At 52.7% G+C, this 1,153,433-nt stretch overlaps 2 protein-coding genes and 1 long non-coding RNA gene across 3 annotated transcripts; 2 read left to right on the forward strand and 1 right to left on the reverse strand.

The window, feature by feature from the left end:
• Window positions 1-87,899: 87,899 nt before the first annotated feature.
• pou6f1 (POU class 6 homeobox 1) lies at window positions 87,900-972,686 on the reverse strand. The gene is made up of 11 exons (XM_072493696.1): window positions 972,393-972,686; window positions 939,845-939,907; window positions 820,463-820,670; window positions 767,694-767,809; window positions 667,353-667,572; window positions 617,509-617,681; window positions 573,639-573,752; window positions 551,132-551,350; window positions 153,713-153,842; window positions 138,292-138,460; window positions 87,900-88,305 (listed from the first exon to the last, which is right to left on the reverse strand). Exons 2-11 carry the CDS (start codon window positions 939,896-939,898, stop codon window positions 87,900-87,902), a joined length of 1,809 nt encoding a protein of 602 aa, XP_072349797.1. The 5' UTR covers window positions 939,899-939,907; window positions 972,393-972,686.
• A 48,471-nt stretch (window positions 972,687-1,021,157) lies between these two features.
• dazap2 (DAZ associated protein 2) lies at window positions 1,021,158-1,125,009 on the forward strand. Its single transcript, XM_072493983.1, has 4 exons — window positions 1,021,158-1,021,298; window positions 1,069,251-1,069,375; window positions 1,113,129-1,113,368; window positions 1,122,827-1,125,009. The coding sequence occupies exons 1-4, from the start codon at window positions 1,021,286-1,021,288 to the stop codon at window positions 1,122,953-1,122,955; spliced, it is 507 nt and encodes a 168-aa protein (XP_072350084.1). The 5' UTR covers window positions 1,021,158-1,021,285; the 3' UTR covers window positions 1,122,956-1,125,009.
• On the forward strand, window positions 1,070,457-1,101,516 carry LOC140405530 (uncharacterized). The gene is made up of 3 exons (XR_011938630.1): window positions 1,070,457-1,070,610; window positions 1,070,690-1,070,817; window positions 1,099,968-1,101,516. It is a non-coding gene; the product is annotated as an uncharacterized lncRNA (long non-coding RNA).
• Window positions 1,125,010-1,153,433: the final 28,424 nt, after the last annotated feature.

Raw genomic sequence — 1,153,433 nt, forward strand, 5'->3', positions numbered from 1 at the left:
TTGAAAGGGCGAGAGAGGAGACGGGGGTTTGAAACGGCGAGAGGAGACGGGGGTTTGAAGGAGCGAAGGAGACGGGGGTTTGAAAGAGCGAGAGAGGAGACGGGAGTTTGAAAGAGCGAGAGAGGAGACGGGAGTTTGAAAGAGCGAGAGAGGAGACGGGAGTTTGAAAGAGCGAGAGAGGAGACGGGGGTTTGGAAGGGCGAGAGAGGAGACGGCAGTTTGAAAGGGCGATAGAGGAGACGGGAGATATAAAGAGCGAGAGAGGAGATGGGAGTTTGGAAGGGCGAGAGAGGAGACAGGAGTTTGAAAGAGCGAGAGAGGAGACGGGAGTTTGAAAGGGCGAGAGAGGAGACGGGGGTTTGAAAGGGCGAGAGAGGAGACGGTGGTTTGAAACGGCGAGAGGAGACGGGGGTTTGAAGGAGCGAGAGAGGAGACGGGAGTTTGAAAGAGCGAGAGAGGAGACGGGGGTTTGGAAGGGCGAGAGAGGAGACGGGAGTTTGAAAGGGCGAGAGAGGAGACGGGCGTTTGAAAGGGCGAGAGAGGAGACGGGGGTTTGAGAGAGGGAGAGAGGAGACGGGAGTTTGAAAGGGCGAGAGAGGAGACGGGAGTTTGAAAGGGCGAGAGTGGTGACGGGAGTTTGAAAGGGCGAGAGAGGAAACGGGGTTTGAAAGAGCGAGAGAGGAGACGGGAGTTTGAAAGAGCGAGAGAGGAGACAGGAGTTTGAAAGGGCGAGAGAGGAGACGGGAGTTTGAAAGAGCGAGAGAGGAGACGGGGGTTTGAAAGAGCGAGAGAGGAGACGGGAGTTTGAAAGAGCGAGAGAGGAGACGGGGGTTTGGAAGGGCGAGAAAGGAGACGGGAGTTTGAAAGTGCGAGAGAGGAGACGGGAGTTTGGAAGGGCGAGAGAAGAGACAGGAGTTAAAAAGAGCGAGAGAGGAGACGGGAGTTTGAAAGGGCGAGAGAGGAGACGGGGGTTTGAAACGGCGAGAGGAGACGGGGGTTTGAAGGAGCGAAGGAGACGGGGGTTTGAAAGGGCGAGAGAGGAGACGGGAGTTTGAAAGAGCGAGAGAGGAGACGGGGGTTTGAAAGAGCGAGAGAGGAGACGGGAGTTTGAAAGAGCGAGAGAGGAGACGGGAGTTTGAAAGAGCGAGAGAGGAGACGGGAGTTTGAAAGAGCGAGAGAGGAGACGGGGGTTTGGAAGGGCGAGAGAGGAGACGGGAGTTTGAAAGAGCGATAGAGGAGACGGGAGTTATAAAGAGCGAGAGAGGAGATGGGAGTTTGGAAGGGCGAGAGAGGAGACAGGAGTTTGAAAGAGCGAGAGAGGAGACGGGAGTTTGAAAGGGCGAGAGAGGAGACGGGGGTTTGAAAGGGCGAGAGAGGAGACGGGAGTTTGAAACGGCGAGAGGAGACGGGGGTTTGAAGGAGCGAGAGAGGAGACGGGAGTTTGAAAGAGCGAGAGAGGAGACGGGGGTTTGGAAGGGCGAGAGAGGAGACGGGAGTTTGAAAGGGCGAGAGAGGAGACGGGCGTTTGAAAGGGCGAGAGAGGAGACGGGGGTTTGAGAGAGGGAGAGAGGAGACGGGAGTTTGAAAGAGCGAGAGAGGAGATGGCAGTTTGAAAGAGCGAGAGAGGAGCCGGGAGTTTGAAAGGGCGAGAGAGGAGACGGGAGTTTGAAAGAGCGAGAGAGGAGCCGGGAGTTTGAAAGGGCGAGAGAGGAGACGGGAGTTTGAAAGAGCGAGAGAGGAGATGGGAGTTTGAAAGAGCGAGAGTGGAGACGGGAGTTTGAAAGGGCGAGAGAGGTGACGGGAGTTTGAAAGAGCGAGAGGGGAGACGGGAGTTTGAAAGAGCGAGAGTGGAGACGGGAGTTTGAAAGAGCGAGAGTGGAGACGGGAGTTTGAAAGAGCGAGAGAGGAGACGGGAGTTTGAAAGGGCGAGAGTGGAGACGGGAGTTTGAAAGAGCGAGAGTGGAGACGGGAGTTTGAAAGGGCGAGAGTGGAGACGGGAGTTTGAAAGGGCGAGAGTGGAGACGGGAGTTTGAAAGAGCGAGAGTGGAGACGGGAGTTTGAAAGAGCGAGAGAGGAGACGGGAGTTTGAAAGGGCGAGAGTGGAGACGGGAGTTTGAAAGAGCGAGAGAGGAGACGGGAGTTTGAAAGGGCGAGAGTGGAGACGGGAGTTTGAAAGGGCGAGAGAGGAGACGGGAGTTAGAAAAAGCGAGAGAGGAGCCGGGAGTTTGAAAGGACGAGAGAGCAGACGGGAGTTTGAAACAGCGAGAGAGGAGACGGGAGTTTGAAAGGGCGAGAGAGGAGACGGGAGTTTGAAAGGGCGAGAGAGGAGACGGGGGTTTGAAAGGGCGAGAGAGGAGACGGGAGTTTGAAACGGCGAGAGGAGACGGGGGTTTGAAGGAGCGAGAGAGGAGACGGGAGTTTGAAAGAGCGAGAGAGGAGACGGGGGTTTGGAAGGGCGAGAGAGGAGACGGGAGTTTGAAAGGGCGAGAGAGGAGACGGGCGTTTGAAAGGGCGAGAGAGGAGACGGGGGTTTGAGAGAGGGAGAGAGGAGACGGGAGTTTGAAAGAGCGAGAGAGGAGATGGCAGTTTGAAAGAGCGAGAGAGGAGCCGGGAGTTTGAAAGGGCGAGAGAGGAGACGGGAGTTTGAAAGAGCGAGAGAGGAGCCGGGAGTTTGAAAGGGCGAGAGAGGAGACGGGAGTTTGAAAGAGCGAGAGAGGAGATGGGAGTTTGAAAGAGCGAGAGTGGAGACGGGAGTTTGAAAGGGCGAGAGAGGTGACGGGAGTTTGAAAGAGCGAGAGGGGAGACGGGAGTTTGAAAGAGCGAGAGTGGAGACGGGAGTTTGAAAGAGCGAGAGTGGAGACGGGAGTTTGAAAGAGCGAGAGAGGAGACGGGAGTTTGAAAGGGCGAGAGTGGAGACGGGAGTTTGAAAGAGCGAGAGTGGAGACGGGAGTTTGAAAGGGCGAGAGTGGAGACGGGAGTTTGAAAGGGCGAGAGTGGAGACGGGAGTTTGAAAGAGCGAGAGTGGAGACGGGAGTTTGAAAGAGCGAGAGAGGAGACGGGAGTTTGAAAGGGCGAGAGTGGAGACGGGAGTTTGAAAGAGCGAGAGAGGAGACGGGAGTTTGAAAGGGCGAGAGTGGAGACGGGAGTTTGAAAGGGCGAGAGAGGAGACGGGAGTTAGAAAAAGCGAGAGAGGAGCCGGGAGTTTGAAAGGACGAGAGAGCAGACGGGAGTTTGAAACAGCGAGAGAGGAGACGGGAGTTTGAAAGGGCGAGAGAGGAGACGGGAGTTTGAAAGGGCGAGAGAGGAGACGGGGGATTGAAAGAGCGAGAGTGGAGATTGAGTTTGAAAGGGCGAGAGAGGAGACGGGGGATTGAAAGAGCGAGAGTGGAGATTGAGTTTGAAAGGGCGAGAGAGGAGACGGGAGTTAGAAAGGGCGAGAGAGGAGACGGGAGTTTGAAACAGCGAGAGAGGAGACGGGAGTTTGAAAGGGCGAGAGAGGAGACGGGGGTTTGAAAGGGCGAGAGAGGAGACGGGAGTTTGAAACGGCGAGAGGAGACGGGGGTTTGAAGGAGCGAGAGAGGAGACGGGAGTTTGAAAGAGCGAGAGAGGAGACGGGGGTTTGGAAGGGCGAGAGAGGAGACGGGAGTTTGAAAGGGCGAGAGAGGAGACGGGCGTTTGAAAGGGCGAGAGAGGAGACGGGGGTTTGAGAGAGGGAGAGAGGAGACGGGAGTTTGAAAGAGCGAGAGAGGAGATGGCAGTTTGAAAGAGCGAGAGAGGAGCCGGGAGTTTGGAAGGGCGAGAGAGGAGACGGGAGTTTGAAAGGGCGAGAGAGGAGACGGGCGTTTGAAAGGGCGAGAGAGGAGACGGGGGTTTGAGAGAGGGAGAGAGGAGACGGGAGTTTGAAAGGGCGAGAGAGGAGACGGGAGTTTGAAAGGGCGAGAGTGGTGACGGGAGTTTGAAAGGGCGAGAGAGGAAACGGGGTTTGAAAGAGCGAGAGAGGAGACGGGAGTTTGAAAGAGCGAGAGAGGAGACAGGAGTTTGAAAGGGCGAGAGAGGAGACGGGAGTTTGAAAGAGCGAGAGAGGAGACGGGGGTTTGAAAGAGCGAGAGAGGAGACGGGAGTTTGAAAGAGCGAGAGAGGAGACGGGGGTTTGGAAGGGCGAGAAAGGAGACGGGAGTTTGAAAGTGCGAGAGAGGAGACGGGAGTTTGGAAGGGCGAGAGAAGAGACAGGAGTTAAAAAGAGCGAGAGAGGAGACGGGAGTTTGAAAGGGCGAGAGAGGAGACGGGGGTTTGAAACGGCGAGAGGAGACGGGGGTTTGAAGGAGCGAAGGAGACGGGGGTTTGAAAGGGCGAGAGAGGAGACGGGAGTTTGAAAGAGCGAGAGAGGAGACGGGGGTTTGAAAGAGCGAGAGAGGAGACGGGAGTTTGAAAGAGCGAGAGAGGAGACGGGAGTTTGAAAGAGCGAGAGAGGAGACGGGAGTTTGAAAGAGCGAGAGAGGAGACGGGGGTTTGGAAGGGCGAGAGAGGAGACGGGAGTTTGAAAGAGCGATAGAGGAGACGGGAGTTATAAAGAGCGAGAGAGGAGATGGGAGTTTGGAAGGGCGAGAGAGGAGACAGGAGTTTGAAAGAGCGAGAGAGGAGACGGGAGTTTGAAAGGGCGAGAGAGGAGACGGGGGTTTGAAAGGGCGAGAGAGGAGACGGGAGTTTGAAACGGCGAGAGGAGACGGGGGTTTGAAGGAGCGAGAGAGGAGACGGGAGTTTGAAAGAGCGAGAGAGGAGACGGGGGTTTGGAAGGGCGAGAGAGGAGACGGGAGTTTGAAAGGGCGAGAGAGGAGACGGGCGTTTGAAAGGGCGAGAGAGGAGACGGGGGTTTGAGAGAGGGAGAGAGGAGACGGGAGTTTGAAAGAGCGAGAGAGGAGATGGCAGTTTGAAAGAGCGAGAGAGGAGCCGGGAGTTTGTAAGGGCGAGAGAGGAGACGGGAGTTTGAAAGAGCGAGAGAGGAGACGGGAGTTTGAAAGGGCGAGAGTGGAGACGGGAGTTTGAAAGAGCGAGAGAGGAGGCGGGAGTTTAAAAGGGCGAGAGAGGAGACGGGAGTTTGAAAGGGCGAGAGTGGAGACGGGAGTTTGAAAGGGCGAGAGAGGAGACGGGAGTTAGAAACAGCGAGAGAGGAGACGGGAGTTTGAAAGGGCGAGAGAGGAGACGGGAGTTTGAAAGGGCGAGAGAGGAGACGGGGGATTGAAAGAGCGAGAGTGGAGATTGAGTTTGAAAGGGCGAGAGAGGAGACGGGGGATTGAAAGAGCGAGAGTGGAGATTGAGTTTGAAAGGGCGAGAGAGGAGACGGGAGTTTGAAACAGCGAGAGAGGAGACGGGAGTTTGAAAGGGCGAGAGAGGAGACGGGAGTTTGAAAGGGCGAGAGAGGAGACGGGGGATTGAAAGAGCGAGAGTGGAGATTGAGTTTGAAAGGGCGAGAGAGGAGACGGGGGTTTGAAAGGGCGAGAGAGGAGACGGGAGTTTGAAACAGCGAGAGAGGAGACGGGAGTTTGAAAGGACGAGAGAGCAGACGGGTGTTTGAAAGGGCGAGAAAGGAGACGGGGGTTTGAAAGAGCGAGAGAGGAGACGGGAGTTTGAAAGGGCGAGAGAGGAGACGGGAGTTTGAAACAGCGAGAGAGGAGACGGGAGTTTGAAAGGACGAGAGAGCAGACGGGAGTTTGAAAGGGCGAGAAAGGAGACGGGAGTTTGAAAGGGCGAGAGAGGAGACGGGGGTTTGAAAGAGCGAGAGAGGAGACGGGAGTTTGAAAGAGCGAGAGAGGAGACGGGGGTTTAAAAGAGCGAGAGAGGAGACGGGAGTTTGAAAGAGCGAGAGAGGAGACGGGAGTTTGAAAGAGCGAGAGAGGAGACGGGGGTTTGGAAGGGCGAGAGAGGAGACGGGAGATTGAAAGAGCGAGAGAGGAGACGGGAGTTTGAAAGGGCGAGAGAGGAGACGGGAGTTAGAAAAAGCGAGAGAGGAGACGGGAGTTTGAAAGAGCGAGAGAGGAGACGGGAGTTTGAAAGGGCGAGAGAGGAGACGGGAGTTTCAAAGGGCGAGAGTGGTGACGGGAGTTTGAAAGGGCGAGAGAGGAGACGGGAATTTGAAAGGGCGAGAGAGGAGACGGGGGTTTGAAAGAGCGAGAGAGGAGACGGGAGTTTGAACGAGCGAGAGAGGAGACGGGGGTTTAAGTGAGCGAGAGAGGAGACGGGAGTTTGAAAGAGCGAGAGAGGAGACGGGAGTTTGAAAGAGCGAGAGAGGAGACGGGGGTTTGGAAGGGCGAGAGAGGAGACGGGAGATTGAAAGAGCGAGAGAGGAGACGGGAGTTTGAAAGGGCGAGAGAGGAGACGGGAGTTTGAAAAACCGAGAGAGGAGACGGGAGTTTGAAAGAGCGAGAGAGGAGACGGGAGTTTGAAAGGGCGAGAGAGGAGACGGGAGTTTGAAAGGGCGAGAGTGGTGACGGGGGATTGAAAGAGCGAGAGTGGAGATTGAGTTTGAAAGGGCGAGAGAGGAGACGGGGGATTGAAAGAGCGAGAGTGGAGATTGAGTTTGAAAGGGCGAGAGAGGAGACGGGAGTTAGAAAGGGCGAGAGAGGAGACGGGAGTTTGAAACAGCGAGAGAGGAGACGGGAGTTTGAAAGGGCGAGAGAGGAGACGGGGGTTTGAAAGGGCGAGAGAGGAGACGGGAGTTTGAAACGGCGAGAGGAGACGGGGGTTTGAAGGAGCGAGAGAGGAGACGGGAGTTTGAAAGAGCGAGAGAGGAGACGGGGGTTTGGAAGGGCGAGAGAGGAGACGGGAGTTTGAAAGGGCGAGAGAGGAGACGGGAGTTTGAAAGGGCGAGAGAGGAGACGGGCGTTTGAAAGGGCGAGAGAGGAGACGGGGGTTTGAGAGAGGGAGAGAGGAGACGGGAGTTTGAAAGAGCGAGAGAGGAGATGGCAGTTTGAAAGAGCGAGAGAGGAGCCGGGAGTTTGGAAGGGCGAGAGAGGAGACGGGAGTTTGAAAGGGCGAGAGAGGAGACGGGCGTTTGAAAGGGCGAGAGAGGAGACGGGGGTTTGAGAGAGGGAGAGAGGAGACGGGAGTTTGAAAGGGCGAGAGAGGAGACGGGAGTTTGAAAGGGCGAGAGTGGTGACGGGAGTTTGAAAGGGCGAGAGAGGAAACGGGGTTTGAAAGAGCGAGAGAGGAGACGGGAGTTTGAAAGAGCGAGAGAGGAGACAGGAGTTTGAAAGGGCGAGAGAGGAGACGGGAGTTTGAAAGAGCGAGAGAGGAGACGGGGGTTTGAAAGAGCGAGAGAGGAGACGGGAGTTTGAAAGAGCGAGAGAGGAGACGGGGGTTTGGAAGGGCGAGAAAGGAGACGGGAGTTTGAAAGTGCGAGAGAGGAGACGGGAGTTTGGAAGGGCGAGAGAAGAGACAGGAGTTAAAAAGAGCGAGAGAGGAGACGGGAGTTTGAAAGGGCGAGAGAGGAGACGGGGGTTTGAAACGGCGAGAGGAGACGGGGGTTTGAAGGAGCGAAGGAGACGGGGGTTTGAAAGGGCGAGAGAGGAGACGGGAGTTTGAAAGAGCGAGAGAGGAGACGGGGGTTTGAAAGAGCGAGAGAGGAGACGGGAGTTTGAAAGAGCGAGAGAGGAGACGGGAGTTTGAAAGAGCGAGAGAGGAGACGGGAGTTTGAAAGAGCGAGAGAGGAGACGGGGGTTTGGAAGGGCGAGAGAGGAGACGGGAGTTTGAAAGAGCGATAGAGGAGACGGGAGTTATAAAGAGCGAGAGAGGAGATGGGAGTTTGGAAGGGCGAGAGAGGAGACAGGAGTTTGAAAGAGCGAGAGAGGAGACGGGAGTTTGAAAGGGCGAGAGAGGAGACGGGGGTTTGAAAGGGCGAGAGAGGAGACGGGAGTTTGAAACGGCGAGAGGAGACGGGGGTTTGAAGGAGCGAGAGAGGAGACGGGAGTTTGAAAGAGCGAGAGAGGAGACGGGGGTTTGAAGGAGCGAGAGAGGAGACGGGAGTTTGAAAGAGCGAGAGAGGAGACGGGAGTTTGAAAGGGCGAGAGTGGAGACGGGAGTTTGAAAGGGCGAGAGTGGAGACGGGAGTTTGAAAGAGCGAGAGTGGAGACGGGAGTTTGAAAGAGCGAGAGAGGAGACGGGAGTTTGAAAGGGCGAGAGTGGAGACGGGAGTTTGAAAGAGCGAGAGTGGAGACGGGAGTTTGAAAGGGCGAGAGTGGAGACGGGAGTTTGAAAGGGCGAGAGTGGAGACGGGAGTTTGAAAGAGCGAGAGAGGAGACGGGAGTTTGAAAGGGCGAGAGTGGAGACGGGAGTTTGAAAGAGCGAGAGAGGAGACGGGAGTTTGAAAGGGCGAGAGTGGAGACGGGAGTTTGAAAGGGCGAGAGAGGAGACGGGAGTTAGAAAAAGCGAGAGAGGAGCCGGGAGTTTGAAAGGACGAGAGAGCAGACGGGAGTTTGAAACAGCGAGAGAGGAGACGGGAGTTTGAAAGGGCGAGAGAGGAGACGGGAGTTTGAAAGGGCGAGAGAGGAGACGGGGGATTGAAAGAGCGAGAGTGGAGATTGAGTTTGAAAGGGCGAGAGAGGAGACGGGGGATTGAAAGAGCGAGAGTGGAGATTGAGTTTGAAAGGGCGAGAGAGGAGACGGGAGTTAGAAAGGGCGAGAGAGGAGACGGGAGTTTGAAACAGCGAGAGAGGAGACGGGAGTTTGAAAGGGCGAGAGAGGAGACGGGGGTTTGAAAGGGCGAGAGAGGAGACGGGAGTTTGAAACGGCGAGAGGAGACGGGGGTTTGAAGGAGCGAGAGAGGAGACGGGAGTTTGAAAGAGCGAGAGAGGAGACGGGGGTTTGGAAGGGCGAGAGAGGAGACGGGAGTTTGAAAGGGCGAGAGAGGAGACGGGCGTTTGAAAGGGCGAGAGAGGAGACGGGGGTTTGAGAGAGGGAGAGAGGAGACGGGAGTTTGAAAGAGCGAGAGAGGAGATGGCAGTTTGAAAGAGCGAGAGAGGAGCCGGGAGTTTGAAAGGGCGAGAGAGGAGATGGGAGTTTGAAAGGGCGAGAGAGGAGACGGGAGTTTGAAAGGGCGAGAGTGGAGACGGGAGTTTGAAAGGGCGAGAGTGGAGACGGGAGTTTGAAAGGGCGAGAGAGGAGACGGGCGTTTGAAAGGGCGAGAGAGGAGACGGGGGTTTGAGAGAGGGAGAGAGGAGACGGGAGTTTGAAAGAGCGAGAGAGGAGATGGCAGTTTGAAAGAGCGAGAGAGGAGCCGGGAGTTTGAAAGGGCGAGAGAGGAGATGGGAGTTTGAAAGGGCGAGAGAGGAGACGGGAGTTTGAAAGGGCGAGAGGGGAGACGGGAGTTTGAAAGGGCGAGAGTGGAGACGGGAGTTTGAAAGAGCGAGAGAGGAGACGGGAGTTATAAAGAGCGAGAGAGGAGACGGGAGTTTGAAAGGGCGAGAGTGGAGACGGGAGTTTGAAAGAGCGAGAGTGGAGACGGGAGTTTGAAAGGGCGAGAGAGGAGACGGGAGTTTGAAAGGGCGAGAGTGGAGACGGGAGTTTGAAAGAGCGAGAGTGGAGACGGGAGTTTGAAAGGGCGAGAGAGGAGACGGGCGTTTGAAAGGGCGAGAGAGGAGACGGGGGTTTGAGAGAGGGAGAGAGGAGACGGGAGTTTGAAAGAGCGAGAGAGGAGATGGCAGTTTGAAAGAGCGAGAGAGGAGCCGGGAGTTTGAAAGGGCGAGAGAGGAGATGGGAGTTTGAAAGGGCGAGAGAGGAGACGGGAGTTTGAAAGGGCGAGAGTGGAGACGGGAGTTTGAAAGGGCGAGAGTGGAGACGGGAGTTTGAAAGGGCGAGAGAGGAGACGGGCGTTTGAAAGGGCGAGAGAGGAGACGGGGGTTTGAGAGAGGGAGAGAGGAGACGGGAGTTTGAAAGAGCGAGAGAGGAGATGGCAGTTTGAAAGAGCGAGAGAGGAGCCGGGAGTTTGAAAGGGCGAGAGAGGAGATGGGAGTTTGAAAGGGCGAGAGAGGAGACGGGAGTTTGAAAGGGCGAGAGGGGAGACGGGAGTTTGAAAGGGCGAGAGTGGAGACGGGAGTTTGAAAGAGCGAGAGAGGAGACGGGAGTTATAAAGAGCGAGAGAGGAGACGGGAGTTTGAAAGGGCGAGAGTGGAGACGGGAGTTTGAAAGAGCGAGAGTGGAGACGGGAGTTTGAAAGGGCGAGAGAGGAGACGGGAGTTTGAAAGGGCGAGAGTGGAGACGGGAGTTTGAAAGAGCGAGAGTGGAGACGGGAGTTTGAAAGGGCGAGAGAGGAGACGGGAGTTTGAAAGGGCGAGAGTGGAGACGGGAGTTTGAAAGGGCGAGAGAGGAGACGGGAGTTAGAAACAGCGAGAGAGGAGACGGGAGTTTGAAAGGGCGAGAGAGGAGACGGGAGTTTGAAAGGGCGAGAGAGGAGACGGGGGATTGAAAGAGCGAGAGTGGAGATTGAGTTTGAAAGGGCGAGAGAGGAGACGGGGGATTGAAAGAGCGAGAGTGGAGATTGAGTTTGAAAGGGCGAGAGAGGAGACGGGAGTTAGAAAGGGCGAGAGAGGAGACGGGAGTTTGAAACAGCGAGAGAGGAGACGGGAGTTTGAAAGGGCGAGAGAGGAGACGGGAGTTTGAAAGGGCGAGAGAGGAGACGGGGGATTGAAAGAGCGAGAGTGGAGATTGAGTTTGAAAGGGCGAGAGAGGAGACGGGGGTTTGAAAGGGCGAGAGAGGAGACGGGAGTTTGAAACAGCGAGAGAGGAGACGGGAGTTTGAAAGGACGAGAGAGCAGACGGGTGTTTGAAAGGGCGAGAAAGGAGACGGGGGTTTGAAAGAGCGAGAGAGGAGACGGGAGTTTGAAAGGGCGAGAGAGGAGACGGGAGTTTGAAACAGCGAGAGAGGAGACGGGAGTTTGAAAGGACGAGAGAGCAGACGGGAGTTTGAAAGGGCGAGAAAGGAGACGGGAGTTTGAAAGGGCGAGAGAGGAGACGGGGGTTTGAAAGAGCGAGAGAGGAGACGGGAGTTTGAAAGAGCGAGAGAGGAGACGGGGGTTTAAAAGAGCGAGAGAGGAGACGGGAGTTTGAAAGAGCGAGAGAGGAGACGGGAGTTTGAAAGAGCGAGAGAGGAGACGGGGGTTTGGAAGGGCGAGAGAGGAGACGGGAGATTGAAAGAGCGAGAGAGGAGACGGGAGTTTGAAAGGGCGAGAGAGGAGACGGGAGTTAGAAAAAGCGAGAGAGGAGACGGGAGTTTGAAAGAGCGAGAGAGGAGACGGGAGTTTGAAAGGGCGAGAGAGGAGACGGGAGTTTGAAAGGGCGAGAGTGGTGACGGGAGTTTGAAAGGGCGAGAGAGGAGACGGGAATTTGAAAGGGCGAGAGAGGAGACGGGGGTTTGAAAGAGCGAGAGAGGAGACGGGAGTTTGAAAGAGCGAGAGAGGAGACGGGGGTTTAAGTGAGCGAGAGAGGAGACGGGAGTTTGAAAGAGCGAGAGAGGAGACGGGAGTTTGAAAGAGCGAGAGAGGAGACGGGGGTTTGGAAGGGCGAGAGAGGAGACGGGAGATTGAAAGAGCGAGAGAGGAGACGGGAGTTTGAAAGGGCGAGAGAGGAGACGGGAGTTTGAAAAAGCGAGAGAGGAGACGGGAGTTTGAAAGAGCGAGAGAGGAGACGGGAGTTTGAATGGGCGAGAGAGGAGACGGGAGTTTGAAAGGGCGAGAGTGGTGACGGGAGTTTGAAAGGGCGAGAGAGGAGACGGGCGTTTGAAAGGGCGAGAGAGGAAACGGGGTTTGAAAGAGCGAGAGAGGAGACGGGAGTTTGAAAGATCAAGAGAGGAGACAGGAGTTTGAAAGGGCGAGAGAGGAGACGGGAGTTTGAAAGAGCGAGAGAGGAGACGGGGGTTTGAAAGAGCGAGAGAGGAGACGGGAGTTTGAAAGAGCGAGAGAGGAGACGGGGGTTTGGAAGGGCGAGAAAGGAGACGGGAGTTTGAAAGTGCGAGAGAGGAGACGGGAGTTTGGAAGGGCGAGAGAAGAGACAGGAGTTAAAAAGAGCGAGAGAGGAGACGGGAGTTTGAAAGGGCGAGAGAGGAGACGGGGGTTTGAAACGGCGAGAGGAGACGGGGGTTTGAAGGAGCGAAGGAGACGGGGGTTTGAAAGGGCGAGAGAGGAGACGGGAGTTTGAAAGAGCGAGAGAGGAGACGGGGGTTTGAAAGAGCGAGAGAGGAGACGGGAGTTTGAAAGAGCGAGAGAGGAGACGGGAGTTTGAAAGAGCGAGAGAGGAGACGGGAGTTTGAAAGAGCGAGAGAGGAGACGGGGGTTTGGAAGGGCGAGAGAGGAGACGGGAGTTTGAAAGAGCGATAGAGGAGACGGGAGTTATAAAGAGCGAGAGAGGGGATGGGAGTTTGGAAGGGCGAGAGAGGAGACAGGAGTTTGAAAGAGCGAGAGAGGAGACGGGAGTTTGAAAGGGCGAGAGAGGTGACGGGGGTTTGAAAGGGCGAGAGAGGAGACGGGAGTTTGAAACGGCGAGAGGAGACGGGGGTTTGAAGGAGCGAGAGAGGATACGGGAGTTTGAAAGAGCGAGAGAGGAGACGGGGGTTTGGAAGGGCGAGAGAGGAGACGGGAGTTTGAAAGGGCGAGAGAGGAGACGGGCGTTTGAAAGGGCGAGAGAGGAGACGGGGGTTTGAGAGAGGGAGAGAGGAGACGGGAGTTTGAAAGAGCGAGAGAGGAGATGGCAGTTTGAAAGGGCGAGAGTGGAGCGGGAGTTTGAAAGGGCGAGAGTGGAGACGGGAGTTTGAAAGAGCGAGAGTGGAGACGGGAGTTTGAAAGGGCGAGAGAGGAGACGGGGGATTGAAAGAGCGAGAGTGGAGATTGAGTTTGAAAGGGCGAGAGAGGAGACGGGAGTGTGAAAGGGCGAGAGAGGAGACGGGAGTTTGAAACAGCGAGAGAGGAGACGGGAGTTTGAAAGGACGAGAGAGCAGACGGGTGTTTGAAAGGGCGAGAAAGGAGACGGGAGTTTGAAAGAGCGAGAGAGGAGACGGGAGTTTGAAAGGGCGAGAGAGGAGACGGGAGTTTGAAACAGCGAGAGAGGAGACGGGAGTTTGAAAGGACGAGAGAGCAGACGGGAGTTTGAAAGAGCGAGAAAGGAGACGGGAGTTTGAAAGGGCGAGAGAGGAGCCGGGAGTTTGAACGGGCGAGAGAGGAGACGGGAGTTTGAAAGGGCGAGAGAGGAGACGGGAGTTTGAATATCACTCATGTCTTCTACTGTGAAGACTGACGCAATCACTAGATTACCAGCGTCATTTTGGAGCGGCCCAATGTCTACTTTTGCCTCCCATTTGTTTTTAATGTATTTAAAGAAACTTTTACTATCATTCCTAATGTTACTGGCTAGCCTACCTTCATATTTGATCCTCTCTTTCCTTATTTCTCTCTTTGTTATCCTCTGTTTGTTTTTGTAGCCGTCCCAATCTTCTGACTTCCCACTACTCTTTGCCACATTATAGGCTTTCTCTTTTGCTTTGATGCATTCCCTAACTTCCTTTGTCAGCCATGGCTGCCTAATCCCCCCTCTGATAACCTTTCTTTTCTTTGGGATGAACCTCTGTACTGTGTCCTCAATTACTCCCAGAAACTCCTGCCATTGCTGTTCTACTGTCTTGGCCATAATCTGCAACAGTCCTGAGGTGTCAATTCTAACCTGTACCCCATGACTGGTCAGCCTATCAGCATCCAGTGCCCCAAGAGACCTTGCTCTGATTGGCCTATTATTTCAGTGATTATTTTTGAAATTGGTCACTTTGTCCTTTCAAACCAGCGTTTGCCGGTCACATGGCGGCCGCCGGCTGTGTGTACCCCCTGGAGAACCTCCATGGGCCCCTGGGGGTCTGCAGACCCCAGTTTGGGAACCGCTGAATTAGACAATCATCCCAGGTTGCTCTTGTGGACTTCTTTTTTATCAAACATTTTATTGAGGTATTTGTGATTTTATAACAATAACAGAAGAAACAGTGGACATACAGATATAAACATAGCGTAAAGGCGTCTTCCTCCCTCACAGGTCCCACCTTTCTTACACACTAGTCTAAGCTAAACCCCGCCCCCCGCCACACTCTGCTGACGGTTAATTTTCCCCAAAGAAGTCGGCGAACGGTTGCCACCTCCGGGTGAACCCTAACATTGACCCTCAAGGAGAACTTGATTTTCTCCAAACAGAGAAAGCTTCCCATGTCCGATAGCCAGGTCTCCGACTTCGGGGGCTTTGAGTCCCTCCAAGCTAATAGTATCCATCTCCGGGCTACCAGGGAAGCCAAGGCCAGAACGTCTGCCTCTTTCTCCTCCTGGATTCCCGGATCTTCTGACACCCCGAAAATCACCACCTCTGGACTCAGCGCCAACCTTGTATTTAACACCATGGACATGACATCAGCAAACCCCTGCCAAAATCCCCTAAGCTTCGGGCATGTCCAGAACATGTGGCCATGGTTCGCTGACCCTCCCGCACACCTTGCGCACGTTTCTTCGACCCCAAATAACCTGCTGATCCGGGCCACTGTCATGAGAGCCCGGTGAACGACCTTAAACTGTATCAGGCTGAGCCTGGCACATGTTGCGGACGCGTTGACTCTACTCAACGCATCCGCCCAGAGATCATCTTTTATGTCTGCACCTAACTCCTCTTCCCATTTGTGTTTCAGCTCCTCGGTCGGCGTTTCCTCTGACCCCATGAGTTCTTTATGAATGTCCGATACCCTCCCCTCTCCCACCCTCACTCTGGAAACTACCCTGTCCTGTATCCCCCTTGGCGGTAAGAGCGGGAAGGTTGAGACCTGCCTGCGTAGGAAATCTCGCGCCTGCAGGTACCTAAACTCAATTCCTCTCGTCAATCCAAACTTCTCCTGCAGTTCCCTCAGGCTGGAAAAGCTCCCCTCTATAAACATATCTCCCATCCTCTCGATCCGTACTCTTTGCCATCTCCGGAACCCTCCATCCCCGGGGCAAACCGGTGATTATCACAGATAGGGGCCCAGATGCTCCCTCTGCTCCCACATGTCTCCTCCATTGCCCCCAGACTCTAAGGGCCGCCACCACCACGGGGCTGGTGGAGTACCGTGCCAGCGGGAACGGCAGAGGCGCAGTTATCAACACATTTAAACTAGTGTGGCAGGGGGGTGGGCACGGGAGCAATAGGTCAGAAGGTGAGAGCATTGAGGGAGAACTAGGGAATAGGGACAGTGGGGCTCTGAGGCAGAGCAGACGGGGAGAAGTTGCTGAACACAGCGGGTCTGGTGGCCTGAAGTGCATATGTTTTAATGCAAGAAGTATTACGGGTAAGGCAGATGAACTTAGAGCTTGGATTAGTACTTGGAACTATGATGTTGTTGACATTACAGAGACCTGGTTGAGGGAAGGGCAGGATTGGCAGCTAAACGCTCCAGGATTTAGATGTTTCAGGCGGGATAGAGGGGGATGTAAAAGGGGTGGCGGAGTTGCACTACTGGTTAGGGAGAATATCACAGCTGTACTGCGGGAGGACACCTCAGAGGGCAGTGAGGCTATATGGGTAGAGATCAGGAATAAGAAGGGTGCAGTCACAATGTTGGGGGTTTACTACAGGCCTCCCAACAGCCAGCGGGAGATAGAGGAGCCGATAGGTAGACAGATTTTGGAAAAGAGTAAAAACAACAGGGTTGTGGTGATGGGAGACTTCAACTTCCCCAATATTGACTGGGACTCACTGAGTGCCAGGGGCTTAGACGGGGCGGAGTTTGTAAGGAGCATCCAGGAGGGCTTCTTAAAACAATATGTAGACAGTCCAACTAGGGAAGGGGCGGTACTGGACCTGGTATTGGGGAATGAGCCCAGCCAGGTGGTAGATGTTTCAGTAGGGGAGCATTTCGGTAACAGTGACCACAATTCAGTAAGTTTTAAAGTGCTGGTGGACAAGGATAAAAGTGGTCCTAGGATGAATGTGCTAAATTGGGGGAAGGCTAATTATAACAATATTAGGCGGGAACTGAAGAACATAGATTGGGGGCGGATGTTTGAGGGCAAATCAACATCTGACATGTGGGAGGCTTTCAAGTGGCAGTTGAAAGGAATTCAGGACGGGCATGTTCCTGTGAGGAAGAAGGATAAATACGGCAATTTTCGGGAACCTTGGATGATGAGAGATATTGTAGGCCTCGTCAAAAAGAAAAAGGAGGCATTTGTCAGGGCTAAAAGGCTGGGAACAGACGAAGCCTGCGTGGAATATAAGGAAAGTAGGAAGGAACTTAAGCAAGGAGTCAGGAGGGCTAGAAGGGGTCACGAAAAGTCATTGGCAAATAGGGATAAGGAAAATCCCAAGGCTTTTTACACGTACATAAAAAGCAAGAGGGTAGCCAGGGAAAGGGTTGGCCCACTGAAGGATAGGCAAGGGAATCTATGTGTGGAGCCAGAGGAAATGGCCGAGGTACTAAATGAATACTTTGCATCAGTATTCACCAAAGAGAAGGAATTGGTAGATGTTGAGTCTGGAGAAGGGGGTGTAGATAGCCTGGGTCACATTGTGATCCAAAAAGACGAGGTGTTGGGTGTCTTAAAAAATATTAAGGTAGATAAGTCCCCAGGGCCTGATGGGATCTACCCCAGAATACTGAAGGAGGCTGGAGAGGAAATTGCTGAGGCCTTGACAGAAATCTTTGGATCCTCGCTGTCTTCAGGGGATGTCCCGGAGGACTGGAGAATAGCCAATGTTGTTCCTCTGTTTAAGAAGGGTAGCAAGGATAATCCCGGGAACAACAGGCCGGTGAGCCTTACTTCAGTGGTAGGGAAATTACTGGAGAGAATTCTTCGAGACAGGATCTACTCCCATTTGGAAGCAAATGGACGTATTAGTGAGAGGCAGCACGGTTTTGTGAAGGGGAGGTCGTGTCTCACTAACTTGATAGAGTTTTTCGAGGAGGTCACTAAGATGATTGATGCAGGTAGGGCAGTGGATGTTGTCTATATGGACTTCAGTAAGGCCTTTGACAAGGTCCCTCATGGTAGACTCAAGGTGAAGTCACACGGGATCAGGGGTGAGCTGGCAAGGTGGATACAGAACTGGCTAGGCCATAGAAGGCAGAGAGTAGCAATGGAAGGATGCTTTTCTCATTGGAGGGCTGTGACCAGTGGTGTTCCACAGGGATCAGTGCTGGGACCTTTGCTCTTTGTAGTATATATAAATGATTTGGAGGAAAATGTAACTGGTCTGATTAGTATGTTTGCAGACGACACAAAGGTTGGTGGAATTGCGGATAGCGATGAGGACTGTCGGAGGATACAGCAGGATTTAGATTGTTTGGAGACTTGGGCGGAGAGATGGCAGATGGAGTTTAATCCGGACAAATATGAGGTAATGCATTTTGGAAGGTCTAATGCAGGTAGGGAATATACAGTGAATGGTAGAACCCACAAGAGTATTGAAAGTCAAAGAGATCTAGGAGTACAGGTCCACAGGTCATTGAAAGGGGCAACACAGGTGGAGAAGGTAGTCAAGAAGGCATACGGCATGCTTGCCTTCATTGGCCGGGGCATTGAGTATAAGAATTGGCAAGTCATGTTGCAGCTGTATAGAACCTTAGTTAGGCCACACTTGGAGTATAGTGTTCAATTCTGGTCGCCACACTACCAGAAGGATGTGGAGGCTTTAGAGAGGGTGCAGAAGAGATTTACCAGAATGTTGCCTGGTATGGAGGGCATTAGCTATGAGGAGCGGTTGAATAAACTCGGTTTGTTCTCACTGGAACGAAGGAGGTTGAGGGGAGACCTGATAGAGGTATACAAAATTATGAGGGGCATAGACAGAGTGGATAGTCAGAGGCTTTTCCCCAGGGTAGAGGGGTCAATTACTAGGGGGCATAGGTTTAAGGTGAGAGGGGAAAGGTTTAGAGTAGATGTACGAGGCAAGTTTTTTACGCAGAGGGTAGTGGGTGCCTGGAACTCACTACCGGAGGAGGTGGTGGAAGCAGGGACGATAGTGACATTTAAGGGGCATCTTGACAAATACATGAATAGGATGGGAATAGAGGGATACGGACCCAGGAAGTGTAGAAGATTGTAGTTTAGTCGAGCAGCATGGTCGGCACGGGCTTGGAGGGCCGAAGGGCCTGTTCCTGTGCTGTACATTTCTTTGTTCTTTGTTCTTTGTACCCCAAAACGCATGCCCTTACATGATGCCACCTCTACTCGCTCCCATACTGACCCCTCCGCCACCACCCACTTCCTAATCATGGCTATATTTGCTGCCCTATAGTAATTGCTGAAGTTCGGCAGCGCCAACCCGCCCTCCCCCCCCTGGCTACGCGCCAGCAACACCTTTCTTACTTGCCGGCCCATACAAAGTGTAGCGCACAAAGACTCCATGAGACTAAAAGAGTGAAGTCGATGAGGCTTTATTAAGCGTGTCTGTTCCCCAGCAGCCCGATAGTAAACTGGCCTGTGGGGGAAGGCACCGGCTTCTTATACTTCGCCTTCAGGGTGGAGTATGAGGTCAACGGCCAACCAGGACCCGGGATCTGTCAGCCAATGACATTAGGGCTTCCAGTCCCACATGACCCCCAATACATACTACCACATTCACCCCTTGTCAAAAATGAACCCGGCGGGGTGATGCTTCGTATGGTGGTAAGGGTTTACAGGGCTGGTCCTGGGAGGATAGAACAGTTACATGATAGTACAGTATTGGACAGTATCGTCCTGTTACAACTATTTACAGAGGGTATAGGAAAAACAAAATGTTCATTGAACAGTCCATCTTTGTTTTACATCGACGCCACGAGTCGGTCGGGCGGTCTGGTCGTCCGTGTCGATCGCCTCGGCCCCGGCGGTGGTGGTGGTGCTTGTACCAGCGTTGTCGCCTCCGGGAGCCGCACGGTTTCAGCTGTCGGTGCAAAGGGGAGGGGGACTGATCCTCCTGGGAAGGGGGCGGTCGCGGGGTGCGGCGGCGGCAGGAAGGGGGGCGGTTGGGTTGATGGTGTCGGGGGGGTGTGCGTGGTGCCGGCGGGCGCCAGATCCCGCAGGGAGACCGTGTCCTGTCGGCCGTCGGGGTACTCCACGTAGGCGTACTGGGGGTTTGCGTGGAGGAGGTGAACCCTTTCGACCAACGGGTCCGCCTTATGTGCCCGCACATGCTTTCGGAGCAGGATGGGTCCTGGGGCCGCCAGCCAGGTTGGCAGCGACGTTCCAGAGGAGGACTTCCTAGGGAAGACAAGGAGACGCTCGTGCGGCGTTTAATTAGTGCTTGTACATAATAACGACCGGGTGGAATGGAGAGCGTCCGGGAGGACCTCCTGCCACCGTGAAACTGGGAGATCCCTGGACCGTAGGGCCAGTAGGACGGCCTTCCAGACCGTGCCGTTCTCCCTTTCTACTTGCCCGTTCCCCCGGGGGTTGTAGCTGGTCGTCCTGCTTGAGGCTATGCCCTTGCTGAGCAGGAACTGGCGCAGCTCGTCACTCATGAAAGAGGACCCCCTGTCGCTGTGGACGTATGCGGGGTAACCGAACAGTGTGAAGATGCTGTTCAGGGCTTTAATGACTGTGGCCGCGGTCATGTCGGAGCAGGGAATGGCAAAAGGGAAGCGGGAGTATTCGTCCACTACATTAAGGAAATATGCGTTGCGGTCGGTGGAGGGGAGGGGCCCTTTGAAATCCAGACTGAGGCATTCAAAGGGGCGGGAAGCCTTAATCAGGTGCGCTCCATCTGGCCTGAAAAAATGCGACTTGCATTCCGCGCAGATGTGGCAGTCCCTTGTGACTGTACGGACCTCTTCTAAAGAGTATGGGAGATTGCGGGACTTGATGAAGTGGTAAAACCGAGTGACCCCCGGGTGGCAGAGGTCCTCGTGGAGGGTTTGGAGGCGGTTAATTTGTGCGTTGGCACATGTGCCGCGGGATAGGGCATCGGACGGCTCGTTCAGCTTTCCGGGCCGGTTCAAGATCTCATAGTTAAAGGTGGAGAGCTCGATCCTCCACCTTAAGATCTTGTCATTTTTAATCTTGCCCCGTTGTGCATTATCGAACATGAAGGCTACCGACCGTTGGTCAGTGAGGAGAGTGAATCTCCTGCCGGCCAGGTAATGCCTCCAATGTCGCACAGCTTCCACTATGGCTTGGGCTTCCTTTTCCACTGAGGAGTGGCGGATTTCTGAGGCGTGGAGGGTTCGGGAGAAAAAGGCCACGGGTCTGCCCGCTTGGTTAAGGGTGGCCGCTAGAGCTACGTCGGAGGCGTCGCTCTCGACCTGGAAGGGGAGGGACTCGTCGATGGCGCGCATCGTGGCCTTTGCGATGTCCGCTTTGATGCGGCTGAAGGCCTGGCAAGCCTCTGTCGACAGAGGGAAGGTCGTGGTCTGTATTAGGGGGCGGGCCTTGTCTGCGTACTGGGGGACCCACTGGGCGTAGTACGAAAAGAACCCCAGGCAGCGTTTCAGGGCTTTTGGGCAGTGCGGGAGGGGAAATTCCATGAGTGCGCGCATACGTTCGGGGTCGGGGCCTATTATCCCATTGCGCACTATGTAGCCCAGAATGGCTAGCCGATCGGTGCTAAAAACGCACTTGTCCTCGTTGTACGTGAGGTTCAAGGCTTTGGCGGTCTGGAGGAATTTTTGGAGGTTGGCGTCATGGTCCTGCTGATCGTGGCCGCAGATGGTTACATTGTCGAGGTAAGGGAACGTGGCCCGTAACCCATGTTGATCAACCATTCGGTCCATCTCCCGTTGGAAGACCGAGACCCCGTTTGTGACGCCAAAAGGGACCCGTAGGAAATGGTATAATCGCCCGTCTGCCTCGAAGGCTGTGTACTTGCGGTCACTTGGGCGGATGGGGAGCTGATGGTAGGCGGACTTGAGGTCCACGGTGGAGAAGACTTTATACTGGGCAATCCGATTGACCATGTCGGATATGCGGGGGAGAGGGTACGCGTCTAGTTGTGTGTACCTGTTGATGGTCTGGCTATAGTCAATGACCATCCTTTGTTTCTCCCCTGTCTTCACTACTACCACCTGCGCTCTCCAGGGACTATTGCTGGCCTGGATTATGCCCTCCTTTAGTAGCCGCTGGACTTCGGACCGAATGAAGGTCCGGTCCTGGGCGCTGTACCGTCTGCTCCTAGTGGCGACGGGTTTGCAATCCGGGGTGAGGTTCGCAAACAAGGATGGGGGTTGCACCTTGAGGGTGGCGAGGCCGCAGATAGTGAGTGGGGGTATGGGGCCGCCGAATTTAAACGTAAGGCTCTGTAGGTTACTTTGGAAGTCTAAGCCCAGCAAGGTGGGGGCACAGAGTTGGGGAAGGACGTTAAGTTTGTAGTTTTTGAACTCCCTCCCCTGTACCGTTAGGGTGACTATGCAGAATCCCTGGATCTGTACGGAGTGGGATCCTGCAGCTAGGCAAATCTTTTGTGCGCTGGGGTAGGTAGTTAAGGAACAGCGTCTTACCGTGTCGGGGTGTATAAAACTTTCCGTGCTCCCGGAGTCGACTAGGCATGGCGTCTCGTGGCCGTTAATTAGGACCGTTGTCGTCGTCGTCTGGAGAGTCCGGGGCCGAGCCTGATCGAGCGTAACCGAAGCGAGCCGTGGTTGTAGTAGTGGGGTGTGGTCCGTTGTTGCCGTCCAAGATGGCGTCGGGGATGGACAAAATGGCTGCCCCCATACATCGTACGTGGCTGAGGGGTCACAAGATGGCGTCGGGGGTGGACAAAATGGCCGCCCCCATGCGTCGTACAGGTCGGGGGCGGTCCAAGATGGCGGCGCCCCTCCTCCCCTCGTGGTGGTCGGGACCCAAAATGGCGGCGTCTGCGGGTCGCACATGGTGTGCTGGGGGGTCTGGGGAGCGCTAGGACCGCGCGGAGTTCCTGCATTGCGAGCGCCCGGGCCGCGGGCGCTAGGACCGCGCGGAGTTCCTTCACTGCGAGCGCCAGGGCCGCGGGCGCTAGGACCGCGCGGAGCTCCCTCTCTGCGAGCGCCAGGGCCGCGGGCGCTAGGACCGCGTGGAGCTCCCTCTCAGCGAGCGCTGGGACCGCGCGGAGCTCCCTTGCCGGGGACAGCGGTGGTCGGGGCCCAGGTAGGTTGCGCCGGCGGGTCAGGCGTGGGGCGCGGGACGGGGGTGAGGGCCCAGGTCGGCGGCGCCGGCGGGTCAGTCATGGGGCCGCGAGCGCAAGGAGCACGAGGAGCTCCCTCACCGGGGACAGCGGTGGTCGGGGCCCAGGCCGGCGGGTCAGGTGTGGGGCGCGGGACGGGGGTGAGGGCCCAGGTCGGCGGCGCCGGCGGGACAGGCGTGGGGCGCGGGACGGGGGTGAGGGCCCAGGTCGGCGGCGCCGGCGGGACAGGCGTGGGGCGCGGGACGGGGGTGAGGGCCCAGGTCGGCGGCGCCGGCGGGACAGGCGTGGGGCGCGGGACGGGGGTGAGGGCCCAGGTCGGCGGCGCCGGCGGGACAGGCGTGGGGCGCGGGGTGAGGGTCCAGGTCGGCGGCGCCGGCGGGTCAGGCGTGGGGCGCGGGACGGGGGTGAGGGTGGCGTTCGGGACGCGAAAAACCCCCTCCTCTCCGTGGAGAGTGTTGGCCGGCACCCAAATCGGGAGCGCCGGCGGCGGGTCGTACATGGGCTGCGGGGAGGGGGGTTGGGGAGCGTAGGCGGCGTGCAGGGCTCCCAGTTCTCCCGGGACCGCGGTGGTCGGGACCCGGAGCGGCTGCGCCTGCGGGTCGCACATGGCGTGCTGTGGGGGTTGGGAGGCATAGACTGCCTGTAGGGCTCCCTGTTCTCCCGGGACGGCGGCGACCTCGCGGGACCGGCACACCACCGCATAGTGGCCCCTTTTCCCGCAGCTTTTGCAGATGGCTGCGCGGGCCGGACAGCGTTGTCGGGGGTGCTTCGCCTGGCCGCAGAAATAACAGCGGGCGCCCCCGGTGCGACTCGGCGTTTGGGCCGCGCAAGCCTGTGGGGTGTCCGGGGGGGGGGGTTTTGCCGCGACGGGTACGTACGGGGCCCAATGGCCTGCCGCGCGGTCGGGGCCGTAGGCGCGGGTAGCGCGGCGTAGAACTCGTCCATCGATTCTTCGGGAGCTTGCCGTCTCGTCGCGAGCTGGTAGCGAGCGTAGATTTGGTTAACTGGGCGGACATAGAGACTTTTCAGTGCTGCGAACGCCGTCTGGAAATCGTCGGTGTTTTCAATGAGGGTGAAAATCTCTGTGCTCACCCTCGAGTGCAGGACCTGCAGTTTTTGTTCGTCTGAGACCCGGCCGGTGGTCGGTCTGAGGTAGGCCTCGAAGCAAGTCTGCCAGTGCTTGAAGGCTGCTGCCGCGTTCACTGCGTGGGGGCTAATCCTCAGGCATTCTGGAATGATCCTGAGCTCCATAGTCCTTTTTAGGCCCGCTTAATAAATTGTAGCGCACAAAGACTCCATGAGACGAATAGAGTGAAGTCGATGAGGCTTTATTAAGCGTGTCTGTTCCCCAGCAGCCCGATAGTAAACTGGCCTGTGGGGGAAGACACCGGCTTCTTATACTTCGCCTTCAGGGCGGAGTATGAGGTCAACGGCCAACCAGGACCCGGGATCTGTCAGCCAATGACATTAGGGCTTCCAGTCCCACATGACCCCCAATACATACTACCACACAAAGCCAGTCACCTTGTTAACCCATTTAAACAAAGCCCGCGGAATAAAGATGAGGAGACACTGAAACACAAACAGGAATCTCGGGAGGACCGTCATTTTCACTGTCTGCACCCTCCCAGCCGGTCGCAACGGGAGCGCGTCCCACCTTCGGAAATCATCCTTCATTTGGTCCACCAGTCGGGTCAAATTTAGCTTATGAGGCCGTTCCCATTCCCGTGCCACCTGGATGCCTAAATACCGAAAGCTTCCCCCTACTACTCTAAACGGCAACTCCCCCAGTCGCTTCTCCTGCCCCCTTGCCTGGATCGCGAACATCTCACTTTCCCCCCTGTTCAATTCATACCCCGAAAACCGGCCAAATTCCCCCAGAAACCTCAACATTTCCTCCATCCCTTCTAGTGGGTCAGAAACATATAGGAGCAGGTCATCTGCGTATAGGGAGGCTGTGTACCACCCCCCCCCCCCCTCCCCCCCCACCCCACCCCACCACCAAACCAGCCCCTTCCGGCTCTGTGTCTCCTGTCGATCTGAAGTATTTCCCCTATTAGTCGATCCGTCTCTGCCCTGTCCACCTTCTCCCTATGGGCCCGAATCAAAATCAGCTCCCCCCCCTGAACACCGCCTTCAGTGCCTCGCAGATCATTGCTGCCGAGACTTCCCCCGGGTCATTGACTTCCAGATAGTTCTGGATGCATTTCCTCATCTGCCCGCACACCTCCTCATCCGCTAACAGTTCCAACATCCATATCTCCAATGCGGGCGCTGGCCACACTCCTTGCTCACCTGCAGGTCCACCCAGTGCGGGGCATGATCCGAGACCGTTATCGCTGAGTACTCAGTGTCCACTACTCCCGTCAGTGAAGCCCTGTTCAAGATGAAAAACTCAATCCGGGAGTACTCTTTATGTTTGCACTGAGTGCTGAATTTGGTGCTTTTTGAGTGCGATAGTGAGAGTTTGGTGACCGAGGGAGTGCTGAATTTGGTGCTTTTTGAGTGCGATAGTAAGAGTTTGGTGACCGAGGGAGTATAAGGCTTCATTTTTATCTAAAGTTTAGTCTTTCTTTTATTTAATTAATTAACTTAAAAGTTGCTATTTGGTTTAGAAGGTGAATTTTCAATCAGCTTTAAACAAGCTTCTACTTGTAGGCACTTGCAGCTGGAGCTTGTTAACTAGTTAATTGGATTAGGCCAGTTTTCAGAGGCTAGATTCACAGTATAAAAGTGGTCCCCTACAGTGCAGACTTTGTTTGCACTGAGTGCTGAATTTAGTGCATTTGAGTGCTATAGTAAGAGTTTGGTGACCGAGGGAGTGCTGAATTTGGTACATTTTGAGTGCTATAGTAAGAGTTTGGTGACCGAGGGAGTTAGGTGAGGAGGGAGTAAGGTGCTCCTTTCATTTTGTTTCCGACATTTCCGCAAAGAGTGAGAAGAGAGCCAGGAGTTTACAGAAAGTGTAGCTGACTGGGAGCAGAGTCAGAGGGCGGAGATCTAGTTAGTCCACAGGGCAGCTATATTCTGTCAGGTAAGAGGGGATGGAGGCTAGGCCAGTTGCATGCTCCTCCTGTAGGATGTGGGTGGTGAGGGATACCACCGGTGTCCCCGCTGACTATACCTGTGGGAAGTGCACCCAACTTCAGCTCCTCAAAGACCGTGTTAGGGAAGTGGAGCTGAAGCTGAATGAACTTCGGATCATCCGGGAGGCAGAGGGGGTGATTGAGAAGTGTTACAGGGAGGTAACCACACCCAAGGTACAGGACAAGAATAGCTGGGTTACAGTCAGGGGGGGAAAAAACAAACAGGCAGACAGTGCAGGGATCCCTCGTGGCCGTTCCTCTTCAAAACAAGGATACCGTTTTGGATGCTGTTGGGGGGGATGACCTACCAGGGGAAGGCCCTAGCGGCCAGGTCTCTGGCACTGAGTCTGGCTCTGGGGCTCAGAAGGGAAGGGGGGAGAATAGAAAAGCAATAGTTGTAGGATATTCAATGGTTAGGGGAATAGATAGGAGATTCTGTGGTCGCGAGCGAGACTCCCGGAAGGTATGTTGCCTCCCGAGTGCCAGGGTCAGGGATGTCTCGGATCGTGTCTTTAGGATCCTTAAGGGGGAGGGGGAGCAGCCAGAAGTCGTGGTGCACATAGGTACCAACGACATAGGTAGGAAAAGGGGTGTGGAGGTAATAAACGAGTTTAGGGAGTTAGGCTGGAAGTTAAAAGCCAGGACAGACAGAGTTGTCATCTCAGGTTTGTTGCCGGTGCCACGTGATAGTGAGGCTAGGAATAGGGAGAGAGTGCAGCTGAACACGTGGCTGCAGGAATGGTGTAGGAGGGAGGGCTTCAGGTATTTGGATAATTGGAGCGCATTCTGGGGAAGGTGGGACCTGTACAAGCAGGACGGGTTGCATCTGAACTAGAGGGGCACCAATATCCTGGGAGGGAGGTTTTCTAGTACTCTTCGGGAGGGTTTAAACTAATTTGGCAGGGGAATGGGAACCGGATTTGTAGTCCAGCAACTAAGGTAGCCGATATTCAGGACGCCAAAGCGTGTAGTGAGGCAGTGGGGAAGGGAACACTGACAAAGGAGAGTACTTGCAGGCACGGAGATGGGTTGAAGTGTGTATACTTCAACGCAAGAAGCATCAGGAATAAGGTGGGTGAACTTAAGGCATGGATCGGCACTTGGGACTACGATGTGGTGGCCATCACGGAAACTTGGATAGAAGAGGGGCAGAAATGGTTGTTGGAGGTCCCTGGTTATAGATGTTTCAATAAGATTAGGGAGGGTGGTAAAAGAGGTAATTAGAGATAGTATAACAGCTGCAGAAAGGCAGTTTGAGAAGTATCACCCTACTGAGGGAGTATGGGTTGAAGTCAGAAATAGAAAAGGAGCAGTCACCTTGTTAGGAGTTTTCTATAGGCCCCCCAATAGTAGCAGAGATGTGGAGGAACAGATTGGGGAACAGATTTTGGAAAGGTGCAGAAGTCACAGGGTAGTAGTCATGGGTGACTTTAACTTCCCAAATATTGAGTGGAAACTCTTTAGATCAAATAGCTTGGATGGGGTGGTGTTTGTGCAGTGTGTCCAGGATGCTTTTCTAACACAGTACGTAGATTGTCCGACCAGAGGAGGGGCAATACTGGATTTAGTACTTGGTAATGAACCAGGGCAAGTGATAGATTTGTTAGTGGGGGAGCATTTTGGAGATAGTGACCACAATTCTGTGACTTATACTTTAGTAATGGAGAGGGATAGGTGCGTGCAACAGGGCAAGGTTAACAATTGGGGGAAGGGTAAATACAATGCTGTCAGACAAGAATTGAAGTGCATAAGTTGGGAACATAGGCTGTCAGGGAAGGACACAAGTGAAATGTGGAACTTGTTCAAGGAACAGGTACTACGTGTCCTTGATATGTATGTCCCTGTCAGGCAGGGAAGAGATGGTCGAGTGAGGGAACCATGGTTGACAAGAGAGGTTGAATGTCTTGTTAAGAGGAAAAAGGAGACTTATGTAAGGCTGAGGAAACAAGGTTCAGACAGGGCATTGGAGGGATACAAGATAGCCAGGAGGGAACTGAAGTAAGGGATTAGGAGAGCTAAGAGAGGGCATGAACAATCTTTGGTGGGTAGGATCAAGGAAAACCCCAAGGCCTTTTACACATATGTGAGAAATATGAGAATGACTAGAGCGAGGGTAGGTCCGATCAAGGACAGTAGCGGGAGATTGTGCATTGATTCTGAAGAGATAGGAGAGGTCTTGAACGAGTACTTTTCTTCTGTATTTACAAATGAGAGGGGCCATTTTGTTGGAGAGGACAGTGTGAAACAGATTGGTAAGCTCGAGGAAATACTTGTTAGGAAGGAAGATGTGTTGGGCATTTTGAAAAACTTGAGGATAGACAAGTCCCCCGGGCCTGACGGGATATATCCAAGGATTCTATGGGAAGCAAGAGATGAAATTGCAGAGCCGTTGGCAATGATCTTTTCGTCCTCACTGTCGCCAGGGGTGGTACCAGGGGATTGGAGAGTGGCGAATGTCGTGCCCCTGTTCAGGAAAGGGACTAGGGATAACCCTGGGAATTACAGGCCAGTTAGTCTTACTTCGGTGGTAGGCAAAGTAATGGAAAGGGTACTGAAGGATAGGATTTCTGAGCATCTGGAAAGACACTGCTTGATTAGGGATAGTCAGCACGGATTTGTGAGGGGTAGGTCTTGCCTTACAAGTCTTATTGAATTCTTTGAGGAGGTGACCAAGCATGTGGCTGAAGGTAAAGCAGTGGATGTAGTGTACATGGATTTTAGTAAGGCATTTGATAAGGTTCCCCATGGTAGGCTTCTGCAGAAAGTAAGGAGGCATGGGATAGTGGGAAATTTGGCCAGTTGGATAACGAACTGGCTAACTGATAGAAGTCAGAGAGTGGTGGTGGATGGGAAATATTCAGTCTGGATCCCAGTTACCAGTGGCGCACCGCAGGGATCAGTTCTGGGTCCTCTGCTGTTTGTGATTTTCATTAATGACTTGGATGAGGGAGTTGAAGGGTGGGTCAGTAAATTTGCAGACGATATGAAGATTGGTGGAGTTGTGGATAGTAAGGAGGGCTGTTGTCGGCTGCAAAGAGACATAGATAGGATGCAGAGCTGGGCTGAGAAGTTGCAGATGGAGTTTAACCCTGAAAAGTGTGAGGTTGTCCATTTTGGAAGGACAAATATGAATGCGGAATATAGGGTTAACGGTAGAGTTCTTGGCAATGTGGAGGAGCAGAGAGATCTTGGGGGTCTATGTTCATACATCTTTGAAAGTTGCCACTCAAGTGGATAGAGCTGTGAAGAAGGCCTATGGTGTGCTCGCGTTCATTAACAGAGAGATTGAATTTAAGAGCCGTGAGGTGATGATGCAGCTGTACAAAACTTTGGTAAGGCCACATTTGGAGTACTGTGTACAGTTCTGGTCTCCTCATTTTAGGAAGGATGTGGAAGCTTTGGAAAAGGTGCAAAGGAGATGTACCAGGATGTTGCCTGGAATGGAGAGTAGGTCTTACGAGGAAAGGTTGAGGGTGCTAGGCCTTTTCTCATTAGAACGGAGAAGGATGAAGGGCGACTTGATAGAGGTTTATAAGATGATCAGGGGAATAGATAGAGTAGACAGTCAGAGACTTTTTCCCTGGGTGGAACAAACCATTACAAGGGGACATAAATTTAAGGTGAATGGTGGAAGATATAGGGGGGATGTCAGAGGTTGGTTCTTTACCCAGAGAGTAGTGGGGGCATGGAATGCACTGCCTGTGGAAGTAGTTGAGTCGGAAACATTAGGGACCTTCAAGCAGTTATTGGATAGGTACATGGATTACGGTAAAATGATATAGTGTAGATTTATTTGTTCTTAAGGGCAGCACGGTAGCATTGTGGATAGCACAATTGCTTCACAGCTCCAGGGTCCCAGGTGCAATTCCGGCTTGGATCACGGTCTGTGCAGAGTCTGCACATCCTCCCCGTATCTGCGTGGGTTTCCTCCGGGTGCTCCGGTTTCCTCCCACAGTCCAAAGATGTGCAGGTTAGGTGGATTGGCCATGATAAATTGCCCTTAGTGTCCAAAATTGCCCTTGGTGTTGGGTGGAGGTGTTGAGTTTGGGTAGGGTGCTCTTTCCAAGAGCCGGTGCAGACTCAAAGGGCCGAATGGCCTCCTTCTGCACTGTAAATTCAATGATAATCTATGATTAATCTAGGACAAAGGTTCGGCACAACATCGTGGGCCGAAGGGCCTGTTCTGTGCTGTATTTTCTATGTTCTACGTACGTGTGAGTAGAATGAGAACTCCTTCATTCTCGGCTGCCCAAACCTCCATGGGTCCACCCCCCCCCCCATCTGCTCCATAAACCCCTTTAGCTCCTTTGCCATTGCTGGCACCCTGCCTGGCCTTGAGCTCGACCGGTCTAGCCTTGGGTCAATGACTGTGTTGAAGTCCCCCCCCATTACCAGCTGATGCGAATCCAGGTTCGGGATCTTCCCCAACATCCTTCTTATAAACTCCACATCATCCCAGTTTGGCGCGTAGACATTCACGAGTACCACCGGCAGCCCTTCCAGCTTCCCGCTAACCATGATGTAACGGTCTTCCACATCCGCAAGTATTCTGACCGCCTCGAATGACACTCGCTTATTAATCAGGATCGCGACCCCTCTAGTCTTAGAGTCCAGCCCCGAATGGAAGTCCTGCCCGACCCATCCCTTCCTTAGTCTAGTCTCATCGATTACCCTAAGATGCGTCTCCTGTAACATTGCCACGTCCGCCTTCAATGCCCTCAAGTGCGCGAACATGCGTGGCTCTTAACCGGCCCATTTAGGCCTCTAACATTCCACGTGATCAGCCTGGTGGGGGAGCTTCTCGCCCCCCTCCCCCCCCCCCCATCCGCCAATCAGCCATCAGGCAGCCTCAGTCCCCGACCTCCCTTTTGTCCTCCAGCAACAACCCCCCCCCCTCCCCCCCACCCCATCGTAATAGCACAGTAAAAACAGCCCCCTTCAACAAGCATAACATCTGCTCACCCCCCACTGCTCTTCTGTGAGCCAGCCCGTCCAGCTAGCTTGGTAGCCCCCGCCCATGGCGCCAGACATTTTCCTGCCTATTGTTTCCCCCCTCCCCTGCTCGGACACACATATGCAAGAGAAAACATTCCCAGCCCAGTTAACAAGGAAACAAAAAGAGAAAAAAAACCTCATCGAAAGTTCACACCTCCGTCCCCAACTTTAACTTAGAGAAATACGCGGCAGCTCCAGGATCCATACAGAAGGCATTCCAAATATAGTGCAACAAACAAAAGTATTTTTAACGTGAACACTGCAGCAAAGTTCAACTTCACCTTTTTGTACCAGTCTGCTATGTCTCACTAACTTGATAGAGTTTTTCAAGGAGGTCACAAAGATGATTGATGCAGGTAGGGCAGTGGATGTTGTCTATATGGACTTCAGTAAGGCCTTTGACAAGGTCCCTCATGGTAGACTAGTACAAAAGGTGAAGTCACACGGGATCAGGGGTGAGCTGGCAAGATGCATACAGAACTGGCTAGGTCATAGAAGGCAGAGAGTAGCAATGGAAGGGTGCTTTTCTGATTGGAGGGCTGTGACTAGTGGTGTTCCGCAGGGATCAGTGCTGGGACCTTTGCTGTTTGTAGTGTATATATAAATGATTTGGAGGAAAATGTAACTGATCTGATTAGTAAGTTTGCAGACGACACAAAGATTGGTGGAATTGCGGATAGCGATGAGGACTGTCAGAGGATACAGCAGAATTTAGATTGTTTGGAGACTTGGGCGGAGAGATGGCAGATGGAGTTTAATCCGGACAAATGTGAGGTAATGCATTTTGGAAGGTCTAATGCAGGTAGGGAATATACAGTGAATGGTAGAACCCTCAAGAGTATTGACAGTCAGAGAGATCTAGGTGTACAGGTCCACAGGTCACTGAAAGGGGCAACACAGGTGGAGAAGGTAGTCAAGAAGGCATACGGCATGCTTGCCTTCATTGGCCGGGGCATTGAGTATAAGAATTGGCAAGTGCAGCTGTATAGAACCTTAGTAAGGCCACACTTGGAGTATAGTGTTCAATTCTGGTCGCCACACTACCAGAAGGATGTGGAGGCTTTAGAGAGGGTGCAGAAGAGATTTACCAGACTGTTGCCTGGTATGGAGGGCATTAGCTATGAGGAGAGGCTGAATAAACTCAGTTTGCTCTCACTGGAATGAAGGAGGTTGAGGGGCGACCTGATAGAGGTCTACAAAATTATGAGGAGCACAGACAGAGTGGATAGTCAGAGGCTTTTCCCCAGGGTAGAGGGGTCAATTACTAGGGGGCATAGGTTTAAGGTGAGAGGGGCAAGGTTTAGAGGAGATTTACAAGGCATGTTATTTACACAGAGGGTAGTGGGTGCCTGGAACTCGCTACCAGAGGAGGTGGTGGAAGCAGGGACGATAGTGACGTTTAAGAGGCATCTGTTTTAAAAATATATATATTTTATTCAAATTTTTCGGCCAAACAAAACAATACAAAGGTTTTCCTTTTTACAACAATAAAACAATATAAATAACAGTGGTCGTTTTAACAAATAAATAAATAATATATAAACTAAATGGCAATTGCCATAACAAAAATAATAACTCTCCAAAAATAAAATCAAACAATCCAATATACATAACCTAGTACAAATATCTATACAAAAACCCCCCTGAGGACCCGCCCGAGCCCTCCCCTCTCCCCCCCCTGGGTTGCTGCCATTTCCTTTATCGTTCTGTGAGGTAGTCAATGAACGGTTGCCACCGCCTGGTGAACCCTTGAGCCTAACCCCTTAGTGCGAACTTTATCCGTTCTAGTTTTATAAACCCTGCCATGCCATTTATCCAGGTCTCCACCCCCGGGGGCTTGGCTTCCTTCCACATCAACAGTATCCTGCGCCGGGCTACTCGGGACGCAAAGGCCAAGACATCGGCCTCTTTCGCCTCCTGCACTCCCGGCTCTTCTGCAACCCCGAATATAGCCAACCCCCAGCCTGGCTCGACCCGGACCCCCACCACCTTCGAAAGCACCTTTGCCACCCCCACCCAGAACCCCTGCAGTGCCGGGCATGACCAAAACATGTGGGTGTGGTTTGCTGGGCTTCTCGAGCATCTCCCACACCTATCCTCTACCCCGAAAAATTTACTGAGCCTTGCTCCGGTCATATGCGCCCTGTGCAAAACCTTGAATTGTATCAGGCTTAGCCTGGCGCACGAGGACGACGAGTTTACCCTACGTAGGGCATCAGCCCACAGCCCCTCCTGAATCTCTTCCCCCAGCTCTTCTTCCCATTTCCCCTTCAGCTCATCCACCATGATCTCCCCCTCGTCCCTCATTTCCCTGTATATATCCGACACCCTACCATCCCCCACCCACGTCCCTGAGATCACTCTATCTTGAATCTCCTGCGTCGGGAGCTGCGGAAATTCCCTCACCTGTTGCCTCGCAAAAGCCCTCAGTTGCATATACCTGAATGCATTCCCTTGGGGCAACCCATATTTTTCCGTCAGCGCTCCCAGACTCGCAAACGTCCCGTCTACGAACAGATCCCTCAGTTGCACAACCCCAGCTCTCTGCCATGCTCCAAATCCCCCATCTATTCTCCCCGGGACAAACCTATGATTATTCCTTATCGGGGACCGCACCGAGGCTCCCGTCCTTCCCCTATGTCGTCTCCACTGCCCCCAAATTTTTAGCGTTGCCACCACCACTGGACTTGTGGTGTATTTCTTCGGGGAGAACGGCAACGGCGCCGTCACCAGTGCTTGTAGGCTGGTTCCTTTGCAGGACGCCATCTCCAATCTCTTCCACGCCGCTCCCTCCCCTTCTCCCATCCACTTACACACCATTGAGATATTGGCGGCCCAGTAGTATTCACTTAGGCTCCGTAGTGCCAGCACCCCCCTATCCCTGCTACGCTGCAAGAACCCCCTCCTCACTCTCGGGGTCTTCCCGGCCCACACAAAACTCATGACACTTTTCTCAATTCTCTTGAAAAAAGCCTTTGTGACCATCACCGGTGTAAGGTTTCGGGCAATTCGGCCCTTTTGGAAAAACTCAGAGACTGTAAACTGACTTTTCAGCCAAGATAACAGAACCAGTTTTCCCAGCAGGCTTGGCCCGCTGAGCTGAGTAGGGACATAAGTACATAAATATTTACAAACACCCCCCCTAGGAGCTACAAGGAAGAAGGAGCCAGACAACAAGATAACATCAAGACACAGACAAAGGGGCACGGGAATACACAGGGGGCCTGCCTGCAAGCAGGACAATGGGATGGTCATAGCCCCATGCAAATGTAAATGACCTGGCCTCCACCAGAGCAGAATCCAATTAACACCCCATCAACATAGCGAGGTGAGAATAGCAGCCATCTCCGGAGCAGCTGGAAGACACTGAAATTCTCCACAGAAGAGCCTAAAAACATACAGCTCTGACCGGCTCAAAGGGGGCGGGACCAGCGGGAACTTTAAAACTTACCTTTTTCAATACAAAAGGGGCTGGCCGATCACAGAACAAAGCCAGGTAAAGCAATATAAAAGGGGCTGTGTTTTCAATTGGGGTCTCTTCGGTTCTTGGCTCGACCTCTGCACCCCTGACTTGACCTCTGCAGCCTGTGACCGTAAGTACTCTGCAGCAGCTTGCGAAACTCCCTTGACTTTAATAGTGGTTGAGGCTTTGGGGAAAGGAACTTGTTTTGTGCCTTGTGATATTGCTAAAAACTGTGTAATCATAAGAATTTTCGTTGTGTCCGCTATATTACTTTTGAATAGCCTTAGTTTGTATTAGAGCATAAGATTTTATTGTGTTTCTTCTGTTGATGATTTTTACCTGGGTTTTGCAATAAACCTTGATTTGATGATAATTGGAGTCGTTTAAATTCTTCAATCCTTCACCAGCGATCTCTGACCAAGTCATTGTTAAAATACTCCTCACCTTAATTCCGGGTTCAAGAATCGAGGGTCATCTTGAGCGATTCACTCAGGACAGACTGCTGGTTAGGAAATAAACAGCAGTGTCCTATTCTCTCTCTTGGGAAAGCTGCTCTAGTGGAGTAGGAACCGGGTGGCTGTTGCACCACCGGCAAGAGAGAGAATCACCTGGGTATTGGTAGGGGTCTGGAGATCTGTGTGATATAAGTCTCAGGCTGTCGGTTAGGAATAAACGGCAGGCTTGAATCAGTGCTCTCTTCAGTGGAAGTGTCCCAGTGCGACATCCCCTGGCCTCTGAAGTTTCAGTGCCAGCTGGAGAGAGACACACACAGATATTCAAACCCCAGATATCGGCCCAGTAGTGGAGTAGCGGAGATGGCACCCTCTACAATGGCGACCGCGGCAGGACCCCGGTGGTTTGGAGTATGTGACTTGGCAGAGGGGGTGAGGGAACGAAGCAAAATGGAGGAGAGAATATCCTCATATTTGTGGCAAAAGGTCAACCTCACCAAATCTTGGGTCTCAGAATTGATCAATGCGGAGCAACCGGTAATGGCAGCGGCTGCATGGACAGAAAGCAAGGCGCACAAAAGGCACTTGGAGAAGGCAGTTTGGCTGGTTTGCCTGTCCGAGCAGGTAGTCAAGACAGAGGATAGGGTCGAAGAGTTAGAGCAGGAGTTGAGAGAAGTGAGGGCCAGCGCAGGGGACAGCGCTAGCGCAGCGGAACGACTGCGGGAAGAAATGGCAGAAATTAAACAGGACAGCGAGTCTAACCGGTGTGAGAAGGACTATCTCCACTGCCAGATAGTGGAGGGTAAAGAAAAGGAACGGAGGCTCCAGGAACTCTATGCTCGGAGTACAGAGCAGTGTAGGAAGCTGGAGGGGAAGTTCCGGGACATCCAGGCAGCGTACCGAGTGGCTCGCGAGGAAGTAGGGGACTGTGCCCATGGGCCGTGCCAGGCACGAATAACGGAGTTGGAGGAGACCTTGTCCAAGTTCAGGGGACAGATACACCTGGTAGGTCCAGGGGGGTTCCCTAGGGGCAAGGTGCTCCTCGCAGCGGATGATTCCCCAAAGGCCAAGGGGAATAGACCGCCTCCTGAGGCACCGGGATTGTGTCCGGGTCGGCAGGGGGGGATCGGACTGCATGTTCAGGAGCAAGTCCAAGGGGGGTCGGCAGGGTACCCCCAGCTGGCGGCGTGTCCGCCTGGTTTCGTATGTGGGTCCCCATGGGATGGGGACAGACCGCTGCCTGGGATGCCGGTGATGGGGCCGGGTCAGCAGGTAGGGTTTGGACCGCCCGGTCAGGGGCAGGTCCAAGGGGGGTCAGTGGTGTATCCCCAGATAGCGGCGTCTCCTATATGGGTAGTTAGCCCGGGGACAGGGGGGCTACCCAACGAGGCAGGAGAGCTGGACAGTGGGGAGGAGGAGCAGGAACCCCAGGTAGGGCAGATGTGCCCTGTCAGGCAAAGAAGGTATGGTCCCCCGGCGGGGATGGCAAACAGGGGACCGGTTGAGGGCGACATTATCGTTCCTCATGGGGCATCCGCGCTCAGGGGGATGGTGGCCCACGTTCCCAGACTAACTCCAAAGGGGGATCCGTCGCTGCATTTTATGGAGGTGGAACAGGCTGCCAACATCAATGACTGCGACGAAGGGGAGCAAATAAAGATGCTCCTGATAACCCTAGATGCCCAGCTATGCAGGACAGTGACCTCTGGGAATGGGGGAAGACCTGACACCTGGGCGGCAGCACAGACTGCTGTTCTGGAGGCAATGGGCTTGAATCTGGGGAGCCCTTTCATGAGGGTGGGGGAAACCAAGCAGCAACCAGGGGAATCTCCCACTATGTTCGCAGACAGGCTGTGGACTGTCTATGTGGAGGCGTGTGGGGCTCCCGCGGATAGGCAGAATTTAGATGAGAGAACAGCCCACTGGCTGAAGACCCTCGTAGCTAACTGTCTCCCTCACGTTAGGGCAAAGGCCGAACACTGGTTCGACCCGCAGAGTCCGGACCTTAATGAGGCAGAGGTCCTTAGGAAACTCACCCTTGCATATCGTAATGGGGAGAGGGGTGAGGACAAGCCCCTTAAGGGTAGGGTGCATGAAATCGCGCCAGCAGCCCCTAAGAGAGAGTGGAAGCATGAGGGCACCCGGACCTCCGACGAGAAACCGGTATGCTACGGGTGTGGGAAGGCCGGGCATTTCAAGAGGGAATGTAAAAACCCTAGCAAGCAGGAGAGGGCTCCCGCAGTAGAGAGTCAGACCCCGGCGGTAGGAGCAGCTGCCCCGGGAACCATCGAGATAAGTAAAATTTTAGCCCTTTTGCAAGGCTCAGGACAGGTGGCAATGGCAACGGGCCAGGGCCTGCCCGCACCCACACCACAAGAACCCGTATGACTACCCAGGGAGCAGCCTCAGGAAAAAGGGAGCGCAGGGGTAGTTCTAGCCCCAGACCCTGGTCCGGTCCAGGTGCAGGGTCCCATTCTGGAGGCTGCCTCAGGGGCTATTTGCAGTTTAAATCCCTTAAGGTGGGACCCATGCGAACGCCACATCAGTCAATTTAAATTGTTCCACCCCATAAGGACAAAAAAGAGCAAGGTGGGGGAGGTCCCTGACTCCACGGTCACACAACCGGTGACAAGGTGCTGTCCCGAAGGGGCAGTCCCAAAGAAACCGACAGTGCTGCAAACACCCAGCCCAGGGACAGTGATGATTCCCAAGCCCTTACCTGTGGGTCAGGTAGCCTGCCTTAGTATAGAGGCTAAGGAGGCGGAGGAAGTGGAGGTATCACCTTGGGCTTGGGAACCAGTCGGGGGACGAGGGAGCAATCGGGTCTCCAAGCCCCCGGTAAGATGGTCCCCATCACACCTCCCTGTCACCCGGTCCCGCAGTAAGGGGGCCCGAGTAGAAGGGAGCGATGAGGGATCACCGAACCCTGTTGGGAAAGGAGAGGCAAGGGGCAGCCCGAACCCCCGGGAGGGGACGGTCTGGCCCGAGCCGTTGGACCAAACAGGTGGACTGCCCCAGTGTAACGGGGCACAGTTTTAATTTGGCCACCCGGAGACGGGTGGCATTGTATATATCATATTCCTTTTTCTTTCCCCCTGCTAGTTCTAATTAGTATGTAGTTGTGTGTGAAGTATTTAGGATCGTGGGATCACAGAAGCGCCTGGTGCAAGGGTAAAATGATGAAGCACCAGGCACTAGGACCCTGGGGAGCCGGGCTGTAAACACAGAATCACAGACAGGCTGCGGCAACTTCAAAGCAGGAGCTGCTGCTGCCACCGGATAGCGGCAGGCACTAGGACCCTGGGGAGCCGGGCTGTAAACACAGAATCACAGACAGGCTGCGGCAACTTCAAAGCAGGAGCTGCTGCCGCCACCGGATAGCACCCATGCACTTTAAGGTAGGTAGGGCTGTGGAGGCAAGGATGTGTTTTGTTTGTCTTACAGATGGGGCACCCGACGATGTGGAGTTTGCTGATCCTGGCGATGGTGGGACCGGGAGAACTCCGCAGAGGCGAGACAGAAGAGTCCTTCGACTGACCGGGTTAGGGTGACTGAGGGCAGGCGGGTATGTTCAACCTGTGAGGGGGACCTTCCTTTGGGGAGACGGTGGTGGCCCAGGAAGCTGAGGCTGGACATGAGGGATCGGTCCTCGGACTGGGAACGGACTGGACAACACCTACCGGACCATCACGGGGTCACCGGGTAGGATCACCGTTTGCGGGGATAAGGGGTGGGCTTCTGACCAGGGCATTTATTTGTGTTCATGGGGATCTACCAAGGCATGTCCACAAGGGGCATTAATCACTTTTGTAAGGTGGTGGCAGAACCCAGGGAACGGGATAAATTGACCGCAGTGGGGAGGGATGTGTAACGCCCAGGGAAGGGATGACTGTAGAAGCTACCGAACTGCTGGTTCAGGTAAAGCGACCCCTGCCCACAGCCCAACCGATCGACCCTCACAACTGTCCGATCACCACCAGGGGGGGGCCTGAGAATGGTTTAGTGTTTGCCCCACAAAGGAAATGTTGTACAGGGGGTACATTGTGCTGTCGCCTCAGTTGGACTAAACCTCTCAGCTGCAGGTATCGACGATGGAGAGTAAATGAAGAGCCCTCAACGGGAAGAAGCGAAGTGCAGCCAAGAAAGGAGGATCCTTGGTGAAATAAAACAGATGCAATTGTAAATAGTTGTATGGATTCGCAGGTCCCAGTTACTTGACTGTGATATATGTACAGGGACCCTTACGTTTGGGGTTCCGGTGAAATGTGTACTTGAGTGTGATATATGTACAGGGACCCTTACGTTTGGGGTTCCGGTGAAATGTGTATATGTTACTGTCTGCTTGAATTAAGTATGGTCTTGTCTTTCCCTTTTATTGAAATCAGGGGTAGCCTAGATTAAGGGAACTGTCTTGGGACTTGTAGTTTCGCATGTTGTTGAGGGGGGGGGCCTACGGTCCACACAAAAGGAAATAATTGCCCTTCACCTGTGTCGATACGGTCCAAGCATGTAGGGACGTATCGAAGGGGCATCTGTAAGGTTTCGGGCAATTCGGCCCTTTTGGAAAAACTCAGAGACTGTAAACTGACTTTTCAGCCAAGATAACAGAACCAGTTTTCCCAGCAGGCTTGGCCCGCTGAGCTGAGTAGGGACATAAGTACATAAATATTTACAAACACCCCCCCTAGGAGCTACAAGGAAGAAGGAGCCAGACAACAAGATAACATCAAGACACAGACAAAGGGGCACGGGAATACACAGGAGGCTTGCATGCAAGCAGGACAATGGGATGGTCATAGCCCCATGCAAATGTAAATGACCTGGCCTCCACCAGAGCAGAATCCAATTAACACCCCATCAACATAGCGAGGTGAGAATAGCAGCCATCTCCGGAGCAGCTGGAAGACACTGAAATTCTCCACAGAAGAGCCTAAAAACATACAGCTCTGACCGGCTCAAAGGGGGCGGGACCAGCGGGAACTTTAAAACTTACCTTTTTCAATGCAAAAGGGGCTGGCCGATCACAGAACAAAGCCAGGTAAAGCAATATAAAAGGGGCTGTGTTTTCAATTGGGGTCTCTTCGGTTCTTGGCTCGACCTCTGCACCCCTGACTTGACCTCTGCAGCCTGTGACCGTAAGTACTCTGCAGCAGCTTGCGAAACTCCCTTGACTTTAATAGTGGTTGAGGCTTTGGGGAAGGGAACTTGTTTTGTGCCTTGTGATATTGCTAAAAACTGTGTAATCATAAGAATTTTCGTTGTGTCCGCTATATTACTTTTGAATAGCCTTAGTTTGTATTAGAGCATAAGATTTTATTGTGTTTCTTCTGTTGATGATTTTGACCTGGGTTTTGCAATAAACCTTGATTTGATGATAATTGGAGTCGTTTAAATTCTTCAATCTTTCACCAGCGATCTCTGACCAAGTCATTGTTAAAATACTCCTCACCTTAATTCCGGGTTCAAGAATCGAGGGTCATCTTGAGCGATTCACTCAGGACAGACTGCTGGTTAGGGAATAAACAGCAGTGTCCTATTCTCTCTCTTGGGAAAGCTGCTCTAGTGGAGTAGGAACCGGGTGGCTGTTGCACCACCGGCAAGAGAGAGAATCACCTGGGTATTGGTAGGGGTCTGGAGATCTGTGTGATATAAGTCTCAGGCTGTCGGTTAGGAATAAACGGCAGGCTTGAATCAGTGCTCTCTTCAGTGGAAGTGTCCCAGTGCGACATCCCCTGGCCTCTGAAGTTTCAGTGCCAGCTGGAGAGAGACACACACAGATATTCAAACCCCAGATATCGGCCCAGTAGTGGAGTAGCGGAGATGGCACCCTCTACACCGGGAGGCACTGAAACACAAAGAGGAATCTCGGGAGGACTACCATTTTGACCGCCTGCACCCTACCCACCAGTGACAGGGGCACCATGTCCCATCTCTTAAAATCCTCCTCCATCTGTTCCACCAGTCTTGTTAAATTAAGCCTATGTAAGGTTCCCCAACTCCTGGCTATCTGAATCCCTAAGTACCGGAAATCTCTTGTTACCTTCCTCAGCGGTAAATCATCTATTCCCCTGCTCTGCTCCCCCGGATGCACCACAAACAACTCACTCTTCCCCATATTCAATTTGTACCCCGAAAATTCCCCAAACTCCCCGAGTGTCTGCATTATCTCAGGCATCCCCTCCACTGGGTCCGCAACATACAGCAATAAATCATCTGCGTACAAAGATATCCGGTGTTCTTCTCCTCCCCTGAGTACTCCCCTCCACTTCCTGGAGCCCCTCAGTGCTATGGCCAGGGGCTCAATCACCAGTGCAAACAGTAACGGAGACAGGGGACACCCCTGCCTCGTCCCTCTATGAAGACGGAAGTAGTCAGACTTCTGCCTGTTCGTGACCACACTCACCACTGGGGCCCTGTACAGCAGCTGTACCCATCCAATAAACCCTTCTCCAAAACCAAATCTCCTCAGCACCTCCCACAGATAATCCCACTCCACTCTGTCGAATGCCTTCTCGGCGTCCATCGCCACCACTATCTCTGCTTCCCCCTCTGGCGGGGGCATCATCATTACCCCTAGCAACCTCCGTATGTTCGTGTTCAGCTGTCTCCCCTTAACGAACCTAGTTTGATCCTCGTGGACCACCCCCGGGACACAGTCCTCTATCCTCGTCGCCATCACCTTGGCCAGGAGCTTAGCATCTACATTTAAAAGGGAAATGGGCCTGTAGGACCCACACTGCAGCGGGTCTTTTTCCTTCTTCAAAAGGAGCGATATTGTCGCCTCCGACATAGTCGGGGGCAACTGCCCCCTTTCCCTGGCCTCATTAAAGGGTCTCGTCAAAAGCGGGGCCAGTCGGTCCATATATTTCCTATAAAATTCCACCGGGAATCCATCCGGTCCCGGGGCCTTCCCCGCCCGCATACTCCCAATCCCTTTTACCACCTCCTCCATCTCAATCCGTGCTCCCAGTCCCGCCCTCTTCTGCTCCTCCACCTTCGGGAATTCCAGCTGATCCAGGAAACACATCATTCCCTCCTTCCCTTCCGGGGGCTGAGCCTTATATAACCTCTCATAGAATGCCTTGAACACCCCGTTCACTCTCTCCGCTCCCCGTTCCATCTCTCCCTCCTCATCTCTCACCCCACCTATCTCCCTCGCTGCTCCCCTCTTCCTCAATTGGTGGGCCAGTAGCCGACTCGCCTTCTCTCCATACTCATACTGTACACCCTGTGCCCTCCTCCACTGTGCTTCTGCCTTACCCATGGTCAGCAGGTCAAATTCCACATGTAACCTTTGTCTTTCCCTGTACAGTCCCTCCTCCGGTGCCTCCGCATATTGCCTGTCCACCCTCAAAAGTTCTTTCAACAATCGCTCCCTTTCTTTACTCTCTTGCTTCCCTTTATGTGCCCTTATGGATATCAGTTCCCCTCTGACCACCGCCTTCAGCGCCTCCCAGACCACTCCCACCTGAACCTCTCCATTGTCATTAAGCTCCAAGTACCTTTCGATACACCCCCTCACCCTTAAACATACCCCCTCATCCGCCAATAAACCCATATCCATTCTCCAGAGTGGGTGCTGTTCTTTTTCCTCTCCTACCTCCAGGTATACCCAATGTGGAGCGTGGTCCGAAACGACTATGGCCGTATACTCCGTCCCTGTCACCTTCGGAATCAGTGCCCTTCCCAAGACAAAAAAGTCTATCCGTGAGTATACTTTGTGAACATGGGAGAAAAATGAGAACTCCTTACTCCTAGGCCTATTAAATCTCCAGGGGTCTACCCCTCCCATCTGCTCCATGAAGTCCTTGAGCACCCTAGCCGCTGCCGGCCTCCTCCCGGTCCTGGACCTCGACCGGTCCAGCCCTGGATCAAGCACCGTATTGAAGTCTCCCCCCATTACCAACTTTCCCGCCTCCAGGTCCGGGATACGTCACAACATACGCCTCATAAAATTTGCATCATCCCAGTTCGGGGCGTATACGTTCACCAGAACCACCGCCTCCCCTTGCAATCTGCCACTCACCATCACATATCTACCCCCACTATCCACCACTATGGTCTTTGCCTCAAACATTACCCGTTTCCCCACTAAGATAGCCACCCCCCTATTCTTCGCATCTAAACCCGAATGAAAGACCTGCCCCACCCATCCTTTACGTAGTCTGACCTGATCTGCCAGTTTCAGGTGCGTCTCCTGCAACATAACCACATCTGCCTTTAATTTCTTTAGGTGTGCGAGTACCCGTGCCCTTTTAATCGGCCCGTTCAGCCCTCTCACGTTCCACGTGATCAGCCGGGTTGGGGGGCTCTTTACCCCCCCCCCCCCCCTTGTCGACTAGCCATCCCCTTTTTTAACCCAGCTCCTCACCCGGTTTCCACGTACCCGTATATCCCCCCGACGGTGCCCTCCCGCCTCGACCACCCCATCCCATAACAGCTCCCCCTTCTCCTTAGCAGCAGCAACCCAGTTAACCCCCCCCCACTCCGCTAGATCCCCCTCTAGCGTAGTTGCACCCCCCATGTTGCTCCCAGAAGTCAGCGAACTCTGGCTGACCTCGGCTTCCCCCCGTGACCTCGGCTCGCACTGTGCGAGGCCCCTCTCCTTCCTGCGTCCCTGTTCCCGCCATAATTACCATAGCGCGGGAGCAAAGCCCGCGTTTCCCACTCGGCCCCGCCCCTAATGGCCGGCGCCCACAGTTCGTCATACTCCACCCACCCCCCCCCCCCCCCCCCCAACATGGGGGAGAGAGAAAAGTTGCAGGATCGCAAAACTAACAAATTGAAAAATCATCCCCCCCCCCGCTTCCCCTTCCCCTTCCTCGCCCCACATAATCACCCCACCACTTTGTCCCAAAAGCTCTTTCTCTCGCCAGACTATTCCAGCTTCTCGTCCACAATGAATGTCCACGCCTCTTCTGCCGTCTCAAAGTAGTGGTGCTTCCCTTGGTGTGTGACCCACAATCTCGCCGGTTGCAACATTCCAAACTGAACCTTCTTTTTGTGAAGCACCGCCTTAGCCTGATTAAAACTTGCCCTCCTTCTCGCCACCTCCGCACTCCAATCCTGGTATACGCGGATCACCGCGTTCTCCCACCTACAGCTCCGAGTTTTCTTCGCCCATCTGAGGACTGTCTCTCTGTCATTGTAGCGGTGAAACCTCACCACTATGGCTCGAGGTATTTCTCCAGCCTTTGGTCTTCGCGCCAGAACTCGATAAGCTCCCTCCACCTCCAAAGGGCCGTCCGGGCCTCCGATCCATTAGCGAGTGAAGCATCGTGCTCACATATGTCCCGACGTCCGCCCCTTCTGCGCCTTCGGGAAGACCCAGGATTCTTAAATTCTTCCTCCTCGAATTATTCTCCAGTACTTCCAACCTCTCCACACACCTTTTATGCTGTGCCTCGTACGTCTCTGTCTTCACCACCAGGCCCTGTATTTCATCTTCGTTTTCAGCAGTCTTTGCCTTCACGACCCAAAGCTCCAGCTCTTGGGTCCTCTGGTCCTCCTTTAGCCCTTCAATCGCCTGCAATATCGGGGCCAACAGCTCCTTCTTCAACTCCTTCTTCAGCTCTTCCACACAGCGCCGCAGGAACTCTTGTTGCTCCGGGCCCCATAACAAACGGCCACCTTCCGACGCCATCTTGCTTTGAGCTTCCCTTCCTTGCCGCTGTTCCAGAGGATCCTCCGCAATCCGGCCGCTATCCTCTCCCTTTTCCATGCGTGTCCAGGGGGGATTCCCTTCTGGTTTACCGCACAGTGTTTTTGGCCGTTTAAATTGCCGTTGGGGCTCCTATTAAGAGCCCAAAAGTCCGTTCCAACCGGAGCTGCCGAAACGTGCGACTTAGCTGGTCATCGCCGCACCCGGAAGTCGTTTAAGGGGCATCTTGACAAATACATGAATAGGATGGGAATAGAGGGATACGGACCCAGGAAGTGTAGAAGATTTTAGTTTAGTCGGGCAGCATGGTCGGCACAGGCTGGGAGGGCCGAAGGGCCTGTTCCTGTGCTGTACTTTTCTTTCTTTCTCTCCTGGCCATGTCTGCGCTCAGGTCTTGGTAAATGCGCCGGCTGCTGTTCTCCCATTCACAGCTCCGTGTCTGCCTGGCCCACCTTAGAATACGCTCCTTGTCCAGGAACCTGTGTAATCTCATCACCATCGCCTTCGGGGAGTCGTCTACACGCGGCTTCTTCGCTAGTGCTCTGTGCGCCCTGTCCACCTCCAAGGGTCGGGTGAACGTCCCATCCCCAATTAGCTTCTCGAGCAGACCCGCTACATATGCCCCTGCAACAGCTCCTTCGGACCCCTCCGGGAGACCAACGATCCTCAAGTTCTGCCGGCGGGATCTATTCTCTAGATCCTCCACCTAGAGCCTTTTCTGCTGGTCTCTCAGCCTCCCCATCTCCACCTCCATTGCTGTTTGGTGTTCCTCATACTCGGTCAGTGTCTTCTCTACTTTCTGGATCGCGCGATCTTGAGCTTCCAATCTCTGTTCCAGCCGAGCCATCGATTCCCTAATTGGGTCCAAGCATTCCTGTTTCTGCTTGGCGAAGCCCTCTTGGATAAACATCATCAACTGCTCCGTCGACCGCTGGGTCGTCGAGCCAGGACCCCGGTCCTCCGCCATGCATTTTCCCGCTGCAGCTTCAACCCAGGCCTTCTTTGTTCACCTATTTCTTCCTTTGTGAGCACTCCTGGTCCGTCTATCCATGCACTGGTGTGGGACTCCTCCTCACAGTCGCGACCACTATTTTTTTCAAGTCAAATCCGAGAAAAAAATCGGGGAAAAGGTCCAAAGGTCCATCCCGAGCGGGAGCCACCAAATGTGCGACTTTACTCCTTCATGGCCGCCACCGGAAATCTCCCCTTGTGGACTTCTGAGCAGTTGATTTCATCCTCTTAGATGCACATGGTGCAGAGACCAGTGAAATAGAAGAATATAATTAAAATCTGAGAAATCCTGCCCTCAAAAAGAAACATAGATTACATAGAACATACAGTGCAGAAGGAGGCCATTCGGCCCATCGAGTCTGCACCGACCCACATTAATCCCTCACTTCCACCTTATCCCTGCAACCCAATAACCCCTCCCAACCCTTATGGACACTACGGGTAATTTAGCATGGCCAATCCACCTAACCTGCACGTCTTTGGACTGTGGGAGGAAACCGGAGCACCCGGAGGAAACCCACGCGGAGAACGTGCAAACTCCGCACAGACAGTGACCCAGCGGGGAATCGAACCTGGGACCCTGGCGCTGTGAAGCCACAGTGCTAATCACTTGTGCTACCGTGCTGCCCTAACACGATACAATAGATCAATACTTGTAGTCATCAACCTCAAATCTCAAAGCGGACTAGTTCCACGCAACTATTGAGAGGGCTATAGCAAGCACAGGTGCTCTAACAATTGGATTTAGCATCTTCCCCAGGTATTTGCCCAGAAATGCTGCATTACATGAGGTTATATGTACTCCGGCTTTGAAAGAAATTGAAGTTAGGTGGCTCAGAGAGTTGAAAATGGATTGCTGGCCACTGACAAAAGCTCTCCAATGGGAGAGATACCCATCACAGTCGAGACGGGAAAGATAAAAAATATATATAGATTCATCAACTGGACTAGGGCAGCACGGTAGCACAGTGGTTAGCACTGTTGCTTCACAGCGCCAGGTTCGATTCCCGGCTTGGGTCACTGTCTGTGCGGAGCCTGCAAGTTCTCCCCCGTGTCTGTGTGGGTTTCCTCCGGGTGCTCCGGTTTCCTCCCACAAGTCCCGAAAGACGTGCTGTTAGGGGAATTGGACATTCTGAATTCTTCCTCTGTGACCCGAACAGGCGCCGGAATGTGGCGACTAGGGGCTTTTCACAGTAACTTCATTACAGTGTTAATGTGGAGCCTACTTGTGACAATAAAGATTATTATTAGTATTATTTTGTGATTGCACTAGAGAGGGTGCAGAGGAGATTTCCCAGGATGTTGCCCAGGATGGAGCAGTTTAACTATGAGGAGAGGCTGGATAAGTTTGGGTTGTTTTCAGTTGAGCAGAGAAGGCTGGGAGAGGAGCAGATTGAGGTGTATAAGCTGATGAGGGGCATGGACATGGATAGGGAGCGGCTGTTCCCCTTAGTTGCAGGATCGATAACGAGGGAGCATAAATTAAGGCGAAAGACAGGTTAGGGAGGATTTGGGAAATTTTCTTTTCACCCAGATGGGAGCCTGGGATGCACGGCCTGGGAGGGGAGCTGAGGCAGAAAACCTCACGATCTTTAAAAAGTACTTGGATGAAAACTTGAAATGTCCGAACATTCAGGGCCATGGGCCAAGTACTGGGAAGTGGGATGAGTGGAGATTGAGAGTGGTTTTTTGTCAGTGCAGGCTTGGTGGGCCAAGGGGCTGTTGTTCCCCTGTTTAAGAAGGGTAGCAAGGACAATCCAGGCAACGACAGGCCGGTGAGCCTTACGTCAGTGGTAGGGAAATTACTGGAGAGAATTCTTCGAGACAGGATCTACTCCCATTTGGAAGCAAATGGACGTATTAGTGAGAGGCAGCACGGTTTTGTGAAGGGGAGGTCGTGTCTCACTAACTTGATAGAGTTTTTTGAGGAGGTCACAAAGATGATTGATGCAGGTAGGGCAGTGGATGTTATCTATATGGTCTTCAGTAAGGCCTTTGACAAGGTCCCTCATGGTAGACTAGTACAAAAGGTGAAGTCACACGGGATCAGGGGTGAGCTGGCAAGGTGGATACAGAACTGGCTAGGTCATAGAAGGCAGAGAGTAGCAATGGAAGGATGCTTTTCTGATTGGAGGGCTGTGACCAGTGGTGTTCCGCAGGGATCAGTGCTGGGACCTTTGCTGTTTGTAGTATATATAAATGATTTGGAGGAAAATGTAACTGGTCTGATTAGTGAGTTTGCAGACGACACAAAGGTTGGTGGAATTGCGGATAGCAATGAGGACTGTCAGAGGATACAGCAGGATTTAGATTGTTTGGAGACTTGGGCGGAGAGATGGCAGATGGAGTTTAATCCGGACAAATGTGAGGTAATGGATCGTGACGTTTAAGGGACATCTTGACAAATACATGAATAGGATGGGAATAGAGGGATACGGATCCCGGAAGTGTAGAAGATTGTAGTTTAGAGGGGCAGCATGGTCGGCACGGGCTTGGAGGGCCGAAGGGCCTGTTCCTGTGCTGTACGTTTCTTTGTTCTTTGTTCTTTGTACTAAGGGCTCTTCGGTACTGGAGGATTCTATAAAGTCAACTTTGTTTTCTGTGCTGTTAAGCATGGAAACTTGCTGAGCTAATAACATGTCTTCGGCTGGTCACGGTTTCAAAGTAATAAAAGCCACGAGGATGGGGAATCTGGCCTAGCTAACTCCGAACAAAGGAAATTCTTTGCAGGTCTTAAGCCAATGGCTGAAGCATTAGCCATCCCAACACAAAGGTTCCGACAAAGAAAGCGTAGGTTAGTTATCCTGGCACCAGTGTCTCCAAACACAAAAGGAATTCTGACTTCAATGAAATCTCAAGGTTCCAGCCATCCTGTGTCCAACATGGAGGAGGTAGGTCACGTGACCTATCCCAAGCTGCACTGTGATATTGTCCGGTGGAGTGAATGCCAGCAGTTACTGTCTGATCTCTCAACATGAACAGAACTCCAGGCAACAGCCTGTGCTGTCGACCAGCAGACGACAGCAGACAAACTCTGACCCTCATCGACCTGCCAACTGCTGCGACCTCGGAACCCGTGCCTCCAGACTAACTCACTCTATCTGCCTTCTCCTCACGTGCAAGCCTTGCTTTGGAACGACAAAGCATTCTACAACCAGTTAACCTCTCCTCGGAAGGAACATTTCAGTTGGTTTCCGATTCTGGGCTCTGGACACATGTAAAACCCAAATACTTTTATTGCCGTCGTGCCCAAAATCCTCCTTCTTTTTTCCTAGCCCCAATTTAATTGTCAAAAGGAGTGGGTGTTGCGAAACCTCTGTCGCGAGCACGTGTGTCTGTGTGTGTAAAAATAAACCAACCTTTTTATTTTCATCTTACCTTGAATTTGCTGTGCAAGTTATTCAGAGTGGATTGGGACATTTCCAAATGTTAGGGTTGGGGAATATATGCTACCATTTATAAAGGGGAAAATCAGAATGAAAAAGCACCTTTCTGTTTCCAGATAGATAGGGAATGGGGAAATCAGGACAGTTTAAATTGACCCCCCTCCTGGCGTGACATCCTCATTGTCAGAAGGGCGACAATAGCAAAGTTATTACAAATGAAAAGCAATCAAGTTCGACGCAATAAGTTAATACAACACAAATGTTTTATTCTGTAATATTAAAATAATGCTTTATTATTTTTCTTATCAACTTCTATCCACAAATAATTAATAACAGACTATTATTCACAATTATATATTGTTTGTTTGCAGAACCAGTGGGGTTCTCTGTTACTGATTTCTTTGACCATTAATTACAATCTTTAGAATTCAAACTTTGCAACAAAATCACTACGATTAGTAATAAATAACTCATCAACTTATTTTTCCCTTTTTATGTCAGGGAATCATTGTTAAAAATTAATCATCCATATTCCAGCTTATTTCCAATATATTTTAGACTACATACAATTTTCAGTTTAAAAAAATGAGGTGGGGGTGGGGGGTGGAGGTGGGAAACATCAATTGGAGACCGCAGTTTTCAATACATTGCAAACTGAAGCGGGGTGACTGCGTTGCTTTATTGAAAAACCTTCAGAATACTGAGCAGCTGTGTTTAAAATTTCCATACTCTGTCTAGAAGTTCAATTCAATAGCAATTGCATTCATTCAGGGCAGGGTGACCATGGTGAAATGTGACCAACTGAAGTTTGTACTGAAATCAGAAGGAGGCCATGCCAGCCAGATGTGCATTTGGGAGTCTGTACTGAAATCAGAAGGAGGCCATGCCAGCCAGATGTGCATTTGGGAGTCTGTACTGAAATCAGGAGGCCATGCCAGCCAGATGTGCATTTGGGAGTCTGTACTGAAATCAGGAGGCCATGCCAGCCAGATGTGCATTTGGGAGTCTGTACTGAAATCAGAAGGAGGCCATGCCAGCCAGATGTGCATTTGGATTCAGGCAGTTTCTCAGCAGTTTACAGGCTGGGGTTTGCTGCAAGGTGGAGTTTTCTTATTTCTGTCTGGAGGGTCTGTGCCGGTGAAATCGGATTCATAGTGGCTGCCAGCTTGCCTTCTTGTGCGAAAAAGTCTGCCTTGGTACAATCAGCACTTTGTCAAGATTCTGTTCTAGATTAATCTCTCACAACTGATTAAATGAAATCAGAAACTGAGATTCAACAATGAAGACAAAAAGAACTTTAAGATCCTGAAGTCTTCAATCTCTGGAGAAACTGCTCAGTGTATGCCAGATGGTGCACATCCCCACACAGACACAGAGACAGCCATGGTGTAGCAGAAAACTACAGCAGATAGGGCCTACCAAGTGTAACTATTTGTAATGAATACAATAATATGTTCCCCTACAGCTTTACTACTGATCGCTGAAATCACTTCTATGTGTGGATTGTCCTGTAATGAAGCCACACTCTACCTCCAGCATAAAAAAATACTGATCTGACATTGAGCAGCGAATGTTGAAATCATACAGATATTTTCCTTTAAATTCTGCTGATTTGAAACCAGTAACAAGAGAATTTTACTTATTACTTATGAATTATGGCCGGAATTCTCAGGACTTTGGAATTTATTTTTCCCGCTGGCAGTGCACCCCCGGGTTTCCCGACGGTGTGGGGGGGGGGGGGGGGGGTGGCTTCAATGGGAAATTCCTTTGACAAGTGGCGGACAGAGAGAATTCCACCGCCAGTGAACGGCACGCAGCCGAGAACGACGTGGCTGGGGGACGGGAGAATCCCGCCCACTGTATTTATAACCTCCATATGGCAGCTCACACTTCATGGACGAAATTCTCCGTAATCGGCGCGCTGTCCGCCGACCGGCGCCAAAAACGGGGCAAATCAGTCCGGCATCGCGCCGCCCCAAAGGTGCGGAATCCTCCGCATCTTGAGCGGCCGAGCCCTCACCTTGAGGGGCTAGGCCCGAGCCGGACTGATTTCCGCCCCGCCAGCTGGCGCGGAAATGACATTGCCAGGCGGCGCATGCGCGGGAGCGTTAGCGGGTGGAGACCGTGGCGAAGGCAGAAGGGAAAGAGTGCCCCCACGGCACAGGCCCGCCCGCGGATCGGTGGCCTCCGATCGCAGGCCAGGCCACCGTGGGGGCACCCCCCGGGGCCAGATCACCCCGCGCCTCCCCCCCCAGGACCCCGGAGCCCGCCCGCGCCGCCTTGTCCCGCCGGTAAGAGAGGGGGTTTAATCCACGCCGGCGGGACAGGCATTCCAGCAGCGGGACTTCGGCCAATCGCCGGGGGGGGGGGGGGGGCGCCAACCGGCGCAGCGCGATTCCCGCCCCCGCCGAATCTCCGGTGCCGGAGAATTCGGCAACCGACGGGGGCGGGATTCACGCCAGACCATGGCGATTCTCCGACCCGGCGGGGGGTCGGAGAATCCCACCCCATGTTCCACTTCTCAATTTTCTCCTCTTGTATGCAGCTCCGAAGAACATTGTACCCTTGGGTCTTTCTTTGCATTTTCCCACATACATATGTACCGTATGCATTCATACTGGGCGGCATGGACAAGTTGGGCCGAAAGGCCTGTTTCCATGCTGTAAACTTTTATGACTCTATGACTGACCTAAATGGCCATTCTCATTGTGTGGGTCGGGACGGTGAGCTGGAAGGCATCAATGAGCTCATAGGTAGATCTAGACTTTGTGCATCGTGTAAAATGGGTGATTGCAAGTCAGCAGCTGGTTCTATGTCCCAGCCCATTAACTTCAAAAGGAAAAAAAGTGGGGAGAGATCGACCGGGAGAGTTGCTGATTCACCTTCACAATTAGGGGGTGGAACAGTGGTTAGCACCACTGCCTCACAGCACTGGGGACCCGGGTTCAATACCGGCCTTGGGTGGAGTTTGCACTTTCTCCCCGTGTCTGCGTGGGTTTCCTCCGGGTGCTCCGGTTTCCTCCCACAGTCCAAAGATGTGCAGGTTAGGTGGATTGGCCGTGTTAAATTGTCCCATAGTGTCCAAAGATGTACAGGTTAGGTGGATTGGCCGTGTTAAATTGTCCCTTAGTGTCCAGGGATGTACAGGTTAGGTGGATTGGCCGTGATAAATTGTCCCTTAGTGTCCAAAGATGTGCAGGTTAGGTGGATTGGCCATGATAAATTGTCCCTTAGTGTCCAAAGATGTGCAGGTTAGGTGGATTGGCCATGATAAATTGCCCCTTAGTGTCCAGGGATGTGCAGGTTAGGTGGATTGGCCATGATAAATTGTCCCTTAGTGTCCAAAGATGCACAGGTTAGGTGGATAGGCTGTGATAAATTGTCCCTTAGTGTCCAGGGATGTGCAGGTTAGGTGGATTGGCCATGATAAATTGTCCCTTAGTGTCCAAAGATGCACAGGTTAGGTGGATTGGCCATGATAAATTGTCCCTTAGTGTCCAAAGATGTGCAGGTTAGGTGGATTGGCCATGTTAAATTGCCCCTTAGTGTCCAAAAATGTGCAGGTTAGGTGGATTGGCCATGATAAATTGTCCCTTAGTGTCCAAAGATGTGCAGGTTAGGTGGATTGGCCATGATAAATTGCCCCTTAGTGTCCAGGGATGTGCAGGTTAGGTGGATTGGCCATGATAAATTGTCCCTTAGTGTCCAAAGATGTGCAGGTTAGGTGGATTGGCCATGTTAAATTGCCCCTTAGTGTCCAAAGATGTGCAGGTTAGGTGGATTGGCCATGATAAATTGTCCCTTAGTGTCCAAAGATGTGCAGGTTAGGTGGATTGGCCGTGTTAAATTGTCCCTTAGTGTCCAGGGATGTGCAGGTGAGGTGGATTGGCCATGATAAATTGTCCTTTAGTGTCCAAAGATGTGCAGGTTAGGTGGATTGGCCATGATAAATTGTCCCTTAGTGTCCAAAGATGTACAGGTTAGGTGGATTGGCCGTGATAAATTGTCCCTTAGTGTCCAGGGATGTGCAGGTGAGGTGGATTGGCCATGATAAATTGTCCTTTAGTGTCCAAAGATGTGCAGGTTACATGAGGCTCTGGAGTTACATGGATGGATTGGGCCTGGGTAGGGTGCTCTTTCAGAGGGTCAGTACAGACCCGATGGGCCGAGTGTCCTCCCTCTGTACTGTAGGAATCCTATTGTTCTGTACTAAGATCTGCCTCACAGAATCTCCAACTGTGAAAGAGGCCATTCACCCCCCCCCCCCCTGTCTTGCCTGTACTTGCTTTCTGAGAGATAGTGATGCCGATGACCATTCACATCCTCCCCCTTGTAATTCATGAGGAATTAACTGATCATTGCATCTCACCCCATTGAAGCTGATGTCAACCTTGTCAACTGTCACCAAGATGACAACTGACCACATTCTGCAACATTTTCATTACAGGCTGTGGCCCTCCACAACAGCCTTTCTAACCCTCGGTATTCACACTGATGACATGCTAACATTCCCTTTGTAACAAGCAGATACCTAGGATCCATGATGGGCTGATTACCATCTGTATGCTGCACCCCCCACTCCCTCCCACCTGTCAACAGACTGCATCCTCCTCAATGACAGAATAATTTGAAGCTGACCAGCGTTTAAAACTTCCCGTACATCATAGCTGTGATGCACGTTGGCATGTCTAATGCTGTGAGAAGGGCAAGATAAATGCAAATCTTTTTATTTTTTCAAATCTAGTTTAAATTCCATTTCCTTTGGAACTATTTTTATGACTAAAGCCTGAAAAAAGTATCTGATGACTTATAACCCATCAAATATATTTTTAAATATATTTGAAAACTATACAGAAAAATATTTTTCAGACAAATTAATTTGCCTTCAAGTAAAGATTATGTGATTGAGTACTTCAGTGATTTTTAGTTTCAAAATATCCTGCCTGCTTCCTGTCACATCGTAACAGAGGCTTGGTGTAACTTCAACTTGCTTTTAACTACTGCATTTATTAAGATATTTTAATACACTAAAATAAGCAGAATAGAATCACCATAAATTTCACAGTATAGGTTAGAAAAATGGAGAGGAAAAAGCCATTTCAAAGCCAGTTTCAGCTTCAACGTCAGATGTTGAACTTCAAGATGTGACGTTGAGATCACTCCTGGGTAATCATCTTCCCCATGAAGATTTTTTTTGCCTCACTTTGGTTGATCATAATATCTTATTCGAATGAAAGCTAAGAGCAGGATTCCAAATGGTTGAGTGGGAAGGTGCTGTGGAATTATACTGAGCAATTCAGAGCAGATAGCCCTCGGTTTGATGCCTGACCTGTGGCAACCTTATTATTAGTCAGAATATCTATGCTAGGGAAAATAATAAAATTGTTGTTCTTGACTGCATTCAATGATAGAATATGCAAAACAGCCACTTTGTTTTAAAGACCACTTTTGCTTGTTTCACCAGAATTACACATACTTCTGACTGGTATTGGCAATAGTAAGTTCAGGTAGAGGGAATAGGTGTGGGGAGAATGAAAGGAGAATAGGGTTGGTTTGCAGACTGATTTCCAACCTTCCACAAAAGAATAGATGAAATCACAGAATGCGACTGGCATTTTGAATTTTGCGCGAGGACCATTAACGACACTGAGAGCTGCAGACATCTTTATTAACAGAGAAATATGGACCTGGCTCTGTGCAACACAAAGCCACAGTTGCTGGACTCTCTCTTCAGAATGCTACTGCCTCTGTGCACATGCTCTTTGCTAATGCTCGCTCATTACAATTACCACATAGGGTAAAATTCTCTGCTAATGCACACATTTAACACTTTAAGACCATAAGGCATAGGAGCAGAATTAGGCCATTCGGCCCATCGAGTCTGCTCCGCCATTCAATCATGGCTGATATTTTTCTTATGCCCATTCTCCTGCCTTCTCCCCATAACCCCTGATCTCCTTATTAATCAATTCTGCTCCAGTAATCGATGTCAATCAGCTCAGCAGTGCATTTATAGTAAGCAAGCATTATGGGAGCAAAGCAAAGAGGCAACGATAGAACAGGATTGGGTGCTGGCATACGGTTGGCGCTTTATTTTAAATTTCCAAATTAATTCAGAAGTTTCGTGCTCCTGCTGCTGTCCCTACTGGACTTTTGCTTCTCACATCAAATTCTCAGTCCCCAGCTCTGTTGTTATAGCTGGATACTGCCGCTGCTTGCTTTTGCAGCTTAGTTAGCATGTTTGCTTTGCGGTTTGCTTGCTGCTTACTCTGCTTGCTGTTTGCTTGTCTTGCTCTTTGCTTGCTGTTTGCTTGTCTTGCTCTTTGCTTGTCTTGCTGTTTGCTTGCTCTTTGCTTGCTGCTTACTCTACTTGCTCTTTGCTTGCTGTTTGCTTGTCTTGCTGTTTGCTTGCTGTTTGCTTGCTGCTTACTCTGCTTGCTCTTTGCTTGCTGTTTGCTTGTCTTGCTGTTTGCTTGTCTTGCTGTTTGCTTGCTGCTTACTCTGCTTGCTCTTTGCTTGCTGTTTGCTTTTCTTGCAGTTTGCTTGTCTTGCTGTTTGCTTGTCTTGCTGTTTGTTTGCTGCTTACTCTGCTTGCTGTTTGCTTGCTGTTTGCTTGTCTTGCTGTTTGCTTGTCTTGCTGTTTGTTTGCTGCTTACTCTGCTTGCTGTTTGTCTTGCTGTTTGCTTGTCTTGCTGTTTGCTTGTCTTGCTGTTTGCTTGTCTTGCTGTTTGCTTGTCTTGCTGTTTGCTTGCTGCTTACTCTGCTTGCTCTTTGCTTGCTGTTTGCTTGTCTTGCTGTTTGCTTGTCTTGCTGTTTGCTTGTCTTGCTGTTTGCTTGTCTTGCTGTTTGCTTGTCTTGCTGTTTGCTTGCTGCTTACTCTGCTTGCTCTTTGCTTGCTGTTTGCTTGTCTTGCTGTTTGCTTGTCTTGCTGTTTGCTTGCTGCTTACTCTGCTTGCTCTTTGCTTGCTGTTTGCTTGTCTTGCTGTTTGCTTGTCTTGCTGTTTGCTTGTCTTGCTGTTTGCTTGTCTTGCTGTTTGCTTGTCTTGCTGCTTACTCTGCTTGCTGTTTGCTTGTCTTGCTGTTTGCTTGTCTTGCTGTTTGCTTGTCTTGCTGTTTGCTTGTCTTGCTGCTTACTCTGCCTGCTGTTTGCTTGTCTTGCTGTTTGCTTGCTGCTTACTCTGCTTGCTGTTTGCTTGTCTTGCTGTTTGCTTGTCTTGCTGTTTGCTTGTCTTGCTGTTTGTTTGCTGCTTACTCTGCCTGCTGTTTGCTTGTCTTGCTGTTTGCTTGTCTTGCTGTTTGCTTGTCTTGCTGTTTGCTTGTCTTGCTGTTTGCTTGCTGCTTACCCTGCATGCTGTTTGCTTGTCTTGCTGTTTGCTTGTCTTGCTGTTTGCTTGTCTTGCTGCTTACTCTGCTTGCTGTTTGCTTGTCTTGCTGTTTGCTTGTCTTGCTGTTTGCTTGTCTTGCTGTTTGCTTGTCTTGCTGTTTGCTTGTCTTGCTGTTTGCTTGTATTGCTGTTTGCTTGTCTTGCTGTTTGCTTGTCTTGCTGTTTGCTTGTCTTGCTGTTTGCTTGCTGCTTACTCTGCTTGCTGTTTGCTTGTCTTGCTGTTTGCTTGTCTTGCTGTTTGCTTGTCTTGCTGTTTGCTTGTCTTGCTGTTTGCTTGTCTTGCTGTTTGCTTGTCTTGCTGTTTGCTTGCTGCTTACCCTGCATGCTGTTTGCTTGTCTTGCTGTTTGCTTGTCTTGCTGTTTGCTTGTCTTGCTGTTTGCTTGCTGCTTGCTTGTCTTGCTGTTTGCTTGTCTTGCTGTTTGCTTGTCTTGCTGTTTGCTTGTCTTGCTGTTTGCTTGTCTTGCTCTTTGCTTGCTGCTTACTCTGCTTGCTGTTTGCTTGTCTTGCTGTTTGCTTGTCTTGCTCTTTGCTTGCTGCTTACTCTGCTTGCTGTTTGCTTGTCTTGCTGTTTGCTTGTCTTGCTGTTTGCTTGTCTTGCTGTTTGCTTATCTTGCTGTTTGCTTGCTGCTTACTTTGCTTGCTGTTTGCTTGTCTTGCTGTTTGCTTGCTGCTTACTCTGCTTGCTGTTTGCTTGTCTTGCTGTTTGCTTGTCTTGCTGTTTGCTTGTCTTTCTGTTTGCTTGTCTTGCTGCTTACTCTGCTTGCTGTTTGCTTGTCTTGCTGTTTGCTTGTCTTGTTGTTTGCTTGTCTTGCTGTTTGCTTGTCTTGCTGTTTGCTTGTCTTGCTGTTTGCTTGTCTTTCTGTTTGCTTGTCTTGCTGTTTGCTTGCTGCTTACTCTGCTTGCTGTTTGCTTGTCTTGCTGTTTGCTTGTCTTGCTGTTTGCTTGTCTTTCTGTTTGCTTGTCTTGCTGCTTACTCTGCTTGCTGTTTGCTTGTCTTGCTGTTTGCTTGTCTTGCTGTTTGCTTGCTGCTTACTCTGCTTGCTGTTTGCTTGTCTTGCTGTTTGCTTGTCTTGCTGTTTGCTTGTCTTGCTGTTTGCTTGTCTTGCTGTTTGCTTGTCTTGCTGTTTGCTTGTCTTTCTGTTTGCTTGTCTTGCTGTTTGCTTGCTGCTTACTCTGCTTGCTGTTTGCTTGTCTTGCTGTTTGCTTGTCTTGCTGTTTGCTTGTCTTTCTGTTTGCTTGTCTTGCTGCTTACTCTGCTTGCTGTTTGCTTGTCTTGCTGTTTGCTTGTCTTGCTGTTTGCTTGTCTTGCTGTTTGCTTGTCTTGCTGTTTGCTTGTCTTGCTGCTTACTCTGCTTGCTGTTTGCTTGTCTTGCTGTTTGCTTGTCTTGCTCTTTGCTTGTCTTGCTCTTTGCTTGCTGCTTACTCTACTTGCTCTTTGCTTGCTGTTTGTTTGTCTTGCTGTTTGCTTGCTGCTTACTCTGCTTGCTCTTTGCTTGTCTTGCTCTTTGCTTGCTGCTGTGACGGGCAGCACGGTAGCATTGTGGATAGCTCATTTGCTTCACAGCTCCACGGTCCCAGGTTCGATTCCGGCTTGGGTCACTGTCTGTGTGGGTTTCCTCCGGGTGCTCCGGTTTCCTCCCACAGCCCAAAGATGTGCAGGTTGGGTGGATTGGCCATGATAAATTGTCCTTAGTGTCCAAAATTGCCCTTAATGTTGGTGGGCGGGGTTACTGGGTGTTGGGTGGTGTTACTGGGTCATGGGGATAGGGTGGAGGTGTTGACCTTGGGTAGGGTGCTCTTTCCAAGAGCCGGTGCAGACTCGATGGGCCGAATGGCCTCCTTCTGCACTGTAAATTCTATGATGATGATAATCTGTGCTTAATCTGCTTGCTGTTTGTGAGGCTTGCTGTTGGTATGCTGCTTACTCTGCTTGCTGTTTGCTTGCTACTTACTCTGCTTGCTGTTTGCTTGCTGCTTACTCTGCTTGCTCTTTGCTTGCTGTTTGCTTGCTGCTTACTCTGCTTGCTGTTTGCTTGCTGTTTGCTAGTCTTGCTCTTTGCTTGCTGCTTACTCTGCTTGCTCTTTGCTTGCTGCTTACTCTGCTTGCTGTTTGCTTGCTGTTTGCTAGTCTTGCTCTTTGCTTGCTGCCTACTCTGCTTGCTGTTTGCTTGCTGCTTACTCTGCTTGTTGTTTGCTAGTCTTGCTCTTTGCTTGCTGCTTACTCTGCTTGCTGTTTGCTAGTCTTGCTCTTTGCTTGCTGCTTACTCTGCTTGCTGTTTGCTTGTTTACAGCCTGTTGCTCTGCGGCAACTAGCTCCTGATGGATAATCAGTTTCTCCCATAGATTTCTATTTCCTGTTCTGTTGCTATTAATGTTTCGCCAAAAATGAATGCTTTTAAAATGTAACTTTTGCAACAGGTTCTAGTAAGCCTGGTTCTTTTGGTACTTGCCAGCACTTTATGGGCATCACAGCCAAATAAACCTTACAGGAGCTGGGATGATTAGAGCCAAGTTAACAAAAATTAAACACTGGGGATTCCCGGCCCCATGGCCACTGTGGTATCCAATGAGCTATGTATATTCTGTCACCGATTTCTAGTCACCATGGCACATGTGGTTCCTAGGCAGTAGATATGGGACATTATGAAGCCAAACAAATCCCAACGACACGTGGTGATTGGGAACAACTAAACATTTGTGCAACATTATGGGTGGGAATATGGGGCGAAATTCCCCTATCCGCCCCGCCACATTTCTGCCCCGACCGGCCGGCGGGAGTCTCCGTCACACCGGCTGGTCAATGGGGTTTCCCATTGTGGGGCAGCCCCACGCCGTCGGGAAACCCCCGGGCGCCGGCAAAACGGAGACTCCCGCCGGCGGAGAATGACGCCCATTATCTCCAAATGTCAACAGAAACCTTATGTAATAAAAACCAAATTTGATTTATTCAATCAATCAAATCTCTGTGAACGTGCTGGCGATTGAGAAACATAGAATTGTGGAATCCTACAGTGCATTCAGCCCATCGCGTCGGCACCGACCCCCACTTAGGCCCATTCCCCCATCCTGTCCCCATAACCCCACCTCATCCCTGGACACTCAGGGGAAATTTATCACGGCCAATCCACCTAACCTGTACATCTTTGGACACTAAGGGACAATTTAACATGGCCAATCCACCTAACCTGCACATCTTTGGACACTAAGGGACAATTTAACACGGCCAATCCACCTAACCAGCACATCTTTGGACACTAAGGGACAATTTAACATGGCCAATCCACCTAACCTGCACATCTTTGGACACTAAGGGACAATTTAACACGGCCAATCCACCTAACCAGCACATCTTTGGACACTAAGGGACAATTTAACATGGCCAATCCACCTAACCTGCACATCTTTGGACACTAAGGGACAATTTATCATGCCCAATCCACCTAACCTGCACATCTTTGGACACTAAGGGACAATTTAACATGGCCAATCCACCTAACCTGCACATCTTTGGACACTAAGGGACAATTTAACATGGCCAATCCACCTAACCTGTACATCTTTGGACACTGAGGGACAATTTAACATGGCCAATCCACCTAACCTGCACATCTTTGGACACTAAGGAACAATTTATCATGCCCAATCCACCTAACCTGCACATCTTTGGACACTAAGGGACAATTTAACATGGCCAATCCACCTAACCTGCACATCTTTGGACACTAAGGAACAGTTTATCATGCCCAATCCACCTAACCTGCACATCTTTGGACACTAAGGAACAATTTATCATGCCCAATCCACCTAACCTGCACATCTTTGGACACTAAGGGACAATTTAACATGGCCAATCCACCTAACCTGCACATCTTTGGACACTAAGGAACAGTTTATCATGCCCAATCCACCTAACCTGCACATCTTTGGACACTAAGGGACAATTTATCATGGCCAATCCACCTAACCTGTACACCTTTGGACACTAAGGGACAATTTAACATGGCCAATCCACCTAACCTGTACACCTTTGGACACTAAGGGACAATTTAACATGGCCAATCCACCTAACCGGCACATCTTTGGACACTAAGGGGAAATTTATCACGGCCAATCCACCTAACCTGCACATCTTTGGACACTAAGGGGAAATTTATCACGGCCAATCCACCTAACCTGCACATCTTTGGACACTGAGGGACAATTTAACATGGCCAATCCACCTAACCTGCACATCTTTGGACACCAAGGGGAAATTTATCATGGCCAATCCACCCAGCCTGCACATCTTTGGACACTAAGGGACAATTTATAATGGCCAATCCACCTAACCAGCACATCTTTGGACACTAAGGGACAATTTAACATGGCCAATCCACCTAACCTGCACATCTTTGGACACTAAAGGACAATTTAACACAGTCAATCCACCTAACCTGTACATCTTTGGACACTAAGGGACAATTTAACATGGCCAATCCACCTAACCTGCACATCTTTGGGCACTGAGGGACAATTGAATCCCGTAATCTGGCACGTCATAATTTATTCACGTTCTTTTATTTTTCTGCCTCTGTAAATAGTTCAGGCAGTGTCCTATTGGCCCACCCCTCCCCTCCACCAACACCCCGGCTCCCCATCACCCTCCTTTCCCCTCTCTCCCTACCACCCCCTTCCTTTCCCTTCTGTTGGTACAGAGGCGAGGGCATCTGGCATCTCCAGCGCAAAGTTTAGTGCTTGTCCCGGTTTATTTTGTGAACTGTTTTAATCATCCGAGTCTCTCCCCCCACCCCCCACCCCTCCCCCCTCCCCCCTCCCCGTACATTGGTACTGAGGGGAGGGTGCCCTGTTTCTCCAACACAAAATTAGTGTTTGTACCGTTTGGCCTTGTATATATTTTTTGCTGTTTGAATAAAAAGATACGGCCAATCCACCTCCCTTGCACATCTTTGGACTGTGGGAGGAAGCCGGAGCACCCGGAGGAAACCCACGCAGACACGGGGAGGATGTGCAGACTCCGCACAGACCCAAGTCGGGAATCAAATTCGAGTCCCTGGCACTGTGAGGCAGCAGTGCTAACCACTGTGTCACCGTGTAATACAAAAGTTTGCATAATGATTGCTCTAAATGTACGGCTGTTGTGATGAGTCGGTACTTGTGCTCTGCTCCCAGACAGACCAGAAGGACTTTTCTTTGTCAGGACTTCCCTTAATTTAAATAAGTAGCAATCACATTTTCCCAAATCTCCCATCTGACTATCTCCTTAATTGGAAGGATGACAGCAGCTGTTGGATGACAAACTAATTTCAAATTGGAGTATTTAGCAAAAAGATATTGTCCTGTTCGTGTCAACGCTGGGCTGAACTTGACTGAGGTTTGCAGACCTCTCCCAGTGTGAATATTACACTGCCACCTGTTTCAATTGCATTCCAGTCTCCATTTCAGGCACCTCACTGCTATTCTGCAAACAATATTGCCAAGTTGTCTCTGAAGTTGTAAATGGAAACTTCTCTCTGTCATGGGGCGGGATTCTCCGACCCGAATAGCCGGGGGGCGGCGTGAATCCCGGCCCCGCCAGCCGCCGAATTCACCGGCACCAGATATTCGTCGGGGCGGGAATCGCACCGGTCGGCCCCCCCCCCCCCCCCGCCGGTTGCCGAAGTCTCCGCTACCGGAGATTGGGCGGGGGCGGGAATCGGGCCGCGCCGGTTGGCGGGACCCCCCGCTCAATTCTCCGGCCCGGATGGGCAGAAGTCCCGCCGAGAAATTGCCTGTCCCACCGGCGTAAATTAAAGTAGGTATTTACCGGCGGGACAAGGCGGCGCGGGCAGGCTCCGGGGTCCTGGGGGGGGCACGGGGCGATCTGACCCCGGGGGAGTGCCCCCACGGTGGCCTGGCCCGCGATCGGGGCCCACCGATCCATGGGCGGGCCTGTGCCGTGGGGGCACTCTTTCCCTTCTCCCTCCGCAACGGCCTCCACCATGGCGGAGGCGGAAGAGACTCTCCCCACTGCGCATGCGCGGGAAACTGTCAGCGGCCGCTGACGCTCCCGCGCATGCGCCGCCCGGGGATGTCATTTCCGCGCCAGCTGGCGGGGCAACAAAGGCCGTTTCCGCCAGCTGGCGGGGCGGAAATCCCTCCGGCATCGGCCTAGCCCCTCAATGTCGGGGCTCGGCCCCCAAAGATGCGGAGCATTCCGCACCTTTGGGGCGGCGCGATGCCCATCTGATTGGCGCCGTTTTGGGCGCCAGTCGGCGGACATCGCGCCGTTGGGGGAGAATTTCGCCCAAGCAATGAAAGACACCCAGTTCAGCCAATCAACACACAGGACAGAACACAACCAATCACCAGGCAGAACACTAGAAGGTGGTCTCCCACTATAAAACACACGAGGCATCAGCACTCCATCGCTTTCCACTGGTGACAACTGTAGTGACAGTGAGGGTGTATCTATCAGTTAGCACCTTATACACGTGGATCAGAGCTAGTCTAGTCTAGTTAGTTATAGTTAGTACACTTAGAGTAGTAGAGTGTCAACCTACTGCCAGCTATGTGCACTGTTACAGAAGTTCAATAAAACGTATTGAACCAACGTCTAAGTTTGGTGTCTGCTTTCCAGTACAACTGCATCCAGTTGCAGCCCGTGTTACCCCAGGGGGAATAACACCACACTCTCCATCCACAACGGAGAAATCATTTGTCAAGACATGATGAAATTTCAAACAGCCCAAAATACAACCCTCATTTGTATATTCTCCCCAAAATGTTGCTCACTCAGAAAGAGCAATATTCTTATGCATCTGATCACCTCCCCACAAGAGGCATTTAATGGAGGAGCTGCTGGGATGCACGTTGCTGTTTAAGTACTGAACAGCCTTAACACTGACCAGATGCTTTACCATAGAGCATGGGAGGGGGGATTTAAAGTCAGATTTATGCATATTCAGGGTTGAGGTGATTCTCTGGCAGCACTGGCAGACGGCTGGAAGCAGATTGCATTGCTAATATGTTGCTAGAATTGAAAGCAAAGCTTTTTCTCTCACCAGCCATTGATTTTTCTGGGCATTCTTGTGCTCGTGAACACAGAGGTGGAATGTCCCGGCCAGTATGTCGTTCAGACCAAATTGCAACAAGCCAAAAGACTACAAGGCTAGAGGCACATAGCAAGAAGCTTGATTGAAACATAATGCCTCTTTTCTCATAATGATTTTAAATATGAAGCTTTCTTTTGATAAGATTCAGGTTATATCCCGCACGGGACTTACAGGGTGGGAATGATTATCTTCCCAGTGGCTCCCGTGAAGTACAAACTCTCCCACTGAGGGGCTGGGGAGCTCCATTTAGCATCATATAATAGATCGGCCAGTAGAGAGACCCAGTGGGGATTTATTGGGAGTTGTATAGACTGTAATTGTAAATAAATCAAAGTTCTATATTCTTCCTCCGTGTCCTTATTAAATTAGATGCTCATTTATTCAACCACTTATCATCAAATCATAGAATCCCCACAGTGTAGAAGGAGGCCATTCAGCCCATCGAGTCTGCACCAACCCTTCGAAAGAGCACCCTACGGAGGCCCAAACCCCCACCCTATTCCTGTAACTCCATTCTAAGGGGCAATTGATCATGGCCTCCATCCCGATCTATATCCCCAAGGCCTTTTTCAACGCACTGGACAAATTAATCAAGGTGTTTGTATGGGGGTGGGGGGGTGGGGGGGGGGGGGGCGGGGGGGGGAGGAATGCTGGGATCACAAAGAAGATCCTACAGAAAACAAAATCCAGTGGGGGGCGAGCCCTCCCAAGCCTACAATTCTACCCCTGGGCAGCGACGGCGGAATGAGTGATGGGATGGATAAAGGAGCCAGAGGCCGAGTGGGTGCGTGCGGAGGAGGCCTCCTGCAAGGGGACCTCTCTCCGGACCCTCGCCACGGCGGCATTCCCATCCCTGCCCAAGAAACAGCCCAGTGGTGATAGCCACCCTCCAGACGTGGAGCCAACTACGGCAGCAATTCGGACTGACCGAAGTGTCCGACCAAGCCCCCATCTGCAATAACCACAGGTTCACACCAGCACTCACCGATGCCACCTTCAAAAGGTGGAGACAGGACGGGGTAGTTCATAAGATATCGGAGCAGAATTAGGCCATTCAGCCCATCGAGTCTGCTCCGTCATTCTATCACAGCTGATATGTTCCTCAGCTGCTCCCTACAATGTTACAGACCAAGAGCTGGATTGCGAAATCAGCCAGAGCATCTCCTCCCTGGAACACACGACCTAGGAACGGGAGTCGGCAATTCAGCCTCCCGAGCCGAACACCCTCAATGTGATCCTGGCTGATCCCATCCTGGCCTCAACTCCACCATCCTGCCCGTTCTCCATAACCCTTCAACCCATTCCCAATTAAAAATCTGTCTAACTCCTCCTTAAATTAACCTGAGGAAGGAGCAGTGCTCCGAAAGCTAGTGATTTGAAACAAGCCTGTTGGACTTCAACCTGGTGTTGTAAGACTTCTTACTGCCCTTAAATGAATGCAGAGAAAAAGCACCTCAATATGTTTCTTTGCTGTGCAGGCTGCTGCTACGGTTAAAGGCAGCATTACTACCATCTGGAATATAAAAATGACACAGGGGTAGGAATTTTCATCACACCTTGCTCAAAACCCCATGACTAACACCAGAATAGAAGGTTGAATGCTAAATATACACACTCTACAAGGAAATGAAATGGAAACAGAGGGGTTATAGTGCATACTCTCTGAAGGTTCAAGACTAACACCACAACGCTAACAGGGTTCTTGGTTGTATAGACAGAAACATTCATAGCAAAACACAGCATACCATTTTGTCCCTGTACAAAACCAAGTCAGGCTTCAGTTAGAATACTGTGCCCAGTTTTAGTTTCCTAACATAGGAGGTGCTAAATGAGGCTTTAAAAGACTGAAGTGGGACTTCCAGTGACGCAATGTCGGGAGAGGACTCGCGCGAGGTGGATCCCGCCAGAAAACTGGCTCCACAAACCGTTTACCTTTTCAAAACACAATAATTTAGTAGAATAGAGCTTCTAGCTTACGGAGATGCGCAGGAGAGACAAAAATGAGAAGGATTCGGGCCAAAATCTGTCAACGGATTCTGAAACCGCCCAGGATTCTTCTGGAAGACGTTGGGGGTGGGTGCTCCGTTTCTTATTCTGACCACTCCACTAACAGCAGAGGATCTTGGTCACATTTTGGCGACTTTACTCGAAAAACACCGGCAAAGTTTGGCGGTAGATCTCAAAAGATCAACTGAGGAAGCCTTGGCCCCTATTTGTTTGGCCTCAGAAAGTACGAATAAGACTGTTAAATCTCATGGAGCCACAAATAAAAGCATTGAGGCGGTATTAACAGACCACAGTGATCATGAAGCCAATCTTACCTCAGTGGTCGAATGCAGCAAATCATTGAAGTTCAAACTGAGTGACCTGTGGACAATTGCATTGTGGGGGTTGCCAGAGGAGACGGAGGGCCGCACCCTGACTGAATATTTTTCGGGCATGTTTTACAAGATGGTGGTGAAGGTGTGTTTGCACCCTCCCCCCCAGAGTCAGATTGGGCCCATCGCTCTCTGCGACCGAAGCCTTCACCTGGAGATCTGCCGCTTGCGGCCATCATACGATTTCATAGCTTCCAGGAAAAAGAACAGGTCCTTCGCTGGAGGGCCGCTCCATCAGCCTATCTGAGTGCGGACCTGGCAAAACAAAGAGCTGCCTTCAACGGAGTGAAAACCATCTTGTATAGAAATGGAGTCAGATTCAGAATGGTTTACCAGGCTCGCGTTTGGGTGACAGTTGGGGAGAAGGGCCTGTTTTTTGATTTGCCGGAGGAGGCAGACTCCTTTCTTCGATATCTCAAATTGGGCCACTGTTTAATACATGTTTATTCTATATTATGATCCTGAGAACGGGCTCTTCATAGTTCATGTTTTTTGATGTTCGGGGTTTGTTTGTTTCCAGTTTTCTCTTTTCATCGTTGTTGGGTTTAATAATTGAACACTAATGTGGCATTGTGAACGTCATCAGGTTTTACTTTCTAGTTGGGAGTCTCCCTGCTAGTGGAAGTGGGGATAGAGGGTTATCTGTAACTCCCCACAATTATTCTGTGAGAATGAGCTCCTAGCGTCCAGTTAGTTGTGTTTTGGTAACTTGGTTTTGGGATGGGGTAGTGTATTTTACTGTTTCAATATGGCATTGTAGAGGTGGGGGGAGGGAGGGGTTTTAGTGTTAATTTGCTGACACTTTGTCGCGTCATCTCACCGAACCAGTGGCCATCTTGCATGGATTTCTCCACTTCACCTGTTCAGTGACCCTTGTTTGGGATTTCTCTTTGCGAATGACTGACTCTGGATTAAGGAGTGGTGGGAGACCTCCAATTTGTTTCGTTATTTGGAATGTTTGGGGTTGGAATTGCCCAGTAAACGGTCGCGGGCCATTCACCCATCTTAACAACCTAAACCCCATGTTCTCTTCGTGCTGAAACCCACTTGTGTGTCAAGGAGCAGATCAGCTTACGGAAGAGTTGGGTTGGGCAGCTTTTTTCCTCCAGTTTTAATGGCAGGACCAGGGGCATGGAAATTTTAATTCATAAAAGAATTTAATTCTCCTCCTCTCGGATTACAGCTGACCCTAATGGTCATTATGTTATTGTTTGTAACTTTCTGGTGAACACTCCGATAGTCATGGTTGACATTTATGCCCCCAACTGTGATGACACAAACTTTATCAATTCTCTTTTAAACTCTCTCCCCAACCTTGACTCACACCAAATGATTCCAGGAGGCTACCTGATCTGTATTTTGGATCCGAAATTGGATCGTTCCAAACCTAAACCTCTTGTCCCATCCAGGATGGCCAGGGCTTTGTCCTTCTTTACGGTACAGGTAGGGGGTGGGGTGGATCCCTGCTGCTTTCTGCATTTTGTTGATCTACTGTTAGAGTAAGGCCCTGCCAACACCCACCCCGGAGACCAGACACCGCTGTTGTCAGACAATAACTTCTGTGAGCGGTTGCCTACCTACATAGAGGGTTTTATTAAAATAAACAAGTCAGACTCAATCTCTCCCTCCGCGCTATGGGAGGCTCTCTTATTTCTTACAGAGTGTATATGCAGAAGACGGTCATGTCGGAGCAGCCGAGGCCGGTGGATTCCATCCTCGAGGTTAATCACCAATACTCGCTCGATCCTACTCCAGAGCTACTGATAAACGGGAATGAATTACAAACCCAGAGCTGGTGTCCACTGATATGGCTGTACATCAGTTACAACGCTCCAGGGGTTAGTATTATGAGCCTGGGGAGGTCAGTCATCTTCTGGCTGATCAACTCAAATGGAAGCAGACTCACATCAGATCCCTAGTTCACCCAATAAGGGCAGCAATCTTGTTTCTGTCCCTCTCCAGGTCAACGCAGCTTTTAGATCTCATTATCATAGAATTTACAGTGCAGAAGGAAGCCATTCGGCCCATCGAGTCTGCACCTGCCCTTGGAAAGAGCACCCCACCCAAGTCCACACCTCCACCCTATCCCTGTAACCCAATAACCCCTCCGAACCTATTTGGACACTAAGGGCAATTTAGCACGGCCAATCCACCTAACCTGCACATCTTAGGACTGTGGGAGGAAACCGGAGCACCCGGAGGAAACCCACGCACACACGGGGAGAACGTGCAGACTCCGCACAGACAGTGACCCAGCGGGGAATCGAACCTGGGACCCTGGAGCTGTGAAGTAACAGTGCTAACCACTCTGCTACCGTGCTGCCCCGATTACTGCAACGTCTAAACTACTCAAGCCTCATCAATAATGTCAGGGTAGATCACCAGAGGCGGAACAACCTCTGGCGGGTAGAATCTAAACGAGTAAAATGAATATACTTCCCAGGCTTTTCATTTTCTTTCAATGTTTAACCTTTTCTTGCCAAAATTCTTTTTTATTGAGGTTAGCAATTTGATTTCTACTTTCATTTGGGTGGGTAAGTGTCCCACAATCCTCAGTGTTCTGCTCCAGGGAGATAGGCGGGCGGGAAGCTTGGCTCTCCCAAAGTTTGTTTTAGAATTATGTCCACATGTTTTCGGCTTGTCCGAAGCTGGAGGGATGGGCGGGATTCTCCCCTACCCGGCGGGGCTAGGCCCGCGCCGGAGTGGTTGCCGTCCCGCCGGCTGGCGTGGAAGGCCTTTGGCACCACACCAGCCAGCGGCTGCTGACGTCATCCCCGCGCATGCGCAGGGCGGGGGTTCACCTCCGCGTCGGCCATTGCGGAGGCTATGGCCGACGCAGAGGGGAAAGAGTGCCCCCACGGCACAGGCCCACCCGCGGATCAGTGGGCCCCGATCGCGGGCCAGGCCACCGTGGGGGCACCCCCCCGAGGCCAGATCGCTGCGCCCCCCCCCAGAGCCCGCTTGCGCCGCCTGGTCCCGCCGGTAAGAGAGGTGGTTTAATTCACGCCGGCGGGACCGGCATTACAGCAGCGGGACTTCGGCTCATCGCGGGCCGGAGAATCGCCGGGGGGGGGGGGGGGCCCGCCGACTGGCGCGATTCCCGCCCCCCCCCCCCCCCCCCCCAAAACGGCGATTCTCGAATTCGGCGGCTGGCGGGGGCGGGATTCACACTGCCCCCCGGCGAGGGGTCGGAGAATCCCGCCCAATGTCTGAGGTGTTGAGGGTGAAGGTGGTCCTGAGTCCGGAGGTGGCGATCTTTGGAGTGTCGGAAGACCCGGGAGTCCAGGGGGAGAGAGAGGCTGATATCTTGGCCTTTGCCTCCCTGGTAGCCCAGAGACAGATCTTGCTGGAATTGGAGGAACTCGGGCCATGGAAACCTGGGGTGTGGGTGAGCGACCAGGCAGAATTTCTCAGGATGGAGTGTTCGATATTTCTACGCTATTTCAATTTCTGTTTGCTCACTTTTTAGTTGTCGCTGTGTTTGGTGTTGTTATGGGAGCGGCGTTTTCAGAACCCCAAAATGTATCATGGAGTTCAACCAACCTTCCCCTTTAATGTATATGTTGCTTTTCCTAGCACACGGCTTGTTCCCCAGGTGTGGGATTACAATTACGGACACGTGGGTTTTTGAACACAAAACAATGTTTATTCCATGAACTCAACTTAACATCTTAAATACACATTGGGTCTCTTAACACCCCTTACTTCAAAGATAACGCCGAAAATGTTGCAACAGTAACTAATTCCTCAGAATGTTCCTTCAAACTTCCAAGAGACTTAACACCTTTAAACAGAATCACATCAGGTTAAAGGCTTTACTATTATGAGTTTAAATCACCCAAATGATCCAGATAGTCTTTTGTGGCAGAGGTCACAGCAAATCCAGCTCACTGCAAAATACGGACACTCCCCAAGCTCTTTTCCTCCAAACTGCAGCTCTCTGGAAACACGCAGACACACACAAGCTGCTTTTTCAAACTCAAACTTCAAAATGGCTGACCGTGGGCAGCACGGTAGCATTGTGGATAGCGCAATTGCTTCACAGCTCCAGGGTCCCAGGTTCGATTCCAGCTTGGGTCACTGTCTGTGCGGAGTCTGCACATCCTCCCCGTGTGTGCGTGGGTTTCCTCCGGGTGCTCGGGTTTCCTCCCACAGTCCAAAGATGTGCAGGTTAGGTGGATTGGCCATGCTAAATTGCCCTTAGTGTCCAAAATTGCCCTTAGTGTTGAGTGGGGTTACTGGGTTACGGGGATAGGGTGGAGGTGTTGACCTTGGGTGGGGTGCTCTTTCCAAGAGCCGGTGCAGACTCGATGGGCCAAATGGCCTCCTTGTGCACTGTAAATTCTATGAAATAAAACCCAGCTACACCCGCACACTGACATCACAGCATTTTCTTAAAGGTACATTGCATAAACATCCATTTCTTAAAGGCACTCTCACATGTCACCTCCTCCCAAGAAAGAAAACCCATCAACTTCAAGATGGTTTCATTTTTCACTTTTGCACCATCCACTAAGAAATGTACACAGTAAATATACCTTTCCGTTTTTAAAAAAAAACAACACACACAAACAGGTATAATAATATACTCCATTTTTCTTCGTTCTTCTTCCTCCAACCAAAATCCTTCCCGATTGATCACATTCGTGACAAAGCATCGGCTATCACATTTTCCCGTCCTGCCACATGTACTATTTTTAAATGAAATGGCTGTAACAACAAACTCCAGCGAAACAGCCTTGCATTGTCGTTCTGGAATCGCTCCAAAAACATCAAAGGATTATGATCAGTATGTATAACGGTGTCAGATGGATTGCTGGTCACATAAATGTGAAAATGTTGCAAAGCCAGCACCAAACTCAAAGTCTCCTTCTCAATCGTCGAATACTTTTTCTGGTGAGAATTCAATTTCTTTGAAAAATAACCAACAGGCCGCTCTAGTCCTTCGTCGCCGTCTTGTAGAAGCACCGCACCTACGCCCACATCACTCGCATCAACAGCCACTTTGAATGGTTTGGTATAATTGGGGATGAGTAACACAGGAGCAGTGGTTAACACAGCCTTCAGGCCGTCAAATGCCCGTTGACACTCCGCTGTCCACTGGAATTTGTTACGCTTCTTGAGCAAATCCGTCAGTGGAGCGACCACACTGCTAAAATTTGGTACAAATTTCCGGTAAAATCCACTCATACCAAGAAATCGCATTATTTCTCGTCGTGTCGAGGGTATCGGAAACTCCCCAATAACTTTTGTTTTCACATCCCGTGGGACCAGCCGACCCTGTCCGATTGTATGTCCAAGGAAAGTGACTTGGGCTTTTCCAAATTCACTTTTGGCTAGATTTATCACCAAACCCGCCTCCTGAAGTCGATCGAATAACTCCCTCAGATGTTTCAAATGTTCTTTCCATGTCTGGCTGAAAATTACCAGATCGTCGATGTATACCGCACAATTGGGTAATCCTGAAACAACTTTATTAGTTAACCGTTGAAATGTTGCTGGGGCGTTTTTCATGCCAAATGGAATAACTTTGAACTGGTATATACCATCTGGAGTCACAAAAGCTGAAATCTCCTTCGCCCTTTCAGATAAAGCTACTTGCCAGTAACCTTTCAGTATATCCAATTTGAAAATAAAAGCGGATTGTCCCACTTTCTCAATGCAATCCTCCAAACGTGGGATAGGATATGAGTCCGTTCTTGTAACTGCAGTCACCTTTCGATAGTCCACACACAACCGTTGGGTACCGTCTGGTTTAGGTACCATCACTATGGGTGAGCTCCATTGGCTGCAACCCACTTCAGTTATGCCATTCTCCAGCATACTCTCAATCTCTCTGTCTATATGGATGTTGTTTGATAGGAACAGCATTTCCCACATCTACATCATGTATAGCCATTTTAGTACTTCCCAATTTATCTCTACAAACTTGCCCATGTGATATCAATAACTCTTTCAGGTCAGTTCGTTTTTCCTCTGGAAGGCAACTTAACAATTCATCCCAATTTTTAAGAACATCCTCATTTTCCAATTTAATTTGAGGTATGTCAAATTCACAGTCATCTGGATTTGGTTCGTCACTTTGAGTTAGAATCATTAAAACCTCCTTTTTCTCTCCTTCCCTTTCAAAGTACCTTTTAAGCATATTCACATGACACACTCAGTGAGTCTTCCGTCTATCTGGTGTTTTCACCACATAATTCACCTCATTTAATTTCTTTTCAATCTGATACGGTCCACAAAACCTAGCTTTTAAAGGCTCACCTACCACTGGTAACAATACTAAAACTTTATCCCCACTGGCAAAACTACAAACTTTGGATTTCTTGTCCGCTACCCATTTCATCACATTTTGTGCAACTTTCAAGTGTTGTCTAGCCAATTCACCTGCTCTATTTAATCGTTCCCTAAAATTTGACACGTAATCCAATAGTGCAATTTCCGATTTCTCACCCACCAATTTTTCCTGAATCAATTTAAGTGGTCCTCTTACCTCATGACCAAAAATTAGTTCAAAAGGACTAAATTTGGTAGACTCATTAGGTGCATCCCTAATTGCAAACAATACAAATGGGATTCCTTTATCCCAATCCTCTGGATAATCTTGACAATACGCCCTCAACATTGTCTTTAATGTCTGATGCCACCTTTCTAACGCTCCCTGCGATTCTGGATGGTACGCTGTTGATTTGAATTGTTTTATTCCTAAACTATCCATAACTTCTTTGAATAACTTTGAAGTAAAATTTGATCCTTGATCCGATTGAATTTCTGTGGGTAGTCCATATCTAGTAAAGAATTTAAGTAACTCCTCCACAATCCTTTTAGCTGTAATATTACGTACTGGAATGGCCTCTGGAAACCTAGTAATCCATTATAGTCAAAAGATATTGACTCCCACTTTTTGTTTTAGGAAGCGGTCCTACACAATCAATTAGGACCCTTGTAAAAGGTTCCTGAAATGCTGGAATGGGTATTAAGGGCGCTGGTTTTATCACTGCTTGAGGTTTCCATATCACTTGACATGTGTGACATGATTGACAAAATTTAACTACATCTTTATGTAGTCCAGGCCAATAAAAATGTTTCTGGATTTAATCTTGAGTTTTCCTTATTCCCAAATGACCTCCCACTGGTACCTCATGTGCAACTCGCAACACCTCCTTTCTATACCCTACCGGCAATACTACTTGATGAACTTCTGCCCACTTTTCATCCGCCTGCATATGTACAGGTCTCCATTTTCTCATCAAGACATCACTTTTATGGTAATAACACACTGGTATACTCTCAGATCCTCCACCTGTTCTTGTTCTTTTTCAACCATCTGATCAAAATTTGTTTCTGATAATTGCACTTCAACTTCATCTTCACTCTTTGATTTCTCCTCGTCTTAACCTGTGACTTTGCGACCTTGTTACTACACAATCTGGAAAAATCCCAGGATATTCGTTCTTCAACGCTTCAGTTGTCTGATTTTCCACTGGCTTATCAACCGCAGTAGGCATCACTCCCACCTGCGATCCAGCTATATCATTACCCAAGATAAACTGTATTCCTGGGCAGGATAGTTTATCTATTACTCCTACTCCCACTTCACCACTCTTCACTTGACTTTCCAACCTTACCTTATATAATGGAACGCTACTCCTCTCACCCTGAATTCCACATATCACCACCTTTTCTGGCAACATTCTTTCCAAACTACATAATTCCTCATCTCTTCCCATTAAAGATTGATTAGCCCCTGTGTCTCTGAAAATTGTGACTTCTTTACCTGCTCCTCCTGATACACATGAGTAAACTTTACCCACACAAGTAAATTCTTTAAAGACATCTGGCACCTTCTTAACAATTACTTCTTGAACAGGCTGTACAATCGTTTGCACCTCCTTCACTTCCCTTGGGCTTTCCTTTACCCTCTAACAAATCCCACTGTCTTATCCTGTTTTACCACATCGGCCTTCCCAGAGCTTTTCTTCAACCACCAACACTGTGACTTTACATGGCCGAGTTTATTACAGTGAAAACATTTGAAACTTTTCATCTCTTTTTCACCCTCCTGGATTTCTTTTTTAATCTGAGGTACACTCTCCTTATTGTCTCCCATCAGATCACCTTTACCTTTACCACTTGAGTATTTCTCATGTCCCCAGTTTCTATCCCTCACCGGCTGAAACTGACGTCAGAAACCAATCTTTGATTCATGAACTAATTCATAATCATCTGCCATTTCTGCTGCTAATCTCGCAGTTTTAACCCTCTGTTCTTCCACATGAGTTCTCACAACATCAGGAATTGAATTTTTAAACTCCTCCAAAAATATAATTTCTCTGAAAGCTTCATACGTTTGGTCTATTTTCAAAGCCCTTATCCACCTATCAAAATTACTCTGAGCCTTTCAAACTCCATGTATGTTTGACCAAATTCTTTCCTTAAATTTCTAAACCTTTGTCTGTCAGCTTCAGGCACTTTTACCGCCTTATACGTTCCAGATACCTCCTCCGGTAGTGATGCAAACACTTCACTAGCCCTACCTACCAGCTTTGTTTGAATCAGTAATACCCACATGTCCTGTGGTCATTGCATTTGTTTAGCTACCTTCTCAAATGAAATGAAAAAGGCTTCTACCTCCTTCTCGTCAAACCTTGGCAATGCTTGGACATATTTAAATAGATTTCCACCACGTCTTCGACTATGACGCTCTGTCTCATTATCCTCATCCATCTGCTCCAACTGTATTGAATTGGCGTCTGCCAATTTTAACTGATTTTCATGTTTCAGAGCCATTTTCCGAAGTTCAAACTCTCTCTCTTTTTCCCTTTCCTCTCTATCTCTGTCTTTATTTCTTTCTTCTCTCTCCTTTTCTTTTTCCTCTCTATCTTTATCTCTTTCTTTTTCTACCATTGCCATATTCAAGCCGCTTTAATTCTTTTTCATGTTCAAGTTGCTTTAATTCTTTTTCATGTTCAAATTGCTTAATCTGCAACTGGAGCTTTGCCATTTCTAATGAGTCAGAATGCATCACAGGCAAACGCGCAGATACCGCGTTAAGTACCTCATCTTTTTGTATTTTGCTAGGCAGTGTTAACTGCAATGCTTTCGCCAAACCTAACAGTCTGTTTTTACTCTGTCCGTAAGGTATCACGTGTTACCGCGTCCAACCCCAAAAACTTCTGAGCCTCCGAAAGAGCCATTGTTCACAACACTCTCCCCACTTAAACTAAAATACTTCACCAGAAAAGCAACAATCCTTCACTGTCTTTAAGTTCACAAAAGCCAATCCAATAGATATTCACCTTTATCCCCCTCGAGCCCCCAATTGTTATGGGCGAGATGTTTTCAGAACCCCAAAATGTATCATGGAGTTCAACCAACCTCCCCCTTTAATGGATTGTTGCTTTTGAAGCACACGGCTTGTTCCCCAGGTGTGATATTACAATTATGGACACGCGGTTTTTAACACAAAACAATGTTTATTCCATGAACTCAACTTAACCTTTTAAATAAACATTGGATCACTTAACACCCCTTACTTCAAAGACAACCCCGAAAATAATACAACACTAAATAATCCATCAAAATGTTCCTTCAAACATCCAAAAGGCTTCAAACCTTCAAAATAGTAACACACCAGGTCACAGAGTATATATATTTTCTGTTGGATGGCAGAGATATATCAGCTTGGTTGACTTCAGCTCCAGCACCTTGCTTTTCTTCCTGCAGCTCTCTGGAAACACACAGACACACCCAAGCTGCTTTCTCAAACTGAAACCAAAAGCAGAAGTGAGCTCAACAACACCCCGCCCCCCCGTGACATCACTTCAGTAGTACGATCAGCTTCATCTGTTAAAGGTACTTTGCTTAAACATCCATTTCTTAAAGGTACTCTCACATGACAATATACAAATGCCTTAATAAAAACATTTTTGTGTTACTATTGGGCTGCTAATATCTAAAACGTTTTGCTGTGGATGCGTGACCCCGACTCGATTTGGGGCAGAATAGAGGCGCGCTCGTGAACACTCCCTCTACTCTTCAAAACATAATTACTGCACTGCTTCCCTTCTCTCCTGCTCGATATTCCTCAAATCCAGAGGTGGTCTCCTCCCTCGGGGTTTGGAAACAGTTTCAGCTGCACCTCAAGCTTTCTCCCTGCCTGTCATAGAATTTACAGTGCAGACGGAGGCCATTCGGCCCATCGAGTCTGCACCGGCTCTTGGAAAGAGCACCCTACCCAAGCTCACACCTCCACCCTATCCCCATAACCCAGTAACCCCACCCAACACTAAGGGCAATTTTGGACACTAAGGGCAATTTATCACGGTCAATCCACCGAACCTTCTTTAGCCCCGATTTGTAACAAGCAGCTCTTTTTACCTTCTGCTTTGACCCTTCATTTAAATTTTGAAGGCACTCGAGTACTTTGGGGATCTATTTATAGAGGGAAGATGTTCCAATTTTAGGGAGCTGGCTGACACGTTTCAGTTGCCTAATTCCAGTCCCTTTCATTATTTTCAGATTTGTGACTTTTCCCGTAAGGTTTTTCCTTCCTTTCCTTTGGCACCCCCCTCCCCGTTGCTGAAGAAGATTTTATCCTTGGCTCAACCCAGCAAGCGGTCTATTTCAATCTGGTTGGCTATCTGTATGGCTGCACGGTAGCACAGTGGTTAGCACTGCTGCCTCACAGCTCCAGGATCCTGGGTTTGATTCCGACCTCGGGTGACTGGCTGTGTGGAGTTTGCACTTACTCCCCGTGTCTGCGTGGGTTTCCTCCAGGTGCTCCAGGTTTTGATCTGCACGTTAGGTGGATTGGTCATGGTAAATATTTCCTCAGGGTGGAGTTTCGAGAATAGGGTAGGGGTTTGGGTGGTCTTTCGAAGAGTCGGTGCAGACTCAATGGGCCGAATGGCCTCCTTGTGTACTGTTGGGATTCTATGAAATCAGAATGTGTATTTGAATGGGAATCTGAATCTATCTATCTGAATATTCTCTCGTCAGATCCCGCCTCCTTGGATGGGGAGAGGGTGAGATGGGAGAGTGAGCTGGGTCCTGTGCTTACTGATGAGGCTTGGGGGGAGGCCCTCTACAGGGTCAACATCCTCTTGTGCCCAGCTGGGTTTAATCCAGTTGAAAGTTTAACACAGGAAGCACTTGACCAGGGCAATGGTGAGTGGGTTTTTCCCCAAACGTGGAGGACAAGTGTGATTGTTGTTGAGTTGCCCCAGCTAACACATGTTTTGGTCCTGCCCCAAACTTGCCAGCCTCTGGGTTGCCTTTTTTAACAATACATCAGAGATTTTCCAGGTAGTTCTGGAACCATGTCCATTGGCAGCCAGGTTTGGGGTCTCCGACTCACCAACGTTTCACTCTGGGAAAGGGGCGGATGTTGTCGCCTTTGCCTCACTGCTAACCTGGAGGTGATTATTCTTTAGCTGGAGGTCCCCCAGAACTTCTGCCTGGCTGCATGCCTGCACTAAGACAAATTAAATATACCATCAGGGGGTCAGTGGGCAAGTTCTACCTGAAATGGAAACCATTTATTTCCTTTTGTAAGGATCAAGATACCGTCAGTTGTTAAGAGATTGTGTTTTTGATTGGGGATTTGTCTGTAACTCTTTGACATTGTACCTTGACATATTTAGAACATAGAACATGGAAAAATACAGCACAGAACAGGCCCTTCGGCCCACAATGTTGTGCCGAACCTTTGTCCTAGATTAATCATAGATTATCATTGAATTTACAGTGCAGAAGGAGGCCATTCGGCCCTTTGAGTCTGCACCGGCTCTTGGAAAGAGCACCCTACCCAAGCTCAACACCTCCACTCACCACTAAGGGCAATTTTAGACACAAAGGGCAATTTATCACGGCCAATCCACCTAACCTGCACATCTTTGGACTGTGGGAGGAAACCTGAGCACCCGGAGGAAACCCACGCAGACACGGGGAGGATGTGCAGACTCCGCACAGACAGTGACCCAAGCTGGAATCGAACCTGGGACCCTGGAGCTGTGAAGCAATTGTGCTAACCACAATGCTACCGTGCTGTCCTTAAGAACAAATAAATCTACACTATATCATTTTACCATAATCCATGTACCTATCCAATAGCTGCTTGAAGGTCCCTAATGTTTCCGACTCAACTACTTCCACAGGCAGTGCATTCCATGCCCCCACTACTCTCTGGGTAAAGAACCTACCTCTGACATCCCCCCTATAACTTCCACCATTCACCTTAAATTTATGTCCCCTTGTAATGGTTTGTTCCACCCGGGGAAAAAGTCTCTGACCGTCTACTCTGTCTATTCCCCAGATCATCTTATAAACCTCTATCAAGTCGCCCCTCATCCTTCTCCGTTCTAATGAGAAAAGGCCTAGCACCCTCAACCTTTCCTCGTAAGACCTACTCTCCATTCCAGGCAACATCCTGGTAAATCTCCTTTGCACCTTTTCCAAAGCTTCCACATCCTTCCTAAAATGAGGCGACCAGAACTGTACACAGTACTCCAAATGTGGCCTTACCAAAGGTTTGTACAGCTGCATCATCACCTCACGGCTCTTAAATTCAATCCCTCTGTTAATGAACGCTAGCACACCATAGGCCTTCTTCACAGCTCTATCCACTTGAGTGGCAACATTCAAAGATGTATGAACATAGAACGATACAGCGCAGTACAGGCCCTTCGGCCCACGATGTTGCACCAAAACTAAAAGCCATCTAACCTACACTATGCCATTATCATCCATATGCTTATCCAATAAACTTTTAAATGCCCTCAATGTTGGCGAGTTCACTACTGTTGCAGATAGGGCATTCCACTGCCTCACCACTCTTTGCGTAAAGAACCTACCTCTGGCCTCTGTCCTATATCTATTACCCCTCAGTTTAAAGCTATGTCCCCTCGTGCTAGCCATTTCCATCCGCGGGAGATGACTCTCACTGTCCAGCCTATCTAACCCCCTGATCATTTTGTATGCCTCTATTAAGTCTCCTCAAGATCCCAAGATCTCTCTGCTCCTCCACATTGCCAAGAACTCTACCGTTAACCCTGTATTCCGCATTCATATTTGTCCTTCCAAATTGGACAACCTCACACTTTTCAGGGTTAAACTCCATCTGCCACTTCTCAGCTCAGCTCTGCATCCTATCCATGTCTCTTTGCAGCCGACAACAGCCCTCCTCACTATCCACAACTCCACCAATGTTCGTATCGTCTGCAAATTTACTGACCCACCCTTCAACTCCCTCATCCAAGTCATTAATGAAAATCACAAACAGCAGAGGACCCAGAACTGATCCCTGTGGTACGCCACTGGTAACTGGGATCCAGGCTGAATATTTGCCATCCACCACCACTCTCTGACTTCTATCGGTTAGCCAGTTTGTTATCCAACTGGCCAAATTTCCCACTATCCCATGCCTCCTTACTTTCTGCAGAAGCCTACCATGGGGAATCTTATTAAATGCCTTACTAACATCCATGTACACGACATCCACTGCTTTACCTTCATCCACATGCTTGGTCACCTCCTCAAAGAATTCAATAAGACTTGTAAGGCAAGACCTACCCCTCACAAATCCGTGCTGACTATCCCTAATCAAGCAGTGTCTTTCCAGATGCTCAGAAATCCTATCCTTCAGTACCCTTTCCATTACTTTGCCTACCACTGCCCAAAATGCCCAACACATCTTCCTTCCTAACAAGTATTTCCTCGAGCTTACCAGTCTGTTTCACACTGTCCTCTCCAACAATATGGCCCCTCTTATTTGTAAATACAGAAGAAAAGTACTCGTTCAAGACCTCTCCTATCTCTTCAGACTCAATAGACAATCTCCCGCTACTGTTCTTGATCAGACCTACCCTCGCTCTAGTCATTCTCATATTTCTCACATGTGTAAAAGGCCTTGGGGTTTTCCTTGATCCTACCCGCCAAAGATTTTTCATGCCCTCTCTTAGCTCTCCTAATCCCTTTCTTCAGTTCCCTCCTGGTTATCTTGTATCCCTCCAACGCCCTGTCTGAACCTTGTTTCCTCAGTCTTACATAAGTCTCCCTTTTCCTCTTAACAAGACATCCAATCTCTCTTGTCAACCATGGTTCCCTCACTCAACCATCTCTTCCTTGCCTGACAGGGACATACATATCAAGGACACGTAGTACCTGTTCCTTGAACAAGTTCCACATTTCACTTGTGTCCTTACCTGACAGCCTATGTTCCCAACTTATGCACTTCAATTCTTGTCTGACAACATCGTATTTACCCTTCCCCCAATTGTAAACCTTGCCCTGTTGCACGCACCTATCCCTCTCCATTACTAAAGTGAAAGTCACAGAATTGTGGTCACTATCTCCAAAATGCTCCCCCACTAACAAATCTATCACTTGCCCTGGTTCATTACCAAGTACCAAATCCAATATTGCCCCTCCTCTGGTCGGACAATCTACATACTGTGTTAGAAAAGCTTCCTGGACACACTGCACAAACACCACCCCATCCAAACTATTTGATCGAAGGTAGATTGTAGGTTGATTGTTTGTAATATTGTTAGTGTTATTATATAAAACTTTCTATATTTTAGAAGGGCAGCAGAGGAAGACTATTTGATTCATTCCCAGTATCAAACCCTCTTGTTACACAGAGAGACTCAGTAGAACTTTAGAAAAGTGGAGACTCAGACAAGTTAATGGGGGTGTAGAGAACAGTGAAGGGACCGAATTGTGTCTACGTGGGTCAATTATTTTGACTGTAGGTTAGGGATGTCCAGGGAGTATGTTTCCAAACTCTGTCAGGTTGAATGAGGTGGTTCCTCTTCATCCCAGACAACAATGAAACTGTGGAAGAGTTGCCAGCTTGTGCAGTGAACAAGATTCACCGAAATCCTGGCTTCTGGCTGCAATGGAGATCACTTTGTGCAAGAGTAGGCACTCGGTAATATAAATCGGCATCACCTGGACTATGTTCGATTGCTTTCCGGGGTCAAACACAAACTTTTCCAGACTTTCTTCCCCGAGTTGGCTCAGAACTTTACCTGGTTTTGCATTTCTCCCAGGAAATGACATTCATGTGAGTATAGAGTGACTGCCCAGTGATGCACAAGATATCACAACTATATGGGACACGCTCGGCGGACCAGTGGATCGTTTGTGTCTTTGTGTATCAGAAATAAACTCCCATTCCAAGCCAGAACAACAAATCGAGAAGTGCAGTCTCAGACTGTAGGACTGATTCTAAGGCCTTCAGGGCAATCAGGAATGAACAATTGATGCGATCTTACTGACATCACCCCAACCCCAAGAAAACATTTTTAAAAGCCAGATATGTTTGGATAGGAGGGAATAGTTGTTCCAGAATTCAGAAACAGATTGAACCAATGATGCTGTTCAAATACACAGAAACATGAGCCATACTGCCTCCCAATCTATGTGCCCAGAGTGGATTGGATTGGACATGTTTATTGTCACGTGTACCCAGGTACAGTGAAAAGTATTTTTCTGCGAGCAGCTCAACAGATCATTAAATACATGAGAAGAAAAGGGAATAAAAGAAAATACATAATAGGGCAACACAACATATCACAGAAGTAATCTGCAACCGATTTCTCTGAATGTAAGAAGGGTCATGGGTACAGACTATTGGAATTGGGGCCAGATATCCCAATTATATGATGTTGCACACTTTATATAAAGGTAAATGGTAACTTGTATCACATCTTTACATAAACAAGAAGCTAAATATAAAAAGCAGTTTTCTACAGGAATAGATATTGGAATGCTATCACAGGCTTTCCAACTTGTTCCCCAAATACAATCACTTCACAGCTCTGTCACCTGTTGAAGGTTGTGTTTATCCTGTAAACAACACTCCTGCAATCAATGTTTCGGCTGCGGCATTGTCCTGTTCATATTATGCCACAGGAAGTGGACATGGTGAATGTTTCCACAAGTTCCCAATTTGTGAATTTCTGAAAATGGTGTGGAAAGGACAGAAGGGAATTGTGATTCTGCGTCCGGCCAGCCACGTTTTCCAGCGAGCCCCCCGCCAGCAGCGGGATTCTCCGTCTCGCCAGCCCCGTTTTCCAGCGCTGTGAGCCCCCGCCAGCAACGGGATTCTCCGTCTCGCCAGCCCCGTTTTCCAGCGAGCCCCCGCCAGCAGCGGGATTCTCCGTCTCGCCAGCCCCGTTTTCCAGCGAGCCCCCCGCCAGCAACGGGATTCTGCGTCCCGCCAGCCCCGTTTTCCAGCGCTGTGAGCCCCCGCCAGCAGCGGGATTCTCCGTCCCGCCAGCCCCGTTTTCCAGCACTGCGAGCCCCCGCCAGCAACGGGATTCTCCGTCCCGCCAGCCCCGTTTTCCAGCGAGCCCCCACCAGCGGGATTCTCTCTCCCGCCAGCCCCGTTTTCCAGCGAGCGCCCGCCAGCGGGATTCTCTCTCCCCCCAGCCCCGTTTTCCAGCGAGCGCCCGCCAGCGGGATTCTCTCTCCCGCCAGCCCCGTTTTCCAGCGAGCGCCCGCCAGCGGGATTCTCTCTCCCGCCAGCCCCGTTTTCCAGCGAGCCCCCGCCAGCAGCGGGATTCTCTCTCCCGCCAGCCCCGTTTTCCAGCGAGCGCCCGCCAGCGGGATTCTCTCTCCCGCCAGCCCCGTTTTCCAGCGAGCCCCCGCCGGCAGCGGGATTCTCCGTCCCGCCAGCCCCGTTTTCCAGCGAGCGCCCGCCAGCGGGATTCTCTCTCCCGCCAGCCCCGTTTTCCAGCGAGCCCCCGCCAGCGGGATTCTCCGTCCCGCCAGCCCCGTTTTCCAGCGAGCCCCCGCCGGCAGCGGGATTCTCCGTCCCGCCAGCCCCGTTTTCCAGCGAGCCCCCGCCAGCAGCGGGATTCTCCGTCCCGCCAGCCCCGTATTCCAGCGAGCCCCCGCCGGCAGCGGGATTCTCCGTCCCGCCAGCCCCGTTTTCCAGCGAGCCCCCGCCAGCAGCGGGATTCTCTCTCCCGCCAGCCCCGTTTTCCAGCGAGCCCCCGCCAGCAGCGGGATTCTCCGTCCCGCCAGCCCCGTATTCCAGCGAGCCCCCGCCGGCAGCGGGATTCTCCGTCCCGCCAGCCCCGTTTTCCAGCGAGCCCCCGCCAGCAGCGGGATTCTCTCTCCCGCCAGCCCCGTTTTCCAGCGAGCCCCCGCCAGCAGCGGGATTCTCCGTCCCGCCAGCCCCGTTTTCCAGCGAGCCCCCGCCAGCAGCGGGATTCTCCGTCCCGCCAGCCCCGTTTTCCAGCGAGCCCCCGCCAGCAGCGGGATTCTCCGTCCCGCCAGCCCCGTTTTCCTGCGAGCCCCCGCCGGCAGCGGGATTCTCCGTCCCGCCAGCCCCGTTTTCCAGCGAGCGCCCGCCAGCGGGATTCTCCGTCCCGCCAGCCCCGTTTTCCAGCGAGCCCCCGCCGGCAGCGGGATTCTCCGTCCCGCCAGCCCCGTTTTCCAGCGAGCCCCCGCCAGCAGCGGGATTCTCCGTCCCGCCAGCCCCGTATTCCAGCGAGCCCCCGCCGGCAGCGGGATTCTCCGTCCCGCCAGCCCCGTTTTCCAGCGAGCCCCCGCCAGCAGCGGGATTCTCTCTCCCGCCAGCCCCGTTTTCCAGCGAGCCCCCGCCAGCAGCGGGATTCTCCGTCCCGCCAGCCCCGTATTCCAGCGAGCCCCCGCCGGCAGCGGGATTCTCCGTCCCGCCAGCCCCGTTTTCCAGCGAGCCCCCGCCAGCAGCGGGATTCTCTCTCCCGCCAGCCCCGTTTTCCAGCGAGCCCCCGCCAGCAGCGGGATTCTCCGTCCCGCCAGCCCCGTTTTCCAGCGAGCCCCCGCCAGCAGCGGGATTCTCCGTCCCGCCAGCCCCGTTTTCCAGCGAGCCCCCGCCAGCAGCGGGATTCTCCGTCCCGCCAGCCCCGTTTTCCTGCGAGCCCCCGCCGGCAGCGGGATTCTCCGTCCCGCCAGCCCCGTTTTCCAGCGAGCGCCCGCCAGCAGCGGGATTCTCCGTCCCGCCAGCCCCATTTTCCAGCGAGCCCCCGCCGGCAGCGGGATTCTCCGTCCCGTCAGCCCCGTTTTCCAGCGAGCCCCCGCCAGCAGGATTCTCCGTCCCGCCAGCCCCGTTTTCCTGCGAGCCCCCGCCAGCGGGATTCTCCGTCCCGCCAGCCCCGTTTTCCAGCGAGCCCCCGCCAGCAGCGGGATTCTCTCTCCCGCCAGCCCCGTTTTCCAGCGAGCCCCCGCCAGCAGCGGGATTCTCCGTCCCGCCAGCCCCGTTTTCCAGCGAGCCCCCGCCAGCAGCGGGATTCTCCGTCCCGCCAGCCCCGTTTTCCAGCGAGCCCCCGCCAGCAGCGGGATTCTCCGTCCCGCCAGCCCCGTTTTCCTGCGAGCCCCCGCCGGCAGCGGGATTCTCCGTCCCGCCAGCCCCGTTTTCCAGCGAGCGCCCGCCAGCGGGATTCTCCGTCCCGCCAGCCCCGTTTTCCAGCGAGCCCCCGCCGGCAGCGGGATTCTCCGTCCCGCCAGCCCCGTTTTCCAGCGAGCCCCCGCCAGCAGCGGGATTCTCCGTCCCGCCAGCCCCGTATTCCAGCGAGCCCCCGCCGGCAGCGGGATTCTCCGTCCCGCCAGCCCCGTTTTCCAGCGAGCCCCCGCCAGCAGCGGGATTCTCTCTCCCGCCAGCCCCGTTTTCCAGCGAGCCCCCGCCAGCAGCGGGATTCTCCGTCCCGCCAGCCCCGTATTCCAGCGAGCCCCCGCCGGCAGCGGGATTCTCCGTCCCGCCAGCCCCGTTTTCCAGCGAGCCCCCGCCAGCAGCGGGATTCTCTCTCCCGCCAGCCCCGTTTTCCAGCGAGCCCCCGCCAGCAGCGGGATTCTCCGTCCCGCCAGCCCCGTTTTCCAGCGAGCCCCCGCCAGCAGCGGGATTCTCCGTCCCGCCAGCCCCGTTTTCCAGCGAGCCCCCGCCAGCAGCGGGATTCTCCGTCCCGCCAGCCCCGTTTTCCTGCGAGCCCCCGCCGGCAGCGGGATTCTCCGTCCCGCCAGCCCCGTTTTCCAGCGAGCGCCCGCCAGCAGCGGGATTCTCCGTCCCGCCAGCCCCATTTTCCAGCGAGCCCCCGCCGGCAGCGGGATTCTCCGTCCCGTCAGCCCCGTTTTCCAGCGAGCCCCCGCCAGCAGGATTCTCCGTCCCGCCAGCCCCGTTTTCCTGCGAGCCCCCGCCAGCGGGATTCTCCGTCCCGCCAGCCCCGTTTTCCAGCGAGCCCCCGCCAGCAGTGGGATTCTCCGTCCCGCCAGCCCCGTTTTCCAGCGAGCCCCCGCCAGCAGCGGGATTCTCCGTCTCGCTTGCCCCGTTTTCCAGCGAGCCCCCACCAGCAGCGGGATTCTCCGTCCCGCCAGCCCCGTTTTCCAGCGAGCCCCCACCAGCAGCGGGATTCTCTCTCCCGCCAGCCCCGTTTTCCAGCGAGCCCCCACCAGCAGCGGGATTCTCTCTCCCGCCAGCCCCGTTTTCCAGCGAGCCCCCGCCGGCAGCGGGATTCTCCGTCCCGCCAGCCCCGTTTTCCAGCACTGTGAGCCCCCGCCAGCAGCGGGATTCTCCGTCCCGCCAGCCCCGTTTTCCAGCGAGCCCCCACCAGTAGCGGGATTCTCCGTCCCGCCAGCCCCGTTTTCCAGCGAGCCCCCACCAGCGGGATTCTCCGTCCCGCCAGCCCCGTTTTCCAGCGAGCCCCCGCCAGCAGCGGGATTCTCCGTCCCGCCAGCCCCGTTTTCCAGCGAGCCCCCGCCGGCAGCGGGATTCTCCGTCCCGCCAGCCCCATTTTCCAGTGAGCCCCCACCAGCAGCGGGATTCTCCGTCCTGCCAGCCCCGTTTTCCAGCGAGCCCCCGCCGGCAGCGGGATTCTCTCTCCCGCCAGCCCCGTTTTCCAGCGAGCCCCCGCCGGCAGCGGGATTCTCCGTCTCGCCAGCCCCGTTTTCCAGCGAGCCCCCACCAGCGGGATTCTCTCTCCCGCCAGCCCCGTTTTCCAGCGAGCCCCCGCCAGCAGCGGGATTCTCTCTCCCGCCAGCCCCGTTTTCCAGTGAGCCCCCGCCAGCAGCGGGATTCTCCGTCCCGCCAGCCCCGTTTTCCAGCGAGCCCCCGCCGGCAGCGGGATTCTCTCTCCCGCCAGCCGGCCAATGGGGTTTCCCATTGTGGACACCCCCACGCCATCGCGTGTGGGCCAGTGTACGCTGCCGCCGAAGTGGAGGATCCCGTGGGCGGACTATTGTAAAATGGAGAACACCAGTCAGCAGCCCAAATGGAAAATAAACCAGTCAGTGGAAATAAGAAAAGTGGGAGAACTGCCAACTGGCCATCACAAAAAGCCAAATCTACCCCAATGAGTGCAAAACATTCACTTGTACAGGTGAGTGGACCAGATAACCATTGTCTACGGCATCAAAGCTTCCTGCAGATAGGCCCACAGAAGGCTGTTTCAGAGATGTTAGAAGCAGCAAGGCTGTCTTTGTATCTTCAACACCATTAGCCCTAGTGCTGTCCACCAGCTTGTAATAAAAACGTTTCTATTTTGGGTCAGGTCAAAGTGATTTTTCATCTGTAAGTGGAGCATCTTACAACACGGGAGGGAATAAACAGATTCATGACCACTGAGTCACTTTTCAGCAATCCTGTTGATTTGGAGATGTGCCTCACCTACGCTCCAAGTTCAGCAAGGTTTGTTGGGAGTACACACTTGCACACAAAATGAAATTTGGAAAGTTGAACATTCCATGTTGATATCTAAAACAAAGTTTCAGATCTATTTGAAACAGATGATTTGATTTTAGCCAGGACTGAGAGACTGATCTTATCAGTGTCATGATTATGAACAATATTTCAAACTTTTTGACGAGCTAATCTTAAATTCTCGTCGGCAATATTTTTCAACAATTAATCTATCACATCAATGAAAATGTTACTAAAATTCAATCTTCTGCAAGTTTTAATCCTCCTCACTCGTGCTAGCTGAAGGATGCTGCACAGTTGCAGCAAGAGATGGTTCATGTGGGAGAGTTACAAAGTGAAATCTAACCGAGGAATAAAAGTGGTTGAGCAATTTTCTCCCATCCTCTCCTGAAAATGTAACTCTTTGTTGAGGTGTAGTTTCACGTGACCGTTCCATACCTATTTTACATGCTTAATCCACCTCAATGCTCTTCGGCAAATCTCAAAAAACTTGACAGCTTTTGGAGTGTGCAGTCACTGTGGTAATGCAGGACATTAGGCAGCTAATTTACATACAGTGGCCACTATCCACAATTGCTTGACAACCCCATTCCGATGGCATCTTTTGATTCTCTCTTTCACTTTATGTGCTATATTCAGAGGAAGCAAACAATTCTCAGTAGCCATTAATATCCCAATAATTTGCAACAGAATACAGTGAAGAATTCAGGGGCAAGGCCAGTGTGCAGACCCCAGATTTCATTGAAGTGAGTCTGACGGACGAGTAGGACCTTGACAATAATAATAATAATAATCGCTTATTGTCACAAGTAGGCTTCAATGAAGTTCCTGTGAAAAGCCCCTAGTCGCCACATTCCGGCGCCTGTTGGGCAGGCCGGTACGGGAATTGAACCCGCGCTGCTGCCTTGTTCTGCAATACAAGGCAGCTGTTTAGCGCACTGTGCTAAACCAGCCCCTGGTTCCAAGCGGAGCCAGCAACATCCTCAGCATTGATGATCGCAAGGTTGGCAGACCTACAGGACAGGGTGGCTGATTTCAGCCGACGCAACCAACTGGACATTCAGCCATTTAAGTATTTCAACCAGGAAGGTGCTTCACATGGACATTTCCACTTGCTTACTCGGTAAATATTTACCCTTTCGTCCTACTCTCGGGACCTCACAACAGCATCATGACCCCAGCTTCAGAAAATGAAGACCGCTTGGAGGGAATGGTCCATCCTGAAGATGCACCATCAGATGATATAACAGGTACCAGCACAGAGACAGGCACATCACGTTGGCATCTTGGCAGGATAGATTGGTCTGAATCAGGGTCACTCTAGCAATCTTGTCAATCTGTGTGCATGGTGCACCAGTTGAAATCACAGCAGGACCCCAATTTACAGATATACATGTGCCTCCTGTCTCTCCAGAGCTGCATATTCGCAGCCATTAATATTGTACTAGCTGAGGACAGGATTAGCGTTTCTGGGATTTTGTCCTCTCCCCTGACAATAACCTGCCCATCCAATTAGGGAGGGGGTTAAAATAGAGGCCTGATTCTCAATAGGCTACACAATCATAGCTGAGCCTAGTTTCTCACCAGATTCTACATCTGCACACTTCTGGCATGGACCATTGTACAGTGATGAGGAACGGACACACTGACCATGGTTAGTATCTCTCCTTGCTCAACCCCAGGATTGGCAGACACATTGCTGTGCGCCCTACACCTGTCCTGCTAGAGGTCAGCTAACCTGGCACAGATTAAAGATCAGAACTGGTCTCTACGAATTGACTACTCCAGGGATAACATTGCTGAGCCCTTGGGAAAGTTGGATGACATTTTAACATCCGCCAATGTATTATTTCGTAGGATAAGATCCGAACAGTTGCATTTTCTTGCTGATAGGCATCAGAGATGCTCAGTTGGTCACAAAGTCAAAGTAACATGACACAAGAAGAAGGGCTTATAACTGATTGTGACATTTGACTCAAAAGTCTGTGGGTGCTATAATTATGCAGCAGTTTATGTACTATAGTAAGTAAGCAACTATAATGACTCCATTCAAGTGGCTACATACCACAATGTGCCCCAGTAGGCAGTATGGATGCAGTGAGTCTCTGCTTGGTCCTTACCCTCTCAATGATTCTCTATAAATAGTGCTATTTATAGAAACATAGGAACGTTTCACTGAAAGAATCTTTTGCAGGTCAGCCAGTTGCAGCAGTGTTTACCGTGGAGTCCGATATTCGTTCGGCTGAAGCTGTTCCTGTCGAGTCATTCTGTTGCAGTCTCTTGATGGTGTTTTTCAAAGTCTGCCTCTTGTTGCAGAACCACACTCTAACCACCTCTCGGTCGTAGTTCAGCTGCTCGGCTATCTCTGTCATTTCCTGACCTGTGGGATGTGTGTTTTTCTCAAAGTGAGCGTTAAGCATTTCCAGGGCCTGTGGTGTGAAAGATGTGCGCCGTTTCCGTTTCTTTGACGGTTCGCTCCCGACGAACTCAGTCAGGTTCTGGATGCCTGCACGGTGTCGGATTTCTGCTTCCGTCAGCCATCTTTCCAGAACTGGTTTGATCTTCTGAGCACTTTTAGGAGTGATGTCCAATTTCTCAAACCTAACAGGACACAAAACTGTACTATAATTGTCGGCCTGTAGACAACTAAAGAAATGTCAACACTTAATGGTCTTTTTCTGTTTTGATGGCCTGGAGCTCAGGAGGCTGAATTCCCCCCCAGGTTGGATAATGAAGTGGTGGCCTTTAGATATCTTACCACTTTCGCATGGCAAAAGACATGTGTGAATGATTCACAAATATTACCTCTGTACGCCAGACAATCTAGCAAAACTGGTACTTTTCCAAATCACCGCTCCTCCAAACCAGTTTGCCAACTTGCCAACAGAATTTGTATTTGTCTTCCGGTCTGGGGTTCAGTGTATTATTGGAGCTGCACTACCGAGATCGATTTTTTTTTTGAAGCATGGGATATAAGCAAATAAAAGTTGAATTAAGCAATTTTGGACTAGGGTTTGTAATTTGAGATTTGCCTGTTTTTCCTTGTCAAGTGTACCGTCATTTCTCCCTTTCCAATTGTGCTTCAGGTGGCAACACACTCACCTCTAAGTGAGAAAGCTCCACTCCACAGACTTGGAAGCAATTGGGATGAAACTCCAGCGGAGTGGTGAGCTTGGAGAAACCCTTTGAGAATGATGGCACAGTGATTATGTTATTCAACTTCGAATCCAGGGGCCTAAAATGAGTCATCTGTTCAATCCCCTATGGGGGCTGAGAAATTTGAATTCAGTTAATTGAATAAAAAAACTAGTGTGAAGCTATAGGATTGTTGCAACAAAATAAACATTCACTAATGCCTTCCAACAAAGGAAATTTGCGGCGTATTTGTGACTCTTGCCCACACCAATGTAACTGTGAACTGCCCTCTGAAATGGTCCAGCAAACCACTCACTTGGATTCACAAAGGTGGGTAAATACCGCCTTCTCAAGGGCAATTATGCTGGCCTAACCAGTTCATTTGTAGGGAATGGTAAAACTAAATAAACAATTTAGGGCATTTTTTGCGCATACTTTCTTTTTTTGTGAATGAAGTTTTCACAGACCTTTTGTTGTAATAGCTTTTTATTTCTTGTTCAATTAGTTCCAATGGAAGTGTTAGCATAGGTAAGCTTTGTGGATGAGGAAGAGCTAGCAGATGAGCCAGGTTGCACAAAGGTATTTAGTATCTAGCTGCAGGCTCTCTCACACCCACATCGACAGTCATGGGTGTCCGTACCTCATTGGAATAAGAGGCTCCAACACTCGAGGTCAGCTTTAACAGACGTGGTATCAGTGAAGCTTTGACAAACCCTTAGTTCTTCAGAAGCACTCCAGTCCCAGTCTGCCATGCCTTCAGTGAAACTGCATCAAATGGTGATTGTAATGACCTCCAATTGGCATTATTGGTTGGCCAATTGGAGTATGAGCTCCCTCAATGATAGCTCATTGAGGGGGCCCATATAAGCACCTGTGTAGGCTTTGTGAGGCAGTCTTAAGTTGACCGGAATGCGAGCAGCACTGTTTGGAGTTGGTCTTGTATATAGTTATTGCAAATAAATACTGAAGTGGTGACGGAACTCCTGTGGATTATTACAGTGGCGACGAGGTAAACAAAGAACCTTGCGGAGACCAGCTGCCGTACTCGGAGGGTAAGCCTTGCTATTTCAAAAATGCAATTTTTGGGGAGGTTTGATGCATTCGACCCAACTATTGAGGACTGGTCCCAGTATGTGGAGAGAATGTGTTACTTCTTCCAGGCCAATGAGATAATGATGGACGAAAGGAAATGGGTTATCCTGCTGTCGGCGTGCGGACCCTTAGCCTTCGCCATTATATGTAGTCTAACTTATCCCAATATGCCGGACACGATACCTTTCCAAGAATTAACAAAATTGGTGGAAGAACATTATGACCCAAAAGCACCCCTCATTTTGCGTAGGTACAGATTCTACACAACAAAGCAGGAAGACAGAGTCAGTCACGAATTTCTTGACCCGCCTGAGAAGGCTGGCGGAAAAATGTGAGTTCGGCCCGATGCTAAATGAAATGCTTCGGGACCGGTTAGTGTGTGGCATAAACTACCTCACAATACAGAAGCGCCTGTTGGTGGAAACGCAGCTAGACTGCAGGCGGGCGTCACAGCTCACACTGTCCCTAGAAAAGGCAGCAAGTGGGGCGCAGGAACTACAGGACACGCCAATGGAGGTAGATACCTGGGAGAGGGACTACCACAATGGGTCCAGCTACCAGATAGCCGCCCTCAGGAAAAGCCTGAGGAATAGAGGGCCAAAGGAAAACCTGAGAACTGCCCCCAAGTCTGCTAGGACTAACTGGAGACAGAGGGAACTATCGGCTGAGGCTCCCCCAACAGAGAAGGACCGTTTCTGGCACCAGACAGAGTGGGGTAACAGTGACAGAAACCCTAGAAGGAGGTGGCAAAAGAGCACTAGCAGGTGGGGACACCGGGAAGTACACAACCTAGATGCCCCATCCTCCTCTGAAGGATAACAGTTATATAATATTGTGACGAAGAAAGCAGAACCTATTAAGATTACCCCATGGGTGAACGGTCGGCCGACAATAATGGAAATAGACACGGGTGCGGCCGTATCAGTAATGGGAGTGGCAGCATTTAAAAAAATAAATAAATAAATAAATAAATCAAAGATGGACTCCAGCCACTAACCCGAACACAAACATCGACGAAACTTAAAACCTACACGGGGGAACCCCTGGAAGTTCTAGGCACGACTCTGGTACCCGTGGAATACAAACAATTGCTCAGATTACCGTTGACGATAGAAGAGGGCTCCGGACCGAACTTAATAGGATGGAACTGGCTGAAAGACCGAGGGCAAAATTCTCCCCCAACGGCACGATGTCCGCTGACTGGCGCCAAAGATGGCGCCAATCAGACGGGCATCGCGCCGGCCCAAAGGTGCGGAATGCTCCGCATCTTTGGCGGCCTAGCCCCAACATTGAGGGGCTAGGCCGACGCCGGAGGGATTTCCGCCCCGCCAGCTGGCGTAAATGGCGTTTGTTGCCCCGCCAGCTGGAGCGGAAATGCGGCGCATGCGCGGGAGCGTCAGCGGCCGCTGTCAGTTTCCCGGCGCATGCGTGGGAGCGTCAGCGGCCGCTGTCAGTTTCCCACGCATGCGCAGTTGGGAGAGTCTCTTCCGCCTCCGCCATGGTGGAGGCCGTAGCGGAGGCGGAAGGGAAAGAGTGCCCCCACGGCACAGGCCCGCCCGCGGATAGGTGGGCCCCGATCGCGGGCCAGGCCACCGTGGGGGCACCCCCCGGGGTCAGATCGCCCCGTGCCCCCCCCCCCCCCAGGACCCCGGAGCCCGCCCGCGCCGCCTGGTCCCGCCAGTAAATACCAGGTTTGATTTACGCCGGCGGGACAGGCAATTTCTGGGTGGGACTTCGGCCCATCCGGGCCGGAGAATCCAGCGGGGGGTCCCGCCAACCGGCGCGGCCCGATCCCCGCCCAATCTCCGGTACCGGAGACTTCGGCGGGGGCAGGATTCACGGCGGCCAACGGCCATTCTCCGACCCGGCGGGGGGGTCGGTGAATGACACCCCTAAAGTTAGATTGGATGAAAATTTTCCAGAGTGGTAGCAGGCAGTTGAGTGGAGTACTCCAAAAATACCCGGAGGTCTTCCAAGAAGGTTTGGGGAAAATTATAGGCGTCAAAGCAACTTTGCACGTGGACCCAGAAGCCCTTCTGAAATTGTGTAAGGCCAGGCCGGTACCTTTTGCATTTAAGGAAGAAAGTAGATGTCGAAATAGAAAGGTTACGGCGCGACCAGTACAGTTCTCGGAATGGGCAGCGCCAGTGGTACCAATTTTGAAGCCAGGCGGCTCGATACGTCTCTGTGGAGCTTTCAAACAGACGGTAAACAAATACGCACTGCTGGACAAATACCCGATCCCCAAAATAGACGACCAAGATGCCAAATTGGCAGGTGGGCTTTTGTTCACGAAACTGGACATGAGCCACGCCTACCTGCAGTTAAAACTGGACAAGGACTCCCAGAAGTTCGCTGCAATCAACACCCTGAAGGGACTTTTTCGTTATACTAGGCTACCCTTCGGAGTGTCATCAGCCTGTGCTACATTCCAGCGTACGATGGAAAATATTCTGCAGGGACTACCGCAGGTGCTGATTTATTTGGACGATGTCTTAATCACGGGTAGGACAAACAGGGAACATTTAAAGAACCTGGAGGAAGTGCTCAGGCGTTGCGCAAAGGCAGGCGTACGGCTGAAAAGAGAAAGATGTGTTTTTCTGGCCCACAAGTGACGTACCTGGGATATAAAGTAGACGAGTCGGGCTTACACCCATTGGAAGACCGAGTAAGGGCAATAAAAGAAACCCCAGCTCCCACCACGGTCCAGGAGCTACGATCATTTCTAGGGTTGGTAACCTATTATGGCAAATTTATTGACAATAGGGCGTCCATCCTAGAACCCCTCCACCAGCTACTAAAAAAGGGACAAGAATGGAAATGGTCCGCCCGCCAAAACCGAGCATTTAGGGACATTAAGGAACAGCTGTCATCCGAAAAATGTCCTCGAGCATTATGACCCAAGGAAGGAGTTGGTGGTCACGTGTGACGCATCACCTTATGGGGTAGGAGCCGTCTTAGCTCATAGAAGAAGGAATGGGGAAGAACGGCCAATAGCCTATGCTTCGAGGACCTTGGCGATGGCTGAGAGAAAGTACGCCCAAATCGAGAAGGAAGGACTGGCGGTGATATTTGCAGTAAAAAAAAATGTCACCAGTATCCGTATGGGTGGTAATTCACCATAGTCACGGACCATAAGCCGTTATTAGGGTTATTAAAAGAAGACCAGCAAAACCCCCGATTGCATCAGCTAGAATCCAACGCTGGGCATTGCTACTGGCGGCGTATAGATACGTTCTGGAGCACAGACCGGGAACGCGAGTAGCAAATGCAGATGCTTTGAGCAGACTTCCCCTCCCAGACACCCCGCCGCTAAGACCGAAAGTAGAGGAGACAGTAATGACTCTAAATTGTTTGGACACCCTACCAGTGGATGCACAACATATTCGGTTGTGGACACAAAGACCCAGTAAATAGTCCCAGCTCAGGGCCGTCGGGCAATCTTAACGGAGTTACATCACGGACACCCAGGGGTGTCTAAAATGAAGATGCTCGCTCGAAGCTACGTTTGGTGGCCAGGATTGGACACAGACATAGCAGCCTTGGTACGTCGGTGCCAGGAGTGCCAACAGGGGCAAAGAGTGCCACCAGCTGCGCCATTGCACCCGTGGGAATGGCCAGGCAGACCGTGGACCCGCCTGCATATTGACCACGCCGGCCCTTCCATGGGCTCAATGTTTTTGGTGATAGTGGACGCCCACTCAATGGTTGGACGTCCACCGGGTAAACGCGGCAAGCACAGCATCGACAATTGAAAAGCTCAGGGCCTCGTTTGCAACACATGGACTTCCGGAGGTATTGGTGTCTGACAACGGAACGGCATTCACAAGTGGGGAATTTGGAAAATTCCTAAAGGGAAACTGAGTCCGCCACAACAGATTTTGGAAAGGTGCAGAAGTCACAGGGTAGTAGTCATGGGTGACTTTAACTTCCCAAACATTGAGTGGAAACTCTTTAGATCAAATAGTTTGGATGGGGTGGTGTTTGTGCAGTGTGTCCAGGAAGCTTTTCCAACACAGTATGTAGATTGTCCGACCAGAGGAGGGGCAATATTGGATTTAGTACTTGGTAATGAACCAGGGCAAGTGATAGATTTGTTAGTGGGGGAGCATTTTGGAGATAGTGACCACAATTCTGTGACTTTCACTTTAGTAATGGAGAGGGATAGGTGCGTGCAACAGGGCAAGGTTTACAATTGGGGGAAGGGTAAATACGATGTTGTCAGACAAGAATTGAAGTGCATAAGTTGGGAACATAGGCTGTCAGGGAAGGACACAAGTGAAATGTGGAACTTGTTCAAGGAACAGGTACTACGTGTCCTTGATATGTCTGTCCCTGTCAGGCAGGGAAGAGATGGTCGAGTGAGGGAACCATGGTTGACAAGAGGTTGAATGTCTTGTTAAGAGGAAAAAGGAGACTTATGTAAGGCTGAGGAAACAAGGTTCCGACAGGGCATTGGAGGGATACAAGATAGCCAGGAGGGAACTGAAGAAAGGGATTAGATGAGCTAAGAGGGCATGACAGGCATGAACAATCTTTGGCAGGTAGGATCAAGGAAAACCCCAAGGCCTTTTACACATGTGAGAAATATGAGTGACTAGAGCGAGGGTAGGTCCGATCAAGGACAGTAGTGGGAGATTGTGTATTGAGTCTGAAGAGATAGGAGAGGTCTTAAACGAGTACTTCTGTATTTACAAATGAGAGGGGCCATTTTGTTGGAGGGGACAGTGTGAAACAGACTGGTAAGCTCGAGGAAATACTTGTTAGGAAGGAAGATGTGCTGGGCATTTTGAAAAACTTGAGGATAGACAAGTCCCCCGGGCCTGACTGGATATATCCAAGGATTCTATGGGAAGCAAGAGATGAAATTGCAGAGCCGTTGGCAATGATCTTTTCGTCCTCACTGTCAGCAGGGGTAGGACCAGGGGATTGGAGAGTGGCGAATGTCGTGCCCCTGTTCAAAAAAGGGACTAGGGATAACCCTGGGAATTACAGGCCAGTTAGTCTTCCTTCGGTGGTAGGCAAAGTAATGGAAAGGGAACTGAAGGATAGGATTTCTGAGCATCTGGAAAGAAACTGCTTGGTTAGGGATAGTCAGCACGGATTTGTGAGGGGTAGGTCTTGCCTTACAAGTCTTATTGAATTCTTTGAGGAGGTGACCAAGCATGTGGCTGAAGGTAAAGCAGTGGATGTAGTGTACATGGATTTTAGTAAGGCATTTAATAAGATTCCCCATGGTCGGCTTATGCAGAAAGTAAGGAGGCATGGGATAGTGGGAAATTTGGCCAGTTGGATAACAAACTGGCTAACCGATAGAAGTCAGAGAGAGGTGGTGGATGGCAAATATTCAGCCTGGATCCCAGTTACCAGTGGCCTACCGCAGGAATCCGTTCTGCTGTTTGAGATTTTCATTAATAACTTGGATGAGGGAGTTGAAGGGTGGGTCAGTAAATTTGCAGACGATATGAAGATTGGTGGAGTTGTGGATAGTGAGGAGGGCTGTTGTCGGCTGCAAAGAGACATAGATAGGATGCAGAGCTGGGCTGAAGTGGCAGGTGGAGTTTAACCCTGAAAAGTCTGAGGTTGTCCATTTTGGAAGGACAAATATGAATGCAGAATACAGGGTTAATGGTAGGGTTCTTGGCAATGTGGAGGAGCAGAGAGATCTTTGGGTCTATGTTCATACATCTTTGAAAGTTGCCACTCAAGTGGATAGAGCTGTGAAGAAGGCCTATGGTGTGCTAGCGTTCATTAACAGAGGGATTGAATTTAAGAGCCGTGAGGTGATGATGCAGCTGTACAAAACTTTGGTAAGGCCACATTTGGAGTACTGTGTACAGTTCTGGTCGCCTCATTTTAGGAAGGATGTGGAAGCTTTGGAAAAGGTGCAAAGGAGATTTACCAGGATGTTGCCTGGAATGGAGAGTAGGTCTTACGAGGAAAGGTTGAGGGTGCTAGGCCTTTTCTCATTAGAACGGAGAAGGATGAGGGGCGACTTGATAGAGGTTTATAAGATGATCAGGGGACTAGATAGAGTAGACAGTCAGAGACTTTTTCCCCGGGTGGAACACACCATTACAAGGGGACATAAATTTAAGGTGAATGGTGGAAGATATAGGGGGGATGTCAGAGGTAGGTTCTTTACCCAGAGAGTAGTGGGGGCATGGAATGCACTGCCCATGGAAGTAGTTGAGTCGGAAACATTAGGGACCTTCAAGCAGCTATTGGATAGGTACATGGATTATGGTAGAATGATATAGTGTCGATTAATTTGTTCTTAAGGGCAGCACGGTAGCATTGTGGATAGCACAATTGCTTCACAGCTCCAGGGTCCCAGGTTCGATTCCGGCTTGGGTCACTGTCTGTGTGGAGTCTGCACATCCTCCCCGTGTGTGCGTGGGTTTCCTCCGGGTGCTCCGGTTTCCTCCCACAGTCCAAAGGTGTGCAGGTTAGGTGGATTGGCCATGATAAATTGCCCTTAGTGTCCAAAATTGCCCTTGGTGTTGGGTGGAGGTGTTGACCTTGGGTAGGGTGCTCTTTCCAAGAGCTGGTGCAGACTTAATGGGCCGAATGGCCTCCTTGTGCACTGTAAATTCTATGATTAATCTAGCACAAGGGTTCAGCACAACATCGTGGGCCGAAGGGCCTGTTCTGTGCTGTATTTTCCATGTTCTACATCAAAATGGCCCCTTACCATCCAACGGCCTGGCAGAGAGAGCGGTCCAGACACTAAAAGCGGGACTCAAGAAGCGGCCGGCAGCCTCAATGGACACACAGCTCTCCTGCTGGCTGTTTGATTACAGGACCACACCGCATTCCACAACGGGCATACCGCCAGCTGAACTCTTAATGGGAAGGCGGCTGCGAACGAGGCTGAGGCTCCTTTTCCCAAATTCAACGGGGAAAGTGGAGAAACAACAGGAGGTCCAACGCAGGGGGCATGATAATAGTCGGCAGCAGAGACATTTCCAGGTGGGGGCACCGGTTTGGGTCAAGAATTATGGGAATGGACCAACGTGGGTCAAAGGTACGGTAGAGTCTCAAACGGGGCCCATATCATATGAAGTTTCAATAGGAGGTAAGGTGCTAAAGAAACACCTAGACCAAATAAGGGCAGCGGAATCACACCTGGAGGCAGTCGAAGCAGGACCGCCTCAAGCAGGGATAGCTCAGACGGGAAAGATGCCTCGAGCAATTTCTCCAGACCCCGTCATCCAGTCATCAGAGTTGGAGATTGACACGTTCGTCGAGGCCGCCGCGACACCTCTCCCCAAGGAGGAGGAAGAACTTTCAAGGAAAAGACAGGCACCCGAGCCTTCTCCCGCGGATGGAAATGGCTGGCACGAGGGGACATAACTTTAAACTGAGGGGTAATAGATATAGGACAGAGGTCAGAGGTAGGTTCTTTACGCAAAGAGTAGTGAGGCCGTGGAATGTCCTACCTGCTACAGTAGTGAACTCTCCAACATTGAGGGCATTTAAAAGTTTATTGGATAAACATATGGATGATAATGGTATAGTGTAGGTTAGATGGCTTTTGTTTCGGTGCAACATCGTGGGCCGAAGGGCCTGTACTGCGCTGTAGCGTTCTCTGTTCCGTTCTATACGGTACACCCCACCCACGTCGGAGAACGACCCAGCGGACGACACCGAGGTGACAGACCCGGACAGGGGAGCAGGAAGATGCTCCGAGGAATGCCAGCTGGCAGGAATTCCTCGGACCTTGGGGGGGGGGGGGGGTGTAATGACCTCCAATTGGTATTATTGGTTGGCCAATTGGAGTATGAGCTCCCTCAATGATAGCTCATTGAGGGGGCCCATATAAGCACCTGCGTAGGCTTTGTGAGGCAGTCTTAAGTTGACCGGAATGCGAGCAGCATTGTTTGTATATAGTTATTACAAATAAATACTGGAGTAGTGACGGTACCCCTGCCTCCTGTGGATTATTGCAGTGATCAAGACCTGATTGGCCATAGTTGTATCTTCAGGTAAAGTGACACCTACATGTGGGGAACCGCCTTCACAATGTTTCAGTAACAAGCCAGCCCCAGAGATGCAGCAAGGACATCAACTGTTTAAGTGCACTCTCTGGGCAGGCACATCCAGTGACAGTACCACACATCAAACCTACTTCAACTCTGTTCAGGCATGCAGCAAGAAGGGCCCACAGAGATGGTGCCTTGGGGTCGCCACACTCCTTGTGCTTCGGCAGAAAATGAGTAACGTGAGGTCCAGCTTGAAGGAGTAGTGTTGCGACAAAGTACTTGCTTACCTCAGGCAATTTGGAGAGTGGTAGAACTCCGTGTGGTAAGGGAAGAATTCTTTTCATTATTTGTGGGATGTGGGCGTCGCTGGCTAGGCCAGCATTTATTGCCCAGCCCTAAACGCCCCTTGGGAAGGTGGTGGTGAGCTGCTGCCTTGAACCGTTGCAGTCCATATGATGTAGGTACACCCACTGTGCTGTTAGGGAGGGAGTTCCAGGATTTTGATGTAGCGACAGTGAAGGAACGGCCGATATATTTCCCAGTCGGGATGGTGAGTGACTCAGAGGGGAACCTCCAGGTGGTGGGGTTCCCAGGTATCTGCTGCCCTTGTCCTTCTAGATGGTAGTGGGTGTGGATTTGGAAGGTGCTGTCATCTGCAGGAGCTGCCAGAAAACCCAGGGACCCCCGTTTAACTCCGAAGACATTGCTCCTGTACCAGCACCTCCTCTCACTCCTCTCACTCACTCTCACTCTCACTCACTCTCACTCTCACTCTCACTCTCACTCTCACTCTCACTCTCACTCTCACACACTCACTCACACTCACTCACACTCAGTACCAGCATCTCACACACACACACTCTCAGTACCAGCATCTCTCACACACACACACTCTCAGTACCAGCATCTCACAGACACACACACAGACACACACACACACACACACTCACTCTCTCAGTACCAGCATCACACACACACACACACACTCACTCTCTCAGTACCAGCATCACACACTCACTCTCTCAGTACCAGCATCTCACACACACACTCAGTACCAGCATCTCACACACACACACACTCTCTCTCTCAGTACCAGCATCACACACACACTCACACTCACACTCACACTCACTCTCTCAGTACCAGCATCACACACACACACACACACTCACTCTCTCTCAGTACCAGCATCTCACACACACACACACACACACTCTCTCAGTACCAGCATCTCACACACACACACACACACACTCTCTCAGTACCAGCATCTCACACACACACTCTCTCAGTACCAGCATCTCACACACACTCTCAGTACCAGCATCTCACACACTGTCATGTGAGAGTACCTTTAAGACATGGATGTTTAAGCAATGTACCTTTAAGAAAACAGTGATGTCAGAGTGGGTGGAGCTGGGCTCAGGTCAGCCATTTTGAAGTTTCAGTTTGGCGAAAAAGAGCTTGGGGAGTGTCTGTGTTTTGCAGTGAGCTGGATTTGCTGTGATGTCTGCCATGAAAGACTATCTCTGGATCATTTGGGTGATTTAAACTCATAATAGTAAAGCCTTTAACCTGATGTGATTCTGTTTAAAGGTGTTAAGTCTCTTGGAAGTTTGAAGGAACATTTTGAGGAATTATTTACTGTTGTAATATTTTCTGAGTTATCTTTGAAGTAAGGGGTGTTAATAGATCCAATGTTTATTTAAGATGTTGAGTTCATGGACTAAACATTGTTTTGTGTTTAAAAACCCACGTGTCCATAATTGTAATCCCACCCCGAGGGAACAAGCCGTGTGCTCGGAAAAGCAACAAATACATTCAAGGGGGAGGTTGGTTGAACTCCATGATACATTTTGGGGTTCTGAATTCGCCTCGCCCATAACAATTGGGGGCTCGAGGGGGATAAAAGTCTATCTATTGGATTGGCTTTTGTGAACTTAAAGACAGTGAAGGATTGTTGCTTTTCCGGTGTGGTATTTTAGTTTAAGTGGGGAGTGTGTTGTGGAAAATGGCTCTTTCAGAGGCTCAGAAGTTTTTGGGGGTGGAGACTGTCACACGCAGTACTTTACGGACCGAGACGAAACGCAGACTGTTAGATTTGGCAAAAACATTGCAGTTAACATTACCTGACAAAATGCGAAAAGATTAGGTCATTTTGGCGTTGGCAAAGCATTTAAAATTGCCTGAGACCGAGTTTGGCTCATGGAAAATGGCAAAAATTCAGTTACAAATGGAACATGAGAAAGAATTAATGTGGCTTGAATGCGAGAGCGGAAAGAGATAGGGAGGAAAGGGAAAAAGAGTTTGAACTACAGAAAATGGCCATGAAACATTAAAATTGGCAGACGTAAAGGGAAACGTACAGTTGGATGATGGTGATGAGGATAGTGAGAAAGAGCGTCATAGTCGATGGCTTGGTGGGAATCTATTTAAATATGTCCAAGCATTGCCAAGGTTTGACGAGAAGGAAGTGGAAGCCTTTTTCATTTCATTTGAGAAGGTAGCTAAACAAATGAAATGGCCACAGGACATGTGGGTGTTGCTGATTCAAACAAAGCTGGTAGGTAGATCTAGTGAAGTGTTTGCATCACCACCGGAGGAGGTATCTGGAACGTATGAGGAGGTGAAGAAATCCACCTGAAGTGCATATGAGCTAGTGCCTGAAGCTTACAGACAAAGGTTTAGAAATTTAAGGAAATAATTTGGTCAAACATACATGGAGTTTGAAAGGCTCAGAGTAATTTTGAGAGGTGGATAAGGGATTTGAAAATAGACCAAACGTATGAAGCTCTCAGAGAAATGATACTTTTTGAGGAGTTTAAAAATTCAATTCCTGATGTAGTGAGAACTCATGTGGAAGAACAGAGGGTTAAAACTGCGAGATTAGCAGCAGAAATGGCCGATGATTATGAATTAGTTCATAAATCCAAGATTGGTTTCTGACATCAATTTCAGCCAGTGAGGCATAGAAACTGGGGACATGAGAAATACTCAAGAGGTAACGGTAAAGGTGATCTGATGGGAGACGATAAAGAGTGTACCTCAGATTAAAAAAGAAATCCAGGAGGGTGGAAAAGAAATGTAAAGTTTCAAATGTTTTCACTGTAATAAACTAGGCCATGTAAAGTCAGTGTTGCTGGTTGAAGAAAAGCACTGGGAAGGCTGGTGTGGTAAAACAGGATAAGACAGTGGGATTTGTTAGAGTGGTAAAGGGAAGCGAAGGAGGTGCAAACGATTGTACAGACTGTTCAAGAAGTAATTGTTAAGAAGGTGCCAGATGTATTTAAAGAATTTACACATGAGTAAACTTTACCCACATAAGTATCAGGAGGCGCAGGTAAAGAAGTCACAATTTTAAGAGATACAGGGGCTAGTCAATCTTTAATGGCAAAAGATGAGGAATTCTGTAGTTTGGGAAGAATGTTGCCAAAAAAGGTGGTGATATGTGGAATTCCGGGTGCGAGGAGTAGTGTTCCATTATATAAGATCAGGTTGGAAAGTCCAGTGAAGAGTGGTGAAGTGGTAGTAGGAGTAATAGAGAAACTATCTTGTCCAGGAATACAGTTTATCTTGGGTAATGATATAGCTGGATCGCAGGTGGGAGTGATGCCTACTGTGGTTGATAAGCCAGTGGAAAAACAGACAACTGAAGGGTTGAAGGACCAATATCCTGGGATTTTTCCGGATTGTGTAGTAACAAGGTCGCAAAGTCACAGGTTAAGACAAGGAGAAATCAAAGAGTGAAGATGAAGTTGAAGTGCAATTATCAGAAACGATTTTTGATCAGATGGTTGAAAAAGAACAAGAACAGGTGGAGGATGAGGCGGATATTTTTAGTTCAGGAAAATTGGCGGAGTTACAACAGAAAGATGTAGAAATAAAACTGATATATCAGAAAGCATATACGGAGGAGGAACCTGAGAGTATACCAGAGTGTTATTACCGTAACAATGATGTCTTGATGAGAAAATGGTGACCTGTACATATGCAGGCGGATGAAAAGTGGGCAGAAGTTCATCAAGTAGTATTGCCGGTAGGGTATAGAAAGGAGGTGTTGCGAGTTGCACATGAGGTACCAGTGGGAGGTCATTTGGGAATAAGGAAAACTCAAGCTAAAATCCAGAAACACATTTATTGGCCTGGACTACATAAAGATGTAGTAAAATGTTGTCACTCATGTCACACATGTCCAGTGATAGGGAAACCTCAAGCAGTGATAAAACCAGTGCCCTTAATACCCATTCCAGGATTTGAGGAACCTTTTACGAGGGTCCTAATTGATTGTGTAGGACCGCTTCCTAAAACAAAAACTGGGAATCAATATCTTTCGACTATAATGGATGTGTCTACTAGGTTTCCAGAGGCCATTCTATGATAATTCCATACGTAATATTACAGCTAAAAGGATTGTGGAGGAGTTACTTAAATTCTTTACTAGATATGGACTACCCACAGAAATTCAATCAGATCAAGGATTAAATTTTACTTCAAAGTTATTCAAAGGTTATGGATAGCTTCGGAATAAAACAATTTAAATCAACTGCGTACCATCCAGAATCGCAGGGAGTGTTAGAAAGGTGGCATCAGACATTAAAGACCATGTTGAGGGCGTATTGTCAAGATTATCCAGAGGATTGGGATAAGGAAATAGCATTCGTATTGTTTGCAATTAGGGATGCACCTAATGAGTCAACCAAATTTAGTCCTTTTGAACTAATTTTTGGTCATGAGGTAAGAGGACCACTTAAATTGATTAAGGAAAAATTGGTGGGTGAGAAATCGGAAATTACGTGTCAAATTTTAGGGAACGATTAAATAGAGCAGGTGAATTGGCTAGACAACATTTAAAAGTTGCACAAAATATGGTGAAATGGGTAGCGGACAAGAAATCCAAAGTTCGTCGTTTTGCCAGTGGGGATAAAGTTTTAGTATTGTTACCAGTGGTAGGTGAACCTTTAAAAGTAAGGTTTTGTGGACCATATCAGATTGAAAGGAAATTAAGTGAGGTGAATTATGTAGTAAGAACGCCGGAGAGAACGAACACTCTGGATAATTGGGGCTCATTTTGGGGTCGGTGGGACCTCTACAAACGGGATGGTCTACACCTGGACCAGAGGGGTACCAATATCCTGGGGGGGGAAATTTGCTAATGCTCTTCGGGAGGTTTTAAACCAGTTCAGCAGGGGCTTGGGAACCTGAATTGTAGCTCCAGTATACAGGAGGTTGAGAGTGATGAGGTCATGAGTAAGGTTTCAAAGTTGCAGGAGTGTACTGGCAGGCAGGAAGGTGGTTTAAAGTGTGTCTACTTCAATGCCAGGAGCATCCGGAATAAGGTGGGTGAACTTGTGGCATGGGTTGGTACCTGGGACTTCGATGTTGTGACCATTTCAGAGACCTGGATAGAGCAGGGACAGGAATGGTTGTTGCAGGTGCCGGGGTTTAGATATTTAAGTAAGCTCAGGAAGATGGTAAAAGAGGGGGAGGGGTGGCATTGTTAGTCAAGGACAGTATTACGATTGCAGAAAGGATGTTTGATGAGGACTCATCTACTGAGGTAGTATGGGCTGAGGTTAGAAACAGGAAAGGAGAGGTCACCCTGTTAGGGGTTTTCTATAGGCCTCCAAAAAATTCCAGAGATGTAGAGGAAAGGATTGGAAAGATGATTCTGGATAGGAGTGAAAGCAACAGGATAGTTGTTATGGGGGACTTCAACTTTCCAAATATTGACTGGAAACGCTATAGTTCGAGTACTTTAGATGGGTCTGTTTTTGTCCAATGTGTGCAGGAGGGTTTCCTGACACAGTATGTAGATAGGCCAACGAGAGGTGAGGCCATATTGGATTTGGTACTGGGTAATGAACCAGGACACGTGTTAGATTTGGAGGTAGGTGAGCACTTTGGTGATCGTGACCACAATTCGATTACGTTTACTTTAGTGATGGAAAGGGATAGGTATATACCGCAGGGCAAGAGTTATATCTGGGGGAAAAGCAATTATGATGCGATGAGGCAAGACTTCGGATGCATCGGATGGAGAGGAAAACTGCAGGGGATGGGCACAATGGAAATGTGGAGCTTGTTCAAGGAACAGCTACTGTGTGTCCTTGATAAGTATGTACCTGTCAGGCAGGGAGGAAGTGGTCGAGCAAGGGAACCGTGGTTTACTAAAGCAGTCGAAACACTTGTCAAGAGGAAGAATGAGACTTATGTAAAGATGAGACATGAAGGTTCAGTTAGGGTGCTCGAGAGTTACAAGTTAGCTAGGAAGGACCTAAAGAGAGAGCTAAGAAGAGCCAGGAGGGGACATGAGAAGTCTTTGGCAGGTAGGATCAAGGACAACCCTAAAGCTTTCTATAGATATGTCAGGAATAAACAAATGACTCGGGCAAGAGTAGGGCCAGTCAAGGACAGCAGTGGGAAGTTGTGCTTGGAGCCTGAGGAGATAGGAGAGGTGCTAAATGAATATTTTTCATCCGTATTCACACAGGAAAAAGACAATGTTGTCGAGGAGAATACTGAGATTCAGGCTACTAGACTAGAAGGTGCTTTTTCCCTACTGTTTTGTTCTCTCTCTTTCTTCGGGTCTAATTTCGGGAGCCGTTCGGAGGAGGAGGAGCAGTCTCTGTGAGTATAAAAACCTAACGGTAACTTCCTGTTTTCCAGTTTTTTTTTCCAAAAGTGATGTCAGAGGGAAGCTGTGATCTGATTGGTTGATAGCAAATCTGCCCCAAATTTAAAAAACACAGCTAAACTCATAAACTTAAATTAAACTAATTAATTAATTAGTGATGGCTGGTCAGGTGATGTGCTTGAGCTGCTTGATGTGGGAGCTGGCAGATCCCATTGCGAGCTGCAGCGACCACATCTGCAGTAAGTGTTGGCTGCTCGAAGAGCTCCGGCTCAGAGTTGATGAGCTGGAGTCTGAGCTTCAAACACTGAGGCACATCCGGGAGGGGGAGACTTACCTGGACACTGTTTCAGGAGGCAGTCACACCTGTCAGAGTAAGTAGTTTAAATCCTGCCAGTGGCCAGGGATAGCAGGGTGTGACTGCAAGTCAGGCAGGCAAAGGGAACCAGCAGTCAGGAACTCAGAAGCCTCAGCCCTTGACTCTGTCCAACAGGTATGAGGCACTTGCTCCCTGTGTGGATGGCGAACAGGGCTGCAGGAAGGATGAGTCAGCTGATCAAGGCACCATGGTTCAGCAGGCCATTCAAGGGGAGGGAGTAAATAGGCAAGTTGTAGTTGTAGGGGATTCTATTATCGGGGGGATACATAGTATCCTTTGTGAGCAGGATAAAGAGTCCCGCATGGTGTGTTGCCTGCCCGGTGCTAGGGTGCGGGATATCTCTGACCGGCTTGAAAGGATACTGGAGAGGGAGGGGGAGGATCCAGTTGTTGTGGTCCATGTTGGTACCAACAACATAGGCAAGTCTAGGAAAGAGGACCTGTTTAGAGAGTATAAGGAGCTAGGATTCAAATTATAAAAAAAAAAAAAAAAAAACAGGTCCTCAAAGAACAAAGAACAAAGAACAAAGAAATGTACAGCACAGGAACAGGCCCTTCGGCCCTCCAAGCCCGCGCCGACCATACTGCCCGACTAAACTATCTTCTACACTTCCTGGGTCCGTATCCTTCTATTCCCATCCTATTCATATATTTGTCAAGATGCCCCTTAAATGTCCCTATCGTCCCTGCTTCCACTACCTCCTCCGGTAGCGAGTTCCAGGCACCCACTACCCTCTGCGTAAAAAAACTTGCCTCGTACATCTACTCTAAACCTTGCCCCTCTCACCTTAAACCTATGCCCCCTAGTAATTGACCCCTCTACCCTGGGGAAAAGCCTCTGACTATCCACTCTGTCTATGCCCCTCATAATTTTGTAGACCTCTATCAGGTCGCCCCTCAACCTCCTTCGTTCCAGAGAGAACAAACCGAGTTTATTCAATCGCTCCTCATAGCTTATGCCCTCCATACCAGGCAACATTCTGGTAAATCTCTTCTGCACCCTCTCTAAAGCCTCCACATCCTTCTGGTAGTGTGGCGACCAGAATTGAACACTATACTCCAAGTGTGGCCTAACTAAGGTTCTATACAGCTGCAACATGACTTGCCAATTCTTATACTCAATGCCCCGTCCAATGAAGGCAAGCATGCCGTATGCCTTCTTGACTACCTTCTCCACCTGTGTTGCCCCTTTCAATGACCTGTGGACCTGTACTCCTAGATCTCTTTGACTTTCAATACTCTTGAGGGTTCTACCATTTACTGTATATTCCCTACCTGCATTAGCCCTTCCAAAATGCATTACCTCACATTTGTCCGGATTAAACTCCATCTGCCATCTCTCCGCCCAAGTCTCCAGACAATCTAAATCCTGCTGTATCCTCAGACAGTCCTCATCGCTATCCGCAATTCCACCAACCTTTGTGTCGTCTGCAAACTTACTAATCAGACCAGTTACATTTTCCTCCAAATCATTTATATATACTACAAACAGCAAAGGTCCCAGCACTGATCCCTGTGGAACACCACTGGTCACAGCCCTCCAATTAGAAAAGCATCCCTCCATTGCTACCCTCTGCCTTCTATGGCCTAGCCAGTTCTGAATCCACCTTGCCAGCTCACCCCTGATCCCGTGTGACTTCACCTTTTGTACTAGTCTACCATGAGGGACCTTGTCAAAGGCCTTACTGAAGTCCATGTAGACAACATCCACTGCCCTACCTGCATCAATCATCTTAGTGACCTCCTCGAAAAACTCTATCAAGTTAGTGAGACACGACCTCCCCTTCACAAAACCGTGCTGCCTCTCACTAATACGTCCATTTGCTTCCAAATGGGAGTAGATCCTGTCTCGAAGAATTCTCTCCAGTAATTTCCCTACCACTGAAGTAAGGCTCACCGGCCTGTAGTTCCCGGGATTATCCTTGCTACCCTTCTTAAACAGAGGAACAACATTGGCTATTCTCCAGTCATAATCTCCGGATTACTGCCTGAGCCACGTGCAAATTGGCATAGGGAGGCAAGAATAAGGGAAGTTAACACGTGGCTGAAAGAGTGGCGTGGGAAAGAGGGGTTCCTTTTCATGGGACACTGGCATCAGTTTTGGGACAGTGGGGACCTATACCGTTGGGATGGTCTCCACCTGAACCGAGCTGGGACCAGTGTTCTGGCGAAAAGAATAAATAGGGTGGTCAATAGGACTTTAAACTAAAGATTGGGGGGGGAAGGGAAAGTCAGGGAACCAAGAGGTGAAGTAATCAGTGGGAAGTGTAGCTGCTTAGGAATACAAAAAAGCACGAAAAGACAAAACTCAGGAGAGGTTACGATAGTCCCCATCCCACAAAATATGACAGTGTATGGAAAGGCTCAGTAAACCAAGGTCCACCACACTAAGAAAACAAAAAGGGACGGTCAATAGAGAATTAAAGGTGCTATATTTAAATGCGTGCAGTGTATGGAACAAGGTAGATGAGCTTGTGGCCCAGATTGTGACTGGCAGGTATGATGTGGTAGGCATCACAGAGACATGGTTGCAGGGGGTTCAGGACTGGCATTTAAACATCCAGGGATTCACAACTTATCGAAAAGACAGGGAGGTGGGCAGAGGGGGCGGGGTTGCCTTGTTAATTAGGAATGAAATTAAATCAATAGCACTAAATGACATAGGGTCAGATGATGTGGAGTCTGTGGGTAGAGTTGAGGAACCACAAAGGCAAAAAAACCATAATGGGAGTTATGTACAGGCCTCCTAACAGTGGTCAAGTCCGGGGGCACACAATGCACCACAAAATAGAAAGTGCATGTCAGAAAGGCAAGGTCACAGTGATCATGGGGGACTTCAATATGCAGGTGGACTGGGTAAATAATGCTGCCAGTGGACCCAAGGAAAGAGAATTCATTGAATGTTTACAGGAGGGCTTTTTGGAACAGCTTGTGATGGAGCCCACGAGGGAACAGGCCATTCTGGACTTGGTGTTATGTAATGAGCCAGACTTGATTAAAGATCTTAAAGTAAGGGAGCACTTGGGAGGCAGTGATCATAATATGGTAGAATTCAATCTCCAATTTGGAAGAAAGAAAGTAGAATCAGATGTAAAGATGTTACAGTTAAATAAAGGTAACTACAGGGGCATGAGGGTGGAACTGACAAAAATCAACTGGGAGCAGAGCCTAGTGGGAAAGACAGTAGAACAGCAATGGCAGGAGTTTCTGGGAGTAATTGAGGACACAGTACAGAGGTTCATCCCAAAGAAAAGAAAGGTTATCAGAGGGGGGATTAGGCAGCCATGGCTGACAAAGGAAGTTAGGGAATGCATCAAAGCAAAAGAGAAAGCCTATAATGTGGCAAAGAGTAGTGGGAAGTCAGAAGATTGGGAAGGCTACAAAAACAAACAGAGGATAACAAAGAGAGAAATAAGGAAAGAGAGGATCAAATATGAAGGTAGGCTAGCCAGTAACATTAGGAATGATAGTAAAAGTTTCTTTAAATACTTTAAAAACAAACAGGAGGCAAAAGTTGACATTGGGCCACTCCAAAATGACGCTGATAATTTTGTGATGGGAGACAAGGAAATAGCTGAGGAACTAAATAAGTACTTTGCGTCAGTCTTCACAGTAGAAGACATGAGTAATATCCCAACAATTCCGGAGAGTCAGGGGGCAGAGTTGAATATGGTAGCCATCACAAAGGAGAAAGTGCTAGAGAAACTAAGAGGTCTAAAAATTGAGAAATCTCCGGGCCCAGATGGACTACATCCTAGAGTTCTAAAGTGCAAAGGGACTTGGGAGTCCTAGTCCAGGATTCTCTAAAGGTAAACTTGCAGGTTGAGTCCGTAATTAAGAAAGCAAATGCAATGTTGTCATTCATCTCAAGAGGCTTGGAATATAAAAGCAGGGATGTACTTCTGAAGCTTTATAAAGCATTAGTTAGGCCCCATTTAGAATACTGTGAGCAATTTTGGGCCCCACACCTCGGGAAGGACATACTGGCACTGGAGCGGGTCCAGCGGAGATTCTCACGGATGATCCCAGGAATGGTAGGCCTAACATACGATGAACGTCTGAGGATCCTGGGATTATATTCATTGGAGTTGAGGGGAGATCTAATAGAAACTTACAAGATAATGAATGGCTTAGATAGGGTGGATGTAGGGAAGTTGTTTCCATTAGCAGGGGAGACTAGGACCCGGGGAAACAGCCTTAGAATAAAAGGGAGTCACTTTAGAACAGAGATGAGGAGAAATTTCTTCAGCCACAGAGTGGTGGGTCTGTGGAATTCATTGCCTCAGAGGGCGGTGGAGGCCGGGACGTTGAGTGTCTTTAAGACAGAAGTTGATAAATTCTTGATTTCTCGAGGAAATAAGGGCTATGGAGAGAGAGCGGGTAAATGGAGTTGAAATCAGCCATGATTGAATGGTGGAGTGGACTCTGGGCCGTATGGTCTTATGGTCTTATGGTCTTATGGTTCATAAGGAGGAGGTGTTAGCAATTCTGGAAAGTGTGAAAATAGATAAGTCCCCTGGGCCGGATGGGATTTATCCTAGGATTCTCTGGGAAGCTAGGGAGGAGATTGCTGAGCCTTTGGCTTTGATCTTTAAGTCATCTTTGTCTACAGGAATAGTGCCAGAAGACTGGAGGACAGCAAATGCTGTCCCCTTGTTCAAGAAGGGGAGTAGAGACAACCCAGGTAACTATAGACCAGTGAGCCTTACTTCTGTTGTGGGCAAAATCTTGGAAAGGTTTATAAGAGATAGGATGTATAATCATCTGGAAAGGAATAATTTGATTAGAAATAGTCAACACGGTTTTGTGAAGGGTAGGACGTGCCTCACAAACCTTATTAAGTTCTTTGAGAAGGTGACCAAACAGATGGATGAGGGTAAAGCAGTTGATGTGGTGTATATGGATTTCAGTTAAGCGTTTGATAAGATTCCCCACGGTAGGGTACTACAGAAAATACGGAGGCATGGGATTCAGGGTGATTTAGCAGTTTGGATCAGAAATTGGCTAGCTGGAAGAAGACTAAGGGTGGTGGTTGATGGGAAATGTTCAGAATGGAGTCCAGTTACTAGTGGTGAACCACAAGGATCTGTTTTGGGGCCACTGCTGTTGGTCATTTTTATAAATGACCTGGAGGAGGGCGTAGAAGGATGGGTGAGTAAATTTGCAGATGACACTAAAGTCGGTGGAGTTGTGGACAGTGTGGAAGGATGTTACAAGTTACAGAGGGAAATAGATAAGTTGCAGCGCTGGGCTGAGGTGGCAAATGGAGCTTAATACAGAAAAGTGTGAGGTGATTCATTTTGGAAGGAATAACAGGAAGACACAGTACTGGGCTAATGGTAAGATTCTTGGCAGTGTGGATGAGCAGAGAGATCTCGGTGTCCATGTACATAGATCCCTGAAAGTTGCCACTAAGGTTGAGAGGGTTGTTAAGAAGGCATACGGTGTGTTAGCTTTTATTGGTAGAGGGATTGAGTTTCGGAGCCATGAGGTCATGTTGCAGCTATACAACATTCTGGTGCGGCCGCATTTGGAGTATTGCGTGCAATTCTAGTCGCCGCATTATAGGAAGGATGTGGAAGCATTGGAAAGGGTGCAGAGGAGATTTACCAGAATGTTGCCTGGTATGGAGGGAAGATCTTATGAGGAAAGGCTGAGGGACTTGAGGCTGTTTTCATTAGAGAGAAGAAGGTTAGGAGGTGACTTCATTGAGGCATACAAGATGATCAGAGGATTGGATAGGGCGGACAGTGAGAGCCTTTTTCCTCGGATGGTGATGTCTAGCACGAGGGGACATAGCTTTAAATTGAGGGGAGATAGATATAGGACAGATGTCAGAGGTAGGTTCTTTACTCAGAGTAGTAAGGGCGTGGAATGCCCTGCCTGCAACAGTAGTGGACTCACCAACACTAAGGGCATTCAAATGGTCATTGGATAGACATATGGACGATAAGGGAATAGTGTAAATGGGCTTTAGAGTGGTTTCACAGGTCGGCGCAACATCGAGGGCCGAAGGGCCTGTACTGCACTAATGTTCTATGTTCTAACTCACTGAGTGTGTCATGTGAATATGCTTAAAAGGTTCTTTGAAAGGGAAGGAGAGCAAACGAAGGAGGTTTTAATGATTCTAGCTCAAAGTAAAGAACCAAATCCAGATGACTGTGAATTTGGCATCCCTCAAATTAAATTGGAAAATAAAGATGTTCTTAAAAATTGGGATAAACTGTTGAGTTACCTTCCAGAGGAAAAACGAACTGACCTGAAAGAGATATTGATATAACATGGGCAAGTTTGTGGAGATAAATTGGGAAGTACTAAAATGGCTATACATGATGTAGATGTGGGAAATGCTGTTCCAATTAAACAACATCTATATAGTCTTAACCCTTTAAAATTGGCACAGGAAAACAAAGAAATTGAAAGTATGCTTAAAAATGGCATAATTGAAGTGGGTTGCAGCCAATGGAGCTCACCCATAGTGATGGTACCTAAACCAGACGGTACCGAACGGTTGTGTGTGGACTATCGAAAGGTGAATGCAGTTACAAGAATGGACTCTTATCCTATCCCACGCTTGGAGGATTGCATTGAGAAAGTGGGACAATCGGCTTTTATTTCCAAACTGGATTTACTTAAAGGTTACTGGCAGGTACCTTTATCTGAAAGGGCGAAGGAGATTTCGGCTTTTGTGACTCCAGATGGTATATACCAGTTCAAAGTTATGCCATTTGGCATGAAAAACGCCCCAGCCACATTTCAATGGTTAACTAACAAAGTTGTTTCAGGATTACCCAATTGTGCGGTATACATCGACGATCTGGTAATTTTTAGTCAGACATGGAAAGAACATTTAAAACATCGTATGGAGTTATTCGATCGACCTCAGGAGGCGGGTTTGGTGATAAACCTAGCCAAAAGTGAATTTGGAAAAGCCCAAGTCACTTTCCTTGGCCATACAATCGGACAGGGTCGAATGCTCACACGGGATGTGAAAACAAAAGTTATTGGGGAGTTTCCGATACCCTCGACACGATGGGAAATAATGCGATTACTTGGCATTAGTGGATTTTACCAGAAATTTGTGGCAAAATTTAGCTGTGTGGTCGCTCCACTGACGGACTTGCTGAAGAAACGTTTCAAATTTCAGTGGACAGCGGAGTGTCAACAGGCATTTGACTGCCTGAAGGCTGTGTTAACTGTCATAAGCAGCACTGTGGGCAGCACGGTAGCATTGTGGATAGCACAATTGCTTCACAGCTCCAGGATCCCAGGTTCGATTCCCGGCTTGGGTCACTGTCTGTGTGGAGTCTGCACATCCTCCCCGTGTGTGCGTGGGTTTCCTCCGGGTGGTCCGGTTTCCTCCCACAGTCCAAAGATGTGCAGGATTGGCCATGCTAAATTGCCCTTAGTGTCCTAAATTACCCTTCGTGTTGGGTGGGGTTACTGGGTTATGGGGATAGGGTGGAGGTGTGGGCTTGGGTAGGGTGCTCTTTCCAAGAGCCGGTGCAGACTCGATGGGCTGAATGGCCTCCTTCTGCATTGTTAATTCTATGATAATATACACCAGTATATCATGGTGCAGACACACACACTGATAGACACACAGCAAGACCAATCAACACACACACCGCAGCCAATCACCAGTTAGAGCACACGCACTATAAAGACAGGGGGAATCAGAGTTCCCGCTCATTCGAGCTGCAGCCTCCTAGTAGGACACAGTTCACAGCCTGCAGCACAGATCTTCACCATGTGCTGAGTGCATAGACTGGTTCGGACAGGCATAGGTCTTTAGTTTAATCTAACATGTTCAACAGTTTCTGACTTAATAAAATAGTGTTGCACTATTTTAAGTGTTGCTGGCCTGTATGTGTTCCACGGATCCAGAGCACCCAACACAACATGGTACCAGGAGTTGAGGGATATTAGAACTTCTTAGGCCTACCTGCAAGTGATCTGCCTTCCACCAGCATACAGTAATCCTTCAAAATGGACAGCGTCCGCCCGCCGCCGCCGCTCCGCATCACCGGTAACCTAGGGGCCAACTGGAAGATATTCAAACAACGCTTCCAGCTCTACCTTGAGGCCACAGACCGGGAGGATGCCTCAGACACCAGGAAGATCGCTCTCTTCCTCTCCACGGCCGGGGACCATGCCATCCACATTTTCAATTCTCTCAACTTTGCGGATAATGAAGATAAAACAAAGTTCAAGACGGTCCTCAAGTTTGACAGTCACTGCACATAGACATGAATGAAAGTTTTGAGCACTGTGTATTCCAACAGCGTTTGCAGGGTAAGGATGAACCTTTCCAGTCCTTTCTCACCCACCTCCGCATCCTTGCGCAGTCCTGTAATTACGGGTCCACCTCCGACTCTATGATACGCGACCAGATCGTTTTCGATGTTCAGTCGGACCCCCTACGCCAGCAGCTCCTCAAGGTAAAGCAGCTCACCCTAGCGACCGCCATCGAGACCTGCGTGCTACACGAACACGCCACTAGTCGGTATTCCCACATCCAAGCAGCTGAAACGCCGCGGCAAGGTCCCCACGAAGCGGAACGGGTCCAAGCAATTGAGAACTCCAGGGCCTCAGCCTGGACGAGGGCGGCCATTTTGCGAGCTTTTTGCGGACTCCCGCGCTTGTGCGCACCGAACGAGGGGACGGCGACGTCGACGAACGTAATGCGCAGGCGTGCACCACGTATGACTGCACCACGCATGCGCGGTAGCGCAACGAACGTACTGACGCTACGACGTGTGGCAACTGTGGCTCCGCCCATTTAAAGTGGCAATGCCCTGCCAAATCCCGACAATGCCTGAGATGTGGCAAACTTGGCCACTATGCTGCTTTATGCAGAGCAGCTCCGCCTGCCAACTCTCGTCGCTCCAGCCAGCCTCGCAGGAATGTCCGGGCCATTCAAACCACGGTCACCGAGTCCGATGCGGACCTACCACCCAACATTGACACCGAGGACCCAAAGGCGCCTTTTTGAGTCGGCATCGTGATTAAAAAACGGTGTCCCGGACTTCCGGGTGCGGCGATGACCAGCTAAGTCGCACATTTCGGCAGCTCCCGGTGGAACGGACTTTTGGGCTCTTAAAATTGCCGTTGGGGCTCCTATTAACGGCTAAAAGTACTGTGCGGTAAACCAGAAGGGAATCCCCCCTGGATACGGATGGGAAAAAGGAGAGGAAAGTGGCCAGATTGCGGTGGATCCTTTAGAGCAGCGGCAAGGAAGGCAAGCAAAAACCAAGATGGCGTCGGAAGGTGGCAGTTTAATATGGGGCCCTGAACAACACGAGTTTTTGAAATGCTGCGTGGAAGAGCTTAAAAAGGAGATGAAGAAGGAGCTGTTGGCCCCGATATTACAGGCCAAAAGATGAGCAAAAGACCCAGGAGCAGGAGCTTCGGGTCGTGAAGGCAAAGGCTGCCGAGAACGAGGACGATATACAGGGCCTGGTGGTGAAGAGGGAGATGCACGAGGCACACCATAAACGATGTGTGGAAAGGCTGGAGGTGCTGGAGAATAATGCGAGGAGGAAGAATTTAAGGATTCTTGGTCGTCCCGAAGGTGCAGAAGGGGCGGACGTCAGGGCATATGTGAGCACGATGCTGCACTCGTTAATGGGATCGGAGGCCCCGACGGGTCCGCTGGAGGTGGAGGGAGCATACCGAGTGATGGCGCGAGGACCGAGAGCAGGAGAAATTCCCAGAGCCATAGTGGTGAGATTCCTCCGTTTTAAGGACAGAGATGGTCCTCAGATGGGCAAAGAAAACTCGGAGCAGTAGGTGGGAGAACGCGGTGATCCGCGTATATCAAGATTGGAGTGCGGAGGTGGCGAGAAGGAGGACGAGCTTTAATCGGGCCAAGGCGGTGCTTCATAAAAAGAAGATTAAATTTGGAATACTGCAGCCGGCAAGACACTGGGTCACACATCAAGGGAAGCACCACTACTTTGAAACGGCGGATGAGGCGTGGACATTTATTGTTGAAGAGAAATTGGAATAAGCGGGTTATTAAAAAAGAACGTTTGAGACAAAGTGGTGGGGCGAATATGGGGGGCCAAGAGGGGGGGAAAAAGGGGGGAGAGATGATTTTTATGTTGTTAATCCTGCGACCCGGTAACTTTTCTCTCCCACAGGTTGTGGGGGAGGGAGGTGGAGGAGCTGGGGGCGGGGCCAAAAGGGAAGCACGGGCTTTGTTCCCGCGCTATGATAATTATGGCGGGAATAGGGAAGCAGGAAGGAGGGGGTGTCGCATGGTACGAGCCGAGGTCACTGGGGAAGCAGAGGTCGGCCAGAGTTTGCTGACCTCGGAGCAACATGGGGGGTGTAACTGCGCTAGTGGGGGATCTAGCGGGGGGGGGATTTACTGGGTTGTTGCTGCTGGGGAGAAGGGGGAGCTGGTATGGGGGGGGGATTTACTGGGTTGCTGCTGCTGGGGAGAAGGGGGAGCTGGTATGGGGTGGGGTGGGCGGGGCGGGAGGGCACCGCCTGGGGGGGACACAGCTGCGTGGGAACCGGGTGAGGAGGATAAAAGGGGATGGTTAATCGACAGCCCCCCCCAAGAGCCCCCCAACCCGGCTGATCACGTGGAATGTGAGAGGGCTGAACGGGCCGATTAAGAGGGCACGGGTACTCGCACACCTTAAGAAACTTAAGGCAGATGTGGTTATGTTACAGGAGACGCATTTGAAACTGATAGACCAGGTTAGACTACGCAAAGGATGGGTGGGGCAGGTGTTTCATTCGGGGCTAGATGCGAAAAACGGGGGTGGCTATACTAGTGGGGAAGCGGGTAATGTTTGAGGCAAAGACCATAGTGGCGGATAGTGGGGGCAGATACGTGATGGTGAGTGGCAAATTACAGGGGGGGGCGGTGGTCTTAGTGAACGTATATGCCCCGAACTGGGATGATGCCAACTTTATGAGGCGCATGTTAGGACGTATCCCGGACCTAGAGGTGGGGAAGCTGGTAATGGGTGGAGATTTTAACACGGTGCTGGAACCAGGGCTGGACAGATCGAGGTCCAGGACTGGAAGGAGGCCGGCAGCAGCCAAGGTGCTTAAAGACTTTATGGAGCAGATGGGAGGAGTAGACCCATGGAGATTTAGCAGACCTAGGAGTAAGGAGTTTTCGTTTTTCTCCTATGTCCACAAAGTTTATTCAGATAGACTTTTTTGTTTTGGGAAGGGCGTTGATCCCGAAGGTGAGGGGGACGGAGTATACGGCTATAGCTATTTCGGATCACGCTCCACACTGGGTGGACTTGGAGATAGGGGAGGAAACAGAAGGGCGTCCACCCTGGAGAATGGACATGGGACTAATGTCGGATGAGGGGGTGTGTCTAAGGGTGAGGGGGTGTATTGAAAAGTACTTGGAACTCAATGATAATGGGGAGGTCCAGGTGGGAGTGGTCTGGGAGGCGCTGAAGGCAGTGGTTAGAGGGGAGCTGATATCAATCAGGGCACATAAAGGAAAGCAGGAGAGTAGGGAACTGGAGCGGTTGCTGCAAGAACTTCTGAGGGTGGACAGGCAATATGCGGAGGCACCGGAGGAGGGACTGTACAGGGAAAGGCAAAGACTACACGTAGAATTTGATTTGCTGACAACGGGTACTGCAGAGGCACAGTGGAGGAAGGCACAGGCTGTACAGTACGAATATGGGGAGAAGGCGAGCAGGTTGCTGGCCCACCAATTGAGGAAAAGGGGAGCAGCGAGGGAAATAGGGGGAGTGAGGGATGAGGAGGGAGAGATGGAGCGGGGAGCGGAGAGAGTGAATAGAGTGTTCAAGGCATTCTATGAAAGATTATATGAAGCTCAGCCCCCGGATGGGAAGGAGAGAATGATGGGTTTTCTGGACCAGCTGGAATTTCCTAAGGTAGAGGAGCAGGAGAGGGTGGGACTGGGAGCACAGATCGAAATGGAGGAAGTAGTGAAAGGAATTAGGAGCATGCAGGCGGGGAAGGCCCCGGGACCGGATGGATTCCCAGTTGAATTTTACAGGAAATATGTGGACTTGCTCGCCCCGCTACTGATGAGAACCTTTAATGAGGCGAGGGAAAGCGGACAGCTGCCCCCGACTATGTCAGAGGCAACGATATCGCTTTTCCTAAAGAAGGAAAAAGACCCGCTGCAATGCGGGTCCTATAGGCCTATTTCCCTCCTGAACGTAGACGCTAAGATTCTGGCCAAGGTAATGGCAATGAGGATAGAGGATTGTGTCCCGGGGGTGGTCCATGAGGACCAAACTGGGTTTGAGAAGGGGAGACAGCTGAATACGAATATACGGAGGCTGCTAGGGGTAATGATGATGCCCCCACCAGAGGGGGAAGCGGAGATAGTGGTGGCGATGGATGCCGAGAAAGCATTTGATAGAGTGGAGTGGGATTATTTGTGGGAGGTGTTGAGGAGATTTGGCTTTGGAGATGAGTATATTAGATGGGTACAGCTGCTGTATAGGGCCCCGATGGCGAGCGTGGTCATGAATGGACGGGGGTCTGCGTATTTTCGGCTCCATAGAGGGTCGAGGCAGGGATGTCCTCTGTCCCCATTATTGTTTGCACTGGCGATTGAGCCCCTGGCAATAGCATTGAGGGGTTCCAGGAAGTGGAGGGGAGTACTCAGGGGAGGAGAAGAACACCGGGTATCTCTGTATGCGGACAATTTGTTGTTGTATGTGGCGGACCCGGCGGAGGCGATGCCAGAGATAATGCGGATACTTGGGGAGTTTGGAGAATTTTCAGGATATAAACTGAACATGGGGAAAAGTGAGTTGTTTGTGGTGCATCCAGGGGAGCAGAGCAGAGAAATAGAGGACTTACCGCTGAGGAAGGTAACCAGGGACTTTCGCTACTTGGGGATCCAGATAGCCAAGAATTGGGGTACATTGCATAGGTTAAATTTAACGCGGCTGGTGGAACCGATGGAGGAGGACTTCAAGAGATGGGACATGGTGTCCCTGTCACTGGCAGGGAGGGTGCAGGCGGTTAAAATGGTGGTCCTCCCGAGATTCCTCTTTGTGTTTCAGTGCCTCCCGGTGGTGATCACGAAGGCTTTTTTCAAAAGGATTGAGAAGAGTATCATGAGTTTTGTGTGGGCCGGGAAGACCCCGAGAGTGAGGAAGGGATTTTTGCAGCGTAGTAGGGATAGGGGGGGCTGGCACTCCCGAGCCTAAGTGAGTACTACTGGGCCGCTAATATCTTAATGGTATGTAAGTGGATGGGAGAAGAGGAGGGAGCGGCGTGGAAGAGATTGGAGAGGGCGTCCTGCAGGGGGACTAGCCTACAAGCTATGGTGACGTTGCCGTTCTCACCGAAGAAATACACCACAAGCCCGGTGGTGGTGGCTACTCTGAAAATTTGGGGACAGTGGAGACGGCATAGGGGAAAGACTGGAGCCTCGGTGTGGTCCCCGATAAGAAATAACCATAGGTTTGCTCCGGGGAGAATGGATGGGGGATTTGGAACATGGCAAAGAGCAGGAGTAACACAATTGAGAGATCTGTTTGTAGATGGGACGTTTGCAAGTCTGGGAGCGCTGACCGAAAAATATGGGTTGCCCCAAGGGAATGCATTCCGGTATATGCAACTGAGGGCTTTTGTGAGGCAACAGGTGAGGGAATTCCCGCAGCTCCCGACGCAGGAGGTGCAGGACAGAGTGATCTCAAAGACATGGGTGGGGGACGGTCAGGTATCAGACATATATAGGGAAATGAGGGATGAGGGGGAGATTATGGTAGATGAGCTGAAAGGGAAATGGGAAGAAGAGCTGGGGGAGGAGATTGAGGAGGGTCTGTGGGCTGATGCCCTAAGTAGGGTAAACTCACCGTCCTCGTGTGCCAGGCTAAGCCTGATACAATTTAAGGTGTTACACAGGGCTCATATGACTGGATCACGGCTCAGTAAATTTTTTGGAGTAGAGGATAGGTGTGCGAGATGCTCGAGAAGCCCAGCGAATCACACCCACATGTTCTGGTCATGTCCGGCACTACAGGGGTTTTGGGTGGGGGTGACAAAGGTGCTTTTGAAGGTGGTGGGGGTCCAGGTCGAACCAAGCTGGGGGTTGGCTATATTCGGGGTTGCAGAAGAGCCGGGAGTGCAGGAGGCGAAAGAGGCTGATGTTTTGGCCTTTGCGTCCCTAGTAGCCCGGCGCAGGATACTGTTGATGTGGAAGGAAGCCAAGCCCCCGGGGGTGGAGACCTGGATAAATGACATGGCAGGGTTTATAAAGCTAGAGCGGATTAAGTTCGTCCTAAGGGGATCGGCTCAAGGGTTCACCAGGCGGTGGCAACCGTTCGTCGAATACCTTGCAGAAAGATAGACGAAATGGGAAAAAGAAGACAGCAGCAGCAGCAACCCGGGGGGTGGGGAGGGAGGAACCAGAAGGACTCTCAGGGATGTTAGTGTATAAGTATAATATGTATAGGTTGTTGTTATAGGCAATTGTATATTGGACTGCTGAATTGTATTTTTGGAGAGTATTTATTTGGGACAAAGCAGTTGCCATTTAGTTTTGTTTCTTAATTTTGATGTTGTTTATATATTATTTATTTCTTGTTTAAAAAAACTGGCCATTGTTATTTATATTGTTATATTACTGTGTAAAAGATACACAATGTACTGTTCTGGTTGGTCAAAAATTTTGAATAAAATATATTTTTTTAAAAAAACAGGGTGTCCCCGAAGCAAAGACTCCAGCCTCTGTCGGTTTACAGCATCGATCCAGACGATGAGTGGTGTGCCACCCTGACAGTCAACCGGTCCCAAATACGATTCCGCCTGGACACTGGTGCCTCCGTCTGACCTCAAGCCTTTGTGTAAAACCAGCCATCCTTCCATCAGCCTGCCAGCGATTAGATTATAATGGCAATGCCATTGATGCCAGCGGCTTGTGCCAATTTGAACTGAAGCACAGGTCACGCAAAGCCACCCTTCCTTTTGAAATTGTGGGCTCCTCTAAAGCCTCCCTGCTTGGCGCGCAGGCATGCAAGCTGTTGAACCTAGTTCAGAGAGTACACCCTCTCTCTCTCCTGATGACACGTCTGCCTTTCAGGACGCCGACTTCAGGGCGCAACTCAACGCCATCATCAACTAGCACCACGACGTCTTCGAGGGCATGGGCACTCTCCCATACACCTACAAGATCTTATTAAAACCGAATGCCACGCCTGTGGTGCACGCACCTCGCAGGGTCCCAGGACCGCCTCAAGCAGCAGCTGCAGGACCTCCAGAACCAAGGAGTGATTTCCAAAGTCACGGAATCGACCGACTGGGTCAGTTCCATGGTATGTGTAAAAAACGCCTTCTGGCGAATTGAGAATTTGCATTGATCCCAAGGATCTAAATCGCAATATCATGAGGGAGCACTATCCAATTCCCAAGCGCGAAGAGCTCACATGTGAGATGGCTCGCGCCAAGCTCTTCACCAAACTCGACGTCTCAAAAGGATTCTGGCAAATCCAGCTCGATAAATTCAGCAGGAAACCTTGCACATCTAATACCCCCTTTGGCAGCTATTGTTACAACAGGATGCTGTTTGGGATCATATCTGCTTCAGAATTGTTCCATAGGATCATGGAACAAATGATGGAACATAAGAACTAGGAGCAGGAGTAAGCCATCTGGCCCCTCGAGCCTGCTCCACCATTCAATGAGATCATGGCTGATCTTTTGTGGACTCCGCTCCACTTTCCGGCCCGAACACCATAACCCTTAATCCCTTTATTCTTCAAAAAACTATCTATCTTTATCTTAAAAACATTTAATGAAGGAGCCTCTACTGCTTCACTGGGCAAGGAATTCCATAGATTCACAACCCTTTGGGTGAAGAAGTTCCTCCTAAACTCAGTCCTAAATCTACTTCCCCTTATTTTGAGGCTATGCCCCCTAGTTCTGCTTTCACCCGCCAGTGGAAACAACCTGCCCGCATCTATCCTATCTATTCCCTTCATAATCTTGTATGTTTCTATAAGATCCCCCCCCCCCCCTCATCCTTCTAAATTCCAACGAGTACAGTCCCAGTCTACTCAACCTCTCCTCGTAATCCAACCCCTTCAGCTCTGGGATTAACCTAGTGAATCTCCTCTGCACACCCTCCAGTGCCAGTACGTCCTTTCTCAAGTAAGGAGACCAAAACTGAACACAATACTCCAGGTGTGGCCTCACTAACACCTTATACAATTGCAGCATAACCTCCCTAGTCTTAAACTCCATCCCTCTAGCAATGAAGGACAACATTCCATTTGCCTTCTTAATCACCTGTAAACCAACTTTTTGCGACTCATGCACTAGCACACCCAGGTCTCTCTGCACAGCAGCATGTTTTAATATTTTATCATTTAAATAATAATCCCTTGTGAGGTTATCCATTTTGGTAGGAATAACAGCAAATTTGTCAACATTGTATTCCATCTGCCAGACCCTAGCCCATTCACTTAGCCTATCCAAATACCTCTGCAGACTTCCAGTATCCTCTGCACTTTTTGCTTTACCACTTATCTTGGTGTCGTCTGCAAACCTGGATACATTGCCCTTGGTCCCCCAACTCCAAATCATCTATGTAAATTGTGAACAGTTGTGGGCCCAACACTGATCCCTGAGGGACACCACTAGCTACTGATTGCCAACCAGAGAAACACCCATTAATCCTCACTCTTTGCTTTCTATTAATTAACCAATCCTCTATCCATGCTACTACTTTCCCCTTAATGCCATGCATCTTTATCTGATGCAGCAACCTTTTGTGTGGCACCTTGTCAAAGGCTTTCTGGAAATCCAGAAAAACCACATCCATTGGCTCCCCGTTATCTACCGCACTGTTAATGTCCTCAAAAAATTCCACTAAATTAGTTAGGCACGACCTGCCCTTTGTGAACCCATGCTGCGTCTGCCCAATGGGACAATTTCCATCCAGATGCCTCGCTATTTCTTCCTTGATGATAGATTCCAGCATCTTCCCTACTACCGAAGTTAAGCTCACTGGCCTATAATTACCCGCTTTCTGCCTACCTCCTTTTTTAAACAGTGGTGTCACATTTGCTAATTTCCAATCCGCCGGGACCACCCCAGAGTCTAGTGAATTTTGGTAAATTATCACTAGTGCATTTGCAATTTCCCTAGCCATCTCTTTTAGCACTCTGGGATGCATTCCATCAGGTCCAGGAGACTTGTCTACCTTTAGCACCATTAGCTTGCCCATCACTACCTCCTTGGTGATAACAATCCTCTCAAGGTCCTCACCTGTCATAGCCTCATTTCCATCAGTCACTGGCATTTTATTTGTGTCTTCCACTGTGAAGACCGACCCAAAAACCTGTTCAGTTCCTCAGCCATTTCCTCATCTCCCATTATTAAATCTCCATTGAAGGTGTTCGCGTCTATGTTGACGACATAATCATTTGGTCCACCACCCCGCAGGAGCATGTTAGTTGCCTCCAGTGCGTATTCAGACATATACATGAGCATGGCCTCCGCCTCAACAGGGCCAAATGCTCCTTTGGTCAGATGGAACTCAGTTCCTCTGGGACCACATCTCCCAGTTGGGTGTGCAGCCAGATGCGGACAAGGTAGCTGCTATCACACCAGGTAGCTGCTATGAAAACACCAGAGGACAAGAAGGAGGTCCTCCGATTTCTTGGCATGGTAAATTTTTTAGGGAAGTTCATCCCTCACCTCGCCTCTCAATCCACGGCTCTCAGGAACCTGGTCAGGAAGACGACAGGCTTCCAATGGCTCCCTGCCCATGAGCGCGAATGGAAAGAACTCAAAACAAAACTCACCACGGCCCCGGTCTTAGCTTTCTTTGATCCAGCAAAGGAGACCAAAATTTCAACCGATGCCAGTCTGGCATTGGGGCAGTGCTCCTGCAACGTGATGAGGCCTCATCATGGGTCCCCGTTGCATATGCGTCATGCGCCATGACCCCCACGGAGCAGCGCTACGCGCAGATAGAAGAGGAGTGCCTGGGCCTTCTGACCGGTGCGGTTAACTTTCACGATTATGTCTACGGACTTCCTCAATTCACCGTCGAGACCGACCATCGCCCGCTGGTCAATATAATACAGAAAGACTTGAACGACATGACGCCTCGCCTCCAGCGTATTCTTAAGCTCCGGCGATACAACTTCCAGCTGGTATACACCCCAGGAAAAGACCTCATCATTGCTGACGCTCTCTCCAGGGCAGTCAACACTCCATGTGACCCAACGGGATTTGTCTGCCAGGTTGACGCCCATGTGGCATTCGCGGCCTCCAATCCACCTGCCACGGATGAACGCCTCTCCAAATTCGCCACGAGACGGCGGCTGACCCCTTGCTCCAGCGTGTCATGCGCCACCTAACGGACGGGTGGCTCAAGGGCCAATGCCCTCAATTCTATAATGTCAGAGATGATCTGGCGGTAGTAGATGGGGTTCTTCTAAAACTGGACCGCATTGTCATCCCGCATAGCATGCGCCAGCTTGTCCTGGAACAACTACACAAAGGCCACCTTGGCGTGGCAAAGTGCCGCCGACGGGCCCGAGAGGCAGTGTACTGGCCCGGCATTCATGAGGACATAGCCAACACAGTGCTCAACTGCCCCACTTGTCAGCGCTTCCAGCCGGCCCAACCATGTGAGACCCTGCAGCCCCATGAGTTGGTCACGTCACCTTGGACCGAGGTGGGCATCGACCTGTTCCACGTGCTGGGTAGAGACTATGTCCTGATCGTGGACTACTTTTCGAATTACCCGGAGGTGATACGGTTGCACGATATCACCTCGTCTGCAGTCATTCGTGCGTGTAAGGAAACCTTTGCTCGACACTGCATCCCACTCACGGTTGTGTCGGACAACGGCCCCTGCTTCGCCAGCCAGGAATGGTCCAACTTTGCCAGGCGGTACAATTTTGCCCCTGTGACATCCAGTCCCCTGTACCCCCAATCCAACAGCAAAGCGGAGAAGGGAGTCCATATAGTCAAATGGCTCCTCTGCAAGGCTGCCGATGCTGGGTCCGATTTCTACCTCGCCCTGCTGGCCTATCGCTCCGCCCCACTGTCCACTGGCCTGTCGCCAGCCCAGCTGCTCATGGGTCGCACCCTGAGGACGACGGTGCCGTCCATTCATGTCCCAGACCTCGACCACGTTCCGGTCCTTCGCCGGATGCAGCTGTCTCGTGCACAGCACAAGGCGGCTCATGACTCCCGTACAGCTGATCTCCCTGCTCTGGCTCCAGATGACAACGTCCGCATCCATCTTCCGGATGGTGGCTGGTCTGCAACCGCTGTTGTCCTTCGGCAGGTGGCTCCCCGCTCGTTCCTGGAGGCTTTGGAGAGGGTGCAGAAGAGATTTACCAGAATGTTGCCTGGTATGGAGGGCATTAGCTATGAGGAGCGGTTGAATAAACTGTTTGTTCTCACTGGAACGAAGGAGGTTGAGGGGCGACCTGATAGAGGTCTACAAAATTATGAGGGGCATAGACAGAGTGGATAGTCAGAGGCTTTTCCCCAGGGTAGAGGGGTCAATTACTAGGGGGCATAGGTTTAAGGTGAGAGGGGCAAGGTTTAGAGTAGATGTACGAGGCAAGTTTTTTACGCAGAGGGTAGTGGGTGCCTGGAACTCGCTACCGGAGGAGGTGGTGGAAGCAGGGACGATGGTGACATTTAAGGGTATCTTGACAAATACATGAATAGGATGGGAATAGAGGGATACGGACCCAGGAAGTGTAGAAGATTGTAGTTTAGTCGGGCAGCATGGTCGGCACAGGCTTGGAGGGCCGAAGGGCCTGTTCCTGTGCTGGACATTTCTTTGTTCTTGTTCTTTGTTTCGTTCATCTACCGGATGGCTCCATTCTGCGCTGCAATCGACGGGCCCTTTGTCTCGTTCCACGCTTGCTGCGTGATCCTCCACTGTCGCCTCGCCCTCCTGCTGACCCTGCCATGGACTATGCAGAAATCCCTGTCATTCTGCATCCCCCTGACTTTGACGCAGTCCAGTCCGCTCCTGAACCGGCGGCTCTCGACCCACCCTTTGAGGTGGTCAACCAGAATTCGTCGCCCACCTCAGAGACTTAATTTATGAACTTTGCGGACTTGTAGACTTTCTGAATTGTTTTGTTGCTTTGTTTGATCGTTTCCCTGGTTTGTATCTAGTGTTCATCTCGTTATTCTTGTTGCGTACTGCTTCTCTGCACCAGGCACCTTCCCATGTAAATAGCTTAGTTCCCATGTACATAGTCCTGTAAATATGTCTTCGCACTCCAAGTAGTTAGGAACATTCTCACCATACACTATTTATTGCCACACATACATTCTTTTATAAAAGGGGGGGATGTCATAATATACACCAGTATATCATGGTGCAGACACACACACACTGAACGCACAGCGGGACCAATCAACACACACAACACCGCAGCCAATCACCAGTTAGAGCACACGCACCATAAAGACAGGGGGCATCAGAGTTCCCGCTCATTCGAGCTGCAGCCTCCTAGTAGGACAGAGCTCACCGCCTGCAGCACAGATCTTCACCATGTGCTGAGTGCATAGACTGGTTAGGACAAGGCATAGGTCTTTAGTTCAATCTAATATTGTATTAACCCACAGTGAAAGTATGTTCAACAGTTTCTGACTTAATAAAATAGTGTTGCACTATTTTAAGTGTTGGTGACCTGTATGTGTTCCACGGATCCAGAGCACCCAGCACATCATTAACCAATGCTCCTATGTTGGAGAATTACAAGGGACTCTGTGATCGGATTGAACTAAAGTATCTGACTTTAAAGAGAAATACTGAGGCAAAGAACAAAGAAAAGCACAGGAACAGGCCCTTCGGCCCTCCAAGCCTGTGCCGACCATGTTGCCCGTCTAAACTAAAATCTTCTGCACTTCCAGGGTCCGTATCCCTCTATTCCCATCCTGTTCATGTATTTGTCAAGATGCCCCTTAAACGTCACAAAACGGCATAGAGAAATGGATGGATCGTGCAGAGACCTTCTTGTCCAAAGAGATTGTCAATCAAGAGGGATTCCAGGTGGAGGAAGAAGAACTAAAATAGATTATGTTACTATAAATGTTTGCTTGTTTTGTTTTGTTAAACAAAAAAGTATATTTACTGTCAATATTTCTTCAAGGAAAGTGAAAAGGTGAAAAATGAAACCATCTTGAAGTTGAAGTTTATTTTTTTTTCTTGGGAGGCGGTGTCATGTGAAAGTCCCTTTAAGAAAAGTGTGTTTTATTAAATGGCTGCAGTGATGTCATTCATTGTGTGGGTGGAGCTGGAACGTAATTCTGTCTTTTACTTTCGTTTTGAGCTGGGAGCTGTTTTTGGCTCTGTGTTTTACTTTCGGTTTAGACCTTTGGAAGCTGGATAAAGACCGAGACGTCTTGTGTGTGTGTGTCTATCACTCTGCAGGTTAAAAAGGTGTCTCCAGATCATTTGATAACTTCAAAGTGATACCCGCTTTCTGCAGAGATTTCAAACCTGCTGTCTTTGTTAAAAAGGGTCTTTTGACGTACGGATGTTGTTGGGGAAGTTATTAAGGGTTACCTATAGAGTATTGTATCTATGGGGATTGTCAGTGTTGGTAGTTGATAAACCTTTACTGTGTGTTTTTAAAGTGTTGACTGAATTCATAGAATAAACATTTTGTTTTGTTTTAAAAATACTTTAGATCTCTGTTGCATCACACCTGTAAAGTGGATCCTTGTGCTGATTGAATTCTTTGAGGAGGTGACCAAGCATGTGGATGAAGGTAAAGCAGTGGATGTAGTGTATATGGATTTTAGTAAGGCATTTGATAAGGTTCCCCATGGTAGGCTTCTGCAGAAAGTAAGGAGGCATGGGATAGTGGGAAATTTGGCCAGTTGGATAACAAACTGGCGAACCGATAGAAGTCAGAGAGTGGTGGTGGATGGCAAATATTCAGCCTGGATCCCAGTTACCAGTGGCGTACCGCAGGGATCAGTTCTGGGTCCTCTGCTGTTTGTGATTTTCATTAATGACTTGGATGAGGGAGTTGAAGGATGGGTCAGTAAATTTGAAAAATGAAATGAAATGAAAAAATGAAATGAAAATCGCTTATTGTCACGAGTAGGCTTCAATGAAGTTACTGTGAAAAGCCCCTAGTCGCCACATTCCAGCGCCTGTTCGGGGAGGCTGGTACGGGAATTGAACCGTGCTGCTGGCCTGCCTTGGTCTGCTTTAAAAGCCAGCGATTTTGCACATGATACGAAGATTGGTGGAGTTGTGGATAGTGAGGAGGGATGTTGTCGGCTGCAAAGAGACATAGTTAGGATGCAGAGCTGGGCTGAGAAGTGGCAGATGGAGTTTAACCCTGAAAAGTGAGGTTGTCCATTTTGGAAGGACAAATATGAATGCGGAATACAGGGTTAACGGTTGAGTTCTTGGCAATGTGGAGGAGCAGAGAGATCTTGGGGTCTATGTTCATACATCTTTGAAAGTTGCCACTCAAGTTGATAGAGCTGTGAAGAAGGCCTATGGTGTGCTAGCGTTCATTAACAGAGGGATTGAATTTAAGAGCCATGAGGTGATGATGCAGCTGTACAAAACTTTGGTAAGGCCACATTTGGAGTACTGTGTACAGTTCTGGTCGCCTCATTTTAGGAAGGATGTGGAAGCTTTGGAAAAGGTGCAAAGGAGATTTACCAGGATGTTGCCTGGAATGGAGAGTAGGTCTTACGAGGAAAGGTTGAGGGTGCTCGGCCTTTTCTCATTAGAACGGAGAACGATGAGGGGCGACTTGATAAAGGTTTAGAAGATGATCAGGGGAATAGATAGACAGTCAGAGACATTTTCCCTGGGTGGAACAAACCATTACAAGGGGACATAAATTTAAGGTGAATGGTGGAAGATATAGGGGGGATGTCAGAGGTAGGTTCTTTACCCAGAGAATAGTGGGGGCATGGAATGCACTGCCTGTGGAAGTAATTGAGTCGGAAACATTAGGGACCTTCAAGCAGCTATTGGATAGGTACATGGATTACGGTAGAATGATACAGTGTAGATTAATTTGTTCTTCAGGGCAGCACAGTAGCATTGTGGATAGCACAATTGCTTCACAGCTCCAGGGTCCCAGGTTCGATTCCGGCTTGGGTCACTGCCTGTGCGGAGTCTGCACATCCTCCCCGTGTGTGCGTGGGTTTCCTCCGGGTGCTCCGGTTTCCTCCCACAGTCCAAAGATGTGCGGGTTAGGTGGATTGGCCATGCTAAATTGCCCTTAGTTTCCAAAATTGCCCTTAGTGTTGGGTGGAGGTGTTGACCTTGGGTAGGGTGCTCTTTCCAAGAGCCGCTGCAGACTCAATGGGCCGAATGGCCTCCTTCTGCACTGTAAATTCAATGATAATCTATGATTAATCTAGGACAAAGGTTTGGCACAACATAGTGGGCCGAAGGGCCTGTTCTGTGCTGTATTTTCTATGTTCTATGAAGTGGGAGGAGGAGCTGGGGGGTGGGCTGGAGGCTGGGTTTTGGGAGGAAGCTTTGAGAAGGGTGAATGGGTCCTCCTCGTGCGCCAGGCTGAGTCTCATTCCATTTAAGGTAGTCCACAGGGCACATATGACAGTGACCAGAATGAGTAGGTTCTTTGAGGGGGCGGAGGATAGGTGTGGGTGCTGTGCGGGGGGGTCCCACGAGCCATGTCCAAAGCTGGAAGAGTTTTGGCGGGGTTCGCTGGCGTGATGTCGGGTACTGAGGCTGAAGGTGGTTCCGAGCCCAGAATTGGCAGTGTTTGGAGTGTCGGAAGACCCGGGAGTCCAGGGGGTGAGAGAGGCCGACGTTCTGGCCTTTGCCTCACTGGTAGCCCGGTGACGGATCCTGTTGGGGTGGAGGGACTCTGAGCCCCCGAAGCCGGGGGTGTGGATGAGCGACCTCGTGGATTTCCGTCAGCTGGAGAAAATTAAATTTGCCTTAAGGGGGTCGATGGAAGAGTTTGCCCAGAGATGGAAACCGTTTATTGACTTCTTCCAGGACAGCTGAGTCCGCAGGGAGTGAGGGGGTTTCTGGGGTTAACAGGAAAAGGTGAAAGCGGAGAGGGTGGGGGTTCGGGGGGACATGTCAGGGAGGGTGGGTTTTGGTTGTTGGTTACTTATTTAGTTATGATGCGATCTCCTGTTTGTTCCTTTTTTTGATCTTGGTTGTGTTTGATGTTTTTTTACAAATGCCTCAATAAAAATATTTATTTAAAAAAGAGAAGTGGAAAAACAATAGGATAACAATAAGAGGGGATTCCAATTTCCCCAATATTAAATGGAATGGGCAAAGTGTGAAAGGCTTCGGGGGGCAGAATTCTCAGTGCATCCAGGAGAGTTTCCTGAAGCAGCATGTAAAAAGTGCTACAAGAGAGGAACTGGGCCTAATTTTAGGGAATGAAGCCAGGCCGGTAGTAGAAGTGTCAATGGGGAGCATTTTGGTAATAGTGACCATAACTCATGGAGATTTAAGGTAGTTGTGGAAAAGGACAGATAGACCGGAAACACACGTTCTGAATTGGGGGAAGGCCGATTTTAATAGGACAAGAGCTGGCCAAAGTGGACTGGGAGCAGATAATTGAAGGAAAATCTCCATCAGAACAGGGGGAGTCATTCAAAAAGGATAGAGTGAATACAGGGTCAACATGTTTTTTTTTCTTTATTCTTTCATGCGTCACAGGCAAGGCCAGCATTTGTTACACATCCCTAATTGCCCTCGAACTGAGTGGCATTTCACATTGCTGTGGGTCTGGAGTCACGTGTCGGCCAGACCAGGTAAGGATGGCAGATTTCCTTCCCTGAAGGACATTAGTGAACCAGATGGGTTTTTATGAGAATCGACAATGATTTCATGGTCTTCACTAGACAATTAAATCCGGATTTTTATTGAATTCAAATTCCACCATCTGCTATGGTGGGATATGAATCTAGGTCTTCAGACCTTGCTCTGGGTCTCTGGATTATTAGTCCAGTGACAATATCGCTGTGCCACTGTCTCCTCTGCGACTGTAGATGAACAGCAACGTGACTGACTCTTAACTGTCCTGTGAAATAGCGGAGCAAGCCACTCCGTTACATTCATTCATTGCACTTGTTGTGGTCCAGGTAATTCCCTGCTTCCTTTCTGAGAGCAATTCACGATGCTCCATGTTGCTCACATCTTGAGAATTGATTTTTAAAAGTTTCCCACTATTTCATTTTAGAGCAAACTAAAGGAGAAGCAAAATATGAGGGAAGTACTCTCGATGTGAGGGGTAAACAAAACAAACTTTTCCCACCCCTCCCTTCCCGCGTTCTCAGATTGCCGTTACCTCTCTACCTCACTCAGGTGGTCATTGTTTTACCTGGTCCCAGTGGAGTCTCAGCAAGTATTAGACCAGGTGGTCTGTCAGTGCCGAGACCAATCCTGTGGAAGCAGGAAGGTGGACTGGAATCAAGCAGGAATCCAGAACAATTCTTCTCTCTCAAATCTGGGCCATTGAGACCAACAGCAACAATAAAGATTGGGAAACTCCGCACAGACCAGGGGCTACATGTTTCTGTCCCCCTGGGGCCGGAGGTGCCTTGGCTCCATCCCATCCCAGGTCATTTTCCCAGAGGCAGGATGGGTGGGTGGGGGACCAATGGTGCTCGGGTAGCCAATTCACCTTGTTAATTGCGACTTAAGGTTGAATGAGATTTCCCAGTTAGTCTCCCGATCCCTGGAGATGTCAGCGAACAGTTTAGTTGTCTCCTGGCAGCAAACACCATCACTCCAAGTCGGCTCCGAGGCCATCCATGCCCGTCTGGGTTCGGCTGCAGACCGCCCTGTGGGTGGCTGTCCCCACCACAATGGTGGCTTGGCTGCTTGAACTGCTTTTTATTTTAAAGGTCAAATTTGGGATGCCGTCTCTCTCATTTGGCAGGAAAGCCTCCTATTGGCCCCCAAGAACATAATTGGACAATAAAAAGCCAGAGTATGGGAAATCACAGCTGGGTTCCCCACACAGCATGGGATTCTGACCCCTATTTGAACCTGGTGACAGAGTTTAGGAAGCCACAGGAAAATCCTGTCCCAGGAATCAAATAGGAGATATTTCTTGCCGATATGTCCCAGTTACTTACTGGCGTAAATGAGTGAAATGAGTCAAACGTCTGTGAGCAGAAAGCAAGTACTGTAAATCAAACATAATTTCTCCTGTATTGTGGAGAACATGAAGCTTAACATTAGCTACTCTGCATTGCTTGGATAGGACCTCAGATCAGCTTGGACAGGACCTCAGATCAGCTTGGATAGGACCTCAGATCAGCTTGGACGGGACCTCAGATCAGCTTGGACGGGACCTCAGATCAGCTTGGATAGGACCTCAGATCAGCTTGGACGGGACCTCAGATCAGCTTGGATAGGACCTCAGATCAGCTTGGACGGGACCTCAGATCAGCTTGGACGGGACCTCAGATCAGCTTGGACGGGACCTCAGATCAGCTTGGACGGGACCTCAGATCAGCTTGGACGGGACCTCAGATCAGCTTGGACGGGACCTCAGATCAGCTTGGACGGGACCTCAGATCAGCTTGGACGGGACCTCAGATCAGCTTGGACGGGACCTCAGATCAGCTTGGACGGGACCTCCGATCAGCTTGGATAGGACCTCAGATCAGCTTGGACGGGACCTCAGATCAGCTTGGACGGGACCTCAGATCAGCTTGGACGGGACCTCAGATCAGCTTGGACGGGACCTCAGATCAGCTTGGACGGGACCTCAGATCAGCTTGGACGGGACCTCAGATCAGCTTGGACGGGACCTCAGATCAGCTTGGACAGGACCTCAGATCAGCTTGGACGGGACCTCAGATCAGCTTGGACGGGACCTCAGATCAGCTTGGACGGGACCTCAGATCAGCTTGGACAGGACCTCAGATCAGCTTGGACAGGACCTCAGATCAGCTTGGACGGGACCTCAGATCAGCTTGGACGGGACCTCAGATCAGCTTGGACGGGACCTCAGATCAGCTTGGACGGGACCTCAGATCAGCTTGGACGGGACCTCAGATCAGCTTGGACGGGACCTCAGATCAGCTTGGACGGGACCTCAGATCAGCTTGGACGGGACCTCAGATCAGCTTGGACGGGACCTCCGATCAGCTTGGACAGGACCTTGCATCATATTGATGGTACTACAATTGAATAAGCAGAATTTAAATTGAAGAAAACGACGTGGGAACATGGAGCTCCGAATCACCCCGGAGTGCCTGCGCATCGCACCCCAAGCAGCTAACTCGGCCTCTATCTTCAAGCACTGGCTGGCATGCTTTGAGGGCTACCTCCGAACGGCCCCCGGCACACCGACTGACGAACAAAAGATGCAGGTCCTCTATTCCAGGGCGAGTCCTGACGTCTACTCCCTTATCGAGGACGAGGACGGTTTCACCGGTGCCATCGCCGCGCTGAAGGATATCTACATCCGGCCCGTTAACCAGGTTTTTGCTCGCTACCAGCTCGCTACACGACGGCAATTTCCTGGGGAATCGCTGGACGAGTTTTATAACGCCCTGCAGATCCTGGGTCGAAACTGCAACTGCCCGGCGGTAACAGCGAGTGAACACACAGAGCTCCTGGTCCGCGATGCGTATGTGGCAGGTTTGGCCTCTTCCCAGATCCGCCAGAGGCTTTTGGAGAAAGAATCTCTGGGACTTACAGAAGCTCGGGCCCTGGCGGCATCCCTCGATGTGGCCTCGCGTAACGCCCGCGCCTACGCCCCCGACCGCACTACAGCCCCTTGGGCTCCGTGGACCCCCACTGCGGTCGACTCTCCGACACCCCCCCCCCCCCCCACCCCAGTGCGGCCAAAACACCAGACCAACCGGGGGGGCCCCGCTGCTATTTTTGCGGCCAGCCGAAACACCCTCGGCAGCGCTGCCCGGCCCGCGCGGCTACCTGCAAAAGCTGCGGGTAGAAGGGCCACTACGCGACGGTGTGCAAGTCCCGCGGGGTCGCCGCTATCTCCGGGGAAGAAACGGGACCACAGACCCAGCCCCCTCCAACGATCCACGTGCGACCAACGGACGCCGCCATTTTGGACCCCGGACGCCACGAGCGAGAGATGGGCGCCGCCATTTTGTCCACCCCCGACCCCGCTCGATCTGTGGATGCCGCCATCTTGGCTGAAGGACCCCGACACAGACGGCCAAATACTGCCTGATTACGATGCTCAACTTCAACAACCACGTCTGGCTTCGACGACCCTCAACCAGTCGCGACCCCGGACGCTCCAGACTGCAACCACTACAGTCCTAGTGAATGGCTACGAGACGCCGTGTCTTATCGACTCTGGGAGCACGGAGAGCTTCATTCATCCGGACACGGTAAGGCGCTGTTCCCTCGTAAGCACCCAGAAAATGTTCCTGGCGGCGGGATCCCACTCCGTTCAGATCACGGGGTTCTACATCGCTAACCTAACGGTGCAGGGGAGGGAGTTCCGAAATTACCGGCTGTATGTCCTCCCCCATCTCTGTGCGCCCACACTCCTAGGGTTGGACTTCCAATGCAACCTCCAGAGTTTAACATTTAAATTTGGCGGCCCTATACCCCCACTGACTGTCTGCGGACTCGCGACCCTCAAGGTTGAACCGCCTTCCTTGTTTGCGAACCTCACCCCGGATTGCAAACCCGTCGCCACAAGGAGCAGACGGTACAGCGCCCAGGACCGAGCATTTATCCGGTCCGAAGTCCAGAGGCTGCTGAAGGAAGGCATCATCCAGGCTCTCAACAGTCCCTGGAGAGCCCAGGTGGTAGTCGTTAAGACCGGGGAGAAACAGAGGATGGTCATCGACTATAGTCAGACCATCAACAGGTACACTCAGCTAGATGCGTACCCTCTCCCCCGCATATCCGACATGGTCAATCGGATTGCACAATACAAGGTCTTTTCCACCGTGGACCTCCAGTCCGCCTACCACCAGGTCCCCATCCGTCCCGGTGACCGTAACTATACTGCCTTCGAAGCAGATGGGCGGTTATACCACTTTTTAAGGGTTCCATTCGGCGTCACGAACGGAGTCTCGGTCTTCCAACGAGAGATGGACCGAATGGTTGACCAGCACGGTTTACGGGCCACGTTCCCGTATCTCGACAACGTCACCATCTGCGGCCACGACCAGCAGGACCACGACGCCAACCTCCCAAAATTCCTCCAGACCGCTAACGCCCTCAACCTCACCTACAACGAGGAAAAATGCGTGTTTAGCACCGACCGTCTAGCCATCCTGGGCTATGTAGTGCGTAATGGAGTGATAGGCTCCGACCCCGAACGCATGCGCCCCCTGATGGAGTTCCCTCTCCCCCACTGTGCCAAAGCCCTGAAACGTTGCCTGGGCTTCTTTTCTTATTACGCCCAGTGGGTTCCACAATACGCCAACAAGGCCCGTGCGCTAATCCAGTCCACTACTTTTCCCCTGTCGACAGAGCATCAAAGTGGATATTGCAAAGGCCATCGAGTCCCGCCCCTTCCAGGTCGAGAGCGACACATCGGATGTAGCTCTGGCGGCCACCCTCAACCAGGCAGGCAGACCCGTGGCCTTCTTCTCCCGAACCCTTCACTCTATCCGGTCCCTGCTGTGCACCACCACGAATCAAACGCCTCACGAGCGCCTCCTTCTCTTTTCTAGGAAGTCCTCCTCTGGAACGCCACTTCCCACCTGGCTAGCAGCTCTGGAACCCATTCTGCTCCGGAAACATGTGCGGGTGCACAAGTCAGATCCGTTGGTGGAATGGGTGCATCTCCTTCACGCCAACCCGCAATACGCCTATGTGGAGTACCCCGATGGCCGACAGGACACGGTCTCCCTGCGAGACCTGGCGCCCGCCGGAGCTACCCACACCCCCAACGCTAATCACCACCTCCTCACTCCCGCCGGCTCATCCCGCAGCCACCCCCTTCCCGGGAGGTTCGGTTCTCCTCCCAGACCCGCCCAGGAGTAAAGTCACAGGGGACAGCGCTACGCTCCCAGAGTCGACGGGACCCGAGCCAGCGCCATCACCACCACGCCCTAGACGATCGGAAAGGACGACCAGGGCACCCATCCGGCACATCGAATCAGTTTAATTCTCAACGTTTTCAGTTATTGTGTCTTGTTATAGTTATGGCATCATGCCGACCCTGTTTGGCCCGTTGGCCCGGTTGAAGCGATAATTTTGTGTTTTGTTCAAAGTTACGGCACAGTACCGTCTCTGTAAACCCCTACCACCATGCGAACCACCATCCCGCCGGGTTCTTTTTCAACAAGGGGTGAATGTGGTGGTATGTATTAGGGGTAATACGGTACACCACGTGCCGACAGGTTATTGGTGGAGGGATGCCAGGCCCTGATAGGATCTGCCACCTACTGGACCCCACCCAGAAATGCCGGTATAAGCACCCAGAAATGCCGGTATAAGAACCCAGCTTTTCCCTCCATGTCCCTCAGTAGCTGCATTCTGTAACCACGCTCCTGGGCATAAAGTTCTGCTTAATAAAGCCTTCAATTCACATTACCTCACCCTGCCTTGTGTCATATTGACGGTACTACAGATAGGACCTCAGATCAGCTTGGACGGGACCTCAGATCAGCTTGGCTGGGACCTCAGATCAGCTTGGCTGGGTCCTCCGATCAGCTTGGACGGGACCTCAGATCAGCTTGGACGGGACCTCAGATCAGCTTGGACGGGACCTCAGATCAGCTTGGACGGGACCTCAGATCAGCTTGGACGGGACCTCAGATCAGCTTGGACGGGACCTCAGATCAGCTTGGACGGGACCTCAGATCAGCTTGGACGGGACCTCAGATCAGCTTGGACGGGACCTCAGATCAGCTTGGACGGGACCTCAGATCAGCTTGGACGGGACCTCAGATCAGCTTGGACGGGACCTCAGATCAGCTTGGACGGGACCTCAGATCAGCTTGGACGGGACCTCAGATCAGCTTGGACGGGACCTCAGATCAGCTTGGACGGGACCTCAGATCAGCTTGGACGGGACCTCAGATCAGCTTGGACGGGACCTCAGATCAGCTTGGACGGGACCTCAGATCAGCTTGGACGGGACCTCAGATCAGCTTGGACGGGACCTCAGATCAGCTTGGACGGGACCTGAGATCAGCTTGGACGGGACCTGAGATCAGCTTGGACGGGACCTCAGATCAGCTTGGACGGGACCTGAGATCAGCTTGGACGGGACCTGAGATCAGCTTGGACGGGACCTGAGATCAGCTTGGACGGGACCTGAGATCAGCTTGGACGGGACCTCCGATCAGCTTGGACGGGACCTCCGATCAGCTTGGACGGGACCTCCGATCAGCTTGGACGGGACCTCCGATCAGCTTGGACGGGACCTCCGATCAGCTTGGACGGGACCTCCGATCAGCTTGGACGGGACCTCAGATCAGCTTGGACGGGACCTCCGATCAGCTTGGACGGGACCTCCGATCAGCTTGGACGGGACCTCCGATCAGCTTGGACGGGACCTCAGATCAGCTTGGACGGGACCTCAGATCAGCTTGGACGGGACCTCAGATCAGCTTGGACAGGACCTCCGATCAGCTTGGACGGGACCTCCGATCAGCTTGGACGGGACCTCAGATCAGCTTGGACGGGACCTCAGATCAGCTTGGACGGGACCTCAGATCAGCTTGGACGGGACCTCAGATCAGCTTGGACGGGACCTCAGATCAGCTTGGACGGGACCTCAGATCAGCTTGGACGGGACCTCAGATCAGCTTGGACGGGACCTCAGATCAGCTTGGACGGGACCTCAGATCAGCTTGGACGGGACCTGAGATCAGCTTGGACAGGACCTCAGATCAGCTTGGACGGGACCTCAGATCAGCTTGGACGGGACCTGAGATCAGCTTGGACGGGACCTGAGATCAGCTTGGACGGGACCTCAGATCAGCTTGGACGGGACCTGAGATCAGCTTGGACGGGACCTGAGATCAGCTTGGACAGGACCTGAGATCAGCTTGGACGGGACCTGAGATCAGCTTGGACGGGACCTCCGATCAGCTTGGACGGGACCTCCGATCAGCTTGGACGGGACCTCCGATCAGCTTGGACGGGACCTCCGATCAGCTTGGACGGGACCTCCGATCAGCTTGGACGGGACCTCCGATCAGCTTGGACGGGACCTCCGATCAGCTTGGACGGGACCTCCGATCAGCTTGGACGGGACCTCCGATCAGCTTGGACGGGACCTCAGATCAGCTTGGACGGGACCTCAGATCAGCTTGGACGGGACCTCCGATCAGCTTGGACAGGACCTCAGATCAGCTGCTTTCAGTGGCTGATGGGAAGTTAATTAATTTTAAAATATATCCGTTCTGATGAAGGAACGAAAATGAAAAGTTAAACATTTGCTTGGCCACGCTGCGCCAGAAAAGTAGCTTGTCGCGTTCAGCGTAGCCGATGGAAGCCGGGAGATCCGCTCCCAGGATCTACCCAGCTTGCCGCGCCTCGCGAGATCCAACATGGTCCCGGGAGACGTTGCGATGTAATTCCTGCACGTTGTGGGTGGGATCACTTTTTGGCAAATCTACACAATAGAACGAGGCAGTAAGCCTCACTCTAATGTGCAGATTCCCGAGGTACCTGAGGTTTTGGGATTCACCCTCCTTTACCTCAGAGACCTCGGGTGAGCGCAGTTCATCACAGGTCCACACAAACAGGGAGCAGGCGGAACAGCACTATTGGGGGTCTCCAAGGGGATTGGAGGCCCCCAGCTGCATGTCCTTTGGGTAAGGTGGTACCCTGGCAGGGCCAGCCTGGTACATTGCCACCTGAGTGACACTGCCAAGCTGGCATTTTATGTGTGCGTGATTGGGCTGGGGTGCCTGCTGTGAGTGATAGGAGGGGCTGAGGACCCCCTCCTAGTGCGTTCGGGCTGGGGGGGGGGGGGGGGGGGGGGGGGGGGGGGGGGGGGCGGGGGGCTCGGAAAATGGCACTCCGATCTCTTGCCACACTGGGAAGTTCTGGTGAGTGGAGTTCACTGTACAAATCAGGGCTCTGTGTGGCCTCAGCCGTGTGTTCCCCGCTCCGGGCCCTTACACAACACAAGTCGTGTTGAATAGCCATGCGTTAGTCAGCACTGCGTGTGCCGGGAAACACGTGGCTCGCTCGCCGACTTTGTTCTCTTTTGGGAGAAAAGCGTCCCTTGTTTTCAGGTGATGACTGAGCTGCTGTTCATTTTCTGGTTCTACTCCAAATTTCCGACTTGTGTAATTTTCTTCTAATCCTTGCATGGAAATGATTTCTCCTGCTACTGACACTGTTATTCCAGGGATCATTCTTGACATAGAGTCATAGATATTTACAGCAGGCACTCTTATGCATTACTTATCCTGCCACCTGCTTAGTTTGAAAGACCATCTTGGTGGTTGCGTTACCTGCAGATGGCTGACTGGCTATATGCTGGTCCCTCTGCGGCACTCAATGCTTGTCCAACCTGGGTCTGCGTCAATCCAAGAGACAGTCGACGGATCTTAAAATTCTTTGCAAATTCACGAATCTCTTCCAGGTTTATTCCGTCCACCTCAGTGGGTGCATTTTGAGGCTCTAAGAAAATAGCAAGAGATAATATTCCAGATCAGATTCTTTTGATAGATAGCAATCCAATTTGTTGCAAATCGAGGTTACTTCAACCACAACTTTGAGATTGTTAGGCGGCAGCTTTAATCCTGTCCAACCCGTAGAAAGTTCAAATCAGCCAGGTACTCACCCACTGATCCCACAGGCGAAGGTTCGAAGGGGTATTTGCCAGAGGGAGATGCTGTGACCAGGGCAGTTTTGTCACCTGCCACAGCAAGTTTAAAAACCAAGGTTTTACAGCCCAAAACTATAAACACTCGTCAGTATACTACTGCCAGACATGGAAATTTCCTCACAATCTCTGCCAAGCACCAGCAAGGCAGTGCTGGCCGAGTGGTATCAGAACATACAACAGGCAATGCAGAAGGAGGCCATTCGGTCCATTGAGTCTGCACCGACCCACTAAAGCCCTCACTTCCACCCTATCCCTGTAACTCAAAAACCCCTCCTAACCTTTTTGGTCACTAAGGGCAATTTATCATGGCCAATCCACCTAACCTGCACGTATTTGGACTGTGGGAGGAAACCGGAGCACCCGGAGGAAACCCACGCACACACGGGGAGAACGTGCAGACTCCACACAGACAGTGATCCAGCGGGGAATCGAACCTGGGACCCAGGCATTGTAAAGCCACAGTGCTAACCACTGTGCTACCGTGCTGCCCTGTGTGTATTCTTGCTGCACTCATCATCCAGAGACCCAGGGTAATTCTGTGGGTGACCACAACAGATGGTGGAAGTTGAACGTTGATTGATGACCATAAAGCTTGTTTTAAAAACCCTTCAATTCACGAATGGGGAAATCTGCTGTGCTTACCTGGTCTGGCTTACATGTGACTCCAGACCCACAGCAACGCGGTGAACTCTGAAATGCCACTCAGTTCAAGGGCAATTCGGGATGGGCAATAAATGCCTCGCCAGCGACGCCCACATTTCATGATTGAATTTGAAAAATGACACCATGATGAATTTCAGCATAAAGGTGAAGAACATTGAGGCAGAAGCGACCTTACAAACCACGGGTACTCATTGACACAGTTTTAGCCCAAATTTCCTGGGATTTACACTTTTCTGGACTATGATATAAATTATAGATGGCCCTGTAACTACATTTGTGCTCCTATATTACTTTTGAATAGTTCTGATCAGACAAAAGGTACTCATTGGCTTAGATGCCTGTTTAGAAGGGGCAATTTGTAGAAATAGATAGTTTATACACAATGCTGTTAATATCAGAAAAGACACAAAATGGCTGTTAGCTGTTTTGTGATATTAAAGACACAAAATGGCTGAACAAGCCACATTCCCTGTAAACTGTCTCATGAGAACCAACCGTGGGTATGTATAGGGAGTATCCCAACAGCCGTTGATAACAGCTTCACAGAACAAGACATGCAATGTATCCTTGATAAAGCTCAAGGACCCCAGTTGCAGACAGGACATCATTATGTTAGTTTTGAATGACTTCTGTATGAAGTTAGGGGCGGGTAAGACAACACCCACTTTAACAATATATGTGATAACGGAACAAAAATGTACAGCACAGGAACAGGCCCTTCGGCCCTCCAAGCCCGTGCCGACCATGCTGCCCGACTAAACTACAATCTTCTACACTTCCTGGGTCCATATCCCTCTATTCCCATCCTATTCATGTATTTGTCAAGATGCCCCTTAAATGTCACTATCGTCCCTGCTTCCACCACCTCCACCGGCAGCGAGTTCCAGGCACCCACTACCCTCTGTGTAAAAAAACTTGCCTCGTACATCTCCTCTAAACCTTGCCCCTTGCACCTTAAACCTATGCCCCATAGTAATTGACCCCTCTACCCTGGGGAAAAGCCTCTGACTATCCACTCTGTCTATGCCCCTCATAATTTTATAGACCTCTATCAGGTCGCCCCTCAACCTCCGTCGTTCCAGTGAGAACAAACCGAGTTTATTCAACCGCTCCTCATAGCTAATGCCCTCCATACCAGGCATCATCCTGGTAAATCTCTTCTGCACCCTCTCGAAAGCCTCCACATCCTTCTGGTAGTGTGGCGACCAGAATTGAACACTATACTCCAAGTGTGGCCTACCTAAGGTTCTCTTCAGCTGCAACATGACTTGCCAATTCTGATACTCAATGCCCCGGCCAATGAAGGCAAACATGCCGTATGGCTTCTTGGCTACCTTCTCCACCTGTGTTGCCCCTTTCAGTGACCTGTGGACCTGTACACCTAGATCTCTCTGACTTTCAATACTCTTGAGGGTTCTACCATTCATTGCATATTCCCTACCTGCATTACGTTATGGGAGAGGTGTTTTCTGAACCCCAAAATGTATCATGGAGTCCAACCAACCTCCCCCTTTTATGTATTTGTTGCTTTTCCGAGCACACGGCTTGTTCTCCAGGTGTGATATTACAATTATGGACACGTGGTTTTTAACACAAAACAATGTTTATTCCATGAACTCAACTTCACCTTTTTAAATAAACATTGGATCGCTTAACACCCCCTTACTTCAACGATAACCCCGAAAATATTACAACACTAAATAATCCTTCAGTTATTCCTTTCAACATCCAAGAGACTTAACACCTTTAAACAGAAACGCATCAGGTTAAAGGCTTTACTATTATGAGTTTAAATCATCCAAATGATACAAAGATAGTCTTTCATGGCAGAGATCACAGCAGATCCAGCTCACTGCAAACACAGACACTCTCAAGCTCTTTTCCTCAACACTCCAACTAAAAATTGCAAAATGGCTGATCTAAGCCCAGCTCCACCCACACTCTGATATCACTGCATTTCTTAAAGGTACATTGCTTAAACATCCATTTCTTAAAGGCACTCACACATGACACCTCCCCCCAAGAAAAAAAAACCCCATCAACTTCAAGATGGTTTCATTTTTCACTTTTGCACCATCCAGTAAGAAATGCAGACAGTAAAAATACTTTTTCGTTTCACAAAAAAACCACACGCAAACAGGCATAATAATATAGTCCATTTTTCCCATTCTTCCTCCAACCGAAATCTTTCCATTCATCACATTCGTGACAAAGCATCGGCTATCACATTTTCCCGTCCTGCCACATGTACTATTTTTAAATGAAATGGCTGTAACAATAAACTCCAGCGAAACAGCCTCGCATTGTTATTCCGGAATCGCTCCATAAACGTCAAAGGATTATGATCAGTATGTATAACGGTGTCAGATGGATTGCTGGTCACATAAATGTGAAAATGTTGCAAAGCCAGCAACAAACTCAAAGTCTCCTTCTCAATCGTCGAATACTTTTTCTGGTGAGAATTCAATTTCTTTGAAAAATAACCAACAGGCCGCTCTAGTCCTTCGCCGTCGTCTTGTAGAAGCACCGCACCTACGCGCACATCGCTCGCATCAACAGCCACTTTGAATGGTTTGGTATAATTGGGGATGAGTAACACAGGAGCAGTGGTTAACACAGCCTTCAGGCCGTCAAATGCCTGTTGACACTCCGCTGTCCACTGGAATTTGTTACGCTTCTTGAGCAAGTCTGTCAGTGGAGCGACCACACTGCTAAAATGTGGTACAGATTTCCGGTAAAATCCACTCATACCAAGAAATCGCATTATTTCCCGTTGGGTCGAGGGTATCGGAAACTCCCCAGTAACTTTCGTTTTCACATCCCGTGGGACCAGTCGACCCTGTCTGATTGTATGGCCAAGGAAAGTGACTTGGGCTTTTCCAAATTCGCTTTTGGCTAGGTTTATCAGCAAACCCGCCTCCTGAAGTCAATCGAATAACTACATCAGATGTTTTAAATGTTCTTTCCATGTCTGGCTGAAAATTACCAGATCGTCGATGTATACCGCACAATTGGGTAATCCTGAAACGACTGTATGAGTTAACCGTTGAAATGTGGCTGGGGCGTTTTTCATGCCAAATGGCATAACTTTGAACTGGTATATACCATCTGGAGTCACAAAAGCTGAAATCTCCTTCGCCCTTTCAGATAAAGATACCTGCCAGTAACCTTTCAGTAAATCCAATTTGGAAATATAGCGGATTGTCCCACTTTCTCAATGCAATCCTCCAAACGTGGGATTGGATAAGAGTCCGTTCTTGTAACTGCATTCGCCTTTCGAAAGTCCACACACAACCGTTAGGTACCGTCTGGTTTAGGTACCATCATAGATTTCATAGAATTTACAGTGCAGAAGGAGGCCATTCGGCCCATCGAGTCTGCACCGGCTCTTGGAAAGAGCACCCTATCCGAGGTCCACACCTCTACCCTATCCCCATAACCCAGTAACCCCACCCAACACTACTGGCAATTTTGGACACGAAGGGCAATTTATCACGGCCAATCCACCTAACCTGCACATCTTTGGACTGTGGGAGGAAACCGGAGCACCCGGAGGAAACCCACGCACACACGGGGAGGATGTGCAGACTCCGCACAGACAGTGACCCAAGCCGGAATCGAACCTGGGACCCTGGAGCTGTGAAGCAATTGTGCTATCCACAAGGCTACCGTGCTGCCCCATCACTATGGGTGAACTCCATTGGCTGCACCCCACTTCAGTTATGCCATTCTTCAGCATACTCTCAATCTCTCTGTTAACCTGTGCTAATTTTAAAGGGCTAAGTCTATATGGATGTTGTTTGATAGGAACAGCATTTCCCACATCTACATCATGTATAGCCATTTTAGTACTTCTCAATTTATCTCTACAAACTTGCCCATGTGATATCAATAACTTTCAGGTCAGTTCGTTTTTTCTCTGGAAGGTACCTTAACAATTCATTCCAATTTTTAAGAACATCCTCATTTTCCAATTTAATTTGAGGTGTGTCAAATTCACAGTCATCTGGATTTGGTTCGTCACTTTGAGTTGGAATCATTAAAACCTCCTTTTTCTCTCCTTCCCTTTCAAAGTACCTTTTAAGCATATTCACATGGCACACTTGGTGAGTCTTCCTTCTATCTGGTGTTTTTACCACATAATTCACCTCACTTCATTTCCTTTCAATCTGATATGGTCCACAAAACCTAGCTTTTAAAGGCTCACCTACCACTGGTAACAACACTAAAACTTTATCCCCACTGGCAAAACTACGAACTTTGGATTTCTCGTCCGCTACCCGTTTCATCACATTTTGTGCAACTTTCAAATGTTGTCTAGCCAATTCACCTGCTCTATTTCAAAGCGTGTAATGAGGCAGTGGGGAAGGGAACACTGACAAAGGAGAGTACTTGCAGGCACGGAGATGGGTTGAAGTGTGTATACTTCAACGCAAGAAGCATCAGGAATAAGGTGGGTGAACTTAAGGCATGGATCGGCACTTGGGACTACGATGTGGTGACCATCACGGAAACTTGGATAGAAGAGGGGCAGAAATGGTTGTTGGCGGTCCCTGGTTATAGATGTTTCAATAAGATTAGGGAGGGTGGTAAAAGAGGTGGGGGGGTGGGGGGGGGGGTGGCTTTGTTAATTAGAGACAGTATAACAGCTGCAGAAAGGCAGTTTGAGGAGTATCAGCCTACTGAGGTAGTATGGGTTGAAGTCAGAAATAGGAAAGGAGCAGTCACCTTGTTAGGAGTTTTCTATAGGCCCCCCAATAGTAGCAGAGATGTGGAGGAACAGATTGGGAAACAGATTTTGGAAAGGTGCAGAAGTCACCGGGTAGTAGTCATGGGTGACTTTAACTTCCCAAATATTGAGTGGAAACTCTTTAGATCAAATAGTTTGGATGGGGTGGTGTTTGTGCAGTGTGTCCAGGAAGCTTTTCTAACACAGTATGTAGATTGTCCAACCAGAGGAGGGGCAATATTGGATTTAGTACTTGGTCATGAACCAGGGCAAGTGATAGATTTGTTAGTGGGGGAGCATTTTGGAGATAGTGACCACAATTCTGTGACTTTCTCTTTAGTAATGGAGGGGGATAGGTGCGTGCAACAGGGCAAGGTTTACAATTGGGGGAAGGGTAAATACGATGTTGTCAGACAAGAATTGAAGTGCATAAGTTGGGAACATAGGCTGTCAGGGAAGGACACAAGTGAAATGTGGAACTTGTTCAAGGAACGGGTACTACATGTCCTTGATATGTATGTCCCTGTCAGGCAGGGAAGAGATGGTCGAGTGAAGGAACCATGGTTGACAAGAGAGGTTGAATGTCTTGTTAAGAGGAAAAAGGAGACTTATGTAAGGCTGAGGAAACAAGGTTCAGGGCGTTGGAGGGATACAAGATAGCCAGAAGGGAACTGAAGAAAGGGATTAGGAGAGCTAAGAGAGGGCATGAACAATCTTTGGCGGGTAGGATCAAGGAAAACCCCAAGGCCTTTTACACATATGTGAGAAATATGAGAATGACTAGAGCGAGGGTAGGTCCGATCAAGGACAGTAGCGGGAGATTGTGTATTGAGTCTGAAGAGATAGGAGAGGTCTTGAACGAGTACTTTTCTTCTGTATTTACAGATGAGAGGGGCCATATTGTTGGAGAGGACAGTGTGAAACAGACTGGTAAGCTCGAGGAAATACTTGTTAGGAAGGAAGATGTGTTGGGCATTTTGAAAAGCTTGAGGATAGACAAGTCCCCCGGGCCTGACGGGATATATCCAAGGATTCTATGGGAAGCAAGAGATGAAATTGCAGAGCCGTTGGCAATGATCTTTTCGTCCTCACTGTCAACAGGGGTGGTACCAGGGGATTGGAGAGTGGCGAATGTCGTGCCCCTGTTCAGAAAAGGGACCAGGGATAACCCTGGGAATTACAGGCCAGTTAGTCTTACTTCGGTGGTACGCAAAGTAATGGAAAGGGTACTGAAGGATAGGATTTCTGAGCATCTGGAAAGACACTGCTTGATTAGGGATAGTCAGCACGGATTTGTGAGGGGTAGGTCTTGCCTTACAAGTCTTATTGAATTCTTTCAGGAGGTGACCAAGCATGTGAATGAAGGTAAATCAGTGGATGTAGTGTATATGGATTTTAGTAAGGCATTTGATAAGGTTCCCCATGGTAGGCTTCTGCAGAAAGTAAGGAGGCATGGGATAGTGGGAAATTTGGCCAGTTGGATAACAAACTGGATAACCAATAGAAGTCAGAGAGTGGTGGTGGATGGCAAATATTCAGCCTGGACCCCAGTTACCAGTGGTGTACCGCAGGGATCAGTTCAGGGTCCTCTGCTGTTTGTGATTTTCATTAATGACTTGGATGAGGGAGTTGAAGGGTGGGTCAGTAAATTTGCAGACGGTACGGAGATTGGTGAAGTTGTGGATAGTGAGGAGGGCTGTTGTCAGCTGCAAAGGGACATAGATAGGATGCAGAGCTGGGCTGAGAAGTGGCAGATGGAGTTTAACCCTGAAAAGTGTGAGGTTGTCCATTTTGGAAGGACAAATATGAATGCGGAATACAGGGTTAACGGTAGAGTTCTTGGCAATGTGGAGGAGCAGAGAGATCTTGGGGTCTATGTTCATACATCTTTAAAAGTTGCCACTCAAGTTGGTAGAGCTGTGAAGAAGGCCTATGGTGTGCTAGCGTTCATTAACAGAGGGATTGAATTTAAGAGCCATGAGGTGATGATGCAGCTGTACAAAACTTTGGTCAGGCCACATTTGGAGTACTGTGTACAGTTCTGGTCGCCTCATTTTAGGAAGGATGTGGAAGCTTTGGAAAAGGTGCAAAGGAGATTTACCAGGATGTTCCACCCGGGGAAGGCATACGGCATGCTTGCCTTCATTGGCCGGGGCATTGAGTATAAGAATTGGAAAGTCATGTTGCAGCTGTATAGAACCTTAGTTCGGCCACACTTGGAGTATAGTGTTCAATTCTGGTCGCCACACTACCAGAAGGATGTGGAGGCTTTAGAGAGGGTGCAGAAGAGATTTACCAGAATGTTGCCTGGTATGGAGGGCATTAGCTATGAGGAGCGGTTGAATAAACTCGGTTTGTTCTCACTGGAACGAAGAGGTTGAGGGGCGACCTGATAGAGGTCTACAAAATTATGAGGGGCATAGACAGAGTGGACCGTCAGAGGCTTTTCCCCGGGGTAGAGGGGTCAATTACGAGGGGGCATAGGTTTAAGGTGAGAGGGGCAAGGTTTAGAGTAGATGTGCGAGGCAAGTTTTTTACGCAGAGGGTAGTGGGTGCCTGGAACCCACCACCGGAGGAGGTGGTGGAAGCAGGGACGATAGTGACATTTAAGGGGCATCTTGACAAATACATGAATAGGATGGGAATAGAGGGATACAGACCCAGGAAGTGTAGAAGATTGTAGTTTAGTCGGGCAGCATGGTCGGCACGGACTTGGAGGGCCGAAGGGCCTGTTCCTGTGCTGTACATTTCTTTGTTCTTTGTTCTTTAGATGATTATTACATAGATGATTTGGAGGTGGGGACCAAGGGCAATGTGTCCAAGTTTGCAGACGACACTAAGATAAGTGGTAAAGCAAAAAGTGCAGAGGATACTGGAAGACTGCAGAGGGATTTGGATAGGCTAAGTGAATGGGCTCGGGTCTGGCAGATGAAATACAATGTTGACAAATGTGAGGTTATCCATTTTGGTAAGAATAACAGCAAAAGGGATTATTATTTAAATGATAAAATATTAAAACATGCTGCTGTGCAGAGAGACCTGGGTATGCTAGTGCATGAGTCGCACAAAGTTGGTTTTCAGGTGCAACAGGTGATTAAGAAGGCAAATGGAATTTTGTCCTTCATTGCTAGAGGGATGGAGTTTAAGACTAGGGAGGTTCTGCTGCAATTGTATCAGGTGTTAGTGAGGCCACACCTGGAGTATTGTGTTCAGTTTTGGTCTCCTTACTTGAGAAAGGACGTACTGGCACTGGAGGGTGTGCAGAGGAGATTCACTAGGTTAATCCCAGAGCTGAAGGGGTTGGATTATGAGGAGAGGTTGAGTAGACTGGGACTGTACTCGTTGGAATTTAGAAGGATGAGGGGGGGGATCTTATAGAAACATAAGATTATGAAGGGAATAGATAGGATAGATGCGGGCAGGTTGTTTCCACTGGCGGGTGAAAGCAGAACTAGGGGGCATAGCCTCAAAATAAGGGGAAGTAGATTTAGGACTGAGTTTAGGAGGAACTTCTTCACCCAAAGGGTTGTGAATCTATGGAATTCCTTAGCCCAGTGAAGCAGTAGAGGCTCCTTCATTAAATGTTTTTAAGATAAAGATAGATAGTTTTTTGAAGAATAAAGGGATTAAGGGTTATGGTGTTCGGGCCGGAAAGTGGAGCTGAGTCCACAAAAGATCAGCCATGATCTCATTGAATGGTGGAGCAGGCTCGAGGGGCCAGATGGCCTACTCCTGCTCCTAGTTCTTATGTTCTTTCGGGAGCCATTCGGAGGAGGAGGAGCAGTCTCTGTCAGGGAGAGATCCTGAGAACATCTAAGACACTCAGAGGGTAAGAAGGTAAGTAAGTGATTTTTACTCATTTTTACTTTTATACCTTTTTCAAATTGTGTGTGTCGGGGGGGAAACTGAAGTGACATCACAGAAAAGCTGTGGCCTGAGTGGCTGGTTGGGAATCCACACTAAATTAAAAAAATTAAGCATTGGTAACTAATTAATCATAATTACTTAATTATAATTCAGAGGGATATCTAAGCCAGAGATCGGAGAGTACTATATTTAGCTTTCGCATTTCTATTAGAAATCTAGTGCTAGGAAACAGATAGTTAACATTAACTTTGAAATTTAAAAAAATATATATTAAATTTTAATTTTAATGAATTGACACAATGTCAGTTAGAGGGGTGCAGTGCTCTGACTGTGAGATGTAGCAGGTCCGGGAGGCTTCCAGCGTCCCGGATGGCTTCAACTGCAGAAAGTGCACCCAAATGGAGCTCCTCACAGACCGCATGGTTCGGTTGGAGCAGCAATTGGATGCACTGAGGAGCATGCAGGTGGCGGAAAGCGTCATAGATCGCAGTTATGTAAATGTGGTCACACCCAAGGTGCAGGCAGAGAAATGGGTGACCACCAGAAAGGGCAGGCAGTCAGTGCAGGAATCCCCTGTGGTTGTCCCCCTCTCGAACAGGTATACCCCTTTGGATACTGTCGGGGGGGATAGCCTATCAGGGGAAAACAGCAGCAGCCAGAGCAGTGGCACCACGGCTGGCTCTGATGTTCAGAAGGGAGGGTCAAAGCGCAGAAGAGTAATAATATTAGGGGACTCTATAGTCAGGGGCACAGATAGGTGCTTCTGTGGACGTGAAAGAGACTCCAGGATGGTATGTTGCCTCCCTGGTGGCAGGGTCCAGGATGTCTCCGAACGGGTAGAGGGCATCCTGAAGGGGGAGGGCAAACAGGCAGAGGTCGTTGTACATATTGGTACTAACGACATAGGCAGGGAGGGGCATGAGGTCCTGCAGCAGGAGTTCAGGGAGCTAGGCAGAAAGTTAAAAGACAGGACCTCGAGGGTTGTAATCTCGGGATTACTCCCTGTGCCACGTGCCAGTGAGGCTAGAAATAGGAAGATAGAGCAGCTAAACACGTGGCTAAACAGCTGGTGTAGGAGGGAGGATTTCCGTTATCTGGACCACTGGGAGCTCTTCTGGGGCAGATGTGACCTATATAAGAAGGACGGGTTGCATCTAAACCGGAGAGGCATAAATATCCTGGCCGCGAGGTTTGCTAGTGTCACACGGGAGGGTTTAAACTAGTATGGCAGGGGGGTGGGCACGGGAGCAATAGGTCAGAAGGTGAGAGCATTGAGGGAGAACTAGGGAATAGGGACAGTGGGGCTCTGAGGCAGAGCAGACAGGGAGAAGTTGCTGAACACAGCGGGTCTGGTGGCCTGAAGTGCATATGTTTTAATGCAAGAAGTATTACGGGTAAGGCAGATGAACTTAGAGCTTGGATTAGTACTTGGAACTATGATGTTGTTGCCATTACAGAGACCTGGTTGAGGGAAGGGCAGGATTGGCAGCTAAACGTTCCAGGATTTAGATGTTTCAGGCGGGATAGAGGGGGATGTAAAAGGGGAGGCGGAGTTGCGCTACTGGTTCGGGAGAATATCACAGCTGTACTGCGGGAGGACACCTCAGAGGGCAGTGAGGCTACATGGGTAGAGATCAGGAATAAGAAGGGTGCAGTATTGGGGAATGAGCCCGGCCAGGTGGTACATGTTTCAGTAGGGGAGCATTTCGGTAACAGTGACCACAATTCAGTAAGTTTTAAAGTAGTGGTGGACAAGGATAAGAGTGGTCCTAGGATGAATGTGCTAAATTGGGGGAAGGCTAATTATAACAATATTAGGCGGGAACTGAAGAACATAGATTGGGGGCGGATGTTTGAGGGCAAATCAACATCTGACATGTGGGAGGCTTTCAAGTGGCAGTTGAAAGGAATTCAGGACCGGCATGTTCCTGTGAGGAAGAAGGATAAATACAGCAATTTTCGGGAACCTTGGATAACGAGAGATATTGTAGGCCTCGTCAAAAAGAAAAAGGAGGCATTTGTCAGGGCTAAAAGGCTGGGAACAGACGAAGCCTGCGTGGAATATAAGGAAAGTAGGAAGGAACTTAAGCAAGGAGTCAGGAGGGCTAGAAGGGGTCACGAAAAGTCATTGGCAAATAGGGTTAAGGAAAATCCCAAGGCTTTTTACACGTACATAAAAAGCAAGAGGGTAGCCAGGGAAAGGGTTGGCCCACTGAAGGATAGGCAAGGGAATCTATGTGTGGAGCCAGAGGAAATGGGCGAGGTACTAAATGAATACTTTGCATCAGTATTCACCAAAGAGAAGAAATTGGTAGATGTTGAGTCTGGAGAAGGGTGTGTAGGTAGCCTGGGTCACATTGAGATCCAAAAAGACGAGGTGTTGGGTGTCTTAAAAAATATTAAGGTAGATAAGTCTCCAGGGCCTGATGGGATCTACCCCAGAATACTGAAGGAGGCTGGAGAGGAAATTGCTGAGGCCTTGACAGAAATCTTTGGATCCTCACTGTCTTCAGGGGATGTCCCGGAGGACTGGAGAATAGCCAATGTTGTTCCTCTGTTTAAGAAGGGTAGCATGGATAATCCCGGGAACTACAAGCCGGTGAGCCTTACTTCAGTGGTAGGGAAATTACTGGAGAGAATTCTTTGAGACAGGATCTACTCCCATTTGGAAGCAAATGGACGTATTAGTGAGAGGCAGCGCGGTTTTGTGAAGGGAAGGTCGTGTCTCACTAACTTGATAGAGTTTTTCGAGGAGGTCACTAAGATGATTGATGCAGGTCGGGCAGTGGATGGTGTCTATATGGACTTCAGTAAGGCCTTTGACAAGGTCCCTCATGGTAGACTAGTACAAAAGGTGAAGTCACACGGGATCAGGGGTGAGCTGGCAAGGTGGATACAGAACTGGCTAGGTCATAGAAGGCAGAGAGTAGCAATGGAAGGATGCTTTTCTAATTGGAGGGCTGTGACCAGTGGTGTTCCACAGGGATCAGTGCTGGGACCTTTGCTCTTTGTAGTATATATAAATGATTTGGAGGAAAATGTAACTGGTCTGATTAGTAAGTTTGCAGACGACACAAAGGTTGGTGGAATTGCGGATAGCGATGAGGACTGTCGGAGGATACAGCAGGATTTAGATTGTCTGGAGACTTGGGCGGAGAGATGGCAGATGGAGTTTAATCCGGACAAATGTGAGGTAATGCATTTTGGAAGGTCTAATGCAGGTAGGGAATATACAGTGAATGGTAGAACCCTCAAGAGTATTGAAAGTCAAAGAGATCTAGGAGTACAGGTCCACAGGTCATTGAAAGGGGCAACACAGGTGGAGAAGGTAGTCAAGAAGGCATACGGCATGCTTGCCTTCATTGGCCGGGGCATTGAGTATAAGAATTGGCAAGTCATGTTGCAGCTGTATAGAATCTTAGTTAGGCCACACTTGGAGTATAGTGTTCAATTCTGGTCGCCACACTACCAGAAGGATGTGGAGGCTTTAGAGAGGGTGCAGAAGAGATTTACCAGAATGTTGCCTGGTATGGAGGGCATTAGCTATGAGGAGCGGTTGAATAAACTCGGTTTGTTCTCACTGGAACGAAGGAGGTTGAGGGGCGACCTGATAGAGGTCTACAAAATTATGAGGGGCATAGACAGAGTGGATAGTCAGAGGCTTTTCCCCAGGGTAGAGGGGTCAATTACTAGGGGGCATAGGTTTAAGGTGAGAGGGGCAAGGTTTAGAGTAGATGTACGAGGCGAGTTTTTTACGCAGAGGGCAGTGTGTGCCTGGAACTCGCTACCGGAGGAGGTGGTGGAAGCAGGGACGATAGTGACGTTTAAGGGGCATCTTGACAAATACATGAATAGGATGGGAATAGAGGGACACGGACCCAGGAAGTGTAAAAGATTGTAGTTTAGTTGGGCAGCATGGTCGGCACGGGCTTGGAGGGCCGAAGGGCCTGTTCCTGTGCTGTACATTTCTTTGTTCTTTGTTGTTCTTTGAGTGGATTTGATCGAACATTTGTGCAAAGGTTTTGTGGCGTGATTACTCCACTGTTGGACTTGCTAAAGAAATGTCAAAACTTTCAAGGGACAGCGGACTTTCAACAGGCATTTGACTGCCCGAAAGCTGTGATCACCAATGTTCCTGTATTGGAGAATTGCAAGGGACTCTGTGGTCAGATTAAACTCGAGTATCTGATTCTAAAGAGAATTGCCGAGGAGTAGAGGAATGGATGGATCGTGCAGAGGCTTTGTTCAAAGAGACTGTCAATCGAGAAGGATTTCGGTTGGAGAAAGAAGAACAAAGAAAAATGGACTATATTATTATACCTGTTTGCGTGTCTTGTTTTAAAAAAAAAAAAAACGAAAAGGTATATTTACTGTGTACATTTCTTAGTGGATGGTGCAAAAGTGAAAAATGAAACCATCTTGAAGTTGCTGGTTTTTTTTTTTCTTGGGAGGAGGTGTCATGTGAGAGTACCTTTAAGACATGGATGTTTAAGCAATGTACCTTTCAGAAAACAGTGATGTCAGAGGGTGGGTGGAGCTGGGCTTTAGATCAGCCATTTTGCAGTTTAGTTTTACAGTTTGAAAAAGAGCTTGTGTGTGTCTGGGTGTTTCCAGAGAGCTGCTGTTTTAAAAAACAGCTTGGGGAGTGTCTGTTTTTGCAGTGAGCAGGATCTCTGCCATGAAAGACTATCTCTGGATCATTTGGGTGATTTAAACTCATAATTGTAAAGCCTTTAACCTGATGTGATTCTGTTTAAAGGTGTTAAGTCTCTTGGAAGTTTGAAGGAACATTTTAAGGAATTATTTGCTGTTGCAATATTTTCTGAGTTATCTTTGAAGTAAGGGGTGTTCAGAGAGCCAATGTTTATTTAAGATGTTAAGTTGAGTTCATGGAATAAACATTGTTTTGTGTTTAAAAACCCACGTGTCCATAATTGTAATTCCACACCTAGGGAACAAGCCGTGTGCTAGGAAAAGCAACAATAGCATTGAAGTTGGTTGAACTCCATGATACATTTTGGGGTTCTGAAAACGCCTCGCCCATAACAGCTTCCTGGGTCAGCGGGCGGGCCATTGATTGGAGAGGCTGGGACCGTCCTCCTTGGAGAGTAGAGGGCTAAGAGGAGATTTGATAGAAATGTTCAACATCATGAGGGGCTGGACAGAGTAGATAGGGAGAAACTTCCTGCTCCTAAAAGGATCAAGAACAAGAGGGCACAGATTTGGAATGTGCTGCCTGGAAGTGTGGTGGAGGCAGGTTCAATTGAGGCATCTGAGACGGCATTCGATGATTGTCTGAATAGAAACAATGTGCAGGGGTTACAGGGAGAAGGCAGGGAAAAGGCACAGCATCATGTTAGTTTGGAGAGTGCTGACACGATGGGCTGAATGGCCTCCTACTGCACCGTAACAGTTCTGTGATCTCCATCCCGCATCCACTCTCCACCCTGGAATGAATAATTGCACAGTGCAGGGCACTTTTTAAATCGAGGGGAGTTTGGCAAGTTGGGAAATTTCTCGATTCGAGCTACCTCCTGAGGTCTCCAAAATCTGCCATTAAAGTGTCTGAAATGGGGCAGAGGACCAAAGGGATCTGGAGATTCAGATACAGAGATCCTGAAAAAGTAACACATGCACGCGTTTGCCAGACTTGTCAATTGTAAGTCGCTACATTAATGGGTGGTTTGAGATTCAGTCGGAACTCGGGAAACTTGGTAACTCATCAATCAAGTGACTGCATATTCGTACCAGATAATACTTTTGACAGTTTTTGTCCAATACTTACTGCTGACTAGCTGTCCCACACTCGCAGTGGAGGGAGTGTTGCATGGTGTAACGGGTTCAGTTGGTGCAGTAGGTGTAGTTGATGTCACACTGGGTTGAGTTACAGCGGCCATTGTCTGGAACGTTTGTACCTGAGGGAAAAGGAGAAGAAATACTGTTGAGCAATGTTCATGGGATTTCCATTGAACACCAGACACTTGGCTGAAACACCCATGGACCATCGTGAAGAAAGTGCTGCATTAGATTTCGAAGTATGGTCGGGAGCGAGAATTGCCGCGAGCTTCCCGCCGCTCGGCCCAGCGAGCCGGCAACTCTATTCAACGTTTATTGGTCCACTTAACAAGGCCTCACAGGCTTCTCGCTGCAAATGAAAGCTCGGCAGCTGATTCGCCGGAACTGCGCTCGCCGGCCCCCGCTAACAAGGTTGAGCAGCACTGAAACAGCCCTTTAACAGCCAGCCCCACTCAGCTCACAGCCATGGTGCTGAGACGACCGACCCCACGAGTCGGGGATGTTGACCTGGGGAGGCTCCTCAATGCGGTGGAGGCCACAGGAAAGTCGGTGCTGCCTGAGACGAGGTGGAGGCAGCCAGCAGCTTGGGCAGTGTGACCAGGAGGACTGGCCTCCTGTGTCGTGAGAAAGTATCATCATATCATAGAATTTACAGTGCAGGAGGAGGCCAATCAGCCCATCGAGTCTGCACCGGCTCTTGGAAAGAGCACCCTACCCAAGGTCAACACCTCCACCCTATCCCCATAACCCAGTAACCCCACCCAACACTAAGGGCAATTTTGGACACTAAGGGCAATTTATCACGGCCAATCCACCTAACCTGCTCATCTTTGGACTGTGGGAGGAAACCGGAGCACCCGGAGGAAACCCACGCACACACGGGGAGGACGTGCAGACTCCGCACAGACAGTGACCCAAGCCGGGAATCGAACCTGGGACCCTGGAGCTGTGAGGCAGCAGTGCTAGCCACCGTGCCACCGTGCTGCCCTGTCAACGACCTCCACCAGGCAGCACGGGTGAGTTGACAACAATGCACCCCCCCCCCCCACCTGAGACTTTCCGCTCCCACGTGAGCATCCACCCCCAACCCTCCCTACAACCCCCTCAACCCTTCCTTCAACCCCCCCCACCCTGTGCACCACGCTAATGATGCCCTCTCCGTGTATCCTCAGGAGAAGCTCTCCCACAATTGCCGGGAGAGTGCCCAGACAGGCAGACGGACATACAAATCCTCACCACCTTCGAGGAGTGTGCCCTGAAGGTGACCGGGGTGGCCTGGTACAGAGCGGTCACTAACGCGGAGGCTGGCGGACGCCGCAGAGGTGAGGATTGACCAGGCCCCACCTGTCACTGAGTTGTTATTGCCTGACTGGCTGACCCATCCCTCCCCACTGACCACATGTCCATTCTCCTGCAGGTACTCCAGCCAGCCGTGCCAGTCCACCACAGGCAGCTCCCTCTCCAGTCTCCCACGGAGCTCCGAGGATGGCATGATTGACGCATCAGAGCTGTTATCCCCACCCTTCACCAGCACAGCTACACACACCTCGGTGGGAAATCTTAGTGGTCAGGCTTCTGGGGCACATTCTGGTGAGCTGGTGTTGCTGACAGGTGGAGGCAGGAACCCCCAGGCGAGGCAGCAGTCAGAGGTCTGCTGGATCCCAGCACCCTGCTGGGTCTCAGTCTGATGCTGAGCCTGTGGAAGAGGTTTACCCAGAGCTTATGAAGACGTTTGGGAGCGGTCGGAACATTCATAGGGAGATGTCAGCGTCATTCCAGCAGATCCATAGCCAATTGGAGGAGTCCCAGAGGCAACGGGCACAGGCGATGGCACCGGCAATGAGTGGCATCGAAGCCAACGGTGGTGACCGCAGTGAAGAGTCTGGTGCACGACGTTGGCACCATGCGTGAAGGTGTCCAAGGCATTGCCCAGTCGGTGACGGCCACGGCTGAGGGTCTCGGCAGAATGTCCGACTCGCTGGGGGATGTCACCCAGTACCAGGCTGACCTCGATGAGGTTCTGCGGGACATGTCCCGGTCTCCGATGGGAATGGCCGAGGCGGTGTGGAGCTTTCCCCAATCTCAGGTGGGTATTGCTGAGGTGCTGCAGTGCATGGCCCGATCACTGAGGAGCATCGCCGAGGGCGTCAACACCATGATGCAGACATCGGGGAGCCGCCAGGGCTGGCAGCGCCAGATGATGCAGGGGCATCAAACCAGCTGCCCCTCTGTCCCAAGGTGAGCCTCGGGGCCCTATGGGCAGCAGGAGGAGGGGGTGCTGGGTGCCAACCCGGATCCATCCCATGGACTGGAGATAGTGGCCACCAGCTCCCCCGAGGTCCACCCCTCTGATGAGGGAGCGTCTCGCAACCAGCACACGGCACAGTGCTGCACGGCTGCGCACGCGCCGTCGACAAGTGAGCCGGGGCCCTCCGGCCCCAGAGGATGCCCGCCAGGGACATCGAAGGCCACAGGACGAGGTAAGTAGCTGGCTGCCTCCACCTCAGATGTGCATCCTGGGGACACACCTAGACATAGCGGTAGTTAGGAAGGTCGAACATGTTGAGGATCACGGAGGGCATCGGGGGTGGGGGGGAGAGTGGGCAGCACCATCGGGAGAGTGGGACCCGTGACGCATTAAAAACCTTTTGACCGGGTCCTCAGGGTGCGGGACGGGGTCCAGCACATGGTCCACCGCCTCCAGAACATAGAACATAGAACAGTACAGCACAGTACAGGCCCTTCGGCCCATGATGTTGTGCCGACCATTTATCCTAATCTAAGATCAACCTAACCTCCACCCCTTCAATTTACTGCTGTCCATGTGCCTGTCGAAGAGTCGCTTAAATGACCCGAATGACTCCGACTCCATCACCTCTGCTGGCAGTGCATTCCACACACCCACCCCTCTCTGTGTAAAGAACCGACCTTGTTAGACGTTTTAGTTGCTGTGAAATGAAGAGTCTAAAGTTCTTGTTCCTTTTCACCAAACACCATTTATTTCACTTCCACAGCCTCTGCACAAAACTCTTAACAACACACCACCTGACAGAGGCGACCTGAAGCCCCTTTACATATCAGTGTCAATTAATGGATACTTAACATAAATGAGACAACTAATTGCAATGTCTCTTAACCCATTACTTAACAGTCTCCCCTTCCTTGGAGAAAAAAAAACATTAGGTGAAAACAAAATTTCAAGAAACTCAAAACACACACATGATGTCCCCCCCCTTTTTTTTTTGTTTGGACGAGAAAGAAAAAAAAAAGTCACAGAAACTGCCCTTCATTAACAATATCCAAAAGTTTCTGTGAACTTGCCCCTCTTTTCGTAAAACAGTCTGACAGTTGCTAGCTCCTGTCGACCTATTTAATTTTTGTTATTTCCCCTCTGTCCAACATCTGCTTCAAACTTGCGATGTCTATCCGTAACCTCTTTTCATTGACACTTTTTGTGGAGTGCACATTTTCCCACAGGGATTTATTGTCAATGTGACAGTCAATAGGTATATTACCCAAATCCCCTAATCCCAAAATTTCTGTCAATATCATACTTATATAAAAGGCCATATCCACCGCCTCTACAAGGCTTAACGTCTCAGCAGCCAAAGTGCTTTTTACCACTCTCCTTATTTTCTTTGTTTCCCACACAAGTGGGCAACATTTACCATTGTTCCCCAAAAGGAAAATTATAAAACTTCCTGCGCTTGAAACCCCATCACATAAATTTGCGTAGGACGCATCACTATAAACTATGAGTTTCAAGTGCCTAAGGTCACCTAAAACCGGGAACTTCAAAACACACTCCTGCATTTTTAGTTTGGCCAACGCTTTATTTGCTCTTATTATGTCTTCCACTTTGGGATCATTCATTTTTGTACTCAACTCTAAGACATCAAAACTCACGACCGGTCGAGTCTGTCTACCTAACCAATCCAGTTGCCCAATTAAACTTCGCAGTTGCTCTTTTTCTATCTTTGAAACCATTGCGTCTTTTTGTGAAACTCGGCCACGACTAATTGCTATTGGGGTGATGCTTTCCAAATAAGATTGCTGACGTAAAGTTGCCCCTAACTTAGTCTGTCCAATTTCCCAGTCCAATATATTTAAATGCACCGGAAGCCTGACTTCCAACCCTGAATTCTTTCCTCAAACCAGAGATTACAATAGCTTCAAAATCACTAGTCCCACCCCACAAAAAATCATCGACATGCATCATAAGAATGCCAGAAAGATTTCCTTTATAGTGCCAGTAAAACATTGCAGAATCTGCTTTCAACTGGCAACAGCCTAACTGTAACAAAACTGACCTTACAGAAAAATACCGGACTCTAGATGCATCATTTAATCCATATACACATTTGTTCAACTTCCAGAGTACCCCTTCTGTGTTAGCTGCTTCTTTAGGAGGACGGAGAAAAATGTCTCTCTGGAGTTGATGCCCCTGCAAAAAGGCAGCTTTTATATTGATAGATTTGCATTCCCATGCCTTTGTGGCTAATAGAGCCAAGAAGATCTTTAAAATAACCTTTCCTGCTGTAGGTGAATCTACCCTTAAATCCTGATCTTCTAAGTTTTCTTCAAATCCCCTTGCCATGAGCCTGGCCTTTGCCTTATAAGTTCCATCCGGAAGAACCTTTTCCGTGCAAATCCATCTGTGGGACAGAGCTCTTTGTCCCCTATCCGGTACTTCCGTGTATACCCCAAATTCACTCCAACTATGCAATTTTTGCTGTTTTGCTTATTTAATAACTTTTTCATCTAATTTATTTGAAGCCACCAAAATCTCACGTGCATGTGGGCTTCTACTCCTATTAGTATTCGTAGTCTTACTCATGTTCCGAGATCTTGATAAACTACATCCCCTTTCCCGCCTGGTACCTCGTTCTGTACTGCTACTGCTTGATCTTTCCCTTCTGCTGTGGGATGTCCTTTCAATAGTTCTTGACCTTTTCCTGCGGACCTGTTCACTATCCGATGTACTATCTGAACTGGCACTGCGTTTCTGTGCCCTCCATTTTTGAACTTCATTTTCCCAATCCATTGTCTTGACTCCTTCCCCTGAATGCTGTACATTCAACCAATGTTTATACTTTCCAGTGGCCTTCCCTGCTCTACTAATAACAGTTGCATCCTTCCATTGACTAGACCCTTCAGGCAAGTATGTCACTTTTGTACCAAAGGGCAGTTGCCCTTTCAGAAAAATCATTCGAAGTGTTGTGTTCCTCCACAGAAACCCTGTCTATATCAGTTAATTTGTCCTCATAGTTCTGTAACACGTGCGTACCAGATGACTCTGGTTCCTCGTCATGTCTGTCTGCTCTGTCTAAATTTGAAAATTTGTAATCTGTACCCATTATCCTTGATGAATGGACCCTAACAGTTTGATTACCATGTTGCAAAATAATTGTTTTGCCATCTATGCCTATGATCTTCCCTGGGCCTTTCCATTCATTAGAATTGTCTCTCTTATAGTATACCATACCTCCTTGCTGAAAAACGGCATCTGATGGCCGTACGTTATGTCTTAAAGCTCTGCGAATTCTTTCAGAGACTTCTGCTTCCAAAAAAGCTTTCCTACTGCGATGTAATGCATTTAAATGTTCAGCAAAACCAGAGCCAATTGTAGTCCCCTCCCAAGCTGGAGGCTGGTCATCCAAAATGGACGGAATTTTAGGATTTCTACCAAACACTAATTGATAAGGACTATAGCCCCCAACCATCTGCAATGAATTCTTTGCATGTACTGCCCATGCTAAAGCTGAATTTAGCCTGCAATTTGGTCGATCTGCCAAAATTTTCCGAAGCATGTCATCGATGACAGCATGATTTATTTCAGACACCATTACTAAATGGACTTTCTGCAGCCGTATTCATAACTCTGATATTCATGTTTTCACACATATCCCTAAACTCATCATTAGCAAATTCTCCCCCATTGTCCGTAAGGAATTTTGCCGGTGGACCCATTCCTGTCCCTATCCATTTTTCCACGATTTGATCCAGAATTACTCTCTTTTCTTTAAGTTCAAATCGCTCTCTTCACTCTTCAGCAGCTCCTCTTCAGTCTCTTCTTCCTGCCCGGGTCACCCAGCAACACAAACCACCATTGACCGTGACCGGTGCAGTGAAGATCGACAATCGTAAGTCTTAATTCAACGCTCGCTACGAGATAGGCGCTCCTAGCTACCAATCCGTACCAACTTCGAATCCCGCAGACTCAGAACCCGAACGAAAGGCCATTTGTTCCCCTGACCTGGTGGGCAAGTCCGAAGTTAAGTATCGGCCTGTTAGTTGTAGAAGTAGCTTCGATGTAGAATTTGTGCATGAGTAGCGATTACTGTGTATAATAAATGTGCTTTGATTTAAATCTTACTAATCGGTGTATTGGGTTATTGATTATTACTCGGACTTGAACCTCGTGGCGGTATCATAAAGATACCTGGCGACTCGAGAGCAAAGGTAACAAAACAGAGCAATTGAACCAAGGAGAAAATCAGCAACATTATTTGGCGACTCCGCCGGGACCCGATCTAGAAGTGGAAAACCCACTCCGGGAGAACCCAGAATTTGAATTAGAGATCCAATTGGAAACAGAAAACCACAAGTGTTCAAGCAGTTCTGATCAATACTCATAAATTCGGAAATGTGTGTATGCATGCGTAACTAACAGGGCGATAAGGTAAAACTGAGAGATTTTTTGTTGCGACAAAACTGTCGGAAGTTTGTATTTCGGAAAGTAGCGATAGCCATACCCATATTTACAGCACCGCTTAATACCCCTGTCCCAAATTTGAAGAGCAGCATTCGGATAGGAAAGATGGCAATGCAGGCAATGCGGCGCCTAATGAACCCAGAGGAATTTGCGGTCGCAGCGACCAGCAGCAGTAGAGTGGGACAATGTCCCAGTTGGGAGGAAGAGATCAGGAAATATCTCAAAGATCGTCTACACTTCCTGGGTCCGTGTCCATCTATTCCCATCCTATTCATGTATTTGTCAAGATGCCCCTTAAATGTCACTATCGTCCCTGCTTCCACCACCTCCTCCGGTAGCGTGTTCCTGGCACCCACTACCCTCTGTGTAAAAAAAACTTGCCTCGTACATCTACTCTAAACCTTGCCCCTCGCACCTTAAACCTATGCCTCCTAGTAATTGACCCCTCTACCCTGGGGAAAAGCCTCTGACTATCCACTCTGTCTATGCCCCTTATAATTTTGTAGACCTCTTCAGGTCGCCCCTCAACCTCCGTCGTTCCAGTGAGAACAAACCGAGTTTATTCAACCGCTCCTCATAGCTAATGCCCTCCATACCAGGCAACATTCTGGAAAATCTCTTCTGCACCCTCTCGAAAGCCTCCACATCCTTCTGGTAGTGTGGCGACCAGAATTGAACACTATACTCCAAGTGTGGCCTAACTAAGGTTCTATACAGCTGCAACATGACTTGCCAATTCTTATACTCAATGCCCCGGCCAATGAAGGCAAGCATGCCGTATGCCTTCTTGACTACCTTCTCCACCTGTGTTGTCCCTTTCAGTGACCTGTGGACCTGTACTCCTAGATCTCTTTGACTTTCTATACTCTTGAGGGTTCTACCATTCACTGTATATTCCCTACCTGCATTAGACCTTCCAAAATGCATTACCTCACATTTGTCCAGATGAAACTCCATCTGCCATCTCTCCGCCCAAGTCTCCAAACAATCTAAATCCTGCTGTATCCTCTGACAGTCCTCATCGCAATCCGCAATTCCACTAACCTTTGTGTCGTCTGCAAACTTACTAATCAGACCAGTTACATTTTCCTCCAAATCATTTATATATACTACAAACAGCAAAGGTCCCAGCTCTGATCCCTGCGGAACACCACTGGTCACAGCCCTCCAATTAGAAAAGCATCCCTCCATTGCTACTCTCTGCCTTCTATGACCTAGCCAGTTCTGTATCCACCTTGCCAGCTCACCTCTGATCCCGTGTGACTTCACCTTTTGTACCAGTCGACCATGAGGGACCTTGTCAAAGGCCTTACTGAAGTCCATATAGACAATATCCACTGCCCTACCTGCATCAATCATCTTTGTGACCTCCTCGAAAAGCTCTATCAAGTTAGTGAGACACGACCTCCCCTTCACAAAACCATGCTGCCTCTCACTAATACGTCCATTTGCTTCCAAATGGGAGTAGACCCTGTCTCGAAGAATTCTCTCCAGTAATTTCCCTACCACTGAAGTAAGGCTCACCGGCCTGTAGTTCCCTGGATTATCTTTGCTACCCTTCTTAAACAGAGGAACAACATTGGCTATTCTCCAGTCCTCCGGGACATCACCTGAAGACAGTGAGGATCCAAAGATTTCTGTCAAGGCCTCAGCAATTTCCTCTCCAGCCTCCTTCAGTATTCTGGAGTAGATCCCATCGGGCCCTGGGGACTTAACTACCTTAATATTTTTTAAGACGCCCAACACCTCGTCTTTTTGGATCTCAATGTGACCCAGGCTATCTACACACCCTTCTCCAGACTCAACATCTACCAATTCCTTCTCTTTGGTGAATACTGATGGAAAGTATTCATTTAGTACCTCGCCCATTTCCTCTGGCTCCACACATAGATTCCCTTGCCTATCCTTCAGTGGGCCAACCCTTTCCCTGGCTACCCTCTTGCTACCCCACATTACTGTTGTGCATTTCCCCAAGAACAATTGTTCCCACTTGATGCTCCTCAGCTCCTGTCTAATAGCAGTATAATTTCCCCTCCCCCAATTAAATACCTTCCCATACTGCCTGTTCCTATCCCTCTCCATGACTATGGTAAAGGTCAAGGAGTTGTGGTCACTGTCACCGAAATGCTCTCCCACCGAGACATCTGACACCTGGCCTGGTTCGTTGCCGAGCACCAAGTCCAATATGGCCCCCCCCCCCCCCCTAGTCGGCCTATCTACATATTGAGTCAGGAATCCTTCCTGGACACACCTGACAAAATCTGCTCCATCCAAACCATTTGCACTAAGGAGTTTCCAGTCAATAGTCGGGAAGTTGAAGGCACCCATGACAACAACTCTGTTACTGCTGCACTTTTCCAAGATCTGCTGCCCAATCTGTTCCTCCTGCAGCTGACTGGGAGCAGAGTCGGAGGGCGGAGTTCCAGTTGGTTGCAGCTGACTGGGAGCAGAGTCGGAGGGCGGAGTTCCAGTTGGTTACAGCTGACTGGGAGCAGAGTCAGAGGGCGGAGTTCCAGTTGGTTACAGCTGACTGGGAGCAGAGTCAGAGGGCGGAGTTCCAGTTGGTTGCAGCTGACTGGGAGCAGAGTCAGAGGGCGGAGTTCCAGTTGGTTGCAGCTGACTGAGAGCAGAGTCGGAGGGCAGAGTTCCAGTTGGTTGCAGCTGACTGGGAGCAGAGTCAGAGGGCGGAGTTCCAGTTGGTTACAGCTGACTGAGAGCAGAGTCGGAGGGCACAGTTCCAGTTGGTTTCAGTGACTGGGAGCAGAGTCGGAGGGCACAGTTCCAGTTGGTTGCAGCTGATTGGGAGCAGAGTCGGAGGGCGGAGTTCCAGTTGGTTACAGCTGACTGGGAGCAGTGTCGGAGGGCACAGTTCCAGTTGGTTGCAGCTGACTGGGAGCAGAGTCGGAGGGCACAGTTCCAGTTGGTTGCAGCTGATTGGGAGCAGAGTCGGAGGGCACAGTTCCAGTTGGTTACAGCTGACTGGGAGCAGTGTCGGAGGGCACAGTTCCAGTTGGTTGCAGCTGACTGGGAGCAGAGTCGGAGGGCACAGTTCCAGTTGGTTGCAGCTGACTGGGAGCAGAGTCGGAGGGCGGAGTTCCAGTTGGTTGCAGCTGACTGGGAGCAGTGTCGGAGGGCGCAGTTCCAGTTGGTTGCAGCTGACTGGGAGCAGAGTCGGAGGGCACAGTTCCAGTTGGTTGCAGCTGACTGGGAGCAGAGTCGGAGGGCACAGTTCCAGTTGGTTGCAGCTGACTGGGAGCAGAGTCGGAGGGCGGAGTTCCAGTTGGTTGCAGCTGACTGGGAGCAGTGTCGGAGGGCGCAGTTCCAGTTGGTTGCAGCTGACTGGGAGCAGTGTCGGAGGGCACAGTTCCAGTTGGTTGCAGCTGACTGGGAGCAGAGTCGGAGGGCGCAGTTCCAGTTGGTTGCAGCTGACTGGGAGCAGAGTCGGAGGGCGCAGTTCCAGTTGGTTGCAGCTGACTGGGAGCAGAGTCGGAGGGCACAGTTCCAGTTGGTTGCAGCTGACTGGGAGCAGAGTCGGAGGGCGCAGTTCCAGTTGGTTGCAGCTGACTGGGAGCAGAGTCGGAGGGCGCAGTTCCAGTTGGTTGTAGCTGACTGGGAGCAGGGTCGGAGGGCGGAGTTCCAGTTGGTCCACAGGGCAGCTATATTCTGTCAGGTAAGAGGGGATGGAGGCTAGGCCAGTTAGATGCTCCTCCTGTAGGATGTGGGTGGTGAGGGATACCACCGGTGTCCCCACTGACTATACCTGTGGGAAGTGCACCCAACTTCAGCTCCTCAAAAACCGTGTTAGGGAACTGGAGCTGGATGAACTTTGGATCATCCGGGAGGCAGAGGGGGTGATAGAGAAGAGTTACAGGGAGGTAGCCACACCCAAGGTACAGGACAACAATAGCTGGGTTACAGTCAGGGGGGAAAAAACAAACAGGCAGACAGTGCAGGGATCCCTCGCAGTCGTTCCTCTTCAAAACAAGTATACCGTTTTGGATGCTGTTGGGGGGGATGACCTACCGGGGGAAGGCCCTAGCGGCCAGGTCTCTGCCACTGAGTCTGGCTCTGGGGCTCAGAAGGGAAGGGGGGAGAATAGAAAAGCAATAGTTGTAGGAGATTCAATGGTTAGCGGAATAGATAGGAGATTCTGTGGTCGCGTGCGAGACTCCCGGAAGGTATGTTGCCTCCCGGGTGCCAGGGCCAGGGATGTCTCGGATCGTGTCTTCAGGATCCTTAAGGGGGAGGGGGAGCAGCCAGAAGTCGTGGTGCACATAGGTACCAACGATGTAGGTAGGAAAAGGGGTGTGGAGGTAATAAATGAGTTCAGGGAGTTAGGCTGGAAGTTAAAAGCCAGGACAGACAGAGTTGTCATCTCTGGTTTGTTGCCGGTGCCACGTGATAGCGAGGCTAGGAATAGGGAGAGAGAGCAGTTGAACACGTGGCTGCAGGAATGGTGTAGGAGGGAGGGCTTCAGGTATTTGGATAATTGGAGCACATTCTGGGGAAGGTGGGACCTGTACAAGCAGGACGGGTTGCATCTGAGCCAGAGGGGCACCAATATCCTGGGAGGGAGGTTTTCTAATACTCTTCGGGTGGGTTTAAACTAATTTGGCAGGGGAATGGGAACCGGATTTGTAGTCCAGCAACTAAGGTAGCCGATGTTCAGGACGTCAAAGCGTGTAATGAGGCAGTGGGGAAGGGAACACTGACAAAGGAGAGTACTTGCAGGCACGGAGATAGGTTGAAGTGTGTATACATCAACGCAAGGAGCATCAGGAATAATCATAGATTATCATAGAATTTACAGTGCAGAAGGAGGCCATTCGGCCCATCGAGTCTGCACCGGCTCTTGGAAAGAGCACCCTACCCAAGGTCAACACCTCCACTCTATCCCCAGAACCCAGTAACCCCACCCAACACTAAGGGCAATTTATCATGGCCAATCCACCTAACCTGCACATCTTTGGACTGTGGGAGGAAACCGGAGCACCCGCAGGAAACCCACGCACACACGGGGAGGACGTGCAGACTCCGCACAGACAGTGACCCAAGCTGGAATCGAACCTGGGACCCTGGAGCTGTGAAGAAATTGTGCTAACCACTATGCTACCGTGTGCCCTAAGGTGGGTGAACTTAAGGCATGGATCGGTACGTGGGACTACGATGTGGTGGCCATCACGGAAACTTGGATAGAAGAGGGGCAGAAATGGTTGTTGGAGGTTCCTGGTTATAGATGTTTCAATAAGATTAGGCAGGGTGGTAAAAGAGGTGGGGAGGGGGGGTTGCATTGTTAATTACAGATATTATAACAGCTGCAGAAAGGAAGTTCGAGGAGGATCTGCCGACTGAGGTAGTATGGGTTGAAGTCAGAAATAGGAAAGGAGCAGTCACCTTGTTGGGAGTTTTCTATAGGCCCCCCAATAGCAGCAGAGATGTGGAGGGACAGATTGGGAAACAGATTTTGGAAAGGTGCAGAAGTCACAGGGTAGTAGTCATGGGTGACTTCAACTTCACAAATATTGAGTGGAAACTCTTTAGATCAAATTGTTTGGATGGGGAGGTGTTTGTGCAGTGTGTCCAGGAAGCTTTTCTAACACAGTATGTAGATTGTCCGACCAGGGGGGAGGCCATATTGGATTTGGTACTTGGTCATGAACCAGGGCAAGTGATAGATTTGTTAGTGGGGGAGCATTTTGGAGATAGTGACCACAATTCTGTGACTTTCACTTTAGTAATGGAGAGGGATAGGTGCGTGCAACAGGGCAAGGTTTATAATTGGGGGAAAGGGTAAATACAATGCTGTCAGACAAGAGCTGAAGTGCATAAGTTGGGAACATAGGCTGTCAGGGAAGGACACAATTGAAATGTTGAACTTGTTCAAGGAACAGGTACTACGTGTCCTTGATATGTATGTCCCTGTCAGGCAGGGAAGAGATGGTCGAGTGAGGGGACCATGGTTGACAAGAGAGGTTGAATGTCTTGTTAAGAGGAAAAAGGAGACTTATGTAAGGCTGAGGAAACAAGGTTCAGACAGGGCGTCGGTGGTAGGCAAAGTAATGGAAAGGGTACTGAGGGATCGGATTTCTGAGCATCTGGAAAGACACTGCTTGATTAGGGATAGTCAGCACGGATTTGTGAGGGGTAGGTCTTGCCTCACAAGTCTTAGTGAATTCTTTGAGGAGGTGACCAAGCACGTGGATGAAGATAAAGCAGTGGATGTAGTGTACATGGATTTTAGGAAGGCATTTGATAAGGTTCCCCATGGTAAGCTGATTCAGAACGTAAGGAGATAGTGAGAAATTTGGCCAGTTGGATAACAAACTGGCTAATCGATAGAAGTCAGAGAGTGGTGGTGGATGGCAAATATTCAGCCTGGGCCCAGTTACCAGTGACGTGCCGCAGGGATTCGTTCTGGGTCCTCTGCTGTTTGTGATTTTCATTAATGACTTGGATGAGGGAGTTGAAGGGTGTGTCAGTAAATTTGCAGATGATACGAAGATTGGTGGAGTTATGGATAGTAAGGAGGGCTGTTCTCGGCTGCAAAGAGACATAGATAGGATGCAGAGCTGGGCTGAGAAGTGGCAGATGGAGTTTAACCCTGAAAAGTGTGAGGTTGTCCATTTTGGAAGGACAAATATGAATGCGGAATACAGGGTTAACGGTAGGGTTCTGGGCAATGTGGAGGAGCAGAGAGATCTTGGGGTCTACGTTCATACATCTTTGAAAGCTGCCACTCAAGTGGATAGAGCTGTAAAGAAGGCCTATGGTGTGCTAGCGTTCATTGACAGAGGGATTGAATTTAAGAGCTGTGAGGTGATGATGCAGCTGTACAAAACTTTGGTAAGGCCACATTTGGAGTACTGTGTAAGGTTCAAAGGAGATTTACCAGGATGTTGCCTGGAATGGAGAGTAGGTTATACGAGGAAAGGTTGAGGGTGGTAGGCCTTTTCTCATTAGAACAGAGAAGGATGAGGGGCGACTTGATAGACGTTTCTTAGATGATCAGGGGAATAGATAGAGAAGACTGTCAAACAAAGAACAAAGAAAATTCCAGCACAGGAACAGGCCCTTCGGCCCTCCCAGCCTGCGCCGATCCAGATCCTTTATCTAAACCTGTCACCTATTTTCCAAGGATCTACTTCCCTCTGTTCCCCGCCCATTCATATATCTGTCTAGATGCATCTTGAATGATGCTATTGTGCCCGCCTCTACCACCTCCGCTGGCAAAGCGTTCCAGGCACCCACCACCCTCGGCGTAAAAAACTTTCCACGCACATCTCCCTTAAACTTTCCCCCTCTCACCTTGAAATCGTGACCCCTTGTAATTGACTTGGAACTCTTGGAAAAAGCTTGTTGCTATCCACCCTGTCCATACCGCTCATAATTTTGTAGACCTCAATCAGGTCCCCCCTCAACCTCCGTCTTTCCAACGAAAACAATCCTAATCTACTCAACCTTTCTTCATAGCTCGCACCCTCCATACCAGGCAACATCCTGGTGAACCTCCTCTGCACCATCTCCAGAGCATCCACATCCTTTTGGTAATGTGGCAACCAGAACTGCACGCAGTATTCCAAATGTGGCCTAACCAAAGTCCTATACAAGTGTAACATGACCCGCCAACTCTTGTACTCAATACCCCGTCCGATGAAGGCAAGCATGCTGTATGCCTTCTTGACCACTCTATCGACCTGCGCTGCCACCTTCAGGGTACAATGGACCTGGGGCGTCATTCTCCGACCCCCCTCCGGGTCGGGGAATGGCCGTTGGCCGTCGTGAATCCCGCCCCCGCCGAAGTCTCCGCTCCCGGAGATTGGGGGCGGGGGCGGGAATCCGGCCGCGCCGGTTGGCGGGACCCCCCGCTGGATTCTCCGGCCCGGATGGGCCGAAGTCCCGCCCAGGAATTGCCTGTCCCGCCGACGTAAATCAAACCTGGTATTTACCTGCGGGACCAGGCGGCGTGGGCGGGCTCCGGGGTCCTGGGGGGTCCTGGCGGGGCGATCTGACCCCGGGGGGTGCCCCCACGGTGGCCTGGCCCGCGATCGGGGCCCACCGATCTGCGGGCGGGCCTGTGCCGTGGGGGCACTCTTTCCCTTCCGCCTCCGCTACGGCCTCCACCATGGCGGAGGCGGAAGAGACTCTCCCCACTGCGCATGCGCGGGAAACTGACAGCGGCCGCTGACGCTCCCGCGCATGCGCTGGGAAACTGACAGTGGCCGCTGATGCTCCCGCGCATGCGCCGCATTTCTGCGCCAGCTGGCGGGGCAACACACGCCATTTCCGCCAGCTGGCGGGGCGGAAATCCCTCCGGCGTCGGCCTAGCCCCTCAATGTTGGGGCTAGGCCGCCAAAGATGCGGAGACTTCCGCACCTTTGGGCCGGCGCGATGCCCGTCTGATTGGCGCCGGCTTTGGCGCCAGTCGGCGGGCATCCCGCCGTTGGGGGAGAATTTCGCCCCTGAACTCCCAGATCTCTCTGTACATCAATTTTCCCCAGGATTCTTCCATTGACCGGATAGTCTGTTCTTGAAATAGACCTTCCGAAATGCATCACCTCGCATTTGCCTGGATTGAACTCCATCTGCCATTTCTCTGCCCAATTCTCCAATCTATCTATATTTTGCTGTATTCTCTGACAGTCCTCCTCGCTATCTGCAACTCCACCAATCTTAGTATCATCTGCAAACTTGCTAATCAGACCACCTATACCTTCGTCCAGATCATTTATGTATATCACAAACAACAGTGGTCCGAGCACGGATCCCTATGGAACACCACTAGTCACCTTTCTCCATTTTGAGACACTCTCTTCCACCACTACTCTCTGTCTCCTGTTGCCCAGCCAGTTCTTTATCCATCTAGCTCGTACACCCTGAACCCCATACGACTTCACTTTTCCCATCAACCTGCCATGGGAAACTTTATCAAACGCTTTACTGAAGTCCATGTATATGACATCTACAGCCCTTCCCTCATCAATTAACTTTGTCACTTCCTCAAAGAATTCTATTAGGTTTGCAAGACATGACCTTCCCTGCACAAAACCATGCAGCCTATCACTGATAAATCCAGTTTCTTCCAAATGTGAATAGATCCTGTCCCTCAGTATCTTCTCCAGCAGTTTGCCTACCACTGACGTCAAGCTCACAGGTTTATAATTCCCTGGATTATCCCTGCTACCCTTCTTAAACAAAGGGACAACATTAGCAATTCTCCAGTCCTCCGGGACCTCACCCGTGCTCAAGGATGCTGCAAAGATATCTGTTAAGGCCCCAGCAATTTTGTCCCTCGCTTCCCTCAGTAACCTGGGATAGATCCCATCCGGACCGAGGGACTTGTCCACCTTAATGCCTTTTAGAATACCCAAAACTTCCCCCTTCCTTATGCCGACTTGACCTAGAGTATTTAAACATCCATCCCTCGCCTCAACATCCGTCATGTCCCTCTCCTTGGTGAATACCGATGCAAAGTACTCATTAAGAATCTCACCCATTTCCTCTGACTCCACGCATAAATTCCCTCTTTTGTCTTTGAGTGGGCCAATCCTTTCTCCAGTTACCCTCTTGTTCCTTAAATACGAATAAAAGGCTTTGGGATTTTCCATAACCCTGTTAGCCAAAGATATTTCATGACCCCTTTTAGCCCTCTTTATTGCGCGTTTGAGATTTGTCCTACTTTCCCGATATTCCTCCAAAGCTTCATCAGTTTTAAGTCGCCTAGATCTTATGTATGCTTCCTTTTTCATCTTAGCTAGTCACACAATTCCACCCGTCATCCATGGTTCCCTAATCTTGCCATTTCTATCCCTCATTTTCACAGGGACATGTCTGTCCTGCACTCCAATCAACCTTTCCTTAAAAGACTCCCACATTTCAAATGTGGATTTAACCGTAAAGAGCTGCTCCCAATCCACATTCCCTAGCCCCTGCCGAATTTTGTTAAACTTGGCCTTGCCCCAATTTAGCACTCTTCCTTTAGGACCACTCTCGTCTTTGTCCATGAGTATTCTAAAACTTACGGAATTGTGATCGCTATTCCCAAAGTAATCACCGACTGAAACTTTAACCACCTGGCCAGGATCATTCCCCAATACCAGGTTATATTTTGGTCCCTTCTCGAGTTGGACTATTTACATACTGCTGGATGCTCCTTACAAATTCTGCTCCATCTACGCCTCCAACACTACATGAGTCCCATTCAATGTTGGGGAAGTTAAAATCCCCCATCACGACCACCCTATTGCTCCTACATTTTTCCATAATCTGTCTACATATTTGTACCTCTACTTCACGCTCGCTTTTGGGAGGCCTGTAGTAAAGTCCCAACAATGTTACTACACCCTTCCTATTTCTTAGCTCTACCCATATTGCCTCAGTGCTCGAATCATCCATCGTGCCCTCCTTAATCATAGCTGTGATATCATCTCTGACCAGTAATGCAACTCCTCCACCCCTTTTACCTCTCTCTCTATCTCTCCTGAAGCATCTATATCCTGGGATATGTAGTTGCCAGTCTTGTCCTTCCCTCAACCAAGTCTGCGTAATACCAATAACACCATATTCCCAGGTAACAATCCAAGCCCTAAGTTCATCTGCCTTACCTGCTACACTTCTCGCATTGAAACAAATGCACCTCAGACCACCTGTCCCTTTGCGTTCATCATCTCTTCCCTGTCTACTATTCCCCTTAGTCACATTGAGTTTATTATCTGGTATCTTCCTGGCTTTAGTTGCTGCCTCTTTACTGACCTCTAACTTCATAATCTGGTTCCCATCCCCCTGCCACATTAGTTTAAAACCTCCCCAACAGTGTTCGCAAAAGCACCCCCTCGGACATTGGTTCCAGTCCTGCCCAGGTGTAGATCATCCGATTTGTAATGGTCCCACCGCCCCCAGAACCGGTTCCAATGTCCCAAAAATCTGAACCCCCTCCCTCCTGCACCATCTCTCAAGCCATGTCTTCATTCTGACTATTCTTGAATTTCTACTCTGACTGTCTCGTGGCACTGGTAGCAATCCTGAGATTACTACCTTTGAGGTCCTACCTTTTAACTTATCTCCTAACTCCCTAAATTCTGATTGTAGGACCTCATCCTGTTTTGTACCTATATCGTTGGTGCCTATATGCACCACGACAACTGGCTGTTCACCCTCCCCCTTCAGTATGTCCTGCAGCCGATCTGAGAGATCCCTGACCCGTGGACCCGGGAGGCAACATACCATTGAGCAGTCTCGTTTTCGACCACAGAAACGCCTGTCTACTCCCCTTACGATTGAATCCCCTATGACTATAGCCCTGCCAGTCTTTTTCCCGCCCTGCTGTGCAGCAGAGCCAGTCACGGTGCCATGAGACTGGCTACTACTGCCTTCCCCTGGTGAGTCATCTCCCCCAACAGTATCCAAAACGGTATATCTGTTTTGGAGGGAGATGACCGCAGGGGACACCTGCACTGCCTTCATGCTCTTTCTCTGCCTTTTGGTCACCCATTCCCTGTCTCCCTCACCAATCCTAATCTGTAATGTGACCAACTCACTGAACGTGCTATCCACGACCTCCTCAGCATCACGGATGCTCCAAACTGACTCCATCCGCAGCTCCAGAGCCGTCATGCGGTCTAACAGGAGCTGCAGCTGGACACACTTCCCGCACATGAAGGAGTCAGGGGCGTCGGCCGCGTCCCTGAACTCCCACATTGAGCACGAGGAGCATAACACGGGTCTGGGATCTGCTGCCATTTTTACACTTTACCTTAACTGATTACAAATATAATATCAAATAATGAATAAGTGAAAGGAATAAGGATTTTACTTACCAATCACAATACTTACCAACACACAAAGAGTTAAATTTCTCTCAGCTACTTACCTTCCCGACAGACCCCTGGCCACTGCTCCCGCCGAAAATCAGAAGCTATAACTGATTCCCAAGCTGCACTCCGGCTCCCTCTCTCTCTCCCGCTCCCGGAAATGAAGGCCGCTGGAACCTGGGGGCAAGTTTAAACACCTACCTGAATCCCAAGCTGCACTCGCTGCAATCCGGCACCCTCTCTCTCTCACGCTCCCGGAAATGAAGGCCGCTGGAACCTGGGGGCAAGTTTAAACACCGACCTCAATACCAAGCTGCACTCCGGCTCCCTCTCTCTCTCCCGCTCCTGGAAATGAAGGCCGCTGGAACCCGGGGGCAAGTTTAAACACCGACCTGAATCCCAAGCTGCACTCGCTGTGCGAGCTCCCTCTCTCTCTCCCGCTCCCGGAAATGAAGGCCGCTGGAACCTGGGGGCAAGTTTAAACACCTACCTGAATCCCAAGCTGCAATCGCTGCACTCCGGCTCCCTCTCTCTCACCCGCTCCCGTAAATGAAGGCCGCTAGAACCTGGGGGCAAGTTTAAACACCGACCTGAATCCCAAGCTGCACTCGCTGTGCGAGCTCCCTCTCTCTCTCCCGCTCCTGGAAATGAAGGCCGCTAGAACCTGGGGGCAAGTTTAAACACCGACCTGAATCCCAAGCTGCACTCCGGCTCCCTCTCTCTCTCCCGCTCCTGGAAATGAAGGCCGCTGGAACCTGGGGGCAAGTTTAAAGACCTACCTGAATGCCAAGCTGCACTCGCTGCACTCCGGCCCCCTCTCTCTCTCCCGCTCCCGGAAATGAAGGCCGCTGGAACCTGGGGGCAAGTTTAAACACCTACCTGAATCCCAAGCTGCACTCCGGCTCCCTCTCTCTCTCCCGCTCCTGGAAATGAAGGCCGCTAGAACCTGGGGGCAAGTTTAAACACCTACCTGAATCCCAAGCTGCACTCCAGCTCCCTCTCTATCTCTCGCACCCGGAAATGAAGGCCGCTGGAACCTGGGGACAAGTTTAAACACCTCCCTAAATCCCAAGCTGCACTCGCTGCAGTCCGGCTCCCTCTCTCTCTCCCGCTCCCGAAAATGAAGACCGCTGGAACCTGGGGGCATGACTGAGCGATGACTTGTGGTCCGTGGCGATGGTGGAACATCGACTGTACACATATTGCTGGAATTTCTTTACGGTGAAGACAACTGCCAGACCTTCTTTCTCGAGGCGAGTATAATTGTCCTCAGCTACAGCCAGTGAAAGTGATTGGGCCTCTCGCTGCCATCTTTCATCCGGTGTGATAAAACTATGCCAATGCAGTATGGTGATGCGTCACATGTGACAATTAGTGGTTTGGTGGAATCATAATGTGTTAGCAGCCCGCACAAAGTCAGCTGCTTCTTTACCTGCAGAAAGCTTCTTCCTGCTTCCAACCCACTCCTGGTTGTGTTTGAAAAGCAGATGCAGGGGGGGCCAACATAGTGGCAAGGCTGGGGATGAACTTGCCATAATAGTTCACCAAACCCAGAATAGACCGAAGTTGCGTGGCATTTCTGGGGTAGGAGCGTGCTGCATGGTGCGTACCTTCTCTGTGACCGTCGCTCTCCACAGGTGAACACCCGTCTCTGAGAACTGACAGAGAACTTTGTCCAAATTGTCCAGATGCTCCTGTTCGGTCGCACCCATGACCAACACCTTATCCAGATATACAGCTACTCACGGCAACAGCCGCAGGATGCTTTCCATCACCCTCTGGAATATGACTCGGGCTGACGACATTCCAAAGGGTAGCCTGGTGTACTCACACAGGCCTCTATGTGTGTTTAAAGTGATATACTTGTGGGAGGCAGGATCCAATTCCAAATACGCTGGGCACATGTTGAGCTTGGTAAACGAGCATCCACCAGCCAATTTAGTGCATAGTCTCTGTCATAACCTGGGTTTAAGCAGGTCATTGGACACTTATCAGAAGAAGGGACTGGTATTCCCAAAGGACTATGGGGAATGTGCACTCCCCACAGAGGGGGGGATAAAACCGGAGGGCTATGAACTGAGATTCCAGTAGGAGAGTAACTTGCTGCAGTTGTACAGAACCTTGGTAAGGCCGCACTTAGAATATTGCGCACAATCCTGGTCGCCACACTACCAGAAGGATGTGGAGGCTTTGTAGAGGTGCAGAGGAGGTTTACCAGGATGTTGCCTGGTCTGGAGGGTGTAAGCTATGTGGAGAGGCTGAATAGACTCGGACTGTTTTCATTAGAACGACGGAGGTTGAGGGGTGACCTGATAGAGGTCTCCAAGATTATGAGGGGCATGGATAGAGTGTATGGACAGGCACTCTTTCCCAAGGTGGAGGGGTCAGTCACCAGGGGGCATAGGTTTAAGGTCCGTGGGGCAAAGTTTAGAGGAGATGTGCGAGGCAGGTTTTTTTACACAGAGGGTGATGAGTGCCTGGAATGCGTTGCCAGGGGAGGTTGTGGAAGTAGATACATTAACGGCGTTCAAAAGGCATCTCTACAAACACATGGATAGGATGGGTATGATAGCATGGTAGGGGCTGGTTTAGTACACTGGGCTAAATCGCTGGCTTTTAAAGCAGACCAAGGCAGGCCAGCAGCACGGTTCAATTCACAGTAACTTCATTGAAGCCTACTTGTGGCAATAAGCGATTTTCATTTTCATTCATATAGAGGGATACGGCACAAGGAAGTGCTGAGGGTTTTGTCAAAAGTTGGTATCATGACCGGTACAGACGTGGAGGGTCGAAGGGTCTGTTCCTGCGCTGTATTGTTCTTTATTTTTTGTTGCATTAAACCTTTGTCCTTTTGCTTCAACCTGCCCGGCTCAGAGTGGACTCCTTTTTGGACCTTATAATAGGTCCCCTATGCGGGGCATTGGGTAATGATCCAACTGGGAAGCCCTGTTAACCGTTAACTTATAGTCCCCACACAATCAGACCATCTTATCAGGTTTGAGCACTGGGACTACTAGTGCCGCCCAATTGTCAAAACGTACGGGCTTGATGATCCCAAGCCCTTGGAGTCTGCTAAGTTCAGTCTCAACTTTCACCAACAAAGCGTAAGGAACCAGGCGAGCTCTGAAATACCTCGGCTCTGCTCCCAAGCCGACCTGAATCCATGCCATGGCCCCTTTTATTTTCCCCAGTCCAGACTGAAAAACCTCAGGGTACTTTCCCAGGACTTCATACAGGCCACTGGATCCCATCTGGAAAATTTACTGCCAGCGGCTCAACCAATCATGGCCTAACAAGCTGGGGCATGTCCTCCGACAATAATGAGGGGGAGATGCACCGACTGCTGCTCATAAATCACTGGGGCCATGGTGGCTCCCACTATTGGCCAACAGATCGCCGCAATTAGTCGCTAACTTAGTATCAGTGTCCCTCAGATCCAACTGCTGCACCCCCGGATTTATCTGATTGCAGGTCTGCTTTCGTACCAGGGAAACTGCAGCTCCCGTGTCCAGCTCCATATCTAACAGATGTCCATTAACCTGCACGGTTATCTTAATGGGGCCACTCAGGGTGCTGCCACACAATTCAGTTGCATGCACTCCTCCTCCTCTGTTTCGTCCAGACTGAAAGTGCGAGGCCGGGATTGGCACGTGCCATGACCGGGGCACCGGGATCTCTGGCTGACCTGTGGTTTGGTTTAACTCTGTGCCCTACGACCACGTGTCCCACAATGTCCTGGCTCTCCCTCTATGGAGTCTGGGGACGACTCAATTTTTGACCAACGGGCTGGACCTATACGCCGTTCGGTCCAGGGTGGGGTAGCGGTCTGGGGAGGGTGGGTGGTTGTTCACCGGAAGGGGTTGCGTCCCAGTGCGTCCGCATTTTATAAATGGGGAAATGTTCAGGAAATCAGAAGCACAAAGGGGCTTGGGAGTCCTTGTTCACGATTCTCTTAAGGTTAACGTGCAGGTTCAGTTGGCAGTTAGGGAGGCAAATGCAATGTTAGTATTCACGTCGAGAGGGCTAGAATACAAGGCCAGGGATGTACTTCTGAGGCTGGAAAAGGCTCTAGTCGGACCCCATTTGGAGTATTGTGAGCAGTTTTGGGCCCCGTATCTAAGGAAGGATGTGCTGGCCTTGGAAAGGGTCCAGAGGAGGTTCACAAGAATGATCCCTGGAATGAAGAACTTGCCGTATGAGGAACGGTTGAGGACTCTGGGTCTGTACTCGTTGGAGTTTAGAAGGATGAGGGGAGATCTTATTGAAACTTACAGGATACTGTGAGGCCTGGATAGAGTGGACGTGGAGAGGATGTTTCCACTTGTGGGAAAAATTATAAGCAGAGGACACAATCTCAGACTGAAGGGACGATCCTTTAAAACAGAGATGAGGAGGAATTTCTTCAGCCAGAGGGTGGTGAATCTGTGGAACTCTTTGCCGCAGAAGGCTGTGGAGGCCAAATCACTGAGTGTCTTTAACAGAGATAGATAGGTTCTTGATTACTAAGGGGATCAGGGGTTATGGGGAGAAGGCAGGAGAATGGGGATGAGAAAATATCAGCCATGATTGAATGGCGGAGCAGACTCGATGGGCCGAGTGGCCTAATTCTGCTCCTATGTCTTATGGTCTAAGAAGAAAAAAAATAAAAATTTTGCATCAACCAAGGAGTGAGTGAGAAGGAAAGAAAAAAATATATATATGGCTGAACCTAGAATAAAGGTGTCCGGATATGACTATCCGCCATTATTTTCTGAAAGGGGATCGTACGACCAATGGAGAAGTGAAGTTGTTAGATACATAGAACAGACAATGCAGAAAGAAGCCATTCGGCCCATCGAGTCTGCACCGACTCACTTAAGCCCTCACTTCCATCCTATCCCCGGAATCTAATAACCCCTCTTAACCTTTTTGGTCCCTAAGGGCAATTTATCATGGCCAATCCACCTAACCTGCACGTCTTTGGTGTCATGAGAATGTCGCTTTAAGAAATGTTTGGCTGCTCATGTCACTGCAGTGATGTCAGAGTGTGGGTGGAGCTGAGCTCTGGTTCTGCTTTTTAGTTTCACTTTGGGAAAAGCTTGGGTGTGCCTGTCTTTTTGGTTTCGTTTTTCAGGGTGTTGCAGCTGAAGTCAGAAAAAGCAGCTGTATTGTTGACCTCTCTCTGCCATGAAGGACTATCTCTTAATCATTTCGTGAATTCAGAATTATAAATGTTTTCAGTATTGAATGTAAATTCTGATGTGCTTCTGTTTAAAGGTTTGTTAAGTCTTTTGGGTTTAAAAGGACAGCTTACTTAGTGTTGTATTTTTTTGGGGTTATCTTTGAATTAATGGTTGCTAAGATATTCACTGTTTGTTTTAAAAAAGTTAACTTGAGTTCATAGAATAAACATTGTTTTGCTTTAAAAAATACTTTTCATTTCTGCTGTCCCACTCCTGTAGAGTGGGCCATGTGCTCCCCATACCACAATCTAGTAAAGGTTGTGGGTTGGGTGAACTCCATGATACACTTTGGGGTTCTCTAAACCCTGGCCCATAACAGACTATGGGAGGAAACCGGAGCACCCGGAAGAAATCCACGCAGACACAGGGGGAACGTGCAGACTCCGCACAGACAGGGAATTGAACCTGGGACCCTGGCGCTGTGAAGCCACAGTGCTATCCACTTGTACTACCGTGCTGCCCCCCCCCCCCCCCCGCCCCCCGTGCTGTTATGTGGACTAAGGGAAAGAGGAAACAAGGTATGGAATTGGCTTTTTCACGACCTTATGAGAGGCTCATATGACACAAATGGGTCAGTCAGCAATAAAGCAGACTATGGAAGATACACTACTGACAGGATGGCGAGATCGTACGGCTACGAACAAGTTACGAGAGTATGGAAGCAGATCGGGACCTGGAAACTATGAGGACAGGAACCTATTTAAAACCTACAATAGGAGGAGGGACATGGAGAATAGAAATAGGAAAATGAACCCCAGAAATGCACGGGGCATGATAAATCGATGTTTCCCGTGTGACTCTCAATACCATTATGCTTTCAATTGTCCAAAACGTTATGATAGAGTGTCCGAAGCGACACATGGCACGGAAGAGTCGGAAGAGGAAAAAGATAGTGTCCAGACAGAAGGCATTGTCCTACTGACAAGCAGTTTTACACCGGTAAAGAGGGTGTTGGTTGCAGAATCCATCAATTGTGCTGTATTGGACAGTGGCTGCACATCTACTGTGTGTGGAATTGACTGGTTGAAATGGTACCTGGACTCTTTGAATGCTGAAAATCGTAACAAGGTTCAGGAATTTGAAAGTTCCACAAGTTTCAGGTTTGGGGATGATAATACTCTGAAGTCGCTGAAAAGAGTGGTGATCCCTTGCAATATTGCTGGAGGGAATCATTTCATTAGCACGGATGTTGTATCAAGTGAGATACCTTTGCTTCTGAGCAGACCATCGATGAAGAAAGCACACATGAAACTGGATATGGAACAGCAGAGGGCAGCAGTTTATACACTATTGTATTCCATTACTGACAAATAATATTTCGGGTGCAGTTGTTAAGAATGTGTTAGTGGCAGCTGGAACTGGGACTTTAGAACAAAGACAAAGAAAAGTACAGCACAGAAACAGGCCCTTCGGCCCTCCAAGCCCGTGCCGACCATGCTGCCCGTCTAAACTAAAATCTTCTACACTTCCTGGGTCCGTATCCCTCTATTCCCATCCTATTCATGTATTTGTCAAGATGCCCCTTAAATGTCACTATCGTCCCTGCTTCCACCACCTCCTCCGGCAGCGAGTTCCAGGCACCCACTACCCTCTGTGTAAAAAAACTTGCCTCATACATCTACTCTAAACCTTGCCCCTCTCACCTTAAACCTATGCCCCCTAGTAATTGACCCCTCTACCCTGGGAAAAAGCCTCTGACTATCCACTATGTCTATTTCCCTCATAATTTTGTAGACCTCTATCGGGTCGCCCCTCAACCTCCTTCGTTCCAGTAAGAACAAACCGAGTTTATTCAACCGCTCCTCATAGCTAATGCCCCCCATGCCAGGCAACATCCTGGTCAATCTCTTCTGCACCCTCTCTAAAGCCTCCACATCCTTCTGGTAGTGTGGCGACCAGAATTGAACACTATACTCCAAGTGTGGCCTAACTAAGGTTCTATACAGCTGCAACATGACTTGCCAATTCTTATACTCAATGCCCCGGCCAATGAAGGCAAGCATGCCATATGCCTTCTTGACTACCTTCTCCACCTGTGTTGCCCCTTTCAGTGACCTGTGGACCTGTACACCTATATCTCTCTGACCTGTTAGACGTTTTAGTTGCTGTGATATGAAGAGTCTAAAGTTCTGTTCCTTTTTCACAAACACACATTTATTTCATTCCAACAGCCTTTGCACAAAACTCTAACTACACATCACCTGACAGAGGCCACCTGAAGCTCCTTTATATATATCAGTGTCAATTAATGGATACTTCACAGAAATGAGACAACTAATTGCAATGTCTCTTAACCCATTACTTAACAGTCTCCCCTTCCTTGGAGAAAAAAAATAATTAGGTGAAAACAAAATTTCAAGAAACTTAAAAACACACACATGATTCCCCCCCCCCCTTTTTTTTGTTTGGACGAAAAAAAAAAAAAAACAGTCATAGAAACACAATCTTCATTAACAATGTCCAAAAAGTTTCTGTGAACTCGCCCCTCTTTTCGTAAAATTGTCTGACAGGCTAGCTTCTGTCGACCCATTTAATTTTTGTTATTTCCCCTCTGTCCAACATCTGCTTCAAACTTGCGTTGTCTATCCGTAACCTCTTTTCATTGACACTTTTTGTGGAGTGCACATTTTCCCACAGGGATTTATTGTCAATGTGACAGTCAATAGGTATATTACCCAAATCCCCTAATCCCAAAATTTCTGTCAATATCATACTTATATAAAAGGCCATATCCACCGCCTCTACAAGGCTTAATGTCTCAGCAGCCAAAGTGGTTTTTACCACTCTCCTTATTTTCTTTGTTTCCCACACAAGCTGGCAACATTTACCATTGTTCCCCAAAAGGAAAATTATAAAACGTCCTGCACTTGAAACCCCATCACATAAATTTGCGTAGGACGCATCACTATAAACTATGAGTTTCAAGTGCCTAAGGTCACCTAAAACCGGGAACTTCAAAACACACTCCTGCATTTTTAGTTTTGGCCAACGCTTTATTTGCTCTTATTATGTCTTCCACTTTGGGATCATTCATTTTTGTACTCAACTCTAAGACAACAAAACTCACGTCTGGTCCAGTCCGTCTACCTAACCAGTTCAGTTGCCCAGTTAAACTTCGCAGTTGCTCTTTTTCTATCTTTGAAACCATTGCGTCTTTTTGTGAAACTCGGCCACGACTAATTGCTATTGGGTTGATGCTTTCCAAAGAAGATTGCTGACGTAAAGATGCCCCTAACTTAGTCTGTCCAATTTCCAGTCCAATATATTTAAATGCGCCGGAAACCTGACTTCCAACCGTGAATTCTTTCCTCAAACCAGAGATTACAATAGCTTCAAAATCACTAGTCCCACCCCACAAAAAATCATCGACATGCATCATAAAAATGCCAGAAAGATTTCCTTTATAGTGCCAGTAAAACATTGCAGGATCTGCTTTCAACTGGCAACAGCCTAACTTTAACAAAACTGACCTTACCGAAAAATACCAGACTCTAGATGCATCAATTAATCCACATACACATTTGTTCAACTTCCAGAGTACTCCTTCTGTGTTAGCTGCTTCTTTAGGAGGACGGAGAAAAATGTCTCTCTGGAGCTGATGCCCCTGCAAAAAGGCAGCTTTTATATCTATAGATTTGCATTCCCATGCCTTTGTGGCTAATAGAGCCAAGAAGATCTTTAAAATAACCTTTCCTGCTGTAGGTGAATCTACCCTTAAATCCTGATCTTCTAAGTTTTCTTCAAATCACCTTGCCACAAGCCTGGTCATCAGAGCCATCGGAATCGACCTGATGACCATCCGTTCGAATAAGGTATCCTTATCAGTAAACTGAACTCCTGTCAAAACCAGGAGCCTATCCATGTTGCTCACTCTAGCACAGTCAAGTAATTTAATGGCCAACACAGACTGTGGAAATTCCAGGTTGTGTTTCTGCAGCCTTTTATATAGTCTGCCAAATTCCATTACATAGTCTTCCATGGAGATATCCTCCATTTTCCGGAACTTATCAAAATCCGACCATGCTTCATACGCACTTAACAAGTCATATTTCTTGTAAATCATATCCATATAATGTAATAAAGTCTCCAGACCTTCTTCTGAGTCTAACTCTTCCAATTCCAGCTCAGAAAGCACTTTGTTTCGGATTTTACTGCCATATGGTAGAGAAAGAGCCAATGTCATGCCTTGTTTTCTCTTTCCCAAAGCAGTTACCTTAGTCCACATAACTACTGCACTTCTCCATTGGTCGTACGATTCCCTTTCAGAAAATAAGGGAGGATAGTCATATCCAGCCAGCTGTATCCTGGGTTCAGCCATATATCCCTTTTTTTTTTTCTCACTCACTCCTTGGTTTGATCTGGAAAAGTTGTATCTTTCAACCTTCACATTTACACAGCAACCATCCTCTGGTACCAATTGTTAGACATTTTAGTTGCTGTGATATGAAGAGTCTAAAGTTCTGTTCCTTTTTCACAAACACACATTTATTTCATTCCAACAGCCTTTGCACAAAACTCTAACTATACAGAGGCCACCTGAAGCCTCTTTACATAATCAGTGTCAATTACTGGATACTTAACATAAATGAGACAACTAATTGCAATATCTCTTAACCCATTACTTAACATGACTGTCAATACTCTTGAGGGTTCTACCATTCACTGTATATTCCCTACCTGCATTAGACCTTCCGAAATGCATTACCTCACATTTGTCCGGATTAAACGCCATCTGCCATCTCTCCGCCCAAGTCTCCAAATGATCTAAATCCCGCTGTATCCTCTGACAGTCCTCATCGCTATCCGCAATTCCACCAACCTTTGTGTCGTCTGCAAACTTACTGATAAAAAGCTTGGTGTATTAAAACTGCATTGGCAATTTGCACATCCGTCTCCTCGGAGGCTGAAAAATGTATTAAAGGATGCAGAGGTAAGGGATGAAGACTATACTAAGCTGATAGAACAGGTTAGTGACCGCTGTGAGGTTTGTAGGAAGTACAGAAGGACACCATCACGATCGATAGTAACCCTACCTTACACCAGGACTTAATGACATTGTGGCCATGGACCTTACGATGTGGGATAAAGCTAACAATATATTTATTTTGCATTTTGTAGATTTAGAAACCAGATTTAGTCAATCACCCATTGTACGAAGTAAAGAAAAGAGAGTAATCCTGGATCAGATCGTGGAAAAATGGATACGGACAGGAATAAGCCCACCGGCAAAATTCCTTACGGACAATGGGGGAGAATTTGCGAATGATGAGTTTAGGGATATGTGTGTACATAAGAACATAAGAATAGGAACAGGAGTCGGCCATCTGGCCCCTCGAGCCTGCTCCGCCATTCAATGAGATCAGGGCTGATCTTTGTGGACTCAACTCCACTCTCCGGCCCGTACACCATATCCCCGAATCCCTTTATTCTTTAGAAAGGTATCTATCTTTTTCTTTAAAATGTTTAAAGAAGGAGCCTCAACTGCTTCACTGGGCAAGGAATCCGGGTGAAGAAGTTCCTCCTACACTCCGTCCTAAATCTACTTCCCCTTATTTTGAGGCTATGCCCCCTAATTCTGCTTTCCCCGACCAGTGGAAACAACCTGCCCGCATCTATCCTATCTATTCCCTTCATAATTTTATATGTTTCAATAAGATCCCCCCGCATCCTTCTAAACTCCAATGAGTACAGTCCCAGTCTACTCAACCTCTCGTCGTAATCTAATCCCCTCAACTCTGGGATCAACCTAGTGAATCTCCTCTGCACTCCCTCCAGTGCCAATATGTCCTTTCTCAGGTAAGGAGGCCAAAACTGAACACAATACTCCAGATGTGGCCTCACCAACACCTTATACAATTGCAGCATAACCTCCCTAGACTTGAACTCCATCCCTCTAGTAATGAAAGACAAAACTCGATTAGCCTTCTTAATCACCTGTTGCACCTGCACACCAACTTTTTGTGACTCGTGCACCAGCACACCCAGGTCCCTCTGCACAGCAGCATGTTTTAACATCTTACCGTTTAAATAATAATCCATTCTGCTGTTATTCCTCCCAAAATGGATAGCCTCACACTTGGCAACATTGAATTCCATCTGCCAGACCCTAGCCCATTCACCTAACCTATCCAAACCCTTCTGCAGACTTCCGGTATCCTCTGCACTTTTTGCTTTACCACTCATCTTAGTGTCGTCTGCAAACATTGCCACATTGCACTTGGTCCCCAACTCCAAATCATCTATGTAAATTGTGAACAACTGCAGGCCCAACACTGATCCTTGAGGGACCCCACTAGTTACAGGTTGCCAACCAGAGAAAATAGAACATAGAACGATAGAACGATACAGCGCAGTACAGGCCCTTCGGCCCACGATGTTGCACCGAAACAAAAGCCATCTAACCTACACTATGCCATTATCATCCATATGTTTATCCAATAAACTTTTAAATGCCCTCAATGTTGGCGAGTTCACTACTGTTGCAGGTAGGGCATTCCACGGCCTCACTACTCTTTGCGTAAAGAACCTACCTCTGACCTCTGTCCTATATCTATTACCCCTCAGTTTAAAGCTATGTCCCCTCGTGCCAGCCATTTCCATCCGCGGGAGAAGGCTCTCACTGTCCACCCTATCCAACCCCCTGATCATTTTGTATGCCTCTATTAAGTCTCCTCTTAACCTTCTTCTCTCCAACGAAAACAACCTCAAGTCCATCAGCCTTTCCTCATAAGATTTTCCCTCCATACCAGGCAACATCCTGGTAAATCTCCTCTGCACCCGCTCCAAAGCCTCCACGTCCTTCCTATAATGCGGTGACCAGAACTGTATGCAATACTCCAAATGCGGCCGTACCAGAGTTTTGCACAGCTGCAACATGACCTCCTGACTCCGGAACTCAATCCCTCTACCAATAAAGGCCAACACTCCATAGGCCTTCCTCACAACCCTATCAACCTGGGTGGCAACTTTCAGGGATCTATGTACATGGACACCTAGATCCCTCTGCTCATCCACACTTCCAAGAACTTTACCATTAGCCAAATATGCCGCATTCCTGTTATTCCTTCCAAAGTGAATCACCTCACACTTCTCTACATTAAACTCCATTTGCCACCTCTCAGCCCAGCTCTGCAGCTTATCTATATCCCTCTGTAACCTGCTACATCCTTCCACACTGTCGACAACACCACCGACTTTAGTATCGTCTGCAAATTTACTCACCCACCCTTCTGCGCCTTCCTCTAGGTCATTGATAAAAATGACAAACAGCAACGGCCCCAGAACAGATCCTTGTGGTACTCCACTTGTAACTGAACTCCATTCTGAACATTTCCCATCAACCACCACCCTCTGTCTTCTTTCAGCTAGCCAATTTCTGATCCACATCTCTAAATCACCCTCAATCCCCAGCCTCCGTATTTTCTGCAATAGCCTACCGTGGGGAACCTTATCAAACGCTTTGCTCAAATCCATATACACCACATCAACTGCTCTACCCTCGTCTACCTGTTCAGTCACCTTCTCAAAGAACTCGATAAGGTTTGTGAGGCATGACCTACCCTTCACAAAGCCATGCTGACTATCCCTGATCATATTATTCCTATCTAGATGATTATAAATCTTGTCTCTTATAATCCCCTCCAAGACTTTACCCACTACAGACGTGAGGCTCACCAGTCTATAGTTGCCGGGGTTGTCTCTGCTCCCCTTTTTGAACAAAGGGACCACATTTGCTATCCTCCAGTCCTCCGGCACTATTCCTGTAGCCAATGATGACATAAAAATCAAAGCCAAAGGTCCAGCAATCTCTTCCCTGGCCTCCCAGAGAATCCTTGGATAAATCCCATCAGGCCCCGGGGACTTATCTATTTTCAGCCTGTCCAGAATTGCCAACACCTCTTCCCTACGTACCTCAATGCCATCTATTCTAATAGCATGGGTCTCCGCATTCTCCTCCACAACATTATCTTTTTCCTGAGTGAATACTGACGAAAAATATTCATTTAGTATCTCGCCTATCTCTTCAGACTCCACACACAACTTCCCATCCCTGTCCTTGACTGGTCCTACTCTTTCCCTAGTCATTCGCTTATTCCTGACATACCTCTAGAAAGCTTCTGGGTTTTCCTTGATCCGACCTGCCAAATACTTCTCATGTCCCCTCCTTGCTCGTCTTAGCTCTCTCTTTAGATCCTTCCTCGCTACCTTGTAACCATCCATCGCCCCAACTGAACCTTCACACCTCATCTTCACATAGGCCTCCTTCTTCCTCTTAACAAGAGATTCCACTTCTTTGGTAAACCACGGTTCCCTCGCTCTACGCCTTCCTCCCTGCCTGAACGGTACATACTTATCAAGAACACGCAGTAGCTGATCCTTGAACAAGCTCCACTTATCCAGTGTGCCCAACACTTGCAGCCTACTTCTCCACCTTATCCCCCCCAAGCCACGTCTAATGGCATCATAATTGCCCTTCCCCCAGCTATAACTCTTGCCCTGCGGTGTATACCTATCCCTTTCCATCATTAACGTAAACGTCACCGAATTGTGGTCACTGTCCCCAAAGTGCTCTCCTACCTCCAAATCCAACACCTGGCCTGGTTCATTACCCAAAACCAAATCCAACGTGGCCTGTCAACATATTGTGTCAGGAAACCCTCCTGCACACACTGTACAAAAAACGACCCATCTAATGTACTCGAACTATATCTTTTCCAGTCAATATTTGGAAAGTTAAAGTCTCCCATAATAACTACCCTGTTACTTTCGCTCTTATCCAGGATCATCCTCGCCATCCTTTCCTCTACATCCCTAGAACTATTTGGAGGCCTATAGAAAACTCCCAACGGGGTGACCGCTCCTTTCCTGTTTCTAACCTCAGCCCATACTACCTCGGAAGATGAGTCCCCATCTAGTATCCTCTCCGCCACCGTAATACTGCTCTTGACTAGCAGCGCCACACCTCCCCCTCTTTTGCCTCCTTCTCTGAGCTTACTAAAACACCTAAACCCCGGAACCTGCAACATCCATTCCTGTCCCTGCTCTATCCATGTCTCCGAAATGGCCACAACATCGAAGTCCCAGGTACCAACCCATGCTGCCAGTTCCCCTACCTTATTTTGTATACTCCTGGCATTGAAGTAGACACACTTCAAACCACCTACCTGAACACTGGCCCCCTCCTGCGACGTCAAATCTGTGCTCCTGACCTCTATACTCTCATTCTCCCTTACCCTAAAACTACAATCCAGGTTCCCATGCCCCTGCTGCATTAGATTAAACACCCCCCAAAGAGCACTAACAAATCTCCCCCCCAGGATATTTGTGCCCCTCAGGTTCAGAAGTAGACCATCCTGTCTGTAGAGGTCCCACCTTCCCCAGAAAGAGCCCCAGTTATCCAGAAATCTGAATCCCTCCCGCCTGCACCATCCCTGTAGCCACGTGTTTAATTGCTCTCTCTCCCTATTCCTCATCTCACTATCACGTGGCACGGGCAACAACCCAGAGATAACAACTCTGTTTGTTCTCGTTCTGAGCTTCCATCCGAGCTCCCTGAAAGCCTGCCTGACATCCTTGTCCCCTTTCCTACCTATGTCGTTAGTGCCAATGTGGACCACGACTTGGGGCTGCTCCCCCTCCCCCTTAAGGACCCGGAAAACACGATCCGAGACATCACGTACCCTTGCACCTTGGAGGCAACATACCAAACGTGAATCTCTCACGCTCCCACAAAATCTCCTATCTGTGCCCCTGACTATCGAGTCCCCAATTACTAATGCTCTGCTCCTCTCCCCCCTTCCCTTCTGAGCAACAGGGACAGACTCCGTGCCAGAGGCCCGTACCCCATGGCTTACCCCTGGTAAGTCCCCCCCCCCCCCCCCCACAAGTATCCAAAGCGGTATACTTGTTTCTCAGGGGAACGACCGCAGGGGATCCCTGCACTGACTGCTTCTTCCCAGTCCCTCTTACAGTTACCCATCTATCTCCAATCTTTGGTGTAACTAATTCCCTAAAGCTGCTATCTATGACCCCCTCTTGGAGGAGCTGGAGATGGCAGCACTTCCTGCAGGTAAAATCAGCAGGGACACTAACGGCATCCCTCACCTCAAACATCCTGCAGGAGGAACATTGCACTCCCTTCCCTGCCATCCCTCTAACTTTCAACCAAGATCTGGCTAACAACTAAATTAAATTTTTAAAAAAATAATAATAATAATAAAATATGGTACTAACCTGAGGAGGAGGGCGGGTGGGAGACACTACACGTGTAGTGTCTCGCGTTTCCTCTCCACTAGAATTTATTGGTGAGGGACTTCCCAGAAGTCCGCAGGTCGAACTTCCTGTTCCCGCCTTAAACATTAAAATTTTTTTTAAAATAGCAAAGAGGGACCGAAAACGGGACCAGGTAAGTGTTTACTTAAATACTCACCCACCAGCTGCCTCTGCGTTCCACTCCCGCTGAAACTCCAAGATCTGGTCCTCCCAGAAATCACTTGCGCACTGCTCCCGCTGAAATTGACTAGCCTGCTCCTGTGAAGGTCTCCCAGAAATCACTAACGCACCGCTCCCGCTGAAATCGACTGGCCTGCTCCTGCAAAGGTAAGTGTTTTTAAAGGAGAAACTTACCTCCCAGGAATCACTTGCGCACTGCTCCCGCTGAAATTGACTAGCCTGCTCCTGTGAAGGTCTCCCAGAAATCACTAATGCACCGCTCCCGCTGAAATCGACTCTAAACACCCATTTATCCCCACTCTCTGCTTTCTGTTCGTTCATCAATCCTCTACCCATGCTACCACTTTACCCTCAATGCCATGCATCTTTAGTTTATGCGTGTAAACGTGAATATCACAGTTATGAATACGGATGCAGAAAACCCATTCAGTGATGGTGTGTGTGAAAGAAACCATGCTGTAATAGATGACATGCTCTGGAGAATTTTGGCAGATAGACCAAACTGCAAGTTAAATTTAGCCTTAGCATGGGCGGTACATGCAAAGAATTTGTTGCTGATGGTTGGGGGCTATAGTCTCTATCAATTAGTGTTTGGTAGAAATCCTAAAATTCCATCCATTTTGAATGATCAGCATCCAGCTTGGGAGGGGTCTACAATTATCTCTGCCTTTGCTGAGCATTTAAATGCGTTACATAGCAGTGGAAAAGCTTTTTTGGAAGCAGACGTCTCTGAAAAAATTCGCAGAGTTTAAGGCATAATGTACGGCCATCAAATACCGTTTTTCAGCAAGGAGACATAGAACATAGAACTTTTCTCCCCGTGTCTGCATGGGTTTCCTCCGGGCGCTCCGGTTTCCTCCCTGTAGCGCACAAAGACTCACGAGAGACGAATAGAGATGAAGTCGATGAGGCTTTATTAAGCGTGACTTGTTCCCCGCAGTTCAGTAACAGACTGGCCTGCGGGGGAGAACTCCTGGTTCTTATACTCCGCCTTCAGGGCGGAGCTAGAGGTCAACAGCCAACCAGGACCTGGGATCTGTCAGCCAATGACATCACGGCTTCACAGTCCCACATGACCCCTAATGCATACTACCACACTCCCACAGTCCAAAGATGTGCAGGTTAGGTGGATTGGCCATGATAAATTGCCCTTAGTGTCCAAAATTGCCCTTAGTGTTGGGTGGAGTTACTGGGTTATGGGGATAGGGTGGAGGTGTTTCCCTTGGGTAGGGTGCTCTTTCCAAGAGCCGGTGCAGACACGATGGGCCGAATGGCCTCCTTCTGCACTCTAAATTCTATGAACAGAACAGCACAGGACTGGCCTTTCGGCCCACGATGTTGAACCGACCATTTATCCTAATCTAAGATAAACCTCACCCGAACCCCTTCAACTTACTACTGTCCATGTGCCTGTCTAAGAGTCGCTTAAATGTCCCGAATGACTCTGACTCCACCACCTCTGCTGGCAGTGCATTCCACGCACCCACCACTCTCTGTGTAAAGAACCTCTGACATCTCCCCTATACCTTCCTCCAATCACCTTAAAATTATGTCCCCTCGTGACAGCCATTTCCACCGTGGGGAAAAGTCTCTCGCTATCCACTCTATCCATTCCTCTCATCACCTTGTGTACCTCTATCAAGTCACCTCTCTCCCTTTAAGGAGCAGCTTGACAAATACATGAATAGGATGGGAATAGAGGGGTACAGACCCCAGAAGCGTATAAGATTTTAGGTTCGACGGGCAGCATGGTCGGCACGGGCTTGGAGGGCCGAAGGGCCTGTTCCTGTTCTGTACTTTTATTTGTTCTTTGTTCTTCGCTCCAGTGAGAAAAGCCCTAGCTCCCTCAACCTTTCTTCATAAGACATGCCCTCCAGTCCAGGCAGCATCCTGGTAAATCTCCTCTGTACCCTCTCTAAAGCATCCACATCCTTCCTATAATGAGGCGACCAGAACTGGACACAATATTCCAAGTGTGGTCTAACTAGAGTTTTATAAAGCTGCAGCAAAACCTCGCGGCTCTTAAACTCAATCCCCCTGTTAATGAAAGCCATACACCTTCTTGACAACATTATCAACCTGGGTGGCAACTTTGAGGGATCTATGTACGTGGACCCCAAGATCCCTCTGTTCCTCTACACTTCCAAGAATCCTGCCTTTAACCCTGTATTCAGCATTCAAATTCGATCTTCCAAAATGAATCACTTCACATTTATCTAGGTTGAACTCCATCTGCCACTTCTCAGCCCAGCTCTGCATCCTGTCATTGTCCTGTTGTAACCTGCAGCAACCCTCAACACTATCTACAACTCCCCCAACCTTTGTGTCATCGGCAAACTTACTAACCCACTTTTGTGAGGGCTACAGAGAATCCAGCACGAGTTTGTAGAATCGAAAGAAATAACTTTATTTACAATGACTTATATACAACAGCAGCAGTACTCCACCACTGCTCTCTCCTCTCTAGCTGTTTCCACACTGGCCAGCCCTATTTATGCCGGTGACTGCTAATAATTTCTCCCCCCCCCACCCCCCCTCATTGGGGAAGCTCATACTCACTAAGGATTGTGGGATTGCCATTGGTCCCCAGCCAGTAGTAATCAGGCAGGTTATAACACCCACCTTCCACTAGCTCATCCAAGTCATTTATAAAAAAAACCCTGGCCTGGGCTTGCGAAATCCTACCAACTGTCCTGGCTTGAGACAATTCACACCTCTTTAACCTGGGGTTACCCCTATCTCTGGATATGTAAACACTTAATTAACTGCAAATGCTTGCTATGGTAGTAGAGGTATTACAGTAGCTGGTAATGCTGGAACACCATTGGTAGAAATTGTATGCTTCCTATTGGTCAAGCTGTATGGTAGCCCCGCCCTGCTAGCCGGGGTATAAGAGCCCGTGCCGTCCCAGCAGCCTTCATTCTGTACCTGAGCTGCTAGGGGGAACATCTAGCTTAGAAAAGCCTTCAGTTGGACTACAACCTCGCTTTAGTGATCATTGATCGTGCATCACTCGCATTCTAAGCATTGTCTTGTATCTTTGAATCTGTCTATATGTATGTTTCTGGAACATACCTCTTCATTCACCTGAGGAAGGAGCAGTGCTCCAAAAGCTAGTGTTTGAAACAAACCTGTTGGACTTTAACCTGGTGTTGTAAGACTTCTTACTGTGCTCACCCCAGTCCAACGCCGGCATCTCCACATCATTTATAAAAACCACATAGATCAGAGGTCCCAGAACAGATCCCTGCGGGACACCTCCAAGCGGAATACTTTCCATCCACTACCACTCGCTGTCTTCTTTCGGGCCAGCCAATTCTGTATCCAGACAGCCAAATTTCCCTGTATCCCATGCCCCCTAACTTTCTGAATGAGCCTACCATGGGGAGCCTTATCAAATGCCTTACTGAAATCCATATACACCACATCCACTGCCCGACCTTCATCAATGTGTCTCGTCACATCCTCAAAGAATTCAATGAGGCTTGTGAGGCATGACCTGCCCCTCACAAAGCCATGCTGACTATCTTTAATCATGATGTGGAGGTGTCGGCGTTGGACTGGGGTGAGCATAGTATGAAATCTTACAACACCAGGTTAAAGTCCAACAGGTTTATTTCAAATCACTAGCTTACGGAGCACTGCTCCTTCCGCAGGTGAATGTGAGGAAGGAGCAGTGCTCCGAAAGCTAGTGATTTGAAACAAACCTGTTGGACTTTAACCTGGTGTTGTAAGACATCCTCAATCAAACTATGTTTTTCCAAATAATCATAAATCCTATCTCTCAGAATACTTTCCAATATTTTGCTCACCACAGACGTAAGACTGATGGGTCTGTAATTCCCAGGGATTTCCCTATTCCCTTCCTTGAACAGGGGAGCAACATTTGCTTCCCTCCAATCATCCGGTACTACTCCAGTGGAGAGTGAGGATGCAAACATCATCGCCAACGGCGCAGCAATCTCCTCCCTCGCTTCCCTTGGGTATATCCCGTCAGGCCCAGGGGACTTACCTATCCTGATGCTTTTCAAAATTTCCAGCACATCCTCCTTCTTAATATCAACCTGTTCGAGTCTATTAACCTGGTTCACACTGTCCTCATGGGCAACAATGTCCCTCTCTCTAGTGAATACTGAAGCATAATATTCATTTAGGGCTTCCCCCATCTCCTCAGACTCTAGGCACAAGTTCCATCCATGATCCCTGATCGGCCCTACTCTCACTCTGATCATCCTCTTATTTCTCACATAAGTGTAGAACGCCTTGGGGTTTTCCCTAATCCTTCCCGCCAGGGTTTTTTCATGCCCCCTTCTAGCTCTCCTCAGTCCATTTTTGAGTTCCTTCCTGGCTACTGTTGCTGGTTTCTTTAACTATTTGGTTTTCTGTGGTTCTGTTCCAATTAGGGCAATCAGTGAATTTGCTTTTCTTTCTATGCTATCTCTGTCCGAATGCTTAGATTCGGCAGGTATCGAATGATACCACCACAAGTTTCAACCGGCTATCGATCAAAGGGCCAAACACCAGTTAGTTCGTCCAAGGTCAAGGGTACTTTATTTACAGACAATCAATCATGCAACATAAACACTACTAGTTAACTACACCTATCAGCTAAGACAACCTGTACTTAACTTCGGGCACCCGGCTTAGGTCAGGAAACAGTGGCCGCTGTTCGATTCTGGATCTCTCGGGTTCGAAGGAGTAACTGCTGCTCAGCTGGGCTCATCCGTCTGGTAGCGGGCGTTGAACTTGGACTCGCTTCTGGTGTTGCTGCGATTGGCGATGGCCGTGACCGGGGTACCAGGACCAAGAGAGAGCGAACATATGGCGAACACTTCTTATACTCGGGGGGTTTTCACGCTTTTTTTGGCGGTCCTTCGATTTGGGCCTTACTAATTGGGTGATCCCTGATCACTCTGTTCGATTCCTTAGCCAATAAGTGGGCAGGGATCTGGATGGCTGGGCGTGTCCCAAGCGGTCATTGACCCCGTTGTTTGCGTTTCCCTTGAACAGGGAGTGGCGCCGAAATGTCTGGGACTGTCCCGGTTGCTTTCGTACCAGTCCTTTGTTTTGGGGAAGATGGGCCATCAAATGCTAATCGGCCTGATTAACATGCTAATGGGACGGAGTTTCGATACCGTCTGGACTTTTGCTGACAAAGATGCATTTCAGGTTCTGAGCCTGCCTGATTCCTGGCTTGTCCATTTAACCCGGCAGGCTTTGCGAGTTTCTCTGTACCGAGTTGGAAGTGGCCATCCCAGATGGCTCCACTCCATCCTCTTGATCCTCAACGCAAAGTGTGAAGGATCACAATACTGGGTCCTCTTTGTTCTCTTGGGATGCCGGGTACCCTTAACCAAGGACAGGTTCTACTCTACTCTGTCCTATGGGTCAAAAATACTTACCTAATTTCCCTAAACAACACACGTCTAAAAATTTCTAGGGGGCCATTTAACATTCCACAAAAGGGAAACCTCTAACTGTCTCTAAATAGACTACACTCATGCTGCTATTTAACAATCAAAGAACTTATCTTACAATACCAAAAATATCCGATAGCAGCATCACATTTCTTCCTGTCACTGACATTCATGCACAGAAAATAAACTTTATTCACAAAACAACAACCGCGGAATTTATTAAAGAGGAAGGTTCAGAAAGAGTGTGGGGTTTGCTGGAGTCCGAGGAAGGGGCTCTAAATGTGTATACTGGAGGGCGGGAGGCTCTCCTTCTCCATTTCTGCAATCTAATTGCCTGAATGACACTGTACAATATGCCTATCACTAGTAAGACTTCCACTGTGTAGGACAGTGAATACCACTTGACGAGGTTCTCACACTATGTGGGGGTATCGGTGGCTGGGTGTAGTGTCCGGGCTGGGGGTGTTGTGTTGGGTGGTCGTGTTCGGGGCCTGTGTGGTGAGGGGGTAGAGGTAGGTAACGTGCGCAGCTGGGCTGTTCCAGCGATGATCATGATGCCGATCATCAGGGTCGTCTTCATCTTATTCGGCTTTCCTTCGCCATCGAGTATCTTCGAACCTTCCTAGGGGAACAAGCATAGTATCTGTTATAATCGTGTTGTTTAACATCTCGTATGTCTGTCTGTGTCTCCATAACGGCAATTTTCCCATTCTAATCGTCACCATATGTGACTCCCTCATTTTCTTTTTTTAAACAACCATTTGCGGAGACAAGACATGTAAAGACAAGACAAGACTGCGAGCACTCTCGCAGCCTGTGGTCGATGAGCTGAGTGGGCGGACAATTTCTCCGCCCTCTGCAAACTTGTTTTTCCAGCGAAGTGTTTTTTACATGTAAATAGTATTTGGGGGAATAGCAACCAAAGGGTTGCCGGGAAGGGCAAAAGTTGTGGCAAAGAGCATTCTTTAAACCAGAGGACTGGAAAAGAACAGAAAAAGAGTTTCGAAAACAAGCATCCGAATGGGGTGGTGCGTATGATCGGCGGCAGGTCAAGAATGGGTGAGATCCCCGGGTAGGGCGGTGATCAGTGCCGTTACACCACTACCCAAGCTTGGCTGACCAAATGTATAGAGGGTCCTCAGGCAGGGTGGGGATAAGTGCCGTTACTCCATTGCCTGAGTGACCTTCCAAGAGCGGTAAGAATTTGTAAGCGGTAAGAAACTATATGGGCTCCAGACAAACCTGTTTCACTAACTGCCATGTGGCATCAGAAGAGTAATTATGGCTGCATCAAGAATTTGGTGCGAGGCCGAAAGAATAAACTGTATCGAGAAATTCAGTGAGATCGACACAAATAGTCGCACAAAGAACAAACATTCAACATTCAAAAATAACAAATTAAAGAAAGAAAAAGCAGGCAGACTCCATCAGGACACCGTTAATCTCCATCGGTTCCTGACTCTCATCATCTGGACACCTCAAGATTCCATTTCAAAAAGATTTGCGAAGGGGTTACTATGGTGGGAGTCAGACTCAGAGTTGTCACCATCTCCCGGGTGCCAAACTCTTTCCTGGAGTTTGCAGGCTAACGCGGCGTGTGCCGATGTGGGGTCCATTTCGTCATTTCTCGTCGAGCGACAGGAATTGTCACGGTGCCAGTGCTTCATGTTCCATCGGGAGGTGTCGCTACCGTCGGGTGGCGGGTCAGGTTCCGGTGTGGGCAAATAAATCGTTTCAAAGAGGCTGAGCGTATCATGGTCGGGGTCTCTGGGCCTGAAGTGACTGGGGCCTGTTTCGTGGGATCTCTGTTCGGGTCTCTCAGGGGCTTCCGTCGTGCTGTCGCTGTCGCTAGCAGCCGAATCAAGCGTCAGGGTGAAATTCGATTCTGGGGGCGTGGTCAAGGTTGTGTCAGTGGACGTGCTGCTGTTGCTGGGGGAGGGGGAATGTGGGTTGTCTGCCATCGCCAACGAGAGGTGGTGCGAGTGGCTGCACTGCATTCCACAAACTTAATCTGATTTACATGGAACCATCCTGATTTTCCGTTTGGAAAAGTGATTTTATAAACCGAGGGGCTTACTTTGTCTGAAATTGAATAGGGTCCTGCAAATTTAGGGAAGAGGAATGAGCTGGGGTTGTATAAGGTGATCATTATAAGGCAATGTTCCTCCTGCATTCTGCAGGTTTGAGGTGAGGGGCGCCGTCAGTGTCCCTGCTGATTTCATCTGTGGGAAGTGCACCCATCTCCAGCTCCTCCGAAACCGCGTCAGGGAACTGGAGCTGGAGCTGGATGAACTTTGGATCATTCGGGAGGCAGAGGTGGTCACAGACAGAAGCTTCAGGGATGTAGTTACTCCGAAGAATAAAGATAGATGGGTGACGGTGAGAGGGGCTGGGAGGAAGCAGTCAGTACAGGGATCCCCTGTGGTTGTTCCCCTAGGTAACAAGTATACTGTTTTGGATACTGTTGGGGGGGGGACTTACCAGGGGTAAGCCATGGGGTACAGGTCTCTGGCACAGAGTGTGTCCCTGTTGCTCAGAAGGGGAGGGGGGAGAGGAGTAGAGCATTAGTCATTGGAGACTCCATAGTTAGGGGGATAGATAGGAGATTCTGTGGGAACGAGAGAGGTGCCAGTGTCCGTGATGTCTCGGATTGTGTTTTCGGGATCCTTAAGGGGGAGGGGGAGCAGCCCCAAGTCGTGGTCCACATAGGTATCAACGACATAGGTAGCAAAAGGGATAGGGATGTTAGGCAGGAATTCAGGGAGCTAGGGTGGAAACTTAGATCTAGGACAAACAGAGTTATTATCTCTGGGTTGTTTACCCATGACACGGGCTAGCGAGACGAGGAACAGGGAGAGAGAGGAGTTGAACACGTGGCTACAGGGATGGTGCAGGAGGGAGGGTTTCAGATTTCTGGATAATTGGGGCTCATTCTGGGGTCGGTGGGACCTCTACAAACAGGATGGTCTACACCTGGACCAGAGAGGGAAATTTGCTAATGCTCTTCGGGAGGGTTTAAACTAGTTCAGCTGGGGATTGGGAACCTGAATTGTAGCTCCAGTATACAGTTGAGAGTAGTGAGGTCATGAGTAAGGTTTCAAAGTTACAGGAGTGTACCGGCAGGCAAGAAGGTGGTTTAAAGTGTGTCTTCTTCAATGCCAGGAGCATCCGGAATAAGGTGGGTGAACTTGCAGCATGGGTTGGTACCTGGGACTTCGATGTTGTGGCCATTTCGGAGACATGGATAGAGCAGGGACAGGAATGGTTGTTGCAGGTGCCGGGGTTTAGATATTTCAGTAAGCTCAGGGAAGGTGGTAAAAGAGGGGGAGGGGTGGCATTGTTAGTCAAGGACAGTATTCCGTGGCAGAAAGGACATTTGATGAGGACTCGTCTACTGAGGTAGTATGGGCTGAGGTTAGAAACAGGAAAGGAGAGGTCACCCTGTTAGTGGTTTTCTATAGGCCTCCGAAAAGTTCCAGAGATGTAGAGGAAAGGATTGCAAAGATGATTCTGGAGAGGAGCGAAAGCAACAGGGTAGTTGTTATGGGGGACTTTAACTTTCCAAATATTGACTGGAAACGCTATAGTTCCAATACTTTAGATGGGTCCGTTTTTGTCCAATGTGTGCAGGAGGGTTTCCTGACACAGTATGTAGATAGGCCAACGAGAGGCGAGGCCATATTGGATTTGGTACTGGGTAATGAACCAGGACAGGTGTTAGATTTGGAGGTAGGTGAGCACTTTGGTGATAGTGACCACAATTCCATTGCGTTTACTTTAGTGATGGAAAGGGATAGGTATATACCACAGGGCAAGAGTTATATCTGGGGGAAAGGCAATTATGATGCGATGAGGCAAGACTTAGGATGCATCGGATGGAGAGGAAAACTGCAGGGTATGGGCACAATGGAAATGTGGAGCTTGTTCAAGGAACAGCTACTGCGTGTCCTTGATAAGTATGTACCTGTCAGGCAGGGAGGAAGTGGTTGAGTGAGGGAACCGTGGTTTACTAAAGCAGCCGAAACACTTGTCAAGAGGAAGAAGGAGCCTTATGTAAAGATGAGACATGAAGGTTCAGTTAGGGCGCTCGAGAGTTACAAGTTAGCTCGGAAGGACCTAAAGAGAGAGCGAAGAAGAGCCAGGAGGGGACATGAGAAGTCTTTGGCAGGTAGGATCAAGGATAACCCTAAAGCTTTCTATAGATATGTCAGGAATAAACAAATGACTAGGGTAAGAGTAGGGCCAGTCAAGGACAGTAGTGGGAAGTTGTGCTTGGAGTCTGAGGAGATAGGAGAGGTGCTAAATGAGTATTCTTCGTCAGTATTCACACAGGAAAAAGACAATGTTGTCGAGGAGAATACTGAGATTCAGGCTGCTAGACTAGAAAGGCTTGAGATTCATAAGGAGGAGGTGTTAGCAATTCTGGAAAGTGTGAAAATAGATAAGTCCCCTGGACCGGATGGGATTTATCCTAGGATTCTCTGGGAAGCTAGGGAGGAGATTGCTGAGCCTTTGGCTTTGATCTTTAAGTCATCTTTGTCTACAGGAATAGTGCCAGAAGACTGGAGGATAGCAAATGTTGTCCCCTTGTTCAAGAAGGGGAGTCGAGACAACCCCGATAACTATAGACCAGTGAGCCTTACTTCTGTTGTGGGCAAAGTCTTGGAAAGGTTTATAAGAGATAGGATGTATAATCATCTGGAAAGGAATAATTTGATTAGAGACAGTCAACACGGTTTTGTGAAGGGTAGGTCGTGCCTCACAAACCTTATTGAGTTCTTTGAGAAGGTGACCAAACAGGTGGATGAGGGTAAAGCAGTTGATGTGGTGTATATAGATTTCAGCAAAGCGTTTGATAAGGTTCCCCATGGTAGGCTACTGCAGAAAATATGGAAGCATGGGATTCAGGGTGATTTAGCAGTTTGGATCAGAAGTTGGCTAGCTGGAAGAAGACAAAGGGTGGTGGTTGATGGGAAATGTTCAGACTGGAGTCCAGTTACTAGTGGTGTACCACAAGGATCTGTTTTGGAGCCACTGCTGTTTGTCATTTTAGAAGGATTTGCAGATGACACTAAAGTCGGTGGAGTTGTGGACAGTGCGGACGGATTTTACAAGTTACAGAGGGACATAGATAAGCTGCAGCGCTGGGCTGAGAGGTGGCAAATGGAGCTTAATGCAGAAAAGCGTGAGGTGATTCATTTTGGAAGGAATAACAGGAAGACAGAGTACCGGGCAAATGGTAAGATTCTTGGTAGTGTGGATGAGCAGAGAGATCTCGGTGTCCATGTACATAGATCTCTGAAAGTTGCCACCCAGGTTGGGAGGGTTGTTAAGAAGGCATACTGTGTGTTAGCTTTTATTGTAAGAAGTCTTACAACACCAGGTTAAAGTCCAACAGGTTTGTTTCGATGTCACTAGCTTTCGGAGCGCTGCTCCTTCCTCAGGTGAATGAAGAGGTATGTTCCAGAAACATATATATAGACAGATTCAAAGATGCCAGACAATGCTTGGAATGCGAGCATTAGCAGGTGATTAAATCTTTACAGATCCAGAGATGGGGTAACCCCAGGTTAAAGAGGTGTGAATTGTGTCAAGCCAGGACAGTTGGTAGGATTTCGCAGGCCAGATGGTGGGGGATGAATGTAATGCAACATAAATCCCAGGTCCCGGTTGAGGCCGCACTCATGTGTGCGGAACTTGGCTATAAGTTTCTGCTCGGCGATTCTGCGTTGTCGCGCGTCCTGAAGGCCACCTTGGAGAACGCTTACCCGGAGATCAGAGGCTGAATGCCCTTGACTGCTGAAGTGTTCCCCGACTGGAAGGGAACATTCCTGCCTGGTGATTGTCGCGCGATGTCCGTTCATTCATTGTCGCAGCGTCTGCATGGTCTCGCCAATGTACCACGCTTCGGGACATCCTTTCCTGCAGCGTATGAGGTAGACAACGTTGGCCGAGTCGCACGAGTATGTACCGCGTACCTGGTGGGTGGTGTTCTCACGTGTAATGCTGGTCCCCATGTCGATGATCTGATATGTTTTGCAGAGATTGCCATGGCAGGGTTGTGTGGTGTCGTGGTCACTGTTCTGAAGGCTGGGTAGTTTGCTGCAAACAATGGTTTGTTTGAGGTTGCGCGGTTGTTTGAAGGCTAGTGGGGGTGTGGGGATGACCTTGGCAAGATGTTCATCGTCATCAATGACGTGTTGAAGGCTGTGAAGAAGATGTCGTAGTTTCTCCGCTCCGGGAAAGTACTGGACGACGAAGGGTACTCTGTCAGTTGTGTCCCATGTTTGTCTTCTGAGGAGGTCGGTGCGGTTTTTTGCTGTGGCGCGTTGGAACCGTCGATCGATGATTCGGGCGCCATATCCCATTCGTACGAGGGCATCTTTCAACGTCTGTAGATGTCTGTTACGCTCCTCCTCGTCTGAGCAGATCCTGTGTATACGGAGAGCTTGTACATAGGGGATGGCTTCTTTCATGTGTTTAGGGTGGAAGCTGGAGAAGTGGAGCATCGTGAGGTTATCCGTGGGTTTGCGATAAAGCAAAGTGCTGAGGTGACCGTCCTTGATGGAGACGAGTGTGTCCAAGAATGCAACCGATTTTGGAGAGTAGTCCATGGTGAGTCTGATGGTTGGATGGAACTGATTGATGTCATCGTGTAGTCATTTCAGTTATTCTTCGCCGTGGGTCCAAAGGAAAAAAATGTCATTGATGTATCTGGTGTATAACATCGGTTGAAGCTCCTGTGCGGTGAGTAGGTCTTGTTCAAACTTGTGCATGAAGATGTTGGCGTATTGGGGTGCGAATTTGGTGCCCATGGCTGTTCCGTGCGTCTGGATGAAGAACTTGTTGTCGAAGGTGAAGACATTGTGATCCAGAATGAAGCGGATGAGTTGCGTCTGGAGATTGGCAGTTGTCGGTGTTGAGTACTGATTCTGCAACTCATCCGCTTCATTCTGGATCACAGCGTCTTCATTGAAAACAGCGCGAGAGGAGAGAGAGCCGGGAGATTTAAAAAGCGCGAGAGATTTAAAAAGCGCAGGAGCTGCGAGTCAGAACGGAGATTTTAAAAGATCGCGGCCTAGTTTCGGGAGCTGTTCGGAGGAGGAGGAGCAGTGTCTGTCAGGGAGAGAACCTGAGAACATCTAAGACACTCAGAAGGTAAGTAAGTGATTTTTACTTTTATACCTTTTTCAAATTGTGTGTGTCGGGGGGAAACTGAAATGACATCACAGAAAAGCTGTGACCTGAGTGGCTGGTTGGGAATCTACACTAAATTTAAAAAATTAAGCATTGGTAACTAATTAAACATAATTACTTAATTATAATTTAGAGGGGTATCTAAGCCAGAGATCGGAGAGTACTATATTTAGTTTTCGCATTTATATTAGAAATCTAGTGCTAGGAAACAGATAGTTAACAGTAACTTTAAAAACATTAAAAAAAATATATAATTTTTTAAAAAAAACTTTTAATTTTAATTAATTGACGCAATGTCAGTTAGAGGGGTGCAGTGCTCTGACTGTGAGATGTGGCAGGTCCGGGAGGCTTCCAGCATCCCGGATGGCTTCATCTGCAGAAAGTGCACCCAACTGGAGCTCCTCACAGACCGCATGGTTCAGTTGGAGCAGCAATTGGATGCACTTAGGAGCATGCAGGTGGCGGAAAGCGTCATAGATCGCAGTTATATAAATGTGGTCACACCCAAGGTGCAGGCAGAGGAATGGGTGACCACCAGAAAGGGCAGGCAGTCAGTGCAGGGATCCACGGTGGTTGTCTCCCTCTCGAACAGGTATACCCCTTTGGATACTGTCGGGGGGGATAGCCTATCAGGGGAAAACAGCAGCAGCCAGAGCAGTGGCACCACGGCTGGCTCTGACGTTCAGAAGGGAGGGTCAAAGCGCAGAAGAGCAATAGTAATAGGGGACTCTATAGTCAGGGGCACAGATAGGCGCTTCTGTGGACGTGAAAGAGACTCCAGGATGGTACGTTGCCTCCCTGGTGCCAGGGTTCAAGATGTCTCCGAACGGGTAGAGGGCATCCTGAAGGGGGAGGGCAAACAGGCAGAGGTCGTTGTACATATTGGTACTAACGACATAGGCAGGAAGGGGCATGAGGTCCTGCAGCAGGAGTTCAGGGAGCTAGGCAGAAAGTTAAAAGACAGGACCTCTAGGGTTGTAATCTCGGGATTACTCCCTGTGCCACGTGCCAGTGAGGCTAGAAATAGGAAGATAGAGCAGCTAAACACGTGGCTAAACAGCTGGTGTAGGAGGGAGGGTTTCCGTTATCTGGACCACTGGGAGCTCTTCCGGGGCAGGTGTGACCTTTCTAAGCAGGGCGGGTTGCATCTAAACTGGAGAGGCATAAATATCCTGGCCGCGATGTTTGCTAGTGTCACACGGGAGGGTTCAAACTAGTATGGCAGGGGGGTGGGCACGGGAGCAATAGGTCAGAAGGTGAGAGCATTGAGGGAGAACTAGGGAATAGGGACAGTGGGGCTCTGAGGCAGAGCAGACAGGGAGAAGTTGCTGAACACAGCGGGTCTGGTGGCCTGAAGTGTATATGTTTTAATGCAAGAAGTATTACGGGTAAGGCAGATGAACTTAGAGCTTGGATTAGTACTTGGAACTATGATGTTGTTGCCATTACAGAGACCTGGTTGAGGGAAGGGCAGGATTGGCAGCTAAACGTTCCAGGATTTAGATGTTTCAGGCGGGATAGAGGGGGATGTAAAAGGGGTGGCGGAGTTGCTCTACTGGTCAGGGAGAATATCACAGCTGTACTGCGGGAGGACACCTCAGAGGGCAGTGAGGCTATATGGGTAGAGATCAGGAATAAGAAGGGTGCAGTCACAATGTTGGGGGTTTACTACAGGCCTCCCAACAGCCAGCGGGAGATAGAGGAGCAGATAGGTAGACAGATTTTGGAAAAGGGTAAAAACAACAGGGTTGTGGTGATGGGAGACTTCAACTTCCCCAATATTGACTGGGACTCACTTAGTGCCAGGGGCTTAGACGGGGCGGAGTTTGTAAGGAGCATCCAGGAGGGCTCCTTAAAACAATATGTTGACAGTCCAACTAGGGAAGGGACGGTCCTGGACCTGGTATTGGGGAATGAGCCCGGCCAGGTGGTAGATGTTTCAGTCGGGGAGCATTTCGGGAACAGTGACCACAATTCAGTAAGTTTTAAAGTGCTGATGGACAAGGATAAGAGTGGTCCTAGGATGAATGTGCTAAATTGGGGGAAGGCTAATTATAACAATATTAGGCGGGAACTGAAGAACATAGATTGGGGGCGGATGTTTGAGGGCAAATCAACATCTGACATGTGGGAGGCTTTCAAGTGTCAGTTGAAAGGAATTCAGGACCGGCATGTTCCTGTGAGGAAGAAGGATAAATACGGCAATTTTCGGGAACCTTGGATAACGAGAGACATTGTCGGCCTCGTCAAAAAGAAAAACGAGGCATTTGTCAGGGCTAAAAGGCTGGGAACAGACGAAGCCTGTGTGGAATATAAGGAAAGTCGGAAGGAACTTAAGCAAGGAGTCAGGAGGGCCAGAAGGGGTCACGAAAAGTCATTGGCAAATAGGGTTAAGGAAAATCCCAAGGCTTTTTACACGTACATAAAAAGCAAGAGGGTAGCCAGGGAAAGGGTTGGCTTACTGAAGGATAGGCAAGGGAATCTATGTGTGGAGCCAGAGGAAATGGGCGAGGTACTAAATGAATACTTTGCATCAGTATTCACCAAAGAGAAGAAATTGGTAGATGTTGAGTCTGGAGAAGGGTGTGTAGGTAGCCTGGGTCACATTGAGATCCAAAAAGACGAGGTGTTGGGTGTCTTAAAAAATATGAAGGTAGATAAGTCCCCAGGGCCTGATGGGATCTACCCCAGAATACTGAAGAAGGCTGGAGAGGAAATTGCTGAGGCCTTGACAGAAATCTTTGGATCCTCACTGTCTTCAGGTGATGTCCCGGAGGATTGGAGAATAGCCAAAGTTGTTCCTCTGTTTAAGAAGGGTAGCAAGGATAATCCAGGGAATGACAGGCCGGTGAGCCTTACTTCAGCAGCAGGGAAATTACTGGAGAGAATTCTTCGAGACAGGATCTACTCCCATTTGGAAGGAAATGGACGTATTAGTGAGAGGCAGCATGGTTTTGTGAAGGGGAGGTCGTGTCTCACTAACTTGATAGAGTTTTTCGAGGAGGGCACTAAGATGATTGATGCAGGTAGGGCAGTGGATGTTGTCTATATGGACTTTAGTAAGGCCTTTGACAAGGTCCCTCATGGTAGACTAGTACAAAAGGTGAAGTCACACGGGATCAGGGGTGAGCTGGCAAGGTGGATACAGAACTGGCTAGGTCATAGAAGGCAGAGAGTAGCAATGGAAGGATGCTTTTCTAATTGGAGGGCTGTGACCAGTGGTGTTCCACAGGGATCAGTGCTGGGACCTTTGCTGTTTGTAGTATATATAAATGATTTGGAGGAAAATGTAACTGGTCTGATTAGTAAGTTTGCAGACGACACAAAGGTTGGTGGAATTGCGGATAGCGATGAGGACTGTCAGAGGATACAGCAGGATTTAGATTGTTTGGAGACTTGGGTGGAGAGATGGCAGATGGAGTTTAATCCGGACAAATGTGAGGTAATGCATTTTTGAAGGTCTAATGCAGGTAGGGAATATACAGTGAATGGTAGAACCCTTAAGAGTATTGAAAGTCAAAGAGATCTAGGAGTACAGGTCCACAGGTCACTGAAAGGGGCAACACAGGTGGAGAAGGTAGTCAAGAAGGCATACGGCATGCTTGTCTTCATTGGCCGGGGCATTGAGTATAAGAATTGGCAAGTCATGTTGCAGCTGTATAGAACCTTAGTTAGGCCACACTTGGAGTATAGTGTTCAATTCTGGTCGCCACACTACCAGAAGGATGTGGAGGCTTTAGAGAGGGTGCAGAAGAGATTTACCAGAATGTTGCCTGGTATGGAGGGCATTAGCTATGAGGAGCGGTTGAATAAACTTGGTTTGTTCTCACTGGAATGAAGGAGGTTGAGGGGCGACCTGATAGAGGTCTACAAAATTATGAGGGGCATAGACAGAGTGGATAGTCAGAGGCTTTACCCCGGGGCAGAGGGGTCAATTACGAGGGGGCATAGGTTTAAGGTGAGAGGGGCAAGGTTTAGAGTAGATGTACGAGGCAAGTTTTTTACGCAGAGGGTAGAGGGTGCCTGGAACCCTCGCTACCGGAGGAGGTGGTGGAAGCAGGGACGATAGTGACATTTAAGGGGCATCTTGAGAAATACATGAATAGGATGGTAATAGAGGGATACGGACCCAGGAAGTGTAGAAGATTGTAGTTTAGTCGGGCAGCATGGTCGGCACGGGCTTGGAGGGCCGAAGGGCCTGTTCCTCTGCTGTACATTTCTTTGTTCTTTGTTCACCTTCGACAACAAGTTCTTCATCCAGACGCACGGAACAGCCATGGGGACCATGATGTCTACCTCAGCGTGGTACATTGGCGAGACCATGCAGACGCTGCGACAACGAATGAACGGACATCGCGCGACAATCACCAGGCAGGAGTGTTCCCTTCCAGTCGGGGAACACTTCAGCAGTCAAGGGCATTCAGCCTCTGATCTCCGGGTAAGCGTTCTCCAAGGCGGCCTTCAGGACCCGCGACAACGCAGAATCGCCGAGCAGAAACTTATAGCCAAGTTCCGCACACATGAGTGTGGCCTCAACCGGGACCTGGGATTCATGTTGCATTACATTCATCCCCCACCATCTGGCCTGCGAAATCCTACCAACTGTCCTGGCTTGACACAATTCACACCTCTTTAACCTGGGGTTACCCCATCTCTGGATCTGTAAAGATTTAATCACCCGCTAATGCTCGCATTCCAAGCATTGTTTGGCATCTTTGAATTTGTCTATATATATGTTTCTGGAACATACCTCTTCATTCACCTGAGGAAGGAGCAGCGATCAGAAAGCTAGTGATATCGAAACAAACCTGTTGGACTTTAACCTGGTGTTGTAAAACTTCTAACTGTGCTCACCCCAGTCCAACGCCGGCATCTCCACATCTTAGCTTTTATTGGTAGAGGGATTGAGTTTCGGAGCCATGAGGTCATGTTGCAGCTGTACAAAACTCTGGTGCGGCCGCATTTAGCTGTTTAGCACAGGCTGTTTAGCACAGGGCTAAATCGCTGGCTTTGGAAGCAGACCAAGGCAGGCCAGCAGCACGGTTCAATTCCCGTAACAGCCTCCCCGAACAGGCGCCGGAATGTGGCGACTAGGGGCTTTTCACAGTAACTTCATTGAAGCCTACTTGTGACAATAAGCGATTTTCATTTCATTTGGAGTACTGCGTGCAATTCTGGTCGCCGCATTGTAGGAAGGATGTGGAAGCATTGGAAAGGGTGCAGAGGAGATTTACCAGAATGTTGCCTGGTATGGAGGGAAGATCTTATGAGGGAAGGCTGAGGGACTTGAGGCTGTTTTCGTTAGAGAGAAGAAGGTTAAGAGGTGACTTAATTGAGGCATACAAGATGATCAGAGGATTGGATAGGGTGGACAGTGAGAGCCTTTTTCCTCGGATGGTGATGTCTAGCACGAGGGGACATAGCTTTAAATTGAGGGGCGATAGATATAGGACAGATGTCAGAGGTAGGTTCTTTACTCAGAGAGTAGTAAGGGCGTGGAATGCCCTGCCTGCAACAGTAGTGGACTCGCCAACACTAAGGGTATTCGAATGGTCATTGGATAGACATATGGACGATAAAGGAATAGTGTAGATGGGCTTTAGAGTGGTTTCACAGGTCGGCGCAACATCGAGAGCCGAAGGGTTTGTACTGCGCTGTTATGTTCTATGTTCTATTACTTGCTGTCCGACTGTCTACTCTGTCGGGTGTACTGTGTTATCAAAGCAGGCCTTACTCTGCTTTCGTTTAGTGCCTAGTCAAACATCTGCAGCGAGCTGTGCTGCTTTAATATTCTCCACCATGTGCTGGACTGCTTTCTCATGGGTCAGGGCGGTGACTGCGGGGCCTGGCCAAATCAAGTCCGAATCAGTATTCGGTACCCTTCATGGGTCGTCCGGTTAAGAAGGTATGGGGGATATATCCTGTTGAGCTCGACACTGTGTTCCTAATAAACATCAGTGTGAATGGGAGCACTGTGTCCCATGTTGTATTGTGCTGCTGCACCATTTTCCTAAGGGTGGCCTTTAGCGTCCGATTCATGCGCTCCACAATGCCGCTGGACTGCGGGTGATAGGCAATGTGGAACTTTTGTTTAATTCCAAATATCGCCATTACATTTTTCATGACCCTGCCCGTAAAGTGGGAACCTTGGTCTGACTCAATACTACGGGGGAGTCCCCATCTCGTAAAAATTTGCTCTGTTAAGATCTTTGCGGTGGACTTGGCTGTGTTTGTTCTTGAGGGGAACGCTTCGACCCATTTCGTAAATGTGTCTATCACCACTAACACATACTTGTATCCATTTCTGCAGGGGGGGAGGGGACCATTATAATCCAATTGGAGGTTTGTCCACGGGCCATTGACAGGGCGGGTGTGTCGTAGCTGGGCTTTTCTTGCATACCTATCGGGGTTGTTTTGAGCGCAAATTGAACAATTTTTGACGTAATGGGTGATGCGCTAAGCGTCAAGAACCACAAAGACATGTGAGACTTTAACTCAGGCTTTAATATACTACATGGGAGGCTTACCCGACACAGACGACCCCAGACAGAATGGGGCCGGTCCCAGAAGAGGTTCTTATACTGACTCCCGGGGGAGTGGCTAAGGCGGAGCTCTCCGTGGCCAGGTCGGGTTACCTACCAGTGACCGAACCTCTGCAGAGTTACAGTACAATACACAGTATTACAGGGCCACGTTACGCACAACTATTATATACTATGTACAATGGTAGGGAGGTACAGTGGTGTATCACCACATTCACCCCTTGTTTAGAAGGAAGTCCGGGGTGAAAATTTGGAGCAGTGAACAGAGTCCATCAGGAGGTTCCGTGTCGTCAAAGGTCGAGACGAACGATGGGTTTGGTCGATCTCTTTGAACGTCGGAGCTGCGGCGCTGAGGTAGTGTCCGGCGGTATCCGTGCGGTCGGTGGTGCTGGTTCGCGAGGCGGCATGACTTCCCCCACCGCTTCGGCTGGCTCGAGGCGAAACTGCGGGATGACAGCGGCTGGCACGGAGTAGTAACAGGCCGAGGGATCGACGGGAGCAGAGAGGGAGTGGGGTGGAGGTTGCGGGGCGAGGGCGGCAGGGGCCCCAGAGGGGGCCAGGTCCTTGATGGAGACGGTCTCCTCACGCCCGTCGGGGTACGCTATGTACGCGTACTGTGGGTTGGCGTGGAGGAGATGGACTCTCTCCACCAGGGGCTCCGCCTTAGAGGTCCGCACGTGCTTGCGGAGCAGGACGTCTCCCGGGGACAGGAGCCAGGATGGAAGCGATGTCACGGATGCCGATCTCCTGGAGAAGAGAAACATCCGTTCATGAGGGGTAGCATTCGTTGCAGTACACAAAAGAGACCGGATGGAGTGGAGTGCGGACGGGAGGGCCTCCTGCCAACGGGAGACTGGTAGGCCTTTGGACTTGAGGGCTAGCAGCACGGCCTTCCAAACAGTCGCGTTCTCCCTCTCCACCTGTCCGTTCCCCCGGGGGTTGTAGCTGGTCGTCCTGCTCTAGGCAACGCCCCTGGCGAGCAGGTACTGACGCAGCTCCTCGCTCATGAAGGAGGAGCCCCGGTCACTGTGAACGTAATTGGGATAACCGAACAGCATGAAGAGGTCGTGCAACGCTTTGATGACGGTGGCGGAGGTCGTGTCGGGGCAGGGAATGGCGAAGGGGAACCGCGAGTACTCGTCGATGACGTTGAGGAAGTACGTGTTGCGGTTGTGGGTGGGGAGGGGCCCTTTGAAGTCAATGCTGAGACGTTCAAAGGGGCGGGTGGCCTTGATTAGGTGCGCCTTGTCTGGCTTGTAGAATTGCGGCTTGCACTCCGCACAGACTTGGCAGTCCCTAGTCATGGCCTTGACCTCCTCGACTGAGAAGGGTAGGTTGTGGCCCTTGATGTAGTGGTAGAGCCGCCTGACGCCCGGGTGACAGAGGTCATTATGTAGTGCCCGCAGCCGGTCATCCTGTGCGTTGGCACAAGTACTACGGGACAGGGCATCAGGAGGATCATTGAGCTTACCTGGCCGGTATAAGATAGTATAATTGTAGGTGGAGAGTTCGATCCTCCACCGTAATATCTTATCATTTTTGATTTTACCTCGTTGTTTGTTGTCGAACATGAACGCAACTGATCGTTGGTCAGTAACGAGGGTAAATGGTTTTCCGGCCAGGTAGTGCCTCCAGTGCCGGACGGCTTCCACTATGGCTTGTGCCTCCTTCTCAACAGAGGAGTGGCTGATCTCGGGGCCTTGGAGTGTGCGGGAAAAGAAGGCGATGGGCCTGCCCGCCTGGTTGAGGGTGGCACCCAGGGCAAAGTCGGAGGCATCGCTCTCGACTTGGAATGGTGCAGACTCGTCTACCGCATGCATGGCGGCTCTGGCGATAGTAGTTTTTAGGAGGTGGAAGGCCTGGCAGGCCTCGGGCGGGAGGGGGAATGAGGGGGAACGGAGGAGGGGTCGGGCCTTGTCAGCGTACCCGGGCACCCACTGGGCATAGTAGGCAAAGAGTCCGAGGCATCGCCTCAGTTCTTTGGGGCAGGTGGGAATAGGGAGTTCGAGAAGGGGGCGCAGACGGTCGGGATCGGGGCCGAGGACACCGTTCTCCACCACGTAGCCGAGTATGGCGAGGCGGGTGGTGCCGAAAACACATTTTGCCTCGTTGTACGTGAGGTTGAGGCGTTTGGCAGTTTGGAGGAATTTCGTGAGGTTGACGTCATGGTCCTGCTGGTTGTGGCCGCAGATGGTGACGTTGTCCAGATACGGGAAGGTAGCCCGCAGTCTGTTCTGGTCCACCATTCGGTCCATCTGCCCTTGGAAGACCGAGACTCCATTGGTGACGCCAAAGGGTACCCTAAGGAAGTGGTAGAGGCGGCCGTCCGCCTCGAAGGCCGTGAAGTTACGGTCCTCCGGGCGGATAGGGAGCTGGTGGTAGGCGGATTTCAAGTCTATGGTGGAGAACACCCGGTACTGTGCAATCTGGTTGACCATGTCAGATATGCGGGGCAGGGGATACGCATCAAGCAGCGTGTACCGGTTGATGGTCTGACTGTAGTCAATGACCATGCGGTGTTTCTCACCAGACTTGACTACCACCACTTGGGCTCGCCAGGGGCTGGTGCTGGGAGCAATGATATTTTCCGAGAGAAGGCGCTTAATCTCCGCTCGAATGAATTGGCGGTCCCCGAAACTGTAACGCCGACTTTTAGTAGCCACGGGCTTGCAGTCGGGGGTGAGATTAGCAAACAGTGAAGGGGGGGGGATCCTGAGCGTGGAGAGACTACAGGTGGGATCCGGGGGGGAATCAGGGAAGAACTGGGGGTTGGAGACTGAGAGGGAGGGGAGGGGGCCGTTAAAATGCAAGGTGAGGCTGCGCAGGTGGCATTGGAAGTCCAGGCCGAGGAGCGCGGGGGCGCAGAGGTGAGGGAGGACCATGAATTTGAAATCCTGGAACACCGCGCCGTTCACTGAGAGGGTGACGACGCAGTAGCCCGAAACCTCGGCCGACTGGGAGTTGGAGGCCATGAAAATATGCCTGCGCGTGGGTAGTACCTTGAGGGAGCAGTGGCGCACGGTGTCCGGGTGGAGGAAGCTCTCCGTGCTGCCGCTGTCGAAGAGGCAGGTGACAGTGAAACAGTTTACCTGAACCTCCATGGTGGATCTGGCGAGCTGATGCGGTCGGTCCTGGTCGAGGACGATGTATGCGATGGTGGAGCTGTTGGAGCAGGGTGCCGGATCTGAAGAACGGCCTGCGGAAGAAGGTGGCGGCGCCCAGACGTCGTAGGCTGCTGCTGGAGGCCAGGTTGCTGTTGCTGGCTGCATCTCCTTTGTTTGCAGCATTTCAGTCCAGTGCGCAGGACCGGAAGTGACGATTGGCGACGGACCGGAAGCGACGATCGGCAACGGACCGGAAGCGAAGATCGGCGAACCGGAAGTGACGATCGGCGGACCGGAAGTGACGATCGGTGAACCGGAAGTGACGATCGGCGAACCGGGAGTGAAGTGAGCCAGGCCGGGGATGATCAAAGATGGCGGCGCCCATGCGTCGCACGTGTCGAATAGCGAGCCGGGAACGGAGGACGGCGGCACCCCGGAGTAGCAGGCCGCGGTGTTGGACCCCGAGGCAGCAGTGGAGCGGCAGACGTTTGCAAAGTGGCTTTTCTTGCCACAGGCTGAACAGGTAGCATCTCTAGCAGGGCAGCGTTTCCTGGGGTGTTTTGCCTGGCCACAAAAGTAACACTGGGGCCCAGGCATTTTTACTGCTGGAGTGGCTGGGTGGGCCCTGACTTGCAGGGGTTGTTGCTGGGAGGTAGCGGCCACGTAGGGAGCGTGGACAGGAGCATAGGAAGTTCGTGCAGGCGTGTAGGACGCATTATTGTCATAGGCTGCCTGTTGGGCCTCTGCCATAGTGACTGCCGTGTCCAGAGTCAGGGTAGTTTGTGCCAGTAGGAGTTGGCGAATCGGGACGGAAGCGATGCCAGCTACAAAGGCATCGAGCGCCAGGGCCTCAGTGTTCTGCTCAGCGGAGACTGCTGGCGCGTTGCAGGTGAGCGCGAGGGCACGGAGGTCCCGAACAAACACGGATAGGGGTTCACCCGGCTGCTGGTGCCGGGAGGCGAGGCGGTGGCGGGTGTAAATAGAATTAACAGTTCGTGCATACCGGCTTTTGAGCTTCACGATGGCATCGGCGTAGGTCGTTGTTCCCGTGATGAGGTCGAAAAGCCCGTAGTCGAGCCGTGAGCACAGGAGGTTGAGTCGGTCGGCGTCCGTTTTGGCGAAGGCGGAGGATGCTTCCAGGTAGGCCTCGAAACACCGGAGCCAGCAGTTGAAAAGGTGATCCGCGCGTGGAGCGTGGGGGTCGAGCGAGAGCTTGTCGGGTTTCAGAGCAGCCTCCATTATAACTGTAGTATATTAAATTGATGCGCTAAGCGTCAAGAACCACAAAGACATGTGAGACTTTAACTCAGGCTTTAATATACTACATGGGAGGCTTACCCGACACAGACGACCCCAGACAGAATGGGGCCGGTCCCAGAAGAGGTTCTTATACTGACTCCCGGGGGAGTGGCTAAGGCGGAGCTCTCCGTGGCCAGGTCGGGTTACCTACCAGTGACCGAACCTCTGCAGAGCTACAGTACAATACACAGTATTACAGGGCCACGTTACGCACAACTATTATATAATATGTACAATGGTAGGGAGGTACAGTGGTGTATCACCACAATGGGATACGTCGGTTTTCAAATCGGGCCACCAGCAGAGGGGTCTGAGGTGGGCAAGGGTTCAATTCAATCCCTTGGTGTCCATGTCCGTCATGGAACTTACAAATTATCTCATTCCTGTCCTGGGTGGGGACTACATAAATCCCATCTTTTAAAACGATTCCCTCATGGACCGTCAAAGAATTCCTAAACTTTTCATAGGGAGCTGGGAAGTTCCCTTTTAAAATGTCTTTTAACGCTTCATCTTCTTTCTGAGCCTGGGTTAGGTCTTGGATGTTGGTCTGTGAGACCTGAACTGCGTGTACTGGGGCACTCTCGGGGGGGGTGCCAAAAGTGGCTATGTCGTGAGCCCGCCTTCGCTAGGGCATCAGCTTTCACGTTACCGGGTGGGGAGGAACGATGGTGACTTCTTGCTTTGACAGTGCCATATTTTCTGCCTTTAGCTGTCTGAAGGATATGTTTGAGCAGTGGGGCTGAGGGTAGAGGTTTTCTGTCCGCGGAAATAAATCCTCTCGATTCCCACAGGGGTAGGAATTCCGTTAGGCTGTTGCAGACATACAAACTGTCCGAATATATGTCTGCAGGGGTCGGGAATGAATCGGGGTGCTGGACAATGTAAGTAATGGCCGCTAACTTGGCTGCCTGCGAACCTAAGTGTCCAGGCAACTTTAAAGCTATCTCTTCTGAAGCGCGTCCCTGCGCGTCCGCTACGTAAATGTCACAGCCTATTATCCTTTTTCCCTCAAGGACTGTGGAGGAACCATCTACATAAATTCTCAGTGCTTTGTCTGTGGGCTGGGGTCTGATACCTCTCTTTCTTGGTACCGACTTGGGAACAAAGGGTCCTGTGCTGTGCTTGGGGGCTATGCTCTCGCACTCATGTGGGGTCCCTGAATAATGCAAATTATTGGCCAGAAACATGTGCGTTTTTGTCCGTTTTACAGTGCTGTCGTTCCTCCCTGTAGGAGTAGGGTCCATCGCGCTGCTCGAATTTGGCTTATTGTGCCGTCTTTTAGTCTGCCGTCCAATAAAAGCTGTGTCGGGGTGTGCTCGGTCAAAATGGTTACTGGGTTGAGTCCGGTTATGTACGAGAAGTACTGTACCGCCCAGAAAACTGCAAATAGGTGCCTCTCGAGGGTGAAAATCCTTGTTCCACTGGATCTAAGACTCATGAGGCATAGGCTACGGGGCCCAGACGATCGTGCCATTCCTGCAGAAGTATGGCCGAAAGGGTGCGATCTGTGGTCGCCACCTCTATCGCGTACGGGGAGTGGGAATCTGGAGTTTGCAAAGCGGGGCCTGTGCTCATTCAATGAATCCACGGCATCCGTGTGCTGTGGAAGCCATTTCCATGAGGCCTGTTTCTTTAGTAGCTCGGAAAGTGGGGCTGCTTTTGTGGCGAATCCAGCTATATGGTTCGGACAGTATCCAACCAGTCCTAAAAATGACCGGAGTGCTGTAACGTTTTGGGGCAAGAGCAAATTTACAATGGAATCAATGCGTTTGAGTTCTATTTCACACTTCCCATGCGTGATGACTGTACCTAAATATGTGACCTTTTCCTGAAGGATTTGGGCTTTCTTGGGGTTAATTTTGCATCCAATCGTTGTAAGGAGTTCTAATAATTCAGAAAGAAGCGAGATGTGCTCTTCCTTGGTGTCAGTCTGTAGGAGCAAGTCGTCCACATACTGAACAAGGCATTCAGGGTGGGAAAATTTAGATAATCTGTTTGCCAATTGTCTGTGAGAAATGGAGGGGGTGTTGTGGAAGCCTTGTGGAAGGCACATCCATGTGTACTGCTGTCCCTGGAAGGTAAACGCAAATTTATACTGGCATGCTTTGTCCAGTGGTATGGACCAAAAGCCATTACTGATGTCTAATACCGAAAAATTTTTCGACTGGAGTCCCTGTCTCAACATGGTCTCAGGACTTGTGGCAATGGTGGGGGCTGCTAGGGGAGTCACTTTGTTCAATTCTCTGTAGGCGATGGTCAGTCACCATGATCCATTGGGTTTTCTTACTGGCCAAATCGGGGCATTATTTGTCGATGCAACGGGTCGAATCACGCCTTGATTCAACAAACTTTGAATTACCTTGGCTATCTCTCCCTCGGCTTGCTGGGGGAAGCCGTACTGTTTCTGGGGCTTGGGATCGGGACCTGTAATGTTTACTACACCTGGGATTTTGCCGCAGTCGTGCTTGTGCTGGACAAATGCTGCCTTATGTCTTTTCAAGACCTCCCTAACTGCTTTGTCTGTGGTAATGGTTTGTGGATCAAACCAGTACTATCCTACTGGGCTGATTCTATGGGCATAATCTCCTACTGTGAGCGTGGCGGGGGCTCGTGCTGCTCTAGTCATTTTCCAAATGCATCGGTTGACTGGGTCGAATGAAAGGTTGTGTGCGCTCATGAAATCGATGCCTAGGATGTGTTCTGCTGCCTGGGGCAAGTCTACTAAAACAACCAAATGTTTTGTTTTGATATTACCGAGCTGTACGTCCACAGGGGCTGTGATGTGTCCCTGCTGGAGGTGACCTGTAAAGTCACTAAGGGTAATGGTATCCGTAGTGGGCCATACCTCTTTCTGGTACATGATGGAGGAGTTTAACGTGGTTCGGGACCCTGCTGTGTCCCAAAGGAACTCTACGGGGTGTCCACGGACTGTGCCTGCAACTACCGGTCTTCCGGACATATCCCAAAGGGTATCGCAGACCCAAGTTGGGGAGCCCGAACACCGTCAACCAGTGCAATTCATGGCCGAATTATCTGGTTGGGCGCTAACGCTGTGAATGGGTCGGGTATTGTTTCTGGGGGGGGCGTTTGGGTGCTGATTCCTTTGCTGCTTCGGGGGGGGCTTGACATTCTCAGGCGTAATGTCCTTTCTGTCCACAGTAATAACATTCTTGTGTCTTGGGGTGCTGTGCTGTACCTTTGCATTCATTTACCCATGCGGGGTCTTGGTGTGCCCTTACTGGATTCATTGTGACGTCTACTCTCTCATGCTCTGTCTTTTTCTGTACAGACTGTTCCCAAGCTCTGGACAATCGTTTCAGAACCCACACTTCATTGTGTGCTGGGTCTGAGGGGTCATAACTGGTGCATGCCTTCTGACCTGCCTCTGTGGCATGGGACAACAGCGCACGGGTCCATTTGGCCGTACGCTGATAAATGGGCGCGGGCTAACTCACCAAATACCGCAGTGAAATGGATCCAAAGGCGTCCAGCAAACACTGTTGGATGCTCCCCCATTTTCTGCCTGCACCGGTTGAGTCCGTCTGCCGGGTCTCCTCTGTTGTATCCTATTGCGTCTAAAATGGCCGTTTTCATTGGGTATCTCCTAATCTCTTCTTCCCATACGGGACACTGTTCTGGCCTATTGGTCGCTGTGACCTCGGGCTCTTGTGGATGCGTAAGGCGTTCCATTGCCTTCATGGCCATCCCTAATTACGTCTTTCTACCGGGAATTTGGAACAAGGGGGAATAAAGCAGTGGTACAAACACGGGTACGGCTCAAGCTATTTTCTGGTTTACGCAACTCCCAAAAGTTTCACGCAACAAAATCTATCGAGTTTACCTTATTCCCTTTGATAGTACGCATGCAAATTGCACACTTTATAATTTTGGAGGTTTTATCGATACTGGTTTCGCTTGTGGTTTCTTTTACTTTGCCAATTTGGATTCTAATTCAAACGCTTTAGTGGGTTCTCTCGGAGTGACACAGTCACTTCTGGGTCGAGTCTCGTCAGATGTCGCCAATAATTGTTGTTGGTTTCTTCAACGACCTGGTTTTCTGTGGTTCTGTTCCAATTAGGGCAATCAGTGGATTTCCCTTTCTTTCTATGCTATCTCTGTCCAAATGCTTAGAGTCGCCAGGTATCGAATGATACCACCACAAGTTTCAACCGGATAGCGATCAAAGGGCTAAACACCAGTTAGTTAGTTCAAGGTCAAGAGTACTTTATTGACACACAATTAGTCATGCAACATAAACACTACTAGTTAACTACATCTATTACTAAGACAACCTGTACTTAACTTCGGGCACCCGGCTTAGGTCAGGAAACAGTGGCCGCTGTTCGATTCTGGATCTCTCGGGTTCGAAGGAGTAACTGCTGCTCAGCTGGGCTCATCCGTCTGGTAGCGGGCGTTGAACTTGTACGTGCTTCTGGTGTTGCTATGATTGGCGATGACCGTGACCGGGGTACCAGGACCAAGAGAGAGCGAACATATGGCGAACACTTCTTCTTATACTCGGGGATTTTTCGCGCTCTTTTGGGCGGTCCTTCGATTTGGGCCTTACTAATTGGGTGATCCCTGATCACTCTGTTCGATTCCTTAGCCAATAAGTGGGCGGGGATCTGGATGGCTGGGCGTGTCCCAAGCGGTCATTGACCCCGTTGTTTGCGTTTCTCTTGAACAGAAAGTGGCGCCAAAATGTCTGGGACTGTCCCGGTTGCTTTCGTACCAGTCCTTTGTTTTGGGGAAGATGGGCCATCAAATGCTAATCGGCCTGATTAACATGCTAATGGGACGGAGTTTCGATACAGTCTGGACTTTTGCTGACAAAGATGCATTTCAGGTTCTGAGCCTGCCTGATTCTTGGCTTGTCCATTTTACCCGCCAGTCTTTGCGGGTTCCTCTGCACCTAGTTGGAAGTGGCCATCCCAGATGGCTACACTACCTTGTAACCCTCTAGAGTCGTGCCAGATCCTTGCTTCCTCTACCTTACGTAAGCTTCCTTCTTCCTCTTGACTAGAAGCTCCACTTCTCTTGTCATCCTTCACCTCACCATTCCTTCATCATCTCAGTGGGACAAAACTATTCAGCACTCGCAGCAAGCACTCCTTAAACAATCCCCACATTACTATAAGACCATAAGACATAGGAGCGGAAGTAAGGCCATTCGGCCCATCGAGTCCACTCCACCATTCAATCATGGCTGATTTCAACTCCATTTACCCGCTCTCTCTCCATAGCCCTTAATTCCTCGAGAAATCAAGAATTTATCAACTTCTGTCTTAAAGACACTCAACGTCCCGGCCTCCACCGCCCTCTGTGGCAATGAATTCCACAGACCCACCACTCTCTGGCTGAAGAAATTTCTCCTCATCTCTGTTCTAAAGTGACTCCCTTTTATTCTAAGGCTGTGCCCCCGGGTCCTAGTCTCTCCTGCTAATGGAAACAACTTCCCTACATCCACCCTATCTAAGCTATTCATTATCTTGTAAGTTTCTATTAGATCTCCCCTCAACCTCCTAAACTCCAATGAATATAATCCCAGGATCCTCAGACGTTCATCGTATGTCAGGCCTACCATTCCTGGGATCATCCGTGTGAATCTCCGCTGGACCCGCTCCAGTGCCAGTATGTCCTTCCTGAGGTGTGGGGCCCAAAATTGCTCACAGTATTCTAAATGGGGCCTAACTAATGCTTTACAAAGCTTCAGATCCCTGCTTTTATATTCCAAGCCTCTTGAGATGAATGACAACATTGCATTTGCTTTCTTAATTACGGACTCAACCTGCAAGTTTACCTTTAGAGAATCCTGGACGAGGACTCCCAAGGCCCTTTGCACTTCAGCATTATGAATTTTGTCACCGTTTAGAAAATAGTCCACGCCTCTATTCTTTTTTCCAAAGTGCAAGACCTCGCACTTGCCCACGTTGAATTTCATCAGCCATTTCTTGGACCACTCTCCTAAACTGTCTAAATTTGTCTGCAGCCTCCCCACCTCCTCCATACTACCTGCCCCTCCACCTATCTTTGTATCATCGGCAAACTTAGCCAGAATGCCCTCAGTCCCGTCATCTAGATCGTTAATATATAAAGAGAACAGATTACTGTTGTGCATTTCCCCAAGAACAATTGTTCCCACTTTATGCTCCTAAGCTCCTGTCGAATAGCAGTATAATTTCCCCTCCCCCAATTAAATACCTTCCCATACTGCCTGTTCCTATCCCTCTCCATGACTATGGTAAAGGTCAAGGAGTTGTGGTCACTGTCACCGAAATGATCTCCCACCGAGACATCTGACACCTGGCCTGGTTTGTTGCCGAGCACCAAGTCCAATATGGCCTCCCCCCTAGTCGGCCTATCTACATATTGAGTCACGAATCCTTCCTGGACAGACCTGACAACATATGAACATAAGAACTGGGAGCAGGAGCAGGCCATCTGGCCCCTCGAGCCTGCTCCACCATTCAATGAGATCATGGCTGATCTTTTGTGGACTCAGCTCCACTTTCCGGCCCGAACACCATAACCCTTAATCCCTTCATTCTTCAAAAAACTATCGATCTTTATCTTAAAAACATTTAATGAAGGAGCCTCTACTGCTTCACTGGGCAAGGAATTCCATAGATTCACAACCCTTTGGGTGAAGAATTTCCTCCTAAGCTCAGTAATAAATCTATTTCTCCTTATTTTGAGGCTATGCCCCCTAGTTCTGCTTTCACCCACCAGTGGAAACAACCTGCCCGCATCTATCCTATCTATTCCCTTCATAATTTTATATGTTTCCATAAGGTCCCCCCGCATCCTTCTAAATTCCAACGAGTACAGTCCCAGTCGACTCAACCTCTCCTCGTAATCCAACCCCTTCAGCTCTGGGATTAACCTCGTGAATCTCCTCTGCACACCCTCCAGTGCCAGTACGTCCTTTCTCAAGTAAGGAGACCAAAACTGAACACAATACTCCAAGTGTGGCCTCACTAACACCTTATACAATTGCAGCAGAACCTCCCTAGTCTTAAACTCCATCCCTCTAGCAATGAAGGACAAAATTCCATTTGCCTTCTTAATCACCTGTTGCACCTGAAAACCAACTTTTTGCGACTCATGCACTAGCACATCCAGGTCTCTCTGCACAGCAGAATTTTTAAATATTTTATCATTTAAATAATAATCCCTTTTGCTGTTATTCCTACCAAAATGGATAACCTCACATTTGTCAACATTGTATTCCATCTGCCAGACCCTAGCCCATTCACTTAACCTATCCAAATCCCTCTGCAGACTTCCAGTATCCTCTGCACTTTTTGCTTTACCACTCATCTTTGTGTTGTCTGCAAACTTGGACACATTGCCCTTGGTCCCCAACTCCAAATCATCTATGTAAATTGTGAACAATTGTGGGCCCAACACTGATCCCTGAGGGACACCAGTAGCTACTGATTGCCAACCAGAGAAACACCCATTAATCCCCACTCTTTGCTTTCTATTAATTAACCAATCCTCTATCCATGCTACTACTTTCCCCTTAATGCCATGCATCTTTATCTTATGCAGCAACCTTTTGTGTGGCACCTGGTCAAAGGCTTTCTGGAAATCCAGATATACCACATCCATTGGCTCCCCATTATCTACCGCACTAGTAATGTCCTCAAAAAATTCCACAAAGTTAGTTAGGCACGACCTGCCCTTTATGAACCCATGGTGCGTCTGTCCAATGGGACAATTTCCATCCAGATGCCTCGCTATTTCTTCCTCGATGATAGATTCCAGCATCTTCCCGACTACCGAAGTTAAGCTAACTGACCTATAATTACCCGCTTTCTGCCTACCTCCTTTTTTTAAACAGGGGGATCACGTTTGCTAATTTCCAATCCGCCGGGACCACCCCAGAGTCTAGTGAATTTTGGTAAATTATCACTAGTGCATTTGCAATTTCCCTAGCCATCTCTTTTAGTACTCTGGGATGCATTACATCAGGGCCAGGAGACTTGTCTACCTTTAGCCCCATTAGCTTGCCCATCACTACCTCCTTGGTGATAACAATCATCTCAAGGTCCTCACCTGTCATAGCCTCATTTCCATCAGTCGTCTGCTCCATCCAAACCATTTGCACTATGGAGGTTCCAGTCAATATTAGGGAAGTTGAAGTCACCCATGACAACAACTCTGTTACTTCTGTACGTTTCCAAGATCTGCCACCCAATCTGTTCCTCTATCTCTCTGCTGCTATTGGGGGGGTCTATAGAAAACACCCAATAAAGTGACTGCTCCTTTCTTGTTTCTGACTTCCACCCATACTGACTCAGTAGACAAACCCTCCTCGACTACCTCCTTTTCTGCAGTTGTGATGCACTCTCTAATTAACAGTGCCACTCCCCCTCCTCTTTTACCTCCCTCCCTATTCTTCTGAAAACATCTAAACCCCGGAACATCTAACAACCATTCCTGCCCCTGTGAAATCCATGTCTCTGTAATGGCCACAACATCGTAGTTCCAAGTACTGATCCATGCTCTAAGTTCATCTCCCTTATTCCTGACACTCCTTGCATTGAAACAGACACACTTTAACCCATTCCACTGAGTGCAAGTTTGCCCTATCAACTGTCTATCCTTCCTCACAGACTTGCTGCATACTATTTCTGCCTGTTCAACAGCTACCCTATCCTCTGAGCCGTAATCTGGTTCCCGTCCCCCTGCCAAACTAGTTTAAACCTTCCCGAAGTGTTCTCACAAACCTCCCACCCAGGATATTGGTGCCCCTCCAGTTTAGGTGCAATCCGTCCTTCATGTACAGGCCCCACCTTCCCCAGAAGATATCCCAATGATCCACGTATCTGAAGCCTTCCCTCCTGCACCAGCCCTGTAGCCACGTGTTCAGCTGCACTCGCTCTCTGTTCCTTGCCTCACTTGCGCTTGGCACTGGTAGCAATCCTGAGATCACTACTCTGCTTGTCCTCTTTAGCTTCCAACCTAACTCCCTAAAATCACTTTTTAGATCCTCACCCCTTTTCTTAGCTATGTCGTTGGTGCCGATGTGCACCACGACTTCTGGTTGCTCCCCCTCCCCCTTAAAAATCCTGTAGACTTGATCCAAGACATCCCTGGCCCTGGCACCCAGGAGGCAACATACCTTCCGGGAGTCTCGCTCTCAACCACAGAATCTCCTATCTATTCCCCTAACCATTGAGTCTCCCATCACTATTGATTTTCTATTCTCCCCTCTTCCCTTCTGAGCCCCAGAGCCAGACTCAGTGCCAGAGACCTGGCCGCTAGGGCCTTCCTCTGGTAGGTCATCCCCCCCAACAGCATCCAAAACGGTATACTTGTTTAGAAGGGGAACGGCCACGAGGGATCCCTGCACTGTCTGCCTGTTTGTTTTTTTCCCCCCTGACTGTAACCCAGCTACTCTTGTCCTGTACCTTGGGTGTGGTTACCTCCCTGTAACTCTTCTCTATCACCCCCTCTGCCTCCCGGATGATCCAAAGTTCATCCAGCTTCAGCTCCAGTTCCCTAACACGGTCTCTGAGGAGCTGAAGTTGGGTGCACTTCCCGCAGGTATAGTCAGCGGGGACACCGGTGGTATCCCTGACCACCCACATCCTACAGGAGGAGCATGCAACTGGCCTAGCCTCCATCTCCTCTGATCTGAATTCACAAAGAGATTTAAAAGAAAAAAAATTAAAGATTGAACACCTGTTAAGCCCTTAAAACAAAATACTGCTGCTACTCTCTCAAGTGAACCCTATAAAATTGGTGATCCTGCTGAATGATAGATGGTTGCCCCCCCCCCCCGCAAAAAAAAATTTAAAACAAAGAGCTCTTGCCTTACAGAATATAGCTGCCCCGTGAACCAACTGGAACTGGGCCCGCCGACTCTGCTCCCAGTCAGCTGCAACCAACTGGAACTGCGCCCTCCGACTCTGCTCCCAGTCAGCTGCAACCAACTGGAACAGTGCCCTCCGACTCTGCTCCCAGTCAGCTGCAACCAACTGGAACTCCGCCCTCCGACTCTGCTCCCAGTCAGCTGCAACCAACTGGAACTCCGCCCGCCGACTCTGCTCCCAGTCAGCTGCAACCAACTGGAACTGTGCCCTCCGACTCTGCTCCCAGTCAGCTGTAACCAACTGGAACTGTGCCCTCCGACTCTGCTCCCAGTCAGCTGTAACCAACTGGAACTGCGCCCTCCGGCTCTGCTCCCAGTCAGCTGTAACCAACTGGAACTGCGCCCTCCGGCTCTGCTCCCAGTCAGCTGCAACCAACTGGAACTGCGCCCTCCGACTCTGCTCCCAGTCAGCGGCAACCAACTGGAACTGCGCCCTCCGACTCTGCTCCCAGTCAGCTGCAACCAACTGGAACTGTGCCCTCCGACTCTGCTCCCAGTCAGCTGCAACCAACTGGAACTGTGCCCTCCGACTCTGCTCCCAGTCAGCTGCAACCAACTGGAACTGCGCCCTCCGACTCTGCTCCCAGTCAGCTGCAACCAACTGGAACTGCGCCATCCGACTCTGCTCCCAGTCAGCTGCAACCAACTGGAACTGTGCCCTCCAACTCTGCTCCCAATCAGCTGCAACCAACTGGAACTGTGCCCTCCGACTCTGCTCCCAGTCAGCTGCAACCAACTGGAACTCCGCCCTCCGACTCTGCTCCCAGTCAGCTGCAACCAACTGGAACTGCGCCCTCCGCCTCTGCTCCCAGTCAGCTGCAACCAACTGGAACTGCGCCCGCCGACTCTGCTCCCAGTCAGCTGCAACCAACTGGAACTCCGCCCTCCGACTCTGCTCCCAGTCAGCTGGAACCAACTGGAACTCCGCCCTCCGCCTCTGCTCCCAGTCAGCTGCAACCAACTGGAACTGCGCCCTCCGACTCTGCTCCCAGTCAGCTGCAACCAACTGGAACTGCGCCCTCCGACCCTGCTCCCAGTCAGCTGCAACCAACTGGAACTCCGCCGTCCTACTCTGCTCCCAGTCAGCTGCAACCAACTGGAACTCCGCCCTCCGACTCTGCTCCCAGTCAGCTGCAACCAACTGGAACTGCGCACTCCGACTCTGCTCCCAGTCAGCTGCAACCAACTGGAACTGCGCCCTCCGACTCTGCTCCCAGTCAGCTGCAACCAACTGGAACTCCGCCCTCCGCCTCTGCTCCCAGTCAGCTGCAACCAACTGGAACTGCGCCCTCCGACTCTGCTCCCAGTCAGCTGCAACCAACTGGAACTGTGCCCTCCGACTCTGCTCCCAGTCAGCTGGACCAACTGGAACTCCGCCCTCCGACTCTGCTCCCAGTCAGCTGCAACTAACTGGAACTGTGCCCTCCGACTCTGCTCCCAGTCAGCTGCAACCTACTGGTCCTCCGCCCTCCGCCTCTGCTCCCAGTCAGCTGCAACCAACTGGAACTCCGCCCTCCGACTCTGCTCCCAGTCAGCTGCAACCAACTGGAACTCCGCCCTCCGACTCTGCTCCCAGTCAGCTGCAACCAACTGGAACTGCGCCCTCCGACTCTGCTCCCAGTCACCTGCAACCAACTGGAACTGCGCCCTCCGACTCTGCTCCCAGTCATCTGCAACCAACTGGAACTGTGCCCTCCGACTCTGCTCCCAGTCAGCTGCAACCAACTGGAACAGTGCCCTCCGACTCTGCTCCCAGTCAGCTGCAACCAACTGGAACTGCGCCCTCCGACTCTGCTCCCAGTCAGCTGCAACCAACTGGAACAGTGCCCTCCGACTCTGCTCCCAGTCAGCTGCAACCAACTGGAACTCCGCCCTCCGACTCTGCTCCCAGTCAGCTGCAACCAACTGGAACTGCGCCCTCCGACTCTGCTCCCAATCAGCTGCAACCAACTGGAACTCCGCCCTCCGACTCTGCTCCCAGTCAGCTGCAACCAACTGGAACTGTGCCCTCCGGCTCTGCTCCCAGTCAGCTGCAACCAACTGGAACTGCGCCCTCCGACTCTGCTCCCAGTCAGCTGCAACCAACTGGAACTGCGCCCTCCGACTCTGCTCCCAGTCAGCTGCAACCAACTGGAACTCCGCCCTCCGACTCTGCTCCCAATCAGCTGCAACCAACTGGAACTCCGCCCTCCGGCTCTGCTCCCAGTCAGCTGCAACCAACTGGAACTGCGCCCTCCGACTCTGCTCCCAGTCAGCTGCAACCAACTGGAACTGAGCCCTCCGACTCTGCTCCCAGTCAGCTGCAACCAACTGGAACTGCGCCCTCCGACTCTGCTCCCAATCAGCTGCAACCAACTGGAACTCCGCCCTCCGACTCTGCTCCCAGTCAGCTGCAACCAACTGGAACTGAGCCCTCCGACTCTGCTCCCAGTCAGCTGCAACCAACTGGAACTCCGCCCTCCGACTCTGCTCCCAGTCAGCTGCAACCAACTGGAACTGCGCCCTCCGACTCTGCTCCCAGTCAGCTGCAACCAACTGGAACTGAGCCCTCCGACTCTGCTCCCAGTCAGCTGCAACCAACTGGAACTCCGCCCTCCGACTCAGCTCCCAGTCAGCTGCAACCAACTGGAACTCCGCCCTCCGACTCTGCTCCCAGTCAGCTGCAACCAACTGGAACTGCGCCCTCCGACTCTGCTCCCAGTCAGCTGCAACCAACTGGAACTGTGCCCTCCGACTCTGCTCCCAGTCAGCTGCAACCAACTGGAACTCCGCCCTCCGACTCTGCTCCCAGTCAGCTGCAACCAACTGGAACTGCGCCCTCCGACTCTGCTCCCAGTCAGCTGCAACCAACTGGAACTGCGCCCTCCGACTCTGCTCCCAGTCAGCTGCAACCAACTGGAACTGTGCCCTCCGACTCTGCTCCCAGTCAGCTGCAACCAACTGGAACTGCGCCCTCCGGCTCTGCTCCCAGTCAGCTACAACCAACTGGAACTGCGCCCTCCGACTCTGCTCCCAGTCACCTGCAACCAACTGGAACTGCGCCCTCCGACTCTGCTCCCTGTCAGCTGCAACCAAGTGGAACTGCGCCCTCCGACTCTGCTCCCAGTCAGCTGCAACCAACTGGAACTGCGCCCTCCGACTCTGCTCCCAGTCAGCTGCAACCAACTGGAACTGAGCCCTCCGACTCTGCTCCCAGTCAGCTGCAACCAACTGGAACTCCGCCCTCCGACTCTGCTCCCAGTCAGCTGCAACCAACTGGAACTCCGCCCTCCGACTCTGCTCCCAGTCAGCTGCAACCAACTGGAACTCCGCCCTGCGACTCTGCTCCCAGTCAGCTGCAACCAACTGGAACTGTGCCCTCCGACTCTGCTCCCAGTCAGCTGCAACCAACTGGAACTCCGCCCTCCGACTCTGCTCCCAGTCAGCTGCAACCAACTGGAACTGCGCCCTCCGACTCTGCTCCCAGTCAGCTGCAACCACCTGGAACTGTGCCCTCCGACTCAGCTCCCAGTCAGCTGCAACCAACTGGAACTGAGCCCTCCGACTCTGCTCCCAGTCAGCTGCAACCAACTGGAACTGCGCCCTCCGACTCTGCTCCCAGTCAGCTGCAACCAACTGGAACTGAGCCCTCCGACTCTGTTCCCAGTCAGCTGCAACCAACTGGAACTGCGCCCTCCGACTCTGCTCCCAGTCAGCTGCAACCAACTGGAACTCCGCCCTCCGACTCTGCTCCCAGTCAGCTGCAACCAACAGGAACTCCGCCCTCCGACTCTGCTCCCAGTCAGCTGCAACCAACTGGAACTGCGCCCTCCGACTCTGCTCCCAGTCAGCTGCAACCAACTGGAACTCCGCCCTCCGACTCTGCTACCAGTCAGCTGCAACCAACTGGAACTCCGCCCTCCGACTCTGCTCCCAGTCAGCTGCAACCAACTGGAACTGCGCCCTCCGACTCTGATCCCAGTCAGCTGCAACCAACTGGAACTGCGCCCTCCGACTCTGCTCCCAATCAGCTGCAACCAACTGGAACTGTGCACTCCGACTCTGCTCCCAGTCAGCTGCAACCAACTGGAACTCCGCCCTCCGACTCTGCTCCCAGTCAGCTGCAACCAACTGGAACACCGCCCTCCGACTCTGCTCCCAGTCAGCTGCAACTAACTGGAACTGTGCCCTCCGACTCTGCTCCCAGTCAGCTGCAACCAACTGGAACTGCGCCCTCCGACTCTGCTCCCAGTCAGCTGCAACCAACTGGAACTGTGCCTTCCGACTCTGCTCCCAGTCAGCTGCAACCAACTGGAACTGCGTCCTCCGACTATGCCCCCAGTCAGCTGCAACCAACTGGAACTGCGCCCTCCAACTCTGCTCCCAGTCAGCTGCAACCAACTGGAACTGCGCCCTCCGACTCTGCTCCCAGTCGGCTGCAACTAACTGGAACTGTGCCCTCCGACTCTGCTCCCAGTCAGCTGCAACCAACTGGAACTGTGCCCTCCGACTCTGCTCCCAGTCAGCTGCAACCAACTGGAACTGCGCCCTCCGACTCTGCTCCCAGTCAGCTGCAACCAACTGGAACTGGGCCCTCCGACTCTGCTCCCAGTCAGCTGCAACCAACTGGAACTCCGCCCTCCGACTCTGCTCCCAGTCAGCTGCAACCAACTGGAACTGCGCCCTCCGACTCTGCTCCCAGTCAGCTGCAACCAACTGGAACTGCGTCCTCCGACTATGCTCCCAGTCAGCTGCAACCAACTGGAACTCCGCCCTCCGACTCTGCTCCCAGTCAGCTGCAACCAACTGGAACTGCACCCTCCGACTCTACTCCCCGTCAGCTGCAACCAACTGGAACTCCGCCCTCCGACTCTGCTCCCAGTCAGCTGCAACCAACTGGAACTCCGCCCTCCGACTCTGCTCCCAGTCAGCTGCAACCAACTGGAACTACGCCCTCCGACTCTACTCCCCGTCAGCTGCAACCAACTGGAACTCCGCCCTCCGACTCTGCTCCCAGTCAGCTGCAACCAACTGGAACTGCGTCCTCCGACTCTGCTCCCAGTCAGCTGCAACCAACTGGAACTCCGCCCTCCGACTCTGCTCCCAGTCAGCTGCAACCAACTGGAACTCAGCCCTCCGGCTCTGCTCCCAGTCAGCTGCAACCAACTGGAACTGGGCCCTCCGACTCTGCTCCCAGTCAGCTGCAACCAACTGGAACTGCGCCCTCCGACTCTGCTCCCAGTCAGCTGCAACCAACTGGAACTGCGTCCTCCGACTATGCCCCCAGTCAGCTGCAACCAACTGGAACTGCACCCTCCGACTCTGCTCCCAGTCAGCTGCAACTAACTGGAACTGTGCCCTCCGACTCTGCTCCCAGTCGGCTGCAACCAACTGGAACTGCGCCCTCCGACTCTGCTCCCACTCAGCTGCAACCAACTGGAACTCCACCCTCCGACTCTGCTCCCAGTCAGCTGGAACCAACTGGAACTCCGCCCTCCGACTCTGCTCCCAGTCAGCTGCAACCAACTGGAACTGCGCCCTCCGACTCTGCTCCCAGTCAGCTGCAACCAACTGGAACTGCGCCCTCCGACTCTGTTCCCAGTCAGCTGCAACCAACTGGAACTGTGCCCTCCGACTCTGCTCCCAGTCAGCTGCAACCAACTGGAACTGCGACCTCCGACTCTGCTCCCAATCAGCTGCAACCAACTGAAACTGCGCCCTCCGACTCTGCTCCCAGTCAGCTGCAACCAACTGGAACTGTGCCCTCCGACTCTGCTCCCAGTCAGCTGCAACCAATTGGAACTCCACCCTCCGACTCTGCTCCTAGTCAGCTGCAACCAATTGGAACTCCACCCTCCGACTCTGCTCCCAGTCAGCTGCAACCAACTGGAACTGCGCCCTCCGACTCTGCTCCCAGTCAGCAGCAACCAACTGGAACTCCGCCCTCCGACTCTGCTCCCAGTCAGCTGCAACCAACTGGAACTGCGCCCTCCGACTCTGCTCCCAGTCAGCTGCAACCAACTGGAACTGCGCCCTCCGACTCTGCTCCCAGTCAGCTGCAACCAACTGGAACTCCGCCCTCCGACTCTGCTCCCAGTCAGCTGCAACCAATTGGAACTCCGCCCTCCGACTCTGCTCCCAGTCAGCTGCAACCAACTGGAACTGTGCCCTCCGACTCTGCTCCCAGTCAGCTGCAACCAACTGGAACTGCGCCATCCGACTCTGCTCCCAGTCAGCTGCAACCAACTGGAACTGCGCCCTCCGACTCTGCACCCAGTCAGCTGCAACCAACTGGAACGCCGCCCTCCGACTCTGCTCCGAGTCAGCTGCAACCAACTGGAACTGCGCCATCCGACTCTGCTCCCAGTCAGCTGCAACCAACTGGAACTGCGCCCTCCGACTCTGCTCCCAGTCAGCTGCAACCAACTGGAACTCCGCCCTCCGACTCTGCTCCCAGTCAGCTGCAACCAACTGGAACTGCGCCCTCCGACTCTGCTCCCAGTCAGCTGCAACCAACTGGAACTGTGCCCTCCGACTCTGCTCCCAGTCAGCTGCAACCAACTGGAACTGCGCCCTCCGACTATGCCCCCAGTCAGCTGCAACCAACTGGAACTCCGCCCTCCGACTCTGCTCCCAGTCAGCTCCAACGAACTGGAACTGCGCCCTCCGACTCTGCTAAGTCAGCTGCAACCAACTGGAACTGCGCCCTCCGGCTCTGCTCCCAGTCAGCTGCAACCAACTGGAACTGCGCCCTCCGACTCTGCTCCCAGTCAGCTGCAACCAACTGCAACTCCGCCCTCCGACTCTGCTCCCAGTCAGCTGCAACCAACTGGAACTGCGCCCTCCGACTCTGCTCCCAGTCAGCTGCAACCAACTGGAACTGTGCCCTCCGACTCTGCTCCCAGTCAGCTGCAACCAACTGGAACTGCGCCCTCCGACTATGCCCCCAGTCAGCTGCAACCAACTGGAACTCCGCCCTCCGACTCTGCTCCCAGTCAGCTCCAACGAACTGGAACTGCGCCCTCCGACTCTGCTAAGTCAGCTGCAACCAACTGGAACTGCGCCCTCCGGCTCTGCTCCCAGTCAGCTGCAACCAACTGGAACTGTGCCCTCCGACTCTGCTCCCAGTCAGCTGCAACCAACTGGAACTGCGCTTTCCGACTCTGCTCCCAGTCAGCTGCAACCAACTGGAACTGAGCCCTCCGACTCTGCTCCCAGTCAGCTGCAACCAACTGGAACTGCGCTTTCCGACTCTGCTCCCAGTCAGCTGCAACCAACTGGAACTGCGCCCTCCGGCTCTGCTCCCAGTCAGCTGCAACCAACTGGAACTGTGCCCTCCGACTCTGCTCCCAGTCAGCTGCAACCAACTGGAACTGTGCCCTCCGACTCTGCTCCCAGTCAGCTGCAACCAACTGGAACTGCGCTTTCCGACTCTGCTCCCAGTCAGCTGCAACCAACTGGAACTGCGACCTCCGACTCTGCTCCCAGTCAGCTGCAACCAACTGGAACTGCACTTTCCGACTCTGCTCCCAGTCAGCTGCAACCAACTGGAACTGTGCCCTCCGACTCTGCTCCCAATCAGCTGCAACCAACTGGAACTGCACTTTCCGACTCTGCTCCCAGTCAGCTGCAACCAACTGGAACTGTGCCCTCCGAGTCTACTCCCAGTCAGCTGCAACCAACTGGAACTCCGCCCTCCGACTCTGCTCCCAATCAGCTGCAACCAACTGGAACTGCACTTTCCGACTCTGCTCCCAGTCAGCTGCAACCAACTGGAACTCCGCCCTCCGACTCTGCTCCCAATCAGCTGCAACCAACTGGAACTGCACTTTCCGACTCTGCTCCCAGTCAGCTGCAACCAACTGGAACTCCGCCCTCCGACTCTGCTCCCAGTCAGCTGCAACCAACTGGAACTGTGCCCTCCGACTCTGCTCCCAGTCAGCTGCAACCAACTGGAACTGCGCCCTCCGACTCTGCTCCCAGTCAGCTGCAACCAACTGGAACTGCGCCCTCCGACTCTGCTCCCAGTCAGCTGCAACCAACTGGAACTCCGCCCTCCGACTCTGCTCCCAGTCAGCTGCAACCAACTGGAACTGCGCCCTCCGACTCTGCTCCCAGTCAGCTGCAACCAACTGGAACCATGCCCTCCTACTCTGCTCCCAGTCAGCTGCAACCAACTGGAACTGTGCCCTCCGACTCTGCTCCCAGTCAGCTGCAACCAACTGGAACTGCGCCCTCCGACTCTGCTCCCAGTCAGCTGCAACCAACTGGAACTGCGCCCTCCTACTTGCTCCCAGTCAGCTGCAACCAACTGGAACTCCGCCCTCCGACTCTGCCCCCAGTCAGCTCCAACGAACTGGAACTGCGCCCTCCGACTCTGCTAAGTCAGCTGCAACCAACTGGAACTGCGCCCTCCGGCTCTGCTCCCAGTGAGCTGCAACCAACTGGAACTGCGCACTCCGACTCTGCTCCCAGTCAGCTGCAACCAACTGGAACTGCGCACTCCGACTCTGTTCCCAGTCAGCTGCAACCAACTGGAACTCCGCCCTCCGGCTCTGCTCCCAGTCAGCTGCAACCAACTGGAATGCGCCCTCCGACTCTGCTCCCAGTCAGCTGCAACCAACTGGAACTCCGCCCTCCGACTCTGCTCCCAGTCAGCAGCAGCCAACAGGAACTCCGCCCTCCGACGCTGCTCCCAGTCAGCTGCAACCAACTGGAACTGCGCCCTCCGACTCTGCTCCCAATCAGCTGCAACCAACTGGAACTGCGCCCTCCGACTCTGCTCCCAGTCAGCTGTAACCAACTGGAACTCCGCCCTACGACTCTGCTCCCAGTCAGCTGCAACCAACTGGAACTGCGCCCTCCGACTCTGCTCCCAGTCAGCTGCAACCAACTGGAACCGTGCCCTCCGACTCTGCTCCCAGTCAGCTGCAACGAACTGGATCTGCGCCCTCCGACTCTGCTCCCAGTCAGCTGCAACCAACTGGAACTCCGCCCTCCGACTCTGCTCCCAGTCAGCTGCAACCAACTGGAACTGCGCCCTCCGATCTCTGCTCCCAGTCAGCTGCAACCAACTGAAACTGGGCCCTCCGACTCTGCTCCCAGTCAGCGGCAACCAACTGGAACTCCGTCCTCCGACTCTGCTCCCAGTCAGCTGCAACCAACTGGAACTCCGCCCTCCGACTCTGCTCCCAGTCAGCTGCAACCAACTGGACCTCCGCCCTCCGACTCTGCTCCCAGTCAGCTGCAACCAACTGGAACTCCGCCCTCCGACTCTGCTCCCAGTCAGCTGCAACCAACTGGAACTGTGCCCTCCGACTCTGCTCCCAATCAGCTGCAACCAACTGGAACTGCGCCCTCCGACTCTGCTCCCAGTCAGCTGTAACCAACTGGAACTGTGCCCTCCGACTTTGCTCCCAATCAGCTGCAACCAACTGGAACTGCGCCCTCCGACTCTGCTCGCAGTCAGCTGTAACCAACTGGAACTGTGCCCTCCGACTCTGCTCCCAGTCAGCTGCAACCAACTGGTACTGCGCCCTCCGACTCTGCTCCCAGTCAGCTGCTACCAACTGGAACTCCGCCCTCCGACTCTGCTCCCAGTCAGGTGCAACCAACTGGAACTCCGCCCTCCGACTCTGCTCCCAGTCAGCTGCAACCAACTGGAACTGTGCACTCCGACTCTGCTCCCAGTCAGCTGCAACCAACAGGAACTGCGCCCTCCGACTCTGCTCCCAGTCAGCTGCAACCAACTGGAACTCCGCCCTCCGACTCTGCTCCCAGTCAGCTGCAACCAACTGGAACTGGGCCCTCCGACTCTGCTCCCAATCAGCTGCAACCAACTGGAACTGCGCCCTCCGACTCTGCTCCCAGTCAGCTGCAACCAACAGGAACTGTGCCCTCCGACTCTGCTCCCAGTCAGCTGCAACCAACTGGAACTCCGCCCTCCGACTCTGCTCCCAGTCAGCTGCAACCAACTGGAACTGCGCCCTCCGACTCTGCTCCCAGTCAGCTGCAACTAACTGGAACTGTGCACTCCGACTCTGCTCCCAGTCAGCTGCAACTAACTGGAACTGTGCACTCCGACTCTGCTCCCAGTCAGCTGCAACTAACTGGAACTGTGCACTCCGACTCTGCTCCCAGTCAGCTGCAACCAACTGGAACTCCGCCCTCCTACTCTGCTCCCAGTCAGCTGCAACCAACTGGAACTCCGCCCTCCGACTCTTCTCCCAGTCAGCTGCAACCAAATGGAACTGCGCCCTACGATCTCTGCTCCCAGTCAGCTGCAACGAACTGGAACTCCGCCCTCCGACTCTGCACCCAGTCAGCTGCAACCAACTGGAACTGGGCCCTCCGACTCTGCTCCCAGTCAGCGGCAACCAACTGGAACTCCGCCCTCCGACTCTGCTCCCAGTCAGCTGCAACCAACTGGACCTCCGCCCTCCGACTCTGCTCCCAGTCAGCTGCAACCAACTGGAACTGCGCCCTCCGACTCTGCTCCCAGTCAGCTGCAACCAACTGGAACTGCGCCCTCCGACTCTGCTCCCAATCAGCTGCAACCAACTGGAACTGTGCCCTCCGACTCTGCTCCCAGTCAGCTGTAACCAACTGGAACTGTGCCCTCCGACTCTGCTCCCAGTCAGCTGCAACCAACTGGTACTGCGCCCTCGGACTCTGCTCCCAGTCAGCTGCTACCAACTGGAACTCCGCCCTCCGACTCTGCTCCCAGTCAGCTGCAACCAACTGGAACTCCGCCCTCCGACTCTGCTCCCAGTCAGCTGCAACCAACTGGAACTGTGCCCTCCGACTCTGCACCCAGTCAGCTGCAACCAACTGGAACTCCGCCCTCCGACTCTGCTCCGAGTAAGCTGCAACCAACTGGAACTCCGCCCTCCGACTCTGCTCCCAGTCAGCTGCAACCAACTGGAACTCTGCCCGCCGACTCTGCTCCCAGTCAGCTGCAACCAATTGGAACTCCACCCTCCGAGTGTGCTCCCAGTCAGCTGCAACCAACAGGAACTCCGCCCTCCGACTCTGCTCCCAGTCAGCTGCAACCAACTGGAACTCCGCCCTCCGACTCTGCTCCCAGTCAGCTGCAACCAACTGGAACTGCGCCCTCCGACTCTGCTCCCAGTCAGCTGCAACCAACTGGAACTGTGCCCTCCGACTCTGCTCCCAGTCAGCTGCAAACAACTGGAACTCCGCCCTCCGACTCTGCTCCCAGTCAGCTGCAACCAACTGGAACTCCGCCCTCCGACTCTGCTCCCAGTCAGCTGCAACCAACTGGAACTGCGCCCTCCGACTCTGCTCCCAGTCAGCTGCAACCTACTGGTCCTCCGCCCTCCGACTCTGCTCCCAGTCAGCTGCAACTAACTGGAACTGTGCACTCCGACTCTGCTCCCAGTCAGCTGCAACTAACTGGAACTGTGCACTCCAACTCTGCTCCCAGTCAGCTGCAACCAACTGGAACTGCGCCATCCGACTCTGCTCCCAGTCCACTGCAACCAACTGGAACTGAGCCCTCCGACTCTGCTCCGTCAGCTGCAACCAACTGGAACTCCGCCCTCCGACTCTGCTCCCAGTCAGCTGCAACCAACTGGAACTGTGCCCTCCGACTCTGCTCCCAGTCAGCTGCAACCAACTGGAACTCCGCCCTCCGACTCCGCTCCCAGTCAGCTCCAACGAACTGGAACTCCGCCCTCCGACTCTGCTCCCAGTCAGCTGCAACCAACTGGAACTCCGCCCTCCGACTCTGCTCCCAGTCAGCTGCAACCAACTGGAACTCCGCCCTCCGACTCTGCTCCCAGTCAGCTGCAACCAACAGGCACTCCGCCCTCCGACTCTGCTCCCAGTCAGCTGCAACCAACTGGAACTGCGCCCGCCGACTCTGCTCCCAGTCAGCTGTAACCAACTGGAACTGCGCCATCCGGCTCTGCTCCCAGTGAGCTGCAAGCAACTGGAACTGCGCACTCCGACTCTGCTCCCAGTCAGCTGCAACCAACAAGAACTGCGCCCTCCGACTCTGCTCCCAGTCAGCTGCAACCAACTGGAATGCGCCCTCCGACTCTGCTCCCAGTCAGCTGCAACCAACTGGAACTCCGCCCACCGACTCTGCTCCCAGTCAGCTGCAACCAACTGGAATGCGCCCTCCGACTCTGCTCCCAGTCAGCTGCAACCAACTGGAACTCCGCCCTCCGACTCTGCTCCCAGTCAGCTGCAATCAACTGGAACTGCGCCCTCCGACTCTGCTCCCAGTCAGCTGCAACCAACTGGAACTGTGCCCTCCGACTCTGCTCCCAGTCAGCTGCAACCAACTGGAACTGCGCCCTCCGACTCTGCTCCCAGTCAGCTGCAACCAACTGGAACTCCGCCCTCCGACTCTGCTCCCAGTCAGCTGCAACCAACTGGAACTCCGCCCTCCGACTCTGCTCCCAGTCAGCTGCAACCAACTGGAACTGCGCCCTCCGACTCTGCTCCCAGTCAGCTGCAACCAGCAGGAACTCCGCCCACCGACTCTGCTCCCAGTCAGCTGCAACCAACTGAAACTGCGCCCTCCTACTCTGCTCCCAGTCAGCTGCAACCAACTGGAACTGCGCCCTCCGACTCTGGCCCAGTCAGCTGCAACCAACTGGAACTGCACCCTCCGACTCTGCTCCCAGTCAGCTCCAACGAACTGAAACTGCGCCCTCCGACTCTGCTCCGAGTCAGCTGCAACCAACTGGAACTGCGCCCGCCGACTCTGCTCCCAATCAGCTGCAACCAACTGGAACTCCGCCCTCCAACTCTGCACCCAGTCAGCTGCAACCAACTGGAACTGCACCCTCCGACTCTGCTCCCAGTCAGCTCCAACGAACTGGAACTGTGCCCTCCGACTCTGCTCCGAGTCAGCTGCAACCAACTGGAACTGCGCCCGCCGACTCTGCTCCCAATCAGCTGCAACCAACTGGAACTCCGCCCTCCAACTCTGCACCCAGTCAGCTGCAACCAACTGGAACTCCGCCCGCCGACTCTGCTCCCAATCAGCTGCAACCAACTGGAACTCCGCCCTCCGACTCTGCTCCCAGTCAGCTGCAACCAACTGGAACTCCGCCCTCCGACTCTGCTCCCAGTCAGCTGCAACCATCTGGAACTGCGCCCTCCGGCTCTGCTCCCAGTCAGCTGCGACCAACTGAAACTGCGCCCTCCCACTCTGCTCCCCGTCAGCTGCAACGAACTGGAACTGCGCCCTCCGACTCTGTTCCCAGTCAGATGCAACCAACTGGAACTCCGCCCTTCGACTCTGCTCCCAGTCAGCTGCAACCAACTGGAACTGCGCCCTCCGGCTCTGCTCCCAGTCAGCTGCAACCAACTGGAACTCCGCCCTCCAACTCTGCTCCCAGTCAGCTGCAACCAACTGGAACTGCGCCCTCCGACTCTGCTCCCAGTCAGCTGCAACCAACTGGTCCGCCGCCCTCCGACTCTGCTCCCAGTCAGCTGCAACCAACTGGTCCGCCCTCCAACTCTGCTCCCAGTCAGCTGCAACCAACTGGAACTTCGCCCTCCGACTCTGCTCCCAGTCAGCTGCAACTAACTGGAACTCCGCCCTCCGACTCCGTTCCCAGTCAGCTGCAACCAACTGGAACTGAGCCCTCCGACTCTGCTCCCAGTCAGCTGCAACCAACTGGAACTGAGCCCTCCGACTTTGCTCCCAGTCAGCTGCAACCAACTGGAACTGTGCACTCCGACTCTGCTCCCAGTCAGCTGCAAACAACTGGAACTCCGCCCTCCGACTCTGCTCCCAGTCAGCTGCAACTAACTGGAACTGTGCACTCCGACTCTGCTCCCAGTCAGCTGCAACCAACTGGAACTGCGCCCTCCGACTCAGCTCCCAGTCAGCTGCAACTAACTGGACCTGTGCACTCCGACTCTGCTCCCAGTCAGCTGCAACCAACTGGAACTCCGCCCTCCGACTCTGCTCCCAGTCAGCTGCAACCAACTGGAACTGCGCCCTCCGACTCTGCTCCCAGTCAGCTGCAACCAACTGGAACTGCGCCCTCCGACTCTGCTCCCAGTCAGCTGCAACCAACTGGAACTCCGCCCTCCGACTCTGCTCCCAGTCAGCTGCAACCAACTGGACCTCCGCCCTCCGACTCTGCTCCCAGTCAGCTGCAACCAACTGGAACTGCGCCCTCCGACTCTGCTCCGAGTCAGCTGCAACCAACTGGAACTGTGCCCTCCGACTCTGCTCCCAGTCAGCTGCAACCAACTGGAACTGCGACCTCCGACTCTGCTCCCAGTCAGCTGCAACCAACAGGAACTGCGCCCTCCGACTCTGCTGCGTGTCAGCTGCAACCAACTGGAACTGCGCCCTCCGACTCTGCTCCCAGTCAGCTGCAGCCAACTGGAACTCCGCCCTCCGACTCTGCTCCCAGTCAGCTGCAACCAACTGGAAATGTGCCCTCCGACTCTGCTCCCAGTCAGCTGCAACCAACTGGAACTGTGCCCTCCGACTCTGCTCCCAGTCAGCTGCAACCAACTGGAACTGCGACCTCCGACTCTGCTCCCAGTCAGCTGCAACCAACAGGAACTGCGCCCTCCGACTCTGCTGCGTGTCAGCTGCAACCAACTGGAACTGCGCCCTCCGACTCTGCTCCCAGTCAGCTGCAGCCAACTGGAACTCCGCCCTCCGACTCTGCTCCCAGTCAGCTGCAACCAACTGGAACTCCGCCCTCCGACTCTGCTCCCAGTCAGCTGCAACCAACTGGAACTGCGCCCTCCGACTCTGCTCCCAGTCAGCTGCAACCAACTGGAACTCCGCCCTCCGACTCTGCTCCCAGTCAGCTGCAACCAACTGGAACTGTGCCCTCCGACTCTGCTCCCAGTCAGCTGCAACCAACTGGAACTCCGCCCTCCGACTCTGCTCCCAGTCAGCTGCAACCAACTGGAACTGTGCCCTCCGACTCTGCTCCCAGTCAGCTGCAACCAACTGGAACTGTGACCTCCGACTCTGCTCCCAGTCAGCTGCAACCAACTGGAACTGCGCCCTCCGGCTCTGCTCCCAGTCAGCTGCAACCAACTGGAGCTGCGCCCTCCGGCTCTGCTCCCAGTCAGCTGCAACCAACTGGAACTGCGCCCTCCGGCTCTGCTCCCAGTGAGCTGCAACCAACTGGAACTGCGCCCTCCGACTCTGCTCCCAGTCAGCTGCAACCAACTGGAACTGCGCCCTCCGGCTCTGCTCCCAGTCAGCTGCAACCAACTGGAACTGTGCCCTCCGTCTCTGCTCCCAGTGAGCTGCAACCAACTGGAACTGCGCCCTCCGACTCTGCTCCCAGAAAGCTGCAACCAACTGGAATGCGCCCTCCGATTCTGCTCCCAGTCAGCAGCAGCCAACAGGAACTCCGCCCTCCGACGCTGCTCCCAGTCAGCTGCAACGAACTGGAACTGCGCCCTCCGGCTCTGCTCCCAGTCAGCTGCAACCAACAGGAACTCCGCCCTCCGACTCTGCTCGCAGTCAGCTGTAACCAACTGGAACTCCGCCCTCCGACTCTGCTCCCAGTCAGCTGCAACCAACTGAAACTGTGCACTCCGACTCTGCTCCCAGTCAGCTGCAACCAACTGGAACTGTGCCCTCCGACTCTGCTCCCAGTCAGCTGCAACCAACTGGAACTGCGCCCTCCGACTCTGCTCCCAGTCAGCTGCAACCAACTGGAACTGCGCCCTCCGACTCTGCTCCCAGTCAGCTGCAACCAACTGGAACTCCGCCCTCCTACTCTGCTCCCAGTCAGCTGCAACCAACTGGAACTGTGCCCTCCGACTCTGCTCCCTGTCAGCTGCAACCAACTGGAACTGCGCCCTCCGACTCTGCTCCCAGTCAGCTGCAACCAACTGGAACTCCGCCCTCCTACTCTGTTCCCAGTCAGCTGCAACCAACTGGAACTCCGCCCTCCGACTCTGCTCCCAGTCAGCTGCAACCAACTGGAACTGCGCCCGCCGACTCTGCTCCGAGTCAGCTGCAACCAACTGGAACTGGGCACTCCGACTCTGCTCCCAGTCAGCTGCAACCAACTGGAACTCCGCCCTCCGACTCTGCTCCCAGTCAGCTGCAACCAACTGGAACTGCGCCCGCCGACTCTGCTCCGAGTCAGCTGCAACCAACTGGAACTGGGCACTCCGACTCTGCTCCCAGTCAGCTGCAACCAACTGGAACTGCGCCCTCCGACTCTGCTCCCAGTCAGCTGCAACCAACTGGAACTCCGCCCTCCGACTCTGCTCCGAGTCAGCTGCAACCAACTGGAACTCCGCCCTCCGACTCTGCTCCCAGTCAGCTGCAACCAACTGGAACTCCGCCCTCCGACTCTGCCCCCAGTCAGCTCCAACCAACTGGAACTGTGCCCTCCGGCTCTGCTCCCAGTGAGCAGCAGCCAACAGGAACTCCACCCTCCGACGCTGCTCCCAGTCAGCTGCAACCAACTGGAACTGCGCCCTCCGACTCTGCTCCCAGTCAGCTGCAACCAACTGGAACTGCGCCCTCCGACTCAGCTCCCAGTCAGCTGCAACCAACTGGAACTGGGCCCTCCGACCCTGCTCCCAGTCAGCTGCAACCAACTGGAACTGCGCCCTCCGACTCAGCTCCCAGTCAGCTGCAACCAACTGGTACTGGGCCCTCCGACTCAGCTCCCAGTCAGCTGCAACCAACTGGTACTGGGCCCTCCGACTCTACTCCCAGTCAGCTGCAACCAACTGGAACTGAGCCCTCCGACTCTGGCCCAGTCAGCTGCAACCAACTGGAACTGAGCCCTCCGACTCTGCTCCCAGTCAGCTGCAACCAACTGGAACTGAGCCCTCCGACTCTGCTCCCAGTCAGCTGTAACCAACTGGAACTCCGCCCTCCGACCCTGCTCCCAGTCAGCTGTAACCAACTGGAACTGTGCCCTCCGACTCTGCTCCCAGTCAGCTGCAACCAACTGAAACTGAGCCCTCCGACTCTGCTCCCAGTCAGCTGCAACCAACTGGTCCGCCGCCCTCCGACTCTGCTCCCAGTCAGCTGCAACCAACTGGAACTGTGCCCTCCGACTCTGCTCCCAGTCAGCTGCAACCAACTGGTCCGCCGCCCTCCGACTCTGCTCCCAGTCAGCTGTAACCAACTGGAACTGAGCCCTCCGACTCTGCTCCCAGTCAGCTGCACCCAACTGGAACTCCGCCCTCCGACTCTGCTCCCAGTCAGCTGCAACCAACTGGAACTCCGCCCTCCGACTCTGCTCCCAGTCAGCTGCAACCAACTGGAACTGCGGCCTCCGACTCTGCTCCCAGTCAGCTGCAACCAACTGGAACTGAGCCCTCCGACTCTACTCCCAGTCAGCTGCAACCAACTGGAACTGAGCCCTCCGACTCTGCTCCCAGTCAGCTGTAACCAACTGGAACTGAGCCCTCCGACTCTGCTCCCAGTCAGCTGCAACCAACTGGAACTGCGCCCTCCGACTCTGCTCCCAATCAGCTGCAACCAACTGGAACTGAGCCCTCCGACTCTGCTCCCAGTCAGCTGCAACCAACTGGAACTGATCCCTCCGACTCTGCTCCCAGTCAGCTGTAACCAACTGGAACTCCGCCCTCCGACTCTGCTCCCAATCAGCTGCAACCAACAGGAACTCCGCCCTCCGACTCTGCTCCCAGTCAGCTGCAACCAACTGGAACTGTGCCCTCCGACTCTGCTCCCAATCAGCTGCAACCAACTGGACCTCCGCCCTCCGACTCTGCTCCCAGTCAGCTGCAACCAACTGGAACTGCGCCCTCCGACTCTGCTCCCAGTCAGCTGCAACCAACTGGAACTGAGCCCTCCGACTCTGCTCCCAGTCAGCTGCAACCAACTGGAACTCCGCCCTCCGACTCTGCTCCGAGTCAGCTGCAACCAACTGGAACTGTGCCCTCCGACTCTGCTCCCAGTCAGCTGCAACCAACTGAAACTGAGCCCTCCGACTCTGCTCCCAGTCAGCTGCAACCAACTGGTCCGCCGCCCTCCGACTCTGCTCCCAGTCAGCTGCAACCAACTGGAACTGTGCCCTCCGACTCTGCTCCCAGTCAGCTGCAACCAACTGGTCCGCCGCCCTCCGACTCTGCTCCCAGTCAGCTGTAACCAACTGGAACTGTGCCCTCCGACTCTGCTCCCAGTCAGCTGTAACCAACTGGAACTGAGCCCTCCGACTCTGCTCCCAGTCAGCTGCACCCAACTGGAACTCCGCCCTCCGACTCTGCTCCCAGTCAGCTGCAACCAACTGGAACTCCGCCCTCCGACTCTGCTCCCAGTCAGCTGCAACCAACTGGAACTGCGGCCTCCGACTCTGCTCCCAGTCAGCTGCAACCAACTGGAACTGAGCCCTCCGACTCTACTCCCAGTCAGCTGCAACCAACTGGAACTGAGCCCTCCGACTCTGCTCCCAGTCAGCTGTAACCAACTGGAACTGAGCCCTCCGACTCTGCTCCCAGTCAGCTGCAACCAACTGGAACTGCGCCCTCCGACTCTGCTCCCAATCAGCTGCAACCAACTGGAACTGAGCCCTCCGACTCTGCTCCCAGTCAGCTGCAACCAACTGGAACTGATCCCTCCGACTCTGCTCCCAGTCAGCTGTAACCAACTGGAACTCCGCCCTCCGACTCTGCTCCCAATCAGCTGCAACCAACAGGAACTCCGCCCTCCGACTCTGCTCCCAGTCAGCTGCAACCAACTGGAACTGTGCCCTCCGACTCTGCTCCCAATCAGCTGCAACCAACTGGACCTCCGCCCTCCGACTCTGCTCCCAGTCAGCTGCAACCAACTGGAACTGCGCCCTCCGACTCTGCTCCCAGTCAGCTGCAACCAACTGGCACTGCGCCCTCCGAATCTGCTCGCAGTCAGCTGTAACCAACTGGAACTGTGCCCTCCGACTCTGCTCCCAATCAGCTGCAACCAACTGGAACTGCGCCCTCCGACTCTGCTCGCAGTCAGCTGTAACCAACTGGAACTGCGCCCTCCGACTCTGCTCCCAATCAGCTGCAACCAACTGGAACTGTGCACTCCGACTCTGCTCCCAGTCAGCTGCAACCAACTGGAACTCCGCCCTCCGACTCTGCTCCCAGTCAGCTCCAACGAACTGGAACTGCGACCTCCGACTCTGCTCCCAGTCAGCTGCAACCAACTGGAACTCCGCCCTCCGACTCTGCTCCCAGTCAGCTGCAACCAACTGCAACTGCGCCCTCCGGCTCTGCTCCCAGTGAGCTGCAAGCAACTGGAACTGCGCACTCCGACTCTGCTCCCAGTCAGCTGCAACCAACTGGAACTGCGCCCTCCAACTCTGCTCCCAGTCAGCTGCAACCAACTGGAACTGCGCCCTCCGGCTCTGCTCCCAGTGAGCTGCAACCAACTGGAACTGTGCCCTCCAACTCTGCTCCCAGTCAGCTGCAACCAACTGGAACTGCGCCCTCCGACTCTGCTCCCAGTCAGCTGCAACCAACTGGAACTGCGCCCTCCGACTCTGCTCCCAGTCAGCTGCAACCAACTGGAACTCCGCCCTCCGACTCTGCTCCCAGTCAGCTGCAACCAACTGGAACTCCGCCCTCCTACTCTGCTGCCAGCCAGCTGCAACCAACTGGAACTGTGCCCTCCGACTCTGCTCCCAGTCAGCTGCAACCAACTGGAACTGCGCCCTCCGACTCTGCTCCCAGTCAGCTGCAACCAACTGGAACTCCACCCTTCGACTCTGCTCCCAGTCAGCTGCAACCAACTGGTCCTCCGCCCTCCGACTCTGCTCCCAGTCAGCTGCAACCAACTGGAACTCCGCCCTCCGACTCTGCTCCCAGTCAGCTGCAACCAACTGGAACTGTGCCCTCCGACTCTGCTCCCAGTCAGCTGCAACCAACTGGAACTGCGCCCTCCGACTCTGCTCCCAGTCAGCTGCAACCAACTGGAACTGCGCCCTCCGACTCTGCTCCCAGTCAGCTGCAACCAACTGGAACTCCGCCCTCCTACTCTGCTCCCAGTCAGCTGCAACCAACTGGAACTGTGCCCTCCGACTCTGCTCCCTGTCAGCTGCAACCAACTGGAACTGCGCCCTCCGACTCTGCTCCCAGTCAGCTGCAACCAACTGGAACTCCGCCCTCCTACTCTGTTCCCAGTCAGCTGCAACCAACTGGAACTCCGCCCTCCGACTCTGCTCCCAGTCAGCTGCAACCAACTGGAACTGCGCCCGCCGACTCTGCTCCGAGTCAGCTGCAACCAACTGGAACTGGGCACTCCGACTCTGCTCCCAGTCAGCTGCAACCAACTGGAACTCCGCCCTCCGACTCTGCTCCCAGTCAGCTGCAACCAACTGGAACTGCGCCCGCCGACTCTGCTCCGAGTCAGCTGCAACCAACTGGAACTGGGCACTCCGACTCTGCTCCCAGTCAGCTGCAACCAACTGGAACTGCGCCCTCCGACTCTGCTCCCAGTCAGCTGCAACCAACTGGAACTCCGCCCTCCGACTCTGCTCCGAGTCAGCTGCAACCAACTGGAACTCCGCCCTCCGACTCTGCTCCCAGTCAGCTGCAACCAACTGGAACTCCGCCCTCCGACTCTGCCCCCAGTCAGCTCCAACCAACTGGAACTGTGCCCTCCGGCTCTGCTCCCAGTGAGCAGCAGCCAACAGGAACTCCGCCCTCCGACGCTGCTCCCAGTCAGCTGCAACCAACTGGAACTGCGCCCTCCGACTCTGCTCCCAGTCAGCTGCAACCAACTGGAACTGCGCCCTCCGACTCAGCTCCCAGTCAGCTGCAACCAACTGGAACTGGGCCCTCCGACCCTGCACCCAGTCAGCTGCAACCAACTGGAACTGCGCCCTCCGACTCAGCTCCCAGTCAGCTGCAACCAACTGGAACTGGGCCCTCCGACTCTGCTCCCAGTCAGCAGCAGCCAACTGGAACTGCGCCCTCCGACCCTGCTCCCAGTCAGCTGTAACCAACTGAAACTGAGCCCTCCGACTCTGCTCCCAGTCAGCTGTAACCAACTGGAACTCCGCCCTCCGACTCTGCTCCCAGTCAGCTGTAACCAACTGGAACTCCGCCCTCCGACTCTGCTCCCAGTCAGCTGCAACCAACTGGAACTGAGCCCTCCGACTCTGGCCCAGTCAGCTGCAACCAACTGGAACTGAGCCCTCCGACTCTGCTCCCAGTCAGCTGCAACCAACTGGAACTGAGCCCTCCGACTCTGCTCCCAGTCAGCTGTAACCAACTGGAACTGCGCCCTCCGACTCTGCTCCCAGTCAGCTGTAACCAACTGGAACTGTGCCCTCCGACTCTGCTCCCAGTCAGCTGCAACCAACTGAAACTGAGCCCTCCGACTCTGCTCCCAGTCAGCTGCAACCAACTGGTCCGCCGCCCTCCGACTCTGCTCCCAGTCAGCTGCAACCAACTGGAACTGTGCCCTCCGACTCTGCTCCCAGTCAGCTGCAACCAACTGGTCCGCCGCCCTCCGACTCTGCTCCCAGTCAGCTGTAACCAACTGGAACTGAGCCCTCCGACTCTGCTCCCAGTCAGCTGCACCCAACTGGAACTCCGCCCTCCGACTCTGCTCCCAGTCAGCTGCAACCAACTGGAACTCCGCCCTCCGACTCTGCTCCCAGTCAGCTGCAACCAACTGGAACTGCGGCCTCCGACTCTGCTCCCAGTCAGCTGCAACCAACTGGAACTGAGCCCTCCGACTCTACTCCCAGTCAGCTGCAACCAACTGGAACTGAGCCCTCCGACTCTGCTCCCAGTCAGCTGTAACCAACTGGAACTGAGCCCTCCGACTCTGCTCCCAGTCAGCTGCAACCAACTGGAACTGCGCCCTCCGACTCTGCTCCCAATCAGCTGCAACCAACTGGAACTGAGCCCTCCGACTCTGCTCCCAGTCAGCTGCAACCAACTGGAACTGATCCCTCCGACTCTGCTCCCAGTCAGCTGTAACCAACTGGAACTCCGCCCTCCGACTCTGCTCCCAATCAGCTGCAACCAACAGGAACTCCGCCCTCCGACTCTGCTCCCAGTCAGCTGCAACCAACTGGAACTGTGCCCTCCGACTCTGCTCCCAATCAGCTGCAACCAACTGGACCTCCGCCCTCCGACTCTGCTCCCAGTCAGCTGCAACCAACTGGAACTGCGCCCTCCGACTCTGCTCCCAGTCAGCTGCAACCAACTGGCACTGCGCCCTCCGAATCTGCTCGCAGTCAGCTGTAACCAACTGGAACTGTGCCCTCCGACTCTGCTCCCAATCAGCTGCAACCAACTGGAACTGCGCCCTCCGACTCTGCTCGCAGTCAGCTGTAACCAACTGGAACTGCGCCCTCCGACTCTGCTCCCAATCAGCTGCAACCAACTGGAACTGGGCACTCCGACTCTGCTCCCAGTCAGCTGCAACCAACTGGAACTCCGCCCTCCGACTCTGCTCCCAGTCAGCTCCAACGAACTGGAACTGCGACCTCCGACTCTGCTCCCAGTCAGCTGCAACCAACTGGAACTCCGCCCTCCGACTCTGCTCCCAGTCAGCTGCAACCAACTGGAACTGCGCCCTCCGGCTCTGCTCCCAGTGAGCTGCAAGCAACTGGAACTGCGCACTCCGACTCTGCTCCCAGTCAGCTGCAACCAACTGGAACTGCGCCCTCCAACTCTGCTCCCAGTCAGCTGCAACCAACTGGAACTGCGCCCTCCGGCTCTGCTCCCAGTGAGCTGCAACCAACTGGAACTGTGCCCTCCAACTCTGCTCCCAGTCAGCTGCAACCAACTGGAACTGCGCCCTCCGACTCTGCTCCCAGTCAGCTGCAACCAACTGGAACTGCGCCCTCCGACTCTGCTCCCAGTCAGCTGCAACCAACTGGAACTCCGCCCTCCGACTCTGCTCCCAGTCAGCTGCAACCAACTGGAACTCCGCCCTCCTACTCTGCTCCCAGCCAGCTGCAACCAACTGGAACTGTGCCCTCCGACTCTGCTCCCAGTCAGCTGCAACCAACTGGAACTGCGCCCTCCGACTCTGCTCCCAGTCAGCTGCAACCAACTGGAACTCCACCCTTCGACTCTGCTCCCAGTCAGCTGCAACCAACTGGTCCTCCGCCCTCCGACTCTGCTCCCAGTCAGCTGCAACCAACTGGAACTCCGCCCTCCGACTCTGCTCCCAGTCAGCTGCAACCAACTGGAACTGAGCCCTCCGACTCTGCTCCCAGTCAGCTGCAACCAACTGGAACTGTGCCCTCCGACTCTGCTCCCAGTCAGCTGCAACCAACTGGAACTCCGCCCTCCGACTCTGCTCCCAGTCAGCTGCAACCAACTGGAACTCCGCCCTCCGACTCTGCTCCCAGTCAGCTCCAACGAACTGGAACTGTGCCCTCCGACTCTGCTAAGTCAGCTGCAACCAACTGGAACTCCGCCCTCCGACTCTGCTCCCAATCAGTTGCAACCAACTGGAACTGCGCCCTCCGACTCTGCTCCCAGTCAGCTGTAACCAACTGGAACTCCGCCCTACGACTCTGCTCCCAGTCAGCTGCAACCAACTGGAACTCCGCCCTCCAACTCTGCTCCCAGTCAGCTGCAACCAACTGGAACTCCGCCCTCCAACTCTGCTCCCAGTCAGCTGCAACCAACTGGAACTGTGCCCTCCGACTCTGCTCCCAGTCAGCTGCAACCAACTGGTCCGCCGCCCTCCGACTCTGCTCCCAGTCAGCTGCAACCAACTGGAACTCCGCCCTCCAACTCTGCTCCCAGTCAGCTGCAACCAACTGGAACTGAGCCCTCCGACTCAGCTCCCAGTCAGCTGCAACTAACTGGACCTGTGCACTCCGACTCTGCTCCCAGTCAGCTGCAACCAACTGGAACTCCGCCCTCCGACTCTGCTCCCAGTCAGCTGCAACTAACTGGAACTGTGCACTCCGACTCTGCTCCCAGTCAGCTGCAACTAACTGGAATTGTGCCCTCCGACTCTGCTCCCAGTCAGCTGCAACTAACTGGAACTGTGCACTCCGACTCTGCTCCCAGTCAGCTGCAACCAACTGGAACTGCGCCCTCCGACTCAGCTCCCAGTCAGCTGCAACTAACTGGACCTGTGCACTCCGACTCTGCTCCCAGTCAGCTGCAACCAACTGGAACTCCGCCCTCCGACTCTGCTCCCAGTCAGCTGCAACCAACTGGAACTCCGCCCTCCGACTCTGCTCCCAGTCAGCTGCAACCAACTGGAACTGCGCCATCCGACTCTGCTCCCAGTCAGCTGCAACCAATTGGAACTCCGCCCTCCGACTCTGCTCCCAGTCAGCTGCAACCAACTGGAACTGTGCCCTCCGACTCTGCTCCCAGTCAGCTGCAACTAACTGGAACTCCGCCCTCCGACTCTGCTCCCAGTCAGCTGCAACCAACTGGAACTGCGCCATCCGACTCTGCTCCCAGTCAGCTGCAACTAACTGGAACTGTGCCCTCCGACTCTGCTCCCAGTCAGCTGCAACTAACTGGAACTGTGCACTCCGACTCTGCTCCCAGTCAGCTGCAACCAACTGGAACTGCGCCCTCCGACTCAGCTCCCAGTCAGCTGCAACTAACTGGACCTGTGCACTCCGACTCTGCTCCCAGTCAGCTGCAACCAACTGGAACTCCGCCCTCCGACTCTGCTCCCAGTCAGCTGCAACCAACTGGAACTCCGCCCTCCGACTCTGCTCCCAGTCAGCTGCAACCAACTGGAACTGCGCCATCCGACTCTGCTCCCAGTCAGCTGCAACCAATTGGAACTCCGCCCTCCGACTCTGCTCCCAGTCAGCTGCAACCAACTGGAACTGTGCCCTCCGACTCTGCTCCCAGTCAGCTGTAACCAACTGGAACTCCGCCCTCCGACTCTGCTCCCAGTCAGCTGCAACCAACTGGAACTGAGCCCTCCGACTCTACTCCCAGTCAGCTGCAACCAACTGGAACTGAGCCCTCCGACTCTGGCCCAGTCAGCTGCAACCAACTGGAACTGAGCCCTCCGACTCTGCTCCCAGTCAGCTGCAACCAACTGGAACTGAGCCCTCCGACTCTGCTCCCAGTCAGCTGTAACCAACTGGAACTCCGCCCTCCGACCCTGCTCCCAGTCAGCTGTAACCAACTGGAACTGTGCCCTCCGACTCTGCTCCCAGTCAGCTGCAACCAACTGAAACTGAGCCCTCCGACTCTGCTCCCAGTCAGCTGCAACCAACTGGTCCGCCGCCCTCCGACTCTGCTCCCAGTCAGCTGCAACCAACTGGAACTGTGCCCTCCGACTCTGCTCCCAGTCAGCTGCAACCAACTGGTCCGCCGCCCTCCGACTCTGCTCCCAGTCAGCTGTAACCAACTGGAACTGAGCCCTCCGACTCTGCTCCCAGTCAGCTGCACCCAACTGGAACTCCGCCCTCCGACTCTGCTCCCAGTCAGCTGCAACCAACTGGAACTCCGCCCTCCGACTCTGCTCCCAGTCAGCTGCAACCAACTGGAACTGCGGCCTCCGACTCTGCTCCCAGTCCGCTGCAACCAACTGGAACTGAGCCCTCCGACTCTACTCCCAGTCAGCTGCAACCAACTGGAACTGAGCCCTCCGACTCTGCTCCCAGTCAGCTGTAACCAACTGGAACTGAGCCCTCCGACTCTGCTCCCAGTCAGCTGCAACCAACTGGAACTGCGCCCTCCGACTCTGCTCCCAATCAGCTGCAACCAACTGGAACTGAGCCCTCCGACTCTGCTCCCAGTCAGCTGCAACCAACTGGAACTGATCCCTCCGACTCTGCTCCCAGTCAGCTGTAACCAACTGGAACTCCGCCCTCCGACTCTGCTCCCAATCAGCTGCAACCAACAGGAACTCCGCCCTCCGACTCTGCTCCCAGTCAGCTGCAACCAACTGGAACTGTGCCCTCCGACTCTGCTCCCAATCAGCTGCAACCAACTGGACCTCCGCCCTCCGACTCTGCTCCCAGTCAGCTGCAACCAACTGGAACTGCGCCCTCCGACTCTGCTCCCAGTCAGCTGCAACCAACTGGCACTGCGCCCTCCGACTCTGCTCGCAGTCAGCTGTAACCAACTGGAACTGTGCCCTCCGACTCTGCTCCCAATCAGCTGCAACCAACTGGAACAGCGCCCTCCGACTCTGCTCGCAGTCAGCTGTAACCAACTGGAACTGCGCCCTCCGACTCTGCTCCCAATCAGCTGCAACCAACTGGAACTGTGCACTCCGACTCTGCTCCCAGTCAGCTGCAACCAACTGGAACTCCGCCCTCCGACTCTGCTCCCAGTCAGCTCCAACGAACTGGAACTGCGACCTCCGACTCTGCTCCCAGTCAGCTGCAACCAACTGGAACTCCGCCCTCCGACTCTGCTCCCAGTCAGCTGCAACCAACTGGAACTGCGCCCTCCGGCTCTGCTCCCAGTGAGCTGCAAGCAACTGGAACTGCGCACTCCGACTCTGCTCCCAGTCAGCTGCAACCAACTGGAACTGCGCCCTCCAACTCTGCTCCCAGTCAGCTGCAACCAACTGGAACTGCGCCCTCCGGCTCTGCTCCCAGTGAGCTGCAACCAACTGGAACTGTGCCCTCCAACTCTGCTCCCAGTCAGCTGCAACCAACTGGAACTGCGCCCTCCGACTCTGCTCCCAGTCAGCTGCAACCAACTGGAACTGCGCCCTCCGACTCTGCTCCCAGTCAGCTGCAACCAACTGGAACTCCGCCCTCCGACTCTGCTCCCAGTCAGCTGCAACCAACTGGAACTCCGCCCTCCTACTCTGCTCCCAGCCAGCTGCAACCAACTGGAACTGTGCCCTCCGACTCTGCTCCCAGTCAGCTGCAACCAACTGGAACTGCGCCCTCCGACTCTGCTCCCAGTCAGCTGCAACCAACTGGAACTCCACCCTTCGACTCTGCTCCCAGTCAGCTGCAACCAACTGGTCCTCCGCCCTCCGACTCTGCTCCCAGTCAGCTGCAACCAACTGGAACTCCGCCCTCCAACTCTGCTCCCAGTCAGCTGCAACCAACTGGAACTGAGCCCTCCGACTCTGCTCCCAGTCAGCTGCAACCAACTGGAACTGTGCCCTCCGACTCTGCTCCCAGTCAGCTGCAACCAACTGGAACTCCGCCCTCCGACTCTGCTCCCAGTCAGCTGCAACCAACTGGAACTCCGCCCTCCGACTCTGCTCCCAGTCAGCTCCAACGAACTGGAACTGTGCCCTCCGACTCTGCTAAGTCAGCTGCAACCAACTGGAACTCCGCCCTCCGACTCTGCTCCCAATCAGTTGCAACCAACTGGAACTGCGCCCTCCGACTCTGCTCCCAGTCAGCTGTAACCAACTGGAACTCCGCCCTACGACTCTGCTCCCAGTCAGCTGCAACCAACTGGAACTCCGCCCTCCGACTCTGCTCCCAGTCAGCTGCAACCAACTGGAACTCCGCCCTCCAACTGTGCTCCCAGTCAGCTGCAACCAACTGGAACTGTGCCCTCCGACTCTGCTCCCAGTCAGCTGCAACCAACTGGTCCGCCGCCCTCCGACTCTGCTCCCAGTCAGCTGCAACCAACTGGAACTCCGCCCTCCAACTCTGCTCCCAGTCAGCTGCAACCAACTGGAAGTGAGCCCTCCGACTCAGCTCCCAGTCAGCTGCAACTAACTGGACCTGTGCACTCCGACTCTGCTCCCAGTCAGCTGCAACCAACTGGAACTCCGCCCTCCGACTCTGCTCCCAGTCAGCTGCAACTAACTGGAACTGTGCACTCCGACTCTGCTCCCAGTCAGCTGCAACTAACTGGAATTGTGCCCTCCGACTCTGCTCCCAGTCAGCTGCAACTAACTGGAACTGTGCACTCCGACTCTGCTCCCAGTCAGCTGCAACCAACTGGAACTGCGCCCTCCGACTCAGCTCCCAGTCAGCTGCAACTAACTGGACCTGTGCACTCCGACTCTGCTCCCAGTCAGCTGCAACCAACTGGAACTCCGCCCTCCGACTCTGCTCCCAGTCAGCTGCAACCAACTGGAACTCCGCCCTCCGACTCTGCTCCCAGTCAGCTGCAACCAACTGGAACTGCGCCATCCGACTCTGCTCCCAGTCAGCTGCAACCAATTGGAACTCCGCCCTCCGACTCTGCTCCCAGTCAGCTGCAACCAACTGGAACTGTGCCCTCCGACTCTGCTCCCAGTCAGCTGCAACTAACTGGAACTCCGCCCTCCGACTCTGCTCCCAGTCAGCTGCAACCAACTGGAACTGCGCCATCCGACTCTGCTCCCAGTCAGCTGCAACTAACTGGAACTGTGCCCTCCGACTCTGCTCCCAGTCAGCTGCAACTAACTGGAACTGTGCACTCCGACTCTGCTCCCAGCCAGCTGCAACCAACTGGAACTGCGCCCTCCGACTCAGCTCCCAGTCAGCTGCAACTAACTGGACCTGTGCACTCCGACTCTGCTCCCAGTCAGCTGCAACCAACTGGAACTCCGCCCTCCGACTCTGCTCCCAGTCAGCTGCAACCAACTGGAACTGCGCCATCCGACTCTGCTCCCAGTCAGCTGCAACCAATTGGAACTCCGCCCTCCGACTCTGCTCCCAGTCAGCTGCAACCAACTGGAACTGTGCCCTCCGACTCTGCTCCCAGTCAGCTGCAACTAACTGGAACTCCGCCCTCCGACTCTGCTCCCAGTCAGCTGCAACCAACTGGAACTGCGCCATCCGACTCTGCTCCCAGTCAGCTGCAACCAATTGGAACTCCGCCCTCCGACTCTGCTCCCAGTCAGCTGCAACCAACTGGAACTCCGCCCTCCGACTCTGCTCCCAGTCAGCTGCAACCAACTGGAACTGTGCACTCCGACTCTGCTCCCAGTCAGCTGCAACCAACTGGAACTCCGCCCTCCGACTCTGCTCCCAGTCAGCTGCAACCAACTGGAACTGCGCCCTCCGACTCTGCTCCCAGTCAGCTGCAACCAACTGGAACTCCGCCCTCCGACTCTGCTCCCAGTCAGCTGCAATCAACTGGAACTGCGCCTTCCGACTCTGCTCCCAGTCAGCTGCAACCAACTGGAACTGCGCCTTCCGACTCTGCTCCCAGTCAGCTGCAACCAACTGGAACTGCGTCCTCCGACTCTGCACTCAGTCAGATGCAACCAACTGGAACTCCGCCCTCCGACTCTGCTCGCAGTCAGCTGCAACCAACTGGACCTCCGCCCTCCGACTCTGCTCCCAGTCAGCTGCAACCAACTGGAACTGCGCGCTCCGACTCTGCTCCGAGTCAGCTGCAACCAACTGGAACTGTGCCCTCCGACTCTGCTCCCAGTCAGCTGCAACCAACTGGATCTGCGACCTCCGACTCTGCTCCCAGTCAGCTGCAACCAACAGGAACTGCGCCCTCCGACTCTGCTCCGTGTCATCTGCAACCAACTGGAACTGCGCCCTCCGACTCTACTCCCAGTCAGCTTCAACCAACTGGACCTCCGCCCTCCGACTCTGCTCCCAGTCAGCTGCAACCAACTGGAACTCCGCCCTCCGACTCTGCTCGCAGTCAGCTGCAACCAACAGGAACTGGGCCCTCCGACTCTGCTCCCAGTCAGCTGCAACCAACTGGAACTGCGCCCTCCGGCTCTGCTCCCAGTCAGCTGCAACCAACTGGTCCTCCGCCCTCCGACTCTGCTCCCAGTCAGCTGCAACCAACTGGAGCTGCGCCCTCCGGCTCTGCTCCCAGTCAGCTGCAACCAACTGGAACTGCGCCCTCCGGCTCTGCTCCCAGTGAGCTGCAACCAACTGGAACTGCGCCCTCCGACTCTGCTCCCAGTCAGCTGCAACCAACTGGAACTGCGCCCTCCGGCTCTGCTCCCAGTCAGCTGCAACCAACTGGAACTGCGCCCTCCGGCTCTGCTCCCAGTGAGCTGCAACCAACTGGAACTGCGCCCTCCGACTCTGCTCCCAGTCAGCTGCAACCAACTGGAACTGCGCCCTCCGACTCTGCTCCCAGTCAGCTGCAACCAACTGGAACTGTGCCCTCCGACTCTGCTCCCAGAAAGCTGCAACCAACTGGAATGCGCCCTCCGATTCTGCTCCCAGTCAGCAGCAGCCAACAGGAACTCCGCCCTCCGACGCTGCTCCCAGTCAGCTGCAACCAACTGGAACTGCGCCCTCCGACTCTGCTCCCAATCAGCTGCAACCAACTGGAACTGCGCCCTCCGACTCTGCTCCCAGTCAGCTGCAACCAACAGGAACTCCGCCCTCCGACTCCGCTCGCAGTCAGCTGCAACCAACTGGACCTCCGCCTTCCGACTCTGCTCCCAGTCAGCTGCAACCAACTGGAACTGCGCCCTCCGACTCTGCTCCCAGTCAGCTGCAACCAACAGGAACTGCGCCCTCCGACTCTGCTCCCAGTCAGCTGCAACCAACTGGAACTCCGCCCTCCGACTCTGCTCCCAGTCAGCTGCAACCAACAGGAACTGCGCCCTCCGACTCTGCTCCCAGTCAGCTGCAACCAACTGGAACTGTGCCCTCCGACTCTGCTCCCAGTCAGCTGCAACCAACTGGAACTCCGCCCTCGGACTCTGCTCCCAGTCAGCAGTAACCAACTGGAACTGCGCCCTCCGACTCTGCTCCCAGTCAGCTGCAACCAACTGGAGCTGCGCCCTCCGACTCTGCTCCCAGTCAGCTGTAACCAACTGGAACTCCGCCCTCCGACTCTGCTCCCAGTCAGCTGCAACCAACAGGAACTCCGCCCTCCGACGCTGCTCCCAGTCAGCTGCAACCAACTGGAACTCCGCCCTCCGACTCTGCTCCCAGTCAGCTGCAACCAACAGGAACTCCGCCCTCCGACGCTGCTCCCAGTCAGCTGCAACCAACTGGAACTCCGCCCTCCGACTCTGCTCCCAGTCAGCTGCAACCAACAGGAACTCCGCCCTCCGACTCTACTCCCAGTCAGCTGCAACCAACTGGAACTCCGCCCTCCGACTCTGCTCACAGTCAGCTGCAACCAACTGGAACTCCGCCCTCCGACTCTGCTCCCAGTCAGCTGCAACCAACTGGAACTGTGCCCTCCGACTCTGCTCCCAGTCAGCTGCAACCAACTGGAACTCCGCCCTCCGACTCTGCTCACAGTCAGCTGCAACCAACTGGAACTCCGCCCTCCGACTCTGCTCCCAGTCAGCTGCAACCAACTGGAACTGTGCCCTCCGACGCTGCTCCCAGTCAGCTGCAACTAACTGGAACTGCGCCCTCCGACTCTGCTCCCAGTCAGCTGCAACCAACTGGACCTCCGCATTCCGACTCTGCTCCCAGTCAGCTGCAACCAACTGGAACTCCGCCCTCCGACTCTGCTCCCAGTCAGCTGCAACCAACTGGAACTGTGCCCTCCGACTCTGCTCCCAGTCAGCTGCAACCAACTGGACCTCCGCCTTCCGACTCTGCTCCCAGTCAGCTGCAACCAACTGGAACTGCGCCCTCCGACTCTGCTCCCAGTCAGCTGCAACCAACTGGAACTACGCCCTCCGACTCTGCTCCCAGTCAGCTGCAACCAACTGGAACTGCGCCCTCCGACTCTGCTCCCAGTCAGCTGCAACCAACTGGAACAGTGCCCTCCGACTCTGCTCCCAGTCAGCTGCAACCAACTGGAACTCCGCCCTCCGACTCTGCTCCCAGTCAGCTGCAACCAACTGGAACTGCGCCCTCCGACTCTGCTCCCAGTCTGCTGCAACCAACTGGAACTGCGCCCTCCGACTCTGCTCCCAGACAGCTGCAACCACCTGGAACTGTGCCCTCCGACTCTGCTCCCCGTCAGCTGCAACCAACTGGAACTGCGCCCGCCGACTCTGCTCCCAGTCAGCTGCAACCAACTGGTACTGCGCCCTCCGACTCTGCTCCCAGTCAGCTGCAACCAACTGGAACTACGCCCTCCGACTCTGCTCCCAGTCAGCTGCAACCAACTGGAACTGCGCCCTCCGACTCTGCTCCCAGTCAGCTGCAACCAACTTGAACACGGCCCTCCGACTCTGCTCCCAGTCAGCTGCAACCAACTGGAACTCCGCCCTCCGACTCTGCTCCCAGTCAGCTGCAACCAACTGGAACTGCGCCCTCCGACTCTGCTCCCAGTCAGCTGCAACCAACTGGAACTGTGCCCTCCGACTCTGCTCCCAGTCAGCTGCAACCAACTGGAACTCCGCCCTCCGCCTCTGCTCCCAGTCAGCTGCAACCAACTGGAACTGCGCCCTCCGACTCTGCTCCCAGTCAGCTGCAACCAACTGGAACTACGCCCTCCGACTCTGCTCCCAGTCAGCTGCAACCAACTGGAACTACGCCCTCCGACTCTGCTCCCAGTCAGCTGCAACCAACTGGAACTCCGCCCTCCGACTCTGCTCCGAGTCAGCTGCAACCAACTGGAACTGCGCCATCCGACTCTGCTCCCAGTCAGCTGCAACCAACTGGAACTCCGCCCTCCGACTCTGCTCCCAGTCAGCTGCAACCAACTGGAACTGCGCCCTCCGACTCTGCTCCCAGTCAGCTGCAACCAACTGGAACTCCGCCCTCCGACTCTGCTCCCAGTCAGCTCCAACGAACTGGAACTGCGCCCTCCGACTCTGCTAAGTCAGCTGCAACCAACTGGAACTGCGCCCTCCGGCTCTGCTCCCAGTGAGCTGCAACCAACTGGAGCTGCGCCCTCCAACTCTGCTCCCAGTCAGCTGCAACCAACTGGAACTGCGCCCTCCGACTCTGCTCCCAGTCAGCTGGAACCAACTGGAACTCCGCCCTCCGACTCTGCTCCCAGTCATCTGCAACCAACTGGAACTGCGCCCTCCAACTCTGCTCCCAGTCAGCTGCAACCAACTGGAACTGCGCCCTCCGACTCTGCTCCCAGTCAGCTGCAACCAACTGGAACTGCGCCCTCCGACTCTGCCCCCAGTCAGCTGCAACCAACTGGAACTGCACCCTCCTACTCTGCTCCCAGTCAGCTGCAACCAACTGGAACTGCGCCCTCCGGCTCTGCTCCCAGTGAGCTGCAACCAACTGGAACTGCGCCCTCCGACTCTGCCCCCAGTCAGCTGAAACCGACTGGAACTGTGCCCTCCGACTCTGCTCCCAGTCAGCTCCAACCAACTTGAACACCGCCCTCCGACTCTGCTCCCAGTCAGCTGCAACCAACTGGACCTCCGCCCTCCGACTCTGCTCCCAGTCAGCTCCAACCAACTGGAACTCCGCCCTCCGACTCTGCTCCCAGTCAGCTGCAACCAACTGGAACTGCGCCCTCCGACTCTGCTCCCAGTCAGCTGCAACCAACTGGAACTGCGCCCTCCGACTCTGCTCCCAGTCAGCTGCAACCAACTGGAACTCCGCCGTCCGACTCTGCTCCCAGTCAGCTGCAACCAACTGGAACTCCGCCCTCCGACTCTGCTCCCAGTCAGCTGCAACCAACTGGAACTGCGCCCTCCGACTCTGCTCCCAGTCAGCTGCAACCAACTGGAACTCCGCCCTCCGACTCTGCTCCGAGTCAGCTGCAACCAACTGGAACTCCGCCCTCCGACTCTGCTCCCAGTCAGCTGCAACCAACTGGAACTCCGCCCTCCGACTCTGCTCCCAGTCAGCTGCAACCAACTGGAACTCCGCCCTCCGACTCTGCTCCCAGTCAGCTGCAACCAACTGGAACTCCGCCCTCCGACTCTGCTCCCAGTCAGCTGCAACCAACTGGAACTCCGCCCTCCGACTCTGCTCCCAGTCAGCTGCAACCAACTGGAACTCCGCCCTCCGACTCTGCTCCCAGTCAGCTGCAACCAACTGGAACTCCGCCCTCCGACTCTGCTCCCAGTCAGCTGCAACCAACTGGAACTCCGCCCTCCGACTCTGCTCCCAGTCAGCTGCAACCAACTGGAACTCCGCCCTCCGACTCTGCTCCCAGTCAGCTGGAACCAACTGGAACTCCGCCCTCCGACTCTGCTCCCAGTCAGCTGCAACCAACTGGAACTGCGCCCTCCGAATCTGCTCCCAGTCAGCAGCAACCAACTGGAACTGCGCCCTCCGACTCTGCTCCCAGTCAGCTGTAACCAACTGGAACTGCGCCCTCCGACTCTGCTCCCAGTCAGCTGTAACCATCTGGAACTCCGCCCTCCGACTCTGCTCCCAGTCAGCTCCAACGAACTGGAACTGCGCCCTCCGACTCTGCTAAGTCAGCTGCAACCAACTGGAACTCCGCCCTCCGACTCTGCTCCCAGTCAGCTGCAACCAACTGGAACTGCGCCCTCCGAATCTGCTCCCAGTCAGCAGCAACCAACTGGAACTGCGCCCTCCGACTCTGCTCCCAGTCAGCTGTAACCAACTGGAACTCCGCCCTCCGACTCTGCTCCCAGTCAGTAGCAGCCAACTGGAAATGCGCCCTCCGACTCTGCTCCCAGTCAGCTGTAACCAACTGGAACTCCGCCCTCCGACTCTGCTCCCAGTCAGTAGCAGCCAACTGGAACTGTGCCCTCCGACTCTGCTCCCAGTCAGCTGCAACCAACTGGAACTGTGCCCTCCGACTCTGCTCCCAGTCAGCTGCAACCAACTGGAACTGCGCCCTCCGTCTCTGCTCCCAGTCAGCTGCAACCAACTGGAACTGTGCCCTCCGACTCTGCTCCCAGTCAGCTGCAACCAACTGGAACTCCGCCCTCCGACTCTGCTCGCAGTCAGCTGCAACCAACTGGAACTGGGCCCTCCGACTCTGCTCCCAGTCAGCTGCAACCAACTGGAACTCCGCCCTCCGACTCTGCTCCCAGTCAGCTGCAACCAACTGGAACTCCGCCCTCCGACTCTGCTCCCAGTCAGCTGCAACCAACTGGAACTGGGCCCTCCGACTCTGCTCCCAATCAGCTGCAACCAACTGGAACTCCGCCCTCCGACTCTGCTCCCAGTCAGCTGCAACCAACTGGAACAGCGCCCTCCGACTCTGCTCCCAGTCAGCTGCAACCAACTGGAACTCCGCCCTCCGACTCTGCTCCCAGTCAGCTCCAACGAACTGGAACTCCGCCCTCCGACTCTGCTCCCAGTCAGCTGCAACCAACTGGAACTCCGTCCTCCGACTCTGCTCCCAGTCAGCTGCAACCAACTGGAACTCCGCCCTCCGACTCTGCTCCCAGTCAGCTGCAACCAACTGGAACTGGGCCCTCCGACTCTGCTCCCAATCAGCTGCAACCAACTGGAACTGCGCCCTCCGACTCTGCTCCCAGTTAGCTGCAACCAACTGGAACTCCGCCCTCCGACTCTGCTCCCAGTCAGCTGCAACCAACTGGAACTCCGCCCTCCGACTCTGCTCCCAGTCAGCTGTAACCAACTGGAACTGAGCCCTCCGACTCTGCTCCCAGTCAGCTGCAACCAACTGGAACTGCGCCCTCCGACTCTGCTCCCAGTCAGCTGCAACCAACTGGAACTACGCCCTCCGACTCTGCTGCTAGTCAGCTGCAACCAACTGGAACTCCGCGCTCCGACTCTGCTCCCAGTCAGCTGCAACCAATTGGAACTCCACCCTCCGACTCTGCTCCCAGTCAGCTGCAACCAACAGGAACTCCGCCCTTCGACTCTGCTCCCAGTCAGCTGCAACCAACTGGTCCTCCGCCCTCCGACTTTGCTCCCAGTCAGCTGCAACTAACTGGAACTGTGCCCTCCGACTCTGCTCCCAGTCAGCTGCAACCAACTGGAACTCCGCCCTCCGACTCTGCTCCCAGTCAGCTGCAACCAACTGGAACTCCGCCCTCCGACTCTGCTCCCAGTCAGCTGCAACCAACTGGAACTGCGCCCTCCGACTCTGCTCCCAGTCAGCTGCAACCAATTGGAACTTCACCCTCCGACTCTGCTCCCAGTCAGCTGCAACCAACTGGAACTGCGCCTTCCGACTCTGCTCCCAGTCAGCTGCAACCAACTGGACCTCCGCCTTCCGACTCTGCTCCCAGTCAGCTGCAACCAACTGGAACTGCGCCCTCCGACTCTGCTCCCAGTCAGCTGCAACCAACTGGAACTACGCCCTCCGACTCTGCTCCCAGTCAGCTGCAACCAACTGGAACTGCGCCCTCCGACTCTGCTCCCAGTCAGCTGCAACCAACTGGAACAGTGCCCTCCGACTCTGCTCCCAGTCAGCTGCAACCAACTGGAACTCCGCCCTCCGACTCTGCTCCCAGTCAGCTGCAACCAACTGGAACTGCGCCCTCCGACTCTGCTCCCAGTCTGCTGCAACCAACTGGAACTGCGCCCTCCGACTCTGCTCCCAGACAGCTGCAACCACCTGGAACTGTGCCCTCCGACTCTGCTCCCCGTCAGCTGCAACCAACTGGAACTGCGCCCGCCGACTCTGCTCCCAGTCAGCTGCAACCAACTGGTACTGCGCCCTCCGACTCTGCTCCCAGTCAGCTGCAACCAACTGGAACTACGCCCTCCGACTCTGCTCCCAGTCAGCTGCAACCAACTGGAACTGCGCCCTCCGACTCTGCTCCCAGTCAGCTGCAACCAACTTGAACACGGCCCTCCGACTCTGCTCCCAGTCAGCTGCAACCAACTGGAACTCCGCCCTCCGACTCTGCTCCCAGTCAGCTGCAACCAACTGGAACTGCGCCCTCCGACTCTGCTCCCAGTCAGCTGCAACCAACTGGAACTGTGCCCTCCGACTCTGCTCCCAGTCAGCTGCAACCAACTGGAACTCCGCCCTCCGCCTCTGCTCCCAGTCAGCTGCAACCAACTGGAACTGCGCCCTCCGACTCTGCTCCCAGTCAGCTGCAGCCAACTGGAACTACGCCCTCCGACTCTGCTCCCAGTCAGCTGCAACCAACTGGAACTACGCCCTCCGACTCTGCTCCCAGTCAGCTGCAACCAACTGGAACTCCGCCCTCCGACTCTGCTCCGAATCAGCTGCAACCAACTGGAACTGCGCCATCCGACTCTGCTCCCAGTCAGCTGCAACCAACTGGAACTCCGCCCTCCGACTCTGCTCCCAGTCAGCTGCAACCAACTGGAACTGCGCCCTCCGACTCTGCTCCCAGTCAGCTGCAACCAACTGGAACTCCGCCCTCCGACTCTGCTCCCAGTCAGCTCCAACGAACTGGAACTGCGCCCTCCGACTCTGCTAAGTCAGCTGCAACCAACTGGAACTGCGCCCTCCGGCTCTGCTCCCAGTGAGCTGCAACCAACTGGAACTGCGCCCTCCAACTCTGCTCCCAGTCAGCTGCAACCAACTGGAACTGCGCCCTCCGACTCTGCTCCCAGTCAGCTGGAACCAACTGGAACTCCGCCCTCCGACTCTGCTCCCAGTCATCTGCAACCAACTGGAACTGCGCCCTCCAACTCTGCTCCCAGTCAGCTGCAACCAACTGGAACTGCGCCCTCCGACTCTGCTCCCAGTCAGCTGCAACCAACTGGAACTGCGCCCTCCGACTCTGCCCCCAGTCAGCTGCAACCAACTGGAACTGCACCCTCCTACTCTGCTCCCAGTCAGCTGCAACCAACTGGAACTGCGCCCTCCGGCTCTGCTCCCAGTGAGCTGCAACCAACTGGAACTGCGCCCTCCGACTCTGCCCCCAGTCAGCTGAAACCGACTGGAACTGTGCCCTCCGACTCTGCTCCCAGTCAGCTCCAACCAACTGGACCTCCGCCCTCCGACTCTGCTCCCAGTCAGCTCCAACCAACTGGAACTCCGCCCTCCGACTCTGCTCCCAGTCAGCTGCAACCAACTGGAACTGCGCCCTCCGACTCTGCTCCCAGTCAGCTGCAACCAACTGGAACTGCGCCCTCCGACTCTGCTCCCAGTCAGCTGCAACCAACTGGAACTGCGCCCTCCGACTCTGCTCCCAGTCAGCTGCAACCAACTGGAACTCCGCCCTCCGACTCTGCTCCCAGTCAGCTGCAACCAACTGGAACTGCGCCCTCCGACTCTGCTCCCAGTCAGCTGCAACCAACTGGAACTCCGCCCTCCGACTCTGCTCCGAGTCAGCTGCAACCAACTGGAACTGCGCCCTCCGGCTCTGCTCCCAGTCAGCTGCAACCAACTGGAACTGCGCCCTCCGACTCTGCTCCCAGTCAGCTGCAACCAACTGGAACTGCGCCCTCCGACTCTGCTCCCAGTCAGCTGCAACCAACTGGAACTCCGCCCTCCGACTCTGCTCCCAGTCAGCTGCAACCAACTGGAACTCCGCCCTCCGACTCTGCTCCCAGTCAGCTGCAACCAACTGGAACTGCGCCCTCCGACTCTGCTCCCAGTCAGCTGCAACCAACTGGAACTCCGCCCTCCGACTCTGCTCCCAGTCAGCTGGAACCAACTGGAACTCCGCCCTCCGACTCTGCTCCCAGTCAGCTGCAACCAACTGGAACTGCGCCCTCCAACTCTGCTCCCAGTCAGCTGCAACCAACTGGAACTGCGCCCTCCGAATCTGCTCCCAGTCAGCAGCAACCAACTGGAACTGCGCCCTCCGACTCTGCTCCGAGTCAGCTGTAACCATCTGGAACTCCGCCCTCCGACTCTGCTCCCAGTCAGCTGCAACCAACTGGAACTGCGCCGTCCGACTCTGCTCCCAGTCAGTAGCAGCCAACAGGAACTCCGCCCTCCGACGCTGCTCCCAGTCAGCTGCAACCAACTGGAACTGCGCCCTCCGACTCTGCTCCCAGTCAGCTGCAACCAACTGGAACTGTGCCCTCCGACTCTGCTCCCAGTCAGCTGCAACCAACTGGAACTGCGCCCTCCGACTCTGCTCGCAGTCAGCTGCAACCAACTGGAACTCCGCCCTCCGACTCTGCTCCCAGTCAGCTGCAACCAACTGGAACTCCGCCCTCCGACTCTGCTCCCAATCAGCTGCAACCAACTGGAACTGTGCCCTCCGACTCTGCTCCCAGTCAGCTGCAACCAACTGGAACTGCGCCTTCCGACTCTGCTCCCAGTCAGCTGCAACCAACTGGAACTGCGCCCTCCGACTCTGCTCCCAGTTAGCTGCAACCAACTGGAACTCCGCCCTCCGACTCTGCTCCCAGTCAGCTGCAACCAACTGGAACTCCGCCCTCCGACTCTGCTCCGAGTCAGCTGCAACCAACTGGAACTGTGCCCTCCAACTCTGCTCCCAGTCAGCTGCAACCAACTGGAACTCCGCCCTCCGACTCTGCTCCCAGTCAGCTGTAACCAACTGGAACTGAGCCCTCCGACTCTGCTCCCAGTCAGCTGCAACCAACTGGAACTGCGCCCTCCGACTCTGCTCCCAGTCAGCTGCAACCAACTGGAACTACGCCCTCCGACTCTGCTGCTAGTCAGCTGCAACCAACTGGAACTCCGCCCTCCGACTCTGCTCCCAGTCAGCTGCAACCAATTGGAACTCCACCCTCCGACTCTGCTCCCAGTCAGCTGCAACCAACAGGAACTCCGCCCTTCGACTCTGCTCCCAGTCAGCTGCAACCAACTGGTCCTCCGCCCTCCGACTCTGCTCCCAGTCAGCTGCAACTAACTGGAACTGTGCCCTCCGACTCTGCTCCCAGTCAGCTGCAACCAACTGGAACTCCGCCCTCCGACTCTGCTCCCAGTCAGCTGCAACCAACTGGAACTCCGCCCTCCGACTCTGCTCCCAGTCAGCTGCAACCAACTGGAACTGCGCCCTCCGACTCTGCTCCCAGTCAGCTGCAACCAATTGGAACTCCACCCTCCGACTCTGCTCCCAGTCAGCTGCAACCAACTGGAACTGCGCCTTCCGACTCTGCTCCCAGTCAGCTGCAACCAACTGGAACTGCGCCCTCCGACTCTGCTCCCAGTCAGCTGCAACCAACAGGAACTCCGCCCTCCGACTCTGCTCCCAGTCAGCTGCAACCAACAGGAACTCCGCCCTCCGACTCTGCTCCCAGTCAGCTGCAACCAACAGGAACTCCGCCCTTCGACTCTGCTCCCAGTCAGCTGCAACCAACTGGTCCTCCGCCCTCCGACTCTGCTCCCAGTCAGCTGCAACCAACTGGAACTGTGCCCTCCGACTCTGCTCCCAGTCAGCTGCAACCAACTGGAACTCCGCCCTCCGACTCTGCTCCCAGTCAGCTGCAACCAACTGGAACTCCGCCCTACGACTCTGCTCCCAGTCACCTGCAACCAACTGGAACTCCGCCCTCCGACTCTGCTCCCAGTCAGCTGCAACCAACTAGAACTGTGCCCTCCGGCTCTGCTCCCAGTCAGCTGCAACCAACTGGAACTGTGCCCTCCGACTCTGCTCCTAGTCAGCTGCAACCAACTGGAACTCCGCCCTCCGACTCTGCTCCCAGTCAGCTGCAACCAACTGGAACTCCGCCCTCCGACTCTGCTCCCAGTCAGCTGCAACCAACTGGAACTGTGCCCTCCGACTCTGCTCCTAGTCAGCTGCAACCAACTGGAACTCCGCCCTCCGACTCTGCTCCCAGTCAGCTGCAACCAACTGGAACTGCGCCCTCCGACTCTACTCCCAGTCAGCTGCAACCAACTGGAACTCCGCCCTCCGACTCTGCTCCCAGTCAGCTGCAACTAACTGGAACTGTGCCCTCCGACTCTGCTCCCAGTCAGCTGCAACCAACTGGAACTGTGCCCTCCGACTCTGCTCCCAGTCAGCTGCAACCAACTGGAACTGCGCCCTCCGACTCTGCTCCCAGTCAGCTGCAACCAACTGGAACTGTGCCCTCCGACTCTGCTCCCAGTCAGCTGCAACCAACTGGAACTGCGCCTTCCGACTCTGCTCCCAGTCAGCTGCAACCAACTGGAACTGTGCCCTCCGACTCTGCTCCCAGTCAGCTGCAACCAACTGGACCTCCGCATTCCGACTCTGCTCCCAGTCAGCTGCAACCAACTGGAACTCCGCCCTCCGACTCTGCTCCCAGTCAGCTGCAACCAACTGGAACTGTGCCCTCCGACTCTGCTCCCCGTCAGCTGCAACCAACTGGAACTCCGCCCTCCGACTCTGCTCCCAGTCAGCTGCAACCAACTGGAACTGCGCCCTCCGACTCTGCTCCCAGTCAGCTGCAACCAACTGGACCTCCGCCCTCCGACTCTGCTCCCAGTCAGCTGCAACCAACTGGAACTGCGCCCTCCGAGTCTGCTCCCAGTCATCTGCAACCAACTGGAACTCCGGCCTCCGACTCTGCTCCCAGTCAGCTGCAACCAACTGGAACTGCGCCCTCCGACTCTGCTCCCAGTCAGCTGCAACCAACTGGAACTGCGCCCTCCGACTCTGCTCCCAGTCAGCTGCAACCAACTGGAACAGTGCCCTCCGACTCTGCTCCCAGTCAGCTGCAACCAACTGGAACTCCGCCCTCCGACTCTGCTCCCAGTCAGCTGCAACCAACTGGAACTGTGCCCTCCGACTCTGCTCCCAGTCAGCTGCAACCAACTGGAACAGTGCCCTCCGACTCTGCTCCCAGTCAGCTGCAACCAACTGGAACTACGCCCTCCGACTCTGCTCCCAGTCAGCTGCAACCAACTGGAACTGCGCCCTCCGACTCTGCTCCCAGTCAGCTGCAACCAACTGGAACAGTGCCCTCCGACTCTGCTCCCAGTCAGCTGCAACCAACTGGAACTCCGCCCTCCGACTCAGCTCCCAGTCAGCTGCAACCAACTGGAACTGCGCCCTCCGACTCTGCTCCCAGTCAGCTGCAACCAACTGGAACTGCGCCCTCCGACTCTGCTCCCAGTCAGCTGCAACCAACTGGAACTGTGCCCACCGACTCTGCTCCCAGTCAGCTGCAACCAACTGGAACAGCGCCCTCCGACTCTGCTCCCAGTCAGCTGCAACCAACTGGAACTGCGCCCTCCGACTCTGCTCCCCGTCAGCTGCAACCAACTGGAACTGCGCCCGCCGACTATGCTCCCAGTCAGCTGCAACCAACTGGTACTGCGCCCTCCGACTCTGCTCCCAGTCAGCTGCAACCAACTGGAACTACGCCCTCCGACTCTGCTCCCAGTCAGCTGCAACCAACTGGAACTCCGCCCTCCGACTCTGCTCCCAGTCAGCTGCAACCAACTGGAACTGTGCCCTCCGACTCTGCTCCCAGTCAGCTGCAACCAACTGGAACTGTGCCCTCCGACTCTGCTCCCAGTCAGCTGCAACCAACTGGAACTGCGCCCTCCGACTCTGCTCCCCGTCAGCTGCAACCAACTGGAACTGCGCCCGCCGACTCTGCTCCCAGTCAGCTGCAACCAACTGGTACTGCGCCCTCCGACTCTGCTCCCAGTCAGCTGCAACCAACTGGAACTACGCCCTCCGACTCTGCTCCCAGTCAGCTGCAACCAACTGGAACTGCGCCCTCCGACTCTGCTCCCAGTCAGCTGCAACCAATTTGAACACGGCCCTCCGACTCTGCTCCCAGTCAGCTGCAACCAACTGGAACTGCGCCCTCCGACTCTGCTCCCAGTCAGCTGCAACCAACTGGAACTCCGCCCTCCGACTCTGCTCCGAGTCAGCTGCAACCAACTGGAACTGCGCCATCCGACTCTGCTCCCAGTCAGCTGCAACCAACTGGAACTGCGCCCTCCGACTCTGCTCCCAGTCAGCTGCAACCAACTGGAACTGCGCCCTCCGACTCTGCTCCCAGTCAGCTGCAACCAACTGGAACTCCGCCCTCCGACTCTGCTCCCAGTCAGCTCCAACGAACTGGAACTGCGCCCTCCGACTCTGCTAAGTCAGCTGCAACCAACTGGAACTGCGCCCTCCGGCTCTGCTCCCAGTGAGCTGCAACCAACTGGAACTGCGCCCTCCGGCTCTGCTCCCAGTGAGCTGCAACCAACTGGAACTGCGCCCTCCGATTCTGCTCCCAGTCAGTTGCAACCAACTGGAATTCGCCCTCCGACTCTGCTCCCAGTCAGTAGCAGCCAACTGGAACTGTGCCCTCCGACGCTGCTCCCAGTCAGCTGCAACCAACTGGAACTGCGCCCTCCGGCTCTGCTCCCAGTCAGCTGCAACCAACTGGAACTGCGCCCTCCGGCTCTGCTCCCAGTCAGCTGCAACCAACTGGAACTGCGCCCTCCGACTCTGCTCCGAGTCATCTGCAACCAACTGGAACTCCGCCCTCCGACTCTGCTCCCAGTCAGCTGCAACCAACTGGAACTGCGACCTCCGACTCTGCTCCCAGTCAGCTGCAACCAACTGGAACTCCACCCTCCAACTCTGCTCCCAGTCAGCTGCAACCAACTGGAACTGCGCGCTCCAACTCTGCACCCAGTCAGCTGTAACCAACTGGAACTGTGCCCTCCGACTCTCCTCCCAGTCAGCTGCAACCAACTGGAACTGCGACCTCCGACTCTGCTCCCAGTCAGCTGCAACCAACTGGAACTCCACCCTCCAACTCTGCACCCAGTCAGCTGTAACCAACTGGAACTCCGCCCTCCGACTCTGCTCCCAGTCAGCTGCAACTAACTGGAACTGTGCCCTCCGACTCTGCTCCCAGTCAGCTGCAACCAACTGGAACAGCGCCCTCCGACTCTGCTCCCAGTCAGCTGCAACCAACTGGAACTGCGCCCTCCGACTCTGCTCCCAGTCAGCTGCAACCAACTGGAACTGTGCCCTCCGACTCTGCTCCCAGTCAGCTGCAACCAACTGGAACTGCGCCCTCCGACTCTGCTCCCAGTCAGCTGCAACCAACTGGAACTGTGCCCTCCGACTCTGCTCCCAGTCAGCTGCAACCAACTGGAACTGCGCCCTCCGACTCTGCTCCCAGTCAGCTGCAACCAATTTGAACACGGCCCTCCGACTCTGCTCCCAGTCAGCTGCAACCAACTGGAACTGCGCCCTCCGACTCTGCTCCCAGTCAGCTGCAACCAACTGGAACTCCGCCCTCCGACTCTGCTCCGAGTCAGCTGCAACCAACTGGAACTGCGCCATCCGACTCTGCTCCCAGTCAGCTGCAACCAACTGGAACTGCGCCCTCCGACTCTGCTCCCAGTCAGCTGCAACCAACTGGAACTGCGCCCTCCGACTCTGCTCCCAGTCAGCTGCAACCAACTGGAACTGCGCCCTCCGACTCTGCTCGCAGTCAGCTGCAACCAACTGGAACTCCGCCCTCCGACTCTGCTCCCAGTCAGCTGCAACCAACTGGAACTGGGCCCTCCGACTCTGCTCCCAATCAGCTGCAACCAACTGGAACTGCGCCCTCCGACTCTGCTCCCAGTTAGCTGCAACCAACTGGAACTCCGCCCTCCGACTCTGCTCCCAGTCAGCTGCAACCAACTGGAACTCCGCCCTCCGACTCTGCTCCCAGTCAGCTGTAACCAACTGGAACTGAGCCCTCCGACTCTGCTCCCAGTCAGCTGCAACCAACTGGAACTGCGCCCTCCGACTCTGCTCCCAGTCAGCTGCAACCAACTGGAACTACGCCCTCCGACTCTGCTGCTAGTCAGCTGCAACCAACTGGAACTCCGCCCTCCGACTCTGCTCCCAGTCAGCTGCAACCAATTGGAACTCCACCCTCCGACTCTGCTCCCAGTCAGCTGCAACCAACAGGAACTCCGCCCTTCGACTCTGCTCCCAGTCAGCTGCAACCAACTGGTCCTCCGCCCTCCGACTCTGCTCCCAGTCAGCTGCAACTAACTGGAACTGTGCCCTCCGACTCTGCTCCCAGTCAGCTGCAACCAACTGGAACTCCGCCCTCCGACTCTGCTCCCAGTCAGCTGCAACCAACTGGAACTCCGCCCTCCGACTCTGCTCCCAGTCAGCTGCAACCAACTGGAACTGCGCCCTCCGACTCTGCTCCCAGTCAGCTGCAACCAATTGGAACTCCACCCTCCGACTCTGCTCCCAGTCAGCTGCAACCAACTGGAACTGCGCCTTCCGACTCTGCTCCCAGTCAGCTGCAACCAACTGGAACTGCGCCCTCCGACTCTGCTCCCAGTCAGCTGCAACCAACAGGAACTCCGCCCTCCGACTCTGCTCCCAGTCAGCTGCAACCAACAGGAACTCCGCCCTTCGACTCTGCTCCCAGTCAGCTGCAACCAACTGGTCCTCCGCCCTCCGACTCTGCTCCCAGTCAGCTGCAACCAACTGGAACTGTGCCCTCCGACTCTGCTCCCAGTCAGCTGCAACCAACTGGAACTCCGCCCTCCGACTCTGCTCCCAGTCAGCTCCAACGAACTGGAACTGCGCCCTCCGACTCTGCTCCCAGTCAGCTGCAACCAACTGGAACTCCGCCCTCCGACTCTGCTCCCAGTCAGCTGCAACCAACTGGAACTGCGCCCTCCGACTCTGCTCCCAGTCAGCTGCAACCAACTGGAACTGCACCCTCCGACTCTGCTCCCAGTCAGCTGCAACCAACTGGAACTGTGCCCTCCGACTCTGCTCCCAGTCAGCTGCAACCAACTGGTCCTCCGCCCTCCGACTCTGCTCCCAGTCAGCTGCAACCAACTAGAACTGCGCCCTCCGACTCTGCTCCCAGTCAGCTGCAACCAACTGGAACTGTGCCCTCCGACTCTGCTCCTAGTCAGCTGCAACCAACTGGAACTCCGCCCTCCGACTCTGCTCCCAGTCAGCTGCAACCAACTGGAACTGCGCCCTCCGACTCTACTCCCAGTCAGCTGCAACCAACTGGAACTCCGCCCTCCGACTCTGCTCCCAGTCAGCTGCAACTAACTGGAACTGTGCCCTCCGACTCTGCTCCCAGTCAGCTGCAACCAACTGGAACTGTGCCCTCCGACTCTGCTCCCAGTCAGCTGCAACCAACTGGAACTGCGCCCTCCGACTCTGCTCCCAGTCAGCTGCAACCAACTGGAACTGTGCCCTCCGACTCTGCTCCCAGTCAGCTGCAACCAACTGGAACTGCGCCCTCCGACTCTGCTCCCAGTCAGCTGCAACCAACTGGAACTGTGCCCTCCGACTCTGCTCCCAGTCAGCTGCAACCAACTGGACCTCCGCATTCCGACTCTGCTCCCAGTCAGCTGCAACCAACTGGAACTCCGCCCTCCGACTCTGCTCCCAGTCAGCTGCAACCAACTGGAACTGTGCCCTCCGACTCTGCTCCCCGTCAGCTGCAACCAACTGGAACTCCGCCCTCCGACTCTGCTCCCAGTCAGCTGCAACCAACTGGAACTGCGCCCTCCGACTCTGCTCCCAGTCAGCTGCAACCAACTGGACCTCCGCCCTCCGACTCTGCTCCCAGTCAGCTGCAACCAACTGGAACTGCGCCCTCCGAGTCTGCTCCCAGTCATCTGCAACCAACTGGAACTCCGGCCTCCGACTCTGCTCCCAGTCAGCTGCAACCAACTGGAACTGCGCCCTCCGACTCTGCTCCCAGTCAGCTGCAACCAACTGGAACTGCGCCCTCCGACTCTGCTCCCAGTCAGCTGCAACCAACTGGAACAGTGCCCTCCGACTCTGCTCCCAGTCAGCTGCAACCAACTGGAACTCCGCCCTCCGACTCTGCTCCCAGTCAGCTGCAACCAACTGGAACTGTGCCCTCCGACTCTGCTCCCAGTCAGCTGCAACCAACTGGAACAGTGCCCTCCGACTCTGCTCCCAGTCAGCTGCAACCAACTGGAACTACGCCCTCCGACTCTGCTCCCAGTCAGCTGCAACCAACTGGAACTGCGCCCTCCGACTCTGCTCCCAGTCAGCTGCAACCAACTGGAACAGTGCCCTCCGACTCTGCTCCCAGTCAGCTGCAACCAACTGGAACTCCGCCCTCCGACTCAGCTCCCAGTCAGCTGCAACCAACTGGAACTGCGCCCTCCGACTCTGCTCCCAGTCAGCTGCAACCAACTGGAACTGCGCCCTCCGACTCTGCTCCCAGTCAGCTGCAACCAACTGGAACTGTGCCCACCGACTCTGCTCCCAGTCAGCTGCAACCAACTGGAACAGCGCCCTCCGACTCTGCTCCCAGTCAGCTGCAACCAACTGGAACTGCGCCCTCCGACTCTGCTCCCCGTCAGCTGCAACCAACTGGAACTGCGCCCGCCGACTATGCTCCCAGTCAGCTGCAACCAACTGGTACTGCGCCCTCCGACTCTGCTCCCAGTCAGCTGCAACCAACTGGAACTACGCCCTCCGACTCTGCTCCCAGTCAGCTGCAACCAACTGGAACTCCGCCCTCCGACTCTGCTCCCAGTCAGCTGCAACCAACTGGAACTGTGCCCTCCGACTCTGCTCCCAGTCAGCTGCAACCAACTGGAACTGTGCCCTCCGACTCTGCTCCCAGTCAGCTGCAACCAACTGGAACTGCGCCCTCCGACTCTGCTCCCCGTCAGCTGCAACCAACTGGAACTGCGCCCGCCGACTCTGCTCCCAGTCAGCTGCAACCAACTGGTACTGCGCCCTCCGACTCTGCTCCCAGTCAGCTGCAACCAACTGGAACTACGCCCTCCGACTCTGCTCCCAGTCAGCTGCAACCAACTGGAACTGCGCCCTCCGACTCTGCTCCCAGTCAGCTGCAACCAATTTGAACACGGCCCTCCGACTCTGCTCCCAGTCAGCTGCAACCAACTGGAACTGCGCCCTCCGACTCTGCTCCCAGTCAGCTGCAACCAACTGGAACTCCGCCCTCCGACTCTGCTCCGAGTCAGCTGCAACCAACTGGAACTGCGCCATCCGACTCTGCTCCCAGTCAGCTGCAACCAACTGGAACTGCGCCCTCCGACTCTGCTCCCAGTCAGCTGCAACCAACTGGAACTGCGCCCTCCGACTCTGCTCCCAGTCAGCTGCAACCAACTGGAACTCCGCCCTCCGACTCTGCTCCCAGTCAGCTCCAACGAACTGGAACTGCGCCCTCCGACTCTGCTAAGTCAGCTGCAACCAACTGGAACTGCGCCCTCCGGCTCTGCTCCCAGTGAGCTGCAACCAACTGGAACTGCGCCCTCCGGCTCTGCTCCCAGTGAGCTGCAACCAACTGGAACTGCGCCCTCCGATTCTGCTCCCAGTCATTTGCAACCAACTGGAATTCGCCCTCCGACTCTGCTCCCAGTCAGTAGCAGCCAACTGGAACTGTGCCCTCCGACGCTGCTCCCAGTCAGCTGCAACCAACTGGAACTGCGCCCTCCGGCTCTGCTCCCAGTCAGCTGCAACCAACTGGAACTGCGCCCTCCGGCTCTGCTCCCAGTCAGCTGCAACCAACTGGAACTGCGCCCTCCGACTCTGCTCCGAGTCATCTGCAACCAACTGGAACTCCGCCCTCCGACTCTGCTCCCAGTCAGCTGCAACCAACTGGAACTGCGACCTCCGACTCTGCTCCCAGTCAGCTGCAACCAACTGGAACTCCACCCTCCAACTCTGCTCCCAGTCAGCTGCAACCAACTGGAACTGCGCGCTCCAACTCTGCACCCAGTCAGCTGTAACCAACTGGAACTGTGCCCTCCGACTCTCCTCCCAGTCAGCTGCAACCAACTGGAACTGCGACCTCCGACTCTGCTCCCAGTCAGCTGCAACCAACTGGAACTCCACCCTCCAACTCTGCACCCAGTCAGCTGTAACCAACTGGAACTCCGCCCTCCGACTCTGCTCCCAGTCAGCTGCAACTAACTGGAACTGTGCCCTCCGACTCTGCTCCCAGTCAGCTGCAACCAACTGGAACAGCGCCCTCCGACTCTGCTCCCAGTCAGCTGCAACCAACTGGAACTGCGCCCTCCGACTCTGCTCCCAGTCAGCTGCAACCAACTGGAACTGTGCCCTCCGACTCTGCTCCCAGTCAGCTGCAACCAACTGGAACTGCGCCCTCCGACTCTGCTCCCAGTCAGCTGCAACCAACTGGAACTGTGCCCTCCGACTCTGCTCCCAGTCAGCTGCAACCAACTGGAACTGCGCCCTCCGACTCTGCTCCCAGTCAGCTGCAACCAATTTGAACACGGCCCTCCGACTCTGCTCCCAGTCAGCTGCAACCAACTGGAACTGCGCCCTCCGACTCTGCTCCCAGTCAGCTGCAACCAACTGGAACTCCGCCCTCCGACTCTGCTCCGAGTCAGCTGCAACCAACTGGAACTGCGCCATCCGACTCTGCTCCCAGTCAGCTGCAACCAACTGGAACTGCGCCCTCCGACTCTGCTCCCAGTCAGCTGCAACCAACTGGAACTGCGCCCTCCGACTCTGCTCCCAGTCAGCTGCAACCAACTGGAACTGCGCCCTCCGACTCTGCTCGCAGTCAGCTGCAACCAACTGGAACTCCGCCCTCCGACTCTGCTCCCAGTCAGCTGCAACCAACTGGAACTGGGCCCTCCGACTCTGCTCCCAATCAGCTGCAACCAACTGGAACTGCGCCCTCCGACTCTGCTCCCAGTTAGCTGCAACCAACTGGAACTCCGCCCTCCGACTCTGCTCCCAGTCAGCTGCAACCAACTGGAACTCCGCCCTCCGACTCTGCTCCCAGTCAGCTGTAACCAACTGGAACTGAGCCCTCCGACTCTGCTCCCAGTCAGCTGCAACCAACTGGAACTGCGCCCTCCGACTCTGCTCCCAGTCAGCTGCAACCAACTGGAACTACGCCCTCCGACTCTGCTGCTAGTCAGCTGCAACCAACTGGAACTCCGCCCTCCGACTCTGCTCCCAGTCAGCTGCAACCAATTGGAACTCCACCCTCCGACTCTGCTCCCAGTCAGCTGCAACCAACAGGAACTCCGCCCTTCGACTCTGCTCCCAGTCAGCTGCAACCAACTGGTCCTCCGCCCTCCGACTCTGCTCCCAGTCAGCTGCAACTAACTGGAACTGTGCCCTCCGACTCTGCTCCCAGTCAGCTGCAACCAACTGGAACTCCGCCCTCCGACTCTGCTCCCAGTCAGCTGCAACCAACTGGAACTCCGCCCTCCGACTCTGCTCCCAGTCAGCTGCAACCAACTGGAACTGCGCCCTCCGACTCTGCTCCCAGTCAGCTGCAACCAATTGGAACTCCACCCTCCGACTCTGCTCCCAGTCAGCTGCAACCAACTGGAACTGCGCCTTCCGACTCTGCTCCCAGTCAGCTGCAACCAACTGGAACTGCGCCCTCCGACTCTGCTCCCAGTCAGCTGCAACCAACAGGAACTCCGCCCTCCGACTCTGCTCCCAGTCAGCTGCAACCAACAGGAACTCCGCCCTTCGACTCTGCTCCCAGTCAGCTGCAACCAACTGGTCCTCCGCCCTCCGACTCTGCTCCCAGTCAGCTGCAACCAACTGGAACTGTGCCCTCCGACTCTGCTCCCAGTCAGCTGCAACCAACTGGAACTCCGCCCTCCGACTCTGCTCCCAGTCAGCTCCAACGAACTGGAACTGCGCCCTCCGACTCTGCTCCCAGTCAGCTGCAACCAACTGGAACTCCGCCCTCCGACTCTGCTCCCAGTCAGCTGCAACCAACTGGAACTGCGCCCTCCGACTCTGCTCCCAGTCAGCTGCAACCAACTGGAACTGCACCCTCCGACTCTGCTCCCAGTCAGCTGCAACCAACTGGAACTGTGCCCTCCGACTCTGCTCCCAGTCAGCTGCAACCAACTGGTCCTCCGCCCTCCGACTCTGCTCCCAGTCAGCTGCAACCAACTAGAACTGCGCCCTCCGACTCTGCTCCCAGTCAGCTGCAACCAACTGGAACTGTGCCCTCCGACTCTGCTCCTAGTCAGCTGCAACCAACTGGAACTCCGCCCTCCGACTCTGCTCCCAGTCAGCTGCAACCAACTGGAACTCCGCCCTCCGACTCTGCTCCCAGTCAGCTGCAACCAACTGGAACTGCGCCCTCCGACTCTGCTACGTCAGCTGCAACCAACTGGAACTGTGCCCTCCGACTCTGCTCCTAGTCAGCTGCAACCAACTGGAACTCCGCCCTCCGACTCTGCTCCCAGTCAGCTGCAACCAACCGGAACTCCGCCCTCCGACTCTGCTCCCAGTCACCTGCAACCAACTGGAACTCCGCCCTCCGACTCTGCTCCCAGTCAGCTGCAACCAACTAGAACTGTGCCCTCCGGCTCTGCTCCCAGTCAGCTGCAACCAACTGGAACTGTGCCCTCCGACTCTGCTCCTAGTCAGCTGCAACCAACTGGAACTCCGCCCTCCGACTCTGCTCCCAGTCAGCTGCAACCAACTGGAACTCCGCCCTCCGACTCTGCTCCCAGTCAGCTGCAACCAACTGGAACTGTGCCCTCCGACTCTGCTCCTAGTCAGCTGCAACCAACTGGAACTCCGCCCTCCGACTCTGCTCCCAGTCAGCTGCAACCAACTGGAACTGCGCCCTCCGACTCTACTCCCAGTCAGCTGCAACCAACTGGAACTCCGCCCTCCGACTCTGCTCCCAGTCAGCTGCAACTAACTGGAACTGTGCCCTCCGACTCTGCTCCCAGTCAGCTGCAACCAACTGGAACTGTGCCCTCCGACTCTGCTCCCAGTCAGCTGCAACCAACTGGAACTGCGCCCTCCGACTCTGCTCCCAGTCAGCTGCAACCAACTGGAACTGTGCCCTCCGACTCTGCTCCCAGTCAGCTGCAACCAACTGGAACTGCGCCCTCCGACTCTGCTCCCAGTCAGCTGCAACCAACTGGAACTGTGCCCTCCGACTCTGCTCCCAGTCAGCTGCAACCAACTGGACCTCCGCATTCCGACTCTGCTCCCAGTCAGCTGCAACCAACTGGAACTCCGCCCTCCGACTCTGCTCCCAGTCAGCTGCAACCAACTGGAACTGTGCCCTCCGACTCTGCTCCCCGTCAGCTGCAACCAACTGGAACTCCGCCCTCCGACTCTGCTCCCAGTCAGCTGCAACCAACTGGAACTGCGCCCTCCGACTCTGCTCCCAGTCAGCTGCAACCAACTGGACCTCCGCCCTCCGACTCTGCTCCCAGTCAGCTGCAACCAACTGGAACTGCGCCCTCCGAGTCTGCTCCCAGTCATCTGCAACCAACTGGAACTCCGGCCTCCGACTCTGCTCCCAGTCAGCTGCAACCAACTGGAACTGCGCCCTCCGACTCTGCTCCCAGTCAGCTGCAACCAACTGGAACTGCGCCCTCCGACTCTGCTCCCAGTCAGCTGCAACCAACTGGAACAGTGCCCTCCGACTCTGCTCCCAGTCAGCTGCAACCAACTGGAACTCCGCCCTCTGACTCTGCTCCCAGTCAGCTGCAACCAACTGGAACTGCGCCCTCCGACTCTGCTCCCAGTCAGCTGCAACCAACTGGAACAGTGCCCTCCGACTCTGCTCCCAGTCAGCTGCAACCAACTGGAACTACGCCCTCCGACTCTGCTCCCAGTCAGCTGCAACCAACTGGAACTCCGCCCTCCGACTCTGCTCCGAGTCATCTGCAACCAACTGGAACTCCGCCCTCCGACTCTGCTCCCAGTCAGCTGCAACCAACTGGAACTGCGACCTCCGACTCTGCTCCCAGTCAGCTGCAACCAACTGGAACTCCACCCTCCAACTCTGCTCCCAGTCAGCTGCAACCAACTGGAACTGCGCGCTCCAACTCTGCACCCAGTCAGCTGTAACCAACTGGAACTGTGCCCTCCGACTCTCCTCCCAGTCAGCTGCAACCAACTGGAACTGCGACCTCCGACTCTGCTCCCAGTCAGCTGCAACCAACTGGAACTCCACCCTCCAACTCTGCACCCAGTCAGCTGTAACCAACTGGAACTCCGCCCTCCGACTCTGCTCCCAGTCAGCTGCAACTAACTGGAACTGTGCCCTCCGACTCTGCTCCCAGTCAGCTGCAACCAACTGGAACAGCGCCCTCCGACTCTGCTCCCAGTCAGCTGCAACCAACTGGAACTGCGCCCTCCGACTCTGCTCCCAGTCAGCTGCAACCAACTGGAACTGTGCCCTCCGACTCTGCTCCCAGTCAGCTGCAACCAACTGGAACTGCGCCCTCCGACTCTGCTCCCAGTCAGCTGCAACCAACTGGAACTGTGCCCTCCGACTCTGCTCCCAGTCAGCTGCAACCAACTGGAACTGCGCCCTCCGACTCTGCTCCCAGTCAGCTGCAACCAATTTGAACACGGCCCTCCGACTCTGCTCCCAGTCAGCTGCAACCAACTGGAACTGCGCCCTCCGACTCTGCTCCCAGTCAGCTGCAACCAACTGGAACTCCGCCCTCCGACTCTGCTCCGAGTCAGCTGCAACCAACTGGAACTGCGCCATCCGACTCTGCTCCCAGTCAGCTGCAACCAACTGGAACTGCGCCCTCCGACTCTGCTCCCAGTCAGCTGCAACCAACTGGAACTGCGCCCTCCGACTCTGCTCCCAGTCAGCTGCAACCAACTGGAACTGCGCCCTCCGACTCTGCTCGCAGTCAGCTGCAACCAACTGGAACTCCGCCCTCCGACTCTGCTCCCAGTCAGCTGCAACCAACTGGAACTGGGCCCTCCGACTCTGCTCCCAATCAGCTGCAACCAACTGGAACTGCGCCCTCCGACTCTGCTCCCAGTTAGCTGCAACCAACTGGAACTCCGCCCTCCGACTCTGCTCCCAGTCAGCTGCAACCAACTGGAACTCCGCCCTCCGACTCTGCTCCCAGTCAGCTGTAACCAACTGGAACTGAGCCCTCCGACTCTGCTCCCAGTCAGCTGCAACCAACTGGAACTGCGCCCTCCGACTCTGCTCCCAGTCAGCTGCAACCAACTGGAACTACGCCCTCCGACTCTGCTGCTAGTCAGCTGCAACCAACTGGAACTCCGCCCTCCGACTCTGCTCCCAGTCAGCTGCAACCAATTGGAACTCCACCCTCCGACTCTGCTCCCAGTCAGCTGCAACCAACAGGAACTCCGCCCTTCGACTCTGCTCCCAGTCAGCTGCAACCAACTGGTCCTCCGCCCTCCGACTCTGCTCCCAGTCAGCTGCAACTAACTGGAACTGTGCCCTCCGACTCTGCTCCCAGTCAGCTGCAACCAACTGGAACTCCGCCCTCCGACTCTGCTCCCAGTCAGCTGCAACCAACTGGAACTCCGCCCTCCGACTCTGCTCCCAGTCAGCTGCAACCAACTGGAACTGCGCCCTCCGACTCTGCTCCCAGTCAGCTGCAACCAATTGGAACTCCACCCTCCGACTCTGCTCCCAGTCAGCTGCAACCAACTGGAACTGCGCCTTCCGACTCTGCTCCCAGTCAGCTGCAACCAACTGGAACTGCGCCCTCCGACTCTGCTCCCAGTCAGCTGCAACCAACAGGAACTCCGCCCTCCGACTCTGCTCCCAGTCAGCTGCAACCAACAGGAACTCCGCCCTTCGACTCTGCTCCCAGTCAGCTGCAACCAACTGGTCCTCCGCCCTCCGACTCTGCTCCCAGTCAGCTGCAACCAACTGGAACTGTGCCCTCCGACTCTGCTCCCAGTCAGCTGCAACCAACTGGAACTCCGCCCTCCGACTCTGCTCCCAGTCAGCTCCAACGAACTGGAACTGCGCCCTCCGACTCTGCTCCCAGTCAGCTGCAACCAACTGGAACTCCGCCCTCCGACTCTGCTCCCAGTCAGCTGCAACCAACTGGAACTGCGCCCTCCGACTCTGCTCCCAGTCAGCTGCAACCAACTGGAACTGCACCCTCCGACTCTGCTCCCAGTCAGCTGCAACCAACTGGAACTGTGCCCTCCGACTCTGCTCCCAGTCAGCTGCAACCAACTGGTCCTCCGCCCTCCGACTCTGCTCCCAGTCAGCTGCAACCAACTAGAACTGCGCCCTCCGACTCTGCTCCCAGTCAGCTGCAACCAACTGGAACTGTGCCCTCCGACTCTGCTCCTAGTCAGCTGCAACCAACTGGAACTCCGCCCTCCGACTCTGCTCCCAGTCAGCTGCAACCAACTGGAACTCCGCCCTCCGACTCTGCTCCCAGTCAGCTGCAACCAACTGGAACTGCGCCCTCCGACTCTGCTACGTCAGCTGCAACCAACTGGAACTGTGCCCTCCGACTCTGCTCCTAGTCAGCTGCAACCAACTGGAACTCCGCCCTCCGACTCTGCTCCCAGTCAGCTGCAACCAACCGGAACTCCGCCCTCCGACTCTGCTCCCAGTCACCTGCAACCAACTGGAACTCCGCCCTCCGACTCTGCTCCCAGTCAGCTGCAACCAACTAGAACTGTGCCCTCCGGCTCTGCTCCCAGTCAGCTGCAACCAACTGGAACTGTGCCCTCCGACTCTGCTCCTAGTCAGCTGCAACCAACTGGAACTCCGCCCTCCGACTCTGCTCCCAGTCAGCTGCAACCAACTGGAACTCCGCCCTCCGACTCTGCTCCCAGTCAGCTGCAACCAACTGGAACTGTGCCCTCCGACTCTGCTCCTAGTCAGCTGCAACCAACTGGAACTCCGCCCTCCGACTCTGCTCCCAGTCAGCTGCAACCAACTGGAACTGCGCCCTCCGACTCTACTCCCAGTCAGCTGCAACCAACTGGAACTCCGCCCTCCGACTCTGCTCCCAGTCAGCTGCAACTAACTGGAACTGTGCCCTCCGACTCTGCTCCCAGTCAGCTGCAACCAACTGGAACTGTGCCCTCCGACTCTGCTCCCAGTCAGCTGCAACCAACTGGAACTGCGCCCTCCGACTCTGCTCCCAGTCAGCTGCAACCAACTGGAACTGTGCCCTCCGACTCTGCTCCCAGTCAGCTGCAACCAACTGGAACTGCGCCCTCCGACTCTGCTCCCAGTCAGCTGCAACCAACTGGAACTGTGCCCTCCGACTCTGCTCCCAGTCAGCTGCAACCAACTGGACCTCCGCATTCCGACTCTGCTCCCAGTCAGCTGCAACCAACTGGAACTCCGCCCTCCGACTCTGCTCCCAGTCAGCTGCAACCAACTGGAACTGTGCCCTCCGACTCTGCTCCCCGTCAGCTGCAACCAACTGGAACTCCGCCCTCCGACTCTGCTCCCAGTCAGCTGCAACCAACTGGAACTGCGCCCTCCGACTCTGCTCCCAGTCAGCTGCAACCAACTGGACCTCCGCCCTCCGACTCTGCTCCCAGTCAGCTGCAACCAACTGGAACTGCGCCCTCCGAGTCTGCTCCCAGTCATCTGCAACCAACTGGAACTCCGGCCTCCGACTCTGCTCCCAGTCAGCTGCAACCAACTGGAACTGCGCCCTCCGACTCTGCTCCCAGTCAGCTGCAACCAACTGGAACTGCGCCCTCCGACTCTGCTCCCAGTCAGCTGCAACCAACTGGACCAGTGCCCTCCGACTCTGCTCCCAGTCAGCTGCAACCAACTGGAACTCCGCCCTCTGACTCTGCTCCCAGTCAGCTGCAACCAACTGGAACTGCGCCCTCCGACTCTGCTCCCAGTCAGCTGCAACCAACTGGAACAGTGCCCTCCGACTCTGCTCCCAGTCAGCTGCAACCAACTGGAACTACGCCCTCCGACTCTGCTCCCAGTCAGCTGCAACCAACTGGAACTGCGCCCTCCGACTCTGCTCCCCGTCAGCTGCAACCAACTGGAACTGCGCCCGCCGACTATGCTCCCAGTCAGCTGCAACCAACTGGTACTGCGCCCTCCGACTCTGCTCCCAGTCAGCTGCAACCAACTGGAACTACGCCCTCCGACTCTGCTCCCAGTCAGCTGCAACCAACTGGAACTCCGCCCTCCGACTCTGCTCCCAGTCAGCTGCAACCAACTGGAACTGTGCCCTCCGACTCTGCTCCCAGTCAGCTGCAACCAACTGGAACTGTGCCCTCCGACTCTGCTCCCAGTCAGCTGCAACCAACTGGAACTGCGCCCTCCGACTCTGCTCCCCGTCAGCTGCAACCAACTGGAACTGCGCCCGCCGACTCTGCTCCCAGTCAGCTGCAACCAACTGGTACTGCGCCCTCCGACTCTGCTCCCAGTCAGCTGCAACCAACTGGAACTACGCCCTCCGACTCTGCTCCCAGTCAGCTGCAACCAACTGGAACCGCGCCCTCCGACTCTGCTCCCAGTCAGCTGCAACCAATTTGAACACGGCCTTCCGACTCTGCTCCCAGTCAGCTGCAACCAACTGGAACTGCGCCCTCCGACTCTGCTCCCAGTCAGCTGCAACCAACTGGAACTCCGCCCTCCGACTCTGCTCCGAGTCAGCTGCAACCAACTGGAACTGCGCCATCCGACTCTGCTCCCAGTCAGCTGCAACCAACTGGAACTGCGCCCTCCGACTCTGCTCCGAGTCATCTGCAACCAACTGGAACTCCGCCCTCCGACTCTGCTCCCAGTCAGCTGCAACCAACTGGAACTGCGACCTCCGACTCTGCTCCCAGTCAGCTGCAACCAACTGGAACTCCACCCTCCAACTCTGCTCCCAGTCAGCTGCAACCAACTGGAACTGCGCGCTCCAACTCTGCACCCAGTCAGCTGTAACCAACTGGAACTGTGCCCTCCGACTCTCCTCCCAGTCAGCTGCAACCAACTGGAACTGCGACCTCCGACTCTGCTCCCAGTCAGCTGCAACCAACTGGAACTCCACCCTCCAACTCTGCACCCAGTCAGCTGTAACCAACTGGAACTCCGCCCTCCGACTCTGCTCCCAGTCAGCTGCAACTAACTGGAACTGTGCCCTCCGACTCTGCTCCCAGTCAGCTGCAACCAACTGGAACAGCGACCTCCGACTCTGCTCCCAGTCAGCTGCAACCAACTGGAACTGCGCCCTCCGACTCTGCTCCCAGTCAGCTGCAACCAACTGGAACTGCGCCCTCCGACTCTGCTCCCAGTCAGCTGCAACCAACTGGAACTGTGCCCTCCGACTCTGCTCCCAGTCAGCTGCAACCAACTGGAACTGCGCCCTCCGACTCTGCTCCCAGTCAGCTGCAACCAACTGGAACTCCGCCCTACGACTCTGCTCCCAGTCAGCTGCAACCAACTGGAACTCCGCCCTCCGACTCTGCTCCCAGTCAGCTGCAAACAACTGGAACTGCGCCCTCCGACTCTGCTCCCAGTCAGCTGCAACCAACTGGAACTGTGCCCTCCGACTCTGCTCCCAGTCAGCTGCAACCAACTGGAACTGCGCCCTCCGACTCTGCTCCCAGTCAGCTGCAACCAACTGGAACTGTGCCCTCCGACTCTGCTCCCAGTCAGCTGCAACCAACTGGAACTGCGCCCTCCGACTCTGCTCCCAGTCAGCTGCAACCAATTTGAACACGGCCCTCCGACTCTGCTCCCAGTCAGCTGCAACCAACTGGAACTGCGCCCTCCGACTCTGCTCCCAGTCAGCTGCAACCAACTGGAACTCCGCCCTCCGACTCTGCTCCGAGTCAGCTGCAACCAACTGGAACTGCGCCATCCGACTCTGCTCCCAGCCAGCTGCAACCAACTGGAACTGCGCCCTCCGACTCTGCTCCCAGTCAGCTGCAACCAACTGGAACTGCGCCCTCCGACTCTGCTCCCAGTCAGCTGCAACCAACTGGAACTCCGCCCTCCGACTCTGCTCCCAGTCAGCTCCAACGAACTGGAACTGCGCCCTCCGACTCTGCTCCCAGTGAGCTGCAACCAACTGGAACTGCGCCCTCCGGCTCTGCTCCCAGTGAGCTGCAACCAACTGGAACTGCGCCCTCCGACTCTGCTCCCAGTCAGCTGCAACCAACTGGAACTGCGCCCTCCGGCTCTGCTCCCAGTGAGCTGCAACCAACTGGAACTGCGCCCTCCGGCTCTGCTCCCAGTGAGCTGCAACCAACTGGAATTCGCCCTCCGACTCTGCTCCCAGTCAGTAGCAGCCAACAGGAACTCCGCCCTCCGACGCTGCTCCCAGTCAGCTGCAACCAACTGGAACTGCGCCCTCCGGCTCTGCTCCCAGTGAGCTGCAACCAACTGGAACTGCGCCCTCCGGCTCTGCTCCCAGTGAGCTGCAACCAACTGGAATTCGCCCTCCGACTCTGCTCCCAGTCAGTAGCAGCCAACAGGAACTCCGCCCTCCGACTCTGCTCACAGTCAGCTGCAACCAATTTGAACACGGCCCTCCGACTCTGCTCCCAGTCAGCTGCAACCAACTGGAACTGCGCCCTCCGACTCTGCTCCCAGTCAGCTGCAACCAACTGGAACTCCGCCCTCCGACTCTGCTCCGAGTCAGCTGCAATCAACTGGAACTGCGCCCTCCGACTCTGCTCCCAGTCAGCTGCAACCAACTGGAACTGCGCCCTCCGACTCTGCTCCCAGTCAGCTGCAACCAACTGGAACTCCGCCCTCCGACTCTGCTCCCAGTCAGCTCCAACGAACTGGAACTGCGCCCTCCGACTCTGCTCCCAGTGAGCTGCAACCAACTGGAACTGCGCCCTCCGACTCTGCTCCCAGTCAGCTGCAACCAACTGGAACTGCGCCCTCCGACTCTGCTCCCAGTCAGCTGCAACCAACTGGAACTGTGCCCTCCGACTCTGCTCCCAGTCAGCTGCAACCAACTGGACCTCCGCCCTCCGGCTCTGCTCCCAGTCAGCTGCAACCAACTGGAACTCCGCCCTCCGACTCTGCTCCCAGTCAGCTGGAACCAACTGGAACTGTGCCCTCCGACTCTGCTCCCAGTCAGCTGCAACCAACTGGAACTGCGCCCTCCGACTCTGCTCCCAGTCAGCTGCAACCAACTGGAACTCCGCCCTCCGACTCTGCTCCCAGTCAGCTGGAACCAACTGGAACTGTGCCCTCCGACTCTGCTCCCAGTCAGCTGCAACCAACTGGAACTGCGCGCTCCAACTCTGCACCCAGTCAGCTGTAACCAACTGGAACTGTGCCCTCCGACTCTCCTCCCAGTCAGCTGCAACCAACTGGAACTGCGACCTCCGACTCTGCTCCCAGTCAGCTGCAACCAACTGGAACTCCACCCTCCAACTCTGCACCCAGTCAGCTGTAACCAACTGGAACTCCGCCCTCCGACTCTGCTCCCAGTCAGCTGCAACTAACTGGAACTGTGCCCTCCGACTCTGCTCCCAGTCAGCTTTAACCAACTGGAACAGCGCCCTCCGACTCTGCTCCCAGTCAGCTGCAACCAACTGGAACTGCGCCCTCCGACTCTGCTCCCAGTCAGCTGCAACCAACTGGAACTGTGCCCTCCGACTCTGCTCCCAGTCAGCTGCAACCAACTGGAACTGCGCCCTCCGACTCTGCTCCCAGTCAGCTGCAACCAACTGGAACTGTGCCCTCCGACTCTGCTCCCAGTCAGCTGTAACCAACTGGAACTCCGCCCTCCGACTCTGCTCCCAGTCAGCTGCAACCAACTGGAACAGCGCCCTCCGACTCTACTCCCAGTCAGCTCCAACGAACTGGAACTGCGCCCTCCGACTCTGCTAAGTCAGCTGCAACCAACTGGAACTGCGCCCTCCGGCTCTGCTCCCAGTGAGCTGCAACCAACTGGAACTGCGCCCTCCTACTCTGCTCCCAGTCAGCTGCAACCAACTGGAATGCGCCCTCCGACTCTGCTCCCAGTCAGCTGCAACCAACTGGAACTGTGCCCTCCGACTCTGCTCCCAGTCAGCTACAACCAACTGGAATGCGCCCTCCGACTCTGCTCCCAGTCAGCTGCAACCAACTGGAACTCCGCCCTCCGACTCTACTCCTAGTCAGCTGCAACCAACTGGAACTGTGCCCTCCGACTCTGCTCCCAGTCAGCTGCAACCAACTGGAACTCCGCCCTCCGACTCTGCTCCCAGTCAGCTGCAACCAACTGGAACTGTGCCCTCCGACTCTGCTCCCAGTCAGCTGCAACCAACTGGAACTCCGCCCTCCGACTCTGGTCCCTGTCAGCTGCAGCCAACTGGAACTCCGCCCTCCGACTCTACTCCTAGTCAGCTGCAACCAACTGGAACTGAGCCCTCCGACTCTGCTCCCAGTCAGCTGCAACCAACTGGAACTGCGCCCTCCGACTCTGCTCCTAGTCAGCTGCAACCAACTGGAACTGCGCCCTCCGACTCTGCTCCCAGTCAGCTGCAACCAACTGGAACTGCGCCCTCCGACTCTGCTCCCAGTCAGCTGCAACCAACTGGAACTGCGCCCTCCGACTCTGCTCCCAGTCAGCTGCAACCAACTGGAAATGCGCCCTCCGACTCTGCTCCCAGTCAGCTGCAACCAACTGGAACTCCGCCCTCCGACTCTGCTCCCAATCAGCTGTAACCAACTGGAACTCCGTCCTCCGACTCTGCTCCCAATCAGCTGTAACCAACTGGAACTCCGTCCTCCGACTCTGCTCCCAGTCATCTGCAACCAACTGGAACTCCGTCCTCCAACTCTGCTCCCAGTCAGCTGCAACCAACTGGTACTGCGCCCTCCGACTCTGCTCCCAGTCAGCTGCAACCAACTGGAACTGCGCCCTCCGACTCTGCTCCCAGTCAGCTGCAACCAACTGGAACTGCGCCCTCCGACTCTGCTCCCAGTCAGCTGCAACCAACTGGAACTGTGACCTCCGACTCTGCTCCCAGTCAGCTGCAACCAACTGGAACTCCGTCCTCCAACTCTGCTCCCAGTCAGCTGCAACCAACTGGAACTGTGCCCTCCGACTCTGCTCCCAGTCAGCTGCAACCAACTGGAACTGTGCCCTCCGACTCTGCTCCCAGTCAGCTGCAACCAACTGGAACTGCGCCCTCTGACTCTGCTCCCAGTCAGCTGCAACCAACTGGAACTCCGCCCTCCGACTCTGCTCTCAGTCAGCTGCAACCAACTGGAACTGTGCCCTCCGACTCTGCTCCCAGTCAGCTGCAACCAACTGGAACTGTGCCCTCCGACTCTGCTCCCAGTCAGCTGCAACCAACTGGAACTCCGTCCTCCAACTCTGCTCCCAGTCAGCTGCAACCAACTGGAACTGTGCCCTCCGACTCTGCTCCCAGTCAGCTGCAACCAACTGGAACTGTGCCCTCCGACTCTGCTCCCAGTCAGGTGCAACCAACTGGAACTCCGCCCTGCGACTCTGCTCCCAGTCAGCTGCAACCAACTGGAACTGTGCCCTCCGACTCTGCTCCCAGTCAGCTGCAACCAACTGGAACTCCGCCCTCCGACTCTGCTCCCAGTCAGCTGCAACCAACTGGAACTACGCCCTCCGACTCTGCTCCCAGTCAGCTGCAACCAACTGGAACTGCGCCCTCCGACTCTGCTCCTAGTCAGCTGCAACCAACTGGAACTCCGCCCTCCGACTCTGCTCCCAGTCAGCTGCAACCAACTGGAACTGCGCCCTCCGACTCTGCTCCCAGTCAGCTGCAACCAACTGGAACTGTGCCCTCCGACTCTGCTCCCAGTCATCTGCAACCAACTGGAACTCCGTCCTTACACTCTGCTCCCAGTCAGCTGCAACCAACTGGAACGGCGCCCGCCGACTCTGCTCCCAGTAGGCTGCAACCAACTGGAACTGCGCCCGCCGACTCTGCTTCCAGTCAGCTGCAACCAACTGGAACTGCGCCCTCCGACTCTGCTTCCAGTCAGCTGCAACCAACAGGAACTGCGCCCTCCGACTCTGCTCCAAGTCAGCTGCAACCATCTGGAACTGTGCCCTCCGACTCTGCTCCCAGTCAGCTGCAACCAACTGGAACTCCGCCCTCCGACTCTGCTCCCAGTCAGCTGCAACCAACTGGACCTCCGCCCTCCGACTCTGCTCCCAGTCAGCTGCAACCAACTGGAACTGCGCCCTCCGACTCTGCTCCCAGTCAGCTGCAACCAACTGGAACTGTGCCCTCCGACTCTGCTCCCAGTCATCTGCAACCAACTGGAACTCCGTCCTCCAACTCTGCTCCCAGTCAGCTGCAACCAACTGGAACTGTGCCCTCCGACTCTGCTCCCAGTCAGCTGCAACGAACTGGAACTGTGCCCTCCGACTCTGCTCCCAGTCAGCTGCAACTAACTGGAACTCCGCCCTCCGACTCTGCTCGCAGTCAGCTGCAACCAACTGGAACTCCGCCCTCCGACTCTGCTCCCAGTCAGCTGCAACCAACTGGAACTGTGCCCTCCGACTCTGCTCCCAGTCAGCTGCAACCAACTGGAACTGTGCCCTCCGACTCTCCTCCCAGTCAGCTGCAACCAACTGGACCTCCGCCCTCCGACTCTGCTCCCAGTCAGCTGCCACCAACTGGAACTGTGCCCTCCGACTCTGCTCCCAGTCAGCTGCAACCAACTGGAACTGAGCCCTCCGACTCTGCTCCCAGTCAGCTGCAACCAACTGGAACTGTGCCCTCCGACTCTGCTCCCAGTCAGCTGCAACCAACTGGAACTGCGCCCTCCGACTCTGCTCCCAGTCAGCTGCAACCAACTAGAACTGTGCCCTCCGACTCTGCTCCCCGTCAGCTGCAACCAACTGGAACTGTGCCCTCCGACTCTGCTCCCAGTCAGCTGCAACCAACTGGAACTGCGCCCTCCGACTCTGCTCCCAGTCAGCTGCAACCAACTGGAACTCCGCCCTCCGACTCTGCTCCCAGTCAGCTGCAACCAACTGGAACTCCGCCCTCCGACTCTGCTCCCAGTCAGCTGCAACCAACTGGAACTGTGCCCTCCGACTCTGCTCCCAGTCAGCTGCAACCAACTGGAACTGTGCCCTCCGACTCTGCTCCCAGTCAGCTGCAACCAACTGGACCTCCGCCCTCCGACTATGCTCCCAGTCAGCTGCAACCAACTGGAACTGCGACCTCCGACTCTGCTCCCAGTCAGCTGCAACCAACTGGAACTGTGCCCTCCGACTCTGCTCCCAGTCAGCTGCAACCAACTGGAACTGTGCCCTCCGACTCTGCTCCCAGTCAGCTGCAACCAACTGGAACTGCGACCTCCGACTCTGCTCCCAGTCAGCTGCAACCAACTGGAACTGAGCCCTCCGACTCAGCTCCCAGTCAGCTGCAACCAACTGGAACTCCGCCCTCCGACTCTGCTCCCAGTCAGCTGCAACCAACTGGAACTGTGCCCTCCGACTCTGCTCCCAGTCAGCTGCAACCAACTGGAACTGCGCCCTCCGACTCTGCTCCCAGTCAGCTGCAACCAACTGGAACTCCGCCCTCCGACTCTGCTCCCAGTCAGCTGCCACCAACTGGAACTGCGCCCTCCGACTCTGCTCCCAGTCAGCTGCCACCAACTGGAACTGTGCCCTCCGACTCTGCTCCCAATCAGCTGCAACCAACTGGAACTGTGCCCTCCGACTCAGCTCCCAGTCAGCTGCAACCAACTGGAACTCCGCCCTCCGACTCTGCTCCCAGTCAGCTGCAACCAACTGGAACTCCGCCCTCCGACTCTGCTCCCAGTCAGCTGCAACCAACTGGAACTGCGCCCTCCGACTCTGCTCCCAATCAGCTGCAACCAACTGGAACTGTGCCCTCCGACTCAGCTCCCAGTCAGCTGCAACCAACTGGAACTCCGCCCTCCGACTCTGCTCCCAGTCAGCTGCAACCAACTGGAACTGCGCCCTCCGACTCTGCTCCCAGTCAGCTGCAACCAACTGGAACTGCGCCCTCCGACTCTGCTCCCAGTCAGCTGCAACCAACTGGAACTCCGCCCGCCGACTCTGCTCCCAGTCAGCTGCCACCGACTGGAACTGTGCCCTCCGACTCTGCTCCCAGTCAGCTGCAACCAACTGGAACTCCGCCCTCCGACTCTGCTCCCAGTCAGCTGCCACCGACTGGAACTGTGCCCTCCGACTCTGCTCCCAGTCAGCTGCCACCAACTGGAACTGTGCCCTCCGACTCTGCTCCCAGTCAGCTGCCACCGACTGGAACTGTGCCCTCCGACTCTGCTCCCAGTCAGCTGCAACCAACTGGAACTCCGCCCTCCGACTCTGCTCCCAGTCAGCTGCCACCGACTGGAACTGTGCCCTCCGACTCTGCTCCCAGTCAGCTGCAACCAACTGGAACTGTGCACTCCGACTCTGCTCCCAGTCAGCTGCCACCAACTGGAACTGTGCCCTCCGACTCTGCTCCCAGTCAGCTGCAACCAACTGGAACTGAGCCCTCCGACTCAGCTCCCAGTCAGCTGCCACCAACTGGAACTCCGCCCACCGACTCTGCTCCCAGTCAGCTGCAACCAACTGGAACTGCGCCCTCCGACTCTGCTCCCAGTCAGCTGCAACCAACTGGAACTGTGCCCTCCGACTCTGCTGCCAGTCAGCTGCAACCAACTGGAACTGTGCCCTCCGACTCTGCTCCCAGTCAGCTGCAACCAACTGGAACTCCGCCCTCCGACTCTGCTGCCAGTCAGCTGCAACCAACTGGAACTGTGCCCTCCGACTCTGCTGCCAGTCAGCTGCAACCAACTGGAACTCTGTCTTCCGGCTCTGCTCCCAGTCAGCTGCAACCAACTGGAACTCCGCCCTCCGACTCTGCTCCCAGTCAGCTGCAACCAACTGGAACTCCGCCCTCCGACTCTGCTCCCAGTCAGCTGCAACCAACTGGACCTCCGCCCTTCGACTCTGCTCCCAGTCAGCTGCAACCAACTGGAACTCCGCCCTCCGACTCTGCTCCCAGTCAGCTGCAACCAACTGGAACTCCGCCCTCCGACTCTGCTCCCAGTCAGCTGCCACCGACTGGAACTGTGCCCTCCGACTCTGCTCCCAATCAGCTGCAACCGACTGGAACTGTGCCCTCCGACTCTGCTCCCAGTCAGCTGCAACCAACTGGAACTCCGCCCTCCGACTCTGCTCCCAGTCAGCTGCCACCGACTGGAACTGTGCCCTCCGACTCTGCTCCAAGTCAGCTGCAACCAACTGGAACTGTGCCCTCCGACTCTGCTCCCAGTCAGCTGCAACCAACTGGAAATGTGCCCTCCGACTCTGCTCCCAGTCAGCTGCCACCGACTGGAACTGTGCCCTCCGACTCTGCTCCCAGTCAGCTGCAACCAACTGGAACTGTGCCCTCCGACTCTGCTCCCAGTCAGCTGCAACCAACTGGAACTGTGCCCTCCGACTCTGCTCCCAGTCAGCTGCCACCAACTGGAACTGTGCCCTCCGACTCTGCTCCCAATCAGCTGCAACCGACTGGAACTGTGCCCTCCGACTCTGCTCCCAGTCAGCTGCAACCAACTGGAACTGTGCCCTCCGACTCTGCTCCCAGTCAGCTGCAACCAACTGGAACTGTGCCCTCCGACTCTGCTCCCAGTCAGCTGCAACCAACTGGAACTGTGCCCTCCGACTCTGCTCCCAGTCAGCTGCAACCAACTGGAACTGCGCCCTCCGACTCAGCTCCCAGTCAGCTGCAACTAACTGGACCTGTGCCCTCCGACTCTGCTCCCAGTCAGCTGCAACCAACTGGAACTGTGCCCTCCGGCTCTGCTCCCAGTCAGCTGCAACCAACTGGAACTGTGCCCTCCGACTCTGCTCCCAGTCAGCTGCAACCAACAGGAACTGCGCCCTCCGACTCTGCTCCCAGTCAGCTGCAACCAACTGGAACTGCGCCCTCCGACTCTGCTCCCAGTCAGCTGCAACCAACTGGAACTGTGCCCTCCGACTCTGCTCCCAATCAGCTGCAACCACCTGGAACTGCGCCCTCCGACTCTGCTCCCAGTCAGCTGCAGCCAACTGGAACTGCGCCCTCCGACTCTGCTCCCAGTCAGCTGCAACCAACTGGAACTGAGCCCTCCGACTATGCTCCCAGTCAGCTGCAACTAACTGGACCTGTGCACTCCGACTCTGCTCCCAGTCAGCTGCAACCAACTGGAACTGTGCCCTCCGACTCTGCTCCCAGTCAGCTGCAACCAACTGGAACTGCGCCCTCCGACTCAGCTCCCAGTCAGCTGCAACTAACTGGACCTGTGCACTCCGACTCTGCTCCCAGTCAGCTGCAACCAACTGGAACTCCGCCCTCCGACTCTGCTCCCAGTCAGCTGCAACCAACTGGAACTGAGCCCTCCGACTATGCTCCCAGTCAGCTGCAACTAACTGGACCTGTGCCCTCCGACTCTGCTCCCAGTCAGCTGCAACTAACTGGAACTGCGCCCTCCGACTCTGCTCCCAGTCAGCTGCAACCAACTGGAACTGTGCCCTCCGACTCTGCTCCCAGTCAGCTGCAACCAACTGGAACTGTGCCCTCCGACTCTGCTCCCAGTCAGCTGCAACCAACTGGAACTCCGCCCTCCGACTCTGCTCCCAGTCAGCTGCAACCAACTGGAACTGCGCCCTCCGACTCTGCTCCCAGTCAGCAGCAGCCAACAGGAACCCCGCCCTCCGACGCTGCTCCCAGTCAGCTGCAACCAACTGGAACTGCGCACTCCGACTCTGCTCCCAGTCAGCTGCAACCAACTGGAACTGCGCCCTCCGACTCTGCTCCCAGTCAGCTGCAACCAACTGGAACTGCGCCCTCCGACTCTGCTGCTAGTCAGCTGCAACCAACTGGAACTCCGCCCTCCGACTCTGCTCCCAGTCAGCTGCAACCAACTGGAACTGTGCCCTCCGACTCTGCTCCCAGTCAGCTGCAACCAACTGGAACTACGCCCTCCGACTCTGCTGCTAGTCAGCTGCAACCAACTGGAACTCCGCCGTCCTACTCTGCTCCCAGTCAGCTGCAACCAACTGGAACTGCGCCCTCCGACTCTGCTCCCAGTCAGCTGCAACCAACTGGAACTGCGCCCTCCAACTCTGCTCCCAGTCAGCTGCAACCAACTGGAACTACGCCCTCTGACTCTGCTCCCAGTCAGCTGCAACCAACTGGTCCTCCGCCCTCCGACTCTGCTCCCAGTCAGCTGCAACCAACTGGAACTGTGCCCTCCGACTCTGCTGCCAGTCAGCTGCAACCAACTGGAACTCTGTCTTCCGGCTCTGCTCCCAGTCAGCTGCAACCAACTGGAACTCCGCCCTCCGACTCTGCTCCCAGTCAGCTGCAACCAACTGGAACTCCGCCCTCCGACTCTGCTCCCAGTCAGCTGCAACCAACTGGACCTCCGCCCTTCGACTCTGCTCCCAGTCAGCTGCAACCAACTGGAACTCCGCCCTCCGACTCTGCTCCCAGTCAGCTGCAACCAACTGGAACTCCGCCCTCCGACTCTGCTCCCAGTCAGCTGCCACCGACTGGAACTGTGCCCTCCGACTCTGCTCCCAATCAGCTGCAACCGACTGGAACTGTGCCCTCCGACTCTGCTCCCAGTCAGCTGCAACCAACTGGAACTCCGCCCTCCGACTCTGCTCCCAGTCAGCTGCCACCGACTGGAACTGTGCCCTCCGACTCTGCTCCAAGTCAGCTGCAACCAACTGGAACTGTGCCCTCCGACTCTGCTCCCAGTCAGCTGCAACCAACTGGAAATGTGCCCTCCGACTCTGCTCCCAGTCAGCTGCCACCGACTGGAACTGTGCCCTCCGACTCTGCTCCCAGTCAGCTGCAACCAACTGGAACTGTGCCCTCCGACTCTGCTCCCAGTCAGCTGCAACCAACTGGAACTGTGCCCTCCGACTCTGCTCCCAGTCAGCTGCCACCAACTGGAACTGTGCCCTCCGACTCTGCTCCCAATCAGCTGCAACCGACTGGAACTGTGCCCTCCGACTCTGCTCCCAGTCAGCTGCAACCAACTGGAACTGTGCCCTCCGACTCTGCTCCCAGTCAGCTGCAACCAACTGGAACTGTGCCCTCCGACTCTGCTCCCAGTCAGCTGCAACCAACTGGAACTGTGCCCTCCGACTCTGCTCCCAGTCAGCTGCAACCAACTGGAACTGCGCCCTCCGACTCAGCTCCCAGTCAGCTGCAACTAACTGGACCTGTGCCCTCCGACTCTGCTCCCAGTCAGCTGCAACCAACTGGAACTGTGCCCTCCGGCTCTGCTCCCAGTCAGCTGCAACCAACTGGAACTGTGCCCTCCGACTCTGCTCCCAGTCAGCTGCAACCAACAGGAACTGCGCCCTCCGACTCTGCTCCCAGTCAGCTGCAACCAACTGGAACTGCGCCCTCCGACTCTGCTCCCAGTCAGCTGCAACCAACTGGAACTGTGCCCTCCGACTCTGCTCCCAATCAGCTGCAACCACCTGGAACTGCGCCCTCCGACTCTGCTCCCAGTCAGCTGCAGCCAACTGGAACTGCGCCCTCCGACTCTGCTCCCAGTCAGCTGCAACCAACTGGAACTGAGCCCTCCGACTATGCTCCCAGTCAGCTGCAACTAACTGGACCTGTGCACTCCGACTCTGCTCCCAGTCAGCTGCAACCAACTGGAACTGTGCCCTCCGACTCTGCTCCCAGTCAGCTGCAACCAACTGGAACTGCGCCCTCCGACTCAGCTCCCAGTCAGCTGCAACTAACTGGACCTGTGCACTCCGACTCTGCTCCCAGTCAGCTGCAACCAACTGGAACTCCGCCCTCCGACTCTGCTCCCAGTCAGCTGCAACCAACTGGAACTGAGCCCTCCGACTATGCTCCCAGTCAGCTGCAACTAACTGGACCTGTGCCCTCCGACTCTGCTCCCAGTCAGCTGCAACTAACTGGAACTGCGCCCTCCGACTCTGCTCCCAGTCAGCTGCAACCAACTGGAACTGTGCCCTCCGACTCTGCTCCCAGTCAGCTGCAACCAACTGGAACTGTGCCCTCCGACTCTGCTCCCAGTCAGCTGCAACCAACTGGAACTCCGCCCTCCGACTCTGCTCCCAGTCAGCTGCAACCAACTGGAACTGCGCCCTCCGACTCTGCTCCCAGTCAGCAGCAGCCAACAGGAACCCCGCCCTCCGACGCTGCTCCCAGTCAGCTGCAACCAACTGGAACTGCGCACTCCGACTCTGCTCCCAGTCAGCTGCAACCAACTGGAACTGCGCCCTCCGACTCTGCTCCCAGTCAGCTGCAACCAACTGGAACTGCGCCCTCCGACTCTGCTGCTAGTCAGCTGCAACCAACTGGAACTCCGCCCTCCGACTCTGCTCCCAGTCAGCTGCAACCAACTGGAACTGTGCCCTCCGACTCTGCTCCCAGTCAGCTGCAACCAACTGGAACTACGCCCTCCGACTCTGCTGCTAGTCAGCTGCAACCAACTGGAACTCCGCCGTCCTACTCTGCTCCCAGTCAGCTGCAACCAACTGGAACTGCGCCCTCCGACTCTGCTCCCAGTCAGCTGCAACCAACTGGAACTGCGCCCTCCAACTCTGCTCCCAGTCAGCTGCAACCAACTGGAACTACGCCCTCTGACTCTGCTCCCAGTCAGCTGCAACCAACTGGTCCTCCGCCCTCCGACTCTGCTCCCAGTCAGCTGCAACTAACTGGAACTGTGCACTCCGACTCTGCTCCCAGTCAGCTGCAACCAACTGGAACTGCGCCCTCCGACTCAGCTCCCAGTCAGCTGCAACTAACTAGACCTGTGCACTCCGACTCTGCTCCCAGTCAGCTGCAACCAACTGGAACTCCGCCCTCCGACTCTGCTCCCAGTCAGCTGCAACCAACTGGAACTGAGCCCTCCGACGCTGCTCCCAGTCAGCTGCAACCAACTGGAACTGCGCCCTCCGACTCTGCTCCCAGTCAGCTGTAACTAACTGGAACTCCGCCCTACGACTCTGCTCCCAGTCAGCTGCAACCAACTGGTCCGCAGCCCTCCGACTCTGCTCCCAGTCAGCTGCAACCAACTGGTCCGCCGCCCTCCGACTCTGCTCCCAGTCAGCTGCAACCAACTGGACCTCCGCCCTCCGACTCTGCTCCCAGTCAGCTGCAACCAACTGGAACTACGCCCTCCGACTCTGCTCCCAGTCAGCTGCAACCAACTGGAACTCCGCCCTCCGACTCTGCTCCCAGTCAGCTGCAACCAACTGGAACTCCGCCCTCCGACTCTGCTCCCAGTCAGCTGAAACCAATTGGAACTCCGCTCTCACACTCTGCTCCCAGTCAGCTGCAACGAACTGGAACTGTGCCCTCCGACTCTGCTCCCAGTCAGCTGAAACCAACTGGAACTGCGCCCTCCGACTCTGCTCCCAGTCAGCTGCAACCAACTGGAGCTCCGCCCTCCGACTCTGCTCCCAGTCAGCTGCAACCAACTGGAACTCCACCCTCCGACTCTGCTCCCAGTCAGCTGCAACCAACTGGAACTCCGCCCTCCGACTCTGCTCCCAGTCAGCTGCAACCAACTGGAACTGCGCCCTCCGACTCTGCTCCCAGTCAGCTGCAACCAACAGGAACTCCGCCCTCCGACTCGGCTCCCAGTCAGCTGCAACCAATTGGAACTCCGCCCTCCGACTCTGCTCCCAGTCAGCTCCAACCAACTGGAACTCCGCCCTCCGACTCTGCTCCCAGTCAGCTGCAACTAACTGGAACTGTGCACTCCGACTCTGCTCCCAGTCAGCTGCAACCAACTGGAACTGTGCCCTCCGACTCAGCTCCCAGTCAGCTGCAACCAACTGGACCTGTGCACTCCGACTCTGCTCCCAGTCAGCTGCAACCAACTGGAACTCCGCCCTCCGACTCTGCTCCCAGTCAGCTGCAACCAACTGGAACTGTGCCCTCCGACTCTGCTCCCAGTCAGCTGCAACCAACTGGAACTCCGCCGTCCTACTCTGCTCCCAGTCAGCTGCAACCAACTGGAACTGAGCCCTCCGACTCTGCTCCCAGTCAGCTGCAACCAACTGGAACTGCGCCCTCCGACTCTGCTCCCAGTCAGCTGCAACCAACTGGTCCTCCGCCCTCCGACTCTGCTCCCAGTCAGCTGCAACTAACTGGATCTGCGCCCTCCGACTCAGCTCCCAGTCAGCTGCAACTAACTAGACCTGTGCACTCCGACTCTGCTCCCAGTCAGCTGCAACCAACTGGAACTCCGCGCTCCGACTCTGCTCCCAGTCAGCTGCAACCAACTGGAACTGAGCCCTCCGACTCTGCTCCCAGTCAGCTGCAACCAACTGGAACTGCGCCCTCCGACTCTGCTCCCAGTCAGCAGCAGCCAACAGGAACTCCGCCCTCCGACGCTGCTCCCAGTCAGCTGCAACCAACTGGAACTGCGCCCTCCAACTCTGCTCCCAGTCAGCTGCAACCAACTGGAACTGCGCCCTCCGACTCTGCTCCCAGTCAGCTGCAACCAACTGGTCCGCAGCCCTCCAACTCTGCTCCCAGTCAGCTGCAACCAACTGGAACTCCGCCCTCCGACTCTGCTCCCAGTCAGCTGCCACCGACTGGAACTGTGCCCTCCGACTCTGCTCCCAATCAGCTGCAACCGACTGGAACTGTGCCCTCCGACTCTGCTCCCAGTCAGCTGCAACCAATTGGAACTCCGTCCTCCGACTCTGCTCCCAGTCAGCTGCAACCAACTGGAACTCCGCCCTCCGACTCTGCTGCCAGTCATCTGCAACCAACTGGAACTCCGTCCTCCGACTCTGCTCCCAGTCAGCTGCAACCAACTGGAACTCCGTCCTCCGACTCTGCTCCCAGTCAGCTGCAACCAACTGGAACTGTGCCCTCCGACTCTGCTCCCAGTCAGCTGCAACCAACTGGAACTCCGTCCTCCGACTCTGCTCCCAGTCAGCTGCAACCAACTGGAACTGTGCCCTCCGACTCTGCTCCCAGTCAGCTGCAACCAACTGGAACTGCGCCCTCCGACTCTGCTCCCAGTCAGCTGCAACCAACTGGAACTCCGTCCTCCGACTCTGCTCCCAGTCAGATGCAACCAACTGGAACTCCGCCCTCCGACTCTGCTCCCAGTCAGCTGCAACCAACTGGAACTGCGCCCTCCGACTCTGCTCCCAGTCAGCTGCCACCGACTGGAACTGTGCCCTCCGACTCTGCTCCCAATCAGCTGCAACCGACTGGAACTGTGCCCTCCGACTCTGCTCCCAGTCAGCTGCAACCAACTGGAACTGTGCCCTCCGACTCTGCTCCCAGTCAGCTGCAACCAACTGGAACTGTGCCCTCCGACTCTGCTCCCAGTCAGCTGCAACCAACTGGAACTGCGCCCTCCGACTCTGCTCCCAGTCAGCTGCAACCAACTGGAACTGTGCCCTCCGACTCTGCTCCCAGTCAGCTGCCACCAACTGGAACTGTGCCCTCCGACTCTGCTCCCAGTCAGCTGCAACCAACTGGAACTGTGCCCTCCGACTCTGCTCCCAGTCAGCTGCAACCAACTGGAACTGTGCCCTCCGACTCTGCTCCCAGTCAGCTGCAACCAACTGGAACTGCGCCCTCCGACTCAGCTCCCAGTCAGCTGCAACTAACTGGACCTGTGCCCTCCGACTCTGCTCCCAGTCAGCTGCAACCAACTGGAACTGTGCCCTCCGGCTCTGCTCCCAATCAGCTGCAACCAACTGGAACTGTGCCCTCCGACTCTGCTCCCAGTCAGCTGCAACCAACAGGAACTGCGCCCTCCGACTCTGCTCCCAGTCAGCTGCAACCAACTGGAACTGCGCCCTCCGACTCTGCTCCCAGTCAGCTGTAACCAACTGGAACTGTGCCCTCCGACTCTGCTCCCAATCAGCTGCAACCACCTGGAACTGCGCCCTCCGACTCTGCTCCCAGTCAGCTGCAACCAACTGGAACTGCGCCCTCCGACTCTGCTCCCAGTCAGCTGCAACCAACTGGAACTGAGCCCTCCGACTATGCTCCCAGTCAGCTGCAACTAACTGGACCTGTGCACTCCGACTCTGCTCCCAGTCAGCTGCAACCAACTGGAACTGTGCCCTCCGACACTGCTCCCAGTCAGCTGCAACCAACTGGAACTGCGCCCTCCGACTCAGCTCCCAGTCAGCTGCAACTAACTGGACCTGTGCACTCCGACTCTGCTCCCAGTCAGCTGCAACCAACTGGAACTCCGCCCTCCGACTCTGCTCCCAGTCAGCTGCAACCAACTGGAACTGAGCCCTCCGACTATGCTCCCAGTCAGCTGCAACTAACTGGACCTGTGCCCTCCGACTCTGCTCCCAGTCAGCTGCAACTAACTGGAACTGCGCCCTCCGACTCTGCTCCCAGTCAGCTGCAACCAACTGGAACTGTGCCCTCCGACTCTGCTCCCAGTCAGCTGCAACCAACTGGAACTGTGCCCTCCGACTCTGCTCCCAGTCAGCTGCAACCAACTGGAACTCCGCCCTCCGACTCTGCTCCCAGTCAGCTGCAACCAACTGGAACTGCGCCCTCCGACTCTGCTCCCAGTCAGCAGCAGCCAACAGGAACCCCGCCCTCCGACGCTGCTCCCAGTCAGCTGCAACCAACTGGAACTGCGCACTCCGACTCTGCTCCCAGTCAGCTGCAACCAACTGGAACTGCGCCCTCCGACTCTGCTCCCAGTCAGCTGCAACCAACTGGAACTGCGCCCTCCGACTCTGCTGCTAGTCAGCTGCAACCAACTGGAACTCCGCCGTCCTACTCTGCTCCCAGTCAGCTGCAACCAACTGGAACTGCGCCCTCCGACTCTGCTCCCAGTCAGCTGCAACCAACTGGAACTGCGCCCTCCAACTCTGCTCCCAGTCAGCTGCAACCAACTGGAACTCCGCCCTCCGACTCTGCTCCCAGTCAGCTGCAACCAACTGGAACACCACCCTCCGACTCTGCTCCCAGTCAGCTGCAACCAACTGGAACTGCGCCCTCCAACTCTGCTCCCAGTCAGCTGCAACCAACTGGAACTACGCCCTCTGACTCTGCTCCCAGTCAGCTGCAACCAACTGGTCCTCCGCCCTCCGACTCTGCTCCCAGTCAGCTGCAACTAACTGGAACTGTGCACTCCGACTCTGCTCCCAGTCAGCTGCAACCAACTGGAACTGCGCCCTCCGACTCAGCTCCCAGTCAGCTGCAACTAACTAGACCTGTGCACTCCGACTCTGCTCCCAGTCAGCTGCAACCAACTGGAACTCCGCCCTCCGACTCTGCTCCCAGTCAGCTGCAACCAACTGGAACTGAGCCCTCCGACGCTGCTCCCAGTCAGCTGCAACCAACTGGAACTGCGCCCTCCGACTCTGCTCCCAGTCAGCTGTAACTAACTGGAACTCCGCCCTACGACTCTGCTCCCAGTCAGCTGCAACCAACTGGTCCGCAGCCCTCCGACTCTGCTCCCAGTCAGCTGCAACCAACTGGTCCGCCGCCCTCCGACTCTGCTCCCAGTCAGCTGCAACCAACTGGACCTCCGCCCTCCGACTCTGCTCCCAGTCAGCTGCAACCAACTGGAACTACGCCCTCCGACTCTGCTCCCAGTCAGCTGCAACCAACTGGAACTCCGCCCTCCGACTCTGCTCCCAGTCAGCTGCAACCAACTGGAACTCCGCCCTCCGACTCTGCTCCCAGTCAGCTGAAACCAATTGGTACTCCGCTCTCACACTCTGCTCCCAGTCAGCTGCAACGAACTGGAACTGTGCCCTCCGACTCTGCTCCCAGTCAGCTGAAACCAACTGGAACTGCGCCCTCCGACTCTGCTCCCAGTCAGCTGCAACCAACTGGAGCTCCGCCCTCCGACTCTGCTCCCAGTCAGCTGCAACCAACTGGAACTCCACCCTCCGACTCTGCTCCCAGTCAGCTGCAACCAACTGGAACTCCGCCCTCCGACTCTGCTCCCAGTCAGCTGCAACCAACTGGAACTGCGCCCTCCGACTCTGCTCCCAGTCAGCTGCAACCAACAGGAACTCCGCCCTCCGACTCGGCTCCCAGTCAGCTGCAACCAATTGGAACTCCGCCCTCCGACTCTGCTCCCAGTCAGCTCCAACCAACTGGAACTCCGCCCTCCGACTCTGCTCCCAGTCAGCTGCAACTAACTGGAACTGTGCACTCCGACTCTGCTCCCAGTCAGCTGCAACCAACTGGAACTGTGCCCTCCGACTCAGCTCCCAGTCAGCTGCAACCAACTGGACCTGTGCACTCCGACTCTGCTCCCAGTCAGCTGCAACCAACTGGAACTCCGCCCTCCGACTCTGCTCCCAGTCAGCTGCAACCAACTGGAACTGTGCCCTCCGACTCTGCTCCCAGTCAGCTGCAACCAACTGGAACTCCGCCGTCCTACTCTGCTCCCAGTCAGCTGCAACCAACTGGAACTGAGCCCTCCGACTCTGCTCCCAGTCAGCTGCAACCAACTGGAACTGCGCCCTCCGACTCTGCTCCCAGTCAGCTGCAACCAACTGGTCCTCCGCCCTCCGACTCTGCTCCCAGTCAGCTGCAACTAACTGGATCTGCGCCCTCCGACTCAGCTCCCAGTCAGCTGCAACTAACTAGACCTGTGCACTCCGACTCTGCTCCCAGTCAGCTGCAACCAACTGGAACTCCGCGCTCCGACTCTGCTCCCAGTCAGCTGCAACCAACTGGAACTGAGCCCTCCGACTCTGCTCCCAGTCAGCTGCAACCAACTGGAACTGCGCCCTCCGACTCTGCTCCCAGTCAGCAGCAGCCAACAGGAACTCCGCCCTCCGACGCTGCTCCCAGTCAGCTGCAACCAACTGGAACTGCGCCCTCCAACTCTGCTCCCAGTCAGCTGCAACCAACTGGAACTGCGCCCTCCGACTCTGCTCCCAGTCAGCTGCAACCAACTGGTCCGCAGCCCTCCGACTCTGCTCCCAGTCAGCTGCAACCAACTGGACCTCCGCCCTCCGACTCTGCTCCCAGTCAGCTGCAACCAACTGGTCCGCAGCCCTCCGACTCTGCTCCCAGTCAGCTGCAACCAACTGGACCTCCGCCCTCCGACTCTGCTCCCAGTCAGCTGCAACCAACTGGAACTACGCCCTCCGACTCTGCTGCTAGTCAGCTGCAACCAACTGGAACTCCGCCCGCCGACTCTGCTCCGAGTCAGCTGCAACCAACTGGAACTGCGCCCTCCGACTCTGCTCCCAGTCAGCTGCAACCAACTGGAACTGTGCCCTCCGACACTGCTCCCAGTCAGCTGCAACCAACTGGAACTCCGCCATCCGACTCTGCTCCCAGTCAGCTGAAACCAATTGGAACTCCGCTCTCACACTCTGCTCCCAGTCAGCTGCAACGAACTGGAACTGCGCCCTCCGACTCTGCTCCCAGTCAGCTGAAACCAATTGGAACTCCGCCCTCCGACTCTGCTCCCAGTCAGCTGCAACCAACTGGAACTGTGCCCTCCGACTCTGCTCCCAGTCAGCTGAAACCAATTGGAACTCCACCCTCCGACTCTGCTCCCAGTCAGCTACAACCAACTGGAACTGCGCCCTCCAACTCTGCTCCCAGTCAGCTGCAACCAATTGGAACTCCGCCCTCCGACTCTGCTCCCAGTCAGCTACAACCAACTGGAACTGCGCCCTCCGACTCTGCTCCCTGTCAGCTGCAACCAACTGGAACTCCGCCCTCCGACTCTGCTCCCAGTCAGCTGCAACCAACTGGAACTGTGCCCTCCGACTCTGCTCCCAGTCAGCTGCAACCAACAGGAACTCCGCCCTCCGACTCTGCTCCCAGTCAGCTGCAACGAACTGGAACTCCGCCCTCCGACTCTGCTCCCAGTCAGCTGCAACCAACTGGAACTCCGCCCTCCGACTCAGCTCCCAGTCAGCTGCAACTAACTGGACCTGTGCACTCCGACTCTGCTCCCAGTCAGCTGCAACCAACTGGAACTCCGCCCTCCGACTCTGCTCCCAGTCAGCTGCAACCAACTGGAACTCCGCCCTCCGACTCTGCTCCCAGTCAGCTCCAACGAACTGGAACTGCGCCCTCCGACTCTGCTCCCAGTCAGCTGCAACCAACTGGAACTGCGCCCTCTGACTCTGCTCCCAGTCAGCTGCAACCAACTGGAACTGCGCACTCCGACTCTGCTCCCAGTCAGCTGCAACCAACTGGAATGCGCCCTCCGACTCTGCCTCCAGTCAGCAGCAACCAACTGGAACTGTGCCCTCCGACTCTGCTCCCAGTAAGCTGCAACCAACAGGAACTCCGCCCTCCGACGCTGCTCCCAGTCAGCTGCAACCAACTGAAACTGCGCCCTCCGACTCTGCTCCCAATCAGCTGCAACCAACAGGAACTCCGCCCTCCGACGCTGCTCCCAGTCAGCTGCAACCAACTGAAACTGCGCCCTCCGACTCTGCTCCCAATCAGCTGCAACCAACTGGAACTGCGCCCTCCGACTCTGCTCCCAGTCAGCTGCAACCAACTGGAACTCCGCCCTCCTACTCTGCTCCCAGTCAGCTGCAACCAACTGGAACTGTGCACTCCGACTCTGCTCCCAGTCAGCTGCAACCAACTGGAACTGCGCCCTCCGGCTCTGCTCCTAGTCAGTTGCAACCAATTGGAACTCCGCCCTCCGACTCTGCTCCCAGTCAGCTGCAACCAACTGGAACTGCGCCCTCCGACTCTGCTCCCAGTCAGCAGCAACCAACTGGAACTGTGCCCTCCGACTCTGCTCCCAGTCAGCTGCAACCAACTGGTCCTCCGCCCTCCGACTCTGCTCCCAGTCAGCTGCAACTAACTGGAACTGTGCACTCCGACTCTGCTCCCAGTCAGCTGCAACCGACTGGAACTGCGCCCTCCGACTCAGCTCCAAGTCAGCTGCAACCAACTGGAACTGTGCCCTCCGACTCTGCTCCCAGTCAGCTGCAACCAACTGGAACTGTGCCCTCCGACTCTGCTCCCAGTCAGCTGCAACCAACTGGCACTCCGCCCTCCGACTCTGCTCCCAGTCAGCTGCAACCAACTGGAACTGTGCCCTCCGACTCTGCTCCCAGTCAGCTGCAACCAACTGGACCTGTGCCCTCCGACTCAGCTCCCAGTCAGCTGCAACCAACTGGCACTCCGCCCTCCGACTCTGCTCCCAGTCAGCTGCAACCAACTGGAACTGCGCCCTCCGACTCTGCTCCCAGTCAGCTACAACCAACTGGAACTCCGCCCTCCGACTCAGCTCCCAGTCAGCTCCAACGAACTGGAACTGCGCCCTCCGACTCTGCTCCCAGTCAGCAGCAGCCAACAGGAACTCCGCCCTCCGACGCTGCTCCCAGTCAGCTGCAACCAACTGGAACTGCGCCCTCCGACTCTGCTCCCAATCAGCTGGAACCAACTGGAACTGCGCCCTCCGACTCTGCTCCCAGTCAGCTGTAACCAACTGGAACTCCGCCCTCCGACTCTGCTCCCAGTCAGCTGCAACCAACTGGAACTGTGCCCTCCGACTCTGCTCCCAGTCAGCTGCAACCAACTGGAACTACGCCCTCCGACTCTGCTGCTCGTCAGCTGCAACCAACTGGAACTCCGCCCGCCGACTCTGCTCCGAGTCAGCTGCAACCAATTGGAAGTCCGCCCTCCGACTCTGCTCCTAGTCAGCTGCAACCAACTGGAACTCCGCCCTCCGACTCTGCTCCCAGTCAGCTGCAACCAACTGGAACTGTGCCCTCCGACTCTGCTCCCAGTCAGCTGCAACCAACTGGAACTGCGCCCTCCGACTCTGCTCCAAGTCAGCTGCAACCAACTGGAACTGCGACCTCCGACTCTGCTAAGTCAGCTGCAACCAATTGGAACTGCGCCCTCCGACTCTGCTCCCAATCAGCTGCAACCAACTGGAACTGCGCCCTCCGACTCTGCTCCCAGTCAGCTGCAACCAACTGGAACTGCGCCCTCCGACTCTGCTCCCAGTCAGCTGCAACCAACTGGAACTGCGCCCTCCGACTCTGCTCCCAGTCAGCTGCAACCAACTGGAACTGCGCCCTCCGACTCTGCTCCCAGTCAGCTGCAACCAACTGGAACTGCGCCCTCTGACTCTGCTGCCAGTCAGCTGCAACCAACTGGAACAGTGCCCTCCGACTCTGCTCCCAGTCAGCTGCAACCAACTGGAACTCCGCCCTCCGATTCTGCTCCCAGTCAGCTGCAACCAACTGGAACTGCGCCCTCCGACTCTGCTCCCAGTCAGCTGCAACCAACTGGAACTGCGCCCTCCGACTCTGCTCCCAGTCAGCTGCAACCAACTGGAACTCCGCCCTCCGACTCTGCTCCCAGTCAGCTGCAACCAACTGGAACAGCGCCCTCCGACTCTGCTCCCAATCAGCTGCAACCAACTGGAACTGCGCACTCCCACTCTGCTCCCAGTCAGCTGCAACCAACAGGAACTCCGCCCTCCGACTCTGCTCCCAGTCAGCTGCAACCAACTGGAACTGTGCCCTCCGACTCTGCTCCCAGTCAGCTGCAACCAACAGGAACTCCGCCCTCCGACTCTGCTCCCAGTCAGCTGCAACCAACAGGAACTCCGCCCTCCGACTCTGCTCCCAGTCAGCTGCAACCAACAGGAACTCCGCCCTCCGACTCTGCTCCCAGTCAGCTGCAACGAACTGGAACTGTGCACTCCGACTCTGCTCCCAGTCAGCTGCAACCAACTGGAACTGCGCCCTCCGACTCAGCTCCCAGTCAGCTGCAACTAACTGGACCTGTGCACTCCGACTCTGCTCCCAGTCACCTGCAACCAACTGGAACTCCGCCCTCCGACTCTGCTCCCAGTCAGCTGCAACCAACTGGAACTGTGCCCTCCGACTCTGCTCCCAGTCAGCTGCAACCAACTGGAACTCCGCCCTCCGACTCAGCTCCCAGTCAGCTGCAACTAACTGGACCTGTGCACTCCGACTCTGCTCCCAGTCAGCAGCAGCCAACAGGAACCCCGCCCTCCGACGCTGCTCCCAGTCAGCTGCAACCAACTGGAACTGCGCCCTCCGACTCTGCTCCCAATCAGCTGGAACCAACTGGAACTGCGCCCTCCGACTCTGCTCCCAGTCAGCTGAAACCAACTGGTCCGCAGCCCTCCGACTCTGCTCCCAGTCAGCTGCAACCAACTGGAACTGTGCCCTACGACTCTGCTCCCAGTCAGCTGCAACCAACAGGAACTCCACCCTCCGACTCTGCTCCCAGTCAGCTGCAACCAACTGGAACTGCGCCCTCCGACTCTGCTCCCAATCAGCTGGAACCAACTGGAACTGTGCCCTACGACTCTGCTCCCAGTCAGCTGCAACCAACAGGAACTCCGCCCTCCAACTCTGCTCCCAGTCAGCTGCAACCAACTGGAACTGCGCCCTCCGACTCTGCTCCCAGTCAGCTGCAACCAACTGGAACTCCGCCATCCGACTCTGCTCCCAGTCAGCTGCAACCAACTGGAACTCCACCCTTCGACTCTGCTCCCAGTCAGCTGCAACCAACTGGAACTCCACCCTTCGACTCTGCTCCCAGTCAGCTGCAACCAACTGGAACTGCGCCCTCCGACTCTGCTCCCAGTCAGCTGCAACCAACTGGAACTCCGCCCTTCGACTCTGCTCCCAGTCAGCTGCAACGAACTGGAACTGTGCACTCCGACTCTGCTCCCAGTCAGCTGCAACCAACTGGAACTCCGCCCTCCGACTCTGCTCCCAGTCAGCTCCAACGAACTGGAACTGCGCCCTCCGACTCTGCTCCCAGTCAGCTGCAACCAACTGGAACTCCGCCCTCCGACTCTGCTCCCAGTCAGCTGCAACCAACTGGAACTGCGCCCTCCGACTCTGCTCCCAGTCAGCTGCAACCAACTGGAACTGCGCCCTCCGACTCTGCTCCCAGTGAGCTGCAACCAACTGGAACTGCGCACTCCGACTCTGCTCCCAGTCAGCTGCAACCAACTGGAACTGCGCCCTCCAACTCTGCTCCCAGTCAGCTGCAACCAACTGGAACTGCGCCCTCCGGCTCTGCTCCCAGTCAGCTGCAACCAACTGGTCCTCCGCCCTTCGACTCTGCTCCCAGTCAGCTGCAACCAACTGGTCCTCCGCCCTTCGACTCTGCTCCCAGTCAGCTGCAACTAACTGGAACTGTGCCCTCCGACTCTGCTCCCAGTCAGCTGCAACCAACTGGAACTGAGCCCTCCGACTCTGCTCCCAGTCAGCTGCAACTAACTGGAACTGTGCCCTCCGACTCTGCTCCCAGTCAGCTGCAACCAACTGGAACTCCGCCCTCCGACTCTGCTCCCAGTCAGCTGCAACCAACTGGAACTGCGACCTCCGACTCTGCTCCCAGTCAGCTGCAACCAACTGGACCTCCGCCCTCCGACTCTGCTCCCAGTCAGCTGCAACCAACTGGAACAGTGCCCTCCGACTCTGCTCCCAGTCAGCTGCAACCAACTGGAACTGCGCCCTCCGACTCTGCTCCCAGTCAGCTGCAACTAACTGGAACTGTGCACTCCGACTCTGCTCCCAGTCTGCTGCAACCAACTGGAACTCCGCCCTCCGACTCTGCTCCCAGTCAGCTGCAACCAACTGGAACTGCGCCCTCCGACTCTGCTCCCAGTCAGCTGCAACCAACTGGAACTGCGCCCGCCGACTCTGCTCCCAGTCAGCTGCAACCAACTGGTACTGCGCCCTCCGACTCTGCTCCCAGTCAGCAGCAACCAACTGGAACTGTGCCCTCCGACTCTGCTCCCAGTCAGCTGCAACCAACTGGTCCTCCGCCCTCCGACTCTGCTCCCAGTCAGCTGCAACTAACTGGAACTGTGCACTCCGACTCTGCTCCCAGTCAGCTGCAACCAACTGGAACTGCGCCCTCCGACTCAGCTCCCAGTCAGCTGCAACTAACTAGACCTGTGCACTCCGACTCTGCTCCCAGTCAGCTGCAACCAATTGGAACTCCGCCCTCCGACTCTGCTCCCAGTCAGCTACAACCAACTGGAACTCCGCCCTCCGACTCTGCTCCCAGTCAGCTCCAACGAACTGGAACTGCGCCCTCCGACTCTGCTCCCAGTCAGCAGCAGCCAACAGGAACTCCGCCCTCCGACGCTGCTCCCAGTCAGCTGCAACCAACTGGAACTGCGCCCTCCGACTCTGCTCCCAATCAGCTGGAACCAACTGGAACTGCGCCCTCCGACTCTGCTCCCAGTCAGCTGTAACCAACTGGAACTCCGCCCTACGACTCTGCTCCCAGTCAGCTGCAACCAACTGGTCCGCCGCCCTCCGACTCTGCTCCCAGTCAGCTGCAACCAACTGGAACTGTGCCCTCCGACTCTGCTCCCAGTCAGCTGCAACCAACTGGAACTACGCCCTCCGACTCTGCTGCTAGTCAGCTGCAACCACCTGGAACTCCGCCCGCCGACTCTGCTCCAAGTCAGCTGCAACCAACTGGAACTGCGCCCTCCGACTCTGCTCCCAGTCAGCTGCAACCAACTGGAACTGTGCCCTCCGACTCTGCTCCCAGTCAGCTGCAACCAAATGGAACTGTGCCCTCCGACTCTGCTCCCAGTCAGCTGCAACCAACTGGAACTGAGCCCTCCGACACTGCTCCCAGTCAGCTGCAACCAACTGGAACTCCGCCCGCCGACTCAGCTCCCAGTCAGCTGCAACCAACTGGAACTCCGCCCGCCGACTCTGCTCCCAGTCAGCTGCAACCAATTGGAACTGCGCCCTCCGACTCTGCTCCCAGTCAGCTGCAACCAACTGGAACTGAGCCCTCCGACTCTGCTCCCAGTCAGCTGCAACCAACTGGAACTCCGCCCTCCGACTCTGCTCCCAGTCAGCTGCAACCAACTGGAACTGCGCCCTCCGACTCTGCTCCCAGTCAGCTGCAACCAACTGGAACTGCGCCCTCCGACTCTGCTCCCAGTCAGCTGCAACCAACTGGAACTGCGCCCTCCGACTCTGCTCCCAGTCAGCTGCAACCAACTGGAACTCCGCCCTCCGACTCTGCTCCCAGTCAGCTGCAACCAACAGGAACTCCGCCCTCCGACTCTGCTCCCAGTCAGCTGCAACGAACTGGAACTGTGCACTCCGACTCTGCTCCCAGTCAGCTGCAACCAACTGGAACTGCGCCCTCCGACTCAGCTCCCAGTCAGCTGCAACTAACTGGACCTGTGCACTCCGACTCTGCTCCCAGTCACCTGCAACCAACTGGAACTCCGCCCTCCGACTCTGCTCCCAGTCAGCTGCAACCAACTGGAACTGTGCCCTCCGACTCTGCTCCCAGTCAGCTGCAACCAACTGGAACTCCGCCCTCCGACTCAGCTCCCAGTCAGCTGCAACCAACAGGAACCCCGCCCTCCGACGCTGCTCCCAGTCAGCTGCAACCAACTGGAACTGCGCCCTCCGACTCTGCTCCCAATCAGCTGGAACCAACTGGAACTGCGCCCTCCGACTCTGCTCCCAGTCAGCTGAAACCAACTTGTCCGCAGCCCTCCGACTCTGCTCCCAGTCAGCTGCAACCAACTGGAACTGCGCCCTCCGACTCTGATCCCAGTCAGCTGAAACCAACTGGTCCGCAGCCCTCCGACTCTGCTCCCAGTCAGCTGCAACCAACTGGAACTGCGCCCTCCGACTCTGCTCCCAATCAGCTGCAACCAACTGGAACTGCGCCCTCCGACTCTGCTCCCAGTCAGCTGCAACCAACTGGAACTCCGCCCTCCGATTCTGCTCCCAGTCAGCTGCAACCAACTGGAACTGCGCCCTCCGACTCTGCTCCCAGTCAGCTGCAACCAACTGGAACTGCGCCCTCCGACTCTGCTCCCAGTCAGCTGCAACCAACTGGAACTCCGCCCTCCGACTCTGCTCCCAGTCAGCTGCAACCAACTGGAACAGCGGCCTCCGACTCTGCTCCCAATCAGCTGCAACCAACTGGAACTGCGCACTCCGACTCTGCTCCCAGTCAGCTGCAACCAACAGGAACTCCGCCCTCCGACTCTGCTCCCAGTCAGCTGCAACCAACTGGAACTGTGCCCTCCGACTCTGCTCCCAGTCAGCTGCAACCAACAGGAACTCCGCCCTCCGACTCTGCTCCCAGTCAGCTGCAACCAACAGGAACTCCGCCCTCCGACTCTGCTCCCAGTCAGCTGCAACCAACAGGAACTCCGCCCTCCGACTCTGCTCCCAGTCAGCTGCAACGAACTGGAACTGTGCACTCCGACTCTGCTCCCAGTCAGCTGCAACCAACTGGAACTGCGCCCTCCGACTCAGCTCCCAGTCAGCTGCAACTAACTGGACCTGTGCACTCCGACTCTGCTCCCAGTCACCTGCAACCAACTGGAACTCCGCCCTCCGACTCTGCTCCCAGTCAGCTGCAACCAACTGGAACTGTGCCCTCCGACTCTGCTCCCAGTCAGCTGCAACCAACTGGAACTCCGCCCTCCGACTCAGCTCCCAGTCAGCTGCAACTAACTGGACCTGTGCACTCCGACTCTGCTCCCAGTCAGCAGCAGCCAACAGGAACCCCGCCCTCCGACGCTGCTCCCAGTCAGCTGCAACCAACTGGAACTGCGCCCTCCGACTCTGCTCCCAATCAGCTGGAACCAACTGGAACTGCGCCCTCCGACTCTGCTCCCAGTCAGCTGAAACCAACTGGTCCGCAGCCCTCCGACTCTGCTCCCAGTCAGCTGCAACCAACTGGAACTGTGCCCTACGACTCTGCTCCCAGTCAGCTGCAACCAACAGGAACTCCACCCTCCGACTCTGCTCCCAGTCAGCTGCAACCAACTGGAACTGCGCCCTCCGACTCTGCTCCCAATCAGCTGGAACCAACTGGAACTGTGCCCTACGACTCTGCTCCCAGTCAGCTGCAACCAACAGGAACTCCGCCCTCCAACTCTGCTCCCAGTCAGCTGCAACCAACTGGAACTGCGCCCTCCGACTCTGCTCCCAGTCAGCTGCAACCAACTGGAACTCCGCCATCCGACTCTGCTCCCAGTCAGCTGCAACCAACTGGAACTACGCCATCCGACTCTGCTCCCAGTCTGCTGCAACCAACTGGAACTGCGCCCTCCGACTCTGCTCCCAGTGAGCTGCAACCAACTGGAACTGCGCCCTCCGACTCTGCTCCCAGTCAGCTGCAACCAACTGGAACTCCACCCTTCGACTCTGCTCCCAGTCAGCTGCAACCAACTGGAACTCCACCCTTCGACTCTGCTCCCAGTCAGCTGCAACCAACTGGAACTGCGCCCTCCGACTCTGCTCCCAGTCAGCTGCAACCAACTGGAACTCCGCCCTTCGACTCTGCTCCCAGTCAGCTGCAACGAACTGGAACTGTGCACTCCGACTCTGCTCCCAGTCAGCTGAAACCAACTGGAACTCCGCCCTCCGACTCTGCTCCCAGTCAGCTCCAACGAACTGGAACTGCGCCCTCCGACTCTGCTCCCAGTCAGCTGCAACCAACTGGAACTCCGCCCTCCGACTCTGCTCCCAGTCAGCTGCAACCAACTGGAACTGCGCCCTCCGACTCTGCTCCCAGTCAGCTGCAACCAACTGGAACTGCGCCCTCCGACTCTGCTCCCAGTGAGCTGCAACCAACTGGAACTGCGCACTCCGACTCTGCTCCCAGTCAGCTGCAACCAACTGGAACTGCGCCCTCCAACTCTGCTCCCAGTCAGCTGCAACCAACTGGAACTGCGCCCTCCGGCTCTGCTCCCAGTCAGCTGCAACCAACTGGTCCTCCGCCCTTCGACTCTGCTCCCAGTCAGCTGCAACCAACTGGTCCTCCGCCCTTCGACTCTGCTCCCAGTCAGCTGCAACTAACTGGAACTGTGCCCTCCGACTCTGCTCCCAGTCAGCTGCAACCAACTGGAACTGAGCCCTCCGACTCTGCTCCCAGTCAGCTGCAACTAACTGGAACTGTGCCCTCCGACTCTGCTCCCAGTCAGCTGCAACCAACTGGAACTCCGCCCTCCGACTCTGCTCCCAGTCAGCTGCAACCAACTGGAACTGCGACCTCCGACTCTGCTCCCAGTCAGCTGCAACCAACTGGACCTCCGCCCTCCGACTCTGCTCCCAGTCAGCTGCAACCAACTGGAACAGTGCCCTCCGACTCTGCTCCCAGTCAGCTGCAACCAACTGGAACTGCGCCCTCCGACTCTGCTCCCAGTCAGCTGCAACTAACTGGAACTGTGCACTCCGACTCTGCTCCCAGTCTGCTGTAACCAACTGGAACTCCGCCCTCCGACTCTGCTCCCAGTCAGCTGCAACCAACTGGAACTGCGCCCTCCGACTCTGCTCCCAGTCAGCTGCAACCAACTGGAACTGCGCCCGCCGACTCTGCTCCCAGTCAGCTGCAACCAACTGGTACTGCGCCCTCCGACTCTGCTCCCAGTCAGCAGCAACCAACTGGAACTGTGCCCTCCGACTCTGCTCCCAGTCAGCTGCAACCAACTGGTCCTCCGCCCTCCGACTCTGCTCCCAGTCAGCTGCAACTAACTGGAACTGTGCACTCCGACTCTGCTCCCAGTCAGCTGCAACCAACTGGAACTGCGCCCTCCGACTCAGCTCCCAGTCAGCTGCAACTAACTAGACCTGTGCACTCCGACTCTGCTCCCAGTCAGCTGCAACCAACTGGAACTCCGCCCTCCGACTCTGCTCCCAGTCAGCTGCAACCAACTGGAACTGTGCCCTCCGACTCTGCTCCCAGTCAGCTGCAACCAACTGGACCTGTGCCCTCCGACTCTGCTCCCAGTCAGCTGCAACCAACTTGAACTGTGCCCTCCGACTCTGCTCCCAGTCAGCTACAACCAACTGGAACTCCGCCCTCCGACTCTGCTCCCAGTCAGCTCCAACGAACTGGAACTGCGCCCTCCGACTCTGCTCCCAGTCAGCAGCAGCCAACAGGAACTCCGCCCTCCGACGCTGCTCCCAGTCAGCTGCAACCAACTGGAACTGCGCCCTCCGACTCTGCTCCCAATCAGCTGGAACCAACTGGAACTGCGCCCTCCGACTCTGCTCCCAGTCAGCTGTAACCAACTGGAACTCCGCCCTACGACTCTGCTCCCAGTCAGCTGCAACCAACTGGTCCGCCGCCCTCCGACTCTGCTCCCAGTCAGCTGCAACCAACTGGAACTGTGCCCTCCGACTCTGCTCCCAGTCAGCTGCAACCAACTGGAACTACGCCCTCCGACTCTGCTGCTAGTCAGCTGCAACCAACTGGAACTCCGCCCGCCGACTCTGCTCCAAGTCAGCTGCAACCAACTGGAACTGCGCCCTCCGACTCTGCTCCCAGTCAGCTGCAACCAACTGGAACTGTGCCCTCCGACTCTGCTCCCAGTCAGCTGCAACCAAATGGAACTGTGCCCTCCGACTCTGCTCCCAGTCAGCTGCAACCAACTGGAACTGAGCCCTCCGACACTGCTCCCAGTCAGCTGCAACCAACTGGAACTCCGCCCGCCGACTCAGCTCCCAGTCAGCTGCAACCAACTGGAACTCCGCCCGCCGACTCTGCTCCCAGTCAGCTGCAACCAATTGGAACTGCGCCCTCCGACTCTGCTCCCAGTCAGCTGCAACCAACTGGAACTGAGCCCTCTGACTCTGCTCCCAGTCAGCTGCAACCAACTGGAACTCCGCCCTCCGACTCTGCTCCCAGTCAGCTGCAACCAACTGGAACTGCGCCCTCCGACTCTGCTCCCAGTCAGCTGCAACCAACTGGAACTGCGCCCTCCGACTCTGCTCCCAGTCAGCTGCAACCAACTGGAACTGCGCCCTCCGACTCTGCTCCCAGTCAGCTGCAACCAACTGGAACTCCGCCCTCCGACTCTGCTCCCAGTCAGCTGCAACCAACAGGAACTCCGCCCTCCGACTCTGCTCCCAGTCAGCTGCAACGAACTGGAACTGTGCACTCCGACTCTGCTCCCAGTCAGCTGCAACCAACTGGAACTGCGCCCTCCGACTCAGCTCCCAGTCAGCTGCAACTAACTGGACCTGTGCACTCCGACTCTGCTCCCAGTCACCTGCAACCAACTGGAACTCCGCCCTCCGACTCTGCTCCCAGTCAGCTGCAACCAACTGGAACTGTGCCCTCCGACTCTGCTCCCAGTCAGCTGCAACCAACTGGAACTCCGCCCTCCGACTCAGCTCCCAGTCAGCTGCAACCAACAGGAACCCCGCCCTCCGACGCTGCTCCCAGTCAGCTGCAACCAACTGGAACTGCGCCCTCCGACTCTGCTCCCAATCAGCTGGAACCAACTGGAACTGCGCCCTCCGACTCTGCTCCCAGTCAGCTGAAACCAACTGGTCCGCAGCCCTCCGACTCTGCTCCCAGTCAGCTGCAACCAACTGGAACTGCGCCCTCCGACTCTGCTCCCAGTCAGCTGAAACCAACTGGTCCGCAGCCCTCCGACTCTGCTCCCAGTCAGCTGCAACCAACTGGAACTGCGCCCTCCGACTCTGCTCCCAATCAGCTGCAACCAACTGGAACTGTGCCCTACGACTCTGCTCCCAGTCAGCTGCAACCAACAGGAACTGAGCCCTCCGACTCTGCTCCCAGTCAGCTGCAACTAACTGGAACTGTGCACTCCGACTCTGCTCCCAGTCAGCTGCAACCAACTGGAACTGCGCCCTCCGACTCTGCTCCCAGTCAGCTGCAACCAACTGGAACTGCGCCCTCCGACTCTGCTCCCAATCAGCTGGAACCAACTGGAACTGTGCCCTACGACTCTGCTCCCAGTCAGCTGCAACCAACAGGAACTCCGCCCTCCGACTCTGCTCCCAGTCAGCTGCAACTAACTGGAACTGTGCACTCCGACTCTGCTCCCAGTCAGCTGCAACCAACTGGAACTGCGCCCTCCGACTCAGCTCCCAGTCAGCTGCAACTAACTAGACCTGTGCACTCCGACTCTGCTCCCAGTCAGCTGCAACCAACTGGAACTCCGCCCTCCGACTCTGCTCCCAGTCAGCTGCAACCAACTGGAACTGTGCCCTCCGACTCTGCTCCCAGTCACCTGCAACCAACTGGAACTCCGCCCTCCGACTCTGCTCCCAGTCAGCTGCAACCAACTGGAACTGTGCCCTCCGACTCTGCTCCCAGTCACCTGCAACCAACTGGAACTCCGCCCTCCGACTCTGCTCCCAATCAGCTGGAACCAACTGGAACTGCGCCCTCCGACTCTGCTCCCAGTCAGCTGAAACCAACTGGTCCGCAGCCCTCCGACTCTGCTCCCAGTCAGCTGCAACCAACTGGAACTGCGCCCTCCGACTCTGCTCCCAATCAGCTGCAACCAACTGGAACTGCGCCCTCCGACTCTGCTCCCAATCAGCTGCAACCAACTGGAACTGTGCCCTACGACTCTGCTCCCAGTCAGCTGCAACCAACAGGAACTGAGCCCTCCGACTCTGCTCCCAGTCAGCTGCAACTAACTGGAACTGTGCACTCCGACTCTGCTCCCAGTCAGCTGCAACCAACTGGAACTGCGCCCTCCGACTCTGCTCCCAGTCAGCTGCAACCAACTGGAACTGCGCCCTCCGACTCTGCTCCCAGTCAGCTGCAACCAACAGGAACTCCGCCCTCCGACTCTGCTCCCAGTCAGCTGCAACTAACTGGAACTGTGCACTCCGACTCTGCTCCCAGTCAGCTGCAACCAACTGGAACTGCGCCCTCCGACTCAGCTCCCAGTCAGCTGCAACTAACTAGACCTGTGCACTCCGACTCTGCTCCCAGTCAGCTGCAACCAACTGGAACTCCGCCCTCCGACTCTGCTCCCAGTCAGCTGCAACCAACTGGAACTGTGCCCTCCGACTCTGCTCCCAGTCACCTGCAACCAACTGGAACTCCGCCCTCCGACTCTGCTCCCAGTCAGCTGCAACCAACTGGAACTGTGCCCTCCGACTCTGCTCCCAGTCAGCTGCAACCAACTGGAACTCCGCCCTCCGACTCAGCTCCCAGTCAGCTGCAACCAACAGGAACCCCGCCCTCCGACGCTGCTCCCAGTCAGCTGCAACCAACTGGAACTGCGCCCTCCGACTCTGCTCCCAATCAGCTGGAACCAACTGGAACTGCGCCCTCCGACTCTGCTCCCAGTCAGCTGAAACCAACTGGTCCGCAGCCCTCCGACTCTGCTCCCAGTCAGCTGCAACCAACTGGAACTGCGCCCTCCGACTCTGCTCCCAATCAGCTGCAACCAACTGGAACTGTGCCCTACGACTCTGCTCCCAGTCAGCTGCAACCAACAGGAACTGAGCCCTCCGACTCTGCTCCCAGTCAGTTGCAACTAACTGGAACTGTGCACTCCGACTCTGCTCCCAGTCAGCTGCAACCAACTGGAACTGCGCCCTCCGACTCTGCTCCCAGTCAGCTGCAACCAACTGGAACTGCGCCCTCCGACTCTGCTCCCAATCAGCTGGAACCAACTGGAACTGTGCCCTACGACTCTGCTCCCAGTCAGCTGCAACCAACAGGAACTCCGCCCTCCGACTCTGCTCCCAGTCAGCTGCAACTAACTGGAACTGTGCACTCCGACTCTGCTCCCAGTCAGCTGCAACCAACTGGAACTGCGCCCTCCGACTCAGCTCCCAGTCAGCTGCAACTAACTAGACCTGTGCACTCCGACTCTGCTCCCAGTCAGCTGCAACCAACTGGAACTCCGCCCTCCGACTCTGCTCCCAGTCAGCTGCAACCAACTGGAACTGTGCCCTCCGACTCTGCTCCCAGTCAGCTGCAACCAACTGGACCTGTGCCCTCCGACTCTGCTCCCAGTCAGCTGCAACCAACTTGAACTGTGCCCTCCGACTCTGCTCCCAGTCAGCTACAACCAACTGGAACTCCGCCCTCCGACTCTGCTCCCAGTCAGCTCCAACGAACTGGAACTGCGCCCTCCGACTCTGCTCCCAGTCAGCAGCAGCCAACAGGAACTCCGCCCTCCGACGCTGCTCCCAGTCAGCTGCAACCAACTGGAACTGCGCCCTCCGACTCTGCTCCCAATCAGCTGGAACCAACTGGAACTGCGCCCTCCGACTCTGCTCCCAGTCAGCTGCAACCAACTGGAACTACGCCCTCCGACTCTGCTCCCAGTCAGCTGTAACCAACTGGAACTCCGCGCTACGACTCTGCTCCCAGTCAGCTGTAACCAACTGGAACTCCGCCTTCCGACTCTGCTCCCAGTCAGCTGCAACCAACTGGTCCGCCGCCCTCCGACTCTGCTCCCAGTCAGCTGCAACCAACTGGAACTGTGCCCTCCGACTCTGCTCCCAGTCAGCTGCAACCAACTGGAACTACGCCCTCCGACTCTGCTGCTAGTCAGCTGCAACCAACTGGAACTCCGCCCTCCGACTCTGCTCCCAGTCAGCTGCAACCAACTGGAACTGCACTTTCCGACTCTGCTCCCAGTCAGCTGCAACCAACTGGAACTGCGCCCTCCGACTCTGCTCCCAGTCAGCTGCAACCAACTGGAACTCCGCCCTCCTACTCTGCTCCCAGTCAGCTGCAACCAACTGGAACTGCACCCTCCGACTCTGCTCCCAGTCAGCTGCAACCAACTGGAACTCCGCCCTCCGACTCTGCTCCCAGTCAGCTGCAACCAACTGGAACTGCGCCCTCCGACTCTGCTGACAGTCAGCTGCAACCAACTGGAACTGCGCCCTCCGACTCTGCTCCCAGTCAGCTGCAACCAACTGGAACTCCGCCCTCCGACTCTGCTCCCAGTCAGCTGCAACCAACTGGAACTCCGCCCTCCGACTCTGCTCCCAGTCAGCTGCAACCAACTGGAACTCCGCCCTCCGACTCTGCTCCCAGTCAGCTGCAACCAACTGGAGCTGCGCCCTCCGACTCTGCTCCCAGTCAGCTGCAACCAACTGGAACTGTGCCCTCCGACTCTGCTCCCAGTCAGCTGCAACCAACTGGAACTGCGCCCTCCGACTCTGCTCCCAATCAGCTGGAACCAACTGGAACTGTGCCCTACGACTCTGCTCCCAGTCAGCTGCAACCAACAGGAACTCCGCCCTCCGACTCTGCTCCCAGTCAGCTGCAACTAACTGGAACTGTGCACTCCGACTCTGCTCCCAGTCAGCTGCAACCAACTGGAACTGCGCCCTCCGACTCAGCTCCCAGTCAGCTGCAACTAACTAGACCTGTGCACTCCGACTCTGCTCCCAGTCAGCTGCAACCAACTGGAACTCCGCCCTCCGACTCTGCTCCCAGTCAGCTGCAACCAACTGGAACTGTGCCCTCCGACTCTGCTCCCAGTCAGCTGCAACCAACTGGACCTGTGCCCTCCGACTCTGCTCCCAGTCAGCTGCAACCAACTTGAACTGTGCCCTCCGACTCTGCTCCCAGTCAGCTACAATCAACTGGAACTCCGCCCTCCGACTCTGCTCCCAGTCAGCAGCAGCCAACAGGAACTCCGCCCTCCGACGCTGCTCCCAGTCAGCTGCAACCAACTGGAACTGCGCCCTCCGACTCTGCTCCCAATCAGCTGGAACCAACTGGAACTGCGCCCTCCGACTCTGCTCCCAGTCAGCTGCAACCAACTGGAACTACGCCCTCCGACTCTGCTCCCAGTCAGCTGTAACCAACTGGAACTCCGCCTTCCGACTCTGCTCCCAGTCAGCTGCAACCAACTGGTCCGCCGCCCTCCGACTCTGCTCCCAGTCAGCTGCAACCAACTGGAACTGTGCCCTCCGACTCTGCTCCCAGTCAGCTGCAACCAACTGGAACTACGCCCTCCGACTCTGCTGCTAGTCAGCTGCAACCAACTGGAACTCCGCCCTCCGACTCTGCTCCCAGTCAGCTGCAACCAACTGGAACTGCACTTTCCGACTCTGCTCCCAGTCAGCTGCAACCAACTGGAACTGCGCCCTCCGACTCTGCTCCCAGTCAGCTGCAACCAACTGGAACTCCGCCCTCCTACTCTGCTCCCAGTCAGCTGCAACCAACTGGAACTGCACCCTCCGACTCTGCTCCCAGTCAGCTGCAACCAACTGGAACTCCGCCCTCCGACTCTGATCCCAGTCAGCTGCAACCAACTGGAACTGCGCCCTCCGACTCTGCTGACAGTCAGCTGCAACCAACTGGAACTGCGCCCTCCGACTCTGCTCCCAGTCAGCTGCAACCAACTGGAACTCCGCCCTCCGACTCTGCTCCCAGTCAGCTGCAACCAACTGGAACTCCGCCCTCCGACTCTGCTCCCAGTCAGCTGCAACCAACTGGAACTCCGCCCTCCGACTCTGCTCCCAGTCAGCTGCAACCAACTGGAGCTGCGCCCTCCGACTCTGCTCCCAGTCAGCTGCAACCAACTGGAACTGTGCCCTCCGACTCTGCTCCCAGTCAGCTGCAACCAACTGGAACTGCGCCCTCCGACTCTGCTCCCAGTCAGCTGCAACCAACTGGAACTGCGCCCTCCTACTCTGCTCCCAGTCAGCTGCAACCAACTGGAACTCCGCCCTCCGACTCTGCCCCCAGTCAGCTCCAACGAACTGGAACTGCGCCCTCCGACTCTGCTAAGTCAGCTGCAACCAACTGGAACTGCGCCCTCCGGCTCTGCTCCCAGTGAGCAGCAGCCAACAGGAACTCCGCCCTCCGACGCTGCTCCCAGTCAGCTGCAACCAACTGGAACTGCGCCCTCCGACTCTGCTCCCAATCAGCTGCAACCAACTGGAACTGCGCCCTCCGATTCTGCTCCCAGTCAGCTGTAACCAACTGGAACTCCGCCCTACGACTCTGCTCCCAGTCAGCTGCAACCAACTGGAACTGTGCCCTCCGACTCTGCTCCCAGTCAGCTGCAACGAACTGGAACTGCGCCCTCCGACTCTGCTCCCAGTCAGCTGCAACCAACTGGAACTCCGCCCTCCGACTCTGCTCCCAGTCAGCTGCAACCAACTGGAACTGTGCCCTCCGACTCTGCTCCCAGTCAGCTGCAACGAACTGGAACTGCGCCCTCCGACTCTGCTCCCAGTCAGCTGCAACCAACTGGAACTGTGCCCTCCGACTCTGCTCCCAGTCAGCTGCAACCAACTGGAACTGTGCCCTCCGACTCTGCTCCCAGTCAGCTGCAACCAACTGGAACTGTGCCCTCCGACTCTGCTGCTAGTCAGCTGCAACCAACTGGAACTCCGCCCTCCGACTCTGCTCCCAGTCAGCTGCAACCAACTGGAACTGTGCCCTCCGACTCTGCTCCCAGTCAGCTGCAACCAACTGGAGCTGCGCCCTCCGACTCTGCTCCTAGTCAGCTGCAACCAACTGGAACTCCGCCCTCCGACTCTGCTCCCAGTCAGCTGCAACCAACTGGAACTCCGACCTCCGACTCTGCTCCCAGTCAGCAGCAACCAACTGGAACTGTGCCCTCCGACTCTGCTCCCAGTCAGCTGCAACCAACTGGAACTGTGCCCTCCGACTCTGCTCCCAGTCAGCTGCAACCAACTGGAACTGTGCCCTCCGACTCTGCTCCCAGTCAGCTGCAACCAACTGGAACTCCGCCCTCCGACTCTGCTCCCAGTCAGCAGCAGCCAACAGGAACTCCGCCCTCCGACGCTGCTCCCAGTCAGCTGCAACCAACTGGAACTGCGCCCTCCGACTCTGCTCCCAATCAGCTGCAACCAACTGGAACTGCGCCCTCCGATTCTGCTCCCAGTCAGCTGTAACCAACTGGAACTCCGCCCTACGACTCTGCTCCCAATCAGCTGCAACCAACTGGAACTGCGCCCTCCAATTCTGCTCCCAGTCAGCTGTAACCAACTGGAACTCCGCCCTACGACTCTGCTCCCAGTCAGCTGCAACCAACTGGAACTGCGCCCTCCGACTCTGCTCCCAGTCAGCTGCAACCAACTGGAACTCCGCCCTCCGACTCTGCTCCCAGTCAGCTGCAACCAACTGGAACTGTGCCCTCCGACTCTGCTCCCAGTCAGCTGCAACGAACTGGAACTGCGCCCTCCGACTCTGCTCCCAGTCAGCTGCAACCAACTGGAACTGTGCCCTCCGACTCTGCTCCCAGTCAGCTGCAACCAACTGGAACTGTGCCCTCCGACTCTGCTGCTAGTCAGCTGCAACCAACTGGAACTCCGCCCTCCGACTCTGCTCCCAGTCAGCTGCAACCAACTGGAACTGTGCCCTCCGACGCTGCTCCCAGTCAGCTGCAACCAACTGGAACTGCGCCCTCCGACTCTGCTCCCAGTCAGCTGCAACGAACTGGAACTCCGCCCTCCGACTCTGCACCCAGTCAGCGGCAACCAACTGGAACTCCGCCCTCCGACTCTGCTACCAGTCAGCTGCAACCAACTGGAACACCGCCCTCCAACTCTGCTCCCAGTCAGCTGCAACCAACTGGACCTCCGCCCTCCGACTCTGCTCCCAGTCAGCTGCAACCAACTGGAACTGCGCCCTCCGACTCTGCTCCCAGTCAGCTGCAACCAACTGGAACTGTGCCCTCCGACTCTGCTCCCAGTCAGCTGCAACGAACTGGAACTGCGCCCTCCGACTCTGCTCCCAGTCAGCTGCAACCAACTGGAACTGTGCCCTCCGACTCTGCTCCCAGTCAGCTGCAACCAACTGGAACTGTGCCCTCCGACTCTGCTCCCAGTCAGCTGCAACCAACTGGAACTGTGCCCTCCGACTCTGCTGCTAGTCAGCTGCAACCAACTGGAACTCCGCCCTCCGACTCTGCTCCCAGTCAGCTGCAACCAACTGGAACTGTGCCCTCCGACTCTGCTCCCAGTCAGCTGCAACCAACTGGAGCTGCGCCCTCCGACTCTGCTCCTAGTCAGCTGCAACCAACTGGAACTCCGCCCTCCGACTCTGCTCCCAGTCAGCTGCAACCAACTGGAACTCCGACCTCCGACTCTGCTCCCAGTCAGCAGCAACCAACTGGAACTGTGCCCTCCGACTCTGCTCCCAGTCAGCTGCAACCAACTGGAACTGCGCCCTCCGACTCTGCTCCCAGTCAGCTGCAACCAACTGGAACTGTGCCCTCCGACTCTGCTCCGAGTCAGCTGCAACCAACTGGAACTGCGCCCTCCGACTCTGCTCCCAGTCAGCAGCAGCCAACAGGAACTCCGCCCTCCGACGCTGCTCCCAGTCAGCTGCAACCAACTGGAACTGCGCCCTCCGACTCTGCTCCCAATCAGCTGCAACCAACTGGAACTGCGCCCTCCGATTCTGCTCCCAGTCAGCTGTAACCAACTGGAACTCCGCCCTACGACTCTGCTCCCAATCAGCTGCAACCAACTGGAACTGCGCCCTCCGATTCTGCTCCCAGTCAGCTGTAACCAACTGGAACTCCGCCCTACGACTCTGCTCCCAGTCAGCTGCAACCAACTGGAACTGCGCCCTCCGACTCTGCTCCCAGTCAGCTGCAACCAACTGGAACTCCGCCCTCCGACTCTGCTCCCAGTCAGCTGCAACCAACTGGAACTGTGCCCTCCGACTCTGCTCCCAGTCAGCTGCAACGAACTGGAACTGCGCCCTCCGACTCTGCTCCCAGTCAGCTGCAACCAACTGGAACTGTGCCCTCCGACTCTGCTCCCAGTCAGCTGCAACCAACTGGAACTGTGCCCTCCGACTCTGCTGCTAGTCAGCTGCAACCAACTGGAACTCCGCCCTCCGACTCTGCTCCCAGTCAGCTGCAACTAACTGGAACTGTGCCCTCCGACGCTGCTCCCAGTCAGCTGCAACCAACTGGAACTGCGCCCTCCGACTCTGCTCCCAGTCAGCTGCAACGAACTGGAACTCCGCCCTCCGACTCTGCACCCAGTCAGCGGCAACCAACTGGAACTCCGCCCTCCGACTCTGCTCCCAGTCAGCTGCAACCAACTGGAACACCGCCCTCCAACTCTGCTCCCAGTCAGCTGCAACCAACTGGACCTCCGCCCTCCGACTCTGCTCCCAGTCAGCTGCAACCAACTGGAACTGCGCCCTCCGACTCTGCTCCCAATCAGCTGCAACCAACTGGAACTGCGCCCTCCGACTCTGCTCGCAGTCAGCTGTAACCAACTGGAACTGTGCCCTCCGACTCTGCTCCCAGTCAGCTGCAACCAACTGGAACTGTGCCCTCCGACTCTGCTCCCAGTCAGCTGCAACCAACTGGAACTGTGCCCTCCGACTCTGCTCCCAGTCAGCTGCAACCAACTGGAACTCCGCGCTCCGACTCTGCTCCGAGTCAGCTGCAACCAACTGGAACTGCGCCCTCCGACTCTGCTCCCAGTCAGCTGCAACCAACTGGAACAGTGCCCTCCGACTCTGCTCCCAGTCAGCTGCAACTAACTGGAACTGCGCCCTCCGACTCTGCTCCCAGTCAGCTGCAACCAACTGGAACTCCGCCCGCCGACTCTGCTCCCAGTCAGCTGCAACCAACAGGAACTCCGCCCTCCGACTCTGCTCCCAGTCAGCAGCAACCAACTGAAACTGCGCCCTCCGACTCTGCTCCCAGTCAGCTGCAACCAACTGGAACTGCGCCCTCCGACTCTGCTCCCAGTCAGCTGCAACCAACTGGAACTCCGCCCTCCGACTCTGCTCCCAGTCAGCTGCAACCAAGTGGAACTGTGCCCTCCGACTCTGCTCCCAGTCAGCTGCAGCCAACTGGAACTGCGCCCTCCGGCTCTGCTCTCAGTCAGCTGCAACCAACTGGAACTGCGCCCTCCGACTCTGCTCCCAGTCAGCTGCAACCAACTGGAACTGCGCCCTCCGACTCTGCTCCCAGTCAGCTGCAACCAACTGGAACTCCGCCCTCCGACTCTGCTCCCAGTCAGCTGCAACTAATTGGAACTCCGCCCTCCGACTCTGCTCCGAGTCAGCTGCAACCAACTGGAACTGCGCCATCCGACTCTGCTCCCAGTCAGCTGCAACCAACTGGAACTGCGCCCTCCGACTCTGCACCCAGTCAGCTGCAACCAACTGGAACTTCGTACTCCGACTCTGCTCCGAGTCAGCTGCAACCAACTGGAACTGCGCCATCCGACTCTGCTCCCAGTCAGCTGCAACCAACTGGAACTGCGCCCTCCGACTCTGCTCCCAGTCAGCTGCAACCAACTGGAACTCCGCCCTCCGACTCTGCTCCCAGTCAGCTGCAACCAACTGGAACTGCGCCCTCCGACTCTGCTCCCAGTCAGCTGCAACCAACTGGAACTCCGCCCTCCGACTCTGCTCCCAGTCAGCTCCAACGAACTGGAACTGCGCCCTCCGACTCTGCTAAGTCAGCTGCAACCAACTGGAACAGCGCCCTCCGGCTCTGCTCCCAGTCAGCTGCAACCAACTGGAACTGCACTTTCCGACTCTGCTCCCAGTCAGCTGCAACCAACTGGAACTGTGCCCTCCGAGTCTACTCCCAGTCAGCTGCAACCAACTGGAACTCCGCCCTCCGACTCTGCTCCCAATCAGCTGCAACCAACTGGAACTGCACTTTCCGACTCTGCTCCCAGTCAGCTGCAACCAACTGGAACTCCGCCCTCCGACTCTGCTCCCAGTCAGCTGCAACCAACTGGAACTGTGCCCTCCGACTCTGCTCCCAGTCAGCTGCAACCAACTGGAACTGCGCCCTCCGACTCTGCTCCCAGTCAGCTGCAACCAACTGGAACCATGCCCTCCTACTCTGCTCCCAGTCAGCTGCAACCAACTGGAACTGTGCCCTCCGACTCTGCTCCCAGTCAGCTGCAACCAACTGGAACTGCGCCCTCCGACTCTGCTCCCAGTCAGCTGCAACCAACTGGAACTGCGCCCTCCTACTCTGCCCCCAGTCAGCTCCAACGAACTGGAACTGCGCCCTCCGACTCTGCTAAGTCAGCTGCAACCAACTGGAACTGCGCCCTCCGGCTCTGCTCATAGTGAGCTGCAACCAACTGGAACTGCGCACTCCGACTCTGCTCCCAGTCAGCTGCAACCAACTGGAACTGCGCACTCCGACTCTGTTCCCAGTCAGCTGCAACCAACTGGAACTCCGCCCTCCGGCTCTGCTCCCAGTCAGCTGCAACCAACTGGAATGCGCCCTCCGACTCTGCTCCCAGTCAGCAGCAGCCAACAGGAACTCCGCCCTCCGACGCTGCTCCCAGTCAGCTGCAACCAACTGGAACTGCGCCCTCCGACTCTGCTCCCAGTCAGCTGCAACCAACTGGAACTCCGCCCTCCGACTCTGCTCCCAATCAGCTGCAACCAACTGGAACTGCACTTTCCGACTCTGCTCCCAGTCAGCTGCAACCAACTGGAACTCCGCCCTCCGACTCTGCTCCGAGTCAGCTGCAACCAACTGGAACTGCGCCATCCGACTCTGCTCCCAGTCAGCTGCAACCAACTGGAACTGCGCCCTCCGACTCTGCTCCCAGTCAGCTGCAACCAACTGGAACTCCGCCCTCCGACTCTGCTCCCAGTCAGCTGCAACCAACTGGAACTCCGCCCTCCGACTCTGCTCCCAGTCAGCTCCAACGAACTGGAACTGCGCCCTCCGACTCTGCTAAGTCAGCTGCAACCAACTGGAACTGCGCCCTCCGGCTCTGCTCCCAGTCAGCTGCAAACAACTGGAACTGCACTTTCCGACTCTGCTCCCAGTCAGCTGCAACCAACTGGAACTGTGCCCTCCGAGTCTACTCCCAGTCAGCTGCAACCAACTGGAACTCCGCCCTCCGACTCTGCTCCCAATCAGCTGCAACCAACTGGAACTGCACTTTCCGACTCTGCTCCCAGTCAGCTGCAACCAACTGGAACTCCGCCCTCCGACTCTGCTCCCAGTCAGCTGCAACCAACTGGAACTGTGCCCTCCGACTCTGCTCCCAGTCAGCTGCAACCAACTGGAACTGCGCCCTCCGACTCTGCTCCCAGTCAGCTGCAACCAACTGGAACCATGCCCTCCTACTCTGCTCCCAGTCAGCTGCAACCAACTGGAACTGTGCCCTCCGACTCTGCTCCCAGTCAGCTGCAACCAACTGGAACTGCGCCCTCTGACTCTGCTCCCAGTCAGCTGCAACCAACTGGAACTGCGCCCTCCTACTCTGCTCCCAGTCAGCTGCAACCAACTGGAACTCCGCCCTCCGACTCTGCTCCCAGTCAGCTGCAACCAACTGGAACTCCGCCCTCCGACTCTGCTCCCAGTCAGCTGCAACCAACTGGAACTGCGCCCTCCGACTCTGCTCCCAGTCAGCTGCAACCAACTGGAACTCCGCCCTCCGACTCTGCTCCCAGTCAGCTCCAACGAACTGGAACTGCGCCCTCCGACTCTGCTAAGTCAGCTGCAACCAACTGGAACAGCGCCCTCCGGCTCTGCTCCCAGTCAGCTGCAACCAACTGGAACTGCACTTTCCGACTCTGCTCCCAGTCAGCTGCAACCAACTGGAACTGTGCCCTCCGAGTCTACTCCCAGTCAGCTGCAACCAACTGGAACTCCGCCCTCCGACTCTGCTCCCAATCAGCTGCAACCAACTGGAACTGCACTTTCCGACTCTGCTCCCAGTCAGCTGCAACCAACTGGAACTCCGCCCTCCGACTCTGCTCCCAGTCAGCTGCAACCAACTGGAACTGTGCCCTCCGACTCTGCTCCCAGTCAGCTGCAACCAACTGGAACTGCGCCCTCCGACTCTGCTCCCAGTCAGCTGCAACCAACTGGAACCATGCCCTCCTACTCTGCTCCCAGTCAGCTGCAACCAACTGGAACTGTGCCCTCCGACTCTGCTCCCAGTCAGCTGCAACCAACTGGAACTGCGCCCTCCGACTCTGCTCCCAGTCAGCTGCAACCAACTGGAACTGCGCCCTCCTACTCTGCTCCCAGTCAGCTGCAACCAACTGGAACTCCGCCCTCCGACTCTGCCCCCAGTCAGCTCCAACGAACTGGAACTGCGCCCTCCGACTCTGCTAAGTCAGCTGCAACCAACTGGAACTGCGCCCTCCGGCTCTGCTCCCAGTGAGCTGCAACCAACTGGAACTGCGCACTCCGACTCTGCTCCCAGTCAGCTGCAACCAACTGGAACTGCGCACTCCGACTCTGTTCCCAGTCAGCTGCAACCAACTGGAACTCCGCCCTCCGGCTCTGCTCCCAGTCAGCTGCAACCAACTGGAATGCGCCCTCCGACTCTGCTCCCAGTCAGCAGCAGCCAACAGGAACTCCGCCCTCCGACGCTGCTCCCAGTCAGCTGCAACCAACTGGAACTGCGCCCTCCGACTCTGCTCCCAGTCAGCTGCAACCAACTGGAACTCCGCCCTCCGACTCTGCTCCCAATCAGCTGCAACCAACTGGAACTGCACTTTCCGACTCTGCTCCCAGTCAGCTGCAACCAACTGGAACTCCGCCCTCCGACTCTGCTCCGAGTCAGCTGCAACCAACTGGAACTGCGCCATCCGACTCTGCTCCCAGTCAGCTGCAACCAACTGGAACTGCGCCCTCCGACTCTGCTCCCAGTCAGCTGCAACCATCTGGAACTCCGCCCTCCGACTCTGCTCCCAGTCAGCTGCAACCAACTGGAACTGCGCCCTCCGACTCTGCTCCCAGTCAGCTGCAACCAACTGGAACTCCGCCCTCCGACTCTGCTCCCAGTCAGCTCCAACGAACTGGAACTGCGCCCTCCGACTCTGCTAAGTCAGCTGCAACCAACTGGAACTGCGCCCTCCGGCTCTGCTCCCAGTCAGCTGCAACCAACTGGAACTGCACTTTCCGACTCTGCTCCCAGTCAGCTGCAACCAACTGGAACTGTGCCCTCCGAGTCTACTCCCAGTCAGCTGCAACCAACTGGAACTCCGCCCTCCGACTCTGCTCCCAATCAGCTGCAACCAACTGGAACTGCACTTTCCGACTCTGCTCCCAGTCAGCTGCAACCAACTGGAACTCCGCCCTCCGACTCTGCTCCCAGTCAGCTGCAACCAACTGGAACTGTGCCCTCCGACTCTGCTCCCAATCAGCTGCAACCAACTGGAACTGCGCCCTCCGACTCTGCTCCCAGTCAGCTGCAACCAACTGGAACCATGCCCTCCTACTCTGCTCCCAGTCAGCTGCAACCAACTGGAACTGTGCCCTCCGACTCTGCTCCCAGTCAGCTGCAACCAACTGGAACTGCGCCCTCCGACTCTGCTCCCAGTCAGCTGCAACCAACTGGAACTGCGCCCTCCTACTCTGCTCCCAGTCAGCTGCAACCAACTGGAACTCCGCCCTCCGACTCTGCCCCCAGTCAGCTCCAACGAACTGGAACTGCGCCCTCCGACTCTGCTAAGTCAGCTGCAACCAACTGGAACTGCGCCCTCCGGCTCTGCTCCCAGTGAGCTGCAACCAACTGGAACTGCGCACTCCGACTCTGCTCCCAGTCAGCTGCAACCAACTGGAACTGCGCACTCCGACTCTGTTCCCAGTCAGCTGCAACCAACTGGAACTCCGCCCTCCGGCTCTGCTCCCAGTCAGCTGCAACCAACTGGAATGCGCCCTCCAACTCTGCTCCCAGTCAGCAGCAGCCAACAGGAACTCCGCCCTCCGACGCTGCTCCCAGTCAGCTGCAACCAACTGGAACTGCGCCCTCCGACTCTGCTCCCAGTCAGCTGCAACCAACTGGAACTCCGCCCTCCGACTCTGCTCCCAATCAGCTGCAACCAACTGGAACTGCACTTTCCGACTCTGCTCCCAGTCAGCTGCAACCAACTGGAACTCCGCCCTCCGACTCTGCTCCCAGTCAGCTGCAACCAACTGGAACTGTGCCCTCCGACTCTGCTCCCAGTCAGCTGCAACCAACTGGAACTGCGCCCTCCGACTCTGCTCCCAGTCAGCTGCAACCAACTGGAACCATGCCCTCCTACTCTGCTCCCAGTCAGCTGCAACCAACTGGAACTGTGCCCTCCGACTCTGCTCCCAGTCAGCTGCAACCAACTGGAACTGCGCCCTCCGACTCTGCTCCCAGTCAGCTGCAACCAACTGGAACTGCGCCCTCCTACTCTGCTCCCAGTCAGCTGCAACCAACTGGAACTCCGCCCTCCGACTCTGCCCACAGTCAGCTCCAACGAACTGGAACTGCGCCCTCCGACTCTGCTAAGTCAGCTGCAACCAACTGGAACTGCGCCCTCCGGCTCTGCTCCCAGTGAGCTGCAACCAACTGGAACTGCGCACTCCGACTCTGCTCCCAGTCAGCTGCAACCAACTGGAACTGCGCACTCCGACTCTGTTCCCAGTCAGCTGCAACCAACTGGAACTCCGCCCTCCGGCTCTGCTCCCAGTCAGCTGCAACCAACTGGAATGCGCCCTCCGACTCTGCTCCCAGTCAGCAGCAGCCAACAGGAACTCCGCCCTCCGACGCTGCTCCCAGTCAGCTGCAACCAACTGGAACTGCGCCCTCCGACTCTGCTTCCAATCAGCTGCAACCAACTGGAACTGCGCCCTCCGACTCTGCTCCCAGTCAGCTGTAACCAACTGGAACTCCGCCCTACGACTCTGCTCCCAGTCAGCTGCAACCAACTGGAACTGCGCCCTCCGACTCTGCTCCCAGTCAGCTGCAACCAACTGGAACCGTGCCCTCCGACTCTGCTCCCAGTCAGCTGCAACGAACTGGAACTGCGCCCTCCGACTCTGCTCCCAGTCAGCTGCAACCAACTGGAACTCCGCCCTCCGACTCTGCTCCCAGTCAGCTGCAACCAACTGGAACTGCGCCCTCCGATCTCTGCTCCCAGTCAGCTGCAACGAACTGGAACTCCGCCCTCCGACTCTGCACCCAGTCAGCTGCAACCAACTGGAACTCCGCCCTCCGACTCTGCACCCAGTCAGCTGCAACCAACTGGAACTGGGCCCTCCGACTCTGCTCCCAGTCAGCGGCAACCAACTGGAACTCCGCCCTCCGACTCTGCTCCCAGTCAGCTGCAACCAACTGGACCTCCGCCCTCCGACTCTGCTCCCAGTCAGCTGCAACCAACTGGAACTGCGCCCTCCGACTCTGCTCCCAGTCAGCTGCAACCAACTGGAACTGCGCCCTCCGACTCTGCTCCCAGTCAGCTGCAACCAACTGGAACTGGGCCCTCCGACTCTGCTCCCAATCAGCTGCAACCAACTGGAACTGCGCCCTCCGACTCTGCTCGCAGTCAGCTGTAACCAACTGGAACTGTGCCCTCCGACTCTGCTCCCAGTCAGCTGCAACCAACTGGTACTGCGCCCTCCGACTCTGCTCCCAGTCAGCTGCAACCAACTGGAACTGCACTTTCCGACTCTGCTCCCAGTCAGCTGCAACCAACTGGAACTCCGCCCTCCGACTCTGCTCCCAATCAGCTGCAACCAACTGGAACTGCACTTTCCGACTCTGCTCCCAGTCAGCTGCAACCAACTGGAACTCCGCCCTCCGACTCTGCTCCCAGTCAGCTGCAACCAACTGGAACTGTGCCCTCCGACTCTGCTCCCAGTCAGCTGCAACCAACTGGAACCATGCCCTCCTACTCTGCTCCCAGTCAGCTGCAACCAACTGGAACTGTGCCCTCCGACTCTGCTCCCAGTCAGCTGCAACCAACTGGAACTGCGCCCTCCAACTCTGCTCCCAGTCAGCTGCAACCAACTGGAACTGCGCCCTCCTACTCTGCTCCCAGTCAGCTGCAACCAACTGGAACTCCGCCCTCCGACTCTGCCCCCAGTCAGCTCCAACGAACTGGAACTGCGCCCTCCGACTCTGCTAAGTCAGCTGCAACCAACTGGAACTGCGCCCTCCGGCTCTGCTCCCAGTGAGCTGCAACCAACTGGAACTGCGCACTCCGACTCTGCTCCCAGTCAGCTGCAACCAACTGGAACTGCGCACTCCGACTCTGTTCCCAGTCAGCTGCAACCAACTGGAACTCCGCCCTCCGGCTCTGCTCCCAGTCAGCTGCAACCAACTGGAATGCGCCCTCCGACTCTGCTCCCAGTCAGCAGCAGCCAACAGGAACTCCGCCCTCCGACGCTGCTCCCAGTCAGCTGCAACCAACTGGAACTGCGCCCTCCGACTCTGCTCCCAATCAGCTGCAACCAACTGGAACTGCGCCCTCCGACTCTGCTCCCAGTCAGCTGTAACGAACTGGAACTCCGCCCTACGACTCTGCTCCCAGTCAGCTGCAACCAACTGGAACTGCGCCCTCCGACTCTGCTCCCAGTCAGCTGCAACCAACTGGAACCGTGCCCTCCGACTCTGCTCCCAGTCAGCTGCAACGAACTGGAACTGCGCCCTCCGACTCTGCTCCCAGTCAGCTGCAACCAACTGGAACTCCGCCCTCCGACTCTGCTCCCAGTCAGCTGCAACCAACTGGAACTGCGCCCTCCGATCTCTGCTCCCAGTCAGCTGCAACGAACTGGAACTCCGCCCTCCGACTCTGCACCCAGTCAGCTGCAACCAACTGGAACTCCGCCCTCCGACTCTGCACCCAGTCAGCTGCAACCAACTGGAACTGGGCCCTCCGACTCTGCTCCCAGTCAGCGGCAACCAACTGGAACTCCGCCCTCCGACTCTGCTCCCAGTCAGCTGCAACCAACTGGACCTCCGCCCTCCGACTCTGCTCCCAGTCAGCTGCAACCAACTGGAACTGCGCCCTCCGACTCTGCTCCCAGTCAGCTGCAACCAACTGGAACTGTGCCCTCCGACTCTGCTCCCAGTCAGCTGCAACCAACTGGAACTGGGCCCTCCGACTCTGCTCCCAATCAGCTGCAACCAACTGGAACTGCGCCCTCCGACTCTGCTCGCAGTCAGCTGTAACCAACTGGAACAGTGCCCTCCGACTCTGCTCCCAGTCAGCTGCAACCAACTGGTACTGCGCCCTCCGACTCTGCTCCCAGTCAGCTGCTACCAACTGGAACTCCGCCCTCCGACTCTGCTCCCAGTCAGCTGCAACCAACTGGAACTCCGCCCTCCGACTCTGCTCCCAGTCAGCTGCAACCAACTGGAACTCCGCCCTCCGACTCTGCTCCCAGTCAGCTGCAACCAACTGGAACTGTGCCCTCCGACTCTGCTCCCAGTCAGCTGCAACCAACTGGAACTCCGCCCTCCGACTGTGCTCCCAGTCAGCTGCAACCAACTGGAACTGCGCCCTCCGACCCTGCTCCCAGTCAGCTGCAACCAACAGGAACTCCGCCCGCCGACTCTGCTCCCAGTCAGCTGCAACCAACTGGAACTGCGCCCTCCGACTCTGCTCCCAGTCAGCTGCAACTAACTGGAACTGTGCACTCCGACTCTGCTCCCAGTCAGCTGCAACTAACTGGAACTGTGCACTCCGTCTCTGCTCCCAGTCAGCTGCAACTAACTGGAACTGTGCACTCCGACTCTGCTCCCAGTCAGCTGCAACCAACTGGAACTCCGCCCTCCGACTCTGCTCCCAGTCAGCTGCAACCAACTGGAACTGTGCCCTCCGACTCTGCTCCCAGTCAGCTGCAACCAACTGGAACTCCGCCCTCCGACTCTTCTCCCAGTCAGCTGCAACCAACTGGAACTGCGCCCTCCGATCTCTGCTCCCAGTCAGCTGCAACGAACTGGAACTCCGCCCTCCGACTCTGCACCCAGTCAGCTGCAACCAACTGGAACTGCGCCCTCCGACTCTGCTCCCAGTCAGCGGCAACCAACTGGAACTCCGCCCTCCGACTCTGCTCCCAGTCAGCTGCAACCAACTGGACCTCCGCCCTCCGACTCTGCTCCCAGTCAGCTGCAACCAACTGGAACTGCGCCCTCCTACTCTGCTCCCAGTCAGCTGCAACCAACTGGAACTGCGCCCTCCGACTCTGCTCCCAGTCAGCTGCAACCAACTGGAACTGGGCCCTCCGACTCTGCTCCCAATCAGCTGCAACCAACTGGAACTGTGCCCTCCGACTCTGCTCCCAGTCAGCTGTAACCAACTGGAACTGTGCCCTCCGACTCTGCTCCCAGTCAGCTGTAACCAACTGGTACTGCGCCCTCCGACTCTGCTCCCAGTCAGCTGCTACCAACTGGAACTCCGCCCTCCGACTCTGCTCCCAGTCAGCTGCAACCAACTGGAACTCCGCCCTCCGACTCTGCTCCCAGTCAGCTGCAACCAACTGGAACTCCGCCCTCCGACTCTGCTCCCAGTCAGCTGCAACCAACTGGAACTGTGCCCTCCGACTCTGCTCCCAGTCAGCTGCAACCAACTGGAACTCCGCCCTCCGACTCTGCTCCGAGTAAGCTGCAACCAACTGGAACTCCGCCCTCCGACTCTGCTCCCAGTCAGCTGCAACCAACTGGAACTCTGCCCGCCGACTCTGCTCCCAGTCAGCTGCAACCAATTGGAACTCCACCCTCCGACTCTGCTCCGAGTAAGCTGCAACCAACTGGAACTCCGCCCTCCGACTCTGCTCCCAGTCAGCTGCAACCAACTGGAACTCTGCCCTCCGACTCTGCTCCGAGTAAGCTGCAACCAACTGGAACTCCGCCCTCCGACTCTGCTCCCAGTCAGCTGCAACCAACTGGAACTCCGCCCTCCGACTCTGCTCCCAGTCAGCTGCAACCTACTGGTCCTCCGCCCTCCGACTCTGCTCCCAGTCAGCTGCAACTAACTGGAACTGTGCACTCCGACTCTGCTCCCAGTCAGCTGCAACTAACTGGAACTGTGCACTCCAACTCTGCTCCCAGTCAGCTGCAACCAACTGGATCTCCGCCCTCCGACTCTGCTCCCAGTCAGCTGCAACCAACTGGAACTGTGCCCTCCGACTCTGTTCCCAGTCAGCTGCAACCAACTGGAACTCCGCCCTCCGACTCTGCTCCCAGTCAGCTGCAACCAACTGGAACTCCGCCCTCCGACTCCGCTCCCAGTCAGCTCCAACGAACTGGAACTCCGCCCTCCGCCTCTGCTCCCAGTCAGCTGCAACCAACAGGAACTCCGCCCTCCGACTCTGCTCCCAGTCAGCTGCAACCAACTGGAACTGCGCCCTCCGACTCTGCTCCCAGTCAGCTGCAACCAACTGGAACTGTGCCCTCCGACTCTGCTCCCAGTCAGCAGCAACCAACTGGAACTGCGCCCTCCGACTCTGCTCCCAATCAGCTGCAACCAACTGGAACTGTGCCCTCCGACTCTGCTCCCAGTCAGCAGCAACCAACTGGAACTCCGCCCTCCGACTCTGCTCCCAGTCAGCTGCAACCAACTGGAACTCCGCCCTCCGACTCTGCTCCCAGTCAGCTGCAACCAACTGGAACTGTGCCCTCCGACTCTGCTCCCAGTCAGCAGCAACCAACTGGAACTGCGCCCTCCGACTCTGCTCCCAATCAGCTGCAACCAACTGGAACTGTGCCCTCCGACTCTGCTCCCAGTCAGCAGCAACCAACTGGAACTCCGCCCTCCGACTCTGCTCCCAGTCAGCTCCAACGAACTGGAACTCCGCCCTCCGACTCTGCTCCCAGTCAGCTGCAACCAACTGGAACTCCGCCCTCCGACTCTGCTCCCAGTCAGCTGCAACCAACTGGAGCTCCGCCCTCCGACTCTGCTCCCAGTCAGCTGCAACCAACTGGAACTGCGCCCTCCGGCTCTGCTCCCAGTGAGCTGCAAGCAACTGGAACTGCGCACTCCGACTCTGCTCCCAGTCAGCTGCAACCAACTGGAACTGCGCCCTCCGACTCTGCTCCCAGTCAGCTGCAACCAACTGGAACTCCGCCCACCGACTCTGCTCCAAGTCAGCTGCAACCAACTGGAACTCCGCCCTCCGACTCTGCTCCCAGTCAGCTGCAATCAACTGGAACTGCGCCCTCCGACTCTGCTCCCAGTCAGCTGCAACCAACTGGAACTGTGCCCTCCGACTCTGCTCCCAGTCAGCTGCAACCAACTGGAACTGCGCCCTCCGACTCTGCTCCCAGTCAGCTGCAACCAACTGGAACTCCGCCCTCCGACTCTGCTCCCAGTCAGCTGCAACCAACTGGACCTCCGCCCTCCGACTCTGCTCCCAGTCAGCTGCAACCAACTGGAACTGTGCCCTCCGACTCTGCTCCCAGTCAGCTGCAACCAACTGGAACTGCGCCCTCCGACTCTGCTCCCAGTCAGCTGCAACCAGCAGGAACTCCGCCCTCCGACTCTGCTCCCAGTCAGCTGCAACCAACTGGAACTGCACCCTCCGACTCTGCTCCCAGTCAGCTCCAACGAACTGGAACTGCGCCCTCCGACTCTGCTCCGAGTCAGCTGCAACCAACTGGAACTGCGCCCGCCGACTCTGCTCCCAATCAGCTGCAACCAACTGGAACTCCGCCCTCCAACTCTGCTCCCAGTCAGCTGCAACCAACTGGAACTGTGCCCTCCGACTCTGCTCCCAGTCAGCTGCAACCAACTGGAACTCCGCCCGCCGACTCTGCTCCCAGTCAGCTGCAACCAACTGGAACTGTGCCCTCCGACTCTGCTCCCAGTCAGCTGCAACCAACTGGAACTCCGCCCGCCGACTCTGCTCCCAGTCAGCTGCAACCAACTGGAACTGTGCCCTCCGACTCTCCTCCCAGTCAGCTGCAACCAACTGGAACTCCGCCCTCCGACTCTGCTCCCAGTCAGCTGCAACCAACTGGAACTCCGCCCTCCGACTCTGCTCCCAGTCAGCTGCAACCAACTGGAACTGCGCCCTCCGGCTCTGCTCCCAGTCAGCTGCGACCAACTGAAACTGCGCCCTCCGACTCTGCTCCCAGTCAGCAGCAACCAACTGGAACTCCGCCCTCCGACTCTGCTCCCCGTCAGCTGCAACGAACTGGAACTGCGCCCTCCGACTCTGTTCCCAGTCAGATGCAACCAACTGGAACTCCACCCTCCGAATCTGCTCCCAGTCAGCTGCAACCAACTGGAACTGCGCCCTCCGACTCTGCTCCCAGTCAGCTGCAACCAACTGGAACTGCGCCCTCCGACTCTGCTCCCAGTAAGCTGCAACCAACTGGAACTGCGCCCTCCGACTCTGCTCCCAGTCAGCTGCAACCAACTGGAACTCCGCCCTCCGACTCTGCTCCCAGTCAGCTGCAACCAACTGGAACTCCGCCCTCCGACTCTGCTCGCAGTCAGCTGCAACCAACTGGAACTGCGCCCTCCGACTCTGCTCCCAGTCAGCTGCAACCAACAGGAACTCCGCCCTCCGACTCTGCTCCCAGTCAGCTGCAACCAACTGGAACTGTGCCCTCCGACTCTGCTCCCAGTCAGCTGCAACCAACTGGAACTCCGCCCTCCTACTCTGCTCCCAGTCAGCTGCAACCAACTGGAACTGTGCCCTCCGACTCTGCTCCCAGTCAGCTGCAACCAACTGGAACTGCGCCCTCCGACTCTGCTCCCAGTCAGCTGCAACCAACTGGAACTCCGCCCTCCTACTCTGCTCCCAGTCAGCTGCAACCAACTGGAACTCTGCCCTCCGACTCTGCTCCCAGTCAGCTGCAACCAACTGGAACTGCGCCCTCCGACTCTGCTCCCAGTCAGCTGCAACCAACTGGAACTCCGCCCTCCTACTCTGCTCCCAGTCAGCTGCAACCAACTGGAACTGTGCACTCCGACTCTGCTCCCAGTCAGCTGCAACTAACTGGAACTGCGCCCTCCGACTCTGCTCCCAGTCAGCTGCAACCAACTGGAACTGCGCCCTCCGACTCTGCTCCCAGTCAGCTGCAACCAACTGGAACTCCGCCCTCCTACTCTGCTCCCAGTCAGCTGCAACCAACTGGAACTGTGCACTCCGACTCTGCTCCCAGTCAGCTGCAACTAACTGGAACTGCGCCCTCCGACTCTGCTCCCAGTCAGCTGCAACCAACTGGAACTGCGCCCTCCGACTCTGCTCCCAGTCAGCTGCAACCAACTGGAACTCCGCCCTCCGACTCTGCCCCCAGTCAGCTCCAACGAACTGGAACTGCGCCCTCCGACTCTGCTAAGTCAGCTGCAACCAACTGGAACTGCGCCCTCCGGCTCTGCTCCCAGTGAGCAGCAGCCAACAGGAACTCCGCCCTCCGACGCTGCTCCCAGTCAGCTGCAACCAACTGGAACTGCGCCCTCCGACTCTGCTCCCAGTCAGCTGCAACCAACTGGAACTGCGCCCTCCGACTCTGCTCCCAGTCAGCTGCAACCAACTGGAACTGCGCCCTCCGACTCTGCTCCCAGTCAGCTGCAACCAACTGGAACTGAGCCCTCCGACCCTGCTCCCAGTCAGCTGTAACCAACTGGAACTGAGCCCTCCGACTCTGCTCCCAGTCAGCTGTAACCAACTGGAACTCCGCCCTCCGACTCTGCTCCCAGTCAGCTGTAACCAACTGGAACTCCGCCCTCCGACTCTGCTCCCAGTCAGCTGCAACCAACTGGAACTGCGCCCTCCGACCCTGCTCCCAGTCAGCTGTAACCAACTGGAACTCCGCCCTCCGACTCTGCTCCCAGTCAGCTGCAACCAACTGGAACTGTGCCCTCCGACTCTGCTCCGAGTCAGCTGCAACCAACTGGAACTGTGCCCTCCGACTCTGCTCCCAGTCAGCTGAAACCAACTGGAACTGTGCCCTCCGACTCTGCTCCCAGTCGGCTGCAACCAACTGGAACTGCGGCCTCCGACTCTGCTCCCAGTCAGCTGCAACCAACTGGAACTGAGCCCTCCGACTCTGCTCCCAGTCAGCTGCAACCAACTGGAACTGTGCCCTCCGACTCTGCTCCCAGTCAGCTGCAACCAACTGGAACTCCGCCCTCCGACTCTGCTCCCAGTCAGCTGCAACCAACTGGAACTCCGCCCACCGACTCTGCTCCCAGTCAGCTGCAACCAACTGGAACTGAGCCCTCCGACTCTGCTCCCAGTCAGCTGCAACCAACTGGAACTGAGCCCTCCGACTCTGCTCCCAGTCAGCTGCAACCAACTGGAACTGAGCCCTCCGACTCTGCTCCCAGTCAGCTGCAACCAACTGGAACTGTGCCCTCCGACTCTGCTCGCAGTCAGCTGCAACCAACTGGAACTCCGCCCTCCGACTCTGCTCCCAATCAGCTGCAACCAACAGGAACTCCGCCCTCCGACTCTGCTCCCAGTCAGCTGCAACCAACTGGAACTGAGCCCTCCGACTCTGCTCGCAGTCAGCTGCAACCAACTGGAACTGGGCCCTCCGACTCTGCTCCCAATCAGCTGCAACCAACTGGACCTCCGCCCTCCGACTCTGCTCCCAGTCAGCTGCAACCAACTGGCACTGCGCCCTCCGACTCTGCTCGCAGTCAGCTGTAACCAACTGGAACTGTGCCCTCCGACTCTGCTCCCAGTCAGCTGTAACCAACTGGAACTGCGCCCTCCGACTCTGCTCCCAATCAGCTGCAACCAACTGGAACTGTGCACTCCGACTCTGCTCCCAGTCAGCTGCAACCAACTGGAACTCCGCCCTCCGACTCTGCTCCCAGTCAGCTCCAACGAACTGGAACTGCGACCTCCGACTCTGCTCCCAGTCAGCTGCAACCAACTGGAACTGTGCCCTCCGACTCTGCTCCCAGTCAGCTGCAACCAACTGGCACTCCGCCCTCCGACTCTGCTCCCAGTCAGCTGCAACCAACTGGAACTCCGCCCTCCAACTCTGCTCCCAGTCAGCTGCAACCAACTGGAACTGCGCCCTCCGGCTCTGCTCCCAGTGAGCTGCAAGCAACTGGAACTGCGCACTCCGACTCTGCTCCCAGTCAGCTGCAAACAACTGGAACTGCGCCCTCCAACTCTGCTCCCAGTCAGCTGCAACCAACTGGAACTGCGCCCTCCGGCTCTGCTCCCAGTGAGCTGCAACCAACTGGAACTGTGCCCTCCAACTCTGCTCCCAGTTAGCTGCAACCAACTGGAACTGCGCCCTCCGACTCTGCTCCCAGTCAGCTGCAACCAACTGGAACTGCGCCCTCCGACTCTGCTCCCAGTCAGCTGCAACCAACTGGAACTGTGCCCTCCGACTCTGCTCCCAGTCAGCTGCAACCAACTGGAACTCCGCCCTCCGACTCTGCTCCCAGTCAGCTGCAACCAACTGGAACTCCGCCCTCCTACTCTGCTCCCAGTCAGCTGCAACCAACTGGAACTGTGCCCTCCGACTCTGCTCCCAGTCAGCTGCAACCAACTGGAACTCCGCCCTCCTACTCTGCTCCCAGCCAGCTGCAACCAACTGGAACTGTGCCCTCCGACTCTGCTCCCAGTCAGCTGCAACCAACTGGAACTCCGCCGTCCGACTCTGCTCCCAGTCAGCTGCAACCAACTGGAACTCCACCCTTCGACTCTGCTCCCAGTCAGCTGCAACCAACTGGTCCTCCGCCCTCCGACTCTGCTCCCAGTCAGCTGCAACTAACTGGAACTGTGCACTCCGACTCTGCTCCCAGTCAGCTGCAACCAACTGGAACTGCGCCCTCCGACTCTGCTCCCAGTCAGCTGCAACCAACTGGAACTCCACCCTTCGACTCTGCTCCCAGTCAGCTGCAACCAACTGGTCCTCCGCCCTCCGACTCTGCTCCCAGTCAGCTGCAACTAACTGGAACTGTGCACTCCGACTCTGCTCCCAGTCAGCTGCAACCAACTGGAACTGTGCCCTCCGACTCTGCTCCCAGTCAGCTGCAACCAACAGGAACTCCGCCCTCCGACTCTGCTCCCAGTCAGCTGCAACCAACTGGAACTCCGCCCTCCGACTCTGCTCCCAGTCAGCTCCAACGAACTGGAACTGCGCCCTCCGACTCTGCTACGTCAGCTGCAACCAACTGGAACTCCGCCCTCCGACTCTGCTCCCAATCAGCTGCAACCAACTGGTCCGCCGCCCTAGGACTCTGCTCCCAGTCAGCTGCAACCAACTGGTCCGCCCTCCAACTCTGCTCCCAGTCAGCTGCAACCAACTGGAACTCCGCCCTCCGACTCTGCTCCCAGTCAGCTGCAACTAACTGGAACTCCGCCCTCCGACTCCGTTCCCAGTCAGCTGCAACCAACTGGAACTGAGCCCTCCGACTTTGCTCCCAGTCAGCTGCAACCAACTGGAACTGCGCCCTCCGACTCAGCTCCCTGTCAGCTGCAACTAACTGGACCTGTGCACTCCGACTCTGCTCCCAGTCAGCTGCAACCAACTGGAACTGAGCCCTCCGACTTTGCTCCCAGTCAGCTGCAACCAACTGGAACTGTGCACTCCGACTCTGCTCCCAGTCAGCTGCAACCAACTGGAACTCCGCCCTCCGACTCTGCTCCCAGTCAGCTGCAACTAACTGGAACTGTGCACTCCGACTCTGCTCCCAGTCAGCTGCAACCAACTGGAACTGCGCCCTCCGACTCAGCTCCCAGTCAGCTGCAACTAACTGGACCTGTGCACTCCGACTCTGCTCCCAGTCAGCTGCAACCAACTGGAACTCCGCCCTCCGACTCTGCTCGCAGTCAGCTGCAACCAACTGGAACTGCGCCCTCCGACTCTGCTCCCAGTCAGCTGGAACCAACTGGAACTGCGCCCTCCGACTCTGCTCCCAGTCAGCTGCAACCAACTGGAACTCCGCCCTCCGACTCTGCTCCCAGTCAGCTGCAACCAACTGGACCTCCGCCCTCCGACTCTGCTCCCAGTCAGCTGCAACCAACTGGAACTGCGCCCTCCGACTCTGCTCCGAGTCAGCTGCAACCAACTGGAACTGTGCCCTCCGACTCTGCTCCCAGTCAGCTGCAACCAACTGGAACTGCGACCTCCGACTCTGCTCCCAGTCAGCTGCAACCAACAGGAACTGCGCCCTCCGACTCTGCTGCGTGTCAGCTGCAACCAACTGGAACTGCGCCCTCCGACTCTACTCCCAGTCAGCTTCAACCAACTGGACCTCCGCCCTCCGACTCTGCTCCCAGTCAGCTGCAACCAACTGGAACTCCGCCCTCCGACTCTGCTCGCAGTCAGCTGCAACCAACTGGAACTCCGCCCTCCGACTCTGCTCCCAGTCAGCTGCAACCAACTGGAACTGCGCCCTCCGGCTCTGCTCCCAGTCAGCTGCAACCAACTGGAGCTGCGCCCTCCGGCTCTGCTCCCAGTCAGCTGCAACCAACTGGAACTGCGCCCTCCGGCTCTGCTCCCAGTGAGCTGCAACCAACTGGAACTGCGCCCTCCGACTCTGCTCCCAGTCAGCTGCAACAAACTGGAACTGCGCCCTCCGGCTCTGCTCCCAGTCAGCTGCAACCAACTGGAACTGTGCCCTCCAGCTCTGCTCCCAGTGAGCTGCAACCAACTGGAACTGCGCCCTCCGACTCTGCTCCCAGAAAGCTGCAACCAACTGGAATGCGCCCTCCGATTCTGCTCCCAGTCAGCAGCAGCCAACAGGAACTCCGCCCTCCGACGCTGCTCCCAGTCAGCTGCAACGAACTGGAACTGTGCCCTCCGACTCTACTCCCAGTCAGCTGCAACTGACTGGAACTGCGCCCTCCGACTCTGCTCCCAGTCAGCTGCAACCAACAGGAACTCCGCCCTCCGACTCTGCTCGCAGTCAGCTGTAACCAACTGGAACTCCGCCCTCCGACTCTGCTCCCAGTCAGCTGCAACCAACTGGAACTGTGCCCTCCGACTCTGCTCCCAGTCAGCTGCAACCAACTGGAACTGCGCCCTCCGACTCTGCTCCCAGTCAGCTGCAACCAACTGGAACTCCGCCCTCCGACTCTGCTCCCAGTCAGCTGCAACCAACTGGAACTCCGCCCTCCTACTCTGCTCCCAGTCAGCTGCAACCAACTGGAGCTGTGCCCTCCGACTCTGCTCCCTGTCAGCTGCAACCAACTGGAACTGCGCCCTCCGACTCTGCTCCCAGTCAGCTGTAACCAACTGGAACTCCGCCCTCCGACTCTGCTCCCAGTCAGCTGTAACCAACTGGAACTCCGCCCTCCGACTCTGCTCCCAGTCAGCTGCAACCAACTGGAACTGCGCCCTCCGACCCTGCTCCCAGTCAGCTGTAACCAACTGGAACTCCGCCCTCCGACTCTGCTCCCAGTCAGCTGCAACCAACTGGAACTGTGCCCTCCGACTCTGCTCCGAGTCAGCTGCAACCAACTGGAACTGTGCCCTCCGACTCTGCTCCCAGTCAGCTGAAACCAACTGGAACTGTGCTCTCCGACTCTGCTCCCAGTCGGCTGCAACCAACTGGAACTGCGGCCTCCGACTCTGCTCCCAGTCAGCTGCAACCAACTGGAACTGAGCCCTCCGACTCTGCTCCCAGTCAGCTGCAACCAACTGGAACTGTGCCCTCCGACTCTGCTCCCAGTCAGCTGCAACCAACTGGAACTCCGCCCTCCGACTCTGCTCCCAGTCAGCTGCAACCAACTGGAACTCCGCCCACCGACTCTGCTCCCAGTCAGCTGCAACCAACTGGAACTGAGCCCTCCGACTCTGCTCCCAGTCAGCTGCAACCAACTGGAACTGAGCCCTCCGACTCTGCTCCCAGTCAGCTGCAACCAACTGGAACTGAGCCCTCCGACTCTGCTCCCAGTCAGCTGCAACCAACTGGAACTGTGCCCTCCGACTCTGCTCGCAGTCAGCTGCAACCAACTGGAACTCCGCCCTCCGACTCTGCTCCCAATCAGCTGCAACCAACAGGAACTCCGCCCTCCGACTCTGCTCCCAGTCAGCTGCAACCAACTGGAACTGAGCCCTCCGACTCTGCTCGCAGTCAGCTGCAACCAACTGGAACTGGGCCCTCCGACTCTGCTCCCAATCAGCTGCAACCAACTGGACCTCCGCCCTCCGACTCTGCTCCCAGTCAGCTGCAACCAACTGGCACTGCGCCCTCCGACTCTGCTCGCAGTCAGCTGTAACCAACTGGAACTGTGCCCTCCGACTCTGCTCCCAGTCAGCTGTAACCAACTGGAACTGCGCCCTCCGACTCTGCTCCCAATCAGCTGCAACCAACTGGAACTGTGCACTCCGACTCTGCTCCCAGTCAGCTGCAACCAACTGGAACTCCGCCCTCCGACTCTGCTCCCAGTCAGCTCCAACGAACTGGAACTGCGACCTCCGACTCTGCTCCCAGTCAGCTGCAACCAACTGGAACTGTGCCCTCCGACTCTGCTCCCAGTCAGCTGCAACCAACTGGCACTCCGCCCTCCGACTCTGCTCCCAGTCAGCTGCAACCAACTGGAACTCCGCCCTCCAACTCTGCTCCCAGTCAGCTGCAACCAACTGGAACTGCGCCCTCCGGCTCTGCTCCCAGTGAGCTGCAAGCAACTGGAACTGCGCACTCCGACTCTGCTCCCAGTCAGCTGCAACCAACTGGAACTGCGCCCTCCAACTCTGCTCCCAGTCAGCTGCAACCAACTGGAACTGCGCCCTCCGGCTCTGCTCCCAGTGAGCTGCAACCAACTGGAACTGTGCCCTCCAACTCTGCTCCCAGTTAGCTGCAACCAACTGGAACTGCGCCCTCCGACTCTGCTCCCAGTCAGCTGCAACCAACTGGAACTGCGCCCTCCGACTCTGCTCCCAGTCAGCTGCAACCAACTGGAACTGTGCCCTCCGACTCTGCTCCCAGTCAGCTGCAACCAACTGGAACTCCGCCCTCCGACTCTGCTCCCAGTCAGCTGCAACCAACTGGAACTCCGCCCTCCTACTCTGCTCCCAGTCAGCTGCAACCAACTGGAACTGTGCCCTCCGACTCTGCTCCCAGTCAGCTGCAACCAACTGGAACTCCGCCCTCCTACTCTGCTCCCAGCCAGCTGCAACCAACTGGAACTGTGCCCTCCGACTCTGCTCCCAGTCAGCTGCAACCAACTGGAACTCCGCCGTCCGACTCTGCTCCCAGTCAGCTGCAACCAACTGGAACTCCACCCTTCGACTCTGCTCCCAGTCAGCTGCAACCAACTGGTCCTCCGCCCTCCGACTCTGCTCCCAGTCAGCTGCAACTAACTGGAACTGTGCACTCCGACTCTGCTCCCAGTCAGCTGCAACCAACTGGAACTGCGCCCTCCGACTCTGCTCCCAGTCAGCTGCAACCAACTGGAACTCCACCCTTCGACTCTGCTCCCAGTCAGCTGCAACCAACTGGTCCTCCGCCCTCCGACTCTGCTCCCAGTCAGCTGCAACTAACTGGAACTGTGCACTCCGACTCTGCTCCCAGTCAGCTGCAACCAACTGGAACTGTGCCCTCCGACTCTGCTCCCAGTCAGCTGCAACCAACAGGAACTCCGCCCTCCGACTCTGCTCCCAGTCAGCTGCAACCAACTGGAACTCCGCCCTCCGACTCTGCTCCCAGTCAGCTCCAACGAACTGGAACTGCGCCCTCCGACTCTGCTACGTCAGCTGCAACCAACTGGAACTCCGCCCTCCGACTCTGCTCCCAATCAGCTGCAACCAACTGGTCCGCCGCCCTAGGACTCTGCTCCCAGTCAGCTGCAACCAACTGGTCCGCCCTCCAACTCTGCTCCCAGTCAGCTGCAACCAACTGGAACTCCGCCCTCCGACTCTGCTCCCAGTCAGCTGCAACTAACTGGAACTCCGCCCTCCGACTCCGTTCCCAGTCAGCTGCAACCAACTGGAACTGAGCCCTCCGACTTTGCTCCCAGTCAGCTGCAACCAACTGGAACTGCGCCCTCCGACTCAGCTCCCTGTCAGCTGCAACTAACTGGACCTGTGCACTCCGACTCTGCTCCCAGTCAGCTGCAACCAACTGGAACTGAGCCCTCCGACTTTGCTCCCAGTCAGCTGCAACCAACTGGAACTGTGCACTCCGACTCTGCTCCCAGTCAGCTGCAACCAACTGGAACTCCGCCCTCCGACTCTGCTCCCAGTCAGCTGCAACTAACTGGAACTGTGCACTCCGACTCTGCTCCCAGTCAGCTGCAACCAACTGGAACTGCGCCCTCCGACTCAGCTCCCAGTCAGCTGCAACTAACTGGACCTGTGCACTCCGACTCTGCTCCCAGTCAGCTGCAACCAACTGGAACTCCGCCCTCCGACTCTGCTCGCAGTCAGCTGCAACCAACTGGAACTGCGCCCTCCGACTCTGCTCCCAGTCAGCTGGAACCAACTGGAACTGCGCCCTCCGACTCTGCTCCCAGTCAGCTGCAACCAACTGGAACTCCGCCCTCCGACTCTGCTCCCAGTCAGCTGCAACCAACTGGACCTCCGCCCTCCGACTCTGCTCCCAGTCAGCTGCAACCAACTGGAACTGCGCCCTCCGACTCTGCTCCGAGTCAGCTGCAACCAACTGGAACTGTGCCCTCCGACTCTGCTCCCAGTCAGCTGCAACCAACTGGAACTGCGACCTCCGACTCTGCTCCCAGTCAGCTGCAACCAACAGGAACTGCGCCCTCCGACTCTGCTGCGTGTCAGCTGCAACCAACTGGAACTGCGCCCTCCGACTCTACTCCCAGTCAGCTTCAACCAACTGGACCTCCGCCCTCCGACTCTGCTCCCAGTCAGCTGCAACCAACTGGAACTCCGCCCTCCGACTCTGCTCGCAGTCAGCTGCAACCAACTGGAACTCCGCCCTCCGACTCTGCTCCCAGTCAGCTGCAACCAACTGGAACTGCGCCCTCCGGCTCTGCTCCCAGTCAGCTGCAACCAACTGGAGCTGCGCCCTCCGGCTCTGCTCCCAGTCAGCTGCAACCAACTGGAACTGCGCCCTCCGGCTCTGCTCCCAGTGAGCTGCAACCAACTGGAACTGCGCCCTCCGACTCTGCTCCCAGTCAGCTGCAACAAACTGGAACTGCGCCCTCCGGCTCTGCTCCCAGTCAGCTGCAACCAACTGGAACTGTGCCCTCCAGCTCTGCTCCCAGTGAGCTGCAACCAACTGGAACTGCGCCCTCCGACTCTGCTCCCAGAAAGCTGCAACCAACTGGAATGCGCCCTCCGATTCTGCTCCCAGTCAGCAGCAGCCAACAGGAACTCCGCCCTCCGACGCTGCTCCCAGTCAGCTGCAACGAACTGGAACTGTGCCCTCCGACTCTACTCCCAGTCAGCTGCAACTGACTGGAACTGCGCCCTCCGACTCTGCTCCCAGTCAGCTGCAACCAACAGGAACTCCGCCCTCCGACTCTGCTCGCAGTCAGCTGTAACCAACTGGAACTCCGCCCTCCGACTCTGCTCCCAGTCAGCTGCAACCAACTGGAACTGTGCCCTCCGACTCTGCTCCCAGTCAGCTGCAACCAACTGGAACTGCGCCCTCCGACTCTGCTCCCAGTCAGCTGCAACCAACTGGAACTCCGCCCTCCGACTCTGCTCCCAGTCAGCTGCAACCAACTGGAACTCCGCCCTCCTACTCTGCTCCCAGTCAGCTGCAACCAACTGGAGCTGTGCCCTCCGACTCTGCTCCCTGTCAGCTGCAACCAACTGGAACTGCGCCCTCCGACTCTGCTCCCAGTCAGCTGCAACCAACTGGAACTCCGCCCTCCTACTCTGTTCCCAGTCAGCTGCAACCAACTGGAACTGTGCACTCCGACTCTGCTCCCAGTCAGCTGCAACTAACTGGAACTGCGCCCTCCGACTCTGCTCCCAGTCAGCTGCAACCAACTGGAACTGTGCCCTCCGACTCTGCTCCCAGTCAGCTGCAACCAACTGGAACTCCGCCCTCCGACTCTGCTCCCAGTCAGCTGCAACCAACTGGAACTGCGCCCTCCGACTCTGCTCCCAGTCATCTGCAACCAACTGGAACTCCGCCCTCCGACTCTGCTCCCAGTCAGCTGCAACCAACTGGAACTCCGCCCTCCGACTCTGCCCCCAGTCAGCTCCAACGAACTGGAACTGCGCCCTCCGACTCTGCTAAGTCAGCTGCAACCAACTGGAACTGCGCCCTCCGGCTCTGCTCCCAGTGAGCAGCAGCCAACAGGAACTCCGCCCTCCGACGCTGCTCCCAGTCAGCTGCAACCAACTGGAACTGCGCCCTCCGACTCTGCTCCCAGTCAGCTGCAACCAACTGGAACTGCGCCCTCCGACTCTGCTCCCAGTCAGCTGCAACCAACTGGAACTGCGCCCTCCGACCCTGCTCCCAGTCAGCTGTAACCAACTGGAACTGAGCCCTCCGACTCTGCTCCCAGTCAGCTGTAACCAACTGGAACTCCGCCCTCCGACTCTGCTCCCAGTCAGCTGTAACCAACTGGAACTCCGCCCTCCGACTCTGCTCCCAGTCAGCTGCAACCAACTGGAACTGCGCCCTCCGACCCTGCTCCCAGTCAGCTGTAACCAAGTGGAACTCCGCCCTCCGACTCTGCTCCCAGTCAGCTGCAACCAACTCGAACTGCGGCCTCCGACTCTGCTCCCAGTCAGCTGCAACCAACTGGAACTGAGCCCTCCGACTCTGCTCCCAATCAGCTGCAACCAACTGGAACTGAGCCCTCCGACTCTGCTCCCAGTCAGCTGCAACCAACTGGAACTGAGCCCTCTGACTCTGCTCCCAGTCAGCTGTAACCAACTGGAACTCCGCCCTCCGACTCTGCTCCCAATCAGCTGCAACCAACAGGAACTCCGCCCTCCGACTCTGCTCCCAGTCAGCTGCAACCAACTGGAACTGCGCCATCCGACTCTGCTCCCAGTCAGCTGCAACCAACTGGAACTGAGCCCTCCGACTCTGCTCGCAGTCAGCTGCAACCAACTGGAACTGGGCCCTCCGACTCTGCTCCCAATCAGCTGCAACCAACTGGACCTCCGCCCTCCGACTCTGCTCCCAGTCAGCTGCAACCAACTGGAACTGCGCCCTCCGACTCTGCTCCCAGTCAGCTGCAACCAACTGGCACTGCGCCCTCCGACTCTGCTCGCAGTCAGCTGTAACCAACTGGAACTGTGCCCTCCGACTCTGCTCCCAGTCAGCTGCAACCAACTGGAACTGTGCCCTCCGACTCTGCTCCCAGTCAGCTGCAACCAACTGGCACTCCGCCCTCCGACTCTGCTCCCAGTCAGCTGCAACCAACTGGACCTGTGCCCTCCGACTCTGCTCCCAGTCAGCTGCAACCAACTGGAACTCCGCCCTCCGACTCTGCTCCCAGTCAGCTGCAACCAACTGGCACTCCGCCCTCCGACTCTGCTCCCAGTCAGCTGCAACCAACTGGAACTCCGCCCTCCGACTCTGCTCCCAGTCAGCTGCAACCAACTGGAACTGCGCCCTCCGGCTCTGCTCCCAGTGAGCTGCAAGCAACTGGAACTGCGCACTCCGACTCTGCTCCCAGTCAGCTGCAACCAACTGGAACTGTGCCCTCCGACTCTGCTCCCAGTCAGCTGCAACCAACTGGCACTCCGCCCTCCGACTCTGCTCCCAGTCAGCTGCAACCAACTGGAACTCCGCCCTCCGACTCTGCTCCCAGTCAGCTGCAACCAACTGGAACTGCGCCCTCCGGCTCTGCTCCCAGTGAGCTGCAAGCAACTGGAACTGCGCACTCCGACTCTGCTCCCAGTCAGCTGCAACCAACTGGAACTGCGCCCTCCAACTCTGCTCCCAGTCAGCTGCAACCAACTGGAACTGCGCCCTCCGGCTCTGCTCCCAGTGAGCTGCAACCAACTGGAACTGTGCCCTCCAACTCTGCTCCCAGTCAGCTGCAACCAACTGGAACTGCGCCCTCCGACTCTGCTCCCAGTCAGCTGCAACCAACTGGAACTCCGCCCGCCGACTCTGCTCCCAGTCAGCTGCAACCAACTGGAACTGCGCCCTCCAACTCTGCTCCCAGTAAGCTGCAACCAACTGGAACTGCGCCCTCCGGCTCTGCTCCCAGTGAGCTGCAACCAACTGGAACTGTGCCCTCCGACTCTGCTCCCAGTCAGCTGCAACCAACTGGAACTGCGCCCTCCGACTCTGCTCCCAGTCAGCTGCAACCAACTGGAACTGTGCCCTCCGACTCTGCTCCCAGTCAGCTGCAACCAACTGGAACTGCGCCCTCCGACTCTGCTCCCAGTCAGCTGCAACCAACCGGAACTCCGCCCTCCTACTCTGCTCCCAGCCAGCTGCAACCAACTGGAACTGTGCCCTCCGACTCTGCTCCCAGTCAGCTGCAACCAACTGGAACTGCGCCCTCCGACTCTGCTCCCAGTCAGCTGCAACCAACTGGAACTCCGCCCTCCGACTCTGCTCCCAGTCAGCTGCAACCAACTGGTCCTCCGCCCTCCGACTCTGCTCCCAGTCAGCTGCAACTAACTGGAACTGTGCACTCCGACTCTGCTCCCAGTCAGCTGCAACCAACTGGAACTGTGCCCTCCGACTCTGCTCCCAGTCAGCTGCAACCAACAGGAACTCCGCCCTCCGACTCTGCTCCCAGTCAGCTGCAACCAACTGGAACTCCGCCCTCCGACTCTGCTCCCAGTCAGCTCCAACGAACTGGAACTGTGCCCTCCGACTCTGCTAAGTCAGCTGCAACCAACTGGAACTCCGCCCTCCGACTCTGCTCCCAATCAGTTGCAACCAACTGGAACTGCGCCCTCCGACTCTGCTCCCAGTCAGCTGTAACCAACTGGAACTCCGCCCTACGACTCTGCTCCCAGTCAGCTGCAACCAACTGGAACTCCGCCCTCCAACTCTGCTCCCAGTCAGCTGCAACGAACTGGAACTCCGCCCTCCAACTCTGCTCCCAGTCAGCTGCAACCAACTGGAACTGTGCCCTCCGACTCTGCTCCCAGCCAGCTACAACCAACTGGAACTGCGCCCTCCGACTCTGCTCCCAGTCAGCTGCAACCAACTGGTCCGCCGCCCTCCGACTCTGCTCCCAGTCAGCTGCAACCAACTGGTCCGCCCTCCAACTCTGCTCCCAGTCAGCTGCAACCAACTGGAACTCCGCCCTCCGACTCCGTTCCCAGTCAGCTGCAACCAACTGGAACTGAGCCCTCCGACTTTGCTCCCAGTCAGCTGCAACCAACTGGAACTGCGCCCTCCGACTCAGCTCCCAGTCAGCTGCAACTAACTGGACCTGTGCACTCCGACTCTGCTCCCAGTCAGCTGCAACCAACTGGAACTGCGCCCTCCGACTCAGCTCCCAGTCAGCTGCAACTAACTGGACCTGCGCACTCCGACTCTGCTCCCAGTCAGCTGCAACCAACTGGAACTCCGCCCTCCGACTCTGCTCCCAGTCAGCTGCAACCAACTGGAACTCCGCCCTCCGACTCTGCTCCCAGTCAGCTGCAACCAACTGGAACTGAGCCCTCCGACTCTGCTCCCAGTCAGCTGCAACCAATTGGAACTCCGCCCTCCGACTCTGCTCCCAGTCAGCTGCAACTAACTGGACCTGTGCACTCCGACTCTGCTCCCAGTCAGCTGCAACCAACTGGAACTCCGCCCTCCGACTCTGCTCCCAGTCAGCTGCAACCAACTGGAACTGCGCCCTCCGACTCTGCTCCCAGTCAGCTGCAACCAACTGGAACTCCGCCCTCCGACTCTGCTCCCAGTCAGCTGCAACCAACTGGAACTCCGCCCTCCGACTTTGCTCCCAGTCAGCTGCAACCAACTGGAACTGCGCCTTCCGACTCTGCTCCCAGTCAGCTGCAACCAACTGGAACTGCGTCCTCCGACTCTGCACTCAGTCAGATGCAACCAACTGGAACTCCGCCCTCCGACTCTGCTCGCAGTCAGCTGCAACCAACTGGACCTCCGCCCTCCGACTCTGCTCCCAGTCAGCTGCAACCAACTGGAACTGCGCCCTCCGACTCTGCTCCGAGTCAGCTGCAACCAACTGGAACTGTGCCCTCCGACTCTGCTCCCAGTCAGCTGCAACCAACTGGATCTGCGACCTCCGACTCTGCTCCCAGTCAGCTGCAACCAACAGGAACTGCGCCCTCCGACTCTACTCCCAGTCAGCTGCAACCAACTGGAACTCCGCCCTCCGACTCTGCTCCCAGTCAGCTGCAACCAACTGGTCCTCCGCCCTCCGACTCTGCTCCCAGTCAGCTGCAACTAACTGGAACTGTGCACTCCGACTCTGCTCCCAGTCAGCTGCAACCAACTGGAACTGTGCCCTCCGACTCTGCTCCCAGTCAGCTGCAACCAACAGGAACTCCGCCCTCCGACTCTGCTCCCAGTCAGCTGCAACCAACTGGAACTCCGCCCTCCGACTCTGCTCCCAGTCAGCTCCAACGAACTGGAACTGTGCCCTCCGACTCTGCTAAGTCAGCTGCAACCAACTGGAACTCCGCCCTCCGACTCTGCTCCCAATCAGTTGCAACCAACTGGAACTGCGCCCTCCGACTCTGCTCCCAGTCAGCTGTAACCAACTGGAACTCCGCCCTACGACTCTGCTCCCAGTCAGCTGCAACCAACTGGAACTCCGCCCTCCAACTCTGCTCCCAGTCAGCTGCAACCAACTGGAACTCCGCCCTCCAACTCTGCTCCCAGTCAGCTGCAACCAACTGGAACTGTGCCCTCCGACTCTGCTCCCAGCCAGCTACAACCAACTGGAACTGCGCCCTCCGACTCTGCTCCCAGTCAGCTGCAACCAACTGGTCCGCCGCCCTCCGACTCTGCTCCCAGTCAGCTGCAACCAACTGGTCCGCCCTCCAACTCTGCTCCCAGTCAGCTGCAACCAACTGGAACTCCGCCCTCCGACTCCGTTCCCAGTCAGCTGCAACCAACTGGAACTGAGCCCTCCGACTTTGCTCCCAGTCAGCTGCAACCAACTGGAACTGCGCCCTCCGACTCAGCTCCCAGTCAGCTGCAACTAACTGGACCTGTGCACTCCGACTCTGCTCCCAGTCAGCTGCAACCAACTGGAACTGCGCCCTCCGACTCAGCTCCCAGTCAGCTGCAACTAACTGGACCTGTGCACTCCGACTCTGCTCCCAGTCAGCTGCAACCAACTGGAACTCCGCCCTCCGACTCTGCTCCCAGTCAGCTGCAACCAACTGGAACTCCGCCCTCCGACTCTGCTCCCAGTCAGCTGCAACCAACTGGAACTGAGCCCTCCGACTCTGCTCCCAGTCAGCTGCAACCAATTGGAACTCCGCCCTCCGACTCTGCTCCCAGTCAGCTGCAACCAACTGGAACTGCGCCCTCCGACTCTGCTCCCAGTCAGCTGCAACCAACTGGAACTCCGCCCTCCGACTCTGCTCCCAGTCAGCTGCAACCAACTGGAACTGCGCCCTCCGACTCTGCTCCCAGTCAGCTGCAACCAACTGGAACTCCGCCCTCCGACTCTGCTCCCAGTCAGCTGCAACCAACTGGAACTCCGCCCTCCGACTTTGCTCCCAGTCAGCTGCAACCAACTGGAACTGCGCCTTCCGACTCTGCTCCCAGTCAGCTGCAACCAACTGGAACTGCGTCCTCCGACTCTGCACTCAGTCAGATGCAACCAACTGGAACTCCGCCCTCCGACTCTGCTCGCAGTCAGCTGCAAGCAACTGGACCTCCGCCCTCCGACTCTGCTCCCAGTCAGCTGCAACCAACTGGAACTGCGCCCTCCGACTCTGCTCCGAGTCAGCTGCAACCAACTGGAACTGTGCCCTCCGACTCTGCTCCCAGTCAGCTGCAACCAACTGGATCTGCGACCTCCGACTCTGCTCCCAGTCAGCTGCAACCAACAGGAACTGCGCCCTCCGACTCTACTCCCAGTCAGCTTCAACCAACTGGACCTCCGCCCTCCGACTCTGCTCCCAGTCAGCTGCAACCAACTGGAACTCCGCCCTCCGACTCTGCTCGCAGTCAGCTGCAACCAACAGGAACTGGGCCCTCCGACTCTGCTCCCAGTCAGCTGCAACCAACTGGAACTGCGCCCTCCGGCTCTGCTCCCAGTCAGCTGCAACCAACTGGTCCTCCGCCCTCCGACTCTGCTCCCAGTCAGCTGCAACCAACTGGAGCTGCGCCCTCCGGCTCTGCTCCCAGTCAGCTGCAACCAACTGGAACTGCGCCCTCCGGCTCTGCTCCCAGTGAGCTGCAACCAACTGGAACTGCGCCCTCCGACTCTGCTCCCAGTCAGCTGCAACCAACTGGAACTGCGCCCTCCGGCTCTGCTCCCAGTCAGCTGCAACCAACTGGAACTGTGCCCTCCGGCTCTGCTCCCAGTGAGCTGCAACCAACTGGAACTGCGCCCTCCGGCTCTGCTCCCAGTCAGCTGCAACCAACTGGAACTGCGCCCTCCGACTCTGCTCCCAGTCAGCTGCAACCAACTGGAACTGCGCCCTCCGACTCTGCTCCCAGTCAGCTGCAACCAACTGGAACTGTGCCGTCCGACTCTGCTCCCAGAAAGCTGCAACCAACTGGAATGCGCCCTCCGATTCTGCTCCCAGTCAGCAGCAGCCAACAGGAACTCCGCCCTCCGACGCTGCTCCCAGTCAGCTGCAACCAACTGGAACTGCGCCCTCCGACTCTGCTGCCAATCAGCTGCAACCAACTGGAACTGCGCCCTCCGACTCTGCTCCCAGTCAGCTGCAACCAACTGGAACTCCGCCCTCCGACTCTGCTCCCAGTCAGCTGCAATCAACAGGAACTCCGCCCTCCGACTCCGCTCGCAGTCAGCTGCAACCAACTGGACCTCCGCCTTCCGACTCTGCTCCCAGTCAGCTGCAACCAACTGGAACTGCGACCTCCGACTCTGCTCCCAGTCAGCTGCAACCAACTGGAACTCCGCACTCCGACGCTGCTCCCAGTCAGCTGCAACCAACAGGAACTGCGCCCTCCGAATCTGCTCCCAGTCAGCTGCAACCAACTGGAACTGCGCCCTCCGACTCTGCTCCCAGTCAGCAGCAACCAACTGGAACTCCGCCCTCGGACTCTGCTCCCAGTCAGCAGTAACCAACTGGAACTGCGCCCTCCGACTCTGCTCCCAGTCAGCTGCAACCAACTGGAGCTGCGCCCTCCGACTCTGCTCCCAGTCAGCTGCAACCAACTGGAACTCCGCCCTCCGACTCTGCTCCCAGTCAGCTGCAACCAACAGGAACTCCGCCCTCCGACGCTGCTCCCAGTCAGCTGCAACCAACTGGAACTCCGCCCTCCGACTCTGCTCCCAGTCAGCTGCAACCAACAGGAACTCCGCCCTCCGACGCTGCTCCCAGTCAGCTGCAACCAACTGGAACTGCGCCCTCCGACTCTGCTCCCAGTCAGCTGCAACCACCTGGAACTGTGCACTCCGACTCTGCTCCCAGTCAGCTGCAACCAACTGGAACTGCGCCCTCCGACTCTGCTCCCAGTCAGCAGTAACCAACTGGAACTGCGCCCTCCGACTCTGCTCCGAGTCAGCAGCAACCAACTGGAACTCCGCCCTCGGACTCTGCTCCCAGTCAGCTGCAACCACCTGGAACTCCGCCCTCCGACTCTGCTCCCAGTCAGCTGCAACCAACTGGAACTGCGCCCTCCGACTCTGCTCCCAGTCAGCTGCAACCAACTGGAACTCCGCCCTCCGACTCTGCTCCCAGTCAGCTGCAACCAACTGGAACTGTGCCCTCCGACTCTGCTCCCAGTCAGCTGCAACCAACTGGATCTGCGCCCTCCGGCTCTGCTCCCAGTGAGCTGCAACCAACTGGAACTGCGCACTCCGACTCTGCTCCCAGTCAGCTGCAACCAACTGGAATGCGCCCTCCGATTATGCTCCCAGTCAGCAGCAGCCAACACGAACTGCGCCCTCCGACTCTGCTCCCAGTCAGCTGCAACCAACTGGAACTGCGCCCTCCGACTCTGCTCCGAGTCAGCTGCAACCAACAGGAACTCCGCCCTCCGACTCTGCTCCGAGTCAGCTGCAACCAACTGGAACTCCGCCCTCCGACTCTGCTCCCAGTCAGCAGCAACCAACTGGAACTCCGCCCTCCGACTCTGCTCCCAATCAGCTGCAACCAACTGGAACTGTGCCGTCCGACTCTGCTCCCAGAAAGCTGCAACCAACTGGAATGCGCCCTCCGATTCTGCTCCCAGTCAGCAGCAGCCAACAGGAACTCCGCCCTCCGACGCTGCTCCCAGTCAGCTGCAACCAACTGGAACTGCGCCCTCCGACTCTGCTGCCAATCAGCTGCAACCAACTGGAACTGCGCCCTCCGACTCTGCTCCCAGTCAGCTGCAACCAACTGGAACTCCGCCCTCCGACTCTGCTCCCAGTCAGCTGCAATCAACAGGAACTCCGCCCTCCGACTCCGCTCGCAGTCAGCTGCAACCAACTGGACCTCCGCCTTCCGACTCTGCTCCCAGTCAGCTGCAACCAACTGGAACTGCGACCTCCGACTCTGCTCCCAGTCAGCTGCAACCAACTGGAACTCCGCCCTCCGACGCTGCTCCCAGTCAGCTGCAACCAACAGGAACTGCGCCCTCCGAATCTGCTCCCAGTCAGCTGCAACCAACTGGAACTGCGCCCTCCGACTCTGCTCCCAGTCAGCAGCAACCAACTGGAACTCCGCCCTCGGACTCTGCTCCCAGTCAGCAGTAACCAACTGGAACTGCGCCCTCCGACTCTGCTCCCAGTCAGCTGCAACCAACTGGAGCTGCGCCCTCCGACTCTGCTCCCAGTCAGCTGCAACCAACTGGAACTCCGCCCTCCGACTCTGCTCCCAGTCAGCTGCAACCAACAGGAACTCCGCCCTCCGACGCTGCTCCCAGTCAGCTGCAACCAACTGGAACTCCGCCCTCCGACTCTGCTCCCAGTCAGCTGCAACCAACAGGAACTCCGCCCTCCGACGCTGCTCCCAGTCAGCTGCAACCAACTGGAACTGCGCCCTCCGACTCTGCTCCCAGTCAGCTGCAACCACCTGGAACTGTGCACTCCGACTCTGCTCCCAGTCAGCTGCAACCAACTGGAACTGCGCCCTCCGACTCTGCTCCCAGTCAGCAGTAACCAACTGGAACTGCGCCCTCCGACTCTGCTCCTAGTCAGCAGCAACCAACTGGAACTCCGCCCTCGGACTCTGCTCCCAGTCAGCTGCAACCACCTGGAACTCCGCCCTCCGACTCTGCTCCCAGTCAGCTGCAACCAACTGGAACTGCGCCCTCCGACTCTGCTCCCAGTCAGCTGCAACCAACTGGAACTCCGCCCTCCGACTCTGCTCCCAGTCAGCTGCAACCAACTGGAACTGTGCCCTCCGACTCTGCTCCCAGTCAGCTGCAACCAACTGGATCTGCGCCCTCCGGCTCTGCTCCCAGTGAGCTGCAACCAACTGGAACTGCGCACTCCGACTCTGCTCCCAGTCAGCTGCAACCAACTGGAATGCGCCCTCCGATTATGCTCCCAGTCAGCAGCAGCCAACACGAACTGCGCCCTCCGACTCTGCTCCCAGTCAGCTGCAACCAACTGGAACTGCGCCCTCCGACTCTGCTCCGAGTCAGCTGCAACCAACAGGAACTCCGCCCTCCGACTCTGCTCCGAGTCAGCTGCAACCAACTGGAACTCCGCCCTCCGACTCTGCTCCCAGTCAGCAGCAACCAACTGGAACTCCGCCCTCCGACTCTGCTCCCAATCAGCTGCAACCAACTGGAACTGCGCCATCCGACTCTGCTCCGAGTCAGCTGCAACCAACTGGAACTGCGCCCTCCGACTCTGCTCCCAGTCAGCTGCAACCAACTGGAACTGCGCCCTCCGGCTCTGCTCCCAGTCAGCTGCAACCAACTGGTCCTCCGCCCTCCGACTCTGCTCCCAGTCAGCTGCAACCAACTGGAACTCCGCCCTCCGACTCTGCTCCCAGTCAGCTGCAACCAACTGGAACTGCGCCCTCCGACTCTGCTCCCAGTCAGCTGCAACCAACTGGAACTGCGCCCTCCGGCTCTGCTCCCAGTCAGCTGCAACCAACTGGAACTGTGCCCTCCGGCTCTGCTCCCAGTGAGCTGCAACCAACTGGAACTGCGCCCTCCGGCTCTGCTCCCAGTCAGCTGCAACCAACTGGAACTGCGCCCTCCGGCTCTGCTCCCAGTGAGCTGCAACCAACTGGAACTGCGCCCTCCGACTCTGCTCCCAGTCAGCTGCAACCAACTGGAACTGCGCCCTCCGGCTCTGCTCCCAGTCAGCTGCAACCAACTGGAACTGCGCCCGCCGACTCTGCTCCCAGTCAGCTGCAACCAATTGGAACTCCGCCCTCCGACTCTGCTCCCAGTCAGCTGCAACCAACTGGAACTCCGCCCTCCGACTCTGCTCCCAGTCAGCTGCAACCAACTGGAACTGTGCCCTCCGACTCTGCTCCCAGAAAGCTGCAACCAACTGGAATGCGCCCTCCGATTCTGCTCCCAGTCAGCAGCAGCCAACAGGAACTCCGCCCTCCGACGCTGCTCCCAGTCAGCTGCAACCAACTGGAACTGCGCCCTCCGACTCTGCTCCCAATCAGCTGCAACCAACTGGAACTGTGCCCTCCGACTCTGCTCCCAGTCAGCTGCAACCAACAGGAACTCCGCCCTCCGACTCCGCTCGCAGTCAGCTGCAACCAACTGGACCTCCGCCTTCCGACTCTGCTCCCAGTCAGCTGCAACCAACTGGAACTGCGCCCTCCGACTCTGCTCCCAGTCAGCTGCAACCAACTGGAACTCCGCCCTCCGACGCTGCTCCCAGTCAGCTGCAACCATTAGGAACTGCGCCCTCCGACTCTGCTCCCAGTCAGCTGCAACCAACTGGAACTGCGCCCTCCGACTCTGCTCCCAGTCAGCTGCAACCAACTGGAACTCCGCCCTCCGACTCTGCTCCCAGTCAGCTGCAACCAACAGGAACTCCGCCCTCCGACTCTGCTCCCAGTCAGCTGCAACCAACTGGAACTCCGCCCTCCGACTCTGCTCCCAGTCAGCTGCAACCAACTGGAACTGTGCCCTCCGACTCTGCTCCCAGTCAGCTGCAACCAACAGGAACTCCGCCCTCCGACTCTGCTCCCAGTCAGCTGCAACCAACTGGAACTCCGCCCTCGGACTCTGCTCCCAGTCAGCAGTAACCAACTGGAACTGCGCCCTCCGACTCTGCTCCCAGTCAGCAGCAACCAACTGGAACTCCGCCCTCGGACTCTGCTCCCAGTCAGCAGTAACCAACTGGAACTGCGCCCTCCGACTCTGCTCCCAGTCAGCTGCAACCAACTGGAGCTGCGCCCTCCGACTCTGCTCACAGTCAGCTGCAACCAACTGGAACTCCGCCCTCCGACTCTGCTCCCAGTCAGCTGCAACCAACAGGAACTCCGCCCTCCGACGCTGCTCCCAGTCAGCTGCAACCAACTGGAACTCCGCCCTCCGACTCTGCTCCCAGTCAGCTGCAACCAACAGGAACTCCGCCCTCCGACGCTGCTCCCAGTCAGCTGCAACCAACTGGAACTGCGCCCTCCGACTCTGCTCCCAGTCAGCTGCAACCACCTGGAACTGCGCCCTCCGACTCTGCTCCCAGTCAGCTGCAACCAACTGGAACTGCGCCCTCCGACTCTGCTCCCAGTCAGCTGTAACCAACTGGAACTCCGCCCTCCGACTCTGCTCCCAGTCAGCTGCAACCAACTGGAACTCCGCCCTCCGACTCTGCTCCCAGTCAGCTGCAACCAACTGGAACTGTGCCCTCCGACTCTGCTCCCAGTCAGCTGCAACCAACTGGATCTGCGCCCTCCGGCTCTGCTCCCAGTGAGCTGCAACCAACTGGAACTGCGCACTCCGACTCTGCTCCCAGTCAGCTGCAACCAACTGGAATGCGCCCTCCGATTATGCTCCCAGTCAGCAGCAGCCAACACGAACTGCGCCCTCCGACTCTGCTCCCAATCAGCTGCAACCAACTGGAGCGGCGCCATCCGACTCTGCTCCCAGTCAGCTGCAACCAACTGGAACTGCGCCCTCCGACTCTGCTCCGAGTCAGCTGCAACCAACAGGAACTCCGCCCTCCGACTCTGCTCCGAGTCAGCTGCAACCAACTGGAACTCCGCCCTCCGACTCTGCTCCCAGTCAGCAGCAACCAACAGGAACTCCGCCCTCCGACTCTGCTCCCAATCAGCTGCAACCAACTGGAACTGCGCCATCCGACTCTGCTCCCAGTCAGCTGCAACCAACTGGAACTGCGCCCTCCGACTCTGCACCCAGTCAGCTGCAACCAACTGGAACTGCGACCTCCGACTCTGCTCCCAGTCAGCTGCAACCAACTGGAACTGCGCCCGCCGACTCTGCTCCCAGTCATCTGCAACCAACTGGTACTGCGGCCTCCGACTCTGCTCCCAGTCAGCTGCAACCAACTGGAACTGCGCCCTCCGACTCTGCTCCCAGTCAGCTGCAACCAACTGGAACTCCGCCCTCCGACTCTGCTCCCAGTCAGCTGCAACCAACTGGAACTCCGCCCTCCGACTCTGCTCCCAGTCAGCTGCAACCAACTGGAACTGCGCCCTCCGACTCTGCTCCCAGTCAGCTGCAACCAACTGGAACTCCGCCGTCCTACTCTGCTCCGAGTCAGCTGCAACCAACTGGAACTGCGCCCTCCGACTCTGCTCCCAGTCAGCAGCAACCAACTGAAACTGCGCCCTCCGACTCTGCTCCCAGTCAGCTGCAACCAACTGGAACTCCGCCCTCGGACTCTGCTCCCAGTCAGCAGTAACCAACTGGAACTGCGCCCTCCGACTCTGCTCCCAGTCAGCTGCAACCAACTGGAGCTGCGCCCTCCGACTCTGCTCCCAGTCAGCTGCAACCAACTGGAACTCCGCCCTCCGACTCTGCTCCCAGTCAGCTGCAACCAACAGGAACTCCGCCCTCCGACGCTGCTCCCAGTCAGCTGCAACCAACTGGAACTCCGCCCTCCGACTCTGCTCCCAGTCAGCTGCAACCAACAGGAACTCCGCCCTCCGACGCTGCTCCCAGTCAGCTGCAACCAACTGGAACTGCGCCCTCCGACTCTGCTCCCAGTCAGCTGCAACCACCTGGAACTGTGCACTCCGACTCTGCTCCCAGTCAGCTGCAACCAACTGGAACTGCGCCCTCCGACTCTGCTCCCAGTCAGCAGTAACCAACTGGAACTGCGCCCTCCGACTCTGCTCCGAGTCAGCAGCAACCAACTGGAACTCCGCCCTCGGACTCTGCTCCCAGTCAGCTGCAACCACCTGGAACTCCGCCCTCCGACTCTGCTCCCAGTCAGCTGCAACCAACTGGAACTGCGCCCTCCGACTCTGCTCCCAGTCAGCTGCAACCAACTGGAACTCCGCCCTCCGACTCTGCTCCCAGTCAGCTGCAACCAACTGGAACTGTGCCCTCCGACTCTGCTCCCAGTCAGCTGCAACCAACTGGATCTGCGCCCTCCGGCTCTGCTCCCAGTGAGCTGCAACCAACTGGAACTGCGCACTCCGACTCTGCTCCCAGTCAGCTGCAACCAACTGGAATGCGCCCTCCGATTATGCTCCCAGTCAGCAGCAGCCAACACGAACTGCGCCCTCCGACTCTGCTCCCAGTCAGCTGCAACCAACTGGAACTGCGCCCTCCGACTCTGCTCCGAGTCAGCTGCAACCAACAGGAACTCCGCCCTCCGACTCTGCTCCGAGTCAGCTGCAACCAACTGGAACTCCGCCCTCCGACTCTGCTCCCAGTCAGCAGCAACCAACTGGAACTCCGCCCTCCGACTCTGCTCCCAATCAGCTGCAACCAACTGGAACTGCGCCATCCGACTCTGCTCCGAGTCAGCTGCAACCAACTGGAACTGCGCCCTCCGACTCTGCTCCCAGTCAGCTGCAACCAACTGGAACTGCGCCCTCCGGCTCTGCTCCCAGTCAGCTGCAACCAACTGGTCCTCCGCCCTCCGACTCTGCTCCCAGTCAGCTGCAACCAACTGGAACTCCGCCCTCCGATTCTGCTCCCAGTCAGCTGCAACCAACTGGAACTGCGCCCTCCGACTCTGCTCCCAGTCAGCTGCAACCAACTGGAACTGCGCCCTCCGGCTCTGCTCCCAGTCAGCTGCAACCAACTGGAACTGTGCCCTCCGGCTCTGCTCCCAGTGAGCTGCAACCAACTGGAACTGCGCCCTCCGGCTCTGCTCCCAGTCAGCTGCAACCAACTGGAACTGCGCCCTCCGGCTCTGCTCCCAGTGAGCTGCAACCAACTGGAACTGCGCCCTCCGACTCTGCTCCCAGTCAGCTGCAACCAACTGGAACTGCGCCCTCCGGCTCTGCTCCCAGTCAGCTGCAACCAACTGGAACTGCGCCCGCCGACTCTGCTCCCAGTCAGCTGCAACCAATTGGAACTCCGCCCTCCGACTCTGCTCCCAGTCAGCTGCAACCAACTGGAACTCCGCCCTCCGACTCTGCTCCCAGTCAGCTGCAACCAACTGGAACTGTGCCCTCCGACTCTGCTCCCAGAAAGCTGCAACCAACTGGAATGCGCCCTCCGATTCTGCTCCCAGTCAGCAGCAGCCAACAGGAACTCCGCCCTCCGACGCTGCTCCCAGTCAGCTGCAACCAACTGGAACTGCGCCCTCCGACTCTGCTCCCAATCAGCTGCAACCAACTGGAACTGCGCCCTCCGACTCTGCTCCCAGTCAGCTGCAACCAACAGGAACTCCGCCCTCCGACTCCGCTCGCAGTCAGCTGCAACCAACTGGACCTCCGCCTTCCGACTCTGCTCCCAGTCAGCTGCAACCAACTGGAACTGCGCCCTCCGACTCTGCTCCCAGTCAGCTGCAACCAACTGGAACTCCGCCCTCCGACGCTGCTCCCAGTCAGCTGCAACCAACAGGAACTGCGCCCTCCGACTCTGCTCCCAGTCAGCTGCAACCAACTGGAACTGCGCCCTCCGACTCTGCTCCCAGTCAGCTGCAACCAACTGGAACTCCGCCCTCCGACTCTGCTCCCAGTCAGCTGCAACCAACAGGAACTCCGCCCTCCGACTCTGCTCCCAGTCAGCTGCAACCAACTGGAACTCCGCCCTCCGACTCTGCTCCCAGTCAGCTGCAACCAACTGGAACTGTGCCCTCCGACTCTGCTCCCAGTCAGCTGCAACCAACAGGAACTCCGCCCTCCGACTCTGCTCCCAGTCAGCTGCAACCAACTGGAACTCCGCCCTCGGACTCTGCTCCCAGTCAGCAGTAACCAACTGGAACTGCGCCCTCCGACTCTGCTCCCAGTCAGCAGCAACCAACTGGAACTCCGCCCTCGGACTCTGCTCCCAGTCAGCAGTAACCAACTGGAACTGCGCCCTCCGACTCTGCTCCCAGTCAGCTGCAACCAACTGGAGCTGCGCCCTCCGACTCTGCTCACAGTCAGCTGCAACCAACTGGAACTCCGCCCTCCGACTCTGCTCCCAGTCAGCTGCAACCAACAGGAACTCCGCCCTCCGACGCTGCTCCCAGTCAGCTGCAACCAACTGGAACTCCGCCCTCCGACTCTGCTCCCAGTCAGCTGCAACCAACAGGAACTCCGCCCTCCGACGCTGCTCCCAGTCAGCTGCAACCAACTGGAACTGCGCCCTCCGACTCTGCTCCCAGTCAGCTGCAACCACCTGGAACTGCGCCCTCCGACTCTGCTCCCAGTCAGCTGCAACCAACTGGAACTGCGCCCTCCGACTCTGCTCCCAGTCAGCTGTAACCAACTGGAACTCCGCCCTCCGACTCTGCTCCCAGTCAGCTGCAACCAACTGGAACTCCGCCCTCCGACTCTGCTCCCAGTCAGCTGCAACCAACTGGAACTGTGCCCTCCGACTCTGCTCCCAGTCAGCTGCAACCAACTGGATCTGCGCCCTCCGGCTCTGCTCCCAGTGAGCTGCAACCAACTGGAACTGCGCACTCCGACTCTGCTCCCAGTCAGCTGCAACCAACTGGAATGCGCCCTCCGATTATGCTCCCAGTCAGCAGCAGCCAACACGAACTGCGCCCTCCGACTCTGCTCCCAATCAGCTGCAACCAACTGGAGCTGCGCCATCCGACTCTGCTCCCAGTCAGCTGCAACCAACTGGAACTGCGCCCTCCGACTCTGCTCCGAGTCAGCTGCAACCAACAGGAACTCCGCCCTCCGACTCTGCTCCGAGTCAGCTGCAACCAACTGGAACTCCGCCCTCCGACTCTGCTCCCAGTCAGCAGCAACCAACTGGAACTCCGCCCTCCGACTCTGCTCCCAATCAGCTGCAACCAACTGGAACTGCGCCATCCGACTCTGCTCCCAGTCAGCTGCAACCAACTGGAACTGCGCCCTCCGACTCTGCACCCAGTCAGCTGCAACCAACTGGAACTGCGACCTCCGACTCTGCTCCCAGTCAGCTGCAACCAACTGGAACTGCGCCCGCCGACTCTGCTCCCAGTCATCTGCAACCAACTGGTACTGCGGCCTCCGACTCTGCTCCCAGTCAGCTGCAACCAACTGGAACTGCGCCCTCCGACTCTGCTCCCAGTCAGCTGCAACCAACTGGAACTCCGCCCTCCGACTCTGCTCCCAGTCAGCTGCAACCAACTGGAACTCCGCCCTCCGACTCTGCTCCCAGTCAGCTGCAACCAACTGGAACTGCGCCCTCCGACTCTGCTCCCAGTCAGCTGCAACCAACTGGAACTCCGCCGTCCTACTCTGCTCCGAGTCAGCTGCAACCAACTGGAACTGCGCCCTCCGACTCTGCTCCCAGTCAGCAGCAACCAACTGAAACTGCGCCCTCCGACTCTGCTCCCAGTCAGCTGCAACCAACTGGAACACCGCCCTCCGACTCTGCTCCCAGTCAGCTGCAACCAACTGGAACTGCGCCCTCCGACTCTGCTCCCAGTCAGCTGCAACCAACTGGAACTGTGCCCTCCGACTCTGCCCCCAGTCAGCTGCAACCAACTTGAACACCGCCCTCCGACTCTGCTCCCAGTTAGCTGCAACCAACTGGAACTGCGCCCTCCGACTCTGCTCCCAGTTAGCTGCAACCAACTGGAACTGCGCCCTCCGACTCTGCTCCGAGTCAGCTGCAACCAACTGGAACTGCGCCCTCCGGCTCTGCTCCCAGTCAGCTGCAACCAACTGGAACTGCGCCCTCCGACTCTGCTCCCAGTCAGCTGCAACCAACTGGAACTGCGCCCTCCGACTCTGCACCCAGTCAGCTGCAACCAACTGGAACTTCGTCCTCCGACTCTGCTCCGAGTCAGCTGCAACCAACTGGAACTGCGCCCTCCGACTCTGCTCCCAGTCAGCTGCAACCAACTGGAACTGTGCCCTCCGACTCTGGTCCCAGTCAGCTGCAACCAACAGGAACTCCGCCCTCCGACTCTGCTCCCAGTCAGCTGCAACCAACTGGAACTCCGCCCTCCGACTCTGCACCCAGTCAGCTGCAACCAACTGGAACTGCGCTCTCCGACTCTGCTCCCAGTCAGCTGCAACCAACAGGAACTCCGCCCTCCGACTCTGCTCCCAGTTAGCTGCAACCAACTGGAACTCCGCCCTCCGACTCTGCTCCCAGTCAGCTGCAACCAACTGGAACTCCGCCCTCCTACTCTGCTCCCAGTCAGCTGTAACCAACTGGAACTCCGCCCTCCGACTCTGCTCCCAGTCAGCTGTAACCAACTGGAACTCCGCCCTACGACTCTGCTCCCAGTCAGCTGCAACCAACTGGAACTGTGCCCTCCGACTCTGCTCCCAGTCAGCTGCAACCAACTGGAACTGAGCCCTCCGACTCTGCTCCCAGTCAGCTGCAACCAACTGGAACTGCGCCCTCCGACTCTGCTCCCAGTCAGCTGCAACCAACTGGAACTACGCCCTCCGACTCTGCTGCTAGTCAGCTGCAACCAACTGGAACTCCGCCCTCCGACTCTGCTCCCAGTCAGCTGCAACCAACTGGAACTGCGCCCTCCGACTCTGCTCCCAGTCAGCTGCAACCAACTGGAACTCCGCCCTTCGACTCTGCTCCCAGTCAGCTGCAACCAACTGGAACTGAGCCCTCCGACTCTGCTCCGAGTCAGCTGCAACCAACTGGAACTGCGCCCTCCGACTCTGCTCCCAGTCAGCTGCAACCAACTGGAACTCCGCCCGCCGACTCTGCTCCCAGTCAGCTGCAACCAACTGGAACTCCGCCCTCCGACTCTGCTCCCAGTCAGCTGCAACCAACTGGAACTGTGCCCTCCGACTCTGCTCCCAGTCAGCTGCAACCAATTGGAACTCCACCCTCCGACTCTGCTCCCAGTCAGCTGCAACCAACTGGAACTGCGCCCTCCGACTCTGCTCCCAGTCAGCTGCAACCAACTGGAACTCCGCCCTCCGACTCTGCTCCCAGTCAGCTGCAACCAACTGGAACTGCGCCCTCCGACTCTGCTCCCAGTCAGCTGCAACCAACTGGAACTGCGCCCTCCGTCTCTGCTCCCAGTCAGCTACAACCAACTGGAGCTGTGCCCTCCGGCTCTGCTCCCAGCCAGCTGCAACCAACTGGAACTGCGCCCTCCGTCTCTGCTCCCAGTCAGCTACAACCAACTGGAACTGTGCCCTCCGGCTCTGCTCCCAGTCAGCTGCAACCAACTGGAACTCCGCCCTCCGACTCTGCTCCCAGTCAGCTACAACCAACTGGAACTGTGCCCTCCGGCTCTGCTCCCAGTCAGCTGCAACCAACTGGAACTCCGCCCTCCGACTCTGCTCCCAGTCAGCTACAACCAACTGGAACTGCGCCCTCCGACTCTGCTCCCAGTCAGCTGCAACCAACTGGAACTGCGCCCTCCGTCTCTGCTCCCAGTCAGCTACAACCAACTGGAACTGTGCCCTCCGGCTCTGCTCCCAGTCAGCTGCAACCAACTGGAACTGCGCCCTCTGACTCTGCTCCCAGTCAGCTGCAGCCAACTGGAACTGCGACCTCCGACTCTGCTCCCAGTCAGCAGCAACCAACTGAAACTGCGCCCTCCGACTCTGCTCCCAGTCAGCTGCAACCAACTGGAACACCGCCCTCCGACTCTGCTCCCAGTCAGCTGCAACCAACTGGACCTCCGCCCTCCGACTCTGCTCCCAGTCAGCTGCAACCAACTGGAACTGCGCCCTCCGACTCTGCGCCCAGTCAGCTGCAACCAACTTGAACACCGCCCTCCGACTCTGCTCCCAGTTAGCTGCAACCAACTGGAACTGCGCCCTCCGACTCTGCTCCCAGTCAGCTGAAACCAACTGGAACTCCGCCCTCCGACTCTGCTCCCAGTCAGCTGCAACCAACTGGAACTGCGCCCTCCAACTCTGCTCCCAGTCAGCTGCAACCAACTGGAACTCCATCCTCCGACTCTGCTCCGAGTCAGCTGCAACCAACTGGAACTGCGCCCTCCGGCTCTGCTCCCAGTCAGCTGCAACCAACTGGAACTGCGCCCTCCGACTCTGCACCCAGTCAGCTGCAACCAACTGGAACTCCGCCCTCCGACTCTGCTCCCAGTCAGCTGCAACCAACTGGAACTGTGCCCTCCGACTCTGCTCCCAGTCAGCTGCAACCAACTGGAACTGCGCCCTCCGACTCTGCTCCCAGTCAGCTGCAACCAACTGGAACTGCGCCCTCCGACTCTGCTGCCAGTCAGCTCCAACGAACTGGAACTGCGCCCTCCGACTCTGCTCCCAGTCAGCTGTAACCAACTGGAACTGCGACCTCCGACTCTGCTCCCAGTCAGCTGCAACCAACTGGAACTGTGCCCTCCGACTCTGCTCCCAGTCAGCTGCAACCAACTGGACCTCCGCCCTCCGACTCTGCTCCCAGTCAGCTGCAACCAACAGGAACTCCGCCCTCCGACTCTGCTCCCAGTCAGCTGCAACCAACTGGAATTCGCCCTCCGACTCTGCTCCCAGTCAGCTGCAACCAACTGGAACTCCGCCCTCCGACTCTGCTCCCAGTCAGTTGCAACCAACTGGAATTCGCCCTCCGACTCTGCTCCCAGTCAGTAGCAGCCAACAGGAACTCCGCCCTCCGACGCTGCTCCCAGTCAGCTGCAACCAACTGGAACTGCGCCCTCCGGCTCTGCTCCCAATCAGCTGCAACCAACTGGAACTGCGCCCTCCGACTCTGCTCCCAGTCAGCTGCAACCAACTGGAACTGCGACCTCCGACTCTGCTCCCAGTTAGCTGCAACCAACTGGAACTCCGCCCTCCAACTCTGCTCCCAGTCAGCTGCAACCAACTGGAACTCCGCCCTTCGACTCTGCTCCCAGTCAGCTGCAACCAACTGGAACTGTGCCCTCCGACTCTGCTCCCAGTCAGCTGCAACCAACTGGAACTGAGCCCTCCGACTCTGCTCCCAGTCAGCTGCAACCAACTGGAACTGCGCCCTCCGACTCTGCTCCCAGTCAGCTGCAACCAACTGGAACTACGCCCTCCGACTCTGCTGCTAGTCAGCTGCAACCAACTGGAACTCCGCCCTCCGACTCTGCTCCCAGTCAGCTGCAACCAACTGGAACTGCGCCCTCCGACTCTGCTCCCAGTCAGCTGCAACCAACTGGAACTCCGCCCTTCGACTCTGCTCCCAGTCAGCTGCAACCAACTGGAACTCCACCCTCCGACTCTGCTCCCAGTCAGCTGCAACCAACAGGAACTGTGCCCTCCGACTCTGCTCCCAGTCAGCTGCAACCAACAGGAACTCCGCCCTCCGACTCTGCTCCCAGTCAGCTGCAACCAACAGGAACTCCGCCCTCCGACTCTGCTCCCAGTCAGCTGCAACCAACTGGAACTCCGCCCTCCGACTCTGCTCCCAGTCAGCTGCAACCAACTGGAACTCCGCCCTCCGACTCTGCTCCCAGTCAGCTGCAACCAACTGGTCCTCCGCCCTCCGACTCTGCTCCCAGTCAGCTGCAACTAACTGGAACTGTGCACTCCGACTCTGCTCCCAGTCAGCTGCAACCAACTGGAACTGCGCCCTCCGACTCAGCTCCCAGTCAGCTGCAACTAACTGGACCTGTGCACTCCGACTCTGCTCCCAGTCAGCTGCAACCAACTGGAACTCCGCCCTCCGACTCTGCTCCCAGTCAGCTGCAACCAACTGGAACTGTGCCCTCCGACTCTGGCCCAGTCAGCTGCAACCAACTGGAACTCCGCCCTCCGACTCTGCTCCCAGTCATCTCCAACGAACTGGAACTGCGCCCTCCGACTCTGCTCCCAGTCAGCTGCAACCAACTGGAACTCCGCCCTCCGACTCTGCTCCCAGTCAGCTGCAACCAACTGGAACTGCGCCCTCCGACTCTGCTCCCAGTCAGCTGCAACCAACTGGAACTCCGCCCTCCGGCTCTGCTCCCAGTCAGCTGCAACCAACTGGAACTGCGCCCTCCGACTCTGCTCCCAGTCAGCTGCAACCAACTAGAACTGCGCCCTCCGACTCTGCTCCCTGTGAGCTGCAACCAACTGGAACTGTGCCCTCCGACTCTGCTCCCAGTCAGCTGCAACCAACTGGAACTACGCCCTCCGACTCTGCTGCTAGTCAGCTGCAACCAACTGGAACTGCGCCCTCCGACTCTGCTCCCAGTCAGCTGCAACCAACTGGAACTCCGCCCTCCGACTCTGCTCCGAGTCAGCTGCAACCAACTGGAACTGCGCCCTCCAACTCTGCTCCCAGTCAGCTGCAACCAACTGGAACTGCGCCCTCCGGCTCTGCTCCCAGTGAGCTGCAACCAACTGGAACTGCGCACTCCGACTCTGCTCCCAGAAAGCTGCAACCAACTGGAATGCGCCCTCCGATTCTGCTCCCAGTCAGCAGCAGCCAACAGGAACTCCGCCCTCCGACGCTGCTCCCAGTCAGGTGCAACCAACTGGAACTGCGCCCTCCGACTCTGCTCCCAGTCAGCTGCAACCAACTGGACCTCCGCCCTCCGACTCTGCACCCAGTCAGCTGCAACCAACTGGAACTGCGCCCTCCGACTCTGCTCCCAGTCAGCTGCAACCAACTGGAACTGCGCCCGCCGACTCTGCTCCCAGTCATCTGCAACCAACTGGTACTGCGCCCTCCGACTCTGCTCCCAGTCAGCTGCAACCAACTAGAACTGCGCCCTCCGACTCTGCTCCCAGTCAGCTGCAACCAACTGGAACTACGCCCTCCGACTCTGCTGCTAGTCAGCTGCAACCAACTGGAACTCCGCCGTCCTACTCTGCTCCGAGTCAGCTGCAACCAACTGGAACTGTGCCCTCCGGCTCTGCTCCTAGTCAGCTGCAACCAATTGGAACTCCGCCCTCCAACTCTGCTCCCAGTCAGCTGCAACCAACTGGAATTCGCCCTCCGACTCTGCTCCCAGTCAGCTGCAACCAACTGGAACTCCGCCCTCCGACTCTGCTCCCAGTCAGTTGCAACCAACTGGAATTCGCCCTCCGACTCTGCTCCCAGTCAGCTGCAACCAACTAGAACTGCGCCCTCCGACTCTGCTCCCAGTCAGCTGCAACCAACTGGAACTGCGCCCTCCGACTCTGCTCCCAGTCAGCTACAACCAACTGGAACTGTGCCCTCCGGCTCTGCTCCCAGTCAGCTGCAACCAACTGGAACTCCGCCCTCCGACTCTGCTCCCAGTCAGCTACAACCAACTGGAACTGTGCCCTCCGGCTCTGCTCCCAGTCAGCTGCAACCAACTGGAACTCCGCCCTCCGACTCTGCTCCCAGTCAGCTACAACCAACTGGAACTGCGCCCTCTGACTCTGCTCCCAGTCAGCTGCAACCAACTGGAACTGCGCCCTCCGTCTCTGCTCCCAGTCAGCTACAACCAACTGGAACTGTGCCCTCCGGCTCTGCTCCCAGTCAGCTGCAACCAACTGGAACTGCGCCCTCTGACTCTGCTCCCAGTCAGCTGCAGCCAACTGGAACTGCGACCTCCGACTCTGCTCCCAGTCAGCAGCAACCAACTGAAACTGCGCCCTCCGACTCTGCTCCCAGTCAGCTGCAACCAAATGGAACACCGCCCTCCGACTTTGCTCCCAGTCAGCTGCAACCAACTGGACCTCCGCCCTCCGACTCTGCTCCCAGTCAGCTGCAACCAACTGGAACTGCGCCCTCCGACTCTGCGCCCAGTCAGCTGCAACCAACTTGAACACCGCCCTCCGACTCTGCTCCCAGTTAGCTGCAACCAACTGGAACTGCGCCCTCCGACTCTGCTCCCAGTCAGCTGAAACCAACTGGAACTCCGCCCTCCGACTCTGCTCCCAGTCAGCTGCAACCAACTGGAACTGCGCCCTCCAACTCTGCTCCCAGTCAGCTGCAACCAACTGGAACTCCATCCTCCGACTCTGCTCCGAGTCAGCTGCAACCAACTGGAACTGCGCCCTCCGGCTCTGCTCCCAGTCAGCTGCAACCAACTGGAACTGCGCCCTCCGACTCTGCACCCAGTCAGCTGCAACCAACTGGAACTCCGCCCTCCGACTCTGCTCCCAGTCAGCTGCAACCAACTGGAACTGTGCCCTCCGACTCTGCTCCCAGTCAGCTGCAACCAACTGGAACTGCGCCCTCCGACTCTGCTCCCAGTCAGCTGCAACCAACTGGAACTGCGCCCTCCGACTCTGCTGCCAGTCAGCTCCAACGAACTGGAACTGCGCCCTCCGACTCTGCTCCCAGTCAGCTGCAACCAACTGGAACTGTGCCCTCCGACTCTGCTCCCAGTCAGCTGCAACCAACTGGACCTCCGCCCTCCGACTCTGCTCCCAGTCAGCTGCAACCAACTGGAACTCCGCCCTCCGACTCTGCTCCCAGTCAGCTGCAACCAACTGGAATTCGCCCTCCGACTCTGCTCCCAGTCAGCTGCAACCAACTGGAACTCCGCCCTCCGACTCTGCTCCCAGTCAGCTGCAACCAACTGGAATTCGCCCTCCGACTCTGCTCCCAGTCAGCTGCAACCAACTGGAACTCCGCCCTCCGACTCTGCTCCCAGTCAGTTGCAACCAACTGGAATTCGCCCTCCGACTCTGCTCCCAGTCAGTAGCAGCCAACAGGAACTCCGCCCTCCGACGCTGCTCCCAGTCAGCTGCAACCAACTGGAACTGCGCCCTCCGGCTCTGCTCCCAATCAGCTGCAACCAACTGGAACTGCGCCCTCCGACTCTGCTCCCAGTCAGCTGCAACCAACTGGAACTGCGACCTCCGACTCTGCTCCCAGTTAGCTGCAACCAACTGGAACTCCGCCCTCCAACTCTGCTCCCAGTCAGCTGCAACCAACTGGAACTCCGCCCTCCGACTCTGCTCCCAGTCAGCTGCAACCAACTGGAACTGTGCCCTCCGACTCTGCTCCCAGTCAGCTGCAACCAACTGGAACTGAGCCCTCCGACTCTGCTCCCAGTCAGCTGCAACCAACTGGAACTGCGCCCTCCGACTCTGCTCCCAGTCAGCTGCAACCAACTGGAACTACGCCCTCCGACTCTGCTGCTAGTCAGCTGCAACCAACTGGAACTCCGCCCTCCGACTCTGCTCCCAGTCAGCTGCAACCAACTGGAACTGCGCCCTCCGACTCTGCTCCCAGTCAGCTGCAACCAACTGGAACTCCGCCCTTCGACTCTGCTCCCAGTCAGCTGCAACCAACTGGAACTCCACCCTCCGACTCTGCTCCCAGTCAGCTGCAACCAACAGGAACTGTGCCCTCCGACTCTGCTCCCAGTCAGCTGCAACCAACAGGAACTCCGCCCTCCGACTCCGCTCCCAGTCAGCTGCAACCAACAGGAACTCCGCCCTCCGACTCTGCTCCCAGTCAGCTGCAACCAACTGGAACTCCGCCCTCCGACTCTGCTCCCAGTCAGCTGCAACCAACTGGAACTCCGCCCTCCGACTCTGCTCCCAGTCAGCTGCAACCAACTGGTCCTCCGCCCTCCGACTCTGCTCCCAGTCAGCTGCAACTAACTGGAACTGTGCACTCCGACTCTGCTCCCAGTCAGCTGCAACCAACTGGAACTGCGCCCTCCGACTCAGCTCCCAGTCAGCTGCAACTAACTGGACCTGTGCACTCCGACTCTGCTCCCAGTCTGCTGCAACCAACTGGAACTCCGCCCTCCGACTCTGCTCCCAGTCAGCTGCAACCAACTGGAACTGTGCCCTCCGACTCTGGCCCAGTCAGCTGCAACCAACTGGAACTCCGCCCTCCGACTCTGCTCCCAGTCAGCTCCAACGAACTGGAACTGCGCCCTCCGACTCTGCTCCCAGTCAGCTGCAACCAACTGGAACTCCGCCCTCCGACTCTGCTCCCAGTCAGCTGCAACCAACTGGAACTCCGCCCTCCTACTCTGCTCCCAGTCAGCTGCAACCAACTGGAACTGAGCCCTCCGACTCTGCTCCCAGTCAGCTGCAACCAACTGGAACTGCGCCCTCCGACTCTGCTCCCAGTCAGCTGCAACCAACTGGAACTACGCCCTCCGACTCTGCTGCTAGCCAGCTGCAACCAACTGGAACTGCGCCCTCCGACTCTGCTCCCAGTCAGCTGCAACGAACTGGAACTACGCCCTCCGACTCTGCTGCTAGCCAGCTGCAACCAACTGGAACTCCGCCCTCCGACTCTGCTCCCAATCAGCTGCAACCAACTGGAACTCCGCCCTCCGACTCTGCTCCCAGTCAGCTGCAACCAACTGGAACTCCGCCCTTCGACTCTGCTCCCAGTCAGCTGCAACCAACTGGAACTGAGCCCTTCGACTCTGCTCCGAGTCAGCTGCAACCAACAGGAACTCCGCCCTCCGACTCTGCTCCCAGTCAGCTGCAACCAACTGGAACTCCGCCCTTCGACTCTGCTCCCAGTCAGCTGCAACCAACTGGAACTGAGCCCTCCGACTCTGCTCCGAGTCAGCTGCAACCAACTGGAACTGTGCCCTCCGACTCTGCTCCCAGTCAGCTGCAACCAACTGGAACTGCGCCCGCCGACTCTGCTCCCAGTCAGCTGCAACCAACTGGAACTGCGCCCTCCGACTCTGCTCCCAGTCAGCTGCAACCAACTGGAACTGTGCCCTCCGACTCTGCTCCCAGTCAGCTGCAACCAACTGGAACTGCGCCATCCGACTCTGCTCCCAGTCAGCTGCAACCAACTGGAACTGCGTCCTCCGACTCTGCTCCCAGTCAGCTGCAACCAACTGGAACTCCGCCCTCCGACTCTGCTCCCAGTCAGCTGCAACCAATTGGAACTCCGCCCTCCGACTCTGCTCCCAGTCAGCTGCAACCAACTGGAACTCCGCCCTCCGACTCTGCTCCCAGTCAGCTGCAACCAACTGGAACTGCGCCCTCCGACTCTGCTCCCAGTCAGCTGCAACCAACTGGAACTCCGCCCTCCGGCTCTGCTCCCAATCAGCTGCAACCAACTGGAACTGCGCCCTCCGACTCTGCTCCCAGTCAGCTGCAACCAACTGGAACTCCGCCCTCCGGCTCTGCACCCAGTCAGCTGCAACCAACTGGAACTCCGCCCTTCGACTCTGCTCCCAGTCAGCTGCAACCAACTGGAACTCCGCCCTCCGACTCTGCTCCCAGTCAGCTGCAACCAACTGGAACTGCGCCCTCCGACTCTGCTCCCAGTCAGCTGCAACCAACTGGAACTGTGCCCTCCGACTCTGCTCCTAGTCAGCTGCAACCAACTGGAACTCCGCCCTCCGACTCTGCTCCCAGTCAGCTGCAACCAACTGGAACTGCGCCCTCCGACTCTGCTCCCAGTCAGCTGCAACCAACTAGAACTGCGCCCTCCGACTCTACTCCCAGTCAGCTGCAACCAACTGGAACTCCGCCCTCCGACTCTGCTCCCAGTCAGCTGCAACCAACTGGAACTGCGCACTCCGACTCTGCTCCCAGTCAGCTGCAACCAACTAGAACTGCGCCCTCCGACTCTGCTCCCAGTCAGCTGCAACCAACTGGAACTCCGCCCTCCGACTCTGCTCCCAGTCAGCTGCAACCAACTGGAACTGTGCCCCCCAACTCTGCTCCCAGTCAGCTGCAACCAACTGGAACTGCGCCCTCCGGCTCTGCTCCCAGTCAGCTGCAACCAACTGGAACTGTGCACTCCGACTCTGCTCCCAGTCAGCTGCAACCAACTGGAACTGCGCCCTCCGACTCTGCTCACAGTCAGCTGCAACCAACTGGAACTGCGCACTCCGACTCTGCTCCCAGTCAGCTGCAACCAACTGGAACTGCGCACTCCGGCTCTGCTCCCAGTCAGCTGCAACCAACTGGAACTGCGCCCTCCGACTCTGCTCCCAGTCAGCTGTAACCAACTGGAACTGTGCCCTCCGGCTCTGCTCCCAGTCAGCTGCAACCAACTGGAACTGTGCCCTCCGACTCTGCTCCTAGTCAGCTGCAACCAACTGGAACTGTGCCCTCCGACTCTGCTCCCAGTCAGCTGCAACCAACTGGAACTGCGCCCTCCGACTCTGCTCACAGTCAGCTGCAACCAACTGGAACTCCGCCCTCCGACTCTGCTCCCAGTCAGCTGCAACCAACTGGAACTGCGCCCTCCGACTCTGCTCCCAGTCAGCTGCAACCAACTGGAATGCGCCCTCCGACTCTGCTCCCAGTCAGCTGCAACCAACTGGAACTGTGCCCTCCGACTCTGCTCCCAGTCAGCTGTAACCAACTGGAACTGTGCCCTCCGATTCTGCTCCCAGTCAGCAGCAGCCAACAGGAACTCCGCCCTCCGACTCTGCTCCCAGTCAGCTGCAACCAACTGGAACTGTGCCCTCCGACTCTGCTCCCAGTCAGCTGTAACCAACTGGAATGCGCCCTCCGATTCTGCTCCCAGTCAGCAGCAGCCAACAGGAACTCCGCCCTCCGACTCTGCTCCCAGTCAGCTGGAACCTACTGGTCCTCCGCCTTCCGACTCTGCTCCCAGTCAGCTGCAACCAACTGGAACTCCGCCCTCCGACTCTGCTCCCAGTCAGCTGCAACCAACTGGAACTGTGCCCTCCGACTCTGCTCCCCGTCAGCTGCAACCAACTGGAACTCCGCCCTCCGACTCTGCTCCCAGTCAGCTGCAACCAACTGGAACTCCGCCCTCCGACTCTGCTCCCAATCAGCTGCAACCAACTGGAACTCCGCCCTCCAACTCTGCTCCCAGTCAGCTGCAACCAACTGGACCTCCGCCCTCCGACTCTGCTCCCAGTCAGCTGGAACCAACTGGAACTGCGCCCTCCGACTCTGCTCCCAGTCAGCTGCAACCAACTGGAACTGCGCCCTCCGACTCTGCTCCCAGTCAGCTGCAACCAACTGGAACTCCGCCCTCCGACTCTGCTCCGAGTCAGCTGCAACCAACTGGAACTGCGCCCTCCGGCTCTGCTCCCAGTCAGCTGCAACCAACTGGAACTGCGGCCTCCGACTCTGCTCCCAGTCAGCTGCAACCAACTGGAACTGCGCCCTCCGACTCTGCACCCAGTCAGCTGCAACCAACTGGAACTTCGTCCTCCGACTCTGCTCCGAGTCAGCTGCAACCAACTGGAACTCCGCCCTCCGACTCTGCTGCCAGTCAGCTGCAACCAACTGGAACTGCGCCCTCCGACTCTGCTCCCAGTCAGCTCCAACGAACTGGAACTGCGCCCTCCGACTCTGCTAAGTCAGCTGCAACCAACTGGAACTGCGCCCTCCGGGTCTGCTCCCAGTGAGCTGCAACCAACTGGAACTGCGCCCTCCGACTCTGCTCCCAGTCAGTAGCAGCCAACAGGAACTCCGCCCTCCGACGCTGCTCCCAGTCAGCTGCAACCAACTGGAACTGCGCCCTCCGGCTCTGCTCCCAATCAGCTGCAACCAACTGGAACTGCGCCCTCCGACTCTGCTCCCAGTCAGCTGCAACCAACTGGAACTGTGCCCTCCGACTCTGTTCACAGTCAGCTGCAACCAACTGGAACTGCGCCCTCCGACTCTGCTCCCAGTCAGCTGCAACCAACTGGAACGCCGCCCTCCGACTCTGCTCCGAGTCAGCTGCAACCAACTGGAACTGTGCCCTCCGACTCTGCTCCCAGTCAGCTGCAACCAACTGGAACTGCAACCTCCGACTCTGCTCCCAGTTAGCTGCAACCAACTGGAACTCCGCCCTCCAACTCTGCTCCCAGTCAGCTGTAACCAACTGGAACTCCGCCCTCCGACTCTGCTCCCAGTCAGCTGCAACCAACTGGAACTCCGCCCTACGACTCTGCTCCCAGTCAGCTGCAACCAACTGGAACTGTGCCGTCCGACTCTGCTCCCAGTCAGCTGCAACCAACTGGAACTGCGCCCTCCGACTCTGCTCCCAGTCAGCTGCAACCAACTGGAACTCCGCCCTCCGACTCTGCTCCCAGTCAGCTGCAACCAACTGGAACTGCGCCCTCCGACTCTGCTCCCAGTCAGCTGCAACCAACTGGAACTGTGCCCTCCGACTCTGCTCCCAGTCAGCTGCAACCAACTGGAACTGAGCCCTCCGACTCTGCTCCCAGTCAGCTGCAACCAACTGGAACTGCGCCCTCCGACTCTGCTCCCAGTCAGCTGCAACCAACTGGAACTACGCCCTCCGACTCTGCTGCTAGTCAGCTGCAACCAACTGGAACTCCGCCCTCCGACTCTGCTCCCAGTCAGCTGCAACCAACTGGAACTCCGCCCTCCGACTCTGCTCCCAGTCAGCTGCAACTAACTGGAACTGTGCACTCCGACTCTGATCCCAGTCAGCTGCAACCAACTGGAACTGCGCCCTCCGACTCAGCTCCCAGTCAGCTGCAAATAACTGGACCTGTGCACTCCGACTCTGCTCCCAGTCAGCTGCAACCAACTGGAACTCCGCCCTCCGACTCTGCTCCCAGTCAGCTGCAACCAACTGGAACTGTGCCCTCCGACTCTGGCCCAGTCAGCTGCAACCAACTGGAACTCCGCCCTCCGACTCTGCTCCCAGTCAGCTGCAACCAACTGGAACTCCGCCCTCCGACTCTGCTCCCAGTCAGCTGCAACCAACTGGAACTGCGCCCTCCGACTCTGCTCCCAGTCAGCTGCAACCAACTGGAACTGCGCCCTCCGACTCTGCTCCCAGTCAGCTGCAACCAACTAGAACTGCGCCCTCCGACTCTGCTCCCAGTCAGCTGCAACCAACTGGAACTGTGCCCTCCGACTCTGGCCCAGTCAGCTGCAACCAACTGGAACTCCACCCTCCGACTCTGCTCCCAGTCAGCTGCAACCAACTGGAACTGTGCCCTCCGACTCTGCTCCCAGTCAGCTGCAACCAACTGGAACTGCGCCCTCCGACTCTGCTCCCAGTCAGCTGCAACCAACTGGAACTCCGCCCTCCGGCTCTGCTCCCAGTCAGCTGCAACCAACTGGAACTGCGCCCTCCGACTCTGCTCCCAGTGAGCTGCAACCAACTGGAACTACGCCCTCCGACTCTGCTGCTAGTCAGCTGCAACCAACTGGAACTGCGCCCTCCGACTCTGCTCCCAGTCAGCTGCAACCAACTGGAACTCCGCCCTCCGACTCTGCTCCGAGTCAGCTGCAACCAACTGGAACTGCGCCCTCCAACTCTGCTCCCAGTCAGCTGCAACCAACTGGAACTGGCCCTCCAACTCTGCTCCCAGTTAGCTGCAACCAACTGGAACTGCGCACTCCGACTCTGCTCCCAGAAAGCTGCAACCAACTGGAATGCGCCCTCCGATTCTGCTCCCAGTCAGCAGCAGCCAACAGGAACTCCGCCCTCCGACGCTGCTCCCAGTCAGCTGCAACCAACTGGAACTGTGCCCTCCGACTCTGCTCCCAGTCAGCTGCAACCAACTGGACCTCCGCCCTCCGACTCTGCACCCAGTCAGCTGCAACCAACTGGAACTGCGCCCTCCGACTCTGCTCGCAGTCAGCTGCAACCAACTGGAACTGCGCCCTCCGACTCTGCTCCCAGTCAGCTGCAACCAACTGGAACTGCGCCCTCCGACTCTGCTCCCAGTCAGCTGCAACCAACTGGAACTGTGCCCTCCGACTCTGCTCCCAGTCAGCGGCAACCAACTGGAACTGCGCCCGCCGACTCTGCTCCCAGTCATCTGCAACCAACTGGTACTGCGCCCTCCGACTCTGCTCCCAGTCAGCTGCAACCAACTGGAACTGCGCCCTCCGACTCTGCTCCCAGTCAGCTGCAACCAACTGGAACTACGCCCTCCGACTCTGCTGCTAGTCAGCTGCAACCAACTGGAACTCCGCCGTCCTACTCTGCTCCGAGTCAGCTGCAACCAACTGGAACTGCGCCCTCCGGCTCTGCTCCTAGTCAGCTGCAACCAATTGGAACTCCGCCCTCCAACTCTGCTCCCAGTCAGCTGTAACCAACTGGAACTGCGCCCTCTGACTCTGCTCCCAGTCAGCTGCAACCAAATGGAACTGCGCCCTCCGACTCTGCTCCCAGTCAGCTGCAACCAACTGGAACTGCGCCCTCCGACTCTGCTCCCAGTCAGCAGCAACCAACTGGAACTCCGCCCTCCGACTCTGCTCCCAGTCAGCTGCAACCAAATGGAACTCCGCCCTCTGACTCTGCTCCCAGTCAGCTGCAACTAACTGGAACTCCGCCCTCCGACTCTGCTCCCAGTCAGCTGCAACCAACTGGAACTATGCCCTCCGACTCTGCTCCCAGTCAGCTGCAACCAACTGGAACTACGCCCTCCGCCTCTGCTCCCAGTCAGCTGCAACCAACTGAAACTGCGCCCTCCTACTCTGCTCCCAGTCAGCTGCAACCAACTGGAACTCCGCCCTCCGACCCTGCTCCCAGTCAGCTGCAACCAACTGGAACTGCGCCCTCCAACTCTGCTCCCAGTCAGCTGCAACCCACTGGAACTGCGCCCTCCAACTCTGCTCCCAGTCAGCTGGAACCAACTGGAACTCCGCCCTCCGACCCTGCTCCCAGTCAGCTGCAACCAACTGGAACTGCGCCCTCCGACTCTGCTCCCAGTCAGCTGCAACCAACTGGAACTGCGTCCTCCGACTCTGCTCCCAGTCAGCTGGAACCAACTGGAACTCCGCCCTCCGACTCTGCTCCCAGTCATCTGCAACCAACTGGAACTGCGCCCTCCAACTCTGCTCCCAGTCAGCTGCAACCAACTGGAACTGCGCCCTCCGACTCTGCTCCCAGTCAGCTGCAACCAACTGGAACTGCGCCCTCCGACTCTGCCCCCAGTCAGCTGCAACCAACTGGAACTGCGCCCTCCTACTCTGCTCCCAGTCAGCTGCAACCAACTGGAACTGCCGCCTCCGGCTCTGCTCCCAGTGAGCTGCAACCAACTGGAACTGCGCCCTCCGACTCTGCCCCCAGTCAGCTGAAACCGACTGGAACTGTGCCCTCCGACTCTGCTCCCAGTCAGCTCCAACCAACTTGAACACCGCCTCCGACTCTGCTCCCAGTCAGCTGCAACCAACTGGACCTCCGCCCTCCGACTCTGCTCCCAGTCAGCTCCAACCAACTGGAACTCCGCCCTCCGACTCTGCTCCCAGTCAGCTGCAACCAACTGGAACTGCGCCCTCCGACTCTGCTCCCAGTCAGCTGCAACCAACTGGAACTACGCCCTCCGACTCTGCTCCCAGTCAGCTGCAACCAACTGGAACTGCGCCCTCCGACTCTGCTCCCAGTCAGCTGCAACCAACTGGAACTCCGCCCTCCGACTCTGCTCCGAGTCAGCTGCAACCAACTGGAACTGCGCCCTCCGGCTCTGCTCCCAGTCAGCTGCAACCAACTGGAACTGCGCCCTCCGACTCTGCTCCCAGTCAGCTGCAACCAACTGGAACTGCGCCCTCCGACTCTGCTCCCAGTCAGCTGCAACCAACTGGAACTGCGCCCTCCGACTCTGCTCCCAGTCAGCTGCAACCAACTGGAACTTCGTCCTCCGACTCTGCTCCGAGTCAGCTGCAACCAACTGGAACTCTGCCCTCCGACTCTGCTCCCAGTCAGCTGCAACCAACTGGAACTGTGCCCTCCGACTCTGCTCCCAGTCAGCTGCAACCAACTGGAACTGCGCCCTCCGACTCTGCTCCCAGTCAGCTGCAACCATCTGGAACTCCGCCCTCCGACTCTGCTCCCAGTCAGCTCCAACGAACTGGAACTGCGCCCTCCGACTCTGCTAAGTCAGCTGCAACCAACTGGAACTGCGCCCTCCGGCTCTGCTCCCAGTGAGCTGCAACCAACTGGAACTGCGCCGTCCGACTCTGCTCCCAGTCAGTTGCAACCAACTGGAATTCGCCCTCCGACTCTGCTCCCAGTCAGTAGCAGCCAACAGGAACTCCGCCCTCCGACGCTGCTCCCAGTCAGCTGCAACCAACTGGAACTGCGCCCTCCGGCTCTGCTCCCAGTCAGCTGCAACCAACTGGAACTGTGCCCTCCGACTCTGCTCCCAGTCAGCTGCAACCAACTGGAACTCCGCCCTCCGACTCTGCTCCCAGTCAGCTGTAACCAACTGGAACACCGCCCTACGACTCTGCTCCCAGTCAGCTGCAACCAACTGGAACTGTGCCCTCAGACTCTGCTCCCAGTCAGCTGCAACCAACTGGAACTGCGCCCTCCGACTCTGCTCCCAGTCAGCTGCAACCAACTGGAACTGCGCCCTCCGACTCTGCTCCCAGTCAGCTGCAACCAACTGGAACTGTGCCCTCCGACTCTGCTCCCAGTCAGCTGCAACCAACTGGAACTCCGCCCTCCGACTCTGCTCCCAGTCAGCTGTAACCAACTGGAACTCCGCCCTACGACTCTGCTCCCAGTCAGCTGCAACCAACTGGAACTGTGCCCTCAGACTCTGCTCCCAGTCAGCTGCAACCAACTGGAACTGAGCCCTCCGACTCTGCTCCCAGTCAGCTGCAACCAACTGGAACTGCGCCCTCCGACTCTGCTCCCAGTCAGCTGCAACCAACTGGAACGACGCCCTCCGACTCTGCTGCTAGTCAGCTGCAACCAACTGGAACTGTGCCCTCCGGCTCTGCTCCCAGTCAGCTGCAACTAACTGGAACTGCGCCCTCCGACTCTGCTCCCAGTCAGCTGCAACCAACTGGAACTCCGCCCTCCGACTCTGCTCCCAGTCAGCTGCAACGAACTGGAACTGCGCCCTCCGACTCTGCTCCCAGTCAGCTGCAACCAACTGGAACTCCGCCCTTCGACTCTGCTCCCAGTCAGCTGCAACCAACTGGAACTCCGCCCGCCGACTCTGCTCCCAGTCAGCTGCAACCAACTGGAACTCCGCCCTCCGACTCTGCTCCCAGTCAGCTGCAACTAACTGGAACTGTGCACTCCGACTCTGCTCCCAGTCAGCTGCAACCAACTGGAACTCCGCCCTCCGACTCTGCTCCCAGTCAGCTGCAACCAACTGGAACTGTGCCCTCCGACTCTGCTCCCAGTCAGCTGCAACCAACTGGAACTCCGCCCTCCGACTCTGCTCCCAGTCAGCTGCAACCAACTGGAACTGTGCCCTCCGACTCTGCTCCCAGTCAGCTGCAACCAACTGGAACTGTGCCCTCCGACTCTGCTCCCAGTCAGCTGCAACCAACAGGAACTCCGCCCTTCGACTCTGCTCCCAGTCAGCTGCAACCAACTGGTCCTCCGCCCTCCGACTCTGCTCCCAGTCAGCTGCAACCAACTGGAACTGTGCCCTCCGACTCTGCTCCCAGTCAGCTGCAACCAACTGGAACTCCGCCCTCCGACTCTGCTCCCAGTCAGCTCCAACGAACTGGAACTGCGCCCTCCGACTCTGCTCCCAGTCAGCTGCAACCAACTGGAACTCCGCCTTCCGACTCTGCTCCCAGTCAGCTGCAACCAACTGGAACTGTGCCCTCCGACTCTGCTCCCAGTCAGCTGCAACCAACTGGAACTCCGCCCTCCGACTCTGCTCCCAGTCAGCTCCAACGAACTGGAACTGCGCCCTCCGACTCTGCTCCCAGTCAGCTGCAACCAACTGGAACTCCGCCCTCCGACTCTGCTCCCAGTCAGCTGCAACCAACTGGAACTGCGCCCTCCGACTCTGCTCCCAGTCAGCTGCAACCAACTGGAACTCCGCCCTCCGACTCTGCTCCCAGTCAGCTGCAACCAACTGGAACTGTGCCCTCCGACTCTGCTCCTAGTCAGCTGCAACCAACTGGAACTCCGCCCTCCGACTCTGCTCCCAGTCAGCTGCAACCAACTGGAACTGCGCCCTCCGACTCTGCTCCCAGTCAGCTGCAACCAACTAGAACTGCGCCCTCCGACTCTGCTCCCAGTCAGCTGCAACCAACTGGAACTGTGCACTCCGACTCTGCTCCCAGTCAGCTGCAACCAACTGGAACTCCGCCCTCCGACTCTGCTCCCAGTCAGCTGCAACCAACTGGAACTGCGCCCTCCGACTCTGCTCCCAGTCAGCTGCAACCAACTGGAACTCCGCCCTCCGACTCTGCTCCCAGTCAGCTGCAACCAACTGGAACTGTGCCCTCCGACTCTGCTCCTAGTCAGCTGCAACCAACTGGAACTCCGCCCTCCGACTCTGCTCCCAGTCAGCTGCAACCAACTGGAACTGCGCCCTCCGACTCTGCTCCCAGTCAGCTGCAACCAACTAGAACTGCGCCCTCCGACTCTACTCCCAGTCAGCTGCAACCAACTGGAACTCCGCCCTCCGATTCTGCTCCCAGTCAGCAGCAGCCAACAGGAACTCCGCCCTCCGACTCTGCTCCCAGTCAGCTGCAACCAACTGGAACTCCGCCCTCCGACTCTGCTCCCAGTCAGCTGCAACCAACTGGAACTGCACCCTCCGACTCTGCTCCCAGTCAGCTGCAACCAACTAGAACTGCGCCCTCCGACTCTGCTCCCAGTCAGCTGCAACCAACTGGAACTGTGCACTCCGACTCTGCTCCCAGTCAGCTGCAACCAACTGGAACTCCGCCCTCCGACTCTGCTCCCAGTCAGCTGCAACCAACTGGAACTGCGCCCTCCGACTCTGCTCCCAGTCAGCTGCAACCAACTGGAACTCCGCCCTCCGACTCTGCTCCCAGTCAGCTGCAACCAACTGGAACTGTGCCCTCCGACTCTGCTCCTAGTCAGCTGCAACCAACTGGAACTCCGCCCTCCGACTCTGCTCCCAGTCAGCTGCAACCAACTGGAACTGCGCCCTCCGACTCTGCTCCCAGTCAGCTGCAACCAACTAGAACTGCGCCCTCCGACTCTACTCCCAGTCAGCTGCAACCAACTGGAACTCCGCCCTCCGATTCTGCTCCCAGTCAGCAGCAGCCAACAGGAACTCCGCCCTCCGACTCTGCTCCCAGTCAGCTGCAACCAACTGGAACTCCGCCCTCCGACTCTACTCCCAGTCAGCTGCAACCAACTGGAACTCCGCCCTCCGACTCTGCTCCCAGTCAGCTGCAACCAACTGGAACTGCGCCCTCCGACTCTGCTCCCAGTCAGCTGCAACCAACTGGAACTGCGCCCTCCGACTCTGCTCCCAGTCAGCTGCAACCAACTGGAACTGCGCCCTCCGACTCTGCTCCCAGTCAGCTGCAACCAACTGGAACTTCGTCCTCCGACTCTGCTCCGAGTCAGCTGCAACCAACTGGAACTCCGCCCTCCGACTCTGCTCCCAGTCAGCTGCAACCATCTGGAACTCCGCCCTCCGACTCTGCTCCCAGTCAGCTCCAACGAACTGGAACTGCGCCCTCCGACTCTGCTAAGTCAGCTGCAACCAACTGGAACTGCGCCCTCCGGCTCTGCTCCCAGTGAGCTGCAACCAACTGGAACTGCGCCGTCCGACTCTGCTCCCAGTCAGTTGCAACCAACTGGAATTCGCCCTCCGACTCTGCTCCCAGTCAGTAGCAGCCAACAGGAACTCCACCCTCCGACGCTGCTCCCAGTCAGCTGCAACCAACTGGAACTGCGCCCTCCGGCTCTGCTCCCAGTCAGCTGCAACCAACTGGAACTGTGCCCTCCGACTCTGCTCCCAGTCAGCTGCAACCAACTGGAACTCCGCCCTCCGACTCTGCTCCCAGTCAGCTGTAACCAACTGGAACTCCGCCCTACGACTCTGCTCCCAGTCAGCTGGAACCAACTGGAACTGTGCCCTCAGACTCTGCTCCCAGTCAGCTGTAACCAACTGGAACTCCGCCCTACGACTCTGCTCCCAGTCAGCTGCAACCAACTGGAACTGAGCCCTCCGACTCTGCTCCCAGTCAGCTGCAACCAACTGGAACTGCGCCCTCCGACTCTGCTCCCAGTCAGCTGCAACCAACTGGAACTACGCCCTCCGACTCTGCTGCTAGTCAGCTGCAACCAACTGGAACTGTGCCCTCCGGCTCTGCTCCCAGTCAGCTGGAACTGCGCCCTCCGACTCTGCTCCCAGTCAGCTGCAACCAACTGGAACTCCGCCCTTCGACTCTGCTCCCAGTCAGCTGCAACCAACTGGAACTCCGCCCGCCGACTCTGCTCCCAGTCAGCTGCAACCAACTGGAACTCCGCCCTTCGACTCTGCTCCCAGTCAGCTGCAACCAACTGGAACTCCGCCCTTCGACTCTGCTCCCAGTCAGCTGCAACCAACTGGAACTCCGCCCGCCGACTCTGCTCCCAGTCAGCTGCAACCAACTGGAACTCCGCCCTTCGACTCTGCTCCCAGTCAGCTGCAACCAACTGGTCCTCCGCCCTCCGACTCTGCTCCCAGTCAGCTGCAACTAACTGGAACTGTGCACTCCGACTCTGCTCCCAGTCAGCTGCAACCAACTGGAACTCCGCCCTCCGACTCTGCTCCCAGTCAGCTGCAACCAACTGGAACTGTGCCCTCCGACTCTGCTCCCAGTCAGCTGCAACCAACTGGAACTCCGCCTTCCGACTCTGCTCCCAGTCAGCTGCAACCAACTGGAACTGTGCCCTCCGACTCTGCTCCCAGTCAGCTGCAACCAACTGGAACTGTGCCCTCCGACTCTGCTCCCAGTCAGCTGCAACCAACAGGAACTCCGCCCTTCGACTCTGCTCCCAGTCAGCTGCAACCAACTGGTCCTCCGCCCTCCGACTCTGCTCCCAGTCAGCTGCAACCAACTGGAACTGTGCCCTCCGACTCTGCTCCCAGTCAGCTGCAACCAACTGGAACTCCGCCCTCCGACTCTGCTCCCAGTCAGCTCCAACGAACTGGAACTGCGCCCTCCGACTCTGCTCCCAGTCAGCTGCAACCAACTGGAACTCCGCCTTCCGACTCTGCTCCCAGTCAGCTGCAACCAACTGGAACTGTGCCCTCCGACTCTGCTCCCAGTCAGCTGCAACCAACTGGAACTCCGCCCTCCGACTCTGCTCCCAGTCAGCTCCAACGAACTGGAACTGCGCCCTCCGACTCTGCTCCCAGTCAGCTGCAACCAACTGGAACTCCGCCCTCCGACTCTGCTCCCAGTCAGCTGCAACCAACTGGAACTGCGCCCTCCGACTCTGCTCCCAGTCAGCTGCAACCAACTGGAACTCCGCCCTCCGACTCTGCTCCCAGTCAGCTGCAACCAACTGGAACTGTGCCCTCCGACTCTGCTCCTAGTCAGCTGCAACCAACTGGAACTCCGCCCTCCGACTCTGCTCCCAGTCAGCTGCAACCAACTGGAACTGCGCCCTCCGACTCTGCTCCCAGTCAGCTGCAACCAACTAGAACTGCGCCCTCCGACTCTGCTCCCAGTCAGCTGCAACCAACTGGAACTGTGCACTCCGACTCTGCTCCCAGTCAGCTGCAACCAACTGGAACTCCGCCCTCCGACTCTGCTCCCAGTCAGCTGCAACCAACTGGAACTGCGCCCTCCGACTCTGCTCCCAGTCAGCTGCAACCAACTGGAACTCCGCCCTCCGACTCTGCTCCCAGTCAGCTGCAACCAACTGGAACTGTGCCCTCCGACTCTGCTCCCAGTCAGCTGCAACCAACTGGAACTGCGCCCTCCGACTCTGCTCCCAGTCAGCTGCAACCAACTAGAACTGCGCCCTCCGACTCTACTCCCAGTCAGCTGCAACCAACTGGAACTCCGCCCTCCGATTCTGCTCCCAGACAGCAGCAGCCAACAGGAACTCCGCCCTCCGACTCTGCTCCCAGTCAGCTGCAACCAACTGGAACTCCGCCCTCCGACTCTGCTCCCAGTCAGCTGCAACCAACTGGAACTGTGCCCTCCGACGCTGCTCCCAGTCAGCTGCAACCAACTGGAACTGCGCCCTCCGACTCTGCTCCCAGTCAGCTGCAACCAACTGGACCTCCGCATTCCGACTCTGCTCCCAGTCAGCTGCAACCAACTGGAACTCCGCCCTCCGACTCTGCTCCCAGTCAGCTGCAACAAACTGGAACTGTGCCCTCCGACTCTGCTCCCCGTCAGCTGCAACCAACTGGAACTCCGCCCTCCGACTCTGCTCCCAGTCAGCTGCAACCAACTGGAACTGTGCCCTCCGACTCTGCTCCCAATCAGCTGCAACCAACTGGACCTCCGCCTTCCGACTCTGCTCCCAGTCAGCTGCAACCAACTGGAACTGCGCCCTCCGACTCTGCTCCCAGTCAGCTGCAACCAACTGGACCTCCGCCCTCCGACTCTGCTCCCAGTCAGCTGCCACCAACTGGAACTGCGCCCTCCGACTCTGCTCCCAGTCAGCTGCAACCAACTGGAACTGCGCCCTCCGACTCTGCTCCCAGTCAGCTGCAACCAACTGGAACTGCGCCCTCCGACTCTGCTCCCAGTCAGCTGCAACCAACTGGAACAGTGCCCTCCGACTCTGCTCCCAGTCAGCTGCAACCAACTGGAACTACGCCCTCCGACTCTGCTCCCAGTCAGCTGCAACCAACTGGAACTGCGCCCTCCGACTCTGCTCCCAGTCAGCTGCAACCAACTGGAACAGTGCCCTCCGACTCTGCTCCCAGTCAGCTGCAACCAACTGGAACTCCGCCCTCCGACTCTGCTCCCAGTCAGCTGCAACCAACTGGAACTGCGCCCTCCGACTCTGCTCCCAGTCAGCTGCAACCAACTGGAACTGCGCCCTCCGACTCTGCTCCCAGACAGCTGCAACCACCTGGAACTGTGCCCTCCGACTCTGCTCCCCGTCAGCTGCAACCAACTGGAACTGCGCCCGCCGACTCTGCTCCCAGTCAGCTGCAACCAACTGGAACTGCGCCCTCCGACTCTGCTCCCAATCAGCTGCAACCAACTGGACCTCCGCCTTCCGACTCTGCTCCCAGTCAGCTGCAACCAACTGGAACTGCGCCCTCCGACTCTGCTCCCAGTCAGCTGCAACCAACTGGACCTCCGCCCTCCGACTCTGCTCCCAGTCAGCTGCCACCAACTGGAACTGCGCCCTCCGACTCTGCTCCCAGTCAGCTGCAACCAACTGGAACTGCGCCCTCCGACTCTGCTCCCAGTCAGCTGCAACCAACTGGAACTGCGCCCTCCGACTCTGCTCCCAGTCAGCTGCAACCAACTGGAACAGTGCCCTCCGACTCTGCTCCCAGTCAGCTGCAACCAACTGGAACTACGCCCTCCGACTCTGCTCCCAGTCAGCTGCAACCAACTGGAACTGCGCCCTCCGACTCTGCTCCCAGTCAGCTGCAACCAACTGGAACAGTGCCCTCCGACTCTGCTCCCAGTCAGCTGCAACCAACTGGAACTCCGCCCTCCGACTCTGCTCCCAGTCAGCTGCAACCAACTGGAACTGCGCCCTCCGACTCTGCTCCCAGTCAGCTGCAACCAACTGGAACTGCGCCCTCCGACTCTGCTCCCAGACAGCTGCAACCACCTGGAACTGTGCCCTCCGACTCTGCTCCCCGTCAGCTGCAACCAACTGGAACTGCGCCCGCCGACTCTGCTCCCAGTCAGCTGCAACCAACTGGTACTGCGCCCTCCGACTCTGCTCCCAGTCAGCTGCAACCAACTGGAACTACGCCCTCCGACTCTGCTCCCAGTCAGCTGCAACCAACTGGAACTGCGCCCTCCGACTCTGCTCCCAGTCAGCTGCAACCAACTTGAACACGGCCCTCCGACTCTGCTCCCAGTCAGCTGCAACCAACTGGAACTGCGCCCTCCGACTCTGCTCCCAGTCAGCTGCAACCAACTGGAACTGTGCCCTCCGACTCTGCTCCCAGTCAGCTGCAACCAACTGGAACTCCGCCCTCCGCCTCTGCTCCCAGTCAGCTGCAACCAACTGGAACTGGGCCCTCCGACTCTGCTCCCAGTCAGCTGCAACCAACTGGAACTGCGCCCTCCGACTCTGCTCCCAGTCAGCTGCAACCAACTGGAACTACGCCCTCCGACTCTGCTCCCAGTCAGCTGCAACCAACTGGAACTACGCCCTCCGACTCTGCTCCCAGTCAGCTGCAACCAACTGGAACTGCGCCCTCCAACTCTGCTCCCAGTCAGCTGCAACCAACTGGAACTGAGCCCTCCGACTCTGCTCCGAGTCAGCTGCAACCAACTGGAACTGCGCCATCCGACTCTGCTCCCAGTCAGCTGCAACCAACTGGAACTCCGCCCTCCGACTCTGCTCCGAGTCAGCTGCAACCAACTGGAACTGCGCCATCCGACTCTGCTCCCAGTCAGCTGCAACCAACTGGAACTGCGCCCTCCGACTCTGCTCCCAGTCAGCTGCAACCAACTGGAACTCCGCCCTCCGACTCTGCTCCCAGTCAGCTGCAACCAACTGGAACTGCGCCCTCCGACTCTGCTCCCAGTCAGCTGCAACCAACTGGAACTCCGCCCTCCGACTCTGCTCCCAGTCAGCTCCAACGAACTGGAACTGCGCCCTCCGACTCTGCTAAGTCAGCTGCAACCAACTGGAACTGCGCCCTCCGGCTCTGCTCCCAGTGAGCTGCAACCAACTGGAACTGCGCCCTCCGACTCTGCTCCCAGTCAGCTGCAACCAACTGGAACTGCGCCCTCCGACTCTGCTCCCAGTCAGCTGCAACCAACTGGAACTGCGCCCTCCGACTCTGCTCCCAGTCAGCTGCAACCAACTGGAACTCCGCCCTCCGACTCTGCTCCCAGTCAGCTGCAACCAACTGGAACTCCGCCCTCCGACTCTGCTCCCAGTCAGCTGCAACCAACTGGAACTGCGCCCTCCGACTCTGCTCCCAGTCAGCTGCAACCAACTGGAACTCCGCCCTCCGACTCTGCTCCGAGTCAGCTGCAACCAACTGGAACTGCGCCCTCCGGCTCTGCTCCCAGTCAGCTGCAACCAACTGGAACTGCGCCCTCCGACTCTGCTCCCAGTCAGCTGCAACCAACTGGAACTGCGCCCTCCGACTCTGCACCCAGTCAGCTGCAACCAACTGGAACTTCGTCCTCCGACTCTGCTCCCAGTCAGCTGCAACCAACTGGAACTGCGCCCTCCGACTCTGCTCCCAGTCAGCTGCAACCAACTGGAACTGCGCCCTCCGACTCTGCTCCCAGTCAGCTGCAACCAACTGGAACTGTGCCCTCCGACTCTGCTCCCAGTCAGCTGCAACCAACTGGAACTCCGCCCTCCGACTCTGCTCCCAGTCAGCTGCAACCATCTGGAACTCCGCCCTCCGACTCTGCTCCCAGTCAGCTCCAACGAACTGGAACTGCGCCCTCCGACTCTGCTCCCAGTCAGCTGCAACCAACTGGAACTGTGCCCTCCGACTCTGCTAAGTCAGCTGCAACCAACTGGAACTGCGCCCTCCGGCTCTGGTCCCAGTGAGCTGCAACCAACTGGAACTGCGCCGTCCGACTCTGCTCCCAGTCAGTAGCAGCCAACTGGAACTGCGCCCTCCGACTCTGCTAAGTCAGCTGCAACCAACTGGAACTGCGCCCTCCGACTCTGCTCCCAGTCAGCTGTAACCAACTGGAACTGTGCCCTCCGACTCTGCTCCCAGTCAGCTGCAACCAACTGGAACTGTGCCCTCCGACTCTGCTCCCAGTCAGCTGCAACCAACTGGAACTGCGACCTCCGACTCTGCTCCCAGTTAGCTGCAACCAACTGGAACTCCGCCCTCCGACTCTGCTCCCAGTCAGCTCCAACCAACTGGAACTCCGCCCTCCGACTCTGCTCCCAGTCAGCTGTAACCAACTGGAACTCCGCCCTACGACTCTGCTCCCAGTCAGCTGCAACCAACTGGAACTGTGCCCTCCGACTCTGCTCCCAGTCAGCTGCAACCAACTGGAACTGAGCCCTCCGACTCTGCTCCCAGTCAGCTGCAACCAACTGGAACTGCGCCCTCCGACTCTGCTCCCAGTCAGCTGCAACCAACTGGAACTACGCCCTCCGACTCTGCTGCTAGTCAGCTGCAACCAACTGGAACTCCGCCCTCCGACTCTGCTCCCAGTCAGCTGCAACCAACTGGAACTGAGCCCTCCGACTCTGCTCCGAGTCAGCTGCAACCAATTGGAACTCCACCCTCCGACTCTGCTCCCAGTCAGCTGCAACCAACAGGAACTCCGCCCTTCGACTCTGCTCCCAGTCAGCTGCAACCAACTGGTCCTCCGCCCTCCGACTCTGCTCCCAGTCAGCTGCAACTAACTGGAACTGTGCCCTCCGACTCTGCTCCCAGTCAGCTGCAACCAACTGGAACTCCGCCCTCCGACTCTGCTCCCAGTCAGCTCCAACCAACTGGAACTGCGCCCTCCGACTCTGCTCCCAGTCAGCTGCAACCAACTGGAACTCCGCCCTCCGACTCTGCTCCCAGTCAGCTCCAACCAACTGGAACTGCCCCCTCCGACTCTGCTCCCAGTCAGCTGCAACCAACTGGAACTCCGCCCTCCGACTCTGCTCCCAGTCAGCTGCAACCAACTGGAACTGCGCCCTCCGACTCTGCTCCCAGTCAGCTGCAACCAATTGGAACTCCACCCTCCGACTCTGCTCCCAGTCAGCTGCAACCAACTGGAACTGCGCCTTCCGACTCTGCTCCCAGTCAGCTGCAACCAACTGGAACTGCGCCCTCCGACTCTGCTCCCAGTCAGCTGCAACCAACAGGAACTCCGCCCTCCGACTCTGCTCCCAGTCAGCTGCAACCAACAGGAACTCCGCCCTCCGACTCTGCTCCCAGTCAGCTGCAACCGACAGGAACTCCGCCCTTCGACTCTGCTCCCAGTCAGCTGCAACCAACTGGTCCTCCGCCCTCCGACTCTGCTCCCAGTCAGCTGCAACCAACTGGAACTGTGCCCTCCGACTCTGCTCCCAGTCAGCTGCAACCAACTGGAACTGTGCCCTCCGACTCTGCTTCCAGTCAGCTGCAACCAACTGGAACTCCGCCCTCCGACTCTGCTCCCAGTCAGCTCCAACGAACTGGAACTGCGCCCTCCGACTCTGCTCCCAGTCAGCTGCAACCAACTGGAACTCCGCCCTCCGACTCTGCTCCCAGTCAGCTGCAACCAACTGGAACTGCGCCCTCCGACTCTGCTCCCAGTCAGCTGCAACCAACAGGAACTCCGCCCTCCGACTCTGCTCCCAGTCAGCTGCAACCAACTGGAACTCCGCCCTCCGACTCTGCTCCCAGTCAGCTGCAACCAACTGGAACTCCGCCCTCCGACTCTGCTCCCAGTCAGCTGCAACCAACTAGAACTGCGCCCTCCGACTCTGCTCCCAGTCAGCTGCAACCAACTGGAACTGTGCCCTCCGACTCTGCTCCTAGTCAGCTGCAACCAACTGGAACTCCGCCCTCCGACTCTGCTCCCAGTCAGCTGCAACCAACTGGAACTGCGCCCTCCGACTCTGCTCCCAGTCAGCTGCAACCAACTAGAACTGCGCCCTCCGACTCTACTCCCAGTCAGCTGCAACCAACTGGAACTCCGCCCTCCGATTCTGCTCCCAGTCAGCAGCAGCCAACAGGAACTCCGCCCTCCGACGCTGCTCCCAGTCAGCTGCAACCAACTGGAACTGCGCCCTCCGACTCTGCTCCCAGTCAGCTGCAACCAACTGGACCTCCGCATTCCGACTCTGCTCCCAGTCAGATGCAACCAACTGGAACTCCGCCCTCCGACTCTGCTCCCAGTCAGCTGCAACCAACTGGAACTGTGCCCTCCGACTCTGCTCCCCGTCAGCTGCAACCAATTGGAACTCCGCCCTCCGACTCTGCTCCCAGTCAGCTGCAACCAACTGGAACTGTGCCCTCCGACTCTGCTCCCAATCAGCTGCAACCAACTGGACCTCCGCCTTCCGACTCTGCTCCCAGTCAGCTGCAACCAACTGGAACTGCGCCCTCCGACTCTGCTCCCAGTCAGCTGCAACCAACTGGACCTCCGCCCTCCGACTCTGCTCCCAGTCAGCTGCAACCAACTGGAACTGCGCCCTCCGACTCTGCTCCCAGTCAGCTGCAACCAACTGGAACAGTGCCCTCCGACTCTGCTCCCAGTCAGCTGCAACCAACTGGAACTACGCCCTCCGACTCTGCTCCCAGTCAGCTGCAACCAACTGGAACTGCGCCCTCCGACTCTGCTCCCAGTCAGCTGCAACCAACTGGAACAGTGCCCTCCGACTCTGCTCCCAGTCAGCTGCAACCAACTGGAACTCCGCCCTCCGACTCAGCTCCCAGTCAGCTGCAACCAACTGGAACTGCGCCCTCCGACTCTGCTCCCAGTCAGCTGCAACCAACTGGAACTGCGCCCTCCGACTCTGCTCCCAGTCAGCTGCAACCAACTGGAACTGTGCCCTCCGACTCTGCTCCCCGTCAGCTGCAACCAACTGGAACTGCGCCCGCCGACTCTGCTCCCAGTCAGCTGCAACCAACTGGTACTGCGCCCTCCGACTCTGCTCCCAGTCAGCTGCAACCAACTGGAACTACGCCCTCCGACTCTGCTCCCAGTCAGCTGCAACCAACTGGAACTGCGCCCTCCGACTCTGCTCCCAGTCAGCTGCAACCAATTTGAACACGGCCCTCCGACTCTGCTCCCAGTCAGCTGCAACCAACTGGAACTGCGCCCTCCGACTCTGCTCCCAGTCAGCTGCAACCAACTGGAACTCCGCGCTCCGACTCTGCTCCGAGTCAGCTGCAACCAACTGGAACTGCGCCATCCGACTCTGCTCCCAGTCAGCTGCAACCAACTGGAACTGCGCCCTCCGACTCTGCTCCCAGTCAGCTGCAACCAACTGGAACTCCGCCCTCCGACTCTGCTCCCAGTCAGCTGCAACCAACTGGAACTGTGCCCTCCGACTCTGCTCCCAGTCAGCTGCAACCAACTGGAACTGCGCCCTCCGACTCTGCTCCCAGTCAGCTGCAACCAACTGGAACTCCGCCCTCCGACTCTGCTCCCAGTCAGCTCCAACGAACTGGAACTGCGCCCTCCGACTCTGCTAAGTCAGCTGCAACCAACTGGAACTGCGCCCTCCGGCTCTGCTCCCAGTGAGCTGCAACCAACTGGAACTGCGCCCTCCGGCTCTGCTCCCAGTGAGCTGCAACCAACTGGAACTGCGCCCTCCGATTCTGCTCCCAGTCAGTTGCAACCAACTGGAATTCGCCCTCCGACTCTGCTCCCAGTCAGTAGCAGCCAACAGGAACTCCGCCCTCCGACGCTGCTCCCAGTCAGCTGCAACCAACTGGAACTGCGCCCTCCGGCTCTGCTCCCAATCATCTGCAACCAACTGGAACTCCGCCCTCCGACTCTGCTCCCAGTCAGCTGCAACCAACTGGAACTGCGCCCTCCAACTCTGCTCCCAGTCAGCTGCAACCAACTGGAACTCCACCCTCCAACTCTGCTCCCAGTCAGCTGCAACCAACTGGAACTGCGCGCTCCAACTCTGCACCCAGTCAGCTGTAACCAACTGGAACTGTGCCCTCCGACTCTCCTCCCAGTCAGCTGCAACCAACTGGAACTGCGACCTCCGACTCTGCTCCCAGTCAGCTGCAACCAACTGGAACTCCACCCTCCAACTCTGCACCCAGTCAGCTGTAACCAACTGGAACTCCGCCCTCCGACTCTGCTCCCAGTCAGCTGCAACTAACTGGAACTGTGCCCTCCGACTCTGCTCCCAGTCAGCTGCAACCAACTGAAACTGTGCCCTCCGACTCTGCTCCCAGTCAGCTGCAACCAACTGGAACTGCGCCCTCCGACTCTGCTCCCAGTCAGCTGCAACCAACTGGAACTCCGCCCACCGACTCTCCTCCCAGTCAGCTGCAACCAACTGGAACTGTGCCCTCCGACTCTGCTCCCAGTCAGCTGCAACCAACTGGAACTGCGCCCTCCGACTCTGCTCCCAGTCAGCTGCAACCAACTGGAACTGTGCCCTCCGACTCTGCTCCCAGTCAGCTGTAACCAACTGGAACTCCGCCCTCCGACTCTGCTCCCAGTCAGCTGCAACCAACTGGAACAGCGCCCTCCGACTCTGCTCCCAGTCAGCTCCAACGAACTGGAACTGCGCCCTCCGACTCTGCTAAGTCAGCTGCAACCAACTGGAACTGCGCCCTCCGGCTCTGCTCCCAGTGAGCTGCAACCAACTGGAACTGCGCACTCCGACTCTGCTCCCAGTCAGCTGCAACCAACTGGAATGCGCCCTCCGACTCTGCTCCCAGTCAGCTGCAACCAACTGGAACTCCGCCCTCCGACTCTGGTCCCTGTCAGCTGCAACCAACTGGAACTCCACCCTCCGACTCTACTCCTAGTCAGCTGCAACCAACTGGAACTCCGCCCTCCGACTCTGCTCCCAGTCAGCTGCAACCAACTGGAACTCCGTCCTCCGACTCTGCTCCCAGTCAGCTGCAACCAACTGGAACTGCGCCCTCCGACTCTGCTCCTAGTCAGCTGCAACCAACTGGAACTCCGCCCTCCGACTCTGCTCCCAGTCAGCTGCAACCAACTGGAACTCCGCCCTCCGACTCTGCTCCTAGTCAGCTGCAACCAACTGGAACTCCGCCCTCCGACTCTGCTCCCAGTCAGCTGCAACCAACTGGAACTCCGCCCTCCGACTCTGCTCCCAATCAGCTGTAACCAACTGGAACTCCGTCCTCCGACTCTGCTCCCAGTCAGCTGCAACCAACTGGAACTGTGCCCTCCGACTCTGCTCCCAGTCAGCTGCAACCAACTGGAACTCCGTCCTCCGACTCTGCTCCCAGTCAGCTGCAACCAACTGGAACTGCGCACTCCGACTCTGCTCCCAGTCATCTGCAACCAACTGGAACTCCGTCCTCCAACTCTGCTCCCAGTCAGCTGCAACCAACTGGAACTGCGAACTCCAACTCTGCTCCCAGTCATCTGCAACCAACTGGAACTCCGTCCTCCAACTCTGCTCCCAGTCAGCTGCAACCAACTGGAACTGTGACCTCCGACTCTGCTCCCAGTCAGCTGCAACCAACTGGAACTGTGACCTCCGACTCTGCTCCCAGTCAGCTGCAACCAACTGGAACTCCGTCCTCCGACTCTGCTCCCAGTCAGCTGCAACCAACTGGAACTGTGCCCTCCGACTCTGCTCCCAGTCATCTGCAACCAACTGGAACTCCGTCCTTACACTCTGCTCCCAGTCAGCTGCAACCAACTGGAACTGCGCCCGCCGACTCTGCTCCCAGTAGGCTGCAACCAACTGGAACTGCGCCCGCCGACTCTGCTTCCAGTCAGCTGCAACCAACTGGAACTGCGCCCTCCGACTCTGCTCCAAGTCAGCTGCAACCATCTGGAACTGTGCCCTCCGACTCTGCTCCCAGTCAGCTGCAACCAACTGGACCTCCGCCATCCGACTCTGCTCCCATTCAGCTGCAACCAACTGGAACTGCGCCCTCCGACTCTGCTCCCAGTCAGCTGCAACCAACTGGAACTGTGCCCTCCGACTCTGCTCCAAGTCAGCTGCAACCAACTGGAACTGTGCCCTCCGACTCTGCTCCCAGTCATCTGCAACCAACTGGAACTCCGTCCTCCAACTCTGCTCCCAGTCAGCTGCAACCAACTGGAACTCCGCCCTCCGACTCTGCTCCCAGTCAGCTGCAACCAACTGGAACTGCGCCCGCCGACTCTGCTCCCAGTCAGCTTCAACCAACTGGAACTGTGCCCTCCGACTCTGCTCCCAGTCAGCTGCAACCAACTGGAACTGCGCCCTCCGACTCTGCTCCCAGTCAGCTGCAACCAACTGGAACTGTGCCCTCCGACTCTGCTCCCAGTCAGCTGTAACCAACTGGAACTCCGCCCTCCGACTCTGCTCCCAGTCAGCTGCAACCAACTGGAACAGCGCCCTCCGACTCGCCCCCAGTCAGCTCCAACGAACTGGAACTGCGCCCTCCGACTCTGCTAAGTCAGCTGCAACCAACTGGAACTGCGCCCTCCGGCTCTGCTCCCAGTGAGCTGCAACCAACTGGAACTGCGCACTCCGACTCTGCTCCCAGTCAGCTGCAACCAACTGGAATGCGCCCTCCGACTCTGCTCCCAGTCAGCTGCAACCAACTGGAACTCCGCCCTCCGACTCTGGTCCCTGTCAGCTGCAACCAACTGGAACTCCGCCCTCCGACTCTACTCCTAGTCAGCTGCAACCAACTGGAACTCCGCCCTCCGACTCTGCTCCCAGTCAGCTGCAACCAACTGGAACTCCGTCCTCCGACTCTGCTCCCAGTCAGCTGCAACCAACTGGAACTGCGCCCTCCGACTCTGCTCCTAGTCAGCTGCAACCAACTGGAACTCCGCCCTCCGACTCTGCTCCCAGTCAGCTGCAACCAACTAGAACTCCGCCCTCCGACTCTGCTCCTAGTCAGCTGCAACCAACTGGAACTCCGCCCTCCGACTCTGCTCCCAGTCAGCTGCAACCAACTGGAACTCCGCCCTCCGACTCTGCTCCCAATCAGCTGTAACCAACTGGAACTCCGTCCTCCGATTCTGCTCCCAGTCAGCTGCAACCACCTGGAACTGTGCCCTCCGACTCTGCTCCCAGTCAGCTGCAACCAACTGGAACTCCGTCCTCCGACTCTGCTCCCAGTCAGCTGCAACCAACTGGAACTGCGCACTCCGACTCTGCTCCCAGTCATCTGCAACCAACTGGAACTCCGTCCTCCAACTCTGCTCCCAGTCAGCTGCAACCAACTGGAACTGCGCACTCCGACTCTGCTCCCAGTCATCTGCAACCAACTGGAACTCCGTCCTCCAACTCTGCTCCCAGTCAGCTGCAACCAACTGGAACTGTGACCTCCGACTCTGCTCCCAGTCAGCTGCAACCAACTGGAACTGTGACCTCCGACTCTGCTCCCAGTCAGCTGCAACCAACTGGAACTCCGTCCTCCGACTCTGCTCCCAGTCAGCTGCAACCAACTGGAACTGTGCCCTCCGACTCTGCTCCCAGTCATCTGCAACCAACTGGAACTCCGTCCTTACACTCTGCTCCCAGTCAGCTGCAACCAACTGGAACTGCGCCCGCCGACTCTGCTCCCAGTAGGCTGCAACCAACTGGAACTGCGCCCGCCGACTCTGCTTCCAGTCAGCTGCAACCAACTGGAACTGCGCCCTCCGACTCTGCTCCAAGTCAGCTGCAACCATCTGGAACTGTGCCCTCCGACTCTGCTCCCAGTCAGCTGCAACCAACTGGACCTCCGCCCTCCGACTCTGCTCCCAGTCAGCTGCAACCAACTGGAACTGCGCCCTCCGACTCTGCTCCCAGTCAGCTGCAACCAACTGGAACTGTGCCCTCCGACTCTGCTCCAAGTCAGCTGCAACCAACTGGAACTGTGCCCTCCGACTCTGCTCCCAGTCATCTGCAACCAACTGGAACTCCGTCCTCCAACTCTGCTCCCAGTCAGCTGCAACCAACTGGAACTCCGCCCTCCGACTCTGCTCCCAGTCAGCTGCAACCAACTGGAACTGCGCCCGCCGACTCTGCTCCCAGTCAGCTTCAACCAACTGGAACTGTGCCCTCCGACTCTGCTCCCAGTCAGCTGCAACCAACTGGAATTGCGCCCTCCGACTCTGCTCCCAGTCAGCTGCAACCAACTGGAACTGTGCCCTCCGACTCTGCTCCCAGTCAGCTGCAACCAACTGGAACTGTGACCTCCGACTCTGCTCCCAGTCAGCTGCAACCAACAGGAACTGTGCCCTCCGACTCTGCTCCCAGTCAGCTGCAACCAACTGGAACTGCGCCCTCCGACTCTGCTCCCAGTCAGCTGCAACCAACTGGAACTCCGCCCTCCGACTCTGCTCCGAGTCAGCTGCAACCAACTGGAACTGCGCCCTCCGGCTCTGCTCCCAGTCAGCTGCAACCAACTGGAACTGCGCCCTCCGACTCTGCTCCCAGTCAGCTGCAACCAACTGGAACTGCGCCCTCCGGCTCTGCTCCCAGTGAGCTGCAACCAACTGGAACTGCGCCGTCCGACTCTGCTCCCAGTCAGTTGCAACCAACTGGAATTCGCCCTCCGACGCTGCTCCCAGTCAGCTGCAACCAACTGGAACTCCGCCCTCCGACTCTGCTCCCAGTCAGCTGCAACCAACTGGAACTCCGCCCTCCGACTCTGCTCCCAGTCAGTTGCAACCAACTGGAATTCGCCCTCCGACGCTGCTCCCAGTCAGCTGCAACCAACTGGAACTGCGCCCTCCGACTCTGCTCCCAGTCAGCTGCAACCAACTGGAACTCCGCCCACCGACTCTGCTCCCAATCAGCTGCAACCAACTGGAACTGCGCCCTCCGACTCTGCTCCCAGTGAGCTGCAACCAACTGGACCTCCGCCCTCCGACTCTGCTCCCAGTCAGCTGCAACCAACTGGAACTGAGCCCTCCGACTATGCTCCCAGTCAGCTGCAACCAACTGGAACTGAGCCCTCCGACTCTGCTCCCAGTCAGCTGCAACCAACTGGAACTGTGCCCTCCGACTCTGCTCCCAGTCAGCTGCAACCAACTGGAACTGCGCCCTCCGACTCTGCTCCCAGTCAGCTGCAACCAACTGGAACTGCGCCCTCCGACTCTGCTCCCAGTCAGCTGCAACCAACTGGAACTGCGCCCTCCGACTCTGCTCCCAGTCAGCTGCAACCAACTGGACCTCCGCCCTCCGGCTCTGCTCCCAATCAGCTGCAACCAACTGGAACTGCGCCCTCCGACTCTGCTCCCAGTCAGCTGCAACCAACTGGAACTGCGCCCTCCGACTCTGCTCCCAGTCAGCTGTAGCCAACAGGAACTCCGCCCTCCGACGCTGCTCCCAGTCAGCTGCAACCAACTGGAACTGTGCCCTCCGACTCTGCTCCCAGTCAGCTGCAACCAACTGGAACTGCGCCCTCCGACTCTGCTCCCAGTCAGCTGTAGCCAACAGGAACTCCGCCCTCCGACGCTGCTCGCAGTCAGCTGCAACCAACTGGAACTGCGCCCTCCGACTCTGCTCCCAATCAGCTGCAACCAACTGGAACTGCGCCCTCCGACTCTGCTCCCAGTCAGCTGTAACCAACTGGAACTCCGCCCTACGACTCTGCTCCCAGTCAGCAGCAACCAACTGGAACTGTGCCCTCCGACTCTGCTCCCAGCCAGCTACAACCAACTGGAACTGCGCCCTCCGACTCTGCTCCCAGTCAGCTGCAACCAACTGGTCCGCCGCCCTCCGACTCTGCTCCCAGTCAGCTGCAACGAACTGGTCCGCCGCCCTCCGACTCTGCTCCCAGTCAGCAGCAACCAACTGGAACTCCGCCATCCGACTCTGCTCCCAGTCAGCTGCAACCAACTGGAACTGTGCCCTCCGACTCTGCTCCCAGTCAGCTGCAACCAACTGGAACTGCGCCCTCCGACTCTGCTCCCAGTCAGCTGCAACCAACTGGAACTGTGACCTCAGACTCTGCTCCCAGTCAGCTGCAAACAACAGGAACTGTGCCCTCCGACTCTGCTCCCAGTCAGCTGCAACCAACTGGAACTGCGCCCTCCGACTCTGCTCCCAGTCAGCTGCAACCAACTGGAACTCCGCCCTCCGACTCTGCTCCGAGTCAGCTGCAACCAACTGGAACTGCGCCCTCCGGCTCTGCTCCCAGTCAGCTGCAATCAACTGGAACTGCGCCCTCCGACTCTGCTCCCAGTCAGCTGCAACCAACTGGAACTGCGCCCTCCGACTCTGCACCCAGTCAGCTGCAACCAACTGGAACTTCGTCCTCCGACTCTGCTCCGAGTCAGCTGCAACCAACTGGAACTGCGCCATCCGACTCTGCTCCCAGTCAGCTGCAACCAACTGGAAGTGCGCCCTCCGACTCTGCTCCCAGTCAGCTGCAACCAACTGGAACTCCGCCCTCCGACTCTGCTCCCACTCAGCTGCAACCAACTGGAACTGCACCCTCCGACTCTGCACCCAGTCAGCTGCAACCAACTGGAACTTCGTCCTCCGACTCTGCTCCGAGTCAGCTGCAACCAACTGGAACTGCGCCATCCGACTCTGCTCCCAGTCAGCTGCAACCAACTGGAAGTGCGCCCTCCGACTCTGCTCCCAGTCAGCTGCAACCATCTGGAACTGCGCCCTCCGACTCTGCTCCCAGTCAGCTGCAACCAACTGGAACTCCGCCCTCCGACTCTGCTCCCAGTCAGCTGCAACCAACTGGAACTCCGCCCTCCGACTCTGCTCCCAGTCAGCTGCAACCAACTGGAACTGCGCCCTCCGACTCTGCTCCCAGTCAGCTGCAACCAACTGGAACTGCGCCCTCCGACTCTGCTCCCAGTCAGCTGCAACCAACTGGAACTGCGCCCTCCGACTCTGCTCCCAGTCAGCTGCAACGAACTGGAACTGCGCCCTCCGACTCTGCTAAGTCAGCTGCAACCAACTGGAACTGCGCCCTCCGGCTCTGCTCCCAGTGAGCTGCAACCAACTGGAACTGCGCCGTCCGACTCTGCTCCCAGTCAGTTGCAACCAACTGGAACTGTGCCCTCCGACTCTGCTCCCAGTCAGCTGCAACCAACTGGAACTGCGCCCTCCGGCTCTGCTCCCAATCAGCTGCAACCAACTGGAACTGTGCCCTCCGACTCCGCTCCCAGTCAGCTGCAACCAACTGGAACTGCGCCCTCCGACTCTGCTCCCAGTCAGCTGCAACCAACTGGAACTGTGCCCTCCGACTCTGCTCCCAGACAGCTGCAACCAACTGGAACTGCGCCCTCCGACTCTGCTCCCAGTCAGCTGTAGCCAACAGGAACTCCGCCCTCCGACTCTGCTCCCAATCAGCTGCAACCAACTGGAACTGCGCCCTCCGACTCTGCTCCCGGTCAGCTGTAACCAACTGGAACTCCGCCCTCCGACTCTGTTCCCAGTCAGCTGCAACCAACTGGAACTGGGCCCTCCGACTCTGCTCCCAGTCAGCTGCAACCAACTGGAACTCCGCCCTCCGACTCTGCTCCCAGTCAGCTCCAACCAACTGGAACTGTGCCCTCCGACTCTGCTCCCACTCAGCTGCAACCAACAGGAACTGCGCCCTCCGACTCTGCTCCCAATCAGCTGCAACCAACTGGAACTGCGCCCTCCGACTCTGCTCCCAGTCAGCTGTAACCAACTGGAACTCCGCCCTACGACTCTGCTCCGAGTCAGCTGCAACCAACTGGAACTGCGCCCTCCGACTCTGCTCCCAGTCAGCTCCAACGAACTGGAACTGCGCCCTCCGACTCTGCTAAGTCAGTTGCAACCAACTGGAACTGCGCCCTCCGGCTCTGCTCCCAGTGAGCTGCAACCAACTGGAACTGCGCCGTCCGACTCTGCTCCCAGTCAGTTGCAACCAACTGGAATTCGCCCTCCGACGCTGCTCCCAGTCAGCTGCAACCAACTGGAACTGCGCCCTCCGGCTCAGCTCCCAGTCAGCTGCAACCAACTGGAACTGTGCCCTCCGACTCTGCTCCCAGTCAGCTGCAACCAACTGGAACTGCGCCCTCCGACTCTGCTCCCAGTCAGCTGCAACCAACTGGAACTGTGACCTCAGACTCTGCTCCCAGTCAGCTGCAAACAACAGGAACTGTGCCCTCCGACTCTGCTCCCAGTCAGCTGCAACCAACTGGAACTGCGCCCTCCGACTCTGCTCCCAGTCAGCTGCAACCAACTGGAACTCCGCCCTCCGACTCTGCTCCGAGTCAGCTGCAACCAACTGGAACTGCGCCCTCCGGCTCTGCTCCCAGTCAGCTGCAATCAACTGGAACTGCGCCCTCCGACTCTGCTCCCAGTCAGCTGCAACCAACTGGAACTGCGCCCTCCGACTCTGCACCCAGTCAGCTGCAACCAACTGGAACTTCGTCCTCCGACTCTGCTCCGAGTCAGCTGCAACCAACTGGAACTGCGCCATCCGACTCTGCTCCCAGTCAGCTGCAACCAACTGGAAGTGCGCCCTCCGACTCTGCTCCCAGTCAGCTGCAACCAACTGGAACTCCGCCCTCCGACTCTGCTCCCAGTCAGCTGCAACCAACTGGAACTGCACCCTCCGACTCTGCACCCAGTCAGCTGCAACCAACTGGAACTTCGTCCTCCGACTCTGCTCCGAGTCAGCTGCAACCAACTGGAACTGCGCCATCCGACTCTGCTCCCAGTCAGCTGCAACCAACTGGAAGTGCGCCCTCCGACTCTGCTCCCAGTCAGCTGCAACCATCTGGAACTGCGCCCTCCGACTCTGCTCCCAGTCAGCTGCAACCAACTGGAACTGCGCCATCCGACTCTGCTCCCAATCAGCTGCAACCAACTGGAACTCCGCCCTCCGACTCTGCTCCCAGTCAGCTCCAACGAACTGGAACTGCGCCCTCCGACTCTGCTAAGTCAGCTGCAACCAACTGGAACTGCGCCCTCCGGCTCTGCTCCCAGTGAGCTGCAACCAACTGGAACTGCGCCGTCCGACTCTGCTCCCAGTCAGTTGCAACCAACTGGAATTCGCCCTCCGACGCTGCTCCCAGTCAGCTGCAACCAACTGGAACTGCGCCCTCCGGCTCTGCTCCCAGTCAGCTGCAACCAACTGGAACTGTGCCCTCCGACTCTGCTCCCAGACAGCTGCAACCAACTGGAACTGCGCCCTCCGACTCTGCTCCCGGTCAGCTGTAACCAACTGGAACTCCGCCCTCCGACTCTGTTCCCAGTCAGCTGCAACCAACTGGAACTGGGCCCTCCGACTCTGCTCCCAGTCAGCTGCAACCAACTGGAACTCCGCCCTCCGACTCTGCTCCCAGTCAGCTCCAACCAACTGGAACTGTGCCCTCCGACTCTGCTCCCAGTCAGCTGCAACCAACAGGAACTGCGCCCTCCGACTCTGCTCCCAATCAGCTGCAACCAACTGGAACTGCGCCCTCCGACTCTGCTCCCAGTCAGCTGTAACCAACTGGAACTCCGCCCTACGACTCTGCTCCGAGTCAGCTGCAACCAACTGGAACTGCGCCATCCGACTCTGCTCCCAGTCAGCTGCAACCAACTGGAAGTGCGCCCTCCGACTCTGCTCCCAGTCAGCTGCAACCAACTGGAACTCCGCCCTCCGACTCTGCTCCCAGTCAGCTGCAACCAACTGGAACTGCGCCCTCCGACTCTGCTCCCAGTCAGCTGCAACCTACAGGAATTGCGCCCTCCGACTCTGCTCCCAATCAGCTGCAACCAACTGGAACTGCGCCCTCCGACTCTGCTCCCAGTCAGCTGCAACCATCTGGAACTGCGCCCTCCGACTCTGCTCCCAGTCAGCTGCAACCAACTGGAACTCCGCCCTCCGACTCTGTTCCCAGTCAGCTCCAACGAACTGGAACTGCGCCCTCCGACTCTGCTAAGTCAGTTGCAACCAACTGGAACTGCGCCCTCCGGCTCTGCTCCCAGTGAGCTGCAACCAACTGGAACTGCGCCGTCCGACTCTGCTCCCAGTCAGTTGCAACCAACTGGAATTCGCCCTCCGACGCTGCTCCCAGTCAGCTGCAACCAACTGGAACTGCGCCCTCCGGCTCAGCTCCCAATCAGCTGCAACCAACTGGAACTGCGCCCTCCGACTCTGCTCCCAGTCAGCTGCAACCAACTGGAACTGTGCCCTCCGACTCTGCTCCCAGACAGCTGCAACCAACTGGAACTGCGCCCTCCGACTCTGCTCCCAGTCAGCTGTAGCCAACAGGAACTCCGCCCTCCGACTCTGCTCCCAATCAGCTGCAACCAACTGGAACTGCGCCCTCCGACTCTGCTCCCGGTCAGCTGTAACCAACTGGAACTCCGCCCTCCGACTCTGCTCCCAGTCAGCAGCAACCAACTAGAACTGTGCCCTCCGACTCTGCTCCCAGTCAGCTGCAACCAACAGGAACTGCGCCCTCCGACTCTGCTCCCAATCAGCTGCAACCAACTGGAACTGCGCCCTCCGACTCTGCTCCCAGTCAGCTGTAACCAACTGGAACTCCGCCCTACGACTCTGCTCCCAGTCAGCTGCAACCAACTGGAACTGTGCCCTCCGACTCTGCTCCCAGCCAGCTACAACCAACTGGAACTGCGCCCTCCGACTCTGCTCCCAGTCAGCTGCAACCAACTGGAACTGCGCCCTCCGACTCTGCACCCAGTCAGCTGCAACCAACTGGAACTTCGTCCTCCGACTCTGCTCCGAGTCAGCTGCAACCAACTGGAACTGCGCCATCCGACTCTGCTCCCAGTCAGCTGCAACCAACTGGAAGTGCGCCCTCCGACTCTGCTCCCAGTCAGCTGCAACCAACTGGAACTCCGCCCTCCGACTCTGCTCCCAGTCAGCTGCAACCAACTGGAACTGCACCCTCCGACTCTGCACCCAGTCAGCTGCAACCAACTGGAACTTCGTCCTCCGACTCTGCTCCGAGTCAGCTGCAACCAACTGGAACTGCGCCATCCGACTCTGCTCCCAGTCAGCTGCAACCAACTGGAAGTGCGCCCTCCGACTCTGCTCCCAGTCAGCTGCAACCATCTGGAACTGCGCCCTCCGACTCTGCTCCCAGTCAGCTGCAACCAACTGGAACTGCGCCATCCGACTCTGCTCCCAATCAGCTGCAACCAACTGGAACTCCGCCCTCCGACTCTGCTCCCAGTCAGCTCCAACGAACTGGAACTGCGCCCTCCGACTCTGCTAAGTCAGCTGCAACCAACTGGAACTGCGCCCTCCGGCTCTGCTCCCAGTGAGCTGCAACCAACTGGAACTGCGCCGTCCGACTCTGCTCCCAGTCAGTTGCAACCAACTGGAATTCGCCCTCCGACGCTGCTCCCAGTCAGCTGCAACCAACTGGAACTGCGCCCTCCGGCTCTGCTCCCAGTCAGCTGCAACCAACTGGAACTGTGCCCTCCGACTCTGCTCCCAGACAGCTGCAACCAACTGGAACTGCGCCCTCCGACTCTGCTCCCGGTCAGCTGTAACCAACTGGAACTCCGCCCTCCGACTCTGTTCCAAGTCAGCTGCAACCAACTGGAACTGGGCCCTCCGACTCTGCTCCCAGTCAGCTGCAACCAACTGGAACTCCGCCCTCCGACTCTGCTCCCAGTCAGCTCCAACCAACTGGAACTGTGCCCTCCGACTCTGCTCCCAGTCAGCTGCAACCAACAGGAACTGCGCCCTCCGACTCTGCTCCCAATCAGCTGCAACCAACTGGAACTGCGCCCTCCGACTCTGCTCCCAGTCAGCTGTAACCAACTGGAACTCCGCCCTACGACTCTGCTCCGAGTCAGCTGCAACCAACTGGAACTGCGCCATCCGACTCTGCTCCCAGTCAGCTGCAACCAACTGGAAGTGCGCCCTCCGACTCTGCTCCCAGTCAGCTGCAACCAACTGGAACTCCGCCCTCCGACTCTGCTCCCAGTCAGCTGCAACCAACTGGAACTGCGCCCTCCGACTCTGCTCCCAGTCAGCTGCAACCTACAGGAATTGCGCCCTCCGACTCTGCTCCCAATCAGCTGCAACCAACTGGAACTGCGCCCTCCGACTCTGCTCCCAGTCAGCTGCAACCATCTGGAACTGCGCCCTCCGACTCTGCTCCCAGTCAGCTGCAACCAACTGGAACTCCGCCCTCCGACTCTGTTCCCAGTCAGCTCCAACGAACTGGAACTGCGCCCTCCGACTCTGCTAAGTCAGTTGCAACCAACTGGAACTGCGCCCTCCGGCTCTGCTCCCAGTGAGCTGCAACCAACTGGAACTGCGCCGTCCGACTCTGCTCCCAGTCAGTTGCAACCAACTGGAATTCGCCCTCCGACGCTGCTCCCAGTCAGCTGCAACCAACTGGAACTGCGCCCTCCGGCTCAGCTCCCAATCAGCTGCAACCAACTGGAACTGCGCCCTCCGACTCTGCTCCCAGTCAGCTGCAACCAACTGGAACTGTGCCCTCCGACTCTGCTCCCAGACAGCTGCAACCAACTGGAACTGCGCCCTCCGACTCTGCTCCCAGTCAGCTGTAGCCAACAGGAACTCCGCCCTCCGACTCTGCTCCCAATCAGCTGCAACCAACTGGAACTGCGCCCTCCGACTCTGCTCCCGGTCAGCTGTAACCAACTGGAACTCCGCCCTCCGACTCTGCTCCCAGTCAGCAGCAACCAACTAGAACTGTGCCCTCCGACTCTGCTCCCAGTCAGCTGCAACCAACAGGAACTGCGCCCTCCGACTCTGCTCCCAATCAGCTGCAACCAACTGGAACTGCGCCCTCCGACTCTGCTCCCAGTCAGCTGTAACCAACTGGAACTCCGCCCTACGACTCTGCTCCCAGTCAGCTGCAACCAACTGGAACTGTGCCCTCCGACTCTGCTCCCAGCCAGCTACAACCAACTGGAACTGCGCCCTCCGACTCTGCTCCCAGTCAGCTGCAACCAACTGGTCCGCCGCCCTCCGACTCTGCTCCCAGTCAGCTGCAACCAACTGGTCCGCCGCCCTCCGACTCTGCTCCCAGTCAGCAGCAACCAACTGGAACTCCGCCATCCGACTCTGCTCCCAGTCAGCTGCAACCAACTGGAACTGTGCCCTCCGACTCTGCTCCCAGTCAGCTGCAACCAACTGGAACTGTGCCCTCCGACTCTGCTCCCAGTCAGCTGCAACCAACTGGAACTCCGCCCTCCGACTCTGCTCCCAGTCAGCTGCAACCAACTGGAACTACGCCCTCCGACTCTGCTGCTAGTCAGCTGCAACCAACTGGAACTCCGCCCTCCGACTCTGCTCCCAGTCAGCTGCAACCAACTGGAACTGCGCCCTCCGACTCTGCTGCCAGTCAGCTGCAACCAACTGGAACTCCGCCCTTCGACTCTGCTCCCAGTCAGCTGCAACCAACTGGAACTGAGCACTCCGACTCTGCTCCGAGTCAGCTGCAACCAACTGGAACTGCGCCCTCCGACTCTGCTCCCAGTCAGCTGCAACCAACTGGAACTCCGCCCGCCGACTCTGCTCCCAGTCAGCTGCAACCAATTGGAACTCCACCCTCCGACTCTGCTCCCAGTCAGCTGCAACCAACAGGAACTCCGCCCGCCGACTCTGCTCCCAGTCAGCTGCAACCAACTGGAACTCCGCCCGCCGACTCTGCTCCCAGTCACCTGCAACCAACAGGAACTGTGCCCTCCGACTCTGCTCCCAGTCAGCTGCAACCAACTGGAACTGCGCCCTCCGACTCTGCTCCCAGTCAGCTGCAACCAACTGGAACTGCGCCCTCCGACTCTGCTCCCAGTCAGCTGCAACCAACTGGAACTGTGCCCTCCGACTCTGCTCCCAGTCAGCTGCAACCAACTGGAACTCCGCCCTCCGACTCTGCTCCCAGTCAGCTGCAACCAACTGGAACTGTGCCCTCCGACTCTGGCCCAGTCAGCTGCAACCAACTGGAACTCCGCCCTCCGACTCTGCTCCCAGTCAGCTCCAACGAACTGGAACTGCGCCCTCCGACTCTGCTCCCAGTCAGCTGCAACCAACTGGAACTGCGCCCTCCGGCTCTGCTCCCAGTCAGCTGATACCAACTGGAACTGCGCCCTCCAACTCTGCTCCCAGTCAGCTGCAACCAACTGGAACTGCGCCCTCCGGCTCTGCTCCCAGTGAGCTGCAACCAACTGGAACTGCGCACTCCGACTCTGCTCCCAGTCAGCTGCAACCAACTGGAACTCCGCCCTCCGACTCTGCTCCCAGTCAGCTGCAACCAACTGGAACTGTGCCCTCCGACTCTGGCCCAGTCAGCTGCAACCAACTGGAACTCCGCCCTCCGACTCTGCTCCCAGTCAGCTCCAACGAACTGGAACTGCGCCCTCCGACTCTGCTCCCAGTCAGCTGCAACCAACTGGAACTGCGCCCTCCGACTCTGCTCCCAGTCAGCTGCAACCAACTGGAACTGCGCCCTCCAACTCTGCTCCCAGTCAGCTGCAACCAACTGGAACTGCGCCCTCCGGCTCTGCTCCCAGTGAGCTGCAACCAACTGGAACTGCGCACTCCGACTCTGCTCCCAGTCAGCTGCAACCAACTGGAACTGCGCCCTCCGGCTCTGCTCCCAGTGAGCTGCAACCAACTGGAACTGCGCCCTCCGATTCTGCTCCCAGTCAGCAGCAGCCAACAGGAACTCCGCCCTCCGACGCTGCTCCCAGTCAGCTGCAACCAACTGGAACTGCACCCTCCGACTCTTCTCCCAGTCAGCTGCAACCAATTGGAACTGCGCCCTCCGACTCTGCTCCCAGTCAGCTGCAACCAACTGGAACTCCGCCCTCCGACTCTGCTCCCAGTCAGCTGCAACCAACTGGAACTCCGCCCTCCGACTCTGCTCCCAGTCAGCTGCAACCAACTGGAACTCCGCCCTCCGACTCTGCTCCCAGTCAGCTGCAACCAACTGGAACTGTGCCCTCCAACTCTGCTCCCAGTCATCTGCAACCAACTGGAACTGCGCCCTCCGACTCTGCTGCCAGTCAGTTGCAACCAACTGGAACTGCGCCCGCCGACTCTGCTCCCAGTCAGCTGCAACCAACTGGAACTCCGCCCTCCGACTCTGCTCCCAGTCAGCTGCAACCAACTGGAACTCCGCCCTCCGACTCTGCTCCCAGTCAGCTGCAACCAACTGGAACTGTGCCCTCCAACTCTGCTCCCAGTCATCTGCAACCAACTGGAACTGCACCCTCCGACTCTGCTCCCAGTCAGCTGCAACCAACTGGAACTGCGCCCGCCGACTCTGCTCCCAGTCAGCTGCAACCAACTGGTACTGCGCCCTCCGACTCTGCTCCCAGTCAGCTGCAACCAACTGGAACTGTGCCCTCCGACTCTGCTCCCAGTCAGCTGCAACCAACTGGAACTGCGCCCGCCGACTCTGCTCCCAGTCAGCTGCAACCAACTGGTACTGCGCCCTCCGACTCTGCTCCCAGTCAGCTGCAACCAACTGGAACTACGCCCTCCGACTCTGCTCCCAGTCAGCTGCAACCAACTGGAACTGCGCCCTCCGACTCTGCTCCCAGTCAGCTGCAACCAACAGGAACTCCGCCCTCCGACTCTGCTCCCAGTCAGCTGTAACCAAGTTGAACACCGCCCTCCGACTCTGCTCCCAGTCAGCTGCAACCAACTGGAACTCCGCCCTCCGACTCTGCTCCCAGTCAGCTGCAACCAACTGGAACTGAGCCCTCCGACTCTGCTCCCAGTCAGCTGAAACCAACAGGAACTCCGCCCTCCGACTCTGCTCCCAGTCAGCTGCAACCAAGTTGAACACCGCCCTCCGACTCTGCTCCCAGTCAGCTGCAACCAACTGGAACTCCGCCCTCCGACTCTGCTCCCAGCCAGCTGCAACCAACTGGAACTGCGCCCTCCGACTCTGCTCCCAGTCAGCTGCAACCAACTAGAACTGTGCCCTCCGACTCTGCTCCCAGTCAGCTGCAACCAACTGGAACTCCGCCCTCCGACTCTGCTCCCAGTCAGCTGCAACCAACTGGAACTGCGCCCTCCGACTCTGCTCCCAGTCAGCTGCAACCAACTGGAACTGTGCCCTCCGACTCTGCTCCCAGTCAGCTGCAACCAACAGGAACTGCGCCCTCCGACTCTGCTCCCAATCAGCTGCAACCAACTGGAACTGCGCCCTCCGACTCTGCTCCCAGTCAGCTGTAACCAACTGGAACTCCGCCCTACGACTCTGCTCCCAGTCAGCTGCAACCAACTGGAACTGTGCCCTCCGACTCTGCTCCCAGCCAGCTACAACCAACTGGAACTGCGCCCTCCGACTCTGCTCCCAGTCAGCTGCAACCAACTGGTCCGCCGCCCTCCGACTCTGCTCCCAGTCAGCTGCAACCAACTGGTCCGCCGCCCTCCGACTCTGCTCCCAGTCAGCAGCAACCAACTGGAACTCCGCCATCCGACTCTGCTCCCAGTCAGCTGCAACCAACTGGAACTGTGCCCTCCGACTCTGCTCCCAGTCAGCTGCAACCTACTGGAACTGTGCCCTCCGACTCTGCTCCCAGTCAGCTGCAACCAACTGGAACTGTGCCCTCCGACTCTGCTCCCAGTCAGCTGCAACCTACTGGAACTGTGCCCTCCGACTCTGCTCCCAGTCAGCTGCAACCAACTGGAACTCCGCCCTCCGACTCTGCTCCCAGTCAGCTGCAACCAACTGGAACTACGCCCTCCGACTCTGCTGCTAGTCAGCTGCAACCAACTGGAACTCCGCCCTCCGACTCTGCTCCCAGTCAGCTGCAACCAACTGGAACTGCGCCCTTCGACTCTGCTCCCAGTCAGCTGAAACCAACTGGAACTGCGCCCTTCGACTCTGCTCCCAGTCAGCTGCAACCAACTGGAACTGAGCCCTCCGACTCTGCTCCGAGTCAGCTGCAACCAACTGGAACTGCGCCCTCCGACTCTGCTCCCAGTCAGCTGGAACCAACTGGAACTCCGCCCGCCGACTCTGCTCCCAGTCAGCTGCAACCAACAGGAACTCCGCCCTCCGACTCTGCTCCCAGTCAGCTGCAACCAACTGGAACTCCGCCCTCCGACTCTGCTCCCAGGCAGCTGCAACCAACTGGAACTGTGCCCTCCGACTCTGGCCCAGTCAGCTGCAACCAACTGGAACTCCGCCCTCCGACTCTGCTCCCAGTCAGCTCCAACGAACTGGAACTGCGCCCTCCGACTCTGCTCCCAGTCAGCTGCAACCAACTGGAACTGCGCCCTCCGACTATGCTCCCAGTCAGCTGCAACCAACTGGAACTGCGCCCTCCGGCTCTGCTCCCAGTCAGCTGATACCAACTGGAACTGCGCCCTCCAACTCTGCTCCCAGTCAGCTGCAACCAACTGGAACTGCGCCCTCCGGCTCTGCTCCCAGTGAGCTGCAACCAACTGGAACTGCGCACTCCGACTCTGCTCCCAGTCAGCTGCAACCAACTGGAACTCCGCCCTCCGACTCTGCTCCCAGTCAGCTGCAACCAACTGGAACTGTGCCCTCCGACTCTGGCCCAGTCAGCTGCAACCAACTGGAACTCCGCCCTCCGACTCTGCTCCCAGTCAGCTCCAACGAACTGGAACTGCGCCCTCCGACTCTGCTCCCAGTCAGCTGCAACCAACTGGAACTGCGCCCTCCGACTCTGCTCCCAGTCAGCTGCAACCAACTGGAACTGCGCCCTCCAACTCTGCTCCCAGTCAGCTGCAACCAACTGGAACTGCGCCCTCCGGCTCTGCTCCCAGTGAGCTGCAACCAACTGGAACTGCGCACTCCGACTCTGCTCCCAGTCAGCTGCAACCAACTGGAACTGCGCCCTCCGGCTCTGCTCCCAGTGAGCTGCAACCAACTGGAACTGCGCCCTCCGATTCTGCTCCCAGTCAGCAGCAGCCAACAGGAACTGCGCCCTCCGACGCTGCTCCCAGTCAGCTGCAACCAACTGGAACTGCACCCTCCGACTCTGCTCCCAATCAGCTGCAACCAACTGGAACTGCGCCCTCCGACTCTGCTCCCAGTCAGCTGCAACCAACTGGACCTCCGCCCTCCGACTCTGCTCCCAGTCAGCTGCAACCAACTGGAACTGCGCCCTCCGACTCTGCTCCCAGTCAGCTGCAACCAATTGGAACTGTGCCCTCCGACTCTGCTCCCAGTCAGCTGCAACCAATTGGAACTGTGCCCTCCGACTCTGCTCCCAGTCAGCTGCAACCAACTGGAACTGCGCCCTCCGATTCTGCTCCCAGTCAGCTGCAACCAACTGGTCCTCCGCCCTCCGACTCTGCTCCCAGTCAGCTGCAACCAATTGGAACTGCGCCCTCCGACTCTGCTCCCAGTCAGCTGCAACCAACTGGAACTCCGCCCTCCGACTCTGCTCCCTGTCAGCTGCAACCAACTGGAACTGCGCCCTCCGACTCTGCTCCCAGTCAGCTGCAACCAACTGGAACTCCGCCCTCCGACTCTGCTCCCAGTCAGCTGCAACCAACTGGAACTCCGCCCTCCGACTCTGCTCCCAGTCAGCTGCAACCAACTGGAACTGTGCCCTCCGACTCTGCTCCCAGTCAGCTGCAACCAACTGGAACTGCGCCCGCCGACTCTGCTCCCAGTCAGCTGCAACCAACTGGTACTGCGCCCTCCGACTCTGCTCCCAGTCAGCTGCAACCAACTGGAACTGTGCCCTCCGACTCTGCTCCCAGTCAGCTGCAACCAACTGGAACTGCGCCCGCCGACTCTGCTCCCAGTCAGCTGCAACCAACTGGTACTGCGCCCTCCGACTCTGCTCCCAGTCAGCTGCAACCAACTGGAACTACGCCCTCCGACTCTGCTCCCAGTCAGCTGCAACCAAGTTGAACACCGCCCTCCGACTCTGCTCCCAGTCAGCTGCAACCAACTGGAACTCCGCCCTCCGACTCTGCTCCCAGTCAGCTGCAACCAACTGGAACTCCGCCCTCCGCCTCTGCTCCCAGTCAGCTGCAACCAACTGGAACTGTGCCCTCCGACTCTGCTCCCAGTCAGCTGCAACCAACTGGAACTGCGCCCTCCGACTCTGCTCCCAGTCAGCTGCAACCAACTGGAACTACGCCCTCCGACTCTGCTCCCAGTCAGCTGCAACCAACTGGAACTACGCCCTCCGACTCTGCTCCCAGTCAGCTGCAACAAACTGGAACTCCGCCCTCCGACTCTGCTCCGAGTCAGCTGCAACCAACTGGAACTGCGCCATCTGACTCTGCTCCCAGTCAGCTGCAACCAACTGGAACTGCGCCCTCCGACTCTGCACCCAGTCAGCTGCAACCAACTGAAACTTCGTCCTCCGACTCTGCTCCCAGTCAGCTGCAACCAACTGGAACTCCGCCCTCCGACTCTGCTCCGAGTCAGCTGCAACCAACTGGAACTGCGCCATCCGACTCTGCTCCCAGTCAGCTGCAACCAACTGGAACTGCGCCCTCCGACTCTGCTCCCAGTCAGCTGCAACCAACTGGAACTCCGCCCTCCGACTCTGCTCCCAGTCAGCTGCAACCAACTGGAACTGCGCCCTCCGGCTCTGCTCCCAGTCAGCTGATACCAACTGGAACTGCGCCCTCCAACTCTGCTCCCAGTCAGCTGCAACCAACTGGAACTGCGCCCTCCGGCTCTGCTCCCAGTGAGCTGCAACCAACTGGAACTGCGCACTCCGACTCTGCTCCCAGTCAGCTGCAACCAACTGGAACTCCGCCCTCCGACTCTGCTCCCAGTCAGCTGCAACCAACTGGAACTGTGCCCTCCGACTCTGGCCCAGTCAGCTGCAACCAACTGGAACTCCGCCCTCCGACTCTGCTCCCAGTCAGCTCCAACGAACTGGAACTGCGCCCTCCGACTCTGCTCCCAGTCAGCTGCAACCAACTGGAACTGCGCCCTCCGACTCTGCTCCCAGTCAGCTGCAACCAACTGGAACTGCGCCCTCCGACTCTGCTCCCAGTCAGCTGCAACCAACTGGAACTGCGCCCTCCGGCTCTGCTCCCAGTGAGCTGCAACCAACTGGAACTGCGCACTCCGACTCTGCTCCCAGTCAGCTGCAACCAACTGGAACTGCGCCCTCCGGCTCTGCTCCCAGTGAGCTGCAACCAACTGGAACTGCGCCCTCCGATTCTGCTCCCAGTCAGCAGCAGCCAACAGGAACTCCGCCCTCCGACGCTGCTCCCAGTCAGCTGCAACCAACTGGAACTGCACCCTCCGACTCTGCTCCCAATCAGCTGCAACCAACTGGAACTGCGCCCTCCGACTCTGCTCCCAGTCAGCTGCAACCAACTGGACCTCCGCCCTCCGACTCTGCTCCCAGTCAGCTGCAACCAACTGGAACTGAGCACTCCGACTCTGCTCCCAGTCAGCTGCAACCAATTGGAACTGTGCCCTCCGACTCTGCTCCCAGTCAGCTGCAACCAATTGGAACTGTGCCCTCCGACTCTGCTCCCAGTCAGCTGCAACCAATTGGAACTGTGCCCTCCGACTCTGCTCCCAGTCAGCTGCAACCAACTGGAACTGCGCCCTCCGATTCTGCTCCCAGTCAGCTGCAACCAACTGGTCCTCCGCCCTCCGACTCTGCTCCCAGTCAGCTGCAACCAATTGGAACTGCGCCCTCCGACTCTGCTCCCAGTCAGCTGCAACCAACTGGAACTCCGCCCTCCGACTCTGCTCCCTGTCAGCTGCAACCAACTGGAACTGCGCCCTCCGACTCTGCTCCCAGTCAGCTGCAACCAACTGGAACTCCGCCCTCCGACTCTGCTCCCAGTCAGCTGCAACCAACTGGAACTCCGCCCTCCGACTCTGCTCCCAGTCAGCTGCAACCAACTGGAACTGTGCCCTCCGACTCTGCTCCCAGTCAGCTGCAACCAACTGGAACTGCGCCCGCCGACTCTGCTCCCAGTCAGCTGCAACCAACTGGTACTGCGCCCTCCGACTCTGCTCCCAGTCAGCTGCAACCAACTGGAACTGTGCCCTCCGACTCTGCTCCCAGTCAGCTGCAACCAACTGGAACTGCGCCCGCCGACTCTGCTCCCAGTCAGCTGCAACCAACTGGTACTGCGCCCTCCGACTCTGCTCCCAGTCAGCTGCAACCAACTGGAACTCCGCCCTCCGACTCTGCTCCCAGTCAGCTGCAACCAACTGGAACTCCGCCCTCCGCCTCTGCTCCCAGTCAGCTGCAACCAACTGGAACTGTGCCCTCCGACTCTGCTCCCAGTCAGCTGCAACCAACTGGAACTGCGCCCTCCGACTCTGCTCCCAGTCAGCTGCAACCAACTGGAACTACGCCCTCCGAGTCTGCTCCCAGTCAGCTGCAACCAACTGGAACTACGCCCTCCGACTCTGCTCCCAGTCAGCTGCAACCAACTGGAACTCCGCCCTCCGACTCTGCTCCGAGTCAGCTGCAACCAACTGGAACTGCGCCATCCGACTCTGCTCCCAGTCAGCTGCAACCAACTGGAACTGCGCCCTCCGACTCTGCACCCAGTCAGCTGCAACCAACTGAAACTTCGTCCTCCGACTCTGCTCCCAGTCAGCTGCAACCAACTGGAACTCCGCCCTCCGACTCTGCTCCGAGTCAGCTGCAACCAACTGGAACTGCGCCATCCGACTCTGCTCCCAGTCAGCTGCAACCAACTGGAACTGCGCCCTCCGACTCTGCTCCCAGTCAGCTGCAACCAACTGGAACTCCGCCCTCCGACTCTGCTCCCAGTCAGCTGCAACAAACTGGAACTGCGCCCTCCGACTCTGCTCCCAGTCAGCTGCAACCAACTGGAACTCCGCCCTCCGACTCTGCTCCCAGTCAGCTCCAACGAACTGGAACTGCGCCCTCCGACTCTGCTAAGTCAGCTGCAACCAACTGGAACTGCGCCCTCCGGCTCTGCTCCCAGTGAGCTGCAACCAACTGGAACTGCGCCGTCCGATTCTGCTCCCAGTCAGTTGCAACCAACTGGAATTCGCCCTCCGATTCTGCTCCCAGTCAGCTGCAACCAACTGGTCCTCCGCCCTCCGACTCTGCTCCCAGTCAGCTGCAACCAATTGGAACTGCGCCCTCCGACTCTGCTCCCAGTCAGCTGCAACCAACTGGAACTCCGCCCTCCGACTCTGCTCCCTGTCAGCTGCAACCAACTGGAACTGCGCCCTCCGACTCTGCTCCCAGTCAGCTGCAACCAACTGGAACTCCGCCCTCCGACTCTGCTCCCAGTCAGCTGCAACCAACTGGAACTCCGCCCTCCGACTCTGCTCCCAGTCAGCTGCAACCAACTGGAACTGTGCCCTCCGACTCTGCTCCCAGTCAGCTGCAACCAACTGGAACTGCGCCCGCCGACTCTGCTCCCAGTCAGCTGCAACCAACTGGTACTGCGCCCTCCGACTCTGCTCCCAGTCAGCTGCAACCAACTGGAACTGTGCCCTCCGACTCTGCTCCCAGTCAGCTGCAACCAACTGGAACTGCGCCCGCCGACTCTGCTCCCAGTCAGCTGCAACCAACTGGTACTGCGCCCTCCGACTCTGCTCCCAGTCAGCTGCAACCAACTGGAACTCCGCCCTCCGACTCTGCTCCCAGTCAGCTGCAACCAACTGGAACTCCGCCCTCCGCCTCTGCTCCCAGTCAGCTGCAACCAACTGGAACTGTGCCCTCCGCCTCTGCTCCCAGTCAGCTGCAACCAACTGGAACTGCGCCCTCCGACTCTGCTCCCAGTCAGCTGCAACCAACTGGAACTACGCCCTCCGAGTCTGCTCCCAGTCAGCTGCAACCAACTGGAACTACGCCCTCCGACTCTGCTCCCAGTCAGCTGCAACCAACTGGAACTCCGCCCTCCGACTCTGCTCCGAGTCAGCTGCAACCAACTGGAACTGCGCCATCCGACTCTGCTCCCAGTCAGCTGCAACCAACTGGAACTGCGCCCTCCGACTCTGCACCCAGTCAGCTGCAACCAACTGAAACTTCGTCCTCCGACTCTGCTCCCAGTCAGCTGCAACCAACTGGAACTCCGCCCTCCGACTCTGCTCCGAGTCAGCTGCAACCAACTGGAACTGCGCCATCCGACTCTGCTCCCAGTCAGCTGCAACCAACTGGAACTGCGCCCTCCGACTCTGCTCCCAGTCAGCTGCAACCAACTGGAACTCCGCCCTCCGACTCTGCTCCCAGTCAGCTGCAACAAACTGGAACTGCGCCCTCCGACTCTGCTCCCAGTCAGCTGCAACCAACTGGAACTCCGCCCTCCGACTCTGCTCCCAGTCAGCTCCAACGAACTGGAACTGCGCCCTCCGACTCTGCTAAGTCAGCTGCAACCAACTGGAACTGCGCCCTCCGGCTCTGCTCCCAGTGAGCTGCAACCAACTGGAACTGCGCCGTCCGATTCTGCTCCCAGTCAGTTGCAACCAACTGGAATTCGCCCTCCGACTCTGCTCCCAGTCAGTAGCAGCCAACAGGAACTCCGCCCTCCGACGCTGCTCCCAGTCAGCTGCAACCAACTGGAACTGCGCCCTCCGACTCTGCTCCCAGTCAGCTGCAACCAACTGGAACTGTGCCCTCCGACTCTGCTCCCAGTCAGCTGCAACCAACTGGAACTGCGACCTCCGACTCTGCTCCCAGTCAGCTGCAACCAACTGGAACTCCGCCCTCCAACTCTGCTCCCAGTCAGCTGTAACCAACTGGAACTCCGCCCTCCGACTCTGCTCGCAGTCAGCTGTAACCAACTGGAACTCCGCCCTCCGACTCTGCTCCCAGTCAGCTCCAACTAACTGGAACTGTGCACTCCGACTCTGCTCCCAGTCAGCTGCAACTAACTGGAACTGTGCACTCCGACTCTGCTCCCAGTCAGCTGCAACCAACTGGAACTCCGCCCTCCGACTCTGCTCCCAGTCAGCTGCAACCATCTGGAGCTCCGCCCTCCGACTCTGCTCCCAGTCAGCTGCAACCAACTGGAACTGCGCCCTCCGGCTCTGCTCCCAGTCAGCTCCAACGAACTGGAACTGCGCCCTCCGACTCTGCTAAGTCAGCTGCAACCAACTGGAACTGCGCCCTCCGGCTCTGCTCCCAGTGAGCTGCAACCAACTGGAACTGCGCACTCCGACTCTGCTCCCAGTCAGCTGCAACCAACTGGAATGCGCCCTCCGACTCTGCTCCCAGTCAGCTGCAACCAAATGGAACTGCGCCCTCCGACTCTGCTCCCAGTCAGCAGCAACCAACTGGAACTGTGCCCTCCGACTCTGCTCCCAGTCAGCAGCAGCCAACACGAACTCCGCCCTCCGACTCTGCTCCGAGTCAGCTGCAACCAACTGGAACTGCGCCCTCCGACTCTGCTCCCAGTCAGCTGCAACCAACTGGAACTCCGCCCTACGACTCTGCTCCCAGTCAGCTGCAACCAACTGGAACTGCGCCCTCCGACTCTGCTCCCAGTCAGCTGCAACCAACTGGAACTGCGCCCTCCGACTCTGCTCCCAATCAGCTGCAACCAACTGGAACTGCGCCCTCCGACTCTGCTCCCAGTCAGCTGCAACCAACTGGAACTGTGCCCTCCGACTCTGCTCCCAGTCAGCTGCAGCCAACTGGAACTGTGCCCTCCGACTCTGCTCCCAGTCAGCTGTAACCAACTGGAACTGCGCCCTCCGACTCTGCTCCCAGTCAGCTGCAACCAACTGGAACTGTGCCCTCCGACTCTGCTCCCAGTCAGCTGCAACCAACTGGAACTGTGCCCTCCGACTCTGCTCCCAGTCAGCTGCAACCAACTGGAACTGTGCCCTCCGACTCTGCTCCCAGTCAGCTGCAACCAACTGGAACTACGCCCTCCGACTCTGCTGCTAGTCAGCTGCAACCAACTGGAACTCCGCCCTCCTACTCTGCTCCGAGTCAGCTCCAACCAACTGGAACTGCACCCTCCGGCTCTGCTCCCAGTCAGCTGCAACCAATTGGAACTCCACCCTCCAACTCTGCTCCCAGTCAGCTGCAACCAACTGGAGCTGCGCCCTCCGACTCTGCTCCCAGTCAGCTGCAACCAACTAGAACTGCGCCCTCCGACTCTGCTCCCAGTCAGCAGCAACCAACTGGAACTGCGCCCTCCGACTCTGCTCCCAGTCAGCTGCAACCAACTGGAACTCCGCCCTCCGACTCTGCTCCCAGTCAGCTGCAACCAACTGGAACTGCGCCCTCCGACTCTGCTCCCAGTCAGCTGCAACCAACTGGAACTGCGCCCTCCGACTCTGCTCCCAGTCAGCTGCTACCAACTGGACCTGTGCCCTCCGACTCTGCTCCCAGTCAGCTGCAACCAACTGGAACTGCGCCCTCCGACTCTGCTCCCAGTCAGCTGCAACCAACTGGAACTTTGCCCTCCGACTCTGCTCCCAGTCAGCTGCAACCAACTGGAACTCCGCCCTCCGACTCTGCTCCCAGTCAGCTGCAACCAACTGGAACTGCGCCCTCCGACTCTGCTCCCAGTCAGCTGCAACCAACTGGAACTGTGCCCTCCGACTCTGCTCCCAGTCAGCTGCAACCAACTGGAACTGCGCCCTCCGAAGCTGCTCCCCGTCAGCTGCAACCAACTGGAACTCCGCCCTCCGACTCTGCTCCCAGTCAGCTGCAACCAACTGGAACTGGGCCCTCCGACTCTGCTCCCAGTCAGCTGCAACCAACTGGAACTGTGCCCTCCGACTCTGCTCCCAGTCAGCTGCAACCAACTGGAACTGCGCCCTCCGACTCTGCTCCCAGTCAGCTGCAACCAACTGGAACTGCGCCCTCCGACTCTGCTCCCAGTCAGCTGCAACCAACTGGACCTCCGCCCTCCGACTCTGCTCCCAGTCAGCTGCAACCAACTGGAACTGAGCACTCCGACTCTGCTCCCAGTCAGCTGCAACCAACTGGTCCTCCGCCCTCCGACTCTGCTCCCAGTCAGCTGCAACCAATTGGAACTGCGCCCTCCGACTCTGCTCCCAGTCAGCTGCAACCAACTGGAACTCCGCCCTCCGACTCTGCTCCCTGTCAGCTGCAACCAACTGGAACTGCGCCCTCCGACTCTGCTCCCAGTCAGCTGCAACCAACTGGAACTCCGCCCTCCGACTCTGCTCCCAGTCAGCTGCAACCAACTGGAACTCCGCCCTCCGACTCTGCTCCCAGTCAGCTGCAACCAACTGGAACTGTGCCCTCCGACTCTGCTCCCAGTCAGCTGCAACCAACTGGTACTGCGCCCTCCGACTCTGCTCCCAGTCAGCTGCAACCAACTGGAACTGTGCCCTCCGACTCTGCTCCCAGTCAGCTGCAACCAACTGGAACTGCGCCCGCCGACTCTGCTCCCAGTCAGCTGCAACCAACTGGTACTGCGCCCTCCGACTCTGCTCCCAGTCAGCTGCAACCAACTGGAACTACGCCCTCCGACTCTGCTCCCAGTCAGCTGCAACCAACTGGAACTCCGCCCTCCGACTCTGCTCCCAGTCAGCTGCAACCAACTAGAACTGTGCCCTCCGACTCTGCTCCCAGTCAGCTGCAACCAACTGGAACTCCGCCCTCCGCCTCTGCTCCCAGTCAGCAGCAACCAACTGGAACTGTGCCCTCCGACTCTGCTCCCAGTCAGCTGCAACCAACAGGAACTGCGCCCGCCGACTCTGCTCCCAGTCAGCTGTAACCAACTGGAACTCCGCCCTCCGACTCTGCTCCCAATCAGCTGCAACCAACTGGAACTGCGCCCTCCGACTCTGCTCCCAGTCAGCTGTAACCAACTGGAACTCCGCCCTACGACTCTGCTCCCAGTCAGCTGCAACCAACTGGAACTGTGCCCTCCGACTCTGCTCCCAGCCAGCTACAACCAACTGGAACTGCGCCCTCCGACTCTGCTCCCAGTCAGCTGCAACCAACTGGTCCGCCGCCCTCCGACTCTGCTCCCAGTCAGCTGCAACCAACTGGTCCGCCGCCCTCCGACTCTGCTCCCAGTCAGCAGCAACCAACTGGAACTCCGCCATCCGACTCTGCTCCCAGTCAGCTGCAACCAACTGGAACTGTGCCCTCCGACTCTGCTCCCAATCAGCTGCAACCAACTGGAACTGCGCCCTCCGACTCTGCTCCCAGTCAGCTGCAACCAACTGGAACTGTGCCCTCCGAGTCTGCTCCCAGTCAGCTGCAACCAACTGGAACTACGCCCTCCGACTCTGCTGCTAGTCAGCTGCAACCAACTGGAACTCCGCCCTCCGACTCTGCTCCCAGTCAGCTGCAACCAACTGGAACTGCGCCCTCCGACTCTGCTGCCAGTCAGCTGCAACCAACTGGAACTCCGCCCTTCGACTCTGCTCCCAGTCAGCTGCAACCAACTGGAACTGAGCCCTCCGACTCTGCTCCGAGTCAGCTGCAACCAACTGGAACTGCGCCCTCCGACTCTGCTCCCAGTCAGCTGCAACCAACTGGAACTCCGCCCGCCGACTCTGCTCCCAGTCAGCTGCAACCAATTGGAACTCCACCCTCCGACTCTGCTCCCAGTCAGCTGCAACCAACAGGAACTCCGCCCTCCGACTCTGCTCCCAGTCAGCTGCAACCAACTGGAACTCCGCCCTCCGACTCTGCTCCCAGTCAGCTGCAACCAACTGGAACTGTGCCCTCCGACTCTGGCCCAGTCAGCTGCAACCAACTGGAACTCCGCCCTCCGACTCTGCTCCCAGTCAGCTCCAACGAACTGGAACTGCGCCCTCCGACTCTGCTCCCAGTCAGCTGCAACCAACTGGAACTGCGCCCTCCGGCTCTGCTCCCAGTCAGCAGCAACCAACTGGAACTGTGCCCTCCGACTCTGCTCCCAGTCAGCTGCAACCAACTGGAACTGCGCCCTCCGGCTCTGCTCCCAGTGAGCTGCAACCAACTGGAACTGCGCACTCCGACTCTGCTCCCAGTCAGCTGCAACCAACTGGAACTCCGCCCTCCGACTCTGCTCCCAGTCAGCTGCAACCAACTGGAACTGTGCCCTCCGACTCTGGCCCAGTCAGCTGCAACCAACTGGAACTCCGCCCTCCGACTCTGCTCCCAGTCAGCTCCAACGAACTGGAACTGCGCCCTCCGACTCTGCTCCCAGTCAGCTGCAACCAACTGGAACTGCGCCCTCCGACTCTGCTCCCAGTCAGCTGCAACCAACTGGAACTGCGCCCTCCAACTCTGCTCCCAGTCAGCTGCAACCAACTGGAACTGCGCCCTCCGGCTCTGCTCCCAGTGAGCTGCAACCAACTGGAACTGCGCACTCCGACTCTGCTCCCAGTCAGCTGCAACCAACTGGAACTGCGCCCTCCGGCTCTGCTCCCAGTGAGCTGCAACCAACTGGAACTGTGCCCTCCGACTCTGGCCCAGTCAGCTGCAACCAACTGGAACTCCGCCCTCCGACGCTGCTCCCAGTCAGCTGCAACCAACTGGAACTGCACCCTCCGACTCTGCTCCCAATCAGCTGCAAACAACTGGAACTGCGCCCTCCGACTCTGCTCCCAGTCAGCTGCAACCAACTGGACCACCGCCCTCCGACTCTGCTCCCAGTCAGCTGCAACCAACTGGAACTGAGCACTCCGACTCTCCTCCCAGTCAGCTGCAACCAACTGGTCCTCCGCCCTCCGACTCTGCTCCCAGTCAGCTGCAACCAACTGGAACTGTGCCCTCCGACTCTGCTCCCAGTCAGCTGCAACCAACTGGAACTGCGCCCTCCGACTCTGCTCCCAGTCAGCTGCAACCAACTGGAACTCCGCCCTCCGACTCTGCTCCCAGTCAGCTGCAACCAACTGGAACTCCGCCCTCCGACTCTGCTCCCAGTCAGCTGCAACCAACTGGAACTGTGCCCTCCGACTCTGCTCCCAGTCAGCTGCAACCAACTGGAACTGCGCCCGCCGACTCTGCTCCCAGTCAGCTGCAACCAACTGGTACTGCGCCCTCCGACTCTGCTCCCAGTCAGCTGCAACCAACTGGAACTGTGCCCTCCGACTCTGCTCCCAGTCAGCTGCAACCAACTGGAACTGCGCCCGCCGACTCTGCTCCCAGTCAGCTGCAACCAACTGGTACTGCGCCCTCCGACTCTGCTCCCAGTCAGCTGCAACCAACTGGAACTACGCCCTCCGACTCTGCTCCCAGTCAGCTGCAACCAACTGGAACTGCGCCCTCCGACTCTGTTCCCAGTCAGCTGCAACCAAGTTGAACACCGCCCTCCGACTCTGCTCCCAGTCAGCTGCAACCAACTGGAACTGTGCCCTCCGACTCTGCTCCCAGTCAGCTGCAACCAACTGGAACTCCGCCCTCCGACTCTGCTCCCAGTCAGCTGCAACCAACTGGAACTGCGCCCTCCGACTCTGCTCCCAGTCAGCTGCAACCAACTGGAACTACGCCCTCCGACTCTGCTCCCAGTCAGCTGCAACCAACTGGAACTCCGCCCTCCGATTCTGCTCCCAGTCAGTTGCAACCAACTGGAATTCGCCCTCCGACTCTGCTCCCAGTCAGTAGCAGCCAACAGGAACTCCGCCCTCCGACGCTGCTCCCAGTCAGCTGCAACCAACTGGAACTGTGCCCTCCGACTCTGCTCCCAATCAGCTGCAACCAACTGGAACTGCGCCCTCCGACTCTGCTCCCAGTCAGCTGCAACCAACTGGAACTGTGCCCTCCGACTCTGCTCCCAGTCAGCTGCAACCAACTGGAACTCCGCCCTCCAACTCTGCTCCCAGTCAGCTGTAACCAACTGGAACTCCGCCCTCCGACTCTGCTCGCAGTCAGCTGTAACCAACTGGAACTCCGCCCTCCGACTCTGCTCCCAGTCAGCTGCAACTAACTGGAACTGTGCACTCCGACTCTGCTCCCAGTCAGCTGCAACCAACTGGAACTGCGCCCTCCGACTCTGCTCCCAGTCAGCTGCAACCAACTGGAGCTCCGCCCTCCGACTCTGCTCCCAGTCAGCTGCAACCAACTGGAACTGCGCCCTCCGGCTCTGCTCCCAGTCAGCTCCAACGAACTGGAACTGCGCCATCCGACTCTGCTAAGTCAGCTGCAACCAACTGGAACTGCGCCCTCCGGCTCTGCTCCCAGTGAGCTGCAACCAACTGGAACTGCGCACTCCGACTCTGCTCCCAGTCAGCTGCAACCAACTGGAATGCGCCCTCCGACTCTGCTCCCAGTCAGCAGCAGCCAACACGAACTCCGCCCTCCGACTCTGCTCCGAGTCAGCTGCAACCAACTGGAACTGCGCCCTCCGACTCTGCTCCCAGTCAGCTGCAACCAACTGGAACTCCGCCCTACGACTCTGCTCCCAGTCAGCTGCAACCAACTGGAACTGCGCCCTCCGACTCTGCTCCCAGTCAGCTGCAACCAACTGGAACTGCGCCCTCCGACTCTGCTCCCAATCAGCTGCAACCAACTGGAACTGCGCCCTCCGACTCTGCTCGCAGTCAGCTGTAACCAACTGGAACTCCGCCCTACGACTCTGCTCCCAGTCAGCTGCAACCAACTGGTCCTCCGCCCTCCAACTCTGCTCCCAGTCAGCTGCAACCAACTGGAACTGTGCCCTCCGACTCTGCTCCCAGTCAGCTGCAACCAACTGGAACTGTGCCCTCCGACTCTGCTCCCAGTCAGCTGCAACCAACTGGAACTCCGCCCTCCGACTCTGCTCCCAGTCAGCTGCAACCAACTGGAACTGTGCCCTCCGACTCTGGCCCAGTCAGCTGCAACCAACTGGAACTCCGCCCTCCGACTCTGCTCCCAGTCAGCTCCAACGAACTGGAACTGCGCCCTCCGACTCTGCTCCCAGTCAGCTGCAACCAACTGGAACTGCGCCCTCCGACTCTGCTCCCAGTCAGCTGCAACCAACTGGAACTGCGCCCTCCAACTCTGCTCCCAGTCAGCTGCAACCAACTGGAACTGCGCCCTCCGGCTCTGCTCCCAGTGAGCTGCAACCAACTGGAACTGCGCACTCCGACTCTGCTCCCAGTCAGCTGCAACCAACTGGAACTGCGCCCTCCGGCTCTGCTCCCAGTGAGCTGCAACCAACTGGAACTGTGCCCTCCGACTCTGGCCCAGTCAGCTGCAACCAACTGGAACTCCGCCCTCCGACGCTGCTCCCAGTCAGCTGCAACCAACTGGAACTGCACCCTCCGACTCTGCTCCCAATCAGCTGCAAACAACTGGAACTGCGCCCTCCGACTCTGCTCCCAGTCAGCTGCAACCAACTGGACCACCGCCCTCCGACTCTGCTCCCAGTCAGCTGCAACCAACTGGAACTGAGCACTCCGACTCTCCTCCCAGTCAGCTGCAACCAACTGGTCCTCCGCCCTCCGACTCTGCTCCCAGTCAGCTGCAACCAATTGGAACTGCGCCCTCCGACTCTGCTCCCAGTCAGCTGCAACCAACTGGAACTCCGCCCTCCGACTCTGCTCCCTGTCAGCTGCAACCAACTGGAACTGCGCCCTCCGACTCTGCTCCCAGTCAGCTGCAACCAACTGGAACTCCGCCCTCCGACTCTGCTCCCAGTCAGCTGCAACCAACTGGAACTCCGCCCTCTGACTCTGCTCCCAGTCAGCTGCAACCAACTGGAACTGTGCCCTCCGACTCTGCTCCCAGTCAGCTGCAACCAACTGGAACTGCGCCCGCCGACTCTGCTCCCAGTCAGCTGCAACCAACTGGTACTGCGCCCTCCGACTCTGCTCCCAGTCAGCTGCAACCAACTGGAACTGTGCCCTCCGACTCTGCTCCCAGTCAGCTGCAACCAACTGGAACTGCGCCCGCCGACTCTGCTCCCAGTCAGCTGCAACCAACTGGTACTGCGCCCTCCGACTCTGCTCCCAGTCAGCTGCAACCAACTGGAACTACACCCTCCGACTCTGCTCCCAGTCAGCTGCAACCAACTGGAACTGCGCCCTCCGACTCTGTTCCCAGTCAGCTGCAACCAAGTTGAACACCGCCCTCCGACTCTGCTCCCAGTCAGCTGCAACCAACTGGAACTGTGCCCTCCGACTCTGCTCCCAGTCAGCTGCAACCAACTGGAACTCCGCCCTCCGACTCTGCTCCCAGTCAGCTGCAACCAACTGGAACTGCGCCCTCCGACTCTGCTCCCAGTCAGCTGCAACCAACTGGAACTACGCCCTCCGACTCTGCTCCCAGTCAGCTGCAACCAACTGGAACTCCGCCCTCCGATTCTGCTCCCAGTCAGTTGCAACCAACTGGAATTCGCCCTCCGACTCTGCTCCCAGTCAGTAGCAGCCAACAGGAACTCCGCCCTCCGACGCTGCTCCCAGTCAGCTGCAACCAACTGGAACTGTGCCCTCTGACTCTGCTCCCAATCAGCTGCAACCAACTGGAACTGCGCCCTCCGACTCTGCTCCCAGTCAGCTGCAACCAACTGGAACTGTGCCCTCCGACTCTGCTCCCAGTCAGCTGCAACCAACTGGAACTCCGCCCTCCAACTCTGCTCCCAGTCAGCTGTAACCAACTGGAACTCCGCCCTCCGACTCTGCTCGCAGTCAGCTGTAACCAACTGGAACTCCGCCCTCCGACTCTGCTCCCAGTCAGCTGCAACTAACTGGAACTGTGCACTCCGACTCTGCTCCCAGTCAGCTGCAACCAACTGGAACTGCGCCCTCCGACTCTGCTCCCAGTCAGCTGCAACCAACTGGAGCTCCGCCCTCCGACTCTGCTCCCAGTCAGCTGCAACCAACTGGAACTGCGCCCTCCGGCTCTGCTCCCAGTCAGCTCCAACGAACTGGAACTGCGCCATCCGACTCTGCTAAGTCAGCTGCAACCAACTGGAACTGCGCCCTCCGGCTCTGCTCCCAGTGAGCTGCAACCAACTGGAACTGCGCACTCCGACTCTGCTCCCAGTCAGCTGCAACCAACTGGAATGCGCCCTCCGACTCTGCTCCCAGTCAGCAGCAGCCAACACGAACTCCGCCCTCCGACTCTGCTCCGAGTCAGCTGCAACCAACTGGAACTGCGCCCTCCGACTCTGCTCCCAGTCAGCTGCAACCAACTGGAACTCCGCCCTACGACTCTGCTCCCAGTCAGCTGCAACCAACTGGAACTGCGCCCTCCGACTCTGCTCCCAGTCAGCTGCAACCAACTGGAACTGCGCCCTCCGACTCTGCTCCCAATCAGCTGCAACCAACTGGAACTGCGCCCTCCGACTCTGCTCGCAGTCAGCTGTAACCAACTGGAACTCCGCCCTACGACTCTGCTCCCAGTCAGCTGCAACCAACTGGTCCTCCGCCCTCCAACTCTGCTCCCAGTCAGCTGCAACCAACTGGAACTGTGCCCTCCGACTCTGCTCCCAGTCAGCTGCAACCAACTGGAACTGTGCCCTCCGACTCTGCTCCCAGTCAGCTGCAACCAACTGGAACTACGCCCTCCGACTCTGCTGCTAGTCAGCAGCAACCAACTGGAACTCCGCCCTCCTACTCTGCTCTGAGTCAGCTCCAACCAACTGGAACTGCACCCTCCGGCTCTGCTCCCAGTCAGCTGCAACCAACAGGAACTGTGCCCTCCAACTCTGCTCCCAGTCAGCTGCAACCAACTAGAACTGCGCCCTCCGACTCTGCTCCCAGTCAGCTGCAACCAACTAGAACTGCGCCCTCCGACTCTGCTCCCAGTCAGCAGCAACCAACTGGAACTGCGCCCTCCGACTCTGCTCCCAGTCAGCTGCAACCAACTGGAACTCCGCCCTCCGACTCTGCTCCCAGTCAGCTGCAACCAACTGGAACTCCGCCCTCCGACTCTGCTCCCAGTCAGCTGCAACCAACTGGAACTGCGCCCTCCGACTCTGCTCCCAGTCAGCTGCAACCAACTGGAACTGCGCCCTCCGACTCTGCTCCCAGTCAGCTGCAACCAACTGGAACTCCGCCCTCCGACTCTGCTCCCAGTCAGCTGCAACCAACTGGAACTGTGCCCTCCGACTCTGCTCCCAGTCAGCTGCAACCAACTGGAACTGCGCCCTCCGACTCTGCTCCCCATCAGCTGCAACCAACTGGAACTCCGCCCTCCGACTCTGCTCCCAGTCAGCTGCAACCAACTGGAACTGGGCCCTCCGACTCTGCTCCCAGTCAGCTGCAACCAACTGGAACTGCGCCCTCCGACTCTGCTCCCAGTCAGCTGCAACCAACTGGAACTGTGCCCTCCGACTCTGCTCCCAGTCAGCTGCAACCAACTGGAACTCCGCCCTCCGACTCTGCTCCCAGTCAGCTGCAACCAACTGGAGCTCCGCCCACCGACTCTGCTCCCAGTCAGCTGCAACCAACTGGAACTCCGCCCTCCGACTCTGCTCCCAATCAGCGGCAACCAACTGGAACTGCGCCCTCCGACTCTGCTCCCAGTCAGCTGCAACCAACAGGAACTGCGCCCTCCGACTCTGCTCCCAGTCAGCTGCAACCAACTGGAACTGTGCCCACCGACTCTGCTCCCAGTGAGCTGCAACCAACAGGAACTGCGCCCTCCGACTCTGCTCCCAGTCAGCTGCAACCAACTGGAACTGTGCCCTCCGACTCTGCTCCCAGTGAGCTGCAACCAACTGGAACTGCGCCCTCCGAATCTGCTCCCAGTCAGCTGCAACCAACTGGAACTCCGCCCGCCGACTCTGCTCGCAGTCAGCTGCAACCAACTGGAACTCCGCCCTCCGACTCTGCTCCCAGTCAGCTGCAACCAACTGGAACTGCGCCCTCCGACTCTGCTCCCAGTCAGCTGCAACCAACTGGAACTCCGCCCTCCGACTCTGCTCCCAGTCAGCTGCAACCACCTGGAACTGCGCCCTCCGACTCTGTTGCCAGTCAGCTGCAACCAACTGGAACTGCGCCCTCCGACTCTGCTCCCAGTCAGCTGCAACCAACTGGAACTCCGCCCTCCGACTCTGCTCCTAGTCAGCTGCAACCAACTGGAACTCCGCCCTCCGACTCTGCTCCTAGTCAGCTGCAACCAACTGGAACTGCGCCCTCCGACTCTGCTCCCAGTCATCTGCAACCAACTGGAACTGCGCCCTCCGACTCTGCTCCCAGTCAGCTGCAACCAACTGGAACTCCGCCCTCCGATTCTGCTCCCAGTCAGCTGCAACCAACTGGAACTGCGCCCTCCGACTCTGCTCCCAGTCAGCTGCAACCAACTGGAACTGTGCCCTCCGACTCTGCTGCCAGTCAGCTGCAACCAACTGGAACTCCGCCCTCCGACTCTGCTCCCAGTCAGCTGCAACCAACTGGAACTTCGCCCTCCGACTCTGCTCCCAGTCAGCTGCAACCAACTGGAACTCCGCCCTCCGACTCTGCTCCCAGTCAGCTGCAACCAACTGGAACTCCGCCCTCCGACTCTGCTCCTAGTCAGCTGCAACCAACTGGAACTGCGCCCTCCGACTCTGCTCCCAGTCATCTGCAACCAACTGGAACTGCGCCCTCCGACTCTGCTCCCAGTCAGCTGCAACCAACTGGAACTCCGCCCTCCGACTCTGCTCCCAGTCAGCTGCAACCAACTGGAACTGTGCCCTCCGACTCTGCTCCCAGTCAGCTGCAACCAACTGGAACTGTGCCCTCCGACTCTGCTGCCAGTCAGCTGCAACCAACTGGAACTCCGCCCTCCGACTCTGCTCCCAGTCAGCTGCAACCAACTGGAACTTCGCCCTCCGACTCTGCTCCCCGTCAGCTGCAACCAACTGGAACTCCGCCCTCCGACTCTGCTCCCAGTCAGCTGCAACCAACTGGAACTGCGCCCTCCGACTCTGCTCCCAGTCAGCTGCAACCAACTGGAACTCCGCCCTCCGACTCTGCTCCCAGTCAGCTGCAACCAACTGGACCTCCGCCCTCCGACTCTGCTCCCAATCAGCTGCAACCAACTGGAACTCCGCCCTCCGACTCTGCTCCCAATCAGCGGCAACCAACTGGAACTGCACCCTCCGACTCTGCTCCCAGTCAGCTGCAACCAACTGGAACTGTGCCCTCCGACTCTGCTCCCAGTCAGCTGCAACCAACTGGAACTGTGCCCTCCGACTCTGCTCCCAGTCAGCTGCAACCAACTGGAACTGTGCCCTCCGACTCTGCTCCCAGTCAGCTGCAACCAACTGGAACTCCGCCCTCCGACTCTGCTCCCAGTCAGCTGCAACCAACTGGAACTCCGCCCTCCGACTCTGCTCCCAATCAGCGGCAACCAACTGGAACTGCACCCTCCGACTCTGCTCCCAGTCAGCTGCAACCAACTGGAACTGCGCCCTCCGGCTCTGCTCCCAGTCAGCTGCAACCAACTGGAACTCCGCCCTCCGACTCTGCTCCCAGTCAGCTGCAACCAACTGGAACTCCGCCCTCCGACTCTGCTCCCAGTCAGCTGCAACCAACTGGAACTGTGCCCTCCGACTCTGCTCCCAGTCAGCTGCAACCAACTGGAACTCCGCCCTCCGACTCTGCTCCCAGTCAGCTGCAACCAACTGGAACTGTGCCCTCCGACTCTGCTCCCAGTGAGCTGCAACCAACAGGAACTGCGCCCTCCGACTCTGCTCCCAGTCAGCTGCAACCAACTGGAACTGTGCCCTCCGACTCTGCTCCCAGTGAGCTGCAACCAACTGGAACTGCGCCCTCCGAATCTGCTCCCAGTCAGCTGCAACCACCTGGAACTGCGCCCTCCGACTCTGTTGCCAGTCAGCTGCAACCAACAGGAACTGCGCCCTCCGACTCTGCTCCCAGTGAGCTGCAACCAACAGGAACTGCGCCCTCCGACTCTGCTCCCAGTCAGCTGCAACCAACTGGAACTGTGCCCTCCGACTCTGCTCCCAGTGAGCTGCAACCAACAGGAACTGCGCCCGCCGACTCTGCTCCCAGTCAGCTGCAACCAACTGGAACTCCGCCCGCCGACTCTGCTCGCAGTCAGCTGCAACCAACTGGAACTGTGCCCTCCGACTCTGCTCCCAGTCAGCTGTAACCAACTGGAACTCCGCCCTCCGACTCTGCTCCCAGTCAGCTGCAACCAACTGGAACTGCGCCCTCCGACTCTGCTCCCAGTCAGCTGCAACCAACTGGAACTGTGCCCTCCGACTCTGCTCCCAGTCAGCTGCAACCAACTGGAACTGCGCCCTCCGACTCTGCTCCCAGTCAGCTGCAACCAACTGGAACTGCGCCCTCCGACTCTGCTCCCAGTCAGCTGCAACCAACTGGAACTCCGCCCTCCGACTCTGCTCCCAGTCAGCTGCAACCAACTGGAACTCCGCCCTCCGACTCTGCACCCAGTCAGCTGCAACCAACTGGACCTGTGCCCTCCGACTCTGCTCCCAGTCAGCTGCAACCAACTGGAACTGTGCCCTCCGACTCTGCTCCCAGTCAGCTGCAACCAACTGGAGCTCCGCCCTCCGACTCTGCTCCCAGTCAGCTGCAACCACCTGGAAATGCGCCCTCCGACTCTGCTCCCAGTCAGCTGCAACCAACTGGAACTCCGTCCTCCGACTCTGCTCCCAGTCAGCTGCAACCAACAGGAACTGCGCCCTCCGACTCTGTTCCCAGTCAGCTGCAACCAACTGGAACTCCGCCCGCCGACTCTGCTCCCAGTCAGCTGCAACCAACTGCAACTGCGCCCTCCGACTCTGCTCCCAGTCAGCTGCAACCAACTGGAACTGTGCCCTCCGACTCTGCTCCCAGTCAGCTGCAACCAACTGGAACAGCGCGCTCCGACTCTGCTCCCAGTCAGCTGCAACCAACTGGAACTGTGCCCTCCGACTCTGCTCCCAGTCAGCTGCAACCAACTGGAACTGCGCCCTCCGACTCTGCTCCCAGTCAGCTGCAACCAACTGGAACTGCGCCCCCCGACTCTGCTCCCAGTCAGCTGCAACCAACTGGAACTGAGCCCTCCGACTCTGCTCCCAGTCAGCTGCAACCAACTGGAACTCCGCCCTCCGACTCTGCTCCCAGTCAGCTGCAACCACCTGGAACTGCGCCATCCGACTCTGTTCCCAGTCAGCTGCAACCAACTGGAACTCCGCCCGCCGACTCTGCTCCCAGTCAGCTGCAACCAACTGGAACTGCGCCCTCCGACTCTGCTCCCAGTCAGCTGCAACCAACTGGAACTCCGGCCTCCGACTCTGCTCCCAGTCAGCTGCAACCAACTGCAACTGCGCCCTCCGACTCTGCTCCCAGTCAGCTGCAACCAACTGGAACTGCGCCCTCCGACTCTGCTCCCAGTCAGCTGCATCCAACTGCAACTGCGCCCTCCGACTCTGCTCCCAGTCAGCTGCAACCAACTGGAACTGCGCCCTCCGACTCTGCTCCCAGTCAGCTGCAACCAACTGGAACTCCGCCCTCCGACTCTGCTCCCAGTCAGCTGCAACCAACTGGAACTGTGCCCGCCGACTCTGCTCCCAGTCAGCTGCAACCAACTGGAACTGTGCGCTCCGGCTCTGCTCCCAGTCAGCTGCAACCAACTGGAACTGTGCCCTCCGGCTCTGCTCCCAGTCAGCTGCTACCAACTGGAACTGAGCCCTCCGACTCTGCTCCAAGTCAGCTGCAACCAACTGGAACTCCGCCCTCCGACTCTGCTCCCAGTCAGCTGCAACCAACTGGAACTGCGCCCTCCGACTCTGTTCCCAGTCAGCTGCAACCAACTGGAACTCCGCCCTCCGACTCTGCTCCCAGTCAGCTGCAACCACCTGGAACTGCGCCCTCCAACTCTGTTCCCAGTCAGCTGCAACCAACTGGAACTGCGCCCGCCGAATCTGCTCCCAGTGAGCTGCAACCAACTGGAACAGCGCCCTCCGACTCTGCTCCCAGTCAGCTGCAACCAACTGGAACTGTGCCCTCCGACTCTGCTCCCAGTCAGCTGCAACCAACTGGAACTCCGCCCTCCGACTCTGCTCCCAGTCAGCTGCAACCAACTGGAACTGCGCCCTCCGACTCTGCTCCCAGTCAGCTGCAACCAACTGGAACTGTGCCCTCCGACTCTGCTCCCAGTCAGCTCCAACCAACTGGAATTACGCCCTCCGACTCTGCTCCCAGTCCGCTGCAACCAACTGGATCTCCGCCCTCCGACTCTGCTCCTAGTCAGCTGCAACCAACAGGAACTGCGACCTCCGACTCTGCTCCCAGTCATCTGCAACCAACTGGAACTGTGCCTCCGACTCTGCTCCCAGTCAGCTGCAACCAACTGGAACTCCGTCCTCCGACTCTGCTCCCAGTCAGCTGCAACCAACTGGAACTCCGCCCTCCGACTCTGCTCCCAGTCAGCTGCAACCAACTGGAACTGCGCCCTCCGACTCTGCTCCCAGTCAGCTGCAACCAACTGGAACTGTGCCCTCCGACTCTGCTCCCAGTCAGCTGCAACCAACTGGAACTGTGCCCTCCGACTCTGCTCCCAGTCAGCTGCAACCAACTGGAACTGAGCCCTCCGACTCTGCTCCAAGTCAGCTGCAACCAACTGGAACTGTGCCCTCCGACTCTGCTCCCAGTCAGCTGCAACCAACTGGAACTGAGCCCTCCGACACTGCTCCCAGTCAGCTGCAACCTACTGGAACTCCGCCCTCCGACTCTGCTCCCAGTCAGCTGAAACCAATTGGAACTGCGCCCTCCGACTCTGCTCCGAGTCAGCTGCAACCAACTGGAACTGTGCCCTCCGACTCTGTTCCCAGTCAGCTGCAACCAACTGGAACTCCGCCCGCCGACTCTGCTCCGAGTCAGCTGCAACCAACTGGAACTGTGCCCTCCGACTCTGTTCCCAGTCAGCTGCAACCAACTGGAACTCCGCCCGCCGACTCTGCTCCCAGTCAGCTGCAACCAACTGGAACTGAGCCCTCCGACACTGCTCCCAGTCAGCTGCAACCTACTGGAACTCCGCCCTCCGACTCTGCTCCCAGTCAGCTGAAACCAATTGGAACTCCGCCCTCCGACTCTGCTCCGAGTCAGCTGCAACCAACTGGAACTGTGCCCTCCGACTCTGTTCCCAGTCAGCTGCAACCAACTGGAACTCCGCCCGCCGACTCTGCTCCCAGTCAGCTGCAACCACCTGGAACTGCGCCCTCCGACTCTGTTCCCAGTCAGCTGCAACCAACTGGAACTCCGCCCGCCGACTCTGCTCCCAGTCAGCTGCAACCAACTGGAACTGCGCCCTCCGACTCTGTTCCCAGTCAGCTGCAACCAACTGGAACTCCGCCCGCCGACTCTGCTCCCAGTCAGCTGCAACCAACTGGAACTGTGCCCTCCGACTCTGCTCCCAGTCAGCTGCAACCAACTGGAACTCCGGCCTCCGACTCTGCTCCCAGTCAGCTGCAACCAACTGCAACTGCGCCCTCCGACTCTGCTCCCAGTCAGCTGCAACCAACTGGAACTGCGCCCTCCGACTCTGCTCCCAGTCAGCTGCAACCAACTGGAACTCCGCCCTCCGACTCTGCTCCCAGTCAGCTGCAACCAACTGGAACTGCGCCCGCCGACTCTGCTCCCAGTCAGCTGCAACCAACTGGAACTGTGCCCTCCGGCTCTGCTCCCAGTCAGCTGCTACCAACTGGAACTGAGCCCTCCGACTCTGCTCCAAGTCAGCTGCAACCAACTGGAACTCCGCCCTCCGACTCTGCTCCCAGTCAGCTGCAACCAACTGGAACTGCGCCCTCCGACTCTGTTCCCAGTCAGCTGCAACCAACTGGAACTGCGCCCTCCGACTCTGCTCCCAGTCAGCTGCAACCAACTGGAACTGGGCCCTCCGACTCTGCTCCCAGTCAGCTCCAACCAACTGGAACTGCGCCCGCCGACTCTGCTCCCAGTCAGCTGCAACCAACTGGAACTACGCCCTCCGACTCTGCTCCCAGTCAGCTCCAACCAACTGGAACTGGGCCCTCCGACTCTGCTCCCAGTCAGCTGCAACCAACTGGAACTGCGCCCTCCGACTCTGCTCCCAGTCAGCTGCAACCAACTGGAACTGCGCCCGCCGACTCTGCTCCCAGTCAGCTGCAACCAACTGGAACTGCGCCCTCCGACTCTGCTCCCAGTCAGCTGCAACCAACTGGAACTCCGCCCTCCGACTCTGCTCCCAGTCAGCTGCAACCACCTGGAACTGCGCCCGCCGACTCTGCTCCCAGTCAGCTGCAACCAACTGGAACTCCGCCCTCCGACTCTGCTCCCAGTCAGCTGCAACCAACTGGAACTGTGCCCTCCGACTCTGCTCCCAGTCAGCTGCAACCACCTGGAACTGCGCCCTCCAACTCTGTTCCCAGTCAGCTGCAACCAACTGGAACTGCGCCCGCCGACTCTGCTCCCAGTGAGCTGCAACTAACTGGAACTGTGCCCTCCGGCTCTGCTCCCAGTCAGCTGCTACCAACTGGAACTGTGCCCTCCGACTCTGCTCCCAGTCAGCTGCAACCAACTGGAACTCCGCCCTCCGACTCTGCTCCCAGTCAGCTGCAACCAACTGGAACTGCGCCCTCCGACTCTGCTCCCAGTCAGCTGCAACCAACTGGAACTGTGCCCTCCGACTCTGCTCCCAGTCAGCTGCAACCAACTGGAACTGTGCCCTCCGACTCTGCTCCCAGTCAGCTCCAACCAACTGGAATTACGCCCTCCGACTCTGCTCCCAGTCCGCTGCAACCAACTGGATCTCCGCCCTCCGACTCTGCTCCTAGTCAGCTGCAACCAACAGGAACTGCGACCTCCGACTCTGCTCCCAGTCAGCTGCAACCAACTGGAACTGTGCCCTCCGACTCTGCTCCCAGTCAGCTGCAACCAACTGGAACTCCGTCCTCCGACTCTGCTCCCAGTCAGCTGCAACCAACTGGAACTCCGCCCTCCGACTCTGCTCCCAGTCAGCTGCAACCAACTGGAACTGAGACCTCGGACTCTGCTCCCAGTCAGCTGCAACCAACTGGAACTGAGCCCTCCGACACTGCTCCCAGTCAGCTGCAACCTACTGGAACTCCGCCCTCCGACTCTGCTCCCAGTCAGCTGAAACCAATTGGAACTGCGCCCTCCGACTCTGCTCCCAGTCAGCTGCAACCAACTGGAACTCCGCCCTCCGACTCTGTTCCCAGTCAGCTGCAACCAACTGGAACTCCGCCCACCGACTCTGCTCCGAGTCAGCTGCAACCAACTGGAACTGTGCCCTCCGACTCTGCTCCCAGTCAGCTGAAACCAATTGGAACTGCGCCCTCCGACTCTGCTCCCAGTCAGCTGCAACCAACTGGAACTCCGCCCGCCGACTCTGCTCCCAGTCAGCTGCAACCAACTGGAACTCCGCCCTCCGACTCTGCTCCCGGTCAGCTGCAACCAACTGGAAATGCGCCCTCCGACTCTGCTCCCAGTCAGCTGCAACCAACTGGAACTGTGCCCTCCGACTCTGCTCCCAGTCAGCTGCAACCAACTGGAACTGCGCCCTCCGACTCTGCTCCCAGTCAGCTGCAACCAACTGGAACTGTGCCCTCCGACTCTGCTCCCAGTCAGCTGCAACCAACTGGAACTGCGCCCTCCTACTCTGCTGCCAGTCAGCTGCAACCAACTGGAACTGTGCCCTCCGACTCTGCTCCCAGTCAGCTGCAACCAACTGGAACTGCGCCCTCCTACTCTGCTGCCAGTCAGCTGCAACCAACTGGAACTGCGCCCTCCGACTCTGCTCCCAGTCAGCTGCAACCAACTGGAACTGTGCCCTCCGACTCTGCTCCCAGTCAGCTGCAACCAACTGGAACTGCGCCCTCCTACTCTGCTCCCAGTCAGCTGCAACCAACTGGAACTGTGCCCTCCGACTCTGCTCCCAGTCAGCTGCAACCAACTGGAACTGTGCCCTCCGACTCTGCACCCAGTCAGCTGCAACCAACTGGAACTGCGCCCGCCGACTCTGCTCCCAGTCAGCTGCAACCAACTGGAACTGTGCCCTCCGACTCTGCCCCCAATCAGCTGCAACCAACTGGAACTCCGCCCTCCGACTCTGCTCCCAGTCAGCTGCAACCAACTGGAACTCCGCCCTCCGACTCTGCTCCCAGTCAGCTGCAACCAACTGGAACTGCGCCCTCCGACTCTGCTCCCAGTCAGCTGCAACCAACTGGAACTGCGCCCTCCGACTCTGCTCCCAGTCAGCTGCAACCAACTGGATCTGTGCCCTCCGACTCTGCTCCCAGTCAGCTGCAACCAACTGGAGCTCCGCCCTCCGACTCTGCTCCCAATCAGCTGCAACCAACTGGAACTGCGCCCTCCGACTCTGCTCCCAGTCAGCTGCAACCAACTGGAACTGTGCCCTCCGACTCTGCTCCCAGTCGGCTGCAACCAACTGGAACTCCGCCCTCCGACTCTGCTCCCAGTCAGCTGCAACCAACTGGAACTGCGCCCGCCGACTCTGCTCCCAGTCAGCTGCAACCAACTGGAACTGTGCCCTCCGACTCTGCTCCCAGTCAGCTGCAACCAACTGGAACTGCGCCCTCCTACTCTGCTCCCAGTCAGCTGCAACCAACTGGAACTGTGCCCTCCAACTCTGCTCCCAGTCAGCTGCAACCAACTGGAACTGCGCCCTCCGACTCTGTTCCCAGTCAGCTGGAACCAACTGGAACTGAGCCCTCCGACTCTGCTCCCAGCCAGCTGCAACCAACTGGAACTGCGCCCTCCGACTCTGCACCCAGTCAGCTGCAACCAACTGGAACTCCGCCCTCCGAATCTGCTCCCAGTCAGCTGCAACCAACTGGAACTGTGCCCTCCGACTCTGCTCCCAGCCAGCTGCAACCAACTGGAACTGCGCCCTCCGACTCTGCTCCCAGTCAGCTGCAACCAACTGGAACTCCGCCCTCCGACTCTGCTCCCAGTCAGCTGCAACCAACTGGAGCTCCGCCCTCCGACTCTGCTCCCAGTCAGCTGCAACCAACTGGAACTGCGCCCTCCGACTCTGCTCCCAGTCAGCTGCAACCAACTGGAACTGCGCCCTCCGACTCTGCTCCCAGTCAGCTGCAACCAACTGGAACTGCGACCTCCGACTCTGCTCCCAGTCAGCTGTAACCAACTGGAACTGCGCCCTCCGACTCTGCTCCCAGTCAGCTGCAACCAACTGGAACTCCGCCCTCCGACTCTGCTCCCAGTCAGCTGCAACCAACTGGAGCTCCGCCCTCCGACTCTGCTCCCAGTCAGCTGCAACCAACTGGAACTGCGCCCTCCGACTCTGCTCCCAGTCAGCTGCAACCAACTGGAACTGTGCCCTCCGACTCTGCTCCCAGTCAGCTGCAACCAACTGGAACTCCGCCCTCCGACTCTGCTCCCAGTCAGCTGCAACCAACTGGAACTCCGCCCTCCGACTCTGCTCCCAGTCAGCTGCAACCAACTGGAACTGCGCCCTCCGACTCTGCTCCCAGTCAGCTGCAACCAACTGGAACTGCGCCCTCCGACCCTGCTCCCAGTCAGCTGCAACCAACTGGAACTGCGCCCTCCGACTCTGCTCCCAGTCAGCTGCAACCAACTGGAACTGTGCCCTCCGACTCTGCACCCAGTCAGCTGCAACCAACTGGAACTGTGCCCTCCGACTCTGCTCCCAGTCAGCTGCAACCAACTGGAACTGTGCCCTCCGACTCTGCACTTAGTCAGCTGCAACCAACTGGAGCTGCGCCCTCCGACTCTGCTCCCAGTCATCTGCAACCAACTGGAACTCCGCCCTCCGACTCTGCTCCCAGTCAGCTGCAACCAACTGGAACTGCGCCCTCCGACTCTGCTCCCAGTCAGCTGCAACCAACTGGACCTCCGCCCTCCGACTCTGCTCCCAGTCAGCTGCAACCAACTGGAACTGCGCCCGCCGACTCTGCTCCCAGTCAGCTGCAACCAACTGGAATTACGCCCTCCGACTCTGCTCCCAGTCCGCTGCAACCAACTGGATCTCCGCCCTCCGACTCTGCTCCTAGTCAGCTGCAACCAACAGGAACTGCGACCTGCGACTCTGCTCCCAGTCATCTGCAACCAACTGGAACTGTGCCCTCCGACTCTGCTCCCAGTCAGCTGCAACCAACTGGAACTCCGTCCTCCGACTCTGCTCCCAGTCAGCTGCAACCAACTGGAACTGCGCCCTCCGACTCTGCTCCCAGTCAGCTGCAACCAACTGGAACTGTGCCCTCCGACTCTGCTCCCAGTCAGCTGCAACCAACTGGAACTGTGCCCTCCGACTCTGCTCCCAGTCAGCTGCAACCAACTGGAACTGAGCCCTCCGACACTGCTCCCAGTCAGCTGCAACCTACTGGAACTCCGCCCTCCGACTCTGCTCCCAGTCAGCTGAAACCAATTGGAACTGCGCCCTCCGACTCTGCTCCCAGTCAGCTGCAACCAACTGGAACTCCGCCCTCCGACTCTGTTCCCAGTCAGCTGCAACCAACTGGAACTCCGCCCACCGACTCTGCTCCGAGTCAGCTGCAACCAACTGGAACTGTGCCCTCCGACTCTGCTCCCAGTCAGCTGAAACCAATTGGAACTGCGCCCTCCGACTCTGCTCCCAGTCAGCTGCAACCAACTGGAACTCCGCCCGCCGACTCTGCTCCCAGTCAGCTGCAACCAACTGGAACTCCGCCCTCCGACTCTGCTCCCGGTCAGCTGCAACCAACTGGAAATGCGCCCTCCGACTCTGCTCCCAGTCAGCTGCAACCAACTGGAACGGTGCCCTCCGACTCTGCTCCCAGTCAGCTGCAACCAACTGGAACTCCGCCCTCCGACTCTGCTCCCAGTCAGCTGCAACCAACTGGAACTGCGCCCGCCGACTCTGCTCCCAGTCAGCTGCAACCAACTGGAACTGCGCCCTCCTACTCTGCTCCCAGTCAGCTGCAACCAACTGGAACTGTGCCCTCCGACTCTGCTCCCAGTCAGCTGCAACCAACTGGAACTCCGCCCTCCGACTCTGCTCCCAGTCAGCTGCAACCAACTGGAACTGTGCCCTCCGACTCTGCACCCAGTCAGCTGCAACCAACTGGAACTGCGCCCGCCGACTCTGCTCCCAGTAAGCTGCAACCAACTGGAACTGTGCCCTCCGACTCTGCCCCCAATCAGCTGCAACCAACTGGAACTCCGCCCTCCGACTCTGCTCCCAGTCAGCTGCAACCAACTGGAACTCCGCCCTCCGACTCTGCTCCCAGTCAGCTGCAACCAACTGGAGCTCCGCCCTCCGACTCTGCTCCCAGTCAGCTGCAACCAACTGGAACTCCGCCCTCCGACTCTGCTCCCAGTCAGCTGCAACCAACTGGAACTCCGCCCTCCGACTCTGCTCCCAGTCAGCTGCAACCAACTGGAACTGCGCCCTCCGAATCTGCTCCCAGTCAGCTGCAACCAACTGGAACTGCGCCCTCCGACTCTGCTCCCAGTCAGCTGCAACCAACTGGAACTGTGCCCTCCGACTCTGCTCCCAGTCAGCTGCAACCAACTGGAACTCCGCCCTCCGACTCTGCTCCCAGTCAGCTGCAACCAACTGGAACTGCGCCCGCCGACTCTGCTCCCAGTCAGCTGCAACCAACTGGAACTGTGCCCTCCGACTCTGCTCCCAGTCAGCTGCAACCAACTGGAACTGCGCCCTCCTACTCTGCTCCCAGTCAGCTGCAACCAACTGGAACTGTGCCCTCCAACTCTGCTCCCAGTCAGCTGCAACCAACTGGAACTGCGCCCTCCGACTCTGTTCCCAGTCAGCTGCAACCAACTGGAACTGTGCCCTCCGACTCTGCACCCAGTCAGCTGCAACCAACTGGAACTGCGCCCGCCGACTCTGCTCCCAGTCAGCTGCAACCAACTGGAACTCCGCCCTCCGACTCTGCTCCCAGTCAGCTGGAACCAACTGGAACTGAGCCCTCCGACTCTGCTCCCAGCCAGCTGCAACCAACTGGAACTGCGCCCTCCGACTCTGCACCCAGTCAGCTGCAACCAACTGGAACTCCGCCCTCCGAATCTGCTCCCAGTCAGCTGCAACCAACTGGAACTGTGCCCTCCGACTCTGCTCCCAGCCAGCTGCAACCAACTGGAACTGCGCCCTCCGACTCTGCTCCCAGTCAGCTGCAACCAACTGGAACTCCGCCCTCCGACTCTGCTCCCAGTCAGCTGCAACCAACTGGAGCTCCGCCCTCCGACTCTGCTCCCAGTCAGCTGCAACCAACTGGAACTGCGCCCTCCGACTCTGCTCCCAGTCAGCTGCAACCAACTGGAACTGCGCCCTCCGACTCTGCTCCCAGTCAGCTGCAACCAACTGGAACTGCGACCTCCCACTCTGCTCCCAGTCAGCTGCAACCAACTGGAACTCCGCCCTCCGACTCTGCTCCCAGTCAGCTGCAACCAACTGGAGCTCCGCCCTCCGACTCTGCTCCCAGTCAGCTGCAACCAACTGGAACTGCGCCCTCCGACTCTGCTCCCAGTCAGCTGCAACCAACTGGAACTGTGCCCTCCGACTCTGCTCCCAGTCAGCTGCAACCAACTGGAACTCCGCCCTCCGACTCTGCTCCCAGTCAGCTGCAACCAACTGGAACTCCGCCCTCCGACTCTGCTCCCAGTCAGCTGCAACCAACTGGAACTGCGCCCTCCGACTCTGCTCCCAGTCAGCTGCAACCAACTGGAACTGCGCCCTCCGACCCTGCTCCCAGTCAGCTGCAACCAACTGGAACTGCGCCCTCCGACTCTGCTCCTAGTCAGCTGTAACCAACTGGAACTGGGCCCTCCGACTCTGCTCCCAGTCAGCTCCAACCAACTGGAACTGCGCCCTCCGACTCTGCTCCCAGTCAGCTGCAACCAACTGGAACTGCGCCCTCCGACTCTGCTCCTAGTCAGCTGCAACCAACTGGAACTGTGCCCTCCGACTCTGCTCCCAGTCAGCTGCAACCAACTGGAGCTGCGCCCTCCGACTCTGCTCCCAGTCATCTGCAACCAACTGGAACTCCGCCCTCCGACTCTGCTCCCAGTCAGCTGCAACCAACTGGAACTGCGCCCTCCGACTCTGCTCCCAGTCAGCTGCAACCAACTGGACCTCCGCCCTCCGACTCTGCTCCCAGTCAGCTGCAACCAACTGGAACTGCGCCCGCCGACTCTGCTCCCAGTCAGCTGCAACCAACTGGAACTGTGCCCTCCGACTCTGCTCCCAGTCAGCTGCAACCAACTGGAACTGCGCCCTCCGACTCTGCTCCCAGTCAGCTGCAACCATCTGGCACTGTGACCTCAGACTCTGCTCCGAGTCAGCTGCAACCAACAGGAACTGTGCCCTCCGACTCTGCTCCCAGTCAGCTGCAACCAACTGGAACTGCGCCCTCGGACTCTGCTCCGAGTCAGCTGCAACCAACTGGACCTCCGCCCTCCGACTCTGCTCCCAGTCAGCTGCAACCAACTGGAACTGCGCCCTCCGACTCTGCTCCCAGTCAGCTGCAACCAACTGGAACTGTGCCCTCCGGCTCTGCTCCCAGTCAGCTGCAACCACCTGGAACTGCGCCCTCCGACTCTGTTGCCAGTCAGCTGCAACCAACTGGAACTGAGCCCTCCGACTCTGCTCCCAGTCAGCTGCAACCAACTGGAACAGCGCCCTCCGACTCTGCTCCCAGTCAGCTGCAACCAACTGGAGCTCCGCCCTCCGACTCTGCTCCCAGTCAGCTGCAACCAACTGGAACTGCGCCCTCCGACTCTGTTTCCAGTCAGCTGCAACCAACTGGAACTCCGCCCTCCGACTCTGCTCCCAGTCAGCTGCAACCAACTGGAACTCCGCCCGCCGACTCTGCTCCCAGTCAGCTGCAACCAACTGGAACTGCGCCCACCAACTCTGCTCCCAGTCAGCTGCAACCAACTGGAACTGTGCCCTCCGACTCTGCTCCCAGTCAGCTGCAACCAACTGGAACAGCGCCCTCCGACTCTGCTCCCAGTCAGCTGCAACCAACTGGAACTGTGCCCTCCGACTCTGCTCCCAGTCAGCTGCAACCAACTGGAACTCCGCCCTCCGACTCTGCTCCCAGTCAGCTGCAACCAACTGGAACTGCGCCCTCCGACTCTGCTCCCAGTCAGCTGCAACCAACTGGAACTCCGCCCTCCGACTCTGCTCCCAGTCAGCTGCAACCAACTGGAACTGCGCCCTCCGACTCTGCTCCCAGTCAGCTGCAACCAACTGGAACTCCGCCCTCCGACTCTGCTCCCAGTCAGCTGCAACCAACTGGAACTGTGCCCTCCGACTCTGCTCCCAGTCAGCTCCAACCAACTGGAATTACGCCCTCCGACTCTGCTCCCAGTCCGCTGCAACCAACTGGATCTCCGCCCTCCGACTCTGCTCCTAGTCAGCTGCAACCAACAGGAACTGCGACCTCCGACTCTGCTCCCAGTCATCTGCAACCAACTGGAACTGTGCCCTCCGACTCTGCTCCCAGTCAGCTGCAACCAACTGGAACTCCGTCCTCCGACTCTGCTCCCAGTCAGCTGCAACCAACTGGAACTCCGCCCTCCGACTCTGCTCCCAGTCAGCTGCAACCAACTGGAACTGCGCCCTCCGACACTGCTCCCAGTCAGCTGCAACCAACTGGAACTGTGCCCTCCGACTCTGCTCCCAGTCAGCTGCAACCAACTGGAACTGAGCCCTCCGACACTGCTCCCAATCAGCTGCAACCAACTGGAACTCCGCCCTCCGACTCTGCTCCCAGTCAGCTGAAACCAATTGGAACTGCGCCCTCCGACTCTGCTCCCAGTCAGCTGCAACCAACTGGAACTCCGCCCTCCGACTCTGTTCCCAGTCAGCTGCAACCAACTGGAACTCCGCCCACCGACTCTGCTCCGAGTCAGCTGCAACCAACTGGAACTGTGCCCTCCGACTCTGCTCCCAGTCAGCTGAAACCAATTGGAACTGCGCCCTCCGACTCTGCTCCCAGTCAGCTGCAACCAACTGGAACTCCGCCCGCCGACTCTGCTCCCAGTCAGCTGCAACCAACTGGAACTCCGCCCTCCGACTCTGCTCCCGGTCAGCTGCAACCAACTGGAACTCCGCCCTCCGACTCTGCTCCCAGTCAGCTGCAACCAACTGGAACTCCGCCCTCCGACTCTGCACCCAGTCAGCTGCAACCAACTGGAACTGCGCCCTCCTACTCTGCTCCCAGTCAGCTGCAACCAACTGGAACTGTGCCCTCCGACTCTGCTCCCAGTCAGCTGCAACCAACTGGAACTGTGCCCTCCGACTCTGCACCCAGTCAGCTGCAACCAACTGGAACTGCGCCCTCCGACTCTGCTCCGAGTCAGCTGCAACCAACTGGAACTGCGCCCTCCGACTCTGCTCCCAGTCAGCTGCAACCAACTGGAACTGCGCCCTCCGACTCTGCTCCCAGTCAGCTGCAACCAACTGGAACTCCGCCCTCCGACTCTGCTCCCAGTCAGCTGCAACCAACTGGAACTGTGCCCTCCGACTCTGCTCCCAGTCAGCTGCAACCAACTGGAACTCCGCCCTCCGACTCTGCACCCAGTCAGCTGCAACCAACTGGAACTGGGCCCTCCGACTCTGCTCCCAGTCAGCTGCAACCAACTGGAACTGTGCCCTCCGACTCTGCTCCCAGTCAGCTGCAACCAACTGGAACTGTGCCCTCCGACTCTGCCCCCAATCAGCTGCAACCAACTGGAACTCCGCCCTCCGACTCTGCTCCCAGTCAGCTGCAACCAACTGGAACTGTGCCCTCCGACTCTGCTCCCAGTCAGCTGCAACCAACTGGAACTCCGCCCTCCGACTCTGCTCCCAGTCAGCTGCAACCAACTGGAGCTCCGCCCTCCGACTCTGCTCCCAGTCAGCTGCAACCAACTGGAACTCCGCCCTCCGACTCTGCTCCCAGTCAGCTGCAACCAACTGGAACTGTGCCCTCCGACTCTGCTCCCAGTCAGCTGCAACCAACTGGAACTGCGCCCTCCGACTCTGCTCCCAGTCAGCTGCAACCAACTGGAACTGCGCCCTCCGACTCTACTCCCAGTCAGCTGCAACCAACTGGAACTGCGCCCTCCGACTCTGCTCCCAGTCAGCTGCAACCAACTGGAACTGCGCCCGCCGACTCTGCTCCCAGTCAGCTGCAACCAACTGGAACTCCGCCCTCCGACTGTGCTCCCAGTCAGCTGCAACCAACTGGAACTGTGCCCTCCGACTCTGCTACCAGTCAGCTGCAACCAACTGGAACTCCGCCCTCCGACTCTGCTCCCAGTCAGCTGCAACCAACTGGAACTGTGCCCTCCGACTCTGCTCCCAGTCAGCTGCAACCAACTGGAACTGCGCCCTCCGACTCTGCTCCCAGTCAGCTGCAACCAACTGGAACTCCGCCCTCCGACTCTGCTCCCAGTCAGCTGCAACCAACTGGAACTGTGCCCTCCAACTCTGCTCCCAGTCAGCTGCAACCAACTGGAACTGCGCCCTCCGACTCTGTTCCCAGTCAGCTGCAACCAACTGGAACTGCGCCCTCCGACTCTGCTCCCAGTCAGCTGCAACCAACTGGAACTGTGCCCTCCGACTCTGCACCCAGTCAGCTGCAACCAACTGGAACTGCGCCCGCCGACTCTGCTCCCAGTCAGCTGCAACCAACTGGAACTCCGCCCTCCGACTCTGCTCCCAGTCAGCTGGAACCAACTGGAACTGCGCCCTCCGACTCTGCACCCAGTCAGCTGCAACCAACTGGAACTCCGCCCTCCGAATCTGCTCCCAGTCAGCTGCAACCAACTGGAACTGTGCCCTCCGACTCTGCTCCCAGCCAGCTGCAACCAACTGGAACTGCGCCCTCCGACTCTGCTCCCAGTCAGCTGCAACCAACTGGAACTCCGCCCTCCGACTCTGCTCCCAGTCAGCTGCAACCAACTGGAGCTCCGCCCTCCGACTCTGCTCCCAGTCAGCTGCAACCAACTGGAACTGCGCCCTCCGACTCTGCTCCCAGTCAGCGGCAACCAACTGGAACTGCGCCCTCCGACTCTGCTCCCAGTCAGTTGCAACCAACTGGAACTGCGACCTCCCACTCTGCTCCCAGTCAGCTGCAACCAACTGGAACTCCGCCCTCCGACTCTGCTCCCAGTCAGCTGTAACCAACTGGAACTGCGCCCTCCGACTCTGCTCCCAGTCAGCTGCAACCAACTGGAACTCCGCCCTCCGACTCTGCTCCCAGTCAGCTGCAACCAACTGGAGCTCCGCCCTCCGACTCTGCTCCCAGTCAGCTGCAACCAACTGGAACTGCGCCCTCCGACTCTGCTCCCAGTCAGCTGCAACCAACTGGAACTGTGCCCTCCGACTCTGCTCCCAGTCAGCTGCAACCAACTGGAACTCCGCCCTCCGACTCTGCTCCCAGTCAGCTGCAACCAACTGGAACTGCGCCCTCCGACTCTGCTCCCAGTCAGCTGCAACCAACTGGAACTGCGCCCTCCGACCCTGCTCCCAGTCAGCTGCAACCAACTGGAACTGCGCCCTCCGACTCTGCTCCCAGTCAGCTGCAACCAACTGGAACTGTGCCCTCCGACTCTGCTCCCAGTCATCTGCAACCAACTGGAACTCCGCCCTCCGACTCTGCTCCCAGTCAGCTGCAACCAACTGGAACTGCGCCCTCCGACTCTGCTCCCAGTCATCTGCAACCAACTGGAACTCCGCCCTCCGACTCTGCTCCCAGTCAGCTGCAACCAACTGGAACTGCGCCCTCCGACTCTGCTCCCAGTCAGCTGCAACCAACTGGACCTCCGGCCTCCGACTCTGCTCCCAGTCAGCTGCAACCAACTGGAACTGCGCCCGCCGACTCTGCTCCCAGTCAGCTGCAACCAACTGGAACTGTGCCCTCCGACTCTGCTCCCAGTCAGCTGCAACCAACTGGAACTGCGCCCTCCGACTCTGCTCCGAGTCAGCTGCAACCAACTGGACCTCCGCCCTCCGACTCTGCTCCCAGTCAGCTGCAACCAACTGGAACTGTGCCCTCCGGCTCTGCTCCCAGTCAGCTGCAACCACCTGGAACTGCGCCCTCCGACTCTGTTGCCAGTCAGCTGCAACCAACTGGAACTGCGCCCTCCGACTCTGCTCCCAGTCAGCTGCAACCAACTGGAACAGCGCCCTCCGACTCTGCTCCCAGTCAGCTGCAACCAACTGGAGCTCCGCCCTCCGACTCTGCTCCCAGTCAGCTGCAACCAACTGGAACTGCGCCCTCCGACTCTGTTCCCAGTCAGCTGCAACCAACTGGAACTCCGCCCTCCGACTCTGCTCCCAGTCAGCTGCAACCAACTGGAACTCCGCCCGCCGACTCTGCTCCCAGTCAGCTGCAACCAACTGGAACTGCGCCCTCCGACTCTGCACCCAGTCAGCTGCAACCAACTGGAACTGAGCCCTCCGACTCTGCTCCCAGTCAGCTGCAACCAACTGGAACTGAGCCCTCCGACTCTGCTCCCAGTCAGCTGCAACCAACTGGAACTGCGCCCTCCGACTCTGCTCCCAGTCAGCTGCGACCAACTGGAACTGCGCCCACCGACTCTGCTCCCAGTCAGCTGCAACCAACTGGAACTGTGCCCTCCGACTCTGCTCCCAGTCAGCTGCAACCAACTGGAACTGTGCCCTCCGACTCTGCTCCCAGTCAGCTGCAACCAACTGGAACTGCGCCCTCCGACTCTGCTCCCAGTCAGCTGCAACCGACTGGAACTCCGCCCTCCGACTCTGCTCCCAGTCAGCTGCAACCAACTGGAACTGCGCCCTCCAACTCTGCTCCCAGTCAGATGCAACCAACTGGAACTCCGCCCTCCGACTCTGCTCCCAGTCAGCTGCAACGAACTGAAACTCCGCCCTCCGACTCTGCTCCCAGTCAGCTGCAACGAACTGGAACTGCGCCCGCCGACTCTGCTCCCAGTCAGCTGCAACGAACTGGAACTGCGCCCTCCGACTCTGCTCCCAGTCAGCTGCAACCAACTGGAACTCCGCCCTCCGACTCTGCTCCCAGTCAGCTGCAACGAACTGGAACTGCGCCCTCCGACTCTGCTACCAGTCATCTGCAACCAACTGGAACTGTGCCCTCCGACTCTGCCCCCAGTCAGCTGCAACCAACTGGAACTCCGCCCTCCGACTCTGCTCCCAGTCAGCTGCAACCAACTGGAACTCCGCCCTCCGACTCTGCTCCCAGTCAGCTGCAACCGACTGGAACTGCGCCCTCCGACTCTGCACCCAGTCAGCTGCAACCAACTGGAACTGCGTCCTCCGACTTTGCTCCCAGTCAGCTGCAACCAACTGGAACTGCGCCCTCCCACTCTGCTCCCAGTCAGCTGCAACCAACAGGAACTGCGCCCTCCGACTCTGCTCCCAGTCAGCTGCAACCAACTGGAACTCCGCCCTCCGACTCTGCTCCCAGTCATCTGCAACTAACTGGAACTCCGCCCTCCGACTCTGCTCCCAGTCAGCTGCAACCAACTGGAACTGTGCCCTCCGACTCTGCTCCCAGTCAGCTGCAACCAACTGGAACTGCGCCCTCCGACTCTGCTCCCAGTCAGCTGCAACCAACAGGAACTCCGCCCTCCGACTCTGCTCCCAGTCAGCTGCAACCAACTGGAACTCCGCCCTCCGACTCTGCTCCCAGTCAGCTGCAACCAACTGGAACTGCGCCCTCCGACTCTGCTCCCAGTCAGCTGCAACCAACTGGAACTGCGCCCTCCGACTCTGCTCCCAGTCAGCTGCAACCAACTGGAACTCCGCCCTCCGACTCTGCTCCCAGTCAGCTGCAACCAACTGGACCTCCGCCCTCCAACTCTGCTCCCAGTCAGCTGCAACCAACTGGAACTGCGCCCTCCGACTCTGCTCCCAGTCAGCTGCAATCAACTGGAACTCCGCCCTCCGACTCAGCTCCCAGTCAGCTGCAACCAACTGGAACTGCGCCCGCCGACTGTGCTCCCAGTCAGCTGCAACCAACTGGAACTGCGCCCTCCGACTCTGCTCCCAGTCAGCTGCAACCAACTGGAACTCCGCCCTCCGACTCAGCTCCCAGTCAGCTGCAACCAACTGGAACTGCGCCCGCCGACTCTGCTCCCAGTCAGCTGCAACCAACTGGAACAGTGCCCTCCGACTCTGCTCCCAGTCAGCTGCAACCAACTGGAACTGTGCCCTCCGACTCTGCTCCCAGTCAGCTGCAACCAACTGGAACTCCGCCCTCCGACTCTGCTCCCAGTCAGCTGCAACCAACTGGAACTCCGCCCTCCGACTCTGCTCCCAGTCAGCTGCAACCAACTGGAACTCCGCCCTCCGACTCTGCTCCCAGTCAGCTGCAACCAACTGGAACTGTGCCCTCCGACTCTGCTCCCAGTCAGCTGCAACCAACTGGAACTGTGCCCTCCGACTCTGCTCCCAGTCAGCTGCAACCAACTGGAACTCCGCCCTCCGACTCTGCTCCCAGTCAGCTTCAACCAACTGGAACTCCGCCCTCCGACTCTGCTCCCAGTCAGCTGCAACCAACTGGAACTCCGCCCTCCGACTCTGCTCCCAGTCAGCTGCAACCAACTGGAACGCCGCCCTCCGACTCTGCTCCCAGTCAGCTGCAACCAACTGGAACTCCGTCCTCCGACTCTGCTCCCAGTCAGCTGCAACCAACTGGAACTGTGACCTCAGACTCTGCTCCCAGTGAGCTGCAACCAACTGGAACTGCGTCCTCCGACTCTGCTCCCAGTCAGCTGCAACCTACTGGAACTGCGCCCTCCGACTCTGCTCCCAGTCAGCTGCAACCAACTGGAACTCCGTCCTCCGACTCTGCTCCCAGTCAGCTGCAACCAACTGGAACTCCGCCCTCCGACTCTGCTCCCAGTCAGCTGCAACCAACTGGAACTCCGCCCTCCGACTCTGCTCCCAGTCAGCTGCAACCAACTGGAACTGTGCCGTCCAACTCTGCACCCAGTCAGCTGCAACCAACTGGAACTCCGCCCTCCGACTCTGCTCCCAGTCAGCTGCAACCAACTGGAACTCCGCCCTCCGACTCTGCTCCCAGTCAGCTGCAACCAACTGGAACTGCGCCCTCCGACTCTGCTCCCAGTCAGCTGCAACCAACTGGAACAGTGCCCTCCGACTCTGCTCCCAGTCAGCTGCAACCAACTGGAACTCCGCCCTCCGGCTCTGCTCCCAGTCAGCTGCAACCAAATGGAACTCCGCCCTCCGACTCTGCTCCCAGTCAGCTGCAACCAACTGGAACTGCGCCCTCCGACTCTGCTCCCAGTCAGCTGCAACCAACTGGAACTGTGCCCTCCGACTCTGTTCCCATCCAGCTGCAACCAACTGGAACTGCGCCCTCCGACTCTGCTCCCAGTCAGCTGCAACGAACTGGAACTGCGCCCCCCGACTCTGCTCCCAGTCAGCTGCAACCAACTGGAACTCCGCCCTCCGACTCTGCTCCCAGTCAGCTGCAACCAACTGGAACTGCGCCCTCCGACTCTGCTCCCAGTCAGCTGCAACCAACTGGAACTGTGCCCTCCGACTCTGCTCCCAGTCAGCTGCAACTAACTGGAACTGTGCCCTCCGACTCTGCTCCCAGTCAGCTGCAACCAACTGGAACTCCGCCCTCCGACTCTGCTCCCAGTCAGCTTCAACCAACTGGAAATGTGCCCTCCGACTCTGCTCCCAGTCAGCTGCAACCAACTGGAACTGTGCCCTCCGACTCTGCTCCCAGTCAGCTTCAACCAACTGGAACTGGGCCCTCCGACTCTGCTCCCAGTCAGCTGCAACCAACTGGAACTGCGCCCTCCGATTCTGCTCCCAGTCAGCTGCAACCAACTAGAACTGTGCCCTCCGACTCTGCTCCCAGTCAGCTGCAACCAACTGGAACTGCGCCCTCCGACTCTGCTCCCAGTCATCTGCAACCAACTGGAACTCCGCCCTCCGACTCTGCTCCCAGTCATCTGCAACCAACTGCAACTGCGCCCTCCGAGTCTGCCCCCAGTCAGCTGCAACCGACTGGAACTCCGCCCTCCGACTCTGCTCCCAGTCAGCTGCAACCAACTGGCCCTCCGCCCTCCGATTCTGATCCCAGTCAGCTGCAACCGACTGGAACTGCGCCCTCCGTCTCTGCTCCCAGTCAGCTGCAACCAACTGGAACTGCGTCCTCCGACTTTGCTCCCAGTCAGCTGCAACCAACTGGAACTCCGCCCTCCGACTCTGCTCCCAGTCAGCTGCAACCAACTGGAACAGCGCCCTCCGACTCTGCTCCCAGTCAGCTGCAACCAACTGGAACTCCGCCCTCCGACTCTGCTCCCAGTCAGCTGCAACCAACTGGAACTGTGCCCTCCGACTCTGCTCCCAGTCAGCTGCAACCAACTGGAACTCCACCCTCCGACTCTGCTCCCAGTCAGCTCCAACCAACTGGAACTGAGCCCTCCGACTCTGCTCCCAGTCAGCTGCAACCAACTGGAAAAGTGCCCTCCGACTCTGCTCCCAGTCAGCTGCAACCAACTGGAACTGCGCCCTCCGACTCTGCTCCCAGTCAGCTGCAACCAACTGGAACTGCGCCCTCCGACTCTGCTCCCAGTCAGCTGCAACCAACTGGAACTCCGCCCTCCGACTCTGCTCCCAGTCAGCTGCAACCAACTGGAACTCCGCACTTCGACTCTGCTCCCCGTCAGCTGCAACCAACTGGAACTGCGCCCTCCGACTCTGCTCCCAGTCAGCTGTAACCAACTGGAACTCCGCCCTCCGACTCTGCTCCCAGTCAGCTGCAACCAACTGGAACTGCGCCCTCCGACTCTGCTCTCAGTCAGCTGCAACCAACTGGAACTCCGCCCTCCGACTCTGCTCCCAGTCAGCTGCAACCAACTGGAACTGTGCCCTCCGACTCTGCTCCCAGTCAGCTGCAACCAACTGGAACTCCGCCCACCGACTCTGCTCCCAGTCAGCTGCAACCAACTGGAACAGCGCCCTCCGACTCTGCTCCCAGTCAGCTGCAACCAACTGGAACTGCGCCCTCCGACTCTGCTCCCAGTCAGCTGCAACCAACTGGAACTCCGCCCTCCGATCTGCTCCCAGTCAGCTGCAACCAACTGGAACTCCGCCCTCCGACTCTGCTCCCAGTCAGCTGCAACCAACTGGAACTCCGCACTTCGACTCTGCTCCCAGTCAGCTACAACCAACTGGAACTGTGCCCTCCGACTCTGCTCCCAGTCAGCTGCAACCAACTGGAACTCCGTCCTCCGACTCTGCACCCAGTCAGCTGCAACCAACTGGAACTGTGCCCTCCGACTCTGCTCCCAGTCAGCTGCAACCAACTGGAACTGCGTCCTCCGACTATGCCCCCAGTCAGCTGCAACCAACTGGAACTCCGCCCTCCGACTCTGCTCCCAGTGAGCTGCAACCAACAGGAACTGCGCCCTCCGACTCTGCTCCCAGTCAGCTGCAACCAACTGGAACTACGCCCTCCGACTCTGCTCCGAGTCAGCTGCAACCAACTGGACCTCCGCCCTCCGACTCTGCTCCAAGTCAGCAGCAACCAACAGGAACTGTGCCCTCCGACTCTGCTCGCAGTCAGCTGCAACCAACTGGAACTGCGCCCTCCGACTCTGCTCCCAGTCAGCTGCAACCAACTGGAACTGCGCCCTCCGACTCTGCTCCCAGTCAGCTGCAACCAACTGGAACTCCGCCCTCCGACTCTGCTCCCAGTCAGCTGCAACCAACTGGAACTGCGCCCTCCGACTCTGCTCCCAGTCAGCTGCAACCAACTGGAACTCCGCCCTCCGACTCTGCTCCCAGTCAGCTGCAACCAACTGGAACTGCGCCCTCCGACTCTGCTGCCAGCCAGCTGCAACCACCTGGAACTGCGCCCTCCGACTCTGTTCCCAGTCAGCTGCAACAAACAGGAACTGCGACCTCCGACTCTGCTCCCAATCAGCTGCAACCAACTGGAACTCCGCCCTCCGACTCTGCTCCCAGTCAGCTGCAACCAACTGGAACTGCGCCCTCCGACTCTGCTCCCAGTCAGCTGCAACCAACTGGAACTGTGCTCTCCGACTCTGTACCCAGTCAGCTGCAACCAACTGGAACTGCGCCCTCCGACTCTGCTCCGTCAGCTGCAACCAACTGGAACTGAGCCCTCCGACTCTGCTCCCAGTCAGCTGCAACCAACTGGAACTGCGCCCTCCGACTCTGTTCCCAGTCAGCTGAAACCAACTGGAACTCCGCCCTCCGACTCTGCTCCCAGTCAGCTGCAACCAACTGGAACTGCGCCCTCCGACTCTGCTCCCAGTCAGCTGCAACCAACTGGAACTCCGCCCTCCGACTCTGCTCCCAGTCAGCTGCAACCAACTGGAACTGCGCCCTCCGACTCTGCTCCCAGTCAGCTGCAACCAACTGGAACTCCGCCCTCCGACTCTGCTCCCAGTCAGCTGCAACCAACTGGAACTCCGCCCTCCGACTCTGCTCCCAGTCAGCTGCAACCAACTGGAACTGTGCCCTCCGACTCTGCTCCCAGTCAGCTGCAACCAACAGGAACTGCGACCTCCGACTCTGCTCCCAGTCAGCTGCAACCAACTGGAACTGTGCCCTCCGACTCTGCTCCCAGTCAGCTGCAACCAACTGGAACTGTGCCCTCCGACTCAGCTCCCAGTCAGCTGCAACCAACTGGAACTGCGCCCTCCGACTCTGCTCCCAGTCAGCTGCAACCAACTGGAACTCCGCTCTCACACTCTGCTCCCAGTCATCTGCAACCAACTAGAACTGCGCCCTCCGACTCAGCTCCCAGTCAGCTGCAACCAACTGGAACTGCGCCCTCCGACTCTGCTCCCAGTCAGCTGCAACCAACTGGAACTGCGCCCTCCGACTCTGCTCCCAGTCAGCTGCAACCAACTGGAACTGTGCCCTCCGACTCAGCTCCCAGTCAGCTGCAACCAACTGGAACTGTGCCCTCCGACTCTCCTCCCAGTCAGCTGCAACCAACTGGAACTCCGCCCTCCGACTCTGCTCCCAGTCAGTGCAACCAACTGGAACTGCGCCCTCCGACTCTGCTCCCAGTCATCTGTAACCAACTGGAACTGCGCCCTCCGACTCTGCTCCGAGTCAGCTGCAACCAACTGGAACTGTGCCCTCCGACTCTGCTCCCAGTCAGCTGCAACCAACTGGAACTGCGCCCTCCGACTCTGCTCCGAGTCAGCTGCAACCAACTGGAACTGTGCCCTCCGACTCTGCTCCCAGTCAGTGCAACCAACTGGAACTGCGCCCTCCGACTCTGCTCCCAGTCATCTGTAACCAACTGGAACTGCGCCCTCCGACTCTGCTCCGAGTCAGCTGCAACCAACTGGAACTGTGCCCTCCGACTCTCCTCCCAGTCAGCTGCAACCAACTGGAACTCCGCCCTCCGACTCTGCTCCCAGTCAGCTGCAACCAACTGGAACTGTGCCCTCCGGCTCTGCTCCCAGTCAGCTGCAACCAACTGGAACTGTGCCCTCCGACTCTGCTCCCAGTCAGCTGCAACCTACTGGAACTGTGCCGAATTTGGTGCTTTTTGAGTGCGATAGTGAGAGTTTGGTGACCGAGGGAGTTAGGTGAGGAGGGAGTAAGGTGCTCCTTTCATTTTGTTTCCGACATTTCCGCAAAGAGTGCAAAGAGAGCCAGGTGTTTACAGGAAGTGTAGCTGACTGGGAGCAGAGTCGGAGGGCGGAGATCTAGTTAGTCCACACAGCAGCTATATTCTTTAAGGTAAGAGGGGATGGAGGCTAGGCCAGTTACATGCTCCTCCTGTAGGATGTGGGTGGTGAGGGATACCACCGGTGTCCCCACTGACTATACCTGCGGGAAGTGCACCCAACTTCAGCTCCTCAAAGACCGTGTTAGGGAACTGGAGCTGAAGCTGGATGAACTTCGGATCATCCGGGAGGCAGAGGGGGTGATTGAGAAGAGTTACAGGGAGGTGACCACACCCAAGGTACAGGACAAGAATAGCTGGGTTACAGTCAGGGGGAAAAAAACAAACAGGCAGACAGTGCAGGGATCCCTCGTGGCCGTTCCCCTTCAAAACAAGTATACCGTTTTGGATGCTGTTGGGGGGGATGACCTACCGGGGGAAGGCCCTAGCGGCCAGGTCTCTGGCACTGAGTCTGGCTCTGGGGCTCAGAAGGGAAGGGGGGAGAATAGAAAAGCAATAGTTGTAGGAGATTCAATGGTTAGGGGAATAGATAGGAGATTCTGTGGTCGCGAGCGAGACTCCCGGAAGGTATGTTGCCTCCCGGGTGCCAGGGCCAGGGATGTCTCGGATCGTGTCTTCAGGATCCTTAAGGGGGAGGGGGAGCAGCCAGAAGTCGTGGTGCACATTGGTACCAACGACATAGGTAGGAAAAGGGGTGTGGAGGTAATAAACAAGTTTAGGGAGTTAGGCTGGAAGTTGAAAGTCAGGACAGACAGAGTTGTCATCTCTGGTTTGTTGCCGGTGCCATGTGATAGCGAGGCTAGGAATAGGGAGAGAGTGCAGTTGAACACGTGGCTGCAGGAATGGTGTAGGAGGGAGGGCTTCAGGTATTTGGATAATTGGAGCGCATTCTGGGGAAGGTGGGACCTGTACAAGCAGGACGGGTTGCATCTGAACCAGAGGGGCACCAATATCCTGGGAGGGAGGTTTGCTAGTACTCTTCGGAAGGGTTTAAACTAATTTGGCAGGGGAATGGGAACCGGATTTGTAGTCCAGCAACTAAGGTAGCCGATATTCAGGACGCCAAAGCATGTAATGAGGCAGTGGGGAAGGGAACACTGACAAAGGAGAGTATTTGCAGGCACGGAGATGGGTTGAAGTGTGTATACTTCAACGCAAGAAGCATCAGGAATAAGGTGGGTGAACTTAAGGCATGGATCGGTACTTGGGACTACGATGTGATGGCCATCACGGAAACTTGGATAGAAGAGGGGCAGAAATGGTTGTTGGAGGTCCCTGGTTATAGATGTTTCAATAAGATTAGGGAGGGTGGTAAAAGAGGTGGGGGGGTGGCATTATTAATTAGAGATAGTATAACAGCTGCAGAAAGGCAGTTCGAGGAGTATCACCCTATTGAGGTAGTATGGGTTGAAGTCAGAAATAGGAAAGGAGCAGTCACCTTGTTAGGAGTTTTCTATAGGCCCCCCAATAGTAGCAGAGATGTGGAGGAACAGATTGGGAAACAGATTTTGGAAAGGTGCAGAAGTCATAGGGTGGTAGTCATGGGCGACTTTAACTTCCCAAATATTGAGTGGAAACTCTTTAGATCAAATAGTTTGGATGGGGTGGTGTTTGTGCAGTGTGTCCAGGAAGCTTTTCTAACACAGTATGTAGATTGTCCAACCAGAGGAGGGGCAATATTGGATTTAGTACTGGGTAATGAACCAGGGCAAGTGATAGATTTGTTAGTGGGGGAGCATTTTGGAGATAGTGACCACAATTCTGTGACTTTCACTTTAGTAATGGAGAGGGATAGGTACGTGCAACAGGGCAAGGTTTACAATTGGGGGAAGGGTAAATACGATGTTGTCAGACAAGAATTGAAGTGCATAAGTTGGGAACATAGGCTGGCAGGGAAGGACACAAGTGAAATGTGGAACTTGTTCAAGGAACAGGTGCTACGTGTCCTTGATATGTATGTCCCTGTCAGGCAGGGAAGAGATGGTCGAGTGAGGGAACCATGGTTGACAAGAGAGGTTGAATGTCTTGTTAAGAGGAAAAAGGTGACTTATGTAAGGCTGAGGAAACAAGGTTCAGACAGGGCATTGGAGGGATACAAGATAGCCAGGAGGGAACTGAAGAAAGGGATTAGGAGAGCTAAGAGAGGGCATGAACAATCTTTGGCGGGTAGGATCAAAGAAAACCCCAAGGCCTTTTACACATATGTGAGAAATATGAGAATGACTAGAGCGAGGGTAGGTCCGATCAAGGACAGTAGCGGGAGATTGTGTATTGAGTCTGAAGAGATAGGAGAGGTCTTGAACGAGTACTTTTCTTCTGTATTTACAAATGAGAGGGGCGATATTGTTGGAGAGGACAGTGTGAAACAGATTGGTAAGCTCGAGGAAATACTTGTTAGGAAGGAAGATGTGTTGGGCATTTTGAAAAACTTGAGGATAGACAAGTCCCCCGGGCCTGACGGGTTATATCCAAGGATTCTATGGGAAGCAAGAGATGAAATTGCAGAGCCGTTGGCAATTATCTTTTCGTCCTCACTGTCAACAGGGGTGGTACCAGGGGATTGGAGAGTGGCGAATGTCGTGCCCCTGTTCAAAAAAGGAACTAGGGATAACCCTGGGAATTACAGGCCAGTTAGTCTTACTTCGGTGGTAGGCAAAGTAATGGAAAGGGTACTGAAGGATAGGATTTCTGAGCATCTGGAAAGACACTGCTTGATTAGGGATAGTCAGCACGGATTTGTGAGGGGTAGGTCTTGCCTTACAAATCTTATTGAATTCTTTGAGGAGGTGACCAAGCATGTGGATGAAGGTAAAGCAGTGGATGTAGTGTACATGGATTTTAGTAAGGCATTTGATAAAGTTCCCCATGGTAGGCTTCTGCACAAAGTAAGGAGGCATGGGATAGTGGGAAATTTGGCCAGTTGGATAACGAACTGGCTAACCGATAGAAGTCAGAGAGTGGTGGTGGATGGCAAATATTCAGCCTGGATCCCAGTTACCAGTGGCGTACCGCAGGGATCAGTTCTGGGTCCTCTGCTGTTTGTGATTTTCATTAATGACTTGGATGAGGGAGTTGAAGGGTGGGTCAGTAAATTTGCAGACGATACGAAGATTGGTGGAGTTGTGGATAGTAAGGAGGGCTGTTGTCGGCTGCAAAGAGACATAGATAGGATGCAGAGCTGGGCTGAGAAGTGGCAGATGGAGTTTAACCCTGAAAAGTGGGAGGTTGTCCATTTTGGAAGGACAAATATGAATGCGGAATACAGGGTTAACGGTAGAGTTCTTGGCATTGTGGAGGAGCAGAGAGACCTTGGGGTCTATGTTCATACATCTTTGAAAGTTGCCACTCAAGTGGATAGAGCTGTGAAGAAGGCCTATGGTGTGCTCGCGTTCATTAACAGAGGGATTGAATTTAAGAGCCGTGAGGTGATGATGCAGCTGTACAAAACTTTGGTAAGGCCACATTTGGAGTACTGTGTACAGTTCTGGTCGCCTCATTTTAGGAAGGATGTGGAAGCTCTGGAAAAGGTGCAAAGAAGATTTACCAGGATGTTGCCTGGAATGGAGAGTAGGTCTTACGAGGAAAGGTTGAGGGTGCTAGGCCTTTTCTCATTAGAGCGGAGAAGGATGAGGGGCGACATGATAGAGGTTTATAAGATGATCAGGGGAATAGATAGAGTAGACAGTCAGAGACTTTTTCCCCAGGTGGAACACACCATTACAAGGGGACATAAATTTAAGGTGAAAGGTGGAAGATATAGGAGGGATATCAGAGGTAGGTTCTTTACCCAGAGAGTAGTGGGGGCATGGAATGCACTGCCTGTGGAAGTAGTTGAGTCAGAAACATTAGTGACCTTCAAGCAGCTGTTGGATAGGTACATGGATTACGGGAAAATTATATAGTGTAGATTTATTTGTTCTTAAGGGCAGCACAGTAGCATTGTGGATAGCACAATTGCTTCACAGATCCATGGTCCCAGGTTCGATTTCGGCTTGGGTCATTGTCTGTGTGGAGTCTGCACGTCCTCCCCGTGTCTGCGTGGGTTTCCTCCGGGTGCTCCGGTTTCCTCCCACAGTCCAAAGATGTGCGGGTTAGGTGAATTGGCCAATGATAAATTGCCCTTAATGTCCAAATTGCCCTTGGTGTTGGGTGGAGGTGTTGAGTTTGGGTAGGGTGCTCTTTCCAAGAGCTGGTGCAGACTCAGGGGGCCGAATGGCCTCCTTCTGCACTGTAGATTCAATGATAATCTATGATTAATCTAGGACAAAGGTTCGGCACAACATCGTGGGCCGAAGGGCCTGTTCTGTGCTGTATTTTCTATGTTCTATGTTCTATGTGCCCTCCGACTCTGCTCCCAGTCAGCTGCAACCAACTGGAACTCCGCCCTCCGACTCTGCTCCCAGTCAGCTGCAACCAACTGGAACTGCGCCCTCCGACTCTGCTCCCAGTCAGCTGCAACCAACTGGAACTGTGCCCTCCGACTCTGCTCCCAGTCAGCTGCAACCAACTGGAACTCCGCCCTCCAACTCTGCACCCAGTCAGCTGCAACCAACAGGAACTGCGACCTCCGACTCTGCTCCCAATCAGCTGCAACCAACTGGAACTCCGCCCTCCGACTCTGCTCCCAGTCAGCTGCAACCAACTGGAACTGCGCCCTCCGACTCTGCTCCCAGTCAGCTGCAACCAACAGGAACTCCGCCCTCCGACTCTGCTCCCAGTCAGCTGCAACCAACTGGAACTCCGCCCTCCTACTCTGCTCCCAGTCAGCTGCAACCAACTGGATCTCCGCCCTCCGACTCTGCTGCCAGTTAGCTGCAACCAACTGGAACTGAGCCCTCCGACTCTGCTCCGAGTCAGCTGCAACCAACTGGAACTCCGCCCTCCGACTCTGCTCCCAGTCAGCTGCAACCAACTGGAACTCCGCCCTCCGACTCTGCTCCCAGTCAGCTGCAACCAACTGGAACTCCGCCCTCCTACTCTGCTCCCAGTCAGCTGCAACCAACTGGACCTCCGCCCTCCGACTCTGCTCCCAGTCAGCTGCAACCAACTGGAACTGTGCCCTCCGACTCTGCTCCCAGTCAGCTGCAACCAACTGGAACTGTGCCCTCCAACTCTGCTCCCAGTCAGCTGCAACCAACTGGAACTGCGCCCTCCGACTCTGCTCCCAGTCAGCTGCAACCAACTGGAACTGGGCCCTCCGACTCTGCTCCGAGTCAGCTGCAACCAACTGGAACTCCGCCCTCCGACTCTGCTCCCAGTCAGCTGCAACCAACAGGAACTCCGCCCTCCGACTCTGCTCCCAGTCAGCTGCAACCAACTGGAACTCCGCCCTCCTACTCTGCTCCCAGTCAGCTGCAACCAACTGGACCTCCGCCCTCCGACTCTGCTCCCAGTCAGCTGCAACCAACTGGAACTGTGCCCTCCGACTCTGCTCCCAGTCAGCTGCAACCAACTGGAACTGTGCCCTCCAACTCTGCTCCCAGTCAGCTGCAACCAACTGGAACTGCGCCCTCCGACTCTGCTCCCAGTCAGCTGCAACCAACTGGAACTGGGCCCTCCGACTCTGCTCCCAGTCAGCTGCAACCAACTGGAACTGCGCCCTCCGACTCTGCTCCAAGTCAGCTGCAACCAACTGGAACTGTGCCCTCCGACTCTGCTCCCAGTCAGCTGCAACCAACTGGAACTCCGCCCTCCGACTCTGCTGCCAGTTAGCTGCAACCAACTGGAACTGTGCCCTCCAACTCTGCACCCAGTCAGCTGCAACCAACTGGAACTCCGCCCTCCGACTCTGCTCCCAGCCAGCTGCAACCACCTGGAACTGCGCCCTCCGACTCTGCTCCCAGTCAGCTGCAACCAACTGGAACTGCGCCCTCTGACTCTGCTCCTAGTCAGCTGCAACCAACTGGAACTCCGCCCTCCGACTCTGCTCCGTCAGCTGCAACCAACTGGAACTGAGCCCTCCGACTCTGCTCCCAGTCAGCTGCAACCAACTGGACCTCCGCCCTTCGACTCTGCTCCCAGTCAGCTGCAACCAACTGGAACTGCGCCCCCCGACTCTGCTCCCAGTCAGCTGCAACCAACTGGAACTCCGCTCTCACACTCTGCTCCCAGTCATCTGCAACCAACTGGAACTGCGCCCTCCGACTCTGCTCCCAGTCAGCTGCAACCAACTGGACCTCCGCCCTTCGACTCTGCTCCCAGTCAGCTGCAACCAACTGGAACTGCGCCCTCCGACTCTGCTCCCAGTCAGCTGCAACCAACTGGAACTCCGCCCTCCGACTCTGCTCCCAGTCAGATGCAACCAACTGGAACTGCGCTTTCCGACTCTGCTCCCAGTCAGCTGCAACCAACTGGAACTGCCCCCTCCGACTCTGCTCCCAGTCAGCTGCAACCAACTGGAACTGCGCTTTCCGACTCTGCTCCCAGTCAGCTGCAACCAACTGGAACTCCGCCCTCCGACTCTGCTCCCAGCCAGCTGCAACCACCTGGAACTGCGCCCTCCGACTCTGTTCCCAGTCAGCTGCAACCAACTGGAACTGCGCCCTCCGACTCTGCTCCCAGTCAGCTGCAACCAACTGGAACTCCGCCCTCCGACTCTGCTCCCAGTCACCTGCAACCAACTGGAACTCCGCCCTCCGACTCTGCTCCCAGTCAGATGCAACCAACTGGAACTGCGCTTTCCGACTCTGCTCCCAGTCAGCTGCAACCAACTGGAACTCCGCCCTCCGACTCTCCTCCCAGTCAGCTGCAACCAACTGGAACTCCGCCCTCCGACTCTGCTCCCAGCCAGCTGCAACCAACTGGAACTCCGCCCTCCGACTCTGCTCCCAGTCAGCTGCAACCAACTGGAACTCCGCCCTCCGACTCTGCTCCCAGTCAGCTGCAACCACCTGGAACTGAGCCCTCCGACTCTGCTCCCAGTCAGCTGCAACCAACTGGAACTGAGCCCTCCGACTCTGCCCCCAGTCAGCTGTAACCAACTGGAACTCCGCCCTCCGACTCTGCTCCCAGTCAGCTGCAACCAACTGGATCTCCGCCCTCCGACTCTGCTGCCAGTTAGCTGCAACCAACTGGAACTGAGCCCTCCGACTCTGCTCCGAGTCAGCTGCAACCAACTGGAACTCCGCCCTCCGACTCTGCTCCCAGTCAGCTGCAACCAACTGGAACTCCGCCCTCCGACTCTGCTCCCAGTCAGCTGCAACCAACAGGAACTCCGCCCTCCGACTCTGCTCCCAGTCAGCTGCAACCAACTGGAACTCCGCCCTCCTACTCTGCTCCCAGTCAGCTGCAACCAACTGGACCTCCGCCCTCCGACTCTGCTCCCAGTCAGCTGCAACCAACTGGAACTGTGCCCTCCGACTCTGCTCCCAGTCAGCTGCAACCAACTGGAACTGTGCCCTCCAACTCTGCTCCCAGTCAGCTGCAACCAACTGGAACTGCGCCCTCCGACTCTGCTCCCAGTCAGCTGCAACCAACTGGAACTGGGCCCTCCGACTCTGCTCCCAGTCAGCTGCAACCAACTGGAACTGCGCCCTCCGACTCTGCTCCAAGTCAGCTGCAACCAACTGGAACTGTGCCCTCCGACTCTGCTCCCAGTCAGCTGCAACCAACTGGAACTCCGCCCTCCGACTCTGCTGCCAGTTAGCTGCAACCAACTGGAACTGTGCCCTCCAACTCTGCACCCAGTCAGCTGCAACCAACTGGAACTCCGCCCTCCGACTCTGCTCCCAGCCAGCTGCAACCACCTGGAACTGCGCCCTCCGACTCTGCTCCCAGTCAGCTGCAACCAACTGGAACTGCGCCCTCTGACTCTGCTCCTAGTCAGCTGCAACCAACTGGAACTCCGCCCTCCGACTCTGCTCCGTCAGCTGCAACCAACTGGAACTGAGCCCTCCGACTCTGCTCCCAGTCAGCTGCAACCAACTGGACCTCCGCCCTTCGACTCTGCTCCCAGTCAGCTGCAACCAACTGGAACTGCGCCCCCCGACTCTGCTCCCAGTCAGCTGCAACCAACTGGAACTCCGCTCTCACACTCTGCTCCCAGTCATCTGCAACCAACTGGAACTGCGCCCTCCGACTCTGCTCCCAGTCAGCTGCAACCAACTGGACCTCCGCCCTTCGACTCTGCTCCCAGTCAGCTGCAACCAACTGGAACTGCGCCCTCCGACTCTGCTCCCAGTCAGCTGCAACCAACTGGAACTCCGCCCTCCGACTCTGCTCCCAGTCAGATGCAACCAACTGGAACTGCGCTTTCCGACTCTGCTCCCAGTCAGCTGCAACCAACTGGAACTGCCCCCTCCGACTCTGCTCCCAGTCAGCTGCAACCAACTGGAACTGCGCTTTCCGACTCTGCTCCCAGTCAGCTGCAACCAACTGGAACTCCGCCCTCCGACTCTGCTCCCAGCCAGCTGCAACCACCTGGAACTGCGCCCTCCGACTCTGTTCCCAGTCAGCTGCAACCAACTGGAACTGCGCCCTCCGACTCTGCTCCCAGTCAGCTGCAACCAACTGGAACTCCGCCCTCCGACTCTGCTCCCAGTCACCTGCAACCAACTGGAACTCCGCCCTCCGACTCTGCTCCCAGTCAGATGCAACCAACTGGAACTGCGCTTTCCGACTCTGCTCCCAGTCAGCTGCAACCAACTGGAACTCCGCCCTCCGACTCTCCTCCCAGTCAGCTGCAACCAACTGGAACTCCGCCCTCCGACTCTGCTCCCAGCCAGCTGCAACCAACTGGAACTCCGCCCTCCGACTCTGCTCCCAGTCAGCTGCAACCAACTGGAACTCCGCCCTCCGACTCTGCTCCCAGTCAGCTGCAACCACCTGGAACTGAGCCCTCCGACTCTGCTCCCAGTCAGCTGCAACCAACTGGAACTGAGCCCTCCGACTCTGCCCCCAGTCAGCTGTAACCAACTGGAACTCCGCCCTCCGACTCTGCTCCCAGTCAGCTGCAACCAACTGGAACTCCGCCCTCCGACTCTGCTCCCAGTCAGCTGCAACCAACTGGAACTCCGCCCTCCGACTCTGCTCCCAGTCAGCTGCAACCAACTGGAACTCCGTCCTCCGACTCTGCTCCCAGTCAGATGCAACCAACTGGAACTGCGCCCTCCGACTCTGCTCCCAGTCAGCTGCAACCAACTGGAACTCCGTCCTCCGACTCTGCTCCCAGTCAGATGCAACCAACTGGAACTCCGCCCTCCGACTCTGCTCCCAGTCAGATACAACCAACTGGAACTGCGCTTTCCGACTCTGCTCCCAGTCAGCTGCAACCAACTGGAACTCCGCCCTCCGACTCTGCTCCCAATCAGCTGCAACCAACTGGAACTCCGCCCTCCGCCTCTGCTCCCAGTCAGCTGCAACCAACTGGAACTGTGCACTCCGACTCTGCTCCCAGTCAGCTGCAACCAACTGGAACTCCGCCCTCCGACTCTGCTCCCAGTCAGCTGCAACCAACTGGAACTGCGCCCTCCGACTCTGCTCCCAGTCAGCTGCAACCAACTGGAACTGTGCCCTCCGACTCTGCTCCCAGTCAGCTGCAACCAACTGGAACTGCGCCCTCCGACTCTGCTCCGTCAGCTGCAACCAACTGGAACTGTGCCCTCCGACTCTGCTCCCAGTCAGCTGCAACCAACTGGAACTGCGCCCTCCGACTCTGCTCCCAGTCAGCTGCAACCAACTGGAACTGCGCCCTCCGACTCTGCTCCCAGTCAGCTGCAACCAACTGGAACTGTGCCCTCCGACTCTGCTCCCAGTCAGCTGCAACCAACTGGAACTCCGCCCTCCAACTCTGCACCCAGTCAGCTGCAACCAACAGGAACTGCGACCTCCGACTCTGCTCCCAATCAGCTGCAACCAACTGGAACTCCGCCCTCCGACTCTGCTCCCAGTCAGCTGCAACCAACTGGAACTGCGCCCTCCGACTCTGCTCCCAGTCAGCTGCAACCAACAGGAACTCCGCCCTCCGACTCTGCTCCCAGTCAGCTGCAACCAACTGGAACTCCGCCCTCCTACTCTGCTCCCAGTCAGCTGCAACCAACTGGATCTCCGCCCTCCGACTCTGCTGCCAGTTAGCTGCAACCAACTGGAACTGAGCCCTCCGACTCTGCTCCGAGTCAGCTGCAACCAACTGGAACTCCGCCCTCCGACTCTGCTCCCAGTCAGCTGCAACCAACTGGAACTCCGCCCTCCGACTCTGCTCTCAGTCAGCTGCAACCAACAGGAACTCCGCCCTCCGACTCTGCTCCCAGTCAGCTGCAACCAACTGGAACTCCGCCCTCCTACTCTGCTCCCAGTCAGCTGCAACCAACTGGACCTCCGCCCTCCGACTCTGCTCCCAGTCAGCTGCAACCAACTGGAACTGTGCCCTCCGACTCTGCTCCCAGTCAGCTGCAACCAACTGGAACTGTGCCCTCCAACTCTGCTCCCAGTCAGCTGCAACCAACTGGAACTGCGCCCTCCGACTCTGCTCCCAGTCAGCTGCAACCAACTGGAACTGGGCCCTCCGACTCTGCTCCCAGTCAGCTGCAACCAACTGGAACTGCGCCCTCCGACACTGCTCCAAGTCAGCTGCAACCAACTGGAACTGTGCCCTCCGACTCTGCTCCCAGTCAGCTGCAACCAACTGGAACTCCGCCCTCCGACTCTGCTGCCAGTTAGCTGCAACCAACTGGAACTGTGCCCTCCAACTCTGCACCCAGTCAGCTGCAACCAACTGGAACTCCGCCCTCCGACTCTGCTCCCAGCCAGCTGCAACCACCTGGAACTGCGCCCTCCGACTCTGCTCCCAGTCAGCTGCAACCAACTGGAACTGCGCCCTCTGACTCTGCTCCTAGTCAGCTGCAACCAACTGGAACTCCGCCCTCCGACTCTGCTCCGTCAGCTGCAACCAACTGGAACTGAGCCCTCCGACTCTGCTCCCAGTCAGCTGCAACCAACTGGACCTCCGCCCTTCGACTCTGCTCCCAGTCAGCTGCAACCAACTGGAACTGCGCCCCCCGACTCTGCTCCCAGTCAGCTGCAACCAACTGGAACTCCGCTCTCACACTCTGCTCCCAGTCATCTGCAACCAACTGGAACTGCGCCTTCCGACTCTGCTCCCAGTCAGCTGCAACCAACTGGACCTCCGCCCTTCGACTCTGCTCCCAGTCAGCTGCAACCAACTGGAACTGCGCCCTCCGACTCTGCTCCCAGTCAGCTGCAACCAACTGGAACTCCGCCCTCCGACTCTGCTCCCAGTCAGATGCAACCAACTGGAACTGCGCTTTCCGACTCTGCTCCCAGTCAGCTGCAACCAACTGGAACTGCCCCCTCCGACTCTGCTCCCAGTCAGCTGCAACCAACTGGAACTGCGCTTTCCGACTCTGCTCCCAGTCAGCTGCAACCAACTGGAACTCCGCCCTCCGACTCTGCTCCCAGCCAGCTGCAACCACCTGGAACTGCGCCCTCCGACTCTGTTCCCAGTCAGCTGCAACCAACTGGAACTGCGCCCTCCGACTCTGCTCCCAGTCAGCTGCAACCAACTGGAACTCCGCCCTCCGACTCTGCTCCCAGTCACCTGCAACCAACTGGAACTCCGCCCTCCGACTCTGCTCCCAGTCAGATGCAACCAACTGGAACTGCGCTTTCCGACTCTGCTCCCAGTCAGCTGCAACCAACTGGAACTCCGCCCTCCGACTCTCCTCCCAGTCAGCTGCAACCAACTGGAACTCCGCCCTCCGACTCTGCTCCCAGCCAGCTGCAACCAACTGGAACTCCGCCCTCCGACTCTGCTCCCAGTCAGCTGCAACCAACTGGAACTCCGCCCTCCGACTCTGCTCCCAGTCAGCTGCAACCACCTGGAACTGAGCCCTCCGACTCTGCTCCCAGTCAGCTGCAACCAACTGGAACTCCGCCCTCCGACTCTGCTCCCAGTCAGCTGCAACCAACTGGAACTCCGCCCTCCGACTCTGCTCCCAGTCAGCTGCAACCAACTGGAACTCCGTCCTCCGACTCTGCTCCCAGTCAGATGCAACCAACTGGAACTGCGCCCTCCGACTCTGCTCCCAGTCAGCTGCAACCAACTGGAACTCCGTCCTCCGACTCTGCTCCCAGTCAGATGCAACCAACTGGAACTCCGCCCTCCGACTCTGCTCCCAGTCAGATACAACCAACTGGAACTGCGCTTTCCGACTCTGCTCCCAGTCAGCTGCAACCAACTGGAACTCCGCCCTCCGACTCTGCTCCCAATCAGCTGCAACCAACTGGAACTCCGCCCTCCGCCTCTGCTCCCAGTCAGCTGCAACCAACTGGAACTGTGCACTCCGACTCTGCTCCCAGTCAGCTGCAACCAACTGGAACTCCGCCCTCCGACTCTGCTCCCAGTCAGCTGCAACCAACTGGAACTGCGCCCTCCGACTCTGCTCCCAGTCAGCTGCAACCAACTGGAACTGTGCCCTCCGACTCTGCTCCCAGTCAGCTGCAACCAACTGGAACTGCGCCCTCCGACTCTGCTCCGTCAGCTGCAACCAACTGGAACTGTGCCCTCCGACTCTGCTCCCAGTCAGCTGCAACCAACTGGAACTGCGCCCTCCGACTCTGCTCCCAGTCAGCTGCAACCAACCGGAACTGCGCCCTCCGACTCTGCTCCCAGTCAGCTGCAACCAACTGGAACTGGGCCCTCCGACTCAGCTCCCAGTCAGCTGCAACCAACTGGAACTGCGCCCTCCGACTCTCCTCCCAGTCAGCTGCAACCAACTGGAACTCCGCCCTCCGACTCAGCTCCCAGTCAGCTGTAACCAACTGGAACTCCGCCCGCCGACTCTGCTCCCAGTCAGCTGCAACCAACTGGAACTCCGCCCTCCGACTCAGCTCCCAGTCAGCTGTAACCAACTGGAACTGTGCCCTCCGACTCTGCTCCCAGTCAGCTGCAACCAACTGGAACTGCGCCCTCCGACTCTGCTCCCAGTCAGCTGCAACCAACTGGAACTGAGCCCTCCGACTCTGCTCCCAGTCAGCTGCAACCAACTGGAACTCCGCCCTCCGACTCTGCTCCCAGTCAGCTGCAACCAACTGGAACTGCGCCCTCCGACTCTGCTCCCAGTCAGCTGCAACCAACTGGAACTCCGCCCTCCGACTCTGCTCCCAGTCAGCTGCAACCAACTGGAACTCCGCCCTCCGACTCTGCTCCCAGTCAGCTGTAACCAACTGGAACTCCGCCCTCCGACTCTGCTCCCAGTCAGCTGCAACCAACTGGAACTGTGCCCTCCGACTCTGCTCCCAGTCAGCTGCAACCTACTGGTCCTCCGCCCTCCGACTCTGCTCCCAGTCAGCTGCAACCAACTGGAACTGTGCCCTCCGACTCTGCTCCCAGTCAGCTGCAACCAACTGGAACTGCGCCCTCCGACTCTGCTCCCAGTCAGCTGCAACCAACTGGAACTGCGCCCTCCGACTCTGCTCCCAGTCAGCTGCAACCAACTGGAACTCCGCCCTCCGACTCTGCTCCCAGTCAGCTGCAACCAACTGGAACTCCGCCCTCCGACTCTGCTCCCAGTCAGCTGCAACCAACTGGAACTCCGCCCTCCGACTCAGCTCCCAGTCAGCTGCAACCAACTGGAACTGTGCCCTCCGACTCTGCTCCCAGTCAGCTGCAACCAACTGGAACTCCGCCCTCCGACTCTGCTCCCAGTCAGTGCAACCAACTGGAACTGCGCCCTCCGACTCTGCTCCCAGTCAGCTGCAACCAACTGGAACTGCGCCCTCCGACTCTGCTCCCAATCAGCTGCAACCAACTGGAACTGTGCCCTCCGACTCTGCTCCGAGTCAGCTGCAACCAACTGGAACTGTGCCCTCCGACTCTGCTCCCAGTCAGCTGCAACCAACTGGAACTCCGCCCTCCGACTCTGCTCCCAGTCAGCTGCAACCAACTGGAACTGCGCCCTCCGACTCTGCTCCCAGTCAGCTGCAACCAACTGGAACTGCGCCCTCCGACTCTGCTCCCAGTCAGCTGCAACCAACTGGAACTGCGCCCTCCGACTCTGGTCCCAATCAGCTGCAACCAACTGGAACTGTGCCCTCCGACTCTGCTCCGAGTCAGCTGCAACCAACTGGAACTCCGCCCTCCGACTCTGCTCCCAGTCAGCAGTAACCAACTGGAACTGCGCCCTCCGACTCTGCACCTAGTCAGCTGCAACCAACTGGAACTGCGCCCTCCGACTCTGCACCCAGTCAGCTGCAACCAACTGGAACTCCGCCCTCCGACTCTGCTCCCAGTCAGCTGCAACCAACTGGAACTCCGCCCTCCGACTCTGCTCCCAGTCAGCTGCAACCAACTGGAACTGCACCCTCCGACTCTGCTCCCAGTCAGCTGCAACCAACTGGAACTCCGCCCGCCGACTCTGCTCCCAGTCAGCTGCAATCAACTGGAACTCCGCCCTCCGACTCTGCTCCCAGTCAGCTGCAACCAACTGGAACTGCGACCTCCGACTCTGCTCCCAGTCAGCTGCAACCAACTGGAACTCCGCCCTCCGACTCTGCTCCCAGTCAGCTGCAATCAACTGGAACTCCGCCTTCCGACTCTGCTCCCAGTCAGCTGCAATCAACTGGAACTCCGCCCTCCGACTCTGCTCCCAGTCAGCTGCAACCAACTGGAACTGCGACCTCTGACTCTGCTCTCAGTCAGCTGCAACCAACAGGAACTGTGCCCTCCGACTCTGCTCCCAGTCAGCTGCAACCAACTGGAACTCCGCCCTCCGACTCTGCTCCCAGTCAGCTGCAACCAACTGGAACTCCGCCCTCCGACTCTGCTCCCAGTCAGCTGCAACCAACTGGAACTGCGCCCTCCGACTCTGCAACCAGTCAGCTGCAACCAACTGGAACTGCGATCTCTGACTCTGCTCCCAGTCAGCTGCAACCAACAGGAACTGCGCCCTCCGACTCTGCTCCCAGTCAGCTGCAACCAACTGGAACTCCGCCCTCCGACTCTGCTCCCAGTCAGCTGCAACAAACTGGAACTGCGCCCTCCGACTCTGCTCCCAGTCAGCTGCAACCAACTGGAACTGTGCCCTCCGACTATGCTCCAAGTCAGCTGCAACCAACTGGAACTGCGACCTCTGACTCTGCTCCCAGTCAGCTGCAACCAACTGGAACTGTGCCCTCCGACTCTGCTCCCAGTCAGCTGCAACCAACAGGAACTCCGTCCTCCTACTCTGCTCGCAGTCAGCTGCAACCAACTGGAACTGGGCCCTCCGACTCTGCTCCCAGTCAGCTGCAACCAACTGGAACTGCGCCCTCCGACTCTGCTCCCAATCAGCTGCAACCAACTGGAACTGTGCCCTCCGACTCTGCTCCCAGTCAGCTGCAACCAACTGGAACTCCGCCCTCCGACTCTGCTGCCAGTTAGCTGCAACCAACTTGAACTGTGCCCTCCAACTCTGCACCCAGTCAGCTGCAACCAACTGGAACTCCGCCCTCCGACTCTGCTCCCAGTCAGCTGCAACCAACTGGAACTGCGCCCTCCGACTCTGCTCCCAGTCAGCTGCAACCAACTGGAACTCCGCCCTCCGACTCTGCTCCCAGTCAGCTGCAACCAACTGGAACTGTGCCCTCCGACTCTGCTCCCAGTCAGCTGCAACCAACTGGAACTCCGCCCACCGACTCTGCTCCCAATCAGCTGCAACCAACTGGAACTGAGCCCTCCGACTCTGCTCCCAGTCAGCTGCAACCAACTGGAACTGCGCCCTCCGACCCTGCTCCCAGTCAGCTGCAACCAATTGGAACTCCGCCCTCCTACTCTGCTCCCAGTCAGCTGCAACCAACTGGAACTGCGCCCTCCGACTCTGCTCCCAGTCAGCTGCAACCAACTGGAACTGCGCCCTCCGACTCTGCTCCCAGTCAGCTGCAACCAACTGGAACTGAGCCCTCCGACTCTGCTCCCAGTCAGCTGCAACCAACTGGAACTGTGCCCTCCGACTCTGGCCCAGTCAGCTGCAACCAACTGGAACTCCGCCCTCCGACGCTGCTCCCAGTCAGCTGCAACCAACTGGAACTGAGCCCTCCGACTCTGCTCCCAGTCAGCTGCAACCAACTGGAACTGCGACCTCCGACTCTGCTCCCAATCAGCTGCAACCAACTGGAACTCCGCCCTCCGACTCTGCTCTCAGTCAGATGCAACCAACTGGAACTGCGCCCTCCGACTCTGCTCCTAGTCAGCTGCAACCAACAGGAACTGCGACCTCCGAGTCTGCTCCCAGTGAGCTGCAACCAACTGGAACTGTGCCCTCCGACTCTGCTCCCAGTCAGCTGCAACCAACTGGAACTCCACCCTCCGACTCTGCTCCCAGTCAGCTGCAACCAACTGGAACTGCGCCCTCCGACTCTGCTCCCAGTCAGCTGCAACCAACTGGAACTGCGCCCTCCGACTCTGCTCCCAGTCAGCTGCAACCAACTGGAACTGCGCCCTCCGACCCTGATCCCAGTCAGCTGCAACCAACTGGAACTGAGCCCTCCGACTCTGCTCCCAGTCAGCTGCAACCAACTGGAACTGCGCCCTCCGACTCTGCTCCCAGTCAGCTGCAACCAACTGGAACTGCGCCCTCCGACTCTGCTCCCAGTCAGCTGCAACCAACTGGAACTGTGCCCTCCGACTCTGCTCCCAGTCAGCTGCAACCAACTGGAACTCCGCCCACCGACTCTGCTCCCAATCAGCTGCAACCAACTGGAACTGCACCCTCCGACTCTGCTCCCAGTCAGCTGCAACCAACTGGAACTGAGCCCTCCGACTCTGCTCCCAGTCAGCTGCAACCAACTGGAACTGTGCCCTCCGACTCTGCTCCCAGTCAGCTGCAACCAACTGGAACTGAGCCCTCCGACTCTGCTCCCAGTCAGCTGCAACCAACAGGAACTGCGCCCGCCGACTCTGCTCCCAGTCAGCTGCAACCAACTGGAACTGTGCCCTCCGACTCTGCTCCCAGTCAGCTGCAACCAACTGGAACTCCGCCCTCCTACTCTGCTCCCAGTCAGCTGCAACCAACTGGAACTGAGCCCTCCGACTCTGCTCCCAGTCAGCTGCAACCAACTGGAACTGTGCCCTCCGACTCTGCTCCCACTCAGCTGCAACCAACTGGAACTCCGCCCTCCGACTCTGCTCCCAGTCAGCTGCAACCAACTGGAACTGTGCCCTCCGACTCTGCTCCCAGTCAGCTGCAACCAACTGGAACTCCGCCCTCCGACTCTGCTCCCAGTCAGCTGCAACCAACTGGAACTGTGCCCTCCGACTCTGCTCCCAGTCAGCTGCAACCAACTGGAACTCCGCCCTCCGACTCTGCTGCCAGTCAGCTGCAACCAACTGGAACTGCGCCCTCCGACTCTGCTCCAAGTCAGCTGCAACCAACTGGAACTGTGCCCTCCGACTCTGCTCCAAGTCAGCTGCAACCAACTGGAACTGTGCCCTCCGACTCTGCTCCCAGTCAGCTGCAACCAACTGGAACTGTGCCCTCCGACTCTGCTCCAAGTCAGCTGCAACCAACTGGAACTGTGCCCTCCGACTCTGCTCCAAGTCAGCTGCAACCAACTGGAACTGTGCCCTCCGCCTCTGCTCCCAGACAGCTGCAACCAACAGGAACTCCGTCCTCCGACTCTGCTCGCAGTCAGCTGCAACCAACTGGAACTGCGCCCTCCGACTCTGCTCCCAGTCAGCTGCAACCAACTGGAACTGTGCCCTCCGACTCTGCTCCCAGTCAGCTGCAACCAACTGGAACTGTGCACTCCGACTCTGCTCCCAGTCAGCTGCAACCAACTGGAACTCCGCCCTCCGACTCTGCTCCCAGTCAGCTGCAACCAACTGGAACTCCGCTCTCACACTCTGCTCCCAGTCATCTGCAACCAACTAGAACTGCGCCCTCCGGCTCTGCTCCCAGTCAGCTGCAACCAACTGGAACTGTGCCCTCAGACTCAGCTCCCAGTCAGCTGCAACCAACTGGAACTCCGCCCTCCGACTCTGCTCCCAGTCAGCTGCAACCAACTGGAACTGCGCCCTCCGACTCTGCTCCCAGTCAGCTGCAACCAACTGGAACTCCACCATCCGACTCTGCTCCCAGTCAGCTGCAACCAACTGGAACTCCGCTCTCACACTCTGCTCCCAGTCATCTGCAACCAACTAGAACTGCGCACTCCGACTCTGCTCCCAGTCAGCTGCAACCAACTGGAACTGTGCCCTCCGACTCTGCTCCCAGTCAGCTGCAACCAACTGGAACTCCGCCCTCCGACTCTGCTCCCAGTCATCTGCAACCAACTGGAACTGCGCCCTCCGACTCTGCTCCGAGTCAGCTGCAACCAACAGGAACTGTGCCCTCCGACTCTGCTCCCAGTCAGATGCAACCAACTGGAACTCCGCCCTCCGACTCTGCTCCCAGTCAGCTGCAACCAACTGGAACTCCGCCCTCCGACTCTGCTCCCAGTCAGCTGCAACCAACTGGAACTGCGCCCTCCGACTCTGCTCCCAGTCAGCTGCAACCAACTGGAACTGTGCCCTCCGACTCTGCTCCCAGTCAGCTGCAACCAACTGAAACTCCGCCCTCCGACTCTGCTCCCAGTCAGCAGTAACCAACTGGAACTCCGCCCACCGACTCTGCTCCCAATCAGCTGCAACCAACTGGAACTGCACCCTCCGACTCTGCTCCCAGTCAGCTGCAACCAACTGGAACTGAGCCCTCCGACTCTGCTCCCAGTCAGCTGCAACCAACTGGAACTGTGCCCTCCGACTCTGCTCCCAGTCAGCTGCAACCAACTGGAACTGAGCCCTCCGACTCTGCTCCCAGTCAGCTGCAACCAACAGGAACTGCGCCCGCCGACTCTGCTCCCAGTCAGCTGCAACCAACTGGAACTGTGCCCTCCGACTCTGCTCCCAGTCAGCTGCAACCAACTGGAACTCCGCCCTCCTACTCTGCTCCCAGTCAGCTGCAACCAACTGGAACTGAGCCCTCCGACTCTGCTCCCAGTCAGCTGCAACCAACTGGAACTCTGCCCTCCGACTCTGCTCCCAGTCAGCTGCAACCAACTGGAACTCCGCCCTCCGACTCTGCTCCCAGTCAGCTGCAACCAACTGGAACTGTGCCCTCCGACTCTGCTCCCAGTCAGCTGCAACCAACTGGAACTCCGCCCTCCGACTCTGCTCCCAGTCAGCTGCAACCAACTGGAACTGTGCCCTCCGACTCTGCTCCCAGTCAGCTGCAACCAACTGGAACTCCGCCCTCCGACTCTGCTGCCAGTCAGCTGCAACCAACTGGAACTGCGCCCTCCGACTCTGCTCCAAGTCAGCTGCAACCAACTGGAACTGTGCCCTCCGACTCTGCTCCAAGTCAGCTGCAACCAACTGGAACTGTGCCCTCCGACTCTGCTCCCAGTCAGCTGCAACCAACTGGAACTGTGCCCTCCGACTCTGCTCCAAGTCAGCTGCAACCAACTGGAACTGTGCCCTCCGACTCTGCTCCAAGTCAGCTGCAACCAACTGGAACTGTGCCCTCCGCCTCTGCTCCCAGACAGCTGCAACCAACAGGAACTCCGTCCTCCGACTCTGCTCGCAGTCAGCTGCAACCAACTGGAACTGCGCCCTCCGACTCTGCTCCCAGTCAGCTGCAACCAACTGGAACTGTGCCCACCGACTCTGCTCCCAGTCAGCTGCAACCAACTGGAACTGTGCACTCCGACTCTGCTCCCAGTCAGCTGCAACCAACTGGAACTCCGCCCTCCGACTCTGCTCCCAGTCAGCTGCAACCAACTGGAACTCCGCTCTCACACTCTGCTCCCAGTCATCTGCAACCAACTAGAACTGCGCCCTCCGGCTCTGCTCCCAGTCAGCTGCAACCAACTGGAACTGTGCCCTCAGACTCAGCTCCCAGTCAGCTGCAACCAACTGGAACTCCGCCCTCCGACTCTGCTCCCAGTCAGCTGCAACCAACTGGAACTGCGCCCTCCGACTCTGCTCCCAGTCAGCTGCAACCAACTGGAACTCCACCATCCGACTCTGCTCCCAGTCAGCTGCAACCAACTGGAACTCCGCTCTCACACTCTGCTCCCAGTCATCTGCAACCAACTAGAACTGCGCACTCCGACTCTGCTCCCAGTCAGCTGCAACCAACTGGAACTGTGCCCTCCGACTCTGCTCCCAGTCAGCTGCAACCAACTGGAACTCCGCCCACCGACTCTGCTCCCAATCAGCTGCAACCAACTGGAACTGCACCCTCCGACTCTGCTCCCAGTCAGCTGCAACCAACTGGAACTGAGCCCTCCGACTCTGCTCCCAGTCAGCTGCAACCAACTGGAACTGTGCCCTCCGACTCTGCTCCCAGTCAGCTGCAACCAACTGGAACTGAGCCCTCCGACTCTGCTCCCAGTCAGCTGCAACCAACAGGAACTGCGCCCGCCGACTCTGCTCCCAGTCAGCTGCAACCAACTGGAACTGTGCCCTCCGACTCTGCTCCCAGTCAGCTGCAACCAACTGGAACTCCGCCCTCCTACTCTGCTCCCAGTCAGCTGCAACCAACTGGAACTGAGCCCTCCGACTCTGCTCCCAGTCAGCTGCAACCAACTGGAACTGTGCCCTCCGACTCTGCTCCCAGTCAGCTGCAACCAACTGGAACTCCGCCCTCCGACTCTGCTCCCAGTCAGCTGCAACCAACTGGAACTGTGCCCTCCGACTCTGCTCCCAGTCAGCTGCAACCAACTGGAACTCCGCCCTCCGACTCTGCTCCCAGTCAGCTGCAACCAACTGGAACTGTGCCCTCCGACTCTGCTCCCAGTCAGCTGCAACCAACTGGAACTCCGCCCTCCGACTCTGCTGCCAGTCAGCTGCAACCAACTGGAACTGCGCCCTCCGACTCTGCTCCAAGTCAGCTGCAACCAACTGGAACTGTGCCCTCCGACTCTGCTCCAAGTCAGCTGCAACCAACTGGAACTGTGCCCTCCGACTCTGCTCCCAGTCAGCTGCAACCAACTGGAACTGTGCCCTCCGACTCTGCTCCAAGTCAGCTGCAACCAACTGGAACTGTGCCCTCCGACTCTGCTCCAAGTCAGCTGCAACCAACTGGAACTGTGCCCTCCGCCTCTGCTCCCAGACAGCTGCAACCAACAGGAACTCCGTCCTCCGACTCTGCTCGCAGTCAGCTGCAACCAACTGGAACTGCGCCCTCCGACTCTGCTCCCAGTCAGCTGCAACCAACTGGAACTGTGCCCTCCGACTCTGCTCCCAGTCAGCTGCAACCAACTGGAACTGTGCACTCCGACTCTGCTCCCAGTCAGCTGCAACCAACTGGAACTCCGCCCTCCGACTCTGCTCCCAGTCAGCTGCAACCAACTGGAACTCCGCTCTCACACTCTGCTCCCAGTCATCTGCAACCAACTAGAACTGCGCCCTCCGGCTCTGCTCCCAGTCAGCTGCAACCAACTGGAACTGTGCCCTCAGACTCAGCTCCCAGTCAGCTGCAACCAACTGGAACTCCGCCCTCCGACTCTGCTCCCAGTCAGCTGCAACCAACTGGAACTGCGCCCTCCGACTCTGCTCCCAGTCAGCTGCAACCAACTGGAACTCCACCATCCGACTCTGCTCCCAGTCAGCTGCAACCAACTGGAACTCCGCTCTCACACTCTGCTCCCAGTCATCTGCAACCAACTAGAACTGCGCACTCCGACTCTGCTCCCAGTCAGCTGCAACCAACTGGAACTGTGCCCTCCGACTCTGCTCCCAGTCAGCTGCAACCAACTGGAACTCCGCCCTCCGACTCTGCTCCCAGTCATCTGCAACCAACTGGAACTGCGCCCTCCGACTCTGCTCCGAGTCAGCTGCAACCAACAGGAACTGTGCCCTCCGACTCTGCTCCCAGTCAGATGCAACCAACTGGAACTCCGCCCTCCGACTCTGCTCCCAGTCAGCTGCAACCAACTGGAACTCCGCCCTCCGACTCTGCTCCCAGTCAGCTGCAACCAACTGGAACTGCGCCCTCCGACTCTGCTCCCAGTCAGCTGCAACCAACTGGAACTGTGCCCTCCGACTCTGCTCCCAGTCAGCTGCAACCAACTGAAACTCCGCCCTCCGACTCTGCTCCCAGTCAGCAGTAACCAACTGGAACTCCGCCCACCGACTCTGCTCCCAATCAGCTGCAACCAACTGGAACTGCACCCTCCGACTCTGCTCCCAGTCAGCTGCAACCAACTGGAACTGAGCCCTCCGACTCTGCTCCCAGTCAGCTGCAACCAACTGGAACTGTGCCCTCCGACTCTGCTCCCAGTCAGCTGCAACCAACTGGAACTGAGCCCTCCGACTCTGCTCCCAGTCAGCTGCAACCAACAGGAACTGCGCCCGCCGACTCTGCTCCCAGTCAGCTGCAACCAACTGGAACTGTGCCCTCCGACTCTGCTCCCAGTCAGCTGCAACCAACTGGAACTCCGCCCTCCTACTCTGCTCCCAGTCAGCTGCAACCAACTGGAACTGAGCCCTCCGACTCTGCTCCCAGTCAGCTGCAACCAACTGGAACTGTGCCCTCCGACTCTGCTCCCAGTCAGCTGCAACCAACTGGAACTCCGCCCTCCGACTCTGCTCCCAGTCAGCTGCAACCAACTGGAACTGTGCCCTCCGACTCTGCTCCCAGTCAGCTGCAACCAACTGGAACTCCGCCCTCCGACTCTGCTCCCAGTCAGCTGCAACCAACTGGAACTGTGCCCTCCGACTCTGCTCCCAGTCAGCTGCAACCAACTGGAACTCCGCCCTCCGACTCTGCTGCCAGTCAGCTGCAACCAACTGGAACTGCGCCCTCCGACTCTGCTCCAAGTCAGCTGCAACCAACTGGAACTGTGCCCTCCGACTCTGCTCCAAGTCAGCTGCAACCAACTGGAACTGTGCCCTCCGACTCTGCTCCCAGTCAGCTGCAACCAACTGGAACTGTGCCCTCCGACTCTGCTCCAAGTCAGCTGCAACCAACTGGAACTGTGCCCTCCGACTCTGCTCCAAGTCAGCTGCAACCAACTGGAACTGTGCCCTCCGCCTCTGCTCCCAGACAGCTGCAACCAACAGGAACTCCGTCCTCCGACTCTGCTCGCAGTCAGCTGCAACCAACTGGAACTGCGCCCTCCGACTCTGCTCCCAGTCAGCTGCAACCAACTGGAACTGTGCCCACCGACTCTGCTCCCAGTCAGCTGCAACCAACTGGAACTGTGCACTCCGACTCTGCTCCCAGTCAGCTGCAACCAACTGGAACTCCGCCCTCCGACTCTGCTCCCAGTCAGCTGCAACCAACTGGAACTCCGCTCTCACACTCTGCTCCCAGTCATCTGCAACCAACTAGAACTGCGCCCTCCGGCTCTGCTCCCAGTCAGCTGCAACCAACTGGAACTGTGCCCTCAGACTCAGCTCCCAGTCAGCTGCAACCAACTGGAACTCCGCCCTCCGACTCTGCTCCCAGTCAGCTGCAACCAACTGGAACTGCGCCCTCCGACTCTGCTCCCAGTCAGCTGCAACCAACTGGAACTCCACCATCCGACTCTGCTCCCAGTCAGCTGCAACCAACTGGAACTCCGCTCTCACACTCTGCTCCCAGTCATCTGCAACCAACTAGAACTGCGCACTCCGACTCTGCTCCCAGTCAGCTGCAACCAACTGGAACTGTGCCCTCCGACTCTGCTCCCAGTCAGCTGCAACCAACTGGAACTCCGCCCTCCGACTCTGCTCCCAGTCATCTGCAACCAACTGGAACTGCGCCCTCCGACTCTGCTCCGAGTCAGCTGCAACCAACAGGAACTGTGCCCTCCGACTCTGCTCCCAGTCAGATGCAACCAACTGGAACTCCGCCCTCCGACTCTGCTCCCAGTCAGCTGCAACCAACTGGAACTCCGCCCTCCGACTCTGCTCCCAGTCAGCTGCAACCAACTGGAACTGCGCCCTCCGACTCTGCTCCCAGTCAGCTGCAACCAACTGGAACTGTGCCCTCCGACTCTGCTCCCAGTCAGCTGCAACCAACTGAAACTCCGCCCTCCGACTCTGCTCCCAGTCAGCAGTAACCACCTGGAACTGTGCCCTCCGGCTCTGCTCCCAGTCAGCTGCAACCAACTGGAACTGTGCCCTCCGACTATGCTCCCAGTCAGCTGCAACCAACTGGAACTCCGCCCTCCGACTCTGCTCCCAGTCGGCTGCAACCAACTGGAACTGCGCCCTCCGGCTCTGCTCCCAGTCAGCTGCAACCAACTGGAACTGCGCCCTCCGACTCTGCTCCCAGTCAGCTGCAACCAACTGGAACTCCGCCCTCCGACTCTGCTCCCAGTCAGCTGCAACCAACTGGAACTCCGCCCTCCGACTCTGCTCCCAGTCAGCTGCAACCAACTGGAACTGAGCCCTCCGACTCTGCTCCGAGTCAGCTACTACCAACTGGAGCTCCGCCCTCCTACTCTGCTCCAAGTCAGCTGCAACCAACTGGAACTGTGCCCTCCGACTCTGCTCCCAGTCAGCTGCAACCAACTGGAACTGTGCCCTCCGACTCTGCTCCAAGTCAGCTGCAACCAACTGGAACTGTGCCCTCCGACTCTGCTCCAAGTCAGCTGCAACCAACTGGAACTGTGCCCTCCGCCTCTGCTCCCAGACAGCTGCAACCAACAGGAACTCCGTCCTCCGACTCTGCTCGCAGTCAGCTGCAACCAACTGGAACTGCGCCCTCCGACTCTGCTCCCAGTCAGCTGCAACCAACTGGAACTGTGCCCACCGACTCTGCTCCCAGTCAGCTGCAACCAACTGGAACTGTGCACTCCGACTCTGCTCCCAGTCAGCTGCAACCAACTGGAACTCCGCCCTCCGACTCTGCTCCCAGTCAGCTGCAACCAACTGGAACTCCGCTCTCACACTCTGCTCCCAGTCATCTGCAACCAACTAGAACTGCGCCCTCCGGCTCTGCTCCCAGTCAGCTGCAACCAACTGGAACTGTGCCCTCAGACTCAGCTCCCAGTCAGCTGCAACCAACTGGAACTCCGCCCTCCGACTCTGCTCCCAGTCAGCTGCAACCAACTGGAACTGCGCCCTCCGACTCTGCTCCCAGTCAGCTGCAACCAACTGGAACTCCACCATCCGACTCTGCTCCCAGTCAGCTGCAACCAACTGGAACTCCGCTCTCACACTCTGCTCCCAGTCATCTGCAACCAACTAGAACTGCGCACTCCGACTCTGCTCCCAGTCAGCTGCAACCAACTGGAACTGTGCCCTCCGACTCTGCTCCCAGTCATCTGCAACCAACTGGAACTGCGCCCTCCGACTCTGCTCCGAGTCAGCTGCAACCAACAGGAACTGTGCCCTCCGACTCTGCTCCCAGTCAGATGCAACCAACTGGAACTCCGCCCTCCGACTCTGCTCCCAGTCAGCTGCAACCAACTGGAACTCCGCCCTCCGACTCTGCTCCCAGTCAGCTGCAACCAACTGGAACTGCGCCCTCCGACTCTGCTCCCAGTCAGCTGCAACCAACTGGAACTGTGCCCTCCGACTCTGCTCCCAGTCAGCTGCAACCAACTGAAACTCCGCCCTCCGACTCTGCTCCCAGTCAGCAGTAACCAACTGGAACTGTGCCCTCCGGCTCTGCTCCCAGTCAGCTGCAACCAACTGGAACTGTGCCCTCCGACTATGCTCCCAGTCAGCTGCAACCAACTGGAACTCCGCCCTCCGACTCTGCTCCTAGTCGGCTGCAACCAACTGGAACTGCGCCCTCCGGCTCTGCTCCCAGTCAGCTGCAACCAACTGGAACTGCGCCCTCCGACTCTGCTCCCAGTCAGCTGCAACCAACTGGAACTCCGCCCTCCGACTCTGCTCCCAGTCAGCTGCAACCAACTGGAACTCCGCCCTCCGACTCTGCTCCCAGTCAGCTGCAACCAACTGGAACTGAGCCCTCCGACTCTGCTCCGAGTCAGCTACTACCAACTGGAGCTCCGCCCTCCTACTCTGCTCCCAGTCAGCTGCAACCAACTGGAACTCCGCCCTCCGACTCTGCTCCCAATCAGCTGCAACCAACTGGAACTCCGCCCTCCGACTCTGCTCTCAGTCAGATGCAACCAACTGGAACTGCGCCCTCCGACTCTGCTCCGAGTCAGCTGCAACCAACTGGAACTGCGCCCTCCTACTCTGCTCCCAGTCAGCTGCAACCAACAGGAACTCCGCCCACCGACTCTGCTCCCAATCAGCTGCAACCAACTGGAACTCCGCCCTCCGACTCTGCTCTCAGTCAGCTGCAACCAACAGGAACTGCGACCTCCGAGTCTGCTCCCAATCAGCTGCAACCAACTGGAACTGCGCCCTCCGACTCTGCTCCCAGTCAGCTGCAACCAACTGGAACTGTGCCCTCCGACTCTGCTCCCAGTCAGCTGCAACCAACTGGAACTCCGCCCTCCGACTCTGCTCCCAGTCAGCTGCAACCAACTGGAACTGCGCCCTCCAACTCTGCTCCCAGTCAGCTGCAACCAACTGGAACTGAGCCCTCCGACTCTGCTCCCAGTCAGCTGCAACCAACTGGAACTGCGCCCTCCGACTCTGCTCCCAGTCAGCTGCAACCAACTGGAACTGAGCCCTCCGACTCTGCTCCCAATCAGCTGCAACCAACTGGAACTCCGCCCTCCGACTCTGCGCCCAGTGAGATGCAACCAACTGGAACTGCGCCCTCCGACTCTGCTCCTAGTCAGCTGCAACCAACAGGAACTGCGACCTCCGACTCTGCTCCCAATCAGCTGCAACCAACTGGAACTCCGCCCTCCGACTCTGCTCCCAGTCAGCTGCAACCAACTGGAACTGTGCACTCCGACTCTGCTCCCAGTCAGCTGCAACCAACTGGCACTCCGCCCTCCGACTCTGCTCCCAGTCAGCTGCAACCAACTGGAACGGCGTCCTCCGACTCTGCTCCCAGTCAGCTGCAACCAACTGGACCTCCGCCCTCCGACTCTGCTCGCAGTCAGCTGCAACCAACTGGAACTGTGCCCTCCGACTCTGCTCCCAGTCAGCTGCAACCAACTGGAACTGTGCCCTCCGACTCTGCTCCCAGTCAGCTGCAACCAACTGGAACTGCGCCCTCCGACTCTGCTCCCAGTCAGCTGCAACCAACTGGAACTCCGCCCTCCGACTCTGCTCCCAGTCAGCTGCAACCAACTGGAACTCAGCCCATCGACTCTGCTCCCCGTCAGCTGCAACCAACTGGAACTGCGCCCTCCTACTCTGCTCCCAGTCAGCTGCAACCAACTGGAACTGGGCCCTCCGACTCTGCTCCCAGTCAGCTGCAACCAACTGGAACTGCGCCCTCCGACTCTGCTCCAAGTCAGCTGCAACCAACTGGAACTGTGCCCTCCGACTCTGCTCCAAGTCAGCTGCAACCAACTGGAACTGCGCCCTCCGACTCTGCTCCAAGTCAGCTGCAACCAACTGGAACTGTGCCCTCCGACTCTGCTCCCAGTCAGCTGCAACCAACTGGAACTGTGCCCTCCGACTCTGCTCCCAGTCAGCTGCAACCAACTGGAACTCCGGCCTCCGACTCTGCTGCCAGTCAGCTGCAACCAACTGAAACTGTGCCCTCCGACTCTGCTCCCAGTCAGCTGCAACCAACTGGAACTGCGCCCTCCGACTCTGCTCCAAGTCAGCTGCAACCAACTGGAACTGCGCCCTCCGACTCTGCACCCAATCAGCTGCAACCAACTGGAACTGTGCCCTCCGACTCTGCTCCCAGTCAGCTGCAACCAACAGGAACTCCGTCCTCCTACTCTGCTCCCAGTCAGCTGCAACCAACTGGAACTGCGCCCTCCGACTCTGCTCCCAGTCAGCTGCAACCAACTGGAACTGTGCCCTCCGACTCTGCTCCCAGTCAGCTGCAACCAACTGGAACTGCGCCCTCCGACTCTGCTCCCAGTCAGCTGCAACCAACTGGAACTCCGCCCTCCTACTCTGCTCCCAGTCAGCTGCAACCAACTGGAACTGGGCCCTCCGACTCTGCTCCCAGTCAGCTGCAACCAACTGGAACTGTGCCCTCCGACTCTGCTCCCAGTCAGCTGCAACCAACTGGAACTGCGACCTCCGACTCTGCTCCCAGTCAGCTGCAACCAACTGGAACTGTGCCCTCTGACTCTGCTCCCAGTCAGCTGCAACCAACTGGAACTCCGCCCTCCGACTCTGCTCCCAGTCAGCTGCAACCAACTGGAACTGTGCCCTCCGACTCTGCTCCCAGTCAGCTGCAACCAACTGGAACTGCGACCTCCGACTCTGCTCCCAGTCAGCTGCAACCAACTGGAACTGTGCCCTCCGACTCTGCTCCCAGTCAGCTGCAACCAACTGGAACTCCGCCCTCCGACTCTGCTCCCAGTCAGCTGCAACCAACTGGAACTGCGCCCTCCGACTCTGCTGCCAGTTAGCTGCAACCAACTGGAACTCCGCCCTCCGACTCTGCTCCCAGTCAGCTGCAACCAACTGGAACTGTGCCCTCCGACTCTGCTCCCAGTCAGCTGCAACCAACTGGAACTGCGCCCTCCGATTCTGCTCCCAGTCAGCTGCAACCAACTGGAACTCCGCCCACCGACTCTGCTCCCAGTCAGCTGCAACCAACTGGAACTGCGCCCTCCGACCCTGCTCCCAGTCAGCTGCAACCAATTGGAACTCCACCCTCCTACTCTGCTCCCAGTCAGCTGCAACCAACTGGAACTGCGCCCTCCGACTCTGCTCCCAGTCAGCTGCAACCAACTGGAACTGAGCCCTCCGACTCTGCTCCCAGTCAGCTGCAACCAACTGGAACTGTGCCCTCCGACTCTGGCCCAGTCAGCTGCAACCAACTGGAACTCCGCCCTCCGACTCTGCTCCCAGTCAGCTGCAACCAACTGGAACTGAGCCCTCCGACTCTGCTCCCAGTCAGCTGCAACCAACTGGAACTGTGCCCTCCGACTCTGCTCCCAGTCAGCTGCAACCAACTGGAACTGCGACCTCCGACTCTGCTCCCAATCAGCTGCAACCAACTGGAATTCCGCCCTCCGACTCTGCTCTCAGTCAGATGCAACCAACTGGAACTGCGCCCTCCGACTCTGCTCCTAGTCAGCTGCAACCAACAGGAACTGCGACCTCCGAGTCTGCTCCCAGTGAGCTGCAACCAACTGGAACTGTGCCCTCCGACTCTGCTCCCAGTCAGCTGCAACCAACTGGAACTCCACCCTCCGACTCTGCTCCCAGTCAGCTGCAACCAACTGGAACTGCGCCCTCCGACTCTGCTCCCAGTCAGCTGCAACCAACTGGAACTGCGCCCTCCGACTCTGCTCCCAGTCAGCTGCAACCAACTGGAACTGCGCCCTCCGACTCTGCTCCCAGTCAGCTGCAACCAACTGGAACTGAGCCCTCTGACTCTGCTCCCAGTCAGCTCCAACGAACTGGAACTGCGCCCTCCGACTCTGCTCCCAGTCAGCTGCAACCAACTGGAACTGCGCCCTCCGACTCTGCTCCCAGTCAGCTGCAACCAACTGGAACTGTGCCCTCCGACTCTGCTCCCAGTCAGCTGCAACCAACAGGAACTGCGCCCTCCGACTCTGCTGCCAGTTAGCTGCAACCAACTGGAACTCCGCCCTCCGACTCTGCTCCCAGTCAGCTGCAACCAACTGGAACTGTGCCCTCCGACTCTGCTCCCAGTCAGCTGCAACCAACTGGAACTGTGCCCTCCGACTCTGCTCCAAGTCAGCTGCAACCAACTGGAACTGTGCCCTCCGACTCTGCTCCAAGTCAGCTGCAACCAACTGGAACTGTGCCCTCCGCCTCTGCTCCCAGACAGCTGCAACCAACAGGAACTCCGTCCTCCGACTCTGCTCGCAGTCAGCTGCAACCAACTGGAACTGCGCCCTCCGACTCTGCTCCCAGTCAGCTGCAACCAACTGGAACTGTGCCCACCGACTCTGCTCCCAGTCAGCTGCAACCAACTGGAACTGTGCACTCCGACTCTGCTCCCAGTCAGCTGCAACCAACTGGAACTCCGCCCTCCGACTCTGCTCCCAGTCAGCTGCAACCAACTGGAACTCCGCTCTCACACTCTGCTCCCAGTCATCTGCAACCAACTAGAACTGCGCCCTCCGGCTCTGCTCCCAGTCAGCTGCAACCAACTGGAACTGTGCCCTCAGACTCAGCTCCCAGTCAGCTGCAACCAACTGGAACTCCGCCCTCCGACTCTGCTCCCAGTCAGCTGCAACCAACTGGAACTGCGCCCTCCGACTCTGCTCCCAGTCAGCTGCAACCAACTGGAACTCCACCATCCGACTCTGCTCCCAGTCAGCTGCAACCAACTGGAACTCCGCTCTCACACTCTGCTCCCAGTCATCTGCAACCAACTAGAACTGCGCACTCCGACTCTGCTCCCAGTCAGCTGCAACCAACTGGAACTGTGCCCTCCGACTCTGCTCCCAGTCAGCTGCAACCAACTGGAACTCCGCCCTCCGACTCTGCTCCCAGTCATCTGCAACCAACTGGAACTGCGCCCTCCGACTCTGCTCCGAGTCAGCTGCAACCAACAGGAACTGTGCCCTCCGACTCTGCTCCCAGTCAGATGCAACCAACTGGAACTCCGCCCTCCGACTCTGCTCCCAGTCAGCTGCAACCAACTGGAACTCCGCCCTCCGACTCTGCTCCCAGTCAGCTGCAACCAACTGGAACTGCGCCCTCCGACTCTGCTCCCAGTCAGCTGCAACCAACTGGAACTGTGCCCTCCGACTCTGCTCCCAGTCAGCTGCAAACAACTGAAACTCCGCCCTCCGACTCTGCTCCCAGTCAGCAGTAACCAACTGGAACTGTGCCCTCCGGCTCTGCTCCCAGTCAGCTGCAACCAACTGGAACTGTGCCCTCCGACTATGCTCCCAGTCAGCTGCAACCAACTGGAACTCCGCCCTCCGACTCTGCTCCTAGTCGGCTGCAACCAACTGGAACTGCGCCCTCCGGCTCTGCTCCCAGTCAGCTGCAACCAACTGGAACTGCGCCCTCCGACTCTGCTCCCAGTCAGCTGCAACCAACTGGAACTCCGCCCTCCGACTCTGCTCCCAGTCAGCTGCAACCAACTGGAACTCCGCCCTCCGACTCTGCTCCCAGTCAGCTGCAACCAACTGGAACTGAGCCCTCCGACTCTGCTCCGAGTCAGCTACTACCAACTGGAGCTCCGCCCTCCTACTCTGCTCCCAGTCAGCTGCAACCAACTGGAACTCCGCCCTCCGACTCTGCTCCCAATCAGCTGCAACCAACTGGAACTCCGCCCTCCGACTCTGCTCTCAGTCAGATGCAACCAACTGGAACTGCGCCCTCCGACTCTGCTCCGAGTCAGCTGCAACCAACTGGAACTGCGCCCTCCTACTCTGCTCCCAGTCAGCTGCAACCAACAGGAACTCCGCCCACCGACTCTGCTCCCAATCAGCTGCAACCAACTGGAACTCCGCCCTCCGACTCTGCTCTCAGTCAGCTGCAACCAACAGGAACTGCGACCTCCGAGTCTGCTCCCAATCAGCTGCAACCAACTGGAACTGCGCCCTCCGACTCTGCTCCCAGTCAGCTGCAACCAACTGGAACTGTGCCCTCCGACTCTGCTCCCAGTCAGCTGCAACCAACTGGAACTCCGCCCTCCGACTCTGCTCCCAGTCAGCTGCAACCAACTGGAACTGCGCCCTCCAACTCTGCTCCCAGTCAGCTGCAACCAACTGGAACTGAGCCCTCCGACTCTGCTCCCAGTCAGCTGCAACCAACTGGAACTGCGCCCTCCGACTCTGCTCCCAGTCAGCTGCAACCAACTGGAACTGAGCCCTCCGACTCTGCTCCCAATCAGCTGCAACCAACTGGAACTCCGCCCTCCGACTCTGCGCCCAGTGAGATGCAACCAACTGGAACTGCGCCCTCCGACTCTGCTCCTAGTCAGCTGCAACCAACAGGAACTGCGACCTCCGACTCTGCTCCCAATCAGCTGCAACCAACTGGAACTCCGCCCTCCGACTCTGCTCCCAGTCAGCTGCAACCAACTGGAACTGTGCACTCCGACTCTGCTCCCAGTCAGCTGCAACCAACTGGCACTCCGCCCTCCGACTCTGCTCCCAGTCAGCTGCAACCAACTGGAACGGCGTCCTCCGACTCTGCTCCCAGTCAGCTGCAACCAACTGGACCTCCGCCCTCCGACTCTGCTCGCAGTCAGCTGCAACCAACTGGAACTGTGCCCTCCGACTCTGCTCCCAGTCAGCTGCAACCAACTGGAACTGTGCCCTCCGACTCTGCTCCCAGTCAGCTGCAACCAACTGGAACTGCGCCCTCCGACTCTGCTCCCAGTCAGCTGCAACCAACTGGAACTCCGCCCTCCGACTCTGCTCCCAGTCAGCTGCAACCAACTGGAACTCAGCCCATCGACTCTGCTCCCCGTCAGCTGCAACCAACTGGAACTGCGCCCTCCTACTCTGCTCCCAGTCAGCTGCAACCAACTGGAACTGGGCCCTCCGACTCTGCTCCCAGTCAGCTGCAACCAACTGGAACTGCGCCCTCCGACTCTGCTCCAAGTCAGCTGCAACCAACTGGAACTGTGCCCTCCGACTCTGCTCCAAGTCAGCTGCAACCAACTGGAACTGCGCCCTCCGACTCTGCTCCAAGTCAGCTGCAACCAACTGGAACTGTGCCCTCCGACTCTGCTCCCAGTCAGCTGCAACCAACTGGAACTGTGCCCTCCGACTCTGCTCCCAGTCAGCTGCAACCAACTGGAACTCCGGCCTCCGACTCTGCTGCCAGTCAGCTGCAACCAACTGAAACTGTGCCCTCCGACTCTGCTCCCAGTCAGCTGCAACCAACTGGAACTGCGCCCTCCGACTCTGCTCCAAGTCAGCTGCAACCAACTGGAACTGCGCCCTCCGACTCTGCACCCAATCAGCTGCAACCAACTGGAACTGTGCCCTCCGACTCTGCTCCCAGTCAGCTGCAACCAACAGGAACTCCGTCCTCCTACTCTGCTCCCAGTCAGCTGCAACCAACTGGAACTGCGCCCTCCGACTCTGCTCCCAGTCAGCTGCAACCAACTGGAACTGTGCCCTCCGACTCTGCTCCCAGTCAGCTGCAACCAACTGGAACTGCGCCCTCCGACTCTGCTCCCAGTCAGCTGCAACCAACTGGAACTCCGCCCTCCTACTCTGCTCCCAGTCAGCTGCAACCAACTGGAACTGGGCCCTCCGACTCTGCTCCCAGTCAGCTGCAACCAACTGGAACTGTGCCCTCCGACTCTGCTCCCAGTCAGCTGCAACCAACTGGAACTGCGACCTCCGACTCTGCTCCCAGTCAGCTGCAACCAACTGGAACTGTGCCCTCTGACTCTGCTCCCAGTCAGCTGCAACCAACTGGAACTCCGCCCTCCGACTCTGCTCCCAGTCAGCTGCAACCAACTGGAACTGTGCCCTCCGACTCTGCTCCCAGTCAGCTGCAACCAACTGGAACTGCGACCTCCGACTCTGCTCCCAGTCAGCTGCAACCAACTGGAACTGTGCCCTCCGACTCTGCTCCCAGTCAGCTGCAACCAACTGGAACTCCGCCCTCCGACTCTGCTCCCAGTCAGCTGCAACCAACTGGAACTGCGCCCTCCGACTCTGCTGCCAGTTAGCTGCAACCAACTGGAACTCCGCCCTCCGACTCTGCTCCCAGTCAGCTGCAACCAACTGGAACTGTGCCCTCCGACTCTGCTCCCAGTCAGCTGCAACCAACTGGAACTGCGCCCTCCGATTCTGCTCCCAGTCAGCTGCAACCAACTGGAACTCCGCCCACCGACTCTGCTCCCAGTCAGCTGCAACCAACTGGAACTGCGCCCTCCGACCCTGCTCCCAGTCAGCTGCAACCAATTGGAACTCCACCCTCCTACTCTGCTCCCAGTCAGCTGCAACCAACTGGAACTGCGCCCTCCGACTCTGCTCCCAGTCAGCTGCAACCAACTGGAACTGAGCCCTCCGACTCTGCTCCCAGTCAGCTGCAACCAACTGGAACTGTGCCCTCCGACTCTGGCCCAGTCAGCTGCAACCAACTGGAACTCCGCCCTCCGACTCTGCTCCCAGTCAGCTGCAACCAACTGGAACTGAGCCCTCCGACTCTGCTCCCAGTCAGCTGCAACCAACTGGAACTGTGCCCTCCGACTCTGCTCCCAGTCAGCTGCAACCAACTGGAACTGCGACCTCCGACTCTGCTCCCAATCAGCTGCAACCAACTGGAATTCCGCCCTCCGACTCTGCTCTCAGTCAGATGCAACCAACTGGAACTGCGCCCTCCGACTCTGCTCCTAGTCAGCTGCAACCAACAGGAACTGCGACCTCCGAGTCTGCTCCCAGTGAGCTGCAACCAACTGGAACTGTGCCCTCCGACTCTGCTCCCAGTCAGCTGCAACCAACTGGAACTCCACCCTCCGACTCTGCTCCCAGTCAGCTGCAACCAACTGGAACTGCGCCCTCCGACTCTGCTCCCAGTCAGCTGCAACCAACTGGAACTGCGCCCTCCGACTCTGCTCCCAGTCAGCTGCAACCAACTGGAACTGAGCCCTCTGACTCTGCTCCCAGTCAGCTCCAACGAACTGGAACTGCGCCCTCCGACTCTGCTCCCAGTCAGCTGCAACCAACTGGAACTGCGCCCTCCGACTCTGCTCCCAGTCAGCTGCAACCAACTGGAACTGTGCCCTCCGACTCTGCTCCCAGTCAGCTGCAACCAACTGGAACTCCGCCCACCGACTCTGCTCCCAATCAGCTGCAACCAACTGGAACTCCGCCCTCCGACTCTGCTCCCAGTCAGCTGCAACCAACTGGAACTGAGCCCTCCGACTCTGCTCCCAGTCAGCTGCAACCAACTGGAACTGTGCCCTCCGACTCTGCTCCCAGTCAGCTGCAACCAACTGGAACTCCGCCCACCGACTCTGCTCCCAATCAGCTGCAACCAACTGGAACTCCGCCCTCCGACTCTGCTCCCAGTCAGCTGCAACCAACTGGAACTGAGCCCTCCGACTCTGCTCCCAGTCAGCTGCAACCAACAGGAACTGCGCCCGCCGACTCTGCTCCCAGTCAGCTGCAACCAACTGGAACTGTGCCCTCCGACTCTGCTCCCAGTCAGCTGCAACCAACTGGAACTCCGCCCTCCTACTCTGCTCCCAGTCAGCAGCAACCAACTGGAACTGAGCCCTCCGACTCTGCTCCCAGTCAGCTGCAACCAACTGGAACTGTGCCCTCCGACTCTGCTCCCAGTCAGCTGCAACCAACTGGAACTCCGCCCTCCGACTCTGCTCCCAGTCAGCTGCAACCAACTGGAACTCCGCCCTCCGACTCTGCTCCCAGTCAGCTGCAACCAACTGGAACTCCGCCCTCCGACTCTGCTGCCAGTTAGCTGCAACCAACTGGAACTGTGCCCTCCGACTCTGCTCCCAGTCAGCTGCAACCAACTGGAACTGTGCCCTCCGACTCTGCTCCCAGTCAGCTGCAACCAACTGGAACTGCGCCCTCCGACTCTGCTCCCAGTCAGCTGCAACCAACTGGAACTCCGCCCTCCGACTCTGCTCCCAGTCAGCTGCAACCAACAGGAACTCAGCCCACCGACTCTGCTCCCAGTCAGCTGCAACCAACAGGAACTGCGCCCGCCGACTCTGCTCCCAGTCAGCTGCAACCAACTGGAACTCCGCCCTCCGACTCTGCTCCCAGTCAGCTGCTACCAACTGGAACTGTGCCCTCCGACTCTGCTCCAAGTCAGCTGCAACCAACTGGAACTGTGCCCTGCGACTCTGCTCCCAGACAGCTGCAACCAACAGGAACTCCGTCCTCCGACTCTGCTCGCAGTCAGCTGCAACCAACTGGAACTGCGCCCTCCGACTCTGCTCCCAGTCAGCTGCAACCAACTGGAACTCCGCTCTCACACTCTGCTCCCAGTCATCTGCAACCAACTAGAACTGCGCCCTCCGGCTCTGCTCCCAGTCAGCTGCAACCAACTGGAACTGTGCCCTCAGACTCAGCTCCCAGTCAGCTGCAACCAACTGGAACTCCGCCCTCCGACTCTGCTCCCAGTCAGCTGCAACCAACTGGAACTGCGCCCTCCGGCTCTGCTCCCAGTCAGCTGCAACCAACTGGAACTGTGCCCTCCGACTCAGCTCCCAGTCAGCTGCAACCAACTGGAACTGCGCCCTCCGACTCTGCACCCAGTCAGCTACAACCAACTGGAACTCCGCCCTCCGACTGTGCTCCCAGTCAGCTGCAACCAACTGGAACTGCGCCCTCCGACTCTCCTCCCAGTCAGCTGCAACCAACTGGAACTCCGCCCTCCGACTCTGCTCCCAGTCAGCTGCAACCAACTGGAACTCCGCCATCCGACTCTGCTCCCAGTCAGCTGCAACCAACTAGAACTGTGCCCTCCGACTCTGCTCCCAGTCAGCTGCAACCAACTGGAACTGCGCCCTCCGACTCTGCTCCCAGTCAGCTGCAACCAACTGGAACTGTGCCCTCCGACTCTGCTCCCAGTCAGCTGCAACCAACTGGAACTGCGCCCTCCGACTCTGCTCCCAGTCAGCTGCAACCAACTGGAACTGTGCCCTCCGACTCTGCTCCCAGTCAGCTGCAACCAACTGGAACTCCGCCCTCCGGCTCTGCTCCCAGTCAGCTGCAACCAACTGGAACTGTGCCCTCAGACTCAGCTCCCAGTCAGCTGCAACCAACTGGAACTCCGCCCTCCGACTCTGCTCCCAGTCAGCTGCAACCAACTGGAACTGCGCCCTCCGGCTCTGCTCCCAGTCAGCTGCAACCAACTGGAACTGTGCCCTCTGACTCTGCTCCCAGTCAGCTGCAACCAACTGGAACTCCGCCCTCCGACTCTGCTCCCAGTCAGCTGCAACCAACTGGAACTGTGCCCTCCGACTCTGCTCCCAGTCAGCTGCAACCAACTGGAACTGCGACCTCCGACTCTGCTCCCAGTCAGCTGCAACCAACTGGAACTGTGCCCTCCGACTCTGCTCCCAGTCAGCTGCAACCAACTGGAACTCCGCCCTCCGACTCTGCTCCCAGTCAGCTGCAACCAACTGGAACTGCGCCCTCCGACTCTGCTGCCAGTTAGCTGCAACCAACTGGAACTCCGCCCTCCGACTCTGCTCCCAGTCAGCTGCAACCAACTGGAACTGTGCCCTCCGACTCTGCTCCCAGTCAGCTGCAACCAACTGGAACTGCGCCCTCCGATTCTGCTCCCAGTCAGCTGCAACCAACTGGAACTCCGCCCACCGACTCTGCTCCCAGTCAGCTGCAACCAACTGGAACTGCGCCCTCCGACCCTGCTCCCAGTCAGCTGCAACCAATTGGAACTCCACCCTCCTACTCTGCTCCCAGTCAGCTGCAACCAACTGGAACTGCGCCCTCCGACTCTGCTCCCAGTCAGCTGCAACCAACTGGAACTGAGCCCTCCGACTCTGCTCCCAGTCAGCTGCAACCAACTGGAACTGTGCCCTCCGACTCTGGCCCAGTCAGCTGCAACCAACTGGAACTCCGCCCTCCGACTCTGCTCCCAGTCAGCTGCAACCAACTGGAACTGAGCCCTCCGACTCTGCTCCCAGTCAGCTGCAACCAACTGGAACTGTGCCCTCCGACTCTGCTCCCAGTCAGCTGCAACCAACTGGAACTGCGACCTCCGACTCTGCTCCCAATCAGCTGCAACCAACTGGAATTCCGCCCTCCGACTCTGCTCTCAGTCAGATGCAACCAACTGGAACTGCGCCCTCCGACTCTGCTCCTAGTCAGCTGCAACCAACAGGAACTGCGACCTCCGAGTCTGCTCCCAGTGAGCTGCAACCAACTGGAACTGTGCCCTCCGACTCTGCTCCCAGTCAGCTGCAACCAACTGGAACTCCACCCTCCGACTCTGCTCCCAGTCAGCTGCAACCAACTGGAACTGCGCCCTCCGACTCTGCTCCCAGTCAGCTGCAACCAACTGGAACTGCGCCCTCCGACTCTGCTCCCAGTCAGCTGCAACCAACTGGAACTGAGCCCTCTGACTCTGCTCCCAGTCAGCTCCAACGAACTGGAACTGCGCCCTCCGACTCTGCTCCCAGTCAGCTGCAACCAACTGGAACTGCGCCCTCCGACTCTGCTCCCAGTCAGCTGCAACCAACTGGAACTGTGCCCTCCGACTCTGCTCCCAGTCAGCTGCAACCAACTGGAACTCCGCCCACCGACTCTGCTCCCAATCAGCTGCAACCAACTGGAACTCCGCCCTCCGACTCTGCTCCCAGTCAGCTGCAACCAACTGGAACTGAGCCCTCCGACTCTGCTCCCAGTCAGCTGCAACCAACTGGAACTGTGCCCTCCGACTCTGCTCCCAGTCAGCTGCAACCAACTGGAACTCCGCCCACCGACTCTGCTCCCAATCAGCTGCAACCAACTGGAACTCCGCCCTCCGACTCTGCTCCCAGTCAGCTGCAACCAACTGGAACTGAGCCCTCCGACTCTGCTCCCAGTCAGCTGCAACCAACAGGAACTGCGCCCGCCGACTCTGCTCCCAGTCAGCTGCAACCAACTGGAACTGTGCCCTCCGACTCTGCTCCCAGTCAGCTGCAACCAACTGGAACTCCGCCCTCCTACTCTGCTCCCAGTCAGCAGCAACCAACTGGAACTGAGCCCTCCGACTCTGCTCCCAGTCAGCTGCAACCAACTGGAACTGTGCCCTCCGACTCTGCTCCCAGTCAGCTGCAACCAACTGGAACTCCGCCCTCCGACTCTGCTCCCAGTCAGCTGCAACCAACTGGAACTCCGCCCTCCGACTCTGCTCCCAGTCAGCTGCAACCAACTGGAACTCCGCCCTCCGACTCTGCTGCCAGTTAGCTGCAACCAACTGGAACTGTGCCCTCCGACTCTGCTCCCAGTCAGCTGCAACCAACTGGAACTGTGCCCTCCGACTCTGCTCCCAGTCAGCTGCAACCAACTGGAACTGCGCCCTCCGACTCTGCTCCCAGTCAGCTGCAACCAACTGGAACTCCGCCCTCCGACTCTGCTCCCAGTCAGCTGCAACCAACAGGAACTCAGCCCACCGACTCTGCTCCCAGTCAGCTGCAACCAACAGGAACTGCGCCCGCCGACTCTGCTCCCAGTCAGCTGCAACCAACTGGAACTCCGCCCTCCGACTCTGCTCCCAGTCAGCTGCTACCAACTGGAACTGTGCCCTCCGACTCTGCTCCAAGTCAGCTGCAACCAACTGGAACTGTGCCCTGCGACTCTGCTCCCAGACAGCTGCAACCAACAGGAACTCCGTCCTCCGACTCTGCTCGCAGTCAGCTGCAACCAACTGGAACTGCGCCCTCCGACTCTGCTCCCAGTCAGCTGCAACCAACTGGAACTCCGCTCTCACACTCTGCTCCCAGTCATCTGCAACCAACTAGAACTGCGCCCTCCGGCTCTGCTCCCAGTCAGCTGCAACCAACTGGAACTGTGCCCTCAGACTCAGCTCCCAGTCAGCTGCAACCAACTGGAACTCCGCCCTCCGACTCTGCTCCCAGTCAGCTGCAACCAACTGGAACTGCGCCCTCCGGCTCTGCTCCCAGTCAGCTGCAACCAACTGGAACTGTGCCCTCCGACTCAGCTCCCAGTCAGCTGCAACCAACTGGAACTGCGCCCTCCGACTCTGCACCCAGTCAGCTACAACCAACTGGAACTCCGCCCTCCGACTGTGCTCCCAGTCAGCTGCAACCAACTGGAACTGCGCCCTCCGACTCTCCTCCCAGTCAGCTGCAACCAACTGGAACTCCGCCCTCCGACTCTGCTCCCAGTCAGCTGCAACCAACTGGAACTCCGCCATCCGACTCTGCTCCCAGTCAGCTGCAACCAACTAGAACTGTGCCCTCCGACTCTGCTCCCAGTCAGCTGCAACCAACTGGAACTGCGCCCTCCGACTCTGCTCCCAGTCAGCTGCAACCAACTGGAACTGTGCCCTCCGACTCTGCTCCCAGTCAGCTGCAACCAACTGGAACTGCGCCCTCCGACTCTGCTCCCAGTCAGCTGCAACCAACTGGAACTGTGCCCTCCGACTCTGCTCCCAGTCAGCTGCAACCAACTGGAACTCCGCCCTCCGGCTCTGCTCCCAGTCAGCTGCAACCAACTGGAACTGTGCCCTCAGACTCAGCTCCCAGTCAGCTGCAACCAACTGGAACTCCGCCCTCCGACTCTGCTCCCAGTCAGCTGCAACCAACTGGAACTGCGCCCTCCGGCTCTGCTCCCAGTCAGCTGCAACCAACTGGAACTGTGCCCTCCGACTCTGCTCCCAGTCAGCTGCAACCAACTGGAACTCCGCCCTCCGGCTCTGCTCCCAGTCAGCTGCAACCAACTGGAACTGTGCCCTCAGACTCAGCTCCCAGTCAGCTGCAACCAACTGGAACTCCGCCCTCCGACTCTGCTCCCAGTCAGCTGCAACCAACTGGAACTGCGCCCTCCGGCTCTGCTCCCAGTCAGCTGCAACCAACTGGAACTGTGCCCTCAGACTCAGCTCCCAGTCAGCTGCAACCAACTGGAACTGCGCCCTCCGACTCTGCACCCAGTCAGCTACAACCAACTGGAACTCCGCCCTCCGACTGTGCTCCCAGTCAGCTGCAACCAACTGGAACTGCGCCCTCCGACTCTCCTCCCAGTCAGCTGCAACCAACTGGAACTCCGCCCTCCGACTCTGCTCCCAGTCAGCTGCAACCAACTGGAACTCCGCCATCCGACTCTGCTCCCAGTCAGCTGCAACCAACTAGAACTGTGCCCTCCGACTCTGCTCCCAGTCAGCTGCAACCAACTGGAACTGCGCCCTCCGACTCTGCTCCCAGTCAGCTGCAACCAACTGGAACTGTGCCCTCCGACTCTGCTCCCAGTCAGCTGCAACCAACTGGAACTGCGCCCTCCGACTCTGCTCCCAGTCAGCTGCAACCAACTGGAACTGTGCCCTCCGACTCTGCTCCCAGTCAGCTGCAACCAACTGGAACTCCGCCCTCCGACTCTGCTCCCAGTCAGCAGTAACCAACTGGAACTGTGCCCTCCGGCTCTGCTCCCAGTCAGCTGCAACCAACTGGAACTGTGCCCTCCGACTCTGCTCCCAGTCAGCTTCAACCAACTGGAACTCCGCCCTCCGACTCTGCTCCCAGTCAGCTGCAACCTACTGGAACTGTGCCCTCCGACTCTTCTCCCAGTCAGCTGCAACCAACCGGAACTGTGCCCTCCGACTCTGCTCCCAGTCAGCTGCAACCTACTGGAACTGTGCCCTCCGACTCTGCTCCCAGTCAGCTGCAACCAACTGGAACTCCGCCCTCCGACTCTGCTCCCAGTCAGCTGCAACCAACTGGAACTGTGCCCTCCGACTCTGCTCCCAGTCAGCTGCAACCTACTGGAACTGTGCCCTCCGACTTTGCTCCCAGTCAGCTGCAACCAACTGGAACTGTGCCCTCCGACTCTGCTCCCAGTCAGCTGCAACCTACTGGAACTGTGCCCTCCGACTCTGCTCCCAGTCAGCTGCAACCAACTGGAACTCCGCCCTCCGACTCTGCTCCCAGTCAGCTGCAACCAACTGGAAGTGTGCCCTCCGGCTCTGCTCCCAGTCAGCTGCAACCAACTGGAACTGTGCCCTCCGACTCTGCTCCCAGTCAGCTGCTACCAACTGGAACTGTGCCCTCCGACTCTGCACCCAATCAGCTGCAACCAACTGGAACTGTGCCCTCCGACTCTGCACCCAATCAGTTGCAACCAACTGGAAATGCGCCCTCCGACTCTGCTCCCAGTCAGCTGCAACCAACTGGAACTGCGCCCTCCGACTCTGCTCCCAGTCAGCTGCAACCAACTGGAACTCCGCCCTCCAACTCTGCTCCCAGTCAGCTGCAACCAACAGGAACTGCGACGTCCGACTCTGCTCCCAATCAGCTGCAACCAACTGGAACTCCGCCCTCCGACTCTGCTCCCAGTCAGCTGCAACCAACTGGAACTGCGCCCTCCGACTCTGCACCCAATCAGCTGCAACCAACTGGAACTGCGCTCTCCGACTCTGCTCCCAGTCAGCTGCAACCAACTGGAACTCCGCCCTCCGACGCTGCTCCCAGTCAGCTGCAAACAACTGGAACTGCGCCCTCCGACTCTGCTCCCAGTCAGCTGCAACCAACTGGAGCTGCGCCCTCCGACTCTGCTCCCAGTCAGCTGCAACCAACTGGAACTGTGCCCTCCGACTCTGCTCCCAGTCAGCTGCAACCAACTGGAACTGGGCCCTCCGACTCTGCACCCAATCAGCTGCAACCAACTGGAACTGCGCCCTCCGACTCTGCTCCCAGTCAGCTGCAACCAACTGGAACTGCGCCCTCCGACTCTGCTCCCAGTCAGCTGCAACCAACTGGAACTGTGCCCTCCGACTCTGCTCCCAGTCAGCTGCAACCAACTGGAACTCCGCCCTCCGACTCTGCTGCCAGTCAGCAGTAACCAACTGGAACTGTGCCCTCCGGCTCTGCTCCCAGTCAGCTGCAACCAACTGGAACTGAGCCCTCCGACTCTGCTCCCAGTCAGCTGCAACCAACTGGAACTGCGCCCTCCGACTCTGCTCCCAGTCAGCTGCAACCAACTGGAACTGAGCCCTCCGACTCTGCTCCGAGTCAGCTGCAACCAACTGGAGCTCCGCCCTCCTACTCTGCTCCCAGTCAGCTGCAACCAACTGGAACTCCGCCCTCCGACTCTGCTCCCAATCAGCTGCAACCAACTGGAACTCCGCCCTCCGACTCTGCTCTCAGTCAGATGCAACCAACTGGAACTCCGCCCTCCTACTCTGCTCCCAGTCAGCTGCAACCAACAGGAACTCCGCCCACCGACTCTGCTCCCAATCAGCTGCAACCAACTGGAACTCCGCCCTCCGACTCTGCTCTCAGTCAGCTGCAACCAACAGGAACTGCGACCTCCGAGTCTGCTCCCAATCAGCTGCAACCAACTGGAACTGCGCCCTCCGACTCTGCTCCCAGTCAGCTGCAACCAACTGGAACTGCGCCCTCCGACTCTGCTCCCAGTCAGCTGCAACCAACTGGAACTGTGCCCTCCGACTCTGCTCCCAGTCAGCTGCAACCAACTGGAACTCCGCCCACCGACTCTGCTCCCAGTCAGCTGCAACCAACTGGAACTGCGCCCTCCGACTCTGCTCCCAGTCAGCTGCAACCAACTGGAACTGCGCCCTCCAACTCTGCTCCCAGTCAGCTGCAACCAACTGGAACTGAGCCCTCCGACTCTGCTCCCAGTCAGCTGCAACCAACTGGAACTGCGCCCTCCGACTCTGCTCCCAGTCAGCTGCAACTAACTGGAACTCCGCCCTCCGACTCTGCTCCCAGTCAGCTGTAACCAACTGGAACTGCGCCCTCCGACTCTGCTCCCAATCAGCTGCAACCAACTGGAACTCCGCCCTCCGACTCTGCTCCCAGTGAGATGCAACCAACTGGAACTGCGCCCTCCGACTCTGCTCCTAGTCAGCTGCAACCAACAGGAACTGCGACCTCCGACTCTGCTCCCAATCAGCTGCAACCAACTGGAACTCCGCCCTCCGACTCTGCTCCCAGTCAGCTGCAACCAACTGGAACTGTGCCCTCCGACTCTGCTCCCAGTCAGCTGCAACCAACTGGAACGGCGTCCTCCGACTCTGCTCCCAGTCAGCTGCAACCAACTGGACCTCCGCCCTCCGACTCTGCTCGCAGTCAGCTGCAACCAACTGGAACTGTGCCCTCCGACTCTGCTCCCAGTCAGCTGCAACCAACTGGAACTGTGCCCTCCGACTCTGCTCCCAGTCAGCTGCAACCAACTGGAACTCCGCCCTCCGACTCTGCTCCCAGTCAGCTGCAACCAACTGGAACTCCGCCCTCCGACTCTGCTCCCAGTCAGCTGCAACCAACTGGAACTCAGCCCTCCTACTCTGCTCCCAGTCAGCTGCAACCAACTGGAACTGGGCCCTCCGACTCTGCTCCCAGTCAGCTGCAACCAACTGGAACTGCGCCCTCCGACTCTGCTCCAAGTCAGCTGCAACCAACTGGAACTGTGCCCTCCGACTCTGCTCCAAGTCAGCTGCAACCAACTGGAACTGCGCCCTCCGACTCTGCTCCAAATCAGCTGCAACCAACTGGAACTGTGCCCTCCGACTCTGCTCCCAGTCAGCTGCAACCAACTGGAACTGTGCCCTCCGACTCTGCTCCCAGTCAGCTGCAACCAACTGGAACTCCGGCCTCCGACTCTGCTGCCAGTCAGCTGCAACCAACTGAAACTGTGCCCTCCGACTCTGCTCCCAGTCAGCTGCAACCAACTGGAACTGCGCCCTCCGACTCTGCTCCAAGTCAGCTGCAACCAACTGGAACTGTGCACTCCGACTATGCTCCAAGTCAGCTGCAACCAACTGGAACTGTGCCCTCCGACTCTGCTCCCAGTCAGCTGCAACCAACAGGAACTCCGTCCTCCTACTCTGCTCGCAGTCAGCTGCAACCAACTGGAACTGCGCCCTCCGACTCTGCTCCCAGTCAGCTGCAACCAACTGGAACTCCGCCCTCCGACTCTGCTCCCAGTCAGCTGCAACCAACTGGAACTCCGCCCTCCTACTCTGCTCCCAGTCAGCTGCAACCAACTGGAACTGGGCCCTCCGACTCTGCTCCCAGTCAGCTGCAACCAACTGGAACTGCGCCCTCCGACTCTGCTCCCAATCAGCTGCAACCAACTGGAACTGTGCCCTCCGACTCTGCTCCCAGTCAGCTGCAACCAACTGGAACTCCGCCCTCCGACTCTGCTGCCAGTTAGCTGCAACCAACTGGAACTGTGCCCTCCAACTCTGCACCCAGTCAGCTGCAACCAACTGGAACTGCGCCCTCCGACTCTGCTCCCAGTCAGCTGCAACCAACTGGAACTCCGCCCACCGACTCTGCTCCCAATCAGCTGCAACCAACTGGAACTGAGCCCTCCGACTCTGCTCCCAGTCAGCTGCAACCAACTGGAACTGCGCCCTCCGACTCTGCTCCCAGTCAGCTGCAACCAACTGGACCTCCGCCCTCCGACTCTGCTCCCAGTCAGCTGCAACCAACTGGAACTGAGCCCTCCGACTCTGCTCCCAGTCAGCTGCAACCAACTGGAACTGTGCACTCCGACTCTGCTCCCAGTCAGCTGCAACCAACTGGAACTGTGCCCTCCGACTCTGCTCCCAGTCAGCTGCAACCAACTGGAACTGCGACCTCCGACTCTGCTCCCAATCAGCTGCAACCAACTGGAATTCCGCCCTCCGACTCTGCTCTCAGTCAGATGCAACCAACTGGAACTGCGCCCTCCGACTCTGCTCCTAGTCAGCTGCAACCAACAGGAACTGCGACCTCCGAGTCTGCTCCCAGTGAGCTGCAACCAACTGGAACTGTGCCCTCCGACTCTGCTCCCAGTCAGCTGCAACCAACTGGAACTGAGCCCTCCGACTCTGCTCCCAGTCAGCTGCAACCAACTGGAACTGTGCCCTCCGACTCTGCCCCCAGTCAGCTGCAACCAACTGGAACTGAGCCCTCCGACTCTGCTCCCAGTCAGCTGCAACCAACTGGAACTGTGCCCTCCGACTCTGGCCCAGTCAGCTGCAACCAACTGGAACTCCGCCCTCCGACTCTGCTCCCAGTCAGCTGCAACCAACTGGAACTGAGCCCTCCGACTCTGCTCCCAGTCAGCTGCAACCAACTGGAACTGTGCCCTCCGACGCTGCTCCCAGTCAGCTGCAACCAACTGGAACTGCGACCTCCGACTCTGCTCCCAATCAGCTGCAACCAACTGGAATTCCGCCCTCCGACTCTGCTCTCAGTCAGATGCAACCAACTGGAACTGCGCCCTCCGACTCTGCTCCTAGTCAGCTGCAACCAACAGGAACTGCGACCTCCGAGTCTGCTCCCAGTGAGCTGCAACCAACTGGAACTGTGCCCTCCGACTCTGCTCCCAGTCAGCTGCAACCAACTGGAACTCCACCCTCCGACTCTGCTCCCAGTCAGCTGCAACCAACTGGAACTGCGCCCTCCGACTCTGCTCCCAGTCAGCTGCAACCAACTGGAACTGCGCCCTCCGACTCTGCTCCCAGTCAGCTGCAACCAACTGGAACTGCGCCCTCCGACCCTGCTCCCAGTCAGCTGCAACCAACTGGAACTGAGCCCTCCGACTCTGCTCCCAGTCAGCTGCAACCAACTGGAACTGCGCCCTCCGACTCTGCTCCCAGTCAGCTGCAACCAACTGGAACTGAGCCCTCTGACTCTGCTCCCAGTCAGCTCCAACGAACTGGAACTGCGCCCTCCGACTCTGCTCCCAGTCAGCTGCAACCAACTGGAACTGCGCCCTCCGACTCTGCTCCCAGTCAGCTGCAACCAACTGGAACTGTGCCCTCCGACTCTGCTCCCAGTCAGCTGCAACCAACTGGAACTCCGCCCACCGACTCTGCTCCCAATCAGCTGCAACCAACTGGAACTGCGCCCTCCGACTCTGCTCCCAGTCAGCTGCAACCAACTGGAACTGAGCCCTCCGACTCTGCTCCCAGTCAGCTGCAACCAACTGGAACTGTGCCCTCCGACTCTGCTCCCAGTCAGCTGCAACCAACTGGAACTGAGCCCTCCGACTCTGCTCCCAGTCAGCTGCAACCAACAGGAACTGCGCCCGCCGACTCTGCTCCCAGTCAGCTGCAACCAACTGGAACTGTGCCCTCCGACTCTGCTCCCAGTCAGCTGCAACCAACTGGAACTCCGCCCTCCTACTCTGCTCCCAGTCAGCTGCAACCAACTGGAACTGAGCCCTCCGACTCTGCTCCCAGTCAGCTGCAACCAACTGGAACTGTGCCCTCCGACTCTGCTCCCAGTCAGCTGCAACCAACTGGAACTCCGCCCTCCGACTCTGCTCCCAGTCAGCTGCAACCAACTGGAACTCCGCCCTCCGACTCTGCTCCCAGTCAGCTGCAACCAACAGGAACTCCGCCCTCCGACTCTGCTCCCAGTCAGCTGCAAGCAACTGGAACTCCGCCCTCCTACTCTGCTCCCAGTCAGCTGCAACCAACTGGAACTCCGCCCTCCGACTCTGCTGCCAGTTAGCTGCAACCAACTGGAACTGTGCCCTCCGACTCTGCTCCCAGTCAGCTGCAACCAACTGGAACTGTGCCCTCCGACTCTGCTCCCAGTCAGCTGCAACCAACTGGAACTGCGCCCTCCGACTCTGCTCCCAGTCAGCTGCAACCAACAGGAACTCCGCCCTCCGACTCTGCTCCCAGTCAGCTGCAAGCAACTGGAACTCCGCCCTCCTACTCTGCTCCCAGTCAGCTGCAACCAACTGGAACTCCGCCCTCCGACTCTGCTGCCAGTTAGCTGCAACCAACTGGAACTGTGCCCTCCGACTCTGCTCCCAGTCAGCTGCAACCAACTGGAACTGTGCCCTCCGACTCTGCTCCCAGTCAGCTGCAACCAACTGGAACTGCGCCCTCCGACTCTGCTCCCAGTCAGCTGCAACCAACTGGAACTCCGCCCTCCGACTCTGCTCCCAGTCAGCTGCAACCAACAGGAACTCAGCCCAACGACTCTGCTCCCAGTCAGCTGCAACCAACTGGAACTGCGCCCTCCGACTCTGCTCCAAGTCAGCTGCAACCAACTGGAACTGTGCCCTCCGACTCTGCTCCCAGTCAGCTGCAACCAACTGGAACTCCGCCCTCCGACTCTGCTGCCAGTCAGCTGCAACCAACTGAAACTGTGCCCTCCGACTCTGCTCCCAGTCAGCTGCAACCAACTGGAACTGCGCCCTCCGACTCTGCTCCAAGTCAGCTGCAACCAACTGGAACTGTGCCCCCCGACTCTGCTCCAAGTCAGCTGCAACCAACTGGAACTGTGCCCTGCGACTCTGCTCCCAGACAGCTGCAACCAACAGGAACTCCGTCCTCCGACTCTGCTCGCAGTCAGCTGCAACCAACTGGAACTGCGCCCTCCGACTCTGCTCCCAGTCAGCTGCAACCAACTGGAACTGCGCCCTCCGACTCTGCTCCCAGTCAGCTGCAACCAACTGGAACTGCGCCCTCAGACTCAGCTCCCAGTCAGCTGCAACCAACTGGAACTGCGCCCTCCGGCTCTGCTCCCAGTCAGCTGCAACCAACTGGAACTGTGCCCTCCGACTCTGCTCCCAGTCAGCTGCAACCAACTGGAACTGTGCCCTCCGACTCTGCTCCCAGTCAGCTGCAACCATCTGGAACTCCGCCCTCCGACTCAGCTCCCAGTCAGCTGCAACCAACTGGAACTCCGCCCTCCGACTCTGCTCCCAGTCATCTGCAACCAACTAGAACTGCGCCCTCTGGCTCTGCTCCCAGTCAGCTGCAACCAACTGGAACTGTGCCCTCAGACTCAGCTCCCAGTCAGCTGCAACCAACTGGAACTCCGCCCTCCGACTCTGCTCCCAGTCAGCTGCAACCAACTGGAACTGCGCCCTCCGGCTCTGCTCCCAGTCAGCTGCAACCAACTGGAACTGTGCCCTCCGACTCTGCTCCCAGTCAGCTGCAACCAACTGGAACTGTGCCCTCCGACTCTGCTCCCAGTCAGCTGCAACCATCTGGAACTCCGCCCTCCGACTCAGCTCCCAGTCAGCTGCAACCAACTGGAACTGCGCCCTCCGACTCTGCACCCAGTCAGCTACAACCAACTGGAACTCCGCCCTCCGACTCTGCTCCCAGTCAGCTGCAACCAACTGGAACTGCGCCCTCCGACTCTCCTCCCAGTCAGCTGCAACCAACTGGAACTCCGCCCTCCGACTCTGCTCCCAGTCAGCTGCAACCAACTGGAACTCCGCCATCCGACTCTGCTCCCAGTCAGCTGCAACCAACTAGAACTGTGCCCTCCGACTCTGCTCCCAGTCAGCTGCAACCAACTGGAACTGCGCCCTCCGACTCTGCTCCCAGTCAGCTGCAACCAACTGGAACTGTGCCCTCCGACTCTGCTCCCAGCCAGCTGCAACCAACTGGAACTGTGCCCTCCGACTCTGCTCCCAGTCAGCTGCAACCAACTGGAACTGTGCCCTCCGACTCTGCTCCCAGTCAGCTGCAACCAACTGGAACTCCGCCCTCCGACTCTGCTCCCAGTCAGCAGTAACCAACTGGAACTGTGCCCTCCGGCTCTGCTCCCAGTCAGCTGCAACCAACTGGAACTGTGCCCTCCGACTCTGCTCCCAGTCAGCTGCAACCAACTGGAACTGCGCCCTCCGACTCTGCTCCCAGTCAGCTGCAACCAACTGGAACTGTGCCCTCCGACTCTGCTCCCAGTCAGCTGCAACCAACTGGAACTCCGCCCTCCGACTCTGCTCCCAGTCAGCAGTAACCAACTGGAACTGTGCCCTCCGGCTCTGCTCCCAGTCAGCTGCAACCAACTGGAACTGTGCCCTCCGACTCTGCTCCCAGTCAGCTGCAACCAACCGGAACTGTGCCCTCCGACTCTGCTCCCAGTCAGCTGCAACCTACTGGAACTGTGCCCTCCGACTCTGCTCCCAGTCAGCTGCAACCAACTGGAACTCCGCCCTCCGACTCTGCTCCCAGTCAGCTGCAACCAACTGGAACTGTGCCCTCCGACTCTGCTCCCAGTCAGCTGCAACCTACTGGAACTGTGCCCTCCGACTTTGCTCCCAGTCAGCTGCAACCAACTGGAACTCCGCCCTCCGACTCTGCTCCCAATCAGCTGCAACCAACTGGAACTGTGCCCTCCGACTCTGCTCCCAATCAGCTGCAACCAACTGGAACTGTGCCCTCCGACTCTGCTCCCAGTCAGCTGCAACCAACTGGAACTGTGCCCTCCGACTCTGCTCCCAATCAGCTGCAACCAACTGGAACTCCGCCCTCCGACTCTGCTCTCAGTCAGCTGCAACCTACTGGAACTGTGCCCTCCGACTCTGCTCCCAGTCAGCTGCAACCAACCGGAACTGTGCCCTCCGACTCTGCTCCCAGTCAGCTGCAACCTACTGGAACTGTGCCCTCCGACTCTGCTCCCAGTCAGCTGCAACCAACTGGAACTCCGCCCTCCGACTCTGCTCCCAGTCAGCTGCAACCAACTGGAACTGTGCCCTCCGACTCAGCTCCCAGTCAGCTGCAACCTACTGGAACTGTGCCCTCCGACTTTGCTCCCAGTCAGCTGCAACCAACTGGAACTGTGCCCTCCGACTCTGCTCCCAGTCAGCTGCAACCTACTGGAACTCCGCCCTCCGACTCTGCTCCCAGTCAGCTGCAACCAACTGGAACTGCACCCTCCGACTCTGCTCCCAGTCAGCTGCAACCAACTGGAACTGTGCCCTCCGGCTCTGCTCCCAGTCAGCTGCAACCAACTGGAACTGTGCCCTCCGACTCTGCTCCCAGTCAGCTGCTACCAACTGGAACTGTGCCCTCCGACTCTGCACCCAATCAGCTGCAACCAACTGGAACTGTGCCCTCCGACTCTGCACCCAATCAGCTGCAACCAACTGGAACTGCGCCCTCCGACTCTGCTCCCAGTCAGCTGCAACCAACTGGAACTGCGCCCTCCGACTCTGCTCCCAGTCAGCTGCAACCAACTGGAACTCCGCCCTCCGACTCTGCTCCCAGTCAGCTGCAACCAACAGGAACTGCGACCTCCGACTCTGCTCCCAATCAGCTGCAACCAACTGGAACTCCGCCCTCCGACTCTGCTCCCAGTCAGCTGCAACCAACTGGAACTGCGCCCTCCGACTCTGCACCCAATCAGCTGCAACCAACTGGAACTGCGCTCTCCGACTCTGCTCCCAGTCAGCTGCAACCAACTGGAACTCCGCCCTCCGACTCTGCTCCCAGTCAGCTGCAACCAACTGGAGCTGCGCCCTCCGACTCTGCTCCCAGTCAGCTGCAACCAACTGGAACTGTGCCCTCCGACTCTGCTCCCAGTCAGCTGCAACCAACTGGAACTGGGCCCTCCGACTCTGCACCCAATCAGCTGCAACCAACTGGAACTACGCCCTCCGACTCTGCTCCCAGTCAGCTGCAACCAACTGGAACTCCGCCCTCCGACTCTGCTCCCAGTCAGCTGCAACCAACTGGAACTCCGCCCTCCGACTCTGCTCCCAGTCAGCTGCAACCAACAGGAACTCAGCCCACCGACTCTGCTCCCAGTCAGCTGCAACCAACAGGAACTGCGCCCGCCGACTCTGCTCCCAGTCAGCTGCAACCAACTGGAACTGTGCCCTCCGACTCTGCTCCCAGTCAGCTGCAACCAACTGGAACTCCGCCCTCCTACTCTGCTCCCAGTCAGCTGCAACCAACTGGAACTGGGCCCTCCGACTCTGCTCCCAGTCAGCTGCAACCAACTGGAACTGCGCCCTCCGACTCTGCTCCAAGTCAGCTGCAACCAACTGGAACTGTGCCCTCCGACTCTGCTCCCAGTCAGCTGTAACCAACTGGAACTGCGCTTTCCGACTCTGCTCCCAGTCAGCTGCAACCAACTAGAACTGCGCCCTCCGACTCTGCTCCCAGTCAGCTGCAACCAACTGGAACTGCGCCCTCCGACTCTGCTCCCAGTCAGCTGCAACCAACTGGAACTCCGCCCTCCGACTCTGCTGCCAGTCAGCTGCAACCAACTGAAACTGTGCCCTGCGACTCTGCTCCCAGACAGCTGCAACCAACAGGAACTCCGTCCTCCGACTCTGCTCGCAGTCAGCTGCAACCAACTGGAACTGCGCCCTCCGACTCTGCTCCCAGTCAGCTGCAACCAACTGGAACTCCGCTCTCACACTCTGCTCCCAGTCATCTGCAACCAACTAGAACTGCGCCCTCCGGCTCTGCTCCCAGTCAGCTGCAACCAACTGGAACTGTGCCCTCAGACTCAGCTCCCAGTCAGCTGCAACCAACTGGAACTCCGCCCTCCGACTCTGCTCCCAGTCAGCTGCAACCAACTGGAACTGCGCCCTCCGGCTCTGCTCCCAGTCAGCTGCAACCAACTGGAACTGTGCCCTCCGACTCAGCTCCCAGTCAGCTGCAACCAACTGGAACTGCGCCCTCCGACTCTGCACCCAGTCAGCTGCAACCAACTGGAACTCCGCCCTCCGACTCTGCTCCCAGTCAGCTGCAACCAACTGGAACTGCGCCCTCCGACTCTCCTCCCAGTCAGCTGCAACCAACTGGAACTCCGCCCTCCGACTCTGCTCCCAGTCAGCTGCAACCAACTGGAACTCCGCCATCCGACTCTGCTCCCAGTCAGCTGCAACCAACTGGAACTCCGCTCTCACACTCTGCTCCCAGTCATCTGCAACCAACTAGAACTGCGCCCTCCGACTCTGCTCCCAGTCAGCTGCAACCAACTGGAACTCCGCCCTCCGACTCTGCTCCCAGTCAGCTGCAACCAACTGGAACTCCGCCATCCGACTCTGCTCCCAGTCAGCTGCAACCAACTGGAACTCCGCTCTCACACTCTGCTCCCAGTCATCTGCAACCAACTGGAACTGCGCCCTCCGACTCTGCTCCCAGTCAGCTGCAACCAACTGGAACTCCGCCCTCCGACTCTGCTCCCAGTCAGCTGCAACCAACTGGAACTGCGCCCTCCGACTCTCCTCCCAGTCAGCTGCAACCAACTGGAACTCCGCCCTCCGACTCTGCGCCCAGTCAGCTGCAACCAACTGGAACTCCGCCATCCGACTCTGCTCCCAGTCAGCTGCAACCAACTGGAACTCCGCTCTCACACTCTGCTCCCAGTCATCTGCAACCAACTAGAACTGCGCCCTCCGGCTCTGCTCCCAGTCAGCTGCAACCAACTGGAACTGCGCCCTCCGACTCTGCTCCCAGTCAGCTGCAACCAACTGGAACTCCGCCCTCCGACTCTGCTCCCAGTCATCTGCAACCAACTGGAACTGCGCCCTCCGACTCTGCTCCGAGTCAGCTGCAACCAACAGGAACTGTGCCCTCCGACTCTGCTCCCAGTCAGCTGCAACCAACTGGAACTGCGCCCTCCGACTCTGCTCCCAGTCAGCTGCAACCAACTGGAACTGTGCCCTCCGACTCTGCTCCCAGTCAGCTGCAACCAACTGGAACTCCGCCCTCCGACTCTGCTCCCAGTCAGCAGTAACCAACTGGAACTGTGCCCTCCGGCTCTGCTCCCAGTCAGCTGCAACCAACTGGAACTGTGCCCTCCGACTCTGCTCCCAGTCAGCTGCAACCAACTGGAACTCCGCCCTCCGACTCTGCTCCCAGTCAGCTGCAACCTACTGGAACTGTGCCCTCCGACTCTGCTCCCAGTCAGCTGCAACCAACTGGAACTGTGCACTCCGACTCTGCTCCCAGTCAGCTGCAACCTACTGGAACTGTGCCCTCCGACTCTGCTCCCAGTCAGCTGCAACCAACTGGAACTCCGCCCTCCGACTCTGCTCCCAGTCAGCTGCAACCAACTGGAACTGTGCCCTCCGACTCTGCTCCCAGTCAGCTGCAACCAACTGGAACTGCGCCCTCCGACTCTGCTCCCAGTCAGCTGCAACCAACTGGAACTGTGCCCTCCGACTCTGCTCCCAGTCAGCTGCAACCAACTGGAACTGGGCCCTCCGACTCTGCTCCCAGTCAGCTGCAACCTACTGGAACTGTGCCCTCCGACTTTGCTCCCAGTCAGCTGCAACCAACTGGAACTGTGCCCTCCGACTCTGCTCCCAGTCAGCTGCAACCTACTGGAACTGTGCCCTCCGACTCTGCTCCCAGTCAGCTGCAACCAACTGGAACTCCGCCCTCCGACTCTGCTCCCAGTCAGCTGCAACCAACTGGAAGTGTGCCCTCCGGCTCTGCTCCCAGTCAGCTGCAACCAACTGGAACTGTGCCCTCCGACTCTGCTCTCAGTCAGCTGCTACCAACTGGAACTGTGCCCTCCGACTCTGCACCCAATCAGCTGCAACCAACTGGAACTGTGCCCTCCGACTCTGCACCCAATCAGCTGCAACCAACTGGAACTGCGCCCTCCGACTCTGCTCCCAGTCAGCTGCAACCAACTGGAACTGTGCCCTCCGACTCTGCTCCCAGTCAGCTGCAACCAACTGGAACTGGGCCCTCCGACTCTGCTCCCAGTCAGCTGCAACCAACTGGAACTGCGCCCTCCGACTCTGCTCCCAGTCAGCTGCAACCAACTGGAACTCCGCCCTCCGACTCTGCTCCCAGTCAGCTGCAACCAACTGGAACTGCGCCCTCTGACGCTGCTCCCAGTCAGCTGCAACCAACTGGAACTGCGCCCTCCGACTCTGCTCCCAGTCAGCTGCAACCAACTGGAACTGCGCCCTCCGACTCTGCTCCCAGTCAGCAGCAACCAACTGGAACTCCGCCCTCCTACTCTGCTCCCAGTCAGCTGCAACCAACTGGAACTACGCCCTCCGACTCTGCTCCCAGTCAGCTGCAACCAACTGGAACTGCGCCCTCCGACTCTGCTCCTAGTCAGCTGCAACCAACTGGAACTCCGCCCTCCGACTCTGCTCCCAGTCAGCTGCAACCAACTGGAACTACGCCCTCCGACTCTGCTCCCAGTCAGCTGCAACCAACTGGAACTCCGCCCTCCGACTCTGCTGCCAGTTAGCTGCAACCAACTGGAACTGTGCCCTCCGACTCTGCTCCCAGTCAGCTGCAACCAACTGGAACAGCGCCCTCCGACTCTGCTCCCAGTCAGCTGCAACCAACTGGAACTCCGCCCTCCGACTCTGCTCCCAGTCAGCTGCAACCAACTGGAACTGCGCCCTCCGACTCTGCTCCCAGTCAGCTGCAACCAACTGGAACTGCGCCCTCCGACTCTGCTCCCAGTCAGCTGCAACCAACTGGAACTGCGCCCTCCGACTCTGCTCCCAGTCAGCTGCAACCAACTGGAACTGAGCCCTCCGACTCTGCTCCCAGTCAGCTGCAACCAACTGGAACTGCGCCCTCCGACTCTGCTCCCAGTCAGCTGCAACCAACTGGAACTCCGCCCTCCTACTCTGCTCCCAGTCAGCTGCAACCAACTGGAACTGTGCCCTCCGACTCTGCACCCAGTCAGCTGCAACCAACTGGAACTGCGCCCTCCGACTCTGCTCCGAGTCAGCTGCAACCAACTGGAACTGCGCCCTCCGACTCTGCTCCAAGTCAGTTGCAACCAACTGGAACTGTGCCCTCCGACTCTGCTCCCAGTCAGCTGCAACCAACTGGAACTCCGCCCTCCGACTCTGCTGCCAGTCAGCTGCAACCAACTGAAACTGTGCACTCCGACTCTGCTCCCAGTCAGCTGCAACCAACTGGAACTGCGCCCTCCGACTCTGCTCCCAGTCAGCTGCAACCAACTGGAACTGCGCCCTCCGACACTGCTCCCAGTCAGCTGCAACCAACTGGAACTCCGCCCTCTGACTCTGCTCCCAGTCAGCTGCAACCAACTGGAACTGTGCCCTCCGACACTGCTCCCAGTCAGCTGCAACCAACTGGAACTCCGCCCTCCTACTCTGCTCCCAGTCAGCTGCAACCAACTGGAACTGGGCCCTCCGACTCTGCTCCCAGTCAGCTGCAACCAACTGGAACTGTGCCCTCCGACTCTGCTCCCAGTCAGCAGTAACCAACTGGAACTGTGCCCTCCGGCTCTTCTCCCAGTCAGCTGCAACCAACTGCAAGTGTGCCCTCCGACTCTGCTCCCAGTCAGCTGCAACCAACTGGAACTGCGCCCTCCGACTCTGCTCCCAGTCAGCTGCAACCAACTGGAACTCCGCCCTCCAACTCTGCACCCAGTCAGCTGCAACCAAAAGGAACTGCGACCTTCGACTCTGCTCCCAGTCAGCTGCAACCAACTGGAACTGTGCCCTCCGACTCTGCTCCCAATCAGCTGCAACCAACTGGAACTGTGCCCTCCGACTCTGCTCCCAATCAGCTGCAACCAACTGGAACTGCGCCCTCCGACTCTGCTCCCAGTCAGCTGCAACCAACTGGAACTCCGCCCTCCGACTCTGCTCCCAGTCAGCTGCAACCAACTGGAACTGTGCCCTCCGACTCTGCTCCCAATCAGCTGCAACCAACTGGAACTGTGCCCTCCGACTCTGCTCCCAATTAACTGCAACCAACTGGAACTCCGCCCTCCGACTCTGCTCCCAGTCAGCTGCAACCAACTGGAACTGCGCCCTCCGACTCTGCACCCAATCAGCTGCAACCAACTGGAACTGCGCCCTCCGACTCTGCTCCCAGTCAGCTGCAACCAACTGGAACTGCGCCCTCCAACTCTGCTCCCAGTCAGCTGCAACCAACTGGAACTCCGCCCTCCGACTCTGCTCCCAGTCAGCTGCAACCAACTGGAACACCGCCCTCCGACTCTGCTCCCAGTCAGCTGCAACCAACTGGAACTGTGCCCTCCGACTCTGCTCCCAGTCAGCTGCAACCAACTGGAACTGCGCCCTCCGACTCTGCTCCCAGTCAGCTGCAACCAACTGGAACTGCGCCCTCCGACTCTGCACCCAATCAGCTGCAACCAACTGGAACTGTGCCCTCCGACTCTGCTCCCAGTCAGCTGCAACCAACTGGAACTGCGCCCTCCAACTCTGCTCCCAGTCAGCTGCAACCAACTGGAACTCCGCCCTCCGACTCTGCTCCCAGTCAGCTGCAACCAACTGGAACACCGCCCTCCGACTCTGCTCCCAGTCAGCTGCAACCAACTGGAACCCTGCCCTCCGACTCTGCTCCCAGTCAGCTGCAACCAACTGGAACTGCGCCCTCCGACTCTGCTCCCAGTCAGCTGCAACCAACTGGAACTGCGCCCTCCGACTCTGCACCCAATCAGCTGCAACCAACTGGAACTGTGCCCTCTGACTCTGCTCCCAGTCAGCTGCAACCAACTGGAACTGCGCCCTCCGACTCTGCTCCCAGTCAGCTGCAACCAACTGGAACTGCGCCCTCCGACTCTGCTCCCAGTCAGCTGCAACCAACTGGAACTCCGCCCTCCGACTCTGCTCCCAGTCAGCTGCAACCAACAGGAACTCCGCCCTCCGACTCTGCTCCCAGTCAGCTGCAACCAACTGGAACTCCGCCCTCCTACTCTGCTCCCAGTCAGCTGCAACCAACTGGAACTCCGCCCTCCGACTCTGCTGCCAGTTAGCTGCAACCAACTGGAACTGTGCCCTCCGACTCTGCTCCCAGTCAGCTGTAACCAACTGGAACTCCGCCCTCCGACTCTGCTCCCAGTCAGCTGCAACCAACTGGAACTCCGCCCTCCGACTCTGCTCCCAGTCAGCTGCAAACAACTGGAACTCCGCCCTCCGACTCTGCTGCCAGTTAGCTGCAACCAACTGGAACTGTGCCCTCCGACTCTGCTCCCAGTCAGCTGCAACCAACTGGAACTCCGCCCACCGACTCTGCTCCTAGTCAGCTGCAACCAACTGGAACTGCGCCCTCCGACTCTGCTCCCAGTCAGCTGCAACCAACTGGAACTCCGCCCTCCGACTCTGCTGCCAGTTAGCTGCAACCAACTGGAACTGTGCCCTCCGACTCTGCTCCCAGTCAGCTGCAACCAACTGGAACTCCGCCCTCCGACTCTGCTCCCAGTCAGCTGCAACCAACTGGAACTCCGCCCTCCGACTCTGCTCCCAGTCAGCTGCAACCAACTGGAACTCCGCCCTTCGACTCTGCTGCCAGTTAGCTGCAACCAACTGGAACTGAGCCCTCCGACTCTGCTCCCAATCAGCTGCAACCAACTGGAACTGCGCCCTCCGACTCTGCTCCCAGTCAGCTGCAACCAACTGGAACTGAGCCCTCCGACTCTGCTCCCAATCAGCTGCAACCAACTGGAACTGCGCCCTCCGACTCTGCTCCCAGTCAGCTGCAACCAACTGGAACTGTGCCCTCCGACTCTGCTCCCAGTCAGCTGCAACCAACTGGAACTCCGCCCTCCGACTCTGCTGCCAGTCAGCTGCAACCAACTGAAACTGTGCCCTCCGACTCTGCTCCCAGTCAGCTGCAACCAACTGGAACTGCGCCCTCCGACTCTGCTCCAAGTCAGCTGCAACCAACTGGAACTGTGCCCTCCGACTCTGCTCCAAGTCAGCTGCAACCAACTGGAACTGTGCCCTCCGACTCTGCTCCCAGTCAGCTGCAACCAACTGGAACTGCGACCTCCGACTCTGCACCCAGTCAGCTGCAACCAACAGGAACTCCGTCCTCCGACTCTGCTCGCAGTCAGCTGCAACCAACTGGAACTCCGCCCTCCGACTCTGCTCCCAGTCAGCTGCAACCAACTGGAACTGCGACCTCCGACTCTGCACCCAGTCAGCTGCAACCAACTGGAACTGTGCCCTCCGACTCTGCTCCCAGTCAGCTGCAACCAACTGGAACTGCGCCCTCCGACTCTGCTCCCAGTCAGCTGTAACCAACTGGAACTCCACCCTCCGACTCTGCTCCCAGTCAGCTGCAACCAACTGGAACTCCGCCCTCTGACTCTGCTCCCAGTCAGCTGCAACCAACTGGAACTCCGCCCTCCGACTCTGCTCCCAGTCAGCTGCAACCAACTGGAACTGTGCCCTCCGACTCTGCTCCCAGTCAGCTGCAACCAACTGGAACTGCGCCCTCCGACTCTGCTCCCAGTCAGCTGTAACCAACTGGAACTCCTCCCTCCGACTCTGCTCCCAGTCAGCTGCAACCAACAGGAACTCCGCCCTCCGACTCTGCACCCAGTCAGCTGCAACCAACTGGAACTCCGCCCTCCTACTCTGCTCCCAGTCAGCTGCAACCAACTGGAACTGGGCCCTCCGACTCTGCTCCCAGTCAGCTGCAACCAACTGGAACTGCGCCCTCCGACTCTGCTCCCAGTCAGCTGCAACCAATTGGAACTGCGCCCTCCGACTCTGCTCCCAGTCAGCTGCAACCAACTGGAACTCCGCCCTCCGACTCTGCTCCCAGTCAGCTGCAACCAACTGGAACTGTGCCCTCCGACTCTGCTCCCAGTCAGCTGCAACCAACTGGACCTCCGCCCTCCGACTCTGCTCCCAGTCAGCTGCAACCAACTGGAACTCCGCCCACCGACTCTGCTCCCAGTCAGCTGCAACCAACTGGAACTGTGCCCTCCGACTCTGCTCCCAGTCAGCTGCAACCAACTGGACCTCCGCCCTCCGACTCTGCTCCCAGTCAGCTGCAACCAACTGGAACTCCGCCCACCGACTCTGCTCCCAGTCAGCTGCAACCAACTGGAACTGTGCCCTCCGACTCTGCTCCCAGTCAGCTGCAACCAACTGGAACTGCGCCCTCCGACTCTGCTCCCAGTCAGCTGCAACGAACTGGAACTCCGCCCTCCGACTCTGCTCCCAGTCAGCTGCAACCAACTGGAACTGTGCCCTCCGACTCTGCTCCCAGTCAGCTGCAACCAACTGGAACTGTGCACTCCGACTCTGCTCCCAGTCAGCTGCAACCAACTGGAACTCCGCCCTCCGACTCTGCTCCCAGTCAGCTGCAACCAACTGGACCTCCGCCCTCCAACTCTGCACCCAGTCAGCTGCAACCAACTGGAACTCCGCCCTCCGACTCTGCTCCCAGTCAGCTGCAACCAACTGGAACTCCGCCCTCCGACTCTGCTCCCAGTCAGCTGCAACCAACTGGAACTGCGCCCTCCGACTCTGTTCCCAGTCAGCTGCAACCAACTGGAACTCCGCCCTCCGACTCTGCTCCCAGTCAGCTGCAACCAACTGGAACTGAGCCCTCCGACTGTGCTGCCAGTCAGCTGCAACCAACTGGAACTCCGCCCACCGACTCTGCTCCCAGTCAGCTGCAACCAACTGGAACTGAGCCCTCCGACTCTGCTCCCAGTCAGCTGCAACCAACTGGAACTGCGCCCTCCGACTCTGCTCCCAGTCAGCTGCAACCAACTGGAACTGCGCCCTCCGACCCTGCTCCCAGTCAGCTGCAACCAATTGGAACTCCGCCCTCCTACTCTGCTCCCAGTCGGCTGCAACCAACTGGAACTGCGCCCTCCGACTCTGCTCCCAGTCAGCTGGAACCAACTGGAACTGCGCCCTCCGACTCTGCTCCCAGTCAGCTGGAACCAACTGGAACTCCGCCCTCCGACTCTGCTCCCAGTCAGCTCCAACCAACTGGAACTGAGCCCTCCGACTCTGCTCCGAGTCAGCTGCAACCAACTGGAGCTCCGCCCTCCGACTCTGCTCCCAGTCAGCTGCAACCAACTGGAACTGCGCCCTCCAACTCTGCTCCCAGTCAGCTGCAACCAACTGGAACTCCGCCCTCCGACTCGGCTCCCAGTCAGCTGCAACCAACTGGAACACCGCCCTCCGACTCTGCTCCCAGTCAGCTGCAACCAACTGGAACTGCGCCCTCCGACTCTGCTCCCAGTCAGCTGCAACCAACTGGAACTGCGCCCTCCGACTCTGCTCCCAGTCAGCTGCAACCAACTGGAACTGCGCCCTCCGACTCTGCTCCCAGTCAGCTGCAACCAACTGGAACTCCGCCCTCCTACTCTGCTCCCAGTCAGCTGCAACCAACTGGACCTACGCCCTCCGACTCTGCTCCCAGTCAGCTGCAACCAACTGGAACTGCGCCCTCCGACTCTGCTCCTAGTCAGCTGCAACCAACTGGAACTACGCCCTCCGACTCTGTTCCCAGTCAGCTGCAACCAACTGGAACTCCGCCCTCCGACTCTGCTGCCAGTTAGCTGCAACCAACTGGAACTGTGCCCTCCGACTCTGCTCCCAGTCAGCTGCAACCAACTGGAACTCCGCCCTCCAACTCTGCTCCCAGTCAGCTGCAACCAACTGGAACTGCGCCCTCCGACTCTGCTCCCAGTCAGCTGCAACCAACTGGAACTGTGCCCTCCGACTCTGCTCCCAGTCAGCTGCAACCAACTGGAACTGCGCCCTCCGACTCTGCTCCGAGTCAGCTGCAACCAACTGGAACTGCGCCCTCCGACTCTGCTCCAAGTCAGTTGCAACCAACTGGAACTGTGCCCTCCGACTCTGCTCCCAGTCAGCTGCAACCAACTGGAACTCCGCCCTCCGACTCTGCTGCCAGTCAGCTGCAACCAACTGAAACTGTGCCCTCCGACTCTGCTCCCAGTCAGCTGCAACCAACTGGAACTGCGCCCTCCGACACTGCTCCCAGTCAGCTGCAACCAACTGGAACTCCGCCCTCTGACTCTGCTCCCAGTCAGCTGCAACCAACTGGAACTGTGCCCTCCGACACTGCTCCCAGTCAGCTGCAACCAACTGGAACTCCGCCCTCCTACTCTGCTCCCAGTCAGCTGCAACCAACTGGAACTGGGCCCTCCGACTCTGCTCCCAGTCAGCTGCAACCAACTAGAACTGTGCCCTCCGACTCTGCTCCCAGTCAGCAGTAACCAACTGGAACTGTGCCCTCCGGCTCTGCACCCAGTCAGCTGCAACCAACTGGAAGTGTGCCCTCCGACTCTGCTCCCAGTCAGCTGCAACCAACTGGAACTCCGCCCTCCAACTCTGCACCCAGTCAGCTGCAACCAACAGGAACTGCGACCTCCGACTCTGCTCCCAGTCAGCTGCAACCAACTGGAACTGTGCCCTCCGACTCTGCTCCCAATCAGCTGCAACCAACTGGAACTGTGCCCTCCGACTCTGCTCCCAATCAGCTGCAACCAACTGGAACTGCGCCCTCCGACTCTGCTCCCAGTCAGCTGCAACCAACTGGAACTCCGCCCTCCGACTCTGCTCCCAGTCAGCTGCAACCAACTGGAACTGTGCCCTCCGACTCTGCTCCCAATCAGCTGCAACCAACTGGAACTGTGCCCTCCGACTCTGCTCCCAATCAGCTGCAACCAACTGGAACTCCGCCCTCCGACTCTGCTCCCAGTCAGCTGCAACCAACTGGAACTGCGCCCTCCGACTCTGCACCCAATCAGCTGCAACCAACTGGAACTGCGCCCTCCGACTCTGCTCCCAGTCAGCTGCAACCAACTGGAACTGCGCCCTCCAACTCTGCTCCCAGTCAGCTGCAACCAACTGGAACTCCGCCCTCCGACTCTGCTCCCAGTCAGCTGCAACCAACTGGAACACCGCCCTCCGACTCTGCTCCCAGTCAGCTGCAACCAACTGGAACTGCGCCCTCCGACCCTGCTCCCAGTCAGCTGCAACCAATTGGAACTCCGCCCTCCTACTCTGCTCCCAGTCGGCTGCAACCAACTGGAACTGCGCCCTCCGACTCTGCTCCCAGTCAGCTGGAACCAACTGGAACTGCGCCCTCCGACTCTGCTCCCAGTCAGCTGGAACCAACTGGAACTCCGCCCTCCGACTCTGCTCCCAGTCAGCTCCAACCAACTGGAACTGAGCCCTCCGACTCTGCTCCGAGTCAGCTGCAACCAACTGGAGCTCCGCCCTCCGACTCTGCTCCCAGTCAGCTGCAACCAACTGGAACTGCGCCCTCCAACTCTGCTCCCAGTCAGCTGCAACCAACTGGAACTCCGCCCTCCGACTCTGCTCCCAGTCAGCTGCAACCAACTGGAACACCGCCCTCCGACTCTGCTCCCAGTCAGCTGCAACCAACTGGAACTGCGCCCTCCGACTCTGCTCCCAGTCAGCTGCAACCAACTGGAACTGCGCCCTCCGACTCTGCTCCCAGTCAGCTGCAACCAACTGGAACTGCGCCCTCCGACTCTGCTCCCAGTCAGCTGCAACCAACTGGAACTCCGCCCTCCTACTCTGCTCCCAGTCAGCTGCAACCAACTGGACCTACGCCCTCCGACTCTGCTCCCAGTCAGCTGCAACCAACTGGAACTGCGCCCTCCGACTCTGCTCCTAGTCAGCTGCAACCAACTGGAACTACGCCCTCCGACTCTGCTCCCAGTCAGCTGCAACCAACTGAAACTGTGCCCTCCGACTCTGCTCCCAGTCAGCTGCAACCAACTGGAACTGCGCCCTCCGACACTGCTCCCAGTCAGCTGCAACCAACTGGAACTCCGCCCTCTGACTCTGCTCCCAGTCAGCTGCAACCAACTGGAACTGTGCCCTCCGACACTGCTCCCAGTCAGCTGCAACCAACTGGAACTCCGCCCTCCTACTCTGCTCCTAGTCAGCTGCAACCAACTGGAACTGGGCCCTCCGACTCTGCTCCCAGTCAGCTGCAACCAACTAGAACTGTGCCCTCCGACTCTGCTCCCAGTCAGCAGTAACCAACTGGAACTGTGCCCTCCGGCTCTGCACCCAGTCAGCTGCAACCAACTGGAAGTGTGCCCTCCGACTCTGCTCCCAGTCAGCTGCAACCAACTGGAACTCCGCCCTCCAACTCTGCACCCAGTCAGCTGCAACCAACAGGAACTGCGACCTCCGACTCTGCTCCCAGTCAGCTGCAACCAACTGGAACTGTGCCCTCCGACTCTGCTCCCAATCAGCTGCAACCAACTGGAACTGTGCCCTCCGACTCTGCTCCCAATCAGCTGCAACCAACTGGAACTGCGCCCTCCGACTCTGCTCCCAGTCAGCTGCAGCCAACTGGAACTCCGCCCTCCGACTCTGCTCCCAGTCAGCTGCAACCAACTGGAACTGTGCCCTCCGACTCTGCTCCCAATCAGCTGCAACCAACTGGAACTGTGCCCTCCGACTCTGCTCCCAATCAGCTGCAACCAACTGGAACTCCGCCCTCCGACTCTGCTCCCAGTCAGCTGCAACCAACTGGAACTGCGCCCTCCGACTCTGCACCCAATCAGCTGCAACCAACTGGAACTGCGCCCTCCGACTCTGCTCCCAGTCAGCTGCAACCAACTGGAACTGCGCCCTCCAACTCTGCTCCCAGTCAGCTGCAACCAACTGGAACTCCGCCCTCCGACTCTGCTCCCAGTCAGCTGCAACCAACTGGAACACCGCCCTCCGACTCTGCTCCCAGTCAGCTGCAACCAACTGGAACTGTGCCCTCCGACTCTGCTCCCAGTCAGCTGCAACCAACTGGAACTGCGCCCTCCGACTCTGCACCCAATCAGCTGCAACCAACTGGAACTGCGCCCTCCGACTCAGCTCCCAGTCAGCTGCAACCAACTGGAACTGTGCCCTCCGACTCTGCTCCCAGTCAGCTGCAACCAACTGGAACTCCGCCCTCCGACTCTGCTCCCAGTCAGCTGCAACCAACTGGAACTGCGCCCTCCGACTCTGCTCCCAGTCAGCTGCAACCAACTGGAACTCCGCCCTCCGACTCTGCTCCCAGTCAGCTGGACCAACTGGAACTGCGCCCTCCGACTCTGCTCCCAGTCAGCTGCAACCAACTGGAACTCCGCCCTCCGACTCTGCTCCCAGTCAGCTGCAACCAACTGGAACTCCGCCCTCCTACTCTGCTCCCAGTCAGCTGCAACCAACTGGAACTCCGCCCTCCGACTCTGCTCCCAGTCAGCTGCAACCAACTGGAACTCCGCCCTCCGACTCTGCTCCCAGTCAGCTGCAACCAACTGGAACTCCGCCCTCCGACTCTGCTCCCAGTCAGCTGCAACCAACTGGAACTCCGCCCTCCGACTCTGCTGCCAGTTAGCTGCAACCAACTGGAACTGTGCCCTCCGACTCTGCTCCCAGTCAGCTGCAACCAACTGGAACTGTGCCCTCCGACTCTGCTCCCAGTCAGCTGCAACCAACTGGAACTGTGCCCTCCGACTCTGCTCCCAGTCAGCTGCAACCAACTGGAACTGTGCCCTCCGACTCTGCTCCCAGTCAGCTGCAACCAACTGGAACTCCGCCCTCCGACTCTGCTCCCAGTCAGCTGCAACCAACTGGAACTACGCCCTCCGACTCTGCTCCCAGTCAGCTGCAACCAACTGGAACTCCGCCCTCCGACTCTGCTGCCAGTTAGCTGCAACCAACTGGAACTGTGCCCTCCGACTCTGCTCCCAGTCAGCTGCAACCAACTGGAACTCCGCCCTCCGACTCTGCTCCCAGTCAGCTGCAACCAACTGGAACTGCGCCCTCCGACTCTGCTCCCAGTCAGCTGCAACCAACTGGAACTGTGCCCTCCGACTCTGCTCCCAGTCAGCTGCAACCAACTGGAACTGCGCCCTCCGACTCTGCTCCGAGTCAGCTGCAACCAACTGGAACTGCGCCCTCCGACTCTGCTCCAAGTCAGTTGCAACCAACTGGAACTGCGCCCTCCGACTCTGCTCCCAGTCAGCTGCAACCAACTGGAACTCCGCCCTCCGACTCTGCTGCCAGTCAGCTGCAACCAACTGAAACTGTGCCCTCCGACTCTGCTCCCAGTCAGCTGCAACCAACTGGAACTGCGCCCTCCGACACTGCTCCCAGTCAGCTGCAACCAACTGGAACTCCGCCCTCTGACTCTGCTCCCAGTCAGCTGCAACCTACTGGAACTGTGCCCTCCGACACTGCTCCCAGTCAGCTGCAACCAACTGGAACTCCGCCCTCCTACTCTGCTCCCAGTCAGCTGCAACCAACTGGAACTGGGCCCTCCGACTCTGCTCCCAGTCAGCTGCAACCAACTAGAACTGTGCCCTCCGACTCTGCTCCCAGTCAGCAGTAACCAACTGGAACTGTGCCCTCCGGCTCTGCACCCAGTCAGCTGCAACCAACTGGAAGTGTGCCCTCCGACTCTGCTCCCAGTCAGCTGCAACCAACTGGAACTCCGCCCTCCAACTCTGCACCCAGTCAGCTGCAACCAACAGGAACTGCGACCTCCGACTCTGCTCCCAGTCAGCTGCAACCAACTGGAACTGTGCCCTCCGACTCTGCTCCCAATCAGCTGCAACCAACTGGAACTGTGCCCTCCGACTCTGCTCCCAATCAGCTGCAACCAACTGGAACTGCGCCCTCCGACTCTGCTCCCAGTCAGCTGCAACCAACTGGAACTCCGCCCTCCGACTCTGCTCCCAGTCAGCTGCAACCAACTGGAACTGTGCCCTCCGACTCTGCTCCCAATCAGCTGCAACCAACTGGAACTGTGCCCTCCGACTCTGCTCCCAATCAGCTGCAACCAACTGGAACTCCGCCCTCCGACTCTGCTCCCAGTCAGCTGCAACCAACTGGAACTGCGCCCTCCGACTCTGCACCCAATCAGCTGCAACCAACTGGAACTGCGCCCTCCGACTCTGCTCCCAGTCAGCTGCAACCAACTGGAACTGCGCCCTCCAACTCTGCTCCCAGTCAGCTGCAACCAACTGGAACTTCGCCCTCCGACTCTGCTCCCAGTCAGCTGCAACCAACTGGAACACCGCCCTCCGACTCTGCTCCCAGTCAGCTGCAACCAACTGGAACTGTGCCCTCCGACTCTGCTCCCAGTCAGCTGCAACCAACTGGAACTGCGCCCTCCGACTCTGCACCCAATCAGCTGCAACCAACTGGAACTGCGCCCTCCGACTCAGCTCCCAGTCAGCTGCAACCAACTGGAACTGTGCCCTCCGACTCTGCTCCCAGTCAGCTGCAACCAACTGGAACTCCGCCCTCCGACTCTGCTCCCAGTCAGCTGCAACCAACTGGAACTGCGCCCTCCGACTCTGCTCCCAGTCAGCTGCAACCAACTGGAACTCCGCCCTCCGACTCTGCTCCCAGTCAGCTGGACCAACTGGAACTGCGCCCTCCGACTCTGCTCCCAGTCAGCTGCAACCAACTGGAACTGTGCCCTCCGACTCTGCTCCCAGTCAGCTGCAACCAACTGGAACTGTGCCCTCCGACTCTGCTCCCAGTCAGCTGCAACCAACTGGAACTCCGCCCTCCGACTCTGCTCCCAGTCAGCTGCAACCAACAGGAACTCCGCCCTCCGACTCTGCTCCCAGTCAGCTGCAACCAACTGGAACTCCGCCCTCCTACTCTGCTCCCAGTCAGCTGCAACCAACTGGAACTCCGCCCTCCGACTCTGCTCCCAATCAGCTGCAACCAACTGGAACTCCGCCCTCCGACTCTGCTCCCAGTCAGCTGCAACCAACTGGAACTCCGCCCTCCGACTCTGCTCCCAGTCAGCTGCAACCAACTGGAACTGCGCCCTCCGACTCTGCTCCCAGTCAGCTGCAACCAACTGGAACTGTGCCCTCCGACTCTGCTCCCAGTCAGCTCCAACGAACTGGAACTGCGCCCTCCGACTCTGCTCCCAGTCAGCTGCAACCAACTGGAACTGAGCCCTCCGACTCTGCTGCCAGTTAGCTGCAACCAACTGGAACTGTGCCCTCCGACTCTGCTCCCAGTCAGCTGCAACCAACTGGAACTGTGCCCTCCGACTCTGCTCCCAGTCAGCTGCAACCAACTGGAACTGTGCCCTCCGACTCTGCTCCCAGTCAGCTGCAACCAACTGGAACTGTGCCCTCCGACTCTGCTCCCAGTCAGCTGCAACCAACTGGAACTCCGCCCTCCGACTCTGCTCCCAGTCAGCTGCAACCAACTGGAACTCCGCCCTCCGACTCTGCTACCAGTCAGCTGCAACCAACTGGAACTCCGCCCTCCGACTCTGCTCCCAGTCAGCTGCAACCAACTGGAACTGTGCCCTCCGACTCTGCACCCAGTCAGCTGCAACCAACTGGAACTGCGCCCTCCGACTCTGCTCCCAGTCAGCTGCAACCAACTGGAACTACGCCCTCCGACTCTGCTCCCAGTCAGCTGCAACCAACTGGAACTCCGCCCTCCGACTCTGCTCCCAGTCAGCTGCAACCAACTGGAACTCCGCCCTTCGACTCTGCTCCCAGTCAGCTGCAACCAGCTGGAACTGCGCCCTCCGACTCTGCTCCCAGTCAGCTGCAACCAACTGGAACTCCGCCCTCCGACTCTGCTCCCAGTCAGCAGCAACCAACTGGAACTGTGCCCTCCGACTCTGCTCCCAGTCAGCTGCAACCAACTGGAACTGCGCCCTCCGACTCTGCTCCCAGTCAGCTGCAACCAACTGGAACTCCGCCCTCCGACTCTGCTCCCAGTCAGCTGCAACCAACTGGAACTGCGCCCTCCGACTCTGCTCCCAGTCAGCTGCAACCAACTGGAACTCCGCCCTCCGACTCTGCTCCCAGTCAGCTGCAACTAACTGGAACTGCGCCCTCCGACTCTGCTCCCAGTCAGCTGCAACCAACTGGAACTGCGCCCTCCGACTCTGCTCCCAGTCAGCTGCAACCAACTGGAACTCCGCCCTCCGACTCTGCTCCCAGTCAGCTGCAACCAACTGGAACTGCGCCCTCCGACTCTGCTCCCAGTCAGCTGCAACCAACTGGAACTGCGCCCTCCGACTCTGCTCCCAGTCAGCTGCAACCAACTGGAACTGCGCCCTCTGACTCTGCTCCCAGTCAGCTGCAACCAACTGGAACTGCGCCCTCCGACTCTGCTCCCAGTCAGCTGCAACCAACTGGAACTCCGCCCTCCGACTCTGCTCCCAGTCAGCTGCAACCAACTGGAACTCCGCCCACCGACTCTGCTCCCAGTCAGCTGCAACCAACTGGAACTGAGCCCTCCGACTCTGCTCCCAGTCAGCTGCAACCAACTGGAACTGAGCCCACCGACTCTGCTCCCAGTCAGCTGCAACCAACTGGAACTGAGCCCTCCGACTCTGCTCCCAGTCAGCTGCAACCAACTGGAACTGCGCCCTCCGACTCTGCTCCCAGTCAGCTGCAACCAATTGGAACTGCGACCTCCGACTCTGCTCCCAGTCAGCTGCAACCAACTGGAACTGTGCCCTCCGACCCTGCTCCCAGTCAGCTGCAACCAATTGGAACTCCGCCCTCCTACTCTGCTCCCAGTCGGCTGCAACCAACTGGAACTGCGCCCTCCGACTCTGCTCCCAGTCAGCTGGAACCAACTGGAACTGCGCCCTCCGACTCTGCTCCCAGTCAGCTGCAACCAACTGGAACTCCGCCCTCCGACTCTGCTCCCAGTCAGCTGGAACCAACTGGAACTCCGACCTCCGACTCTGCTCCCAGTCAGCTGCAACCAACTGGAACTGTGCCCTCCGACTCTGCTCCCAGGCAGCTGCAACCAACTGGAACTCCGCCCTCCGACTCTGCTCCCAGTCAGCTGCAACCAACTGGAACTGCGACCTCCGACTCTGCTCCCAGTCAGCTGCAACCAACAGGAACTCCGCCCTCCGACTCTGCTCCCAGTCAGCTGCAACCAACTGGAACTCCGCCCTCCGACTCTGCTCCCAGTCAGCTGCAACCAATTGGAACTCCGCCCTCCGACTCTGCTCCGAGTCAGCTGCAACCAACTGGAGCTCCGCCCTCCTACTCTGCTCCCAGTCATCTGCAACCAACTGGAACTGCGCCCTCCGACTCTGCTCCCAGTCAGCTGCAACCAACTGGAACTCCGCCCTCCGACTCTGCTCCCAATCAGCTGCAACCAACTGGAACTCCGCCCTCCGACTCTGCTCTCAGTCAGATGCAACCAACTGGAACTCCGCCCTCCTACTCTGCTCCCAGTCAGCTGCAACCAACAGGAACTCCGCCCACCGACTCTGCTCCCAATCAGCTGCAACCAACTGGAACTCCGCCCTCCGACTCTGCTCTCAGTCAGCTGCAACCAACAGGAACTGCGACCTCCGAGTCTGCTCCCAATCAGCTGCAACCAACTGGAACTGCGCCCTCCGACTCTGCTCCCAGTCAGCTGCAACCAACTGGAACTGCGCCATCCGACTCTGCTCCCAGTCAGCTGCAACCAACTGGTACTGCGCCCTCCGACTCTGCTCCCAGTCAGCTGCAACCAACTGGAACTGCGCCCTCCGACTCTGCTCCCAGTCAGCTGTAACCACCTGGAACTCCGCCCACCGACTCTGCTCCCAGTCAGCTGCAACCAACTGGAACTGAGCCCTCCGACTCTGCTCCCAGTCAGCTGCAACCAACTGGAACTGCGCCCTCCGACTCTGCTCCCAGTCAGCTGCAACCAACTGGAACTGCGCCCTCCGACCCTGCTCCCAGTCAGCTGCAACCAACTGGAACTGAGCCCTCCGACTCTGCTCCCAGTCAGCTGCAACCAACTGGAACTGCGCCCTCCGACTCTGCTCCCAGTCAGCTGCAACCAACTGGAACTGCGCCCTCGGACTCTGCTCCCAGTCAGCTGCAACCAACTGGAACTCCGCCCTCCGACTCTGCTCCCAGTCAGCTGCAACCAACTGGAACTGAGCCCTCCGACTCTGCTCCCAGTCAGCTGCAACCAACTGGAACTGCGCCCTCCGACTCTGCTCCCAATCAGCTGCAACCAACTGGAACTCCGCCCTCCGACTCTGCTCCCAGTGAGATGCAACAAACTGGAACTGCGCCCTCCGACTCTGCTCCCAGTCAGCTGCAACCAACTGGAACTGCGCCCTCCGGCTCTGCTCCCAGTCAGCTGCAACCAACTGGAACTGCGCCCTCCGACTCTGCTCCCAGTCAGCTGCAACCAACTGGAACTGTGCCCTCCGACTCTGCTCCCAGTCAGCTGCAACCAACTGGAACTGCGACCTCCGACTCTGCTCCCAATCAGCTGCAACCAACTGGAACTCCGCCCTCCTACTCTGCTCCCAGTCAGCTGCAACCAACTGGACCTCCGCCCTCCGACTCTGCTCGCAGTCAGCTGCAACCAACTGGAACTGTGCCCTCCGACTCTGCTCCCAGTCAGCTGCAACCAACTGGAACTGTGCCCTCCGACTCTGCTCCCAGTCAGCTGCAACCAACTGGAACTCCGCCCTCCGACTCTGCTCCCAGTCAGCTGCAACCAACTGGAACTGTGCCCTCCGACTCTGCTCCCAGTCAGCTGCAACCAACAGGAACTCCGTCCTCCTACTCTGCTCGCAGTCAGCTGCAACCAACTGGAACTGCGCCCTCCGACTCTGCTCCCAGTCAGCTGCAACCAACTGGAACTCCGCCCTCCGACTCTGCTCCCAGTCAGCTGCAACCAACTGGAACTCCGCCCTCCTACTCTGCTCCCAGTCAGCTGCAACCAACTGGAACTGGGCCCTCCGACTCTGCTCCCAGTCAGCTGCAACCAACTGGAACTGCGCCCTCCGACTCTGCTCCCAGTCAGCTGCAACCAACTGGAACTCCGCCCTCCGACTCTGCTCCCAATCAGCTGCAACCAACTGGAACTGTGCCCTCCGACTCTGCTCCCAGTCAGCTGCAACCAACTGGAACTCCGCCCTCCGACTCTGCTGCCAGTTAGCTGCAACCAACTGGAACTGTGCCCTCCAACTCTGCTCCCAGTCAGCTGCAACCAACTGGAACTCCGCCCTCCGACTCTGCTCCCAGTCAGCTGCAACCAACTGGAACTCCGCCCTCCGACTCTGCTCCCAATCAGCTGCAACCAAATGGAACTGTGCCCTCCGACTCTGCTCCCAGTCAGCTGCAACCAACTGGAACTCCGCCCTCCGACTCTGCTGCCAGTTAGCTGCAACCAACTGGAACTGTGCCCTCCAACTCTGCACCCAGTCAGCTGCAACCAACTGGAACTCCGCCCTCCGACTCTGCTCCCAGTCAGCTGCAACCAACTGGAACTCCGCCCTCCTACTCTGCTCCCAGTCAGCTGCAACCAACTGGACCTCCGCCCTCCGACTCTGCTCTCAGTCAGCTGCAACCAACAGGAACTGCGACCTCCGAGTCTGCTCCCAATCAGCTGCAACCAACTGGAACTGCGCCCTCCGACTCTGCTCCCAGTCAGCTGCAACCAACTGGAACTGCGCCATCCGACTCTGCTCCCAGTCAGCTGCAACCAACTGGTACTGCGCCCTCCGACTCTGCTCCCAGTCAGCTGCAACCAACTGGAACTGCGCCCTCCGACTCTGCTCCCAGTCAGCTGTAACCACCTGGAACTCCGCCCACCGACTCTGCTCCCAGTCAGCTGCAACCAACTGGAACTGAGCCCTCCGACTCTGCTCCCAGTCAGCTGCAACCAACTGGAACTGCGCCCTCCGACTCTGCTCCCAGTCAGCTGCAACCAACTGGAACTGCGCCCTCCGACCCTGCTCCCAGTCAGCTGCAACCAACTGGAACTGAGCCCTCCGACTCTGCTCCCAGTCAGCTGCAACCAACTGGAACTGCGCCCTCCGACTCTGCTCCCAGTCAGCTGCAACCAACTGGAACTGCGCCCTCGGACTCTGCTCCCAGTCAGCTGCAACCAACTGGAACTCCGCCCTCCGACTCTGCTCCCAGTCAGCTGCAACCAACTGGAACTGAGCCCTCCGACTCTGCTCCCAGTCAGCTGCAACCAACTGGAACTGCGCCCTCCGACTCTGCTCCCAATCAGCTGCAACCAACTGGAACTCCGCCCTCCGACTCTGCTCCCAGTGAGATGCAACAAACTGGAACTGCGCCCTCCGACTCTGCTCCCAGTCAGCTGCAACCAACTGGAACTGCGCCCTCCGGCTCTGCTCCCAGTCAGCTGCAACCAACTGGAACTGCGCCCTCCGACTCTGCTCCCAGTCAGCTGCAACCAACTGGAACTGTGCCCTCCGACTCTGCTCCCAGTCAGCTGCAACCAACTGGAACTGCGACCTCCGACTCTGCTCCCAATCAGCTGCAACCAACTGGAACTCCGCCCTCCTACTCTGCTCCCAGTCAGCTGCAACCAACTGGACCTCCGCCCTCCGACTCTGCTCGCAGTCAGCTGCAACCAACTGGAACTGTGCCCTCCGACTCTGCTCCCAGTCAGCTGCAACCAACTGGAACTGTGCCCTCCGACTCTGCTCCCAGTCAGCTGCAACCAACTGGAACTCCGCCCTCCGACTCTGCTCCCAGTCAGCTGCAACCAACTGGAACTGTGCCCTCCGACTCTGCTCCCAGTCAGCTGCAACCAACAGGAACTCCGTCCTCCTACTCTGCTCGCAGTCAGCTGCAACCAACTGGAACTGCGCCCTCCGACTCTGCTCCCAGTCAGCTGCAACCAACTGGAACTCCGCCCTCCGACTCTGCTCCCAGTCAGCTGCAACCAACTGGAACTCCGCCCTCCTACTCTGCTCCCAGTCAGCTGCAACCAACTGGAACTGGGCCCTCCGACTCTGCTCCCAGTCAGCTGCAACCAACTGGAACTGCGCCCTCCGACTCTGCTCCCAGTCAGCTGCAACCAACTGGAACTCCGCCCTCCGACTCTGCTCCCAATCAGCTGCAACCAACTGGAACTGTGCCCTCCGACTCTGCTCCCAGTCAGCTGCAACCAACTGGAACTCCGCCCTCCGACTCTGCTGCCAGTTAGCTGCAACCAACTGGAACTGTGCCCTCCAACTCTGCTCCCAGTCAGCTGCAACCAACTGGAACTCCGCCCTCCGACTCTGCTCCCAGTCAGCTGCAACCAACTGGAACTCCGCCCTCCGACTCTGCTCCCAATCAGCTGCAACCAAATGGAACTGTGCCCTCCGACTCTGCTCCCAGTCAGCTGCAACCAACTGGAACTCCGCCCTCCGACTCTGCTGCCAGTTAGCTGCAACCAACTGGAACTGTGCCCTCCAACTCTGCACCCAGTCAGCTGCAACCAACTGGAACTCCGCCCTCCGACTCTGCTCCCAGTCAGCTGCAACCAACTGGAACTCCGCCCTCCTACTCTGCTCCCAGTCAGCTGCAACCAACTGGACCTCCGCCCTCCGACTCTGCTCCCAGTCAGCTGCAACCAATTGGAACTCCGCCCTCCTACTCTGCTCCCAGTCAGCTGCAACCAACTGGAACTGAGCCCTCCGACTCTGCTCCCAGTCAGCTGCAACCAACTGGAACTGCTCCCTCCGACTCTCCTCCCAGTCAGCTGCAACCAACTGGAACTCCGCCCTCCGACTCTGCTCCCAGTCAGCTGCAACCAACTGGAACTGCGCCCTCCGACTCTGCTCCCAGTCAGCTGCAACCAACTGGAACTGCGCCCTCCGACTCTGCTCCCAGTCAGCTGCAACCAACTGGAACTCCGCCCTCCGACTCTGCTCCCAGTCAGCTGCAACCAATTGGAACTCCGCCCTCCGACTCTGCTCCCAGTCAGCTGCAACCAACTGGAACTGCGCCCTCCGACTCAGCTCCCAGTCAGCTGCAACCAACAGGAACTGCGCCCTCCGACTCTGCTCCCAGTCAGCTGCAACCAACTGGAACTGCGCCCACCGACTCTGCTCCCAGTCAGCTGGAACCAACTGGAACTCCGCCCTCCGACTCTGCTCCCAGTCAGCTGCAACCAACTGGAACTGCGCCCACCGACTCTGCTCCCAGTCAGCTGGAACCAACTGGAACTCCGCCCTCCGACTCTGCTCCCAGTCAGCTGCAACCAACTGGAACTGCCCCCTCCGACTCTGCTCCCAGTCAGCAGCAACCAACTGGAACTCCGCCCTCCGACTCTGCTCCCAGTCAGCTGCAACCAACTGGAACTGAGCCCTCCGACTCTGCTCCCAGTCAGCTGCAACCAACTGGAACTGCGCCCTCCGACTCTGCTCCCAGTCATCTGCAACCAACTGGAACTGCGCCCTCCGACTCTGCTCCCAGTCAGCTGCAACCAACTGGAACTCCACCCTCCGACTCTGCTCCCAGTCAGCTGCAACCAACTGGAACTCCGCCCTCCGACTCTGCTCCCAGTCAGCTGCAACCAACTGGAACTCCGCCCTCCGACTCTGCTCCCAGTCAGCTGCAACCAACTGGAACTGAGCCCTCCGACTCTGCTCCCAGTCAGCTGCAACCAACTGGAACTGCGACCTCCGACTCTGCTCCCAGTCAGCAGCAGCCAACTGGAACTGTGCCCTCCGACTCTGCTCCCAGTCAGCTGCAACCAACTGGAACTCCGCCCACCGACTCTGCTCCCAGTCAGCTGCAACCAACTGGAACTCCGCCCTCCGACTCTGCTCCCAGTCAGCTGCAACCAACTGGAACTGTGCCCTCCGACTCTGCTCCCAGTCAGCAGCAACCAACTGGAACTCCGCCCTCCGACTCTGCTCCCAGTCAGCTGCAACCAACTGGAACTGTGCCCTCCGACTCTGCTCCCAGTCAGCAGCAACCAACTGGAACTCCGCCCTCCGACTCTGCTCCCAGTCAGCTGCAACCAACTGGAACTCCACCCTCCGACTCTGCTCCCAGTCAGCTGCAACCAACTGGAACTGCGCCCTCCGACTCTGCTCCCAGTCAGCTGCAACCAACTGGAACTGCGCCCTCCGACTCTGCACCCAGTCAGCTGCAACCAACTGGAACTGCGCCCTCCGACTCTGCTCCCAGTCAGCTGCAACCAACTGGAACTGAGCCCTCCGACTCTGCTCCTAGTCAGCTGCAACCAACTGGTCCTCCGCCCTCCGACTCTGCTCCCAGTCAGCTGCAACCAACTGGAACTGCGCCCTCCGACTCTGCTCCCAGTCAGCTGCAACCAACTGGAACTGTGCCCTCCGACTCTGCTCCCAGTCAGCTGCAACCAACTGGAACTGAGCCCTCCGACTCTGCTCCTAGTCAGCTGCAACCAACAGGAACTGCGACCTCCGACTCTGCTCCCAATCAGCTGCAACCAACTGGAACTCCGCCCTCCGACTCTGCTCGCAGTCAGCTGCAACCAACTGGAACTGAGCCCTTCGACTCTGCTCCTAGTCAGCTGCAACCAACAGGAACTGTGCCCTCCGACTCTGCTCCCAGTCAGCTGCAACCAACTGGAACTCCGCCCTCCGACTCTGCTCCCAGTCAGCTGCAACCAACTGGAACTGTGCCCTCCGACTCAGCTCCCAGTCAGCTGCAACCAACTGGAACTGTGCCCTCCGACTCTGCTCCCAGTCAGCTGCAACCAACTGGAACAGTGCCCTCCGACTCTGCTCCCAGTCAGCTGCAACCAACAGGAACTCCGTCCTCCGACTCTGCTCCCAGTCAGCTGCAACCAACAGGAACTCCGTCCTCCGACTCTGCACCCAGTCAGCTGCAACCAACTGGAACTCCGCCCTCCGACTCTGCTCCCAGTCAGCTGCAACCAACTGGACCTCCGCCCTCCGACTCTGCTCGCAGTCAGCTGCAACCAACTGGAACTGTGCCCTCCAACTCTGCTCGCAGTCAGCTGCAACCAACTGGAACTGTGCCCTCCGACTCTGCTCCCAGTCAGCTGCAACCAACTGGAACTGCGCCCTCCGACTCTGCTCCCAGTCAGCTGCAACCAACTGGAACTCCGCCTTCCGACTCTGCTCCCAGTCAGCTGCAACCAACTGGAACTCCGCCCTCCGACTCTGCTCCGAGTCAGCTGCAACCAACTGGAACTGGGCCCTCCGACTCTGCTCCCAGTCAGCTGCAACCAACTGGAACTCCGCCCTCCGACTCTGCTCCCAGTCAGCTGCAACCAACTGGAACTGCGCCCTCCGACTCTGCTCCCAGTCAGCTGCAACCAACTGGAGCTCCGCCCTCCGACTCTGCTCCCAGTCAGCTGCAACCAACTGGAACTCTGCCCTCCGACTCTGCTCCAAGTCAGCTGCAACCAACTGGAACTGTGCCCTCCGATTCTGCTCCCAGTCAGCTGCAACCAACTGGAACTCCGCCCTCCGACTCTGCTGCCAGTTAGCTGCAACCAACTGGAACTGTGCCCTCCAACTCTGCACCCAGTCAGCTGCAACCAACTGGAACTGTGCCCTCCGACTCTGCTCCCAGTCAGCTCCAACCAACTGGAACTCCGCCCTCCGACTCTGCTCCCAGTCAGCTGCAACCAACTGGAACTGAGCCCTCCGACTCTGCTCCCAGTCAGCTGCTACCAACTGGAACTGTGCCCTCCGACTCTGCTCCCAGTCAGCTGCAACCAACTGGAACTGCGCCCTCCGACTCTGCTCCCAGTCAGCTGCAACCAACTGGAACTGCGCCCCCCGACTCTGCTCCCAGTCAGCTGCAACCAACTGGAACTCTGCCCTCCGACTCTGCTCCCAGTCAGCTGCAACCAACTGGAACTGTGCCCTCCGACTCTGCTCCCAGTCAGCTGCAACCAGCAGGAACTCCGCCCTCCGACTCTGCTCCCAGTCAGCTGCAACCAACTGGAACTGTGCCCTCCGACTCTGCTCCCAGTCAGCTGCAACCAAGTGGAACTGCGCCCCCCGACTCTGCTCCCAGTCAGCTGCAACCAACTGGAACTCCGCCCTCCGACTCTGCTCCCAGTCAGCACCAACCAACTGGACCTCCGCCCTCCGACTCTGCTCCCAGTCAGCTGCAACCAACTGGAACTGCGCCCTCCGACTCTGCTCCCAGTCAGCTGCAACCAACTGGAACTGGGCCCTCCGACTCTGCTCCCAGTCAGCTGCAACCAACTGGAACTGCGCCCTCCGACTCTGCTCCCAGTCAGCTGCAACCAACTGGAACTGTGCACTCCGACTCTGCTCCCAGTCAGCTGCAACCAACTGGAACTCTGTCTTCCGGCTCTGCTCCCAGTCAGCTGCAACCAGCAGGAACTCCGCCCTCCGACTCTGCACCCAGTCAGCTGCAACCAACTGGAACTGCGCCCTCCGACTCTGCTCCCAGTCAGCTGCAACCAACTGGAACTGAGCCCTCCGACTCTGCTCCTAGTCAGCTGCAACCAACTGGTCCTCCGCCCTCCGACTCTGCTCCCAGTCAGCTGCAACCAACTGGAACTGCGCCCTCCGACTCTGCTCCCAGTCAGCTGCAACCAACTGGAACTGTGCCCTCCGACTCTGCTCCCAGTCAGCTGCAACCAACTGGAACTGAGCCCTCCGACTCTGCTCCTAGTCAGCTGCAACCAACAGGAACTGCGACCTCCGACTCTGCTCCCAATCAGCTGCAACCAACTGGAACTCCGCCCTCCGACTCTGCTCGCAGTCAGCTGCAACCAACTGGAACTGAGCCCTTCGACTCTGCTCCTAGTCAGCTGCAACCAACAGGAACTGTGCCCTCCGACTCTGCTCCCAGTCAGCTGCAACCAACTGGAACTCCGCCCTCCGACTCTGCTCCCAGTCAGCTGCAACCAACTGGAACTGTGCCCTCCGACTCAGCTCCCAGTCAGCTGCAACCAACTGGAACTGTGCCCTCCGACTCTGCTCCCAGTCAGCTGCAACCAACTGGAACAGTGCCCTCCGACTCTGCTCCCAGTCAGCTGCAACCAACAGGAACTCCGTCCTCCGACTCTGCTCCCAGTCAGCTGCAACCAACAGGAACTCCGTCCTCCGACTCTGCACCCAGTCAGCTGCAACCAACTGGAACTCCGCCCTCCGACTCTGCTCCCAGTCAGCTGCAACCAACTGGACCTCCGCCCTCCGACTCTGCTCGCAGTCAGCTGCAACCAACTGGAACTGTGCCCTCCAACTCTGCTCGCAGTCAGCTGCAACCAACTGGAACTGTGCCCTCCGACTCTGCTCCCAGTCAGCTGCAACCAACTGGAACTGCGCCCTCCGACTCTGCTCCCAGTCAGCTGCAACCAACTGGAACTCCGCCTTCCGACTCTGCTCCCAGTCAGCTGCAACCAACTGGAACTCCGCCCTCCGACTCTGCTCCGAGTCAGCTGCAACCAACTGGAACTGGGCCCTCCGACTCTGCTCCCAGTCAGCTGCAACCAACTGGAACTCCGCCCTCCGACTCTGCTCCCAGTCAGCTGCAACCAACTGGAACTGCGCCCTCCGACTCTGCTCCCAGTCAGCTGCAACCAACTGGAGCTCCGCCCTCCGACTCTGCTCCCAGTCAGCTGCAACCAACTGGAACTCTGCCCTCCGACTCTGCTCCAAGTCAGCTGCAACCAACTGGAACTGTGCCCTCCGATTCTGCTCCCAGTCAGCTGCAACCAACTGGAACTCCGCCCTCCGACTCTGCTGCCAGTTAGCTGCAACCAACTGGAACTGTGCCCTCCAACTCTGCACCCAGTCAGCTGCAACCAACTGGAACTGTGCCCTCCGACTCTGCTCCCAGTCAGCTCCAACCAACTGGAACTCCGCCCTCCGACTCTGCTCCCAGTCAGCTGCAACCAACTGGAACTGAGCCCTCCGACTCTGCTCCCAGTCAGCTGCTACCAACTGGAACTGTGCCCTCCGACTCTGCTCCCAGTCAGCTGCAACCAACTGGAACTGCGCCCTCCGACTCTGCTCCCAGTCAGCTGCAACCAACTGGAACTGCGCCCCCCGACTCTGCTCCCAGTCAGCTGCAACCAACTGGAACTCTGCCCTCCGACTCTGCTCCCAGTCAGCTGCAACCAACTGGAACTGTGCCCTCCGACTCTGCTCCCAGTCAGCTGCAACCAGCAGGAACTCCGCCCTCCGACTCTGCTCCCAGTCAGCTGCAACCAACTGGAACTGTGCCCTCCGACTCTGCTCCCAGTCAGCTGCAACCAAGTGGAACTGCGCCCCCCGACTCTGCTCCCAGTCAGCTGCAACCAACTGGAACTCCGCCCTCCTACTCTGCTCCCAGTCAGCTGCAACCAACTGGAACTGGGCCCTCCGACTCTGCTCCCAGTCAGCTGCAACCAACTGGAACTGCGCCCTCCGACTCTGCTCCCAGTCAGCTGCAACCAACTGGAACTCCGCCCTCCGACTCTGCTCCCAATCAGCTGCAACCAACTGGAACTGTGCCCTCCGACTCTGCTCCCAGTCAGCTGCAACCAACTGGAACTCCGCCCTCCGACTCTGCTGCCAGTTAGCTGCAACCAACTGGAACTGTGCCCTCCAACTCTGCTCCCAGTCAGCTGCAACCAACTGGAACTCCGCCCTCCGACTCTGCTCCCAGTCAGCTGCAACCAACTGGAACTCCGCCCTCCGACTCTGCTCCCAATCAGCTGCAACCAACTGGAACTGTGCCCTCCGACTCTGCTCCCAGTCAGCTGCAACCAACTGGAACTCCGCCCTCCGACTCTGCTGCCAGTTAGCTGCAACCAACTGGAACTGTGCCCTCCAACTCTGCACCCAGTCAGCTGCAACCAACTGGAACTCCGCCCTCCGACTCTGCTCCCAGTCAGCTGCAACCAACTGGAACTCCGCCCTCCTACTCTGCTCCCAGTCAGCTGCAACCAACTGGACCTCCGCCCTCCGACTCTGCTCCCAGTCAGCTGCAACCAATTGGAACTCCGCCCTCCTACTCTGCTCCCAGTCAGCTGCAACCAACTGGAACTGAGCCCTCCGACTCTGCTCCCAGTCAGCTGCAACCAACTGGAACTGCTCCCTCCGACTCTCCTCCCAGTCAGCTGCAACCAACTGGAACTCCGCCCTCCGACTCTGCTCCCAGTCAGCTGCAACCAACTGGAACTGCGCCCTCCGACTCTGCTCCCAGTCAGCTGCAACCAACTGGAACTGCGCCCTCCGACTCTGCTCCCAGTCAGCTGCAACCAACTGGAACTCCGCCCTCCGACTCTGCTCCCAGTCAGCTGCAACCAATTGGAACTCCGCCCTCCGACTCTGCTCCCAGTCAGCTGCAACCAACTGGAACTGCGCCCTCCGACTCAGCTCCCAGTCAGCTGCAACCAACAGGAACTGCGCCCTCCGACTCTGCTCCCAGTCAGCTGCAACCAACTGGAACTGCGCCCACCGACTCTGCTCCCAGTCAGCTGGAACCAACTGGAACTCCGCCCTCCGACTCTGCTCCCAGTCAGCTGCAACCAACTGGAACTGCGCCCACCGACTCTGCTCCCAGTCAGCTGGAACCAACTGGAACTCCGCCCTCCGACTCTGCTCCCAGTCAGCTGCAACCAACTGGAACTGCCCCCTCCGACTCTGCTCCCAGTCAGCAGCAACCAACTGGAACTCCGCCCTCCGACTCTGCTCCCAGTCAGCTGCAACCAACTGGAACTGAGCCCTCCGACTCTGCTCCCAGTCAGCTGCAACCAACTGGAACTGCGCCCTCCGACTCTGCTCCCAGTCATCTGCAACCAACTGGAACTGCGCCCTCCGACTCTGCTCCCAGTCAGCTGCAACCAACTGGAACTCCACCCTCCGACTCTGCTCCCAGTCAGCTGCAACCAACTGGAACTCCGCCCTCCGACTCTGCTCCCAGTCAGCTGCAACCAACTGGAACTCCGCCCTCCGACTCTGCTCCCAGTCAGCTGCAACCAACTGGAACTGAGCCCTCCGACTCTGCTCCCAGTCAGCTGCAACCAACTGGAACTGCGACCTCCGACTCTGCTCCCAGTCAGCAGCAGCCAACTGGAACTGTGCCCTCCGACTCTGCTCCCAGTCAGCTGCAACCAACTGGAACTCCGCCCACCGACTCTGCTCCCAGTCAGCTGCAACCAACTGGAACTCCGCCCTCCGACTCTGCTCCCAGTCAGCTGCAACCAACTGGAACTGTGCCCTCCGACTCTGCTCCCAGTCAGCAGCAACCAACTGGAACTCCGCCCTCCGACTCTGCTCCCAGTCAGCTGCAACCAACTGGAACTGTGCCCTCCGACTCTGCTCCCAGTCAGCAGCAACCAACTGGAACTCCGCCCTCCGACTCTGCTCCCAGTCAGCTGCAACCAACTGGAACTCCACCCTCCGACTCTGCTCCCAGTCAGCTGCAACCAACTGGAACTGCGCCCTCCGACTCTGCTCCCAGTCAGCTGCAACCAACTGGAACTGCGCCCTCCGACCCTGCTCCCAGTTAGCTGCAACCAACAGGAACTGCGCCCTCCGACTCTGCTCCCAATCAGCTGCAACCAACTGGAACTCCGCCCTCCGACTCTGCTCCCAGTCAGCTGCAACCAACTGGAACTGAGCCCTCCGACTCTGCTCCTAGTCAGCTGCAACCAACTGGAACTGCGCCCTTCGACTCTGCTCCCAGTCAGCTGCAACCAACTGGAACTGCGCCCTCCGACTCTGCACCCAGTCAGCTGCAACCAACTGGAACTGCGCCCTCCGACTCTGCTCCCAGTCAGCTGCAACCAACTGGAACTGAGCCCTCCGACTCTGCTCCTAGTCAGCTGCAACCAACTGGTCCTCCGCCCTCCGACTCTGCTCCCAGTCAGCTGCAACCAACTGGAACTGCGCCCTCCGACTCTGCTCCCAGTCAGCTGCAACCAACTGGAACTGTGCCCTCCGACTCTGCTCCCAGTCAGCTGCAACCAACTGGAACTGAGCCCTCCGACTCTGCTCCTAGTCAGCTGCAACCAACAGGAACTGCGACCTCCGACTCTGCTCCCAATCAGCTGCAACCAACTGGAACTCCGCCCTCCGACTCTGCTCGCAGTCAGCTGCAACCAACTGGAACTGAGCCCTTCGACTCTGCTCCTAGTCAGCTGCAACCAACAGGAACTGTGCCCTCCGACTCTGCTCCCAGTCAGCTGCAACCAACTGGAACTCCGCCCTCCGACTCTGCTCCCAGTCAGCTGCAACCAACTGGAACTGTGCCCTCCGACTCAGCTCCCAGTCAGCTGCAACCAACTGGAACTGTGCCCTCCGACTCTGCTCCCAGTCAGCTGCAACCAACTGGAACAGTGCCCTCCGACTCTGCTCCCAGTCAGCTGCAACCAACAGGAACTCCGTCCTCCGACTCTGCTCCCAGTCAGCTGCAACCAACAGGAACTCCGTCCTCCGACTCTGCACCCAGTCAGCTGCAACCAACTGGAACTCCGCCCTCCGACTCTGCTCCCAGTCAGCTGCAACCAACTGGACCCCCGCCCTCCGACTCTGCTCGCAGTCAGCTGCAACCAACTGGAACTGTGCCCTCCAACTCTGCTCGCAGTCAGCTGCAACCAACTGGAACTGTGCCCTCCGACTCTGCTCCCAGTCAGCTGCAACCAACTGGAACTGCGCCCTCCGACTCTGCTCCCAGTCAGCTGCAACCAACTGGAACTCCGCCTTCCGACTCTGCTCCCAGTCAGCTGCAACCAACTGGAACTCCGCCCTCCGACTCTGCTCCGAGTCAGCTGCAACCAACTGGAACTGGGCCCTCCGACTCTGCTCCCAGTCAGCTGCAACCAACTGGAACTCCGCCCTCCGACTCTGCTCCCAGTCAGCTGCAACCAACTGGAACTGCGCCCTCCGACTCTGCTCCCAGTCAGCTGCAACCAACTGGAGCTCCGCCCTCCGACTCTGCTCCCAGTCAGCTGCAACCAACTGGAACTCTGCCCTCCGACTCTGCTCCAAGTCAGCTGCAACCAACTGGAACTGTGCCCTCCGATTCTGCTCCCAGTCAGCTGCAACCAACTGGAACTCCGCCCTCCGACTCTGCTGCCAGTTAGCTGCAACCAACTGGAACTGTGCCCTCCAACTCTGCACCCAGTCAGCTGCAACCAACTGGAACTGTGCCCTCCGACTCTGCTCCCAGTCAGCTCCAACCAACTGGAACTCCGCCCTCCGACTCTGCTCCCAGTCAGCTGCAACCAACTGGAACTGCGCCCTCCGACTCTGCTCCCAGTCAGCTGCAACCAACTGGAACTGCGCCCCCCGACTCTGCTCCCAGTCAGCTGCAACCAACTGGAACTCTGCCCTCCGACTCTGCTCCCAGTCAGCTGCAACCAACTGGAACTGTGCCCTCCGACTCTGCTCCCAGTCAGCTGCAACCAGCAGGAACTCCGCCCTCCGACTCTGCTCCCAGTCAGCTGCAACCAACTGGAACTGTGCCCTCCGACTCTGCTCCCAGTCAGCTGCAACCAAGTGGAACTGCGCCCCCCGACTCTGCTCCCAGTCAGCTGCAACCAACTGGAACTCCGCCCTCCGACTCTGCTCCCAGTCAGCACCAACCAACTGGACCTCCGCCCTCCGACTCTGCTCCCAGTCAGCTGCAACCAACTGGAACTGCGCCCTCCGACTCTGCTCCCAGTCAGCTGCAACCAACTGGAACTGGGCCCTCCGACTCTGCTCCCAGTCAGCTGCAACCAACTGGAACTGCGCCCTCCGACTCTGCTCCCAGTCAGCTGCAACCAACTGGAACTGTGCACTCCGACTCTGCTCCCAGTCAGCTGCAACCAACTGGAACTCTGTCTTCCGGCTCTGCTCCCAGTCAGCTGCAACCAGCAGGAACTCCGCCCTCCGACTCTGCTCCCAGTCAGCTGCAACCAACTGGAACTGCGCCCTCCGACTCTCCTCTCAGTCAGCTGCAACCAACTGGAACTGCGCCCTCCGACTCTGCTCCCAGTCAGCACCAACCAACTGGAACTCCGCCCTCCGACTCTGCTCCCAGTCAGCTGCAACCAACTGGAACTGCGCCCTCCGACTCTGCACCCAGTCAGCTGCAACCAACTGGAACTGTGCCCTCCGACTCTGCTCCCAGTCAGCTGCAACCAACTGGAACTGGGCCCTCCGACTCTGCTCCCAGTCAGCAGCAAACAACTGGAACTGCGCCCTCCGACTCTGCTCCCAGTCAGCTCCAACCAACTGGAACTGTGCCCTCCGACTCTGCTCCCAGTCAGCTGCAACCAATTGGAACACCGCCCTCCGACTCTGCTCCCAGTCAGCTCCAACGAACTGGAACTGCGCCCTCCGACTCTGCTCCCAGTCAGCTGTAACCAACTGGAACTCCGCCCTCCGACTCTGCTCCCAGTCAGCTGCAACCAACTGGAACTGTGCCCTCCGACTCTGCTCCCAGTCAGCTGCAACCAACTGGAACTCCGCCCTCCGACTCTGCTCCCAGTCAGCTGCAACCAACTGGAACTCCGCCCTCCGACTCTCCTCCCAGTCAGCTGCAACCAACTGGACCTCCGCCCTCCGACTCTGCTCCCAGTCAGCTGCAACCAACTGGAACTGAGCCCTCCGACTCTGCTCCCAGTCAGCTGCAACCAACTGGACCTCCGCCCTCCGACTCTGCTCCCAGTCAGCTGCAACCAACTGGAACTGCGCCCTCCGACTCTGCTCCCAGTCAGCTGCAACCAACTGGAACTGCGCCCTCCGACTCTGCTCCCAGTCAGCTGCAACCAACTGGAACTCCGCCCTCCGCCTCTGCCCCCAGTCAGCAGCAACCAACTGGAACTGCGCCCTCCGACTCTGCTCCCAGTCAGCTGCAACCAACTGGAACTGCGCCCTCCGACTCTGCTCCCAGTCAGCTGCAACCAACTGGAACTCCGCCCTCCGACTCTGCTCCCAGTCAGCTGCAACCAACTGGAACTGCGCCCTCCGACTCTGCTCCCAGTCAGCTGCAACCAACTGGAACTGCGCCCTCCGACTCTGCTCCCAGTCAGCTGCAACCAACTGGAACTGCGCCCTCCGACTCTGCTCCCAGTCAGCTGTAACCAACTGGAACTGTGCCCTCCGACTCAGCTCCCAGTGAGCTGCAACCAACTGGAACTGCGCCCTCCGACTCTGCTCCCAGTCAGCTGTAACCAACTGGAACTCCGCCCTCCGACTCTGCTCCCAGTCAGCTGCAACCAACTGGAACTGCGCCCTCCGACTCTGCTCCCAGTCAGCTGCAACCAACTGGAACTGCGCCCTCCGACTCTGCTCCCAGTCAGCTGCAACCAACTGGAACTGTGCCCTCCGACTCTGCTCCCAGTCAGCTGCAACCAACTGGACCTCCGCCCTCCGACTCTGCTCCCAGTCAGCTGCAACCAACTGGAACAGTGCCCTCCGACTCTGCTCCCAGTCACCTGCAACCAAATGGAACTGAGCCCTCCGACTCTGCTCCCAGTCAGCTGCAACCAACTGGAACTCCGCCCTCCGACTCTGCTCCCAGTCAGCTGCAACCAACTGGAACTCCGCCCTCCGACTCTGCTCCCAGTCACCTGCAACCAAATGGAACTGGGCCCTCCGACTCTGCTCCCAGTCACCTGCAACCAAATGGAACTCCGCCCTCCGACTCTGCTCCCAGTCAGCTGCAACCAACAGGAACTACGCCCGCCGACTCTGCTCCGAGTCAGCTGCAACCAACTGGAACTGCGCCCTCCGACTTTGCTCCCAGTCAGCTGCAACCAACTGGAACTGTGCCCTCCGACTCTGCTCCCAGTCAGCTGCAACCAACTGGAACTGCGCCCTCTGACTCTGCTCCCAGTCAGCTGCAACCAACTGGAACTGCGCCCTCCGACTCTGCTCCCAGTCAGCTGCAACCAACTGGAACTCCGCCCTCCGACTCTGCTCCCAGTCAGCTGCAACCAACAGGAACTGTGCCCTCCGACTCTGCTCCCAGTCAGCTGCAACCAACTGGAACTGCGCCCTCCGACTCTGCTCCCAGTCAGCTGCAACCAACTGGAACTGCGCCCTCCGACTCTGCTCCCAGTCAGCTGCAACCAACTGGAGCTGCGCCCTCCGACTCTGCTCCCAGTCAGCTGCAACCAACTGGAACTGCGCCCTCCGACTCTCCTCCCAGTCAGCTGCACTCTCTGTAAACTGCCGGCTCCCTTCACGCTCATTGAGGAAATGTAGGAAATGAAAGGAGCACCTTGCTCCCTCCTCAACGAACGCTCTTAGTCACCAAACTCTCACTTTAGCACTCTAACAAGCTGCAGCTGCAAGTAGATCCTCTGTTTAAATCCAATTGAAAACTCATCGTCATCTAAACCAACATCTTTGAAGTGAATTAACCAATGTAAGAGCTTCAGCTTGGACTCAGAGCTCAAAACTGCTTTGCTTCCTGTGGGTTCTGCCTCCTCCCCAATCCCCAACCCTTACCTGCCCCATCTTCTGTCCTCCCAGCCCTGTGTCTGTGGTGGGAGTGGGACCACCTGCGGCCTATTGCTGTAGGCACCCTCCCGGGGTGAAGGCCCTGCTGCCTGTCTCTGTCCTCCCACCCCTCTGCCTCAGGTGGGAGTGGGACCATCCAGGGCTGCAGGCCCGGCCTTCTGTCCTCCCACCCCTCTGCCTGAGGTGGGAGTGGGACCATCCAGGGCTGCAGGCCCGGCCTTCTGTCCTCCCGCCCCTCTGCCTGAGGTGGGAGTGGGACCATCCAGGGCTGCAGGCCCGGCCTTCTGTCCTCCCACCCCTCTGCCTGAGGTGGGAGTGGGACCATCCAGGGCTGCAGGCCCGGCCTTCTGCCCTCCCACCCCTCTGCCTGAGGTGGGAGTGGGACCATCCAGGGCTGCAGGCCCGGCCTTCTGTCCTCCCACCCCTCTGCCTGAGGTGGGAGTGGGACCATCCAGGGCTGCAGGCCCGGCCTTCTGCCCTCCCACCCCTCTGCCTGAGGTGGGAGTGGGACCATCCAGGGCTGCAGGCCCGGCCTTCTGTCCTCCCACCCCTCTGCCTGAGGTGGGAGTGGGACCACCTGGGGCTGCTGTGAAGACAAAGGACTTTGTTTCGGGCCCTGCAGCGCACAAAGACTCCGGGAGACGAATAGAGTGAAGTCGATGAGGCTTTATTAAGCGTGACTGTTCCCCCGCAGTTCAGTAGTAGGCTGCCTGCGGGGGAGGACTCCTGGTTCTTATACTCCGCCTTCAGGGCGGAGCTAGAGGTCAACGGCCAACCAGATACGGAGGCTGGGGATCAAGGGTGATTTAGAGATGTGGATCAGAAATTGGCTAGCTGAAAGAAGACAGAGGGTGGTGGTTGATGGGAAATGTTCAGAATGGAGTACAGTCACAAGTGGAGTACCACAAGGATCTGTTCTGGGGCCGTTGCTGTTTGTCATTTTTATCAATGACCTAGAGGAAGGCACAGAAGGGTGGGTGAGTAAATTTGCAGATGATACTAAAGTCGGTGGTGTTGTCGATAGTGTGGAAGGATGTAGCAGGTTACAGAGGGATATAGATAAGCTGCAGAGCTGGGCTGAGAGGTGGCAAATGGAGTTTAATGTAGAGAAGTGTGAGGTGATTCACTTTGGAAGGAATAACAGGAATGCGGAATATTTGGCTAATGGTAAAGTTCTTGAAAGTGTGGCTGAGCAGAGGGATCTAGGTGTCCATGTACATAGATCCCTGAAAGTTGCCACCCAGGTTGATAGGGTTGTGAAGAAGGCCTATGGAGTGTTGGCCTTTATTGGTAGAGGGATTGAGTTCCGGAGTCGGGAGGTCATGTTGCAGCTGTACAGAACTCTGGTCCGGCCACATTTGGAGTATTGCGTACAGTTCTGCTCACCGCATTATAGGAAGGACGTGGAGGCTTTGGAGCGGGTGCAGAGGAGATTTACCAGGATGTTGCCTGGTATGGAGGGAAAATCTTATGAGGAAAGGCTGACGGACTTGAGGTTGTTTTCGTTGGAGAGAAGAAGGTTAAGAGGAGACTTAATAGAGGCATACAAAATGATCAGGGGGTTGGATAGGGTGGACAGTGAGAGCCTTCTCCCGCGGATGGATATGGCTGGCACGAGGGGACATAACTTTAAACTGAGGGGTAATAGATATAGGACAGAGGTCAGAGGTAGGTTCTTTACGCAAAGAGTAGTGAGGCCGTGGAATGCCCTACCTGCTACAGTAGTGAACTCGCCAACATTGAGGGCATTTAAAAGTTTATTGGATAAACATATGGATGATAATGGCATAGTGTAGGTTAGATGGCTTTTGTTTCGGTGCAACATCGTGGGCCGAAGGGCCTGTACTGCGCTGTATTGTTCTATGTTCTAGGACCCGGGATCTGTCAGCCAATGACATCACGGCTTCACAGTCCCACATGACCCCTAATGCATACTACCACATTCACCCCTTGTTAAAATGAACCCGGCGGGGTGATGCTTCGCATGGTGGTAAGGGTTTACAAGGCTGGTCCTGGGAGGAAAACTTTCGCATGTTATTACAGTATGTACAAGGTTTTTTTTGTTTGTTTTTTTTGTTTCGAACTATTTACAGTAATCGTCAGGAGAAAAAGACAAAATGTTCTTGTTAAAAGTCCACATATTGTAGTGTTAGATCGACGCCACGAGTCGGTCGGGCGGTCTGGTCGTCCGTGTCGATCGCCTCGGCCCCGGTGGTGGTGGTGGTGCTTGTTCCGGTGTTGTCGTCTCCGGGAGCCTTACGGTTTCAGCTTGGGCTTCACTCCTGGTCGGGCCTGGGAGGAGGACCGATCCTCCTGGGAAGGGGGCGGTCGCGGGGTGCGGCGGTGGCAGGAAGGGGGTGATTGGTGTCGGGGGAGTGTGTGTGTTGCCGGTGGGCGCCAGATCTCGCAGGGAGACCGTGTCCTGTCGGCCGTCGGGGTACTCCACGTAAGCGTACTGCGGGTTCGCGTGAAGGAGGTGAACCCTTTCGACCAACGGGTCCGACTTGTGCGCCCGCACATGTTTTCGGAGCAAGATGGGTCCTGGGGCCGCCAGCCAGGTCGGCAGCGACGTTCCAGAGGAGGACCTCCTGGGGAAGACAAGGAGGCGCTCATGAGGCGTTTGGTTAGTGCTAGTACACAGTAGTGACCGGATGGAGTGGAGGGCGTCCGGGAGGACCTCCTGCCACCGTGAAACTGGGAGGTCCCTGGACCGTAGGGCCAGTAGGACGGTCTTCCAGACTGTGCCGTTCTCCCTCTCTACTTGCCCGTTCCCCCGGGGTTGTAGCTGGTCGTCCTGCTCGAGGCTATACTGTTGCTGAGCAGAAACTGGCGCAGCTCGTCACTCATGAAGGAGGACCCCCTGTCGCTGTGGATGTATGCGGGGCAACCGAACAGTGTGAATATGGTGTTCAGGGCTTTAATGACTGTGGCCGCGGTCATGTCAGGGCAGGGGATGGCGAATGGGAAGCGGGAGTACTCGTCCACCACATTAAGGAAGTATGTGTTGCGGTCGGTGGAGGGGAGGGGTCCTTTGAAATCCAGACTAAGGCGTTCAAAGGGGCGGGAAGCCTTAATCAGGTGCGCACCATCCGGCCTGAAAAAATGCGGTTTGCACTCTGCGCAGATGTGGCAGTTCCTTGTGACTGTACGGACCTCCTCCAAAGATTATGGGAGGTTGCGGGACTTAATAAAGTGGTAGAACCGAGTGACCCCCGGGTGGCAGAGGTCCTCGTGGAGGGTTTGGAGGCGGTTAATTTGTGCGTTGGCACATGTGCCGCGGGATAGGGCATCGGACGGCTCGTTCAGCTTTCCGGGACGATACAAGATCTCGTAGTTGAAGGTGGAGAGCTCGATCCTCCACCTTAAGATCTTGTCGTTTTTGATTTTGCCCCGCTGTGCATTATCGAACATGAAGGCTACCGACCGTTGGTCCGTGAGGAGAGTGAATCTCCTGCCGGCCAGGTAATGCCTCCAATGTCGCACCGCTTCCACTATGGCTTGGGCTTCCTTTTCCACTGAGGAGTGGTGGATTTCTGAAGCGTGGAGGGTTCGGGAGAAAAAGGCCACGGGTCTGCCCGCTTGGTTAAGGGTGGCCGCTAGAGCTACGTCGGAGGCGTCGCTCTCGACCTGGAAGGGGAGGGACTCGTCGATGGCACGCATCGTGGCCTTTGTGATATCCGCTTTGATGCGGCTGAAGGCCTGGCAAGCCTCTGTCGACAGAGGGAAGGTCGTGGTCTGTATTAGGGGGTGGGCCTTGTCTGCGTACTGGAGGACCCACTGGGCGTAATATGAAAAGAACCCCAGGCAGCGTTTCAGGGCTTTTGAGCAGTGCGGGAGGGGAAATTCCATGAGGGCGCGCATACGTTCGGGGTCGGGGCCTATTATCCCATTGCGCACTACGTAGCCCAGGATGGCTAGCCGGTTTGTGCTAAAAACGCACTTGTCCTCGTTGTACGTGAGGTTCAAGGCTTTAGCGGTCTGGAGGAATTTTTGAAGGTTGGCGTCGTGGTCCTGCTGATCGTGGCCGCAGATGGTTACATTGTCGAGATACGGGAACGTGGCCCGTAACCCGTGTTGATCAACCATTCGGTCCATCTCTCGTTGGAAGACCGAGACCCCGTTTGTGACGCCAAATGGGACCCTTAGAAAATGGTATAATCGCCCGTCTGCCTCGAAGGCTGTGTATTTGCGGTCACTTGGGCGGATGGGGAGCTGATGGTAGGCGGACTTGAGGTCCACGGTGGAGAAGACCTTATATTGGGCAATCCGATTGACCATGTCGGATATGCGGGGGAGAGGGTACGTGTCTAGTTGTGTGTACCTATTGATGGTCTGGCTATAGTCTATGACCATCCTTTGCTTCTCCCCTGTCTTTACTACTACCACCTGTGCTCTCCAGGGACTATTGTTGGCCTGGATTATGCCTTCCTTCAGTAGCCGCTGGACTTCGGACCGAATGAAGGTCCGGTCCTGGGCGCTGTACCGTCTGCTCCTAGTGGCGACGGGTTTGCAATCCGGGGTGAGGTTTGCAAACAAGGATGGGGGTTGAACCTTGAGGGTTGCGAGGCCGCAGATAGTGAGTGGGGGTATTGGGCCGCCGAATTTGAAGGTTAGGCTCTGTAGATTGCACTGGAAGTCGAATTCCAGTAATGTGGGGGCGCAGAGTTGGGGAAGGACGTAGAGCCTGTAGTTTTTAAACTCCCTCCCTTGCACCGTTAGGGTAACTATGCAGAAGCCTTTGATCTGTACGGAGTGGGATCCTGCAGCTAGGGAAATCTTTTGTGCGCTGGGACGGATGGTCAAAGAACAGCGTCTTACAGTGTCGGGGTGGATAAAGCTCTCCGTGCTCCCGGAGTCGACCAGGCATGGTGTCTCGTGCCCGTTTATCAGCACCGTTGTCGTCGTCGTCTGGAGCGTCCGGGGCCGTGCTTGGTCCAGCGTCATTGAAGCCAGACGTGGTTGTAATGGTTGAGCGTCTTCTTCGAACCCCGTGGAGCCGTCGACACTGGGGTCCGTTGTTGCCGTCCAAGATGGCGTCGGGGGTGAACAAGATGGCTGCCCCCATGCATCGCACATGGCTGGGGGGTCACAAGATGGCGGCGGGGGTGGACAAAATGGCCGCCCCCACGCGTCGCACAGGTCTGGGGTGGTCCAAGATGGCGGCGCCCCTCCTCCCCTCGTGGTGGCCGGGACCCAAAATGGCGGCGCCTGCGGGTCGCACATGGGGCGCTGGGGGGGGTTGGGGAGCGTTAGGAACACGCAGGACTCCCTCTTCTCTGGGGACAGCGGTGGCCGGGACCCAAAGTGGTAGCGCCGGCGGGTCATACATGGGGCGCGGGGGGGGGGGGGGGGGGGGGGGGGGGGGGGGGGGTTGGGGAGCGTAAAAGGCGTGCAGGGCTCCCTGTTCTCCGGGGAGAGCGGTGGTCGGGACCCAAAGTGGTTGCGCCTGCGGGTCGTACATGGGGCGCTGGGGGGGGTTGGGGAGCGTAAACGGCGTGCAGGGCTCCCTGTTCTCCTGGGACAACGGCGACCTCCCGGGACCGGCACACAGCCGCGAAATGGCCCTTTTGCCCGCAGCTCTTACAGATCGCTGCGCGGGCCGGGCAGCGCTGCCTGGGGTGTTTCGCCTGGCCGCAGAAATAGCAGCGGGCTCCCCCGGTGCGACTTGGCGTTTGAACCGCGCAAGCCTGTGGGGTGTCCGGGGGGGGGGGGGGGGGTTGTCGCGACGGGTTCGTACGGAGCCCAATGGGCTGCCGAGCGGTCGGGGCTGTAGGCGTGGGTGTTTCGCGCGGCCACGTCTAGGGAGGCTGCTAGGGCCCGTGCCTCTGAGAGTCCTAGCGACTCTTTTTCTAAAAGTCTTTGGCGGATTTGGGAGGAGTTCATACCTGCTACAAAAGCATCGCGCATTAACACGTCCATGTGTTCATTTGCGTTCACCGGCGGGCAGCTGCAGGCCCGTCCCAAAATTAGTAGCGCGTCTCGTTGCGAGTTGGTAGCGTGCGTAGATCTGGTTCACTGGGCGAACATAGAGACTTTTTAGTGCTGCGAACGCCGTCTGGAAATCCTCTGCGTCTTCGATGAGGGAGAAAATCTCTGTGCTTAACCTCGAGTGCAGGACCTGTAGTTTTTGGTCTTCTGTGACCCGGCCGGGGGCCGTTCTGAGGTAGGCCTCGAAACAAGTCTGCCAGTGCTTGAAAGCTGCTGCTGCGTTCACTGCGTGGGGGCTGATCCTCAGGCATTCCGGGATGATCCTGAGCTCCATAGTCCTTTAGTCACGCTTAATAAATTGTAGCGCACAAAGACTCTGAGAGACGAATAGAGTGAAGTCAATGAGGCTTTATTAAGCGTGACTCGTTCCCCGCAGTTCAGCAACAGACTGGAGCCGCGGGGGAGGACTCCTGGTTCTTATACTCCGCCTTCAGGGCGGAGCTAGAGGTCAACGGCCAACCAGGACCCGGGATCTGTCAGCCAATGACATCACGGCTTCACAGTCCCACATGACCCCTAATGCATACTACCACAGGCCCCCACAGGGCTGAAGAGCGTCGTCTTTTCACCACCTGTGGCGGGTGTGGGGCAGCTTGGAACATTATTTTAGGCCCCTCCAGGGTTGAAGAACGCTGCCCCGCTCTGCTGTGCCCTGCAGCACATTTCCCTTATGGCACCTGCTGTTGTGCTGCCATATCCATCGCTCCCCCCACCTTTCCCCCCTACTACCCTGATCTCAGTTACACGGCCGTGCTGTACCAGGGGTGGGCATGGCTCCACTGTGGGGCATGGCTACCCCAGGGGCATCCTCCACTGTGCCAGGGGCAGGGCGGCGAAGAACCTATGTGGGGGCGGCAGCCTCTCGACCTTCCGCTGCCTCCACGGCCCCCACGCCCTTCCGCCTACTAACGCGGCAACTTGGGGTCAAATGTTATGCCCACCACACCATGACCATCGAGGCGGGCACCCGTGCGATGGCCGGGGTTGTCGGCCCCTCGGCCATCGTAGCCGCCTCGCAGATGTACGGCAAGGCCGTGTTTTTCCTGCGGGCCGAGCAGGCGGTCCACCGGGCCCTGGAAGGGGGGCTCACGGTGGGCGGGACCCGCTGGAGGCCACCGTCGAATGTGTCGTTCTTTCCAATGTCCTGCCCTCCCTCCCCACCAAGGTCCTCCTCCCCCATCCCAACTACTGGGGGAGGTCAGGTCCGGGGTGGCGTCGCTGACGCTCGGCCTGCGGGACCCCTCCCTCCGCCACGTATACTCCTTCCGGCGACAGGTTTTTACCTGCCTGACCCGGGAGGAGGTCACGGAGGGAGGTTTTGTGGTCTCCCACCAAGAGGAGGACCATAAAGTGTTCTGGTCGGAGGATTGCACATGGTGCCATGCCTGCAGAGGGCTGGGGCATATCCGCCGTAACTGACCCACCCTGATGGCCGCCACCAACACCACCTCCAGGGCGGCCGCAGCTGGCACTGCCCCCCTCTCCTCTACCACCTCTTCGTCTGCCCAGCGGCCGGCCTCTGATAACACCGTGGCTGCTGGCGGCGGGGGGGGGGAGCCTGCGTTTGACCAGCGACAGTCGAGAAAAGCAAAACGCGTGGCTGCACGGCGGCCAGACCGGGCCCTCCAAGACCGAGGCCTGGCCCCGGCCACTGTCCCCGTGCCCATCCAGTCCAGCTCAGAGGCCGCAGCCTCATCTCGGGACACTGCCTCCCTGGAACAACCTGAGGGGCCCGGAGAGACCACTGACCGGGCTCCAGAGGGCGGCGGTGACACTGTATACGGCTCCGAGGCGGAGGGGGATCCGTCCTCCTCACAGTCCCAGGGTCCGGGCGATGTGGAGGGGGGGGGTTACTGCGGAGGACTCTGGAGGCCATACAGCAAGGCGACCCCGCCCCATCCCCACCCCGCAAACACCGCCTGTCCGGGCAGGAGGAGGTGGTGGATCTCGCTGCCCCCTCCCCGAGCGAGCGGGGGTGGGTCACTCCGGTGCTTGTTCTCATCCCCCTCACACCCAGCCCGATTAAAAAGAAGAGTAAAGCCAGGGAGGCCTCCGAGGCCCCCGAGGTGTTCGGGCTGCTGTCGTCCCCCGAGCAGGGAGAGTCGGGGCCGGGCGGAAACGTGACCCCCGAGGGTCACGAATAACAGGTAAGCTCTTTCTTTCTTTTTCTTTTTTTAATCTAGAGGGGATGGCAGGGAAGGCAGTGCAATGTTCCTCCTGCAGAATGTTTGAGGTGAGGGACGCCGACAGTGTCCCTGCTGATTTCATCTGTGGGCAGCACGGTAGCCTTGTGGATAGCACAATTGCTTCACAGCTCCAGGGTCCCAGGTTCGATTCCGGCTTGGGCCACTGTCTGTGCGGAGTCTGCACGTTCTCCCCGTGTCTGCGTGGGTTTCCTCCGGGTGCTCCGGTTTCCTCCCACAGTCCAAAGATATGCAGGTTAGGTGGATTGGCCATGATAAATTGTCCCTTAGTGTCCAAAATTGCCCTTAGTGTCGGACTGGGTTATTGGGATAGGGTGGAGGTGTAGACCTTCGATAGGGAGCTCTTTCAAAGAGCCGGTGCAGACTCGATGGGCCGAATGGCCTCCTTCTGCACTGTAAATTCTATTATGAAGTGCACCCGTCTCCAGCTCCTCAGAAACCGCGTTAGGGAACTGGAGCTGGAGCTGGATGAATTTTGGATCATTCGGGAGACAGAGGTGGTCATAGATAGAAGCTTCAGGGACGTAGTTACTCCGAAGAATAAAGATAGATGGGTGACGGTGAGAGGGCCTGGGAGGAAGCATTGAGTACAGGGATCCCCTGGCGTCGTTCCCCTTAGTAACAAGTATACCGCTTTGGATACTGTTGGGGGGGACGATTTACCAGGGGTAAGCCATGGGGTGCAGGTCTCTGGCACAGAGTCTGTCCCTGTTGCTCAGAAGGGAAGGGGGGAGAGGAGTAGAGCATTAGTCATTGGAGACTCCATAGTTAGGGGGATAGATAGGAGATTCTGTGGGAACAAGAGAGGTGTGTTGCCTCCCAGGTGCCAGGGTGCGTGATGTCTCGGATCGTGTTTTCGGGATCCTTAAGGGGGAGGGGGAGCAGCCCCAAGTCGTGGTCCACATAGGTACCAACGACATAGGCAGGAAAAGGGATAGGGATGTAAAGCAGGAATTCAGGGAGCTAGGGTGGAAACTTAGATCTAGGACAAACAGAGTTATCTCTGGGTTGTTACCCGTGCCACTTGATAGCGAGACGAGGAATAGGGAAAGAGAGGAGTTGAACGCGTGGCTACAGGGATGGTGCAGGAGGGAGGGTTTCAGATTTCTGGATAACTGGGGCTCATTCTGGGGTCGGTGGGACCTCTACAAACGGGATGGTCTACACCTGGACCAGAGGGGTACCAATATCCTGGGGGGGAAATTTGCTAATGCTCTTCGGGAGGGTTTAAACTAGTTCAGCAGGGGCTTGGGAACCTGAATTGTAGTTCCAGTACACAGGAGGTTGAGAGTAGTGAGGTCATGAGTAAGGTTTTAAAGTTGCAGGAGTGTACCGGCAGGCAGGAAGGTGGTTTAAAGTGTGTCTTCTTCAATGCCAGGAGCATCCGGAATAAGGTGGGTGAACTTGCGGCATGGGTTGGTACCTGGGACTTCGATGTGGCCATTTCGGAGACATGGATAGAGCAGGGGAAGGAATGGTTGTTGCAGGTGCCGGGGTTTAGATATTTCAGTAAGCTCAGGGAAGGTGGTAAAAGAGGAGAGGGGTGGCATTGTTAGTCAAGGACAGTATTACGGTGGCAGAAAGGACGTTTGATGAGGACTCGTCGATTGAGGTAGTATGGGCTGAGGTTAGAAACAGGAAAGGAGAGGTCACCCTGTTAGGGGTTTTCTATAGGCCTCCGAAAAGTTCCAGAGGTGTAGAGGAAAGGATTGCAAAGATGATTCTGGATAGGAGCGAAAGCAACAGGGTAGTTGTTATGGGGGACTTTAACTTTCCAAATATTGACTGGAAACGCTATAGTTCAAGTACTTTAGATGGGTCCGTTTTTGTCCAATGTGTGCAGGAGGGTTTCCTGACACAGTATGTAGATAGGCCAACAAGAGGCGAGGCCGTATTGGATTTGGTATTGGGTAATGAACCAGGACAGGTGTTAGATTTGGAGGTAGGTGAGCACTTTGGTGATAGTGACCACAATTCGATTACGTTTACTTTAGTGCTGGAAAGGGATAGGTATATATCGCAGGGCAAGAGTTATATCTGGGGGAAAGGCAATTATGATGCGATGAGGCAAGACTTAGGATGTATCAGATGGAGAGGAAAACTGCAGGGGATGGGCACAATGGAAATGTGGAGCTTGTTCAAGGAACAGCTACTGCGTGTCCTTGATAAGCATGTACCTGTCGGGCAGGGAGGAAGTGGTCGAGCAAGGGAACCGTGCTTTACTAAGGCAGTCAAAACACTTGTCAAGAGGAAGAAGGAGGCTTATGTAAAGATGAGACATGAAGGTTCAGTAAGGGCGCTCGAGAGTTCCAAGTTCGCAAGGAAGGACCTAAAGAGAGAGCTAAGAAGAGCCAGGAGGGGACATGAGAAGTCTTTGGCAGGTAGGATCAAGGATAACCCTAAAGCTTTCTATAGATATGTCAGGAATAAAATAATGACTAGGGTAAGAGGAGGTAGGGCCAGTCAAGGACAGTAGTGGGAAGTTGTGCTTGGAGTCCGAGGAGATAGGAGAGATGCTAAATGAATATTTTTCGTCAGTATTCACACAGGAAAAAGACAATGTTGTCGAGGAGAATACTGAGATTCAGGCTACTAGACGAGAAGGGCTTGAGGTTCATAAGGAGGAGGTGTTCGCAATTCTGGAAAGGGTGAAAATAGATAAGTCCCCTGAGCCGGATGAGATTTATCCTAGGATTCTTTGGGAAGCTAGGGAGGAGATTGCTGAGCCTTTAGCTTTGATCTTTCAGTCATCTTTGTCAACAGGAATAGTGCCAGAAGACTGGAGGATTGCAAATGTTGTCCTCTTGTTCAAGAAGGGGAGTCGAGACAACCCCGGTAACTATAGACCAGTGAGCCTTACTTCTGTTGTGGGCAAAATCTTGGAAAGGTTTATCAGAGATAGGGTGTATAATCATCTGGAAAGGAATAATTTGATTAATCATAGTCAACACGGTTTCGTGAAGGGTAGGTCGTGCCTCACAAACCTTATTGAGTTCTTTGAGAAGGTGACCAAACAGGTGGATGAGGGTAAAGCAGTTGATGTGGTGCATATGGATTTCTGGGCCGGCTGGAGAAGGAAGCGGGATGGCTTCCCCTCCTTGCGGCTATGGTGGGACGTGGACAAGACTCACGTCCGCGCCTTCTGTCAGGGGTACACGAAGGGGTCCACGGTAGGGCGGAACTCCACGATCGCCAAATTGGCTGAGGAACTCTTCGATATGGAGTCACGTCTTGCTCAGCCCGATGTGGACCCGGCTCTGGGGCTGGTGTGTAGCGAGAAGAAGGGCGCGCTGTGGGACCTGCAACTTGCCGGGTCCCGCGGCGCATACGTGCGGTCGCGGATCCGTCTCCCCCTTCTTCTACTCGCTGGAAAGAGGACGCGGGGCCCGTCGGCAGATTTCTACGCTGCTGGCCGACGACGGGTCCCTCGTCTCGGATCCGGAGGGGGTCAGGACCCTGATTAGGGACTTTTATTCCGACCTCTTCTCTCCGGATCCATCCAGCGAGGTTGCTTGCAGAATTCTGTGGGAGGACCTGCCGCAGGTCGGCCCGGGGGACGCCGGGAGGCTCGATCAAATCATCAACCTCCAAGAGCTGACTCGCGCCCTGGACAGCCTGTCACGGGGCAAAACCCCAGGGCTGGACGGGCTGACCGTGTAGTTCTTCAGGGCGTCCTGGGGAGCGACTATGCGGGGGTCCTAGGGGAATGTATTGCGACCGGGGCGATGCCCCTTTCGTGACGCAGGGCCGTCATTGCCCTGCTGCCGAAGAAGGGGGATCTCCGCCTACTTAAAAACTGGCAACCGGTCTCCCTCCTCAGCACGGATTACAAAATCTTTGCCCAGGCGATGTCTTTACGCCTTGGCCCCGTGCTGGACCACATGATCCACCCTGACCAGTCCTACACAGTCCCAGACCGAACCATTTACGATAACATCCATCTGGTCTGGGACGTTATTCATTTTTCCCAGAGGACTGGTATGTCGAGCACCTTCCTGTCTCTTGACCAGGAGAAGGCGTTCGACAGGGTGGGACACGAGTACTTGCTCGGGACTCTGCGAGCTTTCGGGTTCGGGACGCACTTTGTCACCCGGATCCGATTACTGTCCGCCGCCTCAGAGTGTCTGATTAAGGTTAACGGGTCCCTGACGGCGCCCCTTCAGTTTGGGAGGGGTGCGTCAGGGCTGCCCCTTGTCCGGCCAACTTTATTCTCTGTGCGTGGAGCCTTTCCTGCGTCTCCTGCGGAGGAGGTTGTCGGGGCTGGTTCTGCGCGAGCCGGACATGGCGGTGGTCTTCTCGGCGGACGCTGATGACGTGCTCCTCATGTTCACTGACCCCGGTGACCTGCGGAAGATGCAAGAGTGCCAGGCTGTCTACTCCGCTGCGTCCTCCGCACGGATCAACTGGGCTAAATGTTCCGGACTCCTAGTCGGTCCGTGGCAGATGGACCCCCTCCCGGAGGAGCTCGGGCCCTTCAGCTGGAGCGGACTGACATCCTCTACTTGGGAGTCCATCTTTGCCCGGCAGAGGAAGCCTGGCCGGCGAACGGGCAGGAGCTGGAGACCAAGGTCACCGCTGGCCTGGGACGCTGGACAGGACGGCTCCGAGTGCTGTCCCACAGGGGCCGAGTTCTCGTCATAAACCAGCTGATCGCCTCCATGCTGTGGTCCCGGCTGGTCACTGACTCCTCCCCCTGGCTTTGTCACACCATCCAGAGAGCCCAGCTTCGGTTCCTCTGGGACAATCGACTGCACGGGGTCGCTGCGGAGGTCTGGAGTCTCCCGATTGCGGAGGGCGGTTTGGCGCTGGCGTGCCTTCACACCCAGGTTGCGACTTTCCGCCTTCAGAGTCTGCAGCGATACCTGTACGTTGAGCCTCCGCCACGGTGGGGCCCTGGCGACGGATTTCTTCCCCCAGCTGCACGGCCTGAACTACAACGTGCAGCTCCTGTTCGTTGACCGGAATGATCTTTGGAACTCTTTGTTGGCGCTGCCCGTCTTGTACCAGGACCTCCTCAAAGTCTGGAACACGGTTGCCACGCGCCGCAGCTCTCCCCGTCAGGAGTAGTGGCTGTCGTAAGGGAGCCGCTGCTCAGGAATCCGCACCTCCGCCAATATCCATTCGGGTGGCTGGCGGAGCGGAGGGCTGTGGATGCCGGGGTGACCAGGATCGGGGACGTGCTGGGTGGCGGAGGGGCGGGCTGGATGACACCCTACAAGCTTGCCAGGCGTGGAGCAGTGTCTGTCCGGTGCGCGGCCAATGCTATCCTAGGCCTCAAAACGGTCGTGCTCGGCCCCGTGGGCACACTTGGACTTGAGACGGCGCGGTTGTGTGGTGGTATCCCGTCTGAGCGGATCCCTGCTTGGACGGAATTCCACATTGGTCCCAAACCCCGGACCCCCCCCCCCCCCCCCCCCCAGGATGCTGGTGCCCCACAGCCCCAGCTGCCTCACGGAAATACCCTTCGCGCCTTTTTGCACTGCGCGGAGGGGTTTCCTGTACGGCCTGCTGCTGCACACCTTCCACCCCCTTTGCTCGCCCGCCGCCCGGACACGCCTTGGCGTGCCTCGTTGCCGCCCGGCGGCGGTGGTCCCCACTGGAGGTCCCTCTGCGGAGGTGTCCTCCCCATAAAACTCGGGGACCTGGGGTGGAGGGTGCTGCGCGTGGCAGGGCCGTGCAACCATTGTTTAAACCACTTCACGGCTCTGCCAGAGACCTGCCAGTTTTGCGGCCTGGTGGAGACCGTGGAGCCATGTTTATGTTGTCTGTCCCAGGCTGGACTCCATTTTTGGTTTCTTGACAATGTTGTTGTTGAGTTTTTCTTTGCACTTCAGCCCCACGCTCCTGATCTACGGGTATTCGGTGGGGAGGGGGGCGGGAAAGGCGGAGGACCTCCTCGTGAACCTGCTCCTGGGCCTGGCCAAACTTGCCATTAATAGGTCCAGGCAGCAGGCGACCGAGGGGGTCGTCCAGCCTGACTGTCTGCCCATCTACCGCGGCCTCATTCGCGGCCGGGTGTCCCTGGAGCGGGAGCATGCGGTGTCCACGGGCACACTCGAGGCGTTCCGTGCTCGGTGGGCACAGCAGGGGTTGGATTGCCTTATCGACCCGATTCTCACACTTTAATTTGACGGGTTTGTGATAAGTTTTTGGGCTGTGCTCCACTCGTTGTTTTGGGGCACTCCCCACTTTTGTTTTATCCATCAGTTCCTTTATGTTCTTTTCCTTGGTTTTCACACCCAGCATCACGCCTGTGTCAGTGACGGATGCTGGGTTAACTCCTGTACGTGTAGATAAACGTACTGGTCATAATATCACAAACAAAACAACATTTTCAAAAAAAATAATAAAATAACAAAACACATACAAAAAAAATAAATATATATATATATAAATTAGAGTAGTAAGACCCGATAAAAGGTCTAAACCAAACAGCAACTTTTAAGTTAATTTACTAAATAAATGAATAGTATACTATAAGAGAGACAATTTTAATGAATGGAAAGGCCCAGGGAAGATGGCAAAACAATTGTTTTGCACCATGGCAATCAAACTGTTAGGGTCCATTCATCAAGTATAATGGGTACAGATTACAAATTTTCAAATTTAGACAGAGCAGACAGACATGATGAGGAACCAGAGTCATCTGGTACGCACGTGTTACAGAACTATGAGGACCAGTCAACTGATATAGACAAGGTTTCTGTAGAGGAGCACAACACTTCTGATGAATTAGAACAGGCCATTTTTCCGAAATGACAACTGCCAAAAGTTGGGACAACAGTGACACACTTGCCTGAAGGGTCTAGTCAATGGAAGGATGCAACTGTTATTAGTAGAGCAGGGAAGGCCACTGGAAAGTATAAACATTGGTTGAATGCACAGCATACATGATAGGATGGGTATAGAGGGATACGGAACAAGGAAATGTTGAGGGTTTTGGCAAAGTTTGGTATCATGACCGGTACAGGCTTGGAGGGCCGAAGGGCCTGTTCCTGTGCTGTATTGTTCTTTGTAGAATGACAAGTGAAAGCAAAACTGCTCTTACACATTTGGTGTTACACAAATGGGCCAACATACAAATGACACAATTTTCAAAAACCACCAAAATCAAAGAAACCTCTCCACCATAACCATCTCCCAATAACCAATACTTATGCATCGCTTATCCCTGCATCCTGCACACTGACAAAGTAACCAACGATACCACACGCACCACGACCACTGAGCATTTTTCCAATTGTCTTACACACTCTATGCCACATCACTAGGTGAGAAAAACACAAGCAGGAGAACAATTTCCCAGTCACAAGTTGCTAATACAGAAGTTCATTTTGGAATATTTGAACTATACTGCGGGTGCGATTCACCCAAAAGGGACCAAAGTCCCCGAGCGATGTGACCGCGAGATCGGCCTGGACCTTGTGGCCAATGAAAGCCAGGAGACCACATTCCCGGGATCTACATGGCTCATCACATATCGCGAGATGACGTTGGATGGCATCGGCCACACTGCACTGTGGTGAGCTGCTTTTCTGGCGCAGCGTGGCTGATGGATCGCGCCAGTAATTTCTGTTGGATTTCCCACCCAATATGTAACAAATGCATTTTTAAAATGAAACAGCTCATAACTTAAGTACAATTCATAAAAATAGCACTGGTAATCAATACCAACAACCTTTGCTTGGGTATAAATGCAAATCATTCTTTGTGTAGTTTGTAATGCTGGGTGGAAATTGTAATTGATGCTGCCATTAAACATAATACACTCTGTGTAACAGAAAGCCAGGACACATTACCTGCTGTGTTGTCTTTACAGGTGAAGCAGGGACTCCTTGTCGGCTCAGAACTGGCACAAACTGGTTGCTGATCACAGTCGCAATCACCTGACCTTGGGAGTTCAGCAGCATCTGTGGTGTAACTGCTTGCACTTGGAGGCTTTGTGCTGTTACTGCCGTCACTGGATTGGTTGTTGTTATTGTTGCTGGGTTCACGACTAAGGGAACAGTTCCTATGACCTGTGTTTGAGAGCGACAATATCAATGACACGTTACAAAGAAATACACAAATCACCACTGTTACCAAAATCCGAAAATTGCCATCATGCAACTTCATGAGCAGAGCGGTTTAGGTACCTTCTTAGAAATATCACTTTGATACTTCCAGCAGTCTATTTTTGAACAATGATCGGAAAGCAGCCCCGCTTGATTGCTCCCCCTTCCACAAACATTCACTTCCTCCATCCCTGACGAACAGTAGCAGCCGCGTGTACCATCTACAAGATGCACTGCACAAAGGGCCAAGGTTCCTTAGGCAGCACCTTCCAAACCCACGACCACTACCATCTAGAAGGACAAGAGCAGCAGATACCTGGGAACCCCACCACCTGGAGGTTCCCCTCCAAGTCATTCACTGCCCCGACTGGGAAATAACAATAACTTGGGCGACTTGATGTGGCAAAGAATGGATGAAAGGATTTATTGATAAAGAACAGCTCTATACACAAAGGGCTTTAACAGCACAACTACACGGGTCATCTCCTAATAACACCTTGGCTCCAACTGCCACCTTCCACGTCCAGGTTCCACGCTCGCGTTCCAACAGCTCCAACTGCCCCGTGGCCCGTGAAGGATCACCCATCAAAGGGGGCACATCAGGTTCCCTTGCTGTGGCGGACATGCTGACCACCTCTGGAGCTAGGCCTTTGCCGGTCCCTTCTCCTGCCTCAGTCACTGAAGGCAGACGCTGCTTTGGCCCGACCGAGGACGTAGAAATCTCTGGTTCAGGGCTGGTACATACGAGCTTTCTGCAGGACACAGTTGCTGGTCTCTTGGAGTTGGCTCTACTCTCTTGCGGACGTGGTTGACGTGCTTCTTGACTCACGGCACCAGTGCCTCCGCCACATATGAGACTGGCTCTGGCTTCTCCACAACTCTCCCTGGTACCCAGCTCGGTCCACCACCAGAATTCCGTGCCAGAATGAGGTTGTCAACACGAACCGATCTGTCACTTTTCTGAGAGTCCTGATTCTCTTTCTGAGAGGCTTGCCTCTCCTCCTCCCTCCTTGATAAATCCGTCGAAATGGATAGTCAGGCGCCGACCCATTAGCAATTCTGCAGGGTGAGACCCCGGTGGTGGCATAAGGTGTTGTGTTGTAAGACAACAAAAAACTTGATGGTCGCAATGTCAATGGCCTTCTTCTTCATGGAAACTCCGAATGTCTGCATGGCTCATTCCGCCAACCTATTCGAGGCAGGATGGTAGGGGGCTGACCTAACATGACGAATGCCATGAGAATTGACAAAGTCTTAAATTCGTCAGCCATGAATGCCGTCCTGTTGTCTGACACCAACACTTCAGAAAGCCTGTGGGTGCGACCTTCCCAAAAGGAGACAAAGTTCCCAAGCAAGCGCGCTTAGCCACGTGCTTCCCAGTGCTCGCACTGCCGAGAAACACATTGTTATTCAACGCGACTCGCTTTTAATAAGGGGCCTAAACGGGAAACGTGTGGCCGAGGATGCACATATCCCCGTTTTTTACAATGGGGATCTCTGCTCGCCGGAACTCCCCGTGGGAGCAAGAGATCTCTCCTCCAATCTAAATCCTGCTGTATCCTCTGACAGTCCTCATCGCTATCCGCAATTACACCAACCTTTGTGTCGTCTGCAAACTTACTAATCAGACCAGTTACATTTTCCTCCAAGTAATCCACAGAAGTAAGGCTCACTGGTCTATAGTTACCGGGGTTGTCTCTACTCCCCTTCTTGAACAAGGGGACAACATTTGCTTTCCTCCACTCTTCTGGCACTATTCTTGTAGACAAGGATGACTTAAAGATCAAAGCCAAAGGCTCAGCAATCGCCTCCCTAGCTTCCCAGAGAATCCTAGGATAAATCCCATCCGGCCCAGGGGACTTATCTACTTTCACACTTTCCAGAATTTCTAACACCTCCTCCTTATGAACCTCAAGCCCTTCTCGTCTAGTAGCCTGAATCTCAGTATTCTCCTCGACAACATTGTCTTTTTCCTGTGTGAATACTGATGAAAAATATTCATTTAGCACCTCTCCTATCTCCGCTGACTTCAAGCACAACTTCCCACTACTGTCCTTGACTGGTCCTACTCTTACCCTAGTCATTTGTTTATTCCTGACATATCTATACAAAGCTTTAGGGTAATCCTTGATCCTACCTGCCAAAGACTTCTGATGTCCCCTCCTGTCTCTTCTTAGCTCTCCCTTTAGGTCCTTCCTAGCTAACTTGTAACTCTCGAGCGCCCTAACTGAACCTCCATGTCTCATCTTTACATAAGCCTCCTTCTTCCTCTTGACAAGTGTTTCGACTGCTTTAGTAAACCACGGTTCCCTTGCTCGACCACTTCATCCCTGCCTGACAGGTACATACTTATCAAGGACACGCAGTAGCTGTTCCTTGAACAAGCTCCACATTTCCATTGTGCCCATCCCCTGCAGTTTTCCCCTCCATCCGATGCATCCTAAGTCTTGCCTCATCGCATCATAATTGCCTTTCCCCCAGATATAACACTTGCCCTGCGTATACCTATCCCTTTCCATCGCTAAAGTAAACGTAATCGAATTGTGGTCACTGTCATCAAAGTGCTCACCTACCTCCAAATCTAACACCTGTCCTGGTTCATTACCCAGTACCAAATCCAATATGGCCTCGCCTCTCGTTGGCCTATCTACATTCTGTGTCAGGAAACCCTCCAGCACACATTGGACAAAAACGGACCCATCTAAAGTACTCGAACTATCGCGTTTCCAGTCAATATTTGGAAAGTTGAAGTCCCCCATAACAACTACCCTGTTGCTTTTGTTCCTATCCAGAATCATTAGGGGCAGCACGGTAGCCTTGTGGATAGCACAATTGCTTCACAGCTCCAGGGTCCCAGGTTCGATTCCAGCTTGGGTCACTGTCTATGCAGAGTCTGCACATCCTCCCCGTGTGTGCGTGGGTTTCCTCCGGGTGCTCCGGTTTCCTCCCACAGTCCAAAGATGTGCAGGTTAGGTGGATCGGCCATGATAAATTGCCCTTAGTGTCCAAAATTGCCCTTAGTGTTGGGTGGGGTTACTGGGTTATGGGGATAGGGTGGCGGTGTTGACCTTGGGTAGGGTGCTGTTTCCGGAAGCCGGTGCAGACTCGATGGGCTGAATGGCCTCCTTCTGCACTGTAAATTCTATGAATCATCTTTGCAATCCTTTCCTCTACACCTCTGGAACTTTTCGGAGGCCTATAGAAAACCCCTAACAGGGTGACCTCTCCTTTCCTGTTTCGAACCTCAGCCCATACTACCTCAGTAGACGAGTCCTCATAAAATGTCCTTTCTGCCACCGTAATACTGTCCTTGACTAACAATGCCACCCCTCCCCCTGTTTTACCACCTTCCCTGAGCTTACTGAAATATCTAAACCCCGGCACCTGCAACAACCATTCCTGTCCCTGCTCTATCCATGTCTCCGAAATGGCCACAACATCCATTCCAGGCAACATCCTGGTAAATCTCCTTTGCACCTTTTCCAAAGCTTCCACATCCTTCCTAAAATGAGGCTGCACTCACTGTAAACTCCTGGCTCCCTTCTCGCTCTTTGCGGAAATGTAGGAAACAAAATGAAAGGAGCACCTTACTACCTCCTCACTTAACTCCCTCAGTCACCAAACTCTCACGATAGCACTCAAATGCACTCAAATTCAGCACTCCCTCAGTCACCAAACTCTCACTATAGCACTCAAATGCACAAAATTCAGCACTCAGTGCAAACAAAGTCTGCACTGTAGGTGGATCACTTTTATACTGTGAATCTAGCCTCTGAAAACTGGCCTAATCCAATAAACTAATTAACAAGCTCGAGCTGCAGGTACCTACAAGTAGAACCTTTGTTTAAAGTGTAGATGGAGCAGAATTTGTAAGGAGCATCCAGGAGACTTTTTTTTAGAGCAGTATGTAAATAGTCCAACTCGGGAAGGGGCCATACTGGACCTGGTACTGGGGAATGATCGCGGCCAGGTGGTTGAAGTTTCAGTCGGTGATTACTTTGGGAATAGCGATCACAATTCCGTAAGTTTTAGAATACTCATGGACAAAGACGAGAGTGGTCCTAAAGGAAGAGTGCGAAATTGGGGAAAGGCCAAGTATAACAAAATTCGGCAGGAGCTAGGGAATGTGGATTGGGAGCAGCTGTTTAAGGGTAAATCTACATTTAAAATGTGGGAGTCTTGTAAGGAAAGGTTGATTAGAGTGCAGGACAGACATGTCCCTGTGAAAATGAGGGATAGAAATGGCAAGATTAGGGAACCATGGATGACGGGTGGAAGTGTGAGACTAGCTAAGATGAAAAAAGAAGCATACATAAGATCTAGGCGACTTAAATCTGATGAAGCTTTGGAGGAATATCGGGAAAGTAGGACAAATCTCAAACGCGCAATAAAGAGGGCTAAAAGGGGTCATGAAATATCTTTGGCTAACAGGGTTAAGGAAAATCCCAAAGCCTTTTATTCGTATATAAGGAGCAAGAGGGTAACGAGAGAAAGGATTGGCCCACTCAAAGACAAAAGAGGGAATTTATGCGTGGAGTCAGAGGAAATGGGTGAGATTCTTAATGAGTACTTTGCATCGGTATTCACCAAGGAGAGGGACATGACGGATGTTGAGGCGAGGGATGGATGTTTAAATACTCGAGGTCAAGTCGGCAAAAGGAAGGGGGAGGTTTTGGGTATTCTAAAAGGCATTAAGGTGGACAAGTCCCCAGGTCTGGATGGGATCTATCCCAGGTTACTGAGGGAAGCGAGGGACAAAATAGCTGGGGCCTTAACAGATATCTTTGCAGCATCCTTGAGCACGGGGGAGGTCCCGGAGGACTGGAGAATTGCTAATGTTGTCCCTTTGTTTAAGAAGGGCAGCAGGGATAATCCAGGGAATTATAGACCTGTGAGCTTGACGTCAGTGGTAGGCAAACTGTTGGAGAAGATACTGAGGGATAGGATCGATTCACATTTGGAAGAAAATAGACTCATCAGTGATAGGCAGCATGGTTTTGTGCAGGGAAGGTCAAGTCTTACAAACCTAATAGAATTATTTGAGGAAGTGACAAAGGTAATTGATGAGGGAAGGGCTGTAGATGTCATATACATGGACTTCAATAAGGCGTTTGATAAAGTTTCCCATGGCAGGTTGATGGAAAAAGTGAAGTCGGATGGGGTTCAGGGTGTACTAGCTAGATGGGTAAAGAACTGGCTGGGCAACAGGAGACAGAGAGTAGTGGTGGAAGGGAGTGTCTCAAAATGGAGAAAGGTGACTAGTGGTGTTCCACAGGGATCCGTGCTCGGACCACTGTTGTTTGTGATATACATAAATGATCTGGATGAAGGTCTGGATGGTCTGATTAGCAAGTTTGCAGATGATACTAAGATTGGTGGAGTTGCAGATATCGAGGAGGACTGTCAGAGAATACAGCAAAATATAGATAGATTGGTGAGTTGGGCAGAGAAATGGCAGATGGAGTTCAATCCAGGCAAATGCGAGGTGATGCATTTTGGAAGATCAAATTCAAGAGCAGGCTATACGGTCAATGGAAGAGTCCTGGGGAAAATTGATGTACAGAGAGTTCAGGTCCATTGTACCCTGAAGGTGGCAACGCAGGTCGATAGAGTGGTCAAGAAGGCATACAGCATGCTTGCCTTCATCGGATGGGGGATTGAGTACAAGAGTCAGTAGATCATGTTACAGTTGTATAGGACTTTGGTTAGGCCACATTTGGAATACTGCGTGCAGTTCTGGTCGCCACATTACCAGAAGGATGTGGATGCTTTAGAGAGGGTGCAGAGGAGGTTCACCAGGATGTTGCCTTTATGGAGGGTGCTAGCTATGAAGAAAGGTTGAGTAGATTAGGATTGTTTTTGTTGCAAAGACGGAGGTTGAGGGGGGACCTGATTGAGGTCTACAAAATTGAGAGGTATGGACAGGGTGGATAGCAACAAGCTTTTTCCAAGAGTGGGGGTGTCAATTACAAGGGGTCACGATTTCAAGGTGAGAGGGGGAAAGTTTAAGGGAGATGTGCGTGGAAAGTTTTTTACGCAGAGGGTGGTGGGTGCCTGGAACGCTTTGCCAGCGGAGGTGGTCGAGGCGGGCACGATAGCATCTTTTAAGATGCATCTAGACAGATATATGAACGGGCGGGGAACAGAGGGAAGTAGATCCTTGGAAAATAGAAGACAGGTTTAGATAAAGGATCTGGATCGGCACAGGCTGGGAGGGCCGAAGGGCCTGTTCCTGGGCTGTAATTTTCTTTGTTCTTGTTGTTCTTAACCCGCGATGGCCGACAAGATACAGTCTCCCTCCTGGATCTGGCACCCGGATCATTTAATGAAGGAGCCTCTACTGCTTCACTAGGCAAGGAATTCCATAGATTCACAACCCGGAGGGAGACTGTATCCTGTACACCTCGATCTCTCTGACTGTCAATACTCTTGAGGGTTCTACCATTCACTGTATAGTCCCTACCTGTATATTCTCTTCCAAAATGCATTATTTCACATTTGAACTCCATCTGCCATGTCTCCGCCCAAGTCTCCAAACGATCTAAATCTTGCTGTATCCTCTGACCGTCTTCATCGCTATCCGCAATTCCACCAACCTTTGTGTCGTCCGCAAACTTACTAATCAGACCAGTTACATTTTCCTCCAAATCATTTATATATACTACAAACAGCAAAGGTCCCAGCACTAATCCCTGCGGAACACCACTAGTCACTGCCCTCCAATCAGAAAAGCATCCTTCCATTGCTACTCTCTGCCTTCTATGACCTAGCCAGTTCTGTATCCATACAAAGATGATTGATGCAGGTAGGGCAGTGGATGTTGTCTCTATGGACTTCAGTAAGGTCTTTGACAAAGTCCCTCATGGTAGACTAGTACAAAAGGTGAAGTCACATGGGATCAGGGTTGAGCTGGCAAGGTGGATACAGAACTGGCTAGGTCATAGAAGGCAGAGAGTAGCAATGGAAGGATGCTTTTCTAATTGGAGGGCTGTGACCAGTGGTGTTTCGCAGGGATCAGTGCTGGGACCTTTGCTGTTTGCAGTATATATAAATGATTTGGAGGAAAATGTAACTGGTCTGATTAGTAAGTTTGCAGACGACACAAAGGTTCGTGGAATTGCGGATAGCCATGAGGACTGTCTGAGGATACAGCAGGATTTAGATTGTTTGGAGACTTGGGCGGAGAGATGGCAGATGGGGTTTAATCCGGACAAATATGAGGTAATGCATTTTGGAAGGTCTAATGCAGGTGGGGAATATACAGTGAATGGTAGAACCCTCAACAGTATTGAAAGTCAGAGAGATCTCGATGTACAAGTCCACAGGTCACTGAAAGGGGCAACACAGGTGGAGAAGGTAGTCAAGAAGGCATACGGCATGCTTGCCTTCATTGGCCGGGGCATTGAGTATAAGAATTGGCAAGTCATGTTGCAGCTGTATAGAACCTTAGTTAGGCCACACTTGGAGTATAGTGTTCAATTTTGGTCGCCACACTACCAGAAGGATGTGGAGGCTTTAGAGAGGGTGCAGAAGAGATTTACCAGAATGTTGCCTGGTATGGTGGGCATTAGCTATGAGGAGCGGTTGAATAAACTCGGTTTGTTCTCACTGGAACGACGGAGGTTGAGGGGAGACCTGATAGGGGTCTACAAAATTATGAGGGGCAGAGACAGAGTGGATAGTCAGAGGCTTTTCCCCAGGGTAGAGGGGTCAATTACTAGGGGGCATAGGTTGAAGGTGCGAGGGGCAAGGTTTAGAGTAGATGTACGAGGCAAGTTTTTTACGCAGAGGGTAGTGGGTGCCTGGAACTCGCTACCGGAGGAGGTGTTGGAAGCAGGGACAATAGTGACATTTAAGGGGCATCTTGACAAATACATGAATAGGATGGGAATAGAGGGATACGGACCCAGGAAGTGTAGAAGATTGTAGTTTAGTCGGGCAGCATGGTCGGCACGGGCTTGGAGGGCCGAAGGGCCTGTTCCTGTGCTGTACATTTCTTTGTTCTTTGTTCTAACACCAAACAATCCCTCAAAATGTTCCTTCAAACATCCAAAAGGCTTCAAACCTTCAAAACAGTAACACACCAGGTCACAGAATATATATATTTTCTGTTTTATGGCAGAGATATATCAGCTTGGGTGACTTCAGCTCCAGCACCTTGATTTTCTTCTTGCAGCTCTCTGGAAACACACAGACACGCCCAAGCTGCCTTTTCAAACTGACTTTCTCCCTTCAAGCAACTCACAGCAAACCAGAGCTTCTCAAGCTGCTGTCTCAAACTGGCTTTCTCCTTTTAAGCAGCTCACAGCAAAACAGCTAGGTACCTTTAGCTGCTCTCAGCAAAACACAGACACACACCAAGCTCTTTTCCACAAAACTGAAACTTCAAAAATGGCTGAACTGAGCTCAGCTCCACCCACTCTCTGACATCACTGTTTTCTTAAAGATACATTGCTTAAACATCCATTTCTTAAAGGTACTCTCACATGACACCTCCCCCAAGAAAAAAAAACCCCATCAACTTCAAGATGGTTTTGACTTCCGGGTGCGGCTATGCAGAGCGAGGTCGCATATTCGGTAGCTCCCGCTTGGAACGGACTTTTGGGCTCTTTTACAGGGCCCCCACGGCATTTGTTTGACATTTTCCGGTGTGGGAAGAAGACTGCAGCATTCCCCTGACAGTGTCCCCCAGGAATGTTATGTCTTTTGGCTACCAGACCCGGCAGAAACAGTAAAAGATTTGGCTGCAACAGGATAAACAGGGCCTCTTCCAGCATGCAGGCGGGGGAAGGGCAAGCTTAAAGCTGCAATCTGACTTGACGCTATCAAAGGTGAATTCTAGCAGCACAGGGAACAACTGTGAAAAGATCTACCAAGGCCATTGAAGAAGCAGGGACGAGGCTTCCGGTGGCGGCCATGGAGGAGTAGGTCGCGCATTCGGCAGCTCCCGTCAGGAACGGACTCCCAGACCCTTTTCAGGCGTTTCCATAGACTTTTTGGGGCAGACTGGTGAAGCGACCACTGCCAAAAGGATTCCCTCTCGAGACTTCCAGTTGTGGCTATGCGGAGCTAAGCCGCACGATTCAGCAGCTCCCGCTACCACGGACTTTCGGGCTCGTTAGAGGAGCCCCAATGGAACTTTTTTTAAAAAAATGTTTATTTGACGCAGCCCGTGGGGAAGGGAAGAGAGAAGTCCCCCTCCAACTTCTATGAAACGGACCAGAAGTGTAACGGCCAAAGGAGCGGCACTGGAGCAACGGGAGAGGCGAGGGGAAGAAAACAAAATGGCGGCGGCCAGGGACAAAGGGGAGCTGCTTCGAGGAGCAGCGCGAGGAGATGCGCAAGGAGATGTTGGCGCCTATGCTTTCGGCAATTGAAGGACTCGGGATCACCCAGAAGGCCCACGAAGCTAAGATCCAGGAGGTACAGAAAAGAGTCAGTCAGAACGAGGACGAGCTCGTGGGCCTGGCGGTGAGAGTGGAGCAGAACGAGGCGCTACACAAGAGGTGGGCGGGAAGACTCGAAGACCTGGAGGACAGGTCGAGGAGAAAGAATCTGCGAATCCTGGGTCTCCCTGAGGGAGTGGGGGGGGCCGATGCTGGGGCATACGTGAGCACGATGCTCGAGGCGATGATGGGCACGAAGGCCCCTTCGAGGCCGCTGGAGTTGGACGGGGCACATCGGGTGCTGGCGAAGAAGCCCCAGGCAAATGAGCCGCCAAGGGCGATGGTGGTGAGATTCCACCGGTTCACGGACAGAGAGTGGGTCCTGAGATGGGCCAAGAAGGAGCGGAGCAGTAAGTGGGACAATGCAGAGATCCGAATATACCCGGACTGGAGCACGGAGGTTGCAAAGTGGAGAGCGGGTTTCAACCGGGCCAAAGCGGCGTTGTACCGGAAAGAAGCGAAATTCGGAATGCTGCAGCCAGCGCAACTGTGGGTCACATACAAGGGCCAACACTATTACTTTGAAACGCCTGAAGAGGCGTGGACCTTTGTACAAGCCGAAAAGTTGGACTCCAACTGAGGGTTTGTGAGGGTGGGGGGGATGTTTTGGGGTTTGATGTGTGATGGTTGTTGTATATAGGGGGTCAATCACGCGCAGGAAATGTTACATGGGCTGGGGGAGAGAGACAAGGCCGCGACAGGAGCTGCGCCAGAGGGGACGGAGCGGGCTTTGGAAAGCGCGGGGTTTTTTCCCACGCGCGGGAAGAAAGGCGGGAAGGGGAACGAAGGAATGCATATGGATTGGGAGACTCCCACGCGGGGAGGTCAATGGGACGGCGGGGGAAGCCGGGGTCAACAGGCGTCAGCTGACTTACAGGAGTGACATGGGGAGAGCAAAAAAGCTAGACAGGGGTCTGGCGGGGGGGGAGGGGAGGGGGGGGGAAAAAGGGTTGCTGCTGCACTGGCCATAAGGGAATGGGACACAGAAGAGGTGGTCGGGACGGGGGTCCCCCCTCTGGGGGACTGGAGGGTGAGGGAGGCGTGGACACGGGACTGGCCCAGAAAAGGAGATGGCTAGTCGGCGGGGCGTTGGGGGGGGGGGGGGGGGGGTGAGAGCCCCTCCAATCCGGCTGATGACGTGGAATGTGAGGGGCCTGAATGGGCCGGTGAAGAGGGCTCGAGTGTTCGCGCACTTAAAGGGACTGAAGGCAGACGTGGCCATGCTCCAAGAGACACACCTGAAGGTGGCGGACCAGGTCAGGTTAAGAAAGGGATGGGTAGGACAGGTATTCCACTCGGGACTGGACGCGAAGAATAGAGGGGTGGCAACATTGGTGGGAAAGCGGGTGTCATTTGAGGCCAAGACTATTGTAGTGGACAATGGAGGGCGATATGTAATGGTGAGCGGTAGGCTGCAAGGGACGTGGGTGGTGTTGGTAAACGTATACGCCCCGAACTGTGATGATGCAGGATTCATGAAGCGCATGTTGGGGCGCATTCCGGACCTGGAGATAGGAGGCCTGATAATGGGAGGGGACTTCAATACAGTGTTGGATCCAGCACTGGACCGCTCCAAATCAAGGACTGGAAAGAGGCCGGCGGCGGCCAAGGTACTTAGGGGGTTTATGGATCAGATGGGGGGAGTGGACCCATGGCGGTTTGCAAGGCCGCAGGCCAGGGAATTTTCTTTCTTCTCCCATGTACACAAAGCCTACTCCCGGATAGATTTCTTTGTTCTGGGTAGGGCGCTCATCCCGAGGGTGGAGGGGACGGAGTATTCGGCTATAGCCGTTTCGGACCATGCCCCGCACTGGGTGGAACTGGAGCTGGGAGAGGAGAGGGACCAACGCCCGTTGTGGCGGCTGGATGTGGGACTGCTGGCGGATGAGGTGGTGTGTGGGAAGGTGAGGGGGTGTATCGAAAGGTACTTGGAGGCCAACGACAACGGGGAGGTGCGGGTGGGGGTGGTATGGGAGGCGTTGAAGGCGGTGATCAGGGGAGAGCTAATTTCCATTAGGGCTCATAGGGAGAAGACAGAGGGTATGGAAAGGGAGAGGTTAGTGGGGGAGATTTTGAGAGTGGACAGGAGATACGCAGAGGCCCCGGAGGAAAGATTACTTGGGGAAAGACGACGGCTCCAGACGGAGTTTGACCTGTTGACCAGAGGGAAGGCGGAGGCACAGTGGAGGAAAGCGCAGGGGGCGACCTACGAGTATGGGGAAAAGGCTAGTCGGATGCTGGCACACCAGCTCCGTAAGAGGATGGCAGCGAGGGAAATAGGGGGAGTCAAAGATGGAAGGGGAGCCACGGTTCGGAGTGCGACGAAAATAAACGAGGTATTCAAGGCCTTTTATGAAGAGCTGTACAGATCCCAGCCCCCAGCGGGGGAAGAGGGGATGAGACGATTCATAGATCAGCTGAGATTCCCGAGGGTGGAGGAGCAAGAGGTGGCTGGTTTGGGGGCACCAATTGGGTTGGAGGAGCTGAGCAAGGGTTTGGGGAGCATGCAGGCGGGAAGGCCCCGGGACCGGACGGATTCCCGGTGGAGTTCTACAGGAAGTACGCAGACCTGTTGGCCCCGCTACTGGTGAGGACCTTTAATGAGGCAAGAGAGGAGGGGACCCTGCCCCCGACAATGTCGTAAGCGACAATTTCTTTGATCCTAAAGCGGGACAAGGACCCACTGCAATGTGGATCGTACAGGCCGATCTCGCTCCTCTATGTGGATGCAAAGTTGCTGGCAAAAGTGCTGGCCACGAGGATCGAGGACTGTGTCCCGGGGGTAATCCACGAGGACCAGACGGGATTTGTAAAGGGCAGGCAACTAAACACCAATGTGCGGCGGCTCTTAAACGTGATAATGATGCCATCGGAGGAGGGAGAGGCGGAGATAGTTGCAGCTATGGACGCGGAGAAGGCCTTTGACCGAGTAGAGTGGGAGTACCTCTGGGAGGTGCTGCGTAGGTTTGGGTTTGGGGTAGGGTTTATCAATTCGGTTAAGCTCCTTTACAGAGCCCCGATGGCGAGTGTAGTGACGAACCGGCGGAGGTCGGAGTACTTTCGACTGTACCGAGGGACGAGGCAGGGGTGCCCCCTGTCCCCCCTGTTGTTCGCATTGGCGATCGAACCATTGGCCATGTCATTGAGGGAGTCTAATAAATGGAGGGGGGTGGTCCGAGGGGGAGAAGAGCATCGGGTGTCGCTATATGCGGATGACCTGTTGCTGTACGTGGCGGATCCAATGAAGGGGATGGTGGAGGTCATGAAGACTCTAAGGGAGTTTGGGGAGTTTTCGGGCTATAAGCTCAATGTAGGGAAGAGTGAGCTCTTTGTATTACAGGTGGGGGACCAAGAAAGAGGGATAGGGGGCCTACCGCTGAGGAGGGCGGAGGGGAGCTTTCAGTATCTGGGGATCCAGATAGCCAGGAGTTGGGGGACCCTACATAAACTGAATCTGACGAGGTTGGTGGAGCAAATGGAGAAGGATTTCAAAAGATGGGACATGTTACCACTCTCGCTGGCGGGTAGAGTGCAGTCGGTCAAAATGGTGGTCCTTCCGAGGTTTCTGTTTGTGTTTCAGTGCCTTCCCATCGTGATCACTAAGGCCTTTTTTAAGAGAGTATTATGGGGCTTGTGTGGGCGAATAAGACCCCGAGAGTAAGGAGAGGGTTCCTGGAACGCAGTTGGGACCAAGGAGGGTTGGCGCTGCCAAACCTGGGGAGCTACTACTGGGCAGCAAATGTGGCGATGATCCGCAAGTGGGTTATGGAGGGAGAGGGGGCGGCATGGAAGAGGATGGAGATGGCGTCCTGTAAAGGAACGAGCCTGGGGGTGTTGGTGACGGCACCGCTGCCGCTCTCGCCGACAAAGTATACCACGAGCCCGGTGGTGGCGGCAACGCTAAGGATCTGGGGCCAGTGGAGACGGCACAGGGGTGCAATGGGAGCATCGGTGTGGTCCCCGATCAGGGATAACCACCGGTTTGTCCCGGGGAAGATGGACGGGGTTTCCAGAGCTGGCATCGGGCGGGGATTGGATGAATGGGGGACCTGTTCATCGACGGGACGTTTGCGAGCCTAGGGGCACTGGAGGAGAAGTTTGAGTTACCACCCGGGAAATGCCTTTAGATATATGCAGGTGAGGGCTTTTGTGAGGCGACAGGTGAGGGAATTCCCGTTGCTCCCGGCACAAGAAGTTCAAGATAGGGTGATCTCGGGTGCATGGGTCGGGGAGGGCAAGGTGTCGGAAATACACCAGGAGTTGAAAGAAGAGGGGGAAGCGCTGGTAGAAGAGTTGAAGGGTAAATGGGAGGAGGAGCTGGGGGAGGAGATCGAGGAAGGTTTGTGGGCTGATGCCCTAGGTAGGGTTAATTCCTCCTCCTCGTGTGCCAGGCTCAGCCTGATACAATTTAAGGTGGTCCACAGAGCGCACTTGACGGGGGCGAGGTTGAGTAGGTTCTTTGGGGTAGAGGACAGATGTGGAAGGTGCTCAGGGAGCCCGGCGAACCATGTCCATATGTTTTGGTCATGCCCGGCACTGGAGGGGTTCTGGAGAGGAGTGGTAGGAGCAATATCTCAGGTGGTGAAAGTCCGGGTCAAGCCAAGCTGGGGGCTAGCAATATTTGGAGTAGTGGACGAACTGGGAGTGCAGGAGGCGAAAGAGGCCGGCATTCTGGCCTTTGCGTCCCGAGTAGCCCGGCGAAGGATCTTGCTAATGTGGAAGGAGGCGAAGCCCCCCAGCCTGGAGGCCTGGATAAATGATATGGCTGGGTTCATAGAGTTGGAGAGGATTAAGTTCGCCTTGAGAGGGTCTGCGCAGGGGTTCTACAGGTGGTGGCAACCGTTCCTAGACTATCTCGCGGAGCGTTAGAGGAAGGTCAGTCAGCAGCAGCAGCAACCTTGGGTGGGGGGGGGGGATGTCCTGGGAGGGAGGGGGAGAGGGGGGGGTGGGAAGGGGGGACTGCCTGGGAGGGTGGATGAGCAAGAGATAACATGAAGGGTTGGGGAAACTAGCACGTACGGGTGAGGGCCAGTGTACAAAGCTGTGTAAATATACCATTTTGCCATGTATATATCTTGCTCTGCGCAATTTCTCGTTTTTATTTTGTTGCGGGGGGGGGGTTTGTTTGTAAGGGAGAAAAATTGTGTTTAAAAACTTTAATAAATATATATTTTTTAAAAACTTCATTTTTCACTTTTGCACCATCCACTATGAAATGTACACAGTAAAAATAGTTTTTCGTTTCACAAAAAAAAACAACACACGCAAACAAGTATAATAATATAGTCCATTTCTCTTTGTTCTTCTTCCTCCAACGAAAATCCTTCTCGATTGACAGTCTCTTTGAACAAAGTCTCTGCACGATCCATCCATTCCTCTACTCCTCGGCAATTCTCTTTAGAATCAGGTAATTTAGTTCAATCTGACCACAGAGTCCCTTGCAATTCTCCAATACAGGAGCATTGGTGATCTCAGCTTTCAGGCAGTCAAATGCCTGTTGAAAGTCCGCTGTTTCTTCAGCAATTCCATCATTGGAGCAACCACGCTACAAATCTTTTGCACAAATGTTCGATCAAAGCCATTCACGCTAAGAAATCACATTATTTCCCTTCGTCTTGAGGGTATCGGAAACTTCGCAAGGAAAGTGATTCGGGCCACTCCAAATTCACTTTCGGCTAGGTTCATCACCAAACCCGCCAGCTGAAGTCGATCGAAGAACTCCATACGATGTTTTAAATGTTCTTTCCATGTCTGGAAGTTGTAAATAAAAGCAGATTGTCCCAATTTCTCAATGAAATCCTTCAAACGCGGGATATGATAAGAGTCCATTCTTGTAACTGCATTCACCTTTCGATAGTCCACACACAACCGTTGGGTACCGTCTGGTTTAGGTACCATCACTATGGGTGAGCTCCATTGGCTGCAACCCACTTCAATTATGCCATTCTTCAGCATACTCTCAATCTCTATGTTAACCTGTGCAAATTTTAAAGGATTAAGTCTATATGGCTGTTGTTTGAGAGGAACAGCATTTCCCACATCTACGTCATATTAGTACTTCCTAATTTATCTCGACAAACTTAACCATGTGATATCCCAATTTATCCCACTTTTTAAGAACATCCTCATTTTCCAATTTAATTTGAGGTATGTCAAATTCACAGTCATCTGGATTTGGTTCGTCACTTTGAGGTAGAATCATTAAAACCTCCTTTTTCTCTCCTTCCCTTTCAAAGTACCTTTTGAGCATATTCACATGACACACTCGGTGAGTCTTCCTTCTATCTGGTGTTTTTACCACATAATTCACCTCACTTAATTTCCTTTCAATCTGATACGGTCCACAAAACCTAGCTTTTAAAGGCTCCCCTACTACTGGTAACAACACTAAAACTTTATCCCCACTGGCAAAACTACGAACTTTGGAATTCTTGTCCGCTACCCGTTTCATCACATTTTGTGCAACTTTTAAATGTTGTCTTGCCAATTCACCTGCTCTATTTAATCGTTCCCTAAAATTTGACACGTAATCCAATGTGTAATTTCCGATTTCTCACCCACCAATTTTTCCTTAATCAATTTAAGTGGTCCTCTTACCTCATGACCAAAAATTAGTTCAAAAGGACTAAATTTGGTAGACTCATTAGGTGCATCCCTAATTGCAAACAATACGAATGGGATTCATTTATCCCAATCCTCTGGATAATCTTGACAATACGCCCTCAACATTGTCTTTAATGTCTGATGCCACCTTTCTAACGCTCCCTGCGATTCTGGATGGTACGCAGTTGATTTAAATTGTTTTATCCCGAATCTATCCATAACTTCTTTGAATAACTTTGAAGTAAAATTCGATCCTTGATCCGATTGAATTTCTGTGGGTAGTCCATATCTAGTAAAGAAATTAAGTAACTCCTCCACAATCTTTTTAGCTGTAATATTACATACTGGAATGGCCTCTGGAAACCCAGTAGACACATCCATTATAGTCAAAAGATATTGATTTCCACTTTTTGTTTTAGGAAGCGGTACTACACCATCAATTAGGACCCTTGTAAAAGGTTCCTCAAATGCTGGAATGGGTATTAAGGGCGCTGGTTTTGTCAATGCTTGAGGTTTCCCTATCACTTGACATGTGTGACAAGATTGACAAAATTTAACTGCATTGTTATGTACTCCAGGCCAATAAAAATGTTTCTGGATTTTAGCTTGAGTTTTCCTTATTCCCAAATGACCTCCCACTGGTACCTCATGTGCAACTCGCAACACCTCCTTTCTATACCCGACCGGCAATACTACTTGATGAACGTCTGCCCACTTTTCATCTGCCTGCATGTGCACAGGTCTCCATTTTCTGATCAAGGCGTCACTTTTACGGTAATAACACTGGTGTACTCTTAGATTCCTCTTCCGTGTATGCTTTCTGATATATCTGTTTTATTTCTACATCTTTCTGTTGTAACTCCGCCAATTTTCCTGAACTAAAAATATCCGCCTCATCCTCCACCTGTTCTTGTTCTTTTTCAACCATCTGATCGAAAACGTTTCTGATAATTGCACTTCAACTTCATCTTCACTCTTTGATTTCTCCTCTTGTCTTAACCTGTGACTTTGCGACCTTGTTACGACACAATCCGGAAAAATCCCAGGGTATTCGTCCTTCAACCCTTCAGTTGTCTGATTTTCCACTGGCTTATCAACCACAGTAGGCATCACTCCCACCTGCGATCCAGCTATATCATTATCCAAGATAAACTGTATTCCTGGACAAGATAGTTTATCTATTACTCCTACTCCCACTTCACCACTCTTCACTGGACTTTCCAACCTTACCTTATATAATGGAACGCTACTCCTCTCACCCTGAATTCCACATATCACCACCTTTTCTGGGAACATTCTTCCCAAACTACATAATTCCTCATCTCTTACCATTTAAGATTGACTAGCCCCTGTATCTCTTAAAATTGTGACTTCGTAACCTGCTCCTCCTGATACACATGAGTAAACTTTACTCACATAAGTAAATTCAAAGACATCTGGCACCTTCTTAACAATTACTTCTTGAACAGGCTGTACAATCATTTGCACTTCCTTCGCTTCACTTGGGCTTTCCTTTACCACTCTAACAAACCCCACTGTCTGATCCTGTTTTACCACATCAGCTTTCCCTGTGCTTTTCTTCAACCACCAACACTGTGACTTTACATGGCCTAGTTTATTACAGTGAAAACATCTGAAACTTTTCATTTCTTTTCCACCCTCCTCGATTTATTTTTTAATCTGAGGTACACTCTCCTTATTGTCTCCCATCAGATCACCTTTACCTTTACCACTTGAGTATTTCTCATGGCCCCAGTTTCTATCCCTCACCAGCTGTAACCGCAGAGTGCAGGGGGCAGAGTGCGGGGGGCAGAGTGCGGATGGGCAGAGTGCGGGGGGGCAGAGTGCGGGGGGGCAGAGTGCGGGGGGGGCAGAGTGCGGGGGGGCAGAGTGCGGGGGGGGCAGAGTGCGGGGGGGGCAGAGTGCGGGGGGGCAGAGTGCGGGGGGGCAGAGTGCGGGGGGGCAGAGTGCGGGGGGGCAGAGTGCGGGGGGGCAGAGTGCGGGGGGGCAGAGTGCGGGGGGGCAGAGTGCGGGGGGGCAGAGTGCGGGGGGGCAGAGTGCGGGGGGGCAGAGTGCGGAGGGCAGAGTGCGGAGGGCAGAGTGCGGAGGGCAGAGTGCGGAGGGCAGAGTGCGGAGGGCAGAGTGCGGCAGCAGAGTGCGGGGGGGCAGAGTGCGGGGGGGCAGAGTGCGGGGGGCAGAGTGCGGGGGGCAGAGTGCGGGGGGCAGAGTGCGGGGGGCAGAGTGCGGGGGGCAGAGTGCGGGGGGCAGAGTGCGGGGGGCAGAGTGCGGGGGGCAGAGTGCGGGGGGCAGAGTGCGGGGGGCAGAGTGCGGGGGGCAGAGTGCGGGGGGCAGAGTGCGGGGGGCAGAGTGCGGGGGGCAGAGTGCGGGGGGCAGAGTGCGGGGGGCAGAGTGCGGGGGGCAGAGTGCGGGGGGCAGAGTGCGGGGGCAGAGTGCGGGGGCAGAGTGCGGGGGCAGAGTGCGGGGGCAGAGTGCGGGGGGCAGAGTGCGGGGGGCAGAGTGCGGGGGGCAGAGTGCGGGGGGCAGAGTGCGGGGGGCAGAGTGCGGGGGGCAGAGTGCGGGGGCAGAGTGCGGGGGCAGAGTGCGGGGGCAGAGTGCGGGGGCAGAGTGCGGGGGCAGAGTGCGGGGGCAGAGTGCGGGGGGCACAGTGCGGGGGGCACAATGCGGGGGGCACAATGCGGGGGGCACAGTGCGGGGGGCAGAGTGCGGGGGGCAGAGTGCGGGGGGCAGAGTGCGGGGGGCAGAGTGCGGGGGGCAGAGTGCGGGGGGCAGAGTGCGGGGGGCAGAGTGCGGGGGGCAGAGTGCGGGGGGCAGAGTGCGGGAGGCAGAGTGCGGGGGGCAGAGTGCGGGGGGCAGAGTGCGGGGGGCAGAGTGCGGGGGGCAGAGTGCGGGGGGCAGAGTGCGGGGGGCAGAGTGCGGGGGGCAGAGTGCCGGGGGCAGAGTGCGGGGGGGCAGAGTGCGGTGGGGCAGAGTGCGGGGGGCAGAGTGCGGGGGGCAGAGTGCGGGGAAGCAGAGTGCGGGGAAGCAGAGTGCGGGGGGGCAGAGTGCGGGGGGGCAGAGTGCGGGGGGGCAGAGTGCGGGGGGGCAGAGTGCGGGGGGGCAGAGTGCGGGGGGCAGAGTGCGGGGGGCAGAGTGCGGGGGGCAGAGTGCGGGGGGCAGAGTGCGGGGGGCAGAGTGCGGGGGGCAGAGTGCGGGGGGGCAGAGTGCGGGCGGGGGGCAGAGTGCGGGGGGGCAGAGTGCGGGGGGGCAGAGTGCGGGGGGGCAGAGTGCGGGGGGGCAGAGTGCGGGGGGCACAGTGCGGGGGGCACAGTGCGGGGGGCACAGTGCGGGGGGCACAGTGCGGGGGGCAGAGTGCGGGGGGCAGAGTGCGGGGGGCAGAGTGCGGGGGGCAGAGTGCGGGGGGCAGAGTGCGGGGGGCAGAGTGCGGGGGGCAGAGTGCGGGGGGCAGAGTGCGGGGGGCAGAGTGCGGGGGGCAGAGTGCGGGGGGCAGAGTGCGGGGGGCAGAGTGCGGGGGGGCAGAGTGCGGGGGGGCAGAGTGCGGGGGGGCAGAGTGCGGGGGGGCAGAGTGCGGGGGGGCAGAGTGCGGGGGGGCAGAGTGCGGGGGGGCAGAGTGCGGGGGGGCAGACTGCGGGGGGGCAGACTGCGGGGGGGCAGAGTGCGGGGGGGCAGAGTGCGGGGGGGCAGAGTGCGGGGGGCAGAGTGCGGGGGGCAGAGTGCGGGGGGCAGAGTGCGGGGGGCAGAGTGCGGGGGGCAGAGTGCGGGGGGCAGAGTGCGGGGGGCAGAGTGCGGGGGGCAGAGTGCGGGGGGCAGAGTGCGGGGGGCAGAGTGCGGGGGGCAGAGTGCGGGGGGGCAGAGTGCGGGGGGGCAGAGTGCGGGGGGGCAGAGTGCGGGGGGGCAGAGTGCGGGGGGGCAGAGTGCGGGGGGGCAGAGTGCGGGGGGGCAGAGTGCGGGGGGGCAGAGTGCGGGGGGGCAGAGTGCGGGGGGGCAGAGTGCGGGGGGGCAGAGTGCGGGGGGGCAGAGTGCGGGGGGGCAGAGTGCGGGGGGGCAGAGTGCGGGGGGGCAGAGTGCGGGGGGGCAGAGTGCGGGGGGGCAGAGTGCGGGGGGGCAGAGTGCGGGGGGGCAGAGTGCGGGGGGGCAGAGTGCGGGGGGGCAGAGTGCGGGGGGGCAGAGTGCGGGGGGGCAGAGTGCGGGGGGGCAGAGTGCGGGGCGGCAGAGTGCGGGGCGGCAGAGTGCGGGGGGGCAGAGTGCGGGGGGGCAGAGTGCGGGGGGGCAGAGTGCGGGGGGGCAGAGTGCGGGGGGGCAGAGTGCGGGGGGGCAGAGTGCGGGGGGGCAGAGTGCGGGGGGGCAGAGTGCGGGGGGGCAGAGTGCGGGGGGGCAGAGTGCGGGGGGGCAGAGTGCGGGGGGGCAGAGTGCGGGGGGGCAGAGTGCGGGGGGGCAGAGTGCGGGGGGGCAGAGTGCGGGGGGGCAGAGTGCGGGGGGGCAGTGTGGGGGGGGGCAGTGTGGGGGGGGGGGGCAGAGTGTGGGGGGGCAGAGTGCGGGGGGCAGAGTGCGGGGGGCAGAGTGCGGGGGGCAGAGTGCGTGGGGCAGAGTGCGGGGGGCAGAGTGCGGGGGGCAGAGTGCGGGGGGCAGACTGCGGGGGGCAGAGTGCGGGGGGCAGAGTGCGGGGGGCAGAGTGCGGGGGGCAGAGTGCGGGGGGCAGAGTGCGGGGGGGCAGACTCTGTGCCAGAGACCCGCACTCTGCCCCCCGCACTCTGCCCCCCAAGCCTCTTGAGATAAATGACAACATTGCATTTGATTTCTTAATTACGGACTCAACCTGCAAGTTTACCTTTCGAGAATCCTGGACTAGGACTCCCAAGTCCCTTTGCACTTCAGCATTATGAATTTTGTCACCGTTTAGAAAATAGTCCATGCCTCTATTCTTTTTTCCAAAGTGCAAGACCTCGCACTTGCCCACGTTGAATTTCATCAGCCATTTCTTGGACCACTCTCCTAAACTGTCTAAATCTTTCTGCAGCCTCCCCACCTCCTCCATACTACCTGCCCCTCCACCTATCTTTGTATCATCGGCAAACTTAGCCAGAATGCCCCCAGTCCCGTCATCTAGATCGTTAATATATAAAGAGAACAGCTGTGGCCCCAACACTGAACCCTGCGGGACACCACTCATCACCGGTTACCATTCCGAAAAAGAACCTTTTATCCCAACTCTCTGCCTCCTGCCTGACAGCCAATCGTCAATCCCTGTTAGTACCTTGCCTCGAATACCATGGGCCCTTATTTTACTCAGCAGTCTCCCGTGAGGCACCTTATCAAAGGCCTTTTGGAAGTCAAGATAGATAACATCCATTGGCTCTCCTTGGTCTAACCTATTTGTTATCTCTTCAAAGAATTCTAACAGGTTTGTCAGGCACGACCTCCCCTTACTAAATCCATGCTGACTTGTCCTAATCCGACCCTGCACTTCCAAGAATTTAGAAATCTCATCCTTAACAATGGATTCTAGAATCTTGCCAACAACCGAGGTTCGGCTAATTGGCCTATAATTTTACATCTTTTTCCTTGTTCCCTTCTTGAACAGGGGGGTTACAACAGCGATTTTCCAATCCTCTGGGACTTTCCCTGACTCCAGTGACTTTTGAAAGATCATAACTAACGCCTCCACTATTTCTTCAGCTATCTCCTTTACAACTCTAGGATGTAGCCCATCTGGGCCCGGAGATTTATCAATTTTTAGACCTCTTAGTTTCTCTTGCACTTTCTCCTTTGTGATGGCTACCATATTCAACTCTGCCCCCTGACTCTCCGGAATTGGTGGGATATTACTCATGTCTTCTACTGTGAAGACTGACGCAAAGTACTTATTTAGTTCCTCAGCTATTTCCTTGTCTCCCATCACTAGATTACCAGCGTCATTTTGGAGCGGCCCAATGTCTACTTTTGTCTCCCGTTTATATGCATATAAATAAAACAGCTATTTGTCATGCTTCGGTTTTTATGTGGTCTCAATCTCTCAACAGGTTGTGCAGTTTCCCGAACATGGGTGACTTTTACTGCTCGTAATATGTACTGAGATTTAATACAAAAGTTAGTCAGAACATTAAGTTATGTTTAACTTTCCTATGCAATAAATGAATGTTTATTACGACGCAAATTTAACAAGTTCAGACCTGGAATCCACTTACCTGTCCTTGTGCATTAGTTATGATCTGACTTGTAATTCCCTGGAAGCTGGGCACCGCATTTGCAATAACTGGAGTAGCTGTCAGAGAGCCCACAAGCGAAGTTTGACTACTAAGCTATAAGGGAGGAAAAAGTTATAAGATAACCAATTGTCCTAATATGACAAACAGTGATAATACCAGCAGTAGAATTAAAATACACAGGATATGTGCAAAGTTTCAGAGCAATCAACTTCAAATTCTTAATTTATCCGGTCCCCTTTCAGGGGTTTGCTGTCGATTCTCAGCACATAGAATCATAAGAAGACTTTGTAATAAGCCACTTGCTACCAGGGGCCTCATTTAGTCGCAATATGCAAGTCAGACCTTAGCACAAGGGGACTGCAGCATCTCATATTATGCAAAATGAACTCATGGTGAACATCAGATTAATTGAAGTAAATGTGCATTTATAATGTTCTTAATTCTGTGCTTTTGACTGCCGTAAGAATCCTGTGGAGGTCGAAAGAGAAAGATTTCTTGCTGATTGCCTGCTGCATAAGTCCTGCCTTGGTCACTTATTGCTCTGTTACAGATGCTTAATGTTCTTTCTCACCGCAGCCTGGATTGTTGCTGTTCCTCACAAGCCTCCGCGGGTAACATGCAACAAACTTGAATTATTCTCTCGATTCCCTCCAGAACCGACAATGAGACACCCTTCGAGTGGTTCACACATTGCAGTTGCCATTTTTCTGCCATGCGAATTAGTGCCATTGCACATCTAACAGCCAAAGTTGAAAAAATATATCTTTTGACGGGATGTGGGCGTCGCTGGTTAGGCCAGCATTTACTGCCCATCCCCAATTGCCGCTTGAGAAGGTGGTGAGCTGCCTTCTTGAACGGCTACAGTCCATGAGGTGTAGGTACACCCATTGTGCTGTGAGGGAGGGAGTACAAGGTACAGTGACTGAGGGGAGCTCAGCGAATAGGCCCAGTAATACTAAAAATAATAAAACAGGAAGTAAAAACATTCATGGTAAGCGACGCGGCAGGTTGTTACGTGAAGATATGGGTTCAACGGCAAGGAAAATTAGGAGAAAAGTTAAGAGGAAATATAACTTAGCAGAGGTTACTGATCGAGGTGTTAAGATTCAAAACAGGTAAAAAAGCCTACATAAGTGTACTTTACCTGAATGCTCGTAGTATTCGGAATAAGGTAAATGAGTTGATGGCGCAAATCACCGTGAATGACTATGATTTAGTGGCCATTACTGAAACGTGGTTAAAGGATGGTCACGACTGGGAGTTAAATATCGGAGGGTATCAAACTATTCGGAAGGACAGAGTGGATGGTAAGGGAGGTGGTGTAGCTCTGTCATTTAAGGATGACATCCGGGCAATAGTAAGGGATGACATCGGTGCTATGGAGGATAAGGTTGAATCCATTTGGGTGGAAATCAGAATAGTAAGGCAAAAAAGTCACTGATAGGAGTAATCTATCAGCCACCAAATAGTAACATTATGGTGGGGCAGGCAATAAACAAAGAAATAACTGATGCATGTAGAAATGGTACAGCAGTTACCATGGGGGATTTTAATCTACATGTCGATTGGTTTAACCAGGTAGGTCAAGGCAGCCTTGAGGAGGAGTTTATAGAATGTATCCGCGATAGTTTCCTAGAACAGTACGTAATGGAACCTACGAGGGAACAAGCGGTCCTAGATCTGGTCCTGTGCAATGAGACAGGATTGATTCAGGATCTCATAGTTAGGGATCCTTTCGGAAGGAGCGATCACAATATGGTGGAATTTAAAATACAGATGGCGGGTGAGAAGGTAAAATCAAACACTAGTGTTTTGTGCTTAAACAAAGGAGATTACAATGGGTTGAGAGAAGAACTTGCTAAGGTAGACTGGGAGCAAAGACTTTATGGTGAAGCAGTTTAGGAACAGTGGAGAACCTTCCAAGCGATTTTTCACAGTGCTCAGCAAAGGTTTATACCAACAAAAAGGAAGGACGGTAGAAAGAGGGAAAATCGACCATGGATATTTAAGGAAATAAGGGAGAGTATCAAATTGAAGGAAAAAGCATACAAAGTGGCAAAGATTAGTAGAACAAAGAACAAAGAAAATTACAGCACAGGAACAGGCCCTTCGGCCCTCCCAGCCTGCGCCGATTCAGATCCTTTATCTAAACCTGTCGCCTATTTTCCAAGGATCTACTTCCCTCTGTTCCCCGCCCGTTCATATATCTGTCTTAAATGATGCTATCGTGCCCGCCTCTACCACCTCCGCTGGCAAAGCGTTCCAGGCACCCACCACCCTCTGCGTAAAAAACTTTCCACGCACATTTCCCTTAAACTTTCCCCCTCTCACCTTGAAATCGTGGCCCCTTGTAATTGACACCCCCACTCTTGGAAAAAGCTTGTTGCTAGTGGGAGACTAGAGGACTGGGAAATCTTTAGGGGGCAACAGAAAGCTACTAAAAAAGCTATAAAGAAGAGTAAGATAGATTATGAGAGTAACCTTGCTCAGAATATAAAAACGGATAGTAAACGTGTCTACAAATATATAAAACAAAAAAGAGTGTCTGAGGTACATATTGGTCCTTTAGAGGATGAGAAGGGAGATTTAATAATGGGAGATGAGGAAATGGCTGAGGAACTGAACAGGTTATTTGGGTCGGTCTTCACAGTGGAAGACACAAATTACATGCCAGTGACTGATGGAAATGAGGCTATGGCAGGTGAGGACCTTGAGAGGATTGTTATCACTAAGGAGGTGGTGATGGGCAAGCTAATGGGACTAAAGGTAGACAAGTCTCCTGGCCCTGATGGAATGCATCCCAGAGTGCTAAAAGAGATGGCTAGGGAAATTGCAAATGCACTAGTGATAATTTACCAAAATTCACTAGACTCTGGGGTGGTCCCGGCGGATTGGAAATTAGCAAACGTGACACCACTGTTTAAAAAAGGAGGTAGGCAGAAAGCGGGGAATTATAAACCAGTGAGCTTAACTTCAGTAGTAGGGAAGATGCTGGAATCTATCATCAAGGAAGAAATAGCGAGGCATCTGGATGGAAATTGTCCCATTGGGCAGACGCAGCATGGGTTCATAAAGGGCAGGTCGTGCCTAACTAATTTAGTGGAATTTTGTGAGGACATTACCAGTGCGGTAGATAATGTGGAGCCAATGGATGTGGTATATCTGGATTTCCAGAAAGTCTTTGACAAGGTGGCACAGAAAAGGTTGCTGCATAAGATAAAGATGCAGGGCATTAAGGGGAAAGTAGTAGCATGGATAGAGGATTGGTTAATTAATAGAAAGCAAAGACTGAGGATTAATCGGTGTTTCTCTGGTTGGTAATCAGTAGCTAGTGGTGTCCCTCAGGGATCAGTATTGGGCCCACAATTGTTCACAATTTACATAGGTGATTTGGAGTTGGGGACCAAGGGCAATGTGTCCAAGTTTGCAGACGACACTAAGGTGAGTGGTAAAGCAAAAAGTGCAGAGGGTACTGGAAGTCTGCAGAGGGATTTGGATAGGTTAAGTGAATGGGCTAGGGTCTGGCAGATGGAATACAATGCTGACAAATGTGAGGTTGTCCATTTTGGTAGGAATAACAGCAAAATGGATTATTATTTAAATGATAAAATATTAAAACATGCTGCTGTGCAGAGAGACCTGGGTGTGCTAGTGCATGAGTCGTAAAAAGTTGGTTTACAGGTGCAACAGGTGATTAAGAAGGCAAATGGAATTTTGTCCTTCATTGCTAGAGGGATGGAGTTTAAGACTAGGGAGGTTATGCTGCAATTGTATAAGGTGTTAGTGAGGCCACACCTGGAGTATTGTGTTCAGTTTTGGTCTCCTTACTTGAGAAAGGATGTACTGGCACTGGTGGGTGTGCAGAGGAGATTCACTCGGTTAATCCCAGAGCTGAAGGGGTTGGATTACGAGGAGAGGTTGAGTAGACTGGGACTGTACTCATTGGAATTTGGAACGATGAGGGGGGGATCTTGTAGAAACATATAAAATTATGAAGGGAATAGATAGGATAGATGCAGGCAGGTTGTTTCCACTGGCGGGTGAAAGCAGAACTAGGGGGCATAGCCTCAAAATAAGGGGAAGTAGATTTAGGACTGAGTTTACGAGGAACTTCTTCACCCAAAGGGTTGTGAATCTATGGAATTCCTTGCCTCGTGAAGCAGTAGAGGCTCCTTCATTAAATGTTTTTAAGATCAAGATAGATAGTTTTTTGAAGAATAAAGGGATTAAGGGTTATGGTGTTCGGGCCGGAAAGTGGAGCTGAGTCCACAAAAGATCAGCCATGATCTCATTGAATGGTGGAGCAGGCTCGAGGGGCCAGATGGCGTACTCCTGCTCCTAGTTCTTATGTTCTAACACCACTAGTCACAGCCCTCCAATCAGAAAAGCACCCTTCCATTGCTACTCTCTGCCTTCTATGGCCTAGCCAGTTCTGTATCCATCTTGCCAGCGCACCCCTGATCCCGTGTGACTTCACCTTTTGTACCAGTCTGCCATGAGGGGCCTTGTCAAAGGCCTTACTGAAGTCCATATAGATAACATCCACTGCCCTTCCTGCATCAATCATCTTTGTGACCTCCTCGAAAAACTCTATCAAGTTAGTGAGACATGGCAGACTGAGGACATCCGGTGAGGGCATTCCATCATCGTTACATAGCTTCTGTGAGCATTACTCCCATCTGCCTGATAGCAGGGTTAGGATGGCTTCATGAATCATGCCTGTCAAATTTATTGGAATGAGGTGGGAACATACATGGAAACATACATAGAAAATAGAAGCTGGAGGAGGTCATTCGGCCCTTCGAGCCCGCTCCACTATTCATAATGATCATGGCTGATCATCAGGTTCAATACCCTGATCCCGCCTTCCCCCCTACATCCCTGGATTCCTTTAGCCCCAAGAGCTGTATCAAATTTTTTCTGGAAATTACACAACGTTTTGGCCTCAACTACTTTCTGTGGTAGTGAATCCCACAGATTCACCGCTCTCTGGGTGAAGAAATTTCTCCTCACCTCAGTCCTAAAAGGTTTACTCCTTATCCTCAAACTATGAGCCCTAGTTCTGGACTCCCCCACCATCAGGAACATTCTTTCTGAATCTGCCCTGTCTAATCCTGTTAGAATTTTGTAAATTTCTGTGAGATCCCCTTTCACTCTTCTAAACTCCAATGAAAATAATCCCAAATGATTTAGTCTCTCCTCATATGACAGTCCCGTCATCCCAGGAATGAGCCTGGTAAACCTTCGCTGCACTCCCTCCATAGCAAGAACATTCTTCCTCAGATAAGGCCTCAATAACGCCCTATACATTTGCAGTAAAACATCCCTATTCCAATACTCAAATCGTCTCGCTATGAAGGCCAATATACCATTTGCCTTCTTCACTGCCTGCTGTACCTGCGCGCTTACTTTCAGCGACTGATGCACGAGGACACCAAGGTCTCGCTGAGTATCCGCCTCTCTTAATTTACACCCATCCAAATAATAATCTGCCTTCCTATTTTTGCTACCGAAGTGGATAACCCCACATTTATCCACATTATACTGCATCTGCCACTGCCATGCATCTGCTCACTCACTAAGCCTGTCCAAATACCGCTGAAGCATCTCTGCATCCTCCTGTTATGGGGAGTCATTTTCAGAACCCCAAAGTGTATCATGGAGTTCAACCAACCTCTCCCTTTAATGCTATTTTTGCTTTTCCGAGCACACGGCTTGTTCCCTGGGGGTGGGATTACAATTGTGGACACGTGGGTTTTTAAACACAAAACAATGTTTATTCTATGAACTCAACTTAACCTTTTAAATAAACATTGGGTCACTTAACACCCCTTACTTCAAAGATAACCCCGAAAATAACACAACACTAAATAATCCTTCAGTTATTCCTTTCAACACCCCAGAGACTTAACACCTTCAAACTGAAACACATCAGGTGAAAGGCATTACTTTTATGAGTTTAAATCACCCAAATGATCCGGAGATAGTCTTTCATGGCAGAGATCACAGCAGATCCAGCTCACTGCAAAACACAGACACACACCCAGCTCTTTTCCTCAAAACTGAAACTTCAAAGTGGCTGAACTGAGCTCAGCTCCACCCACTCTCTGACATCACTGTTTTCTTAAAGGTACATTGCTTAAACATCCATTTCTTAAAGGTACTCTCACATGACACCTCCCCCCAAGAAAAAAAAAGAAACCATCAACTTCAAGATGGTTTCATTTTTCACTTTTGCACCATCCACGAAGAAATGCACACAGTAAATACACATTTTCATTCAAAGAAAACAACACACTCAAACAGGTATAATAATATAGTCCATTTTTCTTTGTTCTTCTTCCTCCAACCGAAAACCTTCCCGATTGATCACATTCGTGACAAAGCATCGGCTATCACATTTTCCCGTCCTGCCACATGTATTAATTTTAAATGAAATGGCTGTAACAATAAACTCCAGCGAAACAGCCTCGCATTGTCGTTCCGGAATCGCTCCAAAAACATCAAAGGATTATGAACAGTATGTATAATGGTGTCAGATGGATTGCTGGTCACATAAATGTGAAAATGTTGCAAAGCCAGCAACAAACTCAAAGTCTCCTTCTCAATCGTCGAATGCTTTTTCTGGTGAGAATTCAATTTCTTTGAAAAATAACCAACAGGCCGCTCTAGTCCTTCGTCGTCGTCTTGTAGAAGCACTGCACCTACGCCCACATCACTCGCATCAACAGCCACTTTGAATGGTTTGGTATAATTGGGGATGAGTAACACAGGAGCAGTGGTTAACACAGCCTTCAGGCCGTCAAATGCCCGTTGACACTCCGCTGTCCACTGGAATTTGTTACGCTTCTTGAGCAAGTCCGTCAGTGGAGCGACCACACTGCTAAAATTTGGTACAAATTTCCGGTAAAATCCACTCATACCAAGAAATCGCATTATTTCCCGTTGTGTCGAAGGTGTCGGAAACTCTGCAAGGAAAGTGATTCGGGCTTCTCCAAATTCACGTTCGGCTAGGTTCATCACCAAACCCGCCGCCTGAAGTCGATCGAAGAACTCCATACGATATTTTAAATGTTCTTTCCATGTCTGGAAGTTGAAAATAAAAGCAGATTGTCCCACTTTCGCAATGCAATCCTTCAAACGCGGGATAGGATAAGAGTCCGTTCTTGTAACTGCATTCACCATTCGATAGTCCACACACAACCGTTGGGTACCGTCTGATTTAGGTACCATCACTATGGGTGAGCTCCATTGGCTGCAACCCACTTCAATTATGTCATTTTTAAGCATACTCTCAATCTCTATGTTAACCTGTGCCAATTTTAAAGGATTAAGTCTATATGGATGTTGTTTGATAGGAACAGCATTTCCCACATCTACATCATGTATAGCCATTTTAGGACTTCCCAATTTATCTCTACAAACTTGCCCATGTGATATTAATAACTCTTTCAGGTCAGTTCGTTTTTCCTCTGGAAGGTAACTTAACAATTCATCCCAATTTTTAAGAACATCCTCATTTTCCAATTTAATTTGAGGTATGTCAAATTCACAGTCATCTGGATTTGGTTCGTCACTTTGAGGTAGAATCATTAAAACCTCCTTTTTCTCTCCTTCCCTTTCAAAGTACCTTTTAAGCATATTCACATGACACACTCGGTGAGTCTTCCTTCTATCTGGTGTTTTTACCACATAATTCACCTCACTTAATTTCCTTTCAATCTGTTACGGTCCTCAACAGGTCCTCAAGGGTCATAATCTCCGGATTACTGCCCGAGCCACGTGCAAATTGGCATAGGGAGACAAAAATAAGGGAAGTTAACACGTGGCTGAAAGAGTGGTGTGGGAAAGAGGGGTTCCTTTTCATGGGACAATGGCATCAGTTTTGGGACAGGGGGGACCTATACCGTTGGGATAGTCTCCACCTCAACCGAGCTGGCACCAGTGTTCTGGCGAAAAGAGTAAATAGGGTGGTCAATAGGACTTTAAATAGAGATTGGGGGGGAAGGGAAAGTCAGGGAACCAAGAGGTGAAGTAATCAGTGGGAAGCGTAGCTGCTTAGGAATACAAAAAAGCACAAAAGGACAGATCTCAGGAGGTTACGATAGTCCCCATCCCACAAAATATGACACAGTGTATGGAAAGGCTCAGTAAACCAAGGTCCACCACACTAAGAAAACAAAAAGGGACGGTCAATAGAGAATTAAAGGTGCTATATTTAAATGCGCGCAGTGTACGGAACAAGGTAGATGAGCTTGTGGCCCAGATTGTGACTGGCAGGCATGATGTGGTAGGCATCACAGAGACGTGGTTGCAGGTGGTTCAGGACTGGCATTTAAACATCCAGGGATTCACAACCTATCGAAAAGACAGAGAGGTGGGCAGAGGGGGCGGGGTTGCCTTGTTCATTAGGAATGAAATTAAATCAATAGCACTAAACGACATAGGGTCAGATGATGTGGAGTCTGTGTGGGTAGAGTTGAGGAACCACAAAGGCAAAAAAACCATAATGGGAGTTATGTACAGGCCTCCTAACAGTGGCCAGGACCAGGGGCACAAAATGCACCACAAAATAGAAAGTGCATGTCAGAAAGGCAAGGTCACAGTGATCATGGGGGACTTCAATATGCAGGTGGACTGGGTAAATAATGCTGCCAGTGGACCCAAGGAAAGGGAATTAATTCAATGTTTCCAGGAGGGCTTTTTGGAACAGCTTGTGATGGAGCCCATGAGGGAACAGGCCATTCTGGACTTAGTGTTATGTAATGAGCCAGACTTGATTAAAGATCTTAAAGTAAGGGAGCACTTAGGAGGCAGTGATCATAATATGGTAGAATTCAATCTGCAATTTGAAAGGAAGAAGGTAGAATCAGATGTAAAGGTGTTACAGTTAAATAAAGGTAACTACAGGGGCATGAGGGAGGAAATGAAGAAAATCGACTGGGAGCAGAGCCTAGTGGGAAAGATAGTGGAACAGCAATGGCAGGAGTTTCAGGGAGTAATTGAGAACACAGTACAGAGGTTAATCCCAAAGAAAAGAAAGGTTATCAGAGGGGGGGGGGGGGGGGGATTAGGCAGCCATGGCTGACAAAGGAAGTTAGGGAATGCATCAAAGCAAAAGAGACAGCCTACAATGTGGGAAGTCAGAAGATTGGGAAGGCTACAAAAACAAACAGAGGATAACAAAGAGAGAGATAAGGAAAGAGAGGATCAAATATGAAGGTAGGCTAGCTAGTAACATTAGGAATGATAGTAAAAGTTTATTTAAATACATTAAAAACAAACGGGAGGCAAAAGTTGACATTGGGCCGCTCCAAAATGACGCTGGTAATCTAGTGATGGGAGACAAGGAAATATCTGAGGAACCAAATAAGTACTTTGCGTCAGTCTTCACAGTAGAAGACATGAGTAATATCCCAACAATTCAGGAGAGTCAGGGGGCAGAGTTGAATATGGTAGCCATCACAAAGGAGAAAGTGCTAGAGGTCTAAAAATTGATAAATCTCCGGGCCCAGATGGGCTACATCCTCGAGTTCTAAAGGAGATAGCTGTAGAAATAGTGGAGGCGCTAGTTATGATCTTTCAAAAGTCACTGGAGTCAGGGAAAGTCCCAGAGGATTGGAAAATCGCTGTTGTAACCCCCCTGTTCAAGAAGGGAACAAGGAAAAAGATGGAAAATTATAGGCCAATTAGCCGAACCTCGGTTGTTGGCAAGATTCTAGAATCCATTGTTAAGGATGAGATTTCTAAATTCTTGGAAGTGCAGGGTCGGATTAGGACAAGTCAGCATGGATTTAGTAAGGGGAGGTCGTGCCTGACAAACCTGCTAGAGTTCTTTGAAGAGATAACAAATAGGTTAGGCCAAGGAGAGCCAATGGATGTTATCTATCTTGACTTCCAAAAGGCCTTTTTTTGTAAGGGTCACGAAGAATCCAGCACGAGTTTTAAGGATACAAAGTAATAAAATGTATTTACTATAACATATATACATAACAGTAGCAGTAACTTCCCTTGCTACATACTCCTTCCTGCTGGTTCCTGAACTGGCCAGCTTTATTTATACTAGGAGTTTACTAGTGGTTTCTCCGCCCCCCTCATTGGGGAAGCTCGTACTGCCACAGGATTGTGGGATAGTCATTAGTCCCCAGCCAATGGTAAGTAGGCAGATTATAACATCCCTCCCCCCCAAAATCCAAGAAATCCACCGAAGACCCTGGCGAAGGAGGGCGTCGGACTCGTTTCGCCACAGGCCGGACACCATTTGCACGCGGCGCTGGATCAGGTGGCGTGTAACGAGACGGAGACCGGCGTTTCCGTGATGAACGGCGCAACGGTTGTACATCCACGGCCCGTGGACCCGAGTATTCCCCCTCTGAGGCATCCTGTGTCTCCATCTCGGAGTCAGAGTCTGCTGCCTCCGTCAGGTCAGCGTGTCTATCTCCATTCGGACCCGTAATGGCCTGCGCAGGCTTCGAGTGAGGCACCAATGGAAGATTGTGAGGACTACCTTCCCTTGTCTCTGGTCTCTGCGGCTGTTGAAATGAGCTCCGGGGGCGGGGAATCCTTTGAGGGGATGGTCTTCTGGACCGAACGTGGTCTACATGTTTTCGCTGGAGACAACCCTGGGCTTGCACTTGGTAAGATATAGGGCCCGTTTGGCGAAAGATTACACCAGGAACCCATTGGCACCACCAGCAAAATTCCGAACGAACACTGGGTCACCGGGCGCAAACTGCCGAATCGGCTGATGCCGAGAAAATCCCTGTCCCTGCCGTTCTTGTGTGCGGCGTACTTTTGCGCCAATGTCCGGGAAAACCATACTAAGGCGGGTGCGAAGTCTCCGGCCCATTAGGAGTTCTGCGGGAGCTACCCCAGTCACTGCATGGGGGGTGGTCCTGTACATAAACAAAAAGCGAGCCAGTCTCGTGCCCATTGATCCGGAAGACTGCTTCTTTAGGCCTCATAGATCATAGAATTTACAGTGCAGAAGGAGGCCATTCGGCCCATCGAGTCTGCACCGGCTCTTGGAAAGAGCACCCTACCCAAGGTCGACACCTCCACCCTCTCCCCATAACCCCACCCAACACTAAGGGCAATTTTGGACACTAAGGGCAATTTATCACGGCCAATCCACCTAACCTGCACATCTTTGGACTGTGGGAGGAAACCGGAGCACCCGGAGGAAACCCACGCACACACGGGGAGGATGTGCAGACTCCGCACAGACAGTGACCCAAGCCGGAATCGAACCTGGGACCCTGGAGCTGTTAAGCAATTGTGCTATCCACAATGCTACCGTGCTGCCCCACAATGCTACCGTGCTGCCCCATTTGAATGTCTGCACTGCGCGCTCTGCCAACCCATTTGAAGCCGGGTGGTAAGGGGCAGTGCGGATATGGCGGATGCCGTTCATCTTCGTGAACCTCGCAAACTCCTCACTCGTGACTGGAGTGCCGTTATCCGTGACCAGCACCTCGGGGAGGCCATGCGTACTAAACGACAAACGCATCTTTTCAATTGTTGCGCAGGACGTTGTCCCCTGCAACTTATGCACCTCTAGCCATTTGGACTGGGTGTCAATTAGTAGAAGGAACATGGATCCTTGAAAAGGGCCTGCGAAATCTGCATGCAAGCGTGCCCAAGGCCGCCCTGGCCATTCCCAGTGATGTAGGGGCGCGGCCGACGGAAGCTTCTGATGCTCCTGGCAAATGGAGCAGTTTTGGGCCACCTTCTCAATGTCGGTGTCGAGGCCTGGCCACCAGACATAACTCCGGGCCAACATTTTCATTTTGGTCACGCCTGGGTGCCCATTGTGCAAGTCTGGTAGTATCAGCTCCTGGCCTTTTTCCGGGACAATCACACACGTCCCCCACAAGAGGATGCCGTCTTCCACGCTGAATTCTGACAGCTTGGCGGAAAATGCCCGCAACTCGCCTGGGAGCTGTCTATGCTGCCCACCATACAGGACTATGTGCCGAACCTTTGACAGGACTGGCTCCGTCTGGGTCCACTCACGGATCTGTGATGCCGTGACAGGCAAGGTGTCCATAAAATTTAGGGTTGCAACCACCTCACCGGTCGTGGGGGTCGACATGGGGCCGGTCGATAAAGGCAATCGGCTCAGTGCGTCGGCATTTGCGATCTGCATACCTGGTTTGTACTCCAGAGAATACTCGTATGCAGCAAGCAACAAAGCCCAGCGCTGGATCCGTGCAGAAGCAATGGGCGGTATTGGCTTATCCTCTCTGAAAAGTCCCAGCAGGGGCTTATGATCAGACACGAGAGTGAAATGGCGGCCGTACACGTACTGGTGGAAGCTTTTTACCGCAAAAACCACTGCCAGGCCCTCCTTCTCGATCTGCGCGTACTTTTTCTCCGCTGCAGTCAATGTGCGGGAGGCGAAAGCTATCGGTCGTTCGGCCCCGTTCTCCATCTTGTGGGACAGGACGGCCCCAATACCATACGGGGATGCATCACATGTTACGAGCAAAGGCTTTCCAGGATCATAGTGGGTTAGTAACCCAGACAACGACAATTGCTGCTTTACCCGCCGGAAAGCGGTTTCTTGCGGCTGACCCCAAACCCAGGTGTGATTTTTCTTTAGCAGAAGGTGCAAAGGGGCCAGCGTAGTTGGCAGATTGGGGAGGAACTTCCCTTAATAGTTTACGAGACCGAGAAAAGGACGAAGATGAGAAGTGTCAGTCGGGGCGGGGGCATGTTGAATTGCACGCACCTTCTCTGCGACGGGGTGCAGACCTTCGCGGTCCACCCGATAACCTAGGTAGACTACTTCTTTTGCCTGAAATACACACTTTGTGCGATGTAAACGGACTCCAGCCTCCGAAAGGCATCCAAGGACAGCCTCCAGATTTTCCAAATGTTCTTGCTCCGACATCCCTGTAATCAAAACGTCATCTAGGTAGACAGCCACACGTGGTAAACCTCTCAAAATGCCCTCCATAACACGTTGAAAAATTGCGCAGGCAGAGGATACTCCAAAGGGCAACCGTGTATATTCATACAGGCCCCGGTGTGTATTAATCGTTACATATGGTCGGGAGGCAGGGTCCAGCTCCAACTGCAGGTAGGCGTGACTCATATCTAATTTTGTGAACGAGAGTCCACCTGCAAGTTTCGCGTAGAGATCCTCTATGCGAGGCATTGGATATCGGTCGAGTCGGGAAACCGTATTCACTGTAAGTTTATAGTCGCCACACAAGCGAACTGTGGCATCTGGCTTCATTACAGGTACAATTGGTGCTGCCCAGTCAGCAAAACGGACGGGCCTGATAATACCCAAACTCTCCAAACGAGTGAGCTCCCCTTCTACCTTCTCGAGCAAGGCGTAAGGCACTGGGCGTGCCCGGAAATAGCGCGGCGTGGCTCCTGGTTCAACTTGGATACGGGCTACGGCCCCTTTTATTTTCCCCAAACCAGGCTGGAATACATCTGGGTATCGTCCTAGCACCTCAGTCAACCCTTCAGAAACTGTTTGGAGGATGTGCTGCCATTGCAACCGCAAATGGCGCAACCAGTCCCGACCCAACAGGCTGGGCCCATGGCCGCGCACCACGATAAGTGGGAAACGCCCCTCCTGGCGTCCATAGACAACAGGGGACATTGTAGTTCCTGCAATGTCCAGTGGTTCCCCCGTGTAGGTGGCCAACCTGGCCTGTGAGTCGGTTAATGTAAGGGTCTGTATACCCTGCTTGATGCGGTCGAATGTCCTCTGGGCGATCACGGAGACCGCTGCACCAGTATCCAACTCCATCTCAAGCGGGTGGCCATTGACCGGTACTGTCACCTTAATGGGGGCCACACGGGGAGCTGCCACACAATGCTGCTGCAGGCAGTCGTCGTCCGTCTCCACGTCCTCAGGAGTAGTCGCCGCAGGTTCATCCACATGGAAGGTACGGCCCCTGGGCTGGTCCCAGTTACGGCCCCTGGGCGGGTCCCAGTTTCTGTCGGAACGACGGCGCCTCTGGCGCCCCCAGGACCGCCGTCCGCGACGGGGTCGGCGCCTACAAGTCTGACACGGACATGGCTCCTCATGCATTGGCTCTGGAGAAGGCTCTCTTCGGGGAGGAATGTCCGACGGCCACTGGCGTCGGTCCGGACGTTGCCTCGCCCAAGGTACCGCAGGAGTGCGGGGGGACGCTTTCGGACGGAAGGGGTTGCGCTCCAAGGCATGCACTTCCATTCCCTGTAGCTCCTGTACTCCTCGCTCTGCGCTCTCTCGGGACAATACTATTCGAATGGCCTGTTGAAAAGTCAATGTTGGCTCCGCTAACAACTTTCTCTGGGTGGCCGCATTGTTAATACCGCAAACCAAACGGTCGCGTAACATTTCTGACAAGGTCTCACCATAGTCACAGTACTCCGCAATCCTGCGTAGCCTGGATAGAAAATCGGCAAGTGATTCTCCAGGGTTCCTCTCAGCGGTATTAAACCGGTAACGCTGGACTATCGTGGACGGGGTTGGGTTAAAATGTTGCCCCACTATTTTCACAAGTTCATCAAACGTTTTGGTGTCCGGCGCAGCTGGGTACGTAAGGCTCCTAATCACCCCAAACGTATGCGGCCCGCAGGCGGTGAGCAATATGACCACCTGGCGCTCGTTTTCGGTGATATTGTTTGCCCGGAAATAGTAACGCATCCGTTGTGTGTACTGGTTCCAGCTTTCCAGCGCAGCATCAAAAACATCCAAACGTCCGTACAGAGGCATGGTATAATAGAAAACAACTTCCAACCTGTATCCAACAAAAATCCAGGGAGGTGGCTTCAGCAGTGTAGCCAGATATTCACTTTAACCTTCGTCGCCAGTTTTGTAAGGGTCACGAAGAATCCAGCACGAGTTTTAAGGATACAAAGTAATAACATTTATTTACTATAACATATATACATAACAGTAGCAGTAACTTCCCTTGCGACATACTCCTTCCTGCTGGTTCCTGAACTGGCCAGCTTTATTTATACTAGCAGTTTACTATTGGTTTCTCCGCCCCCCTTATTGGGGAAGCTCATACTCCCACAGGATTGTGGGATAGTCATTAGTCCCCAGCCAATGGTAAGTAGGCAGGTTATAACACCTTTGATCAGTTGCCTCACGGGAGACTGCTGAGTAAAATAAGAGCCCATGGTATTCGAGGCAAGGTGCTAACATGGATTGACGATTGGCTGTCAGGCAGAAGGCAGAGAGTTGGGATAAAAGGTTCTTTTTCGGAATGGCAACCGGTGACGAGTGGTGTCCCGCAGGGTTCAGTGTTGGGGCCACAGCTGTTCTCTTTATATATTAACGATCTAGATGACGGGACTGGGGGCATTCTGGCTAAGTTTTCCGATGATACAAAGAATGGTGGAGGGGCAGGTAGTATGGAGGAGGTGGGGAGGCTGCGGCAAGATTTAGACAGTTTAGGAGAGTGGTCCAAGAAATGGCTGATGAAATTCAACGTGGGCAAGTGCGAGGTCTTGCACTTTGGAAAAAAGAATAGAGGCATGGACTATTTTCTAAACGGTGACAAAATTCATAATGCTGAAGTGCAAAGGGACTTGGGAGTCCTAGTCCAGGATTCTCTAAAGGTAAACTTGCAGGTTGAGTCTGTAATTAATAAAACAAATGCAATGTTGTCATTTATCTCAAGAGGCTTGGAATATAAAAGCAGGGATGTACTTCTGAAGCTTTATAAAGCATTAGTTAGGCCCCATTTAGAATACTGTGAGCAATTTTGGGCCCCACACCTCAGGAAGGACATACTGGCACTGGAGCGGGTCCAGCGGAGATTCACACGGATGATCCCAGGAATGGTAGGCCTAACATACGATAAACGTCTGAGGATCCTGGGATTATATTCATTGGAGTTTAGGAGGTTGAGGGGAGGTCTAATAGAAACTTACAAGATAATGAATGGCTTAGATAGGGTGGACGTAGGGAAGTTGTTTCCATTAGCCGGGGAGACTAGGACCCGGGGGCACAGCCTTAGAATAAAAGGGAGTCACTTTAGAACAGAGATGAGGAGAAATTTCTTCAGCCAGAGAGTGGTGGGTCTGTGGAATTCATTGCCACAGAGGGCGGTGGAGGCCGGGACTTTGAGTGTCTTTAAGACAGGAGTTGATAAATTCTTGATTTCTCGAGCAATTAAGGGCTATGGAGAGAGGGCGGGTAAATGGAGTTGAAATCAGCCATGATTGAATGGTGGAGTGGACTCGATGGGCCGAATGGCCTTACTTCCGCTCCTATGTCTTATGGTCTTATGGTCCACAAAACCTACCTTTTAAAGGCTCACCTACCACTGGTAACAACACTAAAACTTTATCCCCACTGACAAAACTACGAACTTTGGATTTCTTGTCCGCTACACATTTCATCACATTTTGTGCAACTTTTAAATGTTGTCGAGCCAATTCACCTGCTCTATTTAATCGTTCCCTAAAATTTGACACGTAATCCAATAGTGTAATTTCCGATTTCCCACCCACCAATTTTTCCTTAATCAATTTAAGTGGTCCTCTTACCTCATGACCAAAAATTAGTTCAAAAGGACTAAATTTGGTAGACTCATTAGGTGCATCCCTAATTGCAAACAATACGAATGGAATTCCTTTATCCCAATCCTCTGGATAATCTTGATAATATGCCCTCAACATTGTCTTTAATGTCTGATGCCACCTTTCTAATGCTCCCTGCGATTCTGGATGGTACGCAGTTGATTTAAATTGTTTTATTCTTAAGTTATCCATAACTTCTTTGAATAACTTTGAAGTAATATTTGATCCTTGATCGGATTGTATTTCTGTGGGTAGTCCATATCTAGTAAAGAATTTAAGTAACTGCTCCACAATCTTTTTAGCTGTAATATTACGTACTGGAATGGCCTCTGGAAACCTAGAAGACACATCCATTATAGTCAAAAGATATTGATTCCCACTTTTTGTTTTAGGAAGCGGTCATACACAATCCATTATGACCCTCGTAAAAGGTTCGTCAAATGCTGGAATGGGTATTAAGGGTGCTGCTTTTATCACTGCTTGAGGTTTCCCTATCACTTGACATGTGTGACATGATTGACAAAATTTAACTACATCTTTATGTAGTCCAGGCCAATAAAAATGTTTCTGGATTTTAGCTTGAGTTTTCCTTATTCCCAAATGACCTCCCACTGGTATCTCATGTGCAACTCGCAACACCTCCTTTCTATACCCTACCAGCAATACTACTTGATGAACTTCTGCCCACTTTTCATCCGCCTGCATATGTACAGGTCACCATTTTCTCATCAAGACATCACTTTTACGGTAATAACACTCTGGTATACGCTCAGATTCCTCTTCCATATATCCTTTCTGAGATATACGTTTTATTTCTACATCTTTCTGTTGTAACTCTGCCAATTTTCCTGAACTAAAAATAACCGCCTCATCCTCCACCTGTTCTTGGTCTTTTTCAACCATCTGATCAAAAATCGTTTCTGATAATTGCACTTCAACTTCATCTTCACTCTTTGATTCCTCCTCTTGTCTTAACCTGTGACTTTGCGATCTTGTTACTACACAATCCGGAAAAATCGCAGGATATTCGTCCTTCAACACTTCAGTTGTCTGATTTTCCACTGGCTTACCAACCACAGTAGGCATCACTCCCACCTGCGATCCAGCTATATCGTTACCCAAGATAAACTGTATTCCTGGACAAGATAGTTTATCTATTACTCCTACTACCACTTCACCACTCTTCAATGGACTTTCCAACCTTACCTTATATAATGGAACGCGACTCCTCTCACCCTGAATTCCACATATCACAACCTTTTCTGGCAACATTCTTCCCAAACTACATAATTCCTCATCACTTACCATTAAAGATTGACTCGTGCCTGTATCTATTAAAATTGTGATTTCTTTACCTGCTCCTCCTGATACACATGAGTAAATTCTTTACAGACATCTGGCACCTTCTTAACAATTACTTCTTGAACAGGCTGTACAATCGTTTGCACCTCCTTCGCTTCCCTTGGGCTTTCCTGTACCACTTTAACAAACCCCACTGTCTTATCCTGTTTTATCACATCAGCCTTCCCAGTGCTTTTCTTCAACCAGCAACACTGTGACTTTACATGGCCTAGTGAAAACATTTGAAACTTTTCATCTCTTTTCCACCCTCCTGGATTTCTTTTTAATCTGAGGTACACTCTCCTTATTGTCTCCCATCAGATCACCTTTACCTTTACCACTTGAGTATTTCTCATGTCCCCAGTTTCTATCCCTCACCGGCTGAAACTGATGTCGGAAACCAAACCTTGATTTATGAACTAATTCATAATCATCTGCCATTTCTGCTGCTACTCTCGCAGTTTTAACCCTCTGTTCTTCCACATGAGTTCTCACTACATCAGGAATTGAATTTTTAAACTCCTCCAAAAGTATAATTTCTCTGAGAGCTTCATACGTTTGGTCTATTTTCAAAGCTCTTATCCACCGATCAAAATTACTCTGTTTGAGCCTTTCAAACTCCATGTATGTTTGACCAAATTCTTTCCTTAAATTTCTAAACCTTTGTCTGTCAGCTTCAGGCACTAGTTCATATGCACTTAAGATGGATTTCTTCACCTCCTCAGACGTTCCAGATACCTCCTCCGGTAGTGATGCAAACACTTCACTAGATCTACCTACCAGCTTTGTTTGAATCAGTAACACCCACATGTCCTGTGGCCATTTCATTTGTTTAGCCACCTTCTCAAATGAAATGAAAAAGGCTTCCACTTCCTTCTCGTCAAACCTTGGCAATGCTTGTACATATTTAAATAGATTCCCACCAAGCCATCGACTATGACGCTCTTTCTCACTATCCTCATCACTATCCTCCAACTGTTCGTTTTCCTTTAAGTCTGCCAATTTTAACTGACTCTCATGTTTCATGGCCATTTTCTGAAGTTCAAACTCCCTCTCTTTACCTTTTTCCCTGATCTGTATCTCCCTTTCTTTTTCTTTTTGTTCTGCTAGGGCTATTCTTTCTTTTCTCCTTTCTTCTTTCTCCTTTTCTTTCTCCTCTCTCTCTCTTTCTCTCTCTTTTTCCTCTCTCTCACTCTCGTATTCAAGCCACTTGAATTCTTTCTCATGTTCCATTTGTTTAATTTGGAACTGAATTTTTGCCATTTCCAATGAGTCAAACTCTATCTCAGGCAACTTTAAATGCTTAACCACCGCCATAATTACCTCACCTTTTCACATTTTGTCAGGTAATGTTAACTGCAATGTTTTTGCCAGACCCAACAGTCTGCGGTTAGTCTCTGTCCCTGAGGTGTCACATGTCACTGCGTCCAACCCCAAAAACTTCTGAGCCTCCGAAAGAGCCATTGTTCACAACACTCTCCCCACTTCAACTAAAATACCACACCGGAAAAGCAACAAACCTTTACTGTCTTTAAGTTCACAAAAGCCAATCCAATAGATAGACTTTTATCCCGGATGAGCCCCCAATTGTTATGGCGGAGGCATTTTCAGAACCCCAAAGTGTATCATGGAGTTCAACCAACCTCTCCCTTTCATGCTATTTGTGGTTTTCCGAGCACACGGCTTGTTCCCTGGGGGTGGGATTACAATTATGGACACGTGGGTTTTTAAACACAAAACAATGTTTATTCTATGAACTCAACTTAAACTTTTAAATAAACATTGGAATCACTTAACACCACTTACTTCAAAGATAACCCCGAAAATATTACAACACTAAATAATCCTTCAGTTATTCCTTTCAACACCCCAGAGACTTAACACCTTTAAACAGAAACACATCAGGTTAAAGGCTTTACTTTTATGAGTTTAAATCACCCAAATGATCCAGAGATAGTCTTTCATGGCAGAGATCACAGCAGATCCAGCTCAGCTCCACCCACTCTCTGACACCACTGTTTTCTTAAAGGTACATTGCTTAAACATCCATTTCTTAAAGGTACTCTCACATGACACTCCTCACAGCTCACCCTCCCACCCAACTTTGCGTCATCTGCAAATTTGGAGGTAATATATCTTGTTCCCTTGTCCAAATCATTAATATACAATGTAAACAGTTGGGGTCCTACCACAGATCCCTGCGGTACCCCACTCGTCACTGCCTGCGAATTGGAAAAAGACCCATTTATTCCAACATTTTGCTTCCTGTCTGCTAACTGGGGCTGGTTTAGCACAGGGCTAAATCGCTGGCTTTGAAAGCAGACCAAGGCTGGCCAGCAGCACGGTTCAATTCCCGTAACAGCCTCCCCGAACAGGCACAGTAACTTCATTTGAAGCCTACTTGTGACAATAAGCGATTTTCATTTCATTTTCATTTTCAACTCGCTTTCTACCTATCTCGCGACACGACCCATAATTCCATGCGCTTTAACTTCACAGAGTAATCTGCTGCATGAGACCTTGTCAAAATTCTTCTGAATAATAATAATAACCTTTATTAGTGTCACAAATAGGCTTAAATTAACAAGTCCCGAAAGATGTGCTGTTAGGTGGATTGTACATTCTGAATTCTCGCTCTGTGTACCCGAACAGGCGCCGGAGTGTGGCGACGAGGGGATTTTCACAGTAACTTCATTGCAGTGTTAATGTAAGCCTACTTGTGACACTAATAAAGACTATTATTACAATGCAACATTTAAAGCAGGAGAGGTGACTCAAAGAGGTGACCCCATTGAACGGGTGGCACGGTAGCACAGTGGTTAGCACTGTTGCTTCACAGCTCCAGGGTCTCAGGTTCGATCCTGGCTTGGGTCACTGTCTGTGCGGAGTCTGCACGTTCTCCCCGTGTCTGCGTGGGTTTCCTCCGGGTACTCCGGTTTCCTTCCAAAGATGTGCAGGTTAGGTGGATTGACCATGATAAATTGCCCTTAGTGTCCAAAAAGGTCAGGTGGGGTTACGGAGATTGGGTGAAGATGTGGACTTGGGTGGGGTTCTCTTTCCAGGGACTGGTGCAGACTCGATGGGCTGAAGGGCCTCCTTCCTGCTGTAAATTCTATGAACAGGGAAGACCATCATTCACAGATAACCAGTTGCACAGCTTCTGGGGAATAATCTGGAAAAGCTCTTTCAACTGGACAAGTGTATTTGGGAAGCAGCTTTGGCGCTGCTTCTGCATACAGGCTTCACAGGTTCATGAAAGAGGCTTCAGGAAGACCACATTCCAAGTGAAAGGATGGACAGAACACGAAATAGGATCAAGCTACTCCGAGATAGAATAGGGAGCAGCATCTGCAGGAGGAGAGGTAGACCCCGAGGAAACAGAGGCACACGGGAGAGGAATGAAGGGCAGGAAGACAATGAGGAAGCTACCTGGACGTGTTCGAGCATCAGTGCTGTAGAAGACTGTGGTTGTCTTAGTAGACAATTACTTGACTTTTATGCTTCGTTGAGGGTTCGATGCGTTCACAGGATCCATGATCAGACCTTTCCGTGGTTGTTAAAGTCAGAATCATAGAATTTACAGTGCAGAAGGAGGCCATTCGGCCCATCGGGTCTGCACAGGTTCTTGGAAAGAGCACCCTACCCAAGGTCAACACCTCCACCCTATCCCCATAACCCCATAACCCAGTAACCCCACCCAACACTAAGGGCAATTTTGGACACTAAGGGCAATTTAGAATGGCCAATCCACCTAACCTGCACATCTTTGGACTGTGGGAGGAAACCGGAGCACCCGGAGGAAACCCACGCAGACACGGGGAGGATGTGCAGACTCCGCACAGCCAGTGACCCAGCGGGGAATCGAACCCGGGATCCTGGAGCTGTGAAGCAATTGTGCTAACCACTGTGCTACCGTGCTGCCCAATGGCCTTGCACGTTCTTTTGCAACTGGTTTCTTCCAAGGAATGACAGCAGACATTGGTGGTATTTCATAGGGAGAAGTGCATCATGGAGGTAATGTATTCCATATTCCAGAGGGTAGGTGGATAGTGGCACTCAAGCTTAAAGGGATTTGCTGAATTCCCCAGGTGCACCCATGACTGATGAGCCAGGGAAATTCCTCAGCATTGAGGGATTCCACCCCTTAAACATTCAGCTGGTATACAACCACAGAAAGTGTTTTATGCCAGTGTGTGCACACTACCCTGGAAGCTGCCATGACAGCGTCTTCCTCCAGCAATAGCAGATGCTGCAATTTTCTATGGAGCACTTGGACGTCCATGGAATAGGAATTAAGTTTATCCCTTGAAGAGGTGGCTAATGACAGTCCTAAGGGTTGACACCTGAGCACAAGGGTCATCATCGAGCAACCATTGGTTTTCTGAGGCAGGGCGTCAGGTGCCTTGACTGGTTTGGGTGGCACCCTCCAGTACACGACCTCCAGGGTCTCGTGCATCGTGGTGGCCTGCTGTACTTTCCACAATATGACTCTCCTGAGGGGTGTCAGTCTTGAAGAGGGTAAAGTACTGGAATGGTACAGCTCCTCAGAGGGGAGAGAAGAGGAGGTGGAAAACAAGAATGAGGCTGAAGGAGAACTGGAGAGCTGTCCCCATGCTTTGCCGGAATGTGACCACGATAGATTCAGGAAACACAGCAGGCATCAAGATGGCAGGGACTCCAGGGCCACTTTGATCCTGACATTTTCACTGAGCAAGACTCAGTCTGCAGGACATTTGGAGAGGAGATTGTACTTCATCTGTAAGAGCAAGGATCCATTCAGAATGAAAGTCAGCAGTTCTTCTGATGGAAAAACACTGCAAGGATCCAGTGTCTCCACCTGACACATTCTTTCCCAACAGACTTCTTTGCTTTGCTAACCCTACATGTGAGGTGAAAGAAATGTCAGTCGGACAATACCTCATCACTTGTAGCTTTCCATTCATGTAAGGTGTTGCAGTCTTCACTGTAGCTCAGGCCATGAACTATGTTTCTGGATCATCAATGCTGCTGCATACACATCACTCCAATGGTCAACACAACTCCACACACCCTCAAGATGTCCTTCCCTTTTGCATTCTGGTGACTGCTGACCAGGAAGCATGACTTGAATTTACCAAACCCAAGTAGGGAACTCAAATGTTGGCCGGAATTCTCCAGTCGCTGCGATTCACTTTTCCCGCCGGCAGCTCTTGCCCACTGGGCTCCCGGCAGCATGGGGTGGTTACAATCGAAAATCTCATCTACAAATGGCAGGAAGATAGAATCGCACCGTTAGCGAACGGCGCACGGCTGGGGAATGGAGAATCCACCCGTTATCTCCACTGGTCCCAATTCCTCCTCATCCCTCTGCTGTTGGCCTCATGGCCCACATCTAGACATGGCTTCTTGCTCTATCTTCCATGCCTTCTCATGCTACTGGCAAGGAATAGGGGGTGCGATTTAATGGCCGCATTGCACTTAAGCGAGAGCGCGCCGAGGCTGTTAGATCGCAGGAGAGGCCAAAATCTAGCAATGGGAGAATGGAGGGTCCCGGGGTGGAAGACACCGCTGGTTGTCTGCCTCACATCCTCTGCCAATTCCTTGCAGATATTACCACGCAATCGACTATATCTTGGAACCCGTGGAGGCTGCCCTCGTGGTGCTGCTGGCACGCCAGGCGCTGGAGGAGGCAGCCGTAGCAGTGTCGACAGAGACTTGAGGTGGTGACCCACACCGAGGACCGGGCCAGTGTGAGACCCAGAATAGGAGGTCAGCGACGGCCCAGGGTGTACAGGCATCGCTAGTCTTTTGAACAGATGACGGACAGCATGTGGCGCAGGAGGCTCCACCTCGACAAGGGGACGGTGCTGGACCTGTACCATGTCCTCACGCGGGAATCCTGTATGGCAGTGAGGAGGCGTAAGCGAGCAAGTCAATACGTTAAATATCAGAATGTGCAGTTGAACCGACTGATGAAACCAGTCGTACCTGGGGATGCCAAGAACCTGGAAGCACGTGGAGGAGGAGGATAGCGCTCCCGGTGGCCGTCAAGGACAACGCAGCCCTGAACCTCTGCGCGTCAGGATCATTCCAGGACTCGAGTGGGGAGCTGTGTGGCATCTCACAAGCTGCAGCCCAGAAGTGTCTCCGTGAGGTCACGGATGCCCTGTTTGCCCAGGAAGTGAACTATATAAACTTTTGACAGGGACCAGGCCTAACAGGATGCCCGGGCAGCAGGATTCTCCAACATTGCCGGGATGCCCAAATCTAGGAGGTAGTGGATGGCATGCATGCCACCTTGCGCTGAGTGGGCCACCTGGGAGTGCCCGAGAACAACAGGAAGGGGTTCCACTCCCTGAACGCTCAGCTCATGTGTGACCGTATAATCCCTACAGTGCAGAAGGAGGCCATTCCGCCCATCACATCTGCACCAGCAATTGGAAAGAGAACCTCCCTTAAGTCCACACCTCCACCCTATCCCAGTAACCCCACCTAACCTTTTGGACACAAAGGGACAATTTATCATGGCCAATCCACCTAACCTGCACTTCATTGGACTGTGGGAGGAAACCGGAGCATAAAACATAGAACATAGAACATTACAGCGCAGTTCAGGCCCTTCGGCCCTCGATGTTGCGCCGACCTGTGAAACCACTCTAAAGCCCATCTACACTATTCCCTTATCGTCCATATGTCTATCCAATGACCATTTGAATACCCTTAGTGTTGGCGAGTCCACTACTGTTGCAGGCAGGGCATTCCACGCCCTTACTACTCTCCGAGTAAAGAACCTACCTCTGACATCTGTCTTATATCTATCTCCCCTCAATTTAAAGTTTTGTCTCCTCGTGCTAGACATCACCATCCAAGGAAGAAGGCTCTCACTGTCCACCCTATCCAATCCTCTGATCATCTTGTATGCCTCAATTAAGTCACCTCTTAACCTTCTTCTCTCTAACGAAAACAGCCTCAAGTCCCTCAGCCTTCCCTCATAAGATCTTCCCTCCATACCAGGCAACATCCTGGTAAATCTCCTCTGCACCCTTTCCAATGCTTCCACATTTTTCCTATAATGCGGCGACCAGAATTGCACGCAATACTCCAAATGCGGACGCACCAGAGTTTTGTACAGCTGCAACATGACCTCATGGCTCCGAAACTCAATCGCTCTATGAATAAAAGCTAATACACCGTACGCCTTCTTAACAACCCTCTCAACCTGGGTGGCAACTTTCGGGGATCTATGTACATGGACACCAAGATCTCTCTGCTCATCCACGCTGCCAAGAATCTTACCATCAGCCCAGTACTCTGTCTTCCTGTTATTCCTTCCAAAATGAATCACCTCACACTTTTCTGCATTAAACTCCATGTGCCACCTCTCAGCCCAGCGCTGCAGCTTATCTATGTCCCTCTGTAACTTGTAACATCCGTCCGCACTGTCCACAACTCCACCGACTTTAGTGTCATCTGCAAATTTACTCACCCATCCTTCTACGCCCTCTTCCAGGTCATTTATAAAAATGACAAACAGCAGTGGCCCCAAAACAGATCCTTGTGGTACACCACTAGTAACTGGACTCCAGTCTGAACATTTTCCATCAACCACCACCCTTTGTCTTCTTCCAGCTAGCCAATTTCTGATCCAAACTGCTAAATCACCCTGAATCCCATGCCTCCGTATTTTCTGCAGTAGCCTACCGTGGGGAACCTTATCAAACGCTTTACTGAAATCCATATAAACCATATCCACTGCTTTACCCTCATCCACCTGTTTGGTCACCTTCTTAAAGAACTCAATAAGGTTTGTGAGGCACGACCTACCCTTCACAAAACCGTGTTGACTATTTCTAATCAAATTATTCCTTTCCAGATGATTATGCATCCTAGCTCTTATAAACCTTTCCAAGATTTTGCCCACAACAGAAGTAAGGCTCACTGGTCTATAGTTACCAGGGTCGTCTCTACTCCCCTTCTTGAACAAGGGGACAACATTTGCAATCCTCCAGTCTTCTGGCACTATTCCTGTTGACAAAGAGGACTTAAAGATCAAAGCCAAAGGCTCAGCAATCTCCTCCCTAGCTTCCCAGAGAATCCTAGGATAAATCCCATCCGGCCCAGGGGACTTATCTATTTTCACACTTTCCAGAATTGCTAACACCTCCTCCTTATGAACCTTAAGCCCTTCTCGTCTAGTAGCCTGAATCTCAGTATTCTCCTCAACAACATTGTCTTTTTCCTGTGTGAATACTGATGAAAAATATTCAGTTAGCACCTCTCCTATCTCCTCGGACTCCAAGCACAACTTCCCACTACTGTCCTTGACTGGCCCTACTCTTACCCTAGTCATTCGTTTATTCCTGACATATCTATAGAAAGCTTTAGGGTTATCCTTGATCCTCCCTGCCAAAGATTTCTCATGTCCCCTCCTGGCTCTTCTTAGCTCTTTCTTGACGTCCTTCCTAGCTAACTTGTAACTCTCGAGCGCCCTAACTGAACCTTCATGTCTCATCTTTACATAAGCCTCCTTCTTCCTCTTGACAAGTGTTTCGACTGCTTTAGTAAACCACGGTTCCCTTGCTCGACCACTTCATCCCTGCCTGACAGGTACATACTTATCAAGGACACGCAGTAGCTGTTCCTTGAACAAGCTCCACATTTCCATTGTGCCCATCCCCTGCAGTTTTCCTCTCCATCCGGTGCATCCTAAGTCTTGCCTCATCGCATCATAATTGCCTTTCCCCCAGATATAACTCTTGCCCTGCGGTATATACCTATCCCTTTCCATCACTAAAGTAAACGTAATCGAATTGTGGTCACTATCACCAAAGTGCTCACCTACCTGCAAATCTAACACCTGTCCTGGTGCATTACCCAGTACCAAATCCAATACGGCCTCGCCTCTCGTTGGCCTATCTACCGACTGTGTCAGGAAACCCTCCTGCACACATTGGACAAAAACGGACCTATCTAAAGTACTCGAACTATAGCGTTTCCAGTCAATATTTGGAAAGTTAAAGTCCCCCATAACAACTACCCTGTTGCTTTCGCTCCTATCCAGAATCATCTTTGCAATCCTTTCCTCTACACCTCTGGAACTTTTCGGAGGCCTATAGAAAACCCCTAACAGGGTGACCTCTCCTTTCCTGTTTCTAACCTCAGCCCATACTACCTCAGTAGACGAGTCCTCATCAAACGTCCTTTCTGCCACCGTAATACTGTCCTTGACTAACAATGCCACCCCTCCCCCTCTTTTACCACCTTCCCTGCGCTTACTGAAATATCTAAACCCCGGCACCTGCAACAACCATTCCTGTCCCTGCATTATCCATATCTCCGAAAAGGCCACAACATCGAAGTGCCAGGTACCAACCCATGCCGCAAGTTTACCCACCTTATTCCGGATGCGCCTGGCATTGAAGAAGACACACTTTAAACTACCTTCCTGCCTGCCGGTACACTCCTGCAACTTTGAAACCTTACTCATGACCTCACTCCTCTCAACCTCCTGTGTACTGGAGCTACAATTCAGGTTCCCAAGCACCTGGAGGAAACCCACGGAGACACGGGGAGAACGTGCAGACGCCGCACAGACACTGACTCAAGGATAGAATTGAACCTGGGACCCTGGAGCTGTGAGGCAGCAATGCTAGCCACTGTGCTACCGTGCTGCCCAATGAAAATCACGTACGTGTGAGCATGCTTCTCAGTGAGTGTGCACGGCAGCCACAACCAGGAGCATAGAACACACGTTGAATGTAGAACATACAGTCCAGAAGGAGGCCATTCGGCCCATCGAGTCTGCACCGACCCACCTAACCCGTCACTTCCACCCTATCCCTGTAACCCAATAACCCCTCCTAACCTTTTTTGGACACTAAGGGCAATTTATCATGGCCAATCCACCTAACCTGCACATCTTTGGACTGTGGGAGAAAACCGGAGCACCCGGAGGAAACCCAGGCAGACACGGGGAGGATGTGCAGACTCCGCACAGACAATGACCCAAGCCGGAATCGAACCTGGGACCATGGAGCTGTGAAGCAATTGTGCTATCCACAATGCTACCGTGCTGCCCACACGGACATCCCCGGCCTTTTTGGGGACATCCCCGGCCTTTTTGAGCACCACACCAGGATGGCCGGCTGGCTCTCGGGGGATATGGGGTACCCGCTGAGGACCTGGCTAATGACACCATCACGGAGGCCGAAGAACCAGTTCAACAATGCCCATGCAGCCACCCGGTCTGTAATTGAGCGGTGCATCGGACTCCTCAAGATGTGGTTCCGATGCCTCGACCACTCCAGTGGTGCCATGCAGTACACCCCCCCGGAGTGTCGCCCGCTTTGTGGTGGTCTGCTGTGTCCTCCACAATCTGGCACAGCAGAGGGGCGACGTGCTGGACCTGTGCCCACCTCTGGAAAGTGTGAAAATAGATAAGTCAGCTGGGCAGGATGGGATTTATCCTAGGATTCTCTGGGAAGCTCGGGAGGAGATTGCTGAGCCTTTGGCTTTGATCTTTAAGTCATCTTTGTCGACAGGAATAGTGCCAGAAGACTGGAGGATAGCAAATGTTGTCCCCTTGTTCAAGAAGGGGAGGAGAGACAACCCCGGTAACTATAGACCAGTGAGCCTTACTTCTGTTGTGGGAAAAATCTTGGAAAGGTTTTGTTATAACCTGCCGACTTACCATTGGCTGGGGACTAATGACAATCCCACAATCCTGTGGGAGTATGAGCTTCCCCAATGAGGGGGGCGGAGAAACCATTAGTAAACTCCTAGAAGAAATAAAGCTGGCCAGTTTAGGAATCAGCAGGAAGGAGTGTGCAGCAAGGGAAGTTGCTGCTGCTGTGATATATATGTTATTGTAAATAAATGTTATTACTTTGTATCCTTAAAACTCATGCTGGATTCTTCGTGGCCCTCACAAAACTGGCGACGAGGGTTAAAGTGAATAGCTGTCTACACTGCTGAACCCACCTCCCAGGATTTTTGTTGGATACAGGTTGGAAGTTGTTTTCTATTATACCATGCCTCTGTACGGACGTTTGGATGTTTTTGATGCTGCGCTGGAAAGCTGGAACCAGTACACACAACGGATGCGTTACTATTTCCGGGCAAACAATTTCACCGAAAACGAGCGCCAGGTGGTCATATTGCTCACCACCTGCGGCCCGCATGCGTTTGGGGTGATTAGGAGCCTTACGTACCCAGCTGCGCTGGACACCAAAACGTTTGATGAACTTGTGAATATAGTGGGGCAACATTTTAACCCAACCCCGTCCACGATAGTCCAGCGTTACCGGTTTAATACCGCTGAGAGGACCCCTGGAGAATCCCTTGCCGATTTTCTATCCAGGCTACGCAGGATTGCGGAGTACTGTGACTATGGTGAGACCTTGTCAGAAACGTTACGCGACCGTTTGGTTTGCGATATTAACAATGCGGCCACCCAGAGAAAGTTGTTAGCTGAGCCAACATTGACTTTTCAACAGGCCATTCAAATAGTATTGTCCCGAGAGAGCGCAGAACGAGGAGTGCAGGAGCTACAGGGAATGGAAGTGCATGCCTTGGGGCGCAACCCCTTCCGTCCGAAAACGTCCCCCCGCACTCCTGCGAGGCAACGTCCGGACCGACGCCAGTGGCCGTCGGACATTCTTCCCCGAAGGGAGCCTTCTCCAGAGCCAATGGATGAGGAGCCATGTCCGTGTCAGACTTGTAGGCGCCGACCCCGTCGCGGACGGCGGTCCTGGGGACGCCAGAGGCGCCGTCGATCCGACCGAAACTGGGACCAGCCCAGGGGCCGTAGCTGGGACCAGCCCAGGGGTCGTACCTTCTATGTCAGTTAAGTGTCAGTCACTTTAATCTACTTTGATCTGAAAGCAGGTGGGGGAGGGGAGTCAATTCAGGACAGTTTAAAAAGAGCAACTTGTAAACTCACTCCCAGTGACTTCTCCCAGTGAGCCAGAGAGAAGACAGCCAGAGTGAGACAGCAAAGAGTGAGTTTGGGAATTTGAATCGAGGTGGGAATTCGAAGCTGGGTGGGGAGGAAGTGCTTTTTGTGACTGATAAGTAGTGTTTCTGTTTCTTTTCATTGGTACATTTATTTATTTTTTCTTCGTTGTTTATTTATTTATTTAAATTTTTTGGGGGGGAAATTGAAATTGTTGAAGTTAACCGAAGGTTTAAGACATGGCAGGAGATCTCAGACCCGTTTCATGCTCCTCGTGTGCGATGTGGGAGCTCAGGGACACGTCCACTGTCCCTGGCTCCTTCACGTGCAAGACGTGTGTCCAGTTGCAGCTCCTGTTAGACCGCTTGACGGCTCTGGAGCTGCGGGTGGACTCACTTTGGAGCGTCCGCGATGCTGAGGACATCGTGGATAGCACGTTTAGCAAGTTGGTCACACCGCAGGTGAAAGGTATTGAGGGAGAGAGTAAATGGGTGACCAAAAGACAGAGCAAAACTAGGAAGGCAGTGCAGGTGTCCTCTGCGGTCATCTCCCTGCAAAACAGATATACCGCTTTGGATACTGTTGAGGGAGATGGCTCACCAGAGGAAGGCAGCAGCAGCCAGGTTCATGGCACCGTGGCTGGCTCTGCTGCGCAGCTGGGCAGGAAGAAGAATGGCAGGGCAATGGTGATAGGGGACTCAATCGTAAGGGAAATAGACAGGCGGTTCTGCGGACGCAACCGAGACTCCAGGATGGTATGTTGCCTCCCTGGTGCAAGGGTCAAGGATGTCGCGGAGCGGCTGCAGGACATTCTGTGGGGGGGGGGGGGTGAACAGCCAGCTGTCGTGGTGCACAGAGGCACCAACGATATAGGTAAAAAACGGGACGAGGTCCTACAAGCTGAATTTCGGGAGCTAGGAGTTAAACTAAAAAGTAGGACCTCAAAGGTAGTAATCTCAGGATTGCTACCAGTGCCACGAGCTAGTCAGAGTAGGAATGTCAGGATAGAGAGGATGAATACGTGGCTCGAGAGATGGTGCAAGAGGGAGGGATTCAAATTCCTGGGACATTGGAACCGGTTCTGGGGGAGGTGGGACCAGTACAAACCGGACGGTCTGCACCTGGGCAGGACTGGAACCGATGTCCTAGGGGGGGGTGTTCGCTAGAGCTGTTGGGGAGAGTTTAAACTAATGTGGCAGGGGGATGGGAACCGATGCAGGAAGTTGGAAGGTAGTAATACAGGGACAGAAATAAAAGGCAGTAAGGGGGAAAGTGTAAGGCAGAGAAGCCATAGTCAAAAATCAAAAAGGGCGACAGTACAAGGTACAGTGACTGAGGGGAACTCAGTGAATAGGACCAGGAATACTAAAAGAAATAAAACGGGAAGTGAAAACATTCATGGTAAGCGACGCGGCAGGTTGTTACAGGAAGATATGGGTTCGACGACAAGGAAAATTAGGAGAAAGGTTAAGAGGAAATATAATTTAGGAGAGGTTACTGATCGAGGTGTTAAGATTCAGAACAGAGGTAAAAAAGCCAACATAAGTGTACTTTACCTGAATGCTCGTAGTATTCGGAATAAGGTAAATGAGTTGATGGCGCAAATATTCGTGAATGACTGTGATTTAGTGGCCATTACTGAAACATGGTTAAAGGATGGTCACGACTGGGAGTTAAATATCCGAGGGTATCAAACTTTTCGGAAGGACAGAGTGGATGGTAAGGGAGGTGGTGTAGCTCTGTCATTTAAGGATGACATCCGGGTAACAGTAAGGGATGACATCGGTGCTATGGAGGATAAGGTTGAATCCATTTGGGTGGAAATCAGGAATAGTAAGGCGAAAAAGTCACTGATAGGAGTAATCTATAGGCCACCAAATAGTAACATTATGGTGGGGCAGGCAATTAACAAAGAAATAACAGATGCATGTTGAAATGGTACAGCAGTTATCATGGGGGATTTTAATCTACATGTTGATTGGTTTAACCAGGTCGGTCATGGCAGCCTTGAGGAGGAGTTTATACAATGTATCCGCGATAGTTTCCGAGAACAGTATGTAATGGAACCTACGAGGGAACAAGCGGTCCTAGATCTGGTCCTGTGTAATGAGACAGGATTGATTCAGGATCTCATAGTTAGGGATCCTCGCGGAAGGAGCGATCACAATATGGTGGAATTTAAAATACAGATGGAGGGTGAGAAGGTAAAATCAAGCACTAGTGTTTTGTGCTTAAACAAAGGAGATTACAATGGGATGAGAGAAGAACTAGCTAAGGTAGACTGGGAGCAAAGACTTTATAGTGAAACAGTTGAGGAACAGTGGAGAACCTTCCAAGTGATTTTTCACAGTGCTCAGCAAAGGTTCATACCAACAAAAAGGAAGGACGGTAAAAAGAGGGAAAATTGACCGTGGATATCTAAGGGAATAAGGGAGAGTATCAAATTGAAGGAAAAAACATACAAAGGAGCAAAGATCAGTGGGAGACTAGAGGACTGGGAAATCTTTAGGGGGCAACAGAAAGCTACTAAAAAAGCTATAAAGAAGAGTAAGATAGATTATGAGAGTAAACTTGCTCTGAATATAAAAACAGAGAGTAAAAGTTTCTACAAATACATTGAAAAAAAAGAGTGGCTAAGGTAAATATTGGTCCTTTAGAGGATGAGAAGGGAGATTTAATAATGGGAGATGAGGAAATGGCTGAGGAACTGAACAGGTTTTTTGGGTCGGTCTTCACAGTGGAAGACACAACTAACATGCCAGTGACTGATGGAAACGAGGCTATGACAGGTGAGGACCTTGAGAGGATTGTTATCACCAAGGAGGTAGTGATGGGCAAGCTAATGGGGCTAAAGGTAGACAAGTCTCCTGGACCTGATGGAATGCATCCCAGTGTGCTAAAAGAGATGGCTAGGGAAATTGCAAATGCACTAGTGATAATTTCCCAAAATTCACTAGACTCTGGGGTGGTCCCGGCGGATTGGAAATTAGCAAACGTGACACCACTGTTTAAAAAAGGAGGTAGGCAGAAAGCGGGTAATTATAGGCCAGTGAGCTTAACTTCGGTAGTAGGGAAGATGCTGGAATCTATCATCAAGGAAGAAATAGCGAGGCATCTGGATGGAAATTGTTCCATTGGACAGACACAGCATGGGTTCATAAAGGGCAGGTCGTGCCTAACTAATTTAGTGGAATTTTTTGAGGACATTAACAGTGCGGTAGATAACGGGGAGCCAATGGATGTGGTATATCTGGATTTCCAGAAAGTCTTTGACAAGGTGCCACACAAAAGGTTGTTGCATAGGATAAAGATGCATGGCATTAAGGGTAAAGTAGTAGCATGGATAGAGGGTTGGTTAATTAATAGAAAGCAAAGAGTGGGGATTAATGGGTGTTTCTCTGGTTGGCAATCAGTAGCTAGTGGTGTCCCTCAGGGATCAGTGTTGGGCCCACAACTGTTCACAATTTACATAGATGATTTGGAGTTGGGGACCAAGGGCAATGTGTCCAAGTTTGCAGACGTCACTAAGATAAGTGGTGAAGCAAAAAGTGCAGAGGATACTGGAAGTCTGCAGAGGGATTTGGATAGGCTAAGTGAATGGGCTAGGGTCTGGCAGATGGAATACAATGTTGACAAATGTGAGGTTATCCATTTTGGTAGGAATAACAGCAAAAGGGATAATTATTTAAATGATAAAATATTAAAACATGCTGCTGTGCAGAGAGACCTGGGTGTGCTAGTGCATGAGTCGCAAAAAGTTGGTTTTCAGGTGCAACAGGTGATTAAGAAGGCAAATGGAATTTTGTCCTTCATTGCTAGAGGGATGGAGCTTAAGACTAGGGAGGTTCTGATGCAATTGTATAAGGTGTTAGTGAGGCCACACCTGGAGTATTGTGTTTAGTTTTGGTCTCCTTACTTGAGAAAGGACGTACTGGCACTGGAGGGTGTGCAGAGGAGATTCACTAGGTTAATCCCAGAGCTGAAGGGGTTGGATTATGAGGAGAGGTTGAGTAGACTGGGACTGTACTCGTTGGAATTTAGAAGGATGAGGGGGGATCTGATAGAAACATAGAAGATTATGAAGGGAATAGATAGGATAGATGCGGGCAGGTTGTTTCCACTGACGGGTGAAAGCAGAACTAGGGGGCATAGCCTCAAAATAAGGGGAAGTAGATTTAGGACTGAGTTTAGGAGGAACTTCTTCACCCAAAGGGTTGTGAATCTATGGAATTCCTTGCCCAGTGAAGCAGTAGAGGCTCCTTCATTAAATGTTTTTAAGATAAAGATAGATAGTTTTTTGAAAAATAAAGGGATTGAGGGTTATGGTGATCGGGCCGGAAAGTGGAGCTGAGTCCACAAAAGATCAGCCATGATCTCATTGAATGGTGGAGCAGGCTCGATGGGCCAGATGGCCTACTCCTGCTCCTAGTTCTTATGTTCTTGTGTGGATGAACCTGCGGCGACTACTCCTGAGGACGTGGAGACGGAGGACGACTGCCTGCAGCTGCATTGTGTGGCAGCTCCTCGTGTGGCCCCCATTAAGGTGACAGTACGGGTCAATGGCCACCCGCTTGAGATGGAGTTGGACACTGGCGCAGCAGTCTCCGTGATCGCCCAGAGGACATTCGACCGCATCAAGCAGGGTATACAGACCCTTACATTAACCGACTCACAGGCCAGGTTGGCCACCTACACGGGGGTACCACTGGACATTGCAGGAACTACAATGACCCCTGTTGTCTATGGACGCCAGGAGGGGCATTTCCCACTTCTCGTGGTGCGCGGCCATGGGCCCAGCCTGTTGGGTCGGGACTGGTTGTGCCATTTGCGGTTGCAGTGGCAGCACATCCTCCAAACAGTTTCTGAAGGGTTGACTGAGGTGCTAGGACGATACCCAGATGTATTCCAGCCTGGTTTGAGGAAAATAAAAGGGGCTGTAGCCCGTATCCAAGTCGAACCAGGAGCCACGCCGCGCTATTTCCGGGCGCGCCCGGTGCCTTACACCTTGCTCCAGAAGGTAGAAGGGGAGCTCACTCGTTTGGAGAGTTTGGGTATTATCAGGCCCGTCCGTTTTGCTGACTGGGCAGCACCAATCGCACCTGTAATGAAGCCAGATGCCACAGTTCGCTGTGTGGCGACTATAAGCTTACAGTGAATACGGCTTCCCGACTCGACCTATATCCAATGCCTCGCATAGAGGATCTCCACGCAAAGCTTGCAGGCGGACTCTCATTCACAAAATTAGGATATGAGTCACGCCTACCTGCAGTTGGAGCTGGACCCTGCCTCCCGACCATATGTAACAATTAACACACACCGGGGCCTGTATGAATATACACGGTTGCCCTTTGGAGTATCCTCTGCCTGCGCAATTTTTCAACGTGTCATGGAGGGCATTTTGAGAGGTTTACCACGTGTTGCTGTCCACTTAATGACGTTTTGATCACAGGGACGTCGGAGCAGGAACATTTGGAAAATCTGGAGGCTGTCCTTAGACGCCTTTCGGAGGCTGGAGTCCGTTTACGTCACACAAAGTGCGTATTTCAGGCAAAGGAAGTAGTCTACCTAGGTTATCGGGTGGACCGCGAAGGTTTGCACCCCGTCGCAGAGAAGGTGCGTGCAATTCAACAGGCCCCCGCCCCGACTGACACTTCGCATCTTCGTTCTTTTCTCGGTCTCGTAAACTATTAAGGGAAGTTCCTCCCCAATCTGCCAACTACGCTGGCCCCGTTGCACCTTCTGCTAAAGAAAAATCACACCTGGGTTTGGGGTCAGCCGCAAGAAACCGCTTTCCGGCGGGTAAAGCAACAATTGTCGTTGTCTGGGTTACTAACCCACTATGATCCTGGAAAGCCTTTGCTCGTCACATGTGATGCATCCCCGTATGGTATTGGGGCCGTCCTGTCCCACAAGATGGAGAACGGGGCAGAGCGACCGATAGCTTTCGCCTCCCGCACATTGACTGCAGCGGAGAAAAAGTACGCGCAGATCGAGAAGGAGGGCCTGGCAGTGGTTTTTGTGGTGAAACGCTTCCACCAGTACGTGTACGGCCGCCATTTCACTATCGTGACTGATCATAAGCCTCTGCTGGGACTTTTCAGAGAGGATAAGCCAATACCGCCCATTGCTTCTGCACGGATCCAGCGCCGGGCTTTGTTGCTTGCTGCATACGCGTATTCTCTGGAGCACAAACCAGGTACACAGATAGCAAATGCCGACGCACTGAGCCGATTGCCTTTATCGACCGGCCCCATGTCGACCCCCACGACCCGTGAGGTGGTTGCAACCCTAAATTTTATGGACACCTTGCCTGTCACGGCATCACAGATCCGTGAGTGGACCCAGAGGGAGCCAGTCCTGTCAAAGGTTCGGCACATACTCCTGTGTGGTGGGCAGCATAGACAGCTCCCAGGTGAGTTGCGGGCATTTTCCTCCAAGCTGTCAGAATTCAGCGTGGAAGACGGCATTCTCTTGTGGGGGACGCGTGTGATTGTCCCGGAAAAAGGCCAAGAGCTGATACTAACAGACTTGCACAATGGGCATCCAGGTGTGACCAAAATGAAAATGTTGGCCCGGAGTTATGTCTGGTGGCCAGGCCTCGACACCGACATTGAGAAGGTGGCCCAAAACTGCTCCATTTGCCAGGAGCATCAGAAGCTTCCGCCGGCCGCGCCCCTACGTCACTGGGAATGGCCAGGGCAGCCTTGGGCACGCTTGCATGCAGATTTCGCAGGCCCTTTTCAAGGATCCATGTTCCTTCTAATAATTTACGCCCAGTCTAATGGCTAGAGGTGCATAAGATGCAGGGGACAACGTCCTGCACAACAATTGAAAAGATGCGTTTGTCGTTTAGTACGCATGGCCTCCCCGAGGTGCTGGTCACGGATAACGGCACTCCATTCACGAGTGAGGAGTTTGCGAGGTTCACGTGGATGAACGGCATACGCCATATCCGCACTGCCCCTTACCACCCGGCTTCAAATGGGTTGGCAGAGTGCAGACATTCAGTGCAGACATTCAAAAGAGGCCGAAAGAAGCAGTCTTCCGGATCAATGGACACGACACTGGCTCGCTTTTTGTTTACGTATAGGGCCACCCCCCATGCGGTGACTGTGAGCTCCCGCAGAACTCCTAATGGGCCGGAGACTTCACACCCGCCTTAGTATGGTTTTCCCGGACATTGGCGCAAAAGTACGCCGCACACAAGAACGGCAGGGACAGGGATTTTCTCGGCATCGGCCGATTCGGCAGTTTGCGCCCGGTGACCCAGCGTTTGTTCGGAATTTTGCTGGTGGTGCCCAGTGGGTTCCTGGTGTAATCATTCGCCAAACGGGCCCTATATCTTACCAGGTGCAAGACCAGGGTCGTCTCCAGCGCAAACATGTAGACCACGTTCGGTCCAGAGGCCTATCCCCTCAAAAGATTCCCCGCCCCCGGAGCTCATTTCTACAGCCGCAGAGACCAGAGACAAGGGAAGGTAGTCCTCACAATCTTCCACTGGTGCCTCACTCGAAGCCTGCGCAGGCCATTACGGGACCGAATGGAGATAGAGACGCTGACATGATGGAGGCAGCAGACTCTGACTCTGAGATGGAGACACAGGATGCATCAGAGGGGGAATACTCGGGTCCACAGGCCGTGGATGTACAACCGCGCCGTTCATCACGGAAGCGCCGGTCTCCGTCTCGTTACACGCCGCCTGATCCAGCGCCGCGTGCAAATGGCGTCCGGCCTGCGGCCAAACGAGTCCGACGCCCTCCTTCGCCAGGGTCTTCGGTGGATTCCTTGGACTTTGGGGGGGAGGGATGTTATAACCTGCCTACTTACCATTGGCTGGGGACTAATGACAATCCCACAATCCTGTGGGAGTATGAGCTTCCCCAATGAGGGGGGGGCGGAGAAACCATTAGTAAACTCCTAGTATAACTAAAGCTGGCCAGTTTAGGAACCAGCAGGAAGGAGTGTGCAGCAAGGGAAGTTGCTGCTGCTGTTATATATCTATGTTATTGTAAATAAATGTTATTACTTTGTATCCTTAAAACTCGTGCTGGATTCTTCGTGGCCCTCACAAAAGGTTTATAAGAGATAGGATGTATAATCATCTGGAAAGGAATAATTTGATTAGAGATAATCAACACGGTTTTGTGAAGGGTAGGTCGTGCCTCACAAACCTTATAGAGTTCTTTGAGAAGGTGACCAAACAGGTGGATGAGGGTAAAGCAGTTGATGTGGTGTATATGGATTTCAGTAAAGCGTTTGATAAGGTCCCCCACGGTAGGCTGCTGCAGAAAATATGGAGGCATGGGATTCAGGGTGATTTAGCAGTTTGGATCAGAAATTGGCTAGCTGGAAGAAGACAAAGGGTGGTGGTTGATGGGAAATGTTCAGACTGGAGTCCAGTTACTAGTGGTGTACCACAAGGATCTGTTTTGGGGCCACTGATGTTCGTCATTTTTATAAATGACATGGAGGAGGGCGTAGAAGGATGGGTGAGTAAATTTGCAGATGACACTGAAGTCGGTGGAGTTGTGGACAGTGCGGAAGGATGTTACAAATTACAGAGGGACATAGATAAGCTGCAGCGCTGGGCTGAGAGGTGGCAAATGGAATTTAATGCAGAAAAGTGTGAGGTGATTCATTTTGGAAGGAATAACAGGAAGACAGAGTACTGGGCTAATGGTAAGATTCTTGGCAGTGTGGATGAGCAGAGAGATCTCGGTGTCCATGTACATAGATCCCTGAAAGTTGCCACCCAGGTTGAGAGGGTTGTTAAGAAGGCGTACGGTGTGTTCGCTTTTATTGGTAGAGGGATTGAGTTTCGGAGCCATGAGGTCATGTTGCAGCTGTACAACACTCTGGTACGGCCGCATTTGGAATATTGCATGCATTTCTGTTCGCCGCATTATGGGAAGGATGTGGAAGCATTGGAAAAGGTGCAGAGGAGATTTATCAGAATGTTGCCTGGTATGAAGGGAAGATCTTATGAGGGAAGGCTGAGGGACTTAAGGCTGTTTTCGTTAGAGAGAAGAAGGTTAAGAGGTGACTTAATTGAGGCAGACAAGATGATCAGAGGATTGGATAGGGTGGACAGTGAGAGCCTTTTTCCTCGGATGGTGATGTCTAGCACGAGGGGACATAGCTTTAAATTGAGGGGACATAGATATAAGACAGATGTCAGAGGTAAGTTCTTTACTCGGAGAGTAGTAAGGGTGTGGAATGCCCTGCCTGCAACAGTAGTGGACTCGCCAACACTAAGGGCATTCAAATGGTCATTGGATAGACATATGGATAATAAGGGAATAGCGTAGATGGGCTTTAGAGTGATTTCACAGGTCGGCGCAACATCGAGGGCCGAAGGGCCTGTACTGCGCTGTAATGTTCTATGTTCTACGTTCTATGTTCAGAGGAGGACAAGGACGGGCTGGACGAGGAAGGGCTGGAGGACCCGCAGGGCAAGCTGGAGGTTGGGGGATAGGCGGTAGCGGCAAGGATCCGGCAAGCCCAGATGGCCAGGGAGACCCTCATCTTCGCTCATTTCACATAGGACATAGCCTCGTTCGTTATTCTCCCCCACTTCCCACACCGTGTCCCCATCCATCAATCTTGCCCCGCCCTCCCCCAGCCATCCCCCCAGGAAGGTGCTTAGCCTTACGTGCTCTATCGCTGCACCGTGCCCTGGGATGACCCTGCCAGGCGTCCTCTGGGGGCCATGGGGCCGGAGGGCCCCGGGCCACTTGCCAGCGGCACATGACTCGCTGTGTCACCCTGTTCCGCATGCTGAATCCGAGACGTACCATTTTCATGGGGATGGGCCTCGGGTGATCTGATGGGCGCCGTCACCACTCCATAGGGTGGCTCCGGGTTGTCATTCAGTGCCCCATCCTCCCGGTCAGTGGCCATAGGGTCCTGGGGGTAACTTCGGGATGGAGGGGCAGCTGGATCGAGCCCCGGCTGCCCCTACTTCATCTGGCTCTGCCAACCCAGCCATCTGGCAGCTCCCCAATGTCTGCAGCACATTGCTGAAACTGTCGCCAAAGCTCCTCAGTGACTGGGTCATAATAATAATAATCTTTTATTGTCACAAGTAGGCTTCAAATGAAGTTACTGTGAAAAACCCCTAGTCCCCACATTCCGGCGCCTGTTCGGGGAGGCTGGTATGGGAATTGAACTTGCGCTGCTGGCCTTGTTCTGCATTACAAGTCAGCTGTTTAGCCCACTGTGCTAAACCAAGACATGCTATGGAGCTCCCCGGTAATGCCCACCTGCAACTGGGACAAGTTCCACAGCGCCTCAGCTATACCCACCTGAGACTGGGACATGTTCCGCAGCACCTCGTCTATGCCCACCTGAGACTGGGTGACCTCCCTCAGCGACCGAGACATACATAGATACATAGAAGATAGGAGCAGGAGGAGGCCTCTTGGCCCTTCGAGCCTGCTCCGCCATTCATCACCGTCATGACTGATCATCCAACTCAATAGCCTAATCCTGCTTTCTCCCCATAGCCTTTGATCCCATTCTCCCCAAGTGCTATATCCAGCCGCCTCTTGAATATATTCAATGTTTTAGCATCAACTACTTCCTGTGGTAATGAATTCCACAGGCTCACCACTCTCTGTGTGAAGAAATGTCTCCTTATCTCTGTCTGAAATGGTTTACCCTAAATCCTCAGACTGTGACACCTGGTTCTGGACACACCCATCATTGGTAACATCTTCCCTGCATCTACCCTGTCTAGTCCTGTTAGAATTTTATAAGTCTCTGTGAGATCCCCCCTCATTCTTCTGAACTCCAGCGAGAACAATCCCAACCTAGTCAATCTCTCCTCATATGACAGTCCCGCCATCCCTGGAATCAGTCTGGTAAACCTTCGCTGCACTCCCTCGAGAGCAAGAACATCCTTCCTCAGAGAAGGAGACCAAAACTGCACACAATACTCCAGGTGTGGCCTCACCAAGGCCCTGTATAATTGCAGCAACACATCCCTGCTTCTATACTCGAAACCTCTCGCAATGAAGGCCAACGTACCATTAGCCTTCTTTACCGCCTGCTGCACCTATATGCTTACCTTCAGCGACTGGTGCACAAGGATACCCAGGTCCCGCTGCACACTCCCCTCTCCCAATTTACAACCATTCAGGTAGTAATCTGCCTTCCTCTTTTTGCTTCTAAAATGAATAACCTCATATTTATCCAAATTATACTGCATCTGCCTTTGGTTTGCCCACTCGCCCAACCTGTCCAGGTCATGCTGTAGGTTCCCTGCATCCTCGTCACAATTCACACTCCCACCTAACTTGGTATCATCTGCAAACTTTGAGATGTTACATTTTGTTCCCTCATCCAAATCATTAATATATATTGTGAATAGCTGGGGTCCCAGCACCGATCCCTGTGGTACCCCACTGGTTACTGCCTGCCAATTTGAAAAGGACCCATTAATCCCTACTCTTTGTTTCCTCTCTGCCAACCAGTTTTCTATCCACCTCAATACATTTCCCCCAATCCCATGCGCTTTAATATTGCACAATAATCTCTTATGCGGGACTTTGTCAAACGCTTTCTGAAAGTCCAAATATACCACATCGACTGGCTCCCCCTTGTCAATTGTACTACTTACCTCTTCAAAGAATTCCAACAGATTTGTCAAGCATGATTTTCCCTTCATAAATCCATGCTGACTCTGACTGATCCTGCCACTGCTTTCTAAATGTTCTGCTATAAAGTCCTTGATAATGGATTCAAGCATTTTCCCCACTACCGATGTTAGGCTTACTGGTCTATAATTCCCTGCTTTCTCTCACCTCCCTTTTTGAATATCGGAGTGACGTGAGCTACCCTCCAATCTGCAGGGACTGTTCCAGAGTCTATAGAATCCCGGAAGATGACCACCAATGCATCCACCATTTCCAGAGCCACTTCCTTAAGCTCTCTGGGATGCAGATTCTCAGGCCCTGGGGATTTATCCGCCTTCAATCCCATCAGTTTTCCCAGCACCACTTCTCTACTAATGTTGATCTCCCTAAGTTCTTCCCTCTGACTAAACCTTTCATTCTCCATCATTCGTGCTCTGGATGGCCTTTGCAATGCCCACCTGAGACAGCCTCACTGGTCCAAGCGTCAGGAAGCTTGCGGCAGTTCCCGCTCGCTGCCCCATTTAGAAGCCTTTTGCTTACATCGTGCCCAGGGTCTTTCTTCATGACGTTACTCTCTCCAGCAGCACCTTAAGTAAGCATCAGGAAAAAGGCCGTCACCCACTGCTGAACGTCTACCATTATTGAGGCAAAGCAATGGCTACCACCCACGCTTTAAACTGGGTCCACTGCTTCTTGTGCCCTGCCTCCTTCCCAGCTCCTACTGCTAATTGGATGGCAAACAGAACTCCAGGCCAATTAAGTTACTTTCCAATTGCCTTGCTGACAGTGCAGGACAATGTATTGTCCCATCAGTCAGTCTGTGCTTTGCATGCAAAATGTAAGGACACTCTGGGGTGAGTTTTGTTTGCGTTTTTAGAGGCCCAATTGCCCTTCGCCTTTCTTTTCTCTGCTTCAGACTCTATGAGCGAGTGATGGCATCCGAGTTACATGGAGGAACTATCATAGAGTTCTCTTCCAGGCTAGGCGGTCACTTCTTTGAAAAGACTGCTCTAACGGCAGTGAGCTGTCTCCTCCGTATACTCCTCGTGATTCTAAACATTCTTACTGTTACATTGAGTTTCAGAATAGCATTTTAGCAAAGTAGCAGTTAACTCTCCTGCAATCATTCAGGAAGCCCAGGCAAAAGTATTTGTAGATAGGTCACTGCCAGTGGAAGTGTGAATTGTGACGAGAATGCAGGGATCCTACAGCATGATCTGGACAGGTTGGGCGAGTGGGAAAACCAATGGCAGATGCAGTATAATTTGAATACGTGTGAGGTTATTCACTTTGGAAGCAAAAACAGGAAGGCAGATTACTACCTGAATGGTTGTAAATTGGGAGAGGGGAGTGTGCAGCGGGACCTGGGTGTCCTTGTGCACCAGTCGCTGAAGGTAAGCATGCAGGTGCAGCAGGCGGTAAAGAAGGCTAATGGTATGTTGGCCTTCATTGCGAGAGGTTTCGAGTATAGAAGCAGGGATGTGTTGCTGCAATTGTACAGGGCCTTGGTGAGCACACCTGGAGTATTGTGTGCAGTTTTGGTCTCCTTCTCTGAGGAAGGATGTTCTTGCTCTCGCGGGAGTGCAGCGAAGGTTTACCAGACTGATTCCAGGGATGGCAGGACTGTCATATGAGGAGAGATTGACTAGGTTGGGATTGTTCTCGCTGGAGTTCAGAAGAATGAGGGGGGATCTCATAGCGACTTATAAAATTCGAACAGGACTAGACAGGGTAGATGCAGGGAAAATGTTACCAATGATAGATGTGTCCAGAACCAGGGGTCACAGCCTGAGGATTCAGGGTAAACCATTTCGGACAGAGATAAGGAGACATTTCTTCACACAAAGAGTGATGAGCCTGTGGAATTCATTACCACAGGAAGTAGTTGATGCTAAAACTGAATATATTCAAGAGGCGGCTGGATATAGCACTTGGGAAGAATGGGATCAAAGGCAATGGGGAGAAAGCAGGATTAGGCTATTGAGTTGGATGATCAGCCATGATGGTGATGAATGGCGGAGCAGGCTCGAAGGGCCAAAAGGCCTCCTCCTGCTATCTTCTATGTATCTGTGTATGTATCCACAATACGAAAGATACTGCAAGTTAAGTCAAAGCCTCAGGCACAAAACAGTCAACTTCTGATTTTATACAAAAATAGAATGGCTCTAAATATTTAAAGTACAAACATAAGTGTAAGAATATCCAAATCACGCACTTTAAAATTATATCAACGTGCAGAAGTGAATAACTAATCAAGATAAATTCTAACATCTTAGAATTGAAAGTGAGGCAATTAACACTATTATACATTGCTGTAAAAACTGTTTTATGATTCCATTACCACTGGGTCCCTCTCCATATCTAACAAGAGGCAGTAAACAAAAGAGTAACTCACTATTGTGGGGTTTAAAGTCAGGCCTTGTGCTGTGTGAATAGGAGTGATTGGGGTTTGTGCTTCCGGCTCTTTCAGAGGTACAGTAGCTGTAGGAAGGGACTGTAGAGTGAGCTGAGGTTGGAAGGTCTGTTGAAGCAGTGGCGGTTGGAGTGCAGTATTCAACATTGATGCAGCTGCAAGAGAATTAGGGGGGAAAAAAAGTAAATTGTTCAGAATAGGGCACAATTTTTTTTAAATCCCAAATTATTCTGTTACGGATAACAGAGAAGCTTCTCATTCTTAGATTTACTACTACTTCAGCCAATAATGCATGTTGTCTATTGGTTTATTATCATACGGGCCGCACTGCTGCCTCAAAGCGCCGAGGTCCCAGGTTCGATCCCGGCTCTGGGTCACTGTCCGTGTGGAGTTTGCACATTCTCCCCGTGTTTAGGGGCTGTTTAGCACAGGGCTAAATCGCTGACTTTGAAAGCAGACCAAGGCAGGCCAGCAGCACGGTTCGATTCCCGTAACAGCCTCCCCGAACAGGCGCCGGAATGTGGCGACTAGGGGCTTTTCACAGTAACTTCATTTGAAGCCTACTTGTGACAATAAGTGATTTTCATTTCATTTTCATTTCATTTGTGTGGGTTTCACCCCCACAACCCAAAGATGTGCAGGATAGGTGGATTGGCCACGCTAAATTACCCATTAATTGGAAAAAATGAATTGGGTACTGTACATTTAATTTTAAAAATGTATCATACAGGTCAAATCTTCCAGTCTCTGGATCATCACTGACCATATCTAATAAGATGCACATGGGGACCCTGTGGAACTCCTTGGGATGGATTCTCCGATCCTGTGGCTATGCCCGCAGGATCCGTCTAGTCTTACGACCAGAAAGTTGCACCCTGCACTGACCTAGCGCCGGCCACGCGCGGACCCGGCCTGCCAGATAGTGCCCCCCTGTACCCACCTCGCCACCCCCGGACCACTCCCCACCAGTCCCCTCAGCTGCCGCCGAAGCCCCCCCTGCCAGCGGAACGGTTTCCCCCTGAATGTGGCGGTGCCACGCGAGGTCCCTGAACGGTGTGAGCACACGCGAGCGACGTCGTCGGGGACTCGACCCATCGGGGGCGGAGTATTAGGGGTGAGACTCAGGTGACGTCCAGTGGCCGTCCATACAGACTCCTCGAGTACGCCGTTTTTGAGGGGGCGGAGCATCGCAAAAACAGCACCGCCCCCGATTCCGGTGTAAACGCGGATTCTCCGGCCGATTGGCGAGCGCGATTTCAACGTCGCCAATCAGAGAATCCAGCCCCTGATGCGCCACCAATCTATGTGGGAATCGCCCCGAAGTTTAAACTTCCAGTACCCAACTCTCTTGTTCCCCACTGTCCTTCATGAAGGTCTCCGACTATCAGTTACACAGCACTTAACTGAATAGTTAACCATTGTTTAAAACCTAGTCTTACTCCTGGCTTGCAAGCTATTTGAAATAAAATAAACCAATACCTACGAATCCGAACTCAGCCTTTTGATTGAGACCAGACTGGACAGAAAGAACTCAATTTCATCATTTGGTGGCAGCGGTGGGATTTCTCGTACGAATTCCCGACTATCCGCGAAATCAGGATTAAACCAGCCTTGGACGGAGAGAGGGGAAATGGGCCCATGGTGTGAGTAGATTATAAAGGACCATGTCGGTTTTCCCCTGTCTCATAGTCCAAGGTGGGTTTGGTCACTCGCCTCTGGTCGGGTAAGATCGTTCGACGAAATCAAAGGTCAGTCTGGTGGATTAGAAAACTTAATTTCAGTCGATGTAGGTATGGCTGAGGTAATGGGAATTGAGGGAATATCGAACGATAATTCAATTCCGTGCATGTGGGTTGAAAATTAAAATTGGTTGTATTGATTTACACTTTAATTCGGTTCAGTCCTTCAACGGGTTGAGGTAATGTCACAGACAATTCAGTTAAGACCACTGAGGGAATGTTCTGGAGACAATTCAATGCCGTACAATTAGAATTGACTAAAGTTGGATTTTGTTAGAGGGAGATATGTCTTCTGAGTGAAAAAGTTGGGAGATGAATGGCCACTAGGGGGAACCAAAGACTTGGAAATGATTAGGAAATTTCAGGATTACAAAGAACAAAGAACAAAGAAATGTACAGCACAGGAACAGGCCCTTCGGCCCTCCAGGCCCGTGCCGACCATGCTGCCCGACTAAACTACAATCTTCTACACTTCCTGGGTCCGTATCCCTCTATTCCCATCCTATTCATGTATTTATCAAGATGCCCCTTAAATGTCACTATCGTCCCTGCTTCCACCACCTCCTCCGGTAGCGAGTTCCAGGCACCCACTACCCTCTGCGTAAAAAACTTGCCTCGTACATCTACTCTAAACCTTGCCCCTCTCACCTTAAACCTATGCCCCCTAGTAATTGACCCCTCTACCCTGGGGAAAAGCCTCTGACTATCCACTCTGTCTATGCCCCTCATAATTTTGTATACCTCTATCAGGTCTCCCCTCAACCTCCTTCGTTCCAGTGAGAACAAACCGAGTTTATTCAACCGCTCCTCATAGCTAATGCCCTCCATACCAGGCAACATTCTGGTAAATCTCTGCACCCTCTCTAAAGCCTCCACATCCTTCTGGTAGTGTGGCGACCAGAATTGAACACTACACTCCAAGTGTGGCCTAACTAAGGTTCTATACAGCTGCAACATGACTTGCCAATTCTTATACTCAATGCCCCGGCTAATGAAGGCAAGCATGCCGTATGCCTTCTTGACTGCCTTCTCCACCTGTGTTGCCCCTTTCAATGACCTGTGGACCTGTACTCCTAGATCTCTTTGACTTTCAAAACAATTGAGGGTTCTACCATTCACTGTATATTCCCTACCTGCATTAGACCTTCCAAAATGCATTACCTCACATGTGTCTGGATTAAACTCCATCTGCCATCTCTCCACTCAAGTCTCCAAACAATCTAAATCCTGCTGTATCCTCCGACAGTCCTCATCGCTATCCGCAACTCCACCAACCTTTGTGTCGTCGTCGATTGTAATGATTTGAATTCCTTTCGGTTGAGTGGAGATCTCGGTGGATGAATGAGGGTGTGTGTTTAATAAGAAGTTGTGAACTTCCTCTAGTATACCTAGTTTTTAAAATGTTGTGTTTTGCAAAACGAAGTTGCACATCAATTAGGAGGTATACACGGTAGTGAAAGTGAGATTTAAAACGGGGTACGTATTTGAAAGTTCTTTAGAAAACCAGTAATAATGATTAACATTGTGGAAGTTATTTAGAACACAAGTCTCGGGAAGTAAACAAAAAGCAAAATCAAAACGTATAAATTGGGATTTGTAAATGATTAGTTGAACTCGGCATAGGCTTGGCTGCTAAAAAAAAAAGGGGACGAGAACAAAGGAATTTAAAATTGAAATGCGAAGACCAGGCATTCGGTGTGGGCGGGGTCCATGGGCTCCTTTTTAGAGGCAGCCATGATGTACCTACATTTAAAAAATGTTTGTTCTGTGCTCCAAAATTTGTCGAGATTTCAGTATTTTCTCTGTAAACTCACTACACATCAAATTTAAGATTCGGGGATTTTTCATATAGCAAAGATTATGAATTTTTAACTTTATTTTAAGATTACACAGGGGGAAAGGAAGATCCCAGTAGAAAGGAAGAAGGCCGTTTTAGAGATGCCCAAACCCCAAACCGTAAGAGGGGCATTGTGGCAGTAAGGGGCTAGAAACACGGGGACTAATGAGACCAGTATTAGGAGGTAGGCAGTGGAATTGATACGGCACAGCTCCACAGGGTCCTAGTGCCCGTTGAGTTGCAAGAAAGTCACTTGCAGAAGAAATGAAGTTTAGAATGTAAACTACATTGTAGACGGAGTATTAGGGAATAAAGATATGGGACCGGAGCTTAGATTAGGAGTATTACTTGCAGTATCAGGAAACGAGAATCTGATGGCAGGGAAAGATCAATAAAAATAGATCAGAAATAAAAAATTAAGATATTAAAACCAATTGATAACGTAAAGGAAATAAGGAAAGCAAATCTAGCAATAGAAAGAATGACACAGGGTTAATCAGCACACAATTCCAGCACACAACCCAGGGAGACTGATACAGGCCGTAAAAGCAATAGCCCTTGACCCGAGGTGCCAAATGCGAGCTGGAGATAATGATCAAAGGGTTAGAACAGCCGGGAAAAGACAGCATTTACCTTTGGCACTAAACATTCCTTATACTGTAAATTGCCACAAGAATATGTTAATTCCCCAAACCACTTTCAGGCTTTAGTATATGAGCTGATTAAAGATGATTTGGCTTTAGTATATATTGATGATGTGTTAATTAGAGATGATGATCAGGGGGACACATGTTGAAAGAGTGACCAAAATTATTAAAACACTTAATGAAGCAGGATTTAAGATAGGGTTAAAGAAATGCCAGATGGGCAGGAGCGAAGTCGACTATCTAGGGTATTCAGTATCAAAGGCTGGTAGGGAAGCTCGTGTTGGGATGAGAGAGAAAGCTGCTGGAATCGCAGCGCCCATTTCACGAAACGGGGTTCAGCAAATCATGGGGAGTTTGGGGGGTATTTGAGATCAGTAGTGGAAGTCTTTAGTCTTTATGTTAGACCCATTTATGAAACTTTGGAAGGGGGATTTTAGGTGGACCAGTGAAGGACAGAGGAGTTTGGACCAGTTAAAAACAGCTGTAGCAACATCTGGGCCATTAGAGGAGAGACATAAAGAGGACGATTTGAGCATTAAATTCAATCTGTACGCAAACAGATATGGTATGGTGCTTGCTAATCATAGTACTCAGACACCTATCAAACATTGACAGGAAATTGGTCAAGGGCTGAACAAAAATTTTCGGACATCGCAAAATGTCTGGCAGCCATAAAAAGGATAGCAGAGATTGAAAATTTATCAGCCAGGAAGAAAATTTATGTCACAACTGAATTTTAGAATTGACAGAGTTGACCAAGGTTGTCCGCAAGGCGCGAATACAACTCGATGGGAAAGATGGGAAATCTTTCTTTTAAACCCTGCCTTAATGTTTATTCATAACATTAAAAAGGGACAGAAACTTGATAAATCAGTTAGCAGAACAGAGTTGGGAAATGCTTGGGTGGTATAGACAGATGGTAGTAAAGTTAAGGAGGACGAGGAACAAGCCAGGTGGGCACCATTTGAAAAAAAATTCAGGAAAGAAAATGGTGGAGAAACAGGGAGTAAAGAAACAGGGAGTAGCATAGAAAAAAACTCAGACACTGGTGGAAGAATTGTCACTAGAGTATGCAGGCCCTCTTTTTCCTAGGAGCAGCAGAAGTAATTTGTACTTTTTAATCAAAGCTGATAGCAGCACGGGGGACGTTGAATTCGTGAATCAGTGGCATCTGGAGCAAAGGAATTGTATCAGAACTAATCCGACCCAATTCAATAATAACAGAGGGATTATTATAATCCATAAGCAACCTATCGGCAGCAAACGAAGAAACATAATCAGTAAGGAGTTGAGAATATGGGATGATAGATCAAGGGCTGTTATTAATGGACCCCAGTTTAAAATGATTCATTGTCAACATAATGAAACATCGTGTCAAGGATGTGGCACGTTCTGTAGCCCAGTAGTTTGGACAGGGAGTAATCATATGAGACCTAGGAGAATGGCAGATATAGAGCATTCAGGTGAGTTGATATTGCATTTAGAATGACAAAAATAGGGAAATGCTTCAGCTCCCAGGGAAACTTGGGGAATTCAGTTCGTCATGATTGTTTTGTGAAACATCAGGCAACACTGATGATCGAAGTTTGTGACCACATGATAGCTTTTGACCATGGGATGGTGTGATAATGATAAATTGTAATTACTGCAGAGAAAACCAAGCTGACAACGGAGTGATTGGGAAAGGATGTGCAGGATTGTGAAGAAGTGATAAACTTGTGGTAACAATTAGTGAGGGAGTATGTAGTTTAAGAGATGTTGGGATGACCCGGGAACATAAAATTAGCCTAACAGTGTTTAGAGACTGTATCACTGCAATGATGCCATGCGACAGGATAGATCATATCCCCAAACCGCTCGGACAAGGGAAAAGGAATGTTTGGTTGTGAGTGGCAGGGGATAACTGCACTTACTAGTATTATGTAATCAGTGGAACGGGATGTCAGTGAATTGAAACCTGTTAGCAGCATCGATAGGACAGATGATAAAGTGAAAATGTCATGGTTTGAAATTACTTTCATAAAAATCCGGTCGTAATCAAAATTAAAGGAATTAAAGTAAATGCAGTAGCACTATCCGACATGTACCAGGGAAAGTTTCAACCCGCTTGGATCACTGAGTTAGCAAAAGAGGAGTTTGAGATTCTTTGAGTCTCACTCAGGGGTGCAACGATAGGAGGCGGAGGCTCATCGTAATCGTATGATGTACGTCAAGGATGAGAAAAAAAAAAAGGAATTAAATGGAAATCCAGAAGTCCTGGAGAGGGCACTTCTGGAACATCCAAACAAGAATAGAAAGATACAAGTTAAGAAATAAGGCCCTCTCCGCCTTTGACCTGTTCATTTGATTTTCAGATGAAGCAAAAATAACACAGACGAAGAACGAGAGCTACACTCCAGAGAAGAATGTTTTAGACAGTATGGGGGGGGGGGGAAACTAATGATACAGTTGGCTACATATTTGAGGGAATTAAATGACAGAGCCCGGAAGAAAAACCTTACGGGTTAGAAACAAATCAAAATATCAAATTATTCCTGAATAGTGAAACCTCCGGTCAGACATCTTGAACTGAACATTGGCTGATGGATGATCTGTGGTCTCCACGGGGTATGTACTACGCGGTGGACTTATTCAGGGTCTCGGCAGCGACTGACGAGGAACCCCCGCATTTTAAATGCCAATAGTTAAAGAATTCTGGCAGCTTGATGCCACGGCGGGAAATTTGTAACCAATGCAGCAAATAATATGGCATTGGAGACTGTAATAGTTATTACGGACAAAATGTCCTGTAAGTTGTTAAGGACTGTTATGTATGGATTCAATTGGGTTGTAACCCCAAAAGTTGACTGTATTAAATGTGCAAGTGGTGTTATTGCAAAGTAAAAAAAACAAACAAACAAATAATGGCAAGTATACACTCCATGCTGTCAGGAAAATGATAACGGACAAAAGGGATTTGAAGAAAACTGAGTATTGTCTCATGTAAACCAGGGCTGGCAGACTACATGGTTCAGTACAATGTTAGACATTAGTGTGAGGAAGTCAGGAATAAAAACAGGATCGATTGAAGCTTCTGCAATTCATAAAGCAAGATAATCAGTGGATAGTACATGATATTATAATTTACCATTCCAATGAGAAACGGAAAGCACTTCCAAAAAAATACCAGTGAGGGATAAAAACCTTTTTGGTCGCTGATGGACTGAGTTGTGTGCTGTTTCTAAGGGACATGAGGAAGCTTCTACGGTGCTGCTACCCCAAGGTAGTCAGATGCCTTGGAGGTAGTGGAACACACGGATATAGCTATTGTGTTACCTTCCTGAGAAGCGACAGCTATGGTTCACGGTGATTGGACTTGAGGAATGAACAATACAAAGAGTCTATCGACACTGGTCTGCGGGATGGATGAATTTACAGTTGATTTCCGTGCACAGTTTACAAATCACGACCGGTACACACACATGACAAGGATCGGGGATAGCTGCTAGTCAGTACAACTAGAAGGGGGATATAAACCCTACAGCAGGATTCAGCTCAGAGTCAGCCCTCAGAGCTCGGTCATGGGGTTTTACCTGATGCATGGATTGATAATACTTGTTATTATAATTATATATTGTATAATCATTGGATGCCTTAGTGTGTGTTGTAAGATGACTATGGCTCGGATGATGCCGATAGACTCGGCCCATCACCAATTACCAAGATGACATCCCATTTCTGGCGACCATCAAACGAGAAGGAACCCGGACGGAGAGCCAGTGGCTGTAAAAATGTGACGAGGTGTTTATGTACGAGATGTAATGAATTGCGGGACGGTCTTTCAGACCAGACATTGATACAGATTATTAACCCGGGGATGTTTATAATGGACACAGGGAGTTGTATGTCGAACCAAAATCCGAATTTGGACCGAGACAGCAACAGGACTATTGTTGGTCTGGCGAATTGTTAGCACACTTTATGACCATTAGGGGGAATACCTACCCACACATTTCTCTAGCAATAGAGACCCTCGTGGCAGAGGTGAAAGAAAATACAACATGTCTGTTCTCCACCTGCACGGAACGGAGATGTAGCGTAACCCAGACGTCAGGCCAATGCACCTGCCACAACGCCACCGGTGTCCCGTTGTCGGCGGGTAGCGGAAGAGAATGTTGGTTAGGAGGCGGCATAGTAGTTATCATAGAATGATAAAAGGAGAGAATGAGGAATTGAACTAAAGAAAAGAGCATTAGACTGGGATGACCAGTTAGAATAGTGCATTATAGACATTCATTCGGGTTGCAGGGAGTGAACAGGGAGATTGGGTAAAGCATGGCGAGAGGGGGATAGGTAGCTATTAGGACCGGCTCTTTGCACAAAGGATAGAGGAAGGCGCAGAAGGGTGGGTGAGTAAATTTGCAGACGACACTAAAGTCGGTGGTGTTGTTGACAGTGCGGAAGGATGTTGCAGGTTACAGAGGGACATAGATAAGCTGCAGAGCTGGGCTGAGAGGTGGCAAATGGAGATTAATGTAGAGAAGTGTGAGGTGATTCACTTTGGAAGGAATAACAGGAATGCGGAATATTTGGCTAATGGTAAAGTTCTTGGAAGTGTGGATGAGCAGAGGGATCTCGGTGTCCATGTACATAGATCCCTGAAAGTTGCCACCCAGGTTGATAGGGTTGTGAAGAAGGCCTATGGAGTGTTGGCCTTTATTCGTAGAGGGATTGAGTTCCGGAGTCAGGAGGTCATGTTGCAGCTGTACAAAACTCTGGTACGGCCGCATTTGGAGTATTGCGTACAGTTCTGGTCACCGCATTATAGGAAGGACGTGGAGGCTTTGGAGCGGGTGCAGAGGAGATTTACCAGGATGTTGCCTGGTATGGAGGGAAAATCTTATGAGGAAAGGCTGATGGACTTGAGGTTGTTTTCATTGGAGAGAAGGAGGTTAAGAGGAGACTTAATGGAGGCATACAAAATGATCAGGGGGTTAGATAGGGTGGACAGTGAGAGCCTTCTCCCACGGATGGAAATGGCTGGCACGAGGGGACATAGCTTTAAACTGAGGGGTAATAGATATAGGACAGAGGTCAGAGTTAGGTTCTTTACACAAAGAGTGGTGAGGCCGTGGAATGCCCTACCTGCAACAGTAGTGAACTCGCCAACATTGAGGGCATTTAAAAGTTTATTGGATAAGCATATGGATGATAATGGCATAGTGTAGGTTAGATGGCTTTTGTTTCGGTGCAACATCGTGGGCCGAAGGGCCTGTACTGCGCTGTATCGTTCTATGTTCTATGTTCTATGAAAGTCACAGAATTGTGGTCACTATCTCCAAAATGCTCCCCCACTAACAAATCTTTCACTTGCCCTGGTTCATTACCAAGTACTAAATCCAATATTGCCCCTCCTCTGGTCAGACAATCTACATACTGTGTTATATAGCAACGAGATTTAGTCAATCAACCACTGTACGAAGGAAAGAAAAGTGAGTAATCCTGAATCAGATTGTGGAAAATGGATTGGGACAGGAATGGGCCCACCGGCAAAATTCCTTACGGACAATGGGGGAGAATTTGCTAATGATGAGTTTAGGGATATGTGTGAAAACCTAAATATCACAGTTATGAATACGGCTGCGGAAAGCCCATTTAGTAATGGTGTGTGTGAAAGAAACCATGCAGTAATAGATTACATGCTCCGGAAAATTTTGGCAGATAGATCAAATTGCAAGTTAAATTTAGCTTTAGCATGGGCGGTACATGCGAAGAATTCATTGCAGATGGTTGGGGGCTACAGTCCCTATCAATTAGTGTTTGGTAGAAATCCTAAAATTCCATCCATTTTGAATGATCAGCATCCAGCTTGGGAAGGGACTACAATTAGCTCTGCCTTTGCTGAGCACTTAAATGCGTTACATAGCAGCGGAAAAGCTTTTTTGGAAGCAGAAGTCTCTGAAAGAATTCACAGAGCTTTGAGGCATAATGTACGGCCATCAAATACCGTTTTTCAGCAAGGAGACATTGTATACTATAAGAGAGACAATTTTAATGAATGGAAAGGCCCAGGGAAGATCATAGGCACAGATGGCAAAACAATTATTTTGCAACATTGCAATCAGCCTGTACATTCATCAAGGATAATGGGTACAGATTACAAATTTTAAAATTTAGACAGAGCAGACAGACATGATGAGAAACCAGGGTCATCTGGTACGCACGTGTTACAGAACTATGATGACCAGTTCACTGATACAGACAGGGTTTCTGTCGAGGAACACAATAATTCTGATGATTTAGAACAGGCCATTTTTCCGAAAGGACAACTGCCAAAAGTTGGTACAAAAGTGACACACTTGCCTGAAGGGTCTAGTCAATGGAAGGATGCAACTGTTGTTAGTAGAGCAGGGAAGCCACTGTAAAGTATAAACACTGGTTGAATGTACAGCATTCAGGGGAGTGTGTCAAGACACTGGATTGGGAACACAAATTCAAAAATGGAGGGGACAGAAACGCAGTGCCAGTTCAGATAGTACATCGGATAGTGAACATGTTCGCAGGAAAAGGTCGAGAACTATTGAAAGGACATCCCACAGCAGAAGGTAAAGATCAAGCAGTAGCAGTACAGAACGAGATACCAGGCGGGATAGGGGACGTAGTTTATCAAGGTCTCGGAACATGAGTAAGACTACGAATACTAATAGGAGTAGAAGCCCACATGCACGTGAGATTTTGGTGCCTTCCAATAAATTGGATGAAAAAATTATCAAAGATGCGAAACAGCAAGAACTGCATAGTTGGAGTGAATATGGGGTACACACAGAAGTACCGGATAGGTGACAAAGAGCTCTATCCCACAGATGGATTGCAGGAAAGGTTATTTTAAAGATCTTCTTGGCTCTATTAGCCACAAAGGTATGGGAATGCAAATCTATAGATATAAAAGCTGCCTTTTTGCAGGGGCATCAGCTCCAGAGAGACATTTTTCTCCGTCCTCCTAAAGAAGCAGCTAACACAGAAGGGGTACTCTGGAAGTTGAACAAATGTGTATATGGATTAAATGATGCATCTCGAGTCTGGTATTTTTCAGTAAAGTCAGTTTTGTTAAAGTTAGGCTGTTGCCAGTTGAAAGCAGATCCTGCAATGTTTTACTGGCACTGTAAAGGAAATCTTTCTGGCATCTTTATGATGCATGTCGATGATTTTTTGTGGGGTGGGACTAGTGATTTCGAAGCAATTGTAATCTCTGGGTTGAGGAAAAAATTCAGGGATGGAAGTCAGGCTTCCGGTGCATTTAAATATAATTGGGATATTAAATATAATATGGTTGAATGTGAAGCATTCAGGGGAGGGTGTGAAGACAATGGATTGGGAACACGAAGTTCAAAAATGGAGGGCACAGAAACGCAGTGCCAGTTCAGATAGTACATCGGATAGTGAACAGATCCGCAGGAAAAGGTCGAGAACTATTGAAAGGACATTCCACAGCAGAAGGTAAAGATCAAGCAGTAGCAGTACAGAACGAGATACCAGGCGGGAGAGGGGACGTAGTTTATAAAGGTCTCGGAACATGAGTAAGACTATGAATACTAATAGGAGTAGAAGCCCGCATGCACGTGAAATCGGACAGACTAAGTTCGGGGCAACTTTACGTCAACAATCTTATCGGGAGAGCATCAGCCCAATAGCAGTTAGTCGTGGTCGGGTTTTACAAAAAGACGCAATGGTTTCAAAGATGGATAAAGAGCAACTGCGAAGTTTAATTGGGCAACTGAATTGGTTAGGTAGACAGACTAGACCAGACGTTAGTTTTGATGTTTTAGAGTTGAGTACAAAAATGAATGATCCCAAAGTGGAAGACATAATAAGTGCTAATAAAGCGCTGGCCAAACTAAAAATGCAGGAGTGTGTTTTGAGGTTCCCGGTTTTAGGTGACCTTAGGCACTTGAAAATCATAGTTTATAGTGATGCGTCCTACACAAATTTATGTGATGGGGTTTCAAGCGCAGGAGGTTTTATAATTTTCCTTTTGGGGAACAATGGTAAATGTTGCCCGCTTGTGTGGGAAACAAAGAAAATAAGGAGAGTGGTAAAAAGCACTTTGGCTGCTGAGACATTAGAACATAGAACATGGAACATTACAGCGCAGTACAGGCCCTTCGGCCCTCGATGTTGCGCCGACGTGTGAAACCACTCTAAAGCCCATCTACACTATTCCCTTATCGTCCATATGTCTATCCAATGACCATTTGAATACCCTTAGGGTTGGCGAGTCCACTACTGTTGCCTTGTAGAGGCGGTGGATATGGCCTTTTATATATCTCAGATATACAAAGAGAACAAAGAAATGTACAGCGCAGGAACAGGCCCTTCGGCCATCCAAGCCTGTGCTGACCATGCTGCCCGACTAAACTACAATCTTCTACACTTCCTGGGTCCGTATCCCTCTATTCCCATCCTATTCATGTATTTGTTAAGATGCCCCTTAAACGTCACTATCGTCCCTGCTTCCACCACCTCCTCCGGCAGCGAGTTCCAGGCACCCACTACCCGCTGTGTAAAAAACTTGCCTCGTACATCTCCTCTAAACCTTGCCCCTCGCACCTTAAACCTATGCCCCCTAGTAATTGACCCCTCTACCCTGGGGAAAAGCCTCTGACTATCCACTCTGTCTATGCCCCTCATAATTTTGTAGACCTCTATCAGGTCGCCCCTCAACCTCCGTCGTTCCAGTGAGAACAAACCGAGTTTATTCAACCGCTCCTCATAGCTCATGCCCTCCATGCCAGGCAACATCCCTGTAAATCTCTTCTGCACCCTCTCTAAAGCCTCCACATCCTTCTGGTAGTGTGGCGACCAGAATTGAACACTATACTCCAAGTGTGGCCTAACTAAAGTTCTATATAGCTGCAATATGACTTGCCAATTCTCATACTCAATGCCCCGGCCAATGAAGGCAAGCATCCCGTATGCCTTCTTGACTACCTTCTCCACCTGTGTTGCCCCTTTCAGTGACCTGTGGACCTGTACACCTAGATCTCTCTGACTGTCAACACTCTTGAGGTTTCTACCATTCACTGTATATTCCCTACCTGCATTAGACCTTCCAAAATGCATTACCTCACATTTGTCCGGATTAAACTCCATCTGCCATCTCTCCGCCCAAGTCTCCAAACAATCTAAATCCTGCTGTATCCTCTGACAGTCCTCATCGCTATCCGCTATTCCACCAACCTTTGTGTCGTCTGCAAACTTACTAATCAGACCAGTTACATTTTCCTCCAAATCATTTATATATACTACGAACAGCAAAGGTCCCAGCACTGATCCCTGCGGAACACCACGAGTCACAGCCCTCCAATTAGAAAAACACCCTTCCATTGCTACTCTCTGCCTTCGATGACCTAGCCAGTTCTGTATCCACCTTGCCAGCTCACCCCTGATCCCGTGTGACTTCACCTTTTGTACCAGTCTACCATGAGGGACCTTGTCAAAGGCCTTACTGAAGACCATATCGATAACATCCACTGCCCTACCTGCATCAATCATCTTTGTGACCTCCTCGAAAAACTCTATCAAGTTAGTGAGCCACGACCTCCCCTTCACAAAACCGTGCTGCCTCTCGCTAATACGTCCATTTGCTTCCAAATGGGAGTAGGTCCTGTCTCGAAGAATTCTCTCCAGTAATTTCCCTACCACTGACGTAAGGCTCACCGGCCTGTAGTTCCCTGGATTATCCTTGCTACCCTTCTTAAACTAAGGAACAACATTGGCTATTCTCCAGTCCTCCGGGACATCACCTGAAGACAGTGAGGATCCAACGATTTCTGTCAAGGCCTCGGCAATTTCCCCTCCAGCCTCCTTCAGTATTCTGGGGTAGATCCCATCAGGCCCTGGGGACTTATCGACCTTAATATTTTTCAAGACGCCCAACACCTCGTCTTTTTGGATCTCAATGTGACCCAGGCTATCTACACACCCTTCTCCAGACTCAACATCTACCAATTCCTTCTCTTTGGTGAATACTGATGCAAAGTATTCATTTCGTACCTCGCCCATTTCCTCTGGCTCCACACATAGATTCCCTTGCCGATCCTTCAGTGGGGCAACCCTTTCCCTAACTACCCTCTTGCTTTTTATGTACGACAAACTACAGCCGCGCATACACATTACAGTCCCCACACACACTCATCCCAGCCAACAAGATGGCACTGGTTGCGCTGGAGTGCACCCATACAGCTGATCGGTCGGCTGGGGCCAGAAGGCATCTAGGGAGTGGCCTGGGGAGACACCCATACGACCCGTGACCCTCAGCTCACAGTGGGCTGTTAGCGGTGTGTGCAGCTGCATGGCTGCCTTTCCAGCTGTGGCAATGGTGTTCCGTGCCCGTCCACCCCGACTCTACAGCCCACCTCCTGGTCACCCCCCGCTACTTCCCCCAGCCAGCAGCACAACTGTCAGCAAACTATGGTGATGTTGGACACTTTCCAGACCCTCCTTTCTCCCTCTGCAGCTACGGCGCCGGTTTCACGATTTGTTGGGAGCACGAGCGAACCTCGCTGTCGGGAATTCAGCTCATTGGAGGCCCCAGAGAATGCCGGCTCAGGCCCGCTAATGACATGCCAACGGCGCTTACTGAACCTGCAGAGTGGAACGCGTTGACGCTGCTGTTGAGGTGACGATAAATTGCTGTTTGGCGTGAAACCAGTGAAACAGAAATTGTGGTCTGGTCCGGTATCCGAACACCAAAAAAGACGAACTCAAAATCGCCCTGCAGACTCATGTCGCTGCCTACCATGGAAAGTGGACCTTCCCCTGAACGGGGCCACCACCATTACTCAGATTATGTCAGAAAATGAAGACGAATATGATTGAAACCAGCCTCATTGCAGCATCGTCCATGTAACCATCAAGTATTCTGGTAACATGTATAGCGAGGTGGTCACACCACAGGCTCAGACTCCGCAGGCAGGAAGGGAATAGGTGACCAGCAGACAGAGCAAGAGAGCGAGGCAGGTAGTGCAGGAATCTCCTGTGGCCATTTCCCTGTAGAACAGATATACTGTTTTGGATACTGTTGAGAGGAATGGCCTCTCAGGGGAAAACAGCAACAGCCAAACTCGTGGCACCACGGTTGGTTCTGCTGCAGAGGGGAGGGGTGATAAGTGTGACAGTGCAATAGTTATAGGGGATTCAATTGTAAGGGGAATAGACAGGCCTTTCTGTGGCCGCAAAGGAGACTTCAGGATAGTATGTTGCCTTCCTGGTGCTAGGGTCAAGGATGTCTCGGAGCGGGTACAGGACATTCTGGAGGGGGAGGGTGAACAGCCAGTGGCCATGGTACACATACGCACCAACAACAGAGGCAAAAAAAGGGATGAGGTCCCAAAAGCAGAATACAGGGAGCGAGGAAGGAAATCGGACCTCGAAGGTAGTGATCTCAGGATTACTACCAGTGCCACGTGCTAGTCAGAGTAGAAATGACAGGATATATAGGATGAATACGTGGCTGAAGAGATGGTGTCAGGGGGAGGGTTTCAGATTCCTGGGGCTTTGGGATCGGTTCTGGGGGAGGTGGGATCTGTACAAACTGGACGGGTTACACCTGGGCAGGACTGGAACTGATGTCCTAGGTGGACTATTTTCTCGAGCAGTTGGGGAGGGTTTAAACTAAAATGCCAGGGAGATAGGAACCTACGCAAGGAGTCAGAGAAAGAGGGAGCAAGGACAAAAGCAAAAGGTAGAAAAGTGAACAAGAAAAGTGATCGGTGGAAAAACCAAGGGCAAAATTCAAACAGGGCAGGAGAGAAAAATATTGGGAGCAAGACAAACATTGCGAAAAATACAAACGTAAAGGCTCTGTGCCTTAATGCACGGAGCGTTGGCAATAACGTGGATGAACTAATCACGCAGATAGATATAAATGGGTCTGATATAATTGGGATTACAGAGACTTGGCTGCAGGGTGACCAGGATGGGAACTGAATGTCCCAGGGTTTTCAGTATAGAACATAGAACAGTACAGCACAGAACAGGCCCTTCGGCCCTCGATGTTGTGCCGAGCCTTGTCCGAGACCAAGATCAAGCTATCCCACTCCCTGTCATTCTGGTGTGCTCCATGTGCCTATCCAATAACCGCTTGAAAGTTCCTAAAGTGTCCGACTCCACTATCACAGCAGGCAGTCCATTCCGCACCCTAACCACTCTCTGAGTAAAGAACCTACCTCGGACATCCCTCCTATATCTCCCACCCTGAATCTTATAGTTATGCCCCCTTGTCACAGCTACATCCACCCGAGGAAATAGTCTCTGAACGTCCACTCTATCTATCCCCCTCATCATCTTATAAACCTCTATTAAGTTGCCTCTCATCCTCCTCCGCTCCAAAGAGAAAAGCCCTAGCTCCCTCAACCTTTCCTCATAAGACCTATCCTCCAAACCAGGCAGCATCCTGGTAAATCTCCTTTGTACCCTTTCCAATGCTTCCACATCCTTCCTATAATGAGGTGACCAGAACTGCACACAATACTCCAAATGTGGTCTCACCAAGGTCATGCACAGTTGCAGCATAACCCCACTATAGGCCTTCTTCACGGCTCTATCCACTGAAGTGGCAACCTTCAGAGATCTGTGGACATGAACCCCAAGATCTCTCTGTTCCTCCACATTCCTCAGAACCCTGCCGTTGACCCTGTAATCCGCATTCAAATTTTTTCTACCAAAATGAATCACCTCGCACTTATCAGGGTTAAACTCCATCTGCCATTTTTCGGCCCAGCTCTGCATCCTATCAATGTCTCTTTCCAGCCTACAACAGCCCTCCACCTCATCCACTACTCCACCAATCTTGGTGTCATCAGCAAATTTACTGACCCACCCTTCAGCCCCCTCCTCCAAGTCATTGATAAAAATCACAAATAGCAGAGGACCCAGCACTGATCCCTGTGGTACACCGCTGGTAACTGGTCTCCAGTCTGAAAATTTTTCATCCATCACCACCATGTGATAGCCAGTTACTTATCCAATTGGACAAATTTCCCTCTATCCCGCACCTCCTTACTTTCTTCATGAGCCGACCATGGGGAACCTTATCAAACGCCTGACTAAAATCCATGTAGACGACATCAACTGCTCTACCTTCATCTACACACTTAGTTACCTCCTCAAAGAATTCAATCAAATTTGTGAGGCAAGACTTACCCTTCACGAATCCGTGTTGACTATCCCGGATTAAGCTGCATCTTTCCAAATGGTCATAAATCCTATCCTTCAGGACCTTTTCCAATAACTTACCGACCACCGAAGTAGGGGCTGGTTTAGCGCAGGGCTAAATCGCTGGCTTTGAAAGCAGACCAAGGCAGGCCAGCAGTACGGTTCAATTCCCATACCAGCCTCCCCGAATAGGCACCGGAATGTGGCGACTAGGGGCTTTTCACAGTAACTTCATTTGAAGCCGACTTGTGACAATAAGCGATTTTCATTTTCAAGTAAGACTCACTGTCTGGCTGTACGAGAACCCCTTGGGGATGAGCGACCAGAACATAATACATTTTTTATCAAGATGGAGAATGAAGGGGTTGATTCGGAGACTAGGGTGCTGAATCTTAATAAAGGGAACTATGAGGGTATTTAGGAAGGACAGGCATAAAAGAAAACATAAGAACATAAGAACTAGGAGCAGGAGTAGGCCATCTGGCCCCTCGAGCCTGCTCCGCCAGTCAATGAGATCATGGCTGATCTTTGTGGACTCAGCTCCACTCTCCGGCCCGTACACCATATCCCCGAATCCCTTTATTCTTTAGAAAAGTATCTATCTTTTTCTTAAAAATGTTTAAGGAAGGAGCCTCACTGCTTCACTGGGCAAGCAATTCCAGAGATTCACAACCCTTTGGGTGAAGAAGTTCCTCCTAAACTCGTCCTAAATCTACTTCCCCTTATTTTGAGGCTATGCCCCCGAGTTCTGCTTTCCCCGACCAGTGGAAACAACCTGCCCGCATCTATCCTATCTATGCCCTTCATAATTTTATATGTTTCTATAAGATCCCCCTCATCCTTCTAAATTCCAATGAGTAGTCCCAGTCTACTCAACCTCTCGTCATAATCTAATCCCCTCAACTCTGGGATCAACCTAGTGAATCTCCTCTGCACACCCTCCAGTGCCAGTACGTCCTTTCTCAGGTAAGGAGACCAAAACTGAACACAATACTCCAGATGCGGCCTCACCAACACCCTATACAATTGCAGCATAACCTCCCTAGTCTTGAACTCCATCCCTCTAGCAATGAAAGACAAAACTCGATTAGCCTTCTTAATCACCTGTTGCACCTGCACACCAACTTTTTGCGACTCGTGCACCAGCACACCCAGGTCCCTCTGCACAGCAGCATGTTTTAACATCCTACCGTTTAAATAATAATCCATTCTGATGTTATTCCTCCCAAAATGGATAGCCTCACACTTGGCAACATTGAATTCCATCTGCGTGGCACTGCTGGTTAAAGAGGAAATTAACACAACAGTGAGAAAGGAGATTAGCTCTGACAATGTGGAATCTGTATGGGTAGAGTTGAGAAATACCATGGGATAAAAAACATTAGTGGGTGTCATATATAGACCCCCCAAACAGCAGTGGTGAGGTTGGGAATGGCATGAAACACAAAATTAGAGATGCATGTAATAATTAATTAATAATCGCTTATTGTCACAAGTAGGCTTCGATAAAGTTACAGTGAAAAGCCCCTAGTCGCCATATTCCGGCACCTGTTCGGGGAGGATGGTACGGGAATTGAACCCGTGTTGCTGGCATTGTTCTGCATTACAAGCCAGCTGTTTCGTCCACTGCGCTAAACCAGCTAACAAGGGAATATGGGTGATTTTAATCTTCACATCGATTGGGAAAATCAAATTAGCCACAATGCCGGAGAGGAGGAATTCATGGAATGTATACGGGATGGTTTTCTTGACCAATATGTGGAGGAACCAACGAGAGAGCAGGCCATCTTAGACTGGGTACTGTGTAATGTGAAGGGAATCGTTGCCAATCTGGCTGTCCGAGACCCCTTGGGGATGAGCGACCATAACATGATCGAATTTTTTATCAAGATGGAGAGTGAAGTAATTGATTCAGAGACTAAGGTGCTGAATCTTAATAAAGAGAACTATGAAGATATGAGGCGCGAGTTGGCCTTGATAGATTGGGGAGAGTTACTTAAAGGGATGACAGTGGATAAACAATGGCAAACATTCAAGGAACGCATGGGGGAACTACAGCAACTGTTCATTCCTGTCTGGCAGAAAAGCAAAGGGGGTAAGAGGGCCAATCCGTGGCTTACAAAGGAAATTAGAAATAGTATCCGATCCAAGGAAGAAGCATACAGATTGGCCAAGAAAAATAATAGGTCTGAGGATTGGGAGCAGTTTATAATTCATCAAAGAAGGACGAAGGGATAAAGAACTGGCTGGGCAACAGGAGACAGAGAGGAGTGGTGGAAGGGAGTGTCTCAAAATCGAGAAAGGTAACTAGTGCTGTTCCACAGGGATCCGTGCTCGGACCACTGTTGTTTGTGATATACATGAATGATCTGGACGAAGGTATAGGTGGTCTGATTAGCAAGTTTGCAGATGATACTAAGATTGATGGAGTTGCAGAGAGAGAGGAGGACTGTCAGAGAATACAGCAAAATATAGATAGATTGGAGAGTTGGGCAGAGAAATGGCAGATGGAGTTCAATCCAGGCAAATGCGAGGTGATGCATTTTGGAAGATCTAATTCAAGAGCGGACTATACGGTCAATGGAAGAGTCCTGGGGAAAATTGATGTACAGAGAGATCTGGAAGTTCAGGTCCATTGTACCCTGAAGGTGGCAACGCAGGTCGATAGAGTGGTCAAGAAGACATACAGCATGCTTGCCTTCATCGGACGGGGTACTGAGTACAAGAGTCGGCAGGTCATGTTACAGTTGTGTAGGACTTTGGTTAGGCCACATTTGGAATACTGCGTGCAGTTCTGGTCGCCACATTACCAGAAGGATGTGGATGCTTTAGAGAGGGTGCAGAGGAGGTTCACCAGGATGTTGCCTGGTATGGAGGGTGCTAGCTAGAAAGGTTGAGTAGATTAGGATTGTTTTTGTTGGAAAGACGGAGGTTGAGGGGGGACCCGATTGAGGTCTACAAAATTATGAGAGGTATGGACAGGGTGGATAGCAACAAGCTTTTTCCAAGGGTGGGGGTGTCAATTACAAGGGGTCATGATTTCAAGGTGAGAGGGGGAAAGTTTAAGGGAGATGTGCGTGGAAAGTTTTTTTACGCAGAGGGTGGTGGGTGCCTGGAATGCTCTGCCAGCGGAGGTGGTAGAGGCGGGCACAATAGCATCATTTAAGATGCATCTAGACAGATATATGAACGGGCGGGGAACCGAGGGAAGTAGATCCTTGGAAAATAGGTGACAGGTTTAGATAAAGGATCTGGATCGGTGCAGGCTGGGAGGGCCGAAGGGCCTGTTCCTGTGCTGTAATTTTCTTTGTTCTTTATTCTTTGTTCTATTAAGAAGGGGAAAGTACAGTACGAAAGGAAGCTTGCAGGGAACATAAAGACTAACACAAAGAGTTTCTCTCGATATGTGAAGAGAAAGAGATTGGTAAAGAGAAATGTAGGCCCACTGCAGACAGAAACAGGGGAATGCATAATAAGGGACAAAGAAAAGGCTGAGCAATTAAATACATACTTTGGTTCTGTCTTCACAAATGAGGACACAAATCAGATCCCAGAAATGTTTGTTAGGGCCACGGTTTAGAGATCCCCAAAGTGTATCATGGAGTTCGGCTGACCCACAACTTTTAATAAATTGTGGTATGGGGAGCACACGGCCCACTCTACAGGTGTGGTACAGCAGAAATGGAAAAGTATTTTTTAAAGCAAAACAATGTTTATTCTATGAACTCAAGTTAACCTTTTTAAAACATTCAGTGAACATCTTAGCAACCATTAATTCAAATACAACCCCCAAAGACTACAACACTAAGTAGTCATCCATGACATCCATACGACTTAAAAGAAAAACCTTTAACAGAAGCACATCAGGTTAAAGTCACTCCTGAAAACATTGATAATTCTGAATTCACCAAATGATCAAGAGATAGTCTTTTGATGGCAGAGAGAACAGCAGTACACCTGCTTGGTCTGGCTTGAGCTCCAACACTGAAAACGAAACTAAAACACACCCTGCAGCAAACAGCCTAAAACGAAAATAAAAAGCTGACAGAAAGCCCGGTTCCACCCACACTCTGACATCACTGATAAACACCCATTTCTTAAAGGTACATTTCTCAAGCACCCTAAAGGTACTCTCACATGACAAGTTGGAGAATTAAAGATTTAGTGAGAGGGAAGAACTGAGGGAGATCAACATTAGTAGAGAAATGGTGCTGGGAAAACTGATAGAATTGAAGGCGGATAAATCCCCAGGGCCAGATAATCTGCATCCCAGAGTGCTTAAGGAGGTGGCTCTGGAAATAGTGGATGTGTTGGTGGTCATCTTCCGGGATTCTATAGACTCTGGAACAGTCCCTGCAGATTGGAGGGTAGCTCACGTCACTCCGATATTCAAAAAGGGAGGCATCGAGAAAGCAGGGAATTATAGACCAGGAAGCCTAACATTTAGAAAGGGAAAGTAGTGGGGAAAATGCTTGAATCCATTATCAAGGACTTTATAGTGGAACATTTAGAAAGCAGTGGCAGGATCAGTCAGAGTCAGCATGGATTTATGAAGGGAAAATCATGCTCGACAAATCTGTTGGAATTCTTTGAAGAGGTAACTAGTACAATTGACAAGGGGGAGCCACTCGATGTGGTATATTTCAGAAAGCGTTTGACAAAGTCCCGCAGAAGAGATTATTGTGCAATATTAAAGCGCATGGGATTGGGGGAAATGTATTGAGGTGGAGAGAAAACTGGTTGGCAGAGAGGAAACAAAGAGTAGGGATTAATGGGTCCTTTTCAAATTGGCAGGCAGTAACCAGTGGGGTACCACAGGGATCGGTGCTGGGACCCCAGCTATTCACAATATATATTAATGATTTGGATGAGGGAACAAAATGTAACATCTCAAAGTTTGCAGATGATACCAAGTTAGGTGGGAGGGTGAATTGTGACGAGGTGTAGGGATCCTACAGCAAGATCTGGACAGGTTGGGCGAGTGGGCAAATCAATGGCAGATGCAGTATAATTTGGATAAGTGTGAGGTTATTCACTTTGGAAGCAAAAACAGGAAGGCAGATCACTACCTGAATGGTTGTAAATTGGGAGAGGGGAGTGTGCAGCGGAACCTGGGTGTCCTTGTGCACCAGTCGCTGAAGGTAAACATGCAGGTGCAGCAGGCGGTAAAGGAGGCTAATGGTATGTTGGCCTTCATTGCGAGAGGATTCGAGTATAGAAGCAGGGATGTGTTGCTGCAATTATACAGGGTCTTGGTGAGGCCACACCTGGAGTATTGTGGGCAGTTTTGGTCTCCTTCTCTGAGGAAGGATGTTCTTGCTCTCACGGAAGTGCAGCGAATGTTTACCAGACTGATTCCAAGGATGGCGGGACTGTCATACAAGGAGAGATTAAGACCATAAGACATAGGAGCGGAAGTAAGGCCATTCGGCCCATCGAGTCCACTCCGCCATTCAATCATGGCTGATTACAACTCCAGGGTTGGTACCTGGGACTTCGATGTTGTGGCCATTTCGGAGACATGGATAGAGCAGGGACAGGAATGGATGTTGCAGGTTCCGGGGTTTAGGTGTTTTAGTAAGCTCAGAGAAGGAGGCAAAAGAGGGGGAGGCGTGGCGCTGCTAGTCAAGAGCAGTATTATGGTGGCGGAGAGGATGCTAGATGGGGACTCATCTTCCGAGGTAGTATGGGCTGAGGTTAGAAACAGGAAAGGAGAGGTCACCCTGTTGGGAGTTTTCTATAGGCCTCCAAATAGTTCTAGGGATGTAGAGGAAAGGATGGCAAGGATGATCCTGGATAAGAGCGAAAGTAATAGGGTAGTTATTATGGGAGACTTTAACTTTCCAAATATTGACTGGAAAAGATATAGTTCGAGTACATTAGATGGGTCGTTTTTTGTACAGTGTGTGCAGGAGGGTTTCCTGACACAGTTTGTTGACAGGCCAACAAGAGGCGAGGCCACATTGGATTTGGTTTTGGGTAATGAACCAGGCCAGGTGTTGGATTTGGAGGTAGGTGAGCACTTTGGGGACAGTGACCACAATTCGGTGACGTTTACGTTAAGGATGGAAAGGGATAAGTATACACCGCAGGGCAAGAGTTATAGCTGGGGGAAGGGAAATTATGATGCCATTAGAAGTGACTTGGGGGGGATAAGGTGGAGAAGTAGGCTGCAAGTGTTGGACACACTGGATAAGTGGAGCTTGTTCAAGGATCAGCTACTGCGTGTTCTTGATAAGTATGTACCGGTCAGGCAGGGAGGAAGGTGCCGAGCGAGGGAACCGTGGTTTACCAAAGAAGTGGAATCTCTTGTTAAGAGGAAGAAGGAGGCCTATGTGAAGATGAGGTGTGAAGTTTCAGTTGGGGCGATGGATAGTTACAAGGTAGCGAGGAAGGATCTAAAGAGAGAGCTAAGACGAGCAAGGAGGGGACATGAGAAGTATTTGGCAGGAAGGATCAAGGAAAACCCAAAAGCTTTCTATAGGTATGTCAGGAATAAGCGAATGACTAGGGACAGAGTAGGACCAGTCAAGGACAGGGATGGGAAGTTGTGTGTAGAGTCTGAAGAGATAGGCGAGATACTAAATGAATATTTTTCGTCAGTATTCACTCAGGAAAAAGATAATGTTGTGGAGGAGAATGCTGAGCTCCAGGTAAATAGATTAGATGGCATTGAGGTACGTAGGGAAGAGGTGTTGGCAATTCTGGACAGGCTGAAAATAGATAAGTCCCCGGGACCTGATGGGATTTATCCTAGGATTCTCTGGGAGGCCAGGGAAGAGATTGCTGAGCCTTTGGCTTTGATTTTTATGTCATCATTGGCTACAGGAATAGTGCCAGAGGACTGGAGGATAGCAAATATGGTCCCTTTGTTCAAGAAGGGGAGTAGAGACAACCCCGGCAACTATAGACCGGTGAGCCTCACGTCTGTAGTGGGTAAAGTCTTGGAGGGGATTATAAGAGACAAGATTTATAATCATCTAGATAGGAATAATATGATCAGGGATAGTCAGCATGGCTTTGTGAAGGGTAGGTCATGCCTCACAAACCTTATTGAGTTCTTTGAGAAGGTGACTGAACAGGTAGACGAGGGTAGAGCAGTTGATGTGGTGTATATGGATTTCAGCAAAGCGTTTGATAAGGTTCCCCACGGTAGGCTATTGCAGAAAATACGGAGGCTGGGGATTGAGGGTGATTTAGAGATGTGGATCAGAAATTGGCTAGCTGAAAGAAGACAGAGGGTGGTGGTTGATGGGAAATGTTCAGAATGGAGTTCTGTCACAAGTGGAGTACCACAAGGATCTGTTCTGGGGCCGTTGCTGTTTGTCATTTTTATCAATGACCGAGAGGAAGGCGCAGAAGGGTGGGTGAGTAAATTTGCAGACGATACTAAAGTCGGTGGTGTTGTCGATAGTGTGGAAGGAAGTAGCAGGTTACAGAGGGATATAGATAAGCTGCAGTGCTGGGCTGAGAGGTGGCAAATGGAGTTTAATGTAGAGAAGTGTGAGGTGATTCACTTTGGAAGGAAAAACAGGAATGTGGAATATTTGGCTAATGGAAAAGTTCTTGAAAGTGTGGATGAGCAGAGGGATCTAGGTGTCCATGTACATAGATCCCTGAAGGTTGCCACCCAGGTTGATAGGGTGGTGAAGAAGGCCTATGGAGTGTTGGCCTTTATTGGTAGAGGGATTGAGTTCCGGAGTCAGGAGGTCATGTTGCAGCTGTACAGAACTCTGGTACGGCCGCATTTGGAGTATTGCGTACAGTTCTGGTCACCGCATTATAGGAAGGACGTGGAGACTTTGGAACGGGTGCAGAGGAGATTTACCAGGATGTTGCCTGGTATGGAGGGAAAATCTTATGAGGAAAGGCTGATGGACTTGAGGTTGTTTTCGTTAGAGAGAAGAAGGTTAAGAGGAGACTTAATAGAGGCATACAAAATGATCAGAGGGTTAGATAGGGTGGACAGTGAGAGCCTTCTCCCGCGGATGGAAATGGCTAGCACGAGGGGACATAGCCTTAAACTGAGGGGTAATAGATATAGGACAGAGGTCAGGGGTAGGTTCTTTACGCAAAGAGTAGTGAGGCCGTGGAATGCCCTACCTGCTACAGTAGTGAACTCGCCAACATTGAGGGCATTTAAAAGTTTATTGGATAAACATATGGATGATAATGGTATAGTGTAGGTTAGATGGCTTTTGTTTCGGTGCAACATCGTGGGCCGAAGGGCCTGTACTGCGCTGTATTGTTCTATGTTCTATTTACCCGCTCTCTTGGTCTAACCTATTTGTTATCTCTTCAAAGAACTCTAACAGGTTTGTCAGGCACGACCTCCCCTTACTAAATCCATGCTGACTTGTCCTAATCTGACCCTGCACTTCCAAGAATTTAGAAATCTCATCCTTAACAATGGATTCTAGAATCTTGCCAACAACCGAGGTTAGGCTAATTGGCCTATAATTTTCCATCTTTTTCCTTGTTCCCTTCTTGAACAGGGGGGTTACAACAGCGATTTTCCAATCCTCTGGGACTTTCCCTGACTCCAGTGACTTTTGAAAGATCATAACTAACGCCTCCACTATTTCTTCAGCTATCTCCTTTGGAACTCTAGGATGTAGCCCATCTGGGCCTGGAGATTTACCTGGAGATTTATCAATTTTTAGACCTCTTAGTTTCTCTAGCACTTTCTCCTTTGTGATGGCTACCATATTCAACTCTGCCCCCTGACTCTCCGGAATTGGTGGGATATTACTCATGTCTTCTACTGTGAAGACTGACGCAAAGTACTTATTTAGTTCCTCAGCTATTTCCTTGTCTCCCATCACAAAATTACCAGCGTCATTTTGGAGCGGCCCAATGTCAACTTTTGCCTCCCGTTTGTTTTTAATGTATTTAAAGAAACTTTTACTATCATTCCTAATGTTACTGGCTAGCCTACCTTCATATTTGATCCTCTCTTTCATTATTTCTCTCTTTGTTATCCTCTGTTTGATTTTGTAGCCTTCCCAATTTTCTGACTTCCCACTACTCTTTGCCACATTATAGACTTTCTCTTTTGCTTTGATGCATTCCCTAACTTCCTTTGTCTGGGTTGACTGGGTTGGGATTGTTCTCGCTGGAGTTCAGAAGAATGAGGGGGGATCTCATAGAGACTTATAAAATTCTAAGAGGACTAGAACAAAGAACAAAGAAATGTACAGCACAGGAACAGGCCCTTCGGCCCTCCAAGCCCGTGCCGACCATACTGCCCGACTAAACTACAATCTTCTACACTTCCTGGGTCCGTATCCTTCTATTCCCATCCTATTCATATATTTGTCAAGATGCCCCTTAAATGTCCCTATCGTCCCTGCTTCCACCCCCTCCTCCGGTAGTGAGTTCCAGGCACCCACTACCCTCTGCGTAAAAAACTTGCCTCGTACATCTACTCTAAACCTTGCCCCTCTCACCTTAAACCTATGCCCCCTAGTAATTGACCCCTCTACCCTGGGGAAAAGCCTCTGACTATCCACTCTGTCTATGCCCCTCATAATTTTGTATACCTCTATCAGGTCTCCCCTCAACCTCCTTCGTTCCAGTGAGAACAAACCGAGTTTATTCAATCGCTCCTCATACCTTATGCCCTCCATACCAGGCAACATTCTGGAAAATCTCTTCTGCACCCTCTCTAAAGCCTCCACATCCTTCTGGTAGTGTGGCGACCAGAATTGAACACTATACTCCAAGTGTGGCCTAACTAAGGTTCTAGACTAACTAAGGTTAGACTAGACAGGGTAGATGCAGGGAAGATGTTACCAATTAGTGTTAGAACATACAGTGCGGAAGGAGGCCCACTTAAGCCCTCACTTCCATCCTATCCCCATAACCCAATAACCCCTCCTAACCTTTTTGGATACTGAGGGCAATTTATCACGGCCAATCCACCTAACCTGCACATCTTTGGACTGTGGGAGGAAACCGGAGCACCCGGAGGAAACCCACGCACACACGGGGGGATGTGCAGACTCCGCACAGGCAGTGGCCCAGTGGGGAATCGAACCTGGGACCCTGGCGCTGTGAAGCCACAGTGCTAGCCACTTGTGTTACCGTGCTGCCCAATGATGGGTGTGTCCAGAACCAGGGGTCACAGTCTGAGGAGTCAGGGTAAAACATTTCGGACAGAGATAAGGAGACATTTCTTCACACAGAGAGTGGTGAGCCTGTGGAATTCATTACCACAGGAAGTAGTTAATGCTAAAACTTTGAATATATTCAAGAGGCGGCTGGATATAGCACTTGGGGAGAATGGGATCAAAGGCAATGGGGAGAAAGCAGGATTAGGCTATTGAGTTGGATGATCAGCCATGATGGTGATGAATGGTGAAGCAGGCTCGAAGGGCCAAAAGGCCTCCTCCAGCTCCTATCTTCTATGTATCTATGTATTTACTACACCGATCATGTGTGGAGGAACTGGGACATTGCTGATCTACTACAGGTAGAGTCGTTCGACCTCTCCATTTGATGATTTGCTCCATGTTCCGCATGGTGGTAACTGATTAATTAAACTTCAGAACTGTAAACTGCTCTCTTGTTTGGCAACTTACCTTTTGCAAGTCAAAAAGCTTCCCCACTTCATTCCAGGTGAGGTAGACCCCAGTCAGAGCATGCAAATTGTTTGTGATTTAAAACCTGGCCAAACAAAATGAGTGAGGCATTTTAGATCTCCACTCCGGCCAAAATTACCTTTCTGCACCCCATCAAAAAGTGACTGCAAGATTTCATCTCAAATGTTATCCTTATTTTTGTTATTCCCTGCACAATTTACAGGTGATGTCACTGGAGTAGTAATCCAGAGAGCTCGGGTAACCTTCTGGGGACCAGGGTGCAAATCCCACCACGATAGATGGTCACATTTCAATTTAATAAAAACATCTGGAATGAAAAGTCCAATGATTGTTAGCCTCTGGCTGCTGTTGAGTAAAGAGTCAAGAGATCTGCTCCTTTTCCCAAACACTTTTATTTTTCCTTCAACACACACTGCACCAAAACCTGATCATCACATCACATGCTCCCAAGGCCAGCTGTAACCTCTTTACATATCCGTGCCAATTATTGGATCAATGAGACATCTAATTGGAATGTCTCTGAACCCATTCCTTAACAGTCTCCCCTTCCTTGGAGAAAAAAAATAATTTGGTGAAAGCAACATTTCAACAAACTCAAAAACGCACGCAATTTCCACCCTTCTTTTTTTCCCCCAGGGATTTATTGTCAATGTGACACTCAATGGGTCGGTTACCCAAATCCCATAATCCCAAAATATCTGTCAATATCTGAGATATATAAAAGGCCATATCCACCGCCTCTACAAGGCTTAAAGTCTCAGCAGCCTGTAGCCACCTAAATTGGCCAACTCCCGATTTAAAATGGCGAACGGCAAAGGCTGAAGGGAAATTCAGCCAACATAGACAGAAACCAGCAGGTGCTGGTTTGCTGTGTATTTAACCCTGCAAAAGCCCAGACAGCATCGATACCAGCGACCATCAGCGTAATAATGTAGCAGCCATCTACATACTAATGAGCAATCCCCGGGAACAATAGCAACATTTGGGACACACAAAACTAAGCCAGACTTCCCAGCGCCAGCAGGAGCCAACACAAAAGAGGTCAACGAACACCTCAAGACCGCCCATCGATCAGGGAACCGCTCCAGTATTGGAGAAATCGAACCAAGCGATTGGAACGAAGTCCAATCACCTAGAACCAGGTACAGGGTCCGCCCCGAAAGGCGGGAAGCCCCTGGAGACTATAAAGTTAAGCCCGCAAGTTCAACTCGCTCTTCTTCGTCCTGCCCGGGTCACCCAGCAACGCGAACCAACCTTGACCGTGACCGGTGCAGTGACCACCGAAAGAAGTAAGTCTTAATTCAATGCACGCTACGAGATAGGCGCTCCTAGCTACCAATCCGTACCAACTTCGAATCCCGCAGACTCAGAACCCGAACGAAAGGCCATTTGTTCCCCTGACCTGGTGGGCCAGCCCGAAGTTAAGTATAGGCCTGTTAGTTGTAGAAGTAGCTTAGACGTAGGATTTGTGCATGAGTAGCGATTACTGTATATAGTAAATGTGCTTTGATTTGAATCTTACTAATCGGTGTATTGAGTTATTGATCATTACTTGGACTTGAACCTCGTGGCGGTATCATAAAGATACTTGGCGACTCGAGAGCAAAGGTAATAAAACAGAGCAATTGAACCAACCGGAAAGTTGGCAACAAGCCAAAGTGCTTATGACCACTCTCCTTATTTCCCACACAAGAGGGCAACATTTACCATTGCTCCCCACAAGGAAAATTATAAAACCTCCTGCGCTTGAAACACCATCACATAAATTTGCATAGGACGCATCACCATAAAGTATGAGTATCAAGTGCCTAAGATAACCTAAAACCGGGAACCTCAAAACACAATCCTGCATTTTTAGTCCGACCAATGTTTTATTTGCACTCATTATGTCTTCCACTTTGGGATCATTTAGTTTTGTACTCAACTCTAAGACATCAAACCTGACAGCCGGTCGAGGCGGTCTACCTAACCAGTTCAGTTGCCCAATTAAACTTCGCAGTTGCTCTTTTTCCATCTTTGAAACCATTGCGTCTTTTTGTGAAACCCGACCACGACTAATTGCTACTGGGCTGATGCTTTCCAAATAAGATTGTTGACCTAAAGTTGCCCAGTCCGAGATATTTAAATGCACCGGAAGCCTGACTTTCAACCCTGAATTCTTTCCTCAACCCAGAGATTACAATTGCTTCAAAATCACTAGTCCCACCCCACAAAAGATCATCGACATGCATTATAAAGATGCCAGAAAGATTTCCTATATAGTGCCAGTTAAACATTGCCGTATCTGCTTTAAACTGGCAACAGTCTAACTTTAACAAAAATGACATTGCCAAAAAATACCAGACTCTAGACGCATCATTTAATCCATATATACATTTGTTCAGCTTCCAGAGGACCCGTTCTGTGTTAGCTGCTTCTTTAGGAGGACGGAGAAAATTGTCTCTCTGGAGCTGATGCCCCTGCAAAAAGGCAGCTTGTATATCTATTAGATTTGCATTCCCAGGCTAATGGAGCCAAGAAGATCTTTGGGCAGATGCAGCATGGGTTCAGAAAGGGCTGGTCGCGCCTAACAAATTGAGTGGAATTTTTTGAGGACATTACCAGTGCGGTAGATAACGGGGAGCCAATGGATGTGGTATATCTGGATTTCCAGAAAGCTTTTGACAAGGTGCCAAACAAAAGGTTGTTGCATAAGATAAAGATGCATGGCATTAAGGGTAAAGTAGTAGCATGGATAGAGGATTGGTTAATTAATAGAAAGCAAAGAGTGGGAATTAATGGGTGTTTCTCTGGTTGGCAATCAGTAGCTAGTGGTGTCCCACAGGGATCAGTGTTGGGCCCACAATTGTTCACCATTTACATAGATGATTTGGAGTTGGGGACCAAGGGCAATGTGTCCAGGTTTGCAGGCGACACTGAGATGAGTGGTAAAGCAAAAAGTGCAGAGGATACCGGAAGTCTGCAGAGGGATTTGGATAGGCTAAGTGAATGGGCTAGCGTCTGGCAGATGGAATACAATGTTGACAAATGTGAGGTTATCCATTTTGGTAGGAATAACAGCAAAAGGGATTATTATTTAAATGATAAAATATTAAAACATGCTGCTGGGCAGAGAGACCTTGGTGTAGCACAATCCTCTATCCATGCTACTACTTTACCCTTAATGCCATGCATCTATATCTTATGCAACAACCTTTTGTGTGGCACCTTGTCAAAAGCTTTCTGGAAATCCAGATATACCACATCCATTGGCTCCCTGTTATCTACCGCACTGTTAATGTCCTCAAAAAATTCCACTAAATTAGTTAGGCACGACCTGCCCTTTATGAACCCATGCTGCGTCTGCCAATTGGGACAATTTCCATCCAGATGCCTCGCTATTTCTTCCTTGCTAATAGATTCCAGCATCTTCCCTACTACCAAAGTTAAGCTAACTTGCCTATAATTACCCGCATTCTGCCTACCTCCTTCATAAAACAGTTTAACATAGAACATAGAAAATACAGCACAGAACAGGCCCTTCGGCCCACGATGTTGTGCCGAACCTTTGTCCTAGATTAATCATAGATTATCATTGAATTTACAGTGCAGAAGGAGGCCATTCGGCCCTTTGAGTCTGCACCAGCTCTTGGAAAGAGCACCCTACCCAAACTCAACACCTCCACCCAACACCAAGGGCAATTTGGACATTAAGGGCAATTTATCATGAGCCAATTCACCTAACCCGCACATCTTTGGACTGTGGGAGGAAACCGGAGCACCCGGAGGAAACCCACGCAGACACGGGGAGGACGTGCAGACTCCGCACAGACAATGACCCAAGCCGGAATCGAACCTGGGACCATGGATCTGTGAAGCAATTGTGCTATCCACAATGCTACCGTGCTGCCCTTAAGAACAAATAAATCTACACTATATCATTTTCCCATAATCCATGTACCTATCCAACAGCTGCTTGAAGGTCCCTAATGTTTCCGACTCAACTACTTCCACAGGCAGTGCATTCCATGCCCCACTACTCTCTGGGGAAATAACCTACCTCTGATATCCCTCCTATATCTTCCACCTTTCACCTTAAATTCATGTCCCCTTGTAATGGTGTGTTCCACCTGGGGAAAAAGTCTGACTGTCTACTCTATCTATTCCCCTGATCATCTTATAAACCTCTATCAAGTCGCCCCTCATCCTTCTCCGCTCTAATGAGAAAAGGCCTAGCACCCTCAACCTTTCCTCGTAAGACCTACTCTCCATTCCAGGCAACATCCTGGTAAATCTTCTTTGCACCTTTTCCAGAGCTTCCACATCCTTCCTAAAATGAGGCGACCAGAACTGTACACAGTACTCCAAATGTGGCCTTACCAAAGTTTTGTACAGCTGCATCATCACCTCACGGCTCTTAAATTCAATCCCTCTGTTAATGAACGCGAGCACACCATAGGCCTTCTTCACAGCTCTATCCACTTGAGTGGCAACTTTCAAAGATGTATGAACATAGACCCCAAGGTCTCTCTGCTCCTCCACAATGCCAAGAACTCTACCGTTAACCCTGTATTCCGCATTCATATTTGTCCTTCCAAAATGGACAACCTCACACTTTTCAGGGTTAAACTCCATCTGCCACTTCTCAGCCCAGCTCTGCATCCTATCTATGTCTCTTTGCAGCCGACAACAGCCCTCCTTACTATCCACAACTCCACCAATCTTCGTATCGTCTGCAAATTTACTGACCCACCCTTCAACTCCCTCATCCAAGTCATTAATGAAAATCACAAACAGCAGAGGACCCTGAACTGATCCCTGCGGTACACCACTGGTAACTGGGATCCAGGCTGAATATTTGCCATCCACCACCACTCTCTGACTTCTATCGGTTAGCCAGTTCATTATCCAACTGGCCAAATTTCCCACTATCCCATGCCTCCTTACTTTGTGCAGAAGCTTACCATGGGGAACTTTATCAAATGCCTTACTAAAATCCATGTACACTACATCCACTGCTTTACCTTCATCCACATGCTTGGTCACCTCCTCAAAGAATTCAATAAGATTTGTAAGGCAAGACCTACCCCTCACAAATCCGTGCTGACTATCCCTAATCAAGCAGTGTCTTTCCAGATGCTCAGAAATCCTATCCTTCAGTACCCTTTCCATTACTTTGCCTACCACCGAAGTAAGACTAACTGGCCTGTAATTCCCAGGGTTATCCCTAGTTCCTTTTTTGAACAGGGGCACGACATTCGCCACTCTCCAATCCCCTGGTACCACCCCTGTTGACAGTGAGGACGAAAAGATAATTGCCAACGGCTCTGCAATTTCATCTCTTGCTTCCCATAGAATCCTTGGATATATCCCGTCAGGCCCGGGGGACTTGGCTATCCTCAAGTTTTTCAAAATGCCCAACACATCTTCCTTCCTAACAAGTATTTCCTTGAGCTTACCAATCTGTTTCACACTGTCCTCTCCAACAATATCACCCCTCTCATTTGTAAATACAGAAGAAAAGTACTCATTCAAGACCTCTCCTATCTCTTCAGACTCAATACACAATCTCCCGCTACTGTCCTTGATCGGACCTACCCTCGCTCTAGTCATTCTCATATTTCTCACATATGTGTAAAAGGCCTTGGGGTTTACTCTCATAATCTATCTTACTCTTCTTTATAGCTTTTTTAGCAGCTTTCTGTTGCCCACTAAAGATTTCCCAGTCCTTTAATCTCCCACTAATCTTTGCCACTTTGTATGCTTTGTACACATAGATGAAGGTCGAGCAGTTGATGTCGTATGCATGGATTTTAGTAAGGCGTTTGATAAGGTGCCCCATGGTCGGCTCATGCAGAAAGTAAGGAGGCATGGCATAGAGAGAAATTTGGCCGATTGGATCAGTAACTGGCTATCAGATAGAAGACAGAGGGTGGTGGTAGATGGTAAATTTTCAGACTGGAGACCAGTCACCAGCGGTGTACCACAGGGATCAGTGCTGGGTCCTCTGCTATTTGTGATTTTTATCAATGACTTGGAGGAAGGGGCTGAAGGGTGGGTCAGTAAATTTGCTGATGACACCAAGATTGGTGGAGTAGTGGATGAGGTGGAGGGCTGTTGTAGGCTGCAAAGAGACATTGATAGGATGCAGAGCTGGGCTGAAAAGTGGCAGATGGAGATTAACCCTGATAAGTGTGAGGTGATTCATTGTGGTAGGACAAATTTGAATGCGGATTACAGGGTTAAGAGCAGGGTTCTGAAGAATGTGGAGGAGCAGAGAGATCTCAGAGTTCATGTCCATAGATCGCTGAAAATTGCCACCCAAGTGGATATAGACGTAAAGAAAGCCTATAGTGTGTTTGCGTTTATTAACAGGGGGATTGAGTTTAAGAGCCGCGGGGTTATGCTGCAACTGTACAGGACCCTGGTGAGACCACATTTGGTGTATTGTGTGCAGTTCTGGTCACCTTATTGTAGGAAGGATGTGGAAGCATTGGAAATGGTGCAAAGGAGATTTACCAGGATGCTGCCTGGATTAGAGGGTGGGTCTTATGAGGAAAGGTTGAGGGAGCTAGGGCTTTTCTCATTGGAGCGAAGGAGGATGAGAGGCGACTTAATTGAGGTGTCTAAGATGATGACGGGGATAGATGGAGTGGACGTTAAGCGACTTTTTCCTCGGGTGGACGTAGCTGTTACAAGGGGGCATGACTATAAGGTTCATGGTGGAAGATATAGAAGGGATGTCAGAGGTAAGTTCTTTACTCAGAGTGGTTGGGGCATCTGGAATAAGGTGGGTGAACTTGCGGCATGGGTTGGTACCTGGCACTTCGATGTTGTGGCCATTTCGGAGACATGGATAGAGCAGGGACAGGAATGGTTGTTGCAGGTGCCGGAGTTTAGATATTTCAGTAAGCGCAGGGAAGGTGGTAAAAGAGGGGGAGGGTTGGCATTGTTAGTCAAGGACAGTATTACGGTGGCAGAAAGGACGTTTGATGAGGACTCGTCTACTGAGGTAGTATGGGCTGAGGTTAGAAACAAGAAAGGAGAGGTCACCCTGTTAGGGGTTTGCTATAGGCCTCCGAAAAGTTCCAGAGATGTAGAGGAAAGGATTGCAAAGATGATTCGGGATAGGAGCGAAAGCAACAGGGTAGTTGTTATGGGGGACTTTAACTTTCCAAATATTGACTGGAAACGCTATAGTTTGAGTACTTTAGATGGGTCTGTTTTTGTCCAATGTGTGCAGGAGGGTTTCCTGACACAGTATGTAGATAGGCCAACGAAAGGCTAGGCCATATTGGATTTGGTACTGGGTAATGAACCAGGACTGGTGTTAGATTTGGAGGTAGGTGAGCACTTTGGTGATAGTGACCACAATTCGATTACGTTTACTTTAGTGATGGAAAGGGATAGGTATATACCGCAGGGCAAGAGTTATATCTGGGGGAAAGGCAATTATGATGCGATGAGGCATGACTTAGGATTCATCGGATGGAGAGGAAAACTGCAAGGGATGGGCACAATGGAAATGTGGAGCTTGTTCAAGGAACAGCTAATGCGTGCCCTTGATAAGTATGTACCTGTCAGGCAGGGAGGAAGTGGTCAAGCAAGGGAACCGTGGTTTACTAAAGCAGTCGAAACACTTGTCAAGAGGAAGAAAGAGGCTTATGTCAAGATGAGACATGAAGGTTCAGTTAGGGCACTCGAGAGTTACAAGTTAGCTAGGAAGGACCTAAAGAGAGAGCTAAGAAGAGCCAGGAGGGGACATGAGAAGTCTTTGGCAGGTAGGATCAAGGATAACCCTAAAGCTTTCTATGGCTATGTCAGGAATAAACAAATGACGAGAGTAAGAGTAGGGCCAGTCAAGGACAGTAGTGGGAAGTTGTGCTTGGAGTCCGAGGCGAGCTAAGTTTGCTGATGATACAAAGATAGGTGGAGGGATAGGTAGTATGTAGGAGGTGGGGAGGCTGCAGAAAGATTTAGACAGTTTAGGAGAGTGGTCCAAGAAATGGCTGATGAAATTCAACGTGGGCAAGTGCGAGGTCTTGCACTTTGGAAAAAAGAATAGAGGCATGGACTATTTTCTAAACGGTGACAAAATTCATAATGCTGAAGTGCAAAGGGACTTGGGAGTCCTAGTCCAGGATTCTCTAAAGGTAAACTTGCCGGTTGAGTCCGTAATTAAGAAAGCAAATGCAATGTTGTCATTCATCTCAAGAGGCTTGGAATATAAAAGCAGGGATGTACTTCTGAAGCTTTATAAAGCATTAGTTAGGCCCCATTTAGAATACTGTGAGCAATTTTGGGCCCCACACCTCAGGAAGGACATACTGGCACTGGAGCGGGTCCAGCGGAGATTCACACGGATGATCCCAGGAATGGTAGGCCTGACATACGATGAACGTCTGAGGATCCTGGGATTATATTCATTGGAGTTTAGGAGGTTGAGGGGAGATCGAATAGAAACTTACAAGATAATGAATGGCATAGATAGGGTGGATGTAGGGAAGTTGTTTCCATTAGCAGGGGAGACTAGGACCCGGGGGCACAGCCTTAGAATAAAAGGGAGTCACTTTAGAACAGAGATGAGGAGAAATGTCTTCAGCCAGAGAGTGGTGGATCTGTGGAATTCATTGCCACAGAGGGCGGTGGAGGCCGGGACGTTGAGTGTCTTTAAGACAGAAGTTGATAAATTCTTGACTCCTCAAGGAATTAAGGGCTATGGAGAGAGAGGTGGTAAATGGAGTTGAAATCAGCCATGATTGAATGGTGGAGTGGACTCGATGGGCCGAATGGCCTTACTTCCACTCCTATGTCTTATGGTCTTATGGAGAGGTGCTAAATAAATATTTTTCATCAGTATTCACACACGAAAAAGACAATGCTGTTGTGGAGAATACGGAGATTCAGGCTACTAGACTATTAGGGCTTGAGGTTCATAAGGAGGAGGTGTTAGCAATTCTGGAAAGTGTGAAAATAGATAAGTCCCCTGGGCCGGATGGGATTTATCCTAGGATTCTCTGGGAAGCTAGGGAGGAGATTGCTGAGCCTTTGGCTTTGATCTTTAAGTCATCTTTGTCTGCAGGAATACTGCCAGAAGACTGGAGGATATCCAATGTTGTCCCCTTGTTCAAAAAGGGGAATAGAGACAACCCCGGTAACAAGAGACCAGTGAGCCTTACTTCTGTTGTGGGCAAAATCTTGGAAAGGTTTATAAGAGAGAGGATGTATAATCACCTGGAAAGGAATAATTTGATTAGAGATAGTCAACACGGTTTTGTGAAGGGTAGGTCGTGCCTCACAAACCTTATTGAGTTCTTTGAGAAGGTGACCAAACAGGTGGTTGAGGGTAAAGCAGTTGATGTGGTGTATATGGATTTCAGTAAAGCGTTTGATGAGGTTCCCCATGGTAGGCTACTGCAGAAAATACGGAGGCATGGGATTCAGGGTGATTTAGCAGTTTGGATCAGAAACTGGCTAGCTGGAAGAAGACAACGGGTGGTGGTTGATGGGAAATGTTCAGACTGAAGTCCAGTTACTAGTGGTGTACCACAAGGATCTGTTTTGGGGCCACTGTTGTTTGTCATTTTTATAAATGACCTGGAGGAGGGCGTAGAAGGATGGGTGAGTAAATTTGCAGATGACACTAAAGTCGGTGGAGTTGTGGACAGTTCGGAAGGATGTTACAAGTTACAGAGGGACATAGATAAGCTGCAGCGCTGGCTTGAGAGGTGGCAAATGGAGTTTAATGCAGAAAAGTGTGAGGTGATTCATTTTCAAAGGTATAACAGGAAGACAGAGTACTGGGCTAATGGTAAGATTCTTGGCAGTGTGGATGAGCAGAGAGATCTCGGTGTCCATGTACATAGATCCCTGGAAGCTGCCACCCGGGTTGAGAGGGTTGTTAAGAAGGCGTACGGTGTGTTAGCTTTTATTGGTAGAGGGATTGAGTTTCGGAGCCATGAGGTCATGTTGCAGCTGTACAAAATTCTGGTGCGGCCGCATTTGGAGTATTGCGTGCAATTCTGGTCGCCGCATTATAGGAAGGATGTGGAAGCATTGGAAAGGGTGCAGAGGAGATTTACCAGAATGTTGCCTGGTATGGAGGGAAGATCTTATGAGGAAAGGCTGAGGGACTTGAGGCTGTTTTCGTTAGAGAGAAGAAGGTTAAGAGGTGACTTAATTGAGGCATACAAGATGATCAGAGGATTGGATAGGGTGGACAGTGAGAGCCTTTCTCCTCGAATGGTGATGTCTAGCACGAGGGGACATAGCTTTAAATTGAGGGGAGATAGATATAGGACAGATGTCAGAGGTAGGTTCTTTACTCAGAGAGTAATAAGGACGTGGAATGCCCTGCCTGCAACAGTAGTGGACTCGCCAACACTAAGGACATTCAAATGGTCATTGGATAGACATATGGACGATAAGGGAATAGTGTAGATGGGCTTTAGAGTGGTTTCACAGGTCGGCGTAACATCAAGGGCCGAAGGGCCTGTACTGCGCTGTAATGTTCTATGTTCCATATGTTCTATGAAACGCACTCCCAGCTATGGTAGTGGAGTCGGACACTTTAGGAACTTTCAAGCGGTTATTGGATAGGCATATGGAGTGCACTAGAATGATTGGGAGTAGGTTGATTTGATCTTAGTTTCAGACTAGTTCATAGAACATAGAACATTACAGCTCAGTACAGGTCTTTTACACTATTCCCTTATCATCCATATGTTTATCCAATGACCCTCTCCCAATAAAAGCTAAGTAAGAAGTCTTACAACACCAGGTTAAAGTCCAACAGGTTTGTTTCGATGTCACTAGCTTTCGGAGCGCTGCTCCTTCCTCAGGTGAATGAAGAGGTATGTTCCTCTAACACACCATATGCCTTCTTAACAAGCCTCTCAACCTAGGTGGCAACTTTCAGGGATCTATGTACATGGACACCGAGATCTCTCTGCTCATCCACACTGCCAAGAATCTTACCATTAGCCCAGTACTCTGTCTTCCTGTTATTCCTTCCAAAATGAATCACCTCACACTTTTCTGCATTAAACTCCATTTGCCACCTCTCAGCCCAGCACTGCAGCTTATCGATGTCCCTCTGTAATTTGTAACATCCTTCCGCACTGTCCACAACTCCACCGACTTTAGTGTCATCTGCAAATTTACTCACCCATCCTTCTACGCCCTCCTCCAGGTCATTTATAAAAATGACAAACAGCAGTGGCCCCAAAACAGATCCTTGTGGTACACCACTAGTAACTGGACTCCAGTCTGAACATTTCCCATCAACCACCACCCTTTGTCTTCTCCCAGCTAGCCAATTTCTGATCCAAACTGCTAAATCACCCTGAATCCCATGCCTCTGTATTTTCTGCAATAGCCTATCGTGGGGAACCTTATCAAAGGGGCAGCACGGTAGCATTGTGGATAGCACAATTGCTTCATAGCTCCAGGGTCCCAAGTTCGATTCCCGGCTTGGGTCACTGTCTATGCGGAGTCTGCACATCCTCCCCGTGTGTGCGTGGGTTTCCTCCGGGTGCTCCGGTTTCCTCCCACAGTCCAAAGATGTGCAGGTTAGGTGGATTGGCCATGATAAATTGCCCTTAGTGTCCAAAATTGCCCTTAGTGTTGGGTGGGGTTGCTGGGTTATGGGGATCGGGTGGAGGTGTTAACCTTGGGTAGGGTGCTCTTTCCAAGAGCCGGTGCAGTCTTGATGGGCCGAATGGCTTCCTTCTGCACTGTAAATTCTACGTCTAAACGCATGACTGAAATCCATCTACACCACATCAACTGCTTTACCCTCGTCCACCGGTTTGGTCACCTTCTCAAAGAACTCAATAACGTGTGTGAGGCATGACCTACCCTTCACAAAACCGTGTTGACTATCTCTAATCAAATTATTCCTTTCCAGAATGATTGTACATCCTATCTCTTATCAACCTTTCCAAGATTTTGCCCACAACAGAAGTAAGGCTCACTGGTCTATAGTTACCGGGGTTGTCTCTCCTCCCCTTCTTGAACAAGGGGACAACATTTGCTATCCTCCAGTCTTCTGGTACTATTCCTGTAATCAATGATGACATAAAGATCAAAGCCAAAGGCTCAGCAATCTCCTCCCTAGCTTCCCCGAGAATCCTAGGATAAATCCCATCCGGCCCAGGGGACGTATCTATTTTCACACTTTCCAGAATTGCTAACACCTCCTCCTTAAGAACCTCAAGCCCTTCTAGTCTAGTAGCCTGTATCTCAGTATTCTCCTCGACAACATTGTCTTTTTCCTGTGTGAATACTGACGAAAAATATTCATTTAGCACCTCTCCTATCTCCTCGGACTCCACGCACAACTTCCCACTACTGTCCTTGACTGGCCCCACTCTTACCCTTGTCATCCTTTTATTCCTGACATATCTATAGAAAGCTTTAGGGTTATCCTTGATCCGACCTGCCAAAGACTTCTCATGTCCCCTCCTGGCTCTTCTTAGCTCTCTCTTTAGGTCCTTCCTAGCTAACTTGTAACTCTCGAGTGCCCTAGCTGAACCTTCATGTCTCATCTTTACATAAGCCTCCTTCTTCCGCTTGACAAGTGTTTCGACTGCTTTAGTAAACTACGGTTCCCTTGTTCGACCACTTCCTCCCTGCCTGACAGGTACATACTTATCAAGGTCACGCAGTAGCTGTTCCTTGAACGAGCTCCACATTTCAATTGTGCCCATCCCCTGCAATTTCCCTCCCCATCCTATGTCTTGCCTTATCGCATCATAATTGCCTTTCCCTCAGATATAACTCTTGCCCTGCGGTATACACCTATCCTTTTCCATCGCTAAAGTAAACGTAATCGATTTGTGGTCACTATCACCAAAGTGCTCACCTACCTCCAAATCTAACACCTGTCCAGGTTCATTTCCCAGTACCAAATCCAATATGGCCTTGCCTTTCGTTGGCCTATCTACAAACTGTGTCAGGAAACCCTCCTGCACACATTGGACAAAAAAGGACCCATCTAACGTGCTCGAACTATAGCGTTTCCAGTCAATATTTGGAAAGTTAAAGTCCCCCATAACAAAAACCCTGTTACTTTCCCTCCGATCCAGAATCATCTTTGCAATCCTTTCCTCTACATCTCTAGAACTTTTCGGAGGCCTATAGAAAACCCCTAACAGGGTGACCTCTCCTTTCCTGTTTCTGACCTCAGCCCATATTACCTCAGTAGACGAGTCCTCATCGAACGTCCTTTCTGCCACCGTAATACTGTCCTTGACTAACAATGCCGCCCCTCCCCCTCTTATACCACCTCCTCTGAGCTTACTGAAATATCTAAACCCCGGCACCTGCAACAACCATTCCTGTCCCTGCTCTATCCATGTCTCCGAAATGGCCACAACATCGAAGTGCAAGTTCACCCACCTTATTCCGGATGCTCCTGGCATTGAAGACACACTTTAAACCACCTTCCTGCCTGCCGGTACACTCCTGCAACTTTGAAACCTTACTCCTGACCTCACTACTCTCAACCTCCTGTATACTGGAACTACAATTCAGGTTCCCAAGCCCCTGCTGAACTAGTTTAAACCCTCCCGAAGAGCATTAGCAAATTTCCCCCCCAGGATATTGGTACCCCTCTGGTCCAGGTGTAGACCATCCCGTTTGTAGAGGTCCCATCGACCCCAGAATGAGCCCCAATTATCCAGAAATCTGAAACCCTCCCTCCTGCACCATCCCTGTAGCCACGTGTTCAACTCCTCTCTCTCCCTATTCCTCGTCTCGCTAGCACGTGGCACGGGTAACAACCCAGAGATCTGGGGCGGGATTCTCCGACCCCCTGCCGGGTCGGAGAATCGCCGGGGGCTGGCATGAATCCCGCCCCCGCCGGTTGCCGAATTCTCCGGCACCGGGTATTCGGCGGGGGTGGGAATCGCGGGCCCCTCCCCTGGCGATTCTCCGGCCCGCGATGGGTCGAAGTCCCGCTGCTGGAATGCCTGTCCCGCCGGCGAGAATCAAACCACCTCTCTTACCGGTGGGACAAGGCGGCGTGGGCGGGCTCCGGGGTCCTCGGGGGGGCGCGGGGCGATCTGGCCCCGGGGGGGTACCCCCACGGTGGCCTGGTCCGCGATCGGGGCCCACCGATCCGCGGGCGGGCCTGTGCCATGGGGGCACTCTTTTGCTTCCGCCTTCGCCACGGTCTCCACTATGGCGGAGGCGGAAGAGACCCCCTCCACTGCGCATGCGCGGGGATGCCGTGAGCGGCCGGTGACGCTCCCGCGCATGCGCCGCACGGCAAAGTCATTTCCGCGCCAGCTGGCGGGGCACCAAAGGCCTTTCCCGCCAGCTGGCGGGGCGGAAATCAGTCCGGCGCGGGCCTAGCCCCTCAAGGTGAGGGCTCGGCCCCTCAAGATGCCGAGAATTCCGCACCTTTGGGGCGGCGCGATGCCGGACTGATTCGCGTTGTTTTTGGCGCCGGTCGGCGACATCGCGCCAATTGCGGAGAATCCCGCCCAATAACTCTGTTTGTTCTCGATCCAAGTTTCCACCCTAGCTCCCTGAATTCCTGCCTTACATCCCTGTCCCTTTTCCTACCTCTATCGTTGGTACCTATGTGGACAACAACTTGGGGCTGCTCCCCCTCCCCCTTAAGGATCCCGAAAACACGATCCGAGACATCGCGGACCCTGGCACCTGGGAGGCAACACACCAACAGCGAGTCTCTCTCGTTCCCACAGAATCTCCTATCTATCCCCTAACTATAGAGTCACCAATGACTAATGCTCTACTCCTCTCCCCCCTTCCCTTCTGAGCAACAGGGACAGACTCTATGCCAGAGACCTGTACCCCATGGCTTACCCCTGGTAAGTCACCCTCCCCCCAACAGTATCCAAAGCGGTATACTTGTTATTCAGGGGAACGACCCCAGGGGATCCCTGTACTGACTGCTTCCTCCCAGCCCCTCTCACCGTCACCCATCTATCTTTATTCTGCGGAGTAACTACATCCCTGAAGCTTCTATCTATGACCACCTCTGCCTCCCGAATGATCCGAAGTTCATCCAACTCCAGCTCCAGTTCCCTAACACGGTTTCTGAGGAGCTGGAGATGGGTGCACTTCCCACATATGAAATCAGCAGGGACACTGGCGGCGTCCCTCACCTCAAACATTCTGCAGGAGGAACATTGCACTACCTTCCCTGCCATCCCCTCTAGATAAAACAAGAAGAAAGAAGAAAAAAAAAGAAAAGAAGAGCTTACCTTATATTCACTAAACCCCTTAGGTTAGAGGAGGTTGAAGGGTGGGGGATACTACAAGTGTAGTGTCTCGGGTTTAGGAACCACCCAACTTATATACAGAACCTACCTGATTCCCAAGCTGCAATCCGGCTCCCTCTCTCTCCTGGAAATGAAGGCCGCTGGAACCTGGGAGTAAGTTTAAACAGTTACCTGATTCCCAAGTTGCACTCTGGCTCCCTCTCTCTCTCCCGCTCCCGGAAATGAAGGCCGCTGGAACCTGGGGGTAAGTTTAAACACTTACCTGCTTCACAAGCTGCACTCCAGCTCCCTCTCTCTCTCCCGCTCCCGGAACAACATCGTGGGCTGAAGGGCCTGTACTGTGCTGTACAGTTCTCTGTTCTATTAATGATCTGGAAGAAGATACTGAAGGCTCTGTTGCTGCGTTTGCAGATGATACAAAGATCTGTAGAGGGAGAGGTAGTATTGAGGAAGCAAGGGTGCTGCAGAAGGACTTGGACAAGCTCGGAAAGTGGCAATGAAGTGGCAAATGAAATACAATATGGAAAAGTGTGAGTTTTGTAAGGGCCCCGAAGAATCCAGCACGAGTTTTAAGGATACAAAATAATAAAGTTTATTTACTATAACAATATATACATAGCAGTAGCAGTAACTTCCCTTGCTACCTTCTCCTTCCTCCTGGTTCCTGGACTGGCCAGCTTATTTATAGTAGGAGTTTCTCCGCCCCCCTCATTGGGGAAGTTCATACTCCCATAGGATTGTGGGATAGTCATTAGTTCCCAGCCAATCGTCAGTAGGCAGGTTATAACATCCCTCCTCCCCAAAGTCCAAGGAATCCACCGTAGGCCCTGGCGAAGGAAGGCGTCGAACTCGTTTGGCCGCAGGCCGGACGCCATTTGCACGCGGCGCTGGGTCAGGCGGCGTATAACGAGACGGAGACCGGCGCTTCCGTGATGAACGGCGCGGTTGTACATCCACGGCCTGTGGACCCGAGGATTCCCCCTCTGATTCATCCTGTGTCTCCATCTCGGAGTCAGAGTCTGCTGCCTCCGTCATGTCAGCGTCTCTATCCCCATTCGGTCCCGTCACGACCTGCGCAGGATTCGAGTGAGGCACCAGTGGAAGATTAGGAGGACTACCTTCCCTTGTTTCTGGTCTTTGCCGCTGTTGAACTGAGCTCCGGGGGCGGGGAATCTTTTGCGGGGATGATCTTCTGGACCGGACGTGGTCTACATGTTTTCGCTGGAGACGACCCTGGGCTTGCACTTGGTACGACATAGGGCCCGTTTGGCGAAGGATTACACCAGGAACCCATTGGTCACCACCAGCAAAATTCCGCACGAATACTGGGTCACCGGGCGCAAATTGCCGAATCGGACGATGCCGAGACAATCCCGGTCTCTGCCGTTCTTGTGTGCGGCGTACTTTTGCGCCAATGTCCGGGAAGACCATACTAAGGCGGGTGCGAAGTCTCCGGCCCATTTGAGTTCTGCGGGAGCTACCCCAGTCACTGTCTGGGGGGTGGTCCTGTACGTAAACAAAAACCGAGTCAGTCTCGTGTCCATTGATCCGGAAGACTGCTTCTTTAGGCCTCTTTTGAATGTTTGCACTGCACGCTCTGCCAACCCATTTGAAGCCGGGTGGTAAGGGGCAGTGTGGATATGGCGGATGCCGTTCGTCTTTGTAAACCCAGCAAACTCCTCACTTGTGAATGGAGTGCCATTATCCGTGACCAGCACCTCGGGGAGGCCATGCGTGCTAAATGATCAACGCATTTTTTCAATTGTTGCGCAGGACGTTGTCCCCTGCATCTTATGCACCTCCAGCCATTTGGACTGGGCGTCAATTAGTAGAAGGAACATGGATCCCTGAAAAGGGCCTGCGAAATCTGCATGTAAGCATGCCCAAGGCCGCCCTGGCCATTCCCAGTGATATAGGGGCGCGGCCGGCGGAAGCTTCTGATGCTCCTGGCAAATGGAGCAGTTTTGGGCCACCTTCTCAATGTCAAGGCCTGGCCACCAGACATAACTCCGGGCCAACATTTTCATCTTGGTCACGCCCGGATGCCCATTGTGCAAGTCTGATAATATCAGCTCCTGGCCTTTTTCCGGGACAATCACACGCGTCCCCCACAAGAGGATGCCGTCTTCCACGCTGAACTCTGACAGCTTGGAGGAAAATGCTCACAACTCGCCTGGGAGCTGTCTATGCTGCCCACCATACAGGACTATGTGCCGAACCTTTGACAGGACTGGCTCCGTCTGGGTCCACTCACGGATCTGTGATGCCGTGACAGGCAAGGTGTCCATAAAATTTAGGGTTGCGACCACCTCACCGGTCGTGGGGGTCGACATGGGGCCGGTTGATAAAGGCAATCGGCTCAGTGCGTCGGCATTTGCTATCTGCGTACCTGGTTTGTGCTCCAGAGAATACTCATATGCAGCAAGCAACAAAGCCCAGCGCTGGATCCGTGCAGAAGCAATGGGCGGTATTGGCTTATCCTCTCTGAAGAGTCCCAGCAGGGGCTTATGGTCAGTCACGATAGTGAAATGGCGGCCGTACACATACTGGTGGAAGCGTTTCACCGCGAAAACCACTGCCAGGCCCTCCTTCTCGATCTGCGCGTACTTTTTCTCCGCTGCAGTCAATGTGCGGGAGGCGAAAGCTATCGGTCGCTCGGCCCCGTTCTCCATCTTGTGGGACAGGACAGCCCCAATTCCATACGGGGATGCATCACATGTGACGAGCAAAGGCTTTCCCGGATCATAGTGGGTTAGTAACCCAGACGACGACAATTGTTGCTTTACCCGCCGGAAAGCGGTTTCTTGCGGCTGACCCCAAACCCAGGTGTGATTTTTCTTTAGCAGCAGGTGTAAGGGGGCCAGCGTAGTTGCCAGATTGGGGAGGAACTTCCCGTAATAGTTTACGAGACCGAGAAAAGAACGAAGATGCGAAGTGTCAGTCGGGGTGGGGGCATGTTGAATTGCACGCACCTTCTCTGCGACGGGGTGCAGACCCTCGCGGTCCACCCGATAACCTAGGTAGACTACTTCTTTTGCCTGAAATACGCACTTTGTGTGATGTAAACGGACTCCAGCCTCCGAAAGGCGTTTCAGGACAGCCTCCAGATTTTCCAAATGCTCTTGCTCCGACGTCCCTGTAATCAACACGTCATCTAGGTAGACAGCCACATGTGGTAAACCTCTCAAAATGCCCTCCATAACACGTTGAAAAATTGCACAGGCAGAGGATACTCCAAAGGGCAACCGTGTATATTCATACAGGCCCCGGTGTGTGGTAATTGTTACATATGGTCGGGAGGCAGGGTCCAGCTCCAACTGCAGGTAGGCGTGACTCATATCTAATTTTGTGAATGAGAGTCCGCCTGCAAGTTTCGCGTAGAGATCCTTTATGCGAGGCATTGGGTATCGGTCGAGTCGGGAAACTGTATTCACTGTAAGTTTATAGTCGCCACACAAGCGAACTGTGGCATCTGGCTTCATTACTGGTACAATTGGTGCTGCCCAGTCAGCAAAACGGACGTGCCTGATAATACCCAAACTCTCCAAACGAGTGAGCTCCCCTTCTACCTTCTCGAGCAAGGCGTAAGGCACTGGGCGCGCCCGGAAATAGCGCGGCGTGGCTCCTGGTTCAACTTGGATACGGGCTACGGCCCCTTTTATTTTCCCCAAACCAGGCTGGAATACCTCTGGGTATCGTCCTAGCACCTCAGTCAACCCTCCAGAAACTGTTTGGAGGATGTGCTGCCATTGCAACCGCAAATGGCGCAACCAGTCCCGACCCAACAGGCTGGGCCCATGGCCACGCACTACGATAAGTGGGAAACGTCCCTCCTGGCGTCCATAGACAACAGGGGTCATTGTAGTTCCTGCAATGTCCAGTGGTTCCCCCGTGTAGGTGGCCAACCTGGCCTGTGAGTCAGTTAATGTAAGGGTCTGTATACCCTGCTTGATGCGGTCGAATGTCCTCTGGGCGATCACGGAGACCGCTGCGCCAGTATCCAACTCCATCTCCAGCGGGTGGCCATTGACCCGTACTGTCACCTTAATGGGGGCCACACGGGGAGCTGCCACACAATGCAGCTGCAGGCAGTCGTCCTCCGTCTCCACATCCTCAGGAGTGGTCGCCGCAGGTTCATCCACATGGAAGGTACGGCCTCTGGGCTGGTCCCAGTTACGGCCCCTGGGCTGGTCCCAGTTTCGGTCGGAACGACGGCGCCTCTGGCGTCCCCAGGACCGCCGTCCGCGACGGGGTCGGCGCCTACAAGTCTGACACGGACATGGCTCCTCACCCATTGGCTCTGGAGAAGGGTCCCTTCGGGGAGGAATGTCCGATGGCCACTGGCGTCGGTCTGGTCGTTGCCTCGCCCAAGGTACCGCAGGAGTGCGGGGGACGTTTTTGGGCGGAAAGGGTTGCGCCCCAAGGCATGCACTTCCATTCCCTGTAGCTCCTGTACTCCTCGCTCTGCGCTCTCTCGGGACAAGACTATTTGTATTGCCTGTTGAAAAGTCAATGTTGGCTCCGCTAACAACTTTCTCTGGGTGGCCGCATTGTTAATACCGCAAACCAAACGGTCGCGTAACATTTCTGACAAGGTCTCACCATAGTCACAGTATTCCGCAATCCCGCGTAGCCTGGATAAAAAAATCGGCAAGGGATTCTCCAGGGGTCCTCTCAGCGGTATTAAACCGGTAACGCTGGACTATCGTGGACGGAGTTGGGTTAAAGTGTTGCCCCACTATATTCACAAGTTCATCAAACGTTTTGGTGTCCAGCGCAGCTGGGTACGTAAGGCTCCTAATCACCCCAAACGTATGCGGCCCGCAGGCGGTGAGCAATATGACCACCTGGCGCTCGTTTTCGGTGAAATTGTTTGCCCGGAAATAGTAACGCATCCGTTGTGTCTACTGGTTCCAGCTTTCCAGCGCAGCATCAAAAACATCCAAACGTCCGTACAGAGGCATGGTATAATAGAAAACAACTTCCAACCTGTATCCAACAAAAATCCAGGGAGGTGGCTTCAGCAGTGTAGACGGCTATCCACTTTAACCCTCATCGCCAGTTTTGTAAGGGACCCGAAGAATCCAGCACGAGTTTTAAGGATACAAAATAATAACGTTTATTTACTATAACAACATATACATAACAGTAGCAGTAACTTCCCTTGCTACCTTCTCCTTCCTCCTGGTTCCTGGACTGGCCAGCTTATTTATAGTAGGAGTTTCTCCGCCCCCCTCATTGGGGAAGTTCATACTCCCATAGGATTGTGGGATAGTCATTAGTTCCCAGCCAATCGTCAGTAGGCAGGTTATAACAGTGAGGTTATGCACTTTGGAAGGAGGAATCTAGGCATAGACTATTTTCTAAATGGGGAAATGCTTCGGAAAGCTGAAGCACAAAGGGTCTTGGGAGTCCTTGTTCACGATTCTCTTCAGGTTAACGTGCAGGTTCAGTCGGCAGTTAAGGCGGCAAATGCAATGTTAGCATTCATGTCGAGAGGGCTAGAATACAAGACCAGGGATGTACTTCTGAGGCTGTATAAGGCTCTGGTCAGACCCCAGTTGGAGTATTGTGAGCAGTTTTGTATCTAAGGAAGGATGTGCTGGCCTTGGAAAGGGTCCAGAGGAGGTTCACAAGAATGATCCCTGGAATGAAGAACTTGTCGTATGAGGAACAGTTGAGGACTCTGGGTCTGTACTCGTTGGAGTTTAGAAGGATGAGGGGGGATCTTATTGAAACTTACACAATACTGCGAGGCCTGGATAGAGTGGACATGGAGAAGATGTTTCCACTTGTCGGAAAAACTAGAACCAGAGGACACCATCTCAGACTAAAGGGACGATCCTTTAAAACAGAGATGAGGAGGAATTTCTTCAGCCAGAGGGTGGGGAATCTGTGGAACTCTTTGCCGCAGAAGGCTGTGGAGGCCAAATCAGTGAGTGTCTTTGAGACAGAGATAGATAGGTTCTTGATCAATAAGGGGATCGGGGGTTATGGGGAGAAGGCAGGAGAATGGGGATGAGAAAATATCAGCCATGATTGAATGGCGGAGCAGACTCGATGGGCTGAGTGGCCTAATTCTGCTCCTCTGTCTTATGGTCTTATGAATTGGACATTCTGAATTCTCCCTCTGTGTATCCGAATCAGCGTCAGAGTGTGGCGACTAGGGGCTTTTCACAGTAACTTCACTGAAGTGTTAATGTAAGCCAACTTGTGACAATAAAGATTGTAATTATTATACATTGGGTTTTTTTCTATAAATTTAGAGTATCCAATTATTTTTTTTCCAATTATGGGGCATATTTAGTGTGGCCAGTCCACTTCACCTGCACATCTTTTGGTTGTGGGGGCGAGACCCACGCAGACACAGAGTATTTGCAAACTCCACATGGACAGTGACCCGGGACCTCGGCGCCGTGAGGTAGCACTGCGCCACCGTGCTGCCCTCTACATCCATTGTTGCACGTAATTGAAACAGCATTTAAATGTATGTCAAACAAGATGCACTACCCCTATCTTGTCCAATAACTTTTATTTTACTCTGTGTGTACAGTAAATGATGGTTGACTTACCCTGCAAGTTTGCCAGAGGGAGCTTGAGGATGCTTCCTGCACCAGTGGCAGAAGTTAGTCCTGGGATAGAAGCAAGAGTTGCGGTGGGAATTGTCAACACAAGTCCCTGTTGTGCAGTTACTTGATTAGCCATGTTAAGTGGGATGAAAAACGGTTGGTTTAATGAGACACTGCCTGTCGAAGCCATTACCACTGTTGCCAGGTTGTCTGAAGTCAACACCTGCAAAAGGGATACATTTCAAAGATTAGTAGATCACGTAAAGCTGCATCTTGGGGTCTTTAAACTAAAATTTTGTAGAAATCAGTTCTGTTTCCTTGATTTGTCAGAGCAAACAAAAGATTCAGTGGTCCAGCCAGCCCTGGCAATTTAGAAAAGTATGGCAATACATTGAGAGTTCGACGATGAGGCCGAACTCAACTGTTCCAAATGTAAGTAAGTTACTGTTATAACCTGCCTACTTACGATTGGCTGGGGACTAATGACTATCCCACAATCCTGTGGGAGTATGAGCTTCCCCAATGAGGGGGGCAGAGAAACTCCTAGTATAAATAAGCTGGCCAGTTCAGGAACCAAGAGGAAGGAGAAGGTAGCAAGGGAAGTTACTGCTACTGTTATGTATATATTGTTATAGTAAATAAATGTTATTATTTTGTATTCTTAAAACTCGTGCTGGATTCTTCGTGGCCCTCACAAAACTGGCGACGAAGGTAAAAGTGAATAGCTGTCTACACTGCTGAAGCCACCTCCCTGGATTTTTGTTGGATACAGGTTGGAAGTTGTTTTCTATTATACCATGCCTCTGTACGGACGTTTGGATGTTTTTGATGCTGCGCTGGAAAGCTGGAACCAGTACACACAACGGATGCGTTACTATTTCCGGGCAAACAATATCACTGAAAACGAGCGCCAGGTGGTCATATTGCTCACCGCCTGCGGCCCGCATACGTTTGGGGTGATTAGGAGCCTTACGTACCCAGCTGCGCCGGACACCAAAACGTTTGATGAACTTGTGAATATAGTGGGGCAACACTTTAACCCAACCCCGTCCACGATAGTCCAGCGTTACCGGTTTAATACCGCTGAGAGGACCCCTGGAGAATCCCTTGCCGATTTTTTATCCAGGCTACGCGGGATGGCGGAATACTGTGACTATGGTGAGACCTTGTCAGAAATGTTACGCGACCGTTTGGTTTGCGGTATTAACAATGCAGCCACCCAGAGAAAGTTGTTAGCGGAGCCAACATTGACTTTTCAACAGGCCATCCAAATAGTCTTGTCCCGAGAGAGCGCAGAGCGAGGAGTACAGGAGCTACAGGGAATGGAAGTGCATGTCTTGGGGCGCAACCCTTTCCGCCAAAGAACGTCCCCCCGCACTCCTGCGGTACCTTGGGCGAGGCAACGTCCGGACCGACGCCAGTGGCCATCGGACATTCCTCCCCGAAGGGAGCCTTCTCCAGAGCCAATGGATGAGGAGCCATGTCCGTGTCAGACTTGTAGGCGCCGACCCCGTCGCGGACGGCGGTCCTGGGGACGCCAGAGGCGCCGTCGTTCTGACCGAAACTGGGACCAGCCCAGGGGCCGTAACTGGGACCAGCCCAGAGGCTGTACCTTCCATGTGGATGAACCTGCGGCGACCACTCCTGAGGATGTGGAGACGGAGGACGACTGCCTGCAGCTGCATTGTGTGGCAGCTCCCCGGGTGGCCCCCATTAAGGTGACAGTACGGGTCAATGGCCACCCGCTGGAGATGGAGTTGGATACTGGCGCAGCGGTCTCCGTGATCGCCCAGAGGACATTCGACCGTATCAAGCAGGGTATACAGACCCTTACATTAACTGACTCACAGGCCAGGTTGGCCACCTACACGGGGGAACCACTGGACATTGCAGGTACTACAATGACCCCTGTTGTCTATGGACGCCAGGAGGGGCGTTTCCCACTTATCGTGGTGCATGGCCATGGGCCCAGCCTCTTGGGTCGGGACTGGTTGCGCCATTTGCGGTTGCAATGGCAGCACATCCTCCAAACAGTTTCTGAAGGGTTGACTGAGGTGCTAGGACGATACCCAGACGTATTCCAGCCTGGTTTGGGGAAAATAAAAGGGGCCGTAGCCCGTATCCAAGTTGAACCAGGAGCCACGCCACGCTATTTCCGGGCGCGCCCAGTGCCTTACGCCTTGCTCGAGAAGGTAGAAGGGGAGCTCACTCGTTTGGAGAGTTTGGGGATTATCAGGCCCGTCCGTTTTGCTGACTGGGCAGCACCAATTGTACCTGTAATGAAGCCGGATGCCACAGTTCGCTTATGTGGCGACTATAAACTTACAGTGAATACAGTTTCCCGACTCGACCGATATCCAATGCCTCGCATAGAGGATCTCTACGCGAAACTTGCAGGTGGACTCTCATTCACAAAATTAGATATGAGTCACGCCTACCTGCAGTTGGAGCTGGACCCTGCCTCCCGACCATATGTAACAATTAATACACACCGGGGCCTGTATGAATATACACGGTTGCCTTTTGGAGTATCCTCTGCCTGCGCAATTTTTCAACGTGTTATGGAGGGCATTTTGAGAGGTTTACCACGTGTGGCTGTCTACCTAGATGACGTTTTGATTACAGGGATGTCGGAGCAAGAACATTTGGAAAATCTGGAGGCTGTCCTTAGACGCCTTTCGGAGGCTGGAGTCCGTTTGCGTCGCACAAAGTGCGTATTTCAGGCAAAAGAAGTAGTCTACCTAGGTTATCGCGTGGACCGCGAGGGTCTGCACCCCGTCGCAGAGAAGGTGCGTGCAATTCAACATGCCCCCACCCCGACTGACACTTCGCATCTTCGTTCTTTTCTCGGTCTAGTAAACTATTACGGGAAGTTCCTGCCCAATCTGGCAACTACGCTGGCCCCTTTGCACCTGCTGCTAAAGAAAAATCACACCTGGGTTTGGGGTCAGCCGCAAGAAACCGCTTTCCGGCGGGTAAAGCAACAATTGCCGTCGTCTGGGTTACTAACCCACTATGATCCGGGAAAGCCTTTGCTCGTCACATGTGATGCATCCCCGTATGGTATTGGGGCCGTCCTGTCCCACAAGATGGAGAACGGGGCCGAGCGACCGATAGCTTTCGCCTCCCGCACATTGACTGCAGCGGAGAAAAAGTACGCGCAGATCAAGAAAGAGGGCCTGGCAGTGGTTTTTGTGGTGAAACGCTTCCACCAGTATGTGTACGGCCGCCATTTCACCATCGTGACTGATCATAAGCCCCTGCTGGGACTTTTCAGAGAGGATAAGCCAATACCGCCCATTGCTTCTGCACGGATCCAGCGCTGGGCCTTGTTGCTTGCTGCATACGAGTATTCTCTGGAGCACAAACCAGGTACGCAGATAGCAAATGCCGACGCACTGAGCCGATTGCCTTTATCGACCGGCCCCATGTCGACCCCCACGACCGGTGAGGTGGCTGCAACCCTAAATTTTATGGACACCTTGCCTGTCACGGCATCACAGATCCTTGATTGGACCCAGACGGAGCCAGTCCTGTCAAAGGTTCGGCACATAGTCCTGTATGGTGGACAGCATAGACAGCTCCCAGGCGAGTTGCGGGCATTTTCCTCCAAGCTGTCAGAATTCAGCGTGGAAGACGGCATCCTCTTGTGGGGGACGCGTGTGATTGTCCCGGAAAAAGGCCAGGAGCTGATATTATCAGACTTGCACAATGGGCATCCAGGTGTGACCAAGATGAAAATGTTGGCCCGGAATTATGTCTGGTGGCCAGGCCTCGACACCGACATTGAGAAGGTGGCCCAAAACTGCTCCATCTGCCAGGAGCATCAGAAGCTTCCGCCGGCCGCGCCCCTACATCGCTGGGAATGGCCAGGGCGGCCTTGGGCACGCTTGCATGCAGATTTCGCAGGCCCTTTTCAAGGATCCATGTTCCTTCTACTAATTGACGCCCAGTTCAAATGGCTGGAGGTGCATAAGATGCAGGGGACAACGTCCTGCGCAACAATTGAAAAGATGCGTTTATCGTTTAGTACGCATGGCCTCCCCGAGGTGCTGGTCACGGATAATGGCACTCCATTCACGAGTGAGGAGTTTGCTAGGTTTACAAAGATGAACGGCATCCGCCATATCCGCACTGCCCCATACCACCCGGCTTCAAATGGGTTGGCAGAGCATGCAGTGCAGACATTCAAAAGAGGCCTAAAGAAGCAGTCTTCCGGATCAATGGACACGAGACAGGCTCGCTTTTTGTTTACGTACAGGACCACCCCCCATGCAGTGACTGGGGTAGCTCCCGCAGAACTCCTAATGGGCCGGAGACTTCGCACCCGCCTTAGTATGGTTTTCCCGGACATTGGCGCAAAAGTACGCCGCACACAAGAACGGCAGGGGCAGGGATTGTCTCGGCACCGTCCAATTCGGCAGTTTGCGCCCGGTGACCCAGTATTCGTGCGGAATTTTGCTGGTGGTGACCAATGGGTTCCTGGTGTAATCTCGTGCCAAACGGGCCCTATATCTTACCAAGTGCAAGCCCAGGGTCGTCTCCAGCGAAAGCATGTAGACCACGTCCGGTCAAGAAGATCATCCCTTCAAAAGATTCCCCGCCCCCAGAGCTCATTTCAACAGCCGCAAAGACCAGAGACAAGGGAAGGTAGTCCTCAAAATCTTCCACTGCTGCCTCACTCGAAGCCTGCGCAGGTCGTTACGGGGCCGAATGGAGATAGAGACGCTGACATGACGGAGGCAGCAGACTCTGACTCCGAGATGGAGACACAGGATGCATCAGAGGGGGAATCCTCGGGTCCACAGGCCGTGGATGTACAACCGCGCCGTTCATCACGGAAGCGCGGTCTCCGTCTCGTTATACGCCGCCTGATCCAGCGCCGCGTGCAAATGGCGTCCGGCCTGCGGCCAAACGAGTTCGACGCCTTCCTTCGCCAGGGCCTACGGTGGATTCCTTGGACTTTGGGGAGGAGGGATGTTATAACCTGCCTACTTACGATTGGCTGGGGACTAATGACTATCCCACAATCCTGTGGGAGTATGAGCTTCCCCAATGAGGGGGGCAGAGAAACTCCTAGTATAAATAAGCTGGCCAGTTCAGGAACCAAGAGGAAGGAGAAGGGAGCAAGGGAACATAGAACTTACTGCTACTGTTATGTGTATATGTTATAGTAAATAAATGTTATTATTTTGTATCCTTAAAACTTGTGCTGGATTCTTCGTGGCCCTTACAGAAGTTACTGACCATCACTTCTTCCAAATATGTCTCTTCTTCATTTTGAATCGCAGTCTTGCTTTAATAATAACAATAATAATAATAATAACCTTTTATTGTCAAAAGTATGAAGTTACTGTGAAAGCCGCTGGTTGCCACATTCCGACGCCTGTTCAGGTAAACCCTTCCCCCCTCAGTCTGTGTGATTAACACTAAAGAGGGGTTGGTAACTGTGTAAAACCCCCCGGTCTGTGTGATTAACACTAAAGAAGGGCTGGTAACTGTGTAAAACCCCCGGTCTGTGTGATTAACACTAAAGAGGGGCTGGTAACTGTGTAAAACCCCCCGGTCTCTGTGATTAACACTAAAGAGGGGCTAGTAACTGTGTAAACCCCCGGTCTGTGTGATTAACACTAAAGAGGGGCTGGTAACTGTGTAAAACCCCCGGTCTGTGTGATTAACACTAAAGAGGGGCTGGTAACTGTGTAAACCCCCCGGTCTGTGTGATTAACACTAAAGAGGGGCTGATAACTGTGTAAACCCCCCGGTCTGTGTGATTAACACTAAAGAGGGGCTGATAACTGTGTAAACCCCCCGGTCTGTGTGATTAACACTAAAGAGGGGCTGATAACAGTGTAACCCCCCCGGTCTGTGTGATTAACACTAAAGAGGGGCTGGTAACTGTGTAAAATCCCCCGGTGTGATTAACACTAAAGAGCGGCTGATAACTGTGTAAAACCCCCCGGTCTGTGTGATTAACACGAAAGAGGGGCTGGTAACTGTGTAAAACCCCCGGTCTGTGTGATTAACACTAAAGAGGGGCTGGTAACTGAGTAAAACCCCCGGTCTGTGTGATTAACACTAAAGAGGGGCTGGTAACTGTGTAAAACCCCCGGTCTGTGTGATTAACACTAAAGAGGGGCTGGTAACTGTGTAAACCCCCCGGTGTGATGAACGGTTACTGCCTTATCATCATGTAAGGTGATGTCCCCTTTAAGACCGGGCTTGGAACCCTGGGGACTCCGCCTCTGGCTCCGCCCATCTGGGAGCCCTGCATAAAGGCCTGCCTCATGGTCTGTATCGCAGTCAGCTCTCGTCCATAGCTGTAGCATAGTTATTAGTCTAATAAAGCCTTCTTTACAGTTTAATCTCTAAGCATCATTATTGAGGGTACCTCAATTTATTAGACTAAACTAGATTCAGGATGGACGCAGGCCTAAAACCAGAGAAGCTCAATCTGGAAGCACGAACGCCGGAGGCAAAGGAAATTTTTAAATACTGGCTGCGATGCTTCGAGGCCTACCTGGACTCCGCAGAGACTCCCATCCTGGGGCCACGCAAGCTGCGTCTACTCCACGCCCGGGTGAGTCACAGAATCTCCGCCACGCTCGAAAAGGCAACTACTTATGATGCGGCGATTGAGTTGCTCCGCAAGCGGTTTGTCAAACCCGTCAATTAGGTGCACGCCCAGCATCTGCTCTCTACCTGCCGGCAGCGCTCGGGGGAATCGCTCGACGAGTTTGTTGAAAAACTCACCGTGCTTGCCAGGGACTGTGACCATCAGGATGTGACAGGGGAAGTCCATATGAACCTGCACATCAGAGATTCTTTCGTGTCCGGCATCCGCTCGACCTACATCCGGCAGCGGCTGCTCGAAAACGGGGCAAAAGACCTCCAGGAGACGCTAACGCTCGCCTCCTCGCTGGAGGTGGCCCGACATAACTTGGGTACGTACCCCGCGGACTCTGCCAGCCCCCCCCCCGGACTTCCTCAGACTCACCCGTATTACAGGCCTGTGCCACGCGGCGACCCGCTCACCATGAGGGCACCATGCTACTTCTGTGGGCAGGGCCAGCACCCACGCCCACGCTGCCCAGCCCGCTCCGCGATCTGCAGCGACTGCGGGAAGAAAGGGCACTTTGCGAGGGTCTGCATGGCCAGACCCAGGGGCCAGAAAAACAAAGAACAGCCGGCCCGAAAATCAGGCTCTCAGGCCCCAAGGCCTCGCAATGCTGCTGCGCACCGACCCGACACGCCCTCTTCTGACGCGTCATCAGCCTCGTGCAAATCATGGGAGCGGCCATCTGGTCGGCGGCCATCTTCTCGACCCGACACGTGCGACCAACGGCAGCGGCCATTTTACGAGTCCAATTCGGCTGACGCCTCCGACTACCCGCGACTGGGTGCGATCACCCTCGATCAAACTCGGCCAAAACACCTGCAGAACTCCATGATGCAGGTCCAGGTCAACGGAGAGCTTTATCCACCCTGAAACGGTAAGGCGCTGCTCCCTACGCACCCATCCCGCATCCCAAACCATAGCCCTCGCATCTGGGTCCCACTCGGTACAAATCACGGGGTACTGTATTGCGGATCTCTCGATCCAGGGTGCCAAATACACCCGTTTCAAATTTTATATCCTCCCTCACCTCTGTGCCCCCCTGCTGCTCGGACTGGATTTCCAGTGCAGCAACCGAAGCCTGACACTGAAGTTCGGCGGACCCTTGCCCCCCCCTCACGGTGTGCTGCCTTGCGACACTAAAAGTCGCACCCCCCTCGCTATTCGGTAACCTCACTCCTGACTGTAAGCCCGTCGCCACCAGGAGCCGGCGCTACAGTGCCCAAGATATGGCTTTTATCAAGTCAGAGGTCCAGCGTTTACTGGGAGAGGGGGTCATCGAGGCTAGCAACAGCCCTTGGAGAGCGCAAGTGGTGGTAGTCCGGTCCGGGGACAAGAAACGGATGGTCGTGGATTATAGCCAGACCATAAACCGATTCACGCAGCTTGATGCGTACCCCCTTCCTCGCATCGCGGAAATGGTAAATCGGATCGCCCAATACCGAGTCTTTTCCACGGTCGACCTCAAATCTGCCTACCACCAGCTCCCCATCCGACCAAAAGACCGCCCCTATACTGCCTTCGAAGCAGCCGGCCGGCTCTTCCACTTCCTCAGGGTCCCCTTTGGTGTCACAAATGGGGTCTCCGTCTTTCAAAGGGCGATGGACCAAATGGTGGACCAGTACGGTTTGCGGGCTACATACCCGTACTTGGACAATGTCACCATCTGCGGCTATGATCAGCAGGACAATGACGCTAACCTCAAAGTTCCTCCAGACCGCCCGAGCCCTGAACCTGACCTATAACGAGGGCAAATGCGTTTTCCACACCACCCGGCTGGCCATCCTCGGCTATGTCGTGGAAGACGGGGTCCTAGGTCCCGACCCCGACCGCATGCGCCCCCTTAAGGAACTCCCTCTCCCCCGCAGCCTCAAGGCCCTCAAACGGTGCTTGGGGCTTTTCTCCTATTACGCCCAGTGGGTCCCCAAGTATGCGGACAAAGCCCGCCCACTCCTGAAGACCACCACTTTTGCCCTCTCGGCTGAGGCTCAATTGGCCTTCAACCGCATCAAGGCCGACATCATCAAGGCCGCCATGCACGCGGTGGACGAAACCATCCCTTTCCAGGTAGAGAGCGATGCATCAGACATCGCCCTGGCTGCTACCCTCAATCAAGGAGGCAGACCAGTAGCGTTCTTCTCCCGAACCCTCACCGCCTCCGAGATTTGACACTCTGCAGTCGAAAAGGAGGCACAAGCCATTGTGGAGGCTGTGCGGTGCTGGAGACACTACCTCTCCGGTAGGAGGTTTACCCTCGTCACCGACCAACGGTCGGTCGCCTATATGTTCGATAACACGCAACGGGGCAAAATAAAAAACGATAACATTTTGAGGTGGAGGATCGAACTCTCCACCTACTCGTACGATATCAAGTATCGTCCAGGGGAGCTCAACGAGCCCCCAGATGCCCTGTCCCGCGGCACATGCGCCAACGCGCAGGAGTACCGCCTGCAAGCCATCCACAATGACCTCTGCCACCCGGGGGTTACCCGGCTCGTCCATTTCATCAAGTCCCGCAACCTACCTTACTCAACCAAGGAGGTCAAGGCCATGATCAGGGCCTGCCAGGTCTGTGCGGAGTGCAAACCGCACTTCTATCGGCCAGACAAGGTTCGGCTCGTGAAGGCCTCGGGCCCCTTTGAGCGACTGAGCGTGGACTTCAAGGGGCCCCTCCCGTCCACCAACCGTTATGCTTATTTCCTCACCGTGATCGATCAGTTCTCGCGTTTCCCATTCGCCATTCCCTGCACCGACATGACCTCAGCCACGGTGATTAAGGCACTGCACAGCATCTTCACCCTGTTCGGTTTCCCCGCTTATATCCACAGCGACCGGGGTACATCGTTCATGAGCGATGAACTGCGTCAGTATCTGCTCAGCAAAGGCATCGCCTCGAGCAGAACGACCAGTTATAACCCACGGGGAAACGGGCAGGTGGAGAGGGAGAACACGACCGTGTGGAAGGCTGTCCTTCTGGCCCTGCGGTCGAGAAATCTCCCAACCACCCGCTGGCAGGAGGTCCTACCCGATGCCCTACACTCCATTCGGTCACTCCTCTGCACGGCCACGAATGAGACCACTCACGACCGATTAGAACATAGAACATAGAACAATACAGCGCAGTACAGGCCCTTCGGCCCACGATGTTGCACCGAAACAAAAGCCATCTAACCTACACTATACCATTATCATCCATATGTTTATCCAATAAACTTTTAAATGCCCTCAATGTTGGCGAGTTCACTACTGTTTGTTTCTCTTCCCCAGGAAGACTTCCCCAGGAAGTCTACCTCCGGGGTCTCGCTTCCACCTTGGCTGATGGCTCCGGGACCTGTTCTTCTCCGGAGGCACGCGAGGAGCCATAAAACGGACCCCCTAGTTGAAAAGGTCCGACTGCTCCACGCCAACCCCAGTTACGCCTACGTGGAGTACTCCGACGGCAGGCAAGATACGGTTTCCCTCCGGGATCTGGCACCCGCTGGATCCTCCACCACAGACGCCCCTTCCCGCGCCCTGCCCCTGCAGGACCCGTCGCACCCTACAACACACCCCCTTCCGGCCCTACCACCCATTGGTGAGCTCCCTTTACACACGCCGCCGGTGCCGGCTCCGCTACCCCCGGCCCTGCCTCGTTCCTATGCCCCGACTCGGACCGAAGCTCCGACCGCTGTGCTCCCGGATGTGCCCTCAACCGGGACGTCCGTGCCCGCCGCACAACCGCCCGAATTGAGGAGGTCGAGGAGGACGGTCCGGCCACCGAGACGGATGGACCGATGATGGCACTTCACCCCCACCGGACTCCTTTTTAAACAGGGGGTGAATGTGATGAACGGTTACTGCCTTATCATCATGTAAGGAGATGTCCCCTTTAAGACCAGGCTTGGAACCCTGGGGACTCCGCCTCTGGCTCCGCCCATCTGGGAGCGGTACATAAAGGCCTGCCTCATGGTCTGTGTAACAGTCAGAACAAAGAACAAAGAACAAAGAAATGTACAGCACAGGAACAGGCCCTTCGGCCCTCCAAGCCCGTGCCGACCATACTGCCCGACTAAACTACAATCTTCTACACTTCCTGGGTCCGTATCCTTCTATTCCCATCCTATTCATATATTTGTCAAGATGCCCCTTAAATGTCCCTATCGTCCCTGCCTCCACTACCTCCTCCGGTAGTGAGTTCCAGGCACCCACTACCCTCTGCGTAAAAAACTTGCCTCGTACATCTACTCTAAACTTTGCCCCTCTCACCTTAAACCTATGCCCCCTAGTAATTGACCCCTCTACCCTGGGGAAAAGCCTCTGACTATCCACTCTGTCTATGCCCCTCATAATTTTGTATACCTCTATCAGGTCGCCCCTCAACCTCCTTCGTTCCAGTGAGAACAAACCGAGTTTATTCAATCGCTCCTCATAGCTTATGCCCTCCATACCAGGCAACATTCTGGTAAATCTCTTCTGCACCCTCTCTAAAGCCTCCACATCCTTCTGGTAGTGTGGCGACCAGAATTGAACACTATACTCCAAGTGTGGCCTAACTAAGGTTCTATACAGCTGCAACATGACTTGCCAATTCTTATACTCAATGCCCCGGCCAATGAAGGCAAGCATGCCGTATGCCTTCTTGACTACCTTCTCCACCTGTGTAGCCCCTTTCAGTGATCTGTGGACCTGTACTCCTAGATCTCTTTGACTTTCAATACTCCTGAGGGTTCTACCATTCACTGTATATTCCCTACCTGCATTAGCCCTTCCAAAATGCATTACCTCACATTTGTCCAGGTTAAACTCCATCTGCCATCTCTCCGCCCAAGTCTCGAGACAATCTAAATCCTGCTGTATCCTCAGACAGTCCTCATCGCTATCCGCAATTCCACCAACCTTTGTGTCGTCTGCAAACTTACTAATCAGACCAGTTACATTTTCCTCCAAATCATTTATATATACTACAAAGAGCAAAGGTCCCAGCACTGATCCCTGTGGAACACCACTGGTCACAGCCCTCCAATTAGAAAAGCATCCCTCCATTGCTACCCTCTGCCTTCTATGGCCTAGCCAGTTCTGTATCCACCTTGCCAGTTCACCCCTGATCCCGTGTGACTTCACCTTTTGTACTAGTCTACCATGAGGGACCTTGTCAAAGGCCTTACTGAAGTCCATATAGACAACATCTACTGCCCTACCTGCATCAATCATCTTAGTGACCTCCTCGAAAAACTCGATCAAGTTAGTGAGACACGACCTCCCCTTCACAAAACCGTGCTGCCTCTCACTAATACGTCCATTTGCTTCCAAATGGGAGTAGATCCTGTCTCGAAGAATTCTCTCCAGTAATTTCCCTACCACTGAAGTAAGGCTCACCGGCCTGTAGTTCCCGGGATTATCCCTGCCACCCTTCTTAAACAGAGGAACAACATTGGCTATTCTCCAGTCCTCCGGGACATCCCCTGAAGACAGCGAGGATCCAAAGATTTCTGTCAAGGCCTCAGCAATTTCCTCTCCAGCCTCCTTCAGTATTCTGGGGTAGATCCCATCCGGCCCTGGGGACTTATCTACCTTAATATTTTTTAAGACACCCAACACCTCGTCTTTTTGGATCACAATGTGACCCAGGCTATCTACACCCCCTTCTCCAGACTCAACATCTACCAATTCCTTCTCTTTGGTGAATACCGATGCAAAGTATTCATTTAGTACCTCGCCCATTTCCTCTGGCTCCACACATAGATTCCCTTGCCTATCCTTCAGTGGGCCAACCCTTTCCCTGGCTACCCTCTTGCTTTTTATGTAAGTGTAAAAAGCCTTGGGATTTTCCTTAACCCTATTTGCCAATGACTTTTCATGACCCCTTCTAGCCCTCCTGACTCCTTGCTTAAGTTCCTTCCTACTTTCCTTATATGCCACACAGGCTTCGTCTGTTCCCAGCCTTTTAGCCCTGACAAATGCCTCCTTTTTCTTTTTGACGAGGCCTACAATATCATTCGTCATCCAAGGTTCCCGAAAATTGCCGTATTTATCTTTCTTCCTCACAGGAACATGCCTGTCCTGTATTCCTTTCAACTGACACTTGAAAGCCTCCCACATGTCAGATGTTGATTTGCCCTCAAACATCCGCCCCCAATCTATGTTCTTCAGGTCCCGCCTAATATTGTTATAATTAGCCTTCCCCCAATTTAGCACATTCATCCTCGGACCACTCTTATCCTTGTCCACCAGTACTTTAAAACTTACTGAATTGTGGTCACTGTTACCGAAATGCTCCCCTACTGAAACATCTACCACCTGGCCGGGCTCATTCCCCAATACCAGGTCCAGTACCGCCCCTTCCCTAGTTGGACTGTTTACATATTGTTTTAAGAAGCCCTCCTGGATGCTCCTTACAAACTCTGCCCCGTCTAAGCCCCTGGCACTAAGTGAGTCCCAGTCAATATTGGGGAAGTTGAAGTCTCCCATCACCACAACCCTGTTGTTTTTACTCTTTTCCAAAATCTGTCTACCTATCTGCTCCTCTATCTCCCGCTGGCTGTTGGGAGGCCTGTAGTATACCCCCAACATTGTGACTGCCCCCTTCTTATTCCTGATCTCTACCCATATAGCCTCACTGCCCTCTGAGGTGTCCTCTCGCTGTATAGCTGTGATACTCTCCTGAACAAGTAGCGCAACTCCGCCTCCCCTTTTACATCCCCCTCTATCCCGCCTGAAACATCTAAATCCTGGAACGTTTAGCTGCCAATCCTGCCCTTCCCTCAACCAGGTCTCTGTAATGGCAACAACATCATAGTTCCAAGTACTAATCCAAGCTCTAAGTTCATCTGCCTTACCCGTAATGCTCCTTGCATTAAAACATATGCACTTCAGGCCACCAGACCCGCTGTGTTCAGCAACTTCTCCCCGTCTGCTCTGCCTCAGAGCCACACTGTCCATATTCCCTAGTTCTCCCTCAACGCTCTCACCTTCTGACCTATTGCTCCCGTGCCCACCCCCCTGCCATACTAGTTTAAACCCTCCCGTGTGACACTAGCAAATCTCGCGGCCAGGATATTTATGCCTCTCCGGTTTAGATGCAACCCGTCCATCTTATACAGGTCACACCTGCCCCGGAAGAGCTCCCAGTGGTCCAGATAACCGAAACCCTCCCTCCTACACCAGCTGTTTAGCCACGTGTTTGTCTGCTCTATCTTCCTATTTCTAGCCTCACTGGCACGTGGCACAGGGAGTAATCCCGAGATTACAACCCTCGAGGTCCTGTCTTTTAACTTTCTGCCTAGCTCCCTGAACTCCTGCTGCAGGACCTCATGCCTCTTCCTGCCTATGTCGTTAGTACCAATATGTACAACGACCTCTACCTGTTTGCCCTCCCCCTTCAGGATTCCCTCTACCCGTTCGGAGACATCCTGGACCCTGGCACCAGGGAGGCAACATACCATCCTGGAGTCTCTTTCACGTCCACAGAAGCGCCTATCTGTTCCCCTGACTATAGAGTCCCCTATAACTATTACTCTTCTGCGCTTTGACCCTCCCTTCTGAACATCAGAGCCAGCCGTGGTGCCACTGCTCTGGCTGCTGCTGTTTTCCCCTGATTGGATACTGTCGGGGGGGATAGCCTAAGGGGTATACCTGTTCGAGAGGGGGACAACCACAGTCAGCTCTTGTCTCTAGCTGTAGTATAGTTATTAGTCTAATAAAGCCTTCTTAACAGTTTAAGCTCTAAGCGTCATTATTGAGGGTACCTCAAACACTAAAGAGGGGCTGGTAACTGTGTAAAACCCCCGGTCTGTGTGATTAACACTAAAGAGAGGCTGGTAACTGTGTAAAACCCCCGGTCTGTGTGATTAACACTAAAGAGGGGCTGGTAACTGTGTAAAACCCCCGGTCTGTGTGATTAACACTAAAGAGGGGTTGGTAACTGTGTAAAACCCCCGGTCTGTGTGAGTAACACTAAAGAGGGGTTGGTTACTGTGTAAAACCCCCGGTCTGTGTGATTAACACGAAAGAGGGGCTGGTAACTGTGTAAAACCCCCCGGTCTGTGTGATTAACACTAAAGAGGGGCTGGTAACTGTGTAAAACCCCCCGGTCTGTGTGATTAACACTAAAGAGGGACTGGTAACTGTGTAATCACCCCCGTTCTGTGTGATTAACACTGAAGAGGGGCTGGTAACTGTGTAAAACCCCTCGGTCTGTGTGATTAACACTAAAGAGGGGCTTGTAACTGTGTAAAACCCCCGGTCTGTGTGATTAACACTAAAGAGGGGCTGGTAACTGTGTAAAACCCCCGGTCTGTGTGATTAACAGTAAAGTGGGGCTGGTAACTGTGTAAACCCCCCAGTGTGATTAACACGAAAGAGGGGCTGGTAACTGTGTAAAACCCCCCGGTCTGTGTGATTAACACTAAAGAGGGGCTGGTAACTGTGTAAAACCCCCCGGTCTGTGTGATTAACACTAAAGAGGGGCTGGTAACTGTGTAAAAACCCCCAGTCTCTGTGATTAACACTAAAGAGGGGCTGGTATCTGTGTAAACCCCCCGGTCTGTGTGATTAACACTAAAGAAGGGCTGGTAACTGTGTAAACCCCCCGGTCTGTGTGATTAACACTAAAGAGGGGCTGGTAACTGTGTAAACCCCCCGGTCTGTGTGATTAACACTAAAGAGGGGCTGGTTACTGTGTAAAACCCCCGGTCTGTGTGATTAACACGAAAGAGGGGCTGGTAACTGTGTAAACCCCCACGGTCTGTGTGACTAACACTAAAGAGGGGCTGGTAACTGTGTAAAACCCCGGTCTGTGTGATTAACACTAAAGAGGGGCTGGTAACTGTGTAAAACCCCCCGGTCTGTGTGACTAACACTAAAGAGGGGCTGGTAACTGTGTAAAACCCCGGTCTGTGTGATTAACACTAAAGAGGGGCTGGTAACTGTGTAAAACCCCCGGTCTGTGTGATTAACACTAAAGAGGGGCTGGTAACTGTGTAAAACCGCCGGTCTGTGTGATTAACACTAAAGAGGGGTTGGTAACTGTGGAAAACCCCCGGTCTGTGTGATTAACACTAAAGAGGGGTTGGTAACTGTGTAAAACCCCCCGGTCTGTGTGATTAACACTAAAGAGGGGCTGGTAACTGTGTAAAACCCCCGGTCTGTGTGATTAACACTAAAGAGGGGGTGGTAACTGTGTAAAACCCCCGGTCTGTGTGATTAACACTAAAGAGGGGCTGGTAACTGTGTAAAACCCCCGGTCTGTGTGATTAACACTAAAGAGGGGCTGGTAACTGTGTAAAACACCCGGTCTGTGTGATTAACACTAAAGAGGGGTTGGTAACTGTGTAAAACCCCCGGTCTGTGTGAGTAACACGAAAGAGGGGCTGGTAACTGTGTAAAACCCCCCGGTCTGTGTGATTAACACTAAAGAGGGGCTGGTAACTGTGTAAAACCCCCCGTTCTGTGTGATTAACACTGAAGAGGGGCTGGTAACTGTGTAAAACCCCTCGGTCTGTGTGATTAACACTAAAGAGGGGCTTGTAACTGTGTAAAACCCCCCGGTCTGTGTGATTAACAGTAAAGAGGGGCTGGTAACTGTGTAAAACCCCCCGGTCTGTGTGATTAACACTAAAGAGGGGCTGGTAACTGTGTAAAACCCCCCGGTCTGTGTGATTAACACTAAAGAGGGGCTGGTAACTGTGTAAAACACCCGGTCTGTGTGATTAACACGAAAGAGGGGCTGGTAACTGTGTAAACCCCCCGGTCTGTGTGATTAACACGAAAGAGGGGCTGGTAACTGTGTCCCCGGTCTGTGTGATTAACACTAAAGAGGGGCTAGTAACTGTGTAAAACCCCCTGGTCTGTGTGATTAACACTAAAGAGGGGCTGGTAACTGTGTAAACCCCCCGGTGTGATTAACACGAAAGAGGGGCTGGTAACTGGGTAAACCCCCGGTCTGTGTGATTAACACTAAAGAGGGGCTGGTAACTGTGTAAACCCACCGGTCTGTGTGATTAACACTAAAGAGGGGCTGGTAACTGTGTAAACCCCCCGGTCTGTGTGATTAACAGTAAATAGGGGCTGGTAACTGTGTAAAACCCCCGGTCTGTGTGATTAACACTAAAGAGGGGCTGGTAACTGTGTAAACCCCCCGGTCTGTGTGATTAACACTAAAGAGGGGCTGGTAACTGTGTAAACCCCCCAGTCTCTGTGATTAACACTAAAGAGGGGCTGGTAACTGTGTAAAACCCCGGGTCTGTGTGATTAACACTAAAGAGGGGCTGGTAACTGTGTAAACCCCCCGGTCTGTGTGATTAACGCTAAAGAGGGGCTGGTAACTGTAAAACCCCCCGGTCTGTGTGATTAACACTAAAGAGGGGCTGGTAACTGTGTAAAACCCCCCGGTCTGTGTGATTAACACTAAAGAGGGGCTGGTAACTGTGTAAAACCCCCGGTCTGTGTGATTAACACGAAAGAGGGGCTGGTAACTGTGTAAACCCCCCCGGTCTGTGTGACTAACACTAAAGAGGGGCTGGTATCTGTGTAAAACCCCGGTCTGTGTGATTAACACTAAAGAGGGGCTGGTAACTGTGTAAATCCCCCCGGTCTGTGTGACTAACACTAAAGAGGGGCTGGTAACTGTGTAAAACCCCCGGTCTGTGTGATTAACACTAAAGAGGGGCTGGTAACTGTGTAAACCCCCCGGTCTGTGTGATTAACACTAAAGAGGGGCTGGTAACTGTGTAAACCCCCCCCCCGGTCTGTGTGATTAACACTAAAGAGGGGCTGGTAACTGTGTAAAAACCCCCAGTCTCTGTGATTAACACTAAAGAGGGGTTGGTAACTGTGTAATACCCCCGGTCTGTGTGAGTAACACTAAAGAGGGGCTGGTAACTGTGTCAAACCCCCCAGTCTCTGTGATTAACACTAAAGAGGGGCTGGTAACTGTGAAACCCCCCGGTCTGTGTGATTAACACTAAAGAGGGGCTGGTAACTGTGTAAACCCCCCGGTCTGTGTGATTAACATTAAAGAGGGGCTGGTAACTGTGTAAACCCCCCGGTCTGTGTGAGTAACACTAAAGAGGGGCTGGTTACTGTGTAAAACCCCCCGGTCTGTGTGATTTACACTAAAGAGGGGCTGGTAACTGTGTAAACCCCCCGGTCTGTGTGATTAACACTAAAGAGGGGCTGGTAACTGCGTAAAACCCCCCGGTCTGTGAGATTAACAGTAAAGAGGGGCTGGTAACTGTGTAAACCCCCCGGTCTGTGTGATTGACACTAAAGAGGGGCTGGTAACTGTGTAAAACCCCCGGTCTGTGTGATTAACACTAAAGAGGGGCTGGGAACTTTGGAAAACCCCCCAGTCTCTGTGATTAACACTAAAGAGGGGCTGGTAACTGTATAAAACCCCCGGTGTGGTTAACACGAAAGAGGGGCTGGGAACTGTGTAAAATGCCCGGTCTGTGTGATTAACATTAAAGAGGGGCTGGGAACTGTGGAAAACCCCCCAGTCTCTGTGATTAACACTAAAGAGGGGCTGGTAACTGTATAAAACCCCCGGTGTGGTTAACACGAAAGAGAGGCTGGGAACTGGGTAAAACCCCCGGTCTGTGTGTTTAACATTAAAGAGGGGCTGGTAACTGTGTAAACCCCCCGGTCTGTGTGAGAAACACTAAAGAGGGGCTGGTAACTGTGTAAACTCCCCGGTCTGTGTGAAGAACACTAAAGAGGGGCTGGTAACTGTGTAAACCCCCCGGTGTGATTAACACGAAAGAGGGGCTGGTAACTGGGTAAACCCCCGGTCTGTGTGATTAACACTAAAGAGGTGCTGGTAACTGTGTAAACCCCCCGGTCTGTGTGATTAACACTAAAGAGGGGCTGGTAACTGTGTAAAACCCCCCGGTCTGTGTGATTAACACTAAAGAGGGGCTGGTAACTGTGTAAAACACCCGGTCTGTGTGATTAACACGAAAGAGGGGCTGGTAACTGTGTAAACCCCCCGGTCTGTGTGATTAACACGAAAGAGGGGCTGGTAACTGTGTCCCCGGTCTGTGTGATTAACACTAAAGAGGGGCAAGTAACTGTGTAAAACCCCCTGGTCTGTGTGATTAACACTAAAGAGGGGCTGGTAACTGTGTAAACCCCCCGGTGTGATTAACACGAAAGAGGGGCTGGTAACTGGGTAAACCCCCGGTCTGTGTGATTAACACTAAAGAGGGGCTGGTAACTGTGTAAACCCACCGGTCTGTGTGATTAACACTAAAGAGGGGCTGGTAACTGTGTAAACCCCCCGGTCTGTGTGATTAACAGTAAATAGGGGCTGGTAACTGTGTAAAACCCCCGGTCTGTGTGATTAACACTAAAGAGGGGCTGGTAACTGTGTAAACCCCCCGGTCTGTGTGATTAACACTAAAGAGGGGCTGGTAACTGTGTAAAAAACCCCAGTCTTTGTGATTAACACTAAACAGGGGTTGGTTACTGTGTAAAACCCCCCGGTCTGTGTGAGTAACACTAAAGAGGGGCTGGTAACTGGGTAAACCCCCGGTCTGTGTGATTAACAGTAAACAGGGGCTGGTAACTGTGTAAACCCCCCAGTCTCTGTGATTAACACTAAAGAGGGGCTGGTAACTGTGTAAAACCCCCGGTCTGTGTGATTAACACTAAAGTGGGGCTGGTAACTGTGTAAACCCCCCGGTCTGTGTGATTAACACGAAAGAGGGGCTGGTAACTGTGTAAAACCCCCGGTCTGTGTGATTAACACGAAAGAGGGGCTGGTAACTGTGTAAACCGCCCCCCGGTCTGTGTGACTAACACTAAAGAAGGGCTGGTAACTGTGTAAAACCCCCGGTCTGTGTGATTAACACTAAAGAGGGGCTGGTAACTGTGTAAAACCCCCCGGTCTGTGTGATTAACACTAAAGAGGGGCTGGTAACTGTGTAAACCCCCCGGTCTGTGTGAGTAACACTAAAGAGGGGCTGGTAACTGTGTAAACCCCCCGGTCTGTGTGATTAACACTAAAGAGGGGCTGGTAACTGTGTAAACCCCCCGGTCTGTGTGATTAACACTAAAGAGGGGCTGGTAACTGTGTAAACCCCCCGGTCTGTGTGACTAACACTAAAGAGGGGCTGGTAACTGTGTTAAACCCCGGTCTGTGTGATTAACACGAAAAAGGGGTTGGTAACTGTGTAAACCCCCCGGTCTGTGTGATTAACACTAAAGAGGGGTTGGTAACTGTGTAAAACCCCCCAGTCTCTGTGATTAACACTAAAGAGGGGTTGGTAACTGTGTAATACCCCAGGTCTGTGTGATTAACACTAAAGAGGGGCTGGTAACTGTGTAAAACCCCCCGGTCTGTGTGATTAACACTAAAGAGGGGCTGGTAACTGTGTAAACCCCCCGGTCTGTGTGATTAACACTAAAGAGGGGCTGGTAACTGTGTAAACCCCCCGGTGTGATTAACACGAAAGAGGGGCTGGGAACTGTGTAAAACGCCCGGTCTGTGTGAGTAACACTAAAGAGGGGCTGGTAACTGTGTAAAACCCCCCGGTCTGTGTGATTAACACTAAAGAGGGGCTGGTAACTGTGTAAAACCCCCGGTGTGATTAACACGAAAGAGGGGCTGGGAACTGTGTAAAACGCCCGGTCTGTGTGAGTAACACTAAAGAGGGGCTGGTAACTGTGTAAAACCCCGGTCTGTGTAATTAACACTAAAGAGGGGCTGGTAACTGTGTAAACCCCCCGGTCTGTGTGATTAACATGAAAGAGGGGCTGGGAACTGTGTAAAACCCCCGGTCTGTGTGAGTAACACGAAAGAGGGGCTGGTAACTGTGTAAACCCCCCGGTCTGTGTGATTAACACTAAAGAGGGGCTGGTAACTGTGTAAACCCCCCAGTCTCTGTGATTAACACTAAAGAGGGGCTGGTAACTGTGTAAAACCCCCGGTCTGTGTGATTAACACTAAAGAGGGGCTGGTAACTGTGTAAACCCCCCCGGTCTGTGTGATTAACACTAAAGAGGGGCTGGTAACGGTGTAAAACCCCCAGTCTGTGTGATTAACACGAAAGAGGGGCTGGTAACTGTGTAAACCCCCCCGGTCTGTGTGATTAACACTAAAGACGGGCTGGTAACTGTGTAAAACCCCCCGGTCTATGTGACTAACACTAAAGAGGGGCTGGTAACTGTGTAAACCCCCCGGTCTGTGTGATTAACACTAAAGAGGGGCTGGGAACTGTGTAAAACCCCCCGGTCTGTGTGATTAACACTAAAGAGGGGCTGGTAACTGTGTAAACCCCCCGGTCTGTGTGAGTAACACTAAAGAGGGGCTGGTAACTGTGTAAAACCCCCCGGTCTGTGTGATTAACACTAAAGAGGGGCTGGTAACTGTGTAAAACGCCCCGGTTTGTGTGATTAACACTAAAGAGGGGTTGGTAACTGTGTAAACCCCCCGGTCTGAATGATTAACACTAAAGAGGGGTTGGTAACTATGTAAAAACCCCCAGTCTCTGTGATTAACACTAAACAGGGGTTGGTTACTGTGTAAAACCCCCCGGTCTGTGTGAGTAACACTAAAGAGGGGCTGGTAACTGTGTAAAACGCCCCGGTCTGTGTGATTAACACTAAAGAGGGGCTGGTAACTGTGTAAACCCCCCGGTCTGTGTGATTAACACTAAAGAGGGGCTGGTAACTGTGTAAAACCCCCCGGTCTGTGTGAGTAACACTAAAGAGGGGCTGGTAACTGTGTAAAACCCCCCGGTCTGTGTGAGTAACACTAAAGAGGGGTTGGTAACTGTGTAAACCCCCGGTCTGTGTGGTTAACACTAAAGAGGGGCTGGTAACTGTAAAACCCCCGGTCTGTGTGAGTAACACTAAAGAGGGGCTGGTAACTGTGTAAAACCCCCCGGTCTGTGTGATTAACACTAAAGAGGGGCTGGTAACTGTGTAAAACCCCCGGTCTGTGTGATTAACACTAAAGAGGGGCTGGTAACTGTAAAACCCCCGGTCTGTGTGAGTAACACTAAAGAGGGGCTGGTAACTGTGTAAAACCCCCGGTCTCTGTGATTAACACTAAAGAGGGGCTGGTAACTGTGTAAAACCCCCGGTCTGTGTGATTAACACTAAAGAGGGGCTGGTAACTGTGTAAAACCCCCGGTCTGTGTGAGTAACACTAAAGAGGGGCTGGTAACTGTGTAAACCCCCGGTCTGTGTGATTAACACTAAAGAGGGGCGGGTAACTGTGTAAACCCCCGGTCTGTGTGATTAACACTAAAGAGGGGCTGGTAACTGTGTAAACCCCCCCGGTCTGTGTGACTAACACTAAAGAGGGGCTGGTAACTGTGTAAAACCCCCGGTCTGTGTGATTAACACGAAAGAGGGTTTGGTAACTGTGTAAACCCCTCGGTCTGTGTGATTAACACTAAAAAGGGGCTGGTATCTGTGTAAAACCCCGGTCTGTGTGATTAACACTAAAGAGGGGCTGGTAACTGTGTAAACCCCCCCGGTCTGTGTGATTAACACTAAAGAGAGGCTGGTAACTGTGTAAATCCCCCCGGTCTGTGTGACTAACACGAAAGAGGGGCTGGTAACTGTGTAAATACCCGGTCTGTGTGATTAACACTAAAGAGGGGCTGGTAACTGTGTAAAAAACCCCAGTCTCTGTGATTAACACTAAAGAGGGGCTGGTAACTGTGTAAACCTCCCGGTGTGATTAACACGAAAGAGGGGCTGGGAACTGTGTAAAACGCCGGTCTGTGTGATTAACACTAAAGAGGGGCTGGTAACTGTGTAAAACCCCTCGGTCTGTGTGATTAACACTAAAGAGGGGTTGGTATCTGTGTAAACCCCCCGGTCTGTGTGATTAACACTATAGAGGGGTTGGTAACTGTGTAAAACCCCCCGGTCTGTGTGATTAACACTAAAGAGGGGCTGGTAACTGTGTAAAACCCCCCAGTCTCTGTGATTAACACTAAAGAGGGGTTGGTAACTGTGTAATACCCCCGGTCTGTGTGAGTAACACGAAAGAGGGGCTGGTAACTGTGTAAAACCCCCCAGTCTCTGTGATTAACACTAAAGAGGGGTTGGTAACTGTGTAATACCCCCGGTCTGTGTGATTAACACTAAAGTGGGGCTGGGAACTGTGTAAAACCCCCGGTCTGTGTGAGTAACACGAAAGAGGGGCTGGTAACTGTGTAAACCCCCCGGTCTCTGTGATTAACACTAAAGAGGGGCTGGTAACTGTGTAAAACCCCCGGTCTGTGTGATTGACACTAAAGAGGGGCTGGTAACTGTGTAAACCCCCCCGGTCTGTGTGATTAACACTAAAGAGGGGCTGGCAACGGTGTAAAACCCCCAGTCTGTGTGACTAACACTAAAGAGGGGCTGGTAACTGTGTAAACCCCCCGGTCTGTGTGATTAACACTAAAGAGGGGCTGGGAACTGTGTAAAACCCCCCGGTCTGTGTGATTAACACTAAAGAGGGGCTGGTAACTGTGTAAACCCCCCGGTCTGTGTGAGTAACACTAAAGAGGGGCTGGTAACTGTGTAAAACCCCCCGGTCTGTGTGATTAACACTAAAGAGGGGCTGGTAACTGTGTAAAACGCACCGGTTTGTGTGATTAACACTAAAGAGGGGTTGGTAACTGTGTAAACCCCCCGGTCTGAATGATTAACACTAAAGAGGGGTTGGTAACTATGTAAAAACCCCCAGTCTCTGTGATTAACACTAAACAGGGGTTGGTTACTGTGTAAAACCCCCCGGTCTGTGTGAGTAACACTAAAGAGGGGCTGGTAACTGTGTAAAACGCCCCGGTCTGTGTGATTAACACTAAAGAGGGGCTGGTAACTGTGTAAACCCCCCGGTCTGTGTGATTAACACTAAAGAGGGGCTGGTAACTGTAAAACCCCCGGTCTGTGTGAGTAACACAAAAGAGGGGCTGGTAACTGTGTAAAACCCCCGGTCTGTGTGATTAACACTAAAGAGGGGCTGGTAACTGTAAAACCCCCGGTCTGTGTGAGTAACACTAAAGAGGGGCTGGTAACTGTGTAAAACCCCCGGTCTCTGTGATTAACACTAAAGAGGGGCTGGTAACTGTGTAAAACCCCCGGTCTGTGTGATTAACACTAAAGAGGGGCTGGTAACTGTGTAAAACCCCCGGTCTGTGTGAGTAACACTAAAGAGGGGCTGGTAACTGTGTAAACCCCCCGGTCTGTGTGATTAACACTAAAGAGGGGCGGGTAACTGTGTAAACCCCCGGTCTGTGTGATTAACACTAAAGAGGGGCTGGTAACTGTGTAAACCCCCCCGGTCTGTGTGACTAACACTAAAGAGGGGCTGGTAACTGTGTAAAACCCCCGGTCTGTGTGATTAACACGAAAGAGGGGTTGGTAACTGTGTAAACCCCTCGGTCTGTGTGATTAACACTAAAAAGGGGCTGGTATCTGTGTAAAACCCCGGTCTGTGTGATTAACACTAAAGAGGGGCTGGTAACTGTGTAAACCCCCCCGGTCTGTGTGATTAACACTAAAGAGAGGCTGGTAACTGTGTAAATCCCCCCGGTCTGTGTGACTAACACGAAAGAGGGGCTGGTAACTGTGTAAATACCCGGTCTGTGTGATTAACACTAAAGAGGGGCTGGTAACTGTGTAAAAAACCCCAGTCTCTGTGATTAACACTAAAGAGGGGCTGGTAACTGTGTAAACCCCCCGGTGTGATTAACACGAAAGAGGGGCTGGGAACTGTGTAAAACGCCGGTCTGTGTGATTAACACTAAAGAGGGGCTGGTAACTGTGTAAAACCCCTCGGTCTGTGTGATTAACACTAAAGAGGGGTTGGTATCTGTGTAAACCCCCCGGTCTGTGTGATTAACACTATAGAGGGGTTGGTAACTGTGTAAAACCCCCCGGTCTGTGTGATTAATACTAAAGAGGGGCTGGTAACTGTGTAAAACCCCCCAGTCTCTGTGATTAACACTAAAGAGGGGTTGGTAACTGTGTAATACCCCCGGTCTGTGTGAGTAACACGAAAGAGGGGCTGGTAACTGTGTAAAACCCCCCAGTCTCTGTGATTAACACTAAAGAGGGGTTGGTAACTGTGTAATACCCCCGGTCTGTGTGATTAACACTAAAGTGGGGCTGGGAACTGTGTAAAACCCCCGGTCTGTGTGAGTAACACGAAAGAGGGGCTGGTAACTGTGTAAACCCCCCGGTCTCAGTGATTAACACTAAAGAGGGGCTGGTAACTGTGTAAAACCCCCGGTCTGTGTGATTGACACTAAAGAGGGGCTGGTAACTGTGTAAACCCCCGGTCTGTGTGAGTAACACTAAAGAGGGGCTGGTAACTGTGTAAACCCCCCCGGTCTGTGTGATTAACACTAAAGAGGGGTTGGTAACTGTGTAAAACCCCCGGTCTGTGTGATTAACACTAAAGAGGGGCTGGTAACGGTGTAAAACCCCCAGTCTGTGTGATTAACACGAAAGAGGGGCTGGTAACTGTGTAAACCCCCCCGGTCTGTGTGACTAACACTAAAGACGGGCTGGTCACTGTGTAAAACCCCCCGGTCTATGTGACTAACACTAAAGAGGGGCTGGTAACTGTGTAAACCCCCCGGTCTGTGTGATTAACACTAAAGAGGGGCTGGTAACTGTGTAAAACCCCCCGGTCTGTGTGATTAACACTAAAGAGGGGCTGGTAACTGTGTAAACCCCCCGGTCTGTGTGAGTAACACTAAAGAGGGGCTGGTAACTGTGTAAAACCCCCCGGTCTGTGTGATTAACACTAAAGAGGGGCTGGTAACTGTGTAAAACGCCCCGGTCTGTGTGATTAACACTAAAGAGGGGTTGGTAACTGTGTAAACCCCCCGGTCTGAATGATTAACACTAAAGAGGGGTTGGTAACTGTGTAAAAACCCCCAGTCTCTGTGATTAACACTAAACAGGGGTTGGTTACTGTGTAAAACCCCCCGGTCTGTGTGAGTAACACTAAAGAGGGGCTGATAACTGTGTAAACCCCCCGGTCTGTGTGATTAACACTAAAGAGGGGCTGGTAACTGTGTAAAACCCCCCGGTCTGTGTGATTAACACTAAAGACGGGCTGGTAACTGTGTAAAACCCCCCGGTCTGTGTGATTAACACTAAAGAGGGGCTGGTAACTGTGTAAAACCCCCGGTCTGTGTGATTAACACTAAAGAGGGGCTGGTAACTGTAAAACCCCCGGTCTCTGTGATTAACACTAAAGAGGGGCTGGTAACTGTGTAAAACCCCCGGTCTGTGTGATTAACACTAAAGAGGGGCTGGTAACTGTGTAAAACCCCCGGTCTGTGTGAGTAACACTAAAGAGGGGCTGGTAACTGTGTAAACCCCCCGGTCTGTGTGATTAACACTAAAGAGGGGCGGGTAACTGTGTAAACCCCCGGTCTGTGTGATTAACACTAAAGAGGGGCTGGTAACTGTGTAAACCCCCCCGGTCTGTGTGACTAACAGTAAAGAGGGGCTGGTAACTGTGTAAAACCCCCGGTCTGTGTGATTAACACGAAAGAGGGGTTGGTAACTGTGTAAACCCCCCGGTCTGTGTGATTAACACTAAAAAGGGGCTGGTATCTGTGTAAAACCCCGGTCTGTGTGATTAACACTAAAGAGAGGCTGGTAACTGTGTAAATCCCCCCGGTCTGTGTGACTAACACGAAAGAGGGGCTGGTAACTGTGTAAATACCCGGTCTGTGTGATTAACACTAAAGAGGGGCTGGTAACTGTGTAAAAAACCCCAGTCTCTGTGATTAACACTAAAGAGGGGCTGGTAACTGTGTAAAACCCCTCGGTCTGTGTGATTAACACTAAAGAGGGGTTGGTATCTGTGTAAACCCCCCCGTCTGTGTGATTAACACTATAGAGGGGTTGGTAACTGTGTAAAACCCCCCGGTCTGTGTGATTAACACTAAAGAGGGGCTGGTAACTGTGTAAAACCCCCCAGTCTCTGTGATTAACACTAAAGAGGGGTTGGTAACTGTGTAATACCCCCGGTCTGTGTCAGTAACACGAAAGAGGGGCTGGTAACTGTGTAAAACCCCCCAGTCTCTGTGATTAACACTAAAGAGGGGTTGGTAACTGTGTAATACCCCCGGTCTGTGTGATTAACACTAAAGAGGGGCTGGTAACTGTGTAAACCCCCCCCCCGGTCTGTGTGATGAACACTAAAGAGGGGCTGGTAACTGTGTAAAACGCCCCGGTCTGTGTGAGTAACACTAAAGAGGGGCTGGTAACTGTGTAAAACGCCCCGGTCTGTGTGATTAACTCTAAAGAGGGGCTGGTAACTGTGTAAACCCCCCGGTCTGTGTGATTAACACTAAAGAGGGGCTGGTAACTGTGTAAACCCCCCCCGGTCTGTGTGATTAACACTAAAGAGGGGCTGGTAACTGTGTAAAACCCCCCGGTCTGTGTGATTAACACTAAAGAGGGGCTGGTAACTGTGTAAAACCCCCCGGTCTGTGTGATTAACACTAAAGAGGGGCTGGTAACTGTAAAACCCCCGGTCTCTGTGAGTAACACTAAAGAGGGGTTGGTAACTGTGTAAACCCCCCGGTCTGTGTGATTAACACTAAAGAGGGGCTGGTAACTGTGTAAACCCCCGGTCTGTGTGACTAACACTAAAGAGGGGCTGGTAACTGTGTAAACCCCCCGGTCTGTGTGATTAACACTAAAGAGGGGCTGGTAACTGTGTAAAACCCCCCGGTCTGTGTGACTAACACTAAAGAGGGGCTGGTAACTGTGTAAAACCCCCGGTCTGTGTGATTAACACGAAAGATGGGTTGGTAACTGTGTAAACCCCCCGGTCTGTGTGATTAACACTAAAAAGGGGCTGGTATCTGTGTAAAACCCCGGTCTGTGTGATTAACACTAAAGAGGGGCTGGTAACTGTGTAAATCCCCCCGGTCTGTGTGACTATCACGAAAGAGGGGCTGGTAACTGTGTAAAACCCCCGGTCTGTGTGATTAACACTAAAGAGGGGCTGGTAACTGTGTAAAACCCCCGGTCTGTGTGATTAACACTAAAGAGGCGCTGGTAACTGTGTAAAACGCCCCGGTCTGTGTGATTACCACTAAAGAGGGGCTGGTAACTGTGTAAACCCCCCGGTCTGTGTGATTAACACTAAAGAGGGGTTGGTAACTGTGTAAACCACCCGGTCTGAATGATTAACACTAAAGAGGGGTTGGTAACTGTGTAAAAACCCCCAGTCTCTGTGATTAACACTAAACAGGGGTTGGTTACTGTGTAAAACCCCCCGGTCTGTGTGAGTAACACTAAAGAGGGGCTGGTAACTGTGTAAAACCCCCGGTCTCTGTGAGTAACACTAAAGAGGGGCTGGTAACTGTGTAAAACGCCCCGGTCTGTGTGAGTAACACTAAAGAGGGGCTGGTAACTGTGTAAAACCCCCCGGTCTGTGTGATTAACACTAAAGAGGGGCTGGTAACTGTGTAAAACCCCCCGGTCTGTGTGATTAACACTAAAGAGGGGTTGGTAACTGTGTAAACCCCCCGTTCTGTGTGATTAACACTAAAGAGGGGCTGGTAACTGTGTAAACCCCCGGTCTGTGTGACTAACACTAAAGAGGGGCTGGTAACTGTGTAAATACCCGGTCTGTGTGATTAACACTAAAGAGGGGCTGGTAACTGTGTAAAAAACCCCAGTCTCTGTGATTAACACTAAAGAGGGGCTGGTAACTGTGTAAACCCCCCGGTGTGATTAACACGAAAGAGGGGCTGGGAACTGTGTAAAACGGCGGTCTGTGTGATTAACACTAAAGAGGGGCTGGTATCTGTGTAAAACCCCGGTCTGTGTGATTAACACTAAAGAGAGGCTGGTAACTGTGTAAATCCCCCCGGTCTGTGTGACTAACACGAAAGAGGGGATGGTAACTGTGTAAATACCCGGTCTGTGTGATTAACACTAAAGAGGGGCTGGTAACTGTGTAAACCCCCCGGTCTGTGTGATTAACACGAAAGAGGGGTTGGTAACTGTGTAAACCCCCCGGTCTGTGTGATTAACACTAAAAAGGGGCTGGTATCTGTGTAAAACCCCGGTCTGTGTGATTAACACTAAAGAGAGGCTGGTAACTGTGTAAATCCCCCCGGTCTGTGTGACTAACACGAAAGAGGGGCTGGTAACTGTGTAAATACCCGGTCTGTGTGATTAACACTAAAGAGGGGCTGGTAACTGTGTAAAAAACCCCAGTCTCTGTGATTAACACTAAAGAGGGGCTGGTAACTGTGTAAACCCCCGGTGTGATTAACACGAAAGAGGGGCTGGGAACTGTGTAAAACGCCGGTCTGTGTGATTAACACTAAAGAGGGGCTGGTAACTGTGTAAAACCCCCCAGTCTCTGTGATTAACACTAAAGAGGGGTTGGTAACTGTGTAAAACCCCCCGGTCTGTGTGATTAACACTAAAGAGGGGCTGGTAACTGTGTAAAACCCCCCAGTCTCTGTGATTAACACTAAAGAGGGGTTGGTAACTGTGTAATACCCCCGGTCTGTGTGAGTAACACGAAAGAGGGGCTGGTAACTGTGTAAAACCCCCCAGTCTCTGTGATTAACACTAAAGAGGGGTTGGTAACTGTGTAATACCCCCGGTCTGTGTGATTAACACTAATGAGGGGCTGGTAACTGTGTAAACCCCCCCCCGGTCTGTGTGACTAACACTAAAGATGGGCTGGTAACTGTGTAAAACCCCCGGTCTGTGTGAGTAACACTAAAGAGGTGCTGGTAACTGTGTAAAACCCCCCGGTCTGTGTGATTAACACTAAAGAGGGGCTGGTAACTGTGTAAAACGCCCCGGTCTGTGTGAGTAACACTAAAGAGGGGCTGGTAACTGTGTAAACCCCCCGGTCTGTGTGATTAACACTAAAGAGGGGCTGGTAACTGTGTAAAACCCCCGGTCTGTGTGATTAACACTAAAGAGGGGCTGGTAACTGTGTAAAAACCCCCAGTCTCTGTGATTAACACTAAACAGGGGTTGGTTACTGTGTAAAACCCCCCGGTCTGTGTGAGTAACACTAAAGAGGGGCTGGTAACTGTGTAAAACCCCCCGGTCTGTGTGATTAACACTAAAGAGGGGCTGGTAACTGTGTAAAACCCCCCGGTCTGTGTGATTAACTCTAAAGAGGGGCTGGTAACTGTGTAAACCCCCCGGTCTGTGTGATTAACACTAAAGAGGGGCTGGTAACTGTGTAAACCCCCCCGGTCTGTGTGATTAACACTAAAGAGGGGCTGGTAACTGTGTAAAACCCCCCGGTCTGTGTGATTAACACTAAAGAGGGGCTGGTAACTGTGTAAAACCCCCCGGTCTGTGTGATTAACACTAAAGAGGGGCTGGTAACTGTAAAACCCCCGGTCTGTGTGAGTAACACTAAAGAGGGGTTGGTAACTGTGTAAACCCCCCGGTCTGTGTGATTAACACTAAAGAGGGGCTGGTAACTGTGTAAAACCCCCCGGTCTGTGTGACTAACACTAAAGAGGGGCTGGTAACTGTGTAAAACCCCCCGGTCTGTGTGACTAACACTAAAGAGGGGCTGGTAACTGTGTAAAACCCCCGGTCTGTGTGATTAACACGAAAGAGGGGTTGGTAACTGTGTAAACCCCCCGGTCTGTGTGATTAACACTAAAAAGGGGCTGGTATCTGTGTAAAACCCCGGTCTGTGTGATTAACACTAAAGAGGGGCTGGTAACTGTGTAAATCCCCCCGGTCTGTGTGACTATCACGAAAGAGGGGCTGGTAACTGTGTAAAACCCCCGGTCTGTGTGATTAACACTAAAGAGGGGCTGGTAACTGTGTAAAACCCCCGGTCTGTGTGATTAACACTAAAGAGGGGCTGGTAACTGTGTAAAACGCCCCGGTCTGTGTGATTAACACTAAAGAGGGGCTGGTAACTGTGTAAAACCCCCCGGTCTGTGTGATTAACACTAAAGAGGGGCTGGTAACTGTGTAAAACGCCCCGGTCTGTGTGATTAACACTAAAGAGGGGCTGGTAACTGTGTAAAACGCCCCGGTCTGTGTGAGTAACACTAAAGAGGGGCTGGTAACTGTGTAAACCCCCCGGTCTGTGTGATTAACACTAAAGAGGGGCTGGTAACTGTGTAAAACCCCCGGTCTGTGTGATTAACACTAAAGAGGGGCTGGTAACTGTGTAAAAACCCCCAGTCTCTGTGATTAACACTAAACAGGGGTTGGTTACTGTGTAAAACCCCCCGGTCTGTGTGAGTAACACTAAAGAGGGGCTGGTAACTGTGTAAAACCCCCGGTCTGTGTGAGTAACACTAAAGAGAGGCTGGTAACTGTGTAAAACCCCCCGGTCTGTGTGATTAACACTAAAGAGGGGCTGGTAACTGTGTAAAACCCCCCGGTCTGTGTGATTAACACTAAAGAGGGGCTGGTAACTGTGTAAAACCCCCCGGTCTGTGTGATTAACTCTAAAGAGGGGCTGGTAACTGTGTAAACCCCCCGGTCTGTGTGATTAACACTAAAGAGGGGCTGGTAACTGTGTAAACCCCCCCGGTCTGTGTGATTAACACTAAAGAGGGGCTGGTAACTGTGTAAAACCCCCCGGTCTGTGTGATTAACACTAAAGAGGGGCTGGTAACTGTGTAAAACCCCCCGGTCTGTGTGATTAACACTAAAGAGGGGCTGGTAACTGTAAAACCCCCGGTCTGTGTGAGTAACACTAAAGAGGGGTTGGTAACTGTGTAAACCCCCCGGTCTGTGTGATTAACACTAAAGAGGGGCTGGTAACTGTGTAAAACCCCCCGGTCTGTGTGACTAACACTAAAGAGGGGCTGGTAACTGTGTAAAACCCCCCGGTCTGTGTGACTAACACTAAAGAGGGGCTGGTAACTGTGTAAAACCCCCGGTCTGTGTGATTAACACGAAAGAGGGGTTGGTAACTGTGTAAACCCCCCGGTCTGTGTGATTAACACTAAAAAGGGGCTGGTATCTGTGTAAAACCCCGGTCTGTGTGATTAACACTAAAGAGGGGCTGGTAACTGTGTAAATCCCCCCGGTCTGTGTGACTATCACGAAAGAGGGGCTGGTAACTGTGTAAAACCCCCGGTCTGTGTGATTAACACTAAAGAGGGGCTGGTAACTGTGTAAAACCCCCGGTCTGTGTGATTAACACTAAAGAGGGGCTGGTAACTGTGTAAAACGCCCCGGTCTGTGTGATTACCACTAAAGAGGGGCTGGTAACTGTGTAAACCCCCCGGTCTGTGTGATTAACACTAAAGAGGGGTTGGTAACTGTGTAAACCACCCGGTCTGAATGATTAACACTAAAGAGGGGTTGGTAACTGTGTAAAAACCCCCAGTCTCTGTGATTAACACTAAACAGGGGTTGGTTACTCTGTAAAACCCCCCGGTCTGTGTGAGTAACACTAAAGAGGGGCTGGTAACTGTGTAAAACCCCCGGTCTCTGTGAGTAACACTAAAGAGGGGCTGGTAACTGTGTAAAACGCCCCGGTCTGTGTGAGTAACACTAAAGAGGGGCTGGTAACTGTGTAAAACCCCCCGGTCTGTGTGATTAACACTAAAGAGGGGCTGGTAACTGTGTAAAACCCCCCGGTCTGTGTGATTAACACTAAAGAGGGGTTGGTAACTGTGTAAACCCCCCGTTCTGTGTGATTAACACTAAAGAGGGGCTGGTAACTGTGTAAACCCCCGGTCTGTGTGACTAACACTAAAGAGGGGCTGGTAACTGTGTAAATACCCGGTCTGTGTGATTAACACTAAAGAGGGGCTGGTAACTGTGTAAAAAACCCCAGTCTCTGTGATTAACACTAAAGAGGGGCTGGTAACTGTGTAAACCCCCCGGTGTGATTAACACGAAAGAGGGGCTGGGAACTGTGTAAAACGCCGGTCTGTGTGATTAACACTAGAGAGTGGCTGGTAACTGTGTAAAACCCCCCGGTCTGTGTGATTAACACTAAAGAGGGGCTGGTAACTGTGTAAACCCCCCGGTCTGTGTGAGTAACACTAAAGAGGGGCTGGTAACTGTGTAAACCCCCCGGTCTGTGTGATTAACACTAAAGAAGGGCTGGTAACTGTGTAAACCCCCGGTCTGTGTGATTAACACTAAAGAGGGGCTGGTAACTGTGTAAAACCCCCCGGTCTGTGTGACTAACACTAAAGAGGGGCTGGTAACTGTGTAAAACCCCAGGTCTGTGTGATTAACACGAAAGAGGGGTTGGTAACTGTGTAAACCCCCCGGTCTGTGTGATTAACACTAAAAAGGGGCTGGTATCTGTGTAAAACCCCGGTCTGTGTGATTAACACTAAAGAGGGGCTGGTAACTGTGTAAATCCCCCCGGTCTGTGTGACTATCACGAAAGAGGGGCTGGTAACTGTGTAAAACCCCCGGTCTGTGTGATTAACACTAAAGAGGGGCTGGTAACTGTATAAAACCCCCGGTCTGTGTGATTAACACTAAAGAGGGAATGGTAACTGTGTAAAACGCCCCGGTCTGTGTGATTACCACTAAAGAGGGGCTGGTAACTGTGTAAACCCCCCGGTCTGTGTGATTAACACTAAAGAGGGGTTGGTAACTGTGTAAACCACCCGGTCTGAATGATTAACACTAAAGAGGGGTTGGTAACTGTGTAAAAACCCCCAGTCTCTGTGATTAACACTAAACAGGGGTTGGTTACTGTGTAAAACCCCCCGGTCTGTGTGAGTAACACTAAAGAGGGGCTGGTAACTGTGTAAACCCCCCGGTCTGTGTGATTAACACTAAAGAGGGGCTGGTAACTGTGTAAAACCCCCCGGTCTGTGTGATTAACACTAAAGAGGGGCTGGTAACTGTGTAAAACCCCCCAGTCTCTGTGATTAACACTAAAGAGGGGTTGGTAACTGTGTAATACCCCCGGTCTGTGTGAGTAACACGAAAGAGGGGCTGGTAACTGTGTAAAACCCCCCAGTCTCTGTGATTAACACTAAAGAGGGGTTGGTAACTGTGTAATACCCCCGGTCTGTGTGATTAACACGAAAGAGGGGCTGGTAACTGTGTAAACCCCCCCCCGGTCTGTGTGACTAACACTAAAGATGGGCTGGTAACTGTGTAAAACCCCCCGGTCTGTGTGATTAACACTAAAGAGGGGCTGGTAACTGTGTAAAACGCCCCGGTCTGTGTGAGTAACACTAAAGAGGGGCTGGTAACTGTGTAAAACCCCCCGGTCTGTGTGATTAACACTAAAGAGGGGCTGGTAACTGTGTAAAACGCCCCGGTCTATGTGATTAACAGTAAAGAGGGGCTGGTAACTGTGTAAACCCCCCGGTCTGTGTGATTAACACTAAAGAGGGGCTGGTAACTGTGTAAAACCCCCGGTCTGTGTGATTAACACTAAAGAGGGGCTGGTAACTGTGTAAACCCCCGGTCTGTGTGACTAACACTAAAGAGGGGCTGGTAACTGTGTAAATACCCGGTCTGTGTGATTAACACTAAAGAGGGGCTGGTAACTGTGTAAAAACCCCCAGTCTCTGTGATTAACACTAAAGAGGGGCTGGTAACTGTGTAAACCCCCCGGTGTGATTAACACGAAAGAGGGGCTGGGAACTGTGTAAAACGCCGGTCTGTGTGAGTAACACTAAAGAGGGGCTGGTAACTGTGTAAACACCCCCCAGTCTCTGTGATTAACACTAAAGAGGGGTTGGTAACTGTGTAAACCCCCCAGTCTCTGTGATTAAGACTAAAGAGGGGTTCGTAATTGTGTAATACCCCCGGTCTGTGTGATTAACACTAAAGAGGGGCTGGTAACTGTGTAAACCCCCCCGGTCTGTGTGAGTAACACTAAAGAGGGGCTGGTAACTGTGTAAACCCCCCGGTCTGTGTGATTAACACTAAAGAGGGGCTGGTAACTGTGTAAAACCCCGGTCTGTGTGATTAACACTAAAGAGGGGCTGGAAACTGTGTAAACCCATTGGTCTGTGTGATTAACTCTAAAGAGGGGCTGGTAACTGTGTAAACCCCCCGGTCTGTGTGATTAACACTACAGAGGGGCTAGTAACTGTGTAAAACCCCCCGGTCTGTGTGATTAACACTAAAGAGGGGCTGGTAACTGTGTAAAACCCCCCGGTCTGTGTGATTAACACTAAAGAGGGGCTGATAACTGTGTAAAACCCCCCGGTCTGTGTGATTAACACTAAAGAGGGGCTGGTAACTGTGTAAAACCCCCGGTGTGATTAACACGAAAGAGGGGCTGGTAACTGTGTAAACCCCCCGGTCTGTGTGATTAACACGAAAGAGGGGCTGGGAACTGTGTAAAACCCCCGGTCTGTGTGAGTAACACGAAAGAGGGGCTGGTAACTGTGTAAACCCCCCGGTCTGTGTGATTAACACTAAAGAGGGGCTGGTAACTGTGTAAACCCCCCGGTCTGTGTGAGTAACACTAAAGAGGGGCTGGTAACTGTGTAAAACCCCCCGCTCTGTGTAATTAACACTAAAGAGGGGCTGGTAACTGTGGAAACCCCCCGGTCTGTGTGATTAACAGTAAAGAGGGGCTGGTAACTGTGTAAAACCCCCGGTCTGTGTGAGTCACACTAAAGAGGGGCTGGTAACTGTGTAAAACCCCGGTCTGTGTGATTAACACTAACGAGGGGCTGGTAACTGTGTAAAACCCCCCAGTCTCTGTGATTAACACGAAAGAGGGGCTGCTAACTGTGTAAAACCCCCCAGTCTCTGTGATTAACACTAAAGAGGGGCTGGTAACTGTGTAAACTCACCGGTGTGATTAACACGAAAGAGGGGCTGGGAACTGTGTAAAACCCCCGGTCTGTGTGATTAACAATAAAGAGGGGCTGGTAACTGTGTAAAACCCCTCGGTCTGTGTGATTAACACTAAAGAGGGGCTGGTAACTGGGTAAACCCCCCGGTCTGTGTGATTAACACTAAAGAGGGGCTGGTAACTGTGTAAACCCCCCCGGTCTGTGTGATTAACACTAAAGAGGGGCTGGTAACTGTGTAAACCCCCCCGGTCTGTGTGATTAACAGTAAACAGGGGCTGGTAACTGTGTAAAACCCCCGGTCTGTGTGATTAACACTAAAGAGGGGCTGGTAACTGTGTAAACCCCCCGGTCTGTGTGATTAACACTAAAGAGGGGCTGGTAACAGTGTAAACCCCCCGGTCTGTGTGAGTAACACTAAAGAGGGGCTGGTAACTGTGTAAACCCCCCGGTCTCTGTGAGTAACACTAAAGAGGGGCTGGTAACTGTGTAAAACCCCCGGTCTGTGTGATTAACACTAAAGAGGGGCTGGTAACTGTGTAAACCCCCGGTCTGTGTGATTAATGCTAAAGAGGGGCTGGTAACTGTGTAAACCCCCCGGTCTGTGTGATTAATGCTAAAGAGGGGTTGGTAACTGTGTAAAACCCCCGGTCTGTGTCATTAACACTAAAGAGGGGCTGGTAACTGTGTAAACCCCCCGGTCTGTGTGATTAACACTAAAGAGGGGTTGGTAACTGTGTAAAACCCCCCAGTCTCTGTGATTAACACTAAAGAGGGGCTGGTAACTGTGTAAACACCCAGGTCTGTGTGATTAACACTAAAGAGGGGCTGGTAACTGTGTAAACCCCCCGGTCTGTGTGATTAACACTAAAGAGGGGCTGGTAACTGTGTAAAACCCCCCGGTCTGTGTGATTAACACTAAAGAGGGGCTGGTAACTGTGTAAAACACCCGGTCTGTGTGACTAACACTAAAGAGGGGTTGGTAACTGTGTAATACCCCCGGTCTGTGTGATTAACACTAAAGAGGGGCTGGTAACTGTGTAAAACCCCGGTCTGTGTGATTAACATTAAAGAGGGGCTGGTAACTGTGTAAAACCCCCCGTCTGTGTGATTAACACTAAAGAGGGGCTGGTAACTGTGTAAAACCCCCCGGTCTGTGTGATTAACACTAAAGAGGGGCTGGTAACTGTGTAAAACCACCCGGTCTGTGTGATTAACACTAAAGAGGGGCTGGTAACTGTGTAAACCCCCCGGTCTGTGTGAGTAACACTAAAGAGGGGCTGGTAACTGTGTAAAACCCCCCGGTCTGTGTGAGTAACACTAAAGAGGGGCTGGTAACTGTGTAAACCCCCCGGTCTGTGTGATTAACACTAAAGAGGGGTTGGTAACTGTGTAAACCCCCCTGTCTCTGTGATTAACACTAAAGAGGGGCTGGTAATTGTGTAAATACCCCCCGGTCTGTGTGAGTAACACTAAAGAGGGGCTGGTAACTGTGTAAATACCCGGTCTGTGTGATTAACACTAAAGAGGGGTTGGTAACTGTGTAAATACCCCCCGGTCTGTGTGATTAACACTAAAGAGGGGTTGGTAACTGTGTAAACCCCCCGGTCTGTGCGATTAACACTAAAGAGGGGCTGGTAACTGTGTAAACCCCCTGGTCTGTGTGATTAACACTAAAGAGGGGCGGGTAACTGTGTAAACCCCCCCGGTCTGTGTGATGAACACTAAAGAGGGGCTGGTAACTGTGTAACACCCTGGTCTGTGTGATTAACACTAAAGAGGGGCTGGTAACTGTGTAAACCCCCCGGTCTGTGTGAGTAACACTAAAGAGGGGCTGGTAACTGTGTAAACCCCCCGCTCTGTGTGATGAACACTAAAGAGGGGCTGGTAACTGTGTAAACCCCCCGGTCTGTGTGATTAACACTAAAGAGGGGCTGGTAACTGTGTAAATACCCCCCGGTCTGTGTGAGTAACACTAAAGAGGGGCTGGTAACAGTGTAAACCCCCCGGTCTGTGTGATTAACACTAAAGAGGGGCTGGTAACTGTGTAAACCCCCGGTCTGTGTGATTAACACTAAAGAGGGGCTGGTAACTGTGTAAATACCCGGTCTGTGTGATTAACACTAAAGAGGGGTTGGTAACTGTGTAAAACCCCCCGGTCTGTGCGATTAACACTAAAGAGGGGTTGGTAACTGTGTAAAACCCCCCGGTCTGTGCGTTTAACACTAAAGAGGGGTTGGTAACTGTGTAAAACCCCCCAGTCTCTGTGATTAACACGAAAGAGGGGTTGGTTACTGTGTAAAACCCCCCGGTCTGTGTGAGTAACACTAAAGAGGGGCTGGTAACTGTGTAAACCCCCCCCTGTCTGTGTGATTAACACTAAAGAGGGGCTTGTAACTGTGTAAAACCCCCTGGTCTGTGTGATTAACACTAAAGAGGGGCTGGTAACTGTGTCAACACCCCGGTCTGTGTGATTAACACTAAAGTGGGGCTGGTAACTGCATACCTCCCCGGTCTGTGTGATTAACACTAAAGAGGGGCTTATAACTGTGTAAAACCCCCGGTCTGTGTGATTAACACTAAAGAGTGGCTGGTAACTGTGTAAAACCCCCCGGTCTGTGTGATTAACACTAAAGAGGGGCTGGTAACTGTGTAAACCCACCGGTCTGTGTGATTAACACTAAAGAGAGGCTGGCAACTGAGTAAAACCCCCCGGTCTGTGTGATTAACACGAAAGAGGGGCTGGTAACTGTGTAAACCCCCCGGTCTGTGTGATTAACACTAAAGAGGGGCTGATAACTGTGTAAAACCCCCGGTCTGTGTGATTAACACTAATGAGGGGCTGGTAACTGTGTAACCCCCCCCGGTCTGTGTGATTAACACTAATGAGGGGCTGGTAACTGTGTAAACCCCCTGGTCTGTGTGATTAACACTAAGGAGGGGCTGGTAACGGTGTAAAACCCCCCGGTCTGTGTGATTAACACTAAAGAGGGGCTGGTAACTGTGTAACCCCCCGGTCTGTGTGATAAACACTAAAGAGGGGCTGGTAACTGTGTAAAAACCCGGTCTGTGTGATTAACACTAAAGAGGGGCTGGTAACTGCATACCTCCCCGGTCTATGTGTTTAACACTAAAGAGGGGCTTGTAACTGTGTAAAACCCCCGGTCTGTGTGATTAACACTATAGAGGGGCTGGAAACTGTGTAAACCCCCCCGGTCTGTGTGATTAACACTAAAGAGGGGTTGGTAACTGTGTAAACCCCCCAGTCTCTGTGATTAACACTAAAGAGGGGCTGGTAACTGTGTAAACCCCCTGGGTCTGTGTGAGTAACACTAAAGAGGGGTTGGTTACTGCGTAAAACCCCCGGTCTGTGTGATTAACACGAAAGAGAGGCTGGTAACTTTGTAAAACCCCCGGTCTGTGTGATTAACACTGAAGAGGGGCTGGTAACTGTGTAAAACCCCCGGTCTGTGTGATTAACACTAAAGAGGGTCTGGTAACTGTGTAAACCCCCCTGTCTGTGTGATTAACACGAAGGAGGGGCTGGTAACTGTATAAAACCCCCAGTCTCTGTGATTACCACTAATTGAGGGGTTGGTTACTGTGTAAAACCCCCCGGTCTGTGTGAGTAACACTAAAGAGGGGCTGGTAACTGTGTAAACCCCCCCCCCCCCGATCTGTGTGATTAACACTAAAGAGGGGCTGGTAACTGTGTAAAACCCCCCAGTCTCTGTGGTTAACACTAAAGAGGGGCTGGTAACTGTGTAAACCCCCTGGTCTGTGTGATTAACACTAAAGAGGGGCTGGTAACTGTGTAAACCCCCGGTCTGTGTGATTAACACTAAAGATGGGCTGGTAACTGTGTAAACCCCCCGGTCTGTGTGATTAACACTAAAGAGGGGCTGGTAACTGTGTAAACCCCCAGGGTCTGTGTGATTAACACTATAGAGGGGATGGTAACTGTGTAAACCCCCTGGTCTGTGTGATTAACACTAAAGAGGGGTTCGTAACTGTGTAAAAACCCCGGTCTGTGTGATTAACAAAAAAGAGGGGTTGGTAACTGTGTAAACCCCCCAGTCTCTGTGATTAACACTAAAGAGGGGCTGGTAACTGTGTAAAAACCCCGATCTGTGTGATTAACAAAAAAGAGGGGTTGGTAACTGTGTAAACCCCCCAGTCTCTGTGATTAACACTAAAGAGGGGCTGGTAACTGTGTAAACCCCCAGGGTCTGTGTGATTAACACTATAGAGGGGATGGTAACTGTGTAAACCCCCTGGTCTGTGTGATTAACACTAAAGAGGGGTTGGTAACTGTGTAAACCCCCCAGTCTCTCTGATTAACAGTAAAGAGGGGCTGGTAACTGTGTAAAACCCCCCGGTCTGTGTGATTAACACTAAAGAGGGGCTGGTAACTGTGTAAAGCCCCCGGTCTGTGTGATTAACAGTAAACAGGGGCTGGTAACTGTGTAAAAACCCCCGGTCTGTGTGATTAACACTAAAGAGGGGCTGGTAACTGTGTAAAACCCCCCGGTCTGTGTGATTAACACTAAAGAGGGGCTGGTAACTGTGTAAACCCCCCAGTCTGTGTGATTAACAGTAAAGAGGGCTGGTAACTGTGTAAACCCCCCGGTCAGTGTGACTAACACTAAAGAGGGGGTGGTAACTGTGTAAATACCCGGTCTGTGTGATTAACACTAAAGAGGGGCTGGTAACTGTGTAAAACCCCCCAGTCTCTGTGATTAACACTAAAGAGGGGCTGGTAACTGTGTAAACCCCCCGGTGTGATTAACACGAAAGAGGGGCTGGGAACTGTGTAAAACCCCCGGTCTGTGTGATTAACACTAAAGAGGGGCTGGTAACTGGGTAAACCCCCGGTCTGTGTGATTAACACTAAAGAGGGGCTGGTAACTGTGTAAACCCCCCCGGTCTGTGTGATTAACAGTAAACAGGGGCTGGTAACTGTGTAAAACCCCCGGTCTGTGTGATTAACACTAAAGAGGGGCTGGTAACTGTGTAAACCCCCCGGTCTGTGTGATTAACACTAAAGAGGGGCTGGTAACTGTGTAAACCCCCCGGTCTCTGTGACTAACACTAAAGAGGGGCTGGTAACTGTGTAAATACCCGGTCTGTGTGATTAACACATAAAGAGGGGCTGGTAACTGTGTAAAAAAAACCCAGTCTCTGTGATTAACACTAAAGAGGGGCTGGTAACTGTGTAAACCCCCCGGTCTGTGTGACTAACACTAAAGAGGGGCTGGTAACTGTGTAAAACCCCGGTCTGTGTGATTAACACTAAAGAGGGGCTGGTAACTGTGTAAATACCCGGTCTGTGTGATTAACACTAAAGAGGGGCTGGTAACTGTGTAAACCCCCCCGGTCTGTGTGATTAACAGTAAACAGGGGCTGGTAACTGGGTAAACCCCCGGTCTGTGTGATTAACACTAAAGAGGGGCTGGTAACTGTGTAAACCCCCCGGTCTGTGTGATTAACAGTAAACAGGGGCTGGTAACTGTGTAAACCCCCCAGTCTGTGTGATTAACACTAAAGAGGGGCTGGTAACTGTGTAAACCCCCCGGTCTGTGTGATTAACACTAAAGAGGGGCTGGAAACTGTGTAAACCCCCCGGTCTGTGTGATTTACACTAAAGAGGGGTTGGTAACTGTGTAAAACCCCCCGGTCTGTGTGATTAACACTAAAGAGGGGCTGGTAACTGTGTAAACCCCCCGGTCTGTGTGATTAACACTAAAGAGTGGCTGGTAACTGTGTAAACCCCCCGGTCTGTGTGATTAACATTAAAGAGGGGCTGGTAACGGTGTAAACCCCCCCCGGTCTGTGTGATTAACACTGAAGAGGGGCTGGTAACTGTGTAAACCCCCCCGGTCTGTGTGATTAACACTAAAGAGGGGCTGGTAACTGTGTAAACCCCCAGGGTCTGTGTGATTAACACTATAGAGGGGATGGTAACTGTATAAACCCCCCAGTCTCTGTGATTAACACTAAAGAGGGGCTGGTAACTGTGTAAACCCTACGGTGTGATTAACACGAAAGAGGGGCTGGTAACTGGGTAAACCCCCGGTCTGTGTGATTAACACTAAAGAGGGGCTGGTAACTGTGTAAACCCCCCGGTCTGTGTGATTAACACTAAAGAGTGGCTGGTAACTGTGTAAACCCCCCGGTCTGTGTGATTAACACTAAAGAGGGGCTGGTAACGGTGTAAACCCCCCCGGTCTGTGTGATTAACACTAAAGAGGGGCTGGTAACTGTGTAAACCCCCAGGGTCTGTGTGATTAACACTATAGAGGGGATGGTAACTGTATAAACCCCCTGGTCTGTGTGATTAACACTAAAGAGGGGCTGGTAACTGTGTAAAACCCCCCGGTCTGTGTGATGAACACTAAAGAGGGGCTGGTAACTGTGTAAATACCCCCGGTGTGTGTGATTACCACTAAAGAGGGGCTGGTAACGGTGTAAACCCCCCCGGTCTGTGTGAGTAACACTAAAGAGGGGCTGGTAACTTTGTATACCCCCCAGTCTCTGTGATTAACACTAAAGAGGGGCTGGTAACTGTGTAAACCCCCCGGGTCTGTGTGATTAACACTAAAGAGGGGCTGGTAACTGTGTAAAACCCCCGGTCTGTGTGATTAACACTAAAGAGGGGCTGGTAACTGTGTAAAACACCCCGGTCTGTGTGAGTAACACTAAAGAGGGGCTGGTAACTGTGTAAAACCCCCGGTCTGTGTGATTAACACTAAAGAGGGGCTGGTAACTGTGTAAAACCCCCGGTCTGTGTGATTAACACTAAAGAGGGGCTGGTAACTGTGTAAACCCCCCGGTATGTGTGATTAACGCTAAAGAGGGGCTGGTAACTGTGTAAACGACCCCCCCCCCCCCGCCCCCCGGTCTGTGTGACTAACACTAAAGAGGGGCTGGTAACTGTGTAAAACCCCCGGTCTGTGTGATTAACACTAAAGAGTGGCTGGTAACTGTGTAAACCCCCCAGTCTCTGTGGTTAACACTAAAGAGGGGCTGGTAACTGTGTAAACCCCCAGGGTCTGTGTGATTAACACTATAGAGGGGATGGTAACTGTGTAAACCCCCCGGTCTGTGTGATTAACTCTAAAGAGGGGCTGGTAACTGTGTAAACCCCCCGGTCTGTGTGATTAACTCTAAAGAGGGGCTGGTAACTGTGTAAAAACCCCCGGTCTGTGTGATTAACACCAAAGAGGGGCTGGTAACTGTGTAAACCCCCCCCCCCCGCCCCCGGTCTGTGTGACTAACACTAAAGAGGGGCTGGTAACTGTATAAACCCCCCGGTCTGTGTGATTAACACTAAAGAGGGGCTGGTAACTGTGTAAACCCCCCAGTCTCTGTGATTAACACTAAAGAGGGGCTGGTAACTATGCAAAACCCCCGGTCTGTGTGATTAACACTAAAGAGGGGCTGGTAACTGTATAAACCCCCCGGTCTGTGTGATTAACACTAAAGAGGGGCTGGTAACTGTGTAAACCCCCCAGTCTCTGTGATTAACACTAAAGAGGGGCTGGTAACTGTGTAAAACCCCCGGTCTGTGTGACTAACACTAAAGAGGGGCTGTTAACTGTGTAAAATCCCGGTCTGTGTTATTAACACTAAAGAGGGGCTGGTAACTGCGTAAAACTCCCGGTCTGTGTGCTTAACACTAAAGAGGGGCTGGTAACTGTGTAAAACCCCCCGGTCTGTGTGATTAACACTAAAGAGGGGCTGGTAACTGTGTAAACCCCCCGGTCTGTGTGAGTAACACTAAAGAGGGGCTGGTAACTGTGTAAACCCCCCGGTCTGTGTGAGTAACACTAAAGAGGGGCTGGTAACTGTGTAAAACCCCCGGTCTGTGTGATTAACGCTAAAGAGGGGTTGGTAACTGTGTAAACCCCCCGGTCTGTGTGATTAACACTAAAGAGGGGTTGGTAACTGTGCAAACCCCCCAGTCTCTGTGATTAACACTAAAGAGGGGTTGGTTACTGTGTAAAACCCCCCGGTCTGTGTGAGTAACACTAAAGAGGGGCTGGTAACTGTGTAAACCCCCCCCGGTCTGTGTGATTAACACTAAAGAGGGGCTGGTAACTGTGTAAAAACCCCCAGTCTCTTTGATTAACACTAAAGAGGGGCTGGGAACTGTGTAAACCCCCCGGTCTGTGTGATTAACACTAAAGAGGGGCTGGTAACTGTGTAAAACCCCCCGGTCTGTGTGATTAACACTAAAGAGGGGCTGGTAACTGTGTAAACCCCCCGGTCTGTGTGATTAACACTAAAGAGGGGCTGGTAACTGTGTAAAACCCCGGTCTGTGTGATTAACACTAAAGAGGGGCTGGTAACTGTGTAAAACCCCCCGGTCTGTGTGATTAACACTAAAGAGGGGCTGGTAACTGTGTAAAACCCCGGTCTGTGTGATTAACACAAAAGAGGGGCTGGTAACTGTGTAAAACCCCCCGGTCTGTGTGATTAACACTAAAGAGGGGCTGGTAACTGTGTAAACCCCCCGGTCTGTGTGATTAACACTAAAGAGGGGCTGGTAACTGTGTAAAACCCCGGTCTGTGTGATTAACACTAAAGAGGGGCTGGTAACTGTGTAAAACCCCCCGGTCTGTGTGATTAACACTGAAGAGGGGCTGGTAACTGTGTAAACCCCCCGGTCTGTGTGATTAACACTAAAGAGGGGATGGTAACTGTGTAAACCCCCTGGTCTGTGTGATTAACTCTAAAGAGGGGCTGGTAACTGTGTAAAAACCCCCGGTCTGTGTGATTAACACCAAAGAGGGGCTGGTAACTGTGTAAACCCCCTCGGTCTGTGTGAGTAACACTAAAGAGGGGCTGGTAACTGTGTAAACCCCCCGGTCTGTGTGACTAACACTAAAGAGGGGCTGGTAACTGTGTAAACCCCCTCGGTCTGTGTGAGTAACACTAAAGAGGGGCTGGTAATTGTGTAAACCCCCCGGTCTGTGTGATTAACACTAAAGAGGGGCTGGTAACTGTGTACACCCCCCGGTCTGTGTGATTAACAGTAAAGAGGGGCTGGTAACTGTGTAAAACCCCCCGGTCTGTGTGATTAACACTAAAGAGGGGCTGGTAACTGTGTAAACCCCCGGTCTGTGTGATTAACAGTAAAGAGGGGCTGGTAACTGTGTAAACCCCCCGGTCTGTGTGAGTAACACTAAAGAGGGGCTGGTAACTGTGTAAACCCCCCCGGTCTGTGTGATTAACACTAAAGAGGGGCTGGTCACTGTGTAAAACCCCCGGTCTGTGTGATTAACACTAAAGAGGGGCTGGTAACTGTGTAAACCCCCCAGTCTGTGTGATTAACACTAAAGAGGGGCTGCTAACTGTGTAAAACCCCCTGGTCTGTGTGATTAATAGTAAAGAGGGGCTGGTACCTGTGTAAAACCCCCGGTCTGTGTGATTAACACTAAAGAGGGGCTGGTAACTGTATAAACCCCCCGGTCTGTGTGATTAACACTAAAGAGGGGCTGGTAACTGTGTAAACCCCCCGGTCTGTGTGATTAACACTAAAGAGGGGCTGGTAACTGTGTAAAACCCCCGGTCTGTGTGACTAACACTAAAGAGGGGCTGGTAACTGGGTAAAACCCCGGTCTGTGTTATTAACACTAAAGAGGGGCTGGTAACTGTGTAAAACCCCCGGTCTGTGTGCTTAACACTAAAGAGGGGCTGGTAACTGTGTAAAACCCCCCGGTCTGTGTGATTAACACTAAAGAGGGGCTGGTAACTGTGTAAACCCCCCGGTCTGTGTGGGTAACACTAAAGAGGGGCTGGTAACTGTGTAAACCCCCCGGTCTGTGTGATAAACACTAAAGAGGGGCTGGTAACTGGGTAAACCCCCGGTCTGTGTGATTAACACTAAAGAGGGGCTGGTCACTGTGTAAAACCCCCGGTCTGTGTGATTAACACTAAAGAGGGGCTGGTAACTGTGTAAACCCCCCCGGTCTGTGTGATTAACACTAAAGAGGGGCTGGTCACTGTGTAAAACCCCCGGTCTGTGTGATTAACACTAAAGAGGGGCTGGTAACTGTGTAAACCCCCCAGTCTGTGTGATTAACACTAAAGAGGGGCTGCTAACTGTGTAAAACCCCCTGGTCTGTGTGATTAACAGTAAAGAGGGGCTGGTAACTGTGTAAACCCCCCGGTCTGTGTGATTAACACTAAAGAGGGGCTGGTAACTGTGTAAACCCCCCGGTCTGTGTGATTAACACTAAAGAGGGGCTGGTAACTGTGTAAAACCCCCGGTCTGTGTGACTAACACTAAAGAGGGGCTGGTAACTGGGTAAAACCCCGGTCTGTGTTATTAACACTAAAGAGGGGCTGGTAACTGTGTAAAACCCCCGGTCTGTGTGCTTAACACTAAAGAGGGGCTGGTAACTGTGTAAAACCCCCCGGTCTGTGTGATTAACACTAAAGAGTGGCTGGTAACTGTGTAAACCCCCCGGTCTGTGTGAGTAACACTAAAGAGGGGCTGGTAACTGTGTAAAACCCCCGGTCTGTGTGATTAACGCTAAAGAGGGGCTGGTAACTGTGGAAACCCCCCGGTCTGTGTGATTAACACTAAAGAGGGGTTGGTTACTGTGTAAAACCCCCCGGTCTGTGTGAGTAACCCTAAAGAGGGGCTGGTAACTGTGTAAACCCCCCCCGGTCTGTGTGATTAACACTAAAGAGGGGCTGGTAACTGTGTAAAACCCCCCAGTCTCTGTGATTAACACGAAAGAGGGGCTGGTAACTGTGTAAACACCCCGGTCTGTGTGATTAACACGAAAGAGGGGCTGGTAACTGTGTAAACCCCCCGGTCTGTGTGATTAACACTAAAGAGGGGCTGGTAACTGTGTAAAACCCCCGGTCTGTGTGATTAACACTAAAGAGGGGCTGGTAACTGTGTAAAACCCCGGTCTGTGTGATTAACGCTAAAGAGGGGATGGTAACTGTGTAAACCCCCTGGTCTGTGTGATTAACTCTAAAGAGGGGCTGGTAACTGTGTAAAAACCCCCGGTCTGTGTGATTAACACCAAAGAGGGGCTGGTAACTGTGTACACCCCCTCGGTCTGTGTGAGTAACACTAAAGAGGGGCTGGTAACTGTGTAAAATCCCCGGTCTGTGTGATTAACACTAAAGAGGGGCTGGTCACTGTGTAAAACCCCCGGTCTGTGTGATTAACACAAAAGAGGGGCTGGTAACTGTGTAAAACCCCCCGGTCTGTGTGATTAACAGTAAAGAGGGGCTGGTAACTGTGTAAACCCCCCGGTCTGTGTGATTAACACTAAAGAGGGGCTGGTAACTGAGTAAAACCCCCGGTCTGTGTGATTAACGCTAAAGAGGGGTTGGTAACTGTGTAAACCCCCCGGTCTGTGTGACTAACACTAAAGAGGGGCTGGTAACTGTGTAAACCCCCCGGTCTGTGTGATTAACACTAAAGAGGGGCTGGTAACTGAGTAAAACCCCCGGTCTGTGTGATTAACGCTAAAGAGGGGTTGGTAACTGTGTAAACCCCCCGGTCTGTGTGACTAACACTAAAGAGGGGCTGGTAACTGTGTAAACCCCCCGGTCTGTGTGATTAACGCTAAAGAGGGGCTGGTAACTGTGTAAACCCCCCGGTCTGTGTGACTAACAGTACAGAGGGGCTGGTAACTGTGTAAACCCCCCGTTCTGTGTGATTAACACTAAAGAGGGGCTGGTAACTGTGTCAACCCCCGGTCTGTGTGATTAACACTAATGAGGGGCTGGTAACTGTGTAAACCCACCGGTCTGTGTGACTAACAGTACAGAGGGGCTGGTAACTGTGTAAACCCCCCGGTCTGTGTGATTAACACTAAAGAGGGGCTGGTAACTGTGTAAACCCCCCGTCTGTGTGATTAACACTAAAGAGGGGCTGGTAACTGTGTAAAAACCCCGGTCTGTGTGATTAACGCTAAAGAGGGGCTGGTAACTGTGTAAACCACCCGGTCCGAGTGATTAACACTAAAGAGGGGCTGGTAACTGTGTAAACCCCCCGGTCTGTGTGATTAATACTAAAGAGGGGTTGGTAACTGTGTAAACCCCCCGGTCTGTGTGATTAACACTAAAGAGGGGCTGGTAACTGTGTAAAACCCCCGGTCTGTGTGATTAACACTAAAGAGGGGCTGGTAACTGTGTAAACCCCCCGGTCTGTGTGATTAACACTAAAGAGGGGCTGGTAACTGTGTAAAAACCCCGGTCTGTGTGATTAACACTAAAGACGGGCTGGTAACTGAGTAAAACCCCCGGTCTGTGTGATTAACGCTAAAGAGGGGTTGGTAACTGTGTAAACCCCCCGGTCTGTGTGACTAACACTAAACAGGAGCTGGTAACTGTGTAAACCCCCCGGTCTGTGTGATTAACGCTAAAGAGGGGCTGGTAACTGTGTAAAACCCCCGGTCTGTGTGATTAACACTAAAGAGGGGCTGGTAACTGTGTAAACCCCCCGGTATGTGTGATTAACACTAAAGAGGGGCTGGTAACTGTGTAAACCCCCCGGTCTGTGTGATTAACACTAAAGAGGGGCTGGTAACTGAGTAAAACCCCCGGTCTGTGTGATTAACACTAAAGAGGGGTTGGTAACTGTGTAAACCCCCCGGTCTGTGTGACTAACAGTACAGAGGGGCTGGTAACTGTGTAAACCCCCCGGTCTGTGTGATTCACACTAAAGAGGGGCTGGTAACTGTGTAAACCCCCCGGTATGTGTGATTAACACTAAAGAGGGGCTGGGAACTGTGTAAACCCCCCGGTCTGTGTGATTAACACTAAAGAGGGGCTGGTAACTGAGTAAAACCCCCGGTCTGTGTGATTAACACTAAAGAGGGGTTGGTAACTGTGTAAACCCCCCGGTCTGTGTGACTAACAGTACAGAGGGGCTGGTAACTGTGTAAACCCCCCGGTCTGTGTGATTCACACTAAAGAGGGGCTGGTAACTGTGTAAACCCCCCGGTCTGTGTGATTAACACTAAAGAGGGGCTGGTAACTGTGTAAACCCCCCGGTCTGTGTGATTCACACTAAAGAGGGGCTGGTAACTGTGTAAAACCCCCGGTCTGTGTGATTAACACTAAAGAGGGGCTGGTAACTGTGTAAACCCCCCGGTATGTGTGATTAACACTAAAGAGGGGCTGGTAACTGTGTAAACCCCCCGGTCTGTGTGATTAACACTAAAGAGGGGCTGGTAACTGAGTAAAACCCCCGGTCTGTGTGATTAACACTAAAGAGGGGTTGGTAACTGTGTAAACCCCCCGGTCTGTGTGACTAACAGTACAGAGGGGCTGGTAACTGTGTAAACCCCCCGGTCTGTGTGATTCACACTAAAGAGGGGCTGGTAACTGTGTAAAACCCCCGGTCTGTGTGATTAACACTAAAGGGGGGTTGGTAACTGTGTAAACCCCTCGGTCTGTGTGATTAACACTAAAGAGGGGCTGGTAACTGTGTAAACCCCCCGGTCTGTGTGACTAACACTAAAGAGGGGTTGGTAACTGTGTAAACCGCCCGGTCTGTGTGATTAACACTAAAGAGGGGCTGGAAACTGTGTAAAACCACCCGGTCTGAGTGATTAACACTAAAGAGGGGCTGGTAACTGTGTAAACCCCCCGGTCTGTGTGATTAATACTAAAGAGGGGTTGGTAACTGTGTAAACCCCCCGGTCTGTGTGATTAACGCTAAAGAGGGGCTGGTAACGGTGTAAAACCCCCGGTCTGTGTGATTAACACAAAAGAGGGGCTGGTAACGGTGTAAAACCCCCGGTCTGTGTGATTAACACTAAAGAGGGGCTGGTAACTGTGTAAACCCCCCGGTCTGTGTGATTAACACTAAAGAGGGGCTGGTAACTGTGTAAACCCCCCGGTCTGTGTGACTGACACTAAAGAGGGGCTGGTAACTGTGTAAACCCCCCGGTCTGTGTGATTAACACTAAAGAGGGGCTGGTAACTGTGTAAACCCCCAGTCTCTGTGATTAACACTAAAGAGGGGCTGGTAACTGTGTAAACCCCCCGGTCTGTGTGATTAACACTAAAGAGGGGCTGGTAACTGTGTAAAACCCCGGTCTGTGTGATTAACACTAAAGAGGGGCTGGTAACTGTGTAAAACCCCCCGGTCGGTGTGATTAACACTGAAGAGGGGCTGGTAACTGTGTAAACCCCCCGGTCTGTGTGATTAACACTAAAGAGGGGATGGTAACTGTGTAAACCCCCTGGTCTGTGTGATTAACTCTAAAGAGGGGCTGGTAACTGTGTAAAAACCCCCGGTCTGTGTGATTAACACCAAAGAGGGGCTGCTAACTGTGTAAAACCCCCTGGTCTGTGTGATTAACAGTAAAGAGGGGCTGGTAACTGTGTAAAACCCCCGGTCTGTGTGACTAACACTAAAGAGGGGCTGGTAACTGGGTAAAACCCCGGTCTGTGTTATTAACACTAAAGAGGGGCTGGTAACTGTGTAAAACCCCCGGTCTGTGTGCTTAACACTAAAGAGGGGCTGGTAACTGTGTAAAACCCGCGGTCTGTGTGATTAACACCAAAGAGGGGCTGGTAACTGTGTAAACCCCCTCGGTCTGTGTGATTAACACTAAAGAGGGGCTGGTCACTGTGTAAAACCCCCGGTCTGTGTGATTAACACTAAAGAGGGGCTGGTAACTGTGTAAACCCCCCAGTCTGTGTGATTAACACTAAAGAGGGGCTGCTAACTGTGTAAAACCCCCTGGTCTGTGTGATTAACACTAAAGAGGGGCTGGTAACTGTGTAAAACCCCCGGTCTGTGTGACTAACACTAAAGAGGGGCTGGTAACTGGGTAAAACCCCGGTCTGTGTTATTAACACTAAAGAGGGGCTGGTAACTGTGTAAAACCCCCGGTCTGTGTGCTTAACACTAAAGAGGGGCTGGTAACTGTGTAAAACGCCCCGGTCTGTGTGATTAACACTAAAGAGGGGCTGGTAACTGTGTAAAACGCCCCGGTCTGTGTGATTAACACTAAAGAGGGGCTGGTAACTGTGTAAACCCCCCGGTCTGGGTGAGTAACACTAAAGAGGGGCTGGTAACTGTGTAAAACCCCCGGTCTGTGTGAGTAACACTAAAGAGGGGCGGGTAACTGTGTAAAACGCCCCGGTCTGTGTGATTAACACTAAAGAGGGGCTGGTAACTGTGTAAACCCCCCGGTCTGGGTGAGTAACACTAAAGAGGGGCTGGTAACTGTGTAAAACCCGCGGTCTGTGTGAGTAACACTAAAGAGGGGCTGGTAACTGTGTAAAACCCCCCGGTCTGTGTGATTAACACTAAAGAGGGGCTGGTAACTGTGTAAAACCCCCGGTCTGTGTGATTAACACTAAAGAGGGGCTGGTAACTGTGTAAACCCCCCGGTATGTGTGATTAACACTAAAGAGGGGCTGGTAACTGTGTAAACCCCCCGGTCTGTGTGATTAACACTAAAGAGGGGCTGGTAACTGAGTAAAACCCCCGGTCTGTGTGATTAACACTAAAGAGGGGTTGGTAACTGTGTAAACCCCCCGGTCTGTGTGACTAACAGTACAGAGGGGCTGGTAACTGTGTAAACCCCCCGGTCTGTGTGATTCACACTAAAGAGGGGCTGGTAACTGTGTAAACCCCCCGGTATGTGTGATTAACACTAAAGAGGGGCTGGGAACTGTGTAAACCCCCCGGTCTGTGTGATTAACACTAAAGAGGGGCTGGTAACTGAGTAAAACCCCCGGTCTGTGTGATTAACACTAAAGAGGGGTTGGTAACTGTGTAAACCCCCCGGTCTGTGTGACTAACAGTACAGAGGGGCTGGTAACTGTGTAAACCCCCCGGTCTGTGTGATTCACACTAAAGAGGGGCTGGTAACTGTGTAAACCCCCCGGTCTGTGTGATTAACACTAAAGAGGGGCTGGTAACTGTGTAAACCCCCCGGTCTGTGTGATTCACACTAAAGAGGGGCTGGTAACTGTGTAAAACCCCCGGTCTGTGTGATTAACACTAAAGAGGGGCTGGTAACTGTGTAAACCCCCCGGTATGTGTGATTAACACTAAAGAGGGGCTGGTAACTGTGTAAACCCCCCGGTCTGTGTGATTAACACTAAAGAGGGGCTGGTAACTGAGTAAAACCCCCGGTCTGTGTGATTAACACTAAAGAGGGGTTGGTAACTGTGTAAACCCCCCGGTCTGTGTGACTAACAGTACAGAGGGGCTGGTAACTGTGTAAACCCCCCGGTCTGTGTGATTCACACTAAAGAGGGGCTGGTAACTGTGTAAAACCCCCGGTCTGTGTGATTAACACTAAAGGGGGGTTGGTAACTGTGTAAACCCCTCGGTCTGTGTGATTAACACTAAAGAGGGGCTGGTAACTGTGTAAACCCCCCGGTCTGTGTGACTAACACTAAAGAGGGGTTGGTAACTGTGTAAACCGCCCGGTCTGTGTGATTAACACTAAAGAGGGGCTGGAAACTGTGTAAAACCACCCGGTCTGAGTGATTAACACTAAAGAGGGGCTGGTAACTGTGTAAACCCCCCGGTCTGTGTGATTAATACTAAAGAGGGGTTGGTAACTGTGTAAACCCCCCGGTCTGTGTGATTAACGCTAAAGAGGGGCTGGTAACGGTGTAAAACCCCCGGTCTGTGTGATTAACACAAAAGAGGGGCTGGTAACGGTGTAAAACCCCCGGTCTGTGTGATTAACACTAAAGAGGGGCTGGTAACTGTGTAAACCCCCCGGTCTGTGTGATTAACACTAAAGAGGGGCTGGTAACTGTGTAAACCCCCCGGTCTGTGTGACTGACACTAAAGAGGGGCTGGTAACTGTGTAAACCCCCCGGTCTGTGTGATTAACACTAAAGAGGGGCTGGTAACTGTGTAAACCCCCAGTCTCTGTGATTAACACTAAAGAGGGGCTGGTAACTGTGTAAACCCCCCGGTCTGTGTGATTAACACTAAAGAGGGGCTGGTAACTGTGTAAAACCCCGGTCTGTGTGATTAACACTAAAGAGGGGCTGGTAACTGTGTAAAACCCCCCGGTCGGTGTGATTAACACTGAAGAGGGGCTGGTAACTGTGTAAACCCCCCGGTCTGTGTGATTAACACTAAAGAGGGGATGGTAACTGTGTAAACCCCCTGGTCTGTGTGATTAACTCTAAAGAGGGGCTGGTAACTGTGTAAAAACCCCCGGTCTGTGTGATTAACACCAAAGAGGGGCTGCTAACTGTGTAAAACCCCCTGGTCTGTGTGATTAACAGTAAAGAGGGGCTGGTAACTGTGTAAAACCCCCGGTCTGTGTGACTAACACTAAAGAGGGGCTGGTAACTGGGTAAAACCCCGGTCTGTGTTATTAACACTAAAGAGGGGCTGGTAACTGTGTAAAACCCCCGGTCTGTGTGCTTAACACTAAAGAGGGGCTGGTAACTGTGTAAAACCCGCGGTCTGTGTGATTAACACCAAAGAGGGGCTGGTAACTGTGTAAACCCCCTCGGTCTGTGTGATTAACACTAAAGAGGGGCTGGTCACTGTGTAAAACCCCCGGTCTGTGTGATTAACACTAAAGAGGGGCTGGTAACTGTGTAAACCCCCCAGTCTGTGTGATTAACACTAAAGAGGGGCTGCTAACTGTGTAAAACCCCCTGGTCTGTGTGATTAACACTAAAGAGGGGCTGGTAACTGTGTAAAACCCCCGGTCTGTGTGACTAACACTAAAGAGGGGCTGGTAACTGGGTAAAACCCCGGTCTGTGTTATTAACACTAAAGAGGGGCTGGTAACTGTGTAAAACCCCCGGTCTGTGTGCTTAACACTAAAGAGGGGCTGGTAACTGTGTAAAACGCCCCGGTCTGTGTGATTAACACTAAAGAGGGGCTGGTAACTGTGTAAAACGCCCCGGTCTGTGTGATTAACACTAAAGAGGGGCTGGTAACTGTGTAAACCCCCCGGTCTGGGTGAGTAACACTAAAGAGGGGCTGGTAACTGTGTAAAACCCCCGGTCTGTGTGAGTAACACTAAAGAGGGGCGGGTAACTGTGTAAAACGCCCCGGTCTGTGTGATTAACACTAAAGAGGGGCTGGTAACTGTGTAAACCCCCCGGTCTGGGTGAGTAACACTAAAGAGGGGCTGGTAACTGTGTAAAACCCGCGGTCTGTGTGAGTAACACTAAAGAGGGGCTGGTAACTGTGTAAAACCCCCCGGTCTGTGTGATTAACACTAAAGAGGGGCTGGTAACTGTGTAAAACCCCCGGTCTGTGTGATTCACGCTAAAGAGGGGCTGGTAACTGTGGAAACCCCCCGGTCTGTGTGATTAACACTAAAGAGGGGTTGTTTACTGTGTAAAACCCCCCGGTCTGTGTGAGTAACACTAAAGAGGGCCTGGTAACTGTGTAAACACCCCGGTCTGTGTGATTAACACGACAGAGGGGATGGTAACTGTGTAAACCCCCTGGTCTGTGTGATTAACTCTAAAGAGGGGCTGGTAACTGTGTAAAAACCCCCGGTCTGTGTGATTAACACCAAAGAGGGGCTGGTAACTGTGTAAACCCCCTCGGTCTGTGTGAGTAACACTAAAGAGGGGCTGGTAACTGTGTAAAATCCCCGGTCTGTGTGATTAACACTAAAGAGGGGCTGGTCACTGTGTAAAACCCCCGGTCTGTGTGATTAACACAAAAGAGGGGCTGGTAACTGTGTAAAACCCCCCGGTCTGTGTGATTAACAGTAAAGAGGGGCTGGTAACTGTGTAAACCCCCCGGTCTGTGTGATTAACACTAAAGAGGGGCTGGTAACTGTGTAAAACCCCCCGGTCTGTGTGATTAACACTAAAGAGGGGCTGGTAACTGTGTAAAACCCCCCGGTCTGTGTGATTAACACTAAAGAGGGGCTGGTAACTGTGTAAAACCCCCCAGTCTCTGTGATTAACACTAAAGAGGGGCTGGTAACTGTGTAAACCCCCCAGTCTCTGTGATTAACACGAAAGAGGTGCTGGGAACTGTGTAAAACCCCCGGTCTGTGTGATTAACACTAAAGAGGGGCTGGTAACTGTGTAAAACCCCCCGGTCTGTGTGATTAACACAAAAGAGGGGCTGGTAACTGTGCAAAACCCCCGGTCTGTGTGATTAACACTAAAGAGGGGCTGGTAACTGTGTAAAACCCCCCGGTCTGTGTGATTAATGCTAATGAGGGGCTGGTAACTGTGTAAACCCCCCGGTCTGTGTGATTAACAGTAAACAGGGGCTGGTAACTGTGTAAACCCCCGGTCTGTGTGATTAACAGTAAAGAGGGGCTGGTAACTGTGTAAACCCCCCGGTCTGTGTGAGTAACACTAAAGAGGGGCTGGTAACTGTGTAAACCCCCCCAGTCTGTGTGATTAACACTAAAGAGGGGCTGGTAACTGTATAAACCCCCCGGTCTGTGTGATTAACACTAAAGAGGGGCTGGTAACTGTGTAAAACCCCCGGTCTGTGTGACTAACACTAAAGAGGGGCTGGTAACTGGGTAAAACCCCGGTCTGTGTTATTAACACTAAAGAGGGGCTGGTAACTGTGTAAAACCCCCCGGTCTGTGTGATTAACACTAAAGAGGGGCTGGTAACTGTGTAAACCCCCCGGTCTGTGTGAGTAACACTAAAGAGGGGCTGGTAACTGTGTAAAACCCGCGGTCTGTGTGAGTAACACTAAAGAGGGGCTGGTAACTGTGTAAAACCCCCCGGTCTGTGTGATTAACACTAAAGAGGGGCTGGTAACTGTGTAAAACCCCCCGGTCTGTGCGAGTAACACTAAAGAGGGGCTGGTAACTGTGTAAAACCCCCGGTCTGTGTGATTAACGCTAAAGAGGGGCTGGTAACTGTGGAAACCCCCCGGTCTGTGTGATTAACACTAAAGAGGGGTTGGTTACTGTGTAAAACCCCCCGGTCTGTGTGAGTAACACTAAAGAGGGCCTGGTAACTGTGTAAACCCCCCCCGGTCTGTGTGATTAACACTAAAGAGGGGCTGGTAACTGTGTAAAACCCCCCAGTCTCTGTGATTAACACTAAAGAGGGGCTGGTAACTGTGTAAACACCCCGGTCTGTGTGATTAACACTAAAGAGGGGCTGGTCACTGTGTAAAACCCCCGGTCTGTGTGAGTAACACTAAAGAGGGGCTGGTAACTGTGTAAAACCCCCGGTCTGTGTGATTAACGCTAAAGAGGGGCTGGTAACTGTGGAAACCCCCCGGTCTGTGTGATTAACACTAAAGAGGGGTTGGTTACTGTGTAAAACCCCCCGGTCTGTGTGAGTAACACTAAAGAGGGCCTGGTAACTGTGTAAACCCCCCCCGGTCTGTGTGATTAACACTAAAGAGGGGCTGGTAACTGTGTAAAACCCCCCAGTCTCTGTGATTAACACTAAAGAGGGGCTGGTAACTGTGTAAACACCCCGGTCTGTGTGATTAACACTAAAGAGGGGCTGGTCACTGTGTAAAACCCCCGGTCTGTGTGATTAACACAAAAGAGGGGCTGGTAACTGTGTAAAACCCCCCGGTCTGTGTGATTAACAGTAAAGAGGGGCTGGTAACTGTGTAAACCCCCCGGTCTGTGTGATTAACACTAAAGGGGGGCTGGTAACTGTGTAAAACCCCCCGGTCTGTGTGATTAACAGTAAAGAGGGGCTGGTAACTGTGTAAACCCCCCGGTCTGTGTGATTAACACTAAAGAGGGGTTGGTAACTGTGTAAAACCCCCCGGTCTGTGTGATTAACAGTAAAGAGGGGCTGGTAACTGTGTAAAACCCCCGGTCTGTGTGATTAACACTAAAGAGGGGCTGGGAACTGTGTAAACCCCCCCGGTCTGTGTGATTAACACTAAAGAGGTCCTGGTAACTGTGTAAACCCCCCGGTCTGTGTGACTAACACTAAAGAGGGGCTGGTAACTGTGTAAATACCCGGTCTGTGTGATTAACACTAAAGAGGGGCTGGGAACTGTGTAAAACCCCCGGTCTGTGTGATTAACACTAAAGAGGGGCTGGTAACTGTGTAAAACCCCCCGGTCTGTGTGATTAACACTAAAGAGGGGCTGGTAACTGTGCAAAACCCCCGGTCTGTGTGATTAACACTAAAGAGGGGCTGGTAACTGTGTAAAACCCCCCGGTCTGTGTGATTAATGCTAATGAGGGGCTGGTAACTGTGTAAATCCCCCGGTCTGTGTGATTAACAGTAAACAGGGGCTGGTAACTGTGTAAACCCCCCGGTCTGTGTGATTAACTCTAAAGAGGGGCTGGTAACTGTGTAAAAACCCCCGGTCTGTGTGATTAACACCAAAGAGGGGCTGGTAACTGTGTAAACCCCCCCCCCCCCCCCCGGTCTGTGTGACTAACACTAAAGAGGGGCTGGTAACTGTGTAAAACCCCCGGTCTGTGTGATTAACACTAAAGAGGGGCTGGTAACTGTGTAAACCCCCCGGTCTGTGTGATTAACACTAAAGAGGGGCTGGTAACTGTGTAAAACCCCCGGTCTGTGTGACTAACAGTACAGAGGGGCTGGTAACTGTGTAAACCCCCCGGTCTGTGTGATTCACACTAAAGAGGGGCTGGTAACTGTGTAAAACCCCCGGCCTGTGTGATTAACACTAAAGGGGGGCTGGTAACTGTGTAAACCCCTCGGTCTGTGTGACTAACACTAAAGAGGGGTTGGTAACTGTGTAAACCGCCCGGTCTGTGTGATTAACGCTAAAGAGGGGCTGGTAACTGTGTAAAACCCCCTGGTCAGTGTGATTAACACTAAAGAGGGGCTGTTAACTGTGTAAACCCCCCGCTCTGTGAGATTAACACTAAAGAGGGGCTGGTAACTGTGTAAACTCCCCGGGTCTGTGTGAGTAACACTGAAGAGGGGCTGGTAACTGTGTAAAACCCCCCGGTCTGTGTGATTAACACTAAAGAGGGGCTGGTAACTGTGTAAACCCCCCGGTCTGTGTGATTAACACTAAAGAGGGGCTGGTAACTGCATACCCCCCCGGTCTGTGTGATTAACACTAAAGAGGGGCTGGTAACTGTGTAAAAACCCCCAGTCTCTGTGATTAACACTAAAGAGGGGCTGGTAACTGTGTAAACCCCCCGGTCTGTGTGATTAACACTAAAGAGGGGTTGGTAACTGTGTAAATACCCCGGTCTGTGTGATTAACACTAAAGAGGGGCTGGTAACTGTGTAAACCCCCCGGTCTGTGTGATTAACACTAAAGAGGGGCTGGTAACTGTGTAAACCCCCGCTCTGTGTGATTAACACTAAAGAGGGGCTGGTAACTGTGTAAAACCCCCCGGTCTGTGTGAGTAACACTAAAGAGGGGCTTGTAACTGTGTAAAACCCCCGCTCTGTGTGATTAACACTAAAGAGGGGCTGGTAACTGTGTAAACCCCCCGGTCTGTGTGATTAACACTAAAGAGGGGCTGGTAACTGTGTAAATACCCTGGTCTGTGTGATGAACACTAAAGAGGGGCTGGTAACTGTGTAAAACCCCCCGGTCAGTGTGATTAACACTAAAGAGGGGCTGTTAACTGTGTAAACCCCCCGCTCTGCGAGATTAACACTAAAGAGGGGCTGGTAACTGTGTAAATACCCGGTCTGTGTGATTAACACTAAAGAGGGGCTGGTAACTGTGTAAAACCCCCCAGTCTCTGTGATTAACACTAAAGAGGGGCTGGGAACTGTGTAAACCCCCCGGTCTGTGTGATTAACAGTAAACAGGGGCTGGTAACTGTGTAAAACCCCCGGTCTGTGTGATTATCACTAAAGAGGGGCTGGTAACTGTGTAAACCCCCCGTCTGTGTGATTAACACTACAGAGGGGATGGTAACTGTGTAAACCCCCTGGTCTGTGTGATTAACACTAAAGAGGGGTTGGTAACTGTGAAAACCCCCACAGTCTCTGTGATTAACACTCAAGAGGGGTTGGTAACTGTGTAAACCCCCCAGTCTCTGTGATTAACACTAAAGAGGGGCTGGTAACTGTGTAAATACCCCGGTCTATGTGATTAACACTAAAGAGGGGCTGGTAACTGTGTAAACCCCCCGGTGTGATTAACACGAAAGAGGGGCTGGGAACTGTGTAAAACCCCCGGTCTGTGTGAGTAACACTAAAGAGGGGCTGGTAACTGTGTAAACCCCCCGGTCTGTGTGATTAACAAAAAAGAGGGGCTGGTAACTGTGTAAACCCCCCGGTCTGTGTGACTGACACTAAAGAGGGGCTGGTAACTGTGTAAATACCCGGTCTGTGTGATTAACACTAAAGAGGGGCTGGTAACTGTGTAAAACCCCCCAGTCTCTGTGATTAACACTAAAGAGGGGCTGGGAACTGTGTAAACCCCCCGGTCTGTGTGATTAACAGTAAACAGGGGCTGGTAACTGTGTAAAACCCCCGGTCTGTGTGATTAACACTAAAGAGGGGCTGGTAACTGTGTAAACCCCCCGGTCTGTGTGATTAACACTAAAGAGGGGCTGCTAACTGTGTAAACCCCCCGGTCTCTGTGATTAACACTAAAGAGGGGCTGGTAACTGTGTAAACTCCCCGGTCTGTGTGATTAACACGAAAGAGTGGCTGGTAACTGTGTAAACCCCCCGGTCTGTGTGATTAACACTAAAGAGGGGCTGGTAACTGTGTAAAACCCTCGGTCTGTGTGATTAACACTAAAGAGGGGCTGGTAACTGTGTAAACCCCCCCGGTCTGTGTGATTAACACTAAAGAGGGGCTGGTAACTGTGTAAAACCCTCGGTCTGTGTGATTAACAGTAAAGAGGGGCTGGTAACTGTGTAAAACCCCCGGTCTGTGTGATTAACACTAAAGAGGGGCTGGTAACTGTGTAAACCCCCCGGTCTGTGTGATTAACACTAAAGAGGGGCTGGTAACTGTGTAAACCACCCGGTCTGTGTGATTAACACTAAAGAGGGGCTGGTAACTGTGTAAAACCCCCAGTCTGTCTGATTAACACTAAAGAGGGGCTGGTAACTGTGTAAACCCCCCGGTCTGTGTGAGTAACACTAAAGAGGGGCTGGTAACTGTGTAAAACCCCCGGTCTGTGTGATTAACACTAAAGAGGGGCTGGTAACTGTGTAAAACCCCCCGGTCTGTGCGAGTAACACTAAAGAGGGGCTGGTAACTGTGTAAAACCCGCGGTCTGTGTGAGTAACACTAAAGAGGGGCTGGTAACTGTGTAAAACCCCCGGTCTGTGTGATTAACGCTAAAGAGGGGCTGGTAACTGTGGAAACCCCCCGGTCTGTGTGATTAACACTAAAGAGGGGTTGGTTACTGTGTAAAACCCCCCGGTCTGTGTGAGTAACACTAAAGAGGGCCTGGTAACTGTGTAAACCCCCCCCGGTCTGTGTGATTAACACTAAAGAGGGGCTGGTAACTGTGTAAAACCCCCCAGTCTCTGTGATTAACACTAAAGAGGGGCTGGTAACTGTGTAAACACCCCGGTCTGTGTGATTAACACTAAAGAGGGGCTGGTCACTGTGTAAAACCCCCGGTCTGTGTGATTAACACAAAAGAGGGGCTGGTAACTGTGTAAAACCCCCCGGTCTGTGTGATTAACAGTAAAGAGGGGCTGGTAACTGTGTAAACCCCCCGGTCTGTGTGATTAACACTAAAGGGGGGCTGGTAACTGTGTAAAACCCCCCGGTCTGTGTGATTAACACTAAAGAGGGGCTGGTAACTGTGTAAAACCCCCCGGTCTGTGTGATTAACAGTAAAGAGGGGCTGGTAACTGTGTAAACCCCCCGGTCTGTGTGATTAACACTAAAGAGGGGTTGGTAACTGTGTAAAACCCCCCGGTCTGTGTGATTAACAGTAAAGAGGGGCTGGTAACTGTGTAAAACCCCCGGTCTGTGTGATTAACACTAAAGAGGGGCTGGTAACTGTGTAAACCCCCCCGGTCTGTGTGATTAACACTAAAGAGGTCCTGGTAACTGTGTAAACCCCCCGGTCTGTGTGACTAACACTAAAGAGGGGCTGGTAACTGTGTAAAACCCCCCGGTCTGTGTGATTAACACTAAAGAGGGGCTGGTAACTGTGCAAAACCCCCGGTCTGTGTGATTAACACTAAAGAGGGGCTGGTAACTGTGTAAAACCCCCCGGTCTGTGTGATTAACACTAAAGAGGGGCTGGTAACTGTGCAAAACCCCCGGTCTGTGTGATTAACACTAAAGAGGGGCTGGTAACTGTGTAAAACCCCCCGGTCTGTGTGATTAATGCTAATGAGGGGCTGGTAACTGTGTAAATCCCCCGGTCTGTGTGATTAACAGTAAACAGGGGCTGGTAACTGTGTAAACCCCCCGGTCTGTGTGATTAACTCTAAAGAGGGGCTGGTAACTGTGTAAAAACCCCCGGTCTGTGTGATTAACACCAAAGAGGGGCTGGTAACTGTGTAAACCCCCCCCCCCCCCCCCCGGTCTGTGTGACTAACACTAAAGAGGGGCTGGTAACTGTGTAAAACCCCCGGTCTGTGTGATTAACACTAAAGAGGGGCTGGTAACTGTGTAAACCCCCCGGTCTGTGTGATTAACACTAAAGAGGGGCTGGTAACTGTGTAAAACCCCCGGTCTGTGTGATTAACACTAAAGAGGGGCTGGTAACTGTGTAAACCCCCCGGTATGTGTGATTAACACTAAAGAGGGGCTAGTAACTGTGTAAACCCCCCGGTATGTGTGATTAACACTAAAGAGGGGCTGGTAACTGTGTAAACCCCCCGGTCTGTGTGATTAACACGAAAGAGGGGCTGGTAACTGTGTAAAAACCCCGGTCTGTGTGATTAACGCTAAAGAGGGGCTGGTAACTGAGTAAAACCCCCCGGTCTGTGTGATTAACACTAAAGAGGGGTTGGTAACTGTGTAAACCCCCCGGTCTGTGTGACTAACAGTACAGAGGGGCTGGTAACTGTGTAAACCCCCCGGTCTGTGTGATTCACACTAAAGAGGGGCTGGTAACTGTGTAAAACCCCCGGCCTGTGTGATTAACACTAAAGGGGGGCTGGTAACTGTGTAAACCCCTCGGTCTGTGTGACTAACACTAAAGAGGGGTTGGTAACTGTGTAAACCGCCCGGTCTGTGTGATTAACGCTAAAGAGGGGCTGGTAACTGTGTAAAACCCCCCGGTCAGTGTGATTAACACTAAAGAGGGGCTGTTAACTGTGTAAACCCCCCGCTCTGTGAGATTAACACTAAAGAGGGGCTGGTAACTGTGTAAACTCCCCGGGTCTGTGTGAGTAACACTGAAGAGGGGCTGGTAACTGTGTAAAACCCCCCGGTCTGTGTGATTAACACTAAAGAGGGGCTGGTAACTGTGTAAACCCCCCGGTCTGTGTGATTAACACTAAAGAGGGGCTGGTAACTGCATACCCCCCCGGTCTGTGTGATTAACACTAAAGAGGGGCTGGTAACTGTGTAAAAACCCCCAGTCTCTGTGATTAACACTAAAGAGGGGCTGGTAACTGTGTAAACCCCCCGGTCTGTGTGATTAACACTAAAGAGGGGTTGGTAACTGTGTAAATACCCCGGTCTGTGTGATTAACACTAAAGAGGGGCTGGTAACTGTGTAAACCCCCCGGTCTGTGTGATTAACACTAAAGAGGGGCTGGTAACTGTGTAAACCCCCGCTCTGTGTGATTAACACTAAAGAGGGGCTGGTAACTGTGTAAAACCCCCCGGTCTGTGTGAGTAACACTAAAGAGGGGCTTGTAACTGTGTAAAACCCCCGCTCTGTGTGATTAACACTAAAGAGGGGCTGGTAACTGTGTAAACCCCCCGGTCTGTGTGATTAACACTAAAGAGGGGCTGGTAACTGTGTAAATACCCTGGTCTGTGTGATGAACACTAAAGAGGGGCTGGTAACTGTGTAAAACCCCCCGGTCAGTGTGATTAACACTAAAGAGGGGCTGTTAACTGTGTAAACCCCCCGCTCTGCGAGATTAACACTAAAGAGGGGCTGGTAACTGTGTAAATACCCGGTCTGTGTGATTAACACTAAAGAGGGGCTGGTAACTGTGTAAAACCCCCCAGTCTCTGTGATTAACACTAAAGAGGGGCTGGGAACTGTGTAAACCCCCCGGTCTGTGTGATTAACAGTAAACAGGGGCTGGTAACTGTGTAAAACCCCCGGTCTGTGTGATTATCACTAAAGAGGGGCTGGTAACTGTGTAAACCCCCCGGTCTGTGTGATTAACACGACAGAGGGGATGGTAACTGTGTAAACCCCCTGGTCTGTGTGATTAACACTAAAGAGGGGTTGGTAACTGTGAAAACCCCCACAGTCTCTGTGATTAACACTCAAGAGGGGTTGGTAACTGTGTAAACCCCCCAGTCTCTGTGATTAACACTAAAGAGGGGCTGGTAACTGTGTAAATACCCCGGTCTATGTGATTAACACTAAAGAGGGGCTGGTAACTGTGTAAACCCCCCGGTGTGATTAACACGAAAGAGGGGCTGGGAACTGTGTAAAACCCCCGGTCTGTGTGAGTAACACTAAAGAGGGGCTGGTAACTGTGTAAACCCCCCGGTCTGTGTGATTAACAAAAAAGAGGGGCTGGTAACTGTGTAAACCCCCCGGTCTGTGTGACTGACACTAAAGAGGGGCTGGTAACTGTGTAAATACCCGGTCTGTGTGATTAACACTAAAGAGGGGCTGGTAACTGTGTAAAACCCCCCAGTCTCTGTGATTAACACTAAAGAGGGGCTGGGAACTGTGTAAACCCCCCGGTCTGTGTGATTAACAGTAAACAGGGGCTGGTAACTGTGTAAAACCCCCGGTCTGTGTGATTAACACTAAAGAGGGGCTGGTAACTGTGTAAACCCCCCGGTCTGTGTGATTAACACTAAAGAGGGGCTGGTAACTGTGTAAACCCCCCGGTCTGTGTGATTAACACTAAAGAGGGGCTGCTAACTGTGTAAACCCCCCGGTCTCTGTGATTAACACTAAAGAGGGGCTGGTAACTGTGTAAACTCCCCGGTCTGTGTGATTAACACGAAAGAGTGGCTGGTAACTGTGTAAACCCCCCGGTCTGTGTGATTAACACTAAAGAGGGGCTGGTAACTGTGTAAAACCCTCGGTCTGTGTGATTAACACTAAAGAGGGGCTGGTAACTGTGTAAACCCCCCCGGTCTGTGTGATTAACACTAAAGAGGGGCTGGTAACTGTGTAAAACCCTCGGTCTGTGTGATTAACAGTAAAGAGGGGCTGGTAACTGTGTAAAACCCCCGGTCTGTGTGATTAACACTAAAGAGGGGCTGGTAACTGTGTAAACCCCCCGGTCTGTGTGATTAACACTAAAGAGGGGCTGGTAACGGTGTAAACCCCCCCCCGGTCTGTATGATTAACACTAAAGAGGGGCTGGTAACTGTGTAAACCCCCCGGTGTGATTAACACGAAAGAGGGGCTGGGAACTGTGTAAAACCCCCGGTCTGTGTGAGTAACACTAAAGAGGGGCTGGTAACTGTGTAAACCCCCCGGTCTGTGTGATTAACAAAAAAGAGGGGCTGGTAACTGTGTAAACCCCCAGGGTCTGTGTGATTAACACTAAAGAGGGGTTGGTAACTGTGTAAACCCCCCAGTCTCTGTGATTAACACTAAAGAGGGGCTGGTAACTGTGTAAATACCCCGGTCTATGTGATTAACACTAAAGAGGGGCTGGTAACTGTGTAAACCCCCCGGTCTGTGTGATTAACACTAAAGAGGGGCTGGTAACTGTGTAAACCCCCCGGTCTGTGTGATTCACACTAAAGAGGGGCTGGTAATTGTGTAAACCCCCCAGTCTCTGTGATTAACACTAAAGAGGGGCTGGTAACTGTGTAAAACCCTCGGTCTGTGTGATTAACACTAAAGAGGGGCTGGTAACTGTGTAAAACCCCCCGGTCTGTGTGATTAACATTAAAGAGGGGCCGGTAACTGTGTAAAACCCTCGGTCTGTGTGATTAACACTAAAGAGGGGTTCGTAACTGTGTAAACCCCACGGTCTGTGTGATTAACACTAAAGAGGGGCTGGTAACTGTGTAAAACCCCCGGTCTGTGTGATTAACACTAAAGAGGGGCTGGTAACTGTGTAAACCCCCCGGTCTGTGTCATTAACACTAAAGAGGGGCTGGTAACTGTGTAAACACCCCGCACTGTGTGATTAACACTAAAGAGGGGCTGGTAACTGTGTAAACCCCACGGGTCTGTGTGATTAACACTAAAGAGGGGATGGTAACTCTGTAAACCCCCTGGTCTGTGTGATTAACACTAAAGAGGGGCTGGTAACTGTGTAAACCCCCCAGTCTCTGTGATTAACACTAAAGAGGGGCTGGTAACTGTGTAAATACCCCGGTCTGTGTGATTAACACTAAAGAGGGGCTGGTAACTGTGTAAATACCCCCGGTCTGTGTGATTTACACTAAAGAGGGGCTGGTAACTGTGTAAAACCCTGGTCTGTGTGATTAACACTAAAGAGGCGCTGGTAACTGTGTAAAACCCTGGTCTGTGTGATTAACACTAAAGAGGGGCTGGTAACTTTGTAAACCCCCCGCTCTGTGTGATTAACACTAAAGAGGGGCTGGTAACTTTGTAAACCCCCCGCTCTGTGTGATTCACACTAAAGAGGGGCTGGTAACTGTGTAAAACCCCCGGTCTGTGTGATTAACACTAAAGGGGGGTTGGTAACTGTGTAAACCCCTCGGTCTGTGTGATTAACACTAAAAAGGGGCTGGTAACTGTGTAAAACCCCCGGTCTGTGTGATTAACACTAAAGAGGGGCTGGTAACTGTGTAAACCCCCCGGTCTGTGTGATTAACACTAAAGAGGGGCTGGTAACTGTGTAAAAACCCCGGTCTGTGTGATTAACACTAAAGAGGGGCTGGTAACTGAGTAAAACCCCCGGTCTGTGTGATTAACGCTAAAGAGGGGTTGGTAACTGTGTAAACCCCCCGGTCTGTGTGACTAACACTAAAGAGGGGCTGGTAACTGTGTAAACCCCCCGGTCTGTGTGATTAACGCTAAAGAGGGGCTGGTAACTGTGTAAACCCCCCGGTCTGTGTGACTAACAGTACAGAGGGGCTGGTAACTGTGTAAACCCCCCGTTCTGTGTGATTAACACTAAAGAGGGGCTGGTAACTGTGTCAACCCCCGGTCTGTGTGATTAACACTAATGAGGGGCTGGTAACTGTGTAAACCCACCGGTCTGTGTGACTAACAGTACAGAGGGGCTGGTAACTGTGTAAACCCCCCGGTCTGTGTGATTAACACTAAAGAGGGGCTGGTAACTGTGTAAACCCCCCGTCTGTGTGATTAACACTAAAGAGGGGCTGGTAACTGTGTAAAAACCCCGGTCTGTGTGATTAACGCTAAAGAGGGGCTGGTAACTGTGTAAACCACCCGGTCCGAGTGATTAACACTAAAGAGGGGCTGGTAACTGTGTAAACCCCCCGGTCTGTGTGATTAATACTAAAGAGGGGTTGGTGACTGTGTAAACCCCCCGGTCTGTGTGATTAACACTAAAGAGGGGCTGGTAACTGTGTAAAACCCCCGGTCTGTGTGATTAACACTAAAGAGGGGCTGGTAACTGTGTAAACCCCCCGGTCTGTGTGATTAACACTAAAGAGGGGCTGGTAACTGTGTAAAAACCCCGGTCTGTGTGATTAACACTAAAGACGGGCTGGTAACTGAGTAAAACCCCCGGTCTGTGTGATTAACGCTAAAGAGGGGTTGGTAACTGTGTAAACCCCCCGGTCTGTGTGACTAACACTAAACAGGAGCTGGTAACTGTGTAAACCCCCCGGTCTGTGTGATTAACGCTAAAGAGGGGTTGGTAACTGTGTAAACCGCCCGGTCTGTGTGATTAACGCTAAAGAGGGGCTGGTAACTGTGTAAAACCCCCGGTCTGTGTGATTAACACTAAAGAGGGGCTGGTAACTGGGTCAAACCCCCGGTCTGTGTGATTAACACTAAAGAGGGGCTGGTAACTGTGTCAACCCCCCGGTCTGTGTGATTAACACTAATTAGGGGCTGGTAACTGTGTAAAACCCCCCGGTCTGTGTGATTAACACTAAAGAGGGGCTGGTAACTGTGTAAACCCCCCGGTCTGTGTGATTAACACTAAAGAGCGGCTGGTAACTGTGTAAAACCCCCGGTCTGTGTGATTAACACTAAAGAGGGGCTGGTAACTGTGTAAACCCCCCGGTATGTGTGATTAACACTAAAGAGGGGCTGGTAACTGTGTAAACCCCCCGGTCTGTGTGATTAACACTAAAGAGGGGCTGGTAACTGAGTAAAACCCCCGGTCTGTGTGATTAACACTAAAGAGGGGTTGGTAACTGTGTAAACCCCCCGGTCTGTGTGACTAACAGTACAGAGGGGCTGGTAACTGTGTAAACCCCCCGGTCTGTGTGATTCACACTAAAGAGGGGCTGGTAACTGTGTAAAACCCCCGGTCTGTGTGATTAACACTAAAGAGGGGCTGGTAACTGTGTAAACCCCCCGGTATGTGTGATTAACACTAAAGAGGGGCTGGGAACTGTGTAAACCCCCCGGTCTGTGTGATTAACACTAAAGAGGGGCTGGTAACTGAGTAAAACCCCCGGTCTGTGTGATTAACACTAAAGAGGGGTTGGTAACTGTGTAAACCCCCCGGTCTGTGTGACTAACAGTACAGAGGGGCTGGTAACTGTGTAAACCCCCCGGTCTGTGTGATTCACACTAAAGAGGGGCTGGTAACTGTGTAAACCCCCCGGTCTGTGTGATTAACACTAAAGAGGGGCTGGTAACTGTGTAAACCCCCCGGTCTGTGTGATTAACACTAAAGAGGGGCTGGTAACTGTGTAAACCCCCCGGTATGTGTGATTAACACTAAAGAGGGGCTGGTAACTGTGTAAACCCCCCGGTCTGTGTGATTAACACTAAAGAGGGGCTGGTAACTGAGTAAAACCCCCGGTCTGTGTGATTAACACTAAAGAGGGGTTGGTAACTGTGTAAACCCCCCGGTCTGTGTGACTAACAGTACAGAGGGGCTGGTAACTGTGTAAACCCCCCGGTCTGTGTGATTCACACTAAAGAGGGGCTGGTAACTGTGTAAAACCCCCGGTCTGTGTGATTAACACTAAAGGGGGGTTGGTAACTGTGTAAACCCCTCGGTCTGTGTGATTAACACTAAAGAGGGGCTGGTAACTGTGTAAACCCCCCGGTCTGTGTGACTAACACTAAAGAGGGGTTGGTAACTGTGTAAACCGCCCGGTCTGTGTGATTAACACTAAAGAGGGGCTGGAAACTGTGTAAAACCACCCGGTCTGAGTGATTAACACTAAAGAGGGGCTGGTAACTGTGTAAACCCCCCGGTCTGTGTGATTAATACTAAAGAGGGGTTGGTAACTGTGTAAACCCCCCGGTCTGTGTGATTAACGCTAAAGAGGGGCTGGTAACGGTGTAAACCCCCCGGTCTGTGTGATTAACACAAAAGAGGGGCTGGTAACGGTGTAAACCCCCCGGTCTGTGTGAGTAACACTAAAGAGGGGCTGGTAACTGTGTAAAACCCCCGGTCTGTGTGATTAACACTAAAGAGGGGCTGGTAACTGTGTAAACCCCCCGGTCTGTGTGATTAACACTAAAGAGGGGCTGGTAACTGTGTAAAACCCCCGGTCTGTGTGATTAACACTAAAGAGGGGCTGGTAACTGTGTAAACCCCCCGGTATGTGTGATTAACGCTAAAGAGGGGCTGGTAACTGTGTAAAACCCCCCGGTCTGTGTGATTAACACTAAAGAGGGGCTGGTAACTGTGTAAAACCCCTCGGTCTGTGTGATTAACACTAAAGAGGGGTTGGTAACTGTGTAAACCCCCCGGTCTGTGTGATTAACACTAAAGAGGGGCTGGTAACTGTGTAAACCCCCCGGTCTGTGTGATTAACACTAAAGAGGGGCTGGTAACTGTGTAAACCCCCCGGTATGTGTGATTAACACTAAAGAGGGGCTGGTAACTGTGTAAACCCCCCGGTCTGTGTGATTAACACTAAAGAGGGGCTGGTAACTGAGTAAAACCCCCGGTCTGTGTGATTAACACTAAAGAGGGGTTGGTAACTGTGTAAACCCCCCGGTCTGTGTGACTAACAGTACAGAGGGGCTGGTAACTGTGTAAACCCCCCGGTCTGTGTGATTCACACTAAAGAGGGGCTGGTAACTGTGTAAAACCCCCGGTCTGTGTGATTAACACTAAAGGGGGGTTGGTAACTGTGTAAACCCCTCGGTCTGTGTGATTAACACTAAAGAGGGGCTGGTAACTGTGTAAACCCCCCGGTCTGTGTGACTAACACTAAAGAGGGGTTGGTAACTGTGTAAACCGCCCGGTCTGTGTGATTAACACTAAAGAGGGGCTGGAAACTGTGTAAAACCACCCGGTCTGAGTGATTAACACTAAAGAGGGGCTGGTAACTGTGTAAACCCCCCGGTCTGTGTGATTAATACTAAAGAGGGGTTGGTAACTGTGTAAACCCCCCGGTCTGTGTGATTAACGCTAAAGAGGGGCTGGTAACGGTGTAAAACCCCCGGTCTGTGTGATTAACACAAAAGAGGGGCTGGTAACTGTGTAAACCCCCCGGTCTGTGTGATTAATACTAAAGAGGGGTTGGTAACTGTGTAAACCCCCCGGTCTGTGTGATTAACGCTAAAGAGGGGCTGGTAACGGTGTAAAACCCCCGGTCTGTGTGATTAACACAAAAGAGGGGCTGGTAACGGTGTAAAACCCCCGGTCTGTGTGATTAACACTAAAGAGGGGCTGGTAACTGTGTAAACCCCCCGGTCTGTGTGATTAACACTAAAGAGGGGCTGGTAACTGTGTAAACCCCCCGGTCTGTGTGATTGACACTAAAGAGGGGCTGGTAACTGTGTAAACCCCCCGGTCTGTGTGATTAACACTAAAGAGCGGCTGGTAACTGTGTAAAACCCCCCGGTCTGTGTGATTAACACTAAAGAGGGGCTGGTAACTGTGTAAAACCCCTCGGTCTGTGTGATTAACACTAAAGAGGGGCTGGTAACTGTGTAAACCCCCCGGTCTGTGTGATTAACACTAAAGAGGGGCTGGTAACTGTGTAAACCCCCCGGTCTGTGTGATTAACACTAAAGAGGGGCTGGTAACTGTGTAAACCCCCCGGTCTGTGTGATTAACACTAAAGAGGGGCTGGTAACTGTGTAAATACCCCGGTCTGTGTGATTAACACTAAAGAGGCGCTGGTAACTGTGTAAAACCCCCCGGTCAGTGTGATTAACACTAAAGAGGGGCTGTTAACTGTGTAAACCCCCCGCTCTGTGAGATTAACACTAAAGAGGGGCTGGTAACTGTGTAAACTCCCCGGGTCTGTGTGAGTAACACTGAAGAGGGGCTGGTAAGTGTGTAAAACCCCCCGGTCTGTGTGATTAACACTAAAGAGGGGCTGGTAACTGTGTAAACCCCCCGGTCTGTGTGATTAACACTAAAGAGGGGCTGGTAACTGCATACCCCCCCGGTCTGTGTGATTAACACTAAAGAGGGGCTGGTAACTGTGTAAACCCCCCGGTCTGTGCGATTAACACTAAAGAGGGGCTGGTAACTGTGTAAAACCCCCGGTCTGTGTGATTAACGGTAAAGAGGGGCTGGTAACTGTGTAAAACCGCCGGTCTGTGTGATTAACACTAAAGAGGGGCTGGTAACTGTGTAAACCCCCCGGTGTGATTAACACTAAAGAGGGGCTGGTAACTGTGTAAACCCCCCGGTCTGTGTGATTAACACTAAAGAGGCGCCGGTAACTGTGTAAAACCCCCGGTCTGTGTGATTAACACGAAAGAGGGGCTGGTAACTGTGTAAATACCCCCGGTCTGTGTGATTAACACTAAAGAGGGGCTGGTAACTGTGTAAACCCCCCGGTCTGTGTGATTAACACTAAAGAGGGGCTGGTAACTGTGTAAATACCCCGGTCTGTGTGATTAACACTAAAGAGGGGCTGGTAACTGTGTAAATACCCCGGTCTGTGTGATTAACACTAAAGAGGGGCTGGTAACTGTGTAAATACCCCGGTCTGTGTGATTAACACTAAAGAGGGGCTGGTAACTGTGTAAACCCCCCGGTCTGTGTGATTAACACTAAAGAGGGGCTGGTAACTGTGTAAAACCCCCGGTCTGTGTGATTAACACTAAAGAGGGGCTGGTAACTGTGTAAAACCACCCGGTCTGAGTGATTAACACTAAAGAGGGGCTGGTAACTGTGTAAACCCCCCGGTCTGTGTGATTAATACTAAAGAGGGGTTGGTAACTGTGTAAACCCCCCGGTCTGTGTGATTAACACTAAAGAGGGGCTGGTAACTGTGTAAAACCCCCGGTCTGTGTGATTAATACTAAAGAGGGGTTGGTAACTGTGTAAACCCCCCGGTCTGTGTGATTAACACTAAAGAGGGGCTGGTAACTGGGTCAAACCCCCGGTCTGTGTGATTAACACAAAAGAGGGGCTGGTAAATGCATACCCCCCCCGGTCTGTGTGATTAACACTAAAGAGGGGCTTGTAACTGTGTAAAACCCCCGCTCTGTGTGATTAACACTAAAGAGGGGCTGGTAACTGTGTAAACCCCCCGGTCTGTGTGATTAACACGAAAGAGGGGCTGGTAACTGTGTAAATACCCCGGTCTGTGTGATTAACACGAAAGAGGGGCTGGTAACTGTGTAAATATCCCCGGTCTGTGTGATTTACACTAAAGAGGGGCTGGTAACTGTGTAAAACCCTGGTCTGTGTGATTAACACTAAAGAGGGGCTGGTAACTTTGTAAACCCCCCGCTCTGTGTGATTAACTCTAAAGAGGGGCTGGTAACTGTGTAAACCCCCCGGTCAGTGTGATTAACACTAAAGAGGGGCTGTTAACTGTGTAAACCCCCCGCTCTGTGAGATTAACACTAAAGAGGGGCTGGTAACCGTGTAAAACCCCCGGTCTGTGTGAGTAACACTAAAGAGGGGCTGGTAACTGTGTAAACCCCCCGGTCTGTGTGATTAACAAAAAAGAGGGGCTGGTAACTGTGTAAACCCCCAGGGTCTGTGTGATTAACACTATAGAGGGGATGGTAACTGTGTAAACCCCCCGGTCTGTGTGATTCACACTAAAGAGGGGCTGGTAATTGTGTAAACCCCCCAGTCTCTGTGATTAACACTAAAGAGGGGCTGGTAACTGTGTAAAACCCTCGGTCTGTGTGATTAACACTAAAGAGGGGCTGGTAACTGTGTAAAACCCCCGGTCTGTGTGATTAACACTAAAGAGGGGCTGGTAACTGTGTAAAACCCTCGGTCTGTGTGAGTAACACTAAAGAGGGGCTGGTAACTGTGTAAAACCCCCCGGTCTGTGTGATTAACACTAAAGAGGGGTTGGTAACTGTGTAAAACCCCCGGTCTGTGTGATTAACAAAAAAGAGGGGCTGGTAACTGTGTAAACCCCCAGGGTCTGTGTGATTAACACTATAGAGGGGATGGTAACTGTGTAAACCCCCCGGTCTGTGTGATTCACACTAAAGAGGGGCTGGTAATTGTGTAAACCCCCCAGTCTCTGTGATTAACACTAAAGAGGGGCTGGTAACTGTGTAAAACCCTCGGTCTGTGTGATTAACACTAAAGAGGGGCTGGTAACTGTGTAAAACCCCCGGTCTGTGTGATTAACACTAAAGAGGGGCTGGTAACTGTGTAAAACCCCCCGGTCTGTGTGACTAACACTAAAGAGGGGCTGGTAACTGTGTAAAACCCTCGGTCTGTGTGAGTAACACTAAAGAGGGGCTGGTAACTGTGTAAAACCCCCGGTCTGTGTGATTAACACTAAAGAGGGGCCGGTAACTGTGTAAAACCCTCGGTCTGTGTGATTAACACTAAAGAGGGGTTCGTAACTGTGTAAACCCCACGGTCTGTGTGATTAACACTAAAGAGGGGCTGGTAACTGTGTAAACCCCCCGGTCTGTGTCATTAACACTAAAGAGGGGCTGGTAACTGTGTAAACACCCCGCACTGTGTGATTAACACTAAAGAGGGGCTGGTAACTGTGTAAACTCCCCAGTCTCTGTGATTAACACTAAAGAGGGGCTGGTAACTGTGTAAATACCCCCGGTCTGTGTGATTTACACTAAAGAGGGGCTGGTAACTGTGTAAATACCCCCGGTCTGTGTGATTTACACTAAAGAGGGGCTGGTAACTGTGTAAAACCCTGGTCTGTGTGATTAACACTAAAGAGGGGCTGGTAACTGTGTAAACCCCCCGGTCTGTGTGATTAACACTAAAGAGGGGCTGGTAACTGAGTAAACCCCCCAGTCTCTGTGATGAACACTAAAGAGGGGCTGGTAACTGTGTAAAACCCCCGGTCTGTGTGATTAACACTAAAGAGGGGCTGGTAACTGTGTAAACCCCCCCGGTCTGTGTGATTAACACTAAAGAGGGGCTGGTAACTGTGTAAACCCCCCGGTCTGTGTGATTAACACTAAAGAGGGGCTGGTAACTGTGTAAACCCCCCGGTCTGTGTGACTGACACTAAAGAGGGGCTGGTAACTGTGTAAATACCCGGTCTGTGTGATTAACACTAAAGAGGGGCTGGTAACTGTGTAAAACCCCCCAGTCTCTGTGATTAACACTAAAGAGGGGCTGGGAACTGTGTAAACCCCCCGGTCTGTGTGATTAACAGTAAACAGGGGCTGGTAACTGTGTAAAACCCCCGGTCTGTGTGATTAACACTAAAGAGGGGTTGGTAACTGTGTAAACCGCCCGGTCTGTGTGATTAACGCTAAAGAGGGGCTGGTAACTGTGTAAAACCCCCGGTCTGTGTGATTAACACTAAAGAGGGGCTGGTAACTGTGTAAAACCCCCGGTCTGTGTGATTAACACTAAAGAGGGGCTGGTAACTGTGTCAACCGACCGGTCTGTGTGATTAACACTAAAGAGGGGCTGGTAACTGTGTAAAACCCCCCGGTCTGTGTGATTAACACTAAAGAGGGGCTGGTAACTGTGTAAAACCCCCCGGTCTGTGTGATTAACACTAAAGAGGGGCTGGTAACTGTGTAAAACCCCCCGGTCTGTGTGATTAACACTAAAGAGGGGTTGGTAACTGTGTAAACCGACCGGTCTGTGTGATTAACACTAAAGAGGGGTTGGTAACTGTGTAAAACCCCCGGTCTGTGTGATTAACACTAAAGGGGGGGTTGGTAACTGTGTAAACCCCTCGGTCTGTGTGATTAACACTAAAGAGGGGCTGGTAACTGTGTAAACCCCCCGGTCTGTGTGACTAACACTAAAGAGGGGTTGGTAACTGTGTAAACCGCCCGGTCTGTGTGATTAACGCTAAAGAGAGGCTGGTAACTGTGTAAAACCCCCGGTCTGTGTGATTAACACTAAAGAGGGGCTGGTAACTGTGTCAACCCCCCGGTCTGTGTGATTAACACTAAAGAGGGGCTGGTAACTGTGTAAAACCCCCCGGTCTGTGTGATTAACACTAAAGAGGGGCTGGTAACTGTGTAAACCCCCCGGTCTGTGTGAGTAACACTAAAGAGGGGCTGGTAACTGTGTAAAACCCCTGGTCTGTTTGAGTAACACTAAAGAGGGGCTGGTAACTGTGTAAAACCCCCCGGTCTGTGTGATTAACACTAAAGAGGGGCTGGTAACTGTGTAAAACCCCCGGTCTGTGTGAGTAACACTAAAGAGGGGCTGGTAACTGTGTAAAACCCCTGGTCTGTTTGAGTAACACTAAAGAGGGGCTCGTAACTGTGTAAAACCCCCCGGTCTGTGTGATTAACACTAAAGAGGGGCTGGTAACTGTGTAAACCCCCCGGTCTGTGTGATTAACACTAAAGAGGGGCTGGTAACTGTGTAAATAATAATAACAATAATCTTCTATTGTCACAAGTAGGCTTACATTAACACTGCAATGAAGTTACTGTGAAAAGCCCCTAGTCGCCACATTCCGGCGCCTGTTCGGGGAGGCAGTACGGGAATTGAACCCACGCTGCCGGCCTTGTTTTGCATCACAAACCAGCCGTCTAGCCCGCTAAGCACATAGAAGCTCCTTAAGCAAAGGGAATGAAAAGTCCTGCCGCATGCACCCGCTTCCCGCTTCATTTCCCTCCACCCCCACACCCATCCAACCCTCTAATCATGTTCCTCGCTGTCTGTGCACATTCACCATCTTTTACCACCAGGCTGAACTCTGTCTGTATAAGACGATAAGCTATCAGAGCAGGAACCCAAATGAACAGGTTCTTCCTGGAGGTGGAGGACTAGTGTGAACGGTGCCAGGGAGGCCCGGCCAACCACACCCACATGTTCTGGGCACGCCCCAGACTGGTCGGTGTTTGGTCAGCCTTCTTTGAAGCGATGTCCACAGTTGTGGGGGTGAAGCTGTGCCCAAGTGTGGCAATCTTCGGGGTATCGAAGCAGCAGGAACTATTTATGGGGAAGAGGGCCGATGCCTTTGCCTCTTTAATTGCAAGCCGGAGAATCCTTCTCGGCTGGCGATCGGCAGCACCGGGATTTTCCCAGCTGCACAAAATCAAATTCACCATCCGAGGGTCCGAGGAAGGCTTCCACAAAACGTAGAGGCCATTCACCAACTTGTTCCAGGACCTGTTTGAAGCCAACAGCCAATGGAGTGGAGAGGAGGGGGGGGCACACAGGAGCCAACAAGACAACAGGGAACAGGTAGAGCGGGAAGGAGGTGGGGGGAGGCCAGGGGAAGAGGAGGGGGAGGTTTGGGAACAGCTGAAATGGACAATAACAATAATCTTCTATTGTCACAAGTAGGCTTACATTAACACTGCAATGAAGTTACTGTGAAGAGCCCCTAGTCGCCACATTCCGGCGCCTGTAGTAAGGCCACAAAGAACAAGACCCCCATAAAACACCTAAAACAGGAAAGGGGGGGGGGCAATCGACAGAGCGGGGGAGGAAAAGGGGAGAGGGAAGGGCTGCACACATGTAAATAGATGACAATCACCTACTGCAAAATCTGTGATCCAATAAAGTATTCTAAAACAACAAAAGGGGCGGGGGCGATGTTAATGGAGAGCTCTTATAAAATGCATAAACTGAAAAACTTCAATAAAAATATTTTCAAAAATAAAAGAGGACCAGGAACATGCCATATGGCTCCTTGTGCTTGCTCTGTCATTCAATACAATCACCATAAGACCAGACGACATCGGAGCAGAATTAGGCCACTCGGCCCATCGAGTCTGCTCCGCCATTCAATCATGGCTGATATTTTCTCATCCCCGTTCTCCTGCCTTCTCCCCATAACCCCTGATCCCCTTATTAATCAAGAACCTATCGATCTCTGTCTTAAAGACACTCTGTGATTTGGCCTCCACAGCCTTCTGCGGCAAAGAGTTCCACAGATTCACCACCCTCTGGCTGAAGAAATTCCTCCTCATCTCTGTTTTAAAGGATCGTCCCTTCAGTCTGAGATTGTGTCCTCTGCTTATAGTTTTTCCTACAAGTGGAAACATCCTCTCCACGTCCACTCTATCCAGGCCTCACAGTATCCTGTAAGTTTCAATAAGATCCCCCCTCATCCAGAGTCCTCAACCGTTCCTCATACGACAAGCTCTTCATTCCAGGGATCATTCTTGTGAATCTCCTCTGGACCCTTTCCTAGGCTTCCTTAGAAGGGACAATTTATCCTTCCTTAGATACGGAGCCCACAACTGCTCACACTACTCCAAATGGGGTCTGATCACAGCTGATCATGTAGCTCGGCGCCACGATCCGACCCGGTCGTCTTGTCCCTCATGTTCACTGAGAGACCAAGGGCTGAATTTTCAATGCAGGGTCAGGAATCCAAAGCCCAGAATATTTCCGGGTCTCAATGTTCCATCAATGTCAGTGCCGCCTTGTGGTTTCCAAATGCAAAGGGCCTAATTCGCAGGGGAATGAGTGCATCGCCACATTAGTGGTTATCACTGCTGTCTCACAGCGCCAGGGACCCGGGTTCGATTCTGCGTGGGATTGCCCGGGTGCTCCAGTTTCTTCTCACAGTCCAAAGATGTGTAGGCCATGATAAATTGACCCTTAGTGTTCAAAGATGTACAGGTTAGGTGGATTGGCCGTGATAAATTGTCCCTTAGTGTCCAAAGATGTGCAGGTTAGGTGGATTGGCCGTGTTAAATTGTCCCTTAGTGTCCAAAGATGTGCAGGTTAGGTGGATTGGCCATGATAAAGTGTCCCTTAGTGTCCAAAGATGTGCAGGTTAGGTGGATTGGCCATGTTAAATTGTCCCTTAGTGTCCAAAGATGTGCAGGTTAGGTGGATTGGCCATGATAAAGTGTCCCTTAGTGTCCAAAGATGTGCAGGTTAGGTGGATTGGCCATGTTAAATTGTCCCTTAGTGTCCAAAGATGTGCAGGTTAGGTGGATTGGCCATGTTAAATTGTCCCTTAGTGTCCAAAGATGTGCAGGTTAGGTGGATTGGCCATGATAAATTGTCCCTTAGTGTCCAAAGATGTGCAGGTTAGGTGGATTGGCCATGATAAAGTGTCCATTAGTGTCCAAAGATGTACAGGTTAGGTGGATTGGCCATGATAAATTAACCCCTAGTGTCCAAAGATGTGCAGGTTAGGTGGATTAGCCATGATAAAGTGTCCATTCGTGTCCAAAGATGAGCAGGTTAGGTGGATTGGCCATGATAAATTGTCCCACAGTGTCCAAAGATGATGCCTCTATTTCTAGCATGGAATTTTCCAAAACAGAAAATATATACGTTCAATGTCTCCGCCATTTCCTCACTCCCAGGATAATTTCTCCCGCCACTGTCTCTGAGGGACAAAGATTTATTTTAGCTCCTCTTCTCCTTTGTATATACTTGTGTGAATGCTTACGATCTATTTTTATATTCCTGGTGAATTTACTCTCATTTTCTATTCTTCTCCTTTCCTCAACTTTTTGGTGGTCATTTGCTGGTTTCCAATCCCTGGGCTTCTTTGGAACATTATAAGTCTCTTCTTTTAACGAAAATTATCCTTAGCTTCCCTCATAACCTAAGATTGGATCTTTTTCGCTATGTTTCTGTTTTTAATGGAATGTATTTTTGTTGAAGATTTCAAATTGTTTCGTGAAATGTATCCCATTGTTTATTTACTGCCAAACTTTCAGCCTATTTAGTTAACTTCAGCTCACCCCGGGATGGAGGCTGCATCGTGCAGGGACACCAGTTTGGCAGCCTTGGTTACGGCGCCTCTGCCGCTCCCGCCGGCACGATACTCCACCAGCCCCATAGTGGTGGCGGTTCTACGGATCTGGGGCCAGTGCAGGAGACATATAGGGGAAGTGAGAGCATCGGTTTGGTCCCCAATCTGCGGTAACCACCAATTTGCCCCGGGGAATATGGACGGTGGGTCCCAATTATGGCGGAGGGCGGGGATTGCGAGGATGGGCGATCTGTTCCTGGAAGGGAGCTTCCCGAGCACGAGGGTGTTGGAGGAGAAGTTTGGGCTGGCGAGAGGGAATGAGTTCAGGTACTTGCAGGTGCGGGATTTCGTACGCAGATTGGTACCATCCTTTCCACGCCTCCCACCAAGGGGGATCCAGGACAGGGTAGTTTCCAGAGGAGAGGTGGGAGAAATGAAGTAGGCTTCAACTGAAGTTACTGTGAAAAGCCCCTAGTCGCTACATTCCGGCGCCTGTTCGGGGAGGCTGGTACGGGATGGGAGAGTCTCCGACATCTATAAAGAACTAATGGGAGCAGAGGAGGCACAGACCGAAGAACTGAAGCTTAAGTGGGAGGAGGAGCTCGGGGGGGGGGGGGGGGAGATAGAGGACGGCATATGGGCAGACGCTTTGAGTAGAGTAAACACGACCGCAACATGCGCCAGGCTCAGCCTGATCCAGTTCAAGGTCGTACATCGGGCCCACATGACGGTGGCCCGGATGAGCAAATTCTTTGGGCTGGAGGACAAATGTGCTAGATGTGCCGGAGGATCAGCGAACCATGTACACATGTTCTGGGCGTGTCCTAAACTAAAGTTAAAAGACAGGACCTCTAGGGTTGTAATCTCGGGATTACTCCCTGTGCCACGTGCCAGTGAGGCTAGAAATAGGAAGATAGAGCAGCTAAACACGTGGCTAAACAGCTGGTGTAGGAGGGAGGGTTTCCCTTATCTGGACCACTGGGAGCTCTTCCGGGGCAGGTGTGACCTATATAAGAAGGACGGGTTGCATCTAAACCGGAGAGGCATAAATATCCTGGCCGCGAGGTTTGCTACTGTCACACGGGAGGGTTTAAACTAGTATGGCAGGGGGTTGGGCACGGGAGCAATAGGTCAGAAGGTGAGAGCATTGAGGGAGAACTAGGGAATAGGGACAGTGGGGCTCTGAGGCAGAGCAGACAGGGAGAAGTTGCTGAACACAGCGGGTCTGGTGGCCTGAAGTGCATATGTTTTAATGCAAGAAGTATTACGGGTAAGGCAGATGAACTTAGAGCTTGGATTAGTACTTGGAACTATGATGTTGTTGCCATTACAGAGACCTGGTTGAGGGAAGGGCAGGATTGGCAGCTAAACGTTCCAGGATTTAGATGTTTCAGGCGGGATAGAGGGGGATGTAAAAGGGGAGGCGGAGTTGCGCTACTGGTTCGGGAGAATATCACAGCTGTACTGCGGGAGGACACCTCAGTGGGCAGTGAGGCCATATAGGTAGAGATCAGGAATAAGAAGGGTGCAGTCACAATGTTGGGGGTTTACTACAGGCCTCCCAACAGCCAGCGGGAGATAGAGGAGCAGATAGGTAGACAGATTTTGGAAAAGAGTAAAAACACCAGGGTTGTGGTGATGGGAGACTTCAACTTCCCCAATATTGACTGGGACTCACTTAGTGCCAGGGGCTTAGACGGGGCGGAGTTTGTAAGGAGCATCCAGGAGGGCTTCTTAAAACAATATGTAGAAAGTCCAACTAGGGAAGGGGCGGTACTGGACCTGGTATTGGGGAATGAGCCCGGCCAGGTGGTAGATGTTTCAGTAGGGGAGCATTTCGGTAACAGTGACCACAATTCAGTAAGTTTTAAAGTACTGGTGAACAAGGATAAGTGTGGTCCTCGGATGAATGTGCTAAATTGGGGGAAGGTTAATTATAACAAATTTAGGCGGGAACTGAAGAACATAGATTGGGGGCGGATGTTTGAGGGCAAATCAGCATCTGACATGTGGGAGGCTTTCAAGTGGCAGTTGAAAGGAATTCAGGACCGGCATGTTCCTGTGAGGAAGAAGGATAAATACGGCAATTTTCGGGAACCTTGGATAACGAGAGATATTGTAGGCCTCGTCAAAAAGAAAAAGGAGGCATTTGTCAGGGCTAAACGGCTGGGAACAGACGAAGCCTGCGTGGAATATAAGGAAAGTAGGAAGGAACTTCAGCAAGGAGTCAGGAGGGCTAGAAGGGGTCACGAAAAGTCATTGGCAAATAGGGTTAAGGAAAATCCCAAGGCTTTTTACACGTACATAAAAAGCAAGAGGGTAGCCAGGGAAAGGGTTGGCCCACTGAAGGATAGGCAAGGGAATCTATGTGTGGAGCCAGAGGAAATGGGCGAGGTACTAAATGAATACTTTGCATCAGTATTCACCAAAGAGAAGAAATTGGTAGATGTTGAGTCTGGAGAAGGGTGTGTAGATAGCCTGGGTCACATTGTGATCCAAAAAGACGAGGTGTTGGGTGTCTTAAAAAATATTAAGGTAGATAAGTCCCCAGGGCCTGATGGGATCTACCCCAGAATATTGAAGGAGGCTGGAGAGGAAATTGCTGAGGCCTTGGCAGAAATCTTTGGATCCTCGCTGTCTTCAGGGGATGTCCCGGAGGACTGGAGAATAGCCAATCTTGTTCCTCTGTTTAAGAAGGGTAGCAAGGATAATCCAGGCAACTACAGGCCGGTGAGCCATACTTCAGTGGTAGGGAAATTACTGGAGAGAATTCTTCGAGACAGGATCTACTCCCATTTGGAAGCAAATGGACGTATTAGTGAGAGGCAGCACGGTTTTGTGAAGGGGAGGTCGTGTCTCTCTAACTTGATAGAGTTTTTCGAGGAGGTCACTAAGATGAGTGATGCAGGTAGGGCAGTGGATGTTGTCCATATGGACTTCAGTAAGGCCTTTGACAAGGTCCCTCATGGTAGACTAGTACAAAAGGTGAAGTCACACGGGATCAGGGGTGAGCTGGCAAGGTGGATACAGAACTGGCTAGGTCTTAGAAGGCAGAGAGTAGCAATGGAAGGATGCTTTTCTAATTGGAGGGCTGTGACCAGTGGTGTTCCACAGGGATCAGTGCTGGGACTTTTGCTGTTTGTAGTACATATAAATGATTTGGAGGAGAATGTAACTGGTCTGATTAGTAAGTTTGGAGACGACACATAGGTTGGTGGAATTGCGGATACCGATGAGGACTGTCAGAGGATACAGCAGGATTTAGATTGTTTGGAGACTTGGGCGGAGAGATGGCAGATGGAGCTTAATCCGGACAAATGTGAGGTAATGCATTTTGGAAGGTCTAATGCAGGTAGGGAATATACAGTGAATGGTAGAACCCTCAAGAGTATTGAAAGTCAAAGAGATCTAGGAGTACAGGTCCACAGGTCACTGAAAGGGGCAACACAGGTGGAGAAGGTAGTCAAGAAGGCATACGGCATGCTTGCCTTCATTGGCCGGGGCATTGAGTATAAGAATTGGCAAGTCATGTTGCAGCTGTATAGAACCTTAGTTAGGCCACACTTGGAGTACAGTGTTCAACTCTGGTCGGCACACTACCAGAAGGATGTGGAGGCTTTAGAGAGGGTGCAGAAGAGATTTACCAGAATGTTGCCTGGTATGGAGGGCATTAGCTATGAGGAGCGGTTCAATAAACTCGGTTTGTTCTCACTGGAACGAAGGGGGTTGAGGGGAGACCTGATAGAGGTCTACAAAATTATGAGGGGCATAGACAGAGTGGATAGTCAGAGGCTTTTCCCCGGGGTAGAGGGGTCAATTACTAGGGGGCAGAGGTTTAAGGCGAGAGGGGCAAGGTATGTACGAGTAGATGTACGAGGCAAGTTTTTTACGCAGAGGGTAGTGGGTGCCTGGAACTCGCTACCGGAGGAGGTGGTGGAAGCAGGGACGATAGTGACATTTAAGGGGCATCTTGACAAATACATGAATAGGATGGGAATAGAGGGATACGGACCCAGGAAGTGTAGAAGATTGTAGTTTAGTCGGGCAGCATGGTTAGGGCTTGGAGGGCCGAAGGGCCTGTTACTGTGCTGGACATTTCTTTGTTCTTGTTCTTCAACACCATTATCCCGACAAGACTAATAACCAAACTCCGCAATCTTGGACTTGACCCTGTAGCCACCTAAAATGGCTGATTCCCGATTAATTTGACCAAAACCCGATGTAAAATGTCTAACCGAAAAGGCTGATGGGAAAAGCAGCCAACAGGGCACAAACGGACAGCTGCAGACAGAATAGCGTATTCGGCTCTGGGGAAGACGGCCCAGATCGATACCTGCAACCATTAGCAGCACATCAACCCAGACATCTGCAGTTTAATCGGCTATCCCTGGGAACAATTGCAACAAATTAGCAATTGAATGCCGATCCAGACCTCTCGGCGCCAGCAGTGGCCGAGACAAAGAAAGGTGAACGACCACCCCCCGATCAAGGAATCGCCCCATTATTGGAGCGTATCGAACCCAGTGATTGGGAACAAGTCCAATCACTTGGTACCAGGGTCAAGGTCCGCCCCGAGAGGCGGGAACCCCCGGGAACTATAAAAATAGGGGCCAAGTTCAGATCGACCCTTCCCCCGAGAGGCGGGAAGCCCCCGGGAACTATAAAAATAGGGGCCAAGTTCAGATCGACCCTTCTCTCCCTTCTTCTCCTGCTCGCAACCTTCGCAAGAACCATCGACCAGAAACCGTAAGTTTGACTCCAGCGATCGCTACCCGATAGAGACTCCTAGCCATCGACCTGTATCAGCCTTTGAATCCCGCAGGCCAGACCCAATTCGATAAGCCATTCGTTTCCCTGACCTGGTGGGCCATTCCCAAAAGTTAAGTATTGGCCAGTAGTGGTAGGTAGTAGTCTAGAAAGTAGGATTATTGTCGAAGTATTTATTGCTGTATATAATAAGTAACCGTTGATTTTACTCTTACTAAGCGGTGTGCTGTCTTATTAATCATAACTAGAGCTTGAACCACGTGGCGGTATCAGAAAGATACCTGGCGACTCGTGAGCAAAGGTGACAGAATTAGAGCTAATAAAAGTAAGGCTAATAAGAGCAACAAATTGGCGACTCTGCCGGGACCCGATCTAGAAGTGGAAAACCACTCCGGGAGAACCCAAGAAATTTGAATAGAATCCAATTGGAAACAAAAAAAACAGAAGTGTTCAAGCAGTTCTGGTTAATAATTCACAATTCGGAAGTGTGTGTATGCATGCGTAACTAACAGGGCAAAATGGTAAAACTGATAGAGTTTGTTGCGTCAAAACTGTCGGAAGTCGATATTTTCGGAAATTAGCGCAAGCCGTACCCGCATCTTCGACACCACCTTAGCCCCCTGTTCCAAATTCGACCAAAGCAAGCAGATGGCCATGCAGGCAATGCAACGCCTCATGAATCCCAAAGAATTTGCGGTCGCAGCGACCAGCAGCAGTAGAGTGGGACAGTGTCCCATTTGGGAGGAGGAGATTCGGAAATACCTCAAGGGCAAAGGATGGCCCATGTGGGATGATTTCTGCAGTAATGACGACTCATCCCGGAAGTATAGGGCATACTTGGTGGGAGAACATGAGTGAAATCCATAAGACGAGCTTAGCAAAAGCTCGCAAGCCGATGGCAATTGTGTCCTGTCTGGCACAATTGCGAGGCACAGAGGAGGTTGTCAGGACGCTCCGCAAAGAGGTAGAGGGCATACATCGTATGAGTAAAGTCGATGTATGCGAGGTGGAGAAAGAGAATCAGTAATTAAGGCGGAAATTAGTGGCAAAGGTCGAAGAGGTGGCTGACGCCAAACGGGGTCACCAGTCTTGTCTGGCGCATTTGAGTAGTTTCCAGTCCCAGAATGATAAGGCTTATCAGGACACGCAGCGTGCAGTCCTGGTAAAGAAAGAGACAGAGAAGCAGGTGGAGACGCTACAGAAGCAATTTCGTGATCTCAAGGCAGCCTTGAGAGCGCTCCACGCTGCAACCACGGAACAAAGGCAGAGTACCATAGACCATGCGAAGTGCCGAAAGCAAATTGCAGACCTGCAATCACTGCTTTCTGTCCAAAGGGATTCCAAGACACCTTTGGGGAAGGTTTAGAACAGGAAGACGGCCTTGATTGGGAAGAATTGCAGAAGACAGCGCAGATATGTTCAGGGAACATGTGCGCAGGGAAAGCCCCAAAGGAGGAAAGCACCCCCACCCCCCACACAGCAGGTAGTTCAGGCTCCGATGAACCCTGTAACAACCCACCGCACAGCCACATCAGACGAGGTGGAATTCCCATATTCCACCCCCCTCACAGTGACCCAATTACGGGACGCGTGTGCGAAAATCACACCGTTCCTCCCCGCTTCAGACCCACACCATTTCTTTGCGACCGTTAAACACCAGGCGACCTTGTACGGCCTTGATGAGAAAGAGCAGGTATAGCTCATGGTTCTAAGCTTAGACCCATCGGTAGCAGCAGCCCTTCCCGACCCACAGAACGTAGGAGGAGGCACCCTTGCAGAAATGCATACCGCGATCCTGGATGCGATCGGGTATAACCGGGGTGACCCCGTAGATGGCCTAAATAAATGCAGACAGAAAACGTCTGAACACCCCACAGCGTTCGCAGGATGCTTGTGGATTCACTTTGAAGCCGTTTTCAGAAACGTAGACCGTGCCCATTTGTCCCCAGATAATATGGCCAAATGGACCCGCACCCTTATCTCCCATGCCACGGATGCAGGACAGAATGCCTGTAGTAATTATGACTCCTCGGAGGAGGCTCACAATGAGAAGGGGCAGCATGGTAGCATTGTGGATAGCGCAATTGCTTCACAGCTCCAGGGTCCCAGGTTCGATTCCAGCTTGGGTCACTGTCTGTGCGGAGTCTGCACATCCTCCCCGTTTGTGCGTGGGTTTCCTCCGGGTGCTCCGGTTTCCTCCCACAGTCCAAAGATGTGCAGGTTAGGTGGATTGGCCATGATAAATTGCCCTTAGTGTCCAAAATTGCCCTTAGTGTTGGGTGGGGTTACTGGGTTATGGGGATAGGGTGGAGGTGTTGACCTTAGGTAGGGTGCTCTTTCCAAGAGCAGGTGCAGACTCGATGGGCCGAATGGCCTCCTTCTGCACTGTAAATTCTATGATCTATGAAGTGGGTGGTAAAAAGATTGTCCCGCGTTTGGGAACAGTCTGTTCACAATAAACCTGCCGCTAAAATCCCCGAGGAAAAGCAAGCCGCCGCAGACATGCAGGCAGTAAGAATCACTCTTCACAATCCCGCCTGGATAAACGAGGGAAAGAGCAGCCCCCCAGCAAAACCGCAAGAATGTTACAACTGCTGACAGTTGGGAAATTTTGCCAAAGAGTGCAATGTCCCTAAAAAGCCACAGAGAGCCCATCAGACCGGCACTCTCAGTAAGAAAAAGGCAGAGCCCATACATAGCGTTAGCGCCCGGTCGGATCAGACAGACTTGACCGGAACGGACTGACGGTGTACAGGCTCCCCCAGTTGGGTCTGCGATACCCTTTAGGATAGGTCAGGTTTTGTAAGGGCCACGAAGAATCCAGCACAAGTTTTAAGGATACAAAATAATAACATTTATTTACTATAACAATATATACATAACAGTAGCAGTAACTTCCCTTGCTACCTTCTCCTTTCTGCTGGTTCCTAACCTGGCCAGCTTATTTATACTAGGAGTTTCTCCGCCCCCCTCATTGGGGAAGTTCATACTCCCACAGGATTGTGGGATAGTCATTAGTCACCAGCCAATCGTAAGTAGGCAGGTTATAACATCCCTCCCCCCCAAAGTCCAAGGAATCCACCGTAGGCCCTGGCGAAGGAAGGCGTCGAACTCGTTTGGCCGCAGGCCGGACGCCATTTGCACGCGGCGCTGGATCAGGCGGCGTATAACGAGACGGAGACCGCGCTTCCGTGATGAACGGCGCGGTTGTACATCCACGGCCTGTGGACCCGAGGATTCCCCCTCTGATGTATCCTGTGTCTCCATCTCGGAGTCAGAGTCTGCTGCCTCCGTCATGTCAGCGTCTCTATCTCCATTCGGTCCCGTAACGACCTGCGCAGGCTTCGAATGAGGCACCAGTGGATGATTTTGAGGACTACCTTCCCTTGTCTCTGGTCTTTGCGGCTGTTGAAATGAGCTCCGGGGGCGGGGAATCTTTTGAGGGGATGATCTTCTGGACCGGACGTGGTCTACATGTTTTCGCTGGAGACGACCCTGGGCTTGCACTTGGTAAGATATAGGGCCTGTTTGGCGAAAGATTACACCAGGAACCCATTGGGCACCACCAGCAAAATTCCACACGAATACTGGGTTACCGGGCGCAAACTGCCGAATCAGACGATGCCGAGACAATCCCGGTCCCTGCCGCTCTTGTGTGCGGCGTACTTTTGCGCCAATGTCCGGGAAAACCATACTAAGGCAGGTGCGAAGTCTTCGGCCCATTAGGAGTTCTGCGGGAGCTACCCCAGTCACTGCATGGGGGGTGGTCCTGTACGTAAACAAAAAGCGAGCCAGTCTCGTGTCCATTGATCCGGAAGACTGCTTCTTTAGGCCTCTTTTGAATGTTTGCACTGCATGCTCTGCCAATCCATTTGAAGCCGGGTGGTAAGGGGCAGTGCGGATATGGCGGATGCCGTTCATCTTTGTAAACCTAGCAAACTCCTCACTCGTGAATGGAGTGCCATTATCCGTGACCAGCACCTCGGGGAGGCCATGCGTACTAAATGATAAACGCATCTTTTCAATTGTTGCGCAGGACGTTGTCCCCTGCATCTTATGCACCTCCAGCCATTTGGACTGGGCGTCAATTAGTAGAAGAAACATGGATCCCTGAAAAGGGCCTGCGAAATCTGCATGTAAGCGTGCCCAAGGCCGCCCTGGCCATTTCCAGTGATGTAGGGGCGCGGCCGGCGGAAGCTTCTGATGCTCCTGGCAAATGGAGCAGTTTTGGGCCACCTTCTCAATGTCGGTGTCAAGGCCTGGCCACCAGACATAACTCCGGGCCAACATTTTCATCTTGGTCACGCCCGGATGCCCATTGTGCAAGTCTGATAATATCAGCTCCTGGCCTTTTTCCGGGACAATCACACGCGTCCCCCACAAGAGGATGCCGTCTTCCACGCTGAACTCTGACAGCTTGGAGGAAAATGCCCGCAACTCGCCTGGGAGCTGTCTATGCTGCCCACCATACAGGACTATGTGCCGAACCTTTGACAAGACTGGCTCCGTCTGGGTCCACTCACGGATCTGTGATGCCGTGACAGGCAAGGTGCCATAAAATTTCGGGTTGCAACCACCTCACTGGTCGTGGGGGTCGACATGGGGCCGGTCGATAAAGGCAATCGGGTCAGTGCGTCGGCATTTGCTATCTGTGTACCTGGTTTGTGCTCCAGAGAATACTCATATGCAGCAAGCAACAAAGCCCAGCGCTGGATCCGTGCAGAAGCAATGGGCGGTATTGGCATATCCTCTCTGAAGAGTCCCAGCAGGGGCTTATGATCAGTCACGATAGTGAAATGGCGGCCGTACACATACTGGTGGAAGCGTTTCACCGCGAAAACCACTGCCAGGCCCTCCTTCTCGATCTGCGCGTACTTTTTCTCCACTGCAGTCAATGTGCGGGAGGCGAAAGCTATCGGTCGCTCGGCCCCGTTCTCCATCTTGTGGGATAGGACAGCCCCAATACCATACGGGGATGCATCACATGTGACGAGCAAAGGCTTTCCCGGATCATAGTGGGTTAGTAACCCACACGACGACAATTGTTGCTTTACCCGCCGGAAAGCGGTTTCTTGCGGCTGACCCCAAACCCAGGTGTGATTTTTCTTTAGCAGCAGGTGCAAGGGGGCCAGCGTAGTTGCCAGATTGGGGAGGAACTTCCCGTAATAGTATACGAGACCGAGAAAAGAACGAAGATGCGAAGTGTCAGTCGGGGTGGGGGCATGTTGAATTGCACGCACCTTCTCTGCGACGGGGTGCAGACCCTCGCGGTCCACCCGATAACCTAGGGAGACTACTTATTTTGCCTGAAATACGCACTTTGTGTGGCGTAAACGGACTCCAGCCTCCGAAAGGCGTCTAAGGACAGCCTCCAGATTTTCCAAATGCTCTTGCACCGACGTCCCTGTAATCAACACGTCATCTAGGTAGACAGCCACACGTGGTAAACCTCTCAAAATGCCCTCCATAACACGTTGAAAAATTGCGCAGGCAGAGGATACTCCAAAGGGCAACCGTGTATATTCATACAGGCCCCGGTGTGTGTTAATTGTTACATATGGTCGGGAGGCAGGGACCAGCTCCAACTGCAGGTAGGCGTGACTCATATCTAATTTTGTAAATGAGAGTCCACCTGCAAGTTTCGCGTAGAGATCCTCTATGCGAGGCATTGGGTATCGGTCGAGTCGGGAAACTGTATTCACTGTAAGTTTATAGTCGCCACACAAGCGAACTGTGGCATCTGGCTTCATTACTGGTACAATTGGTGCTGCCCAGTCAGCAAAACGGACGGGCCTGATAATACCCAAACTCTCCAAACTAGTGAGCTCCCCTTCTACCTTCTCGAGCAAAGCGTAAGGCACTGGGCGCGCCCGGAAATAGCGTGGCGTGGCTCCTGGTTCAACTTGGATACGGGCTACGGCCCCTTTTATTTTCCCCAAACCAGGCTGGAATACCTCTGGGTATCGTCCTAGCACCTCAGTCAACCCTCCAGAAACTGTTTGGAGGATGTGCTGCCATTGCAACCGCAAATGGCGCAACCAGTCCCGACCCAACAGGCTGGGCCCATGGCCACGCACCACGATAAGTGGGAAACGCCCCTCCTGGCGTCCATAGACAACAGGGGTCATTGTAGTTCCTGCAATGTCCAGTGGTTCTCCCGTGTAGGTGGCCAACCTGGCCTGTGAGTCAGTTAATGTAAGGGTCTGTATACCCTGCTTGATGCGGTCGAATGTCCTCTGGGCGATCACGGAGACCGCTGCGCCAGTATCCAACTCCATCTCCAGCGGGTGGCCATTGACCCGTACTGTCACCTTAATGGGGGCGACACGGGGAGCTGCCACACAATGCAGCTGCAGGCAGTCGTCCTCCGTCTCCACGTCCTCAGGAGTGGTCGCCGCAGGTTCATCCCGAAGTCACAGGGTAGTAGTCATGGGAGACTTCAACTTCCCAAACATTGAGTGGAAACTCTTTCGATCAAATAGTTTGGATGGGGTGGTGTTTGTGCAGTGTGTCCAGGAAGCTTTTCTAACACAGTATGTAGATTGTCCGACCAGAGGGGAGGCCATATTGGATTTAGTACTTGGTAATGATATTGCGTGCAACAGGGCAAGGTTTACAACTGGGGGAAGGGTAAATACGATGTTGTCAGACAAGAATTGAAGTGCATAAGTTGGGAACATAGGCTGTCACGGAAGGACACAAGTGAAATTTGGAACTTGTTCATGGAACAGGTCCTACGTGTCCTTGATATGTATGTCCCTGTCAGGCAGGGAAGAGATGGTCGAGTGAGGGAAACATGGTGACAAGAGAGGTTGAATGTCTTGTTATGAGGAAGAAGGAGACTTATGTAAGACTGAGGAAACAAGGTTCATACTAGAGGGATAAAAGATAGCCAGGAGGGAACTGAAGAAAGGGATTAGGAGAGCGAAGAGAGGGCATGAAAAATCTTTGGCGGGTTGGATCAAGGAAAACCCCAAGGCCTTTTACACATATGTGAGAAATCTGAGAACGACTAGAGCGAGGGTAGGTCCGATCAAGGACGGTAGCGGGAGATTGTGTATTGAGTCTGAAGAGATAGGAGAGGTCTTGAACGAGTACTTTTCTTCAGTATTTACGAATGAGAGGGGCCATATTGTTGGAGAGGACAGTGTGAAACAGACTGGTAAGCTCGAGGAGATACTTGTTGGGAAGGAAGATGTGTTGGGCATTTTGAAAAACTTGAGGACAGACAAGTCCCGCGAGCCTGACGGAATATATACAAAGATTCTATGGGAAGCAAGAGATGAAATTGCAGAGCCGTTGGCAATGATCTTTTCGTCCTCACTGTCAACAGGGGTGGTACCAGGGGATTGGAGAGTGGCGAATGTCGTGCCCCTGTTCAAAAAAGGGAATCGGGATAACCCTGGGAATTACAGGCCAGTTAGTCTCACTTTGGTGGTGGGCAAAGTCATGGAAAGGGTACTGAAGGATAGGATTTCTGAGCATCTGAAAAGACACTGCTTGATTAGGGATAGTCAGCACGGATTTGTGAGGGGTAGGTCTTGCCTCACAAGTCTTATTGAATTCTTTGAGGAGGTGACCAAGCATGTGGATGAAGGTAAAGCAGTGGATGTAGTGTACGTGGATTTTAGTAAGGTATTTGATAACGTTCCCCATGGTAGGCTTTTGCAGAAAGTAAGGAGGCATGGGATAGTGGGAAATTTGGCCAGTTGGATAATGAACTGGCTAACCGATAGAAGTCAGAGAGTGGTGGTGGATGGCAAAAATTCAGCCTGGATCCCAGTTACCAGTGGCGTACCGCAGGGATCATTTTGTGGGTCCTCTGCTGTTTGTGATTTTCATTAATGATTTGGATGAGGGAGTTGAAGGGTGGGTCAGTAAATTTGCAGACGATACGAAGATTGGTGGAGTTGTGGATAGTGAGAAGGGCTGTTGTCGGCTACAAAGAGACATAGATAGGATGCAGAGATGGGCTGAGAAGTGGCAGATGGAGTTTAACCCTGAAAAGTGTGAGGTTTATCCTTTTTGGAAGGATAAATATGAATGCGGAATACAGGGTTAATGGTAGGGTTCTTGGCAATGTGGAGTAGCAGATCTTGGGGTCTATGTTCATAGATCTTTGAAAGTTGCCACTCAAGTGGATAGAGCTGTGAAGAAGGCCTATGGTGTGCTCGCGTTCATTAACAGAGGGATTGAATTTAAGAGCCGTGAGGTGATGATGCAGCTGTACAAAACCTTGGTAAGGCCACATTTGGAATACTGTGTACAGTTCTGGTCGCCTCATTTTAGAAAGGATGTGGAAGCTTTGGAAAAGGTGCAAAGGAGATTTGCCAGGATGTTGCCTGGAATGGAGACTAGATCTTAAGAGAAAAGGTTGAGGGTGCTAGGCTTTTTCTCATTAGAACGGAGAAGGATGAGGGGCGACTGGATAGAGTGTTATGGGCGAGGCGTTTTCAGAACCCCAAAATGTATCATGGAGTTCAACCAACCTTTCCCTTTAATGGATTTGTTGCTTTTCCTAGCACACTGCTTTTTCCCTAGGTGTGGGATTACAATTATGGACACGTGAGTTTCTAAACACAAAACACTGTTTATTCCATGAACTCAACTTAACATCTTAAATAAACATTGGATCTCTTAACACCCCTTACTTCAAAGATAACTCCGAAAATATTGCAACAGTAAATAGTTCCATAAAATGTTCCTTCAAACTTAACGCATTTAAACAAAATCACATCAGGTAAAGGTTTTACTATTATGAGTTTAAATCACACAAATGATCCAGAGATGGTCTTTGTTGTCAGAAATCCAACTCACTGCAAAACACAGACACTCACAAGCTCTTTTCAAACTGCAACTGCAGCTCTCTGGAAACACAGACACACACAAGCTGCTTTTTCAAACTGCAAAACTAAACTACAAAATGGCTGACCTGAGCTCAGCCTCACCCACTCTCTGACATCACTGTTTTCTTAAAGATACATTGCTTCAACATCCATGTCTTAAAGGTACTCACATGACACCTCCCCCCAAGAAAAAAAAACCCATCAACTTCAAGATGGTTTCACTTTTCACTTTTGCACCATCCACTAAAAAATGTACACAGTAAATATACCTTTTCGTTTTTTTTTTTAAAAAAACAACACTCGCAAACAGGTATAATAATATAGTCCATTTTTCTTTGCTCTTCTTCCTCCAACCGAAATCCTTCTCAATTGACAGTCTCTTTGAACAAAGTCTCTGCACGATCCATCCATTCCTCTACTCCTCGGCATTTCTCTTCAGAATCAGATAATTTAGTTCAATCTGACCACGGAGTCCCTTGAAATTCTCCAATACAGGAGCATTGGTGATCACAACTTTCAGGCAGTCAAATGCCTGTTGAAAGTCCGCTGTCCATTGAAATTTTTTAGGTTTCTTTAGCAAGTCCATCACGCCACAAAACATTTGCCCAAATGTTCGATCAAATCCACTCATGCTAAGAAATTGCATTATTTCCCTTCGTCTTGAGGATAATATGAAACTCCGCGCGGAAAGTGATTCGGGGTTCTCCAAATTCACTTTCGGCAAAATTCACTTTCGGCAAGGTTCATCACCAAACCCGCCTCCTGAAGTCGATCGAAGAACTCTATACGATGTTTTAAATGTTCTTTCCATGTCTGGAAGTTGGAAATAAAAGCAGATTGTCCCACTATCTCCATGCAATCCTTCAATGGTGGGATAGGATAAGAGTCCGTTCTTGTAACTGCTTTCAACTTTCGATAGTCCACACACAACCGTTGGGTACCGTCTGGTTTAGGTACCATCACTATGGGTGAGCTCCATTGGCTGCAACCCACTTCAATTATGCCATTCTTCAGCATACTCTCAATCTCTCTGTTAACCTGTGCTAATTTTAGAGGGCTAAGTCTATATGGATGTTGTTTGATAGGAACAGCATTTCCCACATCTACATCATGTATAGCCATTTTAGTATTTCCCAATTTATCTCCACAAACTTGACCATGTGTTATCAATAACTCTTTCAGGTCAGTTCGTTTTTTCCTCTGGAAGGTAACTTAACAATTCATCCCAATTTTTAAGAACATCCTCATTTTGCAATTTAATTTGAGGTATGTCAAATTCACAGTCATCTGGATTTGATTCGTCACTTTGAGTTAGAATCATTAAAACCTCCTTTTTCTCTCCTTCCCTTTCAAAGTACCTTTTGAGCATATTCACATGACACACTCGGTGAGTCTTCCCTTCTATCTGGTGTTTTTACCACATAATTCACCTCACTTAATTTCCTTTCAATCTGATACGGTCCACAAAACCTAGCTTTTAAAGGCTTCCCGACCACTGGTAACAACACTAAAACTTTATCCCCAGTGGCAAAACTACGAACTTTGGGTTTCTTGTCTGCTACCCGTTTCATCACATTTTGTGCAACTTTCAAATGTTGTCTAGTCAATTCACCTGCTCTATTTAATCGTTCCCTAAAATTTGACACGTAATCCAATAGTGTCCAATAGACGGGCAGCACGGTAGCATTGTGGATAGCAAAATTGCTTCACAGCTCCAGGGTCCCAGGTTGGCTCACTGTCTGTGCGGAGTCTGCACATTCTCCCCGTGTGTGCGTGGGTTTTCTCCGGGTGCTCCGGTTTCCTCCCACAATCCAAAGATGTGCGGGTTAGGTGGATTGGCCCTGATAAATTGCCCTTAGTGTCCAAAATTGCCCTTAGTGTTGGGTGGGGTTACTGGGTTATGGAGATTAGGTGGGGATAGGGTGGAGGTATGGACCTTGGGTTGGGTGCTCTTTCCAAGAGCCGGTGCAGACTCGATGGGCCGAATGGCCTCCTTCTGCACTGTAAATTCTATGTAATCTATGTAATTTCTGATTTCTCACTCACCAATTTTTCCTTAATCAATTTAAGTGGTCCTCTTACCTCATGACCAAAAATTAGTTCAAAAGGACTAAATTTGGTAGACTCATTAGGTGCATCCCTAATTGCAAACAATACGAATGGGATTCCTTTATAGAACATAGAACATTACAGCGCAGTACAGGCCCTTAAGCCCTCGATGTTGCGCCGACCTGTGAAACCACTCAGCCCATCTACACTATTGCCTTATTGTCCATGTGTCTATCCAATGACCATTTGAATGTCCTTAGTGTTGGCGAGTCCACTACTGTTGCAGGCAGGGCATTCCACGCCCTTAATACTCTCTGAGTAAAGAACCTACATCTGACATCTGACTCATGTCTATCTCCCCTCAATTTAAAGGTACGTCCCCTCGTGCTAGACATCACCATCCGAGGAAAAAGGCTCTCAATTAAGTCAGAAGTGGGGATGTTTGCTTTTGACTGCACAATGTATAGCACCATTTGCGACTCCTCAGATAATTAAGCAGCCCATGTCCAAATGCAGCAAGACCTGGGCAATATCCAGGCTTGGGCTGATTCACAGCAAGTAACTTTCACACCACACAAGTGCCAAGCAATGACCATCTCCGACAAGAGAGGATCTAACCATCGCCCCTTAACATTCAATGGCATTTTGCACTGAGTGCTGAATTTGGTGCATTTGAGTGCTATAGTGAGAGTTTGGTGACTGAGGGAATAAGGCTTCATTTTTATCTAAAGTCTAGTCTTTCTTTTATTTAGTTAATTAACTTAAAAGTTGCTGTTTGGTTTAGAAGAAGGTGAATTTTCAATCAGCTTTAAACAAAGCTTCTACTTGTAGGCACTTGCAGCTGGAGCTTGTTAATTAGTTAATTGGATTAGGCCGGTTTTCAGAGGCTAGATTCACAGTATAAAAGTGATCCCCTACAGTGCAGACTTTGTTTGCACTGAGTGCTGAATTTGGTGCATTTGAGTGCTATAGTGAGAGTTTGGTGACTGAGGGAGTGCTGAATTTGGTGCATTTGAGTGCTATAGTGAGAGTTTGGTGACTGAGGGAGTGCTGAATTTGGTGCATTTGAGTGCCACAGTGAGAGTTTGGTGACTGAGGGAGTTAGGTGAGGAGGGAGTAAGGTGCTCCTTTCATTTTGTTTCCTACATTTCCGCAAAGAGCGAGAAGAGAGCCAGGAGTTTACAGAGAGTGCAGCTGACTGGGAGCAGATTCGGACATCCAGTTGGTCCACAGGGCAGCGAAATTCTGAAAGGTAAGAGGGGATGGAGGCTAGGCCAGTTGCATGCTCCTCCTGTAGGATGTGGGTGGTGAGGGATACCACCGGTGTCCCCGCTGACTATACATGCGGGAAGTGCACCCAACTCCAGCTCCTCAGAGACCGTGTTAGGGAACTAGAGCTGAAGCTGGATGAACTTTGGATCATCCGGGAGGCAGAGGGGGTGATTGAGAAGAGTTACAGGGAGGTAACCACACCCAAGGTACAGGACAAGAATATCTGGGTGACAGTCAGGGGGAAAAAAACAAACAGGCAGACGGTGCAGGGATCCCTCGTGGCCGTTCCCCTTCAAAACAAGTATACCGTTTTGGATGCTGTTGGGGGGGATGACCTATTGGGAGAAGGCCCTAGCGGCCAGGTCTCTGGCACTGAGTCTGGCTCTGGGGCTCAGAAGGGAAGGGGGGAGAATAGAAAAGCAATAGTTGTAGGAGATTCAATGGTTAGGGGAATAGATAGGAGATTCTGTGGTCGCGAGCGAGACTCCCGGAAGGTATGTGTTGACTCCTGGGTGCCAGGGCCAGGGATGTCTCAGATCGTGTCTTTAGGATCCTGAAGGGGGAGAGGGAGCAGCCAGAAGTCGTGGTGCACATTGGTACCAACGACGTAGGTAGGAAAAGGGGTGTGGAGGTAACAACCAAGTTTAGGGAGTTAGGCTGGAAGTTAAAAGCCAGGACAGACAGAGTTGTCATCTCTGATTTGTTGCCGGTGCCACGTGATAGCGAGGCTAGGAATAGGGAGAGAGAGCAGTTGAACACGTGGCGGCAGGAATGGTGTAGGAGGGAGGGCTTCAGGTATTTGGATAATTGGAGCGCATTCTGGGGAAGGTGGGACCTGTACAAGCAGGACGGGTTGCATCTGAACCAGAGGGGTTCCAATATCCTGGGAGGGAGGTTTTCTAGTACTCTTCGGGAGGGTTTAAACTGATTTGGCAGGGGAATGGGAACCGGATTTGTAGTCCAGCAACTAAGGTAGCCGATATTCAGGACGTCAAAGCGTGTAATGAGGCAGTGGGGAAGGGAACAATGACAAAGGAGAGTACTTGCAGGCACGGAGATGGGTTAAAGTGTGTATACTTCAACGCAAGAAGCATCAGGAATAAGGTGGGTGAACTTAAGGCATGGATCGGTACTTGGGACTACGATGTGGTGGCCATCACGGAAACTTGGATAGAAGAGGGGCAGAAATGGTTGTTGGAGGTCCCTGGTTATAGATGTTTCAATAAGATTAGGGAGGGTGGTAAAAGAGGTGGGGGGGGGGGGTTGCATTGTTAATTAGAGATAGTATAACAGCTTCAGAAAGGCAGTTTGAGGAGTATCAGCTTACTGAGGTAGTATGGGTTGAAGTCAGAAATAGGAAAGGAGCAGTCACCTTGTTAGGAGTTTTCTATAGGCCCCCCAATAGCAGCAGAGATGTGGAGGAACAGATTGGGAAACAGATTTTGGAAAGGTGCAGAAGTCACAGGGTAGTAGGCATGGGTGACTTTAACTTCCCAAACATTGAGTGGAAACTCTTTAGATCAAATAGTTTGGATGGGATGGTGTTTGTGCAGTGTGTTCAGGAAGCTTTTCTAACACAGTATGTAGATTGTCCGACCAGAGGAGGGGCAATATTGGATTTAGTACTTGGTAATGAACCAGGGCAAGTGATAGATTTGTTAGTGGCGGAGCATTTTGGAGATAGTGACCACAATTCTGTGACTTTCACTTTAGTAATGGAGAGGGATCGGTGCGTGCAACAGGGCAAGGTTTACAATTGGGGGAAGGGTAAATACGATGCTGTCAGACAAGAACTCAAGTGCATAAGTTGGGAACATAGGCTGTCAGGGAAGGACACAATTGAAATGTGGAACTTGTTCAAGGAACAGGTACTACGTGTCCTTGATATGTATGTCCCTGTCAGGCAGGGAAGAGATGGTCGAGTGAGGGAAACATGGTTGACAAGAGAGGTTGAATCTCTTGTTAAGAGGAAAAAGGAGACTTATGTGAGGCTGAGGAAACAAGGTTCAGACAGGGCGTTGGAGGGATACAAGATAGCCAGGAGGGAACTGAAGGAAGGGATTAGGAGAGCTAAGAGAGGGCATGAACAATCTTTGGCGGGTTGGATCAAGGAAAACCCCAAGGCCTTTTACACATATGTGAGAAATATGAGAATGACTAGAGCGAGAGTAGGTCCGATCAAGGACTAGCGGGAGATTGTGTTTTGAGTCTGAAGAGATAGGAGAGGTCTTGAACGAGTACTTTTCTTCTGTATTTACAAATGAGAGGGGCCATATTGCTGGAGAGGACAGTGTGAAACAGACTGGTAAGCTCGAGGAGATACTTGTTGGGAAGGAAGATGTGTTGGGCATTTTGAAAAACTTGAGGACAGACAAGTCCCCCGGGCCTGACGGGATATATCCAAGGATTCTATGGGAAGCAAGAGATGAAATTGCAGAGCCATTGGCAATGATCTTTTCGTCCTCACTGTCAACAGGGGTGGTACCAGGGGATTGGAGAGTGGCGAATGTCGTGCCCCTGTTCAAAAAAGGGACTCGGGATAACCCTGGGAATTACAGGCCAGTTAGTCTTACTTCGGTGGTCGGCAAAGTCATGGAAAGGGTACTGAAGGATAGGATTTCTGAGCATCTGGAAAGACACTGCTTGATTAGGGATAGTCAGCACGGATGTGTGAGGGGTAGGTCTTGCCTTACAAGTCTTATTGAATTCTTTGAGGAAGTGACCAAGCATGTGGATGAAGGTAAAGCAGTGGATGTAGTGTACATGGATTTTAGTAAGGCATTTGATAAGGTAGGCTTCTGCAGAAAGTAAGGAGGCATGGGATAGTGGGAAATTTGGCCAGTTGGATAACAAACCGGCTAACCGATAGAAGTCAGAGAGTGGTGGTGGATGGCAATAATTCAGCCTGGATCCCAGTTACCAGTGGTGTACCGCAGGGATCAGTTCTGGGTCCTCTGCTGTTTGTGATTTTCATTAATGACTTGGATGAGGGAGTTGAAGGGTTGGTCAGTAAATTTGCAGACGATACGAAGATTGGTGGAGGTGTGGATAGTGAGAAGGGCTGTTGTCGGCTGCAAAGAGACATAGATAGGATGCAGAGCTGGGCTGAGAAGTGGCAGGTGGAGGTTAACCCTGAAAAGTGTGAGGTTGTCCATTTTGGAAGGACAAATATGAATGCGGAATACAGGGTTAACGGTAGAGTTCTTGGCAATGTGGAGGAGCAGAGAGATCTTGGTGTCAATGTTCATACATCTTTGAAAGTTGCCACACAAGTGGATAGAGCTGTGAAGAAGGCCTATGGTGTGCTAGCATTCATTAACAGAGGGATTGAATTTAAGAGCCTGGAATGGAGAATAGGTCTTACGAGGAAAGGTTGAGGGTGCGAGGCCTTTTCTCATTAGAACGGAGAAGGATGAGGGGCAACTTGATAGAGGTTTATAAAACGATCAGGGGAATAGATAGAGTAGACAGTCAGAGACTTTTTCCCCGGGTGGAACAAACCATTACAAGGGGACATAAATTTAAGGTGAATGGTGGAAGTTATAGGGGGGATGTCAGAGGTAGGTTCTTTACCCAGAGAGTAGTGGGGGCATGGAATGCACTGCCTGTGGAAGTAGTTGAGTCGGAAACATTAGGGACCTTCAAGCAGCTGTTGGATAGGTACATGGATTACGGTAAAATGATATAGTGTAGATTTAATTGTTCTTAAGGGCAGCACGGTAGCATTGTGGATAGCACAATTGCTTCACAGCTCCAGGGTCCCAGGTTCGATTCCGGCTTGGGTCACTGTCTGTGCGGAGTCTGCACATCCTCCCCGTGTGTGCGTGGGTTTCCTCCGGGTGCTCCGGTTTCCTCCCACAGTCCAGAGATGTGCAGGTTAGGTGGATTGGCCATGATAAATTGCCCGTGTCCAAAATTGCCCTTAGTGTTGGGTAGAGGTGTTGACTTTGGGTAGGGTGCTCTTTCCAAGAGCCGGTGCAGACTCAATGGGCCGAATGGCCTCCTTCTGCACTGTAAATTCAATGATAATCTCTGATTAATCTAGGACAAAGGTTTGGCACAACATCGTGGGCCGAAGGGCCTGTTCTGTGCTGTATTTTCTATGTTCTATTACCATCGCTGAATCCCCCACAATCAACATCCTGGGGGTTACCATTGATCAGAAACTGAACTGGTATACTAACCATATAAATACTGTGGCTACCAGGGCAGGTCAGTGGCTCAGAATCCTGCAGCAAGTAACTCACCTCCTGACTCCCCAAATCCTATCCACCATCTACAAGACACAAGTCAGGACTGTAACAGAATACTCTCCACTCTCCACTCTGGATGAGTGCAGCTCCAACAACACTCAAGAATCTTAACACCATCTCGGACAAACCAGCCCAATGTTGGCTCCCCATCCATCACCTTCAACATTCAAACCCTCCATCACTGACGGACAGTAGCAGCCGTATGTACCTTCTCCAAGATGCACTGCAGTAACTTACCAAGGCTCCTTAGACAACACCTTCCAACCCCACGACTGCTACCACTTGGAAGGACAACAGGAGCAGATACCTGGGAACCCCACCAACTGCATGTTCTCCCCCAAGTCACTCATCGTGCTGACTTGCAGAACACTAAACAAGTTCCTTCACTGTCATTGGATCAAAATCCTGGAACTCCCTCCCTGACAGCACTGTGGGTGTATCTACACCACATGGACTTCAGCCATTCAAGAAGGAAGCTCACAAGGGGAAACTAGGGATGGGCAATAAAAGCTGGTCTAACCAACAACGGCCACATCGCATGAACAAATAATATGGAATCTTTGCAGCACCTTCAAACACAAGCTGTAAATAGGCGGCAGATATCCAGTGGCAGTCATATACTGTGGAGCATCACAGAATTGGTACGTTGCAGGAGGCCATTCAGCCCCTCATGTGTGCACCAGTTCGCTGAATGAGCAATTCACCTTGTGCCACGCCCTTGCATTTGCCTTCCTGAACGCCTGCCGGAGAATCCTGCTTGGTTGGCGATCAGCAGCACCACCTAAAGCTGCAGACTGGCTGTCCAACCTATCAAAATTTCTCCAAATGGAGAAAATCAAATCGCCATCCATGGGTCAGAAGATGGCTTCCACAAAACATGGGAGCCATTCATCCGACTGCTCCGAGACCTGTTTGTGGCCAACACATAAATAAATAAATAGCCAGTAGCCAGGCAGAAACAGTCAGGATAAGACAGTAAGAGGAAAGCGAGGGAGGACCGGGGAGTAGGGGATGGGGGGGCGGGGGGCACGGTAGCACAAGTGACTAGCACTGTGGCTTCACAGTGCCAGGGTCCCGGGTTCAATTCCGGCTTGGGTCACTGTCTGTGTGGAGTCTGCACGTTCTCCCCGTGTGTGCGTGGGTTTCCTCCGGGTGCTCCGGTTTCCTCCCACAGTCCAAAGACGTGCAGGTTAGGTGGATTGGCCAAAATTGCCCTTAGGTTAGATGGGGTTGCTGGGTTATGGGGATAGGTTGGAAGTGGGAGCTTGGGTAGGGTGCTCGTCCGAGAGCCGTTGCAGAATCGATGGGCCGAATGGCCTCCTTCTGCACTGTAAATTCGAAGAACCTTTGTGACTGTACAATAAATGAAAATGAACAGCAATGTATATAATTTTGAAAATGCCAATAAAAAGATTTTTTTTTTAAATTTCACTTTGTGCCATTCACCCCAGTCTTCCCATAACCCTGCGCATTGTTCCTTTTCAGATAACAGTTTAATTTCCTTTTGAATGGTTTGACTGAACCTGCCTCCACTAGACTCGCAGCAGCGCATTCCAGGCTCTGACCACATGACAAAGTTTATTCTAATATTACTTTTGCTTCTTTTGCAAATTACTGTACATCTGTGCCCCCTCCTTCTTGATCGTTTCTCAAGTAGGAACAAATCCGAACGTTGGCAAATGACACATTTTTAGTGAATGAGTTACCTGAGCCACTGTGGGTGCTGAGGTTGGCACAGTCTGTTGTGCTTGAAGATGTGGCTGTTGTATTTGCACTTCACTGACTGGTGTTGGGTCAGATGGTGGTGTTGTCTCGATTGGTTCTGAAAGATATAGCAGTAATAAGCTGTGTTACTCATGAGCAGAACACAGTGTCGCAAATGTTGTTTGGATTTCCCACTTAAAAGTATTCAATGCTATTTAGTATCTGTTCTTCTTTCCAAACTGAATGTTAACGTTCTCTTAACACACCACCACACTGCACACAGATATCTGATAAAAATCTCAAAACGATACACTTCATTCTGGAACAGCTGGAAAGCACAAGTTTTCTATCAGTTGAAGACTTGCAGGGAAAACCTTTGAAGGTGAAGACATTGGGAGATTGTAATTTGTTCAAAGACAGTACCATGAATTCAGGAAGGGGAGATCGGTACCAATGCTTTTTCTTGAAGACATTATCAATATGATAAGTTGGAATAAAGCTCATTTTAATATTTTGGACAGACTCCCTCCCTGCAGCAGTGGAGCATTGCCGCGTGCTTCTATGGTTGCTAAGAAGTCCCCTTATTTCACAAAAAATAAAATTTGCAGGGTCCCAGATGCAATTGATTGACTCGCATTCGGTCCTGAAGGGGACTGCTTAAAATGTTCAGCATTACGATTGTCATAATGATGAAAAATAGGACGTGTGATGTTATTACTGCTCATTTTCAATGCACTAGCTGTATCTTGACATATGTGTTCAACAGCCACAGTCAGCAAGTGGAAATCCCAGCTGGGGATAAGCAGAATAAATCCCCAGGTGTTCCATTCGGAATAAAATTGAATGGGACCAGATCTTGCTTATTGTTTCAAAGACATTTTAATATCTTGTAGAACCCTCACGGCGTCGAGGACCCGGGTTCGATCCCGGCTCTGGGTCACTGTCCGTGTGGAGTTTGCACATTCTCCCCGCGTCTGCGTGGGTTTCGCCCCCACAACCCAAAGATGTGCAGGTTAGGTGAATTGGCCACGCTAAATTGCCCCTTAATTGGAAAAAATTAATTGGATACTCTAAATTTTAAAAATAAAATCTCGTAGAATGCTCACAGTGCAGAAGGAGGCCATTCAACCCATCGTGTCTGCACCGACGTTTGAATGAGCACTCTACCCGAGTCCACTCCCCTGTCCATCCTGCCCTATTCCCATAACCTAACCTGCACATCTTTGGACACTAAGGGACAATTTAACATGGCCAATCCACCTAACCTGTACATCTTTGGACACTAAGGGACAATTTATAATGGCCAATCCACCTAACCTGCAGATCTTTGGACACCTAAGGGACAATTTAGCATGGCCAATCCACCTATCGTGTACATCTTTGGACACTAAGGGGCAATTTATCATTCCCTTCCAGTCAGGGAACACTTCAGCAGTCAAGGGCATTCAGCCTCTGATCTTCGGGTAAGCGTTCTCCAAGGTGGCCTTCAGGACGCACGGCAACGCAGAATCGCCAAGCAGTAACTTATAGCCAAGTTCCGCACACATGAATACGGCCTCAACTTGGACCTTGGATTCGTGTCGCATTACATTCACCCCCTAGCCTGGGCTTGCAAAATCCTACCAACTACCCTGGCTTGAGACAATTCACACCTCTTTAACCTGTGATTATCCCTCTCCCCAGTTGCTCTGTTTGGACCTGTAGACTTAATTACCTACAAAGAATGGCATTCAAAGTATCGTCTTGCATATTTGACTTTGTCTCTCTCTATATATATGTTTCTGGAACCTACCTATTCATTCACCTGAGGAAGGAGCATTGCTCCGAAAGCTAGTGATTCAAAACAAACCTGTTGGACTTTAACCTGGGGGAGCTTGTGATGGAGCCCACGAGGGAACAGGCCATTCTGGACTTTGTGTTATGTAATGAGCCAGACTTGATTAAAGATCTTAAAGTAAGGGAGCACTTAGGAGGCAGTGATCATAATATGGTAGAATTCAATCTCCAATTTGGAAGAAAGAAGGTAGAATCAGATGTAAAGGTGTTACAGTTAAATACTGAGGGAAAGGAAGACACTTCCAAGTTCTCGAGTAACGAGGCTCCAGAACATGGAGTACAACCCAAAGGTAATAAATGTCCACCTGAGTGACTGCCTTATTCAGGTGTATAAATGTATTGAGTAAGTGTGCCTGTGTATAAATGTGTTGAGTAAGTGGTGTTATGGGCGAGGCATTTTCAGAACCCCAAAATGTATCATGGAGTTCAACCAACCTCCCCCTTTAATGTATTGTTGCGTTTGAAGCACACGGCTTGTTCTCCAGAAGCAGGATTACAATTATGGACACGTGGGTTTTTAAACACAAAACAATGTTTATTCCATGAACTCACTGAACCTTTTAAATAAACATTGGATCACTTAACACCCCTTACTTCAAAGATAACCCCGAAAATATTACAACACTAAATAATCCTTCGGTTATTCCTTTCAACATCCAAGAGACTTAACAACTTTAAACAGAAACACATCACGTTAAAGGCATTTGAGCTTAAATCACCCAAATGATCCAGAGATAGTCTTTCATGGCAGAGATCACAGCAAATCCAGCTCACTGCAAACACAGACACCTCCATGCTCTTTCAAACTGAAACTAAAAACTGCAAAATGGCTGAACTAAAACCCAGCTCCACCCACACTCTGACATCACTGCATTCTTAAAGGTACATTGCTTTAAATAAAGGTAACTACAGGGGCATGAGGGAGGAACTGACGAAAATCGACTGGGAGCAGAGCCTAGTGGGAAAGACAGTAGAACAGCAATTGCAGGAGTTTCTGGGAGTAATTGAGGACACAGTGCAGAGGTTCATCCCAAAGAAAAGAAAGGTTATCAGAGGGGGGATTAGGCAGCCATGGCTGACAAAGGAAGTTAGGGAATGCATCAAAGCAAAAGAGAAAGCCTATAATGTGGCAAAGAGTAGTGGGAAGTCAGACGATTGGGAAGGCTACAAAATCAAACAGAGGATAACAAAGAGAGAAATAAGGAAAGAGAGGATCAATTTTGAAGGTAGGCTAGCCAGTAACATTAGGAATGATAGTAAAAGTTTATTTAAATACATTAAAAACAAATGGGAGGCAAAAGTAGACATTGGGCCGCTCCAAAATGACGCTGGTAATCTAGTGATGGGAGACAAGGAAATAGCTGAGGAACTAAATAAGTACTTTGCGTCAGTCTTCACAGTAGAAGACATGAGTAATATCCCACCAATTCCGGAGAGTCAGGGGGCAGAGTTGAATATGGTAGCCATCACAAAGGAGAAAGTGCTAGAGAAACTAAGAGGTCTAAAAATTGATAAATTTCCAGGCCCAGATGGACTACATCCTAGAGTTCTAAAGGAGATAGCTGAAGAAATAGTGGAGGCGTTAGTTATGATCTTTCAAAAGTCACTGGAGTCCGGGAAAGTCCCAGAGAATTGGAAAATCGCTGTTGTAACCCCCCTGTTCAAGAAGGGAACAAGGAAAAAGATGGAAAATTATAGGCCAATTAGCCTAACCTCGGTTGTTGGCAAGATTCTAGAATCCATTGTTAAGGATGAGATTTCTAAATTCTTGGAAGTGCAGGGTCAGATTAGCACAAGTCAGCATGGATTTAGTAAGGGGAGGTCGTGCCTGACAAACCTGTTAGAGTTCTTTGAAGAGATAACAAATAGGTTAGACCAAGGAGAGCCAATGGATGTTATCTATCTTGACTTCCAAAAGGCCTTTGATAAGGTGCCTCACGGGAGACTGCTGAGTAAAATAAGGGCCCATGGTATTTGAGGCAAGGTACTAACATGGATTGACGATTGGCTGTCAGGCAGAAGGCAGAGAGTTGGGATAAAAGGTTCTTTTTCGGAATGGCAACCGGTGACGGGTGGTGTCCTGCAGGGTTCAGTGTTGGGGCCACAGCTGTTCTCTTTATATATTAACGATCTAGATGACGGGACTGGGGGCATTCTGGCTAAGTTTGCCAATGATACAAAGCTAGGTGGAGGGGCAGGTAGTATGGAGGAGGTGGGGAGGCTGCAGAAAGATTTAGACAGTTTAGGAGAGTGGTCCAAGAAATGGCTGATGAAATTCAACGTGGGCAAGTGCGAGGTCTTGCACTTTGGAAAAAAGAATAGAGGCATGGACTATTTTCTAAACGGTGACAAAATTCATAATGCTGAAGTGCAAAGGGACTTGGGAGTCCTAGTCCAGGATTCTCAAAAGGTAAACTTGCAGGTTGAGTCCATAATTAAGAAAGCAAATGCAATGTTGTCATTTATCTCAAGAGGCTTGGAATCTAAAAGCAGGGATGTACTTCTGAAGCTTTATAAAGCATTAGTTAGGCCCCATTTAGAATACTGTGAGCAATTTTGGGCCCCACACCTCAGGAAGGACATACTGGCACTCGAGCGGGTCCAGCAGAGATTCACACGGATGATCCCAGGAATGGTAGGCCTAACATACGATGAACGTCTGAGGATCCTGGGATTATATTCATTGGAGTTTAGGAGGTTGAGGGGAGATCTAATAGAAACTTACAAGATAATGAATGGCTTAGATAGGGTGGATGTAGGGAAGTTGTTTCCATTAGCAGGGGAGACTAGGACCCGGGGGCACAGCCTTAGAATAAAAGGGAGTCACTTTAGAACAGAGATGAGGAGACATTTCTTCAGCCAGAGAGTGGTGGGTCTGTGGAATTCATTGCCACAGAGGGCGGTGGAGGCCGGGACGTTGAGTGTCTTTAAGACAGAAGTTGATAAATTCTTGATTTCTCGAGGAATTAAGGGCTATGGAGAGAGAGCGGGTAAATGGAGTTGAAATCAGCCATGATTGAATGGCGGAGTGGACTCGATGGGCCGAATGGCCTTACTTCCGCTCCTATGTCTTATGGTCTTATAACGAGAGATATTGTAGGCCTCGTCAAAAAGAAAAAGGAGGCATTTGTCAGGGCTCAACGGCTGGGAACAGACGAAGCCTGCGTGGAATATAAGGAAAGTAGGAAGGAACTTAAGCAAGGAGTCAGGAGGGCTAGAAGGGGTCACGAAAAGTCATTGGCAAATAGGGTTAAGGAAAATCCCAAGGCTTTTTACACGTACATAAAAAGCAAGAGGGTAGCCAGGGAAAGGGTTGGCCCACTGAAGGATAGGCAAGGGAATCTATGTGTGGAGCCAGAGGAAATGGGCAAGGTACTAAATGAATACTTTGCATCAGTATTCACCAAAGAGAAGAAATTGGTAGATGTTGAGTCTGGAGAAGGGTGTGTAGATAGCCTGGGTCACATTGAGATCCAAAAAGACGAGGTGTTGGGTGTCTTAAAAAATATTAAGGTAGATAAGTCCCCAGGGCCTGATGGGATCTACCCCAGAATACTGAAGGAGGCTGGAGAGGAAATTGCTGAGGCCTTGACAGAAATCTTTGGATCCTCACTGTCTTTAGGGGATGTCCCGGAGGACTGGAGAATAGCCAATGTTGTTCCTCTGTTTAAGAAGGGTAGCAAGGATAATCCAGGGAACTACAGGCCGGTGAGCCTTACTTCAGTGGTAGGGAAATTACTGGAGAGAATTCTTCGAGACAGGATCTACTCCCATTTGGAAGCAAATGGACGTATTAGTGTGAGGGAGCATGGTTTTGTGAAGGGGAGGTCGTGTCTCACTAACTTGATCGAGTTTTTCGAGGAGGTCACAAAGATGATTGATGCAGGTAGGGCAGTGGATGTTGTCTATATGGACTTCAGTAAGGCCTTTGACAAGGTCCCTCATGGTAGACTAGTACAAAAGGTGAAGTCACATGGGATCAGGGGTGAGCTGGCAAGGTGGATACAGAACTGGCTAGGTCATAGAAGGCAGAGAGTAGCAATGGAAGGATGCTTTTCTAATTGGAGGGCTGTGACCAGTGGTGTTCCACAGGGATCAGTGCTGGGACCTTTGCTCTTTGTAGTGTATATATAAATAATTTGGAGGAAAATGTAACTGGTCTGATTAGTAAGTTTGCAGATGACACAAAGGTTGGTGGAATTGCGGATAGCGATGAGGACTGTCAAGAGGATACGGCAGGATTTAGATTGTTTGGAGACTTGGGCGGAGAGATGGCAGATGGAGTTTAATCCGGACAAATGTGAGGTAATGCATTTTGGAAGGTCTAATGCAGGTAGGGAATATACAGTGAATGGTAGAACCCTCAAGAGTATTGAAAGTCAAAGAGATCTAGGAGTACAGGTCCACAGGTCATTGAAAGGGGCAACACAGGTGGAGAAGGTAGTCAAGAAGGCATACGGCATGCTTGCCTTCATTGGCCGGGGCATTGAGTATAAGAATTGGCAAGTCATGTTGCAGCTGTATAGAACCTTAGTTAGGCCACACTTTGAGTATAGTGTTCAATTCTGGTCGCCACACTACCAGAAGGATGTGGAGGCTTTAGAGAGGGTGCAGAAGAGATTTACCAGAATGTTGCCTGGTATGGAGGGCATTAGCTACGAGGAGCGGTTGAATAAACTCGGTTTGTTCTCACTGGAACGACGGAGGTTGAGGGGCGACCTGATAGAGGTATACAAAATTATGAGGGGCATAGACAGAGTGGATAGTCAGAGGCTTTTCCCCAGGGTAGAGGGGTCAATTACTAGGGGGCATAGGTTTAAGGTGCGAGGGGCAAGGTTTAGAGTAGATGTACGAGGCAAGTTTTTTACACAGAGGGTAGTGGGTGCCTGGAACTCGCTGCCGGAGGAGGTGGTGGAAGCAGGGACGATAGTGACATTTAAGGGGCATCTTGACAAATACATGAATAGGATGGGAATAGAGGGATACGGACCCAGGAAGTGTAGAAGATTGTAGTTTAGTCGGGCAGCATGATCGGCGCGGGCCTGGAGAGCCGAAGGGCCTGTTCCTGTGCTGTACATTTCTTTGTTCTTTGTAAGGGAATTTAGTCTTAATGTTTAGCTTGATTTTCCGTTGCACTTGAACTGCAGTCATTGAGCCTTGTGAACCTTCAAAGACCTGCTCATACTTCTCTGCGAGTTGTTGCACGGTGCTCCTTGAATCCACTGGCTGATTTACAGCTCCCCAGTGGAGTTTAATTTTTCTCAACCATGCTCTACCAAATAAAGCAGAACATTTTCCACAGACAACATGAAGAGACAACTAAACCGTGTGTCCAGTTTCTTCTACTGACACCATTGCTGAAAGGGGAAATGGCTAACATTGTGCCGTGAGGCATGATGGTAACAGACGTGTGTGTGTGAAAACTGCAACTCAGCTCAATGGATTCCGTGGGAAAAGACAGAACAACAACTTGTACATCTGGACTCTTCACTGATAACACTTTGTGTTGAAACAGCGAAAACAAGACTCTCTTAAGGACAACTGATGGTGAAGGAGTGTTTGTAACTAAGAACTCAAAACCTTAGGAAAAGAAGACGCTGGTGAGATTTCAGCAGCGGGAACCCTGGGATCAACATTCGCAAGAGGAGACTCTGAGTTTGGAAACTCAGAGCAGAGCGCACCGTCCAGAGAGGGCTTGGCCAGTTCTCTCGATCGAGTCAGGTTCTGAGTTCAAGTTGTGAGTCTTGAAACATATGTAACTGCTCAAATAAGCACAGAACTAAAATCTTAGTGTGTTCAATAAAGTTGTATTAAATAAAGCTTGTATTGAGTATAATCTACATTACAACTGATTTGTCTGTTTTGTCAGTTGAAGCCAGTAGAGGGCGACAACATTTTGGCACCCCAGATAGGACACGTCTAAGTTCAGTGCAGTCGGTCCACTCCAGAGTTAACATCCCAGTCACCCAGCCTGAGCCTGAATGAAGAGGGCAGTGAGCCCCACGTGATGGTCAGGATTAAGTGGGTGAAGGGAGCATAAAACAAAGGACTGGGTAACCGATGGGTTCTGAGGGCGTTTTCAAACCACCAACATTGCAGACAAATTGATAGAGCAAAAGAGTTATTAACAGCATGGTAGCACAGTGGTTAGCACTGTGGCTTCACAGCGCCAGGGTCCCAGGTTCGATTCCGGCTTGGGTCACTGTCTGTGCGGAGTCTGCACATCCTCCCCGTGCCTGCGTGGGTTTCCTCCGGATGCTCCGGTTTCCTCCCACAGTCCAAAGATGTTCAGGTTAGATGGATTGGCCACGATAAATTGCCCTTAGTGTCCAAAATGGTTGGTTGGGGTTAAGGGGATAGGGTGGAGGCTGCTCTTTCCAACGGCCGGTGCAGACCCGATGGGCCAGATGGCCTCCTTCTGCATTGTAAATTCTATGATTCTATGAATAGGTAATGGTATCCTCCAATAATCAGCCATGAGGGGTGTTCAGCAAACCTCAAGTGCAGAGACGAGGAGAGACCAGACGGGACATTAGTGACAAAGGTATCTGGGAAGGGGTTTAAAAGGATTAAGTAGCGATGCTCTTTTTTCTTCCTCTCCGCCAGATCGGCACCGGACCCCAAAATTGGTCTTTACCGTGTTGACTATCTGACATCTGAGAAATGGCTGAGTCTCGGCCAGAATGGGAAGCGGCACCCAGGGAGTACCCAGGAAACGGCACTCAGGGAATACCTAAACCGTAAATGGCCCAAGTGGATAAGACAGTTTGGGAAAAAAATAAAGGGTCTGGAACATAGAACATAGAACAGTACAGCACAGTACAGGCCCTTCAGCCCACAATGTTGTGTCGACCATTTATCCTAATCTAAGATAAACCTAACCTACACCCCTTCAATTTACTGCTGTCCATGTGCCTGTCTAAGAGTCGCTTAAATGTCCCTAATGACTCTGACTCCACCCCCTCTGCTGGCAGTGCTTCCACACACCCACCCCTCTCTGTGTAAAGAACCTCTGACATCTCCCCTATACCTTCCTCCAATCACCTTAAAATTATGTCCCCTCGTGACAGCCATTTCCACCCTGGGGAAAAGTCTCTGGCTATCCACGCCTCTCATCACCTTGTCCACCTCTATCAAGTCACCTCTCTGCCTTCTTCGCTCCAGTGAGAATAGCCCTAGCTCCCTCAACCTTTCTTCTTAAGAAATGCCCTCCAGTCCAGGCAGCATCCTGGTAAATCTCCTCTGTACCCTCTCCAAAGCATCCACATCCTTCCTATAATGAGGCGACCAGAACTGGACACAATATTCTAAGTGTGGTCTAACCAGGGTTTTATAACGCTGCAGCAAAACCTCGCGGCTCTTAAACTCAATCCCCCTGTTAATGAAAGCCAACGCACCATACGCCTTCTTAACAACCCAGCAACCCGAGTGGTAACTTTCAGGGATCGATGTACGTGGACCCCAAGATCCGTCTGTTCCTCCACACTTCCAAGAATCCTGCCTTTAACCCTGTATTCAACATTCAACCATTCAGGTAGTAATCTGCCTTCCTGTTTTTGCTTCCAAAGTGAATAACTTCACACTTATTCAAATTATACTGCATCTGCCATTGATTTGCCCACTCGCCCAACCTGTCCAGGTCATGCTGTAGGATCCTTCCATTCTCGTCACGTTTCACCCTCCCGTCCACCTTGATATTGTCTGCAAACTTTGAAATGTTACATTTTGTTCCCTCATCTGCCTGCCAATTTGAAAAGGACCCATTAATCCCTACTCTTTGTTTCCTCTCTGCCAACCAGTTTTCTATCCACCTCAATACATTTCCCCCAATCCCATGAGCTTTCATTTTGCACAATAATCTCTTACGCGGGACTTTGTCAAATGCCTTCTGAAAGTCCAAATATACCACATCGACTGACTCCCCCTTGTCAACTGCACTGGTTACATAAGAACATAAGAACTAGGAGCTGGAGTAGGCCATCTGGCCCCTTGAGCCTGCTCCACCATTCAATGAGATCATGGCTGATCTTTTGTGGACTCAGCTCCACTTTCCGGCCCGAACACCATAACCCTTAATTCTTCAAAAAACTATCTATCTTTATCTTAAAAAGATTTAATGAAATAGCCTCAACTGCTTCAAAGAATGGCAACAGATTTGTCAAGCATGATTTTCCCTTCATAAATCCATGCTGACTCTGACTGATCCTGCCACTGCTTTCTAAATGTTCCGCTATAAAGTCCTTGATAATGGATTCAAGCATTTTCCCCACTACCGATGTTAGGCTTACCTATAATTCCCTTTCTCTCTACCCCCCCTTTTTGAATATCGGAGTGACGTGAGCTACCCTCCAATCTGCAGGGACAGTTCCAGAGTCTATAGAATCCCGGAAGATGACCACCAATACATCCACTATTTCCAGAGCCACTTCCTTAAGCACTCTGGGATGCAGATTCTCAGGCCCTGGGGATTTATCCGCCTTCAATCCCATCTTTCCCAGCACCATTTCTCTACTAATGTTGATCTCCCTCAGTTCTTCCCTCTCACTAAACCTTTCATTCGCCAACATTTCTGGGATCTGATTTGTGTCCTCTTTCGTGAAGACAGAACCAAAGTATGTATTCAATTGCTCAACCATGTATTTGTCCCTTATTATGCATTCCCCTGTTTCTGTCTGTAGGGGGCCTACATTTCTCTTTACCAATCTCTTTCTTTTCACATATCTAGAGAAACTCTTGGTGTCAGTCTTTATGTTCCCTGCAAGCTTCCTTTCGTACTGTACTTTCCCCATCTTAATGAATCCCATCATCCTTCATTGCTGAATTCTAAACTGCTCCCAATCCTCAGACCTATGATTTTTCTTGGCCAATCTGTATGCTTGACGGCTCTGGAGCTGTGGATGGACTCACTTTGGAGCATCCGCGATGCTGAGGACGTTGTGGATAGCACATTTAGCGAGTTGGTCACACCGCAGGTGAAAGTTACTGAGGGAGATAGAAAATGGGTGACCAAAAGACAGAGCAAGAGTAGGAAGGCAGTGCAGGTGTCCTCTGCGGTCATCTCCCTGCAAAACAGATATACCGCTTTGGATACTGTTGCGGGAGATGGCTCACCAGGGGAAGGCAGCAGCAGCCAGGTTCATGGCACTGTGGCTGGCTCTGTTGCGCAGCGGGGCAGGAAGAAGAATGGCAGGGCTATAGTGATAGGGGACTCAATCATAAGGGGAATAGACAGGCGGTTCTGCGGACGCAATCGAGACTCCAGGATGGTATGTTGCCTCCCTGGTGCAAGGAACCTACGAGGGAACAAGCGGTCCTAGATCTGGTCCTGTGTAATGAGACAGGATTCATTCATGATCTCATAGTTAGGGATCCTCTCGGAAGGAGCGATCACAATATGGTGGAATTTAAAATACAGATGGAGGGTGAGAAGGTAAAATCAAACACTAGTGTTTTGTGCTTAAACAAAGGAGATTACAATGGGATGAGAGAAGAACTAGCTAAGGTAGACTGGGAGCAAAGACGTTATAGTGAAACAGTTGGGGAACAGTGGAGAACCTTCCAAGCAATTTTTTCACAGTGCTCAGCAAAGGTTTATACCAACAAAAAGGAAGGACGGTAGAAAGAGGGAAAATCGACCGTGGATATCTAAGGACATAAGGGAGAGTATCAAATTGAAGGAAAAAGCATACAAAGTAGCAAAGATTGGTGGGAGACTAGAGGACTGGGAAATCTTTGGGGGGCAACAGAAAGCTACTAAAAAAGCTATAAAGAAGAGTAAGATAGATTACGAGGGTAAACTTGCTCAGAATATAAAAACAGATAGTAAGAGTTTCTGCAAATATATAAAACAAAAAAGAGTGGCTAAGTTAAATATTGGTCATTTCGAGGATGAGAAGGGAGATTTAATAATGGGAGATGAGGAAATGGCTGAGGAACTGAACAGGTTTTTTGGGTCGGTCTTCACAGTGGAAGACACAAATAACATGCCAGTGACTGATAGAAATGAGGCTCTGACAGGTGAGGACCTTGAGAGGATTGTTATCACTCAGGAGGTAGTGATGGGCAAGCTAATGGGGCTAAAGGTAGACAAGTCTCCTGGCTCTGATGGAAAGCATCCCAGAGTGCTAAAAGAGATGGCTAGGGAAATTGCAAATGCACTTGTGAAAATTCACCCAAATTCACTAGACTCTGGGGAGGTCCCGGCGGATTGGAAATTAGCAAACGTGACACCACTGTTTAAAAAAGGAGGTAGGCAGAAAGCGGGTAATTATAGGCCAGTGAGCTTAACTTCGGTAGTAGGGAAGATTCTGGAATCGATCATCAAGGAAGAAATAGCGAGGCATCTGGATGGAAATTGTCCCATTGGGCAGACGCAGCATGGGTTCATAAAGGGCAGGTCGTGGAACTAATTTAGTGGAATTTTTTGAGGACAACGGATGTGGTATATCTGGATTTCCAGAAAGCCTTTGACAAGCTGCCACACAAAAGGTTGCTGCATAAGATAAAGATGCATGGCATTAAGGGTATAGTAGTAGCATGGATAGAGGATTGGTTAATTAATAGAAAGCAAAGAGTGGGGATTAATGGGTGTTTCTCTGGTTGGCAATTAGTAGCTAGTGGTGTCCCTCAGGGATCAGTGTTGGGCCCACAACTGTTCACAATTTACATAGATGATTTGGAGTTGGCGACCAAGGGCAATATGTCCAAGATTGCAGACAACACCAAGATGAGTGGTAAAGCAAAAAGTGTAGAGGATACTGGAAGTCTGCAGAGGGATTTGGATAGGTTAAGTGAATGGGCTAGGGTCTGGCAGATAGAATACAATGTTGACAAATGTGAGGTTATCCATTTTGGTAGGAACAACAGCAAAAGGGATAATTATTTAAATGATAAAATACTAAAACATGCTGCTGTGCAGAGAGACCTGGGTGTGCTAGTGCATGAGTCGCAAAAAGTTGATTTACAGGTGCAACAGGTGATTAAGAAGGCGAATGGAATTTTGTCCTTCATTGCTAGAGGGATGGAGTTTAAGACTAGGGAGGTTCTGATGCAATTGTATAAGGTGTTAGTGAGGCCACACCTGGAGTATTGTGTTCAGTTTTGGACTCCTTACTTGAGAAAGGACGTACTGGCACTGGAGGGTGTGCAGAGGAGATTCACTAGGTTAATCCCAGAGTTGAAGGGGTTGGATTACAAGGAGAGGTTGAGTAGACTGGGACTGTACTCGCTGGAATTTAGAAGGATGAGGGGGATCTTATAGAAACATGTAAAATTATGAAGGGAATAGATAGGATAGATGCGGGCAGGTTGTTTCCACTGGCGGGTGAAAGCAGAACTAGGGGGCATAGCCTCAAAATAAGGGGAAGTAGATTTAGGACTGAGTTTAGGAGGAACTTTTTCACCCAAAGGGTTGTGAATCTATGGAATTCCTTGCCCAGTGAAGCAGACGAGGCTCCTTCATTAAATCTTTTTAAGATAAAGATAGATAGTTTTTTGAAGAAGAAAGGGATTAAGGGTTATGGGGTTCAGGCCGGAAAGTGGAGCTGAGTCCACAAAAGATCAGCCATGATCTCATTGAATGGTGGAGCAGGCTCGAGGGGCCAGATGGCCGACTCCTGCTCCTAGTTCTTATGTATGCTTCTTCCTTGTATCGGATACTATTTCTAATTTCCTTTGTAAGCCATGGATTGGCCCTCTTACCCCCTTTGCTTTTGTGCTCGACAGGAATGAACAGCTGCTGTAGTTCCCCCATGCGTTCCTTGAATGTTTGCCATTGTCTATCCACTGTCATCCCTTTAAGTAACTATTCCCAATCTATCAAGGCCAACTCACGCCTCATATCTTCATAGGGTGCTGAATCATGATAAAGGGAACTATGTCCTGATGACAGGTTGCCCCTTAAGAGGAGTGGAACCTTGTTGGGATTGGATATGTCAAGACCAGAATTGACAGCTGTCAGCCATGAAAAGGCTGTCTGACAATTGATGGATAATATCCAAACCGCCCTTCATGGCCGCTGCAGTTAAAATGAGTCAGAAAAAGAAGGGCAGCAAAGTATATTTTGATGGGAAGACCAAACCTGTGGAATATGAGACTGCTAAAAAAAAGTCATGTTCCAAATTCACCAGCTTGGAACATTTTTGCCCCCTAAATATAGTGGACCACGTTCTATAGTAGACAAAACAAGTCCCTGTGTTTACAAAGTCTTATTAAACTCTGGTAAAACCACGTGGTACCATGTAAACCTGAAAGTTATTCAACCCTCAAGGCAATCACCAGTACAATGTGTTGCTGGATGTGGGTGAGGGGGACACAGTTCCACCAGCACTGCCACTATGTCCAATCAGGCGACAGGCTTGCTGAAGCTCCGGAAAGCAAAATTTCAAAAGAGTTCCCACAGTATGTGCCCCCCCACCCCCCAGATTGGGAAAGAAAAAAGGGAAATGGGAGATAATTAGTCCAATGAGATCCGAGTAAAGAAGAAATTTTGGCCAATTAGCTCGCAAGATCGAAACTGTAAATAAGAACTTATACTATCTTGATCTCAATAATAGGTACGAAAAGATAGACTGCGATACATACTTGGTGATGACTCTCGGGACTGGTGGATCCATAGCTTTAACAGAGATAACCATCAATGAGAATTTTGCCAACATATCCGGCACTCACAAAGCGGTAACTGAGAAAGCATCGGTGGGTACCCCATGGACCAATACAGACACAGCACATAAAAGTCAACAAACTTGGCAAAATTCTTACTTGGTGTACTAATGTAGATTAATATACGACCATTAAGGTCCTATTAAATAGAAAAATGTGTGAAGGTGGTATATAGAGCACACCTCACAAGGGCGAGGATGAGCCGGCTCTTTGTGGGGGTAGAAGCTGGGTGTGAGCGTTGCGGGGGAGGCCCCGAAAACCACGTTCATATGTTTTGGTCCTGTTCAAAGATGGAGGATTACTGGAAGGAGGTTTTTAGGGTAATTTCTAAAGTGGTGCACGTGAAACTGGACCCGGGCCCTTGTGAGGCCATATTCGGGGTGACGGACCAGCCGGGGTTGGAAACAGGCGCGGAGGCAGATGTTGTAGCCTTCGCCTCGTTGATCGCCCGAAGGCGGATCCTGATGGGATGGCGAGTAACCTCTCCACCCTGTGCCCTGGCGTGGCGGGGGGACCTGTTGGAATACTTGACTCGAGAAGGTTAATTTTGAACTGCGGTGAAGGATGGAGGTTCTACAAGTCATGGGAGTTATTCATTATGCACTTTCAAGAACTGGATTACATCGAACATTAGGGGGAGGGGTTAGAACATAGAACATAGAACAATACAGCGCAGTACAGGCCCTTCGGCCCACGATGTTGCACCGAAACAAAAGCCATCTAACCTACACTATGCCATTATCATCCATATGTTTATCCAATAAACTTTTAAATGCCCTCAATGTTGGCGAGTTCACTACTGTAGCAGGTAGGGCATTCCACGGCCTCACTACTCTTTGCGTAAAGAACCTACCTCTGACCTCTGTCCTATATCTATTACCCCTCAGTTTAAAGTTATGTCCCCTCGTGCCAGCCATTTCCATCCGCGGGAGAAGGCTCTCACTGTCCACCCTATCCAACCCCCTGATCATTTTGTATGCCTCTATTAAGTCTCCTCTTAACCTTCTTCTCTCCAACGAAAACAACCTCAAGTCCATCAGCCTTTCCTCATAAGATTTTCCCTCCATACCAGGCAACATCCTGGTCAATCTCCTCTGCACCCGCTCCAAAGCCTCCACATCCTTCCTGTAATGCGGTGACCAGAACTGTACGCAATACTCCAAATGCGGCCATACCAGAGTTCTGTACAGCTGCAACATGACCTCCCGACTCCGGAACTCAATCCCTCTACCAATAAAGGCCAACACTCCATAGGCCTTCTTCACAACCCTATCAACCTGGGTGGCAACTTTCAGGGATCTATGTACATGGACACCTCGATCCTTCTGCTCATCCACACTTTCAAGAACTTTACCATTAGCCAAATATTCCGCATTCCTGTTATTCCTTCCAAAGTGAATCACCTCACACTTCTCTACATTAAACTCCATTTGCCACCTCTCAGCCCAGCTCTGCAGCTTATCTATATCCCTCTGTAACCTGCTACATGCTTCCACACTATCGACAACACCACCGACTTTAGTATCGTCTGCAAATTTACTCACCCACCCTTCTGCGCCTTCCTCTAGGTCATTGATAAAAATGACAAACAGCAACGGCCCCAGAACAGATCCTTGTGGTACTCCACTTGTGACTGAACTCCATTCTGAACATTTCCCATCAACCACCACCCTCTGTCTTCTTTCAGCTAGCCAATTTCTGATCCACATCTCTAAATCACCCTCAATCTCCAGCCTCCGTATTTTCTGCAATAGCCTACCGTGGGGAACCTTATCAAACGCTTTGCTGAAATCCATATACACCACATCAACTGCTCTACCCTCATCTACCTGTTCAGTCACCTTCTCAAAGAACTCAATAAGGTTTGTGAGGCATGACCTACCCTTCACAAAGCCATGCTGACTATCCCTGATCATATTATTCCTATCTAGATGATTATAAATCTTGTCTCTTATAATCCCCTCCAAGACTTTACCCACTACAGACGTGAGGCTCACCGGTCTATAGTTGCCGGGGTTGTCTCTGCTCCCCTTTTTGAACAAAGGGACCACATTTGCTGTCCTCCAGCACTATTCCTGTAGCCAATGATAACATAAAAATCAAAGCCAAAGGTCCAGCAATCTCTTCCCTGGCCTCCCAGAGAATCCTAGGATAAATCCCATCAGGTCCCGGGGACTTATCTATTTTCAGCCTGTCCAGAATTGCCAACACCTCGTCCCTACGTACCTCAATGCCATCTATTCTATTAGCCTGGGGCTCAGCATTCTCCTCCACAACATTATCTTTTTCCTGAGTGAATACTGACGAAAAATATTCATTTAGTATCTCGCCTATCTCTTCAGACTCCACACACAATTTCCCATCCCTGTCCTTGACTGGTCCTACTCTTTCCCTAGTCATTCGCTTATTCCTGACATACCTATAGAAAGCTTTTGGGTTTTCCTTGATCCTTCCTGCCAAATACTTCTCATGTCCCCTCCTTGCTCGTCTTAGCTCTCTCTTTAGATCCTTCCTCGCTACCTTGTAACTCTCCATCGCCCCAACTGAAACTTCACACCTCATCTTCACATAGGCCTCCTTCTTCCTCTTAACAAGAGATTCCACTTCCTTGGTAAACCACGGTTCCCTCGCTCGACGCCTTCCTCCCTGCCTGACCGATACATACTTATCAAGAACACGCAGTAGCTGATCCTTGAACAAGCCCCACTTGTCCAGTGTGCCCAACACTTGCAGCCTACTTCTCCACCTTATCCCCCCCAAGTCACGTCTAATGGCATCATAATTGCCCTTCCCCCAGCTATAACTCTTGCCCTGCGGTGTATACTTATCCCTTTCCATCATTAACGTAAACGTCACCGAATTGTGGTCACTGTCCCCAAAGTGCTCTCCTACCTCCAAATCCAACACCTGGCCTGGTTCATTACCCAAAACCAAATCCAACGTGGCCTCGCCTCTTGTTGGCCTGTCAACATATTGTTTCAGGAAACCCTCCTGCACACACTGGTTGGTAGGGTTGGGGGGAGGGGGACTGTCTGTGTTAATGATGACGATGGGTGATTCCTGATTCCTTTTTGTTATTAATAATAATAATAGCTTATTGTCACAAGTAGGCTTCAATGAAGTTACTGTGAAAAGTGCCTAGTCGCCACATTCCGGAGCCTGTTCAGGGAGGCCGGTACAGGAATTGAACCCGTGCTGCTGCCTTGTTCTGCATTACAAGCCAGCTGTTTAGCCCATTGTGCTAAACCAGCCTTATGTTAACATGTGGGCAGTTGTTTGGGGGTTGGTGGGAGGATGGGATTGTTGTTGTTGATATGGGGATTGACATTATATTTGTTACTGTTTATTGTTGATGGGTGAAAATTTGGGAGAAAATGTGAAAAAGGAGAATAAAAATATTTTTGAAAAAATAGAAAAGTGTGCATAAATTATCCTTTAGAATTTCCCAAACTCATGCCCATGGAATGGTCAGAACAGCTAATTATCACTTCCGGGTGCGGCTATGCAGAGCTAGGTCGCATATTCGGCAGCTCCTGCTTGGAACGGACTTTTGGGCTCTTTTACAGGGCCCCCACGGCATTTGTTTGACATTTCCCGGTGTGGGAAGAAGGCGGCAATATTCCCCCGACAGTGTCCCCCAGGAAGGGTATGTCTCTTGGTTGCCAGACACACGCAGAAACAGTGAAAGATTTGGCTGCAACTACAGGATAAACAGGGCCTCTTCCAGCATGCAGGCGGGGGAAGGGCAAGCTTAAAGCTGCAAGCTGACCTGAGGGCCTGTATCAAAGGTGAATTCTAGCAGCAGAGGGAACAACTGTGAAAAGACCTCATCAAGGCCACTGAAGGGACTTCCGGTTGCGGTGATGCCTAGCTAGCCGCACGCTTCGGCGGCTCCAGCTCCGACGGACCTTCGGGCTCTTTTAAGAGCCTCAACGGGGAATTTTTCGACGACGCAACCCGGTGTGGGGCGTGTGAGAAGGGAGTCCCCCCCAAACGAAGGAGGAAAAAACCGGCGGCGGCGGCTGCAGCGCGAGGAATCGTCGACCAAAGGGTCAGAAAGAGAGAAGTACAAGATGGCGGCGGAGAAAGCGCAGGCGACATGGGGGCCTGAGCATGAAATTGTGAGACGGTGCGTGGAGCTGCTGAAGAGGGAGGTGCTGACCCCGTTGCTACAGGCAATTGAGGGGCTCAAGGAGACATTAAAGACCCAGGAGACAGAGCTCCGTGTGGTGGAGCAGAAGGTGACAGATATTGAGGACGAGATCCTGGGCCTGGCGGTTAAGACACAGACGCACGAGGCACTTCATAAAAAGTGTACTGAAAGGATCGAAGCCCTAGAAAATGGAGCGCGAAGGAAGAACCTTCGGATACTGGGTCTCCCTGAGGGTGTGGAAGGAGTGGACTGTGGAGCGTACGCAAGTACGATGCTGAGCTCACTGATGGGTGCTGAGGCCCCTACGGGCCCCTTGGAGGTGGAGTGGGCAAATCGGATTCCGGCGAGAAGACCAAAAGCGGGAGAACCACCCAGGGCGATAATCGTGCGATTTTACCGCCTTAAGGATAGAGAAGAGGTCCTGAGATGGGCTAAAAAGGTGCGGAGTAGCAGATGGGAGAATGCAGTGGTACGGGTATACCAGGATTGGAGTGCGGAGGTGGCGAGAAGGAGGGCGAGCTTCAACCGAGCCAAAGAGGTGTTGCATAAAAGGAAGGTGAAGTTCGGGATGCTGCAGCCGGCAAGACTATGGGTCACGTATCAGGAGAGACACCATTATTTCGAGACGGCGGAGGAAGCATGGACCTTCATCAAAGAAGAGAAATTGGATCGGAACTGAGGGACTGATGCTGCAGGAAATGTTATTGTTAATGTTACGGTGGAAGTTAATTGAGCAGTAAACAGGGAAGGGGGGAGACATTGGGGAAATGTGGGCGCCGGTGAGGGGGGAAAGACGGGACATAGTTGGAGAATGGGGAAGGGGAGGGGGAGGGGAAAGGGAGCTGCGCCATAAGAGGCGGGTCAGGTAAAGGGATGTTCCCGCACCAGAAAGAATAAGGCGGGAAGACAGGCGCAAGGCGGATGGGAGTTCCCCACATGGGGGGGGTCGAGGAGTGAGCAGGAGTAGCCGGGGTCAGTTGAAGTCAGCTGACTTACGGAAGTAATATGGGGGGAGCAATCAAGCTAGAAAGAGATCTAGCGGGGAGGGGAGGAGGGAGGGAGAAGGGGGGGGACAACTGGGTTGCTGCTGCGGAAATCCAAAAGGAAATGGCTAAAGAGTGGGTGGGCGGGGATGGTGTGCGACGCTGGGGGAGCGAGCGGGAGCGCGGAGGCGGGATATGGGACTGGCCTAGAGAAGGTAATGGCTAGTCGACACGGGAGGGGGGCAGGTAGCCCCCTAGTGAGGCTGATCACGTGGAACGTGAGAGGCCTGAACGGACCGATAAAAAGGGCCCGAGTGCTCGCGCATTTGAAAGGACTAAGGGCAGACGTGGTTATGCTCCAAGAGACGCACCTAAAGGTGGCGGACCAAGTTAGGCTAAGGAAAGGATGGGTGAGACAGGTGTTCCACTCAGGACTGGACGCAAAGAATAGAGGGGTGGCCATTTTGGTGGGGAAACAGGTCGCATTTGAAGCAAAGAACATCGTAGCAGATAGCGGAGGTAGATATGTAATGGTGAGTGGTAGGCTGGAGGGAATGGAGGTCGTGTTGGTTAACGTGTATGCCCCAAACTGGGACGATGCGGGATTTATGAGACGGATGCTGGGGCGTATACCGGACCTGGAGGTAGGAAACTTGATTTTAGGAGGGGACTTTAATACGGTGCTGGACCCGGGGCTAGATAGATCCAGCTCAAGGACCGGAAGAAGGCCGGCAGCGGCCAAGGTACTTAAGGGGTTTATGGACCAAATGGGGGGAGTGGATCCATGGCGATTTCTTAGACCTAGGGCTAGGGAGTATTCCTTCTTCTCCCATGTCCATAAAGTGTACTCCCGGATAGATTTTTTTGTTTTGGGAAGGTCGTTGATCTCTAGGGTGGAAGAAGCTGAGTACTCAGCCATAGCGGTTTCGGATCATGCCCCACATTGGGTGGACCTGGAATTAGGAGAGGAAAGGGAGCAGAGAACACTCTGGCGATTAGATGTGGGACTGATGGCGGATGAGGGAGTGTGTGCAAGAGTGCGGGGGTGTATTGAGAGATACCTGGAGGTCAATGACGACGGCGAGGTCCCTGTGGGAGTGGTATGGGAAGCACTAAAAGCGGTGGTCAGAGGAGAGCTGATCTCCATTGGGGCCCACAAAAGGAAAACAGAGGCCAAGGAAAGGGAAAGATTACTGGGGGAGATTTTAAGGGTGGATAGGGAATTTGCAGAGACCCCGGAGGAGGAATTGTACAGGGAGAGGAGACGACTCCAGACGGAATTTGACCTTCTGACCACCAGAAAGGCGGAGGTACTGTGGAGGAAGGCACAGGGGAGGAGGTATGAATATGGGGAAAAGGCGAGTCGCCTGTTGGCTCATCAATTGCGAAAGAGGGCAGCAGCGAGGGAAATAGGAGGAATTAGAGACGAAAGGGGAGACACGGTGCGAAGGGCAGGAAAGATAAATGAGGTGTTCAAGACCTTCTATGAGGAACTGTATAGGTCTCAACCCCCAGAGGGAGAGGAGGGGATGCGGCAGTTCCTGGACCAATTGAGGTTCCCGAAAGTGGAGGAGCGGGGGGTGGTAGGCCTGGGGGCACCGATTGGGGTGGACGAGGTTATTAAGGGACTGGGAAGCATGCAAGCAGGGAAGGCCCCAGGACCAGACGGGTTCCCGGTGGAGTATTACAGAAAATATGTGGACTTGTTGGCCCCGTTGATGGTGAGGACGTTCAATGAGGCCAGGAAAGGGGGGACTCTACCCCCGACGATGTCGGAGGCGACGATATCGTTAATTTTGAAGAGGGATAAAGATCCGTTGCAGTGCGGGTCCTATAGACCCATTTCATTGTTGAACGTGGACGCCAAATTGTTGGCAAAGGTACTGGCATCGAGGATAGAGGACTGTGTCCCGGGGGTGGTGCACGAAGACCAGACAGGGTTCGTAAAAGGGAGACAACTGAATGTTAACGTGCGACGACTATTAGGGGTGATAATGATGCCCCCAGTGGAGGGGGAGGCAGAGATAGTGGCGGCAATGGACGCAGAGAAGGCATTTGATAGGGTGGAGTGGGAGTATTTATGGGAAGTGTTAAGGAGGTTTGGGTTTGGGAACGGGTTTATTAGCTGGGTTAGACTTCTTTATGGGGCTCCAACGGCAAGCGTAGTTACAGGTCGACATAGATCGGAGTATTTCCGACTATATAGGGGAACAAGACAGGGATGCCCGCTGTCTCCATTGTTGTTCGCGTTGGCAATTGAACCTCTGGCCATGGCGTTGAGAGACTCCAGGAAATGGAGAGGGGTGATTAGAGGGGGAGAAGAACACCGAGTCTCGTTATATGCGGATGACCTATTGTTATACGTGTCGGACCCAGCGGGGGGAATGATAGAGGTTATGCGAATTTTGAGGGGGTTCGGGGATTTCTCGGGGTATAGGCTAAACATGGGGAAGAGTGAATTATTTGTGATACATCCAGGGGACCAGAGTAGAGAGATAGAAGGCTTGCCTCTAAGGAAAGTGGAAAGAAACTTTCGATACCTGGGGATTCAGATCGCTAGGAGCTGGGGAACCTTGCACAGACTTAATCTGACACGGTTGGTAGAACAAATGGAGGAGGACTTTAAGAGGTGGGACATGCAGCCTCTATCACTGGCGGGCAGGGTGCAAGCAATTAAGATGATGGTCCTCCCGAGGTTCTTATTTGTATTTCAATGTCTCCCTATACTAATCACTAAGACCTTTTTTAATAAAATAGACAGGAGCATCACGAGCTTCGTGTGGGCAGGGAAAGTTCCGAGAGTAAGGAGGGGGTTCCTTCAGCGTAGTAGGGACAGAGGAGGATTGGCACTACCGAACTTGGGCGATTACTATTGGGCCGCCAATGTGGCAATGATACGTAAATGGATGATGGAGGGTGAGGGAGCGGCGTGGGAAAGACTGGAGAGAAAGTCCTGTAAAGGGACGAGTTTAGAGGCGCTGGTGACGGCGCCGCTACCGATCTCACCTAAAAAGTTTACCACGAACCCGGTGGTGGCGGCAACATTGAATATCTGGGGACAGTGGAGGCGACAGAGAGGGGTGCGGGGAGCCCTGGTGGGGTCCCCAATCAGGAACAACCATAGGTTCACCCCAGGAAGAATGGATGGAGGATTTCAGAGCTGGTTCCAGTTGGGAATTAGGAGGGTGGGAGATTTATTTATAGATGGGACTTTTGCGAGCTTGGGAGCATTGGAGGAAAAGTATAAGTTGCCCCGGGGAAATTTCTTGAGATATATGCAGGTGAGGGCATTTACTAGACAACAGGTGAGGGAATTTCCATTGCTCCCGACACAGGGGATACAGGACAGGGTGCTTTCAGGGGTGTGGGTCGGAGAGGGCAAGGTGTCAGAGATTTACCGAGAGATGAGGGAAGAGGGGGAGGAGTCGGTGGGCGAACTAAAAGGAAAGTGGGAAGAAGAACTAGGGGAGGAGATAGAGGAGGGTATGTGGGCTGATGCCCTAAGCAGGGTAAATTCCTCTTCCTCATGCGCCAGGCTTAGCCTGATTCAATTTAAGGTGCTACATAGAGCACACATAACGGGAGCAAGATTGAGCAGGTTCTTTGGAGTGGAGGACAAATGTGGGAGGTGTGGCGGGAGCCCGGCAAACCACGCACATATGTTTTGGGCATGCCCGGCACTGGAAGGGTATTGGAAGGGAGTGACGGGAGTGATTTCGCGGGTGGTGAAGGCCCGGGTCAAACCAGGCTGGGGGTTAGCTCTATTTGGAGTTGCGGAAGAGTCGGGAGTGCAGGAGGCGAAAGAGGCCGACGTTGTGGCCTTTGCGTCCCTAGTAGCCCGGCGCAGGATCCTACTCATGTGGAAGGAGGCGAAACCCCCCGGACTGGAGGCCTGGGTAAATGATATGGCGGGGTTCATTAAACTGGAGCAGATAAAGTTTGCCCTGAGAGGATCGGCTCAAGGGTTCACCAGGCGGTGGCAGCCATTTCTCGACTACCTAGGGGAACGTTAGAGGGAAGACAGATGACCAGCAGCAGCAACCCAGGGGGAGGGGGGGGGGGGGGGGGGGGGGGGGGGGAGGGGGGGTTTAGTTTAGGTCAAAGATAAAGGGGTTTTGTTACTTGTGTATTGTTTAAAATTTCTGTATTGTTATTGTTGCGTTTGCTTTGTAAGAGGGGAAAAATTGTTGTTTGGGAAAAAATTTTCAATAAAACATTTATAAAAAAAAAAAAAAAAAAGAACAGCTAATTATCTCAGCTAATACCTCAACCAGATGCCTGATTTGGACATCAGAGGTTAAATAAGGGTGTAACCCCAAATCATACTATCATAGAATTTAAAGTGCAGAAGGAGGCCATTCGGCCCATCGAGTCTGTACCAGCCCTTGGAAAGAGCACCCTACTTAAGCCCATTCTTCCGCCCTATCCCCACACTTCCACCCTATCGCCGTAACCCCAGCTAACCTTTTTTGGACACAGGACAATTTAGCACAGCCAATCCACCTGACCTGCACATCTTTGGAGGAAACCGGAGTCCCCTGAGGAAACCCACGCAGACACGGGGAGAACGTGCAGACTCCGCACAGAGAGTGACCCAGCGGGGAATCAAACCTGGGACCCCGGAGCTGTGAAGCAACAGTGCTAACCACTGTGCTACCGTGCTGCCCCTAGCATTTTTCCCATCCCTTTTTAAAAAATATTTTTTATTCTCCTCCTTTTTCACATTTTCTCCCAAATTTACACCCACCAACAATAAACAATAATCAGCAACAAATATGTCAATCCCCATGTCGATAACAACGATCCCATCCTCCCACCAAACCCCAAACATTAGCCCGCATGTTCACACAAACAAATGACAAAAAGGAATTAGGGATCACCCATTAACACACACAACCCCCCCTCCCCCCAACCCTCCCACCCCAACTAATGTTCGATGTTATCCAGTTCTTGAAAGTGCATAATAAATAGTGCCCATGACTTGTAGAACCCCTCCATCCTTCCCCTCAGTTCGAACCTAACCTTCTCAAGGGTCAAGAATTCCAACAGGTCCCCCCGCCACGCCAGGGCACAGGGTGGAGAGGCTGCTCTCCATCCCAGCAGGATCCGCCTTCGGGCGATCAACGAGGCGAAGGCTACAACATCTGCCTACGCACCCCGTTTCCAACCCTGGCTGGTCCGATACCCCGAATATGGCCTCCCGGGGGCCCGGGTCCAGTTTCACGTGCATCACTTTAGAAATTACCCTAAAAACCTCCTTCCAGTAATCCTCCAGCTTTGGACAGGACCAAAACATATGAACGTGATTAGCAACGGTCACACACATCTTCTACTCCGTCAAAGAATTGGCTCATCCTCACCCTCGTGAGGTTTGCTCTGTATACCACCTTCAGCTGTATCAGCCCCAACCTCGCGCACGAGGTGGAGGCATTTACTCTCCGGAGCACCTTACACACCAGGACCCCTCCTCCATATCCTCTCCCAACTATTCCTCCCACTTTGCTTTGATCCCTTCCAGTGGTGCCTTCTCCTCTTCCAAAATAGCCCCGTAAACCGCTGACACTGCCCGCTTCTCCAGTCCCCCTGTCGTCAGCACCTCCTCCAGCAATGTGGAGGCCGGCTCCTCCGGGAAGCTCTGTATCTCCTTTCTGGCAAAATCTCGAACCTGCATGTATCTAAACATTTCCCCCTGCTCCAGCCCATACTTCGCTTCCAGCTCCTTCAGTCCTGCAAACCGACCCCTAAGAAACAAATCTTTTAGCGTCTTAATCCGCTTCTCCTCCCAATTCTGAAAATTTCCATCCCACTTCCCTGGCTCAAATCTGTGGCCCTTCGCCATCCCATGCCCCGGCATGACGTCTGCCACCGTCATCAAAGCCCTAAACACTATCTTCACTCTGTTCGGTTTCCCCGCCTATATCCACAGTGACAGGCGATCCTCATTCATGAGCGATGAGCTGCGTCGGTTCCTGCTCAGGGGGGGTATCGCCTCCAGCAGGACGACCAGCTATAACCCCCGGGGAAATGGGCAGGTAGAGAGGGAGAACGGGACGGTCTGGAGGGCCGTCCAACTGGCCCTATGGTCCAGGAACCTCCCAGCCTCTCGCTGGCAGGAGGTCCTCCCTGATGCACTCCACTCCATTCGGTCACTGCTGTGCACCGCTACGAACAACACACCCCATGAACGTCTTTTTGCCTTCCCCAGGAAGTCCACATCCGGGGTGTCTTTCCCGACTTGGCTCGCAGCTCCAGGACCAGTCCCGCTCCGTAGGCACGTCCAACTCCGCAAGGCGGACCCGTTGGTGGAAAGGGTGCAATTGCTCCATGCCAACCCCCAGTATGCCTACGTGGTGTACCCCGACGGCCGCCAAGATACTGTCTCCCTCAGGGACCTGGCACCAGCAGGTTCCACTCATACACACTTCCCCGGCCCGGCGCCACCCTCCCCTCCCCCGGCACTCCCAGCATTAACCCCACCAGGACCATCCGTCCTTCCCCTGTCCACGCCCGAGGATGAAGAGGATTTTGGCACACTCCCGGAGTCACCGAACATCAGGGCAGCATCAACATCGCCGCCACCGCTACGTCGCTCCCAGCGGAACATCAAGGCATCGGACCGGTTAAACCTCTAACTGGCACCGGACTTCAAAGACATTTTTTTTCTGATTAAATACTGTAAATATAAATTCATTGCTGTATATAGTTCTCCATCACCCCCGCCGGACTCAATTTTAACAGGGGGTGAATGTGGTAAACCACCGTTGCACCTGTATTAGGTGATGTAAGGTAGGACCTGTACTACAGGTACGTTGGTAGTCCCTGCCTGCTGGCTCCGCCCAGTAGGCGGAGTATAAATATGCGTGTCCTACATTCAGCAGCCATTTTTCCAGCTGCTGTGGGAGGCCACACATCTTAGAGCAATGCAGCCTAAGTGGGCAGCACGGTAGCATTGTGGATAGCGCAATTGCTTCACAGCTCCAGGGTCCCAGATTCGATTCCAGCTTGGGTCACTGTCTGTGCGGAGTCTGCACATTCTCCCCGTGTGTGCGTGGGTTTCCTCCGGGTGCTCCAGTTTCCTCCCACAGTCCAAAGATGTGCAGGTTAGGTGGATTGGCCATGCTAAATTGCCCTTAGTGTCCAAAATTGCCCTTAGTGTTGGGTGGGGTTACTGGGTTACGGGGATAGGGTGGAGGTGTTGACCTTGGGTGGGGTGCTCTTTCCAAGAGCCGGTGCAGACTCGATGGGCCAAATGGCCTCCTTCTGCTCTGTAAATTCTATGAAAAAAAAAGTTGTATCCAACTCTAGTCTTTGTTCAATTGATCGTGCCTCAGTTCCCCCGAATCGGCATTTCCCTTGACCCTGCCCCCAACCCGAAGTGTTGGGGAAACTGCCTCCAAATTCTCAATGAAGCTATTACTACCGGACTCCCTGAGTATTTCCCCGGGGCCATCGGGATCGGCGCTGTTGCTAGTGCTTTCAATCCCGACCCCCTGCACAAACTCTCCTCCATTCTGACCCACTAGGAATCAACTCCTCTGACCCAGCACCGCACCTTCTCCACATTCGCCGCCCAGTAGTAATACATCAGGTTCGGAAGACCCAAGCCCCTGCCTGCCTTCCCCTCTGTAGAAGCACCTTTCTAGCTCTGGCCCCCTTCCCTCCCATATGAACGAAGTAACCCTTCCCTCAATCTCTCTGAAAAAAGCCTTTGGCAGGAAAATTGGCAGGCATTGGAAAATAAACAGAAATCGCGGCAAGACGTTCATTTTAACCGCCTGTACCCGACCCGCCAGTGACAGAGGGAGACCATCCCACCTTGCCAGATCAGATTTCACTCTCCTCACCAAACTAGAGATGTTGTACCTGCAGAACCCCCCCCCCCCACTCCCGGGCAACCTGCACCCCCAGGTACCTAAAGTGAGTCCCTGCCCTACGGAATGGCAGCATCCCCCCCCCCCTCCCCACCCCTGCCCCCACCCCCGGCCGAAACACCACAAAATACTCACTCTTGTCTAGATTTAGTTTGTACCCCGAGAAAGACCCAAACACTCGAAGCAGCTCCAATATTCCCCCTATCGACACACTCGGTTCCGACACGTATAGCAGCAAGTCATCGGCATACAAGTACATCCTATGCTCTATCCCGCACTATTCCTTTGCATACCCCCGAACTTCTGAATGCGATGGCCAACGGCTCAATCGCGAGTGCAAACAGCAGGGGGGACCGGCCATCCCTGCCTAGTCCCACGGTGGAGAGAAAAGTATCTCGAGCTGATGATGTTTGTGCAGACTCTCGCCCTCGGCTCCTTATACAGTAGCTTTACCCAGTTCACAAATCTTGGCCCAATCCCAAATCGCTCCAGAACTGCCATCAGGTACCCCCATTCTACCCGATCAAACGCCTGCTCAGCGTCCAATGCCACAACCATCTCTGTTTCCTTCCCCTCTGCCGGTGCCGTAACGACGTTCAATACCTTCTAATGTTTGAAAAGAGCTGCCTCCCTTCCACGAACCCCGTCTGATCTTCACCTATCATCTACGGGAGGCACTCCTCCAGCCTACCCGCCAGTACCTTCGCCAACACTTTTACGTCCACATTCAGAAGCGATATGGGCCGATACGACCCCCACTCCGTCGGATCCTTATCTTTTTTAGCAACAGGGAAATCGATGCCTGCCCCAAAGTTTGTGGCAACACCCCCTTCCCTATCGCCTCTTCAAACATCCCCACCATCAGGGGTGCCAGCTTATCCTTCAATTTTTTATAAAATTCCACCGGAACCCCTTCCGGCCCTGCCACCTTCCCCGACTGCATCCTCCCAACCGCATCCTTTATCTCCTGCTCCACTATCGCTCCTTCTAATGTAGCCCTGTCCCCCTCCCCTAACCTCGGGTACTCCAACCCATCTAGAAATTCCTGCATCTCACGGTCTCCCCCGGGTGGCTCTGACCTGTACAACCTCTCACAAAATTCCTCAAAAACCTTGTTAATCAGCACTGGGGCCACCACCACCTTCCCTGCCCTATCCCTCACCTGCAATTTCCTTTGCCGCTCTTCCCTCTGGAGCTGACCTGCTAACATACGCCTTATCTCCATGTTCGTAAACTGCATCCCTTGCTCGTCTCAGTTGGCGCACCGCCTTCCTGGTGGACAGTCGGTCGAAGCTCGCCTGTAGTTCCCTCCTCTTTTCCAGCTTTGCCGGGTCCCCATCCTCTGCATACCTCCTATCTACCTCCAACGTCTCATCTATTACCCTCTGCCGCTCCAACCTCTCCTCTTTGTCCACCCTGGCCTTAAACAAAATTACCTCACCTCTCACCACCACCTTCAGAGCCTCCCAGACAACTGCCTTCGACACCTCACCCGTACAGTTGAAACCTACATATTCCTTAATTACCTTTTCAATTTTGCTATTTCCCATCACTCATTGCCCATGCAAGTTCAGAGTCAACCACATTGCTGTGGGTCTGGAGTCACATGTCGGCCAGACCAGGTAAGGATGGCAGATTTCCTTCCCTAAAGGACATTAGTGAACCAGATGGAAAAGGCAAGACCAGATTTTAGAAATATACCGACAGGCCCAGTGCGCGAACACGATAGTGTTCATACAGTCTGATGGGTTCTCAGAACCAACCTCCCCACTGCAGTTCACGAGACTCCACTTCCTACAACCCCTGTGCCACTGGCTGAATGTCCAGAAATGGCCTCAGGAACTGAAAATGGTCTTGTGGAACATTGGAAAAACACTGCATGATAATGTACACCATGAATTAGTACCAGTTGTTTAAAATATTGCAAAAATAGGGCTCCCGGATGTCGTGTTAATCCCCCTGGGGTAACACGGACTGCAACTGGATGCAGAAGTACTGGAAAGTAGACTCCAAACGTTGATGTTGGTTCAATATGCTTTATTGAACCTGTTAAGCAGTGCACACAGTTCGCTGTGAGTTTGATACTCTGATGCTGTCTGGGGTCGTCTGTGTCGGGTAAGCCTCCCATGTAGTATACTAAATTGATGCGCTAAGCGTCAAGAACCACAAAGACATGTGAGACTTTAACTCAGGCTTTAATATACTACATGGGAGGCTTACCCGACACAGACGACCCCAGACAGAATGGGGGCGGTCCCAGAAGAGGGTTCTTATACTAACTCCCGGGGGAGTGGCTAAGGCGGAGCTCTCCATGGCCAGGTCGGTTTACCTACCAGTGACCGAACCTCTGCAGAGCTACAGTACAATACACAGTATTACAGGGCCACGTTACACACAACTATTATATACTATGTACAATGGTAGGGAAGTACAGTGGTGTATCACCACACACTCTACTAACCTAAGCGTGCTTACTGTAACTAACTAGACCAGACTAGCTCTGAGCCACATGTAGAAGGTTCTAACTGATATCTACACCCTGACTGTCACTACAGTTGTCACCAGTAGAAAGAGGCAGAGTGCTGATGCCTCGTGTGTTTTATAGGGGGAAACCATCTTCTAGTGTTCTGCCTTTTGATTGGTTGCGTTCCGTCCTGTGTGTTGATTGGCTGTACTGGGTGTCTGTCACTGCCTGTCTGTATCTCATTATGTGCATGAGTGCATATCATGACATCTCTCCTTTTTAAAAAAAATGTTGGTTGCTTGGAGCATATGCGACTGTATTTACAGGTGGAACTATTTACATTAAATGGCGAGTGGATGAATATATGAAATGAAATGAATGAAAATCGCTTTTTGTCACAAGTAGGCTTCAAATGAAGTTACTGTGAAAAGCCCCTAGTCGCCACATTCCGGCGCCTGTTCAGGGAGGCTGTTACGGGAACTGAACCGTGCTGCTGGCCTGCCTTGGTCTGCTTTCAAAGCCAGCGATTTAGCCCTGTGCTAGGAGGACTAAATCTGCACGCTAGACATCTCCTATATACATAGGAGATGTCTAGCGTGCAGATACAGAACCAAATTTTACAAGATCAATGTCTATTTGACATCAGCTGGGCTGAGAGGTGGCAAATGGAGTTTAATGCAGAAAAGTATGAGGTGATTCATTTTGGAAGGAATAACAGGAAGACAGAGTACTGGGCTAATGGTAAGATGTACACAGATCCCTGAAAGTTGCCACCCAGGTTGAGAGGGTTGTTAAGAAGGCGTACGGTGTGTCAGCTTTTATTCGTAGAGGGATTGAGTTTCGGAGCCATGAGGTCATGTTGCAGCTGTACAAAACTCTGGTGCGGCCGCATTTGGAGTATTGCGTACAATTCTGGTCGGCGCATTATAGGAAGGATGTGGAAGCATTGGAAAGGGTGCAGAGAAGATTTACCAGAATGTTGCCTGGTATGGAGGGAAGATCTTATGAGGAAAGGCTGAGGGACTTGAGGTTGTTTTCGTTCGAGAAAAGAAGGTTAAGAGGTGACTTAATTGAGGCATACAAGATGATCAGAGGATTGGATAGGGTGGACAGTGAGAGCCAATTTTCCTCGGATGGTGATGTCTAGCACGAGGGGACATAGCTTTAAATTGAGGGGAGATAGATATAAGCTTTAAATTGAGGGGAGATAGATATAAGACAGAAGTCAGAGGTAGGTTCTTTACTCAGAGAGTAGTAAGGGCGTGGAATGCCCTGCCTGCAACAGCAGTGGACTCGCCAACACTAAGGGCATTCAAATGGTCATTGGATAGACATATGGACGATAAGGGAATATAGAACATAGAACGATACAGCGCACGATGTTGCACCGAAACAAAAGCCATCTAACCTACACTCTGCCATTATCATCCATATGCTTATCCAATAAACTTTTAAATGCCCTCAATGTTGGCGAGTTCACTACTGTTGCAGGTAGGGCATTCCACGGCCTCACCACTCTCTGCGTAAAGTAAGATGGGCTTCAGAGTGGTTTCACAGGTCAGCGCAACATCGAGGGCCGAACGGCGTGGACTGTGCTGTAATGTTCTACGTTCTAATTCAGTAAGTTTTAAAGTGCTGGTGGACAAGGATAAGAGTGGTCCTAGGATGAATGTGCTAAAATGGGGGAAGGCTAATTATAACAATATTAGGCGAGAACTGAAGAACATAGATTGGGGGCGGATGTTTGGGGGCAAATCAACATCTGACATGTGGGAGGCTTTCAAGTGTCAGTTGAAAAGAATTCAGGACCGGACTGTTCCTGTGAGGAAGAAGGATAAATACGGCAATTTTCGGGAACCTTGGATAACGAGAGATATTGTAGGCCTCGTCAAAAAGAAAAAGGAGGCATTTGTCAGGGCTAAAAGGCTGGGAACAGACAAAGCCTGTGTGGAATATAAGGAAAGTAGGAAGGAACTTAATCAAGGATTCAGGAGGGCTAGAAGGGGTCACAAAAAGTCATTGGCAAATAGGGTGAAGGAAAATCCCAAGGCTATTTACACGTACATAAAAAGCAAGAGGGTAGCCAGGGAAAGGGTTGACCCACTGAAGGATAGGCAAGGGAATCTATGTGTGGAGCCAGAGGAAATGGGCGAGGTACTAAATGAATACTTTGCATCAGTATTCACCAAAGAGAAGAAATTGGTAGATGTTGAGTCTGGAGAAGGGGGTGTAGATAGCCTGGGTCACATTGAGATCCAAAAAGACGAGGGGCGAAATTCTCCTGAAACGGCGCGATGTCCGCCGACTGGCGCCCAAAACGGCGCCAATCAGACGGGCATCGCGCCGCCCCAAAGGTGCGGAATGCTTCGCATCTTTGGGGGCCGAGCCCCAACATTGAGGGGCTAGGCCGACGCCGGAGGAATTTCCGCCATGCCAGCTGGCAGAAATGGCCTTTGTTGCCCCGCCAGCTGGCGCGGAAATGACATCTCCGGGCTGCGCATGCGCGGGAGCGTCAGCGACCGCTGACAGTTTCCCACGCATGCGCAGTGGAGGGAGTCTCTTCCACCTCCGCCATGGTGGAGACCGTGGGGGAGGCGGAAGGGAAAGAGATCCCTCCCGTGGATCGGTGGGCCCCGATCGCGGGCCAGGCCACCGTGGGGGCACCCCCCGGGGCCAGATCGCCCCGCGCCCCCCCCCAGGTACCCGGAGCCCGCCCACGCCGCCTTGTCCCGCCGGTAAGGTAGGTGATTTAATTTACGCCGGCGGGAAAGACAATTTATCGGCGGGACTTCGGCCCATCCGGGCCGGAGAATCGAGCGGGGGAGCCCGCCAACCGGTCCGATTCCCGCCCCCGCCGAATCTCCGGTGCCGGAGACTTCGGCAACCGGCGGGGGCGGGCTTCACGCCAGCCCCCGGCGATTCTCCGACCTGGCGGGGTTCGGAGAATGTCGCCCGAGGTGTTCGGCGTCTTGAAAAATATTAAGGTAGATAAATCCCCAGGGCCTGATGGGATCTACCCCAGAATACTGAAGGAGGCTGGAGAGGAAATTGCTGAGGCCTTCACAGAAATCTTTGGATCCTCACTGTCTTCAGGGGATGTCCCGGAGGACTGGAGAATAGCCAATGTTGTTCCTCTGTTTAAGAAGGGTAGCAAGGATAATCCAGGGAACTACAGGCCGGTGAGCCTTACTTCAGTGGTAGGGAAATTACTGGAGAGAATTCTTCGAGACAGGATCTACTCCCATTTGGAAGCAAATGGAGGGGGTGGAGTGGGCGGCTGGGGTGAGGGGGTGGAGTGGGGGGTGGAGTGGGGGGCTGGGGTGAGGGGGTGGAGTGGGGGGCTGGGGTGAGGGGGTGGAGTGGGGGGCTGGGGTGAGGGGGTGGAGTGGGGGGCTGGGGTGAGGGGGTGGAGTGGGGGGCTGGGGGAGGGGTGGAGTGGGGGGTGGAGTGGGGGGCTTGGGTGATAGGGTGGAGTGAGGGGGCTGGGGAGAAGGGGCGGAGTGGGGGGCTGGGGGAGGGGGTGGAGTGGGGGCTGGGGTGAGGGGGTGGAGTGAGGGCTGGGGTGAGGAGGTGGAGTGGGGGGCTGGGGTGAGGGGGTGGAGTGGGGGGCTGGGTGAGGGGATGGAGTGGGGGGCTGGGGTGAGGGTGTGGAGTGAGGGCTGGGGTGAGGGGGTGGAGTGGGGGGCTGGGGTGAGGGTGTGGAGTGGGGGGTGGAATGAGGGGGTGGAGTGGGGGCTGGAGTGTGGGGTGGGGAGAAGAGGTTGAGTGTGGGGTAGGGTGAGGGGGTGGAGTGGGGGGCTGGGGTGAGGGTGTGTAGTGAGGGCTGGGGTGAGGGGGTTGGGTGGGGGCTGGGATGAGGGGGTGGAATGGGGGGCTATGGTGAGGGGGTGAGGTGAGGGTGTGGAGTGAGGGGCTGGGGGAGGGGGTGGAGTGTGGGGTGGGCTGAGAAGGGGTGGAGTGGGGGTGGAGTGAGGGGGTGGAGTGGGGGGCTGGGGTGAGGGTGTGGAGTGAGGGGCTGGGGTGAGGGGGTTGAGTGGGGGGCTGGGGTGAGGGGGTGGAGTGGGGGGTGGAGTGGGGGGCTGGGGTGAGGGTGTGGAGTGGGGGGCTGGCATGAGGGGATGGAGTGGGGGGCTGGGGGAGGGGGTGGAGTGGGGGGTGGAGTGAGGGGGTGGAGTGGGGGTGGAGTGAGGGGGGAGTGAGGGTGTGGAGTGGGGGGCTGGGGTGAGGGTGTGGAGTGAGGGGCTGGGGGGAGGGGGTGGAGTGGGGGGCTGGGGGGAGGGGGTGGAGTGAGGGGCTGAGGTGAGGGTGTGGAGTGAGGGCTGGGATGAAGGAGCGGAGTGGGGGGCTGGGGGAGGGGGTGGAGTGGGGGGCTGGGGTGAGGGGGTGGAGTGGGGGGCTGGGTGAGGGGGTGGAGTGGGGGTTGGGGTGAGGGGGTGGAGTGGGGGTTGGGGTGAGGGGGTGGAGTGGGGGGCTGGGGGAGGGGTGGAGTGGGGGGCTGGGGTGAGGGGGTGGAGAGTGAGGGGCTGGGGAGGGGTGGAGAGTGGGGGGCTGGGGAGAAGGGGCGGAGTGGGGGGCTGGGGTGAGGGTGTGGAGTGAGGGCTGGGGTGAGGGTGTGGTGAGGGGCTAGGGTGAGGGGGTGGAGTGGGGGGCTGGGGTGAGGGGGTGGAGTGGGGGGCTGGGGATAAGGGGTGGAGCGGGGGGCTGGGGAGAAGGGGTGGAGTGGGGGGGCTGGGGTGAGGGTGTGGAGTGGGGCCTGGGGTGAGGGGGTGGAATGGGGGGCTATGGTGAGGGGGTGAGGTGAGGGGGTGGAGTGAGGGGCTGGGGGAGGGGGTGGAGTGTGGGGTGGGGTGAGAAGGTGGAGTGGGGGGCTGTGGTGAGGGAGGGTGAGGGGGTGGAGTGGGGCCTGGGGTGAGGGGGTGGAATGGGGGGCTATGGTGAGGGGGTGGGGTGAGAAGGTGGAGTGGGGGGCTGGGGGAGAAGGGGTGGAGTGGGGGTGGAGTGAGGGGGTGGAGTGGGGGTGGAGTGGGGGTGGAGTGAGGGTGGAGTGAGGGGGTGGAGTGGGGGGTGGAGTGAGGGGGTGGAGTGGGGCTTGGGGTGAGGGGGTGGAGTGGGGGTGGAGTGAGGGGGTGGAGTGGGGGTGGAGTGAGGGGGTGGAGTGGGGGTGGAGTGGGGGGCTGGAGTGAGGGTGTGGAGTGAGGGGCTGGGGTGAGGGGGTGGAGTGGGGGGCTGGGGTGAGGGGGTGGAGTGGGGGGCTGGGGTGAGGGGGTGGAGTGCGGGGCTGGGGGAGGGGGTGGAGTGGGGGGCTGGGGGAGGGGCTGGAGTGGGGGGCTGGGGTGAGGGTGTGGAGTGAGGGCTGGGGTGAGGGTGTGGAGTGAGGGGCTGAGGTGAGGGTGTGGAGTGAGGGCTGGGGTGAGGGTGTGGAGTGAGGGGCTGAGGTGAGGGTGTGGAGTGAGGGCTGGGGTGAGGGGGGTGGAGTGGGGGGCTGGGGTGAGGGGGTGGAGTGGGGGGCTGGGGTGAGGGTGTGGAGTGAGGGCTGGGGTGAGGGGGGTGGAGTGGGGGCTGGGGTGAGGGGGTGAAGTGGGGAGCTGGGGTGAGGGGGTGGAGTGGGGGGCTGGGGTGAGGGGCTGGGAAGAAGGGGTGGAGTGGGGGGCTGGGGTGAGCCGGTGGAGTGAGGGCTGGGGTGAGGGGGTGGAGTGGGGGCTGGGGTGAGGGGGTGAAGTGGGGAGCTGGGGTGAGGGGGTGGAGTGGGGGGCTGGGGTGAGGGGCTGGGAAGAAGGGGTGGAGTGGGGGGCTGGGGTGAGCCGGTGGAGTGGGGGGCTGGGGTGAGGGGGTGGAGTGGTGGGCTGGGGTGAGGGTGTGGGGTGGGGGTCTGGGGTGAGGGGGTGGGGTGGGGGTCTGGGGTGAGAGGGTGGAGTGGGGGGGCTGGGGTGAGGGGTGGTGAGGGGGTGGAGTGGGGCCTGGGGTGAGGGGTGGTGAGGGGGTGGAATGGGGGGCTATGGTGAGGGGGTGAGGTGAGGGTGTTGAGTGAGGGGCTGGGGGAGGGGGTGGAGTGTGGGGTGGGGTGAGAAGGTGGAGTGAGGGGGGTGGGGGGAAGGGGTGGAGTGGGGGGCTGGGGGAGAAGGGGTGGAGTGGGGGGCTGACATGAGGGGATGGAGTGGGGGGCTGGGGGAGGGGGTGGAGTGGGGGTGGGGTGGGGGGAAGGGGTGGAGTGGGGGGCTGGGGGAGAAGGGGTGGAGTGGGGGGCTGACATGAGGGGATGGAGTGGGGGGATGGAGTGGAGGGCTGGGGGAGGGGGTGGAGTGGGGGTGGAGTGAGGGGGTGGAGTGGGGGCTGGGGTGAGGGGGTGGAGTGGGGGGCTGGGTGAGGGGGTGGAGTGGGGGGCTGGGAGAGGGGGTGGAGTGAGGGGCTGGGGTGAGGGTGTGGAGTGAGGGGCTGAGGTGAGGGTGTGGAGTGAGGGCTGGGGTGAGGGGGGTGGAGTGGGGGGCTGGGGTGAGGGGGTGGAGTGGGGGGCTGGGGTGAGGGTGTGGAGTGAGGGCTGGGGTGAGGGGGGTGGAGTGGGGGCTGGGGTGAGGGGGTGGAGTGGGGAGCTGGGGTGAGGGGGTGGAGTGGGGGGCTGGGGTGAGGGGGTGGAGTGGAGGACTGGGAAGAAGGGGTGGAGTGGGGGGCTGGGGTGAGGGGGTGGAGTGGGGGGCTGGGGTGAGGGTGTGGAGTGAGGGCTGGGGTGAGGGGGATGGAGTGGGGGGCTGGGGTGAGGGTGTGGGGGGCTGGGGTGAGGGTGTGGGGGGCTGGGGTGAGGGTGTGGGGTGGGGGCTGGGGTGAGGGGGTGGAGTGGGGGGCTGGGGTGAGGGTGTGGAGTGGGGGGCTGGGGTGAGGGGGTGGAGTGCGGGGCTGGGGTGAGGGGGTGGAGTGGGGGGCTGGGGTGAGGGGGTGGAGTGGGGGGCTGTGGTGAGGGGGTGGAGTGGGGGGCTGGGGTGAGGGGGTGGAGTGGGGGGCTGGGGTGAGGGGGTGGAGTGGGGGGCTGGGGTGAGGGTGTGGAGTGAGGGCTGGGGTGAGGGGGGTGGAGTGGGGGCTGGGGTGAGGGGGTGGAGTGGGGAGCTGGGGTGAGGGGGTGGAGTGGGGGACTGGGAAGAAGGGGTGGAGTGGGGGGCTGGGGTGAGGGGGTGGAGTGGGGGGCTGGGGTGAGGGTGTGGAGTGAGGGCTGGGGTGAGGGGGATGGAGTGGGGGGCTGGGGTGAGGGTGTGGGGGGCTGGGGTGAGGGTGTGGGGTGGGGGCTGGGGTGAGGGGGTGGAGTGGGGGGCTGGGGTGAGGGGGTGGAGTGGGGGGCTTGGGTGAGGGGGTGGAGTGGGGGGCTGGGGTGAGGGGGTGGAGTGGGGGGCTGGGGTGAGGGGCTGGGGTGAGGGGCTGGGGTGAGGGGGTGGAGTGGGGGGCTGGGGTGAGGGGGTGGAGTGCGGGGCTGGGGTGAGGGGATTGGGTGGGGGGCTGGGGTGGAGTGGGGGGCTGTGGTGAGGGGGTGCAGTCCGGGTGGATCCCCTCCACTTTTTTCCCGCTCCCTGTGGTTGTGGGCACTCTCCCCCTGGGGATGGGGGTGGGAACAAACATCAGTGTTTTCCGGTCCAACGCATGCAGCGCAGCTGTTGAGGAGACGATGGCATGGGGGTGGGGGGGGGGTACATGTGTGGCGTATAGGGGTGGTGGTGCCAGGGGCACGTTGCTGTGTACTCACCCTGGCTCCCCTTGTTACATCGTGCAGCTTTTTGCGGCACTGGTCGCCGTTCCGTGGGGTGTGCCCCACGGCGCTGGCGGCCTGGCCCACCTCCCTCCACATACACCGGAGGGTGCTGCGCGGATTGTCCAGTTAATTTCTTTCTTCAGTCGAGGCTTGCAGATGGAAAGATCTTGGGCGGAATTCTCCGCAATTGGCGCGATGTCCGCCGACCGGCGCCAAAAACGGCGCAAATCAGTCCGGCATCGCGCCGCCCCAAAGGTGCGGAATTCGCCGCATCTTGAGGGGCCGAGCCCTCACCTTGAGGGGCTAGGCCCGCGCCGGACTGATTTCCGCCCCGCCAGCTGGTGCGGAAATGGCTTTGCCGTGCAACACATGCGCGGGAGCGTCAGCGGCCGCTCACGGCATCCCCGTGCATGCGCAGTGGAGGGGGTCTCTTCCGCCTCCGCCATAGTGAAGACCATGGCGAAGGCGGAAGGAAAAGAGTGCCCCCACAGCACAGGCCCGCCCGCGGATCGGTGGGCCCCGATCACGGGCCAGGACACCGTGGGGGCACCCCCCGGGGCCAGATCGCCCTGCAGGTACCCGGAGCCCGCCCGCGCCGCCTTATCCCGCCGTTCGAAAGATGGTTCAATCCACGCCGGCTGGCGTGGGTTGACAGCGGCGGGACTTCGGCCGATCGTGGACCGGAGAATTGCCTGGGGTGGGCCCGCCGACCGGCGCGTTTTCCGCCGACCCGCGCGATTCCCGCCCCCGCCGAATCTCCGGTGGCGGAGAATTCGGGACACGGTGGGGGCAGGATTCACGCCGGCCCCCGGCGATTCTCCGACCTGGTGGGGGGTCGGAGAATCGCGCCCCTTATTTTTCGGCTTGTAACCGCTGTAGACAGGCTTTCATCTGTAGATTCACAGAAGTCGCAGGCAGATAGCATTCGAGAGGGAGAGACAGCTTATTCTTTTAGTGTCTAGTAACTCCTGTCCTCAGACAGTCGGGAGCACAATAGTGATATAGAGCTGCTGAGAGTCCAGTGGCTTTTCCTGTGTTCTCTCCGAAAAACCCCACCTGTCAGGAACCAATTACTGTCGGTTGCCAGGCAGAATACTGTCCCTGGCCAATCCATTGGCCACCAGACAACCAATCGAAACAAACCTTTCCAATCTCTTGGGTACCATAAAGTCTGGTTCGTCTGCCCAAAATACAAAACTTTATAACGCAGTGTACTATTTTGACACTTTGAGTTCCTTGCTTCCTCTGCTCGACTTAAAGGCATGTCTCCATTAACGATCCATGGACCAAAAACGAAAAAGACAAAATGAAAGAAATACAACCTCAGGGAATCAACAGGAAATGCCTTATATTAATAAATCTTTTAATTTCTAAAATACCAAAAGTGTTCCTGGAATTCTATGCTGTGGGGATCAGTCGTTTATTTCCTTTTTTTTTCAGAATAAAAAAATAAAGGTTATGATCAGGAAGACAAGTTTCCCCCTGCAAACTGGCTTGCGCGGCAACTAACATCTGCTGTGGCCGTAGTAGCTGGACAGAGTATAAAGGAATAGATAATGAGAGCATGTCGGAAATGTATAGAGGCAATTATGAGGGATTATCTACATATAGACTGGAAAAATCAGATGGGCAAAGGTAGCCTAGATGAGGAATTCACAGAATGTTTTCAGGATAATTTCCTGGCACATTACGTTCTGGTGCCAGCCAGAAAACAGGCTACTCAGCCTGATATTGCGCAACGAGATAAGATTAATTGATAACTTCATAGGGAAGGCACCCTTGAGAAACAGTGATTATTAAGTTGGATGATCAGCCATGATGGTGATGAATGGCGGAGCAGGCTCGAAGGGTCAAAAGGCCTCCTCCTGCTCCTGTCTTCTATGAATCTATGTATCTATGTATTAACAACGTTCAAAAGGCATCTCGACAAACACATGGATAGGATGGGTATAGAGGGATAGGGCACAAGGAAGTGCTGAGGGTTTTGGCAAAGGTTGGTATCATGACCGGTACAGGCTTGGAGGGCCGAAGAGCTTGTTCCTGTGCTGTATTGTCCTGTGTTTGTATATGATTGAATTTTGCATTCAGTTTGAGGGAAAGGAGAGTGGATCCAAGAGTAGTATTTTAAACTTAAATAAGGGCAATTATGAGGGCATGAAAGCTCAGCTGGCTAATGTAAATTGGCAAATTAAGTTAAGGGATAGGTTCAGAGAGATGCAGTGACAGACGAGGGATATTTCAGAACACACAAAATAGATACATTCCAATGAGAAAGAAAAATTCCAAGTGGAGAACCCACCACCCGTAGTTAATAAAATATCAAACTTAAAGAAAAAACATAAAATTGCACAAAGACGGAAGACAGGTCAGAAGATTGAACAGAATATAAAGAGCAGCAAAGAACAACAGAATGAAGAGGGAAAATTAGAGAACGAGAGAAAGATAGCTAGTAATATAAAGAAATAAATTAACAAGCAAGCATTGGTCCTATAGAAAGTGAGTCTGGGCAATCCTTAATCAAAAATAGGGACATGACAGATGAATTGAACAGGTATTTTACAGCGGTTTTCACTATAAAGGATGCAAGTAACATCCCAGAAATAGCTGTAAATCAGGAATTGGAAAGGAGGGAGGAACTTAGAAAAATAACAATCACCAGGGAAGTGGTATTAGGCAAATTGTTGGAACTCCAGGCTGACAAATCCCCAGAACCCCTTCCTCGGATCTTAAAACAAGGGGCTAGTGAGATAGTTGATGCACTGATTTTGATTTTCCAACAGTGTTTAGATTCTGGGAAGGTTCCATTAGTTTGGGAAATGGCAAATATAACTCCTTTGTCCAAAAAGGGAGGTAGACGGGAAGCAGGATACTATAGGCCAGTTAGCTTCATATCTGTCAGAGGGAAAATGCCAGAAGTGATTACTAAAGATGTTACAGCCAGGCACTTAGATAAATTCAAGGCGATCAGGCAAGCCAACATGGTTTTGTGAAAGGGAACCAATGTTTAACCAATTTATTGGAATTCTTTGAAGGAGTCACATGTACTATAAATGAAGGGGAACCAGTGAATGTACTGTACTTAGATTTCCAGAAGACATTTGATGAGGTACCACATCAAAGGTTATTGTGGAAAATAAAAGCTCATGGTGCAGCTGAGTTTTTTGCAAACTCTTTTTCCAGGGACCCAATTTTACTAACCAGCCGGCCTTTGGGACCCACGCCGACCCACCTTCGGGACCCACGCCGACCGACCTTCGGGACCCACGCCGACCCACCTTCGGGACCCACGCCGACCAACCTTCGGGATCCACGCCGACCAACCTTCGGGACCCACGCCGACCAACCTTCGTGACCCACGCCGACCCACGCCGACCCACCTTCGGGATCCACGCCGACCGACCTTCGGGACCCACGCCGACCGACCTTCGGGACCCACGCCGACCGACCTTCGGGACCCACGCCGACCGACCTTCGGGACCCACGCCGACCGACCTTCGGGACCCACGCCGACCGACCTTCGGGACCCACGCCGACCGACCTTCGGGACCCACGCCGACCGACCTTCGGGACCCACGCCGTCCAACCTTCGGGACCCACGCCGACCAACCTTCGTGACCCACGCCGACCCACCTTCGGGATCCACGCCGACCAACCTTCGGGACCCACGCCGACCAACCTTCGTGACCCACGCCGACCCACCTTCGGGATCCACGCCGACCAACCTTCGGGACCCACGCCGACCGACCTTCGGGACCCACGCCGACCGACCTTCGGGACCCACGCCGACCGACCTTCGGGACCCACGCCGACCGACCTTCGGGACCCACGCCGACCGACCTTCGGGACCCACGCCGACCGACCTTCGGGACCCACGCCGACCGACCTTCGGGACCCACGCCGACCGACCTTCGGGACCCACGCCGACCGACCTTCGGGACCCACGCCGTCCAACCTTCGGGACCCACGCCGACCAACCTTCGGGACCCACGCCGGCCGACCTTCGGGACCCACGCCGGACGACCTTCGGGACCCACGCCAGCCGACCTTCACGACACACCATATTAGCTTACCTTCAATGTGACAGCTGAGCCTTCTTGATCCTCACAATCTTACTTGCTTTGTCATTCAATGCTCCATTTCTGCTGAGCACTTCAGCTGATGATTTATGTTCTCACAACATCCTTTCCAAAAAATCAAGAGGTTTGTCCTCGAACTCGCCATGCCTTTGAAGTTTTGAGGGTTTTAAACTTTAATTTGCCAGTACTTCCCTGCATGTAACACACATGGGCTTTGCTTCCTGAGTTGCACTGGCACAATTAATAAAGTCACACCTCAAGAAATCATCTTTGCACTGCTTTGTTCCCAATTTCATTTTTTTCTTTGTTTAAAACGATCCATCTTCAGTTCTTCAAAGTCATGTTGCCTTGCTTGCTCGCAGCTAGAAAATGGAGGGATCTCTCCTCCCGTGACTTTCTGCCAAAAGCACCGATGTACATGCCGTGTGACCTGCTCTCTACCGCCACTTCTGGCCAGAAGACTGCATCGTTCCATTTAAAAGCTGATCACAGCCGGCATTCTCAATTTAACAGCTGGTCACGGCCGGGATTCTCAGTTTAAAAGCCAGTCGTGGCTGTTGGATGCTTCTCCCGCGATCGGGAATGCCGCGGCTGATCACTCCATGATCCCGCATACGACCTGCCCATAAGTTGTGATCCGCAGTGTGGAAAACCTTGGTGTAGGGCATAACATATTGGCATGGACTGAATGGCATGACGGGCAGCACGGTACCATAGTGGTTAGCACTGTGGTTTCACTGCTCCAGGGTCCCAGGTTCGACTACCCCCTGGGTCACTATCTGTGCGGAGTCTGCACGTTCTCCCCGTGTCTGCGTGGGTTTCCTCCGGGTGCTCCGGTTTCCTCCCACAATTCCCAAAAGATTAGTTAATTTGGACATTCTGAATTCTCCCTCTGTATATCCGAAGAGGCGCCAGAATGTGGCGACGAGGGGACTTTCACAGTAACTTCATTGCAGTGTTAATATAAACCCACTTGTGACAATAAAGATTATTATTATATTATTATTAAGATAGGCTGACTGACAAGAAACAGAGAGTAGGCATAACTGGGTCTTCCTGACTTGGCATGATTTAATGACTATAGGGATCAGTGGTGTGCCATAGGTACCAGTACTCAGGCCTCAACTTTATACAATTTATATAAATTACTTGGATGAAGGGACTGAGACCGCAGCCGTCACGTCGAGTTCCCGACAAATGATAGCATGAGAGACCCACACCGTCGGGAACTCGGCCGGTCGGGGGCGGAGCATCAGGGTGAGGGCGTCAGGCAAATTCCTAGAGTACGCCGCTTTGGAGGGGGTGGAGCACCGCAAAACGCCCCCGATTTCGGCACGAACGTTGATTCCCCGGCCAATCGCCGAACGCGATTCGCCATCGGCAACCGGAGACGCCCGCCCGATGTTTCCTCTTGTCGGAGGATTCATTGTTTAAAAATAAGAGGTGGTCCATTGAAGACAGAGATGAGGAAAATGTTATTCTCTCAGGAATTTGAGAGTCTCAGGAACTCTCTCCCTCAGAAGGCAGTGGAAGCAGTCTTGAATATTTTTAAGGCAGAGCTCGATAGATTCTTGATTAACAAGGGGGTGAAAGTTTATCGGCAGTAAGCGGGAGGTCACAATCAGATCAGCCATGATCGCAGGCTCGAAGGGCTGAGTGGCCTCCTCCTGCACCTGATTCATATGTTTGTATATTGTGAAACCAACACAGTGGTTAGCACTGTTTCTTCACAGCGCCAGGGTCACAGGTTCGATTCCCGGCTTGGGTCACTTTCTGTGCGGAGTCTGCACGTTCTCCCTGTGTCTGCGTGGGTTTCCTCCGGGTGCTCCGGTTTCCTCCCACAAGTCCCAAAAGACGTGCTGTTAGGTGAATTGGACATTCTGAATTCTCCCTCTGTGTACCCGAACAGGCGCCGGAATGTGGCGACTAGGGGCTTTTCACAGTAACTTCATTGCCGTGTTAATGTAAGCCGACTTGTGACAATAATAAAGATTATATTATTATACTATGAATGAAGTAATTGTAGATCCAATGAGGATTTGTGCAGTAAGAAGTCTTACAACACCTGGTTAAAGTCCAACAGATTTATTTGGAATCACTAGCTTTCGGAGCGCAGCTCCTTCATCAGGTCATCACCCCAGTCCAACGCCGGCATCTCCACATCATGATTTGTGCAATGATGTTAATTAGTAATGTCATAGTAAAAGATCCACTGGGAAATTGTGATCATAAGACAATTGAATTCCATGTTAAGTTTAAAAACAACATATTCCAATCACAAGGAAGAATCTGAAATTTGAACAGGATGTTAAGAATGGTATTTGATTAAAAGAAGCATATAATGTTGTAAAGAAAAGTAATATAGCTGATATTGTGAGTTTTTAAAAAACAGCAAAAGGCCACCAAAAGGCTGGTCAAAAGGGAAAAAATTGAATATTAGAGTAAACTGGCGAGGGTGTGCATAAAAAGGAAGGGAGTAGCTAAAACAAACATTGGTCCTCTAGAAACACAGAGAGTAGAAATTATCATGGGGAATAAGGTAATGGCAGATACATTGAACAAACATTTTTTGTCATCTTCACAGTAGAAGACACAAATTACTTACCAGAAATAGAGGATAACCTAAGGAGTAATAAACAAAGTACCAGAGAAACACAAGAGACTAAAAGCCCACAAAGAGTCAGGTACAAAGGCCTACATCCTAGGTTTCTTAAACAAATAGTTGCAGCGATAATGGGCACGATCTATCGGCCTCACCGCGCCCAACTCGGGGGGGTGACCAGGCCAGTAAATCTTGCGAGAGGCGTTGCGATCTGGATGATCGGAGCCCCTGTGTGGTTGGGCTCTGGACAGGGTGGTACCCTGGCACCCCCAATGCTACCAAGGCATCGTGGCACTGCCAGCCTGGAACCCTGGCAGTGGCACCCAGGGCACCCTGGCATTGCCAGGGTTGCACCCAGGTGGCACTGCCAAGATGCCCAGGTGGTATCTTGCCTGTGCCTGGGGTGCCCTTATGAGGTGGGATGGGGAGGGCTCGATGACCCCCTAATTGGTGAATTGTGGCATTGGGTGGGGTCCAGAGGCCTCGGTGGAAGGTTCGGAGATTGGTGTGCCAATTTTAAATCTCTTTCAGCACTGGCGAGCGGCGCCCCTTAGTGCAGGAAATGGGACTAAGGCCCAGAAATGAAGCAGAGTCCCTTTTAATAGCGGGGTTGTTCTCTGCGCTGCCAGCGCCGGGAAACCCCCACTAAATGCGCCAAACGGCAGACACATTTCTGTTAAATCGCGCCCAATGGATGCGCTAGCTGTAATTCTCTGAATTCAGGAAAAATCCCAGCAGATTGGAAGACAGCAAATGTTACAACGCTATTCAAGAAAGGAGGGAGAGAGAAAATTAGGAACTACAGACCAATTAGCCTGACATTGCCATCAAGAAAATGCTGAAATCTATTATTAAGGAAGTCTTAACAATGCACTTAGAAACGCAGAGTATAATTAGATCAAATCAACATGGTGTTATTCAAGCGAAATCCTGTTTGTCAAATTTATTGAAGTTTTTTGAGGATGTAACTATTAGGATAGATAAGGGAGAACCAGCTAATATAGTACATCTGGATTTCCAAAAAGTATTGGATTAGATGCCACACAAAAGGTTAATATGCAAGACAAGGCTAATGGTGTTCAGCGTGATATATTGGCACAGAGAGCTGATTGGTGAACTGACAGGAAGCAAAGAGTATGCATAAATGGGGCTTCTTCATGTTGGCAGATTATGACTAATGGAGTGCCGCAAGGATCAGTGCTGAGGTCTCAGCTATTTACAATCTATAGTAATAACTTAACAAAGTAAGGAATCTAAATTAGCTGAGAATGCAAACAGTGAAGGGGACAGAACGAGGTTGCAAAGGGATATATACAGTTTAAGTGAGTGGGCAAGAAGGTGGAGTATAATGGGGAGAAGTGTGAAATTAGTCACTTCGGTTGTAAGAATAGAAAAGTAGAATATTTTGTAAGAGGTGTGAAACCTGTAAATGTTGCTCTTCAGAGAGACTTGGTGTACTCGAACCAGGAGCACACAAAGCTAGCATGCAGGTGCAACAAGCAATTAGGAAGGTAAATGGCATATTGACCTTTATCGCAAGGGGATTAGCGTATAAGAATAAAGAAGTCTTACTACAATTGGACAAGGTTTTGGTGAGACCACATCTGGAATACTGAGTGTCGTTTCAGTCTCCATATTTAAGGATATACTGGTATGTGGGAAGGGGGGGGGGTGGTATAGTGCAAATTCACTGGATTGGTCCCTGGGATGAGGGGTTGTCCTATGATGAGAGTCTGAATAAATTGGGTCTATATTCTCTGGCGATTGGACCAATAAGAGGTGATCACATTGAAACGTAGAAGATTCTGAAGGGATTTGACAGGGTGGATACTGAGAGATTGTTTCCCCCCGGCTGGGGTTTGACAGGGTGGATACTGAGAGATTGTTTCCCCCTGGCTGGGGTTTGACAGGGTGGATACTGAGAGATTGTTTCCCCCTGACTGGGGTTTGACAGGGTGGACACTGAGAGATTGTTTCCCCCTGGCTGGGATTTGACAGGGTGGATACGGAGAGATTGTTTCCCCCTGGCTGGGGTTTGACAGGGTGGATACTGAGAGATTGTTTCCCCCTGGCTGGGGTTTGACAGGGTGGATACGGAGAGATTGTTTCTCCCTGGCTGGGGTTTGACAGGGTGGACACTGAGAGATTATTTCTCCCTGGCTGGGGTTTGACAGGGTGGACACTGAGAGATTGTGTCCCCCTGGCTGGGGTTTGACAGGGTGGATACTGAGAGATTGTTTCCCCCTGGCTGGGGTTTGACAGGGTGGATACTGAGAGATTGTTTCCCCCTGGCTGGGGTTTGACAGGGTGGATACTGAGAGATTGTTTCCCCCTGGCTGGGGTTGGGCAGGGTGGATACTGAGAGATTGTTTCCCCCTGGCTGGGGTTTGACAGGGTGGATACTGAGAGATTGTTTCCCCCTGGCTGGGGTTTGACAGGGTGGCTACTGTGAGATTGTTTCCCCCTGGCTGGGGTTTGACAGGGTGGATACTGAGAGATTGTTTCCCCCTGGCTGGGGTTTGACAGGGTGGATACTGAGAGATCATTTCCCACTGGCTGGGGTTTGACAGGGTGGATACTGAGAGATTGTTTCCCCCTGGCTGGGGTTGGGCAGGGTGGATACTGAGAGATTGTTTCCCCCTGGATGGGGTTTGACAGGGTGGATACGGAGAGATTGTTTCCCCCTGGCTGGGGTTTGACAGGGTGGATACTGAGAGATTGTTTCCCCCTGGCTGGGGTTTGACAGGGTGGATACTGAGAGATTGTTTCCCCCTGGCTGGGGTTTGACAGGGTGGATACTGAGAGATTGTTTCCCCCTGGCTGGGGTTTGACAGGGTGGATACTGAGAGATTGTTTCCCCTTGGCTGGGGTTTGACAGGGTGGATACTGAGAGATTGTTTCCCCTTGGCTGGGGAATCTACAACACGGGGGATCACAGTCTCGGGACTGAGATGAGGATAAATTTATTCACTCAAAGAGCTGTGAATCTTTGGAATTCTCCACCCCAGAGGATTGTGGATGCTCCATCGCTGAATATATTTAAGGCCGAGATGAACAGAGTTTTGGTCTCGGAGAATTATGGGATATGGGGAGTGGGTGGGAAAGTGGAGTTGAAGCCCAAGATTAGCTGTAATTGTATTGACTGGCGGAGCAGTCTCGATGGGCCATATGGTCCACTCCTGCACTCATTTCTTATGCTGTGTTCTTATGTGACACTGATGTGCATGTTCAACAGATAAAGCTCTACCTGAGTTGATGGCGCAAATCATCGTGAATGACTATGATTTAGTGGCCATTACTGAAACATGGATAAAGGATGGTCAGACTGGGAGTTAAATATCCGAGGGTATCAAACTATTCGGAAGGACAGAGTGGATGGTAAGGGAGGTGGTGTAGCTCTGTTATTTAAGGATGACATCCGGGCAACAGTAAGGGATGACATCGGTGCTATGGAGGATAAGGTTGAATCCATTTGGGTGGAAATCAGGAATAGTAAGGCGAAAAAGTCACTGATAGGAGTAATCTATAGGCCACCAAATAGTAACATTATGGTGGGGCAGGCAATAAACAAAGAAATAACAGATGCATGTAGAAATGGTACAGCAGTTATCATGGGGGATTTTAATCTACATGTCGATTGGTTTAACCAGGTCGGTCAAGGCAGCCTTGAGGAGGAGTTTATAGAATGTATCCGCGATAGTTTCCTAGAACAGTACGTAATGGAACCTATGAGGGAACAAGCGGTCCTAGATCTGGTCCTGTGTAATGAGACAGGATTGATTCAGGATCTCATAGTTAGGGATCCTCTCGGAAGGAGCGATCACAATGTGATGGAATTTAAAATACACATGGAGGGTGAGAAGGTAAAGTCAAGCACTAGTATTTTGTGCTTAAACAAAGGAGATTAAAATGGGATGAAAGAAGAACTAGCTAAGGTAGACTGGGAGCAAAGACTTTATGGTGAAACAGTTGAGGACCAGTGGCGAACCTTCCAAGTGATTTTTCATAGTGCTCAGCAAAGGTTTATACCAACAAAAAGGAAAGACGGTAAAAAGAGGGAAAATCGACCGTGGATATCTAAGGAAATAAGGGAGAGTATCAAACTGAAGGAAAAAACATACAAAGTAGCAAAGATCAGTGGGAGACTAGAGGACTGGGAAATCTTTAGGGGGCAACAGAAAGCTACTAAAAAAGCTATAAAGAAGAGTAAGCTAGATTATGAGAGTAAACTTGCTCAGAATATAAAAACAGATAGTAAAAGTTTCTACAAATATATAAAACAAAAAAGAGTGGCTAAGGTGAATATTGGTCCTTTAGAGGATGAGAAGGGAGATTTAATAATGGGAGATGAAGAAATGGCTTAGGAACTGAACAGGTTTTTTGGGTCGGTCTTCACAGTGGAAGATACAAATAACATGCCAGTGACTGATGGAAATGAGGCTATGACAGGTGAGGACCTTGAGAGGATTGTTATCACCAAGGAGGTAATGATGGGCAAGCTAATGGGGCTAAAGGTAGACAAGTCTCCTGGACCTGATGGAATGCATCCCAGAGTGCTAAAAGAGATGGCTAGGGAAATTGCAAATGCACTAGTGATAATTTACCAAGATTCACTAGACTCTGGGATGGTCCCGGCGGATTGGAAATTAGCAAACGTGACACCACTGTTTAAAAAAGGAGGTAAGCAGAAAGCGGGTAATTATAGGCCAGTGAGCTTAACTTCGGTAGTAGGGAAGATGCTGGAATCTATCATCAAGGAAGAAATAGCGAGGCATCTGGATGGAAATTGTCCCATTGGGCAGACGCAGCATGGGTTCATAAAGGGCAGGTCGTGCCTAACTAACTTAGTGGAATTTTTTGAGGACATTAACAGTGCAGTAGATAACGGGGAGCCAATGGATGTGGTATATCTGGATTTCCAGAAAGCCTTTGACAAGGTGCCACACAAAAGGTTACTGCATAAGATAAAGATGCATGGCATTAAGGGGAAAGTAGTAGCATTGACAGAGGATAAGCTAATTAATAGAAAGCAAAGAGTGGGGATTAATGGGTGTTTCTCTGGTTGGCAATCAGTAGCTAGTGGTGTCCCTCAGGGATCAGTGTTGGGCCCACAACTGTTCACAATTTACATAGATGATTTGGAGTTGCGGACCAAGGGCAATGTGTCCAAGTTTGCAGACGACACGAAGATAAGTGGTAAAGCAAAAAGTGCAGAGGCTACTGGAAGTCTGCAGAGGGATTTGGATAGGCTAAGTAAATGGGCTAGCGTCTGGCAGATGGAATACAATGTTGACGAATGTGAGATTATCCATTTTGGTAGGAATAACAGCAAAAGGGATTATTATTTAAATGATAAAATATCAAAACATGCTGCTGTGCATAGAGACCTGGGTGTGCTAGTGCATGAGTCGCAAAAAGTTGGTTTACAGGTGCAACAGGTGATTAAGAAGGCAAATGGAATTTTGTCTTTCATTGCTAGAGGAATGGAGTTTAAGACTAGGGAGGTTATGTTGCAATTGTATAAGGTGTTAGTGAGGCCACACCTGGAGTATTGTGTTCAGTTTTGGTCTCCTTACTTGAGAAAGGACGTACTGGCACTGGAGGGTGTGCAGAGGAGATTCACTAGTTTAATCCCAGATCTGAAGGGGTTGGATTACGAGGAGAGGTTGAGTAGACTGGGGCTGTACTCGTTGGAATTTAGAAGGATGAGGGGGGATCTTATAGAAACAAAAAGATTATGAAGGGAATAGATAGGATAGATGCAGGTTGTTTCCACTGGCGGGTGAAAGCAGAACTAGGGGGCATAGCCTCAAAATAAGGGGAAGTAGATTTAGGACTGAGTTTAGGAGGAACTTCTTCACCCAAAGGGTTGTGAATCTATGGAATTCCTTGCCCATTGAAGCAGTAGAGGCTCCTTCATTAAATGTTTTTAAGATAAAGATAGATAGTTTTTTGAAGAATAAAGGGATTAAGGGTTATGGTGTTCAGGCTGGAAAGTGGAGCTGAGTCCACAAAAGATCAGCCATGATCTCATTGAATGGTGGAGCAGGCTCGAGGGGCCAGATGGCCTACTCCTGCTCCTAGTTCTTATGTTCTTATGAGTCACAACAACAGCTGTCATTGTGCTGCTCGAATTTAACAGAGATGGCAACTTCTACTGATGCTGGAGTCATCGATTTATAATCTAGGTTGCAATAAGTCTAACAAAGTCAGTATACAGAAAGTGATCAAAAGCTTCTTGAGCAAAGATATATACTTCCATTGATCTGCGAGTCATGTGACAGAATGCTAGAAGATAACTATGAGAAACTGTCCCTCAGCTTTGGAAACAATTCTTATCAATGATTGTACTGTAATTAACATACAGAGGCAGCACGGTGGCACTGTTTCCTCACAGTGCCAGGGACTCAAATTTGATTCTGACCGAGGGTCACTGTCTGTGTGGAGTCTGCACGTTCTCTCTGTGTCTGTGTGGGTTTCCTCCGGGTGCTCCGGTTTCCTCCCACAAGTCCCGAAAGACGTGCTGTTAGGTGAATTGGCCACATCTTTTTGTTAAAACAGTAAAAAATATATACAAGGCCAAACGGTACAAACACTCATTCTGTGTTGGAGAAACAGGGTGGCCTCCCCTCGGTACCAATGTCTGGGCGGGGGGGGTACTCTGATTATTAAAACAGTTCACAACACGTTTCTACAAAAAACAAATGGTACACACACTAAACTTTGCGCTGGAGAGACCAGATACCCTCGCCTCTGTACCAAAAGAAGGGAAAGGAAGGAGGTGGTGGGGAGAGAGGGGAAAGGAGGGTGATGGGGAGTTGGGGTGTTGGTGGAGGGGAGGGATGGGCCAATAGGACACTGCCTGAACTATCTACGGAGGCAAAAAATAAATGAACCTTCAGTTATGATGTGCCAGATTCCGGGAGTCCCCCAGAGGTTGTGAGGGGCGACTCAGTGTCAGGCACGAATGAGCCCTGCACCCCACTGCAGAGAACCTCATGTGCACCCTGCGCTCCCGACACTGGGCGGCTGACAGCCTTCGGACAGTCGCTCTGCGGGCCCGAATCCTCCACCACACTGAGTGCGGCGGGCGACACGGGCCCGCCAACCAACCCAGCGCCTGCCTTGATCCCACCACCAGGATCTCCTCAGGCTCCTCCCGGGGTCCCGGGCCAGCGAGAGGCGGTAGTGCTGATGCCTGCACCGCCCCCATCGCCTGGTCACCGGAAAGACCCGGAAATAACTCCGGAAACAGGTCCGGGATGGTGGCAGAGGTGCCTGAAGACCCCTCTAGGGTCCCGTCCGACCCCGAAGCACCCTGCTCGGGGAACAGCAGCAGCTTCCTCACTATCCCCCCACCTCTTTTCTTTCGGGGACTGGGCGTGACATCTCTGGGAAAGAACCTGGATTGACGCCGTTTGTGGGGGAGAGGAACACAGGCCGGGGAGACCTCTATCTCTGGAGGCCCCTCCAGGCTGACTCCTTGTCCCTCAATGCTTCTCTCCAGAATTTGTGGCTGGGACAGAGCGCCCTCTGGTTCGAGGTCACGCACCTCACTACCGCCACCCAGAGGGGCCGGTGCAGAAGTGTCGCTGGGCCCAGCATCCGAGGGTGAAATGTCACCGGGCTGAGGGTGTTGCTGGGTGATGGTGGGGTGAGGTGTAACGGCTGCACCCGGGTCAGTAGCCAGGGGCACTGGGTCAGTCAGAGTCAGAGGGGCAGGCAGATCGAAACCTGACCGCTGGCGAATCGCCCTGTTGGTCTTCCTCTCAGCCTTCCGGCCACGCGGGTGCCGCCTCACCGCCACGCCAGCAGCCGAGGGGGTCAGTGGGCGCCGACTTGGTTCCCCACAATGAGCTGCAAGGCCAGTGGAAGTAGTGGGGGCGGAGGCACCATCAGCGGCAGTGTTAGAGGTGGGGCAATTGTTTCTAATATGCTCCACCTTGTTGCAGGCGTGGCACCGCACGCCACCCGCGGACCAGAAGATGCGGTGGATCTCAAAAGCCCCTTCCAGGACCTCCTCCCGGGCCAGGCAAACAAAGACCTGTTAAATTGTCCTTTAGTGTCTTGGGATGTGCAGGTTAGGTGGATTGGCCATGTTAAATTGTCCTTTAGTGTCCAAAAGGATAGGTAGGGTTACGGGGATAGAGCATGGGTCTGGGTAGGGTGCTCTTTTGAAAGGTCGGTGCAGACTTGATGGGCCGAATGGCCTCCCTCTTGCTGTAGGGATTCTATTCTATTCATATGTGGTTATTAAATTTGACCATTTCCCTTTCATTAGACAGATCCCACTGTGTTCTCAAAAAAGGGAACAGAAACATTGTTGGCATTCTTACTAGTTTAACAGAAAGGCTGCTTATAAATGCATACAGTATTCAAAAAATAATCCCTGCTCACCAGTAGACCTGCGGCTGTGGTTCTCCTGCACAGAACCTCTGGGAATTTTTGGTGCCTCAGTAGGAATGTTGCTTTTATTGTTTCCCTCAGCCAGCACTGCTGTCGGGAGAACAATTCCTCGGGATTGCACATCAGCTCCTGCTTTGGATAAGACATCCACTTTCTTTGGTGAAACTTTGCTGACTTCTTGTCCAGTCATCACAGTAGCCTGTAAATACATTCATTAAGAATCAAATGTAAAAGCTGCATTCTGTCCCTCACTCATGGTCGTACTTTCATTTTTTTTTCATTTCCAGGGCTGGTATGAGCTTTGAGATCTGAATTAGAGACCTGGATTCTCCGCGAGTCCAAAACTAATTTTATTTTTCAACTTAAAGATGCAACGAGCACTTAACATTTGGCCTGTGATATATCCATTTGAAACACACATTAATGTTGAATATTAAACCTGTGAAAGTATGGCTTCCTTGGCAGCACAGTGGGGGAATACATCACAGAGTGCCAGCTGTACAGACCAGGTTGAATCCAGATCTGATCACTGGTCTGTATTGTTAGTTCATATTTAACCAGGAATATGGCAATCGTTACAATTGTTCCCCATGGCAGGAGAGGAAGGAAGTGGGGACAATAAGCCAGAGTTCCCATTCCTGCTGAAAACAAGGACAAAACTGGATTTAGTAATCATTGCTGAAATAGAAACTGCCTGTTATACTCATTATATGGCTCTCAGTTGTTCAAATTGCTTAAGCTTTGAAGTAACTGCAAAACTTGTTTTGGTTCAGATTATAATGGCACCATTACCACTCCCCTTTGTCTTCTGTCCATGCCACCTTTGTCAATCTTTCCTTTGCCCCGGCCTATCCTTGGTCCTCTATTCTACCCCACCCAAATCTTACTGTATTATTCTGCACATTTTGACCTTTCGTTCGTTCTGCAGAAAGGTAATTTGGACTCAAAACTGGAACTGTTTCCCTCTCCACAGATGCTGCCAGACCCGCTGAGTTCCTGCAACATTTTCAGTTTGTATTTCAGATTTCCAGCTTCTGCAGTATTTTGCTTGCATTTGTTTCAGATTATGTGCTTCATACTGATGCTGCTGCTGATCTCCATGCCATTTAGCTCGAATGCTGAGAGAAATGGCAGAGAAGGGGGGCCAATATGAGCTCAGTAGGGTCCATTATTAAGACGTGGCAGCAAACAGGTTATTGATTTTAGCCCTGCGAGTTTTGTGTCCATGTAGAGACGCTCGTGCAAAGCACTTTATCATCGGGTGGTGAGTTTGGGGCTCATTCTGAAACTTGCTCCTGCCTGATTAACTTTATTGAATTCTTTGAAAAAGTTACCAGGGTGGTTGATGAAGATAACAATTATGCTGTATTCTTTGGCACCAAAATTCCCCAAAGATTCTGTTGGGACAGCAGTAACTTGTCTGAAGAAAGCTCCTTTACAAAATCACACAATGATTACAGCATAGAAACTGACCTGAAATCCATCTGCACTTATTCTTCGGCTTTTCAACAATGGGAATAGGTTCTCTCTCTGTATTCTGCCCAAACCCTTCGATCTAACCCCTTCTCAACCTTCTCTTCTCCAAGGAAAACAGTCCCAAATTCTCCAATCTATCTGTGTGACTGAAGTTCCTCACACCAGGAACAATTTTTAAGGAACAATTTTTAAGGAACAATACAGCACAGGAACAGGCCCTTCGGCCCTCCAAGCCTGTACCGGTCATGATACGAACCTTTGCCAAAACCCTCAGCACTTCTCCCGTATCCCTCCATACCCATCCTATCCATGTACTTGTCAAGATGCCTTTTGAACACCGTTAATGTACCTGCTTCCACAACCTCCCCTGGAAAAGCATTCCAGGCACTCACCATACTCTATGTAAAAGATCTGCCTCGCACATCTCCTCTAAACTTTGCCCCACGTTGCTTAAACCTGTGCTCCTGGTGACTGACCCCTACACCCTGGGAGAAGGAGCCTGTCCATAAACTCTATCCATGCCCCTCATAAGCTTGTCACCATCAGGTCACCCCTCCTCCTCCGTCTTTCTAATGAAAGCAGCAGCCAGAGCAGTGGCACCACGGCTGGCTCTGATGTTCAGAAGGGAGGGTCAAAGCGCAGAAGAGCAATAGTAATAGGGGACTCTATAGTCAAGGGCACAGATCGGCGCTTCTGTGGACGTGAAAGAGACTCCAGGATAGTATGTTGCCTCCCTGGTGCCAGGGTCCAGGATGTCTCCGAACGGGTAGAGGGCATCCTGAAGGGGGAGGGCAAACAGGCAGAGGTAGTTGTACATATTGGTACTAACGACATAGGCAGGAAGGGGCATGAGGTCCTGCAGCAGGGGTTCAGGGAGCTAGGCAGAAAGTTAAAAGACAGGACCTCTAGGGTTGTAATCTCAGGATTACTCCCTGTGCCACGTGCCAGTGAGGCTAGAAATAGGAAGATAGAGCAGCTAAACACGTGGCTAAACAGCTGGTGGAGGAGGGAGGGCTTACGTTATCTGGACCACTGGGAGCTCTTCCGGGGCAGGTGTGACCGATATAAGAAGGACGGGTTGCATCTAAACTGGAGAGGCATAAATATCCTGGCCGCGAGGTTTGCTAGTGTCACACGGGAGGGTTTAAACTAGTATGGCAGGGGGGTGGGCACGGGAGCAATAGGTCAGAAGGTGAGAGCATTGAGGGAGAACTAGGGAATAGGGACAGTGGGGCTCTGAGGCAGAGCAGACAGGGAGAAGTTGCTGAACACAGCGGGTCTGGTGGCCTGAAGTGCATATGTTTTAATGCAAGTAGTATTACGGGTAAGGCAGATGAACTTAGAGCTTGGATTAGTACTTGGAACTATGATGTTGTTGCCATTACAGAGACCTGGTTGAGGGAAGGGCTGGATTGGCAGCTAAACGTTCCAGGATTTAGATGTTTCAGGCGGGATAGAGGGGGATGTAAAAGGGGTGGCGGAGTTGCGCTACTGGTTAGGGAGAATATCACAGCTGTACTGTGGGAGGACACCTCAGAGGGCAGTGAGGCTATATGGGTAGAGATCAGGAATAAGAAGGGTGCAGTCACAATGTTGGGGGTTTACTACAGGCCTCCCAACAGCCAGCGGGAGATAGAGGAGCAGATAGGTAGACAGATTTTGGAAAAGAGTAAAAACAACAAGGTTGTGGTGATGGGAGACTTCAACTTCCCCAATATTGACTGGGACTCACTTAGTGCCAGGGGCTTAGACGGAGCGGAGTTTGTAAGGAGCATCCAGGAGGGCTTCTTAAAACAATATGTGGACAGTCCAACTAAGGAAGGGGCGGCACTGGACCTGGTATTGGGGAATGAGCCCGGCCAGGTGGTAGATGTTTCAGTAGGGGAGCATTTCGGGAACAGTGACCACAATTCAGTAAGTTTCAAAGTGCTGGTGGACAAGGATAAGAGTGGTCCGAGGATGAACGTGCTAAATTGGGGGAAGGCTAATTATAACAATATTAGGCGAGAACTGAAGAACGGTAGCATTGTGGGGCAGCACGGTAGCATTGTGGATAGCACAATTGCTTCACAGCTCCAGGGTCACAGGTTCGATTCTGGCTTGGGTCACTGTCTGTGCGGAGTCTGCACATCCTCCCCGTGTGTGCGTGGGTTTCCTCCGGGTGCTCCAGTTTCCTCCCACAGTCCAAAGATGTGCAGGTTAGGTGGATTGGCCGTGATAAATTGCCCTTAGTGTCCAAAATTGCCCTTAGTGTTGGGTGGGGTTACTGGGTTATGGGGATAGGGTGGAGATGTTGACCTTGGGTAGGGTGCTCTTTCCGGGAGCCGGTGCAGACTCGATGGGCCGAATGGCCTCCTTTGCACTGTAAATTCTATAATAAAACATAGATTGGGGGCGGATGTTTGAGGGCAAATCAACATCTGACATGTGGAAGGCTTTCAAGTGTCAGTTGAAAGGAATTCAGGACTGGCATGTTCCTGTGAGGAAGACGGATAAATACGGCAATTTTCGGGAACCTTGGATAGCGAGAGATATTGTAGGCCTCGTCAAAAAGAAAAAGGAGGCATTTGTCAGGGCTAAAAGGCTGGGAACAGACAAAGCCTGTGTGGAATATAAGGAAAGTAGGAAGGAACTTAAGCAAGGAGTCAGGAGGGCTAGAAGGGGTCACGAAAGGTCATTGGCAAATAGGGTTAAGGAAAATCCCAAGGCTTTTTACACATACATAAAAAGCAAGAGGGTAGCCAGGGAAAGGGTTGGCCCACTGAAGGATAGGCAAGGGAATCTATGTGTGGAGCCAGAGGAAATGGGCGAGGTACAAAATGAATACTTTGCATCAGTATTCACCAAAGAGAAGAAATTGGTAGATGTTGAGTCTGGAGAAGGGTGTGTAGATAGCCTGGGTCACATTGAGATCCAAAAAGACGAGGTGTTGGGTGTCTTAAAAAATATTAAGGTAGATAAGTCCCCAGGGCCTGATGGGATCTACCCCAGAATACTGAAGGAGGCTGGAGAGGAAATTGCTGAGGCCTTGACAGAAATCTTTGGATCCTCACTGTCTTCAGGTGATGTCCCGGAGGACTGGAGAATAGCCAATGTTGTTCCTCTGTTTAAGAAGGGTAGCAAGGATAATCCAGGGAACTACAGGCCGGTGAGCCTTACTTCAGTGGTAGGGAAATTACTGGAGAGAATTCTTTGAGACAGGATCTACTCCCATTTGGAAGCAAATGGACGTATTAGTGAGAGGCAGCATGGTTTTGTGAAGGGGAGGTCGTGTCTCACTAACTTGATAGAGTTTTTCGAGGAGATCACTAAGATGATTGATGCAGGTAGGGCAGTGGATGTTGTCTATATGGACTTCAGTAAGGCCTTTGACAAGGTCCCTCATGGTAGACTGGTACAAAAGGTGAAGTCACACGGGATCAGGGGTGAGCTGGCAAGGTGGATACAGAACTGGCTAGGTCATAGAAGGCAGAGAGTAGCAATGGAAGGATGCTTTTCTAAGTGGAGGGCTGTGACTAGTGGTGTTCCACAGGGATCAGTGCTGGGACCTTTGCTCTTTGTAGTGTATATATAAATGATTTGGAGACTTGGGCGGAGAGATGGCAGGTGGAGTTTAATCCGGACAAATGTGAGGTAATGCATTTTGGAAGGTCTAATGCAGGTAGGGAATATACAGTGAATGGTAGAACCCTCAAGAGTATTGAAAGTCAAAGAGATCTAGGAGTACAGGTCCACAGGTCACTGAAAGGGGCAACACAGGTGGAGAAGGTAGTCAAGAAGGCATACGGCATGCTTGCCTTCATTGGCTGAGGCATTGAGTATAAGAATTGGCAAGTGCAGCTGTATAGAACCTTAGTCAGGCCACACTTGGAGTATAGTGTTCAATTCTGGTCGCCACACTACCAGAAGGATGTGGGGGCTTTAGAGAGGGTGCAGAAGAGATTTACCAGAATGTTGCCTGGTATGGAGGGCATTAGCTATGAGGAGCGGTTGAATAAACTCGTTTTGTTCTCACTGGAACGAAGGAGTTTGAGGGGCGACCTGATAGAGGTCTACAAAATTATGAGGGGCATAGACAGAGTGGATAGTCAGAGGCTTCTCCCCGGAGTAGAGGGGTCAATTACTAGGGGGCATAGGTTTAAGGTGAGAAGGGCAAGGTTTGGAGTAGATGTACGAGGCAAGTTTTTTTACGCAGAGGGTAGTGGGTGCATGGAACTCGCTACTGGAGGAGGTAGTGGAAGCAGGGACGATGGTGACATTTAAGGGGCATCTTGACAAATACATGAATAGGATGGGAATAGAGGGATACGGACCCAGGAAGTGTAGAAGATTGTAGTTTAGTCGGGCAGCATGGTCGGCATGGGCTTGGAGGGCCGAAGGGCCTGTTCCTGTGCTGTACATTTCTTTGTTCTTTGTTCCGTCCGAGTCTATTCAGCCTCTCCACATAGCTAACACCCTCCAGACCAGGCAACATCCTGGTAAACCTCCTCTGCACCTCTCCAAAGCCTCCACATTCTTCAGGTAGTGTGGCAACCAGAATTGTGCGCAATATTCCAAGTGCGGCCTTACCCAGGTTCTATACAGCTGCAGCATGACTTGCCAGTTTTTATACTCGAAGCCCAGTCCAATGAAGGCAAGCATTCCACATGCTTTCTTGACTATCTTGTCCACTTGTGTTGCAACTTTCAAAGATCTGTGGACCTGCACACCCAGATCTCTCTGACTTTCCATATTCCTCAGAGTTTTGCCATTTATGGTATATTTCCCCTCTATGTTAGACCTACCAAAATGCATTACCTCACATTTGTCTGGATTAAACCCCATTTGACATTTCTCTGCCCAAGCCTCCTACCTATCTATGTCCTGACAATCCTCAACACTATCTGCCACTCCACCTACCTTGATGTCATCCGCGAACTTACTAATCAGACTGGCTACATTTTCCTCAAAATCGTTCATGTACCCCACAAACAACAGAGGCCCCAGCACAGATCCCTGTGGAACACCCTGTGGTCACAATCTTTCATTCAGAAAAACACCCTTCCATTGCTACTCTCTGCCTTCTATGACCTAGCCAGTTCTGTATCTCTCTTACCACCTCATCTCTGATTTCGTGTGACTTCACCTTTTGTACCAGTCTGCCATGAGGCACCTTATCAAAGGCTTTACTGAAGTCCATGTAAACAACATCCACCACCCTCCCCATATCAATCATTTTTGTCACCTCCTCAAAAAACTCGATCAAGTTAGTGAGTTAAGACCTCCCCTTCACAAAATATTGCTGTCTATCGCTAATGAGTCCAGTTGTTTCCAAATGGGTATAGATCCTGTCCCTGAGAATTCTCTCCAATAATTTACCTACTACTGACGTGAGGCTCACGGGCCTAGTTTCCAGGATTATCCCTGCTACCTTTCTTAAACAGCGGTACTACATTAGCTATTCTCCAGTCCTCTGGAATCTCGCCTGCAGCCAATGAGGATACAAAGACGTCAGTCAAGGCCCCAGCAATTTCCCCTCTTGTTTCCCTCAGTATTCTGGGGTAAGTCCCATCCGGTCCAGGAGACATATCTACCTTAACATCTTTTAAAAGACCCAATACCTCCTCCTTTTCTATGAATAGAGGTTGAGTAGATTAGGATTATTTTCATCAGAAAGACGGAGGTTGAAGGGGGGACCTCATTGAGGTCGACAAAATCATGAGAGGTATTTCAAGGTGAGAGGGGGACAGTTTAAGGGAGATGTGCGTGGAAAGTTTTTTACGCAGAGGGTGGTGGGTGCCTGGAATGCCTTGCCAGCGGAGGTGGTAGAGGCGGGCACGATAGCATCATTTAAGATGCATCTAGATAGATATATGAACGGGCGGGGAACAGAGGGAAGTAGATCCTTGGAAAATAGAAGACAGGTTTAGATAAAGGATCTGGAGCGGCGCAGGCTGAGAGGGCCGAATGGCCTGTTCCTGTGCTGTAATTTTCTTTGTATCGATAGGGTGGAGAGCAAGAAGCTTTTTCCCAGAGTGGGGTACTCAATTATAAGGGGTCACGATTTCAAGGTGAGAGGGGGAAAGTTTAAGGGAGATGTGCGTGGAAAGTTCTTTACGCATAGGGTGGTGGGTGCCTGGAAGGCATTGCCGGCGTAGGTGGTAGAGGCGGGCACGATAGCGTCATTTAAGATGTATCTAGACTGATACATGAATGGGCGGGGAGCAGAGGGATACAGATCTCTTAGAAAATAGGTGACAGTTGTAGATGGAGGATCTGGATCGGCGCAGGCTTGGAGGGCCGAAGGGCCTGTTCCTGTGCTCTAATTTTTCTTTGTTCTTTGTCAAAATGATCCAGGCTGTCCACACACCCTACCCAAGAGTTATCTTCCACAAAGTCCCTTTCTTTGGTGAACACTGATGCAAAGTACTCATTCAGACCATTTCCTCTAGCTCAACACATAGATTCCCCCCATTGGATTCCCCCCACTGTCCTAAGTGGACCAATCCTTTCCCTGTTTACCCTCTTGCTTTTTACATATGAATCAGGAGCTTTGGGATTCACCTTAATCCTACTTGACATGGACTTTTTATGACCCCCTCCTAGCCCTCCTAATTTCCCACGAAAGTATCTTCCTATTTTCTTCATACTCCTCAAGGGTTTTGACTGTCCCCACCCTTCTAGACCGTACAAAAGTCTCCTTTTTCTTTTTACATAGATACATACATAGAAGACAGGAGCAGGAAGAGGCCTTTTGGCCCTTCGAGCCTGCTCCGCCATTCAACACGATCATGGCTGATCATCCAACTCAATAGCCTAATCCTGCTTTCTCCCCATAGCCTTTGATCCCATTCTCCCCAAGTTTTAGCATCAACTATTTCCTGTGGTAATGAATTCCACAGGCTCACCACTCTTTGTGTGAAGAAATGTCTCCTTATCTCTGTCCGAAATGGTTTACCCTGACTCCTCAGACTGTGACCCCTGGTTCTGGACACACCCATCATTAATAACATCTTCCCTGCATCTACCCTGTCCAGCCCTGGTAGAATTTTAGAAGTCTTTGTGAGATCCTCCCTCATTCTTCTGAACTCCAGCGAGAACAATCCCAACCCAGTCAATCTCGCCTCATATGACAGTCCCGCCATCCTGGAATCAGTCTGGTGAACCTTCGCTGCACTCCCGCGAGAGCAAGAACATCCTTCCTCAGAGAAGGAGACCAAAACTGCACGCAATACTCCAGGTGTGGCCTCACCAAGGCCCTGTACAATTGCAGCAACACATCCCTGCTTCTATACTCGAAACCTCTCACAATGAAGGCCAACATACCATTAGCCTTCTTTACCGCCTACTGCACCTGCATGCTTACCTTCAGCGACTGGTGCACAAGGACACCCAGGTCCCGCTGCACACTCCACTCTCCCAATTTACAACCATTCATGTAGCAATCTGCCTTCCTGCTTTTGTTTCCAAAATGAATAACCTCACACTTGTGGTGAATGTATTATACCAATAATCCACCATTGTATCAGTATCATGCTTTGCCTTTGTATTTGCATCTATGCTATGCTGTTGCCCTTGTGGGCTCCACCTATGGGCCATTGTATGGCATCATCCATAGGGGAACATGTTGGGACATGTATGAGCTCCGCCCATGGCTCCTCCCCTTGAGGGGGGTATAAAGAGCAGTCGACCTGTAGGCGGTGCACAGTATTGTGTGAGTCACAGGCAGGCACTGTTCTAAATTGATTAAAGCCACGGTTTACTTTTACTCTTGTCTCGAGTGAATTGATGGTCGCATCAATTTAATCAACTTAAACGCAACTATGGAATCGGCCCTCAAACCTGACCGACTGGAACTCGATCCGCAAAAAAATAAATTTTTTTGCACTGGCTTCGATGCTTCAAGGCCTATCTCGCCGCCTCCCCCACGCCTTCCATCACCGACGAACAGAAGCTGAGCCTCCTCCACGCACGGGTGAGCCATCGAATCTCTGTTCAACTCGATGATGCCTCCTCCTACGCAGATGCCCTCGTGATGCTCGAACGCCTCTATGTACGGCCCGTGAACGAGGTCTACGCGCGACACATCCTCACCACTCGCTGCCAGCATCCCGGGGAGTCGCTAGATGACTACTTACACGACTGCAATTACCAGGCCGTTACAGCCACTCAGCATATGGAACTCGCCATCTGAGACGTCTACGTGGCGGGAGTCCGGTCTAATTACATGAGACAGCGCCTCCTCGAAAAAGGGGCCCTGGACCTGGTTGAGACGGTAAAGTCAGCCTCCTCTCTGGAAGTGGCGTTCCAGGGCCTTACCGCGTTCCCGGCTGACCACGCGACCCCCTACCACAGACTACCCCAGGCCTGTGCCACGCAGCCGCCCGCCCATCATGGGGGGGCTACCCTGCTATTTCTGCGGCCAGTCCTAACACCCCCGGCAGCACTGCCCGGCCCGCAACGCGAACTGCAGCAGCTGCGGCAGAAAAAGACATTTCGCCAAAGTCTGCCTGGCCAGGTCTAAGAATTCTAACTCACAGGCCCGATCCTCAGACTCACAGGCCCGCAGACCCCGCAGCGTGGCAGCATGTCTGCCGACTCCGCCCCCCTCATCAGCCTCGTGCTATCAGTGGGAGCAGCCATCTTCCAGCCCTCACAGCACGTGCGATTCATGGGGGCCGCCATCTTGGCCATCCTCCCCCACGCGGCCGGTCACGTGCGATCCATGGGGGCCGCCATCTTGGACGCCATCTTCCTCGCCGCTTGCCACGCTCGACCAACAGGGGCCGCCATCTTGGCCGCCATCTGCTATGCCGCTCGACGCGTACGATCAACATGGGCAGCCATCGCGGAGCCGCCCCAGCACCTCCGACCACGCCGGCTACCTGCAACTCAGCGCGGTCACCCTGGACCAGTCGCGACCCAAGCACCTCTGGAGCTCCATGATGACCGTCCGGGTTAACGGGCACGAGACGCCTTGCCTCTTCGACTCCGGAAGCACGGAGAGCTTCATTCATCCGGACATGGTAAGACGCTGCTCGCTCCCAATTTTCCCGGCGCACCAAACCATCTCCCTCGCCTCTGGATCGCACTCGGTGGAAATCCAAGGGCGCGCTACCGCAACCCGAGCAATACAGGGTGCCGAGTATGCAAACTTTAAATTATATGTGCTCCCAGACCTCTGCGCTCTTCTCCTATTGGGACTAGATTTCCAATGCAACCTCAGGAGCCTAACCCTGAAGTTCGGGGGGCCCATGCCACCATATGCAGCCTCGCGACCCTAAAAGTCGACCCTCCCTCACTCTTCGCAAACCTCACCGCCGATTGCAAACCAGTCGCCACCAAAAGCTGGCGGCATAGCATACAGGACAGGACTTTTATTAGGGCCGAGATCCAGCGTCTCTTGTGGGAGGGAGTCATCGAGGCCAGCAATAGCCCCTGGAGAGCTCAGGTGGTGGTCGTCAAGACCGGGGAAAAGAACCGGATGGTTGTAGATTACAGCCAAACCATAAACCGGTACACGCAACTCGATGCGTACCCCCTTCCCCGGATTACAGACATGGTAAACCAGATCGCACGCTACCGCATGTTCTCCACGGTGGATCTGAAGTCTGCATACCACCAGCTCCCAATCCGCCCGGAGGACCGCCACTATACGGCTTTTGAGGCAGACGGCCGCCTTTTCCACTTCCTCGGGGTCCCCTTTGGCGTCACGAATGGGGTTTCGGTGTTCCAAAGAACAATGGACCGAATGGTGGACCAGTACGGGCTGCGGGCCACATTTCCGTACTTGGACAATGTCACCATCTGCGGCCATGATCAGCAGGACCACAACACCAACCTCCACAGATTTCTCCAAACCGCCCAAAAACTCAATCTCACTTACAACAAGGAGAAATGCGTTTTCCGCACGACCAGACTAGCCATCCTCGGCTACGTCGTGGAAAACGGGGTTCTAGGACCTGACCCTGACCGTATGCGCCCCCTCCTGCAACTTCCTCTCCCTCACTGCCCCAAGGCACTGAAGAAATGCCTCTGTTCTTTTCGTATTATGCCCAGTGGGTCCCCAACTATGCGGACAAAGCCCGCCCACTAATCAAGGCCACCATCTTTCCACTGGCAACTGAGGCCCGCCAGGCCTTCAGCTGCATCAAGGCGGACATCGCCAAAGCACGCGGTGGACGAGTCCGTCCCCTTCCAGGTGTAGAGCGACGCATCAGAGGTCGCTCTCGCCGCTACCTTCAATTAAGCAGGCAGACCGTTGGCGTTTTTTTCGCGCACCCTCACCACCTCTGAAATTCGACACTCCTCGGTCGAAAAAGAAGCCCAAGCCATCGTGGAAGCCGTACGGCACTGGAGGCACTACCTCGCTGGTAGGAGGCTACCCTCGTCACCGACCAACATCGGTAGCCTTTATGTTCGACAATATGCAGCGGGGCAAAATCAAGAACGATACGATCTTGAGGTGGCGGATCGAACTCTCCACCTATAACTATGATATAGTATATCGTCCTGGGAAGCCCAGATGCTCTGTCCCGCGGCACATGCGCCAGCGCGCAAGATGACTGACTACAGGCTATCCACGATGACCTCTGCCACCGGGGGTCACCCGGCTTATCCACGATATGCCCTACTCCACCGAGGAGGTCAGAGCCATGACCAGGGACTGCCAGACCTGTGCAGGGTGTAAACCGCACTTCTATCGACCGGATAAGGCCCACCTGGTAAAGGCATCCCGGCCCTTTGAGCGCCTCAGTATCGATTTCAAAGGGCCCCTCCCCTCCAATAACCGCAATACATATTTCCTCAACATCATTGATGAGTTCTCCCGTTTCCCCTTTGCAATTCCTTGCCCCGATATGACCATGTCCACCGTCATTAAAGCCCTACATAGTGTCTTCACCCTATTTGGTTTCCCCAATTATGTCCACAGTGACCGGGGCTCGTCGTTCATGAGCGACGAACTGCGTCAGTACCTGCTCAGTAAGGGCATCGCCTTGGGCAGGACTATCAGTTATAACCCCAGGGGAAACGGGCAGGTGGAGAGGGAGAACGCGACGGTCTGGAAAACTGTCCTGCTGACCCTGCGGTCCAGGAATCTCCCAGTTTCTCACTGGCGGGAGGTCCTCCCCGATGCGCTCCACTCTATTAGGTCCCTAGTTTGCACGGCCACAAACGAGACCCCTCATGACCGCCTATTTGTTTTCCCTAAGAGATCCACCTCAGGGGCCTCGCTTCCATCCTGGCTGAAGGCATCGGGGCCAGTCCTACTCAGAAAACACGTCAGGAGCCATAAGGCCGATCCTCTGGCAGAGAGGGTCCAGCTCCTACACTCAAATTCTTATATCGCTTGTATCGGACACCCCGATAGCCGCCAAGATACGGTCTCCCTCCAGGACCTGGCACCTGCCGGTTCTACCACCACCTCTACGACCACCACCACCGCCCCTCCACTATATCCCACCCAACCTACCATGATCAGCGCCCCCGCCCCTTTATGTCTCCCGCCCGCCATTCCCCCTTCACCGGTCCACAGGAATGAAGCTCCAGGAGAGACGCTGCCGGAGTCCATGTATGTGCCCGCACAACCGATGCCAGCACGGATGAGCTCGACACCCGGGCCAGCACCGACGCCAGAGTTTCGGCGATCACAGCGCACAATCCGTGCGCCGGACCGGCTGAACTTATGAACCCGTCACCCCTGCCGGACTTCATTTTTTAACAGGGGGTGAATGTGGTGAATGTATTATACCAATAATCCACCATTGTATCAGTATCATGCTTTGCTTTTGTATTTGCATCTATGCTATGCTGTTGCCCCTGTGGGCTCCACCCATGGGCCATTGTATGGCATCATCCATAGGGGAACATGTTGGGACACGTATGAGCTCCGCCCATGGCTCCTCCCCTTGAGAGGGGTATAAAGTGCAGTCGACCTGTAGACGGCGCACAGTTTTGTATCAGTCGCAGGCAGGCACTGTTCTAAGTTGATTAAAGCCACAATTTACTTTTACTCTTGTCTCGAGTGAATTGATGGTCGCATCAACACTTATCCAAATTATACTGCATCTGCCATTGGTTTGCCCACTCGCCCTCCATCCAAGATGGTGCCGGAACGAGGCGACTTCTTTCAGCTGTGCCCAGCATACCTTATAAATCTATTTTTTACTCTTGTTTTATGCTTCTAAAACTTCATTCTAACTGTTTTAAACTCTCTAACAATGTTCTAATTCAATTACTTACAGATTTCGCGATCGTTAGGACACTGGAGACGCCTGAAACTGACGACCTGAAATCGACCCGGACCAGCCGACAATGTGGGACCAGCTGTCGGAGCTGCAGTCCCAGGCCCCGGCCTGGAGATTCCCCTACAGCGGCTGACAGAGACCAGGAAAACGCCCTAGAAGCCAGGACCTTCAGTCTGCTGCTCTCCAATGACCAGATGGCATCCCAGCAGCTGGAGCCCTCCCCGCCCCACCTCCCAACCCCTCTGATCCGGAGAGGTGCGACCCCCTGCAGGCCACAAGCACTCCTTCCACTCCCTCCCTCTACAGTCGCCCCACACTCCTAAAAATCAACTCCCACAGCCTAACAATCACTAATACTGCTCTTTTAAATTTACTTGCAGGTCTAGAGATCGTCCGTCCTCTGCAAGAAGACCGTGATCTGGAAAGGATCCTGCGGACCCCAACGCATGGACCCGGCCATCGCCCCATCCGCAACCGCGATCCCAGAGACGTCATCCACTGACCGGCCTTCACCCCATCCATGCCGGAGCGTGGTCTGGACATCCACCCTGTGAAGACAAACTGCAGCCCGATAGCGACTGCGCAGACCCATTTTCCGAGGCAGGAACCGCAAGCAAGGCAACAAATCCTCCATCCACACACCGACCACAGTGAATAACCTCATTGGACACAACTATACCCTTAACACTGTCTCCCAGGATCGAAAAGAAGCCGTTACTCCAGGAAGCGTGGAAAACGTGGAGACCTGCAGGTGAGAGTGAAACAACGCGGCCCCAAAGCCCCTCTGCCTAGCTTGCTCCTAGCTAATGTCCAATCTCTAGAAACAAAAGTGTTATGGGCGAGGCGTTTTCAGAACCCCAAAATGTATCATGGATTCAACCAACCTCCCCCTTTAATGTATTTGTTGCTTTTCCTAGCACACGGCTTGTTCCCTAGGGGTGGGATTACAATTATGAACACGTGGGTTTTTAAACACAAAACAATGTTTATTCCATGAACTCAACTTAAATAAACATTGGATCTCTTAACACCCCTTACTTCAAAGATAACTCAGAAAATATTGCAACAGGAAATAACTCCTTAAAATGTTCCTTCAAACATCCAAGAGACTTAACACCTTTAAACAAAATCACATCAGGTTAAAGGCTTCACTATTATAAGTTTAAATCATCCAAATGATCCAGAGATAGTCTTTCATGGCAGAGATCCAGCTCACTGCAAACACAGACACTCCCAAGCTCTTTTCAAACTGAAACTTAAAACTGCAAAATGGCTGATGTAAAGCCCAGCTCCACCCATTCTCTGACATCACTGCATTTCTTAAAGATACATTGCGTAAACATCCATTTCTTAAAGGCACTCTCACATGACATCTCCCCCCCACAAAAAATAAATAAACCATCAACTTCAAGATGGTTTCATTTTTCACTTTTGCACCATCCACTGTTCGATCAAATTCATTCATGCTAGGAGATCGCATTATTTCCCTTCATCTTGAGGGTATCGGAAACTCCGCAAGGAAAGTGATTCGGGCTTCTCCAAATTCACTTTCAGCTTGGTTCATCACCAAACCCGCCTCCAGAAGTCGATCGAAGAACTCTATACAATGTTTTAAATGTTCTTTCCATGTCTGGAAGTTGGAAATAAAAGGGTTTCCCACTTTCTCCATGCAAGTGGGCAGCACGGTAGCACAAGTGATTATCACTGTGGCTTCACAGCGCCAGGGTCCCAGGTTCGATTCCCCGCTGGGTCACTGTCTGTGCGGAGTTTGCACGTTCTCCCCGTGTCCGCGTGGGTTTCCTCCGGGTGCTCCGGTTTCCTCCCACAGTCCAAAGACGTGCAGGTTAGGTGGATTGGCCATGCTAAATTACCCGTAGTGTCCATAAAGGTTGGGAGGGGTTATTGGGTTGCGGGGATAAGGTGTAAGTGAGGGATTAATGTGGGTCGGTGCAGACTCGATGGGCCGAATGGCCTCCTTCTGCACTGTATGTTCTATGTAATCTATGTAATATGTAATCCCTCAAACGTGGCATAGGATATCAGTCCGTTCTTGTAACTGCATTCACCTTTCGATAGTCCACACACAACCGTTGGGTACCGTCTGGTTTAGGTACCATCGCTATGGGTGAGCTCCATTGGCTGCAACCCACTTCAATTATGCCATTCTTCAGCATACTCTCAATCTCTATGTTAACCTGTACCAATTTTAAAGGATTAAGTCTATATGGATGTTGTTTGATAGGAACAGCATTTCCCACATCTACATCATGTATAGCCATTTTAGTACTTCCCAATTTATCTCTACAAATTTGCCCATGTGATATCAATAACTCTTTCAGGTCAGTTTGTTTTTCCTCTGGAAGGTAACTTAACAATTCATTCCAATTTTTAAGAATATCCTCATTTTCCAATTTAATTTGAGGTGTGTCAAATTCACAGTCATCTGGATTTGGTTCGTCACTTAGAGTTAGAATCATGAAAACCTCCATTTTCTCTCCTTCCCTTTCAAAGTACCTTTTGAGCATATTCACATGACACACTCGGTGAGTCTTCCTTCTATCTGGCGTTTTTACCACATAATTCACCTCACTTAATTTCCTTTCAATCTGATACGGTCCACAAAACCTAGCTTTTAAAGGCTCACCTACCACTGGTAACAACACTAAAACTTTATCCCCACTGGCAAAACTACGAACTTTGGATTTCTTGTCCGCTACCCGTTTCATCACATTTTGTGCAACTTTCAAATGTTGTCTCGCCAATTCACCTGCTCTATTTAATCGTTCCCTAAAATCGTTCCCTAATCGTTCCCTAAAATTTGACACGTAATCCAATAGTGTAATTTCCGATTTCTCACCCACCAATTTTTCCTGAATCAATTTAAGTGGTCCTCTTACCTCATGACCAAAAATTAGTTCAAAAGGACTAAATTTGGTAGACTCATTAGGTGCATCCCTAATTGCAAACAATACAAATGGAATTCCTTTATCCCAATCCTCTCGATAATCTTGACAATACGCCCTCAACATTGTCTTTAATGTCTGATGCCACCTTTCTAACGCTCCCTGCGATTCTGGATGATACGCAGTTGATTTAAATTGTTTTATTCCGAAGCTATCCATAACTTCTTGATGAACTGAGGGCTTGGATTAGTACCTGCGAATATGATGTTATTGGTATTACGGAGACTTGGTTGAGGGAAGGGCAAGACTGGCAACTAAATATCCCAGGGTATAGATGCTTCAGGAGGGATAGAGAGGGAGGTAAAAGGGGTGGAGGAGTTGCATTACTGGTCAGAGATAATATCACAGCTGTGATTAAGGAGGGCACGATGGAGGATTCGAGCACTGACGCAATATGGGTAGAGCTAAGAAATAGGAAGGAGGCAGTAACATTGTTGGAACTTTACTACAGGCCTCCCAAAAGCGAGTGTGAAGTAGAGGTACAAATATGTAGACAGATTATAGAAAAATGTAGGAGCAATAGGGTGCTCGTGATGGGAGATTTTAACTTCCCCAGCACTGAATGGGACTCATGTACTGTTGGAGGCGTAGATGGAGCATAATTTGTAAGGAGCATCCAGGAGAGTTTTTTAGAGCAGTATGTAAATAGTCCAACTCGGGAAGGGGCCATACTGGACCTGGTATTGGGGAATGATCCCGGCCAGGTGGTTGAAGTTTCAGTTGGTGATTACTTTGGGAATAGCGATCACAATTCCGTAAGTTTTAGAATACTCATGGACAAAGATGAGAGTGGTCCTCAAGAAAGAGTGCTAAATTGGGGAAAGGCCAAGTATAACAAAATTCGGCAGGAGCTAGGGAATGTGGATTGGGAGCAGCTCTTTAAGGGTAAACCCACATAGCAACAAGCTTTTTCCAAGAGCGGGGGTGTCAATTACAAGGGGTCACGATTTCAAGGTGAGAGGGAGAAAGTTTAAGGGAGATATGCGTGGAAAGTTTTTTACGCAGAGGGTGGTGGGTGCCTGGAACGCTTTGCCAGCGGAGGTGGTAGAGGCGGGCACAATAGCATCATTTAAGATGCATCGAGACAGATATATGAACGGGCGGGGAACAGAGGGAAGTAGATCCTTGGAAAATAGGCGACAGGTTTAGATAAAGGATCTGGATCGGCGCAGGCTGGGAGGGCCGAAGGGCCTGTTCCTGTGCTGCAATTTTCTTTGTTCTTTGTTGTTTGTTCTTTGAATAACTTTGAAGTAAAATTTGATCCTTGATCAGATTGAATTTCTGTGGGTAGTCCATATCTAGTAAAGAATTTAAGTAACTCCTCCACATTAAACTAATTAATTAATTAGAGATGGCTGGTCAGGTGATGTGCTTGAGCTGCTTGATGTGGGAGCTGACAGATCCCATTGCGAGCTGCAGCGACCACATCTGCAGTAAGTGTTGGCTGCTCGAAGAGCTCCGGCTCAGAGTTGATGAGCTGGAGTCTGAGCTTCAAACACTGAGGCACATCCGGGAGGGGAGACTTACCTGACGAATGTGATATAAAATAATTGTTTTAGAGATATTAGTTACTGTAATGTAGAGATAGGCCAGTCTCATTCTGGTGAGTTCACAGACAAAGGATTTCAGAACGCATGGCAAAGCAAGGGGCAGGGGTGTCCAGCAAAGGAGGAGAAAAGGATGCTGGGTAATAGGGGGCCAGAGGAAGGGATTGGAAGTGAGCCAATTAGGATGTATGGCCAGGTCAGGAGGGGTATAGGATGACCTATGGGAATCGTGTATGTGAAACCTGATGCCATTTGAATGTATCAGTAGAGATTCCTTTGTCCTACAGACTCACTCGATTCCGGAGGTACAGAAAGCAGGATGTGGTTTATACCGCTGTGAAATGAGTCAGGCTTGCAAGTCAAATAAAATAACTAATGCTATACCTGCAAATCCATCTCGACTTTTATTGAGGCCAGACTGACGGGTAAAGAAAATTGTGTTTTGTCATTTGGTGCCTGAAACCCGGGATTTCTCAAGACGGTTCTGACCAACCGCGAAATCAGAATTAGATTGATTACGAACAGGGAGAGTGGGAAAACGGGCCCACAATGTACAGCTGGAAAATGACCGCGCATTGATTTTTCCCCTCTTCTTATCGTCTGATTAGTCTGGTCACTCGCGGTTGGTACGGAAAGATCGTCTCGACGAAATCAAAGGTCAGTCTGGGGATTAGAAATTTAATTGATGGGATTTCATATTGTTGATTCGGCTTGGGTTAGGTTATGGGTCGATGTAACATCTAAACAGAGATGATTCAATTCCATGTGTGAGTTCTGATTCGGCTTGGGTTAGGTTTTGGGTTGATGCAACATCTAAACAAAGTTGATTCAATTCCATATGTGAGTGTTTTGAATAGCTGATGTGACCTCAGGATGAGGGTTCAGTTCAATGAGTGTTTTTAAATCTGAAGATGATTCAATTCCATGTGTGAGTGTTTTAAATCTATAGTTGATTCAGCTAAAATTGTACCCTTGGACTGTAGTGGCGAAAAACTCAGTTTTGAGGAATAGTTGAGATTATGGGGAATTGCTTGGATAACACAAATGATCCAGGCATGCCACTGCAAATATTATGCGATATTTATCCGGATAAAGCAAAAGATTTCAGGAAAATGTCAGCAACGTTAAGGAGCAAATTGGGTGATGAATGGCCACTAGGGGGCACCAAAGACCTAGAAATCATTAAGAAAATTCAGGGACACATCTGGAAAAAGAGTCAAAGTATGAAAGCAAAAGAATTAATTGGATTATGGAGACAATATTGTCAAGAGGAAAGAGATAAGATCATGTTATCAAGTTGGCAGGACAATGCCCTTAAAATGGGAATTCCAATTAGTGAAGGGGGTAACCAAAAAACATTACAGGTCTTGAAAAAGGAATGTGCATTCAAAAAAACGCGCAAGTAAAGACAGGGAAGGCTCGGGTCAAACAAAAGATGGGCTACGTAGTTCAATGGCTGGCCTTGAATTGACAGAATATGACGAATTGGACAATTTGATTATGTCGGCAAGGATTCCGACTGCACCTGTAGCATTGTCTGCACTAATTCCAGAACCACCAGAGTATAATAATTTATATCCAGTCACTGCTCCCAGATTCAAATCATGCCAGTCACTCCAGCCCTTTTGGTTGATAACGTGGGTCCTAATTTACCATCTTCACGATCTAAGAGGAGCTCTGTTCCACAAGCCCAGTTAGCTCTAGGACCCGATCTCGGACAGCGAGAGAAGGGCCTGATCCTAACCAGAAACAATCAAGCATACCACCTAAATCCCTTCAGATCGATAAGGGGGAACAGCAAACTCCGAGAACAAAGGGAGAGGAAAGGGATGGTTCTGAAGAGAAAGAGCTCCCTCTAGTGACAGGGAGGGACGTCGAAGTCTTGGAAGAGCCAGAGGAAATAGCTAGAGTGCCCCCTGGTGAGACTCGGAGACAGTTGCCGATTAGGAAAATACCAAACCCTGATGCTGTGACGGCCGTGGCCCAGCCCACGACAGACGTTTATTTCTCATGGAGACCCAGTGAGATGATGGCTATTATGGCTACAATCCCAGATAGAAAAAAACCTCCTGCTGCTTTCGTGGATTACCTGAGAACTACCATCTCAATTTATCAAGCTGATTCTAGGGACCTCTGGGCCCTAGTCCAGCAGGTTTTAACCCCAGCAGAGTACCGCAATCATCTTAATCATTTGAATTATGCTAGCCACGTCGCACTTCAGCAAGCCCATGCGTTGGACGACGATAGACGGACACAAATCCTGAATGCGTTGAATAGCACATTTCAAAAGCCCATAAATATTTCTGCTATCTTAGACCTCAAACCTAAAAAGATTGAAGAGCCAGAGGAATTTCTGGAAGGTTTTAATGAAATCTACCGTGGGCAGTCAGGCGACTTGCCATATCAAAATGGTCGGAATTCCCCTCAATATTGTGCTATGTTAATGCATTGCCTACCACCTTCCGTGGCTACTGCTGTGAAATGTAATAACATGAATTGGACAGAGAACGACCCTTCCCAGATGGCAAGGGTAGTCAGATTTTATTGGAAGGAGGGTGTAGGCCAGGAAGGAGGCTCAGTTACAAAGGTTAAGACTGAGTATGTAATGAAAATGGATGATCTGAGACCCCAACAAGCGGCAGAAACGGTAGCTTACCAGCTGGAACCCCAATATTGTGACTTTGGGTGGGTGGATCAGCGAGGGGGAGGATATCAAACCCACCCAAAGGGACCCTCAGCTCCTTTTTATGGCCCACCGTATGCACCAACAGCTTCACAACTGCCACCCCTCTGAGGGGCCGTTGGTCTACTGGGAGAAGAGGACGGGGCAGATATAGAGGGAACAATTCATGTTTTAATTGCGGCCGTGCAGATCACTGGCAACAGTGATCCCTTTAAAAGACAGGCAGCAGAAGGAGACTACCCGACCCAAAGGAGGGGGTACCCACCAAGGGGAGGACAGATGAGATACACGGACTTCTCCCAGGCAAACCCTTTCCCAACACAAGATTGACTAGCTAATTTACTCATAAGGACTCTCCAATCGGACAGGGAACCTATTACTTCTCTGCAGATAGGAGATCAACATCACTCATTTGTAATTGACACTGGAGCAGCAATGTCTTCGGTGCAATCAGAACTTCGACGACCACTATCTGACCACACCCAGCATTTGTCGGGGTTCCAAGGACAGGTGAGTGAGTATCCTATTTCTGAACCTGTGACAGTCACTTACGAGAATAAGTCTGCAGATCATCAATTTGTAGTGACTACTGGATTGGACTGTAACTTGTTGGCCCGAGATTTACTGTGTATCTTCTAGCTACAGCTAGAGTGCGGAGACGAAGGGGTAACGGTTCAATCATGGAGGATGAGACAACAGTGCTATATTTCTATCACCCCCCAGTGGTGGACGTTAGACATTGAACATTCACTGCATCACGTTACCCTGGCCTGTGACAGAACTGGACAAAACAGGGAGTTGGAGGACAAATACCGGCCATTAATTGGGACCGAATGGCCAGTCAAAGTTACAGCCACAGTCACGGGAAAAGAAGGTACAGCCGATTTTGTTACAATACCACCACATTTATGGCCACAGTCAGCTTCGGTAAGCCCTCATATTACACGTCAGGTCCACGACCAGTACCATGCCAGGGATCTGGGGCCTATGGTAAGGAGGGCAGTGGATCATTCAGATCCAACAGAGTACGCACTTCAAGTCACGCCAGACGGCACTGCCATAAAATATTTTGAGGTCCCTGAAACGATTAACACTCGACTGCAGCATCACCGGGGACATGATGTTTTGGAATATGTCAATCCACAGGTCTGGGCGGAATACCCATCACAAGTGGGAAAGACAAATGTTACACCTATTAAGGTAACGATTAAGGACCATGTAAAGCTGCCTTCCATTCGGCAATACCCCCTGAAACCCCAAGCTGCCCCGTCTATAGACAAATTAATCCGAGAGCTGTTGCAACAGGGTATTTTGGTCCCTTGCCAATCAGAATGTAACACCCCCATACTTGCTGTGCCTAAACCAGCCAAACCAGACCAGTACCGATTAGTACAGGATTTACGTTCAATCAATGCCATCGTACAGCCGTTACATGCTCTCGTCTCTAATCCTGCCCACATACTGGCTCAAATTCCAGCTCAAGCCCGGGTCTTCGCCATAATTGACCTTCAGCACGCCTTCTTTGCTCTCCCACTTGCAACTGAAAGCCAATATTTGTTTGCCTTCACTTACAATGGACAGCAGTATACCTGGACCCGACTGTCACAGTGGTTCGTCAACTTACCTACGCTCTTCTCCAGATGTCTGCAGACCCAACTCCAGGCCTTGACATTGGAGCATGGTTCCACTCTAGTGCAGTATGTAGATGACATATTGGTAGCGAGTCCTGACGAACCCAGTAACAGGGATGATGTGATCCAGTTATTAAACCACCTATCCTCGTTGGGTTATGTTGTTTCACAATCAAAGGTCTTGGTGGCTCAGAGAAAGGTTAAGTTCTTAGGAGTTTTACTTACAGCCACAGAAAGAAGTCTCGAACCCAGTAGGATTGAACCAATATGCCAATTCCCCGCCCCTACAATAGCCAAGGAGGTCCGTCATTGGCTGGGTATGGTGAATTATTGTCGGCAGTGGATACCAAACATCGCTGTCTATACAAAGCTGCTGACGCCTTACACTAGTGAAGGGGGGAATTTTACTCTCACCACCGAGGCACTCGAGGCCTTCCGTTGCCTGAAGCAGGCCTTGTTACAAGCACCGGCCCTCGGTAGGCCCCTATAAGACCGACCATTCCAGATATACTGTACTGTTCTGGAAGGATGTTCAACAGCGGTACTCACCCAGCAACATGGGGACAAGCATCGGCCCGTAGCATATTACTCTTCCAAACTCGACCCAGTGGCGTTGGGCCACCCTGTTTGCACCCAGATCTTGGCAGCGATATACAATAGTTTGCAAGCTGCTGCCAATATCACTCTCCAACAGGATATTACGGTATATAGCTCCCACTCGGTAATCGCACTATTGGGGCAACTGCAAACTCAACATCTTACCACAGCTCGTCAGAATAGGTATGAGATATACCTTTTGAACAATCCACGTCTGACATTTAAATACTGTACCACTATCAATCCAGCCTGTTTTCTTAGCGGTCCTCCTGTCCATGAAGACGCACCTGGTCACGACTGTTTAGCCTTGATTCACGAAACTACCACAATAAGGGACGATCTGAGTGATATTCCGTTAGAACAACCTGACATGATTATGTATGTTGATGGCAGTGCATTAGTAAGCCCCACTGGCCGGAGATTGTCCGGTTATGCAATCTTAGATCAGGATGGTCTGATCCTAGAAGCGGCAGCTTTCCAGACCCCTTATTCAGCCCAACAAGCCAAACTTTTTGCCCTCACCCGTGCATGTATACTTGGGGTAGATCGGCGGGTAAATATTTACACTGACTCCCGATACACTTTCGGGGTAGTTCATGACTTCGGACAACTCTGGAAGAATAGAGGATTCCTTACCTCGGCAGGCACGGAAATATCCCACCGGGGTTTAGTTAATGACTTACTGCAGGCCCTCCTTATGCCCGCGCAGATTTCCGTCATTAAATGCGCTGCCCACACAAATGGTAAGACCCCAGTTGACGTTGGTAATGACGCGCAAATTCAGCAAGTGATAGTGCCTAAAATGTTAAGTCAGACTAAACGATCTACTATAAATATGTCTGCTTCTGACAAGCCAATGCCAACCATCCAAGACGTCATAAGGTTACAGGAGGACGCTCCTGAGAATGATAAACAAATGTGGAAACGGTTAGGTTGTACATATGATTCTGTTTCCTCTTTATGGACCACGCCAGCTCATCAGACTTGTATGTCTGATGTACTGGCTTTATGGGTCATCGAATGTGTACACTTTGCAACTCATTGTGGGGCTCGGGGGACTAGTGATTTGTTGCTGGACACTTGGTGGCACCCTAAAATGCAGGGGTTGGCCCAGAGTATCAGTAATCGGTGTTTGATTTGTCAGCAATATAACACCGGCAAAGGTATCCCTTCTGGGATGGGGCAAACCCCAGTGGTCCCTTTGAGACGCTCCAAATGGATTACATTGAGTTGGAAAGGTGTCAATGTTATAAATATGTTTTGGTCATTGTGGATGTGTTCAGCAGATGGGTCGAGGCGTATCCGACTACCGATAATAAAGCTGCTACTGTGGTTAAAGTTCTGATGCGGGAAATCATTCCCCAGTACGGTATACCAGCTCAGTTAAGTTCTGATAATGGGCCTCATTTTATTGGACAAATTAACAAGGAGTTTTGCTCCCAGTTGGGCATACGCCAGCAGTTACACTGTGCGTACAGACCGCAGGCAGCCGGGTTGGTTGACACAATCAGACCCTCAAAACTAAATTGGCTAAATTAAGAGCAGACACGGGACTGACATGGCTTAAGTTGCTCCCCGTTGCCCTCTTCCAGCTGCGGGTTACACCTGCGGGACCGGCCCGGCTCTCTCCTGCCGAGATTCTTTATGGCAGGCCTCTTAGAATTCCCTGGGGCCTGCAGGTTCCCAGACTGGTTCAGTTTCACCATATGACTGAAGAGATGACCACCTATGTTCTAGCCCTCACGCAGGTGCTCAAGGAGCTCCATGGCCAGGGCCGCACGGCTCACCAGCCATCGCCCCCAGTACCTAGCTCACTTTCAGTCCAGCCCGGTAGTTATGTCATGGTCAAAAATTGGACTAGGAAGTGGTCGGAGCCGCGATGGGACGGGCCCTTCCAAGTTCCCCTTACCACCCCCACAGCAGTTAAAGTGGAGGGGCAGAGTGCTTGGGTCCACCTCCATCACTGTAAATTGGGTCCACCTCCACTACTGTAAAAAGGTCGGTTACTAACCTGCCTCCCTTCTCCAGTGCTATTTTACAGGTGTGGAGTATGATGGGGTGGCTACGCACCGCCTGTGTGATCTACGGCCTCACCTCGCTTGGAGTGTTATCGGCGACGGACATGGAAAAGGGAAATATTATCTACATTTGTAACCCCAACCAAACTACAAGGACATTTCATTTATGCAAAGGTGATGTTCTTCGCTGCCCCCATATACGAGGACATGGTATCGACTCATACAAGGTCATCAAGTTAAAGGACAATGCAGGACTCGTGAAGCAATTGCACCGGTCCCGGCGATGGGAAGGGAACATTATATGGACATTGCCTTGTTTTTGGAATACATGTAAATTTGATTTTGGATGTGTTAAGATTGGTGCGGTAAAGGTAACATCAGACCGTCAGGAGAGAGTAGGAAGAGGTTGTGAGAGAGAGAGGGGGACTAGAGAGAGGACGGGGCGTGTGAGAAGGGAAGTACAACTAGAACGTAGGTTATCAGGAGATACACTTAATTTAGTTAAAGGCCAAACTGAGGAAAACCCGGGTAGTATGAATCTCTTCTACCAGATTTACCACAGCTTGTATGGCCACGGACGGGTTGTCTGCTACCCGAACCCCGCAGCGGTGTCTAGGTTATTTTCTGTTTCACCGCTTTAGGGCACTCCCCAAACGGTGGTTCATTGTCAGCGTTCCGAGCCACCACCCGAACAAGTCACTCTTCCTTACGATCCGGGTTCAGCACCACCGGCTATTTGCCTTCCCCTTCCTCGGGATAATTCCCACTCACAGTATGATAGGCTGCAACGGTGGAGGGCGTACATATCTAGCCACTTCACTCCCAATAGGGATTCCCGGTCGTACGAGAATTGTTTCAGAAGTGAAGGATACGCTGTTCGCTGGTAGAGGTGGAAACGAATATAACATGTCTGTTCCCCACCTGTACGGACAGGAGGTGTCATATCACCCAGGCGTCTGGCCAATGCCTTTGTTACAACACCACCTGCGTTCCATTGAACGCCGGCCTCCAGCTCCTTTGTGGCTGGGCGAATGTCTCTCATATCACTGTTGGGACTAGGGCTTTCACCATTGCTAGGCGGCCCGAATGGGCGTTTCAAAGTTGGATAAACTGGGCTACTGGGGGGTCCTTACGCAACCGATATGCTGATTGTGATGCTAGCCTGCACACGGAGCAAGGATACTACTTTTTATTTAATGGCACAGCGACCAATGTTTTGTCACCCCCATTTCCCCGCCAAATTGCTATTGGGACTCTAGTCCCTACCATAGTCCCCTGCCCCTCGGCGTGGATGCTGCATACTCAGTTAACCCGCCGGGCAGTCTCAGCTGAATTCTGCGAGAACTGGAAAAAACCTCAGATTCTCGCACCCAACCGGGGCCACTCAGCCGGGTGGGGGATTCTGAGCGTCTTGACACTGGGAGGTGTGGGGGGTTCCTTGGCTGTCAGCGATAGGAATTATTTTATTTGTGGCCTTACCATCTTGGGAAATGAAACCTTGGGAGCCCTTGGGGCAATAACCAAGGAATTGTCTCAGCTGTGGTTGTTTGCAATGCAGAACCGGTATGCTCTTGACTATCTTCTGGCCCGTGAGGGTGGGGTATGCGCCATAGTACAGGGCAAATGTATCATGGGAGTTCAAGACTTGACCGCTAACATCACTAAATTTATGGATCACATATGGGATCACCTGGACGGAATGCAAGATCCTGGCTCTTGGGGTAACTGGGGATTTGGAGGTTGGAAGGACTGGTTGATAAATATGGCCATGTATTTAGTGGTGGCTATCGGCTGCATCTTTGTGGGCCTAGCCATCCTTAAATGTGTGATGGGTAGAATGCGGGGTGCACTGGAACAGATCAACGCCCCTAAAATCTTGGCTGTCAAAATCCATGAGGGTGCAGCGGATGAATTGGGGACAGGAATTGGAAATGCAGCAACGGATCTTTTTAGATGAGGGACCGTAGCTATGGATTGAATACTTCGGTTATCATGGAATGATAAAAGGAGGGAATGACGAATGTGATATAAAATAGTTACTTTAGAGATATTAGTTACTGTAATGTAGAGATAGGCCAGTCTCATCCTGGTGAGTTCACAGACAAAGGATTTCAGAACGCATGGCAAAGCAAGGAGGAGGCGTGTCCAGCTACGGATGGGAAAAGGATGCTGGGTAATAGGGGGCCAGAGGAAGGGATTGGAAGTGAGCCAATTAGGATGTATGGCCAGGTCAGGAGGGGTATAGGATGACCTATGGGAATCGTGTATGTGAAACTTGATGCCATTTGAATGTATCAGTAGAGATTCCTTTGTCCTACAGACTCACTCGATTCCGGAGGTACAGAAAGCAAGATGTGTTTTGTACCGCTGTGAACTGAGTCAGGCTTCCAAGTCAAATAAAATAACTAATGCTGTACCTGCAAATCCATCTCGACTTTTATTGAGGCCAGACTGACGGGTAAAGAAATTTGTGTTTTATCAGTAGAACATAGAACATAGAAAAATACAGCACAGAACAGGCCCTTCGGCCCACGACATTGTGCCGAACGTTTGTCCTAGATTAAGAACAAATTAATCTACACCCCATCATTCTACCGTTAGGGACATTTAAGGGGCATCTTGACAAATATATGAATAGGATGGGAATAGAAGGATACGGACCCAGGAAGTGTAGAAGATTGTAGTTTAGTCGGGCAGCATGGTCGGCACGGGCTTGGAGGGCCGAAGGGCCTGTTCCTGTGCTGTACATTTCTTTGTTCTTTGTTTGTTCTTTGTTATCCATGTACCTATCCAATAGCCGCTTCAAGGTCCCTAATGTTTCCGACTCAGCTACTTCCACAGGCAATGGGGGAATGCGGGTGTACGTGTTTTATTGACTGTAATATGTTGCGTGATTTTCGGGACAAAATGTTGGCATCGGAAAACCAAATGGTCTATGTTAAGTTTTCTGTTGACCTTACTTAATGTATTTAAATGTTCAAATACTTTTTCGATCTTTCCATGGGACTGATTTTGAAAAGCTGGACTCTAGGATCCCCATGATACTTACACTTTTTCAATTGTTATCTACGTGGGGGTTTGCTGGTACTTTTTGTGAGGGTGCGAGGAAATATGCGCCACACCCACCCTTAATATTCATTTCAAGATGTTCTGCTATTATACGTGTACGGCAAAACGTGAAAAGCATCGTTAAAATGATTTTGTTCAAAATGATCATGACGTCACTCACTTTCTCCTTGTTGAGGGAGGAAATTTTATATTTAAGTTTGGAGGAATGCAAGAGATGGAAACTGATTTTATGGGATGGTATTTAGCAACAGGTGATAATGGAGGTATACATGGAGCCAGACCGGTGTTGGGTTCGAAGTAATGTTGCTGACCGCGGAAATGCGACAGAACGTGTTGTCATGGAGGGATGCAATGTACCATAGGACACTTAGAACATAGAACATAGAACAATACAGCGCAGTACAGGCCCTTCGGCCCACGATGTTGCACCGAAACAAAAGCCATCTAACCTACACTATACCATTATCATCCATATGTTTATCCAACAAACTTTTAAATGCCCTTAATGTTGGCGAGTTCACTACTGTAGCAGGTAGGGCATTCCACGGCCTCACTACTCTTTGCGTAAAGAACCTACCCCTGACCTCTGTCCTATATCTATTACCCCTCAGTTTAAGGCTATGTCCCCTCGTGCTAGCCATTTCCATCCGCGGGAGAAGGCTCTCACTGTCCACCCTATCTAACCCTCTGATCATTTTGTATGCCTCTATTAAGTCTCCTCTTAACCTTCTTCTCTCTAACGAAAACAACCTCAAGTCCATCAGCCTTTCCTCATAAGATTTTCCCTCCATACCAGGCAACATCCTGGTAAATCTCCTCTGCACCCGTTCCAAAGCCTCCACGTCCTTCCTATAATGCGGTGACCAGAACTGTACGCAATACTCCAAATGCGGCCGTACCAGAGTTCTGTACAGCTGCAACATGACCTCCTGACTCCGGAACTCAATCCCTCTACCAATAAAGGCCAACACTCCATAGGCCTTCTTCACCACCCTGTCAACCTGGGTGGCAACTTTCAGGGATCTATGTACATGGACACCTAGATCCCTCTGCTCATCCACACTTTCAAGAACTTTTCCATTAGCCACATATTCCACATTCCTGTTTTTCCTTCCAAAGTGAATCACCTCACACTTCTCTACATTAAACTCCATTTGCCACCTCTCAGCCCAGCACTGCAGCTTATCTATATCCCTCTGTAACCTGCTACTTCCTTCCTCACTATCGACAACACCACCGACTTTAGTATCGTCTGCAAATTTACTCACCCACCCTTCTGCGCCTTCCTCTAGGTCATTGATAAAAATGACAAACAGCAACGGCCCCAGAACAGATCCTTGTGGTACTCCACTTGTGACTGTACTCCATTCTGAACATTTCCCATCAACCACCACCCTCTGTCTTCTTTCAGCTAGCCAATTTCTGATCCACGTCTCTAAATCACCCTCAATCCCCAGCCTCCGTATTTTCTGCAATAGCCTACCGTGGGGAACCTTATCAAACGCTTTGCTGAAATCCATATACACCACATCAACTGCTCTACCCTCGTCTACCTGTTCAGTCACCTTCTCAAAGAACTCGATAAGGTTTGTGAGGCATGACCTACCCTTCACAAAGCCATGCTGACTATCCCTGATCATATTATTCCTATCTAGATGATTATAAATCTTGTCTCTTATAATGCCCTCCAAGACTTTACCCACTACAGACGTGAGGCTCACCGGTCTATAGTTGCCGGGGTTGTCTCTGCTCCCCTTTTTGAACAAAGGGACCACATTTGCTATCCTCCAGTCCTCTGGCACTATTCCTGTATCCAATGATGACATAAAAATCAAAGCCAATGGTCCAGCAATCTCTTCCCTGGCCTCCCAGAGAATCCTAGGATAAATCCCATCAGGCCCCGGGGACTTATCTATTTTCAGCCTGTCCAGAATTGCCAACACCTCTTCCCTACTTACCTCAATGCCCTCTAATCTATTTACCTGGAGCTCAGCATTCTCCTCCACAACATTATCTTTTTCCTGACGAAAAATATTCATTTAGTATCTCGCCTATCTCTTCAGACTCTACACACAACTTCCCATCCCTGTCCTTGACTGGTCCTACTTATGCCCCAATTGCTAAAAAGGGAAATACAATATTCATATTTTAAGAGACTATTATGTTGAGGAAAGGAATAATAGTAAGACTTGGCTATCTCTGTATTCCGTTTGCTTCCCAGAGGGAATGAAAGAAACGTGGTTTAGGACCATGTTGAGTATGAATGAGACGTGACCATTTGATGGTGCAGGAACGCTTGAGCCATTTCGCTTCTATGAGCGAAGTAGGAGGTTTGAAGCCCACTCGATTCACTTACATGGCACATCTGAGCTTCGTAGAGCGATTAGGTTGGGTCCCGAATGGGATTTGACCCCGACATGATCATACAGATCTCCGTTTTGGTTGCTACCGAACTGACAATGGCTGTTGTGTTACAGGCTGAGGAGACGGGGAACCTGCTAGCCGGCGCCCACCTGAAGGAGGTCTTTGCTTTGGGAGGGGTATACCTGCTTTGTACGGTGCTTGGAACAACAGCTTCATTTCTGGTTCACGGCAAACGAGATAAAGGATTCGGCCTTTATTGGAATTGGTTTAGCCGATGACAGGGTTCCGAAGAAATAACAATGCGTAATTTACAATCCAGATATTTGGAAAACGTGGACAGAGTGAATGGGTATATGCGAGTGACATCTGTCGGAGGAAGTGGCGGTAATGCAGAGTGTGTCATGTATATTTGGGCGAATAACCTTCCGGGGTTAAGGGTTTTGTTCCAAACTCCAAGAGGGGGTGTAAATGAAAATAGAAAAGGAGAATATAGTTTGGAACAAAATAAACAGAGTAAAAGAAACATATGAAAATATAGATAAAGGAACGTACACAAGGGAAATTCAGAGCGCTTTTTAAAAAAAAGCTTGAAGCTAGCAAGCACAGAAGTGGTTAAACGTTTGAGAAAAACAGCAGTTTTGAGAAAACTGGAGTGTCTGAAATAGACAGGATATAGCTGTCAATTAGTTTAAGAAGCGTAACAGTACATATGAGGTTTTGTAAAAGTGGCAATCTTGAGAACAGGACGTGTCTGTTTTGGGAAAAAATGTTTCAATTGGTTTTAAATGTATGGCAGTATTAAGGCAGGTGCAAGGTAAACAAATGAGACAATGCTTTGGAATTGACATGCGCAAATTCAGAAGTATAAAGTGCCGAAACGGTGGCAGGTCAGTCCCATTCGGTTCGAATTGTTTCTGAGATTCAATTCAAGTCAGCTCACTGGTCCATGGGAAACAGAAGGCGCAGGAAGACCGAAGAATAAGAACCACCACAAGCTAGCAAGACAGAAGAAGAATTGTTAAAGAAAGCACTTGAAGTCTGATCAACTAAAAGAGATCTGTAAAAACAAAGTAATTTGTTAAGATTTTGCGAAAGCAAATAAAAATAAGTTTTATTTTAAACCTAAATCTGAAACAGTGGTTTATTTCAAATCTAAACCTGAAATAGTGGTTTACCCAAAAGACTCACTTACATTGACTGGTAAGTGAGGTAAAATTCTTCCTTGTAGATTTGGGATCCTATAATAACTTGGAATATAGTTTGTATTGGTTAGTTCCCATCTGTTATCAGCAAGCAAGTCTAAGGGATAGAAGACCTTTGAGTAGCCAACTAGTTTAAGAGGTTATAGGATATAGTAAATAAGAAAGGATTAATGTCTTTATTCTTAACGAATGCCAACACGAAGGGCATTCAAATGGTCATTGGATAGACATATGGACGATAAGGGAATAGTGTAAATGGGCTTTAGAGTGGTTTCACAGGTCGGCGCAACATCGAGGGCCGAAGGGCCTGTACTGCGCTGTAATGTTCTATGTTCTATGAAAGTTGAACCTAGAAATACAGGCTTCAGGTGGCCTTTGATGCAGGTGATGTGTTGATAGAGTTTTGTACAGAGTGTGTTAAAGGAAAATAAAGCTGTTTGTGAAAAGAAGCAGAACTGTTGACTCTTTACGTAACATTAAATGGTCTTTATTAATTACTCATTTTGTAAATGATCAATTTATTGCTTTGACAGGTCAGGTCTATTGATGCTAAGTTTATTATTATTATCTCTCTCCAGACCTTCTTTGCAAAGACACCTTCCACAAGGAGGTGAGTGACTGCCTCCGCAGAAGCATCGAGGGCAGCATGCAGAAGTAATACTAATAATCTTTATTGTCACAAGTAGGCTCACATTAACACTGCAATGAAGTTACTGTGAAAATCCCCTCGTCGCCACACTCCGGCGCCTGTTCGGGTCACAGAGGGAGAAGTCAGAATGTCCAATTCACCTAACAGCACGTCTTTCTTGTTGGAGGAAACCGGAGCACCCGGAGGAAACCCACGCAGACACGGGGAGAACGTGCAGACTCCACACAGACAGTGACCCAAGTCGGGAATCGAACCCGGGGCCCTGGCGCTGTGAAGCAACAGTGTTAACCACTGTGCTACCATGCTGCCCAGTGCTGAGACTTCGGAAGGAACTGATGGTGAGGGCCCCTCTCACCACCAGCCAATTTAGGTCTTGGTGCTTGTTTGCAAGTTCAGGTGATGAGGCATTCTGCCAAATGACTTTTACAATCTGCTCAGGGAACCATGGACGGGATTCACCACCATCTTTTGCCGTAGGGCCTCTACGACGTTACATGCAAACCACTGCCTGATGAACGGAAAGGGATTTAGTACGGGATCCCAACATAACTTTCCAACATTTCAATTCTATCTCCCTAGAAATAAAACCTCGGGCTCAAATTTATGAGCATGGCATAGAACAAAGAACAAAAAAGTACAGCACAGGAACAGGCCCTTCGGCCCTCCAAGCCCGTGCCGACCATGCTGCCCGACTAAACTACAATCTTCGACACTTCCTGGGTGCGTATCCCTCTATTCCCATCCTATTCATGTATTTGTCAAGATGCCCCTTAAATGTCACTATCGTCCCTGCTTCCACCACCTCCTCCGGTAGCGAGTTCCAGGCACCCATTACCCTCTGCGTAAAAAACTTGCCTCGTACATCTACTCTAAACCTTGCCCCTCTCACCTTAAACCTATGCCCCCTAGTAATTGACCCCTCTACCCCGGGGAAAAGCCTCTGACTATCCACTCTGTCTATGCCCCTCATAATTTTGTAGACCTCGATCAGGTCGCCCCTCAACCTCCTTCGTTCCAGTGAGAACACACCGAGTTTATTCAACCGCTCCTCATAGCTAATGCCCTCCATACCAGGCAACATTCTGGTAAATCTCTTCTGCACCTCTCTAAAGCCTCCACACCTTCTGGTAGTGTGGCTACCAGAATTGAACACTATACTCCAAGTGTGGCCTAACTAAGGTTCTATACAGATGCAACATGACTTGCCAATTCTTATACTCAATGCCCCGGCCAATGAAGGCAAGCATGCCGTATGCCTTCTTGACTACCTTCTCCACCTGTGCTGCCCCTTTCAGTGACCTGTGGACCTGTACACCTAGATCTCTCTGACTTTCAATACTCGAGGGTTCTACCATTCACTGTATATTCCCTCCCTGCATTAGACCTTCCAAAATGCATTACCTCACATTTGTCTGGATTAAGCTCCGTCTGCCATCTCTCCGCCCAAGTCTCCAAACAATCTAAATCCTGCTGTATCCTCTGAAAGTCCTCATCGCTATCCGCAATTCCACCAACCTTTGTGTCGTCTGCAAACTTACGAATCAGATGTTACATTTTCCGCCAAATCATTTATATATACTACGAACAGCAAAGGTCCCAGCACTGATCCCTGTGGAACACCACTGGTCACAGCCCTCCAATTAGAAAAGCATCCTTCCATTGCTACTCTCTGCCTTCTGTGACCTAGCCAGTTCTGTATCCACCTTGCCAGCTCACCCCTGATCCCGTGTGACTTCACCTTTTGTACTCGTCTACCATGAGGGACCTTGTCAAAGGCCTTACTGAAGTCCATAAAGACAACATCCACTGCCCTACCTGCATCAATCATCTTTGTGACCTCTTCGAAAAACTCGATCAAGTTAGTGAGACACGACCTCCCCTTCACAAAACCATGCTGCCTCTCACGAATACGTCCATTTGCTTCCAAGTGGGAGTAGATCCTGTCTCGAAGAATTCTCTCCAGTAATTTCCCTGTCACTGACATAAGGCTCACCGGCCTGTAGTTCCCTGGATTAACCTTGCTACCCTTCTTAAACAGAGGAACAACATTGGCTATTCTCCAGTCCTCCGGGACATCACCTGAAGACAGTGAGGATCCAAAGATTTCTGTCAAGGCCTCAGCAATTTCCTCTCCAGCCTCCTTCAGTATTCTGGGGTAGATCCCATCAGGCCCTGGGGATTTATCTACCTTAATATTTTTTAAGACACCCAACACCTCGTCTTTTTGGATCTCAATGTGACCCAGGCTATCTACACACCCTTCTCCAGACTCAACATCTACCAATTTCTTCTCTTTGGTGAATACTGATGCAAAGTATTCATTTAGTACCTCGCCCATTTCCTCTGGCTCCACACATAGATTCCCTTGCCTATCCTTCAGTGGGCCAACCCTTTCCCTGGCTACCCTCTTGCTTTTTATGTACATGTAAAAAGCCTTGGGATTTTCCTTAACCCTATTTGCCAATGACTTTTCGTGATCCCTTCTAGCCCTCCTGACTCCTTGCTTAAGTTCCTTCCTACTTTCCTTATATTCCACGCAGGCTTCGTCTGTTCCCAGCCTTTTAGCCCTGACAAATGCCTCCTTTTTCTTTTTGACGAGGCCTACAATATCTCTCGTTATCCAAGGTCGGGCGAGAGTCCAACCAGAAGTGTGTGGAGTACCAACTCTCGCCCCTGCCCTTGAAAGAATTGAATAATACGCACAGCGGCTAATTAACAATGGAAAGGCAGCCAACTACACGCATGAAGGGCAGCCAACTACACGCATGAAGGGCAGCCAACTACACGCATGAAGGGAAGAGAACTACACGCATGAAGGGCAGCCAACTACACGCATGAAGGGAAGAGAACTACACGCATGAAAGGCAGCCAACCACACGCATGAAGGGCAGGCAACTACACGCATGAAGGGAAGAGAACTACACGCATGAAAGGCAGCCAACCACACACATGAAGGGAAGAGAACTACACGCATGAAGGGCAGCCAACTACACGCATGAAGGGAAGAGAACTACACGCATGAAAGGCAGCCAACCACACGCATGAAGGGCAGGCAACTACACGCATGAAGGGCGGACAATGCTCTGAAGCGGGGCTCGAAAGGTATGACTGCTAGAGTCAGAGGGAGCGGGGACAGAGGGAGCAGGCTGTGAACTGAGAGTCAGTCATGGCCGCCCATCTAAAAGTCACCCCCAGCACCGGAGTGTAGCGGCTGTACCAGAAAGTTTTTGTGTGGATGAACATAAATTCCAGTGAACTATTGAAGTAGATAAGAGCTTGGTTTTAAATGTGGAGGAATATCTGAGGTTTTCAGGTCTGTTGCCAGGTAAAAACAATATTTGAATGCAGCTGACCAATTCCCCTGATTTATAGCATGATGATGTATCCCTAACAGCACTGAGCATGACCTACATCTCAGGGACTGCAGCGGTTCACCACCTTCTGATGGGCAATTAGGGATGGGCAATAAATGCTGGCCTGACCAGTGACACCCACATCCCGTAAATTAATTTTTAAAAAGTGCTTATGGAGATATTTAAAATGAGCCTTTTGACTCTTTGTCTTTGGACAGTCAGACCGAGGGAACGGACCCAGGAGCTGGGCAGGCCCCGAGACCAAAGGCAGCCCCAAAATTAAATGACAACTCCCCACGCATCCTGGTACAGGTTGGAAGCGATGGGCGAGAAGTCCTCATGCCCTCTGACAGGAAGGAGACCACCTCGCCAGGCAAACACAGCTGGACGCAGGTCAGCAGCCGGAGCCATGGGGTGGTGCAGTAATCCTGACTGCCGTGCCACAAAAGGCTCAATGACCTTTTGAGATCTGCAGGGGTGAGTGTGGCTGAAGATGGATGTATATTGAAGGGTGCGATGTGGCTCACTTATGGGATTGCCTTGTGTAGTCCCAAGTGTTAAAGGCAACATGATGCAAACAAGCCATTCTGCAAGGCGGTGGGAACTTCCACACCTGTTAATTGCCAAGGAGCATTGAGAAACTTGTGCTGGTGACAAAGTACATATTGGCCACACAGTTGAAGGCATGATTGTAGCACAGCGTGGTCATTACAAATTTCCTCTTTGTATGCAGAACAGGCACATAATACTCGAGAGAGGAACAGGCCAGGAGGTGGTGTCCCAAACTTGACCATCCTTACATCCATTGTGGAAGTGGTCCTGGAGTTGGCTGCAAATGTTTGGAGCCGGTCCATAGGTCGAGCTGAAATTGGAGGAAGGCTCAGGCTTGGTGACATTCCAAAGGTTGATGTCTATAATTCTTGCAAACTGGGCTGAAAGAGCTGGGATGGGGAGAATATTGAAAACTGGGGAAGCTACCAGGAAGATAGCGTTGATGGTCTGTGACTTTGGAAGCTTTCAGAATTCAGAGCGGAAGGTGTGTTTCGGTGTTGAAGGCCGAGGGTTCAAACACTGGTTAACATCTGCCAATGGTTCCAGTGCTTGCAATGAGGATGCTGGTCTCAGCAAGCTCACCTCAAATGATGAAGATGGCCTTAATTTCCCTCCTATTTATTTCCACCAGAGGTCAGCAGCTGCAGGTAATAGGCCAAGGGGCTGACTTTAATCTCAGAGGAGTAAGAGGAAGACTCAGTGCAAAGCCTCACATCCTTGCTCCTCACCCACCTCCAATACAGATCCGTGTGCCTTGATGGGTATGTGCGATGACGATGTTAAAAATATAGGTCCCTTTAAGAGTCAATCAGGTCTTGCTTCAAAGTGAATTTGGAGTTATCTGTTTAGGCGGCAGACGTTGGGCGTCCAGTGCAAGGTGTTTGGAAATGTGGAGGAGATACAAAAGGGTCTGTGCATTCCAGCTTGAACATTGGAGGGGTCCATCCAGGCCACGAGCGCCCAGAACACACGACTTCCTCCATTGACAGATTGGCGAATGCCATGGAGTGCCAAGCCCAGAAGCTCGCTGACAGGATAGTGGGTATGCGTTCTGACCTGCACGGCATCACCTTGTCTCTCAGTTCTAGGGCCCAGAGCCAGGGCTTCAGAAAAACTCGCCCTTCTCTTCATCGGATTCATCATCAGCGGGATGTCTCCATCAATTCCTCCTCTGACAGGGCTTTCCCTCTCTGGAGGATCAGGTCATACAAATGACCAGAATTGAGACTCTCGCTGGTGAAAATTGCACAGTGCCATCTGATATGTCCAGAAATCTGAATCTCATCTTGTGCAGACGAATGGTCTGCTCAATGATGACCCTGGTCGATGCATGGCTTTCATTGTACCTACGCCCGTGCTCCATCCATCGATTCCTTACAGGAGTCATCAGCCATGTTTTTAATGGGCATCCTTTATTGTGCACCGAAGCAGAGTAATTAGCACTGTTGCTTCACAGCTCCAGGGTACCAGGTTTGATTCCCCGCTGGGTCACTGTCTGTGCAGAGTCTGCACGTTCTCCCCGTGTCTGCGTGGGTTTCCTCCGGGTGCTCCGGTTTCCTCCCACAGTCCAAAGCTAAATTGCCCTTAGTGTCCAAAAAGTTGGGTGGGGTTACGGGGATAGGATGGAGGTGTGGGCTTAGTTCGGGTGCTCTTTCCAAGGGCTGGTGCAGACTCGATGGGCCTAATGGCCTCCTTCTGCACTATAAATTCTATGATTCTATGGTTGAGCAGCCAGCCATCCAAAGGTTCTGGGCCAAAAAACATCCAGTTCGCAATCCATTCTACCACTTGTCCGCTTATTCATTAGTGTTGGAGTCAACATTATTAAAGATCTTTTGAAAATCCAGATAAATTACATCTACTACATTCCCATTGTCTACTCTCTCTTGCTTACCTCAAAGAAATTCAACAATGTTGGTCAAGCAAGTGTTTCCCTTTTGAAATCCCTGCTGACAAAGAACATACAGTGCAGAAGGAGGCCATTCGGCCCATCAAGTCTGCACCGACCCACTTATGCCGTCACTTCCAACCTATCCCCATAACCCAGCAACCCCATCTAACCTAAGGGCAATTTATCACGGCCAATCCACCTAACCTGCACGTCTTTGGACTGTGGGAGGAAACTGGAGCACCCGGAGGAAACCCATGCAGACAAGCTGAGAACGTGCAGACTCCGCACAGACAGTGACCCAGCGGGGAATTGAACCTGGGACCCTGGCGCTGTGAAGCCACAGTGCCAATCACTATGCTACCGTGCTGCCCAATCATCGTTATATTTCTAGATGCTCTTCTATTCTCTCCTTTAGTGAGGATTCCTGATCAGCTCCTGGGAGTTGCTGGCAGAGGCCGTCAGTGCTGCCAGCCAAACCAGGAGGCAGCTGGTGATCCTGAGGCGTGGGGTTCACTGGCGAGGCCTCTGCCCTGAGAATGGCAGTGTGCCAGGGAGGGTGTCCTTTGGGGTGAGCTCTGCTGATCCCCGGTTTCCTCTGCAGTGTGCCAGGTGTCAACACCTGTTGGGCCCCTGATTGAGCTTGGCCATGCCATCCCCTTGAAACAACTGGGTTATGAGGATTTGCAGAGGGGCGGCCTGGGTGGGCTCCCAGATGACCAGAGTCTCTCTGAGCATTCATAGGACACAGGCAGCTCTCAGCAATGTGAGCAACTAGGAATCTGTCAGTAGCACCAAAGGGGTGTGTTTAAAACACAAATTATATTAAAATCCATGCAGATAATGTTTTTGCATGGGCCTGCTGGTGTGGGGTGCAAACCTGGATATCGTCGCAAGCGAGGGACCGGAGCATGGCGTCCGAATCGGCAGCAGGCGCAAAACGCATTTTTCCCATTTTGCACAATCACAATTCTTGCTTCCAGCATCGCGAAGCGGAGAATCCAGCCCCTTATTACTCTTCTCATCATTCAATGGCATGTCCAGCTGTTCTATCTCCCGAGTAAAAACTGAAGTGAAACAATTATCTAATACTTCTGCCATCTGATAGCCTGTGCTGTTAGCCTGTCCATTCCCATCCTTTTGTTTTGTTGTGCCCACAAAAATATTTGACTCTTTTGTTTATGTTCCTTCATAATTTAATTTCAGCGTTCCTCTTTGCCATTGCCTACTGCAGAAAATACGGAGGCTGGGGATTGAGGGTGATTTAGAGATGTGGATCAGAAATTGGCTAGCTGAAAGAAGACAGAGGGTGGTGGTTGATGGGAAATGTTCAGAATGGAGTTCAGTTACAAGTGGCGTACCACAAGGATCTGTTCTGGGGCCGTTGCTGTTTGTCATTTTTATCAATGACCTAGAGGAAGGCGCAGAAGGGTGGGTGAGTAAATTTGCAGACGATACTAAAGTCGGTGGTGTTGTCGACAGTGTGGAAGGATGTAGCAGGTTACAGAAGGATATAGATAAGCTGCAGAGCTGGGCTGAGAGGTGGCAAATGGAGTTTAATGTAGAGAAGTGTGAGGTGATTCACTTTGGAAGGAATAACAGGAATGCGGAATATTTGGCTAATGGTAAAGTTCTTGGAAGTGTGGATGAGCAGAGGGATCTAGGTGTCCATGTACATAGATCCCTGAAAGTTGCCACCCAGGTTGATAGGGTTGTGAAGAAGGCCTATGGAGTGTTGGCCTTTATTGGTAGAGGGATTGAGTTTCGGAGCCATGAGGTCATGTTGCAGCTTTACAGAACTCTGGTACGGCTGCATTTGGAGTATTGCGTACAGTTCTGGTCACCGCATTATAGGAAGGACGTGGAAGCTTTGGAGCGGGTGCAGAGGAGATTTACCAGGATGTTGCCTGGTATGGAGGGAAAATCTTATGAGGAAAGGCTGATGGACTTGAGGTTGTTTTCGTTGGAGAGAAGAAGGTTAAGAGGAGACTTAATAGAGGTATACAAAATGATTAGGGGGTTGGATAGGGTGGACAGTGAGAGCCTTCTCCCGTGGATGGAAATGGCTGGCACGAGGGGACATAACTTTAAACTGAGGGGTAATAGATATAGGACAGAGGTCAGAGGTAGGTTCTTTACGCAAAGAGTGGTGAGGCCGTGGAATGCCCTACCTGCTACAGTAGTGAACTCGCCAACATTGAGGGCATTTAAAAGTTTATTGGATAAGCATATGGATGATAATGGCATAGTGTAGGTTAGATGGCTTTTGTTTCGGTGCAACATCGTGGGCCGAAGAGCCTGTACTGCGCTGTATCGTTCTATGTTCTATGTTCCTCATTGCTTTTTTAAAAAACTTATCTCCTAATCTTTTCATATTTCTCTTATTGTGCACTCCTCCTCTGCTCTCTCTACTTAATGGAATAACTAAGGGTTCAGGGCAAGGCTTCTATTGGGCCTGAGGTTGCGCAGAGTGACGATCAGAGTCAGGTTGCCACTCCACTTCTACTTTCAAATGTTTTTGTTCCAGTCTCACCCGACTTTCTGACTCAGGCCGGGCGAGAGATCTACAGGGTAGCATGTTCCCGGGACCTTCTGCCAAGCGTTGGAGAATCGAAGGAAGGAGGCTACAGGCCGGTTTTGTGGCACCAATTGCCATAAATCATGTAGGTTAAAAAGTCCAACCAGGGAGACGATAGGTTTACCAGGCGTTTTGTGAGCGTCCCTTTAAGAAAGGTTTTGTCTTATCACATGGCTTGTAACACGGCTTCAGTGATGTCATTTGTGGGTGGAGCTGGGCTGTGGCTGTCAGGTGAGAGGGGTTTTAGTGTTGGCGTTTCAGTTTTGATTTGTTGCTTTGGACTGCAGAAGAGAAGCAGTGTTTCCCTGTTTTCATTTTAAAGCTGTTCCCGGGAACTGAAAGCACATTGGGTGCATCAAACTGCCCTGGTAACTTTAAAGATAGAGTTGCTTTCCCGAAGGAGTTTTGAATCTGCCGGTTGGAGGCTGGATCAGAATCTCAGGGAAAGGACCAGTCCCATTTAAGCGAGATTACAGTGTGCTGGGCCATGCCCTTGTAAGGGGTTTTGGTTTATTGGATTTTGTATTGAATTGGAACAGCTAAGGGGGATTCATTAAGGGTTATAGACATAGATTACAGTAGCTGTTGTGTGTTTTTTCATGTTTGTAATTGATAACAAATTCTTGCTCTGTTTTATATATGTTAACTACATTCTTCTAATAAACTTTGTTTTGATAAAAGCACCAAGGAAGTCTGATGAATCACACCTGAAGTGGTGGCTCTTGTGCTCATCCTAGCCAAATTCAACATGAAAATTTTCTCTCCCTACAGATGCTGTCAGACCTGCTGAGATTTTCCAGCATTTTCTCTTTCATAAAAGTTATAGGTCAGGTGAGCTTCATAACATACTTTGGAGTTTCTAAGCCCTGGCCCATAACACAGGTAAGTGGTTAGAATTGGGGGTGGGTGGGGATTAGGTCAGACAGCTGGGATTTGGGCAGAGGGGGGGGGGGGGGAAAGAGTCCCATTTGGAGAGGCAGGAAATCACGTGGAGGGGACATTCGGGGGTTTAAGGTGGGGATTCCAGTGCAGGGAGCAGGCGGGTATTGGGGGAAGAGTCCTGTTGGGGGGGGGGGGGGGACCATATTTGGGGCGAGTCCCCTCGGGGTTTGGGAATGTCACTGGTGTCCCATTTTTTTTGGGGGGGGGGGGGGGGGGGTCTGAACAGTCTGAACAAGTGTTACCCAGGAGCGGTTTTAATTCCTCAAACCTTTTCTCGCGAACTATTGCCGGACCAAAGTTTGCAATTTCTACTGAATTTCCACATGAGGAGAGGTTGAATAAACCCGGTTTGTTCTCACTGGAATGACTGAGGTTAAGGGGCGAAAATTATGAAAGGCATGGACAGAGTGCATAGTCAGAAGCTTTTTCCCAGGGTGGGAGAGTCAATTACTAGGGGACATTGGTTTAAGGTGCGAGGGGCAAAGTTTAGAGGAGATGTGTGAGGGAGGTTCTTTGCACAGAAGGTAAAATCTCAGCGGATTGGAAGATAGCCAATGTTGCATCGTTATTAAAGAAGGGTTGCAAGGATAATCCGGGTAATTACAGGCCAGTGAGCTTGACGTCAGTAATAGTGAAGTTGTTGGAAAAGATTCTCAGACATAGGGGGCTGTATTTTCCACCGTCGGGATTCTCCGTTTTGCCGGTAGCCCGGGGGTTTCCCGACGGCGTGAGGCTGCCGCACAAGGGGAAACCCTATTTACCAACCGGCAAAACGGAGCATTCCGCTGGCGTGTTGAACCAGAAATCTGGCGTGGCGGGACGGAGAAACCCGCCCCATATCTGTGCACATTTGGAAGTGAATGGTCTTATTAGCGACAGACAGCATGGTTTTGTACGAGGGAGGTCATGTCTCACTAATTTGATCGAATTATTTGAGGTGGTGACAAAAATGATTGACGAGGGAAGGGCTGTGGATGTTGTCTACATGGACCTTTAGTAAAGCATTTTAGAAGGTCCCTCATGGCAGGCTGGTGCAAAAGATTAAATCACATCGGGTCAGGGATGAACGTGCTGGATGGATTCAGAACTGGCCATAGAAGACAGAGGGTAGCAGTGGAAGGGTGTTTTTCCGAATGGAGGTCTGTAACTAGTGGTGTTCCACAGGGATCAGTTCTGGAACCTCTGTTCTTTGTAATATATATATATAAATGACTTGGAAGAAAACGTAGCGGGTCTGATTAGCAAGTTTGCAGATGATACTAATATTCCAGGAGTTGACTTCCGGTGGTGGCTATGAAGGAGTAAGTCGCACATTTGGTGGCTCCCGCTCTGGTCGGACTTTTGGACTTCTTCCCCGATTTTTTAACGGACTTGAATTGTAGAACAGATGTTAGTGGCAATTCTCTACTGAATTCCCACTTCGGTGCATGGAGAATAGGTCTAGAAGTGTTCGTAAGGGCAGAAACAAGAAGACAGAGAAGGCTTGGGCTGTAGCTGCAACAGGGGACAACATGGCGGAGGTTCGGACCTCTGGCTTGTCGACCCAGCAGTCTATGGAGCAGCTGATGCAAGTCATCCAGGAGGGCTTTGCTACGCAGAAACGGGACTGCTTGGACCCGATAAAAGCATCGATTGAGCGGCTGGAGTTCAGATTGGACGCCCAAAATCGGGCGATCCAGAAGGTGGAGAAGGCACTGGCTGAGCAGGAGGAACATCAGACTGCGGTGGAGCTGGAGGTGGGGATGCTGAGGGACCAACAGAAGAAGCTCCTGGAGAAGGTGGAGGACCTAGGGAGTAGGTCCCGCCGGCAGAACCCAAGAATTGTCGGGCTCCCGGAGGGGTCCGAAGGAACGGACGCTGGGGCATACATACATCGCAGGCATGTTTGTGAAGCTGCTGGGGGATGGGGCATTCTCCCGGCCTTTGGAGGTGGACAGGGCTCACAGAGCACTCGCGAGGAATCCGTGAATGGGAGACCCCCCCGAGGGCAATGGTGGTGAGATTCCATAGGTTCTCGGATAAGGAGCACATTCTACAGTGGACCAAGCAGACGCGGAGCTTTAAATGGGACAATAGCGTCCTGTGGGTTTACCAAGACCTGAGTGTAGAGGTGGCCAGGTGGAGAGCAGGCTTCAATCAGATCAGGGCGATCCTTTTCAAGAAAAAGGTGAAGTTTGGACTGTTATACCCAGCCCGTCTCTGGGTCACGCATGAGGATCAGCACTTTTACTTTGAGTCGCCTGAGGATGCGTTGGACTTTGCGAAAAAGAAAAGGCTGGTGTTGGATTGAGAACTTTTGAACTTGACTGCAGCGTTCATGTTTCTGTTTTCTCTGTTTTGTTTCTCTGTTTTTGCAAAAAGTTTCTTGTCTTGCTTGGAACCAGCAGTAGAGCTGAGTGAGTTTAAGTTTTCATTTGCACTGTTGGGAGATGGAGGTGTGTTAGTTTTGATCTTGGTGTTTTTCAGTTGGGCAATTGCGTGGGGATTGTTTGATGTTGGAGTTTGTTTGCATTGAGCAGGGGGAGGGGGAGGGAGGGAACAATAGGTGGGAGACTATCTGGCGCCGGGGATGGGGGCCACCAAGCTAGCTGGGTGAGCTAGCTCTCGGAAGTGCAATGGAGGGTGTGCATATGTTTGATTTAGGAAAAGGATTGGGTTACAGGGTGTTGTTGCGAGGGGGGGAGAGGGGTGAATGTTCTGCTGACGAGGGAGGGACTTGGGCTGAGGGACAGAGAGGAGGTCGGGGGCATGGGCTGCCTGGGGATGGACTGGTGGAGGTGCGGCACACGGGCTGGTGGCGGATCTAAAAAAAGGGGATGACTGATAGGTTGAGGAGGGGGGGGGGGGGCAATGATCACCTGGAATGTTCGAGGGTTAAATGGGCGGGTCAAAAGGGCATGCGTGTTCGTGCATCTTAGGGGATTGAATGTTGCATGGTAATGTTGTAATGAACGTGGTAATGTTACAGGAGACACAGCATAAGGTATGGACCAGGTTAGACTGAGGAAAGGCTGGGTCAGTCAGGTGTTTCACTCGGACTAGACTCAAAGACTAGAGGGGTCGCGATCCTGATCAATAAGCGGGTGGTGTTTGAGGCGGGTAGAATAGTCTCGGATGTGGGAGGTCGGTACATTATGGTCAGTGGGAAACTGGAGGGGGTGCAGGTGGTATTAGTGAATTTATATGCGCCAAATTGGGATGATGTGGAGTTTATAAAGAGGATGCTGGGGAAGATACCGGACCTGGACTCGCACAGGTTGGTCATGGGAGGGGACTTCAATACAGTTATTGACCCTGGCTTAGACCGGTCAAGCTCGAAAATGGGCAGGGTGCCAGCAATGGCAAAGGAACTGAGAACAAAGAACAAAGAAAATTACAGCACAGGAACAGGCCCTTCAGCCCTCCCAGCCTGCACCGATCCAGATCCTTTCTCTAAACCAGTCTTCTTTTTTCCAAGGATCTACTTCTCTCTGTTCCCCGCCCGTTCATATATCTGTCTAGATGCCCAGCCAGTTCTTTATCCATCTAGCTAGTACACCCTGAACCCCATAAGACTTCACTTTTTCCATCAACCTGCCATGGGAAACTTTATCAAACGCCTTACTGAAGTCCATGTATATGACATCTACAGCCCTTCCCTCATCAATTAACTTCGTCACTTCCTCAAAGAATTCTATTAGGTTTGTCAGACATGACCTTCCCTGCACAAAACCATGCTGCCTTTCACTGATAAGTCTATTTTCTTCCAAATGTGAATAGATCCTATCCCTCAGTATCTTCTCCAACAGTTTGCCTACCACTGACGTCAATCTCACAGGTCTATAATTCCCTGGATTATCCCTGCTACCCTTCTTCAACAAAGGGACAACATTAGCAATTTTCCAGTCCTCCGGGACCTCACCCGTGCTCAAGGATGCTGCAAAGATATCTGTTAAGGCCCCAGCTATTTCGTCCCTCGCTTCCCTCAGTAACCTGGGATAGATCCCATCCGGACCTGGGGACTTGTCCACCTTAATGCCTTTTAGATTACCCAAAACTTCCCCCTTCCTTATGCCGACTTGACCGAGAGTATTTAAACATCCATCCCTAGCCTCAACATCCATCATGTCCCTTTCCTTGGTGAATACCGATGCAAAGTACTCATTAAGAATCTCACCCATTTCCTCTGACTCCACGCATAAATTCCCTCTTTTGTCTTTGAGTGGGCCAATCCTTTCTCTAGTTACCCTCTTGCTCCTTTCTACGAATAAAAGGCTTTGGGATTTTCCTTAACCCTGTTAGCCAAAGATATTTGATGACCCCTTTTAGCCCTCTTTATTGCGCGTTTGAGATTTGTCCTACTTTCCCGATATTCCTCCAAAGCTTCATCAGTTTTAAGTCGCCTAGATCTTATGTATGCTTCCTTTTTCATCTTAGCTAGTCTCACAATTCCACCCGTCATCCATGGTTCCCTAATCTTGCCATTTCTATCCCTCATTTTCACAGGGACATGTCTGTCATGCACTCTAATCAACCTTTCCTTAAAAGACTCCCACATTTCAAATGTAGATTTACCCGTAAAGAGCTGCTCCCAATCCACATTCCCTAGCTCCTGCCGAATTTTGTTTTACTTGGCCTTTCCCCAATTTAGCACCCTTCCTTTAGGACCACTCTCGTCTTTGTCCATGAGTATTCTAAAACTTACAGAATTGTGATCGCTATTCCCAAAGTAATCACCGACTGAAACTTCAACCACCTGGCTGGGATCATTCCCCAATACCAGGTCCAGTATGGCCCCTTCCCAAGTTGGACTATTTACATACTGCTCTAAAAAACTCTCCTGGATGCTCCTTACAAATTCTGCTCCATCTACGCCTCCAACACTACACGAGTCCCATTCAATGTTGGGGAAGTTAAAATCTCCCATCACGACCACCCTATTGCTCCTACATTTTTCTATAATCTGTCTACATGTTTGTACCTATACTTCACGCTCGCTTTTGGGAGGCCTGTCGTAAAGTCCCAACAATGTTACTGCACACTTCCTATTTCTTAGCTCTACCCATATTGCCTCAGTGCTCGAATCCTCCATCGTGCCCTCCTTAATCACAGCTGTGATATCATCTCTGACCAGTAATCCAACTCCTCCACCCCTTTTACCTCCCTCTCTATCCCTCCTGAAGCATCTATACCCTGGGATATTTAGTTGCCAGTCTTGCCCTTCCCTCAACCCAGTCTCAGTAATACCAATAACATCATATTCCCAGGTCCTAATCCAAGCCCTAAGTTCATCTGCCTTACCGGCTGCACTTCTCGCATTAAAACAAATGCACCTCAGACCACCTGTCCCTTTGCGTTCATCATCTCTTCCCTGTCTACTCTTCCCCTTAGTCACATTGAGTTTATTATCTAGTACCTTACTGGCTTTAGTTGCTGCCTCTTTACGGACCTCTAATTTCCTAATCTGGTTCCCATCCCCCTGCCACATGGAGGTTCGTGCAGTCGAGGGTGAAGGAGTTCTCCTTCTACTCACACGTGCATAAAGTGTACTCCTGGATTGATTTCTTTATTTTGAGCAGGGCCTTGCTGGCTGGGGTGGTGGACACGGGGTACTCGGCGATCACAATCTCAGACCATGCTCCGCACTGGGTTGACCTGCGGGTTAGTAAAGACAGTAACCAGCGCCCGCAATGGAGGTTGGATGTGGGACTTTTGGCTGAGAAGGGGTGTGCGAGCGGCTGAGAAAATGTATTCAGAACTACCTGCAGGTCAACGACACGGGGGAAACTTCAGCAGCGGTGGTCTGGGAAGCACTGAAGGCGGTGGTCAGGGGGGAGCTGATCTTGATACGGGCCCACAGGGAGAAGGTAGACAGGGCAGAGATGGACCGACTGGTAAAGGAGATATTACAGGTCGATAGGGGGTATGCGGAGGCCCCGGAGGCAGGGCTCCTGAGGAAACGGCGGAGGCTGCAGGTGGAGTTTAGCTTGCTGACCACAGAGCAGCTGAGAAAGGCGAGGTGGGCGATTTATGAACATGGAGAGAAGGCCAGCAGAATTCTTGCACAGCAGCTTTGGAAGAGGGAGGCATCTAGGGAGATAGGGAAAGTAAAGGACGGTGAGGGGAACCTGGTTGGTGATTCGGTTGGGGTGAAGAAGGTGTTTAGGGATTTCTACAGTGGGCTGTACAGGTCGGAAATATCCTATGGGGCCGGAGGGGATGAGGCGCTTCTTGGAGGGGCTGAATTTCCCAACGGTTGACGGAGAGCAGGTAGAAGGGCTGGGGCCCCAATTAGGTTGGAAGAGATAGTGGAGGGCTTGAAGGCCATGCAGGCGGGTAAGGCCCCAGGTCCGGATGGGTACCCAGTGGAGTTTTATAAAATGTTCTCGGGGATATTAGGGCCAGTGTTGTTGAGGATGTTCAGTGAGGCAAGGGAAAGAGGGGTGCTTCCCCCGACGATGTCACAGGCAACAATTTCGCTGATTCTTAAGCGGGACAAGAGCCCGGAGCTGTGTGGGTCCTACAGGCCGATCTCCCTGTTGAATGTGGATGCCAAGTTGCTGGCCAAAATCTTGTCCCCCAGGACTGAGGATTGTGTTCCGGACATTATTGGGGAGGACCCTGTTAAGGGTAGGCAGTTGGTGGCCAATGTAAGAAAGCTGTTAAACATGATCATGATGCCCCTGGAAGGGAGGGAGGTTGAGGTAGAGGCCGCAATGGACGCAGAAAAAGCTTTTGATCGGGTAGAATGGGACTATCTGTGGGAGGCACTGGAACGGTTCGGATTCGTGCGGGGCTTTCTTGACTGGGCCAGGTTACTGCATCAGGCTCCTGTGGCAAGTGTACGGCCGAACAGGACAACTTCGGACTATTTTAGACTGCAGCAGGGGGCGAGACAGGGATGCCCCCTCTCCCCACTGTTGTCTGCGCTGTCTTAGACCCGCTGGCAATTGCTCAGAGCTTCAAGGGGCTGGTCGGTCGGTGGTTTGGGGGGGGGGGGGGTGGAGCACAGGGGTTCGCTCTATGCGGATGACCTGCTTCTATACGTTTCGGACCCAATAGAGGGGATGGAAGAAATCATGAAGATTTTAGGGGAATTTGGCTGGTTTTCGGGGTATAAGTTAAACATGGATAAGAGTGAGATGTTTGTGGTTCAGGCGAGGGGACAGGAGGGGCGACTGGGGGAGTTGCTGTTTAGGCCAGTAGGGAGTAGTTTTAGGTACTTGGGCATCCAAGTGGTGCGGGAATGGGACCGGCTGCATAAATCGAATCTGGCCCAGCTAGTGGATCAAATGAAGGACGATTTTCGGAGATGGGACGCGCTCCCGTTGTCTCTGGCCGGGAGGGTACAAACAGTGAAAATGACGGTCCTCCCGAGGTTCCTATTTGTATTTCAATGTCTCCCCATTTTTATTCCGCGGTCCTTATTAAGCGGGTCAACAGAGTGATCACGGGCTTCGTCTGGGCGGGCAGGACCCCGCGGGTAAGGAAGGCAATGCTTGAGCGGAGTCGGGGAGAGGGCGGGCTGGCACTGCCAAATTTTAGCAACTATTACTGGGTGGCTAATATAGCCATGATCAGGAAGTGGGTGGTGGGGGAGGGGTCGGCATGGGAGCGTGCGGAGGTGGCTTCATGCAAGGGCACCAGTTTGGGGGCGTTGGTAACTGCGGCTCTGCCGTTCCCGCCGGCACGGTACTCCACCAGCCCCGTGGTGGTGGCGGCCCTGAGAGTCTGGGGCAATGGAGGAGGCATGTGGGAGCAGAGGGAGCATCGGTCTGGGCCCCAATCTGTGATAACCACCGGTTTGCCCCGGGGAGTATGGATGGGGCGGTTCCGGTTATGGCGGAGAGCCGGGATTGAGATGTGTTCATAGAGGGGAGCTTTCCGAGTATGAGGCGCTGGAGGAGAAGTTTGGGTTGGCGAGGGGAAACAAATTCAGGTATCTGCAGGTGCGGGACTTTCTACGTAAACAGGTGTCAACCTTCCCGCTCCTACCGCTGAGGGGGATTCAGGACAGGGTAGTTTCCAGAGGGTGGGTAGGGGAGGGGAGCGTCTCGGACATCTATAAGGAGCTTATGGGGTCGGAGGAGACACAGACCGAGGAACTGAAGCGTAAGTGGGAGGAGGAGCTGGGAGGTGAGATAGAGGATGGTTTATGGGCAGACGCGTTGAGTAGAGTCAACGCGTCCGCAACATGTGCCAGGCTCAGCCTGATACAATTTAAGGTTGTGCACCGGGCTCACATGACAGTGGCCCGGATGAGCAGATTCTTTGGGGTGGAAGACAGGTGGGCAAAAGGCGCGAGAGGACCAGTGAACCATGTCCACATGTTTTGGACATGTCCAAAGCTTGGGGATTCTTGCAGGGGTTGGTGGATGTCATGTCCACGGTGGGTCCAGAGGTGGCGATTTGTGGGGTGTCGGAAGATCCGGAAATCCAGGAGGAGAAAGAGACAGATGTTCTGGCCTTTGTCTCCGGGCTACCAGGGAAGCAAAGAACAAAGAAAATTACAGCACAGGAACAGGCCCTTCGGCCCTCCCAGCCTGCGCCGATCCAGATCCTTTATCTAAACCTGTCTTCTATTTTCCAAGGATCTACTTCCCTCTGTTCCCCGCCCATTCATATATCTGTCTAGATGCATCTTAAATGATGCTATCGTGCCCGCCTCTACCACCTCCGCTGGCAAGGCATTCCAGGCACCCACCACCCTCTGCGTAAAAAACTTTCCACGCACATCTCCCTTAAACTTTCCCCCTCTCACCTTGAAATAGTGACCCCTTGTAATTGACACCCCCACTCTTGGAAAAAGCTTGTTGCTATCCACCCTGTCCATACCTCATAATTTTGTAGACCTCAATCAGGTCCCCCCTCAACCTCCGTCTTTCCAACGAAAACAATCCTAATCTACTCAACCTTTCTTCATAGCTAGCACCCTCCATACCAGGCAACATCCTGGTGAACCTCCTCTGCACCCTCTCTAAAGCATCCACATCCTTCTGGTAATGTGGCGACCAGAACTGCACGCAGTATTCCACATGTGGCCTAACCAAAGTCCTATACAACTGTAACATGAACTGCCGACTCTTGTACTCAATACCCCGTCCGATGTAGGCAAGCATGCTGTATGCCTTCTTGACCACTCTATCGACCTGCGTTGCTACTTTCAGGGTACAATGGACCTGAACTCCCAGATCTCTCTGTACATCAATTTTCCCCAGGACTCTTCCATTGACCGTATAGTCCGCTCTTGAATTAGATTTTCCAAAATGCATCACCTCGCATTTGCCTGGATTGAACTCCATCTGCCATTTCTCTGCCCAACTCTCCACCCCTCTATATTTTGCTGTGTTCTCTGACAGTCCTCCTCGCTATCTGCAACTCCACCAATCTTCGGATGACAGTGAAAACAGCGCGGGAGCTGAGTGAGCCGGGACAGTGAAAACAGCGCGAGAGGAGAGAGAGCCGGGACAGTGAAAACAGTGCAGGAGGTGAGTGAGCCGGGACAGTGAAAACAGCGCGGGAGCTGAGAGAGCCGGGACAGTGAAAACAGCGCGGGAGGTGAGTGAGCCGGGACAGTGAAAACAGCGCGGGAGCTGAGTGAACCGGGACATTGAAAACAGCGCGGGAGCTGAGTGAGCCGGGACAGTGAAAACAGCGCGGGAGCTGAGTGAGCCGGGACAGTGAAAACAGCGCAAGAGGAGAGTGAGCCGGGACATTGAAAACAGCGCGGGAGGAGAGTGAGCCGGGACAGTGAAAACAGCGCGGGAGCTGAGTGAGCCGGGACGGTGAAAACAGCGCGGGAGGAGAGAGAGCCGGGAGAGTGAAAACAGGCGGGAGCCGAGTGAGCCGGGACAGTGAAAACAGCGCGAGAGGTGAGTGAGCCGGGACAGTGAAAACAGCGCGGGAGCTGCGAGTCGGAGCGGAGATTTTAAAAGATCGCGGCCTAGTTTCGGGAGCCGTTCGGAGGAGGAGGAGCAGTCTCTGTCAGGGAGAGAACCTGAGAACATCTAAGACACTCAGAGGGTAAGAAGGTAAGTAAGTGATTTTTACTCATTTTTACTTTTATACCTTTTTCAAATTGTGTGTGTCGGGGGTAAACTGAAGTGACATCACAGAAAAGCTGTGGCCTGAGTGGCTGGTTGGGATTCTACACTAAATTTAAAAAATTAAGCATTGGTAACTAATTAAACATAATTACTTAATTATAATTTAGAGGGGTATCTAAGCCAGAGATCGGAGAGTGCTATATTTAGCTTTCGCATTTCTATTAGAAATCTAGTGCTAGGAAACAGATAGTTAACAATAACTTTGAAATTAAAAAATATATATATTTTTTTAAAAATTTTTTATTTTTATTTTAATTAATTGACGCAATGTCAGTTAGAGGGGTGCAGTGCTCTGACTGTGAGATGTGGCAGGTCCGGGAGGCTTCCAGCGTCCCGGATGGCTTCATCTGCAGAAAGTGCACCCAACTGGAGCTCCTCACAGACCGCATGGTTCGGTTGGAGCAGCAATTGGATGCACTTAGGAGCATGCAGGTGGCGGAAAGCGTCATAGATCGCAGTTATGTAAATGTGGTCACACCCAAGGTGCAGGCAGAGAAATGGGTGACCACCAGAAAGGGCAGGCAGTCAGCGCAGGAATCCCCTGTGGTTGTCCCCCGCTTGAACAGGTGTACCCCTTTGGATACTGTCGGGGGGGATAGCCTATCAAGGGAAAACAGCAGCAGCCAGAGCAGTGGCACCACGGCTGGCTCTGATGTTCAGAAGGGAGGGTCAAAGCGCAGAAGAGTAATAGTAATAGGGGACTCTATAGTCAGGGGCACAGATAGGCACTTCTGTGGACGTGAAAGAGACTCAAGGATGGTATGTTGCCTCCCTGGTGCCAGGGTCCAGGATGTCTCCGAACGGGTAGAGGGCATCCTGAAGGGGAAGGCAAACAGGCAGAGGTCGTTGTACATATTGGTACTAACGACATAGGCAGGAAGGGGCATGAGGTCCTGCAGCAGGAGTTCAGGGAGCTAGGCAGAAAGTTAAAAGACAGGACCTCGAGGGTTGTAATCTCTGGATTACTCCCTGTGCCACGTGCCAGTGAGGCTAGAAATAGGAAGATAGAGCAGCTAAACACATGGCTAAACAGCTGGTGTAGGAGGGAGGGTTTCTGTTATCTGGACCACTGGGAGCTCTTCCGGGGCAGGTGTGACCTGTATAAGAAGGACGGGTTGCATCCAAACCGGAGAGGCATAAATATCCTGGCCGCGAGGTTTGCTAGTGTCACACGGGAGGGTTTAAACTAGTATGGCAGGGGGGTGGGCACGGGAGCAATAGGTCAGAAGGTGAGAGCATTGAGGGAGAACAAGGGAATAGGGACAGTGTGGCTCTGAGGCAGAGCAGACAGGGAGAAGTTGCTGAACACAGCGGGTCTGGTGGCCTGAAGTGCATATGTTTTAATGCAAGAAGTATTACGGGTAAGGCAGATGAACTTAGAGCTTGGATTAGTACTTGGAACTATGATGTTGTTGCCATTACAGAGACCTGGTTGAGGGAAGGGCAGGATTGGCAGCTAAACGTTCCAGGATTTAGATGTTTCAGGCGGGATAGAGGGGGGTGTAAAAGGGGAGGCGGAGTTGCGCTACTGGTTCGGGAGAATATCACAGCTGTACTGCGGGAGGACACCTCAGAGGGCAGTGAGGCTATATGGGTAGAGATCAGGAATAAGAAGGGTGCAGTCACAATGTTGGGGGTTTACTACAGGCCTCCCAACAGCCAGCGGGAGACAGAGGAGCAGATAGGTAGACAGATTTTGGAAAAGAGTAAAAACAACAGGGTTGTGGTGATGGGAGACTTCAACTTCCCCAATATTGACTGGGACTCACTTAGTGCCAGGGGCTTAGACGGGGCGGAGTTTGTAAGGAGCATCCAGGAGGGCTTCTTAAAACAATATGTAGACAGTCCAACTAGGGAAGGGGCGGTACTGGACCTGGTATTGGGGAATGAGCCCGGCCAGGTGGTAGATGTTTCAGTAGGGAAGCATTTCGGTAACAGTGACCACAATTCAGTAAGTTTTAAAGTACTAGTGGACAAGGATAAGAGTGGTCCTAGGATGAATGTGCTAAATTGGGGGAAGGCTAATTATAACAATATTAGGCGGGAACTGAAGAACATAGATTGGGGGCGGATGTTTGAGGGCAAATCAACATCTGACATGTGGGAGGCTTTCAAGTGGCAGTTGAAAGGAATTCAGGACCGGCATGTTCCTGTGAGGAAGAAGGATAAATACGGCAATTTTCGGGAACCTTGGATGACGAGAGATATTGTAGGCCTCGTCAAAAAGAAAAAGGAGGCATTTGTCAGGGCTAAAAGGCTGGGAACAGACGAAGCCTGCGTGGAATATAAGGAAAGTAGGAAGGAACTTAAGCAAGGAGTCAGGAGGGCGAGAAGGGGTCACGAAAAGTCATTGGCAAATAGGGTTAAGGAAAATCCCAAGGCTTTTTACACGTACATAAAAAGCAAGAGGGTAGCCAGGGAAAGGGTTGGCCCACTGAAGGATAGGCAAGGGAATCTATGTGTGGAGCCAGAGGAAATGGGCGAGGTACTAAATGAATACTTTGCATCAGTATTCACCAAAGAGAAGAAATTGGTAGATGTTGAGTCTGGAGAAGGGGGTGTAGATAGCCTGGGTCACACTGAGATCCAAAAAGACGAGGTGTTGGGTGTCTTAAAAAATATTAAGTTAGATAAGTCCCCAGGGCCTGATGGGATCTACCTCAGAATACTGAAGGAGGCTGGAGATGAAATTGCCGAGGCCTTGACAGAAATCTTTGGATCCTCGCTGTCTTCAGGGGATGTCCCGGAGTACTGGAGAATAGCCAATGTTGTTCCTCTGTTTAAGAAGGGTAGCAAGGATAATCCAGGGAACTACAGGCCGGTGAGCCTTACTTCAGTGGTAGGGAAATTACTGGAGAGAATTCTTCGAGACAGGATCGACTCCCATTTGGAAGCAAATGGACGTATTAGTGAGAGGCAGCACGGTTTTGTGAAGGGAAGGTCGTGTCTCACTAACTTGATAGAGTTTTTCGAGGAGGTCACTAAGATGATTGATGCAGGTAGGGCAGTGGATGTTGTCTATATGGACTTCAGTAAGGTCTTTGACAAGGTCCCTCATGGTAGACTAGTACAAAAGGTGAAGTCACACGGGATCAGGGGTGAGCTGGCAAGGTGGATACAGAACTGGCTAGGCCATAGAAGGCAGAGAGTAGCAATGGAAGGATGCTTTTCTAATTGGAGGGCTGTGACCAGTGGTGTTCCACAGGGATCAGTGCTGGGACCTTTGCTCTTTGTAGTACATATAAATGATTTGGAGGAAAATGTAACTGGTCTGATTAGTAAGTTTGCAGACGACACAAAGGTTGGTGGAATCGCGGATAGCGATGAGGACTGTCGGAGGATACAGCAGGATTTAGATTGTTTGGAGACTTGGGCGGAGAGATGGCAGATGGAGTTTAATCCGGACAAATGTGAGGTAATGCATTTTGGAAGTATTGAAAGTCAAAGAGATCTAGGAGTACAGGTCCACAGGTCATTGAAAGGGGCAACACAGGTGGAGAAGGTAGTCAAGAAGGCATACGGCATGCTTGCCTTCATTGGCCGGGGCATTGAGTATAAGAATTGGCAAGTCATGTTGCATCTGTATAGAACCTTAGTTAGGCCACACTTGGAGTATAGTGTTCAATTCTGGTAGCCACACTACCAGAAGGATGTGGAGGCTTTAGAGAGGGTGCAGAAGAGATTTACCAGAATGTTGCCTGGTATGGAGGGCATTAGCTATGAGGAGCGGTTGAATAAACTCGGTTTGTTCTCACTGGAACGAAGGAGGTTGAGGGGAGACCTGATAGAGGTATACAAAATTATGAGGGGCATAGACAGAGTGGATAGTCAGAGGCTTTTCCCCAGGGTAGAGGGGTCAATTACATGGGGGCATAGGTTTAAGGTGAGAGGGGCAAGGTTTAGAGTAGATGTACGAGGCAAGTTTTTTACACAGAGGGTAGTGGGTGCCTGGAACTCGCTGCCGGAGGAGGTGGTGGAAGCAGGGACGATAGTGACATTTCAGGGGCATCTTGACAAATATATGAATAGGATGGGAATAGAGGGATACGGACCCAGGAAGTGTAGAAGATTGTAGTTTAGTCGGGCAGCATGGTCGGCACGGGCTTGGAGGGCCGAAGGGCCTGTTCCTGTGCTGTACATTTCTTTGTTCTTTGTTCTTTGTATCATCTGCAAACTTGCTAATCAGACCACCAATACCTTCGTCCAGATCATTTATGTATATCACAAACAACAGTGGTCCGAGCACGGATCCCTGTGGAACACCACTAGTCACCTTTCTCCATTTTGAGACCCTCCCTTCCACCACTACTCTCTGTCTCCTGTTGCCCAGCCAGTTCTTTATCCATCTAGCTAGTACACCCTGAACCCCATAAGACTTCACTTTTTCCATCAACCTGCCATGGGAAACTTTATCAAACGCCTTACTGAAGTCCATGTATATGACATCTACAGCCCTTCCCTCATCAATTAACTTTGTCACTTCCTCAAAGAATTCTATTAGGTTTGTAAGACATGACCTTCCCTGCACAAAACCATGCTGCCTTTCACTGATAAGTCTATTTTCTTCCAAATGTGAATAGATCCTATCCCTCAGTATCTTCTCCAACAGTTTGCCTACCACTGACGTCAAGCTCACAGGTCTATAATTCCCTGGATTATCCCTGCTACACTTCTTAAACAAAGGGACAACATTAGCAATTCTTCAGTCCTCCGGGACCTCACCCGTGCTCAAGGATGCTGCAAAGATATCTGTTAAGGCCCCAGCTATTTTGTTCCTCGCTTCCCTCAGTAACCTGGGATAGATCCCATCAGGACCTGGGGACTTGTCCACCTTAATGCCTTTTAGAATACCCAAAACGTTCCCCTTCCTTATGCTGACTTGACCTAGAGTATTTAAACATCCATCCCTCGCCTCAACATCCATCATGTCCCTTTCCTTGGTGAATACCGATGCAAAGTACTCATTAAGAATCTCACCCATTTCCTCTGACTCCACGCATAAATTCCCTCTTTTGTCTTTGGGATTTTCTTAACCCTGTTAGCCAAAGATATTGGCTATTAGCCAGATGGATACTGTTAGCTTGGAGGGACCCAAAGCCCCCAAAGTCGGAGACCTGGCTATTGGACATGGCTAGCTTTCTCTGTTTGGAGAAAATTAAGTTTGCCTTGAGAGGTTCACTGTTCGGGTTCACCCGGAGATGGCAACCGTTCGTCGACTTCCTTGCGGAAAATTAATTGTCACAGGCGGGGAGGGGGGGGGGGGGGGAGTAGTTTAGGTTAGAGTACGGGGTTATAAGGGTGGGACCTGTACGAAAGGTAAACGGTTGTTGCACAATGTTTATGGTTTCATGTAGATTGTCTGTTTTGTTGTTGTTTCTATACCAAAAATACCTCAATGAAATATTTATTTTTTTTAAAAATATTGCAGGAGTTGCGGATAGTGATGAAGATTGTCAGAGAATACAGCAGGATAGAGATAGGCTGCAAAATTGGGTGGAGAAATGGCAGATGGAATTTAACTCAGACAATCCAATTATAAAATAAATGGCAGAACCATCAGGAGCATAGACAAGCAGTCCCCTCCCTCAACTCCTTTACTGCACATTGATGACTTTTTTGGTGCCGCTTCATGCTCTCGTCTGGACCTGGAAAAATTCATCAATTTCACTTCTAGTTTCCACCCCTCCATCACTTTCACCTGGTCCATCTCAGACACTTCCCGTCCCTTTGTTGATCTTTCTGTCTCCATTTCCGGCAATAGACTATCTACTCATATTCATTACAAGCCCACTGACTCCTGCAGCTATCTGGACTACAGCTCTTCGCACCCTACACCCTGTAAGGACTCCATCCCTTTCTCTCAGCTCCTTCGCCTCCGTCGCATTTGTTCCGATGATGCCACTTTCCAAAATGGTGCTTCGAAAATGTGTTCCTTCTTCCTCAACCGTGATTTCCCACCTCCAGTTGTTGACAGGGCCCTCAACAGTGTGCGGTCCATCTCCCGCACCACGACCCTCGCCCCCTCCACTACCCTCGCCCCCTCCACTACCCTCGCCCCCTCCACTACCCTCGCCCCCTCCACTACCCTCGCCCCCTCCACTACCCTCGCCCCCTCCACTACCCTCCCAGAACAAGGATAGAGTCCCCCTCGTTCTCACATTTCATCCCACCAGCCTCCATATAATCCTCCGCCATTTTCGCCAACTCCAGCGTGATGCCACCACCAAACACATCTTCCCTTCACTCCCTCTGTCAGCATTCCGCAGAGACCGTTCTATCCGAGATAATCTAGTCCACTCCTCCACCATACCCAGTACCTTTCCCATCACCCATGGCACCTTCCCATGCAATCGCAGAAGCTGTAACATCTGCCCTTTTACCTCTTCCATGCTTAACATCCCAGGCCCAAAACACTCATTCCAGGTTAAGCAGCGTTTCACTTGCACCTCTTTCAATCTGGTCTACTGCATTCGCTGCTCCCAATGTGGTCTCCTCTATATCGGAGAGACCAACGCAGACTGGGTGATCGCTTTGCTGAGCACCTTTGGTCTGTGCACATTCAGGACTCTGACCTTCCCGTTGCTTGCCATTTTAACACAAGACCCTGCTCCCATGCCCACATGTCTGCCCTTGGCCTGCTGCAATGTTCCAGTGAAGCTCAACTCAAACTGGAGGAACAACATCTCATCTTCCGGTCTCAGCATCGAATTCAACAACTTCAGATGATTAGCTCTACCCCACCGCGAACCATTTGTTTTCATTCCTTTTCATTTTAACTGTCTTTTACCATTTCTTTCTTTCTTTCTTGTCTTTCTTTATATATATTTACCCCCCAACCTATCCCCCTTTCCTTACCCTTTCTCCCCTTTGCTTCCCCCTTCCCACCCCCCACATCTACATCTGTCACAGTTCACCCTCTGATAGTTTCTCTGCAGTTTGGCCTTTCACACCTTCTGTCCTCTCTGGGACTGCCATTAGCGCTCTTTCCCTTAGCTTCTGTGGCCATTAACACCCCGTTTCCCTGGGTTTCTGTGGCTATGACTCATCTTTCATTCTCACTCCACAGTATAAATATTTCCCACTTTCTCTATCTTTTAGCTTTGACAAAGGGTCATGTGGACTCGAAACGTGAGCTCTTTTCTCTCTCTACAGATGCTGCCAGACCTGCTGAAATTTTCCAGCATTTTCTCCTTGGACAAACAAAGAGATCAGGGCGTGCAGATCCACAGATCCTTAAAAGTGGCAGCACTAGTGGAAATGGTGGTAAAGAAAGCATGCTTGCCTTCATCGAACGAGGTATCGAGTATAAAAGCTTGCAAATTGTTATGGTTATATAGAACGTTGGTTAGGCCACATTTGGAATACTGGGTCCAATTCTGGTCACCGCACTACCAGAAGGGTGGCTTTGGAGAGAGTACAGAAAAGGTTTACCAGGATGTTGCCTGATATGGAGGGTATTAGCTATGAGGAGAGATTGAATAAACTGGGATTGTTCTCCCTCGAGAGACGGAGGCTGAGGGGCGATCTGACAGAAGTTTATAAAATTATTCGGGGTATAGATAGGGTGAACAGTTGGGAGCTTTGTCCCAGGGCGGAAATGACAATCACAAGGGGGCACAAGTTCAAGGTGAGGGGGGGATAGGTTCAGTGGAGATGTGCGGGTGAAGTTTTTTTACACAGAGGATGGGGGCGGGGTGCCCCCCGACCAGGCAGATCACATGGAACGTGAGAGGGCTGAATGGGTCAGTCAAGAGGGCTCGGGTGTTCGCGCATTGGAGGAGGTTCAAGGCAGATGTGGCAATGATACAAGAGAAACACCTGAGGATAGCACGGTAGCACAGTGGTTAGCACTGTGGCTTCGCAGCACCAGGGTGCCCGGTTCGATTGCCCGCTGGGTCACTGTCTGTGCGGAGTCTGCATGTTCTCCCCGTGTCTGCGTGGGTTTCCTCCGGGTGCTCCGGTTTCCTCCCACAGTCGAAAGACGTGCAGGTTAGGTAGATTGGCCATGATAAATTGCCCTTAGTGACCAAAAAGGTTAGGAGGCGTTATTGGGTTACGGGGATAGGGTGGAAGTGAGGGCTTAAGTGGCTCGATGGGCCGAATGGCCTCCTTCTGCACTGTATGTTCGATGATAGTGGATCAGACTAGACTGAGGAAGGGGTGGTCGGGCAGGTATTTCACTTGGAGCTAGACTCAAAAACTAGGGGGGTTTCTATCCTGATCAATAAGCGGGTGTCCTTTGAGGTAGGGAATATAGTGGTGGACTCAGGGGCTAGGTATATCATGGTAAGCGGGAAGCTGGAGGAGATGCCGGTGGTATTAGTGAATATTTACGCACCAAATTGGGACGACGCGGAGTTTATGAGGCAGGTGTTGGGGAAAATCCCGGACCTGGACTCGTATAAGCTGATCATGGGGGGCCTTTAATACGGATACAGATCAGAGGTTGGATTGGTCGAGTTCAAGGACAGGGAGGGTGCCAGCTTCGGCGAAGGAACTAAAGGGTTTATGGAACAGATGAGGGGGTTAGACCTGTGGAGGTTCGGACAGCCAAGAGCGAAGGAGTTTTCTCTTTTTCCCCACGTGCATAAGTGTACTCCCGGATTGACTTTTTCATTTTAAACAGGGCTTTACTGGAGGGGGTGGTGGATACCGAGTATTTGGCAATTGTTGTGTCGGATCATGCCCCACACTGGGTGGGCAAGGAGGGGGGTCAGCTCCCGCAATGGAGATTGGATGTAGGACTGTTAGCGGATGAGGGGGGGTGTGGGCAAGTGAGGGGGGCTATCCATAATTATTTAGAGATAAATGATCCGGGGGAAGTTTCGGCAGCAACAGTATGGGAGGCGCTGAAGGCAGTGGTTAGGGGAGAGCTAATTTTGATACAGGTTCATGGGGAGAAGGCGGAGCGGGCAGAGATGGATAGGCTGGTGAGGTAAATACTCCAGGTGGGCAGAAGGTATTCTGAAGCCCGGAGGCGGGGTTGTTGAAGCAGCAGCAGAAGCTGCAGATGGAGTTTGGTCTGTTGTCTCCAGGGAAGGCGGTGAGGCAGTTGAGGAAGGCGAGGGGGCAGTTGAGGAAGGCGAGGGGGGTGGTATATGAGTTTGGGGAGAAAGCCAGTAGAATGCTAGCACAGCAGCTAAGGAAGAGGCAGGTGGCCAGGGAAATAGGAAGAGTGAAGGACAGAGGGGGAACACGGTCTTGGGACCAGCAGATGTGAATGGTGTTTTTAAGGAGTTTTATAATCGGCTGTATGAGTCGGAGCCCCCAGCTGGGGTGGAGGGGATAAGGCAGTTTTTGGAAGGGTTGGAGTTTCCGAAGGCGGAGGAAGGGTTGGTGGAGGGGTTGGGAGTCCCAATCGGGATTGTAGGAGTAGTAGAGGGATTGAAGGCCATGCAGTCGGACAAGGCCCCGGGACCGGACGGCTACCCTGTGGACTTCTACCAGAGGTTTTCATGGATGCTGGGCCCGCTGATGGTGAGGTGGTGGTCGCTATAGACGCGGAGGAGGCCTTTGACCGGGTGGAATGGAATTATTTGTGGGAGGTCCTGGGACTGTTGGGGGGGGGGGGGGGGGGAATCATTTCAGGGCACACGTTTGGGAGCATTGGTAACGGCTCCTCTGCAGTGGCGGAAGCATATGGGAGTGGAGGGAGCATCGGTGTGGGCTCCAATTTGTGGTAATCACCAGTTTGTCCTGGGGAGGCTGGATGAGGGGTTTCAGAGGTGGCAGAGAACAGGAATTGAGAAGTTGGGGGAATCTATTTACTGATGGGAGCTTTCCATGTTTAGAGGATTTGGAGGAGTTTGAATTGCCAGGAGAGAATGCGTTCGATATCTGCAGGTGAGGGATTTTGTGCGAAGGCAGGTTTTGACCTTTCCGCTTCACCGCCACAGGGGACACAGGACAGGGTAGTCTCTGGAATGGGGGTGGGGGAGGGGAAGGTTTGTATATTGATAAAGTACTTATGGAGTGGGAGGGAACTCAGATAGGTGAGCTAAAGCGTAAATGGGAAGATGAGCTGGGAGGGGAGGTAGAGGGGGGTCTGGGGGAGGATGTTCTGAGCAGTCAACGTTTCCTCATCATGTGCCAGGCTCAGCCTGATACAATTCAAGGTGGTTCACCGGGCACACGTGACGGTGGCCCGGATGAACAAGTTTTTTGGGATAGAGGACAAGTGTGTGAGGTGTGCGGGAGGGCCAGCAAACCATGTCCATATGTTGTGAGCATGCCCGAAGCTTTGGGGATACTGGCAGGTATTTGCACATGTCATGTCCACGGTACTAAAAACGAGGGTGGTGCCGAGTCCAGAGGTGGCGATTTTTGGAGTGTCGGAGGATCCGGGAGTCCAGGGGGTGAGAGAGGCTGACGTTTTGGCCTTTGCCTCCTTGGTAGCCCGGAGACGGATCTTATTAGCGTGGAGGGACTCGATGCCCCCGAATCAGGGGTTTGGGTCAGTGACATGGCTGGGTTTCTCAGGCTTGAGAAAATTAAGTTCGCCCCGAGAGGATCGACGTTAGGGTTCGTCCACAGGTGGCAGCCGTTTATCGACCTCTTCGGAGAATACTAAACTGTTAGCAGATCCAATAAGGGGGGGAGGTTGTTAGGGGGTAGGGGGGAGTTAGGCTATTTTGTGTTTAGAGTAGTGCTGCCTATTCAGGATAATTGCCCATTGGAAGTTTGCACGTTCCAGGCAATTGCCAAGCAACCCTTACCTGGTGCACATCTCAACCAGATTCCAACCAACCTGTGGGTCAAAAAGGTTTCTCCTCAACTTCCCTCTTTGCCTTCTTTTGTTTTTAAAGTACCCAATTTTTGTTAGTGGGTGCCTGGAACTCGCTGCCGGAGGAGGTGGTGGAAGCAGGGACGATAGTGACATTTCAGGGGCATCTTGACAAATACATGAATAGGATGGGAAAAGAGGGATACGGACCCAGGAAGTGTAGAAGATTGTAGTTTAGACGGGCAGCATGGTGGGCAAAATCTTGGAAAGGTTTATAAGAGATAGGGGGCGAAATTCTCCCCAAACGGCACGATGTCCGCCGACTGGCGCCCAAAACGGCGCCAATCATTTTTGGGGGCCGAGCCCCAACATTGAGGGGCTAGGCCGACGCCGGAGGGATTTCCGCCCCGCCAGCTGGCGGAAACGGCCTTTGTTGCCCCGCCAGCTGGCGCGGAAATGACATGTCGGGGCGGCGCATGCGCGGGAGCGACAGCGGCCGCTGACAGTTTCCCGCGCATGCGCAGTGGAGGGAGTCTCTTCCGCCTCCGCCATGGTGGAGACCGTAGCGGAGGCGGAAGGGAAAGAGTGCCCCCACGGCACAGGCCCGCCCGCGGATCGGTGAGCCCCGATCGCCCCATGCCCCCCCCCCCCCCCCCAGGACCCCGGAGCCCGCCCACGCCGCCTTGTCCCGCCGGTAAATAGGTACTCTAATTTACGCCGGCAGGACAGGCAATTGACCGGCGGGACTTCGGCCCATCCGGGCCGGAGAATCCAGCGGGGGGGCCCGACAACCGGCGCGGTCTGATTCCCGCCCCCACCGAATATCCGGTACCGGAGACTTCGGCAACCGGCGGGGGCGGGATTCACGGCGGCCAACGGCAAATGGAGTTTAATGCAGAAAAGTGTGAGGTGATTCATTTTGGAAGGAATAGCAGGAAGACAGATTACTGGGCTAATGGTAAGATTCTTGGCAGTGTGGATGAGCAGAGAGATCTCGGTGTCCATGTACATAGATCCCTGAAAGTTGCCACTCAGGTTGAGAGGGTTGTTCAGAAGGCGTACGGTGCGTTAGCTTTTATTGGTAGAGGGATTGAGTTTCGGAGCCATAAGGTCATGTTGCAGCTGTACAAAACTCTGGTGCGGCCGCATTTGGAGTATTGCGTGCAATTCCGGTCGCTGCATTATAGGAAGGATGTGGAAGCATTGGAAAGGGTGCAGAGGAGATTTACCAGAATGTTGCCTGGTGTGGAGGGAAGATCTTATGAGGAAAGGTTGAGGGACTTGAGGCTGTTTTTGTTGGAGAGAAGAAGGTTAGAGAGAGAAGAAGATCCAGCAGAGGGCAGTAGAGCAGAGCTGCTGATTGGTGTTGCAAGGGAAATGTGCATACCTCCGTCATGATCACCCTAAATTGAAGGTGTACCTGAGCTAAAGACCCTAGCTGTTCGAGTGAAGACAAGCATCCAGCAGAGGGCAGTAGAGCAGAGCTGCAGATTGGTGTTATAGAACATAGAACGATACAGGCCCTTCGGCCCACGATGTTGCACCGACATGGGAAGTCAAAAAACAAAAGCCATCTAACCTACACTATGCCATTATCATCCATATGCTCATCCAATAAACTTTTAAATGCCCTCAATGGTGGCGAGTTCACTACTGTTGCAGGTAGGGCATTCCACGGCCTCGCCACTCTTTGTGTAAAGAACCTACCTCTGACCTCTGTCCTATATCTATTACCCCTCAGTTTAAGGCTTTGTCCTCTCGTGCTAGCCATTTCCATCCGCGGGAGAAGGCTCTCACTGTCCACCCTATCTAACCCTCTGATCATTTTGTGTGCCTCTATTAAGTCTCCTCTTAACCTTCTTCTCTCCATTGAAAACAACCTCAAGTCCATCAGCCTTTCCTCATAAGATTTTCCCTCCATACCAGGCAACATCCTGGTAAATCTCCTCTGCACCCGCTCCAAAGCTTCCACGTCCTTCCTATAATGAGGTGACCAGAACTGTACGCAATACTCCAAATGCGGCCGTACCAGAGTTTTGTACAGCTGCAACATGACCTCATGACTCCGGAACTCAATCCCTCTACCAATAAAGGCCAACACACCATAGGCCTTCTTCACAACCCTATCAACCTGGGTGGCAACTTTCAGGGAACTATGTACATGGACACCGAGATCCCTGTGCTCATCCACACTTCCAAGAATTTTACCATTAGCCAAATATTCCGCATTCCTGTTATTCCTTCCAAAGTGAATCACCTCACACTTCTCTACATTAAACTCCATTTGCCACCTCTCAGCCCAGTTCTGCAGCTTATTTATGTCCCTCTGTAACCTGCAACATCCTTCCGCACTGTCGACAACACCACCGACTTTAGTGTAGTCTACAAATTTACTCACCCACCCTTCTACGCCCTCCTCTAGGTCATTTATAAAAATGACAAACAGCAACGGCCCCAGAACAGATCCTTGTGGTACGCCACTTGTCACTGAACTCCATTCTGAACATTTCCCATCAACCACCACCCTCTGTCTCCTTTCAGCGAGCCAATTTCTGATCCACATCTCTAAATCACCCTCAATCCCCAGCCTCCGTATTTTCTGCAATAGCCTACCGTGGGGAACCTTCTCAAACGCTTTACTGAAATCCATATACACCACATCAACTGCTCTACCCTCGTCTACCTGTTCAGTCACCTTCTCAAAAGAACTCGATAAGGTTTGTGAGGCATGACCTAACCTTCACAAAGCCATGCTGACTATCCCTAATCATATTATTCCTATCTAGGTGATTATAAATCTTGTCTCTTATAATCCCCTCCAAGACTTTACCCACAACAGACGTGAGGCTCACCGGTCTATAGTTGCCGGGGTTGTCTCTACTCCCCTTCTTGAACAAAGGGACCAAATTTGCTATCCTCCAGTCCTCTGGCACTATTCCTGTAGCCAATGATGACATAAAAATCAAAGCCAAAGGCTCAGCAATCTCTTCCCTGGCTTCCCAGAGAATCCTAGGATAAATCCCATCAGGCCCCGGGGACTTATCTATTTTCAGCCTGTCCAGAATTGCCAACACCTCTTCCCTACGTACCTCAATGCCATCTATTCTATTAGCCTGGGTCTCAGCATTCTCCTCCACAACATTCTCTTTTTCCTGAGTGAATACTGACGAAAAATATTCATTTAGTATCTCGCCTATCTCTTCAGACTCCACACACAACTTCCCATCCCTGTCCTTGACTGGCCCAACTCTTACCCTAGTCGTTCTTTTATTCCTGATATACCTATAGAAAGCTTTTGGGTTTTCCTTGATCCTACCTGCCAAATACTTCTCATGTCCCCTCCTTGCTCGTCTTAGCTCTCTCTTTAGATCCTTCCTCGCTACCTTGTAACTATCAAGCGCCCCAACTGAAACTTCACACCTCATCTTCACATAGGCCTCCTTCTTCCTCTTAACAAGAGATTCCACTTCTTTGGTAAACCACAGTTCCCTCACTCGACACCTTCCTCCCTGCCTGATCGGTACATACTTATCAAGAACACGCAGTAGCTGATCCTTGAACAAGCTCCACTTGTCCAGTGTGCCCAACACTTGCAGCCTACTTCTCCAACCTACCCCTCCCAAGTCATGTCTAATGGCATCATAATTGCCCTTCCCCCAGCTATAACTCTTGCCCTGCGGTGTATACTTATCCCTTTCCATCATTAACGTAAACGTCACCGAATTGTGGTCACTGTCCCCAAAGTGCTCACCTACCTCCAAATCTAACACCTGGCCTGGTTCATTACCCAAAACCAAATTCAATGTGGCCTCGCCTCTTGTTGGCCTGTCAACATATTGTGTCAGGAAACCCTCCTGCACACATTGTACAAAAAACGACCCATCAAATGTACTCGAACTATATCTTTTCCAGTCAATATTTGGAAAGTTAAAGTCTCCCATAATAACTACCCTGTTACTTTTGCTCTTATCCAGAATCATCTTCGCCATCCTTTCCTCTACATCCCCAGAACTATTAGGAGGCCTATAGAAAACTCCCAACAGGGTGACCTCTCCTTTCCTGTTTCTAACCTCAGCCCATACTACCTCGGAAGAAGAGTCTCCATCTAGCATCCTCTCCGCCACCGTAATACTGTTCTTGACTAGCAGCGCCACACCTCCCCCTCTTTTGCCTCCTTCTCTGAGCTTACTAAAACACCTAAACCCCGGAACCTGCAACAACCATTCCTGTCCCTGCTCTATCCATGTCGCCGAAATGGCCACAACATCGAAGTCCCAGGTACCAACCCATGCTGCCAGTTCCCCTACCTTATTTTGTATACTCCTGGCATTGAAGTAGACACACTTCAAACCACCTACCTGAACACTGGCCCCCTCCTGCGAAGTCAAATCTGTGCTCCTGACCTCTATACTCTCAATCTCCCGTACCCTAAAACTACAATCCAGGCTCCCATGCCCCTGCTGCATTAGTTTAAACCCCCCACCAAAGAGCACTAACAAATCTCCCCCCCAGGATATTTGTGCCCCTCAGGTTCAGATGTAGACCATCCTGTCTGTAGAAATTTGCATACCTCCGTCGTGGTCACCCTAAATTGAAGGTGTACCTGAGCTAAAGACCCTAGCTGTTCGAGTGAAGACAAGCATCCAGCAGAGGGCAGTAGAGCAGAGCTGCTGATTGGTGTTGCAAGGGAAATTTGCATACCTCCGTCGTGGTCACCCTAATTTGAAGGTAGGTTGTGGAGGAGCTGTTGTCAAGTGACACTTAAACCCGAAACACTTCTTCAGTGTTTCCCTCCCTACCCCCTCCTCTAACCAAAAAAAAAAACCGCTGTGAAGATCAAGAGGAAGGCTCGAGGTCAGTGCCTGGTAAGTAGTGTTTCTGTTTTCTTTTTCTTTTCATTGGTATCTTGTTGTTTGTTTATTTAATTTTTTGGGGTAAATTGTAATTGTTGAAGTTAACCGAAGGTTTAAGACATGGCAGGAGATCTCAGACCCGTGTCATGCTCCGCGTGTGCGATGTGGGAGCTCAGGGACACGTCCACTGTCCCTGGCTCCTTCACGTGCAAGAAGTTTGTCCAGTTGCAGCTCCTGTTAGACCGCTTGACGGCTCTGGAGCTGCGGATGGACTCACTTTGGAGCATCCACGATGCTGAGGACGCCGTGGATAGCACGTTTAGCGAGTTGGTCACACCGCAGGTGAAAGGTACTGAGGAAAAATAAAATGGGTGACCAAAAGACAGAGCAAGAGTAGGAAGGCAGTGCAGGTGTCCTCTGTGGTCATCTCCCTGCAAAACAGATATCCCGCTTTGGATACTGTTGAGGGAGATGGTTCACCAGAGGAAGGCAGCAGCAGCCAGATTCATGGCACCATGGCTGGCTCTGCTGCGCAGCTGGGCAGGAAGAAGAATGGCAGGGCTACAGTGATAGGGGACTCAATTGTAAGGGGAATAGACAGGCGGTTCTGCGGACGCAATCGAGACTCCAGGATGGTATGTTGCCTCCCTGGTGCAAGGGTCAAGGATGTCTCGGAGCGGCTGCAGGACATTCTGGGGTGGGAGGGTGAACAGCCAGCTGTCGTGGTGCACATAGGCACCAACGATATAGGTAAAAAACGGGACGAGGTCCTACAAGCTGAATTTAGGGGGTTAGGAGTTAAACTAAAAAGTAGGACCTCAAAGGTAGTAATCTCAGGATTGCTACCAGTTCCACGAGCTAGTCAGAGTAGGAATGTCAGGATAGATAGGATGAATGCGTGGCTCGAGAGATAGTGCAAGAGGGAGGGATTCAAATTCCTGGGACATTGGAACCGGTTCTGGGGGAGGTGGGACCAGTACAAACCGGACGGTCTGCACCTGTGCAGGACTGGAACCGGTGTTTGCTAGAGCTGTTGGGGAGAGTTTAAACTAATGTGGCAGAGGGATGGGAACCGATGCAGGAAGTTGGAAGGTAGTAAAACAGGGACAGAAACAAAAGACAGTAAGGGGGAAAGTGTAAGGCAGAGAAGCCATAGTCAAAAATCAAAAAGGACGACAGTACAAGGTACAGTGACTGAGGGGAGCTCAGTGAATAGGACCAGGAATACTAAAAGGAATAAAACGGGAAGTGAAAACATTAATGGTAAGCGACGCAGCAGGTTGTTACATGAAGATATGGGTTCAACGACAAGGAAAATTAGGAGAAAGGTTAAGAGGAAATATAACTTAGGAGAGGTTACTGATCGAGGTGTTAAGATTCAGAACAGAGGTAAAAAAGCCAACACAAGTGTACTTTACCTGAATGCTCGTAGTATTCGGAATAAGGTAAATGAGTTGATGGCGCAAATCATTGTGAATGACTATGATTTAGTGGCCATTACTGAAACATGGTTAAAGGATGGTCACGACTGGGAGTTAAATATCCGAGGGTATCAAACTTTTCGGAAGGACAGAGTGGATGGTAAGGGAGGTGGTGTAGCTCGGTTATTTAAGGATGACATCCGGGCAACAGTAAGGGATGACACCGGTGCTATGGAGGATAAGGTTGAATCCATTTGGGTGGAAATCAGGAATGGTAAGGCAAAAAAGTCACTGATCGGAGTAGTCTATAGGCCACAAAATAGTAACATTATGGTGGGGCAGGCAATAAACAAAGAAATAACTGATGCATGTAGAAATGGTACAGCAGTTGTCATGGGGGATTTTAATCTACATGTCGATTGATTTAACCAGGTCGGTCAAGGCAGCCTTGAGGAGGAGTTTACAGAATGTATCCGCGATAGTTTCCTCGAACAGTATGTAATGCAACCTACGAGGGAACAAGCGGTCCTAGATCTGGTCCTGTGTAATGAGACAGGATTGATTCAGGATCTCATAGTTAGGGATCCTCTCGGAAGGAGCGATCACAAGATGGTGGAATTTAAAATACAGGTGGAGGGTGAGAAGGTAAAATCAAGCACTCGTGTTTTGTGCTTAAACAAAGGAGATTACAATGGAATGAGAGAAGAACTAGCTACGGTAGACTGGGAGCAAAGACTTTATGGTGAAACAATTGAGGACCAGTGGAGAACCTTCCAAGTGATTTTTCACAGTGCTCAGCAAAGGTTTATACCAACAAAAAGGAAGGACGGTAAAAAGAGGGGAAATCGACCGTGGATATCTAAGGAAATAAGGGAGAGGAAAAAACATACAAAGTAGCAAATATCAGTGGGAGACTAGAGGACTGGGAAATCTTTAGGGGGCAACAGAAAGCTACTAAAAAAGCTATAAAGAAGAGTAAGATAGATTATGAGAGTAAACTTGCTCAGAATATAAAAACAGATCGTAAAAGTTTCTACAAATATATAAAACAGAAAAGAGTGGCTAAGGTAAATATTGGTCCTTTCGAGGATGAGAAGGGAGATTTAATAATGGGAGATGAGGAAATGGCTGAGGAACTGAACAGGTTTTTTGGGTCAGTCTTCACAGTGGAAGACACAAATAACATGCCAGTGACTGATGGAAATGAGGCTATGACAGGTGAGGACCTTGAGAGGATTGTTATCACCAAGGAGGTAGTGATGGGCAAGCTAATGGGGCGAAAGGTAGACAAGTCTCCTGGACCTGATGGGATGCATCCCAGAGTGCTAAAAGAGATGGCTAGGGAAATTGCAAATGCACTAGTGATAATTTACCAAAATTCACTAGACTCTGGGGTGGTCCCGGCGGATTGGAAATTAGCAAACGTGACACCGCTGTTTAAAAAAGGAGGTAGGCAGAAAGCGGGTAAGTATAGGCCAGTGAGCTTAACTTCGGTAGTAGGGAAGATGCTGGAATCTATCATCAAGGAAGAAATAGCAAGGCATCTGGATGGAAATTGTCCCATTGGGCAGACGCAGCATGGGTTCATAAAGGGCAGGTCGTGCCTCACTAATTTAGTGGAATTTTTTGAGGACATTAACAGTGCGGTAGATAACGGGGAGCCAATGGATGTGGTATATCTGGATTTCCAGAAAGTCTTTGACAAGGTGCCACACAAAAGGTTACTGCATAAGATAAAGATGCATGGCATTAAGGGGAAAGTAGTAGCATGGATAGAGGGTTGGTTAATTAATAGAAAGCAAAGAGTGGGGATTAATGGGTGTTTCTCTGGTTGGCAATCAGGAGCTAGTGGTGTCCCTCAGGGATCAATTTAGAAGGATGAGGGGGGGGGGGGGGGGATCTTATAGAAACATAAGATTATGAAGGGAATAGATAGGATAGATGCGGGCAGGTTGTTTCCACTGGCGGGTGAAAGCAGAACTAGGGGGCATAGCCTCAAAATAAGGGGAAGTAGATTTAGAACTGAGTTTAGGAGGAACTTCTTCACCCAAAGGGTTGTGAATCTATGGAATTCCTTGCCCAGTGAAGCAGTAGAGGCTCCTTCATTAAATGTTTTTAAGATAAAGGTAGATAGTTTTTTGAAGAATAAAGGGATTAAGGGTTATGGTGTTCGGGCCGGAAAGTGGAGCTGAGTCCACAAAAGATCAGCCACGATCACATTGAATGGTGGAGCAGGCTCGAGGGGCCAGATGGCCTACTCCTGCTCCTAGTTCTTATGTTCTTATGTTCTATGTTAAGAGGTGATTTCATTGAGGCATACAAGATGATCAGAGGATTGGATAGGGTGGACAGTGAGAGCCTTTTTCCTCGGATGGTGATGTCTAGCACGAGGGGTAATAGCTTTAAATTGAGGGGAGATAGATATAAGACAGATGTCAGAGGTAGGTTCTTTACTCAGAGACTAGGAAGGGCGTGGAATGCCCTGCCTGCAACAGTAGTGGACTCGCCAACACTAAGGGCATTCAAATGGTCATTGGATAGACATATGGACGATAAGGGAATAGTGTAGATGGGGTTTAGAGTGGTTTCACAGGTCGGCGCAACATCGAGGGCCGAAGGGCCTGTACTGCGCTGTAATGTTCTAATGTTCTATCATTGCACTATGTGTATATAGTTTCACATCACCTCCGCCAGTCTCATTTTTAACAGGGGGTGAATGTGGTGAACCACTGTATTATGGGATGTAAGGTAGGACCTGCACTACAGGTTCACCGGTAGCCCCTGCCGGCTCCGCCCACTAAGATCTGTATAAATATGCGTGACCTCCATTGCCCTGCCATTTCGCCAGCTGCAGCAGGAGGCCACACATCTGACTGCAATAAAGCCACAGTTGCACCCAATCTGAGTCTTTGAGCAATTGACTGCGCATCAGTCCCCTCCTGACCTACACTGTTCACAACAAAACAGCCCCAGCCTATCCAATCTCTCGTCATAGCTCAGACCCTCCATCCCAGGCAACATCCTGGTAAATCTCCTCTGCACCCTCTCCAGTCCAATCACATCCTGCCTACAGTGGTGACCAAAAATGCAAGATTCCATAGAATCATAGAATCTCGACTGTGCAGAAGTAGGCCATTCAGCCTATCGAGTCTGCTGACTCTCTGAAAGAGCGCCCTACCTCGGCACATTCCCCCGCCATATCCCCATAATCCCACAGAACCTGCATGTTTTTGGACACTAAGGGACAATTGATCATGGCCAATCCACCTAACCTGCATGTCTTTGGACACTAAGGGGCAATTGATCATTGCCAATCCACCTAACCTGCACATCTTTGGACACGAAGGGGCAATTTAGCGTGGCCAATCCACCTAACCTGCATGTCTTTGGACACTAAGGGACAATTCAACATGGCCAATCCACCTAACCTGCATGTCTTTGGACACGAAGGGGCAATTTAACATGCCCATACTACGGGATCAAGGCAGGCCCTGGGTTGGTTGGCGGGCCCGTGTCGCCCGCCGCACTCAGTGTGGTGGAGGATTCGGGCCCGCAGAGCGACTGTCCGAAGGCTGTCAGCCGCCCAGTGTCGGGAGCGCAGGGTGCACATGAGGTTCTCTGCAGTGGGGTGCAGGGCTCATTCGTGCCTGACACTGAGTCGCCCCTCACAACCTCTGGGGGACTCCCGGAATCTGGCACATCATAACTGAAGGTTCATTTATTTTTTTGCCTCCGTAGATAGTTCAGGCAGTGTCCTATTGGCCCATCCCTCCCCTCCACCAACACCCCGACTCCCTCCCTCCACACCACCCTCCTTTCCCCTCTCTCCCCACCACCCTCCTTCCTTTCCCTTCTGTTGGTACAGAGGCGAGGGTATCTGGCATCTCCAGCGCAAAGTTTAGTGCTTGTCCCGGTTTGTTTGTTTTTTAAATAATTTTTATTGAAGTTTTCACAAAATATCAACAACAAAAGGAACCCAATAGAATTAAATACAAAACAAAACAACCCCGTGCCCCCATCCCCCATAGGTATAAATAATAAATTAACACCCCGAATTAACACATCGCAAACGTAGCAAATATATACACCCCCTCAGATCCCCCAGTATAGACAAACAAAAATAAAATAGAACCCCCCCCCCCCCCCCCCCCGAGCTGCTGCTGCCATTGACCATTGTCTACCATTCTGCCAGGAAGTCCAAGAACGGTTGCCACCGCCTGAAAAACCCTTGCACCGATCCCCTTACGGCAAATTTCACCCTCTCCAATTTAATAAAACCCGCCATATCGTTGATCCAGGATTCCACGCTTGGGGGCCTCACATCCTTCCACTGAAGGAGAATCCTACGCCGGGCTACCAGGGACGTAAAGGCCAGAATACCGGCCTCTTTCGCCTCCTGCACTCCCGGCTCCTCTGCCACCCCAAATATTGCGAGCCCCCAGCCCGGTTTGACCCTGGATCCTACCACCCTCGACACCGTCCTCGCTACGCCCTTCCAAAATTCCTCCAGTGCTGGGCATGCCCAGAACATATGGGTGTGATTTGCTGGGCTCCCTGAGCACCTAACACACCTGTCCTCACCCCCAAAGAACCTGCTCATCCTTGTCGCGGTCATGTGTGCACTGTGCAGCACCTTAAACTGTGTGAGGCTGAGCCTCGCGCACGAAGAGGAAGAGTTCACCCTCCCTAGGGCATCTGCCCACGTCCCCTCCTCGATCTCCTCCCCCAACTCCTCCTCTCACTTACCTGTCAGCTCCTCCACAGAGGCCTCCTCCTCCTGCATCACCTGGTATGTTGCCGAGATCTCCCCCCCCTCCCCCCGAGAGCACCCTGTCCTGTACCGTGCGTGGCGGCAGCAGCAGGAATTCCACCACTTGCCACCTGGCAAACGCCCTTACCTGTAGATACCTAAAGGTGCTCCCCGGGGGGAGCCCGTACTTCTCCTCCAGCTCACCCAGGCTCGCGAACTTCCCATCCACAAACAGGTCCCCCAACCTTCTTATCCCTGCCCTGTGCCACCCCGAAAACCCTCCATCTATTCTCCCTGGGACAAACCGGTGGTTCCCCCGTATCGGGGTCCACACCGAGGCCCTCACTTCCCCCCCTGTGCTGCCTCCATTGCCCCCAGATTTTGAGGGTGGCCGCCACCACCAGGCTCATGGTATACCTCCTTGGAGGGAGCGGCAGCGGCGCCGTTGCCAGCGCCTCCAGACTCGTACCCTCACAAGACGCCGTCTCCAGCCTCTTCCATGCAGCCCCCTCCCCCTCCATCACCCACTTGCGCACCATCGCCGCATTGGCAGCCCAGCTGTACCCAAAGACGTTGGGCAGCGCCAGCCCCCCCCCCCTATCTCTACTCCGCTCCAAGAACACCCTTCTCACCCTCGGAGTCCCTCGCGCCCACACAAACCCCGTTATGCTCCTGTTGACCCGCCTAAAGGAGGTCTTCTAGATAGGAATGGGGAGGCACTGGAACAGGAACAAAAAACCTTGGGAACACCGTCATCTTGACTGACCGCACCCAACCCGCCAGGGACAGCGGCAACGCGTCCCACCTCTTGAACTCCTCCTCCATTTTCTCCACCAGCCTTGTAAAGTTAAGCCTATGCAGGGCCCCCCAGCTCCTGGCCACCTGGACCCCCAGATACCTGAAGCTCCTCTCCGCCCTTTTTAGTGGGAGCTCGCCAATCCCCCTCTCCTGGTCCCCTGGGTGAACCACGAACAACTCGCTCTTCCCCATGTTGAGCTTGTACCCTGAGAAATCCCCGAACTCCCGGAGGATCCTAATTACCTCCGGCATTCCCCCCACCGGGTCCGCCACATATAGCAGCAAGTCGTCCGCATAGAGCGACACCCTATGCTCCTCCCCACCCCGCACCAACCCCCTCCAGTTCCTCGACTCTCTGTGCCATAGCCAGGGGTTCAATTGCCAGTGCAAAGAGCAGGGGGGGACAGGGAACACCCCTGCCTCGTCCATCGATGCAACCGAAAGTACTCAGACCTCCTCTTGTTCGTGGCCACACTCGCCATCGGGACCTCGTACAACAGCCTAACCCACCTGACGAACCCCTCCCCAAACCTGAACCTCTTCAGCACTTCCCACAAGTACCCCCACTCTACCCTATCGAAGGCCTTCTCAGCGTCCATCGTCACCACTATCTCCGCCTCCCCCTCCCTCGCCGGCATCATAATAACGTTCAGGAGCCTCCGCACATTCGCGTTCAACTGCCTCCCCTTCACGAGCCCCGTCTGGTCTTCGTGGATAACATGCGGCACCCAATCCTCAATTCTCATGGCTAAGACCTTCGCCAGCACCTTGGCATCTACATTTAACAACAAAATCGTCCTGTAAGACCCACACTGCAGGGGATCCTTGTCCCGCTTCAGGATCAAGGAGATCAGTGCACGGGACATCGTTGGGGGCAACTGGTCCACATATTTTTTGTAGAATTCGACCGGGAAACCGTCCGGCCCCGGTGCCTTCCCCGCCTGCATGCTCTCTATCCCTTTGGCCAGCTCCTCCAGCCCAATCGGGGCCCCTAATCCCGCCACCAGTCCCTCCTCCACCTTCGGGAACCTCAATTGGTCCAGAAAGCAGCCCATCCCTCCCTCCTCCAGTGGGGGCTCGGACCGATACAGTTCCTCATAAAAGTCCCTGAAGACCCCATTGATGCCAACCCCACTCCGCACCACGCTCCCTCCCCTGTCCTTAACTCCCCCGATCTCCCTAGCTGCGTCCCGCTTCCGAAGCTGATGCGCCAGCATCCGGCTTGCCTTTTCCCCATACTCGTAGACCGCCCCCTGGGCCTTCCTCCACTGCACCTCCGCCTTCCTGGTGGTCAACAAGTCGAATTCGGCCTGGAGGCTACGCCTCTCCCTCAACAGTCCCTCCTCCGGCACCTCCGCGTACCTCCTGTCTACCCTGACCATCTCCCCCACCAGCCTCTCCCTCTCCCTCTGCTCTCTCCTCTCCTTGTGGGCCCTAATGGAGATCAGCTCTCCCCTAACCACCGCCTTCAGCACCTCCCAGACCATCCCCACTCGGACCTCCCCGTTATCGTTGGCCTCCAGGTATCTCTCTATGCTTCCTCGACTCCGCTCACTCACCTCCTCGTCTGCCAACAGCCCCACCTCCAAGCGCCACAACGGGCGCTGGTCCCTCTCCTCCCCCAGCTCTAGGTCCACCCAATGCTATCCGAAATGGCTATCGCCGATTACTCGGTATCCTCTACTCTCGCAATCAACGCCCTGCTCATAACAAAAAAGGCGCTCCAGGAACATGCGAGAAGAATGAAAATTCCCTAGCCCCCGGCCTTGCAAATCTCCAAGGGTACACCTCTCCAATCTGGTCCATAAACCCCCCTCAGCACTTTAGCCGCCACCGGCCTCCTACCCGTCCTAGACCTGGAGCGATCCAGTGCCGGATCCAACACCGTGTTAAAGTCACCCCCCCATTATCAGGCCCCCCACTTCCAAGTCCGGGATCCGACCCAACATGCGCCGCATAAAACCCGCATCGTCCCAGTTCGGGGCGTACACGTTGACCAGCACCACCCTCTCCCCTTGCAGCTTACCACTTACCATTACGTACCTGCCGCCATTGTCTGTCACAATGCTCGACGCCTCGAACGACACCCTCTTTCCCACCAAGATCGCCACCCCCCCAATTTTTGGCATCCAGCCCCGAGTGAAACACCTGACCTACCCACCCCTTCTTCAGTCTTACCTGGTCTGTCACCTTCAGGTGTGTCTCCTGGAGCATGACCACATCCGCCTTCAGCCCCTTCAGGTGCGCGAACACGCGGGCCCGCTTAACCGGCCCGTTCAGTCCCCTTACATTCCAGGTTATCAGCCGGATCAAGGGGCTACCCGCCCGCCTCCCCCGCCGACTAGCCATAGCCCCTCCTCGGCCAGCCACGCGCCTGCACCCCACGCCCGGCCCGTTCCCCACGGCGGCAGACCCCCATCCCAACCCCCTCTACTCATTCCAGCTTGCCCTTGACCATACCAGCAGCAACCCACCCCCCACCCCTCCTAGCTAGGACCTCTCCTGGCTGCTTTGCTCCCCCCATTGCACTCCCGCAACTCAGCTGACTCCTGCTGACCCCGGCCACTCACGCCTCTCCTTCGACTCCTCCCATTGTGGGACTTCCCCTCCATTACCCACCAGCAGGCTCTCCGCCTCCCCTTCCATCCCAAGCGTGGGGAAAAAACCCGCGCTTCCCCGCCCCCTCCAGCCTTCAGCGCGGGAAAAAGCCCGCGCTTTCCATCTGCCCGGCCCCACCTCCTCTGGCACAGCTCCTTTTAAAGGCCCAGTCCCCTCACCCCCGACTCGGGCCTCACCCTCCCCCGCGGGGCCCCATCCCCCCGACCGGCCATCCACCCCCACTCCGTTTACTTGCCCCCCTCCAAGAGCCCACCCGACAGACCCAACCAAAACAGTGCCCAACCCACCCTAACCACCCACACCAAATCAAAAAGAAACAAGAACAAAGACCCCCCCGCTCAAAATGTAACACAACAACAACAATCCCCGACCATCCCCACGCCCGACCCCCCATCCCGACCCTCAGTTTGTGTCCAGCTTCTCGGCCTGAACAAAGGCCCACGCCTCCTCCGGAGACTCAAAATAATGGTGCCGGTCCTTGTAGGGAACCCACAGTCGCGCCGGCTGCAACATGCCAAACTTCACCCCCTTCCTGTGCAGCACCGCCTTCGCCTGGTTATACCCGGCCCTCCTCTTCGCCACCTCCGCACTCCAGTCCTGATATATCCAAACCTCCGCGTTCTCCCACCTGCTGCTCCTCTCCTTCTTGGCCCACCTGAGCACACACTCCCGATCAGCGAACCAATGAAACCGCACCAGCACCGCCCGCGGAGGCTCGTTAGCCTTGGGCCTCCTCGCCAGCACTCTATAGGCCCCTTCCAGCTCCAGAGGCCCCTGGATGGACCCCGCTCCCATCAGCGAGTTCAACATGAAAATGAAATGAAAATGAAAATCGCTTATTGTCACAAGTAGACTTCAAATGAAGTTACTGTAAAAAGCCCCTAGTCGCCACATTCCGGCGCCTGTTCGGGGAGGCTGGTACATGGTGACCACATAGGCCCCCACGTCTGACCCCTCCAGCCCCTCTGGGAGGCCCAGGATCCGCAGATTCTTCCGCCTCGACCGATTCTCCATCTCCTTGAACCGTTCCTGCCATTTCTTGTGGAGCGCCTCGTGCGCCTCCACCTTTACCGCTAGGCCCAAGATCTCGTCCTCGTTATCTGAGATCTTTCGTCAGACCTCGCGGGTCGCCACACCCTGAGCCGTCTGGGTCTCCACCAGCTTATCAATAGAAGCCTTCATCGGCTCCAGCAGGTCCGCTTTGAGCTCCCTGAAGCAGCGCTGGATAACCTCCTGCTGCTCCTGCGCCCACTGCATCCACGCTGCCTGGTCCCCGCCCACCGCCATCTTGCTCTTCTTCCCTCGCACTTTCTTTGGGTTCACCACCACTTTTTTAGTCCCCCGCTCCAGGTCCAAGGCATATACTGTCGGGGGAATGTTGCAGTCTTCTTCCCACACCGGGAAATGTAGAAAAAATGCCGTTTGGGGCCCTGAAAAGAGCCCAAAAGTCCGTTCCAAGCAGGAGCTGGCGAACGTGCGACTTAGCTCTGCATAGCCGCAACCGGAAGTCTCGTCCCGGTTTTTTCTATGAACTGTTTTAATCATCCAAGTATCCACCACCCCCTCCCCGTACATTGGTACTGAGGGGCAGGTACCCTGCTTCTCCAACACAGAATGAGCGTTTGTACCGTTTGGCCTTGTACATTTTTTTTTACTGTTTTAAGAAAATAATACGGCCAATCCACCTAACCTGCACACCTTTGGACACCAAGGGACAATTTAACATGGCCAATCCACCTAACCTGCACATCTTTCGACTGTGGGAGGAAACCGGAGCACACGGAGGAAACCCACGCAGACACGGGAAGAACATGCAAAATTCACAGTCACCCAAGGCCAGAATTGAACCAGGGTCCCTGGTGCTCTGAGGCAGCAGTGTTAACCACCGAGCTGCCCATTCCCCACCTCACAGCTCTCAACAGTGGCAAAGAGATAGCACCAGATGCCATAACTTTTTAAAGTATTAATGCAGTGCGGAAAGATCGATTTGTTTCAGTTGATAATACAAGAAAAAGGGCTTGGGTATTTTATGAACAAACTTTGTTAAAAGAAAAGAAGAGAAAACAATATTTAAACTTTTACTTCAGCTCTATTACGAACAGATTACATGCAGTTTCTTAACCTTAACACAGTAGTTCCCATGATCACTTTCAATAACCATGCCGCTCACAGACAGGCAAAGGCAATACTTGCATTTACGAAGCAATTTTTCTTCTGTTAGGGACATCTGTTCCGAATCCTTTTCTAAACCCTGCCTCTCTGGTCGATATCCCCAGCGTTCTGCTTGTAACTGTTCAGAACAGCATTCTTTCTCTCCCTCTCTATAAGTTCCGCCCACCCCCTCAAACAAAGTTGGCCAGACTTGAAACCATTATCATTATCTTGGCTGTCTGTTTTCCCACTCCCGTTTCTACAAATGAACAGCTGTGTCATTCATCTGCAACTTAACTTCAATTGATGGACAAATAGGTCATCAGACTCTGTGATGGGATAATGGCTGGTCAAACAAGGTTGTCCCGAATGACAATGGGTCTTGAGTGGATCATCCTGGCTGAAACCGGGGCATCCTGTGTATTCCCACTAACGAGGTCATGTCTGATTGGGACAAGGTAACTCAGGCTGTGGGCTTATCCCTCTGACGCTGCTGCTAACAGTCTTTTCCCTCAGTCAGTTTGACCCTTAAATTGCCTGCGAAATCTTGGATCCATATCTGGACCCAAGTTCCTAATATCTTCATAATCATAACACTACTATTGGACAGGTCTTGACCTCTTTCTTAAGGGGAGGGGGAGCAGCCACAAGTCGTGGTACACATCGGTACCAACGACATAGGTAGGAAAAGGGACGGGGATGTAAAACAGGAATTCAGGGAGCTAGGGTGGAAGTTGAGAGGCAGGGGTACGGGCCTCTGGCACGGAGTCTGTCCCTGTTGCTCAGAAGGGAAGGGGGGAGAGGAGCAGAGCATTAGTAATTGGGGACTCGATAGTCAGGGGCACAGATAGGAGATTTTGTGGGAGCGTGAGAGACTCACGTTTGGTATGTTGCCTCCCAGGTGCAAGGGTACGTGATGTCTCGGATCGTGTTTTCCGGGTCCTTAGGGGGAGGGGGAGCAGCCCCAAGTCGTGGTCCACATTGGCACTAACGACATAGGTAGGAAAGGGGACAAGGATGTCAGGCAGGCTTTCAGGGAGCTAGGATGGAAGCTCAGAACGAGAACAAACAGAGTTGTTATCTCTGGGTTGTTGCCCGTGCCACGTGATAATGAGATGAGGAATAGGGAGAGAGAGCATTTAAACACGTGGCTACAGGGATGGTGCAGGCGGGAGGGATTCAGATTTCTGGATAACTGGGGCTCTTTCTGGGGAAGGTGGGACCTCTACAGACAGGATGGTCTACATCTGAACCTGAGGGGCACAAATATCCTGGGGGGGAGATTTGTTAGTGCTCTTTGGGGGGGTTTAAACTAATGCAGCAGGGGCATGGGAACCTGGATTGTAGTTTTAGGGTAAGGGAGAATGAGAGTATAGAGGTCAGGAGCACAGATTTGACGTCGCAGGAGGGGGCCAGTGTTCAGGTAGGTGGTTTGAAGTGTGTCTACTTCAATGCCAGGAGTATACGAAACAAGGTAGGGGAACTGGCAGCATGGGTTGGTACCTGGGACTTCGATGTTGTGGCCATTTCGGAGACATGGATAGAGCATGGACAGGAATGGATGTTGCAGGTTCCGGGGTTTAGGTGTTTTAGTAAGCTCAGAGAAGGAGGCAAAAGAGGGGGAGGTGTAGCGCTGCTAGTCAAGAGCAGTATTACGGTGGCGGAGAGGATGCTAGATGGGGACTCTTCTTCCGAGGTAGTATGGGCTGAAGTTAGAAACAGGAAAGGAAAGGTCACCCTGTTGGGAGTTTTTTATAGGCCTCCTAATAGTTCTAGGGATGTAGAGGAAAGGATGGCGAAGATGATTCTGGATAAGAGCGAAAGTAACAGGGTAGTTATTATGGGAGACTTTAACTTTCCAAATATTGACTGGAAAAGATATAGTTCGAGTACAATAGATGGGTCGTTTTTTGTACAGTGTGTGCAGGAGGGTTTCCTGAAACAATATGTTGACAGGCCAACAAGAGGCGAGGCCACGTTGGATTTGGTTTTGGGTAATGAACCAGGCCAGGTGTTGGATTTGGAGGTAGGAGAGCACTTTGGGGACAGTGACCACAATTCGGTGACGTTTACGTTAATGATGGAAAGGGATAAGTATACACCGCAGGGCAAGAGTTATAGCTGGGGGAAGGGCAATTATGATGCCATTAGACGTGACTTGGGGGGGATAAGGTGGAGAAGTAGGCTGCAAGTGTTGGGCACACTGGATAAGTGGGGCTTGTTCAAGGATCAGCTACTGCGCGTTCTTGATAAGTATGTACCGGTCAGACAGGGAGGAAGGCGTCGAGCGAGGGAACCGTGGTTTACCAAGGAAGTGGAATCTCTTGTTAAGAGGAAGAAGGAGGCCTATGTGAAGATGAAGTGTGAAGTTTCGGTTGGGGCGATGGATAGTTACAAGGTAGCGAGGAAGGATCTAAAGAGAGAGCTAAGACGAGCAAGGAGGGGACATGAGAAGTATTTGGCAGGAAGGATCAAGGAAAACCCAAAAGCTTTCTGTAGGTATGTCAGGAATAAGCGAATGACTAGGGAAAGAGTAGGACCAGTCAAGGACAGGGATGGGAAATTGTGTGTGGAGTCTGAAGAGATAGGCGAGATACTAAATGAATATTTTTCGTCAGTATTCACTCAGGAAAAAGATAATGTTGTGGAGGAGAATGCTGAGCCCCAGGCTAATAGAATAGATGGCATTGAGGTACGTAGGGAAGAGGTGTTGGCAATTCTGGACAGGCTGAAAATAGATAAGTCCCCGGGACCTGATGGGATTTATCCTAGGATTCTCTAGGAGGCCAGGGAAGAGATTGCTGGACCTTTGGCTTTGATTTTTATGTCATCATTGGCTACAGGAATAGTGCCAGAGGACTGGAGGACAGCAAATGTGGTCCCTTTGTTCAAAAAGGGGAGCAGAGACAACCCCGGCAACTATAGACCGGTGAGCCTCACGTCTGTAGTGGGTAAAGTCTTGGAGGGGATTATAAGAGACAAGATTTATAATCATCTAGATAGGAATAATATGATCAGGGATAGTCAGCATGGCTTTGTGAAGGGTAGGTCATGCCTCACAAACCTTATTGAGTTCTTTGAGAAGGTGACTGAACAGGTAGACGAGGGTAGAGCAGTTGATGTGGTGTATATGGATTTCAGCAAAGCGTTTGATAAGGTTCCCCACGGTAGGCTATTGCAAAAAATTCGGAGGCTGGGGATTGAGGGTGATTTAGAGATGTGGATCAGAAATTGGCTAGCTGAAAGAAGACAGAGGGTGGTGGTTGATGGGAAATGTTCAGAATGGAGTCCAGTCACAAGTGGAGTACCACAAGGATCTGTTCTGGGGCCGTTGCTGTTTGTCATTTTTATCAATGACCTAGAGGAAGGCGCAGAAGGGTGGGTGAGTAAATTTGCAGACGATACTAAAGTCGGTGGTGTTGTCGATAGTGTGGAAGGATGTAGCAGGTTACAGAGGGATATAGATAAGCTGCAGAGCTGGGCTGAGAAGTGGCAAATGGAGTTTAATGTAGAGAAGTGTGAGGTGATTCACTTTGGAAGGAATAACAGGAATGCGGAATATTTGGCTAATGGTAAAGTTCTTGAAAGTGTGGATGAGCAGAGGGATCTAGGTGTCCATGTACATAGATCCCTGAAAGTTGCCACCCAGGTTGATAGGGTTGTGAAGAAGGCCTATGGAGTGTTGGCCTTTATTGGTAGAGGGATTGAGTTCCGGAGTCGGGAGGTCATGTTGCAGCTGTACAGAACTCTGGTACGGCCGCATTTGGAGTATTGCGTACAGTTCTGGTCACCGCATTATAGGAAGGACGTGGAGGCTTTGGAGCGGGTGCAGAGGAGATTTACCAGGATGTTGCCTGGTATGGAGGGAAAATCTTATGAGGAAAGGCTGATGGACTTGAGGTTGTTTTCGTTGGAGAGAAGAAGGTTAAGAGGAGACTTAATAGAGGCATACAAAATGATCAGGGGGTTGGATAGGGTGGACAGTGAGAGCCTTCTCCCGCGGATGGATATGGCTGGCACGAGGGGACATAACTTTAAACTGAGGGGTAATAGATATAGGACAGAGGTCAGAGGTAGGTTCTTTACGCAAAGAGTAGTGAGGCCGTGGAATGCCCTACCTGCTACAGTAGTGAACTCGCCAACATTGAGGGCATTTAAAAGTTTATTGGATAAACATATGGATGATAATGGCATAGTGTAGGTTAGATGGCTTTTGTTTCGGTGCAACATCGTGGGCCAAAGGGCCTGTACTGCGCTGTATTGTTCTATGTTCTATGTTCTAGACCGTGTTGTCATCTCTGGTTTGCTGCCAGCGCCACGTGCCAGCTCGGTGAGGAACAGGGAGAGAGTGCAGTTAAACATGTGGCTACAGATATGGTGTAAGAGGGAGGGTTTCAGTTACTTGGATAATTGGAGCACATTCTGGGGAAGGTGGGACCTGTACAAACAGGACGGATTACAAAGAACAAAGAACAAAGAACAAAGAAATGTAGAGCACAGGAACAGGCCCTTCGGCCCTCCAAGCCTGTGCCGACCATGCTGCCCGACTAAACTAAAACCTTTTACACTTCCTGGGTCCGTATCCCACTATTCCCATCCTATTCATGTATTTGTCAAGAGGCCCCTTAAATGTCACTATCGTCCCTGCTTCCACCACCGCCTCCGGTAGCGAGTTCCAGGCACCCACGACCCTCTGTGTAAAACACTTGCCTCGTACATCTACTCTAAACCTTGGCCCTCGCACCTTAAACCATTGCCCCCTAGTAATTGACCCCTCTACCCTGGGAAAAGGCCTGACTATCCACTCTGTCTATGCCCCTCATAATTTTGTAGACCTCTATCAGGTCGCCCCTCAACCTCCGTCGTTCCAGTGAGAACAAACCGAGTTTATTCAACCGCTCCTCAGAGCTAATGCCCTCCATACCAGGCAACATCCAGGTAAATCCCTTCTGCACCCTCTCTAAAGCCTCCACATTCTTCTGGCAGTGTGGCGACCAGAATTGAACACTATACTCCAAGTGTGGCCGAACTAAGATTCTATACAGCTGCAACATGACTTGCCAATTCTCATACTCAATGCCCCGGCCAATGAAGGCAAGCATGCCGTATGCCTTCTTGACTACCTTCTCCACCTGTGTTACCCCTTTCAGTGACCTGTGGACCTGTACACCTGGATCTCTCTGACTTTCAATACGCTTGAGGGTTCTACCATTCACTGTACATTACCTACCTGCATTAGACCTTCCAAAATGCATTACCTCACATTTGTCCGGATTAAACTCCATCTGCCATCTCTCCGCCCAAGTCTCCAAACAATCTAAATGCTGCTCTATCCTCCGACAGTCCTCATCGCTATCCGCAATTCCACCAACCTTTGTGTCATCTGCAAACTTACTAATCAGACCAGTTACATTTTCCTCCAAATCATTTATATATACTACAAAGAGCAAAGGTCCAAGCACTGATCCCTGCGGAACACCACTCGTCACAGCCCTCCAATCAGAAGAGCATCCTTCCATTGCTACTCTCTGCCTTCTATGACCTAGCCAGTTCTGTATCCACCTTGCTAGCTCACCCCTGATCCCGTGTGACTTCACCTTTTGTACTAGTCTACCATGAGAGACCTTGTCAAAGGCCTTACTGAAATCCATACAGACAACATCCACTGCCCTAGCTGCATCAATCATCTTTGTGACCTCTTCGAAAAACTCTATCAAGTTCGTGAGACACGACCTCCTCGTCCGGGGCAGGTGTGACCTATATAAGGATGGGTTGTATCTAAACTGGAGAGGCATAAATATCCTGGCCGCGAAGTTTGCTAGTGTCACACGGGAGGGTTTAAACTAGTATGGCAGGGGGGTGGGCACGGGAGCAATAGGTCAGAAGGTGAGAGCATTGAGGGAGAACTAGGGAATAGGGACAGTGGGGCTCTGAGGCAAAGCAGACAGGGAGAAGTTGCTGAACACAGCGGGTCTGGTGGCCTGAAGTGCATATGTTTTAATGCAAGAAGTATTACGGGTAAGGCAGATGAACTTAGAGCTTGGATTAGTACTTGGAACTATGATGTTGTTGCCATTACAGAGACCTGGTTGAGGGAAGGGCAGGATTGGCAGCTAAACGTTCCAGGATTTAGATGTTTCAGGCGGGATAGAGGGGGATGTAAAAGGGGTGGCGGAGTTGCGCTACTGGTTAGGGACGATATCACAGCTGTACTACGGGAGGACACCTCAGAGGGCAGTGAGGCTATATGGGTAGAGATCAGGAATAAGAAGGGTGCAGTCACAATGTTGGGGGTTTATTACAGGCCTCCCAACAGCCAGCGGGAGATAGAGGAGCAGATAGGTAGACAGCTTTTGGAAAAGAGTAAAAACAACAGGGTTGTGGTGATGGGAGACTTCACCTTCCCCAATATTGACTGGGACTCACTTAGTGCCAGGAGCTTAGACGGGGCAGAGTTTGTAAGGAGCATCCAGGAGGGCTTCTTAAAACAATATGTAGACAGTCCAACTAGGGAAGGGGCGGTACTGGACCTGGTATTGGGGAATGAGCCCGGCCAGGTGGTAGAAGTTTCAGTAGGGGAGCATTTCAGGAACAGTGACCACAATTCAGTAAGTTTTAAAGTGCTGGTGGACAAGGATAAAAGTGGTCCTAGGGTGAATGTGCTAAATTGGGGGAAGGCTAATTATAACAATATTAGGCGGGAACTGCAAGAACATAGATTGGGGGCGGATGTTTGAGGGCAAATCAACATCTGACATGTGGGTGGCTTTCAAGTGTCAGTTGAAAGGAATTCAGGACCGGCATGTTCCTGTGAGGAGGAAGGATAAATACGGCAATTTTCAGGAACCTTGGATAACGAGAGATATTGTAGGCCTCATCAATAAGAAAAAGGAGGCATTTGTCTCCTCACTGTCTTCAGGTGATGTCCCGGCGGACTGGAGAATAGCCAATGTTGTTCCTCTGGTGTAGTCGCCAACACTAAGGGTATTCAAATGGTCATTGGATAGACATATGGACGATAAGGGAATAGTGTAGATGGGCTTTAGAGTGGTTTCACAGGTCGGCGCAACATCAAGAGCTGAAGGGCCTGTACTGCGCTGTTATGTTCTATGTTCTCTGTTTAAGAAGGGTAGCAAGGATAATCCAGGGAACTACAGGCCAGTGAACCTTACGTCAGTGGTAGGGAAATTACTGGAGAGAATTCTTCGAGACAGGATCTACTCCCATTTGGAAGCAAATGGACGTATTAGCGAGAGGCAGCACGGTTTTGTGAAGGGGAGATCGTGTCTCACTAACTTGATATAGAGGGTAACCAAAGTGATTTTAGCTTACAAAGCTGATTGATGCAGGTAGGGCAGTGGATGTTGTCTATATGGACTTCAGTAAGGCCTTTGACAAGGTCCCTCATGGCAGACTGGCACAAAAGGTGAAGTCACACGTGATCAGGGGTGAGCTGGCCAGATGGATACAGAACTGGCTAGGTCATAGAAGGCAGAGAGTAGCAATGGAAGGGTGCTCTTCTGATTGGAGGGCTGTGACTAGTGTTCTTCCACAGGGATCAGTGCTGGGACCTTTGCTGGTCGTAGTATATATAAATGATTTGGAGGAAAATGTAACTGGTCTGATTAGTCGATTTGCAGACGACACAAAGGTTGGTGGAATTGCGGATAGCGATGAGGACTGTCAGAGGATACAGCAGGATTTAGATTGTTTGGAGACTTGGGCGGAGAGATGGCAGATGGAGTTTAATCAGGGCATATGTGAGGTAATGCATTTTGGTAGGTCTAATGCAGGTAGGAAATATACAGTGAATGGTAGAACCCTCAAGAGTATTGAAAGTCAGAGAGATCTCGGAGTACAGGTCCACAGGTCACTGAAAGGGGCAACACAGGTGGAGAAGGTAGTCAAGAAGGCATACGTGCAAGCAATGCTTGCCTTCATTGGCCGGGGCATTGAGTATAAGAATTGGCAAGTCATGTTGCAGCTGTATAGAACCTTAGTTAGGCCACACTTGGAGTATAGTGTTCAATTCTGGTCGCCACACTGCCAGAAGGATGTGGAGGCTTTAGAGAGGGTGCAGAAGAGATTTACCAGGATGTTGCCTGGTATGGAGGGCATTAGCTATGAGGAGCGGTTGAATAGACTCGGTTTGTTCTCACTGGAACGATGGAGGTTGAGGGGCGACCTGATAGAGGTCTACAAAATTATGAGGGGCATAGACAGAGTGGATAGTCAGAGGCTTTTTCCCAGGGTAGAGGGGTCAATTACTAGGGGGCATAGGTTTAAGGTGCGAGGGGCAAGGTTTAGAGTAGATGTACGAGGCAAGTGTTTTACGCAAAGGGTAGTGGGTGCCTGGAACTCGCTACCAGAGGAGGTAGTGGAAGCAGGGACGATAGTGACTTTTAAGGGACATCTTGACAAATACATGAATAGGATGGGAATAGAGGGATACGGACCCAGGAAGTGTAGAAGATTGTAGTTTAGTCGGGCAGCACGGTCGGCACGGGCTTGGAGGGCCGAAGGGCCTGTTCCTGTGCTGTACTTTTCTTTGTTCTTTGGTGTCAGGCAATGGAGAATCCCGCCCCTTTTCTCTCTCTGCACTACAGTTAATCTTGATCTGCAGAAAGAGCTGTCAAGCGTTCAAGACGTGGAGTGGGTAGAAAACCCTTTTTTAGATCCTCAAGGAGGGAATTCTAAGATTGACTCAAGTGATACTGAGAGCCAATCTGGTGGAGGTCAGTCAAGTGAAAATGATTCCTCAGAGGAAATTCTACAGGCTGCGGGTTCTATTTGAAGGCACGAACTCGAGGGTCTGATTCCATACTTCGAGAGAAGGGCACCGTCTACAAAAACCACAACCTTATCATCGAGATACTCATCTCTCATTCCCAGTTTAATCCCCGCTGTTTTGATCCTTCCCTACCACCACTGTGTGTCTATCTTGTGTGTGTGTGGGTGGAGGGTGGGACGGTGTTTGGGGAATAACTAGATTAGCAGACTATTGTTCTAATATCGTCATTACACATTATGTTTTCCTGTTAAGTTTTACTTACAAATCTGGTGCCTGTATGTAAGTGGAGCAGTCAAGGGTCAAAGATCTCAGGAAAATATACAAATTATTGGTTAATTCACTTGTGTTGGCACTCCAGGACCTGTGGGGCTGGAATTGACCGTGCACTCGCACAGTGTGTCGTAACAATACAACTGCCCAGAAACTCCTCCCCTCAAAACAAAGAACAAAGAAATGTACAGCACAAGAACAGGCCCATCGGCCCTCCAAGCCCGTGCCGACCATGCTGCCCAACTAAACTACAAACTTCTACACTTCCTGGGTCCGTATCCCTCTATTCCCATCCTATTCATGATGCCCCTTAAATGTCACTATCGTTACCTCCTTGTATGTCGGCGTAGTGTAAGGGTCTGGTGCATACAGGGTTAGAACATAGAACATAGTGCATTACAGCGCAGTACAGGCCCTTCGGCCCTCGATGTTGCGCCGACCTGTGAAACCACTCTAAAACCCATCAACACTATTCCCTTATCGTCCATATGTCTATCCAATGACTATTTGAATGGTGAGAACACCACCCACCAGGTACGCGGTACATAATCGTGCGACTCGGCCAACGTTGTCTACCTCATACGCTGCAGGAAAGGATGTCCCGAAGCGTGGTACATTGGCGAGACCATGCAGACGCTGCAACAACGAATGAACGGACATCGCGCGACAATCACCAGGCAGGAATGTTCCCTTGCAGTCGGGGAACACTTCAGCAGTCAAGGGCATTCAGCCTCTGATCTCCAGATAAGCGTTCTCCAAGGCGGCCTTCAGGACGCGCGACAACGCAGAATCGCCGAGCAGAAACTTAAAGCCAAGTTCCGCACACGGGTGCGGCCTCAACCGGGACCTGGGATTCATGTCGCATTGGATTCATGTCGCATTACATTCATCCCCCACCGTCTGGCCTGCGAAATCCTACCAACTGTCCTGGCTTGACACAATTCACACCTCTTTAACCTGTGGTTACCCCATCTCTGGATCTGTAAAGATTTAATCACCTGCTAATGGTCGCATTCCAAGCATTGTTTGGCATCTTTGAATTTGTCTTTATATATGTTTCTGGAACATACCTCTTCATTCACCTGAGGAAGGAGCAGCACTCCGAAAGCTAGTGACATCGAAACAAACCTATTGGACTTTAACCTGGTGTTGTAAGACTTCGTAATTTGAATGCCCTTAGTGTTGGCGAGTCCACTACTGTTGTAGTCAGGGCATTCCACGCCCTTACTACTGTCTGAGTAAAGAACCTACCTCTGACATCTGTCCTATATCTATCTCCCCTCAATTTAAAGCTATGTCCCCTCGTGCTAGACATCACCATCCGAGGAAAAAGGCTCTCACTGTCCACCCTACCCAATCCTCTGATCGTCTTGTATGCCTCAATTAAGTCACCTCTTAACCTTCTCTCTAACGAAAACAGCCTCTAGTCCCTCAGCCTTCCCTCATAAGATCTTCCCTCCATACCAGGCAACATTCTGGTAAATCTCCTCTGCACCCTTTCCAATGCTTCCACATCCTTCCTATAATGCGGCGACCAGAATTGCACGCAATACTCCAAATGCGGCTGCACCAGATTTTTGTACAGCTGCAACATGACCTCATGGCTCCGAAACTCAATCCCTCTACCAATAAAAGCTAACACACCGTACGCCTTCTTAACAACCCTCTCAACCTGGGTGGCAACTTTCAGGGATCTATGTACATGGACACCGAGATCTCTCTGCTCATCCACACTGCCAAGAATCTTACCATTAGCCCAGTACTCTGTCTACCTGTTATTCCTTCCAAAATGAATCACCTCACACTTTTCTGCATTAAACTCCATTTGCCACCTCTCAGCCCAGCGCTGCAGCTTATCTATGTCCCCCTGTAACTTGTAACATCCGTCCGCACTGTCCACAACTCCACCGACTTTAGTGTCATCTGCAAATTTACTCGCCCATCCTTCTACGCCCTCCTCCAGGTCATTTATAAAAATGACAAACAGCAGTGGCCCCAAAACAGATCCTTGTGGTACACCACTAGTAACTGGACTCCAGTCTGAACATTTCCCATCAACCACCACCCTTTGTCTTCTTCCAGCTAGCCAATTTCTGATCCAAACTGCTAAATCACCCTGAATCCCATGTCTCCATACCATGGGGAACCTTATCAAACGCTTTACTGAAATCCATATACACCACATCAACTGCTTTACCCTCATCCACCTGTTTGGTCACCTTCTCAAAGAACTCAATAAGGTTTGTGAGGCACGACCTACCCTTCACGAAACCGTGTTGGCTATCTCTAATCAAATTATTCCTTTCCCGATGATTATACATCCTCTCTCTTCTAAACGTTTCCAAGATTTTGCCCACAACAGAAGTAAGGCTCACTGGTCTATAGTTACCTGGGATGTCTCTACTCCCCTTCTTGAACAAGGGGACAGCATTTGCTATCCTCCAGTCTTCTGGCACTATTCCTGTAGACAAAGATGACTTAAAGATCAAAGCCAAAGGCTCAGCAATCTCCTCCCTTCCCAGAGAATCCAGGGATAAATCCCATCCGGCCCAGGGGTCTTATCTATTTTCACACTTTCCAGAATTGCTAACACCTCCTCCTTATGAACCTCAAGTCCTTCTAGTCTAGTAGCCTGAATCTCAGTATTCTCCTCGACAACATTGTCTTTTTCCTGTGTGAATACTGACAAAAAATATTCATTTAGCACCTCTCCTATCTCCTCGGACTCCAAGCACAACCTCCCACTACTGTCCTTGACTGGCCCTACTCTTACCCTAGCCATTTGTTTATTTTTGACATATCTATAGAAAGCTTTAGGGTTAGCCTTGATCCTACCTGCCAAAGATTTCTCATGTCCCCTCCTGGCTCTTCTTAGCTCTCTCTTTAGGTCCTGCCTAGCTAACTTGTAACTCTCGAGCGCCCTAACTGAACCTTCATGTCTCATCTTTACATAAGCCGCCTCCTTCTTTCTCTTGACAAGTGTTTCGACTGCCTTAGTAAACCACTGTTCCCTCGCTCGACCACTTCCTCCCTGCCTGACAGGCACATACTTATCAAGGACACGCAGTAGCTGTTCCTTAAACAAGCTCCACATTTCCATTGTGCCCATCCCCTGCAGCTTTCTTCTCCATCCGATGCATCCTAAGTCTTGCCTCATCGCATCATAATTGCCTTTCCCCCAGATATAACTCTTGCCCTGCGGTATATACCTATCCCTTTCCATCACTAAAGTGAATGTAATCGAATTGTGGTCACTTTCACCAAAGTGCTCACCTTCCTCCAAATCTAACACCGGTCCTGGTTCATTACCCAGTACCAAATCCAATATGGCCTCGCCTCTCGTTGGCCTATCTACATACTGTGTCAGGAAACCCTCCTGCACACATTGGACAAAAACGGACCCATCTAAAGTACTCGAACTATACCGTTTCCAGTCAATATTTGGAAAGTTAAAGTCTCCCATAAGAACTACCCTGTTGCTTTCGCTCCTATCCAGAACCATCTTTGCAATCCTTTCGTCTACATCTCTGGAACTTTTTGGAGGTTAATTTTGGCCTGAGTACAGTATCAGAGTCCCTGGTCGTGCACTCAGATCCTGCGCGGACCAACTGCCGGTTGTGTTCGCAGACATCTTTAACCTCTCCCTACTCCGTTCCCAGGTTCCCACCTGCTTCAAGAAGACCGCCATCATACCGGTGCCAAAGAAGAATCAGGCAATGTGCCTCAATGACTACCATCCGGTGGCCCTGACATCAATCATTGTGAAGTGCTTCGAGAGGTTGGTCATGAAGCGCATCAACTCCATACCCCAGAACGCCTCGATCCACTGCAATTCGCATACCGCTGCAACCGGTCCAGAGCAGACGCCATCTCCCTGGCCCTACACTCATCCCTGCAGCATCTCGACAACAAGGACTCCTACATCAGACTCCTATTCATTGACTACAGCTCCGCCTTCAACACCATAATCCCAGCCAAGATCATATCAAAGCTCCAAAACCTAGGACTTGGCTCCTCACTCTGCAACTGGATCCTCGACTTTCTGACCCATAGACAACAATCAGTAAGAATTAACAACAACACCTCCTCCACAATGGTCCTCAATACCAGTGCCCTGCAAGGCTGCGGACGTAGCCCCCTACTATACTCCCTGTACACACATGACTGCGTGGCAACATTTGGCTCCAACTCCATCTCCATCTACAAGTTTGCTGACGACACAAACTTAGTGGGCCGGATCTCGAATAACGACGAGTCAGATTACAGGAGGGAGATAGAGAACCTAGTGGTGTGGTGTAATGACAACAATCTCTCCCTCAATGTCAGCAAAACTAAAGAGTTGGTAATTGTAGCGCACAAAGACTCCCGAGAGACGAATAGTGGTGAAGTCAATGAGGCTTTATTAAGCGTGACTCGTTCCCCGCAGTTCAGCAACAGACTGGAGCTGCGGGGAGAATTCCTGGTTCTTATACTCCGCCTTCAGGGCGGAGTATGAGATCAACAGCCAACCAGGACCCGGGATCTGTCAGCCAATGACATCACGGCTTCACAGTCCCACATGACCCCTAATGCATACTACCACATTCACCCCTTGTTAAAAATGAACCCGGCGGGGTGGTGCTTCGCATGGTGGTAGGGGTTTACAAGGCTGGTCCTGGGAGGAAAAAAGCTTTTGCATGTCATTACAGTGCCCTACACTGGGCTATGTACAGGGTTTTTTGTTTTGAACTATTTACAGTATTCGTAAGAGGGAAAAGGAAAAAAAAACATTCTCGTTAAAGTCCACAACATTCTACTGTTACACCGATGCCACGAGTCGGGCGGGGGGTCTGGTCGTCCTTGTTGATCGCCTCAGCCCCGGTGGTGGTGGTGCTTGTTCCAGTGTTGTCGCCTCCGGGAGCTTTACGGTTTCTGCTTCAGCTTCACTTCTGGTCGGACCTGGGAGGAGGACCGATCCTCCCGGGAAGGGGGCTGTCGCGGGGTGCGCCGGTGGCAGGGAGGGGGTGATTGGTGTCGAGGGGGTGTGTGTGTTGCCGGCGGGCGCCAGATCTTGCAGGGAGACCGTGTCCTGTCGGCCGTCGGGGTACTCCGTGTAGGCATACTGCGGGTTCGCGTGGAGGAGGTGAACCCTCTTGACCAACGGGTCCGACTTGTGCGCCCGCACATGTTTCCGGAGCAAGATGGGTCCTGGGGCCACCAGCCAGGTCGGCAGCGACGTTCCAGAGGAGGTCTTCCTGGGGAAGACAAGGAGGCGCTCATGAGGCGTTTGGTTAGTGGTGGTACACAGTAGCGACCGGATGGAGTGGAGGGCGTCCGGGAGGACCTCCTGCCACCATGAAACTGGGAGATCCCTGGACCGTAGGGCCAGTAGGACGGTCTTCCAGACCGTGCCGTTCTCCCTCTCTACTTGCCCGTTCCCCCGGGGGTTGTAGCTGGTCGTCCTGCTCGAGGCTATACCCTTGCTGAGCAGGAACTGGCGCAGCTCGTCACTCATGAAGGAGGACCCCCTGTCGCTATGGACGTATGCGGGGCAACCGAACAGTGTGAATATGGTGCGAAGGGATTTAATGACTGTGGCCGCTGTCATGTCAGGGCAGGGGATGGCGAAGGGGAAACGGGAGTACTCGTCCACCACGTTCAGGAAGTATGTGTTGCGGTCGGTGGAGGGGAGGGGCCCTTTGAAATCCAGACTGAGGCGTTCAAAGGGACGGGAAGCCTTGATCAGGTGCGCACTATCCGGCCTGAAAAAATGCGGTTTGCACTCTGCGCAGATGTGGCAGTTCCTTGTGACTGTACGGACCTCCTCCACGGAGTAGGGGAGGTTGCGGGACTTTATAAAATGGTAGAACCGAGTGACCCCCGGGTGGCAGAGGTCCTCGTGGAGGGTTTGGAGACGGTTAATTTGTGCGTTGGCACATGTCCCGCGGGATAGGGCATCGGACGGCTCGTTCAGCTTTCCGGGACGGTACAAGATCTCATAGTTGAAGGTGGAGAGCTCGATCCTCCACCTTAAGATCTTGTCATTTTTAATTTTGCCCCGCTGTGCATTATCGAACATGAAAGCTACCGACCGTTGGTCAGTGAGGAGAGTGAATCTCCTGCCGGCCAGGTAATGCCTCCAATGTCGCACAGCTTCCACTATGGCTTGGGCTTCCTTTTCCACTGAGGAGTGGCGGATTTCTGAGGCGTGGAGGGTTCGGGAGAAAAAGGCCACGGGTCTGCCCGCTTGGTTAAGGGTGGCCGCTAGAGCTACATCGGAGGCGTCGCTCTCGACCTGGAAAGGGAGGGACTCGTCGATGGCGCGCATCGTGGCCTTTGCGATATCCGCTTTGATGCGGCTGAAGGCCTGGCAAGCCTCTGTCGACAGAGGGAAGGTCGTGGTCTGTATTAGGGGGCGGGCCTTGTCTGCGTACTGGGGGACCCACTGGGCATAATATGAAAAAAAAACCCAGGCAGCGTTTTAGGGCTTTTGAGCAGTGAGGGAGGGGAAATTCCATGAGGGGGCGCATACGTTCGGGGTCGGGGCCTATTATCCCATTGCGCACTACATATCCCAAGATGGCTAGCCGGTTTGTGCTAAAAACGCACTTGTCCTCGTTGTATGTGAGGTTCAAGGCTTTAGCGGTCTGGAGGAATTTTTGGAGATTGGCGTCGTGGTCCTGCTGATCGTGGCCGCAGATGGTTACATTGTCGAGGTACGGGAACGTGGCCTGCAACCAGTGTTGATCAACCATTCGGTCCATCTCCCATTGGAAGACCGAGACCCCGTTTGTGACGCCAAATGGGACCCTTAGGAAGTGGTATAATCGCCCGTCTGCCTCGAAGGCTGTGTACTTGCGGTCACTTGGGCGGATGGGGAGCTGATGGTAGGCGGACTTGAGGTCCACGGTGGAGAAGACCTTATATTGGGCAATCCAATTGACCATGTCGGATATGCGGGGGAGAGGGTACGCATCTAGCTGTGTGTACCTGTTGATGGTCTGGCTATAGTCTATGACCATCCTTTGCTTCTCCCCTGTCTTTACTACTACCACCTGTGCTCTCCAGGGACTATTGCTGGCCTGGATTATGCCTTCCTTCAGTAGCCGCTGGACTTCGGACCGAATAAATGTCCGGTCCTGGGCGCTGTACCGTCTGCTCCTCGTGGCGACGGGTTTGCAATCCGGGGTGAGGTTTGCAAACAAGGATGGGGGCTCAACCTTGAGGGTTGCGAGGCCGCAGATAGTGAGTGGGGGTATTGGGCCGCCGAATTGGAAAGTTAGGCTCTGCAGATTGCACTGGAAGTCTAATCCCAGTAATGTGGGCGCGCAGAGTTGGGGAAGGACGTAGAGCCTGTAGTTTTTAAACTCCCTCCCTTGCACCGTTAGGGTCACTATGCAGACGCCTTTGATCTGTACGGAGTGGGATCCTGCAGCTAGGGAAATCTTTTGCGCACTGGGACGGATGGTCAAAAAACAGCGTCTTACCGTGTCGGGGTGGATGAAGCTTTCTGTGCTCCCGGAGTCGACCAAGCATGGTGTCTCGTGCCCGTTTATCAGCACCGTTGTTGTCGTCGTCTGGAGCGTCCGGGGCCGTGCTTGGTCTAGCGTCATTGAGGCCAGACGTGGTCGTAGTGCTTCAGCGTCTTCCTCGAACCCCGTGGAGCCGTCGATGCTGGGGTCCATTGTTGCCGTCCAAGATGGCGGCGGGGGTGAACAAAATGGCCGCCCCCATGCATCGCACATGGCTGGGGGGTCACAAGATGGCGGCGGGGGTGGACAAAATGGCCGCCCCCATGCGTCGCGCAGGGCTGGGGGGTCCCAAGATGGCGGCGCCCCTCCTCCCCTCGTGGTGGCCGGGACCCAAAATGGCGGCGCCTGCGGGTCGCACATGGGGCGCGGGGGGGGTTGGGGAGTGTTTGGAACGCGCAGGACTCCTTCTTCTCCGGGGACAGCGGCGACCCCCCGGGACCGGCACACACCCGCGAAATGGCCCTTTTTCCCGCAGCTCTTGCAAATCGCTGCGCGGGCCGGGTAGCGCTGCCGGGGGTGTTTCGCCTGGCCGCAGAAATAGCAGCGGGCTCCCCCGGGACGACTTGGCGTCTGAACCGCGCAAGCCTGTGGGGAGGGGGGGGGGGGGTTTGTCGCGACGGGGGTCCACGGAGCCAAAGGGGCTGCCGCGCGGTCGGGGCCATAGGCGCGGGCGTTTCGCGCGGCCACGTCTAGTGAGGCTGCAAGGGCCCGTGCCTCTGAGAGTCCTAGCGACTCTTTTTCTAAAAGTCTTTGGCGGATTTGGGGAGAGTTCATACCAGCCACAAACGCATCGCGAATTAACATGTCCGTGTGTTCAATCGCGTTTACCGGCGGCCAGCTGCAGGCCCGTCCCAAAATTAGCAGCGCGGCGTAGAATTCGTCTAGCGATTCTCCGGGACTTTGCCGTCTCGTTGCGAGTTGGTAGCGTGCGTAGATCTGGTTCACTGGGCGAACATAGATGCTCTTTAGTGCTGCGAACGCCGTCTGGAAATCCTCTGCGTCTTCTATGAGAGGGTAAATTTCCGGGCTTACCCTCGAGTGCAGGACCTGTAGTTTCTGGTCTTCTGTGACCCGGCCGGGGGCCGTTCGGAGGTAGGCTTCGAAACAAGTCTGCCAGTGTTTAAAAACTGCTGCTCAGTTCACTGCGTGGGGGCTGATCCTCAGGCATTCCGGGACGATCCTGAGCTCCATAGTCCTTTAAGCACACTTAATAAATTGTAGCGCACAAAGACTCCCGAGAGACGAATAGAGGTGAAGTCGATGAGGCTTTATTAAGCGTGACTCGTTCCCCGCAGTTCAGCGACAGACTGGAGCCGCGGGGTGAATTCCTGGTTCTTATACTCCGCCTTCAGGGCGGAGCTAGAGATCAACAGCCAACCAGGACCCGGGATCTGTCAGCCAATGACATCACGGCTTCACAGTCCCACATGACCCCTAATGCATACTACCACAGTAATTGACTTCAGGAAGCAAAGTACTGAACACACCCCTGTCAGCATCAACGGAGCCGAGGTGGAGATGGTTAGCAGTTTCAAATTCCTAGGGGTGCACATCTCCAAAAATCTGTCCTGGTCCACCCACGTCGACGCTACCACCAAGAAAGCACAACAGCGCCTATACTTCCTCGGGAAAGTGAGAAAACTCGGCATGTCCACATTGACTCTTACCAATTTTTACAGATGCACCATAGAAAGCATCCTATCGGGCTGCATCACAGCCTGGTATGGCAACTGCTCGGCCCAGGACCGCAAGAAACTTCAGAGAGTCGTGAACACCGCCCAGTCCATCACACAAACCTGTCCCCCATCCATTGACTCCATCTACGCCTCCCGCTGCCTGGGGAAAGCGGGCAGCATAATCAAAGATCCCTCCCACCCGGCTTACTCACTCTTCCAACTTCTTCCATCGGGCAGGAGATACAGAAGTCTGAGAACTCGCACTAACAGATTCAAAAACAGCTTCTTCCCCACTGTCACCAGACTCCTAAATGACCCTCTTATGGACTGTACTGATCATACAATTTACAGTGCAGAAGGAGGCCATTCGGCCCATCTAGTCTGCACTGGCCCTTAGTGAAGCCCACCCCTCCAACCTAGCCCCGTAACCCAGCAGCCCCGCCCAACATTTTGGACACTAAGGGGCAATTTAACATGGCCAATCCACCTAACCTGCACATCTTGGAAACCGGAGCACGTGGAGGAAACCCACGCAGACCCGGAGAGAAATTGCAAACTCCACACAGACAGTGACCCGAAGCCGGAATTGAACCCGGGTCGCTGGAGCTGTGAGGCAGCAGTGCTAACCACTGTGCCACCATGCCGCCCCTCTTTCTCAGCATCTTCTCTATTGTGCAGCACTACACCCCTTATGTTTCACCTGATGTCTATGTATTTACATTGTGCACCTATCGTATGCCCTATATCTTTTTCATGCATGGAACAATCTGCCTGGGCTGTAAGCAGAACAATACTTTTCACTGTGCCTCAGTAAACGTGACAATAAATCTAAGTCTAATCTAAATCTTATTCTGCCCGTTGTGTCTAAAAGAGCGTTTTACTCATTCCTGAAGAAACATATGACACATGGGAGTGCATTGTTGCTTGAACATTTTCATCAACCCAGTGGATTTGTCGTCCCCCCACCCCCGGTACCTGCAAGTAGGCAGAGCTTCATTTCAGCCCCTGAATATTTTGTCAGATTTAAATGAAGCTTTCAAATTCAACAGGTTGGATTCTTTCCAACAACATTCAGCTCTCTTGCACCAAATGAATACACAAGTGAAATGTATAAAAATACTTTCAATCTTTAATCTGTAAAAATCCTTTAAATGCTCATTCGAAATGTTTATATTGCAGGCTAACAATCCACATCACACCAATTCCAAATTTACGTGGTAAGATATCAAATCATCAATAGGGGTTGTGAGCTGAAAATTTAAAATAAAAGAACCAGATACGCAAACCTTCTGAAATACTTCAGGCAAGAAATTCTGCATGAGCTCAACGCAAACATCCTTCTCATGCCTTTATAGAACTTGATGGTACTCTTATTAATCAACATACTAATTACACATCACTTGCATCAGCAAGTTGATAATTAGGAGAAATAGTTTCCTCTCTAATATACAAAGTGGACTACCGGTGGCGGCCATGGAGGAGTAGGTCGCACACTTGATAGCTCCCGCCTGTGACGGACCTTTGGACCTTTTTCTCCCGCTTTTTATTGGATAAATCGGTGAAGAGTGAGACAGCGAGGAGAAACCCCCCCTCCAGTGTATGGAGAATTGGACCAGAAGTGGCCGTGTGCGACGCGAGCAGAGCTGGCAACGCGGGAATGCATGGCGGAGAAGCTGGGCCGTGGGGTGTTGTTGAAAATATGGAAAGATGTGTCATTTGAAACATGGAAGTCTGGCAATATCTGGTCTGAGAGAAACATGAGAGGATACAGGGAAAGATCCCACAAAGGGTTAACAGCAGCTGCAAAGAGCAGGATTGTTAAATGCAGATTGATGCACGATCAATGACCACTAAAGCGAGGTTGTAGTCCAACTGAAGGCTTTAATAAGCTAGATGATTCCCACAGCAGCTCAGGTACAGAATGAAGGCTGCTGGGGCGGCACAGGTTCTTATATCCCGCCAATCAGGGCGGAGCTATCATACATTCTAACCAATAGAAAGCATACAGTTTCCACCAATGGTGCTTTAGCATATCAGGTACCGTAATACCTATAATACCACATTCACCCCCTGTTAAAAAAAGAGTCCAGCGGGGGTGGTGGCCTGAAACTACAAAACATGGCAACATGGTACAATTGGTTATGCAGGTACCGTAATACCTCCGTACAGTGTTTAGTAACTATTTACAATTCTGATAGCTGTGTACATTTGATGGTTTATAGTTACAGATTACAATTAAAATGAAGCAATCAGTCGATCGGGGGCCCTGGTCGTCCTCTGCGATCGCTGGAGCTCTTCGGTGGTGACTCCGGTGGAGGCTCGGGGGTCTGTGACTCCAGGAGCTTGGCTTCGATCTCCATGGCAGCTTCGGCACCCCTAGACGGCGCTGGTGGAGAAAACGGTTGACCTGGGAAGGGAGCGCCTGCGGGGGGGCGTCGGTGGGTTGGGGGGCCTAGACGGGGCCAGCGGAAGGACCAATCCTCCTGTAAGGTGCTACGGTGGAGGGGAGTGTGGGACTGGCGGCTGGAATGTGCATGGGGTCCCGGCGGGCGCCAGGTCCCGTAGGGAGACCGTATCTTGTCGGCCGTCGGGGTACGCCACGTAGGCGTACTGGGGGTTAGCATGGAGCAGATGGTCCCTCTCGACCAACGGGTCCAACTTGTGCGCCAGCACGTGTTTTCGGAGCAAAATGGGTCCGGGTGCCGCCAGCCAGGTCGGGAGCAAGATCCCAGAGGACTTCCTGGGGAACACAAGGAGACGTTCGTGAGGTGTCTGATTGGTGGTCGTACACAGCAGTGACCGGATGGAGTGGAGGGCATCCGGGAGGACTTCTTGCCAGCGGGAGACTGGGAGGTTCCTGGACCGTATGGCCAGTCTTCCAGACCGTTCCGTTCTCCCTCTCTACCTGTCCGTTACCCCGGGGGTTGTAACTGGTCGTCCTGCTCGAGACGATGCCCTTGTTGAGCAGGAATTGACGCAGTTCATCGCTCATAAAGGAGGACCCCCTATCACTGTGTATGTAAGCGGGGAAACCAAACAGTGTAAAGATACCCTGGAGGGCCTTGATGACGGTGGATTCGGTCATGTCGGGGCAGGGGATGGCGAATGGGAACCGGGAGTACTCGTCAATCACGTTCAGGAAATACGTGTTGCGGTCGGTGGAGGGGAGGGGGCCTTTGAAGTCCATGCTGAGGCGTTCAAAGGGACGGGAAGCCTTTATCAGGTGCGCTTTATCTGGCAGGTAGAAGTGCGGTTTGCACTCCGCGCAGATTTGGCAGTCTCTGGTGGCTGTCCTGACCCCCTCGATGGAGTAGGGCAGGTTGCGGGTCTTGACAAAATGGAAAAAGCGAGTGACCCCCGGGTGGCAGAGGTCCTCGTGGAGGGCTCGGAGGCGGTCCACTTTAGCGGTGGCACATGTGCCGCGGGACAGGGCGTCAGGAGGCTCGTTTAGCTTCCCGGGACGTGTAGCCACCTAAAATGGCTGTTTCCCGATTAATTTGGCCAAAACCCGATATAAAATGGCTAACCGAAAAGGCTGATGGGAAAAGCAGCCAACAGGGCACAAACGGACAGCTGGAGACAGAATAGCGTATTCGGCTCTGGGGAAGTCGGCCCAGATCGATACTCAAGCCCATTAGCAGCACAGCAACCCAGCCATCGGCAGTTTAATCGGCTATCCCTGGGAACAATTGCAACATATTAGCAATTGAATACCGGGCCAGACCTGTCGGCGCCTGCAGTGGCCGAAACAAAGAAAGGTGAACGACCACCACCCGATCGAGGAATCGCCCCATTATTGAAGCATTTCGAACCCAGTGATTGGGAACAAGTCCAATCACTTGGGACTCGGGGTCAAGGGCCGCCCCGAGAGGCGGGACGCCCCTGGGCCCTATAAAGTAAGGGGCCAAGTTCAGATCTCTCTCTCTCTCCCTTCTTCTCCTGCTCGCAGCCTTCGCAAGAACATCAACCAGAAACTGTAAGTTTGACTCCAGCGATCGCTACCCGTTAGAGACTCCTAGCCATCGACCCGTATCAGCCTTTTGATTCCCGCAGGCCAGATCCAATTCGATAAGCCATTTGTTTCCCTGACCTGGTGGGCCGTCCCCAAAAGTTAAGTATTGGCCAGTAGTGGTAGGTAGTGATATAGAAAGTAGGATTATGGTGTAAGTATTTGTTGATGTATATAATAAATGACCGTTGATTTTAATCTTACTAAGTGGTGTGCTGTCTTATTAATCATAACTCGAGCTTGAACTACGTGGCGGTATCAGAAAGATACCTGCCGACTCGTGAGCAAAGGTGACATAATCAGAGCTAATAAAACTAAGGCTAATAAGAGCAACATAATTGGCGACTCCGCCGGGACCCGATATAGAAGTGGAAATCCACTCCGGGAGAACCCCAGAAATTTGAATAGAATCTAATTGGAAACAAAAACAAAAGTGTTCAAGCGGTTCTGGTTAATAATTCACAATTCGGAAATGTGTGTATGCATGCGAAACTAACAGGGTTAGAAGGTAAAACTGATAGATTTTGTTGCGTGAAAACTGTCGGAAGTCGGTATTTTCGGAAATCAGCGCAAGCCGTACCCGCATCTATGACGCCACCTGAGCCCCCTGTTCCAAATTCGAACAAAGCAAGCAGATAAGAGAGATGGCCATGCAGGCAATGCAACGCCTCATGAACCCCGAAGAATTTGCGGTCGCACCGATCAGCAGCATTAAAGTGGGACAGCATTAAAGTGGGAAGTGGAAATTCGGAAATTTCTACAGGGCAAAGGATGGCTCGTGTGGAGCGGTTTCTGTAATAATGACGACTCAGGTCCCGGAAGTATAGGGCATACTTGGTGGGAGAACTTGAGTGAAATTCATAAGAAGAGCTTAGCAAAAGCGCGCAAGCCGATGGCAATCGTGTCCTGTCTGGCACAATTGCGACGCACAGAGGAGGTCGTCAGGACGCTCCGAAAAGAAACAGAAGGCATACATCGTATGAGTAAAATCGATGTATGCGAAATGGAGAACGAGAACCTGGAATTGAAAAGGCAGTTAGAAGCCAAGGACGAAGAGGTGGCTGACGCCAAACGGGGTCACCAGTCTTGTCTGGCGCATTTAAGCAGTTTTCAATCCCAGTATGAGAAGGCTTATCAGGACACGCAGCGTGCAGTCCTGGTTGAGAAAGAGACAGAGAAGCAGGTGGAGACGCTACAGAAGCAATGTAGTGATCTCAAGGCAGCCTTGAGAGCGCTCCACGCTGCAACCACGGAACAAAGGTAGAGTGCCATAGACCACGCGAATTGCCGAAAGCAAATTGCAGACCTGCAATCAATGCTTTCTGTCCAAAAAGGATTCCAAGAAACCTTTGGGGAAAGTTTAGAACAGGAAGACGGCCCTGATTAGGAAGAATTGCAGGAGACAGCGCAGAGATACGTTCAGGGAACATGTGCGCAGGGAAAGCCCCAAAGGAGGAAAGCACCCCCACCCCCCACACAGCAGGTAGTTCAGGCTCCCATGAACCCTGTAACAACCCACCGCACCGCCACAGCAGACGAGGCGGAATTCCTATATTCCACCCCCCTCACAGTGACCTAATTACGGGACGCGTGTGCTAAAATCACACCGTTCCTCCCCGCTTCAGACCCACACCATTTCTTTGCCACCGTCAAACACCAGGCGACCTTGTACGGCCTGGATGAGAAAGAGCAAGTAAAGCTCATGGTCCTCAGCTTAGACCCATCGGTCGCAGCAGCCCTTCCGGACCCACAGAATGTAGGAGGAGGCACCCTTGCAGAAATGCATACTGCGCTCCTGGATGCGATCGGGTATAACCGGGGCGACCCCGTAGATGGCCTAAATAAGTGCAGACAGAAAAGGTCTGAACACCCCACAGCGTTCGCAGGACGCTTGTGGATTCACTTTGAAGCCGTTTTCGGAAATGTAGACCGTGCCCATTTGTCCGCAGACAATATGGCCAAATGGACCCGCACCCTTATCTCCCATGCCACGGAAGCAGGACAGAATGCCTGTAGTAATTATGACCCCTCGGAGGAGGCTCATAATGAGAAGTCGGTGGTCAAAAGATTGTCCCGCGTTTGGGAACAGTCGGCTCACAATAAACCCGCCGCTAGGACTTCCGGTTGCGGTGATGCCGAGCTAGCCGCACGTTTCGGCGGCTCCAGCTCCGACGGACCTTCAGGCTCTTTTAAGAGCCCCAACGGGGAATTTTTCGACTACGTGACCCGGTGTGGGGTGTGTGGGAAGGGAGTCCCCCCCGAACGAAGAAGGAAAAAATCGTCGGCGGCGGCTGCAGCCGGAGGAATCATCGACCAAAAGGTCAGAGGGAGAGAAAAACAAAATGGCGGCGGAGAAAGCGCAGGCGGCATGGGGGCCTGAGCAGGATGAAATTGTGAGACGGTGCGTGGAGCTGCTGAAGAGGGAGGTGCTGACCCCGAATCTACAGGCAATTGAGGGGCTCAAGGAGACATTAAAGACCCAGGAGACAGAGCTCCGCGTGGTGGAGCAGAAGGTGACAGATGTTGAGGACGAGATCCTGGGCCTGGCGGTTAAGACTCAGACGCACAAGGCGCTTCATAAAAAGTGTGCGGAAAGGATCGAGGCCCTAGAAAATGGAGCGCGAAGGAAGAATCTTCGGACACTGGGTCTCCCTGAGGGTGTGGAAGGAGTGGACTGTGGAGCGTACGCGAGTAAGATGCTGAGCTCACTGATGGGTGCTGAGGCCCCTGCGGGCCCCATGGAGGTGGAGTGGGCACATCGGATCCCGGCGAGAAGACCAAAAGCGGGAGAACCTCCCAGGGCGATAATCGTGCAATTTTACCGCCTTAAAGAGAGAGAAGAGGTCCTGAGATGGGCTAAAAAGGTGCGGAGTAGCAGATGGGAGAATGCAGTGGTACGGGTGTACCAGGATTGGAGTGCGGAGGTGGCGAGAAGGAGGGCGAGCTTTAACCGAGCCAAAGAGGTGTTGCATAAAAGGAAGGTGAAGTTTGGGATGCTGCAGCCGGCAAGACTATGCGTCACGTATCAGGAGAGACACTATTATTTTGAGACGGCGGAGGAAGCATGGTCCTTCATCAAAGAAGAGAAATTGGACCGAAACTGAGGGACTGATGCTGCAGGGAATTGTTATTGTTATTGTTTTTGTTAATGTTATGGTGGAAGTTAATTGAAACAGGGAAGGGGGGAGACATTGGGGAAATGTGGGCGCCGGTGAGGGGGGAAAGACGGGACATAGTCGGAGAATGGGGAATGGGAGGGGGAGGGTAAAGGGAGCTGCGCCATAAGAGGCGGGTCAGGTAAAGGGATGTTCCCGCGCCAGAAAGAATAAGGCGGGAAGACAGGCGCAAGGGAGTTCCCCCACGGGGGGGGGGGGGGGGGGGGGTGTCGAGGAGTGAGCAGGAGTAGCCGGGGTCAGTTGAAGTCAGCTGACTTACGGAAGTGATATGGGGGGAGCAATCAAGCTAGATAGGGATCTAGCGGGGGGGGGGGGGGGGGGACAACTGGGTTGCTGCTGCGGAAATCCAAAAGGAAATGGCTAAAGAGTGGGTGAGCGGGGATGGTGTGCGACCCTGGGGGAGCGAGCGGGAGCGCGGAGGCGGGATATGGGACTGGCCTAGAGAAGGTAATGGCTAGTCGACACGGGAGGGGGGCAGGTAGCCCCCTAGTGAGGCTGATCACGTGGAACGTGAGAGGCCTGAACGGACCGATAAAAAGGGCCCGAGCGCTCGCGCATTTGAAAGGACAAAGGGCAGACGTGGCTATGCTCCAAGAAACGCACCTAAAGGTGGCGGACCAAGTTAGGCTAAGGAAAGGATGGGTGGGACAAGTGTTCCACTCAGGACTGGACGCAAAGAACAGAGGGGTGGCCATTTTGGTGGGGAAACGGGTAGCATTTGAAGCAAAGAACATCGTAGCAGATAGCGGAGGTAGATATGTAATGGTGAGTGGCAGGCTGGAGGGAATGGAGGTCGTGTTGGTTAATGTGTATGCCCCAAATTGGGACGATGTGGGATTCATGAGACGGATGCTGGGGCGTATTCCGGACCTGGAGGTAGGAAACTTGATTTTAGGAGGGGACTTTAATACGGTGCTGGACCCGGGCTAGATAGATCCAGCTCAAGGACCGGAAGAAGGCCGGCAGCGGCCAAGGTACTTAAGGGGTTTATGGACCAAATGGGGGGAGTGGATCCATGGCGATTTCTTAGACCTAGGGCTAGGGAGTTCTCCTTCTTCTCCCATGTCCATAAAGTAGGTGAGGACAGGGAACAGAGAACACTGTGGCGATTAGATGTGGGACTGATGGCGGATGAGGGAGTGTGTGCAAGAGTGCGGGGGTGTATTGAGAGATACCTGGAGGTCAATGATGACGGCGAGGTCCCTGTGGGAGTGGTCTGGGAAGCATTAAAAGCGGTGGTCAGAGGAGATCTGATCTCAATTGGGGCCCACAAAAGGAAAACAGAGGTCAAGGAAAGGGAAAGATTACTGGGGGAGATTTGAAGGGTGGACAGGGAATTTGCAGAGACCCCGGAGGAGTTGTACAGGGAGAGGAGACGACTCCAGACGGAGTTTGACCTTCTGACCACCAGAAAGGCGGAGGTACTGTGGAGGAAGGCACAGGGGAGGAGGTATGAATATGGGGAAAAGGCTAGTCGCCTGTTGGCACACCAATTGCGAAAGAGGGCAGCAGCGAGGGAGATAGGAGGAATTAGAGACGAAAGGGGAGACACGGTGCGAAGGGCAGGAAAGATAAATGAGGTGTTCAAGACCTTCTATGAGGAACTGTATAGGTCTCAACCCCCAGAGGGAGAGGAGGGGATGAGGCAGTTCCTGGACCAATTGAGGTTCCCGGAAGTGGAGGAGCAGGATGTGGCAGGCCTGGGGGCACCGATTGAGGTGGACGAGGTTATTAAGGGACTGGGAAGCAGGGAAGGCCCCGGGGCCAGACGGGTTCCCGGTGGAATATTACAGAAAATATGTGGACTTGTTGGCCCCGTTAATGGCGAGGACGTTCAATGCGGCCAGGGAAGGGGGGACTCTACCCCCGACGATGTCAGAGGCGACGATATCGCTAATTTTGAAGAGGGACAAAGATCCGTTGCAGTGCGGGTCCTATAGACCTATTTCACTATTGAACGTGGACGCCAAATTGCTGGCAAAGGTACTGGCATCGAGGATAGAGGACTGTGTCCCGGGGGTGGTGCACGAAGACCAGACAGGGTTCGTAAAAGGGAGACAACTGAATGTTAACGTGTGACGACTATTACGGGTGATAATGATGCCCCCAGTGGAGGGGGAGGCAGAGATAGTGGCGGCAATGGACGCAGAGAAGGCATTTGATAGGGTGGAGTGGGAGTATTTATGGGAAGTGTTAAGGAGGTTTGGGTTTGGGAACGGGTTTATTAGCTGGGTTAGACTTCTTTATGGGGCACCAACGGCAAGCGTAGTTACAGGTCGACATAGATCGGAGTATTTCCGATTATATAGGGGAACAAGGCAGGGATGCCCGCTGTCTCCATTGTTGTTTGCGTTGGCAATTGAACCTCTGGCCATGGCGTTGAGAGACTCAAGGAAATGGAGAGGGGTGATTAGAGGGGGAGAAGAACACCGAGTCTCGTTATACGCAGATGACCTATTGTTATACGTGTCGGACCCAGCGGGGGGGATGATAGAGGTTATGAGAATTTTGAGGAGGTTCGGGGAATTCTCGGGGTATAGGCTAAACATGGGGAAGAGTGAATTATATGTGATACATCCAGGGGACCAGAGTAGAGAGATAGAAGGCTTACCGCTAAGGAAAGTGGAAAGAAACTTCCGATACCTGGGGATTCAGATCGCTAGGAGCTGGGGAACCTTGTACAGACTTAATCTGACACGGCTGGTAGAACAAATGGAGGAGGACTTCAAGAGGTGGGACATGCAGCCTCTGTCGCTGGCGGGCAGGGTGCAGGCAATTAAGATGATGGTCCTCCCGAGGTTCTTATTTGTATTTCAATGTCTCCCTATACTAATCACTAAGACCTTTTTAAATAAAATAGATAGGAGCATCACAAGCTTCGTGTGGGCAGGGAAAGTTCCGAGAGTAAGGAGGGGGTTCCTTTAGCGTAGTAGGGACAGAGGAGGACTGGCACTACCGAACTTGGGTGATTACTATTGGGCCGCCAATGTGGCAATGATACGTAGATGGATGATGGAGGGTGAGGGAGCGGCGTGGAAAAGACTGGAGAGAAAGTCCTGTAAAGGGACGAGTTTAGAGGCGCTGGTGACGGCGCCACTACCGTTCTCACCTAAAACGTACACCACGAACCCGGTGGTGGCGGCAACACTGAACATATGGGGACAGTGGAGGCGACAGAGAGGGGTGCGGGGAGCCCTGGTGGGGTCCCCTATCAGGAACAACCATAGGTTCGCCCCAGGAAGAATGGATGGAGGATTTCAGAGCTGGTACCAGTTGGGAATTAGGAGGGTGGGAGATTTATTTATAGATGGGACATTTGCGAGTTTGGGAGCATTGGAGGAAAAGTATAAGTTGCCCCGGGGAAATTTTTTGAGATATATGCAGGTGAGGGCGTTTACTAGACAACAGGTGAGGGAATTTCCGTTGCTCCCGACACAGGGGATACAGGACAGGGTGCTTTCAGGGGTGTGGGTCGGAGAGGGCAAGGTGTCAGAGATTTACAAAGAGATGAGGGAAGAGGGGGGGGCACTAAAAAAAACAGAGCAAAGCCTGTTTTGATAAGGCAGTACATGCAACGGAGTATAATATAGGACAAGTGATGTTGTCTGTGTATAACCCCAACATATTTCTGTCTCCGAAATACTCGGGTCCGTACTCCGTTACGCATAAAGTAAGCCCATCGGTATACAAAATCAAATACCAAAATGGGAAGACTGTCTGGTTTCACATAAACCAGTTAAAGGTTTATGGAGCACAGTCGAACCACGCCCACCACGTCATGCTTGACGCGGCAGACCAAACCCCGCCCACAGCCAACGTAACCACACCCACCCCTTCCACGTCCAGCCCAGACACGGACTCACCCCCGACTCCACCCACAAACCTTACGCTCCGTCCCGGAACGCCCACAGACTGCAGCAGCACAGACAGCGACTGTGACTCTGACGACAGCCACAGCACGCCTCCCTACTATCCTGGTCCCACACCCTCCGACTTCGACTCCAGTGATCCCTTCCTCATCACTTTCTTAAACAAACCACACCACCGAACCACACGGACGACCCCGACTTTGTTCCCACCCAACTCGACCCAACTCATTGGCACCGCGACAACTCCTGCAGACTCGTCCGCAACAACGAGAGCGACCCCAACTCACACCACGCAGCCCTTTCCGCCCTAATTCACTCCAGAGTTTGGCACCCGGGAGAAGGTGACGACCTCGGGTCTGACTCCCAAGCCGCCAACCCATTTGTGACCCTGTTTGCAAAAGAGAACTGAGGTGTCCACATGATGATTTAAAGGAGACACTTGGTGAAAGGTGTTGTCCTTCCTGATGGAACCTGCAGGATGTTTTCCGTTGTTTGTATGTTTGTTTAATGTTGTTCGTCCAACAGGAGAATGTTCTCACCGCCACACACCCATTCACCTGAACTTTTTAAACTTTTTCCCACTGACACCCACCGCGGCCACATGCCCATTCTGCCGAAACCTCGGAGGACTTGCCTCAGAGGTCCACTGAGACCAGACGCTTGTTCAGCGGAACTAGCTTTTCAGCTGATACTTGTTCGGGTATCAGACGCCCGATCGTAACTGCTCTTCTGATTTGACGGGAGATTCAGAACAGCAACCCCACCACGATGACTACATTTTTGCCCGTTCTTGTCGGTTGCTCAGGCAGTGGAGAAACGGCGTGAGACCCGCCCTGCCTGGGGACCCCCCCGTTGGTCAAAAACGCTCGGGTAGGGGAGATACGGTATTGGTAGCCGTCCTACCCGGGGACTCCATCCAAATCTTACCCGTTGCGGCCCATACGCACCTCATTCGACCTTTTCCTTTCAAAAACAGTTTTATTTATTTAGGCAACCTTTGGGTTGCTGCCAAATGCTATTTACATCCTAGAACATTTGGATGATAAACTTAGCACTGGTCCACCATTGGGAAGTGTGCCGTGTCCGAACATTTGTTTTGGAAAAAAAAATGGGGGAGAAGTCACATATTGTGACCAATTATAAGGGTTTAATTGGCCCCAAGAAGGACAGACACACTAACACACCGGATATTAAACCAAGGTAGTTACAGATACTATGCTTGTTTTACAGAACTCCAGAAGCTCCAGGACCGGAGAAAAAAAGAGAACACAGAGAAAGAAAAGAAAGAGGACAACCATGAGGACTTCGGTCATCGTGCTCAACATCTTTTTGGACATTTGGTTGCACGGGAACGTGGACCCCATTACTCCAAACCTCCCTGCCGTTAATGTTTCACTGCCCCGCAGTACCGAGGGCCCAGTCACCAGCCACGCTGCATTATCCTGGTGTGCCAAGTTCATAACTTGGTACTCCCTATCGTACGTCATTGAGGCACTGTTAGCATTGGCCATACTCTGCTGTGCAGTACAGACCATGCGCCTCCGCAAGTGGAAAAGGAGCGTACCGCGCTCGAACCCCGGTATATCGGATCCGATCCCCGATATTCGGTTAAGACCAGACCCCAGACCCCCGCGACCTATGAATAATGAAACATGCACTTGCGTTTTCCTGTAAATAAAAAGAAATGTATGGAAATGTATGATCCTGCGCTTGACTGCCAAGCCAGGAAAGAATATATGGAATATTATGATTGTTGTTGTATGTTTAGAGAGATAGGATTATGCAATGCTTGATGAGTTGTTTAGGTAAAGTTAGAGGTCCCCACTTTTATTTTTTTTAGATACATGCCCCTGCCTGACATAGCGCCCTCAAGAATTGTTTCGGTAAATTTTTGTGCATAGCTAGGGTCAGAGTAGTGGCCATGTAGGAGGTCCCCCCCCCCCCAGTCAGGAAACGAAAAGGACAACATTTATGTGATCCTTCACGCTTCGCGTTAGGATCACAAGGAGGGACTGTAGCCACCTAAAATGGTTGATTCCCTATTAATTTGGCCAAAACCCGATTTAAAATGGCTAACCGAAAAGGCTGATGGGAAAAGCAGGCAACAGGACACAAACGGACAGCTGCAGGCAGAATATCATATTCGGCTCTGGGGAAGTCGGCCCAGATCGATACTCAGGACTATTAACAGCCCATCAACCCAGACATCTGCAGTTATACTCAGGACTATTAGCAGCCCATCAACCCAGACATCTGCAGTTTAATCGGCTATCCCCGGGAACAATTGCAACATATTAGCAATTGAATACCGGGCCAGACCTGTCGGCGCCTGCAGTGGCCGAAACAAAGGCAGGTGAACGACCACCCCCCGATCGGGGAATCGCCTCGCAATTGGACGTATCGAACCCAGTGATTGGGAACAAGTCCAATCACTTGGGACTCAGGGTCAAGGGCCGCCCAAAGAGGCGGGAAGCCCCTGGGCCCTATAAAGTGAGGGGCCAAGTTCAGATCTCTCTCGCTCTCCTTTCTTCGCCTGCTCGAGACCTTCGCAAGAACATCGACCCGAAACTGTAAGTTTGACTACAGCGATCGCTATCCGATAAAGACTCCTAGCCATCGACCCGTATCAGCCTTTTGAATCCCGCGGGCCAGATCCAATTCGATAAGCCATTTGTTTCCCTGACCTGGTGGGCTCTTCCTAAAGTTAAGTATTGGCCAGTGGTGATAGGTTTCTATATAGATAGTAGGATTATTGTGTAAACATTACTTGTATATAATAAATGACCGTTGATTTCAAATCTTACTAAGCGGTGTGCTGACTTATTAATCATAACTTGAGCTTGAACCACGTGGCGGTATCAGAAAGATACCTAGCGACTCATGAGCAAAGGTGACATAATCAGAGCTAATAAACGAAGGCTAAAAAGAGCAACAAGACAGACACCAAGGCAGAGCACATCAAGCTTCTGGCTGAACTCCTGGAACTCCTACAGAAAATTGGTTGCAAAGTAAACCAAAAAAAGGCCCAGATTTTGGAAAACAAAGCAATATATTTGGGTACGATTATCACGCACGGTAAACACGAGAGAGCACAAAAGAATTGACTCGATTGCCAAATTGCCCCTTCCCCAGAATGTTTCAGCCCTCCGGTCGTTTTTAGGACTGGTTGGATACTGCTGAAACCACATTGACGGTTTCGCCAGCAAGGCTGCACCCCTCTCGGACCTCCTAAAGAAAGGAGCTCCTTGGGAATGGCTTCCGCAGCATACGGGTGCTCTGAAAAGAGCACTCATTGCAGTCCCCGCCCTACAGGTTCCAAACCCGCTTTCCCCCGATGCTATAGAGATAGCTAGCACAGACCGCACCCTTTCGGCCGTGCTTCTCCAGGAACGGCACGAACAGTTAAGACCCGTGGCTTACGCCTCCAGACTTTTAGATCCTGTGGAGCAGGGATTTTCGGCCTGTGTAAGGCACCTGCTCGCAGTTTTCTGGGCAGTTCAGTACTTTTCTTACATAACCGGACTAAACCCCATCACAATCTTCACAGAACACACCCCCACCCAACTTTTACTTGACGGACGACTCAAGGACGGTACAGTTAGTCAGATTAGAGCAGCTAGATGGACCCTTCTTTTGCAGGGACGGGACATCACTGTTAAAAGGACCAAGTCCCACACTTTCTTAGCCGATAACCTTCAGTACCCAGGCACCCCCCATGAATGTGAAATCATCTCACCACATCACAACACAGGCCCCTTATTGGGAAAACACCCCCCAGAAAGATAGGTAGTTCACCCCAGAGCCCCCAGCACACAGACACGTGCGAACCTTTAAGAATATATAAGACATAGGAGCGGAAGTAAGGCCATTCGGCCCATCGAGTCCACTCCACCATTCAATCATGGCTGATTTCAACTCCATTTACCCGCTCTCTCTCCATAGCCCTTAATTCCTCGAGAAATCAAGAATTTATCAACTTCTGTCTTAAAGACACTCAACGTCCCGGCCTCCACCGCCCTGGATGGTTCTTCCACTATATTAGAAGGGAAGCGCATTACAGGATGCGGCATTTATGTCGAGGATGCGCAGGGACGCGCCCTAGAAGAAATATCACTAAAGCTACCAGGCCACTTAGGCGCACAGGCGGCAGAACTAGCAGCCGTTGCATACATTGTGGATCACCCAGATTCCTTCCCCAGCCCAGCAGACATATACTCGGACAGCCTCTATTTCTGCAATAGCCTCACAGAATTCCTACCCCTGTGGAAAGCAAGAGGTTTTGTTTCCGCAGACGGAAAACCCTTCCCTTCAGCCCCATTGCTCCGCCACATTTTAGAAAAAGCATAGAACAGGACATTCGGAATCGTTAAAGTTCGAAGTCACCACCGTTCCTCCCCCCCTGGAAATGTGAAAGCCGACGCACTGGCAAAAGCAGGTTCCAGGCATGGATATTTTTGGACACCCTCCAAATGCGCACCAGTGAATGCAGTTCAGGTCTCACAGACTAATATCGAGGATTTAGTGCAGGCCCAGAAGCAGGATAACAATCTCAGGGAGGTTTTAAAAAGAAAATTTCCAGCACCTTACGTTAGGTTTAAAAATGCACTGACCACACATGACGGTGTGGTGTTAAAAGACACCCTTTATATGGTTCCTGAACAGGACAGGAACCAACTGATTTGTTTGTTCCATGACAGTGATGGACATCAGGGAATTGATCCCACTACAGCCCACCTCAGGCAGCTCTGTTGGTGGCCAAGTTTAAAAGAAGACGTAACGCACTATGTTGAGAATTGACTTTTCTGTGCCCAGAACAATCCAGACAGATACGCAAAGAAAGCTCAACTTAGCCACACCCGCCCCGTTAATGGCCCCTGGACTAACCTCCAGATTGATTTTATAGGACCATTGCCCCCTTGCAGCAATGGTTACAAACACGTATTAGTCGTTATAGACACTTTTACGAAATGGGTAGAGGCATTCCCATCCAGAACTAACACGGCAAAGGCCACAGCCAAGATCTTAACCCACCACATCTTTACGAGATGGGGACTCCCCCGCAGCATTGAATCTGACCAAGGTTCCCATTTTACGGGACGTGTCATGAAGAACGTCCTCACGATATTTGGCATTACCCAAAAATTCCACATCGCATACCACCCCCAGTCAAGTGGTATCGTGGAGCGCATGAATTGGACCCTAAAAGCAACCCTCAGAAAAATGGTCCAACAAAACACCACCACTTGGGATTCAGTCCTCCCTTTTGCACTGATGTTTTTGAGAAATACTGTCTCAACTTCCACAGGTTACACCCCACACACCCTCATGACCGGGCGCCCCATGAAAGGCACAGAATTTTTATTAGGATTGGACTTGACCAGCCCCGAAGTGACGGCCCTCACACACGAGAACGCAGTCAAGTAATTAACCGAAAATGTAAAAACGGCCCAGCTAGCAGCCGCAGTAGGATTAGGCACACGGAAGAAACAGAGCAAGGCCTGTTTCGACAAAACAGTGCATGCGACTGAATTTGAGGTAGGACAGCAGGTCATGCTCTCCATCTATAACCCCAGCACATTCCTGTCACCGAAGTATTCGGGTCCGTACGCCATTGCGGACAAAGTAAGCCCCTCCGTCTATAAAATTAAGTCCCCCAACGTAAAGACAGCGTGGTTCCATATTAACCAGCTTAAGGCATATGGCCCACAGTCCAACCACGCACATCACGTCATGCTCGACGCAGCAGACCACACCCCGCCCACAGCCAACGTAACCCTACCCTCCCCAACATGTCCTGCCCAGCCACGGACTCAACCCCGACTCCATCCCCGAACTCTAGACTCTGCCCCGGAACGCCCACAGACTGCAGCAGCAGCGACAGCGACTGTGACTCAGACAATAGCCACAGCACACCCCCCTACTATCCCCATGCAACAGGACCCACACCCAGCGAATCTGACCACGATTCGAGTGATCCCTTCCTCATCACTTTCCTCAACAAACCCCACCAGACACCACCGCCCTACGATTACGACCCCAATTCCGTCCCCACAGAACTAGACACCACCTTTTGGCACCGCGACAACTCATTCAGGCTCGTCCGGAACGACGAGATGGACCCCAAATCGCACCATGCAGCCCTATCAGCCCTTATACATTCAAGTGTATGGCATCCGGGAGAAGATGACGAATTTTGAGTCTGACTCCCAAAAAGAGAGCCCCTTTGTGACCCTGTTCACAACTGATAACTGAGGTGTCCAGATGATGTTTTAAAAAGGAACCGCTTGGGAGAAAACGGTGGCCTTTCTGATGGAACATGCAGCATGTCGTTTAATGTTGTTTGTTACTGTTAGTGTTAAATATTGTTTGTAAGATCGGAAATGTTTCCACGGCCACACTCCTTATTTGTCTGCAGAAACCTTTGAGAACATGCCAGCACACTCATCGGCCGAATCCGCTGAGAACTTGCCAGCCCCCGTTCATAACTGCTCTTCTGGTTCGAAGGTAGAACCAATACGGAAACCCCCCACGATGACTACATTTCTTGCCCGTTCTTGTCGGTTGCTCAGGCAGTGGAGAAACGGCATTGGTCTCCTCCCTGCCTGAGGACCCCCCCTCTGGTCAGCTACGCTCAGGTAGAGCACACACGGCACTGGTCGCCGTCCGACCCGGGGATTCCATCCAATTCTTACCCGTCGCGGCCCATACGCACCTCATTTCGGCACTTTTGGCTCAAAAAGTTTTGTTTTGTTTTCCGGCAACCCTTAGGTTGCCATCCCTATGCTATTTACATCCGCAAACATTTGGATGGTAAATCGCACAGGCTGCGAGACGGCTCGCACGGTTTCAGTATTTTTAAGCTGTGTCTTGTCCTGAATATTCGGTTTTTAAAAAAAAAGAGGGAGTCACACAGGGTGACAAATTGTAAAGGGAGAATTGGCACTGAAGGACAGACATACCAACAGACGAGATATTAACCAAGATAGTAACAGACACTATGCCCGATCCCACAGAACCCCAGAAGCTCCAGGAAAAGAGGCGGAACGGAAAGGAAGAGACAAAAAGGAACGAAGACAACAATGAAGACGGCATACGTGTTTTTCGTCATGATGTGTACCCGGCTGCGCGCGAACGCAAACCCCCTGACCTCAACCGTCCCCGGCCGTTAATGATTCACTTCCCCATAGCACCCAGAGCCCAGTAACAGGCAACATCACACCATCATGGTGTGATAAGCTCATAACATGGTACTCCCTTTCCTACGTAGTCGAATCCCTATTAGTGTTGGCGATACTCTGCAGCACCGTGCAGACTATCCGCATGAGGAAATGGAGGAGAGCCGACCGCGCTCGCACCCCGGTATACAGAATAAGATCCCCGATGTTCAGTTATCCCCAGGACCCCAAACCCTTCAATCTATAATAAAGGACATTCGTTTGCGTTCTTCTGTAAATAAAGAAATGGAAAGATTGTACAACCCTGTGCTCGATGCCAAGCCAGGAAAAATGTAAATGCTGCTTTCATTTTGTATTGTTTAGGAAGTTAGTATGACTGAATGTTTAGTGACTGTAGTTTATTAAGGGCAGTTGGAGGTACCGTTTTTTAAATTTTGTAATGCATGTCCCTGTTTTGACATAGCGCCACTTAGAAATTGTGAGTAAAAATTTTTCTTGCATAGTTATGGTCAGTGTAGAGGCCATAGAAGAGTGCTCGCTGGGTCAGGGAATGAAGACAACGCAGTTATGTGATCCTTCACGCTTCGCGTTAGGGTTCACAAGGAGGGTGTGTAGCCACCTGGGTTGGCCACTTCCCGACTTAAAATGGAGAACCGCAAAGGCTGAAGGGAAATTCAGCCAACACAGGCAAAGACTAGCAAATACAGAAATCATGTATATTGAAACCTGCAAAACAACCAGACAGCACAGAAACCAGCAGCCTTCTGCATAGTAATGCAGCAGTCATCTGCATAGTAATGAGCGATTCCAAGGCACAATGGCAACAGTTGAGGTGAATAAAGCCAAGCCAGACTCCTTTGCGCCAGCAGGAGCCAAGACAAAGGAAGACCAACGGACATTTAGGGACCGCCCAACGATCAGGGAACAACTCCAGCATTGGAGAAATCGATCCAAGTGATCAGAAAATAGTCCAATCACTTGGAACCAGGTACGGGGTCCGCCCCGAAGGGCGGGAAGCCCCTGGGGACTATAAAGTAAAGCCCCCAAGTTCAAATCGTCCTTCTTTGGCAGGGTCACTCAGCAACTTGAACCAACCCTTGACAGTGACCTGTCTCGCTGCCTCCAACCAAGTAAGTCTCGAGTCAATGCTTGCGACGAGATAGGCGCTCCTAGCTACCAGTCCATACCAGCTTTTGAATCCTGCAGACTCAGGACCTGAACAGAAGGCCAATTGTTCCCCTGACCTGGTGGGCCAGTCCGAAGCTAAGTATAGGCCTTTTAGTGATAGGAATAGCCTAGAAAGTAGAGTTTATGCATGAGTAGTGATTTACTGTGTATAATAAATGTGCTTTGATTTGAATCTTACTAATTGGTGTGTTGAGTTATTGATCATTACTTGAACTTGAACCTCGTGGCGGTATCATAAAGATACCTGGCGACTCGAGAGCAAAGGTTATAAAACAGAGCAAATTACGATTTAAGAGCCAACCAAAAGTTAGCAACACCTGCACATCTTTGGACACTAAGGAACAATTTATCATGGCCAATCCACCTAACCTGCACATCTTTGGACACTAAGGGACAATTTATCATGGCCAATCCACCTAACCTGCACATCTTTGCACACTGAGGGACAATTTAACATGGCCAATCCACCTAACCTGCACATCTTTGGACACGAAGGGACAATTTAACATGGCCAATCCATCTAACCTGCACATCTTTGCACACTGAGGGACAATTTAACATGGCCAATCCACCTAACCTGCACATCTTTGGACACGAAGGGACAATTTAACATGGCCAATCCATCTAACCTGCACATCTTTGGACACTAAGGGACAATTTAACACGGCCAATCCACCTAACCTGTACATCTTTGGACACTAAGGGACAATTTATCATGGCCAATCCACCTAACCTGCACATCTTTGCACACTGAGGGACAATTTAACATGGCCAATCCACCTAACCTGCACATCTTTGGACACGAAGGGACAATTTAACATGGCCAATCCATCTAACCTGCACATCTTTGCACACTGAGGGACAATTTAACATGGCCAATCCACCTAACCTGCACATCTTTGGACACGAAGGGACAATTTAACATGGCCAATCCATCTAACCTGCACATCTTTGCACACTGAGGGACAATTTAACATGGCCAATCCACCTAACCTGCACATCTTTGGACACGAAGGGACAATTTAACATGGCCAATCCATCTAACCTGCACATCTTTGGACACGAAGGGACAATTTAACATGGCCAATCCATCTAACCTGCACATCTTTGGACACTAGGGGCAATTTAACATGGCCAATCCACCTAACCTGCAAATCTTTGGACTGTGGGAGGAAAGCGGAGCACCCGGAGGAAACCCATGCAAACATGGGGAGAACGTGCAAACTGCACAGTCACCCGGGGCCTGAATTGAATCCGGGTCCCTGGGGCTGTGAGGTAGCAGTGCTGACCACAGTGAGGTCCAGGTTTCTTGCGGGGGAGGGGAGGGATTGTGACATCAGACCTCTCTCATGTCTTCAGTCGGAAAGGAAACAAAAGCTAATTTGGGAACAATAAATTGACTGGGAGATCAGGTTTCAGCCGGTGGCCAGGACAAACCGGCCTTTCAAAAGTTCAGGTTCCTTTCAGCAGCAAATGAGCAAACACAGGAGCTCTTGGTGAAGCTGTGTTTGTCAAACCTAAAAACTGTGAGAGCTATCCAGGCACACTGAAGAGCTGGGTGTTTAGTTTAAACCAAAGGCAGCCGTACACTATTTTGGGATGTTTTTGAGTGGTCAGATGAAGAGGACTCTGGAAAACGATAGCACGGGGGCTGTCGTGAGCCAAGTGAAAGAGGTTCGACAGGAGTGAGTCGTATCAGTGAATCTTGGATTGAGCAAATCAGTTGCCAGAGGCTACTTGAGGGTCAAACTGCGTGATGAAGTGCTTGAAGTCCAACCCAGGAAGATAAAATTGAGAGAGAAATTGGGACTGCATGTGATGCCATATATGTGCTTCAAGTGCTGCCTGAGAAATCAGAAATTTGTCTTGTATCAACTATTTGCCCTATAATCTATTGAATACAATTGGACTGTCAGTTCATGTTAAATTTGTGTTGACTTGGGTTTGATTGTTGCAGTAAAAGTTTTAAAATCAGGAAATTTTTTCCATCAACTTCTTCCATTGGGGCAGTTTGGAAAGTTCCATTCTTTCACATTATTGGTCTCCAGGGGAATGGTAACAACTGCAAACAGAGACTCACAAAGGCCACAGTTGGCTCATCATCGATATAATGAGCACCTTTGTTGGAGATTTTGCTCCTTTTTTTTTTAACCTGTCTGGAATGAGGCTCATTCTCCTTCCTTCCCTTTCTGGAGGAGATAGCTGTGGAGGACACATGACAAAACCAGTATCAAAAACGGATTTGTTCCTTCCTTGACTGCGGAATTGAGATTGGAAACCCGTATGAGAATTCCAGGGTAAAGAGCTCCCAGCACTCAGTGTCATAACACATGCCACAACCAAACACCAACATACATTAAATAAATGCATTACCAAAAAACAATACAGAAACAAAAAGACCTTGAAGTTACCAAAGAAAACAAGTTTGTTCCAAAAGTTCTGCTGGACATTTCAGAGCAGAAAATTCAGTCAGAAAAATTGTAACAATCTTGATACTTTATTTCATCATTACTTGTTCCCCACTTGAACAGGATCAAATCATTAAAAAAAGAGAGGGAAAGTGCCATACCTGCTTAGTGATAGACAAAGCGTCAGGTTGCTCTTTCAGATCGCCAGTTTCCATTGTACATCACTGAAAGAAAAAAAGTTAATTTGCCTTATTGCATAATGGGGAACAGAATACAAATAATGAATTTAGGTTCAATAGTATCATAGAACATAGAACAGTACAGAACAGAACAGGCCCTTCGGCCCTGGATGTTGTGCTGAGCATTGTCCGAAACCAAGATCAAGCTATCCCACTCCCTGTCATTCTGGTGTGCTCCATGTGCCTATCCAATAACCGCTTGAAAGTTCCTGAAGTGTCCGACTCCACTATCACAGCAGGCAGTCCATTCCACACCCTAACCACTCTCTGAGTAAAGAACCTACCTCGGACATCCTTCCTATATTTCCCACCCTGAACCTTATAGTTATGCCCCCTTGTAACAGCTACATCCACCCGAGGAAATAGTCTCTGAACGTCCACTCTATCTATCCCCCTCATCATCTTATAAACCTCTATTAAGTTGCCTCTCATCCTTCTCCGCTCCAAAGAGAAAAGCCCTAGCTCCCTCAACCTTTCCTCATAAGACCTATCCTGCAAACCAGGCAACTTCCTGGTAAATCTCCTTTGCACCCTTTCCAATGCTTCCTCATTCTTCCTATAGTGAGGTGACCAGAACTGCACACAATACTCCAAATGTGGTCTCACCAGGGTCATGTACAGTTGCAGCATAACCCCGCGGCTCTTAAACTCAAGCCCCCTGTTAATAAACGCTAACACACTATAGGCCTTCTTCACGGCTCTATCCACTGGAGTGGCAACCTTCAGAGATCTGTGGACATGAACCCCAAGATCTCTCTGTTCCTCCACATTCCTCAGAACCCTGCCGTTGACCCTGTAATCCGCATTCAAATTTTTTCTACCAAAATGAATCACCTCACACTTATCAGGGTTAAACTCCATCTGCCAGCTCTGCATCCTATCAATGTCTCTTTGCAGCCTACAACAGCCCTCCACCTCATCCACTACTCCACCAATCTTGGTGTCATCAGCAAATTTACTGACCCACCCTTCAGCCCCCTCCTCCAAGTCATTGATAAAAATCACAAATAGCAGAGGACCCAGCACTGATTCCTGTGGTACACCGCTGGTAACTGGTCTCCAGTCTGAAAATTTTCCATCCACCACCACCCTCTCACCCGATCAGGAACAAAGAAGAACAAAGAAAAGTACAGCACAGGAACAGGCCCTCCAAGCCTGCGCCAACCATGCTGCCCGACTAAACTACAATCTTCTACACTTCCTGGGTCCAGATCCCTCTATTCCCATCCTATTCATGTATTTGTCAAGATGCCCCTTAAATGCCACTATCGTCCCTGCTTCCACCACCTCCTCCAGCAGCGAGTTCCAGGCACCCACTATCCTCTGTGTAACAAACTTGCCTCGTACATCTACTCTAAACCTTGCCCCTCTCACCTTAAACCTATGCCCCCTAGTAATTGACCACTCTACCCTGGGAAAAGGTCGCTGACTATCCACTCTGTCTATGCCCATCATAATTTTGTACAGTAAGAAGTCTTACAACACCAGGTTAAAGTCCAACAGGTTTGTTTCGATGTCACTAGCTTTCGAGGCGCTGCTCCTTCCTCAGGTGAATGAAGAGGTATGTTCCAGAAACATATATAGAGACAGATTCAAAGATGCCAGACAATGCTTGGAATGCGAGCATTAGCAGATGATTAAGTCTTTACAGATGCAGAGAGAGGGATAATCACAGGTTAAAGAGGTGTGAATTGTGTCAAGCCAGGACAGTTGGTAGGATTTCGCAAGCCGGATGGTGGGGGATGAATGTAATGCGACATGAATCCCAGGTCCCGGTTGAGGCCCCACTCAAGTGTGCGGAACTTGGCTGTAGGTTTCTGATTGGTGATTCTGCGTTGTCGCGCGTCTTGAAGGCCGCCTTGGAGAATGCTTACCCGGATATCAGAGGCTGAATGCCCTTGACTGCTGAAGTGCTCCCTGACTGGAAGGGAACATTCCTGCCTGGTGATTGTCGCGCGATGTCCATTAATCCGTTGTCGCAGCGTCTGCATGGTCTCGCCAATGTACCACGCTTTGGGACATCCTTTCCTGCAGTGTATGAGGTAGACAACGTTGGCCGAGTTGCACGAGTATGTACCACGGACCTGGTGGGTGGTGTTCTCACGTGTAATGCTGGTCCCCATGTCGATGATCTGGCACGCCTTGCAGAGATTGCCATGGCAGGGTTGTGTGGTGTCGCGGTCGCTGTTCTGAAGGCTGGGTAGTTTGCTGCAAACAATGGTTTGTTTGAGGTTGCGCGGTTGTTTGAAGGCAAGTAGTGGGGGTGTGGGGATGACCTTGGCAAGATGTTAGTCTTCATCGATGACGTGTTGAAGGCTGCGAAGATGATGTCGTAGTTTCGCCCCTCCGGGGAAGTACTGGACGACGAAGGGTACTCTGTCGGTTGTGTCCAGTGTTTGTCTTCTGAGGAGGTCGGTGCAGTTTTTGCAGTGGCGCGTTGGATGAGTCGAGCGCCATATCCCATTCGTATGAGGGCATCTTTCAGCGTCTGTAGACGTCTGTTACGCTCCTCTTCGTCTGAGCAGATCCTGTGTATACGGAGGGTTTGTCCATAGGAAATCCATGTAGACAATATCCACTGCACTCCCCATATCAATCCTCCTTGTTACTTCATCAAAACATTCTATTAAGTTAGTAAGACACGATCTTCCCCTCACAAAACCATACTAACAATCCCTGACCAATCCGTGCCTTTCTAAGCGACAGTTTGCCTCTCACAACTGTTTCCAGTAATTATCTCACCATTAATGTCCGACTGACCGGCCAATAGTGTTCTGGCCTATCTCTCACACCCTTTTTAAATAATGGTACAACATTCACAGATCTCCAATTCTCTCCGACCTCACTTGTACCTAGTGAGGATTGGAAATCATCCGCTATTTCCTTCAACAGCCTGGGATGCAATCCATCTGACCCTGGTGATTGATGCACCTTCAAGGATGCCAGCCTCTGCAGTCCTTCCTCTCTCACTGGGCTGATATTGTATTTAATATTCCACACTCCTCCGCTTTAACTAGAATGTCTGCTTCATCCCTTTCCTTAGTCGAGTCAGAGACAAAGCACTGATTGAGAACCTGCCAGCACCTCTGAATGAATGCACAAGTTACCATGATAGACCCGAGCTTTTCCTTAGTTATTCTCTTCCTCGGTGATTTCACTCTCCATCTCACCTCAACGTGCTCTCTCTCTCTGTCTCTCTTCTGAGTTCACTGCTCTCTAATCCTCCCCAAATCTCTCCCTCCATGTAACCTCCCCGACCTATATTCATGGCCACTCCATTGGCCTTATTATCTCATATGGTCTTGCTACTCCCATTGTTTCAATCACAGACCCTCTCTGATCACTTCCTATCCCCCAATTCATAAACCTCAGCTGTCTAACCTTTGACCTTCTGTGCGCCATGACATTTCTGCAGCGACTGATTTATTTAACCTCACCCTCACTCCACCTTTAATTTCCTCATCGCAAAACAGAACCATCACTCCCTCTCTCACCTCAGACATTCCCCTGGGTACCATCCTCAGGATCAGTCGGAGTCAGCATGGATTTATGAAGGGAAAATCATGCTTGGCAAATCTGTTGGAATTCTTTGAAGATGTAAACAGTACAGCTGACAAGGGGGAGCCAGTCGATGTGGTATATTTGGGCTTTCAGAAGGCGTTTGACAAAGTCATGCATAAGAGATTATTGTGCAATATTAAAGCGCATGGGATTGGGGGAAATGTATTGAGGTGGATAGAAAACTGGTTGGCAGAGAGGAAACAAAGAGTAGGGATTAATGGGTCCTTTTCAAATTGGCAGGCAGTAACTAGTGGGGTACCACAGGGATCGGTGCTGGGACCCCAGCTATTCACAATATATATTAATGATTTGGATGAAGGAACAAAATGTAACATCTCAAAGTTTGCAGACAATACCAAATTAGGTGGGAGGGTGAATTGTGACGAGGATGTAGGGATCCTTCAGCAAGATCGGGACAGGTTGGGCTAGTGGGCAAACCAATGGCAGATGCAGTATAATTTTGAGAAGTGTGAGGTTGTTCACTTTGGAAGCAAAAACAGGAAGGCAGATTACTACCTGAATGGTTGTAAATTGGGAGAGGGGAGTGTGCAGCGGGACCTGGGTGTCCTTGTGCACCAGTCGCTGAAGGTAAGCATGCAGGTGCAGCAGGCGGTAAAGAAGGCTAATGGTACGTTGGCCTTCATTGTGAGAGGTTTCGAGTATAGAAGCAGGGATGTGTTGCTGCAATTGTACAGGGCCTTGGTGAGGCCACACCTGGAATATTGTGGGCAGTTTTGGTCTCCTTCTCTGAGGAAGGATGTTCTTGCTCTCGAGGGAGTGCAGCGAAGGTTTACCAGACTGATTCCAGGGATGGCGGGACTGTCGTGTGAGGAGAGATTGACTCGGTTGGGATTGTTCTCGCTGGAACATACAACATACAGTGCAGAAGGAGGCCATTAAGTACTGCTTAACAACTTCCTTACCTTGCAGGTCAGCTGTTAGTTCGGGAGAGAGAGAGAGAGCCGGGACTTTGGAAACAGCGCGGGAGATTGAAAAAGCGCGGGAGCTGCGAGGCAGAGCGGACAGTTTAAAAGGTCGCGGCCTGGGTGAGGTAAGTACTGCTTAACAACTTCCTTACCTTGCAGGTCAGCTGTTAGTTTCGGGAGATCAGTTTCGGGAGCAGGCCTATTGGCTGACTGTAAATCAGGAAGGATACAAAGGGTGTGGCTGAAGAGCCTATAGAAACAGAGTGCTGGAGGCAAACAGAGTGTATCTGAGTTTGGGTAAGGCTGAGTTCGGGTAAGAGGTGAGTGAGGGCTGTGTTTTTTGGAGTTTGGTGTTTGGGGTTGAGTTTCCAAAAAAAAAAAAAAAAAATCCAATTAATTAAGTAAATTAATTAACTAGTTAAGGGAATTTGGTGCTCATCTGAAGGAGGTGCAGAAAAGCAGACCTGTGAGGGAGTCTCGGGAGCAATTACATCACAGTCAGCAGGTAAGTGATTGGCTTGTGACTGGTAAGTGATTTCTCTCTCTTTGACTTTCTCTTAGCTGTGTAGTGTAGTTCAAATTTAACTTCAGGTTTAAGTCATGGCAGGAGAGCTCAGACCCGTGTCATGCTCCTCTTGTGAGATGTGGCAAGTCAGGGACCCTTCTGGTGTCCCTGACTCCTTCATCTGCAAGAAGTGTGTCCAACTGCAGCTCCTGTTAGACCGCTTGACGGCTCTGGAGCTGCGGATGGACTCACTTTGGAGCATCCGCGATGCTGAGGAAGTTGTGGATAGCACATTCAGTGAGCTGGTCACACCGCAGATTAAAATTACTGAGGCAGATAGGGAATGGGTGACCAACAGACAGAGGAAGCGTAGGAAGGCAGTGCAGGGATCCCCTGCGGTCATCTCCCTCCAAAACAGATTTACCGTTTTGGAAACTGTTGGGGGAGATGGCTCACCAGGGGAAGGTGGCAGCAGCCAGGTTCATGGCACCGTGGCTGGCTCTGCTGCACAGAAGGGCGGGAAAAAGAGTGGCAGAGCTATAGTGATAGGGGATTCAATTGTATTGCGTTTCTGCGGACGCAAACGAGAATCCAGGTTGGTATGTTGCCTCCCTGGTGCAAGGGTCAAGGATGTCTCGGAGCGGCTGCAGGGCATTCTGGAGGGGGAGGGTGAACAGCCAGCTGTCGTGGTGCATATAGGCACCAACGATATAGGTAAAAAATGGGATGAGGTCCTACAAGCTGAATTTAGGGAGTTAGGAGTTAAACTAAAAAGTAGGACCTCAAAAGGTAGTAATCTCAGGATTGCTACCAGTGCAATAACAGTAGGAATGAGAGGATAGCTAGGATGAATACGTGGCTTGAGAGATGGTGCAAGAGGGAGGGTTTCAAATTCCTGGGACATTGGGACCGGTTCTGGGGGAGGTGGGACCTGTACAAATCGGACGGTCTGCATCTGGGTGGGACCGAAACCAATGTTCTCGGGGGTGTGTTTGCTAGTGCAGTTTGGGCGGGTTTAAACTAATGTGGCAGGGGGATGGGAACCGATGTAGGAAGTCAGTGGGGACAGAAACAAAAGGCAGGAAGGGAGAGTGTGTAAAGCATGACCAGAGAAAGCAGGGCAGAGAGCAAGGAAAGTCTACATTAAACTGCATTTATTTCAATGCAAGGGGCCTGACGGGCAAAGCGGATGAACTCAGGGCATGGATGGGCACATGGGACTGGGATATTATAGCTATGACTGAAACATGGCTAAGGGAGGGGCAGGACTGGCAGCTCAATGTTCCGGGGTACAGATGCTATAGAAAGGATAGAACAGGAGGTAAGAGAGGAGGGGGAGTGGCGTTTTTGATTAGGGAGAACATCCCGGCAGTACTTAGAGGGGATATATCCGAGGGTTCGCCCACTGAGTCTATATGGGTGGAACTGAAAAATAAGAAGGGAGAGATCACCTTGATAGGACTGTACTACAGGCCCCCAAATAGTCAGCGGGAAATTGAGGAGCAAATATGTAAGGAGATTACAGATAGCTGCAAGAAAAATAGGGTGGTAATAGTAGGGGACTTTAACTTTCCCAACATTGACTGGGACAGCCATAGCATTAGGGGCTTGGATGGAGGGAAATTTGTTGAGTGTATTCAGGAGGAATTTCTCATTCAGTATGTGGATGGACCGACTAGAGAGGGGGCAAAACTTGACCTCGTCTTGGGAAATAAGGAAGGGCAAGTGACAGAAGTGTTAGTGAGGGATCACTTTGGGACAAGTGACCATAACTCCATTAGTTTTAAGATAGCTATGAAGAATGATAGGTCTGGCCCAAGAGTTAAAATTCTTAATTGGGGCAAGGCCAATTTTGATGGTATCAGACAGGAACTTTCAGAGGTAGATTGGGGGAGACTGTTGGCAGGCAAAGGGACGACTGGTAAATGGGAGGCTTTTAAAAATGTGTTAACCAGGGTGCAGGGTAAGCACATTCCTTTTAGAGTGAAGGGCAAGGCTGGTAGAAGTAGGGAACCCTGGATGACTCGAGATATTGAGACTCTGGTCAAAAAGAAGAAGGAGGCATATGACGTACATAAACAACTGGGATCAAGTGGATCCCTTGAAGAGTATAGAGATTGTCGAAATAGAGTTCAGAGGGAAATCAGGAGGGCAAAAAGGGGACATGAAATTGCTTTGGCAAATAATGCAAAGGAGAATCCAAAGAGATTCTACAGATACATAAAGGGGAAAAGAGTAACTAGGGACAGAGTAGGGCCTCTTAAGGATCAACAAGGACATCTATGTGCAGAGCCACAAGAGTTGGGTGAGATCCTGAATGAATATTTCTCATCGGTATTCACGGTGGAGAAAGGCATGGATGTTAGGAAACTAAGGGAAATAAATAGTGATTCTTGAGAAGTGTGCATATTACAGAGGAGGAGGTGCTGGAAGTCTTAAAGCGCATCAAGGTAGATAAATCCCCAGAACCTGATGAAATGTATCCCAGGATGTTGTGGGAGGCTAGGGAGGAAATTGCGGGTCCCCTAACAGAGATATTTGAATCATCGGCAGCCACAGGTGAGGTGCCTGAAGATTGGAGAGTGGCGAATGTTGTGCCCTTGTTTAAGAAGGGCAGCAGGGAAAAGCCTGGGAAGTACAGACCGGTGAGCCTAACGTCTGTAGTAGGTAAGTTGCTAGAAGGTATTCTGAGAGACAGGATCTACAAGCATTTAGAGAGGCAAGGACTGATTCGGGGCAGTCAGCATGGCTTTGTGCATGGAAAATCATGTCTCACAAATTTGATTGAGTTTTTTGAGGGGGTGACCAAGAAGGTAGATGAGGGCAGTGCAGTAGACGTTGTCTACATGGACTTTAGCAAAGCCTTTGACAAGGTACCGCATGGTAGGTTGTTGCAGAAGGTTAAAGCTCACGGGATCCAGGGTGAGGTTGCCAATTGGATTCAAAATTGGCTGGACGACAGAAGACAGAGGGTAGTTGTAGAGGGTTGTTTTTCAAACTGGAGGCCTGTGGCCAGTGGTGTGCCGCAGGGATCGGTGCTGGGTCCACTGTTATTTGTGATTTATATTAATGATTTGGATGAGAATTTAGGAGGCATGGTTAGTAAGTTTGCAGATGACACCAAGATTGGTGGCACAGTGGATAGTGAAGAAGGTTATCTAGGATTGCAACGGGATCTTGATCAATTAGGCCAGTGGGCCGACGAATGGCAGATGGAGTTTAATTTAGATAAATGTGAGGTGATGCATTTTGGCAGATCGAATCAGGCCAGGACCTACTCAGTTAATGGTATGGCGTTGGGGAGAGTTATAGAACAAAGAGATCTAGGAGTACAGGTTCATAGCTCCTTGAAGGTGGAGTCGCAGGTGGACAGGGTGGTGAAGAAGGCATTCGGCATGCTTGGTTTCATTGGTCAGAACATTGAATACAGGAGTTGGGACGTCTTGTTGAAGTTGTACAAGACATTGGTACGGCCACACTTGGAATACTGTGTGCAGTTCTGGTCACCCTATTATAGAAAGGATATTATTAAACTAGAAAGAGTGCAGAAAAGATTTACTAGGATGTTGCCGGGACTTGATGGTTTGAGTTATAAGGAGAGGCTGGATAGACTGGGACTTTTTTCCCTGGAGCGTAGGAGGCTTCGGGGTGATCTTATAGAGGTCTATAAAATAATGAGGGGCATAGATAAGGTAGATAGTCAACATCTTTTCCCAAAGGTAGGGGAGTCTAAAACTAGAGGGCATAGGTTTAAGGTGAGAGGGGAGAGATTCAGAAGGGCCCAGAGGGGCAATTTCTTCACTCAGAGGGTAGTGAGTGTCTGGAATGGGCTGCCAGAGGTAGTAGTAGAGGCGGGTACAATTGTGTCTTTCAAAAAGCATTTAGATAGTTACATGGGTAAGATGGGTATAGAGGGTTCTGGGCCAAGTGCGGGCAGCTGGGACTAGCTTAATGGTAAAAACTGGGTGGCATGGGCTGTGTGGGCCGAAGGGCCTGTTTCCATGCTGTAAACTTCTATGATTCTATGATTCAGCCGAACTAGTCTGTACCGACCCACTTAAGCCCTCACTTCCATCCTATCCTCGGAACCCAATAACCCCTCCTAACCTTTTTGGTCACTAAGGGCAATTTATCATTTCCAATCCACCTAACCTGCACATCTTTGGACTGTGGGAGGAAACCGGAGCACCCGGAGGAAACCCACGCAGACACGGGGAGAACGTGCAGACTCCGCACAGACAGTGACCCAGCGGGGAATCGAACCTGGGACCCTGGCGCTGTGAAGCCACAGTGCTATCCACTTGTGTTACCGTGCTGCCCTGGAGTTCAGAAGACTGAGACAGGATCTCATCAAGACATATAAAATTCTAACAGGACTAGACAGGGTAGATGCAGGGAAGATGTTACCAATGATGGGTGTGTCCAGAATCAGGGGTCACAGCCTGAGGATTCAGGGTAACACATTTCGGACAGAGATATGGAGACATTTCTTCACACAAAGAGTGATGAGCCTGTGGAATTCATTGCCACAGGAAATAGTTGATGCCAGTGGGCAGCACGGTAGCATTGTGGGTAGCACAATTGTTTCACAGCTCCAGGGTCCCAGGTTCGATTCTGGCTTGGGTCACCGTCTGTGCGGAGTCTGCACATCCTCCCCGTGTGTGCATGGGTTTCCTCCGGGCGCTCCGGTTTCCTCCCACAGTCCAAAGATGTGCAGGTTAGGTGGATTGGCCATGATAAATTGCCCTTAGTGTTGGGTGGGGTTACTGGGTTCTGGGGATAGGATGGAGGTGTTGACTTTCCAAGAGCCGGTGCAGACTCAATGGGTCGAATGGCCTCCTTCTGCACTGTAAATTCTATGAAAAACTGAATGTTCAAGAGGCGGCTGGATATAGCACTTGGGGAGAATGGGACCAAAGGTTATGGGGAGAAAGCAGGATTAGGCTATTGAGTTGGATGATCAGCCATGATCGTGATGAATGGTGAAGCAGGCTCGAAGGGCCAAAAGGCCTCCTCTTATCTTCTATGTATGTATCTATGTATCATTGCCACTCACTCGTGTTCAAGGGATGGGAACTTGAAAGGATGCTGGACAATTGGTTTAGCCTCCACCACCAGATCGGAGTGGACCAATTAAAACACTATCAAGTACACCTCATGTCTGCTAAGCCCGCTCACCACTCCAGGATCATTCTGCAATGCAAAGATAACCCCAATTTATTTTCTTGGCTGCAAACCATCTTTTTAAAATCTCACTTTCTCTATCTTTTCTCCAATATCCCCCTGTGCCCTCTCTAAGGTCATCTTGAGACCCGCCTCCTGCTCTCTCAATCCAATTTCCACTAAACTGCTGATCACACAACTTCCCTTCCTGGCCTCCATGTTAGCCGATATTGTAAATGATTTCCTGTTTTCAGGTACTGCTCTAGAACAAAGAACAAAGAAAAGTACAGCACAGGAACAGGCCCTTCGGCCCTCCAAGCCCGTGCCGACCATGCTGCCCGACTAAACTACAATCTTCTACACTTCCCGGGTCCGTATCCCTCTATTCCCATCCTATTCATGTATTTGTCAAGATGCCCCTTAAATGTCACTATCGTCCCTGCTTCCACCACCTCCTCCGGTAGCGCGCTCCAGGCACCCACTACCCTCTGTGTAAAAAACTTGCCTCGTACATCTACTCTAAACCTTGCCCCTCTCACCTTAAACCTCTGCCCCCTAGTAATTGACCCCTCTACCCTGGGAAAAGCCTCTGACTATCCACTCAGTCTATGCCCCTCATAATTTTGTCGACCTCTATCAGGTCACCCCTCAACCGCCTTCGTTCCAGTGAGAACAAACCGAGTTTATTCAACCGCTCCTTATAGCCAATGCCCTCCATACCAGGCAACATTCTGGTAAATCTCTTCTGCACCCTCTCTAAAGCCTCCACATCCTTCTGGTAGTGTGGCGACCAGAATTGAACACTATACTCCAAGTGTGGCCTAACTAATGTTCTATACAGCTGCAACATGACTTGCCAATTCTTATACTCAATGCCCCGGCCAATGAAGGCAAGCATGCCGTATGCCTTCTTGGCTACCTTCTCCACCTGTGTTGCCCCTTTCAGTGTCCTGTGGACCTGTACACCTAGATCTCTCTGACTTTCAATACTCTTGATGGTTCTACCATTCACTGTATATTCCCTACCTGCATTAGACCTTCCAAAATGCATTACCTCACATTTGTCCGGATTAAACTCCATCTGCCATCTCTCCGCCCAAGTCTCCAAACAATCTAAATCCTGCTGTATCCTCTGACAGTCCTCATCGCTATCCGCAATTCCACTAACCTTTGTGTCGTCTGCAAACTTACTAATCAGACCAGTTACATTTTCCTCCAAATCATTTATATATACTACGAACAGCAAAGGTCCCAGCACTGATCCCTGTGGAACACCACTGGTCACAGCCCTCCAATTAGAAAAGCATCCTTCCATTGCTATTCTCTGCCTTCTATGACCTAGCCAGTTCTGTATCCACCTTGCCAGCTCACCCCTGATCCCGTGTGACTTCACCTTTTGTACTAGTCTACCATGAGGGACCTTGTCAAAGGCCTTACTGAAGTCCATATAGACACCATCCACCGCCCTACCTGCATCAATCATCTCTCGCTTTTGAATTTGTCACAACTGCCCCCCCCCCCTCCCTCCCCCCCCCCCCCGGCCCTCAAGTAACCAACCTTTGAACCACTCCTCAACCCATCTCCAACCTTTCTTCCACCCCAAGGTCCGTGAGCGTGTTGCCAGCTTCAAACTCCATTCCCATCTTTCCTAGAACTAATTTACAGAATGTGGGCTTCACTGGCTAGGTCAGCATTTATTGCCCACCTCTAATCTCCTTGCGAGAAGATGGTGGTGAGCCACTTTTTTGAACTGATGTAGTCTGTGTGGTGTGTTATGGGCCAGAGTTTAGAGAACACCAAAGTGTATCATGGAGTTCACCTGACCCACGACTTTTAATAGATTGTGGTTATGGGGAGCACACGGCCCACTCTACAGGCGTGATGCAACAGAGATCTAAACAAAATCATGTTTATTTATGAATACAGTTAACACTTTATAAACCCACAGTAAACATCTTAACAACTATCATCACCAATAATCCCCACAGATGCAATATTTCATAAGTAACCCTTCATAACTTTCCTAACAACATCCTTAAGACCAAAAGACCCTTTTGACAGAAAGACAGCAGGTTTAGATTCTCTACAGAAACAGGTCTGCCTTTGAAATCCTCAAATGATCTGGAGACAGTCTTTAGATTGCAGAGAGAGATCAATGCATCTTCTTGCTGTGACTGTAGCTCCTTCAACTCTGAAAACGAAACTAAAACACACAGACACACACCAGCTTTTTTGCTCAAAGCGAAAGTAAAAGCAGAGTCACAGCTCAGCTCCACGCACATACTGACATCACTGCAGCTATTTGATACACACCAATTTGTTAAAAGTACTATCACATGACAGGTGTAGATACACCCACAGTGCTGTTAGGGAGGGTGCTCCAGGATTTTGACCCAGTATTACGACCTGGGCCAGGCCCCAACAGTGGCTCGGATACTGGACAGAAACCCCAACATTTTATTTTAATTCCCTAAGACGGTGAGGAAAGAATACCTCGCGCCAGGAGTGATTGCATGGAAAAATAGGGATATGACATATTGAAACAAACTTTATTACTAACACAGTATTCAAATATCTTTAACACCACATCAGAAAATAGCTTACAATTAATCAATACAGTGACACAATAACCCTTTAACTGCTATCTTTACTTCCACTCAAACAACAAAACCATCTCAAGATCCCAATCCACTTTTAAATACAGTTAGCACTCAGGAATACCTGTTGCACAAAGATGTCTTCAGGCACTGTTTAAAAAGATAGACCTGAAGCCTGTCAGAACCATGCAGAATCTCTGGCTGTTTATTCTTTAGAAACTTCTTAGCTTGTCTTCCAGCCACAAACTAAAACTGAACATCAACACCTGACTGCTTCAACCCTTGGCTCCTCCCATTAACTACATCATCTCCCTACACCAAACACAATGTCTCTAATTAACTACTCCACAGGGAACCCTCTTAATATGAACACAATTTTGCCCAAACCTTTATGATGCTATAATTGCAATCTGGCTCCTAACAACTTAGCTGTCTTGTAAACCAGGATTTTTTAAAACACTACTGCAGCAGTCATACACACACAACCCCAGGCTTTAATTCTTACTGCATCAAATACATATTATGCAATATGTCTAAAATTCCTACATTCATCACACTTCCCCCCCCCCCTCCCTCTTAAAAAATTAACCAGCAACATAAAAAGGTTACTTCATTTTCCAAGCCTTTCAACTTCAAACATTTCTCATCACTAAACACAACTAATACTCTATAAGATACACATCATGTTACATTTAAACATGTAAACTTAAAACATCAGTATAGTCCATTTCAGTCTTTCTTTTTCACCTTCAAACTTTCCAGTCTTCTCGCATTTCAAAGTCCGGCTACATGTATACTTTTTAAGTTAAATGGTTATAGCAATAAACTCCATCTAAACAGTCTTGCATTTCGATTCTTAAACTTTTCCAAAAACTTTAATGGATTATGGTATGTATATAAAACTGTATCCGATGAATTGTTAGCAACATAGAACATAGAACAATACAGCGCAGTACAGGCCCTTCGGCCCACGATGTTGCACCAAAACAAAAGCCATCTAACCTACACTATGCCATTATCATCCATATGTTTATCCAATAAACTTTTAAATGCCCTCAATGTTGGCGAGTTCACTACTGTAGCAGGTAGGGCATTCCACGGCCTCACTACTCTTTGCGTAAAGAACCTACCTCTGACCTCTGTCCTATATCTATTACCCCTCAGTTTAAAGTTATGTCCCCTCGTGCCAGCCATATTCATCCGCGGGAGAAGGCTCTCACTGTCCACCCTATCCAACCCCCTGATCATTTCGTATGCCTCTATTAAGTCTCCTCTTAACCTTCTTCTCTCCAACGAAAACAACCTCAAGTCCACCAGCCTTTCCTCATAAGATTTTCCCTCCATACCAGGCAACATCCTGGTAAATCTCCTCTGCACCCGCTCCAAAGCCTCCACGTCCTTCCTATAATGCGGTGACCAGAACTGTACGCAATACTCCAAATGCGGCCGTACCAGAGTTCTGTACAGTTGCAACATGACCTCCCGACTCCGGAACTCAATCCCTCTACCAATAAAGGCCAACACTCCATAGGCCTTCTTCACAACCCTATCAACCTGGGTGGCAACTTTCAGGGATCTATGTACATGGACTCCTAGATCCCTCTGCTCATCCACACTTTCAAGAACTTTACCATTAGCCAAATATTCCACATTCCTGTTATTCCTTCCAAAGTGAATCACCTCACACTTCTCTACATTAAACTCCATTTGCCACCTCTCAGCCCAGCTCTGCAGCTTATCTATATCCCTCTGTAACCTGCTACATCCTTCCACACTATCGACAACACCACCGACTTTAGTATCGTCTGCAAATTTACTCACCCACCCTTCTGCGCCTTCCTCTAGGTCATTGATAAAAATTACAAACAGCAACGGCCCCAGAACAGATCCTTGTGGTACTCCACTTGTGACTGTACTCCATTCTGAACATTTCCCATCAACCACCACCCTCTGTCTTCTTTCAGCTAGCCAATTTCTGATCCACATCTCTAAATCACCCTCAATCCCCAGCCTCCGTATTTTCTGCAATAGCCTACCGTGGCGAACCTTATCAAACGCTTTGCTGAAATCCATATACACCACATCAACTGCTCTACCCTCGTCTACCTGTTCAGTCACCTTCTCAAAGAACTCAATAAGGTTTGTGAGGCATGACCTACCCTTCACAAAGCCATGCTGACTATCCCTGATCATATTATTCCTATCTAGATGATTATAAATCTTGTCTCTTATAATCCCCTCCAAGACTTTACCCACTACAGACGTGAGGCTCACCGGTCTATAGTTGCCGGGGTTGTCTCTGCTCCCCTTTTTGAACAAAGGGACCACATTTGCTGTCCTCCAGTCCTCTGGCACTATTCCTGTAGCCAATGATGACATAAAAATCAAAGCCAATGGTCCTGCAATCTCTTCCCTGGCCTCCCAGAGAATCCTAGGATAAATCCCATCAGGTCCCGGGGACTTATCTATTTTCAGCCTGTCCAGAATTGCCAACACCTCTTCCCTACGTACCTCAATGCCATCTATTCTATTAGCCTGGGGCTCAGCATTCTCCTCCACAACATTATCTTTTTCCTGAGTGAATACTGACGAAAAATATTCATTTAGTATCTCGCCTATCTCTTCAGACTCCACACACAACTTCCCATCCCTGTCCTTGACTGGTCCTACTCTTTCCCTAGTCATTCGCTTATTCCTGACATACCTATAGATTCGCTTATTCCTGACATACCTATAGATGGAATACAATGTGGAAAAGTGTGAGGTTATGCACTTTGGAAGGAGGAATCTAGGCACAGACTATTTTCTAAATGGGGAAATGCTTCGGAAAGCAGAACCACAAAGGGACTTTGGAGTCCTTTTTCACAGTTCTCTTAGCGTTAACGTGCAGGTTCAGCTGGCAGTTAAGAAGGCAAATGCAATGTTAGCATTCATGTCGTGAGGACTAGAATACAAGACCGTGGAGGTACTTCTGAGGCTGTATAAGGCTCTGGTCAGACCCCATTTGGAGTACTGTGAGCAGTTTTGGGCCTCGTATCTAAGGAAGGATGTGCTGGCCTTGGAAAGGGTCCAGAGGAGGTTCACAAGAAAGATCCCTGGAATGAAGGGCCTGTCGTATGAGGAACAGTTGAGGACTCTTGGTTTGTACTCGTTGGGGTTTAGAAGGAGGAGGGGGGGATCTTATTGAAACTTACAGGATACTGCGAGGCCTGGATAGAGTGGACGTGGAGAAGATGTTTCCACTTGTAGGAGAAACTAGAAGCAGAGGACACCATCTCAGACTAAAGGGACGATCCTTTAAAACAGAGATGAGGAATTTCTTCAGCCAGAGGGTGGTGAATCTGTGGAACTCTTTGCCGCAGAAGGCTGTGGAGGCCAAATCACTGAGTGTCTTTGAGTCAGAGATAGAGAAGTTCTTGATTAATAAGGGGATCAGGGGTTATGGGGAGAAGGCAGGAGAATGGGAATGAGAAAGTATCAGCCATGATTGAATGGCGGAGCAGACTCGATGGGCCGAGTGGCCTAATTCTGCTCCTGTGTCTTATGTGCAGGTTCGGTGGATTGCCCTCACTAAATTGCCCCTTAATTGGAAAAAAATAATTGGGCACTCTAAATTTATTTTCAAAAAAGAAGCTGGTGTTAAACATCAAGAGGACATGTGCAGGAATGAACAACGAACAGTACAGCACAGGGACAGGCCCTTCAGCCCTCCATATCTGCGCCGACCATGCTGCCCGTCCAACCTAAAACCTTATACAATTCCGGTGTCCGTATCTCCGGTGTCCGTATCCCTCTGTTCCCATCCTATTCATGAAAGCAGACCAAGGCAGGCCAGCAGCATGGTTCGATTCCCGTAATAGCCTCCCCGAACAGGCGCCGGAATGTGGTGACTAGGGGCTTTTCACAGTAACTTCATTTGAAGCCTACTTGTGACAGTAAGCGATTTTCATTTGTCAAGGCGCCCCTTAATGTCACTATCGTCCCTGCTTCCACCACCTCCTCCGGCAGCGAGTTCCAGGCACCCACTACCCTCGGTGTAAAAAAGCGGCCCTCGCACATCTCCTATAAACTTTGCCCTCGCACCTTAAACCTAGGTCCCCTCGAAATTGACTCTTCCACCCTGGGAAAAAGCTTCTGACTGTCCACGTCCATCGTAATTTTGTAGACTTCTGTCAGGTCGCCCCTCAACCTCCGTCGTTTTAGTGAGAACAAACAGAGTTTATCCAACCTCTCCTCATAGCTAATGCCCTCCATACCAGGCAATATCCTGGTAAATGGGTCGACATGGTGGAGACGATATTTGTGAGAAGTGATACATTTTGGGAGGAAGAATGCGGTAGGAATTCGGTACATTTTGGTAAGAGAAATGTAATAAATTTTGGTAGGTAAGAAGAGAGACAACATAAAGCATACGACTCTAAAGGTGGTGCAGTAGCAGAGGGACCTTGGGAAGATTTGCATGAATCATCGAAGGTGCTGGGTCAGATTCAGAGTTCTCCCTTGCAAAGACTCTTCTGATCTGAACTGCCATTGGACTAGCCTTCAAAAATATGTGGAAAATGCCAAATGAAGGCAGATTACTTATTTGTCAGGCATGTTCGTTCTTCAACTGACATGAATCTTCCACACACACTAACCCCGCCATGTAATGGGGTGTCAAAATGTATCTTTTTGCTGCTGTTAGTTTCTTAACTTGTGAGTGAAAATAAAGAACTGCCTCAAAATGTACACAGATTTGTAACAGTGCTCAGCAGTGGCTCAGCACTGGAAAAATCCAAGCAAGCCAATGCTAAAAATCTGTACTAAAACATTTACCTTCTTAGAACTTTCAACAACCTTGAAATGACTCGTAACATTATGTGGAGACGGCTGAGTACTCAAAAAACAAAGATGTGGAGATGCCGGCATTGGACTGGGGTGGGCACAGTAAGAAGATTTACAACACCAGGTTAAAGTCCAAAAGGTTTGTTTCGAATCACTAGCTTTTGGAGCACTGCTCCTTCCTCAGGTGAATGAAGAAGTGGGTTCCCGAAGCGTGGTACATTGGCGAGACCATGCAGACACTGCGACAACGGACATCGCGCGACAATCACCAGGCTGGAATGTTCCCTTCCAGTCGGGGAACACTTCAGCAGTCAAAGGCATTCAGCCTCTGATCTTCGGGTAAGCGGCCTTCAGGACGTGTGACAACGCAGAATCGCCGAGCAGAAACTTATAGCCAAGTTCCGCACGCATGAGTACGGCTTCACTGTGACCTTGGATTCAGGTCGCATTACATTCACCCCCCACCATCTGGCCTGGGCTTGCGAAATCCTACCAACTATCCTGGCTTGAGACTATTCACACCTCTTTAACCTGTGATTACCACTCTCTCTGCATCTCTAAAGACTTCATTACCTGCAAAGGCTCGCATTCAAAGTATCGTATTGCATCTTTGACTTTGTCTGTATAACATAAGAACATAAGAACTAGGAGCAGGAGTAGGCCATCTGGCCCCTCGAGCCTGCTCCGCCATTCAATGAGATCATGGCTGATCTTTTATGGACTCAGCTCCACTTTCCGGCCCGAACACCATAACCCTTAATCCCTTTATTCTTCAAAAAACTATCTATCTTGATCTTAAAAACATTTAATGAAGGAGCCTCTACTGCTTCACTGGGCAAGGAATTCCATAGATTCACAACCCTTTGGGTGAAGAAGTTCCTCGTAAACTCAGTCCTAAATCTACTTCCCCTTATTTTGAGGCTATGCCCCCTAGTTCTGCTTTCACCCGCCAGTGGAAACAACCTGCCTGCATCTATCCTATCTATTCCCTTCATAATTTTATATGTTTCTACAAGATCCCCCTCATCCTTCTAAATTCCAACGAGTACAGTCCCAGTCTACTCAACCTCTCCTCGTAATCCAACCCCTTCAGCTCTGGGATTAACCTAGTGAATCTCCTCTGCACACCCTCCAGCGCCAGTACATCCTTTCTCAGGTAAGGAGACCAAAACTGAACACAATACTCCAGGTGTGGCCTCACTAACACCTTATACACTCGCAGCATAACCTCCCTCATCTTAAACTCCATCCCTCTAGCAATGAAGGACAAAATTCCATTTGCCTTCTTAATCACCTGTTGCACCTGAAAACCAACTTTTTGCGACTCATGCACGAGCACACCCAGGTCTCTCTGCACAGCAGCATGTTTTAGTATATTATCATTTAAATAATAATCCCTTTTGCTGTTATTCCTACCAAAATGGATAGCCTCACATTTGCCAACATTGTATTCCATCTGCCAGACCCTAGCCCATTCACTTAGCCTATCCAAATCCCTCTGCAGACTTCCGGTATCCTCTGCACTTTTTGCTTTAACACTTATCTTAGTGTCGTCTGCAAACTTGGACACATTGCCCTTGGTCCCCAACTCCAAATCATCTATGTAAATTGTGAACAGTTGTGGGCCCAACACTGATCCCTGAGGGACACCACTAGCTACTGATTGCCAACCAGAGAAACACCCATTAATCCCCACTCTTTGCTTTCTATTAATTAACCAATCCTCTATCCATGCTACTACTTTCCCCTTAATGCCATGCATCTTTATCTTATGCAGCAACCTTTTGTGTGGCACCTGGTCAAAGGCTTTCTGGAAATCCAGATATACCACATCCATTGGCTCCCCGTTATCTACCGCTCTGGTAATGTCCTCAAAAAATTCCACTAAATTAGTTAGGCACGACCTGCCCTTTATGAACCCATGCTGCGTCTGCCCAATGGGACAATTTCCATCCAGGTGCCTTGCTATTTCTTCCTTGATGATAGATTCCAGCATCTTCCCTACTACTGAAGTTAAGCTCACTGGCCTATAATTACCCGCTTTCTGCCTACCTCCTTTTCTAAACAGTGGTATCACGTTTGCTAATTTCCAATCCGCCGGGACCACCCCAGAGTCCAGTGAATTTTGGTAAATTATCACTAGTGCATTTGCAATTTCCCTAGCCATCTCTTTTAGCACTCTGGGATGCATTCCATCAGGGCCAGGAGACTTGTCTACCTTTAGCCCCATTAGCTTGCCCATCACTACCTCCTTTGTGATAACAATCCTCTCAAGGTCCTCACCTGTCATAGCCTCATTTCCATCAGACACTGGCATGTTATTTGTGTCTTCCACTGTGAAGACCGACCCAAAAAACCTGTTCAGTTCCTCAGCCATTTCCTCATCTCCCATTATTAAATCTCCCTTCTCATCCTCTAAATAACCAATATTTACCTTAGCCACTCTTTTTTGTTTTATATATTAGGGTTAGGGTTTTCTGGAACCCACCTCTTCATTCACCTAAGGAAGGAGCAGTGCTCCGAAACCCAGTGATTTGAAACAAACCTGTTGGGACTTTAACCTGGTGTTGTAAGACCGCTTACTGTGCTCAAAAAACAAAGACAATCTTAACAATGTAAGTAATTAGGTCATTTCCACCCATCCCTCTGCTGACTCTTTTCTGATATTACTCTGGCTCCTTGTACCTGATTTGCTCTCTTGCCAGCAGTTAATCTAACTCCCTTCTATCCGCATTCTTTGTCAGCAAAATCATTGCTTGAGCAGTTTTACTACTTTGGTAAAATAGTGGGCAGGGTCGGAATGTTGCCTTACCAGTTTAAGCCCACATTTCTCCTCCTATTAAACAATGCCGATCATTAAGCTTGTTTGTGCCACGTAAAAGAGTTTTTTAAGCTGATCCATCATATTACTTCACCAATACCATATTCCAATCCAGCCTAGGTAGTTAATAATAATAATCACTTATTGTCACAAGTAGGCTTCAATGAAGTTACTGTGAAAAGACCCTAGTTGAGAAACATTCTACAGCCGCAATAGATCCTGGCAAACACCCCTAAAAATGTAAGTAATATCCAAGGTCTTGGCAAGGACTTTCAACTGAGAAGCTCTTTCACATGAGATATTCGCATCTCTGATGCAGCATGTGAAAAACTTCCAGTATTGACTCTCTTTTGATGTTCTCAAGAAGCAGTTAGGGCTAAAAGGATCAAAGGAGTTGGATGATCAGCCATGGTCATAATGAATGGCGGAGCAGGCTCGAAGGGCCGAATGGCCTCCTCCTGCTCCTATTCTTTATGTTTCTATATCTCTTGGGAGAGAATAAATAAAGAATACTGCTCCTGCTTTCACTGTCATATCTTGGAATGCTTGTGCTATTTTAGTGGCTGCTGTTGACTGAGGGGAAATGCCAGTACTATTTGATCAGCATTGATCCATGGCAAGTAGAATGGAGCTGGACAACATGGCAATGCTGAGAGTCATTGAAAGAAATCCAAGCTGATAGAAAAAGGAGAGAAGCATCATGAAGCTGCATCCTTGATGTCCCGACATTACAAAATTACACACTGTCCTTTAGATGAGTAGATAGTCTGGGTCACATTGAGATCAACAAGGTGGAGATGTTGGGCGTCTTGAAAAACATGAAGGTAGATAAGTCCCCAGGGCCTGATGGGATCTACCCCAGAATACTAAGGGAGGCAAGGGGGGAAATTGCTGCGGCCTTGACAGAAATCTTGAGGCCCTTCGGCCCTTCAAGCCTGCACCGACCATGCGACCCGTCTAACCTAGAATCTTCTACACTTCCTGGGTCCGTATCCCTCTATTCCCATCCTATTCATGTATTTGTCAAGACGACCATTAAACGTCACTATCGTCCCTGCTTCCACCACCTCCTCCGGCAGCGAGTTCCAGGCACCCGCCACCCTCTGTGTAAAAATAGTTCCCTCGCACATCTCCTCTGAACTTTGTCCCTCGCACCTTAAACCTATATCCCCCTAGTAACTGACCCCTCTACCCTGGGAAAAAGCTTCTGACTATCCACTCTTTCCATGCCCCTCATAATTTTGTAGACTTCTATCAGGTCGCCCCTCAACCTCCGTCATTCCAGTGAGAACAACCAAGTTTATTCAACTGCTCGTCATAGCTAATGCCCTCCATACCAGGCAACATACCAGCACATTCTAAAGGGGGAGGGTAAACAGCCAGCTATCATGGTGCATATCGGCACCAATGATATAGGTAAAAAATGGGATGAGGTACTGCATGCTGAATTTAAGGAGTTAGGAGCTAAATTAAAAAGTAGGACCTGAAAGGTAGTAATCTCGGGATTGCTACCAGTGCCACGTGCTAGTCAGCGTAGGAATGACAGAATGGACAGGATGAATGTGAAGCTTGAGAGATGGTGCAGGAGGGAGGGATTCATATTTTTAGGACATTGGAACAGGTTCTGGGAGAGGTGGGACCATTAGAGAGGGTGCAGAAGAGATTGACCAGAATGTTGCCTGGTATGGAGGGCATTAGCTATGAGGAGCGGTTGAATAAACTCGGTTTGTTCTCACTGGAACGACGGAGGTTGAGGGGCGACCTGATAAAGGTCTACAAAATTATGAGGGGCATAAACAGAATGGATAGTCAGAGGCTTTTCCCCAGGGTAGAGGGGTCAATTACTAGGGGGCGTAGGTTTAAGATGTGAGGGGCAAGGTTTAGAGTAGATGCACGAGGCAAGTTTTTTACGCAGAGGGTAGTGGGTGCCTGGAACTCGCTGCCGGAGGAGGTGGTGGAAGCAGGGATGATAGTGACATTCAAGGGGCATCTTGACAAATTCATGAATAGGATGGGAATAGAGGGATACGGACCCAGGAAGGGTAGAAGATTTTAGTTTAGATGGGCAGCATGGTTGGCATGGGCTTGGAGGGCCGAAGGGTCTGTTCTTGTGCTGTACTTTTCGTTGTTCTTTGTTCATTACAAATCAGATGGTCTACACCTGGGTGGGACTGGAACCGATGTCCTGGGGGGGGGGGTGGTTGCTAGCGCTGTTGGGGTGGGTTTAAACTAATGTGGCAGGGGGATGGGAACCAATGCAGGAAGTCAGAGAGTAGTAAAGAGGGGATAGAAACAAAAGCCAGTGAGGAGAAAAGTGGAAGGCAGGGAAACAGATTGAACTGCATTTATTTCAATGCAAGAGGTCGAAAGGCAGATTAACTCAGGGCATGGGTAGGTACGAGGGACTGGGATATTATAGCTATTACTGAAACATGGCTAAAGGAGGGGGGAGGACTGGTGGCTCAATGTTCCGGGGTACAGATGCCAGAGGAAAGACAGAACAGGAGGCAAGAGGGGGAGATATTGAGTTTTTGATTAGGGAGAATATCACGGCAGTGCAGAGAGAGGATTTATCCGAGGGTTGGCCCACTGAGTCTATATGGGTTGAACTGGAAAATAAGAAGGGCGAGATCACTTTGATAGGATTGTACTATAGGCCCCCAAATAGTCAGCAGGAAATCGAGGAGCAAATATGTACGGAGATTACAGATAGCTGCCGGAAAAATAGGGTGGTAATAGCAGGGGACATTAACTTTCCCAACATTAACTGGGACAACCATAGCACTGGGGGTTTGGATGGAGAGAAATTTGTCGAGTGTATTCAGGAAGAATTCCTCATTCAATACGTGGATGGCCCGACAAGAGAGGGGGGCAAAACCTGACCTCCTCTTGGGGAATAAGGAAGGGCAGGTGACAGAAGTGTTAGTGAGGAATCACTTTGGTTCCAGTGACCATAATTCCATTAATTTTAAGATAGCGATGGAGAATGATAATTCTGGCCAAAAGTTAAAGTTCTAAATTGGGGCAAGGACAATTTTGAATGTATGAGGCGGGAACATTCAAAAGTTGATTGGGGCAGTCTGTTTACTGGCAAGGGGACAGCTGGTAAATGGGAGGCTTTCAAAAAGGTGTTAATTAGGGTTCAGGGTGAGCACATTCCTGAGGAGGGAACCCTGGATAACTCGGGATATTGAGGCCATGGTCAAAAGGAAGAAAGAGGCATGTGACATGCATCGGCAGCTGGGATCGAGTGGATCCCTTGAAGAGTAGAGAGGTTGTCAGAGTTGAGTTAAGAGAGAAATCAGGAAGGCAAAAAGGGGACATGAGATTGCTTTGGCAGATACGGCAAAGGAACTTTTACAAATACATAAAGGCATGGTTAGTAAGTGACTAGGGAGAGGGTTGGGCCTCTTAAGGATAAACAAGGTCATCTATGTGTGGATCCACACAGGATGGGAGAGGTCCTAAATGAATATTTCTTGTTAGTATTTACTGTTGAGAAAAGCACAAATGTTAGGGAAATTGGAGAAATAAAAAGTGATATCTTGAGGAGTATACATATTACAGAGAAGGAGGTGCTGGAGGTATTAAAGCAGATCAAGATAAAGGGGCTGGTTTAGCACAGCGGGCGTGTAATGCAGAACAAGGCCAGTAGCGCGGGTTCAATTCCCGTACCAGCCTCCCCGAACAGGCGCCGGAATGTGGCGACTAGGAACTTTTCACAGTAATTTCATTGAAGCCCACTTGTGACAATCAGCTAATTTATCTTATCTTTATAAATCCCCGGGACCTGCTGAAATGTATCCCAGGACGTTATGGGAGACTAGGGTGGAAATTGCCGGTCCTCTAGCTGAGATATTTGATTCATCGACGGCCACAGGAGAGGTGCCTGAAGATTGGAGGGTAGCAAATGTTGTGCCCTCATTTAAGAAGGGCTGTAGGGATAAGCCTGAGAACTACAGACCAATGAGCCTTACTTCTGTAGTGGGTAAATTGTTAGAAGGTATTCTGAGGGACAGGATCGACAGGCATTTTGACAGGGAGGGGCTAATTAGGGCAGTCAGAATGTCTCACAAATTTGCTTGAGTTTTTTGAAGGGGTAACCAAGAAGGTGGATGAGGGCAGTGCGATTGACATTGTCTACATGGACTTTAGCAAGGCCTTTGACAAGGTACTGCATGGTAGGTTGCTGCAAAAGGTTAAATCTCACGGAATCCAGGGCGAGGTAGCCAATTGGATACAAAATTGGCTTGGTGACCGAAGCCAAAGGGTGGTTGTGGAGGGTTGTATTTCAAACAGGAGGCCTGTGACCAGCGGTGTGCCTCAGGGATCAGTGCTAGGTCCACTGTTATTTGTTACTCATATAAATTATTTGGATGAAAATGTCAGAGGCATGGTTAGTAAGTTTGCAGGTGACCAAGATTGGTTTGATATTGGATAGTGAAGAAGGTCATATAAGATTGCAACAGGACTTTGACCAATTGGGCCAGTGGGCTGATGAATGGCAGATGGAGTTTAATTTGGATAAATGTGAGGTGATGCATTCTGGTAGATCAAATCAGGGCAGGGCACTCCGTTAATGGTAGGATGCCAGAGCTCCAGCAGAACCAGGGGGCAGAGGTGAGTGCAGTGACCATTACTAAGGAGGAGGTTCTGGGGAAACTCAAAGGTCTAAAGGTGGATAAATCACCTGGACCGGATGGACTACACCCCAGGGTTCTAAAAGAGATAGCCGAGGAGATTGTGAAGGCATTGGTGATGATCTTTCAGGAATCACTGGAGACAGGACTGGAAAGTAGCCAATTTAACACCGCTGTTTAAGAAGGGAGGGAGGCAGGGACTTCCGGGTGCGGCGATGACCAGCTAAGTCGCACGTTTCGGCAGCTCCCGGTGGAACGGACTTTTGGGCTCTTAATAGGAGCCCCAACGGCAATTTTAACGGCAAAAAACACTGTGCTGTAATCCAGAAGGGAATCCCCCCTGGACACGGATGGAAAAAAGAGAGGAAGGTGGCCGGATTGCGGTGGATCCTCTAGAGCAGCGGCCAGGAAGGCAGGCACAAAGCAAGATGGCGTCGGAAGGAGGCAGTTTAATATGGGGCCCTGACCAACAAGAGTTCCTGCGGCGTTGCGTGGAAGAACTCAAAAAGGAGATGAAGAAGGAGCTGTTGGCCCCGATATTACAAGCGATTGAGGGGCTAAAGGAGGAGCAAAAGACCCAGGAACAGGAGCTTCGGGTCGTGAAGGCAAAGGCTGCTGAGAATGAGGACGACATACAGGGCCTGGTGGTGAAAACGGAGATGCACGAGGCACAACACAAAAGGTGTGTGGAAAGGCTGGAGGTGCTGGAGAATAATGCGAGGAGGAAGAATTTAAGGATTCTTGGTCTTCCCGAAGGTGTAGAAGGGGCGGACGTCGGGACATATGTGAGCACGATGATGCACTCGTTAATGGGATCGGAGGCCCCGACGGGTCCGCTGGAGGTGGAGGGAGCCTATCGAGTTATGGCGCGAAGACCGAGGGCTGGAGAAATTCCTCGAGCCATAGTGGTGAGATTTCTCCGATATAAGGACAGAGAGATGGTCCTCAGATGGGCAAAGAAAACTCGGAGCAGTAGGTGGGAGAACGCGGTGATCCGCGTATATCAAGATTGGAGTGCGGAGGTGGCGAGAAGGAGGGCAAGCTTTAATCGGGCCAAGGCGGTGCTGCACAAACGGAAGATTAAATTTGGAATGCTGCAACCGGCAAGACTGTGGGTCACACATCAAGGGAAACACCACTACTTCGAAACGGCAGAAGAGGCGTGGACATTTATTGTCGAGGAGAAACTGGAGTGAGCGGGCCATAAAAAGAACGTTTGGGACAAAGTGGGGGGGGGGGGGGGGGGGGCGAATATGTGGGATGAAGGGGGGGGGGAAAGAGGGAAGAGATGACTTCCCAAGTTGTTAATCCTGCGACCCTGTAACTTTTTTCTCTTCCCCATGTCGTGGGGAGGGAGGATGAGGAGCTGAGGGCGCCAGCCATTGGGGGCAGGGCCAAAAGGGAAGCGCAGGCTTTGTTCCCGCGCTATGGTAATCACGGTGGGAACAGGGAAGCAGGAAGGAGGGGGCCTTGCACAGTATGAGCCGAGGGCACGGGGGGAAGCCGAGGTCGGCCAGAGTTTGCTGACTTCTGGGAGCAACATGGGGGGTGCAATTACGCTAGTTTGGGATCTAGCGGGGGGGGGGTTAACTGGGTTGCTGCTGCTGGGGAGAAGGGGGAGCTGGTATGGTCGGGGCGGGGGGGGCGCCGCTTGGGGGAGATACGGCTACGTGGGAACCGGGTGAGGAGCTGGATTGGAAAAGGAGATGGCTAGTCGTCGGGGGGGGGGGGGGGGGGGGGGGGGGGGGGGCGTAAAGAGCCCCCCAACCCGGTTGATCACGTGGAATGTGAGAGGGCTGAATGGGCCGATTAAGAGGGCACGGGTACTCGCACACCTAAAGAAACTTAAGGCAGATGTGGTTATGCTTCAGGAGACGCATCTGAAGCTGATAGACCAGGTCAGACTACGCAAAGGATGGGTGGGGCAGGTGTTTCATTCGGGGCTAGACGCAAAAAACAGGGGGGTGGCCATACTAGTGGGGAAGCGGGTAATGTTTGAGGCAAAGACTATAGTGGCGGATAGTGGGGGCAGATACGTGATGGTGAGTGGCAAATTGCAAGGGGAGGCGGTGGTATTAGTGAACGTGTATGCCCCGAACTGGGATTAGTCTGGGACTTCTTTCCCTGGAGCGCAGGAGGCTGAGGGGTGATCTTATAGAGGGCTATAAAATAATGAGGAGCATAGATAAGGTAGATAGTTGACATCTTTTCCCAAAGGTAGAGGAGTCTAGAACTAGAGGGTTTAAAGTGAGCGGGGAGAGATACAAAAGAGACCAGAGGGGAAATTTTTTCACAAAGAGGGTGGTGAGCATCAGGAACGAGCTGCCAGAGGCAGTGGTAGAGGCAGGTACAATTCTGTCTTTAAAAAAGCAATTAGCGTTCTGGCCTTTGCTTCCCTGGTAGCCCGGAGGCGGATATTACTAGCATGGAGGGACTCAAGGCCCCCAAAGTCAGACACGTGGCTATCGGACATGGCTGGCTTTCTCTGCCTGGAGAAAATTAAGTTTGCCATGAGAGGGTCACTGTCAGGGTTCGCCCGGAGGTGGCAACCATTCATCGACTTCTTCACAGAGAATTAATCATCAGCAGAAGGGGGGTTGGGTTAGTGTAGTTAGGAGGTTAATTAATGGTGGGACCTGTGGGGGAGGGAGGTGGTATTTGCACTATGTTTGTATTTTTATGTACATTGTTTATATGGCTGCTGTCACAATGCCAAAATAATACCTCAATAAAATATTTCTTTTTTTAAAAAAGCAGTCAGACAGCTACATGGGCAGGGTGGGTATAGAGGGATATTGCCAAATGTGGGCAAGTGCAACTAGCTTAGTGATAGAAACTGGGCGGCATGGACAAGCAGGGCTGAGGGTCCTGTTTCCATCCTGTGAACATCGATGACTTTACCTATGACTCTAACATCCTGGTAAATCTCTTCTGCACCCTCTCTAAAGCCTCCACATCCTTCTGGTAGTGTGGCGACCAGAATTGAACACTATACTCCAAGTGCGGCCTAACCAAGGTTCTATACAGCTGCAACATGACTTGCCAATTTTTATACTCAATGCCCCGGCCAATGAAGGCAAGCATGCCGTATGCCTTCTTGACTACCTTCTCCACCTGTATTGCCCCTTTCAGTGACCTGTGGACTGTACATCCAGATCCCTCTGACTGTCAATACTGTTGAGGGTTCTACCATTCACTGTATATTCCCTACCTGCATTAGACCTTCCAAAATGCATTACCTCATATTTGTCTGGATTATACTCCATCTGCCATCCCTCCGCCCAAGTCTCTAAATGATCTAAATCCTGCTGTATCCTCTGACAGTCCTCATCGCTATCCACAATTCCACCAATTTTTGTGTCGTCCGCAAATTTACTAATCGGACGAGTTACATTTTCCTCCAAATCATTTATATATACTACGAGCAGCAACGGTCCCAGTCACAGCCCTCCATTCAGAAAAGCATCCTTCCATTGCTACTCTCTGCCTTCTATGACATAGCGAGTTCTGTATCCACCTTGCCAGCTCACCTCTGATCCCGTGCTTTCACCTTCTGTACCAGTCTGCCATGAGGGACCTTGCCAAAGGCCTTCCTGAAGTCCATATAGACAACATCCACTGCCCTACCCTCATCAATCATCTTTGTCACTTCCTCGAATAACTCAATCAAATTAGTGAGATACAACCTCCTTTTCACAAAACCATGCTGCCTCTCACTAATACATCCATTTGCTTCCAAATGGGAGTAAATCCTGTCTCGAAGAATCCTCTCCAGTAATTTCCCTACCATTAAGGTAAGGCTCACCGATCTATAATTTCCTGGGTTATCCTTGCTATCCTTCTTAAACAAAGGAACAACATTGCCTTTTCTCCAGTCCTCTGAGACTTCATCCAAAAGGAATCCTGCACTTACCCAAGTCCCACCCTCATTTTTCTCTTGGTATTACTGGGAAACTATTGTTTAGTTCTAGTGCATGAGGGAGGCGGTGGCGGAGTGGTATTGTCACTGGACTAGCAAACCTGAGACCCAGAGTAATGCTCTGAGACCCCAGGTTCAAATCCCGCCACTGCAGATGGTGAAATTTGAATTCAATAAAAATCTGGAATTAAAAGTCTGGTGATGACCATGAAACCATTGTCAATTGTCGTAAAAACCCACCTGGTTCACGAATGCCCTTTAGGGAAGGAAATCTGCCGTCCCTGGTCTGGCCTACATGTGACTCCAGACTCACAGCAATGTGGTTGACTATTAACTGCCCCCTCAAGGGCAATTAGGGATGGGCATTCAATGCTGGCCCAGCCTGCGACGCTCATCTCCCATAAACGAATAACAAAACGACAGGTTGACCTTTTCATGGTGTAAATTTCCACATCCATGGCCCTATTATCAATTAGTATTGACAAACAGACAATTTAGAATCATTTGGCCCATCGAGCCTGTTCTGCCATTCAATAAGATCTGAATGTGGCTTCAACACCTTTACTCTGCCCGATAACCTGAGATTCTTGATTAACAAGGGAATAAATCTGCCTCAGCCTTGAAAATATTCATTGATTCTGCTTCTACCACTCTGTGGAAGAGTGCTCCATTGACGCACAACCCCGGAAGAACATAAGAACTAGGAGCAGGAGTAGGCCATCAGGCCCCTCAAGCTTGCTCCACCATTCAATGAGATCATGGCTGATCCCCTGGAACGTTTTAGACCCTCCTGCCAGCAGGATCCTGTGGTACCACCGAAGTCAATGGACATTTGAATAGCTTGGCGATTCTGCTGTGGCGAAGCTACCATGCTAGGGCTGGAAAGTTCCAGCCACTTTTTCCTTTCTCCCAAAAACGGAATGTAAAATTCAATCAAATCTGATTTGTCCAATCATAGAATCCCTACAGTGCAGGAGGACGACATTCGGCCCATCGAGTGTGAGCCGATCGTCTGAAAGAGCACACACCTGTGCCCACTGCCCTGCAACCGCATAACCTGATGTAAACTTTGGACACCAATGGGAAATTGATCATGGGCAATCCACCTAATCTGCACATTTTGGGAGTGTGGGAGGAAACTGGAGCACCCGGAGGAAACCCATGTAGACACGAGGAGAATGTGCAAACTCTACACAGTCACCTGAGGTTGGAATTCAACATGGGTCCCTGGCGCTGTGAGGCAGCAGTGCTAACCTGTGTCAATCTGTAGATTAAAATGACGTGTGATTATTGCCGTACCTTTCTCAAAATCTATTATACCAGATCGTACAGTGTGGGGCTGATAAAATATTTCTATAAGTGACTTTTAACTTTTTGGGGCTGGATTCTGCGGTCCCGCAGCTGTGTTTCATGGCTGGTCGCCATTCACTGGTGTTGGGATTTGATTTTCTCGCTGCTTGTCAACGGGATTTCCCATTGTAACCATCGCCATGGTACCGGGAAGCCCGTTGGCAAAGGTGTGCTGGCAGGGGAGGGGGAAGTAAATCCCAACGGTTGGAAAATTCCAGCCAATATTCCTCATGTCTCCCCAAAGTGAGTGGATATTGATGATGAGAACATAGAACATAGAAAATACAGCACAGAACAGGCCCTTCGGCCCACGATGTTGTGCCGAACCTTTGTCCTAGATTAATCATAGATTATCATTGAATTTACAGTGCAGAAGGAGGCCATTCGGCCCATTGAGTCTGCACCGGCTCTTGGAAAGAGCACCCCACCCAAACTCAACACCTCCACCCAACACCAAGGGCAATTTATCATGGCCAATCCACCTAACCTGCACATCTTTGGACACTAAGGGACAATTTAACATGGCCAATCCACCTAACCTGTACATCTTTGGGCACTAAGGGACAATTTAACATGGCCAATCCACCTAACCTGTACATCTTTGGACACTAAGGGGCAATTTATCACGGCCAATCTACCTGACCTGTACATCTTTGGACACTAAGGGACAATTTAACACGGCCAATCCACCTACCCTGCACATCTTTGGACACTAAGGGACAATTTATCATGGCCAATCTACCTGACCTGTACATCTTTGGACACTAAGGGGCAATTTATCACGGCCAATCCACCTAACCTGCACATCTTTGGACACTAAGGGACAATTTATCATGGCCAATCCACCTAACCTGCACATCCCTGGACACTAAGGGACAATTTAACACGGCCAATCCACCTAACCTGCACATCTTTGGACACTAAGGGACAATTTATCATGGCCAATCCACCTAACCTGCACATCTTTGGACACTAAGGGGCAATTTATCATGGCCAATCCACCTAACCTACACATCTTTGGACACTAAGGGGCAATTTAACATGGCCAATTCACCTAACCTGCACATCTTTGGACACTAAGGGACAATTTAACACGGCCAATCCACCTAACCTGCACATCTTTGGACACTAAGGGGCAATTTATCATGGGCAATCCACCTAACCTGCACATCTTTGGACACTAAGGGGCAATTTAACATGGCCAATTCACCTAACCTGCACATCTTTGGACACTAAGGGACAATTTATCATGGCCAATCCACCTAACCTGCACATCTTTGGACACTAAGGGGCAATTTAACACGGCCAATCCACCTAACCTGCACATCTTTGGACACTAAGGGACAATTTAACATGGCCAATCCACCTAACCTGCTCATCTTTGGACACTAAGGGACAATTTAACACGGCCAATCCACCTAACCTGTACATCTTTGGACACTAAAGGGACAATAAAACACGGCCAATCCACCTAACCTGCACATCTTTGGACACTAAAGGGACAATAAAACACGGCCAATCCACCTAACCTGCACATCTTTGGACACTAAAGGGACAATAAAACACGGCCAATCCACCTAACCTGCACATCTTTGGCCTGTGGGAGAGTGAGATGTCCCCCTCTCGGTCTGTCTGTCCCTGGTGTATTCCTGCAGCAGCAGCATGTCCACATCCTGAGAAACAAACTTCTCATCCAGCACTTCAAAGCTGCTTTAGTTGAAACAATAAATGGCCACTGCACCCAACCCCTGAAAATGCAAAAGATGCAAAACGACTGGTTTGGGCTCAGTTGAAGACTGTGAACGGGTTGATGATGGAGGGGGGAATGAGGACCGTTAGTCACGCATGCGCCGTCGCTCACTTGTTTTGTTTTTTAATGGAGGGTTGTATAATTTTCTATTTTGTTGGATTTGATTTTAGTGACTGGATGAAAAGGGGGAGACGGTTTGGGCGCGCGCTCCGGCTGCACCGGAAGCCGTCCAGCGGCCGCTGCCCGCGGAATCGGCGCCGCTTCTCCTCGGTGCCCATAAATTTATAAATTTATAAATTATGCTAATGGCGGAACAAATCCGAATGAAGGAGTGGAGCTGCCGAGTGGAGACAGAGAGGAGGAAAAGGCGCTGCCCTCACACAGCTCCACCCAGCTTCACCTGCATCTACTTACCCTCACTCTGCAACCGTTACCTCACAATCCGCTCACAACTCGCTCTTTTTAAAAGTCCAGTTTAAAAAAAAAACAACGGAGGATTATTTGCATCGCTTATTTGCAAAATCCTTGGAGAAAAAAAAAATCTTTTTTTTTTATTTCTTCACTTTTTCTGCAAACGTTTGGCGCCTCTCAACTCTTGAACGGAACATTTTGCCTCGCCCAGCTTTTCTTTGCCATTCAAAAGAAGGGACATCGATTCGATAAACATTGCTCGTTAACCAACTACGTTATGAACATAATTTATGCAAAGGCGAGTGTGCAGCGGCAGCGATGTTGCTTCTGCCTTTCAGCGCCGCGGCGGCAGGTGGCGCACTTTCCTTCTTAAAGGGGCACCCCACCATCCCCGAGGCCCTCCCACTGTCTCTGCAAACCATCAATACAATCTCACTCCATCTCTGCAAACCATCAATACAATCTCACTCCATCTCTGCAAACCATCAATACAATCCCTCACCCCATCTCTGCAAACCATCAATACAATCCCTCACTCCATCTCTGCAAACCATCAATACAATCCCTCACTCCATCTCTGCAAACCATCAATACAATCCCTCACTCCATCTCTGCAAACCATCAATACAATCCCTCACTCCATCTCTGCAAACCATCAATACAATCCCTCACTCCATCTCTGCAAACCATCAATACAATCTCACTCCATCTCTGCAAACCATCAATACAATCTCACTCCATCTCTGCAAACCATCAATACAATCCCTCACCCCATCTCTGCAAACCATCAATACAATCCCTCACTCCATCTCTGCAAACCATCAATCTCTGCACTGTAAATTCTATGATAATCCCTCACTCCATCTCTGCAAACCATCAATACAATCCCTCACTCCATCTCTGCAAACCATCAATACAATCCCTCACTCCATCTCTGCAAACCATCAATACAATCCCTCACTCCATCTCTGCAAACCATCAATACAATCCCTCACTCCATCTCTGCAAACCATCAATACAATCCCTCACTCCATCTCTGCAAACCATCAATACAATCCCTCACTCCATCTCTGCAAACCATCAATACAATCCCTCACTCCATCTCTGCAAACCATCAATACAATCCCTCACTCCATCTCTGCAAACCATCAATACAATCCCTCACTCCATCTCTGCAAACCATCAATACAATCCCTCACTCCATCTCTGCAAACCATCAATACAATCTCACTCCATCTCTGCAAACCATCAATACAATCTCACTCCATCTCTACAAACCATCAATACAATCCCTCACCCCATCTCTGCAAACCATCAATACAATCCCTCACTCCATCTCTGCAAACCATCAATCTCTGCACTGTAAATTCTATGATAATCCCTCACTCCATCTCTGCAAACCATCAATACAATCCCTCACTCCATCTCTGCAAACCATCAATACAATCCCTCACTCCATCTCTGCAAACCATCAATACAATCCCTCACTCCATCTCTGCAAACCATCAATACAATCCCTCACTCCATCTCTGCAAACCATCAATACAATCCCTCACTCCATCTCTGCAAACCATCAATACAATCCCTCACTCCATCTCTGCAAACCATCAATACAATCCCTCACTCCATCTCTGCAAACCATCAATACAATCCCTCACTCCATCTCTGCAAACCATCAATACAATCCCTCACTCCATCTCTGCAAACCATCAATACAATCCCTCACTCCATCTCTGCAAACCATCAATACAATCTCTCACTCCTTCTCAATAATGAGAGGGATAGATAGAGTGGACGTTCAGTGACTTTTTCCTCAGGTGGATGTAGCTGTTACAAGGGGGCATACCTGTAAGGTTCATGGTGGAAGATATACGAGGGATGTCAGAGGTAGGTTCTTTACTCAGAGAGTGGTTGGGGCGTGAAACAGCTATGATAGTGGAGTCGGACACTTTAGGAACTTTCAAGCGGTTATTGGATAGGCATATGCAGTGCACTAGAATGATTGGGAGGAGGTTCATTTGATCTTAGTTTCAGACTAGTTCGGCACAACATTGTGGGCCGAAGAGCCTGTACTATGCTGTACAGTTCTATGGTCTAATACAGCCATACCATATCAATACACTCGCATCATCTCAATACAGCCGTACCATCTCAATATAGCCGTACTATCTCAATACACTCATACCATCTCAATACAGCTATACAATCTCAATACAGCCATACCATCTCAATACAGCCTCACCATCCTAATACAATCTCGCACTCTATCTCAATACAACCACACCATCTCAATATAATCTTTCACTCCATCTCAATACACTCATACAATCTCAATACTGCCATACCATCTCAATACAGCCATACCATCCTGATACAATCTCGCACTCTATCTCAATACAACCACACCGTCTCAATATAATCTTTCACTCCATCTCAATACACTCATACGATCTCAATACTGCCATACCATCTCAATACAGCCGTACCATCTCAATACACTCAATACAGCACGGTAGCATTGTGGATAGCACAATTGCTTCACAGCTCCAGGGTCCCAGGTTCGATTCCGGCTTGGGTCACTGTCTGTGCGGAGTCTGCACATCCTCCCCGTGTGTGCGTGGGTTTTCTCCGGGTGCTCCAGTTTCCTCCCACAGTCCAAAGATGTGCAGGTTAGGTGGGTTGGCCATGATAAATTGCCCTTAGTGTTGGGTGGGGTTACTGGGTTATGGGGATAGGGTGGAGGTGTGGACTTTGGGTAGGGTGCTCTTTCCAAGGGCCGGTGCAGACTCGATGGGCCGAATGGCCTCCTTCTGCACTGTAAATTCTATAAAATTCTATCATACCATCTCAATACACTCATACCATCTCAATACACCCATACCATCTCAATACAGCCATACCATCTCAATACAGCCATACCATCTCAATACACTCATACCATCTCAATACACACATACCATCTCAATACAGCCATACCATCTCAATACAGCCAGACCATCTCAATACACTCGTACCATCTCAATACAGCCATACCATCTCAATACAGCCTCACCATCTCAATACAGCCATACCATCTCAATACAGCCATACCATCTCAATACAGCCATACCATCTCAATACAGCTGTACCATCTCAATACAGCCTTACCATCTCAATACAGCCATACCATCTCAATACACTCGTACCATCTCAATACAGCCATACCATCTCAATACAGCCTTACCATCTCAATACACTCGTACCATCTCAATACAGCCATACCATCTCAATACACTCATACCATCTCAATACAGCCATACCATCTCAATACAGCCATACCATCTCAATACACTCGTACCATCTCAATACAGCCATACCATCTCAATACACTCATACCATCTCAATACACTCATACCATCTCAATACACTCATACCATCTCAATACACTCATACCATCTCAATACAGCCATACCATCTCAATACACTCATACCATCTCAATACAGCCATACCATCTCAATACACTCATACCATCTCAATACAGCCATACCATCTCAATACAGCCAGACCATCTCAATACACTCATACCATCTCAATACACTCATACCATCTCAATACACTCATACCATCTCAATACAGCCAGACCATCTCAATACACTCGTACCATCTCAATACAGCCATACCATCTCAATACAGCCATACCATCTCAATACAGCCTCACCATCTCAATACAGCCTCACCATCTCAATACAGCCATACCATCTCAATACAGCCATACCATCTCAATACACTCATACCATCTCAATACAGCCATACCATCTCAATACAGCCATACCATCTCAATACAGCCATACCATCTCAATACAGCCGTACCATCTCAATACAGCCATGCCATCTCAATACAGCCATACCATCTCAATACACTCATACCATCTCAATACAGCCATACCATCTCAATACAGCCAGACCATCTCAATACACTCGTACCATCTCAATACAGCCATACCATCTCAATACAGCCTCACCATCTCAATACAGCCATACCATCTCAATACAGCCATACCATCTCAATACAGCCATACCATCTCAATACAGCCATACCATCTCAATACAGCCATACCATCTCAATACACTCGTACCATCTCAATACAGCCATACCATCTCAATACAGCCATACCATCTCAATACACTCGTACCATCTCAATACAGCCATACCATCTCAATACAGCCATACCATCTCAATACACTCGTACCATCTCAATACAGCCATACCATCTCAATACACTCATACCATCTCAATACAGCCATACCATCTCAATACAGCCATACCATCTCAATACACTCGTACCATCTCAATACACTCGTACCATCTCAATACAGCCATACCATCTCAATACACTCATACCATCTCAATACACTCATACCATCTCAATACAGCCATACCATCTCAATACACTCATACCATCTCAATACAGCCATACCATCTCAATACACTCATACCATCTCAATACACTCATACCATCTCAATACAGCCATACCATCTCAATACAGCCAGACCATCTCAATACACTCATACCATCTCAATACACTCATACCATCTCAATACAGCCAGACCATCTCAATACACTCGTACCATCTCAATACAGCCATACCATCTCAATACAGCCTCACCATCTCAATACAGCCTCACCATCTCAATACAGCCATACCATCTCAATACAGCCATACCATCTCAATACACTCATACCATCTCAATACAGCCATACCATCTCAATACAGCCGTACCATCTCAATACGCTCATACCATCTCAATACACTCATACCATCTCAATACAGCCATACCATCTCAATACACTCATACCATCTCAATACAGCCATACCATCTCAATACAGCCATACCATCTCAATACACTCGTACCATCTCAATACAGCCATACCATCTCAATACACTCATACCATCTCAATACATCCATACCATCTCAATACAGCCATACCATCTCAATACACTCATACCATCTCAATACAGCCATACCATCTCAATACAGCCATACCATCTCAATACACTCATACCATCTCAATACAGCCATACCATCTCAATACAGCCAGACCATCTCAATACACTCATACCATCTCAATACACTCATACCATCTCAATACAGCCAGACCATCTCAATACAGCCAGACCATCTCAATACACTCGTACCATCTCAATACAGCCATACCATCTCAATACAGCCATACCATCTCAATACAGCCTCACCATCTCAATACAGCCATACCATCTCAATACAGCCATACCATCTCAATACGGCCATACCATCTCAATACAGCCATACCATCTCAATACAGCCATACCATCTCAATACACTCATACCATCTCAATACACTCGTACCATCTCAATACAGCCATACCATCTCAATACACTCATACCATCTCAATACACTCATACCATCTCAATACAGCCATACCATCTCAATACACTCATACCATCTCAATACAGCCATACCATCTCAATACAGTCATACCATCTCAATACACTCATACCATCTCAATACACTCATACCATCTCAATACAGCCATACCATCTCAATACAGCCAGACCATCTCAATACACTCATACCATCTCAATACAGCCATACCATCTCAATACAGCCTCACCATCTCAATTCAGCCATGCCATCTCAATACAGCCATGCCATCTCAATACAGCCATACCATCTCAATACAGCCATACCATCTCAATACAGCCTCACCATCTCAATTCAGCCATGCCATCTCAATACAGCCATGCCATCTCAATACAGCCATACCATCTCAATACAGCCATACCATCTCAATACAGCCATACCATCTCAATACAGCCATACCATCTCAATACAGCCAGACCATCTCAATACAGCCATACCATCTCAATACAGCCATACCATCTCAATACACTCATACCATCTCAATACAACCTCACCATCTCAATACAGCCATACCATCTCAATACAGCCATACCATCTCAATACACTCGTACCACCTCAATACACTCATACCATCTCAGTACAGTCATATCATCTCAATACAGCCATACCATCTCAATACACTCATACCATCTCAATACAACCTCACCATCTCAATACAGCCGTACCATCTCAATACAGTCATACCATCTCAATACAGCCATACCATCTCAATACAGCCTTACCATCGCAATACAGCCGTACCATCTCAATACAGCCTTACCATCTCAATACAGCCTTACCATCTCAATACAACCTCACCATCTCAATACAGCCATACCATCTCAATACAGCCATACCATCTCAATACAGCCAGAATTCAAGTACAAGCTACCACCAAAGCCCCTTCAACAGCTCCTTCCAAACCAACAATCTCTAGAAGGACAAGTGTAGCAGATTCATGGCAACATGGAGGCTCCCCTGCAAATCACTCACCACCCTGACTTGGAAATATATCGGCCGTTCCTTCACTGTCGCTGGGTCAAAAACCTGGAACTCCCTAACAGCACAGTGGGTGTACCTACACCACAGGGACTGCAGCGACGCACCACCACATTCTCAAGGGGGAACTCAGGATGGGTAATACATTCCAGTCAAGCCAGTGACGCCCTGTAGCCACCTAAAATGGCTGATTCCCGAGTAAAATGGCCAAACCCCAATCTAAAATGGCGAACGAAAGAGGCTGATGGGAAAATCAGCCAACAGGACTCAAACGGACAGCTGCAGGCAAGACAGTGTATTCAGCTCTGGGGAAGTCGGCCCAGACCGATACCTGCAACCATTAACAGCACATCAACCCAGCCATCTGCAGTTTAATCGGCCATCCCCGGGAACAATTGCTACAAATTAGCAATTGAAAGCCGATCCAGACTTTTCGGTGCCAGCAGTGGCTGAGTCAAAGAAAGGTGGACGACCACCCCCCAATCAAGGAATCACCCCATTATTGGAGCGTATCGAACCCAGTGATTGGAACCAAGTCCAATCACTTGGAACCAGGGTCAAGGTCCGCCCCGAGAGGCGGGAAGCCCCTGGGGACTATAAAAATAGGGGCCAAGTTCAGATCGACCCTTCTCTTCCTGCTCACAACCTTCGAGACCCTTCGACAAGGAAAACAAGTCAGTCTTACTCCAGCGATCGCTACCAGAGAGGTGCTCCAGACTATCGACTCGTACCAGCCTTTTTGAATCACGCAGGCTCAGAACCAATTCGAAAGACCATTCGTTTCCTTGACCTGGTGGGCCATCACCAAAGTTAAGTATTGGCCTTTAGTGGTAGGTAGTAGTCTCGAAGTAGGATTATTGTATAAGTATTTCTTGCTGTATATAATAAATGATCGTTGATTTAACTTTTACTAAGCGGTGTGCTGCCTGATTAATCATTACTTGGACTTGAACCACGTGGCGGTATCAGAAAGATACCTGGCGACTCGTGAGCAAAGGTGACAGAATTAGAGCTAATAAACTAAGGCTAAAAAGAGCAACACCCACATTCCATATATTCAGTTTAACATCCCATAAATACATTTTTTTTAAATCTAGATGTGACTAGCTGGGTGGAGTAAGAGATGCATTGACACTTTCAGTCTAAAATGCGCAGGTTAGGTGGATTGGCCATGATCAATGTGCGGGGTTACAGGGAGTGGGCCTAGGTACGGTGCTCTTTTAGAGGGGCAGTGCAGACTCAAAGGGGTCAAATGGCTCCCTTCTTCATAGGGATCCTATTTGCTGTTCTGGAAACACTCAGCCTGTCTGGCAGCATCTGTGGAGAGAGTGAGAGATGCAGAGCTCGGTGTCAAGCACTGTTTGAGGTTTCCTTTGCTGATTTCAAAAAACAATCCACCGCAGTAATGAGCTGGATATGGACTCATTATTTGGGTTCAGAAATTAATCATAAAAAGCTAGGAAAGGATTGTTATGTGAATACATATCCCAGAGTGCCACATTCATGTTGCAGTCATGTATCATATAACATTGTGACAGTGGAATAGTCCACCAACCACATGGAGAGCTGAAAGCTTTTTAAAAATGATTTGTTGCCCATCCCCTACACTTGCTGAAGCTCCAGTGTTTTGAGTCTTGAATGTGAACTCGAAGACATAACGGAACGTCATCCAGCCACTGGCGGAGGCAAGCTAGTGTACATCCAGTCCCCAACCCGGATAAATGGGGAGCATTAGCAGCAGGAAGGACATCCAGCTGGAAAACCACCTGGCAAAGCCCAAAAAAATGAGTGGTGATTCCCAGCATTGTGGCAAACCCATGTAACATGAGAAAAGTAGAATTTTTCAAAATAAATCAAGGATTACAATTGTCCCAATATCATTATCAAACAAAAACATTTGCAACTGCCCCCTTGTAAGGAGACATAGCTAGTACAATCTTTTCAACATTAAAGACTAAACATAAGGAAAATAATCCACGGTTTTGAACTTAATTGCATTCAAACCCCACGCACACACGGGGAGAACATGCAGACTCCGCACGGAGTCACTGTAGGTCAGCGAGCACAGGGGTGATGGGTGAGTAGGACCTCTGGGCAGCAGACTTTTGGATGACCTGAAGGTTCCAGAGGGTTGGGAGATTGGAAACTGGCCTTGAATGTGTGGGAAAAATCAAATCTCGAGGTAACAACTCTTGTGTGAGGAAACCGGAGGAAACCCACGCAGTCGGATGTCCATTAACCTGCACGGTTATCTTAATGGGGCCACTCAGGGTGCTGCCACCCAATTCAGTTGCATGCACTCCTCCTTCTCTGTTTCGTTCAGACTGAAAGTGCAAGGCCGGGATTGGCACGTGCCATGACCGGGGCACCGGGATCTCTGGCTGACTAGTGGTTTGGGTTCACTCGGTGCCCTACCACAACATCCTGGCTCTCCCTCTATGGAGTCCGGGGAGGTCTTCTGTAGGGACGACTCAATCTTTGACCGACGGGCTGGACTTATACGGCGTTCGGTCCAGGGCGGGGTATCGGTCTGGGGAGGGCGGGTGGTTGATCACCGGGGGGTCCCAGGGCATTTACTTCCATCCCCTGGATCTCCTGCAGCCCTGCTCAGCGCTTTCCCGGAAAAGTGAAATCTCCACGGCCTGTTGGTTAGCAATTGTTTTTGAGTTGCCACGTTATTCACACCACAGACTAAACGGCCGCTTGGCATTTCTGTGTGGTAGTCACCACTGTTGCATCAGGTACGGGGGTAGATCCCTACCTGCTGGCTCCGCCCAATAGGCGGAGTATAAATGTGTGTGCTCTCCGAACGGCAGCCATTTCGGCAGCAGCTGTAGGAGGCCACACATCTCTGTGTAATAAAGCCTCGATTACTCTCTACCCTCGTCTCGTTGTAATTGGTAGTGCATCAATTTATTACACAGAGATTTTACAAAGATGGATCTCCGCATCAAGCCGGATCGCCTGCAGCTGCATCCTCAAGCAGACAACGGCAAAAAGGACTTCGCACATTGGCTAGCTCGCTTTGAAGCGTACATCGGGTCTGCGACAGACCCAATCCCAGAAGCACAGAAGCTCCAGATTCTGTACACGCTGAGCTCCGATGTCTTTCCCCTCATCCAGGACGATCCTACACTGAGACCATGGCGCTACTAAAGGAGAACTACGCTCAGCAGACCAACAAGATCTACGCCAGGCACCTCCTGTCCACGCGGCACCAACTTCCCGGTGAGTCTGTGGAAGATTTCTGGCGTGCCCTGCTCGCCCGGGTGAGAGACTGTGATTGCCAGGCCGTTTTGACCGCTGAACATTCTAACCTGCTAATGAGAGACGCGTTCATTACGGGCATAGGGTCGGCCTACATCCGCCAGCGCCTCTTAGAAGGGGCTACGCTTGACCTCGCGGCGACCAAGAAACTAGCGCTCTCGCTCACAGTCGCCTCACACAATGTACAGGCTTATGCCCCGACCGCACGGCCCACCCCTCCTGGGCAACGTGGACCCCGCCAGCGGCCACCCCATCGTGGACCCCATCAGCGACCGCCCCCAGCCAACCCCACGCCTGCGCCGCGCGGCAGCCAACCAACCCCGGGGGACCCAAATGCTACTTCTGCGGACAGACAAAACACCCCCGGCAGCGCTGCCCGGTGCGGAGTGCGCTCTGCAAGGCCTGCGGCAAGAAAGGACATTTTACTGCAGTGTGCCAGGCCCGCTCGGTCGCCGCTATTGTCCCTGCACCCCCCGCGTGCGGCCAGTGGGCGCCGCCATCTTGCTCCCCTCACAACACGTGCGGCCCGTGGGCGCCGCCATCTTGCTCCCCTCACAACACGTGCGGCCCGTGGGCGCCGCCATATTGCTTGCCTCACAACCAATGGGCGGAGCCATCTTGCCTGCCTCAGGACACGTGCGGCCCATGGGCGCCGCCATCTTGCCTGCCTCAATACACGTGCGGCCCGTGGGCACCGCCATCTTCCCCGCCTCAGGACCCCTGCCCGCCGGGCACCTCATCGGGCCGCTCATCGCCTGCAACTGCCGACGATCAGCCGCGTCTCGCCTCCATCACGATCGACCAGTCCCGACCGCACAACCTCGCGACCACGTCGACAAAGGTGAAGGTCGACGGGCATGAGATATCCTGCCTTCTGGACTCCGGGAGCACTGAGCGCTTCATCCACCCCGATACGGTAAGGCGCTGCTCCCTTGTGGTACACCCCATTAACCAAAGAATCTCCCTGGCCTCCGGATCCCACTCCGTGGCGATCCGGGGATACTGCATCGCCACCCTCACCATCCAGGGCATAGAGTTCAGTGGCTTCCGGCTCTACGTCCTCCCTGACCTCTGCGCTGCCTTGCTACTCGGCCTGGACTTCCAGTGCAACCTCCAGAGCCTAACCCTGAAATTTGGCGGGCCCCTCCCACCCCTTACTGTCTACGGTCTCACCCACCTTCTCTGTTTGCAAACCTCACCCCGGATTGCAAACCCGTCGCCACCAGGAGCAGACGGTACAGCGCCCAGGACAGGACCTTCATCAGGTCCGAAGTCCAGCGGCTGCTTCGGGAAGGTATCATCGAGGCCAGCAACAGCCCCTGGAGAGCCCAAGTGGTAGTTGTGAAAACGGGGGAGAAACACAGGATGGTCGTTGACTACAGTCGGACCATCAATCGGTACACGCAGCTCGACGCGTACCCCCTCCCACGCATATCTGATATGGTCAATCAGATTGCACAGTACCGGGTCTTCTCGACAGTGGACCTGAAATCTGCCTACCACCAGCTCCCCATCCGTAAGGCGGACCGCCAGTACACCACGTTTGAAGCGGACGGCAGCCTTTACCATTTCCTTAGGGTTCCCTTTGGCGTCACAAACGGGGTCTCGGTCTTCCAATGGGAGATGGACCGAATGGTTGACCGGTACGGACTGCGGGCCACTTTCCCGTACCTGGATAACGTCACCATCTGCGGCCACGACCAGCAGGACCACGACGCTAACTTTTCCAAATTTCTCCACACCGCCAAACTCCTCAACCTAACCTACAACAAGGAGAAGTGTGTGTTCAGCACGAACCGATTAGCCATCCTCGGCTATGTGGTTCAGAACGGAGTGCTAGGGCCCGACCCCGATCGCATGCGCCCCCTCATGGAACTCCCCCTCCCCCACTGCCCCAAGTCCCTCAAACGATGCCTGGGGTTCTTTTCGTACTACGCCCAGTGGGTCTCTAACTATGCGGACAAGGACCGCCCACTCATCCACTCCACCGGTTTCCCACTGACGGCCGAGGCTCACCAGGCCTTCAACCGTATCAAGGCCGACATCGCCAAGGCCGCGATGCATGCAGTCGACGACACCCTCCCCTTCCAAGTCGAGAGCGATGCATCAGACGTCGCTCTGGCCGCCACCCTCAACCAGGCAGGCAGGCCCGTGGCATTCTTTTCCCGCACCCGCCATACCTCCGAAATTCGGCACTCCTCCGTCGAAAAGGAGGCCCAAGCTCGTTGAAGCTGTGCGGCACTAGAGGCATTACCTGGCCGGCAGGAGATTCACTCTCCTCACAGACCAACGGTCGGTTGTCTTCATGTTCAACAACACACAGCGGGGCAAGATCAAAAATGATAAGATCTTGAGGTGGAGGATCGAGCTCTCCACCTTTAATTACGAGATTTTGTATCGCCCCGGTAAGCTTAACGAGCCCCCCGATGCCCTGTCCCGAGGTTCATGTGCCAGCGCACAAGTGGACCGACTCCGGACCCTGCACGACGATCTCTGTCACCCAGGGTTCACCCACTTTTATCACTTTATAAAGGCCCGCAATCTGCCCTACTCCATCGAGGAAGTCAGGGCTGTCACCAGAGACTGCCAGGTCTGCGCGGAGTGTAAACCGCACTTCTACCGGCCAGACCGTGCGCACCTGGTCAAGGCCTCCCTCCCCTTTGAACGCCTCAGCATGGACTTCAAAGGGCCCCTCCCCTCCACCGACCGACACACGTATTTTCTCAATGTGGTCGACGAATATTCCAGATTCCCCTTCGCCGCCCCATGCCCCGTCTGCCACCGTCAAAGCCCTCAACACCATCTTCGCTCTGTTCGGTTTCCCCGCCTACGTCCACAGCGACCGGGGATCCTCATTTATGATCGAGGAGCTGCGCCAGTACCTGCTCAACAGGGGCATTGCCTCGAGCAGGACGACCAGCTGCAGCCCCCGGGGAAACAGGCAGGTGGAGCGGGAGAACGGGACGGTCTGGAGGGCCGTCCAGCTGGCCCTACGGTCCAGAAATCTCCCGGCCTCCCGCTGGCAGGAGGTCCTCCCCGATGCACTTCACTCCATTCGGTCGCTCCTGTGCACTGCGACTAACGAAACCCCCCATGAACGTCTCCTTGTCTTCCCCAGGAAGTCCACCTCCGGGGTGTCGCTCCCAATGTGGCTGGCAGGACCCGTTCTCCTCCGCAAGCACGTGCGGCTCCACAAGGCGGACCCGTTGGTTGAGAGGGTACAGCTACTCCACGCAAACCCGCAGTACGCCTATGTAGTGTACCCCGACGGCCGCCAAGACACAGTCTCCCTCAGGGACCTGGCACCAGCTGGGTCCCCACACCACCCCCCCCCCCCCCTCTGTCACCCTCCCTTCCCCCAGCGCACCCCACCACAGCCCCCGCTCCAGGACAATCCGTCCTCCCCTTGGTCCCACCCGGGCGTGAAGAGGATGTCGACACGCTCCCGGAGTCACCGACAACCGAGCCGACGCCTGACTCGCCACCAGCACTGCGGCGCTCTCAACGATGCATCAAGGCGCCCGACCGTCTGAATGTGTAACCTTCTCTGAAATTTTAATGACAACCTGAATGTAAATAATTTTCCACCACCCCTGCTGGACACATTTTTAACAGGGGGTGAATGTATTATATTGTATATACTGCACTGCATATGAGGGTATTACGGTAAGGCCCCTGTACTACAGGTACGGGGGTAGATCCCTGCCTGCTGGCTCCGCCCAGTAGGCGGAGTATAAATGTGTGGGCTCTCCGAGCTGCAGCCATTTCGGCAGCAGCTGTAGGAGGCCACACATCTCTGTGTAATAAAGCCTCGATTACTCTCTACTCTCGTCTCGTCGTAATTGATAGTGCATCATTCTGAAAGGGTGGTGCCGTATTCACAAAATTTGGCCACCTTACGCAATCCGGACAAAAACACGGTTGCGGATTCTCCAGGGATCCTTTCTGCTGTATTGAAACGGGATCTCGGCACAATTACGGATGGTGTTGGGTTAAAGTGTTGTCCCATCAGCGACACCAACTGTTTGAAGGTGATAGGAGCTGCAGGATATGTGAGGTTTTGTATCACACCGGAGGTATGTGTGCCACAGGCAGTTACCAAAATAAAAAAGTCGAACCTTGGTGTGGCAAAGTAAGGGAGGTGATTCACCCGACAGCGTAGCAACATCGGCAACAATCCTCATCGCCAGTTTTATAAACCAAAATTGAGTCCGGACCGTGTAGATTCAAAACAACTTGATTTATTAACACACAATACACACCAGATCCTAACTGGGTCTGAATTGTCGGTACCATACCTGACCAACTTTATACAGAACTGAACTATGGATGATTTCGGGTTCCTGCACCTTTAGCGGGTAACTTGGATTCGGCAGAAATCCCGGAAGGTTGATCACTCCAACCCGGGAGTGTCGTATGGGTTAGAACATTTAGTGAGCCTGGAGTTCCTAGATTCCCTTCTCCGTGTTTTTGTGCATGGGGAGGGGCGGTGAGTGGGGTGGGGAGGGGGGTGGGTGGGGTGGGGAGGGGGGTGAGTGGGGTGGGGAGGGTGTGTGAGTGGGGTGGGGAGGGGGGTGAGTGGGGTGGGGAGGGGTGGTGGGTGGGGTGGGGAAGAGGGGGGGGTGGGGAGGGGGGTGAGTGAGGTGGGGAGGGCGGTGAGTGGGGTGGGGAGGGGGTGATTGCGGTGGGGAGCCGGGGGTGAGTGGGGGGGGTGGGGAGGGGGGTGAGTGGGGGGGGGGAGGGGGAAGAGGGGGAGGGGAACGGGGGGGTGGGGAGCAGTGGGTGAGTGGGTGGTGGGGAGGGGGTGAGTGGGGAGGGGAGCAGGGGGTGAGTGGGGGGTGGGGAGGGGGGTGAGTGGGGGGGGTGGGGAGGGGGGGAGGGGGAGGGGAGCAGGGGGTGAGTGGGGGGTGGGGAGGGGGGTGAGTGGGGAGGGGAGCAGGGGGTGGGTGGGGAGGGGGTGAGTGGGGGGGTGGGGAGGAGGGTGAGTGGGGGGGGTGGGGAGCGGGGTGAGTGGGGAGGGGGGTGAGTGGGGGGGTGGGTGGGGAGGGGGGTGAGGGGGAGGGGAGCAGGGGGTGAGCGGGGGGGTGGGGAGGGGGGTGAGTGGGGGGGTGGGGAGGGGGGTGAGTGGGGGGGGTGGGGAGGGGGGTGAGGGGGAGGGGAGCAGGGGGTGAGCGGGGGGGTGGGGAGGAGGGTAAGGGGAGCGGGGGGGGTGGGAGGGGGGTGAGTGGGGAGCGGAGCAGGGGGTGAGTGGGGGGGTGGGGAGGGGGGTGAGTGGGGAGGGCAGCAGGGGGTGAGTGGGGGGGTGGGGAGGGGGGTAAGGGGAGCAGGGGGTGAGTGGGGGGTGGGGAGGGGGGTGAGTGGGGAGGGCAGCAGGGGGTGAGTGGGGGGTGGGGAGGGGGTGATTGGGGGGTGGGGGTGAGTGGGGGGGAGGGGGGGGTGAGTGGGGTGGGGATGTGAGTGGGGGGAGGGGGGAGTGGGGTGGGGAGGGGGTGAGTGGGGAGGAGGGGGTGAGTGGGGTGCGGGAGGGGGCGTGAGTAGGGGGAGGGGCGAGGGGGGTGGGGAGGGGGGGAGTGGGGGGGAGGTGATGTGAGTGGGGTGGGGAGGGGGTGTGAGTGGGGGAGGGGGGAGTGGGGTGGGGAGGGGGGAGAGTGGGGGGAGGGGGGAGTGGGGTGGGGAGGGGGGTGAGTGGAGTGGGGAGGGAGGTGAGTGGTGTGGGGGGGAGGTGGGTAAGTGGGGTGGCGGAGGTGTGTGTGAGTGGGGTGGGGTGGGTGGGGAGGGGGGGTGAGTGCGGTGGGGAGGGGGTGTGAGTGGGGGGAGGGGGGGAGTGGGGGGGAGGGGTGTGTGAGTGGGGTGGGGGAGGGGTTGTGAGTGGGGGGAGGGGGGAGTGGGGTGGGGAGGGGGTGTGTGTGGGGGAGTGAGTGGGGGGGAGGGGGTGTGAGTGGGGGGAGGGGGTGTGAGTGGGGGAGGGGGTGTGAGTGCGGTGGGGAGGGGGGTGAGTGGGGGGAGGGGGGGAGTGGGGGGAGGGGGTGGTGGGGTGGGGGAGGGGGTGAGTGGGGTGGGGAGGGGGTGGTGGGGTGGGGGAGGGGGTGAGTGGGGTGGGGAGGGGGGTGAGTGGGGTGAGGGGGGTGAGTGGTGTGGGGGGGAGGTGGGTAAGTGGGGTGGCGGAAGTGTGTGTGAGTGGGGTGGGGTGGGTGGGGAGGGGGTGAGTGGGGTGGGGAGGGGAGGGGTTGAGTGGGGTGGGGAGGGGGGGGTGAGTGGGGGGGTGAGTGTGGTGGGGAGGGGGTGTGAGTGGGGTGGGGGAGGTGGGTGAGTGGGGTGGGGAGGGGGGTGAGTGGGGTGGGAGGGGAGGGGGGTGTGAGTGGGGTGGGGAGGGGGGGTGAGTGGGGGGGTGAGTGGGGTGGGGAGGGGAGGGGGGTGTGAGTGGGGGGAATGAGTAACACAAGGAAGTGATCAGAGAGGGTCTGTGATTGAAACAATGGGAGTAGCAAGACCATATGAGATAATAAGGCCAAGGGAGTGGCCATGAATATAGGTCGGGGCGGTTACATGGAGGGAGAGATTTGAGGAGGATTAGAGAGCAGTGAACTCAGAGGAGGGAGAGAGAGCACGGTGAGGTGAGATAGAGAGTGAACTCAGAGGAGGGAGAGAGAGCACGGTGAGGTGAAATAGAGAGTGAACTCAGAGGAGGGAGAGGGAGCATGGTGAGGTGAGATAGAGAGTGAACTCAGAGGAGGGAGAGAGAGCACGGAAGGTGAAATAGAGAGTGAACTCAGAGGAGGGAGAGGGAGCACGGTGAGGTGAGATAGAGAGTGAACTCAGAGGAGGGAGAGAGAGCACGGTGAGGTGAGATAGAGAGTGAACTCAGAGGAGGGAGAGGGAGCACGGTGAGGTGAGATAGAGAGTGAACTCAGAGGAGGGAGAGAGAGCACGGTGAGGTGAAATAGAGAGTGAAATCATTGACGATAAGATGTCGATCGGTGCAGAGGCTCAGGGAGGAAAACAGTGAAGATAATTTGGTGAGAATTTTAATTGTACTTGTGAGAGCAGCAGAGAAGGAGGAATTTGAATGAGAGTTGAGAGGAGTGAGATCCTCAAAGGAAGAGGAAATGCCGGAGGAGTGGGAGGGCAGGCCAAGGTGTGATCTGGTGATATGTTCCACACAGTCACCACAATGGTGTTGACACTGCAAATGGTGAAAGTTATCGCCAGGCTGAAAGACCTCATTGAGGGGGAAGGTATCATCATCCCCCAGCCAGGTTTCTCTTCAGTCTGTGTAATCATCCACAATAAGTTCATGGATTACAAGGGAGTTCTCCACAAGTGAATGGACATTCTGGAGGGAAATGTGGTGAGGCAGGTCAGAGCTGACCCACTGGCAGAGTCCACAGGGCCAGGAGGATGAGTTGGACTTGAGGAGTAAGTCTGCCTTCCGTCTTGCAAGACAATCGTTTGCACCGTGGTGGTCAAGTGGAAGATTTCAAGATTAGTCCCCAGCCGGCACACTGCGTGGGAAAGTCTTCGCGAGAGTGTGACAGGGCAGTTAGGGTTTGCTGTTTGTAATGGGCCAGCCCCGATTGCCTTGAAGAGCCCTTTGGAGGATGCCAAATGAAGCAGAGAGGGAAGCTTATCTCAGAGGGAGGGCAAACCTGGGACGACAGCAAGGAAGCAGGAAGTGGAGGATAGGGGTAGGGATTTGGAAGTCAGAGTACCTGAGTGGGGAGGCATGAAGATAGAAGAGAGGGATCTAGGGGGGGGGGTTAAAGATCACTATAAAATAAATCTATAAAATAAAGCAAAAGTGGAAATAGAGAAATGAAATCAGGTGCAGTGCGGCAGATTAAATGTGCCGCAAATGGGTTCAAGGAAAGTATAGGCCTGGTTACATAAAAATGGGGATACAGGATATGCAGGAAATAAATCAGAGATGATAACAAAGAACAAAGAAAGAACAAAGAAAAGTACAGCACAGGAACAGGCCCTTCGGCCCTCCAAGCCCGTGCCGACCATGCTGCCCGACTAAACTACAATCTTCTACACTTCCTGGGTCCGTATCCCTCTATTCCCATCCTATTCATGTATTTGTCAAGATGCCCCTTAAACGTCACTATCGTCCCCACTTCCACCACCTCCTCCGGTAGCGAGTTCCAGGCACCCACTACCCTCTGCGTAAAAAACTTGCCTCGTACATCCCCTCTAAACCTTGCCCCTCTCACCTTAAACCTATGCCCCCTAGTAATTGACCCCTCTACCCTGGGGAAAAGCCTCTGACTATCCACTCTGTCTATGCCCCTCATAATTTTGTAGACCTCTATCAGGTCGCCCCTCAGCCTCCATCGTTCCAGTGAGAACATAGCTCCTCATAGCTAATGCCCTCCATTCCAGGCAACATTCTGGTAAATCTCTTCTGCACCCTCTCTAAAGCCTCCACATCCTTCTGGTAGTGTGGCGACCAGAATTGAACACTATACTCCAAGTGTGGCCTAACTAAGGTTCTATGCAGCTGCAACATGACTTGCCAATTCTTATACTCAATGCCCCGGCCAACGAAGGCAAGCATGCCGTATGCCTTCTTGACTACCTTCTCCACCTGTGTTGCCTCTTTCAGTGACCTGTGGACCTGTACACCGAGATCTCTCTGACTTTCAATACTCCTGAGGGTTCTACCATTCACTGTATATTCCCTACCTGCATTAGACCTTCCAAAATGCATTATCTCACATTTGTCCGGATTAAACTCCATCTGCCATCTCTCCACCTAAGTCTCCAAACAATCTAAATCCTGCTGTATCCTCTGACAGTCCTCATCGCGATCCGCAATTCCACCAACCTTTGTGTCGTCTGCAAACCTACTAATCAGACCAGTTACATTTTCCTCCAAATCATTTATATATCCTACAAACAGCAAAGGTCCCAGCACTGATCCCTGCATAACACCACTGGTCACAGCCCTCCAATTAGAAAAGCACCCTTCCATTGCTACTCTCTGCCTTCTATGACCTAGCCAGTTCTGTATCCACCTTGCCAGCTCACCCCTGATCCCGTGTGACTTCACCTTTTGTACTAGTCTACCATGAGGGACCTTGTAAAAGGCCTTACTGAAGTCCATATAGACAACATCCACTGCCCTACTTGCATCAATCATTTTTGTGACCTCCTCGAAAAACTCTGTGAAGTTAGTGAGACACGACCTCCCCGTCACAAAACCATGCTGCCTCTCACTAATGCGTCCATTTGCTTCCAAATGGGAGTAGATCCTGTCTCGAAGAATTCTCTCCAGTAATTTCCCTACCACCATAAGGTGGTATCGAAATTTGAAGTCAGTGATCCACTGTGATAATGATGTAGGGAGTCAGCATGGAGTATCACCAAACTGGGGCAGAGTGCAGAGACAGGTGTAGTGAGTGAAGTTTAGAAGCCACTTGAGGTAAGAATATTGGAGGAGGCACCGATGGAAGTATTTCCATCAGATTGAACTCAGGAGGTGTACGCACTCGGTTCCAGGAGAGGAGAGATGATGGCGAATTTGGAGGACACTGTAAAATGCAGTCTTTCATGAAGCATTATTTTTTACATGTCACAACTCTGAAATTTGTTGTTTTTCTTGGACCTTGTTTGATGTGTTTTTCTTTCACCTGCACAGAATTTCCAAAACAATCACAATCATTCCACTAATTAGTGCCGGTCGAAAAGGCTTGGGGAAAAGAGAAAAACAAAACGTCAACAAGAGCAATACAAAACAGCATTGCCAGTGCGGTAAATCTGAATACAATCCAGCATTTTTAGACAATTTTGATACAATTACTGTTTGCATTGTTACAATGCTTTCGATGTCTGCAAACATCCCAAGCTGTTTCACAGGTGTGTTAGCAAACAAACTTTAACTGTGAGCCACATATTAAGACAGATGACTGAAAAGGTAGTCAAAAACAATGTTTTTGAAGAGTGTCTTCGAGGAGGGAAGAGAGGTAGAAAGCAGGGAGAGGTATCGGGAGGGAATTCCAGAGCGTGGGGACTCGCTGCCAATGCTAGAGCGATTTTAATTGGGACTGAGGAAGAGGGCAGAATTGGAGGAGAACAGATATTGTGTCGGGTTGTATGACTGGACAAGATTACAGAGATAGTGGGCGGGATTCTGTGATCCTGAGGCTAAGTGTTGGCGGCGTCGGAAATGCCATCATGTTTCTCGACGGCGTCAACACGGCCTCAGGATCAGCAATTCTGGCGCCTACAGGGGGCCAGCACGGCACTGGAGCGGTTCTCGCCGCTCCGGCTGCGGATCCCGACGTGAACTGGGCGCCGCGGGATCCGCGCATGCACAGTGGCACTGGCACCAACGCGCACATGCGCAGTGGCATCCTTCAATGCGCTGCCCCGACACAACATGGCCGACAAGGGCCGGCGTGGAAGAAAGGAGGCCCCCAGCCAGAGAGGCCCATGGGGGGGCGGAAAAGTGGAGGGAGGGTGAGGGAGGAGCAAGGGGGGTTGAGGGGGGGGGGGGAGGGGAGGAGAGGGGGAGGGGCGGCAGGGGGGACAGGGGAGGGGGAGGGGGGAGGGGGAAGGGGGAGGGGTGAGATGGGGGGAGGGGGGAGGGGGGAGAGGGGAGGGGGAAAGGGGAGGGGGAGGGGGAGGTGGGGACGGGGGAAGAGAGGGAGGGGGAGAAGGGTGGGAGGTGGGGGGGGATGGGGGAGGGGAGAAGAGGGGGGGACGGGGAGGGGGGGGAGGGAGGGGGAGAGGGGGAGGGGAGAGAGGGAGGGGGGAATGGAGGGGAGGCGGGGAGGGAGGAAGGGGGGGAAGGGGAGGGGCGGAGGGGAGGGAGGGGGAGGGTGGGGGGAGGAGGGAGGGGGGAGGGGGTGTGATGAACGAAGCGGCCGTTGTGGTGGATTTAACTGGGCACACCTTTGTGGGAGGGGAGGGTTTTTCTTATCCTCGCTCTCCCTAACGCTGTGCCCTGAGAGGTGGTGTATCTCTTTCCGGTGGTCTGTGATCCTCGTGGGGGAACCTTTCCTCCGATGTGAAGTTACCGTCGAGAGGATTGTTGTCCCCTTTCCGGTGGTCTGTGTTCCTCGGCGGGCACCTTTCCACCGTTGTGGGGCTGCTGTTGGGGACAGGGGGTGATTATGTACGTATACTGGTGGTTTTTTGCATTTACTGGATGTTTTTGACGTGATTCTGTTTTTTGTTCTCTTTGACTATCCTGTTTCTATATGTTGATGAGTTGTTTTGATGTTGATAGACTGTACACGTGCCACAGGCTGCAGGGTTGCTGGGAGAGGTGAGTGCATATTTAAAAGAGACTTCAGTTCCTGGAGCGGGCCTATTGGCTCATTGGAAATCAGGCAGGGTACAAAAGGTGTGGCAGGAGTGCCTGTAGACACTGAGTGCTGATTGGAACAGAGTGCATCTGAGTTTAGGTGAGTGACTGAGTGCTGATTGGAACAGAGTGCATCTGAGTTTAGGTGAGTGACTGAGTTCGGGTGAGTGGCGAGAGAGGGCTGTGTTTTTGTTGGTGTTCGGGTTTATCCTTGAGGTTCCATAAAAAAAATTATTTAAATTAATTAACTAGTTGAATATGGCTGGACAGGTGATGTGCTGTTGCTGTATGATGATGGAACTGGTGGATCCCATTGAGACCGTCAGTGATCACATCTGCAGCAAGTGTTGGCTGCTCGAGGAATTTCGGCTCAGAATTGATGAGCTGGAGACTGAGCTGCACACACTGCGGCACATCAGGGAGGGGGAACATTACCTGGACACTTTGTTTCAGGAGGCAGTCACACCCGGTAGAATAAATACTGTTAATTCGGACAGTGGTCAGGAACAGAGTGGTGTGACTGCAAGGGAGGCAGGTAGGGGATCCTGAGTTTAGGAGTTGAGGAGCCTCAGCCCTTGACCTTGTCCAACAGGTATGAGGTACTTGCTCCCTGTGTGGATGAGGAAGAGGGCTGTAGGGAGGATGCGTTGACTGACCACTGCACCGTGGTACAGGAAGCCATTCAAGAGGGGGGAGCAAAAAGACAAGTGGTAGTTGTAGGGGATTCTATAATTAGGGGGATTGATGGCATCCTTTGTAAGCCAGATCGTGAGTCCCGCATGGTATGTTGCCTGCCCGGTGCCAGGGTGAGGGACACCTTTGATTGGCTTGAAAGGATTTTGGAGAGGGAGGGGGGAGGATCCAGTTATTGTGGTCCACGTTGGGACTAACAACATGGGTAAGACTAGGAAAGAGGACCTGTTTGGGGATTATCAAACACTAGGGACTAAATTAAAGAACAGGTCCTCCAGGGTTATAATCTCTGGATTACTAGCCGAGCCACGTGCCAATTGGCATAGGGTTGAGGAAATTAGGGAAGTTAACACGTGGCTAAAGGAGTGGTGCGGGAAAAGGCTGGAGACGGCGTCCTCTGTGGGTACGAGTCTGGGGGCGCTGGCAACGGCGCCGCTGCCGCTCCATCCAAGGAGGTATACCACGAGCCCGGTGGTGGTGGCGGCCCTCAAAATTTGGGGGCAGTGGAGGCGGCATAGGGGGGAAGTTAGGGCCTCGGCGTGGACCCAATTACGGGGGAACCACCGGTTCGCCCCAGGAAGAACAGGTGGAGGGTTTTCGGGGTGGCACAGGGCAGGCATACAAAAGTTGGGGGACCTGTTTGTGGACGGGAAGTTCGCGAGCTTGGGTGAGCTGGAGGAGAAGTACGGGCTCCCCCCGGGGAACACCTTCAGGTACTTACAGTCAGGGCGTTTGCCAGACGGCAGGTGGTGGAATTCCCATGGCTACTGCCACACACTGTACAGGACAGGGTGCTCTCGGGGGGGTGGGTGGGAGTGGGGAAGATCTCGGAAACTTACCAGGTGATGCAGGAGGAGGTGGAGGCCTCGGTGGTGGAGCTGAAAGGTAAGTGGGAGGAGGAGTTGGGAGAGGGGATCGAAGAGGGGACATGGGCAGATGCCCTAGGGAGGGTGAACTCTTCCTCTTCATGCGCGAGGCTCAGCCTCATACAGTTTAAGGTGCTGCACAGGGCACACATGACCGCGACAAGGATGAGCAGGTTCTTTGGGGGTGAGGACAGGTGTGTTAGGTGCTCAGGGAGCCCAGCAAATCACACCCATATGTTCTGGGCATGCCCAGCGCTGGAGGAATTTTGGAAGGGCGTAGCAAGGACGGTGTCGAGGGTGGTAGGATCCAGGGTCAAACCGGGCTGGGGGCTCGCAATATTTGGGGTGGCAGAGGAGCCGGGAGTGCAGGAGGCAAAAGAGGCCAGAATTCTGGCCTTTGCGTCCCTGGTAGCCCGGCGAAGGATTACACAGAACATAGAACATAGAACGATACAGCGCAGTACAGGCCCTTCGGCCCACGATGTTGCACCGAAACAAAAGCCATCTAACCTACACTATGCCATTATCATCCATATGTTTATCCAATAAACTTTTAAATGCCCTCAATGTTGGCGAGTTCACTACTGTAGCAGGAAGGGCATTCCACGGCCTCACTACTCTTTGCGTAAAGAACCTACCTCTGACCTCTGTCCTATATCTATTACCCCTCAGTTTAAAGCTATGTCCCCTCGTGCCAGCCATTTCCATCCGCGGGAGAAGGCTCTCACTGTCCACCCTATCTAACCCCCTGATCTCCTTCAGTGGAAAGATGCGAGGCCCCCAAGCGTGGAATCCTGGATCAGCGATATGGCGGGGTTCATTAAATTGGAGAGGGTGAAATTTGTCTTGAGAGGATCGGTACAAGGGTTCTTTAGGCGGTGGCAACCGTTCTTAGACTTTCTGGCAGAACGATAGACATTGGTCAATGGCAGCAGCAGCTCGGGGGGGGGGGGGGGGGGGGGGGGCGTTTACTTTATTTTTGTTTGTGTTATTTACACTGGAAGGGTCTGAGGGGGTGTATACACCCGTTGTCTTAAGTCGGGGTGTTCATGTTAATTTATTATTTATGTACAGGGGGGGAGTGGTTTGGGGGGTTGCTTTTTTAGATTGTGTTTTGTACTTAACCCTGTTGGGTTCTTTTTTCTTTCTCATTTTGTTATTGATATTTTATGAAAACCTTTAATAAAAATTATTTTTAAAAATAAAAATAAGGAGTGGTGCGGGAAAGAGGGATTCCATTTCATAGAACATAGAACGATACAGCGCAGTACAGGCCCTTCGGCCCACGATGTTGCACCGAAACAAAAGCCATCTAACCCACACTATACCATTATCATCCATATGTTTATCCAATAAACTTTTAAATGCCCTCAATGTTGGCGAGTTCACTACTGTAGCAGGTAGGGCATTCCACGGCCTCACTACTCTTTGCGTAAAGAACCTACCTCTGACCTCTGTCCAATATCTATTACCCCTCAGTTTAAAGCTATGTCCCCTCGTGCCAGCCATTTCCATCCATGGGAGAAGGCTCTCACTGTCCACCCTATCCAACCCCCTGATCATTTTGTATACCTCTATTAAGTCTCCTCTTAACCTTCTTCTCTCCAATGAAAACAACCTCAAGTCCATCAGCCTTTCCTCATAAGATTTTCCCTCCATACCAGGCAACATCCTGGTAAATCTCCTCTGCACCCGCTCCAAAGCCTCCACGTCCTTCCTATAATGCGGTGACCAGAACTGTACGCAATACTCCAAATGCGGCCGTACCAGAGTTCTGTAAAGCTGCAACATGACCTCCTGACTCCGGAACTCAATCCCTCTACCAATAAAGGCCAACACTCCATAGGCCTTCTTCACAACCCTATCAACCTGGGTGGCAACTTTCAGGGATCTATATACATGGACACCTAGATCCCTCTGCTCATCCACACTTTCAAGAACTTTACCATTCGCCAAATATTCCACATTCCTGTTATTCCTTCCAAAGTGAATCACCTCACACTTCTCTACATTAAACTCCATTTGCCACCTCTCAGCCCAGCTCTGCAGCTTATCTATATCCCTCTGTAACCTGCTACATCCTTCCACACTATCGACAACACCACCGACTTTAGTATCGTCTGCAAATTTACTCACCCACCCTTCTGCGCCTTCCTCTAGGTCATTGATAAAAATGACAAACAGCAACGGCCCCAGAACAGATCCTTGTGGTACTCCACTTGTGACTGTACTCCATTCTGAACATTTCCCATCAACCACCACCCTCTGTCTTCTTTCAGCTAGCCAATTTCTGATCCACATCTCTAAATCACCCTCAATCCCCAGCCTCCGTATTTTCTGCAATAGCCTACCGTGGGGAACCTTATCAAACGCTTTGCTGAAATCCATATACACCACATCACCTGCTCTACCCTCGTCTACCTGTTCAGTCACCTTCTCAAAGAACTCAATAAGGTTTGTGAGGCATGACCTACCCTTCACAAAGCCATGCTGACTATCCCTGATCATATTATTCCTATCTAGATGATTAGAAATCTTGTCTCTTATAATCCCCTCGAAGACTTTACCCACTACAGACGTGAGGCTCACCGGTCTATAGTTGCCGGGGTTGTCTCTGCTCCCCTTTTTGAACAAAGGGACCACATTTGCTATCCTCCAGTCCTCTGGCACTATTCCTGTAGCCAATGATGACATAAAAATCAAAGCCAATGGTCCTGCAATCTCTTCCCTGGCCTCCCAGAGAATCCTAGGATAAATCCCATCAGGTCCCGGGGACTTATCTATTTTCAGCCTGTCCAGAATTGCCAACACCTCTTCCCTACGTACCTCAATGCCATCTAAACTATTTACCTGGAGCTCAGCATTCTCCTCCACAACATTATCTTTTTCCTGAGTGAATACTGACGAAAAATATTCATTTAGTATCTCGCCTATCTCTTCAGACTCTACACACAACTTCCCATCCCTGTCCTTGACTGGTCCTACTCTTTCCCTAGTCATTCGCTTATTCCTGACATACCTATAGAAAGCTTTTGGGTTTTCCTTGATCCTTCCTGCCAAATACTTCTCATGTCCCCTCCTTGCTCGTCTTAGCTCTCTCTTTAGATCCTTCCTCGCTACCTTGTAACTATCCATCGCCCCAACTGAAACTTCACACCTCATCTTCACATAGGCCTCCTTCTTCCTCTTAACAAGAGATTCCACTTCATTGGTAAACCACGGTTCCCTCGCTCGACGCCTTCCTCCCTGCCTGACCGGTACATACTTATCAAGAACACGCAGTAGCTGATCTTTGAACAAGCTCCACTTATCCAGTGTGCCCAACACTTGCAGCCTACTTCTCCACCTTATCCCCCCCAAGTCACGTATAATGGCATCATAATTTCCCTTCCCCCAGCTATAACTCTTGCCCTGCGGTGTATACTTATCCCTTTCCATCCTTAACGTAAACGTCACCGAATTGTGGTCACTGTCCCCAAAGTGCTCACCTCCCTCCAAATCCAACACCTGGCCTGGTTCATTACCCAAGACCAAATCCAATGTGGCCTCGCCTCTTGTTGGCCTGTCAAGAAACTGTGTCAGGAAACCCTCCTGCACACACTGTACAAAGAACGACCCATCTAATGTACTCGAACTATATCTTTTCCAGTCAATATTTGGAAAGTTAAAGTCTCCCATAATAACTACCCTGTTACTTTCGCTCTTATCCAGGATCATCCTCGCCATCCTTTCCTCTACATCCCTAGAACTATTTGGAGGCCTATAGAAGACTCCCAACAGTGTGACCTCTCCTTTCATGTTTCTAACCTCAGCCCATACTACCTCGGAAGATGAGTCCCCATCTAGCATCCTCTCCGCCACCGTAATACTGCTCTTGACTAGCAGCGCCACACCTCCCCCTCTTTTGCCTCCTTCTCTGAGCTTACTAAAACACCTAAACCCCGGAACCTGCAACATCCATTCCTGTCCCTGCTCTATCCATGTCTCCGAAATGGCCACAACATCGAAGTCCCAGGTACCAACCCATGCTGCCAGTTCCCCTACCTTATTTCGTATACTCCTGGCATTGAAGTAGAAACACTTCAAACCACCTACCTGAACACTGGCCCCCTCCTGCGACGTCAAATCTGAGCTCCTGACCTCTATACTCTCATTCTCCCTTACCCTAAAACTACAATCCAGGTTCCCATGCCCCTGCTGCATTAGTTTAAACCCCCCCGCAAAGAGCACTAACAAATCTCCCCCCCAGGATATTTGTGCCCCTCAGGTTCAGATGTAGACCATCCTGTCTGTAGAGGTCCCACCTTCCCCAGAAAGAGCCCCAGTTATCCATAAATCTGAATCCCTCCCGCCTGCACCATCCCTGTAGCCACGTGTTTAATTGCTCTCTCTCCCTATTCCTCATCTCACTATCACGTGGCACGGGCAACAACCCAGAGATAACAACTCTGTTTGTTCTAGTTCTGAGCTTCCATCCTAGCTCCCTGAAAGCCTGCCTGACATCCTTATCCCCTTTCCTACCTATGTTGTTAGTGCCAATGTGGACCACGACTTGGGGCTGCTCCCCCTCCCCCTTAAGGACCCGGAAAACACGATCTGAGACATCACGTACCCTTGCACCTGGGAGGCAACATACCAAACGTGAGTCTCTCACGCTCCCACAAAATCTCCTATCTGTGCCCCTGACTATCGAGTCCCCAATTACTAATGCTCTGCTCCTCTCCCCCCTTCCCTTCTGAGCAAGTACTTGGCATCAGTACTGGGGCAGGAGGGACCTGTACCGTTGGGACAGTCTTCACCTGAACCATTCTGGGACCAGTGTTCTAGCGAATAGGATAAATAGGTTGGTCACAAGGACTTTAAACTAGCAAGTTGGGGGGAAGGGAAGTGTAAAGCTATGGACAGTATAATGGTTAATGGAGATCAAGGCAGCAGGTTACGTGACAGGTTATTATGTCGGGATATGGGTTCAAAGACAAGGAAAATTAGGAGAAAGGGTAAGAGGAAAAATAATTTGCGAAAAGTTACTGATCAAGGTGTTAAGATTCATAACAAAGACATAAAAAACAGTAAAGTGTACTTTACCTGAATGCTCGTAGTATACGAAATAAGGTAAATGAGTTGATGGCGCAAATCATCGTGAATGACTATGATTTAGTGGCCATTACTGAAACATGGTTAAAAGATGGTCACAACTGGGAGTTAAATATCCAAGGGTATCAGACTATACGAAAGGATAGAATGGACGGTAAGGGCGGTGGTGTAGCTTTGTTGTTTAAGGATGGCATCCGGGCAATAGTAAGGGATGATATTGGTGCTATGATGGACAAGGTTGAATCAATTTGGGTGGAAATCAGGAATAGTAAGGCGAAAAGGTCACTGATAGGAGTAGTCTCTCGGCCACCAAATAGTAACAGGATGGTAGGGCAGGCAATAAGCAAAGAAATAACGGATGCATGTAGAAATGGTACAGCCGTTATCATGGGAGATTTTAATCTGCATATCGGTTGGTTTAACCAGGTTGGTAAAGGCAGCCTTGAGGAGGAGTTTATAGAATGTGCCCGGGATAATTTCCTGGAACAGTATGTAATGGAACCTACAAGGGAACAAGCGGTCCTAGATCTGGTCCTGTGTAATGAGGCAGGATTGATTAATGATCTCATAGTTCGGGATCCTCTTGGAAGGAGCGACCACAATATGGTGGAATTTAAAATACAGTTGGAGGATGACAAGGTAAAATCAAACACTAGTGTTTTGTGCTTAAACAAAGGCGATTACAATGGGATGAGAGGAGAACTAGCTAAAGTAGACTGGGAGCAAAGACTTCATGGTGAAGCAGTTGAGGAACAGTGGAGAACCTTCCGAGCGATCTTTCACAGTGTTCAGGAAAGGTTCATACCGACAAAAAAGAAAGACGGTAGAAAGGGGAAAAAACGACCGTGGATATCTCAGGAGGTGAGGGAGAGTATCAAATTGAAGGAAAAAACATACAAAGTGGCATAAATTAGTGTGAGACTAGAGGACTGGGAAGTATTTAGGGGACAACAGAAAGCTGCTAAAAAAGCTATAAAGAAGAGTAAGGTAGACTATGAAAGTAAACTTGCTCAGAACATAAAAGCAGATAGTAAAAGCTTCTCCAAATATTTCAGACAAAAAAGAGTGGCTAAGGTAAATATTGGTCCTTTAGAGGATGAGAAGGGAGATTTAATAATAGGAGATGAGGAAATGGCTGAGGAGCTGAACAGGTTTTTTGGGTCAGTCTTCACAGTGGAAGACACAACTAACATGCCAGTGACTGATGGAAATGAAGCTATGACAGGTGAGGACCTTGAGAGGATTGTTATCACTAAGGAGGTAGTGATGGGCAAGCTAATGGGGCTAAAGGTAGACAAGTCTCCTGGACCTGATGGAATGCATCCCAGAGTGCTAAAAGAGATGGCTAGGGAAATTGCAAATGCACTAGTGATAATTTCCCAAAATTCACTAGACTCTGGGGTGGTCCCGGCGGATTGGAAATTAGCAAACGTGACACCACTGTTTAAAAAAGGAGGTAGGCAGAAAGCGGGTAATTATAGGCCAGTGAGCTTAACTTCGGTTGTAGGGAAAATGCTGGAATCTATCATTAAGGAGGAAGTAGCGGGGCACCTGGAGGGAAATTGTCCCATTGGGCAGACGCAGCATGGGTTCATAAAGGGTAGGCCGTGTCTGACTAATTTGGTAGAATTTTTTGAGGACGTTACCAGTGCAGTAGATAACGGGGAGCCAATGGATGTGGTATATCTGGATTTCCAGAAAGCTTTTGACAAGGTGCCACACAAAAGGTTGCTGCATAAACTAAAGATGCATGGCATTGAGGGTAAAGTGATAGCATGGGTAGAGGATTGGTTAACTAACAGAAAGCAGAGAGTGAGGATAAATGGGTATTTCTCTGGTTGGCAACCTGTAACTAGTGGGGTCCCTCAAGGATCAGTGTTGGGCCCGCAGTTGTTCACAATTTACATAGATGATTTGGAGTTGGGGACCAAGTGCAATGTGGCAAAGTTTGCAGACGACACTAAGATGAGTGGTAAAGCAAAAAGTGCAGAGGATACCGGAAGTCTGCAGAAGGATTTGGATAGGTTCGGTGAATGGGCTAGGGTCTGGCAGATGGAATTCAATGTTGCCAAGTGTGAGGCTATCCATTTTGGGAGGAATAACAGCAGAATGGATTATTATTTAAACGGTAAGATGTTAAAACATGCTGCTGTGCAGAGGGACCTGGGTGTGCTGGTGCACGAGTCACAAAAAGTTGGTGTGCAGGTGCAACAGGTGATTAAGAAGGCTAATCGAGTTTTGTCTTTCATTGCTAGAGGGATGGAGTTCAAGACTAGGGAGGTTATGCTGCAATTGTATAAGGTGTTGGTGAGGCCACACCTGGAGTATTGTGTTCAGTTTTGGTCTCCTTACCTGAGAAAGGACATATTGGCACTGGAGGGAGTGCAGAGGTGATTCACTCGGTTGATCCCAGAGTTGAGGATCGGGAGGGTTTAAACTAGTATGGCAGGGGGGTGGGCACGGGAGCAATAGGTCAGAAGGTGAGAGCGTTGAGGGAGAACTAGGGAATATGGACAGTGTGGCTCTGAGGCAGAGCAGACGGGGAGAAGTTGCTGAACACAGCGGGTCTGGTGGCCTGAAGTGCATATGTTTTAATGCAAGGAGCATTACGGGTAAGGCAGATGAACTTAGAGCTTGGATTACTACTTGGAACTATGATGTTGTTGCCATTACAGAGACCTGGTTGAGGGAAGGGCAGGATTGGCAGCTAAACGTTCCAGGATTTAGATGTTTCAGGCGGGATAGAGGGGGATGTAAAAGGGGAGGCGGAGTTGCGCTACTTGTTCAGGAGAGTATCACAGCTATACAGCGAGAGGACACCTCAGAGGGCAGTGAGGCTATATGGGTAGAGATCAGGAATAAGAAGGGTGCAGTCACAATGTTGGGGGTATACTACAGGCCTCCCAACAGCCAGCGGGAGATAGAGGAGCAGATAGGTAGACAGATTTTGGAAAAGAGTAAAAACAACAGGGTTGTGGTGATGGGAGACTTCAACTTCCCCAATATTGACTGGGACTCACTTAGTGCCAGGGGCTTAGACGGGGCAGAGTTTGTAAGGAGCATCCAGGAGGGCTTCTTAAAACAATATGTAAACAGTCCAACTAGGGAAGAGGCGGTACTGGACCTGGTATTGGGGAATGAGCCCGGCCAGGTGGTAGATGTTTCAGTAGGGGAGCATTTCGGTAACAGTGACCACAATTCAGTAAGTTTTAAAGTACTGGTGGACAAGGATAAGAGTGGTCCGAGGATGAATGTGCTAAATTGGGGGAAGGCTAATTATAACAATATTAGGCGGGAACTGAAGAGCATAGATTGGGGGCGGATGTTTGAGGGCAAATCAACATCTGACATGTGGGAGGCTTTCAAGTGTCAGTTGATAGGAATACAGGACAGGCATGTTCCTGTGAGGAAGAAAGACAAATACGGCAATTTTCGGGAACCTTGGATGACGAATGATATTGTAGGCCTCGTCAAAAAGAAAAAGGAGGCATTTGTCAGGGCTAAAAGGCTGGGAACAGACGAAGCCTGTGTGGCATATAAGGAAAGTAGGAAGGAACTTAAGCAGGGAGTCAGGAGGGCTAGAAGGGGTCATGAAAAGTCATTGGCAAATAGGGTTAAGGAAAATCCCAAGGCTTTTTACACTTACATAAAAAGCAAGAGGGTAGCCAGGGAAAGGGTTGGCCCACTGAAGGATAGGCAAGGGAATCTATGTGTGGAGCCAGAGGAAATGGGCGAGGTACTAAATGAATACTTTGCATCAGTATTCACCAAAGAGAAGGAATTGGTAGATGTTGAGTCTGGAGAAGGGGGTGTAGATAGCCTGGGTCACATTGTGATCCAAAAAGACGAGGTGTTGGGTGTCTTAAAAAATATTAAGGTAGATAAGTCCCCAGGGCCGGATGGGATCTACCCCAGAATACTGAAGGAGGCTGGAGAGGAAATTGCTGAGGCCTTGACAGAAATCTTTGGATCCTCGCTGTCTTCAGGGGATGTCCCGGAGGACTGGAGAATAGCCAATGTTGTTCCTCTGTTTAAGAAGGGTGGCAGGGATAATCCCGGGAACTACAGGCCGGTGAGCCTTACTTCAGTGGTAGGGAAATTACTGGAGAGAATTCTTCGAGACAGGATCTACTCCCATTTGGAAGCAAATGGACGTATTAGTGAGAGGCAGCACGGTTTTGTGAAGGGGAGGTCGTGTCTCACTAACTTGATAGAGTTTTTCGAGGAGGTCACTAAGATGATTGATGCAGGTAGGGCAGTAGATGTTGTCTATATGGACTTCAGTAAGGCCTTTGACAAGGTCCCTCATGGTAGACTAGTACAAAAGGTGAAGTCACACGGGATCAGGGGTGAACTGGCAAGGTGGATACAGAACTGGCTAGGCCATAGAAGGCAGAGGGTAGCAATGGAGGGATGCTTTTCTAATTGGAGGGCTGTGACCAGTGGTGTTCCACAGGGATCAGTGCTGGGACCTTTGCTCTTTGTAGTATATATAAATGATTTGGAGGAAAATGTAACTGGTCTGATTAGTAAGTTTGCAGACGACACAAAGGTTGGTGGAATTGCGGATAGCGATGAGGACTGTCTGAGGATACAGCAGGATTTAGATTGTCTGGAGACTTGGGCGGAGAGATGGCAGATGGAGTTTAACCTGGACAAATGTGAGGTAATGCATTTTGGAAGGGCTAATGCAGGTAGGGAATATACAGTGAATGGTAGAACCCTCAAGAGTATTGAAAGTCAAAGAGATCTAGGAGTACAGGTCCACAGATCACTGAAAGGGGCTACACAGGTGGAGAAGGTAGTCAAGAAGGCATACGGCATGCTTGCCTTCATTGGCCGGGGCATTGAGTATAAGAATTGGCAAGTCATGTTGCAGCTGTATAGAACCTTAGTTAGGCCACACTTGGAGTATAGTGTTCAATTCTGGTCGCCACACTGCCAGAAGGATGTGGAGGCTTTAGAGAGGGTGCAGAAGAGATTTACCAGAATGTTGCCTGGTATGGAGGGCATAAGCTATGAGGAGCGATTGAATAAACTCGGTTTGTTCTCACTGGAACGAAGGAGGTTGAGGGGCGACCTGATAGAGGTATACAAAATTATGAGGGGCATAGACAGAGTGGATAGTCAGAGGCTTTTCCCCAGGGTAGAGGGGTCAATTACTAGGGGGCATAGGTTTAAGGTGAGAGGGGCAAAGTTTAGAGTAGATGTACGAGGCAAGTTTTTTACGCAGAGGGTAGTGGGTGCCTGGAACTCACTACCGGAGGAGGTAGTGGAGGCAGGGACGATAGGGACATTTAAGGGGCATCTTGACAAATATATGAATAGGATGGGAATAGAAGGATACGGACCCAGGAAGTGTAGAAGATTGTAGTTTAGTCGGGCAGTATGGTCGGCACGGGCTTGGAGGGCCGAAGGGCCTGTTCCTGTGCTGTACATTTCTTTGTTCTTTGTTCTTTGTTTTTGAGGGGATTAGATTACGAGGAGAGGTTGAGTAGACGGGGACTGTACTCACTGGAGTTTAGAAGGATGCGGGGAGATCTTATAGAAACATATAAGATTATGAAGGGAATAGATAGGATAGATGTGGGCAGGTTGTTTCCACTGGTCGGGAAAAGTAGAACTAGGGGGCATAGCCTCAAAATAAGGGGAAGTAGATTTAGGACCGAGTTTAGGAGGAACTTCTTCACCCAAAGGGTTGTGAATCTCTGGAATTCCTTGCCCAGTGAAGCAGTAGAGGCTCCTTCATTAAACGTTTTTAAGATAAAGATAGATAGTTTTTTGAAGAATAAAGGGATTAAGGGTTATGGTGTACGGGCCGGAGAGTGGAGCTGAGTGCACAAAGATCAGCCCTGATCTCATTGAATGGCGGAGCAGGCTCGAGGGGCCAGATGGCCGACTCCTGCTCCTAGTTCTTATGTTCTTATATGTTCTTACGCAAGAAGAGATCCCTCTCTCTTCGGCCACTTGCCGGAGGGTGCGGGATGAGGGCAAAATTGGCTTTTAGCTGGTGGCCTGTTTCATGGCTCATTGTTTTGAGCTGCATTGTGGCCCCTTTGTGAGAGGGGGGGGGGGTACTTTCTACTCTCTCTGTCGTACTGTGCCCTGTGTTGACGTGCCCCTTCTCGGCGGTCTGGGTTGCTCGCTGGAGCTCCTCTTCCGCCGGTGTGGGGCTGCCATTCGGGGGTGGTTGTATGCGTGTGTGTACTGAAGATTTTGTATCTTACGACTGTTTTTGATTTGTAACTGTTGAGGTGTGGCGAGGCTTTGGGCCTTGTGACAGCTTTTGACCTGTAACTGTCGAATTGTTAATAAACTAAAATACACACTCTCTCTGTCTCTGTTGCTGCTACTGATTCCAGTGTTGAGCTGCATGGAGGAAGGAGAGCTGGAGCAGATTTGCTGCTGGAAATGGCAGACCGGGGTTGGATTCGGGCCAAGGATGGAAGGCTTACTTGGCGCTGTTTTGCTAAAGATCGTGCCCCGCCGCCTGCAGCTCGAGGTGAATTGATGGTAGCCTGCTGCTGCTCCTGGAAGCTCCGGGCCTGCTGCTGCTCCTGGAGGCTCCGGGCCTGCTGCTGCTCCTGGAGGCTCCGGGCCTGCTGCTGCTCCTGGGGGCTCCGGGCCTGCTGCTGCTCCTGGAGGCTCCGGGCCTGCTGCTGCTCCTGGAGGCTCCGGGCCTGCTGCTGCTCCTGGAGGCTCCGGGCCTGCTGCTGCTCCTGGAGGCTCCGGGCCTGCTGCTGCTGCTGGAGGCTCCGGGCCTGCTGCTGCTCCTGGAGGCTCCGGGCCTGCTGCTGCTCCTGGAGGCTCCGGGCCTGCTGCTGCTCCTGGAGGCTCCGGGCCTGCTGCTGCTCCTGGAGGCTCCGGGCCTGCTGCTGCTGCTGGGGGCTCCGGGCCTGCTGCTGCTCCTGGAGGCTCCGGGCCTGCTGCTGCTCCTGGGGGCTCCGGGCCTGCTGCTGCTCCTGGAGGCTCCGGGCCTGCTGCTGCTCCTGGAGGCTCCGGGCCTGCTGCTGCTCCTGGAGGCTCCGGGCCTGCTGCTGCTCCTGGAGGCTCCGGGCCTGCTGCTGCTCCTGGAGGCTCCGGGCCTGCTGCTGCTCCTGGAGGCTCCGGGCCTGCTGCTGCTCCTGGAGGCTCCGGGCCTGCTGCTGCTCCTGGGGGCTCCGGGCCTGCTGCTGCTCCTGGGGGCTCCGGGCCTGCTGCTGCTCCTGGAGGCTCCGGGCCTGCTGCTGCTCCTGGAGGCTCCGGGCCTGCTGCTGCTCCTGGAGGCTCCGGGCCTGCTGCTGCTCCTGGAGGCTCCGGGCCTGCTGCTGCTCCTGGAGGCTCCGGGCCTGCTGCTGCTCCTGGAGGCTCCGGGCCTGCTGCTGCTCCTGGAGGCTCCGGGCCTGCTGCTGCTCCTGGAGGCTCCGGGCCTGCTGCTGCTCCTGGAGGCTCCGGGCCTGCTGCTGCTGCTGGAAGCTCCGGGCCTGCTGCTGCTGCTGGGGGCTCCGGGCCTGCTGCTGCTCCTGGAGGCTCCGGGCCTGCTGCTGCTCCTGGAGGCTCCGGGCCTGCTGCTGCTCCTGGAGGCTCCGGGCCTGCTGCTGCTCCTGGAGGCTCCGGGCCTGCTGCTGCTCCTGGAGGCTCCGGGCCTGCTGCTGCTCCTGGAGGCTCCGGGCCTGCTGCTGCTCCTGGAGGCTCCGGGCCTGCTGCTGCTCCTGGAGGCTCCGGGCCTGCTGCTGCTCCTGGGGGCTCCGGGCCTGCTGCTGCTCCTGGGGGCTCCGGGCCTGCTGCTGCTCCTGGAGGCTCCGGGCCTGCTGCTGCTCCTGGAGGCTCCGGGCCTGCTGCTGCTCCTGGAGGCTCCGGGCCTGCTGCTGCTCCTGGAGGCTCCGGGCCTGCTGCTGCTCCTGGAGGCTCCGGGCCTGCTGCTGCTCCTGGAGGCTCCGGGCCTGCTGCTGCTGCTGGAGGCTCCGGGCCTGCTGCTGCTCCTGGAGGCTCCGGGCCTGCTGCTGCTCCTGGAGGCTCCGGGCCTGCTGCTGCTCCTGGAGGCTCCGGGCCTGCTGCTGCTCCTGGAGGCTCCGGGCCTGCTGCTGCTCCTGGAGGCTCCGGGCCTGCTGCTGCTCCTGGAGGCTCCGGGCCTGCTGCTGCTGCTGGAGGCTCCGGGCCTGCTGCTGCTCCTGGAGGCTCCGGGCCTGCTGCTGCTCCTGGAGGCTCCGGGCCTGCTGCTGCTCCTGGAGGCTCCGGGCCTGCTGCTGCTCCTGGTGGCTCCGGGCCTGCTGCTGCTCCTGGAGGCTCCGGGCCTGCTGCTGCTGCTGGAGGCTCCGGGCCTGCTGCTGCTCCTGGAAGCTCCGGGCCTGCCGCTGCTCCTGGAGGCTCCGGGCCTGCCGCTGCTCCTGGAGGCTCCGGGCCTGCCGCTGCTCCTGGGGGCTCCGGGCCTGCCGCTGCTCCTGGAGGCTCCGGGCCTGCAGCTGCTCCTGGAGGCTCCGGGCCTGCCGCTGCTCCTGGAGGCTCCGGGCCTGCTGCTGCTCCTGGAGGCTCCGGGCCTGCCGCTGCTCCTGGAGGCTCCGGGCCTGCTGCTGCTGCTGGAGGCTCCGGGCCTGCTGCTGCTCCTGGAAGCTCCGGGCCTGCTGCTGCTCCTGGAAGCTCCGGGCCTGCTGCTGCTCCTGGGGGCTCCGGGCCTGCTGCTGCTCCTGGGGGCTCCGGGCCTGCTGCTGCTCCTGGAGGCTCCGGGCCTGCTGCTGCTCCTGGAGGCTCCGGGCCTGCTGCTGCTCCTGGAGGCTCCGGGCCTGCTGCTGCTCCTGGAGGCTCCGGGCCTGCTGCTGCTCCTGGAGGCTCCGGGCCCGCTGCTGCTCCTGGGGGCTCCGGGCCTGCTGCTGCTCCTGGAGGCTCCGGGCCTGCTGCTGCTCCTGGGGGCTCCGGGCCTGCTGCTGCTCCTGGAGGCTCCGGACCTGCTGCTGCTCCTGGGGGCTCCGGGCCTGCTGCTGCTCCGGGGGGCTCCGGGCCTGCTGCTGCTCCTGGAGGCTCCGGGCCTGCTGCTGCTCCTGGAGGCTCCGGGCCTGCTGCTGCTCCTGGAGGCTCCGGGCCTGCTGCTGCTCCTGGAGGCTCCGGGCCTGCTGCTGCTCCTGGAGGCTCCGGGCCTGCTGCTGCTCCTGGAGGCTCCGGGCCTGCTGCTGCTCCTGGAGGCTCCGGGCCCGCTGCTGCTCCTGGAGGCTCCGGGCCCGCTGCTGCTCCTGGAGGCTCCGGGCCTGCTGCTGCTCCTGGAGGCTCCGGGCCTGCTGCTGCTCCTGGAGGCTCCGGGCCTGCTGCTGCTCCTGGAGGCTCCGGGCATGCTGCTGCTCCTGGAGGCTCCGGGCCTGCTGCTTCTCCTGGAGGCTCCGGGCCTGCTGCTGCTCATGGAGGCTCCGGGGTTTGGCCCCTTGGACTGTTGAAGTAGACTTTGGGATTTTGGTGGGCAGGTTACCACGGTGCTGTGAAAGAAGGTCCCTCTCTCCTCTGCCACGCCTGGGTGTGTATCTTTCCGGTGGTCAGTGCTCCTTGCGGAGGGAGCCTTTCCTCCAATGTGAGGCGACCGGGCCGGGTGGGGGCGGGGGTCTGGGTGATGAACAAAGCGGCCGTTTGCTGGCTTTCTGGCTAGCGGCCTGGAACTGCTGTTTTGGATTTAACTGGGAACCCCTTCGGGGGGTAATAGGGGGTGATTGTGTGCGTATATTGATGGTTTTCTGCATTTGGTGGATGTTTTCAACATGCTGCTGTTTTCTGTTGTCTCTAACTGTACTGTTTCTATATGTTGCTGTTGACAGACTATGTACGAGCTGTGAGGGACTAAATTGGCTCTTTGCTGGGCTTCAGCCGGTGGCCTGTTTCATGGCTCATTGTTTTGAGCTGCATTGTGGCCCCTTTGTAGCGGAGGGGGGGGGTACTTTCTACTCTCTCTCTCGTACTGTGCCCTGTGTTGACGTGCCCCTTCTCGGCGGTCTGCTTTGCTCACTGGAGCTCCTCTTCCGCCGGTGTGGGGCTGACATTCGGGGCGGGGGTGGTTGTATGTATGTGTGTACTGAAGATTTTGTATCATATACCTGGGGCGGGATTCTCCGCAATCGGCGCGATGTCCGCCAACCAGCGGCAAAAACGGCGCTAATACGTTCGGCATCGCGCCGCCCCAAAGGTGCGGAATTCTCCGCATCTTGGGTGGACGAGCCCTCACCTTGAGGGGCTAGGCCCGCGCTGGACTGATATGCGCCCCGCTGGTGCGGAAATGACTTTGCCGTGCGGCGCATGCGCGGGAGCGTCAGCGGCCGCTCACTGCATCCCCGCGCATGCGCAGTGGAGGGGGTCTCTTCCGCCTCCACCATAGTGGAGACCGTTGCGGAGGCGGAAGGAAAAGAGTGCCCCCACGGCACAGACCCGCCCGCGGATCGGTGGGCCCCGATCGCGGGCCAGGCCACCGTGGGGGCACCCTCCGGGGCCAGATCGCCCAGCGCCCCCCCCCCCCCAGGACCCCGGAGCCCGCCCACGCCGCCTTGTCCCGCCGGTAAAAGAGGTGGTTTGATTCTCGCCGGCGGGACAGGCATTCCAGCAGCGGGACTTCGGCCCATCGCGGGCCGGAAAATCGCCGGGGGGGGGGGGGGGGGGCGCCATCCGGCGCGGCACGATTCCCACCCCAGCTGAATATCCGGTGCCGGAGAATTCGGCAACCGGCGGGGGCGGGATTCACGCCAGCCCCTCGCGATTCTCCGACCCGGCGGGGGGTCAGAGAATCCCACCCCTGTTTTTTGATATGTGATCGTTGAAGTGTGTTGAGGCCTGGTGCCTTGTGACTGTTTCTGCGATGTAACTGTTGAAGTGTGACGAGGCTTTGTGCCTTGCGACTGTTTTTGCTGTGTAACTGTTGAAGTGTGACGAGGCTTTGTGCCTTGCGACTGTTTTTGCGATGTAACTGTTGAAGTGTGTCGAGGCCTTGTGCCTTGTGACTGTTTTTGCGATGTAACTGTTGGAGTGTGACGAGGCTTTGTGCCTTGTGACTGTTTTTGCTGTGTAACTGTTGAAGTGTGTCGAGGCCTTGTGCCTTGTGACTGTTTTTGCTATGTAACTGTTGAAGTGTGTCGAGGCCTTGTGCCTTGTGACTGTTTTTGCTATGTAACTGTTGAAGTGTGTCGAGGCCTTGTGCCTTGTGACTGTTTTTGCTCTGTAACTGTTGAAGTGTGTCGAGGCCTTGTGCCTTGCGACTGTTTTTGCTATGTAACTGTTGAAGTGTGTCGAGGCCTTGTGCCTTGTGACTGTTTTTGCTATGTAACTGTTGAAGTGTGTCGAGGCCTTGTGCCTTGTGACTGTTTTTGCTCTGTAACTGTTGAAGTGTGTCGAGGCCTTGTGCCTTGTGACTGTTTTTGCTCTGTAACTGTTGAAGTGTGTCGAGGCCTTGTGCCTTGCGACTGTTTTTGCGATGTAACTGTTGAAGTGTGTTGAGGCCTTGTGCCTTGTGACTGTTTTTGCGATGTAACTGTTGAAGTGTGTCGAGGCTTTGTGCCTTGCGACTGTTTTTGCGATGTAACTGTTGGAGTGTGTTGAGGCCTGGTGCCTTGTGACTGTTTTTGCGATGTAACTGTTGAAGTGTGTTGAGGCCTGGTGCCTTGTGACTGTTTTTGCGATGTAACTGTTGGAGTGTGTTGAGGCTTTGTGCCTTGCGACTGTTTTTGCGATGTAACTGTTGAAGTGTGACGAGGCTTTGTGCCTTGCGACTGTTTTTGCGATGTAACTGTTGAAGTGTGACGAGGCCTTGTGCCTTGCGAGTGGTTTTGCGATGTAACTGTTGAAGTGTGACGAGGCTTTGTGCCTTGCGACTGTTTTTGCGATGTAACTGTTGAAGTGTGTTGAGGCCTGGTGCCTTGTGACTGTTTTTGCGATGTAACTGTTGAAGTGTGTCGAGGCTTTGTGCCTTGCGACTGTTTTTGCTGTGTAACTGTTGAAGTGTGTCGAGGCTTTGTGCCTTGCGACTGTTTTTGCTGTGTAACTGTTGGAGTGTGACGAGGCTTTGTGCCTTGCGACTGTTTTTGCTGTGTAACTGTTGAAGTGTGACGAGGCTTTGTGCCTTGCGACTGTTTTTGCGATGTAACTGTTGAAGTGTGTCGAGGCTTTGTGCCTTGCGACTGTTTTTGCTGTGTAACTGTTGAAGTGTGTCGAGGCTTTGTGCCTTGCGACTGTTTTTGCTATGTAACTGTTGAAGTGTGACGAGGCCTTGTGCCTTGCGACTGTTTTTGCTATGTAACTGTTGAAGTGTGACGAGGCTTTGTGCCTTGCGACTGTTTTTGCTATGTAACTGTTGAAGTGTGACGAGGCTTTGTGCCTTGCGACTGTTTTTGCTATGTAACTGTTGAAGTGTGACGAGGCTTTGTGCCTTGCGACTGTTTTTGCTCTGTAACTGTTGAAGTGTGTTGAGGCCTGGTGCCTTGTGACTGTTTTTGCGATGTAACTGTTGAAGTGTGTCGAGGCTTTGTGCCTTGCGACTGTTTTTGCTGTGTAACTGTTGAAGTGTGTCGAGGCTTTGTGCCTTGCGACTGTTTTTGCTGTGTAACTGTTGGAGTGTGACGAGGCTTTGTGCCTTGCGACTGTTTTTGCTGTGTAACTGTTGAAGTGTGACGAGGCTTTGTGCCTTGCGACTGTTTTTGCGATGTAACTGTTGAAGTGTGTCGAGGCTTTGTGCCTTGCGACTGTTTTTGCTGTGTAACTGTTGAAGTGTGTCGAGGCTTTGTGCCTTGCGACTGTTTTTGCTATGTAACTGTTGAAGTGTGACGAGGCTTTGTGCCTTGCGACTGTTTTTGCTATGTAACTGTTGAAGTGTGACGAGGCTTTGTGCCTTGCGACTGTTTTTGCTATGTAACTGTTGAAGTGTGACGAGGCTTTGTGCCTTGCGACTGTTTTTGCTATTTAACTGTTGAAGTGTGACGAGGCTTTGTGCCTTGCGACTGTTTTTGCGATGTAACTGTTGAAGTGTGACGAGGCTTTGTGCCTTGCGACTGTTTTTGCTATTTAACTGTTGAAGTGTGACGAGGCTTTGTGCCTTGTGACTGTTTTTGCGATGTAACTGTTGAAGTGTGACGAGGCCTTGTGCCTTGTGACTGTTTTTGCTATGTAACTGTTGAAGTGTGACGAGGCTTTGTGCCTTGCGACTGTTTTTGCTATGTAACTGTTGAAGTGTGACGAGGCTTTGTGCCTTGCGACTGTTTTTGCGATGTAACTGTTGGAGTGTGTCGAGGCTTTGTGCCTTGCGACTGTTTTTGCTATGTAACTGTTGAAGTGTGACGAGGCTTTGTGCCTTGCGACTGTTTTTGCTATTTAACTGTTGAAGTGTGACGAGGCTTTGTGCCTTGTGACTGTTTTTGCGATGTAACTGTTGAAGTGTGTCGAGGCTTTGTGCCTTGCGACTGTTTTTGCGATGTAACTGTTGGAGTGTGTCGAGGCTTTGTGCCTTGCAACTGTTTTTGCGATGTAACTGTTGAAGTGTGTCGAGGCCTTGTGCCTTGTGACTGTTTTTGCTATGTAACTGTTGAAGTGTGTCGAGGCTTTGTGCCTTGCAACTGTTTTTGCGATGTAACTGTTGAAGTGTGTCGAGGCCTTGTGCCTTGTGACTGTTTTTGCGATGTAACTGTTGAAGTGTGACGAGGCCTTGTGCCTTGCGACTGTTTTTGCGATGTAACTGTTGGAGTGTGACGAGGCTTTGTGCCTTGTGACTGTTTTTGCTGTGTAACTGTTGGAGTGTGACGAGGCCTTGTGCCTTGCGACTGTTTTTGCTATGTAACTGTTGGAGTGTGACGAGGCTTTGTGCCTTGTGACTGTTTTTGCGATGTAACTGTTGAAGTGTGTTGAGGCTTTGTGCCTTGCGACTGTTTTTGCTATGTAACTGTTGAAGTGTGACGAGGCCTTGTGCCTTGCGAGTGGTTTTGCGATGTAACTGTTGAAGTGTGACGAGGCTTTGTGCCTTGCGACTGTTTTTGCGATGTAACTGTTGAAGTGTGTTGAGGCCTGGTGCCTTGTGACTGTTTTTGCGATGTAACTGTTGAAGTGTGTCGAGGCTTTGTGCCTTGCGACTGTTTTTGCTATGTAACTGTTGAAGTGTGTTGAGGCCTTGTGCCTTGCGACTGTTTTTGCGATGTAACTGTTGAAGTGTGTCGAGGCTTTGTGCCTTGCGACTGTTTTTGCTGTGTAACTGTTGGAGTGTGACGAGGCTTTGTGCCTTGTGACTGTTTTTGCTGTGTAACTGTTGAAGTGTGACGAGGCTTTGTGCCTTGCGACTGTTTTTGCTATGTAACTGTTGAAGTGTGACGAGGCTTTGTGCCTTGCGACTGTTTTTGCTATGTAACTGTTGAAGTGTGACGAGGCTTTGTGCCTTGCGACTGTTTTTGCTATTTAACTGTTGAAGTGTGACGAGGCCTTGTGCCTTGCGACTGTTTTTGCGATGTAACTGTTGAAGTGTGTTGAGGCTTTGTGCCTTGCGACTGTTTTTGCTATGTAACTGTTGAAGTGTGACGAGGCTTTGTGCCTTGCGACTGTTTTTGCTATTTAACTGTTGAAGTGTGACGAGGCTTTGTGCCTTGTGACTGTTTTTGCGATGTAACTGTTGAAGTGTGTCGAGGCTTTGTGCCTTGCGACTGTTTTTGCGATGTAACTGTTGAAGTGTGTCGAGGCTTTGTGCCTTGTGACTGTTTTTGCGATGTAACTGTTGAAGTGTGTCGAGGCTTTGTGCCTTGCGACTGTTTTTGCTATGTAACTGTTGAAGTGTGTCGAGGCCTTGTGCCTTGCGAGTGGTTTTGCGATGTAACTGTTGAAGTGTGTCGAGGCTTTGTGCCTTGTGACTGTTTTTGCTGTGTAACTGTTGAAGTGTGACGAGGCTTTGTGCCTTGTGACTGTTTTTGCTGTGTAACTGTTGAAGTGTGACGAGGCTTTGTGCCTTGTGACTGTTTTTGCGATGTAACTGTTGAAGTGTGACGAGGCTTTGTGCCTTGCGACTGTTTTTGCTGTGTAACTGTTGAAGTGTGACGAGGCTTTGTGCCTTGCGACTGTTTTTGCTATGTAACTGTTGGAGTGTGACGAGGCTTTCTGCTCACCAACCTCCTTTACAATTCCACTTTCCCCTGATCCCGCCCCTAAACTCTCCCCAATCACCCCGTTGTCCCATTGACCACCCGCACCTTTCCATCCATTTCCCCTCTCACTCCCGTATTCCCCGAACCTCCTACCCCCCCTCCCAATTACCTTGTTCCCCCCCGTCCCCTCCCCCCCTCCCCCCTCCCTCCTCCCCCCCTCCCCCTCCCCCCCCCTCCCCCCTCCCTCCCTCCATCCCCCCCCTCCCCCGTCCCCCGCTCACTCAGTGATCCTCAATCTTCTTAAGCTTCTGTGCTCTACCGCTGCCTCTGGATGTGTCCCCAGGATGCACATCAGAGGCGGAGGCAGCCAGCTGCTTCTCATGCCCTGTGGCCTTTGATGCCCCTGGTAGATGTCCTCTGAAGGGCCCTGGCTGACCTATCGTGTCTCTGGCAGCGCCGCGCCACCCTGTTCTGTCTGCTGACCTGAGCCGTGCAGGTGTCAGGAGGGGGGCGGATTCGTCTGAGGTGGAATGCACCGGGTCGGGCTCGATAACTCTCTCCTCCTGGATGGTTCCTGTGGGTCCCTGGGGGACTCCATGGGACGGAGAGGCAGCTGGAGTGAGCTCCCGAGGCCTCATGTGTCACCTGGCCCGGGCACTTGCCCATTGTATGTACCATGGTGTTGGTGCCCTTGGCGATGTTGATGCCCTTGACGATGTTGGTGCCCTTGGCGATGTTGGTGCCCTTGGCGATGTTGATGCCCTTGGCGATGTTGGTGCCCTTGACGATGTTGGTGCCCTTGACGATGTTGATGCCCTTGACGATGTTGGTGCCCTTGACGATGTTGGTGCCCTTGATGATGTTGGTGCCCTTGGCGATGTTGGTGCCCTTGGCGATGTTGGTGCCCTTGGCGATGTTGATGCCCTTGACGATGTTGGTGCCCTTGGCGGTGTTGGTGCCCTTGGCGATGTTGATGCCCTTGGCGATGTTGGTGCCCTTGGCGATGTTGGTGCCCTTGGCGATGTTGGTGCCCATGACGATGTTGGTGCCCTTGGCGATATTGGTGCCCTTGACGATGTTGATGCCCTTGGCGATGTTGGTGCCCTTGGCGATGTTGGTGCCCTTGGCGATGTTGGTGCCCTTGACGATGTTGATGCCCTTGACGATGTTGATGCCCTTGGCGATGTTGGTGCCCTTGGCGATGTTGGTGCCCTTGGCGATGTTGATGCCCTTGGCGATGTTGGTGCCCTTGGCGATGTTGATGCCCTTGACGCTGTTGATGCCCTTGGCGATGTTGGTGCCCTTGGCGATGTTGGTGCCCTTGGCGATGTTGGTGCCCTTGGCGATGTTGATGCCCTTGGCGATGTTGGTGCCCTTGGCGATGTTGATGCCCTTGGCGATGTTGGTGCCCTTGGCGATGTTGGTGCCCTTGGCGATGTTGGTGCCCTGGAGTGCCCCGACCATGCCCACCTGCGCTGGTGGAGGGTGGGATGACAGCAGTGACACCTTGATGGTGGTCTCCTCGGAGCTCTCCTCAAAGGTGTTCTCTTGAGTGGTGTTGGTTTGAACGACTCCGGATGGCCCGGCCCCGTCAGGTGGAGGTCCTGCGAGTGAATGGACATGTGATCAGTCAGAGGGAAGGATCGTTTTGTCTGACAAGAACAACTCATTTGAGACAGGTCTCCTGAGTGAAGGGGCAGTGGAGCCTCACCTCTGCGGTGCAGGACAACCCCACTGACAGCGACTGACAGTAAGACTAACTGGCCGGTAATTCCCAGGGTTATCCCTAGTCCCTTTTTTGAACAGGGGCACGACATTCGCCACTCTCCAATCCCCTGGTACCACCCCTGTTGACAGTGAGGACGAAAAGATCATTGCCAACGCCTCTGCAATTTCATCTCTTGCTTCCCATAGAATCCTTGGATATATCCCGTCAGGCCCGGGGGACTTGTCTATCCTCAAGTTTTTCAAAATGCCCAACACATCTTCCTTCCTAACAAGTATTTCCTCGAGCTTACCAATCTGTTTCACACTGTCCTCTCCAACAATATCGCCCCTCTCATTTGTAAATACAGAAGAAAAGTACTCGTTCAAGACCTCTCCTATCTCTTCAGACTCAATACACAATCTCCCGCTACTGTCCATGATCGGACCTACCCTCGCTCTAGTCATTCTCATATTTCTCACATATGTGTAAAAGGCCTTGGGGTTTTCCTTGATCCTACCCGCCAAAGATTGTTCATGCCCTCTCTTAGCTCCCATAATCCCTTTCTTCAGTTTCCTCCTGGCTATCTTGTATCCCTCCAATGCCCTGTCTGAACCTTGTTTCCTCAGTCTTACATAAGTCACCTTTTTCCTCTTAACAAGACATTCAACCTCTCTTGTCAACCATGGTTCCCTCACTCGACCATCTCTTCCCTGCCTGACAGGGACATACATATCAAGGACACGTAGCACCTGTTCCTTGAACAAGTTCCACATTTCACTTGTGTCCTTCCCTGCCAGCCTACGTTCCCAACTTATGCACTTCAATTCTTGTCTGACAACATCGTATTTACCCTTCCCCCAATTGTAAACCTTGCCCTGTTGCACGTACCTATCCCTCTCCATTACTAAAGTGAAAGTCACAGAATTGTGGTCACTATCTCCAAAATGCTCCCCCACTAACAAATCTATCACTTGCCCTGGCTCATTACCCAGTACTAAATCCAATATTGCCCCTCCTCTGGTCGGACAATCTACATACTGTGTTAGAAAAGCTTCCTGGACACACTGCACAAACACCACCCCATCCAAACTATTTGATCTAAAGAGTTTCCACTCAATATTTGGGAAGTTAAAGTCGCCCATGCTTACTACCCTATGACTTCTGCACCTTTCCAAAATCTGTTTCCCAATCTGTTCCTCCACATCTCTGCTACTATTGGGGGGCCTATAGAAAACTCCTAACAAGGTGACTGCTCCTTTCCTATTTCTGACTTCAACCCATACTACCTCAATAGGGTGATACTCCTCGAACTGCCTTTCTGCAGCTGTTATACTATCTCTAATTAATAATGCCACCCCCCCCCCCCCCACCTCTTTTACCACCCTCCCTAATCTTATTGAAACATCTATAACCAGGGACCTCCAACAACCATTTCTGCCCCTCTTCTATCCAAGTTTCCGTGATGGCCACCACATCGTAGTCCCAAGTACCGATCCATGCCTTAAGTTCACCCACCTTATTCCTGATGCTTCTTGCGTTGAAGTATATACACTTCAACCCATCTCCGTGCCTGCAAGTACTCTCCTTTGTCATTGTTCCCTTCCCCACTGCCTCATTACACGCTTTGGCGTCCTGAAGATCGGCTACCTTAGTTGCTGGACTACAAATCCGGTTCCCATTCCCCTGCCAAATTAGTTTAAACCCTCCCGAAGAGTACTAGAAAACCTCCCTCCCAGGATTTGATGCCCCTCTGGTTCAGATGCAACCCGTCCTGCTTGTACAGGTCCCACCTTCCCCAGAATGCGCTCCAATTATCCAAATACCTGAAGCCCTCCCTCCTACACCATTCCTGCAGCCACGTGTTCAACTGCTCTTTCTCCCTATTCCTAGCCTCGCTATCACGTGGCACCGGCAACAAACCAGAGATGACAACTCTGTCTGTCCTGGCTTTTAACTTCCAGCCTAACTCCCTAAACTTGTTTATTACCTCCACACCCCTTTTCCTACCTATGTCATTGGTACCAATGTGCACCACGACTTCTGGCTGCTCACCCTCCCCCTTAAGGATCCTGAAGACACGATCCGAGACATCCCTGACCCTGGCACCCGGGAGGCAACATACCTTCCGGGAGTCTCGCTCGCGACCACAGAATCTCCTATCTATTCCCCTAACCATTGAATCTCCTACAACTATTGCTTTTTTATTCTCCCCCCTTCCCTTCTGAGCCCCAGAGCCAGACTCAGTGCCAGAGACCTGGCCGCTAGGGCCTTCCCCCGGTAGGTCATCCCCCCCAACAGCATCCAAAACGGTATACTTGTTTTGAAGGGGAACAGCCACGAGGGATCCCTGCACTTTCTGCCTGTTTGTTTTTTTCCCCCTGACTATAACCCAGCTATTCTTGTCCTGTACCTTGGGTGTCGTTACCTCCTTGTAACTCTTCTCAATCACCCCCTCTGCCTCCCGGATGATCCGAAGTTCATCCAGCTTCAGCTCCAGTTCCCTAACACGGTCTTTGAGGAGCTGAAGTTGGGTGCACTTCCCGCAGGTATAGTCAGTGGGGACACCGGTGGTATCCCTCACCACCCACATCCTACAGGAGGAGCATGTAACTGGCCTAGCCTCCATCCCCTCTTACCTGACAGAATATAGCTGCCCTGTGGACTAACTAGATCTCCCCCCTCCGACCCTACTCCCAGTCAGCTACACTTTCTGTAAACTCCTGGCTCTCTTCGCACTCTTTGCGGAAATGTCGGAAACAAAATGAAAGGAGCACCTTACTCCCTCCTCACCTAACTCCCTCGGTCACCAAACTCTTACTATAGCACGCAAATGCGCCAAATTCAGCACTCAGTGCAGACGGGGATCACTTTTATACTGTGAATCTAGCCTCTGAAAACTGGCCTAATCCAATTAACTAGTTAACAAGCTCCAGCTGCAAGTGCCTACAAGTAGAAGCTTTGTTTAAAGCTGATTGAAAATTCACCTTCTTCTAAACCAAACAGCAACTTTTAAGTTAATTAACTAAATAAAAGAAAGACTAAACGTTAGATAAAAATGAAGCCTTATACTCCCTCAGTCACCAAACTCTCACTATCGCACTCAAATGCACCAAATTCAGCACTCCCTCAGTCACCAAACTCTCACTATAGCACTCAAATGCACCAAATTCAGCACTCAGTGCAAACAAAGTCTGCACTGTAGGGGATCACTTTTATACTGTGAATCTAGCCTCTGAAAACTGGCCTAATCCAATTAACTAATTAACAAGCTCCAGCTGCAAGTGCCTACAAGTAGAAGCCTGTTTAAAGCTTATTGATTCCCGAGGATTGGGAACAGTTTAAAATTCAGCAGAGGCAGACCAAGGGATTGATTAAGAAGGGGAAACTACAATTTGAAAGTAAACTAGTGGGAAACATAGTTTCTATAGGTATGTAATGAGAAAAAGATTGATAAAAACGAACGCAGGCCCCTTACGGTCAGGAACAGGGGAATTCGTAACAGGGAACAAAGAAATGGCGGAGGAACTAAATTTGTACTTTGCTTCTGTCTTCACAAAGGAAGACATGAATAATGTATCGGAAGTTCCGAGAAGCACAGGTTTTAGTGAGGAGCTAAAGGAAATTAGTATTAGTAAAGAATCACAGAATTTACAGTGCAGAAGGAGGCCATTTGGCCCATGGAGTCTGCACCGGCTCTTGGAAAGAGCACCCTATCCAAGCCCACACCTCCACCCTATCCCCATAACCCAGTAACCCCACCCAACACTAAGGGCAATTTTGGACACTAAGGGCAATTTAGCATGGCCAATCCACCTAACCTGCACATCTTTGGACTGTGGGAGGAAACCGGAGCACCCGGAGGAAACCCACGCAGACACTGGGAGGATGTGCAGACTCCGCACAGACAGTGACCCAAGCCGGGAATCGAACCAGGGACCCTGGAGCTGTGAAGCAATTGTGCTATCCACAATGCTACCGTGCTGCCCTTAAGAACAAATAAATCTACACTATATCATTTTCCCGTAATCCATGTACCTATCCAATAGCTGCTTGAAGGTCCCTAATGTTTCCGACTCAACTACTTCCACAGGCAGTGCATTCCATGCCCCCACTACTCTCTGGGTAAAGTGGATTTTTGCTCCCTCCCATCACAAATGCAGTTCATTGGGAATGGTGTGGGAAAGCAGCCAGCAAAGTTCCCCAAAGTGGTTTGATCCACTTCAGGTAGAAACTTAAAACTCAAATGTGGAAACGTTCTGCCTGTGTGATGTTCATGGACCTGTTCCAATGAGTAAGCAAAATAACTTCCCTCCCACCTCAGAAGAAAATGGTGATGTTGAATGATTTTAAACTGAAGCATTTCCTCTTTAAAGCGTCTGCATTGCGTTTCTTTGAGTGACAGAGAGACGCTGGAACGTCCTCCTGAGCAGGAAGTGGGGCTGAGGATCCAGACCAGTGGCAGCTTGCAAGCAGCAGCAGCAACATGAGTAAGAAAGGTAAGCAAGGCCTCTGCTCACACTGCCTTCAACATCCACACACATCCCAATGGGCATCAACGCTGCTAAATTGGTCGAATTTAATTTGGAGATCGGTTGTTTTTTTTGCCTCTCTCAACCCCTTTTTGAGGGACATTCTACAAACAGAAAGGGAGGGGATGTTCCAGCCTCTGTTAGCTAGGCCACGGGGAAGGAAGGTGATCCCAGCCTGTGACTGGGGAAGGAAGGTGATCCCAGGCTGTGACTGGGGAAGGAAGGTGATCCCAGGCTGTGACTGGGGAAGGAAGGTGATCCCAGCCTGTGACTGGGGAAGGAAGGTGATCCCAGCCTGTGACTGGGGAAGGAAGGTGATCCCAGGCTGTGACTGGGGAAGGAAGGTGATCCCAGCCTGTGACTGGGGAAGGAAGGTGATCCCAGGCTGTGACTGGGGAAGGAAGGTGATCCCAGCCTGTGACTGGGGAAGGAAGGTGATCCCAGCCTGTGACTGGGGAAGGAAGGTGATCCCAGGCTGTGACTGGGGAAGGAAGGTGATCCCAGCCTGTGACTGGGGAAGGAAGGTGATCCCAGCCTGTGACTGGGGAAGGAAGGTGATCCCAGCCTGTGACTGGGGAAGGAAGGTGATCCCAGGCTGTGACTGGGGAAGGAAGGTGATCCCAGCCTGTGACTGGGGAAGGAAGGTGATCCCAGCCTGTGACTGGGGAAGGAAGGTGATCCCAGCCTGTGACTGGGGAAGGAAGGTGATCCCAGCCTGTGACTGGGGAAGGAAGGTGATCCCAGCCTGTGACTGGGGAAGGAAGGTGATCCCAGCCTGTGACTGGGGAAGGAAGGTGATCCCAGGCTGTGACTGGGGAAGGAAGGTGATCCCAGGCTGTGACTGGGGAAGGAAGGTGATCCCAGCCTGTGACTGGGGAAGGAAGGTGATCCCAGCCTGTGACTGGGGAAGGAAGGTGATCCCAGGCTGTGACTGGGGAAGGAAGGTGATCCCAGGCTGTGACTGGGGAAGGAAGGTGATCCCAGGCTGTGACTGGGGAAGGAAGGTGATCCCAGGCTTGACTGGGGAAGGAAGGTGATCCCAGCCTGTGACTGGGGAAGGAAGGTGATCCCAGGCTGTGACTGGGGAAGGAAGGTGATCCCAGGCTGTGACTGGGGAAGGAAGGTGATCCCAGGCTGTGACTGGGGAAGGAAGGTGATCCCAGGCTGTGACTGGGGAAGGAAGGTGATCCCAGGCTGTGACTGGGGAAGGAAGGTGATCCCAGGCTGTGACTGGGGAAGGAAGGTGATCCCAGCCTGTGACTGGGGAAGGAAGGTGATCCCAGGCTGTGACTGTGGAAGGAAGGTGATCCCAGGCTGTGACTGGGGAAGGAAGGTGATCCCAGGCTGTGACTGGGGAAGGAAGGTGATCCCAGCCTGTGACTGGGGAAGGAAGGTGATCCCAGGCTGTGACTGGGGAAGGAAGGTGATCCCAGGCTGTGACTGGGGAAGGAAGGTGATCCCAGGCTGTGACTGGGGAAGGAAGGTGATCCCAGGCTGTGACTGGGGAAGGAAGGTGATCCCAGGCTGTGACTGGGGAAGGAAGGTGATCCCAGGCTGTGACTGTGGAAGGAGTGTGGAATCTTCCCACATTTTGCTGTTAGCTCCCACTGGAGTCTGCAATCTGACACAGAGTGGGCCCAGTCTTACACACACGCTCACTGATGTATGAAAGTGACTTTTTATTATGTGAAAGGCACTATTTGCTGACTGATTATTGCAAATTTGATCTAATGTTTGATCTAATGTCAGATTGACAAGTTGGATTATGTTTCCAAGAGCATCCTGTCTGACAGTCTGAATACCAGTTGAAAAAGAGTTGATATGAGAAATGATTTGTTGCTGAGAATGCTGGGAGATTTCACTGGGGTGCTGTTAATCTGTGTCCCTTGTGGCTATCCAGCTCAGCCTGCTGGTGTTTAAAAAAAAAAATCATTAATGCCTACATGGAAAGAACTTGCATTTATCTTGTGCTTTTCACATCCTGACCAATGGGTAGGATTAGATTGTGGTGTCTGTTGTAATGCCCAGTCACCATCGGCTGCATTCCCCTTTGAGGGGGACAGCTGACTGGTGGTGATTTTTGAAATAATATTTATTAGTGTCACAAGTAGGCTTACATTAACACCGCAATGTTTGGGTATACGGAGGGGGAATTCAGAATGTCCAATTCACCTAACAGCACGTCTTTCGGGGCTTGTGGGAGGAAACCGGAGCACCCGGAGGAAACCCACGCAGACACTGGGAGGATGTGCAGACTCCGCACAGACAGTGACCCAAGCCGGAATCGAACCTGGGACCCTGGAGCTGTGAAGCAACAGTGCTAATCACTGTGTCATCGTTCTGTTCCAAAAAGGCAGATGATTGGTTGAAATCCTGCCCACACACCGGGCATGTGTGTGGTTTCTCCCCACTGTGATCAGTGCTTCTTCCTTCCACGGTCAAAATCCAATGATGGGCTGGTTACAATAAATTGGCCGACTCCCATCTAATTCTGCTATCGTATTCGGTTTCACTTTCCCAACTTCTAATACTCTGGAAGTTGATGCTTATGTTCAAAGGTTTTGATGTGAGGTTTCGTTTGAGTTTCCAGTCTGCAAATCCTCTTCTAATTTAACCTGAGGATCACCACAGCTCGGGCGAGGGGCAAGGTGGAGAAGGCAAGGGCCCTCATGAATAACCTCAGCCGGTACGGGAATTGAACCCACGCTGCTGGTTTCCCTCTGCATCACAGACCAGCTGTCCAGCGAACTGAAATAAACCTTGAAAGCTGCCCACAGAGATCAAGGTAACCTCTGTGCCATGGATATTACCTTTTCTTTATGTCAGTTTGGATCTGATGCAAAGTCGATGAGATTTCCAGGCTTTTAATGACAGTGATGTCAGCAAACAGGGTAAGCAACCAATCAAATTGAAGTATTCTCACCAAGAGCAAAGAAGGAAGTAAAACGGAATACCTTCACTCTTTTGCTATCTGCAAGGTAACATTTTGTGGACAACAACTTCTGGATTTCTGTTTAACTGTGTCTGCACAGTCTCCAGAGGTTTTGTGTCAGTTTCAGAGGAGCAATGATGACAAGTGATTTAGATGATTGGCTTCCAACAGCCATCTTCCTATCTGATAGATATCAGTCCAGCCAGCTGAAAGCTTTGACTTTGCTCATTATATATGATAAAAAGGTATTGACAAAATGGATGTAGAGCAGATGTTTCCTCTTGTGGGACAATCTAGAATGAGAGGCCATAAAACAGGTGAGGAGAAATGTCTTCTTTCAAAGGGTCGTGAATCTGTGGAATTCACTCCCCCAGAGTGTGGTGAATGCTGATTTAGGAGCAGGGAAACGGGCTTTTAATTAGTAATGGGTTGAAGGGTTATGGAGAACGGGCAGCACAGTAGCACAGTGGTTAGCACTGTTGCTTCACAGCGCCAGGGTCCCAGGTTCGATTCTCCGCTGGGTCACTGTCTGTGCGGAGTCTGCACGTCCTCCCCGTGTCTGCGTGGGTTTCCTCCGGGCGCTCCGGTTTCCTCAAGTTCCGAAAGACGTGCTGTTAGATGAATTGGACATTCTGAATTCTCCCTCTGACCCGAACAGGCGCCGGAATGTGGCGACTAGGGGCTTTTCACAGTAACTTCTGCAGTCAAATTCACCAAAATCTCAAACAGATTGAAGGACTCAAGTCTGTCTTATGCCATCCCTTGCGTACAGCTGTTGCTGCCCAGGTTAAACACAGTAGGGCAGAAGAATACATATTAATTTGGGGGCAGCACGGTAGCATGGTGGTTAGCACAATTGCTTCACAGCTCCAGGGTCCCAGGTTTGATTCCCGGCTTGGGTCACTGTCTGTGTGGAGTCTGCACATCCTCCCCGTGTGTGCGTGGGTTTCCTCCGGGTGCTCCGGTTTCCTCCCACAGTCCAAAGATGTGCAGGTTAGGTGGATTGGCCGTGATAAATTGCCCTTAGTGTCCAAAATTGCCCTTAGTGTTGGGTGGGGTTGCTGGGTTATGGGGATAGGGTGGAGGTGTTGACCTTGGGTAGGGTGCTCTTTCCAAGAGCTGGTGCAGACTCGATGGGCCGAATGGCCTCCTTCTGCACTGTAAATTCTATGATAAAAAAAATTATTGTGTTTTTGGAATTTTAGAAGGATGGAAAGTGGGAACAGTGGCGAAGGTACAGATAATCCAGGCCAAGGGAGACTAAATTCCACCAATTCTGAGAAGGTTTCTTCAGCATTTGATCAGCAAGGAGCTGTTAAAATGTGGTACCAGCTTTTAGGCCTTAGGCTCAGAGACGTTGAAGAGAGAAGGAATCTATGGCCAAAAGGGAGGTGTTATTTTTTGAAGGAGGCTTTAGGAGTGAAGGAAATGTGGGTGCACTGGATTTGCAAACTTTCCCTTTTTTGGATTTGTGACCGGGGTTTTGATCAAAACCAGATGGAAACGATAAACATTTTCCACTCTTCACACAGGCTGTGATGGCAGCTGTGAAACTGGGGTGGTGTTTTCTCCACCGAGTTGTTTTGTCGTTTCACAGCACAAAACTGCCCCCTAGTGGCCAGAGATGGATTTTAAATAATCTACCCATCTCACTCAGGCTAGAGGGATGACTGCTGCGAGAAATGCCAAGGTCACAACAGGAGCAGGAAGTAATGTTTCAATGCTCAGCGTGATTGAGTGCTACCTGCGGCAAAATGGTAAACTGGATCTTTAATAAATGAAATTGGTTGTGCAGTACAGAAAGAATTTAAACCTGCCCCCCCCCCCAGACTGTTGGGACATCACCCTTCTCATTGCTGCATGTGATCCCGGATCTGGGAATACTGGCGCTGTCCATCCTGATGATCTGCACCAGACAATTAGCATCCAGACTTCATAGAACATAGAACATAGAACAATACAGCGCAGTACAGGCCCTTCGGCCCACGATGTTGCACCGAAACAAAAGCCATCTAACCTACACTATGCCATTATCATCCATATGTTTATCCAATAAACTTTTAAATGCCCTCAATGTTGGCGAGTTCACTACTGTAGCAGGTAGGGCATTCCACGGCCTCACTACTCTTTGCGTAAAGAACCTACCTCTGACCTCTGTCCTATATCTATTACCCCTCAGTTTAAAGCTATGTCCCCTCGTGCCAGCCATTTCCATCCGCGGGAGAAGGCTCTCACGGTCCACCCTATCCAACCCCCTGATCATTTTGTATGCCTCTATTAAGTCTCCTCTTAACCTTCTTCTCTCCAACGAAAACAACCTCAAGTCCATCAGCCTTTCCTCATAAGATTTTCCCTCCATACCAGGCAACATCATGAAGTTTCCCTTTGTTGTAACCTCCCAAGATACAGCTAAGCAATAGAAGAGGACAATTGCAATGTTAAAAAGTGTCGACGAGATACACATTAGAAACCGTGGAATAGCAATGAATAAAAAGAAAGGTTTAATAAAATTGAATCTGATTGTTCGAGTTTAAAATTTACAAACTGTTCTCCTCTGAGCCCATAGCACTGTAGCAGGGGAATTTCTGAAGACCGAGGACTTAGAACATAGAACATAGAAAAATACAGCACAGAACAGGCCCTTCGGCCCACGATGTTGTGCCGAACTTTTGTCCTAGATTAAGAACAAATAAATCTACACCCCAGCATTCTACCGTAATCCATGTACCTATCCAATAGCCGCTTGAAGGTCCCTAATGTTTCCGACTCAACTACTTCCACAGGCAGTGCATTCCATGCCCCCACTACTCTCTGGGTAAAGAACCTCCCTCTGGCATCTCCCCCTATATCTTCCACCATTCACCTTAAATTTATGTCCCCTTGTATTGGTTTGTTCCACCCGGGGAAAAAGTCTCTGACTGTCTACTCTATCTATTCCCCTGATCATCTTATAAACCTCTATCAAGTCGCCCCTCATCCTTCTCCGTTCTAATGAGAAAAGGCCTAGCACCCTCAACCTTTCCTCGTAAGACCTACTCTCCATTCCAGGCAACATCCTGGTAAATCTCCTTTGCACTTTTTCCAAAGCTTCCACATCCTTCCTAAAATGAGGCAACCAGAACTGTACACAATACTCCAAATGTGGCCTTACCAAAGTTTTGTACAGCTGCATCATCACCTCACGGCGCTTAAATTCAATCCCTCTGTTAATGAACGCGAGCACACCATAGGCCTTCTTCACAGCTCTATCCACTTGAGTGGCAACTTTCAAAGATGTATGAACATAGATCCCAAGATCTCTCTGCTCCTCCACATTGCCAAGAACTCTACCGTTAACCCTGTTCACATATTAAAAAGGGCAAAGTACAACACTAGAAAAAAGATAGAAAGAAAGTTCAACTCTAGTCAGCGTGCAGATTAATTAGGTGCAGGTGTAGGCCAATCGAATCTGTTCCACCATTCAATAAGATTGTGGCCGATCGGAGTGAAATCTTTTTTTTAAAATGTATTTTATGACAAACATGTATCAAAACAGGTTACAACACACAACACCCCGGAAAACCTCCCAGCAAGCAACTAGACAGTCTGTACAAATGTTTCCCGCCCCGCGACGAACAGCCCCATAAACACGGTCACAAACACCCCCCCCCCACCTTTTCTCAAACTCCCCTGCTGAGCCCCTTACCTCATACTTTATCTTCTCTAACCGCAGGAAGCCGTACAGGTCACCCAACCAAACCGCTACCCCCCGGTGGCGATGCCGACCGCCACTCCAGTAAAATTTGTCGCCGTGCAATCAGAGAGGCGAAGGCCATGACATCGGCCTTCCTCCTCTCCATGAGCTCCGGCTTCTCTGAAACCCCAAATATCGCCACCAAAGGGTCCGGCTCCACTCCCTCCTCCAATATCCTGGCTAAGACCGCGAGCACTCCCGCCCAGAATATTCCCACTTTTTCACAACACCAAAACATGTGCGCGTGATTCGCTGGCCCCCACCTACACCTCTCACACTCATCTGCTACCCCCTGAAAGAACCCACTCATTCTCGCCCGAGTCACATGCATCCTGTGCACCACCTTAAACTGTATCAGGCTCATCCTTGCACAAGAGGAGGTCCCGTTTACCCTTCACAGTGCCTCACTCCATACTCCCCAATTGATCTCCATTCCCAACTTTGCTTCCAATTTCTCCTTAATCTTCACCACCCGCTCGTCTCTCTGCTCCTCCAGCCACTTGGATATAACCCCAATTCTTCCCTTCCCTTCCACATCTGGAAACAGCAGTCGCTCCAGCAGGGTGTATCCAGGCAACCGAGGGAACCCCCTCCAGACCTTTTGCGCAAAGTCCCTAACCTGCAGATACCTGAACTCACGCCCCCTTGGCAGCTCTACCCTCTCCCTTAGCTCCACCTTCCTCCAAATACAAATCCGTCACCTTGACCAGCCCCACTTCCCTCCACCTCCTATATACACCATCCATCCACCCCCATGATTAAAGGATGGTCACGACTGGGAGTTAAATATCCAAGGGTATCGTACTATTCGGAAGGACAGAGTGGATGGTAAGGGACGTGGTGTAGCTCTGTTATTTAAGGATGACATCTGGGCAATAGTAAGGGTTGACATCGGTGCTATGGAGGATAAGGTTGAATACATTTGGTTGGAAATCCGGAATAGTAAGGCGAAAAAGTCACTGATAGTAGTCTATAGGCCACCAAATAGTAACATTATGGTGGGCAGGCAATAAACAAAGAAATAACTGATGCATGTAGAAATGGTACAGCAGTTATCATGGGGGATTTTAATCTACATGTCGATTGGTTTAACCAGGTCAGTCAAGGCAGCCTTGAGGAGGAGTTTATAGAATGTATCCGCGATAGTTTCCTCGAACAGTATGTAATGGAACCTACGAGGGACCAAGCGGTCCTAGATCTGGTCCTGTGTAATGAGACAGGATTGATTCAGGATCTCATAGTTAGGGATCCTCTCGGAAGGAGCGATCACAATGTGATGGAATTTAAAATACAGATGGAGGGTGAGAAGGTAAAATCAAACACTAGTGTTTTGTGCTTAAACAAAGGAGATTACAATGGGATGAGAGAAGAGCTAGCTAAGGTAGACTGGGAGCAAAGACTTTATGGTGGAACAGTTGAGGAACAGTGGAGAACCTTCCAAGCGATTTTTCACAGTGCTCAGCAAAGGTTTATACCAACAAAAAGGAAGGACAGTAGAAAGAGGGAAAATCGACCGTGGATATCTAAGGAAATAAGGGAGTGTATCAAATTGAAGGAAAAAGCATACAAAGTGGCAAAGATTAGTGAGAGACTAGAGGACTGGGAAATCTTTCGAGGGCAACAGAAAGCTACTAAAAAAGCTATAAAGAAGAGTAAGATAGATTACGAGGGTAAACTTGCTCAGAATATAAAAACAGATTGTAAAAGTTTCTGCAAATATATAAAACAAAAAAGAGTGGCTAAGGTAAATATTGGTCCTTTAGAGGATGAGGAGGGAGATTTAATAATGGGAGATGAGGAAATGGCTGAGGAACTGAACAGGTTTTTTGGGTTGGTCTTCACAGTGGAAGACACAAATAACATGCCAGTGTCTGATGGAAATGAGGCTATGACAGGTGAGGACCTTGAGATGATTGTTATCACCAAGGAGGTAGTGATGGGCAAGCTAATGGGGCTAAAGGTAGACAAGTCTCCTGGACCTGATGGAATGCACCCAGGGTGCTAAAAGAGATGGCTAGGGAAATTGCAAATGCACTAGTGATAATTTACCAAAATTCACTAGACTCTGGGGTGGTCCCGGCGGATTGGAAATTAGCAAACGTGACACCACTGTTTAAAAAAGGAGGTAAGCAGAAAGTGGGTAATTATAGGCCAGTGAGCTTAACTTCGGTAGTAGGGAAGATGCTGGAATCTATCATCAAGGAAGAAATAGCGAGGCATCTGGATGGAAATTGTCCCATTGGGCAGACGCAGCATGGGTTCATAAAGGGCAGGTCGTGCCTAACTAATTTGGTGGAATTTTTTGAGGACATTACCAGTGTGGTAGATAACGGGGAGCCAATGGATGTGGTATATCTGGATTTCCAGAAAGCGTTTGACAAGGTGCCACACAAAAGGTTGCTGCATAAGATCAGCCATGATCTCATTAAATGGCGGAGCAGGCTCGAGGGGCCAGATAAAGATAAAGATGCATGGCATTAAGGGGAAAGTAGTAGCATGGATAGAGGATTGGTTAATTAATAGAAAGCAAAGAGTGGGGATTAATGGGTGTTTCTCTGGTTGGCAATCAGTAGCTAGTGGTGTCCCTCAGGGATCAGTGTTGGGCCCACAACTGTTCACAATTTACATAGATGATTTGGAGTTGGGGACCAAGGGCAATGTGTCCAAGTTTGCAGACGGCACTAAGATAAGTGGTAAAGCAAAAAGTGCAGAGGATACTGGAAGTCTGCAGAGGGATTTGGATAGGTTAAGTGAATGGGTTAGGGTCTGGCAGATGGAATACAATGTTGACAAATGTGAGGTTATCCATTTTGGTAGGAATAACAGCAAAAGGGATTATTATTTAAATGATAAAACATTAAAACATGCTGCTGTGCAGAGAGACCTGGGTGTGCTAGTGCATGAGTCGCAAAAGATTGGTTGACAGGTGAAACAGGTGATTAAGAAGGCAAATGGAGTTTTGTCCTTCATTGCTAGAGGGATGGAGTTTAAGACTAGGGAGGTTATGCTGCAATTGTACAAGGTGTTCGTGAGGCCACACCTGGAGTATTGTGTTCAGTTTTGGTCTCCTTACTTGAGAAAGGACGTACTGGCACTGGAGGGTGTGCAGAGGAGATTCACTAGGTTAATCCCCGAGCTGAAGGGGTTGGATTACAAGGAGAGGTTGCGTAGACTGGGACTGTACTCATTGGAATTTAGAAGGATGCGGAGGGCGGGGGGGGGGGGGGGGGGGGAATCTTATAGAAACGTATAAACTTATGAAGGGAATAGATAGGATAGCTGCGGGCAGGTTGTTTCCACTGGCGGGTGAAAGCAGAAGTAGGGGGCATAGCCTCAAAATAAGGGGAAGTAGATTTAGGACTGCGCTTAAGAGCAAAGAAAATTACAGCACAGGAACAGGCCCTTCGGCCCTCCCAGCCTGCGCCGATCCAGATCCTTTATCTAAACCTGTCACCTATTTTCCAAGGATCTACTTCCCTCTGTTTCCCGCCCGTTCATATATCTGTCTAGATGCATCTTAAATGATGCTATCGTGCCCGCCTCTACCACCTCCGTTGGCAAAGCGTTCCAGGCACCCACCACCCTCTGCGTAAAAAACTTTGCACGCACATCTCCCTTAAAGTTTCCCCCTCTCACCTTGAAATCGTGACCCCTTGTAATTGACACCCCCACTCTTGGAAAAAGCTTGTTCCTGTCCACCCTGTCCATACCTCTCATAATTTTGTGGACCTCAATCAGGTCCCCCCTCAACCTCCGTCTTTCCAACGAAAACAATCCTAATCTACTCAACCTTACTTCATAGCTAGCACCCTCCATACCAGGCAACATCCTGGTGACCCTCCTCTGCACCCTCTCTAAAGCATCCACATCCTTCTGGTAATGTGGCGACCAGAACTGCACGCAGTATTCCAAATGTGGCCTTCGGAGGAACTTCTTCACCCAAAGGGTTGTGAATCTATGGAATTCCTTGCCCAGTGAAGCAGTTGAGGCTCCTTCATTAAATGTTATTAAGATAAAGATAGTTTTTGAAGAATAAAGGGATTAAGGGTTATGGTGTTCGGGCCGGAAAGTGGAGCTGAGTCCACAAAAGATCAGCCATGATCTCATTGAATGGTGGAGCAGGCTCGAGGGGCCAGATGGCCGACTCCTGCTCCTAGTTCTTATGATTCTCGCACAGCGGCGTTAGCACCGACATCCCTTCCACCCTAAAATGCCTCCTCAGCTGATTCCATATCTTCACCGTGGACTGCACCACTGGGCTCCCGGAATACCTACTCGGAGCCATTGGCAATGCTGCCGTCGCCATAGCCCTCAAACTAGACCCCTTACAAGATTCCTCCTCCATCCTAACCCACTCTACCCCTTCTCCTTCCCACCATCGCCGCACCCTATCCCCTTTCGCCGCCCAATAACAATGAAGCAAGTTGGGCAACGCCAACCCCCCCCTCTGCCTCTGTAGCAGGGTCCTCCCCACCCTCGGCACCTTCCTCAGCCATACAAAGCCTGAAATTATCATGTCCAATTTCTGAAAAAAAGCCTTTGGTATGAAGATCGGGAGAGCCTGAAAGATAAACAAGAACCTCGGCAGAATGTTCATTTTCACCACTTGGACCCTCCCCGCCAGCGTTCAGTACAGTGTATCCCACCTCTAAAAGATCCTCCCTGGCCTCCTCCACCAGCTTCGTTAAGTTCCACTTATGGAGCCCCGTCCATTGCCTCGCTACCTGAATCCCCAAGTACCTAAACCTATCCCTCGCTACCAGAAATGGCATCCCCCCTAAATTAGCCCGTTGTGCCAACTCATTCACCGGGAATATCTCGCTTTTCCCTACATTCAGTTAGGACGCTGTGCCAACTCATTCACCGGGAATACCTCGTTGTTCCCTACATTCAGCTTGTTTCCCGAGAACCCTCCATACCTCCCCAACAGGCCCATAATCTATCCCATACTCTCCAGCGGATCAGAAACATACAGCAACAGGTCATCAGCATCGAGCGACACCCGATGCTCCCTCTGTCCCCTCATAATCGCCTGCCACTCCGCCGACCCTCTAAGAGCCATCGTCAACGGCTCTCTGGCCAACGCAAACAGTCACGGCGACAGCGGGCACCCCTTCCTCTGTGTAAGTGAAAGCTCCGCAAACTCATACCATTCGTCCTCACCCTCGCCCTTGGTGCCACATACAGCGATCGCCCCCGTGCCACAAATCTCGGCCCAAACCCAAGCCTTCCCAAAACCTCAAACAAGTACTGCCACTCCACCCGATCAAATGCCTTCTCCGCATCCATGGATACCACCACCTCCGGTACCAGAGCCCCCGACGGATTCATCGCCACATTCAACAGCCGTCTTATATAACTCGCAAGCTGCCTGCCCTTCACGAAGCCTGTTTGATCTTTTGCAACCACCCCCGGCACAATCCTCCAGCCTCCCCACCAACAACTTAGCCGATACTTTCACATCCGTGTTCAATAGTGATACGGGTCTATCCGACCCACATTCCACTGGATCCTTCCCTTTTTTGGGGATTAGTGTGATTACTGCCTGCGTCATCGTCTCCGGCAACTCCCCCTTCTCCAGTGCTTCATTAAACGCCCCCAATAGATGTGGTGCCAGGTCCGCCGCAAATTCCTTATAAAATTCTGCCGGGTACCCATCCGGCCCAGGGTCCTTCCCTGATTTCACACCCCTGATACTGTCCAGCACCTCCCTCAGCCCCAGGGGCTCCTCCAACGCCTGCCTCTTTGCTTCCTCCACCTGGGGAAATTCCAGCTCCATGTCCCCCTCCTCTCCCACCCGGGTCTGCCTCGTAAAGTCCCTAGCGGTACTCCCTAAACGCCTCATTTATCTTCCCTGCCTCTGACACCACATCCCCAGCCCCAGTCCGCACCTTCAATATTTCCGTGGGCGCGGCCTGCCTCCGCAGCTGGTGCGCCAGTATGCGACTCGCCTTCTCCCCATACTCGTACTGCCCCCCTCTTGCCCTACGCAATTGTTCTACTGCCCTCCCCGTTGTCAGCCTATCAAACTGCCCCGGCAACTTTTTCTTCCTCGCCAATCCCTCCGCAGTGGGGACCCTCGAATACCCCCTGTCCACCTCCACTATCTCACTCAGTAGACGGTCATGTTCCTCCCTCCTTTCCCTATCCGCACCAGCCTTAAACAAAATAATTTTCCCCGGACCACTGCCTTCAGTGCTTCCCAAAAAATGGCCGCCGACACCTCCCCATTCTGATTCAACTCCACATACCGCCTGCACCTTATCACAAAAACCTCCAACAACCCCGAGTCAAACCTCCACCCCGGCCTCTGGTCTCGTCTCGCTCTAAACCAAATCTCCAGCCAGTGGGGCACATCGTCCGAGATCACTATTCCCGCATACACTGCCCCCTTCACCCCAAACAAAATCTCCCGACTCACTACAAAGTAATCAGTCTTCGAATACACCTTATAGACGTGTGAAAAGAAGGAATACTCCCTTCCCCCTGGGTTCTGAAAACGCCAGGGATCCGTCATACCTATCAAATCCATAAACTCTGCAGCTTTATAAAACCCTGGTTGGACCACACTTGGAATATTGTGTCCAGTTCTGGTCGCCTCATTATAGGAAGGATGTGGATGCTTTGGAGAGGGTACAGAGGAGATTTACCAGGATGCTGCCTGGACTGGAGGGCATGTCTTATGAAGAATGGTTGAGGGAGCGAGTGCTTTTCTCACTGGAGCGAAGAAGGCAGAGAAGTGACTTGATAGAGGTGGACAAGGTGATGAGAGGCATGGATAGAGTGGATAGCCAGAGACTTTTCCCTAGGGTGGAAATGGCTGTCACGAGGGGACATAATTTTAAGGTGATTGGAGGAAGGTATAGGGGAGATGTCAGAGGTTCTTTACACAGAGAGTGGTGGGTGTGTGGAATGCACTGCCAGCAGAGGGGGTGGAGTCAGAGTCATTCGGGTCATTTAAGCGACTCTTAGACAGGCACATGGACAGCAGTAAATGTAGGTTAGGTTGATCTTGGATTAGGATAAATGGTCGGCACAACATCGAGGGCCGAAGGGCCTGTACTGTGCTGTGCTGTACTGTTCTATGTTCTATAAATCGCCCCCCCCTCCCCGCTCCCTTGCCATTCTTACCCTACCCATCGACCTGGGGTTCGACCTATCCACCCTCAGCTGTATGGATCGGAGTGAAATCTCAACCCCACATTCCTGCTGCCCCCCCCCCCAAAAAACATCTGGTTCAACTTTCAAAAATAAATCAAAGATTCTATTTCCACTGCCTTTTGAGGAAGGGAGTTTGAGACTTGAGAGAAAAAGTCTGCCATCTCCATAGGTGGTATGGTGGCACAATGCCAGGGACCTGGGTTCAGTTCCAGCCTTACTGACTGGGTTTCCTCCGGGTGCTCCAGTTTCCTCCCACAGTCCAAAGATATGCAGGTTAGGTTACGGGGTTAGGGTGGGGGAGCGGGCTTGGGTGGAGTACTCTTTCAGAGGGTCAGTGCAGACTCAATGAGTCGGATGGCCTCCTTCTGCACTGATTCGATGATAAATGGGCAGCCCCTTATTTTTAAACAGGGATCCAGAGTTCTAGATTCTCCCATAAGACTATTAGACATAGGAGCAAAATTAGGCCACTCGGCCCATCGAGTCTGCTCCGCTATTCAATCATGGCTGATATTTTTCTCATCCCCATTCTCCTGCCTTCTCCCCATAACCCCCGATCCCCTTATTAATCAAGAACCTATCTATCTCTGTCTTAAAGACACTCAGTGATTTGGCCTCCACAGCCTTCTGCAGCAAAGAGTTCCACAGATTCACCGCCCTCTGGCTGAAGAAATTCCTCCTCATCTCTGTTTTAAAGGACCGTCCCTTCCTTCTGAGATGGTGTCCTCTGCTGCTAGTTTTTCCTACAAGTGGAAACATCCTCTCCACGTCCACTCTATCCAGGCCTCGCAGTATCCTGTAAGTTTCAAAAAGATCCCCCCCTCATCCTTCTAAACTCCAACGAGTACAGACCCAGAGTCCTCAACCGTTCCTCATACGACAAGTCAGTACCCTTCAGGATCATCAGGTGTTGCAATATCAGCCTTAGTATTTTCCATCATGCCTTTAACATGTGTTGACCACCCCATTCTCCTCCAACACCCTCTCCACTGCCGTCCAGCTGGTTGGGGACGGCTCTCACCTGCTTCCATTCTTATCTATCTAATCGGAGGTACCCATGGACAAGGAGGATGCTACATGAAGAAAGTCATGATTATGACTTCACTCTCGCTGCTCATGCTCCATCTGCCTCTGTTGCTGAAGACCTGGCAGGAGTCTCCATTGGAGCGAGAGCAACAGACATGAGTGAGAGGCTGGGGGGCTTCTGCCGCGGCCAGGGGAAGTCGTGGGGGGGTGGCCGGGAGGTGGGCCGTGGGGTCGGGGGTGAATGGGTATGCAACACCATTACCGCAGTCGACCGTACTGAAAGATTAAATATATTTTCAGCAATCTTGGATTTGTGCAGTGTTCCTTGAGCTTTGTCTATCATCAATACAAGGGGTTAAAGCCTTGCTACTTTGTGCTTTTCATCTTGTAGCAAGCATGGCTTTCCTGCGGAAGTGACTCTGATCAGGAGAAACAATGTAGGTTCTCTCCAGATATTCTAACACGGCCTGTGTGTGGCGAGGCACCCAGAAAATGACAGGGCCAAGTCAGTTGGAGTATATTTGCTCGTGACGTCAGAGCGGCAATCAGAGTTGGGTTACCCACTCTGCTCCGACTTACTTACCTGGAGATGAACCACCTCTTTCCGACTCGAGCTGGGTGACAGCTTTCCACAAGGCCAGGGGCAAGGGAGCCCCCCCTTTTTATTTACAGCACTAGTTTGGGATGAGGGCTATAATCAGGGAGCTGGGGTATAGTCCAGGAGGCGCCCCACATGCTATTAAGCACCTATTTTAATCCCTAACCTTGTATGCTGTGGCTCACCTAAATGCTTCTTAAAGGTTGAGGGTCATGGTGCCCAGGTGGCATTGGGGTGCCTGGGTACCACCCTGCCCAGAGCCCAACCACCCAGGGGCCTAGATCACCTGATAGCCCCCCCCTCCCCCACCAAAAGTGCCGGTACACCTGGTTCACATTGCTGGTGTCCAGTGCTAAGCGGTGCTCACTCAGGGTCTCCTCGGTGCAAGCGTTAGATCCCACACCTCGGGTATCTCTATTCTCGTGAGCCTGGCTTCACAGTTGAATAGGCAAATGGACGGGATCCAGATCGTGAGGTGTAACCAGGCTGTTCAATCTCACCAGAGGCCTCTCGCGAGACTTAGCGGGCTGGTCTATTCCCGAGTCGGGTGCGATGTGGCCCATGGTTTTTATATTGTAAAGCTTATTTTGTTTGTTCAAAGTCCGAAAAACAAAACAATCAACAATCTTACACTTCAGAATTAATATCAGGTATATGGGATTTAACAGGCAACTGTGGTTGAACACACCCCAAGGCATTATAAATGGCAGATGCAACCAAGTCAGATCCCATGGATTTCCCAGCAATCCACCCAAACATCTGTATCCACCGAGTCGCACAATCTCATTAACTCTCTGCCTCCATAACGAGGGACTCCAAATGTTTCACTTTTGAAGATAATAAGCAACCCTCTGTTGCACCTCGTGCACATCCAGGGGCAATAGGTGTTGCACGCGAGCCCCAAAACGGGCTTCGCGCCAGATGCAACTTGCTCTGGATCTCACCCTCGCGTGATCCAGAACTGAATATTTAAATCAGCCTAATTTCTCATTTAAATATCTGGGCGCCAGGTGAATCGGGCAGCTGGGACTCAGCGGCCATGCCTGGGAGAGCTCGCCAGGGTGCCGTTTAGTGCTGGTCCACAAATGTGGGCCAGTCGTCACGGCACCTGTGGGGGGTTTCCCAGGCCATTGGAGACCCTCAGATGGTTGGGGACGGGGCAGGATGATACCCTGGCGCCACCACCTGGCAGTGCTGGCCTGGTACTGCGAGCCGTCAGGCTCTGTGTGTGGGGAGGGGGAGAAACATACATAGGGAATGCAAGCAGGAGGAGGCCATTCGGCCCTTCGAGCCCGCTCTGTCATTCATTATGATCATTGCTGATCATCAAGTTCAATACCCTGATCCCGCCTTCCCCCCTACATCCCTGGATTCCTTTAGCCCCAAGAGCTGTATCGAATTTTTTCTGGAAATTACACAATGTTTTGGCCTCAACTACTTTCTGTGGTAGTGAATCCCACAGATTCACCGCTCTCTGGGTGAAGAAATTTCTCCTCACCTCAGTCCTAAAAGGTTACCCCTTATCCTCAAACTATGACCCCTCGTTCTGTACTCCCCCACCATCAGGAACATTCTTTCTGAATCTACCCTGTCTAATTCTGTTAGAATGTGGTAAATTTCTGTGAGATCCCCTCTCACTCTTCTAAACTCCAATGAAAATAATCCCAAATGATTTAGTCTCTCCTCATATGACAGTCCCGCCATCCCAGGAATCAGTCTGGTAAACCTTCGCTGCACTCCCTCCATAGCAAGAACATCCTTCCTCAAGTAAGGCTGGATAGTGAAGAAGGTTATCTAGGATTTCAACGGGATCTTGATCAATTAGGCCAGTGGGCCGACAAATGGCAGATGGAGTTTAATTTAGATAAATGTGAGGTGATGCATTTTGGCAGATCGAATCAGGCCAGGACCTACTCAGTTAATGGTATGGCGTTGGGGAGAGTTATAGAACAAAGTGATCTAGGAGTACAGGTTCATAGCTCCTTGAAGGTGGAGTCGCAGGTGGACAGGGTGGTGAAGAAGGCATTCGGCATGCTTGGTTTCATTGGTCAGAACATTGAATATAGGAGTTGGGACGTCTTGTTGAAGTTGTACAAGACATTTGTACGGCCACACTTGGAATACTGTGTGCAGTTCTGGTCACCCTATTATAGAAAGGATATTATTAAACTGGAAAGAGTGCAGAAAAGATTTACTAGGATGTTGCCGGGACTTGATGGTTTGAGTTATAAGGAGAGGCTGGATAGACTGGGACTTTTTTCCCTGGAGCGTAGGAGGCTTAGGGGTGATCTTATAGAGGTCTATAAAATAATGAGGGGCATAGATAAGGTAGATAGTCAACATCTTTTCCCAAAGGTAGGGGAGTCTAAAACTAGAGGGCATAGGTTTAAGGTGAGAGGGGAGAGATTCAGAAGGGCCCAGAGAGGCAATTTCTTCACTCAGAGGGTAGTGAGTGTCTGGAATGGGCTGCCAGAGGTAGTAGTAGAGGCGGGTACAATTGTCTTTTAAAAAACATTTAGATAGTTACATGGGTAAGATGGGTATAGAGGGTTATGAGCCAAGTGCGGGCAACTGGGACTAGCTTAATGGTAAAAACTGGGCGGCATGGACTGGTTGGGCCGAAGGGCCTGTTTCCATGCTGTAAACTTCTATGATTCTATGGAGGCCTCAATAACGCCCTATACATTTGCAGTAAAACATCTCTATTCCTGTACTCAAATTCTCTCACTATGAAGTGGAGATGCCGGCGTTGGACTGGGGTGAGCACAGTACGAAGTCTTACAACACCAGGTTAAAGTCCAACAGGTGTGACATCGAAACAAACCTGTTGGACTTTAACCTGGTGTTGTAAGACTTCGTACTGTGCTCACTATGAAGGCCAGCATACCATTTGTCTTCTTCACTGCCTGCTGTACCTGCGCGCTTACTTTCAGCGACTGATGCACGAGGACACCAAGGTCTCACTGAGTATCCGCCTCTCTCAATTTACACCATTCAAATAACCCCACATTTATCCACATTATGCTGCATCTGCCAACTCACTCAGCCTGTCCAAATCCCGCTGAAACATCTCTGCATCCTCCTCACAGCTCACCCTCACGCCCAATTTTGTATCATCTGCAAATTTGGAGGTAATACATTTTGTTCCCTCATCCAAATCATTAATATATAATGTGAACAGTTGGGGTCCTAGCACAGATCCCTGCGGTACCCCACTAGTCACTGCCTGCCAATCGGAAAAAGATCCATTTATTCCAGCTTTTTGCTTCCTGTTTGCTAACCAGCTTTCTACCTATCTCAAGACACTACACGTAATCCCATGTATAGTAATAAATCTGCTACGTGAGACTTTGTCGAAAGCAGAACACCGAGCAAACAGTGCAGAAGGGGGCCATTCGTCCCATCGAGTCTGCACCGACCCACATTAAGCCCTCACTTCCACCCTATCCCCGTAACCCAGTAACCCCACCTAACCTTTTTTTTTGGTCACTAAGGGCAATTTAGCATGGCCAATCCACCTAACCTGCACGTCTCTGGACTGTGGGAGGAAACCGGAGCACCCGGAGGAAACCCACGCACACACGGGGAGAACGTGCAGAGACAGTGACCGAGCGGGGAATCGAACCCGGGACACTGGCGCTGTGAAGCCACAGTGCTACTGTGCTGCCCGTCTGAAAGTCTAAATAAACCACATCTACTGGTTCTTCCTGGTCAACTCTACAAATGACTAAGAATCAGAGTAGATTTGTCACACATTACCCTTGTGTAAATCCCTGCTTTGATTACACCACTGCTTTTGCTTGGCTATAAAATCCTTGATAATGGACTCTAGCGGGCAACACGGTGGCGCACTGGTTAGCACTGCTACCTCACGGCACTGAGGACCCGGGTTCACTCCCACCCCCCGGATCACTGTCTGTGTGGAGTTTGCACATTCTTCCCATGTCTGTGTCAGTATCACCCCCACAACCCAAAGAGATGTGCAGAGCAGGTGGATTGGCCTTGCTAAAAGAAAGAATTGGGTACTCATTAAAAAACATAATGGACTCTGCCAACTTCCCTACTACCAACGTTAGGCTCACGTGGTCTGTAGTTCCGTTTTTCCTCTACCTCCCTCCCTTTGTGAACAGCAGAGTTATATTAGTTCCCTTCCAATTTGAGACGGGGGCTGCAGCCGTTGAGTCTGAATGCGTCGACAGTCTGCTGAATCGCGTCCCAAGTCTCTGAATTCTCTCAAAGCTGTTCCGACTGAGACTGCCTCAACCCTGCTCACTTCCTAGGATTTCAATGTTTGCTCCCGAGACTAAGGGTGGGATTCTGCAGTCCCCCAGCTGCGCGTTTCTCAGTGGCGGGATCCTATATTTCTGCTGCTCAGCAATGGGATTTCCCAATGTAGCCATGTTGCGCTGCCGGCAAACCCGTGGGCAGGGGGTGCGATACCTGCTGGAAAGGTGAATTTCAACGGCCAGAGAATTCCCGCACACCTTTTCCTGGATTGCAGAGTCTACACTCCAAGCACCAGTCCGCAAACACAACTTCAGCTCTTCAACCATGCCGAGGAGGACACTACTACTTCAAAGGGTTACCTTTCCCCAACAGACTGCAGTATGGGAGTCATCAATCACCTTTTCACTCTCCAGGGCTTCTTTCAAGCCATCTACTACTTGGCGTCTGCCAACCACAGTACTTTGTTGGAGCTAATTTCTCTGCTCTTCTTCTCAGCTGGTTCCTACCAGTGGTCCCCTCCTCCTGGTGGCTCTTTCCCTGCGTCTCCTCATGTTCCCTCTTCCAACACTCCTCAGATCAAAAGAAAACTGAATGTCTGAACAGATCTAATTGAGTTATGGAAACCCTGAGGGCTCCGCCCTTATTACAAGACAGGAACAAATATAACCAGCATTGGAACACCCTGTACTTTAAATGTTACAATCACCACAGAATACTAGCTTATGTAGCACTTAAAAATAGATTTTATCACCGCTCCAATCAGTTTTTTCTCTGCATGTAAATTGGGTGAGTCACATTAGCCACAGTACAACAGAGGAGGAATTGCTGGAATGTGTACAGGATGGTTTTGTGAATAAATATGTTGAGGAACCAACAATGGGGTTGCCATTTCGGGTGTCAACGACCCACTTCAGGTATTTGGGAGTCAGGTGGCCCAGGATTGGGCACGGCTTTGTAAGTTGAATTTTACGAGTCTGGTTGGTAGGGTTCTACTGAGTTAGGATAGTCTTCATCGTCATTGGCCGGTCGGGTACAGGAGGTGAAGATGAATATTTTGCTGTGGTTTTTATTTTTATTTCAGTGCCTGTTGGTCTTTTTGCCACAGTTGTTCGTTAAGGTAGTGGACAGGTAGGTTTTGTCATTTGTCGGGGCAGGTACGGTGGCGAGGATTAGGAAGACAGTACTTCAGAGTTGTACAATTACTGGGTAGCAACTGCAGAACAGGTGCAGAGTTAGAGTAGGAGTAGGGAGACAGGTTCTTGTAGGGGGTGGGAGTTGTGACCATGGGCAACAGCACCGCTCCAGTTTACCCCAGGGAGGTATTCGGGGAGTCGATGGTGGTTGCCACATTGGAAGCAATTTTGTTTTAGGTTGGGGCGGGGTCGAGGTTGATGCCGATCCGAGGGAATCATGGGTTTGAGCCTGGGAGGATGGATGCGAGCGTTTGGGGATGTGATGGAGATGAAGGACTTGTTTTTGGAAAGGCGGTTCGCAAGTTTGGTGGGAGCTGGGGGTGAAGTTTGGGTTCCCGTGTGGGAAGGAATTTAGGTGCCTTGCGCATCTGTGGGACTTTGCGAAAAAGCTCTTTCTGGTAGCATCTTCCTCCTTGTTGCTGGAAGGGGGTGATGGGGGTCGGAGGGGGTGATGGGGGTCGGAGGGGGTGCTGGGGGTCGGAGGGGGTGCTGGGGGTCGGAGGGGGTGCTGGGGGTCGGAGGGGGTGCTGGGGGTCGGAGGGGGTGCTGGGGGTCGGAGGGGGTGCTGACGGGGGTCGGAGGGGGTGCTGACGGGGGTCTGAGGGGGTGCTGACGGGGGTCTGAGGGGGTGCTGACGGGGGTCTGAGGGGGTGCTGACGGGGGTCTGAGGGGGTGCTGACGGGGGTCTGAGGGGGTGCTGACGGGGGTCTGAGGGGGTGCTGACGGGGGTCTGAGGGGGTGCTGACGGGGGTCTGAGGGGGTGCTGACGGGGGTCTGAGGGGGTGCTGACGGGGGTCTGAGGGGGTGCTGACGGGGGTCTGAGGGGGTGCTGACGGGGGTCTGAGGGGGTGCTGACGGGGGTCTGAGGGGGTGCTGACGGGGGTCTGAGGGGGTGCTGACGGGGGTCTGAGGGGGTGCTGACGGGGGTCTGAGGGGGTGCTGACGGGGGTCTGAGGGGGTGCTGACGGGGGTCTGAGGGGGTGCTGACGGGGGTCTGAGGGGGTGCTGACGGGGGTCTGAGGGGGTGCTGACGGGGGTCTGAGGGGGTGCTTGACGGGGGTCTGAGGGGGTGCTGACGGGGGTCTGAGGGGGTGCTGACGGGGGTCTGAGGGGGTGCTGACGGGGGTCTGAGGGGGTGCTGACGGGGGTCTGAGGGGGTGCTGACGGGGGTCTGAGGGGGTGCTGACGGGGGTCTGAGGGGGTGCTGACGGGGGTCTGAGGGGGTGCTGACGGGGGTCTGAGGGGGTGCTGACGGGGGTCTGAGGGGGTGCTGACGGGGGTCTGAGGGGGTGCTGACGGGGGTCTGAGGGGGTGCTGACGGGGGTCTGAGGGGGTGCTGACGGGGGTCTGAGGGGGTGCTGACGGGGGTCTGAGGGGGTGCTGACGGGGGTCTGAGGGGGTGCTGACGGGGGTCTGAGGGGGTGCTGACGGGGGTCTGAGGGGGTGCTGACGGGGGTCTGAGGGGGTGCTGACGGGGGTCTGAGGGGGTGCTGACGGGGGTCTGAGGGGGTGCTGACGGGGGTCTGAGGGGGTGCTGACGGGGGTCTGAGGGGGTGCTGACGGGGGTCTGAGGGGGTGCTGACGGGGGTCTGAGGGGGTGCTGACGGGGGTCTGAGGGGGTGCTGACGGGGGTCGGAGGGGGTGCTGACGGGGGTCGGAGGGGGTGCTGACGGGGGTCGGAGGGGGTGCTGACGGGGGTCGGAGGGGGTGCTGACGGGGGTCGGAGGGGGTGCTGACGGGGGTCGGAGGGGGTGCTGACGGGGGTCGGAGGGGGTGCTGACGGGGGTCGGAGGGGGTGCTGACGGGGGTCGGAGGGGGTGCTGACGGGGGTCGGAGGGGGTGCTGACGGGGGTCGGAGGGGGTGCTGACGGGGGTCGGAGGGGGTGCTGACGGGGGTCGGAGGGGGTGCTGACGGGGGTCGGAGGGGGTGCTGACGGGGGTCGGAGGGGGTGCTGACGGGGGTCGGAGGGGGTGCTGACGGGGGTCGGAGGGGGTGCTGACGGGGGTCGGAGGGGGTGCTGACGGGGGTCGGAGGGGGTGCTGACGGGGGTCGGAGGGGGTGCTGACGGGGGTCGGAGGGGGTGCTGACGGGGGTCGGAGGGGGTGCTGACGGGGGTCGGAGGGGGTGCTGACGGGGGTCGGAGGGGGTGCTGACGGGGGTCGGAGGGGGGGTGACGGGGGTCGCTGGGGGTGCTGTCGGTGATCGTGGTCGGAGGGTAGGGACATCTTGGCAATTGATGGAAGGATTTTGAAGGAAGATATGTGATCTCTGGAGGGAGTTCAGGTCAAGTGGGAGGAGGAGCTCGGGATGGTGCTGAAGGAGGGATTGTTGTGCAAGGTGCTGCCGAGGATGTTGTACTATTTTTCAAATGTTAAGAATTTTCACGGTAACGTCATTGGGGCCTACTCGTGACAATAAGCGATTATTATTTGAATAAAGATACTTCTATAGGTATGTAAGGAAAAAAAGATTGACAAATTTTTCAAATTGTGTGTGTCGGGGGAAAACTGAAGTGACATCACAGAAAAGCTGTGGCCTGAGTGGCTGGTTGGGAATCTACACTAAATTTAAAAAATTAAGCATTGGTAACTAATTAAACATAATTACTTAATTATAATTTAGAGGGATATCTAAGCCAGAGATCGGAGAGTACTATATTTAGCTTTCGCATTTATATTAGAAATCTAGTGCTAGGAAACAGATAGTTAACAGTAACTTTATAAAAATAAAAAAATAAAATGTTTTTAAACTTTTAATTTTAATTAATTGACGCAATGTCAGTTAGAGGGGTGCAGTCCTCTGACTGTGAGATGTGGCAGGTCCGGGAGGCTTCCAGCGTCCGGGATGGCTTCATCTGCAGAAAGTGCACCCAACTGGAGCTCCTCACAGACCGCATGGTTCGGTTGGAGCAGCAATTGGATGCACTTAGGAGCATGCAGGTGGCGGAAAGCGTCATAGATCGCAGTTATATAAATGTGGTCACACCCAAGGTGCAGCAGAGAAATGGGTGACCACCAGAAAGGGCAGGCAGTGAGTGCAGGACTCCCCTGTGGTTGTCCCCCTCTCGAACAGGTATACCCCTTTGGATACTGTCGGGGGGGATAGCCTATCAGGGGAAAACAGCAGCAGCCAGAGCAGTGGCACCACGGCTGGCTCTGATGTTCAGAAGGGAGGGTCAAAGCGCAGAAGAGCAAGAGTAATAGGGGACTCTATAGTCAGGGGCACAGATAGGCGCTTCTGTGGACGTGAAAGAGACTCCAGGATGGTATGTTGCCTAATGGTGCCAGGGTCCAGGATGTCTCCGAATGGGTAGAGGGCATCCTGAAGGGGGAGGGCAAACAGGCAGAGGTCGTTGTACATATTGGTACTAACGACATAGGCAGGAAGGGGCATGAGGTCCTGCAGCAGGAGTTCAGGGAGCTAGGCAGAAAGTTAAAAGACAGGACCTCGAGGGTTGTAATCTCGGGATTACTCCCTGTGCCACGTGCCAGTGAGGCTAGAAATAGGAAGACAGAGCAGCTAAACACGTGGCTAAACAGCTGGTGTAGGAGGGAGGGTTTCCGTTATCTGGACCACTGGGAGCTCTTCCAGGGCAGGTGTGACCTATATAAGAAGGACGGGTTGCATCTAAACCGGAGAGGCATAAATATCCTGGCCGCGAGGTTTGCTGGTGTCACACGGGAGGGTTTAAACTAGTATGGCAGGGGGGTGGGCACGGGAGCAATAGGTCAGAAGGTGAGAGCATTGAGGGAGAACTAGGGAATAGGGACAGTGGGGCTCTGAGGCAGAGCAGACAGGGAGAAGTTGCTGAACACAGCGGGTCTGGTGGCCTGAAGTGCATATGTTTTAATGCAAGAAGTATTACGGGTAAGGCAGATGAACTTAGAGCTTGGATTAGTACTTGGAACTATGATGTTGTTGCCATTACAGAGACCTGGTTGAGGGAAGGGCAGGATTGGCAGCTAAACGTTCCAGGATTTAGATGTTTCAGGTGGGATAGAGGGGGATGTAAAAGGGGTGGCGGAGTTGCGCTACTGGTTTGGGAGAATATCACAGCTGTACTGCAGGAGGACACCTCAGAGGGCAGTGAGGCTATATGGGTAGAGATCAGGAATAAGAAGGGTGCAGTCACAATGTTGGGGGTTTACTACAGGCCTCCCAACAGCCAGCGGGAGATAGAGGAGCAGATAGGTAGACAGATTTTGGAAAAGAGTAAAAACAACAGGGTTGTGGTGATGGGAGACTTCAACTTCCCCAATATTGACTGGGACTCACTTAGTGCCAGGGGTTTAGACGGGGCGGAGTTTGTAAGCAGCATCCAGGAGGGCTTCTTAAAACAATATGTAGACAGTCCAACTAGGGAAGGGGCAGTACTGGACCTGGTATTGGGGAATGAGCCCGGCCAGGTGGTAGAAGTTTCAGTAGGGGAGCATTTCGGGAACAGTGACCACAATTCAGTAAGTTTTAAAGTGCTGGTGGACAAGGATAAGAGTGGTCCTAGGATGAATGTGCTAAATTGGGGGAAGGCTAATTATAACAATATTAAGCGGGAACTGAAGAACCTAGATTGGGGGCGGATGTTTGAGGGCAAATCAACATCTGACATGTGGGAGGCTTTCAAGTGTCAGTTGAAAGGAATTCAGGACCGGCATGTTCCTGTGAGGAAGAAGGCTAAATACGGCAATTTCCGGGAACCTTGGATAACGAGAGATATTGTCGGCCACGTCAAAAGGAAAAAGGAGGCATTTGTCAGGGCTAAAAGGCTGGGAACAGACGAAGCCTGTGTGGAATATAAGGAAAGTAGGAAGGAACTTAAGCAAGGAGTCAGGAGGGCTAGAAGGGGTCACGAAAAGTCATTTTAGGGCAAATAGGGTTAAGGAAAATCCCAAGGCTTTTTACACGTACATAAAAAGCAAGAGGGTAGCCAGGGAAAGGGTTGGCCCACTGAAGGATAGGCAAGGGAATCTATGTGTGGAGCCAGAGGAAATGGGCGAGGTACTAAATGAATACTTTGCATCAGTATTCACCAAAGAGAAGGAATTGGTAGATGTTGAGTGTGGAGAAGGGTGTGTAGATAGCCTGGGTCACATTGAGATCCAAAAAGACGAGGTGTTGGGTGTCTTAAAAAATATTAAGGTAGATAAGTCCCCAGGGCCTGATGGGATCTACCCCAGAATACTGAAGGAGGCTGGAGAGGAAATTGCTGAGGCCTTGACAGAAATCTTTGGATCCTCACTGTCTTCAGGTGATGTCCCGGAGGACTGGAGAATAGCCAATGTTGTTCCTCTGTTTAAGAAGGGTAGCAAGGATAATCCAGGGAACTACAGGCCGATGAGCCTTACTTCAGTGGTAGGGAAATTACTGGAGAGAATTGTTCGAGACAGGATCTACTCCCATTTGGAAGCAAATGGACATATTGGTGAGAGGCAGCATGGTTTTGTGAAGGGGAGGTCGTGTCTCACTAACTTGATCGAGTTTTTCGAGGAGGTCACAAAGATGATTGATGCAGGTAGGGCAGTGGATGTTGTCTATATGTACTTCAGTAAGGCCTTTGACAAGGTCCCTCATGGTAGACTAGTACAAAAGGTGAAGTCACACGGGATCAGGGGTGAGCTGGCAAGGTGGATACAGAACTGGCTAGGTCATAGAAGGCAGAGAGTAGCAATGGAAGGATGCTTTTTAATTGGAGGGCTGTGACCAGTGGTGTTCCACAGGGATCAGTGCTGGGACCTTTGCTGTTTGTAGTATATATAAATGATTTGGAGGAAAATGTAACTGGTCTGATTAGTAGGTTTGCAGATGACACAAAGGTTGGTGGAATTGCGGATAGCGATGAGGATTGTCAGAGGATACAGCAGGATTTAGATCGTTTGGAGACTTGGGCGGAGAGATGGCAGATGGAGTTTAATCCGGAGAAATGTGAGGTAATGCATTTTGGAAGGTCTCATGCAGGTAGGGAATATACAGTGAATGGTAGAACCCTCAAGAGTATTGAAAGTCAAAGAGATCTAGGAGTACAGGTCCACAGGACACTGAAAGGGGCAACACAGGTGGAGAAGGTAGTCAAGAAGGCATACGGCATGCTTGCCTTCATTGGCCGGGGCATTGAGTATAAAAATTGGCAAGTCATGTTGCAGCTGTATAGAACCTTAGTTAGGCCACACTTGGAGTATAGTGTTCAATTCTGGTCGCCACACTACCAGAAGGATGTGGAGGCTTTAGAGAGGGTGCAGAAGAGATTTACCAGAATGTTGCCTGGTATGGAGGGCATTAGCTATGAGGAGCGGTTGAATAAACTCGGTTTGTTCTCACTGGAACGAAGGAGGTTGAGGGGCGACCTGATAGAGGTCTACAAAATTATGAGGGGCATAGACAGAGTGGATAGTCAGAGGCTTTTCCCCGGGGTAGAGGGGTCAATTAGTAGGGGGCATAGGTTTAAGGTGAGAGGGGCAAGGTTTAGAGGAGATGTACGAGGTAAGTTTTTTATGCAGAGGGTAGTGGGTGCCTGGAACTTGCTTCCGGAGGAGGTGGTGGAAGCAGGGACGATAGTGACATTTAAGGGGCATCATGAATAGGATGGGAATAGAGGGATACGGACCCAGGAAGTGTAGAAGATTGTAGTTTAGTCGGGCAGCATGGTCGGCACGGGCTTGGAGGGCCGAAGGGCCTGTTCCTGTGCTGTACTTTTCTTTGTAAAACAAATGCGGGCCCCTTATAGTCAGAAAGGATCGGGGGGGAGGGGGGGTGAATTCATTACGGGGAACAAAGAAATGGCTGAGGAACTAAATTTGTACTTTGCTTCTGTCTTCACAAAGGAAGACATGAATAATGTATCGGAAGTTCCGAGAAGCACAGGTTTTAGTGAGGAGCTAAAGTTTAAACTAAAATGCCAGGGGGATGGGAACCTCTGCAAGGAGTCAGAGAAAGAGGGAGCAAGGACAAAAACAAAAGGTAGAAAAGTGAAGAAGAAAAGTGATCGGTGGAGAAACCAAGGGCAAAATTCAAACAGGGCAGGAGAGAAAAATATTGGGAGCAAGACAAACATTGTGAAAAATACAAACGTAAAGGCTCTGTGCCTTAATGCACAGAGCGTTGGCAATAACGTGGATGAACTAATCGCACAGATAGATATAAATGGGTCTGATATAATTGGGATTTCGGAGACATGGCTGCAGGGTGACCAGGGATGGGAACTGAATGTCCCAGGGTTCTCAGTATTTAGGAAGGACCGGCATAAAAGATAAGATGGTGGCGTGGCACTGCTGGTTAAAGAGGAAATTAACACAATAGTGAGAAAGGAGATTAGCTCTGACAATGTGGAGTCTGTATGGGTAGAGTTGAGAAATACCAAGGGACAAAACACATTAGTGGGTGTCATATATAGACCCCCAAACGGCAGTGGTGAGGTTGGGAATGGCATGAAACGAGAAATTAGAGATGCATGTAACAAGGGAATATCTGTGATTATGGGTGATTTTAATCTTCACATAGATTGGGCAAATCAAATTAGCCACAATGCCGGAGAGGAGGAATTCCTGGAGTGTTTACGGGATGGTTTTCTTGACCAATATGTGGAGGAACCAACGAGAGAGCAGGCCATCTTAGACTGGGTACTGTGCAATGAGAAGGGAATCATTGCCAATCTGGCTGTACGAGACCCCTTGGGGATGAGCGACCATAACATGATAGAATTTTTTTTCAAGATGCAGAGTGAAGTAGTTGATTCGGAGACTCGGGTGCTGAATCTCAATAACGGGAACTATGAAGATATGAGGCGTGAGTTGGCCTTGATAGATTGGGGAGAGTTACTTAAAGGGATGACAGTGGATAGACAATGGCAAACATTCAAGGAACACATGGGGGAACTACAGCAACTGTTCATTCCTGTCTGCCACAAAAGCAAAGGGGGTAAGAGGGCCAATCCATGGCTTACAAAGGAAATTAGAACTAGTATCCGATCCAAGGAAGAAGCATACAGATTGGCCAAGAAAAATAATAGGTCTGAGGATTGGGAGCAGTTTAGAATTCAGCAAAGAAGGACAAAGGGATTGATTAAGAAGGGGAAAGTACAGCACAAAAGGAAGCTTGCAGGGAACATAAAGACTGATTGTTATGGGCGAGGCGTTTTCAGAACCCCAAAATGTATCATGGAGTTCAACCAACCTCCCCCTTTAATGCTATTGTTGCTTTTCCGAGCACACGACTTGTTCCCGAGGAGTGGGATTACAATTATGGACACGTGGGTTTTTAAACACAAAACAATGTTTATTCCATGAACTCAACTTAACATCTTAAATAAACATTGGATCTCTTAACACCCCTTACTTCAAAGATAACTCCGAAAATATTGCAACACTAAATAATCCTTCAGTTATTCCTTTCAACATCCCAGAGGCTTAACATCTTTAAACAGAAACACATCAGGTTAAAGGCTTTACTTTTGTGAGTTTAAATCACCCAAATGATCCAGAGGTAGCCTTTCATGACAGAGATCACAGCTGATCCAGCTCACTGCAAACACAGACACACCCCAATCTCTTTTCAAACTGAAACTAAAAAACTGCAAAATGGCTGATCTAAAGCCCAGCTCCACCCACACTCTGACATCACTGCATTTCTTAAAGGTACATTGCTTAAACATCCATTTCGTAAAGGCACTCTCACATGACGCCTCCCCCCAAGAAAAATAAATACATTATCAACTTCAAGATGGTTTCATTTTTCACTTTTGCACCATCCACTAAGAAATGCACACCGTAAAAATACTTTTTCGTTTCACCAAAAAAAACCACACGCAAACAGGCATAATAATAAAGTCCATCTTTCCCGTTCTTCTTCCTCCAACCGAAATCCTTCTCGATTGACAGTCTCTTTGAACAAAGTCTCTGCACGATCCATCCATTCCTCTACTCCTCGGAATTTCTATTTAGAATCAGATACTTCAGTTCAATCTGACCACAGAGACCCTTGCAATTCTCCAATACAGGAGCATTGGTGATCACAGCTTTCAGGCAGTCAAATGCCTGTTGAAAGTCGCTGTCCATTGAAATTTTTGACGTTTCTTTAGCAAGTCCATCGGTGGAGTAATCACGCCACAAAACCTTTGCACAAATGTTCGATCAAATCCACTCATGCTAAGAAGTCGCATTACTTCCCTTCATCTTGAGGGTATCGGAAACTCCATAAGGAAAGTGATTCGGGCTTCTCCAAATTCACTTTCAGCTTGGTTCATCACCAAACCTGCCTCCTGAAGTCAATCGAAGAACTCCATACGATGTTTTAAATGTTCTTTCCGTGTCTGGAAGTTAGAAATAAAAGCAGATTATCCCACTTTCTCAATGCAATCCTTCAAACGTGGGATAGGGTAAGAGTCCGTTCTTGTAACTGCAGTCACCTTTCGATAGTCCACACACAACCATTGGGTACCGTCTGGTTTAGGTACCATCACTATGGGTGAGCTCCATTGGCTGCGATTCACTTCAATTATGCCATTTTTAAGCATACTCTCAATCTCTTTCAGGTCAGTTTGTTTTTCCTCTGGAAGGTAACTTAACAATTCATCCCAATTTTTAAGAACATCCTCATTTTCCAATTTAATTTGAGGTATGTCAAATTCACAGTCATCTGGATTTGGTTTGTCACTTTGAGTTAGAATCATTAAAACCTCCTTTTTCACTCCTTCCCTTTCAAAGTACCTTTTAAGCATATTCACATGACACACTCGGTGAGTCTTCCTTCTATCTGGTGTTTTTACCACATATTTCACCTCACTTAATTTCCTTTCAATCTGATATGGTCCACAAAACCTTTCACATTTTGTGCAACTTTCAAATGTTGTCGAGCCAATTCACCTGCGCTATTTAATCGTTCCCTAAAATTTGACATATAATCCAATAGTGTAATTTCCGATTTCTCACCCATCAATTTTTCCTGAATCAATTTAAGTGGTCCTCTTACCTCATGACCAAAAATTAGTTCAAAAGGACTAAATTTGGTAGACTCATTAGGTGCATCCCTAATTGCAAACAACACGAATGGAATTCCTTGATCCCAATCCTCTGGATAATCTTGATAATACGCCCTCAACATTGTCTTTAATGTCTGATGTCATCTTTCTAACGTTCCTGCGATTCTGGATGGTACGTAGTTGATTTAAATTGTTTTATTCCTAAGCTATCCATAACTTCCTTGAATAACTTGGAAGTAAAATTTGATCCTTGATCCGATTGAATTTCTGTGGGTAGTCCATATCTAGTAAAAAATTGAAGTAACTCCCCCACAATCCTTTTAGCTGTAATATTACGTACTGGAATGGCGTCTGGAAACCTAGTAGACACATCCATTATCGTCAAAAGATATTGATTCCCACTTTTTGTTTCAGGAAGCGGTCCTACACAATCAATTATGACCCTCGTAAAAGGTTCCTCAAATGCTGGAATGGGTATTAAGGGCGCTGGTTTTATCACTGCTTGAGGTTTCCCTGTCACTTGACATGTGTGACATAATTGACAAAATTTAACTACATCTTTATGTAGTACAGGCCAATAAAAATGTTTCTGGATTTTAGCTTGAGTTTTCCTTATTCCCAAATGACCTCCCACTGGTACCTTAAGACCATAAGACATAGGAGCGGAAGTAAGGCCATTCGGCCCATCGAGTCCACTCCACCATTCAATCATGGCTGATTTCAACTCCATTTACCTGCTCTCTCTCCATAGCCTTTAATTCCTCGAGATATCAAAAATTTATCAACTTCTGTCTTAAAGACACTCAACGTCCCGGCCTCCACCGCCCTCTGTGGCAATGAATTCCACAGACCCACCACTCTCTGGCTGAAGAAATTTCTCCTCATCTCTGTTCTAAAGTGACTCCCTTTTATTCTAAGGCTGTGCCCCCGGGTCCTAGTCTCCCCTGCTAATGGAAACAACTTCCCTACGTCCACGTAATCTAAGCCATTCATTATCTTGTAAGTTTCTATTAGATCTCCCCTCAACCTCCTAAACTCCAATGAATATAATCCCAGGATCCTCAGACGTTCATCGTATGTTAGGCCTACCATTCCTGGGATCATCCGTGTGAATCTCCGCTGGACCTGCTCCAGTGCCTATATGTCCTTCCTGAGGTGTGGGGCCCAAAATTGCTCACAGTATTCTAAATGGGGCCTAACTAATGCTTTATAAAGCTTCAGAAGTACATCCCTGCTTTTATATTCCAAGCCTCTTGAGATAAATGACAACATTGCATTTGCTTTCTTAATTACGGACTCAACCTGCAAGTTTACCTTTCGAGAATCCTGGACTAGGACTCCCAAGTCCCTTTGCACTTCAGCATTATGAATTTTGTCACCGTTTAGAAAATAGTCCATGCCTCTATTCTTTTTTCCAAAGTGCAAGACCTCGCACTTGCCCACGTTGAACTTCATCAGCCATTTCTTGGACCATTCTCCTAAACTGTCTAAATCTTTCTGCAGCCTCCCCACCTCCTCCATACTACCTGCCCCTCCACCTATCTTTGTATCATCGGCAAACTTAGCCAGAATGCCCCCAGTCCCGTCATCTAGATCGTTAATATATAAAGAGAACAGCTGTGGCCCCAACACTGAACCCTGCGGGACACCACTCGTCACCGGTTACCATTCCGAAAAAGAACCTTTTATCCCAACTCTCTGCCTTCTGCCTGACAGCCAATCGTCAATCCATGTTAGTACCTTGCCTCGAATAGCATGGGCCCTTATTTTACTCAGCAGTCTTCCGTGAGGCACCTTATCAAAGGCCTTTTGGAAGTCAAGATAGATAACACCCATTGGCTCTCCTTGGTCTAACCTATTTGTTATCTCTTCAAAGAACTCTAACAGGTTTGTCAGGCACGACCTCCCCTTACTAAATCCATGCCGACTTGTCCTAATCCGACCCTGCACTTCCAAGAATTTAGAGATCTCATCCTTAACAATGGATTCTAGAATCTTGCCAACAACCTCATGTGCAACTCGCAACACCTCCTTTCTGTACCCTACTGGCAATACTACTTGATGAACCTCTGCCCACTTTTCATCCACCTGCATATGTACAGGTCTCCATTTTCTCATCAAGACATCACTTTTACTGTAATAACACTCTGGTATACTCTCAGATTCCTCTTCCACATATGCTTTCTGATATAATCCGTTTTATTTCTACATCTTTCTGTTGTAACTCAGCCAATTTTCCTGAACTAAAAATATCCGCCTCATCCTTCACCTGTTCTTGTTCTTTTTCAACCATCTGATCAAAAATCGTTTCTGATAATTGCACTTCAACTTCATCTTCACTCTTTGATTTCTCCTCTTGTCTTAACCTGTGACTTTGAGACCTTGTTACTACACAATCCGGAAAAATCCCAGGATATTCGTCCTTCAACACTTCAGTTGACTGATTTTCCACTGGCTTATCAACCACAGTAGGCATCACTCCCACTTGCGATCCAGCTATATCATTACCCAAGATAAACTGTATTCCTGGACAAGATAGTTTCTCTATTACTCCTACTACCACTTCACCACTCTTCACTGGACTTTTCAACTTTACCTTGTATAATGGACACTATTCCTCTCACCCTGAATTCCACATATCACCACCTTTTCTGGCAACATTCTTCCCAAACTACATAATTCCTCATCCCTTGCCATAAAAGATTGACTAGCCCCTGTATCTCTTAAAATTGTGACTTCTTTACCTGCTCATCGTGATACACACGAGTAAACTTTACCCACATAAGTAAATTCTTCAAAGACATCTGGCACCTTCTTAACAATTACTTCTTGAACAGGCTGTACAATCGTTTGCACCTCCTTCGCTTCCCTTGGGCTTTCCTTTACCACTCTAACAAATCCCACTGTCTTATCCTGTTTTACCACATCAGCCTTCCCAGTGCTTTTCTTCAACCACCAACACTGACTTTACATGGCCTAGTTTATTCCAGTGAAAACATTTGAAACTTTTCATTTCTTTTCCACCCTCCTGGATTTCTTTTTTAATCTGAGGTACACTCTCCTTATTGTCTCCCATCAGATCACCTTTACCTTTACCACTTGAGTATTTCTCATGTCCCCAGTTTCTATCCCTCACAGGCTGAAACTGATGTTGGAAACCAATCTTTGATTCATGAACTAATTCATAATCATCTGCCATTTCCGCTGCTAACCTCGCAGTTTTAACCCTCTGTTCTTCCACATGAGTTCTCACAACATCAGGAATTGAATTTTTAAACTCCTCCAAAAGGATAATTTCTCTGAGAGCTTCATCCATTTGGCCTTTTTTTAAAGCCCTTATCCACCTCTCAAAATTACTCTGTTCGAGCCTTTCAAACTCCATGTATGTTTGACCAAATTCTTTCCTTAAATTCCTAAACCTTTGTCTGTAAGCTTCAGGCACTAGCTCATATGCACTTAAGATGGATTTCTTCACCTCCTCACTAGCTCTACCTACCAGCTTTGTTTGAATCAGTAATACCCACACGTCCTGTGGCCATTACATTTGCTTAGCTACCTTCTCAAATGAAATGCATAAGGCTTCCACTTCCTTCTCATCAAACCTTGGCAATGCTTGGACAAATTTAAATAGATTCCCACCAAGTCTTCGACTATGATGCTCTTTCTCACTATCCTCATCACTATCCTCCAACTGTACGTTTCCCTTTACGTCTGTCAATTTTAACTGATTGTCATGTTTCATGGCCATTTTCTGAAGTTCAAACTCCCTCTCTTTATCTTTTTCCCTGGTCTGTATCTCCCTTTCTTTTTCTTTTTGTTCTGCTAGGGCTATTCTTTCTTTTCTACTTTCTTCTCTCTCCTTTTCTTTTTCCTCTCTCTCTCTTTCTCTTTCCGCTCTCTATCTTTCATATTCAAGCTGCTTTTAGTCTTTCTCAATCCCTGTACCAATAAAGGCCAACACTCCATAGGCCTTCTTCACAACCCTATCAACCTGGGTGGCAACTTTCATGGATCTATGTACATGGACACCTAGATCCCTCTGCTCATCCACACTTCCAAGAACTTTACCATGAGCCAAATATTCCGCAATCCTGTTATTCCTTCCAAAGTGAATCACCTCACACTTCTCTACATTAAACTCCATTTGCCACCTCTCAGCCCAGCTCTGCAGCTTATCTATGTCCCTCTGTAACCTGCTACATCCTTCCGCACTGTCGACAACACCACCGACTTTAGTGTTGTCTGCAAATTTACTCACCCACCCTTCTGCTCCCTCCTCTAGGTCATTGATAAAAATGACAAACAGCAACAGCCCCAGAACAGATCCTTGTGGTACGCCACTTGTAACTGAACTCCATTCTGAACATTTCCCATCAACCACCACCCTCTGTCTTCTTTCAGCCAGCCAATTTCTGATCCACATCTCTAAATCACCCTCAATCCCCATCCTCCGTATTTTCTGCAATAGCCTACCGTGGGGAACCTTATCAAACGCTTTACTGAAATCCATATACACCACATCAACTGCTCTACCCTCGTCTACCTGTTCAGTCACCTTCTCAAAGAACTCGATAAGGTTTGTGAGGCATGACCTACCCTTCACAAAGCCATGCTGACTATCCCTGATCATATTATTCCGATCTGGATGATTATAAATCTTGTCTCTTATAATCCCCTCCAAGACTTTACCCACAACAGACGTGAGGCTCACCGGTCTATAGTTGCCGGGGTTGTCTCTACTCCCCTTTTTGAACAAAGGGACCACATTTGCTATCCTCCAGTCCTCTGGCACAATTCCTGGAGCCAATGATGACATAAAAATCAAAGCCAAAGGCCCAGCAATCTCTTCCCTGGCTTCCCAGAGAATCCTAGGATAAATCCCATCAGGCCCCGGGGACTTATCTATTTTCAGCCTGTCCAGAATTGCCAACACATCTTCCCTACGTACCTCAATGCCATCTATTCTAATAGCCTGGGTCTCAGCATTCCCCTCCACAACATTGTCTTTTTCCTGAGTAAATACTGACGAAAAATATTCATTTAGTATCTCGCCTAGCTCTTCAGACTCCACACACAACTTCCCATCCCTGTCCTTGACTGGCCCTACTCTTACCCTAGTCATTCTTTTATTCCTGACATACCTATAGAAAGCTTTTGGGTTTTCCTTCATCCTACCTGCCAAATACTTCTCATGTCCCCTCCTTGCTCGTCTTAGCTCTCTCTTTAGATCCTTCCTCGCTACCTTGTAACTATCAATCACCCCAACTGAAACTTCACACCTCATCTTCACATCGGCCTCCTTCTTCCTCTTAACAAGAGATTCCACTTCTTTGGTAAACCACGGTTCCCTCGCTCGACGCCTTCCTCCCTGCCTGACCGGTACGTACTTATCAAGAACACGCAGTAGCTGTTCCTTGAACAAGCTCCACTTATCCAGTGTGCCCAACACTTGCAGCCTACTTCTCCACCTTATCCCCCCCCAAGTCACGTCTAATGGCATCATAATTGCCCTTCCCCCAGCTATAACTCTTGCCCTGCGGTGTATGCTTATCCCTTTCCATCACTAACGTAAACGTCACCGAATTGTGGTCACTGTCCCCAAAGTGCTCTCCTACCTCCAAATCCAACACCTGGCCAGGTTCATTACCCAAAACCAAATCCAAAGTGGCCTCTCCTCTTGTTGGCCTGTCAACATATTGAGTCAGGAAACCCTCCTGCACACATTGTACAAAAAACGACCCATCTAATGTACTCGAACTATATCTGTTCCAGTCAATATTTGGAAAGTTAAAGTCTCCCATAATAACTACCCTGTTACTTTCGCTCTTTTCCAGAATCATCTTCGCCATCCTTTCCTCTACATCCCTAGAACTATTTGGAGGCCTATAGAAAACTCCCAACAGGGTGACCTCTCCTTCCCTGTTTCTAACCTCAGCCCATACTACCTCGGAAGAAGAGTCCCCATCTAACATCCTCTCCGCCTCCGTAATACTGCTCTTGACTAGCAGCGCCACCCCCCCCCCCCTCTTTTGCCTCCTTCTCTGAGCTTACAAAAACACCTAAACCCCGGAACCTGCAACATCCATTCCTGTCCCTGCTCTATCCATGTCTCCGAAATGGCCACAACATCGAAGTCCCAGGTACCAACCCATGCTGCCAGTTCCCCTACCTTATTTCGTATACTCCTGGCATTGAAGTAGACACACTTCAAACCACCTACCTGAACACTGGCCCCCTCCTGCGAAGTCAAATCTGTGCTCCTGACCTCTATACTCTCATTCTCCCGTACCCAAAAACTACAATTCAGGTTCCCATGCCCCTGCTGCATTAGTTTAAACCCCCTCAAAGAGCACTAACAAATCTCCCCCCCCCAGGATATTTGTGCCCCTCAGGTTCAGATGTAGACCATCCTGTCTGTAGAGGTCCCACCTTTCCCAGAAAGAGCCCCAGTTATCCAGAAATCTGAATCCCTCCCGCCTGCACCATCCCTGTAGCCACGTGTTTAATTGCTCTCTCTCCCTATTCCTCATCTCATTATCACGTGGCACGGGCAACAACCCAGAGATAACAACTCTGTTTGTTCTCGTTCTGAGTTTCCATCCTAGCTCCCTGAAAGCCTGCCTGACATCCTTGTCCCCTTTCCTACCTATGTCGTTAGTGCCAATGTGGACCACGACTTGGGGCTGCTCCCCCTCCCCCTAAGGACCCGGAAAACACGATCCGAGACATCACGTACCCTTGCACCTGGGAGGCAACATACCAAACGTGAGTCTCTCTCGCTCCCACAAAATCTCCTATCTGTGCTCCTGACTATCGAGTCCCCAATTACTAATGCTCTGCTCCTCTCCCCCCTTCCCTTCTGCGTATCAGGGAAAGACTCCGTGCCAGAGGCCCGTACCCCATGGCTTACCCCTGGTAAGTCCCCCTCCCCACAAGTATCCAAAGCGGTATACTTGTTTCTCAGGGGAACGACCGCAGGGGATCCCTGCACTGACTGCTTCTTCCCAGTCCCTCTTACAGTTACCCATCTATCTCCAATCTTTGGTGTAACTAACTCCCTGAAGCTGCTGTCTATGACCCCTTCTGCCTCCCGAATGATCCGAAGTTCATCCAACTCCAGCTCCAGTTCCCTAACTCGGTCTTGGAGGAGGGAACAAAATATAACATCTCAAAGTTTGCAGATGATACCAAATTAGGTGGGAGGGTGAATTGTGACGAGGATGCAGAGATCCTACAGCCAAGATCTGGACAGGTTGGGCGAGTGGGCAAACCAATGGCAGCCAATGGATGCAGTATAATTTGAATACGTGTGAGGTTATTCACTTTGGAAGCAAAATCAGGAAGGCAGATTACTACCTGAATGGTTGTAAATTGGGAGAGGGGAGTGTGCAGTGGGACCTGGGTGTCCTTGTGCACCAGTCGCTGAAGGTAAACATGCAGGTGCAGCAGGCGGTAAAGAAGGCTAATGGTACGTTGGCCTTCATTGCAAGAGGTTTCGAGTATAGAAGCAGGGATGTGTTGCTGCAATTATACAGGGCCTTGGTGAGGCCACACCTGGAGTATTGTGTGCAGTTTTGGTCTCCTTCTCTGAGGAAGGATGTTCTTGCTCTCGAGGGAGTGCAGCGAAGGTTTACCAGACTGATTCCAGGGATGGCGGGACTGTCATAGGAGGAGAGATTGACTAGGTTGTGATTGTTCTCGCTGGAGTTCAGAAGAATGAGGGGGGATCTCATAGAGATTATAAAATTCGAACCGGACTAGACAGGGTAGATGCAGGGAAGATATTACCAATGATGGGTGTGTCCAGAACCAGGGGTCACAGTCTGAGGAGTCAGGGTAAACCATTTCGGACAGCGATAAGGAGACATTTCTTCACACAAAGAACAACAAAGAACAAAGAAATGTACAGCACAGGAACAGGCCCTTCGGCCCTCCAAGCCCATGCCGACCATGCTGCTCGACTAAACTACAATCTTCTCGGCTTCCTGGGTCCGTATCCCTCTATTCCCATCCTATTCATATATTTGTCAAGATGCCCCTTAAATGTCACTATCGTCCCTGCTTCCACCACCTCCTCCGGCAGCGAGTTCCAGGCACCCACTACCCTCTGTGTAAAAAAACTTGCCTTGTACATCTACTCATTTGATGTACTCATTTAAGGGCATTTAAAAGTTTATTGGATAAACATATGGATGATAATGGCATAGTGTAGGTTAGATGGCTTTTGTTTCGGTGCAACATCGTGGGCCGAAGGGCCTGTACTGCGCTGTATTGTTCTATGTTCTATGTACTCTAAACCTTGCCCCTCTCACCTTAAACCTATGCCCCCTAGTAATTGACCCCTCTACCCCGGGGAAAAGCCTCTGACTATCCACTCTGTCTATGCCCCTCATAATTTTGTAGACCTCTATCAGGTCGCCCCTCAACCTCCTTCGTTCCAGTGAGAACAAACCGAGTTTATTCAACCGCTCCTCATAGCTAATGCCCTCCATACCAGGCAACATTCTGGTAAATCTCTTCTGCACCCTCTCTAAAGCCTCCACATCCTTCTGGTAGTTGCCCTACCTGCATCAATCATCTTAGTGACCTCCTCGAAAAACTCTTATCAAGTTAGTGAGACACGACCTCCCCTTCACAAAACCATGCTGCCTCTCACTAATACGTCCATTTGCTTCCAAATGGGAGTAGATCCTGTCTCGAAGAATTCTCTCCAGTAATTTCCCTACCACTGAAGTAAGGCTCACCGGCCTGTAGTTCCCTGGATTATCCTTGCAAGAGTTCTTAAACAGAGGAACAACATTGGCTATTCTCCAGTCCTCCGGGACATCACCTGAAGACAGTGAGGATCCAAATATTTCTGTCAAGGCTTCAGCAATTTCCTCTCCAGCCTCCTTCAGTATTCTGGGGTAGATCCCATCAGGCCCTGGGGACTTATCTACCTTAATATTTTTTAAGACACCCAACACCTCGTCTTTTTGGATCTCAATGTGACCCAGGCTATCTACACACCCTTCTCCAGACTCAACATCTACCAATTTCTTCTCTTTGGTGAATACTGATGCAAAGTATTCATTTAGTACCTCGCCCATTTCCTCTGGCTCCACACATAGATTCCCTTGCCAATCCTTCAGTGGGCCAACCCTTTCCCTGGCTACCTTCTTGCTTTTTATGTACGTGTAAAAAGCCTTGGGATTTTCCTTAACCCTATTTGCCAATGACTTTTCGTGACTCCTTCTAGCCCTCCTGACTCTTTGCTTAAGTTCCTTCCTACTTTCCTTATATTCCACACAGGCTTCGTCTGTTCCCAGCCTTTTAGCCCTGATAAATGCCTCCTTTTTCTTTTTGACGAGGCCTACAATATCTCTCGTTATCCAAGGTTCTTGAAAATTGCCGTATTTATCCTTCTTCCTCACAGGAACATGCCAGTCCTGAATTCCTTTCAACTGCCACTTGAAAGCCTCCCACATGTCAGATGTTGATTTGCCCTCAAACATCCGCCCCCAATCTATGTTCTTCAGTTCCCGCCTAATATTGTTATAATTAGCCTTCCCCCAATTTAGCACATTCATCCTAAGACCACTCTTATCCTTGTCCACCAGCACTTTAAAACTTACTGAATTGTGGTCACTGTTCCCGAAATGCTCCCCTACTGAAACATCTACCACCTGGCTGGACTCATTCCCCAATACCAGGTCCAGTACCGCCCCTTCCCTAGTTGGACTGTCCACATATTCTTTTAAGAAGCCCTCCTGGATGCTCCTTACAAACTCTGCCCCGTCTAAGCCCCTGGCACTAAGTGAGTCCCAGTCAATATTGGGGAAGTTGAAGTCTCCCATCACCACAACCCTGTTGTTTTTACTCTTTTCCAAAATCTGTCTACCGATCTGCTCCTCTATCTCCCGCTGGCTGTTGGGAGGCCTGTCGTAAACCCCCAACATTGTGACTGCACCCTTCTTATTCCTGATCTCTATCCATATAGCCTCACTGCCCTCTGAGGTGTCCTCCCGCAGTACAGCTGTGATATTCTCCCTGACCAGTAGCGCAACTCCGCCACCCCTTTTACATCCCCCTCTATCCCGCCTGAAACATCTAAATCCTGGAACGTTTCGCTGCCAATCCTGCCCTTCCCTCAACCAGGTCTCTGTAATGGCAACAACATCATAGTTCCACGTACTAATCCAAGCTCTAAGTTCATCTGCCTTACCCGTAATACTTCTTGCATTAAAACATATGCACTTCAGGCCACCAGACCCGCTGTGTTCAGCAACTTCTCCCTGTCTGCTCTGCCTCAGAGCCCCACTGTCCCTATTCCCTAGTTCTCCCTCAATGCTCTCACCTTCTGACCTATTGCTCCCGTGCCCACCCCCCTGCCATACTAGTTTAAACCCTCCCGTGTGACACCAGCAAACCTCGCGGCCAGGATATTTATGCCTCTCCAGTTTAGATGCAACCCGTCCTTCTTATATAGGTCACACCTGCCCTGGAAGAGCTCCCAGTGGTCCAGATAAGGGAAACCCTCCCTCCTACACCAGCTGTTTAGCCACGTGTTTAGCTGCTCTATCTTCCTATTTCTAGCCTCACTGGCACGTGGCACAGGGAGTAATCCCGAGATTACAACCCTCGAGGTCCTGTCTAGGTCCTGTAGAAGATTTTAGTTTCGACGGGCAACATGGTCGGCACGGGCTTGGAGGGCCGAAGGGCCTTTTCCTGAGCTGTACATTTCTTTGTTCTTTGATTACCCGGGGTCTCGAGGTACCCGGCTATGACCTTCTTCATGATTAATTCTAATACCTTCCCCATGCCAAACATCAAGCTAACTGGCCGATAGTTTTCTTTTTTAAAAAAATATGTTTTTATTCAGAATTTTTCAACAATATTTTCCACTATACAAACAAACCCCCCCCCCCTGCCGTAACAAAGAAAAGAAAGAGAACTCTCGTGGCAAGACATGAACATGGCAAGTCAATAAGATACAGAATTTTGTACATTGGATTCTTCCCGTACATGTCAGTTTCCGGATCCTTCATGTGTTTTCTTGCTCAAATGCCCCCCAGAGAAACCCCCCACCACGAACAATGTGTCCCACCCCGCCCCCACCCCGGGTTGCTGTTGCTGCTGTCCGACCTTCATCTAACGCTCCGCGAGATAGTCTAGGAACGGTTGCCACCGCCTGTAGAACCCCTGCGCAGACCCTCTCAAGGAAAACTTAATCCTCTCCAACTTGATAAACCCAGCCATATCATTTATCCAGGCTTCCACACTGGGGGGCTTCGCCTCCTTCCACATTAGCAAGATCCTTCGCCGGGCTACTCTGGACGCAAAGGCCAGAATGCCGGCTCTTTCGCTTCCTGCACCCCCGGCTCGTCCACTACTCCGAATATTGCTAGCCCCCAGCTTGGCTTGACCCGGACTTTCACCACCTGAGATATTGTTCCCGCCACTCCTCTCCAGAACCCCTCCAGTGCCGGGCATGACCAAAACATATGGACACGGTTCGCCGGGCTCCCTGAGCACATCCCACATCTGTCCTCCACCCCAAAGAACCTACTCAGCCTCGCCACTGTCATATGCGCTCTATGAACCACCTGAAATTGTATCAGGCTAAGCCTGGTACACGAGGAAGAGGAATTAACCTTACTTAGGACATCAGCCCATAGCCCCTCCTCGATCTCCTCCCCCAGCTCCTCTTCCCATTTACCCTTCAGCTCCTCTACCAAAGCTTCCCCCTCTTTCATCTCCTGGTATATCGCCGACACCTTGCCCTCCCCGACCCATACGCCGGAAATCACCCTATCTTGAATCCCCTGTGCCGGGAGTAGCGGGAATTCCCTCACCTGCCGCCTCACAAACGCCATCACTTGCATGTACCTGAAAGCGTTTCCCGGGGATAGTCCAAATTTCTCCTCCAGCGCCCCTAAGCTCGCAAACGTCCCGTCAATGAACAGGTCCCCCATTCTTCTAATTCCCTGCCCGATGCCAGCTCTGAAACCCCCTATCCATCCTTCCTGGGACAAACCGATGGTTGTCTCTGATCGGGGACCACACCGAGGCTCCCGTCGCACCCCTGTGCCGTCTCCACTGCCCCCAGATCTTTAGCGTTGCCGCCACCACCGGACTCGTGGTGTACCTTGTCGGCGAGAGCGGCAGCGGTGCCATCACCAGCGCCCCCAGGCTCGTTCCTTTGCAGGACGCCATCTCCAACCTCTTCCACGCCGACCCCCTCTCCCTCCATCACCCACTTATGGATCATCGCCACGTTGGCTGCCCAGTAGTAGCCACCCAGATTCGGCAATGCCAACCCTCCTCTATCCCTGCTACGCTCCAGGAACCCCCTCCTTACCCTCGGGGTCTTGCTCGCCCACACAAATCCCGTAATGCTCCTGCTTACCCTCTTAAAGAAGGCCTTAGTAATCACAATTGGGAGCCATTGGAATACAAAAAGAAACCTTGGGAGGACCACCATTTTAACCGACTGTACCCTACCCGCCAGCGAGAGTGGCAACATGTCCCACCTTTTAAAATCCTCCTCCATCTGTTTCACCAATCGTGTCAAATTCAGTTTGTGCAAGGCCCCCCAGCTCCTAGCTACCTGAATCCCCAAATATCGAAAGCTCCTTTCCGCCCTCCTCAACGGTAGGTCGTCTATCCCTCTTCCCTGATCCCCCGGATGGATCACAGGGAGCTCACTCTTTCCCACATTGAGCTTGTAGCCCGAAAAGTCTCCCAACTCCCGCAGGATCTGCATTACCTCAACCATCCCCTCCACTGGATCCGCCACATACAGCAACAGGTCGTCTGCGTACAGCGACACTCGATGTTCCTCTCCCCCTCGAACCACCCCCTTCCATTTCCCCGACTCCCTTAACGCCATGGCCAAAGGTTCAATTGCCAATGCAAACAGCAGAGGGGACAGGGGGCACCCCTGCCTCGTCCCTCGATACAGCCGGAAATACTCTGACCTCCGCCGGTTCGTGACCACACTCGCCACCGGGGCTTTATACAGGAGCTTAACCCAACTGATAAACCCTCCCCCGAACCCAAACCTCCTCACCACTTCCCAGAGATACTCCCACTCTACCCGATCAAAGGCCTTCTCCGCGTCCATGGCTGTCACGATCTCCGCTTCTCCCTCCACCGATGGCATCATTATCACATTTAGGAGCCTCCGCACATCAGTATTTAACTGCCTACCCTTTACGAATCCCGTCTGGTCCTCGTGAATCACCCCCGGAACACAGTCCTCAATCCTCGTGGGCAACGTTTTTGCCAGCAACTTAGCATCTATGTTAAGGAGCGAGATCGGTCTATATGACCCACATTGCAGTGGGTCCTTATCCCGCTTCAAGATCAAAGAGATCGTCGCCTCCGACATTGTCGGGGGCAGGGTCCCCCCTCCCTTGCTTCATTGAAGGTCCTTACCAGCAACGGGGCTAACAGGTCTACATACTTCCTATAAAACTCCACCGGGAACCCATCCGGCCCCGGGGCCTTCCCTGCCTGCATGCTCCCCAGTCCTTTAACCAGCTCCTCCACCCCAATTGGCGCCCCCAAACCAGCCACCTCCTGCTCCTCCACCCTTGGGAACCTCAATTGGTCCAAGAATCACCGCATCCCCTCTTTTCCCCCTGGGGGCTGGGACCTATACAGCTCCTCTTAAAAGGCCTTAAAAGCCTCATTCACTTTCCCCGCACTCCGCACCGTAGTTCCCCTGCCATCTTTGACTCCGCCTATTTCCCTCGCTGCCATCCTCTTACGGAGCTGATGTGCCAGCATCCGACTCGCCTTCTCCCCATATTCATATATCGCCCCCTGTGCCTTCCTCCACTGTGCCTCTGCCTTCCCTGTGGTCAACAGGTTGAGCTCTGTCTGGAGACTTCGTCTCTCCCTGAGTAGTCCCTCATCAGGAGCCTCTGCATAGCTCCTGTCCACCCTTAAAATCTCCCCCACTAACCTCTCCCTTTCCCTGCCCTCTTCTCCCTATGAGCCCTGACGGAGATTAACTCTCCCCTGGCCACCGCCTTCAGCGCCTCCCATACTACCCCCACCTGCACCTCCCCGTTGTCGTTGGCCTCCAGATACCTTTCGATACACCCTCGCACCCTCCCGCACACTTCCTCGTCTGCCAGCAGTCCCACGTCCAAACGCCACAGTGGGCGTTGGTCCCTCTCCTCCCCCAGCTCTAGCTCCACCCAATGCGGGGCGTGGTCTGAAATGGCTATGGCCGAGTACTCCGTTCTCTTCACTTTCGGGATCAATGCCCTGCCCAGAACAAAAAAATCTATCCGGGAGTAGGCCTTATGTACGTGGGAGAAAAAATAAAATTCTCTGGCCAAAGGTCTGGCAAATCTCCACGGATCTACTCCCCCCATCTGGTCCATAAACCCCCTAAGCACCTTGGCCGCAGCCGGCCTCTTCCCCGTCCTAGATCTGGAACGATCTAATGCTGGGTCCAGCACCGTATTGCAATCCCCACCCATTATCAAGCTCCCTACCTCCAGGTCCGGAATACGCCCCAACATCCGTTTCATGAATCCAGCATCGTTCCAGTTCGGGGCATATACATTCACCAGTACCACCTCCGTCCCCTGCAACCTACCACTCACCATCACGTATCGGCCTCCCTTGTCCGCTACTATGTTCTTGGCCTCAAACGACACCCGCTTCCCCACCAGTATTGCCACCCCTCTATTCTTCGCATCCAGCCCCGAATGGAACACCTGTCCTACCCATCCCTTCCTTAACCTGACCTGATCTGCCACCTTCAGATGTGTCTCCTGAAGCATGACCACGTCTGCCTTCAGTCCCTTTAGGTGCGCGAACACTCGGGCCCTCTTAACCAGCCCAGTTAGGCCTCTCACATTCCACGTGATCAGCCGGATTGGGGGGGTTACCCCCCCCCGGCCGACTAGCCATCTCATATCTTAGGCCAGCCCCGTGCCCGCGCCTCCCGCACCCTCAGGCGGGGAACCCCTGTCCCGACCACCTCTTCTATTTTCAGTTCCCCCTCGGACAGTGCAGCAGCAACCCTAAAATCCCCCCCCCCCCCCCCCCCCCCCGCTAGATCCACATCTAGCTCTTTTGCTCCCCCATATTACTTCCGTGAGTCAGCTGACTTCTGCTGACCCCGGCTTCCCCCGCCTTCACGTTGATCTCCCCCATGTGGGAGTCTCTCCTCCTCCTTACCTTCCTCCATCCCCCCCTTTTTTTTTTGCGCTTTCCTGAACCAGCCCCGCCCCCTGTGGCGCAGCTCCTGTTGCGGCTATTATCCCAGTTCCCTCATCCCCGAGTCTCACCTCCCTCCAGCACCGACGCCCACATTCCCCATCATCTTTGTCTACAGGAATAGTGCCAGAAGACTGGAGGATAGCAAATGTTGTCCCCTTGTTCAAGAAGGGGAGTAGAGACAACCTACTATAGACCAGTCCATATAACTATAGACCAGTGAGCCTTACTTCTGTTGTGGGCAAAATCTTGGAAAGGTTTATAAGAGATAGGATGTATAATCATCTGGAAAGGAATAATTTGATTAGAGATAGTCAACACGGTTTTGTGAAGGGTAGGTCATGCCTCACAGACCTTATTGAGTTCTTTGAGAAGGTGACCAAACAGGTGGATGAGGGTAAAGCAGTTGATGTGGTGTATATGGATTTCAGTAAAGCGTTTGATAAGGTTCCCCACGGTAGGCTACTGCAGAAAATACAGAGGCATGGGATTCAGGGTCATTTAGCAGTTTGGATCAGAAATTGGCTAGCTGGAAGAAGACAAAGGGTGGTGGTTGATGGGAAATGTTCAGACTGGAGTCCAGTTACTAGTGGTGTACCACAAGGATCTGTTTTGGGGCCACTGCTGTTTGTCATTTTTATAAATGACCTGGAGGAGGGCGTAGAAGGATTGGTGAGTAAATCTGCAGATGACACTAAAGTCGGTAGAGTTGTGGACGGTGCAGAAGGATGTTAGAGGTTACAGAGGGACATAGATAGAATGCAGAGGTGGCAAATGGAGTTTAATTCAGAAAAGTGTGAGGTGATTCATTTTGGAAGGAATAACAGGAAGACAGAGTACTGGGCTAATGGTAAGATTCTTGGCAGTGTGGATGAGCAGAGAGATCTCTGTGTCCATGTACATAGATCCCTGAAAGTTGCCACCCAGGTTGAGAGGGTTGTTAAGAAGGCGTACGGTGTGTTAGCTTTTATTGGTAGAGGGATTGAGTTTCGGAGCCATGAGGTCATGTTGCAGCTGTACAAAACTCTGGTGCGGCCGCATTTGGAGTATTGCGTACAGTTCTGGTCGCCGCATTATAGGAAGGATGTGGAAGCATTGGAAAGGGTGCAGGGGAGATTTCCCAGAATGTTGCCTGGTATGGAGGGAAGATCTTATGAGGAAAGGCTGAGGGACTTGAGGCTGTTTTCGTTAGAGAGAAGAAGGTTAAGAGGTGACTTAATTGAGGCATACAAGATGATCAGAGGATTGGATAGGGTGGACAGTGAGAGCCTTTTTCCTCGGATGGTGATGTCTAGCACGAGGGGACATAGCTTTAAATTGAGGGGAGATAGATATAGGACAGACGTCAGAGGTAGGTTCTTTACTCCGAGAGTAGTAAGGGCGTGGAATGCCCTGCCTGCAACAGTAGTGGACTCGCCAACACTAAGGGGATTCAAATGGTCATTGGATAGACATATGGACAATAAGGGAATCGTGTAGATGGGCTTTAGAGTGGTTTCACAGGTCGGCGTAACATCGAGGGCCGAAGGGCCTGTCCTGCGCTGTAATGTTCTATGTTCTATTCACTTTAGCTTCTCTTTACCTGTAGAAATTCTTGCTCTCCATTTTTACATTTCTAGTTAGCTTCCTCTTGGACTCTACTTTCTTTCTGCTGAAATGGTACCAATGGTACAGCCCACACTTTCTCCAGGAATGATGCCCATCCATCTCAACTTCCCAGACGTAGACTCTTCCTCAGACCAACAACAGAACTATCTAATAGCTAGACATCGATATGTCATCAGTATTGCTGTTAGAATAATGCTGTTCTGAACCGGATGTTTTCATGTGTGTAATCTTCCCCATCATTTACTTTTCAGGAGCATATTCTCAGCAGCAAGGTTACCCTGTGCAGCCACCAACTATGGCTCCACCAACCTATTTGTCCACTGTCCAAGTTCCTCCAGCACCACCTTACACAGAGGCTCCTCCGTCTTATTCTGAGGTGAGTTAGCTAGTTTACATCACCTTTTGAGATGGACCAAGGAAATATGCACATTGTAATCGCTTTTACAGACCATTGAAAGGAGTTGGTATTTGCTCTTTGAATCAATTGCAGTACAGTTCAGAATCACGACTTTCAAGCCAGGAGCAAATTGAAAGGTTTGGGTGAAAAGGAGAAGAGAACCGTGACTGGGCAATGAGTGGCAGTTGAGGAATTGGTCCGTGCAGAATCCACCAACGGTCTTATAATTAGCACAGACCGTTGGAGATCACAGATGTAGACATGATGAATGAAACTTTGAGATATATATGAAATTCCATATTCTGGTTCTCCAAGTCCACACCCTGCTCATCTGTCCAGTCTGAAGACCCACTTTAATGTGCTTCCTCATTCCCACATTCATCAACAATAGCCACATCCTCTCTTGTCTCTCCTCCTTTTCCTTGCTTCTACCTCACACCCATAGCCCAGCTCCTGCATGTCTCAGTCCTCGGACCCCATGTGTCTTCCCAGGACTTTCACTCATTCAAGCAATGTGGCCATCACTGGCTAAGCCAGTATTTATTGTCCATCCCTAATTGCCCCTTGTCATGAGAATGCCGCTTTAAGAAATGTTTGGCTGCTCATATTACTGCAGTGATGTCAGAGTGTGGGTGGAGCTGGGTTGTCTTAGCTTTTTACTTTCGTTTTAGGCTGTTTGCTGCAGGATGTGTTTTAGTTTTGTTTTCAGTGTTAGAGCTGAAGCCAGACCAAGCAGGTATACTGCTATTTTCTCTGCCAACAAAAGACTATCTCTTGATCATTTGGGTGAATTCAGAATTATCAATGTTTTCAGTAGTGACTTTAACCTGATGTGCTTCTGATAAAGGTTTTGCTTTTAAGTCGTATGGATGTTAAAAGGAAAGCTTAAAGGATTACTTAGTGTTGTAGTCTTTGCGGGTTGTATTTGAATTAATAATTGCTAAGATGTTCACTGTATGTTTTAAAAAGGTTAACTTGAGTTCATAGAATAAACATTGTTTTGTTTTAAAAAATACTTTTCCATTTCTGCTGTACCACACCTGTAGAGTGGGCTGTGTGCTCCCCATACCACAATCTATTAAAGGTTGTGTGTCAGGTGAACTCCATGATACACTTTGGGGTTCTCTAAACCCTGGCTCATAACAAATTGGGGGCTCGTCTGGGATAAAAGTCTATCTATTGGATTGGCTTAGTGAACTTAAAGACAGTGAGGGGTGAGCATATTGTGGGTGCTTTTCAGGTGTGGTATTTCAGTTTAAATGGAGAGTGGGTTGTGGACAATGTCTCTTTCAGAGGCTCTGAAGTTGTTGGGGGTGGAGACGGTCACACGCAGTACCTTACGGACAGAGACTAAAAGCAGACTGTTGGATTTGGCAAAAACATTGCAGTTAACATTACCTGACAAAATGCGAAAAGATGAGGTAATAATGGCGGTGGTTAAGCATTTAAAGTTGCCTGAGATAGAGTTTGACTCATTGGAAATGGCAAAAATTCAGTTACAAATTAGACAAATGGAACATGAGAAAGAATTAAAGCAGCTTGAATACAAAAGAGAAGAAAATGAAAAAGCGAGAGAGGAAAAAGAAAAGGAGAGAGAAGAAAGGAAAACAGAAAGAATAGCCCTAGCAGAACAAAAAGAAAGAGAAAGGGAGATACAGATCAGGGAAAAAGATAAAGAGGGAGAGATTGAACTTCAGAAAATGGCCATGAAACATGACGGTCAGTTAAAATTGGCAGACGTAAAGGGAAACGTACAGTTGGATGACAGTGATGAGGATAGTGAGAAATGAAAAAATGAAATGAAAATCACTGTCACAAGTAGGCTTCAAATGAAGTTACTGTGAAAAGCCCCTAGTCGCCACATTCCGGCGCCTGTTCGCGGAAGCTCGTATGGGAATTGAACCGTGCTGCTGGCCTGCCTTGGTCTGCTTTCAAAGCCAGCGATTTAGCCCAGTGTGCTAAACCAGCCCTTGAAAGAGTGTCATAGTCGAAGGCTTGGTGAGGATCTATTTAAATATGACCAAGCATTGCCAAGGTTTGACGAGAAGGAGGCTAAACAAATGAAATGGCCACAGGACGTGTGGGTGTTACTGATTCAAACAAAGCTGGTAGGTAGAGCTAGTGAAGTGTTTGCATCATTACCGGAGGAGGTATCTGGAACGTATGAGGAGGTGAAAAAATCCATCTGAAGTGCATATGAGCTAGTGCCTGAAGCTTACAGACAAGGTTTAGGAATTTAAGGAAAGAATTTGGTCAAACATACAGAGAGTTTGAAAGGCTCAAACAGAGTAATTTTGATAGATGGATAAGGGCTTTGAAAATAGACCAAACGTATGAAGCTCTCAGAGAAATTATACTTTTGGAGGAGTTTAAAAATTCAATTCCTGATGTAGTGAGAACTCATGTGGAAGAACAGAGGGTTAAAACTGCGAGGTTAGCAGCAGAAATGGCAGATGATTATGAATTAGTTCATAAATCAAAGATTGGTTTCCGACATCAGTTTCAGCCGGTGAGGGATAGAAACTGGGGAAAAGAGAAATACTCAAGTGGTAAAGATGGGTCTGTTTTTGTCCAATGTGTGCAGGAGGGTTTCCTGACACATTATGTAGATAGGCCGACGAGAGGCGAGGTCATATTGGATTTGGTACTGGGTAATGAACCAGGACAGGTGTTAGATTTGGAGGTAGGTGAGCACTTTGGTGACAGTGACCACAATTCGATTATGTTTACTTTAGTGATGGAAAGGGATGGGTATATACCACAGGGCAAGAGTTATATCTGGGGGAAAGGCAATTATGATGCGATGAGGCAAGACTTAGGATGCATCGGATGGAGAGGAAAACTGCAGGGGATGGGCACGATGGAAATGTGGAGCTTGTTCAAGAAACATCTACTGCGTGTCCTTGATAAGTATGTAGCTGTCAGGCAGGGAGGAAGTGGTCGAGCGAGGGAACCGTAGTTTACTAAAGCAGTCGAAACACTTGTCAAGAGGAAGAAGGAGGCTTATGTAAAGATGAGACATAAAGGTTCAGTTAGGGCGCCCGAGAGCTACAAGTTAGCTCGGAAGGACCTAAAGAGAGAGCTAAGAAGAGCCAGGAGGGGACATGAGAAGTCTTTGGCAGGTAGGATCAAGGATAACCCTAAAGCTTTCTATGGCTATGTCAGGAATAAACAAATGACTAGGGTAAGAGTAGGGCCAGTCAAGGACAGTAGTGGGAAGTTGTGCGTGGAGCCCGAGGAAATAGGAGAGGTACTAAATGAATATTTTTCGTCAGTGTTCACACAGGAAAAAGACAATGTTGTCGAGGAGAATACTGAGATTCAGGCTACTACACTAGAAGGGCTTGAGGTTCATAAGGAGGAGGTGTTAGCAATTCTGGAAAGTGTGAAAATAGATAAGTCCCCTGGGCCGGATGGGATTTATCCTAGGATTCTCTGGGAAGCTAGGGAGGTGATTGCTGAGCCTTTGGCTTTGATCTTTAAGTCATCTTTGTCTACAGGAATAGTGCGAGAAGACTGGAGGATAGCAAATGTTGTCCCCTTGTTCAAGAAGAGGAGTAGAGACAACCCCGGTAATTATAGACTGTGAGCCTTACTTCAGTTGTGGGCAAAATCTTGGAAAGGTTTATAAGAGATAGGATGTATAATCATCTGGAAAAGGAATAATTTGATTAGAGATAGTCAACACGGTTTTGTGAAGGGTGGGTCGTGCCTCACAAACCTTATTGAGTTCTTTGAGAAGCTGACCAAACAGGTGGATGAGGGTAAAGCAGTTGATGTGGTGTACAGGGATTTCAGTAAAGCGTTTGATAAGGTTCCCCACGGTAGGCTACTACAGAAAATACAGAGGCATGGGATTCAGGGTGATTTAGAGGTCTGGATCAGAAATTGGCTAGCTGGAAGAAGACAAAGGGCAGTGGTTGATGGGAAATGTTCAGACTGGAGTCCAGTTACTAGTGGTGTACCACAAGGATCTGTTTGGAGCCACTGCTGTTTGTCATTTTTATAAATGACCTGGAGGAGGGCGCAGAAGGATGGGTGAGTAAATTTGCAGATGACACTAAAGTCGGTGGAGTTGTGGACAGTGCGGAAGGATGTTACAAGTTACAGAGGGACATAGATAAGCTGCAGCACGGCTGAGAGGTGGCAAATGGAGTTTAATGCAGAAAAGTGTGAGGTGATTCACTTTGGAAGGAATAACAGGAAGACAGAGTACTGAGCTAATGGTAAGATTCTTGGCAGTGTGGATGAGCAGAGAGATCTCGGTGTCCATGTACATAGATCCCTAAAAGTTGCCACCCAGGTTGAGAGGGTTGTTAAGAAGGCGTACGGTGTGTTAGCTTTTATTGGTAGAGGGATTGAGTTTCAGAGCCATGGGGTCATGTTGCAGATGTACTAAACTCTGGTGCAGCCGCATTTGGAGTATTGCGTGCAATTCTGGTCGCCGCATCATCGGAAGGATGTGGAAGCATTGGAAAGGGTGCAGAGGAGATTTACCAGAATGTTGCCTGGTATTGTTGCTCGTTTTAGCCTTAGTTTATTTGCTCTAATTCTGTCACCTTTGCTCTTGAGTCGCCAGGTATCTTTCTGATACCGCCACGTGGTCCAAGTCCAAGTAATGATTAATAATCCAACACACCGCTTAGTAAGAGTTAAATCAACGCTCATTTATTATATACAGCAATTAATACTTATACATTAATTCTACTTCTAAGCTACTACCTACCACTAACAGGCCAATGCTTAACTTTGGAAATGGCCCACCAGGTCAGGGAAACGAATGGCCTTTCGAATGGGTTCTGAGCCTGCGGGATTCAAAAGCTGGTACAGGTTGATAGTCAGGAGTGTCTATCTGGTAGCGATTGTTGGAGTAAAACTTACGTTTTCTTTCAGCAAGGGTCTCGAAGGGTGCGGAGAGGAGAAGAAGGGTCGATTTGAACTTGGCCCCTATTCTTATAGTCCCCAGGGGCTTCCCGCCTCTCCGGGCGGACCTTGTACCTGGTTCCAAGTGATTGGACTTGGTCCCAATCACTTGGTTCGATATTCTCCAATACTGGAGCGATTCCCTGATCGAGGGGTGGTCGTTTACCTCTCTTTGTGTCAGCTACTACTGGCGCCGAAAGGTCTGGGTCGGCTTTGTGTTGCTAATTTGTAGCAATTGTTCCCGGGGATGGCTGCTTAGTGTGCAGATTGCTGGGGTGTTGTGATGTTGATGGCTGCAGGTATCGATTCGGTCTGGCATTTTCCCGAGGCGAATACACTGTTTTACCTGCAGCTGTCTGTTTGAGTCCTGTTGGCTGATTTTCCCATCAGCCTCTTCCGTTCGCCATTTTAGATCGGAGTTTGGCCATTCTAATCGGGAGTCAGCCATTTTACATGGCTACATTCCCTCCTTGTGATCCTAACGCGAAGCGTGAAGGATCACATCAATTTGTTACTTTCCATTCCCTGACCGGGGGGGGACACCTCCTACATGGCCTCTGCACTGACCATAGCTATGCACAAAAATGTTTAAACTAACAATTCTAAGGGCGCTATGTCAGACAGGGACATGCATTACGAAATAACAAACTTGGAACCTCTAATTTATCCTCAGTACACTACACTCGCTAAACATTTCATTATCCTATCTTCCTCAAGCATACAACAAATCACATCATTCCATAATCTTTCCTGGCTTGGCAGTCAAGCTCAGGATCATACAATGTTTCTCATAAAAAGTTTTGTACATCTCTTTATTTACAGCAATAAACGCAAGTGAATGCACTTTATTATTTTGTTATAGATCGCAGGGGTCGGGGGTCTGGTCGGAACCGAATATAGGGTATCTGATCCTATATACCGGGGTTCGAGCGCGGTACGCTCTCCTTCGCCATTTACGTAGGCCCATAGTCTGCACTACACAGCAGAGTATCGCCAACGCTAACAGTGTTTTGATCACGTAGGACAGGGCATACCAGGTTATGAACCTGGCACACCAGGAAGATGCAGTGTCGCTGGTGACTGGGCTCTGGGTACTGCGGGGCAGTGAAACATTAACGGCTGGGGGGGGGGTTTGAAGTCATGGGGTTCGCGTTCACGCGCAACCAAATGTCCAAAATTAAAATGTTGATCACGGTGAAGGAAGTCCTCATGGCTGTCCTCTTTCCTTTTCTTTCTTTGTGTTCTCTTTATTTTCTCCGGTCCTGGAGCTTCTCGAGTTCTGTAGAAACAAGTAGAGTATCTGTAACTACCTTGGTTTAATATCCGGTATAGAACATAGAACATAGAACAATACAGCGCAGTACAGGCCCTTCGGCCCACGATGTTGCACCGAAACAAAAGCCATCTAACCGACACTATACCATTATCATCCATATGTTTATCCAATAAACTTTTAAATGCCCTCAATGTTGGCGAGTTCACTACTGTAGCAGGTAGGGCATTCCACGGCCTCACTACTCTTTGCGTAAAGAACCTACCTCTGACCTCTGTCCTATATCTATTACCCCTCAGTTTAAAGCTATGTCCCCTCGTGCCAGCCATTTCCATCCGCGGGAGAAGGCTCTCACTGTCCACCCTATCCAACCCCCTGATCATTTTGTATGCCTCTATTAAGTCTCCTCTTAACCTTCTTCTCTCCAACGAAAACAACCTCAAGTCCATCAGCCTTTCCTCATAAGATTTTCCCTCCATACCAGGCAACATCCTGGTAAATCTCCTCTGCACCCGCTCCAAAGCCTCCACGTCCTTCCTATAATGCGGTGACCAGAACTGTACGCAATACTCCAAATGCGGCCGTAGCAGAGTTCTGTACAGCTGCAACATGACCTCCCGACTCTGGAACTCAATCCCTCTACCAATAAAGGCCAACACTCCATAGGCCTTCTTCACAACCCTATCAACCTGGGTGGCAACTTTCAGGGATCTATGTACATGGACACCTAGATCCCTCTGCTCATCCACACTTTCAAGAACTTTACCATTAGCCAAATATTCCGCATTCCTGTTATTACTTCCAAAGTGAATCACCTCACACTTCTCTACATTAAACTCCATTTGCCACCTCTCAGCCCAGCTCTGCAGCTTATCTATATCCCTCTGTAACCTGCTACATCCTTCCACACTATCGACAACACCACCGACTTTAGTATCGTCTGCAAATTTACTCACCCACCCTTCTGCGCCTTCCTCTAGGTCATTGATAAAAATGACAAACAGCAACGGCCCCAGAACAGATCCTTGTGGTACTCCACTTGTGACTGTACTCCATTCTGAACATTTCCCATCAACCACCACCCTCTGTCTTCTTTCAGCTAGCCAATTTCTGATCCACATCTCTAAATCACCCTCAATCCCCAGCCTCCGTATTTTCTGCAATAGCCTACCGTGGGGAACCTTATCAAACGCTTTGCTGAAATCCAGATACACCGCATCAACTGCTCTACCCTCATCTACCTGTTCAGTCACCTTCTCAAAGAACTCAATAAGGTTTGTGAGGCATGACCTACCCTTCACAAAGCCATGCTGACTATCCCTGATCATATTATTCCTATCTAGATGATTATAAATCTTGTCTCTTATAATCTCCTCCAAGACTTTACCCACTACAGACGTGAGGCTCACCGGTCTGTAGTTGCCGGGGTTGTCTCTGCTCCCCTTTTTGAACAAAGGGACCACATTTGCTGTCCTCCAGTCCTCTGGCACTATTCCTGTAGCCAATGATGACATAAAAATCAAAGCCAAAGGTCCAGCAATCTCTTCCCTGGCCTCCCAGAGAATCCTCGGATAAATCCCATCAGGTCCCGGGGACTTATCTATTTTCAGCCTGTCCAGAATTGCCAACACCTCTTCCCTACGTACCTCAATGCCATCTATTCTATTAGCCTGGGGCTCAGCATTCTCCTCCACAACATTATCTTTTTCCTGAGTGAATACTGACAAAAAATATTCATTTAGTATCTCGCCTATCTCTTCAGACTCCACACACAATTTCCCATCCCTGTCCTTGACTGGTCCTACTCTTTCCCTAGTCATTCGCTTATTCCTGACATACCTATAGAAAGCTTTTGGGTTTTCCTTGATCCTTCCTGCCAAATACTTCTCATGTCCCCTCCTTGCTCGTCTTAGCTCTCTCTTTAGATCCTTCCTCGCTACCTTGTAACTATCCATCGCCCCAACTGAAACTTCACACCTCATCTTCACATAGGCCTCCTTCTTCCTCTTAAAAAGAGATTCCACTTCCTTGGTAAACCACGGTTCTCTCGCTCGACGCCTTCCTCCCTGCCTGACCGGTACATACTTATCAAGAACACGCAGTAGCTGATCCTTGAACAAGCCCCACTTATCCAATGTGCCGAACACTTGCAGCCTACTTCTCCACCTTATCCCCCCCAAGTCACGTCTAATGGCATCATAATTGCCCTTCCCCCAGCTATAACTCTTGCCCTGCGGTGTATACTTATCCCTTTCCATCATTAATGTAAACGTCAACGAATTGTGGTCACTGTCCCCAAAGTGCTCTCCTACCTCCAAATCCAACACCTGGCCTGGTTCATTACCCAAAACCAAATCCAACGTGGCCTCGCCTCTTGTTGGCCTGTCAACATATTGTTTCAGGAAACCCTCCTGCACACACTGTACAAAAAACGACCCATCTATTGTACTCGAACTATATCTTTTCCAGTCAATATTTGGAAAGTTAAAGTCTCCCATAATAACTACCCTGTTACTTTCGCTCTTATCCAGAATCATCTTCGCCATCCTTTCCTCTACATCCCTAGAACTATTAGGAGGCCTATAAAAAACTCCCAACAGGGTGACCTCTCCTTTCCTGTTTCTAACTTCAGCCCATACTACCTCGGAAGAAGAGTCCCCATCTAGCATCCTCTCCGCCACCGTAATACTGCTCTTGACTAGCAGCGCCACACCTCCCCCTCTTTTGCCTCCTTCTCTGAGCTTACTAAAACACCTAAACCCCGGAACCTGCAACATCCATTCCTGTCCTTGCTCTATCCATGTCTCCGAAATGGCCACAACATCGAAGTCCCAGGTACCAACCCATGCTGCCAGTTCCCCTACCTTGTTTTGTATACTCCTGGCATTGAAGTAGACACACTTCAAACCACCTACCTGAACACTGGCCCCCTCCTGCGACGTCAAATCTGTGCTCCTGACCTCTTTACTCTCATTCTCCATTACCCTAAAACTACAATCCAGGTTCCCATGCCCCTGCTGCATTAATTTAAACCCCCCCAAAGAGCACTAACAAATCTCCCCCCCAGGATATTTGTGCCCCTCAGGTTCAGATGTAGACCATCTTGTCTGTAGAGGTCCCACCTTCCCCAGAAAGAGCCCCAGTTATCCAGAAATCTGAATCCCTCCCGCCTGCACCATCCCTGTAGCCACGTGTTTAAATGCTCTCTCTCCCTATTCCTCATCTCACTATCACGTGGCACGGGCAACAACCCAGAGATAACAACTCTGTTTGTTCTAGTTCTGAGCTTCCATCCTAGCTCCCTGAAAGCCTGCCTGACATCCTTGTCCCCTTTCCTACCTATGTCGTTAGTGCCAATGTGGACCACGACTTGGGGCTGCTCCCCCTCCCCACTAAGGCCCTTCTGAGCAACAGGGCCAGACTCCGTGCCAGAGGCCCGTACCCCATGGCTTACCCCTGGTAAGTCTCCCCCCCCCCCCCCCCCCCCCCACAAGTATCCAAAGCGGTATACTTGTTTCTCAGGGGAACGACCGCAGGGGATCCCTGCACTGACTGCTTTTTCCCAGTCCCTCTTACAGTTACCCACCTATCTCCAATCTTTGGTGTAACTAATTCCCTGAAGCTGCTATCTATGACCCCTTCTGCCTCCCGAATGATCCGAAGTTCTTCCAACTCCAGCTCCAGTTCCCTAACTCGGTCTTGGAGGAGCTGGAGATGGCAGCACTTCCTGCAGGTAAAATCAGCAGGGACACTAACTGCATCCCTCACCTCAAATGTTAGTGTGTCTGTCCTTTGGGGCCAATTATTCCCTTATAATTGGTCACTATGTGTGACTCCCTTATTTTTTTTTTCAAAAAGAAATTTTCGGACACGGCACACTTCCCAATGAGGGACCAGTGCTGATTTACCATCCCAATGTTGCAGGATGTAAATAGCATTTGGCAGCAACCCAAAGGTCACCTAAACAAATAAAAACTTTTTGAAATGAAAAGGTCGAATGAGGTGCGTATGGGCCGCGACGGGTAAGATTTGGATGGAGTCCCCGGGTAGGACGGCTACCAATACCGTATCTCCCCTACCCGAGCGTGATTGACCAGCGGGGGGGGGGTCCTCAGGCAGGGCGGGTCTCACGCCGTTTCTCCACTGCCTGAGCAACCGACAAGAACTGGCAAAAATGTAGTCATCGTGGTGGGGTTGCCGTAGTGGTTCTATCCTTCGAACCAGAAGGGCAGTTACGATCGGGCGTCTGATACCCGAACAAGTATCAGCTGAAAAGCGAGTTCTCTGAACAAGCGTGTGGTCTGTTCACCAGGTATCTGCAGATAAGCTAGTTCCGCTGAACAAGCGTGTGGAAAACATTCTCCTGTCGTACAAACAACATTAAACAAACTTACTAACAACATCAAACATTCTGCAGGTTCCATCAGGAAGGACAACACTTTTCCCAAGCGTTTCCTTTGAAACATCATGTGGACACCTCAGTTCTCGGTTGCGAACAGGGTCGCAAAGGGGTTCTCGGTTTGGGAGTCAGACCCAAGGTCGTCATCTTCTCCCGGGTGCCAAACTCTGGAGTGTATCAGGGCTGAGAGGGCTGCGTGGTGTGAGTTGGGGTCGCTCTCGTCGTTGCGGACGAGTCTGTAGGAGTTGTTGAGGTGCCAATAATTTGTGTCGAGTTGTGTGGGGACAAAGTCGGGGTCGTCCGTGTGGTTCGGTGGTCGGTGGTGGGATTTATTTAGAAAAGTGATCAGGGAGGGATCACTTGGATCGTAGTCTGAGTCGCTGGGTGTGGGTCCGGTTGCATGGGGATAGTAGGGAGGCATGCTGTGGCTATCGTCCGAGTCACAGTCGCTGTCTCTGCTGCTGCAGTCTGTGGGCGTTCCGGGGCGGAGTGTATATTTTGGGGGTGGAGTCGAGGTCCGGTCCGTGGCTGGGCTGGACGTGGTGGGGGTTGGTCGGGTTACGTTGGCTGTGGGCAGGGTGTGGTCTGCTGCGTCAAGCATGACGTGGTGGGCGTGGTTCGACTGTGCTCCATAAGCCTTTAACTGGTTTATATGGAACCACGTAGTCTTACCATTGGGGTACTTTATTTTGGAAACGGATGGGCTTACTTTATCCGCAATGGAGTACGGACCCAAGTATTTTGGTGACAGGAATGTGCTGGGGTTATATACAGACAGCATCACTTGCTGTCTGATATCGTATTCCGTTGCATGCACTGCCTTATCGAAACAAGCCTTGCTCTGTTTCTTTCTGGTGCCCAATTTTACTGCGGCTGCTAGCTGAGCCGTTTTTACATTTGCAACTAATTGCTCCACAGCTTTCTCGTGGGTGAGGGCCGTAACTTCAGGGCTGGTCAGGTCTAAACCTAACAAGTATTCTGTCCCTTTCATGGGGCGTCCGGTCATGAGGGTGTGTGGGGTGTAACCTGTGGAGGTGGAAACAGTGTTACGCAAAAACATCAGCGCAAAGGGGAGGACCGAATCCCAGGTGGTGTTGTTCTGCTGGACCATTTTTCTGAGGGTGGATTTTAGGGTCCGATTCATGCGCTCCACTGTACCACTCGACTGAGGGTGGTACGCAATGTGGAATTTTTGGGTGATGTCAAATATCGTGAGGACGTTCTGCATGACCCGTCCCGTAAAGTGAGAACCTTGGTCCGACTCAATACTGCGGGGGAGTCCCCATCTTGTAAAGATGTGGTGGGTTAGAATCTTGGCTGTGGTTTTCGCGGTGTTGGTGCGGGCTGGAAATGTAAAAGTGTCTATGACCACCAGAACATATTTATAACCATTCCTGCAAGGGGGCAATGGACCTATAAAATCGATCTGGAGGTTAGTCCAGGGGCCGTTAACGGGTCGGGTGTGGCTGAGTTGGGCCTTTTTGGCATATCTGTCGGGGTTATTCTGCGCACCGATAAGGCAATTTTCAATGTAATGGTTTACATCTTCCTTGAGATTTGGCCACCAACAAAGCTGTTTGAGATGGGCTGTAGTGGGATCGATTCCCTGGTGTCCATGACCATCATGGAACAAACAAATCAATTGGTTCCTGTCCTGTTCAGGAACTACATAAAGGGTGTCCTTTAACACCACACCGTCATGTGTGGTCAGTGTATTTCTGAACCTCTCGTATGAGGCTGGAAACTTCCCTTTCACGATCTCAGTGAGAGCGCTGTCCTGCTTCTGGGCCGCTACTAGATCTTCGATCCTAGTCTGCGCGACCTGAACTGCACTCACTGGCACACTCACTGGGGCACTCTCGGGGGGCTTCCAAAAGTACCCATGCCTGGATCCTGCCTTAGCCAGCGCGTCGGCTTTTACATTTCCAGGGGGGGAGGAACGATGGTGGCTGCGGACTTTTCTAATGCCAAAAGTCCTGTTCTTGGCTTTTTGTAAAATATGGCGGAGTAATGGGGCTGAGGGGAGGGGTTTCCCATCCGCGGAAACAAATCCTCTTGTTTCCCAGAGGGGCAGAAATTCCGTGAGGCTGTTACAGACATAGAGGCTGTCCGAGTATATGTCTGCTGGGCTGGGGAAGGAATCCGGGTGCTCAACGATGTATGCGATGGCTGCGAGCTCTGCTGCCTGCGCGCCTAGGTTTTAACGCTGTTTCCTCGAGGGCGCGTCCTCAACATAGATCCCGCAACCTGTTATGTGCTGCCCATCTAAGAATGTGGAAGATCCACCCACATAAATCTTAATGGGCTCACACGTGTCTGTGTGTGGGGGGTTCTGAGATGAATTTCCTATCTTTCTGGGGGGTGTTTTAGCAATAAAGGGGCCTGTGTTGTGGTGTGGAGAGATAATCTCACATTCATGGGGGGTTCCGGGGTACTGTAAATTGTCGACTAAGTAGGTGTGTGTCTTTGTCCTTTTAACAGTGATGTCCCGTCCCTGCAAGAGAAGGGTCCATCTCGCTGCTCTAATCTGACTGACTGTACTGTCCTTGAGTCGTCCGTCTAGTAAAAGTTGGGTGGGGGTGTGCTCGGTCAAAATGGTGATGGGGTTCAGTCCGGTAATGTAGGAAAAGTACTGGACTGCCCAGAATACTGCGAGCAGGTGCCTCTCACAGGCTGGAAATCCCTGCTCCACAGCATCTAAAAGTCGGGAGGCGTAAACTACGGGTCTTATCTGGTCGTGCCGTTCCTGCAGGAGCGCGGCTGGAAGGGTGGTCGCTACCTCTATGGTGTAAGGGGAAAGCGGGTCTGGAACTTGTAGTGCGGGGGCGGCTATGAGCGCCTGTTTTAATGATTCCACAGCATCCGTATGCTGCGGAAGCCATTCCCAGGGGGCTCCCTTCTTTAAGAGCTCTGAGAGGGGCGCTGCCTTGCTGGCGAAACCGTCAATGTGGTTTCGGCAGTAGCCAACCAGTCCTAAAAACGACCGGAGGGCTGAAACGTTCTGGGGAAGGGGCAATTTAGCGATCGAGTCAATTCTTTTATGCCCGATCTCGCGTTTACCATGCGTGATAATTGTTCCCAAATATACCACTTTTTCTTCCAAAATCTGGACCTTTTTGGGGTTGACTTTACAACCAATTGTATGTAATAGTTCCAGGAGTTCGGACAGAAGCTCGATGTGCTCTTCCTTGGTGTCTGTCTGCAATAGTAGATCAGCTACATACTGGACGAGACATTCGGGGCGAGAGAATTTCGCTCGTCCATTTGCTAGCTGTCGGTGGAAATTGGAGGGGGAGTTGTGGAATCCTTGTGGCAGGCATGTCCACGTGTACTGCTGTCCTTTAAAGGTGAAGGCAAATTTGTACTGGCACGCCTTTGCCAATGGAATGGACCAGAATCCATTACTGATGTCCAAAACCGTGAAGTAACGGCAATTGAGTCCCTGCTTGAACATGGTCTCGGGACTTGTTGCCTGTGGGGGCTGCTGCGGGGGTGATTTTGTTGAGTTCCCGATAATCGATGGTCAGTCGCCATGATCCATCGGGCTTTCTCACTGGCCAAATCGGGGCATTATTAGTGGAGGCTACTGATCTAAGTACGCCCTGCTCAATAAGTTCTCTATAACTTTTAGGATTTCTCCCTCTGCCTCTTGGGGAAATCCGTACTGTTTTGGGGGTCTAGGGTCAGGTCCTGTTACTTGTACGGAGCCAGGCATCCGTCCACAGTCGTGCTTGTGGGTCGCGAATGCTACCCTGTTCTTTTGCAGGACTGCCCTAACCTGTTGGTCCGTGCTAAGCGTGGTCGGGTTGAACCAAAATTCGCCTACTGCGCTAATTTTGTTCATATATTCCCCTATGTTGCGGGGGCTCTTGCGTATTTTGCCATCTTCCAGACACACTGGTTGACTGGATCGAATGATAGGTGGTGGGAATTCATAAAATCAATTCCCAGAATGTGTTGTGCTGTGTGGGGCAGGTCTACTAAAACTACGGGGTGTTTGGTGGTGATGGTTCCGATTTGAATGGGTACAGGGACTGTGATGTGTCCCTGCTGTGAGTGGCCTGTAAAGCCGCAGAGGGTGATTGTGGCTGTAGTGGGCCACGTGTCTTTTTGGAACATGGTGGAGGAATTTATTGTGGTGCGGGACCCTCCTGTGTCCCAAAGAAATTCGATAGGCTGTCCCCGAATTTTTGCTGCGACTACGGGTCGTCCTGACCGATCCCAAAGGGTGTCGCAGACCCAACTGGGGGAGTCCGGACACCGTCAGTCCGTTCCGGTCAAGTCCGTCTGATCCGAACGGCCGCTAACGCTATGGATGGGCTCTGCCTTTTTCTTACTGAGAGTGCCCGTCTGCTGGGCTCTCTGTGGCTTTTTAGGGACATTGCACTCTCTTGCGAAGTGTCCCAACTGTCCGCAGTTGTAACACTCCTGTGACTTGGGTGGGGGGCTGTTCTTTCCTTCATTCACCCAGGCGGGGTTGTGATGTGTTGTTTTACTGCCTGCATGTCTGCGGCAGCCTGCTTTTCCTCGGTGGTTTTAGCTGTGGGTTTATTCTGAACAGATTGCTCCCAAACGCGGGACAATCTTTTAACTACCCACTTCTCGTTATGGGCCTCCTTTGAGGGATCATAACTCGTACAGGCTTTCTGCGGCTGCGAAGTGAATCCACAGGCGTCCAGCGAACGCTGTGGGGTGCTCAGACTTCTTCTGCCTACATTTATTGAGGCCATCTACGGGGTCACCCCGGTTGTACCCGATCGCATCCAGGATCGCGGTATGCATTTCTGCAAGGGTGCCTCCTCCTGCATTCTGTGGGTCGGGAAGGGCTGCTGCTACCGACGGATCTAAACTTAGAACCATGAGCTTTACATGCTCTCTGTCGTCCAGGCCGTACATGTTCGTCTGATGTTTGACGGTGGCAAAGGAATGGTGGGGGTCTGCGGCGGGGAGGAATGGTGTGATCTTTGCACACGCGTCCCGTAATTGGCTCACTGTTAAGGGGGTGGAATATAGATATTCCGCATCGTCCGATGTGGCTGTGCGGTGGGTGGTTACAGGGTTCATTGGAGCTTGAACTGTCTGCTGTGTGGGGGGTGGGGGTGCTTTTCTCCTTTGGGGCTTTCCCTGCGCACATGTTCCCTGAACATATCTCTGCGCTGTTTCTTGCAACTCTTCCCAATCAGGGCCGTCTTCCTGGTCTAACTTTTCCCCAAAGGTTTCCTGAAATCCTTTCTGAACAGAAAGCAGTGATTGCAGCTCTGCAATCTGCTTCCGGCACTTTGCGTGATCTATTGTGCTTTGTCTTTGTTCTGTGGTGGCAGCGTGGAGCGCTCTCAAGGCTGCCTTGAGATCACTGCATTGTTTCTGTAGCGTCTCCACCTGCTTCTCTGTCTCTTTCCTGACCAGGACTGCACGCTGCGTGTCCTGATAGGCCTTTTCGTACTGTGATTGGAAACTGCTTAAATGTGCCAGACAAGACTGGTGACCCCGTTTGGCGTCAGCCACCTCTTCATCCTTTGCTGCCAATTTCTTCCTTGACTCTAAATTCTCTTTCTCAACCTCGCTTACATCGACTTTACTCATCCGATGTATACCCTCAACTTCTTTGCGGAGCATCTTGACGACCTCCTCTGTGCCTCGCAATTGTGCCAAACAGGATACGATTGCCATCGGCTTGCGAGCTTTTTCCAAGCTCTTTTTATGTTTCTCGCTCAGGTTCTCCCACCAAGTATGCCCTATACTTCCGGGACCTGATTCGTCATTACTGCAGAATTCATTCCACAGGGGCCATCCTTTGCCCTTGAGATATTTCTGGATTTCCTCCTCCCAAATGGGACACTGTCCCACTCTACTGCTGCTGGTCGCTGCGACCGCAAATTCCTCAGGGTTCATGAGGCGCTGCATTGCCTGCATGGCCATCTTTCCTATCCGCTTGCTTTGTTTCAATTTGGAACAGGGGGCTAAGGCGGTGTTGTAAATGCGGGTATGGCTTGCGCTAATTTCCGAAAATACGGACTTCCGACAGTTTTGACACAACAAAATCTATCAGTTTTACCTTATAGCCCTGTTAGTTACGCATGCATACACACACTTCCGAATTATGACTATTGATCAGAACTGCTTGAACACTTGTGGTTTTCTGTTTCCAATTGGATCTCTAATTCAAAATTTCTTGGGTCCTCCCGGAGTGGTTTTCCACTTCTAGATCGGGTCCCGTCAGAGTCGCCAAAATGTTGCTCGTTTTAGCCTTTTGCTCTAATTCTGTCACCTTTGCTCTTGAGTCGCCAGGTATCTTTCTGATACCGTCACGTGGTTCAAGTCCAAGTAATGATTACTAATCCAACACACTGCTTAGTAAGAGTTAAATCAACGTTCATTTATTATATACAGCAATTAATACTTTTACATTAATTCTACTTCTAAACTACTACCTACCACTAACAGGCCAATACTTAACTTTGGAAATGGCCCACCAGGTCAGGGAAACAAATGGTCTTTCGAATGGGTTCTGAGCCTGCGGGATTCAAAAGCTGGTACAGGTCGATAGTCAAGAGTGTCTATCTGGTAGCGATTGTTGGAGTAAAACTTACGTTTTCTTTCAGCAAGGGTCTCGAAGGGTGCGGAGAGGAGAAGAAGGGTCGATTTGAACTTGGCCCCTATTCTTATAGTCCCCAGGGGCTTCCCGCCTCTCCGGGCGGACCTTGTACCTGGTTCCAAGTGATTGGACCTGGTCCCAATCACTTGGTTCGATATTCTCCAATGCTGGAGCGATCCCTTGATCGAGGGGTGGTCGTTTACCTCTCTTTGTGTCAGCTCCTGCTGGCGCCGAAAGGTCTGGGTCGGCTTTGTGTGTCTATTTTGTACCAATTGTTCCCGGGGATTGCTACTTTATATGCAGGTGGCTGGGGTGTTGTGATGTTGATGGCTGCAGGTATCGATTCGGTCTGGTTTCCCCAGAGGCGAATACACTGTTTTACCTGCAGCTGTCTGTTTGAGTCCTGTTGGCTGATTTTCCCATCAGCCTCTTCCGTTCGCCATTTTAGATCGGGGTTTGGCCATTCTAATCGGGAGTCAGCCATTTTACATGGCTACAGTATGGAGGGAAGATCTTATGAGGAAAGGCTGAGGGACTTGAGGCTGTTTTCGTTAGAGAGAAGAAGGTTAAGAGGTGACTTAATTGAGGCATACAAGATGATCAGAGGATTGGATAGGGTGGACAGTGAGAGCCTTTTTCCTCGGATGGTGATGTCTAGCACGAGGGGACATAGTTTTAAATTGAGGGGCGATAGATATAAGACAGATGTCAGAGGTAGGTTCTTTACTCAGAGAGTAGTAAGGGCGTGGAATGCCCTGCCTGCAACAGGAGGTGACTCGCAAATGGTCATTGGATAGACATATGGACGAAAGGGAAATAGTGTAGATGGGCTTTAGAGTGGTTTCACAGGTCGGAGCAACATCGAGGGCCGAAGGGCCTGTACTGCGCTGTAATGTTCTATGTTCTAAAGGTAAAGGTGATCTGATGGGAGATAATAAGGAGATTAAAAAAGAAATACCTCAGATTAGAAAAGAAATCCAGGAGGGTGGAAAAGAAATGAAAAATTTCAAATGTTTTCACTGTAATAAACTAGGCCATGTAAAGTCACAGTGTTGGTGGTTGAAGAAAAGCACTGGGAAGGCTGATGTGGTAAAACAGGATAAGACAGTGGGATTTGTTAGAGTGGTAAAGGAAAGCCCAAGGGAAGCGAAGGAGGTGCAAACGATTGTACAGCCTGTTCAAGAAGTAATTGTTAAGAAGGTGCCAGATGTCTTTTAAAGAATTTACTTGTGTGGGTAAAGTTTACTCATGTGTATCAGGAGCAGCAGGTAAAGAAGTCACAATTTTAAGAGATACGGGAGCTAGTCAATCTTTAATGGCAAGAGATGAGGAATTATGTAGTTTGGGAAGAATGCTGCCAGAAAAGGTGGTGATATGTGGAATTCAGGGTGAGAGGAGTCGCGTTCCATTATATAAGGTAAGGTTGGAAAGTCCAGTGAAGAGTGGTGAAGTGGGAGTAGGAGTAATAGAGAAACTATATTGTCCAGGAATACAGTTTATCTTGGGTAATGATATAGCTGGATCGCATGTGGGACTGATGCCTACTGGGGTTAATAAGCCAGTGGAAAATCAGACAACTGAGGTGTTGAAGGATGAATATCCTGGGATTTTTCTGGATTGTGTAGTAACAAGGTCTCAAAGTCACAGGTTAAGACAAGAGGAGAAATCAAAGAGTGAAGATGAAGTTGAAGTGCAATTATCAGAAACTATTTTTGATCAGATGGTTGAAAAAGAACAAGAACAGGTGGAGGATGAGGCGGATATTTTTAGTTGAGGAAAATTGGCGGAGTTACAAAAGAAAGATGTAGAAGTAAAACGGATGTTTCAGAAAGCATATACGGAAGAGGAATCTGAGAGTATACCAGAGTGTTATTACAGTAAAAGTGATGTCTTGATGAGAAAATGGAGACCTGCACATATGGAGGCGGATGAAAAGTGGGCAGAAGTTCATCAAGTAGTATTGCCGGTAGGGTATAGAAAGGAGGTGTTGCGAGTTGCACATGAGGTACCAGTGGGAGGTCATTTGGAAATAAGGAAAACTCGAGCTAAAATCCAGAAATATTTCTATTGGCCTGGACTACATAAAGATGCAGTTAGATTTTGTAAATCATGTCACACATGTCAAGTGATAGGGAAACCTCAGGCAGTGATAAAACCAGCGCCCTTAATACCCATTCCAGCATTTGAGGAACCTTTTTGATTGCGTAGGACCACTTCCTAAAACAAAAAGTGGGAATCAGTATCTTTTGACTGTAATGGATGTGTCTACTAGGTTTCCAGAGGCCATTCCAGTACGTAATATTACAGCTAAAAGGAGTACATAGTACATAGAAAATACAGCACAGAACAGGCCCTTCGGCCCACGATGTTGTGCCGAACCTTTGTCCTAGATTAATCATAGATTATCATTGAATTTACAGTGCAGAAGGAGGCCATTCGGCCCTTTGAGTCTGCACCGGCTCTTGGAAAGAGCACCCTACCCAAACTCAACACCTCCACCCAACACCAAGGGCAATTTGGACATTAAGGGCAATTTATCATTGGCCAATTCACCTAACCCGCACATCTTTGGACTGTGGGAGGAAACCGGAGCACCCGGAGGAAACCCACGCAGACACGGGGAGGACGTGCAGACTCCGCACAGACAGTGACCCAAGCCGGAATCGAACCTGGGACCCTGGAGCTGTGAAGCAATTGTGCTATCCACAATGCTACCGTGCTGCCCTTGAGAACAAATAAATCTACACTATATCATTTTACCTTAATCCATGTACCTATCCAATAGCTGCTTGAAGGTCCCTAATGTTCCTGACTCAACTACTTCCACAGGCAGTGCAGTCCATGCCCCCACTACTCTCTGGGTAAAGAACCTACCTCTGATATCCCTCCTATATCTTCCACCTTTCACCTTAAATTCATGTCCCCTTGTAATGGTTTGTTCCACCCGGGGAAAAAGTCTCTGACTGTCTACTCTATCTATTCCCCTGATCGTCTTATAAACCTCTATCAAGTCGCCCCTCATCCTTCTCCGTTCTAATGAGAAAAGGCCTAGCACCCTCAACCTTTCCTCGTAAGACCTACTCTCCATTCCAGGCAACATCCTGGTAAATCTTCTTTGCACCTTTTCCAAAGCTTCCACATCCTTCCTAAAATGAGGCGACCAAAACTGTACACAATACTCCAAATGTGGCCTTACCAAAGTTTTGTACAGCTGCATCATCACCTCACGGCTCTTAAATTCAATCCCTCTGTTAATGAACGCGAGCACACCATAGGCCTTCTTCACAGCTCTATCCACTTGAGTGGCAACTTTCAAAGATGTATGAACATAGACCCAAGATCTCTCTGCTCCTCCACATTGCCAAGAACTCTACCGTTAACCCTGTATTCCGCATTCATATTTGTCCTTCCAAAATGGACAACCTCACACTTTTCAGGGTTAAATTCCATCTGCCACTTCTCAGCCCAGCTCTGCATCCTATCTATGTCTCTTTGCAGCTGACAACAGCCCTCCTTACTATCCACAACTCCACCAATCTTCGTATCGTCTGCAAATTTACTGACCCACCCTTCAACTCCCTCATCCAAGTCATTATGAAAATCACAAACAGCAGAGGACCCAGAACTGATCCCTGCAGTACGCCACTGGTAACTGGGCACCAGGCTGAATATTTGCCATCCACCACCACTCTCTGACTTCTATCGGTTAGCCAGTTCGTTATCCAACTGGCCAAATTTCCCACTACCCCATGCCTCCTTACTTTCTGCATAAGCCTACCATGGGGAACTTTATCAAATCCCTTACTAAAATCCATGTACACTACATCCACTGCTTTACCTTCATCCACATGCTTGGTCACCTCCTCAAAGAATTCAATAAGATTTGTAAGGCAAGACCTACCCCTCACAAATCCGTGCTGACTATCCCTAATCAAGCAGTGTCTTTCCAGATGCTCAGAAATCCTATCCTTCAGTACCCTTTCCATTACATTGCCAACCACCGAAGTAAGACTAACTGGCCTGTAATTCCCAGGGTTATCCCTAGTCCCTTTTTTGAACAGGGGCACGACATTCGCCACTCTCCAATCCCCTGGTACCACCCCTGTTGACAGTGAGGACGAAAAGATCATTGCCAACGGCTCTGCAATTTCATCTCTTGCTTCCCATAGAATCCTTGGATATATCCCGTCAGGCCCGGGGGACTTGTCTATCCTCAAGTTTTTCAAAATGCCCAACACATCTTCCTTCCTAACAAGTATTTCCTCGAGCTTACCAATCTGTTTCACACTGTCCTCTCCAACAATATCGCCCCTCTCATTTGTAAATACAGAAGAAAAGTACTCGTTCAAGACCTCTCCTATCTCTTCAGACTCAATACACAATCTCCCGCTACTGTCCATGATCGGACCTACCCTCGCTCTAGTCATTCTCATATTTCTCACATATGTGTAAAAGGCCTTGGGGTTTTCCTTGATCCTACCCGCCAAAGATTGTTCATGCCCTCTCTTAGCTCTCCTTATCCCTTTCTTCAGTTCCCTCCTGGCTATCTTGTATCCCTCCAATGCCCTGTCTGAACCTTGTTTCCTCAGCCTTACATAAGTCACCTTTTTCCTCTTAACAAGACATTCAACCTCTCTTGTCAACCATGGTTCCCTCACTCGACCATCTCTTCCCTGCCTGACAGGGACATACATATCAAGGACACGTAGCACCTGTTCCTTGAACAAGTTCCACATTTCACTTGTGTCCTTCCCTGCCAGCCTATGTTCCCAACTTATGCACTTCAATTCTTGTCTGACAACATCGTATTTACCCTTCCCCCAATTGTAAACCTTGCCCTGTTGCACGTACCTATCCCTCTCCATTACTAAAGTGAAAGTCACAGAATTGTGGTCACTATCTCCAAAATGCTCCCCCACTAACAAATCTATCACTTGCCCTGGCTCATTACCCAGTACTAAATCCAATATTGCCCCTCCTCTGGTCAGACAATCTACATACTGTGTTAGAAAAGCTTCCTGGACACACTGCACAAACACCACCCCATCCAAACTATTTGATCTAAAGAGTTTCCACTCAATATTTGGGAAGTTCAAGTCGCCCATGACTACTACCCTATGACTTCTGCACCTTTCCAAAATCTGTTTCCCAATCTGTTCCTCCACATCTCTGCTACTATTGGGAGGCCTATAGAAAACTCCTAACAAGGTGACTGCTCCTTTCCTATTTCTGACTTCAACCCATACTACCTCAATAGGGTGATACTCCTCGAACTGCCTTTCTGCAGCTGTTATACTATCTCTAATTAATAATGCCACCCCCCCCCCCCCCCCCCACCTCTTTTACCACCCTCCCTAATCTTATTGAAACATCTATAACCAGGGACCTCCAACAACCATTTCTGCCCCTCTTCTTTCCAAGTTTCCGTGATGGCCACCACATCGTAGTCCCAAGTACCGATCCATGCCTTAAGTTCACCCACCTTATTTCTGATGCTTCTTGCGTTGAAGTATACACACTTCAACCCATCTCCGTGCCTGCAAGTACTCTCCTTTGTCAGTGTTCCCTTCCCCACTGCCTCATTACACGCTTTGGCGTCCTGAATATCGGCTACCTTAGTTGCTGGACTACAAATTCAGTTCCCATTCCCCTGCCAAATTAGTTTAAACCCTCCCGAAGAGTACTAGAAAACCTCCCTCCCAGGATATCGGTGCCCCTCTGGTTCAGATGCAACCCGTTCTGCTTGTACAGGTCCCACCTTCCCCAGAATGCGCTCCAATTATCCAAATACCTGAAGCCCTCCCTCCTACACCATTCCTGCAGCCACGTGTTCAACTGCACTCTCTCCCTATTCCTAGCCTCGCTATCACGTGGCACCGGCAACAAACCAGAGATGACAACTCTGTCTGTCCTGGCTTTTAACTTCCAGCCTAACTCCCTAAACTTGTTTATTACCTCCACACCCCTTTTCCTACCTATGTCGTTGGTACCAATGTGCACCACGACTTCTGGCTGCTCACCCTCCCCCTTCAGGATCCTGAAGACACGATCCGAGACATCCCTGGCCCTGGCACCCGGGAGGCAACATACCTTCCGGGAGTCTCGCTCGCGACCACAGAATCTCCTATGTATTCCCCTAACCATTGAATCTCCTACAACTATTGCTTTTCTATTCTCCCCCCTTCCCTTCTTGAGCCCCAGAGCCAGACTCAGTGCCAGAGACCTGGCCGCTAGGGCCTTCCCCCGGTAGGTCATCCCCCCCCCAACAGCATCCAAAACGGTATACTTGGTTTGAAGGGGAACGGCCACGAGGGATCCCTGCACTTTCTGCCTGTTTGTTTTTTTTCCCCCTGACTGTAACCCAGCTATTCTTGTCCTGTACCTTGGGTGTGGTTACCTCCTTGTAACTCTTCTCAATCACCCCCTCTGCCTCCCGGATGATCCGAAGTTCATCCAGCTCCAGTTCCCTAACACGGTCTTTGAGGTGCTGAAGTTGGGTGCACTTCCCGCAGTTATAGTCAGTGGGGACACCGGTGGTATCCCTCACCACCCACATCCTACAGGAGGAGCATGTAACTGGCCTAGCCTCCATCCCCTCTTACCTGACAGAATATAGCTGCCCTGTGGACTAACTAGATCTCCCCCCTCCGACCCTGCTCCCAGTCAGCTACACTTTCTGTAAACTCCTGGCTCTCTTCGCACTCTTTGTGGAAATGTCGGAAACCAAATGAAAGGAGCACCTTACTCCCTCCTCCCCTAACTCCCTCGGTCACCAAACTCTCACGATAGCACTCAAATGCACCAAATTCAGCACTCCCTCAGTCACCAAACTCTCACTATAGCACTCAAATGCACCAAATTCAGCACTCCCTCAGTCACCAAACTCTCACTATAGCACTCAAATGCACCAAATTCAGCACTCAGTGCAAACAAAGTCTGCACTGTAGGGGATCACTTTTATACTGTGAATCTAGCCTCTGAAAACTGGCCTAATCCAATTAACTAATTAACAAGCTCCAGCTGCAAGTACCTACAAGTAGAAGCCTGTTTAAAGCTTATTGAAAATTCACCTTCTAAACCAAACAGCAACTTTTAAGTTAATTAACTAAATAAAAGAAAGACTAGACTTTAGATAAAAATGAAGCCTTATACTCCCTCGGTCACCAAACCGAGTGTGGAGATGTTACTTAAATTCTTTACTAGATATGGACTACCCACAGAAATACAATCGGATCAAGGATCAAATTTTACCTCCAGATATTCAAAGAAGTTATGGATAGCTTAGGAATAAAACAATTTAAATCAACTGCGTACCATCCAGAATCGCAGGGAGCGTTAGAAAGGTGGCATCAGACATGAAAGACAATGTTGAGGGCGTATTGTCAAGATTATCCAGAGGATTGGGATAAAGGAATCCCATTCGTACTGTTTGCAATTAGGGATGCACCTAATGAGTCAACCAAATTTAGTCCTTTTGAACTAATTTTTGGTCATGAGGTAAGAGGACCACTTAAATTGATTAAGGAAAAATTGGTGGGTGAGAAATCGGAAATTACACATTGGATTACGTGTCAAATTTTAGGGAACGATTAAATAGAGCAGGTGAATTGGCTAGACAACATTTGAAAGTTGCACAAAATGTGATGAAACGAGTACCGGATAAGAAATCCAAAGTTCGAGATAAAGTTTTAGTGTTGTTACCAGTGGTAGGTGAACCTTTAACAGCTAGGTTTTGTGGACCGTATCAGATTGAAAGGAAATTAAGTGAGGTGAATTATGTGGTAAAAACACCAGATAGACGGAAGACTCTCCGAGTGTGTCATGTGAATATGCTTAAAAGGTACTTTGAAAGGGATGGAGAGAAAAAGGAGGTTTTAATGATTCTAACTCAAAGTGACGAACCAAATCCAGATGACTGTGAATTTGACATACCTCAAATTAAATTGGAAAACGAGGATGTTCTTAAAAATTGGGATCAGTACTTCCGGTTGCGGCAATGCGGAGCTGAGCCTCACGATTCGGCAGCTCCCGCTACCACGGACTTTCGGGCTCGCTAGAAGAGCCCCAACGGGATTTTTTTGGGGGAAACTAACCCGTGGAAGGTAAGAGGGAGGTCCCCCTCCAACTTGCATGAAACGGTTTCGAAGCGCAACGGCCACAAAAGTGATATTGAAGCAACGGGAAAAACCGGGGAAAAAAGAAAAAATGGCGGCGGCCAGAGACAAAGTGGAGCTGCAGCAGCGGGAAGGACCGCGGAAGAAAGATAGAATGGCGGCGGCCAGAAACAAAGTGGAGATGCAGGAGTTTATTAGGCCCTGCTTCGAGGAGCATCGCGAGGAGATGCGTAAGGAAATACTGGCGCCTATGCTTTCGGCAATCGAAGGACTAGGGATCACCCAGAAGGCCCACGAGGTTCAGATCCAGGAGGTACAAAAAAAGAGTTGGTCAGAACGAGGACGAGATCTCGGGCCTGGTGGCGAGAGTGGAGCAGAGCGAGGCGCTGCACAGGAGGTGGGCGGGAAGACTCGAAGACCTGGAGAACAGGTCGAGGAGAAAGAATCTGCGGATCCTGGGTCTCCCTGAGGGAGTAGAGGGGGCTGATACCGGGGCATACGCGAGCACGATGCTCGGGGCGATGATGGGCACGAAGGCCCCTTCGAGGCCGCTGGAGTTGGATGGGGCACACTGGGTGCTGGCGAGGAGGCCCCGGGCAAATGAGCCGCCAAGCGCGATGGTGGTGAGGTTCCACCGGTTCACGGACAGAGAGTGGGTCCTGAAATGGGCCAAGAAGGAGCGGAGCAGTAAGTGGGACAATGCAGAGATCCGAATATACCCGGACTGGAGCACGGAGGTTGCAAAGCGGAGAGCGGGTTTCAACCGGGCCAAAGCGGTGTTGCACCGGAAAGAAGTGAAATTCTGAATGCTGCAGCCAGCGTGACTGGGTTACATACAAGGGCCAACACTATTACTTCGAAACGCCTGAGGAGGCGTGGACCTTTGTACAAGCCGAAAAGTTGGACTCTAACTGAGGGTTTGTGAGGGTGGGGGGGATGTTTGAGGTTTGATGTGTGATGGTTGTTGTATACAGAGGGTCAATCACAATCACGCGCAGGAAATGTTACATGGGCTGGGGGAAGAGAGACAAGGCCGCGACAGGAGCTGCGCCAGAGGGGGCGGAATCCGGCTGATGACGTGGAATGTGAGGGGGCTGAATGGGCTGGTGAAGAGGGCTCGAGTGTTTGCGCACTTAAAGGGACTGAAGGCGGACATGGTCATGCTCCAAGAGACTCACCTGAAGGTGGCGGACCAGGTCAGGCTAAGAAAGGGATGGGGAGGACAGGTATTCCACTCGGGACTGGACGCAAAGAATAGAGGGGTGGCAATATTGGTGGGAAAGCGGGTGTCATTTGAGGCCAAGACGATCGTAGTGGATAATGGAGGGCGATATGTGATGGTGAGCGGTAGGCTGCAAGGGACGTGGGTGGTGTTGGTAAACGTATACGCCCCGAACTGGGATGATGCAGGATTCATGAAGCGCATGTTGGGGCGCATTCCGGACCTGGAGATAGGAGGCCTGATAATGGGAGGGGACTTCAATACGGTGTTGGATCCAGCACTGGACCGCTCCAAATCAAGGACTGGAAAGAGGCCGGCGGCGGCCAAGGTACTTAGGGGGTTTATGGATCAGATGGGGGGAGTGGACCCATGGCGGTTTGCAAGGCCGCAGGCCAGGGAATTTTCTTTTTTTCCCATGTACACAAAGCCTACTCCCGGATAGATTTCTTTGTTCTGAGCAGGGCGCTCATCCCGAGGCTGGAGGGGACGGAGTATTCGGCCATTGCCGTTTCGGACCATGCCCCGCACTAGGTGGAACTGGAGCTGGGAGAGGAGAGGGACCAACGCCCGCTGTGGCGGCTGGATATGGGACTGCTGGTGGACGAGGGTGTGTGTGGGAAGGTGAGGGGGTGTATCGAAAGGTACTTGGAGGCCAACGACAACGGGGAGGTGTGGGTGGGGGTGGTATGGGAGGCGTTGAAGGCGGTGGTCAGGGGAGATCAAATCTCCATTAGGGCTCACAGGGAGAAGACAGAGGGTATGGAAAGGGAGAGGTTAGTGGCGGAGATTTTGAGAGTGGACAGGAGATACGCAGAGGCCCCGGAGGAAAGATTACTTGGGGAAATACGACGGCTCCAGACGGAGTTTGACCTGTTGACCACAGGGAAGGCGGAGGCACAGTGGAGGAAAGCGCAGGGGGTGACCTACGAGTATGGGGAAAAGGCTAGTCGGATGCTGGCACACCAGCTCCGTAAGAGGATGGCAGCGAGGGAAATAGGGGGAGTCAAAGATGGAAGGGGAGCCACGGTTCGGAGTGCGACGAAAATAAACAGCGGGGGAAGAGGGTATGAGACGATTCCTAGACCAGCTGAGATTCCCGAGGGTGGAGGAGCAAGAGGTGGCTGGTTTGGGGGCACTAATTGGGTTGGAGGAGCTGAGTAAGGGTTTGGGGAGCATGCAGGCGGGGAAGGCCCCGGGGCCGGACGGGTTCCCGGTGGAGTTCTACAGGAAGTACGTAGACCTGTTGGCCCCGCTATTAGTGAGGACCTTTAATGAGGCAAGAGAGGAGGGGACCCTGCCCCCGACAATGTCGGAAGCGACAATTTCTTTGATCCTAAAGCGGGACAAGGACCCATTGCAATGTGGATCGTACAGGCCGATCTCGCTCCTCTATGTGGATGCAAAGTTGCTGGCAAAAGTGCTGACCACGAGGATCGAGGACTGTGTCCCGGGGGTGATTCACGAGGACCAGACGGGATTTGTAAAGGGCAGGCAACTAAACACCAATGTGCGGCGGCTCTTAAACGTGATAATGATGCCATCGGAGGAGGGAGAGGCGGAGATAGTGGCAGCTATGGACGCGGAGAAGGCCTTTGACCGAGTAGAGTGGGAGTACCTCTGGGAGGTGCTGCGTAGGTTTGGGTTCGGGGGAGGGTTTATCAATTGGGTTAAGCTCCTTTACAGAGCCCCAATGGCGAGTGTGGTGACGAACCGGCGGAGGTCGGGGTACTTTCGGCTGTACCGAGGGACCAATGCGAACAATGTTGTTCGCATTGGCGATCGAACCATTGGCCATGTCATTGAGGGAGTCTAATAAATGGAGGGGGGTGGTCCGAGGGGGAGAATAGCATCGGGTGTCGCTATATGCGGATGACCTGTTGCTGTACGTGGCGGACCCAATGGAGGGGATGGTGGAGGTCATGCAGACTCTAAGGGAGTTTGGGGAGTTTTCGGGCTATAAGCTCAATGTAGGGAAGAGTGAGCTTTTTGTATTACAGGCAGGGGACCAAGAAAGAGGGATAGGGGACCTACCGCTGAGGAGGGCGGAGGGGAGCGTTCGGTATCTGGGGATCCAGATAGCCAGGAGCTGGGGGACCCTACATAAACTGAATCTGACGAGGCTGGTGGAGCAGATGGAGGAGGATTTCAAAAGATGGGACATGTTACCGCTCTCGCTAGCGGGTAGAGTGCAGTCGGTCAAAATGGTGGTCCTTCCGAGGTTTCTTTTTGTGTTTCAGTGCCTTCCCATCGTGATCACCAAGGCCTTTTTTAAGAGAGTAGGCAGGAGTATTATGGGGTTTGTGTGGGCGAATAAGACCCCGAGGGTAAGGAGAGGGTTCCTGGAACGCAGTAGGGACCGAGGAGGGTTGGCGCTGCCAAACCTGGGGAGGTACTACTAGGCAGCAAATGTGTCGATGATCCGCAAGTGGGTTATGGAGGGAGAGGGGACGGCATGGAAGAGGATGGAGATGGCGTCCTGTAAAGGAACGAGCCTGGGGGCGCTGGTGACGGCACCGCTGCCTCTCTCGCCGACAAAGTATACCACGAGCCCGGTGGTGGCGGCAACGCTAAGGATCTGGGGCCAGTGGAGACGGCACAGGGGCACAATGAGAGCATCGGTGTGGTCCCCGATCAGGGGTAACCATTGGTTTGTCCCGGGGAAGATGGACGGGGGGTTCCAGAGCTGGCATCGGGCGGGGATTGGATGAATGGGGAACCTGTTCATTGACGGAACGTTTGCGAGCCTAGAGGCACTGGAGGAGAAGTTCGAGTTACCCCCGGGAAATGCCTTTAGATATATGCAGGTGAGGGCTTTTGTAAGGCGACAGGTGAGGGAATTCCCGTTGCTCCTGGCACAAGAAGTTCAAGATAGGGTGATCTCGGGTGTATGGGTCGGGGGGGGCAAGGTGTCGGAAATACACCAGGAGTTGAAAGAAGAGGGGGAAGCGCTGGTAGAAGAGTTGAAGGGTAAATGGGAGGAGGAGCTGGGGGAGGAGATCGAGGAAGGTCTGTGGGCGGATGCCCTAGGTAGGGTTAATTCCTCCTCCTCATGTGCCAGGTTCAGCCTGATACAATTTAAGGTGGTTCACAGAGCTCACCTGACGGGGGCGAGGTTGAGCAGGTTCTTTGGGGTAGAGGACAGATGTGGAAGGTGCTCAGGGAGCCCGGAGAACCATGTCCATATGTTTTGGTCATGCCCGGTACTGGAGGGGTTCTGGAGAGGAGTGGCGGGAGCAATATCTCAGGTGGTGAAAGTCCGGGTCAAGCCAAGCTGGGGGCTAGCAATATTTGGAGTAGTGGACGAACCGGGAGTGCAGGAGGCGAAAGAGGCCGGCATTCTGGCCTTTGCGTCCCTAGTAGCCCGGCGAAGGATCTTGCTAATGTGGAAGGAGGCGAAGCCCCCCAGCCTGGAGGCCTGGATAAATGATATGGCTGGGTTCATAAAGTTGGAGAGGATTAAGTTTGCCTTGAGAGGGTCTGTGCAGGGGTTCTACAGGCGGTGGCAACCGTTCCTAGACTATCACGCGGAGCGTTAGAGGAAGGTCGGTCAGCAGCAGCTGCAACCTTGGGGGGGGGGGGGGGGGGGGGGAGCAGAGAGAGGTGGGGGGGGGAGGGGGAGCTGCCTGGGGGGGTGGATGAGCAAGAGATAACATGAAGAGTCGGGGAAACTGGCACGTACGGGAGAGAGCCAGTGTACAAAGCTGTGTAAATATACTATTTTGCCATGTATATATCTTGCTCCGCGCGATTTCTCGTTTCTTTTTTTTGTTACGGGGGGGCGGGGGGTTATTGTTTGTAAGGGAGAAAAATTGTGTTAAAAACTTTAATAAATATATATTTTTTTTAAATAAAAAATTGGGATGAATTGTTAAGTTACCTTCCAGAGGAAAAACAAACTGACCTGAAAGAGTTATTGATATCACATGGGCAAATTTGTAGAGATAAATTGGGAAGCACTAAAATGGCTATACATGATGTAGATGTGGGAAATGCTGTTCCAATCAAACAACATCCATATCGACTTAACCCTTTAAAATTGGCACAGGTTAACAGAAAGATTGAGAGTATGCTTAAAAATGGCATAATTGAAGTGGGTTGCAGCCAATGGAGCTCACCCATAGTGATGGTACCAAAACCAGACGGTACCCAACGGTTGTGTGTGGACTATCGAAAGGTGACTGCAGTTACAAGAATGGACTCTTATCCTATCCCACGTTTGGAAGATTGCATTGAGAAAGTGGGACAATCCGCTTTTATTTCTAAACTGGATTTACTTAAAGGTTACTGGCAGGTACCTTTATCTGAAAGGAGATTTCAGCTTTTGTGACTCCAGATGGTATATACCAATTCAAAATTATGCCATTTGGCATGAAAAACGCCCCAGCCACATTTCAACGGTTAACTAACAAAGTCGTTTCAGGATTACCCAATTGTGCGGTATACATCGACGATCTGGTAATTTGCAGCCAGACATGGAAAGAACATTTAAAACATCTGATGGAGTTATTCGATCGACCTCAGGAGGCGGGTTTGGTGATAAACCTAGCCAAAAGTGAATTTGGAAAAGCCCAAGTTGCTTTCCTTGGCCATACAATCGGACAGGGTTGAATGGTCCCACGGGATGTGAAACCGACAGTTATTGAGGAGTTTCCGATCCCTCGTGTCGAAGGGAAATAATGCAATTTCTTAGCATGAATGGATTTGATCGAACATTTGTGCAAAAGTTTAGTAGTGCGATTGCTCCACTGATGGACTTGCCGAAGAAACATCAAAAATTTCAGTGGACAACGGAGTTTCAACAGGCATTTGACTGCCTGAAAGCTGTGATAACCAATGCTCCTGTGTTGGAGAATTGCAAGGGACTCTGTGATCAGATTGAACTAAAGTATCTGACTTTAAAGAGAAAGGCCGAGGTGTAGAGAAATGGACGGATCGTGCAAGGACCTCCTTGTTCAAAGAGACTGTCAATCGAGAAGGATTTCAGTTGGAGGAAGAAGAAAAAAAAATGGACTATATTATTATACCTGTTTGCGTGTGTTGTGTTTTTAAAGAAAATTTTTATTTACTGTGTGCATTTCGTAAAGGATAGTGAAAAGGTGAAAAATGAACCCATCTTGAAGTTGATGGTTTATTTTTTTCTCTTGGGGGGAGGTGTCATGAGAATGTCACTTGAAGAAATGTTTGGCTGCTCTTATTACTGCAGTGATGTCAGAGTGTGGGTGGAGCTGGGCTGTCTGTCAGCTTTTTATTTTCATTTTAGGCTGTTTGCTGCAGGGTGTGTTTTAGTTTCGTTTTCAGTGTTGGAGCTGGAGCCAGACAGAGCAGGTGTACTGCTGTTCTCTCTGCCATGAAAAGACTATCTCTTGATCATTTGGTGAATTCAGAATTATAAATGTTTTCAGTAGTGACTTTTAACCTGATGTGCTTTTGTTAAAGGTTTTGTTTTTAAGTCGTATGGATGTTAAAAGGAAAGCTTAAAGGATTACTTAATGTTGTATTCTTTGGGGGTTGTATTTGAATTAATGGTTGCTAAGATGTTCACTGTATGTTTTAAAAAGGTTCACTTGAGTTCATAGAATAAACATTGTTTTGCTTTAAAAAATACTTTTCCATTTCTGCTGTCCCACACCTGTAGAGTGGGCCGTGTGCTCCCCATACCACAATCTATTAAAAGTTGTGGGTCAGGTGAACTCCATGATACACTTTGGGGTTCTCTAAACCCTGGCTCCCTTCGGGAGGTGGTGGTGAGCTGCCTTCTTGAACCACTGCAGTCCATGTGGTGTAGGTACACCCACTGTGCTGTTGGGGAGGGAGTTCCAGGATATTGTCCCAGGGACAGTGAAGGAACGGCGATAAGTTTCCCAGTCACGGTGGTGAGTGACTTGGAAGGGATCCTCCAGGTCCTCCTACGTGTTCCCACGTATCTGCTACTCCTAGATGGTAGAGGTTGTGGGTTTGGAAGGTGCTGCCTAAGGAACCTTGAGGAGTTCCTGCAGTGCATCTTGTAAATGATACACACGGCTGCAACTGTATTGGTGGTGGGGGGAGTGAATGTTTGTGGAAGGGGGAGAAATCCTACAATATAATATCAGAATACAAACTGACCCAACCCCATCCTCTTTAACTCCCTAAGTGGAGCAGCAATTTCAGGGTTCAGCATGTTTGTATTAGAACAAAGAAAAGTACAGCACAAGAACTGGCCCATCGGCCCTCTGAGCCTGTGCCGGAGATGGCGGAACGCACGGCGCAAAGGCCCTGTCAGAGTTGGTGGAACGCACGGCGCAAAGACCCTGTCAGTGTTGGCGGAACGCACGGTGCAAAGACCCCGTCAGAGTTGGTGGAACGCACGGTGCAAAGACCCGGTCAGAGTTGGTGGAACGCACGGTGCAAAGGCCCCGTCAGAGTTGGCGGAACGCACGGTGCAAAGACCCCGTCAGAGTTGGTGGAACGCACGGCGCAAAGACCCTGTCAGAGTTGGCGGAACGCACGGCGCAAAGACCCTGTCAGAGTTGGTGGAACGCACGGTGCAAAGACCCTGTCAGTGTTGGCGGAACGCACGGTGCAAAGACCCTGTCAGTGTTGGCGGAACGCACGGTGCAAAGACCCTGTCAGAGTTGGCGGAACGCACGGTGCAAAGACCCTGTCAGAGTTGGTGGAACGCACGGTGCAAAGACCCCGTCAGAGTTGGTGGAACGCACAGCGCAAAGACCCTGTCAGTGTTGGCAGAACGCACGGCGCAAAGACCCTGTCAGTGTTGGTGGAACGCACGGCGCAAAGACCCTGTCAGAGTTGGCAGAACGCACAGCGCAAAGACCCTGTCAGAGTTGGCGGAACGCACGGCGCAAAGACCCTGTCAGAGTTGGTGGAACGCACGGCGCAAAGACCCTGTCAGAGTTGGTGGAACGCACGGCGCAAAGACCCTGTCAGAGTTGGCGGAACGCACGGCGCAGAGACCCTGTCAGAGTTGGTGGAACGCACGGCGCAAAGACCCTGTCAGAGTTGGCAGAACGCACGGTGCAAAGACCCCGTCAGAGTTGGCGGAACGCACGGCGCAAAGACCCTGTCAGAGTTGGTGGAACGCACGGTGCAAAGACCCTGTCAGAGTTGGCGGAACGCACGGCGCAAAGACCCTGTCAGAGTTGGCAGAACGCACAGCGCAAAGACCCTGTCAGAGTTGGCGGAACGCACGGCGCAAAGACCCTGTCAGTGTTGGTGGAACGCACGGCGCAAAGACCCTGTCAGAGTTGGTGGAACGCACGGCGCAAAGACCCTGTCAGAGTTGGCAGAACGCACGGTGCAAAGACCCCGTCAGAGTTGGTGAAACGCACGGCGCAAAGACCCTGTCAGAGTTGGCAGAACGCACGGTGCAAAGACCCCGTCAGAGTTGGCGGAACGCACGGCGCAAAGACCTGTCAGTGTTGGTGGAACGCACGGCGCAAAGACCCTGTCAGAGTTGGTGGAACGCACGGCGCAAAGACCCTGTCAGAGTTGGCAGAACGCACAGCGCAAAGACGCTGTCAGAGTTGGCGGAACGCACGGCGCAAAGACCCTGTCAGTGTTGGTGGAACGCACGGTGCAAAGACCCTGTCAGAGTTGGTGGAACGCACAGCGCAAAGACCCTGTCAGAGTTGGTGGAACGCACGGCGCAAAGACCCTGTCAGAGTTGGCAGAACGCACGGTGCAAAGACCCCGTCAGAGTTGGCGGAACGCACGGCGCAAAGACCCTGTCAGAGTTGGTGGAACGCACAGCGCAAAGACCCTGTCAGAGTTGGTGGAACGCACAGCGCAAAGACCCTGTCAGAGTTGGTGGAACGCACGGCGCAAAGACTCCGTCAGAGTTGGTGGAACGCACGGCGCAAAGACCCTGTCAGTGTTGGCAGAACGCACGGTGCAAAGACCCTGTCAGAGTTGGTGGAACGCACGGCGCAAAGACCCTGTCAGGGTTGGCGGAACGCACGGCGCAAAGACCCTGTCAGTGTTGGCAGAACGCACGGCGCAAAGACCCTGTCAGTGTTGGTGGAACGCACGGTGCAAAGACCCTGTCAGTGTTGGCGGAACGCACGGTGCAAAGACCCTGTCAGAGTTGGTGGAACGCACGGCGCAAAGACCCTGTCAGAGTTGGCGGAACGCACGGCGCAAAGACCCTGTCAGTGTTGGCGGAACGCACAGCGCAAAGACCCTGTCAGTGTTGGCGGAACGCACGGCGCAAAGACCCCGTCAGAGTTGGTGGAACGCACGGCGCAAAGACCCTGTCAGTGTTGGCGGAACGCACAGCGCAAAGACCCTGTCAGTGTTGGCGGAACGCACGGCGCAAAGACCCTGTCAGTGTTGGCGGAACGCACGGCGCATAGACCCTGTCAGTGTTGGTTGAACGCACGGCGCAAAGACCCTGTCAGTGTTGGTGGAACGCACGGTGCAAAGACCCTGTCAGTGTTGGTTGAACGCACAGCGCAAAGACCCTGTCAGAGTTGGCGGAACGCACGGCGCAAAGACCCTGTCAGAGTTGGCGGAACGCACGGTGCAAAGACCCTGTCAGAGTTGGTGGAACGCACAGCGCAAAGACCCTGTCAGAGTTGGCGGAACGCACGGTGCAAAGACCCTGTCAGAGTTGGCGGAACACACGGTGCAAAGACCCTGTCAGAGTTGGCGGAACGCACGGTGCAAAGACTCCGTCAGTGTTGGCGGAACGCACAGCGCAAAGACCCTGTCAGAGTTGGCGGAACGCACGGTGCAAAGACCCTGTCAGAGTTGGCGGAACGCACGGTGCAAAGACCCTGTCAGAGTTGGCGGAACGCACGGTGCAAAGACCCTGTCAGAGTTGGTTGAACGCACAGCGCAAAGACCCTGTCAGAGTTGGCGGAACGCACGGTGCAAAGACCCTGTCAGAGTTGGCGGAACACACGGTGCAAAGACTCCGTCAGTGTTGGCGGAACGCACGGTGCAAAGACCCTGTCAGAGTTGGCGGAACGCACGGTGCAAAGACCCCGTCAGAGTTGGCGGAACGCACAGCGCAAAGACTCCGTCAGAGTTGGCGGAACGCACGGCGCAAAGACCCTGTCAGAGTTGGTGGAACGCACAGCGCAAAGACCCTGTCAGAGTTGGCGGAACGCACGGTGCAAAGACCCCGTCAGAGTTGGCGGAACGCACAGCGCAAAGACTCCGTCAGAGTTGGCGGAACGCACGGCGCAAAGACCCTGTCAGAGTTGGCGGAACGCACGGTGCAAAGACCCTGTCAGAGTTGGTGGAACGCACGGTGCAAAGACCCTGTCAGAGTTGGCGGAACGCACAGCGCAAAGACCCTGTCAGAGTTGGTTGAACGCACGGCGCAAAGACCCTGTCAGAGTTGGTGGAACGCACGGTGCAAAGACCCTGTCAGAGTTGGTGGAACGCACGCCGCAAAGACCCTGTCAGTGTTGGCGGAACGCACGGCGCAAAGACCCTGTCAGAGTTTGGCGGAACGCACGGCGCAAAGACCCTGTCAGAGTTGGTGGAACGCACGGTGCAAAGACCCTGCCAGAGTTGGCGGAACGTACGGCGCTAAGACCCTGTCAGAGTTGGCGGAACGCACGGTGCAAAGACCCCATCAGAGTTGGCGGAACGCACGGTGCAAAGACCCTGTCAGTGTTGGTGGAACGCACAGCGCAAAGACCCTGTCAGAGTTGGCGGAACGCATGGTGCAAAGACCCCGTCAGAGTTGGTGGAACGCACGGTGCAAAGACCCTGTCAGAGTTGGCGGAACGCACGGCGCAAAGACCCTGTCAGAGTTGGTGGAACGCACGGCGCAAAGACCCTGTCAGAGTTGGTGGAACGCACGGCGCAAAGACCCTGTCAGAGTTGGCAGAACGCACGGTGCAAAGACCCCGTCAGAGTTGGCGGAACGCACGGCGCAAAGACCCTGTCAGAGTTGGTGGAACGCACGGTGCAAAGACCCTGTCAGAGTTGGCGGAACGCACGGCGCAAAGACCCTGTCAGAGTTGGCAGAACGCACAGCGCAAAGACCCTGTCAGAGTTGGCGGAACGCACGGCGCAAAGACCCTGTCAGTGTTGGTGGAACGCACGGCGCAAAGACCCTGTCAGAGTTGGTGGAACGCACGGCGCAAAGACCCTGTCAGAGTTGGCAGAACGCACGGTGCAAAGACCCCGTCAGAGTTGGTGAAACGCACGGCGCAAAGACCCTGTCAGAGTTGGCAGAACGCACGGTGCAAAGACCCCGTCAGAGTTGGCGGAACGCACGGCGCAAAGACCCTGTCAGTGTTGGTGGAACGCACGGCGCAAAGACCCTGTCAGAGTTGGTGGAACGCACGGCGCAAAGACCCTGTCAGAGTTGGCAGAACGCACAGCGCAAAGACGCTGTCAGAGTTGGCAGAACGCACGGCGCAAAGACCCTGTCAGTGTTGGTGGAACGCACGGTGCAAAGACCCTGTCAGAGTTGGCAGAACGCACGGTGCAAAGACCCCGTCAGAGTTGGCGGAACGCACGGCGCAAAGACCCTGTCAGAGTTGGTGGAACGCACAGCGCAAAGACCCTGTCAGAGTTGGTGGAACGCACGGCGCAAAGACTCCGTCAGAGTTGGTGGAACGCACGGCGCAAAGACCCTGTCAGTGTTGGCAGAACGCACGGTGCAAAGACCCTGTCAGAGTTGGTGGAACGCACGGCGCAAAGACCCTGTCAGGGTTGGCGGAACGCACGGCGCAAAGACCCTGTCAGTGTTGGCAGAACGCACGGCGCAAAGACCCTGTCAGTGTTGGTGGAACGCACGGTGCAAAGACCCTGTCAGTGTTGGCGGAACGCACGGTGCAAAGACCCTGTCAGAGTTGGTGGAACGCACGGCGCAAAGACCCTGTCAGAGTTGGCGGAACGCACGGCGCAAAGACCCTGTCAGTGTTGGCGGAACGCACAGCGCAAAGACCCTGTCAGTGTTGGCGGAACGCACGGCGCAAAGACCCCGTCAAGAGTTGGCGGAACGCAAGGTGCAAAGACCCTGTCAGAGTTGGTGGAACGCACGGTGCAAAGACCCTGTCAGAGTTGGCGGAACGCACGGCGCAAAGACCCTGTCAGTGTTGGTTGAACGCACAGCGCAAAGACCCTGTCAGAGTTGGCGGAACACACGGTGCAAAGACTCCGTCAGTGTTGGCGGAACGCACGGTGCAAAGACCCTGTCAGAGTTGGCGGAACGCACGGTGCAAAGACCCCGTCAGAGTTGGCGGAACGCACGGTGCAAAGACCCTGTCAGTGTTGGTGGAACGCACGGCGCAAAGACTCCGTCAGAGTTGGCGGAACGCACGGCGCAAAGACCCTGTCAGAGTTGGCGGAACGCACGGTGCAAAGACCCTGTCAGAGTTGGTGGAACGCACGGTGCAAAGACCCTGTCAGTGTTGGCGGAACGCACGGCGCAAAGACCCTGTCAGAGTTGGTTGAACGCACGGCGCAAAGACCCTGTCAGAGTTGGTGGAACGCACGGTGCAAAGACCCTGTCAGTGTTGGCGGAACGCACGGCGCAAAGACCCTGTCAGAGTTTGGCGGAACGCACGGCGCAAAGACCCTGTCAGAGTTGGTGGAACGCACGGTGCAAAGACCCTGCCAGAGTTGGCGGAACGTACGGCGCTAAGACCCTGTCAGAGTTGGCGGAACGCACGGTGCAAAGACCCCATCAGAGTTGGCGGAACGCACGGTGCAAAGACCCTGTCAGTGTTGGTGGAACGCACAGCGCAAAGACCCTGTCAGAGTTGGCGGAACGCATGGTGCAAAGACCCCGTCAGAGTTGGTGGAACGCACGGTGCAAAGACCCCGTCAGTGTTGGTGGAACGCACGGCGCAAAGACTCCGTCAGTGTTGGCGGAACGCACGGTGCAAAGACCCCGTCAGAGTTGGCGGAACGCACGGCGCAAAGACCCTGTCAGTGTTGGTGGAACGCACGGCGCAAAGACTCCGTCAGTGTTGGCGGAACGCACGGCGCAAAGACCCTGTCAGAGTTGGCGGAACGCACGGCGCAAAGACCCTGTCAGAGTTGGCGGAACGCACGGTGCAAAGACCCTGTCAGAGTTTGCGGAACGCACGGCGCAAAGACCCTGTCAGAGTTGGCGGAACGCACGGTGCAAAGACCCTGTCAGAGTTGGCGGAACGCACGGCGCAAAGACCCCGTCAGAGATGGCGGAACGCACGGCGCAAAGACCCTGTCAGAGTTGGTGGAACGCACGGCGCAAAGACCCCGTCAGAGATGGCGGTGCGCACGGCGCAAAGACCCTGTCAGAGTTGGCAGAACGCATGGCGCAAAGACCTTGTCAGAGTTGGCGGAACGCACGGCGCAAAGACCTTGTCAGTGTTGGTGGAACGCACGGCGCAAAGACCCTGTCAGAGTTGGTGGAACGCACGGTGCAAAGACCCTGTCAGTGTTGGCAGAACGCACGGCGCAAAGACCCCGTCAGAGTTGGTGGAACGCACGGTGCAAAGACCCTGTCAGAGTTGGTGGAACGCACGGTGCAAAGACCCTGTCAGTGTTGGCAGAACGCACGGCGCAAAGACCCCGTCAGAGTTGGTGGAACGCACGGTGCAAAGACCCTGTCAGAGTTGGTGGAACGCACGGTGCAAAGACCCTGTCAGTGTTGGCAGAACGCACGGCGCAAAGACCCCGTCAGAGTTGGTGGAACGCACGGTGCAAAGACCCTGTCAGAGTTGGTGGAACGCACGGCGCAAAGACCCTGTCAGTGTTGGTTGAACGCACGGCGCAAAGACCCTGTCAGAGTTGGTGGAACGCACGGTGCAAAGACCCCGTCAGAGTTGGTGGAACACACGGTGCAAAGACCCTGTCAGTGTTGGCAGAACGCACGGCGCAAAGAACCCGTCAGTGTTGGTGGAACGCACGGTGCAAAGACCCTGTCAGAGTTGGCAGAACGCACGGTGCAAAGACCCTGTCAGAGTTGGTGGAACGCACGGTGCAAAGACCCTGTCAGAGTTGGCAGAACGCACGGTGCAAAGACCCTGTCAGTGTTGGTTGAACGCACGGTGCAAAGACCCTGTCAGTGTTGGCGGAACGCACGGTGCAGAGACCCTGTCAGTGTTGGCGGAACGCACGGCGCAAAGACCCTGTCAGAGTTGGCAGAACGCACGGCGCAAAGACCCTGTCAGAGTTGGCAGAACGCACGGCGCAAAGACCCTGTCAGAGTTGGTTGAACGCACGGCGCAAAGACCCCGTCAGTGTTGGCGGAACGCACGGCGCAAAGACCCTGTCAGTGTTGGTGGAACGCACGGTGCAAAGACCCTGTCAGTGTTGGCGGAACGCACGGCGCAAAGACCCTGTCAGAGTTGGCAGAACGCACGGCGCAAAGACCCTGTCAGAGTTGGCAGAACGCACGGCGCAAAGACCCTGTCAGAGTTGGTTGAACGCACGGCGCAAAGACCCCGTCAGTGTTGGCGGAACGCACGGCGCAAAGAACCCGTCAGAGTTGGCAGAACGCACGGCGCAAAGACCCTGTCAGTGTTGGCGGAACGCACGGTGCAAAGACCCTGTCAGAGTTGGCGGAACGCACGGCGCAAAGACCCTGTCAGAGTTGGTTGAACGCACGGCGCAAAGACCCTGTCAGAGTTGGCGGAACGCACGGTGCAAAGACCCTGTCAGTGTTGGCAGAACGCACGGCGCAGAGACCCTGTCAGAGTTGGTTGAACGCACGGCGCAAACACCCTGTCAGAGTTGGTTGAACGCACGGCGCAAAGACCCGGTCAGAGTTGGTGGAACGCACGGTGCAAAGACCCTGTCAGAGTTGGCGGAACGCACGGTGCAAAGACCCTGTCAGAGTTGGCAGAACGCACGGCGCAAAGACCCCGTCAGAGTTGGCAGAACGCACGGCGCAAAGACCCTGTCAGTTGGCAGAACACACGGTGCAAAGACCCTGTCAGAGTTGGCGGAACGCACGGTGCAAAGACCCTGTCAGAGTTGGCGGAACGCACGGCGCAAAGACCCTGTCAGAGTTGGCAGAACGCACGGCGCAAAGACCCTGTCAGAGTTGGCAGAACACACGGTGCAAAGACCCTGTCAGAGTTGGCGGAACGCACGGCGCAAAGACCCTGTCAGAGTTGGCGGAACGCACGGTGCAAAGACCCTGTCAGAGTTGGCAGAACGCACGGCGCAAAGACTCCGTCAGTGTTGGCGGAAGGCACGGTGCAAAGACCCTGTCAGTGTTGGCAGAACGCACAGCGCAAAGACCCTGTCAGAGTTGGCGGAGCGCACGGTGCAAAGACCCTGTCAGTGTTGGCAGAACGCACGGTGCAAAGACCCTGTCAGAGTTGGTGGAACGCACAGCGCAAAGACCCTGTCAGAGTTGGTGGAACGCACGGTGCAAAGACCCTGTCAGAGTTAGTGGAACGCACGGCGCATAGACCCCGTCAGAGTTGGTGGAACGCACAGCGCAAAGACCCCGTCAGAGTTGGTGGAACGCACAGCGCAAAGACCCTGTCAGAGTTGGCAGAACGCACGGCGCAAAGACACTGTCAGAGTTGGCAGAACACACGGTGCAAAGACCCTGTCAGAGTTGGCGGAACGCACGGTGCAAAGACCCTGTCAGAGTTGGCAGAACGCACGGCGCAAAGACCCTGTCAGAGTTGGCGGAACGCACGGTGCAAAGACCCTGTCAGAGTTGGCAGAACACACGGCGCAAAGACCCTGTCAGAGTTGGTGGAACGCACGGTGCAAAGACCCTGTCAGAGTTGGCAGAACACACGGCGCAAAGACCCTGTCAGAGTTGGCAGAACGCACGGCGCAAAGACCCTGTCAGAGTTGGCAGAACGCACGGCGCAAAGACCCTGTCAGAGTTGGCAGAACACACGGTGCAAAGACCCCGTCAGAGTTGGCGGAACGCACGGCGCAAAGACCCTGTCAGAGTTGGTGGAACGCACGGTGCAAAGACCCCGTCAGAGTTGGCGGAACGCACGGCGCAAAGACCCTGTCAGAGTTGGCAGAACACACGGTGCAAAGACCCCGTCAGAGTTGGCGGAACGCACGGCGCAAAGACCCTGTCAGAGTTGGTGGAACGCACGGTGCAAAGACCCTGTCAGAGTTGGTGGAACGCACGGTGCAAAGACCCTGTCAGAGTTGGTGGAACGCACGGCGCAAAGACCCTGTCAGAGTTGGTGGAACGTACGGCGCTAAGACCCTGTCAGAGTTGGCGGAACGCACGGCGCAAAGACCCTGTCAGAGTTGGCGGAACGCACGGTGCAATGACCCCGTCAGAGTTGGCGGAACGCACGGTGCAAAGACCCTGTCAGAGTTGGCGGAACGCACGGCGCAAAGACCCTGTCAGAGTTGGCGGAACGCACGGTGCAAAGACCCCGTCAGAGTTGGCAGAACGCACGGTGCAAAGACCCTGTCAGTGTTGGTGGAACGCACAGCGCAAAGACCCTGTCAGAGTTGGCAGAACGCACGGTGCAAAGACCCCGTCAGTGTTGGCGGAACGCACGGTGCAAAGACCCTGTCAGAGTTGGCAGAACGCACGGTGCAAAGACCCCGTCAGTGTTGGCGGAACGCACGGCGCAAAGACCCTGTCAGAGTTGGTGGAACGCACGGTGCAAAGACCCTGTCAGAGTTGGTGGAACGCACGGCGCAAAGACTCCGTCAGAGTTGGCAGAACGCACGGTGCAAAGACCCTGTCAGAGTTGGCAGAACACACGGCGCAAAGACCCCGTCAAGAGTTGGCGGAACGCACAGCGCAAAGACCCTGTCAGAGTTGGCGGAGCGCACGGCGCAAAGACCCTGTCAGAGTTGGCAGAACACACGGCGCAAAGACCACGTCAAGAGTTGGCGGAACGCACAGCGCAAAGACCCTGTCAGAGTTGGCAGAACACACGGCGCAAAGACCCTGTCAGTGTTGGCAGAACACACGGCGCAAAGACCCTGTCAGTGTTGGCAGAACACACGGCGCAAAGACCCTGTCAGAGTTGGCGGAACGCACAGCGCAAAAACCCTGTCAGTGTTGGTTGAACGCACGGCGCAAAGACCCTGTCAGAGTTGGCGGAACGCACGGCGCAAAGACCCTGTCAGAGTTGGCAGAACACACGGCGCAAAGATCCTGTCAGAGTTGGCGGAACGCACGGTGCAAAGACCCTGTCAGAGTTGGCGGAACGCACAGCGCAAAGACCCTGTCAGAGTTGGCAGAACACACGGCGCAAAGACCCTGTCAGAGTTGGCGGAACGCACAGCGCAAAGACCCTGTCAGAGTTGGCGGAACGCACGGCGCAAAGACCCTGTCAGAGTTGGCAGAACGCACGGTGCAAAGACCCTGTCAGAGTTGGTTGAACGCACGTCGCAAAGACCCTGTCAGAGTTGGCGGAACGCACGGTGCAAAGACCCTGTCAGAGTTGGCGGAACGCACGGTGCAAAGACCCTGTCAGAGTTGGCGGAACGCACGGTGCAAAGACCCTGTCAGAGTTGGCGGAACGCACGGTGCAAAGACCCCATCCCTGTCAGAGTTGGCGGAACGCACAGCGCAAAGACAGCAGTGCTAACCGCTGTGCCACCGTGCCGCCCAATCAATTCGAGCCTTATTTTGTCCCATCTCCATTCCATTACTGTGCTATTAAATAATAACTGCACCATTTGTTGTCCAGCCCCGTTTGCCCTTGAATTGAGTGTCTTGTTCGGACATTTCAGGGGGCAGTTAATCGTCAGCCTCGTTGCTGCGGGTCTGGAGTCATATGTCGGTCAGACCGGGTCAGGACGGCAGATTTCCCTCCCTGAAGGATATTAGTGAGCCAGATGAGTTTTTACAACAATCGATGCTAGTTTTATTGCCCCCAATACTGAGACTAGCTTTATAATTGGCTTTGATTAATGGAAATTAAATTCCACCAGCTGCATTTGAACCCATGTCCCTTTAGCTCAGGCCTCTGAATTCCGAGTTCAGTGACTAAAGGTGGAAAGCAGAATTCTCGGAGAATGAACAGGGAGAGGAGGAGCAAGAGTGCTGGAAACTGGGATCTGAAAGCAGTAAGTGCGAGACAGAGCCATCTGTATTTGGAAAAAGGGAAGTGAAGTTTTTAGCTGTGGACCCGAGACAGACCTGAAGTTTGAATTTGTTGCTTCTCTTTGCAACTGTTGACGGGCCTGCTGTGTGTTGCCAGGATCCACTCTTTTTATTTATAAGAGCCTCAAAACTGTAATTTACTCTGAACATTATAGACTTACTGTAAAATGATCATTGAATTTGTTTGCATCCTAGCCATCCCAACTTCAGCAACAGGCAAGATATGTCCAGGCTCCACTTAACATGGGTGCTGGCTATCCAGGTGCTTTCTATGTGCCAGTCACCACCCAAATGCAAATGGGTCCAACTGGGGCAGCCATGCCCATGAGGTACTATGCAGTGCCACATGTCTTCTCTCCATCTTCAACTGTGATTATGAACGGAGGCTATGATGCAGGTGCAAGGTTCGGTTCAGGAGCGACTGCTAATCTCCCAGTAAGTGTTCGGAATGTCTGTAAACGTATGCCACGCTATGTTTTGTACCCCTTGGGTTATTAAGTTTGAATTGAATGCATTGTGGGTTTTAGGAATTTGTAGTCTGAATATTGTGATGCTAAACCAAAGGCAGGAGAAAAACCCAATTGTAACACCTGAAATAGTTTTAATACTGTAATTCTAAACTACCGTTCCGGGAATGATACAGCATGAGGAATAATCACCAGCCCCCCCCTTGCTCCCTCAGTGATGGGGCGATACTGAACGGGAAACAGCCCGTTTCAAACCCCACTTCACCGCTGACCCCTGTACATCATCAAATGTTTATTCAGTCGCCTCTTAGAATTTTGTAACTTCTTCCATTTCTTTTGTCTCCTTGCGTTCGTTATTCCTGATGCGTCATCCTCACGCAGTGTTCACCTTCTTATTGACCGAGAGCTTATCTTCATATTGATCATTCTGCAATCATCTCACGCTCTCTTGAATGCCTTGATTGAAGCTGCCTCCACCAGGCAGCACATTCCAGACCCCCAACCACTCGCTGGGTGAAAAAGATTTTCCTCACATCATATTTGCTTCTTTTGAAAATCACTTTAACTCTGTGCCCTCTCGTTCTTGACCCTTTTGCAAGTGGGAAGTTTCCCCCTGTCTACTCTGTCCAGCCCCTTCATGATTTTGGACATCTCTATCAAATCTCCTCTTTTTAAAAAATAAATTTTGAGTACCCAATTCCTTTTTTCCAATTCAGGGGCAATTTAGCCTGGCCAATCCACCTACCCTGCCCTCAAAACACGGGGAGAATGTGCAAACTCCACATGGACAGTGACCCAGGGCCGGGATCGAACCTGGGACCTCGGCACCGTGAAGCTGTAGTGCTAACCACTGCGCCACCGTGCTGCCCTAATCAAATCTCCTCTTAGTCTCCTCTCCAAGGGGAACAGTCCCAAACTCTCCAATCTATCTTCATAACTGAAGTTGCTCATCCTGGAATCATTCTTGCGAACCTCTTCTGCACTCTCTCCAATGTGTTCACATCCTTCCCTGAGTGGGGCGTCACTTCTGCATTCGGGACCACCTTCACCCTCAAGACCTTCGACATGACGCCGGCAAACCCCAAGCTTGGGACATGCCCAAAACATGTGGACATGATTCGCGGGCCCTCCCGCACACCACCCTCCTGTGGACCACCTTAAACTGTATCAGGCTGAACCTGGCACACGACGAGGATGCATTAACTCTCCTCAGGGCCTCCTCCCACACCCCAGCCTCCACCTCCCTCCCCAACCCTTCCCCCCCCACCTACGCTTCACTACCCATATCAGGGCTCCCTCCCAATCCATCAACACCTTATTAATTTCCGACACCTTCTCCTCCCCTACCCCCATTGTTTGTAATATAATATATATTTTTAAAAATATGTATCAAAACAGGTTACAGCGAATAAACACCCCAGGAAACATAATTCCCATCAATCAACTACACAGTTTGTACAGATTCTTTCCCCTTTTCACCCCCCCCCCCCCCCCCCCCCCCCCCGCCCTGCGACGAACAGCTCCTCAAACACAGTCACAAACATCCCCCAGCTTTCCACAAACCCCCCTGCTGAGCCGCTTACCTCATACTTTATCTTCTCTAACTGCAGGAGGTCATACAGGTCACCCAACCAAGCCGCTACCCCCGGTGGCGATGCCGACCGCCACTCCAGTAAAATTCATCGCCGTGCAATCAGAGAGGCGAAGGCCACGACATCGGCCTTCCTCCTCTCCATGAGTTCCTGCTTCTCTGAAACCCCAAATATCGCCACCAAAGGGTCCGGGTCCACTCCCTCCTCCACTATCCTGGCTAAGACCGCGAGCACTCCCGCCCAGAATCTTCCCAATTTTTTTTTTCACAACCCCAAAACATGTGCGCGTGATTCGCTGGCCCTGCCCACACCTTGAGCAGGGTGTATCCCGGCAATCTGGGGAACCCCTTCCAGACCTTTTGCGCAAAGTCCCTAACCTGCAGATACCTGAACTCACTCCCCCTCGGCAGCTCTACCCTCTCCCTTAGCTCCTCCAGACTGGTGAACCCTTCCTCCAAATACAAATCCCTCACCTTGACCAGCCCCACTTCCCTCCACCTCCTGTATACACTATCCATCCCCCCCGGCTCAAACCCATGATTCTCGCACAGCGACGTTAGCACCGACATCCCTTCCACCCTAAAATGCCTCCTCAACTGATTCCATATCTTCACCGTGGACTGCACCACTGGGCTCCCGGAATACCTACTCGGAGCCATTGGCAATGCTGCCGTCGCCATAGCCCTCAAACTAGACCCCTTACAGGATTCCTCCTCCATCCTAACCCACTCTACCCCTTCTCCTTCCCACCATCGCCGCACCCTGTCCCCTTTCGCCGCCCAATAACAATGAAGCAAGTTGGGCAACGCCAACCCCCCCCCTCTGCCTCTGTAGCAGGGTCCTCCCCACCCTCGGCACCTTCCCCACCCTCGGCACCTTCCTCACCCTCGGCACCTTCCTCAGCCATACAAAGCCTGAAATTATCATGTCCAATTTCTGGAAAAAAAGGCCTTTGGTATGGAGATCGGGAGAGCCTGAAAGATACACAAGAACCTCGGCAGAATATTCATTTTCACCACTTGGACCCTCCCCGCCAGCGTTCAGTACAGTGTATACCACCTCTTAAGATCCTCCCTGGCCTCCTCCACCAGCTTTGTTAAGTTCCACTTCTGGAGCCCCGTCCATTCCCTCGCTGCCTGAATCCCCAAGTACCTAAACCTATCCCTCGTTACCGTAAATGGCATCCCCCCTAAATTAGCCCGTTGTGCCAACTCATTCACCGGGAATATCTCGCTTTTCCCTACATTCAGTTAGGTTGCTGTGCCAACTCATTCACCGGGAATATCTCGCTTTTCCCTACATTCAGTTAGGTTGCTGTGCCAACTCATTCACCGGGAATATCTCGCTTTTCCCTACATTCAGTTAGGTTGCTGTGCCAACTCATTCACCGGGAATATCTCGCTTTTCCCTACATTCAGTTAGGTTGCTGTGCCAACTCATTCACCGGGAATATCTCGCTTTTCCCTACATTCAGCTGCTTGTTTCCCGAGAACCCTCCATACCTCCCCAGCAGGCCCATAATCTATCCCATACTCTCCAGCGGATCCGAAACATACAGCAACAGGTCATCAGCATCGAGCGACACCCGATGCTCCCTCTGTCCCCTCATAATCCCCCGCCACTCCGCCGACCCTCTAAGAGCCATCGTCAACGGCTCTCTGGCCAACGCAAACAGTCACGGCGACAGCGGGCACCCCTTCCTCTGTGTAAGTGAAAGCTCCGCGAACCCATACCATTCGTCCTCACCCTCGCCCTTGGTGCCACATACAGCGACCGCCCCCGTGCCACAAATCTCGGCCCAAACCCAAGCCTTCCCAAAACCTCAAACAAGTACTGCCACTCCACCCGATCAAATGCCTTCTCCGCATCCATGGATACCACCACCTCTGGTACCAGAGCCCCCGACGGATTCATCGCCACATTCAACAGCCGTCTTATATTACTCGCGAGCTGCCTGCCCTTCACGAAGCCTGTTTGATCTTCTGCAACCACCTCGGGGACACCCTACCCCCGTTCCTGACACCACCTTGTCCTGTAGCCCCTGGGGTGGCAGGTGAGGAAAGGACGGTGCCTGCTTCTGGATAAAATCCCTCACCTGCAAATACCGGAACCCATTCTGCCTGGGCATCTGAAACTCCTGCTCCAAGCACGGAAAGCCGCCGTCGATGACCAAATCCCCAAACCACTCGATCCCCGCCCGCTGCCGCCCCCAAAACCCTCCATCCAGCCCCCACGGAACCAATCGGTGGTTGCCACATATTGGTGCCCAAACCCCTCCAGCCCCAGATGCTGCCACCTCTGTCCCCACACCCTCAGGGCTGCCACCACTACCGGGCTTGTGGAGTACCTGGCCGGTGAGAATGGCCGAGGCTGCCAACAGTGCCCGCAAACTCGTATCCCTGCATCGGCTGCCTCCACCCACTCCCACACCGACCCCTCTCCCACTACCCACTTCCTGACCATCGATATATTTGCCGCTCAGTAATGATTTATCAAGTTCGGCAGAGCCAGCCCCCCGCTTCAGAAACACCACCTTCACTTGCGAGGTTTACCTGCCCACACAAACCCTGAAATCATCGCATTCACCCTCCTGAAAAAGCCATGGGAATTAAAATCGGGAGGCCCTGAAACACGAACAAGAACCTCGGGAGGACCGTCATCTTCACCGTCCGAACCCACCCCGCCATGACAGCGGCAGCATGTGAGTTCTCCCAGTGAGCCAGAGAAGACACAGCCAGAGTGAGACAGAACCAAGAGTGGGTTTGGGAATTTGAATCTAGGTGGGAATTGAATCAAATCAGTAAGGTACAGTGACTGAGGGGAGCTCAGTGAATAGGACCAGGAATACTAAAAGGAATAAAACGGGAAGTGAAAACATTAATGGTAAGCGACGCGGCAGGTTGTTACAGGAAGATATGGGTTCAACGACAAGGAAAATTAGGAGAAAGGTTAAGAGGAAATATAACTTGGGAGAGGTTACTGATCGAGGTGTTAAGATTCAGAACAGAGGTAAAAAAGCCAACATAAGTGTACTTTAACCTGAATGCTCGTAGTATTTGGAATAAGGTAAATGAGTTAATGGCGCAAATCATCGTGAATGACTATGATTTAGTGGCCATTACTGAAACATGGTTAAAGGATGGTCACGACTGGGAGTTCAATATCTGAGGGTATCAAACTATTCGGAAGGACAGAGTGGATGGTAAGGGAGGTGGTGTAGCTCTGTTATTTAAGGATGACATCCGGGCAACAGTAAGGGATGACATCGGTGCTATGGAGAATAAGGTTGAATCCATTTGGGTGGAAATCAGGAATAGTAAGGTGAAAAAGTCACTGATAGGAGTAATCTATAGGCCACCAAATAGTAACATTATGGTGGGGCAGGCAATAAACAAAGAAATAACTGATGCATGTAGAAATGGTACAGCAGTTATCATGGGGGATTTTAATCTACATGTCGATTGGTTTAACCAGGTCGGTCAAGGCAGCCTTGAGGAGGTGTTTATAGAATGTATCCGCGATAATTTCCTTGAACAGTATGTAATGGAACCTACGAGGGAACAAGCGGTCCTAGATCTGGTCCTGTGTAATGAGACAGGATTGATTCAGGATCTCATAGTTAGGGATCCTCTCGGAAGGAGCGATCACAATATGGTGGAATTTAAAATACAGATGGAGGGTGAGAAGGTAAAATCAAACACTAGTGTTTTGTGCTTAAACAAAGGAGATTACAATGGGATGAGAGAAGAACTAGCTAAGGTAGACTGGGAGCAAAGACTTTATGGTGAAACAGTTGAGGAACAGTGGAGAACCTTCCAAGCGATTTTTCACAGTGTTCAGCAAAGGTTTATACCAACAAAAAGGAAGCACGGTAGAAAAAGGGAAAATGGACTGTGGATATCTAAGGAAATAAGGGAGAGTATCAAATAGAAGGAAAATGCATATATACAAAGTGGCAAAGATTAGTGGGAGACTGGAAGACTGGGAAATCTTTAGGGGGCAACAGAAAGCTACTAAAAAAGCTACAAAGAAGAGTAAGATAGATTATGAGAGTAAACTTGCTCAGAATATAAAAACAGATAGTAAAAGTTTCTACAAATATATAAAACAAAAAAAGAGTGGCTAAGGTAAATATTGGTCCTTTCGAGGATGAGAAGGGAGATTTAATAATGGGAGATGAGGAAATGGCTGAGGAACTGAACAGGTTTTTTTGGGTCGGTCTTCACAGTGGAAGACACAAATAACATGCCAGTGACTGATGGAAATGAGGCTATGACAGGTGAGGACCTTGAGAGGATTGTTATCACCAAGGAGGTAGTGATGGGCAAGCTAATGGGGCTAAGTGTAGACAAGTCTCCTGGCCCTGATGGAATGCATCCCAAAGTGCTAAAAGAGGTGGCTAGGGAAATTGCAAATGCACTAGTGATAATTTACCAAAATTCACTAGACTCTGGGGTGGTCCCTGCGGATTGGAAATTAGCAAACGTGACACCACTGTTTAAAAAAGGAGGTAGGCAGAAAGCGGGTAATTATAGGCCAGTGAGCTTAACTTCGGTAGTAGGGAAGATGCTGGAATCTATCATCAAGGAAGAAATAGCGAGGCATCTGGATGGAAATTGTCCCATTGGGCAGACGCAGCATGGGTTCATAAAGGGCAGGTCATGCCGAACTAATTTAGTGGAATCTCTGAGAAAAGAACCTACCTCTGACATCTGTCCTATATCTATCACCCCTCAATTTAAAGCTATGTCCCCTCATGCTAGACATTACCATCCAAAGAAAAAGGCTCTCACTGTCCACCCTATCTAATCCTCTGATCATCTTGTATGCCTCAATTAAGTCACCTCTTAACCTTCTTCTCTCTAACAAAAACAGCCTCAAGCCCCTCAGCCTTCCCTCATAAGATCTTCCCTCCATACCAGGCAACATTCTGGTAAATCTCCTCTGCACCCTTTCCAATGCTTCCACATCCTTCCTATAATGCGGCGACCAGAATTGCACGCAATACTCCAAATGCGGCCGCACCAGAGTTTTGTACAGCTGCAACATGACCTCATGGCTCTGAAACTCAATCCCTCTACCAATAAAAGCTAACACACCGTACGCCTTCTTAACAACCCTCTCAACCTGGGTGGCAACTTTCAGGGATCTATGTACATGGACACCGAGATCTCTCTGCTCATCCACACTACCAAGTATCTTACCATTAGCCCAGTACTGTGTCTCCCTGTTATTCCTTCCAAAATGAATCACCTCACACTTTCCTGCATTAAACTCCATTTGCCACCTCTCAGCCCAGCGCTGCAGCTTATCTATGTCCCTCTGTAACTTGTAACATCCTTACGCACTGTCTACAGCTCCACCGACTTTAGTGTCATCTGCAAATTTACTCACCCATCAATCTACGCCCTCTTCCAGGTCATTTATAAAAATGACAAACAGCAGTGGCCCCAAAACAGATCCTTGTGGTACACCACTAGTAACTGGACTCCAGTCTGAACATTTCCCATCAACCACCACCCTTTGCCTTCTTCCAGCTAGCCAATTTCTGATCCAAACTGCTAAATCACCCTGAATCCCATGCCTCCGTATTTTCTGCAGTAGCCTACCGTGGGGAACCTTATCAAACGCTTTACTGAAATCCATATACACCACATCAACTGCTTTACCCTCATCCACCTGTTTGGTCACCTTCTCAAAGAACTCAATCAGGTTTGTGAGGCACGACCTACCCTTCACAAAACCGTGTTGACTGTCTAATCAAATTATTCCTTTCCAGATGATTATACATCCTATCTCTTATAAACTTTTCCAAGACTTTGCCCACAACAGAAGTAAGGCTCACTGGTCTATGGTTACCGGGGATGTCTCTACTCCACTTCTTGAACAAGGGGACAACATTTGCTATCCTCCAGTCTTCTGGCACTATTCCTGTAGACAAAGATGACTTAAAGATCAAAGCCAAAGGCTCAGCAATCACCTCCCTAGCTTCCCAGAGAATCCTAGGATAAATCCCATCCGGCCCAGGGGACTTATCTATTTTCACACTTTCCAGAATTGCTAACACCTCCTCCTTATGAACCTCAAGCCCTTCTAGTCTCGTAGCCTGAATCTCAGTATTCTCCTCGACAACATTGTCTTTTTCCTGTGTGAATACTGACAAAAAATATTCATTTAGCACCTCTCCTATCTCCTCTGACTCGACATACAACTTCCCACTGCTGTCCTTGACTGGCCCTACTCTTACCCTTGTCATTCTTTTATTCCTGGCATATCTATAGAAAACTTTAGGGTTATCCTTGATCCTACCTGCCAAAGACTTCTCATGTCCCCTCCTGGCTCTTCTTAGCTCTCTCTTTAGGTCCTTCCGAGCTAACTTGTAACTCTCGAGCGCCCTTACTGAACCTTCATGTCTCATCTTTACAGCAGCCTCCTTCTTCCTCTTGACAAGTGTTTCGACTGCTTTAGTAAACCACGGTTCCCTCGCTCGACCACTTCCTCCCTGCCTGACAGGTACATACTTATCAAGGACATGCAGTAGCTGTTCCTTGAACAAGCTCCACATTTCCATTGTGCCCATCCCCTGCAGTTTTCCTCTCCATCTGATGCATCCTAAGTCTTGCCTTATCGCATCATAATTGCCTTTCCCCCATATATAGCTCTTGCCCTGCGGTATATACCTGTCCCTTTCCATCACTAGGAATACCCAGGAATATTTAACACCCTGAGCGGGATTCTCCGAGCCCCGCGCCGGGCCGGAGAATCGCCGCAACCGCGCCCCGGCGCCGGCACGCGACTCTCTGCAGAGCGGCCTCGCCCGTTTCGCGCCGTCGTGAAACGCAACGGCGTTCACAATGGCGCGGACAACTCTGCCTCCATTTTGGAGAATCCCGCCCCCTGTCCTGCCCTTCCTCCAGCCACATCTGTGCTGTAGTCATATTTCCTCATCACAATCTGCACCTGTAACTCCCCAATCGTATTTACGAGACTCCGTGCATTCACATACATTCTCAGTAACTCTGATTTAGATGCCATTACTTTCTCCCTGACTCCGGCTCCACCCATTAACACCAGTATAGAATAGTAGGTTATCTATCTCTCCCAGTATTTTGTGCACTCTTGTATTCCTCTCTATTATTCTCTTATCAAATATCTTTAATTTCATTCCCAACCACTTTATTCCAACATAAAACCCCCAATTACTTGAATGCCAAATTCTTTTGATTCAGTTGCTTTATTGGCCATGAACTCCCCCTTCATACAGGTCTACAATCATAGAATTTACAGTGCAGAACAAGGCCATTCAGCCCATCGAGTCTGCACCAACCCACTTAAGCCCACACCTCCACCCTATCCCCGTAACCCAACGGAACATTTTTTTGGACACGAAGGACAATTTATCACGGCCAATCCATCTAACCTGCACATCTTTGGACTTTGGAAGGAAACCGGAGCACCCGGAGGAAACCCACGCAGACAAGGGGAGAACGTGCAAACTCCGCACAGACAGTCACCCAAGGCTGGAATTGAACCCGGGTCCCTGGCGCTGTGAAGCAGCAGTGCTAACCCCTGCACCACCATGCCACCCCATGTGGAATGGAAGGCAGGCTGCACTTTACAAAACTAAACACTTGGCTTGCGATCCCACGACGAGAGCTTTTTTCCCATCCCAATTCTTCATCACCCCGATGATGTGTCCATTAGAACTCGGGACTAGTCTGGGTGTCAATATTTTGAAGAGGAGGAATTTGGAGGGAAAACTGAAATATGCTGGTAAAGCTGAAAGATGTGCTTGACTCCTAAAAACAATTCTTATTTTTCTCCTCTGATTTAGCCTCCTCCACCTGGTTGCCCTCCCAATGCAGCCCAAATTGCAGCCATGCAGGGCAGTAACGTCGTAATGACACAGAGAAAGGGCGACTGGTTTACTGGTGGCTCAGATGGTGGTTTCACAATCTGGTAATCAGATGAAAGCTTGAACGAGACCTCTATTGGAAGGAACCATTCACCTTATAGTTTGTTTAGACAAATAATGGATTTATCTTGGTAATTAAGCCTCTTTGCACCGTTTAAATCCCTTTTCTTCAAGTTTAAAATTGTAGCAGTAGGGGGAAATATAGAATTGTAACCGAGGGGGGGTGGGGGGGGGGCAGAAAGCTCATTAAACAAAACTGAGTCAATAAAAAAAATGTTTTGGTGTGTGCCTTTTTTTCATCACGATTAAGAGTAAAAATAAACTAACAATCAAAGTTGCAAATGTTAATTCCGAGGATTAATAATTCACATTTACGAACCAATTAACAAGTCGTCATTTGGTGGTGCAGAACTTGAGAACTGCTGAAAAAGAGACATTCCCTCAAAGCTTTTCTCCTTGCACTCATCAGCACAGCCTATGCAAGGTGCACCAACAATTGATCGTGCATGACAAGAAAGTGCTGATTGGTTGGCAAGTGGACTCTGGTAATGCCTTCCTTTTATCAGGCCATTAAGGAGTCCACACCTAGTAGTTCAAAGAAATTTAGTTTATTTACAGTAACTATAATGCAGATCACACGGTAGATCCAAACTGGGTCGGCCTTGCTGGTGCCAAACGGGCCAGCTTTATACACCAGACAACTAGACAGTGTTTAGAGGGTCCCCGCCCCCTCAATGGGGAAGCTGTAAGGTCCACGGGGAAATTAATTGTTCCCATCCCGTAAGATACATGCGGGCTCTAACACATCCAATCAGAGTCAACCTGCCTGGTTTGAATTTGAAGCAAAAGCTTGGCAGTTAACTGTTCTCTGCTGCCTTCTCCGACTCTGGTAGAGGCATTGCCACGGAGAATGCAGCAAAGAACAGTTAACTGCCAAGCTTTTCTTTCAAGTCCAAACCAGGCAGGTCGACTGAATCGTGAAGGTATTACCAGAGTCCACTTGCCAACCAATCAGCACTTCCTTGTCATGCATGATTAATTGTTGGTTCTCTTTACTGTTGGTTTATCTTGCGTAGCTGTCCTGATGAACAAGGAGAAAGGCTTCGAGAGAATGTCTCTTTTTCTTTCACCAATAACCAATTAACACCTTCAGATCACAGGCTGTTGTCTCTGACTCTTTTAATGACTGATTTGGCCTCTCCACAGATGTGCATGTATGTCTGCCACATAACGTCTGCACAAGTGAATTTGATCTGTATTGCTGTTTAAAATGGGAAATATATAAATCCATGCTTTTCATTTGTGTTAAAAATTTGGTGGATACTAATACAGTCCGCAAAGGGTTAATTGTGTCAATTTGGAGTCAATTTCTTGTTGCTTTTATAAAACTGAAACCTTAAACTGTCCTTTGCGCTTGTCCCCTTGTAAGGAGAGGAATTTGTTCCTTTTTCAATGTGGTTGTTTTCTGATGATCCTTTTTGCTCCTGATCTGTCCACAGCACACAACCGATTTTTAAATAAATTTCTAAACCACTGATTTGTTCATGGCCATGGCTGTAAGCTAAAAGACCTAAAGTGGCTAATTTCACACTGACTACTGCAAACTGAGGATAATTCTTTGCCTATCTCTTGATTCCGTCTGGAAATATTAACCTGCTTCTAACTTGAGGAGGACAGTGCTAGCCAATTATTTCCTAATTCCTGGAATGAATTGCTGATTTGTGTTTGCGATCTTAGAGTCAAAATGAAAATTCTGTTTAATTCTGAATGTTTAGCGACCAACTTGTAGATGGGAAAAGATGACCTTAGCAAACGGACCATAAGATCGATAATGGAGTCATTATTTGTTGGGTGATGTTACAATCCACCTTGCATTCATTTGATGCTTCATGTATCCTGGGAAACTAAGGTTAGATTTTTTTTTGGCAACATTGTCACACACTCCTAACCCTGGTTTACAAAAAGGCTGATTGTATCCAACTTTGTACTTGCAAATGCCAAATTTCCTGTTCGAGAAATGTGATTCTGAAGGATTAGATCATCGGTACCCACAATGTAAGCTGTATTTGAAACATTCATTAAAGATGCACAACTTTAACAAAGCATGGACTCTTGGTATTTAATAGCTCAACATAAACAAGACCAATTGGTTAAACTAGCCATGAATTTGGGCAGAAAAAATGCTATTTATTGACAATCAGCGCACAGTATCATCAGTTCAATGTTTTTTTAAAACATTTCTTTTGTAGTCTGTTTTATATATTCCTTCCACTTTCTGTCATAGCTTATCTATCAACATCCTGAATGATTTGACTGATTTGACTCTCTACCTGTGAATAAATACCAGGAAAGTGCGTCCCGTGACATTAGAGTTAGATCACTTAACTACATTTAAAACATAACTGTACAACAGGGAAACTTGCACAAATGTGCATTCCCAAAGAAATGGACACTATTACGGTGTATTAATAATAAAATAGACAAGAAGCTCTCTGAAAACACTGACACTCGCAAATTATGAACTGTTGCTTTCTATGTACCAAATAATTGTTCTAAACCTTTTGAAACCACAGGATGAGCAGGTCATTGTGAGAAGGCAGTCATAGAATCCTGAAAGTGCAGAAGGAAGTCATTCGGCCCATCGAGTCTGCACCAACTCTCTGAGAGAGTGCCCTAACCTAGATCCCTGTAACCCCACCTAACCTTTGGACACTAAGGGACAATTTAACACGGCCAATCCACCTAACCTGCACATCTTTGGACACTAAGGGGCAATTTAACACGGCCAATCCACCTAACCTGTACATCTTTGGACACTAAGGGGCAATTTAACATGTCCAATCCATCTAACCTGCACATCTTTGGACACTAAGGGACAATTTAACATGGCCAATCCACCTAACCTGTACATCTTTGGACACTAAGGGACAATTTATCATGGTCAATCCACCTAACCTGTACATCTTTGGACACTAAGAGACAATTTAACATGGCCAATCCACCTAACCTGTACATCTTTGGACACTAAGGGACAATTTAACATGGCCAATCCACCTAACCTGTACATCTTTGGACACTAAGAGACAATTTAACATGGCCAATCCACCTAACCTGCACATCTTTGGACACTAAGGGACAATTAAAATGGCCAATCCACCTAACCTGTACATCTTTGGACACTAAGGGACAATTTAACACGGCCAATCCACCTAACCTGTACATCTTTGGACACTAAGGGACAATTTAACACGGCCAATCCACCTAACCTGCACATCTTTGGACACTATGGGACAATTTAACACGGCCAATCCACCTAACCTGCACATCTTTGGACTGTGGAGGAAAGCCACGCAGACGTGGGGAGAACATGCTGACTTTGCAAGGTCACCCAAGGCTAGAATTGAACTTGGGTCCCTGATGCCATGAGGCAGCAGTGCTAATCGCTGTGCCATCTCACCCCAAATCAAGCTCGGCAGTGCGTGAAAGAAATGGCTTTTGTGGAATGGACTGCTGTTTACTCTGCAGCCATGGTTTGATTGGATTTGATTTATTGTCACGTGTACCAAGGTACAGTGAAAAGTATTGTTCTGTGTACAGTCCAGGCAGACCATTCCATACATGGAAGAAAACATAGGAGGACATATGGTCAATACACAATGTAAATACATAGACACAGACATTGGGTGAAGCATACAGAGTGTAGTACTACTCAGTAGAGAAGATGTATAGTGTAGGTTAGATGGCTTTTGTTTCGGTGCAACATCGTGGGCCGAAGGGCCTGTACTGCGCTGTATCGTTCTATGTTCTATGTGTGAAGCGATCAGTTCAGTCCATACAAGGGTCATTCAGCAGTCGGGTAACAGCGGGGAAGAAGCTGTTTTTGAATCTGTTCGTGCGAGTTCTCAGAGTTTTGGATCTCCTGCCCAATGGAAGAGGTTGGAAGAGAGAATACCCTCAGTGGGAGGGGTCTTGGATTATGCCGCAATGGATGGGAGGCAGGTTTGTGTGATGGACTGGGCTGTGTTCACGACTCTGAAGTTTTGGAAGGTTTTGGGCCGATAGTGGCGGATAAACCACACATAAACCCAGGGATATACTGCTCTGTCTGCTATGAATGCTGGCTAAAGAGCTTTTCATCCCACACAAGCCAGTAACTCCATGAGGCAACATCACATCTTATCACCACTATGTCAGTCAACTTCAGACATTAGCAGCTGCAGCCCCAGGAGGAGGGGCATTAATCTCTCTTCCCCCCCCCCCCCCCTTGCTATTTGGCTGGGGTTGGCTAGGCACTCTGATCATACAGCAATCACCTGTTCCTACAGGAGGAGGCCATTCGGCCCACCGAGCCTGCTCCGCCATTTGATTCAATCATGGTTGGTTGGACACTTCACCCACTCTCCCCGTAACTCTTTACATTTTTGTTAATCAGAAATCCATCAATCTCTGCTTCAAACACATTCACTGACTGAACTTCCACAGCCTCTGGGGGGGCGAGAATTCCAAACATTCACAACCCTCTGTGCAAAGAACTTTCTCCTCATCTCGGTCCAAAGTGGCTTCTCCCTTATTTTAAAACTGTCGCCTGATTCTAGACTCCCAACCTAGAGTCGGTTGGGAGTCTCCCGCATCTACTCTGTCCATTCCTTTAGGTATTTTACAGGTTTCAATGAGATCACCTCTCATTCTTCGAAACTGGAGAATACAAGGCAAGTTTGCCCCAATCTCTCTCCATTGGACAGTCCCGCCATCCTTCGAACTGGTCTGGTAAACCTTTGTTTCATTCCCTCTGTGGCAATAATATCCTTTTTCAGGTAAAGGGACCAAAACTGCCCAGAGTGCTCCAGGTGCGGTCTAACCCAACTCCTATAGAATTGAGGCAAGACCTTGCTACTCCTGTACTCAAACCCTCTTGTGATTAAGGTGAAGATTCCATTTAGCTTCCTGATAACTTGCTGCACCTGTATGTTCGCCTTCAGTGACTTATGGCCAAGGGCACCCGGGTCCCTTTGCACTTCTACACTTTCTAATTTCTTACCATTTAGGAAATATTCCTGTTCCTTCGACCAAAGTGGATGACCTCACGTTATTCCACATTATTTTCCATATTCTTGCCCACTCACTGGACTGGATTCTCTGTCAGCGGGATCCTCCGTCAGGGGGATCCTCCGGTCCACCGGCAGTGCACCCACGCCCGCGGGGTTCCCGATGACATGGGGTGGCCACAATGGGAAACCCCATTGGCCGGCTGTGGGAACGGAGAATCCCGTCCAGTTTTCCTCAGCTTTAGGGCAGCACGGTAGCATTGTGGTTAGCACAATTGCTTCACAGCGCCAGGGTCCCAGGTTCGATTCCCCGCTGGGTCACTGTCTGTGCGGAGTCTGCACATCCTCCCCGTGTGTGCGTGGGTTTCCTCTGGGTGCTCCGGTTTCCTCCCACAGTCCAAAGATATGCAGGTTAGGTGGATTGATCATGGTAAATTGCCCTTCATGACCAAAAAAGGTTAACCCAGTAAGGGTTATGGGGGTAGGATGGAGGTGTGGGCTTGGATGGGGTGCTCTTTCCAAGGGCCAGTGCAGACTCAATGGGCTGAATGGCCTCCTTCAGCACTGTTAATTCTATGAAATATTTACCTTGTTACGAATGCTGTGCACATTCAGGTAGACACTGGTCCACGTGAGATACAAACTTGATGCTTTATTTTGTTTCACCTGCCTTTTAGTTCCATTACTACTTCCTGTTACCAACATTACTTCCCTCCAATTTGGGCCACTGGATAGAATTCACTTTTTTTAGTAAAGAATCTACCTTTTTAGTATATAACTAATTAAGGGAATAAATGGCCCAAAACTTAAAATGGCTTCTTGTAATATATTGTTAAAACACACCAGACAGTGAGAGAGGCTGTTTCCCATGAGAATAATCAAGTAGAAACCTAGACAGACAAACCAAGGATATATTTGCCCAAGTCAAAGATTTTGGGCAACACCCTCAAACGGTTTTCATAGCAACCGATAAGATTCATAAGAAAGGCATATTGCAAATCACCTCATGTTAAAATTTGATGGACAAATACATATGGAATTGAATTAACTTTGAAAGAACTTCAACCCAATCACAGCTAGAAAGGGGAGAGACATTAATGACAATAGTCATCTTTGCAGTGTACGTGCCGGTTTGAATAATTCATTCTAGAATCACTTATTTTAATCTCAAAATCTACTTCTCTGCCCTGTCGCTTTGAACAGCTATTTTGATTTTATTTTCAACGTTCTGTATTCGATTAGAAGAACCATTCGCACTTTGACTTGTATTGAGTTTAACTCAGGACTCTATTTGCTTGGACAAAACAATCTTTAAAGAGGCTCTGTATTGCAAGTGAAAAATACTGATCAAGAGATATCTCATTCAAACTGAATAAAAGCAATTTACTCCATACACGAAGCTGTTTCATAATCTGACGAGTGGTGTATATCGTGCGGCGACCTGAAAGATGCACAATCCAAAGCTCAGATCTAATAAATGGCGCTGTGAGCAGGGGATGAGGTCGTGTCCACCTTCAGGGGATCAAAAAATTGTCAAACTTATTGCCAATCCACCTAACCTCCACATCTTTGGACACTAAGGGACAATTTAACATGGCCAATCCACCCAACCTGCACATCTTTGGACACTAAGGGACAATTTAGCACGGCCAATCCACCTAACCTGCACATCTTTGGACACTAAGGGACAATTTAGCATGGTCAATCCACCTAACCTGTACATCTTTGGACACTAAGGGGCAATTTAACACGGCCAATCCACCTAACCTGCACACCTTTGGACACTAAGGGACAATTTATCATGGCCAATCCACCTAACCTGCACATCTTTGGACACTAAGGGACAATTTAACATGGCCAATCCTCCTAACCTGCACATCTTTGGACACTAAGGGACAATTTAACATGGTCAATCCACCCAACCTGCACATCTTTGGACACTAAGGGCAATTTATCATGGCTAAAATACCTAACCTGCCCATCTTTGGACTGTGGGAGGAAACCGGAGCACCCGGAGGAAACCCACACAGACACGGGGAGGAAGTGCAAACTCCACACAGACCCAAAGCCGGAATTGAACCCGGGGACACTTGACGCTGAGGCAGCAGTGCTACCACTGTTCTGCCGTGCTGCCAATCTTTGCGAATGGAAACCTGTAAATTACAGACACCTTGTGAGTCTGGTTTCAGCTGTTGTTTCTCATTTGAAAATGATCTCGGGCACCACTACGACCTCTGTGGGATCTCTCCGCTTCTACACACAAGTGCATACAGGAGATGATGGTTCTCGGCCTCCTGGTCATGTGTTCCTCGGCGACAGGAGGCAATGTGTCGTTCACTGGTGTGGGATTCTCTATTTCCGCTGCTGTCAATGGAGATTTCCCATTGAAGCTGCCCCATGCTGCCTGAAAATCCGCAGCGAACAGCCAGAGAATTCTGGCGCCAATTCAACAAAGAACAAAGAAATGTACAGCACAGGAACAGGCCCTTCGGCCCTCCAAGCCCGTGCTGACCATGCTGCCCGACTAAACTACAATCTTCTACACTTCCTGGGTCCGTATCCCTCTATTCCCATCCTATTCATGTATTTGTCAAGATGCCCCTTAAATGTCACTATCGTCTCTGCTTCCACCACCTCCTCCGGTAGTGAGTTCCAGGCACCCACTACCCTCTGCGTAAAAAACTTGCCTCGTACATCTACTCTAAACCTTGCCCCTCTCACCTTAAACCTATACCCCCTAGTAATTGACCCCGCTACCCCGGGGAAAAGCCTCTGACTATCCACTCTGTCTATGCCCCTCATAATTTTGTATACCTCTATCAGGTCGCCCCTCAACCTCCTTCGTTCCAGTGAGAACAAACCGAGTTTATTCAACCGCTCCTCATAGCTAATGCCCTCCATACCAGGCAACATTCTGGTAAATCTCTTCTGCACCCTCTCTAAAGCCTCCACATCCTTCTGGTAGTGTGGCGACCAGAATTGAACACTATACTCCAAGTGTGGCCTAACTAAGGTTTTATACAGCTGAAACATGACTTGCCAATTCTTATACTCAATGCCCCGGCCAATGAAGGCAAGAATGCCGTATGCCTTCTTGACTACCTTCTCCACCTGTGTTGCCCCTTTCAGTGACCTGTGGACCTGTACTCCTAGATCTCTTTGACTTTCAATACTCTTGAGGGTTCTACCATTCGCTGTATATTCCCTACCTGCATTAGACCTTCCAAAATGCATTACCTCACATTTGTCCGGATTAAACTCCATCTGCCATCTCTCCGCCCAAGTCTCCAAACAATCTAAATCCTGCTGTATCCTCTGACAGTCCTCATCGCTATCCGCAATTCCACCAACCTTTGTGTCGTCTGCAAACTTACTAATCAGACCAGTTACATTTTCCTCCAAATCATTTATATATACTACAAACAGCAAAGGTCCCAGCACTGATCCCTGTGGAACACCACTGGTCACAGCCCTCCAATTAGAAAAGCATCCTTCCATTGCTACTCTCTGCCTTCTATGACCTAGCCAGTTCTGTATCCACCTTGCCAGCTCACCCCTGATCCCATGTGACTTCACCTTTTGTACTAGTCTACCATGAGGGACCTTGTCAAAGGCCTTACTGAAGTCCATATAGACAACATCCACTGCCCTACCTGCATCAATCATCTTAGTGACCTTCTCAAAAAACTCTATCAAGTTAGTGAGACACGACCTCCCCTTCACAAAACCATGCTGCCTCTCACTATACGTCCATTTGCTTCCAAATGGGAGTAGATCCTGTCTCGAAGAATTCTCTCCAGTAATTTCCCTACCACTGAAGTAAGGCTCACTGGCCTGTAGTTCCCTGGATTATCCTTGCTACCCTTCTTAAACAGAGGAATAACATTGGCTATTCTCCAGTCCTCCGGGACATCACCTGAAGACAGTGAGGATCCAAAGATTTCTGTCAAGGCCTCAGCAATTTCCTCTCCAGCCTCCTTCAGTATTCTGGGGTAGATCCCATCAGGCCCTGGGGACTTATCTACCTTAATATTTTTTAAGACACCCAACACCTCGTCTTTTTGGATCTCAATGTGACCCAGGCTATCTACACACCCTTCTCCAGACTCAACATCTATCAATTTCTTCTCTTTGGTGAATACTGATGCAAAGTATTCATTTAGTACCTCGCCCATTTAGAATCATAGAATCATAGAAGTTTACAGCATGGAAACAGGCCCTTCGGCCCAACCAGTCCATGCCGCCCAGTTTTTTACCATTAAGCTAGTCCCAGTTGCCCGCACTTGGCCCATAACCCTCTATACCCATCTTACCCATGTAACCATCTAAATGCTTTTTGAAAGACACAATTGTACCCGCTTCTACTACTACCTCTGGCAGCCCATTCCAGACACTCACTACCCTCTGAGTGAAGAAATTGCCCCTCTGGGCCCTTCTGAATCTCTCCCCTCTCACCTTAAACCTATGCCCTCTAGTTTTAGACTCCCCTACCTTTTGGAAAAGATGTTGACTATCTACCTTATCTATGCCCCTCATTATTTTATAGACCTCTATAAGATCACCCCTAAGCCTCCTACGCTCCAGGGAAAAAAGTCCCAGTCTATCCAGCCTCTCCTTATAACTCAAACCATCAAGTCCCGGCAACATCCTAGTAAATCTTTTCTGCACTCTTTCTAGTTTAATAATATCCTTTCTATAATAGGGTGACCAGAACTGCACACAGTATTCCAAGTGTGGCCGTACCAATGTCTTGTACAACTTCAACAAGACGTCCCAACTCCTATATTCAATGTTCTGACCAATGAAACCAAGCATGCCGAATGCCTTCTTCACCACCCTGTCCACCTGCGACTCCACCTTCAAGGAGCTATGAACCTGTACTCCTAGATCTCTTTGTTCTATAACTCTCCCCAACGCCATACCATTAACTGAGTAGGTCCTGGCCTGATTCGATCTGCCAAAATGCATCACCTCACATTTATCTAAATTAAACTCCATCTGCCATTCGTCGGCCCACTGGCCTAATTGATCAAGATCCCGTTGCAATCCTAGATAACCTTCTTCACTATCCACTGTGCCACCAATCGTGGTGTCATCTGCAAACTTACTAACCATGCCTCCCAAATTCTCATCCAAATCATTAATATAAATCACAAATAACAGTGGACCCAGCACCGATCCCTGAGGCACACCACTGGTCACAGGCCTCCAGTTTGAAAAACAACCCTCTACAACCACCCTCTGCCTTCTGTCGTCCAGCCAATTTTGAATCCAATTGGCAACCTCACCCTGGATCCCGTGAGCTTTAACCTTCTGCAACAACCTACCATGCGGTACCTTGTCAAAGGCTTTGCTAAAGTCCATGTAGACAACGTCTACTGCACTGCCCTCATCTACCTTCTTGGTCACTCCCTCAAAAAACTCAATCAAATTTGTGAGACATGATTTTCCACGCACAAAGCCATGCTGACTGCCCCGAATCAGTCCTTGCCTCTCTAAATGCTTGTAGATCCTGTCTCTCAGAATACCTTCTAGCAACTTACCTACTACAGACGTTAGGCTCACCGGTCTGTAGTTCCCAGGCTTTTCCCTGCTGCCCTTCTTAAACAAGGGCACAACATTCGCCACTCTCCAATCTTCAGGCACCTCACCTGTGGCTGCCGATGATTCAAATATCTCGGTTAGGGGACCCGCAATTTCCTCCCTAGCCTCCCACAACATCCTGGGATACATTTCATCAGGTCCCGGGGATTTATCTACCTTGATGCGCTTTAAGACTTCCAGCACCTCCTCCTCTGTAATATGCACACTTCTCAAGACATCACTATTTATTTCCCTTAGTTTCCTAACATCCATGCCTTTCTCCACCGTGAATACCGATGAGAAATATTCATTCAGGATCTCACCCAACTCTTGTGGCTCTGCACATAGATGCCCTTGTTGATCCTTAAGAGGCCCTACTCTGTCCCTAGTTACTCTTTTCCCCTTTATGTATCTGTAGAATCTCTTTGGATTCTCCCTTGCATTATTTGCCAAAGCAATTTCATGTCCCCTTTTTGCCCTCCTGATTTCCCTCTTAACTCTATTTCGACAATCTCTATACTCTTCAAGGGATCTACTTGATCCCAGTTGCTTATGTACGTCATATGCCTCCTTCTTCTTTTTGACCAGAGTCTCAATATCTCGAGTCATCCAGGGTTCCCTACTTCTACCAGCCTTGCCCTTCACTCTAAAGGGAATGTGCTTACCCTGCACCCTGGTTAACACATTTTTAAAAGCCTCCCATTTACCAGCCGTCCCTTTGTCTGCCAATAGTCTCCCCCAATCTACCTCTGCAAGTTCCTGTCTGATACCATCAAAATTGGCCTTGCCCCAATTAAGAATTTTAACTCTTGGGCCAGACCTATCATTCTCCATAGCTATCTTAAAACTAATGGAATTATGGTCACTTGTCCCAAAGTGATCCCTCACTAGCACTTCTATCACTTGCCCTTCCTTATTTCCCAAGACGAGGTCAAGTTTTGCCCCCTCTCTAGTCGGTCCATCCACATACTGAATGAGAAATTCCTCCTGAATACACTCAACAAATTTCCCTCCATCCAAGCCCCTAATGCTATGGCTGTCCCAGTCAATGTTGGGAAAGTTAAAGTCCCCTACTACTACCACCCTATTATTCTTGCAGCTATCTGTAATCTCCTTACATATTTGCTCCTCAATTTCCCGCTGACTACAGTCCTACCAAGGTGATCTCTCCCTTCTTATTTTTCAGTTCCACCCATATAGACTCAGTGGGCGAACCCTCGGATATATCCCCTCTAAGTACTGCCGTGATGTTCTCCCTAATCAAAAACGCCACTCCCCCTCCTCTCTTACCTCCTGTTCTATCCTTTCTATAGCATCTGTACCCCGGAACATTGAGCTGCCAGTCCTGCCCCTCCCTTAGCCATGTTTCAGTCAGAGCTATAATATCCCAGTCCCATGTGCCCATCCATGCCCTGAGTTCATCCGCTTTGCCCGTCAGGCCCGTTGCATTGAAATAAATGCAGTTTAATGTAGACCTTCCTTGCTTTCTGCCCTGCTTTCTCTGGTCATGCTTTACACACTCTCCCTTCCTGCCTTTTGTTTCTGTCCCCACTGACTTCCTACATCGGTTCCCATCCCCCTGGCACATTAGTTTAAACCCTCCCCAACTGCACGAGCAAACACCCCCCCGAGAACATTGGTTCCGGTCCCACCCAGATGCAAACCGTCCGATTTGTACAGGTCCCACCTCCCCCAGAATCGGTCCCAATGTCCCAGGAATTTGAAACCCTCCCTCTTGCACCATCTCTCAAGCCACGTATTCATCCTAGCTATCCTGTCATTCCTACTCTGACTATCACGTGGCACTGGTAGCAATCCTGAGATTACTACCTTTGAGGTCCTACTTTTTAGTTTAACTCCTAACTCTCTAAATTCAGCTTGTAGGACCTCATCCCGTTTTTTACCTATATCGTTGGTGCCTATATGCACCACGACAGCTGGCTGTTCACCCTCCCCCTCCAGAATGCCCTGCAGCCGCTCCGAGACATCCTTGACCCTTGCACCAGGGAGGCAACATACCAACCTGGATTCTCGTTTGCGTCCGCAGAAACGCCTGTCTATTCCCCTTACAATTGAATCCCCTATCACTATAGCTCTGCCACTCTTTTTCCCGCCCTTCTGTGCAGCAGAGCCAGCCACGGTGCCATGAACCTGGCTGCTGCCACCTTCCCCTGGTGAGCCATCTCCCCCAACAGTTTCCAAAACGGTAAATCTGTTTTGGAGGGAGATGACCGCAGGGGATCCCTGCACTGCCTTCCTACGCTTCCTCTGTCTGTTGGTCACCCATTCCCTATCTGCCTCAGTAATTTTAATCTGCGGTGTGACCAGCTCACTGAATGTGCTATCCACAACTTCCTCAGCATCGCGGATGCTCCAAAGTGAGTCCATCCGCAGCTCCAGAGCCGTCAAGCGGTCTAACAGGAGCTGCAGTTGGACACACTTCTTGCAGATGAAGGAGTCAGGGACACCAGAAGGGTCCCTGACTTGCCACATCTCACAAGAGGAGCATGACACGGGTCTGAGCTCTCCTGCCATGACTTAAACCTGAAGTTAAATTTGAACTACACTACACAGCTAGGAGAAAGTCAAAGAGAGAGAAATCACTTACCAGTTACAAGCCAATCACTTACCTGCTGGCTGTGATGCAATTGCTCCAGAGACTCCCTCACAGGTCTGCTTCTCTGCACCTCCTTCAGGTGAGCACCAAATTCCCTTAACTAGTTAATTACTTTACTTAATTAACTTGATTTTTTTTTTTTTGGTCACTCCCCTCTTACCCGAACTCAGCCTTACCCAAACTCAGATACACTCTGTTTGCCTTCAGCACTCTCCGTTTCTAAAGGCACTTCAGCCACACCCTTTGTATCCTTCCTGATTTACAGTCAGCCAATAGGCCTGCTCCCAAAACTGATCTCTCTCCCAAACAGCTGACCTGCAAGGTAAGGAAGTGGTTAAGCAGTACTTACCTCACCCACAGCGCGCCCTTTTAAACTGTCCCCTCTGCCTCGCAGCTCCCGCGCTTTTTGAAACTCCCGCGCTGTTTCCAAGGTCCTGGCTCCCTCTCTCTCCCGAACAGCTGACCTGCAAGGTAAGGAAGTGGTTAAGCAGTACTTACCTCACCCACAGCGCGCCCTTTTAAACTGTCCCCTCTGCCTCGCAGCTCCCGCGCTTTTTGAAACTCCCGCGCTGTTTCCAAGGTCCTGGCTCCCTCTCTCTCCCGAACAGCTGACCTGCAAGGTAAGGAAGTGGTTAAGCAGTACTTACCTCACCCACAGCGCGCCCTTTTAAACTGTCCCCTCTGCCTCGCAGCTCCCGCGCTTTTTGAAACTCCCGCGCTGTTTCCAAGGTCCTGGCTCCCTCTCTCTCCCGAACAGCTGACCTGCAAGGTAAGGAAGTGGTTAAGCAGTACTTACCTCACCCACAGCGCGCCCTTTTAAACTGTCCCCTCTGCCTCGCAGCTCCCGCGCTTTTTGAAACTCCCGCGCTGTTTCCAAGGTCCTGGCTCCCTCTCTCTCCCGAACAGCTGACCTGCAAGGTAAGGAAGTGGTTAAGCAGTACTTATCTCACCCACAGCGCGCCCTTTTAAACTGTCCCCTCTGCCTCGCAGCTCCCGCGCTTTTTGAAACTCCCGCGCTGTTTCCAAGGTCCTGGCTCCCTCTCTCTCCCGAACAGCTGACCTGCAAGGTAAGGAAGTGGTTAAGCAGTACTTACCTCACCCACAGCGCGCCCTTTTAAACTGTCCCCTCTGCCTCGCAGCTCCCGCGCTTTTTGAAACTCCCGCGCTGTTTCCAAGGTCCTGGCTCCCTCTCTCTCCCGAACAGCTGACCTGCAAGGTAAGGAAGTGGTTAAGCAGATTTCCTCTGGCTCCATACATAGATTCCCTTGCCTATCCTTCAGTGGGCCAACCCTTTCCCTGGCTACACTCTTGCTTTTTATGTACGTGTAAAAAGCCTTGGGATTCTCCTTAACCCTATTTGCCAATGACTTTTCGTGACCCCTTCTAGCCCTCCTGACTCCTTGCTTAAGTTCCTTCCTACTTTCCTTATATTCCACACAGGCTTCGTCTGTTCCCAGCCTTTTAGCCCTGACAAATGCCTCCTTTTTCTTTTTGACGAGGCCTACAATATCTCTCGTTATCCAAGGTTCCCGAAAATTGCCGTATTTATCCTTCTTCCTCACAGGAACATGCCGGTCCTGAATTCCTTTCAACTGACACTTGAAAGCCTCCCACATGTCAGATGTTGATTTGCCCTCAAACATCCGCCCCCAATCTATGTTCTTCAGTTCCCGCCTAATATTGTTATAATTAGCCTTCCCCCAATTTAGCACATTCATCCTAGGACCACTCTTATCCTTGTCCACCAGTACTTTAAAACTTACTGAATTGTGGTCACTGTTCCCGAAATGCTCCCCTACTGAAACATCTACCACCTGGCCGGGCTCATTCCCCAATACCAGGTCCAGTACCGCCCCTTCCCTAGTTGGACTGTCTACATATTGTTTTAAGAAGCCCTCCTGGATGCTCCTTACAAACTCCGCCCCGTCTAAGCCCCTGGCACGAAGTGAGTCCCAGTCAATATTGGGGAAGTTGAAGTCTCCCATCACCACAACTCTGTTGTTTTTACTCTTTTCCAAAATCTGTCTACCTATCTGCTCCTCTATCTCCCGCTGGCTGTTGGGAGGCCTGTAGTAAACCCCCAACATTGTGACTGCACCCTTCTTATTCCCGATCTCTACCCATATAGCCTCACTGCCCTCTGAGGTGTCCTCCCGCAGTACAGCTGTGATATTCTCCCTAACCAGTAGCGCAACTCCGCCACCCCTTTTACATCCCCCCCTATCCCGCCTGAAACATCTAAATCCTGGAACGTTTAGCTGCCAATCCTGCCCTTCCCTCAACCAGGTCTCTGTAATGTCAACAACATCATAGTTCCAAGTACTAATCCAAGCACGTGTTTAGCTGCTCTATCTTCCTATTTCTAGCCTCACTGGCACGTGGCACAGGGAGTAATCCCGAGATTACAACCCTAGAGGTCCTGTCTTTTTACTTTCTGCCTAGCTCCCTGAACTCCTGCTGCAGGACCTCATGCCCCTTCCTGCCTATGTCGTTAGTACCAATATGTACAACGACCTCTACCTGTTTGCCCTCCCCCTTCAGGATGCCCTCTACCCATTCGGAGACATCCTGGACCCTGGCACCAGGGAGGCAACATACCATCCTTGAGTCTCTTTCACGTCCACAGAAGCGCCTATCTGTGCCCCTGACTATAGAGTCCCCTATTACTATTGCTCTTCTGCGCTTTGACCCTCCCTTCTGAACATCAGAGCCAGCCGTGGTGCCACTGCTCTGGCTGCTGCTGTTTTCCCCTGATAGGCTGTCCCCCCCACAGTATCCAAAGGGGTATACCTGTTCGAGAGGGGGACAACCACAGGGGATTCCTGCACTGACTGCCTGCCCTTTCTGGTGGTCACCCATTTCTCTGCCTGCACCTTGGGTGTGACCACATTTATATAACTGCGATCTATGACGCTTTCTGCCACCTGCATGCTCCTAAGTGCATCCAATTGCTGCTCCAACCGAACCATGCGGTCTGTGAGGAGCTCCAGTTGGGTGCACTTTCTGCAGATGAAGGAATCCGGGAGGCTTCCAGCCTCCCGGACCTGCCACAGCTCACAGTCAGAGCACTGCACTCCTCTAACTGACATTGCGTCAATTAATTAAAATTAAAAGTTTTTAAAAAAAATTTAAATTAAAATTTTTTTTTTTTAAGTTACTGTTAACTATCTGTTTCCTAGCACTAGATTTCTAATATAAATGCGAAAGCTAAATATAGTACTCTCCGATCTCCGACTTAGATACCCCTCTAAATTATAATTAAGCAATTATGTTTAATTAGTTACCAATGCTTAATTTTTAAAATTTAGTGTAGATTCCCAACCAGCCACTCAGGTCACAGCTTTTCTGTGATGTCACTTCAGTTTCCCCCCGACACACACAATTTGAAAAGGTAATAAAAGTAAAAATCACTTACTTAACTTCTTACCCTGTGAGGGTCTTAGATGTTCTCAGGTTCTCTCCCTGACAGACACTGCTCCTCCTCCTCCGAACGGCTCCCGAAACTAGGCCGCGATCTTTTTAAATCTCCGCTCTGACTCGCAGCTCCTGCGCTTTTTAAAAATTCACTCGGCAAGATTGTCTGTGATTCAAGATATACGAGTTGTGCATCTCCGAATGAGCGGTTGCACTCCAGAATCACAATGTCCTCGTCCAGCCTCGGGAGCTTGTGGCTTTTCTGTAATGAAACTGAAACTGAAAATCGCTTATTGCCACAAGTAGGCTTCAAATGAAGTTACTGTGAAAAGCCCCTCGTCGCCACATTCCGGCGCCTGTGCGGGAAGGCTGTTACGGGAATTGAACCGTGCTGCTGGCCTGCCTTGGTCTGCTTTCAAAGCCAGCGATTTAGCCCTGTGCTAAACAGCCCCTGGTTGGTGATGTGATACTAACTGCAACAGGGCATTTTGTGTGCAGAGTTGGGATGGTGCAGCTTCTTTCAGCATCTCACCAACATTTCCATGCCTCAGGCAGTTTACAAGAGGCTGGAGCAGCAGAGATATCCTCTGTACACCCGTGACCGTCTGCCTGCATTGCAACAGAGGCCAGTCTTCACTTTGTGCACATCACTTTCACGCGTGAGTTCGATTGGGAGCGCGATGCGATTTGGGGTTCAGCGTCCTCCCACATCCACGCCTCATTCTCACCAACACCCTCAGGTCAGTCAGTTTGGGTGAAGGCTGCAACTATCACCACTCAGTTTGACCTTGAGCACTTCAGGATCACCATATTCTGAGAGCCGTGTACCATTCTGGAACACCCCTGTGTGTTTGACTCTCCAGTTTTCCCTTCTTGCCCAGCCCTGACATTTGTGCTCCCAAAAGGCAGACGCCACAGGGAGCATTTGTTTCTTTTTATAAAAACCAAAGGAAACTGTCGTGAAGAAGGGAGGGAGTGAAGGTTCGCGAAAGGTAGCTGGCAAGATGGCAGAGGCTGGGTCGCTGGAGCATTGGTGACGGTGGCGTTGAAGGCATTGGTGGAGGACGCGATTGCCCCGGTGAAGGTGGCTGTGTCGAAGACGTCGGCCGAGGTGCGGGAGCAGGGTGAGAAAATGAAGGGAATGGAGGAGGCCTTGTCGCAGCACAGCGATCAATTCACCTCGATGAGGGAGGGGCTGCAGAGGGTGATGGAGGCCAGCAAGGGACTGCGAGCTAAGATGGAGGATCTGGAAAGTAGATCGAGGCGGCAGAATTTGAGGATTGTGGGCCTGTCCGAGAGGGTGGAGGGCCCGAGGCCGACAGAGTACTTCACCAAGATGTTGGCGGAGTTGGTGGGGGAGGGAGAGAATAATTTGGATAAGTGTGCGGTTATTCACTTTGGAAGCAAAACCAGGAAGGCAGATTACTACATGAATGGTTGTAAATTGGGAGAGGGGAGTGTGCAGCGGGACCTGGGTGTCCTTGTGCACCAGTCGCTGAAGGTAAGCTGTAGGTGCAGCAGGCGGTAAAGAAGGCTAATGGTATGTTGGCCTTCATTCCGAGATGTGGCGATGCCGGCATTGGACTGGGGTGAGCACAGTAAGAAGTCTTACAACACCAAGGTGTTTTAAGACTTCTTACTGTGCTCGCTCCTGTCCAACGCCGGCATCTCCACATCATGGCTACCATCGACACCGCAAAGTGGAGAGGATGTCCAAGAAGATCGCGCATATAGACACTGACATTAAGTTTCTACAAAGATGCAAGAAAGCAGACAAGATCCCGAAAGGGCTACAGATCACAAACCCACTCCAGTTGACCTACAACACAGACTTCGCTGAGAGACTCTGCCGTCGCACCTCTCTCACACTCCTCAACCACCTCGTCCGCCAGCTCTACAGCAGACGCCGCAACCTGGAAACCAAGATAGAGGCCATATTCTTAACTTGCGCTCTGACGCAGCAGACCAGCTGTGGAACACCGCCAAACAGATGAGACAACAATACTATGCCACTTGTATGCATACCAAGAACAGGAAGCTTGAGAAACTCGGCATCACCACCGGCAGCAACCAAGCCACCCCCGGTGCCACAGTAGAAAACAATACAGGGAAATCTATTGTCAACTTGTCGGATTACACCCTTCAACCAGACAAAATCGAAGTCCTCAGCAGTGGTCTCAATTGCTGCACCATCACCAAATTGGACCCCATCAGTTTCGCGGCAGACACGGAGGAATTCATCGGGCGATTGAGGCTCCGGGAATTCTTCCATAGACCCCAAGAGGCCGACAGCGAACCCAATGAGACAACCAATCTGCTTGGGGCAGCACGGTAGCACAAGTGGATAGCACTGTGGCTTCACAGCGCCAGGGTCGCAGGTTTGATACCCCGCTGGGTCACTGGCTGTGCGGAGTCTGCACGTTCTCCCCGTGTCTGCGTGGGTTTCCTCCGGGTGCTCCGGTTTCCTCCCACAGTCCAAAGACGTGCAGGTTAGGTGGGTTGGCCATGCTAAATAGTGTCCAAAAAGGTTAGGAAGGGTTATTGGATCATGGGGATAGGGTGGAAGTGAGGTTCTTACACAGGGAGAGGTTCTCACACAGAGAGAGGTTCTCACAGGGAGAGGTTCTCACACAGAGAGAGGTTCTCACACAGGGAGAGGTTCTCACACAGGGAGAGGTTCTCTCAATGTCCCGACTCTCTCTCCTCCCGCGCTGTTTTCAATGTCCCGGCTCTATCTCCTCTCGCGCTGTTTTCACTGTCCCGGCTCTATCTCCTCTCGCGCTGTTTTCAATGTCCCGGCTCACTCAGCTCCCGCGCTGTTTTCAATGTCCCGGCTCTCTCTCCTCCCGTGCTGTTTTCACTGTCCCGGCTCTCTCTCCTCCCGTGCTGTTTTCACTGTCCCGGCTGTCTCTCCTCCCGCGCTGTTTTCACTGTCCCGGCTCTATCTCCTCTCGCGCTGTTTTCACTGTCCCGGCTCACTCAGCTCCCGCGCTGTTTTCAATGTCCCGGCTCTCTCTCCTCTCGCGCTGTTTTCACTGTCCCGGCTCACTCAGCTCCCGCGCTGTTTTCAATGTCCCGGCTCACTCACCTCTCGCGCTGTTTTCAATGTCCCGGCTCTCTCTCCTCCCGCGCTGTTTTCACTGTCCCGGCTCACTCAGCTCCCGCGCTGTTTTCAATGTCCCGGCTCTCTCTCCTCTCGCGCTGTTTTCACTGTCCCGGCTCACTCACCTCCCGCGCTGTTTTCACTGTCCCGGCTCACTCTCCTCCCGCGCTGTTTTCAATGTCCCGGCTCAATCTCCTCTCGCGCTGTTTTCACTGTCCCGGCTCACTCACCTCTCGCGCTGTTTTCACTGTCCCGGCTCACTCTCCTCCCGCTCTGTTTTCACTGTCCCGACTCACTCAGCTCCCGCGCTGTTTTCACTGTCCCGGCTCACTCTCCTCCCGCGCTGTTTTCAATGTCCCGGCTCACTCAACTCCCGCGCAGTTTTCACTGTCCCGGCTCACTCTCCTCCCGCGCTGTTTTCAATGTCCCGGCTCACTCACCTCCCGCTCTGTTTTCACTGTCCCGGCTCACTCACCTCCCGCTCTGTTTTCAATGTCCCGGCTCACTCACCTCCCGCTCTGTTTTCACTGTCCCGGCTCACTCAGCTCCCGCGCTGTTTTCACTGTCCCGGCTCACTCTCCTCCCGCGCTGTTTTCACTGTCCCGGCTCACTCTCCTCCCGCTCTGTTTTCACTGTCCCGGCTCACTCACCTCCCGCGCTGTTTTCACTGTCCCGGCTGTCTCTCCTCCCGCACTGTTTTCACTGTCCCGGCTCACTCACCTCCCGCACTGTTTTCAATGTCCCGGCTCACTCAGCTCCCGCGCTGTTTTCACTGTCCCGGCTCACTCTCCTCCCGCGCTGTTTTCACTGTCCCGGCTCACTCTCCTCCCGCGCTGTTTTCACTGTTCCGGCTCACTCACCTCCCGGGCTGTTTTCACTGTCCCGGCTCACTCTCCTCTCGCGCTGTTTTCACTGTCCCGGCTCACTCACCTCCCGCGCTGTTTTCAATGTCCCGGCTCACTCTCCTCTCGCGCTGTTTTCACTGTCCCGGCTCACTCACCTCCCGCGCTGTTTTCAATGTCCCGGCTCACTCTCCTCTCGCGCTGTTTTCACTGTCCCGGCTCACTCACCTCTCGCGCTGTTTTCACTGTCCCGGCTCACTCACCTCCCGCGCTGTTTTCACTGTCCCGGCTCTATCTCCTCTCGCGCTGTTTTCACTGTCCCGGCTGTCTCTCCTCTCGCGCTGTTTTCAATGTCCCGGCTCACTCTCCTCCCGCGCTGTTTTCACTGTCCCGGCTCACTCAGCTCTCGCGCTGTTTTCAATGTCCCGGCTCACTCACCTCCCGCGCTGTTTTCACTGTCCCGGCTCACTCTCCTCTCGCGCTGTTTTCACTGTCCCGGCTCTCTCTCCTCCCGCGCTGTTTTCACTGTCCCGGCTCACTCACCTCTCGCGCTGTTTTCACTGTCCCGGCTCTCTCTCCTCCCGCGCTGTTTTCACTCTCCCGGCTCTCTCTCCTCCCGCGCTGTTTTCACTGTCCCGGCTCACTCACCTCTCGGGCTGTTTTCACTCTCCCGGCTCTCTCTCCTCCCGCGCTCTTTTCAATGTCCCGGCTCTCTCACCACTCGCGCTGTTTTCAATGTCCCGGCTCTCTCTCCTCCCGCGCTGTTTTCAATGTCCCGGCTCATTCACCTCTCGCGCTGTTTTCACTGTCCCGGCTCTCTCTCCTCTCGCGCTGTTTTCACTGTCCCGGCGCTCTCTCCTCTCGCGCTGTTTTCACTGTCCCGGCTCTCTCTCCTCCCGCGCTGTTTTCAATGTCCCGGCTCTCTCTCCTCTCGCGCTGTTTTCAATGTCTCGGCTCACTCACCTCCGCGCGCTGTTTTCAATGTCCCGGCTCACTCACCTCTCGCGCTGTTTTCACTGTCCCGGCTCTCTCTCCTCTCGCGCTGTTTTCACTGTCCCGGCTCTCTCTCCTCTCGCGCTGTTTTCACTGTCCCGCCTCTCTCTCCTCCCGCGCTGTTTTCAATGTCCCGGCTCTCTCTCCTCCCGCGCTGTTTTCACTGTCCCGGCTCTCTCTCCTCCCGCGCTGTTTTCAATGTCCCGGCTCACTCAGCTCCCGCGCTGTTTTCACTGTCCCGGCTCTCTCTCCTCCCGCGCTGTTTTCACTGTCCCGGCTCTCTCTCCTCCCGCGCTGTTTTCACTGTCCCGGCTCTCTCTCCTCCCGCGCTGTTTTCACTGTCCCGGCTCTCTCTCCTCCCGCGCTGTTTTCACTGTCCCGGCTCTCTCTCCTCCCGCGCTGTTTTCACTGTACCGGCTCACTCAGCTCTCGCGCTGTTTTCACTGTCCCGGCTCTCTCTCCTCCCGCGCTGTTTTCACTGTCTCGGCTCTCTCCTCTCGCGCTGTTTTCACTGTCCCGGCTCTCTCTCCTCCCGCGCTGTTTTCAATGTCCCGGCTCACTCACCACCCGCGCTGTTTTCACTGTCCCGGCTCACTCACCTCTCGCGCTGTTTTCAATGTCCCGGCTCACTCTCCTCCCGTGCTGTTTTCACTGTCCCGGCTCACTCACCTCCCGCGCTGTTTTCACTGTCCCGGCTCACTCTCCTCCCGCGCTGTCTTCACTGTCCCGGCTCACTCAGCTCCCGCGCTGTTTTCAATGTCCCGGCTCTCTCTCCTCCCGCGCTGTTTTCACTGTCCCGGCTCACTCACCTCCCGCGCTGTTTTCACTGTCCCGGCTCTCTCTCCTCCCGCGCTGTTTTCACTGTCCCGGCTCACTCAGCTCCCGCGCTGTTTTCACTGTCCCGGCTCACTCTCCACTCGCGCTGTTTTCACTGTCCCGGCTCTCTCACCTCCCGCGCTGTTTTCACTGTCCCGGCTCACTCACCTCCCGCGCTGTTTTCACTGTCCCGGCTCTCTCTCCTCCCGCGCTGTTTTCACTGTCCCGGCTCACTCAGCTCCCGCGCTGTTTTCAATGTCCCGGCTCTCTCTCCTCCCGCGCTGTTTTCACTGTCCCGGCTCACTCAGCTCCCACGCTGTTTTCACTGTCCCGGCTCACTCAGCTCCCGCGCTGTTTTCAATGTCCCGGCTCACTCACCTCCCGCGCTGTTTTCAATGTCCCGGCTCACTCACCTCTCGCGTTGTTTTCAATGTCCCGGCTCTCTCTCCTCCCGCGCTGTTTTCACTGTCCCGGCTCACTCACCTCCCGCGCTGTTTTCAATGTCCCTGCTTTCTCTCCTCTCGCGCTGTTTGCACTGTCCCGGCTCACTCACCTCCCGCGCTGTTTTCACTGTCCCGGCTCTCTCTCCTCCCGCGCTGTTTTCAATGTCCCGACTCTCTCACCACTCGCGCTGTTTTCAATGTCCCGGCTCACTCACCTTCCGCGCTGTTTTCACTGTCCCGGCTCTCTCTCCTCCCGCGCTGTTTTCAATGTCCCGGCTCTCTCTCCTCCCGCGCTGTTTTCACTGTCCCGGCTCACTCAGCTCCCGCGCTGTTTTCACTGTCCCGGCTCACTCAGCTCCCGCACTGTTTTCACTATCCCGGCTCTCTCTCCTCCCGCGCTGTTTTCAATGTCCCGGCTCTCTCTCCTCTCGCGCTGTTTTCAATGTCCCGGCTCACTCAGCTCCCGCGCTGTTTTCGGCGATTTCTGCGGGAGAACAGCTGGTGAGTCAGTTTCAGCGGGAGCATTGCGGAAGGAGGCTGCTGGGAGGTAAGTCAACCTTTAAAAGCACTTGTCTTTGCAGGGGCAGGCCAGTCGATTTCGGCGGCGGGAGAACAGCTGGTGAGTCAGTTTCAGCGGGAGCACTGCGGAAGGAGGTTGCTGGGAGGTAAGTCAACCTTTAAAAGCACTTGTCTTTGCAGGGGCAGGCCAGTCGATTTCGGCGGGAGAACAGCTGGTGAGTCAGTTTCAGCGGGAGCTGAGAATTTTTCTTTTTTTTTAAATTAGTTTTTTAGGCGGGATCAGGAAGTCGACCCGCGGACGTCTGGGAAGACCCTCACCAATAAATTCTGGTGGAGAGGAAACCCGAGACACTACACGTGTAGTGTCTCCCACCCGCCCTCCTCCTCTAACCTAATAATAAAACCCATTGGTCTGAGGTAATTACCATATTTTATTATATTATTATTATTTTTTCTAAAAATGTAATTTAGTTGTTAGCCAGATCTTGGTAGAAAGTTAGAGGAATGGCAGGGAAGGGAGTGCAATGTTCCTCCTGCAGGATGTTTGAGGTGAGGGATGCAGTTAGTGTCCCTGCTGATTTTACCTGCAGGAAGTGCTGCCATCTCCAGCTCCTCCAAGACCGAGTTAGGGAACTGGAGCTGGAGTTGGAAGAACTTCGGATCATTCGGGAGGCAGAAGGGGTCATAGATAGCAGCTTCAGGGAATTAGTTACACCAAAGATTGGAGATAGGTGGGTAACTGTAAGAGGGACTGGGAAAAAACAGTCAGTGCAGGGATCCCCTGCGGTCGTTCCCCTGAGAAACAAGTATACCGCTTTGGATACTTGTGGGGGGGACGACTTACCAGGGGTAAGCCATGGGGTACGGGCCTCTGGCACGGAGTCTGTCCCTGTTGCTCAGAAGGGAAGGGGGGAGAGGAGCAGAGCATTAGTAATTGGGGACTCTATAGTCAGGGGCACAGATAGGAGATTTTGTGGGAGCGTGAGAGACTCACGTTTGGTATGTTGCCTCCCAGGTGCAAGGGTACGTGATGTCTCGGATCGTGTTTTCCGGGTCCTTAGGGGGGAGTGGGAGCAGCCCCAAGTCGTGGTCCACATTGGCACCAACGACATAGGTAGGAAAGGGGACAAGGATGTCAGGCAGGCTTTCAGGGAGCTAGGATGGAAGCTCAGAACTAGAACAAACAGAGTTGTTATCTCTGAGTTGTTGCCCGTGCCACGTGATAGTGAGATGAGGAATAGGGAGAGAGAGCATTTAAACACGTGGCTACAGGGATGGTGCAGGCGGGAGGGATTCAGATTTTTGGATAACTGGGGCTCTTTCTGGGGAAGGTGGGACCTCTACAGACAGGATGGTCTACATCTGAACCTGAGGGGCACAAATATCCTGGGGGGGAGATTTGTTAGTGCTCTTTGGGGGGGTTTAAACTAATGCAGCAGGGGCATGGGAACCTGGATTGTAGTTTTAGGGTAAGGGAGAATGTGAGTATAGAGGTCAGGAGCACAGATTTGACGTCGCAGGAGGGGGCCAGCGTTCAGGTAGGTGGTTTGAAGTGTGTCTACTTCAATGCCAGGAGTATACGAAACAAGGTAGGGGAACTGGCAGCGTGGGTTGGTACCTGGGACTTCGATGTTGTGGCCATTTCGGAGTCATGGATAGAGCAGGGACAGAAATGGATGTTGCAGGTTCCGGGGTTTAGGTGTTTTAGTAAGCTCAGAGAAGGAGGCAAAAGAGGGGGAGGTGTGGCGCTGCTAGTCAAGAGCAGTATTACGGTGGCGGAGAGGATGCTAGATGGGGACTCTTCTTCCGAGGTAGTATTGGCTGAAGTTAGAAACAGGAAAGGAGAGGTCACCCTGTTGGGAGTTTTTTATAGGCCTCCTAATAGTTCTAGGGATGTAGAGGAAAGGATGGCGAAGATGATTCTGGATATGAGCGAAAGTAACAGGGTAGTTATTATGGGAGACTTTAACTTTCCAAATATTGACTGGAAAAGATATAGTTCGAGTACAATAGATGGGTCGTTTTTTGTACAGTGTGTGCAGGAGGGTTTCCTGAAACAATATGTTGACAGGCCAACAAGAGGCGAGGCCACGTTGGATTTGGTTTTGGGTAATGAACCAGGCCAGGTGTTGGATTTGGAGGTAGGAGAGCACTTTGGGGACAGTGACCACAATTCGCTGACGTTTACGTTAATGATGGAAAGGGATAAGTATACACCGCAGGGCAAGAGTTATAGCTGGGGGAAGGGCAATTATGATGCCATTAGACGTGACTTGGGGGGGATAAGGTGGAGAAGTAGGCTGCAAGTGTTGGGCACACTGGATAAGTGGGGCTTGTTCAAGGATCAGCTACTGCGTGTTCTTGATAAGTATGTACCGGTCAGACAGGGAGGAAGGCGTCGAGCGAGGGAACCGTGGTTTACCAGGGAAGTGGAATCTCTTGTTAAGAGGAAGAAGAAGGCCTATGTGAAGATGAAGTGTGAAGTTTCGGTTGGGGCGATGGATAGTTACAAGGTAGCGAGGAAGGATCTAAAGAGAGAGCTAAGACGAGCAAGGAGGGGACATGAGAAGTATTTGGCAGGAAGGATCAAGGAAAACCCAAAAGCTTTCTATAGGTATGTCAGGAATAAGCGAATGACTAGGGAAAGAGTAGGACCAGTCAAGGACAGGGATGGGAAATTGTGTGTGGAGTCTGAAGAGATAGGCGAGATACTAAATGAATATTTTTCGTCAGTATTCACTCAGGAAAAAGATAATGTTGTGGAGGAGAATGCTGAGCCCCAGGCTAATAGAATAGATGGCATTGAGGTACGTAGGGAAGAGGTGTTGGCAATTCTGGACAGGCTCAAAATAGATAAGTCCCCGGGACCTGATGGGATTTATCCTAGGATTCTATGGGAGGCCAGGGAAGAGATTGCTGGACCTTTGGCTTTGATTTTTATGTCATCATTGGCTACAGGAATAGTGCCAGAGGACTGGAGGACAGCAAATGTGGTCCCTTTGTTCAAAAAGGGGAGCAGAGACAACCCCGGCAACTATAGACCGGTGAGCCTCACGTCTGTAGTGGGTAAAGTCTTGGAGGGGATTATAAGAGACAAGATTTATAATCATCTAGATAGGAATAATATGATCAGGGATAGTCAGCATGGCTTTGTGAAGGGTAGGTCATGCCTCACAAACCTTATTGAGTTCTTTGAGAAGGTGACTGAACAGGTAGACGAGGGTAGAGCAGTTGATGTGGTGTATATGGATTTCAGCAAAGCGTTTGATAAGGTTCCCCACGGTAGGCTATTGCAAAAAATACGGAGGCTGGGGATTGAGGGTGATTTAGAGATGTGGATCAGAAATTGGCTAGCTGAAAGAAGACAGAGGGTGGTGGTTGATGGGAAATGTTCAGAATGGAGTACAGTCACAAGTGGAGTACCACAAGGATCTGTTCTGGGGCCGTTGCTGTTTGTCATTTTTATCAATGACCTAGAGGAAGGCGCAGAAGGGTGGGTGAGTAAATTTGCAGACGATACTAAAGTCGGTGGTGTTGTCGATAGTGTGGAAGGATGTAGCAGGTTACAGAGGGATATAGATAAGCTGCAGAGCTGGGCTGAGAGGCGGCAAATGTGTTTAATGTAGAGAAGTGTGAGGTGATTCACTTTGGAAGGAATAACAGGAATGCGGAATATTTGGCTAATGGTAAAGTTCTTGAAAGTGTGGATGAGCAGAGGGATCTAGGTGTCCATGTACATAGATCCCTGAAAGTTGCCACCCAGGTTGATAGGGTTGTGAAGAAGGCCTATGGAGTGTTGGCCTTTATTGGTAGAGGGATTGAGTTCCGGAGTCGGGAGGTCATGTTGCAGCTGTACAGAACTCTGGTACGGCCGCATTTGGAGTATTGCGTACAGTTCTGGTCACCGCATTATAGGAAGGACGTGGAGGCTTTGGAGTGGGTGCAGAGGAGATTTACCAGGATGTTGCCTGGTATGGAGGGAAAATCTTATGAGGAAAGGCTGATGGACTTGAGGTTGTTTTTGTTGGAGAGAAGAAGGTTAAGAGGAGACTTAATAGAGGCATACAAAATGATCAGGGGGTTGGATAGGGTGGACAGTGAGAGCCTTCTCCCGCGGATGGAAATGGCTGGCACGAGGGGACATAACTTTAAACTGAGGGGTAATAGATATAGGACAGAGGTCAGAGGTAGGTTCTTTACGCAAAGAGTAGTGAGGCCGTGGAATGCCCTACCTGCTACAGTAGTGAACTCGCCAACATTGAGGGCATTTAAAAGTTTATTGGATAAACATATGGATGATAATGGCATAGTGTAGGTTAGATGGCCTTTGTTTCGGTGCAACATCGTGGGCCGAAGGGCCTGTACTGCGCTGTATTGTTCTATGTTCTATGTTCTATGTTTTCACTCTCCTGGCTGTCTCTCCTCTCGCGCTGTTTTCAATGTCCCGGCTCACTCAGCTCCCGCGCTGTTTTCACTGTCCCGGCTCTCTCTCCTCCCGCGCTGTTTTCACTGTCCCGGCTCTCTCTCCACTCGCGCTGTTTTCACTGTCCCGGCTCTCTCTCCACTCGCGCTGTTTTCACTGTCCCGGCTCACTCACCTCCCGCGCTGTTTTCACTGTCCCGGCTCACTCAGCTCCCGCGCTGTTTTCAATGTCCCGGCACTATCTCCTCCCGCGCTGTTTTCACCGTCTCGGCTCTCTCTCCTCCCGCGCTGTTTTCACTGTCCCGGCTCACTCAGCTCCCGCGCTGTTTTCAATCTCCCGGCTCTCCCTCCTCCCGCGCTGTTTTCACTGTCCCGGGTCACTCACCTCTCGCGCTGTTTTCACTGTCCCGGCTCTCTCTCCTCTCGCGCTGTTTTCAATGTCCCGGCTCACTCACCTCCTGCGCTGTTTTCACTGTCCCGGCTCACTCACCTCTCGCGCTGTTTTCAATGTCCCGGCTCACTCACCTCCTGCGCTGTTTTCACTGTCCCGGCTCACTCACCTCCCGCGCTGTTTTCACTGTCCCGGCTCACTCACCTCTCGCGCTGTTTTCAATGTCCCGGCTCACTCACCTCCTGCGCTGTTTTCACTGTCCCGGCTCACTCAGCTCCTGCGCTGTTTTCAATGTCCCGGCTCACTCACCTCCCCCGCTGTTTTCAATGTCCCGGCTCACTCAGCTCCCGCGCTGTTTTCAATGTCCCGGCTCACTCACCTCCCGCGCTGTTTTCACTGTCCCGGCTCACTCAGCTCCCGCGCTGTTTTCACTGTCCCGGCTCACTCAGCTCCCGCGCTGTTTTCACTGTCCCGGCTCACTCAGCTCCCGCGCTGTTTTCACTGTCCCGGCTCACTCACCTCCCGCGCTGTTTTCACTGTCCCGGCTCACTCTCCTCCCGCGCTGTTTTCACTGTCCCGGCTCTCTCTCCTCCGGCTCTGTTTTCAATGTCCCGGCTCACTCACCTCCCGCGCTGTTTTCACTGTCCCGGCTCACTCACCTCCCGCGCTGTTTTCACTGTCCCGGCTCACTCAGCTCCCGCGCTGTTTTCAATCTCCCGGCTCTCCCTCCTCCCGCGCTGTTTTCACTGTCCCGGCTCACTCAGCTCCCGCGCTGTTTTCAATGTCCCGGCTCACTCAGCTCCCGCGCTGTTTTCAATGTCCCGGCTCACTCAGCTCCCGCGCTGTTTTCACTGTCCCGGCTCACTCTCCTCCCGCGCTGTTTTCACTGTCCCGGCTCTCCCTCCTCCCGCGCTGTTTTCAATGTCCCGGCTCTCTCACCTCCCGCGCTGTTTTCACTGTCCTGGCTCTCTCTCCTCCCGCGCTGTTTTCACTGTCCCGGCTCACTCTCCTCCCGCGCTGTTTTCACTGTCCCGGCTCTCCCTCCTCCCGCGCTGTTTTCAATGTCCCGGCTCTCTCTCCTCCCGCGCTGTTTTCACTGTCCCGGCTCACTCTCCACTCGCGCTGTTTTCACTGTCCCGGCTCACTCACCTCCCGCGCTATTTTCACTGTCCCGGCTCACTCACCTCCCGCACCGTTTTCACTGTCCCGGCTCACTCTCCTCCCGTGCTGTTTTCAATGTCCCGGCTCACTCACCTCTCGCGCTGTTTTCACTGTCCCGGCTCACTCAGCTCCCGCGCTGTTTTCAATGTCCCGGCTCACTCAGCTCCCGCGCTGTTTTCACTGTCCCGGCTCACTCTCCTCCCGCGCTGTTTTCACTGTCCCGGCTCACTCTCCTCCCGCGCTGTTTTCACTGTCCCGGCTCACTCACCTCTCGCGCTGTTTTCAATGTCCCGGCTCACTCAGCTCCCGCGCTGTTTTCACTGTCCCGGCTCACTCACCTCTCGCGCTGTTTTCAATGTCCCGGCTCACTCTCCTCCCGCGCTGTTTTCAATGTCCCGGCTCACTCACCTCCCGCGCTGTTTTCACTGTCCTGGCTCACTCACCTCCCGCGCTGTTTTCACTGTCCCGGCTCACTCAGCTCCCGCGCTGTTTTCACTGTCCCGGCTCACTCACCTCCCGCGCTGTTTTCAATGTCCCGGCTCACTCACCTCCCGCGCTGTTTTCAATGTCCCGGCTCACTCACCTCCCGCGCTGTTTTCACTGTCCCGGCTCACTCACCTCCCGCACCGTTTTCACTGTCCCGGCTCACTCTCCTCCCGTGCTGTTTTCAATGTCCCGGCTCACTCACCTCTCGCGCTGTTTTCACTGTCCCGGCTCACTCAGCTCCCGCGCTGTTTTCACTGTCCCGGCTCTCTCTCCTCCCGCGCTGTTTTCAATGTCCCGGCTCACTCACCTCTCGCGCTGTTTTCACTGTCCCGGCTCACTCAGCTCCCGCGCTGTTTTCACTGTCCCGGCTCACTCAGCTCCCGCGCTGTTTTCACTGTCCCGGCTCTCTCTCCTCCCGCGCTGTTTTCACTGTCCCGGCTCACTCACCTCCCGCGCTGTTTTCACTGTCCCGGCTCACTCAGCTCCCGCGCTGTTTTCACTGTCCCGGCTCTCTCTCCTCCCGCGCTGTTTTCACTGTCCCGGCTCACTCACCTCCCGCGCTGTTTTCACTGTCCCGGCTCTCTCTCCTCCCGCGCTGTTTTCACTGTCCCGGCTCACTCAGCTCCCGCGCTGTTTTCACTGTCCCGGCTCACTCTCCACTCGCGCTGTTTTCACTGTCCCGGCTCTCTCA

This window comes from Scyliorhinus torazame, chromosome X (assembly GCF_047496885.1).
Source record: "Scyliorhinus torazame isolate Kashiwa2021f chromosome X, sScyTor2.1, whole genome shotgun sequence".
Classification (NCBI taxonomy): domain Eukaryota; kingdom Metazoa; phylum Chordata; class Chondrichthyes; order Carcharhiniformes; family Scyliorhinidae; genus Scyliorhinus; species Scyliorhinus torazame.

Bases quoted from the DNA above. Each gene is read 5' to 3' on its own strand.
- pou6f1 (XM_072493696.1), bottom strand. From the start codon at position 939,898: ATGGAAACTGGCGATCTGAAAGAGCAACCTGACGCTTTGTCTATCACT. The intron at 617,682-667,352 runs GTAAGTCAACCA...ATTCTCTTGCAG, and splicing joins CCCTCTGGCAAACTTGCAGG to CTGCATCAATGTTGAATACT. The intron at 573,753-617,508 runs GTGAGTTACTCT...CCTCCCTTATAG, and splicing joins TGACTTTAAACCCCACAATA to CTTAGTAGTCAAACTTCGCT.
- dazap2 (XM_072493983.1), top strand. The intron at 1,069,376-1,113,128 runs GTGAGTTAGCTA...TTTGCATCCTAG, and splicing joins CTCCTCCGTCTTATTCTGAG to CCATCCCAACTTCAGCAACA. The intron at 1,113,369-1,122,826 runs GTAAGTGTTCGG...CCTCTGATTTAG, and splicing joins GAGCGACTGCTAATCTCCCA to CCTCCTCCACCTGGTTGCCC.